The sequence below is a fragment of the Acinonyx jubatus genome, chromosome E2 (assembly GCF_027475565.1).
Source record: "Acinonyx jubatus isolate Ajub_Pintada_27869175 chromosome E2, VMU_Ajub_asm_v1.0, whole genome shotgun sequence".
Taxonomy (NCBI): domain Eukaryota; kingdom Metazoa; phylum Chordata; class Mammalia; order Carnivora; family Felidae; genus Acinonyx; species Acinonyx jubatus.
Genome location: NC_069396.1, coordinates 44,563,558 through 45,607,500, shown reverse-complemented (window position 1 = coordinate 45,607,500; position 1,043,943 = coordinate 44,563,558). Strand labels below are relative to the sequence as shown.

Genomic DNA, 1,043,943 nt, shown 5'->3' with positions numbered 1-1,043,943 from the left:
GGAGTCGCCGCTGGACATCCCGTCGTGGCTGAAGTGGGGATCAAAAGACAGCAGCGGGTGTGGGACAGCCGCATACCTGCAAGGGAGCGAGAGGAAGCAAGCACAGGGTGAAGGGCTGGCGTGTCAAAAACCATCTGAGCCCAACGGCCTGCTCACTGGTGGGTTTTAAATACACTGGAGGCTCTGTGCGGAGGGGATCCTAGATGAGTAATCCCGGAAACATACTATTAGCTGAGGGTCAGGAATGAGTCTCGCCCGGGAAGCATGCCAGGGAGTGCCGGGCAATGCAGGGTCCTTCAAGGAAGGAGGGGCAGAAGCCACTTGGGTGGAGGCCCTACTGGTAGGCTCCCCAGGGGTCTTGTTTCTTGGCTGTGAAATGGGGTGAGGTGTTGCCAGCAGCTCCGCCCCCCACGCCTGTCTCGGGTTGAAGCGTTTGTAGGTACAGGAGGCCTAGAGCTGGACAGGTTGGGATTCAAACCTCGCCACCACCTCTTTCTCAGCCAGGGACAGTCACTTCCTAGCCCCGAGCTACAGTTTTCCTAAGCTGGTGATCGCAGTAGGCCTTTCCTCAAAGGACTGACTGATGTCCTGTGTGCCCAGCGCTTAGCCCGAGGCTGACACACACAGAGCTGTGAGAAGTGGCCAACAGGCCAGAACTCAGTGTACATCCCTCTGTCGGAGGAAGGCGCTGCAGAAGAGAAGCTGTATGCTCAGGCTTCAGAGTGAGACAGAGCTGGGCTCAAACCCCTGTCCCATCCCTTATTAGCTATGTGACGTTGGTCAGGCAAGTGCTCATTAGTATGAGCTGCGGTTTTCTCATCTGAAAAATGGGATAATGACATTTTCTACTTCACAGGGTAGCAGAGTGGATGAAATAACAAAAGTTATCTCGCAGACAGGGGCTCTCCCGGAGGCTGGCTCTGTATACCCACAGCGATGGCTGAGATCTAAGGGAGGAATCAGCAGAAGGTTCTCCCTATGGCCACACGTCCCAGGTGCATTAGCTCTATGTCCTGGAATGAATCCCAAGGGCGCCTCCAACATCCATTCCACCACAGATCAGAGCCAGTCATGACTGAAACCCTTCTCTCTGCCTGGGGTTGGTTCAGGGAAAGGCAGACGACACAATCTTAGCTGATATGATGTGAGAGGTTGTGAGAGTTACGAAGCTTCTCAGAAAATACTTCTGGCCTTCCACGTGGCTGGAGGACCGTACCTCCTGGCCCCTTGAGATTGGCTAGGTGGGGTCTGGGCCTGGTCTTGTCAACAAGCTGTGAAGGAAGCGACCTGGGGACAGTGGCTGCCTCTGGCAGCCTGGGTCCCGAGAGGTCCTCTGCCAACCAGCAGTGGAGCTCCAGCGTGGGTACCAGATACACCTTGGCTGATTTAAGTCACTGACGTTTTCAGGTGTTTGTTACTGAAATGGGGGAAGTGTGCAGGGGAGGGCTTCTGAGGTAAGCCTCCTGGCTCCTGAGAGCAATGACGAGGAAGGATGGCTTCTCTTCTTCACCTGGGTATTGCTGGGTCCAGACAGAACACCGTGACCCGCTGTTGACCTCAGGCTAGCAGCCTGAGGACGAGGCCAATGCTGAGCATACGAGACTTAGAAGGCGGAAGGGACTGGGCCTTTGATGACGTCGTTGAAATGCTGGATTAACCCTCCCTGGAGCCTGACCTATTTCTGAGCCTCCTTTTCTGTGCGATAATGCATTCCCACAATGTTTGGGCTAGCCAAATTTCAGTTATTTGTGGCTAGAACACCCCACTGACACAGGCCCGGCACTTCGGGAGAGTCACGGAGCCTCTGTTAATGAAGCTGACTTTGTGATTCCCCAACTTGCTTCCTTTGGAACTTGGGAGGCTGAGAAACTGGAACCCCCAACACTGAAAAGAGGAGTTAACTGACGTCTCTGGGGCCATCCTACCAGCCTAAAGCCAGGGCTGTTTCTGCAAAGCCTGACTCTAAGCCCCTAGGCTTCACCGCCCCCTGGGCAGCAGAGGGGAGCTCCAGGGGTGCCCTGGACTTCCCGAAAACCCACTTCCACCCACCTGCCAAGAAAATACGTATTATCCCCACCTCCCCAAACCTTGACTTCTACTACCTCCAGGGAAGGCAGACAGAGCCAAAACAAGAAAAAGCACAGCAGTATTCAATACTGACTCAGCAGCCAGCCAACTGCCTGGTAAAATGTGGCTCCACCGCAGAGGGAAACTGAGGTGTTGATGTGTTTATTCCACTTCCTCAAAACGTCTGCATCAAATCCCGAGTACTAAAAGAAAATGTCAGCGGTGGCGGGGGTCAGCCCAAGGAAAGTGGAAGGTATGAGCGGACGCTCCCCCAGTATCTATCCTGGGCTTGTGGCTTGGGAACAGAATCCCGGCTGTACCCAGGGCTGCAACGTAACTGGTTCACAGACCACATTTCCAGGCTCTCTTGCAGGCCTGGCCAATGTGATAACAGTGGTGCATGGGACTTCCAAGAAACCTCTGCAAGTGTGCTGCGGGTGCCTCGGCCTCGTCACCTCCTTAAGGCTGAAGCTCCAGCAGCCACCTTACGATCAGTAGGCCACAGGCCAAGGATAGCAGAGAGCTGGTGAGGAGGAGCCTGGGTCTCTGACAACACTGGGGAAAGAAAGAAACTGTCTCGCCTGAGTCACTGTTTTCTCTATTATGCAGTTAAACCTGATCCTAACTGACGGACTGTCTTTAGCTGGAAGTATTTTACCATGCTTCACCACTCAGCTACTGTCCCTCCACGAAGACAACCTGTACTTTGTCCAATCACATAATTCCCTAACAAACCCTATTATCCCGATGTAAAATGACTGACCTATGCTGCCGTTCTTTGGGGCGTGTGTGTGTGCACGCGCGCACGTCCCCTTTGGCGCCGTTTCAAACGTTGCCAAGTCCTGGTCAAGCTGCTTGGAAATGCGGACATGCCGGCACCTCACCATGCCTGGCTCTGGGCAAAAATCCCCAGAAGAAGAGAAGATCAGAGCTATTCTCAACCTCATCTGAGAAATGTTAGAGTCTTCTACCTTTTCTTGGAAGATGACATCACTTTAAAGATAAAGGGTTTTGGTTGTGGTGAGAAACTAACTATAGTTTCAGGCATCTTCAGGCAGGAGCTGATGTGCTGGCAGACCCTGAAGAGGCCTGGTGGGGAGTGCCTTCAGGTCGGCAGGGCTGGGCTGCCGGGATGTTGGCTTTGGGTTTCCTACATGGCCATGGAAGAAAGTACCAAGACAGATGTGAACGCGGGCAAGAGCCTCTCTGGAGGGGGGGGCTCTGGCCGCTCTGCTGGTCTCCTACACGGACTGACGGAGGAATGCGTGGGTGAACTCCAAGATGACCGGGTGAGGTGGGTGAGGTGGGTGGATGATGTCGTCGTTATTGGCTGCCACACCAACAACTGTCACCTTCTTTGTCCCTGCTGGTAAGGCCCAGGTTCCCCTGCGGCGCCCATCCTTCAGCCATGTGACCTGAATAAATCCTGACAAATTAAAGATAGTCAAGTGGGTCCAATGTGGCCCTGCCAGGGGATGGTTCGGGGATAGGTAAGAGACCCAGCTCCTTTACTTTTTTTTTTTAACATTTATTTGAGAGACAGAGACAGAACATGAGTGGGTGAGGGGCGGAGAGAGAGACACACACAGAATCCGAAGCAGGCTCCAGGCTCTGAGCTGTCAGCACAGAGCCCGGCATGGGGCTTGAACCCACAAACTGTGAGATCATGACCTGAGCCAAAGTCGGACGTTTCCCTGACTGAGTCACCCAGACGCCCCAAGAGACCCAGCTCCTTTACTCTCAAAAGCAAACAGAAGCTCTTTCATTTTTTTCTGCAGGGCACTGATTTTGCTTGGGGGTCACAACAGCCACCATGGGTCACTAAAGGAGTCAGTCCCTGAGGACTTCCCTAAACCAGCCCTACAGCCACCCTCCTTCTGGGCTATGTGATAATAAATTCCCTTTAGGGCCTCACGCCTTCTCAAGTTAGGTTTTCCGTCACCCGCAGTCAAATGCCTCCTCACCATTCTTTACGGAGCTGGCAGAGAAAAACAGGAAAAAGAAAAAAGAAAAGCCATCCAGGTGGTCTGCTGAGCAAAGGTCCGGCCGCCCCCTGCAGGCTTGCTGAGCCGGGTGCACTGTGCGTCCTAATGCTCCGTGCTGAGTTTAGTGGTTTGTTCACCCTGCCAACGAGGCTGGCAAACTCCTGAGGACACAGGCAGCAATTGCCCCCGCTGCCAGGACAGGCGCTGCGCTTGGTGGTAACTGTCATAACCGTTAAGGAGCACTTACTATGTGCCAGGCACAGTTCTAAGTGCTGTGCAAGGGTTTCCTCCTTGAATATTCTCAACACTGCTCAGGGACAGACATTTTACATGTGAGCAAACTGAGGTGTGGAGAGGTGAAGTCACTTGCCCACACTCACACGGCTGATAAAGGCCATCTTACTACCTCTCAGTAAATCCAGGATGGGCACCAGACAGATTCTGTGTCTAAGGGCTGTCACAATTCTAAGAGCTTGATGAACTCGGCAGGTAGCCGGCCCACTGGAGACAGCAGGAGACATAGGGGTCACAAGGGTTCCAGGAGGTCCTGGGGAAGCTGGGCGGAGAGGAGAGGGGAAAGGAGCTGAGGCTAACACCGGTACAGCCCTGGCCTGCTCCCAGGCCTCTTACCACGGCTGGTGACTGACTGGGAAGGACACTTCTGAAGCTTTAGGGGATGCGTCGTGCTAGCAGACTTTGCAAAGCTTGGAATCTAGATGTTGACCGAGATAAAAACCACACAAACAAACTGTTGAGAACTGGGTTTCCTGTGGAGTCCTGGGAAGAGAGGGATAGGCTGGGAAGGCCTGATGTTTAACAAAGAAGTGTTCTTTTCCCACTTGTTCACGCCAGACAGCCTGAACAGTTTCCTGGGGCAGGGACTCCAGGAGGGACTGTGTATGTTAACCTGATTTGGAGGATAAGCTCAGAGACCTTTGGCAGGACAGGTCGCGGGTCAGTGTCAGTTTTCCAGAAGCACATGGGCCTGGGTTCCTGTTCCAGCTCTACCACTTCCTGCAAGAGTGACCTTGACCAAGTGGGTTCACCTCACTGAGCCTCAGTTTCCCCTCTGTAAAATGGGATCATGAAGTACCTACCTGTGGAGTCACTGGGAGTACTCACTGAGATCATGCAAACAGCTCAGTGGAACCGACTAGAGAATCCAGAAATAGACCTACACAAACGTGCCCAATTGATTTCCCCTTCCAACAATTTTTTTTTTTTTTTTTTTTGCTTTAAGGAGCAAGAGCAATGCAATGGAAGATGGACAGCCTTTTCCAGAAGTGGTGCTGAAGCAGACTGGACGTCAGGAGGCAAAAAAAAAAAAAAAAAAGAATGTCAACTTAAACCTCTCACCTTATGCAAAAACGAAGTCAAAATGGATCATGGACATAAATGTGAAAAACCAGAAAAAATGAGAAAATGTTCAGGACCCAGAATGAGGCAAAGAGTTCTTAGACTTTACAACAAAACCATGAACCATAAAGAGCAAAAAAATGTAACTGGGACCTTGTTGAAATTGAGACCTTTTGTTTTGTGACAGATCCTTGTTAAGAAGACGAGAGGATGGGGGCACCTGGGTGGCTCAGTCAGTTGAGGGTCCAATTTCAGCTCAGGTCATGATCTCAAGGTTTATGAGTTTGAGCCCCACATCAGGACTTGCTGCTGTCAGCCTGTCAGCACAGAGCCCGCTTGGGATTCTCTGTCCTCTTCTCACTGCCCCTCCCCCACCTGCTCTCTCCCCCAAATAAATATTAAAAAAAAAAAAAAAAAAGACAAAAGGAGAAATTAAAGATTGGGAGAAAAGATTTGCAAATCACACAGCTGACACAGGACTCATGTCCGTCTGGTATATACAAAGAACTCTCCAAAGCTGAAAATGCTGCATCCGATTAGAAAACGGGCAAAAGGACCTGCACAGACACTTCCCTAAAAAAGTATACAGTTGGCAAATAAATAAGCACATGAAAAGACGTCACCAGCCATTACAGAGACGCAAATTTAGACCACGATGACGTCTCCTCACGCACCCAGCAGAAGAGCTGCAATGAAAACCAGTGGCGGCAGCCAATGGTGGTGAAGATGTGGAGAAGCCTGATCATTCACACACTGCCGGCGGGAATGGAAAATGGTATGCGCGCTCTGGAAAACAGTTTGGCAGCTCCTTTCAAACTAAAAATGGGCTTACCACGCAGCAAGCGATTGTACTCCCTGCCCCGCCCCCCCCAACACTTCTCTACGTGTGCTGCAGAACAGTCAGCACACACATTCACTGAAGTAACACTCTTCTCCATTTGCTGAGCAAGTAGCACTCTAGAAGCATCTCTCCCGCCCCCCCAAGCCTTGCTGAGGTATAACTGACAAATATAACTCATATATTTAAAGTGTACAACGTGATGATTTGATATACGTACGCACTGTGAAATGATTGCCACAATCAAGCTAATTAGCACATCTCTCACCTCACGTAGTTGCCTTTTTTGGGGGTGAGAACGCCCAAGATCTACTCTCTTAGCGGATTTCAAGTGCACAATGCAGAATTATTAACTATAGGCACCGTGCCTGGACGTACATTAGATCCTCTGAACGTACTCACCTTACAACCAAAACCTGGTACCCCCTGACCAAAATATCCCTATTTCCCCCACCCCAGCCAGCCACCAATCTACCCTCTCTTTTCTATGAGTTTGGGACTTTTTTTTTAAAGCCCAATTGACCTACTCTCTCTCTCTTTATTCTTTTTTAATTTTACTTATTTTTTCTTAGGGAGACAGAGACAGAGACAGAGAGAGAGAGAGCATGAGCGGGGGAGAGAGGCAGAAGGAGAGAGAATCTCAACTTGCTCTATGCTCAGTGCACAGCCTGACCCTGGGATCATGACCTGAGCCGAAATCGAGTTAGATGCTTAACTGACTGAGCTACTCTGGCGTCCTAAGTTTGACTTTCTTTTAATTTTTTTTTTTTTAATGTTTATTTATTTTTGAGACAGAGAGAGACAGAGCATGAACAGGGGAGGGTCAGAGAGAGAGGGAGACACAGAATCCAAAACAGGCTCCAGGCTCTGAGCAGTCAGCACAGAGCCCGACGCGGGGCTCGAACTCACGGACAGTGAGATCGTGACCTGAGCCGAAGTTGGATGCTTAACCGACTGAGCCACCCAGGCGCCCCCTAAGTTTGACTTTTTTGATTCCGCATATAAGTGATACCATACAGTACTTGTCTTTTTCTGTCTGATTTATTTCACTTAGTGTAAAAACCCCCAGGTTCAGCCATGTGGTCACAAATGGCAGGACTTCCTCTCTTTATGGCTACATAATATTCCATTGTGTATATGCACTGTGTTTCTTTTATCCATTCATCTGTCAACAGATACTTAGATTGTTTCCATATCTTGGCAAGCAATTGTATTCCTGGGCATTTATCCCAGGAAAATAAAAATTTGTTTTCATGCGTGTTCAGAGTATGAATGTTTGTAACAGCCCAAGCCCAGAAACAACCCAAATATTCTTTGATGGGAGAATGATTGGTTAAACAAACTACGGAATACAGCTCAGCTATGAGGAACTGACTATCGATACAACAGCTTGAATGAACCTCATGGAAATTATGCTGGGTGAAAAAGAATCTCAAAAGGATATATACTATATGATTCCTTTTATAGAACATTCATAAAATAGCAGTAAACAGAGACACAGAACAGATTAATGGTTGCCAAATAGTGGAGGGGTGGGTGTGGCTATAAATAAGGGGGTAGCAGGAGGGAGCTTTGTGGTGATGGTACAGCTGAGTGTGTACATTGTAGTGGTGGTTATGCAATACCACACACGTGACAAAACTGCACAGAGCCACACACCCTCACCACACACACATGCACACGTATGGCTGGCGAATTCTGAATAAACTCCATGGGTTGTACGAACGTCAATGCCTTGATTTGATACTATATGGCGGAGGCTGGGTGAAGGGTTCGTGGAGCTCCCTGTGCATTTCTTTGCAACTTCCTGTGAATCTATACTTATTTTAAAAAGTTCAAAAATATCAATAAAGGGGAGGCACCTCAAGACTCTGAAAAACAATGCTCCCTGGACTTACCAGTAACATCATTCCTACCATCTCCGTTCTTGCCCAATCACTTTGTACCAACTGCCATTTCTAGCCTCTAGCCTCGGCTACTGCTGCTGCCCAGGCGTCCCCGTGGTCCCCCCACACCAGATTCCCCTTCATTCCTACTGTATTCCACACCATTGTGCTTACTCACATCTGTGGCCTTTGCTCTGCCTAGAATGACTTTCTCCCTCTTCTCTGGGGCAAACTCCTAGTGATCTCTCAGAGCCCTGTTCAAATGTCACCTCCTCCAGGCAGCCAGCCTTGACCTCTGGGACTGGGCTGTGCTCCCTCTTCCAAACTTGAGACTCTCAGAGTGTTTGTCAGGGTGCACATTGTTTCTAGGGCACGCTCTCCCCCACGGCCAGCAGCAGTGACCACAGGAACCCACAGATAAGTGAGGAGCTCAAATAGTGCTCTATGCACCTGGCACACAGCAGGTGTGAGACCCTCTGCTGAATGAAAGCTCAACGGTGGTGGCTAGAAAACAGAAGAGGAAGTATGTTTTACCCAATCTTACGGCAGAGGCTTAGAATCCAACAATGGTTTAGTTCAGTGGCTCTCAGAGTGTGTTCCCTGGACCGGCAGCATCGATCCTGTATGTTCTACGCTCCAGACCTAGCACGTTGGAGCCTCAGGGGTGAGGCCGAGGAAATGTTTGTTTCAAGGCCTCTTTCTGGGTGATCCTGAGGCATGATGAAGATCGAGACCTATTGGCTGAGTGGACAGATCCCTGCTCTTGCGGTGGGGGGTCTTATCTAAACAAACTCACGCACTCACCCCACCCAAGGATTTACCACGTGCCAGTCCCTGTGCTGTGTGACGGTCACGTACAGACAAACCGGGAAGGTCTTAGATCTTGAAGGTATGTGTGCACACACACGTTCTCTTAACTGCGCTAACAGAATGGAGGGAGAATGCTCAAGCCCACGGTCAGGAAACACACAGGGAACTGAGGGCAGAGTGGCAGCACCTAGTGCTGGGGGAGGTTCAGGGAAGGCTTCCCAGAGGAGGAGCATCAGTGCTCAAGCTGGCAGGATGGGGGAGTGTGGGGTGAAGAGTGTGACGAATCTGTAGGAGAGGGAGGAACACGGAGGAGGGCTCTGAAATTCAGACAGCCTACTCAGGAAAGTGCAAGTGGCCAAGGAGGGTGATATGTGGCACTGCACAACGCTGGAGAGGTGGGTGGGGCCTGGTGGCCACAGGGAGGAGCTAAGGCTATGTCCTGAGGGCCGTGGGACACGTGGGAGGGTTTGAAGCAGGGGACAGGCATGGTCTGATATGGAAAGATCTCGTGGCTGCTGAGTGGAGGGTGGACCACAGGAGGTGGGACGGAGGGCTGGGGGCTCAGGGAGGTGGCCAGGGTGGGGCACTGGGGAGAGGAGGAGGGTGTGGGGGGCCGAGCTGCTCAGGAGGCTGAATGGATGGACCGCTGTAGTGGGGAGGAAGAAGGGAGACACCCAGGATGAAGCCCATGGCTCTGGCCTGAGGACACAGGAATATGGCGGCTGCCCCTGAGATGGAGATCCTGGAGGAAGGAGGGCACAGGGCACCAGGGCTGAGGGCAGCTGGACAGCCTGGGCATGAGGGAACCATGGAGGAGTTGAGAGGAGTTGAGAGGATCCTTCAGGCTGTCAGACTGGAGACGGGTCCAAGGGGACAGGACTGAAGTCTAAAAGGCCAGGAAAACTGGGTAATGCTGGTGGACTGGTCCTGGAGAGGAGGAGCTGGAGAGGTCGTTGAATGGCCAAGCTAAAAGGCGGATGGTCTTGCTTAAACAAGGGATACACGTGTTAAGAAAATGGCAGCTGAAATTCTGCTACAAGGAAAGCCAACAGTGAGTCTTGCCCAGGACAGCTTGGCCCAAAATCTTAATGGACATAGCCAATCCTCCTGGAGGTCCTCCGATGACCTTCAGGGATCCAGAAACCCCAGAAAATGGCAAATGAACTTGTAGAGTATGTGCATTTCCTGGGGAAGAAGGATCCCCAGCTTTCATCAGATTCCTTAATTTGGAAAGAGTGAAGAGACTCTGACCTTTCTGGAGATGGCTTGTATCTCGCGTAGGTGGCCGAGCTGGGGGTGGAGAAGCTCCCAGAAGGCTGTCGGTAGGGAGGGACTTTGTCGGCCCCTGCTGGTGATGCTGTGTAAGGGGTTTCTGGGAAGCTGACAGGCCTGGAACAAAAACAGGAGGAAGGAGGTAGGGGTGAGTGAGAATGCTCCTGCTCTCAGAGGAGGGAAGCTAGACCTTTCCCTCAGGTCCAACCACGTCCCATCGGCTTCATCTGCCACCCTCCCATCAGGATGGAGGGACGGCCGCTGAACCATCCCTGAGGGTGGTGGGAGACCAGGATACCCCCGCCTTCCTTCTCCCACTACAGATGCAGTGGTCAGCTTCCACAGCCCTGACCGAGGCCTGACAGGCTGCGGAAGCAAGATGCCCCTCTGCAAGCTGGATTCCTTCACTTCTTGGAAAATTTTCTTTATTTGTAAATAAACACTACATTCGAAATAATTTATCTGCAAGGTATCCACCATCATAATAAAACCCAACTCCTAAAGCTACCACCCAACCCAAGAACTAGAATGGCACCAACACAGGCCCGCTTTCCACTTCCCTGCCTCCCCCAGGAAGCAATCACTACCCTGAATTTCGTGCTTCTCAGTCCCTTGATCTTTTAAAAAATATATAGTTTTAATCATACATGGTCTGATGGATATCCAGCCTCCAACATGGAGCTCCCCAGCACCGGGCCCTCACACAAGAGGCTCATAATGAAAATTTAAGGGAAGGAAGGGAGGGAGGCAGAAGGAGGAGAAGGAGGGAAAGACTGAGGGGAGAAGGAGACTGGAAAAAAGGGGTAGGAGAGAGAAAAGGGCAAAGCACAGAGGAGCTAGACGGGAGGGAGACAGGGCGGCACCCCTCTTTAGCCCTTACCTCTTGCTGTGCAGGGGCTGGGGCTCCCGGAAGGGGACCATGGGGGTCTGCTTCGGGGGCCGGCTCAGGGATTGGGCATGGCCGGGGGTGCTGGGGCTGGCCCACTTGGAGGCGGGTAGAGAGTTGTGGGAGGCGGGCCCGCTCCACTGCCAGGGAGCGTTGCTGCGGTAGGGGGGCCGGCCCCCGGGGGTCATGCTCTCTGGCTCCGTCTTCGGCTCCGAGGTATTCATGTCATAGGTCTCCAGCCAGCCCCTGGGAAGAAAAACACGGTTACTCCGAAGGGCCCCAGCCCACCAGCACGCTTGCCTGTTGCCCAGGAGAGGCTGCCGTCTCGTCACACTGGGCTGGGTTTCCTGGCCAAATCTGAAGGCCTGTTTTAAAGGCCGAGGAGATACCGTTTAAATTGATCTGAAACTTAGCAGCTCGGAGAAGTCAGGACAGGGCCCAACACCCAGGCTCTGACCGCTTGGCCCTCTCTTCCTCACCTCCTCTCCTCACTCTCTCTTTGCCTTCCTTCCTCACCCTTCTCCCTCACCCAGGCCTCAAGTGGGCCAGTGTCCTCCATGGAATGGCTCAGCACCCACCCCCTTCCCCCACAGCAGTCCTTGGGGCCAGAAAGGCGGATGCCCTCAGAATCAAAGGATAGTATCTGCCTTGTTCCAAAGAAGCTCAAAGGCAGCTGGGAGAGGAGCAGGTGACCTACTTTGCAGGGTGATTGAAAAAAAAAAGCCACGAAATCCAGAACCTTGAAATAGATGCAGAGCGGCCTGTGACTCCCCCCAGACCAGGCTGGCATGCAAACCGCGGTGCTCCTGGCTCGAGGCGGGGAGATCCGCAGGCTGGGCTGGCATTCTCCACCGCTGCTGCAGTGCGGCACAGGAGGGGGCTCTGAGCCCGAGGAGGGGGCTGCGCTCGCGAAATCCACCTCCCAACAGCTGTGGGAGCTGAGCCTGGAGGAGCCCGGAAGCTCTCGTGCCCTCATTGAGCTGATCCTCTGTGGCTCTCCTGAGTACTCTAGAGGGAACTTTCAGGGCTGGCAAAAGATCTGGTGGATTTGGTGGCTGGGTGCTCAGGACGTGGCTGCTAGGGAGTCTTCAAAAGGTGACCCGAGCAGGTGCTCTGGCACCTGGGCCCGGCACGCCGTGTTCTTTAGGAACATTAGCTCCTGTAGGATGGCAGACACCAATGCCTCACCAGGCATCACGTGAGGAATGACAGCAATACAAATGTTCAGCAGAACCCGGAGAAATGCCAGGCCCAGGTGGAGGCGGATGAGGGTACCATCACGGTGCTGCGGCGCACACAGCTGCTCTGGCCGGCCCAGCTTTCACACCTCTTCTCCTGAGAGCACGTCTGCGTGCACTTCTCGGCTCCGGGTATGAGAATGTCACCCGGGCCTGGCCAATCAGAAACTCCTCTCCCTCTGGACACCACGACTGGCACAGGACTGTCATGCGCCTTACGCGGAGACAGCATCAACTCTGGAATGGTTTTTGGAACTCCTGGGGGAAAGATCTAGTTCACTGGGGCTGCTGCACTGGGGAGTCCTAAGCTGAAGGTGTGAAGAAGGGTGCGTCATCTTTGTTCCCACCAAGTGGGAGATGGCCTGAGAATGACAGTGAGTGACAGAAAAGGAGATAGCTGATGAAGATTCCTGGTGAGGGTGTCCGAGTCCCTGCGTCTGGCCCCATCTAGATCTTGCTCTGTCTCCTGGTTTGTCGGGTACAGAAGCCAGTAAAGGCTTTGTTTTGTTTCACAAAGTTTGAGTTGGTTCTGTTGTTGGGAACCAGAATCCTAATCACTGCACCGCACTTTAGAGAGAAGTTAAGTAACCTGTTCGAGGTCACACTGCCAGTAAGAGGTGGAAATTGGATTTAAATACAGTTAAGTTGATTCCAAAGGCCACAACTTTAACGCCGATGCACATTGGCCCACTGAAGAGTGGTGTGGGAACCAATGAGTGGATTTCTTGGGTCCGTGACTTCTCTCCCAGTTACTGACAGCCTGGCCTTTGGCGAGGAGTCCTTGGGCATGATCTCAGAGAGGGAAACATTATCCAATAATCTTGAAGGCAGCACAGGGCGGTGGGGAGCCAGGGATTCTGGGACAGATGGCCAGTTCAGATCCCAGCCCTGCCACTTACAGCTTGTGTGGCCTTGGGCGAACGATTTCCTTCTCAGAACCTCAGTTTCCTCATCTGTAAGATGGTGGTGGCTGCAAGCATTCTAGAACATTAGGAGAAAGTCTGGCATGTGCCACATGCCTAATAAACAGGATTTCATGCTGTTGCCTTCTCCAGCCGATTCTGTGGCCAATCTGTCTGCTGTTCCCACAGGCTCAGAGGTGAGTGTCCTTTCCATCTTCTCAAGTCCAACCACACCTTCCTGGGGGCTCTGGAACAAACTGTTCCCCACCGGTCTGAGAACTACCAGCACCTAAACCACCCTGAGAACTCAGCAGAGGAATGCAGATACCTGGGTCTCATCTCTGCTCACCTGAATCAGAATCTTCCTTGAGGTGGGGCCCAGGGATTTGCATTTTACCAAGTTGCCAAAGAGGATTTTGACACATGGAAAAGTTTGAGAAACCTACTTCGTTGATTTGGTTTTTGTTTTTAAGGTTATTTATTTATTTTGAGAGAGAGAGAGAGAGAGAGAGAGCGCACGCTTGTGCAGGCAGAGGAGGGGCAGAAGGGGCAGAGAGAGAAGCCCAAGCAGGCTCCGTGCTGTCAATGTGAAGCCTGACCTGGGGCTCGATCTTATGAACTGTGAGATCGTGACCTAAGCTGAAACCAAGAGTTGGACACTCAACTGACTGAGCCACCCAGGCGCCCCTACTTATTGAACTGTTTTTAAAGATTAAAGTGAGATAAAATGCCATTTCCTGTCCCTTATGCCTGTTCCCCAGTTTCACCCACCAGAAGCAACCACAGCTTCCAGTTTCTTGTCTGTTCTTTCGGAAATATTCTACGCAGGTATATCTATGCAGAGAGATCCTATGCAAACAGTATTTAAAATAGAAATCGGGGCGCCTGGGTGGCTCAGTCGGTTGAGCGTCCGACTTCAGCTCAGGTCATGATCTCACGGTCCGTGAGTTCGAGCCCCGCGTCGGGCTCTGTGCTGACAGCTCGGAGCCCGGAGCCTGTTTCAGGTTCTGTGTCTCCCTCTCTCTCTGACCCTCCCCTGCTCATGCTCTGTCTCTCTCTGTTTCAAAAATAAATAAACATTAAAGAAATTTTTTTAAATAAATAAATAAAATAGAAATAAAAAGAATAGCACACTTAACTCCGAATATCATCCTGCTCCCCCCTCTCTCCTTGCCCCCCAATTACTATTTCTTACCAGGTCCTCTCAGCACAAACAAATTCACTTTATTTCTTTTAAACAATCAAATACTATTGCATCACACGGATGCCCTAGGATTTACTTAGCTGGTCCTCTATGGTTAGATATTTAGGTTGCTTCTAGTCTTGTGCTTGACCAATAGTGTTGCACTAAACACCGTGTTCCAACCTCAGCCACATGCAGGAAGCATCTGAGAGAGGACCGCCCCCAGGCTCATAGACCTCTGTCCTCACTGCCTCCTTGTCCTCAATTCCCAACAGCCTAGTTGCTGGAGGCCACGGGAACTCCTTTCTTACCCCTCTTACTTACTTACTTGTGTGGTTTCAATTTTCCTTCTCAGGGAGGAGTTTCTAACCCCCCTGACTGGAGCTCCTGAGTCTAACTAAAGGGGATAAAAGCATCCCAGATTGCCTTCCCCATCAGGAAGTGACAGAGAAAAGTGAGATGAGAACATCCCTCCTGAGCCTGTGCAAGCGCCCAAGATCAACATGACTATCTCATTAGGCTGTGGGACGTTCTCACAGCTACCCGGCCCGGCTCAGCTGTGGCCAGTGGTGCTGGGATCACTCAAGAACTCGTCCTGTGGCCTGGGAGTGTGTGGATGACCCACTGTACCCTATTCAGTGTCTGAAGAGCATGGGGTCCAGATGCGCACCATGCTGAGCCTGGCTGGTGGCAGGGACAGCACCTCTGCCCATCCCTGTGCGTCTCCCCTCAGAGCTTATCTCGCCATTTGAGCCAGAAGAGGCCAGGGCTGCCGCAAGAGGCTGGAGAGACCCCCGAGTTGGGATTATCAGCTCTGCAAATGAGGTCAGCCAGACACCTCTGCATTTGAAGAACAACAAAAGCCACACAAGTCTCAGCCCACACCTGCCCTTGCAAACAGGAGATTCTGTTTCTGTGGCTGCCTTATAAAGGCGGCAGGCTGACAGCTCTCCTAATGAGGGCAGGGAGCGGGGCTCATCTGTCTGGTCATGCCCTCCCTGGCCTGGTCTCCCCAAAGCCTCCCCAAAGCTGGAGAAGGAACTTGCAGACTTTCACTTTTGCTTCAGTTGGCCCCTACCTGCAGGTCCAGGGAGTCTTTGCGGCCTCTTGCGCACCTCCAGTTTTGGAGTCGTCCGGCAGGCGGGCTGGCTTACCGTGTGCACACGTGTGGGCATGGGTGTGGGTGCAAAGCAAGGCGGGGGGGGGGGGAGGCGGGGGGGGGGAGGCGGTGGGCGGGGGGGAGTCTGCTGGGGAGCTCGCCTGCGGACTTACTTTGGCTCGACTTGCCCCTGCAGAGCCCGGCGCGGGTGTGGCCGGGCCAAGGCGCCACAAGAGGGCTGAGAGAAGGGGACGCCTGGGGTTAGACTGGAGTCCCAAGGCCAGGAGACTGGGGAGGTGGGAGAGGGGAGGCCAAGCCCTTGGCTGAAGGATTTCGCCGTGCCCAGAACTGCCCCCTACCAAGGTCAGAGCAAGCGAGAAGGGGCGGATGGAGCCACCACCCCTGGGCATGCGCACAGCGTTCTGAGGAGGTGGAACACGGTGGGGCCGGGACACCTGGATTGAGGTTTGTCGGCCACTTAGTAGCTGTACAACCCTACGCAAGTGACGGGTCCACTCTGGGACTCAGCTTGCTCGTCTGTAAAGTGAGGATGACGCCAGCCCTGTGAGGTCACATGTATGTAGCCCTCAGGGTCCCCTCATCTCACCTCCCCTTTGGCTCACTCTGCTCCTGACCCCCTTTCTGGTCTGTCAACAAGCCAAGGGCCTTTGTCTTAATGGCCACTCCCCCCCGCAAGGCCTTTCTTCTGGCTCCATCTCACCTTCAGGCCTTCCCTGACCACCCTGTCCAAAGTCAGACAGCGCTCTTTACTTCCTCACACCCAGTATCTCCCAGCTGGTGTCTCTAGAGCACCTCCTACAGGCCAAGGGCTGTTCTCTGTGCTTTACAAAGCTTTTCTCCAACTTCCCAACTGCCTTTGGGGAAAGGACCTATTACTGTCCTCATTTTACAAATGAAGAAACCGAGGCACAGGGTAAGAGGCCACTAGCCCAGGGCCACAGTTACTACGGGGCAGAGCTAAGATTCAAACCTAGGTAATCTCACCGTAGAGCCTGCCTTCCCCACTATGCTCAACTGCCTCCCCCTCTGCTATGTGAAATCATCCTATTTGCTTACTTGTTTATTGTCTGCCTCCCCTGATCCATTCGGTAGCTCTATGAGGGCCAAGGCCTTGACTGTCTCCTGTGCAACTGTGTTTCCAGCACTTGGAAGGTAGTGATTTTCTCTCTTTCTCTTTCTGTCTCCGGTCACCTCTGGAGGTTGCTAGGGTACCAACTCATTATTCTGAAAGCTGCATTTACCTTGCCTTTTCCATATAATAAATTACACCTCAGAGTAACCAAATAGTTATGGAAGGAACATTCTTTTTAGAAAAATTTCAGTCAATAAATGAAGGAGGAATGATGGAATTGAGAATACCACTCGCTACCATGTGATGCATGACAAAATAACTGATCTAGGCAATCGTGTCGAAGAGCTGCTGAGGGGGACAATGCATGATGACGGGTCAGCTGCTACCATCTGAATCCTCCGACTGCCCTTAGGGTCACTCACGGAGGGCCAACCAGACACGTGGCACACGTGTGCCTCTTGACAGACACACCCCTAGGAAGTGGTGTTACCAAAAGAAATTTAACCAGAATTGGATCAAGCTTCTACATCAAACTCCAGTTTACAGGAAATTCATGTGCTAGAGAAACAGGGTAAAGGACATCAGAGGGATGCAAGCAGCTAAATCCAGGAAGTGAGAAACTCTGAAGGACAAGTAACCTGGCTTCTTCCCAAACTAAACTGCAAGGGGAATAGAAAAGAGAAAGGAGAAGCTTATAGGTTAAGAGAGCCTAAAGACACCCATCAACCACATACAACAGGAGGAGCCTGATTAACAAAACAACTCTTCTAAAAACATTTTTCTTTTTTTAATTTTAGGGGGAAAGTGGCAGAGAGGGAGAGAGAGTATCTTTTTTTTTTTTAAACATTTTAAAAAATTTTTTAACATTTATTTATTTTTGAGACAGAGAGAGTCAGAGCATGAACAGGGGAGGGTCAGAGAGAGAGGGAGACACAGAATCCGAAACAGGCTCCAGGCTCTGAGCTGTCAGCACAGAGCCCGATGCGGGGCTCGAACTCACGGACTGCGAGATCATGACCTGAGCTGAAGTCGGACGCTTAACCAACTGAGCCACCCACGCGCCCCGAGAGAATCTTAAGAAGGCTCTGTGCGGAGCCCCACACGGGGACTGTGAGATCATGACCTGAGCCGAAATCAAGAGTCAGATTCTTAACTGACTGAGCCAGCCAGGTGCCCCAACAAAACAATTATTTTTAAAAAAGATCTCTCTGATACAACAGAAAGGTAAACACAGGTGGGTAATTGATACTGACTTACTGTTAAGATTTGTAAGCAACATCATAATTTTTTAGAGGTGCTTATTGAGTAGAGATAGATTCTAAACATTGGGATGGATTCAAATGATCCAAGATAGGGGTTCAAATAATCCAAGATAGGGAGGTACAGAGGTTGAAAAAAAAAAAAACCCAAAACTTGCCACACGTTGCTTAGTGTTGAAATGGAGCGCAGTACACTTTTAATATGTTTGAAGTGTTCCAGTAAAAAAAACCCAAACAAACTCTCTGCTGTCTTCCCACTTTCCGTGGAGTAAAACCTGAGCCGGTCGCTGTGTCCATAAGCTCCCCCAAAGGTTGCCCCCAGCTCTCACCCCTGTTCCAGCCACACTGGTCTCTCCGTGCTGCACGGACAGATGTGTCACACACACTCACACTCACACTTTGGAGCCTCTGTCCACACTCTGTCTGGGACCCCCTGGCCCAGAGACGACCACAAGGCTGCCTCCACCGGGTAGCCCTCCCTGATAATGTGAGCAGTTCTCCCACCATGGGGCAGGCCCTTCATCTACTCTGCTTTAGTCTTCTTCTCAAACCTTATTACTGCCTGGTCCTGCATTATATCTATTTAATTACTGCCTCTCCCTCCCTCTAGAACACAAACTTCTAGGGAGCAGGCGCTCTGTCTCGTTACTGCTGTATCCCCAGCTTCGAATGGAGCTTGCACATACTTGGGGCGCAATAAATATGTGTTGAAGGAGTGAATCCAGTACAGTGTGGCCTCGGGGCAAGCTACTTTTCACGCTGTGTGCATCACCTACAAAATGGAACTGATGAGAGTGCCCACCTCGTGGGGCTGTTACAGACATTAAACGGGACAGTACGCATTTGCAGAGCTTCAACCGTGACTGGCACGCAGTATGTGCTTGATAGTTGCGGACTCTCACCTGGTTGCCGTCGTGGCTCTTCCTCCTGAGAAAGGCCCTCGAGTGACAGCACTGGGGCGGGGGCACACGCGGGCTCTCTGGAAGCTGCCAACCCCCACCTGGCTCCCACCTTACAGGGCAGATGCCCTTACCTCCGGGGCGTGCCGTCGTCGAACGGCGGGATGATGACCACCTTGACAGTGACAGAGGTGCGCAGGAGGTCGATCATCTGATCGTGGGTCAGTGTGACCACGGCCACCTTGCAGATCTCCACCAGTCGGCTACCTTGCCGGAGGCCGGCCTGCCAGGCAAACCCGTAGTCCTCCACCTCGGCCACTGTCCCATCATACTTCACGTGGAAGCCCAGCTGCCCGAGCCCGTTCCGCCGCAGGGTCATGTCCACCGTCTCCCAGCCGTTGGTCATGACCTGTAGGCGACAGGTACGATCTAGCCTCAGAAACTGTTTGGGGGCCAGCTCTGGACAATCCCTGTACAGATTTCCCCGCTTTGGGGCCAAAGACCCAGCTGACTCCTATCTCTCCCAGGTGATGCCAGGGTATAAGTGCATAAACACCTACCTAGTCTCAGCCTGGACCCCTGACTTCTGAAGACGAAACATGGATATGCAACTATATGGCTTATTAGCTTGCAGAGATGGTGGCAGTCAGGAGCCAGCCATGTATTCCAAAGGCCCCTGGCCTCCCTCCTTCCCAGCTATAGCAGGATTATACTTCTTGGCCCCTTGGGGTGGGTGGGCTCTGGGACTTGTTTTGGTCACAACTTGAGCTGTGAGTGGAACTGTCATGTCATTTAGGTTGGGGCATTTACTTGCTAGAGTGAGACCTCCCCCCGCCACCCCCTCCCCCCGCCCCCATAGGCCTTTCCCCTCTACCACAGCTACCAGGTATATTCCAGATAATGGCTGTTTGGTCAGTTAGAGTTCCAGAGTTAGAACAATGTGGAGCAGAGACCTCTGGTGAACCCAAGATGGACATGTAGTGTGAGCAACAGATAAACCTTTGTTGTTCTCTTTTTTTTTTAATATATGAAATTTATTGTCAAATTGGTTTCCATACAACACCCAGTGCTCATCCCAAAAGATGCCCTCTTCAATGCCCATCACCTACCCTCCTCTCCCTCCCAAACCTTTGTTGTTCTAAGCCACTATTTTATCCTGACACAGTGACTCTGAACAAAGTAAGCCGGAGGAGCAACCAACCAGAGATCCTGGGATCTTTTCTGGGTGGGGGCTCGTGCCATATTCTTTACTTCCTCATTCTCAGAGGCACAAACCCCTTCCCAATCTCCTCCTCAGACCGTCCTCCAGCCTGGACCTGACCAGACCACACAAGGCCTTGCTTCATCCATGTGTGGTTTTTGCCATGATATTGTATACTGTAAACAGGAGGACCTGCGGAAGAGGACCTCAGCCCTTCAGCATGTCCTTAGGGATTCTCTCCTCTTCTTGGGAGAAAAGAACCTAACAAGCCATGGCTACAGCTATTAAACAAGTCACATCGAGATCTGTCTGCCCTCTCCTAAAACTGGATTAAGGAAACAGAACGTGTAATAGTTCAAATTGCCTGTGAGAAGCCATTCCCTGGCTAGAAGTTATGGTATTTGAACATACTTGTTACAACAGTGGCTTTCACACTTTTTTCTGGCCACTACGCACATTAAGCAGGTTGTATGTCACAAACCAGTCTATGCATTCACAAGTGCATTAACCCACAAATATTCCTTGCAATCCAAATCGATCACATTCCTGAGTGTAGGTAGCAGGAAATGAAGAGTGTGGATGGGAAAGGACTCACCTGAAGACATAACCACACTTGACGCAGATAGGGAGAATTTGGAAAGTGGGGGAACAAATGTAGCACTGGGACAACACCTCCCATAGGACTACTTATCCTTACTTACTGGGATGGACTGCGATACTCTGTCTTCTTTCCTATCCTGTCCTCAAAAATTCTTGATTGAGACCCAGTAATTGATTTCACAGTCCAACTTGTTCATGTGACAAGAAAGAATTATTGTTCCTTCTTTATGTGTAACATGTGTGACAATGACAAGACAGTTGTTTTTTGGGGGGTCTGTGCATTTTCAGGATAAATGCTGAAATGTGTACAGATGATATGATAGGATGTCTAGGATTTGTTTCGAAATAATCAGGTGGAAGGGAAGGGAGGGAAGGAAGAAACAAGACTGGCCACGGGCTGGCTGATAATCGCGGAAAACTGGTGAAGGCCCAGGAGTTCGCTAGGTGAGTCTCTTTACTTTGGTGTATGTTCGACATTTTCCATAGTTAAAAAGTTTAAAAAACCGGTTGCAGAGGAAAGCCTGGTGTTCAGTGCATCAGAAGAGAAAGTTGTGACTGACTTCATCCTAGCCCGTGACTTCTGCTTGGGGAGTCAAAATTCTTCTCCTTGAAGCAGTCACCTCTGTGTCCACAGAATCTGGTTGTGGGTTACAGAGAAACATCTGGTGTGTCTGTGCCCCTGACCAATTAGGCCACACCAGCCCAGGAGGGGGTGGGGAGGGCCTGACCTTCCTCAGAGGCTTCAGCGAGGCTGCTGACTGCCATCCATTCTCCACTCTTCCCTTCCTCCTTTCAGTACCAAGACCTCCCACGGCAAAACAGATTTGGATGGGCGCACAGCCACCCGGCTGAGGCCCCCCCATGTCTCAGCTTCTCTCGCAGCTAGGTAGGGACATATGACTTGGTTTTGGCCAACAGCACAGGAGTGGAAGTGATGGAATTTCTAGGTTGTGCTCTTCAAAATAAAATTGCTTGCCCTCCACACTCACGCCTTCTGCCTCCCCACAGACAGGAACGGGGATATGGAGTCATACCAACCAATACAGAAGGAAAATGAGGTGTCACAAGACAAAAGGGGTGTAAGTCCCTGAGCTGTCCCTGCCACCTTGAGCAGCCTGGGCATTAACTACAAGAGAAAGAAACTCCCACCTTGTTTTGGCCACTGGATCTCTCAGTCTCTTTCAGCAGCTCAGCCTGTAGCGACCCACTACAGTTGTTTTCGATCATTTTGGAGAGAGAGGAGAGAGCCGGTAACTGAACTCTGTAGCTGCTGTCTCTTAAAAGCCTTTTTTTTTTTTTTAAATGTTTATTCATTTTTCAGAGGGTTGGGAGGGGCAGAGAGAGAGGGGGACAGATGATCCGAAGCAGGTTCTGCTCTGACAGCAGAAATCCCAGTGAGGGGCTCGATCCCATGAACTGTGAGATCATGACCTGAGCTGGACACTTAGCCGACTGCACCACCCAGGCGCCCCAAACGTTTTTTTTTTTTTTTTTTTTTAAGTTAATTTATTTTGAGAGAGACACAGAGAGAAAGACAGAGAATCCCAAGCGGCACTGTCAGCACAGAGCCCGATGCGGGGCTTGAAGTAACAAAATGTGAGATCATGACCTGAGCCTAAGTCACGAGTCAGATGCTTAACCAACTGAGCCTCCCAGGCACCCCTGCTCTCTTAAATGTCTGACAATTCTGTCCCCTTTGCTTTTCTAACAAACCAAAGGAAGCCCCACCTGAAGAACAGAAGCATTCCTGACGTTTGCAAGATTCTAGAAAGGCCCCACGGCACAGGGAACACCTCACGAGACCAAACACATACCTGTTCAGAGGACCCTCTGCCAGGCCAACCCTGCCTTTTTAAAGTTCATCTTCCTGGGGACTGATCTGTGTGTGCCAGGCACTGATTAAGCCCTTCATATGCCCAATTTCACCATTATCTCACTTGTGAAGCAGGTACAACTGCTTTGCTTATCTTTCAGATGTTAAGACCTGTACAGACCTGACTTTTAAACTCTTGCTTTTACCTTCCACGCTGTATTCCCCGCTGCCCCCTTTTTTTATTTCCCCCTCATTCTTCACCAGGACGATTCCTACTTCTTGTTCTGATCTCGGTTTAAAAGTTATTTCCTCAGGGAGCCCCCCATCCCAGGCTCACAAGCTGGGGTACTCGGTGGGCAGTGTACATGAGACGCAAGTTGGTGGAATGTGGCTAAATGCTGCACTTGTGCCCCATCTGAAGCGGGCACTTATGGCCTTGCTTCGGCTGACCTGTGCAAATGCACGTCCAGCACAGCCAGATCCCCCGGAAAGACACATTTCTATGAAGTCTTCCGAATGCTAAGCTTTGGTAACCAACTGAGTATGTCTGGGGGCTACATCCAACCTGTGGGCTTGAGACCTCTCCCCACGATAGGTTCCCTGGCATCCTCAATACTTCCTCTTTAACCTCTCGGCACTTGTAACTCCTTGTTCGGTATCTGCCTCAGATGGGAGTCCCGGGAGGGCGGACACGGCCCATCACGGTCACTGCTGTGTCCCAGCACTGTCCGGCTCAGAGACAGGGGCATAACTTAACAAACGAAGGATGTCTGACTCCTGGCTCTGCTGGGGAGGGCAGGGACTCCTTGCCCTGGAGGGCTCTGCGCAGCAGACAGATTTGCCATCATGAGTCATTTAAGATGGGCTTGTCCCTTCGCAGAAGATGGCTTACGTCATCACTTCCTGGCCACCTGGTTCCTCAGTGGGCTTTGGGGCACTGAGATTGTGAGGAGGGCTGTGGTAACGGGCTGCAAAACACTGCACCAACAGTAGGCTCGGGGGTGGGTGTGGGACAGAGTGGCACAGAGAGGATGTGGGTAAAATGTGTAACCTGGCGCGGTGCCTGGCACGGTCACTGCACAAGAAACGTGAGCTGCTGTCAGGATTTGGGGAGGAAGAATCCTCTCGTGTTAAAGAACCCAGGTACTTAACTCTCTCTGGGTTCCAGATTCCTCATCCGTGAAGTGGGGATGATAATGGTATCTCCCTCACCGGGTTTTTGTGAGGAGAAAATGCCAAGTCGTGCAAGGCACTGAGCAGGGTCAGACAGCCCTCCACAAATGTTTGCTCTTGCTATTAATATAGGGTAGTGATGCACCCATGCGTTCAGTACAAGTTCACTGAACGTCTCCTGCATATGGGCTTGAGTGCTAAGGACAGCGCAATGAACAACAAATACACAAATACACTTTGTGTGGTGGTAAGTGCCATGGAGAAAATTAAAGCAGGGTAAGTGGGTGGAATATGCTCAGTCGGGGTGGGGGGTTGCGATTTTACATATGAGGCCTCCCTGATAAGATGACACGTGACTAAAGGGCTCCAGCGAGAGAGTGCGGGCAGTGGAAAGGCTGGTTGCCTGCCTAGCACACTCGGGAAGCAGCAAAGGTCTGTGTATCCAGGGCAGAGAGAGCGACAGGATGCCAGATCACGTGGGGTCTCACAGGCTACTGCAAGGACTCTGGCTTTCACCTAGGGTGGGCAGACGGTTCTGAGCATAGCAGTGATGGGACCAGACCCCTTGGGACTGCCTTACTGAGGACAGAACATAGGGAAGCAAGGGTGGAGGCGAGGGAGACAGGGAGGAGGTGACTGCAGAGTCCAGGAGAGGCTGGGGGAGGCTGTGGAAGGGGAGGGGTGGCTGGAGACTGTCCACCGGAGCCAGACGGGATGTGGGTGTGAGAGGAAGAGAACAGCAAGGCTGATGCCAAGGCTTTTGACTTCGACAAATGGAGCAACGGACTTGCCCTTTATGTTAACAGGAAAATTCTGGGGGGCAGGGGAGGAAAACCAGGAGTTTGCTCTTGGACATGTTTCAGGGGCTTAGAGACACCTGGGCGGAGATGCCGATAAGCTACCAGTCTCGAGTTTGGACACAGATAGGTTCTGGAGTCAGGAAAACCTGGATTCAGATCCCAGTCTGCCATCTGCTGGCTGCATGACCTTATGTGAGTATCTATACCTCTCTGAGCCTCAATTTCCTCATCTTGTCAAGTGGAGATACGAACAGTACCTACACTCCATGGGGTGGTGAAAGACTGTGAGATCACGCACGTAAAATGCTTATTAGCACAGACTCAGGGTTCAATTAAACTCATTCAACTAGCCAACCAATTAGTATTTACTGAACACCTACTACGTGCCAGGCAGTCCTGATGGAGGCATGGGACATACGCAAGTGAATAAAACAGATGGAGGCCCTGGTTCTCCGACCGCACATCCGTGTTGCTACCAAAAACTAATGTTGTTACCTAAAGCTAAGCATGAATTTTGGGCGAGGAAAGCTGAGGGCAGGGCCTTATCAATCCAACCTGAATTTAATGAGACAGTGCAAAGGCCCAGAAGGGTGAACATGGTGGGATCTGGAGGTCACAGCCCACCAAGTCAGGCAAGCTTGTCTGGGCAACATAACTCATCCAATCCTTAAAACTTTCACGTGATGTATGGTAATTTTTGTTCCCATTTTTCAGATGGGGAAACTGAGTCACACAGCAGTTAAGAACTTGGCTCAAGGTCGCACGGCTGGCCAGTGGCAGTGCCAGGACTTGAAGCCAGGCCTTCTGACTCTAGAACCCGGGTCCCATGTTACGCACCCTTCCCTATCTCACATGCACGACCCGCCCTCCTGTTAAACCCACCAAGAGCCCATTGCTGACTACAGCGTTCCCTTTCACAGAGCTCAGATGTGGCCCGAGTACTTCTTACCACAGTGCTTCAAGCCTTCACCAACCTAGCTGTCACCCGACTTGAAATCTGTCACTCTTGCTTTGACCACCAGTCTGAGTCGGAGAGGTCTACCAGGAGTTTAGGGTAAGGATTCACCCAGACTGTGAACCTTCGTCTTTTAACAGAGGAAGTTAAGCCACTCAGGTTTATCGTGATTACTGATGTGGACTTATTCCCGCTATATAATTTTCTGTTTGTTTGTTTCTTGTACTGTGCTTTCTCATGTTCTCCCCAGGTCCCTGCTTATGCCCTATCCTTTAGTGGCCTGGAAGCTTTTCATTCTATTTTAATTCTTCCCCAAAGTACCCTTACATTTTGAATGTAAGCATAAACTTATATCTCCTATCAACTTCTAGAGTGAATAAATACATCTCTGTCTTCCCAAGGTGATGACAATGGAGAGCCTTGGATCCCTGGCCCGAACCTTCCCTAGAAAAGAACCCAGGGTGCAGGGCCCACAAGCCCCCCTAGTGTGTAAGTGGCAATTCTGGTTCTCTTGGGGCCAGTTAGTGTCCTGGCCTGACTGACTGGGCTGGGGTGGGGGTGGGGGGGGGGGTGGTTCCCTAAGGCCTGGGCCAAACCACAGAAGTGCCGTACCACTGCCGAGCTCTCTCCCTTACCTTCAGTCTCTGGACGATTTCCCTTATGTCGTCCACAGAGCCTTCCGTGGACTGCACGAAGATGTGGTCCCCTCGCCCATAGAAGATTTTGAGAGTGGAGGAGTCTGGGGTCCAGCCGATGACGTCCCCACAGTAGCAGTTGAACACCACCTCCTTGGTGCGAAGGTCCAGGAGCACCACAAACTCATTGGAAATCCCCAAAATGCAGTCAATTTCTACCCCCTGGGCATAGTCCTGGGCCGCCACCCTCCAGGCGATGGCGCCTGCGCTGTGCTGCTCAGCGCCTGCCCGCGCTTTTGTCTTTTCCTTCTTCTTGGAGGTCAGGGAGATGAGGTTAAATTTGCCAGTGGAGTCAATGGGTGTGTTAGAGACACAGTTTTCAGCCAGGTCCTTGAGGTACTCCTGGCGGGTCCTGGTGGCCATGGTGTGGAATTTGTCAGACTTGTGTGCAGCGTTCTCGGCATTAATCACCTTGGCCAGCAAGAAGTCTCTGAAGACATCAGACTTGCGGAATGTGGTTCCACTGGGGATGGGGGGACCAAAAGCAGGAGCATCTTTGGATCGGGTCACAGCCATACTGAGGAAGGAGAAATAGATGGTAGAAAGAAAGGCACTTGAGATTCCCTTCAGAAAGAAAACATGCAATCAGACACAGGAGTGTGCTTTGTCGGAATGGAAATAGTTACATCTAGTAAGTTGCTGGCTAGACTGGAAACTTTCGACAGCCTTAGGGCGTGTATACGCATTTTTTTACTTCCTAGAACATCCACTGCTGTTCAAAGAATTCTCCTACGGCTGTTCCATTTCGGTTATTCTCATCTTACATACATATAAACTGTGTGCTAGGTTACAGTTTGGCAAACACTCACTCCTCCCTCTCCACCTTTGAGGGGAGGTATGTCCCCACCCTCCTGATCCTGGGTAACTTGATTTAGCCAATGGTTTTCAAGCAAGGCATGCCTCCTGCGCTCCTGCCTTCTCCGGGAGCTAAACATGCCCCATGGGGGCCCCAGACGGATGAGGGACACCTGTAGCAGACCTGGACCCAATCCGTGGCCGGGAGCCAAGGCCAGTCAGACCTGTGGATGTGTGGGCCAGAGAGACCTGTTAATGTCTGTGAGCCACTTAAGTTTTCGGGTGGTTTGTTAAGCAGCATTATTATCAGAACAACTGACTGATACAGGACATTTATGTGATTTACTTCTTTCAAACATTTGTGTGACATTGTTTAACATACTTTGTAAATCTTCTCTACATGGGTTATTTTGAAAATTCATTGTAATGAGAGGTTAGAAGGCACCCTTCCTACTTCAGTTTCAACCGAGGTGCCGTGGTGACAGAAATGAAATAGCGAATGGATGAGAAAGTAAAAAGGAAATAATCTAAAACCTGTTCTGCCAAACCAACGAAACTTCTTACCCCCTACGCAAACTACAGAGGGAGCTGCTGGAAGGAACATCTTTGGAGAAAGCTGGGTGGCGAACACCATCATCTCTGCACCCACTCTCGCTGGCAGCAGGGGCCTCTGAGGTGAGCCTGTAGTCAAGAGGAGCCTGGGGGACCAGGAGGGTGCACAGGGAGCCCAGAGAATTCGCAGTCAGCTGTGGTCACAGTCCCAGGGACACTCCCCTGCCTCCCATTTCCTCCTCGTGCTCCAACCCTCGACAGGCCAGAAACAGGTCAACATGGAACAGAGGAGAGGTGAGAAGGAGCAGCCCTGAGCTGGGAGGTGGGAGAATTTGCTGAGAAGTCAAATCTGGAGATTTGATGAGTATCTCAGATGTGTTGTTCCAATGACCAAACTGAGTGGAGACTCCAGTGGCTATAGAGCAGCCGATTTCTACAGTCAGGAAGTCAGGCAGAGAGGCTACGGCTCCTCCCAGAGTCACCACCCAGGGGCAGGGGAGCGCGACACTGGCTGGAAGATGTTAAAGGGTGGTGGAGACACCATAAGCTATGCTGTTTACACGATGATGATGAAAAGCAGTATGAGTTGCTGGAAATGAGCGAGCAGTCAGCTTGCTAAGATTTTCTTAGAGCATTGTATTCATCCTCCACAAAAACCTCACCTTATGAGTACTGCGTTAGGAGAGATTTCCTAATGCTTCTCTTCCCACCGTAGGATCATTTTTAAATAACGAGATTCCTAACTAAAACATATTCCATGGAACCCAAACACAGTGTAAGGCTTGTTTGGGTTCTGACTCCCAAGCCCCCACCCTCCCCCAACGTGACAAAGGGGGACAGTGTAACATTCCTGCATCTATTTGACAAGCATTTCTGGGATGCTCTCTTGGACGCTGGGGATACAGCAGTCCCTGACCTCCAAGCTTTATAATCCAGGAAGAGAGGCATACTAAACAAACTTACAAATTAATCTATAAAGACAAAGGAAGTGAATGGGGTACAGACAGAACAACAGAAGGACCTGATACGGACAGGGAGACCCCAGGAGGGCCTCTCTGAAGAAGTGATTATTACACTGGGATCGGAGGCGGAGTAGGAGCCAGAGGAAGAGCTGAGGGGAGGGCCCTGCAGGCAGTGGGCGCTGCATGTTCAACGCCTGACTGCGAAAGACGAGGCTGGGGTGGTCTGAGCCCAGACAGTGAAGAGTCGGATGCTCAAAAGGCCACTGGGGGCCAGGCCTCGCAGGGCCTTGATGGCGTGTTAGCGCTTTTCATCTTGATCGTGAGACCAAGCAATCATTTCACCATCTGGGCTGGCTTGTCACGATCTGCACCCCCAGATCTGGTGTCTGCTGCTCTCCGCCCTGCTCAGTGCCCTGGCAGGTGGGTTTCTGCAGGCTATCACCTTCACCTGGGTTCCCATGCCCTCCAGCTTCCAGTGAATTTGGTCAACAGGAAGCACCAGCAGGAGGTGACAGGAGAGAGAAGTTCAAGAATTTCTCTTCACAGCCTTCTTGTTGGGCTGGGATAGCGGCTGTGGTTGAGTCCTTGATCCTTCAACTCACAGCCATAGATAGCTCCTGCCTGGTGCCCCCTCTCCCAGAGCCATAGCTCTCTCTAGCTTCCAGAAACTTCTCCCATCCTCTCTAACCTCAAGCCGAAGGGGTGGGTGATGGCTCCCTGCTGCTGGTGGTTCCCAGATGCCTCACTTTCCTGTACTTGTTCCCCTAACCTAAGCACACCTGTGAATGGACTGTTCACTAACCCTCAGTTAACACCCTAAGGGAGGCATCTGCTTCCTGAGGGTCCATGATGGACACAGGTGCTAGCAACAAGTGACAACCAGACTGACAACCTGCGAGGATCACCATGGCTGCCCCATGAGGAAAGCACTGGAAGGCGCCTGGGGCAGAAGACTGTCAAAGGAGCCCTTGCACACCCCAGGTGGGTCAGGCCAGATCCCTTGCTCACCACCTCCACTGTTCACTGTCCAGTGACACTCCTCCAGTGCAGGAGTGCCATGTGGGCAGATGCCACACTGAGTTTAGCTGGTCCCCCAGCACCAGCACAGGTGTTCACTATTGATTTAAATAGCGATTTAAACTTGAACAGACCAGGAAGAAACGGATTTCTACCAATGCACAGCGGGTGCAGGTTTGACGGAAAAAGGCACTTTCCAGGGGTGCAGTTCTTCAAAGGCCACACAAACCAGGCAGGTTTTCTGGGCAAAACCGTGTGAGCGTGGCCTTGCCTAGAGGACGGGGGATGGACCAGATGACTTCGCCAGTCTTTCTAATTAACGGTATGTTCGCATTGTACGTTACAGCTGTGAACAGCGCTGCGACGGCTCCGGTCAGCACTTGGCTGTGTAGAGTGATGGATTTTGGGTTTCCCCACAGTCCTGATTCATGATTTTAAGAACCATGAAATTACAAGCTGCTGAAGGCTTCTGGACAATCAGAACAGCTGGTCCTTTGCTTCCCAGCAGGACGGACTGGGTTTTCACAGCCCACAGGCTGCAGGGATGCTGGTGTGCCACCCAGAAACGGCACATTGAAACCGGAAAGGACGGCACCTCTTCACACAACCAGGAGACGGTGCGTCACCAGGTCACCTGGTCACTGTAGCTCAGTAAGTATTTCCAGAATATTCACAATTACTCATTTGACAATTCTTTTCTCGGTGCCTAGGATATTTGGGCCAGGCATCTGTCCGGCCAGCAAAAATGTTTTTAGGGCTCACTGTATGGCAAGCCCCATGTCACAATAGATACATGAAGGGGAATGTGACATGGGGTTACTACCTTCAAGGGAGGCAAGGGCCACGCTAATAAGTCATTTTTACAGCATGAGTGCTGCCACAGAAATGTGTTTGGGGACACAGAGGGGACCGGGTGTGGTCTGTCCGGAGAGCAGCTGCCTGTAGGGAAAGAGGGGAGAGGAAGGGAAAGGGTGTGGGAGGGGGTAAGCTTTGGTTGTATCTTTAACATTTTCTTTCTTTAAAAATAAAGAAAAGAGAGAGAGCTGAAGCAAATATGGCGAAATGTTAACATCTGCTAAATCTGGTGGTAGGCACATGGGTGTCTGTTATATTATTTTCTGTGCTTTTCAGGATGTTTAAAATATTGCATAATAAAAATATTTTAAATTAAATTGTAAGAAACAAGAAGGGTTTGTGAATCAGAAGCAAGCAAGCATCCTGGACACCATGCAAAGGCTGGCCTGGAAAGGTGGGGGGTTGGTGGAAGGATGCCGTGACAGCCCTGGTGGGAGCGTGGGAAGGGGAGAAAGGCCACCCCCATGCCCCCGGCTCAACCCCCTGCCTCTGATGTGCCAGGAGAGGGAGGCCTTCTCCTCTGTGGTGTGTGTGTGTGTGTGTGTGTGCGCACACGCGCGAACAACTCCATTTTCCCTCACCAGGGCTACCTTTCAGCTGCTGAGGAATGTGGGACCTCCAAGTGAGCTCTGGCTCTCACAGCCCGGAGGTGTGGGCACGGGTAGCTGCTGCTCAGAGTACCAGATGCAAAGGGGTGAGGACACAGAGGGCCTGTGGCCTGATGCCCCGTGGAGGCCCTGCCATGCAGTGGGCTGGCTCCCAGCAGCCACCTGGGCGGCACATCTAGGACAGTGTTCCGAACCACACGCACTACGCGGTGGATCCCCCCCCCCCCCCCGCCCTTCTCTCATACACCCGGCTGACACAAGAAAATGGGAGATTCCAGCAATTCCTCAAGACTACCAGTGCACGACTCACACACCCTTGGGCCCAGGGACTCCAGTTTCAGGAATTCTCCCATCTGTATAGTCGGACACAAGTGCGAAGAGCGGATGCAAGGTTGTTCGCTGCCGGATGGAGGGGAAGAGCGGCTGACAGGAAACGGCCCAGGTGCCCATCGATGGGGGGAGATTCTCACGCATCCGCACGATGGAATGAAAAAACACTTTATGTATTGGTTTGGAGAGATCTCAAGGGTTGGTGAGAAAATACAGGATTCAGAACAGCGTGTGTTATGCTCCATTCGTGTTAAAGAGGTGAAGAAGAATACTTGTAAGCACGTGCTGGTGTATGTATGAAACATCAGGATGCACAAGAAACCGCTAACAGGACAGCTGGGTGGTGGGAGACTGTGACCTTTTTTTTTTACTTTTTTATGTTACATTTTGTACCTTTTGAATTTCAAACCGTTCTCAGAAAATGGAAAATAGCGCTCCCTTGCCCATTCCTCAGAGCTTGCGGTGCTATCCCAGGGGCAAGTGCTGCCCTTGGCCCGGGGCCTAGGTCCTTGATCAGCTGGTTTTCAAGGACGAGGGCTCTCTCCTCACCCCACACCCAGAGTGCTTTCCATCTGGCCTCTGGGTGCTGGCCACTCTGCTGGTGAGAACTGGGGCTTGGGGAGGATGCTGAATGAGCCTGCGGCCTGTGTCGTCTGTTGATCTATGAACCAGAACCACAGCTCTATCCCTGTCCCCGTCCTTCCAACTTGTGATTTCCCCCTGGGCCACCACTCCTATGCCTCAGCCCTGTGCCCGCTACCCAGGCGTGGCGCAGGGGTGGTTTCACTCTACAATGGGCACCTCACTCCCAACCAGATCAGTGAGCCGCAATTCTGGGGCTTCTTTTCCTGGGAAAGCAAAGCTTTCTTTTTGCTGGATTTGCAGCTGGGAGGATGTTGAGCTCAGAGCTGCCAGCAAATGAGGCAATGTATAGGAAAGTGGAGCAGATCCAGCTACGCCCGAACCTGTCATTTGGGAGCCGATGTATACGAATGCCTTCTGTCTTAAGCCAGGTTGAGGAGGAGTTTTTGTCACTTGCAACCAAAAGATTCCAGGCAACTACAAATCCCCGATGGTCTCCTTATCAACACTGGGGTGACATGCCCCTTTCTCGCTGAGGATCGCTCTCTTGGAAGGCGCGGGAATGTGAGGACAGAGCTTCCCTGAAAGCAACACAGGAGCCAGCCCACCTGGGCAGCTGCTCTCTGCTGGCTGTCTTTCTGCACGCTGCCTGGAGGCTGGGAATCGGCTGTTGTGACTTCCTGTGTGTGCAGGGGTTGGGGGCCGGCCTGGGGCTGTTCCCTGGGGCCCACGTGGGAGGTGCATACCTGTAGCAGACATTATCAGTGCAGGGGTTGTGGGCTCGGACAATGATGAAGACGTGCTGAAAGTGTGAGCGGATGTTCTTGGGGGTGAAAGGCAGCGCCCCAGGCTCCTGGAAGATGATCGTCACAATGTCGTTTCCTATGTGCCTCTTCCTTAGTAGCTGGTGAATGGAAACAGGGGACAGGAGGGCGGCACCAGTTGGCTTGAGGGCCCTGCCTGGACCCTCACAGCAGCCTCCCACCGCCCTGTGGTTCTTGCCCCCCTCTCCCGTCTGGTCCCCACACGCAGCCAGCGAGAGCCCTGGACCTTGGTCGGATCGTGTCTCTCCTCGCTCAGAGCCCTCCAGTGGCTCCACCTCACTCAGGGGGAAAAGTCAACTCCATGTGGCTCCCTCTTTCAGGTCTTTGCTGAGACACCTCCCTCCCATGGAGGCCTTCGCTGACTGTCCCCACGACATGCCCTCTCTCTACTATCCTGCCGCCATCACTCGACATTTATCGACACTCAGCACACGGTGGCTCTTCCCTCTTCCTTCTGTTTCTGGTCTGTCCCTTCCCACTAACACGTCAGCTCTGTGACGCCAGTGGTTTTGCCTGTTTCGTTTGCGGCCTACTGCTGTGTCCTCGGTGTGAGAGCAGTGCACGGCACACAGCTCTTAGAGCAGTGCACGGCACACAGCTCTTAGAGCAGTGCACGGCACACAGCTCTTACAGAATGCTCACAGGTTAACCTTATGGGTCCATGGACACCTGACCACTGCTGGTCTATAAAATCTACAACGTCACCTGTACCAATGGAAATAATATACACTTGCTGAACCACAAGTCTGTGGGGTTTCTGTTCTTTAGAAACTATGAAAAGTTGTTTCAGGACAGAATCTGCACGGCACATCCAGGAGAGGAGCTGCAGGAAGCAGGTATTAGCTGTTCTTGCCCACTTAGCACCCATTCCTTCTCCTGACAGCCACGTCCCTCCCCCGTGGGAAAACACCTGCCTGATCTCTATCAGCGTTTCAAGTTGAGCTGACCCCACTCACCATCCATCCCCAGGGGTGGGCACGTGCTTCCGGCTCGGCCAGTCAGCCCATTCCTTCCCTGCCCCAGGCCCCGGGGACTGGCAAGTGAATAGTCCAACAAGATTCAGCCCTGAAACGTTTCTGGGACACCAGGGAGGCACAGCTGTCTCCCCCCCTGGGGTGGCTACCTTGGTGGGATGTGAGCCGAGGGCACCTAGGGGGCATCTCTGCCACTACCTGGGAAGACCTGAAAATAAGGTCACTATGAAGAAAAGCAGAGCTGCAAAATTCAAAGGGTCCCTAACATGCTTTGAGCCCCTGGATCCAGCCGTACCTAACGCTAGCCCTGTGCTGGCACGTCAGAGTTACATAACCTAGTAAAACCCATTTATTGTTTATGCCAATTTGGTTCGTATTTCTGTTACTTCTGGTTGAAATAACATTGACTGGTTTGTTCTTCTTTCTCACAGGACCCCTGATGACTCAAGAGACCTTGAGGGGAGCTGGGATAGCTACAGGCTAGCAGGGTGGCTAAGGAACAGCTAGGAAAAAACTGATCTCAAACGACACCTGACCTAGCCTCCATCCCCCAGGTGATGTGATCATGGTGCGGAGGGTCTCCAAGGCCACGGGAGGCAGCAGGAGAGCCCATGCCAGCCAGACAGCCAGCTAACGACTGCGGGGAGGGAGACTGCCTTGGGGTTCAGTTGTGCACCAACTGGAAATCACATGGGACCCCTGCCCTGGGCCCCACTGACCTGCTGCCTGTTGTTGGGGGTGTAAGGGAGCAGGGTGGAGACGTGGAACATGATCTCGTAGTCCTGGTATGTCGTGTAGAGGGAGTGGGTGCCTGTAGAGTCGGCTGCAACAGAAACACCAGTTAGCACCACGTTTCCCAAACCTCTGGGCTTGTGCCACAGCCCACATGCCATCTGTGTTAGTTTTTAGCTTGATGTTTTCACTTCACTCTACTCTTTAAAATTAAATAAATTTAGGTAAAAAGGAAACCTTATGTTAGACACCCACCAGACTGGTAAAAAAAAAATTAAAAGTCTGACCGTACCAAGGGTTGGCGGTGATGTAGAATGACTGGAGCCCTTTATGCGGCTGGTCAGGTGTGCGAATTGGTACAACCACTTTGGAAAACTTTCACAACATCTAGTGAACCTAAAGATCAGCTTAATTGATGACTCAACACTTCGTCTCCTAGGATCATAATCCAGAGAAAAGGTACACATGTGCCCTGGGATATGGGTACAGGCACCTTCAAATGTCAGTCACAAGAATGGATCAACCATGAAACGAGCCGCAGTCACCACATGGGCGAATCCCATATATACAATGTTGAATGAAAGATGCCAGACACAAGAGGAGCACGTAGCGTGTGATTCCATTCACGTTACGTTCAAAAACAGGCAAAACAAATGCTATTTAGAGATGCATGTATAGGTGGCAAAACTATGAATGATAATCACGAGAGTCAGGATGCTGGTTATCTCTAACGGGAGGGGGTTGTGATCAGGCAGAAGCACATCTGATTGTTGGCTCCATGTTTCCGAGGGGGAAACTGAGGCACAGGGAGGGAGGGACTTGCCTAAGGTCACACTGCAATGCACAGTGAAGTCTGGACTGGAACTCGGGATGTGGGACTCCAGTGTTTTCTTAACAGGACTCAGTGTTGCTCTTACCCAAATCCCTAAGCTTCAGCCCTAAAGGCCCTGCACGGTGGGTCCTGCCTGCCTTCCTCACTTCATCCTCTCTCTACATGAACTTCCCTGGACAACAGCCTTTAGACCTCGGGGCTTTTGCATGTGCTGTTCCTTTACCTGGAATACTTTCGGGCTACTTCATTGCCTCTTTTATTCCAACTCACTCTTCTCAGGCCACAGGCCATGTTCTCAAGGAGCCCTTCCCCACTCCAACATAAGATCAGGTGCCCCATACATGCTCCTATCATCTTGAACTGCCCAGGGAGGAAGGCTGGGAGGTTTCTGTGGAGCGCATGAATGAGCCCACGAACCATGTTGCCAGGAACTCCAGGGTGTCATGTGCACCCCGGGAAGCCCATTCTTCCAGCAAGCTTTATCTAGTTGAAGGTGCTGGGGAAACAGTGGTAGAACAGACCCAAGAGTCCCTGTTCTTGAGGCCTCACATTTTAGGGTGGGGGGTAGCTGTGACAGGTGAGGGCACTGAAGCCAGGAGACCTTCAGGTAGCTGCAAGCCCAGGGCATCCCTGTCTGGTAGCTGGGGAGACTGGCCGGGAGCACTGTGCTCCTTGGGGTCCTCAGAGAAAATCCGCTTCCTGCAGAAGCCACGTGGCAGCGGCTGGTGTGCCCTCGAGTGCTGATTCTCTGTGAGGCACTGTGCCAGCATCTGACGCTCACGGCCAACTCGGGGACGGGGGGGAAAGACTATGGCCGTCACTTCGTGCAGGACGCTGACCCTCAGGAGCAGGCATCTGTCTGAGAAGGCGGACAATAAGTGTCCGCTTCCTTTTTCTGAGCACACTGCCCCCACACTGAAGGAATCACCAGTGGAACCACTCCCGCTGCGGGCTTCCAGAGCGCCAGGAGCGGACAGGATGCAGGCAGCTCGGGGAGGCCGGGCAGGTCCAGGGTCTGACACAGAGCGAGGGCTCAGTAAGATAGTTCAACACCGTGCTCCCGAGGTAAACACAACTTTACAGATGAGGAAACGGAGGCAGAGACCGCCAAAGCCACTGGTCCAACACCCCTAAACGAGCAATGGCTCATTCCTCCCACTGCTTCCTTCAACAGACAACAGCCATAAGCACCCACCTAACACTTCATTCATGTCTCTAAACGTGGTCTCATCTGGGCCTCCCTTCTCCAGATGAGGAAACTGAGGCATGGCCAGGTAAGGTGAAGAGCCAGTGATCAAGCCACAGCCCCATCACTCAGGGCCCGACTCAGCCTAAGCAACTATCCCAGCTACAGCTCACCTCTAAGGGGTCCTTCCCATAGGGAGCCGTGATGCCAATTTACAACATCACTCTTCCAACCCCCCAAAACTGCCAGGACACATTTTAATCCTATAGATCATATATAAACATATTATGCATATAGATGCATATTTATGTGTGGAAATGCCAAAACGAGTATGTTGTACCTCGCACCTGCCTTAAGAAACAGACTGCCTGCCACCAATACTCTTGTGAAAATGTGAGTATCGTTTCCTAGTTATAGCCACACTCTCCCTGGAGGCAACCACTGCCTTGAACGTCATGTCCATCACGGCCTTGGTTTTCTGTGGTTTTCCTACGTCAGAACAACCCCCCAGACAATACACTGTTGAATAAAAGCCATCTTTCGGCACCTGCTTTTGTGAGGCCCGCTGTCCACGCTCAACATCAAGTACGTGGCCTTCGTCCAGGCTGACGCCTGCAGCTCTAGTTCACTGCTGTCATTGACACACAGCTCTCTGCCGCACGAAATACCACAATTCTGCCCGTGCACGCTGGGCACCATCCAAGCACTGGTGGTTATGAATATTCAGGACATCTCCCAACGCACATGTGCATGAGTTCCCAGAGGACATGTCTAGGAGCACAACTGCTGACTCACAGGGTAGGTGGGTCTTTAAACTTTACTAGAACATGCCATACTGTTTTCCAAAGCGGTCACACTCTCTGCACCCCCGTCAGCAGAGTCTGAGAGCTCCCACGGCTCTGCGTCCTTACCCAGGTATCATCAGGCCTTGTGACGTTTGCCCCTGGGGTGGGCGTGGGGTGGTGGTCCACCGGGATCCCACTGGTTCCCCCACGAGGCCACTGTGGCACTTACTCTTGACATCCAGCTGGGCGGCGTACTTGGTGAAGCCCTTCAGGCAGACCTTCTCCCCGATCAGGGAGAGGAACTCCTCAAAGGCAGGGCCGGCCTCCTCGTTGTTGTACATCTCCTCCTCCGAGCTCTGGCCAGCCTTGCAGTAGAGGATGCCCACTTTGTGTTTCCGGCACAGCTGCAGAGGCGGGCCGGGCGGAGACGTCAGAGGGAGGGAAAAAGGGGCTTTCTCAGGCGCGGTGCCCAAGGAGCTCCTGGGGTCAGACAATAACTCGGGGCCGCAGCCAGAGAAGAGGGAGAAAGGTGTGGGGGGCACATCCCAGTTGTCCCTCCCCTTCCCTCCCAATCCAGAGAGGCACAACAAGGTGTCGCACAGCCCGCTCTCGTTCCCTCTACGGAGGGCCACGCCACTCTCAAGAATTAAGACACCGTTGCCTTGGCTGGCTGCCCACAGGAGGTGGACTGGAACTGGCTAAGACTCGGCAAAAGGAAATTCTCCAGGGCTCAGGGCTCAGTGCAGTCAACTGTTTTCAGGGAGTGGGCCCTCGGTGACCACATGTTTATTTTATGTATCTCATTCTCCTGGCCACTGGTGACTGGACCTTGACAGACACCTGACCTAAGCGCGGGCCAGTCAGAGGCTCTCCTGGTACCAAGAGTCAGCTAGCTGGGGTCTGCACGTGGCTGTTATTCTCACAGAAACTCTGGGAGCTGTGGGAGGACGGAGAAGCAAAGGGAGCCAGTGTGCAGAGATGGGAACACACCCCCTAGCCTGTCCCCCACCATGAAACCTGGTGGCTGTCTCATCCCCAGACCATTTTCCTCCTGAGACCCAGTCATATTCTTGCTCTTGGCTCCCTTGGAATTTGATTAAGAGATCCCTCTTTTTACCTAAACTAGGTTAGGTGGGTTTCTATTCTTGGAAAAAAGAACAAAAAAAAAAAAAGACCAAGACAGAAAGAGGTACCAGGATGGGGCTGCAGGCTACGGTCCGAGGGGCCCCCCACCCGGAACCCCGGCTCACCCCTTGTTCGTCGAGCTTCAGCAGCTGCTCGGTCACCTTGGGCGTGTTGAGAGCCAGCCTCAGGCAGTGGATGTTGAGTTCGGGGATGACATACTCCAGGGCATCCTTCAGGGGCAGGCCCCGCCCCGTCCCATGCTTTGTGGCTGTGGGTGTGGCGTCCTCCAGGATGGATCCCCGCAGGGTGATGAGCTGTTTGAGGGAGAGAAGAGAAGGTCAGGAGGCTCTCAGGACCCAAGAAGGAACAAGAGCCCATGAGGGTGTCCTACTCTCAGAGCAACGTGTGCGATGGTCAGAGAAGCCTGGGTCCCAGGGCCAGCCCGGGGTTTGGACCAGGACTTGAGCTTGCCGCCTCCGGCTTGTGTGATCTTGAGCAAGCGCCTTCAGATCTCTGGGCCTCAGCTTCTCTTTCACGAAATGGGTACGGTGACGGCATCAAAGCCCAGAAGAGCGCCGGGAGGATTAAGTGGATGAGTCAATGAGACAACGGATGGAGCACACCTTCATCCATCAACAAATACCGACTACGTGCCCCCGAGACCTAGCCCTGTTCTGGGTGCGGCAAACAAAACAAAGACCCAACTGGTCTTCACCCGACTGGCATTTAAGTGGGGACACAGATTATGTCAGCTAGTAAGATGTATAATGAATAAAACAGGCTCCACAAGGCAAACCCTCAATGAACACTGTCTTCATTACAACACGTGTGAACATATTACTGTACTAACACGGTTGGTCTGTGGTGGGGCCCAGGCATCTACGTACATGTGCACATGCATATTCATACTTATACCAATGTATACTTATACACACACACACACACACACACACACACACACACACACCTTTTCAGTGCCATTCAAATGATTCTGCTGTGTAGCCAGGATTGAAAACTTTTAGTCAGGCCAATCATGGCCAACTCATTTCACTTTCCCAGATGGTGCTTTCCATGTTTTTCCTATAGCTGGCCACATGACTAGCTACAGGTAATGAAATGTGAGGGGAATTCAGCTGGGGAAGGACTTCTTGGACACATTTGCTTCCCTTCGTTAAAGGAAAGCCCCTTTCTACCAGCCCATTTCTTCTTGCTAAGGACACTGGTGTGAGGGTAAGATGTTTGGGGCTGTGGCAGCCGTTTTGTGTTTGCGAGGAAAGAGACAACAAGAAAACCAGAGAAGTCAATCTCTGCAGCTGCCCACCTCCAGGCTTCTTGTTAGAGAATTAAAATAACCCTCTATTTGTTTTAGCTATGGTTACTCAGGTCTTCACGTTTACTCTACAGGCAAAGCAGTTTCTAACTGATATACCTTTATAACAAAGTCGCATTTATGAAGGTGCAGTGGTACAACAGTAATTACCTAATTACGCGCACACATCTGTTCAGGGGGAGGTTTTATCATCTCCATGTTGCAGATAAGAAAACTGAAGCTCCGAGAGGTTAGGTGCCTTCTCCAAGGTCACCACAGCTAAGTGACTAAACCAGGATTCCCACGCAGCCCTGAATTTTCCGAAACTTACAGCTTTTGCCGTTGACAGTGTTTTATTTTTATTTTTGGCTGTGAGGTACATCCTCATACAGAAAAGTACTCAACACATGGAAGCATACCTAAAGGAATGATCACAGAGTGAACACCTAGGTAATCCCCACCAAATCAAAAAAGTATTTTCAGCCCCCCAAAACTCCTTCCCTCCTCCCCAAAGGCAACTCCACCCTGACTTCAAACTCCAGAATTTATTTCTGCCTGTTTTGGAGCTTCAGGCAGTTTGTATTCTTTTATATCTGGCTTGTTTCTCTCAATGTTGTGGATATGAGAGTGGCCACGTTGCTGTGAGAAGCGGCTGTATTGCCACAACGGATTTATTCCATTCTACTGTTGAGCACGGAAACCGCTTCCAGTGTTGGACAACTATGAACACTGCTGTTAGGAACACTCATAGGAGCGCCTCTTATTGCACATGAACAAAGTTTCTTTTGGGTCTATACCTAGGAGGGCAACTGCAGAGTCACTGGGCATGTTCATCTTTAATTTTCCTGAACTGCCCAAGTATTCCAAGTGGTTGTACCAATTCATGTCCCGCTAGCCCCGAGAGTCCCTGTGGCTTCAGGTCCTCACTTGTACCAGCTCAGGCTTCTCTATCCACAACGTGAGCTGACCATCAGGTGATGCCATGCCCAGGGCCAGGCACACAGCTCCAGCCCCAGCAAGGCAGCATGACAGGGTATTTGCGGCAATACTAGGAAAAACAGCCCCCCTCAGGGGATTGCTACAAGCACCCAAAATATACTTGAAGCTATGATATAAAGACTAAGGACGAGATGCCAGGGTGGCTCAGGTGGCTAAACATCTGACTTCAGCTCAGGTCATAATCTCATGGTTCACGAGTCTAAGCCCCGCCTAGGGCTCTGTGCTGCAGCTCAGGGCCTGGAGCCTGCTTCAGATTCTGTGTGTCTCTCTCTCTCTGCCCCTCCCTGCTTGTGCTCTGTCGCTCTCTCAAAAAAAAAAAAAAAAAAAAAAAAAAAGACTAAGAAGGATTAATCAGTAGTACCTGGAAAAACATGCCTGTCCTAAGTCAACAGACACAAGAGATGGCAAAAATAATGTGTCATGGCATTGCCTCTAAGCATACAGCTTGCCAAATAGGACCTGGGCAAGAGGCATGCATGGAAGGAATGGAATGATCTTGTGTTCTGGAGTTCCCAGCTGTAGCCTTGGTAATTAATAAAAAAACAAGTCGCTTTTATCCTAAGGACAGTAGTCTTGAAACAGATCATGAAAAGCAACCATGTTGGATGCTTTGCCCTGCCAGTCTGGGAGGCCCTGGGATTGTGGGTTTCAATCAATGCACCAACTGGATCCGTTTTTGTATCCTGCTGACACCGGCCCGCAGCGCCCTCTGCTGGGGCCAAGCAGAAGCATGGTCCTGCACCTCAGTCTTTCTCCCACTCTAGAGACAGGTGGCCTACTGTCACATTTTGGCTCTGAAGACTTGACCAAAAGCCACTACTTGAAAAGCTCCCAGCTTTGCCTTCTCTGCTGGGGAGATTAAGTAGGGCACTGGCAGGGCACAACGAGTGGCCATCTCTACTCTCCACCTGGTCCTGTCTGTCATCATCGCCTACCTGGCCTATGATGATAGCTGCCTCCTGGTCTCCCTGCTCCCACACCACTGCCACCCCGGCCCAGGCCACTCTTCCTGCAGCAGCTTGAGTCAGACCACGCCTCTCCTCCGTGCGGAATGGGCTAGTGGCTTCCCATTTCTCTCCAAATAAAATCTATACACCCTGCTCAGCCTGCAAGGCCCTGTGTGACCTCATCCTCAACGATACCCAGCATCATCTCGCTGAGGGTAAGCAGTCACATGAGCCATAGAAAAGTCTCAAGGCCATGTATGCAGGGAGGTTTCTATTTGCACAGGTTGTTCTTTGTCGGCTCCTGACTTAGATGCATTTTTCTCTGCTGGGCGGTGGGTGCACGCGTCGGGGACTTCTCCTGGGAGGTCACTTAGGAGTCTGTCTGCCTGGATTCAAGTCCTGACTCTACCCATTCCTTAACTGTATAACCCTGGGCAAGTTGCTTAATTTCTCTGTGCCTTTTTCCTCATCTATAAAATGCGGATAATGACTCTCTCAAAGGGCTGTAAAGAATCAATAAGATAATCCACATACAGTGCTTAGCTTTGTATCTGGCATCCAGTGAGCGCTCAATACGTTAGCCATTATTGTGTACACACGTGTCAAATGTATTTGTACAAAACCATATGCATAGTTAAGAATTTACATTTCACCTTTAATAGGAAGCTATAGTTGACTTTTCTCCCCACTTAACAATATGCTTTGGAAATTTCCATAAACACACACACACACACACACACAGACGATCAGAGTTACCTACTGAATACAAATGAAGTCCTAGTCGATTCACACTATTATACTTGCTTTTTTCACTTAATAGGAGACTCTCCCTTTTCTACTTTGTACACTTACTTATATACTTAAATTCTTAATGAGCGACTGTTACTTTTTAAATAAAAAAGAAATGACAAATCCAAACCTCTAACCCTAACAAAATCAAGGCCAGTCAAAAACTCACGTTTGCTGGGCTAAGGGGGACTTGTTGGGCTTGGAGGCCAGACCGTCCCTGGTTGCCTGGGGTTTTCCTGTGTCCTGGGAGAGACACGCCAGCAAGGGGCTCAGGCCAGGGCTCGTCCTGTCCAGGCTGGGTGGGGCGGGGGGAGGGGGGCGCTGTTCAGGCGTGTGATGCCAGAGCCCAGCTCCAAGTCTGTTCCTGCCCTGGCGGGAAGCTCAGTGCTGCCAACGCTCACAACCCATCTGCCGGGAGATATGGGCCCACTCGACTGTCTGCTCAGCGGCCGGGGGTGGCCATCTGGGGCGGGCCAGCCTGCTGGCCTGGAAAACAGCCCAAGCCCTTCACCCTGGACCCCACACCTTGGTTTACGGGAGCCTAAGATATGTACATGGGGACAGGATAGAACTCTGCCCGTGAACTCCACCTTTGGTTCCTGGCATGGCCCTTGGACCCTGGCGGGGGGTGGTGGGGACAGTGACAGGCCAGGCTCGTAGTAGCATCTACCACTTGGAGTACTCACTGCCTTACAGCCTCAGGCTACCACCTCATGTGTGCGAGTCCATGAGAACCTTCCCTGCCGCTCTAGGAGACAGGGAACAAACAGCACAGAGCCCATTCACAGATAAAGAAACTGAATCCAGCGGTAAAGCCAACATGATCACATGGTTAGTAAAAAACCAAGGTCACATGGTTAGTAAGTGGCAGAACTGGACTGAACCCAGGGCTGTCCATTCCCAGAGCTAGAATTCAAACTCAACCCCACAGGCAGTGTGCTGAGTGGTTAAGAGCCTGGGCCCAGGCCCTGGGAAGCTTTGGTCCATGTCCCAGCTCTGCCATTGGTGACCCTGACAAATGATGATCTCCCTGGGCTTCAGCCTCCCATCCTCATCTGTAGAATGGGAATAATGGGACCCATGTCATAAGACTGTTGAGAAGATTTGGGCTTCACGCATATAAAACATTTAGGACACTGTCTGGCAAGAATGTGTGTTAAAAGTGTTAGCTATTATTGTGGATACTGTTGTTGTTATTACTGGGAGCTGTGGATTGTCCACCTTGTCGCCATGATAGGAAGGGCTTGAGGAAGAGGCACGGCAAACCTTGCTGGCCACTGCCCGCCCTCCAACTCAGGTAATGAGGTCCTCAGGCCTGAGTGCCCAGTAGGGCAGCTCCACCAGGAGCTGGGCTCGGGGCTGAGCCTGTATGCATGTGGGGTTAGAAAAAGGCCTGGTTGTGGCTGTGAACCTCATGGTGGGCCAAAATTCACAGGGCTGCCTGGAATGTGACAAGGGGACAGTAGACTGAGACCTTTACCAATGGCTAACTTCACTGGGGTCTTCCCAAGTGCCAGGCCAAGCACTGCCTAATGTGTAACCCCACTGGATCCATGACTATAGGGATTGTAGGGACTGTGGGAAGACTGGGATTCCCAAGAGGGAAACTGAGGCTCTGAGAGGAGAAGCCAGGTGTACAGGTTCACAGCTGGTGAATGGCTGAACTAGGAAACCATACCAGGTCTCCAATGTGCCAGATGTGATCATGCCTCAGCACCTTTGCAATGGCTGTTCCCTCTGCCTGGAATGCTCTTGTTCTAGATGTCCACATGGCTCCTTCTCTCATGTCCTTCAGGTCATTACTCAAATGTTATCTTCCCAGTGATACGTCCCTTGACCATTCTGCCTAAACACTGAACCGCCCCTTACACTTATCTCTTCCTTGCTTGACTTTCTACCTTGTCATCACTTACCACATTGTGTAATTTATCAAAGTATGTGTGTATTGTCTGCCTCCCCCACAAGAGTGCAGCAGGGATGGCAGGTAGTGGTGCTGAGTGAATCTCTGCCGTGTGGATGAATCCTGGACCTGTGTCCTGGGGCTTCAAGAGCCTCATGCCGATCCTGGGCGGGGGGGGGGGGGGGGCACTGGAGGCTTGTTTTGTGGCTGTTGGGGCTAGGAAGTGTGTGGAAGCAGGCACAAGGCAGGAGCAGCACTGAGCCGGTTTCAAACTCACTGAATAGGAACCACAGCAGAAACAATATACCCTGACCCAACATCCCCGCACCCAAGTCTCATGACTCCCAGTACATGCAGTGCAGGCCGGTATTTTAAAAATTCATTCTACATATTCCATATTTATTAATAAGAAACAATAGCACAAAAGCGCTGGCACTAAGCTGAGTTTGTAACTCATCAATGGGTCTGCTGTGCAGTTTTGAGTCCCGTCAGTGGAATCCCAGAGGCAGCCGAGTGGGGCTAGAGAGCAGGCCGACTCTTCCCCTTGCCACTTACTGGATGCTGCTTTGGGCAAAGCCCTCAACCTCTCAGTGCCTTGTTTCGTCATCTGTCAATGAGGACAACCGTGCCTTCATCACGGAACCGTCGTGACACTTAAGTGAATAAATTAGATAAAGGGTAAAGAAAACATCCGACACAGTGTTATTAAGTAGATCTGCAATGTCACGGCAGTTGTAATAAAATATTATTTACTAGTGTTTGTTATTTCACCCAGCAGTTCCCCAGATGTTGTGACACGATCTGATGCCATGTGAGCTGTCACGTCACATTCTGCCCCAGTGCTCATTTGGTCAGAAAGGTGATGAGAGGGAAGAGGGGCTGGGTGACAGAGGTGCCGGTGACGACCTGTGGGGGCACTGTGGGACTGCCTCCTCTAAGCTGCCACAAAGCCTCTGTGTCATCCCACTCCCCCTCAGCAAGAGGGTCTTCGTGAGCGGATGGGGCTAGGGCCCTCGGTGTACCATCTGCCAGTCTGGATGACGTCCAGGCTCGGCTGGCCTCACACCCAAAGTCCTTGGCGGCAGCAGCAGGCTGCTGGGGTCCCACCGGGACCTGGGCAAAGGCCAGGAACAAGGCGGATGGGGCAATGCAGGGCTGAGGGAGACCCACTTTGAGGGGCCTGCCCAGCTGACTCCCACTCCTTTCCTGGAAAGCTCTTCCTTACTTGGGTCTTTTGGAAGCCTGCTGTTTTGCTGGCCTAGCGCCCCTCTTGGCAGAAGAACTGCCCCCCCCAGGTGATTCCGACTGAACTGTCAATTACAGTGTGCTGCCCTGTCCCAGTGGAGCACACGTGATCCAAGCAGAGCCAGTCAGAGTCCTTCCCACAGATTTGGCAGCAAGTGTCTCTTCCTTGTGGAGGAGACATAGAAAGATGTAGAAGAGTTGAGCAGCCAGTCTCCATTTTCCCATGACATGGAGAGAGCTTGCTGGTGGCAGAAGAGAAGAGAATGACATTCACAATGCAAAAAAGCAGAGCTTAGAGGAACAGAGCGGTCTGGAGGCAGAATATGGTGACATTATTTGAGTGCCTGGATCCAGCTATGCCTGAAGCTAGCCCTACCCTGCCTGGATTTGCAGTTATATAAACCGAAAAATTCTATTTCTGGCTTGAACCAGTTAGAAGTAGATTTCTGTCAATTACAATTCAGAGTCCTAATTGAGCAGGATGCCCCCAGCAGGCCTTGCTCCCTAGCCACAGCTGATATTTAGTCTAGGGGAAGACCTCCTCTGCCCAAACCAGGACAATGGGTTTCTCTACTCAGACTTGAAAGCGCTGCGAGTGTTTTGAGCTGAGCGGCACCAACAGCAGTGCCTGCTGTGGCTGAGATTCCCCAATTCCTGCCGTGCCTGAGGCTTGCTGCCTTAATTCTTTCCATTCTGCAGGACATCTCATGATCCTGAAAGGATCCCTTACATGTCTCCCTTTATTTCCTATTCTAACCAGAGTGAATCTCTTGTACAATGTAAGTATTGTGGGCTCTCCAAGATCCCAGTCCTGGCCTGGCCCCTTACTCACTGAGCCCATACAAGTCACTTCATTTCTCTGAGTCTTAGTCTTCTCTTCTGTAAAATGGAGAGACGAACAGAAGTGCTCTCAGGAGGTTATTAGGAGGACTGCGTGAGGTGAAGCAGGGGAAGCACCTACCACAGAGTAAGGGCTCACAGAGGGTGAGGGCTATCGAGCTGTAATTTACGTAAACTAATAATGGTGATGCGACTTACCTCACGGGTCCGGAAGATGATCCTGTACTGGTACTGAGGCCCATGGTCCTTGTGGTCCTCCAACTTCTCCCGCTTGATGCTCACAGCCACTGGCCCCAGTTTCTCGTCCACACCAAAGTAATTGGCATGTTCTGAGAGGGAAGCGTTCAGAGTGAGTTCTCTGGGAAGGAGGGGTGATGCCCAGGGCAGGTTCTTGGGCAACCCGCGGGATCCTGCTCACACAAACCTCCCGCCTGGTCATGGCCACACTCGACAGAGAGACTGACGGCAAGACCTGACTGTGCCACCTCAGCCAAGTCACAGAACTTTTTTGAGCCTCAGTTCCTCCGTCCGAAAAACGGGCGCCCTGACACTACCCATAACTCATCGAGTCGATGTGAGGTGAGGGTGAAATGAGACTACAAATATTAAATGCTTAGTACAGTGTCTGGCACGTAAAAAACACAGCCTATGGTTATCCCAGATTTGCAAACGTCCGCCATTAGCTCAGCTGCCAACTAGCCCTGTGAAGTGGTTAAGATTCTATTCTACCGCGCTGCTCGCAGGACTCAAATCCAGGGTGTCTGCCACTAGGTCAGATGGATGGCCCAGGCCAAGGCACTCCACAGCATTTTCATCAGGAAAACGGGAGCAGTAAGGCTGGACACACCTCTCAGCACAGTTGTGAGGATCAAATAGGTTAACAGGCGTGAAGCACTTAGCACAGAGCCAAGTACACAGTAAGCACAAAAGAAATGCTAGCTCTCATCATCCCAGGGCGTGATGTTTGTCACAGAAAAGGGACCATGATTCAAGTCCCCAAGCATTGCTTTTATCCAACCATGCTTCTACACACCTAGGATACTTAAACGTACTCTTTTCCCTCAATAGAGCCACCGAATCATGGAGCAAGTCTCGTGTTCTCTCCCCTAAATAGCAGCTGTCTCCCCCTTTCTCTAAAACATGCTGCTGTTTTCTAATCCTTCCAGCAAACAGTTTTTTCCAATGTGAAACCCAAGTGTTTCCTGCTTGTGGTGGATACCCACCGGCAGCCTGTCTTGACTCAAGTCAACATCCACCCCTTGCCAGAAATTCCTTCTCATCCCGGTGCTCTGAATATTTAGCTGATGGTTCCTGTTCTCATGAGATGCTTTTAGTGAACCAAAAGCTTATCAAAGGCCTAAATAATGTGTTAATTAACGGTGCCAGTCAGACCAGTAGCTGCACTGGGTTAAACCATCTCCCCAGCAGGTCAGAGAGCATAAGAAGTATCTGCTCCACAGATAATCGGTTCATTCCTAAACATCTGCAGGGCTTGTTCTGTTTTGTTTTCTCCCGAAGCATACCCAGCGCCCTGCATTCCTGGCATACAGTAGGCACTCACTGAACAATGACCAATGAGGAATTTATAAACTTCCAGAGCTACCAAGAAGTCCAATTTTGAAAGAAAAAAAAATTTTTTTAAATAAAGCTCCCTAGTGAGTACTTACTATCTGCCCAATGAAGAACTAAGTGCTTTAATGTACAATCTTATTCGATCCTCACCAGTCTTATGTCGGTATTTCTATATATGAGTTGGAAACAATGTGTTCTCTGTTGGTTAGGTACAAAAATGTAGAATCAGGTTTTGACTGAGTCATTCAAATCCTCTACAGCCTGATTTCTTGACCACTAGATGGGTCAATTTCAGAGAGACCCTGTCAGCGTCTCCCACTGATTGTTTACTTCTCCCTGTAGCCTTATCTGTTTTTCATTTATATCCCCCTAACCCAGGTTGCCAGGTGCACAAACATTCACAACTTTTCTCATTAGCAACTGTCTGGAACTTTCTTTTTCTCCATCCTTTCATTTTCGATTTCTGTGTCCTTTTGTTTTGGGACATGTGATGCTGCTACAATCGTCTCCATTCCTCACGTGAGGACAGAGCCCCAGGGTGAAATATGTCATACAAGCTAATAAGCTATGACACAGGCACCCTGAACCCAGGGCTGTCTGGACTCCAATGCTGGAGCTCCAGAGCCTGCACGCACTCTGAGCCCTGTGGGATGACTTAGTTGAAATTTGTTAGGTTTGACTAGGACACTGGCTGAAAACAATTTTTTTAAATAGTTGCTGTGGGGTACTAGCTGCCTATCCATTCTATTCTGCCCTTCTTTTCAAGAAAAACCCTCTATTCTTAGGGGAGGAAAAGGGGATTTGTCTAGTTGAAAACCTGTATTTCCCAGCCTGCCTTGTAGATAGGAGTGGTCAATAAGCAGCAGTGGCTGGATGGGGCTTCTGAGAAAGCTTTTTAAAGGGAGGTGATTTGACAAGAGATCTGCCTTTTTGCCCTTACCCTTTCCTCTTTCTATGCCTGGAAATATGGATGCGACAGCTGGAGCTGCAGCAGTCATCTTGGACCAGGAGACCACCTGAGGGCTGGAGGCCATGCACTAAGGATGGCATTCCACTGATGCTGAGGAGTAACCATACCAGCCCTGGGCTGCTGACCTCCAGACTTCTTTATATCATAGAAATAAGCTTCTATGTAGTTAAAGTCTGTCACTGGCAGTTATGAGCAATTCTAAACCAATACAGTTGTCAGCATTTAAAAATTAGGAGAATCCGCATTAAAAAAAAAAAAAAAGCTTCATTTCAGGAGAATCTTGAAAAATCGGAAAGGCTGGCAACACTGGGTTTGCCTGTATTTCCTGCATGACAACAGTGAGCTGGAGCTGAGCAGGAGCTGCCCTTTGCCCCAGTCCTGCCCGGCTCCTGTAGCTGCCTGGGTTCTCTGCACGATGCTGTGTTGTCTCCTCAAATTGTCCCACCAGCACTAATGAACCTAATGATGCAGGAAGCCCGTGTCTCCCTGGTGTTAACACCTTCTAAACATCAACAGCTCCACCTTCAGAGGGGATCCAGAACCTGCCTGCTTAGTCCGCACTCATGGGCTCCCAACCTGGATGTGTCCATCATCCTCTCCTGCTTGGATTACTACAGCAGCCTCCTCCCTGGCTTCCCTGCTTCCCCCTCCCCCAGCATCTGTCCCCCAGGAGGAGGCTGTGAACACCTGAGTCACTTCAGGGCCCTCTCTGCTCCTCAGAACTCTCTTGTGGCTCCATCTCACTCAGGGCAAAGACAGTGAGAGTCCTCGTCATGACTCACAAAGTCCCACACTATGTGCCTTGTCACCTCTCTCCCTCAGCTCCTGCCACACTCTCTCAGCCACTCTGTCCCAGCAACACTGGCCTCCTCCCTCCTCCTTTAGTGTTTCAGGACTATTGAACTTGCTCTTCCCTGTGCGGGAACACTGTCCCCAAGCTCCACACAGCTCCTTCCTTCAGCTCTGTACTTAACTACCTAGGAGGTCCTCCCAAACCATTCCCTATTGTAAGCGAAGCCTCTGACCTTGACACGATTTCCCTCTCCCTTACTGTATGTTTCTCCATAGCACTTGCCACCCTATGCTGCCTTATATATTTTGCACATTAATCAAGTTTTTTTTTTTTGTCTTGCTCCCCCCCCCCCCCCCCCGCGCCCCAAGTGCTGGGAAGACAAGATCTTGATTTTAAGCTAGTCAATACTGTATCCTCAGGCTCTAGACAGTGCCTGTCACCTAGCTGAACCCAGCACACGGTTGCTAAGTACACGCGGATCTACTGTTTCCCGTGGCTCAAGGGTTGGGCGTGCTGAGCCCCACGTGAGGCCTCAAGCTAAGCGCCAGATGAGGCTCCGCTCACCGAATCCCGGGTGGGTGGGCGCACATAGGGAATGCACGAGCGGCGGGTGTCCCGGGGACGAGCCGCTGCCACCCACCTGCTTCCCTTCTCCCCCCCCCCCCCCCCCCGTCACCTCGGCCCACGAAGTGGTCCTGGTAGTAGCGGGCGCCCAGGTCCACGTGCTCGATGCTGTACTGCCGCGGGCGGCTCTGCGTCCTCTGCTGCTCCTTGGGCACCTCCAGCACCGAGATGCTGGCGTTGGTGCGGTGCGCGCTGAGGGCAGGCTCGGCGGGGCGGCCCTCGCCGCCGCCGCCGCCGCCGCCCGGGGAGCCCACGGCCGCCCGCGAGAAGCTCACGTTGCGCTCGCACTCGCCGCCGATCTCGTTGCGGAAGTGCGGGCAGCTGAGCAGCAGGTCGTTGCTGTTGTCGTCGCCCAGGTCCTGCTCCAGGTTCTCCTTGCAGTTCAGGTCCTCCGTGCTGGGGAAGGCGGCGTCCAGGCCGCCCAGGCCGTGGGCCCGCGATGCCGAGAGGGCGGCCGTGGCGGAGGCGGCCGAGGCGCCCGTGGTGGTGTTGCGCCGCTGCGCCGTGGCCACCCTGTTGGCGGCCGCCTCGTTGAGGTCGAACAGCATGCTCTGCACGTCAAAGTGGGCGAAGCTCTTCTGGCAGACCCACGGGCGGCCGGCCTCCGGGGGGCCCCGGCCCTCCTCGGCCTCCCCCAGGGCCCGGCCAGCCTCGCCGTCCGTCTTCCCGCTCCTCAGCTTCCGGAAGATGGACGAGTCGGCCACGTCCCCGCCGCCCAGGCTGCGCGCGGGCTTCTTGCGGGCCTTCTCTTTCTCCTTGGCGGGCTGGAGCACCAGGAGGCTGTCCTTGGCGGGCTGCCCGTTGCGAGGGTCCCCCTTGGCTCCGCCGCCGCCCCCCGGGACGTGGGGCCCCGGATCCACCTGGAGCAGCTCACTGAGGGGCTGGGGGCCCGCGGCCTCCGGCTGTTCGCTGCGGAATTCGTTGAGAATGTCGAAGAAGCTCTGCTCCGGCACGCCCTGCACATCGATGGAGGACGTGCTGCCGTACTCGCGGAAGAGGGGCAGGGCCCCTGTGTGCCGGGGTCCCCGCGGCTCCCCAGCGTCCTCCGCGTCACACTCGCTGAGGGTGATCTCGCTGCTGCTGCGGTGCCGCAGGGGGAGGAAGGCCCTGCCGGGGGACCGGGGCCACCCGTCCTGGAATTCCACATCTTTGGACCTTCTCCTGGAGAGTCTGTGGAAGGCTTTGGGCACTGAGGAAGCCGGGGTGCTGACAGGAGGCTGTCCGTTCTGTACGCTCCTCATGGAATGGGCCACCTTTGTGGCCTTCGTGCCGTCTGCGTCCTGTGAGGGGCTTGGGTTGTTCTGCTCTCTCAGGGCGTCCCGCTTGGGCGGCCAGTCGGCCACTCTTGCGCGCACACCCATCTTGGGCACTGCAGGGGTGGTGGGACTGGGGCGGGTGGTGGCGCTGACTGGGCTCTCACCAATGGGCTGTGGCATGCCCCCGTTCTGGACCCAGAATCCCATGGGAGCATAGTCCCCTGTGTGTGGCCCGGGGAGGACATCGGCCCCCCTGGCCCCACAACTGGCTGCCAGATCCACACCATCACTGGGAATGGGCCGATAGGTGGTCATAGTCCACGGGCACTGGAGTGCTACTGGCTCCTGTGAGCTGCCGAGTAACTTTATGGGGTCCCCTGGCCCTCAGCCATTGTTCAGGGCCGCCAGTCCCAGGATGAAGGATGCTGGCCCTTGAAGCCTGACCGGAAGGTTGTGAGCCTGTGGAGTCCAGTTCTCCACCATCGCTGTGGACAACCGAGCCAGGACAACCTCAGGAGGCAGGTGCTGTCCTAGGGTCTCCAGACTGGGCGGCTCAGCAGGACAGAGCAAGCAGTAGATGTGGGTGAGGGCCAGCAGGCTGCTGGGCTGTCTTCCCTGCCATGCTGAAAAAGGAGAGAAGGCAAAGGTGAGATGTGATGTTACTGTTCCCAGAGAAACTTTTTGTGTGACAGCTTTATACTCATTTAAAAATTTTTTTATTAGAGAAAATTTCAAACATACCCAAAGCAGGGGTGCCTGAGTGGCTCAGTCAGTTAAGAGTCCGTCTCTTGATTTTGACTCAGGTCAAGATCTCACAGCTTGTGAGTTTGAGCCCCACACTGGGCTCTGTACTGACAGTGCAGAGTCTGCTTGAGATTCTCTGTCTGCTCCTCCCCAACTTGTGCACACACACTCTCTCTCAAAATAAATAAACTTAAACAAAATATTTTAAAAAACATACCCAAAGCAGAATAGTGTATTTATTGAGCACCCGACAAGCTTTAACAACCATTACCTAATCGCCATTTCCGTTTCATCTACCCACCCACTCCTACACTTTTTTTTTTTGACAGAATATTTTAGAGTATGTCCCAGGTATCAGCTCATTTCACCTATAAATACTTAAGCTTATATTATCTAGCAGTCAAGGCCTTTATTTTATTTTTTTTTAATGTTTATTTAGTTTGAGAGAGAGAGAGAGAGAGAGCACACACACTTGCTTGCAAGCCAGGGAGGGGCAAAGAGAGAGGGAGAGAGAATCCCAAGCAGGCTCCACTCTGTCAGTGCAGAGCCCAATGTGGGGCTTGATCTCACCATGACATCATGACCTGAGCCAAAATCAAGAACTAGATGCTTAACCAACTGAGCCACTCCTAGTAGTTAAGCCTTTAAAAAATTAACCAAAAATACTCTCATCACACCCATCTAGATTAACAAGAATTCTTCAATATCATGTAATACCTCATATCTGTATTACATTTCCCCCAGTGTCTCAAAGGTTTCTTTTAGAGTTGGTTTGCTCAAATCAGGATTCAAACACGATCCCTACTCTAATTTGGCAGATAATATTTCTTAAGTCTCTTCTATTCTTTACGCCCCCCCCCCCCCATCACCTTTATTTTGATGCTATTTACTTATGGAAGGAATGAAGTCATGCAACCCGTGGAGTTCCCCACTTTCAGAATCTGGCTGGCTGACTTGTCCATTGTGGTGTCATTAAACACATTCCTCCACCCCCTGTGAGTACTGCAGGTAAAGGCTGGACTATTGTCTATCTGTCCTGCAATCTGCCTGACCAGCCACCCCACCAAAAAAGGAAGTAAAAATGACAGATAAGTCACCATGAGCACTGGTAGGTTTGGGACAGGGGATGGCTCTGGAACTCTATGTGATTAATAGATACCATGAACATCAGCTCCTGTCGCTTCTTGGCTGAGATCTCCCCAGTGGCTCCTTACTGAATTAGAATAAAATCTAAATTCATCTGCTCGCCCACAAGCCCCTCAGGCTCTGGTCCCTGCCAGTCTCCTGATGCCTCTCCCCATCCCTGACTTAGATCCCATCACACTGGCCTTCTTTTCTGTCCTGTTGACATATCGAACCCCACCCAGGATATCTGGATATCCTTCCTTGGTTCTTAACCAGGCTGGCTCCCTTGTATGATGTCAACTCTCCAATGAAGCCTTCCTTATGAAGGGAAGCCTACCAAAGACTAACAGTGCTTTCTGAGGAAGGAGAAGGCTGTGTACGTGTGTGCGTGCGTGTGTGTAGGGGGCATTTCCTAACCCATGTCCTTAGGTATGGAGTGAGCTGGCAGAGAGAGACCCAGGGGGAAGCATGAAGCAGATTATTCATGGAGCAAAACAGGGAGGCAAGCCTGTAGCACCTGAGAAAGTGAGAACCAGAAGGGGGTGGGGGAGGAGTCGGGAGCAAGAGTTTACCCGTCTTCCTAGCTCCCAAGAGAGCGTTCCTGAAGATGTAGCAGGGAGGCACACAGGGGAGGGGGCAGAGAAGGGGGAAGGAAGTGGAAAGCCCCCAGAGTCGGGTTGGTTAGGGGAGACAGGAGCAAGGCCAGGTGAGCCTGGGTGAGCTGGAGAGCAGAGATGTCTTCTAAAGAAGCAGGTGGGCCTCAGCTCTGGGGACCAAGCTTTGCAGGAATGTGGATGCCAGATCACTGGATTTTTAATTTTTTTTTAATGTTTACTTATTTTTGAGTGGGGGGGAGGGAGGGAGGGTAAGAGAAAGTGAAGGAGACACAGAATCTGAAACAGGCTCTAGGCTCCGAGCTGTCAGCACAGAGCCCAATGCGACATCGGGCTTGAACTTGGGAATGGCGAGATCATGACCTGAGCCAAAGTTGGATGCTTAGCTGACTGAGCCACCCAGGATCTTTAAATCCAGAAACTAGAAATCTTGAATTATATGCAACTTCTCCCAGTTTGAAAACAAAAATAACAGCAGCAACAACAACGAACTACCATGCAGAGAAGATCTCTAAGAGGATGTTCAAGAAACTGCTAACATTGGTTGCCTCTGGGAAGGGGAATTAGACCTCTTTTCCCCCACTCCAAGCCCCCTCTCTGGGTTGGCCAGGGGCACTTTTTTTTTTTTTTTTTTAAGATTATTTATCTTGAGAGAGAGTGCCCGAAAGCAGGGGAAGGGCAGAGAGAGAGAGACAGAGAGAGACAGAGAGAGAGAATCCCAAGCAGACTCTGCACTGTCAGTGTAGAACCCAATGTGGGGCTTGAACTCCTGAACTACGAGATCATGACCTGAGCTGAAATCAAGAGCCGGATGCTTAACCTACTGACCCAGGTGCCCCTGGCCAGGGGCACTTCTTATGCTTGGCAGTGCAGTCTCACCTCTGGGTCAGCCTGGGAAAGCCTGGCAGATTAGCCCTTTGAGGCCACATTTGGGTTGGCTGGGAAAACCAGTGGCCCAGACGTGACCCCGACCTGCTTATGCAAGCACCTCCCGACAGATGGGCTTTGCTGATGGCATTTTGTTTCCAGCTCAGTCAGAAACCCCCAATCTGTTTTGCTCCCTCCTGTGAAAACACACAGATGTTCCTGAGGCCCTGGTGTCTTTCTACAGATTCCCTTCCTGGAGCAGGTGTAGCCAAGTCTCCTGGAGATGCTCGGAAGGCTGAGTGATACCCACAGCCTCTCTGGGATTCAGGGACTGGTGCACAATGGTCCCTTTCCAGCTGCCTGCTGTCAGGCTCCCCCCTCCTAAAAGCATGCCCATCTTTCTGATGGGGAACCCCCCATAATGAAGGCCAGACTGCCTGGGTTCGGGTCCTGGTATGCCATGGACTGGTTACTGAAACTGTGATTCAATTTCAATCTGGAGAGAGCGGGGAGAATACCACCTATCTCATGGCCACTACTATTACTATGGTTCCTCCCTTCATGTATCTTCTCCCCTCTCCCCACGCCCCCAATTACTGAAGCACAGCCAGGGGCAGGCTCAGCGGCTGAGTGTTCTCTTCTGCACCTGTCTGTACAAATTTCTTCTCTCCAGTATTCCTTGGTTCCTGCCTGTTTTCTATGCCTGCTCCTCTTGGCCTCCTGGTGGTCTGTAAGCCCCTGATAAATTCTGCTTCTGCCCAAGACTGTCAAACGTGGCTTCTGCTGCTGGCATAGGAGGACCTTGACTAATACCCACTGTTGTGTACAAGGAAGGCAGCTGGGGACGGTGGATGGGGAAAAATGGGAGACGGCAGCATGACGAGAAGCAAGTGGCAGTGGGAGAGTCAGGTGGGGATGCATTTGGCTGCAAGTAACAGAATACCATCCAATGGTGGCTCGGGCAATGAAGGTATTTCATTATCTTATGTAACAAGCAGCCCAGGTATGGCGGCTCCACTCTTGGTACACTGCAATGACATTAGGCACTTTTTTCCCCTCTGTCCCATCATCCCCTGCTCCCCTCAGCGTGCTGCTGGCTTACATCTTTGGCTTTCGACCTCAGAGTGGCAAGCTGGCAGCCATAGCCCCCCTTCTCACCGAACCATGGGCAAGGGGGAAAGCAAGGGATGAGATGAGACTGTTCTTACTTCTTACCCATCTGACCCTCATCAGGAAGGAGAATGTTTGCCAGGACATCCCCCCTACCTCAACAGACTTTCTTTTATGTCTAATTGGCCAGAATGTGGTCACATTTGGCCATTCTAGGAGCAAGGAAAGCTGGGAAAGCCAAGAATCTGGGATCATTCTGATTGCCCATGGGCCAATGAGGACTTACGTCTGGGGCTGGCCACACTGGCTCCCTAAAAATGTCATGGTCTGTTAAAAGAGCAGGCACCTAATAGTGTGCCTGTGTAAATACTCCCAGACTGTCATGTGTGAAGAAGCTGGGGAAGTCTGAGCTGAGAGGGTGCTCCCTTATCAGGCCCCCAAAACTTGGATGCTGAAACAGCAGACAAGTGGCCTCAATGTTCTGGCTCTGAAGGGCCTTGCTCTTCTGTGAAGGAGTCACGATGTCTGCAGAACCTCCCAGGGCAGAGCAGGAGGGAAAAACACAAGCTTTCCAGTGGCAGATACTTGTGGTTTGCTTCCTCTGCTGTTTTCCAAAAACAGCCCAGATTTCCCTTGGGGAACCTGCGTTCTCTGACTCCCACCCAGTGGGCTAGAGGAGGAGATCCTTCTTGACCATGTAACCTGATCAAAACCAGTGAGACCCAGTGACATGGGTGCCAAGAGTCCTAGGGCTGAAGGCTGTGCTTTACCCTCTTACCCAGAGTTAGAGAGGATATGAGGGATGGAATCACTGCAGCTATCTTGTGACCATGAGGGAAGAAGGAAGAGCCGTTTGTGAAAGGGGTTGAAAGTTAGGGGGTGGATGTGGGAGCTGTAGTCATCATTTTCGTCTGAGTCAAGCTGGACCCAAAGCTACCACAATTGTACTTCCCACCACTGGATGTTTTAGTTACATAACCAAACAACATCTATAACAGCAGCTACCATGAATGTGATCCTTCTAGAGTCCAGGTCCTTCTCTAAGCACTATACATTTGTTATCTCTCTTAATTCCACAACTCTATGAAGTAGATATTATCTCTGTCTTAACATAAGGAAGCTGAAGTGAACAGATCAAGTAATGTGCCCAAGACCAGGTGGCCACAAGGTGGCAGAGTTGGGACTGATCCAGCAGCTTCGTTCCTCAAGTAAGGCAGTCCTGAGTTCAAGCACGAGCCCTGCGGGTTGCCCCGTGGGCAAAGTCCTGGACCTCTAATTCTCCTTCTCACTGGTGACACAGGGCAAAATAACTCCAGATCCAACTGCTCCTCTGAGTTCCAGACTTGGGTAGCCACTGCTTACTTGACATCACCACATATATATTTCACATGCACTGCAAACTGCAAACTGCACATTCCCAACCTGAACCCTTGATCTTTCCCCATCCACAAAGCCCGTTCCTTCTCAGAATAGTCAGGGTGGGCTAAGTTATGGCGTAGGAACAGAGAACCCCATGTACTAGGGGCTTACCCAACAGAGGTTTGTTTCTTGTTCATACTGCATGTCTACCAGGGGCGGGCCAAGGGCCTTCTCATGTCAGCTCTACTCCCAGGTGACAGAGCAGCACTTACATGAGACCTGGCCAATTTCACGGGTAAGGGACATGGCCGAACTATGCGACAGTTCCTGCTCAGGAATGACACATATCACTGCTCTCACATCTCACTGGCCAAATCAAGTCATACATCGAAGACTGGTGTTGACAGAGTGGTATGCCACAATATCTGTCAGAATAGGAATAGCAGAAGCTACCGGCTTCTTCCACATCTCAGGGAAAGGCACTTTCTTCCATCCAAGGACTCCAGCTGGAAACTCCCTTCACATATCCAATCCATTACCCCACATCCTGCTGACTCTCCCATGGGAGCTCTCCCATGCCAGTCTGAGCTGGGTGACTATATACCATAGCCTCCCCATTATCTCTCCTTCTGCTCCTGGTCCTGTAAGTGCCCTTTGCCATGCAGCAGGCAGAGCAATCTTAGGATTCATATTCACATTTGAATCTTAGTATAAATTCAAATCTTAGGATAAAATTCAAAATCCTCACCTCAGCCCTCAAGGCTCCTTTCCTCTTCTCCTTGCTTTGGGGGTCCCAGCCACAATGTCCTTCTTTCAGTTCCACATGCCTACGGCTTATCCGCCCTGTTGCCTCAGGGCCTTTGTACATGCCATCCACATTGCCCTTTCCCTTACCTAGATAGTTGTTTCTCAAGATTCAGGACAAATATCACTTTCTCCACATGACTTTTCCTCCTCATGAACCTTGTTCAATCCCCAACCTGAGTACTCAGAGCACTTTTTTTTTTTTTTTTTTTTTTAATGTTTATTTTTGAGAGAGACAGAGGGTGAGCAGTGGAGGGACAGAGAGAGACAGGGAGACACAGAATCAGAAGCAGGCTCCAGGTTCCGAGCTGTCAGCACAGAGCCTGATGCAGGGCTCAAACCCACAAACTGCGAGATCATGACCTGAGCTGAAGTCGGATGCTTAACCGACTGAGCCACCCAGGTGCCCCGTGCTCAGAGCACTCTTACAGAGCATTTCTCTTTGGGGTTACCTGCCTCAGTGTATGTACATCATTTACCATGTAATTAACTGGCCGCCATACGTAAGGTTTGTGAGGCACTGAAATGTGAGAATCTTTATTATTGCATGCCTCTCCAGCACAGGCCTGACATACAGTAGGTCATTAACAAATACCTGCTAAATAAATGAGTGGATGGATGACAACCTCAGACCAGGAGGAGCGCTAGCTCAGTGAGGGTCTGTGACCTGAGGGTAGGTGGTGCTTGCTTGGTGACCTAGCGTGTCTGCCCCTGGGAAGAAGCATGTTCAGGAAGCTGAAAGTAATGTGTGGAGTGTGTGTACGTGCAAGTGTGTGTGTGTGTGTGTGTGTGTGTGTGTGTGTGTACACTGCCCTCGCACAGGCCTTTGGATGGGGGAGCAGGTAGGTATCCAAGGTCTCCTTCCTAAGCAGACCTCTGCGTCCAAGGGTGCCCCCATCTGCTCCAGGGATTACCTCTTCAAGGAAATGTGATCCAGTCACTGCAATGGGGACTTAGTGAGACCTAAGAGCTCTGGACACTTCAGGGTTGTGGCACCAAGTCTGAGGGCTACTCTCAGAGGCTCAGGGGGAATGATGACCCCACTGCATGCGCCTGGCAATTCAGCAGTTTCTGGGCAGGTACAAGTCGTTCATTCGTCCAGTAAGAACTAGTCCTTACAGCTTATTCATTCATACGACCAACACCTATCACATTCTTCCAAATCATTTAGCCCAAAAAGTTCACTGAGTCAAAAGAGAAAAAGCACTAAAAACTTATTCTTTTATTGAACACTGACCAGGCATGTATAACTCATTCATTCATTTCACAAACACCAAGCACCAAAGATGCATTCATTTATTCACCAGATTTCTCAAGCACCTACTATGTGCTATTGTGTAGGTGCTGAAGAAAATACAGCCCTGAGCAGGACCACACCTCCCCCTCATGGACTTACTCCCAGGAGAGGGAAGCCAGAGAAGGAAGTAAGTAAACCAAGAGAGAAAACAAGGTAACTTCAAAGGGTGGTCAGCAGTTTAAAGAAACACAACGTTGTGACAGGGTGGGGCTGGGGGCTGCTCCCAATGGGAGGGCTCATTGTGGGGTGCCAGGTGATAGGAAGAGAGGACGCCTGCCGTGCACCAGGCATGCCGATGGATGAGGCTGACACGCACGGGCAGGAAAGCTGGGAGTGGCCAGCGTGCGAGGCCCTGTGGGCTTGTCCAAGGCGGGAGTGCTCATCCCCACTGTCCATTAGAGGCACCAGGGGAGCTTTGTAAAAGTATAGGTGTTCACACTCCACCCCCGGAGAGTCTGAATCAGCTGCTCTGGGGTGGGGACCAGGCCTGAGAGAGAGCCTTTTAAAAGCTCTGCAGCTGACTCTAATATGCAGCCAGGGCTGAGGACAGGGGAAGGAAGAGAGCAAAGAAATGAGGGCCTGACACCAAGCCCTGATCTGCTGCAAATGCAGGGGGCAAGCAGGGGAGCAGGTGTCCCGCAGGCCCCAACAGTGGGGGTGGTTTGGGGAGGGGCAGGTGGTCCGCAGTGCTGGATGCTGAGGGGGTCACGTATGATGATGATTATTGGCCTGAAGGGCACTGGGGACCACTGCAGGAGGTATTTCGGGGGACTGCTCCTCTGGGAAGCCTTGTCCACACCCCTTGTCCCTCGGTGCTGTTGACCTACCCTTTTTTTTTTTTTTTTTTTAACCTACCTTCCTTCCTACCATTCCCTAGACACAATCCTCCCCATCCTCCTTTTGGTGAGTTCCCAGGGGTCTGTGCACCCCCTGGACTATCGGAGTTAGCCCACTGGAGTTTGAAGCCTCTGAGTATCTTTGGTCCCCCTTGGGACTCTGAGCAGCTCTGAGTCTGCAGTGGGATAGGGTCTACTATGTGCGTTCTTGCACAGGCAGGGTAGGGGGTGATGATGTGGTGATGACAGTAGTAACAGCAAGGCTAACACACACTTGGCGTGTATTAACAGGTGTTGTGATAACTTCACAAAGCAGGGACTTCTAGCAGGACCAGTTTAGAGATGAGGCAAAGGTCCTGTGGCCGAGTCACAACGCTGGTAAGCAGGCAGGACAGCGAGGCCCCAAACCTTGTCAGTGTGGCTCCCACACCTTTGCCCCCAGCGCTCTAAAAGACGTGGCAGCCCAAATGAGCGTGTTGTGTGGATACACAAATGATGCAAGTTATCTTCAAAATCAATTCGTAAGGACAAAAACTCTAGAAAGTCAGCATCAGCTCAGCAGATTTCAGGTTAAGAATCTGTTTTCTCTCTCCATGTCTTCCTCCACTTTATTGGAAACCCGAGCATACACAGGCCCACTGTGGAGCTTCCCCCAGGAAACAAAACGGATGGGATGGAACTTCCGGACATCTCATTAGGAAGCCCTGAGGCAGAGACTGCACCATCAGCCCCAAAACAGGAGAGCAACACCGCCCCCCTCCATGGCCCCAGGTACTACTCTGATCTGTTTTTTACTCTCAGTGTTTCTGACCCTGGATGTGTGGGTCTTCCACACCAAGCAACTCTCCAGTTCTCTGCAGACCCCAATGAGGGTCCTACAATTTAATTTAATCCCGACACTATCTAGAGTTAGCACAGACCCCACAGGCTCAGTTCCGCCAGACTGCCCCCCCCACCTCAGATGCTAATCACCAGTGGGGGGGGGGGACGTCCCCAGGTTACCCACACGTCTACCTGACTTGGTTACAAATTGGGGTTCCCACAACACCCTCCTCAGGTTCTGCTGTAACAGCTCACAGAACTGAGAGAAATACTTTACTTACTATTAGTGGTTTATTATAAAAGATAGAAATGAACAGTCACATAGAGGGATATTCAAGAAGTCCAGAAGGGTCTCGAGCGCAGGAGCTTCTGTTGCCATGGAATTTGGGGTGCACCACCCTCCCAGCGTGTGAATGCGCTCATCAACCTAGAAGCTCTCTGAACTCTGTTTAGGGTTTTACGGAGGCCACACTGCGTTGGCATGATTGATTAAATCACTGGCCATCAGGAACTGATGCAATCTCCAGCCCCTCCCCTCTCCCCAGAGGTCAGGGGGGTGGGGCTGAAAGTTTCAAGCCTCAAATCACAGGACTGGTTTCCCTGGCAACCAGCCCCCATCCAGAAGCTATCTAGGAGTCCACAGAATCACCTCATTAGCATAAACTCAGGTATGGTTGAAAGGGTCTTATTCTAAAGAACAAAAGAGGCCCCTATCACCCAAACCACTCAGAAAATTCCAAGGGTTTTAGAAGCTCTTGGGGCCAGGAACTGGGGACAGAAGACCAAATAGGTATTTTTTATTCATGCCATAAAAATTTGCACTTTCCTATTTAAGGTCAAAGAACCCAGAGCATGCTCTCTCTTTAAATCTTACAGTCATTATACTCAAACTGGAGGGGGTCCCAGGAGTCCGAGTTCCTGAGAAGCCTGTTCTCTTTGATGTGTGTAAATCAAATGATTCTTCCCCTTCTTTGGGGGGAATAAGGGGATGAATTGTAATTATGTGCTTAAGTTTTAGGTGTGCACACTATTTTATTTCTTTAAAAAAAATGTTTTTTAATGTTTATTTAGTTTTGGGAGAGGGAGAGACGAAGTGTGAGCATGGGAGGGGCAGAGAGAGAAGGAGACACAGAATCCGAAGCGGACTTCAGACCCCAAGCTGTCAGCACAGAGCCTGATGCGGGGCTTGAACTCACTAACAGCGAAATCATGACCTGAACTGAAGTGGGACACTTAACCGACTGAGCCACCCAGGCACCCCAACACACTATTTTATTTTAAACTAACAATTCCATTTCTAGGAATCTGTCCCTCAGATATTCCCACCAGCGCATGCCAGAAGCCACACCGCCACACTGCCGAAATATGCACGAGGTGGGAGCAGCCTAAAAGCCCAGCGGCACAGGAGGGGTTAAATGCATTTGGGTACCCCAACTCCAGGGAAACAATGCAGGTGTAGTAAACAGTGAGGCAGAGGTAGCGCCAGGTGTCCTGCGTGCAAGATGCCCACATGGCCGGAAGTGAATGGGTACAGCTCGTACTTAGAGGAGTGCTCACTGTGTACCAGGCTAAGCGCTTTACACACATGAACTCATTTAATCCTCATGAAACCCTTTGAGGGAGAGGCTGTCACCATCCTCATTAAAAAAATTTTTTTTAATGTTTATTTTTGAGGGGGGGGGAGAGTGCAAGTGGGGAAGGGGAAGAGTAAGAGGGAGACACAGAATGTGAAGCAGGCTCCAGGTTCTGAGCTGTCAGCACAGAGCCCAAAGCATGGCTTGAACCCACAAACCACAAGATCATGACCCGAGCTGAAGTCGGACGCTTAACAGACTGAGCCACCCAAGTGCCCCACAGCATCCTCATTCTAAAGCCAATGCAACTGGGGTGCCTGGGTGGCTCAGTCAGTTAAGCATCCTTCGGCTCAGGTCACGATCTCACGGTTCCTGGGTTCCAGCCCCGCGTCAGGCTCTGTGGTGACAGCTCAGAGCCTGGAGCCTGCTTTGGATTCTGTGTCTCCCTCTCTCTCTGCCCCTCCCCTGCTTGCACCTATCTCTCTCTTTCAAAAATAAATAAATGTTAAAAAAAAATTTTTTTTTAAAAAGCCAATGCAACTGAGTCCAGAGAGATTGAGTAACCTGCCCAAGTTACTCAGCAGGAAAGCAGTGTCACTGCGATTTGAACCCAGGCAATCTAGCTTCAGAGTTTCTTCTCTATGGTGCACTTGGTGGAGGGAAAGAGGCAAATTGCAGAATAAAACCAAACAAAATAATGGAGCTTAAATAAAAGATTTCATTAGAGAGAGAGAACATAAATGTCTATAAAGGAAAGGGCCTAGGAGGGCACCCACCAAACTGTTAACAGTGCTTACCTCTAAGGAGTAAAACCTGAGTGGAGATAAAAGGACAACTTTTAAAAAAAAATTCTGCATGTCTGTGCTTGAATTCGTACAAGCCCGTTAGTTCAAGGCCCTCTTCAGGCTCCCCTATGAGGCCCTGCCCCGAATCCACATTCCGGAGAGAGGAGCCCTGTGAATAGGTTTGCATGCTTTCTTCCAGACCCTTCTCTCTGTGTCTACATGGAAATGCTCACAACTGCACAGGGTAGGGGCGTCTCAGGCTTTAAGTTTTCACTTTTGGAAGTGAGCATGTGAGGAGAATCATGGGCAGGGGGAAGCCACGCCCTGAAAAGCCCAGACTGTACAGGATGCAGAGTTAGAACGGATGAGGACGCACCACCTCCACAGGTGAGCCTTGCATTGGCCCCACGCCGACCTTGCCCCTAGGGCTTGTGGAGTCTGAAAACTCCCAGTGGAGATTCCTCCTTGGCCTGGCAAGCTGCTTGTACCCGGACCCACCGAGGGAAGGAAGGGGCACCCCATCTTGTATCCACATGCCCCTCGGTGAAACAGAGGCTGTACTTAAATCCTTAAACTACAATGTCGCCTTCTTTTAGTTTGCTAACTAGTTTGGCTGAGGTGATGTAGGCTGAATGCTTGTATAATTACATGCTTACATAGAGAGATGAATTAAAAAAAAAATAAACAGCCTTCATAGTTGCTTTTCTTACTTATTATCAGATCCTGGAGATTTCCTGATATGGCGGCTGTAGCTCAGTGTTTGGAAGCAAAGAATACTCACGTTCAATTCCCAGCTCTGCCACTTAATTACCTAGGCCTTGGGCATGTCACTTAGCCTCCTACATCTCAGTTTTCCCATTTGTAAAATGGAGATAATAATAGGACTTAACTCTTAGGGATGTTATGAGTTAATGAACGTAGAGACTTAGAATATCCCTGGCACACGGGGACATACAAGTATTAGCTGTTAAAATTTTACTTATATAACAATAAAAAGAAAATCTCAGGCAAACAAATAGAACCAAATGTGGCCTTGGCAGGAGCCCTGGTTGCTTTGGGCTCAGGAGTCGGCTGGCCTGGGGTGGCCTGTCTTGAGCAACAAGCTAGGCAAGCCCCTCCTTCCTGGGAGGCCCACAGCCAGGCCCATGGGAGGCACGCCTTCTGAGTCCCTGTGGGGTTGGGTGGGTTAGGCGAGGGTGTTGCCACCTCCCCCAAAGTGCATGTGGATTAAGCATCTTGTTCCAATTCTGGGCATCGTCCTAGTCACTTCAAATGAGACTTTGAAATGCAAAGTTAAAAAAGGATGCCCCCTGGAGCATGGGCACGTGCCAGGCCCACCCAGGAGCAGCAGGCCAAGCATGTGCACTGGGCGGATGAGACAGAGCTGCACTGGCTGGAGGATGAGTGAGGGGTCTGGGGTCGGGGAAGCCCCTTCGGGGGAGACTTAAGCAGGGGGACAATCATTGCTCTGAGCGGCCGGGTGTGCCTACCGGGATCTCACTGGCTCTAGCCAGGACCATTTTTAAGCCGCATGCACTGGTGTACCTGTGACATTTATTTTGATTCTGAAACTTTCTGGTAAACAGCTGCTGCCTGGAGCCCCAAGAGTCCCCACTATCACTGTGTGGGGTGATGCTTTGGGGTCCGCTCCCACGGCTGTTGCTGGTTGGGGTGGTGGTTAAGTGTTTAGTATGTCCCCCAACGGGCTCACTCCTGTGACCAGGCCGAGCCTCCTTTAGAAGAGTGTCTTGTCAGCACGGAGCCTGACTTGTGAACTAATCCCAGCTAATTGCCACCGAAGCCTGCTAAGATCACATCTGTTGGGCTTGGAGATTAAATCAATATTTGACAATCTTGATTAAATACAGCCAGGGAATCCTTGTCAGAGAACATCTGTTAAAGCCCTGTTCTTTCCATTCTGCTCTTAGGGGGCTGACTGGGGGCATCTCAGGCTCTGCTTCTCCTCACCTGAGGAGATTTGGTGGGGGTGTCGGGGGGTGGACAGAAACAGAAAGGCTCCCTGTGGTGGAAGGGGAGGGGAGGGGAGGGGAGGGGAGGGGAGTGAACCTTGCTAGCCAGGGGGGCACCATCTGCCAGCAATAATCACCTTACCTGCCCCCGACCCTGGGGGCTGCTGAGGGCCAGTCCCCAGCCAGCGTGGATGGAATGCTTGCCTCAGAACACTGAACTCGTCTCCTAATGTCCCACTGAGGTAGTGGTCTCGTCACCTCCGTTTCAAAATCAGGAAGCTGAGCTTTGAGAGGAGACAGCGCTTGGCCAAGGTCACAAAGAGAATGAGAGGAAGAACGGGGGTCTGGACCCCCTGGTTCTGCTGACTCCAGGGTCTGCCCTGTGACCTCTCACAGGACCACTCCGCATGAGAGACCAGTCATCAAAAGAAAGAGCAAAAATGGGCACTTGTGCCACCCGGACCCAGACTGGAGGCCTGCTCCAATGTCAGGTTCCCGAAGCTACGGGTTACAATGGCGGCCCCCCTCAGCCCACAGAGCATCCCAGGGGGAGGGCCCTACTGTTTTCCCCAATTTGCAGAAGGGAACAGTGAGACTCAGAGGGGCAAGTTACCTGTTCCAGATCACCCAGTGAGGTTAAAGGCAGAGGTGGGGCTGGAACCAGGTGGGTGACTCTATGGCCACCATAACCACAGTCATCTCTAAAAATCAGGGATAGAGTTGTGAGCAGGATGGGCCTCAATAAATGCCTGCTCTCCATCCCTGAGTGATTTTCAGACAGAAATCAGGCTCATGCTGGGATCCTGGGAGCAAATCCTGGTCCCAATACTCCACCTTGCTGCACTGCTGGAGGAGCCCGAGATGACCCCCCCTAAGGTACACTCCCCACGGTAATGGCACATAGTAAGCATGCACACACCCTTACTCAGGATTTTGTAAACAACAATAACAACAACTCAATACTTGCATTCACAGCACCCTTGTGGGGGGAGGGGTGGGGAGTAGTGGTCAGACACCCAAATGTCCGCAGCCACTGTTCACTGCTCTTTCTCCAGATCCAAAGCAGTGCTTGGATCAGGGGAGTCCTCCACAAGTATTTTCTGAGTCTATTAAAAAGAAAGGAAAAACCAAAACCAACCAGTCAGCCACCTGGCCAGATAACCAACTAGCCAGCCAACCAGATAAGTAATGAACCAACCAGTCATCCAGTTAACCGACCAACCAGCAAGCCAATAGCCAGTTAACTAGCCAACTGGTCTCCTGTTTCTGTGTCCCTGTCTCTATCTACATCTCTACCCCATCTCTCTGCATTGCTGTCCCATGTTTCTGTGTCCCTGTTCACATCTGTCCATGTCCCTATGTGTGTGTGTGTATGTCTGTTTCTCACGCGTGTGCATACACAGATGGCCACAGCTCCACATATTTCTGGCCCAGGAGTCACAATCCCATGTTAACTCACCACTGATGATGTGTCTCCAGTCAGGCAGCCTCTGCCTCGTCCCTCTTTTTTTTTTTTTTTTTTAATGTTTATTTATGGGGGAGAGAGAGAGAGAGAGAGAGAGAGAGAGAGAGAGAGAGAGAGAGAGGGAGACCTAGTGTGAACGGGGGAGGGGCAGAGAGAGAGGTAGACACAGAATCCGAAACAGCTCCAGGCTCTGAGCTGTCAGCACAGAGCCCAACGTGGGGCTTGAACCCACAAGCTGTGAGATCATGACCTGAGCCAAAGTCGAATGCTCAACTGACTGAGCCACCCAAGCACCCCTGCCTGGTCCCTCTTAACTCCCTCCCATATTCCAAGTTCCCAGCAATTATCAGAACGGATAGAAACTAAGGACTTGGCTAAGATTATTTAAAAAAAAAGAAAAAAAAAAGTCAGGAGGCAGATCCCAAACTGTCTGCTAAGTAAAAGAACCATTGCCAGGGTGCCTGGGTGGCTCAGTTGGTTGAGTGTCCAACTTCGGCTCAGGTCATGATCTCACGATTTGTGGGTTTGCGCCCCGCATCGGGCTCTGTGCTGATGGCTCATAGCCTGGAGTCTGCTTCAGATTCTGTGTCTCCTTCTCTCTCTGCCCCATCTCCAACCACACTCCTTCTCTCTCTCTCTCAAAAATAAATAAACATTAAAAAAAAACAAAAACCACTGCCACGTGTGGCATTGTTAGAGCCCCTAATTTCTCATATTCCAGGAAGGATTTACGCCTGCCCTGTCCAGTCTCACCCCTACCCTGACATGGAATCTTACAAGGAAACTGGCTGCTATAATCAGAGAATCAACCCAGAAGTCCCAAGAAGAATGTATTCAGAAGAAATTCAGAAGAATGGCACACTCCCTCTTACAATTAAAAAAATTAGTATTAAAAAATTCTCTATGCTACATATTTTATACCTATATATCCACCGAGGATGATGCAGAGCAAAGATCTGGAAGGCCAACCTCTACCTGTAAGTGGTTACCCCAGGGAGAGGAGTGACAGTGTGTGTGTGTGTGTGTGTGTGTGTGTGTGTGTTCCTATCATTGACTCCGAAGCTCCAAAACTTCCCAAAGTCACGTGCCTCACCTGTGCACCTGCAGACCACCTGTACTATTATTTACTTAAGTTAGTCCTTTCAACCAACTCACTTACTAAAACCTTAATAAGACCAGTGTGGGATTCGTTATATTTTTTCTAATACTCATCAAACAAAATGCACAAATATGAGCATCTGTAAAGCCTGCGTATCAATGGAAGTGAACTCTGGTACCAGAAATGTGCTGACATCAAAGCCAGAATGCAGCTTTGAGACATGACTCTGAGCAAAAGAGGCAGACACAGAACAATGTGCATAATTTACGATTCTGTTTGTATAAAGTTGAAAAACAGGCAAAATGAAACCATGTTACTTATACTCTCATCTGCGAACAAACCTTCAAAAGGCAAGAAATGGTGACATGGAAGTCTGGGAGAGGAGTGGCTTCTGGGGGTGAGAGGGGGTGTTCGATGGAGGGGTACACAGAGGCTTCTGGGCTGCTGGCAAACTTCTCTTTCTTTTTTCTTTCTTTCTTTCTTTCTTTTTTTTTTTTTTTTTTAAACATTTATTGACTCTAGAGAGAAAGAGAGAGCACAAGTGGCAGAGGGGCAGAGAGAGAGGGAGACACAGAATCTGAAGCAGGCTCCAGACTCTGAGCTGTCAGTCCAGAGCCTGACGTGGGGCTCAAACTCACAAATCATGACATCATGACTTGAGCCCAAGTCAGAAGCTTAACCGACTGAGCCACCCAGGCGCTCCTAAAATTCTTTCTTGACCAGGGCGTTACATGAGTGCTTGCTTTAGAAGTGTTTCCTAAACTGTGTATTTACAATTTACATACTCCTCAGTGCAAATGTTAGGTGTCACGGTAACAAAGCTTTAAAGCCTTTTGCACTGTGTGAATTCTTTTTAAACAATGAGATTGTACTATTACATGTGTAATCTTAAAAAACAGGTAAGACCCTCTTTGAAGACCTGTGTGTGTTTGTACACACGCCCCGCCCCCACCCCCAACACACCCCAGTCATTCTCTGCTCCCCTGGCTCAAAATTCACTTTCTCTCCTTTAAAAAAGGTTTCTGCTTCCCAGAACCGGCAGAGCCACTTCACCTGTCCAAGTACAAACATCCTGGGCATGCTGGGGGAGAGTGCACTTCCTCCTAGCCTTCAGGGAGGCAGGGAAGGGGGGCTACACGCACAGCAGGTGTTTGGGGACAATTCACCACACAACAGCTGGGGACAGAAGGGCAAGGGCCTGCCCCACCCTGCAGGAGGCCTTGGGGGAGGGTGGTGGCACAGGGGCTGTGGGGCCAAGCTGCCCTTAGGAGCACGCATCCTAGCCCTGCCCCTGTAAGCGATCCCACAGTGAGCTCCAGAAAGGCTCTAGTCTTGACCCTTGACTAGGTGCAAAGCCTCTTGTCAACCCGAGGACCAGCTGGCAGATGGCAAAGGCCTGCAGCTCTGTTTGCATAACACAGTAATCAAACATCCTGCCCAGGGCCCGCATGCGGGATGGGTGCCCATGCTAACACCGAGGCAGAAGAGCTGGAAGGGGGCACCGGGCCCTCAGGAGGAGCCCAAAGCGATGGCTCCACAGGAGCCCAGGAAACTATGAAACCGGCCACTCATTGCTAGGACAACTTTCCTTCTCTTCTTTCTTTCTTTCTTTTTTAATGTTCAGTTGAGGGAACCTTTCTAGAGGCAATCTGGCAATAGCTTTTAAAAATGTTCCTACCCTCTGAACCTGTAATGCTACTTCTGGGAACTGATCCTAAAGAAACAATGGAAATAAAGAAAAAATATTATGGCACTGGTTATAAATTAAAAAAAAAAAAAATAGAACCAACCTCAACGTCCAACAACAGAATGGTTAAATAAACTCTGACGTTAAACATTTATACACATGTACGGAGGCAGTCATAGAAGAAAGCCTGAAAAAAACAACTCTAAAATGGGGGTGCCTGGGTGGCTCAGTGAGTTAAGCGTCCAACTTCGGCTCAGGCCATGATCTCACGGTTTGTGAGTTCGAGCCCCACGTTGGGCTCTGTGCTGACAGCTCACAGCCTGGAGCCTGCTTTGGACTCTGTGTCTCTGTCTCTGCCCCTCCCCTGCTTGCACTCTGTCTCTCTCTCAAAAATAAATAAACATTGAAAGAAAGAAAGAAAGAAAGAAAGAAAGAAAGAAAGAAAGAAAGAAAGAAAGAAAGAAAGAAAGAAAAAAGAAAATCTGACAACTTTCCAAACAAAAGCCAGCTCCAGCCCTCCTACGGGTGGGATGTGCCTCAAACTCCTTCCCATCCAGGTTTTCACGGGCTCATGGATGCTGCTCAGGAAGCCTACGGCAAGGAATGCCACTCCCAATGGGCAGCTGAAGAAACTGAGCACAAAGCGATGTCATTTCTGGACAACAAGAGCAAGGACTCAGGCCCTCAGTGTGAGAATACTGTTACCCTCACCAGAGGGCCGCTCCAGATGCTCAATGTCTCATACTTGTGGCTGCACGGGCTCCAGTGTTGTTCAAATCCCATTCTAGCCCGTGAGAGGTTAAAGGGAAGTAGGCTGGGGGTGGGTGAAGGATCTTCTGGTAAAGCTACTGCTTTCCAGCAGAAAGGAGTAGCCTCAGCCAGCACAGCCCTTCCACCCTTCTCCTTCCTGGAATGTGGATGCCATATGTGGAGGTGAGGTAGCCATCTTGTGATCATGAGGCTGAAAGCCACATGCAGAGGATGGCAGGGCAAGGAGTCAGAGGAGCCCACTCTCCCAGCCAGAGGCCCTGCCCCAGTCTACCCATCCTCCCTTGTCTTCCTTTGTACAAGAGAAAACTGTTCCCTTATTTAAGCCACTGCTTGTTGGTTTCCTGTTACTTGTATCAGACTTCGATCTTGACTGATAGAGGTCCTACCCAGATCCTCATTTTACAGACAAAGAAACTGAAGCTCTGTGAGGGGAGGTCAGTAGCCCAAGGTCACATGGAGCCAGGAAGAGATAAGGCTGGGATGTGAGCCTGTATCCCTAACCACTTCACAGCATGGCTTTCGAGAAAGCTTGGCTTCAATTCACTTCTCCATCTAATAGTTTGCTGGTCTGTCCCCCACACCAAAAGCATGAGCTCCACGAAACTTAGACTTTTCGCTGCTCACTCCCCTGCTGGTGGCAGGCGCTCAACACATGCCTGCTAAAGGAGCAATGAATGACTAAATGCATGGGAAGGTCCAGTGACTCTTCTGGAAAAGAGAAATGCCACCATTAACTTCACAGGAGGCTGGGAGGGCTCAGTGAGGAATAAATATGAAGCACAGGGCATGGTGTCTAATTCAGTGATCAATTATTGATTCCATTATTTCCATCACGGAGGCTGTGGATCTCCTCTTCCAAAGACCTTTCCTCATGACCAAAAGGTTTTGCCAACTCTAGATGATCTTTTTTTTTTTTTTTTAATTTGGATTCAAAGATGATTTCTCCATGCAACTCATAGCCAAACACCCCCAGGACTCCCAACTAATTCCCAACCACATGTCCCTGGAGCGGCATCCCAGCCTCCCTGCCTTGGCCTTGGGTTCCACATGCAGTAACTGCCCTGCTCTTTGCACATCAATCCTGCCTCTTCCTTAGACCAGCTTCCCAAGCCGCCTCTTGAGTGATGCCTTCCCTGACCGCTCCCCCCCACCCGCCCATCTGGCACTGCCCCCTTGGGAAGCTCTTTGTGCCCTCCCTGTCTGGCCTATTCTCTTCCCGATGTGGTGTCTGGAAAGGCCATCCACCTGGCATTCCTGTTGGGTGCTGCATGTACACGCATCTGACGAGACCAGCTCCTGTGGGCAGGCCCCACCCCTCCTCCCCTGCCTCCCAGCAAGTGCTGGCACCTACAAGGGCTGTTCAATGACATCTGGTGAACGGGAGAAAGAATGATCACACTGCCTAACGTTTCTATGGGTCTACAATGTGCCTGGCGCTGTTCTGTGCACTTTATGCACATTAACCCATTTTAGTGTTTATTTTTGAGAGACAGAGAGGCAGAGAGCGAGGAGGGGAGGGGCAGAAAGAGAGGGAGACACAGAATCAAGAGTAGGCTCTAGGCTCTGGGCTGACAGCACAGAGCCCCATGTGGGGCTTGAACCCACAAACTGTGAGATCATGACCTGAGCCGAACCTGGACACTTAACCGACTGAGCCACCCAGGTGCCCTGCAGATTAACCCATTTGATCCGCACAACATTCCTTTGCCAGAGGTACTATTATCACTGCCATTTTATACACGAGGAAACTGAAGCTCCAGGTCATGCTGCTGGTAAGTGGCAAAGCTGGGCTCCAAGAATCCTGCTGACTGACTCCAGAGTCAATGCTCTTAACCTCTTGGCTCTCCTGCCTTGTATGAATAACTGCACAAATGTCCCTGGCACAAAGAAAAACACCTGGGGTCAGGCCTGAGCGGAATGTAAAGCTAACCTCCTAAGCCAGAGCAAACACTCACTGGCCTCCCCTTAACATTCCAATCCTATTCTCCTTTGCTTACCTGCCAATATTGATGCTGAAAAAGCCAGACACTCACTTTTCTAGCTTGGAGCTGAGAAGTCTGCTGGGGGGGGGGGGGGGGGGTTGGGCAGAAACATGGTCCTGACTGGCTCCCTGCCTCATGGCTATGACAGGATGTGACACCTGGAGCCACAGCAACCATCTTGCAAACATGAGGAAAGGCTAAGAGGATTTCAGAAGCACACACCTGGGCTTCTGACATGTGAAGCTATTGAAGCATCCCAGAACTGCTGAGTATCTGTTACTTCTATCCCAGACTGAGATACAAAATATTTAGAAACTAGTAAGGCAAAGGCAAGAGGCAATCAGAATGGATGGCAGCTGGTGGACATTGGTCCTGCCTGAATCTGAATTCAATGACAGTTTTGTTCGCTGTTGTCCCTCAGCACTAGCACAGTACTGGGCGCAGTTGGCACAGAATCGGCACACAGTCAGTGTTTGGTGAATGATCCAGAATGTGACGCACCAGGACCTGAGTACAGCTACGTACCTCCCAGCTCTGAACGACGGGCGTTTCACCTCCCTCAGCTCAGTTTCCTCATCTGTGAGTATTTACCTCATAGGGCATGGGAGGAAATTTCGATATCCCTATGTGGACAGGACCTGGTGGGATGCCAGGGAGGTGTGCTGGCTGCCATCACCATCAGCTTCTTTTTATCCTTGCCGTTTCCTTGCCCGTCACATGGCTACCATGATCAGTCTCCCCTTTAAGGAGACAAAATCTGAGAAAGTACAGTAGAAAGCACTCTGCAAGCAAATGTTAATTCTTATCTTTGACTAGGTGCAGCGTAGCAGTTAAGAGCACAGATTCGGAAGGCAGACTGCCTGAGTTTGAGTCCCAGCTCTGCCACATGACCTCGGCAAGTCACTTAACCTCTTTGTGCCTCAGTTACCCCACTTATAAAATGGAAATAACAGACGTACCTCCCTTACGGGGCTGGAGTGAACATTAAAGGAGTCGACAGGTAAAGTTCTAGAGCAGCGCCCAGCGCAGGTGATCACCGGGAACACTGGCTTGTGCAACCTCGGGCAAGTTACTTAACTGTCTGCCTTTCTCTCCTCACAGGATTGCTGTGAGAATCCAAGAAGTGAATCTATGTGAAGCATGAAGTACTTGAAACAGGCCTGCTTTACGAGCAGGGCCCAGTTAACGTTAGCAATCCTCGTCATCTCTGACTGGGGGCTCTCTTGGATGACTGACCGCCTACACTTTTATTTTACCCCCACACTGCTGTTTAACTCCCAGGTCTACAGAGCTGGCACCCTGCCCCTCCCCCAGCTTCCCCCACCCTCCCAAAGCCAGCAGCTCCAGGAGAATGCGCAGCGTACCTCTCACCCCACGTGCCTAGCCCCTGGCTGGAGCACAACTGCCCGCTAAATGCCAGCTGGCATTGCTCAGTGCTGGGACGTTCCTCTGGCCTCTCTCCTGGCCTGAGACATTGGCGCCTCACGCCGGGCTCCCTGCATCCCACCACCCAGGACTCTGCAGGCAAGCAGAGCCACCCTGCCTACAGGCACAGGGTCCTCAGGAGGGTTTTCATTAGGTCACTCACGGCACAACCCAGGCCTCTGACAGAACAAAAGGGAGTGTCTTGTGAGCACAGGGCGGGGGAAGTTTGGAAAGGATTCCTCCAGCAAAGGAAGAAAATGTAACCATGGGCAAATGGCCTTGAGCCTCTCAAGGGAGGCCTGTCCCAGGCAGCAGGAACTAGCACCAGGCAGGCAATGCCCAAAGAGCTGCCTCAAGGGACCCCAGTGTCCAGGATGGTGCAGATCACTAAGCAACATAACCCTGACCAGGTCATTTAGACACTCTGGTTTTTGCAACCATTAAATGGGTATCAACTTCTCTGATTGATCCATTGCCGGTCCGCTCTGAATCACAGGGAACTACATTTCCCAGGATTCCTGGTTAAGTTCAGCCAATGGGCGTGCTTCTCCCTCTCAACCTCCACCTTGGACAGAGTCTCAGACACTTCCACTGCCCTGGGTTCCAGTAATGCCACCTCCCCCTTGTGTCCCTCCAGCTCTGGTTCTAGTCTCAGGACTGCCTCCCTGTCCCTGTTTTGTTCCTCTATTCCTCCATCACTCATTAACACAAGTTCTCTGTGTTGAATTCCTTCTGCCTGAAATACTTAGAGTAATCCCTAGAAATACCTTGATTCTGTTTTCTTGACAGATACACCTGTCTTGCTTGCATTTTAGGGGCATCTGAGACTGAGGGGGAGAAGACGCAGCTGGAAAGTGAAAAGCCCCACACAAACGAAGCATTGTTTTATGGAAATCTCCTCCTCTCTTCCATAAGGCACAGGAACATTGTGAGCATGGAGTTTAAACCCCTCCCAAACGAAATGATCCGATGTTTGGGAACTGCTTCAAAATAATCCAAAGGCAAGGGGTTGGAGGAAGCATGCTTGGCGGGGTGCCAGTAACTACAGGCTCTAGTGACAGGTCTGCACCTGTGGGCTCTGCGTGCTCTTCTTTCTACCTCTGTAAATGTTTGAAATTTTCCATTATTAAAACAAAACCAACAGGCAAGAAAAAACAGGTCCCTATTCTGTTGGCGGGGGTACTAACTGGCAGAAACTCCTTTGAAGGCAATTTGTCAGTTAATTAAATTGAAACCATGTACATCTGTGGACCCAGTGATTCCAACACCAAGTGCAAATGGGAATATACCACTTAGAGGGTACCAGGACTTTGTACACGTTATATATCATATGTTCATAAAGCCTAGTGAGGTAGACACAGTGTACTGTCTCCATTTTATGGATGAAGAAACCAAGGCGCAGAATGTCAAGGTCAGATGTTGAAGCCCTAACCCCAGTACCCCGGAATGTGACTGTATTTGGAGATGAGGCCTTTATAGGGGTAAATTAAAAGGAGACCATTAGGGTGTGTCCTAATCCAATCTGACTGATGTCCTTGTAAGATGCGATCAGGACACAGACAAGACATGTGGGGCCCACGTGTGCACAGAGGAACAAGAGCAATAGGGCAGATGCCTTCAAGCCAAGGAGAGAGGCTTCAGGGGAAACCAACCTTGATGGCACCATGGTCTTAGACTGGAGATCTCAGAACTGGAGAGCCTAAGTTTTTGTTGTTTCAACCACCCAGTCTGCGACACTGTGTTATGACAGCAACAGCAAAGGGTAGGTCACAGAGCCAGTCAGTGCTGGAACCAAGATGTAGGCCCAGGGCATCTGGGTCCAGGGTTCACACCCTTAACAACACGGCTGACACAGCAAACTGTTCACAATCATTATTTTATCTCCCAGAAGTAAGACTGGAGGGGGGTGCCAGGAAAGAAGGAGCAACATTTTCAATGTTGACCTCATATACCTCTATAATGTTGAAATTTTAAAAAATTCAAATACCATGTTTTTAAACATTAAAAATACAATCACATACCTGGAAATGAATAGATACCAGCTGCCCAAATGTGGGACAGAGGAGTATATCCAGGCCTGATTTGTCTTTGTACAAGTTTCACTATAATCTCTCTTATGCTTCCTAAGAAGCCAGCAGAGAGAAGCCAGAAATGCCTCCATAGGCAGACAATCTGATGTGAATTAAAAGAAAAGAGAGGGTAATGGGGCACCTGGAAGGCTCAGTCAGTTGAGCATCTTACTCTTGATTTCAGCTCAGGTCATGATCCCAGGGTCCTGGGATTGAGCCCCGAGTCGGGAATCTTGAGAGAGAATCTTAGGCTCCACCCTGATATTATGAAGACTCCTTAAGATCCTCTTTCTCTTGGGGCACCTGGGTGGCTCAGTCGGTTGAGCGTCTGACTTTGGCTCAGGTCATGATCCCACAGTGGAGCCCTGCGTTGGGTTCTGTGCTGACAGCTCAGAGCCTGGAGCCTGCTTTGGATTCTGTCTCCCTCTCACTCTGCCCCTCCCCTGCCCGTGCTCTGTTCTGTCTCTCAAAAATGAATAAACATTTAAAAAAATTTAAAAATAAAAAGATTCTCTCTCTCTCTCCCTGCTCCTCTTCCCTGCTCGTGTGCGTCCTCTCACGAAAATGAAAATAAGTAAATAAATAAAAAAGAAAAGATAGGGTAAAAGAGAGAGTAAAATATTTGAATGTTTAGAAACGTTACAACACTCAATAATGATGACAGTGATACTAACTACTGATATTTTCATATCACATATATGCTTGATACTGTCCAAAATGCTTTATATATATTATCTCATTAAATCTGCAGTATATCTTAGGATATAGATACCACTATCATTTCCATTTTCTATTTAAGGAAACTCAGGCTCAGAGAAGTTAAGTAACTTGCCAGGTTAGATGGCAGGCTCAGGATTTGAACCCAAGCCTGGCTTGGGCTCCAGAGTTTGCCCCTAATGACCACGCCCTCCCACCTTCTTTCATCTCTGAATTGGCCACTCATGCTAAGGGAAGCCTATATCAGGGTACAGGTGCAGGAGGGGGCAGGAGGTAACACTCAGCCAGACCAGTACTAAGCACATTGAAACCTGAGACCCCAACTTCATTGGCTTGGCACAAATTAGGAGGCAGAATAAAAGCAAATGATGACAAGTCAACGGGAGAGCTGGACTCTCCTGTACTCTGGGGAGAGTGTGGGCCAGAGCAGCCTCATGGAGGCTGGCCATTCCTGGGGGAAGAGAGATGCCTGTCTGTCTGTCTCCTGCCATAACACAACTCCTGGATATAAGCCCCAGGGACTCAGAAGGACACACGTATGTGGGTATTCACGGAATGCTGTCTGCTGGGGGTGACCTGGGTGCCAACACGGGGGACTGGAAATGTCAGGGGTCATAGATACACATCACGTTATGGCTGTTCAGAGGGCAAACACACAGGAGCACACAGTGACATGGCTAATCTCAAAAACATGCTGTTAGGTGAAAACCGGAAGAAATGATATACGGAGCCCAAAACCATTTCTGGAAGCTCTTATTCAAATCTCAGTATATCTTTCTGCAAGGATATGTACATAGCTATAGACCACACCACTCACACCTCAGGGTGGGGAAGGAATGGAAGGAAAAACAGAGAATGAAGGAAAAAGTAAGAAAAACTTACCCACGGGGAAAGGAGGCAACACACAGTTTTTGCCAAAAGACAAGTAGTCTATGGGAGACAAACTCTACGTGCCCCCCATTTGTGGGGTTATGTGAGGGTGGAAGGGGAGGCAGAAGGCACAAACTGGACACAAATCACTGTGCTTCTTCAAAAGAAAACCAGGGGCACCTGGGTGGCTCAGTCGGTTAAACGTTTGACTCTTATCTCAGTGCAGGTCATGATCTCACGGTTCGTGAGTTCGAGTCCCGCATCGGGCACTCTGTTGTCAGCGAATAGCCTGCTTCAGATCCTTTGTCCCCCTCCCCTCTCTGGCCACCCCCACCCCTCTTGCTCTTTCAAAAATAAACACTAAAAAAAAGAAAATCATACTTCTGTGTTCTAAAATGCCACAAACTGTTGGGCCTGACAGTTTTTTAATTTAGTGAGCCTCGGTCAGGGAGGAGTCTGGAGGCCTTTCCCAGCTGTGGCAGGTGTTTGATTGTCTACTCAGTACCCACTTCCCTCTTCTCCTGGATAATGGGCCCCAACTGGTTAAAGGCAATCAAGGTATGTCATTCCTCTGGTGATGTGATTGGCCTGGCAAGGGTGGGGGTACATGACCTAAGCTGGACCAATCACGGACTAAAAGGAGTATTTATAATCCACAAAGGATGCTTTTTTTTCTCTCTCTTTCCTAATGTCTGTGGACAAGAAAGGTAGTAGCCCTGTCACTGGCAGCCATTTTGGGACAAAGAGGTACATCTATATCTGTATCTAGATATATCTATCTATCTCTATCTATCTATATCTCCATACTAAGGTAAGGCTAACGCTGAGAACCTGAGTCCTTGATGACAGATATTTGAACTACTGATCCCACCCACCAGACAGCCACTGCCCGATGGACATCTAAGACACATTAAACTTCTTTGCTATTTAGCCAAATGATGCCGGGGGTTTGTTACCTGCATCTAAATGCATCCTAATGGAGACCCAAAGACTAGGCAGCCGTTTTCTGACTGTTAAAGGAGAAATCTCTGTAAGAGGACAATGGGGCATCAGAGACACCCTGAATCCCAACATAAGGAGATTATGTACAGGTCTCAAGCTGCATGTCCCCTGCCTGCCCAGATGGCACCACGCATGTGATGCTGCAGAAACAGCCAGCTGCGCTGTCCTTTGTGCACAAGGGCTCAAGAACCTCCCACAGAGGGTTACTTCCCTCATTCATCACAAGAGCCGAGCTGAGCTGCAGCAAGTTTCCTATGTTCTATTTCTCCTGAGAACAGCAGGCGGTTAATCCCCAGCTGGCTGGGGACGAGGATGAGAGAGGACAAGAAAGCCCAGCCTGGCTCTCCCGCAGCGGCTCTGTTCCTGAATCAAAGGTCGCACTTCTGGATCTGGGCTGCCCTAAGATCTGACCTCCGTGGGGCTCTCTGCAGCAGCACGTGGCCGGAGGCCCTCAGAAGGAGCCCTCCCCAGCTGCCGTGTACCACCGGCCCATCAGAATCGGGGAAAGGCCGGGGTGAGAATACTGGGAAACCAAAGGAACCTGAGCTCCGGAGTCTGTCTGTGCCGGGTGCCAATCGCTGCTCTGCCACCAGGGACGTGTGATCTCCCTTGAGCTGCCTCATCTATAAAATGTGAGAAGTACCCATCTCACAGAATTGTTGTGCTGGTAAAATGAATTAACACGTGTCAAGTGTTTAGCATGGAGCCTGGCACAGAGAAAAGGCTTCATAAATATGAACTATGGGGCACCTGGGTGGCTTAGCTGGTTAAGTGTCCAACTCTTGGTTTTAGCTCAGGTCACGATCTCATGGTTCATGAGTTTGAGCCCCGAGTTGGGCTCTGTGCTGACAGTGTGGTGCCTGCTTGGGATTCTCTTTCTCTCCCTCTCTCTGCCCCTCCCTTAACTCACTCTGTCTCTGTCTCTCTCAAAAAAAATAAAAACGTAAAAAAATATGAACTATTTTATCATTCTTATTTGATGGAATATATTTAATTACTGAAGTTTAATTGCATACATGTACCTGTTTTGAATGTACAGGTTAATGAACTTTGACACATGTCTATACTTGTGTAACCCACACCCCAAACAAGACACAGAGCCTGGCCGATGACACGTATCAACTGAGTACTTTGTTCCCTCCCCTAGAGTTCCCCATCTCTGGGGGTTGGGGGGAGGGGTGAGGAGACCACAGGGACATGTATTCTTAGGGAATTGTGGCGGCCCAGGGGTTATTATAAAGCCATTTGTCCCACATGAATGAGGAGGCTGGAGCCAGGACCTCTTCCTTGTACACAAAGCCCCTTTTCAGACTTGGGTGGCCACACACAGGAGTTAGGACCTAACTCCCAGCACGTTAGGGTCCGGCAGTCGTCCCTGCTCCTCTCCCTGGGAGGCTGGGCAGCTGCACCCCTAAAAGGCTCTCCAGCAGGTTCACTTGTCCCCACATTCAGGTCCCCTTCTTGTAGCTCTCACTTACCAGATTCTTTCACCCCAATCTTTCCTGCAGAAATGTGGATTTGGCCAGGTCCCTCCCCTGCCTGAACCCCTTCCAGACCTGACCTCGGGATAAACTCTCAACTCCCTGGTCTAGGAGGCCCTGTGCTGTGCTCTGCCCTGCCCCTACCCTAGCTTCTCTGGCCACAGCCACCCTCTGCTCCCCCTTTGTCTCTCCTCCAGTCTCTCTGGCAACTTTTTTAAAACATAATTTTTTATTGAGATCATTGTAGACTCACATATACTTGTAAGATACCGAGAGATACCACATACAGGCACACGTCAGAGATGCTGTGGGTTCAGTTCCAGACTACCGCAATAAAGTAAGTATTGCAATAAAGTGAGTCAAATGAATTTTTGTATCCCCAGTGTGTATAAAAGTTATGTTTACACTATAGTATAGTTTACTAAGTGTGCAATAGCATGTCTTAAAAAAAAACCCACAATAACGTATATACCTTAATTTTAAAATACTTAAAAAAATTTTTTTTTAATGTTTATTATTTGAGAGAGAGAGAGACAGAGACAGAGACAGAGAGACAGAGAGCAAGCAGGGGAGGGGCAGAGAGAGAGGGAGACACAGAATTGGAAGCAGGCTCCAGGCTCTGAGCCGCCAGCACAGAGCCTGACACGGGGCTCGAACCCATAGACTGTGAGATCATGACCTGAGTTGAAGTCGGCCACCCAACCGACTGAGCCACCCAGGCGCCCCAAAAATACTTTTTATCGGAGTGACTGAGTGGCTCAGTCAGTTAAGCATCTGACTCTTGATTTCAGCTCAGGTTATGATCTCAGGGTCCTGGGACTGAGCCCCACGTTGGGCTCCACACTGAGCGTGGAGACTGCTTGGAATTCTTCTCTCTCCCTTTCTCTATGCCCCTCTCCTGACCACATACACACTCTCTCAAAATAAATAAATAAACACCTAAAAATCCTTTATTGATGAAAAGTGCTGACCACCAACTCTGAGCTTTCAGTGAGTGGTAATCTTTTTGCTGGTGGAGGGTCTCACCTCGATGTCGAGGGCTGCTGACTGAGCAGGGTGGCGGTTGCTGAAGGCTGGGGTGGCTGTGGCAATTTTGGAAAATAAGACAACAGAGAAGTTGGCCACACTGATTGATTCTTCCTTTCATGAATGATTGCTGTGTAGCATGTGATGCTGTTTCACCCATTTTACCCACAGGAGAACTGCTTTTAAAAAAAGACAATCTTTTCAGAGCCTGCTGCTGCTTTATCAACCAAGTCTACGTAACATTCTAAATCCTTTGTTTTCGTTTCAACAATCTTCACAGCATCTTCACCTGGAGTAGACCCCATCTCGGGAAACCTCTTCCTTTCTTCATCATAAGAAGTCGCTGCTCATCCATTACAGTTTCATCATGAGATCGCAGCAATTCAGTCCCATCGCCAGGCTCCCCTTCTAATCCGAGTTCTCCTGCTGTTTCCACCACATCCGCAGTGACTTCCTCCACCGAAGTCTTGGATTTCTCAAATTCATCCGTGAGGGTTGGAATCAACTTCTTGCAAACTCCTGTTCATGTTGATATTTTGACCTCTTCCCATGAATCACGAAGGTTCTAACTTCATCTAGAATGGTGGATCCTTTTCAGAAGGGTTTCAAATTACTTTGCTCAGAGGAATCACTTCGTACGGCAGCTAGAATCTACCAAAATGTATCTCTCCAATATTAAGACCTGAAAGTTGAAATGACTCCTTGGTCCGTGGGCTGCAGAATGGACATTGTGTCAGCAGGCGTGAAAACAGCATGAATCTCCTTGTCCACCTCCATCAGAGCTACTGGGTGACCAGGTGCATGGTCAGTGAGCAGTAATATTCTGAAAAGAATCTTTTTTTCTGAGCAGTAGGCCTCAGCAGTGGGCCTAAAATATTCTGTAAACCATGGTGTAAACAGATGCGCTGTCATCCAGGCTTTGTTGTTCCATTAGAGGGCAGAGTAGATAGATGGAGCGTTAATTCTTTTTTCTTTAATGTTTATTTATTATTTTTGAGGGGGGCAGGAGGAAAGGTAGGAGGAGGGGCAGAGAGAGAGGGGGACGGAGAATCCAAAGCAGGCTCCACCCTGACAGCAGCAGGCCCGATGTGGGGCTCGAACTCATGATCTGAGCTGAAGTTGGATGCCCAACCAACTGAGCCACCCAGGTGCCCCAAGGAAGCATAATTCTTAGGGGCCCTAGGATCTTCAGAGTGATCACTGAGCACTGGCTTCAACTTAAAGTCACCAGCTGCATTACTCCTAACTAGAGAGTCAGTCTGTCCTTTGAAGCTTAGTGGCCAGGCATTGACTTCTCTCTAGCCGTGGAAGTCCTACATGGCATGTGCATGATCCCATTTGGGACTGACTTTGTGCTCAGCACAACTTCCCCGGGTTCATCCACACTGGTGCGTGGTACCAAGAGTATGTGCAACCATTCAGCCGCTGAAGGACTTCGAGGCTGTCCAGCTTTTGACTGTTGCTGTGAACAACTGTGTATAGGTTTCTGTGTGGACATTAGTCTTGTTTCTCAGGGACAGATAACCACCCAAGAGTGCAACGGTTGGGTCATGTCGCAGTCATAGATTTAATTTTTAAGACACTGCCAACCTGTATTGGCAAGCGGCTGTACCACTGGACATTCCCGTGCGTGGAGTTATGAGAGATCCAGTATCTCCACATCCTTTTCACTGGCAACTTTGGTTCGTTCCTTCAACCGATACTGCCTGAGAAGCTCCCGTGTGCCTGGTACTATCCCAGATACTATTTTGGGTTTACAGTAACGAATAAGACACATCATTTGTATCATCAATCGTACATGCTAAAGGGTGTAGACAGGTGACACACAAGTCAACAAACTGATTCTGGTAAGTGCTAAGTAGAAAATAAACAGGGTGATATGGTAAGGAGAGTGTGTGCAGTGTCAGGGCAGTGGGCAGGCAGTCACAGAACAGTGATTATGAAGCCTCACGGCCTGGGTTTGAGTCCTGCTCTGCCACGTTCTAGCTGTATGGCTCAGACAAGTGACCTGGCTTACCTGTGCCTCAGTTTCCTCATCTATAAAACCGACAGTACCTACTTCATAGGGCTGTGGGAAGGATTAAATGAATCAATACCTGTGACACACTTAACAGCAAGGACCAGGCCTGGGTGGGGAACCCATCTGTTTAAGAGTCTCTAGAAGAGTCTGTCAACTACGTGGGTGGCACAGCTCCGGAGCCCAGGCTGTAAGCTTTGTGGGTTTCCTGAGACACGATGTATCCAACTGCTCTTCCCCCTGAGGTCACAGCCCTCCTTGCTTTGGGAGCAGGCAGCCATGGGCAAGCAGAGGAAGGACAGCAGGGCCCTCCACTCACCCAGCAACCGGCAGAGGTCACTCCGCAGAGGAGCTGCTCGGGGTACCTGAGCCTCTCCACACCCCAGGAATCTGACACGATTCCCAGGCTGGAAGGTGGGCTGGGGGGGGGGGAGGGGGGAACGACAAAGGGGAGGTGGGCAGACTCACCTGGGTCCACCCAGAGGGGTATGGGGCACTGATATAGGGCCTCCAAAAACAAATGGCCCACAAAATAGCTATTTCCTGTGCAGTGATGAGGAGACACAGGTCATCTGGAAACTCCCCTCCCCCTCCTGTCCCACCTCTTTCCGGGGCCTGGCCCAGGAGAGGGAACTGAGACAACATATTGGTTGGCATCTGACAAAATAAACAGGGAACCGGGGAGGGAGGGTGCAGTCGGTAGCTCCAGGTGTGGGGCGAAAAGAGGCAATCTTTGCGGGGAGCAGGCTGGTCTCTTTTCTGAGAGGAAGGGATCACAGGTCAGCAATGCCCAGAGACTTTCTGAGACAGAGGCGGTGCTGCTGTGATCCGCGATGCGGGCCCCCCCCCCCCCCGGTGGCCCGGCAGGCATGGATCGACAAGCCGCGTCTTTCCTGAGGATCCTTGAGCCTGGACCAGGGCACCTTCTCCTGATGTAAAGCTCCTTTCAACCCTGCACAGAGTGGCAGAAGACAGCACGCTTCAGGGTGCTGCATGCTGGGCGAGGGCTGGAACGTCTGACCCTGACTCTGGCTTGAGCAGGCGTGACAAACGGTCCTCGAGGAAGGAGCCAGGACACCAAGACTTGAAAGTACACACAGGAGTGAAGAAACCAAACGAAACCAAACCAGATAGTATGACTGCTCTCCTTAAAACCCTTATGTGGCTCCCAGGGGCTGTGGAAAGAAAGTCCAAATCTCTATCACTGGGCCCCAAGTGTTGGGCCTGCTGACTCGACCCCTGCCCCACCCCAGGACACACTGGCCTGGGTCCCTCCAACACACTTCAGCTGTGCACCATCTCAGGGCCTCTTTACAGGCTATTCTCTCTGCTCAAAACACCTCGCCCCTGGGCGAGTTGCTATTTATCCTTGGGGGTCACTTCTTCAGAAAAGTCTTCTCGGACCCTCCCATCCCCACCCGAGCCTCAAATAAGACCCTCACCTCTCACCCTGCTATTCTCTCAAGGCACCTTGGCTTTTCCTTAGAGTTTACTTACCACTTAAATTATGTGGTTATTTGAGTGATTATTTGATATCTATCTCCCCTACCAGAGAGGGAGTGCCATGAAGTCAGAATAATGGTAATGGTATTACTTTTAACAACAGCTCTGTGAGGTCAATACTATTATTATCCCATTTACAGATGGGGAAGCCATGTCAGTCCCGCCACAGGACCAGGCACTTAGTAAATGGTTAGTTTGGGGACCACCCAGATGTCCGGGTTTCATTCCCGATTATTCCTTCCCCCTAAAACCCATGGTGGGAAGAGGGAAGATACCCAGAGGAGCCAGAAGCCCAGGTCCAGAAGACACATTTTTGGCACATTCTGGAGTGACAGCCTCTGATTGCAGGGGCTCCTTCAAGTTCTAATCCCTCCTCCATAGAAGACCTTGTGCAGCTACTGTGCGTCAGACGTGGTGGCCTCAGCACTAGTGACAGAGCAACAAAGAGAACACGTGGGGCCGTACATTCACACAGCTCATGTCTGCTGGGAAGGTGGGCACAAGGCCCTGTCTCGGAAAAAGATCGGGAGGTAGGGGAGAGCAGGAGGAACACACGGGTGGGATATCAAACTATTCTGTATTATCTTTAAGGCTGGATCCATTTCATACCTTTGTGAGATCAATTTTCTGTAAACTTGAAACGGTTCTAAAAACAAACACACGGTGCGCCTGGGTGGCTCAGTCAGTTGAGCGTCCAACTTCAGCTCAGCTCATGATCTCGGGGTTTGTGGGTTCGGGCCCCATGTCTGGCTCTGTGCTGACAGCTCGGAGCCGGGAGCCTGCTTTAGAATTCAATGTCTCCCTCTCTCTCTGCCCCTCCCCTGCTCATGCTCTGTCTCTGTCTCTCAAAAATGAATAAAACAAACAAATAAATAAAAACAAACCCAAAAGCTCTTTCTTGAACCTGCGCCCATCAACCATTTGTCTGTCATGTCCCCAGCTTTCAAGGCTGTTTCCAGGCTCCGTGCTCTCTGGGTCTCTCCCTCCTCCAGATACCTCCTTCTCAGCCTCTGACTCTTGGACAGCTTTTCTCTTCTCTATCAACACCCATCCTTTGGTGATCTCATCTGGTCTCCTGGCTTTAAATACTGTCTCTTTGCTGAGGGCTCCTACATTTCCTTCGGCAGCAGAGACCTTTCCCTTCAGCTCCAGACTAGGATACCGACTGCTTCCCAGCCAGCTCAGGCAGCTGCCTACGTTTAACAGACCCAAAGGTGCATTCCTGATTCTTTACACCACCTTCGCTTTCTCCTTGCAAACCTCCGCTCAGGTGGTCCCCAACTCAATGTCTTCCTGGTGGTGAGGACAAAACCTTAGTGCCGTCTTTCGCCGGCCGCTCTCTCATCCTACACCTAGTCTGTTCATACTTACGGTTGGCCCCACCTTGAAAACATGAGGACCTGCCTACATCCCCGCATAGTGTCTCCTGCCCGGACCATGGACTTATTAGCAGGAACATCCTCCCTAGTTTCCTGGCTCCCACTCCTGCTCCCACACACAGCCAGAGGGACTGCTAACATGACTCAGATCACGTCCATTCTGTGTTCAGAACCCTCCCACTATACATTTAGGACAAAGCCTCAGTCCCTACAAGGCTTTGCATTAATTCTCTGACCTCATTTCCTCCTGTATCGTCTTTTATTTTTGCCATCGAGGTGGGTGTGGAATGTTATCTCACTATGGTTATCATTTGCATTTCCAAGATGATGATTAAGGAAGATGAGGCAACGCACTTTAAATAATAATAAATGGGTACCATTTACATGGCATTTATTATGTGCTAGGCATTATGCTAAGTGCTTTCATACCTCATGAATCCTTTCCAAACCTCTTAGGCTAGATGTGTTTTGGAATTCTGGATAATTTGGATTATTTATTTATTTTAATGTTTGTTTATTTTTGAGAGAGAGAGAGAGCGCGAGCTGGAGAGGGGCAGAGAGAGAGGGGGACACAGAATCAGAAGCGGGCTCCAGGCTCTGAGCTGTCAGCACAGAGCCCGATGCAGGGCTCGCCCCGAACTCACAAACCGTGAGATCAGGACCTGAAGTCGGACGCTTAACGGAATGACCCACCCAGGTGCCCCTGGATAATTTGGATAGTCTGTTTCAATCATGTTCCACCTGGGATCATGGATCTGTATTTTAAATCCCTGACTCTCCACAAACCATTTTATGAGGTAGGTAGTATTACTACCTCTAGTTTATAGATGGGGAAGCTGAGGCACAGGAAGGTAAACGCTTTAGCCATAGGCACACAGGTGGAACTGGAGGGCTGGGGTTCCAGCACAGGCCATTTTTACTACTGTCATCTATACCAGTTCTTAGGGTAGCTGACTGGAAATTAATCAATGCTGAATGAGTGGATGAATAAATGAATGAATGAGATTAAGCTGGGAAAGTCGGAGAGCTCGGGCTCTCCAACTATATTGCTCGTGGCAGGAAAGTCCAACACCACTGAGCTAATTCTGTGTATTTAACCTAATTAATTTACTTTGATTACAAGAACTGCCCAAGTAGAAAGCAAGATTTCCCCCCAAAAATGATGCTCAGAAATAAGAATTGTCTTTCAGAGTTTTTGTACTATTTTATTTTGAACAAAGTGATATTTGGGAAAGACACATTAGCACCTAAAGACTTAGATGATGCTGGTCTGGATAACGATGAAAAGGCAGCATATGTTATAGCAGATTTAGAAAACATTCTCAACATCACAATCCCAAGTGTTGTGAGTCACTTAAACAGGTCCTTTAAATATTCTTTCAAAAAAGAATAGGGGCAAGTAATTGTAAGCAAATCCACTTCTTCTAAACAAAATACTGGATGTAAAAGTCTTATGATACAGAGAGTGGCATTAAACTAGAATTTTGAAAATGGAAAAAAAAAAAGTGTGTGTAAGGCAACCTGTCTTGAAGCAAAGTGCCGCTGTGGGGGGTGAAATTTAATTTCCCTAAATTGACATTTTTAATTCATATTGGGATGATTAGTCTGACTCAAAAACAAGTACTTATGTAATCACTTTTATGTATTCACATTTATTCATTCACCCGTTTTCAGTAACTGTCCTTAAAAAGTATATTTTCTTTTTAAATGTAACATAGCAAGTTAGTGCCTATACTTCAGAAATTACCCATACACAACTAAAAGGAAAATTAATTGGAAAAAAAAAAAAACCTGACTGATATATATGACTGGGTTCTTGAGGCTTGGGATACAGTTTCCGATGAAAACATCATACATAGGTTCAAGAAGTGCCACAACAGGGATGCCCGGGTGGCTCAGTCGGGTAAGTGTCCGACTCCAGCTCAGGTCTGTGGGTTCGAGCACCACATCGGGCTCTGTGCTGACAGCTCGGAGCCTGGAGCCTGCTTCAGATTCATTCTCTCTCTCTCTCTCTCTCTCTCTCTCTCTCTCTCTCTCTCTCTCTCCCTCTCTCCCTCCCTCCCTCCCTCCCTCCCTCTGTCCCTTCCCTGCTCACGCTCTGTCTCTCAAAAATAAATTAAAACAAAAAAAAAGTAACATTTAAACATAAATAATAAAAAAAAAATAAAGAAGTGCCACATCATAAACACTTCAGATGAACGTGAAAATGATGGATGCTAGAAATATGTGTAAATGGCCCAAAAAGTGACTCTCGTGACAAGGATGTCTGTGGAGAATGTAACATTGTTTTCATGGTATGTGAGAAGACGGAAGCAACATTTAGATTTCAGCATTTTTGATATCGTGATTCTAAATGTGTCACAAAGTCAATAAACTTTAAAAATATAAGTAGACAGCTGATTATATTATTTATAATCCCTAAACATTTCAAGTAGGCCCCAAAACTTAAAAAAAAAAAAAAAAAACTCTTTGAAAAGATGGGAAACACCATGTTATAGGACACATGTGGTTTTTTAGCCCAAGTATTTAAAAAGATTTTGAAGGAACACATTAGCTTGCAATCGTGATCATCTTGGAGGATTGAGTCCTTTGATTTCTTTTTAAACAACAAGCATTACTTTGATAATCAGAGAGGCGAACAATACAGGTTAATAAATGTGAAGCTCACCCAAGGATACGATAAAGTTGTAGTCCTCACCCTTGACCGCACCCTGGAAACATCTGGGGAGCTTTAAAGTAAACATCCCACGCCTGGTCCCACCCTTGGTGATTCTAATGGACTGGTCTGGGGTGGGGCCCAGGCCTTGGGGTTTCTTAAAACTCCCCACATGACTCTAATATGCGGTGAGGATGAGAACCATTAAAGCAAGATTTTTCAGATTTTTTTGTAGAACATGTTACTAAGTGTCTTTTAAAAAATAAGGTCTCGCAGGTGAAGATGCAGGATCTTTTCTGCAAGATTTCTGAGTCTGTAATGTGCAAATGTGTACCATGGCTTTCACAGGAAGAAGACAGTGCAAGGTGGACGTTTGTGTCAGTGTATGTGTGTGTGTCTGCTCAGCAGTCCTTCTCTTGAGCAGCCATGCCATTAGCAAGCCCTGTCCACTCCACCTCCCAAGCTGCCCCCCCTTTCCCCCCACCTTGGTCCTGTCCTCCATCGCCTCCCATCTGGACTACGGCAGCAGCCTCCCCATTGCCCTCCCACCGCCCTTACAGTTCATTACCCACAAAAGTGAGCTAGCAGAGGTCCCTGGGGCACACACAGTTTGCAGAAGCTTCTGCTCCCAAAGGAGAGTGCCCCTAGTGTCCCTAACTGCCACACTAGGACTGTGGAAGGGACCTGCCTTAAAGTGTAGGCAGCATCAGGAACAGCAGAGCTGTGGCAGAAGGAACCTGGGTCCTCAACACCACTGTTGAGCTACCATGTCACAAGCCCAAAAGACAGCCCAAAGAACCTCTGGACTTGGGAAGCCCACACATTCCCTGACTGCCTACGACAGCATGCATGGGGTTTTCTGTCATTTACAGCCAAAAACATCCGAGCTATACACTCTCTATTACAAAGTACCCTATTTATTGGTCATACATATATATTTTTTTAACCAGGTAAAATCACCTTATTTGCTTTTCTTGTTTATTGTCTAGCTCCTCTTTCTAGAACTTCAGCTCTACAAGAGCAGGGACATTTGTCTGTCTTGTTCACTGCTCTGCCCCTAGTACCTGAAACTCTGCCTGCCAAAGGGCAGGAACTCAGTATTTGCTGAAACAATGACTGAGCTCAGTTCTTGCAACAGCTCCAAAAGGTAGGTGTTCCAAATACCCATCTCCTCCTGACTTCTCCCTGTAGTGACCCTGCAGTTACACTGGCCTTCGTCCTGTTCCTTCGCAGAGTCAAACTCTTCTAGCCCAGAGCTCCCTTGCATTCCATTAAAGTCTACTGATCCTTCAGGCCTCCTTGCAAATGTCAGTCCTCACAACAGACATCTCCTGATCTCTCCAAAACACATCAGACTCCCCTTAGATATGCCCTGCTGGTTCCTCCATCAGGGCACTCAGCACAGATGCAATCACACAGCTGTTTTTGTAATTACTTAACTTCTGTTTCTTCCACTGAGAACGAGTTCCAGGAAGGTGAGGACCCCTTTGTATTGCCAAAGCTCTAAAGGGTCTGGCCCACAGAAGGTGCTTAATAAATACCACACCTGACTGTTGTGGCCAGGACATTTACTGTTCACTGAATACCCATGTACCTCCACATTTCCAGCCCCTTGCAGCTAGGCAGGGCCATGTAACTAGTTCTGGGTGCGAGCGGAAGTGAACTGTGTCACTTTGGGCCTCAGCATCTAAGTGCTGTGCTGTGGGAGTCTCTAGTTCCCTGTTCTGCCACGGTGACCCTGGAGGCTATGTGTTCTAGTCATGAGGCTTCAAGACTGGAGCCCACCTCGACCTGCATCTCTGAGGTACAAGGTAAAGTGCCCCCTGCCAACCTAACCTGCCTTGTGTCACAAGTAAGAAATTGACATTCATTATTTCCAACTTCTAGGATTTCAGGGTCAACCTGTTATCGCAGCAGAAGCTTGCCTATCGCTAGCATTCCTGAGATGGAAGGAAGGCAGCTAGACGCAGAGACAAGGGTGATCACAGACTGGGAGGTGAGTATCAAGGTTGTGTGTGGCCTGTTGCCAGAACAGAACCTCAGTGAAAGGAAGGCGGTGGGGGGGGGGGGGGGTGGACAGACCGACTACTCCCTAGGGAATTGCCACTTTCAATTCCTGATGCAAACGATGAAAGGACCCAGAGCCCCCACTCCCTTCAGAAAGAGCCCACCTCGGGGCCCTCATCAGACACAGCTCCTCAGGGATCACAGTCAAGTCTCAGCCCCTGGGGACAGGAGGAGGCTCAGAAGCCAGCAACACCCTGGAAAACCCTATTAGCTAGAGGAAGCTGAACCAGCAAGACTGCATGAAAGGGCCCGGGCTAATTCGGGCTGACAACCTTCCCGCGGAATCACCCACTGGGGTTCTGCCCTTCCAGCTCCATCCCAGAGAATAAATCACGCTGTCAGGTCTAATTTGGGATTCAGCTGATGGGCTGAGCAGAGCATCCATGCGTTCTGGCCGCAGAGGTGAAGGGCAGCCCACGTGCTAGCAGCCAGTGCTGAAAGGCCCAGGGACTGGTTAGGTGGAAAAGGACTGGGAAGCCAACAACAGTAGGTTTCCAATACACAACAGAGACACTCTGCTCTGCTCCTGTGAGATTTCTGGCCCAGGTCTCAGCTGAACGAGCCGTGTCCCCGGAGCACAGCACTGCTAATCCTGGCACCATACCAGCTCGGGCACAAGGTAAACACTCCTATTTGGTAAATAAGTAATCATAACACCACCAGCTAGTGAGTGCTCACTATCTTACGGGCTGGAGACAAAGCTGCCTAACCTGGGACACACAGTCAAGGCTAAGGCATATAAGCCACCACCACTGCCGCTGTCGCTGCGGCCACTACCACCACCATCTCATGTATTATGTCGCTACTTTGTGCCAGGCACTACTCTTAAGTATTTGAGATTCATAATCACTTTTCTTTCTTTTTTTTTTTTTAAGTAGGCTTCATGCCTAGCATGGAGCCCAATGCGGGGCTTGAACTCACGGCCCCGAGATCAAGACCTGAGCTGTGATCAAGAATCAGATGCCTAACTGACTGAGCCAGCCAGGTGCCCCCATAATCACTTTTCAATTCTCAAGGGTTAGGAAGCTCCTGGGTTACACTCCCTGCTCTGCGCGAAGCCGGACTCTGAAGCTCTTGCTCTTGGCTGCCACATCAAACCATTCCTGATTTCACCATTTCGATTTCAAGAAACTTGCCCTGAAATGTCAAGTTAGGGTTCGGTGTCCCCCCAAGTTCCCACAGTCCTGTGGCTTTCCCCTATTAGAACTCCCATCGCTCCAGGCTGTTTACCCAGAGATCTCTCCCACAATACTCTCTCTCCAGGAGGGCCGCCCTGTAAGCCTCGTGCCCAGCACAAGAGCAGGAAATGGGAAATGACCAATGTTTACGAGACAGATGGATGGAAACCCAAGTCCAAACCCCTAATTTTACAGAGGAAGGGATGGCGATTCAGAAAGAAGAAAGGGGAGTTTCACTGAAGACAGGGGGAGTGGAGAAGGGCAAACTGCTCCTTGATGAATCTCTCTCTTCTCTAAGGCCCAAAGCTGCTTCCAGGAGCCCCAGATGACCTCCAGGTTGGCTAGCCACCTCCGGGGTCCACCATCCCTGGGCTTCCCCCATACAGCCCTGAACTGCTCTGGGCTGTCACTGTCACTGAGGGCCTGCCTCCTTCCTGGGAGGAGGAGCCCCATTAAGTGCAGGGTCCACCAGCCATGAGGCTACTACCCCTCAGGAATAGGCACAGAGAAGGAGCATGTTAAATCTGTGTTGAATCGACCAGCAGAACCCCAAGAAAGGAAACAAGGCCTGAGCCTCATTCTAGGAAGATGCATTAAAAGCACAGGTAAAATTTGTTTGGAAAGGGGAGGCCAGGACTAGCCTTCTCAGCCATCTGCAAGCCAGGAAGATGTGCGGTGCTGGCTCACCAGCACTGGACCAGGACCAGGGAAAGGTAGAGCACAGGGCGGATGTGATTCACAAGAAAGCTTTGTAATGACCGTAACTTCCCCAAAGAAAACACGCTGCCCTGTTCCTCCCCTGCTGGAAGAATTTAAAACCGAGGTCACACAGCCAGCAGTCTGGGGACCCCAGGTTACCTCTTATGAGGTAACCAAGTGTAATGCCAAGAGCGAGGGCTCTGGAGACAGACTGCAAAGGTCCCCACCCTGGCTCCCTGACTTGGCAGGTGGCTTTACCACTCTGTGCCTCAGTTTCCAAGTCATTCGTGTGGGGAGATCATAGCAGCGACTTTACAGGGTGGGTACAAGGGGTGAATGAGATCATGCATGTAAAGTGCTCACAGAAGGGCTGGGCACAGAGTCAGTACCCATTAATGTTAATTATTATTGTTTCTCTTCCCCTGTGGAGCCAGACACTGTTGGCTGGCTAACCCGACTGACACTCTCAATTCCCTTTTCCTCTGGCTTCCTCCTCAGGAGAGGCTGAAAAAGCTAAATGAAATTTCCCACCTTCCTTGGAGCTAGGGGAGGCCACGTGACACATTGCTGGCCAGGGAGATGTAAGTGGAACCTTGTGGGAGGATTTTGGGGAGAATCCGTAAGTGGTCCAGAAAAGGAAAACACGTGTGGCTGGGTGTTGGCCTTCCCCTCCTTGTTCTGACTGGAGCTACAGCACTAATCTTGTAATCGCGAGGGAAGGCCGAGTAAATCAAAGAAGCTCCAGGCTGGACACCACTCAGCCTCTGAACTAACCAAATACCTTCAGGTTTGTTGTTATGGGAGAGAAATCAATGCTCGGTTGTTTAAAATGCTGCAAGCTGGGTTTTCTGTTCTTGTAGCTAAAAGCATTCCTGGCTGATGGACCCACCATAACACAAATGGCTCAGGGCACCTGTCCATGGTAACTGTTTGCCAACCTCTATTCAGGTCCCTGGATGAGAACCCCAGAACTAGAGGAGAAAGAGTGGGAAACTGAATTAGAATAGTGCCTACCGAGCCTCAGTCACCGTGTTCTGCTCTTCTTTTCAGCTGCATCTAGTCCCATCTATGCAATTATTTACTTAGTATTTTCTTTAAACCAATGCGTTTTTATTTTTATTTATTTGTTTTAAAGTAATGTCTACACCTAATGTGGGGCTTGAACTCACGACTCCAAGATTAAGAGTTGCATGCTTCACCAACTGAGCCAGCCAGGAGCCCCAGTAAACCAATTCATTTTTAAACTTAAACACACACACACACACACACACACACACACACACACACACACACACACACACGAGTCTACTGGGGCCCCCAGGTGGAGCAGTCAGTTGGGCATCTAACTATTGATTTCAGCTCAGGTCATAATCCCAGGGTTGTGGGACTAAGCCTCACGTTGGGCTCCATACGGAGCCCGCTTGGAATTCTTTCTCCCTCTGCCCCTCTCCCTCTCTCGTGTTCTCTTTCTCTAAAATAAAATAAAATGGAATCTACATTACTACCAAAATGAAAAATCGGTTATCTTTGTTACAAAAGTAATTTAATCAATAATAATAATAAACAAATACAAGGTAAACAAAATATGTTCACCCACAAATCACTAAAAGTTATCTGATGTAGCATAATTTGGGTTTATTGGACTAGCAAGAATTCTTCATTTTTGCTGTCTATCAGGAAAAAAAAAATGTCAGAGGATCTGGCAATGCTTTGCATTTTTACAGGGCAACAAAGGGCGAGAGCTAAGAAGGGGCTGCCCCACCGAGAGGAAACAGTGTCCTGTTGCTGCAATTCCTGAAACCCTGTTTTGAAGTGAGATAATTTATTTAGATCTCCTGCTGGCTGGTGGATGAATTAGGTTGGGAGCCTTATTCTTATTCAGGGCCTCCTCAGAGAGGCCTTCCCGGATTATCTCGCCTAAAATCACTCCTGTTCCTCCTAGGCAGCCCCATTCCTGTCTTACGGACTTCTCCTACATTCACTTGTCTGTCTGTCGTTCTATTCTCCAGTAGCATGTCCGTTCCCACAGGGAAAGGATTCTGCTTTGTTCACTCCTGAATCCCCAGTACCTAGAACACAACAGTAGGTGATCAAAGGCATATTTATTGGCATGGTCATGAAGCACAAAGAAAGACTGAGGAACCATTATAGACTGGATGAGAATAAGGAGACATGACGACTAAACACAGTGTGGCATACTGGATAGGATCTTGGAACAGAAAAGGGACATCAAGGGGGCACCTGGGTGGCTCAGTCAGTTAAGCGTCTGACTTTGGCTCAGGTCATGATCACACAGCTCATGGGTTCGACCCCTGCGTCAGGCTCCGTGCTGACAGCTCAGAGCCTGGAGCCTGCTTCAGATTCTCTGTCTCCCTGTCTCTCTGCTCCTCCCCTGCTCTCTCTCTCAAAAATAAATAAACCTTAAAAAAAATTTTTTTTTAAAGAAAAGAAAAGGACATCGGTGGAAAACTAGCAAAACTTGACTAAACTCTCTTAGTTCACAGTACTGGACCAGTGCTCATTTCCTGGTGTGCCAAGGCTGCCTAAGATGGTGACATTAGGGAATGCCAGGTGAAGAGTAGGTATGTGAGCTTTCTGCACGCTTGGTGTAACTTTTCTGGGGTCTAAAATTCCTTCAAAATAAAAGAGCTAATAAAGAAACTGTGCTGAGAAGCATCCTTTGATGGAAATGCAGCCCCTTGAGACTGTTCCATGAACACGCTCCAGGTACCTGGGCAGAGCCTTGGGCCAGGATGAAGGAAGGTGAAGAGACCCAATAAGCAGCCAAGAAGAGAAGCTGCTGTCTAGATTCACTCGGTTCCCAAGGGTCAACCCGCTGGTCCCTGCAACTTAGCCAACATCATGGTTACACAAACCGGGCAGAGTCTGGACGTCAGAATCTTCTGTTCTCCACTTGCCATACCATTAGGGGCATTTGGTGCTTCGAGGATCAGACAGCGCCCTCACTCCCAAGCACCCGCATGGCATCCTGCCAACAAAGGTTGGCGCCCTCATTTTGGAATGCCCCACTAGCAACTGAGTGCCATCGCTTTGCCTATGCCAAAGACACAGAACAGGACGTTCACTAGCAAAGTCCCCAGAAACCTAATTATAACATATTCAAAATCTTTACATCACAGCTATTTGCTATATGTACGTGTTTTAATTCTGTGTCAGTACCTACACTGTATCTTCAGCCTACAGAGGAAGAGCACATCCACACAGGGTGGGTGAGGGGGTCAGTCTGTCTCTTGATGGTGGTGGGCAGTTACACAAACACTGCAATTGCTTACGCTCAGAGAACTCTACGCCAGAGAGTGAATTTTATTCTGTGTAAATTTAAAAAATTGAATTAAAAAAGAGTGTGATACACAGATGTGCGCCACGAACAAAGATCTCCGAGATACTCTGCTGCTAGGGATGGTGGGAAACACGCTACGGAAGCACCCACATACAGCATGACTTCTCTTCTCTTTGTGCTGCGAAGTATGTAAGCGCGCATGTGCGTTAAGTAGGAATATTCACGGGAAGAGGTCTGTCATGACACCCACCTGACTGCTGACGTAATTAGCTCTCAGGGAAGGTGTTAGACTTGCAGGTGATGCATAGGACAGTGAAGGAGACTTTCATTTTCCCCTCAATACTTTTTCAAGTAATTTTTGAAGATAATAGAGACCTATGTGGACTAGTTATAAAATTTAAGCAAACAGCCACACTGTACTCACCCTCAGTGTGTTCTGGGCACTAGTGTCCCTTGAGGGTCCCACGAGAGCCAATGTCAAAGACCGTGCATCTGTGGAGAAGAACAACACAAGGTTATGTCTTTGGCCAGTCTGAGCCTTCCTGCCGCAGTTTCTGTCATTTACAAATTCACCCCCTCAACAAATGTTTACTGAACACCTGCTCTGTGCTAGGCACCAAGGGAACACCAGTGACCAGGACAACACTGCTGTCCTCAGAGAGAAGACATTCCAGTAAAGGAGGAAGACAATAAAACAAATACATGATGCGGAGTCAGGGAGTAGTCAGCAGTCTTGATGGAAACTAAGCAGGCTGAGGAGAATGATGGGCCTGCTGTTTGCAAGAGTGGCCACAGAACAGACACCTTAATTCAGGAGGACCACAGGCTGTGTGACTTTCTGTGCAAGAGCATTCCAGGCCATGGGAATGGCCAGTGCAAAGGACCTGAGGCAGGGTATGTATATGGAGAATTTTAGGAGGAGCAAGGGGCCCATGTGCCTGGCACAGGGTGAGTGAGGGGGCAAGTGGTCGGAGACGAGGGCAGGGAGGTGATAGGGGCAGATGGAAGGCCATTATAAGGATATTTCCTTCAGACAATTTTGAATAGAGAAGTGGCAGAGATAAATAGCACTTGTCCTGACTTGTAACTTTATAGTATTAATTTATGTTTTAAAATACTTAGTATGGTTGTTCATATTTGAATAGATATTTTATGGATGAATGAATGTCTCCACTGTCTGTATTGTTCACCCTCATGTTTCTGTTTACGCCAGGTTTACCAAGCCAGGGAGATGAGATCTGAGAGGATAATCCAGAACCTTCCTATAAGGAATGGCCATTAAATAATGACTCTCACTCCCCATGTGCCAGGCCACGTCCTAGCAGACATGTGCTAACTCATTTCACTCTCTCAATAACCCTAAGAAATAGATGTTTATGATTACATTCGTGCTATAGAAAAGGAAACTGAGGCAGAGAATGGATAAAAAAAAACCCAACTCACTAGCTGAAGCTGCCCGGCCAGTCAAAAGTATATTACAGATGGGATGAACCCAGGAAGCCTGGCTCCAGAGCCTACTCACCTACTCCTGACCATGTGGCTAAGCCAGTGGCCATGGCGGTCAATGAAGAGAGAGCTAACTACAGGCAGATAATGCCTCCCTTTCCCCAATAGCACGATGCTACTCAAACACCAAGGCTGAGCTCAAACTCCAGCCAGCTCTCAGGAAGGAAACCTAGCGAGTAGCTAGCCAGCTCTCCAGAATCTAGGAATCAGGATATCTTCAATAATCTTGCTCCTAGAGGTTCCTGGAGAAACCCAAAGGGGTTCTTAACTTTTCTCAGCCCTGTGGGCAGCCTGCCAAAGACGAGTGTGGACTCCTTCTCAGAATCATGTTTTTAAGTCAACAAGATACAATACCCAAGGCTATAAAGGAAACCAATTATATTAAGATATCAAAGTATCTGTAAAATAAAACCTAATCTGATACAGTAATATTCGTGCTTCTTTATGAATGCTTTAAATTATAAGATCCTAATGGTGTGTCCAATAACCATAGTAATTTAGAAACAGATGAGCATAAGTGATATTTTGTAATATCTGCAACAATCGTAATGTGATATGGAAATATTTTTAATTTCTAGTGGTGACAAAGTCACAGGTACTGCAATACAACTGTAGCTTTGGCTCTCATTCTGAAGAAAAGGAAACGCTAAATTCCAGATGGCAGAGGGAATAAAGATGTAACCTTTTTCCCAGCCAACTTCGCGATCCTCTAAATTCTATCCAAGGACCCTTCAAGGGTCTATGGATCCAGGATGAAGAATCCCAATAGGGAAAAGGCAGAGCAGATTCCTAGGGAAGGTAATAACTGGGAAGTGTGAGGCAGATTCAGATCCTTGTGAACACTGTATGGGAAGGGGTCCTGGAGGGCTAGTCATACAATACAGGTCTGGCCAACAAAGCCACTAACCTCCTCTTTCCTGCTCCTTGCCTCAGAGATGGCTCGGGGTAGCCCTGGCATTGAAGCCATGGTGATTAGGTTCAATAAAAGCAGTCTCAGGACATATCCTGGGACTACAGGGAAAGAGATGGGTTTATTTCTCTTGGGGCACTGCTTAGCTGGTTGGATATATACACAGAGCTGCTTCAGAGCCTATCTGACAACAAAACCAACACAAAAGAATACAGAGCCACGAAGTACAAGGAAACAGGGTCCTGGCAACCTCATGTGAGGCTCTGGATCTAGCCACACCTGAAGCTATTCAGTGTACAGTGTCCCATGAAGTAAGTGCAAATGCTTCTTTTTACACTTAAGCAGGTTGACCTGAATTTCCATTTGTTCACAAAACCAAATGACTCAATTACACAGAAGGGCAGAGTTGAGTGCAGTTCTTGACAATTCCCATAGCTCACTACCAAGGCATTTAGGAAAGCACAAAATGAAATTAGACAGAGTTACTATACATAGAAACAGCAAATACAGAAAAACACACACTCTTTAAAAACTCAGAAATAGTCTCTTGGGTAGTTGGTTTTCCCCCAAGCTGGTCTATGAAGCCCTGACAATTGTGGTTTTCAAGATGCTTGACAGGGCATGAGGGAACCAGAAACACCCAGAACATTTCCTTTATCACCAGACTTTCCATTAAAAAAAATTCCTGGGATGATCAGAAAGCCCCTGCAATAAAGCTCCTGTAAAATTTTAATAGCTGCCTTTTAAAATACAGCGGAAATTGCTTTTCTGCCACTCTCATTCTTCCTCCTTCCTTTCTCTAGAGTGATGTATATGGCTCTTTAAAGTCACATCAGCAGTGACGTGTGGTGGTGCCACGTCTCTCTGACTGGAGGGAGCTGTCCTATCCACCAGTGTGGGGTCCCTCACACATGGGAGGGGTCACAGCAGAGAGGACAATGCTGAGGGGTTGTGGAAATGGCAGCAAAGGTGGGCTACAGGGTCAGCAATTCAGCCAGGACCCCAGACCTCCCAGAGCCCTTCTTCACACCACCTGGGAAGGGAAGAGGCCCTCGGACTTGCCTCATCGATCCCAGCACACCCGCCAGAGCAACAGCCCACCTGGTCACGGGGCCACGCATCTTGCTTCCCAGGGTTTATACCAAGAAACAGAATCCTAGATGACAGAAGCTGGGGTGAGGGGATAGCCTGGCCTGACTCACAGTCTGACTGGTTCCTCCCCTCAGCCACAGCAATTGGCTCTGGGAGGGACACATGATCTAAGCAGGGCCAATCAGAGTAGGCCCTGGAAAGTTTGCTGGAATTACTGGGGGGAAAGGGATGGGATGGAAGGAAGGTAGGGGCTGCTGAAGGCCTCTCTGCCACCTGGGAGGTTGGGGGCGGGGGGAGGGCACCGGAGAAAGAAGTCAAAGCTGACAGAGGCAGAACCCAGAAGTGGAGAAGGATAGCTTCCTGACAAGAATACCTGAGTGTTGGCTCCAGTCAGGCCAGCTCTGGGACTTTCAGGTCCCAAAGCCATTAACTTCCTTGTGCAGTTTAAGCCAGTTTGAGCTGGGAAGATTCTGTCATTTACAACAGAAATCACTGACTGATGGAACCGGAAGGGACCTCAGAAATCAATACAGCATTCCTTCATGTTTCGGTGAACACGATCCTTTCTAAGAAGCTGACAAAACAAAACTATGTCATGTCTCTCCAGAAAGAGGGGGGAAAAATACCCCCACAAAGTACTGTGTTTCAAAAATCCAAAGGGCTCTGAAGCTGCTGTCCATAGGAACTGGGTGAAGAACACTCTGATCCAGTTTGAACCGTCCACTTGATGGATAAGGAGACTGAGGTTCAGAACGCTTATGTGGCTTGTTTGGGCCCAGGGGGAGGCAGAGCCAGGCCTCTCTAGAGGGTCCAGAGGTGCGGTCCCCAGGCGAGACCGCAGAGGGTAAGGGGAGGCAGCGGGTGAGGCTGCGGAACCCCATGCCCCCATTTAGCAACACAGCAGCTCCACTTTTTTTCTGCTTTAAAAATTGGGCTTTCGGGGAAGTGTCCGACAGAAGTTCTACCACTCCACAGTAACATATGGGAAGCCGATCTCTTCTATCACATTTCAAAGTATTAACATGTTACTGACCTTGGTTTTGATCCTCACTGGCATCTTAATGAAGCAGGCATTATTGCCATGGCTCCGAGTGAGGTGCTCCTGCAGGGGCAACCAGCCAGGGTGCTGCTCTCTGATCCCAAAGCAGCCCGAGCACCCGAGCCTTTCTGCTCCTGTACTTCTAGGCCTCACATTTCTATTCTTCCCTTGGATTTTGATCTCAGCTCGTACGGAAAGGATCATCCGCTTACACCTCTCCACTCCCCTTGGCTTGGTCCTCCGTGCAGACCAGGTCAAGAAGTGGTGGCTGATCTGACGGGTCAGAGATTACCACGGTGGCTGGCACCTGCCCTTCCAGTGGGCAGGATTACTAGCCCCAAAGGCTAGGACGAGGCACCGGCTCTTTTCTCTCCCTGTGCCCAGAGATGGTGGCTTCCTCTGGTGCTCTCTGTCTTAGAGCAGGACACACAACCCTGGCCAGTGTTCATCCACCCTCTAAGATCACCCGGGGCACACGCACTCCTCCTGACCAAGTGCTCGTGGGGGCAGCCAGACCTTTCTCCTCCGCGCAGCTCGCTGTGCAAGTGGCTGATCTAGGCACTAAGACTTAAGGTAAAGGAGAACCCAGCTCACTGGGGGCTTTTGCTACAAGCTCCCTTCTCCTTTCTAGACTTTACCAGAGCTTCACATTGGGGCCACAGGGACCTACCCACCTATTAATAAGGAGGTTCAATCATCCTTCATTTAGATAAGATTCCCATTATGCCCATCCTCATCCCACCTTTGGAATAGGGACTTAGGAAAATATCTGTTCATTCAACTGCCTCTACCCACCTGCCAACAAAGAAAAGCTGCTGTGCGAAGAAAAAACTCTGCCTTGGGGAAATCTAGGCCCTCAACTGCTACACTGTATGGCAGCCGCTGAGATCATCTTGCAATTAATCATGTTTTCTCTTATGACCTATATTCTATTAATAACACACTAACGACTTAGCACTAGTTCTTTCATTGATTGATTCAGTCCACAGATATGACTAGGGCTGGGTCACTGACTTCCAGGGTCTCACATCCTCATTTCCTGTCCCCCACAGAGGATAAGCATCATGCTATAGGGCTCTGGGGACTTCACTGTCCCACCTCCAGCCTAGCCTAAGTAACTCCGCGGTAGAGTGGCTCAAGACAGGCCTCTGCAGAGAAACTGCTGAGGGAAAGCAGCAACGTGTGACCACTTCACGCACAGCCGACTGGCCAAAATGTCAGACTCTGACACCACCGAATGTTATTGAAGTTACAGGCTAAGGGGAACTCTCAGTCACCGCGGGTGGGAGCATACACAGGAACAGACATTTTGAGACCGCGGCTGGCAATTTCTTGTAAAGAGGAAGAGACGGTAACCTCAGTGACACACTTCGCTCCCCCACTGACTGGGATTCCCTGCTGAGTTCCCAGACCCATGTGGCCTTGCAAATTCTCACTCTGGTTTAAAGCATGAGGTTTTTGCTTTGATTTGACTACATGCCAGCACTGTTTTCAGTTAACTATCAACTCGTTTGACCCTCAGAACAACCCTGTGAAGAGGGTCTGCTAGCATCCCCATTTCTAACCGACCAGCAAACTGAGGTACAGAGAGGTAACTTGCCCAAGATCACACAGCAAGTAGATGGCACAAATCCACCGGGATCTGAACCTAGTTGATCTGGCTCCAGAACTGCCAACAATGCCACTTCCCAAACACAGCAGTTAGGAGTATGGGCTCAGCCCCGAAACACATCTGATTCCACATCCAGACATCAATTTCAGATGGATCAAAATATAAGTGTGTCTGGAAGAGAACACAGGAGCATATCTTCATGTTGGTGTAAGTGAAGATTTCTCATTCAGGAATTCTAGGAGAGTGTCCGTCTCACAAAAAGACGCATTCGGGGGCATCTGGGTGGCTCAGGCAGCTAAGCGTCTGACTCTTGGTTTCAGCTCAGGTCATGATCTCGCAGTTCGTGAGTTCGAGCCCCACACTGGGCTTCGCGCTGACAGTGTGGAGACTGCTTGGGATTCTCTCTCTCTCTCTCTCTCTCTCTCTCTCTCTCTCTCTGCTCCTCCCCCACTTGCTCTGTCTCTCTCTCAAAAATAAAAAAAAATTTTAAAAGACTCATTCATACAGTCTTTGTCCCTTCACTAGCTTGGAATGCAGGTGTGATGCTACTCGGATTTGAGAGGGTCCCACTTGTCTCCAGAACACTACTCTGCCAGAACAGAAGGACTGAATTCTCTGGGTGCCCTGGCCCCCTGGGAAAGTGGGTTCGGCAGCCATCTGTGGCCACGAGGGGGTAAGAGAGTCAGAGGAGCACTGGTGTTGACCATGCCCTCTGCCACACCATTGAGCCACATCTTCTCCCTCCAGATGTTACTGGACACACGGCATCTTATGTACTGAAATGACAATGCTGCCCGTTTCAGGCCGATACTTGCAGCCAAATGCACGCCTGACTAAAACATCTTGCCGCAGCCAGGATCTGGCTGCCACGGGCTGTGGAGAGTGCGAGCAGCCACGAACACGGATTTGAAAGTGTCTCAAAAGGACTCAGAGATGAACTTTGGGAATCAGATTCCCACTAAGCATGACTGGTCACAGGCATCCAGGGATGACGTGGTGTCTGAATTAATTCTCGGGGGACTTGAACTGCAAGCTGCCTTCTTTCTCCCTATGGACTTGTAAGAGCAGTCAGGGAGACTGTGATTTTAAGGGCCAAGCCCAGCCCGCTGGCACAACTGCACTGAGGTCTGCTGGCCCCAGGCTCCCAGGCTGGTGAAATCCTGCAGAGCTTGTGGGTCCTTTTTCCTCCTGTCACCAGCCATTTGCTAGATGTGCCAACAGTTAAGCCCCTTCCTGCACTCCATAAAAAACAGCTCGTCAATGTGGTTGACTGCCGGGTGCTTTTCCACAAAGCACTCCCACAGATCTCAGCTAATCAGATGGAAGATGGAAGAGTGGTCAATCTACCAAAATAGGTCAGTCTTTATTTTTTAATCCTCTTATTCATAATATATTGAAAGGGAAGAATGAAAAAAAAAAACATCATTAGTAAGAACATCTAGGATTACTCAACCTGTCTGTGCCTCAGTTTGCTCACCTATAAAATGGGGATAATAAATAATAATCGGGGTGTTGTGAGGACTAAATAAATTACTCTATGAAAAATGTTTATTTATTTATTTTTTAGGTTTTTATTTTTTATTTTGAGAGAGACAGAGAGAGAGACTGCACGTGCACGCAAACAGGGAAGGGGCAGAAGGAAAGGGAGATAGAGAATCTTAAGCAGGCTCCACGCTCAGCATAGAGCCTGATACAGGACTTGATCCCACGACCTTGGGATTATGACCTAAGATGAGATCAAGAGTTGGATGCTTAACCAACTGACCCACCCAGGCGCCCCTCTATGAAAAATATTTAGAACAAAACCTATTACATAGTGAATGTTCGATAAAGGTGAGCTTCCATTGTTCTTATTGCTGGTGACATGGTGAATTTTTTGGATGGAAGGTCTGTGAAAAGCTTCAAAACCCCACTCTCTGCTCCACTGGACACACAGAGAAAGGCACTGCTCTGATTCTGGCCCCTTAGGGAAGGAAGGAATCTTGAAGGTCCGGGCCAGGGAGGAGAAGCTGGCTCCAGGGCCCAGGGTACTGTGGGCAGGAAACAGACCTACTGGGTGCTAGCTGCCCACCCAGTAGCCATCCTTCCCTTTCTTCTCCGAGTGCTCAGCTAATGCAAGATCTCCCAACCTGCCCTGCAGCTAGGGGTGGCCAACAAGAGGTAAGCAGAAGTTGTTGTGGGGCTTCAAGGAAAATTCCTCACCAGAAACATGGAGTGGACTACAATTTTGTAAACCCCACCCCCCCACCCCCACCCCGCAGCCCAATTCCCATCTGGATTCAGACTCACTAGCTTGACACCAGGAGTCATATTGGACCACGATGCCACCTTTAGGATGAAAGCCTTCTGCTAGGGACGGTAAAGCAGAAAGACAGAAGGATCCTGCTTTTCCTGACGTCTGTGGAGCTGCCATACCAGCCAAGGGCTGTCAACCTCTGGACATTTTAATCACCAGAGACACCACCTTCCGTGGAATTTAAACTTTTATTATTTCTGGTCTCTGCTACCGGCAGCCGAGTGTACTTTCAAAGGATATTATGGTCTAACACAGCAGATGACCAACGGGCCACAGTGTTCCACACCAGAGAAACCCCTCAAGAAACCTGCTTTAGAGGACCCTCAATCTCTCCTCAAGAGCAGGCAGAAAGCTAGGTACCGAATTTCTCACAGAACCGGATTACAACCATTTTGCCCTACGAGGAGGCAAAATGAGACCTATAGGAGATCTCCTGAGCCACTCACTCAGTAATTATGAAACGCTCCCCTAGGCTGGACACTGTGCATGCTAGGGTGCGAGACCTGGTAGACAAAAGCAGGCACAGTCCCTGCTCTCCCAAACCTTACAGTCCAGAACAGGGGACAGAAAATAAACAAACAGGCAAACAAATACACATATGAGTACGAATGGTGAGAAGTACCACGTAGGAAACCAGGGTAAATTTTAGCCCAGAACTGAAGAGAAAGGAGAAGGAAGTCATGTGAAAAGTGGAAGTAACAGTCTTCAGGATGTCCATCAACTGAAGAACGGATAAACAAAAAGCAGCGCATCTACACAATGGAATATTATTCAACCATAAAAAGAATGACGCGCTGATTCATGCACAACATGGATGAACACTGAAAACATGATGCTGAGTGAAGGAAGCCAGTCGCAAAAGACCATGTATTGTATGATGCCATTTACATGAAATGTCCAGAAGAGGCAAATCCAGACAGACAGAAAGTAGATTAGTGGTTGCCAGGGGCTGGGAGGAGGGGATGGCGGGGGGGGGGATGGAGAATGACTGCTGACGAGTTTTGTTTTGTTTTTGGGGCCAATGAAAATGTTCTGGAATTAGACAACTGGTGATGGTTGCATAGCCTTGTGAATACACCAAAACCCACTGAATTGTGTACTTCAAAAGAGTGAATTTTATGACATGTCAATTATATCTCAATTAAAAGGCACTCAAAGGGCAACTGTGATTCAATCACTATGTTGATAATAAAGTCTCTAATGAAAGTTAAGGAAAAAAAAAAAAAAAAGTATCCCAGGAGATGGAGGCGAATGTGGGAGGCTGTTCAAGGAAATTCACCAGAGGCCTGTGTGGCTAGATGGTTGCAGTGCAAGAGGGAACGCTCCAGGACATGGCAGATATCCAGAGCGCCCTGTGAGCCACGGTCATACACATGCTTTTTATTCTAAGTATGAGGGGAAGCAGGACAGTGATGTGTTCCGATCTACATTTCTGAAAGATTTCTCTGGCTGTTGTGCAGAGACGGTCAGGGTTTAAAAGAAGCAGGGAGAACGATGAGGTGGCCGCTGTAATACCCAAGGAGAGGAGGCAGTGGCTGGGACCAGGGCGAGGGCAGAGGAATGGAAAGGAGAAGGCTGGTAAAGATGTGAATTTCAAATCAAGGACACATAGGCCTCATTGACGATGGGATGGCCACGAGCGTAAGGCTGAAAAGAAAGATGCACGTGTCTCGTGAATTTTTCCAAAGCGGTTTTCTGCCAGCTTCAGATTGTGCACAGAATGACAGCAGGTCACCAAATGCCTGTTAAATGAATTAAATAAATGAACAAAATCACTGCCTGGCTTTTTTTGTGGGGCACATTTTTGTATTTTCAATAAAGATGTTAAATTCTCTCTCTCTTCACGTATATATACGCACACGGATCCTTACCTATCAACATAATATCCTTACCCATACCTGTTTCTCTCCCATCCACTGGTAGAGACTGGTCCACTAAACACCACCAGCTACCTACCCATCTGCTCAAATCAGAAACCTCAGGGTCATCCTTTTATACATACACACACCCTAAGCAAGGTCAAGCTTCTAAGTCAGTAACAACAAGGTCCTTCCATCTCTGAGGGGCACAGAGAAATAGGTAAGCCAGAAAGAAGGGAGCTCTTACTTCTGATCAACAACATGTAGGAGACAAAACAGAGACAGGAAGTGTTCTCTGTCTTTTTAGTGGGGGTGGGGAGGAGCAAGAGATATAGTCAAGAAGGGGAGGGGCGTCTGGGTGGTTTAGAGGGTTAAGAGTCTGATTCTTTCTTGGTTTCGGCTCAGGTCATGATCGTCATGGCTTCTGGGATCAAGCCCCATGTCAGGCTCTGCACTGACAGTGAGGAGCCTGCTTGGGATTTTTCTCTCCCTCTCTCCCTGCCCCTCCCTGGTTTGCACGTGTGCTCTCTCTCAAAATAGATAAATAAACATAAGGAGAAGAAGAAGAAGAAGGAGGAGGAGGAGGAGGAGGAGGAGGGGGAGGAAGAGGAGGAGAGGGGGGAGGGAGGAGGGAGGAGAAGGAGAGAAAGCAGTGTGAATAAACATGGTTTAGTCAGGGGAGGAATTTGGGTCAATTTGACCCTTATGCCTTTCCCTTTAAGTCCCACTGCAAGTGAAGACCAGCAGAAGACAAGTTATATCCCAAAGGGGTCATTAGCCCCAAACCACTGTCAGCCACACCCATTCTGAGGGGAACACCAGAGCCCTGGAAGAATGCATCCTGGAACCAGAAGTAGGAAAGGGGAAGGAATGAAGTCTCATAGAGAACATCTACAGGGCCACCACCATCACAAACCACAGGGCAAACAGTGCCCCTGGAGTGGTGTGATACAACGGTCTTGTGGGGATGTGTCCACCCAGAACATTCCTTCTAGGTCCACTTTCCCCAGCAGTAGGGCTTATCTGGTTTAAGAGTGGGATGTGAGAAACATTTCACTGCATGGTTCTTGTGCAGTGGGCTTGGTTGTGGACACAATGAAAATTATCACCTGTGTTGCATGTCCCAAGAAGCTTCATCTGGAACATAGCCAGGGACCTGATGCCTCGACTTTACCATTCTGTAACTCCCCTGTGTCATCCTTCCTTCCTTCCTTCCTTCCTTCCTTCCTTCCTTCCTTCCTTCCTTCCTTCCTTCCTTCCTCCCTCCCTCCCTCCCTCCCTCCCTCTCTCCCTCCCTCCCTCCCTCCCTCTTTCTTCCTTTCAACATTTATTTATTTTTGAGACAGAGCATGAGTAGGGGAGGGGCAGAGAGAAGGGGGAGACACAGAATCTGAGGCAGGCTCCAGGCTCCAAGCTATCAGCACAGAGCCTGATGTGGGGCTCAAACTCACAAACCGTGAGATCATGACCTGAGCCAAAGTCGGATGCTTAACTGACTGAGCCACCCAGATGCCCCTCCCCTGTGTCATTCTTACAAGCAGCAGATCTGGTAGCAATGAATCCTTCAAACAGCTGACCAAACGCTGCTTTATTCATTCTACAGAGAAAGGGAAGTAAGTCAAAGTGCCTGTCATGGTCAGGTAGAAGGGACTTTTCACGCAGCACCCATGTTAGCCTCTCCTAGTCTGAGGCCCAAGTGAAGGTTCACCAACACCATGGACTCTCCACCTGTGGCTGGAACACCCTCCCAAGGGATCTCTAACATTGACCAATGTATGAAGTTTGTCTGGACCACAATTAAGGATACTGCAACATCTTCCAGACAGAACGCTGGGCTAAGAAGGCCATGTGACGTGGAAGAGAAAAGGAGTGTGATACCATCACTCAAATACAACACAGATACATACACTCGTCATTGTAATTTCCATAAATGGGATATCATATTTACTTCTCTGAATCTTGCTTTCCCTTAAATATTCTCACAAAAATGCCTCCAAATCAACTAATAGTGGGTCTTACCCACTGTTTTTTTTTTTTTTTGGCAGCTAATATTCCACAGTATGGATGTGCCATATTTTACTCAATCATTCCCTGAAAAATGGGCATTTATTTTATTTCTGGGGGTTGGTTGGTTTGCCCCTGAAAACCATACTGTAATAAACATCCTTTGGCACTGGGGCCATTTTTTTCTATAGGGTAGATTCTCAGGAGCAGGACTGCTATACTGAAGACTACTTATGGGTATTATATAGTTATATTATGGAAGGGGTTCCAAGATCAGGATGTAGAGCTGTATATGTAGCATCTGCTTGGTTTTGTATGGAGTCTCTGGAAGAACACACCTGAAATGGGTGTCCTCGCAGGAGGGGAACTAGGTTACAGTGGATGGGCATGGGGAGACTTACTTTCTGGGTGCCATCTGAATGTTTTATCACGTGTATATTCTGCTCATTCGAAAACAAAAAAAATATTTTTCAGGCTGCCTTCTAAAGAGGTTGCAATGATTCACACGTCCTCTAGCAACCTGGGAGAGTACTTAGCTGAGCTCACTAATGCCCTATATTTTTCTCCTTCAAGGCTGTCCCTCCTGCCCCCTTCTTGTTTTGACCTAGTATGAGTTGAAACATGTCAGATGTTACCTTCTTGTGATCCATAATTCCTCCTATTCTACAGCCCTTGGGCAGGTAGGAAGCAGACTCCCAGAGATGCTAATTTTGACACGTCAGTCTGGCCAGCCCTTCCCCACAGCACAAAAAAGAAGCCCAAGCCATGGTGGCAGCCAGATCTTCAGGGACCTGAGGGCACGGATGGCAGAGAGAGACAAGGGCAGGGGGCTCTCTCTCCTCCGATGCTTGCAGGTCACACTGTTTTAAACTCACGCTGGCTGAGCTCCCTCTCTAGCCGAGTGGCCTAGAGTCTCCCAAATGCCCAAAGTCTTTCAGAAAAGGGGAGAGAGGCCTGCAGCAGCTGCTGCCCGAGGGACCCACACTCTCAAGAACAAGGCCAGACACAAGAAACAGGAGGGAACGGGGGACAGAAGACACAAAAGAATCAAGCTCATACAAACAGGAGGCCTTCTCATTCATTTCCTGCAGGCCAGGCATCCTCTACAGCTGGCCCCAAACCAAAGGCCTCGCCAGCCAATGCTTTAAGCCCCACTGTGACTCACGAGACAGGAAAACAAAGCTGACCTCGCACAGAGAGCAAGGGCCCCTCGTATGGCAGCAACTCCAATATAAACACCTGCTACTGCATTGCTGGCCGAAGTTCTGGACTAACCTGCAGAGGGGAGGGGAACAGATGAGAAAGCAGCTCTGGGGAAGGGGCGGGTGGTTAGGGAGAGCATGGGAGAACATCTCAACACAGGCAGCAAGTCCATTTGATTCAGGTCCTCTGCTACCGTTCTGCAGCCTACACTCCGGTCTGAGCTGGGACTGGTGTAGGGGAAGCCCCAGCCTTTGCTCGAGCAGTCCCCTCTGTCTGGATGACCTTGCCCTTGATCCTTTGAGACCCCGCTCGGCAAGGATGTGTACATGTGGGTGTTGGCTGGAGCGGCCTCTGTAAGTAAGGAAAATGGGAGACAACCTGAATGTCTGTTAGCAGGGATGAGCCAACAAATTTTGATGCGGACACGCAACAGAATCCTTTATGTCTTCCCTTCCCTCATCCTCCATGGCCTCCACGGCAAGTTCACTGAATGGTTCTATTGCCACTGTTTCCAAAAATATATCCTAAATCCATTTCTTTTCTCCTCTTTTCTTTATCATTTTTTCAAGTTTATTTATTCATTTTAAGAGAGACAGAGGCAGCGGGGGCGGGGTGGGGGGCGCAGGGAGAGAGGAAGAGAGAATCCCCAGCAGGCTCCGCACGGTCAGCTTGGAGCCTGATAAAGGGCTCGAACTCCCCAAACATGAGATCATGACCTAAACTGAAACCAAGAGTCGGACGCTTAACCGACTCAGCCACCCAGGCGCCCCCTCCTCTTTTCTAAGCCAAGCTACCACCCTCATCTTTCCCCTGGACAACTCCATCAGATCCCTGCTGGTGGCCTGGAGTCCCCTCTTGCCTTCTTAGATTCTATTCTCCACACACAGCCAGAGTGATCAAATCAAACAGGAATCACATCAGATTGCTTTCTTGCTTAAAAAATCCCTCGAACTTCATCTCCTTCCATTTCACCCCTTGCTCAATGCTCACACCACACTGGCCTTCTTTCCCTTACAAGCTTATTCCTACCCCAGGGCCTTTGCACATTTTGCTCTAGCTATTCTCAACGCTGGTTTCTTCCTGCCAGTAAGGCCTCCCTGTGACTGTATACAGTGAGTAGGCATGAAATCTAACTACATGCAATGATATGGACTTCTCACAGACATAATGTTGACTAGAAAGGCCAGACACAAAGGAGCATTTACATAAAGTTCAAAGTCAGGTGTGAGACATCAAGAGAGTGGTTTTGCCTAGACGAGAGGAGTAACTGGGATAGAATAGGAAAGGGACTTCTGGGGGCTAGAAATACTGTTCTCAGAGCAGGTTACATGAGTGTGTTCAGTTTGTGAAAGTTCATCTAGCTACACACTTTCAGCATGTGCCCTTGCTTATACATCTACACACACAGAGAGCTTAATAAAATGTTTAAAGAATTAAAAACATTTTGGCTGCCCACAGTATTCCTTACGATTTGGGAATTTCCCACCTATGGGTCTTGGTGGGAGGCCGGGCCTACCTCCCATTATCAGATATTACAAAGGCCAGGAACTGGCTCTCACAGCCTCCCCTGCAGCCAGACCATGAGTTCTACCCAGCAGATACACCCTCCCTCCATGGCTTAAATGGAGCTTGGAGAACTAGGATGTATTTAGCTTGGCGTTTGGAGCCCAGAGCTGCAGCCTGGCACGAGAGGAGCTCATTGAGGCTTGATGAACGGAAACAGGACCACCCCCACACCCATTTCCTCCCCCAGCACAATAATTCAAGATTGGACCATTCTGTACTTGGGAGCTCATTCATGCTTTCAAGAAATGTTTACTGAGTGCCCATTTGGTGCCAGGCACTGCTCTAGGCACTAGGAATCCAGGTGAACAGAACACTGGAGTTAATGATCCTAGTGGGGAAGATGAACAATAGAATAAGAGATAGGTTAGTTAAGTGGTACAGAGAAAAATAGAAAAGAGAGATGAGAACCTCCCTGAGGAGGTAACATATGAACAAAGACTTATAGGACGTTAGGGAGGATGCTGGTATGAGAGAAGAGCTTTCCTGGTAGCAGGAAGAGCCAGTAAAAGGGCCCTGAGGTAGGCACATACCTGGGTGTCTGTGGAGCACAAAGGAGGCCCATGTGCCTGGAACAGGGCAAGTGAGGAGAACAGAAGGAGGAGATGGACCCACAGGTAATGGGGCAGATTGTGTGGGGCCTCGTTGGGCACGGTGAGGACTTTGTCTCTTACTCTGGGTAAGATGGAGCCATGGGAGGGTTATCAGCAGAGGAGGGTCAGATCTGATTGGGTGATGACAGAGTTCCTCTGGCCGCTTATCCAACTCTCTCCGCTGCCCAAGATGGAAACCAATCCCAACGAGAAAGAGAAGTTTGGTCATTTGTGTGGCAAATGTCTGTCTGAAATAAGCAAAAGCTCTCCACCCGCTTCCTCCAACCCATCAAGGCCTCGTGCTGGCCAGCAGGGCTCTGCAACACAATTAACAATCCATACCCCATTATAGGAAACCAGACCCTTCCCTTCTGGTCACTGGGAGAATTCCCAAAAGCAGATGAAGAAGCAGTAAGGCCACGTGGCCAGGAGAGCACCAGCTCCGTAGTCAGCCACAGCCACAATCAAGTCTCAGCACTGCCTCTTCGCACCTGTGTGACCCATGACTCCTCACTAGACCTTTCTGAGTCCCAGGCTTCCTTATCAGTACAGAGGGGAGGGGAGAGGAGGAGTAATTTCTACCCTCGACAGGACCGTTGGGAAGATTAAATGAGCTAACAGGTATCAAGTGACTGGCAAAGTGCCTGGCACAGAGGGAGGCCTAAAAGATGTTAGCAAAGCTGTCATAGTAACTGGAATACTGAAGAAATAATAAGCGACATTCTCAGCTTCTCAAGTCTGAGGGTGTCCCTTGGGCAAACTGGACTCTGATGATATTAAGCAGAGGGCTGAAGTGAAGGGTCCTCCTGAGGAGGGAGGCCTTCCAATGGAAGTTTCTTTCTCCCTCTACCTATTCTCCATGAGGTAACTGCCCAGAACATCATCATCCAAGCTATCCACGCACGCTTCTCTGTGCTTCACAAGCAGAGGCCCCAGTGGAAGAGACCCTGGCCTGTATCCACCTCTCTCAAGGAAATGTGAGTCAATGGAGAAGCATAAATGGCAGTCCAGGGCAAATTTCTTGCCTCTTCTCCAGTCAGCATAGCAGTGGGTATTCGGTTTGTTCCATGAAAAGACGGCAAGGCCTCTGGGGGGGGTGCTTCAGGTCCACATCCGTAACATGGGGAAAACAGTCACTATTCAGGCTTGCTCACATTCATTCTGCACACACTTAAAAAATACTAGGAGCCAGGCCCTGCTCTAGATGCTGAGACATAGCAATAAAACAAGGAGCTCACATGTTAAGAATGGCGCAAAAAGCAAACATGACATCAGATGGTAAGTGCTGTAAAGAATAATAAAACAGGAGATGCAAATGACAGGAGGGTCACTTTAGGCCATTTTAAGGTGCTCGGGAAGGCCTGAGGCAGTATCCCAGCCATTCAAGCAGAGACCTGAATCAAGTAATGAAATAAGCACATGCATACGTATATTACAATTTTGGATACATCTGTCTGTATATAAAATATATACACACACAGAGCCAGGAACACAGCACCCGCTGTGGAAACCTGAAGGATCTAGTCTGAGAGTTAAGAGTGCTTGAGAGGCTCCTGCGTGGCTCAGTCGGTTAAGCGTGCAACTTAGGCTCAGGTCATGATCTCACAGTTCACGAGTTCGAGTCCCACGTTGAGCTCTATGCTGAGAGCTCGAGCTTGGAGCCTGCTTCAGATTCTGTGTCTCCCTCTCTCTGTCCCTCCCCTGCTCACGCTCTGTCTCTCTCTCTCTGTCAAAAATAAATAAACATTAAACATTTTTTTTTAAAAAGTGCTCGAGGGCTGACCAGGACTGGCACCTTCATAAAACCTATGCTCTTCCCTCAGATTCTGATATAAGAATCACTATTAGAAGACATTTCTTTTTCTTTCCTTTTTCATACTTGATGGTGTACCACAGACAGGGAAGGTACTCCCTCTCAGGACTGTGGTCCCCCTTGGTTGCCTCTGCATTCCACTGTACAGACAACTGAATTCACCCAGTCCCCTACGGATGGACATGGAGGGACAGCTCCCATCTTTGCTGACAATCGGTGCTGTAATGAGCTGCCTTGGACACAGATCACTTCCCACACTTGGAAATACCTATAGGCACAAGTCCTAGAAATGGAACTGCTGGGACAGAGGAAAGGCACGTGTGGGGGTCACAATGACAGATCCTGCCAAAGTCCCCTCCAAAGTGATGGTCCCATCTTCTCTCTGCCCAACACTAGACAAGCCTTATGCACAAATACCTTTTTACGTCAAATAACCTTTCTGCGTCTAACGGGCACTTCCTACTTCTACAGATGCTGCCAGGGGCAGTGTGGCAAACACGTCACCTCCCGGCAAGTATTCTCACGCCAGTACTCAAAGCCCTCCTACCTGTCTCGCCCTCTTCCTGCTTTTCCTCCCCACGCCAGGAAGGAAAAAGGACTGTGCAGCACATATACTTAAAATAAAAGAAGAAGAAGGAAAAAGGACTAAAGCCCAACAACTTATGTAAACTATGTTTACTACGCACCTTGGCCGTGAAGTCGGGATGAGGGCAACGTGGCCTCAGAGGGCTGCCATTAGGATTCAAGGAGATGACACAGGTAAGGGACTTAGAACAATGGCTGGCACTCACTACTTGATAAGTAACTACTGCCATTATTATATTTGTTAAATGGGAGCAATCATTTAAAAGCTTTGTATGTAGGGGCACCTGAGTGGTTCAGTCGCTTGAACATTCGACTCCTGATTTTGGCTCAGGTCACGATCTCATGATTTCGTGGGTTCAGGCCCTGCATTGGGCTCTGCACTGGCAGTGGAGCCTGCTTGGGATTTTCTCTCTCTCCCTCTCTCTCTGCCCCTCCCCCACTTGCATGCAAACACTCACCCTGTCTCTCTCTCTCTCTCAAAATAAACTTAAAAAAAAAAAGCTTTGTACGTAAAAGTGCTTAGCAGTATACCTATTATGAAGTAGCCACTGCTAGCCATCACTACTGATTTTATTACATTACTATTATAATTTTGTTCATTTCCTCAGCAAGATTCAGTAAGATATGTATCTGGTGGAAGGTGTTACACCTTTATTTAACAAAATAGGTGTAGTCCCTGCCTTCACAGAGCTGCTATCATTGAGAGGATGACAGGCCCGAATACATCAGCTGAGCAGCTCAGGGACGAAGGGTGGAGCACAGCCTGGGCAGGCCCCTGGGAGTCAGGTTTAAGGAGAGATCTGAAAGAAGAGTCTGCAAGGGCAGGCCAGAATTGGAAGGGGCGGGGGAAGACCGGGAGAAGAGGAAGCATCCCAGGGGCAGGGAACAAATGCCATGCATTGAAGGAACTGAAAGCAGGCCAGGTGGCTGGCTGGCAGATGCAGAGGGACCCGCAGGACGAAGCTAGGGGCAGGAGGCAGGCAGGGGTCATGGCATGCTGGGCTGGCCTTTCTACAGGGTACTGCTTTGGAAACATGGACACTGCATGGGACACCCCTCATCCTCTAGTGGCCCAGGAGTGAAATGAAGTTTTAGTATTCGTATAGTAAAAAGGTACAGCTTAATCACTGTCTTCAGGGTCTTGCTTAATAACTCCCAGCCCAGAGGACCTGGGAAGGGGACACAGTAGGTACCCACAATAGGTACCTCCCTATTGAACAATGACCCCTCCCTGCCTACAGCTGATTGGCCCAAGGAGAGTGTCTGACCTCAGCGGGGCCTGTCTTGAGAAGCCCTTCCTGGTCCTGATTAATGAGTCGAAAGGGAGATATTTTCTCTTCGTTGGGTTGTTTTGGGCTTGGGCTGAGAGAATACAGGGTTATTCTCTGCAGGAGCCTGTACTGCAAGGTGTATAACTTGGTCTGTGGATAACCAGGTTTCCCAGCCATTAGAAGGAAAGGCAGACAGAGAGAGAGACAGACAGACAGACACACTAATATAAGAGAATGAATACAGCAGACACAGGCAGAGGGAAGCCATGGGGAAAGAATCCTGATAGTGACATTCGTGTTCTGGTTCCAATCCACAGGCTGGCCACTTCCCAGCACCCATTCTGTTCTTCCTCTAGGAGTTTCTGGGTGGGAGCAACCAGTCCGTTGGTGATTCCACCCTGCCCAGTGATTGGTTCAGGGAAGGTCACGGGACCTGTGGTAGTCCAATCAGAGAGGAGCTCTGATGTCTTGCACTGTGACTGGAGGCAGATACCTCCCCTCTCTCTCCAGCCAGGAATAGTCTTAAACCTGGACCAGTGGGACAGCTACTCTACAACCTCCAGGGCAGCCAAGTTTGAGGATGACCCAATTATCAGAGGGAAGAATGGAAGGACAGAAAGAAAGTGGGTCACTGTGATGGCCCCTGAGCTCCCGGCCCAACCAGCCCAGAAAGTGACCCCACCTCTGGACTTTCCAGTTGCCCGAGCCAATCCTTTCCCTTGGGTTTATGGTGTTTCTGTTACTTGCAACCAAGTAACTGGCTAGTACACAGTCCTTCCTGAGGCTTCGCTTTCATTTTTCTGGACCATCCAGCACGCTCTGGTTAAATCCTCCTTTTTTTGCCTGAGCCGCAAAGATGACAGGCCTTAAGGTGCTCTAAGAGCAGTAACAGCAATTTGGCCAATGACTTAACTTGCCCCTGCCACAGTTTCCCCAGCTGTTAAATGGGGATAGTAATGATAAACACTTCATTGCGTTGTTAAGAGGATTAGAAATGATTTAAAGAATACCTCATGCATTGTAAATTCTCCACACATTAGCAATTATTATTCTAAAGCACTGAAGGGTAACTGAAAGGTCTCAATTAGCTACACCCCTCCCCCATCTTGTTTGCTGTTTCTTTGTTCAGGTCAGCAAGCCCTTTCTTCATAAACAGTCCCCAAAGAACAGCCAGCCCAGTTTCTGTCAGGAGGGTCGCAAATCTAGCCTCAGTGGGGGATCGGAATGAAAAGAGATTGGACTCAACTTCTCCGGTAGCTGGGTGGCGGAGGAAGCCCTCATGAGCTCATTTCTCCATCAAATACAAGCTGGGGTCTAAAGTTTCAAAACACAGGCTGGGGCATGCTGGCACAGTCCCACGAGAGGACAAAGAAAAGAGAAAAGAGGCTGGATGGAAGAGAAGCCACCACACGGCAGGTTCCACAACTAACTGTCGGGAGGAGGCTCCCAGGCTGGCTTCCAGCCACATCCGCTCTCTGCACAGCTCTGAGACCGCAGGAAGAAGGGACCCCCACCATGTCTGTATTTACAGCTGGGAACTGGCATGGGCACGGGAAACTCGGAAATAAACTCTGTCAGGAAGCGAGAACTGGAAGATGCTTCCATAGCAACGCCCATCTGGAGCTCCCTGCCCGCAGCTGGAAACATTCAGAAGCGAAGCTTATCTAGAGATGTCCACCAAATTCATTTTTTCCATTTGCACTTGGAATATGTTACTTAAACTTCACTTCTCTGGGGAGCCTCTGGGAAGCCCCTATTCTTTGGCTCAAAAAAATCCTATCCTGAACATTTAGGACACAGGACTCATCAGGGTGGCTGTGTGTTTCTCCCTCTCTCTGTGGAGAGGTGGGCTGTGTCTGCCTTGTTCACTGGTACCTGGCCCAGAACAGGTCTTTAATCCATGCTTCCTGATTAAAGAAGTCAACTGGTTTGTTCTCGATTTGGTTATTCATAACTTTAGCTACCATGTAAGCACCTGTATGCACATGGCAATGAACTGAGATGCACGACACCCCATGAGGGACTTACTACTGTTACGCCCACTTTGAAAATGAGGCTCCTTCTCAAGGTCAAAGCCACAAAAGAACTGGAGTTCTTTCATCTCAAGAGAAGGATAGGAGAGAGTGTGACTATCTATCTAAAGTAGGGCTGGACAGGTAGAGGGACATATAATGAGTCGGCTCTGACACTAAGAACTTTTTGAGTAGAAATGTTATAGAGCTGGAGTGTATCCCTCATCGAGGAACTCTGGAACACATGCTTCTTGGGACACAAACATTAAACAGCCTGCTACATCCCGGGAGAATTCTACCCAACCTTCCCAGAAACCACAGCTCATATGATTCCTTACCTTTAACATATTTTTTTCTGCTTATGAAAGCAATATATGCTTATATATGCATATAAAAAAAACTTGGAAAATAAAGAAAGTGCAAAGAAGAATATAAAGTTACCCATCATCTTCCCACCAAGGGATAACCACTGTAAAGATGTTGGTTTATTTCCTTCCAGTCTTTTTTTTCTAGTGTGAACAGTGTGTGTATAGGAGAGATATGGAAAGAGAGATTTTTTTCCCCCTTTAAAGTCTCCTACCTGTGCTTTTCTGTGAGACTTTTAAACATCAAGTGAAAAATAATATTTTCAAGTGGCAAAATTAAGCCTATTTCCTCAAACTACAGACGTGGGGAGGAAGGAGCCTTCCCTGTTCCTCTCCTCCAATTTCTGCTTCCACCTGACCCCTACTACAGACCAGCAGTTCTCAATCCTAACTGTGCCTGACCATAACAGTAACTGCCACAGTCAGCATTAACTGAGCAACTACTACAGAAGAGGCCATTTAAAACATTTTACAGATATTCTCTAATTTAATCCTTACAATCCTATGAGGCAGATATCATCATCATTTTACAGATGAGGAAACTGAGGCAAAAAAGGTTAAGTGACTTTCCCAAGGTCATCTGGCTGTTAAATGGTGGTGTTGGAACTTGAACCCAGGCCATGAGGCTCAAGGCGTCCCCTTTTCCCTGGTCCACACTGCTCAAGACCTCGGCAACAGTGACACCAACCCTGAGCTTCAGGGCAAGGTTCCCAATGTTCCTACTGCCAAGCGTGTCATCATGATTATTCATACTTCTCTCCAGACTCATTCTGTTTCCTAAAGGAAATGAGAAATTGCCGAAATTCAGCACAAGTGAGAGAGCCGGAAGCTACAGCTGACCACATCCACATGTGGGTCTCCTGCGGGGCTGCCTAAGAGACATTCTTAAATGATGACCCTTCTCAAGGGTCCAGGGTCAGCCCCTGGGCTGTTGACCCTCCACTGAGACTCCACCCAGCACCAGATGGGATGTGAAGGCCCCTCCCTAACTCCCAGTGCCGCAGAGGGATGGGAACAAGCCTCGCTGGAAAACTCCCAGCCCACCACCTATTTAAGAGTGAATCTGGAGAAGGGGCTGGGAGCAAAGCCTGTGTGGCAGGGACAGGCAAGGCCTTCTCTTGTGTGTTCAGAGGACTAGCGGGGCTGGACTCAGTGTCTGGTCACTGTGGAGCATCAGCCAGTTATGTTTTTGCCACCAGCACACAGATCCCTGAATGAGAGCAGCTCATGACTCCCTCCACCGAATGGCAAAACCACACCCACGTCTGAAGGGGGTTTTCCCGGGGGTTAATCACCAGGGAGTTTGTCTCCCCTCCAAGGAGGGAAGAGAAAACCCTCATTTCAGAAAAAGGTCACTGAATGCCTGGTTCACAGGAGAAATTGCTACGTTGGGCTTGAAAGCGACTACGCTTTCAGCTGCTGAGCCCAAAGGCTCTCTCCACAAAGGGGCATCCAGGCAGAGGATGAGGGGAAGATATCGAGGGCTAAGACTGTCGTTTATCCAATGGGCCCTCGAACTGCCTGTGTGCAGTAGGAGCTGTTCACCACTATTCAATTTTAGGCTGTGTGTGTGTGTGTGTGTGTGTGTGTGTGTGTGTATGCTGGGGGTTGAGTGGGGCTGGGTTTGTTCTGTTAACATTCTAAAAAGCGTGCAAAGGTACAATGAACTCCCATGTACTCTAACCCAGATTCAATAATTACCAAGATTCTGCCACACGAGCTCCGTTTATTCCTTATCTATTATTCCTTATCTATTATTCCTCCCGTTCCTTCTTGCCGAAGTAAAGTAAATCCCAGACATCACGTCATTTTACCTTACATGTTTCAGTTTGCAGCTCTGAAAACTTTGGACGTTTTATTACGTGTCCATAACATCAGGCTGGTTTCATTACAGATTAAGAGAACAATGAATTTTTTTCTGAGAAACAAGACCCTAAAAGAGAAGTACTGACAAAGGTGTAGGGAAATGGGTCATCTCATCTACTACCGATGGAGTAATGGCTTTCTGGAGGGCCCCCTGGTAATACAAATCCAAAAAGGTCTAACAACCTGTAGGTATCTTCCAACTCAGCTTTTCCATTCGTGCACTCATCAAAAAAATATTTACTGACCTCTACCATGTGCCTGGCAGTGTCCTAAGCATTTTTCTCCCTGGTTCTGATATGAAAATGGAGGCACAGAGAAGTACGGTTGTTTACTCAGGCTTACACAGCTCTGATATGCGAGAGCTAATATTCAAATCCAAGCCATCTAAGTTTCAGTGTGTAATACGAGATCCTGGCGAAGTAGCAATTTAGGCTTTCCACTTAGGAAAGCCATTGCTCTGGGTTCCATGGAGTACTCCCTATCCATACTGGCAGATGCTTATTAAGTGGAATCTGCCTCAGACCCTGTGCACAAGGTAGGAATGATAACATTAGTCCCATTTTTCAGATTAGGAAACTAAAGTACGGAAGCTTGAAGGCACCTAGCGCAGATACTAGTGGACGTATGTGGCATGCCCAGCAGCTCTGCCTCCTCAGTCAGGAGGTGCCCCTCCACCATGCTGCCATGCCGCTCCACCGTCCTGGCAAGGCCGTGGCTGTGTTCATCCTTCATCCCACTCTCAGACACCACCTTCGGGGATGGGCACATGACCGACGGCTACAGACTGAATATCTGTGTCCCCCACCAAACCTGTATGCTGGAACCTCATCTCCAGTGTGATGGTGGGACTTTTGGGAAGTGATCTGGCCAATCCCGTTTCTAAAGGAGGTCCCAGAGAGCTCCCTTGCCCCTTCTGCCACGAGTGAGGACACAGCAAAGAGATGGTCATCTATGAAGCAGGAAGCTGGCCCTGACCAGACAACAAATCTGTCGACACCTTGATCCTGGATGCCCCAAGGTTCCAGGATGGTGAGAAAGAAATTTCTGTGTTTATAAGCTCCCCAATCTATGGCATTTTTGTTATAGCAGCCCAAATGGACACACACACCCAACTAGAATCTTCCCTGGGGCTTGTATAAAGATGCTGAAGACAAGAAATCCCCTTTCCACCGGCTTCATAGATCAGGAGGATTTGCACCTTGACCCAGCCTGTTTGCACAGTGAAGTCAAGTGGAGCAAGGGATAGGAGCAGAGCCCCAATGACATGTCTGAGCCCCCTACTTGGGCTAGGTCTGAAGCTCCTCTCCTCTCGGCTTCCCAGTGACACAAGACGAATTCATCTGACAATGCAAAGAGCCTTGATTAATCTACCCAGCATGCACTGTCCCAATGCCCACTTCGGTTCCTTCTGGAGCCTACCCTCCTCATGCCATTTCCCTTGCACTTGGCAGGAGTCCTACTTATCTTTCAAAGGCCAGAGCAATCCCTGAGCATGATTTTCTACACACTCTTTTCTCTCCTCTCCAGCTCACTCCCCCTGACCTTGCAGCGCAGAATCTCTGTCCTCTGTGTTCCCACGGCACTTGGTGCTCACCACTCACCACTCATCACCCTGCATTATGGCCATCTGGGTGTCCCCTGCCATGAAGACAGTACTAGATGGGGGTTAAGACCACAGGCTCTGCAGGAGGAAAGATGTGGGTTCAAATCCCTGCTCTGCCATTACAAACTCTATAAAGACCCAGGCAAACCATCTTTTCATCTATAGGATGATCTATAGGATCATCTCTCTGATCCTTGATTTTGTTCATCTATGGAGGGGAGCTAGTAATAGTATTCATCTGTAGCAGACACTTAGCTGTGTAGCTTATGGTCACTCCCGACCCTTGTCCCTTGCTGCTCCCCACTACGGAGACATCCACTTTCCCAGCCTCCCTTGTAACCAGAGGCAATCACTGGCTCCTATATGGCTGGCCATTCAGAGATAAAGAGAAGTCTACCGGGGGTAGGAGTGTTTATGAGAGCATGTTCCCTTTGGAAAAGAAAGACACAGGAAGAAAAAGCCTCTTCCCCTGCCACTATTCCCTGCTTGGGACGCTGTGTGTAAGGATGCGATCATCAGGCCAGGGCAGTTATCCTGTGACCACACAACGACCAACACCGGGATGAAACGGATGTACACAGGGGCTATGAAATAGAGAGAAAGCAGCCAGTTCTCGAAGGTGTCACCGAGCCTCTGCAACGGCCACGGAGCTTGTCTCCTCCATCCTTTGCAGCGAGAGAATTCACTGTCTCCATCACTCATGCAAGAATCACCAGGCATCTCGTTACCTGAGGCCCAACGTGTCCCAACCAGCAGTTCGTCTCATAGAGTAAGGGTTCGATGCCATCGTGCATGCAAACTGCTTAGCGTGTTGCTGGCACTCACTCAGTGTCGGTTAAAGACTGTTACCATTATCACAGTTAGCTGCTCAAGGCCATTCCACGGTGTCTACACTCCACTGCAGACAGAGAAGATGCCAGCATCGAATACTCGGCACATTTTATCCCCTGCCTGGCGCCTGATGGAGGGAACCACAGCCATCTGAGGTGACTGCAGTCGCACGAAAGAGAAGAGGCAAGGGGCAGCGGGGGCCTGATGGCTCAGCAACCTCACGAGGGAGCTGCTTTTTCAACTGTCATGTGTCCCAACTGCCAGGATCTATATACACTGGCACTGTTTTTGCCATGTCTATCCCCAGACCACCTGTACTATCACTGACTCTGCATTTTTCCTTAACTGTATTCACTTTTATTTTGGCTTACATACCGATGTTAGCCTCACCCAAAGCAGAAATAGCCATGGAACACTGGGTTTGATATGCTATTGAAATTCTTTTCCTGTTACGCATTAAAATAAAAGTACAGCTATTAAAATGTTTAAAGTGTTTATTCATATATCACCTCAAATTATCTAGTGTTATGATCTGACCTTGGGAAACCTGTGCCCATGGCACTAAGACATCATTCCCAGTCAGCACGCTCTCTCCCTTGCACCTTGCACCATTCTAGAAACACAAAAGCTCAAATGCCTGCTCTAAATAACCCTTCCAGAGGCTGAGATCTCTCCCAAACTCCCTCATTAGGGCGCCATTCCCCTGGGACACATCCATGGTTTATACCTTCTACTTACATTGTCTTCTAGGATGGGTTAAAGATAACAGCAATAAAGCCAACATGCATGAAGGACATTCTCTGTGCCACGTGCTGCTTTATACAGATTGACTCACGATCTTCAAATGGTACCATGTGAAGCAGGTGGTATTACTCCCACTTCACAGATGAGGAAACTGAGGCTCAGAAGGGATTAAGTCACTTGCTCAAGGTCCCACAGCCAGGGCTGAATCCAGGTGACTGACTCTGGGGCTGCCCTTCTGACCTCTTCGCTACTCTGCTGTCCCTACAACAGCCAGCACTGACCAAGATCTACGCTGATGGACCACTGATATTGAGCGAGCCTGAGGAACTCGCCTAAAGTAGCTGGGAACACCTGAGACCCAGGTCTGTCAATTCTCGTGCTCACTCTCACCGTGTACAACCGACCATGGAGCCAGCGTATAGCAGAACCTGAATGGAACCCTCCTTTACTCCTGGAGGTCACAGTACTCCTCCACTCCCTGGCTTCCTCACTGTCCCCACTGAGCTCACGTCACTCAGCCCCGAGAGGCCAACTCTCCTCTGAAAGGAGGACAAGAGTCTCTGACACAACCAAACAGAACCTCACGTCACCATCCCTCATGCCCAAAGGAGAGCAGGCTGACCAAACTGTAGTTTTCTAAAACCAACCCATTCATAACATAATTCAGTGGAAGGTTTCTCCTCACCTAGTTGCTAGGCCTGACGCTCACATTCTTAATTGATCGCCATCACGACAGCCCGTGCTTACGGGGCTTACCATGAGTGTAAGGCCATGTGCTAACGTGTGCTAAATGCTTCACAAGTACTGACTCACTGAATGCTCACAGCATCCTTATGAGGAGGGGACTAACATTACCTTTGTTTTAGGATAAGGAAATGCAGTCGCATGGAGGCTAAAGCCAGTGGCCCAAGGCCAATGAGCTGGGAGTGGTGGTTCCAGAGGCCCGCCTTAAGCACTTGGTGACACTACCTCCCACAGCATAATCTCTCTTGTGTACTGAGTGCTCATGGAGTGCCAAGTTCTGGACTAAACACTTCACGTAAGATGACCTCAGTGAACTGACACCACCACTCCCATACACATACAGCTCAATCATGTAGGTATTTTAAAAACAAAGAGCCTGAAGCTCAGAGAGGTGAAGTCACCTGCCCAAGGTCACACAGCTAGTATAGGGTGGAGTCAGGAAAAAGTTACCTACGGTGTGACTCCGAAGCCATTGGCTACAAGACTTCACAGCCTCATACCCAACCTCCATCCCAGATCTCCCTGTTCCCAGCAAGCCCCTAACAGAAATCAGTCTCTAGCTCTGAGAAAATGGGGTGGACCGTCTTTTCTGTAACAGGGTAGCACAGCGCAGTACAGAGTTCAGCAGCCACACTTTTCCTGGTAACTGCTACTCTGCACGGTCTCCAGGAAGCTATCAGCACATCCCCCTCCTCAGCAATGAACCCACTGAACTCATGTTGCAGGGGGGCTCCAGGAGCCAGGCCAGGTCTTTCCAGGGTGATGGTAACTGACCAGTGACACTGCTCTCTCCCTTGCCCTTCTGTTAGGTTTTGCTCCATGGCCTTTGCTCTGGGGGTGTGAGGAGGTGTTTCTTCCCTGAAGGTCTGCCACTGGTGCTCCCCTTTCTGCACCAGCAGAGCCTTCCTCCGGTCTCCAGACAGATCGATCAGTGAGCCATCTTGGTCCCGTCCAAATGCCTAATGCGTTCACAGAGTGCATAAGGGCAAGGACTCTAAAGACAGAGAGCTTAGGTTCAAATCCCAGCTTTGCCATTTACCAGCTGTGGGATCTCAGGTAAGTTATCTCCCCTCCCTGTGCTTCAGTTTCCTCATCTGTTAAAGGGGAATAATGATAGCACAACATCATAAGGTTGTGGGAATTTAAAACACTTAGAATTGGCCCTGGCACTCAGAACTATATAAACGTTTGCTACTATTAGTATGAGTGGCCCAATAAAACATACTCCCACCCATTAGGTGGGTAGAGATGTCCACTGGGCCTCTGAGACCCTGCGATCACCCACCAGCTACACATCAAGAAAAAGCAGACTCTCTCAAAAGACCTGCTGACCAGCCATGAGACAGCAGTAATTATAGTCCACTTGCAATTATTTGGCTTGTTTGGTTGTTTATATGTTTATACTTCGTCCATACCCCCAGACCAAACAGAAAGCTCCATGAAGGTGAGGCTAGTGTTCCAGACCCCCGGGACTTGGCAGGAGACGGAATTCAATAAACACTCCCTCCACGATCAGGGTCTTGTGTGAAGAGAACCCTCTGATTGTCTCAACTTGCTTCTTTCCCCTTTAATGCCGTGCCCAAGGTGGTGCCTGCCACACCAGAGGCCCCCCAAAGAGACATCCAGTGACTGAATGAGGCCCTCAGATCTATTTAACAAGAGCACCTACCACCTGCCAGACCTGACAAACCAAAAAAAGATGCCTCTATCCCTGTCCCCAGGCGTCTGGTGATCTAGTCCATCTGGTCACAGAGATCAAGATGTGGTATAAAATGACTCAGAAACACTCCAGGGTGGCTCAGCAGTGACAGAAACAGGAGCCGACACCACTCTAGAATTCTGCAGAGGACACACCAGAGAAGGTGCCTCCTGGACCCTGTCACACAGAACCCTAAGTAAACATATGAGCTCTACTCATGCAAACAGACACCAGGCCAAACAAGAGGCCAGGTGGGTGGCCCCCATGGTTGTCTTTCTAAGCAACATCAACAAACACAGCAGTGAACCCCAAATCCTCATCTCTAAGGCTGGCTCAGTAAGGACCTAGCACCTTCACTGGGTGGGTGGAAACCCAAGGCCCAGCCTGGATGTGCTGCGCCAATGAGCAGTGATGTTAACAAGTTAAAGAATGCATCCTGAGTAGGAAGGCTTGGTGTGGATCCTGACTCCACCCAGAATGAAAGTAGCCACGACCTGTGCTGCATCTGTGGGCACAGCTAGGCTTGAGGGCTTTGGACCAATGGTTCTCATCTGGGGGTGATTTGCCACCCCTACCCCAGAGAACATGTGCAGACACTTTCGATGGTCATGAGTGGGGGCAGGGCGCTGCTGCTACTCGCATCCCATGGTCAGTGGTCAGTCCCACAGTGCACAGGACAGCCCCCAGAACAAAGAATGATCCCACCCAAAAGGCCAACAGTGTTGAGGTTGAGAAACCCTGATCTAGGCTCTCAAAGTGCAAAAAAAAAAAATAGTGAATCATCAAGGGATTTGGTGAAAATGTAGACTGGATTCAGTGAGAGGGGTCCAGTGGGAGGAGCCGTGGTCCAAGGAGCAGGGGCATTTGGCAGCATTGGTATCCCCTGGGAGCTCCTTGGATACACAGGCCCTCGGTCCTTCCCCAGACCTGATGAGTCAGAATCTGCATTTTAGCAAGATTGCTAGGTGGTTCTCAGGTACATTCAGTGAATGCAAATGAGGGAGCTCTGAGAAAATCTCCATTCCTGGGTCTTTGGCCCTTTGGCCCTTTGGAGGGAGCAGCCACTGTGGAGGGTGGAGGTTCCACACAGTCCTCGAGCTCTAGCGACAGATATCCCACCAACCCTCAGCTTCTTGGCATCAAATAACCTGTTCCACCCCTCCACCTCCCGCCCCACCACCCAGGGGCAGAGCTGCTTCTGGCACCCGAGACCTGGCGGTCCACCAGACACCAAGCTTCTGCGCAAGAATCTGGCCGATGCGGAGAAACAGGAGTCAAATCCGAGCATCGTAACTGTTCATGAACAACTAGAGGAAAGAGGACTTCATCTCACTGTGACGTAAAATCGCAAGGTGATGATAATTATAGCCAGCACTTCCTGTGTGCACTTTTCTAAGCATGGGAACTACTGTCCCCATTCTACAGACGAGAAAGCAAAGGCAAGGCACAGGTAAATCATTTGCCCAAGGTCCCACGGGTGGGCAAGTGGGGAAGTCAGAGCTGAAACCCAAGTCTAGGAGTCTACCTGCTGCTCTATCGTACCAAGCCTTGGTATTTTAATACCTTCCTTACCTCTGGCACAAAGTAAAGAGCTCATTAATCCCCGCCTCTCCCCTCCTCCCCCCCCCAAGAAACAGGCTCCATTTGGCTGCGCTGTTCTCTGGCACTTTGCCAGGGCAGCTAGCTTTCGGTTGTCCTACTTTGGGGAAGAAGAAAGTAGGCTTCAGACACAGAGCATCAAAGCACAGCTGGGCTTGGGGCACCTGGGTGGCTCAGTCAATTAAGTGTACAACTCTTGATTTTGGCTCAGGTCATGATCTCACGGTTCATGAGTTCGAGCCCCACATAGGGCTCTATGCTGACAGTGTAGAGCCTGCTTGGGATTCTCTCTCTCAAAATAAATAAATTAAAAAAAAAAAAAGCACAGCTGAGCCACCACCTTTGGGATAAAAATGTAAACCACACTATTGTCTAAAAAATCAGGGAACCTAGGGGGTGCCTGGGTGGCTCAGTCGGTCGAACATCCAACTTCGGCTCAGGTCATGATCTCGTGGTTCGTGGGTTCAAGCCCCGTGTCAGGCTCTGTGCTGACAGCTCAGAGCCTGGAGCCTGCTTTGGGTTCTGTGTCTCCCTCCCTCTCTGCCCCTCCCCCACTCACACTCTCTCTCTCTCTCAAAAGTAAATAAAAACATTTAAAAAAATGTTTTTTTTAATTAAAAAAAATTTTTTTTTTCAACGTTTATTTATTTTTGGGACAGAGAGAGACAGAGCATGAACGGGGGAGGGGCAGAGAGAGAGGGAGACACAGAATCGGAAACAGGCTCCAGGCTCTGAGCCATCAGCCCAGAGCCTGACGCGGGGCTCGAACTCCCGGACCGCGAGATCGTGACCTGGCTGAAGTCGGACGCTTAACCGACTGCGCCACCCAGGCGCCCCTAAAAAAATGTTTTTTAAATCAGGGAACCTAGCTCTGGGGTAAAGGGTCTTTTCCTCATGGACTGGAGTCTCTGAGTAAGGGCCTTCAGAAAGTTGGAGCGAGGCAGGTGCCAGGCCTCTGGTCCCCTCATACCTCTTCCCAGATGCCAAAATCAGCCTCCCACAGCCCTTTCCTCCAAATACTCTCATGGATGGAAGAAAGTGGAGGCTTCAGGGAGCAAACTCAGGGCCTACAAACTTCTCCCATCACATTCTCAATCTTGTTCATCCAACTCAAGCCATGCCAGCCTCTTCTCTGTTCCTCCAACTTGCCAAACTCGTTCCTACCTCAGGGCCTTTGTACCTGCTGTCCTTTCTGCCAGGAACCCTCTTTTTTCAACTTTTTGCATGGCTGGCCCCTTTTCATCCTTCAAATCTCATATCAAATGTCACTTCCTTAGACAGGTGCTTCCTAACCCCACTAAGGTACCCCTCTCACCAATTGCTCATATCACACAGTATCTTCTTTTAGTTGAGTGTCTGACACAGAGCAGAAGCCCTCTAAATATTGCTGAATGAATACATGAATCTTTATTTCTAGTCAGTTTAAGGAAATGATGACTCTCTTCGGAAGGGTTCACCAGAACAACAGGCTCTAGTTTGCTAGAGTTGTAAACTCTATTTGTGGAGTATGGGACCAGCCATATTCCACAGCAACCAAAGAACAATAAAAACAACAAAAACAATTACAATGATATTAATGCAGCTTTAATGCACACTTACTATGTGCCAGGAACTGTACAAGGTGCTTCACTAGTTCAAGGCTCACTAATAAGCCTGTGATGAACTTGTTCTTCATTTTACGGAGACAGATACCAAGGCTTGAGAAAGTGATGTCACTTGCCCAAGGTCACAATTTAGTAAAGGAGCAAATGCAGCGCAGGGCCCTTAACCACTGCCCAGGCCACCCCTGCACAGGGCTTATGGCAGTGCTCCCTGAGACTGGAAAAACAGGGCATCTGAGAAAGTGACTCATTATTCTCAGGAGACTCAGCCCAGCTGTATCTTTCTCCCAGCTTCTCCCACAAAGAACACATAGTTGCTCACAACTCCACAAATTCCACCTCTATAACCAGATCTGTACTAAGCAAATTTGTTGATCAGAGTTGGGTATAAAATTTTACATTTTATATATAAAATACAAGATCATTGCTGGACAGCTGTTTTTGGCTGAAGTCACTGGTTGAACTGGATTGAACTTCACCTTCCCCTGGAATCGAGCTTGCTGTTACTCCACATACTTGAAGCTAAAACTCAATCACTCTTCTTGTTCAAAACTCCCACATAAGGCCCACTAGCAATAGATAACTCTTACACATGTGCCTGTGAGACAGACACTTTACAATTCCAACTCTTTTAACCCTCACAGCCACCTCAGGGGTAGGTCCTATTATTATCCCCACCTCACAGATGAGAACGCTGAAGTCCCGAAAAGGGCACTGCCTTGCAAGTAAGCTGCAGATTTGAACCTCAGCCCATGGCTCGAGTCTGCTTTCAGTCACTGCCCTCCACCTCTCTAAGTGCCTCTCTAACCCTGATTTGACATCTGCCCAGAAGATACTCCATGTAAGTTCTGTTTAGCTGTTCACTGTACCACGTGCATCATTTACTTACTCATTCATTCAGAAATGTTTTTAAAACCTATTGCATGGTCAGAATTGGGCTAAGGGATGTGGATGCAAGGTCCCCACCTTCCAAACATTTGGCTTAGGTGAACTAATGAATGAAAAAAAAAAGTCTACGACATCTTAGTTAATTTTTTAAAAAATGTTTAATGTTTATTTATTTTTGAGAGAGTGAGTGCATGCACATGAGTGGGGGGTGGGCAGAGAGAGAGGGAGACCGAGAATTCGAAGCAGGCTCTGCACTGTCAGCACAAACCCTGACACAGGGCTCGATCCCATGAACCATGAGATCATGACGTGAGCTGAAGTTGAATGCTCAACTGAACCACCCATGTGCCCCAGTAACATTGTAGTTGATTTGAGAAGTTCAAAGCTTTCCCACTAACATCAGGAACAAGGCAAGGATGCCCCTTCTCACCACTACTTTTCAACATTATGCTGGAAGTCCTAGCTAATGCAATAAGACAAGAAAAGGAAATAAAAAGTATACAGATTGGAAAGGAAGAAATAAAACTGTCTTTGTTCACAGACGACATGATCATAAGTGTAGAAAATCCTAAAGAATCAAATAAAAACCAAAAGAAAACACAAAGCTCCTGGAATAGTTGATTATAGCAAGGTTGTAGGATACAAGGTCAATATAAAAACTCAATTGCTTTCCTATACACCAGCAATGAAAAAGTGGAATTTGAAATTAAAAACTCAATACCTTGGTACATTGGCATCCCTCAAAATGAAATACTTAGGTATAAATCTAACAAAATATGTACAAGAGGAAAACTATAAAATTCTGATGGAAGATATCAAAGAACTAAATAAATGGAGAGATATTCTATGTTCATAAATAGTAAGATTCAGTGTTGTCAAGGTATCCGTTCTTTCCAGCCAGGTGTGGTGGCGCATGCCTGTAGTACTAGCTACTCGGGAGGCTGAGGCATGAGGATGCCCACTGGGTGTTAGCACTAAGTTCAGCATCAGTACAGTGACCTCCCAGGAGCAGGGGACCATTAGATTGCCTAAGGAGGAGTGAATCAACCCAGGTTGGAAATGGAGCAGGGTCAAAATTCCTGTGCTAGTCAGTAGTGGGATCATGCCTGTGAACAGTCAGTGCCTTCAGCCTGGGCACCACAGTGAAACCTCATCTCAAAAAAAATAAAAATAAAAAAATAAAAAAAGAGATATCAGTTCTTTCCCACTTAATCTGTAGATTCAATGTAATCCCAGTGATTCTGAATATTGACAAAATGATTCTAAAGTTTACATGGAGAGCAAAAGCCCTAGAATAGCCAAAACAATATTGAAGAAGAAGAGCAAAATCAGAGGACTGATAATACCCAATTACAAATCTACAGTAGTTAAGGGGCGCCTGGGTGGCTCTGTCAGTTAAGCATCCAACTTTGGCTCAGGTCATGATCTCATGGTTTGTGAGTTCGAGCCCTGAGTCGGGCTGTGTGCTGTCAGTTCAGAGCCTGGAACTTGCTTTGGATTCTGTGTCTCCTTCTCTCTCTGCCCCAACCCCACTCATGCTCTATCAAAAAAAAAATATTAAAAGAAAAATTAAACAACAACAAAAACCAAAGCTACAGTAGTTAACACAGTGTAGTATTGGTAAAAGAACAGACAAATAGATTAATGGAACTGAATAGACCCACATAAGTACAGTCAACTGATCTTTGACAAAGGAGCAAAGATGACACAATGGAGCAAAGATAATCTTTTAGACAAGTGGTGCTGGAACTGAACATCCACATGCAGAAAAACGAATCTAGACACAGACCTTACATCTTTTGCAAAAGTTAATGCAAAATGGACTGTTCGCAGACTTAAATGTAAAACAAAAAATCCTAAAACTCCTAGAAGATAACACAGGGGAAAACCTAGATGACCTTGGGTATAGTGATCATTTTTTAGATACAACACCAAAGGCATAATCCATGAAAAAAAGAGTTGAGAAACTGGGCTTCACTAAAATTCAAAACTTCTGCTCTGTTAAAGACAATGTCAAGAGAATGAGAAGACAAGCCACAGATTATGAGAAAATATTTGCAAAGATTTAAAAAATGGGCCAAATATCTTTTTTTAATTTATTTTTTTACGTTTATTTATTTTTGATAGACAGAGAGAGACAGAGCACAAGTCGGGGAGGGGCAGAGAGAGAGGGACACAGAATCCAAAGCAGGCTCCATGCTCCAAGCTGTCAGCAAAGAGCCTGACGTGGGGCTCGAACTCACAAACCGTGAGACCACGACCTGAACCAAAGTCGGACGCTTAACTGAGCCACCCAGGCGCCCCTAATGGGCCAAATATCTTAACAGACATTTCACCAAAGAAGATACACAGATGACAAACAAGCATATGAAAAGATGCTCCACATTATATTCAACAGGGAAATGCAAATTAAAACAAGAGGGGCACCTGCTTAGCTCAGTCAGTAGAGTATGTGACTCTCAGGGTCATGAGTTCAAGTCCCATGATGAGCATAGAGCTTACTTAGAAACAACAACAGCGAGGGGTGCCTGGGTGGCTCAGTCGGTTGAGTGACCGACTTCAGCTCAGGTCATGATCTCACGGTTTGTGAGTTCGAGCCCTGCATTGGGCTCTATGCTGACAGCTCAGAGCCTGGAGCCTGCTTCTGATTCTGTGTTTCCCTCTCTCTCTGCCCCTCCCCCATTCATGCTCTGTCTCTCTCTGTCTCAGAAATAAATAAATATTAAAAAAAAAAAAAAACAACAACAGCGAGATACCACCACACACCTAGTAGAATGGCCAAATCCAGAACACTGACACCAAATGCTTGTGAGGATGTGGGAAAACAGGAACTCCCATTCACTGCTAATGGTAATGCAACATGGTACAGCCACTTTGGAAGACAATTTGGTGGTTTCTTATAAAAGTAAACATACTCTTACCATTCGATCTAGCAATCATGCTCCTTGGTATTTACCCAAAGGAGTTAGAAATTTCTGTTCATGTAAAAACCTGCACAGAGATGTGTATAGCAACTTTATTCATAATTTCCAAAAGCTGGAAGTAACCAAGACGTCCTTCAGTAGATGAACGGATAAACTCTGGTACATCCAAACAGTGGAATATTACTCACGCCGTAAAAAGACATAGAGAAACCTTAAGTGTATTTACTAAGTGAAAGAAGCCAATCTGGAAAGGCTACATACTGTATTATTCCAATCATACAACATCCTGGGAAAGGCAAAACAATGGAGGCGGCAAAGAGATTGATGATTGCCAGGGGTTAGGAGGAGGAAAGGATGAACTGGTGGAGCACACAGGATTTTTAGGGCAGTGAAACTACTCTGTATGGTACTACAATGGTGGATATGTGTCATTATACATTTGTCCAAACTCACGGAATGTACCCCAAGAGTCTGTAAACTATGAACTCTGGGTGATGACGCCATGTCTCTGTAGGTTCATCAATTGTAATAATGTACCACTTTGGTGGATGATGTTGATAACAGGGGAGGTCCATGCATGGGTGGGGTAAGTATGCACCCCCATACTATGCATGGGTAGGGGGTATCCTCCATTGTGCTATGAATCTGAAAGTGCTCTGAAAAGCAAACACTATTAAAAAAAAAAATCAGGCTAGGGGCACCTGGGTGGCTCAGTTGGGTAAGGATCCGACTTTGGCTCAGGTCATGATCTCATGTTTCAGGAGTTCTAGTCCCGCACTGGGCTCTCTCTTGTCAGCACAGAACCAGCTTCAGATCCTCTGTCCCCTCTCTCTCTGCCCCTCCCTGGATTCATATTCTCTCTCTCTCTCTCTCTCTCTCTCCCCCCCCCCTTTCTCTCAAAATAAATAAATAAATAAATAAATACTAAAAAAAAAATTAGGCTAACAAAATAAGCCATCAATAAAAAGGTGCATGTTATTCTGAAATACCAGATATTCAATTTAAAAAAATGAACATTATGAAAAGTAAGGGTTTTATTTTGATTTTTTTAAGTTTATTTATTTTGAGAGAGAGAACAAGAGCTCAAGCTGGAGAGGGGCAGAGAAGGTGAGAATTCCAAGCAGGCTCCACACTGTCAGTACAGCACCTGACACGGGGCTCAATCCCACAAATTGTAAGATTACTACCTGAACTGAAACCAAGAGTCAGACACCCAAACAACTGAGCCACCCTGGAACCCCGTTTTTTGTTTTTTTGTTTTTTTTAACTAAGACTTGCTTTTTCACATGTCTGTAATGGGCCTAATGCAGACCCATCTCTTGGGGCTGCTGAGAGGGTTAACTGAGTTAACCAAGCACCTGCAATGCCTGGCACATGGTCGGTGCACAGTGTTACTTATTGTTATCTCCAGCACCCTGGACAGTGCCCTGACACACAGTAGGCACTCCCTGGCCCAAGGGGGCCCAGCCATCTGCAAAAAGAGGCCCAGCCCAAGGGAGGTGATGACCTGAAAGGCCTCTAGGAGCCAATGGGATGGTCCTCTAGGCAAACAGGCATGTAGGTAAACAGACCTGCACGGAAAAAAAACCGGTTCTGCAGCCTTTCTCCAGCTGCTCTAGTCACTCTTCCCCAGAGCCTGCCTCTCGACTTTGATCTAGGAGGTATAATTGTTGCCCTGATTAGATGGATACAACTCAAGGGGCTTTAGAACTGTGTCCCTCACAAACTTTCCTCCAGCACTTCAGGTTGGAGGCCAGGAGTTCTGCCACAATCCATGGGTCACTTTCTGCAAATCAACCCCAACAATGTGGACGTGTGTCATATGCTGGGAGGAGAGCCCCTCCTGATGGTTAGACTTGCAAATACTTACAGAGCACCCCTGTGATAACGCATTTCTATTCTACTGGGAGAGACAATTAGGAAAATTCTAGATTTCCCAGCCATCCTTGCAGTTAAGGGCAGTCACGTGGTTTTATATGGCCCATGACATATAAAGAGAAGTCTAGTGGAATTACCATTCTTGACTAAATAGGCAATCCTTTGCTCCAGGTATTTGTAGAAGGGTGTTTTTTGGAAATGGTGAGGTGTTAATGGTAACAAAGGGCACTGTTTCCCTGAAATGATGGTGGCACTGCTATCACTGACATTAAGTTCCCCAGAGTCTAATGTAGAGACTCTGACGGAAAGCAGAGTGTGTGCAGTAACAATAATAATAATAATAATAGCTGGCATTCACTGATGTCACTACTTGCATGCACTATTTTAAGTACAATACAAATGTTAACTCCTTTCCTCCTCAGCAAAGAACCAAGATGCAGGGGCTACGTTACTTGCCCAACGTAGACAGTAACTGGCAGAGAGGGGTTATCAGTATCCAGGTGATCAGGCTCCCAAATCAAAAGTCTTCATTGTGAGCTATGTTAAGTGTGAGCCCAAGTCAAGCCTATAAAAATAAATGAAGCCCTCATTACCACATATTGAGCATTTACTATGTAGCAACCTCGGAACTGAGCACGGTGTGTGTGTCACCCTCCAAAAACCCCTGTGGTTGGCATCGTGACTGTGTCTACCGAAAAGACGAGAGGTGATGGACTTGTCCTGTGTCACATGATTGGTAAGGACCCTTGAGGCCAGAGGCACAGGCCTGCAAACCACTAGATACTAGATCACAACTCCTAGGAAGAGCTTACAAGAGAAATTTTCTTTCATTATCAACCACAGTCAATAACCTGATCTCAAGGACATTCTTGGCCTCTCCTTTGCCACACGTGATAAAGGCCACATGCACTTGGCCACAGAGAAAAGCAGGGCATGTAAGGAAACAGAGCAGAACCTCACACCCAGGTGCTCCTAGAATCAAGGCCACAGTTCCTCCCTCGACCTTCAGGCCCTGGCAGACAGAACAGGGCCCTCCTCTTTGCTTTAACTCACAGGCCCTCCCTCTGCCTGGAGGAAGCCACACTCCCCAGGACCTCCACACATGCTGTTCATGCTGTTGTCTCAATACATGCTCTTCCTCAATACACACCTTTCTCTCTCCCCTAATTAACCCCTAGTGTTCAACCACTGGACTGGATAAACAGAGATTTAAAAAAAGAAACAAAAAACTGCAAAGTGCAGGATAGGGTGTTAGCTACATTTTGTATAAGGAAAAGGGGTATAAAAATAGATTATCAGTATTTGCATTAAAACACTTTAGAAGGATATGCAAAAACTAATACAAATGATTGCTTAAGGGGTGGAGGAACAAGGCAAACAGGAAAAGGAGTAGCAGAGAAAGACCTGTCACTGTGTGTCCACACACACATACACACACACAGGTGGACTTTTCAAGCATATAAATGCATGGCCTAATTTTTAAAAAGGGTCACAAGTAAAAACAAAGCAGGAGTAATGGACAGAGAGGGTCAGAGAAGGCACCGGAATGCATCCTTGGGTGGGACTGCCTGAGAATGTCTGACTCCCCCATGTGCCTGTGGATTCCTGAGCCCAGGCCCAGACCTGCTGTGGCTGCCAGCCGGGAGCCTGCCACGCAGCTGGTGCCCAAGAAACGCTTAGGGTGAGCGTGAGTGGATGCACCAACCAACCCACCTCCTGCCGCACACCTGGGCTTGGCCCACAATCTGCAGCCCAGCTGTCTCCATGAAACAAATGGGTGAGGGGGAAGGGAACACAGTCACCTTGCAAGGAAAGTGCTCTACGACACACTATTGAAGGAAAGCGTGTGGTGCAAGGATCAGTAAACCCTTTCTGCAGAGCCCCCAGAGAGTAAATACTTTAAGTCTGGGGGCCATGTGGTCTCTGTCGCAACTGCTCACCTCTGCTGTCGGTGTGGACGCAGCCACACACCATACATAACCAAAGGAGCTTGGCTGTGTTTCAGTAAAACTTTATTCATGGATGCGGAAGCCCAAAGGCCGTGTGATTTCACACGTCATGAAATGTTCTTTTGATTTTTTTTCAACCGTTAAAAATGTAAAAGTGTAAAAGCCTGGGTCCTACAGAAACAGGCAGTGGAGCCAAATATGGCCCGTGGACTGTGGCCTGCTGCCCTCGGTGTTGATGAGAGTCTGGCCAGCATTTATACAGTAGTCGTACATACACAGAGACTTTCTGAAAGGAGACAGGCCACAGTGGCTGCTTCTGCTTCTGTGACTGCTTCAGGGGAAGGAAGAAAGTTGATTTTATTTTTCACTGAGGTACCGTGTGCAAATTAATGAAATACTGTTTTAAACTCAGTACTACGAAGAGAGAGGAGACTGTATGGCGTGAAGAGCCTAAGCTCTGGAGTGAGAGACCGTGGCCAGAATACCAACTCTCTTCCTCACTGGCTGGGAACCCAAAAGGTATTTTTCCTCCCTGAGTCTCAGCGCCATGGGGATCATGTTAATACTGCCCTCATGGGATGTAATGAGGATTCCATGGGTTAATTCCTTTGAACAGTGTCAGGCACCTGGAAAGTGCTAGCTATTATTATCTTTCTTATTAAGAGTCTTTTTTGTGGAGAAAAGCCATTCTCTGAAGGGAAGCCTGAAACGTAACCGCGGCTATGAAACTCCCCTTGAGAGCCCGCCCAGGCCCACAGTGAGTCATCCAACTGTTCACATAATAGATGCCTTGTGACGTGAGGAAGTTCATTTGTATTAGCAACCGCATTCCACAGAGATGCATCCTGGAGCCACGTCTACACATCCTGTTCCACAGAAAAGGCAGCCAGCTCCCCAATTCTGGGTCTGTCCCCAACCATCACACTGGGTGGGCTGCAGGGCTACGCACCTAGGAGATCATTCAGTGGCCATTTATTAAACATCTACTGTGTGCGAGAACATGCAGGCACATGCCCCTCTGCACGTTACCTGGAAGCTGCAGGTGCAACCATGAGCTTCTTTTAAAATCAGTGGTGGCTATAGAGAGTAGATGTTTTGGTTGTGTGCTCCCATAAACTTCTTGCATTTTCCTGTGTGTCTGTTCATTCAAGAATTATTTACTGGGGGTGGGGGGCGCCTGCGTGGCTGAGTCAGTTGAGCATCCGACTTCGGCTCAGGTCATGATCTTGCAGTCCATGGGTTCGAGCCCATGTCAGGCTCTGTGCTGACAGCTTGGAGCCTGGAGCCTGTTTCAGATTCTGTCTCCCTCTCTCTCTGCCCCTCCCCCACTGGTCCTCTCTCGCTCGCTCGCTCTCTCAATAAATAAATAAACAAACAAACAAACAAACAAACTTAAAACAAAAAAAGAACTATTTACTGACCTCCTAAGGACCAAGTGTTGTTCTAGGCACTTGGTCTTAACCAGGATCCTCATTCTCCAGCTCTTTCCCTCTGAACTTTGAGACCTGTCAGGAAGATACCTTGTGTTACCACTGTCTCCTCTGTGTCCTCTGTGCTCAGCACAGGCCATGGCACAAAACAGGCAAGTAACCAGGGGCCTGGGGGTAGGGCAGTGGGCAGCCAGCATGGCGAATCACAGGCCCTGCCCAGCCACATGATCCAAGCTGGGCCAATCAGCTGCTCTTCCTCAGGAATGTGAATTCCAAGCTGCTGACAAAAATAACACTAATGCTACGAATAACGTACTCACGACACAAATAACAAAATAATGATAATAATAACAGGAATAAAATAAAAATAGTGGCTTTTATCTAGCCACATACTCTACTCAGCACTGTTTTAAAAGTCCCAAGTGTCACCTTACAGGGTCCTCGCAGGAACTCTACGTTTATCCCTTTCAGCTGACAAACCGAGGCACAGAAAGACTGGGAAACTTGTGAAGCAGCAGTGAGGTTGGGATTCATGCCAGCTACAGTCTTCACTGCCACCTCACCGCCTCCTCCTCTGCCAGGACAGCCCTGAAGACGTGGCCCCGAATACCCGCCTCAAGATGCCCCAGGGCTGCCTGACCCCAGTCTTACTTCTAGTGCACGTGTCCAGGCTGGTTTCTATTGCCTGCAACCCAAGAACCCTGACTGATAAACCAGGACTATTTACTTGGTTTCACACCTGCCAGTGAGCCGGCACTGCTTCCCAGTGCCACAGGGTGGGGGCAGCTTGTGAACATTGTAGGAGGTGGAACTGGTGGCCGGGGCATTCACGGGCAGCCTGCACCTACACACACAGCCATATTTCCATGTAGGGAAGGAAATCCAACAGGAGCAGGAGGGAGAGCAAAAGAGCTACGTTAGTGGATGCCGTCCCCAGAGGACCACTGCCGGCACTTTGGGTGGAACAATCCCGCGCTACGACATCAGTCTTCTGCATCGCAGGAAATTTAACATTCTTGGCCCCCATGTTACCATGAGACCAAACAGCTCCACACATTTCTGAATGCCTCCCGGGGGGTGGTATCCAGTGGTTGCGCCTCACACCCCCACACCATGTCTGGTAGCCCACCTGTCAAGCACTTTCCTAACTTGGATTCTGGTTTTCTATTAGCTGTTTTTAAGTCCCACAACATAAAAGGTTTAATCACTTAATACCCACAGAGCCCCTGCTGCATGCCTGGAGCAGCTCTAGAGGTCTTGTCTACAATATTCAATTACCCCTCACAGGAACCAACGCAGTGGACACCATGACCAAAGTCGCCGCTCCCATCGTAAAGATGAGGAAACCGACTTACTGGGGGGGTGGGGGGGAGGGGGTGGGCGGAGCCTTGACGGCAGGCATTCTCCTCAGAGTCCAGTGGGAGTTGGCAGGTTACGACCAGTACTTAGGCCTTTCAACTTCACCCTGGAGGTGGTCTGCTTCCCCTCTGCCCAGATGCTGCCCTCTCGCTGCCCTCTCGGCCTCAGGGCTCTGCACAGACACACACCTTCTCACGAAGCCCCCTCGCCACCTTCCCCGACCCCTGGGTCTGGCCCTTTGCTCCACACGTTAATATGCCCTCCAAGTTCCTTATATTTCCACTTTATGGTATTTATCACGGTGGCAATCAATGTTTGTGAAGTTATTTGTTTAGTGTCTAAATCCTCTGCCTCCTTTCCAGATCGTCAATTTCATGAGGGCAAGGACTTGCTTAATGATGTACCTGTGTGTCCCCGGCACCTGGTGCGTGCCGTAAATATGTGCTTAGTAACAAATCAACTGCTTTTTTTAAAAAATTCATGTTTAAAACTAGGACAGTAAAACACTGACTCTTAAAACCTGAAACCAGGCTGAGGGCTGGCCTAGAATTGATAGAGAAAGAGATCAGTAGTCACTTGAGCTTTTACATGGTGGCACTAAGGAGGGGGGAGATGTACCACTGCGATGGCACAATTATGGAAACTCAAAAGTCATCGTTAAAAATAAATACTGGGGAAACAAAGGCATGAAAGTAAACACACATTCTTCTGTCCAGAATTTCAAGCCTCTACTCCTGCACTTTACCTTCCCCCTCTCCTTCCTCCTAAGGTAAATTAAAAGCACAGGCCACAAGTGGACCCTCTGGGGACAAATCCTACCTCTACCACAAATAAACAAACATGATCTTGAGCAGGTCAATTAATCCCTGTGCATCAGGAAAACGGTGACACAGCAGGGTCCAGCTCTCAAGGTTGCTGTAAAATGAATTCATCCATGCACCCTGCCAGGTATACAGTAAGTGATCAATAAAGACCAGCTGTTACCATTATTATCATCAGTATCACTGCTCTTCAACCCCTACAACCAAGACCATGGGGAGGTCACTTTGCCAATGGGCCATACGTGTCCTACAATTTCCTACCTCTGTACACCCAAGCTGCCCACTCTCTTTGTTGCTAACTTTCTTGGATTCTGAGCTGATAAATCAGTCCCCATCTGCCTTGGGTGATCTAAGAGGAGTTCTGACACAGAATCAAGCATTCCAATACAATACCAACATTTGGTCATTTGAGAAGCCAACCACACATCTATGGCACAGCAAAAAGGTACAAAGAGGTTGCATCAAATGTTTACCTCACACATATTCAATGATGCACCTGACCCCCTCAATCCTCTCACCCCCTAAAAAAGGACAAATAATTTAAATAGCACAGATGTCCACTATTCCACTTCATGAGCATTTGTTCTGGTGTGAATGTGAGATGAGAGTCAAGCATATGTTATTCCCTCAGGCAAGCTCAGTTCATCATGGAGCAGCTTGCCCCTCTAAGTAGCATCTAGTGTTTCAAAAAGCACGTTTTTCATACAACGTGGCCTCTAAAGGCAAACTCCTTTGGCAGGTGCTTCTCAGAAGAAAGAACAGACCTCAGAAAGAAACTGGCTGCATGGGGTGTAGTGTAATATTGACTTCTTCTCCCAATACCCATTCTTCCTTTCCCTTTAATAACTGAACTCCTACATTTAGCCAGGGACATGGCTGACGTGAATGAAGACTATAGTTCCCAGCCTCCCTTGCAGCAATTTGGTCACCTGACCACATTCAGACCAATGAGATGGGAGTGGAAGAGGTGTGTATGACTTCTGGTCACCCCTTTGAAGCGTGGTAGAATTCAGGAACTGAACTCCAGTAATTTAGAGGGGTAGATGGAGATGACCTCTTTACTTTCACTTTTGAGAAGTAGATGTCAGAAAGTCCCTGGCACACCAACATTAAGAACCTCTGCCTTGTTCTTCAAAAAGTTAAAACATAGTCACCACATGGCCCATCAATTCCACTTTTGGGTATACATCTAAGAAAACAGAAGAATATGTTCACATAAAAATGTATACATAAATGAAAGTTCACACTTCATTCAGAGAGCCAAAAAGCGGAAATAATCCAAAGGTCCATCAGCTGATGAATGGAGAAGCAAAATGTGGTACACCCCTACAAAGGAATGCTCAGCCATAGAAAGAAATGAAGTACTGGCCATCATTATGCTGAGTGAAAGAAGCCAGACACAAAAGGCCCGATATTGCATTATTCAGTTTACATGAAAGGTCCAGAACAGGCAAATCCATGGAGACAGAAAGTAGATCAGTGGTTGCCAGGGGTTGGGAGGAGGGGGAAAGGGGGAGTGAACAGGTTCTGGGTTTCTTTGGGGGGTAATGAAAACGTTCTGCAATTTGATTGTGATGATAGGGCACAACCTTGTGAATACACTGAGAACTACTGAATTGTACACTCAAAAGGGTAAATTTTGTATGAATTTTAGGTAAAAAAAAAAAAAAAATGTCCTGCCTTAAGACTAAAGGAGGCTCTGTCTTCTCTCACATCCTCCCTTCCCCTGGGCTGGAATGCCCATGACGGTGGGGAGTCATCCTGGACCACGCAGATGAGGGCAACATCCCGGGAATGGGGAGTGACAAACTGGCAAGCCCCCAACACTGGAAAGCCGCCGTGTCAGCCCCGGGCTGCTCACTCTCAAACTGTTTCATGAGCAACAAATTAACTGCTCTCTCATTTACACCACTACTATTCGGGGTCTGTTACAGCAGCCAAATCTATTATTTTACTAATGCTCGACATCTTAAGGAAAGGTTAAAGGTGGTCTCACTCTACAGTATTTCTGCTTTACCTGATGACTGCCCAAATTAACTCTTCCATAAGATACACCCCCACATCCTTGAGCGTTCCCACACCTGCCTTCTGCCAGGGAAGAAAATTGGCGACCTCTTCACTCTGCACTAAGAGGCTGACTGTGGCTTTAGGAGAGAAGGGGGTGACCTGGAACAAGGCTTCCATCCTTGACAAGAATCTCCTCGCAGAAATTCTGAAGTGTAAGCAGCATGGTCAAAACACTTGACCTTAGCTTTCCACTCCCTGGCCTCCTCAGATATAAGATGACTAACAGGCTAATTAAAAACATGTGTTAACTGTCATACTCCAGTGAACGTTAAGTTTTCATTGTTAGGAGATGTAGGTGAGAGGTCAACTGGCCCCAAGACTCTAAAAGGAAGTTCTGGGCATCATTACTGCCAACAGGCCTACAAAAATATGGCTGAAGCATGCATTTCAGTTAATCAACTAGTAAAACTTTCCCTTCAGGTTTTTAATACTTCCGGCTAGTCATTATTCCCTGCTCCAGTTCAGTGACAGGCTAGCAGTAATTTTAAATGAGTAAACCATTCCAATTCAACCACATTCATTTCATAAACCTTTTTGTTTTTTTGGGTTTTTTTTTTGAGCACCTATTCTGTATCGGGGACGCAATGGGAGGGAATATAAATAGGCCTGGGCTTGACCTTCCTGTGGGGAAGACAGACATTAAACATGTAAAGGTAAACATAATATATAATTAAATACGATAACTTCTCTGAAGGCTTGCCAGGTGAGAATAACAGGGGCCCTAGTTTAGATTCAGGATGGTCCAGGAGGGCCTTTTAGAAGACTTGACATTTAGGATGCGATCTGAGGGATAAGAAGGACAAGACCAGGGGTGCCTGAGTGGCTCAGTCAGTTAAGCAGCTGACTCCTGATTTCAGTTTAGGTGGTGATCTCACAGTTCATGTGATCAAACCTCATGACAGGCTTTGCGTGGACAGCACTGAGCCTGCTTGGGATTCTCTTTGTCTCTGCCCCTTCCCTGCTCACGCTCATGTGTGTGCATGCATGCTCTCTCTCTCTCTCTCTCTCAAAATAAATAAAGAAACTTAAAAAAAATAAACAAAGAAGGACAAGGCCAGGTGAAAAGCCAACAGGCAGAGAGCATTTTAAGGTCAGAGGAGAGCACATACCAAGGCTCTGAGGTAGGAAAACATCTTGGCTTGTTTGAGAAACTACACAAAAGCCTGGCTGCTGCGCCGTGAGCGAGACTGGCAGGGGCCGCATCACGGTGCACGTGTAGGCCACAACAAGGACTTCTTCCTACAAAGCACCCTATTTTCACTTGGAGTCCAGACAGCCCCCACTTTCAGGCCACGAGATAGATATCCAGGGAGCTCCAGCCCTGACCCTGGCCTAACAAAGCCCACGAAGGCATCCTGTCTTCCCCCAGTCGTGGCAATGGTAATGGTTGCGGCACGTGACCTAAGCCGACACACAGTGAATTTAAGAACTTTTGGAGAAGGTCCCACGAAAAAGGTCTTTCATTCTCTTTTTCCACTGGACTTGAGCCTCATAATTCAAGGCTGAGGCTGAGATTTGTTGCAATCATCTTGTAACTATCAGAGAACAACCAACTTGAGACCAGAACTGTGATAAATATATAGTTGGTCTTTGTCCCTGGTGGCTGACACAAAGCTTCTAAAATCCTTAATGTTTCTTTTTTTATATATGTATTTTTAAAATTCTTTTTTAATGTTTGTTTATTTTTGAGAGACAAAGACAGAGCACAAACAGGGGAGGGGCAGAGACACAGAACCTGAAGCAGGCTCTAGGCTCTGAGGTGTCAGATTGTCCGATGCAGGGCTCGAATTCACGAACTGCGAGATCATGATCTGAGCCAAAGTTGGACGCTTAACCGATTGAGTCACACAGGTGCCCCTAAAATCGTTAGAATTTCTTGAATGACAGGGGTGATGGGAACATCTTGTGTTATTCCTAACAAGCCCCTTTCAACCACACCTGCATTTATGCTAATAAAGCCATCCTTGGCTGAGAGGCCCCTAGATAGCTTCGGGAAAGGGGCTGGTCACTAGAAAGATCAAGGCACGGCGAAAGGGTTGGAACTGGCAGTCCCACCCATCCCTCAACCTACAGGAAGGGAGATGGGCTGGAGATAGAGCTAACCATCCCCGTTCAGTGATTTAATCAACAGTACCTGCATAATGAAACCTCCATAAAAGCCCCTCAACACCAGGTTTGGAGAGCTCCCAGGTTGGTGAACACATGGGAGGTGGTGTGCCTGAAATGGTCATGGAAGCCCTGTGCCTCTTCCCCTGGATCTTGTCCTGTGCATCTCTTCCATTTGCCTGTTCCTTAGTCACAACCTTTGTAATAAACCAGGAAACGTAAGGAAAGTGTCTTCCTAAGTTCTGTGAGCCATTCTAGCAGCAAATCATCAAACCCGAGAAGGGGGTTATTGGAACCCCAATTTACAGCCAGTTGGTCAGAAGTACAGGTGGCAATCTGGAATTTTCTACTGGTGTCTGAAGTGGGGGCAGTCTTGTGGGACTGAGCCCTTAACCTGCAGGGTCTGTGCTAACTCTGGGTAGTGTCAGAAATGAATTGAATGGCAACATACCCAGTTGGCATCTGGAGAGTTGGAGAATCGGTTGGTATGAGGAAAAACCCCACACATTTGGTGCCCTAAATGTTATGAGTAAAAACAGCTCAGAGGAACCATCTGAGAGATCAAGGAGAAAAAAACCTCAGTATTGGTAATAACATTATCTGAACTCTGGATCAAGCTGTACCTAAACCAGATTACCCCTGGACTTCACTTATGTTAAGCCAATAATCTCTCAATTTCCTTAAACCAGTTTGGGTTGGGTTTTCTGTTCCCTGTAGCCCTAAGATCCTGACTGCTAGAAATGGGAAATCACTGGAGTGTTTACGAACGGGCTATGATATGACTTCATTTCTATCTCTGGAGAATGGAACAGAAGAGGCTTGAACAGAAGCAGTGAGTCAATCAGGAGGTATGGCAACGGTCCCACTGAGAGAGGAGGTCATCAAAGCCCCTCAATAAGACTAACATTACTGAGCAATTACTATGTGACAGGAACAGAGCTAAGTGCTTTATTGGTATGAACTAATAACCCAACAGCCCTGGTGCATGGGCAGTATGACCAATGCGATAGGTTGAATTATGTCCCTCTCAAATTTATGTGTTGAAGTCTTAACCTTCAGTACTTTAGAATCTGACCTTATTTGGAGATAGGGTTGCTGCAGATGTAGCTGGTTAAGTTAGAATGAGGTTACACTGGGTGTAACCCTAATCCAATATGTCTAGTGTTCTTACAAGAAGGGGAAATTTGGACACAGACATACACAGAGAGAACACAAGGTGAAGATAAAGGCAGAGATTAAGGTGATGCAGCAGAAGCCAAGGATTGCCAAATACTATCAGCAAATCACCAGAAACTAGAAGTAAGGTACGGAACAGATTCTGCTTCATGAGCCTCAAAAGGAATCAGCCCTGTTGACACCTTTATCTCTAACTTGCAGCCTCTAGAACAACGGGACAATTAATTTCTGCTGTTTGAGCCACCCAGTCTCTAGTACTTGGTTATGGCAGCCCCGGGAAACTAATACTGCAAAGAGGAAACTGAGGCCCAGAAGGGCATGGTAACCTGCAGCCAATTCCCCAGTAAGCAGTGTTAAGTCCCAGGTCTGTCCACCTTGGGAAGCCATGTTTCCAACCACTGTGCTTGCTTCTCTGGCCTTGTGGGAACGGCTCTGCCCTCAACCCTGGGATATAGAAAAGTCCTGAGCCCTCCCTGTTTTTCATCTGCACGACTGACACCTGCCCCACCCCCGACCCCCGACTGCTTGGCAGGTGAGGAGAACAAACAAGAATGGCTGCAGAGGTGCAAGTCTCTGGAGGCCACACAGAAGCAAGACAATCCTGGCCAGTATTCTGAGCATTAGAAAACACTGGAGAGGAGGGTGGAGGCGAATCAAAACCACTTCCCCACCCCGAATGGCTGGCACGACATGATCCGGCCTCTCCCTCCTGCAGCAGACTGGAGAACAGAGTTGGCCTCTGATGGGCAACACACAGGGAGGTAGGCCTGTGGCAGAAGTCATCCAGAAGACACAGGAATGCTCCTGAATCCCAGATCAGGAGTCCACGACCCACCACTCTGAGCTGGTCAAATGACATCCCTCCAGCCCCCGCGAAATCAAGGCCCTGTCACTCTCCCTTAAGGAAAGGGAGCTCTGTCCAAACCTGTCCTTGTCGTCTTGAGCAAGTCACTGCAAAGCATCCCTTGTTGAGCCCAAGCAGGTGGCACATGTGACTGGCAGAAGCCCATGGCCACTGGGGCAAGCTGGGAAGGGCAGCTCCCTTCCAGCTGCCTGCCAGCTCCCTGCAAGGCTGATTCTCCCTCCCGAGGAACATTTCTTCAAAGAGATCGTTTCTGGACCAAGGATTAAAACCCAAGAGGGATTCAAAATGAATTATTAGCACTTCCTTTGGGAAAAACAGTGAGCCATGGATCACACAGCCGGGAAGTGGGGGGGACTCTGTGTCTACACCAAATGGTACTAACGGAGTGGGTAGAGAACCAGCCCAGTACACACCTGGGCCATGCAAAATCATGTGTTCAATCACAGCTTGCCACTTCTAATATGCGTATTTCCCCAAAGTGCCTACCACACACAATGATCAGAAATGCAGCAGGTGTTTCTGAGGGTGGGCAGGAGGCGGCAACGTCCTGCTGTACTGAAGACACAGCTGAAGGCTGGGTCCCTGACATGAACCCTGCAGAGACAGGGCCTGTGACAGAAGGGCTGAAATGGCATTTGATGTCAACTCAACACAGCTGATGACACCAACATCAGAAAACATTCCAAGTGCAACTAAGGACTGGAAAATGCAAGAGCTGGAGGGACGGGTGGCGGCAGGGAGACAGTCTGCTGCTGTTTTCCTTCACTCTACATGGCAAAAAGTTATGAAGGAAATTAAATGTTTAAAACATTTAGAAGTATAAGAACTGGCAAAATCATAATCACTGTGAGAACACACTTCTTTTAGGAGAGTAACAGATAAAGCTGGCCAAAAATAAGGCTAGAGAAATTCAAATAACACAAACTAGCAACTTGGTTTTAAAGGTTTATATAAAACTCTTTTACCAGAACGCAGATGAGATTCAGTCTTTATAAAATATCCATTGAATGTTCATAAAAACTGATTCTATGTTAGGAAAAGAAAGAAAAAAAAAAACCTTAAATTCTCCAAAAGAGAATTTCTCCTATCACAATACTCTGACTCTAATGCATTGAAACTATCAAGGAAGAACAATTTTGGGAAAGGATTAACGAGAAATCTAAGAATGGTTCACAACTTGGGCTGCATGTCACAATTACCTGGAGAGTTTAACCTATCCTGAAGCCTGGACCTTCCCCCAGCGAGTCTTATCTCACTGGACTGGGAATCTTATTTTTCAAAGTTCCCCAACTCTACCTGATGTTACTCAGGAGTTACTACTGTTTTAGCGATAATAATGGTATTGTGGTTACGTTTTTTTAAAAAGAGACCTTCTCCAGGCACCTGGGTGGTTCAGTTGGTTAAGTGTCTGACTTAGGCTCAGGTCATGTTCTCATGGTTCGTGAGTTCGAGCCCTGCATTTGGGCTGTTGTCAGCACAGAGCCTGCTTCGGATCCTCTGTCCCCCCTCTCTGCCCCTCCCATGCTCGTGCGCACATGCTCTCTCTCAAAAATAAACAAACATTTAAAAATTTTATAAAAAAGAAAAAGAAAGACTTCCGTTTAGAACCACATGCTGAAATACTGGTGGGTGAAAGGAGATGATGTATATAGTGTGTGCTTTGAAATAACAGGCGGGGCGGCGGGGGGAAGGTGAATTCAGAATATAAATGAGATAAGACTGGTCATGATTAGATAATATATGTTGCTCTATATCTTGTGTTTGCAACTGTTTGTAAGAAAGAATAAAAAGTAAAATACAAAAACAGTTTTTTTTAATGTTTATTTATTCTGAGAGAGAGAAAGAAAGAGAGAGAGAACCCAAGCAGGAGGGGCAGAGAGAGAGGGACAGAGAGAAAATCCCAAGCAAGCTCCATGCTATCAGTGCAGAACCCAACGTGGGGCTCAACCTCACAAACTGTGAGATCACGACCTGAGTCGAAATCAAGAGTCAGATGCTTAACCAACTGAGCCACCAGGTGCCCCCCAAAAACAATTTTTAAAGTTCCCCAACAGATCACAAAGTAAAGCCAGGTTTTGCATTTGAAATTTGAAAATTTGTAAATACCTCTGGGTATGTCTTAAGATAAACAGAAAATCAAAAGTCAAAACTGCCAACCAGACCTCTGGAATGATGAAATGAGGAGCTCAGAAAATTGTTTCTTCTAAAATCCAAAAATAAAACTGAAGTGTTAAATACAGCCATCTGAGGACTCTAGAAATCAAAGGTGTACAATAACCCGAGAAACATTTATTCAAGGGAAACTGTTGAACTTCCGAGTATGCACCGTGTAGGTATGTGGTATTTAACTTAGCTTGTTTCTATCACATGATCGTCACATGTCCCATCACAGGCTCCCATCACACACTCCAGCAGTGCTAGAGTCGGAGCTATAATCGGACCAAAGCAGAGCAAGCCATGAAAACCTCACTGCTGGGGGGCAGGGGGGTGGGGGTTGACTGACTCCAAGCAGAGCAAGGAAAAGCCCCACTGAGATTGCTGAAATAGCAGCAATCTCAGTGGCAAACAAATGGGAAAGACCATGATCACAGCTAGACTGTGGTTACAATCTGGTGGGAGCAAGGAGCAGACCTATAGACAGACAAGCCAGAATTGAACAGATCCACAGAATAAGACTCCCATAATGGGTCTTAGTAAGCTCCCCTGCATCCCTGCTGATCTGAAGAATTCATATACATACAAGGCTGCACACAAGTTCTGGAGAGACTAGAGAGGGCCCTAGCTATCCACATATACCTGGTGCAACATGAGGCTTTAAGAATATGCAGAAAAGACACCACATAGCCAAGCAGAAAGCAACAGCTGGGGCAGATTCATAAATTGCTTGAACTTAAAAATATTCCCCAACCCACACACACATCCACTGGCCAAGAGTGGAAGCCTTGTTTTTTTTTTTTTCAGCACAACCTCTGACCAAGCACGAGCTGACCATTAAACCATACTGAACCAAAGGCAACTCCTAGTAACTTATGCTTAAAGTTAAGACAAGAATTTTTTTTTTTTAAAGAAAATAGCAGAAGCATGAGGAGAGAGAGGCAGCAGAGGCCAAAGAATTGGCCCAGGAAAGTGATTTAAAAGCAAAACCTTAAAAAATATATATCAATAACAAAGACCTAGGAAGGACAGGACCTGAATCCAGAGTTGCTAAAATGTATGACCTAAAAAAATTGTGACACACAAAGAAATAGTAAAGTGTGATCCATACACAGGAAGAAGTGGTTAACAGAAATTGTCTTTGAGAGAGCCCAGAAGTTCAACTTAGCAGACAGACTTCAAATAGCTACCATAAACATGTTCACAAAGGAAATCATGTCTAAAAATAATTAAAGGAGAGACAATAAAGCAACAAATTTTTTTAAAAGGGAAATTCTAAAGTTGAAAATGACAATAACTGAAATACAAAATTCACCTAGAGGGGCTCAACAGTAGATCTGAAATGGCAGGAGGAAGAACCAGTGAGCTTAAAGACAGATCAACAGAAATTACCAATATGAAACAAACAATAAAAAAACAGAAGAAAAATGAATAAAAATAAACACTCTCAGAGTCATGTGGGACACCATCAAGGACACCACCGTGAACATAATGGAAGTCCCAGAAAAGGAAGAGAGGCAAAAGATATATATAAACATAAATGTAACATATACTATATTTAATATATATACAAAAGTAGAAAAAGGAAAAACAGCCTATCATGCACAGGAAGCATCATGCAATCAGCTTATTTCCCACCAAAAACATGGAGGTCAAAAGGCAACAGGATAACATATTCTAAATGCTGAAAGAAAAAAATCCTACCAAACAAGAATTCTATATCCAGCAAAGCTATACTTTAAAAAGCAAGGTGAAATAAAGGCATTCGTAGACAGAGAATTAGCTGCTACCAAATTTTGATTTACAAGAAATACAACAGGAAGTCCTTCAGGATGACAATTGACAAGAAGAAATAACACCAGAAGATAAAGATAAATTTAACAGTGGGGCACCTGGGTGGCTCAGTCAGTTGAGTGTCCGACTTCAGCTCAGGTCATGATCTCATGGTTCGTGAGTTTGAGCCCCACATCGGGCTTGCTGCTGCCAGCCTGTCAGCATAGAACCGGCTTTGGATCCTCCGTCCCCCTCTCTCTACCCCTCCCTGGCTTGCACTCTCCCAAATATAAATACTAAGTAAATAAATAAGTAAATAAATTTAACAAAAAGTGTTAGGACTTGTACACTGAAAATTATAAAATAAAAATGCTGAGAGAAATGGAAGAAAATCAAAATAAATGGAGAAGCATCCCATGTTCATAGAGTGGGAGATTACTGTTAACATGTGAATTTTCACCGAATTTATATAGAGAGCAACATGAACTCTATCTAATCCAAGTAGGCTTTTATGCAGAAAATAACAAGACAATCCTAAAATTTACAAGAAAAGGCAAGGACCCAAAATAGCCAAAACAGTTTTGATAAGGAACAAAAGTAAGGGTTTATACTTCCCAATTTATCAACAAACTATAAAAAATAGCTACAATAATGAAAACAGTGTGGTACTGGCAATAGGGCAGACTTTTAGATCAATGGGTCAGAACTGAGAGCCCAGAAATACACCCTTAACATTAACAGTCAACTGATTTTAAACAAAAGTGCTTACATAATTCATTGTAGTAATATGGCCTTTTTTCAAACAAATGGTGCTGGGACAATTGGATAGTCACATGCAAACAGATAAACTGAGACCCTTAACGTCACATAATACACAAAAATTGTGTCAAATGGACTACAGTCCTAAAGGTAAGAGGTAAGAGCTAAACATTATAAAACCTCTAGGAAAAAAAACAGAAGAAAATCATTGTGATACTGAATTAGGCAAAGAGTTCTTAGAAATGACATCTAAAACAGAATCCATAAAAGAATAAATTGATAAACCAGATTTCACTCCAATTAAATATTTTTGCATTTCCAAAGACATCATTTAGAAAATGAATACTGGGGCACCTGGGTGGCTCAGTTGGTTAAGCTGCGGATTCTTGGTTTCGGTTGGTGGGTTTGAGCCCTATATCTGGCTCCCCACTAACAATATGGAGCCTGCTTAGGATTCTCTCTCTCTCTCCCTCTCTCTCTGCCCTTCCCTTGCTCGTGCTCTCTCTCTCTCAAAATGAATGAATGAATGAACGAATGAATGAAAATGAACACATACACCCCGTGTCTCATGGTGTAGCCTCCTCCTATGGTCTCCTCTGCAAACGGGCTCCATAGCCTAGCGCCCCTGTCCCCACATGCTGAGGCCTAAGCAGGGGATGAGCGGGGGATTGCCGCCCAGGTTTCCACCAGCCCACAAGCAACAGAAAGGCAGCCACTCCCTCCAGCGGCTTGTTCACTCGTGGCCACCGACAACTACTACCAGCACTGCCTGGGTTCCACTTCCAGTAACAGCTCCTGCAGAAGTACAGAGTACCCTGGGGAAGCCATCCTACACCACCCAGTCCCCCGAAGGCCCACTCAGGTCGCTGGTGGGCAAGCTTCTTTTTCATAAAGTCCACTCTCTGGTTCATGGCCACAGTGTTAGAGTCCCCAGAATGCTCGGAATCTCCCCAGGCCTCCAGTGGCATGATCACCTATGGCATGGCCTGGGAAGCCATGAAGAAGCAGCCTGGTGGCCAGCCTGGTGAAGCCAACACCAGGCCCCAGTCCTGGGTGGCCATCACCAGCCACCAGACTTTAGGATATACTAAGCTCCTCAGAGCCCCTCCCTGCCCCACCCAGTAGACGAGACAGGTTGCAGCAAGCAGAAGCAGTTGGGTTCTTTCATCAAAGCAGCAAAACACCAAAAAGGAAATTCAGAAAACCCCACACTTTACTATCAAAGCCACACGTGAGCCTTCCTGACAACCTGTAATGTGTGCCTTCCACCAAGTGGAAAATAAACTCCAAGCAGCCAGTAAAAAGCAAAAGAAAAGTCACAGACTAGGAGAAATATTTGCAAATTACATTAGCTGATGAGTGACTATTATCTAGAACATATAAAGAACTCTTACAACTCAGGAAGAAATAAGCAAAAGATTCAAAGAGCTATTTCATCAAAGAAGATATACATATGGCCAATAAGCACATTTAAGGATGATCAATTAGTCATTAGGGAAATGTGAATCAAAACTGCAGGAAGATACCACTGCACTTCCACTAGGATATAATAACAAGTGTTGGTGAGAATATGAAAAAACTGGAATCCTCAATACATTGCTAACAATAAAATGGTGCAGTCACTTTGGAAAACAATTTGGCAGTTTCTTACAAAGTTAAACAACAAGAGTTACCAAATGACCCAGAATTCTACTAGGTGGAAATGAAAACATATGTCCACACAAAGACTTATACCTAAATGTTCATCACCACATTACTCATAACAGCCCAACACTGGACATAATCCAAAGATCCATCAACTGGCGAATGGATAAACAAAATGTGACATACCCATATAATAGAATATTAGTCAGCAAAAAAAAGAAGTAAACTACTGATACATGCTGAGACATGGAACATCTCAAAAACATTATGCTAAGTAACAGAAGCCAGATGCAAAAAGTCATACCTCAATAAAGATGTTTAAAAATTGCAAATCACACGGGGCACCTAGGTGGCTCAGTTGGTTAAGCATCCAACTTCGGCTCAGGTCATGATCTCAATGGTGAGTTTGAGCCCCACATCGGGCTCTGTGCTGACAGCTCAGAGCCTAAAGCCTGTTTCGAAATCTGTGTGTCCCTCCGCCCCCTCTGCCCCTACCCTACTCTCCCTCTTTCTCTCTCTCTCAAAAGTAAATAAACATTAAAGAAAACCTGCAAGTTATTTAGGGGTGCCTGGCTGGCTCAGTCAGTAGAACACAAAACTTCTTGAGATCTTGGGGTCGTGAGTTCAAGCCCCACATTGGGTGTAGAATTTAAAAAGTTCGGGGGTGCCTGGGTGGCTCAGTCAGTTAAGTGTCCGACTTCAGCTCAGGTCCTGATCTCATGGTTTGTGGGTTCGAGCCCTGCATCAGGCTCTGTGCTGACAGCTCGGAGCCTAGAGATGGCTTCAGATTCTGTGTCTCCCGCTCTCTTTGCCCATCCCCTGCTCACACTTTGTCTCTCTCTCTCTCCTTCAAAAATAAGCATTAAAAAAAAATTTTTTTTAAGTTTGAAAAAGTTAAAAAAATTTGCAAATCATTTAGAAATGAATGACTCATGAGAAATGATGTCAAAACCTATAGGGTATGTGGAAAGAGTAAATAGAGTGTAATAGAGAAAGAAGTAAAAGACATGTGGCTAAGTAATTTTAAATTAACTCTACGTAGGCTATTTCAGGGCCACCTAACAAAGCAATATTGATGACAACAATAGTAACAACCTACTTTTTTTCCCCCAGACAAATGTATTTTTATTTATTAATTTAATTTTTCAGTTCTGGTATAAAATATAGTATTAGTTCCAGGTGTACAATATAGTGATTCAACAAGATACATTACATTATTCAGTGCTCATCATGATAAGTGTACTCTTAATCCTCTTTACCTATTTCACCCATCCTCCCACCCATATCTCCTCTGGCAACCATCATTTTGTTCTCTATAGTTAAGAGTCTGCTTTTTTGTTTGTCTTTTTTTCTTTGTTCATTTGTTTTGTTTCTTAAATTCCACCCGAGTGAAATCATATGGTATTTGTCTTTCTCTAACTTATTTCACTTAGCAGTATAATCTCTAGATCCATCCATATTATTGCAGATGACAAGATTTCATTCTTTTTTATGACTAATATTCCATTGTGTGTATACATTTAAAAAAAGTTTTAAGAAGTTTTTTATTTTGGTGTAGTCTCAATATATACACACACAATGGATATGTATACATACATATATACGTACGTATACATACATACGTACACACATATATACATACATATACATATGTATATACAGACATTAAATCTGCAGATTGCTTTGGGTAGTGTGGACATTTTAACAATATTTATTCTCCCAATCCATGAGCATGGAGTACCTTTCCATTTGTTTGTGTCATCTTCAATATCTTTCATCAATGTTTTATAGTTTTTAGCATTCGGGTCTTTCACTTCTTTGATTAAGCCTATTCCTAGGTATTTTATTATTTGTGAACAACCCACTTTTGACTGTGTCCAGCACAGGCTCTGGACTGATCCCTTCCATGCATGAACATCAAATCACCACATCCCCTGGAGTTTGCTACTATAACTACTCTTATTAACAGGGCAAGTAGGGGTTCTGATATTGGAACCTAGGCCAGCATCTTAGTCACCAAGCTCATCCACCCGCCCCACTGCAATCTGCAAGCTAAAAGTAGTAATCATTTATTCTCCTGCCATCATCAACCATAACAAACTAGCACTTACGTTTCCTACTTTTATTGTGGCTTAATGATAACAGCTTCATACAATTTACCTTATTTAAACTTCAGGGCAATTGTAGTAGATGACAGTATTCTTTAATTTTTTTTTTAATTTTTTTTAATTTTTTTTTAATTTTTTTTAAGAGTTTATTTATTTTGAGAGACAGAGAGAGCAGAGGAGGAACAGAAAGAGAGAGAGAGAGAATCCCAGGCAGGTTCCGTGCTGTCAGCACGGAGCCTGATATGGGGCTCGAAGTCATGAACCGTGAGATCATGACCTGAGCCAAAACCAAGAAGACGCTTAACCGACTGAGCCATCCAGGCACCCCTAGATGACAGTATTCTAACAATTATTTCTCATTCACTTTTCAGGCACAGAGCAGAACTGCATTTCCTTGCCATCCTCAAGTTGGCAGTGGCTATAAGATTTGCCTTAGCCAATGAAATATGAAGAGAAGCAATGGTGGTCAGTTCCATGTGGGATCATTTGAGAGCTGATGTACAAACCCCTGTATTTCCCTTATTGCATAAGTAAATCTGTTCCAGATGGTGGTACCTGGGTCCCCAAATGAAGACGATGTAGAGCAGAGACTACCACCAAACCATGAAGAGTATGTGGTATTAATGAGACTCAATGAGAAGTCTTTTAAGCCACTGAGATATGAGGGTTATTTGTTACAGCAGCAGAACCTAAGCCATCCTTACCAATTCAGTACTCTTTGAGTTAATCCTCTTTTTACTAGGAAATTAACTGAGGCTCAGATAAGTTAAATGATACGATCAAGGACACACAGTGGAAAGGTAGCAGAGGCAGGATTAGAATTTAGGTCTGATTCCAGGGCTCTTAAAAGTTGTCACTTCAATCACTGTCCTGTACTTCCTCCTATTTCACTCACCACTTAATTCACTCAACAGCAATATTTATTGAGGGCTTATGACGGGTGCTGCAAAGAATGTCTTCCAGGTTGACATTTTTTCCCCAGTAAAATATCTTTTTGGTTTTTAATATTCAAACTTCGTGGAATGTACATAATTACGTGTTTTCATCTAATTTTTATATGGGAAAATTGTATGCTCTCAATGTAACATTTTTAAAAATGATGAGTAGGAAGTCTCAAGACTACATTTTAAATACAATCAGTAGAAGGTCAGAACCATGTGTGGACACGAAAAGGTTGGCTGAGGTCAACAGAGGAGATGCAAGTTTGAGATGCTGTTGACCAGAGGGGAATGGCGGGGTGAAGGCTGTGAAAGCTGTTTTTTAGCCAGCATATTAACTGTTTAGTATTCAAGAAGTGATTTTTTTTTTTGAGCATTTTACATCTTAACATATTAGTCTGTTACTTATGTCTAGGAGATAGGCTGGCCTATCTCCACTGGGCCAATAGGATAAAAGGAATGAGTTTCCAGGGTTTCTGGAGACAGGTGCCCAGCTTCTTACTCCTTTAGACACTGTCTTGTCTGCCGAGGATGCCCAACACTGCCAGAGTGCAGGGGATCAGGCTAGGGTTGCACACAGGTAGAAGTCTCCAGAACCAAGGAAATGAGATAAACTGGGTCTGCGATGATGGTGATGGTAGTGAACCAATCAACCATCTATAACCCATCTACCTTTGGACTTCCTCCCCATGAGATAAGAGACAGCCAGATTCTTTGGGGTGACATTGTTCAAGCTTGAATGTGTTTATCCCCAGGGGTTTAATGCAGACTTTTAATGGATCCAAGGGCACAAATGTTTTTTAAGGGAAGCAATGTTCAGATCCTCAATGGCCCCAAGTTCCCCTTCCCAAAACTGATCTGACTGCAAACCAGCCTGCCTTCTCGGTTGTCCATCCCCCTACACTACACCTGCCCACCTCACTGCTTAGGGGGTGTGTAAGCCTCTAGGACACCAAACAACACAAAACATGAAAATAATGGTTTGGAGGAAGTAGTCTTTAATGAATAAGGAAGCTCCTTAAACCCCCAGGCTTGCCTGTCCTTCACTGACTTACACATCTTTCTGTTAAATATGAATCTTGGCTTTAAAAACAGGATATTCTGGCCCGTGCTGGGATTCCCTAAATTCAGAATACTCAAAGCAGTATATATAGGTTAGTGGCCCTGGTTCATTTAGAGGGAATGTTTTGCAGGACCATCAAAATTTTGATTCCCCTAGAAAAATATTCCCAGGGGAAAATGTATGTGATTTTTCTTTCAGATTCTGTGTGCTTTATACAATAAGGTAGTGAAAAACCTACTTTAACCATATTATAAAATATTTCAATTACAGTCAATCTCCATCTTATCTCACCTTACAAAATATGTACTACATTATTTCTCCCACAAATAATATTTTACAGTTACCATACAATTATTTTAGATGTTAGCTTTATAATGCACGAGGAGATACGGTTTATCAAAATTCTTTTGAGGGAACACAAAAATATTTGAAGATGATCAGTTCAAATTGGAATAATCCTGGCCAGCCCAGCCCTAATTCCTGGTGGCTGAGCTACAGGAACTCAGCATGGGGTACAAATCCTGAGGGGGAAAAGACTCCAGACAATGGCAAAGTCACACGTGCCTGGGGTTAGAGCCAAACAGGACAGTCAGTCAAGCTCTACACCCTCTTCCTCTCAGCTCTCGGGGGCCTCAAAAGCAAAGCTGCTACAAGACAGTATTTGAAAAGGGATTTTCTGGCCCAATGGGTCAACTCAAAAGATTCCCTTTCACCCAAGTAAAAGGGCTGTGGCCCTTCCTTCACCTCCAAGTAAGTATGGGCACACACACGTGTGTGCGCGTGCACGCACACACACACACACACACACACACACACACACACGTGAGGGAAGTATTCACCATAAATTACTCGGGATTGACTCAGTAATTACCCTCTTAAATAGTTTCCACTATTAGCAAAACCCTTCTTCAAGAGATGACTTTGTTCTGAATCTGAAGCAACATTTCACCATGCACTGTATCCAACTTTTTCTAAGTTAGCAGAGGGGTTACTACACACAGGTAAAAACCATTATGCTAATAAAGGTCCCATATCTAACCAAATTTCCCTTAAAGCACGATATAGTGTGCAAGACCGGGTAACAGGCAGGAAAGGACTGTTGTCCAGAGATTTAACTCATACTACTTTCATTCATTTGAGAAAGACCCTGGGTCCCCTCTGGGGGTAAGGCCCTAGGCTGAGCATGATCCCTGCACTGTATCAGAGTGGTTCTCAAACTCTGAGGTACGTCTAGTCACCCAAGACGTTGCTCAGAACTCAGATATTCCCAAGCCCCAGATCAGAACCACCAGCAGTGTGGAACAGAGCCTCTATATTTTTAACACGTTCCCCAGGCCAAGTCTGTTGCTCCCTTAAGTCTCAGGACCACCACAGAGAAAAGTCTAGCAAAGTGGTTCACAAACATCTGAATCATACAAACCATTTACGGAGAATTTTAAAGTACAGATTCTAGAGCCCACAAGAATTACCAAATCACTTAAAGGACTCTTGGTTGCAAGTGGCAGAGACCCAACTCAAACTGGCTCAAGAAGAAAATAAAAAGCAATTTTCTGCTTCACGTTACTGAAAAGTTCAGGGGTCATTCCAATTTCCAGTTACCCAAAGAATTTATCAAGAACCAATCACTTCCAGTGTTCTTTCCATCTGACCCTTTGGGCAAGGATGGCTCCCTGCAACATTAGGCTTATGCTCCACAACTCAGCACCCCAGTAGAAAGAAAGCACCTCTTTCCTGGCAGCTCTCGCCAAAGACATGTATAAATTCTGAGCAGACTGATGTGACTCATGAGCCCTTTCCTGAGCCAGTCACTGGGGCAGAGAGGAAGAGAACAGTCTGAATGGCCCAGGACTGCTCCCGTTCCACATCCAAACCACATGGACCAGAATGCTCCGCAAGGTGGAAGAAGGTGGGGGAGGCGCTTTTTAAGTTGTTTTTATACTCCTGTTTCTAAAAGTTCTTTCCAGAAATTGAAAAATACAAATATAAAGAAAAAAATGAAAACAATCTAAAAACATTCTACATACTAAAGTTTTCAGAATCTTTATTTACTTTTTAATGTTTATTTTTGTGAGAGAGAGAGAGAGAGAGAGAGCGAGCATGAGAAGGGGACGGACACAGAGAGAAGGAGACAAAGAATCGGAAGAAGACTCCAGGCTCTGAGCTGTCAGCACAGAGCCCAACGCGGGTCTCGAACTCATGAGCTGTGAGATCATGACCTGAGCCGAAGTCAGATGCGTAACCGACTGAGCCACCCAGGTGCCCCAGAATCTTTAAACTCAAATTGTGAATATAAGTACTGATTTGTTGAGTAGAAACCTATTCCGTACAACAGAGCATTTCGTTAGGGCTGCCTTTATGACAATACCCCCAAACTGAAAAAAGATAAATATCTTAGCCATTTTTATGATTGTTCAGCTAATAGTGGTTTGCCTCCCTTTTTCCATGAATTTGTTCTTGTTTTTAACCCCTACAGAAATCAGTGGGTGTCTACTAAGAACAATGATATTCTCTCAATTACAGTGTAATTACTGAAATTAGAAAGTGCTGGTGCTATAATCCTGCTAGCTAATGTACAGTTATCTATTGCATAACTTATAATTTATAACTTATAAGATAGTTAGTTACCCCCATTTCATTTTCAAGGGCAGGGCTTTTGATTCATTGCCACCCCCATCCCCCTCCCCCACCAGAGAAAGTAGTATCATACATACAGCTGGGCTCAGTGAATGAATGAACTGGATGGTGGGGGAGCAAATCCTCAAAAGGAAAACCACAAAACAATCATGAATGGTTGTTGGGCCAAACCAGCAGATGATATCCACTACACCTGCCCCAACAGATGCTCCAGGAATAAAGCCAGAGAATCCCAACTGTTGAGAAGAGTCCCTAGGTGATGCCAATTCCCAGCCAGGTTTCAGAGTGCCACTGTCCAGGGAACAGGTATGATCAGACACAAACACGACACTTCTTGAGCTGTTTTTCAGATGTCTTTGACAAGACAAGAAACCTGATGAAGGTGTTTCTGTGCTCCCACTCAGCACAGCCTGCTGGGGGCCTGGGGCTGGGTGGGTCAGACATGGGTTTGCTCTTACAGAGCTCAGCCTAAGAGGTGAAGGACGTGCTTACAGGGAGCATTGTGCTGCCATGCCACGTAGAGAAGGGCCCTGCACGAGCCATTGTGAAGGAGGTGAGGCAGGTCCAAACATCACCCCTGCCATCAGTTCACACTCATGGGGTGAGAGCTGCAGCCAGGGCTGCACTGCGCCCAGACACCTGGGATCGCTGGCATTTCCACGAGAACCCCAAACCTTAGACAACACACATCCACGCAGTGAACAAGTTCTGTCAGCTTGTGATTCTCCCTACGAGGCAGAGAGAAGCTACTCACTTGGCTGAGATCACAGAGCTAGTTGGGGTGGTGCTGGGATCAATTCCAGACTCTGTTCCCAAGTCCTAGCTTGAACTACAGAGCACTATTCAACTCATGGAGGAAAAATAAGGACGATGATAAATAATATTTCTTGAGTGCTTATTATGGCTCAAACTACTTTCTTTTTTAATTTTTTTTGAAGTTTATTTATTTTGAAAAAGAGAGTGGGGGAGGGGGAGAGGGAGGGAGGGAGGGAGGGAGAGGGAGAGAGAGAGAGAGAGAGAAAGAATCCCAAGCAGGTTCCACACTGTCAGCACAGAGCCCCATGCGGGGCTTGAACCCACAAAGCTGTGAAATGATCCAAGCCGAAATCAAGAGTCAGACGCTCAATCAACAGCCAACCGGGTGCCCCAAACTAAATTCTTTACGTAAACTTATTTAATGCTCTGAATGGCCCCTTGAGGTAGAAACATTTACCATCCACATTTTACAGGTGAGGAAACTGACGCCCAGAGAGGTGAAGTGATAAACCCAAGGTCACACAGCTAGCAAGCAGCTGAACTTTGAATCCAGGCCTTCTGGCCCCGGTTCTTCACCACAAGGTGACAATGCTTCATATGTAAGAACAGGAATGATGCCCCAGGCCAGGTGGGCAAAGAAAGTCTTCATTTTATGAGAAGTGTGTGTGTCATGCTTATTGCCTTGCCAGAGCTCACTGGAGGAGAGATAGCCAACAGACCAAAGCTGGGTCGGACCCCTGTTCCAGGATGGAAACAGCCAGTCAAGTCTTCAACTGTGGCTGGGACCTGGACACCCCATTAAGGGAGGAGCCTGGGGACACCCTGATGCCTGGAGAAGCCTAGAAAGGGAAGGAACCAAAGAGAATGTAGAAGCAGAGGTGGGAAATGGAGAGGGGAGACTGGCTGGGCCCCAGGTCTGCTGATCACAACACCAGCAGACAATGCCTGTCCCAAGCTCCAGGATGCATCTCAGAATTCTAGGCTTGGCTGGATCGGACATGGGCCCCTGTATTTTCAACCCAAAAAACCTAGGCCAAGAACTTCCTACCTGGCTCCCTCTCTAAGCTCATCTTCTGCCATTCTCACCTTCCCTTCCCTCATAGCCCTCTGGCCACAGGGCCTCCTGGTACTTAGAATGTACTCTGTAAGCTCCTGCCTCAGGGCCTTTGTGTTTACTATGCTGTCTGGAATGTTCTTTCCCAGATGTTTCCATGGCTGGCTCCTCATATCCAGGTCTTGATCAAAGTTATCTCTTCAGAGGTCTGCCCTGATCACCTCTGCTAAAACAGTAGCTTGTGCCACTCTCCAGCCTTCCCCCTGGTCGGTTTTCTTCACAGCACATCTCACTATCTAACATCACATTATTTATGTTTGTTTAGAGTCCAGTTCCCCGCGAGAATGTCAGGGCCAGAAGTGTGGGGACTGTGTCTATCCTGGGCCCCGCTGTGGCCCTAGCATTTGTGTGCCATCTCGTAGGTGTTCAGGAAATACCTAAGTGATGATATCTGCCTACACACGCTTTTATACATCTCCTGGAACCTTTATCCCCGCCCTCAGGAACACAGAAAAGGGGACAAGGAAAGAAACAATGACTAACCTTTGTTTGAGTGGTTACTATGTGCCAACCACAGTTCCAAGCACTTTGCAGGGATCATTTATTCCTCACGAGAACCCAGGGTAGGAGCCATTATTACTCCAGAAGAGGAAGCTGAGGTTCATCTTAATCACAGAGAGGTTAAGTTACTTGCCCAAGGACACCCAGCCAAGAAAAGGCAAAGCTGCAAAGCTTAGCAGTCTGATGTCAGGCCTCACGACACAGGTGGGCAACCAGTTCTACTGATCCAGCAACAGAACTCCAGATCTTCTTGCTGAGCTCCCCATAACCCCACTGGTAGACCTCTGTCTTTTTCTTTTCTTTTTTTCTTCATCTCAATCAAGGCCCCAGAATGTTGTCCACTGCTGCATGTACTCAAGTTGTCACCCTTGATGTCGGCTTTTTCCCTGGTTGGGCCCAGCCATGGGGGACAGATGAGTCCATCACTGACATGGCCACACACTGGCCACCGTGGACTTCTCAGGAACTCAGAAAAATTCTGGGCCCTGCCTAACTGGGCCCCCATCAAGGGCAGTCCTGCAGGATAAAACATCTGAGGCACCCACACCTGCCTGTGACCTCCACTGGCATTTATCATCATCGTGGAAGCCCTGGCTGGGCAGTGAGGCAGGGGGCAGGCCTAACAGTCAGCTGCAGCAGAGGGGCCATCAAGACGACAATCACTCATGGACAAAAGGAAAGTTTGCCAAGGAACTGCAGGAAAAGCCGCTGAAAATACGTTAGCAATAAGGCAGCCAGTTATTGACTAAATCCACTCTATTCCAAACCAGACTCTGCCTCATCCAAGTTGCTAGACAGTAAGCAAGGTCACCTCTCTGTGCTTCAGTTTCATCACTGTGAAGTGGGTATTACCAACCTGCTTCGCTGAGTTATGGCAGGGGCTGAAGGTGAACAATAAAACACTCAGACCAGGACCAGGCTTGTACTAAGCTTTTCAAGTCAGTGGGAAAGGACAGATGATTCAATCAATACTGCAAGAGATAACTGATTAACTATTGGCAGGGCGTAGGTTTAAGATCTTTATCCCACCTAACACCAGAAAAAAAAAAAATTCCAGATGTTGGATGTGAAAAATGAAGCTATACATGTGATTCTTTGTCTTCTTCTTCTTTTATTTTGAGAGCGAGAGTGCAGTGGGGGAGAAGTGGGGAGGGGGGGAGAGGGGGAGAGAGAGAGAGAGAGAGAGACAGAGAGAGAGAGAGAGAGACAGAATCCTAAGCAAGCTCTACGCTCAACCACAGAGCCAGACATGGGGCTTGATCTCATGACCCTGAGATCATGACCTGAACCGAAATCAAGATTTGGACGCCTAAGCAACTGAGCCACCTAAGCGCCCCTATACATGTGATTTTTGATCTTAGGGTTTTGAATTTAAGCCCCATGTGAGTGTAGAGATTACTTAAAATCTTAAAAAAAAAAAGAAAAAAGAAAAAGAAAGAAACTATAAAGTAGGAAGAAAATACAGTATTTATCTCATCTTAAATTAAAGGCCAAAGCATAAAAGCAAACAACATTAACAAAAAAAAACCTGAGTGTGATATTTAGTAACATTATAAAATTAAAAGGTAAACAACTCACTGGGGATGTAAATCTGCAACCTGTAACAAATGATTCCTACCTTCAGTAATACAAAGATACCTTACAAATCAATAAGAAATAAAAACTACCCCCTAGAAAAACAGGCAACAAGGAAATACCTATGGTTAATAGACAAGTCAGCAACAAATACCACAAGTCTTTAAACATATTTATACACTTTGTATCAGTAATTGCAACTCCAGAACTTTGTCTAATAAAAATCTAAGGAGAAAACAAAGGTTTTTGTGTGTGAGATGTTCAGAGTTACAATATGGAAGATGGAAGTGAGCAGTATGTCCAGTAACAGGGCACTGACAGGATGGACCACTATGAAGTCATCAAAAAGAGCGTGGCTGACCTTGACCCACTGCCACTGTAGGCTTTCCAAGGCAGACTGTTAAAGGAAAGTGCCGTCTGTAGAACAACATACCTAGAGAATATGTTTGTACAACAAACAACTATAGGCATACGTATGTGTAATAAAAATAGCTAACATGTGAGTGCTTATCACATGCCAGGTGCCACTCTTAACTTTTTTACCTATATTAGCACGATGAATCCTTACAAGCCAAGACATTAGGACCATCACCACCATTTCACAGATGAGGAAACTGTGGCACAGAATGATTAAGTAAAGGCCCAAATCAGTACATGACAAAGCTGGGGTCTGAACCGAAGAACCGTGGCCCCAGAGCCCAGGCTCTTCAACACGATCTACTGCATGCACAGCAAGAAGAGCGCATTTAATGTCACTCTGGGCAGGCGAGAGACACTTGAGGGAGGGCCAGGTGCCAGGGACATGAGAGGAGCAAGGAAATGCCATGCTTGCTTTACATACTGCTCCACTGCTTGAAATGTTTACAATTGGCATTTGGCTGATGTAAGTTTTAAATCAATAAAAAAAAAAAAAAAAGATCAATATGAAATTTCTGCCAAGCGACCTAAATGCAAGAAGGAGTAAGAGATGATCAGCATCCATCAGTGCCACTGACAGGGGAGCACCAAGCAGGACCAAAGTCAGCACCTCCTTTCACCTGCTCCACATGCAGATGGAGGGTGGGCTCACAACCGTCTCCCAGAAGATGCCAAGGAAAGCCATGTGGCTGGCTGAGGTATCACACAGGACACACACCCCGTGGGGGGGTGAGCTCCCTTTACATGTGGATCGCTGGAGGAGGAGATAAGAAGAGTTTGATGGGCAAGGAGGCTTTCAGCCCAATCAGTTAAGCAGGCTCAGGAGCTCCAAGTCCCGGGCCTATATACACCTTATCTGGCCCAAGTGTCAAGTTATGTATGTGTCGGCACCCAGAAAGTCCCTGTTTTCTGCCCTGTAATAAATACTGTAATAAAAGGCACGACAGGATCTAGGTTAGTGGGGATGGTGGAAGGGCCACCGATGTGGACTTGATCCCTTCCTGGTTTCATAAATGTAGGACATTAGCTCCTCCTGGGCACAAGCTGTGTCAACATCATGAATTAACAGCTGTGGCTGGAGCGAGAGAAAGGGGAGTAAGGTCAGACTGTGGGTCAGGCCACCGAGGTTCCAAACCAGACCCAAGTAGCTGAGTGACAAGGATCAAGGGCTTTGCTTCTCTGGACCTCAGTTTCTTCATCTGCAAAATGGGGAGTAAGAGTCTACCGTAAAGAGGGTTACAGGAGACGTGTGTGAGTAGGACACCCCAGCCCAAGTTAAAGGGGGTTGGGGACTGTCATTACTGCCATCCATCCTAACCTGCAGCCCAAAGCCTGAAACCCTGGAAAATCTACTCCCCTCCCCATGCTCTGACCAATCCCTTAGCAACTTGTCAGGCCATGCACTTCTGTCAAGCACCAATGCCACTCTGCAGGCCAGGCACCTCTCCTCCCTCCAGGGAAGGCTGCCTCCCTCCTTGTTCCATTGCCACTCCTTCAGAGGCAATGACAGCAAGGACACTCAGAATAAACACCGAACCCTCTCCCTGGCTCCCACCCCTGCCCACCCTTCTACCTCCTTCTCTACAAGGCTCCAGCCACACCACTGTTCTGCTGTTCCTCCACCTACCAAACTCCTTCCTGCCTCAGCACTTATGCATTTGCTGTTCCTTCTGCCAGGACCTCTTCCCGCAGATCTTTCGAGAGGCTGGCACCTTCGTACCATTACGGTCTCAGCTGCTATCACTACCCGGCAAAGCTCTCCCCCAGCCTCCCACAGCCCTCTCCGCCTTCCAGGTGGCTCTCTCATCAGTCTGCTTCATCACTTCACAGCATGATTCGGCCCCACTTGAAATACCTTATTAATTTGTTTACTACTTTCTCTTCTGTGTCCTTCAATGTGAACCAAAACCCCAGGAGGACAGGCCTTCTCAGGTTCTGACCCGAGCACTGGGAACACATGTGATGCTCAATGAATATTTGCCAAAGGCACAAGTCAGTGACTGAATGAATTAATGAATTCTACATCATTCTACATCAAATCTCTGCCCTTCCCCCCCCCTCCCCCCAGGGAGTAAATGTGTTGCAATCTCCAGAAGAAAAGAAAGTCCTTAGGTAGTGTGCAATATAATGCGTAACTGATCCCAAGGCATCCAAATGATTTCATGCGTGCTAGTGCTCTAAAGAATTTATGACCCAGACAACAGTGCCTGGGGTCAGAGCGCGCCCCTGGCCAGGCTACTAGAAGGAGAGCCTCTCCGTGGAGCAGAGCCAGTTTTTGTTCTTTTGTCTAGGAAGAGAGTTTCAGATCAGAAGAAATCCAAATGCTCAAAAACCTCTTGCCCCAAGCATAAAGGCTTAATCCCCTGGCATGGAACAAGAACTCTCTAGAGGCTGTAGGTTTGAAAAATTCATGGCCAGGGAAAGAGAACAAAAAATGGAAATGTCAACAACGGCCTAGAGTCATCTCTCCCTGGTTAAGGTGGGTGACACACAAGAACACAGGGCCCCACCTGGTCAAAGGTAAGGCCCGAAGCAGCTGCGCCCGAACAGTAAGATGACTGTGGCGGTTCATCTGTTTATTCCCAAATCCAAGATGAGGTGTGCCAGCGGTAGAGGCCCGTATACATCGAATGAATGGATGCAAAAACAAAGAGGATTTGGATCACCGAAGGAAATATCCGCAGATCAGAAGCCACCAGCCCAGTCGTTCAATACTCATTTCTAATGTAAACAAAAGTTCAAAAGAGTCCGTACCCTCAGGGTAACTAAATAATAGATGAGAAAGGTTGCTCTCTAAAGGAATACTCCAGCTAATAAGTGAAGAGGAGGACAGAATTACAAGTGTCACAATTTCTGCAAACCCTAAGTAAAATCACAGGTGTCAGAAATGGTTATTTACAGCCATTAACTACAGGACGTCACTGAAAGAGAACACAGGCTTTACCCACCTGCTGAGGATAGAACACACAACAGCCAGGAGAATGCCCTGCCATCCCTACCCAGAACACACACCAATATGCGTGTGTGTGCACATCTCACACCTGAATCTGATCCAGTCTCCAAACTCAACCACCCATTTGCAGGAAGCACAGGGACAGAAGAACTTGTTAGCCACCACCACAGAAATACAACCCCAGACACAGGCTGTGGGAGATCTACAGGGCAAATTACGTGGCTTTCTCAACAAATAAACTATCCAAGAAAAAAGGGGGGAAAAACGGGGATGGCGGGGGGACCCACAGATTAAATGACACTGAACAAGCATGTGAACCAAATCCCACAGTGGACCTTGATTGGAACAAATCAATTCTAAGACTTTTATGAGAGGATCTGAAATGTACTGGATGCTAGATGATGTCAAGCAATTATTGTTAGTTACCTTAATCATGACCATGATATTGTCACTGTGTCCTTAAAAATCTTATCTTTCATACATAAAAACTGAACTATTTAACTATAAAATAATCCCGTGGGGGTGGGCAGCAGCCTATACAAATAAACCCAGAGTGGTCATGAGCTAAGAAGAGCTGAAGCTATTATTGACTTTTCTCAAACAGTGTCTAGAGGTGATTAAACCGAGAGGGTGGCTGAGAAAGCAGCTCGTGATTACTTTCACCGCCAAGGGCTAATGATCAGATGACATCTTCCTCCTGCAGCTCCGTGTCAGTCTGGGTAAAGCCAAAGTCCTCACTGTGGCCCCAAGGCCCCACACAATCGGCCCCCATCACCCCTCTCATTCCCCCCCGCCCCTGGCCACCGCCCCATCTCTCCCTCACTCACCACTCTCCAGCCCTGCAGGCACTCTGAAGTTCCTCAAGCATGCCAGGCACCTTCTCACCTCAGAACCTCTCACTGGCCCTTATTTCACCCAAAATGCTCTTCCCCCAGATACCCACATGGCTCTGCGACGCCCTCTCTTCACCTCTGCTCCAATGTCATCTTCTGAAAGAGGCCTTCCCTAGCCCCACTCTCTCAAACAGCACCAAAAGTCTTCAAAATTTAATTAAATAGGGGCACTTGGCTGGCTCAGTAGGAGGAGCATGTGTAGAGATTACTTAAATAACCTTAAAACATGTTTTGAAAAGGGGCACCTGGGTGGCTCAGTTGAGTATCCAACTCTTGATTTCAGCTCAGGTCATGATCTCATGCTTCATAGGTTCGAGCCCCACATCGAGCTCTGTGCTGACAGCTCAGAGCCTGGAGCCTGCTTCAGATTCTGTGACTCCCTCTCTCTGCCCCTCTCCCGCTTGCCCTGCCTCTCAAAAATAAATAAACATTAAAAAAAATTGGGGGGAAATTTAATTACATAGCATAACATGCTACTTATTCTCATTGCATGTACCCACCTTCATTTTTTTTCACACCGATTATCTCTTTTGGACTTACTATATATGTCTTTCTTTACTATCTGTCTTCCCTTTTATAATGTAAGCTCCATGAGGGTGGAAATTTCATTTGTTTTGTTCACTACAGTCGTCCCAGCTCCCAGAACAGCATCTGTACAAAACAGGTGCTCGATTAATATTTGTGTAATAAATCAAAGAACCAAAGTGACATGACCTTCAGGTACCATCCTAGTGCCTGGCAGCTCCTTTAAGAGCCATTTTTAGGGAGGGGCACCTGGGTGGATCAGTTGGTTAAGCACCAATTTCAACTCAGGTCATGATCTTGCAGTTCGTGGGTTGAAGCCCTGCGTCCAGCTCTGTGCTGACAGTTTGGAGCCTGGAGCCTGCTTCAGATTCTGTCTCCCGCTCTCTCTGCCCCTCCCCCACTTGTGCTCTCTCAAAAATAAACGTTAAAAAACAAAAAAAAAAAAAAAAAGCCATTTTTAAGGAACACTTCAGAACTAGTAAAGCCTCTGGCTGCCTGATCCAATGTTTAGTCTCCCTTTTAACTTAGCAGAATCTGATCTTTAAAGATTTTATTTTTAAGTAATGTCTACATCCAACGTGGGGCTTGAACTCACAACCCTGAGATCAAGAGTGCCATGTTCCACTGACTGAGCCAGGCCAGGTGCCCCCAGAATCTGAGGTTTAGCTAAGGACAAGGGCATGTGAAATAAAGACTACATTTCCCAGACTCCTTGCAACTATGTATTGTACCCTAAGTTCTGAGCAAGAGTCTATATAAGTAGAATTATCGTGTGCAACTTCTATTAGGTCTTTTTTTTTTTAAGTTTATTTATTTTTGAGAGAGAGACAGAGAGAGCAAGTGGGGGGAGGGGCAGAAAGAGAGGGAGACAGAATCCTAAGCAGGCTCCGCACTGTCAGTGCAGAGCCTTATGCAGGGCTTGAACTCACAAACTGTGAGATGATAACCTGAACCGAAATCAAGAGTCAGACACTTAACTGACTGAGCCATCCAGGCGCCCCTCCATTAAGTCTTTTTAAAAAGACAGGGGTGCCCATCTTCATTCCTTCCTTCCTGCTGGCTGGGATGCAATGGCTGGAGCTTGAGCAGCCATATTGAATCATGAGGTGGCAGGACAAGGATGATAGATCCAAGAGGAAGAAGGAGCCTGCGTCCAAAATAAGAATGTAGCCCTGGCCTGCTTATATCACTGGGCTCCTTTATGTAATAGAGAAAGAAACTTCTATCTTGCTTAGACCATTGTATTCTGTTTTATATATGGTTTTCTATTATATGCAATTGAACCTAATCCTGATACACTTGGGATCAAAAGACCATTCAGAGTGAGTGGAACAAGTCCTATATCTATACAAATGTATAAAAACGTCCATAAATTGAGAACTATTCCAAAGAAGAATCACTGTGAGCTTGCAGATACACAAAGAGCTATCATGGAGCTGGGGAGAGGGTAAACGGGTGGGAACAACCAAGGAAATAATGACATGAGAACCACATTTTCAATTAGGTTAAATAGGCTGCTGCCTCAGGATTAGTAACCAGAGCACAGCTGACTCTTAAACAACACAGGTCTGAACTATGCAGGTCCATTTACATAGTTCATACAGTATTATAAATGTATTTTCTCTTCCTTATGATTTTCTCAAAAACATCTTCTTTTCTCCAGTTTACTTTAAGAATATAGTACATAATATGTATAACATACAAAATACATGTTAATTGTTGACACTATCAGTAAGGCTTCTGGTCAACAGTACAATTAGTAGTTAAGCTTCTAGGGAGTCAAAAGTTATATACAGATTTTCAACTATGTGGGTAGGTATGTGCCCTTAACTCCCACACTGTTTAAGGGTCGAGCGTATATAAGGAACACCTACAGGGGCACCAGCGTGGCTTAGTCAGTTCAGCATTCAACTCATGATTTCTGCTCAGTTCATGATCTCAGGGTTGTGAGATCGAGCCCCCCTGTGTTGGGCTCTGCACTGGGCATGGAACCTGCTTAAGATTCTCTCTCTCATTCTCTCTCTCTCTCTCTCCCTCCCTCCGTCCCTCCCCTGCTCATGCAAGCTCTCTCTCTGGGGGAAAAAAAAAAAAAAAGAACACCTACAAATCAATACTAAAATGCCGCAAAGTGATGAGCAAGTTTTATCCAGAAGAAGAAAGATAAAAGATATTCTGCCTTATCAGTCTTCAGAGGAGTATAATCAAAACCACAATGAGATTTCATTTCATATCTGGCAAAAAATAAAAAAGTTTTACCAAACCAAGCCCTTGGTGGCAACGTTCAGAGACCAGTCTGACAGTATTTGGCGAAGTCAAAGATGCTCACATCCTATGACCCGCCAATCTCGTGCCTAGTAACACCCAAAAGAAATTCATGTCAATACATGCTAGGAAACATGTGTAACAACATTCACAGTAGCCCATGAATCGCAAAAAATCTAGTAACTAATGAAATGTTCATTGGCATGCAAATGACTAACATAAAAATGTGGTACATTCAGCCAGTGGAATATTATATAGCAGCAAAAAAACCAGAATGAACTACAGCTATACAAAAATAGTCTGGATCACTCTTAGATTCACAATACTATGGGAAAAATGCAAGTCCCACCAAACTATATACAGTACAGTATCATTTGCATAAAGTTCAAAAATAGTTCTTTTTAAGACAAAGAATGATAAATAAAAAACTCAAGATGGTGGTCACCTCTGGGACAGGAGGCAGGGTATGGAATGGGAAGTACCACACAGGTTCATGTGTTATTAAAATGTCCTAATTCCTGGGCATTAAATTCCTTGGACATTAAAATGTCCTAATAGCCTACTGTTAATTATAACAGACAATTTTGCATGAGCCAAAAACACCAGTGTTTCATGCACCAAGAATTCCGATTAATCTGATTTTGCGTGCCCAAAGGCCATCTTCAAAAAAATGGAATATATTTAGAAAGAGGTGAGGGAGCATGTACACCAAGTTACTGACATATGGGACCAATGAGGCAGGAGGTAGGAGCGGAGGGGATGAAGCAGTAGGTGGTTTCTGCTTCATGTTTTGTTCTGCCATCACTTAAATATTCATTTCAACAAGAAATGTTTCCTATAACGAACTCACACAATACAGCGCAGTGGTTCACGGACTCCGGAGCCAGACCACCAGAGATCACGCGTCGACTGCACTACTTCCTGGCTGCGGTAAGTAGGCAGGTAGGTTATTTAACTTCTCTGTGCCTCTGTTTCTGTATCAGAAAAGGAAGGGTGATCACAGTGCCTACTTCATGGGGCCACTGTGAAGACTGAATGGGTTGGTTCACAGCTCCTCTACACAAGGGAAGCCCTTAATGAGACTGGTTGTTATGATTCTCACTAGTCTAACTTCTAACATGTACATGGAGGACAGCCATGAGCTGAGCAATGATCTAGTGAAGGCCTACAAATGATCCTGGTCAGTTTAACCCCCAGCTGTGCTTCCTTCCCTCATACTTGCAGCCTCTGTAAGAAGCCTGGTGCACTGCTCATCCCAAGTACTTACTGAACAGATGATAAACGAATACAAGATGCCACCTCACCACTTCTCTAGCTGTCTGAACAGACCCCTTCTAGATGCCTCCTCTCATGTCCATTTTCCCTTCTTCAATACTGACCCTTCATTTAGGGCGGTGGTTAAGTCCAAATTTAAAAACTGCATTTCCATGACTTCCCCGTGGCTAGGGGTGGTCACGTCATGGAGTTCTCTAGCCAAAGTGACACAAGCAGAAGTCAGCTAAAGATTTCAGGGAAGGCTTTGGTGTCCTACAATAGAGGTACTGTCTCCCTTCCTTAAGAGTTTTGCTGCTTCCTGCCTGTGACAAGGATGTGGAGCTGGAGGTGGAACAGCCTTCTTCTCGCTACGAGGCTAAGGGCAGCAGCAGTGCAGATAAAGAAGGGCCTGGGACACTGGAGAGATGGTAAGCTGCAGCACCACCTTTCCCTGCTAACCTCTGCACCTCTCCTTACGTGAGAAAACGAAGGCTGTCGTAGTCTCTGAAGATGACCCCCAGTGGGCACATCTCTCGGAACTCAAGTCTTCCACTGTCCCTCCCACACTGAATCTGGGCTGACCTGTGACTCACTTTAGCCAACAGAATGAGGCTGAAAGTGAGCTGGGCCAGTTCTGGACTATGCCTTATGAAGGATCATCAGAAGCCCTGAGCTGCCATGTTGTAAGTCCAGCTACTGGCTGGCGAGGCCACATGGAAGAAGAGATCCTGAGACTACAGAGAGAGGGGCCCAGCCATCTCCAAGGCACAATGTGGCCGAAATATCTTGAGTGCTCCAGCTCCATCTACCCTTTGTCTGCTGCAGCTTAAGAAACTCCGGTCAAGCCCAGAAGAGCCGTCCGCATGAGCCTCAGTAAAGCAGAGTCTGCATTTTAAGGCATTTAAGTTTTAGGGTGCCTTGTTATGTAGCAATAGAGAACTAGAATAAACCTCTATCTGGGCACACCACTGTACAAGTTTCACAAAGCCAAATATATCCCATAATTAAAGTGCCACCTAAAAAGGAAATGTGCCCATCGATCAAAGATCCCAACAAAATCTCTTGCATATTGATAACAAAGATCCTTAAAATGAAAAAAAATATGAACCTTCTGTTATTTTGTTAATGAGTACTCATAAACACAACTAACCCGTATTAAGGGTGATGAATCTATTACTTACTTTTATAATTAAAAAGCATTTAAAGTAGAAAGTTCAACACTGTGCTGGACCTGGTGAGAACCCTCAGAAAACACATCTTCTATCTGGGCAAGAGGTATCATTATACTAATACTACTTCATACTCATTTTCAAAGGCTTAGAGCTTACGTTAACAAGGTGGCTAAGCAGGTTGGACGCCTGCAAACTAATTAAAGAAGGCTATCAATAAAAATAATAATTTGAAAAAAAAACCAGAAACAAAGGGAATGCACATCAGTGATGGTCTAGCCAAATTAATTATGGTACACCCACACCACCATGTGTTACACACATCTTTTGCTATCAAAAAGAGCAAATCTGAGTGCTACCTGAGAATCTGGAGGCATATCTATATGGTTTTGCCATGTTAGAAAAACAAAATGCAGGGCACCTGGGTGGCTCAGTTGGTTAAGCATCCAACTTTGGCTCAGGTCATGACCTTACAGTTCGTGGGATCCTGCCCCACACTGGGCTCTGTGCTGACAGCTAAGACCCTGGAGCCTGCTTTGGATTCTGTGTGTGTGTGTGTGTGTGTGTGTGTGTGTGTGTGTGTGTGTGTCTGCCACTCCCTCGCATTCTCTCCCTCCCTCTCTCCCTCTCTCCCCCCTCAAAAATAAAATATTCTTAAAAAAGCAAAATGCAAGAAAATGAGGGTAATATTATCCCTTGTAGGATACTATTTCTCTCCACAGGATTATATAACCGTGGGAGAAAAGGTAGAAAGATACGCACATAAGTACTTGATCGTTACTATGGGTGAAGGACTGTGGGAGGATGCTGACATGGGGGTGGGGCAGAGAGGAGTCCACAAACTAGGGACAGAAAAAAATTGAAGAGGAGCTTGGAGTTAATTCATGATCATCACCCCCAAGTAGCGAGTGCTCTCTATGCACCAGATACAGTGCTTGACTAGGTCACCTGATCTCACCTGAACTTCTCATCTAATGTGGGAATTATTAATTATTCCCATTTTCCAGATCAGGAAACAGAGGCCCGGAGAAGGTAAGCACTGTGCCCAGAGTGCGGGCAGTGCTGGGACTTGAGCATGAAGAGCCACGGTCTTTCAGGAAGGGCACTGAAACTGCACCACTGCCCCTGGGGCTCAAAGGGCACAGTTAACTGCTGGAGGAGCAGTTCCTTGGACACCTGGCACATTCAGGCCCAAAGGTGTGGCAGTGCATGATGCAGCCGGCAGTCCATCAGCACCTCGGTGCCTCAGTTTCTCATGTCATCCGGAGAAATCTGAGAGGGCCACTGACCTCGCTCCGCAGAGCCTGGGGAAGCCCCGCCCAGGACACTTTTACAGAACCAACTGCCGACACCGGGAGCCAGAGCACTGACGAGGTGGGATCAGCCACGACACACTCTCCGAGTTCGCCATTTAATTACAATGCGTTCAGCCCCCGAACGAGAATTATTGCCTGTTAAAGCAGGGAAGACCAATAAACCATGCCTGGCCAGTTAATTCGGATTTCCAAGGCATTCCCTGACCTTACTGCAGGAACACTGAACAGGACCTGGCGATTAAGTGGGCTCTCCGGATACACGCAGGTGTGTGCACATGCGGGCAGTGTCTTGGACAAAGCTTTCCCCACCCATTTAACCTGCACGCAGCCTCAACTCTCACCAGGGCCAAGGCTGTCTGATCCCGGCACATGAATCCAGGCTGCCCGGATGAGCCACTGGCAGGCCCCGTTTTCTCCAGACTGCAGGGGATGAGGGACAGGAAGCCAGAGGCCCTGATGCCTCAGACAGGCCTGATGAGAATCAAAGGAAGGGTGTGGGAATGCCACCTCCCCCACAGCTGCAGGTCTGGGGGCATTCTAACTCAAACCCCAAATGGGGACAGTCATCCATCCTCAGACAATGTTGCACCTGATATCATAAATTTATTCATAAAATAATTTATCCCACACCTACCACATGCCAGGAACTGCTCTACAAGAATAGAGACCGAAGTCCCTGCCCTTTTATGGAGCCTACAGGTGGGGGGAAGGGGCAGATAATAAACAAGTATGTCAAGTAGTAATAAATGCCATGAAGAAAAATAAAGCACAGTGAAGGACTAAGAGTGGTGGAGAAAGTGCTATTTAATAGGGACAGAGGCCCCACGGAGAGGGTGACATCTGAGCAGAGACCTGAAAGGGGGTGGGGAGTCTTGGGGAGACTGGGGGAAGTGTTCCAGGCCAAGGGAACAGCCAGGGCAAAGGCCCTGAGGGAGAAACAGAAGGAGGCCTGAGCAGCTGGAGTGCGGCCAGCAGTTGAGAAGTCAAAGATAAGGCCAGGGAATTTGGGGGGCAGGGGCACAGGGCTAGCTGACACTGAGGATGACTCCCTGCCCAGGCTGTGAGCACTTTACATAACGATTCACTGGAAAGATGAGTGGGTACTGCTCCTACTTCCCCTTTCATCAGATGGGGAAACTGAGGCCCAGAGAGGGAAAGGAACCTGCCTGAGATCACACAGCTCCCCTGTACCAGGCCGGGATGTCCCAGAGCCCCTGGCACAGAAGTTTGCATCCCACAGGAGCTCAACATCCACCAATTGGTTCCTTCTCCGGGGAGAAAATATCCTCCATTTTCTTCTCACTCCCTCGACACTCCGCCCACCGTTCTTCACAGTTAGGAGCAGACAGGTAAACACTTCATGCCAGAGGAGGGGAGGAAAAGAAAACAAAAAAGCCACCAGTCTAATTCCCGAAAAGAAGAAACACATCATTACCTTTCTCTCCTCTACAAGTTACTACCAAACTTAGCAAACATCACTCACCCAAGAGACGTCCTGAGCGCAGCCCTGATCACAGAGCTGGCAGGTGACTGGCCGGACCCGGCAAGGCCACCTGCCTGAGCTCTGCAGGCTGCCCCCCGGCCGGTGCCTCCCCTGCTCGGCCTACTGTGGGTGTCTGGAATGCGGAAACGGGAACCTGCCGTGCCAGCTCCTAACAGCGACTTATTCAATAGCCTCAATAGCCGCGGGAACACGCCAGCCACTGGAGTTCCCCCACGAGGAGCTCCGCGCAAACAGGCGTGCTCCCAAAGAGGACTGTTTCGCCAGCAGCCCCTTTGGGGGAGGGAAAAAAAAAGGACTCCTTACTCACCAGACACGTGGTCTGAGGAGCCTGAATGGGCTTAAGAGAAAGCTCCAAGGTAACAAAGACGGCTCGCCTGTTACTGCTGATCCAGGAACGGGCCACCTGTTCACTGACTGAGCCAGGGCTGGATCCGTGCCCACAGCCTCCCCTGCCCTGGGCTGGCACCTGCCCGCTTCATTCACAACCTCACAATCCAAAGGTGGGCTCCGTTCCCGGTGCGGACTCCCGGTCTGCTCACTCAGGCAGAGGCAATGTAGCTTAATGATTAAGCACCGCCTCTGGGCCCCTCCGGCCAGCTTTGGAAGCACAGGCCGGAATGGCTTTGCCTGATATTAACAACCACCAGAGCCTGGGTGCTCACTCTGCACAAGGCACCCTTCTAAGCACTCCCTAGGAGTTATTTCCCCTAGCCCACACAGCTACCCTCCTAGGATGTACTATTATCATTGCTACTTCACAAGTGAGAAAGTTCAGAAATAGAGAAGTCACAGCGTGGAGATCACATAGCAAGAAAGTGGTGGGGCAGAGAGGTAATCCCAGCACAGCGACTCTGGGTTTCCAGTTCTTAACCACTACACCCAGATCCCCTTTCAAGATGAGAGACTGCCCCCCCCCCCCGCCCCAACTGGGTCCCAGTTGCCACATCTGTAAAATGGGATGTGTGTGAGAGTTGGTGAGCTCTGTATGGGGGAACACTTAGCCTAACCCACAAAAAATGCTCAACAACTATCAGCTATAGTCATGACATTCTGCCCTCAGATTCAATCAGATTCCGCTTATACCTTAAAATAGGGGGTAATTGTGGGCAGCTGAAGGGAAGAAAAATAAAGATTCTTGCTGCCCTTTTCACCCACAAAAAAATACCACTGACCCTTGAACATGGGTTTGAACTGTGCAGCTCCATTTATGTAGTTCTTATGGTACAGTACTATAAATGTATTTTCTCTTCTTCATGACTTTTTCAATAACATTTCTTTTCTCCATCTTACTTTACTGTAAGAATACCATATAAAATACATACAATATACAAAATAGGTGTACGTTCTCAGTAATGCTTCAGGTCAATGGTAGGCTATTAGTAGTTAAGTTTTGGGGGTGTCAAAAGTTATACTCAGATTTTCAACTGTGCAGGGGGTCAGTGCCCCTAACCCCTGACCTGTCCAAGGACCACCTATACGGTGTGTATTAAGTGCTCACTGGGGGCCAGGACTGCAGCGTTCTAAGTGCTTTACATGCTTTAATGCACGGCATCCACCCAACTACCTAGGAGGTCAGTATCACTACCAGCCCCACCTCAGCTCAAGCCCACGCTCCATTCCTCAGTCCCTCTGTAGTCTGGCAGGGCAGTAACTTTACACTGTGTCTGTCCGTAAGTGGGACTAATCGGCATCCACAGGAAACTTCAGTCTGCAAAATGAATGGTCACTTTCACAGGCTGTTAGAAGGAGGGGGCGGGATCATTAAATAGTAATTTAATTATTCAATTCATAAATCTCATGTGTCAATAGCAGAGATCATATTTGTGAGCAACCACGTGCCGGCAACGGGGGTAAGCACCTGACCTGCATCCTCTCCTTTCATCCATACAACCACCTTCCGAGCCAGTCCTCAGGAGGGGAAACTGAGCCTCTGCGAGGAGCACTTTGAACAGCAACTGGTCAAGAGCAGAGAGAGGAGGGAGAGCCAAGTGTTTCTGAGCAGAGAAAATGCTCTCAAACACATGCACACTGCCCCTCAGACTGCTGCCTCATCACTCAGCTTGGGTTTGCCTCTATTTTCAAAAAAAAAATTGGGTTTCTCGATAAGACCGACAGCTCCTACAGCACAGGGACTCTGCGTACATCTTCTCGAAGGTGGACATTAGTAGAGAACAAAAGTGATGTCCTGATTCAGGTAACTACAAAACAAAGCGGGTCAGTACAATGACATGAAAATGTATGAGTGCAATGCTTCCACTTTGTTTTACTAACTTCTGCAGCAGACCCAGGTGTTTGCCTACCAATTCCATCCCTTTCTCCAAGTCCTTTCCTAAACAGTACTCAAAAAAAAAAACAAAAAACAAAAAACAAAAACAACAACAAAAAAAACCCACATAAAAACAAAAAACAGTACTCCAATTTCATTCCTGTAGCCACTCTCTTCCCAGCAGTCATGTGCTTCAGGTAAGGACAGTTCCAGCCTCAGCCCTGAGACTACATCATGATCGGCTCTTACCTGTGATTTGCCCAGGTGTGGTCACGTGCCACAATGCTGGCCAATGAGATATGAGGGGAATCTGAGAGGCAGAGTATCTAGGAAAAGTTTCCTCACTTGTTGGAGATAAACAGTGAGTGATAAATAGATGCGCTCTTTCTACTACTAGATGCAGCCTTGTCGGGATGTGACAGCTGGAGCTGGGGCAGTCATCTTGTGGCCATGAGGAGAGTCTGAGGACACAGACGACAAACCAAGGATGGCAGAGTGACACAACAGAGGGCTTGCTTACAGGCACTGTGGAAGTGCTTAGTCAATCAATTAAGGTGGTGCCAACCTATGGGCTTCTTTGTTGCATGAGATCATAAATCTGACTTCAGGCCAATTTCATCTGGGTTTCCTACTGCAATAGATCAGTGGTACTCCAGATGTCCTCTCAGGCCCAGGAGCACCTAGTAGCAACTGAGTACTTGTTAAAAATGCAGATTCTCAAGCCAGACCTACTGAATCAGAAACTCTTGGTGGGGTCTGGCAATCTGTAATTTAACAAGCATTCCAGGGGATTCTGCTGTCTGCTAAGGTTTGAGAACGACTGCAGAAGCACACAAGTCATTTCAGAGCAAGGCCTCTGGAGTCAAGAGTCCTTGGGTCCAAATCTTGTCACTACCATTCTCTAGCTGTGTGACCTTGGGCAAGTTATTTAAATTTAGCTGCCTCATCTGCAAAAGAGGAATAAAATGAATACTTCTCTTACAGGATTGTTGGGAAGTCTGGATGAGTCACTCTGTGGGATGTGCCTACCTAGCACAGTGCCTAGCACAGGGTAGACATTATATAAATTACCTATTCAGTGCTGCTTTTGTTGCTATTACTATTGTTTGCAACCAAAGGCATACCAACTGACACGACTTCCTAACGGAGCTCCTCCAAAGCTGGATCCAGAACTCCTTTACCTTTATGTTACTACACCCAGAACCCAGCCCAGGGCCCTGGGGCTTCTAGAGACGTGAGACTGTCCCGGTCAGTGCAGGGATGCAACACACAGGAGGGGCTGAGGCCTTTCTCCATCACTCCTCAGACCTCCTCCCGCAGCCTGAACCTCCGCAGCCCCAGCAGATACCCCCACGGACACTCTGCCAGCTACTCTGCCCAGTTACTGATCCAGAATGCCCACCAGCTCTGCCCGGCCCCAGAGAGCACCCCCACCATGTGAGTCATGCCAAACATCTGGCAAGAGTCCAGGGCTGCCCTTCCCTCTGGGAGTTATCTGTGATTTCAAAACTGGTGGCACCAAGATGCAGAAAGCCAAAGAATGACAAACGCCACCCCCAGGTACGGTCCCAGCAGGAAGAGGCAGCCTCTAATCAGGCTTAATAGCAAGACTGGGTAGGGGGCTGTGGGTGGGGCCGGGGTTCTGCATTCGCTGGCACTGCTGACACTGTTGGGCCGGTCACTGAAAGAGCAGTGTGGGATACAGAAAGGGGGAGGGGAGTCTTGGCCTCCGACCACTAACCCCGGCAGCAGGAAAGCACTGGTCAGATTTCTCAGGCTGTGCAAAGGAAGCTATTACACCGAACCTCATAAAATTGCCAATATTCACACATTCTTGGACGGCAAAAAGGTAATTTCATATGGCTCAACCTAATACAAGCCAGGGAACTCACTCCAATAATGCGGTGTCAAGAAGTTGGTCACCAGCAAGAAACTGGAATGGTGGTGGCCTCTGAGCAAGGGAGGTGACTGTCTTACTTTTGCGCCTTCGGTTTCATGCACATGTGGCCACTTTTCAAAATTTAATGAAATTTAATAAATCAATCAACCCTGCAATATCTCCCCATCTCAGAGAAAAGACACACTTGTACCAGATCCTACAAGATCAGCAAGCCTGTCACTTCTCTGCCCTCATCTCCTGCTCTGGCCACACGGGCCTCCTTGTGAGCTCCTCAATCTTACCAGGCCCATGTCTCAGGGCCTTTGCACTGGCTGCTCCCTCTGTCTTGACACCCCCACTGCTGACACTGCCTCACCTCCTTCAGGCCTGTACTCAAGTCACCTCCTAGGGAGGCTATCTCTGGCCCTCCCATCTAAAACCTCAACACAACACCTTCTACCAACCTAATACTTCATATCCCCCGTCCCTGCTTATTTTCTTCTGCTTAGCACTTACCACCCTCTTGTTTACTGTCTGAACCCCCCCACTTGAAGGACAGCCCGAGAAGGGGAGAAGCTTGTCTGTCTTGCTCACTGCCACATTCCCAGTTCCTGGAGGACTGCTCAGCTCAGTGAACACCTGCTGAATGAGTAAGCTGAAAAATCAGATGTAGAGTCACTATTTGGGGTTTGGCACCCTCAGATCCCACACGTGCAGGTCTACACTGGAAACATGGGAAAATCAAGCTAAGTTGGTGACAGCGCTCCTAGTGGTTTCTCCATACTGGGCTCACCTCAGAGCCTTTGAAAGAAAAAGAAAGGGCAGAACCGAAGACAATGCTGGGGGCAGGGGTTTGAGGCAGGGGCTCTCCTGCCTCCCCTGCCCACAAACCAAGCATGTGGTGTAGAGACACGGGGCACCGGAGAAAAGAACTCATCCTGAGCTGGAACATGCCAGCCTCTAGCAGGATCAGAGCCAGAGCAGGCTCTCTCTCTCACAACAACCATCTCTACCCACCTGGGAGGCAAACACCAAGCAGAAACCCCCAAACAAGGGTGTCCTCTTTTCCTGCCATTTCCACACAAGGATTCAGGCTAAGTGAGAGTCCCCAGAAGAACAAATGCGACAGGGGCCTCTCTACTCTTGTGTCATGAAGGAGTTCTAACCGTAGGCTTGAAGAGGAATACCATCAGGTCCCAGGCGCCGTCTGTCTGTCACAAGCTGCATCTTGCCCCTTTCCTTCTGTTGGCAAAAGTCAGAACTGAAAGGGGGCACCTTCCCTGCCTCCCACTGCAGTGCTAGAGGCAAACCAAATGCTGGATTCTGGTTCCATGTGGGGCTTTAACAGAGACCCATCAAAGGAAGGATTGGGTGCAGGTTTGTCCTGAGGGGAGGATTGGGGGAGGATCTGATGCCTCTTGTTGAAACATGTCTTTGGAAAAAATGTGGGAGGGGCCCCACGGTCAAGGTGCTGCAGGGAGACATTTCTCAGGGAAGCAGGACCTCTGGAAACTGACTCACAGAGCCGATGCCACTGCAGCCGGCGCTCAGAGCAGCCGGAGAAGCGTGTGGCCGCTGGAACCTTCCAGAGTCCTCACTGCTCCTGGACATTGCTTTACCTAAGGGGTTTCCAAAGCCTTGGGCCAACCACTGACTCCTGTAACGAAAACACCAACAAGAAAACCAAAAAACCCTGTTTTTATCATACAAGTGGACTGGGCAGGAGCAGGGAACTCCCCACACCTACACTTGAGCTCAAAATACACAAATTCTGACTTTTGTTGTCCTTATTTCTTACTTTTCAGGATGAGACATTTCAAACATACAAAGGTGAAAAGAGAATATAAGAATCCCCCATCGGCCGGCTTCAACAGTTATTAACTGGTGGCCAATCTCACTTCATCTCTTCATTCACCCATACACACAGTCTCCCTCTACTCTCGGCCTGCCCATATTATTTTGAACCAAATCATGGACACCTTAACAGTTCACAGGTATTTCAGAATGTATGCTTAAAGATCAGGCCTTTTTTCTTAAGCAGAACCACAGTATCATTATCACATTTTTAAAAAATAAGAATTCCTTAACAATATTGAATATCCAGGTAGCGTTTGTTAGAGAAAGGGGAAGCGCAGGTTCCAGAATCATAGAAAAATCTTGTGCCCAGAGAGGTGTTCAAGCCTCCAGGCACGAAGGGGCCTGAGACCTGATGAAGGGCTGTCCCAGAACAGGAGAACAGAGACCACACATGGAGTGGAGAGGCTGGAACTAGTCTGTATGGTCCTGCTTGCCCACCCCGTTCATCCATCTGTCCATCCACAAGAGACCGCACAGTGAGTGTTTAAGAGCCTGGACTCTGGAGCCAATGGCTTGGGTTTGAATCCTGACTTTGACACTCCAGCTTTAGGACATGCACTTCTCAGGACCTATCAGGGAAAGGGGGATGATAACAGTACCTACCCCATCGAGTCATTCTGAGGCTTAAATGAGAAATTACAAGAAAAGCACTTAGAGCGGGGCCTTTATACACGATAAGAGCTTGGTGAATGCTGGCTAGGATCATTACTTCAGCCAGCAGACACTTACTGAGTGTCTTTTACATACCAGGCACTGTCCAGCAGCAAGAGAGGAGAGTTGTGGAGAGGTTAAAACCCTCATGAGTCACCACCAGGGGACAGGGACTGGCACCAGGCCACTACCTGGGGACGTGAGCAAACTGAGAATCTCCAGTACCTGCCATACTTGGGTAGGAGGTCCAGATTCATCCTGCCCGAGATGGGGAACCCTGAACCAGGAGAGTAATTAGAAGTCCAGAACAATGACTCTCATGGATGAAAGAGGGAACCACTGCATTGCTCCCCCCATTCCCCCCATCCAGCAATGCGACTTTTGATCAGAGCAAAGGCAAGATTCACGTGCTGGGTAAGTACGGCTGTTGCTGAGCTCACTGGAAGATACCACACAGCTCCCACAGAGGGCCACAGCCTCGGGGAACAGAGTCCACAGCAGTAGGAGAAAAGAGCCCTCGTGCCCAAAGAAGCAGTTTAGAATGGCCTTTCAAAAGGCTGGGCCCTTTTCTTGCCTCCCTCACTGTCCCTGCCCACACTGCTCCTCAGCCTCCAAAGTTCTCTCTCTTTCCTAGGAGATAAGACCTGTTTCCACCAAACCGGGAGCTCAAAGTAAGGAGTGCAAGTGTCAGTCACACAGGTCTACACCAGCACCCCCGCACCAACATAAACTCGAGGATCGTTGCTGACAAACTCTGGGGATCCATTTTGTGTGATGAGTCCTTCCTGTGGCTTCTATTGCTCAAAACTCAGAGCCCATCCCCCTCAAAAACAAATACAGCATATCTGACAGAGATTTAAGAGTATGGTCTCTGGACCAGAGTTCAAATTTAGCCTCCATCACTTCCTAATTTCGAGCAAGTGGCCTCTCATTGCCAGAGCTCAGCTTCCTCACGTGTACAACAGGGATAACCAGTCCCTGCCACCTCGGAACATAAGTCACACACGTCGAACAATGAGCACAATTCCAGGCCCATAAGGCACCTTTGATGGATGACAGCTGTGGGGTTAGCTATACCTGCCTGTGATTAATATGCTTTTCATCACTCACCCACCTTTATTCACCAAGATAAAACAGGGATAGTATCTTTGATCTGTCACTGTGAACTACCACCCTTGATTTACGTGAGTCTCATACCCCAGGCCCACGCTGTCCAACACATGTGGCTACTGAGCACCTGAGATGTGGCTGGCGCGAATGGAGATGCACTAAAGGTGTACGATACACTTTGTATTGTGAAGACTTAGTGTGGGAAGAAAATGTAAAACATCTCAATAATTTTTACACTGATTACATATGAAATGATAGTATTTTAGATCAAATAAAATATACGATTAAAATTAGTTTCTTCCATTTCTTTTTACTCTTATTTTTTTAATGTTTATTTATTTTTGAGAGAGAGACAAAGCAAGAACAGGGTAGGGCAGAGAGAGAGGGAGACACAGAATCTGAAGCAGGCTCCAGGCTCTGAGCCGTCAGCACAGAGCCTGACGCGGGGCTCGAACTCACGAACCGGAGATCATGACCTGAGCCGAAGTCGGATGCTCAACCGACTGAGTCACCCAGGTGCCCCTCTTTTTACTTTTAACTGGCCATTATAAAAATGTAAATTCTGTATATGGTCCACGTTGGTAGCTCACAGCGGGTTTCTAATGGACATTGTTGTTGCAGACCTCTGACATCCAGTGTCTTCTCATTCGACTCCATACTGTCAGCGTCTGGCACGGTGCCTGGCACACAGGCTAGGGTAGAACAAAACGTTTCATAGATGGCTGGATAAAGATGTTCTCCACATTTCTCCTGGTCTGAAAATGCATCCACCGCTGTCTTCACATCTAGCCAGGCCTGGCTTTCGTTCAACATATTTACCAACCCACAAGGCCAGGCTACATCAAGTCAAAATGGACACAGTCATGGTGGCTGGAACAGGGTGCTAGGGCACCTGCAGAGCCAGGTATCTTTTTAGTTACTGGACCATATTTGATATTTAACAGTCAAAAATGCTGGTCTGGTGCTCAGCCAGCCCAAGTTCCCCATCAAAGCTCACCCAAATGGGACCCTCCCCTTGTTCACTCTCCTTCAGCACCACGCCTCAAGCAGTCAACTTTGCCTTATTTGAGGACAGGCCTTCAGTTCTGAAACAACCAACCAAACATCCCGACAGAAAGTGACCCCCTCATGTCTTACTGTCAGTAGAAACGATGCCACAGCATCCCCAGACCACCCCTGCTGTCTGTGAATGATGAACTAAATATAGTCCACAGTGCTTTGCAGGTCAGACAACTTCGAAAGGAACTGCTGAATCCACTTCACAAACTTGCCTCAGCCTAGCAAACAGCGCCTGGGAAGAGCAGCAGTGTGGCATGTGGGCAGAGTCTGGAGTCCGGAATCGACTCCTTATCTGTAAAGTGAGTCCCATAAACTTATCTACTTCACTGGACTTTGGTGAGGACTGGCTGAGAAAAAGTGTGACATGCTTACAAGAGCAACTAGTATAGACGAAGCACTAAGAAATGTAAGGTGCTGGGGCGCCTGGGTGGCTCAGCTGGTTAAGCGTCCGACTTGAGCTCAGGTTGTGGGCTCATGGTTAGTGGGTTCGAGCCCCGTGTCAGGCTGACAGTGCTGACAGTGTGGAGCCTGCTTGGGATTCTCTCTCCCTCTCTCTCTGCTCCTCCCCACTTGTGCTTTTTTTCTCTCTCTCTCAAAATAAATATATAAACTTAAAAAAAAAAATAAGGCGCTATTATTATTATTATTTTACAAAAATTAAAGTAGCATGAACTTGAAAAATGTGATTTCATCCTTCTCCAGCCACACCGATCCTGTTTTTGTAGTTAACTCGTTCTCGCCTTTGGGCCTTTGCATTTGCTGTTCCCGCTGCCTGGAATGTTCTTCCCCCAGCTCTTGGCACAGCTGGTGCCTCTTGCTCCTGCAGGCCTTCCCGTACCATCTGAGGTAATGTAACCAACTCTTCTTCACCACCAGCCTGCCCTATCAGCCACTCTCTATCCCCTCAGCCTGTCATTTCCTCTAGAAGACTTAAACCATCTAAAATTACCTTGTTTATTGCATGTCTCCCCAGCTAGAATGTACACCCTAGGAGAGTGAGGATCTCGTCTGTTTTGTTCATGGTCCAAGAGCTTTTAGCCACTAGATGTGCCAGAATGCTTACTGGATGTGTTTTTGCAAAGATAAAAGACATCCCAGAAACAACCTAAATGTCCAGTGACAGGGGAATGGGGGAATAAAGCATGGCCTCTTCATACTGAAGAATGTGAATGTGGGTCTAGCTGTTAAAAAGAATGAGTCAGGGGCTCCCAGCTGGTTCTGTCGGTGGAGCATGCGACTCCTGATCTCAGGGTTGTAAGTTCAAGCCCCACGTTGGGTACAGAGATTACTTAAAAATAAAATCTTAAAAAAAAAAAAAATGAGTAGGATCTGTACGTAATGACTTGACTATCATCAATCGAGAAACTCAAGTTACAAATATGTGACACTTGATCCTTACCCCTCCTTTTTGGGGGAGTGGTGAAGGAGAAGGAAGAAAACAATCAGTATGTGCATCCTTAGAAGCACAGAAAAAGGCAAGGGAGAGCAACTACCTAAATTGCCAAGGGCAGAAAGCATATCCATTGTGCTTATCTACAAAACCTGACAGTGGATACGTAAATACTCACTGCCTGCATAAATGGTTATCTTTGGGGGAAGGGATTTTAGAGTGGAGGGCAGCACCTGTTATTTTCTTTACACATCTGTGTTGTTTGACATGTTACAACAAGCGTTGTGTATCGCTGCATAACTTTTTTTAAAGCAAAATTCAACCCATTCCCATACAGGCAAAGTAAAACTAAGTCCATGACCAGAACAGTCTTCAGCAATGAGAACAGTATCAGTCTTAAACAAAGCACAAATGCACGAACTAGTCCAAAAGTTTCTCATTCTAAAAGCTAAAAACAAACACGTTAAAGGAGATGACTGTTTAATTCTCTTATTAAAACATAAATACATTCAGGGCATCTGGGCAGCTCAGTCAGTTGCGTGTACGACTTTGGCTCCGGTCATGATCTCAGGGTTCGTGTTCAAACGCTCTGTGTTGTCAGCACAAAACCCATTTTGGATCCTCTATCCCTCTCTCTCCCTGCCCCTCTCTCACTCACAATCTGTCTCTCCAAAATAAACAAAAAAACCCCCACATAAATACATTTAATTTAGATTATTAGAGTTAAACAGATCAAGGTCAAACTGTTACCATAACCTGTATCATTTCAAAAAAGACTTTTTTGGGGCGCCTGGGTGGCTCAGTCAGTTGGTTAAGCGTCCGACTTCGACTCAGGTCATGATCTCGCGGGTTCATGAGTTCGAGCCCCGCGTCGGGCTCTGTGCTGACAGCTGGGAGCCTGGAGCCTGTTTCAGATTCTGTGTCTCCCTCTCTCTCTGACCCTCCCCCATTCATGCTCTGTCTCTCTCTGTCTCAAAAATAAACGTTAAAAAAAAAAAAAAGACTTTTTTTAACCTTTATTTTTGAGAGAGGGAGCGAACAAGCATGAGACTAGGAGAGGGGCAGAAAGAGAGGGAGACAGAGAATCTGAAGCAGGCTCTGTGCTGTCAGCACAAAGACCAATGCAGGACTCAAACCCACAAACCATGAGATCATTACCTGAGCCGAAGTTGGATGCTCAACCGACTAAGCCACCCAGGCGCCCCAACCTGTGTCATTTTTTAAACCTAAATTTGAAATATATCGGTGAAATGTGTTTTATAGGAAAAAAAAAAAAGGTGCCAGTATCTACGCATCCTAAATTCCATTTTTGATTTACCACCTGACAACTGCAATCTCTGAAAAACAGGCTCACATTTAACTCTTAGACCATTCTGCACAGACTGCTAAAAAACCATGTGCTGTTGTCACTAAAAATTAAGACCAGGATTTCTTTAAGTCACTGCTTTATTTCCTTATATTAAAAAAAAACATTTAGAGGGCGCCTGGGTGGCTCAGTCAGTTAAGTGTCCAACTTTGACTCAGGTCATGATCTCGCAGTTTGTGAGTTCGAGCCCGGGTTGGGCTCTGTGCTGATAGCTCAGATAGATCCTGGAGCCTGCTTCAGATTCTGGGTCTCCCTCTCTCTCTGCCTCTCCCCCGCTCACACTCCGTCTTTCTCAAAAATAAATAAATTAAAAAAAAACCCACTTAGGTAAATTTGGTGGCCATGATAAATGTGATTGAGACCATGGGTTCCCATCATCAAATGAAATCACAATGACAGGTTTCTGCCAACAGATTTAAGCCTACACAGGGATGTAATAAATTCCCTTTCCAGCCTCTTCTCCGTTGTGTGCACTGCCTCAAATGCTCAGGATGGCCTTCTTCCCAAACAGGATATTCAATTCACTGCCACGGTGTAACTTTTGGGAAAGAAACTGACCACTCATCCACACTGGTAAAAATGGGCCTCCTGGAAACCAGGCCTTTATGCTACACTTGTGGCCACTGCAGTCAGGCCAAGTCCATAGGGTCTTCTCTGCCCCTTACTAATGTTTTACACACATTAATCCTTGGTGATCTAAAAGAAACAACTCAACCTTATTAGAAAAGCCATCTTTAGTGGCCAAGGTGCACTTTCGGTGCCCACGAGATGGGAGACCAAAACAGGCCAATGAAATGGTGCTTCTATGAAATGGCATCCTTCTTCCCCATCAGCTGGACCTGGAAAGGCTGGGGAGAGGAACAACTTTCAAGTTTCTGCCTTGGGCAACTGGGTCAGTATTGGCCCATTTGCTGAGATGGGGACTACTGGGTCTGGGAGGAGAAGGAGTTTAGGTTAAATACATTGAGTTCATGGTGCCCAAGGGAAAGTCACCAGAGGACATCAAGGAAGCTCAGGCCCACATGTGGAGCTGGCTAATATGGCTTTGAGACAGAGTCAAGTGCTGGCAGCACTGGAGTGGTACAGAAAGCACTAGAGTGAATGTGCTGGAATGGGGGGGGGGGGGAGTGTGGGAAAGGTGAGCAGGGGGCTGATGACAGCCAGCCAGCACCATCTCTTCTCAGGCTCTAATACTACATATGTGCCACAATTTAATCTTTTGTGAATAAAAATTAGGGCGGGAGGGACACTAACCTCATCCCTGCTCTGCTCTGTAAATAAATATAAGCAGCAAAGGCTTATTAAGAGAAACAAGATACATTTATTAAGTGCTTACTATGCACCCTGCCCTGTGCTGAACACTAAACATGAATTATCTCCTGGAATCATCAAAACAACCCTGGCACAAAAACCTATGACTACCATTTCACAGATGGGACACTGAGGCTGGGAGTGAATGTGTGGGGGAGCTCAGGGCTGTCATGTCACAGCCCACAGTTAGACAGTCTCTGGGCCAGATGGAGAACATTGAAGAACAATTATAATACATAAGAGCTGTTACTTAGTAAGAGATGGCTCTGGACTAGGAATACAATCTCAGCAAATCTTTACAACCTTCTGAGACTGACACTATCATCCCATTTTACAAATGAGGAACCTGAGGCTGTGGAAGAGGAAATCAACTAGACCAGTGGTCTCCCCAGTGGCCCAGACCTAGATCTAGTCAGAGCCCCACCCTCAAAGGGTCTCTGGGACGCTGGGAAAGGGCTGAACAAATGGTACCATTTATTGAACGCTGACTATGTGCCAGCTGCTGCTCTAAGCACTTTACACATAGTATTCTCACTGCATCCTCCAAACAACCCTATGAGGCGGCTGCTATTAAAATCCCCATTTTACAGATAGGGAAACCGAGCCACAGAGAGGTGAAGTCAGTTGCCCAAGGTCACACGGCTGGTAAATGGCAGAGCCTAAATTTGAATCTGGGTCTCTGCCTCCCAAACCAAAGCTCTCAAAATAATTTCTGTTAACGGCAGCCATCCTGCACTGAGTGCTAACTATGGACCCGACCCTTTACACGCACACCTCCAACTAACCTTATGCTTATGGATAATACCCTCACCCTATTTCTTGGGAGCCAACAATAGCGCAAACACGTAGTAAGTGCATTCTATGTGCCAAATGCTTTACTCGCCATATCTCAACATCTCAACAGAATCCCCCACCAAAAGACACTCTTCTCCCCATTTTACCGAAGGGGAAACTGAGGTTCGGTACGATTTCCTCAGAACGCAGCTCCCGAGTGGCAGAGGCAGGACGCGAACCCATCGGTACCCGACGCCCACTCCATGCTTTCATACAGCGCTGGGTAGCACGTCTCGAAAGTTGAATCATGTGGGCACAGGTCCGGCCGGGTCCGGAGGGCGCGAGTCCGGCGCCGCCGCCCCCAACAACCGGTGCCCACACCCGGCCGTCCGCCGGGTCCCCAGCCCGCGCTGACCCTCAGGGTCCGAGTGGACCCCAATTCCCCGCCACCCGTGCATGAGGCCACCCCTGCACCCGAAACCACATACCTGGGCGTCCCGGCTGCCCGCCCCGCGGGCCCCACGACCGCGGCGTTCGGCCCCGCGCCGTTCGCTGGAGACGCCGCCAGCTCCGGTGGCCCGAGTGACTTCCAGGCTGCCCACTTCCAAGCCGCTTCGCGCGAGGCCTCCTGGGAACTGTAGTTTCGCCCTAGGAGGCAGCAAACTGAAAAAAGCCTGGCGCGCAGGCACTGCCGGGAGCAGTAGGCGCAGCCCCGCGCCGCCTTCTGGGAATGGTAGTCCACCTGTCGCCTCGATGCCGCTCCAGTCTCCAGAGCACTTCCGCAGCCCCGAGGGGCGTGAGAGATGGAGGCGTGTCTTCTGCAGACTCCAGCCCGGTGGCCGAGCTCTTCGTTCCGCGAGGGCGGTTTTTCCTTTTCTCCCAGCCCTGTCCGCCTCCAGCCCTCCTTCGGCGGATTCACCACCCCCCCGCCTCCGCAAGGCGCGAGGTACTTACCCCGAGGGCGCGAGCCTCAGGAGAGGCGGGGACAGCGGAGCCGTGCGCTAGACCCCCAGTGGAGGGGAGCGGCGGAGGAGGGCGTCTGTGCGCGCTCGCGCACGCGCGCTCGCCGGCCAACTCCGGCCTAAACGCCGCGGGCTCCCGCGGGGGAGACTTTTTTTTTTCCCCTTTCGAACGCGCGCGCGGAGGCGCGCGCTGGGCTTTTTCCTACGGGCGCGCGCCAGTGCGCACGCGCGCTCACTCCTCTCCCTTCGGACACTCTGCGGAGCGCGGGGTTGGGGGGTAACTGCTCTGTCGGGCGAGTCCTCCCGCAACATCCCCAAGGTCGCTCCTTAGGCGCTCCTTCTAGGTGTAGTCCTTCACATAGGAGCTCCCGGGCGTCGCCACACACGCCGTACCCGTCCCTTGTCGGGGGTCCTGTCGTCACAGGTAATAGGCATAGCCCCAGCCTCGAAGAGTAGGACACGCCCTCCTCCCTGTCCACGCGGATGGCAGGGATGCCCGAGTGTGTAGGGACTCGGATGTGGTGGCCTCTCTCCTGCGCCAGCAGCGCCAGAGCTCTTCCTTCGACGGAAGCCTCAGGACCACCACCCACAGGGCTGCCCTGGAGGCGCTGTTAGCCACCTTTCAGTCGTTGATCACACATTCTGAGGGTGTCTAGTGCTTGTTGGGTACCTACCGCCTAGGAATTTTGTTCAGATTTAGCCCACCTGCTGACATAATCTAGAATCCGACCCTTTCTTTCAAAAACTGGATGATACCACTCCAACTCCATAGGGGTTACCAAGGGAACTGGCTGGAAGTGCAAGGTCCTCTGTCAAGAATACCCATCCGATACCTTTCCCACCTCATTCTTTCTTCCAAGAAGATGCTCAGTAAGACTTGAAGCAGGGAAGCACATATTCCTGGGGGAGGGCAGAGGGTCACTCATTTGCTCATTAATTCAACAGAAACGTATTAAACACCTACTTCATGCCAGGTTGGGTGACTGTGAGGACACCGAGAAGACAGTGTGCCTACCTTGAAGGAGCTAAGTCCGGTGGGCATATCAGACCACCGCCAGACGGTGACAATCTAAAGCGGGACTACCCAACAGAAATACAATGCAACCATATTTGCCATTTTAATTATTACATTAAAAAAATAGAGGAAGGTGAAATTAATATTTAACCCTGTATATCCAAAATAAGTTATGTTTAAAGAGAAAACATTTACATTGCTTCAATTTTAAAATTTCATTTAACCAAAACAAATAAAATTAAAACTCTGAGGCATTAACAAAGACACTCATTTGTGGCAGAGGTTGTCATAGCAAAAGGCTGGAAACTGCCCAACGTCCATGAATAGAAGTTTGGATAAATAAATGCTAAGTACCATGCAGCTGGCAACTGCTGAAAAATGAGACAGAGCTATTGAGTATTAATACGAGTTAATCTCTGAGACATACTAGGTGAGAAAGAGGCACAGGACAGTGTATGGAGTGTACTACCATTTCTAAGGATATTTTTTACACATACACTTGAGTATGTATAGAACACCTGCAAAAAGACACAACCAGGGTTACCTTTGTGAAGGGGAAACAAGAACAAGTTATCAGGTGTGAAAGGTGGCGTTTTCATTATATGTTTCTTAGTATCTTTTGGTTCTTTTTTACTATGTTCATTTTTTTTTTAAGTTTTTTCAATGTTTATTTTTGAGAGAGAGACAGAGCACAAACAGAGGAGGGGCAGACACAGAGAGAGAGACTACCATGTCCTTTTTAAAAAGTTGTTTAAAGGGAGGATGCTAGCTAAGTCATAGAATCATTATGAGAATTAAAACAAAACAATATATTTTAAATGCCTAGTCAGTTCCCAGGATTACCTCTGGCATTACAGCCCCCCTGCCAAATTAGGCCCTTCTGGTGCCAACTTTCTGCACCCCTGTTCCCTAATGTGAGAGCCACCATGCAGGGACCACCTCAGTGTGTGGAGGGCACATCACTCTTCTTTTGGGTGGCCAAGTCTCCTTGTTATATGTACTCAGCACTGTGTTCCTTTCCCTCTTAAAACTGCATCTATAGAATAAGTTTGAGAAGATTAAAAGTTGCAGAGTTCAAAGAATGATATAACCCATTACTCAGAATTTCTCATTGTAATCAATTTTATGACAACTCTTTGGTGTCTGCCTTCCCTGCTGAACTATAAGCTCTACAGGGCAAGAACTGTATGCCCTCACCTTCCTATAACAGAGCATGAATGACCCGCAAGGAGCCTAGGGGCCCAATGGTGTCATGGAGTGCAGTGCCCCCTAGAGCCAATTCTCTTTATTACAAAGGCAGAGCTTGCCGAAATCTGGCCTTCCATCCCACCACCACTGACAAAGTAGCTTGGAGTGGACTGCAGCTAAGAAAAGTATGTGGTGCAGTGCCAGTCACAGACCTGGTTTGTCTCCATAGCAGGGCATACCAAACCTTGGCCCCAAGTACAAACTCCCCTAAATTGACTGCAGGGCTTGAATTCTCCCATTAGATCATCTTTGGGTTAACAAGATAGTAAAAAGTCAAGACTACTGGGATTAAGGCATCTGGAGCTCACTCCAGATTTGCTTGGAAGGATAGATAATGGGATTAGGGAACCAAATGTGGGTGAACTTTAGGAGAGAGGTATCCTCTGAGGGTAACGGGAGGAAGCTGGTATGTGGGTTAGGAGAGAGTGGCAAAAAAAATACAGGTTTGGGGTTTGAAGGCCTTCTTTCTCACTGACCCCCAAGGAATGTTGCCCCCAAAGGGTCCCAACTGCTTGCTTTTTGCAGGCTAGTCAAGAGAAGTTGGACCAGAGCAGATATTATAAACAATGGAAACTGATGACAGTGACTACAAATTTGTTACAAATGACTACTCTCTCCCTAACTCTGGGGCGTCGAGGAGCCAGTGGGGTAAATCTGAGCTATGGGGACTGGCCCACTGGGCCATCCACTGATGTGCAGGATGTGAAGCAGCTCACACTGGATCCTGAAATGTGGTCCAAGAGAGCAGCAAATATAGGGTTACAGGGGACTAGAATAAGGAAAGATACGGCAGGAGGGCAGCATGCAGCCTTGGGGACAGTAGAGACAGAGGCACACTAGTGCCTGACAGTCACCAGTTCCCATTAGGTTTGTGGGTCAGAGAGCTTCCTGAGCACCAGCTGACAGAACCTCTTCCTCCTCTGATATGATAGAAGAATCCTGAACTATGGATTGGATCTGAACTGTGGATTGGATCTACCCTGTGTAGTCTTCAACAGCTCCCTTTTCCCCTTTGAATTCACGTTCCTCCTAATGTATAATGGAGATGAATATTATCTCCCTCTCAAAATTCTTTTGAGAACTAATCAAGTGATTGGTGTGAAAACTTTTGGGGGAGGGGGCTCTAACCCACTCTACACATGAGAGGATGATGACAAGTTTTGCCTACTGTTTCCCCCCAAACCCAGCCACCAAGTCTCTGTGGCAACACAGGGTCTAGGCTTAGCCATGCCAGAGGGTGGATTCTGCTGACCTTGCCTCAGGAGGCCCACGCCAAACTGATCTAGAACTCCAAATACTCTCCAAGTAAGCAGTTCTCAAATTTCAGTAGGCATAAAGATCAGCAGGAGAGACTGTAAAACTCTACCCTCAGAGTTACCAATTCTTTAGATCTGGTGTGGGGCCTGATAATTTGCATCTCTAACAAGTTCCCAGGTGATAACCTATGCTGCTGGCCTAGGAGATCACACTTCAGGAGCCACTTCTTAAAACTGAAAGTTCATCAGTTTTCTTTCATCTGGCAGGTACAAGGATAGCCTCTAGTGCCCTCTGCTGACCAGACTATAAATTTAGCTGTCACGTTTCTAGAGCAACTGAAAAGTACAAAGTATGGTTTGGAAAGAAAGAAATACTTGTCTGAGAACTAAACCAGTCTAAAAACAGCAATCCTTGTTTGTTGCTCCAGAGTATACTTAAAAAGGAATTCACAGGAATTATCTTATTTGATCTTTGCAACAATCCTGTGAAGTAGGCAAGACTGATATTTTCATTTTACAAATGAGGAAGACAAGCCCATCGTCAGACCAGTAATGCCACACTCCCTGACAGAGGGGGCTTATTAAAAGTAGGATTCCCAGGGTGTCTGGGTGGCTCAGTCAGTTGAGCGTCTGATGCTTGATATCACCTCAGGTCATGATCTTACAGTTGTGAGATTGAGCCCCATGTCAGGCTCTGCACTGAGTGTGGAGCCTGCTTGGGATTCTCTCTCTCTCTCTCTCTCTCTCTCTCTCTCTCTCTGACCTGCTTGTGCACACTCTCTCAAAATAAATAAACTTTAAAATAAATAAAATAAAACAAAATAAAATTAAAATAAAATAGGGGTGCCTGGGGGGACTCAGTCAGTTAAGCTGAATCTGGATTTCAGCGCAGGTCATGATCCCAGGATCGTGGGATCAAGTCCCACGTCGGGCTCTGCACTGACAGTGAGGAGCCTGGTTGGGATTCTTTCTCTCCCTCTCTCTTTGCCCTGTTTGTGTGCTCTCTCTCAAAATAAAGAAACTTAAAAATATAAATGAAATGAAATTAAATAAAATAAAAAGTAGGATTCCCAATCCAAGAAAGAAAAGTAGAGGTTTGTCCTCATGAAGGCCACGGGGAAGGGAATGAGGAAAAGGATGATGAACAGCAGATGCATCACGGGTAAGAGAGATACTTGATTCTACAAGCCTGGGAAAACCTGCAAAGTCAAATGGCTGGATCCTTTCTCCAGCAGTGCAAGGAGGGGTCGACTCTTAGTCCTGGGCTCCATCCTCTCAATTTTCTGTTTCAGTAGTCAGACTTGAATGTCCATAGAAACACCTAGGGAAGTTGTCAGAAGTGAAGGCCCTTGGGTCCCATCTCCATGGTTCTGCTTCAGTAGGTCTAGACCAGAACCTAGGGTTCTCCATGTTAAGATGGCCCCTTCCCTAGGAATCCCCATAGTGGAAGTTCAGGGACCACGCTTTGGTTACTCCTAGTCCTTGCAAAATACTCCCTTGACACACTACCAGCAGAAAAGAAATGTTATTTGCCTATGATGGTATTCTTTTCTGGCCCCTCTCCCTGCTTCCTTCACCTGTAATAACCTAGTGAGTTAGGACAGCCAATGCTGAGATTCAATCCTCCACTCTTTTCTTTATCCTCCCTAAGCCTCCGTTTTCTCATCTATAAAGTGGGATAATACCTACCTTACTAGTAGCACCTCAGGATTAAATGAGAAGGCAGGTCTTATGCATATTTCCTGACATTCAAAGAGTGTTCAATAAACATGAGTTCATGAATTGATTTTTGTTTCCTAGCTCCTCAAAAAGTAGTAATGGCTAAGCTGTCCTCTTTTGGATTCCCACAGGTTTTTGAGCAACGGTCCTGACGCAGAATAATCAAGGTGATGGCTTCTTCCAGACTCATTCCCCCGTGGCAGGATTTTAAATACCTCATAAATGACATCATACATAAAAACAAGGTAATGTATATGTAGGACATAAACTTGTTATTGGCCTCTATCTGTGTTAATCGTTATGAGCACTTCACAGGAGCATAGATTTTTCCATGGAAGCAGGAAGCAGGCACAGTAGGAGATGGGCCATCAATTTCCAAATGAGTCTAGGGATCTCTTGCAAGTACACTTTGATAGTGGAAGGTGAACACTTTGGGGAGAGAGATTTTTCTCAAAGAGAAGGGAGAAGGCACCGGACAGAACATTTGCCAACCTCAGTTTTGCTATGGTTGGCTCTGTGTAAACCATCCCAGGTGCATGTTTCATAGCACATGCCCTATCACGGTGGGATAATACACACACTATCTTCCTCTGTCAAGTTTAAAAGCCAGGAAGGGTGCCCTAAAAGTCTTTATGCACTTTTAAGCTTTAAGAACTTCAAGCTGGGGGCGCCTGGGTGGCTCATTTGATTGAGTGTCTGACTTCGGCTCAGGTCATGATCTCGTGGTTCATGAGTTCGAGCCCCGTGTGGGCCTCTGTGCTGACAGCTCAGAGCCTGGAGCCTGCTTCGGATTCTGTGTCTCCCTCTCTCTCTGCGTCTCCCCTGCTCACGCTCTGTCTCTCTTAAAATTAAATAAGCATTTAAAAAATAAAAAAAATAAAAAGAACTTCAAGCTGCATGGATTTTTTTGGTCACACTCTGTTACATATAATGTAGGTATACGGTGGTGCCCTTGCCTGGGTAATGTGTTAAATGCGTCTTTTATGACATAGAGAACAGGTATGTTGGGAACATGATTTCCCCTGTGCTCACACTATGAAATTTGCCCATATAGGCCCTGTAGGGGTTCGGTTCTCTCTTGTGTTGGGTGTTGTGTGGCTCGCTTGTGAAGCGTTGAGTGTCCTACAAGGGATAAAGCTGTGCATGTGGGGGGGTAATGGGCACGAGGCGTGACTTTGGGAACTGCTTCGGTTGTGACTTGTGTGAGAATATACTTAGTGCCTGTGTGCCCTGGCTTCTTCACTTACGCCATACCTCTCCCCAGCAAGCTTCAGATGACTCAAACAAGGATGTAGTTGTGCTGAGCGACCGGTCCCAGATACTGTTTAGAGAGTCTCGCCATCCTCACAATATGCCGCTTATATGCCATTACTTCAGCGATGCCAACTTCTTTGCCTCCCTCTCTTGGGTGACAAGCACAAAAGAAATACAGGTAAAACTGCCAAGCTTTTCTTCTCCTTCTTAGCCCATTCTACAGGGGCCATGCCCACATAAGCTCTCACCCCAGACCAACAAAGGAAAATCTACCTCTTGATGAAAGTGACCTAGATCTAAGACTCCCCCCTCATCCTTTCTCCGATTACAGTCTCCTCACGGAGTAGATTTTCTGGTTCCCCTAAAGTAGGCTAAGGTTAGGGAAGGGGTCCCAAGCTTCCTGCTTCTACCGTATTCCCAATTCCCATAACCAGGGGGTAAAAACACTCTAGAGTCTTCCAAGTCCTCTTCAGGACAAGAATGGGGGAAAATAGTGGACTATTCTGCCCTTTCCTCATCTACTATCTCTTCTAGGCAGTTTCCATCTTACTGTCTTCTAGGCTATAGTATGGATGAAGAGCAAAACTGAGGACATGGTCGAGAAGAGAGTATTCTCCATGACTGAACGGTTGCCGCCTATCCAGTCCATGGTCCACACAGGTTCCTTTCACATCCTCGTGGCCTACTGTGGCGACCTGATCCTGAGGCTCTTTGGGGACCACTTTCGGTCATTCAAACCCCTGAGTATAGTGCCCTGCCGCTTTAACATCAACTGCCTCTGCTATGACCCAGAAATGAAAATGCTTCTGTCAGGCAGCCTGGGGGCTGTTGTCACTTGGATCATTGAGCGGAGTGGCAAGGGCCTCCAAATAGCCCACATGGTTCCCATGCCTGGTGATGAGCTTGTCCAAGACATCATGCTGAATGGCCCCAATGGCTCCCTCCTGGCCCTGTGTGAAACTATGGTGAGGGTCCTCGAGCGCCAGGGCCACGGCCAGCTAGCTGAGGTTGAGAGGTTCACTTCTACCACCAGTGGCTCCTCTATCACCTGCTGCTTCACCTGTTTTGACCAGGGCTTTCTCTATGCTGGGAACAACACTGGGGAAATCCAAGTATGGAGCCTCATTCGGGGCCACTCTATCCATAGTTTCAAGGCCCATTTCTCACCAGTAGTCTGTATCCGCAGCCGGCCCGAAGCCCACACCCTGCTGACGGCTGGCAAGGAAGGCTTAATCAAGGAGTGGAACCTCACTTCCGGGAACCTGCTGCGGTGGCTCGAACTCGAGGAGGAGCTCTGTCGACTCCAGTTTATTGACAGCATTACTTTCTTCTGCCAGACTACCTTTTCTTTCTCCTTGCGCCGTCTGCCCTGCTTCTACAGCCTCTTCAATGTCTGTGGCTCTGCTCCCCAGCAGGTGCGTCGGGTCCGCTGCGGTGATAACTGCTTCCGGATCCTGTGCACTACTGACGATGGCTTATTGCGCTTTGTGTCCCCAGTCACAGGGGATCTTCTGCTCCTCACCTGGCCCTTCTCACTCCTGGACCAGGCTGTGGATTGGGCCTATGACCCAGAGAAAGAGGAGCTCTTTGTAGCGACAGGCAGCGCAGATGTGCTGGTGTTTGACACGACCCGTTGCCCATGCCCGGCCAAGTATCTCTTGTGCACCTCACCCGATTCTCAAGACTGGGTACAATGCCTGGCTTACGGGCATTTCTACCTGGGTCGGGGTCTACAAGGACTAATATTCTCTGGACACCAGAGTGGTGTGATAAGAGTGCTTTCCCAGCACAGCTGTGCCCGAATAGAGAAGTTCATGCATTTTGGAGCTGTACTGGCACTCTCTACGCTGCCTGAAGGGCTTTTTGGTAGCCGAGAAAACGCTTTGCTCTGCTCCTATGGAATGGATGACTACGTCCACCTATCAGAAGCAGTGTTTGAAGGGAAGAAAGTACGTTTGAAGCCCCTCGCCAGCATCCTCAGCAGCTGTCACCTAAAACACCTGATACTCTTACCCAGTTCTGTGGGTGCCATCACAGAGACTAACTGCCTGCGTCTCTGGAAGTTCCGTGCTTTCCTGTCCTCTGAGTCACAGGAAGGCTCGGCGTTCATAGAGACATTGCCTCTGCACCAGTGTACCATCACATCCTTTGACGTCTGCCTGTCCTTGAGTCTTTTTGTTACAGGTGATATTGATGGCTCTGTCCGGGTCTGGAACTTCCACGGCAGACTTGTAGCTATGCTGGACTCATCACTGCACTTTGGCCCACTCTGCTTTGCAAATGACCGGGGTGACTTGCTTGTGACCTTTAACCAGAGTCTTTATCTGGTGTCCTGTCTCAAACTGCTTCACCCAACTCTGCTGTCTCGCCTTTCCTTTATGAGCATGCCGGATGAAGTGCTAGAGACCCCTAAGCCTTTCATGCCCAGCTTTTTCTTCTCCTTTGAGACCATGTTTGTGCCCAAGTATATGTACCTTGAAAAAGGGCAACAGGAATTAGTGGGACTGGAGGAACTGGTCAATAAGCGGGCCATTGCCTTTGACCATACGGTGCCGCATGTCATAGAAGATGAGCAAGGGAGTCCCATAGTACTGTCTGCCGTCGGACATGATTCTGAAACCGATTCGATGGAGGTGAGAAAATCTCATCACTCCCATTACGTGGTTCCTCCCCAACTACAGCTGACTACCTGGGAGGGACTCAACCCCTACCAAATACTGCGATGCTACTTTGGTAAAGGGCGGAAATGGCTGTTGGCTCCTGACTGCTACATCCCCAACTCAGTGATTCGTGCCCGTCTTTGGCCAGAGGGCAGTCCAATATTCCTCCAGTGCACCCTGCATTCACCTATGCGGGAAATAGAATGGGACAAGTCCCAACAATTCTTCTTCTGGCACAGTAGGGCAAAATTTGTAAGTGATGGAGGAGTATATTTACAGGAAAAGGAGGATGAAGACTTCATAGAAATGAGATTATCCAAGGATGTAACCTACAGTGTCCTTACAGACTCGGCAAACCGCAGTTGGCTGGGCAAAAAGATGAGTGAAATAGCTATTAATAGCCTGGTGGAGACAATCCTCAACATTATGATCCATGCTTCTCCACTCAAGTACCAATGCTGTATTGGTGCACTAGGGCAAATCTTTGCCTCCTACGAGGTGTCTTCAGCCCTGCGCTCTGAAACAGCCCATCGTCTACTGGATGATACCACCAATTCCAATCCACTGATCCGAGAGCTAGCCTGGGAAGGGCTGAAGCGTCTAGGAATGATTACTCATCTCTTTGCCATGCCTCTGGCCCAAGGATTGATGGACAAGGACCAAAGAGTGAGGAGTAAGGCCCTGAGCCTCATGGATGACACTGGAATCCACACTAAGTCCTCACTCCTAAACTTGATCCAGCACCAAGAGACCTTCCAGGAGATGCAGTAAGTTTTTTGTGCCTTCTGCAATTCTTGACTAGCCTCTAGTTTTCTTCTCCCCTTCCCTTCCTTCACTATCTCTTTGTACCTGTGCATTCACTCTTCCGTCCTTTTTCTCTTTCATAATCTTTTTCCATTCCTAGACCCTCCTGACAATCCCCACTGCTCACTCATGTCTCCCATTTCTTCTCCTACTCCTGTGTGTCCCTTGCTTCTCGAAGTTCCCCTTTTCATCCTTTTCTCCTACCCCTACAGTCCCCATACAAACAACTCTATTCATTGCCACCTTGGCTTTCTAGATTTCTTCTTTCTTCTTGGACTTTCTTTACCTCAACATACACTGTCTCTTGGCCACTTTGCCAAGCCCCTAACCTGTTCCACGGTAGTTCTTTCCTTCTCATTCTCCCTGTTGTCTCTGACTTACCATGTCAGAGGAATCTCCTTTGACTTTCATAGGCGGGAAATGATTGGGGAGGAATCCCTGGACCATCTGCTGGGGATGCAGGCAACAGATCTACAAATCCTTCACACTCAAGTGGAGCAGCGACTGAATGAAAACCTGACCTTGTCAGAGGGAGACAAAAAGCCTGCATTTTCTTTAGAGGTTGCAAGAATTTCTGAACTTTTGTCCCTTTCCAAGAAACCTGAAGTTCCTAAAGAATCTGAAGTTGCCATCAAGCCCAGCAAAGGCCAAAGACGGGGCCGAGCAGGGAGAAAAAAGCACAGTATGTATGGGGTGATCTGGTTCATGCCTCAGGGTCCCCAAGAGGCAACACAGTTAGGGCTAACATGGGTCAAGGGATATCAACCAGGTAGGACTAGAGACAAGTAGACAGATGTTTTCACCAAAAGAACTTTCCTAGGAAGAATCTACCCAAACTCAGGGAGACTTCAAGGCTTATGTTCATAGGATTTGGGAGGGGGGAGGACTGGAATAAAGTAAGGAGAATCCTTTTTTTTTTTTTTTTTTTAAGCCTCAGCCCCCTCTGTTGCTACTTCTTTTATGGCAATTCCTCTTAGCTCATGCCATTAGTGGGAAGGGTGTGACTTAGGCCTTCCATGCCATGCCTTCCTTATCTATGTCTCATGATCTTCCCTGCAGCCCGAAAATTATGGCGGGCCCTCAAGAAAATAAAAGGGGCTGGCAAAGCACCAGGTCCCTTAGAGGGTGAAAGTGACCAGAGTGAAGCTGCACTATATGAGGTGAAGGATACAGCCATCCGTTCTGGAAGGTCTTCAACCGTAAGTGTGTTAAAGATTTCAAAAGACGCTGAACAACAACCTCCAGAGGAAGACACTCCAAAGGACCATACTGCACTGACCCTGAACATGCTGAGGAAATTACATGACAGAAGAGGCAAGAAAAAAACAGTTAAGAAGCCCCTAAAGAGGCACAAGAAGAAGACAAAAGAATCTGGAGTTACAGTTGAGAAATCTCTGTCTGCTGTAAAGGTTGAACCTGTTGTGAAGACGCTGAAGGCCAGAGGGCGAGGTGCCTCTGGAGTGCCTGGCCACAGGGCCACCCCTGGAGATGGCTCACCATGGCGGGATGCTCTGTGTCGTCTTATGACCCTGAGAATATCTGGTTCCCAAACCAAAATGTCAGAAGCTCTAAACATGGAGCTAGTGACCATGGCTCAAGAGGTACTGGCAGATCGGCAGCCCAGTTGGGAACTTTTTCAGGAGATCTGCCCCTTTTTGAAGAAAAAAAGTGACGTTCTGCTTGAGGACCTCAACTGGGATGTAGCCTGGCCAGAGAAGAAACCAATTTTTATTCATGATGGGGCAATTAGAGAAGATGTAGTGATCAGAAGGGAGGATGAGATACCAGAGGCACATGAGCAAGTGCAAAAGGAAGCAAGCAACATGCCAAACTTGCAGGAAACCCAGGTGATTTCCAAAAAAGGCAAGAAAAAGAAAGTTATGTTTTTAGAACCAGGTGACCTAACCAAGGGAAAACGAATATCAAAGAAAGAAGAGAAGAAATCCTTTAAGAAGCCCTTTAAACAAGAGAGGAAAGCAGTCTGGCAGGGAATAAAAGTGGATAAAAAACAGAGGAAAGTGGCCAAAGGAGAGAGGGATGTGAGTCAGGAAGTGGAGGAAATGGCCAAACCAGAGGAGGGAGTGGTTGTACAAGAAGGAAGACCAGTTACAGAAGAGAGGAAGCTGTCTTGGCAGGAGTGGAAGAAGTCCTGGGATGAGTGGACACAGGCCCGTGGTGAGATGAGGATATCCTGGAATGAATGGAAGGAAGCTTCGGACAGGAAGCATCTTGAGGAAGAGGAGGAAGCACAAACGGATAAAAAGAAGCCACTCGCAGATGAGAAAAAGCTGGATGAGGACAAGAGGAAGCTGAGATGGGATGAGTGGGCAGAGATCTGGGAACAGGTATCAGCCAGGTCCAAGGAGCCACAGTTCAAGGATAAGGAGGAGGAATTGACCCTGGAGGGAGAAAAATTGTTTCAGGAATGGGGAGAAGGAGAAGAAGGAGGAGGAGAAGAAGAAGAGCTGAGACAAACCCAAAAAGAATATAAACAGGCCTATATCAAGAGGAAACGGGCCCAGGCTGAAAGAAAACGAGCCCAAGAAGAAAGGAAGCTGGCACAAGAAGAAGAGAAGTTAGCACAAGAAGAGAGAAAGCTGGCCCAGGAAGAGAGGAAACTTGCCAGAGAATATGGGAAACTGGCTCAAAGAGACAGGACAATGGCCCAGGCAGAGAGGATGTTTGTCCACAAAGAGGAAAAACTGGCCCAAAGAGAGGAGAAGCTAACCCAGGAAGCAGAGAAACTGGCCCAGAAAAGGAAGAAACTGGCCAAGAAATCTGAGGCACTGGCTCGAGAAGAAGAGAAAATAGCAAAGAAAGGAGGGAAGCTGGCTGAGGCAAAAACAATATTAGTCCAGAAAATGGAAAAACTGGAGCAGAAGGAGCAAGATCTGGCATTGCAAGAAAAGGAACTATCCCAGGAATTGGAGGAGCTGGCATTGGAAGAGGAGGAGCTGGCTTGGAAAGAAGAAGAACTGAGCCAGGAAGAGAAGGAGTTAGCTGAGGAGGAGGAAGGACTGGGCCAGGAAGAGAAGACACTGGCCTGGCAAGAGCAGAAACTGATTAAGGAAGAGAAAGCACTGGCCCTGGAAGAAGAGTTGCTGATCCAGGAAGAGAGGAAACTGGCCAAAGACAAGGAGAAACTGCCTGAAGAAGAGGAAAGGCTTGCCCAGAAAAGGAAAAAACTGATGGAGAACAAGTTAAAACTGGCCCAGGAAAAAGAAAAATTGGTCCAGAAGAAGGAGAAACTCATAAAGAACAAGGATATCGTAGCCTGGAGGGGGAAGTCTCTGGCTCAGGAGAAGGAGAATCTGCTTTACGAGAGAGCGAAATTTACTCAGAAGAAAAATAACTTCCTGAAGTTCAAAGAAAACCTCACCCAGAACAGAAATAAATTAATTGAAGCAAAGGAGAAACTGGATGTGTACAAGAAGAAACTGGTTCAGGTAGAGGAGACGCTGATGGAAGAAAAGGAAAAACTTTCCCAGAAGAAGAAGCTGGCTAAGGCAGAGAAAAAGCTGGCCCAATTAGAGGAAAGTCTGGCTGAGAAGCGGCACAATCTATCCCTGGACAAGATGAAGTTAGCTGTGGAGAAGAGGGCGATATTTCAAGAACTGAAACTCCTCAGAGGAGAGTGGGAGAGCACCAAGGAAGAAAAGGCACTGGACATGGAAATGAAGAAACTGGCCCAAGAGAAGGTGAGGCTGGCTGAGGGAAAGCAAACTCTCTTCTCAGGAGAGACCAAAGAAGCCTTAAAACAGGGGAAACTGACTAAGAATGAGCTAGAACTAATCAAGAAGAAATTGTCACTAGAGGAGAAGATACTGGCATATGAAGATAGGATATTGGCCACAGAGCAAAGGGACATTGCCAAAGGAAAACTGGAATATACCAGAGGAGAGAGAGTGTATGCCCAGGAAGAGAGGAAGCTGGCCAAAGTAAAAAGGAAGTTGGCTACAGAAAGGGAGGGCACTTCCAAGGAACAATCAAAAGCGAGCAGCAAAATCTTAACGGCACTTCAAAACCTTATCAAAGAAGAAACGAAACTGACCCAGGAAGAAATAGAGCTGACAAAGAGAAAGAGGTCATTCTTTGCAAAGGAAAGGAGATTGGGCAAGGAACAAAGTAAACTTGATGCTAAAGAGTGGGATTTTTCAGAGGAACAACTGGAAATAACCAAAGATGAGAAGAAACTGGCTAAGAAGCAGAGAAAAATGGCCAAGGAAATGAAAAGAATGATAAAGAAAGAGGAAGAAATAACCAAGGAAGAAAGCAGATTGGCCAGACAACAGAAAGAAATCATACAGGAAGAAGAGGAGGGAGCAGTAACAGAGGAAGAAGAGGTAATACCATTGCTTGAACAAAGGTTGAGAAAGAGAAAAGAGCTAAAGACAGTGGTTACAACAAAGGGAGAGCTTCCCAGTCAAGGGGAAAGTAGGGAGAGCTTTTCCAAGGAAGTGGAAAGCCTATTAGATGAAATAGAGGGAGAGAGCTTGTCTGAGGAGGAGGAAGAGGAGGAGGAAGAAGGGGAGGAGGAAGAGGAGGAGGAGGGAGTTGTGGGGGAGGGGGCGGTAAGGGAAGGGGTGATGGAGGAGGGGGTGGTGGAGGAGGAGGTGGAGGTGGAAGAGGAGGGAAAGGAGGAGAAAGAGAAGAAGGAGGAGGAGGAGGAGGTGCAGGAACAGGAGGAGGAGGAAGAGGAGGAGGGAGTGGTGGAGGAGGGGGCAGTAAGGGAAGGGGTGATGGAAGAGGGGGTGGTGGAGGAGGAGGTGGAGGTGGAAGAGGAGGGAGAGGAGGAGAAAGAGAAGAAGAAAAAGAAAAAGAGGAAGGAGAAAGAGGTGCAGGAAGAGGAGGAGGAGGAAAAGGAGGAGAAGGAGGGAGTAGTGGAAGAGAGGGCAGTAAGGGAAGGGGTGATGGAGGTGGGGGTGGTGGAGGAGGAGGTGGAGGTGGAAGAGGAGGGAAAGGAGGAGAAAGAGGAGGAGGAGGTGCAGGAACAGGGTGAGGAGGAAGAGGAAAAAGAGGAGGAGGAGGAGGAGGAGGAAAAAGAGGAGGAGGAGGAAGAGGAGGAAGGAGAAGAGAAGGAAGTATCCGTGGAGGAGGAGGAAGTATCAGAGGAGGAGGAAGTATCAGAGGAGGAGGAGGAAAGCATCAGTGAGGAAGAGTCAGAAAGTCTGAGTGAGAAAGACTCACTAGAGAAAAGCTCACTGGAAGAAGAGGCAGACAAGGAAAAAGAGATCTTAAAAAAAGAAAAATTACCTAAGTTTCAAGAACAAAGACAAAAAGACCGAAGAGGAAGAGAAATAATCCCCTCTATTGGAAAAAGAATCCCTGATATCAAAGACAGTGCTATACAACTAAAAGTTCTGAAAGTCCCTTCCAAGAAACTGATCTCAATAGCTCTGGACAGTAAAGAGAAGATACCAGTGCCAGTGTCAATGAAACAAGTATCCTGGGAAGAAAAGGCCAGAACACTTGAGACATCCAGGACATTTCCAGAGTCAAGGTTTTTGGATAAAAAAGAACTGTTGAAGAAACATAAGCCCATACCTCTCCAAGTTTTGGATAGAGTTTTGCAGTCCCCAGAGCCAGACTTCAAGACCTCATGTTTATCTCACATATTGAGGAAGACCATGGAAACTCACAAACTCCAAGGCAAACCACTAGGGCCCAAGTGGCAGTGGATTTTGTGGCATCATCCATCTCTGAGGAGACAGACTGAGGTGCAGTTACCTGTGCCCCAAATCTTGGCTAAGAAAACAGATGCTGAGGTAAGACTCTCAGATGTAGAGTGGCTCCACCATGTCCTAGAACGGATGGAGGCAGGAGAACAGCTTTCTAGGGATAGTTTCCACAGATTGTGCCAGCTTCTCAAAGACCTCACCTCAAAGGGAAACCTAGACTGGATACATCTGGCCCAACTCGAAGCCATTGTGAACCGTCACAAGCAGGTCCTGGAATCACGAAGTGCAAAACCCACTAAGGAGCCCATGGGTCCAAAGTACCTGAAAGTGATCCCTCCTATAAAAGGAAAGGAAAAGAAAAGCTGGTTAAAACCTCTGGCTGTCCCCCCATCAAAGCCTCCATTAGATACCCAAAGGATTCCAACCCCAAAGGGTATAAACTGGCACCTTCTAGGAGAGCCTTACAGGAGCGCACGGGCAGAGCAGATGTCCACTGCTCTCAGGGAGATGGAGATGAGACACTTTCATCCCACCACAAAAGCCATGTTCCCAGGTGCTGGGGCCTCTGTGGAAAAACAAACCCTTGCACTGATGTTTCAAAAGGACTTCTGGGCTTTTAAGGATAAAGGCAGGTTTCCCAAATTGCCCAAGCTGGAAAAGAAGGCACAGGCCGTCTCCAAGAAGAAGGAAGAGCTGCCTCAATGGGAGATGTTTGTGGCACTCTACTATGTTCTGCGGATGTTGCAACAGCGATATGCAGATGACAGCGCCACTTGGATGGAACAGTTCTACCAGCTCATGGACCTGTACCACCTTAAGTCACCCCGAATCCAGAGGCTTCTGCAGGAGCTATTACTGAGGGGGGAGCCCTGGTCCCAAGAGATCAGCTACAAGGAGGCCCTATGGGCCACGGACCTAGCTCCTGGGGAGCGGTTGTTTTACCACCTGTTTTGTGGTGGCTCTCAGAACTCTAAGGGTCCCCTGGAGTTCCAGGAGGTGGTGTCCCTCCCAGGTCAGAATAATGTCTGTACCACACTTACCATGGGCATTGCTCACTATGGGATCTTAGAACTCGCCTGGAAGAGCCTGCCTGAAGCGGATATTCACCTCACCAAGGAAATGCCCCACATCATTGCTCCCAACCCCTAATCTGGGACTGACGGGAGGTCAGGACTTTTCACTCCCACCTGGAGAAAGGCCTTGTCACCATAATCTAGACCCTTATCCCTAGGGCCCACATAGAGTTTGGGCCAAGCGAAAGCCCTTTCCCTACCCAGCTCCAGAAACAAGCTTCGATATATGGAATAAAGAGGAGGCTCTCATTTGCAGCAGGCCCTGTAATTTGTGTCCCTGTTCCTCAAACATTGCTTCTCCAGAAAGGTAGCTAGGGAGGCCAGATGTATATTCCTGAGAGTGGGAAAAGATCCCAAAAGGCACTGGGCACTTACCCTCTGGAGGCCTTCAGCCAAAAGAGTCTGTCCTTGTCCTCTTCCTTCCTTGCTTCCCTCCATCCCCCCCTAGAGACCACAGGAAGGAAAGTATCTGGCACAGAAATGAATGAAGATCTGGCATTAATATAAAAGGCACTGATATAGTAGAAAGAAAATGGACTTTAGAATCAGAAGACCCGGCATCGTGTTTGGAGGTTTGCAGTGGAGGCAGACTCTACTCCACTGTTCATAGCTCTGCATGCTGATGGCTGGGAGTCCCAAATGGCAGGTGTGATGAGTGTTGAGGAGACCCTGAGTGTATCTCATGATCCCTTCCCTCTAGCGATGAAGGATACAAAAGTTAAAGGGAAGGGGTGGTAAAGTGGAGGAAGTTGTCCCTGACAGTAACTGTGTTCCTTCCCTGATCTCCTTTCCCTACCATGGGAACTTCAGAGTTGCCTCTCTCCAGGTAAGCTGAACCTTCCATCAGCTTTTGGTGAGCCATCTATGCCATTTTCTACCCCTCATCCCAAGCTCTCCTTTGTTATTCTACTCTCTATACCTGAGTTTAGCTTTGTGGGAGAAGCCAGGGGTAGAGGGCAAGAGAACATTCTGAGAAGGCGAATTCACCTCAGAGGCCAAGCAGTATAGGTCCACATGGAGAGTATAAGAGTTATGGGCGGGGACAGGAAGCCCCAAAAAGATGACTGACCAAGGCAGCAGAAATAAGGATGGTCCAGCTGGCTCTGCATGCTTCATCCTTCATCCTTCCTTTCTGACCTCTGTTTGTCTATGTCAGAAAGACAATAGTGCACATACTGCCATTATCAGGGATGAAAGAGCCATGAACATCACTACAGACCCTGCAGGCATTAAAAGAATAAGGACTATATACTATGAATAACTCTATGCCCATAATTTTGACAACATAGGTGAAATGGATAAATTCCCTGAAACTCCCAGAAAGGGAACAGCAATACCTATCTAACTCATTTTGTAGGATATCAGTGGGTCCTCCAGTCAAAAATAAGACACCGTGACAAAACACACACACACACACACACACAATCTAGCTGCTGTGGTCCTAGAGTTAGGAATTCTATGGTTGGGTCTTTAGGGAGCCTCAAAACCTTGGTACTAGCTGTGACACTCTAGATATCCTCTTGTTGGTATATCCTTATTATTATGAAAATTTTTCAATCTCAAAAGTAGAATAGTATTAAAACAAACCTCCAGATCCCCATCTCCTAGATTTAATCATAAACCTCTTGCAAAAACTGCTTCATCTATTTTTTTCTTTGTATTTTAAAATAAATCCCAGGGGCACCTGGGTGGCTCAGTCAGTTAAGCATCCGACTTCGGCTCAGGTCATGATCTCGTGGTTTGTGAGTAGGAACCCCGCATTGGGCTCTTTGCTGTCAGTGCAGAGCCTGCTTTGGATCCTATGTCCTCCTCTCTCTCTGCCGTTCCCCGGCTTGCATTCTCTCTCCCTTTCTCTTAAAAATAAATGAACATTAAACATTTTTTAATAAAAATAAACATAAAAAAATAAAATAAATCCCAGACATCATGACATTTAAACCCTAAATACTTTGATGCTCATCTCTAAAAAATAAATTCTCTTACATAATGATTTCACATCTAAGAAAATAATTCCTTCAAGTCATCCTATACTCTATGTAAATTTCGGTGGTGGTCCCCCAGAGGGGGGGGACACTTTGTTTAAATCAGAATTCAAACAAGGTGTACATACTGCATTTGACTGTTACTTCCTAAAACTCTTTTAATCTTTAAATTTTATACTCTCCTCTCCCCAGTTTTTCACACTATTGATTTGTTGAAGATACAGAATCAGTTATCCTGTAGATTTCTCCACGTTTTGGATTTTTCTGATGTAGCAGAGGTTTGCAACCTGAGGTCTGGATGTGCTCTAAGGGGCCACGAAGCTCCTGAAATTAGATGAAAAAGAATGTACTAGCTACACCCCACTGACCACTGGAAAAAGTCTGTAGCTTTCATCAGGTTCTTGAAGTTCCTAAAACAAACACGTTAAGTCACCACTTAAGGAGACAGCAGAGACACCTTGGCCTTAGCTCAAATACTGCCAGTAATCAGCTGAATGGCTGACAGCAAGGGCCTTCCCTTCACTGGACCCTAGATTTCTCATTTCTGAAGGGATAATTACATTTAGGACCTCTCCAGGACTTTGTGTCTAAAAATAGAGTTTCCAGCCCCACATCCCTCTCCTAGAATGTGTGCTCAGGGTAGTATGAGAGACTTCCCATACTGTGCACAGCTATCAACTGCTCTGAACCAGGAAACAGGTAATAGGGAATTGAACTTGGGTAAGACCTCAAAGGGAGGAGGACCTTACATTTCCTAGAAGAATACCACATGCTCAAATTAGGGTGAGTGAATAAAGACACCAGAATGAGATTGGGAAATGGACCCAGACATCACAAAGGAACTCCGAGATGGCTTGATTCTAGGCCTGGCGCACTCCAATGTTTAGAAGGGGGAGACTTAAAAGGGAGCTGCCAAAGAGACTGACAGGAAGCAGCCAGGAGTGTGAGAGAACCATTAAAGAGTGGTGTCCAGAACTCCAGAGAACACGTTTCATAAAGGGAATCATAAACTGTGTGAAAGCTAGTGATAGGTCAAGTAAAAGACCAAGAATTGATCACTGGAGTTGGCAAACTAGATGTAATTGGTAACCTTGACAACTGTATTTTAGTGGAGTTGTGGGATAGACAGCCTGACTAGAGTGGGTTTAGTGGGGCACCTGGGTGACTCAGTTGGTTAAGCGTCTGACTTCGGCTCAGGTCATGATCTCATGGCTTATGAGTTTGAGCCCTGCGCAGGGCTCTGTGCTGACAGCTCAGAGCCTGGATCCTGCTTTGGATTCTGTGTCTCCCTCTCTCTCTTTCTGCCCTTCCCCTGCTCGTGTTCTGTCTCTCAAAAATAAACTAAAAAAAATTTTTTTAATAAAAAATAAAAAGAGAATGGAATAAAAGCAATGAACTCTTTGGGGTTTTGTTTTTGTTTTTATACTTTTCATTTGGAAATAATTTCAAATTTATAAAAAATTGAAAAAATAAAATAATGCAATAAACCTATATAGCCTTATTCACATTCAAGTATTGTTAACATTTTACCTCATTTATCATTCCTCCCAAGCTCCACCCCCACCTCAATCTGTATACACACACATACAGGTATGTGTGTATGTATGTGTATTACATAATATTTGAACTATTTGTTGGTAAGCTACATAAAACACTTCAGTGTGTATTTCCCAAGAACAGGGATATTCTCTTTTTAAAAAAAAAAATTTATGGGGCGCCTGGGTGGCTCAGTCAGTTGAGTGTCCGACTTCAGCTCAGGTCATGATCTCATGGTTTGTGAGTTCGAGTTCTGCATTGGGCTCTGTGCTGACAGCTCAGAGACTGGAGGCTGCTTCGGATTCTGTGTCTCCTCCTCTCTCTGTCTCTCCCTCCCATACTCATGCTCTCTCTCTGTCTCTCAATAATAAATAAACGTTAAAAAAATAAGAATAAATGTAAAAAATATTTATTTTGAGAGACAGTGCAAGCAGGGGAGGGGCAGAGTGAATTACAAGCAGGCTCCACACTGTCAGCGCAGACCCTCAATGCAGGGCTCGATCTCACGAACTGTGAGATCATGACCTAAGCTGAAATCAAGACCTAGACACTTAACTGACTGAGCCACCCAGGCGCCCCAAGGATAATCTCTTACATAACTACTGTATAGTTATCAATTCCATAAATTCAATTGATATAATACTTTAATCTGCCATCCAAATTCCAATTTCAGTGTTGTCCCTTGACCTGGTATCCTTTGTAACATTCTTTCCCTCCTGTTCTTGGAGCCAGTCTATAGTTATGTATTGCATTTAGTTGTCATGTCTCTTTAATATCCTTTAATCTGGAACATTTCTATAGCCTTTATTTGCATTTCACAACATTGACACTTTTTAAAAAAAATTTTTTTAACGTTTTATTTATTTTTGAGACAGGGAGAGACAGAGCATGAACGGGGGAGGGTCAGAGAGAGAGGGAGACACAGAATCCGAAACAGGCTCCAGGCTCTGAGCTGTCAGCACAGAGCCCGACGCGGGGCTCAAACTCACGGACAGTGAGATCGTGACCTGAGCTGAAGTCGGACGCTTAACCGACTGAGCCACCCAGGTGCCCCAACATCGACACTTTTTTACTGTGGTAAAATACACATGACATAAAATTTACCATTTTAACCTTTTAAATGTACAGTTCTGTGGCATTAAGTACATTCATGTCTTTGCAACCATCACCATCCTCCATCTCCAGAACTTTTTCATCTTCCCCAACCGAAACTCTGTATTCATTAAACACTAGCTCCCTATCTTCCCCTCCCTGCAGTACTTGGCAACCTCCATTCTGCTTTATTTTCTTTCTTTCTTTCTTTTTCTTTCTCTTTCTTTCTTTCTTTCTTTTTTTTTTTTTTTTTTTTTTTAGTAGGCTTCATGCCCAGCATGGAGCCCAATGTGGGGCTTGAACTCACAACCCTGATATCAAGACCTCAGCTGAAATCAAGTTTGGATGCTTAACGGATGCAGTCACCCAGGCACCCCACCATTCTATTTTCTGTATCTAGGATTTTGACTATAACATTGCCATTTTTGAAAAATATAGTCTCCCTACCTACCCATCCCCACACTTAGTTGAACATTTCTTGTTTTGGATTCATCTGGCGTTGCTTCATAAACAGATCAAAGTTATGCATTCTTGAGAATACTGTATAGATGATGTTCATCCTGCTAGTGCATCATATCTGGAGCATATGATGTCCATTTACTCCTCATTGGTAATGTTAATTTTGATCACTTAGTGAATGTGTTGCCCAATTTTTCCACTATATTTTATTGTTTATTCTCCTCCAAGAAAATCAAATATTTGGCTCCTCATCAAAATTTCTCCTTGGATTGAACATCCATTCATGATTCTTAATTAGTTAACTGGTTAATCTAATCATTGCCACAATGGCTGTAAAGTGGCTTTCTGACTGCAGCATTCCCACCAAATTTTCTAGTCAGCCCTCAGCCTCTTGCATCCTTGCAACATGCCCCCCTCATTTATTTTTTAGCACTTCATAACTTCCTGGAATAACAAGATATTCCAGGTTCATCTTATATCCACCCTTCTCCAGCTCTGGAAATAGCTATTTCTCTGGGGTGACCTGGTTCCTCTTAATGGGGAATGGTATTAGAAACTCTTTTGTGAGTTGAATTATGTCCCCTCAAAAGATATATTACAGCCCTAACCTGCAGAACCTGTGAATGTGATCTTATGTGGAGAAAGAGTCTTTGCAGATGTAATCAAGTTAAGATGAGGTCACACTGGATTAGAGTAGATCGTAAATCCAAAGACTGGTGTTCTTATACAGAGAGGAGATTTGGAGACACACAGATGCACAAGGAAGAAGGCCAGGTGATGACAGAGACAGAGGCTGGAGTGACACAATGATAAGCCAAGGAGCACCTAGGACTGCCAACAACCATGAGAAGACAAGAGAGAGGCACAGAACGATTCACAACCCTCTTGGGAGCTTCCCAGGTATAATCTGAAATGGGTCCCTGTACACAGAGGGCAGAGAGAGAGTGAAGAAAGACGGCACTCCAGGTTGGTAGGTGGCAAAAGGAACTTATATATGAGGCTTGTCTTGGCAGCAGCAAGATGAATGGATCCTGCCCACCAAATCCCCAAAGTTTAAAAGTTTATAAAGAGGCCCTGAGCTCAGTCACATAAACCATGCAGCGCCTTCAGCACCACATCATTATCTCAAGGCTCTGTCCTTGGAGCAGCCTCTGGGAGCCTTTGGGAAAGACAAGCAGAGCCCGCATTCCAAGAGTAGAGGAGGGAGTGAGAAGCCTCCGAATGCCTGGGTCCAGTTCATGGGTCAATCAGCTGTCACATCTTTTTGATGATGTTCCCCAACAAACAGATTCTCCCTCAGAGCCTCCAGAAGGAACCAACCCTGCTGACACCTTGATTTGGGACATCTGGCATCCTGAGCCATGAGAGGATACATTTCTGTTGTTTCAAGCTGCCTGGTTTGTGATAATTTATTAATTGCCCTAGGAAACAATTAAGACTTGGGCACTAAGTGTGCTCATTGCTACTGGGGTGACTTTGTGGCCCTTTCAACAGACACAGCTAGGAAATACTGTATGTGTATGTATGAATACATATAAATATACATATATGCATGTGCACATAAACATGCTTATCTACATAAACATACATATTTTAGAGACCATGAGTTCACACCAATACCTTCAATTTCAATCCATCTCCAGAGAGGTCATTTTTGCCTGTCCCTATTTCATATTAGTATGTCTTTTCTTCTACAGTCAGTACCCTGACTTCTAATACCATAAATACACTTACTCATTTTTTAAAAATTTTATGGTAGCATTTTCTCTTTTTTTAATGTTTATTTTTTTTTTTAATTTTTTTTAATGTTTATTTATTTTTGAGACAGAGAGAGACAGAGCATGAATGGGGAAGGGTCAGAGAGAGAGGGAGACACAGAATCAGAAGCAGGCTCCAGGCTCCGAGCTGTCAGCACAGAGCCCGATGCGGGGCTCAAACTGACGGACCGTGAGATCATGACCTGAGCCCAAGTCGGACGCTTAACCGACTGAGCCACCCAGGCGCCCCTTTAATGTTTATTTTTATGTGAGAGAGAGAGAGAAAGAGAGAGGATTAAACTCTCCAATCAAAACACAGAGATTGGCAGAACGGGTTAAAAAAACATGATCCAACTATTTGCTCTCTACAAGACACTTGCTTTAGATCCAAACACACAAACAGACTGAAAGGAAAAGGATGGGAAAGACATTCTAGTCCATGAAAACAGTAATCAAAAGAGCAAGTGTGGCTATCTATATATACTTACTTATTTAGTTAATTATTTATTTTTTAAAGTAGGCTTCATGCCCAGCATGGAGCCCAACGCAGGGCTTGAACCCAACACCCTGAAATCAAAACCTGAGCTTAGATCAAGAGTCGGACACTTGAGCCACCCAGGTGCCCCTGCATCAGACAAAGTATACTTTAAATAAAAAATGGTTACAAGAGATAAAAAGGGATAGTATATATACTAATAAAAGTTTTAATACACAAAGAATATATAGTAATTATAAACACGTATGCACCTATGGGGCGCCTGGGTGACTCAGTCGGTTAAGCGTCCAACTTCAGCCCAGGTAATGATCTCACGGTTCATGGGTTTGAGCCCCTCACTGGGCTCTGTGATGACAGCTTGGAATCTGGAGACTGCTTTGGATTCTGTGTCTCCCTCTCTCTCTGCCCCTCCCCTGGCTCATGCTCTCTCTCTCTCAAAAATAAATAAATGTTAAAGAAAATAAACAAATAAACATTTATGCACCTAATGATAGCCCATCAAAATATATAAAGCAAAAAGTGACAGAGCTGAAGGCAGAGACAGATAGTTTTACGATAACTGGAGACTTCAACTGCCTACTCACAATAATGGCTAAACCACCAGACAGAAGATAAGTAAGGAAATAGAGGACTTAACACAAAAGACCAACTAATCTAACAGATATATTCAGAACACTCTCCCCAACAACAGCACACACATTCTTCTCAAGTGAAAAATGTAACATTTTCCAAACAGACCATATGTTAGGCCACAAATTAAGTCTCAATAGATTTTTTTAAAAATGTTTTATTTATTTTTGAGAGACAAGAGAGAGACAAAGTGTGAGCAGGGGAAGGGGAGATAGAGATGGAGATACAGAATCCCAAGCAGGATCCAAGCTCTGACAGCTCAGACCCTGACGCGGGTCTTGCACCCATGAACTGTGAGATCATGACCTGAGTTGAAGTCGGACGCTTAATCAACTGAGCCACCCAGATGCCCCAAGTCTCAATAGATTTTAAAAGACAGATGTCATACAGAGTACCTTCTCCAACAAGAGAATGAAGTCAGAAATCAATAACAGAAGGAAAAATGAGTGTTGGACTCTGCGCTGAAAGCACAGAACCTGTTTGGGATTCTCTCTCTCCCTCTCTCTCTCTCTGCCCCTCTCTTGCTCTCTCTCTCTCAAAATAAGTAAGTAAACATTAAGAAAAAATCAATGTAATACACCCATTAACCGAATGAAAGAAAAAAAATACACACGATCATCTCAGTTGAACATAAAAGGCATTTTACAAAACCCAACACTCTTTCATGATAAAAATACTCATAAAACCAGATATAGAAAGAAACTACCTCAACATAGTAAAAGCCATATATAAAACACTTACAGCAAACATCATACTCAATGGTGAAAGGCTAAAAGCTTTTCCTCTAACATTAGAAACAAGGCAAGAATGCCTGTTTTCACTACTTCTATTCAACCAAGTACTGGAAGTTCTAGCTAGATTAGGCAAGTAAAAGCAATAAAAGGCAACCAAATTGAAAAGGAAGAAGCAGGGGTGCCTGGGTGGCTCAGTCAGTTAAGCATCTGACTCCTGATTTCAGCTCAGGTCGTGATCTCATGGTCGTGCGATTGGGCCCCACATTGGGCTCTGTGCTGAGTGTGGAGCCTGCTTAAGATTCTCTCTCTCAAGGGGAGCCTGAATGGCTCAGTCGGTTAAGTGACTGACTTCAGCTCAGGTCATGATCTTGCAGTTGGTGAGTCCAAGCCCCACATCGGGCTCTGGGCTGACAGCTCAGACCTGGGGCCCGCTTCAGATTCTGTGTCTCCCTCTGTCTGCCCCTCTACTGCCTGCACTCTCTCGCATTGTCTCAAAAATAAACATTAAAAATAAATAAAAAATAAATAAAAAGATTCTCTCTCTCTCCCTCTGCTCTTCTTCCCAACTCTTGTGCATGTGTTCTCTCTCTCAAATTAAAGAAAAGAAAAAAAAAGAAAAGAAAAGAAAAGAAAAGAAAAGAAAAGAAAAGGGAGAAGCAAAATTATCTGTTTGCAGATGATATGATCTTCTATGTAGAAAATCCTAAAGACACCATACACAAAATAAGCTGTTATATCTAATAAATGAATTCAACAAAGTATCCTGATACAGAGTTAACACACAAAAATCAGTTGCTATTTCCATACACTAACAATGAACAATCTGAAAAGTAAATTACAAAGGAATTCAATTTACAATAGCATCAAAAAGAGTGAAATAGTTACAATCTAACCTGAACCAAGGAGGTGAAAAACTTGTATGTTGAAAATTACAACACATTGCTGAAGGAAAGTAAAGAAGATGTAAATAAATGAACACACATTCCATGTTCACAGATTGGAAAATTTAATATTGTTAAAATGTCAATACTACCCAAAGTGACCTACAGATTCAATGCAATCCCATGAAAAGCCCAATGATGATTTTTGCAGAAATAGAAAGACCTATCCTAAAATGCATATAGAATCTCAGGGACCCCAAATAGCCAAAATAATCTTGAAAAACAAAACAAAACAAAAAACTAGAGGATTCATACTTTCTGATTTCGAGACTTACTGCAAACTACAGTAATCAAAATAGTGTAGTGTTGGCATAAAATATACATATAAACCACTAGAAGAGAAAGCCCAGAAATAAACTCTTGCATATATATGGTCAAATGATTTTTGACAAGGTTGCCAAGACCATTTAATGGGGAAATGATATTCTTTTCAACAAATGGGGCTGGGAAAACTGGATATCCCCATGTAAAATAATGAAGTTGGAACCTTACCTAACACCATATACAAAACTCAACTCAAAATGTATCAAAGACCTAAATGTAAAACCACAATAAAACTATTAGAAGAAAACATATGATAAAAGCTCCACAACCTTGGATTTGGTGATGATTTCTTGGATGACACCAAAGATATAGGTAACAAAAGAAAAATACTTTAGGGGCGCCTGGGTGGCTCAGTCAGTTAAGCATCCAACTTCGGCTCAGGTCATGATCTCACAGTCCGTGAGTTCAAGCCCTGTGTCAGGCTTTGCGCTGACAGCTCAGAGCCTGGAGCCTGCTTCGGATTCTGTGTCTCCCTCTCTCTCTGCCCCTCCCCTGCTTATGCTTTGTCTCTCTCTGTCTTAAAAATAAATAAAAACATTAAAAAAATTTTTTTTAACTTTAAAATTGGACTTCATGAACATTTTTAAATTGTGTGCATCAAACGACACTATCAACAGAATAAAAAAGCAACCTACAGAACGGACAAAAATATTTGCAAATCGTATATCTGATAAAGGCATTAATATCCAGAATATAGAGAGAACTCCTGTAACTCAACAACGACAAAACACAAATAGCCCTGTTAAAAAATGGGCAATGGACTTGAACAGATCTTTTTCCAAAGATGATAGACAAACGGCCAATAAACACATGAAAGGATGCTCAACATCACTAATCATTAGGGAGATGTAAGTCATAACTACAATGAGATACCACCTCACATCCATTAGAATGACTACTATTAATAAAAAATGAAGAGAAAAAAGAAAGCAAGCATTGGCAAGGACACGGAAAAATTAAAACTTTTGCACATTGTTGGTGGGAATGTAAAATGGTAAAGCCACTATGGAAAACAGTATGGCAGTTCCTCAAAAGATTAAAAATAGGATTACATATGATCCAGCAATTCCATTTCTGGTTATAAACCCAAAAGACTGAAAGCAGGATCTTGAAAAGATATTCATGTTCATAGCAGCAGTATTTACAATAGCTAAAATATCCAAGAGCCCAGCAACAGATGAATGGATAAGCAAAAGGTGTTACACACATATAATGGAGTATTATTCAGCCTTACAAAGAAAGGAAATTCTGAAATATGCTACAAAATGGATGAACCTTTAGGACATTATGCTAAGTGAAATAAGCAGCCGCAAAAAGACAAATACTGTATGATTCCACTTATCTGAGGTACTTAGAATCATAAAGACAAAAATCATAAATGTCAAAATCATAAAGACAGAAAGTAGGATGGTGGTTGCCAGAGGCTGAGGGGCAGATGGAAAGGAAAGTTATACTTTAATGGGAATGGAATTTCAGTTTAACAAGACTAAAAGTATGGAGATGGATGGTGGTGATAACTGTACATTATGAATGTACTTATAATGAAGTGTATACTAGAAATGGTTAACATGGTAAATTTATGTGTATTTTACCATAATAAAAAATGTTGAAAAACAAAGGGAGCAGAGAAAGAAACGGTGTGCAAGCTGGAGAATATGGGCTCAAGAAAGGGACTTTTTTTTTTAAAGATGAGGGATATCAGTGTATATGTATATGATGATGGGACTGATCCAGGAGACAGGAGGAAATTACTAGAGTAATAACCTTGAGAGGGTTAGTAATAACAATCGGTGTGCAATCACAGGGGTGGGTCCTAAATAAGAACATCGAGTAAAATGTTCACCTATAGTAAGTGAGAGAAGGATGGATAGGTGAGTATAAATGTCACAGTGGGAGCATGAAGAATTTTCTTCTGGTTGTTTCCCACTTCATCACTGAAATGGGATGCAAAGTCATCAACTAAGGGAAGGAGGAAGGAGGTACTAGAAGTTTCAGGAGAAGTAACGAAACGGAGATCTAGGACAGTGACAGAATGAATCGACTTGGAACATGTGGTAAAATTGCCAGGCAGCAGTATGTTCCTATTTGAGGTTAGTGGTCAAGAATTTCAATGAAACAAGTCAGCACGGTCAATATTTCTCCAGCTGTTTATCTGCACGGATGCAAGCCTGCAGTAGGCAGGGAATTGAATTTAACTAAGGCGGAGGTTTTCCTAGTTCAATATTATGCAGGGAAAGAGGGGCAACTTTGTTGAGGGGCTATTCCAGAGAGTGGTTACAACGATGGATCATGGACCATGGGCAAGTATGATAAAGAAGGATGTGAGGATGTGAGGGTGCTAAAGTACAGTGAAAAGTTATGGGATCAAAAAATAGTTTGTATTGGGGTCCAAGAGACACTAGATTTGGACAACTCCAGGGAGTGAGCAGTACGAATAGAGAAATGAGGAGGTGGCGCAAAGGGGCTGACATCCCACCTCTTGGCCTTGAATACTTTCATATTCTGATCATTCCAAATTTCTCTCTCCAGCCTGAATCTCTACTCTGAATCCTAGACTAGTATATCGAATTGCCTTTTTAACATCTCTATGTAGATGTATAATAGGCACCTCAAACTTAAAGCATCCTGATCTGATCCCTCTAAAGCTACTCCACCCCAGTTTTTCTCATTCTCAGTAAATGGCAATTTCTATTCTTCCATTTGTTCAAGCTACGTGGAATCATTCTTTGCTCCTCTTTTTCACATATACCCCACATCTAATCCATCAGTAGGCCCCATCTAGCTTTACCATCCCAAGTTCCATCTTATCTGGATTATAAAGAACTCACTTGTTGGGGCACCTGGGTGGCTCAGTCGGTTAAGCATCTGACTTCAGCTCAGGTCATGATCTCACCATTTGGGAGTTTGAGCTGCACACATGTTGGGCTCTATGCTGACAGCTTGGAGCCTGGAGCCTGCTTTGGATTCTGTATCTCCCTCCCTCTCTGTCCTTCCCCCGCTCACATTCTCTCTCTCTCCTCTCTCTCTCAAAAATAAATAAACATTAAAAAATTAAATGAAAAAAAAAAAAAGAACTCACTTGTCTCACTTGTCTTACACCCTGGACCTCTTATATTCTATTCACATAGCAACCAGAAGGATTCTTTTAAAATGAACATCAGATCACATTGTTTCCTTTATTCAAAATCCTCCAATTGTGCCCCACCCAAGAGGAAAAGTCAAAGTCCTTACAATGGCCTAGAAGGCCTACGTCATCTAAAGCAAAAGTCCCTCTTCTCACCTCTCTTAAGTACATTTCCTGTCACTCTTCCTCTTACGCTGCAGCAACCTTGCTCAAACGTGACGTGCAATTCCCAGGCAGAGCCTTGGCACTTATGATTCCTTTGCCTAGAATGTTCTTCCCCCAGAAAAACACATGGCTAATTCTTCATTTCCTTTAGATTTCTGTTCAAATATTGCCTTATCAGAGAGGCCCCTTCTCTTTCTCCCCCTAACATCCTCCGTCCTCCTTACTCTGCTTTATTTTTCTCCACAGTACTTAGCAACTGCCGTTTCTGTATTTATCATCTATCTCTCCCCATTTTACGTCAGCTCTATGAAGAAAATCACTTTGTTTTGTTCACTGCTTACTCTCAGTGCCTGGTACAGTGCCTGTAACATAGTTAAACTCGCCAGAAGTATTTCTTAAATAAGTGAACGTAATATGCATCAGCTGCCAGCTTCCGTGTGACCAAAGACAAGTCCTGGCTCTTGTGGTTTGGGAAAGTGATATACCAAGCTATTAATGCAGTGAACACCAATAAATTTAGTTCTAAAACTATGAAATCTATGCACTCATCATAGTGGCCATTTTACCAGGAGAAATGCTATAGCTTGTAACTTAGTAATGCTGTGTCTTGGGTTCCCTCTAGCTATAATCTTTTTTTAAATGTTTATTTATTTATTTTGAGAGAGAGAGCGTATGTGTGTGAGCAGGGGAGGGGCAAAGAAAGAGGGAGACAGAGAATCTCAAGCAGGCTCCACGCTGTCAGTGCAGAGCCTGATGCAGGGCTTAAACTCATGAACTGTGAGATCATGACCTGAGCTGAAACCAAGAGTCAGATGCTCAATGGACTGAGTCACCCATGCTCCCCTGAAACTGGATTTTAAAGTGCACAGATGGTGGAGTGCCTGGGTGACTCAGCTGGGTAAGCATCGACTCCAACTCAGGTCATGATCTCACAGTTTGTGGGTTTGAGCCCCCCATGTTGGGCTCTGTGCTGACAACTCAGAGCCTGGAGCCTGCTTTGGATTCTGTGTCTCCCTCTCTCTCTGCCTTTCCCCTGCTTGTGCTCTGTCTCTCTGTGTCTGCCAAAAATAAATAAACGTTAAAAATAATAAAATAATAAATGAAATTAAATAAATAAATAAAATAAAATAAAGTGCATAGATGGGCCAAGGAGAAGATTCAGGAGCCTGACAAAGTTTGGTCAAGCAAAGAATCTTGCAAGAGCTCCCATCTAATAATACATTCACTTTCTTGCGAGAAGTAAAAAGTCATTTGCTGGGAGAGTACAGGGAGTGAGAAAAGACTTGAGTCTGCAAGGCAACAATCTCCAAGGATGTGCAATATTCTCCAGGAGTGCTTAATAGAAGCACGGATGCAAGGGCGGTTAAATCAGATAAAGGCTTTTTCTTTATAGGGAGGACTGACAGGAACTTTTATGGGGAAACTGGCAAGTAAGGAGGTAAGCAGCAAGCATGATCAGGTTCATCTGACAGGAAATACTTCTGTGTTCAGCTGATAGACGATTCGCAGGAAGAGCTGTTAAGGGAGGATGTTCTGCATTTTAGCGCTTGCTCAGAAATGAGGTCAAGTTAAATGTCAGGGGCTGTCTGGGAGAGAAGAGAAACCTCGCTTAAGTTTGGTCAAGTCAAGGCAGAGGGTTAAAAAAATGGGCAATTGTCAACACTTGGTCAATGTGCAGAGCTAGGCTGATCTACTGTGGAAGGTTTTGCTGAGTGGGAGGAAAAAGAGGCAATGAGGATTAAGCACACTGGCAGAGGAGTGGATAAATCAAATGCTCATGGTACCTAGGCTGGATAGAGAAGGAAATGAAGCCAAGAGGAGACTGATGAATAGGGAGAAAGGTCAATAATTGGAGACCTTGATGCAGTTGAAAAACAGGTATGTAGTAATAATGGAGAGAGTAAACAAAAGACTAGGAGGCACTATTCTTCTGGCTTAATCATGCCAGGGACAGTTGCCAGGCAACGGGGGACCACCTACCTCTTAGGTCCAAAACCTAATGAGAACATTTAAAGTAGCCAATCTTAAAGTGTTCATCCTGCCCTGCCCTGCCTTTCCCTCAGAATCCCCAACAAAGACTACGGCCTAAGCCTTCCCCTGAGTCCTGTCTTCTGCCTCCTAACCACCCTGGTGTGTTCCTCGCGTGGCTCTGTGTGGTGTGCCATGCCTCCCATCTCTAGGAACTGTGAGTATAATAAACTGGTTTCCTGAGCCTCTCCTCTGTCTCCTCTGATGGCTGCACCTGACCAACCATCTTAGAGAATACAAAAACACAGAGACACAAAATAGTCACAGTTCCCTGTGATCTCTTGGGATCTGACCACACACTTATTGTAAGTCAGTAATTGGTGGGTTTGGAGGCTCAAAAATGTAAAGGGGCACCTGGGTGGCTCAGTAGGTTAACCATTTGACTCTTGATTTCAGCTCAGGTCATGATTTTACTGTTCATGAGTTCAAGCCCTGAGTCGGGCTCCGTGCTGACAGCATGGAGATTGCTTGGGATTCTCTCCCTCCCTCTCTCAAAATAAATAAATAAACTTAAAAAAATTAAAAGTAAAGATATTAGCATGTGTCTGATATCCTGTGCAGTCTTCAGTAAAATGCAGTTGGAAAGAAACAGACTTTAGTCCAGTAGAACTTTAGAAAGCAGTATAGAGTCTAGAACTAGATTGCTCGGATTAAAATCCTAGCTTTGCCAATGAAGTCAAGTTTCTGCATCTGTAAAATGGGTATTTAAAAATTTTTTTAAATTTATTTTGAGAAAGAGAGCATGCCAGTGGGGAAGGGGCCTAGAGAGAATCCCAAGCAGGCTCTGTGCTGTCAGTGCAGAGCTGGATGTGGGGCTTGAACCCACTAACCATGAGATTATGACCTGAGTTAAAATCAAGAGTAGGATGCTTAACTGACTGAGCCACCACCCAGGTGCCCCAAAATGGGTATATTACTAACACCTACCTGTATTAGTTAGGGAATGGAAGCAGAGAGGCAAATGAGGAGGTTACTACAATAATTCACAGGAAAGAGGTCAGCTGGTTTGAACCATGGAGAAAGAAGCAGCAGAAGTGAAGACTATTGGACAGATCTGGACCTAGCTACTATAACATAAGCACTAACATTTCAATGGCTGAATGAAATTAAAGCTTATTTATTTCTCTTTTGCATACACGGCAAATATCCCTGATCATACATACTCCATCCATCATTCGGGGACCCTGATTTCTTCCATCTTGTGGTTCTACCACTTGCTAGGGCTTTGGGAGTCCTCTGCATGCAGGAAAGAGGAGGTGAAGAAAACAAATCTGTTGGCCTTGATGCAACACTTTCCATTTCTGTTTATATTCCATTGGCAGGAATGGTTAATAGTCTCACTAAAACGCAAGTGGCTGAGCAGCCTTAGCTAGGCAGTCCCTTCCTCACCTCAGTTCTCTACTATGGGAGGAGAAACATGAATTTTGATGGACAGTTAGTCATCTTGTGAGGATTAAATGACTTAAATGTATGCTTAAAAAATCTAGAAATTTTCTAGATTCTCCCTGAGGGTTTGAAGGTGACACACTGATCGGAGAAGTTTCCTAGTGCAATATCAACAAATGGGGATAATCAGTACTGGCTATTGGGGGCCTGTGGCACTCCACTCTAGGTCTCTTTCCTCTCCTGTCCTCAAACTCGCCAGAACTGCCAACAACATTCCCTAGTTTTCAGTCCTTTCTCAGTACATGTTAATAGGTAGGGAGGTTGATTGCCCCAAGAGAACATGAGCTCCCAGGCCAAAGTAGACACAAACCTGAGGAGCACAAATTCCTTAAGAGGGAGACAACATGATGGAAAAACACACCATCTGGAGCAGAACTATGTGAACACAGAATTTTCAAGAATCAAGATAAATACTCTTAAGCAAATCAGGGAAGAGATCTGCAATATAAGACACAGAATAATATAAACTGAGGCAGTGCCTTGCCATTCCCCTCTGGTTTGCACTCTCCCCACATCCCTTCCAACCGCTGATCCTTCCAATTCCCGCCATTCCTGACCTATGGACAAAGGCAGTGTTTCCTCTGGCGGTGCAGGAGTTCTGGAGGTTAGGTCTGCAAGTGCGGGAGTTTTCTTTGTTTGTTTCTTAAGAGCTCACAACAGGGCTTCAACGAACAGCCAGATTTAGAAACCACTAGACAGTCTACACATTCCATTTTTTATCAGTTGTAGTAGCCTAGCCTACCAGTTAGTGCTTCTGAATATCCTACACCCACTGCCACTTGGTGGCAGTTTTAGGTATTAAAAATGTAATAACTGAAATAAAGAACAAAATAGATGAGAAAGTAGGATAGATACAGCACAGAAATTAGTAAGTTGAAAGATCAGTTTGAGAAGCTCTCCCAGAAGACAGCCAGAAACGTACAAAGAAAAAATATAAAATAAAGGCCATTTAGACATAGAGGACAGAAATAAAAGTGCCCACAGCCAGACAATAAGAGTTCCAAGAGATAAAAATGGTGACAAATACTTGAAGAGAGAATTATAATTTCCAAGAAGTAAAAAAATTAAAAAAGATTGCGAAATAGAATAAAAACACAAATCTAGACGCATAGTGCATTTTAAGAAAATCAAAGCAAACTCTGCCAAGATTAGATTATCTTCAAAGGAACAAGGTTCAGGTTGACATTAGCTTTCTTTGTAGTAACTCTTGGATGCAAGAAGACTGTGGAATAAAATATTGAAGGGAAATAAATTTATACCCACGTTTATAGCCAAATTGGCGATCAATGAAGACTTTATAAAAAAAATAACTTCAGGGGGCACCTGGGTGGCTCAGTTGATTGAGTGTCTAACTCTTGATTTCTGCTCAGGTCATGATCCCAGAGTCGTGGGATCAAGACCCACATAGGGATCTGTGGTGAGCATGGAGCCTGCCTGAGATTCTTTCTCTCTCCCTCTGTCCCTTTCCCCAACTTGTGCATGCGTGCTCTCTCTCTCTCTCAAATAAAAATTAAACAACAATAATAATAACTTCAGGCTCACAAGGCTTCACAAGGTTTGTCACAGAAAGTCTCACTTTGAAAACGGTTTTAGAAGAAGGATTAAAAATAAGAAAAGAACAATCCTACAAGAGAAGTGGAAAGAAAGGAGTCACCAAATATTTTGATAATTGTTCATTGTTTCTTATTATTATTGCATTAAAAGGCTAGGTCAAATAAAACAAAGAGAACATCCACTGGACAATATCAACATGAATGGAGGGGGCAAGGATGGGAGAAGACCAAAGGGACCTGAGCACATGCTAAAGTACTTGTCATGTTAGAGACAATGCTGTCAATGGATTGCCTCTCAACTTCAAATTTACCCTTCAATATATGCTCTGTCCTATGGATAGAGTTCTTTAAGCATCTCTCCTTTGCATTGAGCATAACATTAAGCTTTCTCAGTGGAGGTCTCTGGAAGAACACTGGAGGATGGGGCTCTCTTGCCATTACCAGCTACTGAATAACGTGTCAGCAGTATAGAAGTGAGGATATCCAAAGGAGCCCTGCCACTGCCAGCCACCAAGAACATGCCGTCTCTCAGTGACCTTGCAGCCTTGGTCTGGTCTTCCTGCACTAATGGGAAAACCAGGGCCCCAACCTGTGGATCGCATTCTGTGCTGTTGGCCTGCAGCTTAGACGGTTCCCAGCAAGCCTCTGCTTCCTCTGCACACCCATGCCACTGGCTGTTGACCAGCTGTGGACTGTCTGCACTCCAGAGGGTTGGTTTCTATCTGCCCAGATATTGTAGACCAGCTCCATCCTGGGAAAACCAGCAAAATTCTTTGCTACTCAGTGAGCTGAACTATATACTTTCTCCAATAAGGTCTGAACCCCCGTCGTGGAAGAGGGACCATCCTTCCAAGTTTGTCCTTGTTTGGGTACTCTCTCTTAGTTCTAGGGTACCATACAGATTTTCCTGATATCTTATAATGGCTTTTGGGCCATTTAAGGCCTTTGGCTTTTACCCTGCATGAGATGGGAACCATAGGTGGGTTCTGAGCAGAGGATTGATACAATCTAACTTACATTAAAAAAAAAAAAAAACTCTGATGGAGAATAAATTGTGGTAATAGAGTCAGAGGATGGGGGCAGGAAGAAGCAGGAAGATAACTGAGGAGGTTACTACAATAATTCAGAGGGTCTAGAGGATAGCGGGTTTGAACCAGAGAGAAGCCAAAGAAGTGAGAAATATTGAGCAGATCTGGATCTGTCTAGATGTAAAGCCATCAGGATTTGCTGATAAGATTGGATATAAATGTGAAAGAAAAGGGTCAAAGATGATTCCAAGGTTTTTCGCTTGACCAGGTGGAAAGCTGGAAGCACCATCAAGTTAGTTAGAAGTTGATACTGGGAAGAAGATTAGAAATTCATTAGTTCAGTTTTGGACAAATTGGGATTGTGATGCCTATCAGACACTCAAGTGAAGTGGTCTAGTAGGCAACTGGATATGGGAGTCTAGAGTTCAGGAGACAGGTTCAGACTGGAACTGTAAATTTGGCAGTATATAGATGATATATAGATGATACTTGAAGCCACAAGACTGGATAAAATGACCAAGGAAGTGAGTGTGAATAAGGAAGAGGACCAAGGACGGTAGCCTGAAGAACTCTAACATGAAGAGGTCAGGGAAAGGTCAGGATAGGAAACAGAGATGGCTGGACTGACTACTGGGTAGGAGAAAAAACAAGAATGTAGGTTACAGAAACTAAGAGAGTCTATCAAGGAAGTAGTAGTAAAGATCGACTCTGTCAAGTGCTGCTAATGAGTCGAGTAAGAGCTGAAAGTCAACCGTTAGATTTAGCAAAATGAAGATCACTGGTAATGCTTTGACCAGAGCAGTTTTAGTTGAGTGATAGCTGCAAAAAAGTCTGATTAGAGTGGGTTCAAGAGAGAACAAGAGAAAAGAAATATCGATAATATACTCCAGTTTTTCTAGAAAAGGGGCAGTTGAAGGCAAAGGCGAGACTCCCGTAACTTGGAGGGATCATGCTGGCAACTGCAGTTTGCAGGACACGACAGCACCCTGGAAAATCTAGTCGGTAGCCCTCGCGTGCCTGGCAGAGATGGATAAAGGTACGGCTTAGGGAGCATCTCACCAGGGACGTAGGAAAATGTAGTTACGCCTCCGCGGCCCAAACCGGGGGTGGAAGCCGCTGGCCGCTGAGTGCCTTTCTATCCCACTGCCTGGAGGGACGAAGTCTCCCGCCTCAAAGCAGGTGCCGCACTTTTCCCGCCGGGCCACCCTTTCACGCTGTTCTCTCAGTCCCTCCCTTCCAGGGTCCAGCTCGGAACTGCACACGAGCCGCGAGTCCTTCGAAAAAAGGAACCGAGCGCGTGCGCGACCAAGGAAGGCAGCGGCGGAACTCCACGGAGGAGGCGGAGCGAGCTGCGCGCGCTCCCGGGGTAGGAAGTGGGGGTCCCGTGCAGAGCCATCTGGGATGGCGCCATCTCGCGCCAGCGCGCGCACGCGCATCTGAATCCCGCGCGCGCCCTAGCTCCACCCGTGTGCCCGCCCGCACGCACGCGTAGCGGATGGGTCTCGCGTGCTTTCCCGCCAAAATTTGGTAGTGGCTTTTACCAGCCCAAGCAAGGCGGCGGTGCGGCCCGCGCGGAGGATTTCACGGAGGAAAGCGCCGAAGTGAGCGATTGCTGCCGCTCAGGCAGCGTGCACGCTCTAGACCAACCCGCTCAGACATCGGTTTCGTCAAGGCGTCTAAACCAAAGGCAAAGGAGAAGGAGGGAGGCGGGGCGGCCCAGGTGATCTCTTTCAGATTTGCCTTTCAGTGGCCGCCCTGCCCACCTACTTGCCTCTGTGAGAGGTGGTGCAGAAAGAAGCCAGAGAAATATTTAGGTACTGACTGCTCTGTTTCCTATCACTGTTGCTTTTTATTAACAGGTTTTGCTTTGCGGCTTCTCTGGGCATGATGTGGCCCCGGCGCTCCCCTCGTACAGGGCACAGGGACACCCTTTATCAGCACACAGAGCCAGCTGCACACGCAGGCCGCTGATGCAGGGCCTCTGTCATAAAGGCCATAGCCTCACGCGCGCATGCCCGCATGTCCGGTGACTGGCATAGCAGCCAAGGGCATGCCTGGAGTGTGTGGCCCTACCACGATCTAGCTGTGTGGCTGCAGATGTGTATAATAGTGCTTTTAAGGAGGGCTGCTACATTCAGCGCATAAAAACGCAGAACATCCAGTCTGAATTTCAGTTAAAACACTGATACTTTTTTAAAGCATAAGTATGTCCCAAATATTGTTTACCTGAAATTCAAGTTTAACTGGGAATCAAATTCAAATTTAACTATTTTATTTGACAGCCCTGGTTTAAGGCATTATGGGAGACGATGCAGCAACAGTCCCTTCAAGCAGTTCCTGGCAGGTGTAAACAGGCCAGGCTCCTCCCACTGTACCCTCCCCCACCCCAACACAGTAGTGTGTCTTGTAATCTGATGTAATATGACCGAATGCCACTCTGTCATACAAGGTCAGTTTTTAAGCCCTCTCCATCCCAATGCACTGTAGTGACCCCACTCCACTATAACAAAGGGCCAGATTCCTCCTACGTCCTGGCACTTAGCACATTCATATGGGGATTTTCAGGTTCTTAGTAATGTTAGTGCTGTATCACTAGACATGTGTGGGGGGTGGGGGTGGGGGGGTTATTGAGGGAGTCTGAACCATTATGATGTTGGAGCTAGTGACACTCTTTCCGTGGAAAACTGTGATGAGAGTCTGTCTCTTCTAGAATAGGGGCATGTTCTCTTCTGTGGAAGAGAAAGGTGTGTGAACTAGGAGGGAATGAAGAGGGAATCCGGAAGCCTGTGATTTTGTACGACGTGAGTCATAGGTTTTTCCCAACTTGGAGAATGTATATTGAGTGGCAGCGGTCCCACTGAGCTCATTAAGACATGTGGCTGTAGGTGAGATAAGACTTTGTTCAGTCTGAGAAGTCTAAAGGGCAACAGGAAACATCGAAGTGGCAGAATCTAGGATTGTAAACGTAAGTCTATTTGCGAAGTTTTGCTTTTTTGTCTGTCCTATACCTCAGTCTCAGCATGGCTCCTTCACTTCTCATAGTAATAGCACCCTGAAGTTCTGTTGCACTTCTTCATTATAAAACCTTTTGAATTTCATTATTTTACTTTATTTTTTAAAGGCATGGCCTGGGGTGCCTGGGTGGCTCAGTCGTTTGAGCATCTGACTTCGGCTCAGGTCTTGGTCTCAAGGTTCGTGGATTCGAGCCCTGCCTGGGGCTCTGTGCTGACAGCTCAGAGCCTGGAGCCTGCTTCGGATTCTGTGTTTCCGTCTCTCTCTCCCCTCTCCCCACTCACGCTCTGTGTGTCTCTCAAAAATAAACATTAAAAAAATTTTTTTAAAGGCCTGGGGCACCGGGTGGCGCAGTCAGTTAAGCATCTGACTTTGGCTCAGGTCTTGATCTTCAGTTCGTGAGTTCAAGCCTCAAGTTGGGCTCTGTGCTGACAGCTCAGAGCCTGGAGCCTGCTTCAGATTCTGCATCTCCCTCTCTCTCTGCCCCTGCCCCTGCCCCGCTTGTGCTCTGTCTCTCTGTCTCTCAAAAATAAACATTAAAAAAAAAAAGGCTTTAGTAGAGGGGCGCCTGGGTGCCTCAGTTGGTTAAGCGACTGACTTCGGCTCAGGTAATGATCTCAGGGTTCTTAAGTTTGAGCCCTGTGTCAGGCTCTGTGCTATTAGGCTGGAGCCTGGAGCCTGCTTTGGATTCTGTGTCTCCCTTTCTCTCTGCCCTTCCCCTGCTCGTGTTCTCTCTCTCTCTCTCTCTCTCTCTCTCTCAAAAATGAATAAACATTTAAAAAATTCAATTAAAAATTAAAAAAATAAAGGCTCTAGTAGGGAAAAAGAGAAGAGCATTCCTTTCTGAGGCCAAGACTGGTTAAAGTGAAATGCCTCTCACTGCAAACCTGGTGGAAAGGAGTGTTAGCTCAGGTTTTGGGCAGAAGTGTCAGGCATTTTCCATTTTCCCAGAGCTCCTAGTCCTAAATTACCAGAGGAGGTTTTAGAGAGTCTTTGAGCTTGTGCAATCTAACCCTCATCTCTCATCACATTAGCTTGGTGTAGCAGCCTGCTCTCTCTTTTTTGTATTTTCACTCTCCTTCTTGGTTTCTTCCTCCTGACATTTAAACACGTTCAATGATCTCATTTAAAAAAAAAAAAAAACAAAAAAAAAAAAACAAAAAACAAACAAACCTTCCCTCCAGGGGCCAATCTTTTGGTTTTCCCATGAATGTCCTTGAGAATTGTATCTAGGATTCTGGAGGGTTTAACCTTTCTTGTGGTAGAAATTAAAGTGAGGTGGTTGACTGTTGCTAGATGGAAGAAAAATGCTTGGAAATGTTCAGCTAGAGATAGGAGTCGCCACCATGGTCCTCCCAAGCACTCTGGGGCCAGCTTGGGAGCTGTTTGCCCTGGTCCTCGGCAAGGTAAGTGCAGAAATTCAGAATAAGCAGTTAGGAACTTTTATAGCAATTTGACAGAATAATTTGATGTCTGTTGAACTTAATGAAAAATCTGGAGTTAAAAAAAATTTTTTTCCCACATAACTCTTCTATCCCTCTCCTCTCTAGCTTTCTCCTCTTACCCCTCTCTTCCCTTCATCCTGAAGCTTTTCTAAGGTTCTTACTTTTCACTGATTCCTCAGCTCCTTCCAGGCTGACTTCAGGAATAACTGCTCTGCTGATATTGTTCCCTTAATGGACACCGGTACCGTTCGCCAAATCCACTCTTCGTCTCACTTGGCCTCTCTGTTACAGGTGACCTACCTTCATGAAACTCTCCTCCTCAGGTTTCTGGAAGAACGTCTTACCTCTTTATAGTTGTTCCTTCTCAGTGTGTGCCCCCTTAATTGTCTGCTTATCAAGTCTCCTTCTCATGCAGCATAGCCCCCTGTGAGCAAGCTGCTCCAGATCCCCCGCTTCAGCAATCCCTACAGACTGGTCATTTCGTAGATTTGTTTCCAACCCAGACCTTTTACCCAATCTCCAGACCCATTCATTTTAGTTGTCTTCATTCAGATATTCTATAACCACTTCAACAAATCCAAAATCAAACCGATCATTGTTCCTCCAAAGGAACCTCCTCCAATGGAACAACCCACTCCTACTCTTCTTTAGCCCATTTGAATATATCAAATTTTATTCAAAGCCTAACCCAGAAACCCAGGAACCATTCTAGATTTCTCTTTTCCTGACTCTCCATACCCAAATAATCTGCAATATCTATAAATCCTACCCCCCAAATATTTTTATCCTAAATATATTATATTGTTATTGTCATTTGCTTTTCCTTTCCCACTGCTCTCCATCAGAATATTTAATTATATTTCATCTCTACTATCACAGTAGCCTCCTGGCAGGTTGTCTTGACTGATTCCCAATCCAGCTCCAGGCTGGACAAGTACATATTCTGAAAGGTTAATCTGACATCCCTCCCCTGCTAACACTGTTTTTCAGTGTTTCTTTTTTTTTAATTTTTAAAAAATGTTTATTTTTGAGAGAGAGTGAGCATGAGCAGGGGAGGGACGGCGGGGGGGGGGGAGGGCGGGAACAGAAGATCCAAAGCGGGATCTGTGCTGACAGCAGAGGGCCCGACGTGGAGCTCGAACTCACAAACTGTGAGATCATGACCTTCCTGAGCTGAAGTTGGTCATTTAACTGACTGAGCCACCCAGGCGCCCCTGTTTTTCAGTGTTTCAATATGAAAATCGAACTCCTTAGTATGACATTTAATAGTAACTCCTAACTGTCTAGCCATTTTTCTTCTATCGCCTTATTGAACATTGTGCTGTAAGAATATTTAACTCCTATGTAGTTTCCGGCACAAATCATACATTTAAGTGTTTGTGCCATCCTCTCCTCCTGGAATGTCTGAGTAAGCCTTATCTGCCTGGCAACCTCCTCATGCTATTTCTGTGGTGCCCCATCCACCTTCAGGTGCTCCATTACAGCAATTATCCAGTTTTAACAATCTGAAGTTCCTTGAAGACCGTGTCTACTTTTGAACTTAGGATCCCCAGTTGGTAGCAAAATACTATAAAGCAAAATGTTACAAAGTAGAATCTCAACAAGTATTTGTTGATTGTTTGCGAATTAGCAGTTATGAAACTAGACAAATGAGGCTCACATTTGAGCTCAGCTGATGAGATACTCTTCCACCTTGGACACCCTTAATGTAAGTTCTGTGAGCTCCATTGACTCTAGGAAGGTTGTGTAGCTCAGTAGTTCAAGGTGTGCCTTCTGTAGTCACGCATTCTGGGTTGGAATCCTGGCTTTGTCTCTTACTAGCTGTCTGGCTATAGGTAGACTAATTAACTTCTTTTGCAGAGTGGGAATATAGCTAGGTCCTACTTCAGAAGGTTGTTGGTATTAAATGAGACAATACACAGAAAGTATTTGGTGCATAAATTTTCCCCCCAAAAAATGTTAGTGCCTGATTTCTCTATTGCTGCGATAACAAATTACCATAATTACCATTCCCTCCATCTCAAATTTGTCTCCATAGTTTCTTATTTCCAATTCTTTTGTCATAATTGCCACTGATTTCAGCTGTTTTTCTCAGCCTTTATAAGTAATTTATTATTTACAGATTATACTTATCTCTTGGTCTTGCTGAAGTTGAGTTTGCAAAGATCTTTGATTCTCTTTATTGATTTTAGATGCTTTCAGAACAGAAGGCCATGGTAATAATGATACTTTAATGTTTCTATGTTTTTACATTTTATTTTATTTTTTTAGCGTTTATTCATTTTTGAGAGACAGAGACAGAGCGCAAGTGGGGGAGGGGCAGGGAGAGAAGGTGACAACAGAATTCAAAGCAGGCTCTGGGCTCTGAGCTGTCAGCACAGAACCTGATGCAGGGCTCGAACCCATGAATTGTGAGATCATGACCTGAGCTGAAGTTGGACACTTAACCCACTGAGCCACCTAGGCACCCCTCTATGTTTTTACATTTTAGATTCATCCCTTATTAAAAGCATGCAACTATACTTCATTCATTAAAAAAAAAACTAATCTGAAAATTTGTCTTCAAATGAGCTTAGTCTGTATTTATTCTATAATGACATATTTTGACTTGTTTCTATTACTCTGTTTCTATTTGTCATACCTCTTTTTTCCTTGTGATGTTTCATCGTATATTTCTTTCATTGGATTGATATGTATTTCTTTTATTTCATATCCCCTTCCTCAACTGGTTCAATCTTACATTCTATTTGTTTCTTTCTTTTTGGTAGTTTTCTTAGTATTTTTTTAAATTTTAAGATCTAATTGACTTTATTAAGCAATTCATGAATCCAGCAGCATCCCTTCTAGCAAGTAGAGGAAAGCTCTCTTCCTTAGCATTTTTTAAAAAAATGTTTATTTATTTTTGAGAGAGAGAGTGTGTGTGTGCAAGCAGGGAGGGGCAGAGAGAGAGGGGGACAGAGGATCGGAAGCAGACTCTGCGCTAACAGCAGACAGCCCAATGTGGGACTCGAACTCACAAAACATGGGATCATAACCTGAGCCAAAGTCAGACACTTAACCGAGCCAGCCAGGTGCCCCCTTAGCATTTTTAAAAAATAAGCTCTACACCTAACATGGGGCTTCAACTCACAACCCTGAAATCAAGAGTCACATGCTGTACTGATTGAGCCAGCCAGGCACCCCTCTTCCTTAGCATTTTTAATATACACATATAACAGGTTATTAAATGTGACTCTCAGTGTTCTGGGAATTTCATTAGAGAACAATAGATGTCACATAAGTCATACAGAACATGCTAAGATTGTAAAGGAGATTTTTGTGACCCTTAGCTTATTGCCCTTTCAGGTCTAGATTTTACATGATTTCTTTAGAGAGAATGGTTGGTGTGCTTTGTGGTATTTCTTCTTCCCCCCCCTCGCTCCTCTTCCTTGTCAGTCCAAGTGAGGTATATGTCAGAGAACCACTTCGGAGAACTTGATGGGTATCTCCTGGAATTTGGAGGTATGTAGGTTCCTGACTCATGCTTGGAAAAAAGGTGTGTAAGCTTTCAGAGAGTGAGTCATAAGCCAGCTCTGTCCATGGAAGTGTCTGTTTCCAAGGTAATGAAGGGGTCTCAGTTCTGGCTCCTTATCTCCTATGAGCCCAAGTCCTATGTCCTCTCTTTGTCAGGGCAACACTACCCTAGCCATTCTAGCCATTACAGTCATTTTGGGGTTCTGATAACTATACCTCCTCAGAACTATCACAGAGGCAGCTTTGCACTTACTTGCTTTTTTCTCCCCTCTTCATTGCTGGCTCCTGGAATTCAGCCTCTTGTTATCCACAATTTCTAGAAGTTCGTAAGTGGGAGACTTTCAGGTTATTTTAGTCTGGCATCTGGCCAGAACCTGACATCTATTTTAACTTGTTGAGTATCTGCCTTCCATATTAGATAGTAAACTCCAGGCGGGCAGATAATCATTCTTGTTCCTCGCTTTATCTCCAGCTCTAGGTTGAGAGGCCTGGCATATAATGAACATCAAATAAACATTTGTTGAACATGTGAGTGACTTATATACATAAAGTATTCAGTAGTAAAGTAGGATAGATATAATTAAGTCTAAAAACTGTATATACAACAATGAGCATCACAATGAAGAGAATTAAGGAAGGTGGGGCTCCTGGCTGGCTCACGTCCATGGAGCATGCAACTCTTCATCTCAAGGTTGTGAATTCTAGCCCCATGCTGGGTGCAGAGAGTACTTTAAAAAATAAAATCTTAATAAAAAAAGAAAGGGCGGGGGTGCCTGGGTGGCTTAGTCGGTTAAGTGGTTAAGCATCTGACTTCAGCTCATGATCTCATGGTTTGTGGGTTCAAGCCCTGCATCAGGCTCTGTGCTGCCTGCTCAGAGCCTGGAGCCTGCTTCGGATTCTGTGTCTCCCTCTCTCTCTGCCCCTTCCCTTCTCACGCTCTCTCTCTCAAAAATAAATAAACATTAAAAAAATTTTTTTTTTAGAAAGGAAGGGTTGCAAAGCCAGGCTCATGTATTCTTTCAACTGTGCTGCAACTGATTCACCTAAGCTCACCTGACAGCTTTCTTTTGCCACATTTTTTCCATTTCTAGACTTCCTAAAACTCCCACTCCACTCCTATCCTCTTTTAAAAATCAATTTTGTTAGGTATAATTTACATCTAATAAAGTGGGCCCATTTTGAGTGTATGTTTCGATGACTTGTGACAAATTTGTGTACTCATATAACCACCAAGATATAGAAGATTCCATTCACTTCTACAAAAAGTCCCCTATTACCCTTTCTCAGGAATCTCCCAGTCTCTCAGACCCAGGTAACCACTGATCTGCTCTGTCCCTATAGGTCAGATTACTCTTTGCTAGAATTTCATCTAAATGGAATCATGTAGTACCCGTTCTTTTGTGTCTGGCTTCCCCTCACCAATGTTTTTGAGATTCATCCCCATTGCTGCAAGTGTCAGTAGTTCATTGTCACTCCAATCTTTCTGAAATAAGAGAGGTTCTTCTATTCCTAATGCTTTTGCTTCTCCCCTTCTCTCACTTTCCCTGTTGCTCTTCCCTCTCTCAGTTCCCTCAATTTCCAGTCTCACATCAGATGTGATTAAGTCATGTTTACGTCCCACAGGTTCTGTGAGCCATGATGTCTGTAAAGTGCTGGAATGTCACAAAGATGGCACCGTCACCCAGACTTATTCCTGAGTGGAAGGACTTGAAACTCTTCATAAATAATATGCTGAAGGATCTAAAGGTGACGTGTATGTGAGATCAGCACCTGGTGGGCTTGGACTAATTATCCCTGCCAGGGCAGCCTGTTCCTGGGCAGCATGTGAGCTCCTCCTTGGGAGGAGCCCTTCCATACCCCTAAACAATTCCTCCCTCTAAACTAAGATGATAACAATTAAAACACATTATGCTGGGAACAAAACAAAACAAAACCAAAAAGTGAGTTCACATGGATTAAACAAGCAGGAGATACCTTTGTCTTTACATGTCAAGGACCCATGTTCTTTTTCTTTCTTTTCGCTATCCTTAATATTTTAGCTTATCATCTTAAGGTTGCAGGACAGTTCCTGTACTTCCAGGTATCAGCTTTAAATTGCAAGTAGGTAGAAGAGAGAAGGTCAGAAAGTACAGAGCTGTGCCAGCCTTAGAGTGCTACAGTTGCCACTCTGTATTGCCATAATTTCTGGGGCCATGATCACCCTAAACAAGAGCTGAGTTTTACTGGGATAGAAGGAGGAGGATTGATACACAGTAGGCAACAGTACTTCTAGGCACAGATACATTACTTGGGTTTAAGATAGTCTTTTAGAGTCTTCCTGAGAAAACCCTTTATACTGTTGAGTCAGTAAGTGAATCATTTGTACATAAAAGGAGGAGAGGAATGGTAATTAGTGGAGTAAGGGGTTTGTAAATTAGCCTTCTGATTCAATGAAGAGGGATGGGAGATTGAGAGCTCAGATACCAGCATCCTTTCTCTCAACTCTGCTGCTGTCACTGAACCAGCAATGGCAGTGGAAGCTGTCTCCAGCATTGTGTTCTGTATTCTCCCAGAACACACAAAGATCTGAATATGACAAATATAAAGAGATTCTAAGTTGCCTCAATATAGTCTCAGGTCCTTTGTGGATGCAGAGAAACTTGGGGAGTTAGATTCATGGAGTAGTGTTCAAGAGGCAGTATAGTACAAGCTATACTGCTGAGAAAGGGACCTCAGAAGTAGACTTATGAGCCTCGGTTTTGGCTGATCCCTACAAGGAGTTCATGTCCTTATGTCCTAGATATAAACTCTGTTATTGGAAGATAGTGTATGTTGGACATGTCCTACTGTGAACATGTTGAAAGACATATATCATCCTTAATACACCACACATACACACACACACACACACACACACACCCATGGGGTTAGAATACAGAATGTTAGAGCTGAAGCACTCCATGTTGTGAATAGCACACGTTTTCCTTGGATGCATATCGGAATAGTGAAAGAGGGACATGCCAAAGTGTCTAGCTCTGATGCCCACGGGCATGCCATGGGCATTCTAAGTCTGTGAAGTACGAGTTTCCCATAGGGAGTGTATCATGAGTGTGACGCTGACAGGAGTGGTCCTTTGGGTATAGGCAGGGACTTTGAAGAGTTGTTCCAACTGAGGTAGAGTATTTGCCAAGGTTGGATTGTTTTGTCTTACTCATATAGGATTGTATTCTTTTCTTTGGAAGTACTTATTTGTTTTGTACAGACATTTGTTAATTGTTTATGTAATGCCTGTTTCCCCCACTGGACTCTTTTTAAAATTTTTTTTTCAACGTTTATTTATTTTTTGGGGGACAGAGAGAGACAGAGCATGAACGGGGGAGGGGCAGAGAGAGAGGGAGACACAGAATCGGAAACAGGCTCCAGGCTCCGAGCCATGAGCCCAGAGCCTGACGCGGGGCTCGAACTCACGGACCGCAAGATCGTGACCTGAGCTGAAGTCAGACGCTTAACCGACTGCGCCACCCAGGCGCCCCGGACTCTTATCTTTTGAAAGCTAAGGCCATGTCTCTCTTGCTCAGCATCATATCCCCAGTGTGTGTACTAGAACATACCACCCTTTCTCAAGAGTTCCTCACCTGAACCATGGAAAACAGATTTGAGGGGCTATTTTCTCATTTCTCTTAAGGATGATACATAACTAGTAACATTCTAGATGCATAGGGGAGAAATTAATGCCTCATGTAGAATGGATACTTTAGGACATTAGGGCTTACTTCTTACGGAAACTTGGTTGAGAAAGGCTGGGAGGTACTTTGAATTAAGATGTGGGTGAGGGTGAGGCAGGGATGACTCCCCCAAATAGTGCTTTCCAGTGGTAGGGTAAATAAATGTTGGTTAATGAAAAAACAACAAATGTCCGCTAATCCTCAATAAATATTTATTAAATGAATGAGTGAGTGGCGACTTAGGCCTTTTAACAGGCCTCTTCTCTCTCAGTCTGCTGAGAAACCAAAGAATGAGGTGATTGTACTGAGTGACTGGCCTGAGACTCTGTACCAGGAGCCTCACCATCCCCAGAGCAAGCCTTTCATCTGCTTCTACTCCATCAACATCAACTATTTCATCTCCTTAAACTGGGTGGAACCAGATTCAAACCAAATACAGGTAAAGCTACCTCCCTTTTTTTTTCCTCCTTCTTAATCCACTTTATATTCATCATACCTCAACTGTCCTCATCTCAGAATGATGAGGGGGATTCTGAGTTAGCTCATTTTAATATCTATCTCCGTTTCTCAATCTGACCTGGATGCAGTGATCTTTTTCACCTCTAGTTTCAGGTCCAGAGAATTCATATTCCTTAGAAAGCAGACTGAAGGCCAAGGAAAGAGCCTTAAGAATCATGTTTCTATCCCATACCCAAATCCTAGTATTAGGAAACTCCCAAAGTTAAGTTCTTCGGTCTTTCCTTAGTCTTACAAGAGGGAACAGCGATCTAAACATTCAACCCTTCATACCCCTTACTCTTGGGAGATCATCTGCCTCCATGGTCCAACTTTCATCTCTCATCCTCTTCTAGGCAATACTTTGGATACAGAAGAAAGATACAGAAGCAGAAGGAACAATGGAGAAGATGATGTTTTGTGTGATGGATCAAGTACCGCCCATTGAAGCAATGGTCCACACAGGTTCCTACCACATGTTAGTTGCTTACTGTGGTGACATGCACCTGTGGCTCTTTGGAGATCACCATCGAGCATTCATATCCCTGGGCACAGTGCCCTGTCGTTTCTTCATCAGCTGCCTCTGCTATGACCCAGAAACGGAGGTGCTGCTGTCTGGTACCTTGGGGGCTGTGGTTACCTGGCTTATCTTACCAAATGGCAGGGACCTCCAGATGGCACAAACAGTGCCCATGTCTGGTCATGAGCTTGTACAGGGCTTTTCCCTGAATGGCCCCAAGGGGTCTCTCCTGGCCCTTTGTGAGAATAAGGTAAGGGTCTTCACCCACCAGGGTCAGGGCCAGCTGAAAGAGGTAAGAAAGTTCACTCCCATAGGCAGTGGCTCTTCCATCACCTGCTCCTTCACTTGTGTCTCTCAGGGATATTTCTATGCTGGAAACAAGGATGGAGAGATCCATGCTTGGGGTCTAGACCAGGGTAACTTCCTCCACAGCTTCCAGGCCCATTCCTCATCAGTTGTATGCATTCACAGCCGGCCAGAGATCCACACCTTACTGACAGCAGGCCGAGAAGGCACAGTAAGGGAATGGAACCTTGCTGTTGGGAACTTGCTGCGGCAGCTGGATATTGGTGAGGGTCTGCGGCAACTGCAGTTTATTGATAACACCACTTTTTTCTGCCAGACTACCCACGCTTTCTCACTGCACCACCTGCCTTATTTTTATAGCCTCTTCAATGTCTGTGGTTCTGCTCCTGAGCAGGTGCACCGGGTCTGCTGTGGCCGAAATTGGACTCGGATCCTGTGTGCCACTAAGGATGGTTTGTTGCGCTTCCTGTCTCCAGTGACAGGAGATCTCCTGGTTCTCACCTGGCCTCTGCTTGTCATGGATAAGGCTGTGGCTTGGGCCTATGACCCAGACAATGAGGAGCTCTTTGTGGCAACAGGCAGCTCAGAGGTGCTGGTGTTTGATGCAACGCGCTCGCCTTGCACAGCCAAGTATATGGTATGCACTTCAGTAAACTCTAGGGACAGAGTAAGTTGCCTGGCCTATGCACAGTCCCATTTGGGTATGGGCCTAGTAGGACTGATGTTCTGTGGGCATGACAGTGGCATTGTGAGAATCCTCTCCCACTATAGCTATGCCCGAATAGAAAAGACTGTTCATTCTGGGGCAGTTTTGGCCCTGTCTACCCTGGAAGGTCCCCAGGAAAACTCCTTGCTCTGTTCCTATGGCATGGATAATACTGTATACCTGACAGAAGCTTTGCTGTGGAAGAACAAGGTAATCCTGCAGTCCATAAGCAAAATTCTCTGTAGTTGCCCCCTGCAACACGTGATACTGCTGCCGGGTTCTGTGGGTGCCATCACTGACAACCACTGCTGGCGTCTCTGGCACTATCAAGATTTTCTGCAATCTGCAGAATCAAAACAAAGCTCTATGTTTGAAGAGACAAAATGCCTGCACCGGTGTGCCATCACTTCATTTGATGTCTGCTCCTCCCTGAAACTTTTTGTCACAGGGGGCATTGACGGCTCAGTCCGGATCTGGGACTTCCATGGTAGACTCATAACTGAGTTGGATTCAGCACTGCATTTTGGTCCACTCTGCTTTGCCAGTAATCGGGGTGACCTGCTTTTGACTTTCAACCAGAGTCTTTACCTGGTATCATGCTTAAAATTGCTCCCTCCTGCTCGGCTGATTCACCTAGCTATCCTAAATAATGCAGATGAAATACAAGAAGACCCTAAACTCTTTCTGCCTAGCTTCTTCTTTTCTTTTGAAATAGTACTTGTACCCAAATTTGTCTATCTTGGACAAGGGCTGCAGGAATTACAGGGGCTAGAGGCCCTTGTTAACAAACGGGTCATTGCTTTTGACAATACTGTGCCCCATGTTGTAGAGGAAGAGAGACGTATGCCTTCTCTGATTCAAGTGGAACCCAAATTACATTTTTTGGAGGATAAGGATATTGCTTTTTCTATTCCTGACCCCAAGCATAATCATCCCCCACATGTGGTTCCTGCTCAACTACGGCTGGCTGGCTGGAATGGGTTGAACCCCTATCATAAACTGCATGGCTTCTTTGGTAAAGGGCGGCAATGGCCCTTTGCTCCTGATGGCTACATCCCCAACTCAGTTATCCGTGCCTGCCTTTGGCCTGACGGTACCCCAGTCTTCTTATGCCATGACCTGTACCCATCCTACCGAGATACAGACTGGGACATGACTGAACCCATCAGACGCCAGACACTGTCACCTATGCCTCTATCAGAAGAGAACATCTCAATGAGGAGAGAGAGGGATAAATCCAAGTGGTGGAAACGAACATTCTATGATGTTCTAACAAGCTTGATAAACCGAAATTGGGCAGGAAGAAAACTTGATGAAGGACTTCTAAATAATTTAATTGAGGCAATCCTCAGCCTCACAGTTTACTGTTCTATAGACCAGTACACAACATATATTAGTGCCCTGGCACAAATTTTTGCCACTTACCAAGTATCTCCAAGGTTGTGCTCTGAGACTGCCTGTCGCCTGCTGGAAGATACACTCCATCCCAACCCATGCATCCGTGAGCTAGCCTGGGAGGGGCTAGATATGCTTGGCATCATGAGCCATCTCTTTGCTGTTCCACTGAGTCTGGGATTGATGGACAGTGATGAAAATGTGCGGGCTAAGGCTTTGTACCTTATGATAAGAGTCACAGGCATCCAAAGTAAGAGCATGCTGGTAGGCCTGCTGAAGGAACAAGAAACCCTCCAAAAAATGCAGTAAGTTGTGTAGTGGCTTTCCCCCTTCTGTTTTTTCTAGCTCCTAACCTCCAGAATCTGGTTGCTTATTCTCCTTTTCTATAACCCTTTCTATTCTTTTCCTCCCACTATGTTCTTTGTTTCTCTTTGCTTTTCTCCCCAGTGCTTACCCTTCTTCTGATCCTTAAGATTCCTCGAGACTCAAGTCTACAAACCTTCCAACCAAAAAAATATCTTTTATCTCCCTGATGACTTGATTCTTTGCTATCTTTGATTCTTTCTTCTTTACCAACCCTTTACTTCAGACTACTCTGTCCTAAATGGCCACTTTATCTCTGCCTCTTCAATTGTAATTTCTTCTTCTCCTCCTCCTCCTCCTCCTTCTCCCTGTCTTCCTTTCTTCCTTCCCTCCTCTTCCTCCTTCTTCAAATCTAGTTTTATCACTGGCTTGGTATCATCCTTTTTTCCTCTTGACTTTTATAGGCGGGAACTTATTGGAGAAACCTCTCTGGACCAGCTGCTGGGGATCCAAGCTAACGACCTCCAGTGCCTGCTTACACGGGTGGAGCAGCAGCTAAATGAAAACCTGACCTTGTCACACAGAGACCAACAACCTCCTTTTTCTTTAGACATATCAATGGATGGTGAACCTGAGACCTTTGTCAAACGAACATTCATACCTGAAGAGATCACCAAACGAAAGAAAAGAATGACATATATTCAAGAAAAGAGAGAAAGTCTTAGTATGTATGGGGTAATAAATGGGGTATATTTGGGGCCCACCTTAGGACACCAAAAGACAGGGTCAGTAAGGCCAAGATATCTAAAATGGGGATACCTGGGTGGTTCAGTCGGTTGAGCATCTGACTTCAGCTCAGGTCATGATCTCGTTCGAGCCCTGCGTAGGGCTCTCTGCTGTCAGCACGGTGCCCACTTCAGATCCTCTGTCCTCCTCTCTCTTTCAAAAATAAATAAACATTAAAAAAAGATATCTGAAATTATATCAGTGGGAACATAATTACGTAGAGATTCTTTTCCATAGAAAGTAACCTTCCTGGGAAGGAAACACATATACCACAACAAATAGCAAGGTCTTATTTCTTCAGGATATGGAAGCTAGGATAAAATGACAAGCATTTCTGTGCCATAAAGCCTCAGTCCTCTTTGCCTCTGTACTTCTTATGGAAGTTCATTGAACTGTATATTACAAAGGTTACCACTCAGGGCCTCTGTTTTTTCTTAAATATTTTCCTCAATATCTCTGCAGTTAAAAAGGACCTGAGAGTTTCCAGAAAGAAGAGAGAGACAGAGTTTGTAAAATTTAGCTCTATGTTGGTGCCTTCAGAGGATGAAGGTGAACAGAGAGAGGCCAAGAAATCAGAGCTAATTGACACTGAGGATGTTGCCTTAGAGCCAGAGCTGCCACTAAGTACTTTCAGCCCAGCCAAATCTGAAGAGGTTGCTGAATCAAAGGAGGTCATGACAGAAGCTACAGAAGCTATGGAAGCCACAGAAGAAGGAAGAGGACACATGGCAGTCACAGAGGCAGTGGAAGCCACACAGATTATGAGGGCCATAGATCAACATGACATGAAAGATTATGGAGAGATACTCCCTAAGCTGGAAAGACAAGAACTCATGAAAAGACTCTGGGAAAGGGCAGTGGAAAAAAGCCATGAAAAAGTAGCTGCGAAGTTGAAACAGAAAGAAAATTTGAAGGATATTTCAAAGACGACTGCAGAAGAGCCCAAAGAAAAAGTCATGCAGATTGCTGAACAAGAAAAAGATGCAAGGAAGAAACTTGGAAAGGGTGACCAAGGTTTGGCTGGTGCCCCTGGACACACGGGTGAATCAGACACCAGGTCTTGGCGGAATGATATTTGCTATCTTGCCACCTCAAGGATAGCAAGTTCCCATCCAGGAATGTTAAGGGATCTGGGTCAAGAATTGGTGGACTTGGCTTGGGTGATTCTTGCTCCCCAAGAGCCCAGTTGGGATCTATTCCAAAAGATCTGCCCCCTTTTAAAGGACTCCTCAGAATTGGAGGGAAGAGTGGTAGAAGAACCATCCACTATAACAGAAAAGGTGGATAAAGAGATTGTTGAGGAAGAAGTGACAGAGTTGGGAAGACAAAGGGGAAAAGAAGCATTAGAGAAGGACAAGGCATTTTCTCAAGTCAAGAAAAAGAAAGTTGCTTTCTTAGATAAACTAGCCTTACAGAAAAGGAAATTAAAAAAAGAAGCACGGGGACTGGCCAGGCAAGATGGGAAAATAGCTGAGGAAGAAAGGAAACTGAGTAAGCCAGAGAAGAAATTAATTCAGGGTAAGGAGAAACTGATCCAGGATATGAAGAAACTGACTCATCAGAAAGAAAAAATAGCTTGGGAGGAAAAACTACTGGCTTATCCACAAAAGACATTAACCAAGGAAGAGCAGAAGTTAGTTTTAGGAGAAAAGAAAGATACTGGAAAAGGGAAAAAACGACTAGGGGAAAGAAAGAGAGTGACCCAGAAAGAGGGAAGGGCAGCCCTGAAAAGGAGTAAGTGGGACTGGGAGAAGATTATGATGGCCCATGAAGAAGACATGTGGCCCCAGGAAGAGGTGTTGCCTGTCTGGGGAGAGAGGAAATTGTCCCAGGAAGAGGAAGAGCTGGGTGAGGAAGACGAGGAGCTGAGTGAGGAAGAGGAGGAGCCCTGTGAGGAAGAGAAGGAGTTCAGTGAGGAAGAGCCAAGTGAGGAAGAAGAGGAACTGGCCTGGGATGAAGAGGAACTAATTCTGGACTTAAAGAAACAAGTTAAAGGTAGGAAGAAAAAGTCCCACAAAAAGAAGAAACACATTCAAGGTATAGAGAAACATGTTGAAGAAGAGGCCCAGAAAAGGGGGGAATTAGCCCAGGAAGAGGAACATTTGTCTAGTGAAGAGGAGGGACTGTCTGGGGAAGAAGAAAAACAGGCATCAGAAAGGGGCAGCTTGGCAGAGCAAGAAATTAAATTGACCACAGAGAAGAATAAATTGTTAAAAAAGAAAAAAGAGGCCTATAAAAAGAAACAAATCCAAGAAAATGAAAAACAAGTTGGGAAACAGGAGAAAGAAGACCAGAAAGAGAGGCAGGCTAAGAAAGAGGAGAAAAAAGCCAAGGACAGACAATTATCCTGGGAAAGAAAGAAACTGGGCCTAGGGGAAGAGGAAAAGCAGGGGGGAAAGGAGAGAAGGGCCCAGAAAGAGGAGAAAACGACTGAGAAGAAGAGGCAATGGGCCTGGGAAAAAAAGAAAGCAGACTCAGGAGAGGAGGAAAAAGCTGGGGGGATGAAGAAATGGTCACAAGAAGAAAAGAAACAGGCCCGGGAAGAAAAGAGACGGGATCAGAAAGAGGAAAAATTGGCTCAAAAAGTGGAGAAGCAGGCTGAGGATAAAAAACAATGGGCCAGAGAAAAGATGAAACTGGTCCCAGGAGAAGAGAAAAAGATAGAAGAAATTGAGAAAGTGTTCCCTCAAAAAGAGAAACGGGCCATGGCGGGGGAAAAACAAGCTAAGAAAGAGGAGAAATGGGTTGGGAAAGACAGGAAAGCCACTGACAAAAAAGAACAACAGACCCACAAAAAAGAGCAACTAGCCCTACAAGAGCAGATACAGGCCCAAGAAGAGAGAATATGGGGTCAGAAAGAGGAGAACGAGAGCGATAAAAAAAAACAACGGGCTTGGGTAAAAGAGAAAATTTTTGTAGAAAGGGAGGAACACGCTGGTGAAGTGGAGAAAAAGTCCCAGAAAAATGAGGAAAAAGCATTGAAGAAAAGACTGACCCAGAAAGACAGTGAATTGGCCAAGGAGAAGAGGCATATTGCTAACAGAAAAAAAGCAGTAGCCAGAAAGGGGATTGGCATAACTAAAAGAAAGAAAAAAACTGAGGAAGAGAAAGAAGTTGTGGAAGAAGAGGAATTGTCCCAGGAAGAGAGGGAATTGGCCTATGACATTAGGATCAAGGAGATGGGTGTTGCCAAGAAAAAAAGGAAAAGAACCAAAGAGGAGAGAATACAGGCAGTGAGGAAACTGGATATGGAGAAAGGGATTCGTTCTGAAGACAAAGAGGCTAGTTCCATGACAGGGAAGAGTGAAATGGATGGCCAGAAGTGGGAATTTTTTAAGGAACAGGGGGAAATAATGAAAGAAGAGAAGGAGCTGGGTCAGGAAGAGGGAAAAGTAGAAGATGATAGGCTGGCCACCAAAGAGAGAACACTGACTGATGGAGAGAGCTTGAAGGAGAACCAAAAGTTACTACAGAAGGTCCAGGGAAAGATATTATTAGATAGAGTCCAGGTAGAGAGTATATTAAAGGAAGTCCAGGAACAAAATATGTTAGGAAAAAAGCAGCTAAAGAAACTTCTGGGGAGAATTGAGAAGAATAAACTAAAAAAGACTCCGCTGAAGTGGTTATTAGAGAATATGAGAGATACTCTGTTTGAAGGCTTATCTGAGAGTTTTATTGGGAAGGAAATAAAGGAAAGTCCAACTAAGAAGGGGAAAGAGGAGGAGAGCATTACTGAGGAAGAAAAGGAAGGGATTCTGCCCAGGAAGGAGAAAGGGAAATATGTAATTAAGAAGAAGAAAAAGAAGGTAAGCCTGAGTGAAGAGAAATTGAAGGAGAATTTGGCTAAGAAGTATAAAAAACAAAGTTCATCCCAAAGAAGGAGAAAGGGAAAGAGGTTGACTCAAGAGAACGAGAGGCTGAGTAAGAAGAAAAAAGAGAGTCCACATGAGGAGGAGAGCCTGGATGAGGAGGAGGAGAGCCTGAGTGAGGAGGAGGAGAAGGAGAGCTTGTGTGAGGAGGAGGAGAGCTTGAATGAGGAGGAAGAGGAGAGCCTGAGCAAGGAGGAAGAGGAGAGCCTGAGCCAGGAGGAGGAAGAGAGCCTGAGCCAGGAGGAGGAGGAGAGCCTGAGCCAGGAGGAAGAGGAGAGCCTGAGCCAGGAGGAGGAAGAGAGCCTGAGCCAGGAGGAGGAGGAGAGCCTGAGCCAGGAGGAGGAGGAGAGCCTGAGCCAGGAGGAGGAGGAGAGCCTGAGCCAGGAGGAAATGGAGAAGATAGAGAAAAGGGAGAAGGAGGAGGAAAGAGAGAAGGATGGGGAGAGCAGACTTATGGAGGTGATACTCCCAGAAGAGGGAGTATTGAAAACAGAGCTCTCCAAGGAGGAAGTGAGCTTATCAAAGCTAACAATAGAAGATGAGTCTCTTGCTGAGAAAAGAAAAGGTACAACTATAAGGAAAATGCCTTTTAAGAAAGAAAGATTGCTTGATGGAGAGAGAGATCCCACACTTAGGGATAAAGTCATGTGGCCAACAGTTCTGAAAAGCCCCTTCAAAATGCCACTCCCAGTAGCTCTGGAAAAACAGAGAATGCCTAGGAAAGTGTTAGGGGATCATTTAGATTTGAAAGGTCAGGAAAGTCAACTTCTTGGAGCACACCCTGAGACAAGTTCTTGGAGAAGACAAGAGGATGTGCTCTTGAAGAAAGCTAGGGGTATGTTTTTACAAGGGAGGGGAACAGGCTTACAGGCCCAGATCCCAGAAGGGCTCCATAGGCCAGAGTCCCATTTATCTGATATGATCAGGAAACCACAGAAACCTGAACATAGACCCAAAGGTGACATGTGGAAGTGGTTCTTGAAGTCCCGGGATTTGCCAATGGGGAAAACTAAGGGCCAGGTCGTAGGCCCAGCCCTAGCCTCAGCCCCATCCCTTACTTCTGCACCAGCTGAAAGGCCATGCTACTCAGAAGCAAGCTTCTCAGATGAGGACTGGATTAACAATGCCTTAATAAGGCTGGAAGCGGGAGAGCAGCTTTCCAGGAACAGTTTCCAAAGACTGCACCAGCTCCTCAGAAACTTCACTTCAAAGGGATACTTGAAATGGATGCATCGATACAATCTTAAAGCCATTGCTAAACACTTCAGGAAGAACCTAGAAGTAAGTCATGCAGACATATCACAACCCTATAAGGATGTTTTGAGTCCAGTGCACTTAAAAGGGATCCCTCCAATTAGAAGAAAAGAAAAATGGAGCCGGCTAGAGCCATTCCCTGTTGTTGAAGCAGTGTTACCATTGGCTGCCACAAGGCCTCAAACCCCACACCGTCTCAGTTGGCCTCTCTTAGATGAGTCCTACAGGAAGAAGCAGGCACAACAGTTATCTTCTGCTGTTAAGCAGATGTTGAACCTTTATCCAGTCAGAAAGGATGTTCCTACAACTGTCTATCCCTCTGTGGATATAAAATCCCTGGACTTGATATTCCAGAAAGACTTCCAGGTCTTGAGGGAGAAAGGAGAGCTCTCCAAATTTCACAAGGCAGAGAAGGAAGCACTGCCCATCCCTTCACCAGTATTCCCATCAACCATCAAGAGGATTCCAGTCCCAAAGGCTATAAACTGGCATCTTTTAGGAGAACCTTACAGGAGTGCTCGGGTACAGCAGTTATCCAATGCCGTCAAAGAGATGGAAATGCAACACTTTTATCCTACCACGCGTGAGATTTTCACAGGTGCCCATGACTCTGTGGACAAACAAACTCTAGCATTGATGTTTCAGAAGGATCTCAGAGCTTTTAAGGGAAAAGACAGGCCCCTCACATTGCCCAAGTTGAAGAAGGCGCAGCCCGTCTCTAAGAAAAAGGAAAAGCTGCCTCAATGGGAGACATTTGTGGCACTCTACTATGTTTTGCGGACATTGCAGCAACGATATGCAAAAGACCGCACTGCTTGGATGGAACAGTTTTACCAACTCATGGATCTGTACCAATTTAAGTCCCCCCAAATCCAGAGGCTCCTACTACAGTTGCTGCAGAGAGAGGCACTCCAACCTCAAGAGACCATCTATAAAAAGGCCCTGAAAGCCAAGGAGCTGGTACTTGGTGAACGGTTGTTCTGTGGCCTGTTTTGTGGTCATTCTTGTGCCCCTGCAGGTCCTCTCAAGTTCCATGATGTTGTACCTCTGCCTGGGAAGAGCAAGGTGCATACTATCCAACCTGTGGGCATTGCCCAGTATGGGTTCCTAGAACTTGCCTGGAAAAGCCTACCACAAGTCAGTCCTTACCTTATTGAGAGGCTGCCCAACATCTCTACTCCAACTCTATGATTTGGCCTAACATTAGGACTTTGGGACCTTGCTGGGAAATAAGCCTGGCCATAGATTTTAAGCCTCCTATACCCACTTCAAGGTGGGCCTAAACAAGTATTTGTATTCATTTGGCTCCAGAAACCTGCTACCTTGTACTGAATAAAATGACATTTCTCATTTGTAACAAACATTTTGATTTCTCTTTCTTCCCCAGCCTAGGATCCCCATAGAAAGTAGACAGAGAAAACAGATAATCTTTGTCCTCACAGGACTGATTGTTTTTTGTCAGTGGGTACATCCTTTGGAGGGTAGGGGCCAGCATTTGATCCAACTTTTGATAGAAAAGTCTGTCCTGGAACTCTTTTTTCTTTGGTTAGTATTTCCTCCCTCAAAAGTTCCTAGGAGGAGAGTGTCTGGTGCAGCTGGGCTTTTATTTATTTAGCATTAATCTGAGAGGAAGCAGAGAAGACCCATAATTTTTCCCCTTCATAAACTTTGATCTGTAGTTCCTGAACATCTCTAAGCCTTAGTGTTCTCATCTATATAATGGGGAAATATAGTGAAATAATGATTAAGAATGCCAACTTTGAATTCAGAAAAACTCTCATTCCAGTTATTTTTCTGCCATTTATTAGCTCTTTAATCTTAGCTTTTGGTTTCCTCAAAGTATAATGGTGGTAGTAACAACTACCTTAGTGAAACAACAGAATTCCTGGAATACAGTTCTCTTTCCCTCCCTTTCCCTCTCTCTCTCTCTATCATAGGTAGCTATTTTAATGGGAGTTAAGTGTGTGAATGAGAATGTGGGTTATAAGATTCAAACAGGATTTGAATCCCTGCCTTTCAATTTGACATATAATCTTGAGCCAGTGATTTCACCTAAGCCTCAGCTTTTTTATTTTTTATTTTCAATTGTTTATTGTAAGCCTCAGTTTTATCATGTGCAAATGAGGCTCATTGTGAGGCTCAAATGTGATTCTGGCTACACCCATTTTAGTGTAATGGGCTAAAGGAGGTGCCTGGGACCTCAAGAGAGTTTGAGGATACCTTGAGAAAGGGAACAGAGCTCAAGTAGACAGTCTGCAAGAGTAGGGGAGGAGTTCAAGCACAAAGGAGGTGCTTGGAAGCCCAAGAGATCTTGGGCATCAGAAAACAGACCGCTGAGGGAAGTGACAAATTCTGAGGAAAAAAAAAAAAGTTTGGGAGTCCAGATCAGAAGCTTGGGAGTAAGAGACAGATCTCAGGGGAGAGGTCTGAGAGCCCAAAGGGAACAGCTGGAGTTGACAATGTACAGAAGCTAAGAAGTCCTGGGAACAGATCCCATGCTCAGCAAAGGCATAAAAGTGATGAGCAGAAGAAGCAGATTTTGAGGTTAGAGGAGCCAGGAAGCCCTTGAAGGAGCCAGAGCTCAGGGGAGATCCCTGGAAGCTTAAGAGAGGTGCACAAAGTGCAATGGGGAAGGGTAGGAGAAAAGGGAAGAAACAAAACTTTGAGAAGACTGCAAGCTTCCAGGGAAGGAAGTAGACCCCAAAAAGCAGTCTGCAAGGTCAGAATAAGTTGAATAATTCCAAAGATTTAAAACATATACTTACACATGGGGGAATTCCCTCCTGTGAAACAGTAAATTATATATAGATGTTTTTTGCTTCTGGCTCCTGCTAATATTTGGCCTTTGACCCTTGTTTCTGACACAGAACTCCTAAGTCCCTTGGAATCTCCTGGGAGATAGGAAACGCTTTTTGTTCTAATGAGATGATTCTTGGTGGGCTCCTAGAAAGGGGCTGGTCACTAGAAAGACCAAGCCATGTATAGAAGCTTGGGGCTTTCAGCCACCTCTCCCATTCTCTAAATAAGGGCTGGAGATTGAGTTAATGATCAGTCATGCTACATGATGCAGCCTCCATAAAACCCCCAAAGTGTGGGGTTCAGGGAGCTTCCAGGTTGGTGAACACATCTATGTGCCAGAGGGTGGTGCACCCGAACTCCATGGGGCAGAAGCTCCTTCACTTAGGACCCTACCAGAGCATCCCTGATGTATCTCTCTGGCTGTATGCTTTAACATATTCTTCATAATAAACCAGCAATAGTAAGTAAACTGTTTTCTTGGGTTCTGTGAGCTGTTGTAGCAAATTATTGAACCTGAGGAGAGGATTGTGGGAGCCCGTGAATTCTATCCAAGTCAGACAGTTCTGGGTAACCTGGGTACCAACTACTTGCGATTGGGGTCTGAAGCAGAGGGCAGTCTTGTGGGACTGAGACCTTGGGGGTCTGTGCTTACTCTGGTTAGTGTCAGAATTGAACTGCAGGACACCAAGTTCATATTGGAGAATTGGTCTGTGTGGGGGAAAAAACCACACATCTGATGTCAAAAGTGTTGTGTAAGAAGAGAGCACCCCCCCATCAAATATCTCCTCAAATATCCTATGTATTTCCAGAAGAGGGGGAAAACAAGATGAAAAGTATTAAATTGTGTTTACTGTAAGGAAAACCATTAATAGTTTACTAAAAGGTTTGCTACAGCGGGGAAATGACGAAATTTGTTTTTCTTAAACACTAGGGAATTTTGCCAAGCTTTTTACAATCCCAGAAATAATAGAGCCATATAGAAGAAACTAAGCTTGACTTATTTATATCAGAACAACTTTAAAAATAATTTTTAAATGTGGTAAATTATACATAACAAAATTTACCAGTTTAGCCATTTTCAGTGTACAGTTTAGTGCATTAAATACATTCACGTTGTTGTGCAACCACCAGTGTCCATCCAGAGAATGCTTTTCACCTTACAAAATTAAAACTCTGTTCTCAGGGGCACCTGGGTGGCTCAGTCAGATAAGTGTCCAACTCTTTTTTTTTTTAATTTTTTTTTATGTTTATTCATTTTTGAAAGACAGAGACCGAGCACAAGCAGGGTGGGGTGGAGAGAAAGGGGGACACAGAATCTGAAGCAGGCTCCAGGCTCTGAGCTGTCAGCACCAGAGCCCGACGTGGGGCTCAAGCTCACAAACCGTGAAATCATGACCTGAGCCAAAGTTGGACGCTGAACCCACTGAGCCACCCAGGTGCCCCAATAAGTGTCCAACTCATGATTTTGGCTCAGGTCATGATCTCATGGTTCATGAGATTGAGCCCCACGTTGGGCTCTACACTGAGAGCTTGGATCCTGCTTGGGATTCTTTCTCTTCCTCTCTCTGCCTGTCCCCTGTTTGCATGTGCTTGCTCTCTAGCTCTCTCAAAAGCAAAAAAAAAAAAAAAAACAACCAAAACCCAAAAAACCGTTCCCATTATATAATAACTCCCCATTCTGCCTACCCCACCGCTCCAGCTCCTGGCAACTATCATTCTACTTTCTGTCTCTATGAATCTAAGTACTTGATATGAGTGGAAACTTAAAGTATTTGTCCTTTTGTGACTTTTCACTTAGCATAGTGCCTGTCTTCAGGGTTCATCTATGTTGTAGCAGGTGTACAATATTCCATTGTATGTATAGACCACATTTTGTCCATCCATTTATCTGTTGGTGGGCACTTGGGTTGCTTCCACCCAAATTTTGGCTATTGTAATGCTGCAGTGAACATGGGTGTACAAACCTCTCTTCAAGATCTTAAAATTGTTTTTGGTATACACCCAGAAGTGGAATTGCTGGGTCATATGGAACTTCTATTTTTTTTTAGAAATGGTCAGCTGGTATAATTTTAAAAATACCATTAGGGTCCATTCTAGTGATTGTCTTGACTTTCTGCAGTAATCTAAATCTATGTTTCACAAACTTTGAAATAAAGTATAAGGCTCCTTATGTGTATTTAAAATTTTGTTTTATTTTAAACATTTAAATTATTTTATTGAGGTGTAATTAACATGCAGTGAAAGGTACAGCCATTAAACTTTCAGTTCGATGAGTTTTGACAACTGTATACACCTTTGTAACAACCACACAAACCAAAGTAAAATATTTCCAAATGGCCCTTTCCAGTTCTTTTGTGCCCTGTTCCAGTCACTTTTCCAACTCCCTCCTTGAAGGTAACCACTCTTTTATTACCTTTAGTTTTTCCTGTTCTTGCACTCCATATAAATGGAATTATAAAGTATGTAAACTCCTGTTTGGGGCTTATTTTGCTTAACATATTTTTTGAGACGCATCTATATTGTGCATATTAGTTTTTCCTTATTGTATGAACACACCATGATTTATTTATTCTCATGTTGATGGATGTTTGAATTATCTCCAGGTAGATGTATCATGAATGAGGCTGCTATGAACACTCTTGGATAAGTGTTACTATGGATGTTTTCATTTCTCTTGGGCAAATACTTCAGGATGGAATTTAGGTTTATAAGAATATTTTCCCAAAGAGGTATCACTTTATACTCCCCAACGCTATTTATGAGCATTCCAGTTGTGCCACATACTTGCCAACATTTCACGTTGTCATGTTCTTTTATTTCTAGTAGGCATAGATAATTTTCATGGGCATAGGTATTTCATTGTGACTTAGTGCTGATTAAGTTGTGTTGACCCCATCGCTTCTCGGCCTTTTGGCTAAGAACAAGTGAAGTTGTGTTGACCCCTTTTTTCTAGCGCTTATTGGCCATTTTTATATCATTTGTGAAGTGTCTAAGTCATTTGTGCCCCACCCCTTTAAATTGGGTTGTCTTTTTATTTTGATTTAAAGATGTTCTTGTCTATTACCAATGTTTTATGATGAGCAGATATATTTTGATGAAGTTCAACATATCATTTCTTTCATGGTTAGTGCATTTTGTGCCCTGTTCAAGAAAATTTTGCTTTCTCCAACCAAAATGATAAAGATATCCATCTATGTTTTCTTCTAGAAACCTTATGGTTCTGGGTTTAACATTTAGCTCTATGATCTATCTCAAATAAATTTGTGTGTATGGGGTAAGATGCCAAGTTTCAATCTTTTTTCCCACAGAGATAGCTAATTGTTCCAAATATCATTTGTTAAAACTTTCTCATTGACTTGCACTGGTTCTTCTGTCAAATATTAATTGACAGTAATTATTTCAGGGCTCTGTTCCATTGAAACATTTGTCCTTAAATCAATGGCATACTACCTTCATTATTGTTGACTGGTAAGATCTGGTAGTGTCTTCCCATTTTGCTTTTTTTTTTTTAAATATTATTTTCTCTCTCCTAGATCCTTTGCATTTCCATATAAAATTTCAAATCAACTAGTAATTTCTTCCAAGAAAGGCTGCTGGAATCTTTGAAAGGGGTTGCATTAATTTTATAGATTTAGGAAGAATGGACATTTTAAGAATATTGAACCATCCAATGAACATGCAATCTCCCCCACTTATTTAGGTCTCCCTTGATTTATTCTAACAATAGTCAATTAGTTTTCAAAATAGAGATCATAACACATCTTTTAGGCAGGTTTAATCCCTAATAATTTGATGATTTTGATGTTATGGTAAATGGCATTGTTCATTTCATTTTCCAATTGTTGGTAGAATATAGCAATATAGTTGAATTTTGTATATTAACCTTATATCCTAGGAAGTTGATAAACTCATTAATATTCTAAAAATATTCTAGAGTTATTTTCATATGTAAGCACGTTATTTGCAAATAAAAGTTTTATATCAGTAAGCAGAGGACACTTGCTGTCAGTCAAGACAGAGAGACCCAATTTGGAGATTTGTCTTATCACCATCATTTTTTTGTTTACTTAGCTACTTAGCTTTTTAAGGAACTAAATTCTTCAACTTATAATTGCTTTAAAAAAGTTTTATTTCATCTTTTCTCATATTTATTCTTTTTATTATAATGTCACACTGGCTAGGACTTCAAATATGATGTTGAATACAAGTGAGAACAGGCATTCTTACATTATTCCCAACCTTAAGGGAAGGTGTTCAAAAGTTCACCATTAAATATGTTAGCTGTATGTTTTCCTACATTCCTTTTATCAGGCTGAGGAAATTCCTTTCTGTTCTTAGTGTGCTGAAAGCTTTTATCATGAGGGTGTTGAATTTTTGTTGGTAAACTTTAACAGAAAAGTTGTGAAGATAGAAGAGATTGTTCCCATAAACCACACACCCAGTTTTCCCTATTGTTATCTTACTTTATTATGGTACACTTGTCACAATTAATGAACCAATACTGATAAAGTATTAACCTGATAACATTTTTCAGATTTCCTTAATTTTTACCTAATGTCTTTTTTTTTTTTTCCTGTTCTTGTATCCCATCTAGGACATCAAGTTACATTTAGTTGTCATGTTCCCTTAGGTTCCTCTGGCTGTGACAATTTATCAAACTTTCTTTCTTCTGATGACCTTGGAAGTTTTGAGGAATACTAGTTAGGAATTTTGTAGAATGTCCCTCCAATGAGAGGCTGATTTGTCTGATATTTTTCTCAATTGTGGGTTAATGGGTTTGGGGGGAGGAGGAAGACCACAGAAGTAAAGTACCATTCTCATCAAATCAAATCAAGTAGAATACTACAGACATAAAATTTCACTGATGAAGTTAACTTGATAACCTGAGGCTATATATGTCAGATTTTTCCATTGTAAAGTTAATTCTTTTTTCCCGTTTCCATACTGTGTTTTTGGAATGAAGTCATTATGCACAGCCCACATGCAGGGAATGGAGAGTTTTTATAATGCACGTTCTTGAGGGTGGAGTTATCTACATACATTATTTGAAATTCTACTGCATGGGAGATTTGTTTATTCACCTCCATTTACTTATTAAACCATTTATTTACATTATGTACTTCTGGATATTTACTTTTTATGTTGGGTTATAATCCAGTATGACTTTATGTATTTTGTTCCTTAATTTGTTCCAGTGCTAGTTATTGGGAATTTTTTTAGTTGGCTCCTGTATCCTTTTGACTCACCCCTTTCATTGTGGGCTTTTAAAAAATTGAGATATAACTGGCATATAACATAGTATTAGTTTTAGTTGTATATACAGTGAGATATATATATATATATATATATATATATATATATATATATACACACACACACACACACACACAGTGAAATGATTACCAAATCAGTATAATTAATATCCACCACCACATATAATTGCAAATTTCTTCCAATGATGAGAACTTTAAATATTTAGTCGCTTAGCAGCATTCAAATATATAATACAGTACTGTCAACTATAATTACCATGCTGTACATTATATCCCCACAACTTACTTATAACTGGAAGCTTGTACCATTGGGCTATCTTCTTCCATTTCACCCACTCCCCACTCCTTGCCTATGGCATCCACCAATTTGTTCTCTGTATCATGAATTCAGTTTTTGTTTTTGTTTTAGATTCCGCATCTAAGTGAAAACACAGTGTCTCATTTCATTTAGCATAGTGCCCTTGAAGTTTATCCATGTTGTTGCAAATGACAGTATTTCTTTCTTTTTTTTATGGCTGAATAATATCCCTGTGTGTGTGTGACATTATCTTTATCCATTCATCTGTAGATGGACACCTAGGCTGTTTCCATGTCTTGACTACTACAATAATACTGCAGTGAACATTGGAGTGCAGACATCTTTTCAAGATATTGTTTCCTTTGGATAAATACCCAGAAGTGGAATTGCTGGATCATATGGTAGTTGTTTTTAATTTTTTGAGGAACCTCTATACTGTTTTCCATAGAGACTTTACCAATTTACATTTCTAACAACAATGTACAGGGTTCCCTTTTCTCCACACTCTTAGGGTTATTTCCCCAACACTTGTTATTTCTTGTCTTTTTGATGATAGCCATTATAACATGTGTGAAAGAATATCTCATTATAGTTTTAATTTGCATTTCCCTGATGATTAATGATGTTGAGCACCTTCCCATGCACCTATTGGCCATTTATATATCTTTTCTGGAAAACTGTCTGTTCAGTTCCTCTGTCCATTTTTTAAGTTGGATTGTTTTTTCCTACTGAGTTGTAGTTCTTTGCATATTTTGGATACTAATCCCTTATCAGATATATAATTTGCAAATGTTTTCTCCCATTCTGTAGGTTGCCTTTTCATTTTGTTGGTTTCCTTTGCTGTGTAGATGCTTATGTTTGATGTAGTCCCACTTGTTGTTTTGCTTTTGTTGACTTTGCTTTTATATCAAATCCAACCACAAGCCTAATGTCAAGAAGCTTATCCCCTATGTTTTCTTTTAGGAGTTTTATGGTTTCAAGTCTTATGTTAAGTCTCTGATCCATTTTGAGTTGATTTTTGTATAGAGTATAAGATCATGGTCCAGTTTCCCCAATAGCACTTATTAAAGAAACCATCCTTTCTCCATTGTATATTCTTGGTTCCTTTGTCATAAATTGACCATAATAGCATGGCACATTTCTAAGCTCTATTCCATTCCACCCATTTGTGGGTCTGTTTTAATACCAATACCATACTGTCTTGATGGCTATAGCTTTGTGATGGTTTGAAATCAGGAAGTGTGATGCCTCCAGTTGTTTTCTCAAGACAGCTTTAGCTATTCAGTATTTTGATTCAGTACACATTTTAGAATTCTTTGTTCTATTTCTTTGAAGAATGCCATTGGAATTTTGAAAGAGATTGGATTGAATCTGTTGATTACCTTGGGTAGTATGGACATTTACACAATATTAATTCTTCCAATACATGAGCACAAAATATCTTCCCATTCATTTGTATCTTCTTTTTTTTTTATAATTTTTTTTTAATGTTTATTTATTTTTGAAGGAGAGAGAGACAGAGTGTGAGTGGGGGAGGGGCAGAGAGAGAGGGAGACACAGAATCGGAAGCAGGCTCCGGGCTCTGAGCTGTCAGCACAGAGCCCGATGTGGGGCTCGAACCCACGAACTGTGAGATCATGACCTGAGCCGAAGTCGGATGCTCAACCAACTGAGCCACCCAGGTGCCCCCATTTGTATCTTCAATTTCTTTCATCACTGTCTTATACTTTACAGTATACAGGTCTTTCATCTCCTTGGTTAAATTTATTCTTAGGTAGGGGCACCTGGGTGGCTTAGCCTGTTAAGCCTCCAACTCTTGGTTTTGGCTCAGATCATGATCTTGTAGTTCATGAGTTCAAGTCCCACATTGGGCTCTGCACCTACTCCCCACTCACGGTCTCTCTTAAAATAAACTTTAAAAAAAAACTTTTAAAAATAAACTTAAAAAAACACATTTTTTTCATGCAATTACAAATGGGCTTTTCCTAATTTCTTTCTAATAGCTTATTATTCATGTACACAGACAACTGATTTTTGTATATTGATTTCGTATCCTGCAACTTTACTTATTAGTTCTTTAGGTGGTCTTTAGGGTTAACTATATATATATATATATATATATATATATATATATATATATATATATATATATATATATATATGCAAATAGAGACAGTTTTACTTCTTCCTTCCCGATTTGGATGCCTTTTATTTTTCTTGCTTAATGGTTCTAACTAGGACTTCCAGTACTATGTTGAATAAAAGTGGTGCGTGTGGACACTTTTGTCTTGTTTTTGATCTTGGAAAACAAGCTTTCAGCTTTTCACTGTTTGGTATGATTTTATCTGTAGGCTTGTCATATATGGCTTTTATTATGTTGAGGTACCTTCCCTATACACCCACTTTGTTCAGAATTTTTATAATGAATGTTTACTTTTGCCAAATGACTTTTCTCCATCTACTGAGATGACTATATGGTTTTTATTCATTTTATTAATGTGGTATATCACATTGATTTGTAGATGGTGAACTATCCTTTCAATTTGGAATAAATCCCACTTGATCACAGTGTAGGATCCTTTCAATGTATTGTTGAATTTGGTTTGCCAATATTTTATTGAGGATTTTTGCATTCATGTTTATTAGGGATATTGGACTATAATTTTATTTTCTTGTGGGATCTTTGGTTTTGGTATCAGGGTAATGCTGGCCTTGTAAAATGAGTTTGGAAGTATTCCCTCCTCTATGTTTTGGAAGAATTTGAGAAGGCATTGGTTCTTTAAATGGTTGGCAACATTTTTTTTAACTGTGTCATCGGGATTCATGTGTTTCTTCAGTACTGGTAAATTCTCAAATGTTAACATTCTTATTTCCTCACCCTTGTTTGCTCTATTGATTCCTCTGGAACTCTGATTACAATTTGGCACTTATTCAATGATATTTTGACCTCTCATAGTTTCTATCTCTGTACATCTAAATTATCTTCTTTTTGGGGTGCCTGGGTGACTCAGTTGGTTGAGCGTCTCTTGATTTCAGCTCAGGTCATGATCCCAGGGTCACGGAATCAAGCTCCAAATCAGGATCCATGCTGAGTGTGTTCTTTCTCTCTATGCCCCTCTCCCCTTCTCTCAAAAAAAAAAAAAAAAAAAAAAAAGTTTAAAAAATCTTTATAAAAAATAACTTTTTTTTTTCAACGTTTATTTATTTTTGGGACAGAGAGGGACAGAGCATGAACGGGGGAGGAGCAGAGAGAGAGGGAGACACAGAATCGGAAGCAGGCTCCAGGCTCCGAGCCATCAGCCCAGAGCCCGACGCGGGGCTCGAACTCCCGGACCGCGAGATCGTGACCTGGCTGAAGTCGGACGCTTAACCGACTGCGCCACCCAGGCGCCCCAAAAATAACTTTTCTAATTTCCTCTAATTGTTAAATAGCTCTTCCCACCACCCCCCAGGTGTATCAAACCAATTAACTGCCTTGTCTTTTTTTTTCAAAACTGCCTCATGTTTTTTTAATAGTATTTGCTTTCCCTGTGTATTTTCATACCTATTTCACCTATCATTTTAATAGTTACACTATAATCTCCAAGCAGTAGTTCTATTTACTGACAGGAATAAGTCTAGCCTGGAAGTGTCGAGAAATGAATGGATAACAGATCTGTAGAAAAGGTGAGTGGATTTCCCCCACTTCAGGCCCATAAGGGAGTGCCACTAACATTAAATACAGAGAGATAAGGGCAAAAATTACTATACTTGGAATACCAAGGAAGTAAATTCAGTCTCTTGCTCAAACTAAGCTATGCTCAGGGAAGTTCAAGAAATTCCTGGTCCTGGGGCACCTGGGTGGCTCAATCGGTTAAGCGTCGGACTTCAACTCAAGTCATGATCTCACAGTTCATGGGTTTGAGCCCTGTGTCAGGCTGTGCTGGAGCCTGGAGCCTGCTTCAGATTCTGTGTCTCCCTCTCTCTCTGCCCCTCCCCCACTTGTGCTCTCTCTCTCAAAAATAGACATTAAAAAATTTTTTCTTAATAATAAAATAAAAAATAGAAAAAGAAATTCTTGGTCCTGATGTGGATCCCCAAAACCCTTCCTTGTTGTAAGGGAAGCTGTGAGCCTCCTCTGTGAAAACTATGAGGGAGAATGAACATGGCATATGCGTGAAGATGGCTATTTTCAGTCTCCACTCTAGAAAGAGACTCAAAATCCCTGGTGCTGAAGGAGTGGTTATTGTCCAGACTTGCTCAACATATTTGGGCTGTAGAAGCACTTTTTCAAGTAAGACAGTTTGGGAGACAGAAGTCAAGACTATTCTCTCATGAAGTTAAATATATATATATTTACAGTATGCACCAGCAAAGTTTCTGAAGTGGCTGAGATTTTACCCTATGTATGGCCAGTGAGCTAGCCTATTACTGTTTCATGGAAGCTGGCAGAAGACAGGTTATTTCTGGTTGAAAACAAAGGACTTTACTCACAATACACAAAGAAGCTTGAGCTTCATGTTTGTGTCAGGTCTCCATGCCCCCAAGGTCCTATCTGCATGAAGCAGGTGGGCCTAGACAGATGTTACAGATGAGGAACACTGAACCTGGGGAGCTCAGTACTTTAAGAGCAGCCTATGAGTAAGCCTCTTTGTCTAAAGAGATTTCCTCATGCCTTGATCTGCTTGCTGCAAGTACAACCCTGAGAACGTCCTGATAAAATGTAGAGATTTGTGGTTTTGGTATATCCAGTGTATTAGCTTGCTAGTACTACCATAACAAAATACCACTGATGAGGTGGCTTAAACAATAGAAATTTATTTCTCAAAGTTCTGAAAACTAGAAGTCAAAGATCAAGGTGCCAGAGTTTGATTTTTTCTGATGTCTTTAAAGCTTGCAGATGGCTGCCTTCTTTCTGTATTCACATGGTTCATGTCTCTGTGTCCAAACCTCTTGTTATAAACACATCAGACTGACTGGGTTAGGGTTCACCCTAAGGGACCTTATTTTAACTAATCACCTCTTTAAGGGCCTTATCTCCAAATACAGTCACATTCTAAGGTAGTGGGAATTACGGCTTCATGATTTTGGGGGGAGGTGGCGTAGGGGGGAGCACAATTCAGCCCCAAGCACTCAGCAATAATATGCAAAATTGTTCAGGGCCCATGAGATTCTCACCTAAAATGCACATATATGAGAACAGTGCAATGAATTTTCTTAAGCAAAACAATCTTTTGTAACCAGCACCCAGATTAAGAGTAACATCATTACCAGCACCTTCAAGGTACTGGTTTATGATTCTTTCCAGTCACTATCTTTGAAGAAAACCACTATCCTGATTTCTTAAAGCATAAATTAGTTTCCTAGTCCGTAACTGAAATTATGTATAACAGTCTTTGGTATCTGGTTTCTATGTCTTAACAACATTCTGTGAGAGATTCATACACATAACTGACTGTAGTTTTAGATGATTCATTCTCATTGCTGTATATCCATTCTATTGTTGATGGGCATTCAGGTAGTTTCCAACTTTGGACTCTAATGTACAGTACTTCTATGAACATTCTAGCACATCACTTTTGATAAATACATGTATGCTTTCATTCACTTCTACAATTCATGTCTGTCTGCCTCAAAGATCTGCCCTATTTCTTAACCCACAAGAAAGGAATGTTAAGGAATGATCAGCTATCATGATTTTTTTAAAAAGCTATGTATCAGATCAATTACTGACTCTACTTTGCATATCTGCTATACTTAGATTTTTCAAGGACTGGTACTATGGATGAAATATTTGTGCCCCAAACCCCAAATTCATATGTTGAAGTCCTTACTCCAATGTGATGGTATTTGGAAATGGGTCCTTTGAGAGGAAGTGTTAGATGAGGTCATAAGCGTGGGGTCTTCACGATGGGACTAGTGCCCTTATAAGAGGCACCAGAGGGCTTGCTCTCTCTGCCATGTGAGCACATAGCAAGAAGGTAGTCATCTGCAACTCAAGGAGAGAGTACTAACCAGAAACCAAATTGGCTGCACCTTGATCATGGACTTCTGGCTTCCTAAACTGAGAAAATGGATTTCTTGTTTCAACCCAGTCTATGATATTTTGTTATGGTAGCCCAAGCAGACTAACACAATTAGGAACATTTATTTTCTTTCATGAGTTTTCCTATCCAGCCTTGTTCCACAAAGTAATTAGTGGCTCCAACCAGACAGTAGCATTTCCCTATCATAAAAGTCCAAAGAAACTATATGACTATGGCATATGTGATGTCCTCAGGGATAGCACCTATATATGCAGGCAATAGCATAGAAAAAGGGAAGAAGAAAAAGGATTAACGGATCTGAGCAAGATGCTTTCAAGAACGTTACCCTGAAACTGCTAGAAAATCTCAATGTCAGTCTGTTGATTATCATTTGTTCTATGGCTACACTTAGCAGCAATAAATGCAGTCCCTGATCCAACTGGTCATTAACCAATTAACAATTGGAGAAACACCTCAAAAGAGGAGTGTAATGAATTCTGCACAGGTTATACATAAGACTGCCTACTATAGGAGCCAAAGATACAGTTTTAAGTTTGGCTAATGCAACTAAGCACAGTGGGACTCAGTGATTTCCTGGACACCATTACTGGGGGAAAGACTTACTGAACTCAACTGAGATCCTGGAAATGAGGACATACAGGTTCACTTCCAGAGCATCTGAGAACAATCATCTTCTGCCACTTCCCTCCCCAACTTCACATCTCAGACAACACCCAAAGTTTGGTTTTTGATATTGTTATCTAGCATAAGGAAGGAGGCTGATTCCCTGAGGGCAAAATTGAAAGCAAACAAGCAAAAAGGACAGGACTACATATTCATCTATTTTCAGAAAAATGTGATGCTTTCAAGGAAGTCATGGGCAGTGCTAAAGGGAAAGAAGTTGATGTAACAGGACTGCTACAGGTGAAGTTGTTCCATTTAAGCACAAATGACAGTAATATTTTAATAATCAGGCATAAAATAACATTAAAATGAGATGGTTAAAGTTAATATAAAATGTACAAAATCAGTTATGTATAAGTTACATGTATTGTGTTCACGCCAATAAGTTAAAGCATTTTAATATAAATAGGTATTTTTTTGCTCTCATCAGTTGCCAATTAGTTAATATCTGAGGAGTGAATGCCCTAGACTGCAAGTTTAATGTGATTTGGTTTAGCAAAAAGACCTGATGAATTTTTTAAGTAGATTCCACCCCAACATGGGACATGAACTCATGGCCCTGAGACCGAGTCGCACACCGTGCTGACTGAGCCAGCCAGGTGCCCCATCATCAGTTGTTTGTTTAGAAGGTATAGATATCCATTTATGGGGCGCCTGGGTGGCTCAGTCGGTTAAGTGTCTGACTTCGGCTCAGGTCATGATCTCACACTCCGTGAGTTCAAGCCCCGCATCAGGCTCTGTGCTGACAGCTCGGAGCCTGGAGCCTGTTTCAGATTCTGTGTCTCCCTCTCTCTCTGACCTTCCCCCATTCATACTCTGTCTCTGTCTCAAAAATGAATAAATGTTAAAAAAAAATTAAAAAAAAAAGAAGGTATAGATATCCATTTCTAATTTTGCTAATCTGTGTTAAGTAGGGAAGGAAATAAACCCAGGAATTTCCAAGCAGGCATGAAAGCAATAAGAAGTGTACTAAGTAAAGGAAAAATGGATCAGTACTGATGATCACTCAGAATAACCACACAGAAGCTGGGGGGGGGGGGGGGGAAGAGGGGGTCCAACAGGTCATTAGTATGAGGTAGATCACAAATAATAACCAAATAGATGTAGGAGTCCATAGTGTTCCAAAAAAAAAAAAAAAAAGTGCCAAATGTCCTAAAGAGAATATCTAACAGACTAAATCAGTCATCTCTCAAGAGTTGAGATATCTACCAATTACTTTTGCAAGAACTATTAATTTTAAAAAGCAGAACACATTTGGGGCGCCTGGGTGGCTCAGTCAGTTAAGCAGCCGACTTCGGCTCAGGTCATGATCTCTCGGTCCGTGAGTTTGAGCCCCGCGTTGGGCTCTGTGCTGACAGCTCAGAACCTGGAGCCTGTTTCAGATTCTGTGTCTCTCTCTGTCTGACTCTCCCCTGTTCATGCTCTGTCTCTCCCTGTCTCAAAAATAAATAAAACGCTAAAAAAAATTAAAAAAAAAAAGCAGAACACATTTTAAAAAGCAAACTGAACTGTTTGATGTATTATTAATAGTGGAGAAAAAAATCACACAAAATTTTAGATAATAAGAACAAATTATGACTTAAATATCCTATAACTGAATCTATCAACCTTTATTAAAAGACACCCAAACTTTAAGTTGGTATAAATTCAATTTGGAATGTTATAATGTTAGGATGTTAAATGTTACCCCATGGTAACTACAGAGAAAATAGCTATAGAATATAAACAAAAATAAGTGGCAAGGAATTAAAACCTTTCAATGCAAAAAATCAACTAAACACAAAAGATGACAATAATGCAAAAAAATGAGAAACAAAAAAGGTGTAAGGCAAGTAGAATGTAATAGCAAAATGGCACAAGTCCTTATCAGTTATTATTTATTTTTTAAAAATTTATTTATTTTGAGAGAGATAGAGAGCAAGTGGGGGAGAGGCAGAGAAAGGGGGAGACACAGAATCCCAACCAGGCTCTGCACAGTGAGCACAGAGCTTGATGCGGGCTCAAACCTAAGCCAAACTGTGAGCTCATATCCTAAGCCAAAATCAATAGTCTGAGTCACCCAGGTGCCCCTATCAGTTGTTACTGTAAATGTAAATAGAGTAAACTCTACAATCAGAGACACAGTTTGGCAGAATGGATAAAAAAAATATATTGAACTATATGTTGTTGAAAGTGACTCACTTTAGACTCACTAGAGACACAAATAGGTTGAAAGTAAAAGGCTGGGAAAAAATATTCCATGCAAACAATAGCTGAAAGAAAGCAGGGAGCTAGAAATAAACTAGTCACAAAAATACAAAAAAAAGTATGATTCTATTTATATGAGGTACCTAAAATTGTTCAAATCCTAGAGACAGAAAATAGAATGATGGCTGCCAGGCATTGGGGACAGGTGGGAAAGGAGTTATTGTTTAATGGATATAGAGTTTCAGTTTTGCAAGAATTCTAGAGATGGATAGTGGTGATGACTACACAACAATATGAATGTACTTAATACCACTAAACTGTACACTTAAAAATTGTTAGGACAGTAAATTTTATATTATGTGTACTTTTACCACAATTGAAAAATTAAAAAAAAAAAAAAAAAAGACTTTACTAAAGGAGTTCAGGATCACATGGACTCTGACCAGCCCTAGTAAACAGAAAACAACTATTTAGTCACTCAGATCCTGCCACGTTGTCTGCCAGGTAAGAATATTGAAACTATAAACTATAAAATTTTTCCCAAGGGGAAAAAAGACCAACGAAGAAAAAGTGGGAAGGTATTAGAATATAACTAAAAGAGCATAGTAGAGAAAAAAGAACAACTGGATCTACAGCAATATATTTGAAAACAAATTACTGTAAATTCATTTATAAGTTTTATGAATATTTCAATCTTTCGTGAATGTCGTCTCAACATTTACAGACTTGGGGTGATTTGAAAAAATGTTTAAGGGGCACCTGGGTGGCTTAGTCGGTTAAGTGTCCTACTCTTGATTTTCAGCTTGGACCATGATCTTGCAGTTTGTGGGACTGGGCCCCTGCATCTGGCTCTGTGCTCATAGCTTTGAGCACAGAGCCTGCTTGAGATTCTCTCTCCCTCCCTCTCTGTCCCTCCCCCACTTATACACGTGCATCTGCACACTCTCTCTCTCAAAATAAACATTTAAAAAAAAGTTAAATTTCTGATTTTAGCAGATGTTCAGAGAGCTTATATTTGCAACTGATCACTATATAATTAAAGACATTTCATTTGTTAAACCTTTAAGATTTGGTTTGTTAGCAATATAAATAGAGCAAGTATTTAGAGAAATGCTGATTGTTTAATAAAATGCTAATAGATTAAAAGAGTAGAAATTGGCTTTAAACAAAGGCAAATATGAGTATTTCTAAATAGTAAATATCCCTAAATTAGTAACTTTCTAATTAGTAACTACTTATAAAGTAGTACTTCTAATATTGCTAACTAGTGAATATTTCCATTGATTAACTCTTTATAAAATCTCAGACATGAAATAATCTATCAGTTCTACTGTGGTTGCTGAAAAGTATACAAACCTTGTAAAAGAGCCAAACTACATTTTATGTCCTTCCAGAGGAGCTCTGTGTCCCAATTAGGATTGCCAAAAACACATGCTACTTGACCTATACATGAGGGTCTCATGTAACAAAGATACTTAAGGTAATTAAAGATGTAACATTGAAAATAAGATATAAAAAGCTCCATAAGTTTCCAAAGAGAAGTTCTATTGTATCTTTTAGACTTTAAACCTTAAATTAAAAAAAAAAAACCTGATAAGTGCAATATCAAACATGAAAAATACACAATGAAATTAGAATACAAGCTCACATATATAGATGCAAACATTCGAAATCAAATATTAACAGATGATATTGAACAGTATAAAGAATAATATACCATTAGCTTATCCCAGGAGTGGTTAAAAAACAAGAAATCTATCAATATTCATTAATATATCAATAAATTAAGGAAGAATAGTACAAAACTAAAGCAATAATGAAATGGCATTTGGAAAAAATGGGGCATTTCTTATGTAGGAAACTACTTAACATACAACATGGAACTACCCATAACCAATTACTAACAATATATTAACCATGAAATAATTGATATAATTTGCACTATTGGAGAAAAAGACCAGAAGCCTGAAAAACTAATTATTCTGTCTTATACTTAATTCTCAAACTTGTATAGGACAATGGTATTAACTATCAGATGTGAATGAATAGATTACTGAATTCCCCATCTGCAACAAATAGACACAGAAGTGTTGGTTATAAAGGACAATCACACTGACATCATAGCTACCAATATACAATACCACTGATGACATCACTACCATTACACAATGTAGCCAAAGCTATTTCAATAAAAGTACATAATCCATATAAATATTAAGAAAAGGAATTTTCATTTTGACTTTCAGATAACTGATTATTTAGGAAACTAAATAGTCTAATAAAATTGTGAATAGAAATAAGAATATTTGGTAGGACTGAAATATCAAAATTTAAAATATTTGTGTGAGGGGTACTGAACTTAGTAAAAAGCAGCATAAATCAACAGAAGTCTGGAAAAAAATGAAGACATCAAACAAAACAAGCAAAGGATTTGGATACTGAGTATTTTTTAAGGCATCTCTAAATTAGAAAAAAAGGATAAAGGGGTAAAAGAACTAGGAAAAATCACAAAAAGGAGCATGATTGGCCAATAAAAATATGTGGGAAATATTCAACTCAGTAGTAATTAGAAAACTAAAAACTAAACCACATACTAGAGGGAGAAACATACAACACATTTCGTCTTTGACTGAATTGCCAGATGCAGACATCAAAAATAAACAAGTTAGCAATACCTACCAAAGCTGAAAATGTACACTACCTAGGCCTGAGTATTTACAGACAGCTGCTCACATATGCTAGTATATAGGAGCACAGTTATTCGCTGTTTTTGTAATTATGAAAAATTGTCAACAACAGTATCATGGTCAAAAGACAAGATTTAAATTTATTGAGGTATGTTTATATAAAGATTGGGCTAAAATATATTTCAGTTTGTAGAAAAATAGAGCTGTATATTCAGAAAAACGAAGATAACTATGGGTCATAAAGTGAGCTGTCTGCAATCCAGTCATCACTAATAACATGAAATAAAGACTGATAATTCCAACCTTAGAGTCACTCCCTTTGGATCTGCCTAGAGATGTTAAATATTTGGAATGGGGATTCCCTGGTAATACTGTAATTTTTTTTAAGGTTTATTTATTTTTGAGACAGAGAGCATGAACAGGGGAGGGTCAGAGAGAGGGAGACAGAGAATGTAAAACAGGCTCCAGGCTCCGAGCTGTCAGTACAGAGTCTGATGTGGGGCTGAAACTCACGGACTGTGAGATTATGACCTGAGTCGAAGTCGGATGCTTAACCGACTGAGCCACCCAGGCACCCCGCCCTGGTAATATTTTAAAATGTTCTTTACCACAGATCCCTAATCATGTTTGGTTGATATAAGCCTTTCATTGTTCAAAGGTAGAGATTCAGTATTCAGTATTTTATTATTTAAGCACAAAAACTTTTTAAAAAGCACTATGAATTCCCCATCTGCATAGTGCTTTTTAAAAAGCACTAATGGTGTGCCTGGGGGCATAATTTTTTAGATGTGTATATCTCTATATTCAATAACCCGACTGAGTCACCCAGGCACCCCCACAGTGCTGATTTTAAAAGAAAGATGTTATTGTCTTTTTCTTTAAAAAAATTAAAATTAAAAGTGTCCAGGGGCACCTGGGTGGCTGAGTGGGTTAACTGTCCGACTTCGGCTCAGGTGGTGATCTCATGGCTCATGAGTTTGGGCCCTGTGTCCGTCTCTGTACTGATAGCTCAGAGCCTGGAGCCTGCTTCTGATTTTGTGTCTCAGTCTCTCTCTGCCCTTCCCCCGCTCACGCTTGGTCTCTCTCAAAAATAATCAAAAAAAATTTTTTTAAGTATCCACTATCATCTTGATTTTGATAAATTACATTTTTCCTAGGAACACAATACATTCTCTTAGATTTCTAAATATGCTGGAAAAAACTGAAGCATTAAAAAAAATTTTTTTTTAATGTTTTTATTTATTTTCAGAGATAGAGCATGAGCAGGGGAGGGGTAGAGAGAGAGGGAGACACAGAATCGGAAGCAGGCTCCAGGCTCTGACCTGTCAGCACAGAGCCCGATGTAGGGCTTGAACTCACAGAGTGTGAGATCATGACCTGAGCTGAAGTCGGACGCTTAACTGACTGAGCCACCCAGGCGCCCCTGAAGCATTTTTTTTAAAAGAACATGTGGTAAGAACCAAGGAAATCTGAGTGAAGTATGGACTTGAGTTACTAATAATGTATCAGTTCAGCTCCTGAAAGTTACTGTTTATTTTTTTAATTTATTTATTTATTCATTCATTGATTCTGAGAGAGAGCACGAGCAAGGGAGGGGCAGAGAGGGAGAGAGAGAGAATCCCAAGCAGGCACCACACTGTCAGCATGGAGCTCAATGTGGGCTTGAACTCACTAACTATGAGACAATTATCTGAGCCAAAATCAAGAGTCAGAGGCTTAAGCAACTGAGCCACCCAGCATTTTCTTTTAATTTAAAATTCTGTTTGTGATTATATTGCCTTTCTTATTAATGATACTATAATGTAATCATTCTTATTTTTATCTTGACCAGATTTATCACAGCCTATCTGATGTTAACATACTTCTAACAGAAAAATTTTAAAGTTAAAAAACATTTTTTCAAGATTCCTGTTCCATTTCTAAATCACTAAACTCTACTTCTAGATGTATTGTTTTTCACAGAAAAAACCCAAAGCTGTTAGAGTACTATCTGATTAACAATCAATAGGCTCTAATAATTTTAGTTTTATTAATTGCTTTCTTATATTGGCTTAGATTTAAGTCATTTTATTTCTAGCTTTGTAAAATTTTTATTCTACAAATTTTTAATTAATTGTTATCTAATTATTTTATCAATTTTGTCAATACCTACTAAGTGGCAAACAATGGGTATGTATGATCTGGGATAAAGCCGTGAGCAATTTATTAAATTTCCAATGAGTACAATAAAACTGATAACATCCCCAAGTTCTGGCATATAAGCATTTCATTATCACTCCTTTCTGAATAGACCCTAATTTCAATTCTCTGTTTAATTCAGAACTTATACATGAGGATTATCAATTTGCAAAAGGAGGTGATAAAATATTACCATGCAGATGAGTAACTATAAAATGGATTTCTACAATGGAGAGATCTAGCAGTCATTACTATAACCAGGTATTAACATCCAACATCATTAAAAGTAGGGAAACTCAACATTATATGTTTCTTAACATTCACCACATTGACTCAATTAAACCTCTTCATTTAACTTTTAATTTACTAGAACGATTAGAGATAGAAGAACAGGATAAATGACCCACAAAGAAATAATTTTAAAAACCCAGAACATGGGACCATTCAGTAAGACAACTTTCTCATACTCTTGGAAAATCCAAAGTAATGAAAAATTGGTGGGGATGTTATTCTAAAACAGGTACTGGCAAAATTTTTGTGAAGAACCAGACAGTAAATATTTTAGGCTTTGTCAGCCATATGGCCTCTGCTGCAGGTATTCAGCTGTGCCAGAGGAGTATGAAAGCATCCATAGGTGGTATGTAAACAAATCAATGTCAGTCTTCCAATAAAACTCACGTTTTAAATCCTCATGATTTTCATATTCTACTAGACTTTGTGCACAAAAAATACTTAAAACTCAAAAAGGCACAAGTAATTACTTAGGAATAAAGATTTTCTAAGTTCATTACACCCATATTGACTTGGTCTCTTAATAATTCACTAATAGTAATACAAATAATATTAAAAATAGTATCTAATACTTAGTGAATAGAGACTATGTTTAAGATAGCTTTCCAAGTTTTCTACTCCAAAAACAGCACTATAATGCAAGTACTGTTATCACCACTTATAAATGACTCCCACAGGGATAATATCTTGCCCAACGTCATACAGGCTGTAAAGCATCAAATGACAATCACTATGGTTTTTGTTAGATCAACAGGGGTTTTCTGTGGTATGCGTTTCCTCAAATTTAACAATAATTGATGAGGGCTGGAGAGCTTTTATAAAGCATAAAAAACAAGGGAATATCCACATTCTCTGAATTTTCCTCCAAGATGAGTATTCTGATAATCTGTAAATAGAGAAATGCTAGTAAAGTCTTCCCTGTTGTATAAAAATACATTATAAATTTATTAATCTGAACATTTGAGACATAACAAAAATTCCAAACATTATTTACATTTTAAGGAGTTCTCGCCAGTATAAATTGCTTAATGTCTTATAAAAACTGAACCATACCTAAAAGTACTCCCATATTCCTTACATTCACACTGTTTCTCAGTATTATAAATCACTTATGTACTATACATTCTCTACTGCATATATATGCCTTTCCACAGTCCTTATATTCATAAGCCTTCTCTCCAGTATGAATTCTCTGATGTACTTTAAGACTTGACCTAAGCCTAAAGGACTTCTCACATGTGTTACATTCAAAAGGTTTCTCACCACTGTGAATACTCTGGTGTCTAGTAAGTCGCCCATACACACTAAAAGCCTTCCCACATTCCTTACATTCATAGGGTTTCTCACCAGTATGAAATCTCTGATGTACAATTAGTTGATGGCCACTACTAAAAGCCTTCCCACACTCTTTACATTCATGGGGCTTCTCACCAGTATGAATTCTATGATGTACTCTGAGGCTTTCAATATGACTAAAGGCCTTCCAACATTCCTTACATTCATATGGTTTCTCACCTGTATGAATTCTCTCATGCCTAACAAGGTTTGAGGTGCGACTAAAAGCCTTCCCACATTCTTTACATTCATAGGGTTTCTCACCAGTATGAATTCTATGATGCATTCTTAGGCTTCCACCATGAATAAAGGCTTTCCCACATTCTTTACATTTATAGGGTTTCTCACCAGTATGAATTCTCTCATGTTGAATAAGTGCTGAAGCATGACTAAAGGCCTTCCCACATTCATTACATTCATAGGGTTTTATACCAATATGCACTCTCTGATGTGGAATGAGCTGATAACCACGACTAAATGTCATCCCACATTCCTTACATTCATAGGGCTTCTCCCCAGTATGAATTCTCTCATGCTGAACAAGATTTGAGGCACGACGAAAGGCCTTCCCACATTCCTTACATTCATATGGTTTCTCACCAGTATGAATTCTATGATGTACTCTTAGATCTATACCACGACTAAAGGTCATCCCACACTCATGACACTCATAGGGTTTTTCACCAGTATGAATTCTGTCATGTTGCACAAGATGAGAGGCTTGATTAAAAGCCTTCCCACATTCCTTACATTCATAGGGTTTCTCACCAGTATGAATTCTCTGATGTATTTTAAGTCTTCCACCCTGACTAAAGGCCTTCCCACATTCATTACATACATAGGCTTTCTCACCAGTATGAACTCTCCCATGTTGAGTAAGATGTGAGGCACGACTAAAGGCTTTCCCACATTGTTCACATTCATAGGGTTTCTCACCAGTGTGAATTCTCTGATGAACTCTAAGGTCCATCCTACGACTAGACGTCATTCCACATTGCTCACATTTATAAGGTTTTTCACCAGTATGAATTCTCTGATGTTGCAGAAGGTTGGATGCACGATTAAAGGACTTTCCACACTGTTCACATTCATAGGGTTTCTCACCAGTATGAATTCTCTGATGTACTATAAGGTCTGTATGTCGACTAAAGGCCTTCCCACATTTGTCACATTCATAGGGTTTCTCTCTAGTATGAATTTTCTGACGTAGAGTAAGAGGTGAATGTTTTTTATAAACGTGTACTTTTTCACAGCTGATTATTTCATATTTTGACTCCAAGTCTAAAAGAAATGAGAAAAACATTTTGTTTTCCTGGTGATAAGTATTTTATAGTAAATTTCTTTAAAAATTAAAAACGTTACCTATGAAAGATGAATACTCTAGAGAGTATTCCCCAAAATCAGCTATACAGTTTGCATTACTACTGACAATGTCTCCATAACGCATTTATTACGTTACTACAATGATTTAATGTATTCTCTCCAGTATCAGTTTCCGTGTGTGTGTGTGTGTGTGTGTGTGTGTGTAAAACATGGCAACTATTTATACCTGATCTTTCTCCAACTATATTTTCCCTTTAAAATACAAATATTGGGGCGCCTGGGTGGCTCAGTCGGTTGGGCGACTGACTTCGGTTCAGGTCATGATCTTGCAGTCTGTGAGTTCAAACCCCATGCTGGGCTCTGCACTGATAGCTCAGAGCCTAGAGCCTGCTTCAAACTCTGTCTCCGTCTCTCTCTGCCCTTCCCCTGCTCCGTGTCTCTCTCTCAAAAATAAAATAAAAACATTAAAAAAAATTAAGAAAAATAATAAAATACAAATATTGTGGTCATTCCCTCTAATGCACAGCCATGTGTGCATTTCTTTGTTCTCATTTTAAATAAAATAATAAAAGTTCTTGTTTGCTTATTTTCACTGAGCTTTTTCTTATTAGGTACCCATTCTACAAATTTTCCAACTGTTTTATTCCTTCATATCTTTTCTCAGGTCCTTTTCTACAAGTCTGTCAATGAATTTTCAGACAGGGATGAAGTATACACCCTGCTAAAAGTCTTATGGATTTTGAGCAGTTGGGTATTTTGAGGAAAAGAAGTGAAACTCAAGTATAGAGCAAAGAAATCTGGAAAAAGAGTTACAGGAACTATGTGAAAAACATATTTGAACAGACATAGCCTGCAGAATAACAAAAAATATGAAAGGATATCTTGAAAAAATTTCTATGTGCTGAATGAGTGGGAAGAGACTTGGGGACAAGAAATGCCATCTTTTTTTTAAATTATTAAGTCAGCTAACATACAGTGTACTCTTGGCTTCAGGAGTAGATTCTTGTAAGTATAGTATGTACCAAATTCTGAGATAATACAAACACTTTCTCTCCAAAACCAAGTAACAACAGGAATTAGTAACAATACCAGAAAACCAAAACACATTTGATGTCGAAACGGAAGTACCCTCTCCAGAATAAAACTGGAAAGTATGGAAATAAAAAAACGGAAAGGGTACAATAGAGAAAATAAGTACATACTAGAATTTTAGGCATTCAATTTGAGCACTCAGAGAATTCAAAGATTTAAGTAATTGTTGCTATTAAAATGGAAGAAATAAATGAGTCAAGGAACCAATTCCAAAACTTAGAAAACAAGCAAACTAAAAGAAAGAAAAAACAAATTAAGAGCACAATGTAATGAGTTAGAAAAGTGTAGTAGTAACAAATAAAAAGCTGGTGCTTTAAAAATCAAGAAGTAAACATTAGCCAAACCAATCAAAAAGAAGTAAAAACAAAAAATAAGAAGAAATGATTAAGGGGGAAATGCAAAACTAAAATGAATTTTACTGAAATTTTGAATACTTTGAATACATCACTAATACTTCTGAAATAATGGAATGGATAATTTTCTAGAAAAATTCATCAAAATTCACCAAAAAATCACCTAGAAGGCTTAAACAGACCAATTACAATAGAAGAGAAAAAGTTGTCAAAAAAAAAATAGTTGTAATGAGTATTCTTTAACTTCTAAATTATCATTTCTAAAAATGATATCCATTATATGGATCTAGCATGGTTACATAAAGAAAACAATTTGGAACAGGTCAAAAAAGGTGAACCTAGAAATCTTAGGCAAAAAAGAAATGAAAATGTCAAAGACTTACAGAAGTATGACTGGCCAACACTGTGAAAATAGTAGCATAAAAATGATTGTGATAAATATAAACACTATAAAAAGCAACGAGTCCACAATGACACAAGAGAAAATAAATGAAATATAATTTCACTGTTAAATAATTCCTTAATTGAAGAAGTTCTAGTTCCATCACAGTGATGTAAATCCCTTATAGTCATTTCCCTCTCTGACTGATATCAACTAAAAATGCTTGACAAAATAACAAAATCAAACACACGAAGTCAGTAAATTTGAGTAAACAAAAGAAGACAACTGTAGTGGGGTACCTGGGTGGCTCAGTAAATAGAGCATGCTACTCTTGATCTGAGAGTTGTGAGTCCAAGCCCCCGTTGTGTGTGGAGCCTACTTAAAAAAAATTAAATTAAAGGGGTGCCTGGGTGGCTCAGTCGGTTGAGTGTCCGACTTCGGCTCAGGTCATGATCTCGTGGTTTGTGGGTTTGAGCCCCACGTCGGGCTCTGTGCTGACAGCTCAGAGCCTGGAGCCTGCTTCAGATTCTGTGTCTCCCTCTCTCTCTCTGACCCTCCCCTGCTCGCACTCTCTCTCAATAAGAAATAAACATTAAAAAAATTTTTTTAAATAAAAAATTAAAAAAAAAAAAGACCTGTAGAGAGGAGTGAAAACCTTAAAAAGTAAACTACATTAGGGTGAGTTTCTTGCTATTTTCTTTTTTCTTTTTATTTTTTTTTTTAATTTTTTTTTCAACGTTTTTATTTATTTTTGGGACAGAGAGAGACAGAGCATGAACGGGGGAGGGGCAGACAGAGAGGGAGACACAGACTCGGAAACAGGCTCCAGGCTCCGAGCCATCAGCCCAGAGCCCGACGCGGGGCTCGAACTCACGGTCCGCGAGATCGTGACCTGGCTGAAGCCAGACGCTTAACCGACTGCACCACCCAGGCGCCCCTTTTCTTTTTATTTTTTAACATTTATTTATTTTTGAGAAAGCAAGACAGAGCACGAGTGGGGGAGGGGCAGAGAGAGGGCATTGGGGGTACACAGAATCCAAAGCAGGCTCCAGGCTCTGAGTTGTCAGCACAGAGCCTGAGGCAGGGCTCGAACTCACGGATCATGAGATCATGACCTGAGCCGAAGTTGGCCGCCCAACCAACTGGGCCACCCAGGTGCCCCTCTTGCTATTTTCTATATCACAACGTTGCCATAAGGGAGGGGCCCAGTCATACTGGGGCAAAAAATGGGCTGTAAAAGCCCTGACGTATTTATTGCTACAATAATCATGGCAGGAGCACCTGGATGGCTCAGTCAGTTAAGGTTCCAACTTCGGCTCAGGTCTTGATCTCCTGGTCTGGTGTCCATGGGTTCAAGCCCCACGTTGGGACCTGTGTTGACAGCTTAGAGCCTAAAGCCTGCTTAGGATTCTGTGTCTCCCTCTCACTAGCCCTCCCCAACTCTCACACTCTCTCAAAATAACAAACTAATATTTAAAAAAAGAAAAAAAGAATCATGATAAGGACCGCTACCAAACTGGAAAGTGAGAGAAGAAAACATTCTGAAAAAGCTTAGCCTAAACCTGAATCACACATGTATGAGAAGGACACAAACCAGTGTAAGCAAAGCCTCAGAGAATTAAACTACTGCCCATAAACAGGACAGAATATATAGTCTAAGTTTTATTGCTTTGCTAATTTGCTAAAATACAGTAGCAATATCCTACTTACAATAATAGATAGAAGAACCAGGCCAATCAACAAGGAAACAGAGGGCTTGAACAACACTCTAAACAAACTGAACCTAACATACGTGTATATTCTGTACACAATGGCAGAATACACATTCTTTTCAAGTACACGTGGTACATTCTCCAAGATACACCACATTAGACCCAAATCAACTATCAACAAAATTTAAAAGATTGAAATGAGAGTGTCTTTTCTGATCACAAAGGAACAAAATTACAAATAACAGAAGGAAAAGTAGAAAATACACAAACATGTGGAAATAGCACACACTTAAATTAGCAATAGAAAAGAAATTACACGGGAAATTAGAAAGTATCTGAAGATAAATGGAAATGAAAACAATATACTGAACCTTATAGGATGCAGCAAACCCTGTGGTTTTCAGTCTGTCACCACTGGGTATGATGTTAGCTGTGGACTAACACAGATGGCCTTTATTTTGGTGAGGTAGTTTCCTTCTATTCCTGGTTTCTCAAGTGTTTGTCATGAAAAATATATTTTGTTAAATTCTTTTTCTATATCAATTGAGATAACCCTGTGTTTTTCCCCCTTCATTCTGTTAATGTGGTGTATTGCATGCTTGATTTTTATATATGGCATCATCCTTGCATTCCAGAAAAAAACTCCATTTTCATATGCTGTTGCATTGTTTGCTAGTATTTTTGTTGAGAACTTTTGCCTCACTTAATATGCATCAGGAACATTGATCTATGGGTTTCTCTTCTTGCACTGGATTTGTCTGGCTTTGATATTAGGGTAATGCTACCCTCATAGAGAAAATTTGGGAATGTTTCTTCTTCCTCTTCAAATTTTTGGAACAGTTTGAGGGGAAGTGGTGTTAATTCTTTAACAGGGTTATTTTTTGTTATTTTTTTCTTTCCAAGTTTTTAAGTTATTTACCATACAGTATTCTATTCTTAAATGTAGAATTATTCAACATATGTACACAACACCTGGTGCTCACCACAAGTGCCCTCCTTAGTACCCATCACCTTTCTAACTCATTCCTGCCCCACATCCCCTCTGGTAATCATCACTTTGTTTTCTATAGTTAAGATTCTGTTTCTTGATTTTCCTCTCTTCCTCCCACCCCACCCCACGTTTGTTTTGTTTCTTAAATTCCACATATGAGTGAAATCATACAGTATTTGTCTTTCTCTGACTTATTTTGCTTGGCCTAATACTCTCCAGCTCCATCCATGTCATTGCAAATGGCAAGATTTTTTTTTTAATGTTTATTTATTTTTGAAAGAGCACAAGCAGGGGAGGAGCAGAGAGAGGGAAACAGAAGGTCTGAAGCGGGCTCCATGCTGACAGGCTGGCAGCAGCAAGCCTGATGCAGAGCTCAAACTCATGAACCATGAGATCATGACCTGACCTGAGCCAAAGTCAGACACTTAATTGATTGAGCCACCTAGGTGCCCCTCATTCTTTTTTATGGCTGAGTAATACTCGTGTGTGTGTGTGTGTGTGTGTGTGTACACACCACATCTTCTTTATTCATTCATCAGTCAATGGACATTTGGGTTCTTTCCATAATTTGGCTATTGTTGATAATGCTGCTATAAACATTGGAGTGCATGTATCCCTTTGACTTAGTATTGTATCCTTTGGGTAAATATGTAGTAGTTCAATTGCAGGATCTAGGATAGTTCTATTTTTAACCTTTTGAGGAACCTCTATACTATCTTCCACAGTGGCTGGGCCAGTTTGCATTCCCACAGTGTAAGAGGGTTTCCCTTTCTCTACATCCTACACTTGTTTCCTGTGTTAATTTTAGCCACTCTGATAGGTGTGAGATGATATCTCATTGTTGTTGTTTTATTTGTATTTCCCTGATTATGAGTGATACTGACCATCTTTTCACATGTCTGTTTATTTTTTAATTTTTTTTTTTTTTAACGTTTATTTATTTTTGAGACAGAGACAGAGCATGAACGGGAGAGGGTCAGAGAGAGAGGGAGACACAGAATCTGAAACAGGCTCCAGGCTCTGAGCGGTCAACACAGAGCCCGACGCGGGGCTCGAACTCACGGAGTGTGAGATCGTGACCTGAGCCGAAGTCGGCCACTTAACCGACTGAGCCACCCAGGCGCCCCATGTCTGTTTATTTTTGATTACTAATTCAATCTCTGTACAAGTCTGTTTAGATTTCTATTTCTTCATGATTCTGTATTGGTAGACTGTATGTCTTCAGGATTTCATTAGGTTACCCAGTTTGTGGGCATACAATTGTTCATAGTCCCTTCTTTCATTTCTGATTTTAGTTGAGTTCCCTCCTTAGTCAATCTAGCTAACACTTTCTCACTATGGTTGATTATTTTGAAGAACCAACTCTTGGTTTCATTGATTTTTTCCTATTATTTTTCTATTCTCTGTTTACCTCTGCTCTACTCTTTATTATTTTCTTTCTTTTGCTATCTTTGGGTTTAGTTCGTTCTTTATTACCTAGTTCCTTGAGGTATGAAGTTAGGTTTTTAATTTGAGAATTTTCTAATTTTTTTGTTTGTTTTAAAGTTTACTTACTTATTTGGGGGGAAGGGGCAGAGAGAAAGAGAAAGAATCCCAAGCAGCTGCCAGTATAGACCTGACATAGGGTTCAATCTCATGAACCATGATCTGAACTGAAATCCAGAGTCAGACACCTAACCAACTGAGCCACCCAGGCGCCCCAAGAATTTTCTTTCTAATGCAAGCTATAAATTTCCTTTTTAGTACTGCTTTCAATGCATCCCGTAAGTTTTGGTGTGTAAGAAGTTTTGAAACTAGAAAATATGAATTCCACTTTCTCAATTTTCAAGATTTTCTGACTATTCTAAATCCCTTGCATATTCACATGAATGTTATGATCAGGATGTCAGTTTCTACAAATAAGCTGATAGGATTTGGGGTAGTAATGCCATCTTAACAATATATTTTTAAAATTTTAATGTTTATTTATTTTTAAGGGAGAGACAGAGTGCAAGCAGGAGAGGGGCAGAGAGAGATGGAGACAGAAACTAAAGCAGGCTCCAGGCTCTGAACTGTCAGCACAGAGGCCGACCCGGGGCTTGAACTCACGAGCCATAAGATCATGACCTGAGCTGAAGTCGGATGCTTAACCGACTGAGCCACCCAGGCACCCTGCCATTTTAACAATATTAAGTATTCTGATTTAAAAAAAAATGTTATATGAAATGAAAAAAACATAAATCGGAATTAGAAAAACTGAGAAATGAAATGATAGAGCTCAGGAATACAGCAGAGATAAAGAAAAAATGATTTCAGAATGATTTCAGAACCTATAAAGAAAAAAACTCCCAGTAGATTAATATTAGGATAAAACTTTTTAAAATAAAAATTAAGAAAGGAGAGCCTGGGTGGCTTAGCTGGTTAAGGGGATGACTTCAGCTCAGGTCATGATCTCATGTTCAAGCCCCACATCGGGCTCTGTGCTGAGTCAGAGCCTAGAGCTGCTTCAGATTCTGTGTCTCCTTCTCTCTCTGCCCCTCCCCTGCTTGTGCTCTCTCTCTCTCAAAAACAAATGTTAAAAAAAAATTTTTTTAATATATTAAAGAAATAAAAATAAATAAAAATTAAGAAATACATAAAAAGTAAATGAGAGAAAGTGGAAAATCATTTAATGTTTATTTTATCTAGATTTCTGTTTTAAGTCTCATAATTAGTAAGGTTTGATTTTTGAACATTGAAGATAACAAAAAATTTAATCAAATCATATCTTTAGAAATAATCTTAAAAACAACTATAATTTTTCTTAATGAATCACAACACAACATGATATGATCCCCCATAACATACTGACTTTGTTTTGTTAGTCACTATTCAATAACTCTGCTCTGATCTACCTGCTGCTCGTGAACAAACAACAGTCATATTCTCTTTCAGGCCTTTGCATTTGTCTACTCTTCTTGGAATGCTCTTCCTCTTATACTCAAATGGCCTGGGCCTTACCTTCCACATCCTACCTCCTCAGAAAAGCATTCCTGACCATCTTACCTTAATTTGTCTTGTCCTTAGTTTCCTTGACACTGTATTTCACTATGTGATGTTATGTACCTAGTTATTTGTTTATGTTTATTTTATGTCTTCCCTAATACACTATAAATTGCATTTCATTAGCCAGATATAGGAATGCATTTATCTTTAGGCAGTGAAGCCATATATATAAGTCCAAGTGCACAAGAGGATCTGGAGAGCAGTTGAGTCCAAAATACAGACAAAATGGTGCATGAGGAAGAAGGACAGTGCCCATTACTGAATTGGGAGGGAAATATGACAAGAGTAACAAAGGGAGTGGTTAAGGGGGTAAAGATGAAATTCACTGGGTAGCTAGCTCATGCACAGCATAGATTTCCTCCCTAGATCACAAGTATGTTCTCCAACATGGAGTTTTCCAAGGTCTCTCCTTAACCACTTAGCTTTTATCTACACAGATATATTCCTTGCTCATACTTACCTGTACACCATCTTTTTGTGTCCTCCCCCACAACCATCCAGGGCTCTTTTCTTTGCTCCAATAATGTGATCACATCTGGCTTAGAAATGGAATGTTCTGCTTACAAAGAAAAAAAATGCACATGATATAGAACAAAACATTGCTTAGTTAAAATTATAGTAATAGGGGTGCCTGGGTGGCTCAGTCGGTTAAGCATCCAACTTCGGCTCAAGTCATGATCTCATGGTTTGTGGGTTTCAGCCCCACATCAGGCTCTGTGCTGACAGCTTGGAGCCTGGAGCATGCTTCAGTTTGTGTGTCTCCCTCTCCTACTGTCCCTCCCCACATATGCTCTCTCTCTCTCAAAAATAGTATTTAAAAAAAAGAGATGCTTAAAAAATTATAATAAACTAAAGGTCAAAATGATGTTGAATAAGATTTTTGAGAAGAGAGGGTAAAGGAACTAAAGAACAAGAAATCAGGTATAAGTTTTGTTTTGTTTTTTAACATATACTCATAAATCCTCTTTTTCTTGAGAGAATGCATAATACCATAGTTTACAATACAGAATCTGGAGCTTTAGTTCAGTTCCTGTCTTTGCTACCTTCCACCTATGTCTGACCTTGGGAAAGTCACTTGAACCCAGTGCCTTAGTATCCTCACTTGTAAAATGGGAATAGGGCTGTCAGGAGGATCAAACAAGTTGATACATATGTGTAAAACGCTCAAGAGTGTTGCTGATTACATACTAAGAACAATGTTAGCTATTAATATTTTACCGATATTGCTGTTTTTCAAAGAGTACACAAGAAGGGCTCTCTGTAGGATATTCTTTCCATTTTAAATGTAATGTTCACAGATTACCACTTTCAACCACAAAACAGAAAGAATTTCTTACGAAATAGAGTGTGTATGCCTCAGTTTTCAATGAATTCCATTTATCTAATGCACCACTATTTTGATTGTAGAGCTCTTGGGGTGCATGGGTGACTCTAAGCATCTGACTTCAGCTCAAGTCATGATCTCATGGTTTGTGGGTTCAAGCCCTAGTTGGGTTCCGGGATGACAGTGCAGAGTCTGCTTGGGATTCTCTCTCTCTCCCTCTCTCTCTGCCCCTCCCCAACTCACACTTTCTTTCTCTCTCTCTCAAAATAAATAAAATAAACTTAAAAAAAATTGTAGAGGCCCTTTTAGGGCAATGAGAGCAATTCAGGACCCTGTGCCAAGCTGATTTCCCTTCAAGTGGGTAATAAAATGTAATCTCTATAGACATTCTGAGCATAAATAAATAGGAAAACTGAATCATTTAACAATGGTTATAATAATAAATGCCAGAGAATTCTAAACAAGATCCTCTTCATAAAGAAAAAGAGGTCACTGCAAAGGAGGTATGAGTATCACTGGACAGAGAAGATGAAGATGCTGTAGAGGCCAAGGGCAGACCATCCCGAAACATGCTACTTTGGCATACTGATTATTTTAAAAGTTAAATGCAAGGCTCCTGCAGCTAGTTGAATATATGACTCTTGACTTCGGCTCAGATCATGATCCCAGGGTCATGAGATGCAGATGTGTCAGGCTCCGGGGTTGAACATGGAGCCTGTTTAAGTTTCTCTCTCTCCCTCCCTCCCCCCCCCCCCTTTCTCCCTCTGCCCCCTCTCCTGCTTGCATGCATGCTCTCAGTCTCAAAAATAAAATAATAAAATTTTAAAAAGGGTAAATGTAGGGGCGCCTAGCTGGCTCAGTTAGAGCATGTGACTCTTAATCTCAGGGATGAATTCAAGTCCCACACTGGGTATGGAGTCTACAAAAAAAAAAAAAGTTAAATGCAAAAATAACACTATGATCCATACTTAGTCTCCAGAAAGCAAGAAATAAATCTAATGGAAGGTACCCTTTCTGTATCAGAAGATAAAAAGACATCCTTATAACAGATATAGGGAATTCAGACCTGACAAGGCTATTATTAACAACCCTTGTTACTTTTTTTTTTAATGTTTATTTATTTTTGAGAGAAAGAGAGTACGAGCAGCAGAGGGGCAGAGAGAGACAGAGGGAGAGAATATCTGAAGCAGGCTCTGTACAGCACAGAGCCTGACATGGGGCTTGAACTTATGAACTGTGAGATCATGACCTGAGCTGAAGTCAGAAGCTTAACCCACTGAGTTACCCAGGTGCCCCGACAACCAAATACTTTTTACTAATTTACTACCCCAGCCCAAATTCAGTTTAGAATTCCTTACTAATTGAAACTCTGAACATAAGTTTTCTTTGTCCTGTCAATTCTTCACAGGTTTGTCGTCTCTTTCTCTAAAAAGTGTAAAACCTGACTACTTTCATCATTTCTTCAAGTCTCAGTTTCATTTTTGAGACTCTGTGTACACATAATTAAACTCTGGTTTTTTCTCCTGTTAATCTGTCTCACATAAATTTAATTCTTAGACTAGCTAGAAGAATCTTGAAGCATAAAGGAAAATTCTTCCTCCCCAACAATGTTTAATGGAGCTACAATTTCCAACCTGACAAAACTCAAATCATTTATTTCTTTGCAAAAAAAAAAATAATAATAATGATAACAACAAAGAAATGTATCTAGTTTCCTAAAAGCAACCCTGAAAGTCATAGTGGGAAAAAATGCCTATTTCTAAATTATCTTAAATTACTAGAGGCTGATGAACATACCCAATGAGACCAAGTTATCATAGTTCTCCATCATCACATCCCGGTACAAGTTCTTCTGAACAGAGTCAAGATATTCCCACTCCTGCTGAGAGAAGTATATGGCCACATCCCTGAATGTCACAGATCTCTGAAACGGCAAACCCATGTATTAGTGGGGAAATTAGAGGAATATTTTGAAGATGGAAGGAGAAGTACTATATTGCAGAAAGAAAGCAACATAGCAAATATGTAGGTTAAAAATATATAATACAGGAGGGGACTGAAGCAGAATATATACATATTTTTGAAGAAGCCTGCTGGAATAGACCAAATTTTCTGGCATATTCTTAAATATCTGAATCATTTGAGAATAGATAAAAATAATAATCATTGACTATTAAATCAAATAGTGAATACAAGCATAATGTTTTTTATCTGTCACATAAATTCTCAGTAAACATGAGTTGAAGAAAATTTTTGCTTTTTAGAGAAAATTTAATCAAATATTTTTCAAAATGTAGTATGAAGTCTCAATTTTAGAAAACAGACTTTGTATAAAATTAAGAATTCCCTCAAGTATTAAATTTTCATAGATCTTACCACAAATATTCTCTCTTGTTCTGACAAACCCATGTACTTTCTGGCACATGACATAATTCAGGGACATACTGGATTTAATCATTTATACAGGTAGGATATATTACATTTGTAAGGTCTTCCCCAATTCTGTGATTCTATGTTCACCTACTACTTATGACATATAGTTTCCTCATTGCCATCTACCATCTGTCACTGAACAGCTAGCTTAGCTGAGTATGGTAGGCAGCTTCCGTTTAGGTTACCAGTGATCATCATCTAGTATTTACGCCCTTGTGTACTCTCCTTCACGTGTGTGGGCTGAGCTGAGTGACTTGCTTTTTAATAAACAGAATATGACTAAAGTGACGAAATGTTATTTCTGATAGATTCCATACTGCTTGCCCTCTTTGGATGTCTCACTTGCTCAACTAAGTGTGGCCTCCAGGCAACAGCCCATGAGTAACTGGATCCTGTCAAAACCCACTTGAGTGAGCTTGGGAGCAGATACACCAATGTTAGCCTTAAGATGACTTCAGCCCTGACCAACACCTTAATAGCCTTGTAAGAGATCCAGACAGGAGAGTCCAGCAAAGCCATGTCCAGATTTCTGAACCACTGAAACTGTGAGATAAATGTTTACTGCTTTGAGCTGCTAAGTGTTGGGGTAATTTGTTACATAGCTAATAGATAACTAACACATTGAGTTAAGAATACTTAAGAAGGATGAATTATGCAGATGTCACCTAAATTTAGTATGTCTCATCCAACAACAGAAGAGTCTTCATATTTATCTCTAGAGATTTCCTGCCAAGGTCTATGACCAAATTTGCAAATCACAATCATATACCAATTCAAACAAATTATGAGATTTTACTCTATACTGAGATTTAAGTCCTTTGATACCAAATTTCTATCCTATCTACCTGGAAATACCAAATCTGAAAAATTTCAAAGTTTTCTCATGGATGGTCAAATACAACCATTATTTCCATTTGACCACACTATCGTGCAACCTCACATAACACAAATCTGTACCTCAAAAGGCATATCTCCTTTACTATTCCATTACTGCCCTTGATAAAAGAATGAACACTTAAGACATGTTGAATAACTCTGCAGTAATAACATGAACACTGGTTAGTTTAGAACAGGTCGCATGGAAAGGATGCTGGGTAATTTAGCATCACATTTCACCAGAACAAAAGATGGGTAAAAGGTTATTGGAGAGGCCTTTTCTTGGTAGTAAACTCTAGAAAATGTAATGAAAATACTCACATGACCTAAAAAAGGTCAAGGGAGGAAACATCAACTTACATGGGCCATGGTTTTAGGCCTACAAGAGTGGATCAGTCTTCAGGGTTCCTCTAACAGAATAGCACAGATGCAGAAAGCCAGAGCTGGGAAAAGAGAAAGATCTTAAGACCAGTTTTGCTTTAGTGTTCCCAACAGGACATAAACTAATGTTAGGATCTCCCACTCCAAGTTCCAAATCTACTTTCCAACACACACAATTTGGGTAGATTGGGATTATAGATAAGGTCATTTCCTTCCCCAAATCCCAGGGGTCTCTGATGAACAAAGTCAAGAACAGAAGCATATGTGCATTAAAGTCAGATGTGCACTTATCAGCAGTTCTTTGGCCACTGCATCACTCTGGCGAGGCAGATGCAGACCTAAGAGTGGGCAGTGCAGTCTTGCTCTGAGCAGATCCTCTTCCTTCTATTCTCATCTTCTAAGCCCTATATCATCTTAATGAGAACCTCTTTAGGAAGTGGGTAAAGTTGGTTAAGACACTGGAGATGGAAAGTCAGTGTTCTGTACTCTAAGTCTAGAAAATCTTACCAGTTAAATAAATGACAAACCATCACTGTATTACAATACCAAGTAGACATCAAATGTGAAGTTGGGTAAAATATTTAAGGATATGAGAAAATATTCCAGATATACTGTCCAGAATAATCAGATTGGGGTGCCTGGGTGGCTCAGTCAGGTGAGCGTCTGACTTCAGCTCAGGTCATTATCTCACAGTCTGTGAGATCTCACAGTCTGTGAGTTCAAGCCCCGCGTAGGGCTCTGTGCTGACAGCTTGGGGCCTGGAGCCTGCTTCGGATTCTGTGTCTCCCTCTCTTTCTGCCCTACCCCCACGCATACTCTATCTCTCAAAATAATAAACAAACATTAAAAATTTTTTTTAAAACAGAATAATTAGATTGGCCAATATAATTATTTTTTTAAATATATGAATACGTCAATCAGTGTAGAGAAAAAGTGATAGACAAATTAAAATCAGTAGATTATAAAAAATGTGGAAGGTTATAAAACATTTTAACAGTGTTTATCTTTTTATTTTGATCTTGTTTTTTATTTTTTAATTAAAAAATGTTTAATGTTTGTTTTTGAGACAGAACATTAGCAGGGAGGAGGGGCAGAGAGAGAAGGAGACACAGAAGCCAAAGCAGGCTCCAGGCTCTGAGCTGTCAGCACAGAGCCTGACACAAGGCTTGAACTCACAAACCAGGAGATCATGATCTGAAGCTGAACGCTTAACCAACTGAGCCACCCAGGCACCCCCTGTTTTTTTTTTTTTTTAAAGCTTACTTCATAATTACTGTAACAATGACCACAGGTTAACTTGAAAGATATGTGTATTTTTCCTTTACTTGTTAACAGGAAGATATCCAAAAAGAAAATAAAAATAAATCATTTGTTATCTAAATTTGTTTTACTCAACAGCTTATCTTTTGTCTGCTTCCTTTGGATCTCACTATTTAAACTCATGTTATCGTTTCTTCTCAGGCATGAGGGAGTTCTGTCTAGAAGATATAGGAACCCGTCTCTGTGTAATCTCTTGTATGAATTGATGATCTCAATACAGCTTTATTTCAGGTCTTCTTGACAGAAGGGTTTATTTGGTTTATAAACCTGTCAGCTAAGCCATCATATCCCCCAGACAGCTGCTGCTTTGTGATATCCTATTAGTTTTACTGTGTGTCTAACAAAATTAGAAGGAAAATGGTGAATATAAAAGTCATAGCACAAAATCCACTTATTACCATAGATATTTCATAGAATCTGTATATTTTGTTTATATCCTGACTGTTGCTGTAGATAGACTGGTGTGTCTTCCTGTGAATTCACAAGGCAGGTCACCTAAATCTAGCTAGTGGTCTTCACACACACTGCCTTACAATTATTTCTATTCAGATTTTACCTCATTTTAGATAATAAGCATTTTAAAAGAAGCAACTATGTCTTTCCAATGATTACCCCAAATCCTACAATTTCTAGGTCTAGCATATAGTAGGCACTTAATAAAAGTATGATTTTACCATAAAATTCCATTTCTAGGAAATTTTTTAAGGAAATAACTATAGCAGCATGTAAGGCATGGTGCATCAAAGAATAATTTTGATAACCAAAAATTAAAAACATAACTAGCTCATAGAAGGCAACAGGTTAAACATATTATGGTCTGCAATATGGTGACATACTGTGGCTTCATTAATAATCCATATGAAATAATGGAAAACAATATTAAGTCAGTGAAGAAGGCAGGTTTTAAAAGCTTTGCGTAATGTAGCTGATACCCTGTTGAAATTAAGAACACAAGCTCTGTTGTCAGATTTTAGGAATTGAAAATGAGCTTTAAGCTGTCAGAGTTAATAATACCTCAGTGCCTCTGTTGATTACAAAATCAGCAAAGAAAAGTTAAGAATATTACCTACTACAGGGGTGCCTTGGTGGCTCAATCAGTTAAATGTCTGACTTTGGCTCAGGTCATGATCTCACAGTTCGAGTCCAGCATTCGAGTCCCAACTGTGCTGACAGCTCGGGGCCTGAAGCCGGCTTCAGATTCTGTGTGTGTCTCTCTCTCTGTCCCTCCTCCTGCACATGCTCTGTTTCTCGCTAAGTAAATAAACTTAAAAATATATATAAAAAAAGTTTAAAAAAGAATATTACCTACTACCTATGACTGTTCTGAAGAATAACAAAGCAATCCATATTAACACTAAGAAGTATGACAAGATGGCTAATGTAAATTATCAATCACTACTAAAGATCAAAGTCATTATATTACCCTTAATCCATTATTATACATGGAAATTAATTCTGCTGCATCATGTTATTCTCATAGAAAATTTGTGCTTCTTGGGCTTTCTCTTTGCTTTTAAAAAATTTCAGTTCCTATCTTTGAGAAAAAATAATTCTTCTTAATAAAATCATGAGTAACATAAGAGAGACAGATTACCAGGCAGGAAAAGACAGTATGTTTCTTTCCTCACTCCCTAGCTGCTATATAAACACACACAGGTGTGGTTTATGATGCTGAATGGAGTTTTTCTTGCTCTCTCTAGCTATTAGGGAGTGATAAAGGGTATATATTATTATATATATATCTATAATCGGAATGTGATAAAATGCAATCATAACAAATGAGTGAATCTTTTTCTGCATAATAGGGGGATTTATATTACAATCTTTATTTTCTGTTATAATAACTACCTTTGGAAATATTATATTTGTACTTGCCAGACACTAAATTAGAATTTAGTGCTATTTTCTCTGTAAGTAACCTTAAATCTCTAAATTATTATGATCAGCACAGGAATTTTGACTTGCTCTATCTCCGACCTGGACCAGTTCATCTCTCCTTAGGGAACATGGTGGTCTCCCATTCCTGGGAGGTCACCATACTGATGCTGAAGTTACTGCACACACCCTATGGGCATGATGCACTACAGGACAGAACTACTGGGCTGAAGTGATCCTCCTAGCTCAGCCTCCAAAGTACCTGGGACTATAGGCACGCACCAGTGTGTCCAGCACTAAATTATTATGAAAGTATGCATTATTTAGTAATTTGGTGCTACAAGATTTTCAGTAACATTCGTCATATCTAAAAGGTGAAAATTTAATGTTATTCAAACAAGGAGATCCCTGGTATTTCCTCCTCCTTAACAGAGGTAAAAGGAAATCCATGATTGGGCTAGATTTGTTTTTCAAACTAAGAGTAGGACTCTGCGTCTTTTGTTTCACCAATTATGTTTTGTCAAAACAAAGCCACACAGAAATGTTCACACATAATAAATTGGGAACACATACACCAAAATGTTAAAAGTGATTATTTGTAGGCAGTAAGATTAAGGGTATTCTTATTTTCTTAAATTTCTTAGGACATTAATTTCTTTTGCAGTAATTCTGCATTTATTCTATCATCATAAATGCAACATAAAGATATTAGAAAGTATTTAAAATATTTTAAGTCACTGTTATGGCAGATGCTATATTTTCATCGTTAAAAAAAATCTGTACATATGAGGCCAGCTGTGAAAAAAGTGATTGAAACAGCCACCATTTACCCGTTCTTAAATATCCTGTAGCTGTACTACACTGATGTAATGAGATATATTTCACTATAAAGATTTTTTCCATTAACAGAAGGGAAATAGGCTTTGCAGATTAATAAGACTATGTATGTAAAGTAGGCAGGAAAGTTGAGTACGGAGAAGTTGTCCAATAAATATGACTACATACCTTCCATTATTCTCTGAATAGCCAATTAAAATGTCATTTTGGATACAATCTTCCCAAAAGGGTTTTACAAAATTCTATTTTTAATTTTATTTTAATTATAATTTAATTCTAATTTCAATTTCATTCTATTTTAATTTTAATTCTATTTTAAAATTTTCTTGAATACTATTATCCACAACTATGAAGATGGTTTACTTAAATCTTTCTTTATAATGACTAATTCTTATAAGCAGAAATTGTATTATCTGCATAATACTGTCTCACTGATGTCATGTGCTTTCTTAACCACTCCCATTCTCTTGATCAATCTCTTGATCAAATCTCTTGATTTGTGCAAAATCGTCACAAGGTATAACAAAATTGTTCTTTTTGATTCTAAATAAAACCAGGTCTAAACCTTTTGAATCATGAAAATGAAAGTTTCCAAATATATGCAGCAATTATCTACACAATTTCAGGGAGCTGTGGTTCCCTCGACACCCATAGATACAAAGGACGCCTGGTTAAGAACTCCTGTTCTCGGACACTTGAATTCTGGCTCAGTCTCTTGTAAACACACGTCACAATGAATTTCACGTTTTCGTTGCTTAACTACAAACACCTGAAGGGGAATAATCAGAGTCACCACAATGCTGAGCATTTCTCTTCCACTCTCCATGGCTACACCTGCCGTAACCTCATACAGATAAACAGAATAAAGCAAGAGCGTCCACAGCTGGTTCTTGCCTACAAGGCTCAGAGAACGCGGACATTCTCAAACATGTAAACGAACCCCGGAGAACTCCCAGGAAGGACAGTCCCAGGAAGCAGCCGCAAAACTAGAGCCACGGTGTGTGAGAGACACTCACCACAGAGCCACCACAACCCCAGCTCACACGAAGGACACGCATCCTTACGTCTCCGTCACACGAGGGCACCCACACACCTCTCCTGGCCTTACCCTAGTCTGCACCCCCAGCTCCGCCTCCCACATAGACACACTCGCTTCCCGTCTTTCTCACGGGGATACAAGCACCCTCCTCTGCTGCTCAAGCACCCACAAGCCTGAGCCCCGGGAAGACTCAGCCCGCGCTCCCGGCTCCCGTGTTCACAGCGGCTCCCGTGTTCACAGCGCCTCCCGCAATCCCACTCTCACCGCCGCTCCCCGTCCACGTGGGCTCTACGCTACGTCTGCACAGCCTTTTCCGTCGCGACTCACGCCGACTTCTTCCTCAGACGGGGCCGCTCACGCGCGGCACGCAACAAGGGACATGCCAAAGGAGCCCCGTGTCCAAGTTACCACACCGACTGTGGGAGCCGGAGAGCAGGGTCATTAAAAGTCCCGAAGTAAAGCGGCCCGCCCCCCGCCCGAGCCCCGGAGACTTCTGGGAACGGCCGCGCGGCCCGGGCGTGCGCAGGCGCAGATCACGGAACTGCTGGAGCCCCGGACCTGAGGTTGAGGGCGCGTTCTGCGCTGGTCCTGGCGGGGAGAGGGCGAGTCCCTGATGGTCCTGTACCAGGGAGTTCTGAGAAAGGGTGTGCGGAGCTCTTTCCTTCCGAGGCCTTAGGCCTGTGTGTGAGGATCCGCCTTGTAGAATCGGCGACGTGGCCCTGAGGACCGTGGCGTGCTTGCATGGGTGTGAACATCTGAACGTGGGTTCATAGTCTAGCCAAACTATGTGTGTACGTGTGTGTGTATACGTGTATGCATGCTCAGGTGTGTATCTCTTTACTAAAACCTCATTACACCTGAAATGTCACAGGTACTATTATGTTTCCATTTTAGAATTGAAGCTTCTGAGATAAAAGGAGGTTACATACTGTGTACAAGTTATACAGTTTAGTGGCAAAGTTTTGTTTCCAGGTGAGATAACGTGGATAATGTGAGACTGTACTGTATAATGCCTTTTCTTTGTAGGGAAAGAGAGAGTGAACTTGGGTCCTTTTAAAGACTATCCAGAAAAAAATACTTTATTCACGTTTCACAATATTGTGCCCACCAGAAACGGACTTTTGTGACAGGGAATTTTTTCATCCCTTTTTGTTGTGTTGTGAATGATGTCGGCTTGACCGTAAAGAAGCCCATAGGTGAACTAACATCTTTAACTTGTGTTCCTGGTCATGAGATCCCACTGAAAAATATTTTCCGTCTCAGGCAGACGGACAATAAGATAAATTTGGGCTACAGACTTTAGAAAGAAGGCGCTATCATAAGAATCAGGGTTGTGTCCATATGTATTTAGAATCATAAGTTTACCAAATGGGAAATATAAAGTTAGTCAAAGGATGCCCAAATTTTATCACTATTACATATTTGAAGTATATGTGTAGCAATTCAAAAGGTATTAACATGTTTAAAAAGGTAAGCAATCTTTCCTTATATTTATTTATCTCAGTCATACGGTAGCTCACGTTAGAGTCTCCAACGTTTTGATTTTGTTGGTGAGTATCCTTCCGGGGAAGTTATTTTCACATACAAATACATTTACTATAAAATGTATATATGTATATATGCGTATATACATATATACACACACAAACACATATACATAATTTCAAGTACATTTATGTGTTATATGCATATACGTTTGTATTTTTCTTCACACAAATGTGTTTCCAAATCAGTACATAGTGTCATAATTTCCAACAGTTGCCTAAGGGCGCAAAGTATGGCTACACCCTAATTTAAGAAACAAGTCTTCTAAGTATTTTAAAGAATTTCCTTTGTTAAAAGCAATACTCTAATCAGTATTCCTACATATACATCAGTTTGCTTATTTTTAGGTTGATATGTAAATTAAATTCTCAAAAGTGGGTTATGTAAATTTTGACTTGTGATGTTGACAAATTTCTCCTTAACATGACTGTACCATTTTACATTTTCGCAGCAATGTATGGAGTATTTATTTCCATACTCAACACAACTCATTTTGCCTAGTTCTTATTCTAATGCTCCACTTTCTCCAAGCCTGAAAAAGCATCTATTTCCTTTGAATCAAGTTCAATGAGGTTTCTACACCTGTAATTTTAGCCTCATACGTCTTATAAAGAGGACAACAGTGTAATAATATTTCTCTTAAATCTGTAGACTCAGCAAAATGAAATTTCAATCAAAGACCTATTTCTAAGATTATTTTAGGTAGCTCAACTTCAGACAACACATAAAAACTAGGCTGAGGACAGGATTTAGCATCTCTATTTGAAGTTTGAGTTTTATAAAAATCCTACGCAGTGTGGGCACAGAAAGCTCATGAAACAGTAGTACAAATGAGTAGGAAGGTGTTTTTTTTGGCCTCCTCCTCACTTCCTTGGTGACAGAAGTCCCACCCTAGGGTTCTGGAGATGTCTGAACACTTGATATCTAGACACTGGATAAATGAAATTGATAGCAGTTTATTAATCATATATCCTCACATCCCAGGGAAGGACGACACCATATACCATGGGGGTGGCTACACTAGGGAGCAGAGTAAACCAGCAGGGGCTGTGGGAGGCTGATTTTGTAGCAGCAAGGTAGGTGCCCCTAATTTCCATGGGAAGATGTGATTGGTTTGCTTGAATAATTTTGTGGGCTAGTAGGGAGGTGAAAGCCATTAGGTTGAGGACTAGGGTGCAGCTGATCCAGCTAATATCTGGATTACCTGGCTGAGAGCTTTTCCTACTGACTGGGATATCTCTGGTTAGAGCAAGGGAACTCACGGGTAGGCCTTTGGGGGTCCTGTGAGGCTAAGACATTAAGATATTAAAGATATTAAGACAACAGGTGAAATTTTAGGCCTTAAAATACAGAATAAAGAAGGAAGAAACACGAACTATTTGCTTTTTACTAATTTCATTATAAAAATTAGTATTTCAAAATTTGGAACTGAAAAGCTGATTAAATATTCATAATAAACCTGTACTATAAAAATCAGTATGATATTTTAGAGTGTTTTTTCCAATTAAAAAAATTTTTTAATGTGTATTTTTAAGAGAGACAGAGTGCAAGAAGAGGAGGGGCAGAGAGAGAGGGACAGAGACACAGAATCCAAAGCAGGCTCTAGGCTCTAAGCTGTCAGCACATAACCCAATGCGGGGCTCAAACTCACAGACTGAGAGATCATGACCTGAGCCAAAGTCAGATGCTTAACCAATTGGGCCACCCAAGTGCCGCTTTTCCAATTTTTTGTTGTTGTGGTGGTAAAACAGACGTAAAATTTACCATCTTCACCATCTTTAGAGCACAGATCCCTGAAATTAACCAAGACTTCAACTACATCTTCAGTAGACTCCAGAGCTAGAAAATCATCACATCAGACAGATTCTGCCAGTGGAATTGTTCAAGTGGAGGGACAGATTCCTGGTGCTTTCTACTACAGAATCTTCCCAGAATACTCTAGTATGTGCATTGTAAGGATTTTTTGGCGTGCGTTAAAAAACAAAAACACCTATCAGTATGTAACATCTGCTTTGGCTCTCAGTATCCTATGTTACTGTATCTGATTACCATTTCTTTTAATAATTTTGGACAGGGGTGCCTGGCTGGCTCAGTAGGTGCAGCACGCAACTCTTGATTTTAGGGTTAAGTTCGAGCCCCACATTGGGTATAGAGATTACTTAAAAACATTTTTTTAATAGTTTTGGACAGTGAGTCTTGAAATGCAATCACAGAGGGAATCATTGCAGGAGGGAAGGCCTGGAGTTCTAAAGATTTTAAGAACTCTGTTCAAAGTCAAAGAGAACCTACTCCTCTCTTATGTCAATTCTATTTTTTTTTTCTTTTACCTCTTTTACTAGTTTAAGTATAAAAGAAAGCCAACAATGAGTAAAAACCAAAAGATACTCATGGATTGCCACATCTACGTGATTATCTTTTCTGGAAGGGGCATATTATCAAGTCATGTTAAACATCAAGAGAACTAGATCTCGTCAAGATCACATTCTGCTAGCTGGTTTACTTCTTCCTTGAGCACCAGATAACAATGTGAGACTCAGATGCCTCAGTGATTGCTGGAATTGGAAAAAAAAAAAATCACCTGGAACCAAAAGGGGATATTGAGTAAATTCCATAACATTTTCAGCTGCAGGGGAATGAACAGGACAACAGACGGAAGCTTTATTAGGTTGATTTCAACGTATTTTCCCAGCCCAGACTTCCACCATAGGGATAGTGTTCCAAGCATAAGAATTCCAAATACTTCTAAATAATTTTGAAAATCTATTACTTATTTTGAAAATACAGAATCAGATATGTGGTTCTTCTAGATTAGAAGCAGGACAGTTAACAGCAAAGCTTTTATACAGTTTGCTAAGGAAAACTTTGGTTCTCCATACCTTCTTAAAGAATTCATTAAGGTTCAAAGCTGCAAGGAAACTCAATTTTCTTGTGAATGTCCACAACTGCTAAAAATATAGGAATTTTCTCTGATCGAAAAGTTGGAATGGCAAACAATGTTTCATGTTGATAAAAAGCAAAACAAGGAAACAATTCAGCAGCTGTCTCGCTTATATCATGACTAACACATGGGAAATATTTCTGTAAAGAAGATCTGGAAAAGGATGTAGCAGCGAGACCAGCATCAATATATGCGAGACTCTACGCGGGGACTTCACCTGTTTTTGTTTGTTTAGACAAATCTGGCATGCATGAATTTATATAGAAATCCTAGAGATTTAGGTACTAAGAAACTGAAGGAACCAAAAGCAATACAGAAAAAAATCCAAATTTAATGTATTTGTCTAAGACCAAGTATAGATGGTTTCAATAAATGAACTTTCTACTTCTTTGAAGAATAGCTTCCTCTTAAAACATAAAAATGTTCACACACATATATACTTCAAGTAAGGCATGGGCACTGAACCAAAAATTATGATATATTTAAATAAAAAAAACTCTACCAAGACCAAAACAAAAACGTAAGCATTGTTAATATATGGGTTTATAACACTCAAGACTTCTTTGTCCTAGTTAAGTCTAACGGTCTGTAATTCTGTAATGAATCCTGCATACATTTTACAAATAGTATATAGCACATATAGTTTGTAACCGGAGTTTTCTACTGACTTTTTTTCTGAGACATTTTCCATGTCCTCAATAATTTTTTTTCCTATCATTTCTTGCCTGGGTATTTTATAATGTATTTAAGCAATCAAGTGATTTTAATCAGAATGCTGAAAACTGCCTGATTGTACAATAAAGGATTATCCAGCAGATTCAGGGTGCTTAAACACTCTACATTCCAAAGACAGACCTATGTTAAGGAAAACTGGCCCTTGACTGGCTTCCGGGAGAAAACCTTTGAGTCCCTGGAATAGTTGCCTTGATATGCTGTACTGGTTTGACCAGATAATTAATACTAACAACGCAAATTAGGGTGAATGCTTGCTTTTGTATGCCCAAAGCCCTCAGCCAGCATTATCAGTTTGACCTCTGAGGAACTGGAGATTGAGAAGCTCAGGTCAGTCATGTGGGTACTGCATGTCTACAAGAGCCCTAGTAAAAGCCAGGGACACAGGTTCAAATGAGCTTCTATATTTGGCACTAAGCGCGTTATCACACATAATTGCTGGAAGAAATTAGCACATCCTCATGTAATTCTAATAAGAGGCAACACCTAGAAGCTGACCTAGTGCCTCACAGACACTGCTCATCTTTCCCCTTTATTTAATCATTATCATTCACTCTAATAAACTTTAGACTTAAGTAGAGCAACTTTTCTAAATTTTGAGTCTAAATCATGAGTCCTTGTAGCAAATCATCAAGCCAGCAAGGTCTGAGACCAGTGGCACACCTCCAAAGATTACTTTCATCTTCAAATCACTAAAATGTACTTCTAGACGTATTTGTTATGCCCAGAATTCGTGATCCCCAAAGACCACCAGGGAGCCGAGTCCGATGCAAAAGTAAAGAGCCTTTATTCAAAGCTAGCTCGAGCTCAATCCCCTACCTGCACTGACGCAGCGGTGAGATGCCAGAGAGAGCGAGCGAGTTTCAAAAGCACAAAGGTTTTATTGGGGTCTAGGGGCAGTTGGTGAGGTAATGGCTGTGGCCTCAACCGATTGGCTGGGGGTCGTGGTCTCGGCTGATTGGCTGGGGAAGGGTCGGAGTCCTGTTACGCAGGTCGCCTGGCGTGTTCTGATCCGGAAGTTACTCAAGGTGGAGGACACAGAACAAGATGGAGTCGGCTGGCGTAGGTCCGCCCTTTGAGTATTCCTTGCTTTTCACAGGGAAAATGTTTGAAAGAATGCTATTTTGATTACTATCATTAAACTCTAATTCTTTATTTGTATCCACTGTTGCTTTATATTGGCTGAGAGTTTGTTATTTTTCTAGCTTTGTACATTGAATGCTTATTCATCATTTTATCAATTTTACCAAGCCAGCAAAGTAACACGCATTGAATAGGTTTTGGAAATAGATTAGTGAACAGAAACAAAGTTCTATCATTCATTCTCGGCTCCCCACATGCCTTGAATTTCCAAAGAGTAGGAGACTGGCAATTTCCCAACTGATACATGGGACTTGGATTTTCATTCTTCTGGCCCTAACTTCAATTTAAATTTCCCATTACTTCAGGGCATATACATGATATTATAAACTTTGAAAAGGAAGTGACAAAATAGAACTCTATGGTAGCAACATCTACCAGTCACCATTATAACCATAACATCTTGCCTCCTTAATACTGGAAAAACCCAACACTAATATACTTTTTAATGCATCACCTATGTAGTATCCTTGCCAAAAATTTAACTGAAAATTCCATGCACGTTGTAGGCATGAAAAAATTGAGATTCCTATTTTTTTCCCCTTGTCATTGTTTATTTAAAAAAATTTTTTAGGGGCGCCTGGGTGGCTCAGTTGGTTAAGCGTCCAACTCCGGCTCAGGTCATGATCTCGCGGTTTGTGAGTTCAAGCCCTGCGTCGGGCTCTGTGCTGACAGCTCAGAGCCTGGAGCCTGTTTCAGATTCTGTGTCTCCCTCTCTCTCTCTGACCCTCCCCCGTTCATGCTCTGTCTCTCTCTGTCTCAAAAATAAATAAACATTAAAAAAAATTAAAAAAAAATAAAATAAAAAAATTTTTACAGTATAATTACCATAGTGTTTTATTACCTTCAGGTGTACAATATAGTGATTCAACAATTCTATACATTACTCAGTACTCATCATGATCTGTGTACTCTTGGTCCCCTTCACCAGTTTTATCCATCCTCCCCTACTCCCCACAGTGGTAACCATCAGTTTGTTCCCTATAGTTAAGAGTCTGTTTTTTGGTTTGTCTATTTTTTTCTTCATTTGTTTCTTATTTTTTTAAGTTTATTTGTTTTGAGAGAGAGAGCGTGTGCAAGCTGGGGAGGGGCAGAGAAAGAATCCCAAGCAGGCTCTGTGCTGTCAGTGCAGAGTCTGACACGGGGCTTGATCTCATGAGATGGTAACCTGAGCGGAGATCAAGAGTTGAATGCTTAGCCAATTGAGCCACCTAGGTGCCCCTTGTTTTGTTTCTTAAATTTCACATATGAGTGAAATCATATGGTATGTCTTTCTCTGACTTATTTCACTTAGCATTATATCCTGTAGATCCATGTTATTGCAAATGGCAAAACTTTCATTCTTTTTTATGGCTGAGTAATATTCCACTGTAGATATGCCCACACCATCTTTATCCATTCATCAGTTGAGGGCCACATGGGCCACTTTCATAGTTTGGCTATTGTAAATAATGCTGCAATAAACATGGGGTGCATACATCTTTTCGAATTAGTGTTTTTGTATTCTTTGGGTAAATATCCAGTAGTGAAAATACTGGGTGCTATGTTAATTCTATTTTTAATTTTTTCTGGAAACTCCATACTGTTTTCTTCAGTGGCTACACCAGTTTGCCTTGCCACCACAGTGCCCGAGGTTTCCTTTTTCTCCACATCCTCACCAATATTTGCTATTTCTTGTGTTGCTGACTTTAGCCATCCTGACAGTTGTGACATGGTATCTCATTGTGGTTTTGTTTTGCATTTCCCTGATGATGAGTGATGTTGAGCATCTTTTCATGTCTGTTGGTCATCTTGTCTTCCTTGGAGAAATGTTTGTTCATGTCTTCTCATTTTTTAATTGGATTGTGTGTGTGTTCTGTAAATTTTTATATTTTGGGGGTACTAACCCTTTATCGGATATGTCATTTGCAAATATCTTCTCCCATTCAGGAGGTTGCCTTTTAGTTTTGTTGACTGTTTCCTTTGCTGTGCAAAAGCTTTTTATTAAAAAAATTTTTTTTAATGTTTTTTTTTATTCCTGAGAGACAGAGCGAAAGAAGGTGAGGGGCAGAGAGAGGGAGACACAGAATCCGAAGCAGGCTCCAGGCTCCAAAATGTCAGCACAGAGCCCGACATGGGGCTTGAAGTCACAAACTGTGAGATCATGACCTGAGCCAAAGTTGGACACTTGACCGACTGAGCCAACCAGGCACCCCAAAAGCTTTTTCTTTTGATGTAATCTCAATAGTTTATTTTTGTTTTTGCTTCCCTTCCCTCAGGGGACCTATCTAGAAAAATGTTGCTACAGATGATGTCAGAGAAATTACTGCCTATGCTGGCTTCTAAAATTTTAATAGTTTCCTATCTCACATTTAGGTCTTGAATCCATTTTGAGTTTATTTTTGTGTATCGTGTAAGAAAGTGGTCCAGTTTCCCCAACATCATTTATTGAAGAGACTGTTTTTTTTTCAGTTGCATATTTCTGCCTCCTCTGTTGAAGATTAATTGACCATATAGTCATGGGTTTACGTCTGGGTTCTTTATTCTGTTCCATTGACCTATGTGTCTGTTTTTATGCTAGTACCATACTGCTTTGATTACTACAGCTTTGTAGTATATCTTGAAATCTGGGATTGTGATACCTCCAGTTTTGTTCTTTTTCAAGACTGCTTTGGCTATTCAGGGTTTAATTTGCCATTGTTTAAATAGTCAGATATTCCATTAAAACAGGAGTGACACTGAAATCATAACTATATTATGAATTCTCTCATTTGGTGAAGACATACCTATAAAGACTAACATTCAATAATTTCTCACCAGTGTGAACTGGCTGATATTAAAAAAGTTTGGGCCGTACCTAAAGTCATTCTCACATTCCTTATGTTCTTAGCGTTTCATTATCTGTATGCATTCCCTGATGTGCTTTAAGGGCTGAACCATATCTGAAGGCTTTTTCCACACTTCTTACACATGTAGGGTTTTTCACCAGTATGAATTCTCCCATGTTGAACAAGGTTTGAAGCACGACTAAAGGTCTTCCCGCATTCCTTACAATCATAGGGTTTCCCACCAGTATGAATTTTCTGATGTTGTGTAAGGTATCCATACATTTTAAAGGATTTCCCACATTCCGTACATTCATAGGGTTTCTTATCAGCATGGATACTCTGATGTGCAGTAAGGTGTGAACTACGTCTAAAGGTTTTCCCACATTCCTTAAATCTAAAAGGTTTCTCATCAGTATGAATACTCTGGTGTAGAGTTAGATTTCTATAGAAAGTAAAGGTTTTCCTACATATTTTACACTCATAGGGTTTCACACCAGTATGAATTTTTTGATGTTGATTAAGATACCCATGCAAACTAAAGGTCTTTCCACACTCTTTACATTCATAGGGTTTCTCACCAGTATGAGTTTTCTGATGTTGAACAAGGTTTGAGCCAGTACTATAGGCCTTCCCACATTCTTGACATTCAAAAAGTTTCTTACCAGTATGAATACTCTGATGTAGAATAAGATTTCTATACAAAGTAAAGGCTTTTTTACATTCCTTACATTCAAAGTGTTTCACACCAGTATGAATTTTCTCATGTTGATGAAGGTATCCATATAAGCTAAAGGCTTTTCCACATTCCTTACATTCATAAGGCTTCTCACCTGTGTGAGTTTTCTGATGTTGAAAAAGTTTTGAGCCAGTAGTATAGGCTTTCCCACACTGCCTACATTCAAAAAGTTTCTCGCCAGTGTGAATACACTGATGTCGAGTAACATTTCTATACAAGGTAAAGGTTTTCTTACATTCCTTACATTCATATGGTTTCCCACCTTTATGAATTCTCTGATGTAGAGTAAGGTATGAGGCAGTGGTATAGCCCTTTCCACATTCTTTACATTCATATGGCTTTTTACCAGTATAAACACTCTGGTGTACAGTAAGTTGATGACCTCTTTTAAAGGCCTTTCCACATTTCTCACATACATAAGGTTTCTCATCAGTATGGATTTGCCCATGTTCAACAAGGTTTGAGCGCCTACTAAAAGCCTTCCCACACTCCTGATATTTATAGGGCTTCTCACCAGTATGAATTCTTTGATGAATTCTAAGGTGTCCACCTTGACTAAAGGCCTTCCCACATTCCTGACATTCATAAGGCCTCCCGCCAGTGTGGATTCTCTCATGCTGAATGATGTGTGAGGCATAAATAAAGGCCTTCCCACATTCCCTACACTGATAGGTTTTCTCACCAGTATGAAATCTCTGATGTACAGTAAGTTGATAACCGCTTTTAAAGTTCTTCCTGCATTCTGAACATTGATAGGGTTTCTCGCCAGTATGAAATCTTTGATGTAGGGTAAGTTGATAGCCACTATGAAAGTTCTTCCCACATTCTTTGCATTCATAGAGTCTTTCGCCAATATGAAACCTGTGATGTAGAATAAATTGATAGCCACTACTAAATTTCTTCTGACATTTCTTACATTCATAGAGTTTCTCTCTGTTATATATGCTCTGATGTTGTGTAGAAGATACATCTTTTTCATAAGTGGGCATTTCTACATAGCTGATTACCTCACAATGTAAATCCAAATCTGAAAGAAAAGAAGAAAACAAAAAAAATTTATATTTCTTATACAGAGAATATGGGACTTCTGTGAAAGAAATATGAACCAACACTTGTAATAAATGAAGCACTTATTGAATTGTAAAATATGGTTATGAACTTTTTGAAAGGTCAAGAATTCAGAGATGTATGTGAAGTTACATAAGATAGTGAAGTTTCTGAAATTTAGGTGTGGACCACGATCTTTGGCAAGCTTGTTATAAATCTGATATCCTGCCTGTGTCACGGACAACTACATTAGAAGTGAGAGGAAAAAAATACCTTGGATGGCATCTTTATTTTGAATCTATCACTGATTTAAATACAGATCAAAGGTTAAGAATTCATCCTAGGTTTGTCCAGTGATTTCTCTTTACTCTTGGAATACGATCCAAACCCCTTTCTGAGGATAGCAGGACTCCTCCTTACCTATATGGCATCATGTCCAAACACCGACCCCTCTGCGCCCTGTCTCCTTCTTTTCAGCATTTAGAATATGGTACAAACTTCCCTATCATTTGATGCTTTCCACAGACGATTTCATCTGACCAGAATCCTTAGACCTGAGCACTTTGTAGGTTGACCCTTCTCATCCTTCAGTCTCAGGATGAATATCCTACCCTTAGAAAGGCTGCACCTGCTAACTCTAAGTATTATATCCATGTCTCCCTTTTTATGGTCTAGCACTTCATTCCTTCCACCATCCCTTTGTTTCCAATTATGATATCATTAATTTCCTTATTTGATACTTTTTTTTAAGATACAAAAAATTTTTTAAATGTTTATTTTTGAGAGAGAGAGACAGACTGTGAGCAGGGAAGGGGCAGAGAGAGGGGGGACACAGAATCCGAAGCAGGGTCCAGGCTCTGAGCTGTCAGCACAGAGCCTAACGCAGGACTTGAACCCATGAACCGCAAGATCATGACCTGAGCTGAAGTTGGATGCTTAACTGACTGAGCCACCCGGGCGCCCCTCCTTATTTGATATTCTAAACAGTTCCCTAAACTTCCCCCAGAGCAGACACAATTCTTCCTTTTTCATCACTGAATTAGAGGGTTATGATGTATTATAGGTGCTAAATTAATTGATCTTGCTTACCTTCAGTTCTGTTATTCCTTCTCCATTCTAAATATACTAAATCTGTGTTGGTTCACCTCCTTTACCACATCCTCTCTTCCTTTTCCTTATTTTCAAGACCAGCCATCCTTCTACTTCCCGGATAAGTATTTTGATATGTTTTCAGTCAATTCACAGATATGTACTCAAATCAAATAAGAAATTCCTTCCATGTGGAGATGCTGGAGAGAATCAAGAAATTATAATATGGAGGAATGTTTTGGGGTACCAGAGTGTCTGGGACTGACTGTTAAAAGGAAATATCAGATATAAGCTGGAAGATGGCAATCGAGATTCAGGAAAAGACTCAGGAGTATCAGCGCACAATGAAGGGGGCATGAGTCAAGGGCAAAGAGTATTCATCTGTGACTCAATTGTGGGATGTGTATAGCAGGTGGAATGATACATACTCTGACCTCAGAAAATAACGCTGAAAATAAGAGCAACATCAGAAAACAAAAAGCACTCCATCTAGAAAACTAAAGGCTCTTTACTAATTAAATGCTAGATCAATAAATGTAGTGGCAACCAGCAGAGGCAGAATGGATAACCACACAAACTTTGACTTGGACGTCAAGACTGATGATGACATGCATACATCATGTAAGTGTGAAACGATTTATTACTCGTATAATGAGGCTTCCTAGAAAGAGCAGAGTGGTTCTTAAATACATCTGAAAAGGACTTGAGTGATTGGAAAGAGATTGACTTAGTTTTTTGTTTTTTTTTATGCTGGTTAGGGTGTGGTGCAGGGCTGAGGGTTCCTGGGCAGGGGTTTGTATGGTTTGAACTTTCCATGGGGACCAATGTAGGGAGCTCTCAGGCTTTTTATCAGCTTCCCCAAAAGTGGAGCAGAAGGAGAGGTGGGGCTTGAAAGCTGTCAGCAGTCAAAAATAAAAAAACAGAGTCAGTATCTTTATTGTACTAAGGAAATAAACAGTGAAAGTAGAGAAGTATAACCAGGCAAAAGATGAAAATACTACATTTCAGAAGGTACAACATCCAGCCCTAATGCCCAGAGAAAAGCTGTCACCTTGACACAAATTAAATAAATAATTTACTAATAAAAGCTTAGAAAAAAACATCAAAGTAAGTGAGAGGAAAACAAAAAGAATAAAGATAAAAAACCAGATTTTAATGAGTTTGGAAACAGAAAATCAACATACAAATTCAAAAAGGTATCTCTTGGGGAAAAAAATCAACATGTGATGGTACACTAGCTAAACTAATTAACAAAAGGGAGAACAAACAAAAAATTAAAATTGTGAAAGGGAAAGACAAACAGGAAAATATTGATCAAAAACTATCCTACAAAGGACAAAAATCTGAAACAGGTCAATTTTCATGGAATAGAAAAAAATGTCAAAAAAGCTAGTAGTTGGGGCACCTAGGTGGCTCAGTTGATTGAGCTTCCAACTCTTGATTTTGACTCGGGTCAAGGGATTGAGCCCTGTGGTGGGCTCTGTGCTGAGTGTGGAGTCTGCTTAAGATGCTCTCTCTCTCTATCTCTCTCTCTCTGTTCCTCTCCCTACTCACGTGCACACTCTCTCTAAAAGGAAAAAAAGGCTAGTATAGCAATCAGCACCCTGATCATTTACACTGTCATCTCTAAATATCCAATATTATGATCAGAGAATCCTTAAAGAAATATTCATTTATTTTTATGAGAAGAGAGAGAGAGAGAGTGAGAGAGAGAGAGAGTGAGAGAGAGAGAGAGAGAGAGAGAGAGAGAGAGAGAGAGAGAGAGAGAGAATCTTAAGCAGGCTCCATGCTCAGTGTGGAGCCTGATGTGGGGCTTGATGCCACAATCCTGGGATTATGACCTGAGCTGAAATCAAGAGCCAGACACTCAACTGACTGAGCCACCCAGGCGCCACTAGAAATGTTTGATTCCAAGACCAACGCAGGGAAGATACAAGATAATGCTCACAAATCTTGGGCTAAAAAAGTAAGGAAAGTTTAAAAGATTTATGGCTTTGTTGAAAAACACACGCTTCTGAGTATTATGCTGTTTTTGGTCATAACTGTGAAAATTTAAAAAAAAAGCAGGAAAAGTGATCATGTTGGATTAAACATATTAAGTAAATGAAAGATAGATAAAAATATAATGATGGGGTGCCCTGGTGGCTCAGTCAGTTGAGCCACCAACTCTTAATTTCGACTCTGGTCATGACCCCAGGGTCGTAGGAATGAGCCCCATCTCAGGCTCTACGTGGAGTGTGGAGCCTACTTAAGATTCCCTCTCTCTCCCTTTGCCCTTCCCCCGCTCTCTCTCTCAAATAAAAAAAAAACATTATTTTTCAGATAACAGAAGCCATTTCCCAGTTATTTTTTCATTAAATAATGTGCAACTAAAAATCAAATATATTTTTTCTTTTTTTTTCAAATATATTTTCCTGTGCATTCCAATCAATTTATATTTCAACATAACCAAATAGCCAAATAGATCATGTCAATAAAAAACTGTAGAAATCATGATAGAATTGAAAGAAACAACTACCTTACAATTCCCAATCGTATTAAGTATACCGTTCTTACAACTATGAAGAGAGTAATCGCTGCAGAACTGATTGCTGTCATAATGCTGAAGCAAGATCAGAGGGACTTCTGTTCAGTTACAAAAGCAAAAAATATAACTGAATGATGAAGGAATCAAGCTGTTAGCTTAATAAAGTTTTAACATTCCAAAACTAACAGTGTAATCCAATACATGTTGTGTCTTTTGATAGAGTACCCATAACCGCCTATGATGTACTTGAGCCACAAATGTTTAATGTGAATCCCTCAAGACAGAAAATAATTTCCAATCTACAAAAATACAAAGGGTAGAGAATAAACAAACTATACCACGGACAATACTGAGATAAGTTCAAAAGATGGCAAATTTTGCAATATAAGTGGCTTTGTCTCTTCAAAGGATTAGTATTAGAAATAAAGGGAATGTTTTAGATTAAGAGGGATTTCAGTGATATGATAAAGAGACAATGCACAGTCTTGCATTGGGATACTGATTTGAACAAATCAGATTGGGCCAAATGGGGTAATATGAATAGGATTTGGGTTTTGAAGATTCAATAAAATAAAAATGTAATAGAAATATAAAATAGAAAAATCACTGATAAAGAAATCAGGTTATAAAACAATAAGAATATGATGTCTCTTTAATAAAAAGAGGAACACGTATATGCATGTATGTCTTATATCCACTAAGGTGTTAAAGTGGTAGGAATAAGGTATTTTAATATCTTGAAAACACTTTTGCCTGTCTCTATTTTCTAATTTTCTACAATGCACATGGAGGATTGCTTAATAAGGGTTATTAAGTTTGTGTTCATCTATTAACACAGCCTGAAATAAACCAAATATTGACACAATCCAAACTCTGTGTACGACATTTAATAAACGTGGACTTAGAACTTAATGGCTATAAGCCAAATATTGCAGAATTCAGTTCCTTTTCAGTCACAAATTACTTATAAAAACGGACCATAAACTGCTATAAATCAAGTCTGTACATATTTCAAAGGATCAAAAGCATACAAATTATGTTGTCTGATCACAAGTTATACTAGAAATTAATATTATAAAAAATATATATTATCAACATATATTGGGAAATTAAGAAGTGCTTGTAGTTGATCAATGCACCAAAACAAACTGTGCCCTACGCTACAATAATAGTTATAAACTTTAAAAATCAATGTTTTGACTGAAAATTAAAAGCAAATGGAACTGCACATAAGTACTACCAAGTTAGTAAATTTGTTTCTCATGGGGAAACAATTCTGAAGCCATGTTCCATGTACACTGGGGGTGAACAAATAAGTAAATGGATGATGGATGGTAGAAACCACTTTTGTCACTGTTGGAGGAGAAAGTTACAGATAAATGAGACAAGAAGGCTGAAATACTGGTTGGGAGTTGCAGACATCAGTAAGAACTCATGTTTAGCTTAATGTAAATACAGACAGATAGATAATAAAACAATTACAGATACATGTATATATACATGGGTGACTATGCAGACATTTATTACCTAGTTAGGTTGTTTAGAGGGCATAGAAGCAATGGCATACCAGCAACAATTAGTATACCTAGTTCTCAGATCTTGGTTTCTAAATACTATCTTCCAGGGGCGCCTGGGTGGCTCAGTCGGTTGAGCGTCTGACTTCGGCTCAGGTCATGATCTCATGGTCCGTGAGTTCCAGCCCCGCGTCGGGCTCTGTGCTGATGGCTCAGAGCCTGGAGCCTGTTTCAGATTCTGTGTCTCCCTCTCTCTCTGCCCCTCCCCCGTTCATGCTCTGTCTCTCTCTGTCTCAAAAATAAATAAACGTTAAAAAAAAAAAATAAAAAAAATAAATAAATACTATCTTCCAGTAAAAGAAACCAGGGCTCTTAAGAGAAATGGCTGATTCTAGGACCAGGGAAGGGGAAAAAAACAAAATGAATCTGAAAACAGTACCAGGAAAGAAATCCTCAAAAAACAAAAGGATGGGGATATTATATGGACACAAGAACCAAACTAAAAGAGCTATCAATATTCAAAGCAAAAGAAATAACATTTAATTGTAACTCAAAGTCTAAAATAAATATGGATAAGCCCACACTGAAATAAAGGGGGAAGAGACAAATCTTTTTTTAAAATTTTTAAATGTTTTATTTATTTTTGAGAGAGAGAGAGAGAGAGAGAGAGCACGCACAAGCGGGGGAGGGGCAGAGAAAGGGAGACACAGAATCCAAAGCAGGCTCCAGGCTCTGAGGTGTCATCACAGAGCCCGATGCGGGGCTTGAACCCATGAGCTGTGAGATCATGACCTGAGCTGAAGTTGGACGCTGACTGAGCCACCCAGGTGCCCCAAGAGACGAATCTTTTATACAGAATTCTGGATAAAATATATAGATTTCCTACTCTACAGAAGCTTAATTCCCAATCCAGGCCCCTTGCCCCCCAGGGTAAGCTAGACTTAGTGAGCTGCTCCTAAAGAATAGAGTATAGAAAAGGAAAAATAGTAACTTTGGAGGGGAGAAAGAAGGTTAACATCACCAGTGGATATCATGTACCCCGCACATGATGCGATGAAAAGGACATTTCACTTCTGCTGCAGTCTTTCTAAAAACCCCTATCTCCAGTGTAAGTATGAGAAAAACAACAGACTCAGAATAGGGAATATTCTGCAGGACCTGGTAGAGTCTGTCAAGACAGTCAAATTCCTGAAAGACAAGGAAAAATTAAAAAACTGTCACAAACCAGGAGAGACTGGAAGAGAGACTGGGAGACATGAAAAATAAATGCAATGTGGTACCCAGAATGGAAGGATCCTGGAACAGAAAAATGACATTAATGGAAAAACTGGTGAAATACACAAATAGAATCTAGAGTTTAGTTAATATGAAAGTAATTTTCTTAGTTTTGACAAATGTATCTGAATGATGTTGTTAACAATGATAGAAATCAGGAGAGATATATACAGAAGTCTCTCTACTATCTTTGTAACTTTCTATATCTAAAATCATTCTAAAATAAAGTTTACTAAAAAAAGATAATTACATACCACCTCTGTGGTAGTCTGGGTAAAAATGTTTAACCTTATTCTAATCATAAGAAGAAAACATCAAACCTAGAAAGCAGATATTCCATGAGAAAACTATACTGGATGCTACAAAATAATCAAACTCAAAGGGGAAAAAAAAAGGTAGGATGACAGTAAGATACAAAGCCTCACATCCAAATACAGTATATGAGTCTGGAATGGATCCTGGAAACAAATTTTACAAATGGCATTTTTGGAGAAAAGTTCAAAAACTGAAATATGGACTCTATGTTAGATGTAGGGATGAATTGCTATGATAATAATAGTGTGACTACATAGAAGTTTTTAGTTTTAGGAAATGCATACAGAAGTGTTTGAGAGGTAAAATTTAATGGTAACTGCTACTTACCATCAAGTGAGCCAAGAAGAAAGGTGCATATAGAGAGAGAAAAAGGCAAATGTTAATATCCAAAGTTAAATCTGTGTGAAGGCTAATTAACTAACATATATATGCATACACACACACACACACACATATATACACATATACTTTTTTTTTTTTTTAAGTAGGCTTCACACACAGCATGGAGCTCAACACGGGGCTTGAACTCATGACCTTAAACTCCTGAGATCAAGACCTGAGCTGAGATCAAGAGCTGGATGCTTAACTGACTGAGCCACCCAGGCACCTCAACTACATATATGTTTTTAATATTCTCATTTGGCTTGATGAATTTCAAAAACAAAAAGCTGGGAGAAAGAAAATAGTAGACCTAAGGTAGTATTTCCTAAACTTTTATAAAGAAATTTTGAGCCAAGGGGTGCCTGGGTGGCTCAGTCAGTTAAGCATCTGACTTTGGCTAAGGTCATGATCTTGCAGTTCATGGGTTCGAGCCCAGTGTTGGGCTCTGTGCTGACAGCTTGGAACCTGGACCCTGCTTTGGATTCTGTGTCTCCCTCTGTCTCTCTCCCCCTCCCCCACTCACACTCCATCTCTTTCTCAAAAATAATAAACATTAAAAACAAAGAAATTTTAAACCAAATTATAATATCTGCATCCATTCCAATCTAATGTAGTTACAGTAGAAAAAATTTATACAACAGATATGCATACATGTGAGAAAACATGAAAATTAATCACCTAAACATTTATTGCAAGAAGCCAGAAAAAGAGCAACAAAATAAAAACAAATTAGAAAGAAAGATAAAAGTCATCTTACAAAATAGAGCCCACAAAAACCATAGAGGATCCACAATGCCGATATTGTATTTCAAAGCAATGTTACTAATGTGATTCTCTCAAGACTGATAAAGAGGAAGGAGACTGCAGCAATATCCAATGCAGGGATGTGAGCTAAGAGGGACGTCACTTATCGGCCCTCCACACCTCAAATGCAGTAAAATGACATCATGAAAAAAAACCCATTATGTTAATAATGTGGATGAAATGCATAAATCTCTAGAAAGTAACCTCTATAAAATCAACACACAGAAAACTTCAACAATTCTAGCATGGTGTAATCTGAGTTTTATTATTTAAAAAAACTTTTTTTTTTTTAAGTAATCTCTACCCACAGTGTGGGGCTCGAACCCACAACACCAAGATCAGGTGTCACATGCTCTAATAACCAAGCCAGCCCAGTACCCCAATCTAAGTAAGTTTTTTAAAAAAATCTACAATGGTAACTGAAGGCCCAGATGGTTTTTCTGGAATATTTCATCAACCCAACCATGTCAAAAGGGGGGAGAAAGGGTACATTCTCCTAAACACATTCATAAAGCTAACATAATCATTATATCCAATCTTAAAAAGTAAGAATATAGTTTAATCTCATTCATGAAATGTAAAGGAAATATTAAAAATTCAAATCTAACAATATTGAAAAGGGATAATATATCAACACACCATGACTAGAACTGGATTCCAGAATTCAGTCAATAAACAGAATTCAACACAGTAACAGAACAATGGAGAAAAAAAAAATCTCATGATTATGTCAATAAATGCATAAAGAATAATTCCTGAGAATAATTTTAGCAATTATGTAAAACAGAACCTCCTCTCTGTGAAAAATATTTATATTAATTTTTAGACATACACCCTTGGGGTGTCTGGCTGGTTCAGTCAGAAGAGCATGTGACTCTTGATCTCTGGGTCATGAGTTTGAGCTCCATGTTGAGTGTAGAGATTATATACAAACATACATACACATACACTTAAAAAAAAAAAAAAAGAAAAAATACCCTTATTTGTGGAACTATCCTTATTCTCAGGAGACGTTTGCTGAATGATTCATGGGTCAAGTCATGATGCCTAAGACATGCCTTCAAATACCTCCATAAATGTAGTGTAGAGAGAAATAAAATAGATATGGCAAAATCTTATCAGTTGGTGATCTATGTAAAAATCATTTTCATGGTTATGCACTTTGAATACTAATTAATTTTACTATTATAGAGCAAGAAAAACCACCTTTACTGGGAGAGTGTCCTGGAGTTTTTAACTTTAGTCCTTTTCTTACAGATATCTGGAACTTTTGGTATCTTGACTTAAAGATATGCTAGGATGTGGATTGTCTAGATTTACTACTTTTTCATTCATTTGTCCTTTTTGGAGGACCTATTGGGAGACAAGTCGCAGAAGGCCATGACTGCTTTTAGCTATAGAGCTAATGCTCCATAAAGTGTTCCAGGTCATTGAAAAAGAAGGAAAGCTTCCTAATTCTTTTATAATTTTTATGAAAAAAATATTAATATCTAAACCTGATAAGAGACACTAAAAGAAAATATGGGCCAAAATAACTTCTGAATATCAAGAGAGACCATATAATATACTAACAAAGAAAAATCCAAGCAAACAGGAGCTCAGGGATACTTCCACAACATAAAATACACACACACACACACACACACACACACACACACACACACACTCACTCTTTTTCTCTCTCTCTCTCATTTCTAAAGCTAGTATCTTATTAGGTGGGGAAACATAGGATTTCTGCTGAGATCAAGAACAAATCGAGGAAGCTGACTATCTCTGCAACTATTCAAAACTGTACTAAAGAGGTGGCTCAGTCAGTTAAGCGTTTGACTTTGGCTCTGGTCATGATCTCATGGTTTGTGGGTTTAAGCCCCAGTTTGGGCTCTGTGCTGACAGTTCTGAGCCTGGAGCCTGCTTCAGATTCTCTGTCTCCCTCTCTCTCTGCCCCTCCCCTCTTCATGCTCTTTCTCTGTCTCTCAAAAATGAATAAACATTAAAAAAAATTTTGTTTAACTGTACTAAAGATATTAACTATTTGATTAGACAAGATAAATCAGAGATAGGAAAAAGAGGTAAAGAACAAATAAAACTATCCCTATTTATAGATGATATAATAGTATACCAGGATATAAAGGGTAAAACTTTTTAAAAATAAGACCAAGAGTACCAATCCAGAAACAAAATTAAGAAAGAAATGCCATTTACAATTATATCAAAAAGAATAAAATATGTAGGAAAAGGTTGAACAAAAGAAGCCTGAGATCTATACATTGACAATTTAAAAATACTGTGGAAAGAAATTAAATACCTAAATAAAAGGAGAGACCTCTCAGGTTCATGAAGGACAATACTGCTAAGATTACAATGCTCCACAAACTGATCAACAGATGCAATGCAATCCATTGCATCAAAATGTCAACTGCTCTTGTCGCTGAAAATGACAATCTGATTATATAGAAATATAGGAGGCTCCAAATAGCCAAAATAATTTTGAAAACAAACAAAAAAGAACAGAATAACAGAAATCACACTTCCTGATTTCAAAACTTACTACAATGCTACAATAAATCAAGACAGTATGGTGCTGGCATATACAGATATATAGATCAATGGAATAGAATGCAGAGTGCAGAAATAAAACCTCAAATTATGATCAATTCATTACTGAAAAGGGAACCAAAAAAATTCAATGGAGTCTTAAGCAACAGTGTTAGGAACAAGTGGATATTCACACACAAAAGAATGAAGTTGGAACCTCACACTGTATAGCGCACATGAAAATTAACTCAAAATGGATCAAAGGCCAAATGTCAGAACTAAAACTAATAACTGCTTAGAAAAAAAACACTGCAGTAAATTTTTGAGATTTGGATAACACAATGATTTCCTAAGTATGATACTAAAAGCAAAGCAACAAAAGAAATAATAGAATGGAATATTATTCGGCCACAAAAAAGAATAAAGTATTGATACTTCATATTATGTTGATGAATCTCAAAAATATTATGAAAGAAGACATTCATAAAAGGCTACATATTACATGATTCTATGTATATAGAAATATTCCTAATAATCAAATATTTAGAGACAGAAAGTAGACTAGTGGTTTATCAGATGCTGGGTATACAGAGTGACTGCTAGTGAGTATCAGGTTTCTTCATGGGGTGATGGGTTATACACTGGTGATGGTTGCACAAAATGTGATTATACAAAAAACACTGACTTGTTCACTTTAAGGAAGAGCCTTTTTGCCCTTTTTTTGTTTTTTAAATGTTTATTTTTCAGAGAGAAAGAGCACGAAAGCTGGGGAGGGGCAGAGAGAAGGAAACAAGATCTGAAGCAGGCTCAGTGCTGTCAGTGCAGAGCCTGTTGTGGGGCCTGAACCCACGAACCGGGAGATCATGACCTGAGCCAAAGTCAGACGCTTAACCAACTGGGCCACCCAGGCATCCCTGACTTGTTCATTTTATTTAAGAAAAATTTGGGTGGGGCAGGGGGTGCCTGGGAGGCTCAGTCGGTTAAGCAACTGACTTAGGCACAGGTCATGACCTCATGGTTAGTGAGTTGAAGCCCCGACTAGGGCTCTGTGTGGACAGCTCAGAGCATGGAGCTTGCTTCGGATTCTGTGTCTCCCTCTCTCTCTGCCCCTTCCCTGCTCACACACTCTCTCTCTCTTCTCTCTCAAAAATAAATGAATATTTTTTTAAAAATGGGGTGCCTGGGTAGTTCAATTGGATAAGCGTCTGACTTCAGCTCAGGTTATGATCTCACAGTTCGTGGGTTTGAGCCCCATGTCAGGCTTTGTGCTGATAGCTCAGAGCCTGGATCCTGCTTCTGATTCTATATATCCCTCTTTCTCTCTGTCCCTCTCCCTCTCATACTCTGTCTCTCTCTCTCTCAAAAATAAATAAACATTTAAAACAAATGATAAAAACTTAAAATTTTTTTTTTTACTTGTTCATTTTCAAAGACTGATTTCATGTTACATAAATTATATAGCAATAAACCTGTTGAAAAAATTGAGAGTCTTTCTACTGGAAAACCATAACTAGGTAAAGTACAAAATGGGAGAGAAAATGTGATTTATAACAGTAAAGAACAAGATTAAACATTGAAGAATAAAATTAATAAAAATACGTAAAACCTATTTCAGAAAAATTATAAACACTCCTAAAAGACATAGAAGTAGCCTCAAACAAATGGAGAAACAACCGCTCTTCTTGGATTGGAAGACATTATAAAGATCTCAGTAGCCATACGGAAAAAGATTTCATTAGACCCATACTTTCTTTATTTATGTTTTTTACTTATTTTTTAAGTTTATTTTTGAGAGAGAGAGAGACCATGCACGCAGTAGGAGGAGAGGGAGAGGGAGAGGGAGAGGGAGAGGGAAAGTATCCCAAGCAGGCTCTGCACTGTTAGCAGACAGCCTGACTCAGGGCCAGAACACGTGAACCGTGAGATCATGACCTGAGCCGAAACCAAGAGTCAGATAAGAGTCAGATGCTTAACTGACTGAGCCAGCCAGGTGCCCCAGGACCTTATTTTATACACAAGAATAATTTCCAAATGGTTTACGGATTTACATGTAAAAAATAAAACCATACAAGTAATGGAAGAAAATATGTATATTTATCCTTAACCTTGAGATAGTTTCTAGCCACAACACAAAATTCGGAGATAATAAGACTGACTGATGAATTTGACTATATTAAAAAATAAATAAACTCCCATAATCAAAATAAAAAAAAACAATTGAGAAACTGGGAGAAAATATTTGCAACATACACTTCAGACAAAGGGCTAATACTCTTAATATATAAAATCACTCTCGGGGGCGCCTGACTGGCTCAGTCGGAAGAGCATGCAACTCTTGATCTCAGGGTTGTAACTTTAAGCCACATGCTAGGTGAAGAGATTACGTAAAAATAAAATCTTCAAGAGCACCTGTGTGGCTTAGTCAGTTAAACATTCGACTCTTGATCTCAGCTCAGGTCTTGATATCAGTTCAAGCCCTGTGTTGAGTTCCATGCTGGGCCTGGAGCCTACTTAAAAAATAAAGGGGTGTCTGGGTGGCTCAGTTGGTTAAGCGTCTGACTCTTGATTTCAGCTCAGGTCATGATCCCATGATTTGTGAGAGTGAGCCCAGAGTTGGGTGGGGCCTGCTTGGGATTCTCTTTCCCTCTCTCCTTCTCTCTCTTTCTCTCTCTCTCTCCCCCTCCCTCCCTCCCTCTTTCTCTGCCCCTCACACACTTGGTCTAGCTCTCTCATAAATAAACTTTAAAAAACAAAAAGAAAATGGGGGAGAGACACAAACCCAACAACTCATGAAATAGACAGAAATTGCTCTTAAACATATGAAAAAATGTTGGGTTTGTAAAAAGTTAAAAGTATGACAATATATTCTGTTGTTGAGTTTTTATTCAGAGTATTTTTTTATGATCTGAACAATAGATATGTTTACTGTTGTTAAGATACTCTCATACATGGCTGGTGGAAACACAAACTAGTAAAACCCGACTGGGGGGTGATTTTGGCAATATCATACAAAAACACATACGCATCGGTCACCTGGCTGCCTCAGTCAGTACAGCATGCAACTCTTGAGCTCAGGATCATGAGTTTAAGCCCCACATGGGACGTGGAGCCTACTTAAAATAAGGATTAAAAAAAAAAAAAAAAAACCACACACACAAAACACATAAGCAAGTACCTTTGGAACCAGAAACCACACTTCTAGGAATCAACCTGGAAGCTAAACTTCCAATGATACTACAAAAATACATATGGGTCAGACTATTTGCTTTTGTGTTATTTATAACCACAACGCATTGAAAACAACCTAAAAGCCTAAACAGAAGAAAGTCACTGAATAAACGATGGCACATCCACATATAGGAGTACTAAGCAGTCACAAAGCAATGAGGAAGCTCTCTATCTGCTGTAAGAAGTAATTTCCAGGGGCTCCTGGGTGGCTCAGTCAGTTGGGCGGCCAACTTCGGCTCAGGTCATGATCTCGCGGTCCGTGAGTTCGAGCCCCGTGTCGGGCTCTGTGCTGACAGCTTGGAGCCTGGAGCCTGTTTCGGATTCTGTGTCTCCCTCTCTCTGACCCTCCCCCGTTCATGCTCTGTCTCTGTCTCAAAAATAAATAAACGTTAAAAAAAAAATTAAAAAAAAAAAGAAGTAATTTTCAGGATAAATTATTAAGGGAAAACAGCAAGGAGTAATTGAGAATCTAAGATATGCTAAGGTTCAATGTAAGAATGGGACCTCATAAAAGTATCTATGTAAACGAAATCAGGAAGAATAAACCAGAAACTGATGGGATCACTTACTTTGAAGGAGTGGGAATAGTGTAGAAAAAATGAGACCAGGGTATCAAAATTGAAGTGGGGGGGGTGGTGCCTGGGTGGTTCAGTTGGTTGAACATACGACTTTGGTTCAGGTCATGATCTCGTGGTTTGTGGGTCCCAGCCCTGCATCAGGCTCTGCATTGGCAGTGTGGAACCTGCTTGGGATTCTCTCTCTCTTTCTCTCTGGCCCTCCCCCACTTGCACATGCTCTCTCTCTCCCAAAATGAATAAATAAAACAAAACAAAACAAAATTGAAAGGGCAACAACACTTCATGAGAATTCTTTTTTTTTTTTAAATTTTTTTACATTGATTTATTTTTGAGAAACAGAGTGAGACAAAGAATGAGCGGGGGAAGGGCAGAGAGAGAAGGAGACACAGAATCCAAAGCAGGCTCTAGGCTCTAAGCAAGCGGTCAGCACAGAGCCTGATGCAGGGCTCGAACCCACAAACTGTGAGATCATGACCTGAGCCGAAGTTGGATGCTCAACCGACTGAGCTACCCAGGCGCCCCATGAGAATTCTTTTCTGTATAGTTCTTACTCTTAGAACCACTGTAATAGTTCACATACACCTGAAATAAATAAATAAATATGAAACAGGATGTAGGGCAGGAGAGGTACCTAAAATAACAAATTGAGCTAATTCTACAAAAAATGGATAATATAATCACATTGAAGAGGATGAAGAAGAACTAAACAATTCTAGAAAACATCATTTTGACTGGATACTGTACTGCTAAAGGCAAAGAGAACTGTGCAAATATTGTATTCTGGATAGTAAAATTTGCTTCCCATAGAAAAAGAGGTTGAAAATTTTGAAATGAGTCCAAGCAAAATCCACACTGATGGCTGCAGAAAACCGAGTGAAAATTGGAAGAGAAATAGGTTATCTGCATTGTCTCAAAGTTTCTCCTCCAAGATGTTTATCAATTAGAAAGGGAAAATAGGAGGTGTCTGGGTGGCTCAGGTCATGATCTCGCAGTCTGTGAGTTCAAGCCCCGCATCGGGCTCTGTGCTAACACGCTGAGCCTGCTAAGGATTGTTTCCCTCTCTCTCTGCCCTTTCCCTGCCTGTACTCTGTCTCTCTCTCAAAAATAAAACAAAAACATAAAAAAAAAAAAATTTAGAAAGGGAAAAATAGTCACTTTACAGTAGAGAAACCTGGCAGATAGTACCTTAACAGAATGTTTAACATTGACAGCAACAGTAACAACACATATCTATGTCATGGACCCTCTAATATGCACTGAGATCATGCCATCCCTTCTGTGGGACTGTCACCAAAAATGAACAAAAATGTACTTATCAGTAAATAGCAGTCCAGTAGCAGACTTCAGGAATATCTGAAATAATAAATGCAAGTTTCAAGGATGTGAAAAACCAGAAAGCCCATGAAACTGTCACGGATTGGTAAAGACTAGAGAAACATTTTGACTAATACCAAATGGCATCCTGGATTTGATTGGAGAACAGAAAAAAAGGCATTTGTGGAAAACTGGTAAAATCTGAACAAAGTCTATGATTAAATAGTATTAATAGTATGGTACAAACGTTCATTACTTAGTTTCAATAAATGTACTTAAATAAATACCGTCTTTAGAGGAAGCCAAAATACGATGTTCTCTCCGTCTGGCCAGGTGCAATTCAGCAACTGGGTAAATTTTACCGTAAATAATGAGACTGATTAACATAGTCGACACATTCTGGTTTGTCTGTTTTTAAGGAAGCAGAGTTAGAAGACCAAATCCTTATACAGAATGGGAAAGTGTTTTGTTAATCTTTTGCCCAGATCACCCAAGGGTTTTCATAATGTTGTAAGAATATTATAGTTTTTTGGTTTTTTTTGCAAGTAACCTCTTCATTCACTGAGATGTAGGTGTTTGTAAACTTACCCATAGAAGCATATTGGAATGGCCCTGTGCTTAATTCACTGAAACTAAACTGGGCCCAATGTGTCCTTCAACTAAAGTCTTCCTTAAGATATGTGTCTGTTAACATAAGTGTAGAAGCATACGAGAAAAGAGCTGGCGCCAATATATAGTTTTACTGACATCAACTCTTTCAGTTTCCCAGCACAATTCCAACATGGTGGTGGAGAAACACTCCCCTCCTTTCCTCCCCTCCCTACCTCCCACCCCCAGCACCAAGAATTCTCTGATACCAGCAGGGTGTCTGAGAATTCAACTCAATTCTGACACAACCTACCTGGAGATAGCATCAGATTCCACAGGTTAAGGGCTCAATCCCTACAAGACTGCTTTCCATCCCCCACTCAGACACCAGTCACAAGCCCCAGGCTGTTTATTACCTGTGCTTCTGACCAAACAGCTATAGATTGGAGGTTCCAATGACCTCCTCCTTAGGTTCTTTTAATTTGTTAGAGTGGCTCATAGAACTCAGGGAAATGTGTACTTATGTTAATCAGTTTATTAAAGGATAGGAATCAATAGTCAGATGAAGAGGTACATAGGGCAAGCTTGGAGCTTCCATGTCCTCTCCAGGTGTGCCACTATCCCCATATCTACACTTGTTTACCAACCCAGAAGAACACAGTCCTTCTGGTTTCTATGGAGACTTCACTGCATAGTCATGACTAACTCATTGGCCATTGGCTAATTCTACCTCCAGCTTCTCTCCCCTCCCAAGAGTCTGGGGGTTGGGACTGAAACCCTCCAACACATGGTTGGTCCTCCAGCCCCTGCCCTTGGGGTGGGATCCAGAAGTCACCTTGATTTTTTTAATTAAAAAAAATTTTTTTAATGTTTATTTATTATTTTTGAGAGAGAGAGAGAGAGAGAGAGAGAGAGAGAGAGAGACAGAGCTTGAGTCGGGGAGGGGCAGAGAGAGAGGGAGACACAGAATCCCAACCAGGCTCCAGGCTCTGAGCAGTCAGCACAGAGCCCAATGTGGGGACTGAACTCGTGAACTGTGAGATCATGACCTAAGCTGAAGTCGGACGACCAACCAACTGAGCCACCCAGGCGCCCGATAATTTTTTTTTAATGTTTATTTATTTTTGAGACAGAGATAGAGGATGAACGGGGGAGGGTCAGAGAGAGAGGGAGACACAGAATCCTTAGCAGGCTCCAGGTTTTGAGCTGTCAGCACAGAGCCCCACACGGGGCTTGAACTCACAGACCGCGCAAACACATGAATTGGGAGATCATGACCTGAGCCAAAGTTGGACACTTAACTGACTGAGCCACCCAGGTGTCCCTACCTTCATTTTTTAAAAAAGCGTTTTACTTATTTTTGAGAGAGAGAAAGAGAGAGAACGAACGTGAGTGGGGGAGGGGCACAGAGAGAAAGGGGGCAGAGGATCCAAAGTGGGCTCTGCACTGACAGCAATGAACCCAATGCAGGGCTCAAACTCATGAACCGTGTGACCATGACCAGAGCCAAAGCTGGACACTCAACTGACTGAGTCACTCAGGTGCCCATCACTTTCATTAATATAACAAGACACATGTCACCTTTATGTGGTAAAGGAAAACACCACCTCTAAAGAGCTTTGGTAATGTCTCAGAGGGGGCACTGCCCTGACTTAAGAAGTGGGCTGCTCCACAGATGCTTACAAAGTCTGACGTAAGGATTCTCTAGGCATACTTTTCAGGGTGTTTGCAAGGACATGCTCCCCTCAACTCAGCCTAGACACAGAGAACTGCCAATCCCTGAATGTACCCTCCTGTCTACATTAACACGATGTAATTATCCCACTGTTTTCACAGCACAATTTTACTTTCCTAGAGTTTCTTATACAGGCAATTGGCTTGATTGTTCATTACCAGAAAGTTCATTACCAGGAAAGATCCATCAACTCTTCAATGGAAAACATCAACAGAATTTGTGCTCTAGGATTCTTTGAATCCTGAGCCTCAAAATTCTTATGTAATTTCCACTAATTTCCCACTGTTACATCTTGATCTTCACCCAATCCTAGTGTCCACATTGAAAAACTGGCCCTAAACAAAACTTCCATGTCAATAACATCCATCCTTGCCTTTCCCCCTGTGAGACACTACCAACTCAGGGCTGGAATTCATGACCCTGAGATCAAGATCTGAGCTGAGATCAAGAGTCAGATGCTTAACTGACGGAGCCACCCAGATGTCACTGTATTTGACTAACATTTTATTTAATTTTTTATTTTTTTAACATTTGTTTATTTTTTTGAGAGACAGAGAGAGAGAGCAGGGGAGGGGCAGAGAGAGAGACACACACAGAATCCGAAGCAGGCTCCAGGCTCTGAACCGTTAGCACAGAGCCCAATGTGGGGCTTGAACTCCTGAACCGAGAGATCATGACCTGAGCCAAAGTCGGATGCCTAACTGACTGAGCCACCCGAGGCGCCCCTGACTAACATTAAAAAAATGATTTAGGGGTACCTGGGTGGCTCAGTTGGTTGAGCGTCCAACTGTTGATTTCGGCTCAGGTCATCATCTCATGGTTTGTGGGTTTGAGCCCCACATTGGGCTCTGTGCTGGCAGTGGGGGGCCTGCTTGGGAGTCTCTCTCTCTCTCTCTCTCTCTCTCGCTCTCTGCCCTTCCCCCATTCTCTCTCACTCTCTCTCTAAAATAAATAAACTTTTAAAAATGAATTTTTTTTAACATTTATTTATTTTTGAGACAAAGAGACAGAGCATGAGCGGGGGAGGGTCAGAGAGAGAGGGAGACACAGAATCCTTAACAGGCTCCAGGCTCTGAGCGGTCAGCACAGAGCCTGATGCGGGGCTTGAACTCATGGACCGCGAGATCATGACCTGAGCTGAAGTCGGACACTTAACTGACTGTGCCACCCAGGCGCCCCAATAAACTTTTAAAAATAAATAAATGATATAAAATTTAAAATTTAAAAACAAGAATTTAAAAAAAGTTAATTAAATACAAAAAGGGGCACCTGGGTGGCTCAGTCAGGCAAGTGTCAAACTTTGGCTCAGGTCATGATATCGCAGTTTGTGAGTTTGATGCTCACATCGGGCTCTGTGCTGACAGCTCAGAGCCTGGAGCCTGCTTCGGATTCTGTGTCTCCCTCTCTCTCTGCCCCTTCCCTGCTTGCACTCTATCTCTCTCTCTCTCAAAAATAAATAAGACTTAAAAAATAAATTAATTAAATAAAAACAGATTATATAATTGATTCTAATACTCATTATTTCTAACAATTCAAATCCAATAAAACCTCATATGATCTGACTCTTAACAGTAGTGTGGCTTCAATACTTATTACGCTCCCCTTAGGCATTCTATTCTGGTCTACAATGGTGCTGCTCAAACTCACAAAGTTCTCTCTGGCCCTCTCCCTCCAGTCTCCTCATTCCTTTCCCTCACTGCCCCCAGCCACCTCTTGAGTCTTCTAAGCTGTTCATTTAGGTTGGAATGTTCTTCCCAAACACATGTCCTGGGCCCTTATGTCATGTCTCCTCTCAAATGTTATCATCTCAGAAAAGTCATCCCCAACCACTTTATCTCAAATGGCCCAATCTCTTCTTACTTTCTGTCATAGCTCATTCCATTGCCTAATATTATTTATCTATTTACCTGTTTACTGTTATCCTCACTCTAATACAATGTAAATTCCATGAGAGCAGGAACTTGATAAGTCGTGTTCACTATCATTGCATTGATATGTGTGTGTACATAAAAGAGGAGCTGGAGAGCAGTTGAATCCAACATACAGGTAAAAGATTGCACTAATGAAAAATGAGATTCCTTGTCACTGAAAATGGGTTTGAAATGTAAGAGAAATAACGTGCTTGGTAAATAAAATTGAAGTTTCCTCTATACTTCATGTTGAGACCTTTATTTTCTCCCCAGGTCTCAAGCCCATGCTCCACAAGTCTTGGTGCCCTGGAGGGCTTTACAAACAACACAGAGATGTACGCCTCCCCATTACCATGTAGGCTGCTACCAGCCCTGACGGCCTCCTTTTGCCCTCCTTACCTGTGTACTGTCTGTGTTTCTTCCCTCAAAATCATCCAGGGCTCTTTTCCTTGCTCCAATAAGTCAACCACATCTGGCTTAGAAATGGAGTGTCCTGCTTGCAAGGAAAAAAAAAAGCCACATGGTATAGAAATATAAGCAAAACTCACAAAATCTTTAGTTTTCTTTAAATTTGTAATGAAATAGAGGTTAAATGTTACCGATACAGATTTCAGATAATAGAAGGATGAGATGATTTAAGGAACCAGGCAGGTATGATGAAATTTTTTTTAATACAGACTCTTCCTCTTAAGAGAACATTTAACAAAGTGATTGAAAAGTTAACAATGTTTGAGAACATTCTTTAGAGCTGAGGGCCTGAGCCCAAATTCTTTCTCCTTTAATACCTACCAACCTTATGATTTTGAGGAAGTCATTTTAACACACTGTTCCACAATGTTGGCAAGTAAAATGGGTATAATACTATTATCACATGGTTGTTTGATGCTTAAATTTGTATGTATGTATATATATTCCCTGCTCCCCCCTCCCAAGGAAGAGTTTCTGGGACATAATACCAATTATAATTATTTTATTGCCTTAAGAGGAAAATTAGAAGCACCCTGATTCACTTATAAAATATCCATTCAATTATAAATGTCATGTTCTTGAATTGTAACTTTCAACCATAAATCATATAAAATTGGAAATGAAATGTGTACTCTTCAGTTTTAAATGAATATTGTTTATCCAATCCACCACTATATAAGTTATAGAGACTCTTCTCATTGTCACAGCCAATTACAAATCTACATCTAACAATTGCGGTACAGGTGGAAGACACAGCAAATCTATAGCAATATTCAGTGTGAACATAATGGGAAACCAGGCTCTTGGACAATAGCTATAAATGGAATAAATATAAGGAATTTTTGTCCACCCCTTGGACAGTAAGAAAGGGAGGCAATGACAAGAAGGGCCAGAGGGAGATGTGAATATCACCAAAAGAGAAAATGACCATGGTTAATGTCAGAGGCACTGACAAACTGACAGACCTCAAACCTTCCTCTGGGAACAAGAAAAAGGTATTCATTCAGCTTATGTCTTGAAAGGCAGCTTTGAAATTCACTATGTTGAAAGTTAACATACCACAGGGCACATTCTAAATTTCTCGTGACAAATGAACTTACCCAGTGAGACCAAGTTTCTATAGTTCTCCAACATCACATCCCTGTATAAGTCCCTCTGAACAGAGTCCAGGTATTCCCATTCCTGCCAAGAGACGTCTATGGCCACATCCCTGAATGTCACTAATTCCTGAAACTGCAAACCCATGTAGTATGAAAGTGAAAAAACCATTTTCAAGATGTAAAGACAGGAGATTTAGGAATGAATTAGAGAAAGGGAGTGATAAGGTACAAGTGGGCTAGAAAAATCCAAGCAGAGTGTCCACATATTCCTGAAGAACCTTATTGCTACAGATAAGTCTTTGCAGGTTGTGAGCTATCACAATAACTCAGACTTACTGGGGAATGGATGAAATTAAAGTTTTCCTTTTTTTTTTTTTTTTTTTTTAATTTTTTTTTCAACGTTTATTTATTTTTTGGGGACAGAGAGAAACAGAGCATGAACGGGGGAGGGGCAGAGAGAGAGGGAGACACAGAATCGGAAACAGGCTCCAGGCTCTGAACCATCAGCCCAGAGCCCGACGCGGGGCTCGAACTCACGGACCGCGAGATCGTGACCTGGCTGAAGTCGGACGCTTAACCGACTGCGCCACACAGGCACCCCTAAAGTTTTCCTATTTAATAAAGTATAATGCATAATCATGTAGTCAGCTAGTTGCATGATGTAGAAATTCTCAAAAAATGTGAAGTTCTAAATTATTTCCCTATAGAGTTAAAAGAAGATAGGATTTTCCTCCTATATTGAATGTAAGAATTTCTGTGTTAAAAAAAAATGCTTTTCAAAAAAGTTTGACATTTCTACAAGCATTGAGTTCATCTTTTGTCAGAATATATTGTAAGTATTTTTCTTTGTTTTGACAAATAAATTTTGGCTGTGTCACAATCCATTTTATTGTAGATATCTTAGATTTAATCCATCCCTGACATTTATATACTTGGTTGGACAAAATTTCAAAGTTCTTCATCAATTCTAGAAATCAACACGTTTACATTCCTTAGGATAATATTCTCATTCATTGTTATCGTCCATCAGTTACTCAGTATTTTTTCTTGTTCTTAAGCATACCCTGATGAAGGAGGAGCCATAATCAAATAAACGTTATCCAAATTCAACAGATCACATTCTACCACAAAATAGATATATTTGTCTCTCAATAATTTCTCAGAAAGATGCAGAATATAAAAGCTTCCAACCAACTGTACAATTCTCAAGAATATGAGATACCATCACATACTAAGAATGAGACCACCTTCCAATTTCCATCTCATCTGCCTAGAATATTCAGGTCTGTGGAGGATTTGAAAGTCTACCTGTGGTAATTAAATGGGATCAACATCTCTAATTCATCAAACCAGAGACCTATAAAGGAAATTCAATTATGTCCTTCATGGGACTTCTCTCTCCTACTGCTCCATCATAGCCTTTGATTAAAGACTAAGCGCAAGAAGTGGATTGAGTAAATTGGATAATAAATACAAAAACACTGGATAGCAAACATTTATCAGAAGGAAACTGAGCTATTTGCTATCACTCTTTTTGATTTTAGGGCAAACTGTAGAGCAAATAACCGAATGAAGCCCTCTTAAGTAGGAAGCTTTAGGCTAATTAATGAATAAAGCCACATAGACTAACACTGTAATATTGAAAGGAGACAGGAATCATCAACTTACACAGGTCATGGTTTTAGAAATGTAAGACCTCATCAGCGCTCCTCAGTGTTCCTCCATTGGAAAAAAATGCAAACTCCAGAGAATCTAGAGCTGAGAGAAGAAAAAAGGTTTTACTGTTCCCAATATGACTTAATTTAATAAGGGCTTTTTGTTCCTCCATTCTTCTTCCAAAATTAGCCTCCAGTACTAACACAGAATTTAGGGAAAATAGAAGACGGATCTAAGATCTCTCTCAAGTCCCAAACACCAGACTACACAAAAGTAGTTGTAGAATAAGTCACTTCTGGCATTGAAGCCAGATCCAAACACAGGAGCAGGAGATCTGGACAAGGTCCCATGTTGAGAAGGCTGATCTAGGCCTGAGATTGGGCTGCTCAGTCTTTCCATGAGTGGATCTACCTCTTTCACTCCCACCTTCCAAGCTTGAGAAAAGGCTCATCATCCAAATTAGAGGCTCTTTTACGGCCTCAGGGTCAGTTGAAGTTGGTCCACATATGGGCAATGAACACAACATAGAAAGAATTATGTAGGCCTAGGATCTGTGTTTTGAGTCCAGCCAAGCTGACTAGTTAAATACCAAATATACAGGCAACAGACTATAAAGCAACCATTAAATGCTAAATAGGAGGGGTGCCTGAGTGGCTCCGTAGGTTGAGCATCCGACTTCAGCTCAGGTCATGATCTCATGGTTTGTGGGTTCAAATCCCACGTCGGGTGCTGTGCTGACAGCTCAGAGCCTGGAGCCTGCCTTGGATTCTGTGTCTCCCTCTCTCTCTCTGTCCTTCCCCCACTCACTCGCTCTCTCTGTCTTTCTCAAAAATAAATAAACATTAAATGCTAAATAGGAAAACATATTTAAGGGCATTTCCAAATATTATTAATAGAAAAATAAGTTTAAAAAATAGAACAACATGATTAGATCATTTAAAAAGAGACAGACATTGGGAAACAGGCATAGGATATCAACAGATTCAAAGGTTTGGTAATTTTTCCATTTTGTTATGTTATACAATCCTATGTTACCATGACTATTTTTAAACAGATGTAATCTTGGTTTTCTTTTGGTTTTAAATGTACTTCATAAGTGGGGTGCCTGGATGGCTCAGTCAGTTAAACCTGATTACTGATTTAGGCTCAGGTCATGATCTCAGGGTTTGTGAGTTCAAGCCTTGCCTCAGACTCTGCACTGACAATGCAGAGCCTGCTTGGGATTTCTCTCTGCCCCTCCCCCCACCCTCTGACTTTCGCTCTCTCAATACACATTTAAAAAAATAATTAAAAAATAAATATACTTCATAATTATTTTAACAGTGGCCATATGTTAATTTAAAAATGTATACATACACAAATGTATGTGTTAAAAGAAGCTATTCTCCAAAAAGTAGAGACTTCATTTATTTTTAAAACACTCTCTTCTTGAGCTTGGAAAAAAACTCTTGAGTCTTCTTGACCCTAAGGAGGCTTTATTTTGACATTTAGCAACAATGTCTTTCATACAACTGCTGAATTACCGTAGCCTATCACTCTCATTTTGCATCTAAACATCAGTTGAGGAAAAAAAATTAGAAGGCAAAGTTTACAGAATAAATCCCACTTATCTTCAGAGAGATTCCATGGGCTCAGTATAACCTATTCCAACGTTACAGTAATGGCCCAAATCCAACCAATGTCACTTTCCCATGAATTCCCAAGGTATGTCACCTGTCTTTTGTGGTATTTACTGTACACTGATTTACATTTGTTTCTATTCATAGTTTATGTCCCTTGCTGGATTATTGGCATTTAAAAGTAACAGCTAAGTATGTTTAGTCATTTAATCAAGCCAAATGCTAATATTACAGGGTCAGACAATATCGTAGGCCCTTAAAATGTCTGATTTCTTATGTGAAAGTCCAGTATTAATTTATCCTAAGGAAATAAAAATAAAAGTACACAAATTATATGCAGAAGAACGTTTTTCAGAGAAATTTTTTATAACAGAAAACTGAAAACGTGTAACAGTAGGCAACATATTAAAAGAGTTATGTTGTTGGAGCGTCTAGGTGGCTCAGTCGGTTATGTGGCCAACTCGGTTTTGGCTCAGATCAGGATCTCACAGGTTCATGAGATTAAGCCCTGTGTTGGGCTCTGTGCTGACAGTGCGAAGACTACTTGGGATTCCATCTCTCCCTCTCTCTCTGCCCCTTCCCACCCACGCTTTCTCTCTCTCAGAAATAAACATTAAAAAAATTATGTTGTAATACATTCTGGCATACTATGTGGTTATCAATAATTATGAGATTGGTTCACACAAGTGAAGAAAAGACACTTGTGATAAATTACTGAGTGAGGCAGAGAGCTTTTAAAAATAATCAATATTTGGGAGGTAGTCTCTTGCTGTAATAAATATAGACACTGTCAGACTTTTAGGACATGAATTTCAGATTTAAACTCTGATATTTACTAACATGCCAGTCCGTTGAAGTCTCATTGACAAATTGGGAAAAAATATCATACAGCATATAAAATAGTCTGAAGATTAAGTAATCTATATAAAATATGTAATAAAATAATTGCTTAAAGTTAGTTATTACTAATTGAAGTGGAGAAACTTCCAAGTTCCTTAATTTACTGTTTTAAAAAAAACACAATTCTGCTAATTCCATTTTTCCTTACAATGCTAACTAAAAAATGTCAAAGGCTGGCTTTAAGCATGTAATTCTCAATACACAATATAAACAAAAAATATTCTCAAACACGTTAGGAGAAAATATGCCTCTGCCCCAGGCAGTTTCAGAAAAACCATTTCAGTATCCTGAAGGAGTTGAGAGAATCTGATCAGGTGCAAATTAAAAATTTCATGAGTCTAAATACTGTTTTTTGGAACAATGTGGAGATTTATCTGATTATTCATAACTTTACTATCTATCCCATGTTTCTGTTAATATAAATCCATCATTGGAAATACTGTTCATACAACAGATACTTGGAATAATCCAGACATCAGATTTTTTTAAGTTTATTTATTTTGAGTTTATTTTTGTGTATGATGTAAGAAAGTGGTCCAGGTTCATTTTTCCATATGTCGCTGTCCAGTTTTCCCAGCACCACTTGCTAAAGAGACTACCTTTGTTCCATTGGATATTCTTTCCTGCTTTGTCAAAGATTAGCTGTCCATACGTTTGTGGGTCCATTTCTGGGTTCTCTATTCTGTTCCATTGATCTTAGTGTCTATTTTTGTGCCACTATTTATTTATTTTGAGAGACAGAGAGACAGAAAACGGAGAGAGAATCCAAAGCAGGCTCCACACTATCAGCATGGAGCCCGATGCAGGGCTTGAACCCGTGAACTGTGAGATTATGACCTGAGCCTAAGTCAAGAGTTGGTTGCTTAACCGACTGAGCCACCCAGGTGCCCCCTAGATCTTTTCTATGCTCTGTGAAATGATATTTAATCTTATTTTAAAAAATTGATTTTAAAATGCTGTTAGCTAATAACCCCATATTCTGGTAATTGATTTAAACTGACAAATCTATACTCCTAGGAGATGAAAAAAATCAGAAAGGTTTTTCAAGTAAGAAGGGAACCAAGGGCCTTCTCTTTACATGCACAGAGGCATAATGAAATCTATGGATTCCTTTTATAAATTGAGAGTTGGAAATTCTTTGTCACCTTACATGATCAAATCAAGATAAAAACTGGAAAAAAAATATATAATATAATTGGTGACTAATGGTGGGGGGGCAGGGAGGGAGAAGGACATGATGACAACACACCATGGGTAATTTTATTTTTCTTGTTCATTAATTTAAAAATTTTTTTAACGTTTATTCATTTTTGAGAGACAGAGAGAGACAGTGTAAGCAGGGGAGAGGCAGAGAGAAAGGGAGACACAGAATACAAAGCAGGCTGCAGGCTCCGAGCTGTCAGCACAGAACCCGATGCGGGGCTTGAACCCACGAATTGTGAGATCATGACCTCAACCGAAACCGGACGCTTAACCGACTGAGCCATTCAGGCACCTGGCTTGTTCATTAATTCTTTAGGTTACTGGATTCTCCTGCAACAGTCAGATATAATTCCTACCTGTAAATACAGCATCAATATTATCCAACATATCTCTTAAAGTAAAATTATAGGGAGACTCTTTCCACTTATAAAGTAAACTATGAACTCTAACTCTGAATTGGAAAAACAATGTTATTGAAATAAATTTCACCTACCATTTCTGGGACAATCCTTGAGTAATATCATCAGTATAATTCAAAAGTTTCACTATCAAGATTTTTCTGTGAATGAATATAATTCAGGTAAGTGGAATTAGCAGAGTGAATGAATGTGTAAAAAGCAGATAGAAACTTTTATACACAGTAGATTCGCAATAAATGTAGATACAGATGTCTCCTTCACACATATATAATTAAAATGCCATTTTGGATACAAACCTTGCAAAATGTCTTATATAACTCTCTAGTGTTAAATGAGATTCATACATAATTTAAAAATGCTTTTGAGTAATACTTTTCATAGCTGTGAATATTGCTTCATATTACCTTATATATTTTTCCTTCTTATGAAGAATCTTTATAAGTATAATTTCATTAGCTGTACGTTATTTTATCTCATGTATGTATATAGTATGTAGTGGGATTTACTCAACCATTTCTGTAATCTTGAACATTTTATACAAGATTGTACCCATTATTACCATTTTGTTTCCAAACCAATATTTCTGAATTATTTTGGTTATATTTACCTTTGGTAATCAGTAAATACACATTTCTGAATACCATTTCAAGTGATCTGTGGGCCCCTGGAAAGCTCATAAGAGCAATCAAAGAATTGAAGATCAAGAACCTCTGTTTTTAACCAGTTGAGCCTCTGGATAATTTTCTTACCTTGCAAATAACCATCAATTACCTTCATATTGTCGTTACTATTGGACCCTGAAGGGGAATCACCCAGAATCACAACAGTTAATATGTATTGAACACTCCTATGTTCCAAGCTCTGTTGCCGTGAGCTTTACATTTTTATCTTTGTTATATCCCTATGATATATGTACTGTTATAACGTACATCTGAGCACTGTGGAACACAGAGGCTGTGTGGACACACCAAGCTCATACAGCTAGGAAGTGGCAGGGCCAGGATTCAAACCAAATATTGGATATTCAGGGCCCATCCTCCTCAATATCACTCCACGTTGCCCCTCACAATCCACACAATGGTATACCTGAAAACACTCAGGCTGCCAGACCACAAGCTAACACCTGACTAGTATTACTAATTATAACTTAGAGATCACCTGAACACATTCCTTCCACTGTTGGCACAGATCTCTATCCTCAAATCCCCAATTATAATCCCCCTTCCAAAAGCTTCACAAAGCCGATGCCTTTGCCATTTGCTGATTAGTAGGCCTCCGCAGAAAATCAAAGATATCTGGTGTGTGATTCCCCATAAACCCTGCTGCCTTGCTCAATCACCAACTAAAATAAAGACCAACTGTATAATTCAAATGACATTCAAATAATATGTGATTATTACCTGGAGAAGACAGAGAAAATAAGAGCCACTGTTGAGGGAGGATTTACCTCGATGACTTCCATTATGGACTGGGGATGGGAGGCGTAAGGTTGTCTCTACCTAGCCCACTTCAGACAAAGAAAATCAAATGTTCCACACCCAAATAAAAATTTTGTGGGGTGCCTGGGTGGCTCAGTCGGGTAAGCATCCAACTTTGGCTCAGGTCATGATCTCATGGTTTGTGAGTTCGAGCCCCCACATTGGGCTCTGTGCTGACAGTGCAGAGCCTGCTTGGGGTTCTCTAATTCCCTTTCTCTCTCTCTGTTCCTCCCCCAAACCAGTCAAAAATAAATAAATATTAAAAAAAAATTTTTGTGTGAACAAGGAAACTCACCTGAAGTTTGATTTTTTTTTTTTTTTGGCATCAACAATATTTAACGTGCATTACAATGCAACATCTCTTTCCTACTCCTTGTGTTGCTTCTTTTGGAGAATGGCAAGAATAGAGAAATGAATCATAACCTCACATACAAACCCGGAAACAGAAGGGGTGCTGAAACCTGTATTTGATTTCACCGTGGGTGCCTGGGGTCAGACCTGTGGCAATGCTGCCGTCATGGACTTGTAGCTGTTCCCACAGGCACCAAGGGCAGGGCTTCCACCAGAGTGTGTGACTCTGATGGCCCCATAATGTCTTTACAAGAGTCTGGTCTAAGGGGCACCTTGAGGCTCTAAAACTTACTACCCCAAGTTGAGGTGTGTGCTTTCTTGCTGGAAACCTTCATTTTATGCTAGTGCAAAATGTGACCTCTCTTAGGGTCATTTCTTTGTTGCAGCTGCACAGTGGCTGTGCAATGAGAGGGTAGAGGAGCCAGTACATAACCACTGGGCACAGAGACACGCATAGAGGCCACAACGCATGCTCACATAAAGGCCATTCTTCCTAGTCAAAGGCACACAATCACACACTCCTTCGGGGGTCACAATGGCATAGACCGTCACCGGAGTCCCACCCGGGCCTGTTACACACAGACACGCACACCGCATGCTCGCTCCCACCCTCGGTGACCCTGTCTCACAATCCCCTCTTTTGCTTCTCAGGCACATGCAAATGTGACACATTGTGTCTACCCACTAGGCCCTCTGACCTAGCGCAGCTCTAAACTTTCAACCTCTAATCTCACTGCAGGTTTAGGTCTGGCATCGACTATGGGTACAGGACATCCCGCGGTGGTTTCTTCCTTTGACACCACCATCGCACCTTGTGGCCCCATAATCCCCAGGGCACCACCCATTCCCCGCCCCCCCCCCCCCCCCCCCGTTAATTCGGCCTCAGTGACCTCTGGGAAATGTGGCCTTCAAGAGAATTCTTGGCTGTGGGCGCCTCATGTTCAAAGGACTTTACTGCATTTTGGACCCGCCCCTAAACAAGCCAAGCCGCGTCTGCAAAGAGCTGCTGGCGCTTCCTGCTGAGGCTGCAACAGTAAATCGGCTGGTCTTTCCAGAAAGCCAAAGGGGACTGTGGAGTCTGAAGCCGTGTAGGCATGTCTGGGGCCTCGGGCAGCTGTCCAGTGCTATCCTAATGACCAGGGGTGTGTGGGAGGAACCCGGAGTGTGGCGGCCATCCTCCAGGTGAGAGCCTTGCCACCTCAAGGTACTCACTGTATTTCAGTCTCTGGTGCTGCCCCTATTCCTGGACTAGGTGCCCTACAGATAAGGATTTTTCTCAGATAGCCTTGGATGGATTTATTGACTAGGAAAGCTCATTATGTAATGTGCCAGAAATTGGGGTTTCCCTATGCCTCTTGGGTACAGGTTTTTGACAGATTTCAAACCTCAAATCCAAGCCATTCCTTTATGTGCCAAGGAGTGTGACTGTGCAATATAAAAACATACTTTTCAAAAACATTGTCAGGGTTTAACTGTCAGGGTTTAAAGCGTGAAGGGCAGTGATCTTAAACTTTACTTTCCTCAACACAAGGAACTGAATTCTATTATTATTCCTATTTTGTAGAAGTTGGTTAAATAACCTGCCCTATATCATACATTTCTAGTATGCTATGGAATCCATATTTGAAACCATGGCTGAAAGACCACAGCCTGACTCTTGATTCTTACTATGCATATAGAGCTTCTCAAATGTCCGTTGACAAACAGCAATAGCACTACAAGTTAGGTGCTGTTTTTACCTCATTTCAGTGACAAGAAAACCAAGGCTCACTAAGGTTCAGTTAAATATCTGGAATCTTCCAAATACTAAGTGAGCACAGCTGGGAACAAAATAGTATCTTCCTAATTTCAGATACAATGTTGAGGGCAGTCAATGCAAAACAATGACCCAACAACAAATACATGTTAGGCAGTTTATAGGGCCTCTTTTTTTTTTAAGATTTCAATAAGGCTTGGGCTCCCAGGTGGTGCAATCAGTTAAGCTTCCGACATTGGCTCAGGTCATGATCTCATGGTTTGTGTGTTGGGATCCCTGCATCCGGCCCTGAGATGATAGCTCTGAGCCTGTAGCCTGCTTCAGATTCTGTGCCCTCTCTCTCTGCCCCTCCCCACTTGTACTCTGTCTCTATCTCTCAAAAATAAATAAACGTTTAAAAATTTTTTTCAAAAGGCTCTTGGAGTGTGGGTATCTGTATCTCAAATTTGAAGATGAGAAAATTGATAGATAACTATCAAGATCAAATCAGTGTTTAAGGATAGATACAGATTGGAACCCAGGTGTTTCTAAATTCAATGCACAGGTCACAGTCAGGTCTCATCCTTTCTCCTCATTCAGGAAAACTCAAATCTCCGCCATTATCAAGGCAAACTTTTAATTCACCCTTTTGTTTATATAAATGCCTAAGAATAAGGCTTCCCACCCCCAGCTCCAACCTTAAACACTATCTCCACACATCTTCTTTCACTGGAACAGAGCCCCCATGAAGGCAGAGACTTTGTCTATTCCACCATTATGTTCTCATCAACTAGAATAGAGCCTTCTGTGTATTGGGTGTTCATTAATTAGATTCAAAGGAATTAACATTCCTGTGATTTCCCCTTCACCTCTTAACTATCCTTTCTTGCCCCCTGGCCTTCCAAGTCTCTGTATCTGGAATCCGCTCTGAGTGATCTCTCTCCATTTACCCACAGCTTGAGAAGTTCACCTGGATAATAATGAACAGATAACACATCAAAATTTGTGACGTTCAGCTAAAAAAAAGGGGGGGGGGCTTAAAGGGAGTGGCTAAAATTCAGAATACTGAAAATAAGTGACAAAGATGTGGAGTCACTGGAACTGTTACACATTAATAGGAGACTACGAAATAGGTTTAAAAATTAGAAAACAGCTTGGCAATTCATTCTAAAGTCAAGTACATGGGGCGCCTGGGTGGCTTAGTTGGTTAAGCTTCCGACTCGGCCCAGGTCATGATCTCATGTTCCATGAGTTTGATTCCTGCATCAGGCTCTGTACTGCAGGTGCAGAGCTTGCTTAGGATCCTCTCTCTCCCTCTCTCTCTGCCCCTGCCTGGTTCGTGCATACACATGCACTCTCTCCCTCCAAAACAAAATAAACTTAAAAAAATAAAATAAAGTCAAACACATAACTATCATACTACCTAGCAACTTCATATCTAAGAGTTTACCTAAGAGGAATAAAAACTTGGACCCACCCAAAAACTTTCACAGCAATGGTCTTAACAGCTTTCATTATAATAACACAAAACTGAAACAACCAAAATGTCAACAGGAGAAAGGATGAATACATTATGATATATCCATATAATGGAATACTATTCAACCATATTTTGGATTGAACTGATACATGCAACAACATGGATGAATCTTAAAATAATTATGCTGAATGGAAGAAATAAGACAAAGTACATATTGTTCAATTCTATTTACATACAAATCTAGAAAGTGCAACCTAATTTATTACCAGACACTAGATCAGTAATTGCCTGGAAGCAGAGTGGGAGGGGCCAGGGAGGGCTGGGAGGGAAGCATTGCAAAGACTTTTGGGGACAGTGAATTTGTTCATTTTTCTGATTATATTCATTATCTATATATGAATATATACACATTTCAAAATTAATCCATTTGTACCTCTGTGTGGTGATGGATGTTAACCAGACTCATTGTAGTAATCATTTCACAATGTAAACAAATATCAAATCATTATACTGTATACCTGAAACTAATACACAGATGCTCCTTGACTTATGATGGGGTTACATCCTGATAAGCCCACTGTAAGCTGAAAATCTCATAAATCAAAAATGCATTTAATACACCTAACCTACTGAACATCACAGTTAGCCTACTAACTCAGAATACTTACATTAGCCTACAGTTGGGCAAAATCATCCAACACAAAGCCTACATTATAATAAAGTGTTGAATATCTCATGTAATTTACTTAATACTATATTGAAAGTGAAAAACAAAATGGTTGTGTGGGTATTGCTTTCACACAATCATAAAGTTGAAAAATTCAGTTGGGAACCATGTATAATGTTATATGTCAATTATATCTCAATTAAAAAAATTGAATCCAACTGTATGCTTTAAATATGTGCCATGTACTACATGTCAATAGAGATGTTGTTAAAGACATGGTATTATAGTCTTAAATGAACATAGATACAATACATATCTATGTACATACATATCTATGTACAATACATATATGACAACTATAATATAGAAGATAGGGGCTATAAATGGACCTACGCATTGCAAGGTTCTTACACTTTATGTGAAGTGGTTCAATATTAACTCTAAGTAGACTGTGAATAGTTTAGAATATATATTTTAATACAGACAGTGACCACTAAAAATATGCACAAAGCATAGTGAAAAACAAGTTAAAATGGAATTTTAAATAAGTATTTAATGCAAGAGAAGACAAAGTTGAGACACAAGGGAACAAAAGTCAGATGGAAACAAACAAAATAAAATGGATTACTGTGTCAGTAATTACATTAAATGTAAATGGACTAAACACTACATTTGGAGAAAAAAAAAGACATTGTCACAAGGGATAGAAAAACAATACTTTGAGAAAACTAAGGGATGTCTTCAGTCCTCAAGTTCTTTATGTTAAATCCTATCACACAGTTTTCTTGTTTTGACAAATATTTTGAATGACTGCATAGCATTCTAACTTAAGAATTATAATTAATCATCTTGAGATGATTAGGTGTATGCATTAGGTTGGACAACATTTCTAGGGTCTTTACACAGTTCTTGATCTCTGTTAACTTACTAATTATGATTTTATTCTCTTTTATGGCCATCAACAATCCCTCACTTAACACTCTTCTGGTTTCTGAGTTAGAGGATACTAAGATTGATCCAGAAGTATATCAGTCAGTTAGTTTCAGCCTATCTAGTCAGCAGTAGTCATGATATTTATCATTTAGAAATTCCTTACTAAAACCCATGATCTACAGGTGCCTGGGTGGCTCAGTCAGTTGAGTATCAGGCTTATCATCCACTGACAGCGTGGAACCTATTGGGATTCTCTTTCCTTCTCTCTCTGCCCCTTCCCTCCTCATTCTCTCTCACAAAATAAAATAAAAACTAATAGTAAAACCCATGATCCATATATTTGCAAGTTCTAAATCACATGTCTATTCAATTTTAAAAGCCTCACAAAGTATTAATCTCAATCTACACTAAGACAGATACCATTTATTACCAGGCTTTGTCACATGTACCTAGAAAACTCATGTCTGTGAGAATGTCAGAATCTTCAGAAGTTTGGCCATATGGGATCCTCATCTCTAATTCATCAACTACAATCCTGACTTGCAAAGCTCAAATCATTTCTTTACAGGACTTTACTTTTTCATTCTCCCTTCACTGCTCTTAAAATAAGTTAGGCACAGAGGAGATAATGAATACTCTGGTCAGTATATACATAAACACTGGTTGGAGGAGACTGGGTCACATACGGAGAACATGAGGTTATCTGGAACCATTGTTCATAATTGACTGGGGTTCTTTTAGGTAGGAAGCTTCTAGGACAACTAATGAAAACATTTATATCACATTATTTCAACAAGAAGGAAACACCAACTTACATATGTCATAGCTTGATGTCTGCAAAAACTGATCCGTTCTCCTACGGGTTTCCCTACTGGAGAAAAACAGAGAATCCAGACCTGGGAAAGGAAAAAGAGATTGTGAGAGCAAGCATGCTTTAGTGTTACTATGTAACAACTTAAATGTTTTGCTTCTCCATTCCATTTTATTTAATATCTCCCTCAGCACAAACACACACAACTGCAAAAGATTAGAAGGATTTTAGATAAATTGAAACTCTTCCCCTAATCCCCAGGAAATCCAGATATTTCAGCAGATAGCTTTCTGGTCAGTGCTCCATTTTGGGAAAGCTGTTCTGCACCTGAGACTGTGCTGCTCATTCCTGCCCTGAACACATGCTTCCCCCTTCATTCACGGCTTTCAGGACTGAAAAGGACCTACATCATCCAAACCACACCTTACTTCCTGGCTTTGGGATCAGGTGAGGGTGAACAGGTTGAAAAAGTATACAGGTTAGAAAAGACATTAAATTGGGTCAGGCAGGGTACAACAATCCAGAAAAACTGCTGAAATATATCACATACCAAATGTGAAGTAAGGGAAAAATAATGAAGATATGGAAAATATTCCAGAAATACTGTCAGTAGAAAAATCACATTATGAAACCATATTTACACTACATTATTTGTAAGATACATGCATACTTCAATATTGAAAGACTGACAGATCATCAGATTTCAGTAGACAGAGAAAGTCCAGAAAGCAAAACACCCATACATTAACAGTGCTTGTCTTTTTCTCTTGATCTTTTTTTTCTTGAAAAGTAATAATTGCCTACACACAAGAGACAGGTTTCTTTGCTGTTTCAATGACATATATGTTTGAAGATTTCTTTTGATGTACACATTTCATAGTACTGATGAATAGAAGAAAGGTGAAGCTCACATGGTTAATCTTAGCCAAAGTGTATGTGTGTGTATACATATGTGTGTATACGTGTGTATGTGTCTGTGTTCCAAAATACTATTATGTTATCTGAATCATAAAATCTCAAAATTTCACCAGGGATCAAATAACTAGATACTTAGAAAACAAAGCTGACAGAAAATACCTAAGGTAACCTCAAGAAGGTCGTGCCTCAGTAACCACTTTTTTGAGATATTATACTGTTGCTTTAGACTTTAACCTAAAACTTAGATATTTTTTGACAGATAACTGACATATGACATTATATTAGTTTCAGGCATATAGCAGGATTCAAAATTTGTTTATATATTACAAAATGATCACCTCAGTTAAGTCTAGTTAATATCCATCACCATACAGTTATTTTTTTTCTTGTGATGAGAACTTTGAAGATCTGCTTTCTTGGCAATTTTCAAATATACAATATAGTATGATTATTATAATACAGTATTAACTATAGTCACCACACTGTACATTACATCCCCATGATTCATTTATAACTGGAAGTGTGTACCTTTTTCCCACCTTCACATATTTTACCCACCCTCCAACCCCCACCTCTGGCAACTACAATCTTTTCTCTGTATCGGAGTTCAGGTTTTGTTGAGGGGTGGGGGATTAGATTCCTCATATAAAAGAGATCATATAGTATTGCTACTTGTCTTTCTCTGACTTATTTCATTTAGGGTAACATCCACCCATACTGTTGCAAATGGTAAGCTTTTCTTTTTAATGTCTGAATAATATTCCCCTGTGTATATATACAATATATTTTGATTTTGATGAGAATTTAAGTATATGAAGTTATCAGTTCAATGGCCATGTCTTAAAATATATATGCATTATGAACATTTGTTATAAGTGGAAGCTGTTTTCCAAAATGTGCAAAGTTCATTCTTTTAAACAGTGTTTACTTGGTCTTGGAGTACAGTAAGTTTGAATTATTTTGCTAAATGGTTCTTGTTTTCTTCAGTTACCAGTAATATGATGTTCTATAAGATTTTTATGTATGCTTATTGTTGGATTACTGCCTAAAAATATGGATAGTCTCTGAGAACAGTCTTGTATTGATGCTGGTCTCACTGCTATATCCTTAGGGAAGTTTACTTCACAGAACTATTTCCCACTCCATTAGTCACATGCTCCAAAAAGCTGCCGAATGTAACATCATAAAAATAAAACATGTAATGAAGGAGATACCATGTGATCCAGCAATTCCACCCTTAGGTGTATACCCAAGAATAAAAAATACATTCACACACACACACACACACACACACACACACACACACAAAACCTTTTACACAAATGTTTGCATTTATAACAGCCCAAAAGTGGAAGAAACCCAAATGTTCATAAACTGATAAAGAAAATGTGGTATATACATGCAAGGGAATATTATGCAGCCATAAAAATGAAGGTTATTTTGATACCAGTTACAACGTGGATGAGTCTTGAAGACATTATGTGAAGTGAAATAAGCTAGTCACAAAAGGACACATATTGGGGTGCCTGGGTGGCTCAGTCAGTTAAGTGGCCGACTTCAGCTCAGGTCATGATCTCACGGTTTGTGAGTTTGAGCCCTGCATTGGGTTCTGTGCTGACAGCTCGGAGCCTGGAGCCTGCTTTGGATTCTGTGTCTCCCTCTCTCTCCTCCTCCCCCATTCGCGTTCTGTCTCTCTCTCAAAAATAAATATTTAAAAGAAAAGGACACATATTGTATGATTCCTCTTATATGAGATTCTTAGAATTGTCAAATTCATAGAAACAGAAAGTGGATGCCAGGGACTAGGGGGCGATGGGGGATGGGAAGTGTTTAATGGGTAGAGTTTCAGTTGGGGAAGATGAAAAAGTTCTGAAGATGAATGGTGGTGATGGCTGCAAGAACAATACAAATGTACTTAATGCGACAGAACTGTGCATTAAAAATGGTTAAAATGTCAAATTTTGTTAGGTATACTTTTTTTAAGTTTATTTATTTATTTTGAGGGAGAGAGAGAACACAAATGGGGAAGGGACAGAGAGAGAGGGAAAGAGAGAATCCCAAGCAGGCTCCGCACAACCAGTGCAGAGCCAGATGCGGGGCTCAAACCTGCAAACTGCAAGACCACCACCTGAGCCGAAGTCAGATGCTTAACCGACTGAGCCACCCAGGTACCCCAAACTTTGTTATGTACACTTTACTACATAAAAAAACAAATGAAGTACTTATACATAATTAATAGTGGCACATTAACAGTGGTACTGGTTATACAACCCTGTGACTACATTAAAGACTACTGAATACACTTGATCTCCACTCAGGTCTTGCTCTCAGGGTTGTGAGTCCAAGCCCTGTGTTGGGCTCCATGCTGAGTGGGTGGATGGGTAAACAAATAAATGAAAATAAGGTGTATCTTAAAGAATTATATCTATTTAAAAAGATAAAAATTTATAACAGAAATTCCTTACCATCACAGTGCTTTTTTTTAGGTCAGCATAATTTGATAGTAAGCGGATGGTGGTGGCTACTCTGAGTAACATCACAGCCTTATGAATTCCCAAGGCACAGTATCCGAACCTCCCTAGTGGACTTAGATGCATTTATTTCCATTCAGTGTTCACCTTACTTACTAAAAGGAACATAAAAATATCAACCATGTCATTCGAGTCTTTTTATCAACCCAAATACTAAGATGGTATGGTTAGGCATATCTTAAAAGCATTTAGTAAGAATCTGATTTTTTTTTTTTAAGCACACTTCAAGCCCAGCATGGAGCCCAGTGTGAGACCAGTACTTACCACACTGAGATCAAGACCTGAGCTGAGATCAAGAGTCAGAGGCTTAACCGACTGAGCCACCCAGGCACTTCAAGAGTCTGATTTTTTTGTCCCAAATTCTATTCCTAGGAATTTATATTAATTAAATATCTACACAAAAACCTAACAGCAGGTAACAGGTTAATTTGGTTCTTTATATGATGGTATACATACCATTATTCATCATGATATCAGTCCAGGCTTAAAAGAAGTATACATAATGTAGGAATTATGTATCCAAGGTAGGTATCCTGTTGAATTTAAGACAGAATCTATTCAGATTTTCTAAATGTGAAAACGTTCTTAGAGTCTATGAGATTTGATTGCCTTGGTTTCTCATTGTAAAATCCAGAGTATGAAAATCACCTACTAAATATGAATATCTTGGAGAAAGATAATCTCTATAAAAACTTAATAATATGCTGTAATACTATATTAATATGTTAGCTATTTGTTAGCTTACTGTTAGCTAATATGTTAGCTTACTGAAGAACATTTCATGTTCTCTAATTCATTATTACAAAAGAAACAATTCTATCTCTTTTTTAAAGTTGTGCTTCTCATCTCTGCTCTTCTAACACACACACACACACACACACACGCCCCCCATGCCCACAAACACACACACACACACACACACACACACACACACACACACACACACACGCCCCCCATGCCCCCAATCTGGCCCCACCGGTACACACCACCTTCCCCTGTGGTGCTTGAACCTCAGGCCTGAGATCAAGGTAACAACTAGTCGCCCCTACTACTGGCTTCCATACTTCAAAGACTTCCTCCCACATCCCTCATGAACTTGGTTGTCCAGAGCCCAGCCTCTCGGCACTCCGTGCCTCTTACATCCCGAGGGGAGTTCAACTCACCTTGCACAGCTCCAGAATGGCGCGAAAATGGAAGAGAAGCCGAAGATCCGCTTGACCGCTGCCCTCTGGGAAATGTAGTTCGGGCCTGCTTGTCCGTGGCCGTGATGGCTCATGGGAGAAGTAGCCCAAATCCCAGCAGCCTTGCTAGAACTTTAGCCGGCCTAGGGAACCTCCCAGGCCGGGCGACGCGTCGCGCGAGGGCGGGTAGGGCTCGCCTGGAAACAGACGAGGGCGCAGTGTGCGAGTCTTGGTGGTCCAGATTAGGCTAGAAGGCAGAGAAGGGCGATCCGGAACTGGCGGCTGTCCGAAGCCTCAGGCCTGTGGGTGCAGAGCCTCAAGGTTGGGTCATTGGTTGCGGCCCCCAGGGCCAAGGCGGGGGACTCTAGGGTAGTGTTCCCTAAGGTAGCTGCAACCTGGTGATAACATACAGGAAAGTAACTTTTGATATTGCCAGAAATGGGCTGGCTTTCTCACTACATCGTGTTAGCTACATTTAATAATAGTGAGTAGGAGTGAAGTAGTATTAATACTTTTATATTCAATGTGGACTTAATTAAATGTAAAAGTGATCTGGTGAAAATTTTGTATGTTTGTAATATCGGTGTAGGAATAGTTTTTCTAAGCATAACCAAAGAGAAATGTAATATATATATATATATTAAGATTTGACTGGACGGTTCTTTGTCAGACCTTCCACTTAGTTCTCATTCCGTTTTGTATTGGGTATTCTCCGTCTTTTGCCTCTCCATATAAACCTTAATATTAGTTTGTCGATATCCACAAAGTAATTAGGAAGGGTTTTGTTTGAATGTTTTTATGATGAAAGGGCGTTGAATTTTGTTAATAATTTTCTGATCAATTGAGATAATCATCGGGTTTTCTTTGTTCAGCTTTAATCCTGTTTTTGCACATGAGTCGTGTCGATGTAGGGGTTGGGGAAGCATTTTAGACTAGTATGGTTGGGTCTTCCTCTCTCAATTTGCCTGCGACCCTGAGCTGCGACCTGCACAAGTTCTTCTCAGGACCACTCCTCCCCCAACCAGTTAGGTGACACATGGTGGCTAGAGGGGGCTGGGTATTTCCCTTCTTTTACATTGGTTAGTCTCTGGTAGTTTCCCTTTGATGGGGTTCTTGAGCAAAGGGCTAAGAAAGCATCCTTAAGATGTCTTTGGTTCAAAAGGTGATTTTATTAAAGCACGGGGACAGGACGGGTGCGGGACAGAAAGAGCTGCCCTGGGGTTGTGAGGAGTGACTGATTATATATCTTTAGGTTTGTGGGAGGTGTTGGGGGGAATGAGATAAAGTAAGGTTCTAAGGCATTTGGAAGCAAGGCTTTCAGGACCTTGAGGGACTAGCTGCTGCTAAGATAAGGTTTCTTTTAGTCTTTAATGAAACAAAAACATGAAGGAAATAAGGCATCCATGAGGTGCTTGAGGAAGGTCACTCTCGGCTCTGCATGTTTCAGGTGTCTCTCAGTGGGTAAGCTGTAAGGAGGTTAATTCATGCTACTTTTCTCTTGTCTTTGTTTCTCTCATCACCTGCGGGCAGGTGGACAACAGAATATCTAGAAATATTTCAAAATGGTTACTTTCCCCTCTGCTAGAAGCATGTGGGGAATTTCCTCCGATTTTCTCTCTGACAAAGTGGTGGTGTTCTCAGAGGTCAAACTCAAGACAGTGGGGGCCTGTAGAAGTTTTTAACTCTCAAGCTGGTCCACACTCAGTTGGTGTTCAGTTTGCTTAACTTTTTGTTGCTGTGAGGGTAGTAGTGATCATTTATAAGCTCTTTACATTTTGGAGCAAAACAGCAGAAGCCCTCCTGATTTGGTAATAGTAATTTCTTTGATGTGTAATATACATACCTAAAAGCACATACAGCCTAAGTACTGCCGGATGGATTTTTTGAAACTGAACACATCCATTTATTTCACTATCCAGATCAAGACACAGGACATTTTCGGCATCATAAAGTATCCAAATTTCTAACAGCAAAAATTGGCTTGGCAATCTTTTTATTTTATATTAATGGAATTACACAGTATATACTCCTGTGTCTGAATTCTCCTGTTCAACATTGTGTGATTCACCCATTGTATGCTGTTGCATGTAGTTCTAGGTTATTTATTATTCATTTTTGTGTCCTAATGCTACATTTATTTTTCCTTGTATAAAACATGCCACATTACTTTTCCATTTCCATCAGATGGGTAGAGAGACAGAAAGAGTAAGAGAGAAAACTAGGGTCACTCTGAATCCTGCAGACATTGAAAAGATAAGGGGTGCCTGGTTAGCTCAGTCTGTTAAGTGTCCAACTTTTGCTCAGGTCATGATCTCACGGTTCATGTGTTCAAGCCCCGCGTTAGGCTCTGTGCTGACAGTTCAGAGCCTGGAGCCTGCGTCAGATTCTGTGCCCCTCTCCCGCTCATGCCCTATCTCTCTCTCTCAAAAATAAATAAACTTAAAAAAAATAATTAAAAATGCCAAGAAGAAAGAAGCTAATTAATAAAGAAAGGATTATGTCACCATTTCATTTTCTTTCTAATCAGTACATAAATAAAAATTTGGCCCATCAAAGCATGGAAAGATTCCAAAGGATGGAATCTTAGATCTGCTGGATCCAAGGATAGTGTTTAAGTCTCAAAAATCAAACTTACAAACTACTCTTTGAAGCTTCTAACATGTGTGCAGTCTCAAATCCTAATCATCTCATCCCCAATTTGACAAAACAAGAAAAAGCATCACACAGAGCAGTATAGCAAAAATATAAACATGCCTGCAAGTACATGATCACTCAGAATAATGTGACCTAAGGGCATATGCCAAGGCTAGGGCCAAACACCCACCAGAATAAAGCTCAGCCAGGAAGCAGCTGCCATAGAAAGTGCATTCTGAATGAGGGCCAGAATTCTCCAAAGCTTCAGGGACCCAAGTGTTAAATTCCTAGGTCTTTTTTGTGTTGGGAGACTCACGCCAAGAGCGACATCTCTCTCCAGAACCTACACATGTACCCAACCCATGCCTGCTGAAACTGTTTGATGTTTCTGAGACTTCTCTCAGTTTGAGTTTATGTTCTTAGAGGCCATTGGACCTGGAATTAGCAGGTCAAGAACCTCTTCATTTGTATCAGTTGTGAGGTGGGCCAGGTCCACAGAGAAACCTCTGAGTGTGATGTGGGAAGCTCTCTGCAGATAGTTCACACTGTGATTATTGTCTCTGTAGGAATGGAGGGCATGGGATGAAGTGTGAGTTTGTGGGGTGAAGTCAGGGTTAGGGGATAGATTGATACAGAAGGGGGTGATGGTGTGAACAGGGGATGCTCTCACAGTCATCGTTCCACAGGGTGAGATTAACAGCCAAAATTCATTAGCCCTGAGCCACAGCTTTGTTCTTGGGTTAGAATTTTAGAGCTGAAGGAGACCCCATATCAAGGAGAGACACCTGAGGAAGAGTGGATCCTTCTGGGAGCTCTATAGAAGAAATTATACTTCCTAGAAACTCTCCCAAGACAGGACTGCCCCAGATTGATGTCTGGGACCTCTGAGGAGTTTGCAGCCCTGGTTTTTGTAGCTTCAACCTTGACTTTATTTTTGACATAAAGATGAGTAGAAGATGCTAGTGTCTCTCTGACCTCATCTGTTAAGTGGGCAGAGGGCATGGAGAACATGTCTTAACAAGTATATTACTCTCCTGTTCCCAGTTCTTTATCAAACCACTACTACTCTGAGGATGATATGCAACATAATATGTCCATTTGATATGGTACCTTTTAGTACATTATTGGGCACTGGGGGTGTAAGGTGTGTTTCCTGGTCTGAAGAAATATAACACAGTGGTCTCAACTGATACAGTCTTCTATTCAAGTTCTTTTATAGTATTTTGAGCATTTACATCTACCATGCAAAGTCTAGTCCAATGTTATGTGTCTATTCCTATCAGGACCCATTTATTGGCTCTCAGGGCTCCCAGCAGCCATCGGACCTTAGCTATTCAGCCTGTAGACCCATAGAGACCAAATTGTTATGGCCCAAGTTCTTCGGCATATGAAAATACTTTATCAGGCAGGCTATTATAAGGGCTCAGAAATTACCTTCCAGGAAAAAAAAAATTACCTTCCAGGAACTAGTCAAAGGCTAGTCCTTTCTTGGAATGCATATGGTTTGAGCTGTCCTAACCTGCTGAGTTAACCCTTTACTCTACAGAAGAATGTGGTGTTTAGCATTTATAGAACTAATGGATCTTAACGGTCATGCTTTACTTTGTTTGCTTCACTACACGTCTGACTCAGAAATTTCCCACAGTAGCAGGAGGCTATATCCACACCAAAGCACAGTGATATTCAACATAGATGTATTAATTTCCTTACTTCCCCTTCCTGTATTTTAAGGATCCCATTCCAGCCTATTGTTTACTATAGAATCCCTCCAGGAAAATGCTTTTTTATATTCTTATTGTTGATCTGAAATACAGGGTTTTTTGTTTTTGTTTTTGTTTTACTATTAGAGATGTTACATGGATTTTTCCTTTCAGGGTTTGATGACATTCAAGGATGTAGCTGTAGACCTCTCAAGAAGAGTGGGGATGTCTGAGCTCTGCTCAGAGAGACTTATACAGAGATGTGATGCTGGAGACTATAGCAACTTTGTATCATCACTGGGTAAGTTCATTTGTTCCCCTATAATTCAGAAAATACAGTACTCTCTCCATTGAAATTCTAAGGCTGCATTAAATATCTAAATTTATGTTCCCTATTTTAGAAAATTGGTTTCAGCTTTGTTGTGTGGAATAACATCTCTCTCAGTCACCTTCATATCTTTTATCACTGGCTTTCACACCTTCCTCTGGCTCTTTATGTATGTAATTGACTTTCCTACTTTAATTATATAAATTTTAGGGAAACACATACCATGGTATTTTTGTGTTTGAAAGCTATATTCTAGGCATTTTGCACTTAATATTAAAGAAATTTCCAGGAAGAACCATTAGTTATGTCTTGAAACCTCTTGTTTTTCTTACCAAAATAACTAGCAATAGAATCCATGTGTATTTAAATTTAACGGACTGAGCCACCCAGGTGCCCCATGTATATTTAAATTTAAATAAGACCTTCCTCCCATGGTGTTTTCTTCTTTGTTCCTGGTGATTCTTAAATCAGCCTAATATGACGACATTCCAACCCTCTCATTATTTTTTCATCTAGAAGCTTTTCTGAGGCCCAGGTTTTAAACTTTATTTTTAAGTTATTCTAGAGTTAGAACTAAGCCATAAGCAAAGACTCTACATGCGCTTCAGCCAGTTTCCCCTAATGATAACAACTCACATAAGCATAGTAAAATGATCTAAACTAGAAAGTGCACTTTGATACAATATTGTTAAATTACCTGTATACCTTGGGGCACTTGGATGGCTCAGTCGGTTAAGCATCCGACTTGGGCTCAGGTCATGATCTCACAGTTCATGGGTTTGAGTCCCGAGTCAGTCTCTGTGCTGACGGCTCCGAGCCTGGAGCTTGCTTAGGACTCTGTCTCCCTCTCTCTGCTCCTCCCCTGCTCATGCTCTGTCTCTCTCTCTCTCTCTCTCTCTCCCAAAAATAAACATTAAAAAAAATTTTTTTTTAAATTACCTGTATACTTTATTCAAATGTCACCAGTTATCATGGTAGTGTACTTGTACTGATCCAGGATCCTACAATTCACTTAAGCTGTCATGTCTCTGTAGTCTTCTTCATTCTTAGATAAGTCCTTCCTCTTTCATGATCTTAACACTTTTGAACTGTGCTGGTCAGTTATTACATAGATTATTCCTGGATTTGGGTTTGTCTGACATTTTATGATTAATATTTTGATTAGATTAAGATTATATATTTTTAGTGAGAATACCACAGAAGTGATGTTATGGCCTTTTCAGTGTATGATACCAGGTTGTTCATGTATCTGATTACTAGCAATGATACTTTTAGCACCACGCTCCAACCAACTGAACTAACAGGCCAAACCAATGCTACTTTTAATCAGTTGGTTAAAGGAGTGTCCTCCAGACTTCTGCACTATAAAGCCACTCGTTTAGCATTGCATTCTATGAGTAGCTTGTTGAGAAGACTCTACATCTGTCTTTTTTCTCATGATAACTTCCCTCTTATTTTAGTTTCCAACGATGATTGCTGCATGCAGCAGTTATTACTCTGGTATTTGCCAAATGGTGATTTGCTGTTTCCATCATTTTTCTGATGAACAATTTGATCTGAATTTGCTTAGGTTAAACCAACTCTTGGGGTGCCCGGGTGGTTCAGTCTGTTAAGCATCTAATTCTTGATTTCAGCTCAGGTCACAATCTGGCAGTTTGTGAGATTGAGCCCTACATCGGGCTCTGTGCTGATGGTGTGGAGCCTGCTTGGGATTCTCTGTTTCCTTCTCGTCTGCCCCTCCCTTGCTTGTGTGCATGCTCTGTCTCTCAAAATAAATATATAAACCTTAAAAAAAATGAAACCAACTCTAAATCAAAAAAAGTTTTTATTCATTCATTCATTCTAATTACAGTATAGTTGACACTATATTCATTTTTAATACTCTGTTTCTTTGAACATGACTTGCTATTTCTAAGCCAGCAATGATTTCCCATTTGGAACAAGGAAGGAACCCTGGCTGGGTAGAGAAGCAGGATGGTGTCCAAGTAAGTGAGAGTGTTGGGATCAATAGGGGATTGCATTGCAAGGAACCCAAACCAGTCAGAGTAGTGTCTTTCCTTTGAGATACTGTATGAAAAGTTTCCCTCAAAGGCCCAAGATACAATTTGACAAATTTTGATGTATATTTGTGAAACCATCATCATAAAGATTATAAACATATCATTCACTCCCATTGCTTCTGATTTAAAGGAGAAAGCCATCAATATTTCACTATTGGATATGATGTTATAGATGTTTTGATGCCCTTTATTTGAGAAAATACATTCCCATCTTACTCTTGGTTTGATAAGAACTTTCATGATGACTTTGTGTTGAATTTTGTCTAAGTATTCAAGTGATCTTATCATTTTGCATTTTAATCTATTAATGTGTTTAATTATATTAATTGATATTCAAATGTTAATCCAACTTGTTTTAATCGGGTAAGCTCCACTGAGTTATGCTATATTATGTATTGTATCTATATTATTGGATTCTATTTATTAGTATTTATTTATTTTAAAATTTTTTAATGTTTATTTTTGCAAGAGACAGAGGGCGTGAGCAAGTGGGGGAGGGACAGAGAGAGGAGACACAGGATCTGAAGCAGGCTTCAGGCTCTGAGCTGTCAGCACAGAGCCTGACGCAGGGCTTGAACCCACAAACCCTGAGATCATCACCTGAGCTGAAGTCGGCACTTAACCAACTGAGCCACCCAGGCACCCCAAGGATTCTATTTATTAGTATTTAAAAAGAGGGTGCCTGGGTGGCTCAGTCGGTTAAGCATCCAACTTTGGCTCAGGTCATGATCTCATAGTTTGTGGGTTTGAGCCCCACATGGGGCTCTGTGCTGACAGCTCAGAGCCCGGAGCCTGTTTCAGATCCTGTGTCTCCCTCTCTCTCTCTGCCCTTCCCCCACTCACACTCTGTCTCAAAAAAACAAAAACAAAAAACAAAAAACAAAAAACCATGTGGGGATAGAGAAGTAAAACTGTAGAGCTTTAGAATGTGTTCAAACTTAAGTTGTTATCAACTTAAAATAGACTATTATAAATACAAGCTGTTTTCTGTAAGATTACCTGGTAACTACAAAGTGAAAACCTACAGTAGATAAACAAAAGAGAAAGAAATCTAAGCTAAGTACTACAGAAAATCATCACAAAGGAAAAGAGCAAGAGAAGACAGAAACAGGAATTACAAAACAGCCAGAATATAACTGAAATGGCAGTAAGTACATAACTACCCATAATTACTTCAAATGTAAATGGATGAATAGATTAAAAAAAAAAAGACCCATCTACATGATGCCTACAAGAGACTAACTTCAGAGAAAGGACACACATAGGCTCAAAGTAAAGGAATGGAAAAAGATATTTTATGCAAATAGAAGCCAAAAGAAAGCTGGGGCAGCTATACTTATATCAGCCAAAATAGACTTTAAGACAAAGATTATAATAAGAGTCAAAAAGGTCAATTATATAATGATAAAGGTGTTAGTTCGACCAGAAGATACACCATTTGTAAATCTTTATGTACCCAACATAGGAGAACTTAAATATATAAAGCAAATATTAGCAGACCTAATGGGAGAAATAGACAGTAATACAGTAATACTGTGGGACTTTAATACCACACTTTAATTACTGGATACATCATCCAGACAGAAAATCAATTAGGAAACATTGGCCTTAAACAACATGTTAGAACAGATGGACTTCACAGACATATATAAAATATTCTATCCAAAAGCAACGGAATATGTGTTCTCCTCAAGTGCATGTGGAACATTTGCCAGAATAGATCACGTTAGGCCACAAAACAAGTCTTAATAAATTAGAAAGACTAAAATTATATCAGCATCTTTTCTGACCACAATAATGTGAAACTAGAATCCAATTATATGAAAAAAAATACTGGAAAATTCACAAATATATGGAGATTAAACAACATGTTACTAAACAACCAATAGATCAAAGAAGAAATAAAAAGTGAAATTTAAAATGTATGTTGAAAGATATACATATCTTGAGACAAAGAAAATGGAAATGCAGTATACCATATGAAACTGGAAGTTAGTAGAAGGAAGGAAATAACAAAAATTAGAGTGAAAATAAATGAAATAGAGACTAAAAACAATAGAAAAAATCAGTTAAACTAAGAGCTGGGTTTTTAAAAAATATAAACTTTAGCAACACATACACACACGCACAAAAGAAAAAAAAAAGAATGAAGACTCAAAACCAGAATATAAAAGGGGGCATTACACCTGATACCACGGATTATAAGAGACTACTGTGGGGTCGCCTGTGTGGCTCAGTCGGTTAAGCAGCTGACTTCGGCTCAGGTCATGATCTTGCGGTCCATGAGTTCGAGCCCCGTGTCGGGCTCTGTGCTGACAGCTCAGAGCCTGGAGCCTGTTTCAGAGTCTGTGTCTCCCTCTCCCTGACCCTCCCCCGTTCATGCTTTGTCTCTCTCTGTCTCAAAAATATGTAAATGTTAAAAAAAAATTTTTTTTAAATTAAAAAAAAAATAAAAGAGACTACTGTGAATAATTATACACACAAAAAATTGGACAACCTAGAAGAAATGGATGAATACCTAGAAACATACAATCTACTAACACTGAATCGTGAAGAAACACAAAAATCTAAACAGACTAATTACTTGTAAGGTAATGGAATCAGTAATTAAAAACCTCCCAACAAACAAAATTTCAGGACCAGATGGCTCCAGTGGTGAATTCCACCAAATATTTCAGGAAAATTAATACCAATCCTTCTCAAATTCTTCCAAACTCATTTTATGAGGCCAGCAGTAGTGGGAGACTAAAACCAGATAAGGACACCACAAGAAAAGAACATTACAGGTCAAGATCCCTGATGAACATAGGTGTAAAAATCTTCAACAAAGTATTAGCAAAGCAAATTCACCAATACATTAAAAGGATCATACACCATGACCTGGATTTATTCCAGGTATGCAAGGATTATTAAACATTCATGAATCAATGTAATACACCACACTATCAAAAATAAGGACAGAAATCATATGATCATCTCAATAGATGCAGGAAGAACCTTTGAAAAAGTCAACATCCATTTATGATGAAACTCTCAACAAACTGGGTAGACAGGAAATGTACCTCAACATAATAAAGGTCATGTATGACAAGCCCACAGCCAACATCATACTAAATGGTGAAAAGCTGAAAACTTTTCCTTTAAGATCAGGGACAAGGACCCACACTCACCTTTTTTGTTCAATATAATGTTGGAAGTCTCAGCCAAAGCAATTAGGAAAGAAAAAGAAATAAAGGACATTCGATTGGAAAGGAAGAAGTAAAACTATCACTATTTGCATATGACAGGAGCATATCTATTGAAAACCCTAAAGATTTCACCAAAAAACCTTGTAGAACTAATAAATGAATTCAGTAAAGTTGCAGGACACAAAATCAATATACAAAAATCACTTGCATTTCTATACACTCGTAGCAAACTATCAGAAATAATTAAGAAAACTATCCCATTTTCAGTGGTATTGAAAAGAATAAAATACCTAGGAATAAATTTAACCAAGGAAGTGAAAGACTGCATATTGAAAACTGTAAGACACTGATAAAAGTAAATGAAAAAGACACAAATAAATGGAATGATATTCCATGTTCTTAGACTAGAAGAATTAATATTAAAATTTCCGTACTATGCAATGTAATCCCTCTTATAATTCCAATGGCACTTTTCACAGAAATAGAACAAATGATCCTAAGATTTGATGGAACTGAAAGACTCCAAGTAGCTAAAGCATTCTTAAGAAAACTAAGCTATAGGCATCACACTTCCTGATTTCAAACTATATTACACAGCTATAGTAATCAAAACTGTATATGGTATTGGCATAAAAACAGACATATAGTTCAATGGAACAGAATAGAGAACCCAGAAATAAACCTACATGCAGATGGTCAATTAATTTACAACATAGGAGCCAAGAAAATACAATGGCGGAAAGGATAGTCTCTTCAATGAATGGTGCTGGGAAAATTTTTACATACAAAGGAATGAGACTGGGCTACTTTCTTACAATAGAATTCTAAAACTCACATGGAAACAGTCTCCAAATAACCAAGACTATCTTGGGAAAGAAGAACAAAACTGAGGCATTATACTTCCTAATTTCAAAATATATTTCAAAGCCTTAGTAATTAAAACATTATGGTCTGGTAAAAAGACAGACATATAGACAGACCTTATAGACCAATGGATCAGAACAGGGAGCCCAGAACTAAATCCACATGTACAAGATCAATTGATCTTCAGCAAGGATGGCAAGAATACACAATGGGAAAAGGACAGTCTCTAACAAATTGTTACGTTAGGAAAGCTGGATCTCCACCTACATAAGAATGAAATTGGATCTATGTATTATACCATACATAAAAATCAACCCAAAATGGATTAAAAACTTAAATGTAAGTTCTGAAACTATAAAATTCCTAGAAATCATAGAGGAAAAGCTTTACAGCATGGATACAACACCAAAAGCAGAGGCAACCAAAGCAAAAACAGACCAGTGAGACTGCATCAAATTAAAAAGCTTCTGCACAGCAAAGGAAATAACACAGTGAAAATCAACCTGTGGACTAGAAGAAAATATCAGATAACTGCAAACCATATCAGATAAGGAGTTAATTTCTAAAATATATAAGAAATTCCTACAACTTAATAGCAAGACAATAAACAAAATCCACTGAGTACCTCTATGTAAAAATGGGCTAAAGATTTGAATACACATTTCTGCAAAGAAGACATAAAAATGGCCAACAGGTATATGAAATCTATGTCAGCAATCTGTGAGGGTTCCAATTTTTTTCACAACTTCACTAAAACTTACTATTTTCCATTTTTAAAAAAGTTTATTTATTTATTTTTGAGAGAGACAGAGAGTGTGGCGGAGGGGCAGAGAGAGAGGGAGAGAGAATCCCAAGCAGGCTCCACACTGTCAGCACAGAGCCTGATGCAGGGCTCAAACTCACAAGTTGTGAGATCAAGAGTTGGATGCCTAACTGACTGAGCTACCCAGGCACTCCACTATTTCCCATTTTTTAAAAATGGCTATCCTAATGGGTACAAGATAGTATTTTGTTGTGGTTTTGATTTGCATTTCTTTAATGATGTTGGGCATTTTTCCATGGGCTATTGCTCATTTGTATGTCTCCTTTGAAGAAATGTCTTCAAATTCTTTGCTTATTTTGAGATTGAGTTGTCTTTTTACTGTCTAAGTGTTCTTTATATATCCTGGATACTAGACTCCTATCAGAGAGATGATCTGAAAATATTGTCCCCATTCTGTGGATTGTCTTTGCATCTTCCTGATAACGTCCTTAGACTAACAAAAGTATTGAATTTTGGTAAAGTCTAATTTCCTTTTTTTTGTTTGTGCTTAAATGTCATCTAAGAAACTGTTGCTTAATCCAGGCTTACAGAGATTTACATCTGTCTCTTCTAAGCATAGTCATGGTTTTCATCACATTTATCCACTTCTAGGCAGTCCAACATCTCATTTTTAATACAACTAGGTTTCCTTCCAGTGCCCTCCTAACCACTAAAGACTGATTGCCCCAGACATGTTCTTCAACTTCATTGAGTTGTCTGGGGGGCCAGGAGAGATTCCTTGGATCAATCTTACCAGGCCTCTAACAGGAGGATATTTGTTGAACTTTTGCCACCCATCCTCTCTCTTAGATATCCCTTAGTTTCTAGACTCATACTTGCTGGCTTTAGTTGCCATCTACCTTTTACTAAGCTCTATGCCTTTGAGTGAACCACTGACCTCTCTAGGTCTTTGTTGCTCACAGTGTGACTTGACTACCAACAGTATCACCATCACCTGGGAACCTGTGAGAAATTTAGATTCTTGGTCCCCAGCTCACATATGCTAGAACAGAAACTGGTGGTGGGGCCCAGAAATCTATATATTAAAAAATCATCCAGATAATTTAGATATGAGTAGTGAGGCCCAATATCAATGTACTCAGCTATAATAATTAACAACAACAACAAACAAACATCCTAGAGAACCCCAATATAATTCTTTCTGTGTGCATCCTCTTCATCCCTGTCCACAGTTTTAGTATCTTAGGGAGCTCCCTTTGCAGTCAGCACTCACTATGCAATTTCTGTGTTTCAAGTTTAATACTTCTAGGCCTTCCTACTACTTTCTAGCATAAGACACAGAAAATGTCCTTTCTTCTCAACAGCTTCTAGAACTGGTGTAATCATAATCTAGTGATTATGATCATGTCATTGTGATTATGAATCTCATTAAGCCATTCATTACCATGTTGTGTCAACAAAACAGTCTCAGGAGGCTTCTGGTGATGGGAGGTTGATGCCATTTTCCAGTTTGTGTCACCCTTAATCTCTTAACTGCTTCTGACCCTGACCTTCTGCCTTCCCTGCTTCAGGAATGATGGGTCAGTATATAGCTACATTCTCTCCAGGGTGTGAATACTTGTGACTCCTCTTTGTAAAGTGTGGGGGATAAGCTTAGGAATCGCCCAGGCTTACACCATTTATAATATTAAGATAATAATGATGTTAATGATGTACTATTTCTTGGGGTGCAGTGGGGGTATAGGAATAACCAGCCTATTCAGAGAGAAGTATTACAACCACGCCTTAACTATAGTTGTATATACTATACTTCAAATTGTAAGTGATTATACTAACGATGACTTTTAAGGGGCAGCATTCCAAGGGGATTAATATAATGCATCTTGCAGCCAATGGGCTTGGGCTTGAATCCCCCTATGCTATTTACTAGCTTTTTATCTTGAGCAAGTTCCTTTACTGTGGGGAATAAGTTTAGGAATTCCCTGAGGTTGCACCCATAGGTTAACAAGGCATAAAGAATTAGAAAGCCACAGGATGAACACACCAAAGATTGGGTAAACAAGATTAGGTAAACAGGGCAAAGGCCCCCAGTATAGGACAAAGGTAGAGGAATAGGAAATCTCAGGATGAAAACATCCAAGATTAGGTAAACAAGATTAGGTATTCAGGGTGGAAGCACCCCCCAATTTAGTACAATAGCAGAAAGCTGGGTTCACAGGAAGGAAGGATCAACATAGGCAAATTGGTAAACAAGGCTATAGACCCGCAGCAAGGTGAAATTGCCCAGAATGGAGCTAATTAGCAAAAGAAACATGCCTTGTTGACCCTGAGGTAGCATGTTCAGTCTTTCTTGTCCCCTAGGCCAGTTTAGGTAAACAGAGGTGGTGCCTCATGCTTGCTGTAAAATAAATGAAGAAACCATCTGCCCGGTGCAAGGATGTTGGTGCCAGGATTTTGTTTTGTATTGATCCAAACCCCTAACACTGCATATCTTCAAAACCCCCTTTCCCTCACACCCATGAGTTAATGTTCATGGTTTCATTGTCTCTTTGTGCACGTCCATCACACTTGTAAGCCTTCTGATCCCAATAAAAATGGAGCAAGAACTCTTACTCGAGGCTTTTGTCTCCTCCCAGACATTAGCCTCTCACATTTCAATCCTGAGTCTGCTGTCCTGCTGGACAAGCGAGAACTCCAGACCCAGAGTCCACGGCACTTTACTTCTCTACAACTCACATTCTTCATCTATGAAATGGGAATAATGAGCCCATCTTAAGCATTGTTGTGTGGATGGATTTATTATGGATTTAAAGTGCCTAGAACAGGGACTGGTGCACTCAATAAATCATCACCATCATCATCAATCACTAATAGTACTGTGTACTGGGTTCTGTCATTTAAACCTCACAGAGACCTTGTAATATGTGGACTATTTCCCTATGGTTTATAAAATTGTCATCATTCCTGACAGTATGACTTAACCTGTTGAGAGTTCCTAAGCCAGAACCACCTAGCTAAGGTGTTCCCAAATTTCTGGCCCTCAGAAACTGAGAGAATAAATATTTATTGTTGTTTTAAGTCATTAAGTTTTGAGTAGCTTGTTACATAGCAATTAATAATGTAGTCAGGGATGCATTATAAACATGCCATTTTCCAGAGTGTAATGGAACACACCATAGGTTTTCAGAATTGACATTAATTATAGTCATAAGCTTTTTAAAAAGTAATTCCTATGCCCACCATGGAGCTGGAACTCACGACCCCAAGATCAAGAGTCACATGCTCTACCAACCGAGCCAGCCAAGCACCCCAATTATAGTCATAACCTTAACGTAATTCAAATGATTGTATCAAAGTGGTGATTACATTGTCCCATTTCACGGATGGAAACACCAATTTTTGTTTTAATAGCAATGCTATTATAATAAATATTAAAATAGTACAATTATAATATCACCAAGGGAGTAATCTAATAGAGTTCATTTGACAGAGGGGGGAAAACGTCACTTCTAGAGGTAGCACTATGGTGTAAATATAGTGCAAACATCACTGCCACCTGAAGGTGGCAGAAGGCGGAAGGGATACAGGACTTCTTAGCATCAGAGTTGGTATTAAACATGGTATCTTAATAATTACAGGCATAGTACAAATAATGACAGAGCTTTCCTAAATTATATTAATTATACTTCAGTACAATAATATAATTAATATAATTATGGAATTATGTAAAATGGTTAGTAAGTGTATGGTATGGTTATGGTATGGTATGATGTATGGCATGGGAAGTAGGGTGGGGCGGGGTAGGGTATAATATAGGTAACAGCCACACCAGCACCAGTAGTCCCAATTGATGGCAGAGGCTGGAGTGCTCAGCTTATCCTGCCATTAGGGCAAGTGCCCATGACAATTATGGCTTTTTTTTTTTTTTTTAACATTTATTCATTTTGAGAGACAGAGCACAAGCAGAGGAGGAGCAGAGAGAGAGGGAGACACAGTATCCAAAGCAGGCTCCAGGCTTTGAGCTGTCAGCAGAGCCTGATGCGGGCCTCAAACCAATGAATAGTGAGATCATGACCTGAGCCAAAGTCGGACAGTTAAACGACTGAGCCTCCCAGGCACCCCGACAATCATGGCTTTAACCCAACCTTGCCATAAATGTCAACACCTGCCACATTGTGTCATATTTATTGTCCAGCAATGTGCTTGGGGCTGGGAAACCTCAGCCCTGCCACATTCCTCTTGTCCTCAGGGTTTCATATCCACTGGTGGTTCCTCTGGTGGAGGAGGTAGACCTCATGGAGGGCAGACCACATGGAATGATGGGATACAGAAGTTCTGGGGTGGATGCTGACAGAATGGTTCCCTGCCTGTTGGTTCCCCACTATTGTCCCTCCCCACTTTACACTGCCTGCCCACAGCAACCAGGAGACTGAGTACGGAGACAGCACTGACCTTGTGGACACTGGGGAAGTATGCAAGTCAGATACACTGGGGACGGGAAGGATGGGGTGGTTGGGTGAGAAAGGGTTAGGGCTTAGGTGTGCTGAAGTGTGGGGAGGGGCATTAAATCTTGAATTAGGGGACTGTAACCAACCCACCCTCCCTTCCTCATCCCCTACCCCTGGAGTTTAGCTCACTCAGTGTGGGGCACGTGGTCAACCTTGATGTTATTACTATCATTCATTTTTCCACTTAAACTTATACTGAGTGTCTACTTTGTGCTAGTGCTGTGCTGGGTGCCCTGAACACAGTTGGAAGAAGACAAAGCCTGGGCATCATGAGGCTGACAGTCCAGTGGGGAGGGGGGAATGATAAACCCAAACCAGAAACATTTAATATCAGGTCAGATAGTGGTACTTGCAATACAAATATAGTACAAAATAGTGATCCCAAGAAGTGTGTTACTCCACATATAATGGTGGAGATGGTGGTGGCAGGGGGTTCTCCAAAGAATAGAAAAGGACAGCAAGCTGCAGCATGGGCATTGGGGAAGCAGAGTACTCTCAGAGAACACAGCTGAGCAAAGGTCCAAAGTGGAACAAGCTTTCTTGATGCTTGAGCTGCTGACAAATAATAAAAATGCTGACCAGCTACAACTGCAGGCTCTCCAGACCGTATGCCCCTTTTATTATAGTTATAACTTTACACTATAAACATTAAATGTAAACATGTAAAAAATATAAATAACTGAAGTGTGAAAGTCTGATATAAAAGTTACATAATTCAGTAATCATACATATTAGATATTATATAAATAAACATTTTAATATACAATAAATATAATGTGCTATATATTGTAAATATACATTACTATAATAGTAATATGCACATATAAAATTATACAAACCTATATTTATAATCTAATATCTAATAATCTTTTATCAAATATAATTTAAATTATCACATGGTAAAACATACTTTTTTGAGATTCATCCATATTGTAACTTGTGTCAATAAATTATTCCTTCTTATGTGTAAGTAGTATCTCATTGTATGTCCTACAATTTATTGAATTATTCACCCACTACATTTGGGTTGTTTCCAATCTTTTGGCAAGTGAATATAGTTTCTGTCAACATTTGAGTCCATATATAATTTTTAATTTCTCTAGGTTAAATACTGAGGAGCAGAACTGCTGGTTCATAGTATATGGTATATGGTTAATTTTATAAGAACCTGCTAAATTTTTGTCCAGAGTGGATATATCATTTTACCTTCCCAACAGTAACGCATTAAAGTGTCCATTGCTCTGCATCCATGACAACTTTTGGTACTATTTAAAAAAAAATTATTTTAAGCCATTCTAAGCGTGTAGTAGTATCTCATCACGGTCTTAATTTGCATTTTCCTGACTAATGATGTTGAGCATCTTATCATCAGCTTATTTTCACCTGTATCTCATACAACCATGTGGATGAATCTCAAATACATCACAAAATGAAAGATGTCAGACTCAAAAGGATACATACATATGTACATACAGATACCCATATATTTCTGTAACACCGTGGAAAAGGCAAAACTATAGAGACCAGAAACAGATCAAATTAGTGACTGCAAGAGGCTGGAAGTAGGGAGACTGCCTAAAAAGGGATAGGAAGGAATGCTGGGGAGTGAAGGAAATGTTCTCTGTCTTGACTGTGGTGTTAATTACATAATTGTCATTTGTCAAAACTCTCAGAATTCTACACTAAAAAGGGTGATTATCCACACCTCAATAAATCTGACTTTAAAAATATCTCAGTACTATAATATCATAATACATATAAAAGAGAAATAATTTGAATTAATTGACAAAAAAAATAACATGTTTCCCTCTGTGAGGTTTGGGCACCGTCATGCAGATGTTGGTCAGATGCTGTGTCCATTTATAAATAGTAATGATATTAACAACAACAGGATACCCTAATTGGTAACCACTAGCCCTGCTCCCTTATTCAGCCCTGATTAAGTCACTTCATTCTCAATAATTCCATTTTACAGGTGAGGCAATTGAGGCTTAGGGGGAAGGTTTGCTGGACTGGCCCAGAATCCTCAGCAGATCAGTGTTGGCACCAGGATTTGAATCCACATCCACAGCTTTCTCTATTCTGGTTGCATCATGGGAATCCCAGCTGGTGGTCTCCTGGGCCCCTCAGATCCTCCCCAGCCCACTCTGGGTCACTAATTCCCCAGAGGGGCCTATGAGGTGAGGACCTCATCCTCATCCCTTCTCTCTCTTCCAGGTTTCTCGTCCATGTAAACAGTGGGGATGTGGAGAAGCAATGCTGGAGAACTTGGCAGTAGCCACACAGGGGCCTCATGAAGCAATATGGGCAATGGGGAACCAGCATTATGTTAGTGGAGACCAATGGGGAAAAGCAAACTACCAGGATTTAATGGAAGGTTTAATGGAAGGTTCACAGACACTCTTAATAGGTAATGGACATCAGCAGACTTTTTGCTGGTTATTAATGTAGGTACTAAAGAGGGGGATAGTGGAGGCTCCAAAATGCAGATGGATAATGTGGAGTTTATGGTGCATTATCAGTCATTGCCCTTACTTGTGTGGAGGGAAGCAGGTTAATGACACCAGTGTTCAGAGAAGGTATTGAGGGCATCACCACATGCTGGGTTGGGGACAGTTACAAACACTGCTAGATGGGGAAACGGGAGATCATTAGTCACCATTGTTGCAATGGACAAGTAATGAAGGGGGATCACAAAGCATCCTACTAGAAGTGTAGTAAAAGTATCAGAAGATATTATTAATAGTTGGATTAGGTGGGGTATATCACAGTTTCCTATTCTGAAGATTGTAGGAAGTGGTCATCAGTTACTACTTACGTGGAAAGTGGGAATAAATGGGGAATATGGAGATTACTAGGCTTTGTCACAAGTGAAGTGACAGACATCATGCTGGAAGTTAGTTGTGGAGGAGGTAATGACATCTCCAGGACACTATTTCCTGGAATTAAGGAGGGCTGATAAACGTAGTACTGAGTGAAAGAGGGATAATGGGTGTACAAATACTGTGCTGCAGTGGGGTAAGAAGTGGGGGGGTGTCCTTCAGACACTCTCTTGAGGGGGTCAGCAAACACTGTCATAAATTGAGGCATAATGGTGGATTACAAGACATTTAGTGAAGCCCCAGATACAGTACTGAATGAGATAAAGGGGGTTAATAGTGGATCACCTACCATACATTGTTCTAAGATAGGAATAAGAGTATGGTGGATCATCAGATACTGTCAAAGGGTGAGATGAAGGGAGTTAGTGATGGATCAGACATCGATCCAAGGTGGAGTAATGGCACTACCAAATTTGGGTGAGAGGGTTCAGGAGTATTCCCAGCCTTGCCCCCTGACAAGGTTCTGTCCCCATCCTCAACCACAATGCTGTTGTTCACAAAGGCAACAGCACCTTGCACAACCCCATTACTTGCCACTCCCAGTTGTTACCAGTGGACTGACCTGGAGGAACCATTCTGCTCTTTCCAATTTGGCTGCCCAACAGCTGAATGTTCAGTCAGACCCTCTGCCTGCATTTGAGAGACCACTGCTGCCAGTCTTGGGTCAGACACCTAGCTTCCCAGGAAGGTCTGCCCTGTTTGCTCTCAGCCTCTTCATACTATTAGAGCTGTGGTCCTGTCGGGACATGAGGAGTGGGTCTGTAGGTGAGGGTCTGGGGTGGGGTATTTGGAGCTGCGAATTTCACAATCATGGTAGGAAATCCTGAACACCAAGCATCTATGTGGGATTTCCTGTCTCAGTTTTCCCTTCTTTAAATTGGCTGGCATCAGGCAAAAGGTTTATAATAATGTTTCAGCTTTGGGGAAAGGAGGCAGAGGCCAGGTAAAAACAAGCTGAAAAAGCCTGGTGTTTTAGGCAAGTTGGTTCTCCCCATTGCAGCATTGTATGCTGCAATACAGAAAAGATTAAAGGAAAGTTGTGATGAGCAGGGTCAACACTTCACAGTGTGCATTCATGGAATGTCTGTTGTTGTCAGGCACGGGTCAAGGTTCACAGTGGTGAACAAAACAGAAAAACATTCTAACGTAGGAGCCACAGACAAGTAAAATATACAGGGCATCGTGGCAATAAGTGCTATGGAGAAGGATCAAGGATAGAGGGGAGAGGGTCAAAATCTTAAACCAGGCAGGAAAGCACAGGGAAAGCCTCTGTGAAGAGGTGCCATTGGAAGACATGAAGGAGCTAACCACACAGATATGAGTGCTGTAGATGCAAAGGCTCTGAGGCAGGACCTGAACTGATGTGTTTGAGGCATATGGGGAGAAGGTGCTTGTGGAGTCCATGGCATAAAGATGGGACACAGACAAGACTTGAACAAATGTTGAGGTGTGTTTTAATATGAGTTTCTAATTTGTTATTATTATAAATGTCAGGGCATTAAGGCAGACAAATAAGCTGGAAGAACTATGACAGCAAAAGGGAGATGGAGATGAAAAGTTGACCAAAATGACCTGAAAATTCTTTTCAGAAGCTTTCCTGAGGGTAGTGGAGGTTCACAAAACACTATGTTGGGAGCTAAATGAGATAATGGTAGTCAGCAGACATTAGTATTTAGCACTAATGCAATTATGTGGGTGTCAGAAGCCAATATTCTAGGAACTAATGAGGGTCAAATACACTTTAGTGGTAGAGATGATAAGGGGTGGGGTTACAAGTCATGATGCTAGAGGATAACGGGTCAACATACACTCGGAGGTTTGTGTCTGCATACATAAAGAACTTTTTTACTGAGTTATCTCTTTCTTGATGGAAATACTCAATGGGGGACCGGACACACACAACCATGTTAGATTCAGCAGAAGAATGAGAAAACACCCCAAACGGTGTTAGATAATGTGTTCTGTGGCAAACATCTCACAGAACTTAGGATCTGTCACTATCATATACAGTATGTTGTTGTACCATTCAACCTGTTGGTAATCTGCCTATTCCACAGTAAACAGGATTATCATTAACATGACTTAATATAACCTCTCCTATGCAGAATCTGGTAACAATGTCCCATCATATTTTTATGAGAAGCCTTCTATCAATTTTCCTAGTATGAACGCTTCAAGGTTTAATGAAGGTGGTGTTAATGTGGGAAGGGACCCCTTCATTCAGGGCCCTATTCTTTACAATAATGTGAGACACTTTGATGGGGTATTTCTACTTATAATATGCATATTTTTCTGCTAACAAATTTAATGATATACAATCAGACCTGATCTCACTGAGGTTTTCTCACACTGTTCTTCTCAAGTGTGAATACTCTGATGGACATTGAGCACAGATTTCTGGACAAAGCCTTTCCCACAGACTACACACTTATAGGGTTTGTCTCCAGTGTGTGTTGTCTGATGTTTATTCAAATTTGACCTGTCTGTGAAAGCCTTCCCACACTCAGCACATACATAAGGCTTTTCTCCTGTGTGAATTCGCTGATGCACTTGGAGTTGTGATTTCTTAGTGAAAGATTTGCCACAGTCACTGCATTCATAAGGCTTCTCTCCAGTGTGGATTCTATGATGTATAATCAACTCTGACTTCTGTCTGAAGGTCTTCCCACATTCAGAACAGATGTAGGGCTTTTCTCCTGTATGGGTTTTTTGGTGTTTACTGAGATTTGATCTGCCACTAAAGGCTTTCCCACACACAGCACACACATACGGTTTTTCTCCTGTGTGAATTGGTTGATGCACCAGGAGCTGAGATTTGGACGTGAAGGATTTCCCACAATCACTGCACTCATAAGGTTTCTCTCCAGTATGAATCCTCTGATGAGTAATGAAGTTTGACTTCCGGATGAAAGCTCTACCACACTCACCGCATACATAAGGTTTCTCTCCTGTATGAATTTTCTGATGCACAATAAGTATTGATTTCTGGTTGAAGGCTTTCCCACATTCATGGCATTCATACTGTCTTTCTCCGGTATGAATTTTCTGGTGTATATTGAGGTGTGACTTTTGGGTAAAGGCTTTTCCACAGGTACCACATTCATAAGGTTTTTCTCCAGTATGAATTCTCTGGTGTGTAATCAAATCTGACCTTTGTGTGAAGGCCTTTCCACATTTAGGACATATATAGGATTTCTCCCCTGTATGAGTTTTCTGATGTGTAATGAGATTTGACCTGTTGGTGAATGCCTTCCCACATTTAGCGCACATATAAGGCTTCTCTCCTGTGTGAATTCGTTTATGTACATGGAGTTGTGACTTGGAAGTAAAGGATTTCCCACAGTGGCCACATTTATAAGGTTTCTCTCCAGTATGAATTATCTGATGTGCAATCAAGTGAGCCTTCTGGATAAAGGCTAGTCCACATTTCATGCATACGTAAGATTTTTCTCCTGTATGAATTCTCTGATGCACTGTGAGTGCTGACTTCTGAGTAAAGGCTTTTCCACAATCACTGCATTCATAAGGTTTTTCCCCAGTGTGAATTCTCTGATGTATAATCAGTTCTGACCTGTACGTAAAGGCCTTACCACATTCAGTACATATGGACGATTTCTCTCTAATTTGAACTTTCTTATGTGTAATGAGATTGGAACTATTGTTGAAGATCTTCCCATATTCAGTATATATAAAGGGTTTCATTCTTGTGTGAATTCGTTGATGTACCTGGAGTTGTGACTTAGAAATGAAGGACTTCCCACAGTTATTGCATTCATATGGTTTTTCTCCAGTATGGATTCTTCGGTGTGCAATCAAGTGTGTCTTCTGTATGAAGGCCTGTCCACATTCAATACATATATAAGATCTCTCACCTGTGTGAATCTTCTGATGCATCTTGAGCGTGGACTTTTGTGTAAATGCTTTGCCACAATCACTGCATTCGTGGTGTCTCTCTCCAGTATGAATTTTCTGGTGTATACTGAGATCAGAGTTGTAAGAGAAGCCTTTTCCACATTCACTGCATTCATAAAGTTTTTCTCCAGTATGAATTCTTTGATGCCTTAAGAGAGAAGATACTTGGAAAAAAGCTTTTCCACATTCACTGCACTTATAGGGCTTCTCTCTAGTATGGGTTCTCTGATGTGTAATGAATTCTGGCTTCTTTACAAAAGCTTTCCCACAGTCAATGCACACATAGAGTTTTTCTCCTGTATGAACTTTCATATGTACCCTGAGCTGTGACTTCTGGGTGAAGATCTTTCCAAATTCAGCACATTCGTAAGATTTCTCCCCAGTATGAATTTTTTGATGTTGAGAGGGTGCTTGTTTATAGCTGAGGATATTTCCACATTGATTATGGTCCCATAACTTCTCTCCTGTTGGAGAACACTCAGGGTCAGTAGAGGAAGCAATTTTACCATATTCAGTAATCTTATTCATGTTCTTTGATGCACGGTTTCTATAATGACTGTGTAAATCTAAATTATGCTTCAAAGCGTTTCCAAATGAATCACACTGAGGGGCTCTTTTGGGGGAAAGAATGTTTTGGCTCACATGGATTATTTTTCTAATGTCCTTATATTCATAATCCTTCTTTGCAGTCAGTATTTTCTTGATGAAAACAACATCTCTTAAAGATTTGTTTTCTCTTTGCTGATAGCTTTCTGTCTGGTCATCAATCTGCCACAATTCTTCTAGAAGGAAATACAACAAAATATCACTTGTAGCATCACCTTCCTTCTCAATGTAGAAAAGAAGCTTTTTCATGGATTCTCTGCTGTGAAGTCTGCAATCTAAACTCTCCTTCACAGAGGAGAATGATGGTTTAGCTGAAAGAGCAGCTAGCAGAGGCTAGAGGGGAGGGTCATATGGATCATCCAAGTTGAACACAGAGAAAAGGGTGAGGGTGACTCATTTGAGGAGGAGGCGGGTAACAGTGGTGATAGGAACATTCTGGGATACAATCAAATGGTTAGAGGAAATAAACTTTATGAACATAATCCACCATGGACAGAAGTAGAAAAAGTAAGGCAAAACCCAAGCTATATAGCACAGTAACATTTATATAATAATACATACCCCAAGTCACTTTAAATTTTAAAAGAATATGCACGAATTAAAAAATATGTTTCCATCACATAAAACAGTTGCCTACAGTGAGACGTGAGATGGGTGTGGGGAAAAGAAAGAAATGGGAATAAATCAAAAAACAAAATACAGGAGTCCCTTCCCTTATCAGAAGGGGACATGTTCCAAGACACTCAGTGGATGTCTGTCTGAATCCTCAGAGGTACCAAACCTGATTTTTTTTCTTATTCAGTGAAGAACGTTTTAGCTTTTCACTTAAAGGAAGCACTTTATGGCTTCTCTTTGGCATACCACAACTGCCACCATTACTACTCTTTTGCTCTGGGGCCACTGTTAAGTAAAATAAGGGTTACTTGAACAGAAGCACTGCAATATCATGACAGTCAACCTGACAAACGAGAAGGCTACTAAGTGACTAGTGGTCAGGTAGTATATACAGCGTGGATATGCTGGACAAAGGGATGATTCAACTCGTGGGCAGGATGGAGTGGGATGGCATAAGATTTCACAAAGCTACTCAGAAAGGCACACAATTTAAAGCTTATAAATTGTTTATTTCTGGAATTTCCCATTTAATATTTTCAGACCATGGCTGACTGTGGGTAATCAAAACCATAAAAAGTGAAACTGCAGTCATAGAGAATCTTTACCCAGACTGATAATGACAGTGTGTCCTGAATGAGGACCACAATTAAACTCAAATTTCATCACGTGAAGTATAGAAATAAAGCACTTACAAAAGTCAGGCAATGAGGCAGAGAGACCGCAGTTAGTGTAACGTCAACTAATATTGGAAGGAAATAGAAAAGTACTTCTAAAGGTTAAGTGACAATTACCCCCAAGTCATCAGTTGGGTGAAAGACATGGGGAAAAAGGAAATAAGAAGTCTTATGTCAGTGCCTATGGAGAAAATAGGAAGAGAGCCTGGATGGACATAATATTCTGAAGCATCCCATAGTAGAAAAAAAGAAATGATAGAGGACTATGGGAATGGGAGTGTGACATATAGTAAGTTTGAAAGAAAGCAGATCCATGAATGCCTGAATGCATAAAGAATCATAGACAATGGGGAAAACAGAAAGAAAGAAAAAAATCCTTAATGAGGCAGATTAGCATGTGATGCAGACTCCAAAAAGCCAAAGAAGATGGTTAGAAATGATGAAAGCATTTAGTTATTTGAGAGGCCAATGTCAAGGGTCCTCAAGCAGTAAATTAGAACAAAAAATTAGAACCTTCCAAAACAGTCATCTTAATAGCATTTTAAAGATGCCAGTCTTTTTCAAGACAGCTGAGAGCTCCCCTTTCTCCCACCTGTCTGGTCATGCACACTCACCTGAACAGCTCTGATGTGGGCTCTCACCCTGCAATGCCCAGGGCTCCTTTCCTTGCTCCAACATGAAAACTTCTGGTTGGGGAACTTCATACCCTGTTTATGAGAAATGATAAAAGACTGGATCCAGCTAATTGTGTTTCAAAATGTAATCAATAGTCTTGTTCAATGAAGTTTTGTTCTTCAGGAATGTAACCATTTATTTCTTGGAACAGAGTAATGTTCAGAATGCCCAAGGGAATAAAGAACCCTAGACAAATCAAAGTCAAAAACATTACATACTTCAGATATCTCACAGCATTCAGCAACTGAGAACAGAAATACTCTCACTGTGGATCTGAGTAACTGTGCTTACCTACTGAAAGTAGGTGACTGTAGGTCTCCAACATCACATCCCGGTACAAGTTTCTCTGAGCAAGGTCTAGATGCTGCCACTCCTCTCTGCTGAAATCTACAGCCACATCCCTGAAGGACACCGATCCCTGTAAGGGCACATTTCCAGTTCAATATGAATAGTTAGCTTTGGGGGATGGAGACTAGGAATATGGAATGTGGGTTTTGTTGTTACTAATTTATTTCCTCTTTTTAAAAACTCACCTCCCATTTCCCTAACATTTTATTATGGAAAATTTTGAACATACAGAAAATTTAAAAGAATTTGTAGAGTGAAAACCTGTTTCCCAACCACTTAGAATCTATCATTAACATTTTGCTCTATTTGTTTTATCATACATTTATCCATCCTTTTATCATCAATCCATCTCATTTTTATTCAGTTCAGAGTAAAGTGTAGATGCCAGTACACTTCATCCTAAATACATCAGAATGCAAATCATTTAACTAGAGTATAATGTTTGTTTACCTTTTTTAAGGTAAAATTTTCACACAATGAAATGTACAAATCCACAATGTACCATTTGAAGTTCTGATAAATGCCTACACCTGTGTAGTACAGAAACTTTTAAAAAATGGTATTTCATTCAGGGTGCATATTAAAATATCTAGTTTTACACAATCATTTTGTGGGAGAAAGAAATCTAAGAAGGAATTTCTGCTATTTATTCTATACTACAGTCAGTCAATTACTTATTTTTCAAAACTGAAGAATAGGCTCTCTCTTAGTCTTCTAGCAAGTGGATGAATGACCTATGATACAGTTTCTGAGCAATTTAGGACCAGCCATTATGCTAGTCCTAAGAACAAAGAAATGGATTATTTATGTTTCTAATCTTCCAGCAACTTAAAAGACCTAAGATTTAAAAGAAGGGAAAAAATAGACACAAGTTCACTTAAGTGTCAAAAAGTAAATCTCTCAAATGGAACAACACACTGAGGACCCAAAAAAGGAAAAAGTGTATTCGACATGGGGCAGTGAGTTTGTATTAGTTGAATTTAAGTTGAAATATGATAACTGTAATAAAGAATGGGGGGTAAAGGAGGTCACTTCCCAGAGAAGACAGAAGCAAAGGTGAGGAGACAGGAAAATACATGATGAGTTTGGGGAACACCAATAATATATATATAATGGAGAGAAGTCTGCATGACATGTCAGGAAGGTGGTTATGGAAAAAACAGTTTGATCATAAAACAGGGATTTTTTTTACTTTTAGTAAAGGTGATTAAGGTAATCAGATTTATGTGAATTTTTTTCCATAGAAGATCCCTATTGCAGGATAACCAAATAAATGATGAAGGAAGTTTCTTACATAACAATTCGAGCAAATAAATGAAGTTGTTAGGGTAGAATTAGAATATCATAATTTTGTAATTCCTAATGAAATAATGAATTTATTCAGTAATCATTAATTTATTCAGTATTCACTAATTCAGTAAACAATTGCTTAACTGTTTCAGGTGAAAGACTGAAGAGAAGTTTACAATGATAGACCAGCTAATAACATCTACATTCAACAATCAATTTTAACATCACAAAAAGAGAGACAACCAAATATGTGCTTCCTGACATTATATAGTAATTGATTTCATTATACCATCTATTAAGTATTCTTAACAAAGGAAAAGAAAAATCCAACCTGAATCTCATTCAGCCTCTAAATCTAACAAATCATTCACAGGTAAAGTGAAAGTGAGAGAAACATATTGAACAATATTAAGACTGAAACGTAAGCTAAATCCAGAAGGCAGCAAATGACCCCTTTCTTCAAAAAATAAATTATAAGGGTGACTGGGTGGCTCAGTCAGTTAAGTGCCCAACTCTTTTGATTTTGGCTCAGGTCATGATCTTGCAGTTCGTGGGCTTGAACCCTGCCATCAGGCTGTGCGCTGACAGTACAAAGCCTGCTTTGGATTCTCTATCTCTCTCTCTCTGCCTCTCTCTCTCAAAATACATAAACTTTAATAAATAAATAAATTACAATAGAAAAAATAATAGGAGGGAAGCTTTTCTTTATTAAAAGAAACTTCAGAATCATACTAACCAAATGCAACTTGAGGACCTTGTTTGGCCCTTCATTAAAACAAACCAATATTAAAAAGATATTTATGATGGGTTTTAAAAACCTCAAACGATAACCAGGTATTAGATGATATCTAGGAATTACTGTTGTTTTAGATGTGATAAAGGCTTAGTGGTTATGTTAAACAAAAAGAAAGAAAAAAAGAATTCTCATCTCTTAAAGATGCATGTCAAATTATTTACAGATAAGATATGGTGTTTGGGATTTGCTTTAAAATAATCTAGCAGCTGAGGGAGTGGGGGGGGTGGTTTTAGATGGAATTTAAATGGCAGAATATTGATGACTAATAAAGCTAGGTGGTAGGCACGAGAAACAAGGGCTCCTGATACTATTCTCTTGACTTTTGTATATGTTTACTTTTTTCATAATAAAATGTTTTTTAAAAATATGATCCTCCATATTTAAAAAATTTCATCTGTAAATGCATAATTGAAGGAATGGCTATTTCTACCTAAAGTCATGAACATTTTAAAAAAGAATTATATAGACCTGAATACCCACACTTAGCAATTTATAGAAACAGTAGACAGGAAATAATCAATGATATAGAAGAAACAAACAATAGGATCTAACTGAAATTTACAGAATATTCCAACTAACAACAGTGGAGTACACATTCTTTTCAAACACCTACAGAAGAGTGACCAAGACAGACCATAACCTAGACTGTGAAACAAACTTTAACAAATATAAAAGAATTAAAATAACACATAGCATCTCTGATCATAATGGAATCAAACCAAAAATCGGTAACAAAGACAACAGAAAAATCTGCAAAGGAATTATATTACAAAATAGTAACAAAAGCTATCCAGAAAGCCACAAAATATTTGGAAATGAAGTAACACATTTCTAAATAACTTATAAATCACAGAGGAATTCTCAAAAGAAATTTAGAAAATACATAGAACTGAAAGTGAAAATATATCAAAATCTGTGGGATGCAGATAGAGCAATGCTGAAAGGGAAATTCATAGCACTAAATGTTTACATTAGAAAAGGGGAAACAATTTAAAAAATGGGCAGAGGATCTGAATAGATATTTTTCCAAAGACGTATAGAAGGCCAAAAGGTGCTCAACATCACTAATCATCAGGGAAATGTATATTAAAACCATAATGAGATACCTTACACTTGTTAGAATGACTATTATCAAAAAACAAAACAAAACAAAAAATAAGAATTAACAAGTACAGATGAAGATGTGGAGAAAAGGGAACCCTTGTGCACTATAGGTAAAAATGCAAATTGGTGCAGGGGCGCCTGGGTGGCTCAGTCGGTTGGGCATCCGACTTCAGCTCAGGTCACGATCTCACGTTCCGTGAGTTTGAGTCCCACGTCGGGCTCTGGGCTGATGGCTCAGAGCCTGGTGCCTGCTTCCGGTTCTGTGTCTCCCTCTCTCTCTGCCCCTCCCCCGTTCATGCTCTGTTTCTCTCTGTCTCAAAAATAAATAAACGTTAAAAAAAAAAATTAAAAAAAAAATGCAAATTGGTGCAACCACTACAGAAAATAGTATGGAGGTTCCTCAAAAAATTAAAACTAGAACTACCATATGATCCAGCAATTCCACGTCTGGATATTTATCCAAAGGAAATGAAAACAAACTCAAAAAGATATATGCATCCCTCCATGTTTACTATAGCGTTATTTACAACAGCCAAGACATGGAAGCAACCTAAGTGTCCACCAGTGGATGAATGGATAAAGAAAATGTGGTATATATATACAATGGAATACCATTTGGCCGTAAAAAAGGAGTCTTGCCATTTGCAACACCATGGATGGACCTTGAAGATATTATGCTAAGAGAAATAAGTCAGAAAGAAGAACAATTACCATATGATCTCATTTATATGTGAAACTCAAAATAAAAAAAACCTAAAGTCACATATACACAGAACAGACTGGTAGTTACCAGAGGTGGGGAATGGGTAGTGGGCAAAATGGGTGAAGGCAGTCAAAAGGTAAACTTTCAGTTATAAGATAAATATATCATGGGGCTATAATGTTACAGCATGGTGACTACAGTTAGTAATACTGTAATGTATACTGAATGTTGCTAAGAGTAAATCTTAAAAAATTTTCATCACACAAAAAATTGTAACTATGTACAGTAATGAATGTTAACTAGACTTATTGTGGTGATGATTTCACAACATATAGAAACATTGTATTATGTTATATACCTGAAACTAATATAATATTTTATGTCAAGTATGTATCAATTAAGAAAAAAGGAAAGGGGAAAATTGTTAAATCAAGAAACTAGAAAAAGAAGAGCAAAATAGACTCAAAGCAAGGAGAAGAAAGAAAAATAAAGAGCAGGTATCAATGAAATTAAAACAAAAATTTAAAAAAAACACAAGAAAAATCAATAAAATACAATGCAGTTATTTGAAAAAAATCAATAAAATTGATAAGCTCTGTTGACTGAGCTATTAGACTGGCAAAGATAAAAACAAGATACAAATCACCAATGTCAGTAGCGAAATAAGAAATACTGGGGCACCTGGGTGGCTCAGCCGGTTAAAGATCTGACTCTTGATTTTGGCTGAGGTCATGATCTCGTGGTTTGTGACATCAAGCCCCAAGTGGGGCTCCATGCTGTCAGCTAGGAGTCTGGTTGGGATTCTCTCTCCCTCTCTCTCTACCCCTCCCCTACTTGTGCACATGCACATGCTCTGTCTCAAAATAAATAAATAAATACTTTTTAAAAAAAGGAAAAGAAATATTATAGATGCAGCTGCCATTTAAAAGGAAATACAGAGAATATAACAATTCTATGCTAATAGATCCAAAAACTTAGAAGAAATATATTACTTCTTCAAAAACCACAAACTAACAAAACACAACTATTATGGAACAGAAAAGATGATCCTATAATCATGAAATTAAAGTCTTAATTTAAAAGCTCCTGAAAAAAAGAAACCTCCAGGCCCAGAATGCTTTATTAGAGAATTCAACTAAATATTTAAAGAAGAGTTAGCCTTATTTTTACAGTCTTATCCAGAAAACAAAAGAGAACACTTCCCAAATAATTTTGTGGGGCCAGCATTACCTTGATATCAAAATTAGACAAAGATAGTACAAAAAAGAAAACTACAGATCACTATCTCTCATGACCTTAGATGCAAACATCCTCAAAAAATATTACCAAATTACAACCAGTAATGAAAAAAAAGAATCATGTACCACCACTGTAGTATGTTTCGCAATGCCCTTTTAGGATCTATAATTGTTTCAAAATAAATAAAAAGTTTAAAAAAATATATTGAAGAAAGTGTATTCTTAAAACAGAACATTTGGAATAGACAAAAGTGGAAAATCAGTCATGAGACCCACTGCACAATTCATGTGAGAGAATATGAATCTCTTACTTAACTAAACTTAAGACTGGAGTAGTAAGGCTATAGAAGGAATTGATATTAAGAAGATAAAATTGACACCAGCTGTGAAGGTGAGAAAAAGGGACTCAAATAAATATTAGTTATTAGTTCAGTCCAATATCAGTTATTAGTTCAGTCCAACTGTAGATTTTGGTGTCACCGATGGATTTAAGGATTAGAGGAGGAGGCTGGGGGAACAAGACAAGAAATAACGATTTAAATTTTGTACATATTGAAATTTAGGTGATAAGACATATATAAGGGTATATACTAAGTAGTTGAATAGAGAGATAGTATGGAGATAAAGATTCGGGAGTTGTATGTACAGAGCAGGCCACTGAATTCAGGGGAGGGAATGAGCATAGAGGAAGGACAAGGGAATACAGAAGTATATCTCTCTCTTTGGGAAGTATATCTTAGATACCTGTGGCTTTTAATGACTAAAATTATGTTATTTGAAAGCTATCTTTTTTATTTCTTCATTTAATTGTGTTCAGAGATTATAGTCTGCTTTTTTATGATGTGTTGATTATGGGGCTTAAAACACTGTCATTTTTTTGAAAATGTTCCCTATATACTTGCAAAAATACATGTGCTCCGATTTTTCTCTTTCACACACTGGCATAGTCATACCCTACATACACCAAAACCCCAGCCCCCAAACCCAACATCATCAGAATTAATGGCGAATAAAGAAGATGTTATATTAGTAGCTTTGACTCCTTACCAAAATGAGCTTCTTATAAACAGTTTGTCCAGGAAAAAATCTCCTCATTCAAAGATAATAATAAACATCTCCTGATGTACAAAGATACTATAAGTAAAAAGAATGAGAGAAAAAAAGAAGAAATTAAAAGGAACATGCTAGAAATAAATTGTCACATGACAGAAGAAAACACATTCACCATGATTTCAAGGAATTCACTAAAACAAACAAAAAACTACCTAAAATAAATAGGAATCTCAGAGTCCAAGGAAGAAATAATGGAAAAACAGGCTAAAGCAAATGGTTATTCAAGTTTTTGAAAAATAAACTGGCAGCACTCTGTAAAGAGGTGAAAAAGAAAAGCAACACAAAAATGGAGGTCTCTCTGAAAGCAGTAAAACACCACGTGAAAACACAAAAAGCGACAAGGATAAGATTAAGACAACTGAGCAACGTGAAACTTTTAGAGGAAGATAGAAAAAAAAATAGAATTTAATAAAAACATCTAATAAACAGAAGAATCCTTGAAGTGGAAACATAGAGCTTTTATCATTTTTCACAGTATAAATTTAATAGATATTGTCTAAAACAAGAGAAAAGATTTAGTTCAAGACGTTAATGTGATAAAGATCACACTAAAAGGGCCAACCATACAAAAAAGAAACCAAACCTTCCAAATTACTGAAAGGGACAAAGAAACAAAAGCAAGAATACAAGGTCTAAGGTGAAAGATCTATAAAAGAACTATCTTTATCAAAAGTGTGCATAAAATATATCTTTTCTAAATGCTATACAAAAAAAGTTCACAAGGACTCCGAGGACAGAAAAAGGATGAGCAGAAGTTGTATCTCAAAATGCCAACAGGAAGGAAACGAGCCTCCAATCAGATAGGGCTGAATTCTAGGGAAAAAATATTAAACATAACAAGAACATAATCCAAAATTAATTTCAGATGTCATTACTATCACTGCACAAATTTCATAGCATCCAAATTCATTCACAGAAACTACAGATAAATATAGACAAATATATTCATGGTGGGAAACTTAGTATCTCTCAGTTCCAACAGATAAAGTAAAAAATAAATAAACCACATTTGTAAAACTTCATAACTACATAAGATAGCTTATTGATAAGACAGCAAATTCTGTATCCTGAGACAGTCTTTTCAGGTGCCTATGTAACACTCAGAAATATTGAACATAAAATCTGCCCACACACACGTACGCACTTTACACAAAACTTAACATTCCAAGAAGCAGAATAAAATCAGTGCAAATAAATCTCTCCAAAGCTGCAATCCTAATTTTATTAAAAATAGAATTACTTAGGGAAACAAAAATAATATAAAAACAGGGAGGGGGACAAAACATAAGAGACTCTTAAATATGGAGAACAAACAGAGGGTTACTGGAGGGGTTGTGGGAGGGGGGATGGGCTAAATGGGTAAGGGGCATTAAGGAATCTACTCCTGAAATCATTGTTTCACTATATGCTAACTAATTTGGATGTAAATTTTAAAAAATAACAAATAAAATTAAAAAAAATAAAAAATAAAAAAACAGAATTACTTAACTAAAAATCTTAATATCTAAAAGTGAAAATGTGGAAAACAGTAATTAAAGATTTGGTGAGAAATTTACTATGTTTCTAGAAAGTCATCCATTTCATCTATATTTTTACATTTATTTGCGTGACACAAATTATTTTTCTAAATTATCTCTCAATGCTGTTTTGCTATATATTTTGATATACAGTATTGTTATTATTGTTGTTTTAGATATTTTACTATCTTAACTTCTTTGACTTGGAGTTGACTACTAAATGAGAAAGTAGTGTCTGCTTCACATGTGTCCCTATGATAAGCCCTATTTGGCTACTGTTTTCATGTATTCTTGAATTCAGTTAATTAATACATCTGACTTCTGAATCTATGTTCATAATTTCCAGTTGTTTCTTTTTTTACTGTCCTTGATTAGTTTGGGCATCAAGTTTAAGGTAGTAAACAAAATAAAACAAATACCACAAACAAGGCTGGAAATATTTTTAGATACCATCTTTACCCAAACTTTGGCATACGGGCCAAATGTAAATCCCCATGAAGTTTACCACCACTTTTAACTGTGTGTTCAATAAACATTTTAATTTCTTGAAAGGCTTCTGAACCATTTGTATCCACCAATTTTGACATCTATTTTTTGTAAAGCTATATTCCTGCTGTTTATATGATTTTATATAATATTCATTCACAATTGTTTTAATCTTTTTTTTTTTACAATGGTTTTAATCTTTGATGAAACCGTAACTGTCTCCGATGTTTTGTTACACTCTTTAAGTGTATCTTTACTTTCTGTTCTTGATTATCAGCGTGTAGAAGCCACTTATGCTTCTATCAGACATCTTCATCAATTAGTTTTGTTCTCCATATGACTAATTTCTTCCCTTAACTGTTTTTTACTCCTTATTGTTACTTTATATTCATTGAGTTCTTTTTTAAGCGTTACTCATATCTTACGTCTTTTCCCCTCTAAACTTCAAGGATTCCTTAAAAAGGCATTTAAATCTATGATCTGCTCTTCTGTAGTTTAGCTTCACCACCAACTTTAAAATGTAGTTCTTTATTTAACTGAAATTCAACTCAAAGAATTTTCTAAGACACTTTATGGTTTTCCCTTTAAAGAATATTTATGTAGAAAAAAATGTTCAAAGTTTTCACATATAGGGGTTTCTTTTGCTAGCCTTTTACTTTTTTTAAATTGTGGTAAAATATACATAACGAAATTTACCATTTTAAAATGTATAGTTCAGTGATATTAAGTCTATTCCCAATTCTGTGCAAAAGTCTTTTACTTCTTATTTCTAATTTAATGCTCTTGGTTAGAGAATAAAATCAAAATTATAGCAAAGTTTCATATTTTTTATCTGCCAGGATTAATAAGTTTTTGGAAGTAGCTCATAAAAATGATCAACAGAGAACTAACATCTAAATTTCAGAAAGAGAATAGAGAAATATTTATGTGGGGAGAAGCAGTTTAAGAAGAAATAGAGAAATGGTTTCAACATTGTGCACAAAAATTATTTCTAATCAGGAAGTTTATCCTCAGCCAAAAGATCAATAAAGCATGAGGACAGAATAAAAGACAGTTTTTGACATTTCACCTCTCCACTATCATACAGTTGGTCTCTAGATGTGGAGACAATACCCATGTGTTTCTTATTCTTGGCAGAAAGATCAAGATTTGCTTCAGGGTAGTAGGAGAGTGTGGCTGCTTCCTGTGGCCCATCTGCCACTGCCCAGAGGCTCTGGTGACATATGAGAGGTATCTACTCCCAGGATGAATTCTTACCCCCGACATTCTTCCTTCTCACCTCATATGAACTGTCATATTCCTCTGGAACCAGGATCAGGGATTTTTGGGGAGAGGTCTGATTAGCTGACATCGTCATGGTAGGTCTCAAACTTTATTCTCTCAGGAGCCTAAAGCCTGGTAGGCATCTGTAAATCCAAGCAGAGCTGCTGGGGGGAGGCAGGCTGGAGTGTGGAGAAAGATCTAACCCAGGGGCTCCCCAGAGACAACAAGAAACCTAGAAGACAATGTCCACATGGTCACATACTCAATATTCATCACATAAACATTTCCTGCCAACACCACGGCACCAAGGTGAAGTTCCCTGAACTAGACACAGAGAGCAGAGGCTCTCAAACTTTAATGTGGATTCAAAACACTTCGAGGGCTTGTTAAGATACAGTAAAAACCCTCCATCTCACTCCCAGTTTCTGATTCAATAGGCCTAGGGTAGCAACTTTCTTAGTCCAGTCAGGCTGCTATAATGAAACACCACAGACTGGGCAGCCTATAAACACCTGAGATTTACTGATCCCCGTTCTGGAGGCTGGAAAGTCCAAGATCAGGGCATCAGTGTGGTCACATTTTAGTGAGAGACCTCACTAAAGGTTCACAGCCAGCACCTTCTGTGTGGGATCTATTTTACAAGAGCACTAATCCCATTTGTGAGTAGTCCACCTTCGTGACCTAATCAGTTCCCAAAGATCTCACCTCCTTATACGGTATTTCTGCATTTGAACATACAAATTTTGGGGGGACATAAACATTCAGACCATAGCAGGGCCCAATAATTAGCATTTTGAAGTAGTCCCCAGGTCATGTTGATGTTGCTGGTCCAAGGACCACACTTTTGAGAACCACTGCTGTGGAGAACGTAAAGTTTAACAAAACCCGTGATGAGTACTGGTCAATGAGATACGGAGTAATATTCCTTAAGATTTGAACTGCAGCTCTGCTAACTTTCAGCTATGAGAATACGAACAAGTTACTTCCATTTTAGTTTCAAAAACGAGGATGAAAGTACCTATTTCAACAGTTATAAAATTAAGGGCACCTGGGTGGCTCAGTCAGTTAAGCGTCCGACTCTTGATTTCGGCTCAGGTTATGATCTCATGGTTCATGAGATCAGCTCCGTGTCTGGCTCTGCACTGACAGCATGGAGCCTGCTTGGGATTCTCTCTCTCTCTCTCTCTCTCTCTCTCTCTCTCTCTCTCTCCCTCCCTCCCTCCCTCCCTCTCTCTGCCCCTCCTCTGCTCACTTTCTTTCTCTCTCAAAATAAATAAATAAACATTAAAAAAAAAAGGGTTATAAAAATTAAATGAGATGATGCTTGTAAAGTATTCAACATCTCCCTGGCACGCAAGAGGCATACAATAAATATTGGCAATTACCATTCTCTATTAGATATTAAAACTTAAATATAAAAACAATGTAATCAAAACAGAGAAAACAATAGCTCAGACAGTACTGACTTATGTATGTAATAAAAATGGCATTCAACTGAGTGCGCACAGAACATTTATTGTATAAGTGGCACTGATATAATTGACCATCCACCTAGAAAAAAACAAACCAGATTGCCATCACACACTATATATTAGACTGAATTCCAGCAGAACTAAACATTTTAAGTATTTGTAGTTAAAAAAATGAAATAAATTTTAGTAGTATATGTTTGTATCAACATTGTGGTGGGGTGGGAGGAATTTTTAGTACACATGTGAGAAAACCCAGATGCTGTAAAAGAAAAAAACCAGATATTTCTGGTTAGATGGTATTTCCTAATTACATGTTAAAACATACTTTAAAAATAAAAATGAAGGGGCGCCTGGGTAGCTCAGTCGGTTGAGCATCTGACTTTGGCTCGGGTCATGATCTCAGGATTGGTGAGTTTGAGCCCTGCATGACTCTCTGCTGTCAGCATGAAGCCTGCTTTGGATCCTCTGTCCCTGTTCTCTCTGCCCCTCCACTGCTCATGCTCTCTCTCTCTCTTTTCTCAAAAATAAATAAAAATTTTAAAGATATATAAATAAATAAAAATGAAAATGAAGAAATATGTATATTTTTTCAAAATGTGAAAATAGATTATCTCTGAATTAAAAAAAAATCTAGCAATCAATATGAAAAAAAAAAGCCCTGGAAAAATAAAAACTGAACAGATATGAAAATTCACAGAAAAGGAAATTTAAATGGTAAGTAACCAAAAAGATACCATTTTACTAATAGGAAAATGCATTAGAGCAATTAGATATAATTTCACCTCAGAATAGTAAAAACTTATTTTAAAAAAATCCAGTGCTGGAAATTGGGAAAATGACCCCTTTTATAAATTATTGGTGACAGCTTGAATTGTTACTGTATCTTTTTAGTTATTAGTCATATTTATTATTAAAAATAAACAACCGATCTTAATAATAGTTTCAAATATACAAAGCAGAAACTGACAGCAGAAAGGACAAGTGAACATATCACCTCCACGAGTTCACCTTTCTCTGTAATTAGTTAAGCAAACAAGATAAACTGTGAGACTATATATGAAACACAATAGAGGCCACACATTGCTTTGATGTAATAGAAATGACATTTATGAAAACTGACTATGAACCAGACCTTAAAGCAACTTTTAAATTCGAGCATTACCCAGAGACATTATTTGAGATAGAGAATGCACTTCTAAATAACTCATGACTGAAAGAAAAAAATTACTAAAACTGAAGAAAAAAACAGTACTTAGATTTGAACAATAAAATGCTACACACCACAGCTTACTAATGCTTAGAAAGCGAGCTCATCTTAGCCCTCACAGAGCCCCATAGCTGACGCCACAGATCAGTCACTGACCACAGATTCCCATCACTGAGCCGACAAATCCCACACTCATCTCAAGATCCCCATCACTGAACCAAGAGACTCCTATCATTGCCCTCACAGCAACGGATGCCACAGACCCAGAAACCACCATCATTCACTCCACGGACAACACACCCGTCACGGACCCCCAGAATCCCTAATCACGACCAACCAAATCACCTCAGAGACCTCTCGGAATTAAACTGCGGAGAAGCTCCAGACATCATCGGCGAAAAAGCATTCGAGGACCGCTTCCGCTTCCGGTTTGACCTTCGGCACCTCCTCTCACGGACAGTCGCTATCGCGCATGCTCTGAGTTACCTTGGAAGCCGCATATGCCAATAGCCAACATGGCGTAGTTTCCGTAAGAGACGCTGTCGGGCCGAGAACATGGCCTCGCCTAATGGTGCCTCTGAGCGCGAGCCGCCATCTTTGAGGCGTGTCCATTCCGTACGGCGGAGGAATAGGCCTCGCGCGCGTTTTCTCAGCGCGAGGCGGGGATTGCAACGTAGAATACAGGGGTGGGGCTCTGGTCGAGGTAGGCTTCTGGGAGGAGGGAGGTCTTGGCTATGGTGTATGGTGCTCTGTGTCATATTTAGAAAAGCTAATTTGCCTTCCGGGATAAACCGCTCGGCTGAGAGTTAATTTTCTGCTGGAAGAAACCACCGGGGATGAGGGGAGCAAGGGAGGAAAAATCACCAAGTTATGAGGACAAACGTCTTATGTGCTACGGCTGAATCCTGGGAGAAATCGGCGGATGAGGGGAGAAGTCACGACAGTACAATCTGATTTTTGGAGACACCCTCGGGGAGAACGTGGAGAGGTCAGAGTGGGAGCCCCGTTTCTGGGCGAAACCACCGGCAACATAGATGTCAGAATGGGCAGTCAGCTGCAGGAAGGGTAGTTTAGCCTTTTGTGGGAGAAACCCCCCCGGGGATATAAGGTGCTAGTCGGTGTCTTCGAGTTCTCTCCTGAGGGATGCCGCCAGGGCAAGACGGCACTTTCCAAAGGGCTGGTGGAGGGAAATGGGGCCTTGAATCCTCATTCATTTCCATTAGTAGCGACAACTACAAAAATAATAGTTTTTAATATCGTCAACGTGTGACGAAAAGCACCTGAGGGAAACTGCTATTTTTGTTTATTTGTAAATTAAAATCTAAGAACGTCATTATTATGTGAATGAAGCCTAAAGTCCACGGGGGTGCTTATGACTGGGAGGTTGTAGAGACACAATTCCTTTCATCTGGCGAATTCCTAAACATTCTTTAAAACCCAGCTAAGTACTGGCTTCTGCCAGGACGTTCTATCTGACAGTGGTAGGGGGTTCTACTGAAAGTCTTTTAGCAGTCGCAGCGGTGGGAAGTGTTTTGAGGGAACCAGACCTAAGCGCTGATGTGGGCGTGCTGGGTGTCTTCAGGCTATTTATGCCCCTCTCTGGGCTTTAGCTTCAAAACTGGGCCAGTTACAGGGTTGGACTGTGCTTTCACCAGCTTGTCTTTCTTCTCCCAAAACTGGTTTAAGGAAAAATCTGTGGAAGTCTATTAGTGAACGCACTTTTTTACCAGAGGCCCAAGAATTACGGTTAATTTTGTTGGTAATATGATTATGTTTACCAGAAGACTTAATCTTTTAGTGATTTATGTGGAAATACTAGCAAAATGTCAGCTTAAAAAACTTCATTGAGGAGGGTAAAAGGATAAAACAAAAATAACAGAATGTTGGTAAATGATGAAAGCAGCTGATAGGTACATGAAGCTCATTATAATGTTCTCATTTCTTTAGTATTTGTGTGAAAATTTCACAGTAAAAATTTAAAAAGGAAATGAATTTAAGAATCATTTACAAGGGCATATTATCAAGAAGAAAGCAGGTGTGTTGATAGTATTAGATTATACAAATTTCAAAGCAAACACTATTAACAGAGATGTTCCATGTTTTAATAAGATGCAGCTACCAAGAGCATACAACACTAATAACATTTATCTAACCATATAGCTCTGAAATATATACAGCAAAAGCTGGTAAAACAGGGAAATTTTGAGGAACTCACAATCACAGTAACTAACATATCTCTCAGAAACAGATCAAATAGAAGAAAAGTAGGTATAAGACTATATTGGGATAACATAGCTAATTTGTTTGATATATATCTACATTTTATTTTTATTTTTAACCAGAAAATTACATTTTTTCAAACATACATGGAACAATCATAAAAATTCTCCGAAAAGTAGGCCATAAAAGACATCACAAAGCCCCCAAACTGATATCACATATGCTGTGTCTCAGACTACAGAAAAATGAAGATAGAAACCAACAACAGACAACAGAATATGTAAAATGTTCCAAATGCATGTACATTAAAATACACACATCTGAATGACCCTTGGGTTAAGGACAACATAATACGGGATGTTGCGAACTATTTAGAATGAAGAGGGAAATGATAGTACTATATACATGAAAAATCTAAGGGATGGACCAAAGTGATATCCAGAAGAAAATCTAACCTAAAATTAGGATGCCAGGAGGACTGAAAACATTAATTAAGCTTTAATTCCATCACATTCTACTAAAGTCCTATTAAATACTCCCAAAGAGGGGCACCTGGGTGGATCATTCAGTTAAGCCTCTGACTCTTGATGAAGGCTCAGATCATGATCTTGTGGTTCGTGGGATTGGATCCCACTGGGCTCCACACTAACAGTGCGGAGCCTGCTTGGGATTCTCTCCCTCTCTGCCCCTCCCCTGCTCACACGCTTGCTCTTCCCCCTCCCCCTTAAAATAAATAAATAAACTTTAAAAAAATACTCCCAAAGAAATTGGGAAGGAGTAATCAATGTGATAAGCAGATGTTAATAAACCAAATAGGAAAAAAAAAACCTACTAGAGATAATAAAACCATGAGCTGGTTCTCTGTAAAAGAGTGAAGTCATTTTTTAAGAAAGATGAAAAAAAAAATAGAGAAGATACACACAAACAACATTAGGAAGAAAGGGGGACATTCCTATAGAGAAAGAATTTGAAAGTCAGGAGAATTCTATGGTTATTTTGAGTAATGACTTTGAAAGCCTCACTGAAATACAAAGCTTTCTATCAAAAAGCATAGAGGAAGAAATTGCCATATGAAGGGAAGCTGGACAGGCCAAAAACCATAAAGAAAATGGTTTTGGCACCATATGAAAAAATCAACCCTAGAAGGATTAATAATTCAAATGTCAAAACATAATTTTAATAAAACTGTTAGTAAAAAAATATCAGCAAATATTTTTTAGACCTTATGGTAATAGATTTCTTAAACAGAACACAAAAGAAATATGAGAGTAATAAATTTGACTATCTTAAAATTAGTACTTCTGTTCCTCAAATGACAGTAAAGAGAATGAAAAGATAAGTTATAAACTGGGACAGATAGAATACAAGCCTATAGGAGACTGGTAGCAGGAGCAACTCCAAATCATTTAGTAAAGCGTAACAAGGGGCACCTGACTGGCTCAGTCGGTGGAGCATACGACATTTGATCTTGGGGTTGTGCGTTCGAGCCTCCCGTTGGGTGTGGAGATTACTTAAAAATAAAATCTTAAAAAAAAGTAAAGCATAACAAACCCAATACATATACAGCAAAAGATACAAAGAGGCATTTCATAGAAGAGGAAACTTATGTAGCCAATACTATGAATATTATAAAACATGAATATTATATGAATCATGTGAGCGTCTAGGGAGTGTCCAGAAAGAACGAACCACAGATACAAAGACTTTTAGGAATATCAAAGAATCCAGTGCAGTGGGAGTAGAGTGAGCCAGGATAAAAATGATAAGGAGATGAGGTCAAAGAGGTGATGAGGGAGCCAGGTTGCCGACCTTGAAGACCATTCTAAGAACGTCAGTTTTTGGGGGCACCTGGGTGGCTCAGTTGGTTAAGTGTCCAACTTCAGCTCAGGTCATGATCTCACAATTTGTGAGTTCGAACCCTGCGTCAGGCTCTGTGCTCAGAGCCTGGAGCCTGCTTCAGATTCTGTGTCTCCCTCTCTCTCTGCCCCATCCCCACTCATGCTCTGTCTCTCTCTGTCTTAAAAATAAAATAAAAAAATGTAAAAAAGAACATCAGGTTTTTTTAATGTTTATTTATTTTTGACAGAGAGAGAGAGAAAGAGAGAGTGAGCATGCAAGCAGGGGAGGGCAGAGAGAGAGGGAGACACAGAATCTGAAGTAGGCTCCAGGCTCTGAGCTGTTAGCACAGAGCCTGACATGGGGCTTGAACTCATGAACTATGAGATCATGACCTGAGCTGAAGTCAGACACTTAACCAACTAAGCTACCCAGGCACCCCCAAGAACATCAGTTTTTACTGTGAATGAGACCCATAGAGGATTTTGAAAAGAGGAGTGACATCATTTAATTAACTTTTTAACAGGATCCCTTTTGCTGCTTTTTATGAGTTGAGGGGAAGAAGACAAGGGAAAAAGCAAGAAGATCAGTTGGGAAGATTCTGCAGTAGCCCAGATTGCCTACTGCTACTTCTACCTCCACTGTGCACAGGTACCACAGCTTGTATTGCTAACAAAGATATGGGATATAGCAGTTAGGACTATGGCCTCTGGTGCATCTTTTTGACACTCAGCAGAATCAGTTCTATGTATGTCTTTATTCTCCACATCATTCTTCTTTGAGCCAAGGGTACCTTACCTTGAGGGGAGTTTCTGGTTAGGAGCTTCAGGAGATGGGTCTCATAATGTAGTAAACCCCGTGAATATAGGGTGTGCAAAATGTGCCAGGCAGCCAGAAGTCATGACTAATGCCCACTACAGTCCATCCCTTTGTTGCCCAACATCAGTATGTACTCTCCCTCCAAACATAAACCAAATAAACAAGCAAATAAACAAAAATGCTCCCTCAAATAATGCAACTGTAACTTGTACAAATCAAAATATGCAGTCTCCAAAAGAGTGAATCCCAGGTAACATTAGTCAATACATCTAACTTCACATTTGGAATTTCTAGGTGATGTTCATTCATTTTCTGGTTCTGTCACGATCCTATTTTGTGGAATAATTGGTTAAGATATGGCGTGCTTTAAGTCAGTTAAGTGTCTGACTTTGGTTCAGGTCATGATCTCGCGGTTCGTGAGTTCAAGTCCCATGTCGGGCTCTGTGCTGACAGCTCAGAGCCTGGAACCTACTTCGGATTCTGTGTCTCCCTCTCTCTCTCTTCCCCTCCCCTGCTCACACTCTGCCTCTCTCTCTCTCCAAAATAAATAAACATAAAAAAAATTTTTTAAGATATAAATAATATGCCCCTTATAAAATAATAGGGGGATGGGTGACAGGTAATAATAAATTTCTAATACATTATGAATCTGTAGAAGACAAAGTATGAAAGAAAATATAGGTAGAGCCAATAACCTTTTTTTTTTTTTTAATGTTTTTATTTCTTTTTGAGACAGAGAGAGACAGAACATGAGCAGGGGAGGGACAGAGAGAGAGGGAGACACAGAATCTGAAGCAGGTTCCAGGCTCTGAGCTGTCAGCACAGAGCCCAACACAGGGCTTGAATTTACAGGCTGTGAGATCATGACCTGAGCCAAAGTCGGAAGCTCAACCGACTGAGCCACCCAGGCGCCCCGAGCCAATAACCTTTTAAAACTACCTGGAAAACCTGTTACCTGCCTTTTGGGTAGCAGGAACCTTATTTCCTTGTGCAAATCAGAATTAATCATTAAATGCTGAACCCTCTTTATATCATGTTACTCAGTGATTTTGAGGACACCAAAATGGCTATGTGGCACTCTCAATTTCGAATTCAATGGAATAAATATGAGGGAATAGCTTCTCCTTGAATATTAAGACCTCACCAGCAAAGCCCATAGATGGTAATTTTTTAAATAGGAGGGAGCAAATATTTTAGTGGTAGATAATTAGGTGTTAATACTAATAGGTGCTATCCCAGTCTCCATTTTGGGTACCCAGACCCTAAAAAAAATGCCACATATTGGTTCTGATGAGACCATGTACTGGATGTGAGGGCAATACCCACCTTTGCAAGGTATGGTCTTCTAGATGGTACTCTTTTTCAGTTTTTAACAGTTTTAGAATAGTAGAGCTCTAAAATGTCTGAGCTTTGTGGGTGATGAGGCACTGAATAAAACCAGCAAATCTCAAGAGCATCAACCCATCGCTTTACTTTTTTCACTATAAAAGAAGCTCTTTGGTCCAAAGTAATGTTATGTGGGAAGCATGATCATGAATAAGGAATTCATAATATCCACAGCTGGCAACAAATTTAATTTCCAAGGAGTATCTACCCCAGTAAGGAGAAAAAAAATCATCACCTCTTTCATAGTGGAAGAAATCTAGCTGACTGGTCAACATGGTGATGACATAATCCTGTTGCTCATGGTTGGATACTATAGCAAACTGACGGTAGTGAGGTAATCCTTAGTAAGGGTAAATCCACATTGTTAATACTGTGAATAACTATATGGTTCATGAACCCAATGAGCAAGCATTGGGGTGGCTGGATGAAGCTAATATCCACAGAGCATGTCATCCTCACCTCTTAATCACAAAACACTTCTACAGAGGTAAGACAAAGAGAAGAGATACAAATATTCTCACTCTCTCGATACATTCCAAAGGGTCCTTCCACATACTTCTTCCCAAATGCACTCGCTATCAGTACTCCCAAGTGTGCTCTTTTCAAGTCATTTATCCTCAAAACTAACCTCTGGATATGAATCAGTGTAGATACCTCATGCTGTCTTTTTTAAATGTAGAACACACATGAGATTTAGCTCTTCCAGTTCTGGCCATTGGGTGAATTTCCCTTCCCAATCAGTCTATAAAACTCCCTATGAGGGGTTGCAAATCTCCAGCAGTATATTTCTAGTGGTTGTCAGCATATCGTGCCATTATCTAGAGATCAGGCTCAACTTTTTGCAACTGGTCATACAGAACTCTTCATGAATCTGTAGCTCTGAGAGAGGCAGAAGTAGCAATGAGAGTACACACACTGGGGGTATGAGACATTTTAGGACTTGCTTGCGCCTGTCCTATTTATAACCCTCCACTTGATGAAATGTTGTTGATCCTGCCTTAATAACATGGTAGACCAGATGACATTCTGCTTATAATATGGACCCAGGTTGCAGTTGTCTGTGTACCATAAATAGGTGTGTAGTCTCTACCAGGGGCCCAATGCAAGGCAAGAGCTATTTCACAAAAAAGGATGATAATTTCTTACCAAAGTGAGTGTGGATCTACTCCAAAATCCTAGGGGCCTCTGCCATAGTGTCTCCTACTTGGGATTTCCACAAACTCCTTCAGCATCCTGATTGGCTACAGACATTCTCAATACCATTGGATCCTTGATTAAGGACCAAGTGGTCAAAGAGCTTGTATTGCAGCCTGGACCATCTGCAAAGCCTTCTCTTTCTCTGAGTCCCACTCAGACCATATAGCCTTATGAAGCACAGAGTAAATAGACCCAACCATGCTGCTCTCCAAAATCCAAAGAAAACAAGCATTGTCCCTCTGTCTTAACAGATATATGGTGGGAAGTTCAGGAACTTTTCTTTCACCTTGGGAGGAGAGATACCCTGACATCTGGCAGCAGAAAGCCCATGAAAATACAAGTCTCTGTGTAATTGGGGCTTTATTTCCTACCACCTTCATTCATTTGTCTTACCAATGCAGCTAAAAAGCTGCTATTTTCTACTCTCCAGGTCTTACTGGCATGCTTGAAACTGGGCAAGGCCTTCACCACCAGAGCTAGATTTTGACTGCTGTACAGGTCAAGTTGGATTTTGTGGTCCATTCAGTGCTAATGGTCCCTGTGGGTCAAATTGAGAGTAGGGTGCAAAATATCAAAATTTTAAAGAAAGACAGAATCAGTATTAATGTTTTCTTTTAGCCTCAGGCTTCAATATGGCTTGGCATGATACTGATATTTTGTTCATGGGGCGTTTGGGTACTAATTTTGAATGAAAAAAATACTGCGTTAAAATATTATTTATTTTGATTACTGATTTTTTTTGGTGTGATTTTACATTTTACACCCGTGGCAAGTATCTCACTTGCCTCATCCTAGTCCCAGCCTAAATTATCATTAATCAACCTTCAGACCCTGCTGCCCTTAACTGTAATCACCTTATTTCTAGCTGTTAATTGTTTTTCTTGGTCTCTGCTGGCCTTTAAATCCAACCAGGCCACAAAAACAGTCCCATAATCTCATTTCCTTAAGGTCTGCTGCTTGCTACCACATCCAATGCCACTTCTTTGTACCAGTCACAGTACTTGGATGCAAACAGAACAACCTACTCTTGCTGATTTTAATCCCAAACAGGATTTGTTAAAAGATACTGAATAACTCACTCTCTCTGTGTATGAGGGCCAGAGAATGAGGCTTGGAGGCTATGTGGTCAGGAATTAAACCATTAGACCCCTCCAAGGAGAACATTTGCTGCTGATGCTGGGCACAGGCACCGCCAGTGCTAGGCACACAGTGCAAGGCTGGTACCACAGAGACCTGCTGTACTTGAATGCTGATAAGGATCAATTCTGCATGGCACCTCATCCCCCAGTGGGAAATGAAAGGGAAATTCGGTATGGAAGTAGAGTGTGGGATGTTGCCCAAGAAAGGGGGGTGTGAGTAAAAAAAAGCCACAATTACTGCCCAGGGATCTGGGGACATGGCATAAGACAAATTACACTTCACACTAAGGATGGCAGAGCAGAAATAGTGGAGCCTGGGACACAGATGACATCGTGGTTATGTTGTTCCAGCCTGGGGTGTCTCTCCGCAGATTTTTTTTTGTTATATAAGAAAAGTTGCCCTGGTTTATAGTTTGTAGCAGATGAAGGTATTCTTAATTGATGGTTGACCAAGAGGAAGCCATTCTGAGGAGGTAAGAAGAAAGCAGAAACCTGCTTGAGGGACCAAATTATAAAGATACTGTGAGTGAGGAATATATCAGATAAATGGACAAGTGTGAATGAACATGAAACCACAAGTGCAAGAATAGTAAACAAGAGAAACCAGGAAGAACTCATACAAGAAATAATAAACATAGAAATTTATGAAATACTGGGGAGTCTTCGTGGCCCAGATGGTTAACTGACTGACTCTTGATTTTGGCTCAGGTCATGATCTCATGGCTCGTGAGTTTGAGCACCGTTTTGGGCTTTGTGCTGAGAGCATGGAGCCTGCTTGGGATTCTCTCTCTCCCTCCCTCTCTGCCCCCCATACTCCCGCCCCTGCTGCTTGTGTGCCCTCTCTTTCTTTTGAATACATTACTGAACATTCATGAAGGTCAGGGATTCTCAGTTAGGGTGACACCAATCCAAGAATGAGGAGCTGGACATTTGTGGGACAACTGCTGCCATTAAATGTGGGGAGCCCACAAATGCTGATGTCCTGAAATGCAAAAAACATTCTTGTAAAATGAAGAATTGTCCCACACCACCACAGTTTTCTAATATCCTGCTGGATATTTAAATAGGTGAAAACCTGCTAATGATTACCTGAGCCTATAGCCTATTTTACATATAAACACAGTGGTTTTTTTTTTTTACATGGTTTCAATACATACTAAATTTTCTAGGTATGTAACAACCAAGGCAGTTGAGGCAAAATTGCACTTTCTATTCAGAACTTTATCATGAGCTTTGTCGTTTTGGAAAAATCACATTAACGGTGGCAACACTGCTTACAGTATTTACATCACCAACATATGTGTAGAAGTCTGCATTTGTAGCTGTAATGTTTATGGTAAGTGTATATACAGGTGTAACAATATGTTAGTTGTCTTGGGCATTTTTGTATTACAATTTTCTTTCCATTAATGTTCCTATTGATGTCAAGTTAGGGCATTATATTGAGTTTTAAAAAATTATGAATGGTGAGGGATTATACTACCTGTGAACTTAATTTTAGGAAAGAGTTGTAATAAAATATTTGTTGCGAAAAGGAGACTGTGTGTCATTTGAGAATCTGCACTTGAAAAAGATCAATAGCTTATAAATAAGTTAATTTTAAAAATAGTACAAGAGAAAATATTGTCAACTCATAGAAGGCAAGAAGGGAATAAATGAAACAAGAAACATGTTAAAGGAAAAACAAAACAAGATGGCAGAAATAATTCAAATATCATACTTAACAATAAATACAAAGAGATTAACCTCACTTATTAAAAGACAGAGATTAGGGGCGACTGGGTGGCTCAGTCATTTGAGCGTCCAACTCTTGATATTGGCTCAGGTCATGATCCTGGGGTGGTGGGATTGAGCCCCACATCCATGAAGCCACTTAAGTCAGTCTCTCTCTCTCTCCCCACCCCCACTCTCCCTCCCTTGCCCCTCCCCCAGTCACGTGCGCACGTGTACACTCTCTCTCTCAAAAAATAAATAAATCATCTTAAAAAAATAAAAGAGATTATAGAAAAGGTGACAAAACAAAACTAGGTATATAGTATTTATAAAAGATAAACATTAAGAGCAGATTGAAAGAAAAATAAAGACTGAAAGTAAAGGAAAAAATGTCCTATGCAAAAAAAATACTCCACCATAAAGATTTAATAGTGAAGAACGTGTATGGCTTTAATATAGTCTCAAGGTATGTAAAGCACAACTTGAGGGAATTACAAGGGGAAAAATTAACAAGTCTACAATCATAGATTTTTTTTAACATAAGTCCATAAACTGATAGATTAATTAGAAACAGTAAGAATACATTAAAATTTAACACAACTATCTTGATTTATAAGCTATATTTTGAAAGCTTCTCTGCAAAAATACTTTTTTATACTTCTTCACAAGCAGAAACATAGTATTTCTCCGAAATTGCCCATACTCCAGAGATTAAATATCGTATGGCCCACCTGCTAGACTACAAGATAATTAAATTGGAATAAATAAATAAATAAAGCACATATGTTTGGAGACTCAGAACAATCTTAAAATTTTAATAGCTTAAAAAGCAATTGTAAAGGAAATCAGAAAACATTTAAAACTAAAAAGAACTTTATGTCAAAATGGACATCTAAAATTAATAGCTTCAAATACATTAACTACAAAACAAGTTGAAAATAAAGCATTTTTCTATTCAAATAGTTTTTAAAAAGGAAACTCAAAGAAAGAAGAAATGAAATAATAAACATCAGATGTTAATGAAATAAATGTATCATTTGTAACAATGCAAACTGGGTTTTTTTTTAAATTTTTTTTTTTTTTACGTTTATTTATTTTTGAGACAGAGAGAGGCAGAGCATGAACGGGGGAGGGTCAGAGAGAGGGAGACACAGAATCTGAAACAGGCTCCAGGCTCTGAGCTGTCAGCACAGAGCCTGACGCGGGGCTCAAACTCACGGACCGCGAGATCATGACCTGAGCCGAAGTCGGCCGCTTAACCGACTGAGCCACCCAGGCGCCCCATTTTTTTTTTTTTTTTTGCAAACTGGTTTTGAGGGAAAAAATAAACAAAACTTTAATATAATTCATCAAGCAAAAGGAAAGCTATAAAAATTAGGACTATCAGAGATTTAACTAACTGTAGATAGTTACGGGAGGTATTAAGAATCAGTAAATGGAGGGGTGCCTGGGTGGCTCAGTCAGTTGAGTGTCCAGCTCTTGATTTTGGCTCAGGTCATGATCTCACAGTCATGGCATTGAGCCCCTGGTGGGGCTCTGTGCTGGGCATGGAGCCTATTTGGGATTCTCTTTCTCCCTCTCCTTCTGCCTGCTTCACCCTCAAAAAAAATCAGTAAATGGATTTAATGCTAATGTTTTAAATACCTAAATTAAATGACCAACTTTTTAAAAGTATCAAAAGTTTCTCGAGAAGAAACAAAATCTCAATAGGCCACTAGCCATTGAAGAAAAGTAATAGTAGTTTAAGAACTCTCCAGCCAAACATACCTTGCATAAATGGTAAGGTTGGTTTTTTTAGTTTTATTTTTAAGTAATCTCTATACCTAATCTAGTGTTTGAACCCACCCCACAACCCTGAGGTCAAGAGTCGCACACTCCACCAACTGAGCCAGCCAGGTGCCCTGATCGTAAGTAAGCTTTTAACCTCCAAGGAAAAGACACTTTCAAATCTTACAAAAATTGTTTCAGTGACTACAAAGAGAAAGCTACTGAATGCACTTTGAGATTACTATAACCATAACAGATACACAAAGAAAACCCAAGGAACAGAAAATTATACACTGATCTCATTTATTATCATATATGCAAAAATCCTAGATAAAATATTAAGAAATAAATTATAGCTGTGAGTTAAAAGAAGGCATACTGTGACAAGGTAGTCTTTATTCCAGAAATGCAAAGATAAATTTAATATCAGGAAATATATCAGCTGAACAAACTACACTATCAGATGAATGAAGACAAATCATGTATTTCAGCAAAAGGAGCAAAAATGGTTGATAAAATTCAAAATTACTTCATGATAAGAGCGGGGAAAGTTACCCCTTTTGGGTAACTAGAAATAGGGGACAACTTGTTAATTTCATAAAAGCTTAATAAAACCCATTGGAAACATCTTCCTTAATAAGAAAACTCTAGAAGGCACACCAGTAGACATAGAAAAAACATTTGAAACTAGTATTACACTGTATGTTAACTAATGAATTTAAATTAAAACTTTTAAAAAAGAATTTGATAATGTTAAATGCGACTTCCTAATTTGAAAACAAAACAAAAAATTTACCCAACCTGATATAGAAGAGAACATTTTAAACCTGGTAAAATATTTCTAACAACAACCCAAAATGTATTACATACTTTAGGATGAAATACTAGAGGTATTTTTTTTAAGTTTTATTTTATTTACTTTGAGAGAGAGAGAGCGAGCAAGTGAGCTGGGAGGGGCCTGGAGAGGGAGAAGGAGAGAGAGAGAATCCCAAGCAGGCTCCACAAAAATGCCAGCGGGGAGCCTGACGTGGGGCTCTAACTCACGAACAGTGAAATCATGACCTGAGCCAAAAGCTAGAGTTAGACGCTTAACCGACTGAGCCACCCAGGTGCCCCAGAGGCATTCACATTAAGTCTGGACACGACAAGTATGGCCCTTAACAGAGCCCACATTCAACTGGAAGTTCTAGTTAAGTGCTAGACTAGGCTAACTTTAAGACCACCAAATTATTCCAGATTAGACAGAAACACTCCCCAGTTCATTTTTTGAAAATAAGCGTTAGTCCTAAATTGTGATAAAAATAAGTCTTGAAATAGGAAGAAAATCCACATTTACACACCAATTTCTCTTATGTATAAAGATGCAGGGGCACCTGGGTGGCTCAGTCCGTTAAGCATCCGACTTCAGCTCAGGTCATGATCTCATAGTTCATGAGTTCCAGCCCTGAGTTGGGCTCTGTGCTGACAGCTCAGTGCCTGGAGCCTGCTTCAGATTCTGTGTCTCCCTCTCTCTGCCCCTCTCCCACTCATGCTCTGTCTCTGTCTCTTTCTCTCTCTCAAAAATAAATAAAACATTAAAAAAAAAAAGATGCAAAAATTCTAAATGTTATCACATGATGTATAAGTTATTAAAATAACTCATCTAAAAAAATAACTCATCTATGGAGAGGCAGAAAGTTGTAATTTCACATTTTCTTAATGTAGAACTCTGATTACTATATTCTTTCTCAGTTCTTTGTCTACTAGATATATGTATATGTTATATGGATGGGTGTTATAACATATATGTTATTACACACACACATAACTTATTTTTGTTCAGTCTTGGCTGAAGCTTGAGTTGTAAAATATGAGCTTGTAAAAAAGAGTCAGTATTGTCAGCAACAAAATTCTGAGCAGAGCAGCAATTTATAAACATTTTTTGCAAAAGCTAGAGACTAAGAATATTAAAATATTGAACTGGAGATAGACAAAAACAAAAAAAGAACTCTAGTTATCAGATTATCAGATATATATATACCCCAGTTATCAGATGATTGTATTCTCCAAACTTTCTGGTGTACTTCTCTACTTAAAGTACCTTGGTTTGTGAGTATAATTTGTCCTGGAAACATGCTTGTAATCCAAAGCACTTGTATATCAAAGTGAATTTCATGAACCATTGGCTCAGTTGTGATCATGTGACATTTGGCATCATGTACTACTTGTATTGCAAGACCGCTCACTTATCAAGTTAAAATTTATTAGAAATGTTTGCTCATCTTGCAGAACACTCGCAGACCAAGTTACTCACAATCCAAGGTTTTACTGCACTGTGATAACATGGGTGAACATTCTCTTGTACACACCTGATCTCCAACAGTTCAGTGTTATTTGCTTAGCAAGAGAGCTGTCAGTCTCCAAGGCTTGCTAACTAGCTGCCTTCTGCAATGGAACCGACCATAACCCAAGTTATAAATAGCTGGATTTTCCTAGATATGCAGAAAGGTTTCACATTTATTATATCCTCAACTTTGCCCTTCAATCAAAATGTTAAAAATTAAATAACTCTGTAATAGTCTTTGTCTTAAAACTTAACACATGGGATATTTAGCTTTCATATTATAGCAAAATAGAATTTCTGTTGTAATAAAGTGTACTTATTTAATATCAGGAAATGATTTATTATTCAATAAGGTAAAGGATAAAAATTATTATGATTATCCCCAAAAGGCATATGATAAAAACTGAGTTGTCCTTTCTAATAAAATTCATATAAAGATAAAAAGGCCACCCTTTACTATGATCAAAGCTGTCTACCAAACCCCACAGGCAATATGCTACTCATTGAAATGCTGAAGCCATTTCCATTTACATCAGAAAAGAGATGAGGACGAGTACACTTATTGCAGCTATTAAACATGGCTTTAGAAATGTAAAGCAATCGATAGGTCTAAAAAATAACTGATGTAGGGGCACTTGGGTGGCTCAGTCGGTTAAGCACCTGACTTCGGCTCAGGTCATGATCTTGCGGTTTGTGAGTTTGACCCCCGCATGGGACTCTGTGCTGACAGCTCAGAGCCTGGAGCCTGCTTCAAATTCTGTGTCTCCCCCTCTCTGTGCTCCTCCCATGCTCATGCTCTGTCTCTCTCTGTCTCTCAATAATAAATAAATGTTAAAAAAAAATTTAAAAAAATACCTGATGTAAACAATGGAAAGGAAGAGTCAGAATTATTTCTATTTAAATCATATATTTGCACATCTGTATAAACCAAGACACTTTAGGAAAATATTCTTTGGTATGATGACTAAATATAAGATACATATATATTTAAGGAGAGCACTTGTTGGGATGAGCAGTGGGTATTATATGTAAATGATGAATTAGTAAATTCTCCTGAAACCATTATTATACTATATGTTAACTAACTTGGATTTAAATAAAGTAAAAAAAAAAAGATACAGATATAAAAATTAACACTTTTCTATATAAGCTATAATCAGTTAAAATGAATTATATATATCTATATATCTATATCTATATATCTATATATATTTAGTTTCAAAGTCATGAAACACAAGTTCTGAACAAGAAAGCAATGAGATCATATGAAATATTACAAAATTTTACTAAAGGGAATATAATAAGATCTGAAAAATCAGTGTGAAAGACCGTGTTTCTTTTTTTTTTTTAAGTTTATTTATTTATTTTGAGAGAGAGAGAGAGAGCGCCAGGGAGGGGCTGAGAGAAGGAGAGAGATCCCAAGCAAGCTCTGCACCATCAGTACAGAGCCTGATGTGGGACTCGAACCTGCGAACCATGAGATCATGACCTGAGTGGAAATCAAGAGTTGGACACTTAACCAATGCCCCAGCCATGTTTCTTGTTGGAAAGATTTAATAGAATAAAAATTCAAATAGGGGCGCCTGGGTGGCTCAGTCGGTTAACCATCTGACTTTGGATCAGATCATGTCATGATCTCACTGTTCATGAGTTCAAGCCCTGTATCAGGCTCTCTGCTGTCAGCACAGAGCCCACTTCAGATCCTCTGCCTCCCTCTCTCTCTGCCCCTCCTGTGCACATGTGCTCACTCTCTCTCTCTCGAAAATAAATGAACATTTAAGAAAAATAAAAATTCAATTAATAATATAAATAGTTGATATAATTCTAAGCAATAGAAGAACAAATACCTGAGATTAGGCACAAAAAGAAAAAAAGCATGGTGGGAGCTTGGATTACCATATTTAAAAATATTGTATATTCTTAAAAATATTGTATATTCTAGTTACTGTAATACTTCAAAATTTAAATTGTGCAAATAAACATTACACATTGCAACTCTTTAGACTATATAAATATACAACAAATGAGTCCAGAAGATGGGGCTAGATCATGTCTTTTGAAAATTGTGTTTTCTTAGATTTGAGATATAACAGACCCTAGATATATCATTAATTGAAAGCAGGTTAGATGGGCTAAATGGGTGATGGGTATTAAGGAGAGACTTGTTATGATGAGCACTGGGTGTTATATGTAAGTGTTGAATCACTAAATTCTACTCCTGAAACAAACAAAAGTAAAAAAAAGAAAGAGAGCAGGTTAGATCCTGGACAATCTGGGTAAATTATATGGTAGTAAACTCTAATACAGTGGTAGGTTTGATTTCTTAATTATCAGTTAGGATTTTTACATCCCTCTTTGTATTTTTTAAAACATGTTTATTTATTTGAGAGAGAGAGAGAGCACGAGCACAAGCAGGGGAGGAACAGAGAGAGGGAGGGAGATACAAAATCTGAAGTAGGCTCCAGGCTCTGAGCTGTCAGCACAGAACCCTACAAGGGTCTTGAACCCATGAACCGTTAGATCATTACCTGAGCCAAAGTCAGGCACTTAACTGACTGAGCCACCCAGATGCCCCTACATCTCTTTTTATAAATAAAGATGTAAAAAGTCCTTTACATTGGCCTTTTTTTTTTAATGTAGGCTCTATGCCTGATGTGGAACCCAGAGCAGGGCTTGAACCCACAAGCCTGAGATCAAGAGACGCTTAGCTAACTGAGCCACCCACCCAGGTGCCCCTACATTTTTTTTTCAGTAGGCTTCACACCCAATGCAGAGCCCAATGTGGGTCTTGAACTCAGAACTCTGAGATCAAGACCTGAGCTGAGATCAAGAGTCTGATCTTAACTGACTGAGCCATCCAGGTGCCCGCCAAATTGGCTTTTGATGTTAATTATGTACTCTGTATTTGCTTGCTAGGGCTGCCATAACAAGTATCACAGACTGGGTGGCTTAGACAACAGAAATTTATTGTGTCATAGTTATGGAGGCTAGAAGTCTAAGATCAAGGTTTGGTTTCTTCCGAGGCCTCTCTCCTTGCCTTACAGATGGCTGTCTTCTTGTTAGGTCTTCACCTGGTCTTTCATTTGTGCACGTGTATTCCTGGTGTCTTTGTGTGTCTAAATTTCCTCTTTTTATAAAGACATCAGTCAGGTTGGATTAGGATCCACCCTAAGTGACTCATTTTAATTTAATCATCTTTTTTAATAGCCTTATCTCCACATAGAGTCACATTTTGAGGTATTGGAGGTTAGGTCCTCAACATGGATTTGGGGGGACATAATTCAAACTATAACATACTCTTTGCCCTATTTAACTATCCAAGTTTTAGTGACCTCTTATATAAGTTGGTAAGCATTCTATTTTTTTCCCAGGCTCTGGAAGAATTTATATAATATGTAAATTATCTATTACTTTCAGTATTGGCATTCTGTGTTCTTAAAAACATCTGGCCTTTTAAGGGGTTAGATTGTTAAATATTTTAATTTTTTTCCTGTTGGTTATGTTTTATTCAGGTTTTCTACTTCTTCCTGAATAAAATTAGGTTATTTTCTTAGAAAATGATTAATTTCATGTAGATCAGTAGTTGCCAACTGGGGGCAATTTTACCCTCCACTCTACTCCAGACCTTTAGGCGATGTCTGGAGACATTCTTATTTGTCAGAATTAGAGGGAAGGGGAGAATACTGACATCTAGTTAGCAGAGGACAGGGAGGCTACTAAACACTGTATACTATACAGGACAGCCCCCTATAACAAAGAGTTATCTGATCCCAATGTCAGCAGTGTGAAAATTCTGCTCTAGACGTTCAAATTTACTTGTATAAAGTAGTGGAATGGTTAAGAAGAATCTCGGTTTATAGAGTTAAATAAAACTCCTCATTTACAATGTCTTTAGTTTTTTATTTTTTTCTTGACCACGCCCATATTCTGACCTCTAGAAAGAACACTTCTGGATTTGGACTAAATCTAAACTTGACTTGATTTAATCTCTATCTTTTATTAATTCATTATCTTCTCTTGTTTTGAAAGTTATTTTATTTCCTTTCTACCTTGTTTTATGCATAGTTTGTTTTTCTGTTTATTAAATTATATCTATGTATCAAAGGATATACATTTTCCTATCAGTACAGGTTTGGATCACATTACACAGCTTTTGATATGTACTACTCTCAATACCATTCATTACTAAAAATTCTGTATTGTTTACTTTTAGTTTCTTCCTTAAATTACCAAGTTGATAGCGTAGTATTTTGTTTTAGATCAACTTTTTTACTTGATTTATCATCTTATTGCCTTTCTGTCAGAGTTTTTCTTTTGATGTTCAATAAAAGATAAGTGGTTACTGATGACTTTCCTATATTTTTTATATTAAAGAATGTTTTTATAATGCCCTAATGTTAAGTAAAATCCTGGTAACTGTTTCCTACATTTGTTACAATCATTTTAAAGACTCTTTATAATGTAGAATAAAGTATAAACTTAAACTAAGTTTTTCCTCATTATTTACATGAGTATAATTTCATGCTAATATAAATCACTGACATGATAAATAAGAATTAAGATAAATAAAAATTTATTACATATTACATTCATGTGGCCTTTCTCCTGAATGAATTCTCTGATGCCTTCCTATACTTGCTATATTCACAGAGTTCTCATCTGGTAATTCTCTGATGTCCCATAAGAGTTTACTTAGAAGCAAAATACTACATTCATTACAGTACTAGAGATTTTCTTTCTCCAATATGAATTTTCTCATGTCGAATAAGACATGAACCACGGATAAAGGCTTTCCCACATTCTTTACATTCATAGGGTTTCTCACCAGTATGAATTATCTGATGATGAATAAGTTGTGATCCTTGACCAAAAGATTTGCCACATTCCTTACATTCATAAAGTTTTTCACCAGTATGAATTCGTTGATGGTGTGCGAGTTCCCTGTTATGACTAAAGGACTGTCCACATTCCTTACATTCAAAGAGTTTTGCTCTTAAATGAATTTTCTGATGTCCGATAAGATTTGAGTGGTAACGGAAGGCTTTATTACAATTGTTACATTCATAGGGTCTTTCTCCAGTATGAATTCTCTGATGTTGAATAAGGATTGAGTGGTGATGGAAGGCTTTCCCACATTCACCACATTCATAGGGTCTTTCTCCACTGTGAACTCTCTGATGTCCCTTAAGAATTGAAGTGTTGCTAAAAGCCTTCCCACATTCTTTACATTCATAGTGTTTTTCTTTAGTATGTGTTTTTTCATGTCGAATGAGGGATGAGTGGTAACTGAAAGCTTTTCTACATTCTTTGCAGTCATAGGGTTTCTCTCCAGTATGAATTCTCTGGTGTAGAGTAAGGTGTGAGCCACGACTAAAAGCCTTTCCACATTCCTTACATTCATAGGGTCTTTCTCCAGTATGAATTCTCTGATGTCGAATGAGATTTGAGGGGTGGTGGAAAGCTTTCCTACACTCATTACATTCATAGAGTTTGTCTCCATTATGAATTCTCTGATGTCCAGTAAGTTTTGAGCAACTGCTAAAAGCCTTTCCACAATGCTTACATTCATAGCATTTTTCTGTAGTATGTCTTCTCCCATGGTGAATTAGCAGTGAGTGGTAATTGAAGACTTTCCCACATTCTCTGCATTCATAGGGTTTTTGCCTAGTATGATATATCTGATGTAGACTATAGGATGTTTGTTGACTGAGACTTTGCATATATTCATGGGTGACTGTCACAGGTTTAAGATAGTCTTCTTTATTTCCCTGTTCTGTCTGAAAATGGTGATTATACTTCCAATCATCTTGAAAAATGGAACATCCAAATTTATGGGTTGGAAGTCTTTCCATTATCTTCCACTGAGATGACTTTATTTTATAACTGTCATCATTTGGTGATAACTCCTTTGTTGCACATTGGGATTTCATATCTGAGAAGTAATGAGAAAGAAAATGTGCATTTTTTTCCAGTTCCTGGAATAACAAAATTTCTGAATAGGAATATGAACACATTACCTATAAGAAATTGATGGCTTGACAAGATCTCAAATATAACTACGGAAGGTGAGCATAGTGTGGACACAGGTGATTAAAGAAGCAGGGTAACTGTTTCTAAAATGTTGCTTCAGATCAGAATTACTGGAAAACTTGTTAAAAACAGAAATGGTACAAGTATCACTTCAAAGCAATTGAATCAAACTACAGGAATATAACTTAGCTTTAAGAAAAATCTCTAGGGGCACCTGGGTGGCTCAGTCAGTTAAGCGTCCAACTTCGGCTCGGGACATGATCTCATGGTTTGTGGGTTCGAGCCCGCGTCGGGCTCTGTGCTGACAGCTCGGAGCCTAGAGCCTGCTTCGGATTCTGTGTCTCCCTCTCTCTCTGCTCCTCCCCCGCTCATGCTCTGTCTCTCCCTCTCCTTCAAAAATAAATTAAAAAACATTAAAAAAAAAAAAAGAAAAATCTCTAGTGATTCTGATGTAGCCTGAAGTTGGAAAATCATTAAGGTTTTCCTCTGTACTTAGTATAACATTTGAATAACTTACCATTAACTCAAAGGTGATGTCATGATCTGGCCCTGGCTAACATATCACTGAACTATGCTCTTCCCCAGTTCACTATGCTATGTTCCAAGAGCAGATAAAATACTTTTCTATATTAGTGTGATTTCCACTGCTGTTCTCTCTAGCAGGTATTGTTTTTGTTTTTCAATTTTTTTAAAATTTTATTTAAGTGATCTCTCCACCCCATGTGGGGCTCAAACTCAAGACACTGAAATCAAGAGTCATATGCTGTTCCAACTGGGCCAGCCAGGCACACCATTTGGAGGTACTGTCTGTCCTTGTATGGCTGGCCCCTTCTCACCCTTCTTGTCTCAGTGTAAATATAATTACAAATAACACTAAAAATCCCCCCTCTCAAACTGTGTCGGACAACACCAAATCTTATTCTAGTGCCCAAATGACTAATGATAACCTTCACGATTTTTCTCATCTATTTTTTCTCATTTTCTATGCTAGACTATAAGATTCCTATTGGAAAGCATCATGTCTGTTTAACTCACTACTATTTAATTAGCTTTTAGCACAATATCTACCATATAACAGGTGTTCAATAAATAGCTATTGAATGGTGACGATTAAGGAAAAGGAATTAGAATGGGAATATAGGAAAATATCAGGAAGTTAATAGGGAAAACAATTAAGTTCCACAGTCATTATTTTAGAAGAATCTTTACGGTGTTTTATGCATTGTGGCAAAATTACATAACCAAAGTTTCATATAATTATGAACATATAGATTTGTTGATGTAGGAAAACTAGAGGATACCCTCCAATGGGACAAAGCGTGTCTCAGTGGCTAATGAGCTAGAAACTAATAAAAAGAATGTTGGGTCTTAGTTGATGGGGCAAGATGACGGCAATACAAAGTGGAGAATATCCTGGGGAAATTTCAAAGGGTGGAATGAGTCAGCTATGAGCAGATAACAAGGAGGTAGTTTTTGTGTCTAGAGTAGATACTATATAAAACACCATTTGCCTGGCATGTGATGATATTGGCCAAGGATAAGAAACAAGTAGCCTCACCAATGGCAACAGCCACTGACAGTCTGAAGTAAAAGCAACCTTCAGATAGCATGACAGAATAAAATGCACAGTGGCATGGTGGGAAGATCCAAGGAACTGTATCATAGAGACTGGATTTCAAGTCTCAGTTCTCTAATTACAAGGTTTATGTCACTGGAAGAATTATTTACAATCCATAAGTACCATTTCCATATCTGTAAAATGATGGTAACGCTTAACATAGGATAATTGCTAAAATTAACAGTAATTTAGAGCGAGACTGAGAAAAATAATGGTAACTGTTTGAAGCTCAGTGATAGGTACATCATTATTTTTGCAAATATTTGAAAATTTCTGTAATAAAAAGAAAATAAGAGAATAACTTGGGTAAAGTCCCTGGAAAAAATTAAATGCTTAATAAGTAGTAATTACAATAAAGGAAAAAAATATTTTCACAAAAATGACAAAAGTGGACAAGGGAAATTATTTTGAAGACATCAAAGTAGTGCCAGGCTGAGAGGCATAAGCCAAAAGGTAAACATTATTCTGGCATCAACTTCTTCAACATTCAGAAAGTCTTGTCTAGCTCTTTTTTTTTTTTAATTTTTTTTTCAACGTTTATTTATTTTTGGGACAGAGAGAGACAGAGCATGAACGGGGGAGGGGCAGAGAGAGAGGGAGACACAGAATCTGAAGCAGGCTCCAAGCTCTGAGCCATCAGCCCAGAGCCTGACGCGGGGCTCGAACTCACGGACCGTGAGATTGTGACCTGGTTGAAGTCGGACGCTTAACCGACTGCGCCACCCAGGCGCCCCTTGTCTAGCTCTTAAACAGGTCTCCACTTTTTTTTTCTCATTTCTTGATATCCACTGCCAATACTCAAACCGAAGCATAAATGATTTCTCAAATAAGAAAATATTTGCAAAGCATTTATCTGATAAGGGGTTAATATCCAAAACATATAAGGAACTCATTTAACTCAATGGCAAAAAAAATAGTGTGATTAAGAAATGGGAAAAGGACCTAAACAGACATTTTTCCAAAGAAGACATACAAATGTCCATGAAAATATGCTCAACATCACTAATCACTGGGGAAATGCAAATCAAAACCACAATGAGATATCACCTCACACCTGATAGAATGGCTATTATCAAAATGACAAGAAATAACAAGTGCTGACCAGGATGTGGAGAAAAGGGAACCCTTGCACACTACTGGTAGGAATGTAAATTGTTACAGCCACTGTGGAAAATTTGAGGTTGCTCAAATGATTAACAATTGAATTACCATATGATCCAACAATCCTACTCCTGAATATGTATTCAAAGGAAATGAAATCACTATCTTGAAGAGATATTTGCACCTCCATGTTCATTGCAACATTAGTTGCAAAAGCCAAGACCTGGAACAACTTAAGTGTCCACTGACACATGAATGAATAAAGAAAATGTGGTGTTTACATATACAATGGGATGTAATTCAGCCATAAAAAAGAAGGAAATCCTGCCATTTGTGACAACATGGATGAACCTTGAGGGCATTATGCTGTGAAATAAGTCATATGGAGAAAGGCCAGTATTTCATGATCTCATTTATATGTGAAATCTAAAAAGCCAAACTCAGAAACAGAGAGTAGATTGGTGCTTGCCAGGGGCTAAGGGTGGAGGCAATGGAGAGATGTTGATCTATGGGTACAAACTTCCAGTTATAAGATAAATAAGTTCTGGAATCTAATGTACAGCATGGTGATCATAGTTAATACTGTATTGTATACTTAAAAGTTGCTGAGAGGTGGGGTGCCTGGGTGGCTCAGTCGGTTAAGCGTCTGACTTCGGCTGCGGTCATGACCTCATGGTTTGTGGGTTTGAGTCCTGCGTCAGGCTCTGTGCTGACAGCTCAGAGCCTGGAACCTGCTTCAGATTCTGTGTTTCCCTCTGTCTGCCCCTCCCCAGGTCGCACTCTGTCTCTATCTCTCTCAAATATAAATAAAAAAAATTTTTTTTTAATTTTTTTTTTTAACGTTTATTTATTTTTGAGACAGAGAGAGACAAAGCATGAACGGGGGAGGGGCAGAGAGAGGGAGACACAGAATCCGAAACAGGCTCCAGGCTCTGAGCTGTCAGCACAGAGCCCGACACGGGGCTCGAACTCACGGACCATGAGATCATGACCTGAGCTGAAGTCGGCCGCCTAACGAACTGAGCCACCCAGGCGCCCCTATAAATAAAAATTTTTTAAAAATTGCTGAGAGAGTAAATTTTAAATGTTCTTACCACACACACGCGCGCGCGCACACACACACACACACACACACACAAAGGTAATTATGTGAGGTGATGTGATAATTAACTTTATTGTAATCATTTCACTGTATATACGTGTGGCAAATCATTATGTTGTACATCTTAAACTTACACAATGCTATATGCCAATTATATCTCAGTAAAGCTGAAAAAATTAATCTCTCATCTGAATTGCAGTAACTCCTGTATGGTCTCTTTAATTTCACCCCCACCACCAGTGGCAATGATTGCTACTTGATACCCAATATATCATCTTCCTTTTTGTTCCTTAATAACAGAATCCTGATTTAAAATTTTTTTTCATTTATTTGAGAGAGAGGGGGAGGGAGAGGAAAGGACAGAAAGAGGAGGAGAGAGAAAATCCCAAGCAGCCTCTGCGCCACCATGGGGCTTGACCCCACAACCCTGGAATCTTGACTTGAGACGAAACCAAGAGTTGGACACTCAACCAACTGAGCCACTCAGGTACCTGCAGAATCCTGATTTTAAATGAAGCAGCAATGTGCCCAGCTGAAAGACTATCCATGCAGTTGAGCGTGTCCATGTGATTAAGTTCTGGTCCCTGAGATATATGCAGAAGTTTTGTGTGGTACTTTCTATGGTATTTTCTGAGAGGACTACTTGAAGAGAGCTGACCCCAATGAGATGTACACTTCTTGCCCTCTACCACCTCTTTCTTCCTTCCTCTTTTCAGAATGCAGATGTGTTTGCTGAGTGGCAGTAGGCTTTTCAGATCATGAGATCACCTTGAGGATGGGAATGTCAAAGAAAAACTGTAGGGCGCCTGGGTGGCTCAGTTGGTTAAGCTTCTGACTTCGGCTCAGGTCGTGATCTCGCAGTTCCTGGGTTCATGCCCCACGTTGGACTCTGTACTAACAGCTCAGAGCCTGGAGCCTGCTTCGGATTCTGCGTTTCCCTCTCTCCCTGCCCCTCCCCTGATCATGCTCTGTCTCTCAAAAATGAATAAACGTTGGGGCACCTGGGTGGCTCAGTCGGTTAAACGTCTGACTTCAGCTCAGGTCATGATCTCACAGTTCATGAGTTCAAGCCCCCCGTCAGGCTCTGTGCTGACAGCTCAGAGCCTGGAGCCTACTTCAGATTCCTGTGTCTCTCTCTCTCTCTGCCCGTTCCCCCCCCCCCCATGCCCCCACTCACACTCTGTCTCTCTCAAAAATAAATAAACATTAAAAAATTTTTAAAAAGGGGTGCCTGGGTGGCTCAGTCGGTTAAGCATCCGACTTCAGCTCAGGTCACGATCTCGCGGTCCGTGAGTTCGAGCCCGTGTCGGGCTCTGGGCTGATGGCTCAGAGCTTGGAGCCTGCTTCAGATTCTGTGTCTCCCTCTCTCTCTGCCCCTCCCCCGTTCATGCTCTGTCTCTCTCTGTCTCAAAAATAAATAAAAACGTTAAAAAAAATAAAAATAAAAATAAATTTTTAAAAAGACTTAAAAATGAATAAACGTTTAAAAAAGAAACAAACAAAAAAAAGAAAATTGCAAGTTAAACAGGCAAGGAAGACTGTATTCAAGATTACTGCAGTAAGGGTCTGAACTATTCCAAGGGTAGAAACGATGAACTCAACTCTAAATTCAACAGGGACATCTGGGGATTTATAGCCAACAGGCAGATTGAAGGAGTCACTGGATAGAAAATTACTCAGAGTAACTTGGTTAGGTATCAGGAGTGTGGGAATTCTTGCTAAACTGCCTTGGCAGGATTCTTGCTGAAATGGGCTCAGCAGACCTTGGACAGAAGGCCAAAAAATAAAGTCTACTCAAGAAGAGGGCTCAGAGGAGCCTGACTAAACTTTGGTCAAAGAAGGAGACTCCTTATCAGAGCTATACATTAAGACAGGAAAACAGCAAGAAAGGAGCCTGGGTTCTTAAGACAAAGGAAATCAGGTATCAAAAACTGCAAACCCCATAAAGCAATGGAAGTAATAAGCCAATTTGGCAAGGATGGAAGGATTACAAAAAAACAGCTGTGAAAAATAAATTGTATGTCAGCAATAATCAATTAGGAATTATAACAGAAAAATGATTTTGTTTATAATAACTAACAAAAGTTCTCAAGTTTTAAGGAATAACTCTTAGCAGAGATGTTCAAAGATTTTCATGGATAAAACTATAAAATTTAAAATTCTTAATGATGATCATAAAAGATCCCAATAAAGGGATGGATATGCAACAGTAATGGAAGGGATGCTCAATGTAGGAAAAATGTCAACTCTTGCCAAATTGATATAAAACTTGGTGTAACTCTAATGAAAAGCCCAAAAGGACTTTTATAATATTTGACAAGGTGATTAAAAATGTATATACAAGGGTATTTACATAACAACCATAGACAATAATATTCTGACAAAATAAAATGGGGGCTCTTATATTATTAGATATTAAATTATAAAACAGCTTATAAAAACAGGATTTTTAAGTGAAAATGCAAATAGAAACAATACACAAGCCATGCATACTTGAGAATTCAGTAACGACTTGCTATATTTATCCTCTTCTATAGTCAGTTATTTTTGCATCTTATTTAAGAAGTCATTTCCCACCTCAAGGTCTGAAAGATATTTACCTCTATTTTCTACTAAGGGTGGATGGAAAATGTGATGTAATATAAAAATACACAGCATCATCTTTAAAGTATTCTTATCACAAATGTTTAAGCTGAATCCAAACAAGCTATGAAATCTAACTTCCAGGTAGTACAGAATACAGAGGTACAAGTTAAAGAATATTATAAGTGAGGAATTAGAAAAACCCAGAATGTGGAATATTCTATAAGACAACTGACATGTACTCTTAAAAATATACTATCATGGAAAAAAATGGTTCTAGATCCAAAGAGATTAAATACATAGAACCACCAAATGCAAAGTATGCATCCTGACTGAATTCTGATTCCCTCTTCCCTATTGAAGATAGGTCAATAGAAACTTGCCAAAATGAATGCAAAAAGAAAAATGAATTTAAAAACAAAACAAACAAAAAACAGAACAGATCATCCAAGACTTACGGGATAATGTCAAGAGGGCACATAATTAGAATACCAGAAGGAGAAGAGAGAGACAAGTAGAATTATTTGAATTAATTATGGCCAAAACCATAACAATGTCTTTCTAGATACGTTTCCTGAGCCAAGGGAAACAAAAGAAAAATTAAACAATTGGGACTACATAAAAATAAAAGCTTCTACACAGTGAAGGAAACAATCAACAAAACTAAAAGCAACCTACAAAATGGGAGAAGATATTTGCAAATGACTGATATATCTGATAAAGGGTTAGTATACAAAATATATAAATAACTTATCAAACTTAACACTCCAAAAATGAATAATCCAATTTAAAAATGGTCAGAAGACATGAATAGACATTTTTCCAAGTAAGACATACAGATGGTTAACAGACACATGAAAGATGCTCATCATCACTGATCATCAGGGAAATATAAATCAAAACTACAATGAGGTATCACCTCACACCAGTCAGAATGACTAAAATCTACAACAGGTGTTGGTGAGGATGTGGAGAAAGGAGAACCTCATGCACTGTTGGTGAGAATGCAAACTGGTGCAGCCATTGTGGAAAACAGTATGGAGGTTCCTTAAAAAGTTAAAATAAAACTACCCTATAATCCAGCAACTTCACTACTAGATATCTATGCAAAGAATATAAAAATACTAATTCAAAGAGATACATGCATCCCAGTGTTTATATGGCATTATCTACAATAGCCAAATTATGGTAACAGTCCAAGTGTCCATTGACTGATGAATGGGTAAGGAAGATGTGGTATGTGTATGTGTGTGTATATGTGTATATATTTGTATATACATATTATGGAATATTATTCAGCCACAAAAAAGAATGAAATCTTGTCATTTGCAATGACCTGGATGTAGTTAGAGAATATTAGGCTAAGCGAAATAAGTCAGTCAGAGAAAGATAAATACCATATGATTTCACTCATATGTAGAATTTAAGAAACAAAATAAGCAAAGGGGAAAAAAAGAGAGGGGCAAACCGAGAAATAGACTCCTAACTATAGAGAACAAACTGAAGGTTACCAGCGGGGAGGTGTGGGGGGGAATGGGTTAAATAAGTGACCGGGATTAAGGAGTGCACTTGTTGTGATGAACACTGGGTTTAGTATGGAAGTGCTGAATCACTATATTGTACACCCAAAACTATTATTACACTGTATGTTAACTAACTGGAATTTAAATAAAAACTTTTTTAAAAATTGGGATTGTTATGGTAAATCAAAGGGACAATTGTTTTAAGTGTAATATCTCTGAGATGAATTCACAGGTGAATTCTACCAAACATTTGAAGAGTTAATACCTATTCTCCTCAAAATATTCCAAAAAAAGAAGAGGAGGGAATGCTTCCAAATATATTCTATGAAGCCAGCATTACCCTAATAATAAAACCAGACAAAGACACCATACACATGAAAAAACTACAGGCCAATATCCCTGATGAACATAAATGCAAAAATCCTCAACAAAATATTAGCAAACCAAATCCAACGATACATTAAAAGGATCATTCACCACGATCAAGTGGGATTTTTTCTGGGGATGCAAGGATGATTGAATATTTGCAAATCAATCAATGTGATATACCACATCCATAAAAGGAAGGATAAATATCATTATGATCATCTCAATAGATGCAGCAAAAGCATTTGACAAAATTCAACATCCATCCAGGAAAAAAAAACTCAACAAAGTAGGTTAGAGGGAACATACCTCAATGTTACAAATGCCATATATGAAAAACCCACAGCTAACATCATACTAAATGGTGAAAATCTGAGAGCTTCTAAGATCAGGAACAAGACAAGGATATCCACCTCACCACTTTTATTCAACAAAATACTGGAAGTCCTAATCACAGCAATAATACCAGAAAAAGAAACAAGAGGCATCCACATTGATAAAGAAGTTAAACTGTCACTACTTGCAGATGATATACTATACATAGACAATGCTAGACTCCACCAAGAAACTACTAGAAGTAATAAATGAATTCAGTAAAGTTATAGGATATAAAATTAATACCCAGAAATCGGTAGCATTTCCATATACTAATAATGAAATAGCAGAAAGAGAAATTAAGGAAACAATTCCATTTATAATTGCACCAAAAATAATAAAATACCTGGGAATAAATCTTTTTTAATTCAAGTCAGTTAACATATAGTGTAGTATTGGCTTCAGAAGTAGAATTTAATGACTCATAAGTTCCATATAACACCCAGTGCTCATCCCAAAAAGTGCCCTCCTTAATGCCCATCACCCAATTAGGCTTATCTTCCCACCTATCACCCCTCCTGCAACCCTCAGTTTGTTCTCTGTATTTAAGAGTCTCTTATGGTTTGCCTCCCTCTCTGTTTTTATCTTATTTTTCCTTCCTTTCCCCTATGTTCATCTATTGTATTTCTTAAATTCCACACATGAATGATATCATATGATATTTGTCTTTCTCTGACTGACTTATTTTGCTTAGCATAATACCCTCTAGTTCCATCCACATTGTTGCAAATGGCAAGATTTCATTCTTTTTGATTGCTGAGTAATATTCCATTGTATATATACACCACATCTTTTGTATACACTCATCAGTCGATGGACATTTGGGCTCTTTCCATAATTTGGCTATTGTTGATAGCACTGCTATAAACATTGGGGTGCATGTGCCCCTTTGAATCAGCATTTTTGTATCCTTTGGATAAATACCTAGTAGTGCAATTGCTGGGTCACAGGGTAGTTCTATTTTTAATTTTTTGATGAACATCCATACTGTTTTCCAGAGTGGTTGTACCAGTTTGCATTCCCACGAACAATGCAAAAGTGTTCCCCCTTCTCCACATTCTTGTCAACATCTGTTGTTTCCTGAGTAGTAAATTTTAGCCATTCTGACAGGTGTGAGGTAATCTCATTGTGGTTTTGATTCATATTAAAATGTCTGGGAATAGGGATGCCTGGGTGGCTTGGTCGGTTAAGCGTCTGACTTCGGCTCAAGTCATGATCTCACTGTCTGTGAGTTTGAGCCCCGCATCGGGCTCTGTGCTGACAGCTCAAAGCATGGAGCCTGTTTCAGATTCTGTGTCTCTTTCTCTCTCTGCCCCTCCCCTGTTCATGCTCTGTCTCTCTCTGTCTCAAAAATAAATAAACGTTAAAAAAAATTTTTTAATAAATAAATAAAATGTCTGGGAATAAATTTAACCAAGGAGGTGAAAGACATGTATTCTGAAAACTATAAAACATTAATGAAAGAAATTGAAGACAATACAAATAGAAAGATCTTCCATGTTTACAGATTGGAAGAATTAATATTGCTAAAATGTCTATACTACCCAAAGCAATCTACAGATTTAGTGCAATCCCTATCAAAATGCCAACAGCATTTTTTGCTGAACTAGAACAAATAATCCTAAAATTTGTACGGAACTACAGAAGACCCTGAATAGCCGAAGCTATGTTCAGAGAGAATAACAAAACTGGAGGTATCACAATTCCAGATTTTAAGATATACTATGAAGTTGTAGTCATCAAAACAATATGGTACTGGCACAAAAAAAGACACACAGACCAGTGGAACAGAACAGAGAGCCCAGAAATAAACCCATGCTATATAGTCAATTGATCTGAATATCCAATGAGGAAAACATGGTCTCTTCTTCATCAATGGTACTGGGAAAACTGGACAGCAACATGCAAAAGAATGAAACTGGGCCATGTTATAACAACATATACAAAAATAAACTCAAAATGGACTACAGACCTCAATGTAAGGCCTGAAACCATAAATGTAGAAGAGGGCACAAACAGTAATTCTCTGACATTAGCCATAGTGACATTTTTCTAGATATGTCTCCTAAGGCAAAGGAAACAAAAGCAAAAATAAATTGTTAGGACTACAAGCTTTTGCAAGGCAAAGGAAAGCATCAACAAAACAAAACACAACCTACTGCATGGGAGAAGATATTTGCAAATGATATATCCAATAAAGGGTTAATATCCAAAATATATAAAGAACTTCTATAACTCAACACCAAAAAACAAGCAATCTAGTTAAAAAATGGGCAGATAACCTAAAGATGTCTTCTTTAAAGAGTGACTAAAGATGACCAAAGATGGCCAACAGATGGCCAGTTAGTCAATCAATCAACCAATGTAACATCTCTGATTTTACAAAGAAGAATGTATGTATGTATTCCTTTTGTAATTAAAAATAATTTTTAAAAATCAAAGAAATAATTATTCAAGAACAGAGTAATAAAGATAATACTCTTTTATAACAGCTTTATTGAGATATAATTCATATAATTTGCTCATTTAGAGTGCATTATTCAGTGGTTTTTAGTATATTTACACAGTTTACAACCATCACCACACTCAAGTCTAGAACATATTCATCATCCCCAAAAGAAACTTGTATTCTTCAGCAGTAACTTCCTGTTGTCCCCCAACCTCACCAGCCTTAGGCAACTACTAATTTACTTTGTATCTCTATAGATTTGACATTTCAAATGTTCTGGACATTTTATGTAAATGGAATCATACAATATATGTTCTTCTGTGTTGGCTTCTTTCACTTAAAATATGTTTTCAAGGGCCATCCCTATTGTGGTATATATGAGTATTTCACTCCTTTTTAGTGATAAATAATGTTACATTGTATGGATATACCATATTTTATTTGTCCACTCATCAGCTGATGGACATTTGGGTTGTTTCTACATTTTAGTGATTGTGAATAATGCTGTAATGAATAGTCACGTACAAGTTTTTCTGTGGATGTTCAATTTTCTTCTATACCTAGGAGTATAATTGCTGAGTAAAATGGTAACTCTAACTTTTTGAGGAGTGGTCAGTCTTCCAAAATAGCTGCCCCACTTTACATTCCCACCAGCAGTGTATGAGGGTTCCTTTTCCCCACATCCCAACACTTGCTCCTATCTTTTTTAGTATAGCCATTTTAGTATGTATGAAGTGGTAAAGTTACATATTTAATAGCAAAATTTTTTAGACAGTGTCTGTATTTATCATTGGGATTTTGGTTAAATAACTGAAAAATATCCATACAACAGAATACTAAGAAACTAAAAATACTAAAAACTAAAAAATTCCAGACTTAGGTTTATAAACCAGTAGTTATCCATGATACAATAAAGTTCACCCAGTGCAATCCTGTGGTTTTCTCTAGTTGATATAATTACAGGTCTGCATTTTCTTAATATTTTACTAAGCATTTACTCTCCCTCCTGGGTTGATGGGAGTGGGAGGGAGGGGAAAGTGGGTGATGGGCATTGAGGAGGGCACCTGTTGGGATTGACAATAAATTTCATATTAAAAAAATATTTTACTAAGCATTTATAAACTTTTAAAGTAAAGAAGAATAATGCTACATAGTTTTCCCCAAAACAAAAAGGATTTACTTCTACCAAGTATTAATTGATTGTAAATAAGAACAGAATATTGGTTTGTGGGCAGAGAGGAAAGAGGTAAAAGCTAATAAACCAAAGGAACAGAAAACCTGACTCTGAAAATTAATCTGCTTAAGAATAATGCTCAAGGTGGCAGTGCAAAAAAAAAATGGCAAAGAAAGAAGTAGTCTATAAACGTTGCTTGGTAAGAAGGCAATTTGGACTAAACTGATACCATGTGTTATTTCAATAAAAGATTTTGTAAAGTTAATTTTTAAAATATGTGACAACGTTGTGCCTGGGTGGCTCAGTGTGTTGGGTGTCTGACTTCAGCCTAGGTCATGATCTCCCTATTCCCGAGTTCAAGCCCTGCATTGGTCTGTGTGCTGACAGCTCAGAGCCTGGAGCCTGTTTCAGATTCTGTATCTTCCTCTCGCTCTCTGCCCCTCCCCTACTCGCACCCTGTCTTGCTCTCTCAAAAATAATTTAAAAAAAAATCTTTTTTTTTACATTTTATTTATTTTTGAGAGAGAGAGAGCGCACAAGTGGGGAAGGGTTAGAGACAGTGGGAGACACAAAATCCGAAGCAGGCTCCAGGCTCTGAGCTGTCAGCACAGAGCCTGACGTGGGGCTCGAACTCACAAACCGTGAGATCATGATCTGAGCTGAAGTTGGACGCTTAACTGACTGAGCCACCCAGGCGCCCCCCAAAAATTTTTTTTAAATAAAATATGTGACAATGTCTGTCAAGAGTATCTGAGTACATATGATAAAAAGCTAATTTTTTTCCCAGCATGTTTGTTCAAGTTGATAATAAAAGGAAATCAATGAATAAATGCATAAAGACTATGAAAAACTCATGACCTCTCTATGCTGTACCTGTAGAGAACATCAGACAGCCTTCCTGGGCCATAAAATAGCCCTCACCAATGCTAGTTTTCACAAATGAGTCCTAAACAACAACAGGCCTTACCTTCAGAGATCATTGCTATATCTTGTGGAAATAACCCATAACCTCTATGAGAGTTATGATTCTGATTTACTGCCTTACCTAATAATGTTTTGCCCAAGTAATTATAGTTCACTTCATTTTAAGCTCTTCTCCCAGATGTAAATAAAATAACATTTTAGTTCTTATAAGACTGAACTGTTGTAAAAAACAAAAAAGCCTAAATCTACTCCGGAAATCATTGTTGCACTATATGCTACCTAATTTGGATGTAAATTAAAAAAATAAATAAAATTTTTTAAAAAGCCTAAATTAAATAGAACACGCTAAGTATTTACTTGTGTTATGGACCAGAAAAGTTACTACATGCACTAAAACTGAAGATTACATAAATATAAATATGCATAAATGTGGGTGTATACCTAGATTCAGTTGTGATTGAAATAACTCATCTTTATAAATTGATTCTTATAAACCTCAGACAACACTGCAAATTATGTGGACCTACACAGTTATACTTACATTACCTAGGTAAAGTTTTAAGGTGTTATGTTTTTCTGTTATATTCTTCAATCAACATGACCATGTTCTTTACAATGTGATCCTAAGTATATTTTCTAAAACTCCTAATTATTCTTGGGATGTTGTACTAATACAATATCGAGTTCTAAAGAAATTAAAATTCAGATAAAGAAAATAGTTACCACAAAACCCCCATAAGTGTATATACTTGTATATTCTTATCTATGAATAACTCTACAATTATGATGATAAAACAAGCATTTATAAACATAAGAGGTTTCAATAAGATGAATTATTAAAAACTAAGCTTAAGAATATTGTCATTGAAACATATTGTTTGTACTGAAGAATTTATTTGTAATGTCTGGGACAGGCTTCAAAATACTGCAGAAAAAACAACAACAACAACTTAGAGAGGACTAGATAAAACAAGATTGGTGAGGGGTGCCTGGCTGGCTCAGTTGGAAGCGCATGTGATTCTTGATCTTGGGGTCGTGAGCTCGAGACCCACATTGGGTGTTGAGTTTAATTAAATAAATAAATAAACTTGAAAAGACCTAAGATTGGCAAAAAGTTGATAACTATTAACGCTGAATGGTACATGGGTTGGGTCAGGGGATGGTCACACTATTCAGTCTACTTTTGTGTATGTTTCAAAAATTTTAAGATAAAAAGTGAAAACAATAAATGTATCATTTGGCCAGATTATATACAGACATATGTATATATTAAGTTATATTAAATTGAGTTATAAAAACAACTTGTATCTGAGAGAAGAGAATGATAACCCAGAGGTTTTTAAGTTTATTTATTTATTTTGAGAGAAAGAACACAAGTGGGAGAGGAACAGAGAGACAGGGAGAGAGAGAAAATTCCAAGCAGGCTGTGCAGAGCCTGATGCGGGGCTTGAACTCACAAACTGCAAGATCATGACCCGAGCTGAAATCAAGAGTCAGAAGCTTAACCGACTGAGCCACCCAGGAGCCCCTCCAACTTTTTTATCTAATTCTTTGGATTGCTTTCTCTGCATCTGACAAATTTTAGCACTTTAACTTCAAAAATAAGTAGGCTGGTGAAAATAAATTTAAAAACTCATATATCATCAAGTGATCTTCAACAAGGATGTCAAGGCTACACAGCAGAGAAGGGATAGTCTTTTTAAAAAATGGTGCTGAGAAAACTGGATATCCACATGCAAAAGAATGAAGTTGGATTCATACCTTAGACCATACACAAAAACGAACTAGGAATAGACTAAAGTCCTAACATAAAAACTGAAACTTGAAAGTCTTAGAAGAAAATATTGGGGAAAGTTTTGTGACATTGCATTTGGCAATGATTTCCTGGATAGGCCACCAAAAACAAAAAACACAAAAACTGGATTACATCAAACTTAAAAACATCTGCACAGCAAAGGAAACAGTCCAGAGAGTGAAAAGGCAATCTGCAGAATGTGAGAAATATCTGCTAACCACATATCTGATAAGGAGTTAACAGCCAGAATATACAAAGAATCCCAACAACTCAACAACAACAGAAAAACCAACCTGATTTAAAAGGGGCAAAGGACTTGAATAGCTATTCTCCAAAAAAGAAATACAAATGGCTAACAAGCACATGAAAAGTATCACTAACCATCACAGAAATGTAAAATAAAACCACAAGATATCACCTCATACCCATTAGGATGGGTGCTATCAAAAAAAGAACAGAAAATAATAAGTGTTGACAAGAATGTGAAGAAATTGAAACCCTCATGCCCTATTGGTGGGAATGTTAAATGGTAGAGCCACTATGGAAACCTGAGAGGTTCCTCAATATATTAAAGTAGAGTTACCATACGTTCTAGCAATTCCACTTCTGAGTATATATCCAAAAGAATTGAAAACAGGATCTTGAAGAGATGTTTGCACACCCATGTTAATTGTAGCACTATTCACAATAGCCAAGACGTAGAAGCAACCTAATGTCCTGACAGTAGAATGGATAAAGAAAATATGGTATATACATATAATGGAATCTTATTTGGACCTAAAAAGAAGGAAACTTGTCATATACTACAACATGGATAAACCTTGAGGACATTAAGTGAAATAACCCAGTGACAAAAAGACAAATACTGCATGATTCTACTTATATGAGATAATCTAAAGTAGTCAAACTCTTAGAAACATAAAGTAAAATGGTTGCCAGGGGATGAGGAGGTGGGAAAAGGAAGTGGTTGTTCCATGGGTATAGAATTTCAATTTTACAAGATGAAAAAATCTTATAGCTCTGTTGGACAACTTATGTGCATATAATTAACACTACTATACTGAATGCTTAAAAATGGTTAAAATGGCAAATGTTATGTATGTGGGTATTTTTTACCACAATAGAAAAATGAATGTATTCTATGATCTGACAAAAAATGGAATAAATAAAACACTGAATCAAAGAAAAACTAGTGAAGAAATGGGTGCAGATTATTGGAAAGTAGCTAAAATAAGAGTAATATTTAGAGAAAATACATACACCAGGAGATGGAGAAACTATTTACGACCAAAAGAGAAAGAGAAACAGGGAAAGAACTGGATCATAATTATAGCCAGAACACTTGTCACTGTGGAAAAAAAGAAAACACCTCCCTCTTTGAAGAACATTCTGGATGCTCTCACCTAAGGGCTATCATCTCACTGAGCAGGTGGTCTATTCTTGCACAGCTTCCCCCTCTAAATTTCCCTCACCTACCTGGGTACAGGCCTTTTGGTGACTCTCTCTCAACAATCCAAGGCTCATTATCTTGTTCCAAAAAGGAGATCAAAGTTGGTTTAGGAAGAGAGAGTCCTATTGAAAACAATAAAAAAGGAAACAGGACTTAGTTATGTCAAGGATATCCAAAATTCAGACCTAATTCCTTGGTGAAGAAGGGCAAAACTCAGATAAATATGTCAAGATTGTCTAAAGGATGGGGAAGATGAAAGGCATCTAGAAAATTTACAGCAGAGGATGGAGACATTCTAGGTTAACAGGGGTGTTTTTTTTTTTTCAGTATCAAGTACTTTTATGTACTAAGTTCAAAAAAGCTGTCCTATATGCATACATAAAAGTTGTTTATACAGAGATCTGTACATAAAGCAGAATCTTAATTACTGGGAGACGGGAGAGGGGTGTCCTTACCCAATGAGACCAAGTTGCTGTAGTTTTCCAACATCACATCTCTGTACAAGTTTCTCTGCTTCAGGTCCAGAAATTCCCACTCTTCCTGTGAGAAGTCTACAGCCACATCCCTGAACATCACTACCTGCTGTAGAAACAAAGCTATGCATTACTTATAAAATTCATCATATATCTCTACTTCACTAAAGCCCAAATCTGATGAGGGATGACTTCATGGTTCCTTAAGGGAAGTGCTCCTATTAAAAGACTGAGCCAATATTTGCTCATTGCTCATTGATTCACTGAATGAATATGGAAAGGTGTAAAAAGAAGAGAATGGTATGGACTGAGGCTCTGGACTATGAGTCCCACCACTGTTGGAAGGGAGGAGCTTGGAACCAGGCTCCAGGATGGGGCTCAGTTTGAAAGAAAGTTTCAATATAAGGAAATTTTATATAATGGCCTGGAAAGAAATTATTGTAATCTTGGAAAAAGAGAAAAAAATACCAATAACCTCAGCCATGACTTAGAATTACAAATACTATTCAGTTCCACTCTTTTTTTTCTTCTCTCTTCAGCTTTACTCTCTCTTCCCTTGAAGACAGTCTGAGTTCAAAGAAGACAAAACTAAGAAAGGAAAAGAAAGGGAAGTGAGAAATCAGACTTGCTAACAGCTCTCTGAATCATCAGGTTACATACAACTACCATTACTACAAGAATATTTGCCTTGTAATAATTCATTAAGCTATACATTTATACTGTATAAATGTATACATTTATACATCATGATGCCAAGATGGCAGTTTTCTTTATTTGTTACATTTTGCAATTTTTTTAAAACAGAACTATCATTTTCTCTCTCCTTCCTATTCCATTTCTCCTTGTCCATGCCAACTACTAACAAACATAATAAACACAAGGATCATATGAGGGAATGTAGAACTTAATGGCTGTCCCCTACACTAAGTATTTGAAGCTCTTGAAGGAATGGCTTTCCAAACACACAGTAAAAGAACCAAAAAAACTTCAACTTATAAGAGAAAAACAACCAATAGATGGGAATGTTAAAATGAAACAGATGGTTAAAATTATCAATTACTTTAAAGAAGCTTTTATGACTCTGCTGTACCAAGCAAGAGTGAACATTATTGAAATGAAGAAATAGAGAAGACCTCAGATTATGGGAAGATGGTGGTGTTGGAAGGACCAGAATCTGTCTCCCCACCTAGACGACAATTTTGCTTGGCAGAATCTGCCTGATGTAACTGTTTTTAGAATCCCGGAGTCTGTTGAAGGCTTGCAAGGAAAGAATTGGATAGTAAATTACAGTCAATTTTAGCCAATTTCAGCTCTTGGAAAAGTAGCAGATATCCATCCCCAGCCAAGTGGCAGTCACCTGTGCACTTCCTTGGAGCTGCTTGCACATAGCTTACAAGAGCTAGGGTGAAAGAAAAGGATGCTGTCCTCCAGATGTCAGGAATTTGTGCTCTGATTGCTGATTGTTGCTTCTGATCCGAAAGATGCAAAGAAGCAGGTTATTGTTGCTGCAATTCCTCTTTTGTTGCAAGCCCCTCCCTCTCCAGCTGAAAGGACTTCCAAGAGATTTAAAAGGCCAGTGTCCCTCTATTCGCCTCACATGTTTCACTTTTCCCCTTTGGAGAGTCAGACATTAAAGTCTGGTACATTAAAAAACAAATGTATCTCATGGGTTGGAAGAACAAATATCGTTAAAATGTCTACACTACCCAAAGCAATCTACAGATTTAATGTAATCCCTATCAAAATACCAATAGCATTTTTCAGAGAAGTAGAACAAACATTCCTAAAATTTGTAGGGAACCACAAAAGATCCCAAATCTCCAAAGCAATCTTGAAAAGTAAAAACAAAACTGGAGGTATCATAATTCCAGACTTCAAGTAATATTACAAGTAACCAAAACAGTATAGTACTGGCATAAACACAGACACATAGATTAATGGAACAGAATAGAAAACCCAGAAATAGACCCACAATTATATGATCAATTAACCTTAGACAAAGAAAGAACATGCAGTGGGGAAAAGACAGTCTCTTCATCAAATGGTGTTGCGAAAACTGGACAGCACATGCAAAAGAATGAAACCGGATCACTTTCTTACACCGTGCACAAAGATAAACTCAAAATGAGTTGAAGCCCTAAATGTGAGACCTGAAGCCATAAAAATCCTAGGAGAGAGCACAGGCAATAACTTCTCTGATATCAGCTGTAGCAACGTTTTTCTAGATATGTGTCCTGAGATGAGGGTAATAAAAGCAAAAATAAACTGTTGGGACCACATCAAAATACAAACTTCTGCACAGCAAAGGAAAAAATCAACAAAGCTAGAAGACCTACTGAATGGGAGAAGATATTTGCAAATGACATATCCAATAAAGCGTTAATATTCAAACTACATAAAGACCTTATATAACTCAACAGCCAAAAAACAATCCAATTTTAAAATGGCAGAAGACACGAACAGAAATTTCTCCAAAGAAGATGTACAGATGGCCTACAGACAGATGAGCAGGTTCTCAACATCACTTATCACCGGGGAAATGCAAATCACAACCAAAATTGAAAAATCACCTCACACCTGACAGAATGGCTTAAAATAGAAAACACAAGAAACAAGTGTTGGCAAGGATATGAGGAAAGGGGAACCTAACATACTGTTGGTGGGAATATAAACACTGCGGAAGACAGTATGCTGCAACTTTGCTAAATTCATGTATCAGTTCTAGCAGACTTTTGGCAGAGTCTATCGGATTTTCCATGTATAATGTCATGTCATCTGCAAAAAGTGAAAGCTTAACTTCATCTTTGCCAATTTTGATGCCTTTATTTTCCTTTTATTGTCTGATTGCTGATGCTAGAACTTCCAACACTATGTTAAACAACAGCATTGAGAGTGGACATCCCGGTCGTGTTCCTGATCTCAGAGAAAAAGCTCTCAGTTTTCCCCATTGAGGATGATGTTAGCTGTGGGCTTTTCATAAATGGCTTTTATGATGTTTAAGTATGTTCCTTCTATCCCGACTTTCTCAAGGGTTTTTATTAAGAAAGGTTGCTGAGTTTTGTCAATGCCTTTTCTGCATTGATTGACAGGATCATATGGTTCTTATCTTTTCTTTTACTAATGTGATGTATCACGTTGATTGATTTGTGAATGTTGAACCAGCCCTGCATCCCAGGAATGAATACCACTTGATCATGGTGAATAATTCTTTTTATATGCTGTTGAATTCGATTTGCTAGTATCTTATTGAGAATGTTTGCATCCATATTCAACAGGGATATTGGCCTGTAGTTCTCTTTTTTTACTGGGTCTCTGTCTGGTTTAAGAATCAAAGTAATACTGGCTTCATAGAATGAGTCTGGAAGTTTTCCTTCCCTTACTATTTTTTGGAATAGCTTGAGAAGGATAGGTATTATCTCTGCTTTAAACGTCTGGTAGAACTCCCCTGGGAAGCCATCTGGTCCTGGACTCTTATTTGTTGGGAGATTTTTGATAACTGGTTCAATTTCTTCGCTGGTTATGGATCTGTTCAAGCTATTTCCTCCTGATTGAGCTTTGGAAGTGTGTGGGTGTTTAGGAATTTGACCATTTCTTCCAGGTTGTCCAGTTTGTTGGCATATAATTTTTCATAGTATTCCCTGATAATTGCTTGTATCTCTGAGGGATTGGTTGTAATAATTCCATTTTCATTCATGATTTTATCTATTTGGGTCATCTCCCTTTTCTTTTTGAGAAGCCTGGCTAGAGGTGTATCAATTTTGTTTATTTTTTCAAAAAACCAGCTCTTGGTTTCATTGATCTGCTCTACAGTTTTTCTAGATTCTATATTGTTTATTTCTACTTTGATCTTTATTATTTCTCTTCTTCTGCTGGGTTTGGGCTGTCTTTGCTGTTCTGCTTCTATTTCCTTTTGTGGAAGACAGTATGGAGGTTCTTTCAAAACTTAAAAATAGAACTACACTATTATCGAGCAATCACACAACTGGGTATTTACCCCAAGAATACAAAACACTAATTCAAAGGGATATATGCACCCGTATGTTTATTGCAGCATTATTTACAATAGCCAAATTATGGAAGTAACCTAACTGTCCGTCAATAGATGAATGGATAAAGAAGATGCAGGGTGTGTGTGTGTGTGTGTGTGTGTGTGTGTGTGTATGTATCTACACATACATATATACAATGGAACATTATTCAGCCTTAAAAAGAATGAAATCTTGCCATTTGCAATGACATGGATAGGGCTGCAGAGTATAACGCTAAGCAAAATAAGTCAGCCAGAGAAAGACAAATATACCATAAGCTTTCACTTATATGTGAAATTTAAGAAACAAAACAAATGAGCAAAGGGGGAAAAAAAGACAAACCAAGGAACCGTGTCTTAACTATAGAGAACACACAGATGCTTACCAGAAGGGAGATGAGTGGGCAGATGGGTGAAATAGGTGATGGGGATTAAACAATATCCTTATCATCATGAGCACTGAGTAATGTACAGAATTGCTGAATCACTACATTGTACACCTGAAACTAATACTATACTGTATGTTAACTATGCTGGAATTAAAATTAAAAATTTAATTTAAAAAACAAAAGAAAATAGCTGCATATACAGGAAAAATTAGAAAGTTACTGTGCATGCCTAAAGAAAGGCTCAGAAAAAAACATAAGAAGGCTTTAAGTTTACACACCCAGCTTATCTTTGGCACAGAAATGGCCTACAATCAACCAACCAATCAATCAATCAATACAACAACAACAACAAAGTCCAGCAAACCCTGGAGGAGAGAAGAAAATCTGATTTCCAGAGTTACCACATTATTAGATTCAAATGTCCAGTGTTCACCAAAAAAATCATAAGACATACAAAAACAAAGGAAAGTATGTCCCATTCAAAGGAAAAAAATAATTCATCAGAATCTGTCCCTAAAAATGATCTCATGGCAGATATATTAGACAGCATTTGAAATAATGGCCTTAGACTGTTCAAAGAACTAAAGATTTGAAGAAAGTCAATTAAACAATATGTAAACAAAATGAAAATATCAAGAAAAAGATAGAAAACCTAAAAAGAAAACAAAAAGAAATTCTGGAGCCAAAAAGCATAACAGAAATGAAAATTTCAATAGAGAGATTCAAAGGCAGATTAAGCAAGCAGGATAATCAATGAACTTGAAGATAAGACAATGGAAATTATCAACTCTGAGGAACAGAAAGAAAAAAAGATTTAAGAAAAGCAAATGGAGTCTCAGGGACCTATGGGACACCATCAAAAAGACCAACATACAAGTCATGTGAGTCCCAGAAGGAGAACAGAGACAGGGGCAGAGAGAACATATTAGAAATGATGGCTGAAAACTTCCCAAATATGAAGAAAAAAATGAATATAAATATGCAGGTACCTCAATGAACTACAAATAAGATGAACTCAAGACCTACAATGAGACACACTGTAATCAAACTTTCAAAAGATTAAGACAAAGAATGAATCTTCAGAGTAGAGAGAGAGAAGTGAATCATCACATACAAGGGATCCTCAATAGGATTATTCAACAGAAGGCCAGAAGACAATGGGAAGATATATTCAAAATGCTCAATGGAAAAACAACAACAACAACAATCCTGTCAACCAAGAATCCTATACCCAGCAAAACTGTCCTTCAAAAGTGAAGGAGAAATCAAATCATTCCCAGATAAATAAAAGCTGATGGAACTTGTGACCACTAGACAAGCCATCCAAGAACTGTTCAAGGGAGTTCTTCAAGGTGAAAAGAAAAGAGAGAGAGAGAGAGAGAGAGAGAGAGAGAGAGAGGCAAACCATAAACAGACTCTTAAGTATAGAGAACAAACTGAAGATTGCTGGAGGGGAAGTGGGCAGGGGGATGGGTTAAATGGGTGATGGATATTAAGAAGGGCACTTGTGGTGAGCACTGAGTGTTGTATGTAAGTGATGAATCACTAAATTCTACGTCTGAAACTAACATTACACTGTATGCTAACTAACTCAAATTTAAATAAATATTTGCATAAAGAAAAAAAAAGGACACTAGGCAGTACCCCTTGAATGTCTATGGAGAAATAAAGATCTTAAAGGTTCTTGTTTTGTTTTGTTTTAAGTAGGCTCCACACCCAATGCGGGGCTTGAACTCATGACCCTGAGATCAAGACCTGAGTTGAGATGAACAGTCAGATGCCTGACTGAGCCACCCAGGTGTCCCCAAATAAGGATCTTAATAAAGGTAAATAAATGAGAAATTATAAAAGCTAGTATTATTGTAACAATGGCTTGTAACTTTTTTGTTTTCTACACAATTTAAGAGACTAATACATTTATAGAAAAAAGCAATTATTACTGTAATAACTAGTATTACTGTGACCTTAGTGTGTATCTCTACACTAGGTTAATTAGGAGATTAATGCATTTAAAGGAATTAGCAGTTTATGGTTGGGGGCACACAATGTATAAAGATGTAATTCTGTGACATCAACAACCAAAAGGGGTGGGGATAGAGATATAAAGGAGAAAAGCTTTTGTATGTCATTGAAGTTAAGCTGCTATAAATTCAAATTAGAATATTGTAACTGTGGGATGTTAAATATAACAAAGAAAATAGCTGGAGAATATACACAAAAGAAAATTAAGAAGGAATTTAAACTTTTCACTACCAAAAAAATCAACTAAACACAAAAGGAGACAGGAATTCAGGGAATGAGGGACAAAAAAAGCTACAGAGCTTATAAAAACAATTAGCACAATGATAGAAGTAAGTCCCTCCTTTTCAGTGATTACAGGTAAATGGATTAAAATCTCCAATCAAATGACAGAGATCAGCATGATGGAGAAAAACACATGATCCAAATATAAGCTGTCTACAAGAGACTCATTTGAGATCCAAAGTCACAAACCAGTTGAAAGTGAGTGGAAGGTAACAGATATTCCATGCAAATAGTAGCCAAAAGAAATCAGAACTGGGTATACTAGTATCAGACAAAATAGACTTTAATTCAAAAAAGGTACAAGAGACAAAGGACATTGTATATTAATAAAAGGCTCAATACACCAAGAAGATATAACAATTATAAACATTTATAAACCTAACGACAGACCATCAAAATATACGAAACTAAAGCTGACAGAACTAAAGGGCAAAATAGTTCTACAATAATAATTGGAAACTTCATTACTTCACTCACAATAATGGATAGAACACGACAAAACATAAGTAAGGAAATAGAGACCATTAACAAGGTAAACCAATTAGAACTAACAGACATATACAGAACATTCCACCCAATAACAACAGCATATACATTCTTCTTCTCAATGCACGTGAAATATTTTCCAGGATAAACCACACGTTAGGACACAGATTAGATCTCAATAGATTTAAAAGATAGACCATATAAAGTATCTTCTCTGACCACACTGTGATGATGTCAGAAATCTATAACATGAAAACTAGAAAATTCGCAAAATTGTGAAAACTAAACAACACAATTTTAAACAATCAATGTATGAAAGAAGAAATCACAAGGGAAATTAGAAAATACTCAGAGGTGGAAAAAAGAGAATACTGAGAGATGAATGAAAACAAAAATATAGTATACCAAAACTTACAGGACACAGCAAAACAGTGCTAAGGGAGAAACTTGTAGCTATAAATACTTATATTAAAAAGCAAGAAAGAACAGGGTGCCTGGGTGGCTCAGTTGGTCAAGCGTCCGACTTCAGCTTATGTCATGATCTAGTTTGTGAGTTCGAGCCCTGCATTGGGCTCTGTCCTGACAGCTCAGAGCCTGGAGCCTGCTTCAGATTCTGTGTCTCCCTCTCTCTGCCCCTCCCCTGCTCATGCTCTGTCTCTGTCTCTCTCAAAAATAAACATTTAAAAAAAAGAGAGAAATATTTGAGATCAACAACCTACCTTTATAACTTAAGGAACTAGAAAAAGAACAAACTAAACCCAAAGCTAGCAGAAAGAAGGAAATAGTAAAAATCAGAGCAAATATAAATGAAATAGAGAATAGAGAAAAACAGTGAAACCAAAAGTTGGTTCTTCAAAATGACCAACAAAATTGACAAACTTTTAGTTACATAGACTACGAAAAAAAGAAGACTCAAATTGCTAAAATCATAAATGAAAGTGGGGACATTTACCACCAATTCTACAGGGGGAAAAAGAGATTATAAGTATACTAAGAACAATTATATGCCAACAAATTGGATAACCTAGATGAAATGGGCAAATTCCTAAAACCACAAAACTTACCAAGACTAAATCACAAGGAAATAGACATAATTAGTAAGGCTATGGAATAATTAATTAAAAATCTCCCAACAAATAAAAGACCTGGAACAGATGGCTTCACTAGTAAATTCTACCAAACATTTAAGAAATAATGCCAATCATTTTCAAACTTTTCCAAAAAATTAAGAGGAGGGACTACTTCCTAACTTATTCTATGAAGCCAGCACAATTCTAATATAAAAGCGAGAAAAAGACACTACAAGAAAGAAAAGTACAGACCAATATCCATTATGAACATTTAGGAAAAAGCCTCAACAAAATACCAGTAAACATAATTCAGCAGCATATTAAAAGGATTACACACCATGACCAAGTGGGATTTGTTTCTCAAGAAATAACACAAAATTCAAATGCAAGGATGGTGTGACATAAGAAAATGAATCAATGTAATATACTACATCAACAATATAAAGGGGAAAAAACAGGATCATCTTAATTGATGCAGAAAAAGCAATTGACAAAATTTAATACCCTGTCATGACAAAACACTTAATGTAATAGGAATAAAAAGAAACTGTCTCAACATTAACAAAAGCTATACATGAAAAGATCATAATGAATACCATACAAAATGGTGAAAGGCTGAAAGCTTGTCCTCTAAGATCAGGATCAAGGCAAGCATGCCCTCTTTTCTTTTATCTTTTTTTCTTTTCTTTTCTTTTCTTTTCTTTCTTTCTTTCTTTTTTTTTTTTTTATAGAGAAAGAGAGAGAGCAAGAGAGCATGCAAGCTGGGGAGAGGGACAGGGGGAGAAAGAGAGAATATCTTAAGTAGTCTCCGTGCTCAGTGTGGAGCCCAATGTGGGGCTCCATCCCACGACCCTGGGATCATGACCTGAGCAGAAATCAAGAGTCAAATGCTCAACTGACTGAGCCACCCAGGCACCCGAAGGACGTCCACTCTTACCACTGCTATTTAACATAGTACTGAACGTTCTAACCAGAGGACTAGGCAAGAAAAAGAAATAAAAAGTACATCCAAATTGGAAAGGAACAAGTAAAATTATCTCTTTTTGCAGACCATATGATCTTATATGTAGAAAATCTAAAGACTCCATAAAAAAAAAAAACCCTATTAGCATAAATGAATTTAGCAAAATTGCAGGACACAAAGTCAACACACAAAAATCAGTTGGATTTCTATACACAAAACAATGAAGAATCTGAGAAGAAAATTACAAAAACAATTCCATTTACAATAGCATCAAAAAGAATAAAATACTTAGGAATTAACCAAGAAGGAAAAGACTTGTAGAAAGCAACTAAAAAATATTGCTGAAAGAAATTAAAGAAGGCATAAATAATTGAAACAGCCTATGTCCATGGATTGGGAGGCTTAACATTTTTTTTTTCTTTTTGGGGGGGGTCTTTTTTTTAACTTATTTTTTTAAATTTACATCCAAGTTAGTTAGCATATAGTGCAATAATGATTTCAGGAATAGATTCTTTAATGCCCCATACCCATTTAGCCCTTCCCCCTTCCCACAACCCCTCCAATAACCCTCTGTTTGTTCTTCATATTTAAGACTCTCTTATGTTTGTCCCCTTCCCTGTTTTTATCTTATTTTTGCTTCCCTTCCCTTGTGTTCATCTGTTCTGTGTCTTAAAGTCCTCATATGAGTGAAGTCATTTGATATTTGTCTTTCTGTGACTAATTTCGCTTAGCATAATACCCTCTAGTTCCATCCATGTAAGAGACTTAACATTTTTTAAATGTTTATTTATTTATTTTTGAGAAAGAGAGAAGTGGGTAAAGGCACGGAGAAAGGGAGAGAGAATCCCAAGCAGTCTCCATGCTGTCAGGGTAGAGCCTGATGAGGCCTCCAACTCATAAACCATGAGATCATGACCTGAGCCAATACCAAGAGTCAGCCACTTAACTGACAGAGCCACCCAGGCACCCTGGGAGACTTAACATATTAAGAATGTTAATAGTACCCAAATAAACCTTTTCCACAATGATACTGGGAAAACTGTATATCCATATACAAAAGAACAAAGTTGTGCCCTCATCCAACACCATTAAAATATTAACATTAAAAATTAATCCAAAATAGATCAAAGAACTAAACATAAGACCTAACAATTAATCTTCAACAAAGCAGGAGGAATACCCAATAGGAAAAAGGATATCTCTTCAACAAATAGTGTTAGGAAAACTGGACAGCTACATGTAACAGAATGAAACTAGACCACTTTCTTACACCATACAGAAAAATAAATTCAAAATGGATTAAAGATCTAAATGTGAGACCTGAAATCATAAAAAAATCCTAGGAAAAAGGGGCACCTGGGAGGCTCAGCAGATTAAGTGTCTGACTCTTGGTTTTAGCTCTGGTCATTATCTCACGGTTCATGAGTTCGAGCCCCACGTCCGGCTCTGCACTGACAGCGTAGAATTCCTGCTTGTAATTCTCTTTCCTCCTTTCTCTCTGCCCCTCCCCTGCTCGCTTGCTCGCTCTCTCTCTCTCTCTCTCTCTCTCTCTCTCTCTGTCTGTCTCAAAATAAATAAATAAACATTACAAATTTTTTCAAAAATCCTAGAAAAGAACACAGGCAGTAATTTCTTTGACATCGGCCACAGTACATCTCCTGAGGCAAGGGAAACAAAAGCAAAAATAAACTGTTAGGACTACATCAAAATAAAAAGATGCTGCACAGCAGATTGTTAAGGAAACAATCAACAAATTAAAAGGCAGCCTACAGAATGGGAGAAGATATTTGCAAATTACATATATGATAAAGGGTTAGTATCCAAAATATATAAAGAACTTATAAAACTCAGCTAATCTGGGGCGCCTGGGTGGCGTAGTTGGTTAAGCGTCCGACTTCAGCCAGGTCACGATCTCGCGGTCCGTGAGTTCGAGCCCCGCGTCAGGCTCTGGGCTGATGGCTCAGAGCCTGGAGCCTGCTTCCGATTCTGTGTCTCCCTCTCTCTCTGCCCCTCCCCCGTTCATGCTGTCTCTCTCTGTCTTAAAAATAAATAAACGTTGAAAAAAAATTAAAAAAAAAACTCAGCTAATCTAACCTCCACTAATCTAATTAAATCTAATTAAAAATGGGTAGAAGACATGAGTAGACATTTTCCCAAAGAAGATGTACAGATGGCCAACAGACACATGAAAATATGTTCATCATCACTTATCATCAGGGAGATGCAATCCAAACTGCAATGAAGTATCACCTCACACTTGTCAGAATGGCTAAAATCAACAACACAAGAAACAACAGGTGTTGGCAAGGATATGGAGAAAAAGGAACCCTCCTGCACTGTTGGGAATGAAAACTGGTGCAGCCACTCTGGAAAATAGTATGGAGGTTCCTCAAAAAGTTAAAAATAAAACAACCCTATGATCCAGCAATCGCACAACTAGGTATATACGCAAAGACTACAAAAACACTAATTTGAAAGGATACATGTACCCTGATGTCTATAGCAGCATTATCTACAGTAGCCAAATTATGGAAAGAGCTCAAGTGTCCATCAACTAATAAATGGATAAAGATGTGATGTATATATACAATGGAATATTACTCAGCCATAAAAAGAATGAAATCTTGCCATGTGCAGCAACATGGATAGAGCTAGAGAGTATAATGCTAAGCGAAATAAGTCAGTCAGAGAAAGACAAGTATCATATGGTTTTACTCATGTGTGGAATTTAAGAATCAAAACAAACAAGCAAAGGGGAAAAAGATAGAGAGAGAGACAAACCCAGAAACAGACTCTCAACCATAGAGAACAAACTGATGGTTAACAGAGAGGAGGTGCGTGGGGGATGGGTTCAATAGGTGATGAGGATTAAGGAGTGTACTTGTGATGACTACCAGGTAATGTATGGAAGTGCTGAATCACTGTATTGTATACCTGAAATTAGTATTACACTGTATGTTAACTAACTGGGATTTAAATAAAAACTGTAAGATAAATCCATCCATCCACCCATACATACATAAAAGACCTAAATCAGTGAAAGTCTTGGAAGAAAACACGGTACAAAAGCTTCACAATATCAGAGTTGGCAATGATTTCTTGGATATGACATGAAAGACAGAGGCAACAAAAGGAAAATGTTGACAAATTGTATTTCATAAAACTTGAAAATTTCTGTGCATCAAAAGATACTCTCAACAGAATAAAAAGGCAACCCACAAAATGGAAGCATATACTTTCAAATCACATATAAGAGATTAAGATCCAGGATATATAGAGAACTCCTAAAACTCAACAACAAAAATACAAACAACCTGATTCAAAACTCAGCAAAAAATTAAATAAACATTTCTCCAAAGATGTACAAACAGCCAATAAGCACATGAAAAGATGTTCAATCATTAGGGAAATGCAAGGCAAAACTACAATGTGATACCTCTTCACACTCATTAGGATAAAAAAACAAAAAACAAACAAAACAGAGAACAACAAATGTTGTTGAGAATATGGATAGAATGGTTGGATTTATGCCTGCCATCAATATCAATAATTACATTAAGTGTGAATTGATTCAACAATGCAATTGAAAGGCTGAGACTGTCAGACTTGATTAAAAAAAAAAAAACACAAACAGATCCAACTCCAAGGTGTCTGCAGGAGACAGTTTAGATTCAAAGCTACAAACAGATTGCAAGTGTAAGGATGTAAAAAGATATACCAAACAAAGAGAAACTATAAGAAAACTGGTGTTCTTATACAAATATCAGACAAAATAAGCTTTAAAACAAAGTAACTAGAGGAAAGGGAATTTTATAGTGACAAAGTCAGTCCCTCAGGAGGATATAAAAATTATACATGAACCTAGCAACAGACCCAAACATACATGAGGCAAACATTGACGTATTTGAAGGGAGAAATGGATAGTTCAACAAAAATCATTGGAGGATTCAATACCCCACATTTAATAGTGGATAGAACAACAATGCAGTGAAACAAGGAAAGGGAAGACTAGAACAACATATAAACTAATTAGACCTAAATACATCTATACCACCATGTTCATACAACAACAGCAGAATATACATTCTCTGCAAGTACACATAGGACAGTCCCTAGCACATGCTAGGTCATAAAAGAAATCTCAATAAATTAAAAAGAAATGAAATCATATATGTTCTCCAGCCACAATGGAATGAAACTATAAATCAATGACTCTAATACACCTGGAAATTAATAATATGTAGAAATTAAACAATTCATTCTTTTTTTTAATGTTTTTAATGTTTATTTATATCTGAAGGAGAGAGATACAGAGCCTGAGTGGGGAGGGGCAAAGAGAGGAGGGAGACACAGAATCCAAAGCAGGCTCTGTCAGCACAGAGCCCAACACAGGGCTTGAATCCATAAACTATGAGATCATGACCTGAGCCGAAGTCAGATGCCCAATCGACTGAGCCACCCAGGCGCCGAAACAACTCATTTTCAATCAATGGGTCAAAGATGAAATTATATGTAAAGTTAGAAAATATTTTGAGATGAATGAAAGCAAAAACTCAACATGCAAGAGCCTATAGGAAAAAGCAAAAACAGTGCCCAGGAAAAAAGTTATAGCTATAAATGCCTATCCTAAACAAAAAGAAAGGTCCGCAAACAATAACTTAACTTACAGTGTATTATGAAAACCATGCCCCTCCCCAAGTACTAGAACAGGGTTTTACCTGTTGCAAAATTCCAAATTCTAAGTAACAATCCTAAAGAAATAATTATGAATGAACACAAAATTATATTTATAAGAATGTTTGACAGGGAAAAATTTACTGGAAACACAGACTTCAATTAGGCAACTAGTCAAATAAATTATGGTACATTAAGATAACAATTCAACACAATTATTAATTATGATAGTGCTTATTCACAAAGAGGATAAGGTCTCTCTTCTGTATTATTGAGAGGGGAAAGCAAGTAACAGAAGATAAGTGTATTGTAATCTCACCCTATTAAATTATAAGGCCATGCAAGTAAAAATTTGGAAATACATTCTTGAAAATAATGATTACTTCTGGATGATGTGTAATTATAGGTAATTTAACTCTGATTCTTTATAACCTCAAGTTTCTGATTTTTTTCATTAAGTCTGTAATACTTTCATCAGAAAACAGACTACAAAGTCATTTTTATGTTGTGAGGGAAAAAACCACCAGAGACAGGGTAGATGCATCCTAAATGGTAAGAAAATTATGAATAGGCTATAAACACGTGCCAGGGACACGAATATGGGCAATTAAGAAAATCAATTTGACTGAAGCAAATAACATGACATGTTTTAGAACATTAAAAAAATTACACAAACTCTGAAAACTATGTATTAGTTGTAAAAAATTATATTACATGGATATAGCCTGGATTAATGTAACCACATCTCCACTGTTTGGATATTATCATCTTAAACGTCATTCCAACACTTTGATTTTAGGTCTGGTCTTTTACTTTAAAATTTTTATTATTATACAGGGGCGCCTGGGTGGCTAGGTAGGTTGAGTACGGACTTCGGGTCAGGTCATGGTCTCACGGTTGGTGGGGTCTGGCAGATCTGGCGGTTCATGGGTTCTAGCCCGGCATGAGGCTCTGTGCTGACAGCTCAGAGCCTGGAGCCTGCTTGGGATTCTGTCTCCATCTTTCTCTGCCGCTCCCCCACTCACGCTGTCTCTGTCTCTCTCTCAAAAATAAATAAATATTTTAAAAATTATTATTATTATTATTATCATTATTTTGGCATGGGGGTCCAGTCTTGGGATTCTGTGTTTCCATCTCTCTCTGCCCCTCCCCCACTCATATTCTGTCTCTGTCTGTCTCTCAAAAATAAACATTAAAAAATTTTTTTTATTCTTATTTTGGCATGGGGGTCACCTCCCTCCTTGTGATTCTCAGGAAAGTAGAGGGGTGGGGGGGGGGGAAGCACAGAATCAAGTAGCTGCAAAATTTGTGGTTATAGTTTGAATTGAAGGGAATTTTCATCCCCTGTAAACTACTCTAAGCTTAATAATTACTGCTCTAGTTCACTTCAATACACTGATCATCCTCTTATTTGCAAGCGCCATCACAATCTACTTCGTATTTTTACTCCTCCTGATCTACAGAATCAAGTAGATGTAGCCCGAGACAAGGCTGCCCGATCTCAAGCCAGAACTGGCTGCCGCTAAGAGGGTCTGTTAAAAATTTTCCAACAAAAACCGTGCCCAAGCCCTGTCTCAGCCCCATCCCTCCCATCAAGAGACGTGGGAAGTCCCATGAAGCTGTCTCAGGGAAGGAGTGGCTAGAATCCGGGGACAGAGCACTGGAGTCACAAGGGCAGCCAAAGGTAATCCATAACCATACACGCAATGCCACAGTCACACGGTAACAATCGCACACTCACCTCACACACACGACACCTGCACGGTCATAGGCACCACACGCTCGTACATGCGGTTTCTCGGACACGAACCAAACCAGGGATACACAGTTACACCTGCTGAGTCACGGGCTCCCGGCACCTACGCTCGCGCGCGCGCGCGCGCGCACACACACACACACACACACACACAGAGCCACACAACGCGTCACAATCATACACCCATCACGGGGACATCGTGATTGTCAAACCCAGCGTCACAGGCACCGCACACCGTCACACAGTCACTGACACCACCCCCATCCGCAACTGCTACCCCTCAGCCCGCTGCGTTCTTAGCCGCCAGAAGCTGTGGATCTGCTTTGCTTCCACCCAGGCACAGGCTGCCTGCCTCACCTCAAGCCACTCCAGGGTTAGCTCCAAACAAGCCAAGCTGAGCCAAGACTACCGCAGTTTCCTGCGGCTCTCGGCGAGGGGTTAAAGTCCGGCCACCGTGGGAAGAGACCCAGAGATGTCACGGAAAGTGCAGTAGGGCCCGCAGGACCTCTGGAAAATGTAGACCGGAGCCAGACTGCGCGAAGAAAATGGCGCCGGGCTGGGATCCCCGCTGAATCCCCATCCCCACGCTTCGGGAATCCTGGTCTAGAATCCCAGCGACGGCCCCCAGGAGTGGCCCACCGGCCTGAGTGTGGGCCGCACCAGGAAGCAGGAAAGAACTCCAAGTTCCTGAAAGAACTTTATGTGGGAAGTTGCAGAGCTATCTGCAAACTGTAGTCTGGAGATGAAAACACCTGGAATCTGGTGGAAGGGACTTTGTAGTCCACGAATCCGGGCTTGGGACTTGTCCTTACTAGGGGTATTCATAGGCTGACTCCTTTGGTAGGCATTTTTTTTGGTGCCTTGACATGTGTGCTTAGCCAAGTGGGTGATAAACACTGGGCTTCTCAGACCCTGTTAAAAAAACAAAATTCAACTGAGTAAATTTTAAGATTTGATTGGCTTTATTGAACAGTTATTTTACCACCAAAGATGGGCTTATTTAGGAATAAAAGATAATCACAAACTGAGACAAAACCCTTAAGCAAGTCCAGGGAACAGAGGATATAGGTGGTGAGCTTTTTTTAAGGAGAAAGGGTAAATTGGGAAGACTGTGACAAAGGAAAAGTCCCTTGGATTAAAGAGGGAGTTCAAAGTATGGTGGCTTTTCAGTGGCTAAGCTGTTGCCATGGACACAAGGAAAAGTGTGTTCCTTACCTGGAATAGTAGTTTCCACTTGCAAGGTCAAGTTTGTCTCTTCTTGTTGGGTCTGCAGTTGACTAGCAATGGTAGGGCAATAGCACTCCTGCCCAAAACTCCTGAACTCCTTTTGGTTAGGTTTCCCATTACTAATTTTCACAGAATCATTCATGAGTTGGGCAGCATCCCATCTAACAAATAGGAGCTCAAAGGAGCTATGCAAAACAGAAAGTATTTCTGTGAAAGGGGAAAGGATAAAGAAAGGATTATCTCATCTTCCTTTGGTTTATGTGGCAGATGACCTCATTGGTGCTGACCAGAAAACCAGTTAAGACTACATTCCCTGGGGGAGACTGTAACTGCAATTAGGTTAGGAATTAAGTCTCAGTGGTTTTAGCACAAGTGATTCCATTTTGAACCAGTTGTTTCTTTTTTAGCAACCCAAAGGGCAGAGACTAGTGGGGAGTGTTAACAAAAAAGAAGAACCACAGATTAACCAAATCTAGAAAAAGGGGAGAAAGACAAGTACACAAACTGAGAAATAACAAGGAAGGAATAATCATTGGAAGAGAGAAATTGTTTTAGTCCTAAGAGACTACTTCATACAATTTTGTGTAAATAAATGTGAAAAATTTAGTTGAAATGGATAATTTTGTAGGAATATGTAATTTACCTAAGTTGATCCCAGCCAAGATAGAAAGTCCAAATAGACCAGTATACGTAGAATAGAGAAAATTGTCAGATTTATCTTTGATAAATACACATACACACACAAGGTTTTGCACAGATTCTATTAAAAGATTAAAAGCCAAATGTCCCACTATCAAAAAGTAAGGAGAAAGAAATAGAACTCTCACATGTGTTTCCTGTTTCAAAATACTTTCAAATCTTGTTTATAATTGCATAAAATTTATATAGGCTAATCATAGTAATGAATATTAATGAAAAATCTTTAAATCAAATAGTGGCAAGGAGAGTTAAATTGAATTTTGTTTAAATGCAATGAATGCCCAAGTGAGTTTTAGTTTAAAAATGAAAGGATGACAACATCTGGAAAGAAACTTTCATATAATTTATCGTATTAATAGACCTAAGGAGAAAATTGTCCATATATCTTAAAAAGGCATTTGAAAAACTTCAAAACCTATTTCCTTTTTTTAAAATGTTTTATTTATTTATTTTAAACATTTATTTATTTTTGAGACAGAGAGAGACAGAGCATGAACGGGGGAGGGACAGAGAGAGAGGGAAACACAGAATCTGAAACAGGCTCCAGGCTCTGAGCTGTCAGCACAGACCCCGACGCGGGGCTCGAACTCACAGACCGTGAGATCGTGACCTGAGCCTAAGTCGGACGCTTAACCGACTGAGCCACCCAGGCGCCCCTTTTTTTTATTTATTTTTGAGAGAGAGAGCACACAAGCAGGGGAGGGGCAGAGAGAGAGAGAGAGAGAGAGAGAGAGAGAGAGAGAGAGAGAGAGAGGGAATCCCAAGCGGGTTCTGCACTGTCAGCACACAGCCCAATGTGGGGTCTCAATGCACAAACCCTGATATGATGACCTGAGCCGAAATCAAGAGTTGGACACTTAACTGACTGAGCCACCCAGGTGCGCCTTCAAAATCTAGTTTTAAAAAAAAGAAAAGGAAAAGAAGGGTAGGATTTTATGCTTTATTAATACTTACCAAATGTATATTCTCAATCTCAGCCCAAAAGTCAGCGTCTTACCTTACTTAATAATTAATTTAAGGAAGCATTTCTGCTAAGTCAGAAACAAGGCAGGGATGCCTATTATTACCACACTACTTTAGCATTGTTTTATTAAAAACAAATTTTTTTTAATGTTTATTTTTGAGAGACAGAGCGTGAGCAGGGGAGGGGGAGAGGGATGGAAACACAGAATCTGAGGCAGGTTTCAGGCTCTGAGCTGTCAGCAGAGCCCAACGTGGGGCTTGAACTCACAAACTGTGAGATCATGACCCGAGCTGAGGTTGGTCGCTTAACCGACGGATCCACCCAGGTGCCCCTAACATTGTTTTAAAGGGATTAGCCAATGCAATTGAAACAGAAAACAATCTGAGTTATAAAATTCCCCAGCAAAAATGGAGGGGTGCCTGGCTGGCTCAGTCAGAAGATCATGCAGTTCTTGATCTCAGGGTTGTGAGTTGGAGCCCCACATTGAGTGTAGAGATTACTTTAAATAAATAAATAAATAAATAAATAAATAAATAAATAAACAAATAAACAAACAAACTAACTAACTTTTTTAAAAAGTTAAAACTCTATGGCAGACAGTAAGAAATTTAAGAATATCAATGGGAAAATCCTAAAATAAAAAAAAGGTAGTAACATAGCAAGATACAGTACACAGAACCCAATAGTCTTCTTATATATAAAAAACAACCAGTTAAGAAATATGATAGAAAAGAAACCACTTACAAAAGCACAAAATATGCTAGGAATTTACCCAAGGGATACAGGAGTACTGATGAATAGGGGCACTTGTACCCCAACGTTTATAGCAGCACTTTCAACAATAGCCAAATTATGGAAAGAGCCTAAATGTCCATCAACTGATGAATGGATAAAGAAATTGTGGTTTATATACACAATGGAGTACTACGTGGCAATGAGAAAGAATGAAATATGGCCCTTTGTAGCAACGTGGATGGAACTGGAGAGTGTGATGCTAAGTGAAATAAGCCATACAGAGAAAGACAGATACCATATGTGTTCACTCTTATGTGGATCCTGAGAAACTTAACAGGAACCCATGGGGGGTGGGGGGGGGAAGGAAAAAAAAAAGAGGTTAGAGTGGGAGAGAGCCAAAGCATAAGAGACTCTTAAAAACTGAGAACAAACTGAGGGTTGATGGGGGGTGGGAGGGAGGGGAGGGTGGGGGATGGGTATTGAGGAGGGCACCTTTTGGGATGAGCACTGGGTGTTGTATGGAAACTAATTTGACAATAAATTTCATATATTGGAAAAAAAAATAAGCCATTAAAAAAAGCACAAAATATAAAATATCTAGATACAAACTTAAGAAATGTACCTTCTGTAGGAGATAGGCCTTAAAACACTCTTGTAAGAAAAAAAGTTGACTTGAACAAATGGAAAGACTTTAATTTCTTTTTTAAAAAATTCTCCCCAACTTATTTAGTTCAGCTTTGTGTTTTGAGATAATTAGAGATTCACACACAGTTGTAATACAGAGTAATACAGAGATCTTGTGTATGTTTAATGCAGTTTCTCTCAATAGTAACATCTTGCAAAACCATGGTATAATATCACAAGTTCTAAGTATACAGTCATGATACAGAATATGCCCATCACCATAAGGATCCTTTATGTTTTCCTAGTCACACTTATTTTCTTCCCAACTTCACCCCCTTCTTAATCCCTGGTAACCACTACTCTGTTCTCTATTTCTACATTTTGTCATTTGAAGAATGTTATATAAAATGGAATTACATAGTAGATAATCTTTTACTGTTGTTTTTTTTTCACTCAGTACAATTCTCTATGTATTCAGATGGGTTATTGTGTGAATCAATAGTTCATTTCTTTTTATTGGTGAGTAGTATTCCATGGTATGGATATACCACATTGTAACCATTTATCACTGGAGGATATCTGGATTGTTTCCAGATTTTGGTTATTATGAATAAAACTGCTATAAAATGCTATATTCATGTTCAGGGTTTTTTAAATTGTTATGAAGTATACATAATATTTATCATCTTAACTATCTTTAAGTGTACAGTTCAGTAGTGTTAAATACATCCACATTGTTGTACAACTAAGAGTTCTCCAGAACTCTTTTTGTCTTGCATGTTTAATGTCTATGCTCATTAAACAACAACTCTTTATTCCTCCTGCTACCCATCCGTCTCCTGGCATCCACTATCTACTTTCTGTCTCTATGGATTTGACTACTTTTAGTGCCTCATGTAAGTGAGATCATATATATTTGTCTTTTTGTGACCAGCTGATTCACTGATCATAATGTCGTTGAGGTTCATCCATGTTGAGGGATATTACAGAATTTTCTTCCTTTTTAAGGCTGAATAATATTCCATTCTACGTAAACTTTGTGTAACCATTCATCCATTAATGGACACTTGGGTTGCTTCTACCTTTTGGCTACTATGAATAATGCTGCTATGAACTTGGGTGTACAGATATCTCTTAGGTATATACATAAAAGAATAGGCTTTCTAAGATTAGAATTGCTAGATCATATGGTAATTTTTGATGTTGGCAAATTGGACAGCCACATGCAAAAGAATTAAACTGGACCACTCTCTTACTACATACCTAAAAATTAACTCAAAATGGATTAACAACTTGAATGTAAAACGTGAAACTAAGTGCTGTCAAAACTCTGACTTTTAAATAAATGGAACATTAATGTATGAGAATATTTTCAACTTGCTTTGAAAACTATAAAATACTATAGATATAAGGAACAATGATGATGATGATGATGATGATGATGATGATGATGATGATGATGTTACTATGACTATATCAAATATTCTGATTTGGAAAGGTTAAAAAAAAAAAACCTAAAACTATAAAACTCCTAGAAATAAACAGAGCTGTTAGCTCCTTGACATTGGTCTTGATGATGATTGTTTGTATTTGACACCAAAGGCAGAAAAAAGTAGGACTACATCAAATGAAAAGAGCTTCTGCACAGCAAAGGAGACCATCAACAAAATGAAAATGCAACTGAATGAATGAAAGAAAATATTTGAAAACCTTATATTTGATAAGGGATTAATATCTAAAATATATAAAGAAGCCATGCAACTCTATACCTAAGCAAACAAAAACATTCAGTTAAAAAATAGGCAGAGGACCCAAGTAGATATTTTTCCAAAGAAGACATACATATGATCAATAATTACATAAAGATGTACTCACCATATCAAGGAAATGCAAATGAAAACCACAATGAGATATCACCTCATACCTGTTAGAATGGCATTATCAAAAAGACAAGAAATATGTGTTTGGCAAGGAAATGGAGAAAGGAGAAATTTTATGCACTGTTGGTGGGAATGTAAACTGGTGCAACCACTATGGAAAAAAGTATGGAATTTTTCTCAAATAATTAAAAGTAGAACTACCATATGATATATCAATTCCACTCCTGGGTATTTACCCAAAGGAAAAGAAAACACTAAGTCAAAAAGATGTGTGAAAATGTGGTATATTTGGGAAGTGGAATATTATTCAGCCACAAAAGGAAGGAAATCTTGCCATTTGTAACTGCATGGATAGACCCTGAGGGCATTATGTAAGTGAGATAAGTCAGACAGAGAGAGAAAAATACTGTATGATCTCACTTATATGTAGAATCTAAAACAAAACAAAATAAAACCCAAATTCACAGAGAACCGATTGGTGGTTTTCAGAAGTGAGGAGTGTGTGGGGTGGGTAAAATGGATGAAGTTGGTCAAAAGTCTAGTTATAAATAAGTTCTAAGGATATGATATACAGCATGATGGCAATAGTTAATACTACTGTATTGTATATTTGAAAGTTGCTAAGACGATATATCTAAAAATTCTTATCACAAGAAAAAAGTTGTAACTATGTTTAGTGATAGATGTTAACTGGACTTATTGTGTTCATTTCACAATATATACAAATATTGACTTGTTCTATTGTAGAAAAAAATCCATTGTATTCATATACACTTGCAATGTACAATCTGAAAATGAAATTAAAAACTAAAAAATTCCATTTACAATAGCATCAAAATAATATACTTAGGAATAAATTTAACAAAAGAAGTGTAAAACTTAGAAAACTATAGAACATTTGGTGAAATAAATTTTAAAAGACTTTAATAAATGGAAAGACATCCCAAGATTATAGATAGGAAGACTTAATATATTTTTTTCTTTTAAGTAGGCTTCATGCCCAGAGTGGAGCCCAATGCAGGGCTTGAACTCATGACCCTGAGATCAAGACCTGTACTGAGATCAAGAATCAGACGCTTGACTGACTGAGCCATCCAGGTGCCCCTCCTTTATTTTTTTTAAAGTAATCTCCACACCTGGTGTGGAGCTCAAACTTACAACCCCGAGATCAAGAGTCACATGCTCTACCAACTAAGTCAACCAGGTGCCCCTAGGAAAATTTAATACTGTTAAGATGGTAGTACTTCCCAAGTTGATCCACAGATTTGAAACAATTCTATAGAATCTCAGTTGACTTATTTGTAAAAACCGACAAGCTGATTCTAAAATTCATATGCAAATGCAAGACACCCAGAAGAACCAAAACATTCTTGAAAAAGAAAAACAAAGTAAGAGAACTCCTACGTCTCTATTTTATTTAAGTTTTGTTTAGGGCAAGAGAGAGTGTGAGCAGGGAAGAGGGGCAGAGGGAGGAAAAGAGAGCTCTTAAGCAGGCTCCATGCTCAGCACAGAGCCTGACACAGAGCTTGATCCCACAACCCTGAGATCATGACCTGAGCTGAAATCAAGAGTCAGATGCTCATCTGACTGAGCCACCCAGGCGCCCCTTTACTTCTCTATTTAAAGTTACTGTAAGGACAATTACACACTATTATATTGGTACAAGGATGGGAATGTAGATCAATGGAATAGAATTGAGAGTCCAGAAATAAACCCATGCATCTATAAGGTCAATCAATTTTGATGATTCAACTGAGAAAATTTGAGCAGGCTTTTAAAATAAATGTGCTGTAACAACAGCATAGTTGCCTGCAAAGAATAAAGTGGGACCCTTATCTCTCATCATATACAAAATTAACCCCAAATGGATCAAACTGATAAATTCAAGAGCTAAAACTTTTATAAAATTCTCTGAAGGAAACACAGGGGCAAATCATCATGGTCTCAGATTGCCAAAGGATTCCTAGATATAACATCAAAAGCATGACCAACAAAAAAATTAGATAATTTTCATTTCAAGATAATTAAATATTTTGTGCTTCAAAGGACACCATGTAGGGGTGCCTGGGTGGTTCAGTCAGTTGAGTGTCCGACTTTGACTCAAGTCATGATCTTACGGTTTGTGGGTTTGAGCCCCACATCAGGCTCTGTGCTGACAGCTCAGAGCCTGGAGTCTGCTTTGGATTCTGTGTCTCCCTCTCTCTCTGCCCCTCCCCCCACTCATGCTCTGTCTCTCTCTCAAAAATAAACATTAAAAAATTAAAAAAAAAAAAGGACACCATCTAAGAAGTGAAAAGACATCCCATCAAATGAAAGAAAATATTTGCAAATCATATATCTATTAAGGAACTTCTATCCAAAATATACTCTTACAACTCCATAACAGACAACTCAATTTTTAAATGGGAAAGGATCTGAATAGACATTTCTATGAAACTGACATTCAACATCATTAGTGATCAGGGAAATACATATTAAAACCACAATGATATGTCACTTCACACTCACTTAGAATGGCTATAATTTTAACAAATGGAAAAATGCCAAGTGTTTTTAACATGTGGAAAAATGTAACCCTCAAACAATTGCCTGTGGGATTGTGAAACAGTGTAGCCAGTGTGCACTGTTTAGCCATTCTTCAAAAAGTTAAACATAGGGGCACCTGGGTGGCTCCGTTAAGCGTCAGACTTGGGCTCAGGTCCTGATCTTTTAGTCTATGAGCTCGAGCAGAGCCCCATGTGGGGCTCTGTGCTGACAGCTTGGAGCCTGGAGCCTGCTTCAGATTCTGTGTCTCCCTCTCTTTGTGCCCCTCCCCCATTCATGCTCTGTCTCTCTCTGTCTCTCAAAAATAAATAAACATTAAAAAAGTGTGATAAAAAAAGTTAAACACAGAATTACCGTATGACTTAGCAATTCCACTCCTAGGTATATACACGAGAGAACTGAAAACATATATTCACACAAAAACTTGTACATGAATATTCATTGCAGCATTATTTATAATTTCCCAAAACTAGAAACAGCTCAGAAGTTTATCAACTGATGAATGGATAAACAAAATGTATATGTTTGTGCAATAGAATATGATTCAGTAATAAAAAGGAATGAAGTACTGATACATCCTAGATTAATCTTGAAAACAGTATGCATCAGTAAATAAGCCAGACACAAATGGCTTCAAAATGTATAATTGTATTTATATGAAATGTCCAGAATAGGCAACACCATTCAAACAGAAAGTATATTTTTGGAAACTAGTGATGGAGGAAGATGGGAATGGAGAGTGAGTGCTACAAGTACATGGTCTCTTTTTTCGATGATGAGAATATTCTGGAGTTAGATAACAGTGATGATGGCACAACCTTGTGCATATAATAAAATCTACTGCTGAACTGTTAAATTTAAAATGAATTTCATGCTGTGTCTGTTATATCTCAATAAAAATTATTTACATTAATATTTGCTAAGAATAAACATAGAGATGATTCCAGAATTAGACCTACACATACATAGTTAATTGATTTTTTTTTACAAAGTTGATGTATTAGTTTCCTATTGTTGTAACAATTTACCATAAACCTAGTGGCTCAAGACAACACATAGTTATCTCATACTTCTTTAGGTCAAAAGTCTGAAATGAGTTTCACTGCTTAAAGTCAACGGTTGACATGGCTGCATTCTTTTCTGGATGCTCTAGAAGAGAATCAGTTTCCTTCCTTTTCCAGCTTTGAGAAACTCTGCATTCCTCAGCTCATGGCCTCCTTTCATCTTCAAATCCAGTAATGACTGAGTCTTCCCTCACACCACTTTGACACTGACACCTATGCCTTCCTCTTCCCCATTTAAGGACCCTGTGATTACACTTGGCCCAACCATATAATCAGGACAACTCCCTATTTTAAAGTCAGCTAAATATCAACTTTTCATCCCCACTGCACCTCCACTAACAATGGGTTCCAGGAATTCAAATGTGGACATTTTGGGGAGCCTAATATCTTGCTTACTATAGACATTAAGGTAATTCAACAAACTGTCAGCAAATAGCTTAGAACATCTGGATTTCCATATGGAAAAGTATTTTTTATTATTACCTCACACCATACACAATAATGAACTTCAAGTGGACCATAGATCTAAAGATAAAAAATAAAACTATAAAACCTTTCGAACAAACACAGGAGAATAACACTGGGATAGGCAACGTTTTCTTAGAACACAAAGAGCATAAAGCTCTTTCTTTTCTTTCTTTAAAGAAAAGAGGTGATAAATTAGATTCTATCAAAAGTAAAATTACTTTTTGAAAGACACTATTAAGAAATTGAGAAAGGCAAGCCTTAGGCAGGGAGAAATATTTACAATATGTATGTCTGACAAAAGACTTTTATCAAAGTATGTAAAAACTACTACAACTCAATAATAAAAACACAACTAATTTTTAAATGGAAAAAAATTTAAGATGTCACAAAAGAAATAAAAGAACCGTTAATAAGTGTATGAATATGCTGAAATCCATAGTCATCAGAAAATGCAAATCAAACCACAATTTGATGCCACAATTTGAACCCTCTCAAATGGTTACAATGAAAAAGACTGACAATAGCAAATATAGAAGGGATGTGAGATGTGAAACAACTGGAACTTTTCATATACTTCTGGTGAGAATGTAAAATGGTACAACTTTGTAAAACAACCTGGCAGTTTCTTTTAAAATTAAACATACACTAATCATATAATCCACCAATTCCACTCCTATATATTTCCCAATATAAATGAAAACATATGTTTACAAAAAGATTTGTACACAAATACTTCATAACAGATTTATTTATATTAGCCAATATGGAAACAACTCAAAAGTGCATAAACCCGCCAATGGTTACACAAATTCAGATATACGATGTCTACATTTGTTCAAACTCATCAAATTGTTCACTTACAATGAGTGCATGTTATTGCACCTAAATTGTAACTCGGTAAAGTTGATTTAAAAAAAAAATGCACATAAGGGAGCCTCGCTGGCTCAGTCAAAAGAGCACACAACTCTTGATCTCAGGGTCATGAGTTTGAGCCCCACATTGGATATAGAGATTACTAAAAACAAACTTTTTAAAAGCATGTACATAAATAAATATAATTAACAAACCATAAAATTAACTCTTAAGTTGTACAAGTTAGTCACTTTTAGCACATCCATAGAGTTTGTATGACTATCTTCATCATCTAATCCAAGAACATTTTATCACCCCAAAAAGAAACCCTACACCTATCAGCAATCACTCCCAAGTCCTCTTAACCCTGCCAACCCTAAGTAACTTGAATTTACTGTTTGTATCTACAGATTTGCATATTCTAGGCATTTTTTATAAATGAAATGTGGTCTTCTGTGACTGGCTTCTTCACCTAGAATAATTTTTTCAAGGGCCATCTGTGTTGTGGCATGTTTTTTTTATTGCCAAATAATACTCTGTTGTAAGGATATAACACACTTTCTTTATCCATTCATCTGTTTACAGGCATTTGGGTTGTTTCCACTTTTGGCTATTGTGAATAATGCTGCAATGAACAATTGTGTATAGGTTTTTTGCATGAATGTACATTTCCAATTTTCTTGGATCTATGTATAGGACTGGAATTACTGGGTCACACAGTAACTCTATGTTTAATACTGGCCTCAAATAATGAGTTGGGGAGTGTTTAATGTAATAGCCTTTAAGAACTTATTTTGTGTAAGCTTTACACATGTTTTCTTAATCCACATGACACTCCTGAAAAAAAAAATACTGTGTTCAAGATTTTTGATGATGTAGAATATGTTGTGCACACAGCACAAATCATTAGTTCAAGGTCATAGATGGTAATTTTCAGGACTAGGGTTTGAATCTCAGGCTTGTCATGATCTGAAGCATACAATTTTCATAACAAGCCATTTTATTTCACACTTTACTTTCTTCCTCATAGTTCTTTTCTACCCTCATCTCTGTAATAGCTGCACCCATACTCTACGGTCCTACAGAATTCTCATGAAAACTCTGTTCCACCAAGTCCTACTTATTTTACTTTATTTCCTTCATCCTCTTCCACTCATATCAGGCTCAGCCAAAACTTTAGTGTCTTTTTTTGATTTGGTTTGTTTTTAGCTATTTTTACATTTTAATAGCCATCCTCTTTTTTTTCTTTTTTCTATTAGGAATAAGTAGGTGGGAGAGGGACAGAGAGAGAGGGAAAGAGAGAATCCCAAGCTGGCTCCCTGCTATCAGCCTGGACCCCCACCTGGGCTCTACCTCACCAACAAGAGATCATGACCTGAGCTGAAATCCAGAGTTGGAGGCTTAACCCACTAAGCCACGCAGGCACCCCTGACAGTTTTGTTTTTAAGGTTAACACATACAAGTCCCAAAAAAGTCTTGGGTGAGGCTCCTCTCTTCACTGTGGTGAAGTTCAGTCATGTAAGACACTCTACATGGGAGGCAGTCTCACCCTTTCCACCTCTAGACTACATTTCCCAGAAGTTCTTTCGGCTCTAATCAACTTCCGTGGGAACCCAGCAACCTTTTTCTATTTTTAGGAAATATGTGGCTCCCAGGGACTGGCAAGCTCCATGGAGGAAGCTTATCTCCCGGATATGTGGGCTGTGTCCTGTGGGAGCCTAACCTGGAGACTGAGCGTGGATCTGGACGGCCTCTTGATGCGATATGGAGAGGGAGCAAGGATATTGGCTTCACCCAGGTTTTTGCGCCTGCAGGAAATCGAAACACCAGGCGCCATCTTATCTGAGCAGACTCCTTCCGGACTACATTTCCCAGAGGCCTCGCAGGAGCAGGGCCGCTCCTACACTCGCTTGCCCGACCGTCGGCCTCCCGGGAAGGGTAACTGCAAGGTGAGCGGCCTAAGTTTTGGGGGGCTCCACCAGGCTGCGCAGGTGCGTCCGTAGGTTGACCGGGGGAACCTGAAGGTGCGGTCTGGGCGGGTCCGTAGTCTCGGCAGGTGTGACTTGGTGGGACTAGGGGAAGAGGCAAGAGGAACAGGATTCCATGTGTACGACTGTGACCTTATGTGACTGTGCGGCGTTCTGTGTAGGGGTGTGATTGTCTCTGTGGTGGGTGTGTCATTGCGACTGACCATGCGCGGACCTCTGTTTGCAGGTGTAACTGGAAATGTCAGTTGTAAATGTGTGGTTCTGACTGTGCTGCTCTGTGTGTCGGTGTGGCTGTCCCCATGGTGGGTCTGTGACAGTGTGCGTTCGTTTTGTGTGACATTGTGTGTAGGAGGTGGGGAGTGTACAGAACTTGTGATTATGCGACTATGACTGTTGCCTGAGGGGTGTATGTGTATGTGTGGTTGTGGTTTATGAGCGTTAGCAAAACTAAGCCTACTGCATATCTGTGACTGTGAGGATGTGTTAAGTATGAGCATGTAATTTTTTGTGGCACCGTGTGTGCAGTTGGAGGGTGCCTGTCATTGTTGCCAGGGTGGCAGTGTGCGTTGTCCCAGTGGTTGTGTGAGGTCAAGACAAGATTTTGGTCTTGGACAGCAGAGGCTTCTCCCCTTCTGACATGCTCAGACTGGAATGCTCCCAACAGCATAGACTCTGATCTCTCTCCATGAGTGGTAGGTGTGAGTCCAGAGCTACTACTGCTCTGGTCGTTTGGGCCACAAGGAAGGCCTGGCATCTCATGATTCCTTTCTACTTCCTCAGCTCTGCTCTTCTCAGATAGGTCCCCAGAGGAAGAAGGAGGAATGGCTGTTGACCAAGCCAAATAAAAGGTGCGATGAGGTTTACTTTTTGCTTTTCTTCTGGTTGGCCTTGTTTAACATAGACTCATCAAGTGACCTGGTTCCTACAAATTCTCATTAAAGAAAATGATGAGATGCTGTAGGGTGGGCACACAATCCCAGTATCCTCCATCATTTCCGTCTACATAGTGTTCACATATTAATTTAGAAAATAGCTCCATTTCTCCTATGTATTAAGCTTTTGCTTCTTTTAAACACACACACACACACACACACACACACACACACACACACACCCCATGATAAAAGAATTTGGAAAATGGAAAGTTACAGAGAGCAAAAGTAAGCTCCTACTACCCAGATATAACCGCTGTCAATATTTTCGTCAATTTCCTCCTAATACATTTCCTTATGTACATACAGTATACATTATTTTCAAGATTGGAATCTCATAGCATTCATCATTTCATATCTTATGTTTTCAGGAAAAATTTATAGCTGTTATATAGTTAATTTTTCCTTTGTTAAAAATTCCTAAATATTAGATACACAAAAGTGCTTAAAATATAGACATTTTAAGAAGTAATTATAAAGGGCACCTCTAATATAACAGGAACCTGTGTCAGCCCTCCAGTAGCCTCTATTAGTCCTGCACCAAGAATAAACTTCTTTTCACCTCTTTAAGTAACTCTGACTTTGGTGATAATGTATTTTCTTATTGATGTTTAAAAACAAAAAAAAGTTTACCTCATATCTACACATCCTTAAGCAATATAGTCTAGGTTTTCCTTTTTAACTTTATAGAAATTAATTCTGCTGGGTAGTGTTGTTTTGAGTCTTGTTTTTCCTCACAATATTGTATTTCTTAGATTTACCCTTATTGTTATACCACAGCTATATGTTTAGATATTGGTTGTTTCCTGTTTGGGGTTGATTTGAAAGGGCTGCTCTACACATATTTTTATAAGTACTCTGGTGCACATATGCATGCTTTCCTAGGGTATAAACATACAAATGGAATTGCTAAGCCAAAGGATATGTGTATATCTTCAAATTTACTAGATAATACTGAGCCGGTTTTCAATATGGTTGTACCAGTTAATTCCTACCAGCAGTTTATAAACATAGTCATCTGTTTTCTCTCTAATACCTTGGCATTTTAATTTTTTTCTCTGCAGATACGAAGGTATATCATATTGTTTTTAAGGTATAAAATACATTACAAAAGTAGAGAAATCAAAGAATATATGACTTGATGAATTTTTTTAAGTAAGCATATTCATTTAACCAGATCCCAAATCAGATTAGGAAATAGAACGTTACCAGCATTCTAGAAGGCTGATTCTTGTCCCACCCATTCACTACTCACCTCTCCCAAATAAACCATTATTCTATCTTCTACAGCCATAGATTAATTTTCCCTGTTCTGGAATTTTATATAAATAGTACCACACAATTTGTGCTTGGCTTTTTTTGTTTACCATTTTATTTCACATGTAATATGAATGTAATATGTAATAATATTATGTAGTATGAATATGCAAGATTCATCCATGTTGCTTCATGTAGTTGTGGGTCATTCATTATTATTGCTGTTTAAAATTACATTGTATGAATAGAACACAATTTATCCATTCCATTATTGATTGGCATTTGAGTTATTTTCAAGATTTCAGATTGGGCCTATTATGAACAAGGCTACTCTGAATATTCTTGTACATGTCTTTTGGTACACATGTGAATGCACTCTGTTGGGTATATCCATAAGAGTGCAATATTTGTGTTGTAGGTTATGTATGTATTCAGCTTTAAAATACACTGATAGTTTTCCTAAAAGATTTTTATCAATTTACACTCTCACTTCATTGTATGAGAACCGACTTTAGAACAGAAGCTTTGTTAGAAAGAAAAATCGTTTATAATAAAAAGGTCAGTCAACCAGTAAGATATTACACTCCTAAATGTACATACCATTGTAAAATGTTTCAAATATATTTGACAGAACTAAAAGATGTAGTTGGACAAATCACAATCATAGTAGGGGATATTTAGCACTTTTCTCACTTTTCACAGCACTTCTCACTGACAGAACAATCAATATAAAACCAGTAAAGTTGTATAATATTGGAACAGCATGATTGACAAATGACCTACTTGACATATGTGGAACAATGTACCTTACAACTGCAGTATACATTATTTTCAGATGCATGAGACATTTATCTAAACCGATCATATGCTGGACCATAAAGGGAATCTCAATAAATTTTAAAGGACTGAAATAATACTGTATGTTTTCTTTTTAAAATTTTTTAAAAAGTTTATTTACTTTTTTTTTGAGACAGAGAGAGTGAGTGGGGGAAGGGCAGAGACAGAGAGGGAAACAGAAAATCTCAAGCAGCCTCTGTTCTGTCAGCCTATAGCCCAACACGGGGCTCAGTCCCACAAACCATGAAATCATGACCTGAGCTGAAACCAAGAGTCAGATGCTTAACCAACTGAGCCACCGAGGTGCCCCCATACTGTATGTTTTCTGATCACAGTGGAATTCGGCTAGATGTCAATAACAAAAAGATGCCTAGAAATATCCGCAATATTTGGGATTTAAGCAACGTATTTATAAATAACAAGTGACCCAAAGAAGAAATTGCAATGGAAATTAAAAAATATTGTTAACTGTACGACAATGAAAATATATCACAATGTGTGGTGTTGCTAAAGCTGAACCTGAGGAAAATATATAGATCTGCAAGTAAAGAACATTGAAAAATTAGTGATCTAACTCAAGATGTTAAGAAAAAGTATACTAAAACCCAAAGAAAGCAAAAAATGGGAAATAATAAGAATTAGAGCTCAAATAAAAATTTATGTATATTGAAATACAAAATGAATGTACAATAGAGAAAATTAATAAAGCCAAAAATTTTGTTTTTGGAATTAATAAAACTGATAAACCTCTAGAAAAATGTAAAGAAAAAAAAAAGAAATAAGACACAGATTACCAAGTCAGATGGGAGAAAGGCTGAGTTCTCACTTAATTCTTGGTTCATACCTGGGACTTAGTTGCACAATATGATTAGAACCTGAGCCTGGTGATCATCGTGCTGAGTCCCTTTTTATACTTCATCAGACATGTAAATTTCTGCTTTTAATACAGATTTCTATTGGATGTGATGTGTGTTTAAAGTTTTGCATGGTCTGCAATGTCATCACAGCTCATTGTCCTGTCATGAAGATGTACTGGGCTAGGCTAGGTGTTCTTAAAAAGAACTAAATCTTCCTAATTAATATCACTATTTAATTATTCGGGGTTTAATTTTGTTAATAAAATGTTTATTTCATAGGTGATAATAAGAATTGAGTTTGCAGTGAGCTCTCATTTGGGACATTCAGCTTATTATTTTATCATACCTTATTTCTACTTGGATTTGTGCGTGCCCACTTGTGCCGACTAACTGTGAAGTACCCTCTATCCAGGGTTATTGTGTGAGGCCACAGGTGTGATGGGTCCTTCCTGGTGTCAGTACAGTTTTTCCTATTTCGTTTTTTGGAAGGTGGGAGGGGCAGAGGGAGAAAGAGAGAGAATCTTAAGCAGGCTCCATGCCCAGCGTGGAGTGTGATATGGGGCTCCATCTCACAACTATGAAATTATGACCTGAGCCAGAATTATGAGTCAGTCACTCAACTGACTGAATCACCTAGGCACCCCAGTTTTTCCTATTTCTAAGGCTGGTTTTTTTTTCCAAAGTTCCTTGAGTCTATACCTTTCAGATTATATAGGTGGAAACAAGCACTTATGCCAGAAATATAAATAATAAGATGAGAAAGAACACACATACCTATAATCACTCACTAATTATGGCTAGTTAAAAATTTTTTTATTCACTCTCTTTTGTGCACTTTATATTTTTCTCTCACATGCTATTATGGACTTAAAGCATTTTTCAATGTTTTAATCAACTGTTGGTTGTAGTAGACTCCATCATAATACAAGGAGGAGTGGCAGGAGACGTATTCACAGTATATTGTATAAATTTTCACTATGTGGCCATGAGGGCCCCCTTTAGGAGTCTTTTTATTTAACTTTTATTTATTAAGTAATCTCTACCTGCAGTGTAGGGTTTGAACCCCCAACCCTGAGATCAAGAGTTGCATGCTCTACTGATGGAGCCAGCCAGGCTCCCCTTAGGAGACTCTTAAAGGGAATCCTTTCAGCAGAGCACCTGATACTTTGAGAGTATCATCTTTTGGCAACAGCAGCAGCAGCAGCAGAACATGCCAATTTTTTTTCTGTTCTAAGACATGGAGTCAGCTACTATTCAGGAACCCTCTTTTCTTTTTTCTTCACTTCTCTCCTTTCCTACTTGGAATTGAATAAAAGACCAAATGCAAAAGACTCTCTTATACCTGAGAGTTTATGTTGAGCAAAAGTGCTGCTATTGTTGGGCTATTTTAAGTGGCGCCAGAGCTCAAAAGTTTTTTTAAGGTTTAGTTAGTGTTCACATCGATTTTTTTTTTTTTTTTGGCTTTCTTGTGGTAAGTCATTTTTTCAACCTTCAAAACTTTCTCATACTTTGATAGATTATTGGGGGCAAGGGGTTAGCAGTTAATTGAGGAAGTAATTAAATTTGAGATATTTCCCCAAGAAATGTCTATTATGGAATAGAATTTTTATTAAAAAAAATTTTTTTAATGTTTATTTATTTTTGAAAGAGAGAGAGAGGGACAGTGTGATGGGGGAGGGGCAGAGAGAGAGGGAGACACAGAATCTGAAGCAGGCTCCAGGCTCTGAGCTGTCAGCACAGAGCCTGACACGGGGCTCGAACTCACAAACTGCAAGATCATGACCTGAGCCGAAGTCAGACGCTTAACCAACTGAGCCACCCAGGTGCCCCAAAATTTGCTTTTTTAAAATGATCAAACAAGACTTAAATTTTATATTCAGGTGCGCACCTTCTTCCTCAGGAAAGGAGCTATGGGCACAACAGGTATGTGCCCCTGTTAAATATTAGCTTCGTTACACAGTGATTGAAAACTCCAATGGTGACTCTGTGACTTCATAAGACTATTAACTTTCCTTATGACTCTATTTACCTAAAAATTAGCAGTCACAAGAGTAGGAGAGTTAGAATACAGATAGTATTTTTTCAAGATTAGCACTCAGTGTTTTGAGCAGGTTTACTCTGGATTAAAGTAATATCGGTTGTACAGGTGAAAAAATGAACTGAATGCCTGGAGTTTACTAAAGAGAATCGAGATTAGTGTCAGTCTCCCCAGTTTTATTGGGCCTATGCCCTTTCTGTCTTAATTACTTCCATCATCCCTTCTCCCAGCCAAAACCATGCAAAGATGTGCTGGTTCCCCTGTCCCATCAGCCATTCAGAATATTCATACCACCCTCAATTTCCTTGGCCTTAATAGGAAATAGAGTTATTGCCTCTTCCAACATGAATGGGAATGCCTTGGGGAAAGTAATGGACTGTCGTGGAAATTACATTAGGAAAGCATTCTAAAGAACTGGGTTCTTTTTTTTTTTTTCAATATATGAAATTTATTGTCAAATTGGTTTCCATACAACATCCAGTGCTCATCCCAAAAGGTGCCCTCCTCAATACCCATCACCCACCCTTCCCTCCCTCCCACCCCCCATCAACCCTCAGTTCTCAGTTTCAAGAACTGGGTTCTTAAAAGCTAACTTCACTCAGCATCTTTAGTCATAAGGAAAATGTAAATTAAAACCACAGTGAGATGCCACTTCATAGCTACAAGGATGCCTATGATGAAAAAGAGATAATAACAAGATGAACATTTTGAGAAATTGCTGGTGGAATGCAACATGGTTCAACTTCTTTAGAAAACAGTTTGGCAGTTCTTCAAAAAGTTAAACAGTTGCCATATGATTTAGCAGCCCCATTTCTAGGTATATACTCAAGAGAACTGAAAACATTTATTCACACAAAAACTTGTCCATGAATGTTCATAGCAGCATTACTCACTATAGTCAAAAAGTGGAAATAATCCAAATGCCCATCAAGTGATGAATTCATAAACAAAATGTGATATATCCATACAATGGAATATTATTCAGCAATAAAAAGGCATGAAGTTCTGATAACATTCTATAACATGGATATAAAAACATGCTAAATGAAAGAATCGAGTCACAAGAGGCCACATATCATATGGTTCCATTTATATGAAATGTCTAGAATAGGCAAGTCCATTGAGGCAGAAAGTGGATTGGTGTTTGCTCAGGGCTGATGAAGGAGGGGAAAATGGAGACTGTAAATGGGGTTTCTTTTAGGGGAAATGAAGATGTTCTAAAATTAGATTGTGGTGCTATACTAAAAGACATAGAATTTAAATTTTTTAAATGATTGACTTAATACAGTATGTTGAAGATTATCTCAATAAAACTATTAAAACAAAAATCACAGCTAACCTAAAATTAGTGGAGGAGAGTCTGGATTGGCTATGACTTGATAATTATTGAAGCTAATGGGTATATGGAGGGTTTTCATACTATTTAAACTCTACTTTTGTGTATGTTTGGAAACTTCTGTATTAAAAAGTTAAAAAAAAAAAAACCCTCCAGAAATCATTATTGTGCTATATGCTAACTTGGATTAAATTAAAAATTAAAGTTAAAAGAAAAAAAAAAAGCAAAACTAACTTAAGGCCTAATGGTGAAATACCAGAAATATTCACAATAAAATCAGGGAGAAAGCAATTTCAGCAGTTATTATTTAACCTTTTTTGTTTTTTTTCTAAATCCTTTAGAAAACTAGTACTCCATAGGAAATAACTAAAACACAATTGCTTTATTTTTTTCCTATAACTTCTAGTATCACACTTCTCTAGGCCAGTTCATTTTCTGCCTATGGATAAGTGTTTCATTTATGGTTGGATAATAAACAGTCCTCTGGTTTCTTTCAGTCCAAAAATGGGTCTCATTTTAGTAATTAGAATGTTCATTTCACTGTACTAATCAATGCTGTGAACTTTTAAAAAAATTTAACCTCTTGGGGTGCCTGAGTAGCTTGGTTAAGCGTCTGACTCTTGATTTTGGCTCAGGTCAAGATCTCATGGTTCATGAGATTGAGCCCTACCTCTTGGGGCTCCTCATGAGGCTCTGCGTGGAGTCTGCTTAAGATTCTCTCTCTCCCCCTCTCTTTCTTCCCCTCCCCTGCTAGCACATGTGCTCTCGCTCTCTCAAAAAAAATAAAGATAAAACTTTAACCTCCTGGCTCCTTGAACTGGAAGCTTCCAGTGAAAAAGCTTGATGATTGCTTCTCTTTTTCCTCTGTCACACTAGACAACTCCTGGAAGTAGGAAGCAGCAAAAAGAGAGGAAAAGAAAAATCTTAATTGTATGGATGCTTATTCTCTGTTGCTTTGGGCCATGTTCAGATCTGCCTACTCCTTTTTTTTTTTTTAATGTTTTATTTATTTAAGAGAGAGAACACAAGCAGGGGAGGGGCAGAGAGAGAGGGGGACAGAGGATCCAAAGTGGGCTGTGCCCTGACAGGGTGATAGCAGTGAGCCTGATGCAGGGCTTGAAGATCTCTCAAACCATGAGATCTTGACTTGAGCCGAAGTCAGACGCTCAAACAACTGAGCCACCCAGGCACCCCACATCTGCCTACTTCTAAGGAGAGGGCAATGGCTCTACTCCAGGTAGCTGCTTACAGTTCCTACATTCAGGCTTTGGGCATCAGTCCTCCATGGAGCTCTTCTCTAGAGCTGGAAATCCTTTTGGTAGGTTTAGAATAAACCTAGACCTTTGCCCACTCCTACTGTGGGGCCCATATCTAGTCCCAAGAGGGTATCAGGCCCCACAGTCTTTGTGCTTCCTAAACTCTGGAACATAAGGAAAGTTTTCCCAAGAACTGTCACATTCTACTTGGAACCCTGGTGGCACTTGGGTCCTACTTTTCTGTCCTTGTGAAGTAGGAAAAATAACAGAGCACAGCAGTGCTTTCCAGAAATAGATCTTTCTCTCAAAGACAGCCTTCTCTCATACATGCTCCAATCTCCAAAATACCTTTAGAATAGATGTTGAATTGAACCAAAGGCACACAATCAGTTTGCAGCCAGCTCCTTTTGCAGGACACATAAGATGGCCAGGGTTCTCACTGTGGAATGGAGAGTTTCATGGTCCCTGTTGTCTTGTTCTTCTTCTCCAGGGCTTCTCCTAAACTGGGAATGAGAGAGGCATAGTTTAACATCCTATTACAAACTGAAAACTAGTACAAACAATAAGAGAATTCAAAAAGGTACACAGTCAATATCCAGAAACGAATAGAACTTTGTATACTTAAAAATAGATGGAAGATACATTGGAAAAAGTATAACAATAAGTAAATAATAATGTATATGTATAACATATTTATATATAACATAATAAATATAGGGGCGCCTGGGTGGCTCAGTCAGTTGAGCATCCAACTTTGGCTCAGGTCATGATCTCAGTTTGTGAGTTTGAGCCCCATGTCGGGCTCTGTGCTGATGGCTTGGAGTCTGGAGCCTGCTTCAGATTCTATGTCTCCCTCTCTCTCTGCCCCTCTGCTGCTCGCTCTCTCTCTCTCAAAAATAAATAAACATTATAATATAAATATGTAATTTTAGATAAATATTGTGTTCGTTAATTTATATACTTATAATTATTATATTACATGTGCATTAATTACTATACTTACAATGTATACATATAATTAATAGCAGGCACAAAAATAGTATAAAATACCCAGGAATATCTGAAAAAGAAGTGAGCATGATACATATGGAGAAAACTTCATTGTTCCTGAAGGACACAAACATTGACTTGAGTAAATTGAAAAGTATTCCGTGTACTAGGAAAGCAAGACTCAAAATCATAAAGGTGTCAAAACTCCTTAAAGTTAATGTATTCATTTTATGCAGCCCCAAGAAAAACACCAGTACCTTTTTTTTAAAATGATTTATGCTCATATGGGAAAGTAAGTCAGAATATCACGAAACTTTTGGAAGAGATGAGTAATGAGGGGTTATTTTTAAATTTTTATTTATATTTATTTATTATTATTACTTTTTAATGTTTTAACATTTATTTATTTTTGAGAGACAGAGAGAGAGCAGGAGCAGGGGAGGGGCAGAGAGAGGGAGACACAGAATCCCAAACAGGCTCCAGGCTCTGAGCCATCAGCACAGAGCCCGATGTGGGGCTTGAACTCATGAACCATAAGATCATGACCTGAGCCAAAGTCGGACGCTCAACCAACTGAGCCACCCAGGCGCCCCTATTTATATTTATTTTTTAATTTTTTTAGAGAACGTGTGCAGGTGGGGAAGAGGGGCAGAGAGAGAATCTTTTTTTTTATAAGTTTATTTATTTTTGAGAAAGAGAGAGCACAAGCAGGGAAGGGGCAGGAGAGAGGGAGACACAGTATTTGAAGTAGGCTCCAGGCTCTGAGCTGTCAGCACAGAGCCCAGTGCGGGACTCAAACCCATCAACCGTGAGATTATGATCTGAGCCAAAGTTGGATGCTTAACTGGTTGAGACACCCAGGGGTCACATAGAATCTGTCTTTTATGGATTTTTTTAACGTTCATTTATTTTTGAGACAGAGAGAGACACAGCATGAATGGGGGAGGGTCAGAGAGAGAAGGAGACAACGGAATCTGAAGCAGGCTCCAGGCTCTGAGCTGTCAGCACAAAACCTGACGCAGGGCTCGAACTCACAGACTGCGAGATCATGACCTCAGCTGAAGTCAGATGCTTAACCAACTGAGCCACCCAGGCGCCCCTTTTATGGATTTTTTTTTTAAAAAAGTTTATGTATTTTGAGAGAGAGAGCATGAGCTGGGGGCAGGCAGAGATGGAGAGAGAAAATCACAAACAGGCTCCATGCTATCAGTGCAGAGCTCGACATGGGGCTCAGTCTCACCAATTGTGAGATCATGACCTGAGCTGAAATCAAGAGTAGGATGCTTAACTGACTGAGGCACCCATATGCCCCCATTTATTTTTAATCTAGACAGTCTGGCTTCAGGGTGTCCAAGGTTTTTTGTTTTTTGTTTTTTAAAGACTTTATTTTTTTAGAGCAGTTTTAGGCTTATAATAAAATCAGGAGGAAGGTACAGAGTTTTCCCACATATGCCCAAAGCCTCCTCGTTCATTATCAACATCCCCCACCCAGTACATTTAGTACAACTGACAAACCTACACTGACACCCCATGATCATCCAAAGTTCATAGTTCAGATTATGGTTCATTCTTATACATTCTGTGGGTTAGGACAAATGCATAATGACATGTATCCATCATTATAGTATCGTACAGAGTGTTTCAGTGCCCTCCAAGTCTTCTGTGCTCTACTTATTCATCCCTCCCCCAGTCCCTGGAAACCACTGTTCTTTTTGCTATCTCCATAGTTTTGCTTTTTCCAGATTGTTATATAGTGTGAGTCATACTGTAGCAGGATTCTTGCACAGAGTCGTGACACTGAGGCTTTTCTTTCCAGGAAGCAACTTTACTCCTGCAGGCACTGCTCAGTTGGGTTCATATCCAAAGAACTGAGCCCCAAATGCCACGTGCCACAGTTGTTTAATATATTTTTACTTCTTTGTCTCCCATATATGGTAACACACAAACATGTAGTCTGATTAAGTGGTCTCATGTTACAAGGTCATTAGGGATGTTGTGAAGTACAGGAATAGCAAGATTGCCTTGAGGGTTTTTTTTTCTTTCCTTAGGAAGGGGACCTACCACAATACAGTCTGAGCCATTTTTCATATTGGCTTCTTTTACTTAGTATGCATCTAAGCTGCCTTTATATCTTTTCATGGCTCTATAGCTCACTTCCTTTTATAACTGAATGATACTCTGTTGTCTGGATATGCCACAGTTTATTTAACCATTCACCTCCTAAAGGTTCCAAGTTTTGGGAATTAGTAATCAAGCTGCTATAAATATCTGTGTGCAAGTCTTTGTGTGGACATAAGTTTTCAGCTCCTTTGGGTAAATATTATGAAGCGTGATTGCTGGATCATATGATAAGAGGATGTTTAGTTTTGTTAGAAACTGTCAACTGTCTTACAAAGTGGCTGTACCATTTTACGTTCCCACCAGCAATGAATGAGAGTTCCTGTTGCTCCTCACCAGCATTTGGTGTTATCAGGGTTCTGGATTTTGGCCATTCTAATAGGTATGTAATGGAAGCAGCCTTTTATTGAGACATATTTTTAAATTACACGACATAGTTTTTAAATTATAGTAAATAGAGAGTGTGATGCTGGCCAAAGAATAAGGATGGATCACTGAATCAAAATAGAACCACAAATAAATCCAAACATGTATCATCTATAATAATGGCATAGCATTTAAATCAATGCTGTAGTCACCTGCTGTAAGGCTCACTTTTCCCCCTCCTTGTTTCAACATATCTGAAGTCAGGATATATCTTATACAGTTTTTTTTTTCTTTCTTAGTGGCATAGAAAATAATAGTGAATTTTAAGTCAGATATATTATTCACATGTGACTTTGATACACTGGGGTAGCCAGCCTCTTCTGTGAGAGAAATTAAGTAGGATTCTTAACTGATATATCATAAACTTATAATCTTATACTGTAGTCTTTTATTAAGTAATATACTAAAATAAAATAATAGTTGATTAAAGACCTAAGTGTTGAAAAAGCGTTAAAAAAGAGGAGTTAAAAAAAATTTTTTTTATGTTTTCTTTTTGAGAGACAGAGAGACAGAGCACTAGTGGGGGCAGAGAGAGAGAAGGAGACACAGAATATGAAGCAGGCTCTAGGCTCTGAGCTGTCAGCACAGAGCCCAATGCGGAGCTTGAACTCACGAACTGTGAGATCATGACCTGGGCCCAAGTCGGATGCTTAACTGGCTGAGCCACCCAGGTGCCCCTAAAAAAGAGAAGTTTATATAAATATGCATAAGTCAGAAAATTTTTCTTACCCAAAAGCTATGAAAGTTGACACTTTGACTCTTTTGCATGATAAAAACACATAAGCAAAATTAATTGTTTTTTTAAGAGCTATAGGGGAAGAATGAGTAGTGCCTTTGTGTATGGTGGGGGTGGGGGGTTGTCTTGGGGTGGTGGAAGCTGACAGACTCTCTTGGTCTTGGGAAGTAAGAAGACTTGATTAGGTAAGTCTTAGTCCTTCTGATCGAAGCATACTGTGTTCTTGGCCAAACAGTATCATTTGGGTAAATGTGCCTGGGGACCTGAGTGAGGGCTGCAGAGGAGGGATCTGCTCAGGCAGGTCACAGCAGCTGTGTCTTGGGTTCAGAGCAACATCACTGAGGTGGGACAAAGTCTGGCCTGAATCATGTGGCTGAGGCAAGAACCTGGGTTAATCGGATGAAGGAGAGGAAATCTCAGTCTATATTCCTTTGAATCCACTAGCCAGGATCTATCATACTGTAGCTAAAGCCTGGGGCTTCTGGGATTGAAGGAGTCGGATTTATCCCATACTCCCACTAACCACAGTTATAAGACCCAGAGTAGTCAACTGAAAGCTGGAAAGCCAGTGTGATTTCTACAGCATTCTTTGCTTCCCCAGCTCTGCTTTCTCAAAACACTATCCTTTCTCAGGAAAACAGCCCCAAGGAGAACTGATCCTCTCCTGCAATACTGAAAGAAAGCCATGGCCCAGGTAAGTTGATGCTTTTTCTTTCCTGACATTTAGTTTCAAATAAAAAAAAAATGTTTTAATGGTCATGTATTTGTTTTCCTACTCCTGACATTTCTAGCTATCAGGTTTGCCCTTCAGGATCCTTGGTCCCCTTTTCTCCTCAGTCTAACCAGATAATCCTTTACCATTCTTTATTTTTTTTTAATAATTTTTTTAACATTTATTTGTTTTTTGAGAGACAGACAGAGACAGCATGTAAGTAGGGGAGGGCAGAGAGAGAGGGAGACACAGAATCTGAAGCAGGCTTCAGGCTCTGAACTGTCAGCACAGAGACTGATGCAGGGCTTAAACCCACAAACCATGAGATTATGACCTAGGCTGAAGTCGGACGCTTAACCAACTGAGCCACCCAGGTGTCCCAGTCCTCTACCATTATTTTTTTTTTAATTTTTTAAAATGTTTATTTTTGAGAGAGAGAGAGAGACAGAGTGTGAACAGGGGAGGAGCAGAGAGAGAGGGAGACACAGAATCTGAAGCAGGCTCCAGGCTCTGAGCTGTCAGCACAGAGCCCAACATGTGGCTCCAACTCAAAAACCGCGAGATCATGACCCCAAAGTCAGATGCTTAACCGACTGAGCCACCCAGGTGTGCCACCAATCCTTTACCATTCTTAAGTGCCCCCTATTTTTAATTTTTTGAGGAACTTCCATACTGTTTTCCACAGTGACCACCAGTTTGCATTCCTACGAACAGTGCAAGAGAGTTCCTTGTTCTCCATATCCTTGTCAACACTTGTGATTTTTTTGTTTTTGATTATAGCCATTCTGACAGGTGTGAGGTGGTATCTTATTGTAGTATTGATTTGCATTTCCTTGTTGATGAGTGATGTTGAGCATCTTTTCAATGTGTCTGTTGGTCATTTGTATGTCATCTTTGGAGAAATGTCTGTTCATATCTTCTGCCCACTTTTTAACTGGATTATTTGTTTTTTGGGGTATTGAGTCAGAGCAGTTCTTTATATATTTTGGATACTAACCCTTTATCGGATATGTCATTTGCAAATATCTTTTCCCATTACATAGGTTGCCTTTTAGTTTTGCTGATTGTTTCCTTTGCCGTGCAGAAGATTTTTATCTTGATAAGGTTCCAATAGTTCATTTTTGCTTTTGTTTCCCTTGCCTCAGGAGACATATCTAAAAAGATGTTGTTTCAGCTGATGTTAGAGAAATTACTACTGTATTTTTTTCTAGGAATTTTATGCTTTCAGATCTCACATTTAAGTCTTTAATCCATTTTGAGTTTATTTTTGTGCATGGTGTAAGAAAGTGATCCAGTTTCATTCTTTTGCATGTTGCTGTCCAGTTTTCCCAGCACCATTTGTTGAAGAGACTGTCTTTTTCCCATTGGATATTCTTGCCTCCTTTGTCATAGATTAATTGACTATACAATTATTGGTTTCTTTCTTGGCTTTCTGTTCTGTTCCATTAATCTATGTGTCTATTTTTGTGCCAGTACTATACTGTTTTGATTACTACAGCTCTGCAATATAACTTGAAGTCTGGAATTGTGATACTTGCATTTTTTTCCTTTTCAAGATTGTTTTGGCTAGCTATTCAGGGTCTTTGGTGGTTCCATACACATTTTAGGAGTGTTCTAGTTCTGTGAAAAATGCTGTTGGTATTTTGATAGGGTTTGCATTAAATCTGTAGATTGCTTTGGATATTATAGACATTTTAACAATATTTGTTCTTCCAGCCCATGAGCATGGAATGTCTTTTCCATTTGTTTTTGTTTTCTTCGATTTCTTTCATTAGTGTTTTATAGTTTTAGAGTATGGGTCTTTCACCTCTTGCTTATTCCTAGATTTTTTTTTTAAAAATTGTGGTTTTTTTTAAGTAATCTCTATACCCAATGTGGAGCTCAAACTTACAACCCCGACATCAAGAGTCCCATGCTCTACTGACTGAGCCAGCCGGGCACCCCCAAATATTTTATTATAAAATAAACTGATTACTCTTGCATCTATTTTTAAGATCCTAAAAGATAATGATTGAGTGATACCAATGTAATTGCTCGTTTTCTTTACCCCACAATACAAATGCAGTAGCCTCTGAATTGTCTCCCTTATTACACAAGTAATACATATGTTTATTGTTTCAGGGCTCAGTGGTGTTCAGTGATGTGTCTGTAGACTTCTCGCAGGAGGAGTGGGAGTGCCTGGACTCTGGTCAGAGGGACTTGTACAGAGATGTGATGTTGGAGAACTATAGCAATCTGCTGTCAATGGGTAAGGGCTCCTATACCAGTAATTTAGAGTTCTCCTCTGGAATGTTCTTTTCCACAGTGAATTTCCCAGCTGCTTTTCAAGTTACCAGCTGAATTTCTGCTCCCTATCCCAAAAAAATGGTTTGAGCTGCAATGAAAAGGAAGAGTTGGAAGTGGGCAACTGCAATGACTGTGGCTGAAGCGTCATCCTTTTTCTCTGGCTGTTCCTGTAGTGGCATCTCTTCTTTGGTCATCAAGGGACTGGATCTGATTTCTGGATCTGGTTTACCCACCGCATAACCATGTTCCATATCTTTTCTTGTGAGCAGGATTTTACATTCCTAAGCCTCAAGTCATCTCCTTATTGGAACAAGGGAAAGAGCCCTGGATGGTTGGCAGAGAGCTGACAAAAGGCCTATGTTCAGGTGAGTGAGAAATGATTGGGCGGGAGCAAGGCACTACAGCTGATCCATAAAGGAATAGCACCTTTGGGTGTTATCTAGACTTGTGGGGAAAAAGTAAGTCCTTTTAGCATGAGTTTACAAATGACCTGTTTCATTCCTTCTCTCACTTACTACTCTTTCTACTACTTTTTGCCGACACCCCTCGAAACTTCAGGTAGAAGGTGCCCTTTACTTCCCCTCCAGTAAAACTCTTACCTGTATTTTAGAATCAGTTTCTTGCTAGCTTTTCTTGCTCTTGGACTCCTCTAAATGTTTTCTGTTACCACCCCCCCAAAAAACATGCGTGTGTATGTGCACTGCCCCTCCTCCAAGTACTCGTCTTCATTAACATTACTTGTTAGTGACTTGTTTTGTCAGTTTGTTGTGCGTTTTTCCTTTACCCAATGTTTTTCATTTATTAATGTGTGCAAGGGAGTCTGCCAGGTGCTGCAGTTTGCTAATCATGTATGTTACTAAGAACTGGAGTCAAAAAAGTAGGGCTAAAATATATCCATAAACAATCAGAATATCCATAAAAAAGTAGAATCTAGTAAAGAGAATCAGGAAGCTTAGCAGAAAGTCAGAGGCTAAATATGCAGAAGTAGAAAACCCATACTGAGGGGCACCTGCGTGGCTCAGTCGGTTAAGCATCCAACTTCAGCTCAGGTCATGATCTCATGGTTGGTGGGTTCGAGCCCCACGTCAGGCTCTGTGCTGACAGCTTGGAGCCTGCAGGTTGCTTCAGATTCTGTGTCTCCCTCTATATCTATCCCTCCCCAACTCCTGTTCTCTCTCTCTCAAAAATAAATAAACATTAGAAAAAATTAAAGAAAAAAAAAGAAAATCCATACTGAAATAGTAGTTGAGAGTCTCGTATGTGATTGTAGTCACCATCTATGATGGACAGTGTTGGGAAAAACAGAAAGGTCTGTGCCTATAACGGAAAGGGAGAGGTGGCAGAGGAAGAGAGATTTAGGATAAAGTGTTACCTTATCTTAAAGGCTCCAGGAGAGCATTACTGTCTAGTAAGCATTGGTCCTTGTGCTGGGATTACAGCACTGAACAAAAAATTCAGAGTTTTGCTCTTCTGAAGCCTATGTCCTATAAGGTGAGAGAGAAAAAAAAATAGATATTTTCATAATGTCAGATGGTGGTAAGTGATATGAAGGGAGGGTAGAGAAGGCCTCTTTGATGAGGTAATATTTTAACCAGGGCCTGAAGAAAGTGAGGGAACAAGTAGTGTAAATATCTGGTAGAAGAGATTTAGGCAGAAGGAAAAGGAAGAACAAAGTCCCTGGGAGCTTTTTTGGCTCCTCCCATTATGGTTGGAGCAGAATAAATAAGCAAAGAGGGACTTGTGTGAAAGGAGATCAGCAAAGTAGCAGGATGTACATGTGTTTGTGTTTGCGTATTAGGTGCAGGTGGGAAGTGGGTATACCTGCAGATGATTTGGGGTGTGGTGGGCCTCGGTACGGGCTTTGAATTCTATTCTGAATGAGATGATTTGAGCAGAGGAGTGACATCATGTTTTTAAAGGATCACTCTAACTCAGAGGTTGATGATTTTGGATTCTTTTGGATAAAATTTAGGGAGTTCATGAACTTGGATGAAAAGAAAAAATGCATCTTTATATTTAGTGTCCTCTAATTGAAATTTAGCATATCTTCCTATTATGGTGTATGAAACAAACCATAGCAGGATTTCCTATGATTTTGACATGAATGGAAATCACAGATATTTTCATATCATTTTACTGTTGTGGGTTTTTAAAAAATGTTTTTATTTATTTTTGAGACAGAGATAAAGCACAAGCTGGGGACGGGCAGAGAGAGAGGGAGACAGGAACCAAAGTATGCTCTGCACTGACAGCAGAGAGCCCGATGCGTGGCTTGAACCCATGAGCTGTGAGATCATGACCTGAGCTGAAGGCGGACACTTAGCTGGCTAAGCCACCCAGGCGCCCCCTGATTTTACTGTTAATGTAGACACAGTGAAAAAATCATTTGTGCCCATCAGTATTTCAGAATTACTGTAGTACTAGGCTCAGTGCTAGGTCTTACTATTTAAGATATAAAGAAAACTCCAGGCAGAGGGAAGAGCCACTGTGTGGCCCTGCTAGGAGGGGAAAGCTTGGTGTGTTTGAAGAACTGAAAGAAAGCCAGTGTTACTGGGCCCAAGAGCAAGTGAGAGAGGAGTGTGAGTCAAGACTGGAGATCATTTAGCCTTTGCCAGTGAGTATGGGGAATTTGGTTTTGAGCAGTGGAAGGCCAGGCCACATTAATTTTGGTTGCTGAATAGATTAAAGAGTCTGAGAACTTGGTGAGGTGATGGGCTGGGAGGCTGCTGCAGGGGTCTAAGTAGGAGGTGATTCTGGTTTGGAAGAGGCCATTCATTGGCAGTGGACATAGAAGAGGACAGTTTTAAAAATTACTTAGGAGTTTAACTAGGTGAAAGTTGCTGAAAGATCATATGGGGATAGAAGAAAAAATATTATGCTGGAATGGATTCCTTGTTTCTGGCTTGAGATGGTCTGTTAGGCTCCATTTTATTTGCCTAAAATCCCCATTTTGGGTAAAAAATTCTTTCATAATAATAGCTATCAAATACTGAGCACTTTACTCAAAGACATTTACATGCATAATTCCTTACCCTCCCAGTAATCATTAGGTAAGGATTATCTCCCATTTGTAGAAGAGGAGATGGGGACTTAGAAAGATGAAATAATTGCCCAGAAACATACAGTGAGTGGCTGTCAGAGTTGGAATTCCACTCCAGTCAGTTTGCTTCTGGTTCCTGTCATGTTTCCATGACAGTATTTTTTTTTTTAATTTTTAACCTTTATTTATTGTTGAGAAAGAGAGAGAGACAGAGTGTGAGTGGGGGAGGAACAGAGAGAGGGAGACACAGAATCCGAAGTAGGCTTTAGGCTCCAAGCTGTCAGCACACAGCCTGATGCAGGGCTCAAACCCACGAACCGTGAGATCATGACCTGAGCTAAAGTCGGACGCTTAACCTACTGAGCCACCCAGGTGCCCCACCATGACAGTATTTTGCACTGTCTTCTTTTCTTTCTGTCTGCCTCAAACTTTAGCTGCCTCTTCTGTCAGTCACTGCAGTGGTACATGAGCAAGTCTCTCTCTTCTCACGAGATCAGCACCACAAAACTCCAAGGCAAGCAGCATTTTTACTGAATCACTAGAACATAACATATTCTGAGTCTTCCCTATAGGCTACTCACATCAGTTTAGTTCCAAACCTTAGACTTACTTTAGGCTCTTCTCCCTTGTGGCTAGCCCTCTCTCTTTCAAATTGCGGCCAATATATCTTTACTTTGGAACCTATTCTGTTTCCACCTCAACTGGGAGTGCTACAGTTCTGATACTAAGTACCCAGAGTTAGCATAGACCCCACAACACAGTAGGGTTTTACTCAAGACTGCCCTTCCTCCCTTTCTTTTTTTTAAGTTTTTTTTAAAATGTTTATTTATTTATCTTAGAGAAAGAGCTAGAGCAGGGGAGGGAGAGAGAAAGAATCCCAAGTAGGCTCCATGCTGTCAGTGCAGAGCGTGATGCAGGGCTCGAACTCATTCACTGTGAGATCATGACCTGAGCCAAAACCAAGAGTTGGACGCTTAACCAGCTGAGTCACCCAGGTGCCCCATATCTTTGTTAATTTATTAAAAAATTTTTTTTATTAGAGAGTGAGAGTGTGAGCAGGGGAGGGAGAGAGAGAAAGAATCCCAAGCAGACTTCACACTGAGAGTGGAGCCTGACACAGGGTTCGATCCCATGACCCTGGGATCATGACCTGAGCTGAAGTCAAGAGTTGGATGCTCAACCGGCTGAGCCACCCAGGCACCCAAAGACTGCCCTCACTTTAGATGCCAGCTGCGAGTCTTGGGGTTCTTAGAGGCCTACACTTGTGAGCAACTGGCTATAAATTTGGGGATTTCCACGAGTATAATAATTTCCTGCAAGTATAATAATTTGCTATAATGATTCACAGAACTCAGGAAAGCTCTATACTTATAACTGCAGTTTTACTCTGAAGGATACATATTAGGGCAAGGTCTAGTGGGCTTCCAGATGCAGAGGTTCTATGCCCTCTCCCCGTGCAATCAAAGTGTGTCACCTTCCCAGCACATCGAGTGTGTTCACCAACCAGAAAACTCTACTGAGCTTTGGTGTCCAGAGTGTTTTTTAGAGTTTAATTACTTCGGCATGATCGATTGAGTCACTGGCCACTCAGTCTCTGGCTCCTCTCTTATCCCCAGAGGTCAAGTAGCTGAAAGTCCCTACCCTCTAACAACATGCTCGATCCTTCTGGTGACCAGTCCCCATTCTGTAGCTATCTAGGGATCTGCCATGAATCACTTCATTAGCATAGCAAAAAAACCACTCCTATCACTCAGGAAATTCCAAGGGTTTTTTAAGTTCTGGGACAAAGACCAAATTTATTCTTTATGATACCACAGAGCCCAAGAATCTTCCCCTATACGTATTTATTCCTCTTAGGAAATCTTTAATGGAGGTCAGAAAATTATTCACTTTTTGTAATACAGATAGTATGATGGTACACTGTGGTTTCTTATACACACATACATCCATGCTTATATAGATGTATATATAATTTGTAATCTCTTAATATGCCCAAGTATTGTATATTTATCATCCTTTCCTTATGATTCTGATCCATATCAATATTTGAGAATCATTGTGGTTTCCTGTTTCTGTAGTCTCTTCCCTCCACATTCTGCATTATATCTCATTAATTTCAATGCATTCTTTTGGTCCATTTTCAGATTAAACAGATATATTTGATAACTGTATGCCATTTACTACCAGATCTTATTTTCACTTTAACTTTTCCATTTCTATTATAAAAGTTTAATTTTTCACAAATGGGGGGCAGGGGGAGGAGAATATTTATCATTTCATTTTCTTTCAGATCTGGAATCAATGTGTGAAAACAAGTTATTATCTCTGAAGAAGGAAGTTTATGAAATAGAATCATGCCAGAGGGAGATAATGGGACTTACAAAGCATGGCCTTGAGTACTCCAGTTTTAGAGACATTTTGGAATATAGAAGCCACTTTGAAAAACAACTGGGATATCAAAGTGGGCATTTAAGCCAAGAAATATTCACTCATGAATACATGCCCACATTTATTCAACAGACATTCTTTACTCTACATCAAATAATTAATAATGAAGAAAAGCCCTATGAATGTAAAAAATGTGGAAAGGTTTTTAGTCAGAATTCACAATTTATTCAACATCAGAGAATTCATATTGGTGAAAAATCTTATGAATGTAAGGAGTGTGGGAAATTCTTTAGTTGTGGCTCACATGTTACTCGACACCTGAAAATTCATACTGGTGAAAAACCCTTTGAATGTAAGGAATGTGGAAAGGCCTTCAGTTGTAGCTCATACCTTTCTCAACATCAGAGAATTCATACTGGTAAGAAACCCTATGAGTGCAAGGAATGTGGGAAGGCCTTTAGCTATTGCTCAAATCTTATTGACCATCAGAGAATTCACACTGGTGAAAAACCCTATGAATGTAAAGTATGTGGGAAGGCCTTTACTAAGAGCTCACAACTTTTCCAACATGTGAGAATTCATACAGGTGAGAAACCCTATGAATGTAAGGAATGTGGCAAAGCTTTTACGCAGAGCTCAAAGCTTGTTCAGCATCAGAGAATTCACACTGGTGAAAAACCCTATGAATGCAAGGAATGTGGCAAAGCCTTTAGTAGTGGCTCAGCACTTACTAATCATCAGAGAATTCACACTGGGGAGAAACCCTATGATTGTAAGGAATGTGGGAAAGCTTTTACTCAGAGCTCACAACTTCGTCAACATCAGAGAATCCATGCTGGTGAGAAACCCTTTGAATGTCTTGAATGTGGGAAGGCCTTTACTCAGAACTCACAACTTTTTCAACATCAGAGAATTCATACAGATGAAAAACCATATGAATGTAATGAATGTGGAAAGGCCTTTAATAAATGCTCAAACCTTACACGACATCTGAGAATTCATAGTGGTGAAAAGCCCTATAACTGTAAGGAATGTGGGAAGGCATTTAGTAGTGGCTCAGATCTCATTCGTCATCAGGGAATTCACACTGATGAATAATAAAAGTTAAAGCTCTTGTCACTTTCCTCATATTTTAAACAAAAAGAAATTCATATTTGATAGTTACCCTTTCACTATTTTTTATTTTTAAATTTTATTTTATATTTCTTTTTAATCCAGATATATTTCACTCTAAATTATGAATTAAGATTCTAAATTGACATTTGCATATTCTCTGTCCCCCAATCTGTACTAAGGGCAGTTTTTCAATAATTCTTTCCTTCCCCATTATTTTGTTCTGCCTTCTTGGTGACACATTATATTCTTGTTTATATTTGCTTGTAGTTTTTCTTCTCTGATCTATATATTTGTGCTTATACCAATATCACAGTGTTTAAAATTGTGTGACCTTGTTATTTTTTAATTGTGGAATTATATCCTTGGTTTTGAAGTCAGTATTAATCATTTGTTCATGTTACAAATTTATACTTTCTTACATAAAACAGAAAGACAGAAAAACAGAAACTAAAAAGCCAAGATTAATTGTAATCATACCAGCTATAGATGACTACTCTTAAGTTGGTAGAGCAAATCCTACCAGATTTTATTTTTAAAGAAGTCATGGTATACATGTTATCCCTTCACCTGTTTTGATCATGCCAAAAAAATATGGTTGCCATTTCAGTAAATATAGGTTTTAAAAATGATATATATATATACTTTATGACTTTTTAAAATGACTTTATTACTCATGTTTTGTTTGCATCTGAACATTTGCAGTTATGAAATCTGCCCTGATTCGTATGGCCAAAAATTTAACTTTGGATATTTCTTTCTTTTAAAATATGTTTTATTTTTATTTTTTTAAATGTTTATTTATTTTTGAGAAAGAGAGAGTTGAGGAGGGACAGAGAGAGGAGACACAGGATCTGAAGCAGTCTCCAGGCTCTGAGCTCTCAGCATAGAACCTGATGTGGGGCTCAAACTCACGAACTGTGAGATTATCAACTGGGCTGAAGTTGGCCGTTTAACTGACTGAGCCACCCAGGTGCCCCAAAACATCTGTTTTAATTGTTGAAATTATCCACATTTTCTCTCCATAAGCTGTTTTGTTCCTTTTCACCAACTCTAACCCCAATCTCCTACTAGAAAGGTAATTAAACCACTGTTATCAAAGTGTTTATCCTAGTTTTGTTTTGTTTTGGTTTTACTTTTTACTTATATATGTTAGTGACTTTTTTTTCTCATGTATTAGTAAAAATAATCATGCTATATGTATTGGTTTGTTGTGAAGATTCAATGAATTAATAAATGTAAAGTGCTTAGAACTATTCCTATCACATAGTAAATGTTTAGTGAAAGTCCACTATCATCAATGATACACTCGTTTTCATAGTTTTCTTCATTATTATTTGTGGAAAGGATTTTAACCATGTTCTTTACCTTTGTCTAAATCAAAGAATTCATAATGAAAAAAGAGAAATGAATGAAATAAGTATTGGAAAGCTTTTCTCATCACTCATTATCCCGCATGGAAATTTAAAAGGAAAAGAAAAAGAATGTATGAATAGTCTTCCTTCAGACTTCATCTTCTATGCTGCACAAAAATTAATGTCAGTCTGAAACCCTGTAGATATAATGATGAGTAGTTAAAAAAACAGCTGTCAAAAAACAAGAGATAAGTATATTTTTCCTAATAATTAGTTACCCCCAAAGCAGAAAACATACAAGCCACATTTTTTTTTTTTTACCAGAATCAGGGGAAGAAACAGTAACAATAGGATACCCATCAAATATCTGAATTTTAACTTAGTGCCCCCTATTGATTAACAGGGGTTAAGGAACTAAGTCCTTAATATATGTATTATTTAAATGTGAATGAAAATGAGAACACGAATGAAAAACCTGTGAATGGCAGGTTGAATTGGAAGTTTTATAAACCAATATGCACGTATATCTCTTATAGAGACATCATTAATAAATTCAATATAGAACCCAAGGAGCTTAAACAAGCAAAAATAAGTCTAAAACGTGGGTAGAGAAAGGCATTGTTAGTTATGCAAAAATAAATGGAAGAAAGAAGTAAAAGATCTGAAACCAAAGCTCTGATTATTTGACAGAAAAAAGGTAGACCTACTTTAGTCATTTGTGTGGGGAAGTAAGGATGATAAATGAACAGCAGTGTGAATTAGAGACTGAAATGACTACATATTTAATTTTGAAAGGACTATATATTTTCGGATAATGACAACGTTCTGAGATTACAGTGGGTTGCACAGCTTTGTGTATACACTAAAACCACTGAACAATATACTTTAAAAGGGTGAATATAATAGCATATGAGTTTTAATCTCAATTAAAAAACTTAAAAGTACTACAGATATTTTTATACCATATCTGAAAATCTAGACGAAGTATGTGACTTTTACAAAGAAATTGAATTGACATCAGAATTGACTACAGGAAACGTATAAAATCTTAATAGATTCTCCTCCAAAAGGAACTTTAAAAAAATTTTTTTAACGTTTATTTATTTTTGAGCGACAGAGACAGACCATGAGCAGGGGAGGGGCAGAGAGAGAGGGAGACACAGAATCCCAAGCAGGTTCCAGGTGCCGAGCCGTCAGTACAGAGCCTGATGTGGGGCTCGAACCCATGAACCGCGAGATCATGACCTGAACCGAAGTCTGATGCTTAACCAACTGAGCCACCCAGGCAGCCCAAAAGGAACATTTTAAAATTAGACCAAAATTAAATGTCACATAGCTATTACTAAGGAAGACACCAAATTAGATGTATTTAATAGATGAAATCTATGAAATGTTTTAGGAACTCTTTTAGGACACAGACTGAGATAGCAAGTTATCTGTTTTTCTGAATTTATAATCCTAGTGTTAAAACTTGCCACAAGAACATAAATAGACAATATGCCCAGAATTGGTAATTAAAATGTGCAGTGTTATAAATTAGTAAATAAAATCTAGTAATCTATTGAAAGAAAACAAGTATCTGTCATAATCTGGATTTAGGAACAAAATGTCTCTGATAAACCATTATCCAAACTTCCTACTTGCTTTCTGAAACTTGAAAATCAAATTGATTTAGACAACATGGTATCCCTTAGTATCAGAAACTCAGGAACCAAATGGATTGGGAGAGCAAGGAATTCTTGGAATGCAATACGAGATAACTGACATGGAATTTCTAGAGTTCAAATAACTAAAGCACTTCAAGTGAAGATGCACTATCAAGCCCCAATGCCTTCTAGATGCACTCTTCTTGTTTTTTCTTAGCAGTATTTGACAGAATGGGATTATTTTATAAATAAAGAGTTATCCTACTTGCTGCAAAACCACAGCATTCATCCATTTATACCCTGTCTACTTCTCACTTGAAGTCTTTAAAACAGCCAATGAATGCAATCATTGGCATGTATGTTAGTACGAGGGTGAAGTGGGAGGTGGGAAAGAGATTATTAAACACAGAATTTCAACTTTCATTGCAATTAGAATGTAGAGGGGTACGAAAGGCCTTTACTTCCGCAACAGCAAGAAAAACCTTGACAAGATAAAAGTAATAGTTTCCTATGGGACTAAGAGTGGCGGAGGCAAGGAAGTACTGAACTGAATTTCTGATAGAATAAGCCCTTTTTAGATGACCAGATTGCTATATGACTTTCCATACCTGGGTGCGGTGCATGGGATGGGGATGGGAATGGATATGGGTGGATGAAGGGAGTACAGATAGAGACTGCAGAGATAAAGAGAAATTAGAGCCTACAATGATACTGAGGACTTTCTGGATGGATTAAAATCCAGATTAAACAACACTATTAACCAACTTTCCCTAACTGATTTAATGATACTCTGTACTCTGTAACACAGAATATACTTGCTTTTCAATTGTACAGGAAACACTCAGACCACATGTTGGGCCATAAAACATTCAGTAACTGTCAACAGACTAACATCATACAGATTATGTTCTTTAGTGCAGAACTAAACAGAGCTCAGTGATTAAAGATTATATAGAAAATCCTGTTTTCTTCCAGATGCTTGATAGTCTTAACTTTTAACTTTAGGTATGTGATTCATTTAGAATTGATATTTGTGTACGGGATAAAGTACAGGTTGAGGTTCGTTTTCCCCCCTCACATAGATACTCAGTTCCAGTACTTTTTGTCAAAAGACTTTCATCTCCACTGAGGTGGTTTGGCACTGTTATCAAAAATCAATTGACCATAAATGTATACCTTTACATGAGCAATATACAAGTGTAAATGAAACAAAAAGCAAAATATAGTTTATTGAAGAACATAAGATACTTAGTTGAATAAGTGTAATAAAAGATATGAGAGACCTTTATGTAGAAAAGTACAAAACATTGCTGAAAGAAGTAAGACAAGATCTAAATAAATGGAGATGCTATGGCTATGGCCGGAAAACTCAGTATCTTTCATCAAACTTCCCCAAATGTATCTGTAGATGTGATGCCATTCCAGTCAAAATACCAGCATGCTTTTTAAATTTTCATTGGTAAATTTATTCTAAGATGTGTGCATTAGTTCCCCTTCCCTTATCTGTAAGGGATATGTTCCAAGACCCACAGTGAATGCCTGAAGCTGCAGCTAGTGCAGAATCTGATTTTTTTTCTTTCCTTATGAAGTCAAGAACTTGCACCTTTTCCCTTAAAGGAAGTAGTTTACAGCTTCTCTTTGACATTGTCAAATTGCCAGCATCACTACTCTTGTGCTTTGGGGCCATTAATTCAAATAAGGGTTACTTGAGTACAAGCACTGTGATACCACAAAAATTGATCTGATAACCTAGACAGCTAAGTGACTAACAGGCAGGTAGTATAGAAAGTGTGGATACACTGGACAAAGGGACACATCCTGGGTGGGGCGGAATAACAGGAGATTTCATCACACGACCCAGAATGGTGCACAAATTAAAACATGAATTGTTTACTTCTGGAATTTTACATTTAACATTTTTGGACTGTGGTTGACTGTAACAGAGTAACTGAAACCTGGGAAAGGGAAACCGTGGGTAAGTGGGGAGCTACGGTATAGAAACCCAAAGACCTAGAACAGTTAAAAATAAGCATTGAGAAAAAGCAAATTGGATGACTTACGGCATCTGATTTCAAGACTAGCTATAAGACTATGATAAGGCAAGAAAGACTGTAGTGGCTCTCTAAGGATAGACAAACAGGTCAATGCAGTAGAATAGAGTCCAGAAATAGCAGTAAGCCTCAGAGTTCAACTTGTATATTCCAGCATGTCACAAATTAATTTGAAGGGGCGCCTGGGTGGCTCAGTGGGCTAAGTGTCTGACTTTGGCTCAGGTCATGATCTCACGGTTCATGAGTTCAAGCCCTGCGTCGGGCTCTGTGCTGATAGCTCAGAGCCTGGAGCTGCTTCTGATTCTGTGTCTTCCTCTCTCTCTTCCCCTCCCCTGCTCACACACATTCTCTCTCTCTCTCTCTCTCTCTCTCTCTCTCTCTCTCTCTCTCTCTCTCTGTGTGTCTCAAAAATAAATAAACATTAAAAAAATTAATTTGATGAAGAAAACCATTTTCCTCCTAATGGCCACTAACATTTGTGAGAAATAAACACAACTGGGAAGGATTTACTTGACTAAAATGCATAAATAGCAGGATAAAGTTTAGGAGATTGCTGTAGGTAGCTAGCTAAGTATCTGGCATTAGAGGTTGTTCCAGGGCTCTAATACCAGGCCCTGGTTTGTCCGAGAGACTGGTCCTGCTCTGCAAAAGGAAATGTCCCTCACCAAAGGTGTCATAAGTCTTTCCTTCCTCTATAACTTTCTGTCCAGCCAGATCCTGTGAGAGAGATTTTCTTGAACATGATATTTGGGAATTATGGTAATTTCTACAGGAAAAATGATAATACATTAAATTGCATCGTTACAAATGTTTGAAAAAATCAGCAGTTATATTCTAAGGAAGAAAAACACCTGAAGACTTTAAAAAGACAGAAGTATCTGGAATTTCAGCTCTGGCTTTGTTTCCACTTCTACTTGAAAATTTGAATAGGAGCTATCCAAAATTGAACTTTTCTTTTCCTCGAATGTACATATTTTTAATATGTCTTTTATTATGTTCCTCTACCAAAATTACAGCAGTAATATATTTTCACAACTAGTAAACAACAATGAAAAGACATATAAATAAATATCATGCCCCGCTTCAATTCTTTCAGACCTATCTATAACTTCAACAAAGCTTATTTATCTTTTCATACCTTTTTCCTTGCTCATATCAACATTACACGTTAGATTTGATTCGTCCTTGTTCAAGTTTTTAAATGGCACCAAGCTAGGGGCACCTGGCTGGCTTAGTCAGAGCACTGGACTCTTGATCTCGGGGGTCATGAGTTTGAGCCCCACATTGGGTGTAGGGATTACTTAAATAAATAAATGGCACCAAGCTCTGCATTGGTTCTCTAACTTTCTTTGCTCAAGCAATAGCCTATCTTGTACATCCCTTAGATCAATAGGTATAGTCTTACTCTTTCTGAAATCTGTATTATATTGTGCATTCTACTCCTGCTCTTGGTTATTTGTGCCTTGTCTTTTCCACTTGATTAGTTTTTGCAGTGGTTAATAAACCACTTTTGAAGTCTTTTGAAGGAATGACTTTTTTTTTTTTTACAAGAGAACAAATCTACACCTTTATTTATTTACTTTTCAGTTAGTTTAAATCCTTGAGGGGTACAGCATCACAAGGATTCCGTGGCCAATGGCTTTAGCAGGAAGGTTGCTTCGGAATTTGGTGCAAACCATGCCACTGTTTCCATGAGCACGAGTTACTTTTCCCCAGATTACTCTGGTTTTATTCGGTTTGCCACCAGGAGTCACTGTGTTGTTCTTTGCTTTGTACACATAAGCACATCGCTTGCCTAGAAAGAATTCAGTTTCATCTCGAGCATAATAAACACCTTCAATTTTAAGAAGAGCTGTGTGCTCTCTCTGGTTCTGGAGACCCCGCTTATAGCCAGCAAAAATGGCTTTGGACCACAGCCTTCCAGACATATTTGTCGTTTCAGGAGTCCTGTTCCCAGCAGGCCTCCACAAGTTCCAAGATAGTGGAAAGAGCTTGCTCTCTTGATAGGCTCTATTATGTGACTGTATTCTATTTTATTTAATCATTTATAATTTTCTTATTCATCTTTGGGTTTAATTTAATGTAATTTAAGGAACTGAGGTGAATTTCATTGATTTTTCCCCATTTCTTCTTTTCTAGTGTGTTTATTTGTGACTATAAATTTCCTATAAGTTTTACCTCATCTTGTTTCTTATATTTTATTTTGATTATCATTTAATTCAAATAATTTTATAAGTTCAATGGTAATAATTTTCTTTATAATCGTAGAAGGAGGTCCCATGTACTCGGCACTCAGTTACCCTCAATGGTATATATTTTGCGTAACTATAGTACAATATCAAAAAAAGATTCCACCAGTTTTATATGCAGTTATTTCTGTATGTAACCGTTCTATATGGTTTTGTCATGTGTAAGTTTCATGTAGCCACCACCACAATACACAAAACTGTTTCATCACCACAAGGCTACCTCATGTTACCACTTTATAGCCATGCCACCCCTTCCCACATCCTTAAGCTGTGGCAACTTAATGTTTACCATTTTAATAATTTTTAAAATTTCAAGAATGCTATATAAATGGAGGCATACATATGTAACCTCTCATGAGTGGCTTTTCCCCCCTTTTTTCTCAGCCTAATTGCCTTGAAATCATCCAAGTTGTTGCATGTACCAGTGGTTTGTTCCTTTTTATTGTTGAGTAGTATTCCATGGTGTGAATGTGCCACAATTTTTTATTTGTTTATATTTTAATGTGCCACAATTTTAAAAATTGAAAGGAATCTATTCAAAGCACCCCTCCCCCTGCAGCCATGCTTATAGGCAAAACTCACAGTTGTCTACACTTGGTCCTAACTCTGTTTTTCTATGTCACAGTCCCCTACACTCTTGGAAAGTAGACCCCAACTACTAAACATATTCTTCTCTAGGGACACCTTGGTGGCTCAGTCAGTTAAGCGTCTAACTTTGGCTCAGGTACGATCTCGCGATTCATGGGTTCAAGCCCCATGTCGAGCTCTGTGCTGACAGCTCGGAGACTGGAGCCTGCTTCAGATTCTGTGTCTCTGCCCTTCCCCCACTCACACTCTGTTTGTCTCTCTCTCTCTCTCTCTCTCTGAAAAATAAATAAACATTAAAAAAAATAATAAACATACTCTTGTCTAGCCTGACCACAACCCACATCCCTAGCAGGCCTCAAACAGAGTCCCTCAAAAACGTGCCACCTTCTGCTCTACCAGTCGATCCACTTGCTCCCCACATCCTTCCATGGGCACAGCTTTAACCCTCTCACATCCTTCAAAACCCCGTCAAAGGCCCAGACTGACAGAAACTCGGGGCTGACATTTCTCTTGATGTCTGACCCCTCTCCTCCCTTGGACAGTAAATAAACTCCGTCCTGCGTTTTGCTCCACTCTTTGTGCAATTCTTTGCCACATGCATCGCCAGACAGCCTAACAAAACTATTCTTCCACTTAAGGATATTTGAATGATTTCTAAGTTGTGGATATAATGAATAAAGCTAATACGAACATTTGTGTGCAGATTTTGTGTGAACACAGTTTTCATTTCTCTGGGATAAATGCACAAGAGTTCCACTGCTGAATCACATGGTAAGTGCATTTTGAGTTTTTGTGTTTTTTTTTTAATTTTTTTTCAACGTTTATTTATTTTTGGGACAGAGAGAGACAGAGCATGAACGGGGGAGGGGCAGAGAGAGAGGGAGACACAGAATCAGAAACAGGCTCCAGGCTCTGAGCCATCAGCCCAGGGCCCGACGCGGGGCTCGAACCCAGGGACCGCGAGATCGTGACCTGGCTGAAGTCGGACGCTCAACCGACTGCGCCACCCAGGCGCCCCGCATTTTGAGTTTTATAAGAAACTGCCAAACTATTTTCAACGGTGGATGTGCTTGCTGTATTACTATATGTACCACAATATATGGGTGATCCAGTTCTTCACATCCTCACCCCCATTTGCTGTTGTCACAATATTTTAGCCATCCTGGTAGGTGTGTGGCTCTCCCAGAAATGGAATCTTAAACCAGTTATTCAGGAATTGCCTGATCAGCACTAATTAGGTAATTCTGCTTGATGGACTCCCGCTATGCCTTAAAGGAAAGTAACTTTGCAGTAACTACTCTAATTTTTTTGCCAAGTACAACTTACCTGTTCCTGCTCCCTTCTGCCTATAAAATCTCTTGCTATGTATGGCTCTTTGGAGCCCCTTTTTACCTGCTAGGTTGAATGCTGCCCGATTAATGAATATTGAATAAAGCCAGTAAGGTCTTTTTTTTTAAGTTTATTTATTTATTTTGAGAGAGAGAGAGAGAGAGAGAGAGAGAGAGCGAGCATGAGCAGGAGAGGGGCAGAGAGAGGGAGAGAGAATTCCAAGTAGGCTCCATACTGTCATTGGAGATCCTGACATGGGGCTCAAGCTCATGAACCGTGAGATCATGACCTGAGCTGAAACCAAGAGTCAGACACTTAACCGACTAAGCCACCTCGGTGCCCCAAGCCAGTAAGATCTTTAAATTTTACCCAGTTCAATTTTAACACAGCAGCGGTCTTTAGTTGCCTGGTGCCTGGTACCTGGTCCTGGGATGATTTAGGTTAGAGGAAATATTGACTTCGTGTAGTTAGATAAGGAGATGGTTGGGGTCTATAGACTCTGGTTTGGTTGGTTTGTATATACAAGACATGCTTCTGACTAAGCCCCTTGCTTTCTCTAAGAATTGGTTAGCCCTAGGAGGGAATCTCTCTCTAGGTCTATAAGGCTCCCAAATGCCAGACCATCAATAATATAGAAAATAAGAAAATATAGTTAATGCAATTAATCCTGTGAAGAATAGATGCCAAATAGACAAATACAGACTCTAAGAAAACACAGATCACATATATATAATAGAATAATACCCATTAATAAAAAGGAGTTAGCTATGGATATGTGTAACAACTTGGATGGGACTTAAGGACATTACGCTTAATGGAGGAAAAAAAAGCCAACACCAAAAGGTAAATTTTGTGTGCTTCCATTTGTCATCTTCAAAATGACAAAACTCTAGTGACAGAGAACAGATAAGCAGTTCTCAGGGGACAGGAACCTGGATGGGGTTGAATGGGTCTGGCTATTAAGGCGTGGCGGAGGGAGTCCCTTTGTGGCTATGGAACAGTTCTATCTCCTGATTGTGGTGGTGGTTACAGGAATCTGCAAACGCACACATACACACATGAGCAAATGTACAAATTGATGACAATGGGGAGTAGGGTGTGTGGCCTGGTTAACAGAATTGTACAAGATCAATTTCCTAGTTTTGATATCGTACCACAGTATCACTTCTGGGGAAGTTGGGTGAAAGGTTCAGGACTGAGTGTACTATTTTTGCAACTTCCTGTGAGTCAATAATCATTATGAAATAAAAAGCTTAAAAATTATTTAAAAAGTAAAAAATAAAAATTTAAAAAAGAAGAGTCAGTGCCAATCCCAGACCAATCTAAAAGTCTTATTTTTTAATTTTTTGTCCCTATTTATTACACTGATCACAACATGTGGTCATAAACTGCTGGTACCGGAAGCAAGAGTAATGCTGTCCTCAAAAACACACCCAAGGGGCCTCTCTCATGCAAACAAAACAAAGAAAAGCAAAACCAAACCAAACCAAAGGTTGCAAGCGGTAAGAGAGAGGATGGTCTCTCGATGTTTCATGTTCTTATACAAATACATTTTACCCCCAGTTTTCAGCCTTGGCGGAGCAGCTCTGGTCTCAGCCTTTCCATCCCCGCACAGGCAGCTGGGGCTCCTGCTCCCAGACCAGCGCCACCATCACTGGGATGCTGAAGACTGTCAGGGCTGTTGCCTTGTGCACAGCCTCCCCTCAGGATGCCCTGGTCAGGATGTCCTCGCAGGCCGGAGTACGTGGCAGCCTCAGAGCAGGCTCCCCGGTGGACCCACTGACTTGTACACGCATGTGGGCAGCCCGCACGCATGCACAGTGCTCTCACTGGGCTGGGTGGGCAGTGTCTGCGTGATATCTACCTGGACAGGCTTGAAAGGTCCCTGGGTGGACTGATCCCCAAATTCTCTAGAAGTATCCTCATTAGCGTCAGAAGTTTGAACCCTAGATGTTGACAGAAGCTATGGGCATGAACAAAATCATCCATGTTTTTTAAAAATATTTTTATTTATTTTTGAGACAGAGAGAGACAGAGCATAAGCAGGGGAGGGGCAGAGAGAGGGAGACACAGAATCCGAAGCAGGCTCCAGGCTCTGAGCTGTCAGCACAGAGCCCGACCCGGGGCTTGAACTCACAGACTGCGAGATCATGACCTGAGCTGAAGTTGGACGCTTAACTGACTCACTACCCAGGCACCCTCATCCATGTTTTGAGAGATGGAGCTTCGGTTGTTGTGAAGTCGTTTTAAACTCTTCTTGAGGGAGGTGATGGGATAGGAAACCCTTGGCACGAAGGATGAAAGACCCAAAAATGAACAGCGGAGAACACCTCTTGGGAAACAACAGCATAAGTTACTCAGAAAGTGGACGTGAATGCTCCTTTTAGTTCCAGTCCAGGGCGTTGTACACACCAATCCCAGCCTCCGGGGAGTCACAGGATTCTGCTGTGTTGGGCTGGAGAGAACTACAGTCTTGGTTTCCCCAAGGTTTATCACCATGGCTTGAAGTCACTCAGGCCCAGAGAAGCTCCTGGCAACAGCCACAAATCCCCTTTGGGGAGGCTGATGGCTGTGACAGGCAGCTGGTGGACTCTAGACTGGCAGAATGGAACCCCTTCTGCTCCATGCTACTTTCTAGTAGAAAGTCAGGGGAATGGAAATGGTCCCAGGGCATCCTCAGAACTGTTGGGAGAATATTAACTGCAACCATCTGGGTAAATTTCTAGGACTCTTCTCTGTTTTTTTATCGAAAAAAAAATCCCCCTTTGTTGGCCACTTGGGTCTCTTAAGGCCTACCCACCCAAGGTTATTGTATTAGAAATGGGAACATTTTCTTAATTGGCTCAGAGGCAGGGTATTGTAGAGATTAAGAACACGGGACACTGGAAAGGTGGGGAAAACAGGGAGATGTTGGTCAAAGGGTACAAACTTCCAGTTTTAAGAGGGATTAATTCTGGGGATCTGATGTATAGCATGGGACTATATGCTAAGAGAGTAGATGTCAAATATTCACGCACACATACACACAAATGGTAATTACGTGATGAATGTGTTACCTAACCATATTGTGGTAATCGTTTTTTGCAATATATACATGTGTCTGTCTAATCACCACATTTTACACCTTAAGCTTACACAATGTTATATGTCAGTTATATCACAATAAAGCTGTGAGGAAAAACAATAACATGGGACACTCACGTCAGAAATGTCTAGGTTCAAATTCTTGCTTTACCACTTCGTAACTTTGTGGGTTGGGCAAATTACCTATCTGTAACCTCAGTTTATTGATATTGAATATGAGGGTAATGATAGAATATACTTCATAGGGTTGTAGCAAGGATGAAAAGAGTTAATATACATGGAATACTTAGAAGAGTCCCTGACATTATTTATATTAGTGTTTTCTCTTGTTATTGTAAGATAACTAAATTAAGGCCATCCATTTGATTAAACTATTTTATCTTCTTGGTGAAACAGGGGTTTATTTATGAAACTAGGCATTTTTGCGACTGATGACTACTGACACTTTTTTGTCTCCTATACAATGATTCGAAACAGTACATAATAAAGTAAAACATTCAGCATTTCAACCTAATCACTCCATATGTACATTAAGCTTATTCAATAACCATCACTTTTGGTGATGTGTCCTGAAGCATTTAAATATTGTTCTAAAGGTCTTATTTTCCTCATGAGTAAAAAGAGAATAAAAACATCCCATTTATATTTGTCACCAAGAATTAGCTTAGGAGTGCCTAGAGAGCTCAGTCAGTTGAGCATCTGACTCTTGATTTCAGTTCAGGTTATGATCCCAGGGTCCTGGCATCAAGCCCCATGTTGGGCTCTGTGCTGAGCGTGGAGCCTACTTAAGATTCTTTCTCTTCCCTGCTCACACCCCACACTGAGTATAGAGATTAATTAAATAAAAAACTAAAAAATAATAAAATAAAATAATAAAATAATTTATTTCCCAGGGTTACATACACCTACAGAGGTTCATTTAAACAAGGATAGGATAATCATGCCCTATACTACCAGTCTGAATTCTTGTCTGGTTCTCAGTTCTGCAAGTTCTTCAAAATAAGGTTTTCCAGGGGGTTCCAGGTACTAAGCAGCTAAATTAACAATGTGTATTGTCTTTGGCAAAATTAAACCTCTTTGGGCTTTTGTATATTCTGGCTTAAAGTGTATATAACATAACCATACCTTCTGCCTCATAGAGTAGTCATGAAGATGGGTGAATCGATGTAACTAAAAATGCTGAGCAAATGGTAAAGGGATATGTTTTGTTATGAATTCAACAAAATTTACATTGAAGGCATAATAAAACTGCAGAGAATTGATTGGTGAAGTACCCACAATAAGGACAAAGAAAAATCTATGTTTGTAAGACTATTTTCTATCTCAAGAGTCCAAGCACTTTCCTAAGCAAGGAATTTCCTAAGCAAGGAATAAGCACTGTCAATTTTTTTTTTCAGTCAGCTACAAAACGCTTCCAATTCCGCTTGTTACTAAACTCATTTTGTTATAGCAGTCCTTCTTCACACTCTCCTGTGTTCAACTGCTCATGTCTCCCTTGGACACCATCACTAGCACACTTGTATTTATCCTCACTATGTGTTCATGGTTATTCATTTCCCTTTCCAAAGCTGTCCTTTCTACCAAGGAGGCGGCTCTTTATCACAGCATATTGATATTATCCCTCACTCCAATTAGAATGAAACACAGAAGACCAAGATCCCACCACATTGATTCTGATAACAGTTGGTGCAAGTCAGTATTATCAATGCATATTTGAATAGACTTGACTGCTTTAACCAGCTTTATCTCAAAGATGGTTCCTTCTGGGAGGGTTTCCTATCAAACCAAGGATTAATCTAGAGTGATCAACCCTGCTGGTTTTCCCAGGATGAGGGATTTCATGGAACACAAGACTTTCAGATAAACCAGGATGACTTTGCCCTAAACTAAATATACTTTTCTCCCTCTGAGCTTCATAGAGCCCTCTGCTTTGGGCATGCTACCACTGCTCATAGTTCTCATATTTCTCTCTCAGGTGGACAAGACAAAGGCCTGAATTTGTTCTTTCTTAATTTAGGAGACATGACAGAATGGGATGAGTTTGAATCACTCTGTACCATCTGGTGGAATGGTCTCAAGGAAGTGGTCACCATCAAATGTATGGTTACCCCACTATCCTAGGACAAGGACAGCTGCCTGTCAAGTCACCTCAGCTTAACCCAGCCTAGAAAAGCGGTCTCCCAACCAACCTCCACACGGTGTGAATATAAATACTTGTTTTACACCAGAACTTAAGGGCGGATTATTATGTACAAATGGCAGACTGACATAGGGAGGTAAAATCTTCCGGAACTGAAAAGTTGGGAAGTAGGAACTCATATATTTATACTGGTGGGAGTGTAAATCTGTGCAAGCACACTGGGAAGAAACTTCTCATTAATTAATAAAATTTTAAATGTACCCCAAAATATTCTATTTGTAGGAGCACAAAATGGAAAAATGTATATATATTCTCGTATCATAATGAACACATAAACTGAAATATATTGAGAAAATAGAATATTAAATCGAAGCTAAAAGAAATAAACTATGGGTTTCCAACTATTGCTCAACTATCAGACATGTATAAGTACTATTTGAAACATGTAATAATTTGCTTTAAGTACTTGCAGAGATTATACATGAAAATGATACCATTAAGTGCCTTGTAGTGCAACCAATGATATAAAACAAAAATATGCAGAAACAACTGTATCTAATGCAATGTATGGAAAATGTCACTAGAATACATTAGTGATGGCTCGTGAGAATTCTGAAAAGAAAACCTCATTCTGCTTGCAAGTAAAACTACAACCTTGAGCACCTGGGTGGCTCAGTCAGTTAAGCATCCGAATTCAGCTCAGGTCATGATCTCACGGGTGAGTTCCAGCGTCTCATGGGGACTCTGCTGTCAGCACAGAGCCTGCTTCGGATCCTCTGTCTCCCTCTCTCTCTGCCCTTCCTCCACTCACGCTCTATCTCTCTCTCTTTCTCTCAAAATAAATAAACATTAAAGAAAGAAAAACTATAACCTTATAATTCTTGGGAACTATGCAGACAGTATTGGAATTTGTGGGGAAAAAAAACTATTGCTATTGATATTGTCATATTTCTGATTATGTTAGGTCCAAAGTGATAATTATCAACAAAGATTATTCTTCACCATTAGGGTATTATGGCTAACTGGGCTCAATCAAAAGAAAAAAGAAGACCACCATGAAAAAGAGATGTGAGAAAGTGACAACACGAACACCCAGCACACCCACAACACAGTTTGAAGGACGTGGGAGTTAACTTTTAGACAGAATGGAAACACACACCCAAATGCTTAGAAACACAGTTTTTTTCAATATTGAGAACTAATGAGCACAATGAAAAACGATTCAAATTACAAAAGCTGCTTTTACTTATTTATTTAATTTGCAATGTTTATTTATTTTTGAGAGAGAGAGATAGAGACAAAGCATGAGTGGAGGAGGGGCACAGAGGGGGACAGAGAATCAGAAGCAGGCTCCAGGCTCTAAGCTGTCAGCACAGAGCCTGAAGCAGGGCTTGAACCCACGAGCTGTGAGATCATGACCGGGGCCAAAGCTGGACGCTTTACTGACTGAGCGCCCCCCCCCCCCGATACCCCATGAAAGCTGTTTTTAAGAATAGCAAGCTTTTACTTTTGCCCAAGGAAAAATAATTTTTAAGAATGAGCTACTTCAGGGACGCTGGATGGCTCAGTTGGTTAAGCATCTGGCTCTTGACTTCGGCTGAGGTCATGATCTTACGGTTCATGGGGTCTAGCCCCACATCAGACTCCAAGTTGACAGTGCAGAGCCTGCTTGGGATTCTCTCTCCCTCTCTCTCTCTACCCCTCCCCCCTCTCAAAATCAATCAATCAATCAATAAACATTTTTTAAAGACAGAATGAGCCACTTCTTCACCTCTTTAAATAAATGAATCTGGGAAGAGCTATTAACAACTAAAACAAAGCAAAATCATCTTTTATATGGATAGTACCAGAAGTAGTAACAAGCATGCTTAAGTGATGCATGCTTAGGCAAAAGGGAAAAACCCAAATCACCTGGTAATACTTTGGTTACAATTTTATAGGCTATTTATCATTTCTTTTTCTATCTCTTATGTATCAATGGATCTATTTTTATGTAATCATCAAGTTGATCAAGCAATACTCAAGGAGAATAAAAAGAAAACAGCATCATTTTTATCTCTCATTGTCACTTTAAATATGTTAGGTGGAGCTAGATTTTCCCTAATCCTGCTGAAAATTTTATTTAGAGGTCATGATTTTTTTTTTAATCACTCCTACCTACTACAAATGGTTTCAGCTCAGTAATATAAATAAATGTTCAGTCTTCAGTGAAAATTAAGACTTATTCCTCTGCTTCTATCTGTTTGTAGTTTATGGTAAATTGCATTTTCTTTCTTTTTCTTCATTTTTTTATGTTTATTTATTTTGAGGGAGAGAGTGGCAGAGCACGAGCCAGAGAAGGGCAGAGAGGGAGACACAGAATCCGAAGCAAGCCCCAGGCTCTGAGCTGTCAGCACAGAGCCCGACAAGGGCTCGAACCCATGAAGCACGAGATCATGACCTGGGCCAAAGTCGGACACTTAACAGACTGAGCCACCCAGGCGCCTGGCAAATTGCATTTTCCAAAAATGACCACAACTATATTTTTCGTGTCAGATGGTCTTCCAGAACCTTGCCACTTTCCCGTAAGGAAGTAGAGGCACTTTCCCTTTCCACTGAATCTGGATAGGCCTTTTAAATCATGAGCACAGTGTTAATGATGCTATGTGATTTTGAGGCTAGGCGTAAAAAGTGATACAGCTTCCATCTGGATCTTTCTTGGGACTCTTGCCTTTAGAACCTTGAGGTGCAATGTAAGATGTCTAAGGCTACCATGCTGTTAAGAAGCCCAAAGTAGCCCACACAGAAAGACCACATAGAACCCCAGAGATTACATGAAATAAGAGAGATGCCCAGCCAGCCCCCAGTGGCTCCCGGAACTGTGCACAGCTATCATGAAAAATTCCAGCACAAACTGTCCAGCCAGATTGTTCTAGAATTTCTGATCGAGAGAAACCATGAAAGATAATAAATGAGTGCTGTTGTTTGGAACCATTAAACTTGACAGAGTGGATATATACAAACAGATCGTCTATAAAACAGAATTCTGACCTACAAACTCTGCAGCAGCCAACCAGTTTCCAACAGGAAACCAACCTACGACCTTGGCAGCAATCAGCCCACAACATCCAGGATTTGGACAATGACTGCTAGCTTCCCTAATTTTTTTTTCCCCTCTGTCTCTGCATCCAGTTCAGGACCAACCACAGAAAGCCAAATTCTATCTTCAAACCAGTCATATAAAATGGACTGCTTCTCATTAGTCACCTCCAGCTTCTCTATACCAATAACCAATCAATGTATTCCTGAAGCCTTCTCTTTTCAACTATAAAGTTTTCCCACTCCCGTGCCTGCCTTTGAGCTCTGCCAAACACACTGTATGGTGGCTGTAATACCAGTAATTTGAAAAAACCTAATGACAAGAAGATAAGACAATTACATAAGCGGCATGTAGAATTTACAAAATACTGCGGAAGAACACTTAATGTTCAATATATTTTTGATTTAAAAAGGTTAAGATGACATAAATATTCATATAAAGGATATAAGCTTATATACAGCTATCTCTGGATAGAGTAATTACTGGTATTTTTTATACCTGATTGCAGACGGCGGAGGCACGTGTCCGTTTTTGTGTTTGCGGGTCCAGCCCTGCCAAAGGGGATGTCCCCGGCAGAGACTCTGGGTTCACCTGCACGGGTCTGCCCGGGTCTCCGGGAGGGGCTCCCTGCGCGCCCCCGGCCTGCGCGGGGGCTTCTGGGAGATGTGGTCCATCCGCCGGACCCGCGCACCGCCGTGCACCAAGGCATCAGCCGCTGGGTCTTATTCCGCGGTGCGTGTGGGCAGGGCTGGTTCCGGGAGACGCGCCCGGTGAAAGTCTAGTGGCGGTCTCCGTGCCCAAGACCTCCAGGCGGATACCTGGAGAGGTGAGTCCCCCAGTCTTACGGGGGCGCTGATGGCGGCAGGAATAGCCGAGAGTACCCGGGTCGTGCGAAGGACGAACGAAAAACGTTCGGCGGTCGCGAGGTCTGAGGGATGATATAGGATCTTCTTGGTTCTGTTGAGATGTGGAGGATGGCTACGACTTTGTGTTCCCAGGCTGGTGGGCTGGTGGGTTGGGGGGCAGAAGACAGGGGTCCTTGGATTTAAGGGACAAATCTCGCCGGGTATTTTGGTTTGGGGGCAGCTGCGACACGACAACCCCAGGTTGGGGGAGAGGACAGTGAGGTAGGTAGTACAGGGATTTGGGGGACCGTCTGGGGCTCTATGTTCTTAGGTGTTTGTGGTTCGTGGCTAGATCTGTGTACTTTGGGGTTTGGGAGATGAGGGAGGAGTTAGGAAGTGGATGCCCCTGGTTTGGGGATGTGGTGGGGTCTTCAGGGTGAGAATGTGTTCTGGCATCCCAGGATTTGGAGATGTGTCTTGGACTTTGAGGAGGGGGGTCAGAGTCCCCACTTTCCTTGTAGATGTTCCTTCCTATGAGACCACCTTCACCTCTGACTCAGAGGGCTTTTCCGAAAGTGGGCCAGGGGATGTGTTATCAGAGCGATGGGCAGGTTGTCCTGGACACCAGGGTGGGCTGTTCCTTTGGCCAGGCCCTCTGTGGGTTGCCAAAAGACTGCCCCTACTTTGCATCTGAGAAGCCCCAGAGCTCAAGGGGGTCAGCAGCTTCGCTACACACCCAGGTGCTGTGGAGTTAAAAGACCTAATCCTGGGGACTTGTTTCTGGCGGCAGTGAAGCCAGGAGTATCACACCTTATAATCACCAGCACAGATATCTGCAAAAGAGAATTCCCCGTACTCCTGGCCACAAAGGCTGTAGAGATGTTGCTTTAACTTTGTTGTCCCAGTGGAAGTTATAGCTCCACATGTTAAAGGTGGAGATGTGAGTTTAGTAACAGATGAGCCCTGAATCACAGCCTGGTTGTGCAGAGATTCTTTACATTCTTTATGGTCTTGCAGGTGGAGGTTGTTTTTGTTTTTTGGGTTTCTTTTAGTTTTTTAATTCCAGTTAGTTAACATACAATATTATATTAGTTTCAAATGTACAATATAGTGATTCAGGACTTCCATGTATCACCCAGTGCTCATTACAAGTGCACTCCTTAATCCTCATCACCTATTTAACCCATCGCCCAACCCTCTCCCCTCTGGTAACCATCAATTCTTTATAATTAAGAGTCTGTTTCTTGATTTCTCTCTCTCTTTCATTTTCCCTTTGTTTGTTTTGTTTCCTAATTCCACATGAGTGAAATCGTATGGTTTTTGTCTTTTTCTGATTTATTTTGCTTAGCATTATACTCTCTAGTTCCATCCATGTAATTACAATGCAAGATTTCATTCTTTTTTTATGGCTGAATAATATTCCATTATAAATATAAATATAAATCCCACATTTTTTTTATCCATCAATTGATGGACACTGGGCTGCTTCCATATCTTAGCTGTTGTAAATAATGCTGCTATAAACATTGGGTGCATGTATCTCTTTGAATTAGTGTTCTTGTATTCTTTGCATAAATACTCAGTAGTGTGATTGCACAAGGTAGTTCTATTTTTCACTTTTTGAGGCGCTTCCATACTGTTTTCCACAGTGGCTGCACCAGTTTACATTCCCACCAATAGTGCAAGACGGTTCCTTTTTCGCCACATCCTTTCCAACACCTGTTGTTGTGTTGTTGATTTTAGCCATTCTGACAGGTATGAGGTGATCTCATTGTAGTTTTGTAGTTTTGATTTGCATTTCTCTAATGATAAGTGATGATGAGCATCTTTTCATTATGGCCACCTGTGTGTCTTCTTTGGAGAAATGTATGTTCATGTCTAATGCCCATTTTTCAATTGGATTATTTGTGTTTAGGGTGTTGAGTTATATCAGTTCTTTATTTTGGATACTAACCCCTTATTGGATAGGTCATTTGCAAATATCTTCTCCCATTCTGTAGGTTGCCTTTTAGTTTTTGTTGATTGTTTTCTTTGCTGTGCAGAAGTTTTTTATTTTGATGTAGTTCCAATCATTTATTTTTGCTTTTGTTTCCCTTGCCTCAGGTAACATATCTAGAAAGATGTTGCTATGGCTGATGTCAAAGAAGTTACTGCCTGTATTCTCTTCTAGGATTTTTATGGTTTCAGATCTCGCATTTAGGTCTCTAATCCATGTTGAATTTTGTGTGTGATGAAAGTGGTCCAGTTTCGTTATTTTGCATGCTTCTGTCCAGTTTTCCCAACACCATTTGTTGAAGAGACTGTCCTTTTCCCATTGGATATTCTTTCCTGCTTTGTCAAAGATTAATAGGCCATATGATTGTGGGTTTATTTCTGGACTTTATATTAATACTTTTATTTTCCTTTTAGGTAGAGTGGATCTGCAGAGACTGGGTATGAGGATTTCTGGCATGTGACTCAATCCTCACTGCTCCTACCTCCCTATTCTGCCCTCTTGGAATCTGCTGGCCCTGAGAGATCTGTGAAGAGAGGAGAAAATGGCCCCTAAGTTCCTGGCAGCGAGACCCCAGTGAGTGGGATTTAACCTCTTTCATGCAGTAAGCTCTTCCCCCAGTTAGATGACATGTGTTTATTTACTGCTTTGCAGAGCCCACTAAGTCTCTAAGACAAATATGAAACGTGGAACAGCTTTAAGAAAGTCCTCTTTCCCTCCTCAATGTACTCTCCCTACCTCACCACCATATCGGAACCCTGGCACACCTTAACCTTTGCCCCTACTTTCCATTAATTTAGTTCACAAATGATTCAGTATCTCTTCCACAAGCCCCAGTGTCTGCTGTGTACATTGAGAAGTGCTGTCTTTTCTTGAGGGCTTGTAGGCCTTGTTGAGGTTTTTGTTTTTGTTTTTGTTTTTTACTGCAGAAGATTTTAAAATTTAAATAGCATCAAGTTTATAGATGAATTGCAATAATAGTACAAGAACACCAACATTCCCTTTACTCACATTCATCAGTTGCCAACTTTTGCCCAGTTTCTTTATCTTTGTATCTCTATATATTTATAATTTTCAGAATCATTTGAGAGTAAGTTGCAGACATCATCATGTCTTTTATCCCTAATTACTTTGGCACGCATCTTCTGATCTCTCCTCTCTCATTCATGGTTTTACCTATTTGGGTCCTCTCTCTTTTCATTTTGAGAAGTCATATGTATATGTCATATGGAAGGTATATCAAAGCCTATGAGGACAGTAAAAAGATCAGCGGTTACCAGGGATTGATGGGAAGTGATGAATAGGTAGAGCGCAGAAGGTTTTTAGGGTGGTGAGAATACTCTGTATGATACCGTAATAATGGATACATAACATTATACATTTGCCCAAAGCCATAGAATGTGCAAAATCAAGAGTGAACTCTAATGGAAACTATGAACTTTGCGTGATTATGATGTGTCAATGTAGGTTCATCAATTGTACCAAATATATCCAGTGGGGATGCTGACAATGGAAGAGACCATGCATGTGTGGAAGCAGGGGATATTTGGGAAATCTTTGTACTTTCCCCTCAATTTTTCTGTGAACCTTACACTGCTCTTAAAAGATAAAGCCTTAAAAAAACCTCACATAACACAAAATTAACCATTTTAACCATTTTTCAGTGAACAGTAGTACAATAGTGTTAACTATATGCACTTTGTTGTGCAACTAATCTTCAGAAATATTTACTATTTATTTATTTATTTATTTTTAAAAGTTTGTTTATATATTTTGAGGGGGGAGAGCTGCAGAGAGAGTAAGAAAGAGAATCCCAAGCAGGCTCTGCACTGTCAGCACAGGGCCCGACGCAGGGCTCAAACTCACAAACTGAGATCATGGCTGAATGGAAACCAAGAGTTGACTGATCAACTGAGCCACCCAGGAGCCCCTAGAGCTTTTTTTTTTTGTTTTTTGTTTTTTAATGTTTATTTTTTTGAGAGAAAAAGAGAGAGAGTGAGGTGGGGAGGAGCAGAGAGACAGGGAGAGAGAATCCCAAGCAGGCTTCTCACTGTCAGCACAGAGCAAGATGCAGGGCTTGATCCCACAAACCATGAGATAGTGACTTGAGCTGAAGTCGGACACTCAACTGAGCTACTCAGGCAGCCTGAGAACTTTTTATCTTGCAGAGTTGAAATTCTATACCCATTGAACTATAACTCCCTATTTCCCCCTCCACTCAGGCCTTTCCTTTACTTCTTTAATCATGGTTTCCCTTAGGTCTGTGAGCATGTTTGTAATGGCTCTTTTGAAGTCTTTTTCTGATGAATCTGACAAGGCAGTTTCTCTTGCCTGCTTTTCCAGGGTATGGGTCATACTTTTCTGTTAATTTGCATGCCTCACAATTTTTGTTGGGAAATGGACATTTTAGATAATAGATTGTATTTAAAAATATTTTTAATATTTACTTACTTTTGAGAGAGAGAGAGAGTGTGTGAGTGGGCAAGGGGCAGAGAGAGGGAGCCACAGAATCCGAAGCAAAATCTGTCAGCTCAGAGCCCAATGCAGGCTTGAATCCACCAACGGTGAAATCATGACCTGAGCCGAAGTTGGACACTCAACCGACTAAAGCTACCCTGTTGTCACCCTCCCCCCCCCCCCTTTTTTTAAATCATAGCTGTGTTGGTGGCTGTTGATATTTTATTGTGGTTTTCATTTACATTTCTATAATTACTAATGATGTTGAGTTTCTTTTCATGTGTTTATTGTCTATTTGAATATCTTCTTTAGAGAAATGTTTATTCAAGTCCTTTGCCCTTTTATTTTATTTTATTTTATTTTATTTTATTTTATTTTATTTAAGTTTATTTACTTTGAGAGAGAGAGGGAGAGACAGAGAGAGAACACATGTGCATGCAGGTGGGGGAGGGGCAGAGAGAGGGAGAAAAAGAATCCAAAGCTGGCTCCATTCTCTGAGCTGTCCGCACAGAACCCGACAAAGGCTCGATCTCATGAACCATGAGATCATGACCTGAGCTGAAATCAAGAGTCAGAGTTGGACACCCAACTGACTGAGCCACCCAGGTGCCTGAAGTGTTCTTTATTTCTTCATGTGGATTGAGTTATTGTGTAGTGACATTTTGGTTAAGCCTAAAGGACTTCTCCCTTTATAATTTTTCGTTAAAAACCAGAACTCCTGACTATTATGACAACTCTGGAGATTATATTTGCCCCGTTCCCTAGGTTTACTTTGGTTGCTTGTTATAGTTGTTGATATTTGTTCATTTACTGGCTTTTCTGAACTAATTTTGTAAAGTCTAAATTCATTGTTGTATGTGGCCATAGAAGTCTCTTGTTCTACTGGTGAACTAGTGATTCAATAGAAATTTTCTTTCCCTGGAACCAGAAATAATGCCCTAGTCTTTGCAGATGGTGTGTGTGTGTGTGTGTGTGTGTGTGTGTGTGTGTGTTGTGGCACAATTTCAACACTTAGGCATTTGGCAACTATGCCTTGATTTTCACTTCCTGGTTGGATAGAGCCTGAAGGTAAATCAGAGGTGAATCTTAGGGCCTTCTCTAGTAAACACTCATAAAGGGGCGCCTGGGTGGCTCAGTCGGTTAAGCGTCTGATTTCGGCTCAGGTCATGATCTCACAGTTTGTGGGTTTGAGCCCCACATTGGGCTCTTTGCTGACAGCTCAGAGCCTGGAGCCTGCTTTGGATTCTGTGTCTCCCTCTCTCTCTGCCCCTCCCTCACTCACGCTCTGTCTCTCTCTGCCTCTCAAAAATAAAGAAACATAATAAAAATTTTAAAAAACCAAAACTCATAAAGATACAAGTAAAAATAATTTATTGAAGCTTTAGTTTTAGTAACAAAAGTATTTCAACATCTTAAATTATTATTATCCTATTATAGCCTATCATATAATGGAGGATACTTTAACTCTTACAAGGGATGAGTTTGCTCATTATCTACAGTTCTTTTTGTTTGTTTGTTTTATCTACTGTTCTGAAGTGATAGCCACGGTAAATTATTATATGAAAAAACTGAAATCATTTATAATAAAATAATGAAAACACAAAACTTTGTGTATACTTTTGAATGTTTTCAAATACTTATATGAATCCTGGAGAACATTGTGGAAAGATGTTCATCATCTTGTTAACATTGGAATTGAGTTAGAGGATGAAGTGGAGGGGAAATACTGACTTTTCCATATATAATTAAACAGGGAAAGGTGAAGAAAACTGATTAAAAATGCCCAAAGGGAGAGGGAAAAATACAGCAAAATTTTAAAAAGAGTATAAAAGTAGCAGTATAGGGGCACCTGGGTGGCTCAGTCATTTAAGTAGCTGACTCTTTATTTCAGCTCAGGTCATGATCTCAATGGTTCATGAGTTCAAGCCCCACATCAGACTCTGCGCTGACAGTGCTGAGCCTGCTTGGGATTCCCTCTCCTCTCTCTCTGCCGCTCCTCCTGCTTGCACGCGTGCTCTCTCTCTCTCGAATAAATAAACTTTAAAAAAATTAAAAATGTAGCAGTATATCATGGTGACCAAGCTTGTGGACTCAGAAGCCAGTCTTTGTGGGTACAAATCCATTCTTTCCATTTGTTGTGTTACATGAGGCAAATTCTTCTAATGCCTTTTCTGGTCTTATTTTATACATTTAAATAATAGGAGTAATTGTATCTCTCTCTCTCTCTCTCTCTCTCTCTCTCTCTATATATATATATATATATATATATATGTATGTATATAAAGAACATATATGTTCTCTCATATATATATATAATATATGTTTATTTATTTATTTAAGGGATCTCTACACCCAACATGGGGCTCAAACTTATGACCCCGAGATCAGGAGTCACACACCCTTCTGACTGAGCTGGCCAGGTGCCCCTATATATATTTTTTAGCATGGAATGGCATAGTCCTTTTTTTTACAATCCATGTAAAATCTGTACATGAGCCTGCTGTGTAGTAATAGCTTAACATTGCTTTTAAAAAAACTATTACTTTTGATTCCTTAGAAGAATGTTGAATTATTGGATGAAAAGAGAAAGACTCTAACATTGGACAAGAAATTTCCAGCTACATGGTGTTTATAAGAGACAGCCAAAACAGATTCATACACGCTGAAAATAAAAAGACGTTTTAAAATGGTATCACAAGAAAGTGTTAACAAAATAGTTTCAAGTGTAGCAATAATATCAGACAAATAGGAAGCAAGGAATAATATTAAATAAGGCAAAGGGATTAAAATTCTGTATCACTATATGGGAAGAAACTAAAATGAGTGGAACAAAAGTCAGGAATAAGAGAACAAGAAAGCAAAATAAATAGGATTTCTTGAATATGAAGGGAGCAGTGAGTTTAAATATTAAGCATACAAATATGTTAAACATAAATACCCTAATAGGAAAAAGCTACTTATTGTTGTACAATGTTAATTTTTTGGTTTTGATAATTATACCGAGATTCTATAAGATGTTAATATTTAGGGGAAGATGTTAACACACTGAAGGTCTCTATACTATTTTTGCGTCTTCTATGGTAGATTGTAGTTAAAAAGTTAAGCACTTACAGAACCAAGGCAGATGGCTAATAAAGAAAACAGGGCAGAATATTAGAATGAGTCTAATTACTCTGATCAGTGAAATATGAGAAGTTACTACTTTAAAATAACTTGGAAAATAAAAATGAGCTTGTTGAAATTAAAAGCGTAATAAATGGGCTGGATGGAAGAATGAATACAGTTTATTTAAAAAAATTTTTTAAATGTTTATTTATTTTTGAGAGAGAGACAGAATGCAAGCGGGGGAAGGGCAGAGAGAGAGGGAGACACAGAATCTGAAGCAGGCTCCAGTCTCTGAGCTGTCAACACAGAGCCCCACGAGGGATTTGAACCCATGGACTGCAAACCCATGCACTGCGAGATCATGACCTGAGCCTAGATCGTGACCTGAGCTGAAGTAAGCTGCTTAACAGACTGAGCCACCCAGGCTCCCCAAAATGAATACAGTTTAAATGCATATGTTGAACAGGAAGATAGATCTGAGGAATTTTTCTGGATTCAGTGCAGTTGACAGCTATGAAGCAACAAATGAAGGGCATGGAGGATTCTGAAGGTCTACTATGTTCTCATCTTAGAGAAATTCCAGAAGGAAAGATCAGCCAACACAAGGGGAGGAAAACACAGAAGCCTATTCTTCATCCCCCGCCCCCCACCTCTGTCCCCAGCTACAGACCAATGGGAGTCCACTAGTCCAAGGGGCCACAAATGGTCCTGAGTGGTCATGTTGGCAGCTGTGGCAGAAGCAGACACCCTAATAGGTGGCTTCTGGGAAAGAATATTTGACCAGACAGTCTCACAGTGCCTGTGAAAAGTCAAAATGCACAGACTCTTTGGTGAGCAATTCCAACCTAAAGCAAAAGTCACATCACATAAATGAAAAAAGGTAACACTTTAAAAATACTCATTACAGTGTTGCAGTGAAATCAAAACACTGAAAATAATTTAAATATCCACCAGTAGGGAATGGGTAAATAACCATGGCTCATCTTTACTGTGAAACTAAGCAGTTTAAAACAAATTTTTTAATGTTTATAAGAGAGAGAAAGTGCGTGCAGGTGGGGGAGGGGCAGATAGAGGGGGGAGACAGAATCTGAAGCAGGCTCCAGGCTCCTGAGCTGTGAGCACAGAGCCCCACACGGGCTCAAATTCACAAACTGCAAGATCATGACCTGAGACCAAGTCGGATGCTTAACCAACTGAACCACCCAGGCGCCCCCAAACTAACCAGCTTAAAAAAAAACTGAAATACTTGTATGTACTGAGATGGAAAAATTCCCAAGAAATAATGTTAACTAACTAAAACAAGTACAAAACAGTATGTGTAATTTATTTAAGCAAAGCAAAACTACGTATTTCATTTATTTATTTATTTATTTATTTATTTATTTATTTATTTAATTCCTTTATTTATTTTAGAGAGTGAGAGTGTGGGAGCAGGGGAGAGGGGCAGAGGGAGAGGGAGAGAGAGAGAGAGAGAGAGAGAGAGAGAGAGAGAGAGAGAATCTTAAGCAGGCCTCACACTCAACACAGAGCCTGACATAGAGCTCAGTCCCACAACCCTGGGATCATGACCTGAGCCAAAATCAAGAGTCAGGCGCTCAACCGCCTGAGCCACCCAGGCCACCCCAAAACTACCTATTTCTACATGTTTTATACTCAATATAAATAAGTTCAACTCTTAAAAATGTACACACTAGTAACAATCACTTAGAAAATGTAGTATATAATCACAATATAAACTATCATACAAATAAAACCTTAGACAGGTCTAAAAATAAGTCTTGGAATAAAGCCTGAGAAAAGTCTAGAAAGAATAATGGTAGATCTGTATAAATAAAAGTATCAAATTTTACTGAAGGACATAAAAGACCTGAATAAAGGGAAAGAGATAACCCAATTCTAGATAGGTAGGTTTAGTGTTAAAATGTCAGTTCTTTCTAAGGTAATCTTTAAATTCTAGGCCATCGCAATCAGAATGCCAGTATCAATTTTTAAAAATAGAATTCACTAGCTCATACCAGTTCTCAGTTGGAAGACAAAATGGGCCCGAAGAGCCAGAAGAGTTTTGGAAGGTAATTACATTAATGGAAAGACTTGCCCTATCAGGAGCCAAATATTCCATAAAGCTTCAGAGTGGTATTGGGATAGGAACACAAATGTAAAGAGGACTGGAAAGAATGGCTGTTCTGTAAATGGTGTGTGGACAGTTGTTTATCTGGGAAAAAAAAAACCAGTTACATCTCTACCTCACACTGTGCTCACTTCAGCAGCACATAACTAAATTTGGAATGACAGGCTCCGTAGCCCAGCAGTTAGAGCACTGGTCTCATAAAATTGGAATGACAGAGATTAGCATGGCCCCTGCTCAAGGATGACACCCAATTTCATCTCTACCTCACATGGTACCCCAAAATCAACTCCAAAAGAAATTTAAGAATCAGAACTCTAACATAATTAGAAGAAAATAAAGGGTTTTTAAAACAATTTTATTTAATGTTTATTTATTTTTGAGAGAGAGGGAGATACAGAATCTGAAGCAGGCTCCAGGCTCTGAGCTGTCAGCACAGAGACCGACAGGGGGCTAGAACTCATGAACGGGGAGGGGCTCATGACCATGAGCCACCCAGGCGCCCCTAAAGGTGTTTTTTTTTTTTTAAACGAAGGATGAAAATACCTTTGCATGTAAGAAACGAAATTCAGAATCCATAAAGGAAGAGAATGATAAATATAACAGCAAAAACTGAATATTTTAAAAGTTCAAAGACGCCACCCCTTCCACCCAAGATGTGTAAATTGAGATTAAAACCTCTGGGACCAATTCCAATCCAGTCAAGGGAGGAGAGACTGGGGACTAATATCCCCCTCAGATCCCCGTAGAAGAGAGAGGTGTGCCTAGTACAGACTGGGAAACCTGACTAGGCAAAGGTATGGTGTAAAATAAAGATAGCGGAATAAAGACACCGCCTTAGTTGGCACATATCCCACCCTTCCATGCTCTCCCCTCCCCAGCTCCTACCAGGCTCCAATTCTGCCCTCTTCCCAGGTATCTCATATTTAAAACATTCCGGAAAAGACAATGATTTCTTCTGTCACAGCCTGGGGATCCTGCGTGGGCAAAGGTGTGGAGAAGCCCGTCCTCTCTCCTCCCCTCCTACCCCACAACAGGTACCCCGGACCTGCCCCCTCTTCCAAAATCCCAAATGCCCTCTGAGAAGCGAGCGAAACAGCCAATCTAGCTGGGAGAAGGGCCAGCACGCGACAAATACTTGCGGTAACCAGGGGCAGACGAGTGAGATTAGCGCAGTGATTTAGGAAATAGTCCCGAGACTAGAGAAAACTCCACTAAGGAAATCGGCACATTGGGACCTCATAGGGAGATGAGCCAGTAACAGAAAAATTCTCGGAGAAAGGATCTAATCAAGACCTGAAAGGCCCTTGGTTCCCAAAGCAACGCTTCAGCGTCCCTTGGTGCGGTGGATTCCCTCCCAGGGACCTTTTGCTGTTGCGAGGACCTGCCCCCACCGGTCACTCACAGCCTGATTGGCCCGCTTCGCAGGCCTCCCCTTAGCGCCTTTGTTGTTGGAAGGTCCAGCCTTAGGAGCGCTGGTCTGTCAATCATGGTCTCTTTCCGTCCTCCTGTCCCTCAAAACCACAGTCCAAGTGCATGGCACTGTCTGGACTTGAACGCAAATGCCCAGATCAGAACCAGAGAGCCAGTCTGCATGATACTGTTACCTCTATTTGGAAAACAGTCGCGGAGCAGAATAGGGCTCTGAATTCTGTGGGTGGAGATTGGAGTCGAGTGGCTCGCGGGTCCCAGGGGAGGAAACAAACAAACGCAAGAAGGCCACAGACCCTTTGAAATGGAAATTTTAAACTGTTCCCTCCAAAGAGAGTTCCAGATACCTACATAAAAGGAGTTTGCTGAAATTAAACCCGTTGGTCATGGCTTCCTATAAGCGAAGCGCTGCGCCCAGAACTGAGGCAAACTGGAGAACATTAAAATGGCTGCAAACCCTGGGACTTTACTGACAAGTTATTTGAATCAAATGCAAAGCCCTGCTACCTGCCCCCTCTGTACTCTGATTGCTGGTTAGAAACCTGCAACTTGCCCCTGGATTTGGTTTTTGCAGAGAAGGGGCCCTTCACCGCAAGCGTCTGATTTTATTCATTAATATCTTCTCTGTCCATTTCCTTTATTATTTATGATTTATTATCCCACTGGTAGAGACCTGCCGTGTACAAAGTCGAGTCTCGGAGTTTACGGGTCGTAACAAGGCCAGAGGGTCTCCTGCGCCGAGTGCAAATCTCCGAGAAGATGAAGCCAAAAGCGCGAAACATGATTGCAAGCCGAGATGCTGCGCCCAGGGCAAGCGTTTTTGCCCAGGGTCCCGCAAGAAACTTTTGTTATTGTTTGTAGGTGGGTGGCCGCAAACGCTTTTTATTTGTCAAGAAGAGGAGAACCCCTCTTCCCTTGCACATCCATTGGCTAAGGACTCTATGTTTGAGATACCTTCATTCTTCCCTTCTTCTTCGGTGTGGCCTTGAAACCGAGTACAGTGTATTAACATTTAATCGGGTTTGCCTTTGACCACCGTTTCCGAAAGCCCGTCCCCACGCGAAGGCACAGGCGAGCGCGGGGCCGGAAGAAGCCGTACTGGCAGATGGCGCTGAGCGTTGTTGCACATTTTTGCGTTGTCCCGGCAAGAGACCGCCCGACGAGGGACGCAGCCACCCTGAAGTCCTCCGGGTGCGTAGTGCGTGCCTGGGATTTCAGCAGTCTCGAGGGTTCCAAATCCCAGAGGTAAACCTTCAGCTCTGCCCGCTCTAACCGGATTTGGGCGCCGTCGCAGGGACTGCTCCACGTGGTTTCCCGACCACCGACTGGCAGGGTCTTGATATTAAAGGTAAAAGCGAGCATTTTTCAGTCCACCCGGGTAAAACATCCTTTTATTTTTCGGCAGCTGTTTTTTGCAGGACGCCCTTCAGGAACAGTTGGCCAGTGGTGTCAAGTTTATTAAATAAATTCCTGGTTTAGAATGTACTGATACTATAGCGCCCAACCTTTAAAAAAATTCCATTCTCATTAGCTCTATTATTTAGTGGAATGTCTGTGATAAGGACAGCCAGTTATAGCAGCTTGGGGGATTTTATGTTAAAACTAACTCTTAGTTTTGGGGCGCCGGGGTGGCTCCTTCGGTTAAGCGTCCAACTTTGGCTCAGGTCATGATCTCGAGGTTTTGTGAGTTCGAGCCCCGCGTCCAGCTCTGTGCTGACAGCTCAAAGCCTGGAGCCTGCTTCCGATTCTGTGTCTCCCCGTCTCCCCGTCTCTCGGCCCTTCCCCTGCTCGTGCTCTGTCTCTCAATAATAAATAAATGTCAAAAAAAATTTTTTAAACCCAACTTTTAGTTTTGATTGTCCTAGGCTTCATAACATTTATTTTGAGAAATTGCCGTGAAAGGCACAGCAAGTTACTTTGGAATTTTGTTTGTTTGTTTTAAGGGAAAATAAGTTACTGAGTTTTATATTTTAGTAATAATTCCCCAATTTCTTTAAAATCTTATTTTTTGGGAAGAGATATATAGAGAGTGGTTTTTGTAAAAGGAACAGCTAGTTAAGGAGATTTAGAGATTTTTGTTTTGTTTAAAAAACAAAAACAAAAACCCCTGGTTTGACTCTTTTAATAATAGGTAATAGCACTACCTTCCCAAATTGACCTTCCCACTACCTTCCTTTAAAATATTACTCAGTGGATCTCTTATTTTGGTAGGATTTATTTCATGACTTTGGGTGACAGACCTCATATAGGCTTAGGTCCCTATGCCAAATGAAATTTTTTCCTTGGGAATATTGCATTTTCTTCTTTGACCATGCATCAGTTTAGAAATGTGTTTACTGAGTTTTCATTTTCTCCTTTTTCTTCTGCCTTGTCTAGCTCACAAAGCAAATACTAACCAAAAAGAATAACTTGATGGATTTGGAGAGATATTTTGATTGTACTTATCACTATGCGAGGTTGATTTTTACTCATTGAGCATCGGGTACAGTCCTGGGAGGCCAACAGCCTCATTCAGATCACATATCCAGCCTTTATTACCTGTCTGACCTTGAACCTACCAATGAACCTCTCTGTGGCTTTGATTTGTCATAGGGAAAATGGTAGCATTCAGAGTAACTGGCTGCCAGGTTCACATTGATGATCCAGGGGAAGTGCCTGCTCCTTGCTGCCCCAACCTTTGCCCTGTTAATTGAAGAAATACTGCTAAAACACTTCCTGGAGGTGCATTTACTCTCCTAATGGCTTATGCAGAAACCCCTTCACATTTTCAGTTGCTTCCTCTGCTTTTTGTCATTCTTAACCCACCTCACTTGACCTTGTGTGATCTTAATTGTGTGTGTTTGCACTGATAGAATTTTGGCTTACCTTTCTCTTCAAAGCCTGATTGCCCACCTCCTACCTCTGCCAGAATGTGGAATTTCTCAGGACCCACTTGCAACCCATCCCTAGAGTCTTGTATGATTCCTCCCCCATCCCCATCACTGCAACTTTATTGATTTAATATTTCATGGTGGGCATCCCCTCCTGACTTTGTATTATGTTAAATTATATTGAGTTTCTGTGCTGTGTTACAGTTCATGGAGGCAGGTGGGCCTGGGTAAGATTTTGCCTTCTGCTCCTGAAGGAGGGTCACAAGAGTTGTTGAGAGAGATGGGGAGACACTGGACTGATATTTATTTATTTATTTATTTAAATTCCAGTTAACATATAGTGTAGTTGATTTCAGGAATAGAACCCAGTGACTCATCACTAGCATATAACACCCAGGGCTCATCCCAAAAAGTGCCCTCCTTAATGCCCATCACCCATTTAGCCCATCCTCCCACCAACCTCCCCTCCAGGAACCCTCAGTTTGTTCTCTGTATTTAAGAGTCTCTTATGGTTTGCCCTCTTCTCTGTTTTTATCTTATTTTTCCTTCCTTCCCCTATGTTCATCTATTGTGTTTCTTAAATTCCACGTATGAGTGAAATCATCTGATATTTGTCTTTCTCTGACTGACTTATTTTGCTTAGCATAATACACTCTAGTTCCATCCACATTATTGCAAATGGCAAGATTTCATTCTTTTTGATGACTGAGTGGTATTCCATTCTATATATATACATCTTCTTTATCCATTCATAGTCGATGGACATTTGGGCTCTTTCCATAGTTTAGCTATTTTTGATAGTGCTGCTATAAACATTGGGGTGTATATGCCACTTTGAATAAGCATTTTTGTATCCTTTGAATAAATACCTAGTAATGCAATTGCTGGATCGTAGGGTAGTTCTATTTTTACATTTTTGAGGAACCTCCATATTGTTTTCCAGAGTGGCTGCATCAGTTTGCCTTCCTACCAGCGGTGCAAAAGAGATCCTCTTTTTCCGCATTGTCACCAACATCTGTTGTTGTCTGAGTTGTTAATGTTAGCCATTCTGACAGGTGTGAGGTGGTATCTCATTGTGGTTTTGATTTGTATTTCTCTGATGATGGGTGATGTTGAACATCTTTTCATGTGTCCATAAGTCATCTGGTTATCTTCTTTGGAAAAGTGTTTATTTGTGTCCTCTGCCCATTTCTTCACTGGATTGTTTGTTTTTGGGGTGTTGACTTTGGTAAGTTATTTATAGATTTCGGATAACCCTTTATCCGATATATTATTTGCTAATATCTTCTCCCATTCCGTCAGTTGGCTTTTAGTTTTGTTGTTTACTTTGCAGTGCAGAAGCTTTTTATCTTGATGAGCTCCCAATAGTTCTTTGCTTTTGTTTCCCTTGCCTCTGGAGACATGCCTTGTAAGAAGTTGCTGCAGCTGAGGTCAAAGAGGTTGTTGCCTGTTTTCTCCTCTAGGATTTTGATGGCTTCCTGTCTTACATTTAGGTTTTTCATTCATTTTGAATTTGTTTTTGTGCATTGTGTAAGAAAGTGGTCCAGTTTCATTCTTCTCTATGTCACCATCCAGTTGTCCCAGCACCATTTGCTGAAGAGACTGTCTTTTTTCCATTGGATACTCTTTTCTCTTTGTCAAAGATTAGTTGGCCATACGTTTGTGGGTCCGTTTCTGGGTTCTGTATTCTGCTCCGTAGATCTATGTGTCTGTTTTTGTGCCAGTACCATCCTGTCTTGTAGTACAGCTTTAAAGTCCAGAATGTGATGCCTCCAGCTTTGGTTTTCTTTTTACTTTGGCTATTCGGGGTCTTTCCTGGTTCCATACTAATTTTAGGATTGTTTGTTCTGGCTCTGTAAAGAATCCTAGTATTATTTTTTAAATTTTTTTAATGTTTATTTATTTTTGAGAGAGAGAGACAGAGCGTGAACAGGGGGAGGAGCAGAGAGATAAGGAGGCAGAATCAGAAGCAGGCTCCAGGCTCTGAGCTGTCAGCACAGAGCCTGATGTGGGGCTCGAACTCACAAACTGTGAGATCATGACCTGAGCTGAAGTCGGACGCTTAACCGACTAAGCCACCCCACCTAGGTGCCCTTTGAATGCTAGTATTATTTTGATAGGGATTGCATTAAATGTGTAGATTGCTTTGGATAATATAGACATTTTAACAATATTTGTTCTTCCAGTCCATGAGCATGGGATGCTTTTCCATTTCTTTGTGTTTTCTTTCATTTCTTTCATAAGCTTTCTATTGTTTTCAGCGTACAGATCTTTTACCTCTTTGGTTAGGTTTATTCCTAGGTATCTTATGATTTTTGGTACATTTGTAAATGGGATTGATTCCTCAATTTCTCTTCCTGTGGCTTCATTATTGGTGTATAGAAATGAATCTGGTTTCTGTACATTGATATTATATCCTGTGACTTTGCTGAATTTATGTATCAGTTCTAGCAGTTTTTTGGTGGAGTGTTTTAGGTTTTCCATGTAGAGTATCATGTGACCTGCAAAGAGTGAAAGTTTGACTTATTTGCCAATTTGTATGCCTTGTATTTCTTTTTGTTGTCTGATTGCTGAGATTAGGACTTCCAGTACTATGTTGAACTAAGTGGTGAGAGTGGACATCCCTGTCGTGTTCTTGACCTTAGGGGGAAAGCTCTCAGTTTTTCCCCATTGAGGATGATATTAGTTGTAGGCCTTTCATATATGATTTTTATGAAGTTGATGTATGTTCCTTCTATCCCTACCTTCTTGAGGGTTTTTAATTAAGAAAGGATGCTGTATTTTGTCAAATGCTTTTTCTGCATCTATTGAAAGGATCATATGGTTCTTATCCTTTCTTTTATTAATGTGGTTTATCATATTGATTGATTTGTGAATATTGAACCAGCCCTGCAGCCCAGGGCATGATCAGGATCCCACTTAATCATGGTGAATAATTATTTTAATGTACTGTTGAATTCAATTTGCTAGTATCTTGTTGAGAATTTTGCATCCAGGTTCATCAGGGACTATAATTCTCCTTTTTGGTGGGGTCTTTGATTTTGGAATCAAGATAATTCTGGCTTCATAGTATGAGTTTGGAAGCTTTCCATCCATTTTTATTTTTTTAGAACAGTTTGAGAATAATAGGTATTAACTCTTCTTTAAATATCTGGTAGAATCCCCCTGGGAAGCCATCTGGCCCAGGACTCCTATTTGCTGGGAGATTTTTGATAACTGATTCAATTTTTTTGTTGGTTATGGGCCTGTTCAAATTTTCTATTTCTTCCTGTTAGTGTTTTGGTAGTGTGTGAGTTTCTAGGAATTGTCTATTTCTTCCAGATTGTCCAGTTTGTTGGCATATAATTTGTCATACAATTGTTTGTATTTTTGTGGTGTTGGTTGTGATCTCTTTCATTGTGATTTTTATCTATTTGGGTCCTCTCTTTTCTTTTTAGAAGTCTGGCTAGGGGGTTATCATTTTATTTATTCTTTAAAAAACCCAGCATTTAGTTTCATTGATCTGTGGTATTTTTTGTTTGTTTGTTTCTATATTGTTTATTTTTTGCTCTAATCTTTATCATTTCCCTTCTTCTGCTGGCCTTGGGCTTTATTTGCTGCTCCTTTTCTAGCTCCTTTAAGTGTAAGGTTAGGTTGTGTATTTGGAACCTTTCTTGCTTCATGAGATAGACCTGAGTTGCAATGTACTTTCCTCTTAGGACTGTCTTTGCTGCATCCTAAAGGGTTTGGACTGTCATGTTTTCATCTTCTTTTGCTTCCATGTGTTTTAAAATTTCTTCCTTAATTTCCTGGCTAACCCATTCATTCTTTAGTAGGATGTTCTTTAACCTCCATGTATTTGGGGGCTTTCCAAATTTTTGTGTGTAATTGATTTCAAGTTTCATAGTGTTGTGATCTGAAAATGTGCATGATATGATCTCAATCTTATTGTACCTGTTGAGGGCTGATTTGTGACCCAGTATGTGATCTGCTCTGGAGAATAATCCATATACACTCGAGAAGAATGTGTATACTACTGCTTTAGGATGAAATATTCTGAATATATCTGTTAAGTCCATCTAGTCCAGTGTGTCATTCAAAGCCATTGTTTCCTTGTTGATTTTCTGCTTAGATGATCTGTCCATTGTTGTAAGTGGGGTATTAAAGTCTTCTACTACTATGGTATTATTATCAGTGAGTTTCTTTGTGATTAATTGATTTATATATTGGGTTCTTCCAAGTTGGGAGCATAAATATTTACAATTGTTAGCTCTTCTGGATGGATAGACCACTTAATTATGAAATAATGCCCTTCTTCATCTCTTGTCACAGCCTTTGTTTTAAAATCTAGTTTGTCTGCTATAAATATAGCTACTCCATCTGTCTTTAGACCTCCATTACCATGATAGATGGTTCTCCATCTCCTCATTTTCAATCTGCAGGTGCCCTTAGGTCTAAAACAAGTCTCTTGTAGGTGGCATATAAATGAATCTTACTTTTTATCCATTCTGATACCCTATGTCTTTTTTTTTTAACGTTAATTTATTTTTGAGAGAGAGACAGAGTGTGAGTGGGGGAGGGGCAGCGAGAGAGAGGGAGACAGAATCTGAAGCAGGCTCCAGGCTCTGAGCTGTCAGCACAGAGCCCGACACAGGGCTCAAACTCACACACTGCAAGATCAGGACCTGAGCCAAAGTCAGCCGCTCAACCAATTGAGCCACCCAGGTGCCTCCCCTCCCCCCCCCCCCCGCCCCAGTCTTTCAATTGGAGCATTTAGTCCATTTACATTCAGAGTGGTTATTGACAGATATGAATTTAGTGCCATTGTGTTACCCGTGGAGTTGGTGTTTGAGGTGGCGTTCTCTGGTCCTTTGTATTCTTTCATTGCCTTAGTCTTCTTTTTTTTCCTCCACTCAGTCCCCCTTAAAATTTCTTACGGGACTGACTTGATGGTCATTAATTACTTTAGTTTTTGTTTGTCTGGGAAAGTCTATATCTCTCCTTCTATTCTGAACGATAGCCTTGCTGGATAAAGCGGTCTTGGCTACATATTTTTCGTATTCAGCACATTGAGTCTTTCCTGCCACTTCCTTCTGGCCTGCCAAGTTTTCAGTGGACAGGTCTGCTGCTACCCTTATGTGTCTACCCTTCTAGGTTAAGGACCTTTTGTCCCTAGCTGCTTTCAGAATTCTCTCTTTATCTTTGTATTTTGAGGGGAGTTGATTTTGAAGAGAGTTCTCTGTGCCTCTTGGACTTGAATGACTGTTTCTTTCCCCAGATTAGGGAAGTTCTCTGCTATAATTTGCTCCAGTAAACCTTCTTCCCCCATTTCCTGCCCTTCTTCTGGAATTCCTATGACACAGATATTATTTTGTTTCGTGGAATCACTTAGTTCTCTTAAGTCTCCCCTCATGATCTAATAATCTGCTTTCCCTCTTTTTTTCAGCTTCATTATTTTCCATAATTGTATATTATTTCACACATTCTCTCCTCTGTTTCTTCAGTCCTCATTGTCAACTGTGTCCACTTTATTTTGCATCACAGTTACAGCATTTTTTAATTCATTCTGACTAGTTCTTATGTCTTTGATCTCTGCATCACGGGTGTCTTCTATGCTTTTTCCAAGCCCAGCTAGTAGTGTTATGACTATTGTTCTAAATTCTTGTTCAGATATATTGCTTATATCTGCTTTGAGCAAGTCCCTGGCTGTGATTTCTACTTGACTTTTCTTCTGGGGAGAAGTTTCTGTCTTTTGCATATTTTAAAGGTTTGTTATGTGTCCTGCACCTGAGAGTACTACCATATTAAAAAGCGGTCATACACTGTCCAGGGCCTGGCACTTCAAGAAGGGTTTCTGGTGTATGTTGCATGCACTCTGCTGTTGCATTTTTGGCTTCTCTTTCCCACTGGTCAGTCCCCTGCAGAACTCCTCCTTGCTTGTAGTGATGGAATGTTTGGACCTTCAAGTAGGTGTGCTTTGATTTGTTTGTTGAAATAACCCTGGAAACAAAGGAAAAAGGGGGGCAGGGAGCCTGATCCCATATAAAGAGAAAAATGAAAGGGGAGAAAAGAAGGCCAAACAGAGAATCAAAAAACTGTAAAACTGATTCCAAAAAAACAGAAAGGGAAAAAAAAGTACAAGAAAAGAAAAAGAAGGAAAAATAAAAGAATAAAAAAGACTGATTCCCCCCCCCAAAAAAAAGAGAAAAGAAAAATGAAAAAAAGAAAAAAACAGATAAGAAACTATGAGCCTGAAACCAAAAGAAAAAAAGGAGGAGGAGAGAAAAAAAGAATTGTCTTTTGGCGCATGTGGAGTGCTGGCTGTGATGGTCTGTAGGAGAGGCTGCCTGTGTTGGCTCAGAGTCAGTCTTGCCCCAGTAAATAAACAGTTGCCAGGCACAGAGTGGCAGGGTTTGGTGTTAAGCGATCCCGCCTCCACTGGGGGCTTCTGTGTTGCTCTCTGAGGTCCCACAGTGTTGATTTTGGGGGGGAAATGGCACCACCCAATGTCTCGTCCCTGCCCAGGGATCTCAATCCCTGCTTATTCATACAGCCCTAACAGAATGGCGAGGGCAGTTAGCTTGCCCTGCACCACAGTTCTCCTGCATTTTTTTATTTGGTGTGTGGCTGGGATTCAAAACCCAAAGTGTTTCTTAAAAATTTTTAATGTTTATTTATTTATTTTGAGAGGGGGGTGCAGACAGAAAGAGAGAGAGGGAGGGAGGGAGGGAGAATCCCAAGCAGGTTCTGCACTGTTGTGTAGAGCCCGACACAGGGCTCGATCCCATGAACCATGAGATCATGACCTGAGCCAAAACCAAGAGTTGGAGGCTTAACTGACTGAGCCACCCAGGCACCACCAAAACCCAAAGTCTTAAAGGACCCAGCAAGGCACGGATCTGCTCCCCTTATCTGGAGTAGAGCCTCTCCACCCTGCTCATGAAAGGCCTTTGGCTGGCACCTCCAGGGTCTCTTGTCCTTGGGGAGGCAATATAACCTTTTCCAAAAATGCTCCAGGAAGGGGACTGTTCTCTCCCAGTGCACCCTGGAGATCTCTACACCACACTATGCACTGTGGGGGCAGCTCCCTCCTCCCCAGGAGCACCCGCCACAGCTCTTCTCTGGAGAAAGTCATGCACTTTCACAACCCCAGAGTTTGAGCTCCAAAAGCTGTTTGTAAAAAAGATCTGGGACACTCAGTACTTCTTTCTCCCCAGTCTGTGGTCCAGAAAAGTTTGCCTGTTGTGCTAACTTGATGCCACACTAACTCAACTCTTTCTCTCTTTTTTGACTTTCCATGGAAAGGGTTCCTTCCCCCTCTGTGGCACTGCCATTTTTTCTCCCAGTTCACATCCACGCACTTCACATCTGCCAAGCTGTCTCCCTCCAACTGTGGAGATCTTTCTGCCACTTTCAGTTCGATTTCTTGGGTGTTCCAAGTGATCTGACCTCAATAGAGCTGTGTTTGAGAGACAAGGAAAGCCTAGAGTGCCCCTACTACTGCGCCATGTCAACTCCTTGGACTAATAGTTCTTTAAAGGTTCCTCTAAGAAGGAAGAGACTGAACCTTCTCAAGCAAATCTTGTTTTTTATTCTTTCAGGTCTGAATTTTGGGCAAATCTTGTAGAGATTGAAGAGGTAAGGCTAAGCTTTCAACATTCACACCAAGAAAGGCCCAGGAGATGACTTGGGCTGTAGTTCGGGGTGGCAAAATGGTAGATGAGTGGACAACAGGAGGACTGAAACATAACCCAGAGGGAGAAGAGAAAATGCCCTTCAGAAATCAGGGCAAAATTCCAAAGTATCTCTTTCCCCATGGTATTGCTAGGATTTGGGTTTCCCTCCCAGCTCCACCCTTGCAGTGCCAGTGAGGGACAGAGGAGCTGTGGGGTGAGAGTTTGATCCCTCTGTTCAAATGCACACCTAGATGCATGTGTGGCACCTCCTGGTGTGCTGCCCCAGTGGATAAGTTCAGTTGCCTCATCAGGCACAGCATATATTTATTTCAGTTGAGACATCCAGGTTATATGGCACCTGCTGATTTGATTTTGATCTCATGTCATGGTGATAATCAAGACAATGACCCTACCAGTTTAAAATTCTTCAGCTTGTGGGTAGGTGAGTGGGAGATAATTTTTATGTCTTAGTCACCTGTGATAGTTGTTATTTTTTACACAAACTATTGAGAATGTTTTTATAACTATAGATAATAGAGAAACCACTAATCATGTTAAAATTCTCCCATTTTTTGGTCCGGAGCTGGGACTGGACCCCTCATCAGTGAGGAGCCCTGAAAGTTGGAGTAAAAAAGCAAGTGTTCCTTTAAACCTCTCATCTGTCTTTCTCTCCCAATGCCTTCTTTAATTTTATTCACATCATTTTAAGGGGTTATATTTGGCTTGTTTAGACTCCAGGATAGAAAATGTCCCAGCTGAAGACTTCATTTTTTTTTTTAAGTTTATTTATTTATTTTGAGAGAAAGAGAGCAGGGGAGGGCCAGAGAGATAGGGAGACAGAAAATCCCAAGCATTCATAGTGGAGAGCCATAATGGGGCTTGAACTCATGAATTGAGATCATGACCAGAGCCAATCAGACGCTCAACAGACTGAGCCACCCAGGCACCTCTGAAGACCTCAGATTCTTTTTTTTTTTTTTTAATGTTTATTTATTTTTGAGACAGAGAGAGACAGAGCATGAACGGGGGAGGGTCAGAGAGAGAGGGAGACACAGAATCTGAAACAGGCTCCAGGCTCTGAGCTGTCAGCACAGAGCCCGACATGGGGCTCGAACTCATGGACCGTGAGATCATGACCTGAGCCGAAGTCAGACGCTTAACCGACTGAGCCACCCAGGCGCCCCTGAAGACCTCAGATTCTAACCATATTACAAGAGTTGTCTGGTTTTGTTTTGTTTTGTTTTATTGTTATTGCTAGGTTCCCATTGTGGGTATGCCATGAAGGAGCAATCCAGATTCCTTGAGTAGTTTCCATATCTGTAGGCCTCTTCTGTTCTCAGGAGCAGTTCTATCAGAGTAGGAAAACCTGATCTTGGATATTTAGTTTCAATCTTTTGTGAGAAGTTATAAAGATAATTTTCCACCTTTAGCTGTAAAGTGCTCTTGGTGCATAGGAAATTAAGTCCTTCAGGGGGATTAAAATCTCATCTGGGTTACCCTAATTCCAAAAGTTTCGGTTGTTAGAATTTTCATGAAAAAGTATTTCATATTTCCCATGAAGATTCATTCTCCTTAGCAGTGAATTTTGAACTTTGTTTTCTTAAACATCCAAATTAGGTTTTCCCCTAGTTTTTCTGATTTCTAACTCAACATTAGCGGTAACTTAGTCAAAAGGGCACAGTGCAGAGATAACAGTAGAAGGCACCTTCAACCCCACTGGGGAAGTGAGATTCCTGCTCCAAACAGAAACATTCTCACAATCTCAGCTTATTGGTTTGGAGCTTCAATTCTCTTATAATTTGTGCTCTAATGGAATTGGAGGGGGGGTGGTGTGGAGAAGTGGGACTCTGTTTTTACCCAGATAGTTTTGATGCTGTGTATGTATATATTATTTGTCCTAAGTATTTCTTGTTTCAATTATAATTTTTTCTGTGAGCTGTCATTGATATAACGGTATTTTTAAAAAAGTTTTGTAAAACTAGGTAGTTTCGTATGTCAGCCTAGCACCCATAGGTGTCACCCATGCTAACCCTGCTGCTATGCATAAATGAGGCATGTCCACACCTGAATCGCCAGTGTCCCCCAGTGCCAGCAAGTGAAGCTGCTTACCAGGGGTGTCTCTGTCACTTCCCTCCACCCACCTTTCCTATGTCCCTATGGCCCTACCCTGCTAGAGACCATTTCTTTCCAGAACAGTGCTTTTAAGTAGATATATAATACAAGCTGCATATGTATTTTTAAATTTTCTAGTAGCTAATTTTGGGAGATTAAGAAGAAACAGGTGAAATTAATTTTAACATTTGAATAACCCAATATTTCCAAAATAGTATGGTCTCAACATTTAATTGATATAAAACTTATTAATGAGTTAATTGACTTTTTTTTGAGATTTTATTTTTAAGTAACACGCAACGTGGGCTCAAACTCACAACTCCAAGATCAGGAGTTGCACACTCCACGGACTGAGGCAGCCACGTGCCCCTTAATTAGCATCCTTTTGTGTCTTCAACATCTGGAGTGTATTTTGTACCTATACCATTTCTCATTCGGCCTAGCCATGTTCAAGTGCTCAGTAGCCACGTGTGATGAGTGGCTACATTATTGGACAGCACAGCTCTAGAGAATGATTCTATGTACACACTCCACCTCTCTTGCAGTGTCCGTTATTCTCATGGACCTCTACATCCCTGGAGTCTGTGAGCAACATCCCTGTTGCTCCCTCTTTTCTCTCTTTTCATTTGTCGTGTTTCTTTTCTGATCTGGAGACTCATTTCCAGTTCCTTAACATTTTGGCCTGATTTATTCTTCTTGCTTTTCTTTGAGGGTCATAGTTTTTTCCTGTAACCCTCATTTCAGCCTTTTCCCATAGGAGGTGACATGCTTTTTTGTCTTGGTTGGGTATTTATTTGCAGTTACTTACTAATGATTATTTCCTTTGCCCCATTAGTTGAGTTAGACACTTTCCCCATTTTTTTTCAATATATGAAGTTTATTGTCAAATTGGTTTCTATACAACACCCAGCGCTCATCCCAAAAGGTGCCCTCCTCAATACCCATCACCCACCCTCTCCTCCCTCCCACCCCCCCATCAACCCTCAGTTTGTTCTCAGTTTTTAAGAGTCTCTTGTGCTTTGGCTCTCTCCCACTCTAACCTCCTTTTTTTTTTTTTCCTTCCCCTCCCCCATGGGTTTCTGTTAAGTTTCTCAGGATCCACCTAAGAGTGAAACCATATGGTATCTGTCTTTCTCTGTATGGCTTATTTCACTTAGCATCACCCTCTCCAGTTCCATCCACGTTGCTACAAAGGGCCATATTTCATTCTTTCTCATTGCCACGTAGTACTCCATTGTGTATATAAACCACAATTTCTTTATCCATTCATCAGTTGATGGACATTTAGGCTCTTTCCATAATTTGGCTATTGTTGAGAGTGCTGCTATAAACATTGGGGTACAAGTGCCCCTATGCATCAGTACTCCTGTATCCCTTGGGTAAATTCCTAGCAGTGCTACAGCTGGGTCATAGGGTAGGTCTATTTTTAAGTTTTTGAGGAACCTCCACACTGTTTTCCAGAGTGGCTGCACCAGTTTGCATTCCCACCAACAGTGCAAGAGGGTTCCCATTTCCCCATTTTTTTAAATGTATCTTTCTTGACAGATCTCCAAATTAACTAGCGTTAAACTGGATAACTGGAATGCATAAATTTAGAGGTGTGTAGCACCCCTTATGTTTTTGCCTTGATTAAAAAATTTTTTTTAATGTTTATTTATTTTTGAGAGAGAGAGAGACAGAGAGACACAGAGTGTGAGCAGGGGAGAGGCAGACAGAGAGGGAGACACAGAATCTGAAGCAGGTTCCAGGCTCTGAGCTGTCAGCACAGAGCCCAACATGGGGCTTGAACTCACAAGCCGTGAGATTATGACCTGAGCCGAAGTCAGATGCTTAACCGACTGAGCCACCCAGGTGCCCCTGCCTTGATTTTTAAAATATCATATGTAGCTATATATAATTTAGGATGTATAAGACCTCACTCTTAAATACTGCCTTGCCTCATTGAGTATTTTTGATAATCATTTTTATATCTTTTCTATGTATTTTAGGATTTCCATTAAAGTGATATGAAATTTTGTGTTCTTTTATATGAAAAAGAAAAATTTATTTTTAAAAATTTCTACATGAGTGGTATTTTTACCTAAGAAAGTCCATAAATACCATAAAATGGGCATAGCAATGATGTTCTTTCCTGTGCTGTGATGGGATGTTATCAGCGAACAGAGTGTCAGATCTCAATGAGAGAGGGTGGAAAGTAGGATTTCTCAGAGCACCAGGGTCACAGGTTATGGGGAAGGTTTACATAGGTACATTGCTTGGGCCTGTCACTCTACCTGACAGAGCACTCCCTCCATGGTACCTTTTATTGTAGACATGATGCTGTAAATGCTCTTTCAGCGTCTTGAAGGTTTTTACGTTTGAGGAGTTTACAGAGAAGCCCCTCCACGTAGTCTTTAAGTCCCTTCTGTTGCTTCTTTGCTCTTTAGTGCCTCCTCCTGACCTGGTGTTAGACTAGATCTATTTTTTTTTTAATGTTTATTTATTTATTTTTGAGAGAGAGAGAGAGAGAGAGAGAGCAGTAGCGGGGATGGGGCAGACAGAGATAGAAAGAGGGAGATACAGAATCCGAAGCAGGCTGCAGGCTCTGAGCTGTCAGCATAGATCCAGATTTGGGGCTCAAACTCACAAATCGTGAGATCATGACTTGAGCTGAAGTCGGACACTTAACCGACCAACTGAGCCACTCAGGTGCCCCTAGTGTTAGACTAGATCTTAGTATGGTCCTTGGACCAGCAACATCAGTGTCATCTGGAAACATGTTAGAAAAGCAGATTTTTAGGCCCCACACAGACCAGTGAATTAGAAACTCCAGGTGAGGGCCAGCAATCTGTGTTTAACAAGCCCTCCGGGTGGATCTGTTGCACCAACATTTGAGAAGCACTATAATTACATGATGTTTGCGTTCATGCTAACTTAGTACTAGTCACATGTGTCTGCTCACTGCTTGGCCCTTGCACAGGCATCTGGATCCTCTTGGAATCACTACTCCCCAGTGCCTTCTCCTGGACTTTGTAGTCCCTCTTACTGGAAGTCTGTCTTCCACAGTCTCTGCACTTCCTGGCTTTAGTTTCTAGTGAGGTCTGTGGTATGTATATCCATGTTTATGACATTGTAGAAGTAGCCCGGGCTGGAATTGCCTCTACTGCTGCAGGCAGTAGTGGTGTTCAGAAGGGAGGTGAGAAGCTGTGTTTGTGTGTGTCTCACAAAACAGACTGATACTCTCTAACCGCTTTGTTTTTACTTCATCTTCTGTTGACTTCACAGTGTGAGTACAGTTTGTGTGAACATCTCTACTGGTTTATGCATCTCTATGGTGCATAAATATAAGTATTTATGAACATATAAAGCCTGCATATGTGGATAAACTCTCCTTACATATAATTTATTTATCCATCATTACACATCTGTGGTGTCTAGCTGATTCCTCTGTCTTATTTTCTGCCACTGTACCCACCTCTACTTGAATGTGTATGAAATATTTTATTATAAAAATATACAAATTGTGTTTACTTTGTGTTTTTTCTCTCACTGTGGAGCCTCCTCCCCGCTGGGGAGTCACTGTGGCACCAGCGGGTCTCCAGGCCCTTTGGGAGGCCCCGGCTTCTCCCTGACTTCTGCTCTAACTGCCTTCTCTGGCCAACTCTGTTGGAACAGAAGGTGTTGCCTGCTAGCCTATGGCTGCAGGGACATAGCAGAGGTGTGGGCAGCCATCTCTTACACTCGAACCCCAGAGTTCCCACATGAGTATTTTACTGTTTCTTTCCGAGGACAGGATTGTGCACATTTTCCTCATCTCACTCTTTAAGAGTTTATTTATTTTGAGAGAGACGGAGATGGTACAAATGGGGGAGGGGCAGAGAAAGAGAATCCCAAGCAGGCTCCTCACCATCAATGCAGAGCCCGACATGGGGCTTGAACCCATGAAGAAGCTGTGAGGTCATGCCCTGAGCTGAAACCAAGAGTTGGACATTTAACCCACTGAGCCACTCAGGTGCCCCCCTCATCTCACTCTTGAAGGCTGTTTCCTCTACTTATTTATTTACCCCATTTGCCCATCATGTGCTGATGTCACTCATGCCACCCTCCCATCTGTGCATAGGATGGGAATGGCTCTACACTTGACTCTTTCGTAGGTTTTTTTTTTTTAACAATCTGATATCAACCCCTGAATATACCTTCCAGGGGTAACTGTCATCTTCCACATCTAGTATGATCCTTTGTGTACCCCCCTCCCCAAGGACTGTCTCTGTAATGACTTTACGCACAAACTGCACTTCTGCCCCCTACGTTCCCATAAGTGCCCCCACCCACCCTCATCTGATTATTTCTTTACTCTCTCATATCCTTGTTTTCCTGTTCATTTTCTGACCTGAGAGGTGATTGCTAGCTCCTTAGTTTTCTGCCTCTGCCTTAATGTCTAAGTCATAGATTACTTTCAGGCTAAAAACTTCCCTCTAACCATCATTTTTACTCATGATAATTCACTGGAAATTAATTTTTAATGATTTGACTTTTTGGTGATTTAGACTCACCCACACCCCCTCACTGTCCAGTTACAGAGTTTTGTCCTTCCCTTTTTGTGATCAGTTTTATTTAAACTTTCTGAGTTTATTCCAACTAGAAATTCCTCCTATAGTGCTTTTGGGGAGGCACTGTTTTTAAGATCTCTGGGTACCAAAGTAGCCTTATTCTAGTATTTTCACCATTGTTTCTTCCAGTGATTTAATAGATTGCAGGTCAATTTCTTCTTTGTCATCAGTGACACAGTAGTTTGTCTGGCTTTTAATTTCAAAGAATATTTCTTCAATTTTTTTCTTCTTAATTGATTTCCCTAGATGGGCATGACTAGTTTTTTTTTTTTTTCCCACTGTGTTTATAATTTAAATGGATTTTCACATCTCTGAGCCTCAGAGTGCAATTAGGAGTATGGGAAATAGGACTCCTCAAAGCACAGAGATTAAATCTCAAAGCTCTGAGATTTATTAAGGAAACTCAGGTTCAAGATAAAGGGGTTCTGCAAACTGAGGGTTGATGGGGGTGGGAGGGAGGGGTGGGTGGGTGATGGGTATCGAGGAGGGCACCTTTTGGGATGAGCACTGGGTGTTGTATGGAAACCAATTTGACAATAAATTTCATATATTGAAAAAAATTTTTTAAAATTAAAAAAAAATAAAGGGGTTCTGCACCTTAATTCCAACTGTGGGTTTCCCCATCCCACCCTTCCCCCCCCACACACAAACACATTCAAGCAAGTCTCAGACACCAGCTGGGTGTCCTACATTTCAACTCCATTCTGACATTGCCTTCCTGGAGACAGTATCACATGGCACAGGTTAAGGGCTCAGTCCTACAAGACTCCCTCCCATCCCCCCATTTAAGATGCCAATTACAAGTCCACGTTGTCACCTGGGCTTTGACCAACTGGCTATAGATTGGAGGCTCCCACAACTCCCTCTTCAGGTTTATTTAATTTGATAGAAGGCTCACAGATTTCAGAGAAACATTTTACTTACTGGATTACCAGTTCATTATAGAAGGATATAGCTCAAGAACAGCTAGATGGAACAGCCACAGGGCAAGGTATGGATAAGGGTCACAGAGCTTTCATGCTCTGAGTGACCACTCTTCCTGAATCTCCACCAACCTGGAAGCTCTCTGAACTCCGTCTTTTTGGCTTTTTATGAAGGCTTTTTGGGTTTTTGCACAGGCAGGCATGATTGATTAAGTCATTGGCCACTGGCGATTGATTCAACCTCCAACCCCTTTCCCCTCCCTGAAGGAGAGAAAGGGGTATGAGTAAGTTTGCAGAGTCACATCATCACCTGACCTGCTTTTTTTTTTTAACGTTTATTTATTTTGACAGAGAGAGAGAGAAGAGAGAGCAGTGTTCACCTGATCAGGGGAGGGGCAGAGAGAGGAAGAGATAATCCCAAACAGGCTCCACACTGTCATCGCAGAGCCCAACAGGGGGGTTCAAACTCATGCATCGTGAGATCATGACCTGAGTAAAATCAAGAGTCAGATCCTTAACTGACTGAGCCACCCAAGTGCCCCTCACCTGACCTGCTGTGTTATATTATGTTTGACTTATTACAGGTAGCCTATCAGCCTAGGTTTCTCTTCACTGACTGTGTACACACATGTCTACACATAGGGATCTGGATAATCTCAGAATCTTACCTCCAGTCACCTCCCCCCAACAGCACCCCAATCCTTTCTCTAAAGCTTTCAGTCCCTCCATTTCATGTATGCTCTTCACAGCCCCATGCCTGACTTTGGTTCGTAATGAGTTGTTGGCAAGCATTTCACATTCATGGATACGAAACTCTTGGTGAGGTATGCCACCAGGACTGGAATAGGTCACTGGGCCGATCCTCATTCCTAAACACCATCCAATGGGGAAGGCTGATACTAACATGCAAACTTTGTTTTTTTACTCCTTCAGGTAAAGAGATATTGGAAGATATTCTGGAGTAGGGTGTGAAGATTCAAGAGTAGTCTTCGAATATGTGCACCATGATAGGTCGTGGAGGTGTTTTGTGGGTGGGGCTTTGGAAGGTTCAGTTATCAGGAAATTGTAGATACTAAGGAAATCAAGAAAGAAAAGATAACCCAACTCAACCATTCAGGGTAAGCTCCCAAAGGGCTCTTTCTGGCTACTTAATGCCCAGAAGCCAGGCCTTCATCTCCTATCAACTCTACAAGCCAGTAGGTGCCAATGAGGTGCATATGGTGTCAGATCTATTCATGCCTTTCCCTACAGCCAGGACTTTGGGGGCAAAATATAAGGGGCACCATAAAAGTTCAGTATTCAAGATAAATATTTTAAGGTAGTATCTTTGAAAATCAGAATTCATGCAAAAAAATCATGATGAACAAAACTGTCAAATTATGCTTCCTCTTCACTCCTCATCCCCCCCAACCTCCCAACCACAACCCCTGTAAATTTATTCTAAGTGTCACCTGTCACCTAGCTACCAATTAAAAAACAAACAAACAAACACACACCAAAAACAAACAAACAAACAAAAACAAAAAACCCAGGGACTACGTCTACCACCAGGGGGCCTTGTGCTCTTGGCCTCAAGTCCGGCCTCCCTATCTACCAAAACCCCGGGGACACAAGACCAAAGCTTGGAGTTGGCCCAGCCAATCCCGCTCTCCTCAAAAATAGCCTTGGCGTTCTCTGTCCATACTGGCGCCCCTCCTACCTCCGGGGACCAAGGCCGGTGTCGCTCTTATCCCCGAGTCCCAACAAAGCATCACTCCACTGCTTCATCCCTCAAGTGCTCTGCCGTGACCGGCGCCCACTCGCGCCAATCTGGACCCTGGTTTCTGCTACGGGAAGGGCACACGGGGCGGCGCCTTGGCATGAGTTACCCCAGTTCGTCCGCGCCGCTGACCGTCAGTGCACAGCCTGGCCACCCGCCTCCGTAGCACCGGCAGGAAGCCAGGATCACATATCCTAAAATCCTCGGGCACTTCTGCGACTCTCTCGTGGTCCGCAAGATCTCACTGCCCTTCGGAGGAGAAATATGTGCACCTTGCGGTCTGGGCATCTTAACAGTGGGCTCCTAAACTTGGTTGTATGAGAGGTGCAGAAGTCAAAGTCACCTTGCAGTTAGCAAGCCTACTCACCCACCACCTCTCTGTCTCAAAGACTACACAGTCCAGAAGCCCATGCGGCCACTTCCGCCGTCCCTTCCGCTCCCCCTGTTTTTGAGTTGACGTAGCAGGAGCATTTCCGGTCCGTGGGATCCGCCACTCGCTGTTTGGAAGTGGCGTCGGCACTTCATTCGGGATTTTCCCGTACTTCTGCACTTCGTTCCCGAGTCTCAGCCTCAGGATCGGCAACGTGCACCCCGCGTTCCGTGAGTGCCCTATAACCATTGCCTCGTCCAGTCAGCGCATCCCTCTGCTTGTCCCTGTTTTACTCGTGGGGGAACAGGCTGCCTCTGTACTCGGGCGTTCTTCTGTAGGCACCTCCAGGCCTTTATATTTTCATTCCAGCCCATAAGGTTAGAGACGGCCCCCCCACTCCTCTGCAGGGGGCCATGGGCTCCACTCCCTGGCCAGAGCTTGGGGCTGAACGTGAGGGTGCTCGGTCACCCTGGACCCTTTTCCCGGGGCTCTGGATGGGAATTGGGTTGTGCTGGTGATTTCTGGACACTCTCAACCCGCAGTTGTGGAGCTCCGGAGCCGACCTCCGCCCCCGACTCTTGGGGAGGGGCTTCTCCATAGGGGCATTTCTCTTCACATCCCCAGATCTGTCTTCTGAGACTTTGCCCTTCTCCAGAGAGAGCATTCAGGAGACCAGGAAAATGGCCACGGGGCTCCTGAAAGCCAAAAAAGAGGTGAGAATTTTCATCAAGTTCCATGCTGGCTGCCAACAGAATGGCTCTGTTCCTTTTTCTTGCACTGCAGACTGCCTTGTTGGTATTGGGCCAAGTTCGCTCCTGTTCGTGGAGGCGTGGTGGCTCATCTTACATAGAATCCCCCCTTCACATTCCTTTCTGTTTCTTCCATACCTCGGCCATCCTCGAAATGGTCAGTTTGAACAGCACAGGTAGAACAGTTTAAATAAAAATACAGGAGCATCCAAGCTTAATTGTCCAGTGATAAGGATGAAGGGTAGGGACAGCAGAGATGCTTGTGACCTGAGGTGGTTAGGGAGGGCTTCCAGAAGAAAGGCTGTCAGAACTGCCCCTGAGGGTTTGGCAAGTTGGAGAGCTGGCAGAGCAGGGAGGAGAGCCGGAAGCATGGTTAGTCTGCCCTCGCCACAGTGTGGCAAGGTTGTAGTGGTTAATGGAATGCTTTCAGGTTGATTTTTATGTGCTGGTGAAGATACAGACGCATGGAACAGAGAGGAGTTTGATGGTCTGACCTGAATTTTACATTGAGAGCCTTTTCAGCATTTGGTGATTTCACCAAAAATTCTGGATTGCCTGCTTCTCTGAAAATAAACTGCACTTAACTCTGGTGTCAGGTAATTCACACTGAACAGTGTCTTCATCATTTGGACAGGTCCTGCCGAATTTATTTGCTGCACTTTTCAAAATATCTTCCAAACTGAGGTTGAAACTATTGACCAGCTATCATTTTGCCTGCCTCTCTCATTTATTACCTATCTTGCCCCTGAAGGATTTTCATTTTTCACCTCTGAGTCTGGGTGGCTAGGTTGAGTGCCAGACTGAGGCGTGTAGATTTTGTCTTTGAGTAAGCTAGGTTTTGAAGGATGTTGAGAAGGAATTTGACATAAGGAAATCAAAGGCATGGATGTATAGGGATTTAAGGGGAAACTTTCTAACCCCTGTCAATGGTAGCTATGATGACCTTCCCTTAATTGAATGTGATTAACATTTATCGAGCACCAACACAGTTGCCAGGCTGGTTTACTATGATTTTTGACACGCATTACTTGGTTATTTCAGATCTGCTTTGACTATCCATATAAAAACAAGTCAAGAAAATTTAAACAGAAAATGAGATGTTGATTAATCCTGAGCTTCTGTGGTAGTGATTTACAATTTCCTGGATGTTATCAGAACAACTATGAGAGTTCTGTGTTTCTCATTTGTAAAATATTTCATTCATTTGAAAGTGTTAGTACCAAGAATGCATAATAAATCAAATTGAGGACATTACCTAACATAACATTGAGTCTTTTGTGTGTATTTTCTTCACCACTCGTAATGTTAATAGGAAAGCGTTATGATTTCTGGGAAAAGCTAGATATTTGTGTGGGCTGATTTTTCCTGCCCCTAATACTTAAAAAAAAAAAAAAAGTATTAGGAAAAATTGATCAAAGGGTACAAGCATTTGAATGGATAAGTTGTTTAAGATGAAACTTCTGTGCCTAGAGGAGTACCTGACACATACTAAATGTTTGGTGCATAGAGGAACCACAAATTTAAATAAATTTATTTGAAGGAACTAAGTAACAAAGGAGTTTCTGTTGTTTGTATTGTTATGTTATTTGGGGCGCATAATTAACTACATGTTTCAGGGGGTTTGTGTAGACCATGCAGGTACTCCGATATGCATGACAGCTGAATTATGTAAACCAATTTAAACAAATATGCAGTAGGATATTAGGTGTCACTGCCAGGGACCTTTGCCTGAGAGAACAAATGAGAATTTGTAACAAATGAGATGGGCTGGCAGGCACAGGGTATTGCTAAGCTTCAGCATTTTTTCATTGATTTCATTGAACAAATTTGCTGAATGTCTGCTGTGTGCAGAGTACTTGGTGGACAACATTCAGTAATGTGGAGGGGCACAGCCTGCACACTTATGAGTCTTCCATTTTGTTTTGGGATTCTGTTACCATTGGGGTTTTTGTTTAATTTTACACACACACACACACACACACACACACACACACGCTCGCACAAACACATTTTGATAGACCTTAATGATAAAATCACTATATTAAAGCTAGTACAGTGTATCTATCCAGACGAATTTTTCATAGGTGGAGTGTTAGGGTTACCAACACTTATCCCACTGGATGTGAGTTATATAATAGTGCAATGAGTGGATGAACCCATCCACTATTAACCAAGTTGGGGGAATGTTTTTATTATTTTTTTTAATTGCAGTATAGTTAACATACAGTGTTACCTTAGTTTCAGGTGTACAATATAGAGGTTTAACAATTCCATACATCACCCAGTGCTCATCACCAGTGCAGTCCTTAATCTCCATCACCTAGTTTACCCATCCTGCCACCCACCTCCCCTCTGGTAATTATCAGTCTGTTCTCAGTAGTTAAGATTCTGTTTCTCGGTTTCTCTCTCTCTCTCTCTCTCTCCTTTGCTTGTTTGTTTAGTTTCTTAAATTCCACATATGAGTGAATCATACAGTATTTGTCTTTCTCTGACTGACTTATTTTGCTTAGCATTATACGCTCTAGTTCCATCCATGTTGTTGCAAATGGTGCGATTTCATTCTTTTTTATGGCTGAATAATATTCCATTATATATTTATACCACATTTTCTTTATCCATTCATCTATGATGGATACTTGGGCTGCTTCCATTATTTGGCTCTTGTAAATAATGCTGCTATAAACATAGGAGTGTTTGTATTCCTTTGAGTTCATGTTTTTGTTTTGTTTTATTTTGTTTTGTTTTGTTTTGGGTAAATACCCAGTAGTGTGATTACTGGATGGCATGATAGTTCCTATTTTAACTTTTTGAGGAACCTCCATATTGTCTTCCACAATGGCTGCACCAGCTTGCTTTCCCACCAACAGTATAAGAGGGTTCCGTCCACTTTGGGGGAACATTTAACTTGTTCGCAGTTATTTTAATTATTGTAAATTTTGCTTCTATGATCAATCTTGTGCATGCAATTCTTTTTATAGATTTGTATTTACTCTCATAACAAGAATATGATAAGGTAAATGGAAATGACTGTTTTGAAGCAGTGGGGACTCACACCAGTTGGAGCTTTGGAACTTTGCCTGTTCTAAAACATTTGATACTGTGGATTATTTCTTCCATTTTTGAGGCCCCCTTCTTCCATCACGATGTCTGCTTCATGTTGTGCAGTTTTCTTGTTTTTGTTTTTATTGTTATACTGTGTAGTTTTACATCCCCAGGGTAGACCTGCCAGTGCAGATCTTTTTTCTCATGTGAATGTTCACAATCATGTCCCAATTTGTTTCTGCGTGTTGATATAGTCCTTTGCTACCCACTGTGTGTTTCTATGATTCTCATTTTCCCCAAACATTACGGTAACATCAGTTTTCTGTTCAGAAACCCTCCTTCAGTGGCTCATGACAGTGTCTTAGATATTCAGGACACTCTTCATTTCAAATGTGTGGTCCTTTTCTGACATGTTCTGATTATTAGTTCTGTAAGCGTGTTTATTGCCAACACAGTGGAGCCATCATAAATACTTTTAACTTAGATTAATTCATTTTTTAGGCACTTGGCTGAAGAAAGGGAAAAAAATAACTGTTCAGGTCATTCAGATGAATCTGTCCTCTTTTCCAAGTAATGACTTCATGCTCCAGAGTGAGAGAAAAACAGGAGGACTGAATCTATTCCTTGCCAAATCTAAGGAGTTTCTGACAGCATTAGCATCACAGCAAGTCAAGGATGATATTAGTTGTAAAGTATTTTTCATCTAAGATGACATTCCTTTATCAGTTTATCAGTGAGCCTTTGCTGTGTAACAGACCACCCCAAAGCTTATGGACTTAAAACAAAATAATTTATTCGCACACAATTTTCTAGGTCAGCATTTTGAACTGGGCACAGATGGGTGTTTTGCAGGTTTCACCTGGGCTTGCTCATGTTGCTGCAGGCGGAGGGCAGTTTGGGACTGGAGACCATCCATGCATGACCGTTACCAGGCTAGTTGATTAGGGTGCTCGGCTTGTTTTTTCCCCACGGGTCTGTATTTTCTCTGTGTTATACTTATAAACTGCTTAGTTGCTTCTTTAGCTCTTCTCTTTCTATAGGTTATCGTATGTAGCTAGGAGCATCCAACGGAAGCCTATAACGGGGTTCCCAGAGATCTCTTTAGCCAGATCTGAAAATCATGAAGTGTTTTTTTCTATTTTCCAAACTAGCACAGGTGACATCTTTGCCAGCATGTAGAATGCATTCCCTTTCTCAAGCCGCCATAGTGGTTTCCTCACTACGTTTCTAGTCTGCACTAACAGTTTGTTTACTACTTTTCCAACTTTTGCTAATAGCCTGGTTTTTTTTATATTAAAAAATTTTTTTTAATTTTATTTTTTTAATTTACATCCAAATTAGTTAGCATATACTGCAACAATGATTTCAGGAGTAGATTCCTTAATGCCCCTTACCCATTTAGCCCATCCCCCCTCCCACAACCCCTCCAGTAACCCTGTTTGTTCTCCATATTTAAGAGTCTTATGTTTTGTCCCCCTCCCTGTTTTTATATTATTTTTGCTTCCTTCCCTTATGTTCATCTGTTCTGTGTCTTAAAGTCTTCATATGAGTGAAGTCATATGATATTTGTCTTTCTCTGACTAATTTCACTTAGCATAATACCCTCTAGTTCCATCCACATAGTTGCAAATGGCAAGATTTCATCCCTTTTGATTGCCAAGTAATACTCCATTGTGTGTATATATACCACATCTTCTTTATACATTCATCCATTGATGGACATTTGGGCTCTCTCCATACTTTGGCTACTGTTGACAGTGCTGCTATAAACATTGGGGCACGTGTGCCCCTTCGAAACAGCATACCTGTATCCCTTGGATAAATGCCTGGTAGTGCAATTGCTGGGTCGTAGGGTAGTTCTATTTTTAGTTTTTTGAGGAGCCTCCATACTGTTTTTCAGAGTGGCTGCACCAGTTTGCATTCCCACCATCAGTGCAAAAGAGATCCTCTTTCTTCGCATCCTCGCCAACATCTGTTGTTGCCTGAGTTGTTAATGTTAGCCATTCTGACAGATGTGAGGTGGTATCTGTGGTTTTGATTTGTATTTCCCAGATGATGAGTGATGTCAAGCATTTTTTCATGTGTCGGTTGGCCATCTGGATGTCTTCTTTGGAGAAGTGTCTATTCATGTCTTTTGCCCATTTCTTCACTGGATTATTTGTTTTTTGGGTGTTGAGTTTGATAAGTTCTTTATAGATTTTGGATACTAACCCTTTATCTGATATGTCATTTGCAAATATCTTCTCCCATTCTGTCAGTTGCCTTTTAGTTTTGCTGATTGTTTCCTTTGCTGTGCAGAAGCTTTAAAAACAATTTTTTTTAATGTTTACTTATTTTTTGAAAGAGAGAGACAGAGCATGAGCGGGGGAGGAGCAGAGAGAGAGGGAGTCACAGATTCCGAAGTGGGCTCCAGGCTCCGAGCTGTCAGCACACATCCTGACACGGGGCTCAAACTCAGGAACCATGAGATCATGACCTGAGCTGAAGTCGGATGCTTAACCAACTGAGCCACCCAGGTGGCCCTACTAATAGCCTCTGTTGTTCCTGTTCCCAAAGCTAATGCCGTGTGTTTTCGGTATTTGTTATGGTAGTTCATTTCTATCTATTGGTTCTTCATTTCTTCATTTCTATCGGGCTTAAAACAAAAATCATTTGTTAGCTCACAATTCTGTGGGTCAACCATTAGGCACAGATGAGTGGCTCTTCTATTGATTTACCTGGCCTTACTCATGTGGCTGTGGTCAGCCGGCTGCTCAGCTAGAGCTGAATGGCCTTCCATGTCTGGTGGTTGACAAGCTGAGGTACCTGAGTTCTTGGTTCTCTCTGTGGTCTCATTAGCAGGCAAGCTCTGTTTATTTACATGGTAGCCTCAAGGTTTACTGCAGAGAGAGAAACAAAGCCAACCCTGAACCCAAATGCTTTTCAAACCTCTACTTACATCGTGTTTGCTAATGTCTCATTGGCTAAAGCATGTCACATGGCCAAGCCTAGAACTAGTTCAGGCTGAAAATGCATAAAGGGTAGAAAAAGAGAGGCATGAGTGAGTAGGGGGCCATCCATACAAGATAGTATGTTATACCTTTTTGGCTCTAGGCAACAGGAAACTCTACTTAACTATTCTAAACAATAACTGAGCCCACCTAAAATAAAACCCAGGGGTAGGGGCACCTGGGTGGCTCAGTCAGTTAAGTGTCCGAATTTGGCTCAGGTCATGATCTCACAGTCTGTGAGTTCAAGCCCTGTGTCAGGCTAGGTGCTGACAGCTCAGAGCCTGGAGCCTGCTTCAGATTCTGTGTCTCCCTCCCTCTCTCTCTGCCCTCTCCCACTCGTGCTCTGTCTGTCTCTCTCTTTCTCTCCCTCAAAAATAAACAAACATTAGAAAAAAAAAAAAGAAAGTCCAGGGGCGCCTGGGTGGCTCAATTGTTTGAACCTCTGACACTTGATTTTGGCTCAGGTCATGATCCCAGGGTCGTGCAATCCAGCCCCATCAGGCTCTGCACTGAGCATGGAGCCTGCTTAAGATTGTCTCTCTCACCCTGTCTCTCTCTGCTCCTCCCCTGCTCATGCACTTGCACACACTCTCTCTCTCCCTCTCTCTCTCAAAATAAAAAATAAAAAGAAAGTTCAGAGCCAGGGTACACTTGGAGGGGTTGGTTCTCTCACTTCATAAGCTTATCAAGGACTAGGAGTCTTTCATTCCTCTCGTCAACTCTGCTCACAGTGTCAGCCTCATCCAGGCTGGTTCCCCTCACAGTCATAGGATGTTTATTAATAGCAACTTTAAACTTCACGACAACCCTAAAAGTAATATTATTCAAATACCCATTTTTAGAAAATTGAGACACAGAAATGTCATGTTACTGGTACAAAGTCATGGGAGAAGGAGGGCTGTCATTTAAACATGGTTGTCTCCAAAGTGTGCTTGTAGCTACTATTTCTCAAACTTTTCTGTGAATCAGAATCACTGAAGAGGCTTGTGAGAGCAGATTGCTGGGCCCCACACCCTAGAATTTTTGATTCAGTGGTTCTGATGGGGCCTAGGAATTTGTATTTCTAACAAGTTCCTCAGGGGTGCTGGTGCTGTGGGCTCAGGGACCACACTTAAAGCCAGTGCACTTATCTCTACTGCCTCAGTTGGGTCATCTGTGCCCACCTTTGTGAGCATCACAAAAAGGATGGACTCCCTTTCACTCCATCTGAAAAATGAAGTCTTCTGCTGGGATCCAGCAGCAGGCTACTTGTGTCTTGTCGGGTAGCATCAGCCTCAGATCCATTTTTCAGCTGACAAAGGGACAGATTGCTTTTACACCAGTCTGGTCTCCCCTTGATTTGGCTTTAGTGCCCCACGCTGCCAGCTGAGTTGCTAGCCAGTGAGAGAGGTTTGGAATAGGTCATGGAGTGTCATCCATTTAGAGTTAGCACACTCCCTATGTGTATGGTTCTCCGACAGAGAAACCATGAATTTTTCCAGGGTTGCAGGAATACCAGTTGTGTTAAACTTGTTGAAAAAAATGTGAGTTGGTCTCCAGTGTAGCTACTTTGTCAGAGATTTCAAAGTATTTGTGTGTGTGTATGTGCATGTGTGTGTGTGTGTGTGTGTGTGTGTGTGTGTGTTCATTCTAAGAAGGGGTTGTAAAATCGAATCACCAGAAGGACTAGTCAGGTATCTGAAGGAGTGAGTAGTCTTTTTCTTTCCAATATTTAATTACGAAAAGTTTCAAATCTACAGAAAAAATACAAAGACTTTAACATTGACTCACACACCCACCACCTACATTCAATAGTATTTTTTTTTAACGTTTCATTTTTGAGAGACACAGAAAGACAGAGCGTGAATGGGGGAAGGGCAGAGAGAGAGGGAGACACAGAATCCCAAGCACGATCCAGGTTCTGAGCTTTCAGCACAGAGCCTAACATGGGGCTCAAACCCATGAACCATGAGATCGTGACCTGAGCCGAAGTTGGATGCTTAACCGACTGAGCCACCTAGGCACCTCTAGATTCAATAGTATTTTGCTACATGTACGTTACCACCTGTCTATCCACATGTACACTCCTCTACCATCAGTTCAAGGGTATTACTCAAATACTACCTTAAATGCACAGTACAGGATAGGATTTTATATTCCTTTGGCCTTTCAAACCCTCAGTAGTCTGTTACAAACTACCTACTGTCTTTTCCAGCTAGCCACTTTTTTTTTTCTTTAATTTTTGTTTTAAATTTATTTTTGAGAGAGAGACAGAGACAGAGCATGAGCAGGTGAGGGGCAGAGAGAGAGACAGAAACACAGGATCCGAAGCAGGCTCCAGGCTCTGAGCTGTCAGCACAGAGCCCAATGTGGGGCTCGAACTCGTGAACTGCGAGATCATGACCTCATCCGAAGTCAGATGCTTCACTGACTGAGCCACCCAGGAGCCCCATAGCTAGTCACTTTTCATTCTTTATTTCCTCCCATCCTATATGTCTTTTCTGGAGTGCCCACCTCTGTTCTTTCTCTTTGACCCTTCAAAATACTGTGTGCCCTTTAAGACCAAGATCATACCTTCCTCTCATAAAACCTGGTCTCATCTCTCTATCCTGAGATTCCTCTGACCCAGTGATTTTAAGCCATGGCTGTACTTAGGATCCTTTATTCATTCATTCATTCATTTTTAAGTTTATCCATTTGAAAGAGAGAGAGAGCAGGGGAGGAGCTGAGAGAGATGATCCTAAGCAGGCTCCATAACACCAGCACAGAGCCTGACAGTGAGACTCGAACTCATGAACCTTGAGATCATGAGACCTGAGCCAAAACCAAGAGTCAGACACTTAACTGACTGAGCTACCCAGGTGCCCTTACTTAGGCACCCCTATGGAACTGGGTGAGTCAATCGGTTGAGCGTCTGACTCTTGATTTGGGCTCAGTTCATGGTCCCAGGGTCTTGGGATCAAGTCCCACATTGGGCTCCAATGCTGAGCATGGAGCCTGCTTAAGATTCTCTCTCTCTTTCCCTCTGCCACTCTCCCCTTACTCACACTCTGAAGGAAGGAAGGAAGGAAGGAAGGAAGGAAGGAAGGAAGGAAGGAAGGCAGGCAAAGGAAAGGAAAGGAGGGAGGGAAGGAGAGAGAGGGAGAAAGGGAGGAAGGAGGGAAGAAAGGAAGAAGGGAGGGAGGGAATGAAGGAAGGAAGAGCTAGGGATGAGGGGTAAGAACCATAGCTCTCATTCATCCTGTCTGTGTTTTATTTATAATCATTAGTTGGGTGGAGGGCTGGTTCTGGGATTACTGTAGTCAGGGGACAAAGTGGGGTCCTGTCTTAAAGCCATTCTACAACCAGTATAGAACAGTTGCACTGATAGGGGACAGGAAATTTGGGGAAGGGTCCCCTGAGAGGGGAGAGACACAGTATTATCCCTCAAGGAGTGATGATGTTCTGAGAAAGGATGCAAAGTCAAATCACCAAAGGGAACAGGCAGGTAGCTAAATGAAACAGATAAGGTAGGAGTTGCAGCAACCTGCCAATTACATGCCTAGGGTAATGGACCCCCAGTGTGAGTCACGTTCAGCCAACTGTGGCCCTGCAGCAGTGCAAAGCCCAGAGTAGTCAGATTTATGGATTTTTTTTAACAGGACTCATAAGTTGATATTTTCATGTGAAATCATCCATTATATAAGTAATGTAAATAAAACTTTTAATGCTTTGTGTGGCTCAAACTAACCCTATCTGTTTTGCCCTCTTTTAAATATTTATTTTAGGGGCGCCTGGGTGGCTCAGTCGATAAAGCATCTGACTTCAGCTCGGGTCAGGATCTTGTGGTCTATGGGCTCAAGCCCCACGTCAGGCTTTGTGCTGACAGCTCTGAGCCTGGAGCCTGCTCCGGATTCTATGTCTCCCTTTCTCTATGCCCCTCCTCTGCTTGTGCTTGGTTTCTCTCTCTCAAAAATGAATAAACATTAAAAAAATTTTTAAATAATAATAATAAATAAATATTTATTTTAGAGAGAGAGCGTGAGCGCTGATGGGGGTGGGGCAGAGAGAGAGGGAGACAAAGGATCCAAAGCCAGCTTGAGCTGACAACAGAGAGCCTGATGGGAGACTCATGCCCCGAGCCAAAGTTGGATGCTTAACTCACTGAGCCACTCAGGCATCCCTTGCCATTTTTTAAAAGACAGAAAAACTGATGGGGTAGGAAGAATCTCAGAACTGGATACCTAGGCTCCTTGGAGCTTGGTTTCTGCACACCTCCAAGCCAAGACACCTCACCAGTACTTTCATGCCAAGGGCCATTATATATTCCCACCTTCCAAAGTACAGCGTTCTAGGTAGTAGAAGGCCATTTGAAACTTTGTTCAGGGAATAATAATAATAAATGCACATTCAGTCATCTAAAAATATTTGACTGCTTAGTGTTTGCAGGCTCTGTTCTGGGCACCAGGGCAATAGCCCTGTGAACAATGCATATGGAACTTAGAGTCTAGCACAGAGTCAGAAAATAAATATCAGTAACATGTGCATTATCTAGAGTGAAGGGGATACATTAAAGCAGGAGAGGGGAATAAGAACCTGAATGAGAAGGAAGAATTTTCATAGAATGGCCAGGGAATTCCTCCCTGAGCACTCACTGTGTGCAGCAGACATTTGTCTTGAATCCTTACATTTACCAACTTCTCTGATCCTCAGCATAATCCAGTAAGATAAATGCTGTTTTTCGTGGTTCACAGAGGAAACGGAAGTGCTAATAGGTTAACTAATCGGCTGAAGAGTACTCTAGTTGGGGACAGGTGAGTTCCAAATCTAGTTGGGGACAGTGTGATCTGAGTCCACAGTCTTCCCAACCACCCACTTGCACTCTTCAGGCCACATCAGGGCAGTGGCAGTGTGAGGGAGAGGGAGGGATGGGTCCTGCTACAAATACCCAACCAATACCCCTGTTGGTTGGTATTCACCCCCTCAAGACACTCAGCTACTTCAAGCGGGCAGAACATAAATGCTTAGATCAAGTAGTCTCTAATATCCTTCAAACTCAGTAAGATGATTATTTTTTATTGTTTAAGTTTGTGCCTGTGATGGCTTCCTCTTCTTTCTACCTAGATTTAAAGCTCCCAATGTGAAGGGACTTGTGTTTTGCTTTTATTCCCCATAGCAGCTAGTCTAAGATGTTGGCAGTAATAGGTGCACAAATGGTGCCAGCTGGATAAAGATAGGAGAATAATGGTCTTTTATTTATTTATTTTGAGAGAGAGAGAGCACAAGCAGGCGAGGAACAGAGAAAGAGGGAGAGAGAGAGAGAATCCCAAGCAGGCTCCACACTGTTAGTGCAGAGCCCGATGTGGAGCTCGAATTCACAAACCGTGAGATCATGACCTGAGCCAAAATCTAGAGTCAGAAGCTTAACTGAGCCACCCAGGTGCCCCCAGAATAATTGTCTTTTAACCCTTGAAACTAAGGTCATATAGGGGAAGAAAAAAAAAATCAGTTTTCCTCTACCTGTTTTGAGTTCATTGGCCAGGGCCTTGTAAATTACACTGACAAAAAGACAGACTAACAAGAGAAAAACAGAAGTTTATTAATATGTACCTCATACCTACACATGGGAATATTCAGTGTTGAGTAACTCAAAGGGGTGGTTAGAACTTGGGCTCATATAGCATCTTAACAAAAGAACAGTAACTTTTTAGAGATGTGACAAGACAAAGGAAAAGGATTTTGAGTTTCCAAGGTGGCAAGTTGTGGGGAGGTAAATACATGGGAGAACTGACGGAAGGTAGGGGCTAGTTAGCAAGGTTTGTTGTATAAATTCCTCTGGTGCCATCTCCTGGCTGACAAATTGTTTCCAGTGACTAACTTCTATTCCTCCTGGTTGGGGGGAGGGAGGGGAATACCCTCACAAATTTATGTTCTGCTTTTAGGCAGATAGGAGGAGTGCAGAGAGCTTTTCTTGTATCTGCTTCTGCTCAGTTTCCTTCAGCTCAAAATAATACTTGTTTCAGGGGCTCCCGGGTGGCTCAGTCGGTTGAGCACCCGACTTCGGCTCAAGTCACGATCTCACAGTGGGTTTGAGCCATGCATCCGGCTCTGTGCTGACAGCTTGGAGTCTGGAGCCTGCTTCAGATTCTGTCTCCTTCTCTCTCTGCCCCTCTGCTCACACTCTGTCTCCCTCTCTCTCAAAAATAAACATTAATAAAAAATAATACTTACAAAATGGCGTAGTGGCATATCCTGTTACCCTTCATTTACAAAGTAGGGTTTAGAAATCTCTGCCTCCCACAGGGAAGCCTTTTCATTCCTTATCCTGAGTTGTGAGCAAGGCGAACTCCTGGATGAGCAGCAGTGTGTTTTGTGTTAAAGGCATTCGTGGCATTCAGGGATGTGGCTGTGGACTTCACCCGAGAGGAATGGAGTTTGCTGAGCCCTGCCCAGAGGACCCTGCACAGGGAAGTGATGCTGGAGACCTACAACCACCTGGTCTCACTAGGTAAGGATGGCTTCCCTTAGCACTTAACATCTGTCCCACAGAGTATTTTCTACACACCATGAGGAAAGCCTACGATGAAGCAACTGTCCTAGGGTTGGGCTTAAAAACAATAATTTACATTTTCCCTCAGGGTAAATCTGGATTTATTAAAATTAGAAACAGGCGGATTTACTCATGTTGCATATGATACTGTGTTTCCAGTCCTCTTTCTCAAGTCTGGGGGCTCTCCTCTCTTTTTACTTTACCTTGTTTGAAACCTAGGAGATTTTCATTCACCAAGTATTAATATGCTGATTTTCTGATTAGAGTCACCTTTACTTACTCAACTCTTCTTCTGTAGAGAGTTCACTATTTTTTTAATGGGTTTTTTTTAATGTTTGTTTATTTTTGAGAGAGGGGGAGCAGGGGAGGGGCAGAGAGAGAGGGAGACAGAGAATCCCAACCAGGCTGTCAGTGCAAAGCCCATTGTGGGGCTTGAACTCATGAACTATGAGATCGTGACCTGAGCCGAAGTTCGATGCTCAAACAACTGAGCCACCCAGGCACCCTGAGAGTTCACTGTTATAGGTCCTTTGTACCACCCTTTGGGTTTTCCTCCCCATTTTGGCTCTGAGTTCTGGAATGGCCCCTTGAGCCCATAACCAAAAATCTCCTTGTTTGATTTTTCCCCCTATGAACAGAAATTCCATTTTCCAAACCAAAACTCATTTCTCAGCTGGAGCAAGGAGAAGAGCCCTGGATTGAGGAGAAACGATGTCCACTGGTCCTCTGTCCAGGTAAGTATGACACAGGGAAGATGGGACCATCTGCAGCTTGACAGATAGGGAAGGAGGACGCATCTCTCGGGTACAGGAAAGAAGCTCTTCTCGGGTCTCCTAGGTCGTTGGTAAGTCTGCCTGGCATGAGTTCCCTTCCAGAATATCATTTTCAGTTGAGGGAGGGACTTTCTTGGTTTCCTTGTCTCCTTCCTCTACCAGGAAGCCTCCCTTCTTCTTACTTGGCTTGCCTTCTTCGTCATGTTTAGTCTTTCCTCATGCGTGGCTTCTTTCTCTCATCGTGATCTTAAAAACTGTACCTGCCCCATGGATATGAAGTCTGCTACTCTTCAGATACTTTCCAGTTTCTCTTAGGCGAAACATAATCGATTATCTCTACATGTCCAATTCCCATAGTTTAAAAAATGCATTACTCAGTAATGAAGATTAAGTTCCCATGAGCCAACATCCTAGCTTAAAAAATAAAACATTACCTAAACAATTGAAGTACCTATTTCCCTTTCCCAGATTCTACCCTATACCTTCCCACACCTCTGCCCGAAGAGTAGTGTTTTTTCAAAATTAGGGATTTATAATTTTATGCATGGCTTTTTGTTTTGCTTCATAAATATGAATCCCTCAACTATCTATAGTTGTTTGGCATATTTTTAAACTTTACATTAACGTCATCATAATATGTATATCCTTCTGTAGTTTGCTCTCTTCACTGACACTGAGTTTATAAGATTCATCCATGTTGATATAGGTTGTTCTGGTTCATTCATTTGCACTACTATATCGTGTTTATTGTAGTCTATGCATAATTAAAATACAAAATTCATTTATCCATTTTATTTTGTTGGACATCTGTGGTTTTACCAATTTTGGCTATTAAAGAATGCAACTATAAACATTATCATACAGGTGTCCTTGGGCATAGAAGCATTTGAGTCTTTAAGATATGCGCCCAGGAGTAGAGTAGCTGAGTCAAAGAGTGTGCACTTGTCCATCTGGCCTAGGCAATGCCAACTGGCCCTCAACAATTGTTTCATTAGTCTGCAGGGTTGCCATCACAAAAGGTTTTAGTTTTTGACCATCCTTTGGGTATGAAATGGCCTCTCACACTAGTTTTAATTTGCTTAGCACGGAGTTTGAGCATCTTTTCAAACGTTCATAGGTTGATTAGCATTGAATTCTGTGAATTGCCTGTTCAAATCTTTTGCCTGCTTTTCTCTTTCTTGTCCATTGGCAGAAGTATTTAAATAAATCCTGGAAATGAATCCTTTGTTAAATGTATTATGTCCATCTTCTTCCAGTCTGTGGGCTGCCTATATGCTTTTCAAAAAGCTGTTTAATTTTGAAATAATAGAAGTCTCAATCTAAAAATAATGCAGAAAGTTCCCATCTACTCTTCTCTCAGCTTTCTCCAATTTCAAAACCCAAGAAGTTGACATTGGTACAGTACTATTAAATAAACTGCAGACTTTAATCAGATTCAGATTTTGTCAGTTTTTACAGGTACTCTTTTTTTTTAAGTTTATTTATTTATTTACTTAGAGAGTGTGCAGGGGAGGGGCAGAGAGAGAGAGGGAGAGAAAGAATCACGAGCAGGCTCTGTACTGTCACTGTCAGCCTGGAGTCCGACATGAGATCATGACCTGAGCCAAAATCAAGAGTCAAATGTTCAACCAACTCAGCCACCCAGGCGCCCCTCATTTCCTACAGCTTTACAGTAAGTCTTAGTGTTTGGTAGGTTAAGTCCTCCCATCTTATTCTTCACGTGTCTTTGTAACTTTACCCATTGAACTTTTACAATCAACTTGTCAGATTTCATGAAGTATCCTGTCAGGATTTTGTTGTAGTTGCATTGAATTTATATATTAATTAATATACATGTATTAATATATTAATTTGGAGAAAATTGACCTCTTTTACAATATTAAATCTTTCTCTTAGCGTGGTGTATTCCTTCACTTATTTATTAATACATCTTTATTGCTACCTTTTGGTAGGTTTTATAACTTTCTGTAAATGTACATCTTTAAATTTATACATAGGCTTATTTTTTTGGAAAGTTATATTTTTACAAACTAAATTTGTATAATTTCTTTGTTAAAATATGTAACTAAAATTCATTTCATGATAATGATCATATACCCAGTGGCCTTGTTGAGTGGTTTAATTAATTCAATAATTTGTCCTGTGTATATTCTTTGGAGTTTCGTATGTAGACAACTGTTTTACCTGTTTATTTTGCCTTTTGTTGTTGTTGTTCTTTTTGTCTTTGTTGATCATGTCTATTGTATGTTTTATGTCTGAACTTCTGTTTAATATTTCCTTTCTCTTCTTACTTTGGGCTTATTTTATTATTCCTTTTCTGTTTTTGAGATAGATGCTTAACATTATTACGTTTCAGCCTTCCTTCTTGTCTAGTACAAGGATTTAAGACTATAGATGTCCTTGTATCCCTAACACATATTTGCAGCTTCTGTTCCACCTCTGAATCCTTACCTCTGGTACCTTGAGCCCATAAGGCTTTGGTGTTTCATCACTATTTCTCCACTGCTGTGGTTGTGTGTGTCAGGAGTGCTCTTTAGCAAGAAACTCACAAACGAAATTCTTACCCTTCCCTTTCCATTGCTTTTTTAGTGTAAACTCTCTCCTCCAACCAGTTTCTGGTTGCTTTTGAGTGTTTTCCAGTTAAGTAATTATTTCTTGTATTTGTCCAGTTTCATCATTGTTTTCTGTAGGGGATTCTTGTGACCAATTCAATATATATATTTTGGACTTGAGATTTGGAAATTACTTCAAAATTACAGAAAATTTGCAAAAATAAAATTAGTACAGGGGCACCTGCGTGACTCAGTTGGCTAAGTATCCAACTCTTGATTTCGGCTCAGGTCATGGTCTCACAGCTTGTGAGATCGAGCCCCACATCGGGCTTGCTGATAGTGCAGAGCCTGCTTAGGATTCTTTGTTTCCCTCTCTCTCTGCCACTCTCTCTCTCTCTCTCAAAATTAAATAAAAATTAAAAAATAAAATTAGTACAAAGAATAGCTTATATCCTCTGCACACACATATGTGTAAATATATATGGCATATATGTTATTATAAAATAGCATCATAAAATTACCTATTAATATTTTACATTTGCTTGTGTGCTATCTTATGTACTTGTTCTCCCATCGCCTTCTCCCCTCTCCAGATGTATGTGGATATATTTATGTATATATATGTGTGCATGTAGGTTCATATGTGCATTTTGTTAAAAGATTTTTTTAAGGAGGGCAATGTTGTCATATAACCATGGTAGTTATCAACGTCAATAAATTTAACTTTGATACAGTAATGTTATCTAATATCTACTTCTCATATTATAATTTTGTCAGTAGACGCAGTAATATCTTTTTTTACTCTCCAGAACATCCAATCCAGGTTTAGGTAGCACATTGACATGTCATGTCTATTTAATCTCCCTTAATACAGATCATTTCAGTAACCTTTCCTGTCTTTTGGACACTGACATTTTAGAAATACACAGTCTTACAGTTCCTGGTTTTTTTAAACTTCATTGAGATATAATTTATATACCATAAAATCTACTTATTGTAAGTTGCATTATTTTTGGTAAACGTTTATTGTTGTATGATCATTTCTTCCATTTAACTTTAGAATAGTCCATTGTTCCAAAAAGTTCCTTTCTGCCCATTTGCATCTATTCTTCCAGTGGTTCCTCCTAGGGAACCACTGATATGCTGTCTCTCTAGATTTGCTGTTTCTGGACTTTTTCCATAAATGGTATCATAAAATATATAGCTTTTTGTATCTGGCATAATGTTTTTGAGTTCATCCGGGTTGTGGCATGTATCAGTAATCCATTCCTTTTTATTTCCACATAATATTCCATTGTGTGAATAGAGCAATTTTGTTTACCCATTCACAGGTTGATGGATATATGGGTGGTGTCTACTTCTGGCTATTGTGAATAGTGCTGCTAAGAACAATCATGTACCGGTCTCGATGTGGGCATACATTTTCATTTCGAGGTAGATAAGTAGCTATAAAATTTCTGGATTGTATGCTTTGTTCACATTTAACTTTTTAAGATGCTGCAAATTGTTTTCCAAAGTGGCTGTACATTTCTATTAGCATTTCTATGTTACATTTCCGTTTTCTATTTTTACATTTTCTGTTAGCAGGATGTTAGAGTTTCACTTTCTCTGCATCCTTGTCAGCACTTGGAATTGTCTCTAATTGTGATTATAAACATTCTGGTGGATGTGTAGTGGTATTTCCCTGTGGTTTTAATTTGCATTTCCCTAGTACTGATGATGTTGATCTTTTCATGTGCTTAGAACCATTACATATCTTCTTTAACGAAATAGCTATTCAGTTCTTTTGCCCATTTTTCAATTGGATTGTTTTGTCTTCTTTTTCACTTGTAAGAGTTGTTCATATATTTTAGACACAGTCCTATATCAGATATACGGTTTTCACATACTTTCCACTCTATAAAATGAAGTTTCAGAAGACAAGTCTGTGGCTTGGCTTTTCACTCTCTTTAATGGTGTCATTTCTTTCCGTTAAAAAAAATTTTTTTTTAATGTTTATTTCTGAGACAGAGACAGAGCATGAGTGGGGAAGGGGCAGAGAGAGAGAGGGAGACACAGAATCCGAAGCAAGCTCCAGGCTCTGAGCTGTCAGCACAGAGCCCGACATGGGGCTCGAACTCACAAACCATGAGATCATGACCTGAGCCGAAGTCGGTTGCTCAACCGACTGAGCCACCCAGGCACCCCAATGGTGTCTTTTCAAGCATAAGTTTTACACTTTAGTGATGTCCAGTTTTTAAATGGATTGTGCTTTTGGTGGTGTAACTAAGAACTTTTTTGCCTTTTGTTTGGAGTGTTCGGTTTGTTCATATTTAATACAATTATTGATTGCATTAAGTCTGCCATTTAGCTATTTGGTTTTTATATGTCTCATGGGTTTTTTTATTCCTCTCCCTTCCTTTTGGCACAAATATGGAGTTTTTGCAGTTATTTTCTTAGTGCAGCTCTAGGAATTAAAATATGCATCTAATTTATCACAATCTAGTTAATAGTTTCAGCAAAGTAGATATTTTATAAAGCCCACAATATGGTGTTATAGGCCTTTTATGATAATCTTAGGCACTTTAGAGAAGTTAAGAGAAGAAAAGAGAAAAATATACAGACATAGTCTTTTATATTCACTTACATATTTACCAGTGTTGATGGTCCTCATTTGTTCCTGTGGATTTGAGTTAGTGTCTGGTGTCATTTCTTTTCAGCCTGGAGGACTTACTTAGTATTTCTTGTAAGGCACATTTGCCAGCAATAGATACTTTCTGAGTACTTTTTAATCTGTGAATATCTTTGTATCAATTTTTTTCTTCTTTTTTTTAAATTTAAATTTTATTTTTAAGAGAGAGAGAGAGAGAGAGAGAGAGAGAGCATGCACATGAGTGGGGGAGGGGCAGAGAGAGAGGGAGACACAGAATCCAAAGCAGGCTCCAGGCTCCCAGCTGTCAGCACAGAGTCCGATGCAGGAGTTGAACTCATGAACCGTGAAGTCATGACCTAAGCTGAAGTCGGACACTGAACCCACTGAGCCACCCAGGCACCCCTATCAATTTCATTTTTGAGGGATACTTTTGTAAGAATAGAATTCTCCCTGGCTAGCTTTTCTTTTTTTTTTTTTTTTTTTAATTTATTTTGATAGAGAGTGTGCACATACATGCACATGGGGTAGGGGCAGAGAGAGAGGGAGAGAAAGAATCCCAAGCAGGCCCCTATACTGTTAGCTCAGAGCCCAATGCAGGCTCGAACTTATGAACCATGAGATCATGGCCTGAGCAGAAATTGGAAGCTTAACCAACTGAGCCACCCAGGTGTCCCCTTCCTTGTTAACTTTTTAACCTTTATTTCAGCACTTTGAATAAATCACTCCACTGCTTTTTGGTCTCCATTACTTCTGATGAGAAGTTAGCACTAATCATACTGTTTCTTCCTGTGCATGTTGAATCATTTTCCTTTTACTGGTTTTAAGATTTTCTCTTTGTCTTTTTTTTCTGATAGTCAACAATCTGGCTATGATGTGTCTCTCTAGGACTTTATGTTTTTCTTGGGTTTGTTGAGCTTCTTGGATTTGCAGATTAATGTTTTTCATCAAATTTCAGACTTTTTAGTTACTATTTCTTTGGACATTTTTTTCCTGTTCTTTCTCTCTGTTGTCTCCTTCATGTGTCCTCGTTGCGCATAGATTGGTTTATTCGATGGTGTCCCACAGGTTTCTGGGGCTCTTTGCTTTTCTTCGATCTTTCTTTCACCTGTCCTTCAGTTTAGGTAATTTCTATAGATTTATCTTCAACTTTATTGTTTCTGTTACCAACTTAAATATGCTGTTGGATCTCTCTAGTAATTTTGTAATTTCAGTTATTTGACTTTTTAATTCCAGAATTTCCTTTTACTCCTTTTTAATAGTTTTTATTCTTTATTGAGATTTTCTATTTCTTAAGTGGTCATACTTTCCTTTAAGTTTTTACACACTGTTTCTTTTAGTTCTTTAATTATATTCATAATACCAGCCTTGAATGCTCTTTTTCCCTCGTACATCAACATCTGGGCCACCCAGCAAAGTTTCTGTTGGCTACATTTTTTCCTCCACATAGGTCACTCTTTCCTGTTTCTTTGAAAACTGGATATTTTAGATACTGCATTGTATCCCTTCTGGTATCTCATGTTTCCTGCCTAGATGTTGTTGCTGTTTTTGGTTTAGAAACATTTCTAACCTTAATACAGGGAATATGCTTTTTCTGTGAAGATGATGTTTCTGCGTGATTTGTTATTTTATTCTTGTGTTTATTTTTAATCCTGGCTTCCTGTTTTCAACCTTGTGTCTGCAGAGCTTAGTGAACTGTGACATTAGCAGTAGGTTGTGTTCAAAGACTTTGAGCCAGTAAGGCTTCCTGCCTCTGCCACTGGATGAGTGTGTGGGGTGGGGAGCTCAAAGTTCAGATAGCTTTCAAGCCTTTTCTGGCCTTTTACTTTCCACTGACCCCTCTGATGTTTTCCTCTTTACTTGGTTGTAGCCTCTCTATCAGGAGGGTTATGTGCATCAATCACATCAATCTTCCCTGCTTTTGCAAACAGCCTTTCAGTCAGCCAGGATTGTATGGAGAGTTTATCAAGCCCTTCCCTGGCTCTCTCACTTTCAGGTTTCCCTTGCTACATTTCTGGATGGTCTACCAGTCTTTGTTGTTGTTGTTCCCAACCAAGACTGAACCTCAGACAGCAGTCCCTGGTGGCCTTCCGTGTTCATTTACCACCTAGATCACATTTATGGACAGTTCCACTGGGCATTGGTTTTTCACCTCCCGCTCAAATCAAGTGACTGCCCCTCTGGCAGCAGCAGCACTGATCATTCTATGGCCTGTCCTAGTATAACGACCACACCAACCAAGCTGGGGGATTGGAAGGGTGAGAGCAGCTCCAGGCAACAATGCTGCAGATTCCCACTTTTCTTATCTGGAGTTCAGTATTTTTCGTGAATAAACACTTCTCAAGTTATTGTAGGTTTTTGATTGATTTCTGGAATTAAACTTTGTAGTCTGTCAGGTATTGTGAAAATAAGTTTTTAGTATGAGTTTTCCACATTGCCATAGAACAAGGGTCAAAAACTTTTTCTGTAAGGGGCTACATTAGTAAATATTTTAAGCTTTCCAAGTCATGTGCCCCATTGGTTGGTTGGTTGGCTTGCTTTTCTTTCTTTCCTTTCCTTTCCCCTTCCCTCTCCTCCTCTCTTCTCTCCTCTCCTCCCTTGCCCCTCCCCTTCCCCTCCCTTGCCCCTCCCCTTCCTTCTCTCTTCTTTCTTTTTTTTTTCTTTTCTTTCTTTCTTTCTTTCTTTCTTTCTTTCTTTCTTTCTTTCTCTTTTATCCTTCCTTCCTCTTTCTTTCTTTCTTTCCTTCTTTCCTTCCTTCTTTTTCTTCCTTTTTCCCTCCCTCTCTCTCTCCCTCCCTCCCTCACTCTCTCCCTCTTTCCCTCTCTCCCTCACTCCCTCTCTCCCTCTTTCTTTCCCCTTCCTTCCTTCCTTCCTTCCTTCCTTCCTTCCTTCCTTCCTTCCTTCCTTCCCCTAGAAAGGTAAAATCCATTTTTAGCTGGTGGGTCATACCAAAACAGGTTGCAGGCTGAATCTGGCTTACTAGACAAGTTTGCTAACTCCTGTACTTAAAAATGTAATGCTTAAATTCAAATGAAAAATAGCCATTTTTTATGGATGCAAGGATGTCTGAGTGGGAGACATGCTGTGATATAAACATAATATGAATGACCAACAGGCAGAGTAAAATGGCCCAGGCAACCCTACCTATGGCTACTCTGACTAAATATATTCTTTTTTCACCAGGATCAAAGCTAGAAATTCAACCTTATCCCCCCTGTCCGCTGGCATTCTCTAGTCAGCGAGGCCTCAGCCAACATGTGTGGCTCAGGCATCTTCCTCAGCTCTTCTCAAGTTACTGTGCAGGAAATCATCTCCGTCCGGGGAAACCCTATCCAGAAGATCAGAAACAGCAGCAGAAACAACTCTTTGATCAAGCCTGCTTGAGTGACAAAGCAGAAATTCAAGAGACAGAAGACTCCAAGCCCTTGTTCAGGAGAGTAAGCAGAAGAGGCACTTGGGAGGTGTTGTCCAGCCCACTGCAAGAACAGCCAGTCAGGTCCAGGGAAGACAACACGGTGCTGGATATAGGGCCCAGCCTAGGCCAGAGGACAGACCTTGAGGAATCAGACAAAGGATCGCATGGTGTAGAAGTCTCAAGATTTGGGACAGTCAAATGTGGGGAGTTTGGGCGAGGCTTTTTGAGGGAGTCAAACCTGCTCAGCCTCCAGAAGATGCATACAGGGGAGACACCTTACATGTACACTGAGTGGGGACAGGGCTTTAGCAACATGTCAATCCTCATCAAAAACCAGAAGAAACACTCTGGGGAAAAACCTTATGTGTGCAAGGAGTGTGGACGAGGCTTTACCTGGAGGTCAAACCTCATCACACACCAGAGGACACACTCAGGGGAGAAGCCTTATGTGTGCGAGGAGTGTGGACGAGGCTTCACCTGGAAGTCAAACCTCATCACACACCACAGGACACATTCAGGGGAGAAACCTTATGTGTGCGAGGAGTGTGGACGAGGCTTTACTTGGAAGTCAAACCTCTTCACACATCAAAGGACACATTCAGGGGTCAAGCCTTATATGTGCAAGGAATGTGGGCAGAGTTTTAGCCTGAAGTCAAACCTTATCACACACCAGAGGGCACACTCTGGGGAGAAGCCTTATATTTGTAAGGAATGTGGGCGTGGCTTTCGCCAGCATTCACATCTCATCAGACATAAGAGGACACATTCGGGAGAGAAGCCTTATGTGTGCAGGGAGTGTGAGCAGTGCTTTACCCAGAAGTCACATCTCAGTAGACACTTAAGGACACACACAGGAGAGAAGCCTTACGCGTGTGCGGAATGTGGGCGCCGTTTTAGTTGGAAATCAAACCTCAAGACACACCAGAGGACTCACTCCGGGGTTAAACCTTATGTATGCCTGGAGTGTGGGCAGTGCTTTAGCCTGAAGTCAAACCTCAACAAACACCAGAGGTCACACACGGGGGAGAAGCCATTTGTGTGCAGAGAATGTGGGCGAGGCTTTACCCGGAAGTCAACCCTTATCACACACCAGAGGACACACTCAGGGGAAAAGCCATTTGCGTGCAGGGAGTGTGGACGAGGCTTCAACGATAAGTCAACCCTCATCTCACACCAGAGAACACATTCAGGGGAAAAGCCTTTTGTGTGCAGGGAGTGTGGTAGAAGGTTTAGCCAGAAGCCAAACCTCTTTAGGCACAGGAGGGCACACTCAGGTCATATGCCCTTTGTGTGCAAAGAGTGTGGGCAGGGCTTCTGTGATAAGTTAACTCTCGTCACACACCAGAAGGCACACTCCGGGGGAAAGCCTCACGTGTGCAGGGAGTGTGGGCAAGGCTTTAGCCGGCAGTCACACCTCGTTAGACATCAGAGGATACATTCAGGAGAGAAGCCTTACATTTGTAGGAAGTGTGGGCGAGGCTTTAGTCGGAAATCAAACCTCATCAGACATCAGAGGACACACTCAGGATAGACACCTTGTGTGTACAGCGAGTGTAGTGAAATCTTCAGTCAAGAGTCCTATTTCACAAGATGCCAGAAGTCACACCTAGTGGTTTTAGTAAGAAGTCAGCCATTACCAGACACCAAAGTGGAGACAGCTACTTACGTGTGACAGGAATGTTCACGAGCCCAATGGGAAGAGTCAACCTCTCCAGTCTGCCTGAAGGAGAACTACTGGCTCATTTTCAGGAGCTCTGGCTTCCCCTAGTGGGGATGGTGGGTTGTGGAAGATCAGGTAACTTGATGGAGGGAGCACTTAGAAGTAGATTGAAATAAAGGAATGGAGACTATTCTAATGTCATTTCCTGAGAATATTTAAACCCTCCTTACACAGTAGCCTGGATGTTAGAGATAACAGCAATAATAGAGCTCGCCCCTTAAAATCTGTCCGACTTTCTGAGAACAAGGGACTTGACAGAGACCATTGCTGATTTAATCTTGCTTTCCCAGAGCAGGACCCAGCAGCAGTCAGCTTCAGGGAAGTTTGGGAAATGATGAATTCATGGAGACAGAGGTAGTACGTGGGTAGAAGAAGGTTTTATTATGCAAAAGGGCTTACAAGTGAGGAAGACCATGACTGTCCTAGCTCTAGGTTTTGGGAGGAAGTATCCATTTTTGCTTGCTTCCAGGGGCTGTCTCTGGTTTCCAGGTTGAATCCATACTGAAGATATTCTTATTTACCGATGTATTTAGACTAGAAATGTATTATATGCTTTTATGAAGAAAACTGGTAGTAATTTTTGTGAATTTGACTTTCAAACCAAAAGTTAGAATATTGAAAAACAACTGTCGCCATGAACTTGACAGCTTTCCACTACTTAGTCTTTTGTGACAAGATTGCTGATGATATTAATGAATGTGATTTTGTAATACCATATAATGAAATACGTAAACATTTGGAAGATCTGCCTAACTCATTGAACAAGTATTTTCCAAATGATTAGTGTGTGATGCTACAAAATCATCCATGGTGGTATTAAAGTATAAGATAGGCAAATGGATTTCAGTTTAAAAGATAAAGGTACCTGGCTGGCTCAGTCAGTAGAGCATGCAGCTCTTGATCTTGGAGTTGTGAGTTCGAGCCCCACCTTTAGGGATAGAGTTTACTTTAAAAAAGAAAGGAAAAACCAAAAACAAAAATTAAAATTAATACCAATCTTAAAAAAAAAAGAGATAAAGGCCAGGTTCCACATTACAGTAACCTTTAAAAAATTATCACTTGTTGACTTTTGCTATACTTTGGTATAGTCAAAGAATAATATTAACAAATATCTGAAAAGGTCATTAAAATACATCTCCATTTTTTAAATTTGTACATGTGAGGTCATATTATTTATCTCAGCAAATTAAATGCAAGAGCACATATAAAATACTAGCTATATTAAGATTAAAGAGATTTTCAAAAATACAAGATAATGCCATTCTTCTCACTGATCTATTTTTTTAAATTTTTTTTGGTGGAAAATATTCAAACCCAAGTGAAAGTGAAGCACTTTACTTCTCATTTAAAGTGCATTGTTTCTAGATGTTTATGGTTTTGGGGTATCTGGCTGGCTCAGTCAGTGGAGCATGTGATTCTTGATCTCAGGGTTGTGAGTTCAAACCCCACACTGGGTGTAGAGATTACTTAAAAATAAAAGTCTTTAAAAAAAACCCAAACAGGTGTGGGGTTGCCTGGCTGGCTCAGTTGGTGGAGCATGCGACTCTTGATCTCAGGGTCATGAGTTCAAGTCCTGTGTTGGGTGTGGAGCTTAACAACAAAACGTTTAGATGTTTATGGTCTATATCTCACAGCAAAAAATACTTCATACACACTTAAACACCAAAAAAAAAGTTACCTGACATACTATTATACTTAATATAATTTAAACTAGGCATGGGGCACCTGGCTGGCTCAGTTGGTGGAGCATGAGAATATTCATCTCTGCGTCATGATTTCGTCCCCATGTTGGGTGTAGAGATTACTAAAAAAAAATAAACTTAAAATTAAACTAGGCATAGAAGAAAATTACCAAATAACACAAATGCAAAGGAAATGCTTGTTAACACCCACTGGCAGATGTAAACCTACAATTGAAGTATGCTGCTCTATCTAGACAAAACACACAAATCTTGGGGAATACTCATTGCTAGAACTAAATTATATAATTACTTAATCTCTGTGCCTGTCGCTATGTCTCTTCCTGAATATTCTTGCCAATTTTTCTATTTTTTATTAAAATCTATTCTTTTAATCTTTTCAATGTGTTTTTAACTTATATTTTGTTAATTTTTGTTAATATTTACTAATCTCTCGAAGCTAGTTTTTATTAATTGCTTTTTGAAGCTTATTTAATCATACTTTAGGGTTTTTTTACCTTTTCCTTTTTATTTTCTTCTGAAAGTCAAATCAGTTATAATTTTTATCTTTATTTTCTCTTTTAGCCAAGAATTACTATTTCTACAAATGGCTAGATGGATGTATTCATTTTTACACTCTCCTAGTATTTAGTTTTTTTTTATTTTATAGCATTATAGTCAATATATTTTTGTAGTTTCTTCCATTTTATTTTATTAAAAAATGTTAATGTATTTATTTAAATTCAAGTTAACATACGATGTAGTATTGGCTTCAGGAGTACAACCCAGTGATTCATCACTTCATATGACACCTAGTGCTCATCCCAACAAATGCCCTCCTTAATGCCCATCACCCATTTAGCCCATCCTCAACCCACCTCCCCTCCAGCAACCCTGTTTGTTCTCTGTATTTAAAAGTCTCTTATGGTTTGCCTCCCTCTCTGTTTTTGTCTTATTTTTCCTTCCCTTCTCCTATGTTTATTTGTTTGGTTTCTTCAATTCCACATATGAGTAAAATCATATGGTATTTGTTTTTCTCTGACTTATTTTGCTTAGCATAATACACTCTGGTTCCATCCACATTGTTGCAAATGGCAAGATTTCATTCTTTTCGATTGCCAAGTAGTATTCCATTGTATGTATGTATGTATCTTCTCTGTGCATTCATCTGTGGATGGACATTTGGGCTCTTTCCATACTTTTGGCTATTGTGGATAGTGCTGCTTTATAAACATTGGGGTACATGTGTCCCTTCAAATCAGCGTTTTTGATTCCTTTGGATAAATACCTAATAGTGCAATTGCTGGGTCATAGGGTAGTTTTATTTTTAATTTTTTGAGGAACCTCCATGCTGTTTTCCAGAGTGGACTTCCAGTTTAATTCATAAAGTTTAGTTTTGAATCTAATCAAGCTCTGAATTTTCATGTATATCTTTTTTTTTTTTTTTTTTTTTAGTTTATTTTGAGAGAGAATAGGGGAGGGTCAGAGAGACAGTGAGAGAGAGAATCCCAAGCAGGCTCCACACTGTCAGTGCAGAGCCCAATATAGGGCTTGAACTCACAAAATGAGATCATGACCTGAGCTGAAACTGAGAGATGCTTAACTGACTGAGCCACCCAGGCACCCCAGTTTTCATGAGTATCTTAAAAAGCAAGTATGTAACATGAGTATGTGTATTTTAACAATATTATACCAAAATTAACACAAAAGGTTATAAATGTTGATGTTTTTCTATATCGTTACCTTATTCTCCTGTTGTTTTGTATGAATTTCATATTTATTTCTATGTTAACACATGTGAAATTAGATTTGCAATGTAAATGTAGATACAAGTAATATTAACAGAATAAGCACCATTGTACTCACCCCAGAAGAAGTAGTAAGCCTTAATTATTTTTAAAAACTTAGCAGTTCCATTTCTGTAAGTGAAATAGTAAATAAATTTATGATCATGTTAAGAAACATTTCTCCATGTATTGCCATCAAATTTGCTTAATACATTTCAAGGCTATTTTATTTAGATCTATAGAAATTAATTAAATTTCTTCTTGATGGATTTTCTCTTTTAAAACCATTGAGCAACCCCAGGTCCCATTCAGTGCTTCTAATTAGTCCGTTCTCAATACTGTTTGCATTTGCCTTTTTTGGTAGTATTTGCTATACTCACTTTTTCATTTTCATCTTGATATTCTTGTTTTGTGAATAGAGCATCCTATTCAAGTACTGGAAGCCACAGTCAGAACAATTAGGTAAGAAAGATAAATACAAAGCATCTAAATTGGAAAGGAATAAGTGAAACCATCTCTATTTACAGACATCATTTTATATATAGAAAATCCAAGTGAACTCAAACTGATAAAGCTAATCAACAAATTGAGCAAAGTTATAGAGTACAAGATCAACAAACAAAAATCCGAGAAAATAGAGAATTCTGTTTTCTTGAGGGATCTTGGCTGATGGGTTGCCACTGAGTAATGAATTGGGTGACCATGGGGGTATGAGTACTATATACCCTTTAACTCAAAGTTTCTTAGATTTGGCCAATGGGAGCCCCTTCAAGCTGGCCTCTTGTGTCTTTCTGACATGTCTCCATCATTCATTAAGCATCTCCTTAATTTCTGACAGATAGTAAAGGCTCCTTTTGTACTTTCTCAGCCCCAGCCCTGGAATTCACCATTTCTCTAAGAAATTATAGTTGCTTTCAGTGGAGAATGATATTTAGGAACCAAGACCTAGGTAATAGGTGTGCTCATTGGTCTTAGACCATCTCTGCTGACAGAGCTAGGAAATTTACGTGTGTGTGTGTGTGTGTGTGTGTGTGTACACAAATACCTGTTTATATCTGAAAAAAAAAATCAGTTCATATGGATACTTCCAATTTCAATCCAACATCACAATGTTTATTCTAACCTTCCTTTCCACATCTGTAACTCCCTTTTCTTTCTTTTTTAACGTTTGTTTATTTTTGAGAGAGACAGAAAGACAGCATGAGCGGGGGAGGGGTAGGGAGAGGGGGAGACACAGAATCTGAAGCAGGTTCCAGGGTCCTAGCTGTCAACACAGAGCCCAATGCGGGACTCAAACCCACAAACCATGAGATCATGACCTGAACCGAAGTTGGATGCTTAACCGACTGAGCCACCCAGGTGCCCCTGTAACTCCATTTTCTTATAGTGAAAAACCTGGTTCTCATTATCCATCATATATTTACTTATTTGCTCATTCTTGGAATACATATTAAGTAGTTTCAGAATTGCTAATGCATACAATTGTGATAAGCATACCTACTCATTGGAGTTCATTATTTTTGTAGATCTTTTTGTCTTTGGCCTGAGGAGAAATTACTTACTACATTTGAATTACTTGGGTTAGTTCTTTTTCCACCCTTCACTGTGGTTATGTTATTCATTTGATTTCTGTTTGGGTTTAGTTTTAGGGTTCTCTTCATCTTTGCTGTTGTGAACACATTTAGGGTGTCTCCCATGATTCTCACTCCTAATAACCACACTGTTGAGTAATCCCCTCCCCTTGAGTGTGGGTGGGACTATGAGCAGCTTCTAACCAACAGAATATGGTAAAGATTATGGGATATCACTCTTGTTTTTTTGTTTGTATGGCAAAAGTGAAGGGATTTTGCAAGTGTAATTAAGGTTCCTAATCAGTTGACTATGTAGGGGAAAGGGAAATTCTACTAGGTGGCTCACCTAATCTGGTAAACACTTTAAGAGGGCCTCAGTCAGGGCACCTGGGTGTCTCAATCAGTTAATCGTCCAACTTCTGGCTCAGGTCATAATCTCATTGTACATGAGTTCAAGCCCCACTTTGCTGACAATGCAGAGCCTGCTTGGGATTCTCCCCCTCTCTCTACCCCTTCCCCACTCACTCTTTCTCTCTTTCTTAATAAATAAAAACTTTAAAAAAAAGAGCCCTGAGTTGGGCTCTGTGCTGACAGTGTGGAGCCTGCTTGGGATTCTCTCTCTCCCTTCTTTCTGTCCCTTCCCCCACTCTCTCTCAAAATAAATAAGCATTTAAAAATTTTAAAGAAAGAGAGACTCTGAGAATCAAAGATTTTCTCTTTATTGCTAGCTCTGAAGAAACAAACTGCCATAAATTATTTTTTCTTTCTATTCTTTTGAAAAGTAGGTTTCACATCCAGCACAGAGCCCAATGTGGGGCTTGAACTCACGACCCTGAGATCAACACCTGAGCTGAGATCGAGTCAGATGCTTAACCGACTGAGCCACACAGGCACTCCAAACAGACTGCCCTGAATTCTATAGTCACAAAGAAACTATTTCTGCCAACTACCTAAAAGAGCTTGGAAGCTAACCCTTTACTTGTCAAGCCTACTGATGAGACTGCAGCCCACCTGACAGCTTAACTTCAGCTTTGTAAGACCCTGAGTAGAAGAGCCAGCTAAGCCCAGATTCCTGACCCACAGAAATTGAGATAATAAATGGGTCTGTAGTAATTGGTTGTATAAGAACAGAAAACTAATATGTGTTAATTTTATCTACTCTTTTAATATGTGAAACACTAACATTTCTAAAAGTCTAAACTACACAAAACAGTTCACTCAGGGAAGTATGACTCCCTCAATCACTTCTATTCCCTCCCCTCCCCATATGCTCTTCCCCTTCTGGATTTGGACTCAAGGCATCAGAATGTCTGGCTGTGGGCTGATGTGCCAAAGACAACAAGAAATAGATACTGCAAGAATTAGGTTCTCTCAGCCAACATGCAGAAGCTGCGATGAAAATTAGGTTAAAAAAAGCTGGAAGGCTCTTGAGAGAAGAAGAAAGTCATATAAATTCCTTGTGATACATCAAAATACAGGTAAATGAATATGCATTTAAATATTTTAGGATAAAACTCAAATGGTTTTGGCATGTATCATTTTTTCATGATTTCACACGAAAGCCAAATTTTTGCAATTACTCAACCAACTGCATTTGATAAAAGGTATCTACTATGAAAATAAATGACATAAAATACTTGTGATATAATCACTCAGCTGCTAAGCCAACTGAACGTTTTGCCAAGTGGAGAAATAAATACCTTTATTGTAAAAGCCACTTCCACTTGGGCATTATATAACTTCCAGCTAAAAGCATCTTAATTGAAATTCCCACATTCTTACTGCAACTGCCAACCTTTCCACTGAGCTACATCCACGTCTAAATGCCTACTTGATATCACCGCTTTAACATTCAACAAGTATCTCAAACTTAACATGACCTCACTCTACATAGTCACTGTTTACCATCTTAGTAAATGAAACTACCATTCATGTAGATGTTCAGGATGAAAATTTAAGCATTGTATTTAACTTCTTTCCTTCCTATTCACATCCAAGCATCAGCCAGCCACTCCTGTTACTTCTACACTCAAATTGTATCATTTTGACCATTTTTCATTGCCTCCAACATTTACTTCCCTAACTCAAAGCACCCGATCTTAACAAAATCAGTGGTGTCCAAACAGATCGTAGAGGAAGCAAACCTGCCACTGACATTTAGAGACCTGGGTCAACATACAAGTAGAAGTCGCCAGCCAGCTCCCTTCTCTTAACCATCTCCACTTTTGTCCCACACCAAAAAGGGGCCTCATGTTCACATTTGTGGGCACTCCAGATTGTATGTCTAAGCTGTCTAGTCTCACCACGTAGCTACCACTTGGCCACCTTGTGCACATAGGCAGCACATTGACCTTCCAGAGGACAGATGGAGGGAGGGAGCTTTGGACACAGAAGAGGCACAGACTCTGGTAGCAGCCTTGAAGCTACTTGAGTGGAAAATTCGCAGATACCCTGAGCATGGTCTAAAGGAGGTTTCATGCTCTGGACACGAATGTGTCTTTGCATCTCGATTTCTCACCAGGAAGGAAAAGGGCTTGGCCAAGTGAGGGCTAAACTGTGACCCTTTGTATGTTTAATAATTATTAAAATGTAAAATATATTTGTTACTAGATACTGATAATTGTATTAACCGAATCTTTAAAAATCTTTTTGACACTTATAGAGTGTTTTGGTCACAGGGAAAAATTAAAATTTCATTTTTGCTGCAGAGAAGTAAATCAAGATGATTAGTAAAAGATTTTTAAGGATAGGCAATTATTGCATTAAGACAAAATTCAGTGATGAAAGTCAAGTGGAAATGATTTCAAAAAAAAGGCACAGTGCACACTTTCCAAACGTTAAAAAAGCTTATGTATGTTTAATTGATATTGGTATAGAAAATATGCTACAATGGTATCTTTGAATCATTTAAACTTATAAAGAAAATACTGTAGATGTCAATAATGTAAAAGGGGATACATTAGTTTTTGAAACTGTTGTAAGGGGAAGGTAGCAAAACATTTGAAAGACCACTACTCTGATAAAAGAAGGTCAGGTTTAGTAAATGATGTATCAAGGTGTACCATCACAGACACGTGATGCTAAAGAGAAGTAAATGAGGTTGACTCCTATCTCATACCAGCTATCTCAACTTTTACAAGTTGTCACACTCCTGAGTCCCCCAACTGAAAAATTGGATAGCAATATTTATTTGTACTATTGTGAAGAACAAATGAAATAACATTTATAAAGGAAATTGCACAGTGTTTGGATCTTAGACATTCCCCAGAATTCAGCCATGGGTTTTTTATTTATCTGGATTTGACATTCATGAATTATGGTGTGAGAAGATTCTTCACTAGCATTAATAGTAGGGTCTGGATTCTTTACAAATGCCCCAATAAGCAGTGCTAAGTAAGCCCTGGTAAAATTGTGCTTTATCCGTCCCTAGGCAGGATTAGAGAAAAACATTCTAGTGTAAAGAATATGGGTGGTCCCTCACGCCAGTCAGAGTGGCCAAAATGAACAACTCAGGAGACTACAGATGCTGGCGAGGATGTGGAGAAATGGGAACCCTCTTGCACTGTTGGTGGGAATACAAACTGGTGCAGCCACTCTGGAAAACAGTGTGGAGGTTCCTCAAAACATTAAAAATAGACCTACCCTATGACCCAGCTGTAGCACTGCTAGGAATTTACCCAAGGGATACAGGAGTACTGATGCACAGGGGCACTTGTACCCCAATGTTTATAGCAGCACTCTCAACAATAGCCAAATTATGGAAAGAGCCTAAATGTCCATCAACTGATGAATGGATAAAGAAATTGTGGTTTATATACACAATGGAATACTACGTGGCAATGAGAAAAAATGAAATATGGCCTTTTGTAGCAACGTGGATGGAACGGGAGAGCGTGATGCTAAGTGAAATAAGCCATACAGAGAAAGACAGATACCATATGTGTTCACTCTTATGTGGATCCTGAGAAACTTAACAGGAACCCATGGGGGAGGGGAAGGAAAAAAAAAAAAAGAGGTTAGAGTGGGAGAGAGCCAAAGCATAAGAGACTCTTAAAAACTGAGAACAAACTGAGGGTTGATGGGGGGTGGGAGGGAGGGGAGGGTGGGTGATGGGCATTGAAGAGGGCATCTTTTGGGATGAGCACTGGGTGTTGTATGGAAACCAACTTGACAAAAAATTTCATATATTAAAAAAAAAGAATATGGGTGGTCAATCAAAATAACTAACACAAGAAATCTTTCTTGGCTTCTTCATTCTAAATTTGATTTTATTCTCAATTCAGAATGACTGCCTTCAAATAAGAAAAAGCTAAAAAAGGAAAAAACCTAAACACATCAAAGAGGGGCAGCTGGCTGGCTCAGTAGGTAGAGCATGCAACTCTTGATCTTGGGGTCATGAGTTCAAGCCTCACACTGGGGTTTAAAAAATTTTTTTTAATTAAAAAAAAAAACACATGAATGATACAGAACAAATTGGTGGTTGCCAGAGGCAGGGTATGCAATCTAGGTGAAATGGGTGAAGGGGCACCTGGCTGGCTCAGTTGGAGAAGCACGCAGATCTTGATCCCGGGTCGTAAGTTAGAACCCCATGTGGTTTAGATATTACTTAAGTAAAACTTAAATAGGTGAAGGGGGTCAAAAGGTACAAACTTCCAATTATAAAATAAATAAATCATGGGGATGTATGTACCGCATGGTGACTATAGTTAATACTGTATTGCATATTTGAAAGTTGCTAAGAGTTAAAAAGTTCTTATCACAAGAAAAAAAACTTTTGTAACTATGCATAGTGATGGATGTTGACTAGACTTATTGTGGTGATCATTTCACAATATATACAAATATTGAATCATTATGTTGTACACCTGAAAATGATATTATATATCAATTATATCTCAACTTAAAAAAGAAATAATTAATATAATCTAAGTTTATTTTAAAAAATCACATACCATGAATTTCACACTTATTAGGATATTGTGAACTGTTAAGTCATGGGGGCAATTAGTGGTTCACCATGAAATATTTATATTAGATGACACAAAGTTAGAAAATGTATAAATCAATATTTATTATCAAAATTACAACAAAATAGGTAAAAACATGAGTTCATCCAAATAGCTACATGTTATATACTGATAGCTATTTCAGAATTTGAATTGCTTTGTTATTAAGATACTATTACTAAATATGCACCATTTTTTGTTATTTAATAGGATTCCTTTATAAGGAAGTAGTGACAATGTTAAGAAAAGTTTCTAAGAAGAAAAAGTAACATGAAAAATTATATGAATTAATTTATTTTCCAGAAAATTTAAAAAGGATCATAGACTGATCATTTCCCTGTCATAGTTTTGGCTTCAAGCATGCCTTTCTCTATTCTGAGATGCTGGAGCTGGGACTTTGACAAAGATGTCCCAGTCTCCCTTGCTACTGTTATAGTTTGCCAATGGAGGCATTAAAGGGAGACTGGAAGGCTCAGTAGGGAGAAGAAAAGGGGAAAGCGAGAAGGAATTCACTTCTGTTTTCCAGTTCTTTCAGTATCTCTAGCAGTAGAGGAGAGCTATAGCTTGCCTGCAAATTCTTTTTGCTTTCTCAGCACCAGACTGCTAAACCCAGTTAACAGCCATGTTAACAGACTCCTCTTCCAGACTCTTAGGTTCTGGTAAATCCTTCCTCTCTCCTTTGTTCCCTAAGCTCTATGGTGTTAGCTGTTTCTTGAAGTTACAAATCTGTCCCTTTTTTGCTCTTTCAGTCATCCAACATTGTATAATCAATTTCCTGTAATTAAATATTGTTTGAAATTACCAGTATAGTTCTGCTTTTTTTTACTATATCCTGATGGACATAGTCCTAACCACAATTTGTTTTAGCAGTACAACCGCTTACTTGTGGGAATACTTTGAGGACCACTGTCCTACACTACTGGAGATGACTAGAGTCAAACCAGTGTTGGACTTGGTGGTATGACATAAGAAAAGTAAATAAGGGACAAAAAGTCTTCCTATGATCAATTACTGACATTTGAAGAGATAGTCGTACACAAACTTCCTCTTTTAAAAAAATTTTTTTTAATGCTTATTTTTTGAGACACACACACACACACACACACACACACACACACAGAGTGCGAGTGGGGGAGGGGCTGAGAGAGACTGGGAGACAGAATCCAAAGCAGGCTCCAGGCTCTGAGATGTCAGCACAGAGGCCGACATGGGGCTTGAACTAAAGAACCGCGAGATCATGACCTAGGCCAAAGTCTGATGTTTAACTGACTGAGCCACACAGGTGCCCTCAAAGTTTCTCTTGAAGGTATATTATGCCAGTCAAGAATGGAGTATCTTAAATTTCTAGCATTTAGTATGAAATGTCCAAGATGATGTCTATCCTGCACTGATAATAAGATCCAGGGAAGAGCTGTTTGATGTATTGGTCAAGTAGCCAATCACAGTTATCCAAAGAACACTTACCTAGTACATTTCCCCACTGAAGCAACCCAATTATTAAATGTTCTAGAGCCTTAAAAAAAAAAAAAGGTGCTTGACTTCTTCTGAAAGTAACAGTGCCCAATTTCACATTATAAACAGCAAATCGCTCAACCCTACTAGCCACACTCCTTTTGTCCAACTCTCCAGCCTTAGCTATTAGAGGTTTCTTGATGGGATGGGGATCAGAGGATTTATTCTCCAAAGATTGGTTCTCATTTCAAGAACTTCCCCCTTGTTTCCACATACCTCTATTTACCAAGATCTTGACTTGGGTGCACCTTCCAGATCTTCCAGGGTCTGGGGGTGGGGAAGAATGCTGCTTTGTTCAGAATTTTGACTGTTGGAGCACCTGGGTGGCTCAGTTGCTGAAGCGTCTGACTTCGGCTCAGGTCGTGATCTCAGGGTTTGTGAGTTCAAGCCCCGCGTGGGGCTCTGTGCTGACAGCTCAGAGCCTGGAGCCTGCTTCGAAGTCTGTGTCTCCTTCTCTCTCTGCCCCTCCCCCACTTGTGCTCTGTCTCTTAAAAATAAGTAAATGTAGGGGCGCCTGGGTGGCGCAGTCGGTTAAGCGTCCGACTTCAGCCAGGTCACGATCTCGCGGTCCGTGAGTTCGAGCCCCGCGTCGGGCTCTGGGCTGATGGCTCAGAGCCTGGAGCCTGCTTCCGATTCTGTGTCTCCCTCTCTCTCTGCCCCTCCCCCGTTCATGCTCTGTCTCTCTCTGTCCCAAAAATAAATAAACGTTGAAAAAAAAATTAAAAAAAAATAAGTAAATGTAAAAAAAAAAAGAAAAAAAGAAAAGAAAAGAAAAAAATATATTGACTGTCAAATACTCCCTCCTTGATCAAATTTTAGTTAGGCTCCTCTGGACTCTCTTCTCAACTAGGATTCAACTTTTGGCTTCAGTGTTTGTCTTTGCATTACCCAGTTTTAGCAAGAATTCTGTCAACTCAGTTTAGCCAGAGCTCTTGATATCTCATTACTCTTAATATCTAATTAAAGTCTTCATCCACCCAGGCGATATCTGATATCAAGAACTCTCTTGGTCAGTCCAGCGCCAAGAATTTCCCCTTACCTTTGATGTCTCCTCTTAATTTTCCCTCCACTGACTTCCCCCCACTCCCACCAACTTGCTATTACACATAAACCCTATTTGTTCTTTCTGTATTTGGAACTGAGCCTGGTTCTATGCTGAAGTTTCTTCTCCCCTATTGCAGTGTTCCTGAATAAAATCTATTTTTGAACTTCTTTAACTACTGTTCAGTTTTGGTTTTCTTTATCATCACTCAGGGCCTCGCTTTCTTGTCTTCCTGACTGTGGATGGTTTTCTTGAAGCTGGACCCTAACTGAAGTTGCAAGGTAAAAAGGTGGAAGCAGCATCAGGAGAACCCCCAGAGCTACTGGCTATCACATTATAAAGGGCTCTGGTGCAAATGAGCGTCTCCCTAACAAACGGAATGTAATCACCCTTCTGTGGTATCACATTAGGTCCTAGTAGAAAAGGGATATAAACATGAAGGGAGCAGTGACCCGGCCCATGGCCGGGGATGAGGGGTGGCGTGGGGGGCTGGGAGAACAGTTAGATCTGGAGACAGTCACACACAAAGGCACACAAAGAAACCTCTTCCACAAGCTCGACACTAAAAGCCAGCCCAGAAACGAATAAAGCTCCACCTCTGGTCACAGGTAAACTCCTTCGACCTCTGGGGTAAGAACACAAAGAAATGCTCGTCCATTTCAGGCACAGTCCCTCTCACAAACCCACAGGCACCCGCACATTCTCGACGTCACACATCGACCCACAATCACGGGACGTGATTTTAAATACAGAAGCTGACTGCACTGACAGAAGGCTTCGCCCCGTGGTGCACAAGCACAAAAGTGTGCAGCGACGGTCACACAGAAATCGCCACATCTGAGAATTCAGTAACAATCACGGACGTGCGCAAATTCACGGTTTCCTCACGCACAGCCGCCCACAGTCACTTGCGTGCCCAAGATCCGCCAGGGTGGCACACAGTTCTCGGGTGAAGACTCCCACGGCTGCGGCCACCTGCGCAGGCGCGGAGTAGAGGCGGGCCTTGGGGCCCTCTGGGAAATGTAGTTCAGCAAATGAAGGCCGCGGCGCAAAGCTCTCTGGGGCTGGTGGTTCGAAGGGTCCTAAGGAAAAGCTGAGCTGCGTCCAGTCCAGCTGGATGTTTCCCCAGAGGAGCTCGGGGTCCCGCACGGCTCAGTCCCTGCTCCGCTTCGCTCCGCGGGGCATTCTGGGAGGGGACGTCGTGAGTCTCGGGTCGCTGGGCGGGTTTCCAGAGCCCGCGGCGCCGGGAGGTGAGTTGGGCCTGGCTGAGCGCGGGAGCCAGAGGTCAGGGCCGGGGTTGAGGTGGACCGTCAGGGACCGGGATGGGGCCAGGAGGGTGCCCTCAGGGGTTCCTGTATAACTGTGTGAGAGGTCGCGATGTGACAGAATGTGATCTTGTGTGGCACCGTGTGTGTGATTATGAAAGATTATATGTCTCAGGTATAAAACTGTGTGTGTGTCTGTGTGTGTGTCTGTTTCTGCAGGTGTAACTATGTGTTACTGTATATGGGTGTGTGAGAAACAGCGGGTGTGACATTGTGTCGCTGTATGAATATGTGTGATTATGTTTGACTACTTATCAGAGGTGTGATATAGGCTCTTGTCTCTATATGACACATGTAACAGTGTTTGAATGTGTGTGACAGCAGGTGTGATTGCGAACCCATGACCATCTTTCTCTGCAGGTATAAATTTGTATGAGTAATGGTGACCGGATGTGTGACCTTGTGTCCTAAGTCACTGCGAGATTGCGTGGGACTGTCTGTTGGAGTAATTGTGTGTCATCATCTCTGTCTTTGGGTTAATGCCACTGTGTATGTGTTTGACATTACAGGTGAGCTTGTGTGACCATGTATAGTGTATGTGTGTGACTGCGTGAGAATTTGTATGTGTACGTGAGAATTTGTATGTGTACGTGAGACTGAAGGCTTGATTGTGTGGGACCTAGTGTGTGATTGTGGGCGCAGAAAGATTAAAATTACTTGCCCAAGTTCAGACAGTTAATAAGTGACAGAACAGGGTCTTGAACCTAGGCAGAGTCCTTGCTTTTAATTACTAAACTCTCTTGGTCTTTCCCATACCGTGAGAGTGAAAACTGGGGGCCTTGGATTCCGAGGGTGTTGGAGAGGATTGTCCCTGGTCTTGGACGAGGAACTGTCAGGATATGGGAACTTAATGTGGGTCTCGTCCTTCAGTCCCCTTGTGAGTCACAGAACCCAGTCTAAAGACATTGTAGTGAGACCATCCTCAAACTGACTGCTCTGGGGATGGAAAGCTCAGTCTGAAAGCCGGGTCTTCCTCACCTTAGGCCATGCAGTTTCAGATTTTAGCTTTGTCTTTGTCAAAACTCTTCCATGTTTGGTGCTGAGAGAGGCCAATCCATGGCTCTTTTTCTGATATACCAAGTTAGCTAAATTTTGCTTCTGACTTTCTTAGTTAATAAAGAAAAATGGTCTCATTTCCTTTCCAAACAAAGGTAGCACCTCTTTACACCAGCAGTTGGCAGTGAGACAGTGAGGAAAGAAAGGTTCTGAGAGATGGAGTAACTTGCCCAAGGTCATGCAGCCAATGAATGAAGGAGTGGAGAGTCACCATGCGCCTGGGGGCTATATGAAGCCCAAGGCTTTAACATCACCTTCTTTCGGAGACTGATGGCTTATCTCAAACTTCGGAAATATTACCCCAAGTGATGCACCACTCTTTGCAGACAGAAATATAAAAGACATTTTTGGGGGGCGCCTGAGTGGCTCAATCACTTGAGCTTCTGACTCTTGATTTCAGCACAGGTAATGATCCCAGGGTCCCCAGATCAAGCCTCATGTTGGGCTCTGTGCTGAGTGTGGAGCCTGCTTAAGATTCCCTCTCTCTCTCTCTCTCTCTCTCTCTCTCTCTCTCTCTCTCTCTCTGTCTCTCTGTCTCTCTCTCTCCCCCTCTGCCCCTCTCCCCTGCTTGCGCTTTCTTTCTCTCTCTCTCTCTATAAAACAATAATAAAAAAGTAAAAGACATTTCTTTTATGCAGATGCTATGTAGGGCTCCCAGATGCAGAGAAGGCTTCATTGATTCTCCTTTCAGGTTGCAAAGGCTTTTATGGACAATTTCAAGCTGTGTTGCACTAAGGAAATAACTTTCTCAGAGACTGATTGGCCAGTGCAGAGTAGACCACATTTAGGAGGTCGTATATCCTGAATTCTAGGTCAAACATGACTATCCTCATTTTCAGATTGAAGAAATGTTGGCTCTGAGAGAACAATGAATATTTCAGGCTGTGCAATTTGTTATTGGTTTGTATTAAAATTTAGCGATGCCTGCCTCAAGCTCTATTTCTGTGAAGTAATAAAGGTAATATCTGCATCTCTGAAAATGCCTCTCTAGTAGATATATGGCTTTGATTCCCCAGGTTATGTTAAATAATTCCCATTCAGACATTGTAGGCTCTTGAAAGAGGACCAGTTTTGAGTCTCGTTGCAGTTGATTCTTATGACTTTGAGTTAGTTGCTTTAGCTTTTTGAACCTCAGTTTTACTTGTTGGCAAGATAAGGATAATAATATTTACCTTTGCGTTTTGTGAAGAATAAAGAAAATAATGACATATGTAGGGGTGCCTGGGTGGCTCAATCAGTTGAGCATCTGACTCTTGGTTTCAGCTCAGGTCATGATCTCAGGGGTCGCTGACAGCACAGAGCCTGCTTGGGATTCTCTCTTTCCTTCTCCCTCTGCCCCTTCTCTGCTCGTGTGCGTGCGTGCTGTCTCTCTCTCTCAAAACAAATAAATGTTAAAAAAAAAAAGATAATGACATGTACAACATGTGTAACATCGCTATTTATATTACAGGAGGCCCAGTAAGATTGATTTATTCATTTAATAAATATTTTTTAAGCTTTTATTTTGAGAGAGAGAGAGAGAATGAGTGAGGGAGGGAGGGGTGGAAAGAGATGGAAAGAGAGAATCACAAGCAAGCTCCATGCTGTCAGCTGGGAGCCCAATGCAGGGCTTGATCCCACGAACCGTGAAATCATGACCTGAACCAAAATCAAGAGTTGGATGCTTAACCCTACTGAGCCACTCAGGCGCCTCCGTTTAACAAATAATTTTTGAGTGCCTGCAAAGGTTCTGGCATTATTCTAACACTAGAGATACAATCAGTGAACCAAACAAATCCTAGTTCTATTAGATCCCACACTGTTGTTTGGGGAGACAACAATAAACAGAGAAAAAAAGTAACATGTCCAATGGTGTCAAAAGCTACGAAGAAAAATCACAGTAAGGAAAAAGAGACTGGAAGGGAAGTTATCTTTAGATAGAATTTTCAGGAAAGTGCCTCTCATGTGGTAACAGCTGAGCACAAACAGGAATGAAGAGAGGGAGTGAGCCATGTCCAGGCAGAAGGAAAATCAAAGGTAACAGCCCTGAATATGGACTGTGCACAGTGTTTGAGGAACTGTAAGAAAACCTGTGTGCCTGGAGTGGGGTGAGCAAGCAGAATGAGGGTAGGAAATGAAGTCTAAGGGGCATCCAAGGGCCAGATCATAAACCACCTTGTTGGCCATTTAGATTTTGTTGAGTTCAAGCTATATGTTCTTAATACCAGTGAGGACTTCAGGGGTTAAATTAATCTGTGGCCTTTTCTCAGATCTTAGAAGGCTTAGGGCTGGCCTATGTAAGGAGGCTGTGGAGACCATAAAGGGACAAGAGTTCTATCTTTGTGAATCTGAGATCAGCAATCTGGGGCTGGTTTGCCATTTTTTCCCCCTTTAATTCTCGTTTCTCAGGACATTGTTCTCCAAAAGAGAAGATTAAAGAAGAAAGGAAGAATGGCTGTTGGACTTTGTAAAGCCATGTCTCAAGTAAGTTGGTGTTTTCACTTTGTTTCCAGAAATTCTACTTCTTTTTTTAGGACTTTGTGACTTCAGAAAGTCACAAATAGCCCAGTGAGCACTCTCACACTTGTCTCTCTCAACTACTTCATATAATCTCTCTATAAATCATTTAGTATCTTTTTTACTCAGTGCTGTGCTCAAATATGTGATGGAAGAGAACTATCCTTTTTAGATAGCTCATGATTTGTTATGCTGGAGATTAGTGCAAGTGGAATAAAGGACAGAGGTGTGATTATTGAGCACCCTATTAAATAGGGAAGTCAAGGATGGCCTCTCTGAGGAAGTGACATTTAAGCAAAGAAAAACCTCAGTGAAAGTAGGGATTAGGTTTCGTGGAGATTTGGAGAAGAGCTTTAAAAGTAGAAGGAATAGCAAATATGAAGTTATTATGGTGGGAACATGTTTGATGAGCTCTAGGAATATCATTGAGCCAGTATCCTCAGAGGGAAATGAGCACTATGAGATCAGAGGAGTAGCTGGGGAACAAGTTATATAGGCCCTTGAAACTCATGACCAGAACTTTGAGGTTTGTTCTAAGGGTGAAGGAGAGTCATTGGAGTGTTTGTAATGTAATTTGATTTATATTAAAAAAAACTTTTTTATGTTTATTTTTGAGAGAGAGAGAGACACAGAGCATAAGCAGGGGAGGGGCAGAGAGAGAGGGAGACACAGAATCTGAAGCAGGCTCCAGGCTCTGAGCTGGTAGCATAGAGCCCCATGCAGGGCTCCAACCCACGAACCATGAGATCATGACCTGAGCCAAAGTCAGATGCTTAACGAACTGAGCCACCCAGGCACCACAATTTGATTTATATTTTAAAAGGAAAATAGGAAGGAATTAAGGGTGGAGTGGGCGATCAGTTAGGAAACTACCACAGTAATCTAGGTGGAAGGTGATAGCTGCCTGGACCGTGGTGGTATCATTAGAGCTGCTGGGATTGGGGTATATGTTGGAGATAGAAAATGTGGGATTTGGTCAGGGGTTGGTTGTGGAATGTGAGAGGAAGAGAGAAGTCAAGGATAACTACAAAGATTTTTGACCTGGGCAACTGTACAAATGGTTGTGCCATTTACTGAGATGGAAAGGCAGGGCAGAATGAGATGGGAACAAAAATTGAGTTCTAGATATATTAAGTTTGTGAGATTGGGTATCCAAGTGCAATATTGATTATACACTGGAATCATGATTGGGGGTGTGAATTTGAGAATGATTAGTGTATTTAAAGCTGTAGGACAGGATAGGATTATCTGATTGTGAGTGTCTATAGGAAAGATGCCCAAGGACTCAATTTGGGTATTCAGTATCTAGAGGCTGACAAGAAGAAGAGGAACCAGCAAGAGAGACTGAGAAGGACTGATATAGAAGGAAAACCAGAAGAGTGGGGAAGTCAAAAGTACAGAGTATTTTATAGAGGATGTGACCAACAGAATTAAATTCTTCTGAGGAAGATGCAGACTGAGAACTGACCATTGGATTTGGTAACATGGAAACTACTGATATTCTTGACAAGAGCTACTTCATAGAGGGGTTGAGATGAAAGCATCATTACAGTGGGTTCATGAGGGAATACTGGCCTAAAAGGTGAGAATAGAGATGAGTCTAGACCTACACTGCCCAGTAATGTACCCTGTAGCCACATAAGACTGCTCTGAATTAAGATGTGCTATAACATATATACCAGATTTTTAATTTTTATTAGTATTGTTATTTTTTTATTTTAGAAAGAGAAAGAGAGACAGAGAGAGTACAAGTCAGGGAGAGGGACCAAGGGAGAGAGAGAGAGAATTTTAAGCATTCTCCAAGGAGCCTGATGTGGGGCTTGATCCCAGGACCCAGGGATAATGACTTGAGGTGAAATCAAGAGTCAGACATTCAACCGACTGAACCACCCAAGTGCACCAAATATATACCAGATTTTGAAGATTTAGTACAAAAAAAGAATGTAAAACATCTCATTAATAATTTTTAGATTGGGTATATGTTGAAATAATATTTTAGATATAATGGGTTAAATTAAGTATATTATTAAATTTACCTATTTCTGTTTACCTTTTTTTCCTTTTTTGCAATATAACCTAGTGATTCAGCATGACATTTGGTCTTAAACATCTATAAAATGTGTTTTATACTTTTTTCCTACTTTTTTAAAATAAGTTTTACAGTGAGATTAAATAAGATAATAATTGTAAAATGCTTATTAGGGTGTCTGAAATGTAGTAATTGGTCAATAAATAGCAGAATATAAATAGCAGTTATTCTTATTTTTTCCATTATTAAATCTATTTGCTTTGTTGATGTAGCTACTAAAAAATTTTTAACATTTATTCATTTTTGAGAGAGAGAGACAGAGTGTGAGTGAGGGAGAAACAGAGAGAGAGGGAGACACAGAATCTGAAGCAGCTTCCAGGCTCCAAGTGGTCAGCACAGAGCCTGACGCAGGGCTTGAACCCATGAACTGTGAGATCATGACCTGAGCAGAAGTGGGACATTTAACTGAGCCACCCAGACGCCCCCTAAAAAAATTTATTATGTGGCTTACATTGTATTTCTATTGGATATTGCTGGTGTAAACAACTCTTTGGAAGAGTTTTCTTATTTTTTTAAAAGTTTCATTTAAGTAATCTGCACACCCAACATGGAGCTCGAACTCACGATCCCAAGATCAAGAGTTGAATGTTTCTCTGACTGAGACAGTCAGGCACCCCTGGAAGAGTTTTGTTAAGAGGAGTAAGGAAATGGGACAATAACTACAGTGAGATTGTGGAAGGGACTTTATCTATTTATAAGATGAAAGGTATTGCATCAGTTTGTATACTGATAGAAATAATCTAGTAAAGTGAGAAAATACCGATAAGGGAGATATCTTATATCTTCCTGATAATTACAAGGGAGAGAGGTGACAGTGTCTTTGTATGGACAAGTGAAGGGATTGGTCATCGATAGGAGCCTAGAGTTTTATGCATTGAAACAGAAGGAAGACAGAATATATGAGTATGGATACAGGGCAGCAAGGACTTGTAATGAACAAGAAGATGAGGAAGTTCAAAGTGAGAACAGAGTTGGTGGTAGTTTGAGAAAGAGAGAGAGACAGAAACTATGAGAGTTGGAAAGTGAATTTATTAGGGAAGTGTAGTGGTGCTTTTGTAGAATCTCTGGTCATATCCTAGAAGTACATTGGGTTAACATTTTATCAGTCAGGGTTCCAGCAAGAAACTCAAAAAGGGACTCTTTATAATCTATGATCAGTATATAAAGAAACCACAGAGGATAGTGCTATACCCTGGGACTCATAACAATAAAACTTGGGCCTGAACCCAGAGACAGAGAGATCTGAGTGCAGAGGGCCACTGACAGACATTGTGACCTAGGAGTGAAGGACAGGGACCACACAGGGCGGAGCTGCAAGGAGGGTGCCAGCAGAGTAAAAATTGTGCTTCGCTTGCCTCTCTCTCATCTCTTGTCTGTGGCTGAACCCAACTGAAGATGGAGTCGGGAAAGGGAGTCTATTAATGCAATTAATACAGGTCAACCTCACAGGACATAGAGAAGTGTAGAGGGGCACACGGAAGTTATACAACAGTATGTATTTGTCTGATGTTTTTTCTCTGGCCACATTCACCCACATTTCTACTATGTAGAATAACCATATTTAATATTTATTTATTTTTGCCATCTGATGGACAACAATAGAACATTTAATTTGAAAGCACTAGCAAAAGAGATTATTTTCTCCATAAATTTAAAATATAAAAACCAGCTCAAAAAACAGAAAATTAAATAGAGCAATGTGCAAGAAAGAGTTAACGTAGCAGGCCCGAAGCTGCTGTGTTTAGAAGAACCCACTTGCAGGTTGGATTTGGCTGGCGTCTGAGATCTTGGCACTAGATTCATTCTCGGCACTGACAGAGATTTTATTATTTTTAATAAAAAATGAGATCATACTCTGCAAAACAGAACTTAAAATGTCATTTTAAGCATTGAGTACTCTTCCTTCCTATGGATATACTATAGGAAACTACCATTTATTCACTGAGTGGCAAATATTTACTGTTTACAATGTGACCGGTTTTATAATAGACACTGGATAATCAAGAGATTGTAGAACAGATATCCTTCCCTCATACAGGTTATAGTTCAGTGGTGTAGGCTAAACTCTTATTTTTTGATATGTAAGTTTTTTTCCAGATGTAACCTTCCAATGAAAATTCTATCTAAATATCTTCATATATACTTTATTATGTCTTCAGGACACATTTTTGGAAGTTTTTCCTTACATACAGAGTCTAAGTTTCAGACCATACCCTTTAGTTAAAGCCCAATTTAAGGCCTTTCTTCACTTCTCTGACCCATGTGATATCCCAGTTTGGGAAATATAAAGGAATCATCCCTATAAGAATTTCCTGATACATAGTGTATGTAACATGAAACAGCCTTGTTCACATACTTTCATGTTATAAACTCATGTTTCATGCCATAAGCTATTTTTTTCCTGTGTATAGGTCTTTTTTTTTATTTACAAAAATGTGAAATACTTTTCTCTCAAAATATTCGACAAACCTGGACATGTACTTGCTCCCCAATAATCAGTTTCCTTGGACCACTTAGAGAACTCTGGCAGAAGTCATCTTTTCTGCCAGGACCATATGGGAGCACTTGGCAAATGAGATTTTTTTTTCTTTTTTCTTTTTTTATAATTTCAGGGTTTGGTGACCTTCCGAGATGTGGCTCTAGATTTTTCCCAAGAGGAATGGGAATGGCTGGACCCATCTCAGAAGGATTTATACAGAGATGTCATGTTGGAGAACTACAGGAACTTGGTATGGCTTGGTAAGGATGTCTCCCCCATAATTCAGAATCTTCCCTCGGGTGTTTTTGCTTCCTCCATTAGGAATATTTAGGTCATCTTAAGTGCTTAGCTGAATTTCTTCTTCCTGTTCCCAGGAAATAATTTGAAGTAGTTTCAAAGAGTTAGAAATGAATAGTTCCCATTGTTGGAGAAGGATGGTTTGGAATAGCATCAGTATGGCGTAGGAATTTGTTAAACTGAAAATTATAGAATCCCACTATAGACCTACAAAATCAGAAACTCTGGGAATAGGCCTAGTAATTTGGGGTTTTTTTTTTAATTCTTTTTTTAACGTTTATTTATTTTTGAGACAGAGAGAGATAGAGCATGAATGGGGGAGGGTCAGAGAGAGAGGGAGCCACAGAATCTGAAACAGGCTCCAGGCTCTGAGCTGTCGGCACAGAGCCCGACGCGGGGCTCGAACCCACGAACTGTGAGATCGTGACCAGAGCTGAAGTCGGACGCTTAGCCAGCTGAGCCACCCAGGCGCCCCAAGTAATTTGGGTTTTAATGAGCCCTCCTAATGATTCTGATGCCCATTAAAGTTTGAGAACCACTGTGGTTTCTGATTCAGTAGGTCTGGGTTGAGGCCTGAGAATTTGCTTTTTTTTTAATGTTTATTTATTTTGAGAGAGAGAGAGAACACATGTGTGCTGAGCAAGCAGGAAAGGGGCAGAGAGAGAGACTCCTAAGCAGGCTCCTGTCTGTCAGGGTGAAGCCCAGCTTGGGGCTTGAACTCACAAACCATAAGATCATGACCCGAGCTGAAATCGAAAGTAGGACTCTTAACTGACTGAGCCACTCAGGCGCCCTGAGAATTTGCATTTCTAATAAGTTCCTAGGTGGTGGTGCTTCTCCTCTAGCACTTTGAGAACCACTGCTACGGAAAGAGTTTCATCTTCATCCTTCATACCAACATCATTCCCTTCTCTGGCCCTTCCTCTAATTGCCTTTCTTGCTTAATGACCAAAAGATTGCGTTTGAGTCCTAGAAAGGCTAAAGCAAGTTGATTGTCTCTGTTTGTCTCTTTCTTGCTCTCATTTTTCTTCTCCTGTAAACAGGACTCTCCATTTCTAAGCCCAACATGATCTCCTTATTGGAGCAAGGGAAGGAACCTTGGATGGTGGAGAAAGAGATGTCAGATGGTCAATATGCTGGTGAGTGACAGGGAACTGGACAAGGAGTGTTGTTGTAAGGTGCCAGCCCAACTGGTCATGAGAATGCTTCCCTGCACTTGAGGAGGCTACCCTGGGCTTGGTGGGGGGTGGGTTTCTCTCTATTTCTATCAAAGTATATGCTCTATGATTTGTCTAGAAATAACCCAAATCTCAGTCCTTGCCAGCTCTTTTCCTTTTAGGATTGGAAATGTGTACATTTCCAGATTTCATTTTAGAGTTTTTATTTTTATCCAAGTTATTATAAAAGTTATACATGCACATTTCTTAACGAGTCAAGTAGGTTTACAAGGCATATTCCCTTTAAAAAGGCAGTCTTTTGTCCACCTCCCTAGTTTCCCTCTCCTTAAATGGACCAACTTTCTTTACTTTTGCAACTTTTTTGATGTTTTCTTCATTTCTTTAACAAATACGTATATGTTGCTATTTCTTAATTACTTTTTCAGGTTTAGTCCTCAACCAATATCTTCTAAGAAAATAAGAATTTTGTTTTTGAAAATAAGAATTTAATACTTTCTTATCCTAAATCAAATACATGTATGTGCTCACACACATACACACGTGCACACACACACACACACACACACACACACACATACACACACACACACTTCCCATCTCCTCAGTATCATAATTTTGATTGAATCACTGTTCAGGGTTTATATTATTGTGGCTATTAAGTGCTAGTCATAGTCATTCTGTGTATATACCAAGATTACTTTTCCTACACAACTTTTTTTTTAATGTTTATTTATTTTTGAGAGAGAGAGACACAGCATGAGTGGGGAAGGGGCAGAGAGAGAGGGAGACAGAGAATCTGAAACAGGCTCCAGGCTATGAGCTGTCAGCACAGAGCCTGATGTAGGGCTTGATCTCAGAACTGTGAGATCATGACCTGAGCCCAAGTCAGACGCTTAACCAACTGAGCCACCCAGGTGCCCCTCCATACAACTTTTTATTTTTCCTGGAGTTAATAATTTCTGGGGTGGGGGTGGGGTTGTCTATTTGTTTGTTTGTTTTTTTCCTCTTGATTTTCTGTATACCTATTCCTCACTCAATTCCCAACTCTCCATCAACTATCTAAATCTCTTAAGACAGTCAGACACATTAGGTAATCTATTGATTTTATCATCTTGGAGAAATCTCTCCCAGACTCTTCAGATATACTTCAGTCTGGACAAATTGCTCATTACATCTGCTTGTGCTCAGTTTGGGTTTATCTGATGTTTTCTCGTGATTAGATTGAGGTAACGCATTTTTGGAAAAAGTGCAACAGAAATAATGTTAAGTTCCACTCAGTGCAACATACTGGATTCATAATATTGATATGTCTTTGATCACTTGGTAAGGTAGTGTCTGTCTGGTTTCTCCAATGTAAAGTTACTATTTTTCTATTTGTAATTAATAAGTATCTTAGGGGAGATACTTTGAGGCTATTCAGTTTCTTTGAAACTTTTGCCCACTAATTTTAGCATCCATTGCCCCATTGGATCTTGTCTGCAATAGTTATTACTGTGATATTGACCTAATGTTGATTTTTCCATTTCCCTCCTTTACATATATTAATTAGGATTGTCTTAGAGAGAAAAACTTTGTTTTCTCCCATTTGTTTATTTATTCAATTATTTCTTTATGGAATCATGGATTTTTATTTTTTCTGAGGGAGATAAATCCAATAAATCATTATTTTGTTGCTCAAATTGCCCTAGCTTTGACCATTGGGATTTCATTCCGGTTGGTTTCTTTGACCTTTTAACATGCTTCTATCCATTTTCGAGCACTTCCTTCCTCCCCAGCTCTGGGTGTTCCCGGTTCATCTTGTTTTCCTTGCCCCAGCCTTGAATCAGGTCCTGCTCCTAGGAGCTCTGGTTCCTTTTATTGGGAAATGATGTTTAGAAACCAAGGTGTAGGTGCTATGAGTGCTCATTGCTACTGGGATGTCTTTGCTCCTAGACCCTCACAGCAGATTGAGCTGGAAAATATATGTATATATACCAGCACACACAGGTACACAGACACTTCTATATTTATTTCTGTCTCAGTTTTTTTTATATATTAAAATTACCAGTTTATTTTGATATCTTGATTCTAGTTTTACTCCATAGGGCTTATTGTAGCCTTTTTCCTTATCTGTAATTTGTTGTTCTAACAATAAGAAACAATGTATTTACTTATTTACTCAATTTTAGCATACACAAAATTTCAGAATTTCCAAGATACTCCTCTGTTGGAAACAAATTTACTAACTAGATTACATTATTCATATATGGTTCCTTTTGTCTTTAGTCTTATAGTATTCAGCCAAAATACTATTTTTCAAAGACTTAGGTTAGGGGTGCCTGGGTGACTCAGTCTGTTGAGCGACCAACTTCAGCTGAGGTCATGGTCTCATGGTTTGTGCGTTCGAGCCCTGTGTTGGGCTCTGTGCTGACAGCTCAGAGCCTGGAGCCTGCTTCGGATTCTGTGTCTCCCTCTCTCTCTGCCCCTCCCCCACTCATGCTCTGTCTCTCTCTGTCTCAGAAATAAATAAACATTTTTAAAAAAGTTAGGTTAGTTCTTTTAGGTTCATTTGTTACTGTTTGTATTCTGTTTGGGTTCTTACCACATCCTGGTTGATTTTAATTACTTATTTTTTTGGTATCTGAAACATTATTATGCTTTTAAGAATCAGAGCTATACAAAAATACGTCCTCAGAAATGTGTTACTCTCTCCTCATCCCCACTATCCTATTTTTATCTCCTTAACTTCTTCCTATCTCTTTCTTATCTGCTTCTTGTAGATACCAATCTCTGTATTTTCAGGTTTGTCCTTTTTTATGTTTCATTTGTACAAATGAGCCAACATATGTGTAGTTTCTTGTAAGTCTTTGTACGTTACATGAAGGGTAGCATACTGTAGATACACTTTGCATTTTACTTTTCTCACTTAACTATATACACAGGCAATCACTCCATATTATTCATGGAGATCTTCCTCATTTTTTTAACAGCTGCAAAATACTTCATTATGTGGGTGTTATGGTAATTTATTTAACTACTTCTGATGTGTGGACTTTTAGATGTTTGCACTATTTTACAGTTATAACCAGTGCTTCAGTAAATAACCATGTTCATACGTATTTTCATAATGTCAAGGCTATGTTTTCAGGAGAGATTATTGGAAATGGGATTCCTGAGTAGGTGCATATGTAGTTTTGTTAGGAGTTGCCACATTCCCCTCCAGAAAGGTTGTGCCAGACTACTTCTGTATTAATTTTGTATTGCTGCTGTAACAAAGTACCACAAATTTAGTGGCTGAAAACAACAGGAATTTATTATCTTATAGCTCTAGAGGTTAGAAGTAGAAAATGGGTCTTACAGGACTAAAATCAAGATGTCAGCCAAAAAAAAAAAAAAAAAAGATGTCAGCAGCCTGCCTTTTTTGTGAATGCCCTAGGGAAGAATCTATTTCTTGCCTTTTTATGCTTTTTTTAGGACCTTTACTCAGACTTTTATTTTTAATTTTTAAAAATCACTTTATTTTAGGGGCTCCTGGGTGGTTCAGTCAGTTAAGCATCTGACTTCAGTTCAGGTCATGATCTTGTAGTTTGTGAGTTCGAGCCCTGTGTCGGGCTCTGTGCTGACAGAGCCTGGAACCTGCTTTGAATTCTGTGTCTTTCTCTCTCTGCCCCTCCCCTGCTCACACTCTGTTTCTCTTTCTCTCTGGAAAATAAATAAACATTAAAAAAAAAAACCACTTTATTTTACATGTGGCATTTACATACAGTATAGAATTGAGTCTTGCTTTGTGAACCAATCTAAGTATCATTTCAATTTAATAGGTGAAAATCCAGGTACATTTTTGATATGTTTGGGCTTAACTCTGTATATTGTTTTATGTGATGTTTCTGGTATTTACAGTTTTTAAAAAAGACTTTCACTTGTCTTTTTTCCTAGCCTTTATTTTGGTCATCTAATACTATAGCTTTTATAATAATGAGGAAGATTTTTTTTTGTTGTTGTTGTTCTAGTGTTGTCTTTGAATTTTTTTTTTTTTTTTTTTTTTGGCCGGGAAAGAGAGACAGCAGAAGGGCAGAGGTAGAGAATCCTAAGCAGGCCCCATGCCCAGTGCAGAGCCTGTCTCAATGGGGCTTCATCTCTTGACCCTGAGATCATGACCTGAGCCAAAATCAAGAGTTGGATGTTTAACTGACTGAGCCACTCAGGCATCCCCTTTTGTTCTAGTGTTATTGTGCTCTGTTTTTATATACAGTATTTATTCTATTACTTAATAAGTTGGCTTTAAATAAACTAGCCCTTGATTTTTTAATCTATTACAGATGAGTCAATAAGTAGGTTTATGTCACACCTTCTCTTCCCAAATTTTGTTAGTTGTATGTTTTTTATATTGTCACAGCATATTATATTTACATGCTGTTCTGTCACATTTATTCCAGCCTTTAATTTTGTCTTTTATGGCTAAATATATTCAGTGTTTTTCACTAGATCCTTTTGCTAAAATTTCTCTGGAAATTTCTCTAGATTGTCCTCTAGCAGTTTCCTCAAAAAGAGCTCATGAAAATAGTGTCCCCTCCCCCAAGTTCTATCTTGTTCATAATTGGCCAGTCTTTCCTTAAATTTATTATAGCATAGTATTAATGTTGAATATTGTTTATGAAGAAGTCTGATGCCAACTTGATATTTTCCCTTTAAGTATATAATTGGCTTTATATTTTGTTCTGGTCTCCTAGATGGTTCTTTAATTAAAAAAAATTTTTTTTTGTCGTTTATTCATTATTGAAAGATAGAGACAGAGCATGAGCGGGGGAGGGGCAGAGAGAGAGAGACACAGAATCCAAAGCAGGCTCCAGGCTCTGAGCTGTCAGCACAGAGCCCGACACGGGTTTTGAACTCACAAACCATAAGATCATGACCTGAACCGAAGTCAGACGCCCAACCGACTGAGCCACCCAGGCACCCCGATGGTTCTTTAATTTTAAAGTTATTTAATTAGATACGTCTCAGTCTGACCATTTTGGACCACTTTTTCCTGAAATGTGTGTTGTCTTTCAGGATGTAGAATCGAGTTTTTATTTCAGGACATATTTTTATTTCTTTTTATAGACAAAGTGAAGAATACAGGAAAGTACAGTGACTAATACACTAAATGGCTACCACCCGGAATTGATCATTGTTAATGTTTTGACATATTTTCATTTTTTGATGAAGAGATAAACTGTCTTAAGTACAAGTTCTCTTTGTTTCTCATTCTCAGTTCATTTTTCCTCATCTGCTTCTTGCTCTGAGAAGCGACAACAGTCATGAGTTCATCATATGTCCTTCTAATTCATTTTGTAAACATATTTTGTAAATATCTATGCATTTGTTGAAAAAAGTTATTTTCTTTTCTTTAATGTTTATTTATTTTGAGAGAGAAAAAATGTGTGCATGCACACACAAGCCAGGGAGAGGCAGAAAGAGAGGGTGAGAGGGAATCCCAAGCAGGCTCTGCACTGACGTGGGGCTCAATCCCACAACTGTGAGATCATGACATGCGCCGAAACCAAGAGTCAGTTGCTTAACTGACTGAGCCACCCAGGCACTCCAAAAGTGTTTTTATTTTCATAGGTAGTATTCTTTACATTTTCTTCAACAACTTGCTTGTATTACTCAACATTTTTCTGAGATTTATCCTTGGTAAATCTATGTGTAATATATTTCCATTTTTTAAACTTGTATACTATTGCATGTTTTGAATTTGCCACATTTTATGTAACTCTTTCCCTATAGATGGCCATTTAGGTTGTTTCTATTTTTTGCTAACTCACATAGTAGCAGGGTATGTTTCTATGCACATGCACGTAAGAGTTTGTCAAGGGTTTGTACATAGTAGTAAAATTGCTGGAGCATAAGAGTGCACACTTTGTTTTACTTGATACTCAAACTGCTCTTGAACATGATGGTATTATTTATACCTCTACTAACAATATCTGAGAGTTCTAGTTTCCTTATTCCCTTGATATTCTCCAACTTAAGTTTGTGATATTGCCCTTGATAAATTTTTACCAGTATGATGAAAGAGAAATGCTCTTGAAGTTGTTTTAATTTGCTTAGTAAGACTGAGCATTTTCCTGGAAATGCACTGTCCATTCAGAATTTCTGTTCTGTGAATTACCTTCTCATATTTTTAACCCATTCTTTGAGGTAAGGTTATTTGACTTTTTCTTACTGACTTTTAGAATTTCTTTTTGTTAAAAAAATTTTTTTTTTATTTTAGAGAGAGAGAAAGTGCATGTGAGTGGAGTGGGGTGGGGAAAGGGAGAGAGAGAGAATCTTAAGCAGGCTCCATGCTGAATGTGGAGCCTGACCTGGGGCTCGATCCTGCAATCCTGGGATCATGACCTGAGTCAAAATGACCTCAGTCAACTGACTGAGCCACCCAGGTACCCCTAGAACTTTTTTAAAACATATTCTGAGTATTAATCATTTTTCTATGATACGTGTTTTTGTCGTCTTTTCCAGACTCTCCCTTGCCTTTTACCATTGTGGTGCCTTCTCTCACCCAGTTTTTTTTTTTTTTAATGTTTATTTATTTTTGAGAGAGAGAGACAGCACAAAATGGGGAGAGGCAGAGAGAAAGGGAGACAGAGGATTGGACCCTTAACCTACTGAGTCACCCAGGTGCCCTGACTTACCCAGAGGTTTTTTTTGTGTTTTGTTTTTTTTTATTTTTTTATTATTTTTTTAAATTTTCTTTTTTATTTTTTAAAATTTACATCCAAATCAGTTAGCATATAGTGCAACAATGATTTCAGGAGTAGATTCCTTAGTGCCCCTTACCCATTTAGCCCATCCCCCCTCCCACAACCCCTCCAGCAACCCTCAGTTTGTTCTCCATATTTATGAGTCTCTTCTGTTTTGTCCCCCTCCCTGTTTTTATATTATTTCTGTTTCCTTTCCCTTATTTTCATCTGTTTTGTCTCTTAAAGTCCTCCTATGAGTGAAGTCATATGATTTTTGTCTTTCTCTGACCAATTTCACTTAGCATAATACCCTCTAGTCCCACATAGTTGAAAGATTTCATTCTTTTTGATTGCCGAGTAATACTCCATTGTATATATATACCACATCTTCTTTATCCATTCATCCATCATTGGACATTTGGGCTCTTTCCATACTTTTACAGTCTTCTCCTATAATCCCTCTGAGCTTTAATTTTAAAATATGATATATTAGGCCTTTTTTTCCACATGGAGTTTTCCCAGTACTGTTTATTTGTCCATTTCTTCTCTATTAATTATAATGTCACCTCTGAAATATGCTAAGTCCTTATGTTTGCATGAATCTTGTTTCTGTCCTCTGTTTTTTTGTTACATTGATCTATTTACTTATTCCTAAGCCAATGCTATACTATTTTCCTTACTATGTAGCATTATATACCTTTAGATGTTTGGTTATTGTTGGTATATAGAAAAAGTATTAATTTGCATTATTGTATCATCTATCTAGCCAGTTCAATATACTCTTTTTTGTAGTAGATTTTCAACAATTCTCTGAGTGTATTATTCAACATAAATCTAATTATTTTAACAAAGCCTCAGTGAATAAAAACAATAGGGATTGTTTCTTGCACATGTCACAGTCCAGTGTGAGGTTATCCTGGGCCTCTGCTGCATGCTGTCATTCAGCTATACAGCTCTATTTCATCTGTTGGCTGTGTCATCTCTTAGGACTCACCATTGCCTGGAAGTCCTCTGCTGAATCCTCTGAAGCCAGCCACTGAGAAAGAAAGGGGGAGATAGAAACACACGCACACACACACAAATGGATGAAGGATCTCTCAGGACGTTTTTAATGGACTGGTCTGGAAGTACCATTTGTGGCATCTATCACTTCTGATTAGCCAGAATTCAGTCACTCGGTTGCAAGGGAGTCTGGGAGATGTTTCTATGGACTTAAGAGGAAAAGGCAAACTATTTGCTGGATGTAATAATACCTTTCCAGTGTATATGTTCCCTTTTCCCTTTTCTTATTTTAATTCTACTTTATCAACCACAGTTTCCATATTTGTGTTGAACAATTGCTATAATTTTTTTCTTTCTGATATGATGGGACATTTTTAGGGGTTTCAAACTAAATGTGCCTATTTTTTTCTATCCCTAGCACTATGTATTGTATGTACGGATGTATATATTTTAAGCATGAGAGGCTTTTGAATTTTGTATATTTTCAGCATCTTTCAAGGCAATTATTTTTTTCTCTTTTACTATTTTTTCTTCTATAAAAGTTATAGAAGAAAAATTCTATAAGAATTTATAATAGGGGCACTTGGGTGGCTCATTTGGTTAAGCGTCCAACTCTTGATTTTGGCTGAGGTCATGATCTCATGAGCATGAGATCAAGCCCTGCGTTGGGCTCCATGCTGAGCATGGATCCTGCTTAAGATTCTCTGTCTCCCGCACTCATGCTCTCTCTCTGTCTCTCTGTCTCTCTCTCAAAATAAATAAATAAACATTAAAAAAAGAATTTAAAAAACAAACAAAAAAAGAATTTATAGTAAAGATTTCCTCTTGCTGAACTATTTTTATATTTCTGGATTGCATACTTGCTTCTGTGTATTATTCATTCAATATAGTGCTTGATTCAATTTTTAATATTTAAAGTTTTGCCTGTTATCTATGGGGGAGAATAGTCTGATATAAAGGCAGTGAAATAGATCAGTGGAACAACAGAGAAAGTACAGAAATATACCCATGTACACATGAGAACTTGGTATTTGATAAAGGTAGCTTTTCAAATCAGCAGCATGGAGAGATTTTTTTTAAAGTTAAGGATGGTATTTTTATAATACTGGATTTTGGAAAGTCTTTCTTAAAATGACATCAAGGCAAGACTCTATAATGGAAAACTGGGAGATTTGACTTCATAACATGTTTTCAAAAATTTTATCAAAAGCACTATAAATGAAGATGACATGTGACAATAAAAAATGATGATTTGAAAAAAGTGGCAATTTGAGGGAAAAAAATACTATAAAGCCTTAATGCCATAAATGTATAAATGACTTCTTTAATCCACTTAAAAGAAAATGCTAGTGCAATTAAAATATGTGTAAAGGATATGAATAAAGAATTCACCAAAGATGAAACCACAAAATACATAGTACATGTATTTTATATCAATATATAAAAATCCTCTTTTTTATAATCAGAAATTTGGAAATTATAAAATAATGAGGTACTCTTTCCTTACAGGGGCAAAGATTTTAGAATGATGTTAGGATAGATGAGTTTGATGACATGTACTTTATGTTCTGGTAGTAATGCAAATTGATAAGAATTATTTTGGAGAGCAGTTTGACAATGGATATTAATAGTTAAAATATGTATCTATATAGTGTTATTTAATTTTTCTTTCTTTTATAAATCTATAGAAATATAAAATTGTGCAAAACAGACTGCTGTTTATTTGATTTGTAAGTGATTACTTTTTTAAAAAGTTGGTTATGAGGAATCATGAAAAATACACATGTGAGACATTTTATTTTAACTGTATAACATATATAAATATTCATTAATTTTCTGATACAGTTATAAAGCCTTTATTTGAATATGATCTGTTGGAGTTTAGCACTGTCCTCCTTATATAAGCCACACTCATGATGCACTATCTACAATATCTATTGCTCATTTTTTTTAAGCAAAGCATAACATTTCAAACCAATGTGAGTAAACAATCTTTGTAGAGATTTTAACGTTTTTAATAGGCTTTCACAATTCTTTTCCACATGGAATACAAAAGCAAGTTTTTAGCCTATTTTTCTAAAAACTTTCAACTTAGTTTTCATTAAAAAACAACTTTCTTAGTCTTTCTCAGTCTGAGTTATTTCACTTAGCATAATTCCCTTTAGGTCCATATGTTTTCACTCATATCTGGAATCTAAAAAAAACAAAACAAATGAAACAAACTCAAAGTAGAATCAGAGAACTTAAGTAGAATGGAGAACAAACTGACATTTGCCAGAGGGAATGAAGTGGAAGGATGGGCAAAATGGGTGAAGGGGAGTGGGAGATACAGGCTTCCAGTTATGGAATGAGTAAGTCATGGGAGGGAATAAAACACACAGCATAGGGAATCCAGTCAGTGATATTATAATAGCATTGTATGGCGACAGATAGTAAGTACACTTGTGGGGAGCATAGCATAAGGTATACAGAATTTGGATCACTGTGTTGTATACGTGAAACTAATGTAACATTGTATTTAAAAATTATTTTTCTCCAAATTTTTATTTAAATTCCAGTTAGTTAACAAACAGTGTAATATTAGTGTCAAGTGTAGAATTTAGTGATTATCACATACATACAAACCCAGTGCTCATTACAAGTACCCTCCTTAATACCTATCACCTATTTAATCCATCCCTCTGCCCATCTCCCTCCAGTAACCATCAGTTTGTTCTCTGTAGTTAAGAGTCTGTTTCTTAGTTTGCTTCTCTCTTTTTTGCCCCTGCTATATTCGTTTTTGTTTCTTAAATTACACATGAGTGAAATCATATGGTCTGTGTCTTTCTCTGACTGACTTATTTTGCTTAGCATAATACTTTACAGCTCCATCCACAGCATTGCAAATGGCAACATTTCATTCATTTTTTATGGCTGAGTAATAATCCATTGTATATATGTACCACATCTTTATCCATTCATCAGTCAATGGACATTTGGGATGTTTTCATAATTTGGCTATTGTTGGTACCTCTGCTGTAAACATCAGGGTGCATGTATCCCTTCACATCAGTATTTTTGTATCCTTTGGGTAAATTCCTAGTAGTGCAGTTGCTGATTTGTAGGGTAGTTCTATTTTTAACTTTTTGAGAAACCTTCATACTGTTTTCCATAGTGGCTGCAACAGTTTATATTACCACCAATAGTGTAAGAGCATTCCCCTTTCTCCCCATCTTTGTTAATACTTGTTTCCTGAGTTGTTCATTTTAGCCATTCTGACTAGTGTGAGGTGATATTGCAGTTTTGATTTGTATTTCCTTGATGATGAGTGATGATAAGCATCTTTTCATGTGTTAGTGGCCATCTGTATGTCTTCTTTGGGAAAATGTCTATTTATGTCTTCTGCCCATCTCTTCACTGGATTATTTGATTTCTGGGTGTTGAGTTTGATAAGTTCTTTATATATTTTGGATACTAACCCTTTATTAGATACATCATTTGCAAATATCTTCTCCCATTTTGTAGGTTGCCTTTTAGTTAGTTTTGTTGATTGTTTCCTTCTCTGTGCAGAAGTTTTTTATTTTGATTAAGCCCAATAGTTTAGTTTTGCTTTTGTTTTCCTTGCCTCAGGAGACATATCTAGTAAGAAGTGGCTGTGGTCGATGTCTAAGAGGTTACTGCCTATATTCTCCTCTAGGATTTTGATGGTTTCAGGTTTCACATTTAACCAATATTGAATTTATTTTTGTGTATGGTAGAGAAACTAGTCCAGTTTCATTCTTTTGCATGTTGCTGTCCAGTTTCCCCAACACCATTTGTTGAAGAGACTGTCTTTTTCCATTAATATTCTTTCCTGCTTTGTTGAAGATGAATTGACCATATACTTGTGAGTTCATTTCTGGGTTTTCTATTCTGTTTCATTGATCTATGTATCTGTTTTTGTGCCAGTAACCATACTGTCTTGATGATCACAGCTTTATAATATAACTTGAAGTCTGGAATTGTGATGCCTCTAGCTTTGCTTTTCTTTTTCAAGATTACTTTGGCTGTTCGGGGTCTTTTGTGGTTCCATACACATTTTAGGATTGTTTTTTCTAGCTCTGTGAAAAATGCTGTTGGTGTTTTGATATGGATTGCATTAAATGTGTAGATTGCTTTGGGTAATAATAGACATTTTAACAACATTTGTTATTCTTCTGTGGCTCCTGTAATATGAATGTTACTACTTTTGATGGAGTCACTGAGTTTTTGAAGTCTATTCTTTGATCCATAATTCTTTCTCTCTTTTGTTCAGCTTCATTATTTTCCATTATTGTATCTTTAATATCACTTATTTGTTCCTCTGCTTTTTCCATCCTTGTGGTCATTACATCCATTCTGTTTGAATCTCAGTTATTGTATTTTTCATTTCCCACTGATTGTTTTTTAACTCTTTTATCTCTGTGGTAAGGGCCTCCCTGAAGTCTTCCATTTTTTTTCTCAAGCCCAGTAAGTATTCTTATGATTGTTTCTTTAAATTTTCCATCAGGCATATTACTTATGTCTGTTTCCATTAGATCTCTGGCTCTGACCTTGTTCTTTCTTTTGGGATGAATTCCTACACCTTGACATTCTGTCTCTGACTTCTTCTGTATGTTAGAAAAGCCTGTTATGTTTCCTGCTCCTGAGAGTAATGGCTTTATGAAGAAGAGCTCATATAGTGTCCAGGGCATGGCGCTTCAAGGAATGTCTCTGGTGTGTATTATGTGCCCTCTGTTATGTTTTTTGGCTGCTCTTTCAGGCCAGTCATCTGCAGAGGCTCTCCTTGCCTGCAGTGGGCAGTGTTTGGTCCTTGGCCAGAATGTAGTGAGTTTTAACTAGATGTGGTTATGTACCTGAAACTATGTAACATTATGTGTCAGCTATACTCAAAAACATTTTTTTTAAATCTCTTTCAACACTCGTTAAAATTTTTTTTGAAAAATGTTTATTTATTGCAACTACATGGATGGAACTAGAGGGTATTATGCTCAGCAAAATTAGAGAAAGACAAATATCATATGACTTCACTCATATGAGGACTTTAAGACATAGAACAGATGAACATAAGGGAAGGGAAGCAAAAATAATATAAAAACAGGGATGGGGACAAAACATAAGAGATTCCTAAATATGGAGAACAAACAGAGGGTTGCTGGAGGGATTATGGGAAGGGGGATGGGTTAAATAGGTAAGGGGCATTAAGGAATCTACTCCTGAAATCATTGTTGCACTATATGCTAACTAATCTGGATGTAAATTTAAAAAATAAAGTAACAATAAGAAGATGTTTATTTTTGAGACAGAGAGACAGAGCATGAGCAGGGAAGGGGCAGAGACAGGGGAAGACACAGAATCCTTAGCAGGCTCCAGGCTTGGAGCTGTCAGCACAGAGCCCAATGCAGGGCTCAAACTCACAAACCGTGAGATCATGACCTTAGCTGAAGTTGGACACGCAACCAACTGAGCCACCCATCCACCCCAACAGTATTTTAAGTTTTTTTAAATATATATTTTTTTATTTGAGTAAACTCCATCATCCTGAACACACTTATTTGAAGGGAATCTTATGGAAAAAACACATGGAAGGATTCCATATCTATCTGAATATGTATGAGAGGTGCAGCTAAGGACCAGCTAACATTTTCCCTTTTTTTTTTTTTTAAGTAATCTCTACACCCCGTGTGGGGTTTGAACTTACAATCCCAAGATCAAGAGTCACATGCTCTACTGACTGAGCCAACCAGGCACCCTCTTCCTTTTTTCTTTTATTAAAAAAAATTTTTTAATGTTTATTTTTGAGAGAGAGAGACAGAGACAGAATGTGAGTGGGGGAGTGGCAGAGGGAGAAGGAGACACAGAATCTGAAGTAGGTTCCAGGCTTAGAGCTGTCAGCACAGAGCCTGATGCAGGGCTCAAACCCAAGGACCGTAAGATCATGACCTGAGCTGAAATTGGATGCTTAACTGATTGAGCCACCCAGGCGCCCCTCCTTTTTTCTTTTAAATAGAAATAATATTTATTAGAAAATATTCAAGCAATTAACAAATGTATAAAGTAGAAAGTATACTCTCTCAAGATATCATCCAAAGACCACTCCTATTCATGGTTGGATCTGTATTTTTCTACAATGTCTCTTGCATAGATACACACACAATTTTTATATGCATCTATTTTCAACTTGCTTAAAAAAAACTTTTTTTAACTTAAAACATTGTATTGATGAGGATGTGGAGAAAAAGCAACCCTAGTGTACTGCCAGTGGGAATGTAAACTGGTACAGCCACTGTGGAAAACAGTATAGAAGTTCCCCCCCAAATTAAAAGTAGAAATACCATATGTCACAATAATTCCACCAGTGAGTATTTACCTGAAGAAAATGAAAACACTAATTCAAAAAGATACATGCACCCATATATTTATTGCAGCATCATTTGTAATAGTCAAGATATAGAAGTAACCTAAGTGTCCATCAATAGACAAATGGAGAAGTAAGATATGGTGTATATATGCACAATGGAATATTACGAAACCATAAAAAGACACAATCTTGCCATTTGTGACAACACTGATGGACCTCTACGGGGCATTATGCTAAGTGAAATAAGACTGAGAAAGACAAATACCATATGATTTTACTCAGAAGTGGAATCTAAAGAAACTAAAACAAAAAGCAGAATCAGACCTATAAATATGGAGAACAAACTTATGGTTGTGAGAGAGAAGTGGGGAAGGGGATGAACTACAGAGCTCTTTGCTCTGTTCTCTACATCCCATAAGCTTGCATGCTTCAGGTGTTTCTCTTGACATTTCCCTATAATATTAGAGAATTTTACAAGTCACCCTGGTTGAGTCCTTTCCTAGGGATTTTAATGAAATGAAGGTATAAAATGCAATGCTTAGGTCATATTATTGGTCTGGAAACTTTTTTTCTTCAGAATTTTTTTTTATATTATTGCTCATTTTTTGCCATGAATCCTTTAAAATAATTTCATAAGTTCAGAAATAAAATCCTTGATTTTATAAAAATAAAATTCTGATTGAAACTGACCTGATACAAATTAAGTTGGGGTAAACAAGCATGTGTATCCATTTTTTTTCTTTTGGTACAGTTATATCGTACATTTTTATTTACTTAAATCTTCTTTGAAAAAATCTTTGAAATAATTTCATACCATTTTATGGGACCTTTTTGGTGTTTCTATATACCATATTCCCTTCTCTCTTCCAGTCACTTCTGTACCAATTGTAATCTCATTTCCTTTACTTCAAATTCTCTTGCATTGTCTTACCACTTGCAGTCTGGCTTCTACCCCTCTAATTTTGCTAAATCCAGGTATCTTTATTTTTCTACTTGTCAGCATACTGAGATGTATAAGATAGTTCTGCTATCCTTTTTCTCTGTCCAAAGTTCTGTTCTGTTTCTCTCTCCCTTTAACCTACTCCTGTCCCTATTTTTCTGTCTTTTCCTCATTCAAACATAAGATCTTTGTCATGTTACTTTGGATCTCTATCCAGTGCTGTCTAGTAGAACATTCTGTAAGGATGGTTATGATCTGTGTTTGTGCTTTCCAGTATTGTAGCCACTAGCCATATTTGGCTGTTGAGCACTTGAAATATGATGAGGCATTACTGAAAAACTGAATTAAAATTTTTTTATTTTAATGAATTTAAATATGTGTTGAATTGCCATATGTGGTTAGTGGCTACCATATTGGACAGCATAGCTCCATACAGGTTTTGTTTTTGCTTTTTGGTTTTATTTTTGGAGAGAGACAGCACAAGTAGGAGAGAGGGACAGAGAGAGAGAATCCCAGGTAGGCTCCATGCTCAGTGTGGAGCCTGATGCGGAGCTCAATCTTATTACCCTGGGATCATGACCTGAGCTGAAATCAAGAGTCAGATGCTCAACTGACTGAGCCACCTAGGTTCCCCTCTATATGGCTTTTTAAAGGTGAAGATCCAATCTCTAAGTCTATGGGTCATTGGTCAGGCTATTCATTGGAACATGAATTCTGGGCTTTAGCAGTAAACTTTCTCCTTCTTCAGACTTCTCCTTAGGTCCTGTCCTTTTTTCCCCAGATTTCCTACTAGAATCTTCTGGGTTTCATGCCAGGAGATTACTTACTTCATCAGGATATCTACCAGTTTGTCTACTGCTCATCAGTTCAGCATGTGGGAGACTCTACAGTATAGTAAGAAAGAACTTTTCCTCTTCCAACAATAAATAACTATGCTTAATACTTCTTGTGCAGTTCTGATTGGATTCCAAAGTTGATCATTCTTTGATTTTTAATTTCATTCATTTATAGATTATAATTAGTTGGAAATCACACATCTCTAATTGCCTGGATATATTTTAACCCCAAAGGGTTTACTTCTCCCATTCTGTGTCTTGCCACTTGACCATCAGTCTATTTCATAATCCCTTTTCAGACATAATGGTGTACGTATAAGAATAACTGAATGAATACATATTAATTTGTTTCATTGTATGATAAGTGTCACTGAATACCTATAATGAACCAGATACTCCTAGATATTTTCTAAATTTATTATCCTTTATTCTTATACCATACTAGTAAGGTCACCTCATTTTGCCTGCTGTGAAACTGAGGCTTTTAAGAGGTGGGTTAATCAATTTAAGGGTAGAATAACTAGCTAGCTAGATGCAGAAGTAGGATTAAACTCGCCTATGACCCCAAACCCTATGTTGTTTCCATTGTGACACATGGATGCCCATTTGGCTCTCTCCCAATTTACCTGAATCCATAACTTCCCTTTTCCCCTCAATCACTGATATGAGTGAGTTGTCTTCTCTCTTTTGCTGAATGTCACCATAATATCTTAATACCACTGATTTCTAAGTATTTCTCTACTCCAAGCATAATGAATATGTCTTCCTTTGTACTTACTTCTTGCTGTATACTTTCCCTAGGCTATACTCTATACTTTCCCCTGGAATGCCCTATATGGAGTTCCTTCCCCTATAGTATTCATTTGCCTAAGTACAGAATATCTTTTTTTTTTTTTTTTCCACAAAAAAGCTTGGAGCTCTAGGCATCTGGTTGGAGCTCTAGGCATCTGATGTTGGAAAATGTTTGTAGTCTTCTCCCATCAGTCTTCTTTTACTCAGCATTACAGTAGGTATTGTATAAAGCTTCTGGAATAGAGAAAAGGTTTATTCTTGGTAAGAGGAAATGTAGTGACCCTAGGTGATGAATATAGCAAAGGAGGTTCTAGGAGAGTTGGTGAGGGAACAGAATGAGTTTCTGCCAAAAAAAAAAAAAAAAAAAAAAAGAAAGAAATAAGAAAGAAAGAAAAGAACAACAGTGTAGACTTAACAGAGGATAAGTGAACAAATTCCTCTCAGGCCTTGGTTGAGATAGAGCCCCAAGTATGAGAAAATCTGTGGCTGTGCATAGGAGGGATAGGTAGGGATGGGGCTTTCCTTGAGTGGAGGCTGTATTGGAAAGAAGAAAGATACAGATGCATAATGTGTTCTTTGCTTTTTAATTTGTGCTGACCTGGCCTGGAAGCAGCTTTTCTTTAATAGATGGGATGCTGTTCTGGAAAAGACTATAATTAACTAAAAAAAAAAAAAAATGCTAACATGTGCAGTTCTAAAATAATCCCTGTGAATATCAAAACATGAAAGTGACTGTTAATAAAATAATCACTGCATTTTGGAAGCTTGATCATAGCCTTGAAAATAAAGCTCAGATTCTCCAGGAATTATTCCTTAACTAAACTAGTGAGTTTTGATCTCTCTTTTCTGACACTTATACTACTAATAATCTGTATCATATTAGCTAGTCCTTCATTATGTGTCATGTTGAATTTTTGTATGCACAAGTTTCACCTTAGAGTTTAAAAAAGGGAGAAGCACCTGTGTGTGTCTCAGACTTTTTTTCCTCTACTGGATGCTGGGCACATAGTAATAGATTCTGTACAGTTGAATATATTGGCTGATTATTGTGTGTGACATGAAAAGGACTTTCTCAGGGCTCCTGGGTGACTCAGTTGATTGAACATCCAACTTCAGCTCAGGCCATGATCTCACGGTTCATAAGTTCGAGCCCTGCGTTGGGCTCTGTGCTGGCAGCTCAGAGTCTGGAGCCTGCTTTGGATTCTGTGTCTCCCTCTCTCTCTCTGCCTCTCCCATGCTCATGCTCTGTCTCTCTCTCTCAAAAATGGATAAACTTTAAAAAAAAAAAAAAGAAAAGGACTTTTTCATTTTCCTTTTTTTAATGTTTATTTATTTTTGATAGAGAGAGAGAGACAGAGCACAAGCAGGGGAGGGGCAGAGAGAGAGGGAGATACAGAATATGAAGCAGGCTCCAGGCTCTGAGCTGTCAGCACAGAGCCCTGACATGGGATTTGAACTCAAGAACTGTGAGATCATGACCTGAGCCGAAGTCAGACGCTAAGTCACCCAGGCACCCCTCCTTTTTTTTTAAGATTTTATTTTTAAGTAATCTCCACACCCAACATAGGGCTCAGACATACAACACCGAGATCAAGAGTTCAAGATCAAGAGCATGCTCCATGCTCCACCAACTTAGCCAGCCAGGCTCCCCTCATTTTCCTTTTTTTGTTGAGGTCATCTTTTAAAAACAGTTTTCTTTCCATCTTGTCTCACCCAACATCCTCTCCTGAAAATATCAAGTGTCTGTTCTATAGGTAGCATTTTTCTCTCAATGATGAGAAAAGCTGACCTCCAGATTTATTCTAGACACCTAAAAAAAAAAACCCAAAACCATGATAATTTTTTTCTGGTCCATGATAAAATCTTAGAAGTTGTTGAGCTTTTTGTTAGCATTCATTCATTCAACAAAATGCTACCATTGTCCTAGGCACTAAATGCAGCAGTAAGAAGAAAAAGAAGTAAACATTAGTCACTGACTCATGGAGCTTTTAGTCTTATGAATAGGACTAGATAGTGAATAGGACTTGAGACTTCAAGGCAGGGAAACTGATTATGATCTAATCAGTTGTTTTCAATTTCTTATTTTCTCAGCCTTTACCTTTGTCTGCATCTAAGTACCCTACATTTTATCTGTATATAAATGTGCTTTGTACCCTATGTTTCCTCTATCACCTCGTCACCATCACCAACACATATATCTTCCTTTATCAGCTCTCTTCGTTCTTCTTTCTTTGTGTTTTGTTCATATTGCATGGCCATATTTGAAAGGTGTCAAAACCATGTACTTTCTCCCCTCCATCCCCCCCAAATAAATTCTTATTTCTTCTATAACAGTTTTCTCCTTGCAAAGGAAAAAAAAAGGACACATTTGCTTTCTTGATATTTTTCAGACTGGGAGTCTTGGTATGAAATCAAGGAATTACCTCCAAAATGGTACATTGATGAAGAGGAAATATCCCAGGGCATGGTAATGGAAAGACTTACAAGTTATAACCTTGAATATTCCAGTTTCAGAGAAGCCTGGAAATACGAGGGTGAATTTGAGCGGCATCAACAAAATCAGGAGAGGCATTTCCGGCAAGTGACAACTCTTAGGGAAATCCCTGCTGTGAAAAGAGACAATAAATATAACAATTCTGAGAGAAGTGTTCTCTTGAAGTCAGTACTTTCGACACAAGAGAGAGTTCCCACAGTAGAGCAAATGCATACATTTGATATTTATGATAAAATGTTTCCCCCAAATTCCATCCTAATTGAACATAAAAGATTACCTGCTGAGAAAGAATCTTCGATAGATAATGAATGTGAAGAATTCAACCAGAATACATACCTTAGTAAAGATATAGGAAGTCCTCCTGGGGAGAAACCTTATGAAAGTAATGATTTTTCAAATCTCTTAAGTTTCCATTCATTACTTACTCAACATCAGACGACTCATTTTGGAAAATTACCACATGGATTCAATGAATGTGATGATGCCTTTAGCTGTTACTCCTTCTTTACTCAACCTCAGAGAATTCACAGTGGAGAGAAACCATATGCATGCAATGACTGTGGAAAAGCCTTTAGCCATGACTTCTTTCTCAGTGAACATCAAAGAAGTCATATTGGAGAGAAACCTTATGAGTGTAAGGAATGTAAGAAAGCTTTCAGACAGAGTGCACACCTTGCTCAACATCAGAGAATCCACACCGGAGAGAAACCCTTTGCATGCAATGAATGTGGGAAGGCCTTTAGCCGTTATGCCTTCCTTGTTGAACATCAGAGAATTCACACAGGGGAGAAACCATATGAATGTAAGGAATGTAACAAAGCCTTCAGACAGAGCGCACACCTCAATCAACATCAGAGAATTCACACTGGAGAGAAACCCTATGAATGTAATCAATGTGGAAAAGCCTTCAGCAGACGCATTGCCCTTACTCTGCATCAAAGGATTCATACAGGAGAGAAACCCTTTAAATGTAATGAATGTGGGAAGACTTTTGGCTATCGCTCACACCTTAATCAACATCAGAGAATTCATACAGGTGAAAAGCCCTATGAATGCATCAAATGTGGGAAGTTTTTTAGGACTGACTCACAACTTAATCGACATCATAGAATACATACTGGAGAGAGACCTTTTGAATGCAGTAAATGTGGGAAAGCCTTCAGTGATGCTTTAGTTCTAATTCATCATAAGAGAAGTCATGCGGGAGAGAAACCCTATGAATGTAACAAATGTGGGAAGGCCTTCAGTTGTGGCTCATACCTTAATCAACATCAGAGAATTCATACTGGAGAGAAACCCTATGAATGTAATGAATGTGGGAAGGCTTTCCATCAGATCTTGTCCCTTAGGCTACACCAGAGAATTCATGCTGGAGACAAACCCTATAACTGCAGTGAATGTGGGACTAATTTTAGCTGTGCCTCAGCCCTTAGACGACATCAGAAAATTCATAATAAAGAAACTCTCTGATTATAACAAGTATAAGGAAGAAAACAGTCACCACTCAGTCCTTATTAAATAAATATCAGTCAATTAATTCTTTGGTTAATGATTCTATGAATGTAGTAAATATGGAAAAAGCCTTCAGTTTATGAGCATCCCTTATTTGAAATAGCCTGAATAGTAGACATCTGTTACTTTTGGATCTGTTCTATGCCCCGTTTGAAATTTACCTCACCCTCATTGCGTTATCATTCTGATGAAACTATTAATCAGGGAAAGCAGTGGATTGGTCATGGGCTGGCCACAAGCTAGTTAATAAGGGATTGGCAGATGGCCTTGTCTGGACCACTAGAACCCTATAACAGGGTATTGTTATGGATAGTCAGAGAAGATAATGTTTTTCCTGGAATTGCAAGCTGCAAGGACTTTTTTTCAAGGTTAAAAACTCACCAGTAGCCTTTTTGCCACTACATGAGGAAAGCCTTCCCAGGATCAGTCCAACACAGAGAGACAGAAATCTGATGACATTGTTTAATCTTCTCAATTCAATCATGCCTGAAGTCTATACCATCTTTTACTTTTTCATTTTTGTGATACAATAAATTTCCTTTTTTTGCTTAAGTTAATTTGAATTGGATTTTTGCCTCTTGGAATTACAGTACTGATTCATGCACCCTGTATTTGCTACATGTGAGAAAGCCTTAATATTTTATATGGTGTAATTATCCTGAGAAACCTTTTGCTGAAACAAGTTTATGGAAGTTCAATATACAGCCTTCACAAAGTTGAGAGAATTTTTACATTTTATTTGTTGATAAAAGTTAGTATTTATTAGATTGCTTCATAATAAGGATAATTTTTTTAAAAATTCACTTAGTAAAACTCCTTAACAGGCTTTCCCATAAGGAATTAAAATCATCTGTGGTAATGACTCACCATAGGCCTTTAAAGAAAAAATGACAAGCTGAGAGAAAAGTTCATGAATGGCTCTTCATCTTAAAGGAATTATTTGATTTTCTGTTTACAGTAGGGATTTAAATATACTGTGTAATAGAATATAATAGAATTGTAAATGAGGTCTTCTTTTGTGGGTAGATTATAATTTTGGTTTAAGAAATTTTTATCTTGTTTGGAACTAGAGATTCAGACAGACATTACTGGCAGAAAGGATGCGACATTTTCAACTCATGGCGAAGGTAAAACAGTTGGAGCGTAAAATTTTGAGGGCATAAATTATTACCATTCTTCAGAGTAATAAGGAATATGAGGGTATAGGGAAGTATATTCCTATTTTATTTGAGTGGATGTAGGGAAGTAAACTTTGATGATATGGTAATGGGGCCACCTTGAACAGTTAGAACCATTAGAATTTTGGACATTGTCTGGACAGCATCTATGAAAACAACAGAACAAAGGAATTATGAAAGAATAAAGGATTTATATATGTGCATGGAGTGAAACAATGACTACTACTCTTAAAAGTTCTTTATTAGTCAACTTATTCTTATATCTAATACAAATCTGAAAATTTCCCAAATATTAAGACAAATGGCCTTGAAACAACTTAAACCATAGATTTAGTATGATTTAATACTTCAAACCTTGAACAGAAAAAAATGATTATAAAATGCTGCCAAAAACATACCACATCTAACCTAAAATGTCAATATCATATGCTAAAAATCCATGTCACTTCTTTATTCTTTCTTATATTTCCTAGGTGTATAGAAATACTTATTTTAATACTTTCTAAGAGTTGAGTAATAACTTATTTTGGAACACTCCCCAAGGTTACAGTAAACTTAACAGGCCTAAAGGAAAAAGAATAATGACTCAGACCAAAGAAGAGTTTGAGTTATTCACTAATTGATTCTGATCTAAGTATGGCACCTGATTTCTTCCTCTGATTGACTGATTGTTTTTTCAATTAAACTTCACTTGTAATGTTGTAAAATCTTTTACACCCATGCCTTTAGCATAGGTGTTTGTACTTATATCTGGTGTTTTACCTCACAGTGAGGTATTAAATTTTATTTATCTGCAACTATACAACCCACTGTCTTATTGTGATATAGTGACTTGATCTTTTAGCATTATTAAAAACTTATGCATTATTGGGATGCCTGGGTGGCTCAGTTAAGTGTCTGACTTCAGCCTGGGTCATGATCTCATGGTTTATGGGTTCAAGCCCTGTGCTGGGCTCTGTGCTGACAGCTTGGAGCCTGGAGCCTGCTTCAGATTCTGTGTCTCCCTCTCTCTCTGCCCCTCCCTTCCTCATGCTCTGTCTCTCTCTGTCTCTCAAAAATAAATAAACGTTGAAAAAAATAAAAAAAATTATGCATTATTAGTATCTTAGAGTTATTAGGATCATCTAGAGATTTCTTGTCCAAAGAGATGTGGTTTGAGTTTGTTCAGTTAATTCTCTTTAGAACATGGACTAATTGATTTAAACACAATGGCAAAACCCTTTCCACTTGGTTATTCGATATGATCAATGGTGATGGAACTATTGGATTCCTTTTTTAATCTGGTTATTATGCTGAACATATCTTTCTGCCTTGTCAGTTTATGCAATTTTTGCTTCTCATATTTAAAATTTTTCTTTTATTTACTCTTGATTAAACAGGAGGGGTGTGTGCCTGTGTGTGTGTTTTATTGAAAAACTTTGTATAGAGTACCTACTGTGTGCCAGGCTTTGTTCTAACCTAGGCATTGGAGATACAGTAGTGAACTACACAGACAAAAATCACTGCTTTTTTATAGAGCTAATTTCTAGTGAGGAAGACCAACAATAAATATATATATATATATATATATATATATATATATATATATATGAAAAAATATAATATGTAAGAGAGAAAATTCTAAGGAGAAGAAGATGAAAGAAGAGGTAGGGGACTGGGTTGATATTTTAGATTGTATGGCCAGGGAAGGAAGCCACCTTTGAAGTTGACTTTTGATTAAAGACCTGGGAAAGGTAAGAGATCTGTCTACCTATACTGTGTACACACACACACACACACACACACACACACACAGTTATATGCCTGTTGGAAAGATAATCCATACAGATATATATATATGTAATCCATGTATGTAAATATTACACTTTATACTTACCAAATTCATTCTCATATTTTATTATGCCTCTGTATTTGCATATTGCATTTTAACATTTTTCTTTTTAGTTGCATGCATTCATGGTCTTTTAAAATCCTAATATGTTTCAATTGATTATGTATATTTTTTGATGCTCATTGTCAGAATGAGCCATTGGGGGCCGCTTTAGGCTAACTCTTGCTCCCTTCAGCACTGCTCTGACATTGTTGCAAGCATCCTTACTTTCTGGCAATAATAGGATGTTCCAGGCCCATCATCATTGTTTCCTGCCTAAAGTCATGAAGTTAGCTACCTTGCAAGGAATTTAGGGAGGGAGAAAACAAGTATGCATTCAAAAGGGGATATGAAATCAGAAAGATAAATTTCCCTCTTTTTTAAAAATTTAAATCCAAGTTAACATATAGTGTAATAATGATTTTGGGAATAGAATTTAGTGATTCATCACTTACATTTAACACCCAGTGCTCATCCCGACAAGTGTCCTTAATACCCTTCGCCCATTCAGCCAATCCCCCCCACCCAACACCCCACTAGCAACCCTTAGTTTGTTCCCTGTATTTAAGAGTCTCATGGTTTGTCTCCCTCTCTATTTTTATCTTATTTTTGCTTCTCTTCCCTTATGTTCATCTGTTTTGTATTTTAAAGTCCTCATATGAGTGAAATCATATGATATTTGTCTTTCTCTGGACTAACTTATTTCTCTCAACATAATACACTCTAGTTCCATCCACGTTGTTGCAAATGGCAAGATTTCATTCTTGATTGCGGAGTGATACTCCATTATATATATATTTACACACCACATCTTCTTTATCCATTCACATGTCAATGGATATTTGGCTCTTTCTAAATTTTGGCTATTGTCGATAGCGCTGCTATAAACATTGGGATGCATGTGCCCCTTTTGAATCAGCACTCCTGTATCCTTTGGATAAATATCTAGTAGTGCAATTGCTGGGTCATTCTGTTTTTAATTTTTCAGGAACCTCCGTACTGTTTTCCAGAGTGGCTGCACCAGTTTGCATTCCCACCAGCAGCGCAAAAGGGTTCCTCTTTCTCTGCATCCTCACCAAAATCTGTTGTTGCCTGAGTTGTTAATTTTAGTCATTCTGACAGGTGTGAAGTGATATCTCGTGGTTTTGATTTGTATTTCCCTAATGATGAGTGATGTTGAGCATCTATTCATGTGTCTGTTAGCCATCTGGATATCGTTTTCCCCCTTATGAAAGGAAATAATGTTCTTCAGTTAAAGGTATTGGTAGCTAGACTTGGGAACCTAAGAAAGAGTGTAAAGTAAGATTGCATTTGCCATATGTACTGTATTTTCTATCATTCCTGTTGCCCAACAAGAAAAATCCCAATTTCATGGTAGAACTTACTTTAAATAAGTATATACTAAGCTCACACTAATAAGAACTATGTATTAATTACCTTTTATAAAACTTGAAGTTGTTTCAGAATTTTTGAAACACTGTTTTAAGTTAAAAATTACCAATTTAAAATTAATGATAATTTAAAATTACCTCAACTGTTGTAAATGAGTCAAAAGGAAATGTGGCTAAGCTTCTTCAGGTGTGCTATGATTCCACTTGTTCTCTTCTGCACACAGACGTTTTCCATTCTTAAGTTTTCCAGATCTCTCTTCCTGAGCAAACACAATACAAAACTTTGATATATAAGTAAATTTCCCACAGAGTCCTGTACCTTTTTGTAGTTACTATATTTGTATGCTAGGACTTTGCGTGAATTTAGGGCAAAATTGCTGTCATTATGATAGGGCCTCTTTTAGAGACAGCTGGAAAAATGTTTCCTTTTTTGAATATAATTTCATATTGATTTTGAGTTCCTACCTAGCATGTTAATTTGCTGTATCCTACTAAGACTTTCTACTTTGTCCATAAAGCCCAAAAGAGAGACAATGGGTTATATGGTGGAGAAAAGCAGATTCCTTGAGGCCATGAGGTGAGGATATATTAGTGACAGAGAACTGACTGGTCAGCTTTCTTAAAGGCATTTGCATGATCATTCATCACATATTCTTCCAGAAAAGATCTGCTCTTTAGTTTATTGGCACAAGTAGAGGTGTTGGAGTTAGACCTTCATATGGATGTCAACTCTTTTAGGAAAAACTGAAAAGTGATTATACTTCTTTCTTTCTTTTTTTTTTTTTTTTTAATGTTTATTTTCAGAGAGAGAGAGAGAGAGAAACAGAGCAAGCAAGCACAGGGGGAGGGTCAGAGAGAGGGAGAGGGAGAGAGAATCCCAAGCAGACTCCATGTTCAGTGCAGAGCCCCATGACCGTGAGATCATGGCTTCAGCCATGAAACCAAGAATCAGACACATGGGGCTCCTGAGTGGCTCTGTCGGTTAAGTGTCCAACTTTGGCTCAGGTCATGATCTCATGGTTTGTGAGTTCAAACCCCGTGTCGGGCTCTGGGCTGATCGCTCAGAGCCTGGAGCCTGCTTTGGATTCTGTGTCTTCCTCTGTCTGCCCCTCTGCTGCTTGCACTCTGTCTCTCATATTGTCTCAAAAATAAATAAATGTTAAAAAAATTTTTTTAATTAAAAAAAAAATCAGACGCTTAATCAACTGAGCCACCCACATGTCCCTGACTACTTCTTTCAAGCTCAATTTAGTTAACTATAAAACTGAAGTGATAATTCTAGCCTTTCAAGTTTTTGTAAGGATTACTTGAAAGAATGTAATATGTGTAAACAGTTAAGATGGGATTTATTAATCATGAAATCAAGCAGAAAGTTGAATTGCATGCCTGAGAGCCAGCTGCTCATGTGAGACAGAACTGTAAATTCAGCCCCTGTGAATTTGCAGCTCCAGAGTCTCGGAGTTCCCTCTGGATATTTGAGGCTGTTAGGACTCTGCCTTCTATTAAGATAGAGGCCAAGAAGGTATGGCTCTTGGTTATTTAAATTTCCATTTATATTTTTGGACTTCATAGTACATTATCAAAATTGTTTAGTCCAACACTCATTTCTTGGTTTATTTTTTCCCCTCATAATTCCCAATTCCTATTCTCCTCCATAGGCATGCACCCAGGCATGCATCCTTAAGTGTGTATAAATCGCTTATAAAATCAGTCACATGTATGCTTGAAATTTATACCAATGGTATTATGCTATAAAAGTGTCATTTTTTCCTATTCACTGTTTTTGTTTGTTTGTGGTGTGTGTGTGTGTGTGTGTATGTGTGTGTATGTGTGTGTGTTTAAAGTTTTCATTTTAATTTCAGTATAGTTAACATGTAATATTATATTAGTTTTAGGTGTACAATACAGTGATTCAGCAATTTTATACATTACTCAGTGTTCATCATGATAAATGTACTCTTTAATTCCCATCACCTATTTCACCCATTCCCCTACCCCCTTCTCCCCTCTGGTAATCATCAGTTTGTTCTCTATAGTGAAGAGTCTTTTTCTTGGTTTCTCTTTTTTTCCCCTTTGCTCATTTGTTTCTTAATTTCCACAAATGAGTGAAATCATATAGTATTTTTTTCTCTGATTGACTTGTTTTGCTTCGCATTATACTCTCTAGCTCTATTCCTATTGTTGCAAATGGCAAGATTTCATTCTTTTTATGGCTGAATAATATTGTTTTATATATATATCACATATTCTTTACCCATTCATCTATCAATGGATACTTGAACTGCTTCCATATTTTGGTTATTGTAAATAGTGCTGTGATAAACATAGGGGTGCATGTATCCCTTTGAATTAGTGTTTTTGTATTTTGGAGGTAAATACCTAGTAGTGTGATTATTAGATCATAGGGTAGTTCTATTTTTAATTTTTTCATGAAATTCCATAATGTTTTCCACAGTGGCTGCATTGGTTTGCATTCCTAGAAACAGTGTACAAAGATTCCTTTTTCTCTACATCATTGCCAATACCTGTTGTTTTTTGTGTTGTTGATTTTAGCCATTCTGACAGGGGTGAAGTGACATCTTATTGTAGTTTTGATGTGCATTTTCCTGAGTATCTGATGATCCTCATGGGTCTGTTGGCCATCTGTATGTCTTCTTTGGAGAAATGTCTGTTCATGTCTTTTGTGCATTTTTAATTGTATTATTTGCTTTTTGGGTGTTGAGTTGTATCAGTTCTTTATATATTTTGGATACTAACCCCTTATTGGATAGTCATTTGCAAATGTGTTCTCCCAGGTTTTTCTTTTTTAATTTTAAGGAGGCTTCATGCCCAACGTGGGGCTCGAACTCACACCCTAAGGTCAAGAGTCACATACTCTGCTGACTGAGGCAGCCAGGCGTCCCTTATCTTCTCCTATTCAGTAGGTTGCCTTTTAGTTTTTGTGATTTTTGTTGTTGTTGTTGTTGTTGTGCAGAAGTGTTTTATTTTGACATAGTCCCAGGAGTTTATTTTTGCTTTTATTTCCCTTGCCTCAGGTAACATATCTAGAAAAATGCTATGGCTGATATCAAAGGTTACTGACTACGCTCTCTTGTACGATTTTTATGGTTTTGGTTTCAGGTGTCACATTTAAGTCTTTAATCCATTTTGAGTTTATTTTTGTGCATAGTATAAGAAAGTGGTCCAGTTTCGTTCTTTTGCATGTAGCTGTCCAGTTTTCCCAACACCATTTGTTGAAGAGACTGTCTTTTTCCCATTGCATACTCTTGCCTCCTTTGTTGAAGATTAATTAACCAGTAATTGTGAGTTTATTTCTGGGACTTCTATTCTGGTCAATAGAAATTGACCTATGTAGTTTTTTTTAATGCCAGTACCATAGTATTTTGATTACTACAGCTTTGTAATATAACTTAGAGTCTGGAATTGTGGTACTACCAGCTTTGTTCTTTTTCAGGATTGCTTTGGCTATTTGGGTCTTTTGTGGTTCCATGCACATTTTAGGATTGTTTGTTCTAGTTCTATGAAAAATGCTGTTGGTATTTTGATAGGGATTGCATTAAATCTGTAGATTGCTTTGGGTAATGTGGACATTTTAACAATATTTGTTTTTCCAGTCCATGAGTGTGGATTGTCTTTCCATTTCTTTGTGTCATCCTGAATTTCTTTCATCAATGTTTTTTATATATAGTTTTCAGAGTATAGGTCTTTCACCTAGATATTTTATTATTTTTGATACAATTGTAAATGAGATTGTTTTCTTAATTTCTTTTTCTGCTACTTCATTGTTAGTGTATAGAAATGCAACAGTTTTCTATACATTGGTTTTGTATCCTGTGACATTACTGAATTTATCAATTCTAGTAGTGGGGGGGGGGGCTCTTTAGGTTTTTCTATATGTAGTATCATGTCATCTGCAAATAGTGAAACTTTTACTTCTTCCTTGCCAATCTGGATGTCTTTAATTCCTTTTTGTTGTCTGATTGCTGTGTTTAGGACTTCCAGTACTATGTTGAATAAAAGTGGTGAGAGAGTATATCCTTGTCTTGTTCCTGACCTTACAGGAAAAGCGCAGTTTTTCCCTGTTGAATATGATGTTTGCTGTGGGTTTTTCATATAAGGCCTTTATTATGTTGAGGTATGTTCTCTCTAAACCTCCTTTTTAGAGGTTTTTTTTTAGTCATTAATGGATGTTGTACTTTGTCAAATGCTTTTTCTGTGTCTATTGAAATGATCATATGGTTTTTATTCTAGTTTACTGATGTGAGGTATCATGTTGATTGATTTCTGAGTATTAAACCACCCTTGAATCTTGGGAATAAATCTCACTTACTTGTGGTGAATGATTTTTTAACATATTGTTGGATTCGGTTTGCTAGTATAATGTTGAGAATTTTTTCATCTATATTTATTGAGATATTGGCCTGTAGTTCTCTTTTTTTGGTGTTGTCTTCATCTGGTTTTGGTATCAGAGTAAAGCTAGCCTCATATAATGAATTTGGAAGTTTTCCTTTCTCTTCTATTTTTTGTTTTTGTTTGTTTGTTGTTTTTTGGAATATTTTGAGAAGAATAGGTATTAACTCTTCTTTAAATGTTTGGTAAAATTCCCCTGTGAAGCTGGCTGGTCCTGGACATCTGTTTGTTGGAGTTTTTTGATTACTGAGTCAATTTCTTTGCTGGTAATTGGTCTGTTCAAATTTTCAATTTCTTCCTGCTCCAATTTTGGGAGGTTATATGTTTCTAGGACCTTATCCATTTCTTCTAGATTGTCCAATTTGTTGGCATATAATTGTTCATAATATTCTCTTGTAATTGTTTGTATTTCTATAGTGTTGATTGTTATTCCTCCTTTTTCATTAGTGATTTTATTTATTTTCATTCCCCCTCTCTCTTTTTTTTAATGTGTCTGGCCAAAGGTTTATTAATTTTGTTGATCTTTTCAAAGAACTAGCTCCTGGTTTCATTGATCTGTTCTATTGTTTTTTAAATTTCTAAATCATTTATTTCTGCTTTAATCTTTATTATTTTCTTCCTTCTGCTAGTTTTGGGTTTTGATCTTTTCTAGCTCCTTGAGGTGTAAGGTTAGATTGTTTATTTGAGATATTTTCTTGCTTCTTGAGGGAGACCTATATTGCTATAAACTTTGCACTTAGAACTGCTTTTTGCTGAAGCCCAAATATTTTGGACCATTGTATTTTCATTTTCAAGTTCCAAAATGTGGAAATGAGTAGCAGTGAAAACACTAAATGCTAAATTGTAGGACACAACTTATATAGTAGAGGGAAATGCAGCAGGGGCACCTGGGTGGCTCAATCAGTTAAGGGATTGACTTTGGCTCTGGTCATGATCTCACTGTTCCCAAGCTGTTCGAGCCCTGTGTTGGGCTCTGTGCTGACAGCTCAGAGCCTGAAGCCTGTTTCAGATTTTGTGTTTCCCTCTCTCTTTGCCCCTCCTGCTCGTGTTCTGTCTCTGTCTCTGTCTCTCTCAAAAATAAACATTAAAAAAAATTTTTTTAAAGAAAAACAAAAAAATCTAAATCCACAACTCAAAAATGTAGGGACAGAGCACACTCAAACAAAGAATTAAGTTATAAACATAAAGGGCAGAAATCAATAGAGAATTAGAAGAAATAAGAGAAAGGAATAGCAAACCAAGAGATAGGTTTTTAAAAGATCAATGATCAATAAGTTATATAAACCTCTGTCAATGATGATAAAAAGTACAAAGATGCAAATAAGAAAATGAGTAAGATGGGAATGCAAACTGGTGCAGCCACTCTGGAAAACAGTATGGAAATTCCTTAAAAAATTAAAAATAGAACTACCCTATGACCCAGCAATTGCACTACTAGGTATTTATCCAAGGGATACAGGTATACTGTTTCAAAGGGGCACATGCACCCCAATGTTTATAGTAGCACTATCAACAATAGCCAAAGTATGGAAAGAGCACAAATGTCCATTGATGGATGAATGGATAAAGAAGACGTGGTATATATATAAAATGGAGTATTACTCGGCAATCAAAAAGAATGAAATCTTGCCATTTGCAACTATGTGGATGGGACTAGAGGGTATTATGCTAAGCGAAATTAGGGAAAGACAAATATCATATGACTTCACTCATGTGAGGACTTTAAGATACAAAACAGATGAACATAAGGGAAGGGAAGCAAAAATAATATAAAAACAGGAAGGGGGACAAAACATAAGAGACTCTTAAATATGGAGAACAAACAGAGGGTTGCTGGCGGGGGGGTGGTTGTGGGAGGGGGGGATGGGCTAAATGGGTAAGAGACATTAAAGAATCTACTCCTGATGTAATTGTTGCACTATATGCTAACTAACTTGGATATAAATTTAAAAATAAATAAATTATTAAAAAAAGAAAATTAATAAGAAACCAAATGAAGTTAGAAGAATAATAAAAGAATCTTATGAATGACTATTTACAAATTTTATACCTTAGACAAATGAATATATTTCTTAAAAAATACCAAAATTGGCATAAGAAACAGAAAATTTGAATAAACCTGATAAGTTGAAATGGTATACAAACAGTTCCTCAAAGGAAAACACCTTAAGCCCAGATAGATTTACAAATAAATTTTAACCAAACTTTTATGAATGCAGTTGTTTACATATTTGATAGGAGACAAACAAGGTAAGAAACAACATTTGATAGAGTCCAAATGACTTAGAAGTATATGAAGATATGCTCCAACTCACCAGTAGTCAATAATAATGCAAACTAAACAAACAAACAAACAAACAAACAAAAACAACCAAGGAAGATATTATCAAGTTTTACCAGGACATAGAAAAAGGTGTTGCTGGTGAGAATGTAAACAGATGCAGCCACTATAGAAAATAAGCTGGTTGTACCTACAAAAATTGTGTTGAAAAAAAAAAAACAAAAACAAAAACAAAAAAACAAAAAAGCAGATGCAATACTCCTGGGTAAATATTCTAAACTAGTTCAGATCTGCAAGGGGATACACTCTGGAACGTTCTTTGTTGCAGCCAGGAGTTGTATCCTTCACTTCAGCCAGAAAAGAATAAATAAAACGTAATAGATATATACTATTAACTACTATGCAAGTGTTAGAAGTGATGAATGGCATTAGGTGACTGTCCATAGAGGAACATGATATATCTAAAAACAGTGCTGAGTAAATGGATGTCAAAAGAAAGCCAGGATAGCATTATTTATATTGGACAAAATAGAATTTAAAACAAAGACTATATGTAACAAGAGACAAAGAAGGACACTATATAATCATAAAGGGGACGATCCAATAAGAAGATACAAAAATTGTAAATAATTATGCACCCAATATGAACGCACCCAAATACATAAGACAAATAATAACAAACATAAAGGAAATAATTGATAGTAATACAATAATGGTAGGGGACTTTGACATCCCACTTACATCAATGGACATGTCATCTAAACAGAAAATCAAAAAGGAAACCATGGCTTTGAATGATACACTAGACCAGATGGATCTACATATATATTCAGAACATTCCATCCTAAAACAGCAGAATACACATTCTTGTCAAATGCACATGGAATATTCTCCAGAATATATCACATATTATGCACAAAACATTCTCAAAAAATTTAAAGCATTGAAGTCAAACCATGCATCTTTTCTAACCACAGCGCTATGAAACTAAAAATCAACTACGAGAAAAAATGTGGAAGGAGCACAGATACATGGAGGTTAAAAAAAAAAAAAGGAACACATAAAGTGTGATCTATTTGGGATATTCCATATAGATGGAATCATATAATATGTGACCTTCTGTATCTGACTTTTTTAGCATAATGGCTTGCAGGTTCGTTCATGTAAGCCTTATCTGTTACTTCTGTACTCCTTTTTTATGGTTGAATAATACTCCACTGTATGTATATGCCACATTTTGTTTATCTGTTAATATTTTGGTAGAGATTTGGGATAGTTACACCTTTAGGCTATTGTGGATAGTGTAGTGCTGCTATGAACATGCATGTACATGTTCAGTTCTTTGGGATATATACCTAGGAGAACTGTTGGCTCATATGGTTATTCTGTGCTTAATTTTTTGGAGGACCTGCTAACTGTTTTTCTACAGTGGCTGAAGCATTTTGCATTCCCAGCAGCACTGTACAAGGTTTCCATCTTCTCCATACCCTAACACTTATTTTCCTTTTTAAAATTATAGCCATAGTAATGGATGTGAAGTGGTACCTCATGTGGTTTTGATTTGCATTTCCCTAATGACTGATGATGTTAAACAACTTTTCCTGTATATCTTTTTTGGAGAAATGTCTTTTCAAGTCCTTTGCCCAAATTTTAACTGGGTCATTTATCTTTTTTGTTGTTGGGTCATAAAGAGTTCTTTATATATATTGGATTCTAGATCCTATCGTCTGTAAAAGATTTGCGAAGATTTTCTCCCATTCTGTACGTTATCTTTTCATTTCCTTGATGATGTCCATTAGTGCACAGTAGTTTTAAATTTTTATCAAGCCAAATTTACTTGAACAATGAGATGTAAGCAAAGGGGATGATTGTCATTTCTGTGCCTGCTTTCTCTGACCTTCCTCTGCCCTACTGGCTGGGAGATACTGAGAATTTTAACATTCCCTTTTGCCCCAAAGATGGAAATTACTTGGTTAGGAAAAGCAGAGCAATTCCACCAGTCGTGGGCTGCTCTTACCTAGACTCTCATATGAGGGAGGAAGAAAATATATATTTAAGCATCCAACTCTTGATTTCTGCTCAGGTCATGATCTTATGGTTTGTGAGTTATGATGGTGCGGAGCCTGCTTGGGATTCTTTCCCTCTCCCTCTCTCTCTGCCCCTCGCCTGGTTGTGTTTTCTCTTTCTCAAAAATAAATAAACTTTGGGGGCACCTGCGTGGCTCAGTCGGTTGGGCATCAGACTTCGGCTTAGGTCATGATCTCACGGTTTGTGAGTTCGAGCCGTGCGATGGGCTCTGTGCTGACAGTTCAGAGCCTGGAGCCTGCTTTGGATTCTGTGTCTCCCTCTCTCTCTGCCTCTCCCCCACTCGTACGGGTTCTCTCTCTCTCTCTTTCAAAAGTAAACATTAAAAAAATAAATAAACTTAAAAAATATATCATATGTATTATATGATATATATTTGTTAGATCACTGTGTTTTGGAGTCTTTGTTATATCAGCTTAATCTAGACCCTAGCTTATACTGCCTCAGTGTGCCATACAAATATTCATTTTGTTTCTGTTTGTGCCGTGAGGAAGGTTGGGAATCACCACGACCTGGACCATTTCTTCTTTGTACCTTTTGCTAACTCCTCCTCCCCAGTGTTATCAAGGGGGAAATCCTTTCCCTCCTACCCATTCAGGTATGTAGCTTATTCTGGTCCCAAGATAGAGATTGGATACCCCCAATTCTTGCAGAAAAATTGGGCATATGGGGGTGTTGACCATTACCTTGCTTTGGGTAGCACCTGGAGTAAAGCTTGGCGAGCCTCAATGCTGGAAGTCCCCAGGATGTCCCCATCCACAATCCCCCCCAGGAGCCCAGCACCCGTGAAAGACTGTACCTGCATCATGAGTTGCCCTGGCATAGTGTTTCCTCATGGGTTCCTTTCCTATCTGGGAGACAGTAGTTCTGCCTCCTCCAAGAAAGACACTTTCATTGTTGTTTCCGCAGCTCTCACAAGTCTTTCTTCTGCTCTGCCCGGTCTGAGTCGAACAGTGACCAGGAAAACCAAGCCTCCCAAAGTTTATCTCCATGCTTCTGAGCTAGGTCATAAGGCAAGAAGCTGCCAAAATTAATATGAACTTCGGGCTCCTTGGCTTACTGGTACCTTTGGACGAGCCCCACTAGAGCGCTCCTCTCCCAGGAGGAGGCTCATACTTCCAGGGCTTCTTGACAACAGCACCTGGGGGCTGCGCTGGTGGGCAGGGGTCCATAGAACTGTCCTTCCTCCACCCTTCAGAGTTGATTCCTTTCCACCTCTGACTTCGGTGCCCTTCATCTGCCCCCCGCCAGTACCCCTTCTCTTGGGCAAGAACCCCACTTGAGGCCCTAGCCCTAGCTTGGCTGGCTGGAACCGGAAGCCGAGGGGATTTGGCTCTGGGGCGCACCAGTGCCTGCCAGTTGTGCGGGTTAGATCACTCGGAGCACCTGCTTCTCCCTCCTGAACTACGAGCCCCAACGTCCTTCGAGACGGATCGTTTCCAGCCTTCCCCCAACTACATTTCCCAGAGTCCACCGGGGCCCTTTTGGGCCCTCTGAAGCGCGTGGCAGCCTGCGTGCCTGGCCTTTCTTTAAGGTGAGAGGAGGGGGCGGGGTGTGTGTGTTTCTGTATGATTTTCGCAAAGGCGTTGGGCGCTGCTTCTCTCCTGCTGCACGTGAGGTGGTGCGGCCTCCTGCCCCTCTTCCTCCCTCCCACTCCCCGTCAGGAAAAAAAGCTGTGAACTCAAACTCCCAGAGCCTAGGGCAAGTTCTGTGGAAGAATGCAGCCGTTTTGACCCGGATGCAGGCCCTCTTTGGTGTTGGAGTGACTCAAAACCAGACTTTTGGGGTTTTTTTTTTTGCGGGGGGGGGGGGGCGTGAAGAATCTTAATGTGTATCAGGGGCCAGAGAAGGAAGCGGAATGAGTTTGAAATCATGCATGTTTGGAAGCTGCGAGACAGGTGTGGAGTCTTCTGTCTCCTTTTTCTTCCTCCAGACTTCTAGAACTCTAGTCCTAACAAGAGGAACCTGAGGGAAGAAGTTTGCACTACTTAAAGCCTTAAAGTCTTGGCCAGGTGAGTTGTATCTTCCCTCTTTCTTCAAACACCGTCTTATTTTTCATGACTTATGCTCCATATTTTGTCTAAAGGTTGCTATCCTGACAGGCTTCTCTGGGCAGTTGGTCCTCAGTCCTCTCACTACAGTGGGTGAGAGGGCTAAAGATATGCTCGCAATTAGCCCACTCCCCACTCTGATTGTTCCTTCCCTCCCCACCCTGTCTTCATGTAATTCGGAAATTATTCCACACATCCAGGGAACTCGGTGCTCTGCACAGCTCTGATGGTGCAGAAATACATACCCTGGAGAGAATTAGCTTTGCAACTTGTGGGGTCATCTGGAGTATTTACCAGCCTATGAAGCACAGGCACTACCCAGCCAGAAAGACACAGGTCCCGGATGAAGCAAGGCCTTGGAAGCCGCCTGCTAGATCTGATGTTAACCTTTAGTTTCAAGATTGGGGAAATTGGGGAAGGGGATGTGAATAGCTCAGTTTGGAGGGTGGTTGGTGCAGCAGCTGTTTACCAACCATTTTATCGATCTATAAGGCTCTAAGACTGACACATTCTCATTGCATTTTAACATTTCTGAAGTTGGGATGCTTGTTTTTCAGTCAATTCAGTTTAATGAAATAACAGGAACCTTGCCAGCATCATGCATTGCAGTTTTTAAAGCCACAAAGGAGATAGTCCTGACACCTGACAGGGGCCACCTGCTTTAGGAGGGATTTAAAAGGTTTGTGATTCGGGGCGCCTGGGTGGCGCAGTCGGTTAAGCGTCCGACTTCAGCCAGGTCATGATCTCGCGGTCCGTGAGTTCGAGCCTGACTGGGCTGATGGCTCGGAGCCTGGAGCCTGTTTCCGATTCTGTGTCTCTCTGCCCCTCCCCCGTTTATGCTCTGTCTCTCTCTGTCCCAAAAATAAATAAAAAAACGTTGAAAGAAATTTAAAAAAAAAAGGTTTGTGATTGAGGCCTTTAGCACAGATGTGGGTCAACAGGTAAGTTTGGGCAGAGAATTGATGGGAGATGAAGCACAGAGTTCATTATTATTTCTGAAAGGTCCGGTTAAAGTTGAAGGTTTGGGCAGTGAACATGTATGTGCAACTCTGGGTCAGCCTCCCCACTTCGTCAGGGTGTGGTGGTGTCCAGTGGACAGTTACAAGTCACAAGGAGATGATCTCCTTAACCTGAAGTTTGGGGACTCCCTAGACAAGTTCCTGGAGGCCCATGAACTCTCGATGTATGCACAGTGAGTTGTATATATTGCATATTGGGGCCTAGCTGTATTTTTCTAGGCACCAGGTCTGAAATTTGGCTTAGATTCCTAAAGAGATATATAATTCCTGTCTTAGTTCAGGCTCCTATAACAGAATACCATAAACTGGGTGACTTACATAACATTCATTTCTCACAGTTCTGGAGTCTAGAAGCCAGATTCAGAGTGTTAGCATGGTTGGGTTCTGGTAGGGACCCTATTCCAGGCTGCAGACTGGCAACTTCTTATATCCTCACATCGCCCAAAGAATCCCTTTGGGCGCTCTGGTCCCTTTTTTGTCTTATATAAAGCACCCCCCCATTCATGAGGGCTTTATCCCCAAGGCCTAATTGCCTCCGAAAAGCCCCACCTCCAAATACCATCATATTGGGTATTAGATTTCAACATGTGAATTTTGGGAAGATGTGTTCAGTCCATAACAACCCCCAAAGTGTTAAGTACCCCTAGACTATACTGTAAGAACTGGCAAGGGTGTTTGCAATAATCTTGCCCTAAATTGGTATATAACAGTGAATGTATAGCTAAGTAATTTATACATACCATAAACATGTAGCTAAGTAATTTGTACATACCATAGAACTTTGTACAGCCATAAATCATATTTGATTGTTCACAATTACAGCTGAATATAGACTGGATATTAGGTGATGTGAAGACTTATTGTTAATTTTGTTAGTGTGGTGCCATTTTGTGAGATGCTATTTTTTAGAGATGTAACCTTAAACTATTTAGAGCTGAAATGTAGTCATATCTAATTTAAAGTAGTTTAGCGATATACATAAATAAAATATGGCACTATGTGAACAATCGTTAAATATAAGTGATGATTATGAGCCTGTTCATTGCTTTCCTTTGTATATTAGAAAAATTTCACAATAAAACCATTTTTAAAAATTATTTAAAAAAGATTTTATTTTTTAAAATTTTGTTTCATTTATTTATTATTAAATTTACATTCAAGTCAGTTATCATACAGTGCAGCAATGACTTTAGGAATAGATTCCCTGATGCCCCTCACCCATTTAGCCCATCCCCCCTCCCACAACCCCTCCAGCAACCCTCTGGTTGTTCTTCACATTCAAGAGTCTCCTATGTTTTGTCTCTCTCCCTGTTTTTATATTATTTTTGCTTCCCTTCCCTTATATTCGTCTCTTTTGTATCTTAAAGTCCTCATATGAGTGAAGTCATATATTTGTCTTTCTCTGACTAATTTCACTTAGCATAATACCCTCTAGTCCCACCCACGTAGTTGCAAATGGCAAGATTTCATTCTTTTTGATTGCTGAGTAATACTCCATTGTATATATATACCACATCTTTTTTTTAATGTTTTTTTAAATTTATTTTTGAGACAGAGACAGAGCATGAGCAGAGGAGGGGCAGAGAGAGGAGGAGACACAGAATCAGAAGCAGGCTCCAGGCTCTGAGCTGTCAGCGCAGAGCCTGACGCGGGGCTCAAACTCACAGGCTGTGAGATCATGACCTGAGCTGAAGTCAGACGCTTAATCGACTGAGCCACCCAGGCGCCCCGACATCTTCTTTATCCATTCATCCATCGATGGACATTTGGGCTCTTTCCATACTTTGGCTATTGTTGATAGTGCTACTATAAACACTGGAGTGCATATGCCCCTTTGAAACAGCATACCTGTATTCCTTGGATAAATACCTAATAGTGTAATTGCTGGGTCTTAGGGTAGTTCTATGTTTAACTTTTTTGAGGAGCCTCCATACTGTTTTCCAGAGTGGCTGCACCAGTTTGCCTTCCTACCAGCAGTGCAAAAGAGATTCTCTCTTTCTGCATCCTCACCAACATCTGTTGTTGTCAGAGTTGTTAATGTTAGCCATTCTGACCTGTGTGTATCTCATTGTAGTTTTGATTTGTATTTCCCTGATGATGAGTGATGTTGAGCATTTTTTCATGTGTTGGTTGACCATCTGGATGTCTTCTTTGGAGAAGTATCTATTCATGTCTTTTGCCCATTTCTTCACTGGATTATTTGTTTCTTGGGTATTGAGTTGATAAGTTCTTTATAGATTTTGGATACTAACCCTTTATCTGATATGTTGTTTGCGAATATCTTCTCCCATTCCATTGGTTGCCTTTTAGTTTTGCTGATTGTTTCCTTCACTGTGCATAAGTCTTTTATTTTGATGAGGTCCCAATGGTTCATTTTTGCTTTTGTTTCCCTTGCCTCTGGAAACGTGTTGAGTAAGAAGTTGCTGCGGCCAAGGTCAAAGAGGTTTTTGCCTGCTTTCTTCTCGAGGATTTTGATGGCTTCCTGTTTTACATTTAGGTCTTTCATCCATTTTGAGTTTATTTTTGTGTATGGTGTAAGAAAATAGTCCAGGTTCATTTTTCTGCGTGTTGCTGTCCAGTTTTCCTAGCACCACTTGCTGAAAAGATAGTCTTTATTCCATTGGATATTCTTCCTGCTTTGTCAAAGATTACTTGGCCATATGTTTATGGGTCCATTTCTGGGTTTTTTATTCTGTTCCATTGATCTGAGTGTCTGTTCTTGTGACAGTACCATACTGTCTTGATGATGACAGCTTTGTAGTACAGCTTGAAGTCTGGGATTGTGATGCCTCCAGCTTTGGTTTTATTTTTCAAGATTGCTTTGGCTATTCAGGATTTTTCAAGATTGCTTTTCTGGCTCCATACAAATTTTAGGATTGTTTGTTCTAGTTCTGTGAAGAATGTGGTGTTATTTTGCTAGGTATTATTATATTGAATATGTAGATTGCCTTGGGTAGTATTGACGATATTTGTTCTTTCTATCCAGGAGCATGGAATATTTTTCCATTTTTTGGTATCTTTTTCAATTTCTTTCATAAGCTTTCTACAGTTTTCAGCATATAGATTTTTCACCTCTTTGGTTAGATTTATTCCTAGGTATTTTATGGTTTTGGCGCAATTGCAAATGGGATAAATTCATTGATTTCTCTTTCTGTTGCTTCATTATTGGTGTATAGGAATGCAACTGATTTCTGTGCATTGATTTTATATCCTGCCACTTTGCTGAATTCATGGATCAGTTCTAGCAGTTTTTTTGTGGAATCTTTTGGGTTTCCCATATAGAGTATCATGTCATCTGCAAAGAGTGAAAGTTTGACCTCCTCCTGGCTTATTTGGATGCCTTTTATTTCTTTGTGTTGTCTGATTGCTGAGGCTAAGACTTCCAATACTATGTTGAATAACTGTGGCAACAGTGAACATTGCTGTCTTGTTCCTGACCTTAGGGGGAAAGCTCTCAGTTTTTCTCCATTGAGGATGATATTAGTGTTGGGTCTTTCATATATGGCTTTTATGATCTTGAGGTGTGATCCCTCTATCCCTACTTTCTTGAGGGTTTTTATCAAGAAAGGATGCCGTATTTTGTCAAATGCTTTCTCTGCATCTATTGAGACGATCATGTGGTTCTTTTCCTTTCTTTTATTGATGTGATGAATCACATTGATTGTTTTGTGGATATTGAACCAGCCCTGCATCCCAGGTATAAATCCCACTTGGTTGTGGTGAATAATTTTTTTAATGTATTGTTGGATCTGGTTCACTAATGTCTTGTTGAGGATTTTTGCATCCATGTTCATCAGGGAAACTGGTTTTCCTTTTTAGTGGGGTCTTTGTCTGGTTTTGGAATCAAGGTAATGCTGGCTTCATAGAAAGAGTTTGGAAGTTTTCCTTCCATTTCTATTTTTTGGAACAGCTTCAAGAGAATAGGTGTTAACTCTTCCTTAAATGTTTGGTAGAATTCCCCTGGAAAGCCATCTGGCCCTTGACTCTTGTTTTTTGGGAGATTTTTGATGACTAATTCGATTTCTTTACTGGTTATGGGTCTGTTCAAAAGTTCTATTTCTTCCTGTTTAAGTTTTGGTAGTTTATATGTTTCTAGGAATTTGTTCATTTCTTCCAGATTGCCCATTTTATTGGTGTTTTTATTTCTGCTGTGTTGTTGTGATCGTCTCTTTCGTTCTTGATTTTATTCATTTGGGTCCTTTCCTTTTTTCTTTTTGATCAAACTGGCTAGCAGTTTACCAATTTTGTTAACTTTTTCAAAGAACCAGCTTCTGGTTTCATTGATGTGTTTTACTGTTTTCTTGACTTCGATAGCATTGATTTCTGCTTTAATCTTCATTATTTCCTGTTCTGCTAGTTTGGGGTTTTGTTTGCTGTTCTTTTCCCAGCTCTTTAAGGTGTAAGCTTAGGTTGTGTATCTGAAACCTTTTTTCCTTCTTTAGGAAGGCCTGGATTGCTATATACTTCCCTCTTATGACTGCCTTTGCTGCATCCCAGAGGTTGTGGGCTGTGGTGTTATCATTTTCATTGGCTTCCATGTATTTTTTAATTTCTTCTTTAACTTCTTGGTTAGCCCATTCATTCTTTAGTAGGATGTTCTTCAGTCTCCAAGTATTTGTTATCCTTCTAAATTTTTTCTTGTGGTTGATTTCGAGTTTCACAGCACTGTGGTCTGAAAGTATGCAAGGTATGATCTCAATCTTTTTGTACTTGTTGAGGGCTGATTTGTATCCCAGTATGTGATGTATTCTGGAGAATGTTCCATGTGCACTGGAGAAGAATATATATTCTGCTGCTTTAGGATGAAATGATCTGAATATATCTGATAAGTCCATCTGGTCCAGTGTGTCATTCAAAGCTGTTGTTTCCTTATTGATTTTTCTGTTTAGATTATCTGTCCATTGCTGTAAGTGGGGTGTTAAAATCCCTTAATATTATGGTATTATCAATGAGTTTCTTTATTTTTGTAATTAATTGATTTATATATTTGGGTGTTTCACATTTGGAGCATAAATGTTTACAATTGTTAGGTCCTCTTGGTGGATAGAGCCCTTAATTATGATATAATGCCCTTCTTCATCTCTTGTTACAGTCTTTATTTTAAACTCTAGATTGTCTGATGTAAGTATGGCTACTCCAGCTTTCTTATGTCGACCATTAGCATGATAGATGGTTCTCCATCCCCTTACTTTCAATCTGAAGGTGTCTTTAGGTCTAAAGTGGGTTTCTTGTAAACAGCATATAGATGGATCTTGTTTTCTTACCCATTCTGTTATGCTATGTCTTTTGATTGGAGCATTTAGTCCATTGACGTTTAGAGTGAGTACTGAAAGGTATGAGTTTATTGCCATTGTGTTTCTTGTAGAGTTGGAGTTTCTGGTGGTGTTGTCTGGTCCTTTCTAGTCTTTGTTGCTTTTGGTCTCCCCCCCCCCCCATCTTTTCTCCCCTCAGAGAATCCCCCCTTAAAATTTCTTGCAGGGCTGGGTCAGTGGTCACAAACTCCTTTAATTTTTGTTTGGGAAACTTTTTATCTCTCCTTCTGTTTTGAATGATAGCCTTGCTGGATAAAGAATTCTTGGCTGCATATTTTTCCTATTCAGCACATTGAATATATCCTGCCACTCCTTTCTGGCCTGCCAAGTTTCTGTGGATAGGTCTGCTGCAAACCCGATCTGTCTTCCCTTGTAGATTAAGGACTGTTTTTGCCTTGCTGCTTTCATGATTCTCTCCTTGCCTGAGTATTTTGGGAATTTGACTATGATATGCCTTGTTGATGGCCGGTTTTTGTTGAATCTAATGGGAGTCCTCTGTGTTTCCTGGATTTTGATGTCTGTGTCTTTCCCCAGGTTAGGAAAGTTTTCCGCTCTGATTTGCTCACATAACCCTTCTACCCCTTTTTCTCTCTCTTCATCTTCTGGGACCCCTATGATTCTGATGTTGTAACTTTTTAATGAGTCACTGATTTCTCTAATTCCTAAATCGTGCTTTTTTGCCTTAGTCTCCCTCTTTTTTTCTGCTTCATTATTCTCCATAAATTTGTCCTCTATATCGCTGATTTGCTGTTCTGTCTCATCCATCCTTGCCGCTGTGGCATCCATCTGAGATGGCAGCTCAGCTACAACATTTTTATTTCATCCTGACTAGCTTTTACTTTTTATCTCCACAGAGAGGGATTCTAATCTGTTTTCAATCCCAGCTAGTATTCTTATTATCATGATTCCAAATTCTGGTTCAGACACCTTGCTTGTATCTGTGTTCATTAAGTCCCTGGCTGTAGTTTCTTCCTACTCTTTCTTTTGGGGTGAATTCCTTCATTTTGTCATTTTGAAGGGAGAAAGAAGTTAATAAGGTAAAAAAATTAAAATTAAAAAATTAAAAACAACACACACACACACACACACACACACACACACACACACACACAAAATAAATGATGCTAGATCCTAGGTGTGTTTTGGTCTGGTTGTTGAAAGGAGCTTGACAGATTAGAGAAAAAGGGGAAAAAAGAAAAAAAAAGTTTGAAAATTTGAAAAAATGAACACAATGAAATAGAATAAAATGAAATGATGGAAGTAAAATAGAATTTGAAAATTTTACAAAAAAATAAAAAATATATAGTAGAATTAAGGGAAAACATTTTTAATAAAAATTGAAAATAAAAATAAATTTTTTCTTTCTGTATTCAAGAAAAGAAATGAAAAAGAGAAAAAAAACAAAAAAAAAGAATATTGAATAGGTGGACCAGCAAACAGACTGAAATACAATTGAAATTATATCATTTTCCCCTACAAGTCAAACTATGAAGCAACTTATAGTCCGTAAACTAAGCAGGCAGAGAAACGTGCAGTGTTCCTGAAGAGCGAGGTTGGCCCAGTTGGGCGGGGCTTAGTGTAATGGCTCCATTCTCCACTAGATAGCACTGCTGAGCTTACTGGGGTGGATGGTTGTGTTGCTTGTAGGTGTGTATGTGTATGCGTGGGAGGGGTGAAAATGGCATCACCCAGCTACCCAGTCTTTAGTATCAGAACTCTGTTCTCCCTGATCAGCAATTGCGCACCTGTCCTTGGTCTCCGGCTTCTGTCACTCCCTGCTTTTACACTGTCACCGAGCCATCAGGTTGCCAGGCGGCACCTCCCTCCTGAGTTTTATCTCAGATGTGGCTGTGTTTCCCAACCCCTCACTTCTGAGAGACTGCGGCTTTGTCCCGCTCAGACCTTCTGGGGGAGGGTCTCACTGAGCAATGGCTGGGTGCCGACCACACCCAGGAACGTTTGAGGGACTGTGCTGCTGCCAATGCCCAGAGACTGCAGCTGGGTGCCAGCCCGCCCCAGAAAACATTCACATGACTGTGTAGCAGCAGCATTTCAGGATTATGGAAAATCATAACACACATCTGGCACCAGGCTTCACCCTTAGTGACCTTGTTCCAGCACCAGCTAATGTGGTTTTCCTCTGGGGTCTGCTGGCACCTTTGCCTGTGGGGGGGGGGGGGCACACAGTTTCTACCAAATGTCCTCCCAGCAGGGGAACCACCTCTCCCCATGTTGCCTGAGGACTGCCTGGACTTCACTCTGCTCTTGGGGATTCGCCCTTCCTACCAGCACACCTCAGGTATTGAGCTGCGGAGTTTCAGACTCTCTGCTCCCCCTGTTTATAGAGTCTTAGTGGAATTTAAACCCTTTCCTTTCTCCTTTCTCCCTTTTTAGTTCAGTCCCTGTGGCTGTTTCCACTTTTCCACTTTCTCTCCAGCTGCTTTTTGGGGAGTGCTTTTCCCATACACTCCTCCAGTCTCTGTCCTCTCACTGCAAGCAAAAACAACTCCCTGCCCTCTGCGGCTACTCTCTCCCCCAGTTTACCTCTCCATGCCACGTACCTGCTGAGATCTGTGGCTCACGTTGTGCAAATTGTTGTGTTAATCCTCAAATCAATTTTCTAGGTGTGCAGGATGGTTTAGTGTTGATCTGACTGTATTTCATGGATGCAAGATGCAACAAAACCTTCCATGCTGTTCCACCATCTTGGCTTCTCCAAGACTTTATTTTTTAGAACAGTTTTAGGTACAATCCAAAGTTAAGAAGAAGCTACAGAGATTTCCCATATTTATCTTGTCCCAACATGTGCATAGCTTTCCCTATTACTAACATCACCCACCAGAGTGGTACACAGTTGATGAACTTACACTACCACATCATGTCACCCAAGTCCCTGGTTTACATTAGGGTTCACTCTTTGTGTTGTACAGTCGTTGGGTTTGGACAAGTGTATAGTGACATGTATCCATTATTACAGTATCATACAGAGTATTTTCACAGCCCTAAAAATACTCTGTGCATCCCTCACCACCCCTCCCCCCCCAATCTCTGGCAACTACTGATCTTTTTACTGTAGTTTTGTTTTCTCCATAATATCATATGGTTGGAATCATATTGTATATAAACTTTTAAGATTGACTTTTTTCAGTTAGCAATATGCATTTAAGCTTCTTGCATGTCTTTTCATGGCTTCTTAATACATTTTTTTAGTGCTGAATGATATTCTGTTGTCTGCATGTACCACAATTTATTTATCCATTTACCTACTCAAGGATATCTTGGTTATTTCCAAGTTTTGGCAGTTGTGAATAAAGCTGCTATAAACATCTGTGTACAGATTTTTGGGTGGACATAAGTTTTTAGCTCATTGGGTAAATACCAAGGAGTGTGACTGCTTGATCAGATCGTTAAGAGTAAGTTTAGTTTTAGGGCACCTGGGTGGCTCAGTTGGTTAAGCATTTGACTTCAGCTCAGGTCATGACCTCATGGTTCATGAGTTTGAGCCCCGCATCAGGCTCTGTGCTGACCACTCAGAGCCTGGAGCCTGCTTTGGATTCTGTGTCTCCTTCTCTATCTGCCTCTTCCATGTTCACACTCTTTCTCTCTCTCTCTCAAATATATAAACATTAAGAAATGAAAAAAGAGTATGTTTTGTTTTGTAAGAAACTGCCAAACTTCCAAATGGCTGTACCATTTTGCATTCCCACCATTAATGTATGAGAGTTCCTATTCCACATCCTTTTAGCATTTGTTGTCAGTGTTCTGGATTTTGGCCATTTTAATAGGTGTGTGGTGGTATCTTGTTTTAATTTCATTTCCCTGATGACATGATATGGAGCATCTTTTCATATGCTTATTTATCATCTGTATGTCTTTTTTGGTGAGGTGTCCCGGTCTTTTGCCCATTTTTAAATCAGGTTATTTGTTTTCTTATTGTTGTGTTTTAAGAGGTCTTTATATATTTTGTTTAACTCCTTTATCAGATATATCTTCTGCAAAAATTTTCTTGCAATCTGTTGCTTTTTTTCTCATTCTCTTGACGTAGGTAGATATTTAAAAAATTCCTACTTTTTGAAATAAATCACAGAAAAATTAAACAAAAAATGTCACTAGGAAAAATATTAGCTAATACTCACCACAATGAACCAGAATACTCCAGAAATTAAATTGTATTTAAATAATATTTGTAGTAAAAAAAATTAAAAATTTTTTAAATGTTTATTTATTTTTGAGAGACAGAGAGAGACAGAGAATGAGCAGGGGAGGGGTAGAGAGAGCAAGGGAGACACAATATGAAGTAGGCTCCAGGCTCCAAGCTGTCAGCACAGAGCCCAATGAGGGACTTGAACCCACGAGCCATGAGATAATGACCTGAGCCAAAGTCGGATGCTTAACCGACTGAGACACCCAGCCTCCCTTATTATTATTATTTTTTTAAATTGAAGTGTAGCTGACATATTAGTTTCAGGTGTACAACATAGCGATTTGGCAATAATGTGCATTATGAAATACCACAATAAGTGGTTACCATCTGTCACCATACAAAGCTATTACGGTATTATTGAATATATTCTCTATGCTTTTCATTTTTGTGACTTATAACTGGAAGTTTATACCTCTTTTTTAAAAATATTTTTTAAGTTTTATTTATTTATCCAAGTAATCTCTACCTCCAATGTGGGACTTGAACTCATGACCCCAAGATCAAGAGTTATATGCTCTTCCAACTGAGCCAGACAGGCACCCTGGAAGTTTTTGTATCTCTTAATCTCCTTCACCTATTTTGCCTAGCCCTTTTCCCTTTCTCCTCTGGCAACCACCAGTTGTTCTCTGTATTTATGAGTCTGCTTCTATTTTTTTGTTTTGTTTTTAGATTCCACAGATCAGTGAAATAATATGGTATTTGTCTCTGACTTATTTCACTTAGCATGATGTTGCCAAGGTCCATCCATGTTGTTGCAAATGGTTTCTTTTTTTATGGCTAACATTCCTTTGTGTATATATACCACATCTTTTTTTTTTTAAGTTTTTATTTAAATTCCAGTTAGTTAACATATGGTGTAATATTAGTTTCAGGTGTACAATTTACTGATTCAACACTTACATACAACAATTTCCCTCGTTAATCCCCATCACCTATTTAAACCCATCCCCCCCACCCACCTCCATTCTGGTAAACATCAGTTCTCTATAGTTAAGAGTCTGTTTCCTGTTTTGCTTCTTTTCACCCCCCCTTTGCTCATTTGTTTTATTTCTTAAATTCCATATATGAGTGAAATCGTATGGTATTTGTCTTTCTCTGATGTATTTCACTTAGCGTGATACTCTATAGCTCCATCTATGTTGTTGCAAATGGCAAGATTTCATTCTTTTTTTATGGCAGAGTAGTATCCCATTATATATACACACACACACACCACATCTTCTTTATCCATTCATCAGTCGATGGACATTCAGGCTCTTTCCATTATTTGGCTGTTGTTGATAACATTGCTATAAACATTGGGGTGCATGTATCCCTTTGAACTAGTATTTTTGTATTCTTTGTATATCACATCTTCTTTATCCATCCATTTATCTATGGACATCTAGGTTGCCTCCATATCCTGGCTATTGTAAATAATGCTGCAATATACATAGTGGTGCATATATCTTTTCAAATTAGTGTTTTTGTTTTCTTCAGTAAATATCCAGAAATGGAATTACTAGGTTGTATGGTATTTTTCTTTTCAATTTTTTTGAAGAACTGTTTTCCATAGTGACTACACCAGTTTCCATTCCTACCAGCAGTGTACAGTGGCTCCTTTTTCTCTACATTCTCACCAGCACTTGTTAAATTTCTTGTCTTTTTGATATTAGCCACTCTGACTGGTGTGAGTTGATATCTAATTGTGGTTTTGATTTGCATTTTCATGATGACTAATGATGCTGAGCATGTTTTCATGTGTTTGTTGGCCATCTGTATGTCATTTTTTGGAAAAATGTCTATTTAAGTCTTTTGCCCATTTTTTAATCAGATTTTTTTTTGGTGTTAAACTTCTTTTACCCAGCAAAACTATGTCTAGTTCTTTATTTAACTGCTCCATAACATTGCAACTTTATTTGCCCACTGCCTGAGTGATGGATACTAGATTGCTTCTCTCCCACCATCAAACACCACCCCTTCAACAACACAACAAACAAGACTGATTAAAATTCTTCTATATCTCTCTTACGGAAATGTAAAAATTTCTTTGGGTTATATACCTGGGAATGGAATTGCTGTATCCTAGGGCTCACTTGTGCTTCGTTTGACTAAAAACTGCCAGGCCACTTTCCAGAAGAGAAGGGCTGGCTATTCCTGCCAGCAGCATACAGGAGTTCTTCTTTACCACACTACTAATCAACATCTGGCATTTATCTAGCTTTCTAATTCTTCACAATCAGTTAAGTATAATTGGTATCTTGTTTAAGTTTTATTTATCTGACTATTGAAAAGTTCAAATATTGTTTATTTGACTTGTTAACTATTTGGTTTTCCCATTCTATAAATCGACTTCTCATATCTTTTTTTTTTTTTAACTGGGATATTTATCTTTTTCTTTTTGGTTTGTATAGCTTAGCTGTGTATTCTACTTCATAGACTAGTTGATATTTATGTTAGTGCTAGATGTTACAAATATCTTCTCTTAGACTGTCATTTTTTTTCCTGGTAACTTTGGGGTGCTTTGCTTAATAAACATTAATTTATTAGTAAATTAATTATTAATTATTTTTTGTTATTAACTATTAATTATGTAGTAAAAGCCATTAATTCCTTTTTTTTTTTACTTACAATTTCTGCTGTTCTTGGCTCTTGTTTAAGGTCTCCCCAAATTAGGTCACAAAAATATTCTATAAGACTTTCTCCCATTAATTTTATCTTTCACAATTAGGAGTTTATTAACTTTAAAAATATTTAAAAAGTTTTCTAAACTGTTTTCCAAGGTGGTTTACCATTTTATATTCCCAAAAGTATTATATGAGAACTAGTTCCTCCACATCCTTGCCAACACATGGTATGGTCAGTCTTTTTATACACATTATAATAGGTACATAAAGTATCTCATGTGGTTTTAATTTGCATTTCCCTAATAACTGATGATGTTAGAATGTTGAACATGTTGATGTCTATTTGAAATCTGTATATATTCTTTGATCATATCTAAATGTTTTGCCTTTTTTTGTATATACATTAAAAAATTTTAAGTATAGGGGCACCTCAGTGGCTCACTGTCTGACTTTTGATTTCAGCTCATGATCTCACAGTTCATGGGATCGAACCCTGTGCCAGGCTCTGCTTGGGATTGTCTCACTCTCTCTCACCCCCTTTCCCACTTGGATGCTTCCTCTCTCTCTCTCAAAATAAATAAATTAAAAAAATTTTAATTTAAGTGTAGTTGACACATGGTATATTAGTTTAAGGTGTACAATATAGTGCTTCAACAACTATATGTTATGTTATGCTTACCACGAGTGTAGCTACCATCTGCCACCACCCAATGATATTACAATACCATTGACTATATTCCTTCCCAATGCTCTTTTATTCCCGTGACTGATTGATTCCATAATTGGAAGCCTGTTATCTCCTCCTCTCAACATTTTGCCCATCCTCCCTCCCTTTTCCCTTCTGGCAACCATCATTTTGTCCTCAGTATTTATAGATCCGATCCTGCTTTTTGTTTGTTTTGTTTGAAAATTTTTAATGTTTATTTTTGAGAGAGTACATGTGTGAGTGAGGGAGGGACAGAAAGAAAGGGAGACACAGGATCTGAAGTGGGCTTGGTGCTGACAGCAGAGATCCCCTTGTGAGGCTCAAATTCATGATCAGTGAGATCATGATCTGAGCCAAAGTTGGACACTTAACCAACTGAGCCACCCAGGCACCCCATTTGTTTTTTAGATTCTATGTATGAGTGAAATAATATGCTATTTGTCTTTCCCTTGTCTGACTGATTTTACTTAGAATAATATCACTTAGTTCTATGCATGTTATTGCAGATGGCATGATTTCATTCTTTTTATGGCTGGGGAATATTCCATGTGTGCAGGTGTATGTATCTTTATCCATTTATCTATTGATGGATACTTGGGTTGCTTCCATATCTTGGCTATTATAAATAATGCTGCAGTAAACATAAGGGTACCTATATCTTCTTGAATTAGTGTTTTGTTTTTGTTGGGTAAATACCCAGTAGTGGAATTACAGGATTGTAAGGCATTTCTATTTTCAATTTTTTGAGGACTCTCCATACTGTTTTCCAGAGTGGCTGTACTAATTTACATTCCCACCAACAGGGCCCAAGGGTTCCTTGTTCTTCAAATGCTTGCCAACAATTGTTATTTCTTGTCCTTTTTATTTTAGCCATTCTGACAGGTGTAAGGTGATATCTTATTGTGGTTTTGGTTTGCATTTCCCTGATGATTAGTAATACTGAACATATTTTCATGTGTCTGTTGGCCATCTGTATTACCTTCTTTGGAAAAATGTCTATTCAGGTCCTCTGCCCATTGTAATTGGATTATTTGTATTTTCGGTTTGGATTAAGTTCTTTATATATTTTGGATATTAACCCCATATCATATATATCATTACAAATATCTTCTCCCATTCAGTAAGTTGCCTTTTTGTTTTGTTGGTTTTCTTCGCTGTGCAAAAGCTTTTTATTTTGATATGCTCCCAATAGTTTTTCTGTTTACCTTGCCTTACGAGACATATCTAGAAAAATGTTGCTATGGTCGATGTCAGAGAAATTATTGCCTGTGTTCTCTTCCAGGAGTTTTGTGGTTTCAGTTCTCGTATTTAGGTCTTTAATCCATTTTGATCCTTTTATGTATGGTATATAAAACTTGTCTGATTTTTTTGCAGGTAGCTGTCTAGTTTTCCCAGCACATTAAAAAATTTTTTTTCATCATTATAAGTGAACTCTTTAATCCCCATCAACTATTTCACCCATCATCCCACCCACCCCCTCTCTGGTAACCATCAGTTTGTTCTCTATAGTTGAGTCTATTTATTGGTTTGTCTTTTATTTCATTGCTTTGTTTCTTAAATTCCACATGAGTGAAATCATACGGTATTTGTCTTTCTCTATTTCACTTAGCATTATACTCTCTAGCTCCATCTGTGTTATTGCAAATGGCAAGATTTCATTATTTTTTATGGCTTAATGGTATTCTATTGTAGATATATCACATTTTCTTTATCCATTCACCTATTGATGGACACTTGGGCTGCTTTCATAATTTGGCTATTGTAAATACTGCTCTAAACATGGGTGCATGTATCTCATTGAATTAGTGTTTTTGTACTTTTTTTTGGTAAATACCCAGTAGTGTGATTACTGGATTGTAGGGTAGTTCTATATTTAATTTTTTGAGGAACCTCCATACTGTCTTCCACAGTGGCTCCACCAATTTGCATTCCCATCAATAATGTATGAATGTTCCTTTTTCTCTACATACTCTCCAACACCTTGTTGTTTCTTGTATTATTGATTTTAGTCATTCTGACAGGTTCGAGGGGGATATTTTATTGTAGTTTTGATTTGCATTGCCCTGATGGTAAGTGATGTTATTTTTTCGTGTGTCTGTTGGCCATCTGTATATCTTATTTGGAGAAATGTCTGTTCATGTTTTCTGCCCATTTTTTAGTGGATTATCTGTGTTTTGGGTGTTGAGTTGTATCAGGTCTTTTTTAATTTTTTAAGTTTGTTTGTTTATTTAGAGAGTGAGCCATCCAGATGCTCCCCTTAGTTGCTCTTTTAAATTGTGGCTTTCTTGGGGCACCTGGGTGGCTCAGTCAGTTAAGAATCCAACTCTTGATTTCAACTCAGGGTCATGATCTCACAGTTTGTGAGTTTGAACCCTGCATCATGCTATGCACATTAACAGTGTGGAGTCTGCTTGGGATTCTCTCTTCGCTCTCTCAATTAATTAATTAAACTTTAAAAAAATAAAAATAAATTTTGGCTTTTTTTCCATGCCCCAGCGTATCTGGGGTTGGTGTAAGCTAGGAACGTGGGGCTCAGTGAGGTGACAGGCCAGCTACATATCTGGACCCTGCTGCAGTCTGCACTCTCAAGGTGGAAGAGTAGTATAAACCATAGTGCTCACCAACCCCTCTAACCTGGAGAGAGTTAAAGTCACTCTTCTACTGTTCAGTGGGTTCTAGGGCTGGATCTTTTATGTATTAATTGCTCTTTTAAGCCATGGCTTTTTATTTGTGCCCCAGGGCAGATGAATTTGCTTCTGGCCCCCTGTACTATCCCTCCGCACTGCAGTTCACTTGTTTGGACATTACCATGTCGCAATCTCTCATGCTATTCTCTGTTGTTTTAGCTTTCGTTTTGCAGAAGCTATTCAGTTATCCACCAGTTTTTCAGGAGGAAATGATCTCTAAATAGGTATTGATTCTGGTCTGTCTGGGGAGTGAGTTCAATGTCTTCCTACATCACCATCTTGGATTGTAGTTTCATGCATTAAATATGTTTAACTACCTATTTACATCAACAGTGGCAGAAGATATATTCCCAGGCAGGGATAATTACCAAAAAATTGCCGAATTAATCATATAGACCATCCTTATGACAAATAGGAGTTTTATTGAGTCTTAAGGACAAAACATTGTATAGTAACTATACTGTGGTGCCAACTAGATATGAAATTGATTCCTTGCTATGCCATTTTCTCCATGTCCTTGGGAAAAACTTATATCTCTAAGCCTCAATTTCCTTATCTGTAAAATGGGGTAGCTGTGAGAATCAAACTGGAAAAAGACCTAAGCAAACTGTACCAAGAATTGGTAGCAATTATTATTAAAGACAGGATGCACAGTATTTGGGTATAGGGGGTGAGCAGGGATTCTTGGTGAAAAGTGAGTTATTCTTCAGAGTAAAATCATTTGACTAAATTAGAAGGTTATTTAATAAGTTATATTTAATAATGTGGTTATGTGTATTCCAGATGGCATGCAGCCTCAATTGCCTCATCCAGAACATTCTCAGACTTACTGACCTACAAGAGTGGCAGGCAGTGTTCTCTCCCCTGAGTCTTCAACACATGGTTGCTTACAGGGTACCTGGAAGGTGAAGGTAAGCCTTGATGATGGAGGCTTTAGCCATATCAGAGGCTCAAATATTCTGACTTCCTAGAGGCTATCCTTACTTTTCCTTTCCCCTTCACACTCCAAGGAGCATCACTGAGGTAGCACTTTTTTCTCTTATCCTGGGGAGACAGGATATTATTTCTTTTTCACCCCTAACTTTCCTGTATCTCTGTCTTTAATGCAGGGCTTGTCCTTCCACTGGTACAGATATAGGACACTCCACATTCTGCCCTTCCCACACACAAAATGTCAAACCTACCCTTGACATTTCTTTGTCATTTGCTTGCTCTGGAAGCAACTCTCTTAGAATCAACAAGGTATAATGATGGATTAAAAATGAGCCAGGAATCATTTGACATTTTTCTCATTGTGAAGAGATCTCCAATTCTGCCTCTTGAATCTGGGATGTTCTTAATGGTTTGCTTGACCAGTAGATTATGGCAGAAGTAATACTCTGTGATTTCTGAAGCTAGGTTATAAGAAGCCTATAGCTTCTGCCTAGTTGTCTTGGAACAATCTTGGGATGCTTCACATGGGAACCGAACCACCATTAAAAAAAAAAAAAAAAAAAGCCAAAACCCCCCTGGGGTCGTATGTGAGTGTTGTCAGATGCACCAGTTGAGGTAATCAACCACTGGCATTAACTGCCATCCATATAAGTGAGCCATAGTGAGTGTCCCAGATTATATGAAACTACACATTGAAGAAGCTCAATGAACTCTAAGGTAGATAATCTCAGAGGTCCATGCTGAGACACAGTATAATTGTTGGAATACAAAGAGAATATCTTGAAAGCAGCGAGAGGAGAGACTTGTCACAGACAAAGGATCGCCAATAAAATTAATAGCTGATTTCTCATGAGAAACCCATCTGGCCCATAAGGCAATGGGATAAAAAAATTAAAGTGCTGGGGGGAAAAAGCACTTTCAACCAAGTCTCTGTTGGCAAAACTGCCCTTCAAAAATGAAGGAAAAACTAAGATAAACAAAAGGCAAGAGAATTGGCCTCTACTAGACCTCCCTGCAAGAAATGCTAAAGGGAGTTCTAAAGGCTGAAATAAAAGGACATGAGACAGTAATTCCAAGTCATACAAAGAAACAGATTACCAACAAAGGTAACTGCATAGGTGTATATATGAAAGCTAGTGTTACTGTATTTCTAATTTATCTCATTTTGTTTCCTACATGATTAAGAAGACAAATGCATAAAACAATAATTTGAAACCTGTGTCAATGGGCACATAATGTATAACGATGTAATTTGTGAAATTTCAACAAAAATTTGGGATGGAGTTGGACAGGAACAGAGGTATTGTGTTATTGAACTAATTTGGTATCAATTCAATGTAGATTGGTATAAGTTAAGAGTGTTAACTGTAATACCCATAGTAACCCCTAAGAAAATAAAGAATATACTAAAAAGAAATAAAGAGGAATAAAAATGGTACACTAGAAAAAAAAGTATTAGGAGAGTTGAGGAACAAACAGCAGAATGAATCCTGCATTATCAGTAATCATTTTAAATGTAAATGAACTAAACTTACGAATTAAAAAACAGGAATCATAGTGGGTTAAAAAAACCAAAAAAAAAAAAAAACCCAACAATGCAACTGTATGCTGCACACAAGAGACTCATTTTAGAGCCAAAGACACTAGTAGATACAACATTAAGTTATGGAAAAAGAAACTCCATGCAAATAACAACCAAAAGAGATCTGGGGTAGCTCTATTAGTATACAAATGGGTTTTAGGCTTAAATTTTTACACGAAACAAAGAAAATTATATAAGGGTCAATTCATCAAGAAGATATATGCACCAGACACTCAAAATATATGAAGTAAACCTGGACAGAATTGAAGGGAGAAGTAGTTCCACAACAACAACAGGTGGAGACTTAAACACTTCGCTTTCAATAATGGATAAAACCTATAGACAGCAGATCAGTAAGTAACTGGAGGACTTGAACACTAAAACCCAGCTAGCCCCAACAGACACATTTGGACACTCCATCAACAACAGCAGCTATACATTCTTCTCATGTGCACATGAACATTATCCAGTATAGCCTGTGTGTTAGGCCATAAAGCAATTCTCATTTAAAACAACTAAAAGAATACAAAGTATCTTCTCTGACCAATAGAATGAGGGTAGGTTGGGGCGCCTGGGTGGCTCAGTCGGTTAAGCGGCCGACTTTGGCTCAGGTCATGATCTCGCGGTCTGTGAGTTCGAGCCCCGCGTCGGGCTCTGTGCTGACGGCTCAGAGCCTGGAGCCTGTTTCGGATTCTGTGTATCCCTCTCTCTGACCCTCCCCCATTCATGCTCTGTCTCTCTCTGTCTCACAAATAAATAAACGTTTATTTAAAAAAAAAAAAAAAAGAATGAGGGTAGGCATCAATAGAAGCAAAACTGTAAAATTCACAGATGTATGGGACTTATAGTCTTAACCAGTTAGTCAAAGAAATCACTGTGTAAACTGGAAAATACTTTGAGATGAAGTACAACAAAAACATCAAAATTTATGAGAGGCAATGAAGGCAGTGCTCAAAAGGGAATTTACAGCTGTAAATGCCTACTTAAAAAAGAAAGTCTCAACCTGACTTTACATCTTAATGAACTAGAAAATGAGGAGCAAACAAAACCCAAAGCTGGAAGAAGGAAGAAAATAGATGAAAACAGATAAACAATATGTAGAATAAAAAAATAGAATCAATGAAACCAAAAGTTGGTTCTTTGACATGATCAACAAAACTGACAAACTTTACATAAACTGTTTAAGAAATAAAAGATAATGCAAATAATTAAAATCAGAAATGAGAACATTACCATCCTTACAAGAATTAAAAAGGATTATAGGTGAATATAAACAATTGTACACCATCAAATTAAATAATGTAGAATTAAATATGTAAAATTCTTACATACACAGAAATTATCAAAGTTGACTCAAAAGAAACAAAATCTAAAGAAACCTATAACAAAAGACTGAGTTGGTAGTTCAAGAGCTCCAAAAAAGAAAAGTCAAGAGCTACATGACATCATCAGTGAAATTAAACATTTAAAGAAAATTTAACACCAATCCTACTCAAACTCTTTCAAAAGAAGAGGAAGGAATGCTTCCTAACCATGAGGCTAGAATTATCCTAATAACAAAGCCAGACAAAAGTACCACTAGAAATGAAAACTATAGATGAATATCTCTCATGGCCATAGATAAAAAAATACTGAACAAAATATTAGCAAATCATATCCAATAGCACATTAAAAGGATTCTACACATGATCAAGTGGGATTTTTGCTAGGAATGCAAAGTGGTTCAATATATGAAAATAAATCTATATAATACACTAAATAGAACAAAGGGCAAAAAAAACCCCATATCATCCTCCCAATTGAATTTGAAAAATTCAGCACCTTTTCAGGTAGCACCACTCAGCAAACTAGGAATAGAAGGGAATTTCCTTATTATGATTAAGGGTATTTATGAAAAACGCACAGCTAACATCTTCCCCAATAGTAAAAGATTGAAATCTTTCTCCTTAACATGAGGATAAAAATGAGAATATTAGCTTTCACCACCAATACTCAATTTGGTACTGGAAATCCTAGCCCAAGAAATTAGTCAAGAAAAATAAATAAAAGGTATCCCAATTGGATAGGATGAAGGAAAACTAACTCTACTTACAGATGACCTGATTCTCATTATAGAAAACCCTAAAATATCCACACACACAAAAACTATTAGAGCTAATAAACAAATTGAGCAAAATTATAAGGTACAGGGATCAGCGCATAAAAATCACTTGTGTTGGGCGCCTGGGTGGCTCAGTTAGTTAAGCATCCAACTTCAGCTCAGGTCATCTGCATTCTGTGAGTTTGAGCCTCGCACTGGGCTCTGAGCTGACAGTGCAGACCCTGGAGCCTGCTTCAGATTCTGTGTCTCCCTCTCTCTGCCCCTCTCCTGCTTGTCTCTCTCCCTTCTCTCTCTCAAAAATAATAAACATTAAAAAAAAACTTTTTAAGTCAATTGTGTTTCTATTCACCAACAACCCCAAAGGAAATTAAGAATATGATTCTATTTATAATAGTGTCCAAAAGAAAATACCTAGGAATGAATTTAAAGAAATGAAAACTTCAAAATATTTCTGAACACAATTGAAAACATAATTAAATGTAAAGACATTTCATTTTCATGGATTGGAAGACATAATCTTGTATTAATGTTCTAGGACTACCACAGCAAAATACCACAGACTGGATGGCTTAAAAAATTTATTTCTAACAGTTCTAGAGGCTGGATATCCAAGATCAAGGTATTGGCAGATTTTTCCTGGGGTCTCTCTCCTTGACCAAAGGCAAATGGCCTTTTCTCTTTATGTGTGTTTTCCTCTTCTTATAAGAACATTATTCCTATTGGATTAAGGCCCCATCCTTATGCCTTCACCTAACTTTGACTCCTTAAAGGCCCTATCTCCAAATACAGTCACACTATGGGTTCAGGCTTCAACATGAAGCCTGGGGATACATGAATTCAACAACATTTAATTCAACATGAATTTTGGGGATACAATTCAGTTTATAACAACTGGTAAGATGGAAACATTCCCCAAAGTAATGTAGAGATTCAGTGCAGTTCCTATCACAATTCACAGTCTTTTTTTTTTGCAAATTGGAAAAGCTGATCCTCAAAATCAAATGGAATTTCAAGAGCCCCCAAACAGCCAAAACAACATTGAAAAGGAAAGACAAGTTGGAAGACACACTTCCCAACTTCAGTATTTACTTCTACACTACAGTAATCAAAACAGTGTGGTACTATTATAAGGACAGACATAGAGACCAATGGGGTAGAGTTGAGAGGCTATACACCACCTTAAGAAAATGGGGTATGAAAATCATATGATCATCTCAGGAGATACTGAAAAAAAATTTACAAAATTGAACATGCATTCATAATAAAAACAACCAGATTTAGAGGGAATATACCTCAACATAATGAAGGCTATATATGAAAAATCCACAGCTAACATCATACTCAATAGTGAAAATAGGCTTTTCTTCTAGGATCAGGTACAAGAGAAGGATGCCCACTCTCACCACCTTTATTCAACATAGTACTGGAATTTCTAGTCATAGCAGTTAGAGAATAAATAAAAGAAATTAAACTGTCACTACTTGCACATGACATGATAGTATACATGAAAACCCCAAAGATGCCACAAAAAAATTATGAGAATAAGTGAATTCAGTAGTTGCAGGATACAAAGTTAATACCTGGAAATTGGTTGTGTGTCTATAATGCTCATAACAAAGTAGCAGAATGAAAAATTAAGAAAACAATCCCATTTATAGTTGCACCAAAAAGAGTAAAACAAATAACTAGAAAGATGAAAGACCTATACTCTGAAAACCCTAAAACACTGATGAAAGAAATTGAAGATGACACAAACAAATGGAAAGCTATCCCAGGCTCAAGGATTGAAAGAATATTGTTAAAATGTCCATACTACACAAAGCAAACTACAGATTGAATGTATTCCCTATCAAAATACCAACAGCATTTTTCACAGAATTAGAAAAATTTATATGGGGCCACAGAAGACTGAGAAAAGCCAAAGCAATCTTGAAAAAGAACAAAGCTGAAGGTATTCCAATCCTGGATTTCACGATATACTACAAAGCAATGATAGTCAAAACCATATGAAATTGGCACAAAAATAGATCAATGGAACAGAGAGCCCAGAAATAAACCCACACTTATATGGTCAATTAATCTATGATGAATGGGGGGAAAAGACAATCTCTTCAATAAATGGTGCTAAGAAAACTGGACAGCTGCCTGCAAAAGAATTGTACTTGGACCATTTTCTAAAACCATACATAAAAATAAACTGAAAATGAGTTAAAGACTTAAATGTAAGACTTGGGGCACCTGGATAGCTCAGTTGGTTAAAAGTGTCCAACTCTTGGTCTTGGCTCAGGTCATGATCTCACGGCTTTGTGGGTTTGAACCTGTGTTGGGCTCTGTGCTGATGGTGTCGAGCCTGCTTGGGATTCTCTCTCTTTCTCTCTCTGTCTCTGGTTATCCTCCACTTGCGTTGTCTCAGTCTCTCTCAAAAAGAAAGTTAAAATAGATGTAAGACTTATAACCATAAAAATTATAGAAAAGCACACAGACAGTAATTTCTCTGACATCAGGCATTGTAACATTTTTCTATATATATCTGTTAAGGCAAGGGAAACAAAAGCACAAATAAACAACTGGGAGTACCAAATAAAAGTTTTGTGAAGGAAACCATTAACAAAACAAAAAGGCAGCCTAATGAATTGGAGATGATACTTAACAAATGATATATCTGACAAGGGGTTTATATCCAAAATATATAAAGGACTTATACAACTCAAAAACCTAAAAACAAATAATATGAAAAAATAGGCAGATGACTTGAATAGTTTTCAAAAGAATACACAATCAGGGAAATGCAAATCAAAACTGCAATAAGCAATCATCTTACACCTGTCAGAATGGCTGAAATAAAAAAGACAAAAACAAGTGTTGGTAAGGATGTAGAGAAAAGGGAACCCTCATGCACTGCTGTTGGGAATGTAAATTTGTACAGCCACTGTGGAAAACAGTATGGTGGTTCATAAAAAAATTAAAAATAGGGGCGCCTGGGTGGCGCACTCGGTTAAGCGTCTGACTTCAGCCAGGTTACGATCTCGCGGTCCGGGAGTTCGAGCCCCGCGTCAGGCTCTGGGCTGATGGCTCAGAGCCTGGAGCCTGTTTCCGATTCTGTGTCTCCCTCTCTCTCTGCTCCTCCCCGGTTCATGCTCTGTCTCTGTCCCAAAAATAAATAATTGTTGGGAAAAAAAATTAAAAAATTAAAAATAGAAATACCATATGATCCAATATTTCCACTATTATTTACTGAAAGAAAATAAAAACAGTAATTCAAAAAGATATATGTATCCTATGTTTATGGCAGCATTATTTACAACTGCTAAAATATGGGAGATGTGGTACATATATACAATGGAATATTATGTAGCCACAAAAAGATGAGACCTCACCATTTGCAACAACATGGGTGGAACTAGAAGATATTATGCTGTGAAGTAAGTCACATTGAGAAACAGAAATACCATAAGATTTCACTTATATGTGGAATCTAAAAAAACAAATAAAGAAACAAAAATAGAATCATACGTATGAATACAGAGAACAAAGTGATGGTTGCCAGAGGGGAGGTGGGTTGGGGGTATGGGAAAAAATAGGTGAAAGGGAGTGGTGGGAGATACAGGCTTTCAGTTATGGAATGAATAAGCCATGGGAATAAAAAGCATAGTACAGGGAATGTAGTCAGTGATCATGTAATACTATTTTATGGTGACAGATGGTAGCTCCATTTCTGGTGAGTATAGCATAACAGAGAAGTTGAATCACTATGTTGTACACCTGAACACAATGTAACATTGTGTGTCAACTACAGTTAAATAAGAAAAGTATAAAAACAATTGTAGAAGCAATAATGAGTTTCCCAGCTATGCAAAACCTAAAGGAATTATTTACCACTAAATGAGCTTAAGAAATATTAAAGGGACTTCTTTAATCAGGAAAGGAAAGGCCATATCTAGAAATAAAATATATGAAAGAGAAAATCTCATTGGCAAAAGTATTTAATGTATACACACACACACAAAAACAAATATGACATAAACAATATATGGGGTTGTGTGTGAAAAAATGTAGTACTTTTAGAATGTGTTTGAACTTAAGTGACCACCAACCTAAAATATAATAGGTTGTTATATATGAACCTCATGGTAATCACAAACCAAAACTAAAGGTATACAAAACTAAAGAGAAAGGAACTCAAACAAAACACTAAAGGCATTAAAAGAGGCGCCTGGGTGGCTTAGTCGGCTAAGCATCTGACTCTTGATTTCGGCTCAGGTCATGATCTCACAGTCATGGGAGTGAGCCCCACATTGGGTTACACACTGGAGCCTGCTTGGGATTCTCTCTCTCCCTCTCCCTCTGCCCCTCTTCCCTACTCGTGCTCGCTCGCTCTCTCTCAAAATAAATAAATAAATAAGCAAACAACAAAAAATAAAGTCATTAAATCAGAAGGGAAGGGAGAGAAGAAGAAATGAACTACTAAAACGACGACAAAAAACCCCCAACAAAATGGCAATAAATATATACTTGTCAATAATTACTTGAAATGTAAATGGAATAAATGCTCCAATCAAGAGATAAGGTGGCTGAATGGATTAAAAATCAAGACCAACCTACATTCTGCCTACAAGAGACTTACTTCAGTTATAAAAGTTACAGACTAAAGCAAAATGGTTGGGAAAAGATTCTACCAAATGGAAATGAAAATAATACTGGGGTAGCAATATTCATTGAACAAAAGTGTCTTTAAAACCAAGGTGTGACAAGACACAAAGTAGGGCATTATGTAACAAATGGATCAATCCAACAAGGTATTACACTTGTATATATTTATGTGTTCGGCATTGGAGTATGTAAATATATAAAGCTAATATTAAACAGACACAATGAGAGAAACGGACAGCCATACACTAATAGTAGGGGTCTTTAACACCCTACTTACATCAGTGAATAGATCATCCATATAGAAAATAATTAAAAAAAAACAAGCAAGGTCTCAAATGGCTTGAAGATGGCGGCGTAGTAGGATGCTGGGCTCACCACGGTCCTGCAAATCACTTAGATTCCACCCACACCTGCCTAAATAACCCAGAAAACCGCCAGAAGACTAGCTTGGCTCTCCGGAGCCAAACGTAGACAAGAGGCCCACGGAAGAGGGTAGGAAGGGCGGAGAGGTGGTGCGCACTACACGGACTGGCGGGAGGGAGCTGGGGTGGAGGGACAGCCCACCGGCAAAGCAGAGCCCCCAAGTCTGGCTTGCAAAAGTGGAGGGGCCGGATGGAGTATGTTCTGACAGCAAGCAGGACTTAACATCTGGAAGGTTATAAGCTAACAGCTCTACTTGGGGAGTGGGAGGGCTGGAGGACAATGGGAGGGAGGGTTGTTGAGCCCCGGATGACAGAGTGCAGCTTGGTGGAAACAAAGACGCTCACCAGTGCCATCTCCCTCGCCCATCCCCCAGCCCAAATCCCAAAGGGAACCAGTTCCTGTCAGGGAACTTGCTTGCACTGTGCAAACACCCAACGCTGTGCTTCTGCGGATCCATCCCTCCGGTGGCAGGTCTGACATCCTCCTAGTGCCGCAGGGCCCCTCCCGAAGCGGACCTCTGAAGGAAAAGCGAGCTGAGCCTGCCCCTCCCACCCCTATGCACCTTGCTGATCCACCCCAGCTAACATGCCAGATCCCCAGCACCACAAGCCTGGCAATGTGCAAGTTGCCCAGATGGGCCATGCCACCCCACAGTGAATCCAGCCCCTAGGAGAGGGGAAGAGAAGGTACACACCAGTCTGACTGTGGCCCCGGCAGTGGGCTGGGGGCAGACATCAGGTCTGATTGCGGCCTCGCCCACCAACGCAAGTTATTCAAGACAGCACAGGGGAAGTGCCCCGCAGTTCGGCACCATTCCAGGGACTATCCAAAATGACCAAACGGAAGAATTCCCCTCAAAAAAACCTCCAGAAATGACAGCTAAGAAACTGATCAAAAACGATTTAAACAACATAACAGAAAGTGAATTTAGAATAATAGTCATAAAATTAATTGCTGGGCTTGAAAACAGTATAAAGGACAGCAGAGAATCTATTGCTACAGAGATCAAGGGACTAAGGAACAGCCAGGAGAAGCTAAAAAATGCTATCAATGAGCTGCAAAATAAAATGGAGTTGACCACAGGTCGGATTGAAGACGCAGAGGAGAGAATAGATGAGCTAGAAGATAAAATTATGGAAAAAGAAGCTGAGAAAAAGATAAAAAAATCCAGGAGTATGAGGGGAAAATTAGAGAAGTGATGCACTAAAGAGAAATAATCTACGCATAATTGGTATTCCAGAGGAGGAAGAGAGAGGGAAAGGTGCTGAAGGTGTACTTGAAGAAATAATAGCTGAGAACGTCCCTGATCTGGGGAAGGAAAAAGGCATTGAAATCCAAGAGGCACAGAGAACTCCCTTCAGACGTAACTTGAATCGATCTTCTGCACAACATATCATAGTGAAACTTGATACAAGGATAAAGAGAAAATTCTGAAAGCAGCTAGGGATAAACGTGCTCTATCATATAAAGGGAAACCGATAAGACTCGTGACGGATCTGTCTACTAAAACTTGGCAGGCCAGAAAGGAATGGCAGGAAATCTTAAATGTGATGAACAGAAAAAATATGCAGCCGAGAATCCTCTATCCAGCAAATCTGTCATTTAGAATAGAAGGAGAGATAAAGGTCTTCCCAAACAAACAAAAACTGAAGGAATTCGTCACCACCAAACCAGCCCTACAAGAGATCCTAAGGGGGATCCTGTGAGACAAAGTACAAGAGACATTGCTACAAGCATGAAACTTACAGACATCACAATGACTCTAAACCCATATCTTTCTATAACAACATTGAATGTAAATGGACTAAATGTGCCAACCAAAAGGCATAGGGTATCAGAATGGATAAAAAAACAAGACCCATCTATTTGCTGTCTACAAGAGACTCATTTTAGACCTGAGGACGCTTTCAGACTGAAAGTGAGGGGATGGAGAACTATTTATCATGCTACTGGAAGTCAAAAGAAAGCTGGAGTAGCCATACTTATATCAGACAAACTAGACCTTAAATTAAAGGTTGTAACAAGAGATGAAGAAGGGCATTATATAATAATTACAGGGTCTATCCATCAAGAAGAACTAACAATTATAAATGTCTATGTGCCGAATACGGGAGCCCCCAAATATATAAAACAATTACTCACAAACATAAGCAACCTTATTGACAAGAATGTGGTAATTGCAGGGGACTTTAATACCCCACTCACAGCAATGGATAGATCATCTAGACACATGGTCAATAAAGAAACAAGGGCCCTGAATGATACATTGGATCAGATGGACTTGACAGATATATTGAGAACTCTGCATCCCAAAGCAACAGAATATACTTTCTTCTCAAGTGCACATGGAGCATTCTCCAAGATAGATCACATGCTGGGTCACAAAAAGGCCTTTCATAAGTATACAAGAATTGAGATACCATGCATCCTTTCAGACCACAATGCTATGAGGCTTGAAATCAACCACAGGAAAAAGTCTGGAAAACCTCCAAAAGCATGGAGGTTAAAGAATACCCTACTAAAGAATGAATGGGTCAACCAGGCATTAGAGAAGAAATTAAAAAATATATGGAAACAAACGAAAATGAAAATACAACAATCCAAACGCTTTGGGATGCAGCGAAGGCAGTCCTGAGAGGAGAATACACTGCAACCCAGGCCTATCTCAAGAAACAAGAAAAATCCCAAATACAAAATCTAATAGCACACCTAAAGGAAATAGAAGCAGAGCAGCAAAGACACCCTAAACCCAGCAGAAGAAGAGAAATAATAAAGATCAGAGCAGAAATAAACAATATAGAATCTAAAAAAACTGTAGAGCAGATCAATGAAACCAAGAGTTGGTTTTTTGAAAAAATAAACAAAATTGATAAACCTCTAGCCAGGCTTCTCAAAAAGAAAAGGGAGATGACCCAAATAGATAAAGTCATGAATGAAAATGGAATTATTACAACCAATCCCTCAGAAATACAAGCAGTTATCAGGGAATAGTATGAAAAATTATATGCCAACAAACTGCACAACCTGGAAGAAATGGACAAATTCCTAAACACCCACATACTTCCAAAACTCAAACAGGAGGAAATAGAAAGCTTGAACAGACCCATAACCAGCGAAGAAATTGAATCAGTTATCAAAAATCTCCCAACAAATAAGAGTCCAGGACCAGATGGCTTCCCTGGGGAATTCTACCAGACATTTAAAGCAGAGATAATACCTATCCTTCTCAAGCTATTCGAAAAAATAGAAAGGGAAGGAAAACTTCCAGACTCATTCTATGAAGTCAGTATTACTTTGATTCCTAAACCAGACAGAGACCCAGTAAAAAAAAGAGAACTACAGGCCAATATCCCTGATGAATATGGATGCAAACATTCTCAATAAGATACTAGCAAATCGAATTCAACAGCATATAAAAAGAATTATTCACCATGATCAAGTGGGATTCATTCCTGGGATGCAGGGCTGGTTCAACATTCGCAAATCAATCAACGTGATACATCACATTAATAAAAGAAAAGAAAAGAACCATATGATCCTGTCAATCAATGCAGAAATAGCATTTGACAAAATTCAGCATCTTAATAAAAACCCTCAAAAAAGTCGTGAGAGAAGGAACATACTTAAACATCATAAAAGCCATTTATGAAAAGCCCACAGCTAACATCATCCTCAATGGGGAAAAACTAAAAGCTTTCCCCCTGAGATCAGGAACACGACAGGGATGTCCACTCTCACCACTGTTGTTTAATATAGTGTTGGAAGTTCTAGCATCAGCAATCAGACAACAAAAGGTAATCAAAGGCATCAAAATTGGCAAAGATGAAGTCAAGCTTTCACTTTTTGCAGATGACATGATATTATACGTGGAAAATCCGATAGACTCCACCAAAAGTCTGCTAGAACTGATACATGAATTCAGCAAAGTTGCAGGATACAAAAATCAATGTACAGAAATCAGCTGCATTCTTATACACTAATAATGAAGCAACAAAAAGACAAATAAAGAAATGGATCCCATTCACAATTGCACCAAGAAGCATAAAATACCTGGGAATAAATCTAACCAAAGATGTATAAGATCTGTATGCTGAAAACTATAGAAAGCTTATGAAGGAAACTGAAGAAGATATAAAGAAATGGAAAAACATTCCGTGCTCATGGGTTGGAAGAATAAATATTGTCAAAATGTCAATACTACCCAAAGCTGTCTACACATTCAATGCAATCCCAATTAAAATTGCACCAGCATTCTTCTCGAAGCTAGAACAAGCAATCCTAAAATTCATATGGAACCACAAAAGGCCCCGAATAGCCAAAGTAATTTTGAAGAAGAAGACCAAAGCAGGAGGCATCACAATCCCAGACTTCAGCTTCTACTACAAAGCTGTCATCATCAAGACAGCATGGTATTGGCACAAAAACAGACACATAGACCAATGGAATAGAATAGAAACCCCAGAACTAGACCCACAAAAGTATGGCCAACCAATCTTTGACAAAGCAGGAAAGAATATCCAATGGAAAAAAGACAGTCTCTTTAACAAATGGTGCTGGGAGAACTGGACAGCAACATGCAGAAGGTTGGAACTAGACCACTTTCTCACACCATTCACAAAAATAAACTCAAAATGGATAAAGGACCTGAATGTGAGACAGGAAACCATCAAAACCCTCTAGGAGAAAGCAGGAAAAGACCTCTCTGACCTCAGCCGTAGCAATTTCTTACTTGACACATCCCCAAAGGCAAGGGAATCAAAAGCAAAAATGAACTATTGGGACCTCATGAAGATAAAAAGCTTCTGCACAGCAAAGGAAAAAATCAACTAAAAGGCAACCAACGGAATGGGAAAAGATATTTGCAAATGACATATCGGACAAAGGGCGAGTATCCAAAATCTATAAAGAGCTCACCAAACTCCACACCCGAAAAACAAATAATCCAGTGAAGAAATGGGCAGAAAACATGAATAGACACTTCTCTAAAGAAGACAGCCTGATGGCCAACAGGCACATGAGAAGATGCTCAATGTCGCTCCTCATCAGGGAAATACAAATCAAAACCACACTCAGATATCACTTCACGCCAGTCAGAGTGGCCAAAATGAACAAATCAGGAGACTATAGATGCAGGAGAGGATGTGGAGTAACGGGAATCCTCTCGCAGTGTTGGTGGGAATGCAAACTGGTGCAGCCACTCTGGGAAACAGTGTGGAGGTTCCTCAAAAAATTAAAAATAGACCTACCCTATGACCCAGCAGTAGCACTGCTAGGAATTTACCCAAGGGATACAGGAGTACTGATGCATAGGGGCACTTGTACCACAATGTTTATAGCAGCACTCTCAACAATAGCCAAATTGTGGAAAAAGCCTAAATGTCCATCAACTGATGAATGGATAAAGAAATTGTGGTTTATATACACGATGGAGTACTACGTGGCAACGAGAAAGAATGAAATATGGCCCTTTGTAGCAACGTGGATGGAACTGGAGAATGTGATGCTAAGTGAAATAAGCCATACAGAGAAAGACAGATACCATATGTGTTCACTCGTATGTGGATCCTGAGAAACTTAACAGGAACCCATGGGGGAGGGGAAGGAAAAAAAAAAAGAGGTTAGAGTGGGAGAGAGCCAAAGCATAAGAGACTCTTAAAAACTGAGAACAAACTGAGGGTTGATGGGGGGGTGGGAGGGAGGGGGGGGTGGGTGATGGGTATTGAAGAGGGCATCTTTTGGGATGAGCACTGGGTGTTGTATGGAAACCAGTTTGACAATAAATTTCACATATTACAAAAAAAAAAAAAAGAACAAACAAAAAAACAAGCATTAGCCTTAAACACATTAGAACAGATGGATTTAACAGATACATACAGGATATGCCACTCCAGAATACACATTCTTCTCAAGTGCACATGGAACATTCTCCAGGATAAATCACATTTTAGGGCAGAAAACAAGGCTCAGTACATTTAAAAGATTGAAGACAAATGAAGCATCTTTACCAACCACAATGGTATGAAACTAGAAATTAAGTAGAAGAGGAAAACTGAAGAAACAATATGTGGAGACAAAACAACATGGCTATTAAACCAATGGATCAACAAAGAAATCAAAGAGGAAATTTAAAAATACGTTAAGGCAAATAGAAATGAAAACACAGTACTCAAAATCTGTGGAATGCAGCAAAAACTGTTGTAAGAAAAGTTTATATCAATACAGGCCCACCTCCAGAAACAAAAGGAAGGAAAGATTCCAAACTCATTCTATGAAACCAGCATTATACTGATACCTAAACCAGTCAGGAGGGAAAGGGGTGGGGGGAAGGAAGGAAGTAAGAAAGGAAGGAAGTTAGCAGCAATTATCCCTGATGAGCAAGGATGCTAAAATCCTCAATAAAATACTGGCAAACTGAATTCAAAAATACATTAAAAGAATCATACACCATGATCAAGTAGATGGTTCCATATGTGCAAATCAATGTGATATACCATATTAAGAAAACAAAGGATAAAAATCATGAGATTGTCAACAGATCCAGAAAAAGCATCTGACAAAATTCATTATACATTTATGATACAAACTCTCAACGAAGTGTTCATTATACAGGGAATGGACATCAACATAATAAAGGCTATATATGACAGACCACAACTAACATCATATTCAGTGGTGAAAAGCTAAAAGCTTTCCTCTGAGATCAGGAAGAGGACAAGGATGCCCACTCTCACCACTTTTATTCATGATAATATTGGAAATCCTAGCCACAGTAATTAGGCAAGAAAACTAAAAGGCATCTAAATCAGAAAGGAAGAAGTTAAACCATCACTACTTGCAGATGACATTATTCTATATATGGAAAATCCTAAAACTCCACCAAAAAACTAATAAATGAATTCAGTGAAGTTGCAGGATACAAATGAATATACAAAAATCTAAAAAAAAAAAAAAAAAGATGAGTATACAAAAATCTGTTGGCTATCTATATGCTAATTATCAGAAAAAAATTAATAGTCTCATTTACAATTGCATGAAAAAGAATAAAGTACCTAGGAATAAATTTATCCAAGGAGATGAAAGACCTGTACTCTGAAAACTGTAAGACACTGATGAAAGAAACTGAAGATGGGGCGCCTGGGTGGCTCAGTCAATTAAACGTCTGACTTCGGCCCAGGTCACAATCTCACGGCTCCTGAGTGTCGAGCTCTGTGCTGACAGTTCAGAGCCTGGAGCCTGCTTCAGATTCTCTGTCTCCCTCTCTCTCTGCCCCTCCCCTGCTCGCACACTGTCTCCCTCTCTCTCTCAAAAATAAATAAAAAACATTAAAAAAATAAAAGAAACTGAAGATGACACAAACAAGGGGAAAATACTATGCTTGTGGATTGGAAGAATCTATACCCAAATGTCAATGGTGGTTTGCACAAAACTAGAACAAATGATTCTAACATTTGAGAAGAACCACAAAACACCCCAAAACATCCAAAGCAATCTTGAGAAAGCTGGAGGTATACTGATTTCTAGCTATACTACCAAGCTATAGTAATCAAAATAGAATGATACTGGCACAAAAACAGACATATATATCAGTGGAACAATACAGATAGATAGAAATATACCCAGGTTAATATTGTCGATTAATCTATGATACAGGAGGCAAGAATATACAATGGCAAAAAGTCTCTTTTATAAATGATGTGGGGAAAACTGCACCAGTTTTCTTATACCATATACAGAAATAAAATCAAAATGGATTAAAGACTTAAATTTGAGACCTGATACCATAAAATTCCTAGAAGAAAACACAGGCAGTAAACTCTGACACCAGTCTTAGCAATCCCTTTCTGGATCTCTTTAGGCAAGGACAACAAAAATATAAAAATGGACTACATCAAACCAAAAAGCTATTGCATAGCATAGGAAACCATCAATAAAAAGAAAAAGCAACCTACTGAATGGAAGAAGTTATTTGTCAGTAGTATATCCATTAAACAGTTAACATTCAAAATATCTAAAAATCTCATACAACTCAGTATAAAAATAATCCAATTAAAAGAGGGCAGAAAATCTGAATAGGCATTTTCCCAAGGAAGATGACACATGAAAACATGCTCAACATCACTTAACCATCAGGGAAATGCAAATAAAAACCACAATGTTATATTACTTTGTATCTACCTATCAGAATGGCGCATATATATATATATATATATATATATATATATATATATATATATAAAGACAAGTGTTGGTAAAGATATGGAGAAAAGGGGGCCCTTATGCACTGTTGGTGGGAATGTAAATTGGTGTAGTCACTATGGGAAATACTGTGTAGGTCCTCTAAAATTTAAAAATAGAACTACCATAAAATCTAGTAGTAGGTAATTACTTGAAGAAAATGAATGTATCAACCCAAAAAGATATTTGTACCCTTACGCTCATCACAGAATTATTTATAATAGCCATAATATGGAAATAACCTAAATGTCTATTGATGGAGGAATGGATAAAGATCATGGTTTGTATACAACAGAATGTTACTTGGCCATAAAAAAGAACAAAATTGCCAACTGTGACAACATGGACAGACCTAGATGATATCATGCTAAGAGAGATAAGTCAGACAGAAAAAAATACTGTATTATTTCACTTCTAGGTGAAATATAAAAAAAACAAAAAATAGAAATAAACACTCATAGATATGGAGAACTGATGGTTAGTGGGCAGAATGTAGTTTGGACAAAATAGTGAAGGGTCTTAAGTACAATTTTTCAGTTCTAAAATAAGATGGGATGTAATGTACAGCATAGGGAACATAGTCAATAATACCGTAAGAATTTTGTATTGTGACAGATAATAACTAGATTACAGGGGTGACCATTTTGTCATGTATATAAATATTGAATCACTATGTTGTACATCTGAAACTAACATTGTATGTCAATTATTCTTCAATTTAATCAGAAGGGGAAAAAAGAATGAAAGTATAAAACTCTTAGAAAACAGAAGTAAATCTTCCTTATGTTGGATCTGTCCATTGATTTTTAGATCTGACACCAAAAGCAAAAAAAGACAAATTGGAGTTCATAAAAACTACAAACTTTTGTCTATGAAAGGACTTTGTCAAAATGAAAACATACAGAATAGGAGAAAATGTTTGCAAATCATACATTTGGTTTGTCTTCTGGTTGGCTTTTTATTTGATTTTGATAAAGAACAGGGAAATGAAGCTGAATTAAAAGTATCTACTGAAAATATCTACTTACCCAGATTATTAACTAGAAAATGGAAATTCTTCCCCCTCCATTTTATTGCGATACAGTCAGCACACTGCACGTATAAGTTTAAGATATAAAGCATAATGAACTTACCTATGTTGTGAAACAACACTTCTATAGGTAAGAAAAAAAAAACTGCGATGAGAACTTTTAGGATCTACTCTCTTAACTTTAAAATATATAGCAGGAGAGCCTGGGTGGCTCTGTTGGTTAACTGTCTGACTTCGGCTCAGGTCCTCATCGCATCTCACAGTTCATGAATTTGAGCCTCACATCAGGCTCTGCACTGACAGTGCAGAGCTTGCTTGGGATTCTCTCTCACCCCATCTCTTTCTGCCCCTCTGCCACTCTCTCAGACTTAAAAATAAAACCATATAGCAGTGTTAACTGTAGTCTTCATGTACATTACATCCCTAGTACTTATCTTACAACTGGAAGTTTGTATTTTTTGGCCACCTTTATTCAATTCCTCTTTGCCCTGTTCCTCGCCTCTGGTAACCACAAACTGACCTCCTTTTCTAGGAGTTTTTTTGTTTTTATTTTTTAGATCCCACAGATAAGTGTGATCGTATGGTATTTGTCTTTCTCATTTGACTTCACTTAGCAAAATGCTCTCAAGGTCCATCCATGTTGTCACAAATGGCAGGATTTCCTTCTTTTGGATTTCCTTTCTTATGGCTCAGTATTCCACTGTGCGTATGTGTGCACGCACCACAAATTCATTATCCAGTTCATCCATCCAATCCATACACTTAGCTTGTTCCCTTATCTTGGTATGAACATGGGAGTGCACATACCTCTTCAACATAGGGTTTTTGTTTCCGTTGGATATATTCCCAGAAATAGAATTGCTGGATTATACAGTTGTTGTTTTTTAAAAAACTGCATACTGTTTTGCATAGTGGCCATACCAATTATGATACCACCAACAGCGCACAAGTGTTCCCCTTTCTCCACATCCTTGCCAGCATTTATCTCGTCTTTTTGATGATAGCCATTCTAACAGGAGTGAAGTATTATCTCATTGTGGTTTTGATTTCCATTTCCTTAATTACTAGTGATGTTGAGCATCTTTTCATGTACCTGTTGGGACATTCATGTATCTTCTGCACAAGGGATTCAAATCCTAACAACTCAGCTCAGTTGTAGCTCTGGCCATTTCAATTAAGAAAAAAAAAAAAAAAAAAAAAAAAGCAATCAGCGTTTCACCCTCCCCTTTATCAGAGCCCAGTGCAGAATTCAGTTTCTATTCCTACCCAACAAGCTCTAGCAACAAGGTGTGGTGTTATCACTGTTTCCTCTCCATCCTCCACACCTCTGTTTTAGCTGGGCTGAATGGGGAGGTGAACTTCTATCCCTACCCACTGAAAATGAAGTGGGTATCAGTGCTCCACTTTTGCTTGGGTTGAGTCAGTGGGGGCTCAGCAGGAACATCCACACCCACCTGTACACTAAAGCTATGCCTAAACTTACCTGCAGAAAGGAGGTTAAGTAGGAGCTAGAGTCTCAGAACACAACACACAAAATGTCCAGGATAAAAATGAAAATCATTCATACATCATATCAAGGAATAGGAAAATCTCAAGCTTAATGAGAAGACAATCAAGAGACATCAATACTAAGGTAACTAGAGTTATTTGGCAAGGAATTTAAAGCAACCATCATAAAAGTGCTTCAGGTGAACAAATCATGTACACACTTGAAACAAATGAAAAAAAAGCTCAACAAAGAAAAATATAAAGAACATGAAATAATTTGAAATGAAAATTACAGTAACCAAAAGACTCAATGGATGTGTTCAGGAGTAGAATGGAGAGTACAGAGGAAAGTATCAGTGAACTTGAAGATAGAACAAAATAAATTACCTAATATGAACAACAAGAGGAAAAACATGTTGTCTTACAAGGGAAGGATAAAAAGTATGAGGCTGGAAAAGCAGTAAAAGAAACAACAGCAGAAAATTCCTCAACTGTGGCAACAAACCTAAGTCTTCAGATTCAAGAAGCTGAGCAAACCCTAAACAGTATAAACCCAAAGAAATTCATGCTGAGATACATGATAATCAAACTTAAGAATACTGAAGACTAGAAACAATTTTTGAAAGCAGTTAGAAATGACACATTCCTCCTATAGAGGAATGGTTCAGATAAGAGATTTCTTATCAGAAAAAAAAAAAGGTGAAAGTGAAGTGGCCCCTTTTTCAAGTACTGAAACATCTGTCAACCAGAATTCTCTACCAGCAAAAAAACATCCTTTAGGAATGAAGGTGAAATGAAAACATACTCAGACAAAGGATAACTAAGATAGTCTTTTTGTTGCCAGGAGACCTATACTAAAAGAGTGGCTGACGGAAATTCTTTCAGCAGAAATGATGAAGGAGTATAGAACATCTGGAATGAGGATAGAACAGAAACAGTAAAGATATGGGTACATTTAATAGAATACCTTTCTCCTGTGGTTTCCTAAATTATGCTAGATGGTTAAAGCAAAAAATGGTTAACACTGTCTCATATAGTTCTTATGGTATATAGCGGAAATACCTGGTACAATTATATAATAATAAAGGGGGAAAATAAAGAATCTTAGTTGAGATAAGGTTTTGAACTGGTTGAATGACAGTAGATTGTGGAAGTTATATATGTATGATGTTAATACCTAGAACAACTACTAAAAAATCCATAGAGATACACTCAAGAACTCTAAAGTAGAATTCTAAAAAAATATGCTGAAGTAACCCACAGTAAGGCATGAAAAGTGACAGAGGAACAAAATAGAACAAAACAACCAAATGACAGATGAATGTTCATAGCAGGTTTTTGTAATTACCCAAAGCTGGAAATGCAAATGTCTTTCAAAGGCTCGATGGTTAGAGAAACCATGGTATATTGATACCATGGAAAACTACTTGAGAAATTTTAAAACCAGAAAAATTTTACCTGTAATAACTGGGATTTATCTCAGGGCATCAGGTTGAATAAAAAACACCAATCTCAAAAGGTTATATAGTGTAGGTTCCATTTATAAAACACTCTTGATATTAAACAGTATATTATAGAATATAATAATCTTGAGATTATATATTAGTGCTTGCCAAAGGTAAGGAGTGGGAAGCACAGAGGGGAAAAGGGTTATGGGTGTGACTACAAAGGGACAGAACAAGGAATATTTGTGGTGTCAGAAGTTCTGTATGTTGATTGTGGTGGCAGAGAAAAAATTGGGAGTGGCAGTTAGGAGATAAAATTGTATAGAACTACATTAACACACACAAGCACATGCAAAACCAGTGAAATCTACTAACGTACAGATTGTGCCACTGTTAAATTTGATATTGCACTGTAGTTATGCAAGATTTAACATTAGGGAAAATCGGACATAGGGCACACAAGCTAAACAGTACTATAGGGTATTGTTTCTGCAACTTCCTATAAACCTGTATTTCTAAATAAAAACATCTTTTGAAAGTCCCAGTAGAAAACAAACAGACAAAATATATGAATGAGCTATTCACAGAAAAGTTAATTTGAGTTCCACATATATTTGACAGGTCTGAATATATAACATTTTAGATGTGGTACAAGAAGAGCTTTCACACCCACTGGGCACGTACATCACACATATAAAATCACCAGCATGTGCATGACCATTTAAGGATTCAGAAACCAAATAAAGCTTTGTTGAGATATGCGAAAATTCCCTCTGGTCTGATGCAGGCATCTATCCTTGGCTTGCTTGACATGTCAGAACATTATTCACATTTTACAGTAGGTATGAATGGCCCCTACTCAATCTGAAACCAAGCCAAATATAGGTTTTGGTTTTTTTTCCCCAAGTGGAGAGCTAGTTATTCCAACAATTAACTATTTCTTTAGTTTCTTCACTGCCTTCAGCTAAGGAAGAATTTGTGTTTGAAATAAACAATTTTAAAATTGGCATCAACACACACACACACACACACACACACTGAATCAACATTGTGAGGAGAGGGTAAGCAAAGTGTCATCTTAATTCAGGTTTTGTTTGTGTATCAGTAAAGAGAATTTCCTACAAATTTTAGTTTTGACCATAAAGAATCCATTTTCAAGTTGTTTCTATAGGTCGTGTGCCATTTTGGTTCTTATTTTAGAGAAATTAGGAAAATAAGGAAAGGCAAAAAAGAATACAAAAATAGCAACATAATCTTGACAACCTGATTTGTTACCACCATTATATTTGCTTTCCTTTTTATTAAAGAAACGTTACAGGTAAATATAACAATTCCATCTAAACCCCTCCCATTTCCTGAAAGGCAACCAATGTCGTATGTGGATTTATGACCAATACACAGTACTGTTCTTTGCATTATTTTATTAAACTTATACAAATGTTACATCTTCTCATTGTACATTTTGCTTTTTCCTCTCAATATTATATATTGTGATCTACGTAACTATATGTCACATTTATACCTTCTAAATATTGTATTCTATCATAGCAATAATTACGTGGTATTAATTTATCATTCTACTGAGAATTTATGTCCAATTTAGTGTAATACAAACCACAATGCAGTGAACAGAGATGTGTATCTCGTGCCTCTGTATGTGTGCCTCTGAAGCCAATACACCAAAAGAGAAATGACAGCTTCATATTTATGTGTTCTTAGAGTAATCCTTTTACTCTAAAATAATAAATCTATTTTACTTTCATCATAGTTTTAGAATTTTGCTTTTTATATTCTGGTCTTCAATCTATCTGGAGTTTATTTTTGTATATGGTATAGAGAGCTATCATTTTTTGTTCATATGAATCTTCCATTTATTGAATAGGCCATTCTTTCTCCAGTGACTTCAGTAGCACTATCATACACAAAATTTCCGTATCTCCTTTCTCCAATCCTTGTATCTGCTAATTTACTTAACAAGAACACATTTAGACACCAGCTTTAAATAAAAGTACGTGATGCTATCTAGTAGACTGTGCCTTCTCTTTTTTCACTGTTGTCTCTGCTATTTGTGGTCCTTCATATTCCTATGTAAAACTTTAAATCAGTTTGCGAAATTCTTAAAATATAATTAGCGAAAACTTTGAGTGGAAATACCTTAGAGATGAGAGAATTTTTGTTTTTAAAAATGTCACCTTTTTCAGACAATGTTATTTTTCTCAAAATTTCAGGTGTTATTTTGTGCCCTTGAAAATGTTTTATAACTTTATATGTATATGTGTGTGCCTGGTAATTCACTGTTGTGTTTATCCTTAGACATTTTATATCAACATATTTTTGAATCAAATATTTCTTGTGTAAGAGGTTATTTTTATAGCTTCTCTTTTCCGCCAATCTTCTTACTTAACACATTGGCTAGGAGCTCAATTGTAATATTGATATGCTGATAGTAGATATCTTGTTTCACATTTTAATAAGAATGCTGAATAAATATCTTTAGATATCTGTGAAGGTTTTTGATGTTCAGCTTTTTTGTTTCACAATTTGTCACCTTGGTAAAAATACTCCTTGTTTCATAAATGTGTGACTTCTTCAAAAAGGCTTTCCACAGTCATAGTTTTCTGTTCTAGAACTGATTATGTGAAAGGAGATGCTAATTCTTTCTAAAGGCTTTTCCATATTCACAATATTCATAGTGTTCTACTGAGTATGAATTCTCTGGTGTCTAACAAGGTGTGACTTTTGGCTGAAAGCCTTACCACACTCATAACAATGATAAGGCTTCTCACCTGTATGTTTTCTCATATGAAGTGTAAGAGATGAGATTTGAGAGAAGGCTTTTCCACATTTACTACAGTCAAAGGGCTTCTCACCTGTATGACCTCGTATATGTATAGTAAGGGATGAGCTTTGGGAGAAGGCTTTTCCACATTTATTACATTCATAGGGTTTCTCACCTGTATGGCCTCTCATGTGCACAATAAGAGAAGTTCTTTGAGAGAAAGCTTTTCCACATTCATTACATACATAGGGCTTCTCACCAGTATGACTCCTCATATGTAAGTTGAGCAATGAGCACTGAGAGAAGGCTTTCCCACACTTATCACATTCATAAGGCTTTTCTCCTGTGTGACTTCTCAGATGAAGAGTAAGGGATGCAATTTGAGAAAAGGCTTTACCACATTCATTACAATCATAAGGTTTCTCTCCAGTGTGAACTTTCTGATGTGTAATAAAGTTTTGCTTTTGGCTGAAGGCTTTACCACATTCATTACATTCATAGGGTTTCTCTCCAGAATGAATTTTTTCATGTGCAATGAGATTTGATTTCTGGCTAAAGGCTTTGCCACATTCCTTACATATGTACGGTTTTTCTCCAGTGTGAATTCTCTGGTGTCTAACGAGATTTGACATTTGAATGAAAGCTTTCCCACATTCATTACATTCATAAGGTTTCTCTCTAGTATGAATCTTCTGGTGTGTAATGAAGTTTTTCTTGTGGCTGAAGGCTTTTCTACATTCCTTACACTCATAAGGTTTTTCACCAGTATGACTTCTCATATGTACAGTAAGGGCTGAACTTTGAGAGAAGGATTTTCCACATTCATTACATTCATAGGGTTTCTCACCCGTATGAATTCTTACATGTATAATAAGCATGGAAAATTGAGAGAAAGCTTTTCCACATTTATCACATTTATAAGGTTTTTCTCCTGTATGACTTCTCATGTGAAGAGCAAGGGATGCAATTCGAGGGAAGGCTTTACCACATTCATTACATGCATAAGGTTTCTCCCCAGTATGAACTTTCTGATGTGCAGTGAGGCTTTGCTTCTGACTGAATGCTTTCCCACACTCATTACATTCATAAGGTTTCTCTCCAGTATGAATTTTTTCATGATCAATGAGATTGGATTTCTGGCTGAAGGATTTCCCACATTCCTTACATGCATAGGGTTTCTCCCCAGTATGAATTCTTTGATGCCTAATGAGATTTGACATTTTAATGAAAGCTTTCCCACATTCATTACATTCATAAGACTGCTCCCTACTATGAGTTTTATGATGTTTAATGAGTTTTTCCTTGTGGCTGAAGGCTTTTCTACAGTTTTTACATTCATAGGGTTTCTCTCCAGTATGAATTCTGAGGTGTCTGATGAGGTCCAAAGTTTGACTGAATCCTTTCCCACAGTGATTACATTTAAAGGGGGTTACTACAAGATGGGATGGATTAATGACAAATGATTTCATAGGTTCATTATATTCAGAATGTTCCTTTCTTATAAAGATTCTATCACTATTATGACAGTCAAAATTATTATGTTCTAAACACTTTCCAAATAAGTCATATTCATAGAGATTGTGACTGGAAGGAAAAAAGTCCAAGTTAAGAGGAAATGCACTGGCAAATTTCTTATGACATTCAATGACTTTTTCTTCAGTCAGTGTTTTTGTGAATTTATCTTCAAATTGTGTCAAAAGTCTGTCCTGGATTTTCTGATGCTCATCAATTCCCCATACTTCTCCTAAAACAGATTGCAAATAAATATCACTTGAAATATTTTCCAGTATTGTAACGTGAAGAAAATTTCAGAAAATATGCTATTATGGGATTGATTCTTGGTTTAAGACGTAGTTTCCCATTATAAAGCAAATTCCAAGTGCATGTATCTCCTATTTCCTTAGCTTTAGGAAATTCCAGGAAAAATACGAGTGGAGGAAGATAGTTAGGAATACAAATAGCTTTGATTGTGTTTAAAAATGGGATCTGAAACAAAACAGATAAACTGTTGCATAAATAAAAGGAAGAATGCAGATGTACAAATAAAGTTAGAAATGACACAGGAAAAAACAAAAACAGGAAGTTAAAAATCATAAAACTATTTTGCAGGACTCTATTAAAAAGATAACTTTATAAACTGCTTGACATAAGTAATTTTCTGGAAAATGCAAATTACCAAAACTGTACCTGTAAGAGGTAGAAACCTATATAAACCAACTTCCACAAAATGAACAGAAAAATACAAAAAAGCAATCCCTCAAAAACAAAACAAATCAAAAGGTCCAGAGAGGTTCACATGGGCATTTGAACAAACATTTAGGGGACATTTGCTTTCATGCTCTGCAGAATGTTGTAAAAGAAAAAAAAAGGAGAATTCCCATTTTTGTGCATGTGAAACAAACATAACATTAACACCAAAATCTGACAAAGATGACAACCAAAAAAGCAAACTATATACCAATTTTACTTATGAATATCAATGTAAAAATTCTACCTAAAATATCAAAATGACCCAGAAGGAAAAAAAAGTGACCTAGAGCACATTAAATATAAGATACATCATAACTGAGTAGGTTTTTTTCCAAGTACATATATATGTTTTGCTACTAGAAAAATCTGTTTCTAATCAGCAAATACATTAATAGGTCAAAAGTAAAAAATCAAGTAATCATTTCCAAAGGTATATTTAAAAGTTATAAAACTAAATATCTATTTCCATAAAGAAACCTTCAAAAAATGGGACTACTTATTTAACTTCAGAAAAAGTACAGTACAGCTTAAACACTTACAGTACACTTAAATCACAATTTTTAATAAGAAAAATCCCCCCCCTCCACAAAAAGGAATATCCCAAAGTACTACATTAAAGTTAGTACTACCACCACTACAGTACTGGATAGTGCATTAACAGAAGAAGAAATCAGAGGTATAAAAACTTGGAAAGTATAAGATTAACATTTTGGTCAACAATAAAACAATTTACCTACAAAATCAAGAGTGAAAAATCATTATAAAATATAAAAACTTCATTATATTCACTATATATAGGAAATTAATATTTAGTTTCAACATTCATATATACACAACTATTTAGAAAACATAAGAATCATAATCACAACAAAAAATATGAAAAATATGTGAACAAATTTAATAAGAAATGTTGCAAAATTACAGAAAACTAAAATGCACACACAGATGTGACCAAATGGAAAGGTGTTATGGGCTGAACTGAATGTACCACAAAAAAGATATGTTGAACTCCTAATGCCCATACCTCAGAATGTGAAGTTATTTGGAAAGAGGATCACTGCAGATGCAATTAGTTAAAATGAGGTCATTCTGGAGTTAGGGTGACTCAATCTACTATGACTGGTGTTCTTGCAAAAAAGGATTCAATGTGAAAGACAGAAACACAGAACACCATGTGAAAATAAAGACACAGACTGGAGTTATGGTATCACAAGCCAAGGAATGTCTGGGGCTACTAGAAGCTGAAAGACACGAAGGAAGGGTCCTTCCACTACAGGCTTCAGATGGTGCATGGCCTGCCAACACCTCGATTTAGTATTTTTAAGCCTCCAAAACTGTGAGAATAAATTCCTCTTATTCTTTTTTTTTTAATTATTTTTTTTAACGTTTATTCATTCTTGAGAGACAGTGTGAGTGGGAGAGGGGCAGAGAGAGAGACACAGAATCTGAAGCAGTCTCCAGGGTCTGAGCTGTCAACACAGAGCCCAATGTGGGGCTTGAACTCGTGAACCACAAGATCCTGACCTGAGCAGAAGTCAGATGCTTAACCTGACTGAGTCACCCAGATGCCCCTAAATTCCTGTTATTCTAAGCCACCCAATGTGTTGTACTTTGTTATGGCAGCTCTAGGAAGCTAAGAATAAAGGCATTATCACATTGCTGGAAAAGAACATTCAATACTGAAAATCACACTTACTCACAAGCTAACCTAATTTCAATAAAAATGTTTGAAAATACAGGTAAGTAACAGCTCAAAGGAAAATGAAGATAGCGGTTGTCACCTTAGGAAATGTATAAGAGAATAACTACTTTTTAATGTGTCCTTTTGTACTATAAGCACATATTATGTATTTTAAAAAGTAAATAAAGTTGTTCTGAATACTGCAGTAATAAAGTGAGAAAAAAAAGGGCAGGTTAAAATTGGATCAGAGAGCTGGAACATAAAACTGGAAGAGCCTACTTAGCATGACTGGATAAGGAATACATATGTACTGTGAGCAGAAGGGAAAACAAAGAGTGAAAAATTGAGCTTAAATACAGTAGAAGAAATACATGAATTTATTTCATCCCACTCCCAAGCACACCAATGTGAGATAAAGAAGGAAAAACATATCAACTAACAAAGACAAAGACCACTCTACCCTAAAGGAGATGGAGGATCTCTTAAGAAATGAAAGCAGAGTGGCGGTTGCATGGCTCAGTCAGGTTAAGCATCCAACTCTTCATTTAGGCTCAAGTTATGATCTCACTGTTGTGGGATCGAGCCAAGCCCTGTGTCAGGCTCCATGCTCAGCTTGGGATTCTCTCTCTCCCCCCCCTCCCCCTCCCCTGCTTGCTCAGTGTCTCTCTCTCTCTCTCTCACACACACACACACAAAATAAACAAACATTTAAAAGAGAAAAAAAAACGAAGCAGACATGCTGTAGAGTCAGGGACATGAGGCAGAGGAATACAGAGAAAAGGAACTGGCTCAGCATAGAGAGAATAAGTGCAAGTCTACGTACTGAAGGATTACATTCAGTTCCCTGTTGCTTCTTAGATCCGAGATGGGAAAATGGAGATTTTTCTCTCTCTCTGCCAGACTGATAATAAAGGAAGGGAAAAATTACTGTGAAATTGTAAAGCAGGTAAAGTTAGAGAGTTGGTTGCAGATTACAAATGTAGAAAAGAAGGCAGAATACTAAGCTTTTGGGTCACTTCAGTTAGGGAAAAAAGAGCTTAATTAAGCAAAAGATTTTGAAGAAGGTACAATTAGGTTGCCAAAGTACTATCCCAACAGAAGTGAAAGGGCCAGAAAGATGTAGGGGAAAAAAAGCCAGAAACAAAATAAAGGAGAATTTCTAAAAATACAAAATACTGCTACTGAATTTTTTTTTTTTTTTAAAGCCAATAAGTTAATAGGGAGCTGCAGAGAGAAGAGTAATTTGGAAGATATATCCGAAGTAATTACTGAGAAGGCCACATAGAGAAATAAGGAGGCAAAAAATAATAAAGGAAATGAAAAAAAAATATGGAGGAAAAAAGACCTAGCTTCTATCTTTAGGAGTCCCAGAATGAGAGTGTTGAGAAAATGAAGAAAAGCCAATATCTGATGATGTTAGCTGAGGAATGTGCAGAATTAATGAGGACAAAACAGGAAAATACTATGGTAATTTTATACCAACAGATTGGAAAATACAGATAAAATAAGTTGTTATACAGACTACCCTGGAACTTTAGTATATGGTAAACCTTTACAGATAAAGAACAAACTTAAATATTTATAGAAATTACATTGTTCAACTCTGTGAAAATTAACTTGAAAACCAGAATTAAGTAATTTTCTAGAACAATACAACCTATTATGTCAAAAACTAATGCCAAAAGAGACAAAACATCTGCGTAAAATTTATAAAGTAATAATGGAAAAAAGCCATCAAAGCACTTTCCCTTGATAATCCAAAAGGTCCAAATGGGCAAACAAGTAAGATAAACCAAAACTTTAAGGGAGTTATACACCAGTGCTATTATAAGTATTCCAGAACAAGAAGAAAGGGTTCTAAATTCTATTTAGGAAACCAGTGTAAAATTGACTTCAAAGCCTGAAAAAGTTAGAACAATTATTTAAATTCATGGCAAATATGTGAGGATGAGTAATTGCTAAGCAATGTGTAAACATAATTCACGCATACACATAAAAGGAAAAGATCACAGGATAATCTCCTGTAAAAAAGATTGTTATTTTAACTAAATGAATATTAAAGAAACTTAGGGTGGCAAAGAGTACTTCAAAGAGGAATGACCAACTGTGAAAAAATACTGGAACAACATACAACAAATAAAAGGCTAATCACATCAATATATTCATACAAATTAAGAATTCAACAGAAAAAAGGGCAAAAGACAAACCATTTATAAAGAAACCATTTTTAAGCATATGGAAACATCCTTGACAATACCATAATAAAGGAAATACAAATTTAAACTATAATAAATTGTTTTTCACCTATTAAATTGGCAAAAATTTTTTAAAATTCTAAGACTGTGTTGGCAGAAATTTTTGGTAGAAATAAAAATGTTTCCTTGGAGGGCAAAAAAAGACTTGGCAATATCTACCAAACTAGAAATATATGTATAAATGTATGTATGCATTGTCTACATGTGATGCATGTATATATAAGTATGTATGTATACATGTGTGTATAACAAATGTGTGCACAAATACATGACAAATGTAGCAGAAAATGGATGCTAAGAGAAAAGTATCACAGACTTTAAAACTTATTGAGTAAAAGGGTTGTAGCCATTACCAAAGTATGAGAGCAAAAGCTAAAAATACACTGGGAAATGTGCCTATGAGTACAAAATATAATGCTATGGCATTTACAATGAAAGGAGAAGATAAAGTAGAAAGGGCTATAAACGTCAACAGTATCCGAACAACTACAATTCTGTGAATATCTGAATGCAAAGGGAAAGGATCCTATGTAATAAGGTGGGCAGAGACTGAAGATGCTAATAATAGAATGACTGTCAAAGTAAAGATGGAAATGAGTTAGGAAATATTGATATCTAGCACACAAGTAAAAAGGCCAACTGGTCCTTTAAGTTCTGAGGAAAGAAGAATGTTATCTAGAAAAGACATCTTAAATTAGTAAAGAATTCAGAAGTTCACAGAAATTATCTCTATTAAAGTCTACAATCTTTAAGAAAATATTTTTGAAGAATATTTCAGAGGGTCATGGATTAACCATTAAAGGGGCATGGCCCCTTCTCACCTGTCTGGTTCCCTCCCTGACTAACCTGGACAGTGTCTCCTTAACACTTCTTCCTCCACCACCCAAGGTTCTTCTTCTTGCTCCAACTTGAAAATCACATCAGGTTTGGTGAATGGACAGCCTGTCAAAGAGAAGTAACATAACATTTGGGCACAAATACCAGGAACAAAAAAATCATTCATGAATTGAGGCTAGCCCAGACAAACCAGGCTTTCTGAAGGACAAGAAAAGTGTGGTTTTGGGGATGCTGCCTCTGAAACATAAGCAAGGATGACATTTTATTTTAAAAGCTGCAGCATGCACACTCATACGAGCACAGGCACCTAAAGGCCAAACTCACTCCAACATTTAAAGGTTCCACAAATTTCAGAAATTTGGAGAAAAAAAGGTACTTCACTCCCAGAATTTGAGTTATACAGGAAACTACCCTTACCCACTGTGATTAAGTTGTTGTAGTTTTCTAGCATCACATTCCGGTACAGGTTCCTTTGAGCAAGATCCAACTGTTGCCACTCTTCCTGGGTGAAGTCAATAGCCACATCTCTGAATGTCACTGTCCCCTGTAACAACATACTCCCACTCAACCTGAAGTCATCCATCTTAAATGATGTGGACAAAACAAATTGAACCATGTTCTCACAGTATGCAAAGGTAAGACGTTATTTAAAAATTTTCCTGGTTTTGCTATTTTCTAAAAGAAAAAACATTAGCAACATTCTGTCAGTTTATGTTCATTCACAAAAAAATTTTTTTAATGTTTATTTTTGAAGGAGGGTGAGACAGAGTACGAGCAGGGGAGGGTCAGAGAGAGAGACAGGGAGGCAGAATCTGAAGCAGGCTCTAGGCTCTGAGTTGTCAGCACAGAGCCCAACCCAGGGCTCAAACTCACGAACTGCAAGATCATGACCTGAGCCAAAGTCGGACGCTTAACTAACTGAACCACCCAGGCACCCCAACAAGCACGTATCTTTAATACCTACCATGGGTTAAAGAGATCTGGGGGACCAATTTATAACTGAGTATAGAAAATGGGGGAATATAAAACTAACTGGTCTGGGAACTCACTGGATGCCTGTGACTCACTGAGGCAAGAGAAAATGAAAACTTGTTTGGATGGAAGCAGAAGCAGGGAGAGAATGGTATGCACAATTTGAAGTACAGTAGTAGCTGAAAGTATGGTTCATTAGGAGAAATCTAGAAAAATTAGGATTTATTGTTCATAAGCCTAAAATAAGTGCCCGCAGAAATGAAAACGGGATATGATTGCTAACAAAGTTCACATATATTGAAAAAGAGGACAATAGACAGCATCATACAAATACCAACAGATAAATTTAAAAACTCATTAAAAAAGTTTTTTAAATAGTCTGAACTGGAATTACAACTAAAACCATGAGAAAATAGTATCAAGAAAGCTTTAGAATACTTTCCAGAAATGAGATGCTGGTGACAAGTTTCTTGAGAGCAATAACTGAAATGTTCAGAAGAGTATAAACATAAGGAAAAAAATCTTCAACAGCAATAGAACAAAGAGGGCTGTCTAAATTTCCTGCCCTGTGAAGAATTTCTGAGAGACTGGGTGGGATAAAAAGGGAGCTATTTCACAATCCGTGTTTCTAGCATTTTATTTCTAGGTTTAAAAGGACCCAGTGAATATGAACATCTACTAACACTAAGGGTTCAGAGTAGGCTGTGGGATTGATACAAATCCTCTTTTGGAATCCTTCCTAATAAGTATCAAGCCCTTTGAAATAAACAAGTTTAAGAAACCAAAGGCCGTATGGCTGAATAAGACATCCCTCATTTGTTTCCCTGCCTCAGCAACAATCTGGCTTCCATCTATGGACATGAAGTACCTTTGCGGGAGCTGTTGGGTACAGCACCATATGTCAAGAGACTCAGGGGGAGACTCGCCTACTTATGCATTGGGTAACAGGCATACAAGACCTCAGCCCCTGTGTGGACCCTGTAGTGACCCATGAACCAACTCTAGCCGCTCTTGGCTGTGGTCCAGGATTCCTGGAAAAAAACTGTCTTAAGCAATCACCCATGAACAACAGAACTTTTGTGGAAATCCAGGTTTGCAGCAGAGAAGTTCCAGCATATTGTCAGAGCAAAAACTGGAGGAGTTTGGACTCGTCACAGAGGGTAAGAGGAAGAGTTTGACTTTACTCATATCACCTATCCCTCAAGGCTGCACAGCTTAGGACCATGAGGGATTTTCTTGGCCAATGAATTCATCTGTGGAGTGTGTATGAGTGACTTGGTTTCCTAGCTATTTGGGACAATGCCAGAGTGGCTCATCTCTCTCTTACCCCATCCAGAATACTGAATTCTGGGCTACATGACTAAAGGGTAGAATGATTATGGGAAAGCAACAGATAGGAGTCTCAAAGGGCATTGAAGGGATCCATATCTGGGGCACCTGGGTGGCTCCATCTGTTAAGTGTCTGACTTCGGCTCAGGTCATGATCTCACAGTTGTGGGTTCAAGTCCCGCACTGAGCTCTGTGCTGACAGCTCAGAGCCTGAAGCCTGCTTCGGATTCTGTTTCTCCCTCTCCCTCTGCCCCTCTCCTGCTCATGCTTGCTCTCTCACTTAAAAAGAAACAAACATTAAAAAAATTACATTAAAAAAAAAAAGGGATCCAGATCTCACTGTGTTGCAAACTCTACTAAGAAGCCTACTCATGAACTGCTGCATGTACTTTGCCTGTAGGTCCTCCTCCCCCATGGGCACCCTCAGAATTCTGTAGGCTTCACCCCCCCTCCCACTCCTATCTTGTAGCAGAGAGCCCCAATCTGAGTGCAGACCAGGGAGAGACCACAAACATGAGCTTTAGTGCCACCTTTGGGAAAACAAAGAAGAAGCTGTCAGCAAGCACCCTGCGTGGTGTGCTGGCAGATCAAGAGAAGGCATCCAAGCTTCAGGATTCTGCCACAAGGAGGAGCAAGAAGAGCGGAGCAGGTACATCCATAGAATCTGAGAAAGCCTCAAAATCCCTAGCAGTGCTGACAGAAGTTATTTTTCTCCTGAACGTAAAGACTGGAGGAGGTGACTGCTACTTCAAATGTGAAGACAGCAATGCAAAACTTTAAGGAACATGAAAACATCAAGGATACACGATACCACAAAAAAAGCACAATAATCTACGAGAAACTGATCTCAAAGACATGGAAACATGCAATTTACTCAATAAAGAATTCAAAATAGCTGTTTTATCTATTTTTGATTTTTATTTATTTTTAATTTTTATTTCTTTTTGAGAGAGAGAGAGTATGAGTGGGGGAGGGACAGAGAGAGAGGGAGACAGAATCCAAAGCAGGCTCCAGGCTCTGAGCTGACAGCCCAGAGCTCAACACGGGACTCAAACTCACAAGCTGTGAGATCATGACCTGAGCCGAAGTCAGGCACTTAACAGATGGAGCCACCCAGGTGCCCCATTATTTATTTATTTTTAATATTTATTTATTTGGAGGGGAGGGAGAGAGGGAAGGAGAGAGACAGAGAGAGAGAGAACATGAGCAGGGGAGGGGCAGAGAAAGAGAGAGGGAGAGAGAATACCAAGCAGGCTCCATGCTCAGTGCAGAACCTGACATGGAGCTCAATCTCAAGACGGTGAGATCATGACCTGAGCCGAAATCAAGAGTCAAATGCTTAACTGAGCTACCCAGACACCCCTCAAAATAGTTGTTTTTAGGAATCTCAAAGAGCTATAAGAAAACACAGAAACATAATTTGATATCAGAAAAACATACATGAACAAAATGATAAATTTCAGAAAGAAACCATAAAAAAGAACCAAACAAATTCTGGAGAAGAATACAAAAAAATGAAATGAAAAATGCACTAAAGAGCACCAACTTAATAAATGACATAAATGACAAGCCTACATGTAACACAATACTTAATGGTAAAGGGTCAGTAACAAGGTGAAGGTGCCCACTCTCACCACTCCTATTCAACATGGTCCTGGAAGTCCTAACCAGAGCAATCAGGCAAGAAAATGAAATCAAAGGTATCATGGGGCACCTGGGTGGCTCAGTCAGTTAAGCATCCAACTTCGGTCAGGTCATGATCTTGCAGTTCGTGAGTTCAAGCCCTGCATCGGGCTCTGTGCTGACAGCTTGGAGCCTGGAGCCTGCCTCAGGTTCTGTGTCTCCCTCTCTCTCTGCCTCTCCCCCCTCATGTTCTGTCTCAAAAATAAAAATAAAACATTAAAAAAAAAAAAGAAATTAAAGGTATCCAAATAGAAAAGAAAGAAGTAAAACTGTCTTTGCAGATGATATGATCTTACATATAAAAAAACTCCCAAAGACTCCAACAAAAAACTGTTAGAAATAATCAATGAATTCAGTAATCAACATACAGAACTCAGCTACATCTATACAGTAACAACAAAGCAATTGTAACAATATGAAAGAAAACCCTATCCATAATATCATCAAAAACAATAAAATACTATGAAATAAATTCAACTGAGGATATGAAAGATCTGTATAGTGAATATTATACTTTGATGAAAGAAATGGAAGAAGACACAAATGGAAAGACATCCCATGTTCATGGATCAGAAGAATTAATATCGTTAAAGTGTCCATACTTCCCCAAACCATCTACAGATTCAATGAAATCCCTATTAAATTCCAACAGCTTTTTTTTCACAGAAATAGAAAAAGAAAAAAAACACTAAAATTTGTATGGAACCACAAAAGACCCCACATACCCAAAGCAATCCTGAGAAAGAACAAAGCTGGAGACATCACCTTTCCTGATTTCCAACTATAATACAAAGTTAGAATAATCAAAACAGCATGGTACTGGCATAAAAATAGACATATAGGCCAATTAGAATCAAGAATATAGAAATAATCCCATGTATACAAGGTCAATTAATATTTGACAAGGGAGTCAAAGGACAGTTTCTTCAACAAATGGTGTTAGGAAAATTGGATAATCACATGCAGAAGAATGAAATTGAACCCCTAGTATAACAGCCACTAAAATTAACTCACGATGGGTTAAAACTTACACATAAGACCTGAAACTATAAGTCTCCTCAAAGAAAACATAAGGAAAAAACTTGACATTAGTTTTGACAACGACTTTTTTGGATATGACCTCCAAAGCAAAAATAAATGAGACAAGAATAAAGTAAAAAGCTTCTACAAAAAAACAAAGGAAACAATAAACAAAGTGAAAAGGGGATCAGTAGAATAAGGGAGAAATTATTTGCAAAACATGTATCTGATATGGGGTTAATATCCAAAATACACAAAACTCATACAACTCAATATCAAAAAAATCAAACAATCTCTTGGGATGCCGGGGTGGCTCAGTAGGTTGAGTGTCCGACTTTGGCTTAGGTCATGATCTCATGGTTCATGAGTTCAAGCTCTGCATCGGGCCCGCCACTGTCAGGGTAGAGCCGGTTTGGAGCCTCTGTCCTCCCCTCTCTCTGTCCCTCTCCCACTCACACACTCTCTCTCTCAAAAGTAAAAATAAACATTTATATGTATATATATACACACACACACACACATATATAGAGTGTGTGTGTGTGTATATATATATACACACACACACACACACACTCTCTCTCTCTATATATATATATATCAGACAATGATTGGGGGACCTGAATAGACACTTTTCCAAAGAAAACCTACAAATAGCCAAAAGGTATATGAAAAGATATATGACATCACTCATCATAAGGGAAATGATGATTAACTCAAAACTACGAGGTTTATCTCACACCTGTTAGGATGGCTGTCATCAAAAAGACAACAGGTAAGAGATGATGAGGACGTGGAAAAAAGGCAACACTTGTGCACTGTTGGTGGTACAGCCACTATGCAAAAGAGCATGAAGCTTCCTTAAAAAATTAAAAATAGAACTGCCATATGACCCAGCATATATTTTTCTGGGCATATATCCAAAGGAAATGAAATCAGGATCTTGAAAAGATATTTGCACTTCCATGTTCACTGCAGCATTATTCACAGCAGCCAAGATATAGAAACAACCTATCTATGGATGAATAAATAAAGAAGATGTGGTACACACACACACACACACACACACACACACACACACACACACACAGTGTTATTCAGCCTCAGCCATGAGAAAAGGAAATCCTGCCATTTGCAACATGGGTGGACTCTGAGGGTATTATGCTAAGTGAAATAAATGAGACAGAGAAAAACAAATAACCTATAATCTCACTTATATGTGAAATCTTAAAAAGCCAACTCTCAGAAACAGAGTGGTGGCACCAGGGACTGGGGGCAATGGGGGAGATGTTGGTTAATGGGTACAAACTTCTAATTATAAAACAAGTAATTTCTAGAAATCTAATGTGCAGCAAGGTGATTATAGTTAAGAATACTATATTATATACTTGGAAGTTGCTAAGAGAGTAGGTCTTAATGTTCTCAACACAAAAAAGAAATAATTATGTGACGGAATGGAGATGTTAGCTGATCCTATGGTGGTAATAATTTTGTAATATACAAATATATCAAATTGACACTTTTGTATACTTTATTTTTTAAGGAATCCCTGTGCCCAGTGTGGGGACTGAACTCATGACCCTGAGGTCAAGAGTCACATGCTCTATAAATTGAGCCAGCCATTTGACCCATCATTGTAATTTAAAACAACACAGTATTATATGTAAATTATAGCTCAATAAAGCTGCAGAAAGAAAACTGTCAAATTTTTAAGATCCTAAAATTCAGGGAGTTGTTGGGAATTCCCCTTAATTGGGATAAAGACCAAACTAAGCTTGAACAAAGCACCTGGTTAAGAAGTAGGGTTGAAGAGAAAACAAAATGTAAAAAGCTGGTCCTAGTAACTTCACTAATCACACTGAAGGACAGGAGCATATAAGATGAATTCTTGCTAACACTGCCTCAGTCTCAGATTTCTCCTCAGGAAGATGGATCAATAAACTAGTAAATAAAGTTTAAAAACCAACATCACAGATTTGGCAAGAAAATTCTAACTGCTCAGAACTAAGAAAAAAATTATTAAAATTATTTCTGAGAGAACTCAGAAAAAAATTATTAAAATTAAAAAATATTTAAGAAAAAATTTAGTAAATGTGAAAATATAAATGTCTTAAAATTAGAAGTCCAGAACTTATATACATAAATCTCTATATTTAAAAGTTGATATTTTAAGCATAAATAATACAGGCAGCAAATGTTTAACAAGTTTAATGACGGAAACACGTTTAATGATGTTTAAAAACATACAGAATTAAAAATAAATACAGAAACAATCTCAATGAAAAATTTCAAGGAAATGAATAATTTCAAAGGTAATTTGGGAGGAAGGAGGAAAGATGGCAGAGTAAGATGGTCCTGAGCTCACCACTTTGTCACACAGACACACTGAGGTAACAGCTACATACATTTATGCAACTAACCGAAAGCAACCTGAAGACTGGTAGAGACTGGTAGAACAAGCCTTCCACAGCTAATCACATAGAGAGAGGGCCACTTTCAAAAGGATAAGAGAGGTGGAGATGTGGTTGAGAACCAAACCCCTGGTGTGACTAACCGCAAAATGGAGGGACGTCATAAACACAGAGAAGCGTTAGGATCAGACACCACACCAGACACACCAGGCACTGGAGACATGCACTGCGAACATGAGGCCTAGTAAGGCCTGTATTGAAAACCAGGAAGGCTTAACTCCGGGATCTTTAAAAATCAGTGGGATTAACTCTGGGAAAGCTGGAGGGCAACAGGAAACTGCCCTTAAAGAGCCAGCATACTAAATAAGTTGGTCTGAGAGAAAGCACAGAAACAGCAGTCTAAAAAGCACCTTGGGTATATGTGAAGAAGATTACTGACTAATCTTAGGAAGTGCTTGAGGGACAGGAACAAAAGTGCCGGTGGGAGCCATTTCTCTTCCCCTTTCCCAACCTAGATAAGCCAGAGGCTTGCAAAAGCCAACACTAACATTCTCCATCTACCTGCTAGCCCTGATGCCCCAACACAATGTTCCCCTACTGACCTTCTCCATCCAACTCATCTACCTCAGAAGGCATCCCTCCAAAGCAGCTCCTATTTCCCCATCCTCGCAGGCAGCTCTGAACAGACTGGTGCCACTCCAATGGACTCCTGCCCCCACATACCAGTGCACATCAGGTTCTGCAGCAGAGTCTCTTAGCCCTTTGTTCAGGGAGCAAACCTGCCCTTTAGTGCACCTGCAGCTGTAGAGAGGCTAATTGTAGGTAGACAGGCTAAAAGCTGGCCCCACTCACCAACAAGCCCATGCTGGTGGCAGCCAGGCCTCTCAACAAATCAGGGAGCAAACCCTGCCCACTGTGCCCACAACAAGCAAGGCAGGTCATTGCAACTGGCTTGGCTTAAGACAAATGCAGCAAGGGTACTACATAATGACAAAGGGATTAGTCCAATAGGAGGATATAACAATTTAAGTATCTATGCTCCCAATACAGGAGCACCTAAATACATAAAAGAAATTAATGGACATATTTGTAAACTTAATTCAATTCAATGTCAATACCTCAGTAGTTTTAATTATGGAAACAGAGTAATTCTAAAGTTTATATGAAAAAAATAAATAGCTACAAGTAGCTAAGGCGATGCCGAAGAAGAACAAAGATGGAGGATTCATTTGCATTATCAGATCAAGATTTATAATATATGGTAATTAAGATAGAGTGGGAGTGACATAAGGAAATCAAAACAATGGAAAAGGACATAAAAGTCAGAGATACATATATTAACATGAATAGGTCTGAAAACACAATGTGGAGTGAAAAAAAAGGAACTGCAGAACTGTAAGCCCATTATGTTCTCAGTTATTTAAAAATCTCAAACACAGAGCAACATATGTGGTGTTCACATATACAAATCTGTGTGATAAGAATATAAAACCATGAACTCTATGGGGGCGCCTGGGTGGCTCAGTCGGTTAAGTGTCCGACTTCAGCTCAGGTCATGATCTCGCGGTCCGTGGGTTCGAGCCCCACGTCGGGCTCTGTGCTGACAGCTCAGAGCCTGGAGCTTGTTTAGGATTCTGTGTGTCTCTCTCTCTCTCTCTCTGACCCTCCCCCGTTCATGCTCTGTCTCAAAAATAAATAAACGTTAAAAAAAAAATTAAAAAAACAAAAAAACCCCATGAACTCTATGGATATAGGGAACATTCATGAGAGTGCATCTGGGGACAAAGTATCTGTAATATTCTAATTATTCTGTTGAAAAAATCTTGAGGCCAAAAGGACAAAATACTAAAATATGCTAATTTGGGGAGCTGGGTATGTGGCTATTTATTCTACTTCTCCCTCCCTCTTCCTAGATTCTTTTTTAAGAGAGAGACAGCGTGCATGAGCAGGCTAAAGGGGCAGAGGGAGAGAGAATCTTAAGCAGGCTCCCTACTCAGTGCAGAGCCTGAGTGGGGCTCAATCCCATGACTCTGGGATAATGACCTGAACTGAAATCAAGAGCTGGACACTCAACTAACTGAGCCGCCCCATAGATTTTCAAATAATAAAGAAAGGAAGAAAAGAGAGAGACAGAGGAAGAAGCAGCTCTTTATTAGTTATACTATTTTGTGTTTTTCTAACTAACTGACTTGTATTGTATTCTTACCAATTCCTTTATTTTCTTATTTTGTTTCTAATTACCAGAACTGTGTATTTTGCTCTTTCATTCTTTTGTTTATTAACATACTGTTTTCAGCCTGTGCAATGCTTTACTTATTGAAATTTTTTTTAATGTTTTATTTTTGAGAGAGAGAAAACGTGCGCACATGCACATGCACGAGCAGGACAGGGGCAGAGAGAGCCCGAGACACAGAATCTGAAGCAGGCTCCAGGCTCTGAGCTGTCAGCACAGAACTCGATGCGGGGCTCGAACTCACAAGTGGTGAGATCTTGACCTGAGCCGAAGTCGGATGCTCAACGGACTGAACTATCCAGGCGCCCCATGCATTGTTTTATTTTTTAAGATGTTATGTAACATAAAGTTTTATGTCTCTGTTGATTTGAGTTGCTTATCCTAGTTTAAAAATTTCTATGTGAATGTTTTTCTTTTTGAATCTTTTATTATTTACTTCATATTTAATTGTATTGTAGAACTATCACATGTATAGTTTCTACGTTTGAAATTTATTAAATTTTATTCAGGCCTAATACATGGTCAGTTTTCAGGTTACTACATATCCAAATAAGGGATAGTAACTGTTTCCAGGCTATAAACTATCTTAATCTAGTAGCTCAATCAAATTTTTTTTTACCATTTTTTAAAAACTTTTTATTTTTTAGAGACAGAGTATGTGCGCGTGGGGTGGGGAGGGCAGAGAAAGAGGAGAGCAAGAACCTGAAGCAGGCTCTGCGCTGTCAGCACAGAGCCCAATCTGGGGCTTGAACCCACGAACTGTGAGATCATGACTTGAGTCAAAGTCAGATGCTCAAATGACTGAGCCACCCAGGTGCCCCAACTCTATCAAATTATTATTGGTAAATACATTCTTTTCTTGGTCTAGTTTATCTAGCATGAGCTAAGACAGATCAATGAAAGTTTCCTATGGATATGTATCTTCTTATTTTCAGTGTTCTTTATAGTAACTTTGCTGCAGGTTATTTGATAAAGAAGCAGTCCTAAGCCATTTATCTTTATTAGCTATTGCACTCATTTTATTTTTTTAGAGTTTATTTATTTTGAGAGAGAGAGGGACAGCATGTGCACGTGTGAGTGGGAGAGGGGCAGAGAGAGAGAGAGAGGAGGGAGAAAGAGAATCCCAAGCAGGCTCTGTACTATCAGCACAGAGCCAAATGTGGAGCTTGAACTCCTAAACCCTGAGGATCGTGACCTGAGCCAAAATCAAGAGTCAGAGACTTAACCAACTGAGCCACCCAGGACCCCTGGACAACCACTTTGGAAAACTGTTTGTCAGTATCAATAAAAGGTGACACATATATATATATGGTCTATAACTTAGCAATTCTAGTTTTGGTTTATATACAAAAGAATGTGTACATATATGCAACAAAAGACATCTACAAGACAATTCATAGCAATAGTATTTGTAATTGTCCTGAAATAAGAACTACCTAAATGGCAATCAATAACAGAATAGATAAATAAAATTATGGTTTATTTACATAACTGAATAATATACAGCAATCTGAAATTAACTGAACTACAACTACATGCAATAATTCAACATGAACCTGACAAACATAGTATTAGGCACAAGAAATCAGACACAAAGTATATAGATGAATAATAGAAATCATCTGTGGTGACAGTAGTTGAATAGTGGTTACCCTGGGGTGGGAGTAATGCCTTGGAAATGTGCAGAAGGAATCTCATGGTTTGTTAGATCTATTTCTTGATCTACTGCTTATGCAGGTTACACAGTGTGTTCACTGAAAATTAACTGAGTTTCAGGAAAAAACTAGATATACAGAGAAACTGCGAGATAGGGACACACCTTCAAAGAAAGGTACATGTCAGTATAGGAAAGCTTTGAGCTAAGGGTGAAAAGGCAGTGAAGTGAGATATGTTTAACAGCTAAGTGTGCAGGATAAATCTGAAAGAGAAAGATTCCAAAGGAAGTATAAAGAAAAAGATGAAGTTTTGAGGAAAAGGAATTATCCTTGAAGAGGAGGCAAACATCACTTATTCTAAGAGTAAAATAAAGAAGAAACAAGGAAACATGGATTCAATTCACTAAAACCATAAATACTCACAAAAACTATGTATACCAGGCATAGAATGTTCTAGGGGCTGGAGATATATCAGTAGCCAAATAAAAAATACTCTCTGTCCACATTTCAGTGGACTAAAATTATAAGAATTTACCAGAAATTATTAGACTGTGGCCCAATCTATAGCAAATACCCATTGAAAAATATAATTATGTAGGGTCATTTGAAAGACACACATCTTGTCTATTTCTTAGGATATTCTAGTATTCTTCTTTACTATTATGTATGATACATATAGAACAAATGGCACATATACTAATCTTAAGTGCATAACCTGATACATTTTTATACATTTATATATTTGTGTACTTAGGTCAAAATAAGAACATTTTCAGCACTCCAGAAGATTCTCTCATATCCCCTCCCAGTAAATATCATAGGGGTACCTACTATTCTGATTTCTATCACAAGGGATTAGTTTTCCCAGCTTTTAAACTTCATATAAATGGAACCATATCTTTGGTTTGTGAATTTACCTATATTGTTGTGACTAACCAGTATCTGCCATTTTTTTATTGTTGTGTGGTCTCCCTTTGCATGAAAGAGATAATTTATCATTTTTCCTGATACTCTTCATTTCCATTCTTTCCATTGCTGGCTATTTTAACGTACATTCTTTGTTTTCTCCTTCATCAAAACAGACCATCAAAATAGCTGGATTTTTCAACTACAAGAGGTCACACTATAATATATTCACTGACCTACAACAATAGGTGCCAATGACAAACATACTTCTAAGAAATGTTCATTTTAATTCTTATTTACAATGCAAATTATGTAATGAATTTCTGCTCTGGTTTGGTAATAATAATGAAATTGAAAGTTGAAGCCCAACTTTAATCTCTCTGAATGAATGTTGGTATTACCATTTTCACTCTTTCCTGGTCTTAAACTTCCAACTCTGTTTCCTCTGAAAATGCTTACGTATATACGATTTTCCAATTTACTGTATGGATTACTGTAATCCCCTTAAACTACACTGTAGAATAAAGGAGAGAATATGCTATTTAAAATTTACCTGGGACTCAGTCATTTCCTCTTCTGTCTGGTAATGGACAGGGCTTAAAAAGGCAGAGCTGGGAAAGAGAAGAAAAGCCATTAGACCAGGTGTGCTTTGTGGTTTCAGAAACCTGTACCCACAAGGTGGATTAAAGGTCAACCTGTAGCAAAATGATTCTTGGATCCATCAGAAAGGCCAAGAATATTCACACCAGAGGTGCTGAGAGGTATAAGGATGACTGGTAAGATCATGTATAGCTTAGGCATAAGGTGGATAAGAATACGATTTCACATGTGGGGGATGTCCCATGAATCTGTCAATAGCTCTGTATCAGAAAATAAATAGTTCACAGGAAGCAGGAAGACACACAGCTTCATGAACGCACATAACCAAGAAAATCAGAAAACTGACAAAACACCTAAGGTATTTTAATGTATTGAGACATTCCCAACTAAATGAGAATTTAAACAAAATGGTAATATAATTACATCCTTTCAAGGTAGGAGTAAGGAGAAGTTTGTGTGTCTGTGTGATATTTATTGGAGATATTGGTGGTGGTAAGAGAATTTCTTTTTTGCCATAGTAAAAAAAATATATAAGAAATCACACAAGAGCTGAAAGAGGTTTAAAAAAAGGTGAAAGTGTTTTTTTCTGGCAATAGGAATTAGGGATGGGAAAAAAAAAACAGTACAGTTTTCCTTCTTTTTATTTCAAGCCTAGTAGCACTATTTCATTTTTTTAAATAAAATTCATATTAGGGTGCCTGGGTGGCTCAGTCAGTCGAGTGGCCAATTCTTGATTTCAGCTCACGTCATGATCTCACGGTTTAAGAATTCAAGCCCTGCGTCAAGCTCTGCACTCACAGCACAGAGCCTGCTTAGGGTTCTCTCTCTCCTCTCTCTGCCCCTCCCCCGCTCATGCACATGCTCTCTCAAAATAAACAAACAAACAAACAAAAAAGAGAGGACAGAATAAGATGGTATCTCAGTAGTTTCCTAGCACCAACAGTACAAAATTCTGTAAAGAAAATTTGATACTTTGCTAAGCATAGAGAACCAGCATACTCCGAAAGGCCACATGTGGCAGATAACGTTACTAACAATAGCCATTGCCCTCATCTTATTCCTTGAAAAATAAACCTTAATTTTTTCACATGCCAATATACCTTCTCCCAAGGATGAATCATGATTGATCTAGGTCAATGAGGGTAATCCTACTTCCCTTTGCCAGTTACTCACTTTCCCAGCATCCCCTGCAGCTATGAGTTACAATGTGACAAAATATTGGCTAAGAGGAGAAGGGTTATGGAAAAATTTGTGATATATATATATTTTCCCCCCTGCACATATCTCTTGCACACAGCCCCTTTGGCCTGAGGGTGCATACCAGCACATTCTGTTGTCCGGACAGTTCTGGCTCTCATAGTGGATGTGGGTCTATGCGGGCATAGGTTAAAAAAGGAATTATCATATTAAGGGCATTTGCTTAAGGTGAACTGAAGTCGTCAACGAGCCAGAAAGAAGATGCCAATCAGGACTCCCCCCTACTCTCTTTCTTCTTTCTCTGAATCATCAAATTTCTCAAGTACAGGCAAGAAACGGAAAGTGGAGAGAAAACTCCAAAATTTCTTTGAGGCACCTTATGATGAATTTCATTGTAGAATTTCTAATAGCAGTATGTGAACTGGAAGGATGGTTCAACAAAAACGACTTATATATTGTTAAGGACTTACAAATGATGAAAAGAAATGAGAGCTCTTATTTAAAGAGGATTTCTTGGGGCGCCTGGGTGGCTCAGTCGGTTAAGCGTCCGACTTCAGCCAGGTCACGATCTCACGGTCCGTGAGTTCGAGCCCCGCGTCGGGCTCTGGACTGATGGCTCGGAGCCTGGAGCCTGCTTCCGATTCTGTGTCTCCCTCTCTCTCTGACCCTCCCCCGTTCATGCTCTGTCTCTGTCTCAAAAATAAATAAACGTTAAAAAAAATTTTTAAATAAATAAATAAATAAATAAATAAATAAATAAATAAATAAATAAAGAGGATTTCTTGGGGCGCCTGGGTGGCGCAGTCGGTTAAGCGTCCGACTTCAGCCAGGTCACGATCTCGCGGTCCGTGAGTTCGAGCCCCGCGTCAGGCTCCGGGCTGATGGCTCAGAGCCTAGAGCCTGTTTCCGATTCTGTGTCTCCCTCTCTCTCTGCCCCTCCCCTGTTCATGCTCTGTCTCTCTCTGTCCCAAAAATAAATAAACGTTAAAAAAAAAAAAAAAAAAGAGGATTTCTTCTCCATCACCTTCAATGAAGTTATGCCACATTTATATTACAGTACAGGTAAATATATTTGTCTCATTCTGCCTTGCATTTTGGGTTCTACTTCCATCCTCATTGATATCTATAAAAAAGATCGCTAGGAATTTGATTGGGATTGCATTTAACCTACAGATCAAAGAGACATGAAAACATGAGTCTTCGATCCACGAATGTAGTATGTTTCTGCACTTATTTTTTATTTCTTTCATCACAGTATTTTTTTTTTTCGTTTTCAGCATACAGTGTCTACACATATTCTGTGAGATTTATTTTTAAGTATCTTATTTTGGGGAGTGTTACTAAATTTTTTATTTCAAATTCCAACTGTTCATTGCTGGCTTGTAAAAATGATTTGACTTCATATACTGATTATGTATCTTGCAACCATGCTACATTCATTGAAGAGATCTAGGAGCTTTTCTGTAGATTCTTTGGGGTTTTTTTTCTTTTTTTAATTTTTTAGTTTCAAACTATATAAATACATATCTTTTTTTTTTAATGTTTATTTTTTTGAGAGAGAGACAGAGACAGAGCATGAGCGGGGGAGGGGCAGAGAGAGAGAGGGAGACACAGAATCCGAAGCGGGCTCCAGACTCTGAGCTGTCAGCACAGAGCCCAATGAAGGGCTCCAACTCATGAACCAAAGATCATGACCTGAGCTGAAGTTGGACGCTTAACCGACTGAGCCACCCAGGCGCCCCTTGGGGTTTTCTATCTAGATAATCACGTTGCCTGCAAATAGAAACAGCTGTATTTCTTCCTTTCTGATTTATAGGTCTTTGTTTTTCTCTTGCTTTATTGCACTGGCTAGGATTTGCAATACAAGGGTAAATAACGGTGGTGATAGAGGACATCTTCACTTTGTTGCTAATCTTAGAGGTAAAGCATTATCTCACCACTAAATATAATGCAAACTCCAGTATTCAGGTTTTTTTAGATGACCTTTATTAAAGAACATTCCCTTCTGCTCCTAATTTGCTGAGAATTATTTTTTCATGAATAAATGTTGAATTTTGTCATGCTTTTTCTGCATCTACTGAGATAATCATATGGTTCTTCTTTACTCTCTTTTGGTGAAGTACAGTCACTGATTTTCAAATAATGAACTTAAAATTCATCTTGTATTCCCAACATGAATCCATTTAGTCATGTTATATTATCCTTTTTATATTGCTAGATTCAATTTTTCAATTCAATGTTAAGGATTTTTGTATCTAAGTCCGTGAAAAATACTGGTCTGTGGTTTTCTTGTCATGTCTTTGTCTGGTTTTGATATCAGGGTAAGGCTGGTCTCATAAAATGAGTTGGAAAATGTTCTGCTTCTTCTACTTTCTGGGAGAGTTTATATAGAATTGTTATAGCTTCCTCCTTAGATGTTTGCTATTTCACTTGTGAAATTATTTGGGTGTATAGTTTCCTTTTTAGAAAGTTTTTTCGTTTACTGAGGTATAATTGACATATAACATTATATTGGTTTCAGGTGTACAATATAATGATTTGATATTTGGGTACACTGTGAAAGGATCACCAAAATAAGTCTAATTAATATACATCATCTTACATGGTTACAATTTTTTTTCTTGTGATGAAAACTTTTAAGATCTATTCCCTTAGCAACTGTCACATATGCAGTAGAGTATTGCAAACTATAGTCATTATGCTATACATTACATCCCAGGACTTGTAACTAGAAGTTTGTACCTTTTGACCACCTTCACCTATTTGTCTTATCCCCTACCCTACCCCCTGCTTCTGGCAACCCCCAATGTGTTTTCTTTACCTATGACCTTGGTATTTTGGGGAGGGGAGGCATTTTTAATTTTTTTTAGATTTCACATATAAATGCAATCATACAGTACTTGTCTTTCTCTGTCTGGCTTATTTCACTTAGCATAATGCCCTCGAGGTCCATCCATATTGTCACAAATGGCAAGATTTTATTCTTTCTTATGGCTGAATAATATCCCATTGGATATTATCTGGATCTACTTTACTCCGATATTCAGGATGTTCAAAAATCACCAAGCTGGCTAAACAGCAAAAATCCATACATAAGGATATCATACTCATGGAAAATCAAAAAAGAAAAAAATTTCAAAGAAGCCAGTAAAAAAGAAAACACCTTATGTATAACACGGCAAGAATAAGAATTACAACAGAATTCTCATCAGAAACCATACAAACAAAAAGACAGTGGAGTAAAATATTTAAAGTATTAAAAGAAAATCCTACCAACATAGAATTCTCTAACCTGGGAAATTATCCTTCAAAAGCAAAGAAAACTAATATTACACTGTGTGTCAACTAACTGGAATTTAAATTAAAACTTTAAAAAAAAAGTGGAGAAATAAAGACTTTCTCAAATGAACAGAAACTGAACTTTATCACCAGTAGACCTGCCTTGCAAAAAATGTTAAAAGTTCTTCAGGCAGAAGAAAAATGATATAGGTCAGAAACTTGGACCTACATAAAGAAAAGTAGCGTATCAGAGAAGGGATAATGAAGTTAAAGCAAAATCTTCTGGCTCTTTCATTCTTAATTTTTCTAAAAGAGAAATGTTTATTTAAAGAAATAATTATATTAGGTGATTATATGTATTAGGTGATTTTATAGCACATGCACAAGTAAAATGAATGACAGGAACGTCACAGGAATGAGAGGGAGGACTTCGGAATACAGTTGACCCTTGAACATCACAGGTTTGAACTATTTGGGTCTACTTATATGGGGATTTTTAAAAATAAATATAGTACAATACTGGGGCGCCTGGGTGGCCCAGTTGGTTAAGCATCCGACTTCAGCTCAGGTCATGATCTCGAGGTCCATGAGTATGAGCCCCGCGTCATGCTCTGTGCTGACAGCTCAGAGCCTGGAACCTGCGTCACATTCTGTGTCTCCCTCTCTCTCTGCCCCTCCTCTGCTGTGCTCTATCTCTGTCTCTCAAAAATAAACAAAACAACAAAAAAGTTTAAAAAATACAGTACAATACTGTAAATGTATTTTCTCTTCCTCATGATTTTAATAACTTTTCTCTAGCTTACTTTCCTGTAAGAATACAGTATATGATACATATAACTTAAAAAAAATACATGTTAATCAATAGTTTACACTATCAGTAAGGCTTCCAGTTAATAGCAGGCTATTAGTAATTAAGTTTTGGGGGAGTTAAAAGTTATAGGTGGACTTTGAACTTCACAGTGTTTGACACACCTAACTTCCATATTGTTCAAGGGTCAACAGCACTGTTATAAAGCTCCCTGCACTTTATCTGAAGCACTGTAGCATTTTTTGAGAGTGAACTCAGATTAGGTAAAAATATATATTGTAGGGGCACCTGGGTGGCTCAGTTGGTTAGGTGTCCAACTTCAGCTCAGGTCATGATCTCACAGTTCCTGAGTTCGAGCCCTGCATCGGACTCCATGCTGACAGGTCAGAGCCTAGAGCCTGCTTCAGATTCTGTGTCTGTCTGTCTGTCTCTCTCTCTCTGCCCCTCCCTTGCTTGTGCTCTGTCTCTCTCTCAAAAGTAAATGAACATTAAAAAATTAAACAAAAAAGAATGATAAAAATATATATAAACTCTAGAGTATACCAATTTTCTTTTTACAAGGATAAATGATACAGTAAAAGAGTGGACAAAATGGAAACATGCTCAGTGAAAGACAGAAGTCCAGAAGGGAAAAAAAGAAACAGAGCAAATGGAACAAGTAGAAAAGAGTTACAAAGATGACTGATATTAATTCAACTATATAAATAATCATATGGGGGCGCCTGGGTGGCTCAGCTGGTTAAGCGACCGACTTCGGCTCAGGTCATGATCTCACAGTTTGTGAGTTTGAGCCCTGTGTCGGGCTCTGTGCTGACAGCTCAGAGCCTGGAGCCTACTTCAGATTCTATGCCTCCCCCTCTCTCTACCCTCCCCTGCTAATGCTCTGTGTCTCTGTGTCTCACAACAAATAAAAACGTTAAAAAAAAATTAAAAATAAACAAACAAATAAATATATAAATAAATAATATTAAGTATAAATGGTCAAAATACAAAAATGGAAAAACAGGTTGTTACCAGTGGGTAAAAACACCAAGACCCAACTATATGTGCCTACAAGAAACACATGTTAAATATAAACATCAGATAGGTTAAAAGTAAAGGAATAGGAGTGACATCAGCAAAAATATAAGAGTAGGAAACTCTAGGGGTCCATGTCTGTTCAGAAACTGAAAAAACTAGCAAAACCTGTCAGGATCAGCCTGATAGTAACTCTGGAAGACAGTCAAGGATACAAACAAGTAAATGCTTAATCAGGAGAGAGGTGAATTAAACACAGTAGGAGATCTCTGTGGTATTGTAACTAACCTATTCACAATCACAAAAGCAAGAAAAACACTAAGGTACTAAGAATAATGCAAACAAAAGCTGTGTAAGAGCCATTTATTTGATTTACTGATGTTCATTAAAAGCGGTCTTAAATAAATATCATGCTTTAAAATAGAAGTGAGCATGGTAATGATGATACCTTTCCCAATATTATCTATAAAATTAACATAATTCCAGTAACCTTTCAAAAAACACTTTTCATTCAACTTGTCAAGTCAATCTTCAAATTTATTTAAGATGATCTGAGAAAAGTGAGATTAAAAAAAACCCTAAAATTTATCTAAGAGGGATGATATGAATATACACATATCAAGCATATTTACTCATATTAAAAAATGGAATAGAACCCAAAAAAACTAAAAAATTTTTTAAAGTTACTAATAGGAGTAGAGAGAAACAAGGTAATAGAGGCACAAATATAATATAAACAAGACTTCTTTACCTTATCTGACCACAATGCTATGAAACCAGAAATAAGTCACAAGAAAAACCACAAATGCAGGGAGGTTAAACAACATGCTACTAAACAATGAACAGGTCAACATGGGAAATCAAAGAAGAAATAAAGAAAAAAATACAAGGAAACAAATGAAAATGAAAACATGGCAGTTCAAAACCTATGGAATACAACAAAAGCAGTGCTAAGAGGAAAATGTATAGCTATACAAGCCTATCTTAAGAAGCTAGAAAACTCTAAAATAAACAACCCAATCACCTAAAGAAGCTAGGAAAACAAATGAAGCCTAAAGCCAGCAGAAAGAAGGAAATAATAAAATTACAGCATAAATAAATGATATAGAAACTCTACTCCTGAAACCAATATTGCACTGTATGTTAACTAAAGTTAAAAACAAAAATAAAAACCAGACAATAGAACAGATCAATGAAACTAGGAGCTGGTTGTTTGAAAAAAACTGTAAAATTATAAACCTCCAGCCAGACTTATCAAGAAAAAAGAGACAGGACCCAAATAAATAAAATCACAAATGAGAGAAGAGAAATAACTAACACCACAGAAATACAAACATGGATGAATAAATGAGCAAACAGAAGATACATTAATAAAACCAAAGTAAAAAGTGGGTAATTCTGAATTTTTAAAATTGGAAATAGCAATATGAACTCATGAAGTCCATTCTATTAAGAATATACTTCCTGCTACAACATTAATGAACACTGAAAACATGCCAACTGAAAGAAGCCAGTCACAAAAGATGATATGTTGTATGATTTCATTTATACCAAATGTCTGGAAAAGGCAAATTTATAGAGACAGAAAGCTGATTATGGTTGATTACACTGGGATGAAGAAGGGGAATAGGAGACTGATTGCTAATATGTATTTCTTTTAGGAGGGGCAAAAATGTTCTAAAATTACATTATGATGATGGGTATACCTGTGAATATAGTAAAAAAAAAACCAAACATTAAATCGTACACTTTAAATGGATAAAATATTATCAAGCTATTAAAAAATAAAAGAGTGTATTTCCTAGCTCTGTCCACCAAAAAGGAAAAAAAAAAGTCTAGAAACAATGACCCTGCCAATAACAATAAGCACTGTAACGGTGGTCTCAAAATATCATTTCCTAATAAAAGGAACCAGAGCACCGTAAAGAAATGCCTGATTCCATGCCTAAGGCAGGAAATATTCAAAATGATCTTGGAATAACCTTCATACCAGAAATGTAGGACACTATCAAAGACTTCCAGAGATGTGTTAAAAAAAAAAAAAACTTAAAAGACATCTTGAAAAGACAACCAAAGATGGGAAAATTTGAGCTTAACAGAGAAAATAAGCACAATGGTTTGAATTACATCAAATATGCTAAAATCTATGAGTACATAACAGTAAAAATAACAACTCATTGGGAAATGCTAAGGAACCAATTCAATAGCCTGAAAACCTATAAAGGGAAAGAATCAATTTATTCTGCTTTTCCTATAAAAACTTTCTTCAAGGTAACCAAAGGGTTGATGAGGGAAATTTTTTTCTTTACAATATTCCAGCCAGTAAATGAAGAAGGAATGCAGAACTCAAACACCATTTATACCAAATATCATTTTGTAACCCCTACTGAAATATAGCTGGTAATTTTCCATGTTTTCTTAAACTGATATAGTGGTAAAAAGAGGGACTGTTCTATTTTTGAAAACATTTGACAAGTAAAGGAAAAATATCCCATCTCTCTACCTTACTTCCTCTAATATTTCAACCCAACAGTCCTTCAACCCCATCAGGAACTTCGTTCATTCTACCAATTTTTCACTGTCCCTCACCTCCTTCCTATCCTCACTTTTCTACTTACCTGGCCTAAAATTCAGTCAATCAATATAATTAATTCCTGCCAACTTAGACACCCTTGCCTCACATTACTCCTAATTGGTTCATGAAACCAACACTCTGGTTAAATCCAACTCCATCTACCCCTCTATTTCACTGCTCTTCCATTTAAAGAAAAACTTAAAGAATTATCTATAACAGGTATCTCCAAACTTTTTTCTCTATTTCTCTCTTTAGCCCCATACTCTACTGAAACTCCTCTTCAGGGTCACCAATGACTTTCATGTTGCTAAAGTCAACATTCCTTTCTCAGTCCTCTTTTCACTTGGCCTATCAGCAGCACTGACACAGTTCTTGTTAACACACATTTTTCCTTTGGTTTCCAGGGTATCAAACTCACTTAGTTTCCCTCCAACCATTCTAGCTAGTCCCTTCCAGTCCTTTTTGCTTGTTCCTTCTCATTTCCCAGGCTTTGTTGGAGTGACCCAGATATAAGTCCTTTACCTCTATCTTTTTCTATCTATCCTACCCTTTAAGTGATCTCATTCAGTCTATTCACTTTATTTTTTATTTTTTTTTATTTAAAAAAAAAATTTTTTTTTTCAACGTTTATTTATTTTTGGGACAGAGAGAGACAGAGCATGAACGGGGGAGGGGCAGAGAGAGAGGGAGACACAGAATCAGAAACAGGCTCCAGGCTCTGAGCCATCAGCCCAGAGCCCGATGCGGGGCTCGAACTCACGGACCGCGAGATCGTGACCTGGCTGAAGTCAGAAGCTTAACCGACTGCGCCACCCAGGCGCCCCTATTCACTTTAAATATCTACATATTGATAATTCCCAAATTTATGTCTCTAGCCTAGATCTCACATAATTTTTAAAAAAAAAATGTTTATTTATTTTTTGAGAGAGAGTGTGCACGTGTGAGCACACAGATATGCATGAGAGCGGCAGTGGGGCAGAGAGAGACAGAGAGAAATCCCAAGCAGCCTCCGTGCTAACCTAACCACTGAGCCACCCAGGCACCCCTCAGATTCTTCTTTTGAACTTCAGACTTGTATATCCCACTGCCAACTTAATATCTCTACTTTAATGTCCAATGGGCATCTCATGCTTCATATACTATATTCCAAACTGAAATCTCACTATCTCCCTTTGCCCCAAGTCAGCTTTTCTACTTTCTTTCCTTTCTCAGTTAATGATAACTCTGTTCTTCAAGTGTGCCAGATTGAAAAATACTGTGTCCTCTTGTCACAGTTATACTCCACATCAGTTCCTTCAGCAAACCCCATCAGCTCTATCTTTAAATTATATCTAATACATGACTACTTCTCACCATTTTTATTACTCTGTTCCAGGTCACGGACATCTTTTCCCTAGATTATTGTAAAGGTTTCCTAAATGGTCTCTTCTGCCCTTGTCCCCCGACCCCCATCCTTTTTCATATAGTTCCTCATCAGAGCAGCCAAAGTGATACTCTTACATTGTAGGCAAGATAATGTCACTCCCATGATCAAAACTCTCCAACAGCTTCCCACCTCATTCACAGTAAAAGCCAAATCATAATATGGCCCATGTTATGAACTTGATCTACCCTTCTTCCCTCCACTTACCTTTTTTCTCTCATTTCCCACTAGTCTCCATCTCATTTGCTCTATTTCAGCCATACCAGCCTCTCTGCTGTTAACAGGCAGGTTCCCACCTCAGGACTTTTAGAACTGTTGTTCACTCTGCCTGGAATAACCTTCCCTCAATTACATGCATAAATAGCTCCTTTACTTCCTTCATATCTTTTGTTTTTTACATTTATTTTGAGAGAGAGAGAGAGCGCACACATGAGCAGGGGAAGGGCAGAGAGAGGGAAAGAGAGGATGCCAAGCAGGCTCTGCAATGCCAGCATGGAGCCTGACTTGGGGCTCGAAACCATGAACCATGAGATCATGACTTTAGCTGAAACTGAGTTGGATGCTTACCTGACTAAGACACCCCGGTGCTCCACTTCCATCATATCTTTATTACCTTTTCAGGATGCCTTCCCTAGCCACCCCATCTAAAACTCGAATTCCCTTCTCTCACTGTATATACCCTTCTGTTTTACTTTTTCTCCTAATATTTTTCACTACTGAATGTATGTTATACTTAACTCACTTACCTTATTATCTGGTCCACGACAATGTAAGTACCATGACAGGAGAGAGTTTCTCTTTTGTTCAGTGCTATATCCCAAGCATCTAGAATTATTCCTTTCACATAGACAGCATTCAATAAAGGGAGTGCTGATGGATAAATGAATTAGTACCTGAAGAATCTAGAAAATAAATTTGAAAAGAGAATACTGCTTCAGAAAAATATTTTAGAAAACACCTATTTCACAAAGATTTTTAAAATGTAACCAAACTGCAAATTAATGAAATTTTACATCTATGAGGTTAGCAAAGATTACTAATAGTGGATAACCATTGTTATCAAGGGTGTATGAATACAGCAATCTTATACTATGCCAATAATACTGTAAATTATTGGAACCTTACAGGAGAATAATTGGATAGCTCTAAGGAGCCTTTGATAACCACCTACATTTTGACCTATCAGTTCCCCTCCTAGAAGCCTACCCCTCCACCTCCTCCCCCAAATTAGTAAGTGCATTATAACATATGACAACTAGTTGTGATAAACACATTGTTCATAATGGCAAGAAATTGGAAAAAACAAATTACCCATCAACAGGGGTAAATGTATTAAACTGTAGAGCATGAAAAACTTTAAAATGACGACATACATTTGTAAATGTCTAAATGGAAAGATATTGTGTATTGTTAAATGACAAAGGCAGGTTACAGAACTGTATGTGTAGTGTGATACCAATTTCTTAGCTATTATGGACATATATAATAATATAGCAATGCATGAATGTATTCACAGATGAGTGAAAAGATGAGAAGTAAATTTCGACGGTGGCTGGCAGAATTATGAATGTTGTTTTCCATGACCTTTTCTGTATTTTGCGATTTGGGGCGGGGAGTCGGGGGCAAGGAGCATGAAGCTGGTACGCACACAAACAACGAGGCTGATACACAAAAATAAAATTTAACGTAAATAAATACCAAGTGTTGGGGCTATCGATATCTCACATAAAAACACATTTCCAATTACCATAACCAAAGAAATGAGGCACTGATACAAACAGTCGCACAAACCTACACACACAACCGTGCTCTACCTTTCATCCACCGAGTTTATCATTCACTCACGATCCCACAATCACGCACGTTCGCACCCACATTCATACTGAAACGTAAAAGGAAAAGCACACCCACAAAATCCGCTTACACACACGTTCTCACGGCCACACTCAGTCACAAATGTCTGGCAAACAGTTCCATCACGCGCCACTCCCACGGCCGCAGGGAACCACCCGCACCTGCACAGCCCTGCCGGCATCCTCCTCCAGCACGCAGGCACGGGGTCCGCAGGCCCCTACTCCCAACCAGCACAAAGGGTCCAGGGCTCAGAGCGCGAGGCCTCCCGAGGACTCACCAAGGAGCCCGCGGATACAGGCCCAATCCCACAACTCAATGCCGCCCAAGTGGCACAACCCCTGCGGGCTGAGTCGGAGGCTCCTGTAAGGTCAGCGTCGGCTGTGACTGAGGGCAGCACGAGCCTCGGTCCGTTAGACGCCGGACAACACTTCCCAGAGGCCCCCGCGGCTCACGGGGGTGGGGGCGGGCCGGCTTTCTTGTTGGCGAGTAGCGGTAATTAGCGTACCGCTGCGTTTAAGGGCGCCAAGATCTGCCCTGGAGGCTCAGCAGTTTTGCTGCAGCTGCTTCACTTGAGCCCGGCACTCCTCTAGGAGCCTGGAAGTGCAACTTGGTGTTGAAAAGAATCTGAAAAGGTTAGCAACTTTTCGGCCGAGGACTACATTTCCCAGAGGCCTTCACGGCCAAGTCTATTTTCTGCGCAAAGCGCCTACCTTCTTACGGTTGGCTGGGTCGCCGGTTTCCCGGTGTTACGGTGCCTAATACGAGAAGGAAGCTCCGCTCAGTGGGTTTAGTTCCGTCTTGTCCGGGCCCCACACGGACTTCAGCAGGGTGAAGACTGGGAAAAGTCAGGGGCCCGTGGCGGGACGAGATGGACCAGCTTGACCCTCAAGTTCCTGGCAGGCAGAAGAGGGGAGTGGTGTTGTGTCACCGTGTGTGGCAGATTTGGGCCGTGGAACTGGTGGTAGGGCGTCTATGGAGTCCAGAGACTCTCAGGTCCAGTGACTGAGGGTCGTGAGAATTTGCGACCATTTGTTTGACAATGGTGGCGTTGTATGTTCTTGTGACCGTTTGATTCTGACCCTGCAGTTTTTTCAGATACTGTGTGCTTTTGTCAATTCTTTGTGTGTTTCTGCTTTTCGGACTCGAGCCTGTTACAATATTGAAACTTACAAGGTTCCGTTTATAAACCACAGTCACCAAGATATTAAATGGGAGGAATTTTAAACGTTTGTGAATCCATGTAACCGAAACACCCATGCTTTTTTATTCTGTTACTCCACTACTGCCCTAAAGATTTTTCCTTTTTGTTCAGCATTTCATATGGGTCAGGCTCTGACTTGAGAAGAAATAAAAAACCATTGACAATGAAAGTTGAAGACTCTGCAGTAATTTTGCAGAAGACACTAAAATGGAGAAAATGCCTCTGAAAACACTAGCCCAATGCTTTTCTGCTATGATAGGCTGGCAATGAGAACAAAATGCTGCAGACTACAGCATGCTAAATATCGGGAACTTGTAGTTGTTGGAGATTATCAGAGAGGCTACTGACTCATAAGCTTACCATGAAGCTATATAAAGCCCGTAGGACTATGGTCCCTCTAGGATGTCTTCCTTTCACTAGATGATATCGGGCGCTGTTTCAGAGAGTGTGAATTCGTCTGGGAAGGGACAAGAAACTCCAAACACTACATAAAAGGAACGTGCCCTCCAAATGAGTTTTGTTTGTATTTTGTCTTTACCAATAGTAAATTTTTTCCTGTCTGCTGTAAGAATTATTTTTGCTTATCATTTTGTTAAGAGATGATAAAAGAACACAATTGGGTGTTCTATGTCCATCCAGCTTCCTGATTTTTTATACTTGGAGATTTGTCTAGATCTCCTTTTATTTCTGTTAACTTTGCCTTATATATTTTGAAGCTCTCTTATTGGATGGTATACATTTTGAGTTGTTTGAATTGTAATAATTTCCTGTTGGATCAGTCCTGTTGGAGTTTACTCTTTATAATAATGGCTTTTTTAAAAATTCTTGGTCTATTTTGATATTACTATAGTTTCACCATCCTTCTTTTGGTTAGTGCATGGTTTATCTCTATCCTTTTGTTTTTAACCTGTTTTATTTTTAAAGCATGTCTGTTATTAAACAGCATTATTTTAAGATCAATAATGACAGTCTTAATCTTTAATTTGACATATTTAGTGAATTACATTTAATGTAGTTGGATTTTGGTCTACCACCTTAGAATATATTTTCTTTTTTGGCCTAGCTTTTAATATTAATTTTTTATTTTGAGATAATTCTAGATTTGCATAATTCAAAGATCCTGTGTGCCCTTTATCCAGTTTCCTCCAATGGTAAGTAACATCTTCCAAAATTATATATAGTGTCACAACCTGGATATTTACATTGATACAGTGAAGGCTTAGAATATTTACATCATCACAAAGATGGTTCATGTGTTCTTTTGTAGCCACACCCACTTCCTTCCTGCCCACAGCCCCCTGTTTAAGGCCCCACAACCCTAATCTGTTCTCCCATCTCTGTAATTTTACCTTTCAAGAATATTATATAAATGGAATGATATAATGTGTAATTTAGGCATTGGCTTTTTCATGCAGCATAATTCCCTGGAGATTCCTAAATGTTTTTACATGTGTAAGTCATTCATTTTTATTACCGAGTGGTAGTCCATGTGGATATACCACACGTTTAGTCAATCACTCACTGAAGAACATGAGTTGTTTCCAACTTTTGGCTGTTATAACTAAAGCTGCTGTACACATTCATGTACAGTTTTTTGTGTGAACATAAATTTTCATTTCTTTTGGGTAAACACGTAGGAAGGATTTTAGAAGGAATTTGTCAATGTATACCAAAAGCACAAATGAAAAAAAAAAAACTATCTGGGATTTTGATTGAGATTGTGTTGAAAATACAGATCAATCAGGGGAGAAGTGCCATCTTTCAAATGGTGAATCGCATGACCCATGAACATAGTATATATCTCCATTTATTTAGATCTTCATTCATGTCTCTCAGCAATATTTTGTAGTTTTTGACATAAAAGTAATGAAATCTTTTGTCAGACTTACCCCTAAGTATTTCAGTTTTTGATACTATTTTAAATGGAATTTTAAAAAATTTCACTTTCCAACTGTTCCTTGCCAATTTCTGATTGTACCTTGTATTTCATATAAAAACACAATTGATTTTTGTACCTTGATCTTGGAGCCTATTAATTTGCTAACGTCGCTTAGTGTTTCTACTAGAATTTTGGAGGTTCCATTGGATTTTCTACATTAAATGATTATGTCACCTGTGAAAAAAGACATTGGTACCTTTTCCTATCTGTTGTGAATTGTGACACCCATTTATTTTCCAGTATGCAGGTACCACCCACAAAATTTGGGTGGGGTGTTGAGACTCTTGATGCCATACACACACCAAGAGGGTATGAAAAGTTTTATTACTCACATAATGAAGCTTCCTAGGAAAAGCAGGACAGGCTTCCCAAGAAAGTCTGCAAATGGTTTGCAAGAGGAAGGAAAGGAAACTGGCAGGGAGGGTTGTTTTTTTTTTTAATACTTATTTATTTTCTTGAGAGAGAGAGAGAGAGCAGGGGAGGGGCAGAGAGACAAGGGGACCAGGGACCTGAAGCAGGCTCTGTGTTTACTGGATTAAGGTTGGTATGATATACTTGGTTTTCCTTTTAATATTTGTAGAATCTGTAGAGATGTCACTTCTCTCATTCCTGATATGGGTAGTTTATGTTATTTCCCTTTACTTCCTCATCAGTCTGGCTAGTTTTATCATATTTATTAATCTCAAAGAACCACTTTTTGGTTCCATTGATTTATTTGTCAGTTTTCTATTTCACTAATTTCTGCTCTGATCTTCATCATTTCCTTTGTTTTACTTACATTGTGTTTTATTTGCTCTTCTTTTTCTAGTATGTCAAAATGGAAAAGTCATTGATTTGAGACTTTGATTTCTTCTTTGGTAATATACTATTTGTTTCTATAAATTTCTCCCTGAATACTGCTTCAGTGGTCTTCCATGATTTTTATATAGTTTTCATTTTCTTTTGGTTCAAAATACTTTCTAATTTCCTTTTTGATTTCTTCTTCAACCCATGGGTTATTTTGAAATGTATATGTTTCTGGGGTGCCTTGGTGGCTCAGTTGGTTAAGCGTCTGAATTCTGACTTTGGCTCAGGTCATGATCTTGTGGCTCTTGAGTTTGAGCCCCACATGGGGCTGTCTGCTGCCAGTCAGTACAGAGCCTGCTTTGGTTCTTCTTTCCCCCCTCTCTCTGCCCCCCCCCCTGCTTGCATGCTCTCAAAAATAAACATTAAAAATATTTTAATGTATATGTTTCCAAATATTAGAGAATTACCCACATATTTTTCAGTTACTGATTTCTAATTCAGTTTCATTGTGGAAAGAGGCTTGTTTTCTGGTCCAGTATATGTTCTACCTTTGTAAATGCTCCAGGTACACTTGAAAAAAATGAGTACTTTTTTTGCTATTTTTGGTTTTGCTCTGTAAATATCAATTAGCTCAATGACAGTGTTTTCCAAATCTTCTGTGTTTTAGCTTATTCACTGAGAATGGTATTGGAATCTCTGACTTACCACTGTGGATTTTCTCTTTCTTAGTTTTATCAGTTGTTGTTTCATGTATTTTGAAACTATTGTTAGGTGTATTAAACATTTACAATTGTTATTTCCTCTTGATGAGCTGACCACTGTATTATTATGAAATTAACTTTATCCCTATTGTTTGCTCTGAAATCTTCTTTGTAGATATCAATACACCTACTCCAGTTTTCTTTTTTTTAATAGCTTTATTGAGATATAACTCACATGTCATACAATCCACCCATTTAAAGTATACACTTCCATTTGTGGTATGTTACATTATTAAATTTTTATATGACCATAAAATGTATAACACAAAATTTGTCATTTTAAGAATTTTTCTTATGTGTACAATTCAGTGGCATTAAGTATATTCACAGTGTTGTACAATCACCAATACTATCTATTTCCAAAATTGTTATCAACTTATTTTTTTTTTTTAACATTCATTTTTGAAAGGCAGAGAGAGACAGAGCGTGAATGGGGGAGGGGAAGACAGAGGGAGACACAGAAACAGAAGCAGGCTCCAGGCTCCAGGCTGCAGGCTCCGAGCTATCAGCACAGAGCCCGATGTGGGGCTCCAACTCACGGACCATGAGATCATGACCTGAGCCGAAGCCAGCCACTTAACTGACTAAGCCACCCAGGCGCCCCCAAAATTGTTATCAACTTAAATGAAGGCTCTGTAGTCACTAAACACACTAGGCAATCAACTCTCAATTCCTCCCTCCCCACATCCCCTGGTAACCTCTTATTTTCTTTCTCTATGAATTTGTCTAATCCAAATATTTCATATAAGCAGAATACAATATTTGTCCTTTGTGTAGGTTCAGTTCACTTTGCATAATTTTTTCAAGATTCATCCATGTAGTACCATATTATCAGAACTTTATTCCTTTTTATGGCTGAATAACATTCCATTGCATATATATACTACATTTTGTTCGTCAATTTATCTGTTGATGGACATGGGTTGTTTCCACCTAGTGGCTATTTTGAATAATGCTATAATGAACATTAGAATACAAGTATCTGTTCAAGTTCTTGCTGTCACTGCCTTTGGGAGTGGAATTGCTGGGTCATATGGTAAACTATGCTAAGCTTTTGAAGAATTGCCAAACTTTTTTCTTTAAATTTTTTTTTAATATTTATTCATTTTTGAGAGACAAAGAGCGCAAGTGGAAGAAGGGCAGAGAGTGAGAGGGAGACACAGGCTCTGAGCTGTCAGCACAGAGCCAGACACGGGGCTCCAACCCACAAACTGTGAGATCATGACCTGAGCCCAAATCAAGAGTTGGACGTTTAACTCACTGAGCCACCCAGGCACCCCTGTTTTTCATTTTGGTGAAGTCTGATATATCTCTTTTTTTCTTTGGTTGCTTGTGCTTTTGGTGTCGCATCTAAGAATCCATTGCCAAATCCAAGGTCATTCCAGCTTTCTCTACACAGCATTAGCATGGTGTATCTTTTTCCATCCTTGTACCTTTAACCTGTTGGTGGAGTTAAATTCAGTTTCTCATAGGCAGTATATGGTTGAGTCTTGCTTTTTTATCCCCTATGATACTCTGTTGCCTCTTAATTGGATTTTCAGATAAATTATATTTAATCTGATTATTGATACAAACCTTCCATCTTGCAATTTGTTTCCCATCTGTTTTTTGTTCCTTTCTCTATCTGAGTTCTTTTGGATTGAGTGATTTATGATAATTTATGATTCCATTCTATCTCCCTTGTTGGATTATTAGCTATAACTTTTTGTTTTATTAGTTTAGTAGTTGCTATAGGACTTAGAGTATACATCTTTCACTTATAGTGTTTGTTCAAGTGATATTACTTCACACAGAACGGAGGAAACTTCCAATAGTTTATTTCCATTTATTTCTCTTGGTCTTTGTGCAATTGTTGTCATATGATTTACATTCACATCCTAAACTACATTGTTTATATTTTTGTTTAAACAATAATTTATCTTTGGACAAGATTTAAATAATATAAAAAAAAGTCTTACATATTTACCCAGTAGTTATTATCTCTGATGCTCTTCATTCCTTGTGTAGATCCAGATTTTTATTTATTTAAAAAAATTTTTTTTAAATGTGCATTTATTTTTGAGAGAGAGACAGAGTGTGAGCGGGAGAGGGACACAGAGAGAGACAGACAGAATCCGAAGCAGGATCCAGACTCCCAGGTATCAGCACAGAGCCTAAGGTGGGGCTCGAACCCCTGAGCTGCAAGATCATGACCTGAGCCAAAGTCTGATGCTTAACCAACTGAGCCATCCAGGTGCCCCCAGATTTTTGTTTTTAAATGTTTATTTATTTTTGAGAGCGAGTGAGTACAAGTGGGGGAAGGGCAGAAAGAGAGGGGGACAGAGGACCCGAGGCAGGCTCGACGCTGGCAGCAGAGAGCCCGATGCGGGGCTTGAACTCATAAACCGTGAGATCATGACCTGAGCCAAAGTCGGATGCTTAACCAACTGAACCACCCAGGCGTCCCTGGATCCAGATTTCTATTTGTTACTCAATTATACATGTAGGGACCCATGGGTAACTCAGTTAAGCATCCAACTCTTGGTTTCAGCTCAGGTCATGGTTTCACGGTTCTTGGTTTCACAGTTAGGGGCTCATGGTTTCATGGTTCTGCACTGGTAGCATGGAGTCTGCTTGGGATTCTCTCTCTCTCTCCCTCTCTCTCTGCCCCTCCCTGCCCTCTCTATCAAAATAAGTAAACATTAAAACAAAATTACACATGTATTAAGCCTCTTGAGGTTACCCTTCTACTCACTTTCTATTTGCTATTTTTATCTTTATTTTTGTATTAATATATTTTTTTTACATTTATGTTTTAGAGACAGAGACAGAGCATGAGCAGGGTTGGGGCAGAGAGAGAAGGAGACACAGAATCTGAAGCAGGCTTCGGGCTCTGAGCAAGCTGTCAGCACAGAGCCTGATGCTGGGCTTGAACCCACACCCATGAGATCATGACCTGAGCCAAAGTCAGATGCTCAACTGACTGAGCCACCCAGGAGCCCCTCTATTTGCTATTTTTAAAAGTTTATTTTGTTTATGTCTATCCCAGCACCTCCAAGAGCATCTGGCACCCACTAGGTGCTTTCTAATTTGATACCACAAGGAAAAATTCCACACACCATCCACATCCACTAGTATAATCCTCAGGATCTGTCCATACACACTATTATATCACACTTCTACTCCACTTTACACCAGGCAGTCCCTTTCTATTCTAGCACATTCTCACACACAACACAATCTCACACATGGTCACAGAAAAACAGCATGCCCGCCCCAACACCTAGGGTTTTACACGGACACACAATGACAGAATCAGAGGGTCGTGGCACCACTCACAAAATTAGCCAGGTTACAGAACTTGTTCAAATTTAAACACCATTCTAAGGGAGTATAGAGTCAGATTAAAGTGGTCAGAGTGGTGTGATCAGGGAAGGCATTTTTGGAGATGTGACATCTGTATCTGAATGGACAGAATAAGAGAACTTGGAAGACACCCGGTAGAAGAGCCATTTTAGGAAGGGAGGACACATTCACACCCATCATCACCAAATCACAAATACAAGAACGGTATGCAAGGGTGACACTTTATACCCCGACCCCTTCCCTCCGATCTTCGAGGTAACCATTTCCGAAGCTGAAACGCTCTAGGGAAGTCGGGACCTGCGCACTCTACTCCCTGCCCTCCCTGTCCCACACACTTTTTCGGGTACCCCAGCACAACTGTAGGTGCTCGCCCCTCACTCCTTTTGTGTGGGCGCGCGCTCCCGAACCGCACCCCCTGCGGCTGCTCCGCGACTCTAAGTTCTGCGCCTGGTTGCTAAGAGAGGTGGACGGAGCACTTGTGTCTGCGCACTTCAATCGTAGGCCATCTAGTTGACACTCTACCCCGTTCCCGTGGCGGACCCAGGCTCCGAAGTGAGATCTGGGCTCCCACTGTAGGGCCAGGAAGAAGTCAGCGTGGGAGGACCCAGGGCAGAGGGGCGGTGTTACGAATCCCCCAGCGGAGACGCGCCAGTGTAGTCGGACTCTGCAGCGCCGCTTTTTCTGGTCCGGACTACATTTCCCAGTGGCCCCTGCGATTACTGGGCCGGCGGCCCCTTTGTGTCCTCCGGAGGCCCAGTAGCTTCTTTCCGGGCCCGCGGGGGTGGGTTCCATCAGACTCTTAGGGCAGGAGGTGGGCCGGGGTAGAGATTGCCTGAGCATTCAGGGCGGAGACGGGATCTTCCCGCAGTTACTCCTGCAGGTAGGGAATGGGCTGAGGAATGGCTTGTGGGTCACCCGGTCGTCGGTTTCCGGGCCCTCGGCGTGACTCTAGGTGCGAGATCGTGGTTGGTTGTCATACAGTGTGAGACTGTCATCCGATGTGCCTGTGCACGTCGTATCTGTGACTGTGGGTGCGAGTGAGTCGATAGTTGATGCTACAGAGTGAGACTGTGGGGGGGGGGGGGTGGAGGGTATTGTGTCCCTCGTTCGTTCCAGTACCCTCGGCCTCTTTGTGACTGGGTTGTGAGTGTGAACGTCGGTTGCGATACTCTACTGTTTGAGACTTCAAGCTTTGGGAGAGCGTGACGGTCGTGGCCGCTGACTGTTCTGTGTCAGCAGACGGTGGTTGGCGCTATAGTTTTTAAGAATGAGTATGTGGGGGGACTGATTCAGACTATGAAGCCAGCCAGGTGATGCCGGTGTGCCACCAAGTTTCAGAACCACTGGTCTATTGGAGAGGAGAGAGAGTGTGGAGTCAAGAAGACCTTTATTTGATCTTGGTACAGTTAGTCATTAGTTGTGTGCCTTTATGTAAATGATTACATTCCTCAGAGTCTTTATTTGTAAAAATCGAGAAAATCTGTTAAAATAATAAGGAAGTGATTTAGGCATGGGTTAACTTGTATGCAAACAAATTTCTAGGTCTCCAGTATGCTTTCTTTCTATTGGAAGGAAGGGTGTAACAGAGGAAAGAGAAGCCGAAAAATTCTAGGCTGGTGATTCCGGATGCTATAGGGAAACGCTACCTTTTCTTGTTCTTTTCCCCATCTCAGTCATCCAAGGACACTGCCATTTCCCAAGAGAAGAGCCAAGAAGAGGAAAGAATGGCTGTTGGACTTCTTAAAGCCATGTACCAGGTGAGTTGGTGTTTTCTATTTCCTGAATGATTTTCCTGCTCTTCAGATGTCAAAGCAGACATTAACTTTGCTTATGCTGACACTTTACTGGGTAACTAATCTCATGTCACTTATTAAACTCTCCAGCAGTTGATTCCCACCTCATTCAGGATACATGCTGAAGTCCTTGCCTTGGCCTGCAAGACCATACATAATCTGGTCCCTGACTATCCTTCTGACCTCATTTTGTCACTCTGCAACTCACCTACTCAGTTCTAGCCACACTAGCTAGCTTCCTTGTAGTGAACGGAGTACATTCTTTTTTTTTTTTTTTTTTTTTTTGCTGAGTACGTTCTTAACTCATGACCTTGGCACTTGCTGTTTCCTCTGCCTGGAATGCTGTTCCCCAAGATACAGACCAACTTCTTCATTAGTCTCTGTCCAAACATTCATTCACTCAACATTTTTTTATTAAGCACCTATTAAGCAAAAGGTCTTAGTCTTTGGTCCTCTATCTTCTTTTCTCTATCTACACTCACTCCTTTGGAGATCTCAGTCTGTTTTATGGCTTTAAATGCCATCTATATGCTGACAACCACCAAATTATATACAGCCCAGTCCTCTCTCCTGAAATCCAGACTTCTATATCCAACCAACTAGACTTAGTATCTTCACTTGGTTATATAGTAGATATGTCAAACTCAAACGTCTCAAACTTGGTGAAACAAGCCACTGTAAGTTTGCGGGCATAGAAGTGACATATCTAACTCATTTAATAAAATCATTCTGGCTACTATTGAGAATTAACCGAATGGAACAAGGATAGAAACAGGGAAACCAATTAGGAAACTCTCACATACTTCCTTATCTCAGATGCTCAACTTAAAAGTCTTCCAATCGTGAAGTTCTGTTTGTTCTATGTTCAAAATGTATCCAGAGGTTGACGACTTTTACTACCACTGCTGCTTCCATTCTGGTCTGAACTGTCATCTCCTACCTAGATTACTGCTATAGTCTTCTAACTTTTCTGTCTGCTTCCACCCTTCTTTTAGTCTATTCTCAACAAAGCAGTCAAAGTGATTCTGTTACACATGTTCCATTATGTGATTCTTGCAGGAATAGAAATAATGGAAAATATAGACAACTCTTTCAAATAATTTAGCTGTAAGGATGTAAGAGAGATGGGTGGTATCTGAAGGATAAACTGGTCAACAAGGTTTTTAATTTGAACTGTAATTTTTAATGTTTATTTGAGAGAGAGAGAGTGTACATGTGCAAGTGAGTTGGGGAGGGGTTAAGAGAGAGGAGAGAGAGAATCCCAAATGGACTTCATGTTCAGCATGGAGTGCAGTGTGGGCTTTATCCCATGACCATGGGATCACGACCTGAGCTAAAACCAAGAGTTGGTTACTCAACCAATTGAGCCACCCAGGTGCCCCAACAACAAGGTTTTTTTAAGATGGGTTTATATCTGTATGCTGATGTTCAAGATTCAGTAGAAAGGGAAATTTGAAGATGAAGAGAAGCAAAGAGGGAGTGATGGAACACTGCTTGAGTAGGTGAGAGGAGCTGAGGTCTAGTGGACAAGTGGAAGGGTTGGCCTTTATTAGGAGAGTGGCTGTTCATATAGAGTAGTAATAGGAGCAAGTTAGAGTATGTAGGACAGATGCAGAAATATGTGTAGATGTTGTAGGAATTTCTGGAAATTCTCTTTGAATGGCTTTCGGTTTTTCTAGTGAAACAGCAAGATCACTAGTAAGGATGAGGAAGGAGATATTGAAGACTTGAGGAGAGAGGAACACATATGTAATGGTCATTTAGGAGAGTGGGAAATGAATGGACTAGAGAAATGTATCATATAGGTAGCATTTTGGTCCACTTGATGTTAGTGTCATGAATTTAAAGTGAGACCAGATAGCATGATTGGTGTGACTTTCTCCAGCAAAGTTCAGCTGTTCAGGGTACAGAAGTAGAGTATTCTGAGAGATGGCTGTGGTTTAACCAGGTGACTAAGGGCAGGGAAACTGACGGTATATCCATAACAAATGGTTGTGGTAGGAAGTGAAGGGAATGTGGGGTTGAGAAACATTGAAAATGCGGTAAGTAGAACGTGATTTGTAGGTTCTAGTGGGGTCAGAGAATTTTCCTAATTGGGGTACTAGAGGGCAAAAGTTGGAATATAGGAGGAAGAAGTCAGAGTAGGAAAGTTGAGATTATGGAGGGTTTGCTACTTATTGGTAATGACAAAGTCTGGGGCATGGCAATAGAAGTGAATGACTATACAAGTGTGGAAGACAAGACTACTGGAGGAGAGAAGCGACACAGCTGAGAGCCCTGGATGTTGGGAGGATTATTTATATAGATATTGAAATGACCAAAGATTATATATGATAGGAGTAGTGCTGGAGAGAGTGACAGTGAGTCAGGTGCTGAGGTGTTAAAGGAATGACAGACTATTGGTATCTACCAGGAATTGGTAGGTAACTAAAACAGGGATGATAGAGTCTGATTTCATGAATGTTTAAAACTAGGTGGCTTTTAGGTAGGTGGGAGGGGTAATGGTCTAGAAACAAATTTAAGGAGCAAAGAGGTCTCCGGGTGCTGTGGTACAAGGAGTGTGGGAGATAAAACAGTCACCACATGACAGGGCTTCAGGGGAAGTAGTAGGTCCTCTCAGGTGGGAGCCATGTTTCTATGAAGGCAAAAAGGTGAAGGGAACTGTTGACTTTCTTCATACTGGCTTGATTATAATTATGAATGGATTTTGAAACCACACGTATTTGGTTAGAGGTTAAATTTATTTATTTTCATTTATTTATTTTTTTAAATTGCAGTGTAGTTAACTTCCAGTGCTTAGTTTCAGGTGTACAATATAGTGATCCAACAGTTCCGCACATTACTCAGTGCTCATCAAGACAAGTGCACTCCTAATCCCCTTCATCTATTTCACCTACCTCCCACACCTTTCCCCTGGTAACCATCTTTTTGTTTTCTATATTTAAGAATCTGTTTTTCCTTAAGAGACTCTTAAATACAGAGAACAAACTGAGGGTTGCTGGAGGGGTGTTGGGTGGAGGGACAGGCTAAATGGGTGATGGGCATTAAGGAAGGCATTTGTTGGGATGAGCACTGAGTGTTATATGTAGGTGATAAATCACTGAATTTTACTCCTGAAATCATTATTATACTATATGTTAACTAACTTGGATTAAAATAAAACAAAATAAAATAAAATGTTTTCTGGTTTGTCTTTTTCCCTTTGTTCATTTGCTTTGTTTCTTAAATTTCACATATGAGTGAAATCATATGGTATTTGTCTTTCTCTGACTGGCTTATTTTGCTTAGTATTATACTCTCTAGATCAATCATGTTGCTGCAAATGGCAAGATTTCATTCCATTTTATGGCTGAATAATATTCCATTGTATATATAGAGGTCAAATATTTTAAGAGATCATTTGTTAGAGGTCAAATATTTGAAAGTAATACTTTAAGCTCATTATATTGACATTGTCATTATTTTCATTAAATTTCATCAAAAGAATCATTGAGGGGTACCTCCTGGGTATCTCAGTTGGTTGAGCATCTATTAATTTCGGCTCAGGTCATGATCCCAGGGTTGTGGGATCGAGCTGTGTTGGGCTCCACGCTGACTGTGGAGCCTGCTTAAGTTTCTCTCCCTCTCTCTCTCTCTCTCCCTCTCCCCACCTCCCTCCCTCCCTCTCTCTCCCACCTCTCTCCAAAATAAAAAAATAATAAAAAACAGAATCCTTGAAAACATGTATGTCATATATTAAAAATAGTTATACATTTATTATATATATTTATATAAGGTTAAGGAAAATGTTTTTGGAAGCATATATGTAACATATGAGGGATGTTATTGTTGGTAGAGCAGAGATGAAGAAACTCACAATCTACTTCATATAATTAAATAAGAAAAAACTTATTGAGTGTTGTAAAATACTTCAATAATTTTTATTCTGTAGAGACAGTTTAACTATGACAAAATTTTATCAAATGCCCAATAAATATTTTCTTGCCTTGACAGATTCCCCTCTTTTAATTTTGTAATATATAGTTACCTATATATAAATGTATGCATACATGCACACAAACACATATGTTAGTTTTCATCAGCAGGTGGTCACATTATAGACATCTAGAAATCCAGAATCCAGCTTAATCACAGCATAGCCCAAGTTTTTAAGAACTTTGCCCAGGCCCTGTAGGTAGAACCAGTATTATAAGCAGAACACCCATTTCTTTGCACAAAATTTTAAGTACTCTGGATTAAAGTATTTGAATTAAAATTTTTCTTTAATTTTATTTTTTTAATTTATATCCAAATTAGTTAGCATATAGTGCAACAGTGATTTCAGGAGTAGATTCCTTAATGCCCCTGACCCATTTAATCCATCCCCCCTCCCACAACCCCTCCAATAACCCTCTGTTTGTTCTCCATATTTAAGAGTCTCTTATGTTTTGTCCCCCTCCCTGTTTTTATATAATTTTTGCTTCCCTTCCATTATGTTCATCTGTTTTGTATCTTAAAGTCTTTATATGAGTGAAGTCATATGATATTTGTCTTTCTCTGACTGTCTAATTTCACTTAGCATAATACCCTCTAGTCCCATCCACATAGTTGCAAATGGCAAGATTTCATTCTTTTTGATTGCCGAGTAATACTCCATTGTATATATATACCACATCTTTATCCATTCATCCATCAATGAACATTTGGCCTCTTTCCATATTTTGGCTATTGTCGTTAGTGCTACTATAAACATTGGGGTGCATGTGCCCCTTTGAAACAGCATACCTGTATCCCTTGGATAAATACCTAGTAGAGCAATTGTAGGGTAGTTCTATTTTTAATTTTTTGAGGAACCTCCATACTGTTTTCCAGAGTGGCTGCACCAGCTTGCATTCCCACCAGCAATGCAAAAGAGATCCTCTTTCTCCACATCCTCGCCAAGATCTGTTGTTGCCTGAGTTGTTAATGTTAGCCATTCTGACAGGTGTGAGGTGGTATCCCATTGTGGTTTTGTTCTGTATTTCCCTGATGATGAGTGATGTTGAGCATTTTTTCATGTGTTGGTTGGCCATCTGGATGTCTTCTTTGGAGAAGTGCCTATTCATGTCTTCTGCCCATTTCTTCACTGGATTATTTGTTTTTTGGATGTTGAGTTTGATAAGTTCTTTATAGATTTTGGGTACTAACCCTTTATCTGATATGTCGTTTGCAAATATCTTCTCCCATTCTATTGGTTGCCTTTTAGTTTTGCTGATTGTTTCCTTTGATAAAAAAAAATTTTTTTTTTAATGTTTATGTATTTTTGAGAGAGGGACAGAGTGTGAGCAGGGGAGGGGCAGAGAGAGAGGGAGACACAGAATCCGAAGCAAGCTCCAGGCTCTGAGCTGTCAGCACAGAACCCAATGCAGGGCTCAAACTCATGAACCGTGAGATCATGACCTGAGCCGAAGTCAGACACCTAACTGACTGAGCCACCCAGGCACCCCAAAGTATTTGAATTTTAATGGAACTGGTGATTTTCTCTGCTTGGTCTAGCACAATTTTCAGAGATATAGCAAGCACTTTCTGGTCTCATTTTTGATCCTTTCATAGTTTCTTCAACTTTTCAAACCATTCTTTCATTAATTCAATTTATCCAGCAAATATTTGAATGCCTCATGTGTGCCAAATACTCTTCTATAACTAGGGATATAGCAGTGAGCAAAGCAAAAATGTACTCTACCCTTATGGACTTCACATGTCAGTGGAGGTTGGGGCAGACAATAACAAAATAATTAAGTGCCATGGAGAACAATAAAGGAGGGCTAGGAAATGGGGAACAGGGGTAAGAGTTTGCTATTTTTATACAGAACGATCTGAGAAGTACAAAAGGCCTGAGGGGGAACATGCTTGACATATAGTTGAGGATGTAATATAAAGGAGAGCCCAGTATGCTTGGAGCAGAACAAATAAAGTGAGTATGTTAACAGATGAACTTATTTCACTTCATTTTTTGATTTCATTTCAGGAGTTGGTGACCTTCAGAGATGTGGCTGTAGACTTCTCCAGAGAAGAGTGGGATTGTCTAAATTCTTCTCAAAGGCATCTGTACAGTAATGTGATGTTGGAGAATTATAGGATCTTGGTGTCCCTAGGTAAGAATATTTCTTCCAAAATTGAGTTTCTACTCATAAGGCCCTCTTTGCTACCACCATTATGAATCTTTGGATAGCATCCTCAGTGCTTGGCAGAATATCTGTTGCTGTGCCAAAGTAATGGTTTAATATTTGTGGAGTTGCCAGTGGATGGGTCTATTATTAATCTGTGTTGGAAGCTTTAGCTTTCCTGTACTTTGAACACATGTCTTTACACATTTGTCTCCAACTTACTGTAAGCTCCCTCTTCCCCGTTAATCAAAGGATTGGTTATGAGTTCTGGGATATCACAGCATGACCAAATTGTTTCTTTTCATATATGCAGGACTTTGCTTTTCTAAGCCAAGTGTGATATTATTATTGGAACAAGGGAAAGAGCCCTGGATGGTGACGAGAGAGCTGGCCAAAGGCTTGTGCTCAGGTGAGTGAAGAGGAAATAGAAATAGGCAGGCAAAAACCTCTGCAGATGACAGCTCTGCTGGACATAGAGGTGTCACCCCTTCACTCTTCTTTGGTGGCGTGTTCTTAGATGTTCTAGGTTTTACTAGACACTGGGACCTTTTAGAGCATTCTCACAAATTTGTTTTTCTTCCTTTTAATGTTTATTTATTTTGAGAGGGACAGAGAGAACAAGACCCGGGGTGGGGGGGGTGCGCAGTGGGCAGAGAGAGGGAGAGAGAATCCCAACTGGCTCCACCCTGTCAGCGCAGAGCCTGACACAGGGCTTGATCTCACAAACTGTGAGATCATGGCCTGAGCCAAAATCAAGAGTTGATGTTTAACCAACTGAGCCAGGCACCCCCCGAATTTGTTATTCTTAACTATCTCTCTAATACTTTGCTCTCTCCTTTCTAAGAACTCTTCCAGTCTTCAAAAAATCTTTTCCTAACCTGATAAGCTTTTGAACTTTACAGACACCTGTAACTCAAGTGCCATGTTCAGATCTTGACACTTACAGGCAGTAAAATTTTGGGCAAGTTACTTAACCTTTCTATAAAATAGGATAATTCTTTTAAAGTACTTGAAGAGTTCCTGTCTCATACTGTGAACTCAAAGGCTGTTACTTGCTATTGCTGTAGTAGTAGTGAATCTCCAAATGCCTCATTTTTCTCTCAGTGGCAGTTCATTCATTGTTTATCAACATTTATTGAATTAAAAATTTTTTTTACTGTTTATTTTGAGGGGGGGGAGGGGCAGAGAGAGATGGAAACACAGAATCTGAAGCAGCCTCCAGGCTGTGAACTATCAGCACAGAGCCTGACACAGGGCTGGAACTCACAGACCGTGAGATCATGACCTGAGCTGAAGTCAGATGCTTAACCGACCGAGTCATCCAGGTGCTCCAACATTTACTGAATTTTTAAACAAAGTACATGCAAGATGTTAGAGCGCTACATATTTGTATAAGTAATCAAACAATTGATAGACTAGTAGCAGAGATACAGTATTAACTATAAATAGCATATTTGAAAAGAAAGCTGGTATAAGGACGATCAGACAAAAAGGTGAGAGGCCAAGGAACCTGGGTAACTGAGAAGATGATGGTCTCTAACAAAAACACAGGTCAGGAACACCTGGGTGGCTCATTTGGTTAAGCATCCATCTTTGGCTCAGGTCATAATCTCACAGCCAGGGAGTTCAAGCCCCACCTTGGGCTCTGTGCTGACAGCTCAGAACCTGGAGCCTGCTTCGGATTCTGTCTCTCTCTCTCTGCCCCAACCCCACTTGTGCTCTGTCTCTGACTCTCAAAAAATAAAAAATAGAAATAGAAATAAAAACAAATTAAAAACAACAACAACAAAAACACAGGTCAGAAGCTAGAAACCATTTCAGAGAGAAGAGACTAAAGAGTTTAGGGTTGTGGCATAGGAAGGATTTTTAGGGGCACCTGGGTGGCTCAGTCTGTTAAGCTTCCAACTATTGGTTTTGGCTGGGGTCATGATCTCTTGGTTTTGTGGGTTTGAGCCCCACATCAGGCTCTGTGCTAGCAGTGAGGAACCTGCTTAGGATTCTCTCCCTCTCTCTCTCTCTGTCCCTCCCCTGCTCACACTGTCTCCGTCTCTCTTAAATTAAATAAATAAAAACTAAAAAAAAAAGGAAGGATTTTTAGATAGACATAGGAAGCATTAAGGTAAAATGGAGGACTAAAGTTCAAAAGAAAATTAGGGACATTGTAAACATCTCTTGTCACTACCACTCCCCAACTCACCACCCCGCCCCCGCTACCTCTCTCCAATCTTTTATGTCCTTGTTCAGTTTTTTAAGAAAAATATTTGATGTGGAACTGTAGTTTCAAGGAATATATGGTTAAATTTTATTTATTAATTATTATTAAATAAATCACACACAGGAATGTATATTAATATATGTATATAGCTTAAATATTAATAGAACAAAAACCCAGGTACATACTTCTTAGCTTAAGAAATAGAAAATTGTTGGGGCACCTGACTGGCTCAGTAAAAAAAAAATAAAATCTTAAAAAAAAAAAAGAAATAGAAAATTGTCAATGTTATTATAGACTCATGAGGGCCCCTGCCTAATGGTATACTATTCTCCACCTATGATCCATCCCCAACCCTCACTGGAGAAACCATTTTTCTACAATTTTGTTATCTTTTCTTGCATTTTCTTTCTTTTTCTTTTCTTCTTTTTTTTTTTTTGAAAGAGAGAGAGAGATTGAGACAGAGCATGGGAGAGGGGCAGAGGGAGAGCGAGAGAGAGAATTTTAAGCAGGCTCCATGCCCAGCTTGAGCACTATTCAGGGCTTGATTTCACAACTGTGAGATCATGACTTGAGTCGAAATCAAGAATTGGACACTTAACTGACTAAGCCACCCAGGCGCCCCATTCTTGCCTTTTCTTTAGTATACCATATACTCCTAAACAAAATATTATATTTTTGTGTTTTCAACTTTTTACATGTGGAAATACATTATGCATGTAATTCTGACTTTTTTTAAACTCAAAATTATATTCCTGAGATTTATCTGTGTTAATTTTAGTAGCTACGGTTTCCTGAATTTTTGTCTGCTCAAATGTAATGTATTCCACCATGTAAACCATAATTTATCCATTGAAGGTCATTTGAGTTGTTTTCATTTTGTGCTATTATAAATGTTAACTGCTGTGAACCTTATACGTGACTATTGGTGTACAAATGCTGGAGTTTGTATAGAGAACATAGCCAGGAATTTACTAAATAATGCTATTTACTTTCCAAAGTGCTTGTATTAATTTACATTTCTCATAGTTGTGTGTGAGAGTACTCACTGCTCTATACTCAAAACTGACCAATTAAAAATTTTTTTGCCAATTTGATGCGTGTGAAATATTATCTGCTATACTTGCCATCTGAATTTCTTTGATTACAAAATAAATTGGGCATCTTTTGGATTTGGATTTCCACTTTTGTGAGGTGCCTGCTCAAGTCTTTTGCTCATTTTGGGGAAGGTTGTCTTTTATATATATGCTTGTAGTTTATATTTTTGATTTTGGTATTTTGTTTTAAGTAAACTTTGTATTCTAAAATCATATAGATATTCTCAAATTGTCTTCTAAAGATTTTCCTTTCATATTTAGGGCTTGAATCAATTGAAATTGATTTTTGAGATTGAAGTAAGAATTTAATTTCTGTGCCTTAGTGGAAAACCAAATGTCCTAGAGTTATTGAAGAAATGAGCTCTCTTTGATCATTGTTCAGAATGTTACATGACTTGAGTCAAAATCAAGAATCAAATGCTTAACTGACTAAGCATCTTAATGTATCGGATTATAGTATATTTATGGGTCTGATTTTGAGCTCTATTCCATTTCATTGATCTCTGTTTCTTTATGCCAGTACCACACTTTCTTAATTAAAATACTTTATTATAAGATGGGATATCTGGAGCACCTGCATGGCTCAGTCAGCTAAGCGTCTGACTCTTGATTTCAGCTCAAGTGGTGATCTTACAATTCATGGGATGGAGCCCCATGTCTGGCTCTATGCTGAGCATGGAGTCTGCTTGGGATTCTCTCTCTCTCTCTCTCTCTCTCTCTCTCTCTCTCTCTCTCTCTCTCTGTCCCTCCCCTACTCATGTACACTCTCCCTCTCTCTCAAAATAAATAAATAAACATTAAAAAAAAAAAAAGAACAGGCTATCTGTTAAGGCAAGTCCCCTACACCTTGTTTTATGTTCTTCAGAATTTCTTCTTTGCCCATTGGCCATCTGAATAGTTTAGAGCCAACTTGTCAATTTCCACCAGAAAACAACAAAAAAAGTGATTGGCTTTTGATTGAAATTTTACTTATACTCTATATCAGTTTTGTAAATTTTTCTATTTGTAAATTTTTTATTCTGTAGTTTATCTCTCCATTTATTTAGGTTTTAAATTTTCCTTTGGTATGTTTTATAATTTTCTTCATAAAGGCCATGCATATCTTCCGTTAGAATAATTCCTAGGCATCTTAGTTTTGTTACTATGTTAAAATATTATATATATATTTTTATTGTTGCTCATGTTTTAAAATGAACTTAACTTTTATACATTGACCTTATATCCAGCAATGCTGCCAAGCTTTCTCATTAATGCTAACAGTTTTTAGATTTCTTTGGATTTTTTTCTATGGGCAGGCTATCTGTGAATCATTTTAAATTCTTATACCTTTAATTTCTTTTTCCTATTGCCCTATCTTAGATCTCCAGTACAGTATGAACTAAAGTAGTGATAGCAGGCATTCTTTTTTTAAAGGTTTTATTTTAATTCTAGTTAGTTAACATATCATGTTGTATTAGTTTCAGGTGTACAGTATAATGATTCAAAAATTTCATACATCACCCGGTGCTCATCACAAGTGCACTGTTTAATCCCCATCACCTATTTAACCCATCCTCCAACCCCCCCTTACCCCCAGTAACCATCAGTTCTCTGTATTTAAGTCTATTTCTTGGTTTGTCTCTTTTTCTCTCTTTTTTCCTCTTTGCTTGGTTTCTTAAATTCCACATGAATGAATTATATGGTATTTGTCTTTGTCTGACTTATTCCACTTAGCATAAGACTATCTAACTCTATCCATGTCATTGCAAATGGTAAGATTTCATTCTTTTTTATGACTGAATAATATTCCATTGTATATATATACCACATTGTCTTTATCCATTTCATCAATCAATGAACATTTGGGCTGCTTCCATAATTTGGTTATTGTGAATAATGCTGCTGTAAACATAGGGGTGCATGTATCCTTTTGAATTAGTGTTTTTGTATTCTTGGTAAACACCCAGTAATGCAATTGCTGGACCATAAAGTAGTTCTATATTTAACTTTTTGAGGAAGCTCCATACTGTTTTCCACAGTAGCTGCAACAGTGTGCATTCCCAACAGTGCATGAGGTATCCTTTTTCTCCACATCTTTGCCAACACCTGTTGTTTCTTGTACTGTTGATTTTAGCCATCCTGACAGGTGTAAGAAGTGATATCTCATTGTAGTTTCCATTGCATTTCCCTGATCATGAGTGATGATGAGCATCTTTTTATGTGTCTCTTGGCCACCTGTATATGTTCTTTGGAGAAATGTCTGTTTATGTCTTCTGCCCATTTTTTAAATGGATTATTTGGGGGTTGGCTATTGAGTTGTATAAGTCCTTTATATATAATTTTAGATAGTAACCCTTTATCAGATATGTTATTTGCAAATATTTTTGTGTATGGTGTAATAAAGTGGTCCAGTTTCATTCTTTTGCATGTTGCTGTCCAGTTTTCCCAACACCATTTTTTGAGGTGACTATCTTTTCCATTGGATATGCTTTCCTATTGTGTTGAAGATTAGATAACCATATAATTATTGGTTTATTTCTGGGTTTTCTATTCTATTCTGTTGATCTATATGTCTATTTTTGTGCCAGTACCATACTGTTTTTTTTTTAAAGATTTTATTTTTAAGTAATCTCTACACCACATGTGGAGCTCAAACTCACAACCCCAAGATCAAGAGTCAGTTGGCTCCACCAACTGAGCCAGCCAGGCACCCCTGGCACCATATACTGTTTTTATTATTACAGCTTTGTAATGTAACTTAAGTCTGGAATTATGATGCCTTCAGCTCTGCTTTGCTTTTTCAAAGTTGCTTTTGCTATTTGGGGTCTTTTCTGGTTCCATATACAAATTTTAGGATTATCTGCTCTTCTTCTGTGAAAAATGTTGTTGGTATTTTGCTACGGATTTTACCTCTTTGCCTAGGTTTATTCCAATGTATCTTACTGGTTTTGGTACAGTTGTAATTGGATTGTTTTCTTAATTTCTCTTTCTGCTGCTTCATAATTGGTGTATGAAATGCAACAGATTTTTGTACATTGATTTTGTATTCTGCAACTTTACTGAATTCATGTATCAGTTCTAGCAATTTTTTGGTGGAGTCTTTTGGATTTTCTATATAGAATATCATGTCATCTACAAATAGTGAAAATTTGACTTCTTCCTTGCCTATTTGGATGCCTTTTATTTCTTTTTGTTGTGTGATGATAGCAGGCATTCTTTTCCCCTTTGGTCTTAATGAGAGTGCTTTCATATTTTGTTATTAATAATTCTGATGTTTAAAGGTTTTTGGTAGATACCTTTTTGTTCCTGTTTGCTAGAGTTTCATTGTGGAAAGCTTTTGAGTTTCAATAAATGTTTTTCTTTATCCATAGATGATTAGATGGTTTTTAGTTTTTTATCTGTTAATGTGGTGAATTACATATTACATTTTTAATGTTGAACCAACTTTGTAGTCCTGATACCAATCCATTTTTACAGCTTTTTCATTCATGGCTACTTGCTCTTTGCCAATATATTTAGTATTTTTTGCATCTATGTTAATCAGTGAAGTTGACCTTCAGTTTTTCCTTCATGAACTCTTCTTGTCAGATTTTAGAATCAAGATACTAGTCTCATAAAATCTATTGGTGAGTATTCCTCTTTTTCTTCCTTAGAATAATTTGCGTAAAATCAAAATTCTTTGTTTTTTGAATGTTTGGTAGAACTTTGTTCATCTTGTCCTGTGATTTTCTTGTAAAAAGAATTTCTTGTGAAAAGAACTAATTCAGTTTGTTCTAAGATTCTGTTTCTCCTATAGTAATGAAGCTATAGCATTTTTTCCTGAGAATTTTTATGTCCTATGTAAATTTTCAAATTTATTAAAGTTGCCCATTATCTTCTCTTATCTAAAGTTGGTAGTATATGTAACTATGACCTCTTTTTCCTCCCAAAAAGGGAGAAACAAATTTTTCCATGGATTTATCATTTTTTTTAGTATTTTCAGTCATTTTTCTCTTCACTGACGCTCTCTAATTTATCTTTTTAAAAATTTCATTTATTCCTCCTCTTTATTATTTAATTCCTCCTGCATTTATTTATGCTGTTCTCTTTTTTTAAGTTTTGGGTTTTTTCAAAAATTTTTTTAGTGTTTATTATTTATTTTTGAGAGACAGAGCACAAGTGGGGGAGGGGCAGAGAGAGAAAGACACACAGAATCTGAAGCAGGCTCCAGGCTCTGAGCTGTCAGCATAGAGCTAGATGCGGGGCTTGAACTCACAAACTACTAGATCATGACCTGAGCTTAAGTTGGATGCTTAATGAATTAAGCCACCCAGGTGCCCTTCTTTTCTTAAGTTTTAAAGTTAGATAATTCATTATTTTTGAGGCTTTCTTTTTTCTATTATAAGCACTTAAGACTATATTAGGGATATATTCCACATGTTTTGATATGTCATCTTTTTGTTGTCATGTATATCTAATCATTTTCTAATTTCCATTGATTTCTTCTGGACCCATGAATTAAGTGGAATTTTTAAGTTCCAAATTAAAAATTTTTTAATTGCATTGTGGTTAGAGAACATGGTCTATTTAATTCAAATTCTTTGAAAACTTATTTTATGTCTTAGTGGTTAAGTGGTTGTTGTGTCCTAAAAAATATTATCTGTTTCTGGTTGTGGAGTGTACAGCATTTGATATATGTTCATTGGATTAAGCTCATTAATTTTGCTGATCAAATCTTCTGTGTCTTTATTGATTTAAAAAAAATCTCTGAGGGGCACCTGGATGGCTCAGCTGGTTGAGCGTCCAACTCTTGATTTCTGACTGAGGTCATGATTTCATGGTTTCATGGGTTCAAGCCCCATGTCTCAGGCTCTGTGCAGTGACCCTGTGGAGCCTGCTTTGGATTCTGTCTCTCTCCCCTTCTCTCTGGTTCTTCACCATGCACGTACGCACTCTCTCTCTCTCTCTCTCTCAAAATAAATAAATAAACATTAAAAAATTATTTAAAAAATTCTGATGATGAATATATACTTTTTTAAGAATTCTGACAATTGGTTATTTCTGTTTTGAAAATATTTTATTAGGTCATATGTTTTTGGATTGTTCTATCTTTCTGGTAAATTCTTCCATATATTATTGTTACCCTTTTTAAATCTAGGATGATTTTTCTCTTAATTATTTTGCTTGATATTAGTGTAGCTATATTAGTCTTCTTTTGTTAATACTTGATGTAGTTTTTCTATCCCTTTATTCTCTTATTTTCTGTGTTTCTCTTGTAAACAGTATATATAGCTAAACAGTTTTTTATTCTATGATAATCTGTGTTTTAACTAAATGATGGCAGTCAATTACATGTTTTGGTATTACTAATAGAATTGGACTTATTTCTACCATCTTATTTTCTTTTATAAATTCTTTTTCCATTTTTTTCTTGTTTCTTGACTTTTTCTCCATCTGCTAATTTGAAAGTTATACAGTCTATTTTTTTTCTTGTATTGATTAGCTTAGAAAATTTAACATTTATGGGACACCTGGCTAGTTCAGTGAGCAGAGCCTTCAATCTTGATCTTGGAGTTGTAAGTTAGAGCCCCACATTGGGTTAGCAATTACTTAAAAATAAAATCTTTAAAAAATTTTAACTCTATAATCATCTTAACAAAGTCTAAAATCATTCTTTACCTTAATTTTTTCCTCCCATAAAAACATAAGAACCTTAGAATGTTTTAACTTCACTTACTCTCATTTCAGTTCTTATTTCTTTTAATCTCATAAATGGTTATTTTGTTTTATGAAGTTACAAAAGTAGACCATTAGTTTTAGTGTTGTTTAGATTTACCTACATTTCATTTTCTTCATTCACCATTCTTCTCTATATACCAGAACTTTTACCTGTGTCAAATCCTTTATCAATAAATATACTATATAAACTATTTTGTTATTTATTCATTTGTTTTGTATATTTATTTTGATATCATGCATGTAAGAATCTTTTTATATATGCATTCATAAATTGACAGTTATTTTTCTCAGCACCTTAAAGATAACACTCTATACTTTTCTGGCTTCTATTGTTACTATTGAGAAGTCAGTTCTCGTTAATATTTTCTTCCTTGCTTCTTTTAAAAACTTCCTTCTCTTTGTTCATGTTACTGTATATTTTCACTGTGGTGTATCTAAATGTAATTTTTTTAAGTTTATTTATTTGTTTTGAGAGAAAGAGAGAGTGGGGGCAGGGGAAGAGAGAGAGGGAGAGAGAAAGAATCCCAAGCTGGCTTTGCACTGTCAGTGCAAAGCCCTGTGTGGGGCTCCAACTCATAAACCGTGAGATCATGACCTGAGCAAAAGTCAGATGCTTAACTGAATGAGCTACCCAGGCACCCCTAAATGTAGATTTCATTTAAAAAAATTTTTTTTAATGTTTTTACTTATTTTTGAGACAGAGAGAGACAGAGTGTCAGCAGAGGAGGGGCAGAGAGAAAGGGAGACATAGAATCCAAAGCAGGCACCAGGCTCTGAGCTGTTAGCACAGAGCCTGACGTGGGGCTTGAACTTGTGAACCATGAGATCATGACCTGGGGTGAGGTTGGAGGCTCAACCAACTGAGCCACCCAGGTGCCCCATATTTCATTTTAATTGCTCTACTTAAGATTTATTATGATTCTTGTATCTGACCATTCTGGTCTTAACAGTTTCTGGGTAATGATCAATGGTTATTTCTTCACATATTATTACTCCCCTATTCACTGTATTTTCTTTTCCTAAAACTCCAGTTAGATGTGCCTATGACCTTCTTTCTCATCCAGGTTAAACTGATGCTCTAAACTGATCCAGGTTAAACAGTTGCCCCTTACTGACTCAAAAGTAACTTTTGAAGTCTTTTTGACCTCTCTTTTACACAACATCTTAAGTTTGCTTGTTTTAATATGTCTGGTTTGTCATTTTAACTAGCCTGCTATATTGCTGGACAGGGATCCTGTGTACTGTTAAAGGATCTAGTTACTCACTACCATGTTGCTCTAATTTTATACCCATATACACTCCCTCTGAATGAGAAAGGATGCATCTACACCTTTTGGTAATGTGGTAGATTAAATATAATATCATAATGTGTTTTCTTAATTTTCTTTGAACACATGAGATGGATTTTGTTACATGCCTTTAGTACCCAGTTATTTTTAAAATTGTCTCTTCACATCATTTGTCTGCTTTTAATGGATCATAGTTCTTTTTACTTATCTATAAGGTCTCTTCCTTATTCAGGATTTTATTCTTTTGTCTCCAAAATTATTTTAATTATGGTAAGACACATATAACAAAATTTACTCTTAACTGTTTTTAAAGTACTGTCTATTCACTATCATTAAGTACTTTCATAGTGTTGTGCTACCGTCACCAGCATCTTGCCATAGAACTCTCTTTATCTTGTAAGACTGAAACTATACACATTAAACAGTAATTCTCCATTCTCCCTTTCCCCAGTCTCAATAACCATCATTCCACCTTCTCTCTGTGACTTGCACTGCTGTAAGTACCTTATATAAGTAGAATCATACAGCGTTTGTCTTCTTTTGACTGGCTTATTTCACAAGGGGTAATCAAAGTTCATTCATCTTGTAGCGTGTGTCACAATTTCCTTTTTCTTTAATGTTTGCTTATTTATTTTGAGAGAGAAAGAGAGAGAGCGAGCAAGCCAGGGAGGGGAAGAGAAGGAGAGAGAATCCCAAGCAGGCTCCATGCTGTCAGCACAGAGCCCAACACGGGACTTGAACTCATGAACCATAAGATCATGACCTGAGCCCAAAATCAAGAGTCTGATGCTTAACTAACTGAGCCACCCAGGTGCCCCACAATTTCTTCCTTTTTAAAAGTGAAATAATATTCTATTGTATGTATATATCACATTTTGTTTATCCATTTAATGACATATGTTTTGGTTGCTTCCATCTTTTGGCTATTGTAAATAATGCTCCTATGAACATATGGGTAAAAATACCTGTTTGAAACCTTGCTTTCAATTCTTTTGGGTATATACTTAGAAGTGGAATTGCTGGATCTTATGGTAATTTTATTTTTAATTTTTGAGGAACTGTTATACTGTTTTCCACAGAGGCTCTCCCATTTTACGTTCTCACCAACAGTGCCAAGGGTTCCAGTTTCCCCACATTTTCACCAACACCTGTTCTTTTCTTGTTTGTTTTTAATCTTTTTTTTCCCTTTTTTATTTTAGAGAGCGCGCGAGCAGGGGAGAAGGGCAGAGGGAGAGAGAGACTCTTGAGCAGGCTCCACACTCAGTTCAGAGCCCAACATGGGGCTCAGTCCCACAACCCTGGGATCATGACCTGAGCTGAAATCAAGAGTTGGATGCTCAACCAACTGAGCCACCCAGCCACCCTTTTCTTTCTTTTTTTTAACAGTAGCCATCCTAATGAGTATGACTCCAAAATTTTGGAGTTTTGATTTGCATTTCCCTAATGATTAGTGATGTTGAACATCTTTTCATGCTTGTTGGACATTTGTATCTCTTCTTTGGAAAAATGTGTATTCAAGACCTTTGTCTATTTTTAAATTGTGTTCTTACTGAGTTGTAGGAGTTCTTTATATATTCTGGATATATATGCATTTTCAGATGCATGATCTGCAGATGTTTTACCCCATTTTGTGGGTTGCTTTTTTATTTTGATGATTTTAATCTTTAATGCATAGAAGTTTTTAATTTTCATGAAATTCAGTTTTTTTACTTCCTCTTTTGTTGTCTATGTTTTATAGTATTATAACCAATAAATCATTGCTAAAGTCAATGTTATGAGGATTTTTTTTCTCTATGTTAACAACTAAAAATAATTCAGTTTTAGGTCTTACATTTAGGTCTTTGATCCACTTGGGGTTAACTTTTGTATATGATGTAAAGCAAGAGCCCAGCTTTATTGTTTTGCATGTGGATATCCAATTTTCACCGCATTTGTTAAAAGCCTGTCCTTTCCCCATTGAATGGTTTTGGCACCCTTATCATCTGTATGTCTTCTTTGGAAAAATGTCTATTCATGTTTTCTACCCATTTCTTAACTGGATTGTTTTTTGGCTGTTGAGTTGTATAAGTTCTTTACAGATTTTGGATACCAACCCTTTATCAGATATGTCATTTGCAAACCTTCTCCCATTTTGTAGGTTGCCTTTTAGTTTTATTGATTGTTTCCTTCACTGTGCAGAAGCTTCTTATTTTTATGAAGTCTCAATAGTTTATTTTTGCTTTTGTTTCCCTAGCCTCAGGAGACCTATCTAGTGAGAAGTTGCTACGACCAATGTCAAAGAGGTTACTGCTTGTGTTCTCCTCTAGGATTTTAATGGTTTCCTGCCTCACATTGAGGTCTTTAATCCATTTTGAATTTACTTTTGTGTATGGTGTAAGAAAGTGGTCCAGTTTCATTCTCTTGCGTGTTGCTGTCCAGTTTTCCCAATACCATTTGTTGAAGAGACTTTATTCTGTTGGATGTTCTTTACTGCTTTGTCAAAGATTATTTGGCCATATAGTTTTGGGTTCATTCCTGGGTTTTCTTTTCTGTTCCATTGATCTATGTGTCTGTTTTTGTGGCAGTACCATATTGTCTTGATCACTACAGCTTTGTAATATAATATGAAGTCTGGAATTGTGATGCCTCCAGCTTTGCATTTCTTTTTCAAGATTGCTTTGGCTATTCGGGGTCTTTTGTGGTTCCATACAAATTTTAGGATTGTTTTTTCTAGCTCTGTGAAAAATGCTATTGATATTTTGCTAGGGATTGCATTAAATGTGTAGATTGCTTTGGGTAGTATAGACAGGTTAACAATATTTGCTTTCCAATTCTTAAGTATGGAATGTTTTTCCATTTCTTTGTGTCATCTTCAATTTCTTTCATTGGTGTTTTATAGTTTTCAGAGTATAGGTCTTTTTATCTCTTTGGTTAGATTTATTCCTAGGTATCTTATTGTTTTGGGTGCAGTTGTAAATGGGATTGATTCCTTGATTTCTGTTTCTGCTGCTTCATTATTGGTTTATACAAATGCAACAGATTTTTGTACATTGATTTTGTATCCTGAAACTTTACTGAATTCATGTATCAATTCTAGCAGTTTTTTGGTGGAGTCTTTTGGATTTTCTGTATAGAGTATCATGTCATCTACAAATAGTAGATCCTTGCCAATTTGGATGCCTTTTACTTCTTGTGGTTTCTGATTGCTGTGGCTTGTACTTCCAGTTCTATGTTAAATATCTGTGGTAAGAGTGGACATTCCTGTCTTGTTCCTGACCGTAGTGGAAGAGTGCTCAGTTCTTCCTCAATGAGAGTAAGATTAGCTGTGGGTTTTTCCTATTTGTTGGCACCCTTATCAAAAGTCATTTGACTATACATGTGAGGGTTTATATTTGGGCTTTCTGTTTTCTATTCCATTAGTCTGTATGTCTCTTTATACCAGTACCACACTGTTTTGATTACTGTAGAACTTTGAAGAAAGTTCTGAAATCAGGAAGTGTGAGATCTCCAACTTTCTTCTTCCTTTTCAAGATTGTTTTGACTATTCAGGGTCCATTGAGGTTCCATATGAAGTTTTCTTATTTCTTGAAAAAAACATAATTGGAATTTCGATATGGATTGCACTGAATCTGTAGGTAGCTTTAGGTAGTATGGCTGTCTTAGTAATATTAATGTTGTAACCATGAATTCAGGATATCTCCATTTATTTACATCTTCTTTAATTTCTTTCAGCAATGTTTTGTAGTTTTTTCATTGTACCAGTTTTTCATCCCATTAATTCCTATTTTATTCTTTTTCATGCTATTGTAAATAGAGTTGTTTTCTTAATTTCCTTTTCAGATTGTTGATTGTGCATAGAAATACAACTGATTTTGGTGTGTTGACTTTGTATTTTGCTACTATGCTGAATTTGTTAATTCTAAGTGGTGGGGGTGATGTAGAGTCTTTAGTGTTTCTACATATAAGAGCATATCATCTACAAATTTTAGTTTTTCCTTTATAATTTGGATTTTTAAAATGTATTTTTCTTGACTAATTGCTCTGGCTAGAACATCTAGTACTATACTGACTAAAAGTGGTCAAAGTGGGCATTCTTGCCTTGTTCCTGATCTTAGAGGAGAGTTTTCAGTCCTTCACCATTGAATATGATGTTAGCTGTTGGCTTTTCATATATGGCTTCTATTATGTTGAAGTAGTTTCCTTTTGTTGCCAGTTTGTTCAGTGTTTTTATCATAAAAGGGTGTTGAATTTTATAAAATGCTTTTTCTGCATCATTTGAGTTTTTTCCTTCATTTTGTTAATGTGTGTTACATTAATTTTTGCTGAACCATCCTTGCATTCCAGCAACAAATTCAACTTGGTCATGGTGTATAAGCCTTATAATATGCTGTTGAATTCAGTTTGCTAGTATTTGTTGATGAGGTTTACATCAGTGCTCGTAAGGGATATTGGTCTCTAGTTTTCTTATGGTATCTTACTTTGACTTTGGTATCAGAGTAATGCTGGCCACATAGAATGAGTTTGGAAGTCTTCACTCCTCTTCATTTCTTTGGAAGAGTTTGAGGAGGATTATGTGAATTCTTAAACCTGTGATAGAATTCACCACAGACACTATCTGGTCTTAGGCCTTTATTTGTTGGAAGGCTTTGGATTACAGATTCAGTCAACCTACTAGTTATGGGTCTGTTCAGGTTTTCTTTCTTTATGATTCAGTCTTAGAAGGTTGTGTGTTTCTTAGAATTTGTCTGTTTTATCCAATTTATCGGCATGCAGTTGTCCATACTACTCTCTTATAATCCTTTTTATTTCTCTATAATTGGTAGTAATGTGGCCCCTGTCATTTCTGATTTTAGTTACTTGAGTCTTGTTTTTCCCCTAGTCAGTCCAACTAAAAGTTTGTCAGTTGGGTCAATCTTTTTGAAGAACTAACTCTTGGTTTTGTTGATTTTATTATTTTTCTATGTATTTTGTTGATCTCTACTTCAGTATATTCTTTTTCCTAGCTTTGGGTTTAGTTTGCTCTTTGTCTAGTTTGTTCACATGTAAAGTTAGGTTGTTGATTTGCAATCTTTCTTTTTTAATGTAAGCATTAACAGCTTTACATTTCTCTTTTAGCACTGCTTTTGATGTATCCCATACTTTTTGGTATGTTATATTTTTCTTTTCATTGGTTTCAAGATACCTTGTGATTTCTTCTTTGACCCACTGATTGTTTAAGTGTGTGTTGTTTAATTTCCACATATTTGTGGATTTTTCCAGTATTATTTTGCTATTGATTTCTAGTTTCATTTCATTATGATTGAGAAAGATAATTTGTATGATTTCAGTCTTTTAAAATTTATTAATGCACGGGGGCACCTGGGTGGCTCAGTTGGTTGAGCATCCAATTTCGGCTCAGGTCATGATCTCGCAATTCACAGCTTCAAGCCCCATGTTGGGCTCTGGGCTGACAGCTCAGAGCCTGGAGCCTTCTTCAGATTCTGTGTCTCCCTGTCTCTCTCTGCCCCTCCCCCATCACGCTCTCTGTCTCTCTCAAAAATAAATAAAAACATTAAAAATTTTTTTAATTTATTAATGCATGTTTTATGGACAGCATATAGTCTTATCCTGGATACATGTTTACTATTTTGATAAACTTTAGGATTTAAAAAAAAAATTCTTGAAGTCAGTTTGCCAAACTGAAAAATCTGAGAGAATGGTGCTCCACAAGACTGTGCTTATTTCAGATAGTTTCTGCAAGTTTGGGGATTTTCAGGGCCACTCTCATTTGACTAGCTGGCTACAGATAAGAGGGTGCCTACAGTCACCCTCAGGTTTGATAACTCACAACAGTGACCTCCAGAGGTCAGGAAAGAACCATATTATGATTACAGTTTTATTGTAGCAGAAGATAACAAAGAACCAGCCAAAAGCACAGCCACCAATGGCAAGGTCTGGCAGAGTTGCAAACATGAAAGGGCCTTCCAGACATCTCAATATTCAAAAGAATAAGCTTTCAAGAGAGCTTCAGTGTTACAGAGTTATTTGTTTGTTTGTGTTTTGGTTTAACTAGGTAGGTATGATTGAGTGGATCATTGCCCAATGCCCAATGTGATTCAGTCTCCAGCCTCCTTCCCTTCCCAGACTGATACCGTGATAGCTCAAAGCACCAACCCTTTAATCACATGGTTGGTCTTTCTGGCATGGCTAGCCTCCATCCTAAGTCATCACATTAGCAAAAACTATCTAGGGGCATGCCATGAGTCATAAACTATAGCTATAAACTATCAAGTATGGGGGCACCTGGGTGGCTCAGTCAGTTAAGTGTCTGACTTCAGCTCAGGTCATGATCTCACAACTCATGAGTTCAAGCCCTGCATTAGGCTCTGTGCTGAAGCTCAGGGCCGGAGCCTGCTTCAAATTCTGTGTCTCCCTCTCTCTCTGCCCCCTGCCTCCCCCCATTCGTGCTCTCTCTCTCTCTCAAAAGTAAATAAAATATTAAACTATCAGGTATGGTCCAAGGGCCTCACAATTATACTCCTTCCAGTAACTTAGAGTGGTTAGAGGGTTACCTCTTGGAACTATGGACAAAAGCCTGCCAAATTCTTTATTACCCAGTTTTTTAAAAAATTCACTGTGAGGCTCTGACTGTAATTGAATGAAAGTAATAGGTTAATTTTAGAATTAATGGCTTTACATTTTGGTTCTTCATATAGAAAAACAAAGTATGCATCTTCTCCCTTTATTCAAATTTAAGGGGGGGGCAGGTCCCTCATTAGAATTGTAAAGCTTTTTGCTCATTTCTCGCAAAGTTTATTTTTAGGGTATTTTCCCTCTTCATTGTTGTTGTCAATGTTAGTTATCTCCTGATGTTATTTTCTTTATGCCTTCCTCTATTGCTTTTTAAAATTGATTCAGAAGTTGCAAAATGATAACAATCTTATTTGAAAAAAATAAGTATAAATAGTATAGTAATCTCCCTTCTTCTACATAGCTTCTACATTCTATTTGCCTTTTATTTATGGTATGATTCATTTCTGGTGTTTTGCAAGTCACAACATATTCACAATTCTTTTTAATGGTCATTATTATTAGCTGCTGTTATTATTACTTTTGTGACATTTCTTGACTAATATTCCAGTACTGTGTGTGTTTTGTGATTCTGTATTTTAATCTTTTTCAGTATAAATCATTGAACAAGTTGATTTTCAAAAAAAATTTTTTTAACATGTATTCATTTTTGAGAGATGGAAAGGGACAGAGCATGAGTGGAGTAGGGGCAGAGAGAGAAGACACAGAATCTGAAGCAGGCTCCAAGCTCTGAGCTGTCAGCACAGAACCCAACGCGGGGCTTGAACCCACAGACTGTGAGATCAAGACCTGAGCTGAAGTTGGATACTTAACTGACTGAACCACCCAGGCACCCCAGAACAAGTTGATTTTCATTACAACATTTAATTTCATATCATGTGATATTAATATTCTTAGCCATGATTTTTTTGGTTTACATTTGTTCCTTCTTAATCTCTTTTGGTTTGTTCTCTTTTCCCAAATATCTTAATGTTGGAGTGCTCTGGGGTTCATTACTTGCTCCTTTCTCTTCTCTTTATACTCATTCTCTTGGTAATATATTCTCTTTAACTGCCATGTATATGCTGGCAATTTCTAGTTTAAAATCTCTAGTCCAGACTTCTATCTTAAATTCAGTCTTATGGGTCCATAACACTGCCTTCTCAGCATTTCCATTTCAATGTCTAAAATCAACTTGGCTGGGTGGCTGTCAGTTAAGCATCTGACTCTTAATTTCGGCTTGGGTCATGATCTTGCAGTTTGTGAGTTCGAGCTCTGGATCAGGCTCTGTGCAGACAGTGTGGAGCTTGCTTGGGATTCTCTCCCTCTCTTTCTGCCCCTCCCCCGCTCATGCCATCTCTCTCTTTCAAAATAAATAAATATTTTTAAAAATAAAAATTAAAAACACTTTAAGTTTATTATGTTCAAAACTGAACTCCAGATCTTACATATATCCCCACCTAAACCTGCTGTGCCCATGGCCTTTCCCATCAATGTTGATGGCTAATCCATTCTTCTATTGCTCAGGACATAAACTTTAAAGGCTTGCTCATCTCTTTTTACTGTTACTTTCCATATCCAATCTGTCAGGATATCCTTTTGGCATTTCCTACAAAATACATCTAGAATCTGGCCACCTCACTATACCTCCATTGATAGCTCTCTGGTCTGGATCCTCATCATCTTCACCTGGATTACTACATTCATAGGTCCCCTTACTTCTTCCATATTTGCCTCCATTCAGTATTTTCACTGAACTGTACATAAGTATCACTCCTCTACTCCACAGACACTTCAGTGGCTTTCCATCCCACTCAGGATAAGAACCAAATTCCTTAGAAAGTATATAAACCTTAAATAATCTTATCTTTTATTTCCTGACTTCATCTCCTACAACACCTCTCCAGACACACTGGCCTTCTTGCTATTCCCTAAACATATCATATGTGCTTCTACTTTTAGGCTATTTCTTCCACCCACAATGCTCTTTCTCAATATCTAAGTGACTGACTTCTTCACTTATTTCAAATCTTTGCTTAAATGTTAATTTATTAATTATTCCTACCTCTGACTTTACCAACATTCCTAATCTCTTTTACCCTGCTTTTCTTCTTCTGAAGCACTTAGTACCTTCTAACATATAATAAAATTTACTCATTTAGCATTTATTTCCTATCTCCCCCAAGAATATAAGGTCCATAAAGGTAAGGATCTTTGTTTTGTTTAATATCAAAAGCATTAGAAGACTTTGGCACAAGGTTTGATAAATATTCTTGCAAGAAACAACTATAATAATGGATGTTATTTCAGTGCTTGTATTATTCATACATGCATAAAATTATAACCAAGTCCATCCATCTCCATAATTCCTTATTGACATGAGATTTACCTTTCTGATTTTTAAAAAAATGTTTATTTTGAGAGAGAGAGAAAGTGTGAGGGAGGGGCAGAGAGGGGGGCAGGGACAGAGGATCCAAAGTGGGTTCCATGCTATCAGCACAGAGCCTGATGAAGGGCTTGACCTCACAAACCGTGAGATCATGACCTGAACTGAAGTTGGATGCTTAACCGACTGAGCTACTCAGGCACCCCTACCTTACTAATTTTCTTATAATTTCTAATCATTCCTCTTCAAGTTTCTGTATGATCTATTTTCAGTTTCTTGCAAACATCAGAACTACAAAAGCCAATGTTCTTGTGGGTTTTGTTATTAAATTCACATACTTCACTTTATGAATGTAAATTCAGAAATGTTCCTTCTGGTACATCATAGAGGAGACATGTTTTTAAATTATTTTTCAGGCTGGGAATCTAGGTGTGAGACTGAAGAATTAACCTCAAAGCAAGATATTTATGAAGCACAATCATCCCAGAAGATTCTAGAAAAACTTACAAGCTGTGGCCTTGAGTATTCCAGTTTAAGAGAAGAATGGAAATGTGAGGACCATTTTGAGACACAGCCAGTAAATCAGAAGTCATGTTTCAAGGAAGAGACAATCACTCATGAAGAAGCCCTTGTTAATAAAAGAGCACAAGAATATAACAAATCTTGGGGAAATTTCCATCCGAACACACTGCTTCATACACAACAGATAACCACCAAAGAGGAGAAAGTACATAAACATGATACACATAAGAAAAGCTTTAAAAAAAATTTAATGGCCATTAAGCCCAAGAGTATCTATACAGAGAAAAAACTTTTGAAATGTAATGACTGTGAAAAAGTCTTTAGCCAGAGCTCATCTCTTACTCTTCATCAAAGAATTCATACTGGAGAGAAACCATATAAATGTGTAGAATGTGGAAAAGCCTTCAGCCAGAGATCAAATCTTGTTCAACACCAGAGGATTCATACTGGAGAGAAACCCTATGAATGTAAGGAATGTAGGAAAGCCTTCAGTCAGAATGCACACCTAGTTCAGCATCTGAGAGTTCACACTGGAGAAAAACCTTATGAATGCAAAGTGTGTAGGAAAGCCTTTAGCCAGTTTGCTTACCTTGCTCAACATCAGAGAGTTCATACTGGAGAGAAGCCTTATGAATGTATTGAATGTGGAAAAGCATTTAGCAATAGATCATCCATTGCTCAACACCAGAGAGTTCATACTGGTGAGAAACCTTATGAATGTAATGTCTGTGGGAAAGCATTTAGCCTTCGTGCATACCTTACTGTACACCAGAGAATACATACTGGAGAGAGACCCTATGAATGTAAGGAATGTGGGAAGGCTTTCAGCCAGAATTCACATCTTGCTCAACATCAGAGAATTCATACTGGAGAAAAACCTTATAAATGTCAAGAATGTAGGAAAGCATTCAGCCAGATTGCCTACCTTGCCCAACATCAAAGAGTTCATACTGGAGAGAAACCCTATGAATGTATTAAGTGTGGGAAGGCTTTTAGCAATGACTCATCCCTTACTCAGCATCAGAGAGTTCATACTGGAGAGAAGCCTTATGAATGTAACGTTTGTGGAAAGGCTTTCAGTTACTGTGGATCCCTTGCCCAACATCAGAGAATTCATACTGGAGAGAGACCCTATGAATGTAAGGAATGCAAGAAAACTTTCAGGCAGCATGCACACCTTGCTCATCATCAGAGAATCCATCTTGGGGAGTCACTCTCACCACCCAATCCAGTCAATCACCAAGTTCTCTAGACACTATCTCATAAATATATCCAGAATTTATGTTCTTTTTTTTCTATCTCTAAAGTCACCGTAGATTCATCTCACCTCAATCACCATACGGTAGCCTTCCAAGAGGTCTTCCTATATCAACTTTTGATCCCCTTAAATTCATTCCCACCATGCCCCAAACTGATTTTTTTGAGTATAAGAATACATCACTGCCTCCAGTTAAAACTTTTTTTTTCTTTTTTGGCTTATTATTTTCTTAAACTAACATCCTCAGTCTTTAAATTGTCTATGAGGTGCTTCATTATCTGGTTCTTACATACCTTTCAGTCTTATTTATTCCAGTCTCCTTCACTGAGCACTAGGCACTTCCCAGGACTAAGAGCTTAGATTCTGGAAAATCAGCTCTACAACTGCTGTGGCATTGTACGACTTTGAGTAATTTGTGTGACTTATCTAAACCTCAGGGTTTTCTTTAATTCTTCAAATAGGGATAATAAAGGATACTGTATTGTAGAACTGTGATTATTAAATGATATAGTGTCTGTTGTAGACTGATGCATATAAAGGAATAAATTTGCATGTAAAGTGCTTCACGTAGCACATCAATTATAGCAGATATTCAATAAATCATAATAGCTAACGTGTATTGAGTGTCTACTCTGCACCAGGCACTGTTCTACATACTCAGCATATGTTAAGTTACTTACTCCACAGCTAGAACAAAATTCTTCAGTGGACAAAGTAGAACATCCCTGGGAAGCAGCAGGTCAGAATTAAGAAAACCTAAAAATTTTAGAAACATAAGTGGGAGTCTTTGCACTCTAGATACGTAATCAGGATAGACAACAAGTAGTAGAACTACTAACACCTACAACCAGTTTTAGGAAGTTTCTAAAGAGAATTGGATAAACAATATAAGGAGAATGATGATTGAGAAGAATACAGAACTCACATTTAGATCAAGAAAAGAATAGAGGATCACAACTCCAAAAAACCAATAAACATAGAAATTCATACTGTCCCATAAAAATATACCAGGCCCACGCAATTGTATGGGTGAATCTAAGTAATTTAAGAAGCATTTAAATTGTTCTACACCACAGAAAAAGTATAAAGTTTGTGAATGTTTTAGCCAGTGGTTGTAAAATTTAAACCAAATAGGAATTAAGGGTAAAAAGCTACAGATAAATATATATAGGGTTTCCTATATATATATATATTTTATATATATATATATATATATATAATATGTATTATATATATATAATATATATATATATAATATATATAATTTCTCCTTCAGTGAATATTGAGTACCGTTTGCTGGACATGGTTTTAGACACAAGGAGACAATAGTGATCAATACTAAGACTATGTCTTCATGGAGTTAAATTTCAAAGGCTAAAATCATTAACACTTAAATATAAAACAATAGATTTTCTAGACCTAGCAAAATGAAAAATAATAAACTGAGGAGTATTATATGGTCTAAGCTGAAGAGACAGCCTAATAAAAGTTGTCAGCTATTCCTAATTCACAAATTCACTCCAATTAGAACCAAAATTCCTCAGGTCTTTTTTCCTTTTAATTTCACAGCTTTGTTCTAAATTCATCTATGAAGTGTGAACTCTTAAGCAAGACAGCTGTCGAGTCTGACCTATTTCTAGAAATTCTGCATATGATTAAGATGGCTTAGACCCATAGAGAAAAGATGCATTTGGGGTTATTAGAATAATTGTTTATATCCATTACAGTAAGGGAAAAGCAAATAAAATCATAGTGAACTATTTCAAAATCATTACATTGGCAAAAGCATCATAGTACCAATTACTGGAAAGATGTGGAGCAGTACGAATGTTCATACAGTGCTATTGGAAGTAGTTGTATTTAGGATAATTTAGCAATATCTAGTAAAGTTGAAAATGCGTATACTCTGACCCAGCAGTTCCACACTTAAACCTCTTATAGTCTCTCCTCTCTTCATGTGTCTAGAGAAGTATACATGAAAGTCTATTTCAGTATTATTTAAGAATGAAAAGCTTAAAGCAATCAAAATAACCATTAGGGTGAATAGAAGTTAGATCCCAAGTTAAAAAGAATGAAGTAGAGATATTTCTGTCAGCATGGATAAATCTTAAAACAATATTAATGAAATTGAACTAGACAGTATTTTGTATTATACGCTACCATTTATATAAAGTTTGAAAATATGCAAATTGATGCTATGTGTATTTTCCATGGCTAAATACCATATAGATTGAGTATAACAACATTCATGGAAATAATAATTAAATCCAAAACAGTGGTGACCTCTGGAGGGGGAGAAAAATGAGCTTGAGAAAAGGATGCAAAAGGAGATATCTGTTAATCACTCACTTCTTTAAAAAATAAGCAAACATGGCCAATTCTTATAAGTTGATAAAGCTGGTTGTTGGTTTATAGGTAGGTTCTTATTCTCTATATCTTTCTGTATATTTAAACTACTTCATAATAAAAAAATAACATTTAAGTATTTGCTTTTGTCAAGTTACTTCCTTACTATATCTCAGGCATGCCACTGGTGTTCCCATCCATATTCATCATACCTTTCAGAAAGAAGCTGACACATAATTGATTTCAGATGCAATCACTGTTAACAATTTGGTGTATCAGTGTTTTGACAATGACTGTATTCTTATGCTGACGGTTTTGTGACCTACTTATTACACATTTCCCCCATCAGTCTTTTTCTTCCTCCCCAGCTTTACTGAGTTGTGACTGACAACACTGTATGTATAAAGGTGTACAGTGTGATGTTTTCATATATTTATACATTGTGAAATGATTACTACAATCAAGCTAATTAACATATTCATCACCTTACGTGTTTTCGTGTGTGTGTGTGTGTGTGTGTGTGTGTGTGTGTGTGGTGAAAACACTTGAGGTCTCTGCAAATTTCAAGTATACATTAACTATAAGTTACCATGCTTTACATTAGGTCTTCAGCACTTACCCTTATAACTGAAAGTTTATACCTCTTGATCAATATCTCCCTTTCCCCCCACTCCCCAGCCACTCATCACCACCATTCTGTCACTGTGAGTTCAACTTATTATAGTCTACATGTAAGTTAGATCATACAATATTTGTTTTTCTGTGTCTGGCTTATTTCAGTTAGCATAATGTCCTCCAGGTTCAGCTATGTTTTTGTAAATGGCAGGATTTTCTTTGTTTTTCATGCTGAATAACATTCCATTGGATGTGTGTGTGTGTGTGTGTGTGTGTGTGTGTGTGTGTGTGTGTGTTTTCTTTACCCGTCTACAGACACTAAGGTTTTTCCATATCTTGGCTACTGTAAATAATACTGCAATGAAGATGGGCATGCAGATAAGTTTGAGATCCTGATTTCATTTCTTTGGAATATATAGGCAGAAGTGAGGTCATATAGCAGTTCTATTTTTAATTTTTTGAGAACACTACATACTGTTTTCCTTAATGCCTGTACCAATTCATATATTGACCAAAAGCGTACAAGGGTTTCCATTTCTCCATGTCCTCACCAACAGATATCTTTTGCCTTTTTGATAACAGCCATCCTAACAGGTGTGAGGTGATAACTCGTTGACATTTTTGTGGTTTTGATTTTCATTTCCCTTATAATTAATGATGTTGAGCACTTTTCGTGTACTTGCTGGCCATTTGTATATCTTCTTTGGAAAAATGTTTATTTGGGTCCTTTGCCCATTTTTGTTATTGTGCTTTTTTTTTGCCATTAAGTTACATTAGTTCCTTATATATTTTGGACATTAATCCCTTACCAGATATGTAGAATCATATTTTATGTATCTGGTAAGGGGTTAATATTTTCTCCCATTTCATAGATTGCCTTTAATTTTGTTGATTGATTCCTTTGCTGTGCAGAAGCTTTTTAGTTTGTTGTAGTTCCATTTGTTTATTTTTGCTTTATGTTGCCTGTGCTTTGGTGTCAAATACAAAAATCATTGCCAAGACCAATTTTAGTGAGCTTATTCCCTATGTTTTCTTATAGGAGTTTAATGATTCCAGGTCCAAATGAAAGTCTAATACATTCTGCATTAATTTTGGAGTATGGTATAAGATAAAGATCTAATTTTAATCTTTTGTATATGGGTAACCAGTTTCCCCAATACCATTTTTTTAAAGAGATTATCCATTCCTCATTGCATTCTTGGTGACTTAGTAAAAAACTAGTTGACTGTATATGCAGAAATAAATCCATCATCATTCTTAACATTTACAGAGAACCTTTCTGTATGCACCATGATTTATTAATTCCCTGTTCTTTCCAACATTTTTAAATGTCTAGATTTTTCATAGGCCAATTACTATCCTTTCAGAACTTTTTCTCAGATGTTAAAAGGAGATAATACCTTTTTCATAGAATTGTTGTATGAATTATCATCACACATATTAATGCCTAGCAATGCTTAATGTTAACTGTTACTATTCTATAAAATGTATGGGGGCAGTGGAAAGGGAACTGGAGAAGGGAAATGGTGTGAAGTCATTATAGTAGAAACAGGAGATTGAAATTCACTTAAGACAGGTATGTAGCACACAGGAACAAAGATATGTAGTAACTCTGGATTAAAAGATGTATGCCTAAATTAACTTGGTCACTATGTTTATAATCACTGTCCAGCATAATTTTTATTTCTGGTGACTTAGATTTTTTCACTGTACTTTTCTTATTTATAAGTCAAATGTAAACATAAGCAATTAAAATATCAAAGAACTTATTTACCACTGTCAGAACTTAAAAGAAGCCCCAGACATATGATTGGGAATATTAACAGGAGATAGGATGACAGAATGAAGCAGAGCACTTATCTACCACACTCCAGGGAATGAAAATTAGTAAAAGCAGTTAAAAAATAAAGTGACTGCCCTCATTTCATGTCTATTACCTCATTAATAGCCTTTAGATGGAAATATATAGATGCACAGCACTATAGCTCAGTCCCTTAGAGTAGCTTAGGAAAGAAATACTGTACTTAAATACTTTTGTCATAGGTCCCTAGGATCTGGAATGTCACTGTGCTTCTTATAGTCTATGCTCATAAACAGCTCTGAGGTGGGCTATGTTCACCAGGCAGCCAGGTATTGAACAGGAAGGAATATACTCCTAAGTTTTTAGACTGACAAGTAGATACAAAAGAGAGAATCCCAGTTCCTAAGGCAATTCTCCATATATCTCTAGCCCTACTGAATTACAAAAAAAAAATACTGCATTACTAATTGTCAGAGAATACTTAAAATAACTCTAAGCTCTTGCCATTTTTTATCTGGAGTCTTTTCAATTTCTTAAAAAAAAAATTTTTTTTAACATTTATTTATTTTTGAGAGAGAGAGAGGCAGAACATGAACGGGGGAGGGGCAGAGAGAGAGGGAGACACAGAATCGGAAGCAGGCTCCAGGCTCTGGGCCACCAGCCCAGAGCCTGACGCGGGGCTCGAACTCAAGGACCGCAAGATCGTGACCTGAGCTGAAGTCGGATGCTCAACTGACTGAGCCACCCAGGTGCCCCAGGAGTCTTTTCAATTTCTGATGGGTTCCTTCTCAGCTATATTGAAGTAACTAGATCAGCACTGCCCAATAAAAATATATTATGAGCAATAGAACAATATATGTAATGTCAAATTTTCTAGTTGCCACATCAAAAACATAAAAGTAGGGGCGCCTGGGTGGCTCAGTCGGTTAAGCGTCCGACTTCGGCTCAGGTCATGATCTCACGGTCCGTGGGTTCGAGCCCAGCGTCGGGCTCTGTGCTGCCGGCTCAGAGCCCGGAGCCTGTTTCAGATTCTGTGTCTCCCTCTCTCTGCGATCCTCCCCCGTTCATGCTCTGTCTCTCCCTGTCTCAAAAATAATAAAAACGTTAAAAAAAATTAAAAAAAAACATAAAAGTAAAAGAAATAGGTGAACTTAATAGTAAGATATTTTACAAACTATATCTAAAATATTATTTCAACATGTAATAAAAAAATAGTGTGACATTTTACATTCTTTAATTCAGACTGACCACCTTTCAAGTGCTCAATAACCATGTGACCAGTGTAACCACATTGGATAGCTAGAACTAGACCTTTATCAGAAGGAACAGGCAGGTAGAGAAAAACTGCTAAATATACAAAAACACTCCAGGAATCTAACAGAAGGACACCAAATCGAAAAAATGATACTCAATGAAACAGAACTGAAAGAAAAAAAGGGAGAGAATTTTTCTAAAGCTCTAATTGTATTCTCAGTGTACTAAAAAGACAGCGTTCTGAAATTTTTTTTTTAAATCAAAGATGATTCAAAGAAGGAAAAAGAAAGAAAATGATTATCAGAATAGATATTGTAGCTATTTTAAATGACTTTCTGAAAAACTAAAAATCAAATGGCAGGAGTACCAATAACCTCATTTGAAGAAGTAAAATATCAGATACTCTGCAGAAGGGAAAGAGGGACACAAACTCACCGACAATGGTGCAGGATCCTTATGTTTCCCTCTCTCTTTCACTGTTTCTCTGGATTCCTTAATATTTATTGTGTGAGAAACCACTAAAAGAACTGAAACCAGGAACAGGTAAAAGATACTGTCTCTTAAAGGTGAGAGTGTAAATAAAACCTCTTTGATGAGTAACTTGGCAGGATCTTCAAAAATATAAAATGCAAATACCCCAATTCATGCCCATGTATGTATCTACCTTGTACATTACAAATAAACATAAAAATTCACCCTGAGTAGTGAAAATGAAATATAAGTTGGTATAAAAGGCATGGAAAGAAAGGTGGATAGGAAACAAAATATGATTAAAATACTATTTTTTAAAAATAAAATTTTTTCATTAATACTTCACTTCTCAAAGAAGAAGCCTTCAATCATTCCTACCTTCACTCTTAACTTCTGGTCTTGTCACTTTACTCTGAAATATTTGTCACCAAGGACCATTTATTTTGTAATTCCAAAGGTCTAGGCTTTCCCTTTTTCTGAGTTTGGTACTTTTCTAACTCCCTTTCATATACTATTCTCTTCTTTCTTCTTAATAGCTAAAATCATATTGTCTTAGTTCTTCTATTTTATTTAGACACCCATAAGTCTTTTCTCTCAGTATTCATTCTTCATAACTGACCTCATTACCTCCCAAAATGTCAAGCATGTGGTTGATGCCACAATCATATCTGTAATCCTGAGGATGTTTTGATATTCAGTCTCAATTATCCACTTCAATTTTGCACCTAAATCTCAAAATCTCAAACCTTAAGTTTCCCAAGCCAATTACATTGTGTGTGTGTGTGTGTGTGTGTGTGTGTGTGTGTGTGTGTGTAGGTATTTACCAAACCAACACTTCTGATGTCCCTTTATATGTATGTAAATGTCACAGTTTCCCTTCCAATCAAGCTTAAAGCTAAAATTTCAAATGTTTTCTAGGCTGTCATCTATAGTATCCTTTATTGTTGGAACCTTATGTGAATAATATTACATGGACATATTATTATTCTCCATTATTTTATGCATTATTTGAAATTTCTGATCAAGTTTAATGTTCTCCATAAAGATCAAGCACATCTTTGCTACATTTTAAATTGTGGGTTTTTTTAAGTTTATTTATTTTGAGAGAGAGAGCACGAGTGGGTCAGGGACAGAGAGAGGAGAGAGAGAATCCACGCTCTCAGGTGGATTGAACCAATGAACTGTGAGATCATGACCTGAGCCAAAATCAAGAGTCAAAGGCTCAACCAACTGAGCCACCCAGGCAGGCGTCTTTGTAAATTGTGTTTTTTAAAGTTTTTAGGGGCGCCTGGGTGGCGCAGTCGGTTAAGCGTCCGACTTCAGCCAGGTCAAGATCTCGCGGTCCGTGAGTTCGAGCCCCGCGTCGGGCTCTGGGCTGATGGTTCGGAGCCTGGAGCCTGTTTCCGATTCTGTGTCTCCCTCTCTCTCTGCCCCTCCCCCGTTCATGCTCTGTCTCTCTCTGTCCCAAAAATAAATAAACGTTGAAAAAAAAAATTAAAAGTTTTTATGCTGATACATAAAAATACAATGGATTTTGTTTAGTATTATATTCTGCACCTCTCTTAGTTCTAATATTTTTTCTATTGATTTAGATTCTCTTGGGCTTTCTATATCTTCTCTGAATAATGACAACTTCTCTTTTAGTAATCTTTCTATTGTGTCTTCTGGCCTTCCCTTCCCTTCTTCCTTTTATATTTTATTTGCTTTGCTAGAACCTCAGTATAAAGGTGAATAGAAGTAGTATTGCTAGATATCCTTGTCTTATTTTGAAATTTTAAGGAAAAATAATTCTAATATGTTACACTTTAAGTATGATGTTTACTGTAGGTTTTTAAAGATAGATATCCTTTATCAGATTAAGAAATTTACACTCTTTCTGGTTTAATTTAAAAAAACAAGAACAGTTTTGAACTCCAACGATTATTTTTTTCTGAGATTCTTAATATGGTTTTTACTCTTTAAGCAATTAATATGGTTAAGTCTGTTAACAGATTTTTCTAATGTTAAGCTAGCCTTGCATTCCTAGGACAGACCACCTTGGTTGTAATGTGTGTATATATGTGTATAAAAGCCATATTTAGGGGCGCCTGGTGGCCTAGTAGGTTAAGCATCTGATTTCAGCTCAGGTCATGATCTCATGGTTTGTGAGTTTGAGCCCCACATCGGGCTCTGTGTTGACAGCCTGGAGCCTGCTTCAGATTCTGAGTCTCCCTCTTTCTCTCTCCCTTCCTTGCTCTGTCTCTGTCTCTGCCAAAAATAAGTAAACATAAAAAAAATTTTTTAAGCCATACTTATTTTCTAATATTTGGCTATTATTTTTGACTTTATAATCATATAACTGATATTTAATTTTCCTTTACTTTTCTCCCCATTTTTGCCTTTATGGTATTATTGGTTTTATACAGTGAATTAGCTGATGGGCATTTACTCCTATTCTTTGGAAAATTTGGAACATAAATGTAATTATTTGTTTTTTGAAAGCTTGGGGAAACTCAACAGTAAAACTGTTTGGCCTGATGTTTCTTTTTGGAGGTGTTAAAGTAGTTTTTCAAATTCTTTATTATCTATTTAAATGTTCTATTTTTTGTAGCTTTGGGAAGTTATTTTTCTGAGAAATTTTTCATAACAACTATATTTTCCAACTTATTAGCATGGAGTTTTTCATATATTCTCTTATTTTGTGTATGTCTACAGCATCTCTTGTTGTGTCCCTACTTTTACTCCTAAAAATATTTGTAGCTTTGTTCTAGTTTTTAAAAACCCTGTCAACAGATCTTACATAGTTGACCCTTGAACAACACAGGAGTTAGGAATGCCAACCCCTCTGTGTAGAAAGAAATCTGTGTATAACTTTTGACTCTCCAAAAACTTAATTATTAATAGCCTACTACTAACCAGAAGACTTACTCATAACATAATCAACTAACATTATTTTTTTGTAATATTTAAAAAAAATTTTAATGTTTATTTTTTGAGAGAGAGCACAAGCAGGGGACAGGCAGAGAAAGAGGGAGACACAGAATCTGAAGCAGGCTCCAGGCTCTGAGCTGTCAGCACAGAGCCCCCATGCAGGGCTGGAGGTGGAGATGATGACCTGAGCTGAAGTCGGACACTCAACCAACTGAGCCACCCAGGCGCCCTTCAACTAACATATTTTTTATGTTATATGTATTACATAGCATATTCTTACAATAAAGTAAGCTAAAGAAAATTTATTTATTTCTGAGAGAGAGAGTGCATGCACGTGAGTGGGGGAGGGACAGAGAGACAGGGAGAGAGAGAATCCCAAATACGCTTCATGCTGACAGCGTAGGACTCAAACTCATGAACCGTGAGATGATGACCTGAGCTGACATCACGAGTTGGATGCTCTACTGACTGAGCCACCCACGTGCCCCAAGAAAAGAAGAAAATCATAAGGAAGAGAAAATATTTTAACAGTGCTTTACCCTAGTTATTGAAAAGATCTGTGTATAAGTGGACCCATACAGTTCAAACCCATTTTGTACAAGGGTCACTATGCTTCAATAGTCTCTTAATTAAAAAGCTTTTGTCTGTATCGGTCCATTCTTGTAGCTATACTTTCTAGTTCATTAATTTTTAAACTTACTTTTATTTTCTTTCTCCTATTTTTAGTTTTCTTTAACTCTTTGGGAAGAGACACTTCTGTCAATTCTGAGTGGGCTGCTATCTATATCTAAGTGTGTTTGTGAACAGATACATACACTGAGGTCAGCAGGCCAGGATACACTTGCTGTGCTTTCCAAATTAATCCTTCCCTTGATTTTGGATTTAGCCACCTCCTACTTCAGCTTCCACTCATTCTGGTTATGGGATACTCTTCAGGGCCTGCCTTTTGTGGTGTTAATATAGTATGATGGAAGATAGTCTGAGCTGCCATTTACCTCTTTAATTTTATACACATTTTTAAAGTTTATTTATTTTGAGAGAGACAGAGACCGCATGAGTGGGGGAGGGACAGAGAGAGTGAGAGAGAGAGAATCCCAAGCAGGCTCTGCACTGCCAGCACAGAGCCCAATGCAAGGCTTGAACCCACGAAATCATGAGATCATGACCTGAGCCAAAGCCAAGAGTCGGATGCTTAACCAACTGAGCCACCCAGGCACCCCTTTCTTTAATATCATTTTATATTCATTCAATCTCTCAAAGATTTCTCAGTTTTGTGAGTGGTGATACTTTGTCTTCTTGTTTTTGAGCATGACTATATTTCTAACACACTGGCCTTTACTTTCTCAAAAAAAAAAAAGTTTTATTTTCTGACCAGTTATTATTCCCACTGTTTTTCTAACTAGTTATTATTCCACTATTTATTATGCATATTTCTTTCCTCCGGAGCACTTCAAAAGTTGTATTTTAAATATATTTATTTGTTTATGAGGAACCTGGTCTGAAATTGAAGGTTTCTCCCTCACTCTCTCTTTCTTTCTCTTACATGGAAAAAGAACTTTGTGTATTCATTAGGCCCATAGTCTTCTCACTCCATGGTGATTTTTATATATTGAATATGGGTAAATCACGTTTAAAAACCTCCAGTAAATGACTATCAATATCTGTCTCCTGATCTGAGTAGATTCTCATGAAGAACTCATACACTGAAAATCATCCATACTCTAACACAGAGACAAATACATAGGAGGTATTAATGCTGATTAACCTGTGCAGCAAGGGAAGTGATGTGCCATTACCAGTCTGATTCCTGAATTTCAACACGTTGGTGCTGTGGAGAAGAGATAAGCAAATGCATATTCTCATTTAGTGTTTATAATAATGCTGTGAGAAAGGGATTTCATTCACATCCCTATTATACAAAGAAAAATCTGAGGCTCAAAGCTGTTCCTAAAACTTTAATACCAATTTTCAAAATGAAATACTAGAAGTCTGATGGAAAATACAAGAACAAAATTATTTTATTGCTACCATTATCTTTTGTGAATGTGATGGGATCATGTCAAGGATATGAGAGGATATTGGAATAAGGAGAAAGGATTATATAATTCTTTGAGCTGTGTTTTTATAGATAGATAATTAGTAAACTGCTGTAAGACTTTTTAAAAATGTTTTTATTTATTTTTGAGAAAGAGAGACAGAGCATGAGTAGGGGAGGGTCAGAGAGAGAAAGGGAGACATAAAACCTGAAGCAGGCTCCAGGCTCTGAGTTGTCAGCACAGAGCATGACACAGAGCTCGAACTCATGAACTGCAAGATCATGACCCGAGCCGAAGAGAGACTTAACTGACTGAGCCACCCAGGCGCCTGCTGAATTGTACTTTTTAAAGGGTGAATTTTATTGTGTGTGGATTATATCTTAATAAAAGTAGATTAGAAGAAAACAATGTGCCTCATTTAAAAGTCTTACATTGGGGCGCCTAGGTGGCTCAGTTGTTAAGGGTCCAACTTTGGGACCAGGTCATGATCTCAGGATTCATGAGTTCAAGCTCTGCTTGGGGCTCTCTGCTGTCAGCATGGAGCCCACTTTGGATCCTCTATCTCCCTCTCTCTGCCCCTACCCCATGCTCTCTCTCTCTCAAAAATATACACTAAAAAAAAAAAAAAAATAATACAATCCAGCATTTTAAACACACACACACACACACACACACACACACACACACACACACACACACACACAGTATGGCAGCCAGGCTCTGGCAACCACTAATCTACTTTCTGAGTCTATGAATTTGCCTATTCTGGATATAAATGGAATCACAGAATATGTCGTCTTTTATGATTGGCTTCTTTCCACTAGCATAATATATTCAAAATCCATCCATGTTGTAGCATGTAACATGCAGCATTTAAATTCATTTTCCTTTTTATACAAAAATACTTTATGCTTTAGAGAAGTTTTAGGTTCAGAGCAAAATTGATTGAAAGGTACAAAGATATCCCATATATCCCCTGTCCCCATACACATGTACCTGCCCCATTATCAACATCCCCCACTAGAGTGGTACATTTGTTATAGTTTATGAATCTTCATTGACATATCATTATCATTCCAAGTACATAATTTACATTAGGGTTCATTTTTGGTAATGTTTATTCTATGTGTTTGAATAAATTTATGATGACATGTTTTTACCATTACATTATACAGAGTAGTTTCACTGCCCTAAAACTTCCCTGTGTTCCTTTTATTTATCCATCCCTGTCAAACTGACCACTGGCAACCACAGATCTTTTTACTGTCTCCAAAGTTTTGCCTTTTCCAAAATGTTATATAGTTGGAATAATATAGTGTGTTGTTTTTTTTCAGACTGATTTCTTTCACTTAGTAACATGCATTTAAGTTGCCTCCATGTCTTTTCAAGGCTTGATATGTCATTTCTGTTTAGCATTGAATAATATTCCATTGTTGGATGTATGACAGTTTATTTATTCATTTTGCTGCTGAAGGACATCTCGATCACTTCCAAGTCTTGGCAATAATGAATAAAGCTCATATAAACACTGTAAGCATGTTTTTGGGTGTACATAAGTTTTCAACTCCTTTGAGTAAATACTACCATATGATGATTGCTGCATCATATGGTAAAAGCTTCATACCTTTTTATTGCTAAAAAAAATATTCCATTGTATGGCTATGACACATTTTATCTATCCATTCATCAATGGATGGACATTTGAATTAATTCCACATTTTGACTTACATGAATATTGCTGCTGTGAACATTTGTGTATGAGGCTCTGCATGGACATATGTTTTCATTTCTTTTGTATATATAACATAGAGTAGAACTGCTAGGTCATATGGTAATTCCATGTCTAATTTTTTGAGGAACTGCCAAGTGTTTTCCAAAGTGACCACATCATTCTCAACACCAGTGTATAATGGTTCCAACTTCCCCATATCTTCACCAACACTTGTTATTGTACATCCTTTAGAGTATAACCATCCCAGTGGGTATGAAGTGCTACTTATGATTTTGATTTGCATTTCCTTAATGACTAATGATGGTGATCATCTTTTCATGTGATCTTTTAATCATTTTTCTTATTGGCAAAAAAAGGGGGATGCCTGGATGGCTAGGTTGGTTGAGTGTCTGACTCTTTATTTCAGCTCAGGTATGATCCAAGGGTCATGGGATCCAGCCCCACATTGGACTCTGCACTGAGCATGGACCCAGCTTAAGATTCTCTCTCTCCCTCCCTCTCCTTCTCTCTCTCTCCCTCTGTGTGGGGCTCTCTGCTGTCAGCATGGAGCCCACTTTGGATCCTCTGTCTCTCTCTCTCTCTCTGCCCCCCCCCCCCAACTCCTCTCTCCTGATTGCACACATTTTTTCTCTCAAATAAACAAAAATAAATAAATCACATGTTTATTGGCCATTTGTATATCTTTGAAGAAATGTCTATTCAAATCTTTTTTCCAATTTTTTAAATTGATGTCTCAGTTCAGGCTGATATAACAGAATACCATAGATTGGGTGACTTAAACACATATTTACACAGTTATGGATATTAGAAGTCCAAGACCAAGGCCCTAGTTTGTAGATGGCCATCTTCTTGTTGTATTCTCACATGGTCAAGAAAGAAATCATCTCCATGTTTCTTTTTATAAAAGCACTATTACATTCATGAGAGCTCGACCTTCATGATCTAGCTAACTCACAAGTGCTGTACCTCCCAATACCATCACATTGGAGGTTAGGATTTCAACATATGAATTTGGGGAGAACACAAATATTCAGTCTATAATGATTGGGTTCTCATTTTGTTGAGCTTAATATATTCATTCTTTATATATTCTGAACATACCTTCTGCTATGGTTTGAAGTTTGTGTTGCCCCCCCTCATCCCAGCCCACCCAAATTCATACATCAAATCCTAAAGCCCAATGTGATGGTAACTGGATGATGGGAGGCTTTGGGAAATGATTAGGTCATGAGGGCGATCTTTCATAAATGAAATTAATGCCCTTATAAAAGAGGCCCCAGAGTGACCCCTTCTCTCTAACTATGAACCAGAAAGCAGGTCCTACTAGACATGCAATCTGCTGACATCTTGATCTTAGACCTCCTAACCTCCAGAACTACAATAAATTTCTGTTGTTTATAAGCCACCCAGCTATGGTAATTATTTTTTGTTTTTTAATTTTAAGTGGACTCCACACCCAGCATGCAGCCCAACAGGGGGCTTGAACTCATGACCCTGAGATCAAGACATTGAGCTGAGATTAAGAGTTGGATGTTTAACCAACTGAGACACCTAGGTGCCCCTACTACAGTAATTTTTATAGTAGCCAGAAGGACTAAGACAAGTCCCTTATCAGATATGTTATTTGCAGACATTTTCTCCCATTTTGTAGGTTGTCTCTTGTAAACAAAAAATTTCAAAAATTTCTAATGTATCTATTTTATCTTTTGTTGCTTATGCTTTTGGTATCAGATCTAAGAAAACATTACTCAAAGGTCACAAAGATTTACACTTATATTTTGTTCTAAGAGATTTAGTTTTTGTTCTGACATGTTTCTGTAGAAATTGATATGATCATATAGTTTTTCTCTTCATTCTATTAATGTAGCACATTACATTGATTTTCATAGGTTGAATGAACGACCCTCAAAGGACTGGGATAGATTCCATTTGATCATAGTATGTAATTCTTTTACTAGGCTGCTGAGTTCACTAGAATATTATTATTGCTAGTGTTATGTTGAGGATCTTTGCATCTATATTCATCTATATTCACAAAGGATACTGGCCTATAGTTATTTCCTTACAGTCGTTTTTTTGTTTGTTTTTGTTTTTTTATTTATTTTTTGGCTTTAGTAGCAAGGTAATGTTGACCTCACAGAATGAGTTTGGAAGTGATCCCTCTAATACAAGTTTTGGGAAGAGTTTGAGGAGTATTGGTGTTAATTCTTTAAATTTTTGTAAGAATTCACCGTGAAACCATTTGAACCTGGGCTTTCCTTTGTTAGGAGGCTTTTGATTACTGATTTAATTTCCTTTTTTGGTTATAGGTCTGTTCAAATTTCCTATTTCTTCTTGGGTTGTTTATGTAGTTTGTGTATTTCTAGGAGTATATTTCTAGGAGTTTGCCCATTTCATCAAGGTTATCAGATTGTTTGGCCTACAATTGTTTATAATATTATAATCCTTTTTATTTCTATAAAATTGGTAATGTCCTACTTTCATTTCTGATTTTAGTAATTTGAGTCTTCTCTCTCTTGTCTGTTTTCATAGTCAACCTAGCCAAAAGTTTGTCAATTTTGCTGTTATTATCAAGGAACTGACTTCTGGGTTTGCTGATCTTTATTTTATATTGTTTAGTTTATCTGTGCTCTAATCTTTATTATTTCTATTCTTCTTACAGCTTTGGGTTTAGATTATTCTTTATTCTAATATCATATGGAGTAAAGTTAGGTTATTGTTTTGAGATCTTTCCTTTTTTTAATGTAAATATTTACAGCTATAAATTTCTCTTAGCCTGATTTGGATGCATTCTGTAAGTTTTGGTGCATTGTGTTTTTCAGTTTGTCTGAAGATATTTTGTGATTTCCTTTGTGATTTATTCTTTGATGCATTGATTAAAAGTCTGTTTAATTTCCACATATTTGTGGATTTTCCACTTCTCCTGCTATTGATTTCTAGTTTCATTCCACTGGGTCCACTATATCCTATAAGTTTTGGTATGTTGTGTTTTCATCTTCATTCATCTCAAGCTATTTTATAATTTTAATTTTTAGAATTCTTATATAATCCAGTGTTCTTTAAAGAGTGTGTTGTTTAAAAAAAAAAAAGACTCTTAAATACAGAGAAGGAACTTGTGGTTGCTACAGTAGAGGTTGGTGTGGGGATGGGGGTGGACAAAATAAAGGGAATTAAAAGGTATAAACTTCTAGTAATAAAATAAATAAGTCACAGAGATGAAAAGTATAACATAAGGAATACAGCCAATACTATTATAATAATGTTGTATGGTTACTACACTTACCATGGTGGGCACTGAGAAATGTATATAGAATTGCTGAATCCATGTTGTACACCTGAAACTAACAAAACTAACTGCATATTAATTACACTTCAAAAGAAGTGTGTTTTTTAATTTCCACATATTTGTGGACTTTCCTTCTGTCCTACTGTTATTTCTAGTTTCTTTCCATTGTGACTGGTAAAGATATATGGCATATTTTCATTCTCTCAAAATGTATTAAGACTTGCTTTGTGGTTTATGATCTATCCTGGAGGATGTTCCATGGGCACTTAAGAAAAAAATCCGTGTTCTGCTGTCAGGGGTGGAGTATTCTGTATGTCTGTTGACTCAGTGTTGTTCAAGTCATCTATTTCCTTATTGATCTTCTATCTCATTGTTTTATTCATTATTTTGTTTTGTTTTCAAGTTTTCATTTACATTCCAGTTATTTAACATACACTGTAATATTAGCTTTGGGTATAGAATTTAGGGACTCATTGTTTTATTCATTATTGAAAGTGGAGTATTCAAGGCTGTAGGTATGATTGTATAACTATTTCTAATGTTCAATGTTGTCACTTTTTGCTTCATAATATTTGGCAGCTCTGTTGTTAGATGCATATTATAGACTGTGTGCCCCCGAAATTCATATGTTGAAGCCCCAACCCCTAATGTGATGGTATTGGGAGATGCAGCTTTTGGAAGATAATTTGGGTTAGAAAAAGGCATGAGGGACAAAACCTTGATGATGGGATTAGTGGTCTGATTGTAAGAGACACCAGAGAGCTTATTCACTATTTCTCTGCACTTGGACAAAGAAGTGGTCATGTGAGCACACAGCAAGATCGCAGCCATCTGCAATCCAATAAAAGAGCTCTCATTACAAAAAAGAGCTCTCACCAGAAATTGACCATGTTGGGACCCTGATCTCCAAATTCCAGCCTCTAGAACTTTTAAGAAAAATAAATTTCTCTTGCTTAAGACAGTCTATGGTATTGTTTTATAGAAGCCCAATCTAAGACACTGTATATGATTATAATTGTTTTATTAATAATTATTATATTTACTTAGATTGAAGTTCTTTTTTTTGACTATGGGAAGTGGATTTATTTTTTTTTCATTTAAATTTTAGCCAATATACAGTGCATTATTGGTTTCAGGAGTAGAATTCAGTGATTCATCACTTACATACAATACCGAGTACTCATCACAAGTGCCCTCCTTAATTCCCATCACCCATCTAGCCCATCTCCCACCCATCTCTTTCTATCCATGCTCAGTTTGTTCTCTATTGTTAAGACTTTCTTGTGGTTTGTTTCTTTCTTTTCTCTTCTCTCACATTTCCTTATGTTCATCTATTTTGTTTCTCAAGTTTGGATTGAAAAAAAAAAATTTTTTTTTGAGAGAGAGAGAGAGAGAGAGAGAGAGAGAGAAGCAAGGCTCACCCAAAGTGGGGCTTGAGTGCACCCAAAGGGGGGCTCATGCTCACCTGAAGTGGAGCTTGTGCTCACCCAATGCGGGGCACAAGCTCACCCAAAGCGAGGCTTGAGCTTGCCTGAAGCAGGGGTTGAGTTCACCCAATATGGGACTCAAACTCACAAACCATGAGATCATGACCTGAGTCAAAGTCAGATGCTTAATGAGTGAGCCACCGAGGCACCCCTAGATTGAAGTTTTAACCAGTATCTCTGCCTGACCTCAGAGATAATATAACAGAAACTTTGGTGACAACATGCAACATGGGAAATGCACTTTGCAAAATAAATAAATAATAAACTTTCACTAAATAAATGGATGGCTTCAGTCTGCAACATACAAAAATCAGCAATCCCCAAGGAGGGAAAAATCTGACTTCCAGAGTTACATTATACTACTCAAAATGTCTAGATCTCAGTAACAAATTACAAAGCACTAAAAAAGGAAAGCATGTTCCATTCATATATAAAAAGAATAATTTTATAAAAAATGTTTTATTTATTTTTGAGAGAGAGAGAGAGAGAGAGCATGGAAGGGGCAGAGAGAGGTGGGGACAGAGGATCTGAAGTGGGCTCCGTGCTGACAGGAACAAGCCTGATGTGGGGCTCAAACTCAGGAACCAAGAGATCATTACCTGAGCCAAAGGTGGACGCTCAACTAAGCCACCCAGTGCCCCAATAAAAAAGAATTTCATAGAAACTATCACTGAGGAAACCCAGACATTGAAATTACTAGTCAAATACATTAAAGCAGCTATCCAAAATATGCTAAATGAGCTAAGTAAAACACTGGAGAAAAGACTAAAGGAAATCAAGATAATAATATATGAACAAAAATGAAGGTTTTTAAAAAATGTTTATATTTCTTTATTTTTGAGAGAAAGTGCACATGCAAGTGGGGGAGGGGCAGAGAGAGAGGGAGAGAGAGAATCTGAAGTAGGCTCTGTGCTGATAGCACACAGCCTGACATGGAGCTAGATCTCACAAACTGACCTGAGCCAAAATCAAGAGTCAGATGCTTAACGACTGAGTCACTCAGGTGCCTCCAAAAATGAATGTTGATCAAAAAATAGAAATTATAAAAAGGAACGAAAAAGAAATTCTGAGGCTGAACAGTATGATAGCTGAAATGAAAAACTTATTAGAGGAGTTTAATGGCAGGTATGAGGAGGCAGAAAACTTCATGAACTAAAAGGTAAGGCAATTGAAATGATCTAGCCTGAAAAGTAGAAGCAAAAAGAATGGGAAAAAAAGAGGGCCTGAGAGGGCTATATGACACCATCAATCATATCATTATATTCATAACAGGAGCCCAGAAGGAGGAAGAAGCAGAAAAAATATTTGAAGAAATGACTGCCAAAACCTTCCCAAACTTAAAGACATGAAATATATACTTTCAAGACCCTCAATCAACTGCAAGCATGATAAACTCAAAGAGATCAACATTGAGACATGTTACACAATTAAATCATTGAAGAGCAAATACAAGGAATCTTGAAAGCAGTAGGAGGTAATCAATTTGCTACATACAAAGGTACTTCAATAAAATTAACAGCCGACTACTCATCAGAAACGAGGGAAGACAGAAAAAAATAGATTACATATTTAATGTTCTGAAAAAAATCCTGACAGCTATTCTGTATCTAGCCAAACTCACCTTCAAAAATGAAAGAGAAATTATGATATTCCAGGTAAATAAAAGCTGGGAAAGTTACTAGCACACCTCTGTTTTAACTTTGCTAAATTAGTATTTGTAAAGTAGAGCACCGCAGTGTTGGATGGTGAGTGGGAGTTCAACAAAAGGTCAAAAAAGAATTGAAATAGAGTTTATTACTCACAAGTCCAGGAAGAGTTACACAGCACATGTCCAGGGGCCACGCAGGGAGGTCCAGGCAGAATGCAGACAGTGCAGCAGGACCTAGGGCACATGCTTTTATTAGGGGCTGCAGGTGGTGTGTTTTAGGGTCCTAATGCTAAGGGAAGATTGGTTAATTCAAATCAAAAGGGTGAGGCTTGCATAAAATTCATGGGGGTCTTATAGAAGGGTAACCCAAGGGAAGGCTCTGGGGAGCAGGGGAAACTATTTATTACAAGGACCATTAGGAAAGTCCTATCAAGAACTTATTTGTGAAGCTATAGGCTATATTCTATGGTATGTACGAATGGAGGGACTAGTGTTTTAAGCCCTGGTTTCATTGATCTTTTCTATTTTTATTTCTATTTACTTCTGCTCCATTATATCCTTCCTTCTGCTGGTTTGGGGTTTTGTTTTTCTTTTTCTAGCTCCTTTAGGTGGAAGGTTAGGCTGTTTTGAGATTTTTCTTGCTTCTTGAAGTAGGCCTGTATTGCTATAACCTTCTGCCTTAGAACAGCTTTTGCTGCATCTCAAAGATTTGTGGCTGTTGTATTTTCATTTTCACTTGTCTCCATGTATTTTCTTTTTATTTCCTCTTTGATTTCTTGGTTGACCCATTCATTGTTTAGTATCATGTTATTTAACCTCCATATATTTGTGGCCTTTTATTTTTTCTTGTGGTTGATATCTAATACCATAGTGTTGTAGCCAGAAAAGATGCATGGTAATGACTTCAATGTTTTTGAATTTGTTGAGACTTGTTTTGTAGCCTAATATGTGATGTATTCTGGAGAATATTCCTAGTGCACTTGAAAAGAATGTGTATTCTACTATTTTAGGATGGAATGTTCTGAATATATCTGTAGCTCCATCTGGTCCAATGTGTTTTTCAAAGCCATTGTTTCCTTGTTGATTTTCTGTTTGGATGATCTATCCATTGATATAAGAGGTATATTAAGGTCCCCTACTATTATTGTTGTAACTCATTTGTGTTTCAAAGATTTGCCTCCTGGTTGCTCAACAAGTATAGATAGCTCTAGCCCTGGCACTCCCACCAAGATTCACCATTCAGTGGGGCTGAAACCATGCCTTCTATGATGAAATCTGAACCCCAGACTTAGAGATGGGGCCCACTTTCAAAATTTATCCTTTCTTGGATACTCTCCTTCAGTCTTTGGGTACTCTTCAGAGTTCTCTTACCATAACTCTTTTACCACAGCTTCATATTTCTTTATACTCCATCTTGGTCCAGAACTGGAAGTAAAATATATCCTTTAATAGCTACATTAAATATTTATACTAACTGTAAATAATAGTATACTGGGAGTTATTTCTATACTCCTATGGAAATTGTTGAGCCTATGAGAGGGAAGTTATGTATCACTTCTGATGTTTCACTTAGTCACAGAGCCATGACTGTCAAGGGAGAATGGGAGATTTGGTACATATCAGGGCAGCTAAGCACTTAAAAAAAAAAAGAAAGAAAGAGAGAGAGAGAAAAAGAAAGAAAGAAAGAAAATTCTGGCAGTCTACCAAAATTATGGCATATCACTAAAAGAATATATAGCTGTAACAATAATATGCCACCATAAAAACAAGGCAACTTCACATAGGAGAGGATCTCTGGGACAGAATATATTTCCCCAAAAGTCCCACCAAAATATAGCCTACCCCATATGCTCTACTTACAATATGACACTCTCCCATCAAGATGTAGCTGCCTAGGGCGCCTGGGTGGCTCAGTCAGTTGAGCGTCCAACTTCGGCTCAGGTCATAATCTTGCAGCCCATGAGTTCAAGGCCTGTATTGAGTTCTGTGCTGACAGCTCAGAGTCTGGAGCCTGCTTCAGATTCTCTGTCTCCCTCTCTCCCTGCTCCTCTCCTGCCCATGTTCTGTCTCTTTCTCAAAAATAAATAAAGATTAAAAAAAAAAAGATGGGGAATCTTCTGAAGTCAGTTGAGCATCCAACTTCAGCTCAGGTCGTGATCTCGCAGCTCCGGAGTTCGAGCCCCGTGTCAGGCTCTGTGCTGACAGCTCAGAGCCTGGATCCTGCTTCAGATTCTGTCTCCCTCTCTCTCTGCCCCAACCCACTCGCATTCTGTCTCTGTCTCTCTCAAAAATAAATAAACATTAAAAAAAAAAAAAGATGTAGCTGCCTAAACAAGTAGAGAATGGCAGAAGCAAGATTATGTAACTTCCCAGGCTAGGTATGGAAGCATCTTTATGGCATACTGCATTTTCCAAACATGGTCACAATATATCCTATCCCACAACCTCTTCTTAAAATGTGACACTTCTTTCATAGAGCTGTAATTGCCTCAGCTAATGGTGTATGACACAAGTGAGGTTATATGATTTCCAAGGCTAGATCATTAAAATTACATGCACTTCTACCTTGTTCTTTGGGACACACTCTTGGAACCCAAGATACCATGCTAAGCAGCCACAAAGAGATATCACATGTAGCTATTCTCGCTACCCACACTAAGGTCCAGCAAACAGCCAGAATCAACTGCCAGACATCTGAGCTTTTGAGTCTTCACATGATTCCGGCCTTCAGCCATCAAGTGACCCCCTACCTTTCACACCACCCCATCTGAAGCTGTGTAGATCAGAGATAAGCTATTGCTGCCAGGCCCTGTCCAAATTTTTATAGATGTGTGAGCTAAATAAATTGTATCTTAAGCCAAGTTTTGGAGTGACTGTTACGCAGCAATACCAACTGGAATGATTGCCAAAACATGTAAGTGAAAAAAAACCCTGCCTTACTTTTTTATTTACATATATTGGCAATCATTCCAGTCTCTATTGCTGCATAACAATCACTCCAAAACTTGGCTTAATATACATATTTTTAAAAAGCAAATGAAAAGAGAAACTATACTCTAGCTATATAGATATGTGTATATAGATACATATGTACATAGATCTATATATGTACATAGGCATACGAACATATACAGTTTTATATATATAGCCTTGGAAAAATTACATTAATGGGTCATTTCCTGATGGATTTGTTCCAACTTGGGAATTGTTTGGGGGATTTGAGTTGTAGGCTGTTGCAGGCTAGGATTGGGTTTCATTAGCGGTAGTACATTTCCTTTAAAAACTATATAAGGGCTTTCAAAATATTTGTTACTGTTTAATTACAATGTCAAAGATTTTGTGTGAATAGTTTTAAGCCTAATTTCTTTTGCTTTCTGACCCCTTTGTGCTTTCATTTTTCTGTCCCTTTAATGTTGCCAGGCAATCATATTTTACATTAAATGTCTCACTTTGGTGACTATTTCTTATCTCTTTTCTTCTGAACGCCAAACTTCTCGTCCCCCATATTTTCAGCTAACCTTGTCTGTCACTCATGGAATCACTGAAGTAATCAGAACAATTCCCAAAACTTTTCCCACCTTACTTCCCAGCAGCCCATATTCTGCTGTACTATTGCCAGGAATAAACTTTTCATATCTCCTAAAACAAATCTGTCCATCTGCTAAATCTTATATCCTCTCTCACTGACATAAGGTCATTGCTCCAGTAATTCTCACTTCTTTGTAATGAACTATTCCCCCCACCCGGATTATTCCAACCAGTATACACAATTGGTATTACTTCTCTTATTCTGGAAATAAACACACTCCTTACTGCCACACTAATTATTAACCTTTTTTTTTTTTTTGCTTCATTTTTCAGCAAAAACACTTCCAAGTAGTTGTCTCTATATTCATGGTCTCCAATTTCTATTTTTTAAAAAAGGTTTTTTAATTCAACCACTCCAAAAAAAACCAAAAATAGCCCTGCTCTACTCAAGATCAACAATAACATTGATATTGCTACGTTCAATAGCCAATTCTCAAGTCTAGTATTATGTAAACTGCTAATGGTATCTGCAACCATTGATCATCCTTCCTTTGACTTTCATTTAGCTTTTTCAATGCCACACTATCTTGGTTTTCCTTCCATATCACTGTCCTTCTTAGCATCCTTTGCTAGCCTGTCCTTTTATCTGTGGATTCTTAATATTAGAAGGCACTGTGGATCAGTCTTTGTGTTCTTCTTTCCTCTATCTATACTCAGGTCCCTGATGATCTTATCCTTCCTCATGGTTTTATTATGTAAGTATAGGCAATACCCACCAAATTAATATAATCTCTAGAACAGTACAAACTAAAACATCCAAGTACCTAATCATTTTGTCTAAAAGACATTTCAAACTCAACATGTTCAAAATTGAATTCCCAACCTTCCCCAACAAACCTGATGGAATTGCAGCTTTTCCCATCTCAAGTGATGGGAATACCATCTTTCCAGTTAAGACCAAAACCTGTGAGTCAAAGTCATTCCAGACCCACCCCCCCCCCCGACACACCTGACATCTAAATCTTAAACAAAACTTGCTTGCTCACATTTGCCACATATCTCAAGTCCAACCACTTCTCACCACTGTTACCACTGTAATGTGAGCCACCATCCTCTTTCATCTGAATTAAGACCATAACCTCTTATCCACTTGGATGTTATTGTTTTTAACAATTGCTGTTTTTATCTAACATTATTGTTAGATAATATCCTCTGCTCAAAACACTCCAGTGGCTAAACATTTCCCTCAGAATAAAATACAGAATTCTTACAATGATTTGCAAGGCCTTACAAGATATGGCCCTGTTATCTCTCCAACTACTCTGTTAATCATCCCCTTGCAGAGACCTCAACAATAGCTTCCTTGATGTTCCTCAAGTACCATCGTCCCATTGTAGGGCCTTTGGTCTACTTTCTTCCTGTCTGGAATGTTCTTGCCTTAGATAACCACTGACTTACTCCTTCACATTTTCAAATCTTGATTCAAATCTTTCCTTATCCATGGTCTACTTCATAAACTTTCATATCCTGTTCAAGTACTTTTGAATGACCATTCTTCCATAACACTTATGTTCTAACACATATTCTACATTTTTTATCATTCTACCTCTTCCTACTAGAATTGCTCATTACTATTATCACAAACCCCTAAGACAGTGGCTGGAATACAGCAATATATGAACTTACAGTAACCAGGATTGAATGCCTGTAGGCAGAGATAGCATCCTTTAACAAAACAATATCACTTTCAATCTATGCTAGTAGCCTCTGCAGCTAACTCTACACCAAATTCATCTTTTGCAGGACATTACCAAAAGGAGCAAGAAACACCCAATACATTCTGAATCACTCATACCATTTCTACGAATATTATACCCTTAACTGGTAAAAGATCTGCCTTTTAAGACAGACTGGAGGAGTCTGACCAAATGTCCTGTCTATAAAAGCAAAAATCTTTAGATTTCTAGCCTTAACTGGGTTCTCATTCATGATGGCACCAAATCAATACCATACTTGAGATTTCTTTTACCCATAGGACTCCACTGCCAGATAAAAAAATTTTACGCCCTTAATACATTTTAGTGCCAGTAACAGAATGACAACAGCATGAACAAATAAGTTTATTTTAATTTTATATAAAGAAATACAGGAGGCAGGCAGACCAGAATTGGTACAGCTATTCCATAAAATCAGTATAGGTGTAGACTCATTCTGTATTTCTGCTCAATTATCCTTAGATAGCATTCTCAAATTCCCCCCAAAATCATCAGAGATGTAAATTAAATGTCCACATTGTAGGCAGGAAAACAGAAATGCAGAGAGGAAAAAGGTATTCTTAAATGTCCTATATGTACAAACAAATACCACTTTTATCTTGTTGACCTGCAAGAGAGACTGAGATAATTTTTCAGCCAAGAATTCTAAAGAGGGGGAAATGGATACTGGGTAGGGAAATAGTCTCTGACAGACTGTCATCATGTTTCACTGCAAAATACTGTCAGTTTACTTTTAGTTTAATTCAAAAGCTGTACATTCAAGTTTTTAGAAATTTCATAGTAGAAAATTTTGACTATCTACTTTTTTCACTTCTAAGTAATATTCTTAAATTGTGGTCAAAAATTATAGAAAATATGAGTTTTGGGACTTTGTTACAATTCATCTCATCCCTCTTCAACAATCCACTGATTAAATCTATGACTTTTTTAACTATGAATTTCCTCTTCTAGCATATAGGATGAAATGTGAATGAAAGCTTTCTCATATTCATTACAGCATACAGTGCTCCCCAAACAGTCGGGGTCAAGGGTTAATGAAAAATATCTCCATATTCATTAGTTGTCCTCTTCTCATGCAAATTCTCTAAAATCATACTAGTAATAATGATAGCTAATACTTGTGATATAATATGTTCAAGGCACTAAGAGCTTTACATGAAATGCTTCACATAATACTTCCAAGAATCTTACAAGGAAGGTATTATTCTTAGGCTTATCTTACAAATGATTAAACAAAAGCAACGGTTAATTATGATAAATATCACAAAGAAAAGTAGCTGGAAGAGTCAAGATAATGTTGAAAAAGATATTCTACAGCTAAAGGCCTTCCTATATTTTACTATATTAACAGAACTCTATTATAATTTGCTGAAGTTTAATAGGTTTCCAGTAACTATAGGTTTTTCTACATAGATTCCATTAACAGTATCTTTCTCCCATTAGAATTCACTGATGCTGAACTTGAAGAGGAAAATATGCTCCCATATTCACATTTTAGGAATTCTTTGATGATAATGGATTAATGACCAGAGAAGGCTCTCTATTTTAATCACAAAGAATCAGATAATTCATATATAAACTTGTGAGCTATGACTGAAGTCTATCCCACATTCTTTATATTCAAAAGTTTTCTCACTGATATGAATTCTCTGATGTTGCGTTAGCTGTGAACCACGAGTAAAGGCCTTCCCACATTCCTTACATTGATATGGTTTCTCACCAGTATGGATTCTTTGATGTCGAGAAAGATGTGAGCTCTGAGTAAATGCTTTTCTGCATTCTTTGCATTCATAGGGCTTCTCACCAGTATGAATTCTCTGATGTAGAGTAAGTTGAGAGCCATGACTAAAGGCCTTCCCACATTCCTTGCATTCATAGGGCTTTTCTCCAGTGTGAATTCGCTGATGTTGAGTAAGTTGTGAACCACGAATAAAGGCCTTCCCACATTCCTTACACTGATATGGTTTCTCACCTGTATGAATTCTCTGATGCTGTATAAGTAGTAAACCACGGGCAAAGGCCTTCCCACATTCATTACATACATAGGGTTTCTCACCAGTATGAAGTCTCTGATGTTGAGAAAGATGTGAACTCTGAGTGAATGCCATTCTACATTCTTTACATTCATACGGTTTCTCACCAGTATGAATTCTCTGATGTTGAGTAAGCTGTGAGCCACGAATAAAAGACTTCCCACATTCCTTACATTCGTATGGTTTCTCACCAGTATGAATCCTTTCATGTTGAGTAAGTTCTGAGCCGCGACTAAAAGTCTTTCCACATTCTTTACATTCATAGGGTTTTTCACCAGTATGAATCCTCTGATGTCGGGTAAGGAGTGAGCCACGATTAAAAGCCTTTCCACATTCCTTACACTGATAGGGTTTCTCACCAGTATGAATTCTCTGATGTTGAGTAAGTTGTGAGCCATGACTAAAGGTCTTTCCACATTCTTTACATTCATAGGGCTTCTCATTGGTATGAATTCTCTGGTGTTGAGTAAGTTGTGAGCCACGGATAAAGGCTTTTCCACATTCTTCACATTTATAGGGTTTTTCACCAGTATGTATCCTCTGATGTTGCATAAGTAACGAGCCACGAATAAAGGCCTTTCCACATTCCTTACATTCATATGGCTTTTCCCCATTATGAATTTTCTGATGTTGAGAAAGCTGTGAGCCACAAATAAAAGCTTTCCCACATTCCTTACATTCGTAGGGTTTTTCACCAGTGTGAATTCTCTTATGCAGAATAAGTTGTGAGAGCTGAGTAAAGACCTTTCTACATTCTTTACATTCATAAAGTTTCTCACCAGTATGAAGTCTCTGGTGCAGAGTAAGTTGTGAGTTCTGAGTAAAGGCCTTCCCACATTCTTTACATTCATAAGGTTTCTCACCAGTGTGGACTTTTTGATGTCGGGTGAGTTGTGAGCTACGAATAAAGGCTTTCCCACATTCTTCACATTTATACGGTTTTTCACCAGTATGAATTCTATGATGTAAAATAAGTTGTGAGCTCTGAGTAAAGGCCTTCCCGCATTCCTTGCATGCATAGGGCTTCTCACCAGTATGAAGTCTCTGATGAAGAATAAGCTGTGAATCACGACTAAAGGCCTTCCCACACTGCTTGCATTCATAGGGTTTTTCACCAGTATGAATACTATGATGTTGAGTTAGGTGTGAGGCTCGTCTAAAGGCCTTCCCACATTCCTTACATTTATAGGGTTTCTCAGTAGAATGACACCTAGGATGTTGAGATAAGTAAGTATGCTGATTGAATATGGACATTTTTTCATATATGATCATCCCTTGCCTGAAATATTCCTCCTGATTTTCTTGTTGCTTTTCCAATGTGCCTCTGACTTCCAAATAATCTCTGGAACTCGATTCCTCAAGATCACAGTTTTCAAGCCTGGCACTCATTTCCCATTGAGATAATTCTGTTTCATAAGTATCCTTTTTTGGAGATAAGTCTTTATTTGCACTCCTTGAAGGTAAGTCTGAAAGATAAGAGAATATCAACAATTTCTGTTGTCATTTCAGAAGGAGAGTTTCCATAGTAGAAAAGACTATATATGGAAAAGATATACAGATGATAACCGACTAATGATGATTCATTCCACTTAAAATTTTTGGATCTTATGATAGTACAAAAGCAATATACATTCAGTAGAAATTATACTTCAAATTTTGAATTTTGATAATTTCTTGGGCTAGCAATATGCAGTAATATAGTACTCCTGTGATCCTGTAGCGGCAAGCTACAGTTCCCGGTAAGCCACGTGATTATGAGGGTAAACTGATATATGGAAAACCATTTTGTACCCATACAACCATTCTGTTTCTTGGTTTCAGTATTCAACAAATTACATGATGTATTTGACACTTTATTGTAAAATAGGCTTTATGTTAGATAATTTTGAACTGTAGACTAACATAAGTGTTATGAACATGTTTAAGACAGGATAGACTAAGCTATGATGTTTGATAAGTGTATTATAGGCATTTTCAACTTATGACATTTTTAATTTACAATGAGTTTACTGGGACAGGAGCTATAAGGTGAGGAAGATTTGGTATAGGGAACCAATACCCATGAGAAATAACTGGCCTACATCAGTGTTTTTCAGATATTATTTAACCATGACTTATAGTAATACCTACTTACATTTCACATCATAACTTGACACATATAATTTCATTAAACAGTATCTACACTGTTTCATTTTTTCTATGTTATTCTAGTCTCTTCTCTGTCACACATACAGACACTACACATACACACTCACAGCCAAAACCCACTAAACTGATTTCATGCTGCAGTAATATGTTGCTGCCTAGGGTTTCAAAGAATATTAGTGTAGAATGACCTTACATACTAACATGTAAAAGGAACACTAGAGATCAGAGAATAATAAAAATCTAGTGGGAAAGTAAGGGAAGAGAAAACTTTTTTAAGCTAGTGGTTCTCAAATTGGTAGGGCTCAAAACCACCTGGGGACCTTGGTAAAATTAAAGATGCCCAGATACTGCACCAGACTAACTGAAACCGAATCTAGTTCATCAGAAAAAAAGCATGGAGATCTTTAGGTTTAATACTTCCTAAAACCTGACTCTGATTCAGATCATGATTTGTTATCTCTGCCTAAACTTTTAAATACCTTCCTAATTAAACACAGAATAAAATCCAAATCCTTCCCATGACTTGATAAAGCACTCCATGGTCTGGTCCCAATTTATTTATGATTTCTCCATGAGCCTTCTTGGCTTTACTGATTATTTGCCAAACATACTAATTACTTTTAGCTCTGAAAAACTCATAGAACCAATTTCAACTTACAACTAACAGGGCTTGTCAGACATCTCTGAACCTGTCTGCATGAGATATTGCAAACTTTTTCTCATTCTTCAGGTTTCAATTTAAGTACTAGTTCATAAATCTTAAATATATATTTCTGCTAACAGAAGACTAGGTAATTTAAATCAACCTTCCTGATGAGAGCAATCACACAAAACATTACAGGCACCTGACTGAAGAAGGCATTGGAGAATTACAACTGGAATAAAGAGTTGGTTGGCTAAAAGTTAAAAAACATACAAATTCACAGAAATAAGCTTATCATTTCAAGCCACTTTTCCACTTGCAGAGGTCCTACAGGTCAAGACAACTGAGATGTGGAGAAACTAAGCAGTGTTTTGGACCATTTCATAAGGCTTGGGCAATAACTGGAGAACAGGGCCCACTATAAAGTTATATTTAGGGTTGGGAACCCTAAATTGGCAAAATTGTGGGGATAGAAAATAGGTCACAGGTTGTCAAAGGTTAGAAATGGGGAAAGAGTTGACAACAAAGGGACAGCATGAGGGTGTAATGGCACTGTTGTACAGTGCCACTGTGACAGTGGAGTAAATGTTGAATAAAACATGAGAAACAACCTTCTAAAAGTATGCCGAGCTTAAAAGAAAGTAAAGAAGTTCCACAGAGTCCACAATGAAAAACCAGAAACTAGAAAGGTAAACATACTTTGAAGCCACAGCTACCCTTGGGACATCTGCTATCTTCAACTGCCTACATATGAAACTTAACGGTCTAAAAAAAATATCTGAGATAAGGCCCTGGACTTACAGTATGTCAGGAATTAGAAATAAACCTCTTCACAAAACTGTAACCATCCAAAGCCTGCAGTTCAGAGGGAGAGAAAAAATATTCCCTGGCTTCAAAGAAAATGACAAGGAAATCTTAAGTCTTAGCCATGTAAAAAATTCTGACTTTTATTCTGAGGATGAGGAGCCATTGGAGGGTTGTGAGAAGCAGGATGATAGTATCTGACTTTTGTTTAAAAATCAATCATTCTGGTTGTTTTAAAACATCAGAGAATCAATGGCAAAGTACAGAAGCTGGGTGGATAGAAGCTAGGAGGCTAAGGCAATAATCTACATGGCTTGGACCAGATGATTCTGGAGGAAGGGGTGGAGAAAATAAGATGGATTCTGGATATATTTTGAAGGTGTGATGAAGAGGATTTGATGATGAACTGGGCATGTAACATGAGAGAAGTCTAAGAGAACTCCAAGTATTTTGCCTGGGCATCCAGAACAATACCAGTGCCATTTACTGAGAACTTCTCATTGTAGTAGGAGCAGGTTTGAGAGAGAATATCGAGAGTTTGGTTTTGAACTATTAGATATTATAAAGATGTTGAGTAGGCAGGTATATGTAAAAGTATGGGGTTCTGAGGAGATATTTAGATGAGATATGTGAATTTGAGAATTATCAATAAGTAGATGACTTTTAAAGCTATGGGATTTGATAAGATCACCCAGAGAGAGTTTTGGATACAAAAGGTACAGGAAAGGAAGGGAAGAAAAGAAAAAGGAAGTTTGAGGATTGAGACCTGGGACACTTGAACAGTTAGAGGTCAGGTAGATGAGAAGGAACCAGCAAAGGGAGAATAAAAAGGAAGAAAAAAAAATTAGGAGAATGTGGAATCCCAGAAGTCAAGCGAAGAAAGTGTTTTGAGGAGAAATAATCAATTCTGTCAAATGCTGAGAGAGGTGACTTCTAATTTAACAAAGGCTTTAACAATATGGAGGTTACTTCTTATCTTCACAAGATAGTTTTGGTGGAATAATGGGGATAAGTTCTTTTTTTTTGTTTTTAATGTTTATTTATTCTAGGGGAGAGACAGAGTGTGAGTGGGGGAGGGGCAGAGAGCGGGAGATACAGAATTCGAAGCAGGATCCAGGCTCTGAGCTGTCAGCACAGAACCTGACATGGGGCTCGAACTCATGAGCTATGAGATTATGACCTGAGCTGAAGTTGGATGCTTAACTGAGTCACCCAGGCACCCCATAATGGGAATAAGTTTTGATTGAAGCAGATTTAAAAGATGACCTGGAGATATGAAGCATGGAAAACTTTTGAGTTTTGTTGTAAAAAGTAGCAGAGAAATAGGGCCATATCCCTATTTGCTTGTTTATCAGATTTGTTTATCAATTTAAGATGGGAGAAATTACAGGTGTACAGATGCAAATGACTGTACCAGACACTGACAAATTGATGTTGCACAAGACTAACAGAACATTGCTCCAAGAATGTTACTAAACAGAAAAACGAGTGGAGTACAAAACGAGTACTAACGAGTACTAAACGAGTTTAGTACAAAAGTGGAGATACTAGCCTTAGATAAAGGCACATAAAGTTTATCTATCATAATAGGAAAAGAGGCCCAGTGAGTATAAAGCTGGGAGCCAGACTGATGAAGCAGCAGAAGCTTGTATGAGTTCTCCTCTGATTACTCCCATTACCTCAGTGAATTTATGAATTCAGCTCAGGGCAATCATCTTAGAGTCAGATAAGAGAAATTACAAGTCATGACTATGCAACTGAAAACTTAGCTCTGAAGTAAATAAACAAAAATTGATAGACATAAAAAAAGGAACTAATAAATCCAAAGTCATAGTAGAGAACCTATGATATTGTGATACAATAAGAAATATATATTTAGTTTTTGTTCCTGATTTCTCGTACAGAACTCCTAAAACTCTTGGAAACAAGTACCTTTCAACCACACCTAAATTTATGCTAAGGAAGTGACTTTTGGAAAGCCCCTAAAGAGGGTGGGCTGGTTGCCAGGGGAATCAACCATGCGATCAGTGGGTTGGAACTTTTTTTAAATGTTTATTTATTTTTGAGAGAGAGACAGAGTGAGAGAGAAAGAGAGCACGAGCACGAGCGCGCGAGCAGGGGAGGGGCAGAGAGGGAGACACAGAATCTGAAGCAGGCTCCAGGCTCAGGGCTGTCAGCACAGTGCCTGACGCGGGGCCCAAACTCAGGAACGGTGAGATCATGACCTGAGCTGAAGTTGAACATTTAACCAACTGAGTCACCCAAGTGCCCCTCAGCGGGTTGGAACTTTTAGCCCCACCTGGAGAGGGCAAAGATGCTGGACATCGAATAAAATTACTCATGTCCAATGATTTTATCAATCATGCCCACCTAATGAAGCCTCCAGCAAAAACCCTGACTGAAGGGGTTCAGAGAGTTTCTGGATTAGTGAACACAGTGCTGGGAGGGTATGCTGAGAGACAGCATGGAAGCTCCATACCCCTTCTCCATACCTTGCTAGAGTATAAGTCCTGATAGGTTTTTGTTTTTGTTTGTAAGGCATGTGCCTGACTTAAGCTTTGATTGCTGAGGCATCCACTTCAAAGAGGCATCCATCAAAGATGACTATATTACAAGCCACACTAAATAAAGGAGCCAGGCTGCCTCCCCCATCTGAGATTCCTTTGTTGATTTCAGTAACTAATCATTTGGACCACTTACTAAATTTTTTCTTGCTGCCCTCTTAAGTTCCCGCTTTCATTTTCAATTCAACAATACAGAGCCCAGAAACCCTAGGCCCTCATTCTCAACCTCAACAGAGGCAAAACCCTAGGTCTGTGCACTCTCTATACCCATGCCATCACTGTAGGGCCCAGGGTATGTTGTATCATTTCTAGGTCCTCTAAGTCATAAATCTTTACTTTTTCAAAGTCTCCCAATGGTTATTACTAAAGGGCATCTTGCAATCATAGTAAGAACCATAAAAGCTGGTCCAGCCACAGCACTGGTGGTTGCTGATAGGCTGAGACCAGCACAAAAAACACTTTCCCTGTGCATCTCTTCCATTGGGCTGTCCCTGAGTTGTATGTTTTATAATAAACTGGTAAATGTAAATGTTGCTCTAAGTTCTCTGAGCTCTTCTAGCAAATTATTAAACCTGAGAAGGGTACTGTGGGAACCTCTGATTTATAGCCAGTCAGTCATAAGTACGGGGACAACTTGGGAGTTACAATTGGCCTCTGGGGTAGTAGGCTGTGGGATTGAGCCCTTAAACAGTGGGGTCTGTGCTAACTCTGGGCAGTTAGTATCAGAATTAAGTTAAATTGTAAGACACCCTACTGGTGTCTACCAGGAACTGGAGAACTGCCTCGTATGGGAAAATCCACACATCTGGTGTCAGAAGTACTGTGTGAGTAAAAGGAAATAGTTTTTTCCTTTTCTGTTTTAGGACAGTTATATAAACAGACTAAGAAGAAAGTACAGACTCAGAAGACTGGAACATAATTAATAAGATAGGTATTAACTATATAGATAGATAAAACTAATAATAAAACTAGAAATTGCAAAAACACAGAAAACAAATATAGAATCCTAGAATTAAGTAATTAAGATACTTCTATATAATGTTTGACATAAAAGGAAAATAAAAATTAAACTTAAAATTTAGAGCAAAATACCAAGAGGAATTTGATGTGAAATCCCAAGACTCAACTAATGAATCCTCAGAAAACTCACAGCTTTAAATGTACTTATTAGAAAACAAGAAATAATTAAAAACAAGAGAATTAAGATGCCAACTCAAGAAGAGGGAGGAAAAAACAAAACAAACAAAAGAATTAGCTAGCTAAATGAGAAAGTGAGTAAACCAGAATTTCGAAGGAATAGAAATGGCCAGAAGTCCATTCATTTTTTCCAAAGCAAATAAATGGTACAAAAATATGACACGCTGGGGAAAAAAATCAGGTTGGGCACAAATCCAAAACATTGGAAAGGATAAAGAATAGAAGAACATAAATCTAAGACAAGTGCTTATGAGAAAAACCTATACATAACTGAACAGTAAATTAGAAAAACTAGTTGAAATGGATGAAAATAATAAAAGTGATCCATGAATAAAGAAAATCTGAGAATACATCAATAACTACATAAGAATTTTAAATTTGAGTTTAATGTCTATGCTCCTAAAAGGCCACAGACACTGATGATTGATGGTATGACTGGCAAGGTTATCCAAACCATTAAAGAATACACAATTCAATTCCTATGTAATTGTTGTTGAACATACAAAAACATGGAAATCCACCCAAGTCATTTTACATAGTTAACTAAGATAACAAACCTGGACAATGAGAGCTCAGGAAAACGAAGTCAATCCTATGAACCAACATAGGTCAAATTTTTAAATAAACATTAGCAATGTAGAATATAGCTGTATTAAGGACTGAAACATCATGATTAAATACAATTTATCCCACAAATGGAGGAGTGATTCAACATCAGAAAATCTACTTGAGACCTTGTATTAAAAATTCTCTAGGGACGCCTGGGTGGCTCAGTTGGTTAAGCGTCCAACTTTGGCTCAGGTCATGATCTCATGGTTTGTGAGTTTGAGCCCCGCATTGGGTTCTGTGCTGACAGCTCAGAGCCTGGAACGTGTTTCAGATTCTGTGTCTCCCTCTCACTCTGCCCCTCCCATGCTTGTGCTCTTTATCTCTCTCTCAAAGATAAACATTTTTTAAAAATGTAAAAAAATTCTCTAAAGCCAGAATGGCTCTTCTTTAACCTAATTAAGAGTATCAGAAATCTAAAGAAACATATTCAGTAAACATTAGAAATACTTCCAATAAAGTTTGGAAAAAGACAAGAATTGTTTTTCAAATTGTGAAATATTCAAATACTCAGCTCCTACTGATTACAGTTTTAAAAAACTGGCACAAATAGAAAAGAAATAAATAATACATTATATATAAAATGCAAAAGTATCTACCTAGAAATCCACTATTATCCCCTGGACAATTATTAGATGTTTCTATAAGATTATTATCAACTTACAGATATCAACATTTTGCTAACCATATATAGATGTGTATTATGTGTGTGTGTGTGTCTATATATATGTATTAGCCATTCAGAAAATATCATACAATAAAACAGTCCTATACATAATATCAACATTTATAAAGTACTCAGAAAATTGCTTTAGAAGAAATGCAAAAGACCATTTAAGAAACAACTATGAAATTTACCTAAGGACATCAAATGTAGATATAGAAGGTTCAAAGACAAAAGGATTCACAATTGTAAATATGTGAATGATGCATCAGATTTCTTGAAATCCTGTATAAAATATGACCTATATTCTTTTAAAAGCATGCCACACTTTTTTTAAAAAAGTAAAGAAGATCCAAAGGAGGTACAATGAAGTGAGAACCACAAACTAGAGGTAAACACATGCTCTGAAGTCACAACTACCCTCAGGATATTTGTTGATTTCAATTGCCAAACAGTTTGTATCTATCTTAATGGTCTGATATAACCCAAGACACAAGGCCACAGGCCCACAAAATTTCAGGGATTAATACTGAACCTCTTCACAAAATCAGAATTATCCAAGGCCCACAGTTCAGATAAAGGAAAAAAAAGTCCATGTGATCTCAAAGGAAATGACAAGAAACACTGCAGTCTTGTCCTAGACTCTCAATGAAAAGGAGGGAAAAAAAATCATACTTCATTACACAAGAGCCCACATGAATGTAAGAAGTTGCAGAATTAGGCCTGTTCTCTACAAACTGAATTTTTTATATAGAGAGCATTTATAAATGCTTGAAATATATGAAAATTAAAATATGAATTCAAAACCATGATAAAGGAACTAAATAGAAGTAAAAAAAAATAAGATCTAGGAGAGCAAGAGAATATCAAAGTTCTAGAAATAAAACGATATAATCAATTATATTAAAATCTTAAGAAAAAAATCTTAAAGGCAGCCAGAGAGAAAATACCAATTACTTACAAAAGGAATAATAATGAGACAGAAGGCAGACTTCTCAAGAGCAACAATAGAAGCCAGAAGACAGTGGAATAATATCTTCAGAGTGCTGAGAAAAAAATAATTGTCAGTATAGAATTCTATACCAAGTGAAATCATCAGGCAGAAATGAAAGTGAAGCAAGGTTACTTTACTAAAAGAACAAAAATAAAAACAGAACATTTACTAACAATAAGCCTTGCTTAATGTATTTCATGACAAATAAAATCATCTCAATGGAAGGTATAATGAAGAGGAATAGAGTGCAAATAAAAGGATAATCATATGAATAAATCTACAAGCAAACACTGTCATTATAAAACAAAAATAATGCCCATTTGGAGGGTTTAAAAGAAAACAATTAAAACATCAGACAGTAACATAATAGATGGGAAAGATGAACCATAGTTAAAGGCATTTTCAGATCCTTCATATATCTTTTATATTGTTCTGGGGAAAAAGGAAACATTAACTTTAACCATTGTTAAGTATTTAAGTGACACAAACAATAATGATAATGATTAAACGACCAAAACAGGCAGAAATACTCCCAAAATATTTAAACTCACCAGCAATCACAGGTATGTAGTGTTGGTAAAGGTACAGAAAAAGAGTATAGTCATATACTGCTGGTATGCTCCTGATTTTTGACAGTGAAATATACATTTGACACAGAGAGGTCAGTGTTTCATCTCTCTATAGAAGCTCAACTCACTGTCACAACAGCTTCCAACTTATTTCAAGGTAGACCCAATCCTTTCTGTTTCTCAGCTGGTTGCCTTGAAATCCCAGATGTGAGGGTGGGGCATATAGTTTACTCAGGACTTTTGCTGCTTCTTGTGTTAATTGTAGTCAGTTCGGTGTGAAGTGATACCTCACTGCAGTTTTGATTTGTATTTCATTGATGTTGAGCACCTTTTCATAACTGTTAGTCATCTCTATGTCTTCTTTGGAAATATGTCTATTCATGTCTTCTGCCCATTTCTTAACTGGATTCTTTGTTTTTTGGGTGTTGAGTTTGGTAAGTTCTTTTGTATACTAGCCCCTTATCAGATATGTGATTTACAAATATCTTCTCCCGTTCTGTATGTTGCCTTTTCAGTTTGTTGTTTCCTTCACTGTGAGGATTTTTATTTTTATGTAGTACCAATAGTTTATTTTTGCTCGTTTCCCTAGCCTCAGGAGACCTATCTAGTGAGAAGTTGCTACGACCAATGTCAAAGACGTTACTGCCTGTGTTCTCCTCTAGGATTTTGATAGTTTCCTGTCTCACAATTAGGTCTTCAACCCATTGAACTTATTTTTGTGTATTGTGTAAGAGAGTGGTCCAGTTTCATTCTTTTGCATGTTGCTGTCCAGTTTTCCCAACAACAGATGTTGGTCAGGATGCAGAGAAAGGGGAATCCTCTTCATTGTTGGTGGGAATGCAAACTGGTACAGCCACTCTGGAAACCAATATGGAGGTTCCTCAAAACATTAAAAGTAGAACTATCCTATGAGCCAGCAATCGCACTATTAGATATTTACCCATATGATACAAAAGTACTGATTGAAAGGGATACATGTACCCCAATGCTTATAGCAGCATAGCCAAATAGCAACAACAGCCAAATTACAGAAACAACCCAAATGTCCATTGACTGATGAATGGATCAAGAAGGTATATATATATATATATACACAATGCACTATTACTCAGCCATAAAAAAAAAATGAAATCTTGCCATTTGCAACAACATGGATGGAACTAGAATGTATTATGCTAAGCGAAGTCAGTCAGAGAAAGACAACTGCTATATGATTTCATTCATATGTGCATTAAAAAAATTTTTTTTAAATGTTGATTTAGTTTTGAGAGAGACAGACAGAGTAAGTGCCAGCAGGGGAGGGGTAGAGAGAGAGGGAGACACAGAACCTGAACCAGGCTCTAGGCTCAGCTGTCAGCACAGAACCCAAGGCGGGGCTTGAACTCACAAACTGCGAGATCATGACCTGAGCCCAAGTTGGACACTTAACCGACAGCCACTCAGGCACCCCAAATATGTGGCATTTGAGAGACAAAATAAAAGAACATAGGGAGAAAAAAAGAAAAAGAGAGGCAAACCAAGAAACAGACTCTTTAATTATACAGTACTGATAGTTGCTAGAGGGGAGGTAGGTGAAGTAATGTGTTAAATAGGTGATGGGTATTAAGGAGGGCACTTGTGATGAGCACAGTGTTGTACGTAGGTGATAAATGACTAAATTCTACAGCTGAAACTAGTGTTGTACTGTATGGTAATTGGAATTTAAATAAAAACTTTAAAAAAAGAAAAGACTTCTGCAAAGCAGTGTGCAAACACTGTATGTGGATTGAATGAGTGCCTTAATATTAAAACATTTAATAATTAATAAAATATTTAATTTTTATTAAATGTGTATATTTTTCAAACATCATTACAATTAATAAAAAACTACAAAACTATATTTGCATTAAAAGAAATAAAGTACATGTGACAAAAAATTAAAGATAACCACTAAGGATAAAAAATAGTATACATCTTCCAAATTAAACAAGGGGGAAAATGGAGTTTAAAAAAAACAAAACAAAACAAAACAAAACAGGGATGCCTGGGTGGCTCAGTCAGTTAAGCGTCTAACTTCAGCTCAGGTCATGATCTCACGGTTCATGAGTTCAAGCCCCACATCAAGCTCTCTGCTGTCAGTGCAGAGCCCACTTCAGATACTCTCTCCCCATCTCTCTCTAGCCTACGTCGGCTCATGTGTGTGCTCTCTCTCTTAAAAATAAATAAACATAAATAAAAAAAAAAGAGATGTATCCATCCTGATTATTAGGAAAGAAATAAAAGAAGGAAGCACAGAAGATTAAGAGTACACAAAAAACATAAAATAGGGAAGAAATAAATCCAAGCGTACTGGCAATAGCAACTAAATGGAGTGAACCCTCAAATAAAAAAATAGGGGCATCTGGGTGGCTCAGTTGGTTAATTGACCAACTGTTGATTTTGGCTCAGGTCATGATCTCATGGTTCCTGAGTTCAAGCCCCCCATCAGGTTCTGCACTGAGAGTGCAGAGCCTGCTTGGGATTCTGTCTCCCTCTCTCTCTCTGCCCTTTCCCTGCTCTCTCTCAAAAATAAACAAACATTAATAAAAACACTTATTTTTGAGACACACACACACACACACACACACACACACACAGACAGCGTGAGCGGGGGAGGGGCAGAGAAAGAGGGAGACAGAATCAGAAGCACACTCCAGGCTCAGAACTGTCAGCACAGAGCCCAACACAGGGCTCAAACCCACAAACCACAAGGTCATGACCTGAGCCAAAGTCAGACACAACACTTAACCTGACTGAGCCACCCAGGTGCCCCAAAATAAACAAAAATTTAAAACAAAAATAAATTTTGGGGCGCCTGGGTGGCTCAGATGGTTGAGCAGCCAACTCTTTGATTTCGGCTCAGGACATGATTCCAGGGTCATGAGATTGAGCCCTGCCTCGGGCTCCATGCTGAGAGTGGAACCTGCTTAAGATTCTCTTTCTCTCTCTGTTTCTCCCTCCCTCCTTCCCCTCTCTCCCACTCACATGTATTCTCTGTCTAAAAATATATCTAAAATAAAATAATACATAAATTTATTCTTAGGTAATATATTGTAGTGGTTACCAAACATGTCTGAACATTTGAACAACCTAAGTAGCTTCAAAACATAATATTTGTATCCCATGCTAAGAGATTGTGATTTAATTGGTCTGAGGTGTGGCCAGGGATCTGGAATTTTTAAACGAACTCCAGCTATGCATACAAATTTAGAAATTATTTCCATATTTTTTCCCAAAGTGTTCAAATATAATTCACATACCTACAGTTTATTCATTTAAAGTATATAATTCAATGATTTTTTTTCCAATTCAATGATTTTTAGTATTCACAGAATTGTGCAACAATGACCACAATCTAGAGACTGTATTCTTATCACCTCAAAAAGAAACCTGTGTCTATTAGCAGTCATTTCCAATTTCTCTATTTCCATTCTCCAATTCACCTTCATCTCCCACCCCCAGCACTTGGCAACCACTAATCTACTTTCTGTCCCTATAGTTGTCTATTGTAGACATTTCATATGAAATGAAATAATGTAATATACAGTGTTTGCATCTGGCTTCTTTCACTTAGCATGTTTTCAAGGCTCATCCATGTTGTAGTATGTATCAGAACTCCTTTTTATTGCTAAATAATACTCCATTTAAAGATATAACAAATTTTATTCATCCATTCATCAGCTGCTAGACATCTGAGTCGTTTCCACGTTTTGGCTGTTGTATTGCTAAATAGTAATCCCTTGTAAAATTTTATTTATTTATTCAGTCAATAGCACTTCATGTCTGTTGGCTATTTGTATTTCCTTTCCCTTTTTTTTTTTTAAACAAAATAGTGATATTAACCCCTTATCAGACATATCATTTGTAAATATCTTCTCCCATTCAGTAGGCTGTCTTTTCATTTTATTCATGGGTTTCCTTTGGTGTACAAAAGCTTTTTATTTTCATGTAGTCCCAAGAGTTTATTAAAAGATTAGTGCCTATGTATTCTTTTAGTTTAATGATTTCAGGTCTCAAATTTAGGTTTTAAACCCATTTTGAGTTTATTTTTGTGTATGGTGTAAGAAAGTAGTGTAGTTTCATTCCTTTGCATGTAGCTCTCCAGTTTTTCCAGAACAAAGAAAAACATTTATTCAAAATACTCTCTTTCCCCCAACTGGCTATTGTTGCCTCCTTTGTTGTAGATTAATTATTTTAGCTTTAGTTTTATGAAAAATACTATTGGCATCTTGTTAGGTATTGCACTGAATCTGTGGTTTGCTTTGGGTAGTATGGACATTTTAACAATTACTAATTCTTCCAATCTATGAGCAGTGTATATCTTTCCAACTGTATTATCTTGAATTTCTTTCGTCAATGTTTCATAGTTTTCAGAGTATAGGTCTTTTACCTCCTTGATTTGTTATTTCCTTTTCCTTGAACTGCCTATGAATGTCTTTTACCCACTTTTTAAAAACAAAATATTTCCTTTTCCTTAATCTATAAAAGCTTTTTATATTCTAGGTATTAATTTCATTGTTGTCAATATGAATTGCAAATATATTCACCCAATTCAAGGTCTTTTATTTTCTTTATGTCTTTTTATAAAGAAAACAATTTTCATTCAAACTTATCAATCTATTGATGATTATTTTTAAAAAGATCTAAACAGAACCTTTAGAAATGTTCTTAGTTCTCTTTCAAATCTGACCCTCTATGAAAATCTCTTATTGCTTGTTATTTTTGTGATTTAGCTTATTTCTTTAAACATTTCACCAACATTTTATATTTATATCTAAAAATACCAATATGTGAAATCATTTGCCATGTAATCTGTTGTTTCTTTAGATTATCTATCACTCACCTATGACCTGTTTCCTTGTGGGTTGGATGATCTTTGTGAGCTCATCTTTTGTTGATCTTAATTTGTGAGAATTCTAAAACCCTCTTACTTTCCTTCAGAGAGGATGTGCATTTTCTTTCACCAGAAGTCAGAGGGCACCACCTCAAAGCATAAAATTTGAACTCCTTTTCTGGAGTTGCCAAATTATATTTATTTCTTAATTACTCTATCATTCACTCTTCTTTAATTATGCTTTTCTGTTCCTCCTACTAAGTTAACACCCACCCTAAACTCTCTACGTTTACTACTCCATCTGTCTGCAATACTGTTCCTGCACAGACTGGCCTGACTCCTGCCCTTACTTCAGTCAAGTCTTTGTTCAAGTATTACCTCCTTAGAGATGTTTTTTAAAAATCTGCCTATCTAAAATAGCCCATCCATACTCCCCAGTTAATTTGCCTACTCTCCTTTACTTTCAAATTCCTTATTGTTGCCTGCAAACTATTATATTTATTAAATAAATGTATATATGTAAATATATACACACAAACACATATATTTTTATTTCTCCCAGAGAATGTAGCAGAAAACAAACTTTATCTAGATCATCATTTCTCCAATACCTACTATAGTCCTTGGTAAAGAATAGGCTCTTAATAAATATATTTTGAATGAATGAATACATTTTAAAGGGAGACAATAATATAAATATAAATACAAAAAAAAATCTAGAAAGGAATTGACTCCCAAGTTTACATACCACTGGAGAAAAGGAAGAGCTCCTCCTTTGAGAGTGGGAAGGACTATCATAAGAGACCAAAAGGGAGAAGAGTAGGGATTAGGTGGGATTCCTTAGAGAGATTGTGCTGAAAAGCCCTTGCTTTTCTTCTCAAGTCAGAAGTCTTTTTTCCACATGACTTGGGTCTCAAAGGCAGTGTACCAACCAGTAACTTCATAAAGCCTTCAGAGAAAAGAGGAGTGAATGGGTAAAAGACAGGGACTTCAAGAGTCTAAAGAATAAAGTGATCATTTAGGTTGGAAAATCACTTGTTAAAAGTTTTAACTGATATAGGATGTCTCTTATTTTGTTATAGGAAAAAGTCCAACAAACTTTCTTAGACAATCACATGTTCTTCCTGAGCTATTTTCCAATATAAGGTGGTTCTAGCACATTCATTCAAAGAACAATACAAAGTTCTTAAAATGTAATATTCAACTACAAAACAAAAATAGGAGCGAAAGTATTTGTTGTAATGGATTGTTTACCTGACCTAATCTACCCTATTACTATGTAAATAATATAAGCTTTTCTACTGTCCGAAAAACAATATATTCCTGGATCTAATTTTCAAAATATTTTTAACTCCTTTAGCATATCTAAATTGTAACAATGCATAGCCTGTTTTTCCTGACAATATTGTAAGTGTCCCAGAATTCAAATCTAGCCCCTTGCTTATCAAATAAGAGAGAAAGAAGAGCGATAATTACACTGGAAAATGGAGAAAGCAAATATGCCCTATGAAATATTACTATTTCCAGTAATTGAAATATTCTCATTCCTTTGAGAATAATAAGAGGCAATTCAGTTACTTAAAAACAATCGAAGAAAGCAGCCATTCCAAAGGTAGATCCTGAAATACTAGGGGTACATTTCCTTACCTACTAGTGACACCAAGTTACTATAGTTCTCCAACATCACATCTCTATACAAATCCCTTTGAGCAGAGTCCAGGCATTCCCACTCTTCCTGAGAGAAGTCAATGGCAACATCCCTGAACATCACTGATCTCTGAAACAACAAATATAATACCAGTTGTGGAAATAAAGAAAATATTTTTTTTCAACAGAGGGGAAATGACAGGGTACTCTCCACAAAGGAGGTAAAAAACAGCAGAAAGCCACTGACATAAATGAGACACTAAAGAAATCAATTCTTCTGAAGTACCAACATGTTCCTGTTGCTATAGGTAATTCCTGCATATAGAACATCTCATTATGCAGATAAGTCTGGAAATTAAAGATGTAAAGTCGCAACTAAAAGAAATAGCACACAAAGGCAACCTGTACAATACTCTATCATTCACTCTTCTTTAATTACACTTGTATCTTGTGTATCATACGTTCTCAATAAATTCAAGTTTCTCTTCCTTATTCTTTAAGAAATAAGAAAAATAACTGGGGAAGTTTTTTTGTAAAATCTCATAAAATCTGCTTCTTATAAATTTTTTTTTTAATTTTTTTTTAACGTTTATTTATTTTTGAGACAGAGACAGAGCATGAACGGGGGAGGTCACAGAGAGAGGGAGACACAGAATCTGAAACAGGCTCCAGGCTCTGAGCTGTCAGCACAGAGCCCGATGCGGGGCTCGAACCCACGGACCGTGAGATCATGACCTGAGCCGAAGTCGGATGCTTAACCAACCAAGCCACCCAGGCGCCCCGGCTTCTTACAGATTTTGTGTAAAATTAAGGAATTTATTGAAACTTCAATCCATCATTGTATCAGGATATTATCTCATAAACATTTTCCTTCTTACCAATAATTTAGTACATATTTTAATAGGCTGCAAAATAGCTCCATATAATGAATGTCTGACTTACTAAGTGTGCATTATTTACACATTTAGCTTACATAATAATCTCATAAGCATTTCTTACTTTTGGGAGTCTACAATTCTCAACAACTTTTGCGTGTGAATGATGATCTTTCTTGTACTATTTATCACTTATAAAATGTACATTTTTCCTTGTTCTAAGCAACAGAAAGGTAGAAAAGATCATCTAAACTTACATGTACAAGATTAACACATAACTTTGACTCTCAAAGTTATCCATATTATTGCTTTATGTCAATTATGGATTACCAGGGAAGATCCCTGATCTCTTTCAGGCTCTAATCATGTTCTAATGGATCTTAAAAGCTCACAAAGCATGAGCTCTGAGGCCAGTCAAAACTAATGATCTTGTCTAACCAGGAAACTTAGGTATAAAGAGAACTTCAAAGTTTTCTCATGTGTGGTACAATTAACAACCTTCTCTATCTTATAAAATCAGGGAATCTGCTTTTGTTAAATCAGTGCTTCTAGTCAAAGATGCTCCAAGTATTTTTGAATAATTATGTGAATATAGGTTGATTAGAAAGACAAACTTAGGAAAGATCCTCATCACTTATAAGACTGGAATGCTGGGGAGCACCTTGCTGAGTGGGGTCAGTTAGGAAGGACATTTCAGAAATAAGGAATGCAAATGTGCACATACTCTGTAAAAAAAGTGACTACTTAAACAGAGCATGAAAAAACACCAATTTACCTGAGCCATGGTTTTTAGTGCTCCAAGAAATGATCAATCCTCCTCTGGATTCCTATCTTAGAGAAGCACAGAGTCTGAAAAAGGCAGAACTAGAGACAAGAAAACCGAACCATGAGACCATGCTTTTTGCAAAGTTCCAAATGAGTAAGTCAGAATTATCTTTGTTGCTCTCTTCTTCCTGTCTCTTGCTCCCATCACCAAAAAAATACTAACTGGGACACGTACAGGTGATGGTTGTTACTCTGATCAAACTTAATGCTCTCTATATACAAAAAGACAATATTTACAACAACTTCTCTACTGTTTCTGAAAAAAAATTATAGATAATACATTTATATCCTTTATGCCAAAAATAGAGATAATGACCAACAGTTATACACATTAAAAGGCACAATTAAATGCTTGCTTGCAACTACTTAAAATAAACAAATCAGATTTATAAGATGACAATATTCAACTAAGCATATTTTTAAGTTCCATTTTAAAAATTTTAATTCCAGTATAGTTAACATACATTATATTGTTTTCAGGTGTACAATATACTGATTAAACAATTCTATACATTACTCAGTGCTTATCATGTTAAGTGTACTCTTAATCCCCTTCACCTATTTCATATACAACCCCACCCAACTGCCCCTCTGGTAACCATCAGTTTGTTCTCTATAGTTAAGAGCCTATTTCTTGGTTTGTCTTCTTCCTTTCTTTGCTTTCTTTCTTAAATTTCACATCAGTGAAATCATACAGTATTTGTCTTCCTCTAATTTCATTTAGCATTATACTCTCTAGATCCATTCATGTTGTTGTAAATGGCAATATTTCATTCTTTCTTATGACTAGGTAATATTCCATTGTGTGTGTGTATATGTATGTATGTGTGTGTGTGTGTGTGTGTGTATATATATATACACACACACAAACACTACTTCTTTATCCACTCATCTATAAATGGACACGTGGGCTGTTTCTATAATTTAGATATTATTAATAATGCTGCAGTAAACATAGGGGTACCTATATCTTTTTAAATTCGTGTTATCATAATCTTTGGGTAAATATCAATAGTGCAATTACTAGATAATATGGTAATATCTTGGCTATTGTAAATAATGCTGCTACAAACATAGGGATGTATGTATCCCTTTGAATTAGTGTTTTGGTATTCTTTGGGTAAATACTGGTTGTACAATCGCTGGATCATAGGGTAGTTCTATTTATAATTTTTTGAGGAACCTGCACACTGTTTCCCAGAGTGGCTGCACCAGTTTGCATTTCCACCATTTGTGCACCAGGGTTCCTTTTTCTCTACATCATCACCAATACTTATTGTTTCTTGTGTTTTTGATTTTAGCCATTCTGACAGGTGTGAGGTAATTCTCATTGTGGTTTTGACTTGCATTTCCCTGATGACGAGCGATATGGAGCCTCTCTTTATGTTTGTTGGCCATCTGTGGGTCTTCCTTGAAAAAAATGTTCATGTCTTCTGCCCATTTTTTAATTGATTAGGGGTTTTTGTTGATTTATATAGCTTTTTTTTAATATATATTTTGGATTCTATCCCTTTATCAGATATGTCATTTGCAAATATCTTCTCCCATTCAATAAGCTGTCTTTTAGTTTTGCTGAATGTTTCTTTTGCTGTGCAAAGCTTTTTATTTTGAAGTAATCCCAATAGTTTATTTTTGTTTTTGTTCCCCCTGCCTCAAGAGACATATCTAGAAAAGTGTTGCTATGGCTGATCAAAGTAATTACTGTCTGTGTTTTCTTTTAGAATTTTTATGGTTTCAGATCTCACATTTAGATTCTTAACTGACTTTTAAATTTTTATATATGGTATAAGACAGTGATCCAGTTTCATTCTTTTGTATGTAGCTGTTCGGTTTTCCAAACACCATTTGTTGAAGAGACTTCTTCCCATTGCATATCCTTGCCTCCTCTGTGAAAGACTAATTGACCATATAATCGTGGGTTTATGCCTGAGCACTCTATTCTGTTCCACCAATCTGTTTTTGTGCCAGTACCACACTATATTGATTACTATAGCTTTTTAGTATACCTTGAAATCTGGAATTGTTATACCTCCAGCTTTGTTCTTCTTTCTCAAGATGGCTAATGGGGGGTCTTTTGTGGTTCCATATGAATTTCAGGGTTACTGCTCTAGTTCTGTAAAAAATGCTGTTGGTATTTTGACAGAGATTTCATTAAATCTATAGACTGCTTTGGGAAGTATGGACATTTTAACAGTATTTGTTCTTCCAACCCATGAGCATGGAATATCTTTACATTTGTGTTGTCTTAAATTTCTTTCTTTTTTCAATTTCATCAATTTCAATTTCTTTAATCTTTCATTTATTTTAAAGTTTTCCGAGTATAGATCTGTCACCTCCTTGGTTAAGTTTATTCCTAAGTATTTTATTCTTTTTGGTACAATTGTAAATGGGATTATTTTCTATTATTTATTTATTTTGAGAGTGAGAGCATGTGAGCAGGAGAGGGCAGAGAGAGAGAGAATCCTAAGGAGGTTCTGCACTGTCAACATGGAGCCTGAGGCAGGGGCCCAAACCCATGAACTGTGAGATCATGACCTGAGCCAAAATCAAGAGTCAGACGCTTAGCTGACTGAGCCACCCAGGTACCCCCTCCCCAGGATTGTTTTAACTTTTCTTTCTGTGTGTTTTTTTTAATGTTAATTTATTTTTGAGTGGGGGAGGGATAGAGAGAGGAGAAGACAGAGGATCTGAAGCAGGCTCTGTGCTGACAGCAGAGAGCCTGATGCAGGGCTTGAACCCACAAACCATGAGTTCATGACTTGAGCCAAAGTCGGACTCTTAACTAAGACTGAGCCACCCAGGCGCCCCTTGTTCTGCTGTTTAATGGATTTCTGTATATTGATTTTGTAACCTGTGAATTTAGTGAATTCATTTATCACTTCTAGTAGTTTTTTGGTAGAATCTTTTGGGTTTTAAGTATATAATATTATGTCATCTGCAAATAGTGAAAGTTTCACTGCTTCCTTACTGATTTAGATGCCTTTTACTTCTTTTTGTTGTCTGATTACTATGACTAGGCCTTCCAGTACTATGTTGAAAAAAGTGGTAAGAGTGGGGGCGCCTGATGACTCAGCAGGTTAAGCTTCTGACTCTGGATTTCAGCTCAGGTCATGATCTCATGGTTCATGAGACCTAGTCCCATGTCAGGCTGTGCACTGACAGCATGGAGGCTGCTTGGGATTCTCTCTCTGCCTCTTCCCCATGTACCTGCACACCTCTCAAAATGGATAAACATTTAAAACAAAACAAAACAAAACAAAACATTGTGAGAGTGGACGTCCTTGTCTTGTTCCTGGTCTTAGGGTTTCCCAGTTTTTCCCATTAAGTACGATGTTAGGTATGGGTTTTTCATAGATGGCCTTTACTATCTTGAGGACTGTTCTCTCTAAATCTACTTTGTTGAGGGTTTTTATCATAAATGGATATACTTTGTCAAGTGCTTTTTCTGCATCTACTGAAATGCATGAAATGATCATATGGTATTTATCCTTTCTCTTGTTGATGTGATGTATGACACTGATTAATTTGTGAATACCGAACAACCCTTGCATCTCAGGAATAAATCCCATGTGATCATGGTGAATGATTTTTTTTTAATGTATTGTTGGATGCGGTTTGGTAGTATTTTATTGAAGAATTTTGCATCTATGTTCAACAGAGATATTGGCCTGTATTTCTTTTTTTTTAAATTAAATATTTATTGGGGTGCCTGGGTGGCGCAGTCGGTTAAGCGTCCGACTTCAGCCAGGTCACGATCTCACGGTCCGTGAGTTCGAGCCCCGCATCAGGCTCTGGGCTGATGGCTCAGAGCCTGGAGCCTGTTTCCGATTCTGTGTCTCCCTCTCTCTCTGCCCCTCCCCCGTTCATGCTCTGTCTCTCTCTGTCCCAAAAAAAATAAATAAACGTTGAAAAAAAATTTGTAATTAAATGTTTATTTATTTTTGAAAGAGAGAGACACAGAGCATGAACAGGGGAGGGGCAGAGAGAGGGAGACACAGAATCTGAAGCAGGCTCCAGGCTCTGAGCTGTCAGCACAGAGCCTGATGCAGGGCTTGAACTCACAAACTGGGAGATCATGACCTGAGCTGAAGTCGGACGCTTAACCGACTGAGCCACCCAGATGCCCCTGTATTTCTCTTTTTTACTGGTGTCTTTATCTGGTTTTGGTCTCAGGGTAATGCTGGCCTCATACAATGAAAGAAGAAGTTTTCCTTCCTCGTCTGTTTTTTGCAATAGTTTGAGACTAGGCATTAACTCTTTAATAAATGTTTGGTAGAATTCACCTGTAAAGCCATCTGGTCCTGGAATTTCGTTTATTGGGAGTTTTTTGATTACTGATCCAATTTCATTGCTAGTAACCAGACTATTCAAATTTTCTATTTTTTCCAGTTCAATTTTGGTAGTTTACATGTTTCTAGAAATTCCTTAATTTCTTCTAGGTTGTCCAGTTTGTTAGCATATAATTTTTCATAATATTCTCTTATAATCTTTTGTATTTCTGTAGTGTCAGTTATTTCTCCTTCATTTATGATTTTGTTTAGATTCCTCTTTTTTTTTTTTGTCTTTTTGATTAGTCTGCCTAAATGTTTATTAATTTTGTTGATCTTTTCAAAGAACCAGCTATTTCTTTTTCAAGTTTCTATTTCATTTACTTGGGCTCTAATCTTTATTATTTCCTTCCTTCTACTGGTTTGGGGTTTTGTTAGTTCTCTTTCTAGCTGCTTTAGGTGTAAGTTTAAGTTGTTTATTTAAGGGGCGCCTGTGTGGCTCAGTCGGTTGAGCGTCTGACTTCAGCTCAGGTCATGATCTCACGGTCTGTGAGTTCGAGCCCCACGTCCGGCTCTGTGCTGACAGCTAAGAGCCTGGAGCCTGCTTCCAATTCTGTGTCTCCCTCTCTCTCTGCCCCTCCCCCGTTCATGCTCTGTCTCTCTCTCTCTCTGTCAGAAATAAATAAACATTAAAAAATTAAAAAAAAAAAAAAACCACGGTTGTTTAAGTTGTTTATTGAAGATTTTTCTTGCTCCTTGAGGTAGGCCTGTATTGCTACAAACTTCCCTCTTAGAACAGCTTTTGCTGCATCCCAAAGGTTTTGGATCATTGTGTTTTCATTTTCATTTATCTCTATGCATTTTTTGATTTCCTCTTTTCTTGCTTGGCCCATTCATTGTTTAGTAGCATGTTACTTAACCTCCATGTATTTTGTGTTCTTTCCAGATTTTTTCTTATGGTTGATCTAGCTTAATAGTGTTGTGTTTGGAAAAGTTGTATAATAGGACTTTAATCTTTTGAATTTGTTGAAACTTGTATTTTTTTATTTTTTTAATGTTTATTCATTTTTGAGAGACAACAGCATGAGTGGGGGAGGGACAGAGAGAGAGGGAGACACAGAATCTGAAGAAGGCTCCAGGCTCTGAGCTATCAGCATAGAGCCCAACACGAGGCATAAACTCACAGATGGCAGATCATGACCTGAGCTGAAGTTGGACACTTAACCAACTGAGCCACCGAGGTGCCACTGTTGAGACTTGTTTTACTGCCTAATATGTGATCTATTCTGGAGAACATTCCATTTGCACTTGAACAGAATGTATATTCTGCTGTTTTAGGATGGAATGTTCTGAATATATCATTTGATCCATCTGGTTGAATGTGTCTTTCAAAGCCATGGTTTCCCTATTGATTTTCTTTTGGATGATTTGTCTATTGATGTAAGTAGGATGGTAAAGTCTCCTATTATATTACTATCAATTACTTCCTCCCTTTATGTTTGTTATTAGATGCTTTATTTATTTGGGTGTCCCATGTTTGGTGCGTAAGTATTTACAATTGATATATATTCTTGTTGGGTTGTTCCTTTTATCATTAGATAGTGTGCTTTGTCTATTTTTATAATTTTTGTTGTTTTAATGTCTTATTTTGTCCGATATAAGTATTGCTACCCCAACGTTCTTTTCACTTACATTTACATGACAACTGTTCTTCTATCCCTTCACTTTCAATCTGCATGTGTCTTCAGATCTGAAATGAGTCTCCTGTATGCAACACAGAGATGGGTCTTGCTTTTTTCCCCATTCTGTCACCCTATGCCTTTTGATTGCAGTTTAGTCCATGTACATTCAAAGTAATTATTGATAAGTGTGTCCCTATTGCCATTTTGTTTACTTGTTTTACATTTTGTTACGGTTGTTTTTGTAGGTCTTCTCTATTCCTTTCTTCTCTCATTAGGTTTCTTTAGTGATATCCTTGGATTCCTTCCTCTTTATTTTTTGCATATCTATTTCTGGTTTTCTATTTTGGTTACAATTAGGTTTGTGTATAACATCTTCTGCATATAGTGGTCTAGATGAAGTTGGTGGTTGCTTAAGTTTCAACCCATTCTTTACTCCTTCCCCCTCTGCATTTTAGGTACATGGTGTCATACTTTACATCCTTCTCTTTTGTGAATCCCTTGACTGATTTTTATAAATATACTTAATTTTATTGCTTTTGTTCTTCCTACTTTTTTTTTAACGTTTATTTATTTTTGAGACAGAGAGAGACAGAGCATGAACAGGGGAGGGTCAGATAGCGGGAGACACAGAATCTGAAACAGGCTCCAGGCTCTGAGCTGTCAGCACAGAGCCCGACGCGGGGCTCGAATTCATGGACTGCGAGATCATGACCTGAGCCGAAGTTGGCCGCTTAACCGACTGAGCCACCCAGGCGCCCGTGTCCTTCCTACTTTATTATTACTACTTATGGTCTTTCCTTTCCACTCAGAGTCTCCTTTAACGTTCTATGTAGGGCTGGTTTAGTGGTCATGAATTTTTTTAACTTTTTTCTGGGAAACTCTTTGTCTCTTCTTCTATTCTGAATGATAGTTCTGCCAGAGTATTCTTAACTGCAGGGTTTTCTTTCAGCACTCTATGTATATCATGGTATTCCCTTCTGGCCTGCAAAGCTTCTGCCAAAAAATAAGCTGATAGCCTTATGGGTTTTTCCCTTGTATGTAACTGTTTTGTCTTCTCTTGCTTTTAGAATTTTCTCTTTATCACTCCTTTTTGCCATTTGAATTACTGTGTGTCTTGGTGTGGACCTCCATGTGCTGATTTTGTTGGGGGTTCTCTGTGCCTCCGGATCTGGATTTGTTTCCTTTCCCAAATTTGGGAAGTTTCTGCTATTATTTCTTCAAATAAGTTTTCTACCTTCTTTGCTCTCTCTTCTCCTTCTGGGATCCTTATAAAGTCAATGTGATTACACTTGATGGTTTCAGTTTTCTGAGACTATTCTCATTTTTTAAATTATTTTTTCTCTTTCTTATTCAGCATGATTGCTTTCCATTACTCTGCCCTCCTGTTTTTTCTGCTTTCTCTAGCCTACTACTGATTCCATCTAGTGTATTTTTAATTTCAGTTATTGAGTTCTTCATCTCTGATTGGTTCTTTTTTATGTTTTCTCTTTGTTAAGTGTCTCACTGAGGTCCTCCACTCTTTTCTCAAGTCTAGTGAGTATCTTTATGACCATTACTTTAAATTCCCTATCAGGCATATATTACTCATCTCTATTTTGCTTAGGTCTCCTGCTGTGATTTTGTTTTGTTCTTCCATTTGAGACACATTCCTTTGTCTCTTCATTTTGTCTCTTTATGTCTGTTTCCATGCGTTAGGAAAGTCAGCTATGCCTACTGCTCTTAAAAGTAGCACCTTATGAAGAAGTCCTATAGTGCCCTGCAGTGCAATGTCCCCTGTTCACCAGAACCTGGCACTTCAGGAGTGTCTTTTATGTGTGTCGCATGCGGTCTCCTGTTGTGGCTGAGCCATTTGTGGACAGATTTTGGTCCCTGTGTTGTTTCTGGGCCAGTCGGGGGCTGCACTGGGCTTAAGGTGAGTCACACCGGGTGTTTGCCAGAGATGCAGTGGCACCAAACTGCAGGGCACATTCCATGCACTGTCCCCTGAGAAGCTTTCATTGGTGGGCAGGGACTGCAGTCAGACCAGAGATCTGCCCTCTGCCCCCAGCTCACTGCTGGGGCTACAGGTAGACTGGTATATGTGGTTATCTTCGCTTCTCCCCCAGGCAGGAGTCACACTGGAGTGACTGCTGGCTCATGTCAGGGCTGCTTGCACACTGCCAAGCTTGTGGCACCACTTTTGGAAAAGCTTCAGCCTAGCATATTGGAGGGGCAGGTCCTCAGGAGAATGCAGGTGTTGGGTGTAGGGTATTCACAAAGTTTGCACAGGTCTGCTGTGGGAAGGGACCTGGAGCAGAGGCCTGGCTGGAAGGGGCAGATCCACAGAAATATTCAGGGGCAGGGACATTGTTAGCAAATTATGTAACAAATATTAGTGCTGTACTGCCTCTCATAGGTGTCTGTGTGTGTAGGCTGGGGGCTGGGGAAGGAAAACTGGTACCTGTCAGCCCTTTTGTTCTTGGAGATGTCTCCCAGTGATTCCTGACCCTCCAGCACAAGTTCTGAGATTAGTAAACAAATCCCCCCAACATACTCCAAGCATTTTTTAAACTACTGCTTTTATCTTGTATCTCTGTGGGGCTGTTTATTGTGCTGTCTCTCTAAGAGCAGAGACTCAGTTTCCTCTCACCTCCCAACTCTCCCAGAGCCAAGCCTAGTGATTTTTAAAGTTCCAGGTGTTAAGCCCCACTGTTTCCAAGAACTTATGAAATTCAGCCACTCTGATTTTCTAAAGTTTTGGGGTTTTTTAAAGAGAGAGAAAGAAAGAGAGACAGCACATGCATGCAAGTGGGGGAGGGGCAGAGAGAGAGCATCCCAAGCAGGCTCCACACTGTCAGCGAGATCATGACCTGAGCCAAAGTTGGATGCTTAACCAACCGACAGAGCCACCCAGGTACCCCAGCCCCTCTTATTTTCAAAGACAAATGTTAAGGGGGTTCATCTCCCCATGTGGAAGTGCTTGGTGTGAGGGTCTCTCTTTTTTTTCCCCCTTTCCATGCCTACAGCAGTGTCCTTCTCTCCCATAGTACTGTGGGTCTACTGAGCTCCCAACTGCATCTCTACCCTCCTACCCTCTACAATGTGGCCTATTCTCTACATTTAGCTGTGGAGAGTCTGTTCTGCCAGTCTTCAGGTTGTTTTGTGAATTATTTACACTGATGTGGGTTTTATCTACTTGTATCCATGGTACAAGGTGAGCTTAGGTTCCTCCTACTCTAGCAACTTCCCCAGAAGTCTTCAACTAAGTAATGTTGACAACTTTTATTTATATTTGACATTTTGAAATAAGGTCTATATATGTGTATTTATGTATGCGTATATATGTATGTGTGTGATATGTTCATGTGTGTGTACAAAATCAATGAAATTTGTTATCTACAAATGCAAGCTTCTACAAGTATGTGATACTGGTAAGGAAAATATCACAAGTGGTGTTGCGATCAGTGCTGTAACTTTTTCATGTGTTTAAAAAAATCTTGATAAATTTCTGAATAAAACAAAGTATAATCTTTTCTCAATCATTCCTGGAAGATTTAGCTAATAGTAAAACCATGCAATAACAGCAACATGATGAATTCAAAAGTTTGTAAAAATCATGCAAAAATAATGTGTTATGTGAGAAGTTCTAGACCCAGTTAATTATAAACACATTCTTTTCCATAGCAATGGTCTTCATTTTACAGGTCATAGAATAATTATTTGCTGTGTACTGCAGAACATCTAGATTAGAAGTTAGCAGGGGCGCCTGGGTGGCTCAGTTGGTTAAGCCTCCGACTTCAGCTCAGGTCGTGATCTCGTGGTTTGTGAGTTTGAACCCTGCGTCGGGCTCTGTCCTGACAGCTCAGAGCCTGGAGCCTGCTTCAGATTCTGTGTCTCCCTCTCTCTCTGCCCCTCCCCTGCTCACGCTCTGTCTCTGTCTTTCAATAATAAATAAACGTTTAAAAAAAAAGAAGTTAGCAAACTACTGCCCACAAACTACTTTTGTAAATAAATTTTACTGGAACACATCTACACTCGTTTGTTTATAAACTGTCTTTGACTACTTTCACACTACAGTAGCAGAACTGATTAACTGCAACAGAGACCATCTGGCCCATAAAGCTTAAAGTATTTACTGTCTACCCCTTTATAGAAAAGTTCTCTGTCCTATAATTAAGATCCATGGCTTCAGTCCTTCAAAAAGCCAGAAGATTTCACATTCAACTCAGTTATTTTAACATTCAAAAGCATCCAGATATATTTCTAAAACACTTTCTAGGGAGAACCACTGCCCCTATAGAAAGTCAATCATGTAGGTATTTGATAAACATTTCATTATAAATTCTACTTCTTCCACATGTGGAAAGCTCAATAGATAACTGACCATGTTGGGGCGCCTGGGTGGCGCAGTCGGTTAAGCGTCCGACTTCAGCCAGGTCACGATCTCGCGGTCCGTGAGTTCGAGCCCCGCGTCAGGCTCTGGGCTGATGGCTCAGAGCCTGGAGCCTGTTTCCGATTCTGTGTCTCCCTCTCTCTCTGCCCCTCCCCCGTTCATGCTCTGTCTCTCTCTGTCCCAAAAATAAATAAACGTTAAAAAAAAAATTAAAAAAAAAAAGATAACTGACCATGTTAACAACCAAAAATACTTCAGATAAGATGAAAAATCATAACTTCAGCACAAAGCTAAAGACACAAGGAAATTTAAGGGTACTAACTGTAAAAAGTGCCAAGCACTTCTTAAGAGATATAATAGGGGAGCTCCTGTCCCCAGCAGGGATTAAACTAAATTGTAATTTCCTTAAAGGTCAATAGTCCAACCACTCCAATTAAAAGACAATGTCAAGACAAGGAAAAAAGCAAATTCCAACTATATGCTCTTTATAAGAAATGTACTTTAAGTTTAAAGATATAAATGGGTTGAAAGTAAAATTGTGGAGGAAGATACACCATATAAATACTAAGCATAAGAAAACCTACATACCTATATTAATATAAGACAACAAACACATGAAAAGATGCTCAAATCACTGATCATCAGGGAAATACAAATCAAAACCACAATGAGATATCACCTCACATCTGTCAGAATGGCTAAAATCAATAATATAAGAAACAACAGGTCGTGGCAAGGATGTGGTGAAAGGGGAACCCCTGTGCACTGTTGGCAGGAATGCAAACTGGTGCAGCCACTCTGGAAAATAGAATGGAGATTCCTCAAAAAGTTAAAAATAGAACTACCCCACAATCCAGCAATTGCACTATTGGACATTTATCCAAAGAATACAAAAATACAAATTTGAAAAAAAAAATATTAATTCAAAGGGATTCATGCACACTAATGTTTATACCAGCACTGTCAACAATAGCCAAACTATAGAAACAGCCCAAGTATCCACTGACTGATGAATGGATAAAGAAGATGTAGTGTATATGTGGGTTTACACACACACACACACACACACACACACACACACACACACACACACTAGAATATTACTCAGCCATAAAAAGAATGAAATCTTGTAATTTGCAACAACATGGATGGAGCTAGAGAGTATTACACTAAGCAAAATACCTCAGTCCAAGAAAGACAAATACCGTAAGATTTCACTATATGTAGAATTTAAGAAACAAAACAAATGAACAAAGGGAAAAGAAAAGAATGTCAAACCAAGAAACAGACTCTTAACTATAGAGAACAAACTGATGGTTACCAGAGGTGAAGTAGCTGGGAGGACTGGTAACATAGGTGATAGAGATTAAGGAGTGCACTTGCTGAGATGAGCATTGGGTCTTGTATGGAAGTGCTGAATCACTATATTATACACCGGAAAGTAATATTACACTGTATCTTAACTAACTGAAATTTAAATAAAAACTTAAAAAAAAAGAGAGAGAGAGGCAGAAAAGATATACCTCCACCATTTTATAGTAGTAAGCATACGAAAGCCTGTGTAGCTGTATTAATATAAGACAAAACAGAGATCAAGACAAAGAGTAATATAAGAGAAAAAGAGGACAAATTCATCAAGAAGACAGAAATCCTAAAGGTACACAGATTTAATAAAGCATAAAAATATCTGAAGCAAAAACTAACAGAACTAAAGGAAGAAATGGACAGATCCACAATCAGTTTTAGAAATTTTAACATCTTTCTCTCAGTAACTAACAGAACAAGTAGATGAAAATGTCAGTAACAATATAGAGGATTTATATACACTATCAAGAACCTTGACAAAATTGATACCACACTCACTATCAACAAAGGAGCTGAAAATAGTTGAGCTGCTAGTTGTCAGAAAAACTAAGACAATAAGCCAAAATGAAAGTAACAGTCAAGCTTTTAATTACTTACTAGTCAAGTAAAGCACCCAAAGAAAGCACTAGCTCTCACACTGTTCTATTTTCCCCCATGGAACAGCCCCTACAGAGGGTCAGATGGATCAGCACAGATGTAGAGAATCGTTTCACTGCCAACGGAGTACCAAACAAAAGCCTTCTCCCATTTCAGGGACCAGGGCCACAGAATCCAAAAGGAACCAAATCAGAGGGGATAAAGAGGATCCCATAGGCCAAAGATGAACAATCGGAGTATGAAAAAGAACAGTAATTGCTACAGAGTGACATATGTCAAATATAATTAAATCCACAAGTCCATAAAAATAATTCTTTTAAAGTTTATTTATTTTGAGAGAGAGAGAAAATGAGCGGGGGGAGCAGAGAGAGGGAGAGAGAATCTCAAGCAGGCTCTGCACTGTTGGCATGGAACTTGATGCAGGGATTGAACTCACGAATCATGAGATCATGAGCTGAGCCAAAATCAAGAGTCAGACACTTAACTGAGCCACCTAGGCGTCCCATATAATAATAATTTAAAAGGAAAACACAGGATGAACTTTCAAAGATGCTGAAAAATAATGAGAAAAATCAAGCTTTTATCCTAATATTTTTTTACATAAGTTATACTTCAGAGTAACCAAGACACTGATGACAGGATGGTTCCCTTTACAGAAGTATTCTAGCTAATAACTGCAGAAGAAATGACAGAGTTACAGTATCATTTTATGACTCCTGATAAAATAATAAATTCCAAGAAAAGACAACCTATGGCTGCTAATATCACATAAAGGAAAACAACCAAATGTTATGCACCATGTCACAGATATACGCACCATTATGTACAAAGGATTAGTACAAAGCAAACAAGCAAAACCACAAAAAAACCTCATCAAGCCTCTAGAATTAAATACCAGTTTAGAAGAAATACAAAACATGTTAAATGACACAACACATAAGCAAGCAACAAAATCCAGAATATGGGTAACTTTATAAGAAAACTCTGTTTCTGGAACAAATAAACTGAAAGAAAAGAGAAAGATAGATCAAGAAACATATCACACTATTACACTAAATAGACTAAACAGGCATTGTTGGATCTCAATTCTAATGCATATTTATATACAATAGGAGAAATCTTAATACTGACTGGCTATTTCATAACATTAAGACAGTAGCAAAGATTTTTTTTTTTAAGTAGTAATGATATTGTGCTTATGTTCGTTAAATAAAAAGCTCTTATCTTTTAGAAACACGTATTAAAATATTTGTGGATGAAATTTCATATCTGCAATTTACTTCAAAATAATCCTTTTTTTTGTGAGGAGAGGGATCTAGAGATGAAACATGTTTAGCTATAAACTGATATTTGCTGAAGGTGAGTGATGGGTAGGGTACATGGGGATGCACTACACCATACTTTTTTCTTTCATATATGCTTGAAATTTTCTATAAACTTGAAGGATAGATTCCAAATATGAACCAAGATTCATTCTAAAGGAGTTTTTTTGAGTAACTGTTATTTTCTTCCTCATTTCTTTTTGTATTTTCTAAGTCATACCAACAAACATGTACTACCTTGATATCAGAAAACAAGAAAATAACAGCTTCATGAAATTGTAAAAAAGGACATACAATGGTTAAAAAAAGTCTCAATAAATTGAGAAAAAAGTACAAAGATAAGACTTTTTTTAAACTTAGGTAATGAAGAAAAAGATGGGGAAGGGGAAAAATAAGGATGTGTTTCCATTTTATTATTGCTCAAGAGTTGTAATTCAGGTAGAATCTATGTTAAAAACCACAACATAAGCTAAAAGTAGGCCACTTCTAGAAATCTGAAAGATAAACCTTTACAAATAGAAACCATACATACTGTTATTGATTGCTATATTATACAATGGAAAAATATTGGGGCAAAAACCAAATGCCCACTCAGAAGACTGGGTGAATAGGGGCACCTGGGTGGCTCAGTTGGTTAAGCATCCAACATCAGCTCAGGCCATGGTCTCATGGTTTGTGGGTTTGAGCCCTACATTGGGCTCTGTGTAACAGCTCAGAGCCTGGAGACTGCTTTGGATTCTGTGTCTCCCTCTCTCTCTCTCTGCGCCCCCCCCCACCACCACTCACACCCTCTTTCTGTCTCTCAAAAATGAATAAATGTTAAAAAAAAATTTTTTTAATAAAAATTAAAAGACTGGGTGAATAAACTATTACTGCCAATCAAGAAATAGATAATTATAAAATAGAATAAGAAAGATCTCTCTAGGCTGCTAAAAATGATCTCCAGAATACATTAAACATATGTGAAAGAAAAAGATATAGTGTAGTATACATACAATACTCCCTTTTAATTACATACATATACATACAAACACATATACATAAACATGTACCATTTAAAAGAAAAATAGAAGAACAAACCAAAGAGAAGTACAGGTAGTTATCTATAGAAGGAAAAAGGGAACAGGGTGGAAAGGACAGGAATGGACACCAGACTTCTCTGAATTTACCTTGTCTGTAGTTTTTATTTTGGAAATAAATATTTTATATAATTTTAAAATAAAATTAAATCAAAGGGGGGGGGGGAATCACTAAAAGTATAAGATGAAACAAATGAGCCTAACTGTAGGACAGGTTTTATCCTATTGAACTCCAGGAAATCTTGATTGTTTTTCTGTATTCAGATGGTTAGTAAAAATATTGGTATTGTTAGTTTGAAACTCTCTCCCCCAATCCAAAAGAAGGCAGAAAAGGAAAAGAGAATAGGGAACAGATGGGACAAGATGATGGATTTGACCCAAACCACATCAATAATCACACTAAATATAAATGGTATAAATACTTTAATTATAAGACAGAAATTGTCAAACTGTATAAAAACTGACTATGGCCGACAAAAAATGCCCCCTAATACCAGAACACAAACAGGTTAAAAAAAAAAAAGGATAGAAAAGATATTGCATGCTAACACAAATGAAAAGAAAGCTGGAGTGGCAACATTAAATATCAGACAAAGTAGATGCTCAGAGCAAAGACTACTACCAGGAATAAAGAAGAGCATTTCATAAGGATAAAGGGATCAATTCACCATTAGGACATACTATCTAAAACATTTATGATCTAATAACAGAGTTTCAAAATACATGAAACAGAAACCCATAGAAACTACAAGGAGAAAGAAATAAACCCAAGACAGAAAATCAGTAAAGTTACAGAGGATTTAAGCAATGCTATCAACCTACCTTACCTAGCTGACATTTATGGAACATTCCACCCAACAATAGCAGAATAGTCTTTCCAAGTGCACACCAAACATTTACTAAGATAGACCACACATTTTGGGGTCACAAAACCAATCTTAATGAATTTTAAAGAATTCAAGTCATACAATGTATTTCTCTGAACACAATGGAAGGAAATCAGTAACAAAAAGATCTCTGGAAGATCCTCATAATACCCAAAAACTAAATAACATATTTCTAAATAACCCATAAATCAAAGAAGAAATCAAGAGGCTAATTAGAAAGGAGTTTGAACTGAAGGCAGAATAAATAAGATTGGCACGTGATACCTTTTGAGCTGGGCCTATGATGGTTCATTATACTTTTGTGTATGTTTGAAAATTAATAAATAGGAAAAGTTAAAAAAAAAACCCATAATACTGCTATGTCAGAAATAACACAATATAAGGGTGCGTGGGTGGCTCAGTCGGTTAAGCGTCCGACTTCAGCTCAGGTCATGATCTCACAGCTTGTGGGTTCAAGCCCCATGTGGGGTTCTGTGCTGACAGCTCAGAGCCTGGAGTCAGCTTCAGATTCTGTCTCCCTCTCTCAGCCCCTCCCCCACTTGTGCCGTCTCTCTCTCTCTCTCTCTCTCAAAAATAAACATTTAAAAAATTTTTTTAAAAAGAACACAATATTATCTCCTTTAAAAATGTATGAATCTCAAATCCATACTTCCTCAATTTAACCACTATTGGGAAGTATCTATCATAACTAACTACACATATTCCATGCTCCCAATCTACAGAAAATTGCCTTGCCACCTCCATCATTTGAGAAAGCTTAACTAGGAAATTTCAAAAAGAAAACAAAGATTCCTATATCCTGAAAAAATAAAAGCATTTCCGGAAACTAAGAGGTAACATCTACTCACCTTGGACTTTGGTTTTGAATGTGTAACAGCCATTTTTTCCTCTTCTGGGCTCTACTCTCAGGAAAAGAAAAACCAATCATGAGATACTTGGCCTTTCTTAGGATATACTCTAAATCAGAATACACTCTCTTTCCCCTCCCCCATCTACCCTTCATTTAATGTGGAGGAAAATCAGAAGACTAGAACTTTCCGTATGGGAAAGAAGGTCCAAGATCACAGCTGTCTTGGGCTAGAATTTATTTCCGGATTCAAAACTGTCCACTGGAGACAGAGCCCTGCAGTGAAGTGCCACAGGCTCTAAAGTGTGTGACTGACTGGCTCCTCTAGCACATTCTCTGGAACCCCATTACATTTCCAAATGGCCTGTTTTGAAGGTGCTATCTGCTGTGGTTTAGAAGTAACTCATAGTCTTCATTCAGAGGCTCAAATTTCTGACTTCCTTCCTTCCTGTCATTTTTCTCCATTCAGTATCCTTAAGGCTATAAGGTGAGAGGACACCTGGAAGCCGCAGGGAACCTACAACTACAATCCCACTGTGAACTAAGGATGAATACAGAAATGAAGCAATATAGGCCATGTGTGAAGGAGAGGTGGGGGTGGGGGGTGTCACTGAGGTCAGAAGAGAAAGAGGTCAAGTTCTTTAAGGACAAAGTCACAAGAGACTCATGATACAAAGGCAGACAGCCCCAGAATGAACCCCCAAAATACAAACGCCCAAATTTATCTGTGTATCTCACTAAACTCCCATAAGGTCACAGGCTATAAAATATATAAATGACTAGACAAAGTCACGCACAATCACATTTCCATAGTCACACAGCCAGAGTCACAATTGCCAAATTAATGTTATATCCTCAGACCACCTTTTGTCTTTAAAATCCAATCATATACAGAGCATGTAAACACTCCAGCACATCCAAGCACCCTATCAGAGATACCCATGGCCCAAAACACACTTTCACAACACTTTTACTCTCTTCACACAGTCATGAAAAAGTGGCACACTCACAGTCCCACAGTCACACATATGGCACGCACTCAAAGAGAAAAATACAAGCGTACCAGGTCAAGGAAAACAAGTGGACACAAACACCATTGTCACAGTATCATTCTCATAACACCTCAAAATCGCAAGGAAGCCCCAGTAATACACAAAATACACAATCGTATTAATAACCTCAAAATGACCCAAGTCCATCTAAACACCCTGTCACAGCAGTCCTGTCGCACAGCTCACGGTCACAAGCAAACCACCAGTCACACAAGAGGTACACACACAATCACACTGTCACATGGCACATTCCCCGTCAGGTAAGCACGCGGTCACAAATACACTGTGACAGCAGTTATTACTCAGAGCTGCAACTCTCACTCACGCAAACGCTTACACACAAAACCAGAGCCGCATACGTCCATTCGCCCATACCAGTATCAGGCACAAAACGGCAAGAAACCGCCACACACACAATTCCAGTGACGCTTCCGCCCCAGCATTCCGGACATCCTCACCTCGACAGAAGCTGCAGTTCAGGATCCAGGATCTGGCGCCTGGGGTCCAAGCCCCGATTTCGGGTTCGCCCGCCCAACGGGAGCCGGGCCAAGCTCCTCCAGACGCTGCCCTCCCCACGCGAGGCCCCCAAACCGCACGAACAAACGGAAATGAAGCCGCATTGGGGACGCGGCGGCTCTGGGAAATGTAGTCCAACACCAGGAAGCCTGCGGCTGGCCGGCCGGGACGCTGGGAGGCCCAGTCTACTAACCCTCCCCTCGGTTCGTAGATTCCGCCGCTCGAACCCGCTCGCCCTAAGGCCGCGCCGCGGGTGTTTCTGGGAGTGCCCGCCTGAGCTCAATGCGCAGGCGTCGGGCGCGCCCTAGTGGGGTGATTGGGCCAGGAGACTGCTAGGGTGTGGAGCAGTCTAGGGTGTTACGGGATTTGCAGAAGGCGGGACCCTCAGGCGGGCAGGTGCGGGGGGTGGGGGGGGGGGGCGCTGGAACTGAGGCGGGGCAAGCCGGAGCCTCAGACTGGCAGAGACCCTCGGGGTATCCTGACAGGCCCTTCGGTGTGTATGTGTGTGAGACCACACCGGACCCAGTCGGGCGGAGTGGGAGTTCCTCGGCGGCTGGGTGTGTGGTTGTATGCTTCATGCTTTTGGGTGAGGTGGTTCATGCTTGAAGCTGCATGGTAATGACATTTTCTAACTGTGGGATTGGCTGACAGAAGAAGGGACCTCTGCTGTTGTGGTTTGTTTTTGTCCATAATTAACAATGGTTGCGTGACTGATGATGATTTGTGTTATGCAAATATGCTTTTCTCCTGCCTTTATTTTAGTGTCTGTAGGACTCGCAGAAGAGCATGTGTGTGACTGAAAAAACGATAGATGGTCAAGTTATTTCTTTCTTGAACACTCATTTGATCTGGTAAAAAAAAAAAAAAAAGTTATCAATTTATCTGACAAACAATTTAGACATGATCTTTCTGTTGGATCCAATATACGTGTTATGGGGAAGAACGCAAAATCAACAGTTTTGTTTGCGAGAAACATGATTTCAAAGCCAGTCCTAGCATAACAGTCCCACGAAGTAGGCATCCATTCTTTTCTAATATTATGGGGACATTATTGGTTAAGGTTGAGAGGCCATGGACTAATAAAATAATAAAATAACTTATTACATAAAAAGATGTTACCGTGGTTCACGGAGAGAGAGAAACTTAAAGTTGTACATTTTTTTGGTAAGCCTGAACTTGTCTCATGGCTTTTTTTTTTTTTTTTTTTTTTAATAAGGACAAAAGTTTGAACTTCCAGTACAGAGGCGGATAGAATTGTAAATGCACCACTCTTCCGGGGTTGGGGGAGTAGAATAATAAAACTTCCTCTTTCAGGACTTTATACTGAACACTTTGATCTCTTCCCAGTAATGTGACTGTATTAGCAAGTTTGGTGCCCAGGATTGTTGAGTGAATGAACCTGTGTACAGTAATCCACTATAAATGTGAGATAAAGATTGTCAAATTGCACTGACTTAGAGTGGGTCAAAGTGACCAAAAAATTGGTCCAAATCCAAATCAAGGTTGTACATTGCACTGGATGGACCTATCTTTACACAGACACACACCCCACACAAATACATTTATTTCTTACATTTCTAGAAGCTGGGAAGTTCAAGATCATATACCGACGGATTTGGTGCCTGGTGAGAGCCCCTTCCTTGTTTGTAAACCTTCCTATCATGTCCCTGTTTCCTTACATGGTGGAGAGAAAATATACCTTTTTAGTTTCTTTAAATGGGAGCAGTGTTCCTTTCACCTGCTTTCATGTTTCACAATGACATTTCTGATGAATCTAGAATGTTTATCTTGTAGAACAGCTAACATTCTGAATATGTTTTGGCATGAACAGGTTAAGTTTAAATATATTTGGCAAGAATACTATGGGTGGTGGTGTGTTCTTCCTATTGCATGACATCAAGAAGCAGACAATTTGAGTTTGATCCATTTTGGTGATACTAAATTTGATCCATTTGGTTCAAGTAGTGTGTGGACCTGATCTCTTTCTGGTAAGTCAAGAAGCCAGTCAAGAAGTAATTTGTCTTTGTAAGTCAAGAAGTAATCTGATGGGGATATTTTGAGACCATTTTACACATAGCCTTTTAACTAATGGTTTTAGGATTTATTGATGATCCTTGCCTAAATAAGTTCTTAAATTTGGGGCTACAATGGTGATTTTTTCATGTTATCATTCCTTCTTTTGTGTATAAGAGCTTTGCTTCCTCCTCCCCCTCTCCCTCTTCTGTTTTTTCTGTTTTAAGTATCACTATGATTCATGGATTTTTTTTTCCATTCAGAGTATTTTAGCTCTTTGTTATCATCATTCTTTATGTTGCTCATATTGTCCCAAATTTGGCCTCTCAAGCTGGCTCGTCTATCCTCATTTGTCTTTGAGCACTTCCTTACTTTTTGACACAGATATTCCAGACTCACCTTGTACAGACCTGGAATTAGCCACTTTCTTAGAATTTTTAAGGTGAGATTTTCAAATGTATGTCCTTAATAAAGTTAAGTAATTTGTCGTAAACATGCAGTGGAATGTTATACACCTGATGAACTTGAGTTTATAAAGATTATAAATTTTAAATTAACAAAAATTAATCTTAAAGCTTTACTCAGCATTATATCAGTGACATATGTCAATATTAATTATTAATGTTTTATGTCATAAATGTGAATGGCTACATAGATACTATTCCATTGTTCAGATTTATCACAATTTATTTGAATCATTTCTCTCTGGTGAATATGTTGAAACCATTAGCTAACAAAGCCCAGGTGTTTGATTAACAAGAATCATATTTGACAATTTTACTTGAGAAGTTGCCTTAAAAGTTCCAGTACAAGGGTGCTTGGCTGGAGTGCTTGGGGGGCTCTGTCAGTTAAGTGTCCAACTGTGCCTCAGGTCATGATCTCACAGTTCCTGAGTTCGAGCCCTGCATCAACTCATCTGCTGTCAGACTCACTGCTGACAGCATCAGACTGCATCAGAGTCACTGCTGTCAGTGCAGAGCCTGCTTAGAATTCTCTGTCCCTCTCTCTCTCTCTGTCAAAAATAAATACGGGCGCCTGGTGGCATCCGACTTCAGCTCAGGTCATGATTTCATGTCGGGCCCTGTGCTGACAGCTCAGAGCCTGGAACCTGCTTGGGATTCTGTGTCTCCCTCTCTCTCTGACCCTCTCCTGCTTGTGCTCTGTCTCTCTCTGCCTCAAAAATAAATAAAAACATTTTTAAAAAATTAAAAATAAATAAATAAAAACATAAAAAATTTTTTTTAAAACAAGGGTGCTTCTCTGTCTCAATTGGTGGAGTATGTGACTCTTCATCTTGGGCTGTAAGCTCGGACCCACATTAGGTATAGAGATTACTTAAAAATAAAATCTAAAAAAAAAAAAAAAATCACAACCCTCCATATTGTTTAAAAAAAAAAGTTTCAGTACAGTGGGGAAAATTGAGTCCACTTAAGGATGACTTACCAAAAGAATTTCGCTTTTACTCCCTCTTTTGATCTGTAGCATTCAAAGGTAGTTTCTATTAAATATTGAGTAGATACAAAAAGAACACTAATGAAATGCATGTAAGGTATAATGATTCACAATACAGCAAAAAACTGTATACCAACTACCTATTTTAAGAAAGAGAATGTTACTGTTAACTTTGAAGATCCTATTCCTTTTCCTTTCTCCTCAAATACAATTATCTACAATTTTGTGTTAAAATTCTGTTGCTTTTCTTTATAATTTCAACTATTCAACCCCCAAATATGTTGTTTAGCTATGCATATTTTTGAGTTTTGTATAAATATTTTATACATTCTGTGACTTGCTTTTTTTTGTCACTATAAGATCCTGAGATTTAGCTATATAGCTATAATTCATTTTCCTTGCTGTATGGTGGTCCATTGTATGTCTTTATCACAGTTTTTAACTGATTCTCTATTGATAGAAATGTAGGTTGTTTCAAAATTTGATATTATACAGCTGCTATAAACATTCTTGTACATATTTACTAATGGATATGCAGAGATTTCTCTAGGGCAGAGACTGGAAAACTTTTTCTGTAAAAGGAAATATAGGAAATATATTGGGCTTTGTAGGTCATATGGTCTCTGTCACAACCACTCAATTTTGCCATTGTAGCATGAAAGCAGCCACAGACAGTAGGCAAGAGAATGGGTGTGGCTGTATTCCAATAAAACTTTATTTACAAAGACAGGCAGTAGTAGGATTAGCTTATGAGCTATAATTTGCCAACCACTGTTCTAGTATATCTATTAGGAATATGGTATTACTGAACATAGGATATTTGGAGCATGCAAATATCTTCAACTTTACTAGGAAATATGCAATATTTTCCAAGGGAAATTTTCCAAAAAGCCTCTCACACTCTGTCTCTCAAAAATAAATAAACATTAAAAAAATTTTTTTAGGGGCACCTGGGTGGCTCAGTTGGTTGAGCGGCTGACTTCAGCTCAGGTCACGATCTCATAGTTCATGAGTTTGAACCCTGCATCGGGCTCTGTGATGACAGCTCAGAGCCTGGAGCCTGCCTCAGATTCTGTGTCTCCCTCTCTGTCCCTCCCCTGCTCATGCTCTGTGTCTGTCTCAAAAATAAATAAACATTAAAAAAATTTTTTTTAATTTTTTAAATTATTTGGGATATTTATGTTTCTTAATTTTTTTTAACATTTATTTATTTTTGAGAGACAGAGCATGAGTGGGGGAAGGGCAGAGAGAGGGAGACAGAATCTGAAGCAGGCTCCAGGCTCTGAGTTGTCAGCACAGAGCCTAAGGTGGCGCTCAAACTCAAAAACCATGAGATCATGACCTGAGCCGAAGTTGGACACTTTACCGACTGAGCAGCCCAGGTGCCCTGGGGATGTTTAGATTTCACATGTGTCAAACATCTAGTTTATAGCTTGTTTTTTCATTATTTAGTGATCTTTTAATAAATAGAAGCAGTCTGTTTTGGGTCACCTGGGTGGCTCACGCAGGTAAGTGGCTGACTCTTGACTTTGGCTCAGGTCATGATCTCATGGTTGTGAGATCAAGCCCCACATCCAGCTCCATGCTGGGCATGGAGCCTGCTTGAGATTCTCTCTCCCTCTGCTCCTCCCCTGCTCTTGTGCATGCATTCTCTCTCTCTCTCAAAAACAAACAAACAAAAAAATTAAAACTACTCTGTTTTAATGTCCAATTTATTTAATTTTTCTTTATGTCTTGTAATTTTTTATGTTTTGTTTAAGAAGCTCTGTTCTAGTGGTGCCTGGGTGGCTCAGTCGGTTAAATGTGGGACTTTGCCTCAGGTCATGATCTTGCAGTTCATGGGTTCAAGCCCTACGTTGGGCTCTGTGCTGACAGCTCAGAGCCTGGAGCTTGCTTCAGATTCTGTGTCTCCCTCTCTCTCTGCCCCTCCACCACTCACGCTCTGTCTTATCTCTCAAAACTAAACAAACATTAAAGAAAAAAAAATTATCCTCTATACCAAGGTCATAATTTCAGTTTTCTGCATTATCTTCCTAAAGCTTTATAGTTTTGCCTTACACAATTTTTTTTTTTTTGGTTATAAAATCTCTTAGAATGGGGGCGCCTGGGTTGCTCAGTTGAGTGTCCAACTCTTGATTTTGGCTCAGGTCATGATTTCAGGATAGTGAGATAAAGCCCCGTGTCAGATAGCATGGAGCTTGTTTAAGATTCTCTCTCTGCCCTTCTCCCACGCACTTCCATGCTAAAAAATAAAAATAAATAAATAATAATACAAAGATAAAAGCTCTTGGAATCAAACTCTTTCTGTAAGATAAAGAAGGGGTACAACGTGTGTGTGTATGTGTATGTGTATGTGTACATGTACCAATTGTCTTACATTATGGAAAGGCTATCCTTTCCCCTCTTACTGACAGTAATAAACTGGTCTGTTGGGGGCACTTTTTATTGACTTCTGTGGTCAATTCATTATTCCCAGCACTATATATATGCTCTTAATTAACATAGTGTTATAATAATTTTTGGTGTATGATAATACAAAGACCTATTTGGGACCTTATTAATCTTCTTCATTATATAGCTCTTTTATTGTTCCCTTTATTTCTTATTCTTTCTTATTTCTTTGCTTTCTTTCAGTTTATTCTACAATTTTTTCTCACATTTTAAGTTGGATACTTAGGTAATTAATCTTTATACTTCTAACATAAATTCTTAAGGTTGTAACTTTTCCTTTATGTACTACTTTGGCTGCATCCTACAAATTTTGGTATGTAGTAGTCTCATCATGCACTTTTAAATTCTTCTTTTTAAATTTATGATATGATTTTTTCACCCATAAATAATTTGGAAGGATATTTCTTAAGCATATGGATTTTTTTCTAATTATTCTTTGATGGCTTATTATCTAACATAACTTTTGTGAGCACTGAAGTTGGTCTATATGAAATGAGTCCATTGAAGGGTGTCTGGGTGGCTCAGTGGGTTGAGCATCCAACTCTTGATTTAGGCTCAGGGCATGATCCCAGGGTCATGGGACTGAGCCCTGCTTCAGCCTCCACACTGAGCGTGGAGCCTGCTTAACTCTCTCTTCCTCTGCCCCTCTCCCCCACTCATGCTCTTTCTCTAAAGTTAAAAAAAATAAAATTAGTCCATTGAAATTTTTTCAGATTTGCTTTGTGGCCTAATATATGTCTGTTTTTTCTGAATATTCAATATATCTTTAAAAATAATTTGTCTTCTGCAGTTATTGTGTATATATAGTATTTTTAAAAATGTATCCATTAGATAAAGCTTATAAGTTTTTGGTCTAAATCCTCTATAATCTTATTGATTTTTGTCTCTCATGTATCAATTAGCAAAAGAAATATGCAAAATCTCCTACTATGGTTTTGATTTTATTTTTTCCTGTAGTTTTACTAATTTTCGTTTAACTGTGTATATTTGGTAACATAAGTTTAGAATTTATATATTCTTGGAGATGTAATCATTTCATCATTATGTACTGATCTTTTTATAATAATGCTATTATTTAAGTCTATTTTATCCAATATTAACATAGCTACATCAACTTTCTTTTATATATATTTAACGTAGGTGCCCCTACATCAATTTTCTTTTCATTAGTATTTTGACTGACGTTTTTTCAGGAGTTCCCTCATTTTCAGCCTTTCTGTGTGATTCTCTTAATGTGTCTCTTGACAATAGCATATAATTAGATTTTATTTATCCAATCAGACATTTACTGACATTTTGTATTTATTTCTACCATTTTATCACATCACTATATATGTCATATGTAACCCTTTAATGTTTCCATTTTCCCCCTTTATTCCTTCTTTTGATTGTTCCCCTCTCCCTTTATTTCCTCCTCTTTTGGAAGGAATATATTCTATTTTGGTGCCTTTGCTAAAACTTTAATTTAACAGGACATACCTGGGGCACCTAGGTGGCTCAGTCGGTTAAGCATCCAACTTCAGCTCAGGTCATGATCTCACTGTTCATGGTTTCGAGCCCCACGTCAGGCTCTATGCTGAACAGTTCAGAGCCTGGAGACTGCTTCAGATTCTGTGTGTGTGTCTCTCTCTTTGCCCCTTACCCCCTTGTGTTCTCTCTCTCTCTCTCAAAAATAAACATTAAAAAAAAAAAAAAAAGAAGGGGCGCCTGGGTGGTGCAGTCGGTTAAGCGTCCGACTTCAGCCAGGTCACGATCTCGCGGTCCGTGAGTTCGAGCCCCGAGTCAGGCTCTGGGCTGATGGCTCGGAGCCTGGAGCCTGTTTCCAATTCTGTGTCTCCCTCTCTCTCTGCCCCTCCCCCGTTCATGCTCTGTCTCTCTCTGTCCCAAAAATAAAAAAAAGAAAAAAAAAAAAGAAAATCAAATTGGAGACATTCTCCAAAGACGGACTTATAGTCAGTCATCAAAAGTGTCAAGATTATAAAAGGGCAAGACTGAGAAACTTTCAGACTAAAGAAGATTAAAGAGACATGACATTTCAACACAATGTGTGGTTCTGAACTGAATCCTTTAGTGCAAATGACATTATTGGCATACCTGGTGAAACTTGGATGGAATCTAATATAGATGGTAGTAATGTATTAATATTAATTTCTTGATTTTGATAATATATTGTGGTTATGTAGGGACATCTTCAGGGGTGATGTGGCATTAGGTCAGCAATTTAGTCTCAAATGGTTCAGGGAAAAAAAGCTCTTTGCACTATATTTGCAACTTTTCTGTGATTTTGAGATTTGATAGATGGATTTTTTTTAAGTATGGTGCAGTCTTTAAAAATATCTTGTGAGTTATACTTCTAATCTTAAAATAATTTTTAAAATTCAAATTGAAGCTCCATAGGCCATATATTGGTGCTTCCAAACAGTGAGGTTATTCTTGGCTTTTGATGGATCATAAAATCTTAAGATTGTTCCCCCATAAGGTGATTGACCTTATTTACCTGGAGATTTCTAGTGTGACTTGTCTGGAGCTACTAAGTAAGCCTGATAGTTCATGGCTTCTTTTTCACCCAGGTTGGCCATTTCAAGATTCCACTTCTCTCCCAGGAAGAAATGATCAAGTCTCAAATGAGTTTTAAATAATGTGTTTCTTTTACTTTTTTATTCTGCACTGCAGATAAAGTAGGTCACAATAATCTCAACAATAAGATGAGAAACTAAATGGATACAAATATGTCAGGAAAAAATATAAATTAGTAAGATGATGCAAAAATTGCAATTAGACTATACAGAAATAAGTTAATTTAGAATTGAGCTTTAAATTTGAATCTGACCTTCAAAGAAAAAACAAATTAGGACATAAAATTAGCAAGATTGATTACATAGTTTATGTTGTCTTCCATTTATAAAGCTAATTAATATCTCAGAGGAAAATAAACAATTTTCATGGATACAAAGTAAAGTGCTTTTGCATAATTTTGAAGTTGTGGCCATAGTTAGTCTTTCCTAAGCCTTCTTTACTTTGGTCTCAAAAAATGAAGTGTTTCTCCTCTCAAAAATATTGTATTATCTTTTCTATTCTTGATCCCATTTTTTCCTGTGTCTTCTAGGACATTTCTTCATCTGTTAATATTTAAATATATGAAATAGTTCTTTCTTTACACATTCCCCTTTCTTTACTTATGTCATTTTCCATATCCTAGGAGAAAAACAATTCTTCTATGTGTCCCTATTAGTTAATTCTGATAATAATAGAGGTTAAGTGCATAGACTTTAGAGATAAAAAGGTTTCAATCCTGGCTCCATCACTTTATGTGTGACCATGGGCAAGTTACTTAAACTGTCACTACCTTAGTTTTATCACCTAAAGATGAGTCTAAATTTTTGGATGGTTTTTTTTTTTTTTTTGAGAATTAATGAGTTGTTACATATAACTTGTTTAGAGCAGTGATTGGTACTATTAAGTGTTGAATTAATGTTTGTCAGATTTTTTCTGTCAGGAATAGTACTAACTTAGATCTTGGTGATACCTTTTTATCTCATCCCATTTGTATTATTTTTGTCAGAAAGTCCTCAAAGTATAGGATGTATGAAAGTAAGGATGCCTCACTTTCTTATTGCCATTACAAATGATTTTTTTCTTATTCTGTACTCTTTTGGAGGTTAGGTTTTTGGTTTTTTGTTATTTTGTTAGTTTTATAAGAAGGAAAGTTAAAATCTGGTCTTCATGACTTTTTTTTTTTTAAGAAATTTGAAATTTCAGGGTGCCTGGGTGGCTCAGTCAGTTAAGTGTCCGACTCTTGGTTTCAGCTCAGGTCACGATCCCGCAGTTCATGAGTTCGAGCCCCATGTCAGTCTCTGTGCTGACAGCTCAGAGCCTAGAGCTTGTTTTGGTTTCTGTGTCTCCCTCTCTCTGCCCTTCCCCTGCTCACTCTCTCTCCCTCTCTCTCTCAAAAATAAATAAACATTAAAAAAATTAAGGAAAATAAATCTGAAATCTCTTCTCTAGCTTCATAAATCCTAATAGGGATCCTTCGTAGATCCTAATGGGGTTGGGGGGCGGGTAGGGGCTCGATCCCATGAACAGAGAGATCATGACCTGAGCCAAAATCAAGAGTAGGATGCTATTTTGGGATGAACACTGGGTGTTGTATGGAAACCAATTTGACAATAAATTTCATATATTGAAAAAAAAAAGAGTAGGATGCTAAACTGACTGAGCCAGCCAGGCACCCCAATATATCTGTTAATGAATAGACTATCAACTCACCAATCCAGATATCATTTTCAAGCTGGAGCAGAAAGAAAAGCCTTGGATTGTAGAGAAAGAAATGTTAAGATGTTCAGATAAGTGACTGACACATGTGTGAATGGTACAAAGTCACATAACAGTTGTTTAGAAGATAACACCTCTGAAATGTTTTCCAATGTTATTGTCTTAAAAGTCCCAGTCTTTTGAGTGGTAGTTGCTATAACTTCTCAGATACCTAGATGGCACTTCAATATATTTCTTATACATCAGGTCTTTCTTTTTATTGAAATTTAGGGGATTATATTCTGGATACCAAGTATCCCCACTTTCTTTGCACTTTGTTTTCATGATTATTTTCCCTTTTACTTGCATTTTTATTCTTTACCTCACCTGCTTTCTTATAGTTATTTGTTTATGTATTCAGTCCTTCAGAATTCTGGTCTTACCAAAACTATTTGACACACAGTTTCATTATTCATTTCTTTCTCATTTAACTCTTTTCATACATTGTGAAATGGCTCAGAATCATAAATTTAGAGCCATAGGCATAACTTTCATTGCCCTTTTAATGCCTATACCATACTTTAAAAAACTCTCCCATTCCACTCCCATTTTGTTATATAAGTTGCTGCCTTCCTGCCAGCCCAACTCTAGCCTTACTACCCTGTGGATTTTTTGGTTCTTTTTTTTCTACCAGTTATCTTGTGAAATATAACAAACTATCAAAAATGCATAAAACATAAATGTATGACTTTTTTTCAAGTTTTTCAATTACAGTTAGTTAACATATAGTGTAATATTAGCTTCAGAAGTAGAATTCAGTGATAAATCACTTCTATACAACACCCAGTGCTCATCGCAACAACTGCCCTCCTTAATACCCATCACCCATTTAATCCACCCCCTCCCACCTCCCCTCCAGCAACCCTAAGTTTGTTCTCTATAGTTAAGAGTCTGTTTTATGGTTGCTTATCTCTCTTTTTTCCCCTCTATTCATCTGTTTCATTTCTTAAATTCTACATATGAGTGAAACCATGTGGTATTTGTCTTTCTCTGACTTATTTCACTTAGCATAATACACTCTAGCTCCATTCATGCCATTGCAAATGGAACATTTCATTCTTTTTATGGCTGAGTAATATTCTGAATGTATGTATATATACATACATTCATTCATCACTCAGTGGACATTTGAGCTCTTTCCATAGTTTGGCTATTGTTGGTAATGCCGCTATAAACATTGAGGTGCATGTGTCCGTTCAAATTAGTATTTTTGTATTCTTTGGGTAAATACTTAGTAGTGCAATGGCCGGATCATAGAGCATGGGGGATAAGCTTAGGAATCCCCTGGGGCTTACACCAATGAGTTAACAAGGGATAAAGAAATACAGAGTCATAAAATGCTCACACCCGAGTTTGGGTAAATCAGATTGGCACCCCAAGAATAGGGAGGCACAAAGGTGCCAGGATTAGGGAGGTGCAGATGCACCCCAAAATAGAGAGGGGGGTGCAGAGCCCCCAAAATAGGGAGAGGCAAAGGCCTGAAATAGAAATGGTGCAAAGGTGCCCAACACATAGGTATATGAAATAAACAAGATTAGATATTCAGGATGGAAGCACCCCCAATTTAGTACTATAGCAGAAAAGCTGCTTTCATGGGAGAATAGAGCCAAGTTAGGTAAATTGGTGAATTGGACTATGGACCGCTGCGCAGCAGGCAAAGCAGCCGGAGTGGAGATGGTTAACAAAAGAAAAGGTGCCTTGTCAACCTTGAGGTTATTCCCCCTATCTGTCTCATCCCCAGGCTAGCCAAGATAAACCAAGGTGCTGCCTCATGTCCGCTGTAAACAACCTTTCTCCTGACTGCCCAGCGCCTGGATTTTGTTTTGTATTAACCTAAACCCCTAACCACGGGTATCTTCAAGACTCCTTTTTTCCTCATGTCCACAAGTAAATGTTCACAGATTCATTGCCTTTTGTACACGTCCATCACTATGTTTGTAAGCCTTCTGATCCTAATAAAAATGGGATAAGGACCCTTATTCGGGGTTCATGTCTTTTCCCAGACATTAGCCGTCTCTTGCTTTCAATCCTGCGTCCTGCTCTTTTGCTAGACAAGAGAGAACTTTAGACCCAGAGTCTACGACAATAGTTTTATTTTTAACTTTTTGAGGAACCTCCATACTGTTTTCCAGAGTGGCTGCACTAGTTTGCATTCCCACTATCAGTATAAGAGTATAACATAACAAATTATTATTAAACATCCATGTAAGCAGTATCCTGGTTAAGATACAGAACATTGCCAATTCCCCAAAAGCCCTTCAACAATGCCTTGCAATCACTATTCCAACCCTTTATCCTAAATATAACAATATCCTGACCTTTATGATCATAACTTTTTTTCTTTTTAGTTTCCATAGAGTGTTTTTAATTTTTCCAAATCAATTTTATTGAGGAGTAATATGCTATATTAGTTTTCCAGGAGTGCCATAACAAGGCACCACAAACTGTGTGGCTTAAACAACATAAATCATTGTCTCATAATTCTGGAGGCTACAAGTCTGATATCAAGATGTTGGCAAGGCTGGTTCCTTTTGAGGGCCGTGAGGGAAGGATCAGTCCCAGTTCATGCTCCTTGGCTTGTAGATGGCTATTTTCTTCCTGTGTGTTCACATCATCTTCCCACTGTACATGTGTGTCCTAATCTATGTTTTTTGTTTTTTTTTAAGTAAGCTCTGCACTCAATGTGGGGTCTGAACTCATGACCCCGAGATCAAGAGTTGTATGCTTTACTGACTGAGCCAGCCAGATGCCCCTGTCCTAATCTATTCTTTTTTCTTTTCCTTTTTCTTTTTTTAAATAATTTATTATTTTTTTTAAAATTTATATCCAAGTTAGCATATAGTGCAACAATGATTTCAGGAGTAGATTCCTTAATGCCCCTCACCCATTTACCCCATTCCCCTTCCCACAACCCCTCCAGCAACCCTCTTTCTCTATATTTGTCTCTTATGTTTTGTCCCTTTCCCGGTTTTTATATTATTCTTGCTTCCCTTCCCTTATGTTCATCTGTTTTGTATCTTAAATGTCTTAATCTATTCTTATAACAATACCAGTCACATTGAATTAGGGGCCTACCCTAATCCAGTATGATCTCATCTTAACTAATTATGTCTGCAATGACCCTATTTCCAAATAAAGTCATATTCTAAGGTGACTGGGATTACGACTTCAACCTATGGGGGTGTCTAGGTGGCTCAGTCAGTTGAGTGTCTGACTCTTGATTTTAGCTCACTACAACCTGAGACCAAAGTGGAATGGTGTTTGACTTCCTGGAGAAATCTAAATGCCAAGGGAAGGGTTTACTAGTGCTGCTTTTCCATCAGCCAACAATCTCAGAGTGTATCCAGAATAAGAATGCATGAATGTTTCCCAAGGACCAGATGTGGCCCTAGGTCTAATAAAGGAAAGCCACTTAGAGAATTGAATAAACTTTAGCATAGAGAATCTAGAAGTATTATTAAAATCCTAAGGGCTGGAGATACATTTGTCTGAATCAAAGGAACTGTAGGGGCACCTGGGTGACTCAGTGGTTGAGCGTCCTACCCTTGACTTCGGGTTGTGGTCCTGGGGTTGTGGGATCAAGCCCCGTGTTGGGCTCTTTACTGAGCATGGAACCTACATGAGATTCTCTCCCTCTGCCCCCCATCTCTAAAATAAAAAATAATAAAACAATTTTTAAAAGGAACTGCAAGTTCCCAACTGCTGGCTGTTCTCCAAAGAAGGCACAAAAGCATTCCATTAGGTAGTCATCTATAAATATCTGCCAATTGCAGATAATCACAATGTTGAATCACACAGTTTCAGTCAAGTAAGAAATTACCTGAACCCTTTTCCTTATTTTAGGTCTAATCTTGAAGAGATCAGAAATTAACACCATTTGCAACATGATAGATCTAGAGAGTATTATGCTAAGCGAAATAAGTCAGTCAGAGAAGGGCAAAAACCATATGATTACACTCATATGTGGAATTTAAGAAACAAACAGTCATGGGGGAAAAAGAGAGGAAAACCAAGAAACAAACTTTTAGTAACTATAGAGAACAAACTGATGGTTGCCAGAGGGGAGGTGGAGGGGGTAATGGGCTAAATAGGTGATGGGGATTAAGGAGTGCACTTGATGATAAGCATCACATGTTGTATATAAATGTTGAATCACGAAAGTGTACACCTGAAACTAATACTCCACTGTATGTTAACCAACTGGAATTTAAACAAAAACCTAAAAAAAAACTAGTTAGCCAACTAAGTGATGAGTAAAAGTACTACCATGGTAAAGACAAGTTATTTCTATCACTCTCCTTCCCTGATGGAGACTGCAACAGACTGAAATGTAATTAAGGAGAAGCCTCAAAAGATAAAGTTTGAAGTCTTCATATACTGGGTTGCCTAAGAATGACTGAAACCAATGAGTTCCCATGTTTCATCTGTTGGAAGAACCAACCTCAGTGAATTCACTGAATGAATTTAAGTGGGCACCAGGCAATAAAAATAGTTGCCAAGGATCCAACCTATTAATTAGCTGCACACAGTAAAGAGGCAGTATAGAAAAGTGGTTAAGTGTACAGACTTGAAGCAGACTACTCCAAGTTGAACTATAAAAACTTCTATTTTCTCAGATCCAGTAAGACAGTACTTTATGTGGAAAAGTATTGCCAGCAATATTGTGCTTCATTACGAAAACAGAGTTGCCATCATTTTCATAAGTATCTCCATCCACAGTTTGGTCTGAATCATGGCTCTGCCACTGTAGCTTTGCAAACTTGGCCAAGTTATTTTATTTCCTTGTGCCTCACTTTCCTCACCTAAAATGGAGATAACAATTTCTACATCCAGGTGGTGTGAGGATTCAGTAAGTTTATATACAAATGGTAAGTAGACATGTTCTAAGGAATATTGTCTGGCACTATAAACATTCTATAAATGATAACCATTATACATTCCAGGATATCTTGTGGTAAGAATTCCATACATGATCTCTTTTTAACCAGATTCAACAACCCAAAACAGGAAACTAGTGTGAACTGTGAGTCACACATAGGGAGATTACACCTATCAACACAGTGGCAACAGTCTTGATTCTCATTGGCTGAAGCCCTGGTAGAGCCAGTTCTCAGAATCATGGGGACTGAGTGGCAGGGGTAGTGACAATGGTTTTTCACTAGCCCGATGATGTGTTCCAAGATTTCTCTTGGTTTTACTGTCCTTGATCCTTTGCCCTCACCTTCACACCTGAGATTCTGAAAACTATCCTTTAATAAACCCCTTTCTACTTAAACTAGCTATAACTCTGCTGTGCATTAAAAACTTTGACAGGAGAAACAGATAAACTGTAACATATATGTAATGGAATATTAGTCCAGACACAAAAATAAAGTTTATTTGTATATCTCAGCCTGAATAGGTCTCAAAAATAAATAAGGAAATTTATGGAAAGGTAGTATCATTTGAGGAAATTATAAACTATGTAAAATAACATGTTAATAGGTACACATACATTATCTCTCATGATTTGAACATGTATTATCCAAATATTCAGTGTTTAAAATTTTTTACCCCACATGCACCATCTGAATAAAAACCTCTCAATAATTAATCTTAATTCTCATGCTATGTAAAAAGTTTAAATTGAAGCAAGTCTGGGTGATAGGATGTAGAGTATTGTGGTCACATCTCGGCCAACCTAATTGATTTTGTTTGTTTCAGACTTCTATTTCTGTTTAAACATGTTCACTATCACTATCATTTCTCCAAGCATGTAGCCCTTTATAGATTCCAATTCACTTCCACTATGTGTTCAGGAGCACTACCACCATTTAATTTAGAGTATTTTTTACATTATATCTTTGTTGGGTTTCATTAGAGAACATGCCCCTTGTGTTATAAAAGAAAAACATGATTGAATTTCTTTTGTTAAAGAATTATATGTTTAGGGGCACCTGAGTGGCTCAGTTGGTCAAGCGTCCGACTTCGGCTTATGTCATGATCTTAGTTTGTGAGTTCGAGCCCTGCATTGGGCTCTGTGCTAACAGCTCAGAGCCTGGAGCCTGCTTCAGATTCTGTGTCTCCTCCTCTCTCTGCCCCTCCCATGCTCATGCTCTGTCTCTGTCTCTCAATAAGAAATAAATGTTAAAAAAATTAAAAAAAAAGAATCACGTGTTTAAATGCTTTATGTTCATGAGAAGTTTTTAGTGGATTATTTTATAGATGATAAAGAGTATCTTAGTTGCATTAAGAAAAGTGGAGTTTGGGAATGAGATAAATACACAGTACTAAGAAATGGCTCCTACCACTTCAAAATTACCCATCCAGAGGCACCTAGGTGGCTCAGTTGAGCATCTCTCTCTCTCTTTTTTAAAAGTGTTTATTTATTTTGAGAGAGAGACAAAGTGTGAGCAGGGAAGGGAAGAGAGAGAGGGAGACACAGAACCCAAAGCAGCATTCAGACTCTGAGCTGTTAGCACAGAGCCCAACGCAGGGCTCAAACCCACATACTGTGAGACCACGACCTGAGCTGAAGTCAGAGGCTTAACCATCTGAGCCACCCAGGCGCCCCAAGCATCTGATTCTTACTTTTGACTCAGGTCATGATCCCAGGGTTGTGGATTGAGCCCCACTTTGGGCTCTGCACTGAGCATGGAGCCTGTTTAAGATTCTCTCTCTCCCTCTCTCTCTCTCTCTCTCCCCCCTCTGCTCCTCTCCCCTGCTCATGTGCTCTCTAAAATAAAATAGTTTGAAAAAATAAAAATTAGCCATCCAACACATTTAGGGAATAAATTAGATCTAGAAAAGTGATAGATACCTGTATATGGGCTAGAATTATACACACTAAATCTATAGGGGTACCTGGGTGGCTCAGTCCGTTGAGCATCTGACTTTGGCTCTGGTCATTATTTTGCAGTTGGTGGGTTGGAGACCCACATGGGGCTCACTGCTGTCAGCATGGAGCCTGCTCTGGATCCTCTGTCTCTCTTTGCACCTCCTCCACTCATCCTCTCTCTCTCAAAAATGAATAAACATACATACATACATAAATAAATAGATAAATCTGTAATAGGGCTGCCTCAGGAAAAGGTTTGAGAAACAATGGGTCTTTGACATTCATAGTTAATGTTTCATATATTTACTATAAAAATATGAAGCAAACATATATGTTAACATGTATTAATTTTACATAATACACGAGAACCTTGTCGCATTTTCTGAACTATTCAAAAGAATTTACCCATCCCATTCATTGCATACTAATCAGAAAGTTAAAAATTATTGTGTATACCATGGAAAGGTCTAGTAGTCACTACCTTAATCAGTGAACAAATTTAGCAGTACCAATACTAGGACAACTTATTTTACTTATATAATTATATTTAACACTTTATATTCTACACAGTGTATCTTCTGCTATAGTAAGTACATATCATCATTCTATTTATTTTTTACCAAAACTGCTTCTCCTGCATTTATTCATGAGGAAATAGACAAATTTTGAAAGTTGGACATTCTGCTAAGCCTAGATTCTAAAAATCGTAGTGTCTAAAAGAATGAGATGAGATGAGAGCCTCGATCAGATCCTTGTTTGGAAAAACATTTCATAAGCCAGTTTTGAGATAATTTGGGAACTTATGGAATTATTTTTAATTTTCTAATATCGTGCTCTTATAATGAAGACAATCTCATTTTTAGATTATGCATGAAGTATTTAGGAGTGAAATGTAACTCCTAATAAAGTAGGAGTAATAAAATAAAAATAACTCCATATAAAATTAATAAAGATGTGGCAGGATGTTAACAACTAAGTCAACCTAGGATGTGATGGATAGTCATTGCACTATTATTTTAGCTTTCCTGTAGTTTTAGAAACCTTCAGTAGAAAAATTTGGGGGGAAATTTAGGTTAAAAAGACTTTAAAATACAAAAAATATTAGAAGATATTTAGGAAAATGTGAATAACCTTGGGGTGTATGTAGGAAACACTCTATGTAGATTATATTTCATTCCATAAAAGTAAAAATAAAATCTATGACAAAGGATATATTAAAAAACAAGACAGACTGAAAAATTATTTTTATAACACATATGATAAAGATAATAGCCATAAACACAAAAAACTTCTACAAATTAATGAAAGAAAAAAATACATTAGAAATTGCGCTATCAATAGGTAATTTACAGAAAATTCATATGGCTCGTAAGCAAATGATATCAGGCTCAATATACCCAATATTTAAATAAATTCAAATTAAAGCAATGACATATTTTTCATCAGAAAGACTGACAAAGAGCACCAAGTGCTGTTAAATTGTGAGAAAATTAAAATGGGCAACTCAAACAGTGTTGATGGACTGAATGTACTATATCTGGAAAGTAATGTTACTAGCTATTATAATAAAAAAAATACACATACTACCTGATGTAAGAATCTATCTTACAGAAATAAAAACATATTTTTGCAAGTATTTATGTATAAAGATATTTATTGACAATTGTTTAACGCAACAAGGAAGTGGAAACAATATAAACATTCATCAATAAACAATATGAACATATAATACTTCTACATACGTAGTATTCTGTAGCTACTAACACTAAAATGAGTAAGTTAGATTTATATGTACCTGGAAAGATGTCCATGATGTATTTTATAGGAAAAGTCACAGTTTGATGTCCATATAGTGATCCTTTTTAAATATATAAATATCCACAAACAACCATGAAAAAAAGAACCATGTATAAACATGTACATTTCAGCATACAGAAAGCTACAGAAAAGTATTAATGAAGCTTCTAACATGTTAGTTTAGGAAGCCATATTTTCTTTTTCCTTTATGTATATTTGCTATAATTTCTCATTTTGGAGGTCATTGCGTTATGTAATTTCAGAAGGCAATTCAGTCCAATATGATAAGAAAAACTACATAAAAATATAAGTTTAATTTCTAACATTTCTTTTGAGAATAAGTAAAAAACCATTAGAAGTAGAGAACAAAGTAATGGCACCATGGTCCACTTGACCATCTTTATTCTTCTATTTGTTATACCATTTACCTTAAAAAAAACAACCTCTAATTCTGAAAGCTTGATTTATGGACTAGATATATCAGTGATAAAGCCATTTATTTTATTACCATGCTTCTAAAATCCCACAAACCTGTTTTCTTGTTTTTTGTTTTCAATATCTCATTAAGTTGAACTAAGAAGTGGGGTATAGGGAAGAGTAAGAAAGGACTGTGAAGGAAGATCATTACATAGAGGGATTTCCCTTTTTTAAAAGGACAAGGGTCCCATATGTAGAAGAAGAATGTGACTGGTTTACAGAGAAAGCAACTTGCTCTCTCATAAACTTAGTGGGCCTCAAGCTATAATGTTTTAGAATTTCCACCCCTGAGATTATTTCTTTCAGCTAGAGCAGTGTTTACAAAAATAGTTCACATGCAAAAGATATTAATAGGCATTATAAGAAGGGATTTATGGTCAAGTAAGTTTGGCACATGATGAGTTGAAGTTTTAAAAAGCTGCTTTACTACAATATTTATTACAGCCCTGATGAAATAAAATGAACTTATTGTTTCAAAAAGACCTTGAGAAACTTAACAGAAGACCATGGGGGAAGGGAAGGAGAAAAAAAAAAGTTACAAACAGAGAGGGAGGGAGGCAAACTACAAGAGACTCTTAAATACAGGGAACAAACTGAGGATGGACAGGGGTGGGGGCAGAGGGAAAATGGGTGATAGGCATTGAGGAGGGCACTTGTTGGGATGAGCATTGGGTGTTGTATATAAGTCAATCTGACAATAAATTATATTAAAAAAAGTGATGTGAAATATGCCATGATTTACAGGCTTGTTTGATCATACAGTCTTTCTTTCTAATATCATCTGAGTTCTAGCATTACTTGAAATTACTACAGGAAATTTTAGGCTAACATATTATCTGTGGAATTAACTTAACACAGAGATATGGTCCTTAGTAAAAGGATTCAAGACAAATCGTTTTAAGGTAGCACATGCTATATTACTTTTACATCATTATAAAAATATTTTTCATGAGACATCCTATAGAGGCACCTGGGTGGCTCAGCTGGTTAAGCTTCTGACTCTTGATTTCGGCTCAGTTCATGATCCCAGGTCATAGGATCAAGCCCCGTGTTGGGCTCCACACTGAGCACGGAGCCTGCTTAAGATTCACTCTCTCTCCATCTGCTCCCCACCCTGCTCATACACTCTCTAAAATAAAAAAGAAAACACATCCTATAAAATGACAATAATCAAGGCAGTGTAATATTGGCAGAGGGATAGATACATAGATCAATGGAATAGAAGAGAAAACCCAGAGGTAAGATATACACAAATACATTCAATAGATTTTTGACAGAGGTACAAAGGCAATTTAATGGAGGAAACACAGACTTTTCAGCAAATGGTGCTAAAGTAAATGGACATCCATAAGCCAAAACAAATTAAGAAAGAACACCAAGCTAAAGCATACAATATACATGAAAAGTTAACTCAAAATGTATCACAGACTTATGTGTAAAACACAAAATCATGAAAAATTTATGCAAAAACATAGGAAAAAAGTCTTCAGGATCTGGGCTAGACAAAGAATCCTTAGATTTGACAGCAAAGCAAGATCCATAAAAGGAAAAACTGGTAAAGCAGACCTTATCAAAATTGACAACTTTTGCTCTTCAAAAGACCCTCTTAAAGCGGTGCCTGAGTGGCTCAGTCGGTTAAGTGTCTGACTCTCGACATTGGCTCAGGTCATGATCTCATGGTTTGCAGGATCAAGCCCCACGTGGGGCTCTGCACTGATAGTGCTGAGCCTGCTTAGGATTCTGTGTCTCCTCTCTCTCTGTTCCTCCCCTGCTTGCACACACACACACACTCTGTCTCTCTCAAAACAAATAAACAAACAAAAACCCTTAAAAAAAAAAAAGGAAAAAAAGATAAGCTACGCACCTGGAAAAATATTTGCAAACCACATAACAAAGGACTACTATCATCTAGAATACAGAAAATACTCTTTCAAAACCTAGGAGTGAAAAATAAAACAATTCAAAAATGACTAAAAGACACAAACAGGCATTTCACCAAAACAGATATACAGATGACAAGCACATGAAAAGGTGTTCACCATCATTAGCCATTAGGGAAATTCATATTAAGACCACAAAGAGACATCACCATACCTAACATGAGGGCTAAAACAAAAAGTGATGACAACACCAAATGCTGAAACACTGGGTTACTCATATGCTCCTGGTGTAAATGTAAAATGGTAAAGCAATTTTAGAAAATACTTTGTCCATTTCTTGTATGAGAAAACGTGACTTTAGTGTAAGACCAAGAAATTGTACTCTTAGGCATTTATACCAGAGAAATGGAAATTTACATTCACATAAAAATCTATACACAAATGTTCATAAATAGCTTCATTTGTAACACCTAAAAACTTATTTTTTTCCTTAAGGTTTCCTTCTAGTAAGAATTTTAATGTTCAGAATGAGGTACAACCTCACATTAATTATATGAGGATGTTCTGCTCCAAAATCATTTATCTGATGATTAGTAAGAATGATAAAAGATTTACCTTATGTACTGTATTTGAAAAGTCTTCCTCTCATTTGAATTCTATAATAGTACACAATTAAAATACTGAAAAAAGGAAACCCCCCTGCACTGTTGGTGGGAATGTAAATTGATGCAACCACTGTGGAAAACATGAAGTTTCCTCAAAAAATTAAAAATAGAAATACCATACTATCTAGTAATTCCACTACTTCAGTATTTACCCAAAGGAAATGAAAACACTAATTTGAAAAGATATATGCACCCCAATGTTTATTGCATTATTTACAATAGCTAAGATATGGAAGCAACCTAAATATCCATCAACAGGTGAATAAATAAAGAAGATGTAGTATGTATATACAATGTAATATTACTCAGCTATAAAAAAATGAGATCTTGCCATTTGCAACAATATGGATAGACTTAAAGGACATTATGCTGAGTGAAATAAGTCAGAGAAAGACAAATACCATCTGATTTCACTTAATCTGGGATCTAAAACACAAAAATAGAAATATAATCATAAATACAGAGAACTGGTGGTTGCCAGAGGGGAGGGGGCTTGGAAGATGGATGAAATACGTGAAGGGGATTAAGAGGTACAAACTTCCAGTTATAAAATCAATCTATCAATAAATTAATTAAATAAACAAATCATAGGGATGAAAAGTACAGCATATGGAGTATAGTCAATAATACTGCAATAATGTGGTATTGTGACAGATGGTAATGACACTTATTTTGGTCAGTATTGAGTAAAGTACAGAATTGTCAAATCACTATGATATATACCTGAAACTAAAATAACATTGTATGTCAACTATACTTCAATTAAAAAAAAATAAGATGATTCTTGAGCCCAGAAGGAAACAATTTTAAAATACTGAAAAACACAATTACAGTAATAACTAATATTTATTTAATATAAACTATGTATTACACATTGCTTTAAGGCTCTTTATGTATTTGCATCTTTAAATCGTTATAATGAGAGTGATTTTAATGTTTTATAAGTGAAAAAACTAAAGCAAACAGGGGTTAACTAGCTTTTTCCAAAGGAATACATGTGTAGTAAATGGTGGAGTTCAGATCATGCTGAACAAGAGAATGATGCCAAACAAGAAAACCCTACATTTTATGGTTGTGCTCTTGTATAAATTCACCAATGTCTAACCAATGTCTAATTTTCATTGAAAAATGATGGAAACTGATTCTCCATTATATTACACTAGCCTCTCTCTGTTTGAATTTTCTGATAGAGTTACCTATGGATGAAAGTAAAAAAGGATTCCCACTTTCATAATCTGAATTTTCTGATATTCCAAAGCTGAGTATCAATGAGCAATCAAAGGATTTAATAAATTTATATTTTCATAAAGTTTTTCTCAATTATGAAGTTTATGATGTTGAGTGAGGTGTGAATGACGTCTGAAGTCCTTACCACATTCGTTACATTTATAAGGCTTCTCACCAGAATGAATTCTCTGATGTTGAGTAAGTTGTGAGCCACGATTAAAGGCCTTCCCACATTCATTACATTTGTATGGTTTCTCACCAGTATGAATTCTCTGGTGCTGAGTAAGATGTGAACCACGAATAAAGGCTTTCCCACATTCATTACACTCATAGGGCTTCTCACCAGTATGAACTCTCTGATGGTAAGTCAGCTGTGAGCCACGAATAAAAGCCTTACCACATTCTTTACATTCATATGGCTTCTTACCAGAATGAGAAATCTGATGTAGAGTAAGTTGTGAGGCACAAATAAAGATCTTCCCACACTGCTTACATTCATAGGGATTCTCACCTGTATGAATTCTCTGATGCTGAGTCAGTTGTGAGCTATAAATAAAGGCCTTCCCACACTCTTTACATTCATAGGGTTTTTCACCAGTATGAATCCTCTGATGCTGAGTAAGATGTGAGCCACGAATAAAGGCTTTCCCACATTCGTTACATTCAAAAGGTTTTTCACCAGTGTGAATTTTTTGATGTTCAGTAAGTTGTGAGCCACGAATAAATGACTTCCCACATTCTTGACATTCATAGGGTTTCTCTCCAGTGTGAATCCTCTGGTGTCGAATAAGCTGTGAGCCATAGTTAAAAGCCTTCCCACACTGCTTACATTCATGTGGTCTCTTACCTGTATGAATCCTCTGATGTTCGGTAAGTTGTGAGCCACGAATAAAGGACATTTCACAGTCTTTACATTTATAGGGCTTTTCACCAGTATGAAGTCTGTGATGCAGGGTAAGCTGTGATCCATAACTAAAGGCTTTCCCACATTTCTTACATTCGTAGGGTTTCTCACCCGTATGAATTCTCTGATGTTCAGTAAGTTGGGAGCCACGAATAAAGGCCTTTCCACATTCTTTACATTGATAGGGTTTCTCTGCAGTATGAACTCTCTGGTGGTAAGTAAGTTGAGAGCCACGAAAAAAGGCCTTCCCACATTCATTACATTCATAGGGTCGTTCACCAGTATGAATTCTTTGATGCTGGGTAAGGTGAGAGCCACGAATAAAGGCCTTCCCACACTCTTTACATTTATAAGGTTTCTCCCCAGTATGAATTCTTTGATGATAAGTAAGCTGTGAGGCACAAATAAAGGCTTTTCCACATTCCTTACATTCATAGGGTTTCTTAACAACATGAACTCGCTGATGGTAAGTAAGTTCTGAACCCCGAATAAAGGCCTGTCCACATTCTTTACATTCATAGAATTTTTCATCAGAATGATCTTTCTGATGTTCAGTCAGTTGAAAGCCATGGATAAAGTATTTTCTGCATGCTTCACATTCATAGGATTTCTCAGGAAAATTAATTCTTTGTTTTAACATAAGGGATACAGTCTGGCTAAAATTGGGGATTCCTTTACAAGTGATTAGTAGTTGCTTGAAAAATCCCTCTTTATTTCCCAATTGGTTTTCAAACTGGTCTTTGCATTCCCTATCATCTTGAAGACTTTTACAATCACACTTAAGTCTTGTAAGCTGTTCTATGATCTCCCACTGAGATGATTCTATTTCATAAATTCCTTTTGTTGAGAACAGCTTTTTGGTCTCACATCTGGATTCCCAGGCTATAAGGTAAAAAGAAAGAAAATGTTATTTTCATATTCCTTGAAAAATGAAATTTCTAAGGTAGAAACAGTAGACTCAAATTGAGTATCATAGTCATAAGATGTCAATGGAACCAATGGAACAGGAAAGAAAAATCCAGAAACAATTATAAGTGCAAATTTAGTACATAATAAAAGCTGGCAGCTCAAATCAGTAGGAAAAACATGAACTCTTTTTAATAAATGAAATTGATAAACATACAGATAAACACATCAAAAAAAGAAAACTGCATTAATTCTGCATATCTTACAGTTGGATAAATTCCAACTGGATCAGACTTCCATATTTACAGGAATGAAAACATACATATATTAGAATAAAATTTGGGGGACTTCTTCTATAAACTAGGAATGGGGAAAACTTTCCTAGTCATAATTTGATAAAAATGACTACACTATGGTTAAAGAAAAAAGAAAGGCTGGCATGTCAAAAACACGGTTAAGGTTAGGTTAAGTAAAATGACAAACTTGGAAAAAATATTTGCCAGGTTGCAATATCCTTAATATATAAACAGTTTCTAAAATTAGACTAGAAAAAAAAGACTACCATATAAAACTGGGCACCAACACTATGTAAAAATAGTCTAAGAAAATGGGACAGTTGATAGGAAAGTAATGGAAGTAGCTTTTAACCATATGAAAATATACTCAACTTTGCTCAGAGGTGAAGATATGAAGAAATTGGAATCCTCGCAGCTTGCTGACGGGAATGTAAAATGGTACAGCTGCTTTGTAAAACAATTTTGTACTTCCTCAAAAAGTTAACATAGTTTCCATATTACCATGCAATTTTACTCCCAGTTATATGCCCAAGAGAAGTGTCCAACATAGAGTTCCCACATAACCCAAAAATCCACTCGTAAGTATAGAGCCAAGAGAATTGAAAACACATATCTATATAAAAACACGAAAAAAATGTCCATAACAGCATTAATCATAATAAGCATAAGGTGGAAACAAGTCACTCATTAACTGATGAATGGGTAAAAATGTGGTGTATCCTTACAATAGAATATTTGGCAATAAAAATATTGACACATGCTACAATATGAATAAACTTTGAAAATATTATGCTTAGTGAAAAAAGCTAGTCACAAAAGACCACATATTGTATGACTGCTTTTATATGAATTATCCAAAGTAGGCAAATCCACATAGACAGAAACATCAGTAGCTGAACAGGGCTGGGGGATGGACAGAGATACAGAGTATCTTGCTACTACAAGATATTGGATTTCTTGCTGGAGTGATAAAAATGTCCTCAAATTGTGATGGCTATATGAGACTGTTAATATAATAAAACTCATCACTGTTTACAGAAATGGGTAAACTGTACAGTATGTGAAATATATCTTAATAAAGTACTTTTAAAAAACTACAGAGATGCTATTTCTTACCTCTTGGAATAGGGCATTTCCAAATGTGACATCAAATACTATTAGCAAGACTGTAAGGAAATTGGTACTTATAGACATTACTAGTAAGAATATGAATGGTACAAAGGAACCTATGAAAGGAAATACAGCAGTATTTAGCATAATTACATATATCTTTTAATCTAACAACTCCACTTCTGTGAAATCAATCCCAAAATTGCCCTAACAAAATGTCAAAAACATGATGCACAAAAACTGAAGCACAATGTGTTAAAGCAAGAGATAAAAAATAATCTAATTGGGGGTGCCCGGGTGGCTCAGTTAGTTGAGCATCCAACTTTGGCTCAGGTCATGATCTCACAGTTTGTGAGCTCAAGCCCCACGTCGGTTCCGGTGACAGCTCAGAGCCTGGAGCCTGCTTTGGATTCTATGTCTCCCCCTCTCTCTGTCCCTTCCCCACTTGTGCGCACACTCTCTATCTCAAAAATAAATAAACATTAAAACAATTTAAAAACTATAACCCAATTGTCCATTAGATGACTGATGGAAGTAATTCATGGTATACCCACATCACAAAGTACTATGCAGCAGTTAAAAAAGGGGAATATATTAATATGAAATGCTGTTTACATACATTATTAATTGCGAGAAAATGTGTATGCGAGAAAAGCATATATAGTTATGCCTTTTCTCTTAGGAAGAAAGGGAGAAGAGTAAGTATGCATGTATAAAGTACATTTGCTTTTATTTTTTTAAAGGGGGGATGGAATGCAGGGTGAAGAAGGAATAAGTGGGGGGGGGCAAGGATAGAAGACCTCTTTCAATACAACTTGTTTTGTAAATTTCACTTTGGAGCTACATAAATATTTTCTGTTATTATAAAACAAATTATAACAAGCACAGCCTAAAAGTGGAAAATACTGAATTAAGAAAACAACACTATTTACAATTGTTGGAATAACCAAAGAAATTATTTCAAATAACTTTCAAATATAGTAATTTGACTGAAATATACATGGGGGAAAAAAAAGAATTGCCAAAACAATTGACTCAAACTGTTTTGAGTAACCATACTATTGGTAGTAATGCTGATCTTCTTTTAGAGACTTATATTTATAAGGTAGGATAAAATAAGTAATTATATGATATTCCAATCCTATAATTTTTAGTGTTCATGATAACTGGGAGTCTTAGCATGGGAGAAAATGGATACAGATATAAGATCATTAAAAGGGTTAAATAAAAAGCCTATAATTAAGAATCTGAATTGGAAATATTGGTATGAACTCATGCTATAGTTTTTTTTTTTTTAATTAATGCATTTTCTTAGAGCAGTCTTAGGTTTTAGGTTTATAGAAACACTGACCAAAAGTCAGAGTTCTCTCTTTCCTTGCCACTCTCTTATTATTAATATCTTAATACTTTGCACTGGTGTGGTACATTTGTTATAACTGATGAAGCTTTATTGATATATTATTAACTGAATCCAATAGTTTACATTAGGGTTCACTCTTTGTGTTGTAAAGTTATATGGGTGTTGCCAAATGCATAATGTCATGTATTCACCATTACAGTATCGCACAGAATAGTTTACTTAAAAATCCCCTGTACTTCACCTAGTTATTCCTCCTCCCTCCCCAAATCCAGGCAACCACTGATTGCTTTACCAACTCTACTATTTGCCTTTTCCAGAATGTGATGTAGTTAGAATCATAAAATATGTAAACTCTTCAAACTGGTTCCTTTCACTTAACAAGACACTAAGCATTTTCATGGTCTCATGGTTTGATAGTTATTTTTCATTTCTGAATAATATTCCTTTGTATGGATTAACTACATTGTTTATCCAATTACTAAATGAAGGGCATCTTGGCTGCTTTCAAGTTTTGGCAATTATGAACAAGCTTCTATAAACTTATGTGCAGGTTTTTGTATGAACAAAAGTTTTCAATTTATTTGGGTAAATATCTAGGAGCACAATTGCTGGATCATATACCAAAACTATGTTTATTTTGTTTTGTTTTGTTTTGTTTCAAGTTAGTTAACATACAGTGTAGTTGGCTTCAAGAGTAGAACCCAGTGATTCATCTCTTACATATGACACCCAGTGCTCATCCCAAAAAGTGCCCTCCTTAATGCCCGTCACCCACTTAACCCACTCCCATCATCCCACAGTTTTTCTGTCTTTAAGAGTCTCTTATGTTTTGACTCCCTCTCTGTTTTTATCTTATTTTCCCTTCCCTTCCTCTATGTTCATCTGTTAAGTTTCTCAAATTCCACATGAGTGAAAGCATATGTCTTTCTCTGACTGACTTGTTTCGCTTAGTATAATACCCTCCAGTTCTATCCACATTGTTGCAGATGGCAAGATTTCATGATTTTTTCATCACTGAGTAGTATTCCAGTGTGTGTGTGTGTGTGTGTGTGTGTGTGTGTGTGTGTGTGTGTGTGTATGTATGTATGTATCACTATTCCATTGTATGTGGGTATGTATGTATGTATGTATGTATGTATTATATCTTCTTAATACATTCATCGGTTGATGGGACATTTGGGCTCTTTCCATAATTTGGCAATTGTTGATAGCGCTGCTGTAACATTGGGGTGCATGTGCTCCTTCGAATCAGCATTTTTGTATCCTTTGGATAAATTCCTAATAGTGCAATTGCTCGGTCATAGGGTAGCTCTATCTTTAGTTTTTTTTTGAAGAACCTTCACACTGTTTTCCAGAGTCGCTGCACCAGTTTACTTTCTCACCAACAGTGTAAGAGGGCTTCCTTTTCTCCACACCCTTGCCAACATCTGTTGTTTCCTGAGTTGTCAATTTTAGCCATTCTGACTGGTGTGAGGTGGTATCTCCTTATGATGTTGATTTGTATTTCCCTGATGATAAGCGATGCTTTACTTTTGTGTACGGTGTAAGAAAGTGGTCCAGTTTCCTTCTTCTTTATGTTGCTATGCAGTTCTCCTAGCACCATTTGCTAAAGAGACTGTTTTTTCCATTGGATAATCTTTCCTGTTTTGTTGAAGATTGGTTGGCCATATATTTTTGGGTCCACTTCAGGGTTTTCTATTCTATTCCATTGATCCAGGTGTCTGTTTTTGTGCCAATACCATAGTGTCTTGATGATTATAGCTTTGTAGTACAGGTTAAAGTCCAGGATTGAGATACCTCCAGCTTTGGTTTTTTCAACATTACTTTGGCTATTCAGGGTCTTTTGTGGTTCCATACAAATTTTAGGATTGTTTGTTCTAGCTCTGTGAAGAATGCTGGTGTTATTTTGATAGGGATTGCATTGAATGTATAGATTGCTTTGCGTAGTTATCGACATTTTAACAATATTTATTCTTCTGTTCCATGAACATGGAATGTTTTTCCACTTGTGTCTTCTTCAATTTCTGTCATAAGTTTTCTACAGTTGTTGGTGCACAGATCTTTCACCTTGTTGGTTAGATTTATTCCTAGGTATCTTGTGGGTTTTGGTGCAATTGTAAATGCGACTTATTCCTTACTATCTTTCTGTTGCTTCATTATTGGTGTACAGAAATGAAACCGATTTCTGTACACTGATTTTATATCCTGTGAATTTACTGAGTTCCCATATCAGCTCTAGTAGTTTTTTGGTGGCATCTTTCAGGTTTTCCATGTAAAGTATCATGTCATCTGCAAAAAGTGAAAGTCTGACTTCTTTGCCAATTTGGATGCCTTTTATTTGTGTTATCTGATTGCTGAGGCTAGGACTTCCAACACTAGTTGAACAATAGTGGTAAGAGTGGACATCCCTGTCATGTTCCTGATCTCAGGGGAAAAGCTCTCAGTTGTTCCCCATTGAGGATGATACTGGCTGTGGACCTTTCATATATGGCTTTTATATTAAGGTATGTTCCTTCTATCCAGACTTTCTTGAGGGTTTTTATCAAGAAAGGATGCTGTATTTTGTCAAATGCTTTTTTCTGCATCTACTGACAGGATCATATGGTTCTTATACTCTTTTCCATCATTGTAATGTATCACACTGACTGATTTGCAAATATTGAACCTGCCCTGCAGCCCAGGAATGAAGCCCACTTGATCATGGTGAATAATTTTTTTTAAGTACTGTTGAATTCAATTCATCCAGATTCATCAGGGATATTGGCCTGTAATTGTCCTTTTTAGTGGGGTCTTTGTCTGGTTTGGGAATCAAGGTAATGCAGGCTTCATAGAATGAGTTTGGAGGCTTTCCTTCGATTTCTATTTTTTGGAACAGTTTGAGAAGAATAGGTATCACCTCTGCTTTAAATGTCTGGTAGAATTCCCCTGGGAAGTCATCTGGCCCAGGACTCTTATTTGTTGGGGGATTTTTGATAACCAATTCAATTTCTTTGCTGGTTGGACTACATTTAGTTTTTTTTTTTTTTTTTAATTTTTTTTTTCAACGTTTATTTATTTTTGGGACAGAGAGAGACAGAGCATGAACGGGGGAGGGGCAGAGAGAGAGGGAGACACAGAATCGGAAACAGGCTCCAGGCTCTGAGCCATCAGCCCAGAGCCTGACGCGGGGCTCGAACTCACGGACCGTGAGATCGTGACCTGGCTGAAGTCGGACACTTTCCCGACTGCGCCACCCAGGCGCCCTACATTTAGTTTTGTAAGGATGTGTCAAACTGCCTTCCAAAGGGGCTGTACTATTTTGCATTCCCATCAACAATGAAAGAGCGTTTCTGTTGCCCTACATTCTTGACACTATTTGGAGCTGTCAGTGTCTTGGATTTTAGTCATTCTAAGAGACCTGTAGTTACATCCCATGGTTCTTTAAAAATGTGATACCCTGGGGTGCCTGGGTGGCTCGGTCAGTTAAGCGGCTGACTTCGGCTCAGGTCATGATCTCACGGTCCGTGAGTTCAAGCCCCGCGTCGGGCTCTGTGCTGACTGCTCAGAGCCTGGAGCCTGTTTCAGATTCTGTGTCTCCCTCTCTCTCTGCCCCTCCCCTGTTCATGCTCTGTCTCTCTCTGTCTCAAAAATAAATAAACGTTAAAAAATAAAAAATAAATAAATAAAAATGTGATACCCTGATGACATATGACATCTGAATATCTTTTCATATACTTATTTGCCATGAGTTTATCTTCTCTAGTGAGGCATCAGTTCAGATCTCTTGGCCACATTTAAACTGGGTTCTTTTGTTATTGAGTTTCAAGAATTCTTTGTATATTTTATATGTAAGTCCTTTGCCAGGTACTGTCTTGCAAAGATTTTTCTCCCATTCTGTGATTTGCCTTTTCATTCTCATAACTGTCGTTCACTCAGAAGTTTTTAATTTTAATGAAAACCAACTGTATCTTTTGTGTTCATGATTATAGTTTTAGGTGTTTATATAAAAACTCATTCTGAGCCCCAAAACACCTAGATTTTCCCCTCTGTTATCTTCTGAAGTTTTATAATTTTCATTTTACATTAAGGACTATGATCTATTTTGAGTTAATTTCTGTGAAAACGTATGATATCAATATTGAGATTTTTTTTTTAAGTGTGCATGTTCAGTTGTTCCAGCAACATTTGTGAAAAAGACTATCCTTTCTCCATTGGATTGCCTTTACTCCTTTGTCAAGGATCAGCTGAGTATATTTGTATAAGTCTGTTTCTGGGCTTTCTATTCAGTTCCATGGATGCATTTATTCTTTCACCAATAATACAATGCCATCCTGATTACTATAGCTTCATGGGAATTCTTGAAGTCAGGAAGTTAAGTTTGTCTCTCATTTCCTGCATACTACAGTCTTCTTTTTATTCTTTTCACTTCTTTTAGTTGACTTTTGTAGAAAAATATTTATATTTCTTTCTCATTCCTTTTATGTACAGTTGACCCTTGCACAATAAAGGGGTTTAAAGGTAACAAATGCCCAGTCAAAAATCTGCATATGACTTTTGACACCCTCAAAACTTAACTAATAGCTCACTGTTAACCAAAAGCTTTAATGATAACATAAGCAGTTAATTAACACATATTTCATGTTATATGTATTATATAGTCTATTCTTTGTTGTTTATTTATTTATTCTCAGAGAAAGAGGGAGAGAGAGCAAGAGCGGGTGAGGGGCAAAGAGAGACGGGGAGAGAGAATCCCAAGCAGGCTCCATGCTGTCAGTATGGAGCCCGACATGGGGCTTGATCCAACGAACGGTGAGATCATGACCTAAGCTGAAATCAAGAGCTGGACGCTCAACTGACTGAGGCACCCAGGGGCTCCAATATACTCTATTCTTACAATAAAGTAAGCTAGTGAAAAAAAAATTATTAAGAAAATCATAAGGAAAAGAAAATAAATTTATGGTACTATACTTTAAAAACTACACATATAAATGGACCTGCACAGTTTAAACCCATGTTGTTCAAGTGCCAACTGGATCTTCTTTTGTGTATGGCTATTTTCGTTGTTATTACTGGGGGAGGGTTACATTTAATGTCCTAAAGTTATAACTCTTTAATTTGAATTTATACCAGCTTAATTTCAATAACATACACTTAATTTCAATAACACTACTCCTTTATGTCTCAGTCCCCACCCCCTGTGATTGTCAATGTCACAAAATTACATCTTTATACATTTGTGCCAAAAAACAAACTCAGTCTCTTAAAGTATTAGTCACTCCAATTAAGTAGAAAACAAGATTTGGAGCTACAAACCAAAGTTAACAATAATACTAGCTTTTAGACTAACATTGTGGGGTTTTGTTTGTTAACTTTATCAGTCTCTTAAATCACGCAGAAGACAAAAAGTAGTTACAAGCTATTGTTACAATAATAGCTTTTATAATTGCTCATCTATTTGCCTTTATTGAATTCTGTATTTCTCTATATGGCTTCTAGTTACTGTCTAGTGTCCTTTTATTTCACCTTGCAAGAATCCCTTAAACATTTCTTGCAGAGGAGGTAAGGTAAAGTGGTCACAAACTCCCTTGGCTTTTATCTAAAAATGTCTTAATTTATCCCTTTTGAAACATAGTTTTCTTGGATATAGGATTCTTGGTTCACAGTTTTTGTCTTTTAGCACACTGTATATATATATATTGACCCACTACCTTCTGATCCCTAGTGTTTCTGATGAGAAATCTGATCATCTTACTGAGGATCACTGTGTATAATTATTTGCTACTCTCTTGTTGCTTTCAAGATTGTCTTTGACTTTTGAAAATTTGATTATAATGCATCTTGGTACAGATGTCTGAGTTCATCCTACTTTATTTTGTTGAGCCTGTATGTTTATATTTACATCTTTCATAAAATTTGGGAAGTTTTTCAGTTATTGTTACTTCAAATGTTGTCTCTTTCTGCTCTTTCTGCGACTCCCAAAATACATATGTTTAGCTGCTTGATGCTGTCCCACAGGTCCTATAGGCTCTGTTCACTTTCCTTCTACTTTTTTTTTTCTTTCTAATCCTCAGACTAGATACTTTCTATTGTCCTATCTTCAAGTTCACTGATTCTTTCTGCCTGCTCAAACCTGTCTTTAAATCCCTCTAGTGAATTTTTCATTTGGGTTCGTGTACTTTTTAGTTCCAGAACTACTTCTTGGCATCTTCTTAGGCTTTCTAGTTCTTTATTGGTTTTTGTTTTGTTCATATACAGTTTTAGTGACCTTATCCACATCTTCCTTTAGTTGTCTATCTTTAAGACAGTTGTTTTACAGTCTGTCTGGTATATATGCCATCAGGTCTTTTTCCAGAACAGTTTCTGTTGGTTTATTTTTTTCCTTTGAATGGGTTGAATGGGGCGTATTTTCCTGTTTCTTTGTATGCCTTGCGATTTTTTGCCGCAATACTGGACATTTTATACAATTCTTTCTTTTTTATGTTTATTTATTTATTTTGAGAGAAATACATATATATATATATATATATATATATATATATATACACAGAGAGAGAGAGAGAGAGAGAGAGAGAGAGAGAGAGAGAGAATGGGTGGGGTAGCGACAGAGAGAGAAGGAGAGAGAGAACTCTTAGTACAGAGCCTGACACAGAGCTCAAACTCACTGACTGTGAGATCATGACCTGAGCCAAGATCAAGAGTTGAATTCTTACCCAACTGAACCACCCAGATGCACCCATTTTATACAATTCTAAGTAACTCCAGAAATCAGATTCTCTCCCTCCCTCAGGGTTTGACAATTTATGTTACTATTGTTGTTTTGATTGTTGTAGGCTTCTGTGCTGAGGACCATACGCAGGTATAAACTTAAGGTCTTCTCCAGTCTTTTCTGGGCTTTTCTCTGGGTATGCATGGTCACTTTCTAATTTTCTCTAGATATGCCACTGTTTTTGAATGTCCTAGTCTTTAATATCTGGCTCCCAAATGGGAAAGAAAAAAATGAACAAGGTGAAAAAATGGTGCTGGCCCTTCAAGCCGTCCCCTGGAAGTCACTTCAGCCAGAAGGGGAGGGACTTAGAGCAAATGGGGAGGTGCAACAATGGCCACTTCCACTTTGTCTACAACTCTGTGATCAGGACATTGTTAGGAAACATATTGGGGAAAGTCAATATTGTAGACTTGTCAATTTTCTCCCAAACTGATTTGTAGAGTCAATGCAATCTTAATCAAAATCCCAACACATTTGAAGGGAGAAGGCTGTCAACCTAATTAGAAAGACATAAGGGGCACCTGGGTGGCTCAGTCGGTTAAGTGTCCGACTTCAGCTCAGGTCACGATCTCGCGGGCCGTGAGTTCGAGCCCCGCGTCAGGCTCTGGGCTGATGGCTCAGAGCCTGGAGCCTGCTTCCGATTCTGTGTCTCCCTCTCTCTCTGCCCCTCCCCCGTTCATGCTCTGTCTCTCTCTGTCTCAAAAATAAATAAACGTTAAAAAAAAAAAAAGAAAGACATAAGACCATGAATGGTCATAACATTCTTAAAGAGATAATGAAAATATTTTAAAAGCAACTATAATTAAAACTATGTGGTATTATCACAGGGCTTAAATATACAAAGTCCAGAAATATGCCCACATAAAAAAGGAAATTATATTTGATAAAAGTAGCATTTCGTGGGGAGAAAAAATAAACTTTACAATCAATCTTGCCAAGACAACTAGAAAAACTAGACCCCTATTTCACACACCATGAGAGAAGTCAACTGTAGGTAGGATGAAAACCTCAACGTGAAAGGAAACACTAAAAATCTTTTTAAGGGGTGCCTGGGTGGCTCAGTCAGTTGAAGGTCTGACTTCGGCTCAGGTCATGATCTCACGGTTCATGAGTTCAAACCCTGCATTGGGCTATGTGCTGACAGCTCAGAGCCTGGAGCCTGCTTCAGATTCTGTGTCTCCCTCTCTCTCTGCTCCTCCCCTGCTCACACGCTGTCTCTCTCTCAAAAATAAATAAAGGTTAAATTTTTTTAAAATCTTTTTAAAACTAATTATATAGAAGAATATATTAATGAATTAAAGGTATAGAAGTATATTTTTTAATAGCTCACAAAAAATATCCATCATAAAGGAAAAGATTGATAAATTCTACTACTTTAAAATTAGGAATTTTTATTCATCGAAAGATTCTAGAAAAAGGGTGAAAAGTCAAGGCACACAGCAAAAGATACCTGAAACACAAATATACTACCTATAAAAATAAAAAACCCATCTAATCAGTAACAGAAAGATTAACAATCCAGTAGAAGAATAAGCCAAAAATACGAACAGGAATCTACAAAAGAAAAGTTTCAAATGGCCAATAAGTATATTAAAAAACAGCCCATTAGCAATCATTAATAATCAGGGAGATGGAAATAAAATTCTAATGACAGATACAAGCTGAGTAGATAGGCAAAAATTTTTAAATCTGACAATATTATGTGTGGTCAAGGATGTGGTGCAGATTCTCATATACTATTGATAGGGACTGGACACTGGTACAATTACTTCAGAACACAGTTTGGCAGTATCTAGTAAAATCAAAGATACACATATCTTTTGACCCAGCACTTTCACTCTTAGAATATCTATCTAAGATAGATATTCCAGAGAACCTCATGCTCAGGTATATGAGTAAACATATCAAGTGACATTTATAGCATCAATATTTATAAACAGCCCAAATTAGAAATGACTTACATTTTAGCCAAGAATATACTAAAAATTAATAACCAAGAGTTAATTCTGGTATATTCAAACAATGGAATTCTTATAAAAATGAATGAACTAGAGCTACCTTTGGATGACTCTCACAAATACAGTATTGAATAAAAGGAGCCTGACACAGAAGAATATGTACAATATGACCCCACTCACCTAAATCCTAAAATGGGCAAAACTAAACAATACATTTTAGACCTGTATACCTAAGTCACAAATATATATACTCATAGGGTGTTTCTGGAGTGATGGCAATGTTCTGTTTCTTGTCATGGGTGGTTGTTAATCAAACTGTACATATGTTTTATGTACTTTCCCATATATTTCACTATAAAAATAGGTTTTTTAAAGTTTATTTATTTATTTATTTATTTTGAGAGAGAGAGAGAGAGAGAGAGAGAGCGTGCGTGCACATGCATGCAAGCAGGGAAGGGACAGAGAGAGGGGGAGAGAGAAAATCCCAAGCAGGGCTCTATCTCATGAACTGTGGTATCATGACCTGAGCCCAAATCAAGAGTTGGATGCTTAACCAACTGAACCACTCAGGCACCCTTAAAAATAGATTTAAAAAAATCATATGGCTGATAGTTTTACTTGTTCTAAATGTTAGCAATATTCCCTAAATAAAAATTCTATAAGTAAGAACACTGGATTCCCCTAATGCTCCCTGTGAGGGTCCAGGGCAAATTTGGAACCTGATGCTTATATTCTTCTCCTTTCAACTAAAACAGTTTGAGTTGGTCCAGTGTGGTAGAACAATAAATGAAGGGATGCTAATCCATACAAAGAATTAGACTAAGAGATAACAAAACTATTAAATGAATCTGGCACCAATTAGAGATCAAAGGGATTATTCTATGTCTAAAGTATGAAATGTGTTATAATCTAATTTTTTTTTAATTTTTTTAATGTTTACTTATTTTTGATACAGAGAGAGACAGAGCATGAACGGGGAGGGTCAGAGAGAGAGGAAGACACAGAATCTGAAACAGGCTCCAGGCTCTGAGCTGTCAGCCCAGAGCCCAATGCAGGGCTTGAACTCACGGACCGCGAGATCATGACCTGAGCTGAAGTCGGACGCTTAACCAACTGAGCCACCCAGGTGCCCCACAATCTAATTTTTTAAAATAAGCCATTTCTGGTTCACATGGCCTGGGGGTCGGACTGCAGGTCTCCTTGCAGTGGCGGCATCTCCAGAGCAGAGTAGGAACTGCGGCAGCTGGAGTCATGGCAGGACAAGTGTTTAGAAAGTTTCTTCCCCTTTTGACCGAGTTTTAGTTGAAAAGAGTTGCAGCCAAAACTGTAATCAAAGGTGGTATTATGCTTCCAGAAAAATCTCAAGGAAAAGTTTTGCAAGCAACAGTAGTAGCTGTTGGATCAGGCTCTAAAGAAAGGGTGGAGAGATTCAACCAGTCAGTGTGAAAGTTGGAGATAAAGTTCTTCTCCCAGAATATGAAGCACCAAAGTAGTTCTAGGTGACAAGGATTATTTCTTATTTAGAGATGGTGACATTCTTGGAAAGTATGTGAACTGAAATAAATCATTATTGAAATAGCATAAAGTGAAGGCACCCATTCCAGTGAAGCTGTGAAATCTTTCATCATGTAAATAATTTTCATGTCTCTTTTTTATAATAAACTAATGGTGTCCAAAAATAAATAAAATAAGCAATTTCTGGGGCATGCTATAAAACTGTCCAGGGAGGAAGAGAAAAGGCACTCAGCAATGGCTATAACTGTAGCTGAAGAGGCAAGGGAGAATGGGAGGTAAGGAAGTATAGGTAATTCATGGCCATCAAGGAGAGCAGAGTAAAGGAATGGAAAATGTAACATCAAGCACAATTTTTTAAAAATATGGAAGACATTACACTATATGGGTTGAAGTGGTAGTATAAGAATGAGTCAGTTGAAAAGTTTAAAAATAGCTGTCAGAGAGAGTGAATGTTTTAAACAGATTTTGGGCTGGTAATTACAAGGTTTATGTATCAGGGTGTGAATAAATGAAGGAATTTGGAAGAGAAAGATAATTTGAAATGAGATTAAGGAATTGAGAATTAAGATGTGTTATTATAAGGATGCTGAGATCACCAACAATGGTGACAGGTGTAGTGGAGGAGAGAAAGTTAGTGGGCAAAGTGTTTTGATCTTTAGTCTACTCAAGGAGAGGAAATTGGTAAATAATAGAACAAGAATACCTGGTGGGTGGTTCAGTCTTTAAAGTGCTTTAAAGGAGCTGGGGGCTTTGATAATGGAAAATAATGGACTGTGAGGGAAGACAAAACAAGAACCATTAGCAAGTGCTTTAAGGGAAAGCTGTATATTCATGGCATGGCTAAAGTGTTCATTTGAAGACAAAAGGTGAAAGGAATATTAAAACACGCTGAGGATAATATGGGATATTTCTTATAAAGTTTCAAACAGTAAGGTGGAAAAGATTTGGGTGTTAAGAAAAGAGTGGGGAATGAAATCCAATTGGGAGACATATAGATCTGGATGACATAAGAGTTCAGCTGATGATTGATGCCCTGGAAAGACTGGACTTCTGGACCTGAGTGAAGTAACTGAAGATGTAAGACAAATTGGAATTGGTCCTAAATAACCTTTTAGGAGAAGGTGGATAATTTTGCCAATGGAAATTGGTTTCTATGAAGACAGTTCTAGTGGTAAGAAAAATATTGCCATGTTAGTACAGGAAGTGATCTTGTTTCCCTTAAATTCTGCTGGAGGCCTGTATAGAGGGGATAATTTTCTTAAGAGCACATGAGATTTTTTTTTAATATGAAATTTATTGTCAAATTGGTTTCCATACAACACCCAGAAGAGCACATGAAATTTTGAAGGTTCACTTAAGTCAGAGGCACATAGAGCTCTGCAGATCTCCTTTACAGACAACAATGTATGGTGTTGCAGCCAAAGAGTTATGATCTTACTAGGATTACTATATTATAGAATTATAGCTTGGAAATTACCGTAAGAAAATCTGAAAGACCATTACTGAGAATGAGGTCAGGAAAGAATTCTCAGGATATAATGAATATAGGTTGAGCTCTAAAGAAGCATAGGAGTTAGGTGAGCAGAGTGAGTGATGCAAAGAGGTAGAGCACAGACACTAGATACATAGATACTAGATGTATCTGAGATAATGAATGAAGGCTACTGTGGCTGGAGTCTAATGAGGAAGGGTTGTAGAACCTTTTAGGAGCTAGACTAGGTAGGGCTTTCTAGTTTTGATTTTATCGTTATGTGATCTGATTTATATTTTTTAAAAACATTACTCTCTTGTGTTAAAACCATTTAGAAGGGTAGTGCAATACCCCAAATTAGAGACACTATAGGTTTAAAGTGTTGCTAGTGGAGATTGTGAGAGCACACAGAATCAAGAGATATTTAGTTAGAAGAAATCTTCAGGAAAAACTTGATTGTATGGTAGTCACAACATAGAGTAGCCCCTAGAATGTTTTCTAGCCTTCTGACTGGAGCTATTCACAAGCTTCTACTTTGAAATCTTCTGTCTGCACTTCAAAATGCAGCAGTGTAGTTTTTTCATTTCTCCTAATTTTCCTTCCATAAAAATGATCTCTTATTGAGAACTTAGTATAATGTAATTGTATTCAGTATTCCAAATCTTCTCAACAATCTTATCAGTCTGGTAAAGTAATGTGCTTAAGACAAAAGCTGGCATTAAAACCGTGGTCTAAGTGATTCCAGTTCTTCCAATCATTCCGTATACTAAATTCCCTCCCATTTCCCTTCTCTTCCCTTCTTTTTTTTTTTTTAATTTTTTTCAACGTTTTTTATTTATTTTTGGGACAGAGAGAGACAGAGCATGAACGGGGAAGGGGCAGAGAGAGAGGGAGACACAGAATCGGAAACAGGCTCCAGGCTCTGAGCCATCAGCCCAGAGCCTGACGCGGGGCTCGAACTCCCGGACCGCAAGATCGTGACCTGGCTGAAGTCGGCCGCTTAACCGACTGCGCCACCCAGGTGCCCATCTTCCCTTCTATCAGAACCAATCTACAGCTTTCTTTTCCCTCATTACCAAATCCAGTGATCAATTCTGAGTCCTCAACTTACTCATGTTCCCTGATATGAAAGATGCTGCCCTTTCGTAAATACCTTTTTCCACTTGGCTTCTGAGATACTACATTTTCTTTATTTTCCTATTAGCTCACTAGCTATTCCTTCTCAGTCTCCTTTGCAGAATCTTCCCCTTCTTTCTAACTAAAATACAGAGTGGATTAGGGTTTTTCTCTTTTTAACTATTATATAACTTCATAAATTATTTCTTCTAAGTTTTAAATTCTATTTATATGTATATTATTTCTTTCCAGGTCATTTCTTGATTTCTTCCGATTTCTAATAGATATCCCTAAAGTATCATGAACAAAACAGAACTCTTGAATACCGGTCTTTCCTAACAAAGAAAAAGATATTCAGTTGCTCAGGCATAAATCTAAGAAGTTATTCTGGATTTCTCTTTCATCATATACCACTTCCAATTAATTAGCAAGAGGTACTACCTTTAAAATCTGATCAGAATCTGGGTTGCCTGGGTGGCCCAGTCGGTTAAGCGTCCGACTTTGGCTCAGGTCATGATGTTGCAGTTCTTGGGTTCAAGCCCCATGTCAGCTCTGTACTCACAGCTCAAAGCCTGGAGCCTCCTTCCGATTCTGTGTCTCCCTCTTTCTCTGCCCCTCTCAGCTAACTCGTTCTCTCTCTCTCTCTCTCTCTCAAAAATGAATGAACATTAACGAAAAATTTTTTAAAAATCTGATATGAATCTGACTCTTTCATGTCACCTTTACTTATAAGCTACTGCCCTCATCTAAACCACCATAATTTCTAATGTGGACTAAAAATGGCTTTCCAACTGGTCTTCCTGCTTCACTCTTGCTCCCATTTTATTTTCTATACAGTATCCAGAGTAGTCTTTGAAAATAACAAGTTCAGTCACATAACTCCCCTGCTCGAAATAATTCTTATCGTACTTTCAACATAATCCCAATTCTCCATCATGGCATACAAGTCCCTGCATGACCCAGCCCCACCTCCTCTCTCAGCTCATTTTCAATGTTGATGCTCCCTCACTCATCCCAGCCACACCTGTTTATCTGCTGATCCTTAAAAGCATCAAACTCATTCCTACCTCAGTTCCTTTGCAATTGCTAGTCTCTCTGCCTTACACACTCTTCTCTCAGAATTTGCACGACTTACTTCAGCACTTTAGTCATTTCTCTCCTCAAATGTCAGCATCTCAGAGGGCCATCCCTGACCACCCTCTATAAAACACCTCCTCCCATTACACCATTATTCTCCTCTGCTTTTTGTTTTACATCATAACACTTATCACTCCTTCCTTCTACATTATTAGTTGTAACTATCTCTTCTGCTAGGAAAGAACAGATCTTTCCTAGGGATGGGGATAGGGAGTTTTTCTTGTTCACTCAAAACTTAGACCATAGAGGGTATTTTAAAAAAATATTTGTTAGATAAAGGCTCATACAGGTTTCACTGGATCAAAAATACAGGTAAAATTGTTATCACAGGAGAAGAAGGAAGGCTTTTCCCTGTTTGAAAATATAGGTGAATATGAAAGAAAAGCAAGGAAGTGGTAATTCGGGTAAAAAAGGGGTTTCCTTTGGTAACTGATGCTAAAACAGTTTTACCTTCCAGCGTTCAAGCTTTTACTCCACATGCCTTGGTTTGATCTTTGAGGAGAACTGTTCAGCTAATATCTCAAAGTTGTAGCCAATGAATTAAGTGATTTGACTGTTCTTCACAATGGCCTCCCCTTGTTTGACCATCTCTTACTCACCTGAACTCTGACTTCTTGTCACATCCTGTACAACCTTCCAGGGCTCTTTCCCTTGTTTCAATAAGGAAAGTACATCTGTCTTAGAAATGGAAAATCCTGCTTATAAGAATGGAAATAGATATGGTTATACACTGCTCATCCAAAATAAAATTGAACCCTTGTTCATAAAGGAAGAACGTCTGAAGAATACAGAAAGATTCACAGGAAGATTATCTGAAGAATAGAGATGATTAAGGTACTCAATGGAGCTGCCCATTTTAAAGTCTATAAGCAATAAATTACTTAGTTGGGAACAGGGATCTGAAATTCATCTAGGTACTTAAGATATTTCCTGAATTTCACAAAGATTGAAGTTGAATTATTGGGACCAAACTTACCCAGTGAGACCAGATTGTTATAGTTTTCCAACATCACATCTCTGTACAAATCCTTCTGTTCCAAGTCCAGGCATTCCCACTCCTCCTGAGAGAAGTCTATGGCCACATCCTTGAACAACACCAACCTCTGAAATGACAAGTCCAAGTGTTAAGGGCAAAATAAAGAAAATTTTTTTAGAAGTAATTGAGAGGAACACACACACACACACACACACACACACACACACACACACACGTAATGAGAAGAAGAGAAAAGTATCACATAAAGGGGCCAAAACAGTGAGCAAATATATTACAGTTGGAAGCTTTCAGTGTGGGTAAGTAATAGAAAGGAAGTGAGTGTGAAATACAGAGTATTTAAACATTCCTATGTTCAGAGTATCTGAACATTCCTATTACTTACTCTTATTCATAGCCTCTTGGGAATAGCAATGGGAATGAACAAAACCCAGGTAAGTACAGTGTTCTGATTAAATAGAATAATGTATACTAGCACATAACACATGCAAATCCTCAAATAAACTCAAAGTTCCTTCCTCCCCTTTCCCTTTAAAGAATGAAAACAGAAAGAAAAGAAGAGAGGGAAAAAGGGCTGGAAGAAGAGGAGGAGGAAGAGAAAAGAAAAATAAACCTGATGGGCACATTCCAAAATGTCTTTTAAAATGTTTACCTTAGAAAATAAGATTTATATATAATTTCAGAATTTCTTTCCAAGTCAAGTTTCAGAATAATTTCATAATAATATTCTTTCTTCCTAGCCCTGGAAAATCCTTTCATAGATAACATTTTTAGACTATGTAATATTCCATATTAAGATTGTCATCATTTTCATATTTTGCGGTAGTCTGCACTCCTCCTCTAATGATCTTCACAGCTCTGTTTCTGAAATTCTCAATCATTTAATCATCTGGCTGATCATATTTACCACTTATCATTGCTCACTGTACACTTCTGCTTATTATGAGCAACAGAAAGCTAATGAAAGATGAGCTACACTCACACAGATGTGGCCCTTGGCTTCTACATACTATTTAATTCAAAATGGACCCTGTCAATGGTATTAATCACTGAGGTATTCCCTTACACAATTCTCTCTCTGTCCTCAATCCTACATTTGATCACATTACCAATCTTAAAATCACAGATTAGAACTCACCACATTCTGAGACTAACACCAATTTCCATCTTAATCAATAAGAACATTCAGGTCAATGAGAAAGACCAAATTTTTCATGTGTAGTACCATCTCATCAAACCACATCCTGACTGGAGAGGTTCTATGCTTTCCTCAAATACATTTCCTGACTTGCAAATGTATCCCTAAAATATTGTTAGAGAAGTGAGGGGCAATTGAGAAACACCTGGGACCCATTCTCATCATTCACTAGAAGGGGAGTGAGCAGGAGAGCACTCAGTAAAGCAGAAAGTCTGGAGATAAGGATACTGAATATTCATATCCCCAAAAACAGTGATTGTTTGATATAAAGGGGAAGAAGAAACATGAACTCACACAAGGCATGGCTTAGAATTTCAATTTATGAGTCCTCCTCTGGCTTCTTCTCATGGAGAAGTGCAGTCCTGAGAAGACAGGGGAGGGGAAAGGAAACCATGAAAAGAGGCCTACTTCTAAATGACTAAGTGAAGTATTTCTTCCCCTTTTCATGGCACCCGGTCCCTTCCACACCCCAACTTATATACTGAGAAGATCTTCAGAAGTTTTTTTATAAATATGAAATTTATTGTCAAATTGGTTTCCATGCAACACCCAGTGCTCATCCCAACAGGTGCCCTCCTCAATACCCATCACCCACCCTCCCCTGCATCCCACTCCCCATCAACCCTCAGGTTGTTCTCAGTTTTTAAGAGTCTCTTATGTTTTGGCTCCCTCCTTCTCTAACCTCTTTTTTTTTTTTTTCTTCCCCTCCCCCATGGTCTTCTGTTAAGTTTCTCAGGATCCACATAAGAGTGAAAACATATGGTATCTGTCTTTCTCCGTATGACTTATTTCACTTAGCCTAACACTCTCCAGTTCCATCCACGTTGCTACAAGAGGCCATATTTCATTCTTTCTCATTGCCACGTAGTATTCCATTGTGTATATAAACCACAATTTCTTTATCCATTCATCAGTTGATGGACATTTAGGCTCTTTCCGTAAAAAGATCTTCAGAAGTTTAAACAATCTCATCCCTTCCCTAATTCCAGATAACAGAAATGTAGAAGAATTAATTTATGCTAAAGCAGTATCCAATCCCCATGATGTTGTTAGGGTTCTCTGACCTGGCCTGAATGGCTCATCTTTTACAGCCTAGGGAACCCTGATGCAAATTTATCTAAGTAGTACCCACCTGAAGGACACTGATGGGGCCCTCAGGCCTGGAAATGGTTATCTTTGTAGGTCAATTCCTTGAAAAAACACTTTCCACGACTAAGATCTGCCTCTTCTCCCCAGGTCTCAACACATTAAATACCTCAGGTGCTTCCCTGGCACATTCTCACATTCATGTGCAAGAAGCATTCTGAATCCAAAGCATAGGTTTCATCCAGGCCACAGAAAGTGACATTACCCTCACCCAGTAACCAAGGAACAAATCCAAAGCATTCTCTAGCAGAAAACAACAGCCTGTTGCATGGAATCATGGCCTTAGCTGAATTCAGGAATTCTGGAGGCAGCAGCTCTCTGTTATCCTGCCTAACATCATCCTGTCTCCCAATGTCAGACTAAAGATGGTTTGAAAAAGTACCTGTACAACAAATAATTTCATCAAGTGCAAAGTATGTGCTCAATGCCTTATACACATTAACACTTAATTGATCAGCAAACAGGTCTGTGAATTTAACCACCACTACAACCATTCTCCACCCATATTAGGTCTAACATCTTTCTTGTATTCATTTCTTTTTCTAACGGCTTTATTGATATATAATTCACATTTCATAAACTCATCCCTTTTTAAAAAAATTTTATTTGTTTTGACAGAGAGCAAGTGGGAAAGGGGCAGAGAGAAGGAGAGAGAGATTGCCAAGCAGGCTCTGCTCTGACAGCATGCTCGAACCCACTAACTGTGAGATCATGACCTGAGTTGAAATCAAGAGTTGGACACTTAACTGAATGAGCCATCCAGTGCCCCATAAATTCATCCTTTTAAAAATACAAGCTATAGGTTTTTATTATATTCACAGAGGTGTGCAATCATTACCACTATCTAATTTTAGAGTATTTCATTATCCAAAAACAAAACCCATATGCATTAGCAATTACTTCCATTCTCATTTCCCCAGACCCTGACAACAACTAATCTATTCTGTCTATAAAATTGCCTATTCTAGATAGACATTTTGTATAAATTAAATTATATAATATGTGGTCTATCCTGGCTGGCTTCTTTCATATTGCACATAGTATAATGTTTCAAGGTTCATCTATGTTTAGCATGGATGGGTACTTCATACCTGTATATTGCCAAACATTCCGTTGTATGGATACAACATCTTTTTTCCCCATTCATTAGTTGATGGACATTGCATTGTTTTCACTTTTGTTACTACAAATAATGCTATTAAGAACATTCAGGTACATGTTTCTGTGTGGAACACATTTCATTTCTCTTAGATATATATACTTAGGAGTGGATTTGCTGGGTCATATTGTAACTGGTAACTCTATGTTTAACATCTTCAGGAACTGCTAAAGTCTGTTCCAAAACAACTGCATCATCTTTCGATTCTGACAAAAATATGTCAAGGTTCCAATTTTTCCACATCATCATCACCATTTGAGGTTATAGCCATTCTTATGAATTTGAAACAGTATGTCATTTTGATTTTGATTTGCATTTCCCGAATGATAATGAACACCTTTATGTGTATATTGACCATTTCTATTCCTTCTTCAGAAAAATATGTATTCAAATTCTATGCTCATTTAAAAAATCTGATTGTCTTTTTATTGTTGCTCTGTAATAATTTCTCATATATTTTAAGATACAATGTTTTAATGAACATATAATGTGCACATTTTGGGCACCTTTTGTGGGCTATATTTTCACTTATTTCATGGTGTCTTTTGAAGATGAAAAGTTTTTAACTTTGATTAAGTCCAATTTATGTTATTTTTTCTCCTTTGGTTGTTTGTGCTTTTGGTGTCACATGAAAGAAACCATTGTCTAACCTAAGCAACAGAGATCTCCTTTGTTTTCTTCTAAGAGTTTTAAGGTTTTAGCTTGTTTTCTTTTTAAGCTTTTATTTAAATTCCAGTTAGGTAACACACAGGGTAGTATCAGTTTCAGATACAGAATTCAGTTATTCATAACTTATATACAACAGCCGGTGTGCATCACAACAAGTGCCCAAAACACCCATCACCCATTTACCCATCCCCCAATCTACCACCCCTATAGTAACCCTCAGTTTGTTCTCTATTGTTAACAGTCTGTTTTCTGATTAGCCTTTTTTCTTTTATACCCTATGTTCATCTGTTTTCTTAAATTCCACATATAAGTCAAATCATATGGTATTTGTCTTTCTCAGACTTATTTCGCTTAGTATGATACATTCTAGCTGCATCCATGTTGTTGCAAAAGGAAACATCCCATTCTTTCTTATGGCCGATAATATTCCATTGTATACATACACCACTTCTTTATCCATTCATCAGTGAATAGTCATTTGGGCTCTTTCCATAATTTGGTTAACGTTGATAATGCTGCTATAAACATTAGGATGCATGCATCCCTTCGAATCAGTATTTTTCTATACTTTGAGTAAATATCTAGTAGTGTACTGCTGGATGATGGTAGGGTAGTTCTATTTTTAACTTTTTGAGGAACCTCTACACTGTTTTCCAGAGTGGCTGCACCAGTTTGCATTCTCACCAACAAGAGTTCCCCTTTCTCTGCATCCTCGCCAACACCTGTTGTTTCCTGTGTTGTTGACTTTAGCCATTATGACAGATGTGAGGTGATATCTCATTATACTTCAGGTTTGTATTTCCTTAATGATCAATGATGTTGAGCACCTTTACACGTGTCTGCTAGCCATTTGTATCTCTTTGGAAAAACGTCTATTTATGTCTTCTGCCCGTTTCTTAACAGGATTTTTTTTTTTGGGGGGGGGGTTGTTGAGTTTGATAAGTTCTTTATGGATTTTGGATACTAAACCTTTATCAAATATGTCATTTATAAGTATCATCTCCTATTCCTAAGCTTGCCTTTCAATTTTGTTAATTGTTTCCTTCACTGTGTAGAAGCTTCTTATTTTGATGAAGTCCCGATAGTTTTTGTTTCCCTTGCCTCAGGAGACATATCTAAGTAAGAAGTTGCCATGGCCAACATCAAAGAGGTTACTGCCTGTATTCTCCTCCAGGATTTTGGTGTTTTCCTGTTCCACATTTATGTCTTCCATCCACTTGAATTTATTTTTGTGTATGGTATAAAAAGTGGTCTGGTTTCATTCTTCTGCATTTGGCATCCAGTTTTTCCAAAACCATTTGGTGAAGAGACTTTTTTCCATTGGATATTCTTTCTTGCTTTGTTAAAGGTTAATTGACCATATAGTTGTGGGTTCATTTCTGGTTTTTCTACTCTGTTCCATTGATCTATGTGTCTGTTTTTGTGCCAATATCATACTGTCTTGATCACTACAGCTTAGTGATAGGGTTTTCTTAGTTTATTTATTTAAGACAGAGTGAGCAACAGAGTGAGCAACAAAGAGAGCGCACATGAGCATGAGTAGGGGAGAGGCAGACAGAGAGAGAGAGAGAAAGAGGGAGAGGAGAATCCCAAGCAGGCTCCACACTGTCAGTGCAGAGCTTGATGCAGGGCTTGAACTCACATTCAAGAGTCAGACGCTTAATTGACTGAGCCACCCAGGCACCCCTGTAATATAATTTGAAGTCTTGAGTTGTGATGCCTCCAGCTTTGCTTTTCTTTTTCAAGATTGCTTTGGCTATTTGGGATCTTTTGTGGTTCCACACAAATTTTAGGATTGTTTGTTCTAGCTCTGTGAAAAATGCTGGTGATATTTTAATAGGGATTGCATTAAAGGTGTAGATTGCTTTGGGTATTATGGTGATTTTAACAATATTTGTTCTTCCAATACATGAATATGGCATGTTTTTCCATTTCTTTGCATCATCTTCAATTTCTTTCATCAGTGTTCTATAGTTTTCAGAGTATAGACCATTTACTTCATTTAGGTTTATTCCTAGGTATCTTATGGGTTTTGGTCCAATTATAAATTGGATCAATTTAATGATATCTCTCTCTGCTACTTCATTATTGGTATGAAAATGCAACAGATTTCTGTACATTGATTTTGTATCCTGCAACTTTGCTGAATTCGTATAACAGTTCTAGCAATTTTGTGTGTGTGGAATCTTTTGGGTGTTCTACATAGAGTATCATGTCATCTGCAAATAGGGAAAGTTTAACTTCTTCCTTGCTGATATGGATGCCTTTTATTTCCTTTTGTTGTTTGATTTCTGGGGTTAGGACTTCCAGTACTATGTTAAATAACAGTAGTGAGAGTGGACATCCCTATCTTGTTCATGACCATAGAGGAAAAGCTCTCAGTTTTTCCCCATTGAGGATGAGGACTCTGTGTCCCGCACATAGTGTAAAACCCTGACACCTGGGTTAAATTACAGAAAATTACTAGTAAAACAGGGCAGTTTTATCCTTAACACTGTCAAGAAACCACAGTTAGGGGTTCCAGTCCAAGATGGCAAGGTAGGAAGAAGACCCTGAACTCATCCCTTCCACAGAATACACCCATTTACACCTATCATAGAGCAATTCCTCCTGAAGAAGACCTGACAAACAACTAAACAGATTCTGTACAACAAAATACAGAGAGAACAGCACAAGAGAATAAGATAGATAGAGACATGGTGACAAAGGGAACCCCCACCCCTGATGCTGTGAACTGCAGTGGGAAGGGATAACACTGAAGGGCCAGGGAACAGATTCATCTGACATTGTGCACAGGATAATCCAACTGCAGTTTAAGAGAAATGCTGTACTTGTTTTGGCAGCACATATACTAAAATTGGAATGATACAGAGAAGATTCAAATGGCCCCCACACAAGGATGATGTGAAGTTTCCATATTTTTAGTCTTGTTTCCTCTACTAAATTTACTGCAGTGAGAAACAAGAGCTACATCAATAAATGCCATATGGTCACTGTGAAAAAAAATAATAAAAAATAAAAGAGTAATGGGGCACCTGGGTGGCTCAGTCGGTTGAGCGTCCGATTTCGGCTCAGGTCGTGATCTTGCGGCTTGTGAGTTCAAGCCCCGCGTTGGGCTCTGTGCTGGAAGTTCAGAGCCTGGAGCCTGCTTTGGATTCTGTGTCTCCCTCTCTCTGCCCCTCCCCTGCTTACACTCCGTCTCTCTCTCTCAAAAATAAATACACTTTAAAAAAATAATAATAAAATAAAAACAAAAGAGTAACTACTTTATAAAAGCAAGCCCCAGAACACCAACAAATGGTAGAAAATCTTCTGGAACTCTCTCTGGGTCAAAGGGACTGGAAAGCGATAGGGTTTACACTCCCCTATCCACCTTGAAAAACTGGAGGAGGGTCCAGACACCAGAGCCAGCCTCCTTCAGTGAGCCCTGGGTGCCCTAGTCCACACCAGCCCCAGTTGTACTGGGGCACAGGGGGAAAAAAGCCTGGTTTAAAAGAACTAGCAAATAAGAAGTCCAGCCTTAAAATTCTGCCAAAAGGCAAGGATGCTGCTGGAACTGTCCCCACGTGGGAGGAGCTAATGGACAGTCTAAGTGCCCTACCTGCCTGCCACCTCAGTAAGCCCTAGGTCCCTAGCCCACACCGGCCCCAGCCATTCCACCAAGGTGGCCACAGAGTAATGCACACTAGGACACCAGTTAGTGCTCCCTACAGCTCCAGCCTTCATGCCAAGGTGACACAGGCACAAAGTACCCCAGAACACTGCAGGCCCACACCACTTTTGCCTCAGATGGCTTACCTACAGCATCCCCAGGGCAGAGAGCTCTGGAAACTCCTACCTGAGTTCGCTTTAGATTCAGCCAACCTGCCAGGGTGCCCCCTGCATAGTGTACCCTGGGAACTCCTGGCCCATGCCTGCATTGGTTCCCACCACTGTGCCAGGGCAAACCCTGTGCTGCATACAGTGAGACACCCTAGCTTGCACCTAATTCAGGTTCAGTTATCCTGCCAGGTTGTCCTTAGTATGGAGAACCCTGGGACACTCCAACTTGTGGCCACGTCAGCTTCAACTGTTCTACCAGGACACATTTTGCATGGAAAGCCCAAGGACCCCATTGGGCTATGACTTGCCTTAACTCCAGCTACCCCTCTGGGGCACAGTCTGTACAGATTCCTGGAACACCCTGGTTTACAGCCACATCAGCTTCAGCTATCCTGCCAGTATACCCTCTGCACAGAGCCCAGGGACCTCCCAGCCCACACACTGTCTCAGCTCCAGCTGCCCCACCAGGGCACCCCCAGCCCAGAACACACTGGGATTTACTAGCCTGAACCCATTTCAGTTTTAGTTGACCTGCCAGGATGCCCTCAGTGCTTAGAACCCTGGGAACATCTGGGCTGCACCCACTTTAGCCTTAACTGTCCTGCCAGGGTGCCCTCAGTTCTTAGAACCCTGAGACCCACCCCCACCCAGCCTGTACCCACTTCAGCTTTAGCTATTCTGCCAGAATGCCTGCTGCACAGAAAGCCCCAGGACCTTCCAGCCTGCACCCTGCCTCAGTTCTAGCCACCCTTCCAGGACACCCTCCCCACAGAGAGCCTTGTGACACCCCAGCTTGCACCCATGTTAGCCTTAACTGTCCTGCCTGGACAAGAGCTGTGTGGAGCATCCAGGGACCACACTGATCTGCACCCACTTCAGCCTTAGCTGTTCAGCCAGAATGCTCACTGCATGGAGGGGACTCCCAAGCCCATGCAAGCCACAATTCCAGCCAGCCAGCAAAAGTCACCAAGCACACACAATCTATAAAGGGGACAACCATACACACAAGACCATTCCTTCAAGTTTAAGTAGCTGTTCTGCCTAATCCATAGAAACAAACACAGAAAGTCAAGCAACATGGGGAGATAGATGAATATGCTCCAAAAGAAAGAACAAAACCTCATACAAGGAACTAAATGAATTGGGGATAAACAATATGCCTGAAAAAGAATTTAAAGTAATGATCAAAAAGATGCTCATCCGGCTGGAGAGAAGAGTGGAAGAACTCAGTGAGATCTTCAATAAAAAGACAGGAAATATAAATAGGAACTAATCAGAGTTGAAGAATAGAATAAGTGAAATGAAAAACACACTAGAGGGAATCAACAGATTGGCAGATGCAGAAGAATCTATCAGCAATCTGGAAGACAGGCTAACAGAAAGCCCTCAACTGAACAGCAAAAAAAGAATGGGGGAAAAATGAGGAAGTTTAAGGAATCTCTTGGATAACATCAAGCAAAAAAACATTCACATTATAGGGGTCCCAGAAGAAGAGAGAAAGCTTATTTGAAGAAATAATAACTGAAAACTTCCCTAACACAAGGAAGGAAACAGACATCCAGGTTCAAGAACCAAAAAGAGAACCAAAGAAGATGAACCCAAGGAGCTCCACACCATGACATATAATGAAAATGTCAAAGGTTAAAGATAAAGAGATAATTTTTTAAATGTTTATTTACTTTTATTTTTGAGAGAGAGAGACAGAATGTGCATATGCATGTGTGCAAGCAAGGGTGAGGCAGAGAGAGGGAGACAGAGAATCTGAAGCAGATTCCAGGCTCCGAGCTTTCAGCACAGAGCCTGACACAGGGCTCAAACTCACAAACCGTGAGATGACTTGAGCCAAAGTCGGATGCTTAACCGACTAAGCCACTGAGACACCTGATAAAGAGAATTTTAAAAGCAGCAAGAATGGGCGCCTGGGTAGCTCAGTCAGTTAAGCGTCTGACTTCCGCTCAGGTCATGATCTCGTGGTCTGTGAGTTCAAGCCCTGCATTGGGCTCTGAACTGATAGCTCAGACCATGGAGCCTGCTTCGGATTCTCCCTCTCTCTCTGCCCCTCCCCCACTCATACACTGTCTCTCAAAAATGAATAAATGTTAAAAAAAAATTAAAAAGCATCAAGAGAAGCTGAAATTTATGAACAAGGGAAACCCAATAAACCTATCAGCTGATTTTTCAGCAGAAACTCTGCAGGCCAGAAGGGAATAGCAGCATATATTCAAAGTGCTGAAAGGAAAAAAGGAACAACCAAGAATACTCTGCCTGGCAAAGTGATCATTCAGATTTGAAAGAGAGGTAAAGAGTTTCCCTGATACGGGGTGCCTGGGTAGCTCAGCTGGTTAAGTCTTTGACTCTTGATTTCGGCTCCATTCATGATCACACAGTTCATGAGGTCAAGCCCCCAGTGGGGCTTTGACAGACAACACACAGGGCCTGGCTACGACTCTCTCTCTCTGCCCTTCCCCTGCTCATGTGCATGTTCTCCCTCTCGCTCTCAAAATAAATAAAGAAAAAGGAAAAAAAAAAAAGTTTCCCTGACAAACAAAAGTTAAAGTGTAAGGGTTAAATTGTAGTGTAGGGCTAACACTTAGCTTGAAAAATAACAGCTTTGTTCTGACACTGAAGGTCAAAAGATAACAGCCTTGTTTTTACTCTTGTAAATCACGCTTCACACTCTTGTGAATCAGGCTTTACCAATGAAGGAAACAAAAGCTCAAAGAAAAGAGCATCAAAGACAACGTCAAGGAGATCCACTGGTTGCGACTTAGCGGCAGAAAGTCTAAAATAATTACCTCATTCCATAACTGTTTCTGACTCATCTGGCAACTGTTTCTAACTCATCTGGGAACTGTTTCTCTGTTCTATTCCCAGATAATGATAATACGATGTGATCGGCTTTAAAAATTCTGTACCGGGGCTGTTTGGGGCCGCACTCTTATCAAGAGCGTTGGTCCTGTTCAGTTGGCCTTGCCTCTCATTGTATTAAACTTTGTTGTGACTATCTCTGGTGCCCGTAGCATTCTGTTTCAGGAGTCGTGTGGATGCAACAAAAGCACTTCAGCATTTAGCCTTGCAAAAAATGTTAAAGAGACTTTATTAAGTGGAAAAGAAACCATCATAATTAGATGCAAGAAAATTATGAATAAAAAAGATAAAAAATGACAGCATATATATAAAACCTGGAGGGAGGAGTAAAACGAAAACTAGTTTGTTTGTTTTTGTTTTTAGAATGTGTGAGAACTTGATAGACTGGAAGATGGTGACGTAGGAGGACACTGGGCTCACCGAGTCCTGCTGATCACTTAGATTCCACCCACACCTGCCTAAATAACCCAGAAAACCACCAGAAGACTAGCAGAAAGGATTCTCTGGAGCCAAGTGTAGACGAGAGGCCCAGCGAAGAGGGTAGGAAGGGCGGAGAGGCAGTGCGCACTACACAGACTGGTGGGAGGGAGCCGGGTAGGAGGGACAGCCCACCGGAAAAGCAGAGCCCCCAAGTCTGGCTTGCAAAAGTGGAGGGGCCGGATGGAGTATGTTCTGACAGCAAGCGGGACTTAACATCTGGAAGGTTATAAGTTAACAGCTCTGCTCAGAGAATGGCAGGGGGGAGGGCAACGGGAGGGAGAGTTGTTGAGCCCCAGATGACAGAGCTCAGCTTGGCGGGGAACAAAGACGCTCGCCAGCGCCATCTCCCTTGCCCATCCCCCAGCCAAAATCCCAAAGGGAACCAGTTCCTGCCAGGGAACTTGCTTGCACCGCGCAAACACCCAACGCTGTGCTTCTGCGGATCCATCCCTCCAGCGACAGGTCTGACTCCCTCCCGGTGCCGCAGGGCCCCTCCCGAAGCAGATCACCAAAGGATAAGCGAGCTGAGCCTGCCCCTCCCGACCCCATGCACCTTGCTGATCCACACCAGCTAATACGCCAGATCCCCAGCACCACAAGCCTGGCAGTGTACAAGTAGCCCAGATGGGCCACACCACCCCACAGTGAATCCCACCCGTAGGAGAGGGGAAGAGAAGGTACACACCAGTCTGACTGTGGCCCCGGCAGTGGGCTGGGGGCAGACATCAGGTCTGATTGCGGCTTCGCCCACCAACGCAAGTTATTCAAGACAGCACAGGGGAAGTGCCCCGCAGTTCGGCACCATTCCAGGGACTATCCAAAATGACAAAACAGAAGAATTCCCCTCAAAAGAATCTCCAGGAAATAGTGACAGCTAACGAACTGATCAAAAACGATTTAAACAACATAACAGAAAGTGAATTTAGAATAATACTCATAAAATTAATCGCTGGGCTTGAAAACAGTATAAAGGACAGCAGAGAATCTATTGCTACAGAGATCAAGGGACTAAGGAACAGCCAGGAGGAGCTAAAAAAATGCTATCAATGAGCTGCAAAATAAAATGGAGACGACCACAGCTCGGGTTGAAGAGGCAGAGGAGAGAATAGGTGAACTAGAAGATAAAATTATGGAAAAAGAAGAAGCTGAGAAAAAGAGAGATAAAAAAATCCAGGAGTATAAGGGGAAAATTAGAGAACTAAGTGATACACTAAAGAGAAATAATCTACGCATAATTGGTATTCCAGAGGAAGAAGAGAGAGGGAAAGGTGCTGAAGGTGTACCTGAAGAAATAATAACTGAGAATGTCCCTGATCTGGGGAAGGAAAAAGGCATTGAAATCCAGGAGGCACAGAGAACTCCCTTCAGACATAACTTGAATCGATCTTCTGCATGATATATCATAGTGAAACTGGCAAAATACAAGGATAAAGAGAAAATTCTGAAAGCAGCTAGGGATAAACATGCTCTAACATATAAAGGGAGACCGATAAGACTTGTGACCGATCTCTCTACTGAAACTTGGCAGGCCAGAAAGGAATGGCAGGAAATCTTCAATGTGCTAAACAAAAAATATGCAGCTGAGAATCCTTTATCCAGCAAGTCTGTCATTTAGACTAGAAGGAGAGATAAAGGTCTTCCCAAACAAACAAAAACTGAAGGAATTCGTCACCACTAAACCAGCCCTACAAGAGATCCTAAGGGGCATCCTGTGAAACAAAGTACCAGAGACATCGCTACAAGCATGAAACCTACAGACATCACAATGACTCTAAACCCATATCTTTCTATAATAACACTGAACGTAAATGGACTAAATGAGCCAACCAAAGACACAGGGTATCAGAATGGATTAAAAAAAAAACAAGACCCATCTATTTGCTGTCTACAAGAGACTCATTTTAGACCTGAGGACACCTTCAGATTGAAAGTGAGGGGATGGAGAACTATTTATCATGCTACTGGAACTCAAAAGAAAGCTGGAGTAGCCATACTTATATCAGACAAACTAGACTTTAAATTAAAGGCTGTAACAAGAGATGAAGAAGGGCATTATATAATAATTACAGGGTTTATCCATCAGGAAGAGCTAACAATTATAAATGTCTATGCACCGAATACAGGAGCCCCCAAATATATAAAACAATTACTCACATACATAAGCAACCTTATTGATAAGAATGTGGTAATTGCAGGGGACCTTAATACCCCACTCACAGCAATGGATAGATCATCTAGACACATGGTCAATAAAGAAACAAGGGCCCTGAATGATACATTGGATCAGATGGACTTGACAGATATATTGAGAACTCTGCATCCCAAAGCAACAGAATATACTTTCTTCTTGAGTGCACATGGAACATTCTCCAAGAGAGATCACATACTGGGTCACAAAACAGCCCTTCATAAGTATACAAGAATTGAGATCATACTATGCACTTTCAGACCACAATGCTATGAAGCTTGAAATCAACCACAGGAAAAAGTCTGGAAAAACTCCAAAAGCATAGAGGTTAAAGAACACCCTACTAAAGAATGAATGGGTCAACCAGGCAATTAGAGAAGAAATTAAAAAATATATGGAAACAAATGAAAATGAAAATACAACAATCCAAACTCTTTGGGATGCAGCAAAGGCAGTCCTGAGAGGAAAATACATTGCAATCCAGGCCTATCTCAAGAAACAAGAAAAATCCCAAATATCCAAATACAAGAGAATTTTCTCTTTATCTTTATACAAAATCTAACGGCACACCTAAAGGAAATAGAAGCAGAACAGCAAAGACACCATAAACCCAGCAGAAGAAGAGAAATAATAAAGATCAGAGCAGAAATAAACATTATAGAATCTAAAAAAACTTTAGAGCCAATCAATGAAACCAAGAGTTGGTTTTTTGAAAAAACAAACAAAATTGATAAAACTCTAGCCAGGCTTCTCAAAAAGAAAAGGGAGATGACCCAAATAGATAAAATCATGAATGAAAATGGAATTATTATGACCAATCCCTCAGAAATACAAGCAATTATCAGGGAATACTATGAAAAATTATATGCTAACAAACTGGACAACCTGGAAGAAATGGACAAATTCCTAAACACCTACATACTTCCAAAACTCAATCAGGAGGAAACAGAAAGCTTGAACAGACCTATAACCAGCGAAGAAATTGAATCGGTTATCAAAAATCTCCCAACAAATAAGAGTCCAGGACCAGATGGCTTCCCAGGGGAGTTCTACCAGACATTTAAAGCAGAGATAATACCTATTCTTCTCAAGCTATTCGAAAAAATAGAAAGTGAAGGAAAACTTCCAGACTCATTCTATGAAGCCAGTATTACTTTGATTCCTAAACCAGAGACCCAGTAAAAAAAGAGAACTACAGACCAATATCCCTGATGAATATGGATGCAAACATTCTCAATAAGATACTGGCAAATCGAATTCAACAGCACAGAAAAAGAATTACTCACCATGATCAAGTGGGATTCATTCCTGGGATGCAGGGCTGGTTCAACATTCGCAAATCAATCAATGTGATACATCACATTAATAAAAGAAAATATAAGAACCACATGATCCTGTCAAGTGATGCAGAAAAAGCATCTGACAAAATACAACATCCTTTCTTAATAAAAACCCTCGAGAAAGTCGGGATAGAAGGAACATACTTAAACATCATAAAAGCCATTTATGAAAAGCCCACAGCTAACATCATCCTCAATGGGGAAAAACTGAGAGCTTTTTCCTTGAGATCAGGAACACGACAGGGATGTCCTCTCTCACCGCTGTTGTTTAACACAGTGTAGGAAGTGCTAGCATCAGCAATCAAACAACACAAGGAAATCAAAGGCATCAAAATTAGCAAAGATGAAGTCAAGCTTTCACTTTTTGCAGATGACATGATATTATACATGGAAAATCCGATAGAAGCCACCAAAAGTCTGCTAGAACTGATACATGAATTCAGCAAAGTTGCAGGATACAAAATCAGTGTACGGAAATCAGTTGCATTCTTATACACTAATAATGAGGCAACACAAAGACAAATAAAGTAACTGATACCATTCACAATTGCACCAAGAAGCATAAAATACCTAGGAATAAATCTAACCAAAGATGTACAAGATCTGTATGCTGAAAACTATAGAAATCTTATTTAGGAAAATTGAAGAAGATATAAAGATATGGAAAAACATTCCATGCTCATGGGTTGGAAGAATAAATATTGTCAAAATGTCAATACTACCCAAAGCTATCTACACATTCAGTGCAATCCCAATCAAAATTGCACCAGCATTCTTCTCGAAGCTAAAAGAAGCAATCCTAAAATTCATATGGAGCCATAAAAGGCCCCGAATAGCCAAAGTAATTTTGAAGAAGAAGACCAAAGCAGGAGGCATCACAATCCCAGACTTCAGCCTCTACTACAAAGCTGTCATCATCAAGACAGCATGGTACTGGGACAAAAACAGACACATAGACCAATGGAATAGAATAGAAACCCCAGAACTAGACCCACAAAAGTATGGCCAACTAATCTTTGACAAAGCAGGAAAGAATATCCAATGGAAAAAAGACAGTCTCTTTAACAAATGGTGCTGGGAGAACTGGACAGCAACATGCAGAAGGTTGGAACTAGACCACTTTCTCATACCATTCACAAAAATAAACTCAAAATGGATAAAGGACCTGAATGTGAGACAGGAAACCATCAAAACTCTAGAGGAGAAAACAGGAAAAGACCTCTCTGACTTCAGCCGTAGCAATTTCTTACTTGACACATCCCTAAAGGCAAGGGAATCAAAAGTAAAAATGAACTATTGGGACCTCATGAAGATACAAAGTTTCTGCACAGCAAAGGAAATAATCAACAAAATAAAAAGGCAACCAACTGAATGGGAAAAGATATTTGCAAATGACATATCGGACAAAGGGCTAGTATACAAAATCTATAAAGGGCTCACCAAACTCCACACCCGAAAAACAAATAATCCAGTGAAGACATGGGCAGAAAACATGAATAGACACTTCTCTAAAGAAGACATCCGGATGGCCAACAGGCACATGAAAAGATGCTCAATGTCACTTCTCATCAGGGAAATACAAATCAAAACCACACTCAGACATCACCTCACGCCAGTCAGAGTGGCCAAAATGAACAAATCAGGAGACTATAGATGCTGGAGAGGATGTGGAGAAATGGGAACCCTCTTGCACTGTTGGTGGGAATGCAAATTGGTGCAGCCACTCTGGAAAACAGTGTGGAGGTTCCTCAAAACATTAAAAATAGACCTACCCTATGACCCAGCAGTAGCACTGCTAGGAATTTACCCAAGGGATACAGGAGTACTGATGCATATGGTCACTTGTACCCCAATGCTTATAGCAGCACTCTCAACAATAGCCAAATTGTGGAAAGAGCCTAAATGTCCATCAACTGATGAATGGATAAAGAAACTGTGGTTTATATACACAATGGAGTACTACGTGGCAATGAGAAAGGATGAAATATGGCCCTTTGTAGCAACATGGATGGAACTGGAGAGTGTGATGCTAAGTGAAATAAGCCATACAGAGGAAGACAGATACCGTATGTTTTCACTCTTATGTGGATCCTGAGAAACTTAACCGGAACCCATGGGAGAGGGGAAGGAAAAATAAACAAAAGAGAGGTTAGAGTGGGAGAGAGCCAAAGCATAAGAGACTCTTAAAAAATGAGAACAAACTGAGGGCTGATGGGGGGTGGGAGGGAGGGGAGGGTGGGTGATGGGTATTGAAGAGAGCATCTTTTGGGATGAGCACTGGGTGTTGCATAGAAACCAACTTGACAATAAATTTCATATATTTAAAAAAAATAAATATCCATATACAAAAAAAATCAGAGGCAAAAAAAAAAAAAATGAAAAATAGAACTACCTTATGACCCAGCAATAGCACTGCTAGGAATTTACCCGAGGGATACAGGAGTACTGATGCACAGGGGCACGTGCACCCCAATGTTTACAGCAGCACTTTCAACAATAGCCAAATTATGGAAGGAGCCTAAATGTCCATCAACTGATGAATGGATAAAGAAACTGTGGTTTATATACACAATGGAGTACTGTGTGGCAATGAGAAAGAATGAATTATGGCCCTTTTTAGCAACATGGATGGAACTGGAGAGTGTTATGCTAAGTGAAACAAGCCATACAGAGGAAGACAGATACCATATGTTTTCACTCTTATGTGGATCCTGAGAAACTTAACAGAAACCTATGGGGGAGGGGAAGGAAAAAAAAAAAAAAGAGGTTAGAGTGGGAGAGAGCCAAAGCATAAGAGACTCTTAAAAACTGAGAACAAACTGAGGGTTGATGGGGGGTGGGAGGGAGGGGAGGGTGGTGATGGGTATTGAGGAGGGCACCTTTCGGGATGAGCACTGGGTATTGTATGGAAACCAATTTGACAATAAATTTCATATATTGAAAAAAATAAAAAATAAAAAATAAAAAAATAAAATAAAAAAAAGAACTAGAACAAACAATCCTACAATTTGTATGGGAACACAAAAGACCCTGAATAGTCAAAGCAACCTTGCAAGAGAAAAGCAAAGCTGGAGGCATCATAATCCTGGACTTCAAGTTATGTTACAAAGTAATCAAAACAGTATGCTACTGGCACAGAAATAGAAACATAGATCAATGGAACAGAATAGAAAGCCCCCCAACTATATGGTCAATTAATCTTTGACAAAGCAGGAAAGAATATCCAATGGGCAAAGGACAGTCTCTTCAACAATGGTGTTGGGGAAATTGGACAGCTACACATGCAAAAGAAAGAAACAGGAAAACTTTCTTACACCATAGACAAAGCTAAACTCAAAATGGCTTGAAGACCTTAATGTGAGACCTAAAACCATAAAAATCCTAGAAGAGAACACAGGCAGTAATTTCTCTGACACTAATAACTGTAGCAACTTTTTTCTAGCTACATTTCCTGAGGCAAGGGAAACAAAAGCAAAAATAAACTTGGGACTACATCAAAATAAAAAGCTTCTTTCTGCACAGCAAAGGAAACAATCAACAAAACTAAAAGATAACCTACAGAATTGGAGAAGATATTTACGAATGACATATCTGATAAAGGGTCAGTGCCCAAAATATATAAAGAACCTATACAACTCAACACCTCAAAAAATAACCCAATTAAAAAATGGGTAGAAGACATGAACAGACATTTCATCAAAGAAGATATCCAGATGGCCAATAGACACATGAAAAAATGCTCAACATCACTCATCATCAGGAAAACGCAAATCAAAACTACAATGCAATATCATCTCATACCTGTCAGGAGGGCTAAAATCAGCAAGACAAGAAACAACAGGCGTTGGTGAGGGTGTGGAGAAAAGAAAGCCTTGTGCACTGTTGGTTGGGATGCAAACTGGTGCAGCCACTGTGCAAGACAATATGGAGGTTCCTCATAAAGTTAAAAATAGAACTATTCTAAAATCCAGCAATCACAGTTCTGATATTTACTCAAAGAATAAAAAGACAATAATTCAAAGGGATAAAAGCGTTTTAAAAGAATGTGTGGTTTTTTTTGTTTTGTTTTGTTTTGTTTTTTTTAGAGAGAGAGGACATGTGTGAGCATGAGTCAGGGAGGGGCAGAGAGAGAGGGAGAGAGAATCCTAAGCAAGCACCTTGTTGTCAGCTCAGAGCTGGACTCGATCTTTGTAAGATAATGACCTGAGCCAAAATCAAGAGTCAGATGTTTAACCAACTGAGCCACCCAGGGATCCCAAAATAAGCTTTTGCACAACAAAGGAAACCATCAACAAAACCAAAAGACAACCTACTGCATAGAAGATATTTGCAAATAATATATCCTGTAAGGAGTTAATATCCAAAAAGAACCTACACAACTCAACACCAAAAAACACAAACAACCTAATTATAAAATAGGCAGGGATGCCTAGGTGGCTCAGTTAGCTAAGTGTCCAATTCTTGATTTCAGCTCAGGTCATGAGCTCACGATTTGTGAGATCGAGCCATCATCAAGTTGTGCTGATAGCGTGGAGCCTACTTAGGATTCTCTCTCTCCCTCTCTCTGCCCCCACCTTGAAATAAATAAAACATTAAAAACACTTTTAATGTTTTTTTATTTTTTAGAGAGACAGAGACAGAGTGCGAGTGGGGAAGGGGCAGAGAGAGAGGGAGACACAGAATCTGAAGCAGGCTCCAGGCTCTGAGCTGTCAGCACAGAACCCAATGTGGGGTTTGAACCCATGAAACACAAGATCATGACCTGGCCGAAGTCAGACGCTTAACCAACTGAGCCACCCAGGCACCCCAAAATAAATAAACATTTTAAAAACAATTAAATGAGCAGAGGATCTGAATAGACATTTCTCTAAAGAAGACATAGAGATGGCCAAGACACACATGAAAAGATACTCAACATCACTAATCATCTAGGAAGCAAATATAAACTACAAAGAAGATGTGGTATATACACACAATAGATTATTACTCAGCCATCAAAAGTAATGGACAGGAGGAGGTCAAACTTTCACTCTTTGCAGATGACATGATACTCTATATGGAAAACCCAAAAGATTCCACCGATAGAATTGATTCGTGAATTCAGCAAAGTTGCAGGATATAAAATCAATGCACAGAAATCAGTTGCATTCCTATATACCAACAATGAAGCAACAGAAAGAGAAATCAAGGAATCGATCCCATTTACAGTTGCACAAAAAAACGTAAAATACCTAGGAATAAATCTAACCAAAGAGGTGAAAAATCTGTACACTGAAAACTATAGAAAGCTTATGAAAGAAATTGAAGAAGATACAAAAAAATGGAAAAAGGTTCCATGCTCCTGAGTAGGAAGAACAAATATTATTAAAATGTCAATACTACCTAAAGCAATCTACACGGACAATGCAATCCCTATCAAAATAACACTAGCGTTCTTCACAGAGCTAGAACAAATAATCCTTAAATTTGTATGGAACCAGAAAAGACTCCAAATAGCCAAAGCAATCTTGAAAAATAAAACCAAAGCAGGAGGCATCACAATCCCAGACTTCAAGCTATACTACAAAGCTGTAATCATCAAGACAGTATGGTACCGCACAAGAACAAACACTCAGATCAATGGAACAGAATAGAGAACCCAGAAATGGACCCACAAATGTATGGTCAACTAATCTTTGACAAAGCAGGAAAGAATATACAATGGAATAAACACAGTCTCTTCAGCAAAGGGTGCTGGGAAAACTGGACAGCAACATGCTGTCCAGAATGAACCTGGAGCACTTTCTTACACCATACACAAAAATAAACTCAAAATGGGTGAACGACCTAAATGTAAGACAGGAAGCCATCAAAATCCTCAAGGAGAAAGCAGCTTAAAACCTCTTTGATCTTGCCCGCAGCAATTTCTTACTCAACACGTCTCTGGAGGCAAGGGAAACAAAAGCAAAAATGAACTACGGGGACCTCATCAAAATAAAAAGCTTCTGCACAGCGAAGGAAACAATCAGCAAAACTAAAAGGCAACCAATAGAATGGGAGAAGATATTTGCAAATGACATATCAGATAGAGGGTTAGTATCCAAAATCTATAAAGAACTTATCAAACTCAACACCCATAAAACAAATAATCCAGTGAAGAAATGGGCAAAAGACATGAATAGACACTTCTCCAAGGAAGACATCCAGATGGCCAACTGACACATGAAAAAATGCTCAACATAACTCATCATCAGGGAAATACAGATCAAAACCACAATGAGATACCATCCCACACCTGTCAGAATGGCTAACATTAACAACTCAGGCAACAACACATGTTGGTGAGGATGTGGAGAAAGAGGATCTCTTTTGCACTGCAGGTGGGAATGCAAACTGGTGCAGTCACTGTGGAAAACAGTTTGGAGATTCCTCAAAAAACTAAAAATAGAACTACCCTACGACCCAGCAAACTACCTTAACCTGAAACTACCTTAACCCACTATAAATTCATTTGGGATCACAATGTCTCCTCAATGCCTTTTTCATTTCACCAGCTAACACTTCCACATTCCCACAGTTAAAGGGAAATCTTGTAGGGGCGCCTGGGTGGCTCAGTCCGTTAAGTATCTGACTTCAGCTCAGGTCATGATCTCACAGTCCATGAGTTTGAGCCCCCGTGTCAGGCTCTGTGCTGACAGCTCAGAGCCTGGAGCCTGCTTTGGATTCTGTGTGTGTGTGTCTCTCTCTGCCCCTCCCCTGCTCATGCTCTGTCTCTCTCTGTCTCAAAAATAAATTAAAAAAAAAAACATTTAAAGGGAAATCTTGTAGAAGTTACTATTATCTATGCCACTTTAAAAATTAATAGAGATTATTGCTCCCCCCAGAAGGTAACTACCTCCTATCAATCAACTCCTCACCCCTATAAAGAGAGGACTTCCCATTGCATGGCACCTTCTTCTACTGCCCCCTCTTCCTCCAGCTTCCCACCATAACCTCCCACCCTGCCTCACCAACCTTGCCCACTATAACTACACAGTCCTTTTGGTTTTAAACGAATACCACTAAGTTTTACATGTCTTACTTATAGTTCATACCCTTCAACCACATAGCTATTGGACTTATCATTTATATTATTGTCATGAAAAATATAACCCATAATTTTTAACATATTTTACAACTCCACCAAGACACTGTTAGAGACCCCAGAAATTTCAGATGTTTCCTTGGGTAATACCATGTGAATGGAAAATTTGGTTACAGGCCAGCCTACAAGAACTTCTATTTCTCCTTATTTTCCTCCTTTTTACTCTCATAATAAAATGCTGTCTTTTTTATATTAAAGGGTGACATTTGCTCTATTATCTAGACGTTGCATTCACCATTTGGGCCATCCAAATATCTCAAATAGCTGAGCTCAAAACTGATGTCAAGAGATCAAGGAATCAATTGTAATGTTTTACAAGTGATTTCCTGCCCCAGGTTTGAAGTCATGGCTAAAATCTCTTAATTGCCCTTCACAGGCAGTTTGCTAAACCTCACCCTAACTTGCTTCATCAGGCTCTAACATCTATGGGTTATAATACACATCTAATCCAGTAGGCAAAGGCCTCCAGATACCTAACACCCAGGGATGGCCCCTTCTTCCTTGGGCCCATAGAATTATACAAAATACCCAATCTGTAGGAAGCCCACAAAACCTAGCTAATGCCACCCTACTTGCCATACATAAGAGGCCTCCTACTGCTCCAGTTTGCTGTTACCGTGTTCCTAGGTTCAATTACCTGTGTGGCAGCCTTCTAGTGTTTAGAGCTACAAATAACAAAGGGCTCTGTCTTTCATCTATTCAAGTGCCTTTATGATGTATCCTATTATCAAAAAAAGCTTAGAATGTTATACAACAGAGACCAACTTCATTCCTTTGCACGTGGATATCCAGCTGTCACAGCACCACTTGATGAAAGGACAATTTTCCTCCATTAAATTATCTTGAAACCCTCCTTGAAAATCATCCACAAATGTGAGTTTATTTCTGGACTCTATTCTATTCTCTTGACCTGTATGTCCAACTATCCTTATGTCAGTCCCAGGTTGTCTTGATTACCGTAGCTCTGAAATAAGCTGTGAAATAAGGAATTATGAGACCTCCAACTTTACACTTTTTTCAAGATTGTTTCAGCTACTTCAATTTTCATATGAAATTCAGAATCATCTTGTCAATTTCTGCAAAGAAGCCAGCTGTGATTCTGATAGAAATTGTAGGGTATTTGTAGATCAGTGTGGGGAGTACTGCCATCGTAACAAATCCATGAACATGGGATATTATTACTTTATTTAGGTCTTAACTTCTTATAAGAATATTTTGTAATTTTCAGTATACAAATCTTGTATTTTTGTTAAATTTACTTCTAAATATATTTTTATGCTATCATAAATGAAATTTTTAATTTCATTTTCAGATTATTAATTGCTACTGAATATAAATTTATTTTTGCATATTTACCTGTATCCTGAAACTTTGCTGGCCCCATTTATTAGCTCTAATAGTTTATTTTTAATACATTCCTTAGGATTTTCTTTTCTTTTTTTAAAGTTTTTTATTTATTAAGTAATCTCTATACCCAATATGGGGCTCAAACTCATGACCCTGAGATCAAGAGTTGCATGCTCTTTCAACTGAGCCAGTCAGGTGCCCCAATTCCTTAGGATTTTCTATAGAGAAGATCATGTGATCTGCAAATAGAGATAGTGTTACTTCTTTTCCAATGTGAGTGACTTTTTATTTCTATTTCTTATCTCAAAAACAATGTTAAATAGAAATGGTGACTGCAGACACCCTCATATTTTTTCTGATCTTAGTATCCAGTGTTTTAACTATTAAATAAGACAGTAGCTGTGGATTTTTGAGAGATGTTCTGTATCAGGTCAGACTGCCTTCTACCGCTGGTCTGATGAGTATTTTTATCATAAAAGGTTGTTGAATTTTGCCAAATGGTTTTTTTGCATCTATCGACTTTTGCCCTTTATTCTACTATTATGGTATACTATGTATACATATATTTTTTCAAATGTTAAGCCAACCTTACATTCCTGACATAACTCTCACTTAGCCATGGTGTACAATCTCTTATATTTGCTGGATTCAGTTTGCTGGCATTTTTGTGTGTGGATTTTTGCTGTGTAATCTTAAATACTAGTAATTTTCTTTTGTAATGTCTTGTCTAGTTTTGAATTCAGGGTGTTACTGGTCTCAGAAAACTCACCAGAAAGTGCTTTCTCCTTTATTTTCTGGAAAAGATTGTGAACAAGTGATGTTAATTATTTTTTTCTTAAAAATGTTTAATGTTTATTTATTTTTGAGAGACAGAGAGTGAGCAGGGGAGGGGCAGAGAGAGGGAGATACAGTATCTGAAGCAGGCTCCAGGCTCTGAGCTGTCAGCACAGAGCCAGATGCAGGGCTCAAACTCACAAATTATGAGATCATGACCTGAGCTGAAGTCAGCGCTCAACCGACTGAGCTACCCAGGTGACCTGAATGATGTTAATTCTTTAAATGTTTGATAAAACTCACCATGAAACCATCTAGGCTTCATTTTTCTATGTGCAAAGTTCTTTGATTACTAAATCAGTATCTTTGTATAGGTCTACTTAGATTTTTTTTTTTTCGAGTCACAAGCTTCAGTAATTTGTGCCTAAGTATTTGTTTATTCATCTAAATTATCAAATGTATTAGCATACATATGTTGATAGTTATTTCCTTATAGTATTTTTTATTTTGGTTAGATTGGTTTTGAAATCTGCCCTTTCATTCCTGATGTTAGCAATTTGAGTCTTCTCTCTTTGTAAGTTAAGCAAAAGGTTGTCCATCTAGTTGATCTTTTTAAACAACCAAGTTTTGGTCTTGTAGATTTTTCTCTACTGTGTCTCTATCCCCTAGATTATTTATCTTCAATTCCAATCTTCAGTATTTCCCTCCTTCTCCTTGCTTCCGGTTTAATCTGCTCTTCTTTTTCTAGCCTGAGGTAGAAATTTAAATTATTGTTTGAGACTCTCTCTTTTTATAATATGGGAATTTGTAGCTATAAATTTCCCTGTAAACAATGCTTTTAGCTGCATCCCAATTTTGATATGTCATGTTTTCATTTTCATTCATATCAAAACATTTTCTAATTTCTGTTGTGATTTCTCCATTGATTCATTTGTCATTTATGAGAATGTTGTTTAATGTTAATATATTTGTGAATTTTTCAAATTTTGTTCCATTGTTAATTTCTAATTTAATTCCACGTGGTCAGAAAACATAATTTTATGACTTCAATTCTTTTAAATCATTTGAGACTTATTTTATGGCTAGCATATGGTCTATCCTGAAGAATGTCTCATGTACATATAACAAAAATGTGTATTCTGTAGTTTTAGGTGAAATGTTCTATAGATGTCTGTTAGCTTTAGACAGTTTAGAATGTTGTTCAAGTTCTCTATATCCTTTTTTGCCTAGTCTTCTATCAATTATTGAAAGTAGACTTATGAAGTCCCCAACTATTCTTGCTGTTATCTGTTTTCCATTAAATATGTCCATTTTTGTTTCATGTGTTTTGCAGTTCTGTTACTAGGTGTTGTATCTTCTTGATAGAGTCTTTTTATCATGATAATATGCTCCTTTTTATCTAATACCAGCATTTGTGTTAAAGTCTATTTTATCTGATATTAATATAGCCAATCCTACTTGCTTAAGGTTGTAATTTACATTCTTTTCTCTCTCATCCTTTTCAACCTATTTGTGTCTTTGAATCTAAAGCGAATCTCCTGTAGGCAGCATATAGCTGGATCTTATTTCTAATTTTCAAAATGCAGTCCAAAAAATATGTCTTTTGGCAGATTGGATTGCTTAAGCCTTTCACATTTAATATTAATATTGATATTGATATGGATGAACAGCATCTGCCATTTTGTTATTAGTTTTCTTTAGATCTCATGACTATGTTCCTTAGTTTCTCATTTTTTACCCTCTTTTGTCTGAAGTGGATGTATGTTAGTTTATCAGCTTAATTCTTTAAATGACTTAAAGCTATATATTTTAAAGTGCTTTTCTAATGATTGCTCTTAGGCAATCATTACAATATCCATCTTATTAGAAGTGACTTAGATTATTACTAACTTCATTCCAGTTTGGGGGAAAGTCTTTACTTTCAAATTTGAAAGATAGCTTTGCTGAATACAGGATTTTGGTTCTTTTTGGTTTCCGTTTTCTGCACTTTAAATACATTGTCACACTGCTTTTTAGCTTCTATTATTTCTGATGAGAAGTTGGCTGTTAATCTTATTGTGGTTCCATTGTACATGATGAGTTAATTTTCTCTTATTACTTTCAAGATTATCTATTTTGGGCTGTCAACATTTTGATTATGATGTCTCTGGGTATACATTTCTACATTTATCCTACCTGGTACTCATTTAACTTACTGGATGGCTAGATTAATGTTTTTCATCACATTTGGAAGTTCTTTGACCATTATTTCTTTGAATATTTTTTCATTCAAATGTAAAATCTAGCCTTGATACATTACAATATAGTCTTAGTATCAAGACTGTTTTGGCTTTTGCCTCAATATCATTAGTCATTCACTCAATTCTTGTTTTACTCTTGCTGGTTTTCTGTTCCATGTGTTTTATGAAGTTTTGAATTTCTGATTTAGATGTTGTTTCACATTGTCAAAGCTTATTTAATGAATTAACTCACACCAGAACCCTGTTACACTTTTCCTCTGTTTTCATGTTTAGTTTTGTATACAGTATTAGCTAAAATGGTTTAATTCTCACTTCTGCTTTCTTTTAGTAACTGTGCATATATGTGTATGTCCATATGTATATATATATATGTGTATATATACATACACACATACATTTCCTACCATTTTCTGTTAATTTTTTCAAGTATTAGATTTGTGTTAAAGTCTATTTTGTCTGATATTAATATAACCAACCCAACTTGCTTAAGGTTGTAGTTTTTACATAAACAGGTATCATTAAAGAAGGATGTGAGATTTGGGGTAACTTAATAGAATTCCCAATTCAAGGGCATTTTCTTTTTTTTTTTTTCTTTTTTTATTTGAGAGAGAGAGAGAGAGAGTGTGTGTGTGTGTGTGTGTGTGTGTGAACACGGGAGAGAGAGAGGGAGAGAGAATCCCAAGCCAGCTCCACACTCAGTGCAGAGCCTGACATGGGGCTCAATCCCACGACCCTAGGATCATGACCTGAGCTGAAATCAAGAATTGGATGCTCAACCGAGCCACCCAGACGCCCTGAGAGCATTTTCTTCTTTGATACTGTGATCTGCAATGTTCTTAGTAATAACAGCATAAACAGGTATCATTAAAGAAGGATGTGAGATTTGGGGAAACTTAATAGAATTCCCAGTTCAAGGGCATTTAGTTTTTGACACTTGATTCCGTTTTTCCTTTCACTATCATCCTTGAAGGCATGCCTCCCCTCCAGGAGTGGGCATTTCCTACGACTGCCAACTTCCAACTCACCATTTTCAAGAATCTTCCTTTCAGGGCGCCTGAGTGGCTCAGTTGGTTGTGTCCCACTTTGGCTCAGGTCATGATCTCAAGGTTTGTGAGTTTGAGCCCCACACAAGGCTCACTGCTGTCAGCACAGAGCCTGCTTTGTATCCTCTGTCTCCGCCCCCCCCCCCAACCTCTCTCTCTCTCAAAAATAATTAAAAAAAAAAAAAAAGAATCTTCCTTTCAACCAAAAGGCAATGCTCTGGTCTAACAGGCTGTGAGTCATGTTGTATTTTCCCACTCAAGGTGGACCTCTATCTTCATGGGATTAAGTTATCCATTTTCCAACACTGCCAGCACTGCAATGTTTCCCTCACTTTTCTCTCCCTAACTCTTCAGTCTAGGATGGACATCAGAATTGGATCTGTCTGTTTGAGGAATGTATTTCTCCACTTACATAGAAACTGAAGTTTATAGTAACCTCTAGCTCTGAATAAGGCTGTAGGCACAGACTGTTACATGCAGTTTTAATTGTTTTCCTTGTTGATTCATACTGCTTTTAAAGGGTATGTGGGAAGATACAAATTTAGGTATCCTATGGGAATCTTCAGAAGCTCTCCTAATTTCTTTCAATTCTTTCAAAATTATAGAGAGAAAATCCAGTGAAAATTGTGAGATCTAAAAAACTGACCCAAATATTTGGAAATTTCATATTTGATAAAGGTGGAATCTTTAATCAGTGAGAAATATATGGACCTTTAAAAAGGTGATGAAGGGGATGCCTGGATGGCTCAGTCAGTTAAGTGTCCAACTCTTGATTTTGGCTTAGGTCATGATCTCACAGTCATGAAATCAAGCCCTGTGTTGGACTCCACACTGGGTATGCAGCCTGCTTAAGATTCTCTCTCCCTCTCCTTCTGCCCCTCCCTTGCCTGCACACAGGCTCTCTCTCAAAAAGAAATAAATAAAAAAATAAAAATAAAATAAAAAGGTGATGATGAAGTAAAATGAAAAATGAAAAAATTGGACTACTCCTCAGAATATATCAGATTAAGTTCCAGATGGAGGCCCTTGTGAAATGTAAAAATTTAAATCACGTAAGAGGAAACAATGCCTGAATTTTTCTAAAATTCAGGAGTTAGAGAAACTTATCTAGCCATGAGCCAAATCTATAGATATTAAAGGAAAGATGGATATTTAACCACAAAAAAAATTGATTTTAATTGGGAAAACACCGTTAGTAAAAGAAAAGATAAGTGACAACCTAGGAAAAGACATTTGGAACTTATATTACAGAGAAAGGGCTAACATAAATAAGATATAAGATGGCTTTAAAAGCAGAAAGAGAATAATACTTCTATAGAAAAATGGACAACAGAAATGACAGTTCAAAGAAAAACAAATGTAAATACACTAAAGTATATAAAGAGATGCTCAACTTTGCTCACTATAACAAAAATGTTAATTAAAATTACAATGAGACCAATATCAGTGGAAAATACCCAAAAGTTTGCCAGTATATTCTTCTGGAAGATCCCTGAGAAAACCAGTAGTAAAATGTTGATTGAGTAAATGTACAGTTTCAAAGGAAGGAATTTAGCAATAACTAGGAAATTATAGAAGCATTTTACCAGTGACCCCACTCCTAGTAATTCCTTTCAAAGATAAGCTAGCAACATTTCAAAAAGATAAATGCTGTTGAACTTGGTTTTTTATTTATATATCTTGTTGATTTTTCATTTCTTAGTAATTTTTAGAATACTTCCACATTTTTTTGTATCCCTATAGACAATCATTATCTGCTAATCAATTTTTGGTTGCTTTTCAATGGTTACACTTTTTACTTTTCCCCCCAGGCTTGGTGAAGTGCCTACAATCTAAAGTAAATGTTGAATAGAAGTAGGTACATTACTCATTTTTCCTGATTTTTATTTATGGTTATACATTTTAAAACAATTCTGTTGAGATTTAATCCACACACCATACAATTCACATTATTAAGTGTACGAATCAATGGTTTTTAGTATATTCACAGAATCCATTACCATAATCAATTTTAGAATACTTTCCTTATCCCTGCAATTGTTAGTCATCACTCCTCCAGACTATTTTCCAAAGCAGCTGCACCATTTTATATTCTCTTTATACTTAAATGTTATATTCTCACCAGTTGTATATGAGGGTTCTAATTTCTTCACATCCTTCTTAACACTTGTTATTATCTGTCTTTTCTATTCGAGCCATTCTAGTCAGTGTGAGTGATATTGCATTGTGGTTTTGATTTGTATTTTCCTGATGGCTAATGATGTTGAGGATCTTGTCACACACTTAATAGTAATTTGTTTATCTTCGAAGAAATGCCTACCCAGATACTTTGGCAATTTTTAATTGGGTTGTTTAACTTTTTATTTTTAGATTGTAATATATCTATCTGCTGGACATAAGTCCCTCATCAGAAAAATGATTTGTAAGACTTTGGCCCATATTGTGTGTGGGCTGTCTTTGACTTTCTTGATGATGTCCTTTGAAGCACAAAAGTTTTTAATTTTGATGAAGTCCCTTTATCTACTTTTTGTTTTGTTGCTTTTGGTATAGATAAATACAAATACCTATAATACATATACACTCATGTACTTCCTTATAGTATATTTTAAAAGATGGAATAAACTGCAACACAGAAGAAAGTGACTACTTATAGGTAGAAAGTACAACAATGGAGGAAGAGATCAAATTAAACCTTCTTTTGCATATTTGACTTTGGGACCAAGTACTTTATATAATTATAGGACAAAATTAAAATTTTAAATTTTTAAAAATTAAATTAAATTTTAAAAGACAAAATTAAATTTTAAAAGAGCAATCTCTAAAAATTAAAAAGTGAAACAAACAAATGTGATTCCAATTTGTGGCATAGCCTCTCAAGAGGCACTGTTCCAAATGACTCTAGAACACAGTAATTTGATTCCATATTCCTACTAGAATTATACCCTAAAAAAACAAAAAGATTAAAATAAACAAAAAAACACCAAAAATAGAAAATTGGTTTCAGTAATCAAATCACTATTATTATTGAGTGCTCTTTATAAAGTGGGGAATAAAGAATCAGAATTTTTTTTCCACACTTTATAAAGCAAGGAATAAAGAATTGTCCTTTTTCTGTTTCATGATCCCATCCAAGATACCACATTACATTAACTCATATCTCTAGGCTCCTTGGGATTGTGACAGTTTATTTTTTAATCTTTTCTCTTTTTTTAGTGTTTATTTATTTTTGAGAGAGAATGAGCCCACAAGCAAGGGGGGCGGGGTGGGGGGGGGGGTGGTGGAGGGGAAGACAAAGAATCCCAAGCAGGCTCCATGCTCAGCGGGAGCCGGATGTGGAGCTCCATCTCACAATGGTGAGATCATGACCTAAGCCGAAATCGACAGTCAGACACTCAAATGACTGAGTGGTTGTCACTGAGCCACCCAGGAGCCCCTATTTTTTAATCTTTTAAAAGATACGTATATATTAGCTTTGTAAAGCCATAGAAACAATGATCAACCCAGTAGCAATGAATATCCTAGCACCTAGAATATCGTCTTAAAATACCATTTCCCATTAATATGAAGGAGGCCTGAGTTAGGAAACGTACAAGAGCCTAGAAGAGGGTAATAATGGCGTGTTGGCCAAATCAGCCCACTGCTTGATTTCTGGTTTTGTTTGCAATTTATTTCAATTAAATATAATTCAATACAACTCAATCACTTTGGATCCCTGCCATAAGACAAGTCCTATTTGGGGCATTATTCAGACAGTAACCTCACAAACAAAGGGTAGAAATGCATAACAATAAAATAACACATATTAATATGAGTCTTCTACTTTTCCTTTTCTCTCAAATTTAACTCCAATAAATTCCATGTATCCATTTTTTCCCCCTAAACACACTATCAAGTTTATAAGAGGCCTTTTCATAAAAGGTGAGGTTCTGATTTGAAACATTACCAGAAATCTGACAGTTGCTTCTTAGAAACAGAGTAATAGCATTTCTCTTTCATGGGTGTTACAGGGAATTTGATTTCCATTAAGTGTGTGTTCAGAAGGTGTGTATGTGGGAGGTGTTTGCTTAAAAACTGCAGCTGGTACCTATACTTTGTAACAATGAAATCATCTCTATCAGCATTCACTAAAATAGATACTAAATTTCACCTTTTAAATTCTTTTTTTTTTTAATTTTTTTAAGTTTGTTTATTTTGAGAGAGAAAGAGAGAAAGCATGAGCAGGGGAGGGGCAGAGGGAGAGGGAAAGAATCCCAAGCAGGCTCTGCACTGACAGTGTACTTACAATGCAGAGCCTGATGCAGGGCTTGAACTCATGAACCATGAGATCATGACCTGAGCTGAAATAAAGAGTCAGACAGTTGGGGCGCCTGGGTGGCTCAATCGGCTAAGCATCCGACTCTCAGTTTCTGCTCAGGTCATGATCTCGCGGTTTCATGAGTTTGAGCCCTACATTTGGGCTGTGCGCTGATGGCGCGGAGCCTGCTTGGGATTCTCTCTCTCCCTCCCTCCACCCCCCTCTCTGCCCCTCCCCTACTCATGCTGTCTCTGTCTCTCTCAAAATAAATAAACTTAAAAAAAAAAAAAAGACACGTAACTGAGTGAGTCACCTGGGTGCCCCTCACCTTTTAAATTCCGCTCCTATTTGATATACCCATTGTCTGTTTTTGGAAATAAAGTTTCATTGGAACTCAGCCACGTCCATTTGTTTATGTATTATATATGGCTGCTTTCACTCTACAACAAAGTTGAGTGGTTGCTACTGAGAAAGTATGACCCATAAACCTAAAAAACTAACTATATGGTCCTTAGCAGAAAGTTTGTCAACTCCTGACAGAGAAGATCTACCAAAAAGCAAGAAAGCTATCAAAGGCTACTAAGATCAAGTCAAAAAGACCCATGAGCCAACCTGAATAGGCTCCAAATGGTCAAATATGGCACAATACGAATTTAAGTATACATAAAGAAAACAACTACAATAGATTGAAACTTTTAAGTGTATCAAAATCCATACCTTTATAATAATGGTAAAAAAGAAAATCAGTGGTACCCAGAAGAGAATGCTAGCAAAACATCATTTCATTATCGTTCATTATTTCCTCATTTTGAAAACTGGTAAGTGAGGAGAAAAACAAAATCTGTCCTGCCTCCCTTGAGCAATCTGTACCTCAAGAAAACCAAGAAGTTGATATGGAAAATTTTCACTTTCTATAATTATTCCAGTTAAAGAAAGAAGATACAATTAATGAATTAGGCTATAACTATTTAGCAATCTCTAATGAAATAATAATAGAAAAAATCACAAAAAGAGGCAGACATTATGTGCCTCTTCGTGGAAATATACATTAGCATCAGTGAAATCATTTTGCCAAAGAGGTGGGGAAGAGGGTGGAAGGAAGTCTCTAGATACAACTTCTTGATCGAGCCTCTAGATACAACTTCTAAGAAATACATAAAAACACGTTAATGATGACAAATTGTGGGAAATTTTACTGGACAATCACCCAGTTTCTTCAAAAAATTCATTGCAAGGAAAGAGACAAAGAAAGAATGAGAAACTAAAGATTTTAAAAAAGACTTTATTAAAAGACTTATGAATCATCACAATGCATGGATCCTATTTGGGCCCAGATTCAAAGAAATCTTAAAAACAAAGTTATCTGCCCTGTGGGGAAATCTAAACTCTAACTGGATATCTGATATTAAGGAAATATTATTATTTTTTCACTGAGGATAATGGTATTTGATTATATTTTTAAAAGGCTATCATTTATGGGGCACCTGGATGGCTCAATCAGTTAAGCATCCGACTTTGGCTCAGGTCATGATCTCATGGTTCATGGGTCCGAACCCCACATCAAACTCTGTGCTGACAGTTCAGAGCATGGAGTCTGCTTCTGATTCTGTCTCCCTCTCTCTCTGCCCTCTACCACTCACGCTCTGTCTCCCTCAAAAATAAATAAACATTAAAACAATTTTTTAATAAATAAAAGACTATCATTTATACACACATTTATGAATAGAATGATACTTCTGGTATGTACTTCACAATACTTCAAAATAATCCTAGGTGGGTAGATTAAAGACAATTGGTCATCAGTCAATCACTACTGAAGCCTAGCAAAGTGGTACATAGATCATTGCTATTTTTTTTTAACGTTTATTATTTTTTTTTTTTTTTTTTGAGACAGAGAGAGACAGAGCATGAACAAGGGAGGGGCAGAGAGAGAGGGAGCCATCAGCCCAGAGCGCGACGCGGGGCTCGAACTCACAGACCGCGAGATCGTGACCTGAGTTGAAGTCAAACGCTTAACCGACTGAGCCACCCAGGCGCCCCAGTTCATTGCTATTTTATCTATTTTTGTACATGTTTGAATTTTTCACAATGAAAAGCTAAAGAAAATGCTGGTCAGGACTTAGCAAATTGATTTTAGCACACACAAAAATCAGGTTAACAACCCCATAGTTTGAAAAACCCTACAATAGCATATTAATAATTTCCTTAAACTTTCCAACAACCAGCAAAATACCTTGAATGAAACACAAAATCAGAAAATATTGGTTAGAAAAGTGACAATATAGCCTTTATGAGGGAAAACATAGCAAAAACTATTAAAATTTAAAGTCCACATAAAAGTTATCCAAGAAATTAGCATTCATTCTACCAATAAACTCATTGATAAGCTAAATGTTATATATTCAAGGAAAGTTATCCCACCATTGTTTATAATAGTGAAAGACTGATAGCCATCTGAAAGTACAGAGAATTCCTTTGGCAGTCAGTACTCAAGAAACTAGTCACACTGGCTGCCTCTGAAATAGGAAAAGTATGAGACTAGAGGCAAGGCTGGAAGGAAGAATTCACTGTATACTCTTCTGAACCTTTTAAATACTTAAACAATAAAAAATAAAATTGAGGGGCACCTGGCTCTTAATGACTCTTAATTTCAGGGTCATGAGTTCAGGCACTACACTCGGCGTGGAGCCTACTTTAAAAACACACATACATAAAAAAAAAAACAAGAAAATTGAAAAATAAATACTCAAAATCAAGGCTTTTGAATTTTACTCAGAGATGTGTTCTAGTCCTTAAAAAATCTTAGAAAAAGACTAAGTATAAAAATGGAATTGAAATATTTATCAGGTGAATAAATGTACCTTAGGTCAAAAGGAGCAAAATGGAGTGGAATAACTTCTTTGGGTCCATTCCTTCTGGCCCCATTATTCTATGGAATAGCCAGGCCTAAAGACCAGAACACTAAAAGGATCCCTTTTATGGAGTTTCAAAAGAAAAAAAGCAAAAATTCCCACACCATGAAAAAACAGAAAACACTTCAGAGACGAAAGAATGATTTACCTTGGATAAAACTCTCAGTTGTCCAATAGTGGCTCTTCCTTTAGTCTCTGGTGACCCGTGTAAGTTAACTTACAAAGTTAAGACAAAGCCATTAATTGGTAAGGAATAAAGAATCTTGAGACACCAAGTCTTTCTTTCTTTCTTCGTTTTTTCCAATTTTTATTTAATTTCTAGTTAGTTAACAGTGCAATACTGGTTTCAGGAGTAGAATTCAGTGATTTATCACTTGCATATAACACCCAGTGCTCATCATAATAAGAGCCCTCCTAAATACCCATCACCCATCTAGCCCTTCCCCCCACCCCCCCACTTCCCTCCATCAATCCTCAGTTTGTTCTCTATCTTTAAGAGTCTCTTATGGTTGGGGCGCTTGGGTGGCTCAGTCAGTTGAGTGGCCAACTTTGGCTCAGGTCATGGTCTCACATCTCCTGGGTTCGGGTCCCATGTGTTCGGGTCCCATGTCAGGCTCTGTGTTGACACCTCGGAGCCTGGAGCCTGCTTCGAATTCTGTGTCTCTCTCTCTGTGTCCCTCCCCCACTTACACTGTGTCTCTCCCTCTCTGTGTCTCCTCAAAATAATTAACATCAAAAGAAATTTGTTTAAGTATCTTATGGTTTGTTTCCCTCTCTCTCTCCCCCCTCCCATATGTTCATCTGTTTTGTTCCTTAAATTCCACATATGAGTAAAATCATATGTTATTTGTCTTTCTCTGACTAACTTATTTTGCTTAGCATGATACATTCTAGCTCCATCCACGTCGTTGCAAATGGCAAGAGGCCATTCTTTTTGACGGCTGAGTAATATTCCCTTATATATATACCACATCTTCTTTATCCATTCATCTGTTGGTGGACATTTGAGGACACCAAGCCTTTCTTTGAGCCCAGACTGACTTGTTAGAAACAAGCAACTACTTCCACCCCCTCCATTTACTCAGAAGTAAACATTCAAAGGAAGGTTAGAAAGAGACTGAGAACCAGAGAGTCAGAGAGTACCACAGAGTGGAGGTCGAGAATTCCCACAGGTCTCCCCAGGTGATTTCCTGAGGGAAGTGATTGGAATCTTACAACCCTGGCTTTTTTCTCAGCCTTCCCCCCGCCCCAACCTGGGACTATTTCTGGTTCTTAAAGTCTCAATCTGAGATCAGGTTTGTGACTTAAAAGATAAATTTATCTGGAATCTTTAATCTGGGACTCATCTTTCTAAGTTCCCAAATCAGGCAGGGACATTTCCAGGGAACTTGGGCCCCCATGGCTACAAGGAGAGAGAGCAGCTATTAATGGCTGACTCTAGCTGGTATTAAGAGTTAACTTCCTTCAAGTTAACACACTCCTTGCTTGCTGACTCAAGGCCCCCGATCTGTGACAGAACTAATTTGCTTCCTTTGAGATATTCAGACCACTGACCTTCAGGAATAAAGGACCAGAATGTTCCCAGGCCACAGAGGCAAGTCTGTTTGAAGCTCTCTTAGCTTTCTGATTAGCCCAGCAATCTTTTAGCAAAATGTTTTTCTCGTTTAAGGTCACACAAATGACTTTACTGACCTCCCTCTGTGCATCTGTAGACCTTGCCCTCCTTTTCAGAAAGAACAGAGTACTCTTGCACAACCCCCAGGTACCAAGGAACAAGACTTTCTTGCACAACCCGCCCAAACTCAGTACCAAAGAACCAGAACTTCTTGCACAACCTCCAAGCACTGAGATAACTCTATAGCTGGCATCAACAAGTCTACACATAATCCAGAAATGTCACAGGCCACTGCACTCCCTTAACTGATTAAACCCCTTTAAAATTCTCTGGGCCGGGGGGGCCTGGGTGGCTCAGTTGGTTAAGTGTCCGACTTCAGCTCAGGTCATGATCTCGCAGTTTGTGGGTTCGAGCCCCCTGTGGGATTCTGTGCGGACAGCTCAGAGCCTGGAGCCTGCTTCGGATTCTGTGTCTCCCCCTCTCTCTGCCCCTCTCCCATTCACACTCTCTCTCGCAAAAATAAACATTAAAATTTTTTAAAAAAATCTCTGGGCCAAAGATAAACAAGAAAACAAAAACAAAAAGACAAAAAACTAAATAAAAATGTCCGGGCCAGGGAAAAACCAGAGAGCTGGCCTTTGGACAAGAGTTGGCCTACCCAGCTAGCTGGCCCGCCTCCGGAATAAAGCTCATATTCCTTTTCAATCAAAACTCATCTCTTGTATTGGCCTTTCCAGCTGGTAGCCCAGCTTGGATTTCCGCAATGCAGCAAGCCACAGAGACCCCACAACCACAAGCTTCCAGAAACTGTCGAACCTCCAAATAGCCTCAGTGTGAGCATATCTCTATCAATGCCTGCCCGCAATCGGCTCCCGGCTAGGCACAGCTGAGAGGGAATAGACACATAAAAAAGCAACGACATAATTAAAGGAGGAGTCAATCTCACAGCTTCGCACAAGTACGCTCACAGCTGGAGACACAATCAACACTCCTTCAAGTGGTCACACATAACCATGCAGTCTCACAGGCACATTACGTCACACATTCACACACATACACTGACGTGTTAAGGCCTAGGGCTCCACACACGCCGGTCTCCGTGGCCGGGCTCTGACACGCCTCACCTTCAGCTTCCCCAGCGTCAGGCTCACATCCCCCAGTCCCGGAAGAAACCAATGGCCTCGGTCGCCGCGCTGTTCCACTCGCTCCAGCACTACGGAGCTGACCACCTTAGAAGGAAGTGACGTTACACCCGGAGGCCTCTGGAAAGTGTAGTCCAGAACACGACAGACCCCAGAGAGCGGACAACCCGAGTAATCCTCCCCGGGCTCCTAACGACAACCTGCTGCTCCTCCGCTCACTACCGACGAACCACGCAACCTGACAGTCCCAGTTTCCCACCGGGGTCACTCGCAATCGCAATCCCGGTTGCTTCCGGCTAAACGCCGGAAGTTTATTTCCGCCCCGAGGACTTCTGGAACTTGTAGTGTGGCCTAAAATCCCCACCCCCACCCCCCCACCCCCCCACCCCCCCGGAGAGCTGATCCGGACAGTCTTGAACCCTCAGCCGCAGCTTGAGCCTTGCTGCGGGAGGTGACCCCGCAGAGTTTGGAAGACCCGCCGTTGGAGGACACGATAGAGCGGAGTCTGTAGAGGCTAAACATGAGGAATACTTGGGCCCTAATGGCAGTCAGGCTTGTGGGGAAGGAGAGGGAGAGTGATGCTTTAGTGCTGGTGTGAGCGCGTTGGCTTCAGTTTATGACCTCGGGTGTGATTATGCTGCTGTGCCCGAGACTGTATTTTACGGTTAAAAAAAAATGTTGAATGTTTAAAGTACAGTTTTTGAATGTAGCATAAAAAACTGCCCAAATCAGCTGGGTAAATTTTCAGAGATTTCTCAGACCGTATAACTAGCACCCCAGAAGTCCCCTACCTGCCTCCTGTAAAGTCTCCATCATCTAACTTACAATGTAGATTAGTTGTGCCTGATTTTGAAGCTTACATAAATGTTATCATATTGTATGTACACTCTTTTCCCCCTTTGGTCTGACTTCTTTCCGCCAATTATTGTTTGTGAGTTTAATCAATAAAGTTAGTTCATTCTCATTGTTGATGGTATTTGGCTTGTTTTCAGCTTGGGGCTACTAAGAATAGTGCTCCATAAACATTCTTGTTTGTAGTCTTTTGCTGTGTATATGTGTCATCTTGGTTACATATATTTTTAGGAGGAGAGTTGCTAGGTCATAGGTTACATATATGTTTAGCTTTAGTAAAACTAAACACATTGCCAAATGGTGTTCCCAGGTGGTTTCCCAATTGGAATTCCACCAGCTCTGTCTTGTAGTTCTAATTGTTCTGCCTTTTAACATACTTAATATTGTATGCCTTTTCCTTTTTAAACTTTCTGGTGGATGTATGGTTGTTTTCCTTTGAATTCCCCTGATGTGTACATTTGTGTACCTTCCATAACAGGCAAAGATACCCAATCAACGTTAGCATTTATTGTGGACAAACAAGAGGAGCAGCAAGATTTATGTCCCCTTGCAGAGGTGTGTGTTGTATGTATTGGTGTTGATCCAATGCTTTCAATATTGCCTCTTTCCAAACCTTATAAGGACAAATAGGACTGGAGTAAAAGCAAAGGTCCGTTCTTCCTGAAGAGCGACCCAAGGCCACATGCACTAGTCAAAGTATGTTGGGAACTTGACAGTGACCAAGGTTGCCAAATATTTGAAGCCCTTTTGGACGTTGGAACATAAGACTGTGATTCCAGGAGTTTTTTTTAAGCCCCTTTGGCTTATATCAAGGTATTAGTTAGCCTGAGTTCTCATTTAATGGATCCAGAGAAAAATTTACTTCCGAGTTCATTTTTGTTGGCAGATTTCAGTTCCTTGTGTTGTAGGACTGAAGTCCCTATTTCATTACTGGCTGTCAGCTGGGGACCACTCTCTGATATTTTCCAAATGTCCCCCACAGGCAATTCACAATGTTCGCTTTCTTTCAGGTCAGCTAGAACACATCTCTGAATTCTTTTCTGCTTCGTAGACAGAGAAAACACTGCTTTTAAAGGGCTCATATTAGATTTGGTTCAGCCAACCCAAATAAACTGTAAACAGTAGCTGTAATTGGGCACATAAGGGGCCCTGAAGGTACTTGCAATGTTCTATTTCTTAAACTACATAGTAGCAAGATGGGTCTTCACCATGTTATTACTCAGACTGTGCAACTTGGTTTCAAAATTTTTATATGTATGAAAATGTTATGGGGTTGAATTGTGTCCACTACAAATTCATACATTGATCTCCTTACCACCTACCCCCCTGTACTTCAGAATGTGACCTTTGTGAAAACAAAGTCATTGTAAATAGAATTAATTAAATTAAGACGAGATCATACTGGAGTAGGATGAGCCCCTAATGTAATATGACTAGTGTCCTTGCAAAGGGAATCTGGTAACACACACACACACACACACACACACACACACACACACACACACAGAGACAGAGAGAGACAGAGAGAGAGAGAACATGTGAAGCTGAAGGCAAAGATCAAGGTGATGCAGGAAAAGACAAAGAATGCCAAAGATTGCCAGCAAGCCAATGGAAGCTAGGAGAGAAGCACAGAAAAGCTTCTCTTTCACAACCCTGGCAAACAAATACAACATATTTCCCTAACATCTTTAAAAAGGTTTTTTAAAAGGAAAAAGATCGTTAAATACATTTTTGTACCAAAAAGTAAGTGAGCACTTAAAAAATTATGTTAGCATGTCAGAAAGACTCAGAGCTAGCTTGAAGAGGCTCTGACTTGCCAAACCTGGGATGGTTTAAGCACTAAAATAATTAATGAATTATAAACCATTGCAAAGAGTACAACTCCAGGAGTCCACATCAGTGAGGAATAGAAACCAAAATAAATCTGATAGCTAGACAAATAGTGAAGATATTTCCATACAATAGAAAACAGACTGAGAAATACAGAGGGAGTGCTGGAACTGAAAAATGACTGGGGCGCCTGGGTGGCTCAGTAGGTTGAGCATCTGACTTTGGCTCAGGTCATGATCTCACGGTCCGTGAGTTCGAGCCCCACGTCGGGCTCTGTGCTGACAGCTCAAAGCCTGGAGCCTGTTTCAGATTCTGTGTCTCCCTCTCTCTCTGAACCTCCCCCATTCATGCTCTCTCTCTCTGTCTCAAAAATCAATAAAGGTTAAAAATAAATGACTATAGTGCAACCCTCATAGTTAAGACTGGTATGAGCAAGAGCCATCAATGATGTTAAATCTAGTGGTGGGGGGCATTTGATGAGAAATACAATTTTCATGGTGCCTTCCCATAGATGACTTCTTAGTTGCAGGAAAAAATAAAAACTATACAATAGAGAAGGTGGAGAGTATCGAAGCCAGGTAATCAAAATTAACATTATCAATGAGGGTCAGAAGCAAATCATATACTTTTAGATATGATGCCCTAAGAGGGACAAAATATCACATCTTTCGTACCCTGGCAGGAGAAACATAACTTGAACTTAATCATGAGATAATACAGAAAACCTAAATGAAGACCATTCTATTAAAATAAAGAAAGCGAGGCTCCTGGGTGGCTCAGTTGGTTAAGCATCCAACTCTTGATTTTGGCTCAGGTTATGATTTCACAGTTGATGAGATCAAGCCCTGGGTTGAGTTCTGTGCTGCTCTTTATCCCAAATACTCTCTACAGAGGTGACTGAAATCACTCCCAATGCACGAGCTATCACATCTCTGTAGGGGCTGCAATGGACTGAATGTTTATATTCCCCCCAAATTCATATATTAAAATTCTAACCCCTCAGGTGACAGTATTAGGAGGGGGGGCTTTGGAAGGTGATTAGGTAGGTAATGCAGGCAGAACTCTTATGAATGGGATTAGTGTCCTTATAAAGGAGACCCCAGAGAGATCCTCCTTCTGCTCAGGTTACAGTGAGATGATCAACTATGAGGAAGTAGACTCTCATCAGACACTAGATCTGTAGGCGCCTTGATCCTGAACTTCCCAGTCTCTGGAACTGTGAGAAATAAATTTGTGTTCATAAGCCACCAAGTCTCTGGTACTTTGTTATAGCAGCCCAAATGAAGTAAGACAGGGCTTTCCACTTTCCCAGCATTAGCCCTTTCTTCTGACTTCCCTATTTAACCCCTCTTGTAGTAGATTCTACTTTAAAAAATATTATTTATGGACTTATTCATAGGTTCCTTAGTCCATAAACTTCTTAATAGCTTATAAGTCTTATAATCTTTCCACCACTTAATAATGCATCTTATGCAAATTATAAAATCAGTAACTGTTGATTAGAAGAATAAATGAATAAATACACACACAATAATGAAGTAAAAAGAAAACTGTTTCAGGGAAGAGAAGTCTAAAAAATTTTAAGAGATACTGATACACAAATCTAAATGCAAAAGAAAATGGGGAATTGTATTAGAATTGTATACAAAATAGGGGCGCCTGGGTGGCTCAGTCAGTTAAGTGGCCGACTTCAGCTCAGGTCACGATCTCGCGGTCCGTGAGTTCGAGCCCCGCGTCGGGCTCTGGGCTGATGGCTCAGAGCCTGGAGCCTGCTTCCCATTCTGTGTCTCCCTCTCTCTCTGCCCCTCCCCCATTCATGCTCTGTCTCTCTCTGTCTCAAAAATAAATAAACGTTAAAAAAATTAAAAAAAAAGAATTGTATACAAAATAAATGTAGAAATTGGTCACTGAAAAGGTACAAGGATTATACTTCCCACTTTGAAATGGGAAGGAAGCATGAAAGAGAATCATGGAAAGTGAGAGTTGGAGGTAAAGGTAAGGGACATTTGGACAGCTTGGTTCACAGGTCTTACTTTTCTTTACAGGTTTTGACTGTTGACGAAAACTTCCCAGAAAATATCTCGCAGAGGTCTTTCCTCTGTAAACAGCTGGGTTACATCCTTCAATGCCCTCTCCTTGCCTGACTATCCCACACTTACCTGGAGCAGGTCCCTTGTCAGCTTTCTGCCAATCATCCAGGGTTCTTTCCCTTGCCCCAGTATGGATAACATATCTGGCTTAGAAATGGAAAGAGAACGGTATATAGTTTTGCTATGGGAAGCCCAGAATTCAAAACTAAAGAGGAAAGGTCATTATTTAGAGAAGATGGGGCTTCAGTCTCAGCTTCAGTAGAGCTGCACATTTTCAACTCTATAAAACTCAAGCTATCTCTTTGGGAACAGGGAAATGGAATATATAAGATATCTGAAAGGAGCTGAGAAATTCACAGTGAGAGGATCAAATATTCCAGAGGAAGACTGAATTTTTAGAGATAGGTTTGCTTACCAACTGAGATAAGGTTGTTATAGTTTTCTAAAATCACATTTCTGTACACATCCCTCTGATCAAAATCAAGGCATTCCCACTCCTCCTGAGTCAAGTCTATAGATACATCCTTAAACACCAATCCCCGAAAAAACAAATCAGTGTATTAAGGTTATAATAAAAGTAGATGCTTTAATTCATTTATTTTTAATGAACTTTTTAAATAAGTTTATTTATTTTGAGAGGGGGGAGAGGCAAACAGAGGAGACAGAGAGAGAATCCCAAGCAGGCTCCCCACTGTCATTGCAGAGCCCAATGTGAGGCTCACACCCACGAACCGCAAGATCATGACCTAAGCCAAAGTCAAGAGTCAGATACTTAACCATCTGGTGCCCCTAAAAACAAATGCTTTGAAATGAGAGAAAAGAAAAAGGCGAAAATATGGGTGATAAAGACAGTGTTTACAGGAAAGGATAGATAGAATAAACAGGCTGGGTCTAGATACCTGGATGTCAGTATGATTTAATTTATGTACTTAAACATTCCAGTTCCTGAAGATAGATCAAATCACCCATTCACAGTAAGATATTTACAGGATCTAACCAGGTTTGGGATGTACAAAGGCCAGCTAAGTAAAGTTTCACTATTACATGAAATAGTATAAGCATCATCTAGTCTAATAATGCCTGGTATATAATTGTCAGTAAATGGTAATTCCCTCCACCTACTGTTTACCCATTTAGCCCTAAGGAAGAAAAAGTAATCACCTTTACAAAATATCTTAGAATAAAATCTGAGAATAAAAGAGATAAAGAGAAGATTCTTTAAAAAAATGAGGACAGAAAAAAACTGGTCATATATGAAATATCAGGAATCGGAAATGCAATGGGCTTCTAAATATCACTGTTAGAATCAAGAAAATGGTATAAAGCCATGTTTATAGGAGAGTTTTTCAACCTTAGCAATGTTGACAGTTGGGGCTGGATAATTCTTTGTCATGTGGGGTGCTGTCCTATGCATTATTTTTTGGATGTTTAGCATCAACTCTGACCTCCACAGATGCTGGTAGCACTGGCTGGTCCCAGCTCTGATGACCAAAAATACCTCTAGACATTGGCAAATATCCCTGGAGGGAGTGAGGATAGCAGCAAAATTGTTCCTGGTTGAGAATCAGTTAAGAATCTAAAGAAGAAAAGGCTCGAAATATTCACCTCCTGCATCCACGCATCTCTGCTTGGAAGTAACTGGTTGTGCTCTATAAACATAAACCAGGGCGCCTGGGTGACTTAGTTGGTTGAGTGTCTGACTCTTGATTTCTGCTCAGATCATGTTCCCAGGGTCTTTGGAACCAGCCCCTGTGATGGATTCTGCACTGGCGGTGGAGCCTGCTTGGGATTCTCTCTCCCCCACTATGCCATTCTCACCCCGTTTGCACTCCCTCTTTCTCTAAAAGTTTTAGGGGCACCTATGTGGCTTAGTGGGTTAAATGACCGACTTCAGCTCAGGTCATGATCTCTCAGTGAGTGAGTTTGAGCCCAGAGTCTCGTAGGGCTCTGTGCTGACACCTCAGAGCCTGGAGCCTGCTTCAGATTCTGTGTCTCCCTCTCTCTCTCTGCCCCTGCCCCACTCGTGCTCTGTCTCTTTCTCTCAAAAATAAATAAACATTAAAAAAATAAAATAAAATAAGATAAAATAAAATAAAATAAAATAAAATAAAATAAAATAAGCCTTGAAAAAAGAAAAGTAAAAGTCCTGAGCACTGGTTGCCAATCAGAGGAGGCACCTAGGCAACACAGCTGAGTAGAGGGAATGGAAGGAAATGGCTAGAAGGACCTGAAAGAGATGCTCCTACCCAGAAAAGGTCAGGATAAAGAAGCCCAATGCTCACTGTGTTTCAGGAAGCAGAAAATTAGCATTACCTCCCCTGGCTTTCGGTCTTGCAGCAAATGCCCAGTCCTCTTCAAGGCTCCCCTTCTGGAAAAGGGCAGAGTCCTGACACTGCAGGGCTGGCAGGGCAACGCTGGCCTCAGTTCCCAGAACAACCCGCAAAGGGTAGTCCTATACCCTGCTTTCCCATTGTCCGCTCTCTTCACTTCATACAAATACACTCACAGGGATGGGAGAGAGAACCGACAAATTCCGCTCCAGCAGGCTCCAGCTGTAGCAGAATGACCTCTGGGCGGCTGGCAGTGTCTGGAGACACGGACGCAAATGCCCCCTACCCCGTGCCACCTTACTCCTGAGCATTCTTCTGTCTCCCCTACACCTGGGGACAGGACTCCTGGAGACAAGACCTGCAGGAGAAAAACCCACTTCAGTTAAGACCCTGAGCTGGAGACGCGCCCCAATTCAGGCCCCATATCAAAGACCCCGTGGCGCTTCTGTCCCTCAAAAGGCCATGGCTTCCAGAAGCACAGCTGATCAGAATCAGTCCCGGTAGTCCTCACACGTGGATCAATCTCCAGATGTTAACATCCCAACTTGCTAACACCGCGGCGACAAATGCACAAACTTACCTGATATAAGGCCTCCAATCGCAAGGCTATGCTTATGTCCATTAGAGCCTGTGAGCCTTTCAGCCCCAAGAAGTCCAGCGCCAGAGTGTGAAGAAGGGATTGGAGCTCGGCAGATGCCACAGTAAACGGTCCCAACAAGGCCAAAGGCTGAAGCTCACTTTACCAAATAGCATCTTGCGCCTGCGCAACTCGGAGGCGTTTGGGAGGCCTGAACTACAATCTCCAGAATCCTTTGAGTGCACTACACCCTTGACAGCACCACCCGGGCTCTAACCGCCTGTGCCTAGGGCAGACTGCCCTCCTTGGTGAACCAGCACGGTGGGGTGGGTGGGTACCCTCCAGACTGCTGTTGCTATTCAACAGCTAATATTATATAGTGACCACTGCCTCAGTGGCAGAAGGGTGCCAATGCCCTTGGCTCACTTGATCCCACCTGGGGAATCATTACTCTGTTCAACAGACTTTGGAAACCAAAGTCAAAAAAGTTTAGTGACCACGAGAAAGTAGAAAAGGGTTACAGGAGCGCCTGGGTGGCTAAGGGGGTTAAGTGTCTGACTCTTGATTTCCGCTCAGGTCATAATCTCAGTTAATGGGTTTGAGCCCCGCATTGGGCTCTATGCTGACAGCGCAAAGCCTTCTTGTGATTCTCATTCCTCTCTCTCCTCTGCTCTCATGCTCTCTCTCTCTCAAAATAAATAAACATTAAGAAAAAAGAAAAGAATTGCAACCCAAGTTTGATTTTTTAAATGGTTTAAGGTTTTTGTTGATGGTATAAAATTGGTTGACTAATTTTGCATATGCTAAATAAAATAAAAAATATACAAGGTGAAAAATTAACACCTTGTGCCCTTGTCCCCAATATTGACACCCAAGATTCTCCACGCAACCAGTGCATTCACCACTCTCACACCACAACATATATGTGTGTGTGTGTGTGTGTGTGAGTTCATATGTATAGATAAATATAAACTTCAACAAAAATATTAGCTTGTAATATACGCTTAAAATATTTGTAACTTCAGGAGCATCTGGGTTGGTTAAGTGCCCCACTCTTGATTTGGCAGGTCATGATCTCACCATTGTGATCTCACCATGCTAGGTATGGAGCCTGCTTAAGATTTTCTCCCTCTTTCTGCCCCTCCTGCTGTACACTCTCTCTTTCTTTTTCTCTCAAAGTAAATAAAGTTTAAAGAATATTTTAATTTCAGATTAATACACATACTGCATTCTTTTAATTTGCTATATAGTCCATTGAATAGATGGATGATAATTTATATAACCAATTTATTACTGTAATTGATCCTCACTCCCTACCTCCCACCCTCTTCTTTTGCTATTACACCAGTGCCAAAAAATATATTCTTGTTTCTTGTGGATATGTTGAAAACAGCTGTTACATAAATTTCTCCATAAATTCTAGGGATATATGTATCTGTGTTTTAAGTTTTGATAGGTATTTGCTACTGCCCTCCTTTAGGTTATGCCAATTTAGCTGTCCAACAGCAACATGTATAGATCACCATGTTCCTACTCTGTGGATAAAAGATTAGATACCAAATTTATTTTGTCAATCTGATAGGTGAAAACTACATTTCTAAATGATATCTATCATATTGGGACAGGAGATAAAAATCTTTCCAAAGGAGCAAAATTCCTTTGCAGTGTCTCTTATGTGACGTACTTTTTCATACTCACTTGTTTTGTTAGATCATTGTTTACATCTTCTCTTAATGATTTGTATTCCCTATTTTTGTTATTAAGCAATATAGACAGTTTTCTGTTTTAAAAATGTACCGGTTTAGGAATTATATTTTTTCAATAGTGTTTCAAATATTTTGCCGTGAAAAAGTAGACAAATATATTTTCCTACAATGACTTCATGGTTTTGAGTTAATTTCACATTATTATTTTCTTCCATGGTTTTATCATATTTTTTGTTCAATTCTTAAGTCAATTCTTAATCCATATCTTTGATGCATTTGCATTTTAATTTGCTTTGAGCGTGGCATTAGGGATCCATTTTTTTTTCTCTCTCCCAGGTGGCTGTCCAATTACATAAGGCCATTTATTGTATAATCTATGTTTACAGACATGTCCATATTCTACACATGTCCTATAAATTGGTATATTCTCTAATATAACCACAATAAATACACTTAGGAAATTTAACAATGGATCACACAATATCATGATCTAACATATGGTACAATTCAAATTTCTCCCAACTACCCCAGCAATTATTTTATTTTACTTTAGGTTTAATTTATGTATTTTAAGTGATCTTTACACCCAATGTGGGGCTTAAACTCATGAACCCAAGATCAAGAGTTGCATGCTGTACCGACTGAGCCAGCCAGGCAACACCCCTCCCCCCAACAATGATTTTAAAACTTCTTTTTAAATCCAGGATTCAAAGGTCATGCATTTAGTTGGCATATCTTATTAGTCTGCTTTGACTTAGAATAGTTCACAGATCTCTTGTATCTCAAAAATTTCATATTTTTGGTACCTAGACTGCTTTTCTTGCCCAGAATGTCCTCCTACATATTTAGGAAAATTATTTCCCCTTGTTTAACTTTGGGCTAAATATTTTTTGAAAGAATACATGGGTGATATTGTATCTTTCTTAATGTATCCTATCAGGGGCCACTTTGTCAGTTCTTCCCATTCCTAATGTTAATTTATTACCCTAAGAACTATAGTCAACAGTCTTATCTATTGAAAACTATATTTTCTTTTTATTTTTGAGTAAACTATGGAGTGATGCTTCAGACTGTTTGAATAAACATGGATACAAATTTGTCCTATCTTTGCCATATGGCTACTAAAAGCATTTGTTGGGGCACCTGGGTGGCTCAGTCGGTTGAGCGTCTGACTTCTGCTGGGTCATGATGTCGCAATTCGTGAGTTCGAGCCCCGCATCAGGCTCTGTGCTGACAGCTCAGAGCCTGGAGCCTGCCTCGGATTCTGTGTCTCCCTCTCTCTTTGCCCCTCCCCACTTGTGCTTTCTCTATCAAAAATAAATAAAATATTAAAAAATTTAGGGGTGCCTGAGTGGCTCAATCGGTTAAGCGTCCGACTTCGTCTCAGGTCATGATCTCACGGTTCGTGAGTTCGAGCCCCACGTTGGGCTCTGGGCTGACAGCTCAGAGCCTGGAGCCCGCTTCAGATTCTGTGTCTCCTTCTGTCTGCGCCTCCGCTGCTTGCACTCTGTCTCTCACATTGTCTCAAAAATAAATAAACATTTTTTTAAAAATTTGAAAAATAAAGCATTTGTTGAAAAATCTAAATGCAACCAATGTATATATATATGAACTAATACATTCAAATCTTCAAGATTTGTAACAATTCAAAGGATATTAAATGATCCAAAACGGCTTCATTATCATATACTACCTTTCCTATGTATTTGGATCTATAGCTGAACTTTTAAGTAGTTCTAGTGACCCATTACATTTTTGCTGAAGCTATACTCTTAGTTATTAGAGTTATATCTTAATAGTTGATGGTTCTACTTATCCAATTCCTCTCCTCCTCCTTCAGAATTTTACTGGTTATTTTTCCATTTAGACTCTTGAACTAGCTCATGGTGTGCCTGGGTGGCTCAGTCAGCTAAGCGTCCAACTCCTGATTTCGGCTGAGGTCATGACCTCATGGATCACAAGATCCAGCCCCGCATGGGGTACTGTGCTGACAGTGCAAAGCCTGCTTGGAATCTCTCCCTTTCTCTCTGTCCCTCCCCTGCTCTCTCGCTCTCTCTCAAAAATGAATAAACTTTTTGAAAAAATAGAATTAGCTCAAATGTTTTAAAAAATTCCTGGGTATTTTTAATTGATATTGCATCACATTTGTAACCTAAGGAATTGTGATTTCTTAATGATATTAGTACTGCAATCCCAGATGTTATATCCATTGATTTTTCCATCTTCTGATTGCTTTGGTAATTTTTATTTTTTCCATAATGATTATGGACATTTCTATTTTTTTAAAATATAATTTATTGTCAAACTGGTTTCCATTCAACACCCTGTGCTCATCCCAAAAAGTGCCCTCCTCCCTGTCCATCACCCACTTTCCCCTCCCCCCCACCCCCCATCTACCCTTAGTTTGTTCTCAGTCTTTAAGAGTCTCTTATGGTCTGCCTCCCTCCCTCTCTGTAACTTTTTTTTTCCCTTTTCCCTCCCCCATGGTCTTCTGTTAAGTTTCTCAAGATCCACATCTGAGTGACAATATATGGTATTGGTGTTTTTCTTGGATATTTCTACTTAAGCCATGCCCTGACACATACCCATGAAAATTTTGAGATAATAAATGTGTGTTGCTTTAAGCTGCCAACATTGTGGCAATTTGTTATGCAGCAATAGAAAATGAATAAACTCTATTAGTGGTCATCCTTCCAAGTAGAAGGTGTTGAAGGCAGTTTGAATCCCAGATACATGGAAATTTCCTCTGTGTTCCTGTGGCATCTGTACCAGATTTCAAGTATTAATTATTGCAATACATGTCTAGATTTAGAGCTGTAAGTTCCGTAATTTTTCCCACCTCCTACATGTTTTGCTGTGTAGGATACTCAGTGTCCTTTATGTTCAAAGAAATTCTATTTTGTCAGTATTTCACCCTTAGCCAAATGTTGGTTTAAACATGCATTGTATCAAGAGTCAGATGTTCCTAAAATCCAATATTATTTTTTAATCACCCAGATAATGTGGGCAATAATATTATCAGCAATGTTTCATGCTGATATAAATTTTAGGATTCAACATAAGAGGTTGAATTAAAGGCATTATTTATTATATTTTTATGGTTCTTTTCTTCAGGATGGATGCATCTTGCAGCCAAGGAGGAATGATGATGACTTCGCTATATTCACTAGAGGTTTAAGATTTTTCTCCAATATTAAACTTAGGCAAATATACACCATAGTAGAGTTTTTTCATAAATAATAAAATAGCCAAAGGAAAAAATAATTTTGACAATGGATTATATATACTGAGTATGTTACAGCCTTAATTATAAATATTTGTGTAAATTAACTCATTTGATCCTTACCAAACCCAAGTATGCTAGTAAATATAGCCATGCCCACTTTACATAAAGTATACTAATACATATAAATATGTTTTTTATTTTCAACGTTTATTTATTTTTGGGACAGAGAGAGACAGAGCATGAACGGGGGAGGGGCAGAGAGAGAGGGAGACACAGAATCGGAAACAGGCTCCAGGCTCTGATCTGTCAGCACAGAGCCCGACGCGGGGCTCGAACTCACGGACAGCGAGATCGTGACCTGGCTGAAGTCGGACGCTTAACCGACTGCGCCACCCAGGCGCCCCCATATAAATATGTTTTTAATATAAATACACTGAAATGGAAATAATTAAAAAAAATTAAAATGTCCCCACATTACATTTGGGCAAAATCATTAGGAAAAACTCTGCAAGGATAAGTAACATGGAGGGGAAGAGAGAAAAATAGCATAGCATAGTATGGTCAAAAGGGAAGCCAGCTTACTCTGTCATGTTAGGGGCACCTGGGTGGCTCAGTTGGTTAAGTGTCCGACTTCAGCTCAGGTCATGATCTCACACTCCATGAGTTTGAGCCCCATATTGGGCTCTGGGCTGAGAGTTCAGAACCTGGAGCCTGCTTCATATTCTGTGTCTCCCTCTCTCTCTCTTTGCTCCTCCCCCACTTGCACTATCTCTCTCATTCTTAAAAATAAACATTAAAAAAATTAAAATATGTACATGTTAAAAGGTATGCATGGATTATTTCAACAATGAAAAGCAGACAAGCAAATACAATGTGCCAAGTAGGATGCTACATGTGACATTCCTTATAAACACAAAAAGTGGAGTTAATCACAGTATTTAGCCATAGATGTTTGGTAAAAATGATGGTACAGTCATATATATTAACATTATTAATACACTTAATCACATGGAATGTTCTGTATGACATATCTTGTCATTAAAAAGGCAATTTATGAGACAATTTGAGTAATGTGATTACATTTGCTTTTAAAAATTTATGAAAAGATCTGTTCCAACAATGTGACAGTAGCTATAGTCCCTTGGGAGGATGAAAGGTAAATTTATTGGCTTCTTTGTAGAATTAAAAAACTTTAGAAAAAATTATCACAACAAAATATCACTTTTATAAAATAAAAATATTAATTTATATATACAAATAATGATATCATTTTATCAATATTAAAATATATATCTTAAAGTGATGATATTTTAAATAAAATGGTACAGATGTAAAGATATGCAGGTAAAAATTTATTCTAAAAAGATCAATTGAAGAGTTCCCAAATTGGATGTTGGGGTATAAAAAGACTGTCATTAAATACAAGCTTATAACACTAAAAATATAAAATATCATGAAACTGTGCATAAATAGCATCAAGAAATAGGTACTGAATAAGTTGCACTGGAATAAGAATTTTGGTGATGGAGTGCCTGGGTTGCTCAGTCAGTTAAGCGTATGACTTTGGCTCAGGTCATGATCTCGCAGTTCATGAGTTCAAGCTCTGCTTTGGATTCTGTGCTGACAGCTCAGAGCCTAGAGCCTGCTTCAGATTCCATCTCTCTCTGTCTCTCTCTGCCCCTCCCCCACTCGCACTCTATCTCTCTCTCTCAAAAATAAATAAACATTTTAAAAATTAAAAAAAAAAAGAATTTTGGTGAGAACAAAATAAATTCAAATTTTTAATGTACAACTTATAATAATATAGTATTTTAGCTATGCATAAACTAAACAAATTATAGCTATATAAAAAACAAAGTTGATTTAACATATTTTAAAATATGAAAAAATACAACAAAAAAGATTTTTTACCTTCTCCACTCAAGATTAGAAAGTTTTAAAAATTGGGGCACCTGGGTGGCTCAGTTGGTTAAGTGTCCAACTTCAGCTCAGTTCATGATCTCACAGTTCATAGGTTTAAGCCCCACATCAAGCTGTGCTGACAGCTCAGAGCCTGGAGCCTGCTTCGGATTCTGTGTCCCTCTCTCTCTCTTGCCCCTCCCCTGCTCATGTTCTGTCTCTGTCCCTCTCTATCAAAAATAAACAAACATTAAAAAAAATTAAAATAAACAACAAAGTTTTTAAAACTTAGAAAGGAATGAGTTGTTGATAGAGGCCTTCCGATATTCATTTTATTCTTATGGTAGTTAAACTGTGAAACACATAAGTCATTCTCATATCAATTATATTTCTACATTTTCTCACCAATAAATTCTTAGGATTTCTCCTATTATGTTTCTAGGGTTTATCTTCCATGCCATGTTACCTAAAAGATATGCTTCAATACAAAGCTTCCTTTATACTATTTCTTACTATTATGAACTTTTTGATGGCGATTAAGATTTGAACCTCTTGCAAAAGCCTTCCCACATTTCTCACACTCATAGGGTTTCTCACCAGTATGAATCCTTTGATGCAGAATAAGGTCTGAAGAACAAAGAAAAGCTTTCCCACATTTGTTACAAGTATATGGTTTATCACCAGTATGGATTCGCTGATGCCGGGCCAGGTATGTTGCACAAGTAAAAACTTTCCCACATTCATTACATTCCCAGGCTTTCTCACCTGTGTGAATTTTCTGATGTTGTATAAGTATTGAGTCTCTACTCAAGACCTTTCCACATTCTTTACATTCATATAGTTTCTCATCAGCATGAATTAACTTGTGTCGAGAAAGTTCTGATGAACGACGAAAGGCCCTTCCACATTCCTTACATTTGTAGGGTTTCTCACCAGTATGAATCCTCTGATGTTGAGTAAGATCTGAAGACTGACGAAAGGCTTTTCCACATTCCTTACATAAATATGGTTTCTCACCTGAGTGAATTCTCTGATGTGCTGTAAGTATTGAGCCAGTACTAAAAGCTCTTCCACATTCCTTACATTTGTAGGGTTTCTCACCGGTATGAATCCTCTGATGCCGAATAAAGGCCGAAACATTACTAAATGCGCTAACACAATACTTACATTTATAAGGTTTCTCACCAGTATGAATTCTTTGGTGTTGAGTAAGGTATGAGGAATGACGAAAGGCTTTTCCACATTCTTTACATTCATTGGGTTTCTCACCTGTGTGAATCCTTTGATGTACTCTAAATATTGAACTTGTACTAAAAGCCTTTCCACATTCATTACACTCATAGGGTTTTTCACCAGTGTGAATTCTCTGATGGCGAATAAAGGCTGTACCATTATTAAATTGTCTAACACAGTACTTACATTGAAAGGGTTCCTCACTTGGATGAATGCTATGATGTAGAACAAACTGTGAAGCATTAGTAAAGGCCTTCCCACTTTCTTTAAATTCATTAGATTTCTCCTTAGTAAAAATTATCTGATGTTGTATTAAGTGTGGGCCCCTATTCAAAGACTTCATACATTCCTCACGTTCATAGGATCTCACACCAATATGCACTGTATGATGTGAACTAAGTTTTGAAGTTCTACCAAGGGCCCTCCCATATTCCTTATAGTCATAAAATTTCTTGGCTGTATGACTTTCTTGATGTGTAGTAAGTTTTGAGTCCTGTTCATAGGCATTCTTATATTTTTTGCATTCATAAGATTTCTCTTTGGTATTAAATGTTTGAGGTAGAGAGAGAGATGTATGCTGAATGAAAGGGGACATGTCTTCAGAGGTACACAAGACTTGGCCAAAATGTTTTTCCTGAGATCCTTGTTTAAGTCCATGCTTAGTAAATCCTTCCATTATAACCCATTGAGATGAATTTATTTTATAGTTATCCTTTTTCAGAGATAATTTCTTGCTCTCACACCTAGATTTATATTCTGAAAGAAACCACAAATAAGACATTCACTTTTTTTGGTGGTGGTGGGGATAGACACAAAACTTAGAAAAGGCAGAATTACATTGACATTAATCTATAAATGTAAATATAAATTATAGTTCTTATATGGTGGTACAATTTGAGAGATAAAGTATAGAAATTGAAAAGTGATAGAGGAAGGCATGGGGGAAAGGGATCAGAAAAAGATTAAGTCAATGATTCTTAAAGTTTGGAATAAGTTCAAAGTATACTTCGGCAAAAACCCAAAAGTCTGATAACCTAGTCTAGGTTATTTAACAGGCAAGTAACTTCTCTCACACATTCAGTGTAGCAAATATCATAGGAGGATATTTGCCAGTTTCTAGCAAAAATTATATAAGTATTTATCCTTTGAGCAATCCCAGTTCTAGGAACCCAAACATAATTTTAGGAAAGAATCTGAAGAGATTTATGCAGAAAGTTATCCACCACAGAACTATTTGTAAGAGCAACTGACTATAACCAATCCAAATATCCACCAACTTGATACTACTTGAACTCACTGTAGTGTATGCACACAGTAGAGTTCTATGTAATTGTATAAAGAAATAAGAAGTATCTATATATTCCTATTGAATGATCTTCACCACTTTTTTAAGTTAAAGAACAAGGTGGAGTAAACTGTATCTAGGGTATGCTGCTACCATTTATGTAAGAAAGAGGATATATAAAGATATGTGCATAGATGCTCACATTAAACAAAACAGAGAAAGGATAAATCATGAAGTTTATACAAGATATACCATGGTGGGGGAATAAAAAAAATGGGAGGGGTAAATTCAAATATATAACACAAATGTAGTAGAAATTGATATTAGGTGAGGAATATGCTATTTTTGCAACTTTCTGGTATATATAAAGTTATTCCAAAACTTAAAAAGAAGAAAAAAGAAGTCATGCCCATAAAAATCATGAAAAAATATGTACTACTTCTGTTGAACACTTTCTGGAAGATGTAGGAATAGTGATGAGACTAGAAAGGAGTATCAGTTACAAGCATAGGAAAACAAAAAACAAAACTGAAAATATTTGCAAATTTTGTGACTGTCTGCATGGAAACTCTACTAACTACTGGAACTATTATTTCTAATAATTAATGAGTTATGGCAAAAATAAACATATAACACCAAGAAAGATAAGTCAGTTTTATATGTCTTTTTTTTTGCCACTGTCTATATGGAATGATTTCACAACTTGTTAACAATTATTGAAAGAAAACCAGGACAGTAAAAAAGAGTGCAGAGAGAATAATATCCCATGTAAAATCAGGAAGGAGAATTAAGAATATACATGTGAATGTGCTTTATTTCTGAAAAAATAAATGCAGAAAGGATTAATCAGACTACCCTAACCCCCACCCTCACCCCTCAAAAACTTTTTACCTAGATTGAGAGGGGCAATGAATGAGAGGCAGAGAGAGAGGAAAAAGAGCAGAGAGAGAGGGGAAGAGAATCCCAAGCAGGCTCCACACTGTCAGCATGGAGCCTGATGCGGGGCTCAAATTCATAAACTGTGAGATCACGACATGAGCCGAAATCAAGAGTCAGATGCTTAACCAACTGAGCCACCCAGGCACCCCCTAAGTATATTTTTATATTGACTTTTGAAGCATGTAAATGTTTTATATATTCCAAGTTAAAAAAAACCCTAAACTCAACAATTAACATAAACTGCATATTAAGCTGAAAATGCACAAAAAAGAATTAATCTAGCAATTTTTCAAACTGTACTCTGATTAGAAATCCTTAGTGTAACATATTCTAAGGGAAAACAGGAAAAGAAACAAAGTGTAATAAATCATGAATATGGCTTCAGGTAGGTTTTCCTGTCAGTAGTTGTATGATATTCTAATTTTGAAACCGTTCTGTAGTATTGGGACAGAGTCCCAAGTCTTGGGACAGAAGACTTGAGTAACTATACTCATGTTGGAGGAAATAGGGTTTTTTCACTGTTCAAGAAAAAGTTACAAAACTGAAATGCAGAAAAGTGAGACAGAATCTCACCTTTGGACTTCAATTAGAGTTATTAGTATTCAATTATGAAAGATAGTTTCCTGGGGCACCTGGGTGGCTCAGTTAGTTAAGCGTCTGACTTCGGCTCAGGTCATGATCTTGTGGTTCGTGAGCTTGAGCCCCGTGTTGGGCTCTGTGCTGACAGCTCAGAGCCCAGAGCCTGTTTCGGATTCTGTGTCTCCCACTCTCTTTGCCCCTCCCCAGCTCACACTCTGTCTCTCTCTCAAAAATAAAGATTAAATAAAGAGAAAATAAATAGAGAAAATAGAGAGAGATAGGTTTCTGTCTCTTTCCACTTAATGGATATAAAAGCAATGGCAATCCAGTAGTAATAAGCACACTACACACTCATATTGGTCAATCAACACCATTCCCTATTACAAGAAACTAAGAGTTTTTAAAAAAAATTTTTTTAATGTTTATTTATCCTTGACAGAGAGACAGAGCATGAGCAGGGGAGGGGCAGAGAGAGAGGGAGACACAGAATCTGAAACAGGCTCCAGGCTCTGATCTGTCAGCACAGAGCCCGACGCGGGGCTCGAACTCACACTCACAGACTGCGAGATCATGACCTGAGCCGAAGTCGGACGCTCAACCGACTGAGCCACCCAGGCACCCCAAGAAACTAAGACTTTTAATGAGCTGGCTAATTCCAAGTTGGGAGCAAGAATAATACAAGATGAGACTGGAACATATTTTTGTTCCAGGAAACAAGAAGGTCATTAAAGATTCATGCACTCATGAAAAAAAAGGATGCAGAAGCTAGCTGTAAGGGGCTTTCAATGGCCAAATATGAATGATAGTTTAATATCAAAAAAGAATGATTACAATGGGTTATAAGATACTGCTTTTTTTTAAAAGAAGCAATGAATCTGTAGTGTTTCTCAACAAAAGTGGAAAGAAAAATCTCTTTTTAACAAAGCAAGGCCAACCAATAAATGCAGAAAGAAAGCGATAAAATTAGAACTTTTCTAAGCTCAATGTAATAACTGTTTTGAATAAGAATGAATACCAAACATTTTGGGTGAAAGATTTCTAGAGGATAGTTATATGGTCTTCAAGTATTACTGCACTAATTATTTAGTATTTATAAGGGGGAAAATGTACCTTTCCAATGGAAAGTTCTGGCAGTCATCTCCAATCACCTTGACTTTGCCTCCTGATATGATGAATTAAGAAGTACACAACCCCGGGGTGCCTGGGTGGTTCAGTCGGTTAAACGCCCGACTTTGGCTCAGGTCATGATCTCATGGTTTGTGAGTTCGAGCCCCATGTCAAGCTCTGTGTGTCTCTCTCTGTTCATGCTCTGTTCTGTCTCTCTCTCTCTCTCAAAAATGAATAAACATTAAAAAAATTTTTTAAGAAGTACACAACCCCAAGTATCAAATCAGACAAAATTGCTTAATGTGAATTCAATATTGGGGTTGTGCTTAGATAAATCCTGAATGTAAAACATTATAGGACAATTTGACATTCACTGTTAAAAATATTCTTGTTTGAAAAAAAATGGGCAAGATATTGTTCTTGATTCCAAGACTAAAAGAAACATAGCATAATTTATTTTCAAAAAGATACACATTCCTCAAGATGATGTAATAAAATTGAACATATGCATTGTATACATTACTGGAAAAAGCTTTAAAAATCGTCTACTTTTAGGGGGACCTAGGTGACTCAGTCAGCTGAGTGTTTGACTCCTGATTTTGTTGTGGTTGTGAGATTGAGCCCCACATTGAACTCCGTGTTGAGCATGCAATCTGCTTAAGACTCTCTCTCCCTCTCCCTCTGCCCCTCTCCTGCTCACCTACGCTCTCTCTCTCTCTCTCTCTCTCTCTCTCAAAAAAAAATTGTCTACTTAAAAAAAATCGATCATACTGAGCACGTGGGTAGCTCAGTTAAACATCTGACTTCAGCTCAGGTCATGATCTCGTGGTTCACGAGCTCAGGCCCCGTGTCGGGCTCTGTGCTGACAGCTTAGAGCCTGGAGCCTGTTTTGGATTCTGTGTGTGTCTCTCTCTGCCCCTTCCCCATTCATACTCTCTCTCTCTGTCTCTCTCTCTCTCTCAAAAATAAATAAAACATTAAATTTTTTTTAAATCAATCATAAAAATATGGGAAAAATCTATTTACAAAAGAAAGTATAGAAGAATGGAAGTTTAAATTAGAAATTAAAATTGGAAGAATCTGGAAGACAACCTCATTATGCAAGTATATCTCTATTATTATATATTAATATTATATCTAAAGTTTATTAAGAAAGGAAGGCATATGATATAGTGTTTTAGAGGAAATCCATGATGAATTTGTATATATGTGTATGAGTTTGTGTGTGTATATAATATAAATGCATGTAATATGTGTGCTATAGTTATCTATTTATGGGATGTAAAAACTCATTTTAAAAATTGATTTTGAAAGTTAACTTCTATCTGTTCATCAGCAATTCAGATGAAAACATGTCCACTATATCTAAACTTCTTTGATTTGACTTGGAGAGGCAATGTAGCTTATGAGCTAAGAAGCATGTACAGCTTGGGTTTAAGCCTTATCTCCAACACTTACTAGTTGTTGACCTTGGGCAAGTTACTTCAAGTCTCTGTGTCTCAGTTTCCTCTTCTGTAAGTAGGAAAAAATAGTATTTTTGAAAAATGAAAATCTAATTATGTCATAGCTCTGCTTAAAATCCTTTACTTATTTCCACTTCACTCAGAAAAAGTTCAATCATAATTTACAATGTCATCATAAACTGACTCTTTCCAACATACACATCTCTGATCACAGCTCATACTCTTCTCTTTGTTTGCTCTATCCCAGACATTCTGGTCACCTTGGTGCTCCTTATACACAATGAGCCTGCTTGCCTCAAGACTTTTGTATTTACTGTGCCTTCTGCCTTGAATCATCCATGTTCATGACCTTCTCCCTCACTCCCATTCTATTTTATGCTGATTGCATGCATCATGCAATGCTTGATCATCCTCGCTCACCTCAATCTCTTCTTGTCTGCAACCTCTACTATCCTATTCCAAGAACAGGACCTTTATACCCAAAACTCTCTACCAAGGTGACTGCAATCACTCCTAGGGCTCCAACTATTACAACTCTGTGAGGCTTTCCCACCATTTAGTCTTTAGCCATTTTCCCTGGTTGTGGTATTTGAACCGCAAATAATTCTACAATTATAATTAATTCTACATTTTGAATGATTTTTATGGATTTTAAAAAAAGTTTTTATCCAAATTCCAGTTACTTAACATGCAATGTAATATTAGTTTCAGGTGCATAATATAGTGATTCAACACTTCCATACATCACCCAGTGCTCATCACAGCAAATGTACTCCTTAATCCCCATCACCAATTTTTCTCAATCCCTAGGCTATAAGTTTCTTAATAGCTGATATATTTTATAATGTTCTAGAAAAATATTCTCCACAACACAGAATATTAGGAAGTGTTGGCTGAAAGAATGAATACATGAATAAAATAATGACTAAAAAACCTGAATATATTGAATACCAAAATGTTTAAAGGCATGACACATGTATAGACCAAAGGCAAGAGAGAGTGAACTAATTGGAATTAGATCTCACATAAAAGTAGAAGCTTCTCATTAGAATTACCTACTAGGAATAGGCAGAAAACACGAGAGAAAAGAAGCATGGAGAATATTAAGTTGAAGATGGAGGTGTGGGCATTTGGAAGTTCATAGTGTAGTTTACTTTTCTTAATAGTTGTGGGACTTTGAGAGGAGATTCCTCCAAACATCTCAAAGATGTGGTCTCCTCACTGAGCAGCTGGTTTATATCCAGCATTCCTTTTCCCTTACATAATCATCAATCACTTACCTAGGTACGGGTCCCTTGTCAGCTCACTGTCAAAAACACTCCAAGGCTCCTTCCCTTGCTCCAGTAAAGAAATCACATCTGGCTTGGGAATGCAAAGTCCTACTCACAAGAGAAGAAAGGAGATTTTTGTTGTAGGTATCCCAGGACTCAAATCCTGTCCTGTGAACAGCAAATAAAAGGTGATGCCACTATTGGAAGGGCCACAAAAAAAGCAGAGAAGATGAAGTTGGCCTTGGGACCAATGAAACTACATATTCCTGGGGTGTCTGGGTGGCTCAGTTGGTTGTCTGACTCTTGGTCTTGGCTCAGGTCACGATCCCAGAGTCATGGTATCAAGCCCCACATCAGGCTCTGCACTGAGTGTGGAACCTGCTTGGGATTCTCTCTCTCTCCCTCTGCCCCTCTCCCTTGCTCTCTCAAAACAAACAAAAACAAAATAAAACAAAACAAAACAAAGCCATACATTCCCAACTCTACAAATCTCAAGCCATTTCTTTAGGAATAGGGAAAAGAAATACATAGGATATATGAGAGGAGTTGAGAAATTCTTCTCAGGGAAAGCAAATATTCTAGAGCACTCTAGACTTTTTGGATAAAGGTATACTTACCAACTGAGACCAGGTTGCTATAATTTTCCAACATTACATATTTGTACAAATTCCTTTGAGTCGAGTCCAGACATTCCCACTCTTCCTGAGAAAAGTCGATAGACACATCCCTGAATATCACAAATCCCTGAAACAAAAAACCTGAGTTATTCTTGTGTAATGAAAATAAATGACTTCATGGTAGAAGGAGAGATGAGAAACAAAAGGAGAGGAAGTAAAGGAGAGTTTTGGAGAAATGGAAAAGAAAGAAATGGAGAGCAAACAGGGTGGGTTCAATACCTGTGATATGAGTGAAGACTAGAGTTAGTGTTAATCAAAAAACAGGACTCACACAACCCAATTCCTACAGATAAAAACTGTGCCCAGTGAGTGAATTCCAAGGTCCATTCTGGTTTTAAAATATACTAAATCCAATTAAGAGGAACATCCCAATTAAAAAACTAATGAGTATGTAGTATATTCTCAGTAAAGAGGAGTATGCTCCTGCTTCCCCTTCCTCCCTGAAAACTCAAATTATAAATAATTGGTAAAGTCTTGAAAGGGTATCAGAGGATAACATTTTAGAATAATAGGAATATAAAGAAGATCTTAACATTTTGGGGGTGCCTAGGTGGCTCAGTTTGTTAAGCGTCCAACTCTTGATTTCAGCTTGGGTCATGATCTCACAGTTGGTGGGTCTGAGCAGAGCCCACTTGGGATTCTCTCTCTCCCCTCTCTCTCTGCCCCTCCCCTCCACACCCTTTCTCTGAAAATAATAAATAAACCTTAAAAAAATCCAAAAATTTTCAATAATCAGAAAGCAGGTCACATGAAACGTACCAGAAAACAGAAATACAATGGCCTGCTCAATAGTGGCCCAAAATGGGGTGCATGGGTGCCTCAGTAGGTTAAGCATCTGAGTTCGGTTTAGGTCATGATCTCACAGTTCATGAATTCGAGCCCCGCATTGGGCTCTATGCTGACAGCTCAGAGCCTGAAGCCTGCTTCTGATTCTGTGTCTCCCTCTCTCTGCCCTTCCCTCACTCATGGTCTCTCTGTCTCTCAGACAAAAAATAAATAAACACTAAAAAATGCTTTTAAAAAAATAGTGTCCTAAAGTGACAAACAAAACAAAATTTAAAATGTTAACAAATTTAGGGCTGCCTGGGTGGCTTAGCCAGTTAGGTGTCTGACTCTTGGTTTCCACTCAAGTCCGTGCTGGTGGCACGGAGCCTGCTTGGGATTCTCTCTCTCCCCTTCTCTCTCTGCCCCTCCCCCACTCATACTGTGGCTGTCTCTCTCAAAAATAAACTTGAAAAACATTTTTTAATGTGACAAATTTTGCAATACTGAGATATGAACTCTCAACTAGAGTCATTTATTCAGTCAAAATTTATACAAATGTGAGGTTGTATAAGACATTTCTGCAGAAGCAAAGGATCACATATGTTATCTCCTCTGCACCATTACTCTTTTGTTGTTTTTTATTCTTTTATTTAAAACAAAAGTTTCAGCTTATTGAGGTATAATCAACAAATGAATTGCATATGTTTAAAGTGTACAATGGGATGATTTGACATATGTTTATTTTATGAAATGATTACCACAATTAGGTTAATTAACATATTCACCACTTCACATAGTTACTATGTGAGGTAACATAAGTGAGAACACATAGGTTCTACTTTTTTAGCAAATTTCAAGTACATAACACAGCATGACTAACTATTATCACCACGATGTACATCAGATTCCCAAAGTTAATTCATCTTATCACTGAAGGCCTATACCCTTTGACCAGCATATCCCTATCTTTTCCTCCAACCCAATCCTCCTTTGTAACCACCATTTTATTCTGCTTCTGTGAATTGGACTTTTTTTTTTTTTTTTTTAGATCTCACATATAAGTGAGATCATTACAGTATTTGTTTTTCTCTGTCTGGCTAATTTCAGTTAGCATAAAGTCTTCTAGATACATCCATATTTTCATGGCTGAATAGTATCTCATTGTATGTTGCTGTCTTTCTATCTATCTATCTATCTATCTATCTACTTACCTACCTACCTACCTACCTATCTATCTAGATGTCTATAAAGAGAGCTCACATCTATTTTATCCATTCATCTATCAGTGGACACCTAGGTTGTTTCCATACCTTGACCATTGTAAATAATGCTGCAAGAAAATGAACATGGTAGTGTAGATATCTCTTCAGGATACTGATTTTGATTTCTTAGGATATATACCCAGAGATGGAACTGCTGAATCATATAGTAATTCAATTTTTAATTCCTTGAGAAATCTCCTTACTGTATTCCCTAGTGGCTGTACCACTTTACATTTCAACCAACAATGTACAAAATTTTCTTTTTCTCTATTTCCTCACCGACACTTATCTGTTGTCTTTTTAGCAACAGGTCTGAGATGATATCTCATTGTGTGATCTTCAGATTTTCCCTAGTGATTAGTGATGTTAAGTACCTTTCTCTTAAAAATTTTTTCATGTTTGTTTATTTTTGAGAGAGAGAAAAAGAGCACACGACTGCAGGAAGGGCAGAAAGAGAGACAGACACAGAACCTGAAGCAAGCTCCAGGCTCTGAGCTGTCAGCACAGAGCCTGACACAGGTCTTGAACTCATGGACCGTGAGATCATGACTTGAGCCTGTCAGAGGCTTAACCGACTGAGCCACCCAGGCACTTCTAAGCACCTTTTATATACCAGCTGGCTATTAGCATATCTTTTTTAGAAAAATTCTATTCAGGTCCTTTCCCCATGTACAAATCATGTCATTTGTTTTTGTTTGTTGTTTATTTGTTTTGTTTTGTTTGCTACTGAGTTATATAAATCCTTATGTATTTTGGATATTAATGGCTTATCAGATATATGGTTTGCAAATATTTTTTCATTACATACATTGCCTTTTCATTTTGTTGACTGTTTCCATTGCTAGGCAGCTTTTTAATTTGATGTGGTCCTGCCTATTTATTTTTGCTTTTGTTGTCTGTGTTTTTGGTGTCATATCCAAAAAATCATTGCTCAGATGAATGTCAAAAAGCTATTTCTTTATATTTTCTTCTAATAGTTTTATGGTTTCGGATATTACATTTTCTTTATCTTGTCATTCATTTTTTCTTTGCTCCTATCTGACTGGGTAATGTCAAATGACTTGTCAGATTCATTCTTCTGCTGGGTTAAGTCTGCTGTTGATGCATTTTTTCCTTTCACTCATTGTATTCTTCAGCTCCATATTTCCTGTTTTTCTTTTTTATGATTTCTATCTCCTTGTTAAACTTTTTTTGTTTGTGCATTGCTTTTCTGATTTCATTGAATTATCTTTCTATATTTTCTTCTTACTGAGCTTCCTAAAACAATTATTTTGAATACTTTATTGGGCAAATTGCATGTCTTCATTTATTTGGGGTCTGTTACTGTAAAATTATCATGTTTCAGGGCATCTGGCTGGCTCAGTCAAACATCTGACTCTTGATTTCAGCTCAGGTCATGATCCCAGGGTCATGGGACCAAGCCCTGCCTCTGGGTCCTCACTGAGCATGGAGCCTGCGTAGGATTCTTTTTCTCTCCCCCTCTGCCCCTCTCCCCTGCTTTCACTCTCTCTCTCTCTAGAATAAAAAAAAACTTAGGGGCACCTGGGTGGCTCAGTTGGTTAAGTGTCCAACTTTGGCTCAAGTCATGATCTCACAGTTCATGGGTTTGAGCCCCATGTGGGGCTCTGTGCTGACAGCTCATGCTCATGCTCTGTCTCTCTGTGTCTCAAAACTAATAAAACATTTAAAAAAATTAAAAATTTTTTTAAATTAGTTTTCTTTATTTTTGAGAGGCAGAGAGAGACAGAGCGTGTGGGGGGGAGGGGCAGAGAGAAAAGGAGACACAGAATCAGAAGCAGACTCCAGGCTCTGAGCTGTCAGCACAGAAGCCAATGCAGGGCCTGAACTCACGAACCATGAGATCGTGACCTGAGCCGAAGTCAGACGCTCAACCGACTGAGCCACCAGGCACCCCACATTAAAAAATGTTTTTAATTTAAATTATCATGTTCCTTTGTTAGTGTAATGTTTCTTTGATTTTTTGGTGTTCACTGAAGTTTTATATTGTGTGTTCACATTTTCGGAAGCAGACTCTTCCTCCCGTCTTTACTGATTTGCTTCAAAGGAGAAATGCCTTCTTTCAGCCTTTTCCGTGGACTGAAGGAGGTAGTAAAGGATGTTTTATATCAGGACTGGGGAGCCAAAGAGCAAAGAGTTACATAAGGGATCAAGAAAGAGAAAAAAAAAAAAAACATTAGCACAGTGGCAAGAGAATATTCTGGTGTAAACATAAAATGGAAAATCTAGGACAATAGATGGTAAGTAGACATGAAGACAAAACTGTCCAGATGGGCTCACTAGGCAGATGGAAGATCATGGGACACTCTCCAACTAACAATGTTCTATACCTTGTGAAAATTGTATGGTGCCATTAATGAAAATTGACATTGTTTCTAAAGTTGGGGTCAGTTACTATAAAATTATCATGTGTCAGGGCATCTGGCTGGCTCAGGCTATAATTATACAAGCAATGTTTCCATGAATAATATCCTTGTGCATATGCCTGACACCAGTAAGATAAAGTCCTAGAATTGGAATTGCTGCTGACAAGACATGAATTTTAAAGTTTTGAAGAAAATTCCAGCTGGCCCCTATTGAGGCAGTACCTACCGATTCAACTTGCCTACCAAGATGGTGTGAGAATATTATTTCCCACTCTGTGCCCAACATTTGCCTATATGAGAAGTAAAAATGGAAGTTCTCATTTATACTTCAAATAATATTGATAATTATTTTTACAGTATAAGAATGAGTGCTTCTGCCTAGTTGTTATTGCAGTTCATATTCTATGAATTATTTTTTCATATTCTGGCCACTTAAAATTTTTTTTAATTTATTTTTTTAATTTACTTTTTATTTAATTTACTTTTTATTTATTTTAGTTTCAATTTAATTTTTAATTTATTATTTTTGAGAGACAGAGTGTGAGTAGGGGAGGGGCAGGGAGAGAGGAGACACAGAATCTGAAGCAGGTTCCAGGCTCTGAGCTGTCAGCACAAAGCCCGATGTAGAGCTCAAACTCACGGACTGTGAAATCATGACCTGAGCTGAAGTCGGATGCTCAACTGACTGAGCCACCCAAGTGCCCCTGGCCACTTCTTTTTAAAAAAATTTTAAATGTCTATTTATTTTTTGAAAGAGAGAGAGAGAGAGAGCAGGGGAGGGGCAGAGAGAGAGGGAGACACAGAATCCAAAGCAGGCTCCAGGCTCTGAGCTGACAGCACAGAACCCAACATGGGTTCAAACCCATGAGATCATGACCTGAGCCAAAGTCAGAAATTCAACCAACTGAGCCACCCAGGTGCCCCTATATTTTGGCTACTTCTTAATGCGTTTAGTAATTTTCCCTTATTGAGATTAGTAGTAAGTTTGCATTTGCAACTTACGTTGCAATATTTGCAACAAATGTATCATAGTTTATAAAAAAAGGCAAAAAGTCATACTTGTCAATCTTTTCCACAAGGGACTCCTGGTTTTGCATGATTTAAAAATATTATCTTCTTTTCAAGCTGACATGGAACATTCACCAAGATAAACCACATTCTGGAACATAAAATATAGCCTAACACTGAAAAGAATAGAAATCATGCAATGTCTACTCTCAAATAACAATGGAATTAAAAGAAGTTAATTAACAGAAAGATAACCAGAAAATCACAAAATATATGGAGATTAAACAACACATTTCTAGTATATAGGTCAAAGAAGAAATTTCAAGAGAATTTAAAAATATTTTAACTAAGTGAAAATGAAAATACAACCTATCAAAATTTATGGGATGCAGCAAAAGCAGTTGCTCTAGCAATTAATGTATATATATTAGAAAAGAAGAAAATCTAAAATAAAAAATCTAAGTTCCACCTTAAGAAACTAGATAAAGAACAAATTAAATCTAGTGGAAGCAGAAAAAAAAAGAAATAATAAGAATTAGAGCAGAAATCAATGAAATTGAAAATAGGAAATTGGGGCGCCTGGGTGGCTCAGTTGGTTAAGCTCTGACTTTGACTTGGGTCATGATCTGACAGTTCATGGGTTCGAGCCCCATGTCAGGCTCTGTACTGACAGCTAAGAGCCTGGAGCCTGCTTCAGATTCTGTCTCCCTTTCTCTCTGTGCCTCCCCCGCTCATGCTCTGTCTCTTTATCTCTCAAAAATAAACATTAAAAAAAAATAAAACAGGAAATTAATATAGAAAATCAACAACACCAAAAGATATTTTTTTAAAGATCAATAAAATAAATAAGACTCTAGATAGGCTAACTAAGAAGAAAATACAGAAGATGTGAATTGCTAATATAAGAAATGAAAGAGGGACAGCACTACATGTCTCATGGACATTTAAAGATAATAAAAAATACTATGAACAATTATGTCCACAGATTTGATAACATGGATGAAATGGCATAATTCCTTGAAAGAAATAATATGCCAACTCATACAAGATGAAGTAGACAATCTGAATAGGTGTAAATGTATAAGTGAAATTGAGTCAATTCATAACCTTCTGAAACAGAAAGCAGCAGGCTCAATGGATTCACTGGTGAATTCTATCAAACAATTGATGAAGAAATTGTTCCAATTCTCTACAGTATATTTCAGAAGATAAAAGCAGGAGGATTACCCCCTAAATCATTTTGAGACCAGTATTACCCTAACACCAAAACCAGACGACACATTACAAGAAAAGAAAACTGCAGGCCAGTATCTCTCATGCACACAGATATAAAAATCTTCACAAAATAATAACAATTGAATCCAAGAATATATAAAAACAATTATTCACCATGACCAAATGGGATCTGTCCCAGGTACAAAGGTCTGGTTCAACCTTTGAAAATAAATTAATGTGATCCATCAGATAATCAGACTAAAAAATAAAAACCATATGATATCAATAGATGCAGAAAAGCATTCAACAAAATGTTAACACTCAAATGTGATAAAATGTCTCAACAGAATCACGGAGAGGGGAGCCTGGGTGGCTCAGTTGGTTAAGTGTCCAACTTCTGCTAAGGTAATGATCTCACGGTTCATGAGCTTAAGGCTTTCACTGAACTGTCAGCACAGAGCTAGAGCTTGCTTCAGATTCTGTGTCTTCCTCTCTCTCTGCCCCTCCCCCGCTCACATTCTGTCTTTCTCTCTCTCTCAAAAAAAAAAAAAAAGAAAAACAATAAAATTTTAAAAATCACAGAGAGAGGAAGATGGCGACACAGTGGGAAGACCCTAGGCTCACCTTGTCCCATGAACACAACTAGATAATTATATATCATCCTATATACCCCAGAAATCAACCTGAAGACTGACAAATCAAAATCCACAACTAAAGGGAGAGAAGAGGTCACATCAAAGAAGGTAGGAAGCGTAGGGGTGCCTGGGTGGCTCAGTCGGTTAAACATCTGACTTCCCGGCTCAGGTCATGATCTCTCAGTCTGTGAGTTAGAGCCCCTCGTGGGGCTCTGTGCTAACAGCTCAGAGCCTGGAGCCTGCTTGGGATTCTGTGTCTCCCTCTCTCTCTCTGCCCCTCCCCTGTTCACACTCTGTCTCTCAATAATAAATAAACGTTAAAAAAAAAAAAAAAGAAAAGGTAGGAAGTGTGGAGACATGCTTCAGGAGAGAAATGGATTACAGGTGCTGTAGAGGGGAGGGAGCCATGATAACAGACAAAGGCAAGAGAGAGAAAGGAGCACACAAGGGAACACACAAGAAAACATTTCGCCAAAGCCATTGGCTTGGAAAATGAGGGGAGCTGAATTTCGGGAGTTCTTGCAGGTAGGGGGGCTTAAAGCCTGGAGCTTTAAAAGTCAGTGGGCTTGGCTGGGATAGAGCCTGAAGGGTACTGTGCTGCTCCTGGAGAGAAGGCAGACAATCCAGGGACAGATAGCATGGAAACAGTGATCTGAGAGTGCCTGGGGCAGAGCAGGGAGATTATTTACTCCTCTCAGAGCGCATGCCTGAGAAAACAGTGTTCACAGAAATACCTCTCTGTAAACAAATGGCCAGTACCATTCCCCTCCCCTGCCCCCCCCAGCATAAACACAGAACCACCTGCAGGGAGCAGTATAGCTCCACCGCTGGCTGCCTAACTTGAAAACACCAAGCCCCACCCCACTGTGGTCTGGAGGGACTGCCCTTCTCAGTCGTGCCTGCCTCGGTCCCAGCATAGCAGTCCCCTCCCCCAGGAGACCAGCACAAACCCCTGACCATACCATATCTCTTGACCACTGCAGTTCTGGTGGAGGTGGTTTCATTTTACAAGCACACCAGAGCACACCTAATTAAAACTCACCACATTCAGGCCAAGGACCAAACACTGCCCACAGCAGGCAAGGACAGCCTCTGCAGACAACTGCCCTGATGCATAGAGCAGCCAAAACACAACAGCAGAGCACACACAGCACACACCAGAGATCTTCCTAAAGCACCAGGCCCTAGGTGCTACATGACTTCTTTCAGAAGATCATTACTTTTAGGAGCAGGAGAGAAAACTGCCTTTTCTAACACAGACAAGAAGGCAAAGACCTAGATAAAATGCAAAAATGAAGAAATTTATCCCAAATGAAAGAACAAGATAAGGCCATGGCAAGATATGTACGCAAAACAGATATAGGTAATGTGCCTGATGGAGAATTTAAAGTAACAATCATGAGGATATTCACTAGGGTTAAGAAAAGAATAGAAGGCATCAGTGAGACCCTTACAACAGAGATAAAAGAGTTAAATAAATACTTAATCACAAATGAAGAGTGAAATGAACAAGATTAGAAATACACTTCTTTGGTTAGGCTTATTCCTAGGTACCTCATTGTTTTTGTTGCAATTGTAAGTGGGATTGATTCCTTAATTTTTTTCCTGCTGCTTCATTATCGATGTATAGCAATGCAACAGATTTCTGTATGTTGATTTTATATCCTGTGACTTTACTGAATTCATTTGTAAGTTCTAGCAGTTTTTTGGTGGAGTCTTTCAAGTTTTCTATATAGAGCACCATGTCACTTTACAAAGAGTGTCAGTTTTACCTCTTCCTTACCACTTCGGATGCCTTTTATTTCTTTTTGTTATCTGATTGCTATGACTAGGACTTCCAGTACTATGTTAAATAGCAGGGGTGAGAATGGACATCCTGGCCTTGTTCCTGACCATAGAAGAAAAGCTCTTAGTTTTTCCCCACTGAGAATGAGATTGGATGTGGGTTTTTCATATATGACCTTTATTAGGTTGAGGTGTGTTCCCTCTAACCCTACTTTGTTGAGGGTTTTTATCATGAATGGATGTTGTACTTTGTCAAATGCTTTTTCTGTATCTGTTGAAAGAATCATATGGTTCTTACCCTTTCTTTTATTAATGTGGTGTATCATGTTGATTGATTAGCAAATGTTGAACCATTCTTGCAGCCCAGGAATAAATCCCACTTGATTGTGGTGCATGATTCTTTTAACGTACTGTTTGGATTTGGTTTGCTAGTATTTTACTGAGAATTTTTACATCTATGTTCATCAGGGATATTGGCCTGTAGTTTTCTTTTTCATTCGAATCTTTGTCTGGTTTTGGTATCAGGATAATGCTTGTCTCATACAATGAATTTGGAAGTTTTCCTTCCATTTCTACTTTTTGGAATAGTTTGAGAATAGGTATTAACTCTTGGCTAAATGTCTGGTAAAATTCACCCGTGAAGCCATCTGGCCCTGGACTTTAAAAAAAATTTTTTTTCAACGTTTTTTTATTTATTTTTGGGACAGAGAGAGACAGAACATGAACGGGGGAGGGGCAGAGAGAGAGGGAGACACACAATCGGAAACAGGCTCCAGGCTCCGAGCCATCAGCCCAGAGCCTGCCGCGGGGCTCGAACTCACGGACCGCGAGATCGTGACCTGGCTGAAGCCGGACGCTTAACCGACTGCGCCACCCAGGCGCCCCATCCATCCCAAAACAAGAGAATACACATTCTTTTCAAGTGCGCATGGAACATTCTCCAGAACAGATCATAAAGTGCTGGTGAGGATGTGCAGAAAGTAAACCCTTGTACATTGCTATTGGGGGTGTCAATTGATCCAACTACTAAGGAAAACAATGTCAAGATTCCTCAAAAAATTAAATATAGATTCACTATATGATCCAGCAATTCCACTTTGGGGTACATAGCCAAAGGAAATGAAAACAGGATTTTGACTACATATACACAATCTCATGTTTATTGCAGCATTATTTTCAGTAGCTAAGATATGGAACCAATCCAAATATCCTTCAACTGATGAACAAATAGAAAAGATGTGGTACATCTACACAATGGAATATTACTAAGTCATGAAGAGGGGGGTTTCCTTCTATTTGTAACAACAGTGATGGACCTCAAACACATTATTCTAAGTGAGATACATCAAAGACAAGTACCGTATGATATCACTTATATGTGAAATCTAAAAAAGCTAAATGTGTAAAAAACAGGTACAAGGGGATGGTGGGGGTGAATAAGAACAATGATGTTTAAAGATACAAACTTGAAGTTTAAAATCCTTTGTATATTTTACTACTTTAAATAAGCCACAGAAAATCCAATGCACAGTAAAATGAATATAGACAATAATACTGTACTATAATTATGTGATAAATACAGCTACATTAGCCATCATATTGCAATATATAAATGTATAAAAGTAATATGCTGTACACCTTAAACCTGGGCAGTTGCATGTCAAATTTATTCAACAAAAAATCAATGGAACAAAATACTCCAGGAACAGTTGCGCATAAATACAATCACTGGTCTTTGAGAAAGGAGCAAAGGCAATATAGTGGAGCAAAGACAGACTCTTCAACAAATGGTGTTTGAAAAACTGCACATCCACATGCAAACACGAATCTAGACAGAGTGCCTTTCACAAAAAATTAACTCAAAACGGGCAATAGATCTATGTGTAAAATGCAAAACTATAAAAGTCTTAGTTAACATAGTAGAAAATCCAGATAACTCTGGGTTTGGTGAGGAATTTTTAGAAACAATACCAAAGGCATGATCCATGAAAGAAAACTGATAAGTTGGACTTCATTAGAGTTAAAACCTTCTGGGGTTCCTGGGTGGCTCAGTCAGTTGATTTCAGCTCAGGTCATGATCTTAAGGTTCATGGGTTCAAGCCCTGTCGTTTATAAATAAACTTTTAAAAAAATTAAAAACTTCTTTTCTGTAAAAGATGATTTCAAGACAATGAGAACACAGACCACAGGCTAGGAGAAAATACTTGTAAAAGACACATTTGATAAAAGATATTATCCAAAATATTTTTTTAAACACTTAAAACTCAACAATAGGAAAATAAACGGGCCAAACCTTAACAGAAATCTCATCAAAGAAGATATGGAGGTAGAAAATAAGCCTATGAAATATTGCTCCACATTAGAAGTCGTCAGGGAAATGCAAATTAAAATAACAATGACATACTACTACACACCTATTAGAATGGCCAAAATCTTGAACACTGACATTAAATGCGGGTGAGGATGGAGAGTGACAGGAACTTTCATTCACTACTAGTGGGATTGCAAAATGGTTCAGACACTTGGTGGTTTCTTATAAAACTAAACATACTTTTAACATATGATCAAGTAATTGGGCTCCTCAGTATTTACCCAAAGGAGTTGAAAATTTATGTCCACACAAAAACCTGCAAATGAATGTTTATAGCAACTTTATTCACAATTGCCCGAACTTGGAAACAACCCAGATGTCCTTCAGTAGATGAATGGGTAAGTAAACTATAGTACACTGAGACAATATAATGTTTTTCAGTACTAAAAGGGAATGAGCTATCAAGACAGGTGCAGACATGTAGGATTTGTAAGTGCATATTACTAAGTGAAAGAGGCCAATGTGAAAAGACTATATTCTGTATAATTCCAGTTATGTGACATTCTAGAAAAGGCAAAACTATAGAGAGATTTTAAAATATCAGTGGTTACTAGGAGTTGTGGGAATGGGAGAGAGATGGCTAGGCAGAACAGAGATTTTTAGGGCAGTGAAAATACCTTATAGGATGCTATAGTAATGGATACATGTCATCATGTATTTGTCCTAAACCATAGAATGTACAACACCAAGAGCTTTGGGGGACGTGATGTGTCAATGTAGGTTTACTAATTGTTAACAAATGTTCTACTCTGGTGAAGGATATTGATAATGGGGGAGGCTATGCATGTATAGGGGAGAGTATATGGGAGGTTTACAGTTTATATACTGTAAACCTAAAACTTATATTAGAAAAAATAGTCTTAAACACACACACACACACACACACACACACACGCACGCACGCGCACGAGCGCGCACATACACACATCCCAGAAGCAACAGGTGGATGTGAAGTATGAAGAAGCCATGCGTTGAGGGGGGAGTTAAGATGGCAGAGAAGTAAGGGGACTGGGATTTCCCTCGTCCTTCAAACACAGCTGTATTGAGGTCAGATCACTTGGAACACCCAGAAATCAATTTGGGGAGTGGCAGAAGGATCTCCACAGGTTGAGGGAGACAGCTTTGTGGGATCGAGGGGCATGTATGTGAACTGGGGGAGATAAAATGGCACAGGCAAGGAGGGGAGAGAACCCCTTCTGTGGTGAGACAAAAGGAAGAGAAAGGTAGAAGGACTGTGAAATTGTGAGTTATTGAGTTAGCGCAAGAGGAAAACCTCTCTGAACCACAGACTGGGGAATGCAATTAAAGAAATTTAAAAAATATATGGAAGCAAATGAAAATGAAAACACAACAGTGCACAATTAAGTGACTATCTCTTGATTTCAGCTCAGGTCATGATTTCACGGTTCATGGGCTCGAGCCTCATGTCAGGCTCTGTGCTGACAGTGCCAGAGTCTGCTTGGGATTCTCTCTTTCCCTCTCCCACTATGCCCCTTCCCTGCTTGCTCTCTCTCTCTCTTTCAAAATAAATTAATAAACTTAAAAAAATCAAATTAAAAACATGATACTCCAATCCCTTTGGGATGTAGCAAAGGCAGTCCTAAGAGGAAAATACATTGTAATTTAGGCCTATCTCAAGAAGCAAGAAATGTCCCAAATACACAAGCTAACGTTATACCTAAAGGAGTTAGACAATAGCCAAATTGTGAAAAAAGCCTAAATATCCATCAACTGATGAATGGATAAAGAAATTGTGGTTTATATATACAATGGAGTACTACGTGGCAATGAGAGAGAATGAAATATGGCCCTTTGTAGCAACATGGATGGAACTGGAGAGTGTCATGCTAAGTGAAATAAGCCATACAGAGAAAGACAGATACCATATGGTTTCACTCTTATGTGGATCCTGAGAAACTTAACAGAAACCCATGGGGGAGGGGAAGGAAAAATAAACAAAAAGAGAGGTTTGAGTGGGAGAGAGCCAAAGCATAAGAGACTCTTAAAAAATGAGAACAAACTGAGGGTTGATGGGGGGTGGGAGGGAGGGGAGGGTAGGTGATCGGCATTGAAGAGGGCATCTTTTGGGATGAGCACTGGGTGTTGTATGGAAACCAATTTGACAATAAATTTCATATTAAAAAATAAATAAATAAAGGAGTTAGAAAAGCAGGGGCAAAGAAAGCCCAAAGCCAGTAGCAGAAGAAAACTAATAAAGATTAGAGCAGAAATAAACAATATAGAATTTAAAAAAAAACACAGAACAGATCAATGAATCTAAGAGCTGGTTTTTTGAAAGAATAAACAAAATTGATAAACCCTGAGCCAGACTTGTGAAAAAAGAGAGAAAACCAAACAGATAAAATCACAAATGAAAGAGGAGAGATCACAACCAACACCACAGAAATACAAACGATTATTAGAGAATACTATGAAAAATTATATGACAACAAACTGGACAATCTGGAAGAAATGGACAAATTCCCTGAGACTCACACACCACCAAAACTCAAACAGAAAGAAATAGAAAATTTGAACAGACCCATAACCAGCAAAGAAACTGAATCGGTTATCAAAAATTTCCCAACAAATAAAGAGTCCTGAGCCAGATGGCTTCCCAGGGGAATTCTACCAGACATTTAAAGCAGAGTTAATACCTATTCTTCTCCAACTGGTCCAAGAAATAGAAACAGAAGTAAAGCTTCCAGACTTATTTTATGAAGCCAGCATTACCTTGATTCCCAAACCAGACAAAAACTCCACTAAAAAGGAGAATTGAATTACAGGCCAATATCCCTGATGAACATGGATGTGAAAATTCTCAACAAGATACTAGCAAATTTAATTCAACAGGATGTTAAAATAATTATTTACCATGATCAAGTGGGATTCATTCCTGGGCTGCAGGGCTCATTCAGTATTCTCAAATCAATCAGTGTGATATATCACATCAATAGAAGATAAGAACCATACGATCCTGTCAATAGATGCAGAAAAAGCATTTGACAAAATACAGCACCCTTTCTTAATAAAAACCCTCAAGGGGCGCCTGGGTGGCTCAGTCGGTTAAGCCTCCAACTTTGGCTCAGGTCATGATCTCGCAGTCCGTGAGTTCGAGCCCCACGTCGGGCTCTGTGCTGACCGCTCAGAGCCTGGAGACTGTTTCGGATTCTGTGTCTCCCTCTCTCTCTGACCCTCCCCCATTCATGCTCTGTCTCTGTCTCAAAAATAAATAAACGTTAAAAAAAATTTTTTTAAATAAATAAAAAAATAAATAAATAAAAACCCTCAAGAAAGTTGGGATAGAAGGAACACACCTTAACATCATAAAAAGCCATATATTAAAGGCCCACAGTTAATATCATCCTCAATGGGGAAAAACCGAGAGCTTTCCCCCTGAGATCAGGAACACAACAGAGATGTCCACTCTCACCATTGTTTAACATAGTGTTGGAAGTCCTAGCCTCAGCAATCAGACAACAAAACAAAATAAAAGGCATCAAAATTGGCAAAGAGGTCAAACTTTCACTCTTTGTAGATGACATAATAGTCTACATGGAAAACCCAAAAGATTCCACCAAAAAAAACCTGCTAGAGCTGATAAAGGAATTCAGCAAAGTCACAGGATATAAAATCAATGTACAGAAATTGGTCACATTCCTATACGCCAATAATGAAGCAACAGAAAGAGATATCTGGGAATTGATCCCATTTATAACTGCATCAAAAACCATAAAATACCTAGGAGTAAACCTAACCAAACAGGTAAAAGATCTGTATGCTGAAACTATAGAAAGCTTATGAAAGAAATCAAAGCAGACACAAAGAAATGGAAAAACATTCCATGCTAATGGATTGGAAGAACAAATACTGTTAAAATATCTTATCCTACCCAAAGCAGTCTACACATTCAATGCAATCCCAATCAAAATAACACCAACATTCTTCACAGAGCTAGAACAAACAATCCTAAAGTTTGTGTGGAACCACAGAAGACCCTAAATAGCCAAAGAGTAATGTTGAAAAAGAAAACCAAAGCTAGAGGCATCACAATCCTGGACTTTAACCTGTATTACAAAGCTGTAATTATTCAGACAGGATGGTATTGGCACAAAAACAGACACACAGATCAATGGAATAGAATAGATAACCCAGGAATGGACCCAAAAATATACAGCCAACTGATCTTTGACAAAGCAAAAAAGAAAATCCAACGGGAAAAGACTGTCTCTTTAGCAAATGGTGCTAGGGGAACTGCATAGCAACATAAAGAAGAAGGAAACTGGACCACTTTCTTACACCTGTGAGACAGGAAACCATTAAAATCCTACAGGAGAAAACAGGCAGTGACTTATTTAACCTTGGCCAAAGCTACTTCTTACTTGACATGTCTTCAGAGGCAAGGGAAATGAGAGCAAAAATGAACTATTGGGACCTCATCAAGATCAAAAGCTTCTGCACAGAAAAGGAAACAATAAACAAAACTAAAAGGCAATCGACGGAATGGGAGAAGATATTTGCAAATGACATATCGGATAAAGGGTTAGTATCCAAAATCTGTAAAGAACTTACCAAACTCAACACCACATAAAAAATAACAATAATAATCCAGTGAAGAAATGGGCAGAAGGCATGAATAGACATTTATTCGAAGAAGACATCCAGTGGCAAATAGACACATGAAAAGATGTTAAACATCGCTCATCATCAGGGAAATACAATTAAAACCACAATGAGATACCACCTCACACTAGTGAGAGTGGCTAAAATTAACAACTCAGGAAACAACAGATGTTGGTGAGGATGTGGAGAAAGGGGAATCCTCTTGCACTGTTGGTGGGAATGCAAACTGATGCAGCCACTTTGGAAAAGTGTGGACGTTCCTCAAAATATTAAAAATGGAATTACCCTACGACCCAGCAATTGCACCACTAGGAATTTATCCAAAGGATATAAAAATGCTGGTTCGAGGGGCACCTGAGTGGCTCAGTTGGTTAAGTGTCCGACTTCAGCTCAGGTCATGATCCCACAGTTCGTTGGTTCAAGCCCCACGTCCAGTTCTGTGCTGACAGCTCAGAGCCTGGAGCCTGCTTCAGATTCTGTTTCTCCTTCTCTCTGCCCCTCCCCTGCTCGCACTCTCTCTCTCTCTCAAAAATAAATAAACATTTTTAAAAATGCTGATTCGAAGGGGCACATGCATCCCAATGTTTACAGCAGCACTATCAACAATAGCCAAATTGTGGAAAGAGCCCAAATGTCCATCAATCGATGAATGGATTAAGATGTGGTATATATACACTACTAGGTGATGAAAAAGAATGAAATCTTGCCATTTGTAACAACTTGGATGGAACTGGAGGGTATTATGCTAAGCGAAATAAGTCAGTCAGAGAAAGGCAGATATCACATGATTTCACTCATATGTGGAATCTGAGAAACTTAACAGATGATCATAGGGGAAGGGAAGGAAAAATAAGATAAAACAGAGAGGGAGGCAAAGCATAAAAGACTCTTAATACAGAGAACAAACTAAGGGCTGATGGGGGTAGGGAGAGGTGGGGAAAAATGGGTGATGGGCATTAAGGAGGGCATTTGTTTGGATGAGCACTGGGTGTTACATGTAAGTGATGAATCACTGGGTTCTACTCATGAAGCCAAGGCTGCACTGTATGTTAACTAGTAAATAATTTTTTTAAGCCATGAGCCAAGAAATAACAGCATCAATGCAAATTTTGTCACCACAAGACCTGCCTTACAAGAAATGCTAAAGGAAGTTGTACAGTTTTAATGAAATGACATTAAAAAGCAACATGAAAGCATAAATCTCACTGGTAAAGGTAAATATAAAACCAAAGACAGGGCCGCCTAGGTGGCTCAGTCAGTTAAGCAACTGACTTCAGCTCAGGTCATGATCTCATGGTTCTGTGAGTTTGGGCCAGAGGCTGACAGCTCAGAGCCTGGAGCCTGCTTCAGATTCTGTGTCTCCCTCTCGCTCTGTCTCTCCCCAACTCATGTTCTCTCTCTCAAAAATAAAACTTGAAAAAAATTTTTTAATAAAAAAAACCAAAATACTGTAATGGTGGCATATATATTTTAACACCAGTAAAAGTTAAAAGATGTAAGTATTAAGAATAACCATAACCAAATAAATTTGCTAATGGAAACACAGTATTTCAAAAAGCAAATTCTGGGGTGCCTGGGTGGCTCAGTCACTTGGGTGTCCAACTCTTGAATTTGGCTCAGATCATGGTCCCAAGGTCGTGGGATCAATCCCACATTGAGCTCTGCCTTGAGTGTGGAATTTAAGATTTTCTCTCTGCCCTTCTTCCCAGCTGATCTGGGCTTCCCAGTTGTTATGGGCTTAAAATAGACTGTTATAACTATACATTATTTGATTCAAGCCTCATGGTAACCACAAAGGAAAAACCTATAGTAGGAAAATAAAACATAAAGAGAAAAGAATCACAACATATCATTATAAAAAATCATCAAACTACAATGAAGAAAACAAGAGGGGAAGAGAGGAACAAGAGAACTATAAAACGGACAAAATGTTAACAAAATTAAAATAAGTCCTTACCTAGCAATAATTACTTTAAATGTAAGCAAACTAAATTTCCCAATCAAAAGACATAGAATGGGGGCGCTTGGGTGCCTCAGTCGGTTAAGTGTCCAACTTCGGCTCAGGTCATGATCTCACTGCCTGTGAGTTCCAGCCCCGCGTCGGGCTCTGTGCTGACAGCTCAGCGCCTGGAGCCTGCTTCCGATTCTGTGTCTCCCTCGCTCTCTGCTCCTCCCCCACTCACACCCTATGTCTCTCAAAAAATGAATAAACGTTAAAAAAAAATTCAAAAGACATAGAATGGCTGAAAAAACTGAAAAAAACAAAAACAAAAGCAAGACCCAAATAAATGCTGTTTGTAAAAAAGGACACACGTTGGCTGAAAGTGTGGGGTGGCAAAAGATATTTCATGCACATGGTAACCAAAACAGAGCAGGGGTGGCTATACTTACATCTCTACCACTCCCCCACTAGTGTTCTATCTCTCAAAAATAAATAAACATTAAACATTTTTTTAAATGTTTAAAGAAACAATGCACAATCTTCTCAAGCACACGTGAAACAATCTCTAGATCATATGGTAGGCCATAATATAAGTCTTAATAAATTTAAGAAGACTGAAATCATATCAAGCATCTTTTCTGACCACAATGATATGAAACTAGATAACAATTACGAGAAGAAAACTGGAAAATTTGCGAATATAATCAAGTGGGATTTACTCCATGGATGCAAAAAAAGCTCAACAGCCACAAATGAGTGAAAAACGCCACATTAACAAAATAAAGGATAAAAATCATACAATCATCCCAACAGGTTCAGAAAAAGCATTTGACAAAATTCAACATCCACTTATAATAAAAACTCTTAAAGAAGTGGGTATAGCAAAGAAATGCCTCAACATAATAAACACCATACATATATACATAAAATATAATTTCTCCCAGCTTTATTATTTAATCACAGCTTTATTAATTGACTATAATGCCATAATATTGTGTAAGTTTAAGGTATACAATATGTTGATATAATACATTATCTATTGCAAAATGATTAGCATCAGAGTGTTAGCTAACACTATCATTTAAAATAATTACCATTAAAATTTTTTTTAAGTTTATTTATTTATTTTGAGAGAGACAGAGATCATGCGAACAAGGGAAGGGCAGAGAGAGAGAAAGAGTCAGAGAATCCAGAGCAGGTTCCACACCGTCAATGCAGACCCCAATGTGGGGCTTGAACCAACGAACCGTGAGATCATGACCTGAGCAGAAACCAAGAGTCAGAGGCTTAACCTAATGAGCCACCTAGGTGCTCCAACCCCCCCCCCCCCATTTCTTTCTTTCTCTTTCTTCCTTTCTTTCTTTTCTTTCTTTTTTTTATGTTTATTTTTTTTGAGAGAGAGCAAACAAGAGGGGGAGGGGTAGACAGAGGGGGACAGAGGATCTGAAGTGGGCTCCGCGCTGACAGCTTGACAGCAGCAAACCCAATGCGGGGCTTGAATCCATGAACCCTGAGATCATGACCTGAGCTGAAGTCACTTCACCAACTGAGCCACCCAGGCACCCCAAATAATCACCACTTCTTTTTTGCAGTGAGACATTTAAGATCTACTCAGCAACTTTCAAGTATATAATATTTAGTCACCATGATATATATTAGATCCCTAGAACTTATTCAACTTACAACTAAAAGTTTGTACCCTTTGACCAACATTTCCCCATTACCCCCACCGTCCTGTGGTAATAATCACTATACTGTTTTTGTGAGTTCACCTATTTCAGATTCCACATATGAGTGATATCTTATAGTATTTTCCTTTCTCTGACTTATTTCACTTAACATAGTGCCCTCAGAGTTAATCCAACTTGTCACAAATAGCAAGATTTCCTTTTTTCTCATGAACGGTATTCTATTGTATATATACCACTTCTTTATCCATTTATCCACTGACTGACTTAGTTTGTTTCCATATCTCGGCTATTGTGGATAATGCTGCAAGAATATGGAAGTGTATGTATGTGGAATTTAAGAAACAAAACATATTAATATAAGGGAAAGAAAAGGAAAAAAAGGGGAGAGAAGCAAACCATAAAATAGACTCTTAGCTATGGATAACAAACTGAGGGTTGCTAGAGGGGAAGTGAGTAGGGGGATGGGCTAAATCGGTGATGGGTATTAAAGAAAGCACTTCTTGTGATGAACACTGGGTGTTATATGTAAGTGATGAATCTCTAAATTCTACTCCTGCAACTAATATTACACTATATGTTAACTAACTAGAATTTAAATAAAAACCTGAAATAAAAGAAATACAGCATAAAAAAACCATACCATTAAAGAAAAAAAGAAAAAAGAATATGGACTTTTAGATGTCTCACTGATACCTGTTTTCATTTCCTTTGGATACATACTCAGAAGTGAGATTGCTGAATCATATGGAAATTTTATTTTTAATTTTTTAAGAAACCTCCGTATTGTTTTCTATAGTAGTTATACAAATATACATTCCCACCAACAGTGCACATCCTCACCAACACTTGTTAACTCTGGACTTCTTGATAATAGTCATTCTAACAGCTGTGAGGGAATATCTCATTGTGGTTTTGGTTTGCATTTCCTTGATGATTAATGACATTGAGCATCTTTTCATGTACCTGTTACCTATTGTATATATTCTTTTGAAAATTCTTTTGAATTTTTTTAGATTTCTGCCCACTTTTTAGATTTATTGGGGTTTATTTTGCTAGTGAGTTGTATGAGTCTATATATTTTTAATATTAACCCATTTTTAAAATATGATTTGCAAATATTTTTTCCATTCCATAGACTGCTTTTTCATTTTGTTATTTCTTTTGCTGTGCAGGAAACTTTTACTTATTTAGTACCACATATTTATTTTTGCTTTTGTTGCATGAGCTTTTGGTGCCATACCTAAGTAATCATTGCCAAGACCAATGTCAAACAAGTTTTTCCTGTTTTTTTTCTAGGAGGTTTAGGGTTTTAGTTCTTATGTTTAAATCTTTAACCCATTTTGAGTTAATTTTTTGTGAGTGGTACAAGATATGAGTCCAATTTCATTTTTTTCCATGTGAATATCCAGTTTTCCCAACACCATTTAATGAAGAAACTATCTTTTCCCCCACTGAAGAATCTAGGCTCCCTTGTCAAATATCAGCTGACTATATATTCAAGGGTTTATTTCCGTGTTCTCAATTCTGTTCCATTGGACTGTTTTTATGCCAGTACCAACCAGTCTTAGGTACTATAGCTTTGTAGTATAGTTTGAAATTAGGCAGTATGATGCCTTTAGCATTGTTCTGCTTATTCAGGATTACCTGGGTTATTCATGGTCTTTTGTGCCTCCATACAAATTTTAGTATTGCTTTTCTATTTCTGTAAAAAATGCCAGTTGAATTTTGATAGAGATGGCATTGAATCCATAGATGGCTTTGGGTAGAATGAACATTTTAACAATAATTCTGATTCACAAACATGGGGTATCTCTTATTTCTGTCTTCAGTTACTTTAACCAAAGTCTTGTAGTTTTCACTACACAGATCTTTCACCTCATTGGCAAAATTTATTTCTACATATTTTATTATTTCTGATGCTATTATGAATAAGATTATTTTTTAATTTCTTTTTCAGATATTTTGTTGCCAGTGTATAGAAACACAACTCATTTCTGTATGTTGTTTTTGTACCCTGTAACTTTATTTTTTGATTCACTCTTACAGTTTTAAGGTGGAGTCCTTCAGATTTTCTACATGTAAATTCATATAATCTAAACAGACAATTCTACTTTCCTTCCAATTTGGATGCCTTATACTTATTTTCGCATATGATTGCATTGGCTAGAAATTCCACTAGTATGTTGAATAGGAGTAGTGAGAGTAGACATCTTGGTGTTATTCCTGAACTGGAAGAACTGTCACCTTTCACTGTCAAGTATGATGGTGGCTGAAGGTTTGTCATATTTGGCTTTTATTGTTTGAGGAATGCTCCTTTTATATAACCCAAATTTGCTGAGTGTTTTTATCATGAAAGGATGTTGTATTTTGCCAAATGCTTTTTTGCACCTGTTGAAACGATCATATGATTTTTATCTTTCATTCTATTAACGTGGTATATCACATTTATTGATTTCTATATGTTGAACTATCCTTGTATCCCAGGGGTAAATCTCACTTGATCGTGGTGTATGATTCCCTTAATGTCCTGTTGAAATCAGTTTGCTAATATTTTCTTGAGAATTTTTGCATTTATGTTCATCAGGATTATTGGCCTGTAATTTTTTTTTTTCTTGTGGTGTCTTCATCTGGTTTTGGCATCAGGGCAAGGCTAATCTTGTGAAATGAGTTTGGGAGTGTTCCTTCCTCTTCAATTTTTTGAAACAGTTTGAGAAAAATTGGCATTAATTCTTTAAATGTTTGATAAAATTCAGCAGTGAAGCTTTCAGTGCTGGGCTTTTCTTCATTGGAAATTTTTGATTACTGATTGAAGCACCTTACTAGTATAGTAGTTGGTCTAGATTTTTTTATTTCTTCATAATTCAGTCTTGATAGGTCATATGCTTCTAGGAATTTATCCACTTCTAGGTTATCCAATTTGTTAGCATATAAGTGTTTATAGTAGTTTTTTATGATCCTCTGTATTGCTGTGATATAACTTGGAATGTTTCCTCTTTCATTTCTGATTTTATTTGGGTCCTTTTACCTTTTTTCTTAGTCTAGCTGAATGTCAATTTTATCTTTTTGAAAAGATTTTAGCTTTGCTAATCTTTTCTATTGCTCTACTAGTCTCTATTTCATTAATTTCAGTTCTGATTTTTGTCACTTCCTTTTGCTAACTTTGGCCTTAGTTTGTTCTTTTTCTGGTTTCTTAACATTTAAAGTTGTTTATTTGAAATCTTTCATTTTTCCCACTATACGCATTTATGGCTATAAATTTCCCTCTGAGAACTGCTTTCACAACATTGCATTTGTATTTGTCTATTGAATCTCCATTTTCATTTGTTTGGAGATTTTTTTTTTTCTCTTTTTGATTTTTCCCTTGGCCCAGTGGTTATTCAGGAATGTGTTGCTTAGTTTCCACATATTTGTAAAATTTCCAGCTTTCCTCTTGTTCTTGATTTTTAGTTTCATACCATTGTGGTTGGAAAAGAAACTTGGTATGAGGTCAGTATAAATTTCCTAAGAATTGTTTTGTGACCTATCATATGACCTATCCTGGAGAATATTCCATGTGCACTTGAGAAGAATGTGTATTCTGCTGCTGCTGTTGAATGGAATGTTTTATATATGTCTGTTAGGTCCATTTGGTCTAATGTATGATTCAAGTCAAATGTTTCTATATTGATTTTGTCTGAATGATCTATCCATTACTTAAAGTGAAGTATTAAAGTCCCCTACTGTTCTTGTATTGCCTATTTCTCCCTTTAGATCTGTCAGTATTTGCTTAATATATTTAGGGCTCCAATAGTGGGTGCATAAACATTTATAATTGTATATCATCTTGATGAATTAACCAACTTATCATTATATAATGACCTTCTTTGTCTCATAATAGTTTTTGGCTTAAAGTCTATTTTGTCTTATGTAAGTGTGGGCTAACCCGGTAAGGCCAACCTCACTTTCTGTTGGTTTCTGCTTCCATGGAATATCTCTTCCATGTCTTCATTTTGAGCCTATGTACGACCTTAAAGCTGAAGTGCCTCTCTGTGAAGACAGCATGTAGTTGAATCTCATCCATCCAGACATTCTATCCGTTTTGATTGGTAAATTAAATTCATTTACATTCAGGGTAATTATTAATATGTAAAGACTTACTAATGCCATCTTATTACTATCTCTCTTGCTGTTTTATAGTTCCATTGTTCTTCCTCACCCCACCCCCTCCCTCTTACTGCCTACCTTTTCCACGGATGGTGATATGCTCTGATTCCCATCGCTTTATCTTTTGTGAATCTAATAGGTTTGTGCTTTGTGGTTATCACGAGACTTACATAAAACATCTTCTAGATAAAATAGTCCATTTTAAGCTGATGAATAGTAACTTTAATCCCATACAAAAGCTCTATTCTTTATTACCTTCTTTTATGTTTTTGATTTTACCATTTACCTTTTTTTTACTATTCTGAATTCATTAACAAATTACAGTTCTTTTTTTATATTCTTGTTTGTTTTATGGTGTCCCATACATCTTGTAGGCTTTTTTCACTCTCTTTCATTCCTTTTTTCTTGGTTCTCCTCTGACTGGGAGTCCCTACCCTTCATTTCTCTGATTTTATATTTGCTTGGTCTATCCTGTTGATATTCTCTATTGCATTTTTCATGTCATTCATTCTTCAGCTCCAGATTTGTTTGGTTTGTTTTTAGGATTTCTCTTTGTTGGATTTCTCATTTTATTCATGTATTATTTTCCTGACTTGCTGAGTTCTGTGTTTTATTGTAGCTCATTGAGTTTCTTTAAAACAGCTAATTTGAATTCTTTATCAGGCAAACCACATAATTGTGTCTTTGAATCGAGGATTATTGAGATCTTTTTGTGATGTCATGTTCATGGATTCCTCGTGTTTCTTGGAGTTTTGCATTGCTGTTTTCTCATTTGAAGTAGTCACCTCCTCCAATCGTTACTAGCTGCCTTCAGGTCGGAGATACTTTTTGTTGGTCCTGCTTATAACTAGGTCTTTCTCTGTCCTTGTAGGAATACATGTGCTCCATGCTTCCTGCCCCCTTGTGGCTTCTTTGTCTCCTCTCAAACTTACAACTGACCAGGCTGGCTGCTGGAAACCTCTTTTGTCTTTCTTAAGATAATACTATAGCTCAAGTTTGTGATTTCTCCCTTGCCACAGACTGGTTTGTTTTCTGCATGCTCTCGGTCTACCAAAACTGGCTCTTAGTACCATACTTGGGAGCTGAAGAATTGGGGGAGCTGTGGGTTTAACATTTGGGGCTTTAGGGGTGCCTGCAAGCCAGATGGAGGTTCCTTGGGCAAGGCTTTCCCAGTGGCTTGTGTTGAGCTTTCTGCTTGAGTCCTGAATGCAGCCAAGTAAGAACTGTGTTTATTTTTGCTGTTTTTTTATATTTTTTAAATGTTTATTTATTTTTGAGAGACAGAAGGCAAGTGGAGGAGGGGCAGAGAGAGAAGGAGATACACAATCTGAAGCAGGCTCCAGGCTCTGAGCTGCCAGCACAGAGCCTGACACGGGGCTTGAACTCATGAACCTTGAGATCATGACCTGAGCCAAAGTCAAACACTTAACCGACTCAGCTGCCCAGGCACCCTGAAACTGTATTTCTTTAATGCACTCTGATATTCTTATATCCTGATATCAGGTACTGCCTCAATACTATGGGTGCTGCAGCAGAGAAACAAGTTTCTTCAGCAGCATTCTATACAGGTGGGGAAGCTGGGCAATCACCCACTATTATCACTTGCAGAAGTCATTGCTGGTTAGTTCAGCAACATGGTGTGCTGCCTTGGGGAACAGGTAGCACTGGTGAAGTTCATCTTACACCCCCCACCCCCACCTTTTTTTTTTTTTTTTTTTTTGCTCTAACAGAGTGCTAGAATCTTTCCTCAGGAAATCTGAAGTTCTGCAAAGGCTCTCTCATCTGTGAGTGTCTGCTCAAATCAGCAGTCTCCAGATTTACCCTGAATGCAGCCAAGAGGGGCTGGGGCTGGTTCACAGACTTCTGCTGTTTCCCCAGTCTGTACCAAGGACTATCAGCTTATTACTTTATGGGGTGGGTGAGACTCCTCTCAGGTCCTTTAGCTTATGGTGTTGGATCTCACAACAACCACAGAGGCCCTTTTTCTTATAGGTGGATGCTGAATTTTAGTTATTAAACTTGGAGGCCAAATGAAGGCATGCATCTTATGCTGTCATTATGCTGAGGTCATTACTCAAAGTTCAAATTTCTATGAAGGAGCTACCCTCTTTATTTTTACCTCAGTATGAATTTTGCCTTCTCACACATTACAATCTCATATTTTTCTTTATCAAGATGAATTATCCCTGTTCTATAAGAAACAGATGTTAGTCAAAATTTTATTATATTCATTTACATGAATATCTTTTTTTTTCCCATTATGATGTCTTTGATGTTGAATAAGACAAGGATACTAGCTAAAAACTTTTCCCTAAAAAAACAAAATTGAAAGATAATAATAATGACGAAGGCTAATACTATGCAAGTTTTATTATGTGATAGGCACAGTTGTAGAATCCACATAACAAGCCTCTGAAGTAAACGAATTATGCCCACATTACCAAAAGCACATTATATATGCATATAAAATGACCTGGAAGAATAAGTCGGTTAACATTTAGGAAATAACTGGGTCAAGAATGTTGGCCAAAGGGAAGCAGAGCTTTATAATGTATAAATCTTTAAAAGTAGAAGAGATCCCACACATTTTCTCTGAAATGAATAAAAAACAAAGCAGACACATTCAAAAGGGGCCATCAAGATAACTCTTTATAATGGTAAAATTTTCAATATTTGACAAAATAGGGGTTTGATAAAGACAGGTGAATACTTTGAAGCCAATAAAAGAGTAACCAATATATTTACAACGAATATTAAAGGCTGGTTATAGTATAGCACAATCACACTTTCTGTCAAAAACAATGATATGTAGTTTTAAAGAGTTTGCTCCAAAAGTTTGACAAAGATTGTCTATGACTGGTATGATTACAGATAACTATCTATTTTGTTCATATCTACATTAATATAGAGAAAAATTATTTTGCAAAAAGAGAAGTATAAACTTTATAAAAGGAAAATAAAGCAATCTTCCAAAACAAAAGATACAGATCCACAAGATATTAAAGGATACTTAAAAGTAACAGTAACTTAACACGAACAAAATGGAACACAGATACAAACACAGATATCCAAATTTAGAAACAAAGACTGACCCGATATCCATGCTTTATATGTATAAAAATATAACTTACCATCAAACAGGCAATAAAAAATACAAAAATATAGTTATTAAATAAATGGCATTCAAATGAGAAACAGGAAGAAGGCTAAATTTAGACCCTCAATAAATAATTTAAAATAATTTTGAGATGGATTAGTAATTCTGTATAATGCACAAAAAATTAAGAACATAAAAAAAAACAAAGGTAGCAGGATTAGCCCCCAAGTGAATTTTTCAATGTTTAAAATAAAGGCAAAATACAATAAATGGTTTTTTAATTTTTAATATTCACAAGTATGAATTTTCCAAAAGTAACGAAAGAATGAATATAGACAGAGATCTTCAGAGTGGTTTTTCTTTTTCTGTATAAATTCTTTCAGACTAAGTGGTAAAGCATAAGTAAGGCATTTGTACCTTAATTACATTTGTAGTGACTCTCACTAGTATGAATTTTCTTTTCTGTCCTGTGTCCTTCCTTAACCACATAATTCTAACTTATAGAGTTTCCAATTCACAGATCTACTACTCACCAGTATGACATTTTTTATGTTGCTGAATCTCTGAACCTCTCCCAAAAGCCTTTCCACATTCCTTACATTCATAAAGTTTCTCACCAGTATGAATTTTCTGATGTTGAGTAAGGCTTGAGCCAGTACCAAAATTCTTCCCACATTTCTTACATTCATAAGGTTTTTCACCAGTGTGTATTCTCTGGTGCCGATTGAGAGCTGAACCACTACTGAAGGACTTTCCACATTCTTTACATTCATAGGGTTTTTCACCAGTGTGAATTAGCTGGTGTTGGATAAGTTTTGAGCCACTACCAAAGGCCTTGCCACATTCTTTACATTCATAAGGTTTCTCACCAGTATGAATTCTCTGATGTTGAGTAAGGTCTGAACCACTACTAAAGGCTTTCCCACATTCCTTACACTCATAGGGCTTCTCACCAGTGTGCATTCTTTGATGCTGAATAAGTTTTGAACCACTTCTAAAGGCCTTCTCACATTCCTTACACTCATAGGGTTTCTCACCAGTGTGAATTCTTTGATGTTGAGTGAGATCTGAGCCACTATTAAAAGCCTTCCCACATTCCTTACATACATAAGGCTTCTCACCAGTGTGAATTCTTTGATGTCGAGTAAGGGCTGATCCAAAACTAAAAGCCTTCCCACATTCATTACATATATACGGTTTTTCACCAGTATGAATTCTCTGATGCCGAGTAAGGGCTGAACCACTACTAAAGGCCATTCCACATGCTTTACATTCATAAGGTTTCTCACCAGTATGAATCCTTCGATGTTGAGTAAGGTTTGAACCACTGCCAAAGGCCTTTCCACAATCCTTACATTCATAAGGTTTCTCACCTGTGTGAATTCTGTGATGCCGAGTAAGGGCTGATTCAAAACTAAAGGACTTCCCACATTCCTTACACTCATAGGGCTTTTCACCACTGTGAATTATCTGATGTCGAATTAGGCCTGATCCAAAACTAAAGGCTTTCCCGCATTCTTTACATTCATATGGTTTCTCACCAGTATGAATTCTCTGATGATGGGTAAGGTTTGAGCCACTACCAAAGGCCTTTCCACATTCACTACATTCATAAGGTTTCTCACCAGTATGAATTCTTTGATGGTAAGCAAGGTTTGCACCACTACCAAAGGCCTTGCCACATTCTTTACATTCATAAGGTTTCTCACCAGTATGAATTCGCTGATGTCGAATAAGGACTGATACAAAACTAAAATCCTTCCCACATTCCTTACATTCAAGGAGTTTCTCATCAGTATGTATTCTCTGATGCTGGTTATTGAAAGTGGGCATGTCTTCAGAAGTAAATATCATTTGACTGAAATGTCCTTCCTGAGATTCCTGTTTTCTCTCAAACTGGCTTTTACATTCCCAATCACCTCTGAAACTTGAACACTCAATGCTGTTTTTTAAAAGTCTTTCCATTATCTCTCATCAGGATGATTCTACTCCATAAATATCCTTTTTCAGAATTAATTTCTTGGTCTCAACCTTGATTCACAGTCTGAAAGAAAATATAAAAGCAAACATTCACTTTTTTTGTGTTCTGGGAGAAAAAAAACTTTTATAATAGAAATGAAAAGACTTAACCGAAACTAATTTTCATAAAAAGTGAGTAGTTTATACAGTTCTCAAATATGATGGGGCAACTTGACAAACAGATAAGGAAAATAAAAAGAATGAGAAGTCACACTGGAAGGTAAAGAGATATTTAGGAAAATAGATTAGTCAGTTGTTCCTATAGTGATCTAAATAAAAAAAAAAACCTTCAAACATGGGACCTTGATTAATATAAAGATGTCTAGGCTCTACCCCAATTTTGTAAGAGAATAAATCTAGCGTCATATACATTTTAAAATGTGGGTAATTACCAATTAACCCATTTCTTAGGGTTGTTTGGAGCACTAACTACACCTAGAAAAAAATCTAGGATAAATAGGTAACAAACATAAATTGCATAGAATCTGAAGGAAATAAAAGAGAATGTTACTTCAGATACAGCAGTATCCTGATGAAAGATTAATGTGATAAATGAACAATGAAGAAGGAAGAATCTATTGTGGTTAGAATGTGGCTTATTTATGCCATTTGATAAAATCCATGTTTGTGTAGGAAGTCTATGAAGCTAAGCTTGGGAGAGCAAAAAAGGGGATACAGCAAAAGCTACTGTAATTGAGAATCTAGTTTTAAAATCTGAGAGAAAGGAATAGCAGATAGAGGTAATGTGGTACTATTGGCAGATTTCAAAGATGCAGATAAGTATTCTGAACCCCAGCTCCAATGATTATTGAATAATTCTGAAATCACACATAATGTATATATGTAGTTGTATAAAGTAACTGCACAGTGTTTAGTAGCTATTATTTTGTAAGACTTCTATGCCAGAAAAGAAACTAGGAAAATGAATGGATTTAAGATACCAATTAAGTCCCTAAGCAAATATGTCAAGCCCCAAAAGGTGAAAACATCTGAGCTCCATTCTCTTCCTATAACACTCATACAGCAATCTTGTTTGAGGTTGGCCTAAATATGTCTTGAAATTGTTCTTTCCCTCTCTACTGTCAATAGATGATCCAGGCCAAAATTATCTTTTATTTGGACACAAAAGTAGCATTTTATCTAGCTGTCCGCCTTGCTAGTTTTCCACCCCTAACAGCCAGAGTGATATTCAGCCTGGCACTTTCATGTTCAAAATGCTTCAGTGGTTCCCACCGTTCTTAGGAAAAGACCCACAGTCCTTAACTTGGTCTTAACAATTCCTTAACAACCTGCCTCCTGCATGCCTCTTCAACTTGCTACCTATTTCCTTTTAACAATAAACTACAGCTACATTGGTCTTCTCAGTTCTTCAAATGCACTAAACTTTAACCCACCCCACCCCTCCCCTCCCACCAAACACACATGCCATGATTTCATCTGCCCTAAATAACCATCCATACCACCGTCTCCACTGCCACCTCTTTTGGCCTTACAAGCTCCTGGCCATTGTTCAGGTCTCTGCTAAGTGGCATATCCTAATAAAAATCTTTTCTGAATATTCAATCTTAACTATGCACGTCTCACCATTATCTCACGAAGCACTTTGTTTTCTTCCATTCTTTGTGTTTTGTTTGGTAATGGGTGATTACACATTTGTCTCCTACAATTGCAAATTTCATATTTGAATGTTTGCTTAATGTCCGTCTGCTACAGTAGAGCCAAACTTCAGGAAGGAAGGATAACCAATGTCTGTTACTTTAATCAACTTGAACCCTGGCACATACAAAAAGAGCAAAGTACATTTAGTGAATGCCTAATGTAGTAAGTTAGTTTCAAAATTCAAAATAAGTTAGTTTGAAAATAAACTTCTAAAAACAAGATTTCTCTAGAAAGAGAATACACTTTTCTCTCAAAGAGAACAAGTGGATCGCATGCAGTTTTTCCTGCCCTTTTAACAGACTCACTGAAATGAATGAAATGGATTTTTTTTAAAAAGGACCAAACCCACAAGGTCAAAGACAAGTAAAGAGGAGGTAGCAACAACAAAAACTTTTGAAGTGGGAAAGCATGAAGACAAATTAAGACTAGCTTAACAAACCAAAAAATGATAAAACCTAACCCAAAAAATAAGGAAAAGGATGATTTATCCTGCAAAAGGCTAGGATCCTCAGTAAATTCTAAAACTAGAAAGTGAATGGTTGTTGAGAAAAAGAGTATTTACTGGTTTCACAATATCACTCTACAGATTATTTACTAATTATAAAGGGAAAAATATACCTTTGTACTGGGAAGATTTAGTATTCACCACTTCTAACCTTCAGTTATAAAATCTGGCTATCACCAATAGTGCAACAAACTGACATTATTATGTGCCTCACCAATGTAATGCAATAAAACGTACACTGTCTTATCACCTACACAGCATGCTTGCCAAATCTAAAGGAGATTGCCATCTCTAAAGGAGAAAGCCATCAGAGAAATGGAGGTTGTTGAGACAATCTATAAGAAAACTGTCCTGAATTCTTTAAAATACTCAGTGTCCTATTAAAACAAAACAAAACAAAAAAAATGAGAGCCTGTTCTAGATTAAAGAGACTAAAGCATTGAAGAGGGCGTCTTTTGGGATGAGCACTGGGTGTTGTATGGAAACTAATTTGACAATAAATTTCATATAATAAAAAAAAAATTTTTTTTAATGTGAAAAAAAGAGACTAAAGAGACTCAACAACAAAAATAATGCATGAATCTTGATTGGATTGCAAACAAGCAACCAAATAAATGAACAAAAAAACAAAATTACATCAGCTAAAAAAACAAAAAACACTTTGGGGAACCCCTGGAAATAATTGAACATGAAATGTTTGAGGTGATATTAATGAGTTAATGTAAATTTTCATAGATTTGTTATGTCATTGTTATTGTTTGGAAAATGTCCTTATACTTAGAAGATACATACTAAAAGCATTAAGGGTAAAGTGTCCAGATGTCCCCAACCTGTATTCAAATGATTCAGGGGGAAAAAAGTGTGTGCGTGTGTGTGTGTGTGTGTGTGTTGTGTGTTTAGAAAGACAAAGCAAATGTGGCAAAATGATAACAATTGGTGATTTTAGGTGATGACTACATAGGGTACACTAAAATATTCTTCCTTTTAAAAAATATTTGTTTAATGTTTATTTTTGAGAGACAGAGAGAAAAAGAGCGAGCAGGGGAGGGGCAGAGAGAGAGGAAGACAGAATCTGAAGCAGGCTCCAGACTCTGAGCTATCAGCACAGAGCCTGACAAGGGGCTGGAACTCCTGATAGTGAGATCATGACCTGAGCCGAAGTTGGACGCTTAACTGACTGAGCCACCCAGGCGCCCCTGAAATATTCTTTCAAGTTTGCTGTATATTAGAAATTTTTCAAAGAAAACAGAAATTACAGATTGTTTTAGAAAATAGCATTTAAGAAAATTTCCAGACCTGAAGGACATGAATCTCCACATTTAATGGACTTACTTGATACCTAGCATAAAAAATAAAAATGATTCACACTAAGATATGTTTTACATTAGGTTTCAGGACACTAGGAACAAAGAAAAGAACTTAAAAGGCTCCAAAGAGTAAAAACAGGGCATCAATAAAAGAGCAGAAATCAAAATGGCTTTGAAGTTCTCAACAATATTCTATTTTTTTAAAAAAAAATTTTTTTTAACGTTTATTTATTTTTGAGACAGAGACAGAGCATGAACGGGGGAGGGGCAGAGAGAGAGGGAGACACAGAATCGGAAGCAGGCTCCAGGCTCTGAGCCATCAGCCCAGAGCCCGACGCGAGGCTCGAACTCATGGACCGTGAGATCGTGACCTGAGCTGAAGTCGGACGCACAACCGACTGAGCCACCCAGGCGCCCTTCAACAATATTCTAAACCAGAAGTCATAACCTTAAAATTCTAAAGAAAAATATTTCAAGTAGAATTCATGTCCTGTGAAAGAACAAATATACTGGTTGAAAAGCCCTTTTCAGATATACTAGAATTCACAAGTTTAACACATTTATCCATTTTTACATGCCACCTACATAAAAAAAACAATTTTGATAATTTCATGTTTTCTTAGAGTAAACCAAGAAACAGGAAGGCATGAAATCCAAGAAATAAAAACTGAACAAAGAAGAGGGGAACAGAATTCAAAAAGTAGGCAAAATGTAGAATAGTGGGCAGAGAAGAACAAAGGATTGTAGGAGGGCTGTCTAAACACAGGAAATGCCAAATTTCCCAAAAATTTATTTTCTAAAAGACTGAGTATGAATTAGTGATAGTTAAATGGACAACCACATACAACAAAACAGGCAACATTACATAGCAAATAAAGTTGTACAGCAAAGTAAACATGACTCATACCTCAGTTATGAATAAATTCATGATAAAGAGTAATGAGCTTTAGAATGAGAGAAGATATTTATTTACATTTATTTCCTTTTGAGAGACAGAGCACAAGCGGGGGAGGGGCAGAGAGAGAATGAGACACAGAATCTGAAGCAGGTTCCAGGCTTTGAGCTGTCAGCACAGAGCTCAACGTGGGGCTTGAACTCACAAACCATGAGATCATGACCTGAACCAAAGTCAGACACTTAACCAACTAAGCCACCAAGGTGCCCGGAGAGAAGATATTTATAAAATATTTTTTTATCAAAAACCTAGTATCCAGAATATAAAGATCTTTTTCAAATCATTAATTAAGTTAAGCTAAAAGATCCAAGAGAAAAGGAACCACTAATAAATAAGAAGATATCTGTTATCTAATAAAGAATTAGTCTTGTATTTGTCCCAGGTTTCTAGATCATAGTTTCTAAAACTCTTGGAATTTCCTAAGTGATATAAGTGTCTTTCATATTGGATCACACTTGAGTTTATGCTAATGAGGTAACTCATGTTGTGCCTGTATAGGTAGCTTCAGCATTGGAGGCGGTCATCAGAAAGACTGAGCCAGCCCAACCTCTGGGAGAGCAGAGTGAAGCTAGAGACAGAGATCAATTATACAGGCAGTAATTAAGCATTCATGTCACAGTGGAACCCCAATAAAAAGCCTGGACACTGAAGCTCAATATAACTTTCTGGCAGATAAACACATTGATGAACCAGAAAGGTAATGTACCCTAATTCCACAAGGAAATTCTACAGAAACCATAGTTGGGTTCCTTCCAGATTTTGCTTATGTATCTCTTCATTTGGCTATTCCTGATTTGTATCCTTATGGTTTATAATAAAACTTTAATTCTGAGAATAGTGCTTTTCTGAATTCCAAGAGTCATTCTAGTAAATTATTAAACCTGGCAGCGAGGGTGGTCACGGGAACCCCTTCTCCATAACAAGATTTGTAGCCAGTGGGTCTAAAGTAGGGAGAGGTAAACATTTAGCTAAAACCTGTGGAGTCTGACACCAACTCAGGGTGGTTAGTGACAATTCAACTGCAGTTCACCAGTTGGGGTTAAAAACAGAATAACATCCCATGTGCACAGACTGGAAAACTTAGGAGTGTTAAAAGATAGCAAAACTCCTCAAAGCAATCTGCAGATTCAATGCAACCTCTATCAAAATTTCAATGGCCTTTCTGGAGAAATGAAAAGCCAATCTTCAAATTCATATGGAATGGGCCCGGAATAGCCAAACAAAATTGCAAAAGAAAAACAGAGTATGAAGATCTACCTCCCAGTTTCAAAACTTACAAACAAAAAGCTACAGTAACCAAAACACTGCACACTGACACAAGGATAGATCTATGGACCAATTGGATAGAACTGAGAATCCAGAAATAAACCTAAACTTCTATGACCAATTGCCTTTCAACAAGGATGATGAGTCCATTCAATGGGGAAAAGAAAAATATCTTTAACAAATGGTGCTAGGACAACTGGATAAATATATGCAAAAGAATGAAATCAGATCCTCTATCTCAATTCACATAAAAAATTAACTCATGAAAATGGACCTACTTCTTTACACTACACACAAAAATGAAATCAAAATTAATTAAGGACCTAAATGTGAGAACTGAAACCATAAAAATCCTAGAAGAGAGCACAGGCAGTAATTTCTCTGACATCAGCCATAGCAACATTTTTCATAATGTCTCCTGAGACAAGGAAAATCAAAGCAAAAACAAACTATTGGGACTACATCAAAATAAACAGCTTCTGCACAGCAAAGGAAACAACCAATAGAAATAAAAGACAACCAAAACCTTAGAGGAGAAAGCAGGAAAAGACCTCTCTGACCTCAGCCGTAGCAATCTCTTACTCGACACATCCCCAAAGGCAAGGGAATTAAAAGCAAAAGTGAATTACTGGGACCTTATGAAGATAAAAAGCTTCTGCACAGCAAAGGAAACAACCAACAAAACTAAAAGGCAACCAATGGAATGGGAAAAGATATTTGCAAATGACATATCGGACAAAGGGCTAGTATCCAAAATCTATAAAGAGCTCACCATACTCCACACCCGAAGAACAAATAACCCAGTGAAGAAATGGGCAGAAAACATGAATAGACACTTCTCTAAAGAAGACATCCGGATGGCCAACAGGCACATGAAAAGATGTTCAACGTCGCTCCTTATCAGGGAAATACAAATCAAAACCACACTCAGATATCACCTCACGCCAGTCAGAGTGGCCAAAATGAACAAATCAGGAGACTATAGATGTTGGAGAGGATGTGGAGAAACGGGAACCCTCTTGCACTGTTGGTGGGAATGCAAATTGGTGCAGCCACTCTGGAAAGCAGTGTGGAGGTTACTCAGAAAATTAAAAATAGACCTACCCTATGACCCAGCAATAGCACTGCTAGCAATTTATCCAAGGGATACAGGAGTACTGATGCATAGGGGCACTTGTACCCCAATGTCTATAGCAACACTCTCAACAATAGCCAAATTATGGAAAGAGCCTAAATGTCCATCAACTGATGAATGGATAAAGAAATTGTGGTTTATATACACAATGGAATACTATGTGGCAATGAGAAAAAATGAAATATGGCCTTTTGTAGCAACGTGGATGGAACTGGAGAGTGTGATGCTAAGTGAAATAAGCCATATAGAGAAAGACAGATACCATATGGTTTCACTCTTATGTGGATCCTGAGAAACTTAACAGAAACCCATGGGGGAGGGGAAGAAAAAAAAAAAAAAGAGGTTAGAGTGGGAGAGAGCCAAAGCATAAGAGACTGTTAAAAACTGAGAACAAACTGAGGGTTGATGGGGGGTGGGAGGGAGGGGAGGGTGGGTGATGGGTATTGAGGAGGGCACCTTTTGGGATGAGCACTGGGTGTTGTATGGAAACCAATTTGACAATAAATTTCATATATTAAAAATAAATAAATAAAAGACAACCTACTGAATGGGAGAAGATATTTTCAAATGACATATCCAATAAAGGACTAGTACCCAAAATATATAAAGAACTTTTACAACTCAACACCCAAAAGACAAATAACCCAATTTAAAAAACAGGCAGAACCCATGAAGAGACATTTCTCCAAAGAAGACTTACAGATGGCCAACAGATGCTCAACATCACTCATCAGCAGGGAAAAGTAAAAAAAAAAAAAAAAAAAAGTAAAAACCACAACAAGATATCACTCCACACTTGCTAGAATGGCTAAAATCAACAACAAAGAAACAAAAAGTGTTGACGAGGATGTGGAGAAAAAGGAACCCTTGTGCACTGTTTGCAGGAAAACAAATTGGTGCAGACACTGTGAAAAACAGTATGGAGACTCCCCCAAAATTAAAAATACAATGATCCAGTAATTCCGCTAGTGGGTATTTACCCAAAGAATATGAAAACACTAATATGAAAAGATATATGCACCCCTATGTTTAATGCAGCATTATTTATAATAGCCAAATTATGAAAGCAAGTCAAATGTCCACCAATAGGTGAATGTACAAAGAAAATGTGGTGGGATATCTGGGTGGCTCAATCGGTTAAGTGTCCAACTCTTGATTTTAGCTCAGGTCATGATCTCACAGTTCATGAGTTCGAGCCCCAAGTTGGGCTCCGTGCAGACCATGCAGAGCCTGCTTGGGATTCTCTCTCTCTCTGCCCCTCCTCTACTCACGCTCTTTCTCTCTCCCAGAAATAAGTAAATAAACTTATAAAAAGTTTATTTATATGTATATATACATATATTTATATGTATTTTATATGTATATATACATATTTATATTTAGTTAGTTTATTTATATGTATATGTGTACTTATGTGGTACATATATATACAATGGAATATTACTCAGCTATAAAAAATCTTGCCATTTGCAACAACATGGATGGATATAGAGGATGTAACACTAAGTGAGTTAGTCAAAGATAAATACCATATGATTTCACTCATGTGTAATTTAAGAAGCAAAACAAAGAAAGAAAAAAGAGACAAACAAAAAACCAGACTCTTTTTTAAAAATTATTTTTAAGAGAGAGAGAACACAAGCAGGGGAGGGGAAGAAAGAGAGAGAGGGAGACACAGAATCTGAAGCAGGCTCTAGGGAAGAGGCAGAGAGAGAGAGGGAGACCAGAATCTGAAGCAGGCTCCAGGCTATGAGTTGTCAGCACAGAGCCCACTGTGGGGCTCAAACTCACAGACCATGAGATAATAACCTGAACCAAAATCGGATGCTTAACTGACTGAGCCATCCAGGTGCCCTTGGGTTATTATTTTTAAGATATATTTTTTGGTCAAATATTGTGGAGTGCTTCTGTGAGGGTGGTTTCAAATGAGTTCAACATTTAAATAAGTAAACTGACTTGTGAGTAAATGACTGAATATAGCAGATCGCCCTTCTTAATGTGTGTGTGGGCCTCATATAATCAATTGAAGGCCTGAATAAAACAAAAGTCTGGGTGAATAAAGGGAATTTCTCCTGCGTGACTGCTTTCTAGTTGGGCCATACATTTTCTTCCTGCATTTAGAATCAAACTGAAACATTAGCTCTTCCCAGATCTCAAGTTTGCTGGCCTTTGGACTGGAACGACACCATCAGCTCATCTGGTTCTCTAGCTTGTGGACTGTACATCTTGGGGCTTACTGTTCTCCATTATTGCATTAAAATGATTCCTTATTATAGCTTTATGAATTTCCTATTGGTTCTGATTCCCCAGAGATTCTAATCTTCCTCCCCTTCATCTATCTATCTATCTATCTATCTATCTATCTATCTATCTATCCATCTATCCATCTATCTATAAACACATGTGTGTGTGTGTGTGTGTTCTTTAAGTAAGAATCATTGTACATGTACAGCACTATCTAGAGAGACTAACCTTTTTTGGCTTTTCTTAGTACAACTGAAAAGAAGAGTTTGAGAACATTCAAGAAAATTCTTTTCCCTAAGTGAGAATAAACTTCCACTTTTTCCATGATATCATTGGCTAATTTTATGTTTTTATATCTTCCCTGTAGACTTAACTCCAAACTATTTTGGTTAAGAACATTAGCTCTGAAGTCTGACAAATCCAGCTTTCAATCCAGGTCCTAAAATCCAATTCCTAACACTTACGTCCTTGGGTAAATTATTTACCCCACTAAAACTCTATTTTCTCATCTTAGAATATTGGCAAGAAATTATCAGTTTCTAAGGTATTATATACAGACCCTTATACACAATAAAGCTCAAGAAATGGTTATTTTAATTTTTCAATCATCCTTATCTTATGCTATGTGGTTATTTTGTGTAAGTCCACAAAATCATAATAAAGAGTGTTCCATTAGACAGTCTATTCAGTGTATTGTCAGATCACCTATTACTTTTTTGCTTTTGATTCTCTATTATAATTGTATTGGAATTTCATTTTAAATTTTATTGTTTTTAAGATACAACTTTAAAAAATGATTTAATATATACATAAGTGGCAATATATGACAAGCATACCAATGTACTGAGGAAGGGAGTGCTACATTCTTGTTTTATGTTCAAAATCTACATATGATTTGAGGGGTGCCCAGGTGGATCAGTTGGTTAAGTGTCTGACTCTTGGTTTCGGCTCAGGTCATGAGCTCATGGTTCGCAAGATCAAGCCCTGCTGTCAATGCAGAGCCTGCTTGGGATTCTCTCTCTCCCTCTCTCTGTCCCTCCCTCACTGGTTCTCCCTCTCTCTCTCTCTCAAAATAAATAAACATTTAAAATCTACACATGATTTGAGTAATAGGCACACAAAGTCATCTGTAGGTAAGTCATCTTTCTTGGATGTCTCTAAACTCCTCTTTTCAACAGCACCAACAAGAGCTAAAAGAGGTTAATCTCTATAAATAGTGATGTATCCCTAGAGTTAAAAATACATTGCTTGAAGTTGTAATGGGTCATCACTGTTGGCTTCTGTCCCAGAGACCTAGATCTATGTAACTCTTTTTAAGTTTATTTACTTATTTAAGTAATCTCTACAGTCAACATGGGGCTTGAACTCACAACCCCAAGATCAAGAGTCATCTGCTGGCCAGCTGAGCCAGCCAGGCACTCCTAGATCTATATAATTCTTAGAAAGAGTTATACCAATGATGTTCATTTCTTCAGACTGTAAGGCTCTTAAATGTCTTATCCTTCCCAAAAATCCCATCTGATCATACAAGAATCAGTGAACAGAGATTGATCTAACTTTAAATTAGCATCATATCATGATGTACTTAATCTTATTTTTTTTAGCTTTATTTTTCTTTGATCTTTCCTTTTCAGAGAAAAGCACAACCAACATAACCCAGTCTATTTCTACAATATATACTAAAGAGTCATCCTTTATTTGAAAAGAAAAAAAAGGGCAAGGTGAGTATTTAGAAAATTGTTAGAGCTTACGCTACTTTCCTTTGTATTTTCGCAAGAAAAAGTCATGTTATATATAAAGGACACCCTTCATGGACATATTTCATGGTTTCCTGGACACAGCACTGTGTCACTGAAGGTGCTAACGGGCAATATAGTGTTCCATACATCAATTTACCTTCTCATCTCTTGGGAGACCTGGGGAGGGGATACACTTTACTAAATTCAAACCTAGAATATATTTTATACATGCCTGAATGTACAAAATTTTAAATTTTAAAAAAGAAACTGTACTTTCTCCAATTTACCTGATAAAACTAATATAGCCATGATGCCAAATAAGAAAATGCCTATATGTAAAAGAATAATTTCAGGCTGATCTAACTTATGAACATATTTACAAAAATTGAAAACAAAATTCTAGCAAACCAGATACAACAAAAAAAGATTATAACTAAGTTTATTTTAGTCAAAGAAGATAAGATTCCTCCAACATTAGAAAATATGTTAATTTAGGGACACCTGGGTGGCTCAGTCAGTTGAGTGCCCGACTCAGGTCATGATCTCACAGTTCATGAGATTAAGCCCTGAGTCCTGCTCTGCACAGACAGTGCAGAGCATGCTTAGGATTCTTTCTCTCCCTCTCTCTCTGCCCCTCCCCACACACTAGCACTCACTCTCAAAAAAATTAACATAAAAAAAGAAAATATATTGGGGTGCCTGGGTGGCTCAGTAGGTTAAGCATCAGACTTTGGCTCAGGTCATGATCTCATGGTTCCTGAGTTCGAGACCCACGTCAGGCTCTATGCTGACAGCCCAGAGCCTGAAGCCTTCAGAGTCTGTGTCTCCCTCTCAGTCTCTGCCACTCCCCTGCTCACACTCTGTCTCTCTCTCTCTCAAAAATAAACATTAGAGAAGACTTAAAAAATAAAATATGTTAATATAATTAACTACATTAACAGATTAAAAAGAAAAGGCACAATTTAATAGGCAGAAAATAATTCAATGAAATTCAACATCCAATTATTAAAAAGAAAAAAACCTTAAAAGCCTGTGAGTAGAAGGAAATTTCCTTATACAGATGAATGGTACCTATAAAATATAGGAAAGAATATACCAAATGATGAAATAGTAAGTGCAAGTCCTTAAAATTTGTAGCAAGTAAAATATATAAAGCATTGGAAAACAAGAAATGAAACTGACGTTTGCAGATCTTATGACTGCCTATAAGGAAACAATGCAAAAGATTCTCTAACAGACGTTATATTTAGAAAGAGATTTTGCAGAAGTCTCAGAAATAAACCAGAAAACAAAGGCCAACTTCATCTCTACAAACCAGCAACAAAATTAGAAAAATACAGTTTATTTAGGGCATCTGACTGGTTCAGTCAGCAGGGCGTGTGACTCTTGATCTTAGAGTCATAAATTGAAGCCCCATGTTGGGTGTAGAGAAGAAAGAAAGGAAAGAAAGGAAAGAAAGAAAGAAAGAAAGAAAGAAAGAAAGAAAGAAAGAAAGAAAGAAAGAAAGAAAGAAAGAAGAAAAAAGAAAAAATACATTTTATTTATAAATAGCATCAAACAAAATACTGAGAAATGTATAATATACGGACAGAATTATAAAAGTGGACTGAGATATTAAACAATACCTAAATATACAGAATGTCATTTCTTATTAAAAGGAAGCATCAATTTTATAAAACCACCAATTCTCCTAAGTAATCTATGTATTTAATGCAATTGTAACCAAAATCACAAGTTTTTCATAGACCTTTACAAGATGATTTTCTAACCTATATACAGAAGACTAAGGGGCATTCCTTAAAAATGAGTTGGAAGGACTTGCTCTATCAGATATCAAGATTTACTATCATACAATACTGACTGTGGCATTGGCACAGAGAATAAAATAGAGAACTATGTCACAGAAGACTGAGCCAAGAATACACTCATACACAGAAACTTATGAACCTGGCACGACAACAGTGAACAAAAGATGGATTCTCCAAAAAAAGCTGTTAAAAAAAATCAGATATCCATATACAAAGGGATAATATCTCTATCTCACACCATACATAAGTTAAAATTAACTTTAAATTTTTTTAATGTTTATTTATTCTTGAGACAGAGCATGAGTGGGGGAGAGGCAGACACAGAATCCTTAGCAGGCTCCAGGCTCTGACCTGTCAGCACAGAGCCCAATGCGGGGCTCAAACCCACAAACTGTGAGATAATGACCTAGCCTGAAGTCGAACGCTTAACTGACTGAGCCACCCAGGTGCCCCTAACTTTAAAACTCTTTAAAGACTATATGCTAGTTATCAACTTATTGCCTCTCAGATCCCCAATTCATCCTTTACTGCCTACTTTGTAAATGCAGACAGATCAGGTCTATTTGAATATTTTCCTTTGTCAGCACAATGTTAAGCTTTGTCAGTAAAAGATGTTTGTTTTTAATTTTTATTTTTGAGAGAGAGAGAGGCAGAGAGAGAGGAGAGGCAGAGACAGAGGGAGACACAGAATCCTTAGTAGGCTCCAGGCTCTGAGCTGTCAGCACAGAGCCCAATACGGGGCTCGAACCCACAAACCGTAAGATCATGACCTAAGCCAAAGTCAGATATTTAACTGACTGTGCCACCCAGGCGCCCCAAAGAAAAAGATGTTAGAAAGACACTGCAGGTAGACTATTCCCTCTAGATTCTGGCGTGCTTGCCTGTCAGGCTTGTCCAGTGCCCTCGTGCAGCACATGAAGCTGCCCACGTGCCCAGCTCCTGCAAGTTGGATGGCTTTACCTGGTTCCCTCAGTGTAAGCAACTACTCTAGCTCCCAGCTCTTAAAGCACAAGGTGGCCAATAACATCCATTAGCCAGCAGTTTTCTTTGGCAGTTTTGTAGCACATGCTCCTGGTAAGACTTCACACCCTACCCTAGAGGGCAGATTTCCAGCAAATTCCAGAGGAGGTACTTCCAACAAGTGCTGCTAGTGCAGCATCAAGGCAGGGATAGGACCTTAGAGAGGCAAACGAGGTATGTAGAACACAAAATTGAAGCAAACACTCACTCAGGTGCCAACCCTGCACTTCTATGACCCTGAGAACGAGTACCCCCTTACGAATGAGGCAACTAGGGTGCCAAATTTGAGGCACTCCTACTCAGGGTCATGAAAGTGTAGAGCTGATACCTGAGAGTGACTGCTTCCTTAACTTTTGCACCCTGATACCTTAGTGGCCTCACCTTAGTCCCAACCCTATACCACTGTGACTACTCTGTCATTTAGTGAACCACAACTGTGCCCTCTCCAACAAGGTCTGGATTTCAGCCCTGGGCTTCCTTGGGAACTCCATTTCAACCATTAAAGTGATGGCAGCTTTTTATATATGCTATTCATATGGTCTTTAGTGCTCTCTTTACAGATTACTAGACAATCCTATGTTACTCCAGTCTCATTAGTTAATAATTCTTCATATTGAACTTCCCCAGTTCAAATTATTATGTGTTTCCTGTCTCTTGATGGGATCCTGACAGCAACAGAATTGGTACCTAAAGTGGTCCCAGGAGACAGGCCTGTAAAGATGGGATTTGGGGATTAGTTAGGTCATGCCTTTCAGCCATTCCTTACATCTTTGTTGCACTGAACTATTCTATCCTTTTCCAAATGTTTACTAATCCTTTGGGCTTGACTACAGATAAAGCTCCTTGTGGATAGCATTTGGGATGCTAAAAATCCATGGCATGCAGTGGGATCACAATTAATCAAGCTGTGGTTGATCGTGATAAAATGCCGACTAAAGCATATATCTTGGGAGCCATATATCTTGACCTTTATTGTAGTAATGATGACTTATAAGGGCTGTGGTGTGAAATGTGAATTCATGTGAGTTCATTCCAGTGCTTACAAAGAGAAATTGACAAGATTGGGTCTGTTAACTCTGAGTTCAAGTCACAGTCTTGAGAACCAGAGCACGTCCATGCAAATCCAAAGAGTCTCCATTTCTTGAAGTCACAGGGCTGATATTGCTGAAAATCAAACATAAAATTGTGCAGGCTGCTGACTTATGATAATAGTTGAATTCAGTCTTGCCATATTTTTCATGTAAAAGTTAGAGGACTAATTGGTAAAAAATTTGATCCTTAGGGGCTCCGGGGTGGCTCAGCCAGTTAAGCGTCCAACCTCGGCTCAGGTCATGATCTCACTGTCCACAGTCTGTGGGTTCGAGCCCCACATCAGGCTCTGTGCTGACAGCTCAGAGCCTGGAGCCTCCTTTGGATTCTGTGTCTCCCTCTATCTGCCTCTCCCCTGCTCGTGCTCTCTCTCTCTCTCTCTCTCTCAAAAATAAATAAACATTAAAAAAAATTGTTGCTTAAATATGGAATGGGGACATCTAGTTGGGACCCAGATGAAACTGACAATCTTGAGCCCCTCCACCAAGTCTTTTGGGTACTCTCTTAACAGTGGAAGTAACTTGCAATCCAGTGTCTGGGAAAGTAGCTTTCTTCTGATTGAAAATCCTATGATAGCATCACCTGGAGCAGTAACTTAAAAGGTCATGCTCATTCTCCTCAAGATACAACAGAACCATTCTGTTGCCATTAGACCTATAACAAGGGTCCAACCTCAACATGTTCCAGGGAGACAGATTTATGCTATGAGCCAGGAGGAAATAACATACTATTAGTTTGCTAGGGCTTCCATACCAAAATACCACAGACTGGGTGGTATAAACAACAGAAATTTATTTGCTCACAATTCTGAAGATTAGAAATCCAAGCACAAGGTGTTGGAGAGTTTGGCTTCTTTTGAAGCGTCTCTCCCTGGTTTGCAAATAACCACCTTCTCACTGTCCTCACATGGTCTTTCCTCTGTACATGAGCATCCCCCATGTCTCCTTTTGTGTCTAAATTTCCCCTCATAAAAGGGTATCAGTCAGGTTGGTTTAGAGTCCCCCCTAACAGCCTCATTTTAACTTAATTATCTCTCTAAAAGACCTATCTCCAAATACAGTCACATTATAAGGTACTGGGAGTTAGTGCTTCTACATATGAATTTTGGAGGGACACAATTCAGTGCATAATATTCACTAAAACAAGGGTTCTGGGAGCAGAGTGACATGTTCCAGCTGTACCTTTTTGTATAGTTTTAACTTTTGGAACCATGTTAATGCTTTACCAATTCCTATAATCAAATCAGTCAGAATGAACCGATAATTTTTGAAAAGTCAAACACATACAAACAGGAACAAATAAATCTAAATGTATTTCAAATGAATAATACAACCGCACTGAAGGAGGGAATAAAAAATGAACCCAAGTAAATTTGAACACAGTATTTTAACTATTATCCTTACTCTAAACAAAGAGAACTATAAACAAATACTGAACAACACTTAGTATTTGATATTTGTTATTGTATAGGTTAGGAGTTCCAAAACTATTTTTGTATATTCTAGAATTGAACAAATTAGTAAATATAATGAGCATGTGAGAGTCAGGTTTTTAATTATTGGAGAAGGAAGATACAAATGTGAAACAGGATAAAACTAGAATGAATACTATAGTCCTAGCAACCAGATCTTGGTTTCTACACATTCTTTACTGCAAGGAACCAGGCTCTTTAGAGAAATGGTTCAATTCTGGCTGGAGCTAAGAGACTATCTGGATACGAGCCTATTGCAACTTGTTGTACCAGAAAGTAAGGAAAGTCTCAAAGAATCATATAGAAAGTTAAAAGGATGCAGAAGTCACCCTGAATAGGCTACTGGTGGCCAAATCCAGAACAATTAGAGTATCAGACTAAATAGTAAAAGATTATACCTCATTGAGCAAAATAAAAATATATGAATTTATACTGACATAACAAATGAATAAGTAAGTAGTGAAGAAGGGACCACTCTTCTTTATGATAAAATGCCAATTAATTAATATAGACAAAATGATGGAAGTAAAAAAACCAAAAACCAAAACAAAACAAATAAAACAAAAAAAATCTTGAAAGCATCATAGTAATAATGGATCCAGAAAGTAATACCAATGGATGCTAGAAGTAGTATGTGAAAGTTTGTGGAAAATCATTTACACTTTTAACATATCTCCCATATGCAACATAACATTACAGAGACAACTATTACCTTTATAGTGAAAAAACATAGTAGATACTACCTTAACCAATTATCAAAGTCAACATCTCCAAATACGGGACAAGTCAACATGAGGTATCCCGATAGGATGCACTGAGAAGGACAGAATCACTTTTGTTGTATTCCTGCCATAAATTTTATAACCTGAATATAAGTATTAGGAACCATAAGACAAACCCTAACTGAGGGACATTTTACAAAATAACTTGCCTACCCTCTTCAAAAATGTCAAGGTCATGAAACACAGAGAAAGAGAAACTCTTCCAGGTAAAGAAGACTACAAAAAGACATGATATTAAATTCAATGATTCAATGTGTGATCCTAGACTGTATCCTGGACAGTGCCTGGGGACAGAGGATGAGGGTAGGGTGAGTTGCTACAAAGAAATTAGGACTAGTGAAAAATCTTGAATATAGACTGTTAAATAACTGTATTGCATAATTGTTAAAATTTCTTACTTTAATAAGTGTACTGTGGTTATATAAGAGAATGCTCTTGTTCTGAGGAAATAACACACTGACGTGTTTAAGAGTAAACAAGCAAACATCCACAACTTATTCTTAAATAGTTCAGGTAAAATGTGTGTATTGTGTAAGTGTGTGTGCACATGTATATATAGAGAGAACAACTGCAAGCACATATAGGAATGATAATGTAAACAGGGCAAAATAAAACTATTGGTGAGTCTGAGTAAAGAGTACACAAGACTACTTTGTATTATTCTTGTAACTTTTCTACAAGTTTGAAATTTAATCAAAATGGAAAAGTTACCCAAAACAAGACATATTATTAATAATTCTCACGTTAAATATGAAACTAAACAGAAATACAAGATACTAGAAATGAAGTAAAAAGGAGAGCAATATATATAAAAAAAAAAACCTGGACATGGGAAAATTACAAAGATAAAAATTAGTAACATTGAACATTAAAAAATAAAATAAAACTGATCAGAATTCAATATTCTAACAAAAGAATCTCAAAAAACAGCAGGAAAGGATTAATGAAGATAAAAACAGACTACAAAAAATTTAATAAAGTATGTAAGATTCACAAAACTCAAGGCTTGCTTTTGAAAAACATGAGGACTGCTGATTAAGCATGTGTGTATACTATATGCTTTAGGTTTTCTCCCAAAACACTGCTAAAATGACCAATGACAGTTTCATATTAATTGCTGGCAAGAGCACAGGTATGGCAGGCATTGTTGACTGCCTCCTTCAAAATCATCCCTCCTCTACTTCCTTGCTACAAGACTGGTTTTGTTTTTATTTTTGATAGCTACAGTACCCAGCAGCTCCAGAAAATGAATCATGATTTGCCTAAGTCAGTGATTAACTCTCACTGCAATCAGAATCAATTGGGTAGCTTTTTTAAAATGTTTATTTATTTTTGAGAGAGAGAGAGAGAGAGAGAGAGAGAGGGAGAGAACAAGCTGGGGAGGGGGCAGAGAGAGGGAGAGGGAGACACAGAATCCAAAGCAGGCTCCAGGCTCTGAGCTGTCAGCACAGAGCCGGACACAGGGCTCAAACTCACAAACTGTGAGATCATGACCTGGGTTGAAGGCAGATGCTTAACCAATTAAGCCACCCAGGCACCCCAATTGGGTAGCTTTTAAAAAATTCTAGAGCTTGAACCCCACTGCAGACAAATTGCATCTCAGTGTTTTTCTTGTCACCTTGTATGAGCTTTTAAGTCATTAGTTCTCAACAGTAGATAGCATTCTAGAATCATCAGTGCTTTTTTTAAAATGATGATGCCTAGGCCATATTCCAGATGAATTAAAATCAGAATTGCTGTGGGTGGGACCCAGACATCAATAACCAAGGTTAAGAATAACTAGATTAAATTAAAAGAAATCATTAATCCTCTGTCCCTATTTGTTGCAAGTGCTTTTTTGCACCTTATGTAGCCATAAGTAAACTAACTAGAAGTGGAGAAACAGGTTCTGTCAGAGACAGCTAGGAGTACTGTGAAGTGAACAAGCTATTGTGAAGTTTAACTTGGAAATATTTACTGAAGTTTAAAATATGTGTACTCTATTGTCCCCGTAATTTTACTCTTAGTATATACCTTAGAGAATGCCTGTACATAAATATTCACTGGAACAGTGCTTGCCACAGTGATAACTATATAACATCTAAATGTTTAAAAACCAAAGAATGACTAAACATACCACAGTACTACAAAATATGGCTTTACGTGAAGCAATTAAAGTGAGATAGTTCTATACTTATGTGAACAATTCTCCACACAGAATAATAAAGCAAATTTCAAAATAGTAACAATAATTACCAAACAACTCACACTAAGTGGAAGTTCTAAGTGAATGTGCTAAGAATCCTGTTCTAAGGATTTTACATGAACCAACTTAAACCTTGGACCAATTCTATAATGCAGTTACTTTCCACATTTTGCAGGATATACTTAGAATTCTTTTCATATAGATAAACTTTTAAGTGACAAAACATTACCACATACATGTGTCCATATATTTAAATGTATAGGATAAAGGTAAAAAGGATAAATAATTTTTAACAGTAGCTACCTTTGGGAACTTTGGATATACAACTGGGATTGGAGACTGTGGTCACATGGAACTTGAGCTCCTCCATAACATATAAATTATTTGTATAAAAAGATATATTCATTGACTATATATATAATTATTACTTAACTAAAAATAAAAGTTAAAAATTTTAGCCATTCAGGCTAAGAGGATACTTGTTTACAAAGGCAACAGTTTATAAGCAAACCACATTCAACAAAAGAGGCTTGATAAAATGGTAACACTATCAGACCATTACAACTCACGACAAAGATAAATGTGTAAAAACACGACAGCTATTCATAAGGTACTTAGGCATGATAAACATGGGTTAAAGGTCAGTGACCATAGTATGATCACATTAAAAAAAGAATTCTAAGTATTTGCTCTAACAATGTGACAGCAATTGTTAATTGGTAGGACTACAGATGACCTTTGTTTTTTTTATTTCTGCTTCTCTGAATTTTCTAAATTTGTTGTAATAATTATTTTGTAATGAAAGGAACAGAGAATACAGCTATCTTCAGAAAAAAGTGACATATTTGATCAGTATTCAAAGATTTGTAAAAGGAAATGATCTAAACATGGCATAGGTACAAGTACAGTTTTTTAAATTTTAAATTAAAAAACTTTCAAATAGAGCATACAGCCTATTTAAATAATATAACACCAAGAAGGTAATGCAAAGTAATGGAAAAGGAAATAAATTATTACTGGATAAAAGACACTGGAACAATACTGAGTAAATGAAAAATAATTGAATTTAGATCCTCAATACACAGCAAAACAAACTTAAAATGGATTAAAAGTTATGTATATAAGAGAATTGAAATGCATAATCCTGGCTCTCAATGATTTACAAGGCATTTGGGGAGCAAAATTTGCCTGTAAGATCCTTCGGAGAATAAGGCTGGATACATCATGCTCCCGGATTTTAAAGTACTGTATATGATTGTTTTGATATAGTAATCAAAAAAGTATGGTATTGGCATTAAAACAGACACACAGATCAATGGAACAGAATACAGGCCCAGAAATAAACCTATGCACCAGAAACCCAAAAATAAACTATGGTCAAAAAGTTTACAACATAGGATCCAAATATATACAAAAAGGAAAGGACAGTCTCTTTAATAAATGGTGTTGGAAAAACTAGACAGCCACATGGAAAGAGTGAAACTAGATTATTATCTTAACACCATATAAAAAATTAATTCAAAATTATTTTACTGGAATGTAAAACCTGAAACCATAAAATTCCTAGAAGAAAACAGAGGCTGTTAGCTCCTTGACATTGGTCTTAGGTATTATTTTTTGGATATAACCCCATAAGCAAAGGCAACAAAAGCAAAAATAAACAAGTGGACGGGCACCTGGGTGGCTCAGGTTAAGGGTCTGACTCTTGATTTCAGCTCAGGTCATAATCTCACGGTTCGTGGGGTCAAACCCCATGTCAGGCTCTGCAATGAGCATGGAGCTTGCTTGGGATTCTCTCTGCCTCTGCCTCTCCCCCATTCGCGCATGAGAGTGCACACACACACACTCTCTCTCTAAATATTTTTTAAAAAGTGGACTATATCAAACAAAAAAAAATCTTCTGAATAGTAAAGGAAATAAAAAGGGGAGAATAAAAAGGGGAGAAAATATTTGCAAATCATACATCTGACAAGGGTATATGATAATATCCAAAATATATAAAGAAAGTATAACTCAATAGCAAAGAACCTATTTTATTTTAAAAATGGGAAGAGAATCTGAATAGACATTTCTCCAAAGAAGACATACAGATGGCCAACAGGTACATGAAATGATACTCAACATCACTAACCATCAGGGAAATGCAAATCAAAACTACAGTGAGATATCATCTCACAATTGTTAGCATGGCTATTATCAAAAAGACAAGGAATAACATGTTGAGGAAGATATGGAGAAAAGGGAAGGAACACTTATACACTATTGGTAGGAAAGTAAATTGGTGTAGCCACTACAGAAAACAGTAAGGACTCAAAAAATTAAAAACAAAATTCCCATGTGAACCAGCAATTCCACTTCTGAGTATCCAAAGAAAATGAAAACACTAATTCAGAAAGACATATGAGACCATATTCACTGCAGCATTGTTTACAATAGCCAAGATAGTTTACAATCTGAGTGACCCATGATGGATGAATAAAGAGATTTTATATTATTATTCGGTCATAAAAATGAGTGAAATCTTGCCATCTATGACAACATGGATGGACCTCAAGGTCATCATCCTAAGTGAAGTAAGTCAGACAAAATAAATACCATATACTTTCCCTTACATGTGGAATTTATTTTTTTTAATGTTTGTTTATTTTTGAGAGTGTGTGAATGGGGGAGGGGCAGGGGGGCACGGACAGAGGATCAGAAACAGGCTCCATGCTGACAGCTGAGAGCCTGATGTGGGGCTCGAACTCATGAACCGGGAGATCATGACCTGAGTCAAAGTCAGACACTTAACTGACTGACCCACCCAGGCACCCCCTCACTTACATATGGAATCTGAATAAAGGCCAACCTTGTAGACACAGAAAATAGTTGATAGTTGCCAGAGACCAGGGGTGGGGGATGTGAAATGGGAAAAAGGGGCTCAAGAGGTACAAACTTCCAGTTGTAAAAGAAAGAAGTCATGGGCGGTTAATAATATTGTATTGCATATTTAAAAGCTGCTAGTAGCGTAAATCTTAAAACTCTTCATCACAGGAAAAAATTATGTATGGTGATGATATTAACTAGACTTACTATGAGGTCATTTCAAGATATATACAAATACCAATACACTATGTTGTACATCTGAAACTAATATAATGTTACATGTCAATTATACCTCAATTTAAAATAAAAGATCCTTTGGGAACCACCAAAAGGCCTTTAGTTAAGGGCTTTAAACTGTAATTGATATAAAGTTCCCAAGAATGAGAAATAGAGAAAGGGAGCTAACATTTACCGAACTTCTGATGTGTACCAAGTGTTCCACACATATCTGATTTCATTCTCAACACTGAGTGAGAATGAGAGCCTCTCATTTGCAGGTTAAACAGCTCACAGGTGGTGCAGCTGAGATCGGAAGCTACATCTGATACCAGAGCCCATACTTTTTACACCGTGTTATTGAGAGAATAGCATAGGTAAAATAATCTGAGATATGGTGTTTCTTTCTTTTCCTGAAGGAGCCAATATTTAAACTAAACAGTTAGTGAGAACAGATGGCAAAGATGCAGAGGCAGAAACTACCTGACAAAGGATAGTGGAGGGTAGTGGGAAGAGGTAAGGGCAGTTATAAAACATAATATGAAGAGAACAGTAAAAGTACCATACAAAACAGAATTGATTGGACCAAAATGTTATTAAAATAAAAATATTAGACAGTAAGCATCTATCTGTATCTAAGTCTATACCTACTTTTTTTAAGATTTTATTTTTAAGTAATTTCCACACCCAACGTAGGCTCAAACTCATAGCTCTGAGATCAAGAGTTGCATGCTCCACTGACTGAGCCAGCCAGGCGCCCCCTTCCTAATTTTTATATCCCTACTTCCTTTCTCTCTCTTTTTTAAATGTTTTTATTTATTTTTAAGAGACAGAGCGCAAGCACGAGTAGGGGAGGGACATAGACAGACAGGGAGACACAGAATCTGAAGCAAGTGGAGCCTGCTTCAGACACAGAATCTGAAGCAACTGGAGCCTTCAGGATCTACAGGATCTGAAGCAGGCTCCAGGCTCTGAGCTGTCAGCACAGAGCCCAACGCCAAGGCTCAAACCGGTGAACCGTGAAATCATGACCTGAGCCGAAGTCAGATGCTTAACCGACTGAGCCACATAGACGACCCAATGTCCCCAGTTTCAAAAATGTATTTGAGACTAAGAATTAAAGAAAAAAAATGTTTTAATAATATACAAAGGTCATAGGTAATAGGTACTCAATATCAAAAACCCAGGCTAAAATTATTGCTAGGATTGATCATTATTTGAAGTGCTCAGATTCCTGGCACTCAATGCAAAAAGGAAATACTATAGAATGGATTATATGATTCCTAATTGCCAGGGAATATTTAAAGGAGATAAGCAAGACCTTGTTGAGAAACAATAAGAAGACCTAAGTCAATTGAGAGGCTTGTATTATTAGAAGATTCCCCAAATTTCTTTTTTTTCCCAAGATTTTAAAAAATGTCTTGGGGTGCCTGGGTGCCTCAGTCAGTTAAGCATCCAACTTTGGCTCAAGTCATGATCTCATGGGTTATGGGTTTGAGCCCTGCATTGGGCTCTGTGCTGACAACACAGAGCCTGGAGACAGCTTCAGATTCTGTGTCTCCATCTCTCTCTGCCCCTCCCTTGCTCGCTCGCTCTCCCTCAAAAATAAACATTAAAAAACTTAAAATGTCTTTTATTTATTTTAAGAGAGAGGGAGAGAGAGGGCAGAGAGAGGGGAGAGAGAGAATCTCAAGCAGGCTCCACACTGTCAGTGCAGAGCTGAATGGGGGGGTGCAATCTCACAAACCATGAGATCATGACCTGAGCCGAAATCAAGAGTTGGACATTTAACCGACTGAGCCATCCAGTCACCCCAAGATTCCCCAAATTTCCATTTATACAATTATAGATACAATGCAATTCAATCTAAATCACAAAAGATGCCTGAGTGCAACCAAGCTATTTCAAAAATTTATATGGAAATGCATAAGAACACAAACAGCCAAGACACTCTTGAGGAACAAAAGAGGACTTGCTCTAAATATTATAAAGTTACAGCGAATAAGATAGCATGATATTGCTGCAAGGAGAGAAAAATAGAGCAATGGAACAGAATATAATCTCCCAAAATACATGTAGACATAGGTGGTCACTTGATTTTTTTTTTACTAAAATGGTATTGTCAATCAGTGTAGAAAGATGAACTTTTCAGTAAATGATACTGGAACAATTGGATACCCACATGGGGGATAAAATGAAATTAAATCACTACCTACAGGAATCAATTCCAGGTAGTGTAAAGACCTACATGTTAAAACCAACGGCTAGAAAGCTTTTAGAAGAGAACATGACAAAATCTTCATTACCTCTACATAGCAGAAAATTTCTTAAACAAGAACTAACTACGAAAAAAGATTCCTTACATTTAAATCCAGAACCTCTATATTCATCAAAAGGCACCAGAACCTCTATATTCATCAAAAGGCACCCAGAATGAAAAACTAAGCCAGAGCAGAAGAAAATATTTAGTCACTATTATACAGAAGATATATACACATATATATATATCAATTGCTATAATCAGAGAAAAACAACCCAATTAAAATTTGGCAAAACATTTGAACAAGCATTTTACAAAAAAGGACGCCCAGGTGGGCAAGAATTGGTGTTACATTTCATTGATAATAAGGGAACTATCAATTAAATGTGATAACATTAGACAACCACCAAACTGTCAAAAATTTAAAAGTATGATGATGCCAAGGGCTGGCATGGATGTGGAGCAAAAGGAACCTTTGTGAACTGCTGATACAAGTAAAACACTTGCACAGTATCTTTAGAGAACAGTTTGACGTTGTCTAGTAAAACTGAAGATGTACAATTTCTATCCCTCAGCAACTTAACCACAATTTTAGTATATATGCTAAAGAAATGCAAGCACATGTGTACCAAAATATGTGCACAAAATACTAGTGGTCACAATGCTTGTTATGACCAAAAACTAGAAGTCAAATATCCATGAAAAACAGAAAGGATAAATAGTAAATTGTGATGTTATCATACAAGATAATATATATATATATATGTATATATATATATATACATATATATATATGTATAGCAATGGAAAAAATTAACTGTAGTTACAGGAAACATGAATGAAGCTCACATTTTTTTATTAAAAAAAACACAAAAGAATGTCTACTCATACAAAGAGAGAAAATAGACATAAACTAAACCTATATGATTTTGGAACGCATACGTAGGTACTAAAATTCTAATGTAAGGCAAAGAAAACATCACAGTGGTTATCACCAGAGGAGCACAGTTATTTGTGATTGTGGAGGGGTACATCAGAGGTTTCTTTAGAGATAGTTGTATTTTATTTCTTAGGTACTCCCTACATGAGTCTTTACAATTATATATTAAACAACACAAATAAGTAGGATATGCTATTTCTGTATCTAATTTAAGAGCAAAAAAAATAAGCCAGAGGCATTCAAAAAAAATACGCACTTCTAAAAATGTTTCAAATATTAAATCATGTGGGAAAAAACTTAAATTTAATTTTATGTAAAAAATGTTGGCCATAATGGTAAATGCTGAATGAATTCAATTTTTAAAAATCACATTTTATATATGTACATAAAACATAGTGGGGAGAAAATACAAAAAAGTAAGCATTGGTTTTTAACTGGGAATGGACATTTTCTTCAAAAGATGTACTTCTGAAATTGTTTAAAATAATCATATTTTACTTTTACAAGTAGGAGGAAACAGTATTTTTTTTTAAGACAGCATAAAGGAAAATTAAACCATTTGACAACTTATAAGAGAAAATCAGGTGTGTGAGGGGTTAGGGTGTGCAGTCACTCACATTTTATCAAAGGGGAAATTCCAGGGATCAAGTCACCTGATGGACAAGAATTTTCAAGAGGAGGAAAGCAAGTCAAGTCCTGACAAAGAAAAGGGGATTCCAGGGAAAAAGGGGAAACAACACAACAAACTACCTTGCAGGAGCCTTGTGGATTTTCAACAGCCATTCTTTCCTCCACTCTGGAAGCGTCTGTGCAAGCAAAGCAGAGCTGGGGAAAAAGAAAGAAGTCAGGAAACACCAGGCTCTTCTGGGAGTCCAGGTCAGCCAACCACCCGTCACCTATACATGTAGGTCAGGCAAGGCTAGGGTGCCTGTTCAACACCAGCATCAAGACAAGAGCAGGGTGACTGTAGTTCTGGGCAGAATCTCTCCCTGAGCTCACAGAGGTCTCCTGGGAACAGAGCGCTGGAGTCACAAAGGCACACAAAGGCGCCCCACAACTACAGTGCTATACGGACACATATTCCCACAAACTCACTCACGCCACGAGGACACAGGCACCCCAAACCTAAACACAACTGGCTGCACATGGTCACACGAGCATACACACTGCAGGAACAGACACAGTCACAATCGCAGTCATAGGCACCCCACACTCTCACATTCCGACTGCCACACTTCATGGGGACACAGTGACAATAACGAATTCACACGCACCCTACACTAATAATATCACAAATACACACACCTTGGGTAAACACAATCACCGATCTCACAGTTAAGGCATCCCATACCCACAGTTCAGCAAATGGTCATAAACACACACACACACACACACACACACACACACACACACAAGAAGACACCCAGTTTTATAAACGCGGTCAAAGAACCCTACACGCGCAAACACCCGGTCACACAATTACCTCATTACACATGAACAATCATAACCGCAAATCAAGCCCCCCTTCCCCGCCCTCACAGTTCCGTACACGCTCACACTGGCACACAGTCACATTCAGACACACACCCTCCTCACAATCTCCCCCTCTCAGTTGGCTCCCCACACACCCTGCACAGGCCAGAGGTTCCAGACACGCCGGCCCAATCCCGGGCTCCGGGCCACCTCACCTACGCCTCCTTCGGTACAGGTAGTACCTCTCTACTCTACTTGGAACAAGTCGAACGCAAGAGCTCCCGCAGCGCCCTGGGGCCGTTTGCTCCAACCCGCCAGAAGATCCCACCCACTGCTCAGGAGAAGGTCCAGTTCTCGCGGGAGGGAGCACTGAGCCTAGAGGCCTCTGGGAGATGTAGTACGAATGCGACAGGTTTCTGGAAAGCTGTCGCCTGGATATCCCAATTTCCCCGAGGCGTGGAGCCCGGACCTGGCCAAAACTGGGCCTTCCCGCTGAGCCGCGCTCCGGGGGCTTCCGCGAGCGTCAGCTAAGGACTCCGTCGACCAAACTGTAGACAGGCTCCTGTGAGCACTCCTGTTGACCATGGCTGGTCCTTGATCTGCAGACCCTAGTTCCGCAAGAATCCCCCTGCCCTTGATACTTAACCACGCTCCTCTTAGTAATCTTTTATCCACTGACTCCCTCATGCCGTGCATTGGATATAAATCCCTGCTATGTTATATACTGACTTGAGTTCAATCTCTCTCTCTCTATTGCAACAATCTTTCATAAAGTCTTCCTTACCTGTTTAACTTGTCTGGTGCAATTTTTCGTTGACACAGCCCTCAGAGCGGCTCTCTCCAGCTTTGGTAATTCACCTGTAACATACTAGGTCCTACAGGCATCCTTCTCAGGCATCCTGGGAATCCCAGTCCTGGCCTTTGCCAATGGCCAGATGGACCAGGCCAAGCTGCCTAAGCTGCCTCCTCTAGAAGCTGGCCACACTTAAGTGTCCTGATGGTGCTCAGAATTCTGCTTTGCCCTGAGTACCAAGATGTTCTTGAGGCAGACTGCTTCGGAACTTGTCGGGGAGCCAGGAGAACGAACCCGAATGTGGACAGGAGCATCTGTGACCAAACCAGCCTGGGGAGTTTGAAAGGGAGAAATCTTCAAGCCCAGTTATGTATTTGAAGGTAGGCAAAGAAAGTGTGAGACAGCGGTGAGATTACATGTGTGACTGGTTGGAGGAGGATAGTTGAGTGTAAGAGAAACTGCATGTGAGTAAAATTGGTGAGTGTGAACAGAGTGGTGGGATCAAGACTATGTGTGACTTCGTGAGGCTAGAGGGTCATATCATGGGCGTGTGAGGTTGGAATAATTGTGTGCATGTGGTGGGGCAAGATTGTGTGTGGATCTGTGGGTAAGTGTGAGTATTTGTGTGATCACCTAAATATAGGTCATCTCAGCATGGGTGGCTGAGATGGTGGAGGAATCTGAATCCTGCAAGCCTCATTTCCTGTTCAAACTAATAATAAGGGCATGTCTTCCTGGAGTTTCAATTTTAAGAGGGAAAAGCTACATAATTTATATAATAAATAACTTGCAGCATTCTTATATAAACACTTAAGATTCCAAACATTTGTTCTGGAACAGAATAACAAATCAGTATGACATTTTAAACAAGGTACATTTTGCTATAGGGGTACCTGTTTTGTCCACAATCTTGCCCCCAGACATTTACTCTTCTCTGTTCTTTGGGAGTCATTGGTAGAGTAAACACTCAGAGACATGATTGTTCAATTCAAACAGGAGCATCAGCCACAACTTAAAGATGTTCAGATGGGGGCGCCTAGGTGGCTCAGTGGGTTAAGCGTCTGACTCTTGATTTCAGCTCAGGTCATGATCTCATGGTTCATGAGATCAAGCCCTGTGTCTTGCTCTATGCTGACAGCATGGAGCCTGCTTGGGATTCTCTCTCTGCCTTTATCTCTCTCTCAAAATAAATCAATAAACATAAAAAAATAATTGATGTTCAGAGGAATCTGTACAGCAATGTGATGCTGGAGAACTAGAGCAACACAGCCATATTAGGCGTGGATAGCTCTCTGTATAATCCAATTTCTGAAAGTAAAGTGCTGTCTCTTTTCCATTTCTGAAATACTTAGAACCTTTACACGGCATAGTAGATTCAGCTTTGAGATGCAAGCTTCAGATATTCTCAACCCTCTGCTATATCATTGTATATGCTCAACCTTTAAGGTAAAATGTTACTTCTTTCGTTCCTCTTTATATGGTAACGTCCTGAAAGGCCCAGGCTCAGTCTGAGTTTGGGGATGGTACTTGAATTAAAGTCTTAGGTCATTTTCCTATATATGGACTATCATATCACCAAACTGAATGAAATCTTTAAGTTGGAACAAGAAGAGAGGCCATGGGTGGTGAATAGAGGAAAGGTAAAGGAGGTTGTGTCCAAGAGAGTGAGTGGAATAAGGCAGAACATAGATGTTCAGTGAGAGAGCTGACGGCCCTGAAATGTTTTTCAGGATTTCCTTCATAGGCCTTACTCTCCTTGAGTTTCAGTTGACATGAACCCTTCTGTCCTCATTGTTCCTCTATCAGTGCCCTCTTTTATTTAAGTAATCCTAGAGGACCATATTCTGTTCATTTTCAGAGTCTACATATGCACTCAGCCCTTCATAAATCTGCAGTCTTTCGAAACTATTATTGTTGCACACTGCAGTTTCTTTTTATTACATTCTGCTTTCTATCTTTCCATTGCTAAAAACTTCAGGGTTATACTTTACATCTGCATTTCACAGTCCTATTTCAGCAACCTTCATCACCTCTCAAAGTTACTAGCTTAGGAACTTAGTAACTTTCCTCCTGGCTCTCCTTTCTGTCAACTTTTTTTTTCACAATTGTTTTTATTTTATTTTTATTTTTTTAATGTTTTTTTATTTTTGAAAGAGGGAGAGAGTGAGCATGAGCAGGGGAGGGGCTGAGAAAGAGGGAGACACAGAATCTGAAAAAGGCTCCAGGCTCTGAGCTATCATTACGGAGCCCCACATGGGGCTTGAACCCACAAACCATGAGATTATGACCTGAGCTGAAGTCAGACTCCTAAGCGACTGAGCAACCCAGGTGCCCCATTTCACAGTTGTTTTTAAAGGAATCATCTCATTGATCTTAAAAATGTAAACAAGGTTATAGTGAAAAAAAAAGAAGTCTCCCTTTCACTATTTCTCTTCTCTACATGTACCTACTGTGGCTAGTTTCTTATGTAAACTACTTTGAGTAATTCTATGACTATACCAACATATCTATGTATATAAGGCCCCTTATCTTTATTTTTCACAAATTTTAATATAAAGCATTTTATTTTTTACTATTATTTCTTAGGAGACATCCCATATTAATACATATTCCTTGTTCTTACGGTGGCATAGTATTTTGTGGTGGGGGAAATGTCATACTTTCATACCATATTCATGAATTTTTAGGATGTGTTCAGGTTTCTACAATTCTAGAATGAATATCTTTATATATTCAGCTTTGCACAGATGTGCAAGCATCTTTGTAATAAATTCCTCTAAGAAGTGCTGGGTCAGAGGCATTGTATAAATATTTGCAATCCACATAAGATGAATCACTTTCCATTCCCACCAAAAAACTTATGAAAGTTCATGTTTCCTGTTCTTGTCAAACACGGTATTTTTGATTTAACAGCTCAATTGACCTATTGAGCCTTTATATGTGCCAGGTTATATTCTAGGAAAGCATCAGTGAAAAAAAATGGCCAAAATTTCCTTTCCTCAAGGAGTTTATATTCTAGTCAGGGAAAGTGGTCAATGAACATGCAAATGAAATATATAGTATTCCAGATAAGAGTAAGCTCTAAAGAGAAAAATAAAGCTTGGAAATGGGATAGCAAGTGCCAAGGGAATTGCAATTTTATGGTTTTTTTTTAATTTTTTAACATTTATTTATTATTGAGAGACACAGAGACATAGAGCATGAGCAGGGGAGAGGGAGAGAGAGGGAGAGACACAGAATCTGAAGTAGGCTCCAGGCTCCGAGCTATCAGCACAGAGCCCAACGCAGGGCTCAAACTCCCAAACTGTGAGATCATGACCTGAGCCGAAGCTGGTCGCTTAACCAACTGAGCCACCCAGGTGCCCCTGTGTTGTTGTTTTTTTTTAAGTTTTATTTATTTAGGTAATCTCTACACCCAATGCAGGGCTCAAACTCACAACCCCAAGATCAAGAGTTGTGTGCTCTTCTGACTGAGCCAGTCAGGAACCCTGGGAATTGTCCTTTTAAATAGAATAGTTAGGAGAAGCCTAAAAAGAAAATATTTGAGCAAAACCAAAAAGAAGAAGCAGTGGCATTTAAAGGTATTTAGACAAAGTGAATTATAAACAGAGAAAACACCAAAATAGAAATGCCATAGGTTGGCTACAAGCCTGGTATATTCAAAAGCAGCAAGTTGGTCACAGTGACAAAGTGAAGAATAGTAGATGAGAAGAAGGAGCTAATGAGGGGACCAATTATGGAAGGTCTTAGAGAGCATTGTAAGAACTTTGCTTATTTTTCTCAGTGAGATGTGAAGGCAATGTTGGTTCTGCACAGAGGAGTGACATGATCTGACTTGCATTTAAAAGAGATCACTTGGGGGTGGGGGTGGGGGTACCAGGGTGGCTCAGTCATTAAGTGTCTGACTCTTAATTTTGGCTCAGGTGATGATCTCACGGTTCATGAGTTCAAGTCTCGCATCAGGCTCTTCACTGACAATGAGCAGCCTACTTGGGATTCTCTCTCTCTCCTTCTCTCTCTGCCCCTCCTGAGCTCTCTCTCAAAATAAATTGATAAGCTTAAAAAATAAAAATAAAATAAAAGAGATCACTCGGTGCATGGCTGATTCAGTCAGAAAACTGTGCAACTCTTGATCTTGGGGTAGTGAGTTCAAGCCCCACATGGGGTATAGAGATTACTTAAATAGCTAAAACTTTAAAAACAGAGAGAGAGACCAGGGTGCTGATTAGAGAATACAGTGTAGGGGAACCAAAAAAAAAAAAAAAAAAAAAAAAAAAAAAAAGGAAGCAGGGAAACTAGCTAATGAGCTGTTGGAATAATCCAGGTAAGAGATGATGGTAAATTGGTCTTGGGTGATTGCACTGGTAGTCATGAGAGGAGTTGGATTTCAGATATATTTTGAAGATAGAGCTGAAAGAATCAGGTAACAGATTTGATGTTGGAAATGAAAGATAAGAACCTAGGCTCATGCGAGTATTTCAGCTTGAGTAACTGAAAACCAGAATTGTTATTTACTGAAATAAAACTATGGAATGAGCAAATTTTAAGGGGTAGATGAAGAATTTTGTCTTTGCTCTCCTAAACCACTGAGACAGTCCATGTTAAAGAGAAACATTTATTTGTTGTCAGTATCTAGATGTCATTTATAACAGTAAGAGGATGAGGGGTGCCTGGGTGGCTCAGTCTGTTAAACCTCTGACTCCTGATATCGGCTCAGGTCATGATCTCATGGTTCATGAGTGCGAGCCCCAACATCGGACTCTCTGCTGTCAGTGCAGAGCCAGCTTCAGATGCTCTGTCTCCCTCTGTCTCTGCCTTCCCCACTCATACGTATGTGCATGTGAGCGCTCTCTCTCAAAAATAAATTTAAAAAAATAATAGTGGGAGGATGAGAATTCTAAGGAAATCTATTAGGGTAAGAATAAACATAGTAACAGATTGCAGTGGGTTAAATTGTGGCCCCCAGAGATATGTCCATATCCTAACCCCGAGACATGTGAATGTGACCTTACTTAGTAAAAGTAATTTTCTTTTCAGGCATAATTAAGAATCTCTAGGTGCATTCATTCTAGATAATCTAGGTGTGACCTAAATCCAATGACAAGTGTCTTTATAACAGAAGATGAAAAGACATACAAGAGAAGGCCATGTGAAGACAGAGTATAGATTGAAGTTACACGGCAACAAGCTAAGGATACCTGAGTCTAGTTAGGATTTTTTTTTAATCTCTTGGGAATATCTTGATTTTTTTTTTCCTTGTATTTTCATATGCCTTTTAATTTTTGTTGTTTTGAAAGCCAGACATTTTGTTTAGGACACTGGTGTGCAGAAAAGTCTTAGCATAGCAGACCTGAGAATTCTTATCCCTGGAAATGTCTGCTTGCACAGTTGGCCCTTGGCTTGCACCTAGAACTTAGATTTCCAGAGGGGATTCACACTATCCTATTTGACAAAAATGGCTCACTATGCCTGTTTGTGTAAATCATATAATTTGTTAAATATCTGCTTTCCTTCTGAAATTCTAGTATGTGCCTGGCAGAGGCTCCCTATGTGACCAGCACACGATAAAAACTCTAGGTACTGAGTCTCTAGTGAACTTCCCTGGTTGGCAACATTTCACATGTGTTGTCAAAACTTGTTGCAGGGGAAATTAATGTCCTCTTTGATTTCACTTGGAAAGGATCCTTGGAAACATGTGCTGGTTTTTCCTGGACTTTGTTCCATGCACCTTTTCTCTGCTAATTTCCCTTTGTATTGTTTCACTGTGAGTTCCTCTAGTGAATCATTCAACCTTGGACAGAGTGTTGATCTTGGGGTCCCATGACACAACAGTAATGAGAAAAATAATTTTCACCCTGAGTGGGCATACATTTTCTTCTGCAAAGTCTTTAGTGTAGAGTTTTGAGTTAATTCAGTTAGGATTTTAAGAACTAAGCAAGATAAATTCATACAATTTGATATGTGCTTATGTAAATTTTAAAGATAGATAACTGACAAGCCAAGATATTTGTGGGGTCCCCTGATTCGATGGGAGCCACCAAATGTGGGGTGACAAGATCTGGTAGAAGCTGACAATGGGGATGGTGAAAGAATTCATCCAAGGCAGAACAAAGGAGATAGAAGTTTATCGAATATACCGCAAGAAAGCAGTGGGCACAAAGGCAAAGCAGAGACTGTCTGCAGTGCGGCAGTGGTGGGAAGCTGTAGTTAATTAAAGAGGGAAAGTGAGGAGGTGTGGTAACTAACTACGGCTTCCCACCCCTTAATTTTCCTTTTATGGTCCCTGTGTCCTGGTGTAAGTAACCCATTGGTCAGCTGGGGCTTATGGATATTTTGAGGTGGGTCACCTAAAGAGCATGTTTATATTCTGCCAGGGGGTTACTATGGGCCCTTCTACCTTACTCAGGTTTCCATTTTTAAAGTTAATTGCCCAAAAGCAGCCTTCACAATATTATTACCCCACCAGCCAGGCAGGATAGTTAGTGATCAGCTGGGGCCTGGGGATCAGAAATATTATATGCATAGGCTGTTTCTTCTTGAGATACCAAATATACTCTTCATTACTATTGAGTTACACTGAACATACACATTCTATGCAGTTGTCTTCAGGTCTTTCCTATTTCACAACAAAAATATTTTAAAGGCAATTATTTTTAAAGGTTGAATTTGAGAGTACTGAAAAAAGTCACTCCATCAGAAAGTTTAGACATACTGTCCATCTACATAACGAGCACAGAGAAAGGGAAGCAAATTTTAAAAGCCAGCAAGTATTAACTTCAGGGGAAAAAAAAAAGGCTAAGACATGAACAACATTTACAAAATACTAATGTAAGCTTGAATATTAATTTAAACCAAACTCTCTAAAGGTAACTGGAGGATGGGAATAAGGTATTTGAGGATGTAAGGGATACTACACCTCATTAAAGAAGCAGCTCCCATGACTTCGCAGATAGGGGACCCTCCTGGGGCCGGGCCCCTTCATCCTACCCCCAGGTCGAGTCTTGTGGATAAGAGATATCCACCACACCTGGCCAATGCTCAGACGGAGATAGTAAGGACTCGCTGGTTACCGGACCATTCTGTCACACCATGTCTATCGGATGCCCAGATAAAGAACTCAACCTGCAAAGAATTACATCCTTCCTCTGAGCGCTGAACTACGTTTCCCAGGGGCCATCGCGTCCAAAGCTACTTCCGGTGAAAGGCCGCGTTGGTTTATTGTCCAGGTTTCCAGACTGGAGCATCCATTTGTGGGGAAGCAGCGTGGAGGCCTGGGTTGAGTCTTGCATTCTAAACGCGGCCTGGAACTAATAGAAGCTCCTGGCCACGGATGTGAACAACTGTGAAGGCGATGGTTTTTGCCCAGGGAAAGGATGTGGGCCCGGGGCCAAGGCCTGTGAATTGAGATCGTGAGATCTCTGAAAGGCTGTCCATGCTCTGACTGCATTTTCCAATGTCCATCATAGCCGAAGCAGCTTCCTGTCCGCACACTGGCCCTTTGAGGACCATAGGAAGGCTTGCGCCCGAGTCCCTGCGGAACATTTTTGAAGGGACCGCAGGGTCAGGTAAGTCTAAGATCCGGAAGCGGAATGACCCTGAGGAGTGCAGTGAGGGCTTAATGTTTTCGGAGTCTCAGGCCTTGCTAGCAAGAGGGTTTGGAAAGGCAGACGGTAGAGAGCTGTATTTGTGTGTGTCCGTTTCCGCGCCAGCGATCTCGATGGGATCTGTGGGTGCCTGTGTGAAATTGGTACGAGATCGGGATATGGGTAATCGCTCAGGAGCGGTAGGGGTGTGTGTGTGTGTGTGTGTGTGTTTGCGTTTGCATGGGCACGATGGTGACGGGAGCTGTACGTGATAGTAATGACGTATTTACTAAATACGTATTTACACACGTATTTAGGTGTGACTGTGCATGTATATGATTGTGACTACATCACTCTGTGCGTGACCATGTGTGTAGTGTAGTAACAGCAGCGGTGGAGCCAGAAACAGACTATTGTGTTTAGTAACAGTCATTCGTAAATGTGTGGAGAGCAGTTTCTGTGGTGGCCGTTAGGTGGATTGGGTAGGTTAGTATAGAATGAGGGGAAAGTAATAGGAGACAGTGTAGAGAACACATTCCAAGAGTTTCTCTGTAAATATGAGCAGGGAAATGGAGCAGCAGCTGATGGGGGCAGAGACGGGGAAATAACGCCTCAGTATGCTGGTGGTAATGAGCCACGAGGGAGGGAAAAAGTTTTAAGGGCAAGAATGAGTGAGCCAAGCCCAAGAATAAAGCAGGGTACTGTAGTGTTGCAGAGAATGAGCCATGAGCTCACGTTTTCAAAAAACAAGGGGAAATATCCTGAGATGTGGTGAGTTACATGTAATCGCAAGGCGTGAAATTCCAACTTGGAGATTTTCTGGAGGAGGGAGAAAGGTCTGAAAGTAATAAAAGCAAGGAGGATACCTGCCCTGCTTCCATACCCAGTGGCAAGAGTCTGGGGGGGTGGGAGAAGGGGATGTTGAAAGCCTTCAGAGTCCTCTGGGGAGAGCCAGGTTTCCCTTAGACCCAAAGGTGAAAGGAATATTCAAAGTGGTTGGAGATAAAAGAGGAGTTTGTTATTAATGAATTATGAATTCCAGAGAGCTACTAGAAAGTGTCAAGAGTTAGAGAGGGATGGGAGGAGGGGACATTCAGCCAGTGGGGAGTGCACTGTCTGAAAAGAGAGATTATCAGGGAATCTAGGGCTTCTTATGATGGACACAGGGACAACATGGACACAGGGGATATTGGTGCTGATATTCTGCTTGGATTCAAGACTGTTGGACAGGAAGTGATGGGGTAGAAAGAGGTGGATTTTTGAGTATCCCTCAGAAAGAGGGGAGCCAAGGATAGAAGCTTTAAAGATGGTTGGGGTAGGCAGAGTAATGCCCCTGCATAGGGTATAATCCCTGGAGCCTGTGAATATTTTGCTTTACAAGGCAACGAAATTAAGTTAAGAACCTTGAAATGAGGGAGTTATCCTAAGTTATCCAATTAGGCCCAATCTAATCAAATGGATTCTTAAAGTCAGTAAACCTTTTGGATCAGAGGGAGATATGATAAAAGAAGAATGGTCAGAGATATGCGAAATTGCTGACTAAAGGCAGGGAGCCAATGCCAGTGGCCTCTAGAATCTGGAAAACATAAGGAAATAAATAATTCTCCCTTAGAGCCTCCAGAAAGGAACACAGCCCTGCTGACACCTTAATTTTAGCCCGGTGAGAACCATGTCTGACTTGGACATGCCTAACTAACCATGCCTAACTAACTGTAATATAATAAATTTGTATTGTTTTAAGCCACTATGTTTATGATAATTTGTTACTCAGAAAACTCATATAATGGTATAGCGTCTTAGCCTTTAGTACTGCGGAGGAGTCTTGAGCCCTATGACATGAAGGGAACTCAGTCCCTATTGATAAAGTTGAGGAATTCAGGTAAAGCACATAGGCCCTCTCTTCACATGTAATTTCCAGTTTTGCTGCATTGTGATTTCTTTTAAGTTTTTAAAAAATATTTATTTTGAAGGAGAGAGCAAGTGAGCAGGAGAGGGGCAGAAAAAGAGGGAGAGAATCCTAAGCAGGCCCCACACTCAGCTTGAAGCCCGATGTGGGCTGAATCTCACCATTGTGAGATCATGACCTGAACTGAAATCAAGAACTAGATGCTTAACCAACTGAGCCACCCAGGCACCCTTGCACTGTGCTATTTTTTAACTTTGGAATTTAATGAACTTTTCCTTGTGATCTAATATATGGCCAGTCTGTAGTTACTTACTTGTTTTCCACTTTATTTGTCTTTGATTGATTAAAATGTATTAAAATACTCTATGAATGAAATTTTATCTTATATAACCTATAACTTCTGCTTTAAGTTGCTTCTGTGAGTTGATATATGAGATATTCATATTTATTTTTATCATGAATTTTAGGCTTTTGTATTTTAGAATGCCCAAGATCATGGCCCCTGCTTATTATTTTTTATTTGCATTTGCCTTTTCTGTATTTCTCCATAATTTGTACAATGAACTTAAAAAAAAATTTTTTTTAATGTTTATTTATTTTTGAGAGTGCACATGAGCATGGGAGGACAGAGAGAGAGGGAGAATCTGAAGCAGGCTCCAGGCTCTGAGCTGTCAGCACAGAGCCCAATGCAGGACTCAAACTCACAAACTGTGAGATCATGACCTGAGCCGAAGCTGGATGCTTAACTGACTGAGCCACCCAGGTGCCCCTGTAAAATGAACTTTTTATTTGAGTTTATCATATATAGTCAAGTGTATACATGATAATACAAGCAAAACTGTACAGCTTAAGTGAATTACCACAAAGGGAACACCCATAAAATAAAAGCTCAGATAAAGAAGTAAAACATTACCTGCACCCCAGAAATCTCGCTTGTGCTTCTGTTCAGTCAGGAGCTCCCCAAAGTAACCACCATATATTGTCTGTTTTTTAACTTACACATATGTAGAATCATACAGTATGTAACCTTTTTTGTTGGCTTCCTTTGTTCAACATTTTGTCTGTGAGATTCATCCATATTGTGTGTTCACCTTGCTAGGTGCATGTTCCAGTGCATGAATACACCAACTGTATTTGTCTGTTCAATAATTGTCATAGTATTGATGCACATATGTTTTGTTTCATGAATAATGATGCTAGGAGCATTCTTACACTTGTCATTTTGGGTTCATATGTATCCATTCTTTTGAGTCTATTTCTAGGAGAAAAATTGCTGGGTCATAGTGTAAGCGAATCTATTTAAGCAGATAATCTCAGTTTTCCAAAATAACTGAACTCATCAACAGCGTGTGCAAGTTCCAACTGCTCCCCTTTCTCATTAACACATAGTATTGTCAGACTATAAAATTTTTGTCAGTATGGTGGCTATATACTGGCATTGCAGTGTGGTTTTCTTAGACTAATGAAGTTGAATGGTTTTGTTTTAATGTCCATGGACTATTTGGATATCTTGGGAAATGCTTGTTCATGTCCTTTTCCTTTCCTTTTGGGGAACTGTTCAAATTTGGGGGAGCTTGTCTGTCCTTTTATTGTTGATTCGTGCAAGTTCTTTATTTAGCTTGGATGTGAATCCTTTGTCAGCCATTGTATTGCAAATATCCTCTAATCCATGGTTTGATTTTCACTAGTTCTTTTCTGATTAACAGAAATTGCTTTTTAAAATGTAGTTTTATTTAAAAAATAAATAAATACAAATCAAGAAGTAAATTGTAGTTTTATTTATTATCTTTCCCTTTGTGGTTTGTACTCTCTGTACCCTATTTAAGAAATCTTTCCTGGGGCACCTGGGTGGCTCAGTCAGTTAAGTGTCTGACTTCGGCTCAGGTCAGGATCTCACAGTTTGTGAGTTTGAGCCCTGCGTCATGCTCTGTGCTGACAGCTCAGAGCCTGGAACCTGCTTCAGATTCTGTGTCTCTTTCTGTCTCTGCCCTCCCCTGCTCATGGGCACTCTCTCTCTCTCTCAAAAATAAAATACACATTAAAAAAAAAAAAAGAAATCTTTGCTTATCCCAGAGGCATGAAGATATTTGTATCTTCTATATTAATATCTTTCACATTTAGGTGTACAAACCTTCTAGAATTGATTTTTGTGTATGTTATAAGGTAAAGATCAATTCATTTCCCCCTTATAGATATTCAATTGACTTGGCATCATTTGTTGAAAAGTCTATCTTTCCTCCCTGATAATCTCTGCTCTGAAATCTACCTTGTCTCATATTAATGTAACCACTCTAGCATCCTTTTGATTATGATTTCCATGGTATATCTTTTGCCATCCTTTTACTTTTAACCTTTTTATACCATTATATTGCAGATAAACTGACATCTTGAAAATAATCAGCCTTTCATCTCATAAATGTGATAAATTCCTCCATTCATTCAGATGTTCTGCAATTTCACTCTATTGTTTGTAGTAATTGATGCAGAGGCCTTGTACTTATTTTGTTAAATTTATAAGTATTTGAAAATTTTGTTGCTATTGTAAAAGCTGTTATTTAAAAAAAATTTTTTTTTAATGTTTATTTATTTATTTTTGAAGGAGAGAGAGCATGAGTGGGTGAGAGGCAGAGAGAGAGGGAGACAGAATCCAAGGCAGGCTCTAGGCTCTGAGCTGTCAGCACAGAGTCCGATGCGGGGTTTGAACCCATGAGCAATAAGATCATGGCCTGAGCCGAAGTCAGACGCTCAACCGACTGAGCCACCCAGGTGCCCCAAAAACTGTCATTTTAAATCTAACTTTTAATTTCCTAATTTTTACTTGTAAGTTGAAATGTAGTTGACATTTTTCTCTCTCTGACTTCATGTTTTTATTCTTTAATATTTCTGTATTTCTACTAATGACTTGGCTGCTTTAAATGATATCCTTTCTCTCTCAGTTATTATAAATGAGGCAATCAGTGAACTTGTCTCTTTTCCATTTTGTAAGCTTTATCCCTATATTAGTTATTGCTGTAAAACATACTACCCTAAAAATCAATAAAACTGTATTATCTTAACACCATTTTTGCAGATCAGGAATTTAGGAGTGGCTTAGCGTGGAGTCTCTGGCTTAGTGTCTCACAAAGTTGCAGCCAAACTCTTGGCCAGGCCACAGTCATCTGAAAGCATGACTGAGGCTGGAGGATCACTTTCTAAGATGATTCCCTCACTTGGCTATTGGCAAAAGACCTCAGTTCCTCTCCATGTGGACCCCTGTAAGGCTGCTATAGTGTCCTTGTGACATGTCATACAGCTTTCCCCAGAGCAGAAAGACAGCAAGAGTACGTACGGTAGAAGCCATAATGTCCTTTTTGACCTATCCTCCTCCATCGTTCCCACAATATCTTCTTGGTACATAAATCTGCTCTATTCAATGCAGGAGGCAACTACACAGTGTTAATACCAAGTAGTAGATACCTTTGGGGACCATTCAGCATACTGGTACCATAATCTCCATCTTATTTTTTAATTTAGATTTGCTTTTAAATGTGTTCGGCAGTAACGCCGAATATGTCCTCCAGTAATTTAGAAAGCACTCCTGGGAACAATATTCCCTAAGTTCATGCAGCATAAAACTTTTTATATCCTTTATACTTGAAGGACAGCTTGGCTGCATATAAAATCTTTGACTCTGGGGGCCCCTGGGTGACTCTGGAGGCACCTGGGTGGCTCAGTTGGTTAAACGTCCGTTTTTTTGCCTTGGGTCATGATCTTGCAGCTCCATGATCACGCAACTTGTGGGTTCTGGCCCCCTGTGGGGCTCTGTGCTGAGAGCTTGGAGCCTGGAGCCTGCTTCGGATTCTCTCTCTCTCCCTCTCTCCCTCTCTCCCTCTCTCCCTCTCTCCCTCTCTCTCTCTCTGCCACTCCCGACTTGCACTCTGCTTCTCTCAAAAATAAATATACATTAAAAATTTTTTTTTTAATTCTTTGATTCTATCATTTATTTTCCCACAAGTATACTGGAGAGACTAACCTCACTATTTGGGGAACTGAATTTAGTGGAGAAGTCTAATGACAACTGAATTTCCTTTTTCTCATGGGTAACTTGATATTTTTATCTTGATTTCCTATGGGTTTTAGCCTAATAATTTTATTAAGAAATGTTTATTAAGAAATGTTTATTAAGAAATTTTATTAAGGCTCAAAATGAACATTTTGAGTCCTTTCTCTCTGCATATGGGGTGTCTTTTCATTATGTATATTCATGCTTTATTTCAAGAAATTATTTTTTAATGTTAAAAATGTAGTTTTTAATATTTGTTCTCTTCCTTGATTTGGATTTCATCTGTAGGGATCTGCTTAGTTACAGGTTGGATTGTCTCTGACTTTCATTGTTTTCTTCCAATAATTGTTATCTCTTTCTTTGTTTCATTTTGTTCCATTCACTAATTTCTGTATTCTTTGTCCATGCTACACTTTCTATATTTGTCATACCTTGTGCTTCTTGTAGTTTATTCTTTGTTCCTAAAGTGGTTTTGCCTGTGTTCTCTTTCATACTTGAATTCTACTAACTCTTGTATATAGTCTATTCATCATTTCTTCCCCATTCCTGAGATCATTGTAACATTTGTGCATGTAGTCTTGCCTCAGAGCTGTGATTGTATCATCAAATATTTTTTTACTCATAGTGGAATGTTAGGTAATACTTCTAACATTCTCTGATTTTTTTTAGGCAGTTTTCTTTATACTAATGGGAATTCTGGCATTCATTTCAAACATATCTAACAATATCTTTGGACACAGTACTTCTGATTTTTTGTGTGTGTTTGTTTGTTGGAATGTGATAGATTACCTCAGAATAGCTGTCACTGGTACTTTCCCCTGAAAAGGTAGTTTTTAGGTTCTTCTGCTCAAGAGTTCCCTCCTCTGTTACTGCAGTAGAAGACAATTTCTTTAAAATATGGTTCCTCTGAACAACCAGGTTTTCTTTGTTGTTCAGAATGTAACCTGGTTCAGGAGGACTCCTACTATCAGTTCTGAGTTCCCCAGTGCCTTCTCTGCTGCAATTAAAGAATACAGCCAATCCCCCAACTTATTTGATGAGGCCAGTATTACCCAGATACCAAAACTAGGCAAAGCATATCTCATAAGAATGAGTTTAAAAATCCTCAACAAAATACTTGCAAACCAAATCCAGCAACATATAAATGCACTCATACAATATGACCAAGTGGAATATATCCCAGCATTGTCTGAACATCCAAAAATCAATTAATGTGATACATTACATAAATAGAATAAAACCCAAAAATTACAGGGTCATTTTAATAGATACAGAAAAAACATTTGACAAAAGCCAGTACCTTTTCATTATAAAAATACTCTATAAACTAGGAATTAAAGGGAATTTCCTTGACTTGATATAGGGCACCTACAAAAATTCCATACTTAGTAGTGAGTATCTGAATGTTTTCCCCCTAAGATCGGGAATAAGAAAAAGAATGGCTGCTTTTGCCACTTCTATTCAATATTGTAGAGATTTTACAGGGCAGTTAGACAAGAAAAAAGAAAAAGCATCTATATTGGGAAAGAAATAAAACTCTCTATTTACACATGACATGATTTTTTAAATATAGAAAATCTTAAGGAATCCATATACAGAAAAACCATGAGAACTAATAAAGGAGTTTAGAAAAGTTTTAGGATACAAAGGACGCCTGGGTGGCTCAGCTGGTTAAGCATTCGACTCCTGATTTCGGCTCAGGTCATGATATCACAGTTGCGAGATTGAGGGTCAGGCTCTGTGCTGGTTGCTGAGCCTGTTAAAGATTCTCTTTTTCCCTTAGGGGCGCCTGGGTGGCTCAGCCGGTTAAGCATCCCCCTTCAGCTGGGTCATGATCTCGCGGTTTGTGAGTTCAAGCCCCACGTGGGGCTCTGTGCTGACAGCTCAGAGCCTGGAGCCTGCTTCAGATTCTATGTCTCCCCCACTCATGCTCTGTCTCTCTCTGTCTCTCAATAATAAATAAACGTTAAAAAATTAAAAAAAATAATTCACTCTTTCTGTCTTCCTCTGCCCCTCCCCTGCCCCTGGGGTAAAAAAAAGGTTTTGGATACAAGATCAATAGATAAAAATCAAGTGTATATTTATAAACTTGCAATGAAGAATCCAAAAATGAAATTAAGAAAATAGTTCCATTCACAATAGCATCAAAAAGCGTAAAATGTTTTAGGAATAAATTTAATTGGTGAAGTGTAAATCTCATAGTCTGAAAACCATAAAACAGGTATTCAAACAAAAACTTGTACATGAAAGTTCAGAGCAGCATATTTATAATAGTCAAAAGGTGGAAACAGCCCAAATGTCCATTAACAGATGAATGGGTAAACAAAATGTGATCTAGGTCATACAATGGAATATTATTCAGCCACAGAAAGGAATGAAATACTGATACATGCTACAACTTGGATGAACCTTGAAAGCATTATGCTAAATGAAAGACACTAGTCATAGTAAGTTCACATATTATAAGATTCTATTCATATGAAAGTCCAGGATAGAGAAATCTACAGAGACAAAAAGTAGATTAGTGGTTACTTAGGACTGAGAGAGAGGAGGAGGAAGAATGAGGACTTGGATTTTGGTTTGGGCCAGGATTTCTGCAGACTCCCTCTGACCTTTCTGCAGGGAAGAAAATGGAATTCTGAGTCCATTTGAAAGCTCTGAGGAAAACCTGACCTCTCACGATTCCTTCCCTCTAGCTCTGCTTTCTCAAGACTGTGCTTCACCAGGAGAGGAATCTAGAAGACTGATTGAGTCTTAGAATTTTAAGTCATGGCCCATGTGAGTTGGAATTGCCTCTTTCCAAAAATTATAACCATCTATATCACATCATATGAACATTTTTATTTCTTATCCTTAAACTGCTTGCTTAAGTCACTATTCAGTGTGGTAAGTGATAGCTGGGAAACAGTCCACTGCCTTCCCTAGGTGTCCCTCTTCTGTCCAACATGGCATTCGGCACCTTCTGCATCCTAATACTTTGACAGAGCACTGAAGGAGGAGAAATATTTTGCCTTAAAGGAAATAGTAGAGACTTTCTTTTCAAATCCGTGGCTTGACAAAGTGGAACTGAGTGGCTAAACAGGATACACTACATGAAAGCTTTTATTTACTCTGTAGAATGGGATATATTGATTATTAAAGGTGAGAGTTGGTAATGGTTGGTATTCATTTTAGTATGTGGCACTTTATCATGGCTTTTAAATAGAGGGTATGATGGAAGGTTAATAAGTTCAGAGAGATCAGGGATCTTGCCAGGAAATCAATGAGAGATTAATATTAATAAGACATGTGCTGATTGTCACTACTTAGCCTAGAGCCCAGAGATTTTATACATTCCCACAGAAAATGGTATTCTCCACAGAAAATGATACTCAGGGAGTGTATCTCTTCCAAGAATCCTTTCAATTTCAGCTAATAGAAAATTCAACTAAAAATAGCCTAAGGAGGAAGGGAAACTTGGCACATAATAAATCTGGAGTTAGTCATTTAAGCCTGGTGTGGCATCCCTGTGGTATCAACAAAGAACTCATGATTCTGTTTGTCATCCTGTTGTCTGCTATTTGTCACGGAAAGGTCATAAGGATGTTGTGACTGAACAACAGGAGATTTTAAGAACATACAGGCATTCAGCTTCCATGTCATTTCCCCCCGTCCCCCATACTACAGGCAGCCAACTTCAGTTTTTTGCTCAGTGAGTGTCCCACTTCCTACAGTGCCCTTTTTCATTTGTGTCCCTTCTACCTAAAAGATTTCTTTTAATTTCACCATTGGTGCTTGGGTTTGTTGTTTCAGCAGTTGATGATGTTCAGGGATATAGCTGTAGACTTCTCTCAAGAGGAGTGGGAGTGCCTGGACTTGGAACAGAGACATTTGTACAGAGATGTGATGTTGGAGAACTACAGCAACATGATCTCACTGGGTAAGATTCACAAACTGACCCCAGAACTTTCTGCTTTCTACATTGTGAATTTTTAAATTGTCTTTCAAGTGTCTAGGGGAATGTCTGACTTCTTTCTGGAAAAATGGCTTACACTTTGTAAATTTGGTTCTAGTGATCCTCAGTGGGAACATCCACCCTCTCCATCCTTTGGAAATACTTTATGCTTTTTTCTTGCTCTTTCTATAAGTGTTTTTCTTCCTTCATAACTAAGGGACTAGATGCAAACTTTGAAACCTCTACCATTTGGTCATTTCTTGTTTCTTATCTCTAATCAGGACTTTGCATTTATCAGCCAGATGTATTCTCTTTACTGGAGAAGGGAAAAGAGCCCTGGATATTTTTACAGGATGAGACAAGAGGACATTGCCCAGGTGAGTGATGGTTGAGCCAGCACAGGAACACCATCATTGCAGCTAAGAGCCCAGATGTTTATTGAGGCAGCACCATCTCTGAAATATTGGTCTCAGGTTTCTTCCTCAGGGAATAAAAACCCATGGACAAAAGCCTGAGACCTAGAGCCAAAGGTAACCTTTTCAGCATGAATTTCCAAATGACCCTTCTCTTCACCTCCAAATTCCACTCCCAATTCAGTCCTCTTCATTTTCTTTTCCTCATATTATAAAAAGGTGTCATTCTTTTTCTCCAGTAGTCAATTTATTAATGCTTTAATTGAGTTTCTTTCTTTTTTTTTTATTTAGATATTTGTAAATGTCTTCATTTAGATATTTGTAAATTTCTAAAAAAAAATTTTTTTTTAATTTTCCCTACTCAATCTTGTATTTTTCTTACTCTGCCTAAATTCTCCTTGGTTCTGTATTTCTTGCACTCATTAATTCATTCTTTTAACTAACATCTATTAATTTTCCAATTTCATTTTAGGATAAGAAGGGTTAACAAAGAGTATATAATCTATTAAGAAATTTGTATTTTTTTTTTGACTGGAATATGTCCATAAATTTAAGCAAAATAGGCTCTAAATTAAGAGAAGATGTAATAGGCTGCTTAGTTGAAAATCAGGAATGTAGGGGAAAATGGCTTCTGGCTATAGTGAATAGGAAGTGGCAGAAGAGAGGTTAAGTAAGGCTAATGAGGACAACAAAGAGAATGCAATGTCATAAAAGTCCTAGCAGTCAAGAGGAAACAAGGGGTATATTTGGCAAGTTGAGGTTAATTAATGAATTTTCTATTATGAGCAAGACTCAGATTGAAATAACATACTCTTGGAGCTTCTTTTTTATTTGAAATACCGAGGAAAGAAAATAAATTTTATTTCCTTACTGGACTCATGTTTGTAAATTCCAGAAACTATATTTTGTGTTTTAAAATTGTTCTTTTTCTGAACTATTGATACTGCAACAACTTGAATGAATCTCAAAGACATTGTGCTGAATGAAAAATGCCAACTCCAAAGGTCACATGCCAAATGAATCCATTTATAGAACGTTCTGGAAATCACTAAATTATAACCATTGAAAACATATTAGTGGTTGCTAGTGGTTAGGGATGAGCATGGGAGAGTGATGGTGGTGATTATGGCTATAAAGAGGGAGCACAAGAGGTAAAATCGGTGTAGTAATGGTCTTGGTCTGTGTCTTGATTGTGGTGGTGTTTACAGGAATCCACGTATGTGATGAAATGATATAACTATACATATGCGTTGTGCCAATATCAGTTTCATGGTTTTGATATTGTGCTTTATGTAAGATGTATTCGTTGGACAAAACTGGGTAAGGGGTACTCTTGCAACTTCTTGTGAACTTATAATTACAGTTGACCCTTAAACAACTCAGGGTGTTTCGGGGCACCGACCCTTGCACTGTCAAAAATTCATGTATAAATTTTGACTTTCCAAAAACTTAACTACTAGCAGCTTACTGTTGACTGGAAGTCTTACCAATAGCATAAATTAACACATACTTTATATGTTACATGTGTAATATAATGCTTCCTTAAAGTAAGCTAGAGAAAAGAATATGTTATTAAGAAAATCATATGCAAGAAAAGTTAATTTACAGTACTGGAAAAAAATCTACATATAAGTGGATCCATGCAGTTTAAACCTGCATTGTTCAAGGGTCAACCATATTTCAAAATAAAAGCTTTTGTAACATATTCTGGTCCCTAAGATCTATGCAATTTTATTTTATATTTTTATTTCCTAAACACTGTTATGTGCTTTTAAAATTCTGGTTAAATTATAAAATTTTCCATACTATAAATGTAAAATTTTCACATACTATAAATGTACTATTATATATTAAGGTTATTCTGTATTTCTTGTTACTAAAGTTATAATTCTTAGTACACATCAATTATTCATGGGTTTTTTTCCACATTGGATGATGGTTGTGTCTCAGATATGAAATTCCTTGGCCAAAGGATTTAAAGTTAGAATACAATGTGCCCAATTAATTTAAGATAGTTAATTGATTTGTCATTGGAAAAGTTACTTTAAATCATAGAAAATTATGTGAATACCTTAAACTATATTTATTTACAACCCATAACCATTTTACCCATGTTTCATTATAGGGCCAGGGCATGCTCTCCCTAATTGGAGTTCTGCCTATTCTTATATTAACCACACTAGTAATTCATTCTCCTAATTTTTTGGTTTCTGTTTTGAATAAGAATTTAGTTAATCTGACTGTGGAATCTTTTCCCCCCAGTCTTTATAATTGACTCCAAACTACTAAAATAAAATTTGTAGCCTTCTTAAATGAGTTTTTTTAGAGTATTCACTTAGTTTTCATAAAAAACAATCTTTCTTTCATATTTCTTTATATAATGATACTAACATATACAAGTTAAAATGTCAAAAACAGTTGGTATAAACAGGTTTGGAAACAAATAGCAGATTCATGGTAAACACATGGGTATCTGGGAGGTAGCTATGACTTGAATGTATTTGTATATTGTGGAAATTAATACTTATGTTTTCAGAAGGATCAGAGGGCATTGGTTCACATGAAGGTCAGGGATGGTATCAGTTTCAACGTAGTCTCACTACAAATGAGCTATTTTTATTTTTTTTAATGTTTATTTATTTTTGAGAGAGGCAGAGTGCAAGCAGGGGGAGGGGCAGAGAGAGAGGGAGACACAGAATCTGAAGCAGGCTTCAGGCTCTGAGCTGTTGGCACAGAGCCCGATGTGGGACTCAAACTCACTAACTGTGAGATCATGACCTAAGCCAAAGATGGATGCTCAACTGACTGAGCCACTCTGGTGCCCCCAAGTGAGTTATTTTTAAGTAGAGACTTCTAATAATTTAATAGCTTAAAGGCTATTGATTTCTAGGGAGGATGGATATTTCTTGTTTACTGAATTACTGGTTGTATTTATTTGATAAATGTCTGCTGTGTGCTTGATCTATCCTTACCATTTGTTGGCTTAATATTTTGTATTTTTGGTGTGAGTGGGCATTCACATAAAAGAAACACTAATACACTAATACCTAGTTAGGGTGGCCAGAAGAATATTTATCTTTGTTTTCTTTAAGACTTTAGTTTTATTTTGGTCCTAAAATTTTTGCTTTACACCTTAAGATAAAACAGAAAAAAAATAATAATATAATAATATATATATTATATATAATAATATATATATAATATATATATATATATATATAATAATATATTTGAAATCTGCAGTTTGGTCTGTTCTGACATTATGTTATATACATGAAATAATCACCATAATCAAGAAAAATATACTTCAGTTATTGCCAGATTTTCCTTGTGCCCCTTTGCCATTCATTCCCCTTTCGACTCCCATCTTTGAGAGATCACTACCTGCTTTTTGTAACTCTAGATTAGTTTATATGCTCTAGAGTGTTACATAAATTGTTATACAATGTATACTTTTTTCCTTTTTGCTAGCCTTGTGTCTTTTGCTAGCATGATTTTGAAATTTATCTGTGTGGTTGCATGTATCAATAGCTTATTTGTTATTTCTCTGTAGTGTTCCATGTATGGCTATACTTTATTCATTCATTCATCTGTTCATGGAATTTGTTCTGAAAATTCTCAGCCATTATGTTTTCAAATATTACTGCTTCTCCCATTCTTCCTCTTTTCTCCCTTTAAGCTTCCATTTACATTTACATTTAATCTTCTAACTGAATCTGTCATAATGCTTCTGTTAGGACTTTTCCAACCTTTTTCTCTTGGAGTTTTTCTTTTGACTTGTATTGGTTTCTTTCTTTTTTTTTTTTTTTTTTACTTGTATTGGTTTCTTGTTCTCTGCTAAAATGATTAATTTTGTTTTTAGCTTTTTGAGCATAGTTACTTTTAAACCCTGTCTCATAACTCCAATATCTAGAGTGCTTTTAGGTGTATTTCTACTATTGTTTCTGTGGTCTGTTTACATTCATATTGTCTGGTTATTTATTTAATTTTGTGCCAGACAGTGTTTTCAAAATGGTAAAACTAATGCCCAGGATACCTTCCTTTATAGAGGATTTCTATTTGCTTCTCTCAAGTACCTGAAGGCATTAACATTTTGGTTGATATCTTAATCCATCACCCTCCTTAGATAGTTTGAAACTGAACTATAGTTCCTGTGTAGGTCTGCCTCTGTTTTACTCAAGTTTCTTATTTCTAGCCTTTTAGTTATAACAGCATGAGGAATGCAGACAGACCCTGGATACTAATCTCTGCCACCTTAGTCCTGAGATGTCATAAATTCTATCAGTCTCTAAGCCAAATGCTAGTGCCAGTACAATCTGAATAGTAAAAATTGGCTGAGCCTTTTCAGTATATCAAATAATGTCATAATATTTTCTTATTTTGTTCATCTAAAATATTTTACCAGTAAGTTTGACAACACATAGAGATTTGGTTAGAGATGTTTGTTTTCTTGTATAAGTTTTAAAGTTTTTTTTGCCATTGATGTCTTTAATTTACTGGTAGTTTTTGTTTGTATATAGTATAAAGAAGAGTTATAATTTTTTCCCCACACAGTTATAGTGAAACACCACTTGTGGAATAATCGTATTCCTTCTTTCATAATCTTAAGTTTCTGCGTTGTTTCTGAGTCCTTGATTGTCTTCCACTGGGTTATATGTAGAGATACTATTTGACCAGAAATATGTAAAAATTCTTGACACGGCTGAGAACCTACTCATGGGTTTTTTTTCTTTTTAATATAAATTAGAAGTGATTCTAGTAGGCACTATTTTATTTTTTCCAGCTATGTTCACTTGTTTAGTTCAGGCTCAGGATAAGCAGCAAGTTAGGTTTCACCAAGAAGAGATGTATAAAGAGTCATAATTAAGGACCTGGAATGTAAATGGAAGTGAGAAAAATCGGAGGGTGATACAGAGTAAAAATGTAGTAGGATCATTATTTCTAACTTTCATGTTTGTGCTGTGTTTGGGGTGTCCCATAGCTTGTTTATTAAATTAAGAATATGCAGATCGTGACCTGCTCAATGAGGAGGCACAAGCCACCCACACAGGGTTGGCAGGTAGCTCCCTCAGCATCCAAGCTTCTACTTTGGAGAAGTGAAAATGCTGGAGTCATTGTGATTGAAGGCACAGGTTTAATACAATTACACAAGGGAAGTTAAATCACAAGATTTATTACTTATGAATTGCGGAAATTGGGGCAGGGGCACACAGTGAGCTGTGGGAAGGACAGTCCTCCATCCCAGGTCATGAGCAAGTGGGAGATAAGAAAGCAGAGTAGCAAGCACCTTACTTAGAAGGTAGTTGGGGTTGAGGTCACTAACTTTTTGTGGGCTCAATGCTATGTGGCTATTTTTAAAGTGACTGGGAAAAACCACGCAGGAACTCATGGTGGGAATCCTAAGCTCAGATCTTAATCTAAATGCTGAGGTTCTGGGTGTGGGCAGGGTTGTCATACTGTAAGATGCCTAGGCAGCATCTCAAAGTAACTTTTCTCATCACATTCTATTATGCGAGGAATTTATTTTAATGTCTTTGATTTATATTCATTTGATATTTCATTTATCTTAAATGCCTTGCCTGTAATAATTAGCACAGTAATAATAATCATTTTCTAGTAGTTGTTTATGTGTGAGATACTGTTAAACCATTTCCAGTCCCTTCCGTTTTTCTTCTCTAATCGTTAATCATCATCATCATTGTCATCATCATCGTCATCATCATCATCATCATCATGTACTACTTGTGTGGTGCTTTTTCTGTGTTAGGCACTTTATAAAAATAGTATGTTTTCCAAACCCTCTCAATAAATCTCTTTAAAAAATATATTAATGTCCCTATTTATCATATGGAAAAATAAGAGCTCAGTGAAGCTCAGTAATTTTCTCATAACCTAAAGATGGTGTTAGTAAACAGAACTGAGCCTGAAACTGTGGTCTGTCTTTTTTCCACTACAATACACTACTACTTATACATGTAACTGAACTGCCTCTCAACTTCTTCAGTCACTGCTAGAGTACTTGCTCAGTTCTCACCTTTCTCCTCCCAAGAAAAATTTGTAGCATAACCATATGACAATTTCATCAAATCCTAGCACATATCAAAAATGAGTCACACAGGGGTCCTACTTATTCTTAGCTCATGCCAGACTCCTTGCCCTTGACAAAACTTCTCAAAGTATTTTCCTTTTTGAACTATTACCCATAATTATGTCCTTTAACCTAAATGCAACATACCTGTGTTACTGAGTTCCTGCTCTTCTGTTAACTCTAGACCAGACAACTTCCCACATATAAGACTGATACTCTTATTTCCCAACATTACTGTTTTTAAGCTCGGAATTATGTAAGATATTCATTGTAGTATCTTGCATAGTATTTGAAATTTGTAAATATTTTGTGAAGTATTTTCAGTGGCCTTGGATAGAAGGGAAAGGAAGAGAAGACCTGTTGGAAGGGCCTGAAAGCATAAAGCAGAATGGTTGAGCAATACTATAAACTCAAGAATAAAGAAAACAAAAGCACCTTGGTTGAAGTCATGTGACAAAAAGATGGCTTGGTTTTATACAGTGGAGGAAATGAGCAGGGTGAAGTCTTTAAGTGTGCAAAGGCAAATTGAAGCATAATTAAGTAGCTGTAATTACATTTCTGCATATTTGTCTTTGAGTTAGTTTAGATATGCTCTTGTTTCATCCTATTTGTACAGAAAGTAATATGGAAGCAGGATATTCAGTAAACATGGAAGGGATTAGACAGTGCGATGTGTTATGTTGTTCTCACATGACTAAATGATCCCAGTTGTGCTTCCTGGTACCTGGTTTTTGTAATATTATCCTTTATTCCATCCTAAATTCCCCCTACTCCACTTTTTTTGTTTGTTTTATAGTGTATTTTTTACAGAATTATTTTTTTAATGCCTGACATATGCTGAAGGTTGATTTATCATACTGAGTGAAACAGTTTTATCTTTACATTGGCTTTCCATGATTGGGTGGTACCCGAATAATTATTTTCTTAAATTGAATTGCTCAGGTGAATTTGACCAAAACAAAGGTTTTGGGTTTTTTTTTTTTTTTTTTTTCCTTGAGAGAGAGAGTAGGGGAAGGACAGAGGGGGAGAGAATCTTAAGCAGGTTCCACCCCCATCATGGAGCCCAATGCAGGACTCAGTCTCACAACCATGAGATCATGACCTGAGCTGAAATCAAAAGTTGCACGCTCAACCGAATGAACCACCCAGGTGCCCCTAAAACAAAGCTTTTATATATCGAAACACCCACCTCAACTTTTATTAGTTCTCTTAAATTTCTATTTATTTTCCACCTTTTTTTCATATCACCCAGAATTTGAGAATTTCTTAAGCCATTCACTTCTTGTGTACTTTATGTATTTTAAGATTTACTTCTTATATCTACATTGGAGGTTTTATTTCTTTTTGAACAATAAAACAGTAGGAATTTACCTTCTTATCTTTCAGACATGCCATTCAGATGTCAAACCAAGGAGTTATCACAAAAAAGTGTTACTTTTGAGAGAGAATTATCTCAATTGGAAATCTGTAAAAAACACAACCTTGAATATTCATGTTTTAGGGCTGATTGGGAAAGCAAAGGTCAGTTTGAAACACAACAGGAAAATCAGGAAGAATGTTTAAAGCAAGTTATACTCACCGATGAAAAAATGTCCACTTTTAACCATCACACAGCTCACAGACTTGATACAGGAAAGAAACTGAATGAATTTAAAGAGTGTGCGAAAGCCTTTTGTTCTGGCTCGGACTGTGATCAACATCAATTAATTCACACTGGTGAGAGATTTTGTGAAGATAAAGAATATGAGAAGACCTTTCTTTCTGATTCAGAACTTACTCAATATCAGACAGTACACTCTGCCAAGAAAACATATGAATGTAAAGAATGTGGGAAGGCTTTTAGTTTGCGTTCAAGTCTTACTGGTCACAGGAGGATTCATACTGGTGAAAAACCTTTTAAATGTAAGGAATGTGGGAAGTCCTTTAGATTTCATTCACAACTTAGTGTTCATAAGCGTATTCATACTGGTGAGAAATCTTATGAATGTAAACAATGTGGGAAAGCCTTTAGTTGTGGCTCAGATCTTACACGACATCAGAGAATTCATACCGGTGAAAAACCTTATGAATGTAATGAATGTAGAAAGGCCTTTAGTCAGCGATCACATCTTACTAAACATCAGAGAATTCACACTGGTGAAAAACCTTATGAATGTAAGCAGTGTGGAAAAGCGTTTACTCGTGGTTCACACCTAACTCAACATCAGAGAACTCATACTAGTGAGAAATCTCATGAATGTAAGGAATGTGGAAAAGCCTTTATTCGTGGTTCAAATCTTATTCAACATCAGAATGTTCATGTTGGTAGGAAACCCTATGAATGTGAGAAATGTGGAAAAGCCTATATCTGGAGTTCACACCTTGCTAGACATCAACGAATTCATAATGGTAGGAAACCTTATGAATGTAAGCAATGTGGGAAGACATTTATTTGGGCCTCCTATCTTGCTCAACATGAGAAAATTCATAATGAGAGGAAACTCTATGAATGTAAGGAATGTAGAAAGACCTTTCGTCATGGCTCAGAGTTTAATCGGCATCAAAAAATTCATACTGGTGAAAGAAACTATGAATGTAAACAATGTGGAAAGACCTTTTTTCGTGGTTCAGAACTTAATCGACATCAGAAAATCCACACTGGAAAGAGACCATATGAATGTGAAGAATGTGGAAAAGCCTTTCTCTGGGGTTCACAACTTACTCGACATCAGAGAATACATACTGGTGAGGAACCTTATGTATGTAAAGAATGTGGGAAATCTTTTATCTGGGGTTCACAGCTTACACGACATAAGAAAATTCATACTGATACAGAATCATATGAATGTAAAGAAAGTAGCCAGATCTTTAGTCCCCATCCATATTTTACTGAACAGAAAATTCACAATGGTGAGAATCTCTATCAATGGAAAGACTATAGGAACACCTTTAGTCAGGACTCAGACTTTGCTCAACATCAGGATATTTACACTTTTGAGAAATCCTATGAATGTAAAAATTTTGAGACATTTTCTCCAAGCTCTCATCTTATTTCACTCTTGTGAGGTCTTCTAATATAAAAATATAGGAAGTCTTTATTCATAATTCCTTAATTGATGTCAGTTAATTCCTTCTTTTGAGGAACTCACAAGTATAAGTAATATTGGAAGAACATTTGACAGAGCACACAACACACTAAATAGCAGAGAATTCATAATGCAATCTATATTAATATAGGAAAGCATTTACTGATTGGTTTTCCATTTGGAATATCAGGGTAAAACCCTATGAAAAAGATGACACTGTGATTCTCTTGAATCATTCTTAAAAGCATTCTCCACATCATTGATACTACTCTGCATAGAATTTAAATCTAACTCACATAGGGAAACCTTCCATTCCTATTCAATTTTGTTACAGTTCCACAAAATTATACCAAAGGTGAATTTCTGTTACGTAATTAATCTTGGGAAGCCTTGAGCTGTGTCATGCAGTTTATTTGGCATGTCTTAGTTTCCACACCTCTTATCTTTGTGTTTTTTGGAAAGTAACTTGAATCTGTGTTTCCTTATTTGATTACAAGGGTTAAATGAGCTTGATGACTTCAATGACTTAATAGCCATCATTAATATTAGTGTTAGACAGCTTCTATGAGAGGAAGACCTTAACAATATAATAAATGTAGACAAATATGCCATTTATATGTGTGTCTTATCGAACAGCAGGATGCTAATTCTGAAGAAAAACCAGTCAAACGGAAGGGAAGAAAGCTTTGAATCAGTATTAAATTCATTTGCTGCATAAAAAAATTCATACTATAAAGAAAGCCTTATGGTTTTAATGAAAGTGGAGTTGTTGAATGCTCACCAGTGGTTTTTTTTTTTTTTTTGTTTTGTTTTTAAAGGCATTTAGAAATGATTTGTCCCTAACAGATTTCTAAAGCCAAATGTCATATCCATTTTATCACCACAATGACAATTTATTTTTTTTTAAGTTTATTTATTTTGAGAGAGAAAGCATGAGCAGGGTAGGGGCAGAGAGAGAGAGAGAGAGAATCTCAAGCAGGCTCCCCACTGTCAGCAAGAGCCCAATGTGGGGCTCAATCTCATGAACTGTGAGATCATGACCTGAGCGAAAATCAAGAGTCAGATGCTTAACTGACTAAGCCACCCAGGTGCCCCTGAAATTCAGAAATTAGAAAATAGCCAAATGAATTCTGATCTCTTGGAAATTTAACACTACATTTATAAATTATCAAAGTAATGAGCAAATCAAAAGTGAAATTACAGGCTTATTTAGATGTGAATGATAACAAAACTCCTATATGTCAAATCCTATGAACATGACCATGGCAGCTCTCGATGGAAATTACTCTTATGTATATAACAAAGAAAATTGAGGGAAATTTACTTCTTGTCACCACTGTATTTCCAGCACTTATAACAGTGCCTGTCATATTGTAGAGTCCAAGTATTTGTCAAATTAAATAATGATTACTTAACAAGCTAAAGTAAGAGCTGATGCCCCAATGGGCATTTGAATTGATAGAAATGTGTTTTTTTCTTAATTTTTTTAATGTTTATTTATTTTGAGAGAGTGTGTGTGAGCAGGGGAGGGACAGAGAGAGTAGGAGAGAGAAAGAATCCCGAGCAGTCTCTGCACTGCCAGAGCAGAGCCTAAGGTGGGGCTTAAACTCACAAACCATGAGATCATGTCCTGAGCCAAGATCAAGAGTCAGATGTTTAACCGACTGAGCCACCCAGGTGCCTCTGAATTGATGGAAAGCTTTATTTAACGAAAATAAAGAAAAATTCATGGAATAAATAACAATACAGAAGGTTTTTTATTTTAAGTCAAAACGTTTCTTGGTAGCAATGCCTTAACATTATCATAAGAAAGGAGAAATGTGGTACATGTTTTAGAGGGTATTTTTAATGACAATATGAAGAGATATAAACCTTACTAGAAACAAATTTTAAATAGAATATAGTTTGTTTTCTAGGAAAATAAATTATTAAATTTCAAGAGTAACTAAAAGGGGCCAAAAAATTTAAGTTAGAAAAAATAATCTTTATAACTCATGTAGGAGTACAGGCTGCTCCCTGAAGAAACAAAATCCTATGGAAAAATTGCTAGCAGATGCTAAAAGACTAACGTAATTCTGATAACAAAATTAGATGTGGAGTAGCCCTTGAACGACAAATTCCAGAAGAATTTTACTCATGAACATACATGACAAAAACTAATACAGGGGCACCTGGGTGGCTCAGTCAGTTAAGCATCTGTCTTTGGCTCAGGTCATGATCTCACAGTTCAGAAGTTCAAGCCCCATATCAAGCTCTGTGCAGAAAGTGCGATGCCTGTTTGGGATTCTCTTCTCCCTGTCTTTCTGCCTCTCCCCCACTTGTGCTCACTCCCTCTTTCTCTCTAAAAACAAAAACAAAAAACTAATACAATAGTCAAATGATGTTTACCCAGAATGTTTAAACTCTGACCTGGATAGGTGATAATTCTGTAGTTTATGCATAACAGCAAGGTGTATCGTTGATGAAGATGTACTTTACCAGTTCAGCACTTAATTTATTCTAAGAGTATTTTCTTCATACCTTTTAGTATTACATAAGTCAAAGAATATTGAGTTTATGTACATGTATGTAGCACATAATTCAGTTCTTTAACAGTAGTTAAACAGTATTAGGGAACATACTTCCCTCTGAAATTATTGTCTTCTGTGGAATTTCTCAACTCGTGGGGAAAGTGAAATTTTTTTGTTATATTACTTTATTGTAATAAACCAGCCATTTTCATTCATGCTGACTATTTTTGTTAAGGTGATGATTACATTGAGAAATGTAACAGCTTTCTGGACGTCCATATACAGATAACTATGGCCATTCCTTTTTCTTTTGGCCTAGACTTCTGTGTTGAGTTTAGTATCAGTGTGCATATCTGGTGCTCTTGTCTCCTTCATTGTGAATTCCTGGATCTCCTTGAATGCCTGAGGTACGTGTTTCTTGAACCCCTTTCCATTGGTATGTTTGTGAATTTTGATAATGTCTTCTCTAGTCTACCATAGAGATAACAGAAATTCTTTAGTCATTCCCTAACCACCTTTCTTTGCAGGAACCATTCTGCTAGATTCATTTTGGGAAAGAATTTTTTAATCATTAGTATTAGCACAATTGGATGAAATTTATGGAAAAAAAATCAGTTTCCTCTCTGACAGTGTAAAGTAGGATGAATTCCCAATAAATCCAGATATCTAAATGTAAAAACTAAAAATAAAACAGAAAGAAACTTTACAAATACTACATGGGTGAATTTCTTTATAACCCTGGAATGGAGATATTAAGAAGTATGACTCAAAAATCCAAGTAGAAATAAAGAAAAAAGTAAATAATTTTTATAGGACTCCATGTTAAAGATAAAGGACAATGAAAAATTGGAGATATTTGCAAGTATATCACAGACTAATATCCTTAAAGATTCTAAAATTTGAGATGAGAATGCAAGTTACACTACATTGAGATACCACTTCATCCCTACCAGATGCACAGAAATCCTAAAGGGTATTAATAATTCTATTGTCAAGACTGAAAAAACAAGAACTCTGAAATTGCTGATGAAAATGAAAAAATATAGTATAGTCCATATAGGAGGGAATTAAGCAATGTCCAGGTGTAGTCTCATGCATTTACCATAAGACCAGCACCCTTATTTCTATCCCAAAGATACACTCATAAAATTACAAAATATGGTATACACTAAGGAATTTTTTAAAAACATGATTTGTAAATGCAGCAAATTGGAAACAACCTAGATGTCCAGCAATAGACTGGGTGAATTAACTATCATATGAATGTACAGTGGAGTATTGTGCATCTGGGTTTTTCTAGGGAGTGATCTTCAGAGTATCTTAAATGAAAAAGAGGTAGGTGCAGAATATGTTTATTATACTAATATTTGTGAAAGAAGAGGGGGATACTATATATACCTGTACTTTAAAAAAGAAATCTCGGGGCGCCTGGGTGGCTCAGTAGATTAAGTGTCCGACTTCAGCTCAGGTCATGATCTCATGGTTCATGAGTTTGAGCCCCACATCAGACTCTGTGCTGACAGCTCAAAGCCTGGAGCCTGCTTCAGATTCTGTGTCCCTCTCTCTTTGCCCCTTCCCTGTTCACACTCTGTCTCTGTCTCTCAAAAATAAATAAACATTGAGGAAAAAAAAAAAAAAGGAATCTCAAGATGAAACAACAGGGGAGGGCAAGGGTGAAAGGTTTATCTTTGGTTATACCTTCTTTTTGTTTTGACTTTGGATCCATGTAGATATTTTACATATCAGCTTTTATTTTAAAAATTAAGTCAAAAAGGAAAATAAACCTGTATCAAAACCAGTGGATTTGATTCTACATCATGTTCTGATATAACAACATAAAGAATAATAATTTCAAACGGTGTTAAAATATTTTGACTTACCATTAGGAGAATATGTCAAAGATAATTCTGTATCTCAAGCACAAAGAGAAATATGAAGAAATCTAAACTGCCTTTATTAGTCTTTTGTTAGTGGTAATATTGGTATTATTTTTCTACCTAAGGGGTTTATTTATTTTTTTAAGTAGGCTCCATGCCCTATGTGGGGCTTGAACTCATGATCCTGAGATTGAGAGTTGCATGCTCTACCAACTTAGTCAGCCAGGCACCCCTACTAAAGGGTTTAAAAACATTAGTGACCTAGAAGCTATGAGTTGCCCATGTATCCAGACTGTAGTTTTCAAATTCCATTTTCTATAAAAAGAAAAAGTTCTCCTTAGAGAAATGGCATAAGACAGGTCAACAGTAGAAAATGTATATATAATTATCATAAAATGTCTTATTGTACCTAAAAGCAATAAAGCTATCAAAGACTACAGGATCATTAACCTAAAGGAACTGACCAAAGATAGGATCAGTTAAACATCAGAAACTATTGCAATGGGTTGAAACTGTGTAGGTAAAACTGCCTAAATTCAAAATGAAAAAAAAAGGGGGGGGGGGTTTATGGAGTTTGCCAGAGTACTAGCATATTCTGAAATTTTGGTAAGGAACAGAACAGAATTTTGGTAAGGAACCAAATTTCCTTTGGTAAGGAACAGAACCAAGTATTTATCATGATTTTTCTGTACAAGCTGTAATCAAATAGTTGGCAAGAGGAGGTTCAGAAATGACAGACTTAGAAAGTTACATTTGGCATCATTTAATAAAATAATGGAATTGGCAACAATTCATAATGGGTTATTGGGAATTTCAGAAGATAACAATAAGGTTGACAACACTTCAGTTGGCCAATCTTAAGACTAAATTGGAACAACATGGTATTAATATGCCTCGTGTGATGCCATAGGAAGTAGGAAGTACTACCTAAGTTATATTTCCCAACACTGAATCTTAATCTACTTTAACCTCCAGATCTAATTACCAATTTATAGGAAATAAAATGAATTTAAAAACTTGTGAGTAGTATGTGAAGGTCACGAATTGGCCAAATCAGAATGTGGAAAATTCTATGGGACAAATTGCCAAGTTTCTTCAGTAAATGAGTGGCATGGTAAGGAGGGAGAAATATGAACTGCCTTAGTTCAAAAGAGACTTAAAGGTAACATCAACCAGATTCAGAGTGTGGAACATTCTTGAGTCCAGACTTGGAACAAATAACTGAACAGATATTTTGAGGAAATCATGAAAAATTGAACATGGATTGGGTATTAGATACTAATTAATTTTTTTAATTTGGTTGGATATGGTAAAGAGACTGCATATGTCCTGGTGCACATGCCTGGGGCGGGAGGGGGAGGGGAGCCAACCCCGGGCTTGGTAGCATTCTCAGGGGTGCACTTTGAGAAAGCCCCCTCCCTTGAGCACTGTGGGAAGAAGGTTTATTGCCCCCTGCAAAGACAAAAGACCCTGAAGACGCCAGCCAGAGGCCCTTTGTCAACTGAGCAGAGTGCTATTTCAGAACTGGGTGTCCACATGGAGCAGGATCCTTTAAGACATTGGGTTTTGGATCCCAGTCGAGCACTGGGGAGTCAGGGGAGACTGTAGAGCAGGGCAAATCGGTCACTGAAGTCTGTGCTGCTCTGTCAGGGCAGCATAAACTGTGGTTTGGGACACCTGGTAGGAGGAGGAGAGATTGGGGTGTCGCCATTTTCCTCCCCATCACTAACACAGTGGGGCTTCAGGGAGCAGCACAGCCACCTCCAGTGGAGGTGGGACCCACTTACACCAAACGTTGCCCTTCCGAGGCCAGGAACTGCTTATTTACCAGGGTGAGATTGACACTCACTGAACTAGTTGGTCCCTCCTCCAGACCAGCACAACCACTGTTTCCAAGGCACCAACAGACAACTGTCCTGCAGTTTTGTATGTTAGTCTGTTTTTTTTTCTTTTTAAATTATTATTATTATTACTTCTTCTCTTTTCCCTGCATTACCTTTCTACTCTCCTCCCCCCCCACCCCCACCCCCACCTTAGAATCAGCCTTATAGTTTCTGATTTGATTTTTGGTCAATACTTATATATTTTTCCTTTTTTTTTTTTTTTAATTTCTGTTCTGGTTGTTTAATCCGGCATTTTTACTCTATCCTTTTTTTACCTTTTCTGTATCTCCTTTATTTTCCTCTCTGTCTTTCTGGATTAAGCCCAATAGTTTCTTTGATTCTCTCTGCCTGGTCTTTTTTCCCTCCCCTATCATTTTTCTCTTTGTTTAGGATAAGGTTTCTTCCCCCCCTTCCCCCCCCCCCGCCAACTCCTCCTCTTTTCCAGGGTTACCTCAATGAACAAATCAAAGCACACCTGGTGGACAGTCCAATCCACCACTACGAGTAGTTAGATAAAGCAGCCAAGACACAATAATAGAGTGCATGTAACACACTCCAAAAACACCTCCTAAAGTGCCAGGCCCTGAACAGTGTATGACCCCCCCCCCTTTTTTTTTAAAGATTTAAAAAAAATTTTTTTTTAACATTTATTTATTTTTGAGACAGAGAGAGAGCATGAACAGGGGAGGGTCAGAGAAAGAAGGAGACACAGAATCGGAAGCAGGCTGCAGGCTCTGAGCTGTCAGCACAGAGCCCAACATGGGGCTCAAACCCACGGACTGCGAGATCATGACCTGAGCCGAAGTCGGACGCTTAACTGACTGAGCCACCCAGGCGCTCCACTCCTTTTTAATATAGTAGTACTTGCAGGTGCAGGACACATGACAAGCTATTAGAAGATGTAAAGGACAGAAAACTAGCCAAAATGATGCAACAGAAGAATTATCCTCGAAGAGAATCCCAGGAAGAAATGACAGCCAGAGAATTGCTCAGAACAGATATAAACAATATATCTGATCAGGAATTTAGAATAATAGTCATAAGACAAATAGCTGGGCTTGAAAAATAGCATAGAAGACAGCAGAGAATCTGCAGAGATCAAGGACCTAAGAAATAGTCACAGTGAGCTAAGAAATGCTGTAAATGAGCTGCAAAATAAGCTAGATGCAATAACAGCAAAGATAGGTAAAATAGAAGATAAAGTATGGAAAATGATGAAGCTGAGAAAAGTAGAGAAAGGAAGTTACTAGATCATGAGGGAACAATTAGAGACCTAAGTGATTCAATGAAATAATATCCATATCATAGGAGTTCCAGAAGGGGGAAGAGAGAAAGGGGAAGAAGATTTATTTGAACAAATTATAGCAAGATGTTCCCTAATCTGGGGTAGGAAACAGGCATCCAAGTCCAGGAGGCACAGAGAACTCCCAGATCAACAAAAATAGGTCAACACCATGACATATCATAGTGAAACTGGCAAAATACAAAGATAAAGAGAAAATTCTGAAAGCAGCTAGGGACAAATGGCCCTTAACATACAAGAGTAGACACATAAGGGTAGTAGCAGATCTGTCCACTGAAATTTGTCAGGGCAGAAGGGAGTGGCAAGAAATATTCAATGTGCTGAATAGGGAAAATATGCAGCCAAGAATTCTATGTCCAGCAAGGCTGTCATTTAGAGTAGAAGGAGAGATAAATGTTTTTCCCAGACAAAAACTAAAGGAGTTCATAAACCAGCCCTGCAGGAGATCTTAAGGGGGTCTATGTGAATGGAAAGCAGAAAAGACTACAAAGGACCGGAGACATCACCACAAGCGTGAAACCTACAGATAACACAATGACACTAAATGCTTATCTTTTAATAATCTGAATGTAAATGGACTAAATGCCCCAATCAAAAGACATGGGGTATCAGAATGAATAAAAAGCCAAGATCCATCTATATGCTGCCTACAAGAGACTCATTTTAGACCTGAGGACACCAGCAGATTGACAGTGAAGGGATAGAGAACGATCTATCATGCTATGGTATGTAAAAAAGAAAGCCAGAGTAGTCATACTTCTATCAGACAAACTAGATTTTAACCAAAGACTGTAACAAAAGATGAAGAAGGTCATTATAATTGAGGGGTCTATCCATCAAGAAGTGCTAACAATTATAAATGTTTATGCCCCGACTTGGAAGCACCCAAATATATGTATCAGTTAATCACGAACATAAATAAATGTAGAGATAACAATACTGTGAGTGTAGGGGACTTTAATACTCCACTTACACCAATGGACAGATCATCTAGGCAGAAAATCAGTAAAGAAACAATAGCTTTGAATGACACATTGGACCAGATGGGCTTAACAGATATATTCAGATCTTTTCATCCAAAAGCAGCAGAATGCACATTCTTCTCGAGTGCACATGGGACATTCTCAAAATGGGTCACAAAACAGACCTCAACAAATATAAAAGGATTGAAATCATGCCATGCACCTATTTTCAGATCACAACGCTATGAAACTTGAAATCAACCACAAAAATAAATTTGGAAAGCCTCTAAATACATGGAGGTTAAAGAATATCCTAAGGAATGAATGGGTCAACCAGGAAATTAAGGAAGAACTTTAAAAGTATATGGAAGTAAATGAAAATGAAAACATAACAGTCCAAACCTTTTGGGATGCAGCAAAGGCAGTCCTAAGGTGAAAATACAGTGTGATCCAGGCTTATCTCAAGAAACAAGAAAAATCCCAAATACAGAATCTAACCTTACAGCTAAAGCAATTAGAAACAGAGCAGGAAAGAAGCCTCAAAACCAGCAGAAGAAAAGAAATAAAGATTAGAGCAGAAATAATATAAAATAATTTAAAAAAGAACAGAACAGTTCAGTGAGTCTAAGATCTGGTTTTTTGAAAGGATAAACAAAATTGGTAAACCCTTAGCCAGACTTCTCAAAAAGAAAAGAGAGAACCCAAAGAGATACAATCACAAATGAAAGAGATCACAACACTACAGAAATACAAACAATTATTATAGAAAACTATGAAAAATTATATGCCAACAAACTGGATAATCTGGAAGAAATGGACAAATTCCTAGATACCCATCCACTACCAAAACTCAAATGGGAAGAAATAGAAAACTTGAACAGACCCATAAGCAGTGAAGAAACTGAAGCAGTTATTTTAAAATCTCCCAACAAATAAGAGTCTTGGACCAGATGGCTTCCCAAGGGAATTTTATCAGACATTTAAATCAGAAAGAGTTAATTCCTATTCTTCTCAAGCTGTTCCAAAAATAGAATAGAAGGAAGGCTTCGGGACTCATTCTATGAAGCCAGCATCACCTTGATTCCCAAACCAGACAAAGACCCCACTAAAAAGGAAAATTACAGGCCAGTATCTCTGATGAACATGGATGTGAGAAATCTCAACAAGACACTAGCAAATTGAATTCAACAGTATATTAAAAGAATTATTCAGGGGCGCCTGGGTGGCTCAGTCGGTTGAGCATCCGACTTCAGCTCAGGTCACGATCTCGCGGTCCGTGAGTTCGAGCCCTGCGTCGGGCTCTGGGCTGATGGCTCAGAGCCTGGAGCCTGCTGCAGATTCTGTGTCTCCCTCTCTCTCTGCCCCTCCCCCGTTCATGCTCTGTCTCTCTCTGTCCCAAAAATAAATAAACATTAAAAAAAAAAATTTTTTTTTAAAAAGAATTATTCACCATGATCAAGTGGGATTCATTCCTGGGTTGCAGGGCTGGTTCAATATCTGCAAATCAATCAACGTGATACATCACATTAATGGAAGAAAAGATAAGAACCATATGATCTTGTCAATAGATGTGGAAAAAGATTTTGACAAAATACAACATCTTTTCTTAATAAAAACCCTCAATAAAGTCGGAATAGAAGGAACATACCTTAACATCATAAAAGCCATATATGAAAGGCCCATAGCTAATATCACCCCCAATCAGGAAAAACTTTCCCCCTGAGATCAGGAACATGACAGGGATGTCCACTCTCACCACTGTTGTTTAACATAGTGTTGCAAGTCCTAGCCTCAACAATCAGACAACAAAACAAAATAAAAGGCATCCAAATCGACAAAGAAGAAGTCAAACTTTCACTTTGATACTCTACATGGAAAACCTGAAAGACTCCCCCCAGAAAACCTGCTAGAGCTGATACATGAATTCAGCTCTGAGCCTGGAGCCTGCTTTGGATTTTGTGTGTCTCTCTCTCTGTGCCTCCCCCACTCACACTTTGTTGCTCTCTCAAAAATAAATACACATTAAAAATTAAAAATACATATGTTACAAAGAAAGAATTGAAATCATACTGTGTTCTTTGACTGCAAAGGAATTAAACTAGAAATTGTTTAGCAGAAAGGTAACATGAAAACTAAACAATACACTTTAACTCTTGGGTCAAAGAGGAAATCTCAAGGGATGTTTTTTAAAAAGGTTACACTGAATGAAAATGAAAATAGAACATAGGAAAACTTGTAGAATACAATTAAATCTGAATTTACAGAAAAATTTATAGTACTAAATGCTCATCAAAAATGGGGTAAAGTTCTCAAAAAAAAAAAAACCGCTCAAATTCCTTCCATAAGAAACTAGAAAAAGAGCAAAACAATGCAAAGTGAACAGAAGGAAGGAAATAAATATAAAGAGCTTAATATCAATGAAATTGTAAACAGAAAAACAATACAGAAAAATAAACCAAAATCTCATCTTTTGAAAAGATCAATGAGGGGTGCCTGGGTGGCGCAGTCGGTTAAGCGTCCGACTTCAGCCAGGTCACGATCTCGCGGTCTGCGAGTTCGAGCCCCGCGTCAGGCTCTGGGCTGATGGTTCAGAGCCTGGAGCCTGTTTCCGATTCTGTGTCTCCCTCTCTCTCTGCCCCTCCCCCATTCATGCTCTGTCTCTCTCTGTCCCAAAAATAAATAAACGTTGAAAAAAAAAAGAAAAGATCAATGAAACTGATAAACTTCTAGCAAGATTGTCATCAGAAATGTAAGAGAATATTAGTAAAAATCCAGCAAACAATGATAGGATAATAAGGGAGCATTATGAGCAATTCTACTCACAGAAACTCAACAACTTAGAAGAAATGGACCATTTCTTATAAACCATGAACTAACTAATGCATCCAAGATTAAATAAATAATATGAATAGTAAAGTACAACTACTTAAGTTAAATTCATAGTTTGTTTCTAATTTTGAAATAGCTTTATTGAGATATAATTAACATTCCACATACTTTACCCTTTTAAAATGTATTATGTAATAATTTTTGGTAGGTTACATTACCAACTTTTTACAAGTTGTAAAATATATACAACATAAGATTGCCATTTTCACCATTTTTAAATGTACAGTTCAGCAACATTAGTTATATCACATTGTTGTGCAACTATCACTGCTATCTATTTCTAACCTTTTCGTCACCTCAAACAGAAACTGTAACCATTAGGCAATAACTCCTAATAACTTCTAATCTACTTTCTATGAAAATCTATTAATTTGCCTATTCTTGATATTTCATATAAGTGGAAACATACAATACTTGTTCTTTTGTGTCTGGCTTATTTTACTTAATGTAATGTTTTCAACACTAATCCATGTTGTAGCATGTGCAAGAATTTCATTTCTTTTTGTGCCTGAATATTATTCCATTGTGCATATATGCCACATTTTGTTTATTCTGTTGATGGATACTTGAGGTGTTTCTACATTTTGGCTATTATGTATAATGCTGCAATAAACATTTGTGTACAAGTATCTATTCAAATCATTGCTTTCAATTCCTTTAATACCTGAGTGGAATTGTTGGGTCATATGGAAATTCTATATTTAGCTTTTGAGGAACCACCAAGTTATTTTCATAGGAACCACACAATTTCTAGCAATATCTGAGCGTCCCAATTGTTCCATATCCTCATCAACAGTTGTTATTTTTTAATTTTTAAAATAGGGATCCTAGGGGGCCCCTAAAAGCCTCCAACTTCAGCTCAGGTCGTGAGATTGAGTTTTGAGTTCATGAGTTTGAGCCCTGCATTGAGCTCTCTGCTGTCAGCACAGAGCCTGCTTTGGATAATCTGTCTCCCATTCTTTCTGCCCTTTCCCCCCACCCCCTCAAACATAAATAAAAACATTTAAAAATAAATTTAAAATAGGCATCCTAGTAGGTGTTTAGTGTATTTTTCATTTCAGTTATTGTACTTTTAAGTTCCACAACTTCTTTCAGCTTTTTCAGCATATTTAGGACAGTTGATTTTGTTTCTTCATTCATCTGGTGATGGACATTTGGGATGTTGGCTCAGGTGCATATATCCTTATGATTGTTATGTCTTCTTGATGGATTAGCCCTTTTTGATGATAAAGTGTACCTCTTTGTCTCTGGTAATTTTGTCTTAATGCCTGTTTGATCTGATAGTATAGCCACTCCATTTCTGTTATGATTGCAGTTTGCATGGTGTATCTTTTTCTGTCCTTTTGTTTTGAAATTTGATATTTGAATCTAAAACGTATATCCAGTATATAGTTGAATCATATTTTTAAATTCTCTGCCAATCTCCACCTTTGCCTGGGGACCTGTATATACTCTTTCTCACCTCCAGGAAGAAGTAGGCAGCCTCTTATTTTTGCTCACTCAGTCTGTGCTGAGCTGGGAATGGGGGGTTGTGGCATCTATCAGTTGAAACCATTGTTCTGTTTTCCCAAAGGTAGATAGACTGTGCCAGACCTCTCAGAGCTGTAAGACTAAGTCAAATGCCAAGTCGGTGGACGGCCCTAGCAACACTGGAGTGTTGGACACACAGATCAACTCTTTTCTTCCCCATGGGAAAGCTGAGGGCTGAGGGCTTGCTTTGTGTTGAATAGAGGTAAGGATTAATGGTATCTACCAGCCCAACCCACCATCTCTGTTATCTACCCAGTGGCTAGATTTTACTGGACCTGTCAGAACTCCACAACTGGCAAGACCTAAGTCAGTGTTCTGGGAGCTCCCAGGAAATTTAAGGTACAGAATGTGTAAAATATCCCCTTCCCCACCCCACCCCACCCCCAGGTGAAGCTGGTAGCCAGGAGTCTCTCACTGATCATATGATGTTGTACCATGTGCCTGGACTCTGGTGGAAGGGTGTCCCATATCTCCCTATGGGTTTTGATGAGTCTGGCTTTGCATTCTCCCTAGGTGCAGAGGCTTTCACTCAGTTTTTGGATTTCTCACAAAGGGAATTTTTCCATGAATTGCTGTATCAGTGTGTTTGTTAGAGGAGAGAGGGCCTAGGACATCCAATTCTACCATCTTGCTGACATCTCATTTACACAGAACCTGCTTTAATTTTGTCCACAGGTCATTGAGCCTCTTTTCTTTCAGTCTTTTTCTCTCTGTGCTTCATTTTTCCAAACATATTTTCAAGTTCACTGAATTTTTCATTCCTCCTTTTAATCTCCAATAAAATTTTCTTCTCAGATATTTTTCTTTTATAGAAGTTCCATTTGTATCCTCTATATCTGTCCTCATTATGTTGTGGATTTAAAAAAATTCTTAAGCAGAGGCACCTGGGTGGCTTGGTCAGTTAAGCATTTGACTTTGGCTCAGGTCATGTTCTCGTGGTTCATGGGTTTGAGCCCTGCATTGGGCTCTGTGCTGACAGCTCAGAGCCTGGAGCCTGCTTCAGATTCCGTGTCTCCCTCTCTCTACCCCTCCCCCATTTGTGCTCTGTCTCTCTCTCAAAAATAAACATTAAAAAAATTAAAAATTCTTAAATATATTAAGCATAATAGCTTCTTTAGTAATTTTGTACTGATACCATTTCCCCTGCCATTTTATTTGGCCAACCAATTGATTTTTTTCTGGTTTTGTGTCACGTGGTGGGGGGCTTCTTTATACAGATAATGAACATTATGCAATTTACATTGTTGAATGTGGCTATTGTTACATTTATTTTAGAGGGTGAAGCTTTGCTCTGTAGGCAGCTGGGTTACTTGCTTGATTCCTTTAAAACTTTAAAAAAGCAGTTTAGGACAAGTCTAAAGTGCTTTAGAGATGGTTGACCTCTGTTCCTTATGTGTGACTCTTCTGGGCTATCTACTAAATGGTATGGGTGATCATCAGGATCAGAATTAGAAACATCTCTGCCCTGTGTCAGCTCTGGGCATTTTACAACTTGCAGCTCTCTGATTACACTTTGCTCAGACTTGTAGAATCACAACCTACACATGTACTACTTAATGTTAGGAAAGACTGAAGAGGACCCTTTCACACATTTCTGAAATTCTCTGCACAGCTTCCTTCTCTCTGGAACTGCTCTGCAACTTCCAGGAACATCAGTCTCTTTGATCTCAATCTTCTCAACATAGACCAGCATGCTCAGTTTGGGATAAACCTTTTTCATTATCTAGAATGTATCTCCAGGTAGGAAGTTGGTGTGATCATACTGCTCACTTAATTTGTATCTTTCTTGTTGAGGATCACAGTCGCTGTTTAAACCTGTTATTCCATCATGGCTCCTTTTGGCTTTATTTTTTGTTCCTGGTGATGGTATAGGGAATGAGCACTCTCATACTTTAATGATGAGAATGTAAACTGACTGTTTCAAAACAGCATAATCTATTAAAACAAATGTAAAATGTATACATATTTTGACTTAGCAGTCTAATCTGTAGGAATATATTCTGTAGAAATAAAAACACCAATATGCAAGAATAACCATATAAAGACATTTATTGCCTGGTTTGCAGCAACAAAGAAATAACCTGAATATTCAATCTGGAGAAAATAGAGAGGATATATCATGGCATTGCTGTTACCATGTTTCTGTTTTGTTCTGTAGGCATTTTTAAAAAGACAAAAGCAAGTGTACAAGAGACACAGCAACCAAATGTAATGAGCAGATGTCTTTTAAATCCTGACTCAAATAACCCAACTATAATCACTAATATCTCAAAAATTACTAGATATTAATTAAGTCCTTATCTGTTCAAGATACATACTGAAATATGTAGAGGGGAGATGATAAAATATACTGGTTTGGGTACAATAGGGAAGATGGCGGCGTAGGAGGACGCTGGGCTCACCGCGCGTCCTGCTGATCACTTAGATTCCACTCACACCTGCCTAAATAACCCAGAAAACCGCCAGAAGACTAGCTTGGCTCTCCGGAGCCAAACGTAGACAAGAGGCCCACGGAAGAGGGTAGGAAGGGCGGAGAGGCGGTGCATGCTACATGGACTGGCGGGAGGGAACCAGGGCAGAGGGGCAGCCTGCCGACAAAGCAGAGCCCCCGAGTCTGGCTTGCAAAAGCAGAGGGGCCTGACGGAGGATATTCTGACAGCAAGCGGGACTTAATATCTGGGAGGTTATAAGTTAACAGCTCTGCTTAGAGAGTGGGAGGGCTGGAGGACAATGTGAGGGAGAGTTGTTGAGCCCCGGATGACAGAGCACAACTTGGCAGGGAACAAAGGCGCTCACCAGCGCCATCTCCCTCGCCCATCCCCCAGCCCAAATCCCAAAGGGAACCAGTTCCTGTCAAGGAACTTACGTGCACCGTGCAAACACCCAATGCTGTGTTTCTACAGATCCATCCCTCTGGCGGTGGGTCTGACTCCCTCCCGGTGCCACAGGGCCCCTCCTGAAGCAGATCACCAAAGGATAAGCGAGCTGAGCCTGCTCATCCCGCCCCTGTGCACCTTGCCGATCCACCCCAGCTAATATGCCAGATCCCCAGCACCACAAGCCTGGCAGTGTGCAAGTAGCCCAGATGGGCCACGCCACCCCACAGTGAGTCCCGCCCCTAGGAGAGGGGAAGAGAAGGTACACACCAGTCCGACTGTGGCCCCAGCAGTGGTATGGGGGCAGACATCAGGTCTGATTGCGGCCTCACCCACCAACGTAAGTTATTCAAGACAGCACAGGGGAAGTGCCCTGCAGTTCCGCACCACTCCAGGAACTATCCAAAATGACGAAACGGAAGAATTCCCCTCAAAAGAATCTCCAGGAAATAGCGACAGTTAACGAACTGATCAAAAACGATTTAAACAATATAACAGAAAGTGAATTTAGAATAATAGTAATAAAATTAATCGCTGGGCTTGAAAACAGTATAGAGGACAGCAGAGAATCTCTTGCTACAGAGATCGAGGGACTAAGGAACAGCCAGGAGGAGCTAAAAAATGCTATCAATGAGCTGCAAATAAAATGGAGTCGACCACAGCTCGGATTGAAGAGGCAGAGGAGAGAATAGGTGAACTAGAAGATAAAATTATGGAAAAAGAAGAAGCTGAGAAAAAGAGAGATAAAAAAAATCCAGGAGTATAAGGGGAAAATTAGAGAACTAAGTGATACACTAAAGAGAAATAATCTACGCATAATTGGTATTCCAGAGGAAGAAGAGAGAGGGAAAGGTGCTGAAGGTGTACCTGAAGAAATAATAACTGAGAATGTCCCTGATCTGGGGAAGGAAAAAGGCATTGAAATCCAGGAGGCACAGAGAACTCCCTTCAGACATAACTTGAATCGATCTTCTGCATGATATATCATAGTGAAACTGGCAAAATACAAGGATAAAGAGAAAATTCTGAAAGCAGCTAGGGATAAACATGCTCTAACATATAAAGGGAGACCGATAAGACTTGTGACCGATCTCTCTACTGAAACTTGGCAGGCCAGAAAGGAATGGCAGGAAATCTTCAATGTGCTAAACAAAAAATATGCAGCTGAGAATCCTTTATCCAGCAAGTCTGTCATTTAGACTAGAAGGAGAGATAAAGGTCTTCCCAAACAAACAAAAACTGAAGGAATTCGTCACCACTAAACCAGCCATACAAGAGATCCTAAGGGGCATCCTGTGAGACAAAGTACCAGAGACATTGCTACAAGCATGAAACCTACAGACATCACAATGACTCTAAACCCATATCTTTCTATAATAACACTGAATGTAAATGGACTAAATGTGCCAACCAAAAGACATAGGGTATCAGAATGGATTAAAAAAAAACAAGACCCATCTATTTGCTGTCTACAAGAGACTCATTTTAGACCTGAGGACACCTTCAGATTGAAAGTGAGGGGATGGAGAACTATTTACCATGCTACTGGAAGTCAAAAGAAAGCTGGAGTAGCCATACTTATATCAGACGAACTAGACTTTAAACTAAAGGCTGTAACAAGAGATGAAGAAGGGCATTATATAATAATTACAGGGTCTATCCATCAAGAAGAACTAACAATTATAAATGTCTATGCGCTGAATACGGGAGCCCCCAAATATATAAAACAATTACTCACAAACATAAGCAACCTTATTGATAAGAATGTGGTAACTGCAGGGGACTTTAATCGCCCACTTACAACAATGGATAGATCATCTAGACACACGGGCCCTGAATGATACATTGGATCAGATGGACTTAACAGATATATTTAGAACTCTGCATCCCAAAGCAACAGGATATACTTTCTTCTCGAGTGCACATGGAACATTCTCCAAGATAGATCACAAACTGGGTCACAAAACAGCCCTTCATAAGTATACAAGAATTGAGATCACACTATGCATACTTTCAGACCACAGTGCTATGAAGCTTGAAATCAACCACAGGAAAAAGTCTGGAAAACCTCCAAAAGCATGGAGGTTAAAGAACACCCTACTAACGAATGAGTGGGTCAACCAGGCAATTAGAGAAGAAATTAAAAAATATATGGAAACAAACGAAAATGAAAACACAACAATCCAAATGCTTTGGGATGCAGCGAAGGCAGTCCTGAGAGGAAAATACATTGCAATCCAGGCCTATCTCAAGAAACAAGAAAAATCCCAAATACAAAATCTAACAGCACACCTAAAGGAAATAGAAGCAGAACAGCAAAGACACCCTAAACCCAGCAGAAGAAGAGAAATAATAAAGATCAGAGCAGAAATAAACAATATAGAGTCTAAAAAAACTGTAGAGCAGATCAATGAAACCAAGAGTTGGTTTTTTGAAAAAATAAACAAAATTGAAAACCTCTAGCCAGGCTTCTCAAAAAGAAAAGGGAGATGACCCAAATAGATAAAATCATGAATGAAAATGGAATTATTAAGACCAATCCCTCAGAAATACAAGCAATTATCAGGGAATACTATGAAAAATTATATGCCAACAAACTGGACAACCTGGAAGAAACGGACAAATTTCTAAACCCCCACACACTTCCAAAACTCAAACAGGAGGAAATAGAAAGCTTGAACAGACCCATAGCCAGTGAAGAAATTGAATCAGTTATCAAAAATCTCCCAACAAATAAGAGTCCAGGACCAGATGGCTTCCCAGAGGAGTTCTACCAGATGTTTAAAGCAGAAATAATACCTATCCTTCTCAAGCTATTCCAAGAAATAGAAAGGGAAGGAAAACTTCCAGACTCATTCTATGAAGCCAGTATTACTTTGATTCCTAAACCAGACAGAGACCCAGTAAAAAACGAGAACTATAGGCCAATATCCCTGATGAATATGGATGCAAACATTCTCAATAAGATACTAGCAAATTGAATTCAACAGCATAGAAAAAGAATTACTCACCATGATCAAGTGGGATTCATTCCTGGGATGCAGGGCTGGTTCAACATTCGCAAATCAATCAATGTAATACATCACATTAATAAAAGAAAATATAAGAACCATATGATCCTGTCAATTGATGCAGAAAAAGCATTTGACAAAATTCAGCAAGCTTTCTTAATAAAAACCCTTGAGAAAGTCGGGACAGAAGGAACATACTTACACATCATAAAAGCCATTTATGAAAAGCCCACAGCTAACATCATCCTCAATGGGGAAAAACTGAGAGCTTTTTCCCTGAGATCAGGAACACGACAGGGATGTCCACTCTCACCACTGTTGTTTAACATAGTGTTGGAAGTTCTAGCATCAGCAATCAGACAACACAAGGAAATCAAAGGCATCAAAATTGGCAAAGATGAAGTCAAGCTTTCACTTTTTGCAGATGACATGATATTATACGTGGAAAATCCGATAGACTCCACCAAAAGTCTGCTAGAACTGATGCATGAATTCAGCAAACTTGCAGGATACAAAATCAACGTACAGAAATCAGTTGCATTCTTATACACTAATAATGAAGCAACACAAAGACAAATAAAGAAACTGATCCCATTCACAATTGCACCAAGAAGCATAAAATACCTAGGAATAAATCTAACCAAAGATGTCAAAGATCTGTATGCTGAAAACTATAGAAAGCTTATGAAGGAAATTGAAGAAGATATAAAGAAATGGAAAAACATTCCGTGCTCATGGGTTGGAAGAATAAATATTGTCAAAATGTCAATACTACCCAAAGCTATCTACACATTCAATGCAATCCCAATCAAAATTGCACCAGCATTCTTCTCGAAGCTAGAACAAGCAATCCTAAAATTCATATGGAACCACAAAAGGCCCCGAATAGCCAAAGTAATTTTGAAGAAGAAGACCAAAGCAGGAGGCATCACAATCCCAGACTTCAGCCTCTACTACAAAGCTGTCATCATCAAGACAGCATGGTATTGGCACAAAAACAGACACATAGACCAATGGAATAGAATAGAAACCCCAGAACTAGACCCACAAAAGTATGGCCAACCAATCTTTGACAAAGCAGGAAAGAATATCCAATGGAAAAAAGACAGTCTCTTTAACAAATGGTGCTGGGAGAACTGGACAGCAACATGCAGAAGGTTGGAACTAGACCACTTTCTCACACCATTCACAAAAATAAACTCAAAATGGATAAAGGACCTGAATGTGAGACAGGAAACCATCAAAACCCTCTAGGAGAAAACAGGAAAAGACCTCTCTGACCTCAGCCGTAGCAATTTCTTACTTGACACATCCCCAAAGGCAAGGGAATTAAAAGCAAAAATGAACTATTGGGACCTCATGAAGATAAAAAGCTTCTGCACAGCAAAGGAAACAATCAACAAAACTAAAAGGCAACCAACGGAATGGGAAAAGATATTTGCAAATGACATATCGGACAAAGGGCTAGTATCCAAAATCTATAAAGAGCTCACCAAACTCCACACCCGAAAAACAAATAATCCAGTGAAGAAATGGGCAGAAAACATGAATAGACACTTCTCTAAAGAAGACATCCGGATGGCCAACAGGCACATGAAAAGATGCTCAATGTCGCTCCTCATCAGGGAAATACAAATCAAAACCACACTCAGATATCACCTCACGCCAGTTGGAGTGGCCAAAGTGAGCAAATCAGGAAACTATAGATGCAGGAGAGGATGTGGAGAAACAGGAACGCTCTTGCCCTGTTGGTGGGAATGCAAACTGGTGCAGCCACTCTGGGAAACAGTGTGGAGGTTCCTCAAAACATTAAAAATAGACCTACCCTATGACCCAGCAGTAGCACTGCTAGGAATTTACCCAAGGGATACAGGAGTACTGATGCCTAGGGGCACTTGTACCCCAATGTTTATAGCAGCACTCTCAACAATAGCCAAATTATGGAAAGAGCCTAAATGTCCATCAACTGATGAATGGATAAAGAAATTGTGGTTTATATACACAATGGAGTACTACGTGGCAATGAGAAAGGATGAAATATGGCCCTTTGTAGCAACATGGATGGAACTGGAGAGTGTCATGCTAAGTGAAATAAGCCATACAGAGAAAGACAGATACTGTATGTTTTCACTCTTATGTGGATCCTGAGAAACTTAACAGAAACCCATGGGGGAGGGAAGGAAAAAAAAAAGTGGTTAGAGTGGGAGAGAGCCAAAGCATAAGAGACTCTTAAAAACTGAGAACAAACTGAGGGTTGGTGGGGGGTGGGAGGGAGGGGAGGGTGGGTGATGGGTATTGAAGAGGGCATCTTTTGGGATGAGCACTGGGTGTTGTATGGAAACCAATTTGACAATAAATTTCATAAAAATAAAATAAAATAAAGTATCTTAAAAGATTAAAAATAATAATAATAAAATAAAATATACTGCTTGGCTTTAAAACATTCCAGCAAAAAATATTTGGAAGATTAACAAGAAAGGTAAAATAGAAGTGATTATTAAAAATATGTGATGCTCGGTGCCTGGATGGCTCAGTCGGTTAAGCGTGTGACTCTTGATTTCAGCTCAGGTCATGATCTCAGTGTGCGATTGAGCCCTGTGTTGGGCTCTATTGCTAAGTGTGGAGCCTACTTGGGATTCTCTCTCTCTCTCTCTCTCTCTCTCTCTCTCTCTCTCTCTCTCTCTCTCCCTCTGCCCCTCCCTGCTCGCTCACTCTCTCTCTCTCTCTCTCTAAATAAATATTTAAAAATGCGATGTTGTATGTTATCTATACTTGAATTAAAAAATAAAAATAAAAACGTGATGGGTACATGTCTGTTCATTTTACTATTCTATTTTTACGTTTGGTATGTTCTACAATAAAAAGTTAAAATAAAACAAGTTACAGATGAGTGGGTAGCTATCTCATTAAAACATACTTTTGTTAGACTCAAATGTGGACCATATTTGAGAATAGAAGGAAACATCACAAGATGAAAACCAAAGTTTTAACAGTAGATGGATGAGCAATAGTGAATGTGATTCTTTTTAATTTACACTGTAACTTTGGTATGGGGTAAACTTTGTTTGTTACATAACTTTGTAAGAGGAATGTAGTGACCTTTGAAAAGAATTGTATGCATGTAGGGAAAATAAAGCTTAACTTGAACAGGTATGATGGTATCAGTATACCTCAAAGTAGCAACTGAGGCAGTATAGCAACCACAACCTGTTTGTCTTTATGAATTCTTTGATTAGTGTACATTCCTATCCCCTCACCATTACCTCAATAGGGAAACTCTTAGTTTCAAAATGATTTATGAAATAAAGTACTGAGATAATATTCATTCAAGTTTCATATTAAACCATCTTTTTAAAAAAGTTTTTTATTTATTTTGAGAGAGACAGATATAGCGCAAGTTGGGGAGGGACAGGGAGAAAGGGAGACAAAGAATCCCAAGCAGCCTCCCTGTGTGGGACGTGGGGCTCAAACTCCTGAAACTGGCAGATCACCTGAGCCAATACCAAGAGTCTGATGCTTAACTGCCTGGGCCACCCAGGCTCAACAGTCTTATAACAACAGCGTCAAGAATAAAAATCTAATTAAATCAATCTAGATGATGAGAGAATAGGGAAAGGGTTGTGAAAACTTGAGCTAGAGGGACTCTTCTTGTATAGTGTACTGATTAATTTTAGAACACAAAAGTACTGCACCACCCACTAAATTTAACTAACTTCCATAATGCCTTAAATTTTCTCTTATAATTATTCTTTTTGGTCAGCAATGGATTTCTCAAAGTGTGTTCATAACCCAAAGATAGTAAATATTATGGAGGGGAAAGAATTCATGGTCAGGACTGGGAAACAGTGTGTTGAATAATGGTAATATTTTCTTTATTGCAGGTCTTCTTACAACCTTTTAATTCGGCTTGCTCAAAGTGTAATTCATTGGCAATAAGGGAATTTGGTTATGTACCACAATATGCAATGAGACAGAGTCCTCTCCTCCAATGGTATTTTGGAGATTATTATCTCTTGAACATATTTTGGAGAGTCTGGTTCAGAGTATTTTCTAATAGGCAAATATGTTATATGCCAAATATATGTCAATGAATTATGATCAATGTAGCAAATAATATTTTAGGGGCGCCTGGCTGGCTCAGTCAGTTGAGCGTCCAGCTTCAGCTCAGGTCATGATCTCACAGTTCGTGAGTTTGAGCCCTGCATCAGGCTCTGTGCTGACAGCTTAGTGCCTGGAGCCTGCTTTGGATTCTGTGTCTCCCTCTCTCTCTGCTCCTCCCCAGCTTGCACTCTGTCTCTCCCTCTCTCAAAAACAAATAATAAACATTTAAAAAAAATTTTTTTTAAGATGAATTTAAATTACATTTGGGAAAACTGATCAGGACACTTGAAAGGGCCAGAAGCATCATTTTCCCCACTTAAAATAATGGAAGTAGACTCTGAAATGTGGGCATCTGAAAATTTACTCTTCAACATATTATCAGATACAGATAATGAGAAAAGCTGTAGTTAGTAAATTTTGTTTTGATTTCTCATTTAAGACAGTAATAATTTATATAGTTTTATTTTAATGGAGCCACTTGGCTATAATTTTCTTGATAAAAAATTATCTTTCCCTTAAAGAAGTAATTAGAAAATGTAGTAAAATGACTTCTGCTTTTGGAATTTGCTGTAGAAAAATGACCTCCCCTTGATTTTATAAAAAATCTCCACAACTCTAAAGGAATTTCTTCCATAGTTTTTTTGCAGTATGAATTATCTGGTGCAGCAAAATTTATGAGCTCTAAAATGGAGGCCTTTCTGCCTTTATGATGTCCTAAAGCTTCTGTCACAGAATAAATTATCTGGTGTTCAAAAAAGGATAGATGGTAAAACCAGACCAAACCCAAACAAGAAACAGAAAGGGATAGATGGTAATAGAATGCTTATATCTTACTGTATTCTAAAATATTCCTACCCTTTGACTTCTCTAATAGCATATAATAATGATAATACCAGTGATAATAATAGATACTGAGTATCAGATGCTGTCCAAAGGGAGTTACATGTGTTTAATCATCTATAATTCAATCCATGTAATATCATTACATTATTTTACACAAAGAAGCTGAGGCACAGAGAGGTTAAGTAACTTTTCAAATTTCACAAATTTCAAATAGAGATGGTACTCAATAAAGGATATATTTCAGATTACATTCCAAGGCTATAGAGATTGTTAAAATTGTTTAATAGGGGGTGCCTGGGTGGCTTAGTTGGTTAAGTGTCTGACTCTTGATCTCAGCTAAGGTCTTGATCTCAGGGTCATGAGTTCAAGCCCTAAGTTGGACTCTGTGCTGGGCATGAAGCCTACTTTAAAAATAAAAAATAAAAAAATGAAAATGAAAATAAATGTTTACTGTGTTTCAGAAGTTATTTCTGCATTCATTAATATAGGCTTTCTAAAAATGAGTTCATTATGAGCACAAGTCAAAGGATGTCCTACATTCATTACGAACATAATATGGGTTCTCTAATATTCCAGAGGTGTTGAATACAGTTGAAGCCTTTCTTATATTAAATCATATTCAAAGCTTTTTCAATTATGAAGCCTCATATGTTGAGTAAGTTGTGAATGACGTCTAAAGTCTTTACCACATTGGACACATGCATAAGGTTTCTCACCAGTATGGATCCTTTGATGTAGAGTAAGTTCTGAGCCACGACTAAAGGCCTTCCCACATTCCTTACATTCATAGGGTTTCTCACCAGAATGAGTTCTTAGATGTTCAGTAAGATGTGAACCACGAATAAAGGCCTTCCCACACTGCTTACATTCATAGGGTTTTTCACCTCTATGAATTCTCTGGTGCTCACTAAGTTGTGAGCCATAAATAAAAGCCTTGTCACATTCCTTACATTTGTAGGGTTTCTCACCTGTATGAATTCTCTGGTGATATGTAAGTTGTGTGGCACGAAAAAAGGTCTTCCCACATTCCTTACATTCATAATGTTTCTCACCATGAATTTTCTCATGTTGAGTAAGATATGCACCACGAATAAAAGCCTTTCCACACTCCTTACATTCAAAGGGTTTCTCACCTGTATGAATTCTCTGATGTTCACTAAGCTGTTTGCCACAAATGAAGGCCTTCTCACATTCTTTACATTTGTAGGGTTTTTCACCTGTATGAATTCTCTGATGTTGAGTAAGATTAGAATTAGAAATAAAGGCTTTTCCACATTCTTTACATTTATAGGGTCTCTCACCTGTATGAACTCTCAAATGGTAAGTAAGTTGTGAGCCACGAAAAAAGGCCTTCCCACATTCTTTACATTCATAGGGTTTCTCACCTGTATGGATTCGCTGATGTTCATTAAGTTGGGAGGCACATAAAAAGGCCTTCCCACATTCTTTACATCTGTAAGGCTTTTCACCAGTATGAACTCTTTGATGATAAGTAAGGTGTGAACCAAGAATAAAGGCCTTTCCACATTCCTTACACTCATAGGGTTTCTCACCACTATGAATTCTCTGATGGTAAGTAAGTTGAGAGCCAAGAATAAAGGACTTCCCACATTCCTTGCATTCATAGGGTTTTTCACCACTGTGAATTCTCTGATGGAGAGTATATTGTGAACAATAACTAAAGGCTTTTCCACATTTCTTACATTCATATGGTTTCTCTCCTGTATGAACTCTCTGATGTTCAGTGAGCTGTGAACCACGAATAAAAGCTTTCCCACATGCCTTACACTGATAAGGTTTTTCATTAGTATGAATTTTCTGATGTTGAATCAGATCAGAACTACGACCAAAGGCCTTCCCACATTCCATACACTCATAAGGCTTTTCACCATTCTGAATCCTCTGATGTTGAATATATGTTGGCTTTTTGCTGAAGGTCTTCCTACGTTTCTTAACTTCAGAGTGTTTTTCTTTATTATGGCTTTTCTCATGTTGAGTAAGGCATGACAGGTAGCTGAAAGCTTGTTCATATTCCTTACATTTGTACAATTTTTCCCTGGTAGGATTTAGCGGATGAAGAGTAGGTGACACAGAATGGCTTTGGGTGGCCTTTTCTCCATAGGTAATTTTCATGTGCATGTAAAGTCCTTCCTGACTTCCCTGTTGATCCTCAAATTTGCCTTTGCCTTCCATATTATCTCTAAGACCATTGTAATCAAAATTATGGCTGATAGGTTCCCTCCTATTTTCCCATTGCAGTGATTCCATTTCATAAGCTCCCTTTTCTGGAGATGACTTTTTGGTCTCACAACTGGATTCCAAGTCTGTAAGATAACAAGAGAGCAAATTCCTTCTTTTTTTTTTTTTTTTTTTTTTAACAAGGGGAAATGAAACTTCTAAAATAAAAATGATAGGTAAAATAAAAATTCTGATAAGAACAAATGGCTTAAACAGTGCTGAAATATTTTGTGCAATTAAAACAAAAGGTACAAGGAGAAAACATAGAATGAGGGGAGTTTATAGGGAGCAAAGTAATTAGGAAAACAGTTTAAGTGTGTGGTTCTCAAACTTTGGAGTAGATTAGAATCCAACCAAAGAAACTTATAAAATAACAAAAACACTCCCCTATAAACATTCAATCAAATGTCTAGTTAGATATCCAATCTACCAACAAGACCTACTACCTGTCCTATTAAAAGTTTATCAAGGGACGCCTGGGTGGCTCAGTTGGTTAAGTGTCTGATGTTGGCTCAGGTCATGATCTCACCTGGCTTTGAGCCCCACATTGGGCTCAGGGCTGACAGCTCAGGGCCTGGATCCTGCTTCAGATTCTGTGTCTCCCCCTCTCTGTGCCCCTCCCCTGCTCACACTCTGTCTCTCTCTCTCTCAAAAATAAATAAACATCAAAATTTTTTTAAGTTTATCAAGTACGACCACATCCACTACTATCACTCTAGGCCAAGCCACTTGCAATTGTCCCTGCAATCTGTTCTTCACACAGCAGCCAGAGGAATTCATTTACAATGTAATTCATATCACCTTATTCCCCTATAAAAATCTTCTGAGTTTACCATCTTAGAATAATATCCTAAGTTCTTACTTATTATGGCTCACAAGACCTTACTATGGTCCACAGACTCTACATGAGTTTGCCCTTGGCCACTTTTCTGATGTCATCTCTTGCCACTCCTAATTATTCATTTTGTTCTCACCACAATGGCTTCCTTGCTGTTCAAAAATACCAAGTGTATACCTCCGTGTTTACCTTTTGGAATGCTCTTTTCCCAGATACCTGCATGGTTTGCTCTCTCATTTCAGTTTTCCATTCAAATGACACATTATCAAAACACCCAATATAGAAATGCACCTATATTGCATTTATCACTAATGGATATACTAGTTTTAAAGTTTGTGCCTTGTCTGTCTGCCCATGCTTAATCAAAGCAATGACTTTGTTTCATTCTCTGCTTTATTTCTAGTACCTAGAGCCATTACTGGACACTCAGTATTTGTCAGCAACTTTAAAAATACAAATTTTCTTTCATTTTTCATTTCCCCAGATGCTTCTGATATAAAAAAAAAATTGAGAATACTGCTTAAAACCTTTCAATGGTTTACCCCTTTGTACTTCAAATAAAATCCAAATTCCTGTTCAAAGCCTAAAAGCCCCTGCATGATCCATTTCTTGATTACTTTTTTCACCTCATTTTGAACCACCACTATCTTCAGGAACAATGCTCTAGCCTTACTGGCTTTATTGAAGTTTTTGGAACATATCAAATCCTTTCCCATTTCACACTCTCACATGCTGTTCTATCTGCCAGGAATGCTCTCTGCATGGCCAGTTCCTTTTTGTCTGAAATGTCCTAACTAAAATGGCAGCTGCTCAGAAAGACTATCCCTGAAAACTCGAATTGGGTTCATGCTTTATCTTATTCTTTCATTTATCTGATTGTCTATACTTGTCATATAACTTTAATATGTAGAAGAACACTATCTAATGTGACTGGAACAGCAGCCACCATCTCTGACAACAATGCACATAAGCTGTAGAGTGTAATAGAGGATGGTGTTGAGAAAGGAAATAAACATAAATCAATAAATTGAAGATTGAACAGTCTTTAGAAATGAGTCAGAAATCCAAGGAAAACATGCTTTTGTTGAAAAGCAGAAAGAAATTGTAAACAACAACAAAAACAAAAAACCCCACATAGCTCAGTTTAACATCAACTCATGTCAGCAAAATGTACTGGGATGAGAGTACCTGGCTTTTTACTTTGTCAGAGAAGCACAATATCATTTATAAAACATTAGGTAAGAACCCAACTGGAATATGGTGATCAAGAGAACAGTGTAAGGAACCAAATGAATCCAGTTTAGGTCCCAAACTGCTCTCCATGTCACATATAGTAACATGATTAAATAGTTCTTTTTTGATGTTTATTTATTTTTGAGAGAGAGAGACAGAGCACGAGCAGGGGAGGGGCAGAGAGAGAGGGAGACACAGAATCTGTAACAGGCTCCAGGCTCTGAACTGTCAGCACAGAACCTGACGTGGGGCTTGAACTCACGAATTGAAAGATCATGACCTGAGCCAAAGTTGGACGCTTAACCGACTGAGCCACCCGGGTGCCTCTAAACAGTTCTTTTTATTGTCGTTAAATTAATGGAAGAAAAAAATGAGAAAATACAAAAGGGGTGATGGCTGAAAATGACAAAATGGCGTCTGAAAAGCAGAAGTCATTTCGGGAGACCTCTTTCATACTTGCCCCCCTCAACAACTCTGGCTGAATTGATCCTCTAAATCTCTCTTGAATCTGTTTCCTTATCCCCAATGCCATTACCAACACTCAGAAAGCCCAGAGAGCACCACACATTTGAAGCAAAACAATAATCCCCTCAGTCGTGTCCTGAGATCCTTTCTTCTAATCTCCATCTGACAGTCAAGAGTAATATATTAAATATGTAAATCACATTATGTCACTGTCCTACTTAAGATTCTTCATTAGCTTGCAAATGCTCTGGGGACAAAATTCAATGAGAGATAAGAAATACATGTTATTTTATGGTCAAATACACACCCACAACATAAAACAAACAAGTCATGAAATAATCTTTACCTCTGCTACATGTGATGCATTCTGATATTTTTAAAAAATTTCTGCTCTATGTTATTGTATTTAAGAATCAAAACAAAACTGGGGCACCTGCGTGGCTCATTCAGTTGCACATCCAACTTTGGTTCAGGTCATGATCTCGATGTTCGTGAGTTTGAGCCCTGCTTTGGGCTCTGTGCTGACAGCTCAGAGCCTGGAGCCTGTTTCAGATTGTGTCTCCCTCTCTCTCTGCCCTTTCCCACTCACACTCTGTCTCTCTCTCTCTCTCTCTCAAAAATAAATATTCTTTAAAAAAAGAAAAAGAAACAAAACAAAACCAAAACAAAACAAAAACAAAAACAAATGCTGTTCACAACCTATCAGGTCATTTTTATAATCCCTAAGGTTCTGCCTGGCCTAGACCCTGGCAGACTCCAAACTCATACCTGGCACCCTTCCCTCACTAGGCTCCAACTATAAGGGCCTTCTTTGAATACCTCCTATTACACCAAGCTGCATCGCTCTATGGCCTTCAGGACACCGTTTCCTCTGCCAAGAATGTTTTTCTCTCTACCCTCAGCCTCCCTACTGCTTTACATCCTTTCAGGGCTCATCCTTTCACATACCCTTGCTTTTCCTCAAAAGTCCTTCCCAATCTCAGACTCCAGCAATGCCGCACCTGCAATTCGCTCTTATAGTAAGACAGCCACAGCTCATGAGCTCATGATAGTGAAACTGAGCCCCACATTGGGCTCTGCACTGAGCATGGAACCTGCTTGGGATTCTATCTCTCTCCCCCTCTCTCTGCTTCTCCTACCTCTCCACACTCTCTTGCTCTCTCAAATAAATAAATAAATAAATAAGTAAACAAACAAACAAACAAACTAAACTAAACATAAACATAAAAAAAAAAGACAGCTACTCTACCCACTGCAGCCTACAAGGGAGGCCCCCCATAGCTTTGGATGCTGGTAAGACTGCCACATCCTGCTCTTAATGCTGGATTCTCCTAGGAGGTCTTGACTTCCATAAACTCTCAATGTGACAGTCCCACTACCTTTAGTTTATGACAGGAATAAGTACTCACCCTCCCCAAAGAAACTACTCCAAGACCTATCCTGTAATGCTTGGCATCTCTGGGTATCCCAATACTCCTGAAAAGCCCTGGCTTTCTGTATCCTTGTTCATCACTAGGCCTCTCATCCCATTCCAGGTCTAGACCTCTTTTATTGTGACTCAGTGTTCTATTACTCTCTGACCACTAGGGCTCCAGGAACTCACTATATACTTTCTGCAAATACTCCACAACCTCAGCCTCCTTCCCTCTATGTATTCTCTTCACCTCTTGCTCTGATTGCAACGTTGAGCACCCTGCTTCCCAGAAGCACTGTTTTCCTCCACCTCACTCCAGCTACCGTCCCCTGAAGTAGACATAACAGACCTTGTTATTTCTAATTAGGACAGTACCTCCCAAAACTCAATTTCAAGTAACCATCCTTACTGACCACTACCACCAATATTTCCAGATCACTTACTCTTGTACCATCTCTCCAATATTTATCTCCACCTTAAAGACTCTCCTTCAAAATCAAAACAAAACAACTCCTTTGATTCTATGGTTCACCCTGTAGCTCCTATCCATTTACTGTACTCCTTCCTGGTAAAACTTCTCAAAAGAGATGTCTGTATTTCCTGTCAATACTTTTTCCCCCTTTGTCTCCCACCCTTATAACTAACATTTTTCCCATATTTGCTTCCAGGATTTTTTTTTCTTGCACTTTTATACAGTTGAAATAATTCTACATATATAAACTTAAACCATACTTCTTTGTCCTAATTATTAGGGCACTATTATAAAAAACTTCTAATACATTTTAAAACTCTATTTGTACTTTTGAGAATTCCTCAAATGGGTCCTCAACACTGCCTGGTGAGTTAAGTCATTACCCCACAACAGTTTTTATTGTTGGCTTATTTCTTCCCTAGTCTCTCATCTCGCCCCATCACCCAGAGATTTACCTTATATTTATCCCTCAGTCCTGACTACCATCTTGCAGGCTTTCAAATGCTTATCTAACTTCTCTGTCAAGAATATCTAATGGCCATCTCCAATGCATAACTCTTGACTTCCTTCTGCAGGCTTCTAAACTCTGATGCTTCTTTCTATTTCCAATCCTTCAGCAAATCCTATTAATTGTACCATCAGATATAACCCATTCTCATTTTCTTCACATATTAGACCCCATTCCAAGACACTATCATCTCTAAAGTGGACTCCTGAACTAGTGTCCTCTAACTGGCCTTCTTGCTTTCATTCTTAACCTCATTCTACATAAGCACCCAGAGTGATGTGTAAACAAAGATCCCTTACTCATCTGCACAAAACCCTTCAACAGCTCCTTATACTTAGAATAAAATCACATTCCTTGCAATGGCCTACATGGTCTTATGTGATCTGTTCTCTGCCTATTTCTCTGACCTCATCACTAATTTCCACTTTCACTCTCCTTGTTCTAGCCATGCTGACTTTGTTCTAGCCACGCAGCCAGAAGGCTGATCCTCAAATAAGTGAAGTTCAGCATCTCCTCAGGGCCTCTACACTTCTGTCCCATGTGACTGAACACACACTTCCCTTTTTTTGCATGGCTAATTTCATTCAGGCCTCAGTTCAAAATTACTTCCTCTGGGAGATCATCCCTGATTATCCTAATCTAAGAACACAGCAAGCTCTCCATAAACATTTGCTGGCTAGAGACACCAACTCAATTAAAAATAAATAAAAGGATTATCTTTGGAAGAAATGAAAAGTAACTTCCTCATTAAAACAAAAGGGGAATATGAGAGAAGAAGTATGGTAAATGGGAGTTGGAAAGGAAGTTCCTTTGGCAACTCATATTGATACCACCTTCCTGCTGAGACCTTAGGCTTCTTTCCACAGGCCTTTGAAGAGAGCTTCATGCAAACATCTCCAAGTGTTGCCACCTCACAGACCAGCTGTATTATTATGAGCAATAGCTGCTCCTATGTGACTTGCTCTTTATTCACCTGAGCTCCATCTTCTTGTCATGGCTCTTGTCACCATCCAGGGGTCCTTCCCTTGCTCCAATAAAGAAAACACATCTGGTTTAGGGATCGCACATCCAGCTTAAAAGAAAAGAAATGGGATATGGTCATGGTATAAGAGTCCCAGATTCAAATCCAGTCCACTGGTCATCAAAGACACTGAAGGAAGTGACAGAGGAATATGTGAAGGTCTGAAGGATGAGAAATAAGAAGGTACACAGTGGAGGGGCTCCTGGGTGGCTCAATTGGTTGAGTGTCCGACTTCAGCTCAGGTCATGATCTCGCAGTTTGTGAGTTTGAGCCCCGTGTGGGACTCTCTGCGGACAGCTCAGACCCTGGTACCTGCTTTGGATTCTGTGTCTCTCGCTCTCTCTCTGCCCCTCCCCCGCTCACACTCTGTCTCTCTCAAAAATAAATAAACATTAAAAACAATTATATAATGAGCACTGGGTGTTGTATGGAAACCAATTTGACAATAAATTTCATATATTGAAAAAAAATTATATAAAACAAAAGAAGGTACACAGTGGAGCTGTCTACTTCTGTTAGCTAGAATGAAAGGGGAAGTTATTCCAATAAGAGGGCCTAAAGCTATCAGCAGAAGGGAGGAGGGGAAAAGACAAAAGCAGAATCAATAATTGTTTTGCAGAATTGTTTTCCAGAATCAATATTTCCAGCCAAGGAGACACCTAAATAGGTGTTTCACCTGACAGTTCCTTGCTAAGTATGTCTAGCCCATTAGCTCCTTATGTGAGCCAGTCTGAGCCAGAATAGAGCTGAGGACCTGCACAGAAGCCCCCCTGAGCTGACCTGAAGATACCTTAGCTCATTATAATAATAAGATGTCCTCTAGGGTGCCTGGGTGGCTCAGTCAGTTAAGCATCTGTCTTGATTTCAGCTAAGGTCATGATCTTGCAGTTGTGAGATCAAGTTCCATGTCAGGCTCCATGCTGATCATGCAGCCTGCTTGGGAGTCTCTCTCTCCCTCTCTCACTGTCCCTCTCTCCTCCTCAAAATAAATAAATAAACATTAAAAAAAAAAATAAGATCTCTTATCATGGGTAGAGTTTTCCACCATTTTTTGAACATATGATGTACATACTGGCATGTTGACATGCTAGACATGCTAATTGAACCAAAAGTGCTTACTTACACAAACTCCCTGCCCCCACCCTGATACACTGCATAAAAATTTCCTGTAATAATCCCACAGGGAGACAGTGCATTCAGACCAATCTCCCTATCTCTGTAGCAAGTAATACAAAGTTCTTTGCTTTCAACATTTCCTTGGCTTGTGTGCAATTTAGTGCACCTTGAGTTCGGTTACATTTCTACCTCCAAAACACTCAAACCTTTCTGTACAAGATGATCTTACCCAGTGAGATCAGGTTGCTGTAGTTCTCCAACATCACATCCCTGTACAAATCCCTCTGAGTGGAGCTAAGGCATTCCCACTCCTCCTGAGAGAAGTCGATGGCCACATCCCTGAAAGTCACCAACCACTGAAACAACAAATCCATTTATTGTTGGTGAAAATATGGCAATGACTTCGAGGTAAAATGAGGAAAGAAAGAGGAGGGTGTGAAGGAAGGGGATGACAATAAATAGGCCATGGCTGAACACATTGTAACATTAAAAGAAATTAGGTACCTGAACAAAGACAAAACTTCCAATGTATAGTAAGACAATTCTATTATCCAGAAAAGTCCAGGAACACAAAAGGCCAGATGAATGCAATTCTCCAATTAAATGAAATATTATATGTAATCACACAGTATATTAAGCTTTTCAGATTCTCAAAAAATAATAAATTCTCAACAAATATGAGTTCTTTCCTTTTCTTCTCCCCTTAAAGAAAAATATAAACAAACTTAATGAAATATTTCCAAACAATTTTTAACAAATCTCTAGGCTAACACATAGAATTTGGATATAACTTAAGAATTTTTTGAAGATTAAGGCACCTGGGTGGTTCAGTCAGTTAAGCATCTGACTCTTGATTTTGGCTCAGGTTATGCTCTCACAGTTCGTGAGATTTAATCCTGAGTCGGGCTCTGTGCAGAGCCTGCTTGGAATTCTCTCTCTCCCTCTGTCTCTGTCCCTCCCTGGCTTGTGCATACATACACACTCTCTCTCTCAAAATAAATAAATATTTTTTTAAAAAGAATGTTTTGAAGATTTGAATTCTTCAAGTCACAATATTATGATGTTTCCATTTTATGTATGAAATGATCTGCTTATTTGGGAGTATTTCATTTAATTCTCCAACGTCTTTGAGCTCTAAGAATCTACAGTTCTCAAGAGAGTAGGCATTTGGCAGGTTTCATTTCTACTTTCTGTGTTCCTAGGCTACAGCTAGCTTATGGATACCAATCTAGGTGCCTCAGGTATCACTGACACATTCTGGCCAACTCCAAGGTAAACCTGACTGCTGGTCATCCTCTCATTGGTTCCTGAGTAAGAGGACTGTGGTACATAGAATAACACCCTCCCCAACATGTCCACATCTGAATCTCTGGAACCTGTGAGTATGTAACCTTATAATGCAAATGGAACTTTGTAGATGTGATTAAGGATCTTTAAAAGGGAAGATTATCCTGGATTATCTGCTTGGGACCAATGTAATCTTAAGAGTGTTTTAAATGGTAGAGGGAGGGGCGCCTGGGTGGCTCAGTAGGTTGAGCGTCAGACTTCGGCTCAGGGCATGATCTCACGGTCTGTGAGTTCGAGCCCATGTCGGGCTCTGTGCTGACAGCTCAGAGCCTGGAGCCTGCTTCTGATTCTGTGTCTCCCTCTCTCTCTGCCCCTCCTCCACTCATGCTCTGTCTCAGAAATAAATAAACATTAAATGGTAGAGGAAGGCCGAGAAGGAGATGTGATAATGAAAGCAGAGGTCAGAATGATGACTGCTGGCTGTAAAAATGGAAGGGAGCCACAAGCCAAGGAACGTGACAGCCTCTAGCAGCTGGAAAAATGCAAGGAAATAGATTCGCCTCCAGAAGAACACAGACCTACCAACACCTTAAATTTAGCCTGTAAAACTAATTTCAGACACTGACCTCCAGAAATATAAGATAATAAACTTATGTTGTTTTAAGTCACTGAGTTTATAGTAATTTGTCATGGCATCAACAGGAAACTGCAAGAGGCAAGATCTCTTCCTTCTCGGGACTCAGTTCCTCACCCAATCTTAAAAGCCTTGCAGAAAATCTTATCATACCCTGAGACTTGGAACACCCAGCAGAAATGCTGTCACTTCCAAGTGGGAAACCCAGGTCTATAGAGAAGATCAGTTTGCCATATGTCCCATGTAACTACCTCACCAAACCATTATACTAATACTGCTCTTAAGGGGAGTATTAGTATTAGGAATACTGCTCTTTATACTGCTTCCTTAGGACTCCTGGCAGAAGACTTTGCATGTAAAATATGTAGAATGATCTGAAAAAATACTTAAACACTCTCTGGTGAGGGGAAAAGCATTTAGAGAAGAATGGTGAGATTAGCCACTGGAATGGGAGAAATTTGGGAGTGGTTCCTTCAGGCAGCTAAGCAAGGCAGAAAATTTGGGGATAAATAAATCTGGTGTTCACATCACACAACACATCACTTCAAGAAGGAAAAATGAGGGGCCCCTGGCTGGCTCAGTCGGTAGAGCATGCAATTCAATCTCGGGGTTGTGAGTTTGAGCCTCACATTTGGTGCAGAGATTATGAAAAAATTTTTTAAAAAATCTAAAAAAAAAAAGGAAAAATGAAATAGTAACTCACATGGGGCATGTTTTCTAGAACTATCAGGACTGATTGGTTTTCTGGGTTCTTTTCCTGGAGATGTGCAGAGTTCAGAGAACGCCGGGCTGGAGAGAGAAACAGAAGCCATGAGATAAACCGTGCCTCAGAGCCCACAAAATAAGCACCTTGACACTAACTTTATTTCACCTCTTTTTTTTTTTTATTTTTAATGTTTATTTATTTTTAAGAGAGAGAGAGAGAGAGAGAGAGAGAGAGTGAGCCTGCCTGAAACAGGCTCCAGGCTCTGAACTGTCAGCACAGAGCCCGACGTGGGGCTCAAACCCAGGAGCTGCAAGATAACGACCTGCACTGAAGTCAGATACTTAACCAACTAAGCCACTCAGCCACCCCTATTTTACCTCTTTGAGGGAGTTTGGAAAAATCTTAGCTTTCCTGCAAATCCAATGGAATACAGGTACAGCAGAAAGAATTCAGGCCAAACTTCTACTGAATCCCCCTGATGCTGAATAGGACCTCACAGGGTACTAGTTTTCCAGGGCATCTCACATCTTTAGGATAGGGGCATACCTAGGGAGCCCTGAGATCAGCTTCCCCAGATACCTCCCCTCCCCCCCCTCCCCCCGCATATACACACAAAGTGAGATGCTTTGCTCCCACAGTTTAAGGGCTCAATCCTACAAGACTGCTCCTGATTCCAGAAGTCAGTCTGAAATCCCTGGCCACCAGTACTTCTGATCACTCAGCTATAAATTGGGGGCTCCCACAGTCCCCTCCTAGGTTTGATACTTTGCTAGGATGGCTCACAGAACTTAGGAAGCCACAAAAAGGATGAAGTATCTAGGCCTAAGGTTGACAAGAAATGCATAAAACCTGTAGGAAGAAAAACTTGAAATACTTCCTGAAAGACATAAAAATAGATTTGTGCAAATGGCTAAAACAGTATTTCCCAACATTGTTTTCTATCATTGCCCCTCTGAGGAGCCATTTTAGACATTTTTTCCTAGTTGTCCCCCTCCGGCATGAAATTTTAATAGGTCAGATACACTGTAATATATGTATTTATGTAAGTATATATAAGTTATATATAAGTTTATATAATATAGAGGAGCCTGGGTGGCTCAGTTGGTTAAGCGTCCAACTTCAGTTCAGGTCACAATCTCAGTTTGTGAGAGTTTGAGCTCAGTTTGAGCTCCACATTGGGTTCTGTGCTGACAGCTCCAAGCCTGGAGATTGCTTCAGATTCTGTGTCTTCTGCTCTCTCTGCTCCTTACCTGCTTGTGCTCTCTCACTCTCTCTCCAAAAATAAAAAAAACATTTAAAAAATAAAAAAAAAAGTATATAATATAAACAATGTAATTAAAATTGTAATATATCATTCAAAACCATTCTTTTCCAACAAAAGGTAAAACAATTGAAAAATTAATTTCTTAAAAATTCTTTTTAGTGAACTTAACTTCTACTAGATAGAAGAAACTTTTAACTGGTCGCTTGATCTTCATTCACATATTGTCAACATTTTAACTTCTCAGCCCTTGACATAATTGGTGGGTTTCACAATGTTAAACTTTATCCAAGAACTATGATCCTGAAAAATAGCCATAGCCACAATGAGAGATACCCCCTCATCCTTTATACACTAGGAAACAGCTGAATGAAATGAACCTCCCTTCCCTCTATGACTTAGATAAGACTGGAGGATGACCCTTCCCCCCTTTTTTAACCTATGAGAAGGCCAGGCAGAACCTCCAAATGGCCATTCTTTGTCTCATAAATGACTAGCTGAGCTGTTTGACCCCACTCACTAATCTGGATAAAAATGCCCGATAACTTTACTTGACCAAACTTTAGTCAGGCTTCTCTCCTTCTCTCAGGCCTTTGAACTTTGGCCTACCCTGTATTCTGAGCCAGCAAAGGATGCAAACAACCCTCTTAACAATGATACAAGCTTCAGAGAACAAAATCTACACTTCTGACTCCCCACTTGTCCCAGTTCTTTCTGGCTTTATCTTCCTTATAAAAAAAAAAGTGCTTTTCTGCCTGACCTTTTAGATGCCTGCAGATCTTATGGTTGGAGTGTTCTCCCAATTACAAGTCTTCCTTCCCTCACTGCAGTGATCCTTTAAATAAAGTCATTCCCAGGGGTGACTTCAGCTCAGGTCATGATCTCACAGCTCGTGGGTTCAAGCCCCACGTCCGGCTCTGTGTTAACAAGCTCAGAGTCTGGAGCCTGCTTCTGATTCTGTGTCTTTCTCTCTGACCCTCCTCCGCTTACACGGTCTCTGTCTCTCAAAAAATGAATAAATGTCAAAAAAATTTTTTTTAATAAATAAATAAATAAAGTCATTCGTTAGCTAAGTCCAAATTTGTCTTTTATGAGACATGGTGAATAACTTTTGTAGAATAAAACATTACTTTTATTTAATCCTCAAATCCCAAGTCAAATAAAAAAGCATTATCAAATACAAACAACATCCACAAGGGAGCCAATGGGCATACACAAGGAATTATTTCAGATTAAATAAGACTAAAGAGATGTGATAACTAAATGAAATATTTGATCCTAGATGTGATTCTGGAATGGATCCCAGATTAAGGGAAAAAAGGCTATAAAGGGCAATACTGGGACAACTAGTGAAATTTTTCTATGAATTCTGAATTAAATAATTATTATATCTATGCTACATTTCCTGATTTTAATAAATGAATGATAGTGGTAGTCCTTGTACTTAGAAAAATACACTGATGTATTTTTATGGATAAAGGAACATGATATCTGAAAATTACTACCGACTGGTTCAGAAAAAAAGAACATATGTAGAAGGAAAGAGCAAATGAAAAGCTAATGTTAACAATTTAATCAAACTATAAGGGCATATGAGAATTCATTCTACTATTTTGGGGGTGTAATATTATATCAAAACAAAAATTTTTTGAATAAATGTTATGAGAACATTTATACTTAAGATACTAAGAGACATAACCAAATGTAACACATGAACCTTAAATATAGGGAATATGATAACCAAAATAAATTTACAAACATTCCCTATTTTGATAGTTGTAATGTTGCTATTGTTGTTTTGACACCATTATAAGTACATTTTCAGGTAAAACAGACTAATTATATTAACGTTGTTAGCAACCAAGAATGTCAGTATAAAAGGAGAGACAAAGTTATAAAATCAAATAGAAAAAAAACTTGTTATCATTGGTCTAAATGGAAATATGATTATGAATTCATGATTATGGTTTATACATTAAAAACAAGTTATTAGCTTTGTCCTCTGAAAAGCCTTAGAAGAAATGACAGCCCTATGACAATGAATATTCCTAATATCCAAACTGTAGTCTCTATATGCCATGATCCATAAGAGGAACCAGAACTCCTTAGAGAGATGGCTCATTTTGGATCTGGCACAGGAAATGTACAAGGTGAACTTGGGACAGCTTGTGCCAGAAAGTAAATAAGCTATCAATTCTTATATGATCATGTCAAAAGACATAGAAACTGACCAGAAGAGACTCCCACTGGCTAAAGAGAGAGCAGTTCAGGGTACCTGGGGGGCTCAGTCGGTTAAGTGTTGACTCTTGATTTCAGCTCAGGTCATAATCTCACAGTTGGTGAGTTTGAACCCTGTGTCTGACTGCATGCTGACAGCACAGAACCGGCTTGGGATTCTGTCTCTCTCTCTCTCTCTCTCTCTCTCTCTCTCTCTCTCAAAATAAATACATAAATTTTAAAAAGTAATAAATACATAGAGGGCAGTTTGAGATAAAAAGGAATAATGAGGGTACCTGGGTGACTCAGTTGGTTAAGTGACTGACTCTTGATTTCAGCTCAGGTCCTCATCTCACAGTCATGAGATCAAGCCCTGCATTGAGCCCTGAACCCTGATATTCTCTCTCTGCCCCACCAGCTCATGTGCACATGTGTCCTCTCTCTCTCTCTTTCTAAAAAAAAAAAAAAAAAAAAAAAAAGATTACAGTGGTTGGAAACCTATCAAATGTATTTCCAAAACCCATGAATACTCAAAATAAACTGACTCACTTACTTTTGGGACTCTTTAGGAGGTTGTAGGATGCCAACTAATTTCTCTGAAAACTAATATATAAAGGGAAAGAATCAAATAGATTACTGTCTTTCTATATGAACTGAATTTGAGGATAACCAAATAGTTTTGAAGCAAATTTCTTATTTATAGAACTCCAACTAAGAAATGCAGAAGGAAGTGAGAGAATTTTTAAAAATCACTATATGTAGGGGTACCTGGGTGGCTCAGTCAGTTAAGCATCTGACTTTGGCCCAGGTCTTGATCTTGCCGTTCATGAGTTTGAGCCCCATGTGGGGCTCTGTGCTGACAGCTCAGAGCCTGGAGCCTGCTTTGGAATCTCTCTCTCTCTCTCTCTCTCTCTCTCTCTCTCTCTCTCTCTCTCTCTCCTTCCCTCTGCCCCTCCCCTGCTCATACTCTCTCTAAAATAAATAATAAAACAATTAAATTTTTAAAAATCACTGTATGTAATCTTTAATGAAATAACAGATCTCACCATCAATCATAAATGGATGTTATAAACTTTAGGTGTTTCTTGACCTTTTTTCCCCTTGTTTCCCCTAAAAAGGCTGAAAGAGCCTTTTTAGACACCTTTTTTTCCCCTAACCACTATTCAACTATAAAATTTTAATGCCATGGTTATACTGTGTATGTGTTTATGTACTGTGTGGCTCCAAGGGCCACAAACCATTGCAATATCTTAAGAGTTTGCCCTGCTAAGAACCAAGTTTTATCCCCCGGGGGGGAGGAGGGTGGGTGGGTGGACAATACCTTCCTCTATTAATAGCTGAAAAAAGAAAGGAGAGCCTTATAAAAAAGTTAAGTGGACAGCCCTTGAACACTGATCAATATGGCATCACCAGAAGTGGGACACCAGACTTTAAAAGCCTCAGGATGTGATGTACTAGGAAGTGCAAGGCACCAACTATGAATTATTTTTGTCTGAAAATGGGATTTATGCAAAATATGATCTGGATTTGATCAAGTTTCTAGATCTAACTACTCATTTACAGAAATACGGGGCATAGGACAACAAATTATATGACACCCTAAGGAAGCAATTAGACAAAAGCAGAATGTAGAATATTCTATAAACCTAGTTTTTTAAAAAACAAATCAGTAATACCAACTAAAATAAAACAAAAGCAAAAAATAGAAGGGAAATTTACAGATTAAAGAAATTTAAGATGTTTGGCAACCTTATGCACTGTGTAGACCTTATCTGGATCATGATTTGAACAAACCAATTGTAAAAATCTATCTTTGAAAAAATTGGGGAAACAAATATGTATGTATTGCATATATGATATTATGGAATTACTGTTAGTTTTTCAAGTTGGGGTAACATCACTGTGGTTATCTAAAAATATGTTTTTGGTTATATATGTGTACATATGGATAAAATTATACAATGTTTGAAATGCTACAAAAAAAAGGAGGAAGGATGTAAGGATGTTTGCAAACGTTTTAAATTATAGGTGGGTATTGAGCACATTGGGTTTATATTACTTTCTATCCTGCTTGAAATTTTCCATAATAAAGTTAAAATAAAAATCTTCAAATTTCCTCCGGAGGGTGTAGTTCTCTCTCATCAAAAATCTTAGAAATGGCTGATATGCCATTGGGTGGAGAGAACAGGTGTAGTGTGGCTGGGAGTGGAGTTAGCCTAGTGAGCTCATCCCTGGAGCGCCATCATTTATGGGGATAGCTAATGCCTAAGGACAAGTCACTGAATGGCTGGTTCTTCCTTAAGATGTTGCAGAACGTACTGCAACATCTTGAAAAGTAAGAAACTTGAGGGGAGGAAGAAAATGGTAACTCATTTTAGGCAAGTCTTTTAGATGTGCAACATTCTTTTCCTTTCCTGTGTGGCTCTGTTAGAAAAAGTAGAAGGGACTAAACAATCATAGGCTACCAAGCCTTTCTCACAGCCAACAAAATATTTAGGATCATCTCCCACAACTTCAGGCCAGAGAAAGGGATTGATTTTCCCCACAGGGCTCTCAAAGTAGAATGGGGCATCCTATTATGGTGGTCTTCTCCCTTCCTAGGGCGCTTCAGGTGTAAATCCTCATTATACAGCTTCAAAATAGTCACGTTCTCAGCACAGTAAAGTGAGGAAACTGCAGCACCTGGAACCGCGCGATTCTCAACGGACTCTGTCCGTGTCATACGGGGGTAAAGTACACAGGTGCGAAGTATCCCTGGCCGCCAAAAGCATTAGAAGACGGCAGGCGAGCCCATCGCGCCGCCACAGAAAGGGACACACACATCCAGCACGGTGGAAGTTAAAGGTAACATATTCCCTGTCCCGTCCTACCGGAACCAAAGATAAGGTGTGGAGTTTGCCAGCCGGGAGGGGCGCTAAGTGCACGCCCACATCACAGGGGCTGAGGGAAAAAGCTAATAGCACCACGCCCCTGCCGGTCTGAACCGAAGTGACGGTGCAGATATTGCCGGAGAAGAAGGTCACAGCTACTCCCCAGGCAAGGCCGACTTCCGTAAGGAATCAACCTGGAGCTCTATGACCTAAAGGAAACGTAGTCCAGAGCCGGGATCGTCCCGATTCCTCACAGCACCGAGCCCCAGCTGGCATACCGGTATTCTCAGCACCATATGAAAACTTCTTTCTGGATGCTCCAAATTAAATGCAGCGTGCGGGTCCCAGTGAGACGGTCCACTCACCTGACCGCTGCAGACTGGATCCCTGCATCAAGACGTAACGGAATAAGTGTACGAAATGGCGCAGGGACGCGGTGGCCTCCGGGAAATGTAGTAAAAAATGTGACCACCCTCCCCCCACCCCCACCTCCCGCCGCTCGATCCAACAGAATGCAGAGGCAGTGGCCCCATTCTGCGGCCCGGAATCGGCCCGAGCCTTGAGTCTCCCTTGCTCGAATGGGGGATCTCAGGCTACTACTACGTGTGTGCCAACCTATCTCATTTGACTCAGGTGACTCCTCCAGAAAATCCCAAGAAGATTACCAGAGTTTGGGTCTTGTAGTGAAGCCTTCAGACAAATGTAGTCCAGGGCTGAAAAAGCTGCAGAAGGCCAGGAGGTAGGGTCCAGATTTCTCAGACAAGAGCTGTGGCTCAGACGCAGTAGCTGTGACCACCCGGGTTTCTGCTCAAGAGGCATCAGAGGTTTGACACACTTCACGGACATGAGTTTGTTATCCAAGTGTCTTCTGCAGGGGAAGAGAGGTCTGTGGGGAATGTGCTGTGTATCAGATTGTGTTTGAGACTGTAAGAGGCAAGTTAGTGGATACGCGTGTGATCCATTTGGGATTGTGAGAGTGTCTCGGGAATGGTGTGACTATAAGGGTGATGCCTGGGATTAATTAGACAATCTAAGTATTTTATGACTTACAAAATGCTTTTTCTTTGCATGGTTATGAATTTAGAATAGATTCCTATATAATTATAGAAATGTTAAATGAATGATACATTGTGAGTTCATCTGTAGCAGTGAATATGGGAAAAAAAAAAGTGAATGCAGCACTGTGTATCTCAAAACTTCAGTTTTCTCACCTTTAAAATGAACTTTTATGTAAGTTTTTGGAGTACAGCTGCCCAATAGAACTTTCTGTAAAACTCAATTCTGTGTTGTGTTATCTGCACTGTCCAGTATAGTAGCCACTAGCCACATATGACTATTCAAGCCCCTTAATTGTGGTTAGTTTGACCAAGGGATGAATGTTTAATTTTGTTTAATTTTAATAAACAAATTTAAACAGTTACCAGTGGCTACCTAAATTGGAGAAACAAGAATTTCATCTGGCAAATAATTTGAAAAATGAGTTTTATATTGAAATGAAGAGTGATGGGAAAAAGTGTAATTTCAGCCTTAGTCTTTTTTTTTAGAGGAATAATTTACATAAAGTCTACAAATATTATATATACACCTCCATGATTTTTGCATACACAGGCAATCACCACACACAGATCAAGATAAAGAACATTGATTTCCAAAATGCCAGAATGTTCCCTTGTGCCCCATCCTGGTCAACTGTGACTCTACTTAGAAGGGACCATTATTTGGACTTCTAACACCACAGATTACTTTTGTGTATTCTTGAACTTCATTTGAATACAATCAATGTAATGATATGTGCCTGGCATGTTTTTGTCAACATTAAGACTCCGAGATGAGTCCTTTAGCCAGCAAATAAATATTTTTGGTTTTATGTGCCACATGTTGTCTGTCACACCTACTCAACTCTGCTATTCTAGCATGAAAGCAACCATAGATAATATGTAAACAAATTAGTGTGGCTGTATTCCAAGAAAACTTTATTTATGGACGCTGAAATTTGGATTTCATATAATTTTTTACATATTGCAAAATACTACTCTTATTTTTTCAACCATTTAAAAATGTAAAACCTTTCTTAGGTCATTGGCCATACCAAAATAGGTGATGGGCCATATTTTGCCTGCAGGCTGCCATAGTCTAAATCTTGATACAATATATTCATTCTGTATTGATACACATTTGTGTGGGTTTCAGTTTTTTCTTTTCTTTCGTTTTTTTTTTTTTAAGTTTATTTATTTATTTTTGAGAGAGAGAGAAAGCATGAATTGGGGAGGGGCAGAGAGAGAGGGAAAGAGAGAGAATGCCACGCCGGCTCCACACTGTTAGTGCAGGGCCTGATGCAGGGTTCAAACCCACAAACTGTGAGATCATGACCTGAGCTGAAGTCGGGCACTTAACTGACTGAGCCACCCAGGTGTCCCTCCAGTTTTTCTTATTAATAAATCTATGGTCAATCTTACATATTTTGGGAGACATAGCATTCATTTCTATTAGGAATCCAAGAGTGGAATAGCTGGATCGTAAAGTAGATTTGTATGTACCTGTGGAGATACTGCCAAATCATTTTCCAAAGTTGTGTCAATTTACACTTCTATCAACAATGCAAAGGGTTCCAGTTGCTTCATATCCTTTTAGGCATCTGGTATTATCAGTCTTTTTAATTTTTACAATACTAGAAGGTGGGTAGTGGTATCTCAGTGTGATTTTAATTTGCATTTCCCTGATGAATACTCACTTTAGCATCCTTTCATATACCAGTCACTTGGATAACTTCTATGTTGAGTTGCCTGTTTAACTTTTGACCATTTTATTAAAATGAGTTTGTGTTTTTTCTATTTATTCATAGGTATTTGTATATACTAGGATATGGGGTCTTTGTAGGACATTTGCGTTATATCTTTTCCAGGCTATGGCTTGCCTTTTCACTCTAATAATGAAGTCTTTTGAAGAACAGCTGCTTCTAATTTAAATGAAGTTCAATTTATTAATATTTTATTTATAGCTGATGTCTCATTCTGTTTAAAAGCCTCTGCCTACCATAGGATAGGTAGGTTTTTCTTCTAGAGATCTTATTGTTTCACCTTTCACATTTATAGTTATGATTCATCTCAAATTAATTGTTTTGTTTCTTTCTTTTGAGGTGAGGATCAAGAGATTTTTCCCCCATACGTATAACCAGTTGCTCCATCACTATTTATTGAATTGCAATGGTGCCTTTGTAATAAGTCAAGTGACTTTATATCTGTGAGCCTATTTCTGTACTATATTTCCTCATTGGTATATTTAGCTATCTTGCACTAATACCAAGCTGTCTTTAGAGTAAGTATTGAAATATCATGGTATACATTTTAAACTTTATTCTTTTTCATTATATTGGGCATTCTAGGTCCTATGCAATTCCATACATATTTCAAGAATCAGCTGGTTAATTTACACAAAGAAACCTGGAGGGACTTAACTGGCTTTCTTTGACCCTGTAAATGTAGGATGAATTGATATCTTAATACTAAGTCTTGCAATTCACAAATATTGGCATATCTCTCCATTTCTTTGAGTCCTCATTAATTTATCTCAGCAACGTTTTATAATTTTCATTGGAAAGCATTTATGTCTTTATAAAAAACAGCTTTATTGAGATATAATTAACATACCATAAAATTCTCCCATTTGAAGTGTTCACTTCAGGGGCACATGGGTGGCTCAGTTGGTTGAGCATCTGACTCTTGATTTTGGCTCAAGTCATGAACTCATGGTTCGTGAATTTGAGCCCTGCAAATTGTTCACTTCAGTGGTTTTTAGTATATTTACAGTTATGCACCCAATTACCCCACAGTCAATGATTTTACATTTTCATCGCCTGAAAAAGGAATTCCACACCCCTTAGCAGTAATTCCCAATTCCTGTCTCCTGTCCCCCAGTCACAGGCAACCATTTATCTTCTATCTGTATCTATAGAATTGCCTATTCAGGATAGTGCATATAAATGGAATCCTACAATATTTGTTTTTTTGTGACTGGCTTCTTTCACTTAACATAATTTTATCAAGATTTATCTTTGTTGTAGCATGTAACATTACTTTATTACTCTTTATTGCTGAATACTCTTCTATTGTATGGATTTTCCACATACCTTGGGGGAAATCATTGTCTTAGTTAATTATGATGTTAGCTGTGGATTTTTCATAGATTCCCTTTACTAGAATGAGGAAGTTTTCCTCTATTCTGACTTTGTTGAGTGTTTTTATCATGAAAGGATAGTAGATATTGTTAAATTTTTTTCTTTGTCAGACATCATGTGCTTTCTGTCCTTTATTCTATTGATATATTACATTGATTTTTTGCATGCTACACCACCAACCTTGCATTCCTGGCATAAATCTCACTTGGTCCTGGTGTATAAATTATTTTTTTATTTGTTACTAGATTCAATTTGTTAGTACTTTGTTGAGAATTTTTGTGCCTTTTTGTTATTTTTGTGTTTTGTTGCTATGAGAAATACTTTTGTTTTTTTATTTTACTGTTTAAGCTGGTATATAGAGACACAAATTATGTTTTTATATATACTTAAATCCAGTGATCATGCTAAATTTGCTTATTTATTAAGAGTTTTAGAATTCTAGGGGTGCCTGGGTGGTTCATTTGGTTAAACTTCCGACTCTTGATTTCAGCTCAGGTCATGATCTCAAAGTTCTGTGGGATTGAGTCCCATGGCATAGCCTGCTTGGGATTCTCTCTCACCCTCTTTCTCTACCCCTCCCCTGCTCACATTTTCTCTCTCTCTCTCTCACTCAAAGTAATCATTAAAAAAAAGTTTTAGAATTCTTTTTTGGATTTTCTACATACAAATTATGTTATTGACAGATACTGTTATATTTCTTCTTTTTCCAATCTTTATACTTTTTCCTTTTTTCCTGTTTATTGCACTGGTTTGGGTCTCCAGTATGATAATAAATGCAAGTATCAAATGTAGATATCCTTGTTTTATTCCCTTGAGGAATCCATTAGGTTTGTTATCTGAGATTATTTAAAAATGTTCTTTATCAGATTGAGGCAATTTTCTTTCCTGCCACTTTTGTTGAGAATTGTTTTAATGGATGTTGAATTTTTTTAATGGATAGCCTGCACATTAGATGATCATAAGATTTTTCTCCTTTATTCTGTTAATGTGGTAAGTTACACTGATTATTTTTTGTATGTGAAACCATCTAGCATTCCTAGAATACTCATTTGGTCATGATTTATTATCTTCTTTATCATTCACTGAATTTGCCTAGCTATATTTTGTTTAGGGCTTTGCTTTTATGTTTTTCTTGTCCTGAAATTTCCAGGGTTAATATAAAGATGTTTTTGGCTTCATAGAGGAAATCGGGAAGTCATTCCCCTTTTTCTTTTCTTTGTAAGAATTTGTATATGACTGATATTTTCTGTTCCATCAAATATTTGGAAGAATTCACCAGTGAAAACATCCGGAACTGGAATTTTCCTTGTGGGAGATTTATAAATGAAGATTTTTTTTTAACAATTACTCAAATTTTATATTTTTTCTCATGTCATTTTTGCAAGTTGTATTTTTTAAGAAATGTTTTATTTCTTTGAAGATCAAATTTATTGGTGTAAAGTTGTCCATAATGCCTTCTTGTTTACCCTTTAATATCTATAAAATCTTTTTTCATACCTGATATTTGTGGGATTGTTTTCTTTTTTGGTCAGTCTTGCTATGGCTTATCAATTCTGTTGATCTTTCAAAGAACTAGCTTTGGGCTCAGTTTATTTTCTCTATTACAAGTTTGCTTTCTATTTTAGTGATGTCCATACATATCTTTATTTCTTCTTTCCTTTTACTTTCTTTTGGTTTAATTTGATATTCTTTTTTTTAGTTTCTTATGATGGAGGCTTACATTATTCATATTCAGTATTTGCTTCTTTCTAATATATGCATTTAGAGCTATAAACATGCCCTCAAATTACTGCTTTTACTGCATCCCAGTAAAAGCAAAAATCCCTTTTTGATTTTCACTATCAAAAAGTTCAAAATATCTTTTAAATTCCATTGTCATTATTTGATCCACTGCTTTTGTAGAGTTATGTTGCTTAAGTTTGGATAACTTGGGAAGTTTCAATGTTTTGTTTTGTAATGGTTTTTGGTTTTTAGTTTAATTCCATTGTGGTCAGACATGAGACTATACATGATTTCAATCCTATGAAGTATATTAGATTTGCTATATGGCCCAGTGTATGGTTTATTTTGCCACACAGTCCACATTCACTTGAAAAGAATATATATTCCAGGGCACCTGGGTGGCTCAGTCAGTTGAGCATCAGACTCTTCATTCTGGCTCAGGTTATGATCCCAGGGTCATGGGATTGTGCCCCACATTGGGCTCCATGCTGAGCTTAGAGCCTGTTTGGAATTCTCTCTCTCTTTCTCTCCCTCTGCCCCTCTCCCCTGCACACACACACACACACACACACACACACTCTCTCTCTCTCTCTCAAATTAAAAAAAGAGAGACAATAAAATTTAGAATTAGTTTTTCTGTTGAATTGCTCCTTTTATCATTATGTTTCTATTTATTTTTAGAAATATCTATTTCCTCAAAGTCTATCAGCTATTAAAATAGCTACCCCAGCATTTTTTTGGTTAGCATTTGCATGTTGTTCCCTCCACCATCTTTTTACTTTCAACCATTCTCTGTCATATGTAATGTATGTCTTGTAGATCTTTTTACATAAAATCTAGTCTGATAGTCTCAATTTTTTTTAGAGAGCCAACTTGCCAAAGCAGGGGAGAAGGAAGGGGTGAGAAAGAGAGAGACAGACAGAAGAGAGAGAGAAAGGATCTCCAGCAGGCTCTACACTCAGCACAGAGCCTGATGTGGGGCTCAATTCCATGACCCTGGCTGGGATCATGACCTGAACCAAAATTAAGAGTCTGATGTTCAACCAGCTGAGCCACCCAGGCACCCTGGTAGTCTTTATCTTTTAATTGAAATACTTAGATCATTTTTATTTAAGATATTTACAGACATAGTTGGTGTGGTTAACTATAAAAACAGTCACAATAATTTATGCCATTCTATATTCACTTCGTAATGTGACTTTGCTGCTCCTTCCATCCTCCATTAAACACAGCAAAATGAAGCAGTGTTTATTTCTCCATCTCCTGAATCTGGGCTTAACCACATGCTTTTGCTATTGGGACATCAATAAATGTGATATAAGCGGTGACTTGACGAAAGGAATTTGCCCATTTTTGTGTGTGAATGGTGTGAATGAACCTGGTGTGAATGAATCTGTTGTAGCATGCTAGAATGGTCATCTGGTAAATAACCAAGATACACTGGTAGCCAACTTGCCAACCACCAGTGAAACTACCTTGACTAACCAGCCCCAGCCAAACTGCCTAGAGCTTCATGGATGTGTTAAACTGAGACTCTCCTTGCCATAGTTTTTTCTTTAAAAAAATTTTTTAAGACTTTATTATGGAGCAGCTTTAGGTTTACAACAAAATTGAGAGGAAGGTACAAAGATTTCCCATTTACCCCCTGCCTGACACATATGTAGTTTCCTCCATTATCAATATCCCTGGGGAACCTGGGTGGCTCAGGTGCCCCTTTTCCAGATTTGCCTTTTCCAGAATATCACATACTCAGAATCAGGCCATCTGTAACCTTTTCCAAGATTGGTTTCTTTTACTTAGTAATATGAACTTAAATTTCCTTCATGTCTTTTTTTTCACGTTTATTTATTTTGATAGAGCACAAGCCCAAGTGAGTGGGGGAGGGGCATAGGGAGAATCCCAAGCAGGCTCCAAGCTGGTAGCTCGGAGCCCAACATGGGGCTCCATCTCACAAACTGCAAGTTCATGACCTGAGCCAAAATCAAGAGTTGGATGCTTAACCAACTGAGTCACCCAGACACCTCTCCTTCATGTCTTTTAGTGGCTTGGTAGCTCATTTCCTTTTAGCACTGAGTAACTATCCCCAGGAGGTACCATAGTTTATCCATTCACCTACTGAAGATCATCTTGCTTTCTTCTGAGTTATGGCAATTAAGAATAAAGCTGCTATAAATATAAACATCAGTGTGCAGGTTTTTTGCAGACATAAGTTTACAACTATTATGAGTAAGTACAAAGGAATTCCATTGCTAGACTATATGGTAAGAGTATATTTAGTTTTGTAAGAAACCACCAAACTGTCTTCCAAGGTGTCTTTGCCATCATTTCTTAACTGTGAAATAGGATTACCCACTTCATAACATTATTAGGAGTGGGGATAAGTTAATAGTGTCAATTCCTTAGACCAGCCCCTGGTACATACTAAAAGCTCAGAAAATTTTACCTGTTATTATGATGTGGTAATTCTTAGCCAGTCCCCCTCAGGTTTCTGTAGATAAGCAACAATGACAATGTAAACTCAAATTTATTGGCACTTGTAGGTAAGAAAATGAAGCAAATGCTAAAGTCGTATAGAATACCATTTAACTCTATGCCATTTGCCTTCATTTGTGGACTTCCAGGAAACAATTGATTCATTAATTTTCCCCCTCACCTTTATTGAGATATGTTTGACATATAACATTGTATAAGTTTATGATGTACAATGTAAAGATTTGGTATATGTAAATATTGTGAAATTATTACTACATAAGGATAGTCATTACCCTTAACACATCATTACCTCACATTACCACATCACCTAACACACATTAACAGATAATTATCTCGTAATTAGCTCTTTATGTGTATTCATGTGTGAAAGAACATTTAAGATCTACTCTCTTAGCAACTTTCAAGTATACAAGTATATGGTTGACTCTAGTCACCAAGCTGGACAGAAGATCCCTAGAGCTTATTCATCTTCTAACTGGAAGTTTGTACCCTTTAACCAACATTTCCCCATTTTCTCAATATCCTAGACCTTGGTGGACACGAATCTACTCTTTGTTTCAGTGAGTTCAGTTTTTTAAGGCCCCACACATAAGTTAGAATAATACCCTCAAAGTTCATTCATGTTGTCTCAAATGACAGGATTTCCTTCCTTTTTATAGCTTAGTAACATTCCATTGTGTGTGTGTGTGCATCTATATCTTTATATACACTAAATGTGTTATATATATACATATGATAACATGTACATATGTTAGGTACATGTATATATAACATTTTCTTTATCCACGTGTTGGTAGGCAAACAGGTTTGTTGCCTTCCCTTAGCTATTGTGAATAATGTTGCAATGAACATAGAGGTACAGACATATCTTTGATATAGAGATATGAGATAGTAATTTCATTTCCTTTAGACATATACCTAGATGTGGTATTGCTAGATCATATGATAGTTCTATTCTTAAGTTTTTGAGGAACCTCTATACAGTTTTCCATAATGGCTCTACCAATTTATATTCCCACCAACAGTGTGCAAGGGCTCCCTTTTCTCTGCATCCTGGACACCACTTGTTATCTCGTCTTCTTAAGGATAGCCATTCTAATAGATGTGAGATGATATCTCCTTGTGTTTTTGATTTGCATTTCCCTGATGATTAGTGATGTCAAGCATCTTTTCATATAACTGTTGACCATTTGTATGTATTCTTTAGAAAAATGTCTATTCAAGTACTCTGCCCATTTTTAAATCTGATTGATTGCTTTTTTTTTCCTTGTGAGTTGTATGAGTTCCTTACACATTTGGGATATCAAATATATGGTTTGCAGCTATTTAGTTTGCAAATATTTTCTCCCATTCCAAAAGGCTGCCTTTTCATTTTGTTGATTCCTTTTGCTGCACAGAAGCTTTTTAGTCTGATGTAGTCCCACTTGTTTACTTTTGCTATTGTTGTCTATGCTTGTGGTGTCATATCCAAAATATCATTGCCAAGACCAGTTTTCCAGTGTTTTCCTCTAGAAGTTTTATGGCTTCAGGTTTTATATTTAAGTATTTAGTCCATTTCAACTTAATTTTTGTTAATGATTATGTTTTTTATTTACTTTTTTAATGCTAATGTTAATTTTTGTTTATGTTAATGATGTAAGATACAGGTCCAATTTCACTCTTTCACATTTGAATATCCACTTTTCCCAGCATCATTTATTGATTATCCTTTCCTCATTGAGTATTCTTGACTCCTTTATCAAATATCAGTTGGATGAATATATGTGATTTTATCTCAGAGCTCAGTTCTGTTCCATCAGTCTAGGTGTCTATTTTTATGCCAGTATCATATTGTTTTGCTTACTATAGCTTTGTAGTATAGTTTGAAACCAGGAAATGTGACATCTCCATCTTTGTTCTTTCTCAAGATGGCATTTGGATATCCAGGGTCTTTTGTGGTTTCATAATTATTTTAGGATTGTTTTTTCTATTTCTGTGAGAAATGTCAGTGGAATTTTGATAGATATTGCATTGAATCTGCACATGGCTTTGGTAGTATGAACATTTTAACAATATTATTCTTCTGATCCATAAATACAGAATACCTTTTCATTAATTTGTGTCTTCTTCAATTTCTTTCATCAGTGTTTAATAGTTTTCAGTGTACAGATCTTTTACTTCCTTGGTAAAATTTATTCCTGAGTATTTTATTATTTTTTAGGCTATTTTTTTTGTAATTTTTAAATTTATTTATTTATTTTGAGAGACAGCAAGCAGGAGAGGGGCAGAGAGAGAGAGGGAGAGAGAGAAACCCAAGCAGGCTCTGCCCTATCAAGTGAAGCCCAATGCGGGGCTTGAACTCACAAACCATGAAATCATGACCTGAGCCAAAATCAAGAGATGGATGCTTAACCAATGGAGCCACCCAGGCGCCCCTATGCTATTTTCAATGGGATTGTTTTATTTCTTTTTCAGAGAGTTCAGTGTTAGTATATAGAAACATAACTGATTTTTGTATGTTGATTTTATATCCTGTTAACTTTACTCAACTTGTGTGTTAGTTCTAACAGTTTTATGGTGGCATCTTTAGGATTTTCTATATGTAAGGTCATGTCATTAACAAACAGAGACAGTTTTACTTTCTGATTAGGATGTATTTTATTTTTTATTGTATTGTATTGTATATTTTATTTTATTTTTTATTTTATTTTATTTATTGTATTGATGAGTCTGGCTAGAACTTCCAGTACTATATGAATAGGTGGTGAGCATGGGCACTCTGTTTTGTTCTTGATCTTAGAGGGAAAACATTCAGCCTTTCAGTGTTAAATAGGATGTTAGCTGTGAGTTTGTCAAATATGGCCTTTATTATTTTGATATATATTTCTTTCATACCCAGTTTTTTTTAAGTTCTCAATATGAAAGGATGTTAAACTTTATCACTTTTTCTTCATATAAGGTGATCATATTTTTAACCTTCATTCAATTAATGTGGTATAACACATTTATTGATTTGCAAGTTAATCCATTCTTTTTTTGTAATTTTTTAAAACGTTTAATTTTTATATGAAATTTATTGTCAAATTGGTTTCCATACAACACCCAGTGCTCATCCCAACACGTGCCCTCCTCAGTGCCCATCATCCACTTTCCCCTCCCTCCCACCCCCCATCAACCCTCAGTTTATTCTCAGTTTTTAAGAGTCTCTTATGGTTTGGCTCCCTCCCTTTTTTTTTTCCCCCTTCCCCATGGTCTTCTGTTAAGTTTCTCAGGATCCACATAAGAGTGAAAACATATGGTATCTGTCTTTCTCTGTATGACTTATTTCACTTAGCATAACACTCTCCAGTTCCATCCACGTTGCTACAAAAGGCCATATTTCATTCTTTCTCATTGCCAAATAGTATTCCATTGTATATATAAACCATAATTTCTTTATCCATTCATCAGTTGATGGACATTTAGGCTCATCCATTCTTGCATCCCAAGGAGAAATCCCACTTGATAGTGGTGTATGATCCTTTCAACGTGCTGTTGAATTTCGTTTGTTAATATTTTGCTAAGAATATTTGCATCTATATTCTTCAGGAATATTAGCCTATAGTTTTTGTATTAACAGTAGTATTTTAAAAATTTATTAAAAATACTTTTTAATGTTTATTTTTGAGAGAGACAGAGGCTGATGGAGTGTGGGCGGGGAGGGGCAGAGACAGAGAAAGGGAGACACAGAACCTGAAGCAGGTTCCAGGCTCTGAGTTGTCAGCACAGAGCCCTATACGGGGCTTGAACTCACAAATCACGAGATCGTGACCTGAGCTGAAGTCAGACGCTTAACTGACTGAGCCACCTAGCCGTCCCTTAAATTTATTTAAAATTAGTTAACATACAGTGTAGTATTGGTTTCAGGAGTAGAACCCAGTGATTCATCACTTCTCTGTAACACCTAGTGCTCATCCCAACAAGTGCTCTCCTTAATGCTCATCACCTATTTAGCCCACCCTCCCACCCCGGCAAACCTGTTTGTTCTCTGTATTTTAAAGTCTCTTATGGTTTACTTCCCTCTCTCTTTTTACCTTTTTTCCCCTCCCTGTGTTCACCTGTTTTGTTTTTTAAATTCCACATATGAGTGAAATCATATTTGTCTTTCTCTGACTTGTTTTGCTTAGCATAATACACTTGTTTCATCGTTGTTGCAAATGGCAAGATTTCATTCTTTTTTTAAAAAATGTTTAAATGTTTATTTATTTTTGAGAGGCAGTGAGAGGGACAGCGTGAGCTGGAGAGGGGCAGAGAGAGACAGAGACACAGAATCCAAAGCAGACTCCAGGCTCTGAGCTATCAGCATTTAAAAAGGAACAAACTATTGATAGATGTGACAACTTAGATCTCAAAAACATTGAGTTCTGAAAGCCAGTCTCAAAAGGTCACATACTGTATGATTCTATTTATGCAACTTCAACAAAAAATTATAGAGATCTAAAACAGATTAATGGTTTCCAGGGATTAGTGATGGTAGGTGAAGTGCAGGTGTGATTATAAAGAGGCAGCATAAGAGAGATCTTTGTATTGGAATAGTTCTGTATCGTTAGTGCAGTAGTGATTACACGAATCTATACTTATACTCATGATGACATGTAACTACATATATATGTCATATTAATGTCAAATTCCATGTTTTGATATTGTACTTTATGTAAGATGTGACCACTGATGGAAACTTGGTGAAATGTACCATTTCTGTAGATTCCTGTGTACCTATAATTATTTTCAAGTAAAAAAGTTAAAAAAAAAACCTTAATGGACTGAAAAACAGAATGCATACAGCTGAATTGTGAATTAGGAAGCCAGATTTCATTGCTATACAGGTCAGAGGAACCAAATGTAACAAAGTGATGCAAAGTATTAGAATAAAACTTGACATAAAAGATTGAAGTAGAAATTCCACCATCCATTTAAAAGAAGCCCCAGAAGATAATAGAAATAATTGAGGAGAGGTAATGTTTGAACTAGTAATCAATGAAAGTAACCTCAAAACCAAGAAGGATGTTAACTACTCAATTTGAGAGAGCCCTAGCAAGTTAATAAAATTCCAATTATCATTAATTCTGGTACACATTTTGATTTTAACATCTGTGAGACCAGAATGCATCTTAATATCAGTGACATAGCATAGTTTAATTCAGTGTTTTCTTTCCTTTAAAATGGTAAATAAAATAACTGGTTCTAAAAGTGATGGCTTTGAAAAAATTAAGTAAAATAGTAATACCTGAAATACCAAAAATAAGTTTTAAAAAATACTGAAAGTTTCAAGAAAGATTTAAAAAACAGTTTACATACATAAGAATAAGAAATACATTAACATTATACTTTCACAGATTATATTCATGTAGGAAGACAATGGAGTAAATCATCAAATTCAGAGAGAAAAACAATTCGTACCAATTTCCAGACTGTGCCAAACTCTCATTTAAGCATCAATGAAATAAATTAGGCATTTAAGAAACCTTCTCTGAATGTATTCCTGGAAGCTATAATCCAACAAAAAGACAAAATAACCAAACGACAGAAATAAGGTGACAAGGTTGCAATCTTCATACAAAAATCAATAGCTTTCTTATATATCAATAATGATTAGAGACTGTAACAAAACATTTCCAGTCATGAAATCAACAAAATGTATAATGCATCTATGATTGAACAAAGCAAGGAATTTGTAAGCTCTTTATCTAAAAGTGTAACGACTAGAGGCGCCTGGGTGGCTCAGTTGGTTAAGTATCCGACTCTGGCTCAGGTCGTGATCTCACAGTTCCTGAGTTTGAGCCCCACATCAGGCTCTGTGCTGACAGCTCTATGCTAACAGAGTTAAATTAGTTTTAATGCATGGAAGATCTAATATTGTAAAGATTTCAATTTTTATTTTCCTTTTTAAGTACCCTGTCTGAATAGGATACAGTATAACACCTTGCAGCTTAACGGATTTTCTTTGGTAGAAAGGAAAATAGAAGTGATCTTGATTTTTTTTCATTATGTTTCTGTATATTTTCTCAATTTTTATAGAAAGTTATTTATAAAGAGCAAAGGTAAAAATGTTTAGAAGGATACAATACTAATATATATTAAAGGACATTAAAACAGCAACAATAAAAAAATTATAATGGATATTCTATGCCATTTTCCTGTCTCTGCAATGCTATATTTACATGTATATAAATATATATTATACATATACATACACACGCACACACACACACACGTATTTCAGAAGCAGACAACAGGACACGATGATAAGGGAAGAAATTATTCAATAAATAAGAGTGTAAAAATTGAAAAATTTTCCAGCCTCAGTTAATTATTCCCCTTCACAAGTCAGGATGATATAAAAATTACATGCCAAGCACCAGTCTATCATCAAATTAGTAGTAACTGATGAGAAGTAATGCCAGGAGGAATACTATGACAGTGGATAAGGCATTCTCTAAGTCCATGGATGGTAGTTTTATCAGAAGCTTGGCATGCAGGGAAAGTAAATCCATATCCAGAGTTAAGTTTCTAGTCCAGTAAGGTCAAAACGCTGCCTCTTCTATGATGGAAGTGATCAAAGGTAACCAACCTGCTTCCAGTAGCTAGCTGAACACCTCAAGGAATAGTGTTATGTTGGGGGGCTCAGTATTGTCTCTGCTTCTGGCAGATTGAGCACTCAGCAATGGTCATAGCCAGGTCAGCCTTGGTGAGTGGAAGTCCATGTTGCTGATCACATGCATTACCTTCATCCCTGCCATCATGGCCACTTTGTTCATGGGTCCATTGAACCAGGGTGGCTGGGGAAAGAAACTATTAACCACAGAATGGGCTATCCTGTCCACTTGATTATTAAAATCCTCCTTTGCTGAGGTCACTCATTTATATGGGACACAGGTATCTTCAATTTTTTTGCCCTAATTCAGAGAGGTCTACCCACCTACCTCTCTCCCAGATTTCATTGTCCAAATTTCCAATCATGTTCCTTCCACTACAATGCCACACACTTAGTATCCATTTCCACACTTGTTCCCTGGATTTCTAAGTTAGAAAACTCAGGTAGTTCTTTTGGACTGTAGCACCCCTCCTCATGGGTCACACTTTGCACTGCACTTTTAGGAGCCTGCTGGGACAGAGTCTAGTGATGGGTCTAGAAACAAAAGGGGGTGGTTATGGGGGTTTCTGAGAAGTAGCATTGTCTTGCATGGCCACTACCTCAAGGGAGGTCATTAGTTTCCTCATGCAATGCATAGTTAATTCCATCAGATGGACATGGAAAGGCTGATGTCACTGTGGGTGGGGATGCCACTGCCACTAGGGATGGAAAGGCCACCTCTGCTGATGAGGCTGCTTCTACTGGGAAGAAGACTCAGAATATAGGAGCTCAATGTCACAGCTACGTCAGAGCCTTCCCACTTGTCCCCATACCATCTTACAGGATCCCATTCTTTCCCAATCAATACTCTCACTTTAACATTACTTAACTATTCAGCTGAGAATTTCCCAAATCTCGTTTGAAAAATTCCATTGTTAAGTAATTTCTCTCTACTTGCATTTTTTTATAATCAGCCAGGAGCCAAGCCACACCTTCAACTTCATTATTGTTTACAAGTTCTACTTTCCACAAAACACTAGAATGGAATGCAATTTCACCAAGTTCTTTGTCACTTTATAAAATAACTGCCTTCCTCCGGTTTCCAATATGTTCCTCACTTCCACCTGAGACTTCATCTGTACTGCCTTTACCATTCATTTCTATGAACATTCTGTCGATAATGTATTCTCTAAGGTTGAAGTTTTCTCTTCAGCTCTTTTCTGATATCACCAAAATCACCATTAATGTCTTTATTTTTTGCATGCATCTAAAAACTCTTCCAGCTTTTACCTATTACTCAATTCCAAAGCCACTTCTACATTTTTAGCTATTTGTTACATTAGCACCCCACTTCTGGTACCAATATCTGTCTCATTCATTTCAGTCTGCTATAACACAGTACAATAGATGGGGTGGTTTATAAACAACAGCAATTTATTTCTCACAATCCTTGAGGCTGAAGTCGACATCAGTGTGCCAGCATGGTTAGTTTCTGGCAAGAACTGTCTTCCAGAGTAAAGACTGCCATTTTCTTGTATCCTCAGATGGCACAAAAATGTAAGAGAGCTCTCTGGGATCCCTTTTACAAGGGGACTAATCTCAATCAGGAGGGATCCACCATTGTAACTTAATTTCCTCCAAAAGGCTCCACTTCCTAATGTCATTATATTGGGGGTTAGGATGTGGACACATGAATTTCAAGGCCCAAATGGCTTCACTGGGAATCCTACCAAACATTTGAAGAATAATTAACAATTCAACACTACCTCTACCAGAAATGGAAAGGAAGCAATTCTGTGAAACTCATTTTATGAGGCCATAATCACCTTGATAACAAAATGAGGCAAAGACAGTAGAATACAAGAAAACTACAAACTAGTATTCCTCATGAATATAGATACAAAGATCCTAAAAAAAAAAAAAAAATCCTCAAAATATTAGCACATCATAGCAATCTCAGCAAATCCAGCAATGTATTTATGTACTACATACAAAATGTACACTAAAAACAAATGGAGCTTATTCCAGTGATGTAAGTCTTGATCGATATTTGAAAATTCATAAATGTAATCCATCATAACATAGCAAAAGAGAAAAATCACATTTTACTCCTATCAATTGCTGCATATTTCAAATAAATCTCAAGGAAACATAGAGGGTTCCATGGCAGTGTTTCCAGAGAGCAAAGGGTTTTCAAAGTTATAATGGGCCTGGGGTGGGGGTGGGAATCAAATATATAGTGCTGTCCTGAAAATATAGCCTCCAAATAATGATGAACCCAACTTTTATCTTTCCTGTGAAATACTAGGGCTTCTAACAATTTCAAACTCATTTTTCTACAGCAGCCTCCTAGGGAACCTAATAGAGAAGAGCCTGTTGATTCTTTGAGTGAACCCTAATAAAATTCATAGAAAATACAGTTTTTAGGGGTGCCTGGGTGGCTCAGTTGAAGATCAACACCACATCTTGATTTCAGCTCAGGTCATGATCTTAGTGTTGAGATGGAGCCTGGTGATGGTCTCCATGCTGATAGCACAGAGCGTGCTTGTTATTCTCTCTCCTTCTCTCTCTGCCCGTCCCCTGCTTGTGTGCACGCTCTCAAAATAATAATTTTTTAAAATTAAAAAAAAAAAAAAAGAAAATACGTTTTTTAAGACAATGGTACTACTTGAAGCGCTGCAAGCTTGAACCTAATGGGACAGAAATAGTACAAAGTGAAAGGGCCTTGGGATCCCAAGACATCTACAGGCTAAAAACAGTCTTAGAAAACTATTCAGCTATAAACACGGGCTACCTTCATGAAGGGGAGGAAAACAAAGGATGATTCAGGGTAGAACCAAGACCTCAGTATGCAAACATGCCACTTGGAAGCAGAAAGACACTTAAATTGGGTTCTGAATATCCCACTGAATATCCCAGCAGAGAAACACTGTGAGAAACAATATACATTACATTCTTTTAAAAACGAAATCTTCAAAACCTCATGTGTATTTTACACCTAACACCATTTTAATTTGAACTAGCCACAATTCAAGTGCTCAATTTTGAGTGCTCAACATGTTGCTGGCAACTATCTTATTTGACAATGAAGGTCTAGTCCATTAATTTCCACATTTAGTTCTAGTAACTGCTTTTTAAACTCATTCTTTAAACATATGAAGTACTGTGGGACAGGCATGGTAACAGAGGTAGCAATAGGTGAACTAGATAAAATTTGGATCTTCCATCTGTATTTCCCAAATACAGTATAGCATATTTAATATCCCAATGTGCAGAACTTTGACAACACCCAGAAATTTTGATATGCAGTCATTTAAAAAAATCATTTACTTCAATTTGGTTAAAATTCCAGAGCTAATTTTATCTTTAAAATAATATTATGGAAAAATTCAAATACATAAAAGTAAAGAAAATAGCAAGAACAAAATAAAAACTATGTACTCAAGACTTATCTTACCATCACTTTAACAAGCTTATCCTTTTCTTTTGCATGAGCACTTTTTTTAAAATTTTTTTTAACATTTATTTATTATTGAGAGACAGAGCACGAGCAGAGGAGGAGCAGAGAGAGAGGGAGACACAGAATCCAAAGCAGGCTCCAGGCTCCGAGCTGTCAGCAAAGAGCCCGACATCGGGCTCGAACTCACAAACTGTGAGATCATGACCTGAGCCAAAGTCAGTTGCTCAACCGACTGAGCCACCCAGGTGCCCTGCATGAGCACTTTTAAAAAGTTCCAGACATCATACCATCTTATGTGTATAAACTTATCTCTAACATTTTTATATAACTACGATGCTACCTAACAAAAACATAATTTCTTAGTATTATCTGTCAATATTCCCATTTCCCCAACTGTCATAAAAATGTCCTTTTTACATATTTGTTCAACTTGTGATCTAGTTCACTGCATTTGATTGATATACATTTCTTCAGACTCTTAATATTTAAGAGTTCCACCTCCCTTTTTTCAATGCTATTTTATTGAATTTGAAGGCAGGTCATTTCTCTTGTGGAATTACCCACATTTTAAATTTGTTTCATTGCTTCTTCTTGTGTCATGTTCTTCTTTCTGTTCTGTGATTCTTCCCTAAACTGGGAGTTAGATCTTGATGCTTAGATTTAGTTCAATATTTTTTTGGCAACATGTGTATGTCTTACTGTAACTTATTAGGGGGCACAAAATGTTTTGTCCTATTTTGAGATTAAAATTCATCAATGGGTATCTACTGGTCTTAACCTCCACTGAGAATTGTGCCTAGATCCATTATTTCATTATGTGCTGCAAAATTCTCAATAAAGAACTTTAGCTCATCAACTTCTAGTTACTCTAAAATACAGTTCAACAGGAAATGCAGGCTAAATGATTTTCCTTTCAATTATCAGTTTTTGGAATGAGATAGTGCCCTAGCAACCTTCATAGATATATTATACAGATGGGAAAAATAGAGGCGATGATAGGTAAGATTAAAAGCTCTTCTATATTCACTCCTTTAAAAAAGAGTTTCTTTCTAGAACACATTTCCCAAAGTTTAACATAGTTTTTAATGATGAGTAAAGGCTTCTAAAAATTCATGAAATTTATCCTTTCCTTCAAAGAAAACCTATTTAGGTTAGCTGTAAGCACGAAGCAAAAGGGATTCCTATATTCAAAAACTTTTCCCCTAAAATTTATTTTCTAATGCCCCTTAACACAAAATTCACAGTGGAAGGCTTTCCTAAATTATTTAGTTACATTATGAATTCGCTGATGGTAAGTAAGATGTGAATGTTGTCTAAATGCCTTTTTACATTCCTTACATTTGTATGGTTTTTCACCAGAATGAATTCTCTGATGTTGAATAAGTGATGAATGAAGTCTAAAGGCCTTTCCACATTCCTTACAGTCATAGGGTTTCTCACCAGTATGAATACTCTGATGTTGAGTAAGTTGTGATAGCAGTCTAAAAGTCTTCTCACATTCCTTACATTTATAAGGTTTCTCACCAAAATGAATACTCTGATGTTGGGTAAGTTGTGAGAACAGTCTAAAGGTCTTCCCACATTCCTTACAATCATAGGGTTTCTCTCCAATATGAATACCCTGATGTGAAATAAGTTCTGAGTAACGACGGAAGAACTTCCGACATTCCTTACATTCGTAAGGTTTCTCACCAGTATGAATTCTCTGATGGAGAGTGAGATGATAGCCACGACTAAAAGTCTTTCCACATTCTTTACAATCATAGGGTTTCTCACCAGTATGAATTCTCTGATGGAGAGTGAGTTGTTGCCGCACCCTGAAGGCCTTTCCACATTCCTTACATTCATAGGGTTTTTCACCAGTATGAAGTTTGTGATGTACTCTAAGGCCTGTACTACACAAAAAAGCCTGCCCACAGTCCTTACATTCATAACACTTCTCAGCAATATTAAGTCTCTGATGTCGTGTAAGGTGTGCATACTGTCTAAAGGTCTTCCCACATTCCTTACATTCATAGGGTTTCTCACCAGTATGAATCCTTTGATGAAGATTAAGTTGTCCTCTTACTCTAAAGGCCTTCCCACATTCCTTACATTCATAGGGCTTCTCACCAATATGAGTTCTCTGATGTACTCGAAGATCTGCACCACATGTAAAGATCTTTCCACATTTTTTACATTCAAGGAGTTTGTCAGAAGTATGAATTCTCTGATGTCGACTAAGGTGGGCACACTGTCTAAAGGCTTTTCCACATTCTTTACATTCATAGGGTTTTTCGCCAGTGTGAATTCTCTGATGGAAAGTAAGTTGTTGGCGTACTCTAAAGGCCTTCCCGCAATCCCCACATTCATAGGGTTTCTCTCTATTATGGATACTCTGATACAGAGTAAGAGAAGTGAGTTTTCTGTAAGTGGGCATTTTTTCAGAGGTGGTTTTTTTCACTTGCCGGAAATATCCCTCTTGAAGGTGTTCTTGTCCCTCAAACTTCTCATATTTATAATCTTTTCTGATAAAGGAGTTTTCAAGGCCACAACTTCTAATTCTTCCCATTATCTCCCACTGAGATAAATTCATTTCACAAATATCCTTTTCTTGAAATAACTTTTTAGTGTCATATCTGGCTTCTAAATCTGAAAGAAAACAAGATAAATACATGCTATCTTCTTATTCTAGAAAAAGCAAACAAGCATATAAAAAAACTTTATAATAGAAAATAAAGCTCAATTTCAAGTAAACGAGCTAAAAAACCTCATCAAAGTTTGAGAATCTTTAAATTTTTTAACGATTACTTTTTAATTAGAATAATGCACAAACATCTTACCATGAATAACATGGCCTTTGTTTACCATATCATCTCAAGCCACTGCCTGGTTTGCTCCCTATATTCCTATCCCACTAGCCTCCTTTCAGTTCCTAGAATATGTCACAATCTTTCCATTTCTTAGAGCTTTTCACTGACAATTTAAATTCATAGGAATTTCAACTTGCATTTTCTACATAGTTGGGTTCCTTTCATCCTTTAGATACCATGTTAAAAATCAGACCCTTTCTGGGGCACCTGGGTGGCTCAGTCGGTTAGGCGGCCGACTTCAGCTCAGGTCATGATCTCGGGGTCCGTGAGTTTGAGCCCCGCGTCGGGCTCTGTGCTGACAGCTCAGAGCCTGGAGCCTGTTTCTGTTTCTGTGTCTCCCTCTCTCTCTGCCCCTCTCCCATTTGTGCTCTGTCTCTCTCTGCCTTTCAAAAATGAATGTTAAAAAAAAAAAATCAGACCCATGCTGACTTCATCTAATTTATATACTTTATTTTCTATCCCAGTAACTTGTTCCATGTTTCTTAACACTTTTTTGATTTTGTTGTTACATATTCATTACTTTTCCCATTTTTAAATTCTCTTTATTTTCTTACCTTAAACCTTCCCAAGGGCAGAAGCAACCTTTCATTTATCATTGAATAACAAACTCATAGCATATAGTAACTATTAATTATGAAATCTCATAATTGGTTAACAGTTATTGCATATGGTCCCTTGCCTCTAATCTTATACCTTATTACAGATTAAATATTTTTTATTACTTCCTATAGAGATAGGAAACAAAAGCACATCTAAGCTATCTCAGTCAAATATATAAATGAAAAATGGTGATGTCTTCACATCTGATCATCTTCCCAATTGTCTACTTTCACTTAGGTATCTCCACTACATCTGATTTTCTACCTTGCATAGTCATGAGTAAACTTTGCCTGTTTTCACAAGGTAACAAGAAGCTCATCTTTATTTCAGTTTATATATCTACACACATCTATGTTACAAACAGCCTGTTTAGTTCCTTCATGCCCTTCCCTATACTCTCCCCAGAGTCCTCAAAGCCAATGCCATTTAGATGCTACCTAGAGAGTATTTTCGTGATTTTTCAGGCATAAGAACAGTTTTATACCATACTAGCATGCTAATAAAATTCTGAGCAAAGAGATGTTTTTCTCAAATGTGTATTTCCTCAAAAAAATTCCAATTAAGAGTTCACTACTTTTCAAAATGAAAATCGTATTTTTAAAAACTGAGAATACAGGAACATTAGTTTTAATATGCCCAAACTGGAAAGAATCCATCAGAATGGCTATGCAAATTAAAACATACTGAAACAACACAATACTGTATACCAAGGAGAATGAATAATATACAAATACATGCAACAACATGGATCAATCTCACAAACATAATGGTGAGTAAAAAAGCCAGACATAAAAGAACATATACTGTATGGTTCCATTTTTATAAGTTTCAAAAAAAGTAAAATTAATCTATGGAGTTGCTAACAGTCAGGATAGTGGTTAATTTCAGTGGGGAGGAATGACTCGAAGGAGTTAGGAGGGAGCCGCTACTTCTCTCTCTCTCTTTTTTTTGTTTGAGTTTTTTATTTAAGAACTCTCTACACAGAATGTGGGGCTCAAACTCAGGACCTTGAGATCAAGAGTCACCTGCTCTTCCAACTGAGCCAGCCAGGCACCCCAGGAGGGAGCTTCTAATATCCCAGCAAATCTCTATTTTGCTGCCGGTCAGATGGGTGTGATCACTTCGTGAAAATTCAGTAAGCTGTTTCCTTATGATTTCTGGATTTTTTTTTTTTTTTTGGTATACGTTTATGTTTCAGTAAGTTTGCTTAGAAAAGGATTACCGAAAACATTAAAAAGTAACAATGATTTAAATAGTGTAGATAAAATATAAGCAGAGACAGGTAAATGATGATAGAAAATATCACTATCGGGGCACCTGGGTGGCTTAGTAGGTTAAGCGTCTGACTTTGGTTCAGGTAATGATCTCATGGTTCGTGAGTTTGAGCCCTGTGTCAGGCTCTGTGCTGACAGCTCAGAGCCTGGAGTCTGCTTTGGGTTTTGTGTCTCCCTCTCTCTCTGCCCCTCCCCCACATGTACTCTGTCTCTCTCTAAAAGATAAATAAAACATAAAATTAAAAAATATATGTATCACTATGAAATCTGTGTGTCTTCCTCCCTCCCTCTCCCCTTAGTTCCTTCCATTCTCCCACTTTCCCTCTTCCCCTTCTCTCTGTCTCCATCTCCCTACCCCAAAAAAGCAATAAAAAATTATGGCAACTTTGTAAGAATCTTTAGGAAAAAGTCAATTTAAGTCTTCATTAAGATAAATAAGATATAAATGACATATTAAATGACTAGTAATTAGCTAAATAACAGTAGTAAATAAGTAGGAGGCTATAAAGGTATGACAAACGTTATAAATGGTAATTTCAAAGGATTTACTTATAAATTTAAAAAGTAAAAACCAGCAATGGAAAAGGAAAGTCATAAAAAAATTTGAAAACAGGAAAGTCATAGTTAAAATAAAAGTAAGCCAAAATATTTGTAAGAAAATGAGAAAGTGTTCAGAGCATAAATGCTCACACAAATTGACATAAGAAACATTAAACAATGGAATGGAAAAATAGAATAAAGGAGATGAGCAGACAGTACACAAAATATACATAAATATACACAAACTTAAGACAAAATGTCCATATTCTCTCACACACACACACCACAAAGTAGAACAAGTTATAAAATTTATCCTATAGAGGTGCCTGGCTGGCTCAGTTGTTGGAGCATGCAACACTTATCTCAGGGTTGTAAGTTCAAGCCCCACATTAGGTATAGAGATTACTTAATAAAATCTAAAACACACAAACACACACACACACATATCCTATAAATTTAAAGGTTTTCATTAAAAAAAAAAATTCTGAAAGTGGATATAGTGAACCTCATATATGCCCCCACCCGTTATAATACATGCCAGATTAAGACCCTGGCACGTTGAAAATTCTCACCTAGGAGACTACTCTATAGTATGAACACTGAACTGTAATCTTATGATGTCTGTAAACAAAAAGTCAGCCATATTTGTTTATGCCAGTTCTTATCCTTGCAAGCTACTAAGACAATCATTTCTATAAAAACAAAGCTGAATATTTTAGGTTCTTGTTCTACTTTAAACTGAAACTAGAAATAATAGCCTATGTAATATATATATGATCTAAACAAGAAAAAATTGGCTGGACCTAGAATGAAACCAAAGGCCAAACTAGACATCCAAAAACTGGCCTATGGTAAGGAATTTTAATGTTTTGATTTTTAAGATATATGTAAAATATTTAACTATTTAAAATTAATAAACCAAACACTACTTTGGATTCTACTGAATCAACAACTTCAGTAAACAATGCTAATAGGAAAACACAGTGTTAGCCCATCTTAGATCAATATGAAAGGAGAAATGTTCTTTCCTTTTGCAGAGCATCAGCTTAAATTAAAAAGAAAACGAGGATCATGTTACCTGGTCACAGAATTAATTTGTTTTCTGAGGTATGATGTCTTTCATTACCTTTCTTTGTTGTTACTGATACAAGATAATATGGAATACAGAATATTTATGACAGAGGCAGTACTGGTTATATTAACACCAGGGTTAATGTATCAAGAAGTCTGTAAATATTAAAACCCTATGACCACAGAATGTACTTCTGAGAATCAATACTTACTAAATAATCCATACTGAATCCTAATAAAATACTAAATAATCCTCACATTCTGCTGATAATCTTACTGCTTACTTAAACAAGGAATCAGAAGCAACTGAAAGAAAAATACGTATTCTCCCCTTCACATTATTCAACCAATCTGTGTCCGTATCATTGTCATAAGCATGGGTTTTCTTCATAAATTGGCTCCTATTCTTTCCCCTCTACTGAAGGCTATTCCGTACAATATTATCTATCTTTCTACTCCATCAATTTTCATTTCTTTGAAATCATTCCCTTCAACATTTAATATGTTCTAATACCTCACATCGTAGAAGACATTTCCTGTATCCTATGTGTCTACTTTTATGGCAGAATTCCTTCAAAGAGTTGTATATATTTTTAACACGGTCTCATCTCTCATTTTCTTTTTATTTCCCAAAAACTTTAAAAGTTTACCGCAGAGCACCTTTAACATACACGAAAGTAGAATAGTTTAATAAATGTCTATACAGCTATGACCCAGCCTGAACAACCATCAACCCCTGACCAACCCAGGCCAATGCACACCCCAATCCACTCTTCTCATATTATTTGACACAAATACCATAGGTTCATTTTTTCTACTTACAGGATTTATTTCTAATAATACCATTATCCAAACCTAAAAAAATGGACACTAATTCTTTAAGAATATCAAAAATGAGTGTTCATACTTCCAACTGTCTCAAAGATAAAATTTTAAGTAATTTAAAAATAGTAAATTTATCCCCCCAAAAAATCCATAGAATACAACTGGTTGACAGGTCTTTTACAAGTCTTTTAATCTACAGGTTGGTTCTCCTGCAATCTTTCAATTTCCCTTGTAATTTACTTGTTGAAGAAACTGTTTTGACCCCATAGTGTTTCCCATTTCTTAATTTTGCGGACTATATTCCTAAGGGGCAGTAGAACATGTTCCTCTATCTTCTTCCCATAAATTGGTAGTTGGCTTTAGAAACTTGATCAGACTTAGGACCAATTTTATTGGCAAAGTTACTTCATAGGTGATATTGTGTCCTTTCATTAGAAGTATGTCTGATTTTCTCTATTTCTGTGACATTATCAGTATTGATGTTCAATGCCTAGATTCAGTTGTTCATTATGGGTTCCAAAATGGTAATACTCTAATTCTGTCATCTTTCATTTATTCACTGAATACTTTTAAGAAAAACATCCATCTAATACCTATTGGTACAGTTTTTATAAGGAATGCAGAATACTTCTTTTCCTTTATATTTATATTTTCTAGTAAGTTAAATCTCTAGTAGTTTCCAATGGTGAACAATTTACTATTAGTAACACTAAGAATGTATGGAATTAAGCATATTTTATGTATTATAACATATTGCAGTTATGTGTATAGTCAAATAGTTCCATCTTTGACCAGCTAGAGCCTCTTCAAACTGCTTCCTGTTCTCTGACCACCCTATTTAAAGTTACCCAACTCACCCATCATAATTCTCCATATTCTTACCCTACCTACTTTTCTTTTTTTTTAATATGAAATTTATTGTCCAGTTGGTTTCCATACAACACCCAGTGCTCATCCCAACAGGTGCCCTCCTCAATACCCATCACCCACCCTCCCCTCCCTCCCACCCCCCATCAACCCTCAGATCGTTCTCAGTTTTTGAGTGTCTCTTATGGTTTGGCTCCCTCTCTTTTTTTTTTTTCCTTCCCCTCCCCCATGGTCTTCTGTTAAGTTTCTCAGGATCCACATAAGATACTTTTCTTCATAATACTTAATCACTTAAGATATTTGGTAACCCATTTGTTTGTTTATTGTATGACTTCCCTACTACAATGTAAACTTTATGAAAAGAGCAATGAAGAAATACATATACAAAAAATGGATTGGAAACAAATTAGATCCAAAGTACAGGTAAAATGGTTGTCATTACAGGGGTACCTGGGTGGCTCATTCCATTAAGCACCCAACTCTTGATACCAGCTCAGGTCATCATTTCACACTCATGAGATGGAACCCACCATGCTCAGGGCTAAGCATGGAGCCTGCTTGAGATTTTCACTCTCCCTGTCTCTCTGCCCCTCTCCTGCCCATGCTCTCTCCCTTTCCCACTGTCTCAAAATAAATAAATAAACATTTAAAAAATTTTCCTTATTTAAAAAAAAGGTTGTCATTATGGAAGAAAGCTTTCCCCTACTGAAATGACAGGGAAATAGAAGTGAAGAAACAAGTAGCAAGCCATAGTACAGATGAAATTTCCTTGGTGGCTCATGCTGAGATCTAAGTTTTCTTCCCAGGTTTCAGGTCTTTTCTTCATTACCAGTATCTATGGTGTGCGTTTCCTTCCCAACAGGTAGGCCATGCCATGCCATAACCATGTATCTCTGCCTGATTAGCACTTACTCACCTAGGCTCCTTCTTCTTCTCTCATCCCTCACAACCATCCAGGGTTCTTTCCCTTGCTCTAGTAGGGTAATCACATCTGGCTTAGAAATGGTACACCCTGCTTGAAAAAAACATAAGGGTATGTAACAAAGAATTTATTTGATCAAGCCTGCAGAATGAAATAGAGTAATGGGATTGAAAAAAAACATTCATAATAGTGTTACTTCAGGATCACAAGGAATAACAAGAACAGAAGTAGGAACACTGTCTTATTTAAACTCATACAAACTCTGTCTCTTAAGAGGAAGGAATGATTTTTTTTTTTAAAGAAGAAATAATGATTTGAGAACACTGGTTTTCAAATCCTGGCTCTGCTACCTGGGTCACTATGGCCTTATTTTTCTGTTGTAAAAAGGAAATACTGTATCTAGCCAAAGGACTGTTGTGAGGTTTGATTTAATAAATGTAAAGTGTTTGGATGAGTGTTTAGTACACAGTACACGCTATGCATACTTATTAGGGACTTTTATTAGATATTTTTGCTATTTTTTGTTCTTTTGCTAAGAGGAAAATAATTAGTTTCTTGCCAGGATATTCATCCAATATCAAATGCAAAATTCATGTATTTTAAATTTTTACGCATAAATCACTTAAAGGGTAATATGTCTGTTGTGGTAAATTCAATGGTCCACTTGAGTTTTAATAAACTGTTGATTCAACCCAGCAACACATATGTTGTATAAGCTTTTTAAATAGATATGCGGAGCCAGATACCTCTGGTCTTCCTACTCACATTCAGGTGAAGTAACAGATAATAGACCATGTATAGCAGTAAGAAACCAGATTTCTTTGATAACTGGTTTTTCTAGAAGTGTCTCAGAATTTATATCTAGCTGTCATTAAAGAGAAGTAATTACGGAGAAGGCAAAGAAAGACATAAAGGTCACTAAATTATTGGGGAAGCTGAAGGAGCTATTTAAATGCTTAATGGCTGCAGGTGCCTATTCCTAAATACAAAGAAAATATTCAGCTAGCTTCTAGAAAGACAGCCGTGAAATTCAGTCCTATGAATTTCTAAATTATATGACACAGATAAGCTTACCCACTGACACCAAGTTGCTATAGTTCTCTAATATCACATCTCTGTACAAATTCCTCTGATATGAGTTCAGGCATTCCCACTCTTCCTGAGAAAAGTCTACAGCCACATCTCTGAACATCACCAAATGCTGAAATGACAAACCCATGTATTATTTCTAAAATTATTTATTTCTGTAAAGGGCCAATATTTTAAGCTTTGCATGCCACATATGGTCTGTTCCATATCCTTTCCTTTTCCCTTCTTTTTTTAAACAATTCCTTCAAAACATAATTAGCTCAAAGGCTGTATGAAAACAGGCCAAGGGGGGCACATGGGTGGCTCAGTCGGTTAAGTCGGTCCGACTTCGGCTCAGGTCATGATCCTGTGGTTCATGTGTTTGAGCCCTGCATCAGGCTTTGCGCTGACAGTTCAGAGCCTGGAGACTGCTTCAGATTCTGTGTCTCCCTCCCCTCTGCCCTTCCCCTACTCATGCTCAAAAATAAACATTAAAGAAATTTTAAAAAATTTTAAAAAATAAAAATAAAAACAGGCCAAGGGACGAATCTGGCTCATGAGCTGTAGTTTGCCAACCACTGCTAGACACAAAACTTCCTGTGGGAAGGGGGATACTTCCCTTAATTAAGCACTGTGGGATACTTAATTTTGTTTACTTCTAGATATGTTCACATAAATTAATCAGAATTTCACAATTAACTGGAATAGTGATCATAAAAACACTGCTTGCAATGGGCTTAAATGGGCCTAAAAAAATTCTCAATAAATGTGTTTCATTCTAACTCCTTTTCCTTTAAGGATTAGAAAAAAAATTGATGGATTTTTTTCCCCTTCAAATGAACCATAACATTTCTATTTTTAAAAAGTAGAGTTTGGGGGTGCCTGAGTGGCTTGAGTGTCTGACTCTTGATTTCGACTCAAGTCAAGATGCCAGGGTCGTAGAATAGAGCCCGTGTTGAGCCCTGCTTTGAGCCATGCTCAGCATGGAGCCTGCTTAAGATTCTTTCTCTCTCTCTCTCTCTTTCTTCCCTCTGCCCTTCTCCCCCACTTGCACTCTCTCTCTCTTAAAAACATAAAAAAATAAATTTAAAAAGTAGAGTTTGTATAAAATAAAAAATTTCTTCCAGACCTCTCTTCATCATTGTATCATTAGCATTTTTTGTTATTAACAAATACTTTGCTGAATATTTTTAATTTACTAAACAATAGTCCATTTGTGTTAGACTGATTATATTCATATGTTTCTATACTTTTAAATATATTAAGTCATATTTAAAATTTAAGTTATACAAAATCTCTGAAGCTGCAATGTCCAGTATTCTAACTTAGACACATGTAGTTATTGAGCACTTAAATTGTGGCTAGTCCAAATTTAGATGTGCTATAATTATAAAATACATACCTGATATTAAAGACTTTAGAAAGAAAAAAATGTAAAATATAATTTCCATACTGATTACACTTTAAATGATAACATTTTGACTATATATACTGAATTAAATAAAACATTAACTGTACATGTTACTTTTTACTTTTTTTTAATGAGACTACTAAAAAGTTCAAGATGACATAAGTGCCTTGCATATTATTCTATACTCTTTATGAGATGATATGCTGCCTACTGCACTTAAGGCACTAATTCTTTGGGGTGCCTGGGTGGCTCAGTCAGTTGAGTGTCCAACTCTTGGTTTCAGCTGAAGTCATGATCCCAGGGTTGTGGGATCGAGCCCCACATCAGGCTCCACTCTGAGCATAGAACCTGCTTAAGATTCTCTCTTTCTCCCTCTGTCCTTATCCCCAACTAGTGTGCGCTCTCTCTTTGTATATCTCTAAAATTTTTAAAACGACACTAATTCTATACTTTTAATATGTGACTACTAGACAATTTTAAATTACATAGGTAACTCATATTATAATTCCTTTAGATGGAGCTGCTCTAAAGTGATCTCCAGTACTGAGTCGCAGATCAAACAATTTTCTCTATGGACTTCACTTCCATTTTATCTCTGCTCTAGGCAAAGACTGAACATTTAGGAGATGCTGAATAATTTGGTCAATATACACATGGACATGGATGGAGAAGAGAGAGGCAAACAGAAGGGGCCTGATTCCATCCCTTGCTAGAATGGAAGACTAGGAAGAAGCTGTTGGGTGGGGCTCTATTAAGAAGTTTCAGGATATCTAATGAGAATGTTCACATAACCTGAAAAAAATTACCGTACTTTAAATAGAAACACCAACTTACATGAGCCATGATTTTAGAGTTGCAAGAACTGGTTAGTTTTCCTCAAAGATCACTTGCTGGAGAAGCTGAGTCCATAGAAGCTAGAGCTGGGGGAAGAAGGTAAAGCCATAAGAACAAAATTGCCTCAGAGCTCCCAAATTTTACAAAGTCATACTACTACTCCCTTCCTACAACCCTCTCCCCCCAGTAACACACAGACAAGTTATAAGAGGTAGGATGTAGTTTAGACAAACAGATGTCCTCAAATCCACAGGAAAATCAGTTGCACAAGGACAGACACAGAGCAGAGACTCTCTTGCATGGAAGCACATATTCATATACTTTAGCAGGAGTGTTTCCAGTTAGTCTCCTGCCCCAGGGAGGCTGATCTGGACCTGAGAATGGATTGTCTAGGCCTGTCCTGAGCAGATCCATTTCCCTCCATTCCCACCTTCCCAGCCAAGAAGTGGTTACATCATCTAACCCAGAACTTCTTTCTAAGACTCAGGAATGTGGCTGGGCTCCCTAAACCTAAACATAGAAAATACTATGGACAAGAATTTCCTAAACTTTGCTAGACACTGGAATTACCTGCAGGTCTTTAAAATATACTGATGCCTGGCTCACATCTCTCATTTTTGTTTAATTAGTACAGAGTGTGACCTGGGAATCAGGATTTTTAAATTCCCCTCAGATTTTATAAAATTTCTGCCAGGTTATCATAATGAGCAACAAAGTTTGGTAATCAAACTTTGTGTGCATCAGATTCCCCTGGAGGGCTTATTAAAACACAGTTTGCAGGGCCTCACTCTTAGAGTTTGGAATTTAGTAGGTATTTGGGGTTGGGCTTGAGAATTTGCAGTTCTAACAAGTTCCCAAGTGATACTTGATGTTGCTCGTCCAAATGTCACAATTTGAGAAAAACTTGCATAGCCCATGCTAGCAGTCTTTATCATGACAAAACTATACTTGCACACTGGGATCCCTTCCCAGGGGGAGGATGAACTACCATTCGCAGGCCCTCAGAGCTCACCAGTCACTACATATCTGTTCAGAATCATCAATACTACCTGCATGATCTCATTTATCAACCCATCTCTCTTGGAACCCAGGCTGGGGAAAAGTGAACTTGTGAAACCTGACCATGGCTAATTCTCTAGAAAGTAGAAATAACTCATTTGTTAAAACTAACTAATAACTAAGGAAATCCATATTAAAGGAATTGGACTAGATTTGAAAAATTGATAATACTACTTACTACTAAAGTTGTGGGGAAATGGACACTTAAGGTATGATGTAGAATGATGTATGGGAAGTGTTTATAATGGGACCAAAAAAGCTGGAAAGAACCTAAATATCTTTTAGCAGGTTAAATAAATTATTGTGCATTCACACAATGGCACTAAAAACCCATGAAAAATGAGGGTGCCGGGTTAGCTCAGTGAAGAGTATGCAACTCTTGATCTCAGGGTCATGAGTTCAAGCCCCATGTTGGGTGTAGAAATTACTAAAAAAATAAGTAAGTAAACTTTAAAAAAGTAAAATACATTTTAATTAAAAAAATACTAAAAATGAAGGTAAAATTCTTATTTGATATAATGGAAAGATGGTAACTACAAATTGCTGGTAGAAGGTAGGTTAGGAAATAGTTTTATAGTATAATTGTATATTTGGCAGGAAAACTACTTACATAAACATACATGTATATGATGAGGGAGCATAAGGCAAGCTAATACCTCACAAACCCTCCCCTCCTCCCCACCCCCCCCATGAAGGTGGGATATGTGTGATATTCCTCAGACCCTTCTGACTGCCCAAGAACAAAGGAAAGGGAAGAAAACAAATGGTTAACTGATAGAGATCACAGTCATGCAGGACATGATTCTCCATCACTTTACATATGTCTTAGTAAATGACAAAAAAAAAAAAAAAAGAGGGCAATCTTATCAATAACCCAATCTCCAGAAACCTATAGACTCAGTTTCCTGGAGCCCTAACATCACCTTCCTCTCCATAGTGATGTGGGGGACAAAGGCCAAGAAAGAAATGGCAGGTAAAATTAAATTTTATGGTCTACTTCATACTGTAAAGAATCCTTCAGAAATTCAGCCAAACAATTCACAGAGTGTCACCTATATCCCACTTGGTAAAAAGTGTTCTTGTCTCTGAAATGATCATGAAGTGAAAAGCTGGGTAAGTAATAGCACATAGAAAGCCTGTTGAAAGAATTGCTCGGGCAGTTTGAACATTACCACCCAATAACTGATTTCTTAAATAATTTATAAAACATTCATAAAATGGAATACTAAAGTAATCATTAAATGCTAAGTTTTAGAAAACAGTTAAGGAATAGAAAGTATTTTCAAGATACACTGAAAGAAAAAAATCAGTTTACAAAACAATATATGATTAGTTATTTTATTTATTTATTTAATTTTTATTATTTTTTAACATTTATTTATTTTTGAGAGACAGAGCACCAGGTAGGGAGGGGCAGAGAGAGAGGGAGACATAGAATCCAAAGCAGGCTCCAGGCTCTGAGCTGTTAGCACAGGGCCTGACATGGCTCGAACTCGCGAACCATGAGATCATGACTTGAGCCAAAGTCGGACGCTTAACCAACTGAGTAACCCAAGCGCCCCAATATGATTAGTTATTTTAAATCATCAGTATGAAACAGATATCAATAGATGGGGGAAAAAATCTCTATATTTCAATTCTGACATTTTAAAATTAATTTTAATTAAATCTCTCAATTTAATTTCCATTTCTATCTTAAGAATTGTAATTGCTTGGAAGATTTCTCAAACAAGAAGGGGACTACTGGGATTTTACCTTTCCCCATAGATCCATGATTCAAAAATCCATGAGGACACTGAATGTCTCTTCTAAACTAAGAACTAGAGGGGGACTCCTGGGTGGCTCAGTCGGTTAAGGGCCCAACTCTTAGTTTTGGTTCAGGTCATGATCTCACGGTTTGTGAGACCAAGTTCCACAACAGGGCTCTGTGCTGACAGCAGGGAGCCTGCTTGGGATTCTCCCTCTCCCTCTCTCTCTCTGCCCCTCCCTCACTAGCACTGTGTCTCTGTCTCTCTCAAAATAAATAAATAAACTTTAAAAAATTAAACTAAGAACTAGAGGTCTTGATTTCTTTTAAATTTTTAATTAGGGTTATACCATTATTCAGAAATAAAATCATACACAAAAATACATGCTTGTAGAAATATTTTGGGAAAATATGCTCTAAATATTAATAGTGATTATTTCTGGATGTTGGGACCATGGATAATTTTATTTCACAAGCCTGCATTAATTCCATCAGAAATATCGTTTTAAAAAGCTATTCTCATTGGAGCGCCTGGGTGGCTCAGTGGGTTAAGTGTCTGACTCTTGATTTTGGCTCAGGTCATGATCTCATGGTTTGTTTGGGGTTCTGCATTGACAGCACAAAGCCTCCTTTCTCCTCCTCCCTCTCTCTGCCCCTCCCCTACTCATGCACGCTCTCTCTCTCTCTCTCTCACACACACACAAAGTATTTTTCAAAGCTAAAAATAAATAAATAAAAATTTATAAAAAGCTATTCTCACTAAAAATAATTTTTTAATGATTTGGGAGAATGGGATACCTTATAGTCATTAAGAAAACTGTGATTAGGGGTGTCTGGCTGGCTCAGTCCACAGAGTGAGTGACTCTTGATCTCGGGGCTGTGGGTTCCAACCCTACACTAGATATAGAGATTACTTAGAAAAATAAAATGTTTTTAAAAATTTGTGATTAAATTGGCCTATGTAAGTGGTAAAAACAGGGAAATGAGAGAGAGAGAGAATCCCAAGCAGGCTCTACACTGTCAGTCCAGAGCCCAATGAGGGGCTAGAACCCATGAACCATGAGCCTCCACGCTACCAATTCTTCAATATTGTATTTTGTCAACACCTGAGATCCTTCTGTGAAGGATCACAATGCTTTTCCAAACTAAAGACAGGGGAAAACATGCTTATTTCATAGCATCTGCTCAAATATTTGAGCTTAACTCTACTGGGCTCCAGTTAATACACTAGTTATTAAACCCTTGTAATGTATCTTATAAATTGTTATCTTAGTGTTCAAGATACATATATAACTTAATTTCTTAAAGATTTTTATTCAGAATAAATACTTTTCAATGTTACATTATATACATATATATTTTTCTAATGACTAACTAAATTACTAATAAATAGAATTTTTAGTATCGTATAACATCCCATCAAATGGATGGAGTGTGAGTTACTTAACCATTTCCATATTGCTGGATGCTACTTTTATAAAAGATTATAACAAAAGTCATTTCCAGTTATCCCAAACTTCGATTCTACACTAGTAAGAATCAACCTTGTTGGGTCTTATACAACTTTGATTAGTATCATGAAATGACAGACTTCCTCCCCACCAAATTACCAACAAGTATATACAACAATCCTGTACATAATCTTAGATTTTTGTTGGCCTGAAAACCCATAAACACAGTCCAAAGACTTCATGTTAAGAACTCCTCTTTTGGTCCATTTGAGCATGTGATTCATTTTCCTGCTAGCAAGCATCCATCCTAATTAAGCTCACATTTTCATTACTCTTGGGAATACAGAAAACTGATAGAGAATGACTAACAATCATTTAATACCAATAGCTAATATTAGTTAAGCAGTCTTCTAATGTGCAGGATACTCCTCCAAGAGCTTTACAGGTACTAATTCAGGTAATCTTCAAAACCACTCTGCGACATAAATACTATTATAATTCTGTTTTAATGGATGAAGAAATTGAGACACAGAAATATTGCTCAAACTCCCTCAGATTTAAGTGGCGGGCAGGATTCAAATTCTCTTAACCTAGGTTCAAAATCCTTTTATTTTTTATATATTTTTAATGTTTATTTATTTTGAGAGAGGCAGAGAGCCAGCAGGGGAGGGGTAGAGAGAGAGACAAAGAATCCAAAGCAGGCTCTAGGCTCCGAGGTGTCAGTACAGAGCCCGCCACTGGGCTGGAACTCTCTGACCGCAAGATCATGACCTGAGCCGAAGTCCCATGCTTAACCGACTGAGCCACCCAGGCGCACCCCTAGCTTCAAAATTCTTAAATACCTTATACACCCCAGTCTATCAAATAACATGCCCTAAATAAACTTATGCTACAAACTCTCAGTCATAAGTAAACTCTGAAGACCTAATGTACAACATGGTTACTATAAATAATGATGATGTATTATAGGCTTGAAATTTGCCACAAGAGTAGATCTTAAGTATTCTCTCACCACTCACCATAGTTATTTACACAAAAGTAACTATGGGAGGTGATGGATGTTGGTCTGACGGTGGTAATCATTCCATTCCACAATGTATACATAAACTGAAACATGTATATATTTATGCGTTAAACATATACCATTTTGTATTTGTCAAAAATAAGCAAAATAAACTCATGCTACCAAATCTCTACCACATCTGGCAGTTACCAAAAATCTCCAATGGCGGAGTCTCTTGGAAAAAAATTCCCACCCCTACTCTGGAATCAATCATTGAAGATACCTAAACAAACCCTGAACTACTCCTTAACAAATCACAGTCGAAAACAAAGCATGAACTTTCACTTCCAAAAGGGGCATTTCCATAATCAGAATATATAGCATATGGTTAAACTAAACGTAGAACTGTATTAGACGGGCACTAAGAAGTGTTATCTATTAATTAGGTCCTCTGCCATTAACTAGGTAGGGAAATCTTAAAGCACAAATCAATGAATAGATCATTCTTAAGCAGCACATTCCAAGGGAAGAAAATTTAAAAAGCCCAGTGTCCATAAAATCAAATCATTTCATGGAAACAAAGAATCAGCACAAACTCACACAGAACCTGGCTTTTAGAGGCGCGGCAGCGATTCGTTTCACTTCGAAGGCCTTCTCTGGAGACTGGCAGGGCTAGGGAAGCGAAGTGTTCATTACACCCCAGGCTTTTCTTAGTCCGTCAAAACCCACCCGCTCTGCCCCTTGCCAATCGCCACAGGCATGCACAAACAGAAACCAGAGGCAAACGAGGAAAGGCTTGCGGTCACCCGAGTCCGGGTTCGCGGCTCTGGGTACCCAATAGCTTGGTCGTCGCTACTGCTCACCGCCTGGGACGGCCCACTGCGTCTTCTTCGGTCCAAGGGGTCGTTCCGTCCCCACAGGCCAGCCCTGAATCTGGTTCCAGCGCTCTGCAGGGGACCTTTATTCTGGGGCTCCACCTCCGACTTCCCTCTTACAGCCAGGCCTGGGTGGTAGAGAAGACCGAGGTGAGTAGGACCGCAGGGTCTCGCATTGCAGAACAGGCCGCGCCCACATACCCGGCCCAGCGGCGCTACTGGCGCACGAATTTAAACCCAAGCCGTTCGTGTCTCTGACTGCAAGCCCTCACTCGGTAAGAATCGCACAGTAGCCCGAGGCCCCAGGACCCACCCCGAGTCGGGTCCGCGGAATCCAGTCCTTCAGAAAAGCAGTCCGCGCACTCCGGCCGCCACTGGCTCTGAGGACCGCCCAGCCCTCAAGTCTACTGTGTCGGGCTTCTAGAGTGCCTATCTCGGCACGAGTGCGCAAGCGCGCAGGGGGCGGGGGAAGGGCCTCGGCTCTTCAGAAGCGCTCGCGGGGGGGAAATGGGGCCAGATTACCGCGGCTGGCCTGCGGAATGGAGAAGCATAATTCTGCACGGCCAGGACTCCTCAGGCCCGTAATGGTGACTCTGTGAGTGATCGGTGCTACCAAGGGTAATCCGAGCCTGCTCCCTTTTTGGAACAGTAGTCCAAAATCACAAAAGCTACGTATTCTGGCTTTCCTCTTTCGGTTCTCGGCTCCGCCCTCGGTTTGAACCGCGAGCACCGCACCGCCCTCAAGAGGAGCGTGGAGGCTCCGGGGAGTTGCAGTTTCCGTTCCGAGTACGCAGGCGCTGGGGTGGGGTGGGGGGCGAACCCTGTCCTCTACTGAGGTCAGGGAGCCTCTTGGAGCCACAATCGCTGGAGGGTAGGGGAAGGGAAAGGGGTGCAGGTAAGAAAGGTTGGAGCCAGGAGCCCGGCTTGGGCCTCGGTATCCAGATCTCTAGGTTCGTAACGGGGACCCTGACTGATACCCAGTGCCCTGTGTGGTTCACGTGGAGCTTCCTGAGGGACTGGCGTGGTACCGCCAAGTGCCTGAGAGTGTAATTGCAGACTGGGTTGTGTTTTTTCCTACATGGAGCGATTTCCCCGCATATGTCATTCTTTGGATGTAAGACTGAGAAAGCGCCACAGAAAACACTGTGTGCATGATTGTGCTTGACTAGGGATCTCTGAAGTCTCTGTGGTTTGTAGCATTAAGAAACAAATTCAATTGGCTAGATCTAATCGGCTTTATTTAACTCTTCATGAGTTGGCAGCATCCCTTCTAGTAAATAGACATTCCTAGGAATTTTACAGAATGGAAGGATTTCCAGGCAGGATGATGGGGCAAGGAAATTATTAGCAAAAGAAAAGAAAGGGTTGTTTCAGGCCAGGTCATCTTTTTGAGGGAAGAGAATAGGCAGGAGTCTTACTTTGCAGATTACTAGTGCTGTTCAGGAAATTTCAGGTTGACTGTTTAAAGGTCACATTTATGGGAGTGGTTGGAGCTGCAACTGTTGATTAATTAAAATTGTTAATCTTGGTTTGCTCTCTAAGGGTAAAATGACTCCATCTGGAGCTGGTTTCTTTTATTGTAACAATGAAGTGCCTCACATTGTGTGTATCCTTGAAGATGGCTGTGCTGTGAAGGTAACCAGAGTATGTCACCTCTATATATGCCTCTTGGACAAAAAAAATTATTTTGAGCTGAAAGCAATTTAGAAGCATGAAAGTCAGGAAAGCTCTCTCTGCCCTCCCCCATTTCTGCCTAAATGCAGGGTATAAATTCTCATTTTATACCCTGTTTGAGTTTTATACCCTGTTGTTGAGTTTGCTGAGTTGTTTGAGACAGCTCTAGATTCTTAGCCCATAGATGGTACCAAAGGAATCTGCAAATAGATTTTACTTCCATTAGTTTCCTTTCACAGACTTCCACACTTGGGATTCTAAAACTGCTTTTCTTTATCCTGTCATTTCTCTACAGTCATATTATTTGTTAAAGATGCTGTATAAGCTAGAGTGCTAAGCCACCACTTTTGAGTTACTCTTGTTTTCTCCCATAAGACATGTGCACACATGTTAATAAATTGTTTATGTCTTCTGTTAATCTGTCTTTTTTGTTGCAGAGCCCTAGCAGAGAACCTAAGATGAGTAGAGGTAAAATATTTTCTCCCAGAAGCCCCATTGTGTGTTATTTCTGGCACGGTTTTGATAGGCCTGTACTTCTGGTTCTTGCTTTGCATGGATACCATGTTTGTGGGTGTAGGGGAGCAGAATTTGCCACCCAAAATGTGTCTCTTTAGCATAAGGATTATTATAGGCTGATTATTTTTTTAAGGAACTGCAAACACAGAAGCTCTGGAACTGAGTACAAGTTACCTTTTTGTAAGAAACGTTTACATTTGTAAGGGAAATCTCTATTTTTAAGGGTGTCTCCCTCACTGTAACAAGAAGAAGACGGTACCTAAATCTCTAGAATGTTATCCCTGGAGAAGGCATGGACTTAAATCTGCATAACAACCTTATCCTTATTTAATATGCTTTTCCTGGTAACCTCCCATAACTGACCCTCCACCCCAACATCTTTTGTCTTTAACTGAAGATGGTAATTAAGGTGATGGCTTTGGCCATTTCAGGGAGCCAAGCAGTTTTCCTAGGTCTCTCCCTTGTATACAGGAAGTATACGTTTTATTAAACTTTTGTTTATCTTCTGTTAATTTATGGTGTGTCGGTTTAACTCTTAGATCAGCCAGAAGAATCTTGAAGGGCAAAGGATAATCCTTCCTCCCCAGCATGGATCACTGTGTTACTAGGTTCTGGGATTTTGATGGTCAGCATCTTGGCCACTAAGTGTGCTCTCAAGAATGTGGTGCTATGGCATTTAAGTGAGTAAAATAATTATAGGCACAAAAATACTGGAAATGAGCATGTAAAATTATCATTATTTATGAGTATAAGATTGTAGGAGTATATAATCAGGAAGTTGAAATTAATAGGACTTCATAAAACAAAAGAAGGGCGCTTTATTTTCTCTTATAAATGTACTTGCAATATTCATCTGCATATGAGGTTTTTTTTGTTTTTGTTTTTAACTGCACTTAGATGAAATCTTGGATGAATTCAATGTTTTCAATCACTCTTGGATAATAAAAGTTTCTTTGAACACCGTTAGTTAAAAGATCAGTCTTGGGGTGCCTGGGCGGCTCAGTCAGTTGAGTGTCTGACCTTGATTTTGGCTCAGGTCATAATCTCACAGTTTGTGAGATTGAGCCCCACGTTGGGCTCTGCACTGACAGCATGAAGCCTGCTTGGTATTCTCTCTCTGCTCCTCTTTCACTCATGCACTTGGTCTCTCTCTCGCTCTCTCAAAATAAATAAATAAACATTAAAAAAAGATCAGTCTTTTTTTAGCAGTTAAAAATGTCTTTTTTAATAAAAATGTCAGTGTAATAATCAATATTTCATTTAAAGCAAAAAACTTACACCTTTTTCTTTCTCCTTGACCACCTCCAAATATAATTATATCTCAAAGTCAATATGTGGTACTTATATACTAATTATGTAAATTATTTTTTATTCAAAATCAGGTAGATTTTCTAGCTTTTTTTGTTTATTAAGGATTTCATTAGTTTTCTTTGTACCTGTTCTTAGTTTTTATAGATGTTCCACGTTTATGTTAAATATCCACAGATGATTTTTTTAAATTGTTCAAATATCCAATTAGAGGGGTGCCTGGGTGGCTCAGTTGGTTAAGCATCTGACTCTTGATTTTGGCTCAGATCATGATTTCACAGTTCGTGAGATCAAGCCCCACATCGGGCTCTCCGCTGAGAGCACAGAGCCTGCTTGAAATCCCCCCCTGCCCCTCTCCCCCTCAAAAATAACTAAATAAACCTTTTTTAAAAAACCAACAACAAATATCCCATTAGAATCTCTCAGTCTACCATTCTGGGGCTCCAGTTGGACTCTACAGTTGTCATGAAGCTCACTTTCATTGTTTTCCTGAGTCAGATTACTGTTTCCTGGAATCAAGCTAATTTTTCATTTTCATTAAGGTTTATTAAAGTTCTTTTTCAAAAGCTTCCTTTAGATGCACGTGTTAGAGTTAAATTTTTTAGTTCTTTCATGTTTGAAAATGTCTTTATTCTACTCTCACACTTCTCCAGTATTCAAAATTTGGAAACATCACCTCAAGTCTTCTGGTAGCTTATGTTGTCAAATCTAATACTAGTTGCTTTCCATTCCTGTATATGTAACTTTATGTCCCCCTCCCCATTCAGATACTTATTGTTATTTATATCTCCAGTGTACTGAAATGTCCTAACTTATGGTATGGATTTTCAAACATTTTTTATGCTAGGTGAGAATTTTAGTCTTTAGACTCCAGATCTGAGAATATTTCTTATATTTTTGTTTTTGGACAAACATTTTTAAGTTTTTAAAAAACGTTTATTTATTTTTGAGAGAGAGACAGACAGATGCAGGGGTGTGGAGAGGGGCAGAGGGAGAGAGGGAAAGATTCCCAAGCAGGCTCCACACTCAGTGCAGAGTCAGACACGGGGCTTGATCTCATGACCATGAGATCATGACCTGAGCTGAAATCAAGAGTCAGACGTTCAACTAACTGAGCCACCCAGGCACCCCTATTTTAGATTTTTAATTCCTGGGATTTGTATTTGCTGGAAGGACTATTCATGAGTTGTGCCTAATTTTTCCTTTTTCATAGGTTTCTCTTATTATATATGGATGCAGTATAATTTTCTATCAGGGTAATTATAGTTGTTCAAAGTTTTCTTCTCCATTTTTGTCTTTTATGTCCAAATCAAATTCTTTTTGCAAAAAAAACCTTGAATTGTTTAATTTACATGGGATCCTTTCCTGAGATGTGTGGTAATCCTTGCCTCCAGTCAAGAGGTAAAGTTTCTCAACTGGCAGATATTAGAGCCAGCCTTTTTACTGGAAGACTGCCAGAGAGCTCTGTTCTCTGTTCTTTCTGCTCTGTTTAGAGCAGAAAACATGTCCAGCCTCCTGAGTTACTGGTGTTTGGGGCTAGGATAAGGAAGGTCCTTAGTGGCCTGATTTTTCACTCAGGCAGCCTGTGCCTCAATCCTGTCTTCTTTTGTGCAGTTGTACATCCTTTCTAGGTCAGTTTATCCAGAGATCAAACCCTATGTGCAGTGTATTTGATTACATAAAAGAGGAAAAGTAAAGGGGGAGAGCAAACAGTTTGTGCACAAATTTCCAACCAAACTGTTTCCAGGTACATACCTCTCCAGGTTTATCATCTTTACCAGAATATAGGACTCAG

At 40.2% G+C, this 1,043,943-nt stretch overlaps 12 protein-coding genes, 3 long non-coding RNA genes, 1 other non-coding gene and 1 pseudogene across 65 annotated transcripts in view; 10 read left to right on the top strand and 7 right to left on the bottom strand.

Annotated features, from left to right (window-relative positions):
* SIPA1L3 (signal induced proliferation associated 1 like 3) overlaps positions 1-189,574 on the bottom strand; it is a 237,193-nt gene extending 47,619 nt beyond the window's left edge. For 2 of the 7 annotated variants that reach the window (XM_027044593.2, XM_027044596.2), the window contains exons 1-13: positions 189,051-189,574; positions 96,139-96,206; positions 50,210-52,036; positions 46,397-46,527; positions 38,295-38,483; positions 37,274-37,448; positions 34,229-34,332; positions 32,458-32,615; positions 25,951-26,527; positions 18,908-19,182; positions 11,095-11,346; positions 10,194-10,331; positions 1-76 (exon numbers count right to left, since the gene is read on the bottom strand). The exon at positions 1-76 is cut by the window's left edge and continues 52 nt beyond it. In XM_027044593.2, coding sequence (XP_026900394.1) covers positions 1-76; positions 10,194-10,331; positions 11,095-11,346; positions 18,908-19,182; positions 25,951-26,527; positions 32,458-32,615; positions 34,229-34,332; positions 37,274-37,448; positions 38,295-38,483; positions 46,397-46,527; positions 50,210-51,728 — 3,594 coding nt within the window. In that variant the 5' untranslated portion in view covers positions 51,729-52,036; positions 96,139-96,206; positions 189,051-189,574. Of the gene's footprint in view, positions 77-10,193; positions 10,332-11,094; positions 11,347-18,907; positions 19,183-25,950; positions 26,528-32,457; positions 32,616-34,228; positions 34,333-37,273; positions 37,449-38,294; positions 38,484-46,396; positions 46,528-50,209; positions 52,037-72,915; positions 73,065-96,138; positions 96,207-137,184; positions 137,269-174,878; positions 175,176-175,206; positions 176,147-189,050 lie in introns of those variants that run through there. The other 5 variants (XM_027044594.2, XM_053210535.1, XM_053210537.1 and 2 more) reach the window with 5 other exon arrangements.
* Positions 112,074-119,156, top strand: LOC113595288 (uncharacterized). Its single transcript, XR_003415777.2, has 3 exons — positions 112,074-112,368; positions 113,790-113,963; positions 116,190-119,156. It is a non-coding gene; the product is annotated as an uncharacterized LOC113595288 (long non-coding RNA).
* A 153-nt stretch (positions 189,575-189,727) lies between the features above and the next one.
* Positions 189,728-206,499, top strand: LOC106980263 (WD repeat-containing protein 87). Its single transcript, XM_053210541.1, has 7 exons — positions 189,728-189,948; positions 194,894-195,007; positions 196,027-196,194; positions 196,577-199,443; positions 199,894-200,162; positions 200,540-204,033; positions 204,475-206,499. Exons 2-7 carry the CDS (start codon positions 194,933-194,935, stop codon positions 206,305-206,307), a joined length of 8,706 nt encoding a protein of 2,901 aa, XP_053066516.1. The 5' UTR covers positions 189,728-189,948; positions 194,894-194,932; the 3' UTR covers positions 206,308-206,499.
* Positions 206,500-228,216: 21,717 nt separating this feature from the next.
* Positions 228,217-248,245, top strand: LOC106980258 (WD repeat-containing protein 87-like). Its single transcript, XM_053210404.1, has 6 exons — positions 228,217-228,491; positions 235,120-235,242; positions 237,472-237,639; positions 238,052-240,927; positions 241,390-241,649; positions 242,174-248,245. The coding sequence occupies exons 2-6, from the start codon at positions 235,165-235,167 to the stop codon at positions 248,023-248,025; spliced, it is 9,234 nt and encodes a 3,077-aa protein (XP_053066379.1). The 5' UTR covers positions 228,217-228,491; positions 235,120-235,164; the 3' UTR covers positions 248,026-248,245.
* Positions 248,246-268,678: 20,433 nt separating this feature from the next.
* On the bottom strand, positions 268,679-673,216 carry LOC106980266 (zinc finger protein 585A). 11 transcript variants are annotated; one of them, XM_053210183.1, is made up of 10 exons: positions 673,078-673,216; positions 671,693-671,848; positions 660,601-660,658; positions 648,259-648,385; positions 647,851-647,946; positions 641,600-642,562; positions 640,741-641,515; positions 396,792-397,575; positions 361,070-362,767; positions 296,746-300,096 (listed from the first exon to the last, which is right to left on the bottom strand). In XM_053210183.1, exons 3-10 carry the CDS (start codon positions 660,613-660,615, stop codon positions 298,792-298,794), a joined length of 5,763 nt encoding a protein of 1,920 aa, XP_053066158.1. In that variant the 5' UTR covers positions 660,616-660,658; positions 671,693-671,848; positions 673,078-673,216; the 3' UTR covers positions 296,746-298,791. The 11 variants fall into 11 exon arrangements, with proteins under 11 accessions (XP_014933761.1, XP_014933762.1, XP_053066157.1 ...); XM_027044675.2 differs by lacking the exons at positions 296,746-300,096; positions 396,792-397,575; positions 640,741-641,515; ... (4 more) ...; positions 671,693-671,848; positions 673,078-673,216 and adding exons at positions 365,070-365,162; positions 365,422-365,548; positions 371,657-371,743; positions 375,005-375,220; positions 378,013-378,114 and having other exon boundaries at positions 356,363-363,342; XM_015078275.3 differs by lacking the exons at positions 296,746-300,096; positions 361,070-362,767; positions 396,792-397,575; ... (5 more) ...; positions 671,693-671,848; positions 673,078-673,216 and adding exons at positions 268,679-271,852; positions 279,909-280,007; positions 282,570-282,696; positions 284,442-284,524; positions 289,798-290,035.
* Positions 320,652-340,051, bottom strand: LOC128313199 (uncharacterized). Its single transcript, XR_008293541.1, has 5 exons — positions 339,704-340,051; positions 338,997-339,073; positions 335,096-335,176; positions 327,711-327,776; positions 320,652-320,764 (listed from the first exon to the last, which is right to left on the bottom strand). It is a non-coding gene; the product is annotated as an uncharacterized LOC128313199 (long non-coding RNA).
* On the top strand, positions 355,617-368,300 carry LOC128313197 (uncharacterized). The gene is made up of 3 exons (XR_008293537.1): positions 355,617-355,728; positions 357,984-358,176; positions 366,921-368,300. It is a non-coding gene; the product is annotated as an uncharacterized LOC128313197 (long non-coding RNA).
* On the top strand, positions 443,795-542,019 carry LOC106974760 (uncharacterized). The gene is given in 21 exon segments (XM_027044792.2): positions 443,795-444,593; positions 455,673-455,748; positions 457,162-457,222; positions 459,362-459,488; positions 459,796-459,891; positions 464,857-466,049; positions 476,849-477,025; positions 477,673-477,999; positions 484,097-484,414; positions 484,955-485,148; positions 495,081-495,256; positions 495,475-495,591; positions 496,214-496,405; positions 496,593-496,789; positions 515,270-515,585; positions 515,906-516,052; positions 516,447-516,535; positions 528,943-529,069; positions 529,750-529,845; positions 538,249-539,843; positions 539,845-542,019. Coding segments are annotated over 19 exon segments (5,739 nt in total). The 5' UTR covers positions 443,795-444,593; positions 455,673-455,748; positions 457,162-457,213; the 3' UTR covers positions 540,091-542,019.
* Positions 472,653-473,126, bottom strand: LOC106974761 (60S ribosomal protein L35a-like). Its single transcript, XM_053210255.1, has one exon. It carries the CDS (start codon positions 473,045-473,047, stop codon positions 472,712-472,714), a length of 336 nt encoding a protein of 111 aa, XP_053066230.1. The 5' UTR covers positions 473,048-473,126; the 3' UTR covers positions 472,653-472,711.
* Positions 553,505-584,909, top strand: ZNF527 (zinc finger protein 527). 3 transcript variants are annotated; one of them, XM_027044746.2, is made up of 5 exons: positions 553,505-554,047; positions 557,567-557,641; positions 562,376-562,492; positions 563,583-563,678; positions 582,737-584,909. In XM_027044746.2, the coding sequence occupies exons 3-5, from the start codon at positions 562,423-562,425 to the stop codon at positions 584,308-584,310; spliced, it is 1,740 nt and encodes a 579-aa protein (XP_026900547.1). In that variant the 5' UTR covers positions 553,505-554,047; positions 557,567-557,641; positions 562,376-562,422; the 3' UTR covers positions 584,311-584,909. The 3 variants fall into 3 exon arrangements, with proteins under 3 accessions (XP_026900547.1, XP_014927411.1, XP_014927413.1); XM_015071925.3 differs by having other exon boundaries at positions 553,514-554,047; positions 562,376-562,502; XM_015071927.3 differs by lacking the exons at positions 553,505-554,047; positions 557,567-557,641 and adding an exon at positions 579,500-579,612 and having other exon boundaries at positions 562,460-562,502.
* A 78-nt stretch (positions 673,217-673,294) lies between the features above and the next one.
* On the top strand, positions 673,295-710,910 carry ZNF570 (zinc finger protein 570). 4 transcript variants are annotated; one of them, XM_053210231.1, is made up of 7 exons: positions 673,295-673,432; positions 675,092-675,152; positions 682,506-682,589; positions 688,612-688,738; positions 689,064-689,159; positions 704,140-704,169; positions 708,376-710,910. In XM_053210231.1, the coding sequence occupies exons 2-7, from the start codon at positions 675,150-675,152 to the stop codon at positions 709,731-709,733; spliced, it is 1,698 nt and encodes a 565-aa protein (XP_053066206.1). In that variant the 5' UTR covers positions 673,295-673,432; positions 675,092-675,149; the 3' UTR covers positions 709,734-710,910. The 4 variants fall into 4 exon arrangements, with proteins under 4 accessions (XP_053066206.1, XP_026900551.1, XP_053066207.1 ...); XM_027044750.2 differs by lacking the exon at positions 704,140-704,169; XM_053210232.1 differs by lacking the exons at positions 673,295-673,432; positions 675,092-675,152 and adding an exon at positions 681,576-681,712.
* Positions 710,911-734,960: 24,050 nt separating this feature from the next.
* On the bottom strand, positions 734,961-773,108 carry LOC106974653 (zinc finger protein 420). 6 transcript variants are annotated; one of them, XM_015071912.3, is made up of 5 exons: positions 772,979-773,061; positions 771,470-771,520; positions 755,000-755,088; positions 753,350-753,479; positions 734,961-738,127 (listed from the first exon to the last, which is right to left on the bottom strand). In XM_015071912.3, exons 3-5 carry the CDS (start codon positions 755,006-755,008, stop codon positions 736,197-736,199), a joined length of 2,070 nt encoding a protein of 689 aa, XP_014927398.2. In that variant the 5' UTR covers positions 755,009-755,088; positions 771,470-771,520; positions 772,979-773,061; the 3' UTR covers positions 734,961-736,196. The 6 variants fall into 6 exon arrangements, with proteins under 6 accessions (XP_014927398.2, XP_053066193.1, XP_014927399.2 ...); XM_053210218.1 differs by lacking the exon at positions 755,000-755,088 and having other exon boundaries at positions 772,979-773,102; XM_015071913.3 differs by lacking the exons at positions 753,350-753,479; positions 755,000-755,088 and having other exon boundaries at positions 772,979-773,060.
* An 18,809-nt stretch (positions 773,109-791,917) lies between these two features.
* LOC106974655 (zinc finger protein 420-like) lies at positions 791,918-853,297 on the bottom strand. Of its 2 annotated transcripts, XM_015071918.3 has the most exons (5): positions 852,981-853,297; positions 817,131-817,198; positions 815,621-815,747; positions 815,244-815,342; positions 791,918-797,912 (listed from the first exon to the last, which is right to left on the bottom strand). In XM_015071918.3, the coding sequence occupies exons 2-5, from the start codon at positions 817,137-817,139 to the stop codon at positions 796,216-796,218; spliced, it is 1,932 nt and encodes a 643-aa protein (XP_014927404.3). In that variant the 5' UTR covers positions 817,140-817,198; positions 852,981-853,297; the 3' UTR covers positions 791,918-796,215. The 2 variants fall into 2 exon arrangements, with proteins under 2 accessions (XP_014927404.3, XP_026900532.2); XM_027044731.2 differs by lacking the exon at positions 815,244-815,342.
* On the top strand, positions 810,207-811,073 carry LOC128313196 (10 kDa heat shock protein, mitochondrial-like; annotated as a pseudogene).
* LOC113595378 (U6 spliceosomal RNA) lies at positions 822,638-822,744 on the top strand. Its single transcript, XR_003415881.1, has one exon. It is a non-coding gene; the product is annotated as a U6 spliceosomal RNA (small nuclear RNA).
* A 14,080-nt stretch (positions 853,298-867,377) lies between the features above and the next one.
* Positions 867,378-1,039,144, bottom strand: LOC106974722 (zinc finger protein 345). Of its 9 annotated transcripts, XM_053210217.1 has the most exons (11): positions 1,038,964-1,039,142; positions 1,038,639-1,038,778; positions 1,038,376-1,038,447; positions 1,032,516-1,032,601; positions 1,030,277-1,030,403; positions 1,029,197-1,029,295; positions 995,460-995,545; positions 993,065-993,191; positions 991,672-991,770; positions 984,174-985,854; positions 897,693-904,787 (listed from the first exon to the last, which is right to left on the bottom strand). In XM_053210217.1, the coding sequence occupies exons 4-11, from the start codon at positions 1,032,522-1,032,524 to the stop codon at positions 903,509-903,511; spliced, it is 3,507 nt and encodes a 1,168-aa protein (XP_053066192.1). In that variant the 5' UTR covers positions 1,032,525-1,032,601; positions 1,038,376-1,038,447; positions 1,038,639-1,038,778; positions 1,038,964-1,039,142; the 3' UTR covers positions 897,693-903,508. The 9 variants fall into 9 exon arrangements, with proteins under 9 accessions (XP_053066188.1, XP_053066187.1, XP_053066186.1 ...); XM_053210210.1 differs by lacking the exons at positions 897,693-904,787; positions 991,672-991,770 and having other exon boundaries at positions 980,761-985,854; positions 1,038,964-1,039,144; XM_027044703.2 differs by lacking the exons at positions 897,693-904,787; positions 984,174-985,854; positions 991,672-991,770; positions 993,065-993,191; positions 995,460-995,545 and adding an exon at positions 1,012,862-1,022,882 and having other exon boundaries at positions 1,029,197-1,029,292; positions 1,038,964-1,039,117.
* ZNF790 (zinc finger protein 790) lies at positions 939,896-969,506 on the top strand. 15 transcript variants are annotated; one of them, XM_027044741.2, is made up of 8 exons: positions 939,898-940,279; positions 948,942-949,023; positions 950,038-950,164; positions 950,461-950,556; positions 958,067-959,404; positions 962,575-962,662; positions 963,556-963,590; positions 966,682-969,506. In XM_027044741.2, the coding sequence occupies exons 2-7, from the start codon at positions 949,015-949,017 to the stop codon at positions 963,560-963,562; spliced, it is 1,665 nt and encodes a 554-aa protein (XP_026900542.1). In that variant the 5' UTR covers positions 939,898-940,279; positions 948,942-949,014; the 3' UTR covers positions 963,563-963,590; positions 966,682-969,506. The 15 variants fall into 15 exon arrangements, 14 of the variants coding, with proteins under 14 accessions (XP_014927407.1, XP_053066198.1, XP_026900540.1 ...); XM_027044742.2 differs by lacking the exon at positions 966,682-969,506 and adding an exon at positions 966,461-966,651; XM_053210224.1 differs by lacking the exon at positions 966,682-969,506 and having other exon boundaries at positions 950,041-950,164; positions 963,556-965,343.
* Positions 1,039,145-1,043,943: the final 4,799 nt, after the last annotated feature.

What these genes read in the sequence shown, in the direction of transcription:
- LOC106980263 (XM_053210541.1), top strand. Translation starts at nt 194,933, where the DNA reads ATGGCTTCTTCCAGACTCATTCCCCCGTGGCAGGATTTTAAATACCTC. An exon ending in AGCAGGGAGAAAAAAGCACA is followed by an intron (nt 200,163 to 200,539) that starts GTATGTATGGGG and finishes TCTTCCCTGCAG; the next exon opens with CCCGAAAATTATGGCGGGCC. An exon ending in AGGAAGAGGAGGAGGAGGGA is followed by an intron (nt 204,034 to 204,474) that starts GTTGTGGGGGAG and finishes GTGCAGGAACAG; the next exon opens with GGTGAGGAGGAAGAGGAAAA.
- LOC106980258 (XM_053210404.1), top strand. Translation starts at nt 235,165, where the DNA reads ATGGCACCGTCACCCAGACTTATTCCTGAGTGGAAGGACTTGAAACTC. An exon ending in GAAACCCTCCAAAAAATGCA is followed by an intron (nt 240,928 to 241,389) that starts GTAAGTTGTGTA and finishes TGACTTTTATAG; the next exon opens with GCGGGAACTTATTGGAGAAA. An exon ending in AGAAAAGAGAGAAAGTCTTA is followed by an intron (nt 241,650 to 242,173) that starts GTATGTATGGGG and finishes ATATCTCTGCAG; the next exon opens with TTAAAAAGGACCTGAGAGTT.
- LOC106974761 (XM_053210255.1), bottom strand. Translation starts at nt 473,047, where the DNA reads ATGTCTGGAAGGCTGTGGTCCAAAGCCATTTTTGCTGGCTATAAGCGG.
- ZNF527 (XM_015071925.3), top strand. Translation starts at nt 557,609, where the DNA reads ATGGCTGTTGGACTTTGTAAAGCCATGTCTCAA. An exon ending in TTTGTAAAGCCATGTCTCAA is followed by an intron (nt 557,642 to 562,375) that starts GTAAGTTGGTGT and finishes TTATAATTTCAG; the next exon opens with GGTTTGGTGACCTTCCGAGA. An exon ending in GTCAGATGGTCAATATGCTG is followed by an intron (nt 563,679 to 582,736) that starts GTGAGTGACAGG and finishes GATATTTTTCAG; the next exon opens with ACTGGGAGTCTTGGTATGAA.
- LOC106980266 (XM_053210183.1), bottom strand. An exon ending in TTGGAGAAAGAAAATCTCTA is followed by an intron (nt 362,768 to 396,791) that starts GTACTGTAATGA and finishes CATACTAGAGAG; the next exon opens with AAGCCCTATAAGTGCAGTGA. An exon ending in ACAAACCCTATAAGTGTGTA is followed by an intron (nt 300,097 to 361,069) that starts GTCTGTGGGAAA and finishes AAAACCTATCAG; the next exon opens with TGTAGGGAATGTGGGAAGGC.
- ZNF570 (XM_053210231.1), top strand. An exon ending in TTCTTAAAGCCATGTACCAG is followed by an intron (nt 682,590 to 688,611) that starts GTGAGTTGGTGT and finishes ATTTCATTTCAG; the next exon opens with GAGTTGGTGACCTTCAGAGA. An exon ending in GATGTATCCCATACTTTTTG is followed by an intron (nt 704,170 to 708,375) that starts GTATGTTATATT and finishes ATTATTTTTCAG; the next exon opens with GCTGGGAATCTAGGTGTGAG.
- LOC106974653 (XM_053210218.1), bottom strand. Translation starts at nt 771,502, where the DNA reads ATGGCTGTTACACATTCAAAACCAAAGTCCAAG. An exon ending in ATTCAAAACCAAAGTCCAAG is followed by an intron (nt 753,480 to 771,469) that starts GTGAGTAGATGT and finishes TTGTTGTTTCAG; the next exon opens with AGATCAGTGATGTTCAGGGA. An exon ending in TAACTTGGTGTCACTAGTAG is followed by an intron (nt 738,128 to 753,349) that starts GTAAGGAAATGT and finishes CTTATCTTTCAG; the next exon opens with ACTTACCTTCAAGGAGTGCA.
- LOC106974655 (XM_015071918.3), bottom strand. An exon ending in TAACAATCTGGTCTCACTGG is followed by an intron (nt 815,343 to 815,620) that starts GTAAGTTTGGTC and finishes CATTCTTATAAG; the next exon opens with CAGGATTTTCCATTTCTAAG. An exon ending in GACAAGAAGTCAGAGTTCAG is followed by an intron (nt 797,913 to 815,243) that starts GTGAGTAAGAGA and finishes TTTACCTTATAG; the next exon opens with CCTGGGAATCCAGATGTGAG.
- ZNF790 (XM_015071920.3), top strand. An exon ending in CAGCAACATGATCTCACTGG is followed by an intron (nt 950,165 to 950,460) that starts GTAAGATTCACA and finishes ATCTCTAATCAG; the next exon opens with GACTTTGCATTTATCAGCCA. An exon ending in GACAAGAGGACATTGCCCAG is followed by an intron (nt 950,557 to 958,066) that starts GTGAGTGATGGT and finishes CTTATCTTTCAG; the next exon opens with ACATGCCATTCAGATGTCAA.
- LOC106974722 (XM_053210217.1), bottom strand. An exon ending in GAGAAGAAGAAGGAGCCTAG is followed by an intron (nt 995,546 to 1,029,196) that starts GTGAGTAAGTGC and finishes TTCTCTCTCCAG; the next exon opens with CCCGGCGTTCTCTGAACTCT. An exon ending in CAGCAACCTGATCTCACTGG is followed by an intron (nt 991,771 to 993,064) that starts GTAAGATCATCT and finishes TTTTCTTTTAAG; the next exon opens with CTGGATGTGCGATCCCTAAA.